Raw genomic sequence first — 831,549 nt, 5'->3', positions numbered from 1 at the left:
TCTTTTCCTAGTTCTCATCAGTCACTGTCATTGTGTTTCCCCTTTGCCTTTTTTCGAATTTCAAATTTCTCGTCTCCCATTTCTCACCCTCGTAGTATCTCTCTCATTTTCTGCGTCATTCTCTCGCTCTCCATGTTCCTGTTTCTCCACTCTCATACAATCGCTTTCTCTCAATATTTTGCTCTTTCCTTCACTTCCTAAGCGTCTCCCTTCCCTTGCTTTTTTATTACTCTTTCCTTTTTCTCGCCTTTCTTTCAAGCTCTTTCTCTTCTTGTTTCTCCCCGCCCTACCTAAGCTCTTCTCGTTTTGTCTACACCTTTCTTATGTTCTCTCCCGTCCCTTCTTTTCTGCTCATCCTCTCTTCCTCTTTGCCCTCCCCGTTTCTTTCTTTTCATACTTCTTCCTATTATCTCTATTTCACCTGCCCTATATCTCATCTGCCCCCTTCTTTCCTTTCCTCTTCCAGCACAGCTTTCTTCTCTCATTCTATTTCAACCTCTCTTCTCACAGTTTCTTTTTGCTCCTCTTTCTTTATCTCCCTCGCTGACTCTCATCTCATCAGTGTTTCATGCTCAGCCACACACCCTTCCATGATTTTCTGAAACGTGAGATTCTAGGTCACGGCGGGTATACCCCCCCCTCGAGCGCCTTCTCAAAGTTGCTAGTTTCTTGGCGCTCTTTCCGTTTTCTCTCGGTGGTGTATGCACTAGATTTTCCAGCGTCATCCGGTGCCAGATTTTTTTTCCTCCCTCTCATCAGCGGCGGATCAGACCTTGTTGCCTTTCCCTGGCAGCCCTGGCGGCTTTGGTCTGGTTTCCTCTTCAGTGGAGTCACTTTGCAGAGGAATCGAAAACATCTCAGCGCTTAATCCCGGTGAAATGGGGGTGGGGGCTCCCCGACCCGTCTGAAGGCGAGGAATCCGGAGAACTCCGGTGTATATTTTGACTAGGAGGTAATGCCCAGCTGACAGCGCCGGGTCCCGGCTCCGTCCTCGTCTGCCGCCCCCTGGTCCCCCAGCAGGAAGCCGGCCAGCCCTCCGCAGCCGGGCTCCCAGAGCGGACCGCTCTCGAGGCCTGCATGATTAATGGACTCGGGGGGCGCGAGGCCACCCCGCAGGCTGGCTTTCCTCACGTCCAGCAGTGTCTGTGCGAAAACATTATTGTAGGGCAGCGGGGCAGGCCCAGCGGGGTCTGAGCAAGCAGCCAACGCTTCATTCGCAGGTAGGGCTGGTAGGGCTGGGGGCAGGACATCAGTGCCCCACCCAACCCAAGAAGAAATCTGTGCATGGCTGTAATAACTGGACACGCTCTGGGTCTACCCGGTGCAAGCTGGGCCTTACCAACCCAGAAGAAATCTGTGCATGGCTGCAATAACTGGACACGCTCTCGGTCTACCCGGTGCAAACTGGGCCCTACCCAAGAGGAAGGACGCCCATGGTTTCACTATAATTGGTCAAGCTCCCCCTTGTTGGAGGTAAGTTGGGCCCAACCCAAGAGACAAGACGCCCAGGACTGGACTATAATTGGACACGCTCCGGGCGTGCTGGACGTATGTTGGGCCCTACCCAAGAAACAGTACGCTCATGGCTAGAATAATTGGACAAGCTCTGGGCGAGCTGGACGTAAGTTGGGTCCTACCCAAGAGACAGTACGCCCATTGCTGGAATAATTGGACAAGCTCTGGGCGAGCTGGACGTAAGTTGGGTCCTACCCAAGAGACAGTACGGCCATGGCTAGAATAATTGGACAAGCTCTGGGCGAGCTGGACGTAAGTTGGGTCCTACCCAAGAGACAGTACGCCCATGGCTAGAATAATTGGACAAGCTCTGGGCGTGCTGGACGTAAGTTGAGTCCTACCCAAGAGACAGTACGCCCATGGCTAGAATAATTGGACAAGCTCTGGGCGAGCTGGACGTAAGTTAGGTCCTACCCAAGAGACAGTACGCCCATTGCTGGAATAATTGGACAAGCTCTGGGCGTGCTGGACGTAAGTTGGGTCCTACCCAAGAGACAGTACGCCCATTGCTGGAATAATTGGACAAGCTCTGGGCGAGCTGGACGTAAGTTAGGTCCTACCCAAGAGACAGTACGCCCATGGCTAGAATAATTGGACAAGCTCTGGGTGAGTTGGACGTAAGTTGGGTCCTACCCAAGAGACAGTACGCCCATGGCTAGAATAATTGGACAAGCTCTGGGCGTGCTGGACGTAAGTTGGGTCCTACCCATGAGACAGTACGCCCATGGCTAGAATAATTGGACAAGCTCTGGGCGAGCTGGACGTAAGTTGGGTCCTACCCAAGAGACAGTACTCCCATGGCTAGAATAATTGGACAAGCTCTGGGCGAGCTGGACGTAAATTGCGTCCTACCCAAGAGACAGTACTCCCATGGCTAGAATAATTGGACAAGCTCTGGCCAAGCTGGACGTAAGTTGGGTCCTACCCAAAAGGGAGGATGCCCATGACTGGACTATAATTGTCAAGCTCTGGGCGTGCTGGACGTAAGTTGGGTCCTACCCAAGAGACAGTACGCCCATTGCTGGAATAATTGGACAAGCTCAATGCGTGCTGGACGTAAGCTGGGCCCTACCCAAGAAACAGTACGCTCATGGCTGGAATAATTGGACAAACTCCGGGCGTGCTGGACGTAAGTTGGGTCCTACCCAAGAGACAGTACGCCCATGGCTAGAATAATTGGACAAGCTCTGGGCGAGCTGGACGTAAGTTGGGTCCTACCCAAGAGACAGTACGCCTATGGCTAGAATAATTGGACAAGCTCCGGGAATGCTGGACGTAAATTGGGTCCTACCCAAGAGACAGTACGCCCATTGCTGGAATAATTGGACAAGCTCAATGCGTGCTGGACGTAAGCTGGGCCCTACCCAAGAAACAGTACGCTCATGGCTGGAATAATTGGACAAACTCCGGGCGTGCTGGACGTAAGTTGGGTCCTACCCAAGAGACAGTACGCCCATTGCTGGAATAATTGGACAAGCTCTGGGCGAGCTGGACGTAAGTTGGGTCCTACCCAAGAGACAGTACGCCAATGGCTAGAATAATTGGACAAGCTCTGGGCGAGCTGGACTTAAGTTGGGTCCTACCCAAAACACAGTACGCCCATGGCGAGAATAATTGGACAAGCCCTGGGCGAGCTGGACGTAAGTTGGGTCCTACCCAAGAGACAGTACGCCCATGGCTAGAATAATTGGACAAGCTCTGGGCGAGCTGGACGTAAGTTGGGTCCTACCCAAGAGACAGTACGTCCATGGCTAAAATAATTGGACAAGCTATGGGCGAGCTGGACGTAAGTTGGGTCCTACCCAAGAGACAGTACGCCCATGGCTAGAATAATTGGACAAGCTCTGGGCGAGCTGGACGTAAGTTGGGTCCTACCCAAGAGACAGTACTCCCATGGCTAGAATAATTGGACAAGCTCTGGTTGAGCTGGACGTAAGCTGGGTCCTACCCAAAAGGGAGGATGCCCATGACTGGACTATAATTGGACAAGCTCTGGGCGTGCTGGACGTAAGTTGGGTCATGCCCAAGAGACAGTACGCCCATGGCTAGAATAATTGGGCAAGCTCCGGGAATGCTGGATGTAAGTTGGGTCCTACCCAAGAGACAGTACGCCCATTGCTGGAATAATTGGATAAGCTCAATGCGTGCTGGACGTAAGCTGGGCCCTACCCAAGAAACAGTATGCTCATGGCTGGAATAATTGGACAATCTCTGGGTGAGCTGGACGTAAGTTGGGTCCTACCCAAGAGACAGTACTCCCATGGCTAGAATAATTGGACAAGCTCTGGGCGAGCTGGACGTAAGTTGGGTCCTACCCAAGAGACAGTACGCCCATTGCTGGAATAATTGGACAAGCTCAATGTGTGCTGGACATAAGCTGTGCCCTACCCAAGAGGCAGCCTCCCAGGGTTAGACTATAATTGGACAATTCCTCCCTGCTGGAGGTAAGCTGGACGCTACTCAAGAGGCAGAATGCCCATGGCTGGAATAATTGGACACGCTCCAGGTGTGCTGGATGTAAGTTGGGTCCTACCCAAGAGGCAGGACGCTCATGGCTGGACTATAATTGGACGATCTCCCCCTGCTGGAGGTAAGTTGGGTGTTACTCAAGAGACAGAACACTCAGGGCTGGAATAATTGGACACGCTCAGGGCATGCTGGATGTAATCCTGGCCCTACCCAAGAGGCAGGACACCCACAGCTGGACTTATTGCAAAAGCTACCAGCCTGCTGGAGGTAAGCTGGGTCCTACCCAAGAGGCAGGAAGCCCAATGCTGGACTATAATTGGACAAGTTTCCTCTGCTGGCACAAGCTGGGCCCTACCCAAGCAGCAGGACGGCCATGACTGGACTAATTGGGCAAGATGCTTTCCTGCCAGTTTGTAACAAGTTGTACAAAAGGGGGTGGTGATGGACGGAGCATCTGAACTAATCAAACACTGACACCCAGTCAAAAGATCTGGGTTTAATCCATCACCGTTCTTTAGCCCACTCTGCCACCCCAGTTCAGACATGGCCATATGCAAATCAGTCTGACCCTGTGCCTCATGGGAACAGTCCAGCCCGAACTGCCAAGCCATGACTTCCCTGGACCGTAAACAAGCTTCCGAGGACCGGTTTCTGGCATTACAGCCATCTTCAGCCCGGCTTGCTTGAATTCAGTGGCAAAGTGAGCAAGGGACTCACGTCTGAGTATACCCTGCCACACTTATGGCGGTGTGACGGGGCGGGACGTCCCTCTGCGGAACACGACAACCTACAACAGGACTGGTGGTCAGAGGTCCCCTTGTCACCCATTTCTCTCCCCTCTCAACAGTGCGACTCCACATACCTGGAGGACGATTGGCAAACTAAGGAAAGCGGACACCGTTGGGAGTACGAAGAAGACAAGGGACTGGGCGCCTTTAATAGCGTCTTCCAGAGTGACGAGACTCCTCCCCTCACCGACGTCATTAGAGCAGCTGAGCCAAAAGAAGGACGAACCCGGAAGAGGACGGACGGCGTATCCCCGGAGGAAGAAGGTCTGGACGAGCGGAGAAGGAGTGTATGGTCGAGGGTCTTTGAGGACAGCGTTGAGGAAGAGGACGAGACGAGCCCAGGAGACTACAGCAAGCCAGGAGGCCAACGTCCCCACGAGCCGCCCCGACACGCTCCCGCGGGAGGAGCGTGGCTCTCAGAGGTACGGGGCAAGGTAGCGGGTTGGGTGGGACGGCGTTTGCAGCCTGCCGAGTAGAACCTGCCCGCCAGTGTAAAAATACTGTACAGCCGTGTGAACTCCCTACCCCTTCCCTCACGAGCACTAGAGCACTCGGAATAGCTATGCATAACACCTGAGCACTTGGTTTCCCTCACACCTGGTCCCACTGAGAGACGTGATCGAACGTCCCAGTAACCCCAGTCTTTCTGTTCTCTTCTCTCCCTGTTTATTTTGGCTTCCCGGATCGTCGGACCACCCTGAGGCCACGACGTGACCGGCAGAGTCACCCTGGAGCCCCTCAAGAACATAAAAACGGATCCTGCAGTTTTCGCTAGAGAGAGACTGACAAACGGGAGAAGAAAAGCCTACATAAAAATAAAGCCTTCTTTGAAATCCTTGATCAAAGCCTCTGACTCTGTTACTCCCACTCCAACTGCCCCATTACAACTGGTGTCAGAAGTGGGATTAACACCGCAGCCCATCTGTGATAACGATATGGATGCCCTAATCCAACACATTATAAAGGGGCAGGAAAAACTCGTCTCTCTGGGTGGGAAAATGAGAAACCAAACAAGACCATGCTCCCGACCAAAACGGAAAAGAAATCAAAATTCCCAATAGAGCCGTTAAGACCCCGCCCACCGAGGATGGACTCTCCCATTATGCGTAGGCCCCAATGTTTTGATTGTGGCGAGTGGGGTCACATCGCCCGTTTATGCCCCAGGAAACGTGCACAAGAAGAACCAATGGAAGTGGGGTACCTCCCCAAAACAGTTCTTTATTCAGCAGAAATGGGGTCCTCCTTCTATGTGAGTATGAGGATGAATGGCTATGTAGTAAAAGCCCTCCTAGATTCTGGGTGCAGACAGTCAGTGGCTCAAGAGCGCTTTATTCACCCCAGTCAATACGTTCGAGTCTCTGGTGTATATTCGTTGTGTTCATGGCGATGTCAAACCATACCCACTAGCTCAGGTCTGCATAAGCCCAAATGACAAAGAAACATGTGTTGTAAGAGTAGGGGTGGTTGATTCCCTTCCGGAAGACGTAATTCTAGGGGTAGACAATCCAGAGTTCCTTGCGTTGTTTAGAAGAACCCTAGATGGACAGCCCCAGACGAGAGAGGGTCCCAAACCAACACTCCTAACCCCAGAACCATGGGTCATAGACCGTAGTTTCAGGTTTGCTCAAACAGACGATAGAACCTTGTACAACGCTTGGGAGAATGCCCATTTACACCATAGCTCTCAAACCCAGAGCTGTTCCCGTTTTGTGATAAAAAGAGACTTGTTGTACAGAGAAGCAGAAGAAGGGGGGACTCCTCCAACTCCTAGTGCCTTTGTCCTTCCGAGAACAGGTTTTGTTTTTCGCCCATGCACACCTCACGGCTGGACACTCAGGGAAGGAAAAAACCACAGACAGCATTCTACGCTATTTTTATTGGCCCGGAGTCTATAAAGACGTACAAAACTATTGTGCTAAGTGCGAGATCTGCCAAAGAAGGAACACCCACCGCCCACTGGCCGCACCCTTACAACCAATGCCCATCATTGGTGTCCCTTTCGAACGCGTGGGAAAGGATTTAATCGGTCCTCTACCGAAGTCATCGAGGGGGCATCTGTATGCCCTCGTGATAGTGGACTATGCAACAAGGTTTATTGAGGCCTTTCCACTAAGAACCCCCACAACTACCAACATTGCAGAGAAGTTCTTGGAATTGTTCGCCCGAGTCGGATTTCCATAAGAGGTCCTAACCGACCAGGGCACACCTTTTACCTCCCGTTTGATGAGAGAGGTCTGCAAGTCTTTGGATATCCGTCACATAAGGACGTCGGTATATCATCCCCAGAACGACGGTCTCGTTGAACGATATAATCAGACACTGAAATCAACGCTAAAGAAAATGCTGTCCTTAGAGGGGCCTGATTGGGACCCCCTGCTACCCCTAGCCCTTTATGTCCTCAGGGCTCAAAAACAAAGCAGTTTAGGATGCTCGGCCTTTGAACTCCTGTATGGTCATCATCCACGGTCATTACTGGAGATGACGAAAGACGCCTGGGAGACCGAAGACGAACAGGAACAAAAGACCCTTCTAGAGTATACACTACAACTGCGGTCAAAACTGGGTAAACTACGAAGCCTCGCGTATACCAACCTGGAGCAGCAAAAAGAGAGACAGAAGAAGTACTACGACCGTGGAAAGAAATTGCGAAGACTCAAAGTCGGAGAATGGGCGTTAGTGCTCCTGCCATCCGTCGCCAAGAAAAACGAGTGGACAGGACCCTATAAGATAGTCGATACCATCGGAAGCACCACCTATAGACTACGGTTGTCTTCCAGTAAGACCCAATGTTATCACATCAACCTCCTGAAAAAATGGCTAGGACCCCCACCAAAAGGGACCCACCTGGCAGTCCCCACAAGGACAGAACAATCGACTACTATACAGCACCGAGTCGTTAATGACAGCCTCTCTGATCCAATGAAGGAGGAACTGAACAACGTTCTACGCCCCTTTGCCGAGATCTTCTCGGACCTCCCGGGGAAGACGACCCTGGTGGAGCACCATATTGAAACACCCCCAGCAAAAACGGTGAAACAAAGGCCGTACAGAATCCCAGCTGCCAGACGGGAAGCCGTAAGAAAAGAAGTCAGCGATATGTTAAAACTCGGTGTCATCCGCCCCTCTAAAAGCAGCTGGGCTTCCCCGATTGTGATGGTGCCTAAACCTGACGGATCCAAGCGCTTCTGTATGGACTTCCGAGCACTCAATGATATCTCTACCTTCGATGCCTACCCTATCCCCCGGGTCGACGAATTGGTGGAGAAGCTCGGAGATGCCGTGCATATCACCACCCTGGATCTCACCAAAGGGTACTGGCAGGTGTCCCTCCGTGAAGAGGATCGAAAGAAGACCGCCTTCATCACAGACGAGGGGCTATACAAGTTCACGGTTTTACCTTTCGGACTACACGGGGCACCTGCCACATTTCAACGCCTGATGAACCATGTCCTGAAACCGTATCCCACCTTCAATTCGGCGTATCTGGACGATATTGTGATATACCTGGAAAGAACATCTAAGCCATCTACGCACCATTCTGACAGCATTACGAGATGCAGGACTTCATATCAACTCAAAGAAGTCACGGGCAGCCTTCAACAGGGTCAAATACTTGGGATTCGTTCTGGGTGATGGCACCATTGCACCCCAGAAGGAGAAGGTGAAAGCCATCAAAAACACGGCCTTCCCGACTTGTAAAAAAGAACTAAGAGCCTTCCTGGGGCTGGTTGGCTATTATAGACGGTTCATCCCCAGGTTTGCGGAGGTAGCCGCCCCCCTCACCGACCTCCTGTGAAAAGACGTAAAACTCCGAGAAATCCAAGTCCCCTCGCAGGAGGCCAAAGATGCCTTTGAAGGACTAAAAACAATCATAACATCAGCCCCTATATTGGAATCACCCAATTTCCTTAAAACATTCATACTGGCTACAGATGCATCGAATGTAGGAATAGGGGCTGTCCTGTCTCAGGTGGACGATGATGGGGTTGAACATCCCGTTCTATTCTAGACATGGCTATATGCAAATCAGTCTGACCCTGTGCCTCATGGGAACAGTCCAGCCCGAACTGCCAAGCCATGTCTTCCCTGGACCGGAAACAAGCTTCCGAGGACCGGTTTCTGGCATTACAGCCGTCTTTTGGCCGTCATAAGTATGGCAGGGTATGCTCAGACGTGAGTCCCTTGCTCACTTTGCCACTGGATTCAAGCAAGCCGGGCTGAAGACGGCTGTAATGCCAGAAACCGGTCCTCGGAAGCTTGTTTCCGGTCCAGGGAAGGCATGGCTTGGCAGTTCGGGCTGGACTGTTCCCATGAGGCACAGGGTCAGACTGATTTGCATATGGCCATGTCTGAACTGGGGTGGCAGAGTGGGCAAAGAACGGTGATGGATTAAACCCAGATCTTTTGACTGGGTGTGAGTGTTTGATTGGTTCAGATGCTCCGTCCATCACCACCCCCTTTTGTACCGCTTTTGGCCGCCATAAGTGTGGCAGGGTATGCTCAGACGTGAGTCCCTTGCTCACTTTGCCACTGGATTCAAGCAAGCCGGGCTGAAGACGGCTGAAATGCCAGAAACCGGTCCTCGGAAGCTGGTTTCCGGTCCAGGGAAGGCATGGCTTGGCAGTTCGGGCTGGACTGTTCCCATGAGGCACAGGGTCTGACTGATTTGCATATGGCCATGTCTGAACTGGGGTGGCAGAGTGGGCTAAAGAACAGTGATGGATTAAACCCAGATCTTTTGACTGGGTGTGAGTGTTTGATTGGTTCAGATGCTCCGTCCATCACCACCCCCTTTTGTACCGCAGTTTGTAACAACTTGGCACCTCTAATGGCTGGCAGGACTGCAGTAAAGTCAGTTGTTCATAAAGCTGGCCTATGGATTTTAACATACACACAGAGAATAGCACTGTGTGCATGCCCGTGTGTGCTTGCTTACGCACGGGGCGGTTATGAGAGGCGAAGCACGAGCCAAGCAATCAAGAGGCCCATCATGAGTCATGCAGCAGATCAGATCAAACAGCATTTATAGAGCACGGCTACCCACCCTGAGGGTATCCAGGTGCTGCGATCTCGCTGGGCTTAGTCAAAAGCCAGGACTTGAGTCGCTTTCTGAATTCTGTGTGAGAGGATGATGCTCAAAGATGAAGGTCTTTCCAGGTTTTGGTGGCGAGGTAGGAGAAGGAACGACCTCGACTGTAGATTTAGCAGATGCGGGAGTGTATGCGAGGGCAAATGGAGGCGGAGAACAGGTGTCTAGACGGGTGGTGGTAGTACAGGCAGGGGTTGATGTATGCTGATTCCTGGTCGTGGAGGGCCTTGTAGGCGTGTGTTGGTATCTAGAATTGGCATCTCTTCTAGATGGGCAATCAGTGGAGGTTTATGAGGTGGGGGGTGATGTTGGTCCATTTGGGGAGGTTGAGGTTGAGGTTGAGTCTGGCAGCTGAGTTCTGTATCGTCTGGGGTCTCTTCAGCAGTTGGGTGGTGATTCCGGCTTAGAGCCAGCTGGTGACAAGGGCTTGAAGGATGGGTTTTCTGGTGTTGATGGGGATCCATCGGAAGGTCTTTCGTACCATGCGGAGGGAGTGTCAGCAGCTGGAGGAGACTGTGTTGATCTGGTGTTTCATGGTGAGTTTGGTGTCCAAGATGATGCCGAGGTTGCTGGCGTGCCATTACATACCAATGGGGAAACCCATTAATCTGCCGGACCTGGGTGAAATTCGGTACTGAACAAATTGGCCCAAGCCGAAAAAAACGTTTTAAGGCTACAACACCCACAACAAACACATTTTCCAAGACAATTTTTGAAAGTCAATTTCACAATTTTATGTTATATTCATCAAGACAAAATTGAATGAGTACATTTTATGTCATATTCATCAACACAAAATCAATTTGTATAGCAATTACGGAAATAGGTGCTCCAAGGTTAAGTGCAAAAGTGCTCAAGTTAGTGCTCGTGCAAGGTGAGTGATGAGGGTAAAACAATCACAATATTTACATTCAGTAGTTGAAAAAAACCTGTCTAACATTCAGTTTATATTTTACTAGGAGAGACCACAATCAAAGGATGCAGTATACAAATTGCTATTATCCTCATGTGGACCAAGTTGTAATACAGGTTGGCGTAAGGGAAAGTCGACGTTTCGACACCAAAGCGGAGAAGAGGAACAATGATTCCTTTACCCCTTGACTACTGGGGCTATTCCCCTGCTGTGCTGGGGGCGGGGGAACGCGAATAGCTCCCCGGTGCTCATGACGAGGTCAGCTCGTCATGACCCACGGCGCTCGTGTGCTCAGGACGAGCTGAGCTAGTCATGACCACACCTGTTTCACTGGAATGCTCAGCACAGCAGGGAAATTATCCCCGTGTGTGAACGTTCCACGGGCCATGATGAGCTCAGCTCGTCATGAGCACCGGAGCGCAGTGGCTCATGACGAGCTGACCTCGTCATGAGCATGAGAGGGGTTAAAGCAGGGTCTTCTTCAGGACAAACAGAGCCACCTAAAGTTAGTTTATAAAGGAAATGGCACTAATTAATGTATGGGTGAATGTTAGAAGAAGTACATTCATTCATTAAATGCGTGGCACATAGGCTCACCTTACTTCCACTGGAGACACAGCCAATGGTCAATAGTAGTTGGGCCCAGGGGCTCCAATGCCAGATGCATCAAATCAAGGAAGTTTATTAATGGTCCATATAGGATGCTAGCGTGGTCTTTCAGTGTGGTTGTGGGTCCGAGTTCAGCAGTCCACCAGGTGTCTACCCCCAGGGAGGTGTTGTTCCCAAAAATCAGCACTTCTGTCTTGTCCATGTTGAGCTTCAGGCAATTGGTCTTCATCCAGTCGGCGGCACTCCTCATGGCATTGTGGATGTTGGTTCTAGTGGTGGAAGGGTCTTCTGTGAGCAAGAAGATGTGCTTGGTGGTGTCTGCGTAGGATATGATATTGAGGGCATGGGTGCTGGCGATTTCGGCCAGGGGTGTCACATAGGGAAGTGTGGCTCAATGGTTAGAGCGGCAGACCCTGATGCAGAGGTCTATCCCGGGACCAGGGTTCAATTCCCGCCTCGGCAGGGTCTTGGGCTCAATTTCCTCGGACCTGATATTTCTCGCCTTGGTGCCTATTCTAATCATGGGTCCCACTCTGCAACTCTGGGCAATAGCTTGCTTAATCTCCACAACGGCCCCAACAACGCTAGGATACCTGGCTTCACCTTGGGGGTGCCCAGGAGTGGGCACTTTACATGGAAAGCCAGGAAGGGTTCCACAGCGGTATGCGTACAAGCGCCTGAGGTACCCCTTCGGGGGTCGATTCGGGTGCTATACAAGTACTACTACATTTACATTTACATAGGTGTTGAACATTGTGGGGAGGAGAGGCAAACCTTGAAGTCCGTTGCAGATGATGCTCTTGCTCTCCGAGGTGACGTGTGGTAGGCAGAATCTCTGTGTGCAACCTGTTAAGAATGATGCAATCCATTTGAAGGCGTCTCCCTGGGTCCCGATGTGGAGGAGCCTCTTGAGTAGTGTGTGGTAGGATACAGTATTGAATGCAGCTGAGAGGTCAATGAGGATCAGGCACGATGTTTCACCTCCAACGAGGAGGGTTCTGAACTTCTGATGAAGTTGGTGGCGGCGATCAGGGCGGTCTCAGTGCTGTGGTTGGAGCGAAAAGCCAGGTTGAGAGGCATTCAGTAGGTTGTTTCTCTCCAGGTGTTCAGTGAGCTGGTGGTTGATGGCCTTCTTGAAGACTTTGGTTGGGAAGGGGAGCAGCGAGATGGGGTAATAGTTCTTGAGTTCACTGGGGTTGGTGGAGAGTTTTTGGAGGAGGTGTCTGACCTCTGTGTGTCTCCATTCCTCTAGGAAGGCAGCCATGGTGATCAATGTATTGAGAATGGAGGTGAGTTCACCACTGATATCTTTGCTCCTGAGGTTGAAGAAGTGGGTCGGACAGGGGTCCGTGGGTGCTCCAGAGTGGATGGAGTTCATGAAGGCTGTGGTGTTCTGTGTGATGAGCTGTTCCCATGAGATGAGCAGGTGGTTATGGGTGGCATCCGTTAACGTGAGGAGGTTGTAGAGGTCGGTGGGTTGGGGTTACAAGTTACGGTATGAGGTTCCGTGAATTCTGAACCCGTTCCATAAAGGTCATGGTTTCGTTATGAATTTGATATTAGCGAACCGTAACTAGTTAGTGCGGCAAGTATGAGTGTTTTCGTCATGTTAGACTGATGGATTCACTCTGTATTTAGGGATTTCGTTCTGAACCCTTGGGTTCCATTTTGTGTATGGCAGCCATTTTGTGGTTGCCCTCACATAGGCCGATGACTGTGGCTGAACTAGTCTTTTTAAGTACATGTTCACCTTAGTTCCAGTTCGTGCTGACTCCTGTTTGACCTGAGTGAACTGACCCTGGTGCCTGAAGCTGACCTCGTTAAACCAGTTCCTGCCCTTTAGCTGATCAAGATTAAGGATCAGAGCACAGGACATCGTAAAACTTTATTGCACACAAATATGCCTTATCCTACTCACACCTGTTTCTGCTCCTTTCTGTATGGTCTGTTTACGATGGGGATGTGCCTTTTTTTATTATGGGTTCGTTCGACCTGTCTTAAGAAGAATGTTGAGTTTGACCAATGATTGATGATGGGCCGGGTAACTGAAAAGTGGGTTTTACCGTCATGCGATACTTTTGGTGTGGATACATGTGATTGGACAGTTTGTAAATGTAAGGTATTTGTCTGGAATGTGATTTTTGGCATAAAAAGGGATGACATGCTTTGTAAAATTGAGCGGTCTCCTGAGAACTCATACCGTGTAGACTTCTAGGACTTCTGTTACTGGCTGCAGCCAATAAATTAGATCTTTGACGCCACCAAGAAGTTTCCGTGTCTCTGTGTTCTAAGACAGGTGATACCCGAAGACTTTGGGCGTGCCCCTGGCGCTGCCGGGTCTTAAATTACCCGGTTCTTCAGTTGGCGCTTCCAACGTGGGGCGACTTCAGCGGTACCGGTCCAAGCCTGAAGATCGTGAGGAGCTTCGTGAGGAAATTTTGGAGGACGGCCACCACTTCATCGACCCCGGCATGTCGAACGTGGACTGAAGGTCTTTTCTGCGAGGCTTCCCGCTTTCCTGACGGCTATGAAGGACTGCTGCCCTGACTGTCGCCCTGTCTTGGACCCATTTGTGATGCTTTGTACGGCGAGACGATAGACGGGTCTTCTGGTGGCGTGACTGATACCTCAGTTAAGTATAAGTGGGTCGCAGCAGTCCTTAGTTTTTGGTCCTTTGGTTCTTAGTTTGTATTGGTCCTTAGTTTTGATTTGAAAATTGCAATTTCCAAAGCTGAGGGTCTTGTTTATTTACGAGTGTATCGGTAGAGATAATCCCATGAAGTTTGAAGCTCGATTAGTGAGCGAAAATGCCTAATCGTAGCAAATTTGGTACTTGGTTTGGTTGTGGTTGTAACAGGGATTCCCGATTGGAGGATTCATGTCCGATACCTCCGGTTGGAACTCCGACTTATGAGCTCTATTCTAAACATAGCGACTGAGCGCTGCTACTCGATTCAACTCACTGCCCGAATTAAAGATGATTTATTTCCTTGCCGTGGGATTCAGATGACAGCCTTAAGATAATTGATTTCCTCACCGCTGAAGTGGACGTTTTCACGCCACCTGACGGCCCTTGCCTCTCCTGGACTACCCATTACTCCAGTATTTTGCTGTTCTCCACGTGGCACCCGGATCAGGACCACCACAGGCTTGACTCTAATTGAACCCTCCGACTCTGGTCCAACTATCCTTGATCCACGCACTGTACCCAGCCCATCATGTCCTGAAGATGATCCTTATTTATACGGATCGAAACGCCGTCGACCAAACAGCTAGACTCCAGGCGCCCCTCCACAGTGGTTCTCCTTACGAATATCGAACTGAGAAACCATTATTGAACCGGAAACCATTGTGTACCATCACTGTATATATTTGCACCTTGCACCTTGCGCCGCTCACGCTGTATTCTCTGTCACTTGCGCTGCCGTAGTGTCACTACCCACTGCACTCGTGCACCTTGGACTGCCGTATGGGCTGATATTCGTTATATGTCTATTCGTTTACACAGTGCTGTAACCAATTGTGTTTATCTGCCCCTGCTCCTCGTTTCTCTTTGAATATAAAAAGATGCTGTTCTAGCACTATCATGAATCAAATAACTGACTCCTTGTTTGTTTTAGGATAATACTGTATAGATATTAGTGGCTAAGAGCATTGTAGTACTGTATCACGATTGTGCCTCTGTTTACCCCCAGGCTCACCCAGTTTCATCTCTCCCCCTCCTGCAGCCATTTTGTTGTTGTTTGTTGTGCCTACTTGGCCGTAGCTCCACCCCGCGCCCGCCTCCCAGCTGACCCTGCCTCCCACAGATAGCAACAGACCTGCCTCTCCTCTCCCTCGCCGTGACTCTCCTGACCTGCTGCAGAAGAGGTCGCTCCCACCACGCTCCCAAGGCTTGCTGGCTTTGAAGAAATATAGCGCCTGATTGCTGCTTGCTGACCTGTGGTATCGTAGCGCCTAGAGGCTCAATCCCAGCGCGGCCTTCTCCCGCATTACTGCCATAGCCTGCACTGCTCGCTCCCATCCTAACGTGTGTAATTGCTGCATTGTGATTCCTTGATTGTTATCTTTATCGGTAGTGCGCTGGTAAGGCTGCGCATTAGTGGCTAAGAGCATTGTAGTACTGTATCACGATTGTGCCTCTGTTTACCCCCAGGCTCACCCAGTTTCATCTCTCCCCCTCCTGCAGCCATTTTGTTGTTGTTTGTTGTGCCTACTTGGCCGTAGCTCCACCCCGCGCCCGCCTCCCAGCTGACCCTGCCTCGCCCCTCCCCCTCCCATATATGACAGATGCAACTGCGGGCAGCGATCACGCGCAGCGGTCGCGCCGAAGGTGCGCCAAAGGTAAGCCCGTCTACGCCCGTCCGCGCCTGGACCGCGCCCAGCGCCATACCCCCTGGCCCCCGTCCCTCCCACCCCGCCCGTATTACATACGACGCCTCCACCCTCTTAGCCCTAAACCACGGTAGACTTCCCAACTGCGCCCAAGCCGCTCCTGGACACACCCATGGACCCTTCACATGCAACTCCTGCAAGTTTGACGGCACCAAGACCAACTCCTCATCCACTAACACCAAACAGAGACCTGACACCAACCACCTAAAATGCATCCTGCTCAACACCCGCTCGGTCCACAGACACGCCATCGACCTTTAGAATCTACTAGACACCATCTCTCCGGACGTCGCCTTCCTAACAGAAACATGGATGAACGCCTCCTCAGCCCCAGACATCACCATCGCCATCCCGGAAGGCTACAAAATCATTCGTAAGGACCGCACCATCCAAACAGGAAGAGGCATCGCTATCGTCCATAAGAATTCCATCCGCATCTCAACCACCTCTGACGTCAACCTCCCTAGCGCCGAACACCTTCACTTCCAAATCCACACCGACCCCAAGACCACACTCAGAGGCACCCTCCTCTACAGGCCACCAGGACCCCGTACACAATTCAGTGAAGACATCACTGACTTCATCACCCCACACGCCCTCCCCTCCGAAGACTACATTCTATTGGGAGACCTCAATTTCCACCTGGAAAAGAGCTACGACAGCAACACCACCACCCTCCTGGACAATCTCGCCAACCTCGGACTCAAACAACTTGTTAATACCCCCACACACTACGCAGGTCACACACTCGACCCTATCTTCACCTCCAGCAAACATATCTCCTTCAGTCACACCACAGTTCTCCACTGGACGGACTACAGCTGCGTTCACTTTGTCTACAAAAAGACCACAACACACAACCATCCTCAACCTACTCTGCGAAGAAACTGGAACAAAATCACCATCGACCAGATCTCCTCATCACTTCTTCAAAACCCCCCTGCCCACTCTTCGAATCCCAACCAAGCAGCCATTAACCTCACTCAATGGCTAACGAACAGCGCCGATCACCTAGCACCTCTGAAAAAACGTCAAATCCAACTAGGCAGCAAAAACGCCCCCTGGTTCAACGATGATCTTAAGAAATCCAAGAAACTCTGTCGCTCCTTTGAGAAGGCCTGGAAAAAAGACCCAAACACCAACTCCAAGGACGCCTTCAAAATCGCCACCCGCATACACCACCAACTGATCCGGACTGCCAAGAAAGCCGCATTCAAAGACCAACTAGACAACAACGCCCACAACAGCAAGGAATTATTCAACATCGTCAAAGAGTTTACCAACCCTACCGCCAACTCCAACGACATCACTCCTTCGCAAACACTTTGCGACTCCCTAGCCTCGTTCTTCCACGACAAAATCGCAGACATCCACAACAGCTTCGACAACCAACCCGGAGACCAACCCACCCAACCTGCTGCCGTACCATCACCCCCCTTGAACATCCTTAATGACTGGAACCCAATCTCCACTGAGCACACCATCCGCCTGATGAACTCCATCCACTCAGGATCCCCCACAGACCCTTGCCCTCACCACATCTTCAACAAAGCAGACTCCATCATAGCACCACACCTCCGAGACGTCATCAACTGCTCCCTCAACTCCGCCACCTTCCCGGAAAGCTGGAAACACGCCGAACTCAGCGCCCTTCTGAAAAAACCCACAGCTGACCCCACCGAACTCAAAAACTATCGCCCCATCTCGCTCCTTCCATTCCCGGCCAAAGTCATCGAGAAAGCTGTCAACAACCAGCTCGCCGCCTTCCTCGAAACCAACAAATCCTCGACTCCTCACAGTCCGGCTTCCGAGCCAAACACAGCACTGAGACCGCACTCATCGCAGCAACAGACGACATTCGAACTTTACTGGACAATGGAGACACAGTCGCCCTCATCCTCCTCGACCTCTCCGCAGCCTTCGACACAGTCTGTCATAGCACCCTTATACAACGCCTCAGAAACACTGGAATCCAAGGAAAAGCACTGGAATGGATTACCTCGTTCCTTGCCGGTAGAACTCAGAGAGTCCGCCTCCCACCATTCAAGTCAGAGGCCACTGAAGTCATCTGCGGAGTACCACAAGGATCATCTCTCAGCCCCACCCTCTTCAACGTATACATGAGCCCCCTCGCGGCCATCGCACGCCAACACAACCTCAACATCATCTCCTACGCGGATGACACTCAACTGATCCTCTCACTCACCAAAGACCCTAAAACCGCCAAAACCAACCTACATGAAGGGATGAAAGAAGTAGCCAAGTGGATGAAGCACAGCCGTCTGAAACTGAATTCAGACAAAACAGAAGTCCTTATCCTGGGTACCTCCCCCTCCGCCTGGGACGACTCTTGGTGGCAAGAGGCCCTTGGAAAAGCACCCATCCCGACGGACCACGCACGGAACCTGGGCGTCATCCTGGACTCCTCACTTTCGATGACCAGACAAGTCAACGCCGTTTCATCATCTTGCTTCAACATTCTTCGCATGCTCAAAAAAACATTCCGCTGGATCCCCACCGAAACTAGGAAAACAGTCACCCACGCACTGGTTACAAGCCGACTGGACTACGGAAACACCCTATACGCCGGTACCGCCGCAAAACTTCAGAAAAAACTCCAACGCATCCAGAACGCATCAGCCAGACTCATACTAGACATCCCGCGTAAAGACCACATTTCTGGTCACCTAAAAAACCTCCACTGGCTCCCCGTCAATAAGAGGATAACATTCCGCCTCCTAACCCACGCACACAAAGCACTCTACGAACTTGGTCCCGAATGCCTCAACACACGACTTTCCTTCTACACCCCCTCCCGCCAGCTACGCTCTTCCAACAAAGCCCTTGCTGCTGTACCTCGCATCAAAAAAACTACCATGGGAGGAAGATCGTTTTCCTACCTGGCGGCTAAAACCTGGAACTCACTTCCCATTCACCTTCGCCTCACTCAGAACCACCTAGCATTCAGAAAGCAACTTAAAACATGGATTTTCGACCTGTAATTCCCCACCCTTCTCTAAGCGCCTTGAGACCCTCTGGGTATGTAGCGCGCTATATAAATCAATTGAATTGAATTGAATTAAATTGAATATCCTTATCAAATACTGTTCATTAACGTGTTTAATGATACCAATTGGGATATTGTTTTGTATACACTATTCTAAACATGGCGTGGGCCCCATTATGTTTAATGAAGTATGGGTCCGATACACTAGGAAAGACGGTGTTTTAAAATGGCCACATCATGGTACCTATGACACAGAGATTCTAGATAATTTGGAAGTTAAACTATTTAAGAAGAAAGCCTGGCCGGCAATGTTTGACTCCTTTCGCCTTTGGCGTAAAGAAGCCAGACAACAAGAAATTAAACAAGCTAAAAGAGATAAAAGAGAAAAGGATGTATCAATAATGCAAGCTGCTAGGCAATTTAAAGAAAACGAAGAAGATAAAGCAATTGAGGTGTCAGATAGGCAACATAATATGGCTATTGATAAATGTTATCCAGCTTTGCCATCTCTTCTTGAGAATGCAACGAAGGACCCTGAGAAGGATCCTTTGATGTCACATTTGTTGAGATTGCCACCCCCTTATGCACCGAGTGCAACGGCACCTCCGCAACCTCCAGTTGCACAACCTCTTGTTGCTGTTCAGCCACCGGCTCCTCCTCAGCTGGTTCTTCCTCCTACGGCGCAGCCTCCTCTGGGGCCGCCGACTTTGCTATCGGTTTTGTCTGGAACTACTTTGCCTTATTCTCCTGTACCTTCAACTTCTCTTGCTACTAACCCTACGCTTCTATCACCTCAAAATACTTTGTCTCCTGTCCTTATGACAGCTTCTCCTTCTGCTCGACAACGAATGACTGATACTGTTACTGGTCTTTTGTCTCCTTTCTTTGGGTCATTGAGTATGATCCCTGTTTCTGCACATAAACAAATTCGTAGTCAGCTTCCTGGTCCCGAAGAACGGGCAGTGTTAGATCTCTTGGCTCGCAGATGGGTTTCGAATGTTTCGAGGTATAACTTAGAGTCAGTTATGGATGTTTTCCAGCAGTGGGAAGCACCCAAGCAAAGGTATGTTTTTGAAGTTATGTGTGCTTTCCTTCGTGAGGAATGGGAAGATAATGATTTGGGTTCAGTCCCTGTAGAATTGCTAAATGTCCAGTCTGAGTTTGCGAAAGGGACGATAGTGGGTCCCGGAATTGAGAATGCAGTTGCGATGGTACTTGCGTTAAGGAGCGATTTCCCTTCTCAGCGACTGTTTGAGCCTGATTCCGCAGTTAGGAGGAAAGTGAGACAGTATCCGATGAGAGAAGTTCCTCCAGTGTGGCGTGATGTGGTAGCTGCTGGTCCGAATAATGTTCCCCCAGCTATACCAGCACATTTTCAAAGAGTATGGGTACATGTGCCATGGAAGAGAGTAGAAGTTTTGGCCCTTAAACAGTCTTTACCTGATCCCCATAAAAACCCAGCTGGCTATTACAAAGAATTGTCCCAGACAGTTGACGCATGCATCATAAATTTAGCCGACATTGATATGCGGTTGGGTAATGTAGTACTTCAACCTCTGTGGGCAAAAATTTGTCATGAGGATCATGCAGTTGAATTAGGTGACACATGGCTCAATATTGCTGCTGCAGACGCTAGACAGGTTGGTGGTGCTAAACCTGAGGCTTTAGTGACAGATCTACCTGGCAGAATTATAGATCTTATGAAAACGATGATGCCAGCGTTACGAGTAAATTGGGACAAGTTAGCAGCATGTAAGCAAAAGAAGGACGAAAGTGTATCGGATTTCTTCACTAGATTTGAAGAGACATTGATAGATCACAGTGGTCAGGATATGAGTACGGAAGGTGGGCAAAGATTGTTCGTAGATAAGTTTGTCTTTAACTTACTGCCTGAACTATGTAATAAGTTGAAAGATTCTGAAAGTTCTTGGGCTGTTTCCTCGTCGGCCCAGATATTGGCGACTGCACAGTACTATGAGAATAGGGATAAGGATGAGAAAGATAGAGTAGAGAAAAAGACTAAAGACTTAAAGACGAAGGTTCTTTTGCAGCAGGCGTATCCGCCTTGCTCGAATCAGCAAGAGTCACAGCAACGCCCACAGTTTCAGCAACCTCTGCCATTTCAGAGACCGCAACAGAACGTTGGGTATTTTCCTCCAAGACCACCCTTGGGTTTGAATCAGTGTGCGTATTGTAGGGTGGAAGGTCATTATAAAAATGAGTGCCCTGTGTTGCGACAACGTGCGAGTGGTATGCCAGCCCCGAGAGGTCGTGGTGGTTTTCAGCAAGTGTCAAGGGGTAGAGGACGTGGTGCGTTTCCTCAGAACGAACGTTCCTTTCCCCCACAAAATTCTATGAATTGCTTTGATCAACAGAAAATGACATCTGGTCGGTCGACTCAGTACTATGCTGATGACTATTATGTTGAGAGTGAGAACGCTGATTATAATGATTGCTAGGACAGCCATCGACAAAGAGAGGGAGTAGTGTCGGTTCCAGTAGATCAGAGTGGGCCTTATGTTGCAGTAGCCACATAAGGTGTGGTAGAGCCTTTTCTTTTGGATACTGGTGCAGCGAAGAGTTCTATCATGCACTCTAAACTCCCTGGCGCACCTTTGTCTGGCTTAACTAATGTTTCAGTAGGATTCTCTGGCGCCCCAGTTCGTAACCCAGTTTCTAGTCCTTTGTCTCTTTCTATAGGGCCTTGTGAGTTGGAAGCACCCCTCATTTTAACGACAGGTTGTGGTGAGAATTTGTTAGGCTTGGATTTGTTGAAAAGGTTGAATGCGACATTGCATTGTTCTCCTTCAGGAGTACAACTTACATTGGGTAAGAAAGTGATCTCTCCGATGTATTTGTCTAAATATCGGCTTCCACCGGAATTGTGTTCTCTCCATGACACTCTTTGGGCTACTGGTCCTAATGATGTGGGTCTTTTGGAGATTCCACCTTAAGTTGTAACGCTTAAAGCGAACGTTAAATTGCAGCGCATCCCCCAATATAGGATTTCTAGCGATGGTGAAAGAGCGCTTTTAGCGATCATCTATGATTTGATTGAGAAAGATGTGATTGAAGAAACTAGAGGCAATGTGCGTAACAGTCCCGTTTTGCCTGTCCTGAAGCGCACTGACTCTACTCAGCCACCTGTTTATAGGTTTGTGATCGATCTTAGAGAGGTTAACAAGATTGTCGTGCCACAGTTTCCAGTTGTTCCGGATATTACTGCTTTGTTGGCTTTGATTCCTGCTTCAGCTGCCTGGTTTTCGGTTATAGATCTGAAGAATGCTTGCTTCAGCATTCCAATTGCCAAGGAAAGTAGAGATATTTTTGGCTTCTCTTTAGGAGGCCGAAGCTTCCGGTTTAAGAGAGCTCCCCAGGGCTATTGCGAAAGTTCTTCTATTTATAGCCAGGCTTTGAAAACTCAACTTGATACTCTTGTGTTGCCTGCTGGTGCTGCTCTGATTCAGTATGTGGATGATCTGTTAGTGGCCGCTGATGATGAGAAAACTTGTAAAGAAGCTACTCTTTCGTTGTTGCGACATTTGTCGGTCTTGCATCATAAAGTGTCACCTTCTAAGTTGCAGTATTGTTGCCAAGAAGTGACCTACCTAGGTCATCTCTTGTCAAAGGAGGGAAGAAGGTTGACCCCAGAACGAATTCAAGCGATTGTGCAAATGACTGTACCAAGCACACAGAGAGAAGTGCGTGCTTTCTTGGGTATCACGTCGTATTGTAGACAGTGTATTCCAAATTTCTCTCTATTAGCGAAACCTCTGTTGGCTTTGACTTGTATAGATACACCGAATCCTCTTCCGTGGTCTGACGATTGTCAGAAAAGTTTTTCTGAGTTGCGTGATGCATTGTGTTCTTCTCCGGTGTTGGGTACTCCAGACTATAACAAGCCTTTCACGTTGTATGTGCACGAGAGAGAGGGATGTGCGTTGTCAGCGTTGACATAATCTTTTGGGGACAAGCAGCGTCCATGCGCATATTTTTCATCAACGTTTGATCCGATAGCTAGAGCGTTGCCGAGTTGCTTGAGAGCTACAGCGGCAGCGGCTGTTTCTATCCGACAGTCTGCTGGAGTGGTGATGGATAATACGATGATTGTGATGGTTCCGCATGCAGTGGATACCTTATTAAACAGGACTAAGACACAGCACCTTACTAGTGAACGTCTGTCAGGCTACGAGTTGACACTGTTGGCTAGCCACGTCCACATCAGAAGATGTGACGTGTTGAATCCATCTACGTTATTGCCGATCTCTACAGAGACGGATGCTCAAGAACAGCATGATTGTTTTCTTCGTACAGAGGAAGAAACAAAAGCTAGAGTGGATCTAAAAGACACTCCTTTTGAGAATGTGGATGGTACGCTGTGGGTTGATGGTTCGTGTTTTAAGCTACCGAATGGTGAGACAACTGCAGCGTATGCTATCACAACTTTAAATACAGTTGTTGAGACAGCACGTATACCACAGAATTCTGCGCAAGCAGCAGAGTTGATTGCACTGACTAGAGCGTGTGTGTTGTCGGAAGGAAAGAGAGTGACTGTGTATACCGATAGTCAGTATGCGTTTGGTGTTGCCCATAGTTTCGGACGTTTGTGGAAAGAAAGGGGATTCCTCACATCCCATGGGACTAAGATTCAGCATGGACAGTTGGTGAATGAGCTTCTCGAGTCACTTACTTTGCCGAAGCAAGTTGCGATTGTGAAGTGTAGTGCTCATCGGAAGGTTACGGATGATGTTGGCCGTGGTAATGCGTTTGCGGATGAAGTTGCGAAAGACACAGCAAAAAATCTGATGAGCCGAATGTATGTTGCAGGCCCTACGAGATGGATTGGTGATGTTGGAATGTGCGAAGATACGATTGAGAGTGTGAAATCAATACAGGCTGAAGCTACTGAAAGTGAGAAGAATGTTTGGAGAGAAACTACGGGTAGATTGGATTCGACTGGCTGTTGGGTTGAATTGTCAGAACACCAAAGATGGATGTTGCCAGATGCGTATGTGCTTGCAGTGGTTACTATGGCACATGGTTTGTCTCACATCAGTGTGAAAGGGATTTGTAAGTTGTTGGCTCCAGTATGGCAGAATGCTGGAATTCCCAAGTGTGCGGAGAATGTGGTCAAGAATTGCATGGTGTGTTTAATGTATAATCCTGGCAAGGGAACCCCAACTCCAGCTGGTCACTTTGCTCCTCCGACGTATCCGTTCAAGGTTTTGCAATTGGATTTTATCCACATGGAAAGGTGTAACAATCTGAAATATGTCCTTGTAGTTGTTTGTGCCTTTTCTAGATGGGTAGAGGCATACCCCCTAAAAGACAATACTGCATCGTCCACAGCCAAAGTCTTGCTCAAAGAATATTTCCCTAGGTTCGGATTGCCAAGGATGGTGTGGACTGATAACGGAAGTGAGTTTGTGGGGAAGATCATGAAGAGAGTGTGTGAGGGTTTGGGAATCTGACAGAAGTTCCATGCTGCAAATCACCCCCAATCAGCTGGACTAGTGGAATGTTACAATGGCACTTTGAAGCTAAAGTTAGCCAAAATTCAGGCGAGTTCTGGTCTTCAATGGCCAGATGCTTTGCCGTTGGCACTTTTGTCAACTAGAACTACAGTACATTCCCGGATTGGCCTTAGTCCCTATGAAATTGTTTTTGGCCGTCAGGCAAATGTGTGGGGAGTGCCGAGGCCAGTGAAGTTTAGTGACATCGAATATCCTGTGTTGGTGGACTATTTGTATGATTTGACGGCTAAATTGCGTGTCTTGCATAAACAGGTTCATGATAACTTGCCACCAGCATCTGTGGATCCAGGTCACACCATCAATCCCGGTGACTGGGTCCTAGTGAGGAATTTTCAGCGGACCAAAAACGAGCAGCCGCGCTGGACCGGCCCCCACCAAGTGCTCCTGTCCACAAGAACTTTGGTGAAGGTCTTCGGGAAGAAAAAATGGATTCACGGCGTACATTGTAAGAGGGTGCCTTTACCTCTGCCGTACGACCAGTGGATCCATGATGGTGTTGGTGATTCAGAGACAGAAGGAGTACCGAAGTTCATGCCGTTTAACGATGCACATCTAGTAGGGACAAACATTCTACAAGCAGCTGTACCTCCACAATTGAGATTGGACACCACTGAGCCTGAACTTTTATTCACAGATCACACAGTGCCTGGTAAAGGCCGTTATAATTTACGACCGAGAAACAATTGACAATTAAAGTTTAATTTTTTTCCTCCTTTTGCTTTTGGAGAACTGCACTCTCTCATCCAAGAAACTGTTTTGGCCTATTTTTCTTTTTCGAGCTGCCATGCGAGCTCAGCTGTAGGGTCGCGGTATAAAGACTTGGGATTGCAGGCCATAGACACAAGGTCGACGGTTCTGGTTGGTTTCAGGGCGTTCCCTGGACTGACAGACGCATTCCTTGGCACGGAAGAACCAACTGCCGCGAACAGCACGGTTAGAGGATGGAGTTCCTGGGACAGAGAGAGCTGCTGAGAGAAAGAACTCTAAAATGAAACTGTGTAAATTAATGTACAGCAAATGTTTTCTGATAACATGTGTCCTGATGTTTTTAAGCATGACGTTAGCATTGGCGGGTGGGATTGTTTTCGCTACCCAATTGACTTCTGCACCCACCTCCCAGCCTATGTCTTTTTCTACTGCTACTTCTGTGCATTCTTTTCATGTCCTACCTGAACACAAGCAGATTAGAAGGTCCGAATTTGTACATAACACATTTATACAGCTACTACACCAGCATCAGTTGGTAGTGAACATTACTAATTGCTGGGTGTGTGGTCTTATGCCACATACTACAGGTAGAGTTGTTCTTTATCTGATTTTACCGTTTAGTCAGAATGGGTCGATATGGGCTTTTCAGACTATGTTCATTTACGCCCTGGAAGTTTATCCTCTACATTCCATGAGAGATAACTTAAGTAATCAAGCTTTGGTGAAGGGAGTTATGAATATGAGCAGAGATATCGACACGTATAGGACTATTCCTAAGGAAGAGTTAGCGGCTTATGTTGGATGGAACACGACTGGTTGCAGTGTTAGTCTGAGTGAAAGGCAGAAACGAAAGAGGTCACCTCCGATTTGGGTCGTACCCCACCGAGGTCAATTTTGACTGCAAGGTATTGGCAAAAATCCGAAAGCTCAGCTTTACGTCTCAATCTTCCCCGCCGTTTTTGGCAGCTAAGGGCACATATTTTGTTTGTTACAACAGAGCATATACATGGTTGCCCCCTGATTTTTCGGGAACGTGTTATGTTGGATACTTGTCGCCTCCTACGTATACTGTTGCTTCAGATTACCACAAGACGAGAGTTGTTAGAGGTGTCGATCAGGAAGATACTGCTGGACAAGAAGTGGGAGACTTCTTTAAGGGTTTCTTACCGTTTTGGGGACCTATGGCTGACAGTAGAGGTTTACGACAATTGACGAGAGTGGTTGAATCCACCATAAACGAAACTGCTGGTGCCCTTAGTAATCTGACAGCTGAGCTTCAAGCGGATCGCCTTATGATGTTACAAAATCGTATGGTTTTAGACGTCATACTCGCAGATCGAGGTGGAGTATGTAAAGTGATCCAATCGAGTTGCTGCGTTTTTATCCCAGATAATGCTCCGACAGTTTACGAGGCCATTTCCAGGTTACATAAGATCTCCGAGTCTATACATGTGGACAAAGGAGATTGGTCGTTGATTGGATGGTTTTGGGAACTGTTATCGACCTGGGGATGGAAGATTCTGATGATCATCGGGATGGCTTTAGCGATTCTTTTCCTGTTCTGTCTTTGTTTGCAGTGCGCTCCTGCTATATGTGGCCTCTGTGCTACTACGTGTGCAAGGAGACCTGTCCCAAGAGAGGTACTAAGTAATAGGATTATGCTCCAGCAACATCTTGATGATCTGATGAATATAGACCTGGACTCAGATTGAAGTGAGTATAGGTTATTGCCTATGTAAGGGCAAAAGGAGGGTCTGAGGTTCCGTGAATTCTGAACCCGTTCCATAAAGGTCATGGTTTCGTTATGAATTTGATATTAGGGAACCGTAACTAGTTAGTGCGGCAAGTATGAGTGTTTTCGTCATATTAGACTGATGGATTCACTCTGTATTTAGGGATTTCGTTCTGAACCCTTGGGTTCCATTTTGTGTATGGCAGCCATTTTGTGGTTGCCCTCACATAGGCCGATGACTGTGGCTGAACTAGTCTTTTTAAGTACATGTTCACCTTAGTTCCAGTTCGTGCTGACTCCTGTTTGACCTGAGTGAACTGACCCTGTTGCCTGAAGCTGACCTCGTTAAACCAGTTCCTGCCCTTTAGCTGATCAAGATTAAGGATCAGAGCACAGGACATCGTAAAACTTTATTGCACACAAACATGCCTTATCCTACTCACACCTGTTTCTGCTCCTTTCTTTATGGTCTGTTTACGATGGGGATGTGCATTTTTTTATTATGGGTTCGTTCGACCTGTCTTAAGAAGAATGTTGAGTTTGACCAATGATTGATCATGGACCGGGTAACTGAAAAGTGGGTTTTACCGTCATGCGATACTTTTGGTGTGGATACATGTGATTGGACAGTTTGTAAATGTAAGGTATTTGTCTGGAATGTGATTTTTGGCATAAAAAGGGATGACATGCTTTGTAAAATTGAGCGGTCTCCTGAGAACTCATACCGTGTTGACTTCTAGGACTTCTGTTACAGGCTGCAGCCAATAAATTCGATATTTGATGCCACTGTGAAGGGGGATCATGTTCTTGGTGGCTGATGGACAGGAGAACTCTCTGACGATGCTGAAGAGTTCCTTGCTATGGATGGCACTTGCTTCAATGCGGTCTGCAATGGCGTCTCTTTTTGTGTCCTTGAGACATTTGTTGTATTTGTTGAAGGATGACTCACAGGTGGCTTGGTCTGAGGGGTATTTGCTGGTGCACCATCATCTTTCCAGTCATTTGCAGTTGCGTTTTATAGTCCTGAGTTCTGGTGTATGCCAGTTGGCTTGATTGGTGGATCTTCTAGTTTTGGCTGGCTTAATGGGGGTGACTCTGTTGGCGCAGTTGGTGATCAAAGTGGAGAAATTCTGGGCGGCATGTTCCAGGTTGGTGGAGGCGTCAGGTTGGGTGGTGTTGAGGGCGTCCGTCCATTGGGTCTCTGTCACTTTGTTCCTGCTGTGGTGGGAGGAGCTGGGGGGCTGGTGGTGGTGCCTAGAGGTTCTGCAATGGTGAGGTGGACAATGGCGTTGTCGGGTCCAGGTGAGTTCGGTGACATGACTGCACTTGACTCTGTCACTGGCAGTGAAGATCTGGTCCAGCGTGTGTTCTACGGTGTGCAATTGGGTGAAGCCCCAGTTGCCCATGCTTTCAGAAGGTTGGTAGAGTTGGCGTCTTTGGGGTTATCGAGGAGGAAATTGAGATCACAAAGGAAGATGTAGTGCTTAGAGTCGATTGCTAGAGAGGCGATGAATTCGGGGATGGCATCAGAGAAACCGGGGTGTGGTCCTGGGGGTCTGTAGGTGAGGGTTCCTCAGGTGGTCATTCTTCCGTCAGTTTGGAGTTGGAAGTTTAGGTGTTACATGATTGGTGTCGTCTTCGGTGGTGGTACAACAAAGTGTTTCTTTGTGGATGATGGCGATGACTCCTCTGTGTTTGTTGGTGTCGTCCCAGTGTATCATCTTGTAGCCATTGGGCGTTGTGCTGGCAATGTCGGGGTTGGAGGAGGGGTTGTGCCAGGTCTCTGTGATGAAGGTCACATAGGGGTGAGGGTGATGATGGTGTCCCAGATTTCGGTGGTGTGTTTTCACAGAGATTGGGCATTGAGCAGGATGCAATAAAGCAGTTTCGGGGTGTATGCGGTCGGATGAGGTGGGTGTGGTAAAGGTTTCTGTGCATTCAGTGGGTCCTGAGTTGCATATGAAACAACAGCGGTGGAAGGGGAAAGATCCTATCATTTATCGAGGAGATGCAATGCCGCAGTTATTGTTGCAGTGTCTGGGGTCCAGAGCTAGGAATTCTGCAGTGGACTATCCATGGGTGGCAGGAGGGTGAGATCTCCTGGTGCTTAGCACAGCCGAGGCACGTACGGACGCAGACAGGCTTGCCTTTGGCACACACTCAGTGCACCCGCATTGTGGCCTCCATTAAGTAGGTCCTGGGGGGAGAGAGGGGAGCTGGGCGGCGGGAAGCAGGAGAGGCTAAAGCATCAGGAAGAAAGCGGCGCGGCTGGCCGGCTCGATGGGTAAACGGAGCACAACAAAGCTAAACAAAGGTACAAGTTACACCGACACAAAGAATGTAAAATATGTACTAACGGCTAAGCTTAACAGGAATGAAAAAAGGCTAGATTATTGCAGAAAGAAAACAAAACAAAGCAATATAGGGGGCTAAGCTATACAAGAAAAGAAAAAAACTAGACTGGCACAGATAATGAAACAAAACAGAGCAATTTAGGGGCAACAACAAGGCGGGAGCAGCGAGTGGCAGCATACAGGGGAGGTGAGTGGAAGCGTCAGAGGCACACAAGCGGCAGCAAGTGAGACCTGCTAGAGGGCAACAAGGGGAGCTGGCACAAGATGCCATGTCTGAGTATGAAAAGAGTATTTGAAAATCAACAATAGATAATTATTTTGACATTGTTAAGATTCTATGTTGTAAATAATTACATTACAAGCGGGGTGCTTAAACCAATGTTCCTAATGTAAGTTACAGACATTGATCAGGGGCAAAGTCGCAGGAGATTAAGATCTGCCTTTGGAATGTGAAATGCATTTCAGATCAGGAGGATAAAATAAAAGAGTTGGATGAACTTACTATGAACATCATTATCTGTCTGCAGTAAACCTGGTGTCTGGATCCTGAGCCTTTCCCTGGCTGCACTGAATTTGATGCACCTGTCCGGCCCTCCGAATGTGGTGGACGCCCAAGTACCGGTGTTTCGACGTAAGTAAAAAGTGATCTGGAAGTTAATGCCTCTGTAATTTGGGCAGGAAAAGGTGTTGCAATTTTTGTAAAAATGGAACCAGCTAAAAGCCACATCAATAGAATAACTTAAACATGAATTATTGGAAACATCTATTTGCATTCATCAACAATACAAGAATGAGTCAGCGAGGAACTTGGTGGACTTCTTAGAAGTCCTAAGGTTAGAATACTCAAAGGCACAAGTGCTGGTTGGAGATGACTTTAATTCAAATCTACTGTGGAGCAGTAACCACGAGGAATGGAAAGATACGGAGGACGTATACTGGAGTATCCCTCAAGTGAATCCTCAGGGACAGAAAAAGGAGAAATTCTGAGAACACTTGGTTAATTCCTTAAGGGCATATTTACAAGGGCTTTATCACCGCTTTTTTGGCTCAAAAAGCCAAAAAAGTGGATGAGATGCAAAGTGGGCGTCACTGGGCGTACCCCGGAAGAACAACCTTGCAAATTGATGTTCACATCGCGATATTTACAAGGCTGCCCCAGCATTTTAGCACACATTAGTGTTTGGATAAAACTGCTGTTTACTACAAAAACTAACGTCTGGTAAAATGCAGACTTACCCATCCCTAACATTTGGGTCGTATCAGCAAGGTTATCACCGTTTTGCAGGGAACATCGCTGGAAAACCAACGATGTTCCCTGCAAAACGGCGATAACCTCGCTATCTCTGGAATTTTCCTTGCCCTGGAGTAACGCGTTGTTAATAACGCGCTACCAGGGCGATAAACTCCAGAGATAGCATGCGATAATAAAATTATCGCTAAGCACGGCAAGCGATAACTATCGCTGGCTGTTAATAATATGCCCCTTAGAGGCTCTAGGATTGCTTTGTCCGAATGGCAGTGTAAAGACAGATAGTCCAGCAGCATACACATACATTTCCCCCTTTAGACTAGCTACTCTTTATTACCTATGGCCCTCAATAGAGCACTTCCATACAATAAATTACTTTCGAGTAAATCTGAACATTTCCAGTGTCCATGCAGCAATGTCTTGCAAGATCTGTATGAACGAGGGAAGGTTCCACAAGATTAAGTTCATGGGTAAACAAAGTCTCATTGCCCCGATGAAACAAATTGGTTGGAGGATGGATGATACACAGACAAATAAATTGAAACAAGATCAGGGACTGATACAATGGAATTAATAACGGAGTAACGAAGGGTTGGATTAAGCTAGTAGAATCACTGCAAAGTAATTCGGCCTCAAATTAGGACTAGTCACAGATAGCCAAGAAGTGGAGCATTCAGCTCAGCGGAGTCAGACAACCCAGAGGCTAAGAGAAGAAATCAAGAAAGTGCTACACTGCCTCAGAGATAAAAATGTGAAGAGAAGGAAAAAAAATGTTGAATCCCTCAGGCAAGCAGACAGGAAACATAAATGGGCTGATAAACTGACTGCTGAGGACGTGAATTGGGTTAACTTCACGTAGCACTCAAACTAAAGGATTCTAGGAAATGTTGGGGCCTAGTAAATAAGCTTACACAAAACACAAACCCCAGGGATTGTAAGGAAGAGGTGTGGCGCCGCGGCCAGGGCGACTGACGCTGGAATCTAGGGTTCACGGTTTGATCCCCGGTGCCTGCGGCAGGTTAGCCCAGCACCATGTGACTCTGGGCAATAGCTTGCTTAATCTTCCCGACGGCCCCCAGCGCCTAGAGACCCTAACGGGTGATTGTGCGCTTTACAAATGTGGATCATTATTATTATTAACATCTCCCGAAGCAGTGGCCTATGCATATAAAGCAAGTGTGTCACGCGTCACTGGGGATAAGTTCGCAAGTACCTGTAAGTGGGGAGACAAACAAGCAACAGTACACCACAGTCAACCAGCTGAGATTACCGCAAGGAAATAAAATGAACACAAACCTCTTGCCCTGCTGATGTGATAAGTTTATTAGCCCCCACTGATAACTTATGGCCTAATGAAATACCGGTGGGTACGGCATAAAGGAAGATGAAGGTAGCAGGTGCTCCAGGTCCAATGGCCAACCAGTGGCCTTGATAAAATCAGATCCAGGCCTATGGTCGCCCATTCTTAACATCTTCTCAGAATGCTACTCATTGAGTATTGTCCCGGATAGCTGGAGGGGTTTGATTATGATGTCAATACGTAAAGATGCAAATTTGTCCCCTGCAAACTATAGAATGATAGCGTTGCTGGAGGTGTAAGGGAAGTGCTTTTGCAAGTTACTGGACAATGATTTGGAAACATGGGCTATAGAGAAGCAACTGATCCCATGGATTCAGTCTGGTTTTCAGAAGCACTGAAATATTAAGGATAAGCTGTCTAATCGATTTTATTTTATTTTTAATTTGAATGTTTTATAGAGTGCGAACAAGATCCTGGCGGATATCAGAGCGCTATACAAACAATAAATGTTACTTTATACATCAAATAAGAGCCAATCCACACAAGCCAAAGCTCGATCGCTTAATGTGGCCTTCATTGATTTTACGAATGCATTTGACAACATTCCAAGAGGCCATCTTTGGGCAAAGATAAGCAATTGAGGGATTCCGCCTCACCTTTTGAAGGATCTTGAGTCACTGTATTGTAATACGTGGGTAAAGGTCAGGATACTAGCTAACTGGGCAACTTCTGAAAAGAGCCACACAAATAAAGGATTAAAACCAGGCTGTGTCCTTGCTCCTCTGCTTTTTTTTTTTTTTTTTGGAAAACCTTTATTTGACATTTCAACCAAGTACAAGCATGGGCCTACAACCCCAAGGGCCGGCCGCTAAGCAGTTGCAACACAGTAAAACAATCAAAACCCAGACTCAGCGTCCCGGGGAGCAGATTCGCCAGGTCCAATATACGTACTGGTTGTAAACATATCAAGTTGGTAACAGGATAAAAAGGTTCCATTTTATAATATAAGATAGAAGGATCAGGTGCCGTACAATATCTCAAGTTGCGAAAAAATGGGGGGGTGAAATAGCATATGTCCACAGTTAAATCATCTTCGCGTAAGTCAGCGGCGCTAAAACATATTATTAATGGTAAGCGAGCGTACAAATACAGTTCACGCCAGCTGAATGCCCGCCCAGTAGCACTGAAACATCGCGAGAATTGAGGCACATATGAAACAGCAGAGATGGCCAAAAAAGTTAACCCATTACACTGACCCGGAAAGGAAGAAAAGAAAAGGGCAAAGAAAGATAAGAAGAAAAAAGGCCATAGAAATAAAACGAAAACAAAACACCCATCCCCCAACCCCCCACCCTGCACCCCTGCAGATGACTACGGCCTACCCCCCAGCAGCGTGCCTGTCGCCCAAGAACTGAGACCCGAAATATAGAAAGACCCAGAGAAAGACAAAAAGAAATTAAACCCCACCCAAAGAGTGGAAATGGAGGAGGGCTATCTTCTACGTGCTCCCGGTCTCTCCTCCCCGCCCTAACAAAGGGTCCCCCCGAAACTGTCACATCTGAATGGCCAAACTGAGAAAACACCCCGGGGGGAACCACCAGCCCTGCCCCGGACTCCGTTAAGCTAATGAAGCAGTCCCGGTACCGATAAGACTACAATGAACAACCCAAACAACAGTCTCAGCCCTGGCCCCGTTGATCGAATTCGCCGAGTCCCTCAGACAAATAAAGCCCCATCATCAAAATGTCAAAAGATACATAGAAGTGGTCGGAACATAGTTCAGTAGATGGAAGAAGAACAGTAGATCCCAAAGTAAGCAGCTGGTACCGACGATGTCCCTCCCCGTCTCCGAGGCCAGGCCTTATCACATCCGCCATCTTGATATACTGACTGGGGAGGGGGTTCGACACAATCCAAAACAGTGCACAGCACCAATTAAAAGGTTCCAGGATAGGGACAGCAGTTGAATGTTCCGACAGCTGCAAAACCTGGTATTCCAAAAAATTAGTTAAGTCACCGATCACAGCCCATTCAAGGAGATCCACTTCTGTAGGGGCAGGCACAGCTCCCAGCACTGGGTCTAATTGCACCACTGGGGCGTCGATCAAGAGGCAAGCTGGCTGCCGGGTCTCGGGCATCGAGTCAGGATCCGGTCTCAGTCCTTTAAGTCCATCCGCCACCGACAACAGGCCGCAGGTCCGAGCTGCCACAGTCGCCTGAAGTGCCTCTAGGGCCGCCAGCACCTCCCGCAATGACGGGCCCCTTTGGGCCTGCTCCGCCTGGTTCCATATTTCCTCAGGCATAATGGTCCCCACGGAGAGGCGCCTTCTCCGGGGTGAGATCAGCAGGAGCAGGACTGTGCGGTGAGGGACCAACTGTCAGTATGCATTAGTACGCGACGAGACTCCAACCCAAGGTGCGCCGGCGATGCAAGTGCCGGGCCTCCTGGTCAGGGACCCCCGCGACACCGCACCGGGCGTCACTCGTCTCCTCACCTCCAACACAACACCAGGCTGCAGATGATAGCAAAGCAATCCAAAAATTTCCGAAAGTTCCAGAGACCGGACCCTGCCGCCCTCAACAGTCCGCTGTTGTTCAACCAGGCCCGGCTAAGCCAGCACTCGAGACCCAGGCTTCCAGACTGGGTTAGGCCACAAATCGGTCCTCGACGTTACTCAGCTCCAAAATGTCAGAAAAACCCCGGGATCACACCATCGGAGGGCGGATTAGTTCACACACACAGATCCGGGGCAGGAAATCAGGATAAATGACAGGATCTTGGAGCGCAAGACGGAGGTCAGCGGAGCCGGGAGACTATGCGGCCATCTTGCTTGCTGTCGTAGCTCCTCCCTCGCTCCTCTGCTTTTTAACTGATATATGGGAGATATGGAAAATACCTTCTCACCCCAGGATCTGCCCGCCTCACGACGAGGAAAATACAAATTTTACAATACGTGGTCAATATGGTTTTATTAGACTGCACTCAAGTGGGACTTCAGAGGTCACGATACTGTGTAGAAAATGACATCATCATCAATTTAACCAAGACGAAAACAATGATTTTTAATAGAAATTTGATAAGAAAGGTGCTTGGCTCACATATAGAAAAAGTAGAAAGTTTTAAATATCTTGGTGTGATGCTTGATGAAAAAGGTGGCAAAAAGGCTCAGTTAGACACCCTGGTAATGACAGCTGAGCACTTGATGTACAGGATGGGCAGGCTTAAGAGGAATCTTGCCTGTCAAAACAACAATTCCCTCTTGACTGTGGTTGCAAATAAGCGGATGCCAAGAATGTCATAAGAAGCAATGATGTTTAAGGACCAGCTTTAAGAACAGCCAAACAACCAACAATGCATTTGCTGTCGCCACTTATTCACACTTCCAGATTGCAACAGCCGAGCCCAAATTAGACTGGAATTTAAAGTAATAGAACAGGACTTAGCCAAGAGGGCAAAATTTGTTCCATTCTGCCAAAAATTGAAAATGGCTCCAAGTGGCAAAAGGAAACAACTTCTTTGGGAGAAATCCCAGGGCCAGGCTCGATGTGGGGCGCCCTGTTGGCAGCCGCCATTAGTGCTGTTAGTGCGGAGGAGCCAATACGTAATAACCCACCAAGTAAAATGACAGCAAAATTATTAAAGAAAGCGGTAAAGATAATTTCAGTGAAGCAGGATCTTCGGGCTTTAAGAGTCGAAGTTCCTGGTAAATGGGCAGTAGACCCATATACCCCAGGGCCCGTAATACAGATAGGGTGCACTTTCCATGTTTGAGCCACGGTCACCTTATCGCAGGTGCCCCAGACGCAAACATGGATAGTGCACCCCATCAGGGAGAATGGCCTGCCCTCGGGGCAGCCTCAAACTTGCACTGCCCCCAGTGCAAGTTCATGCTCCGTGTGTTTCTCTGTGCAGGCAGTAACACGCCTTCACTTTTAAAAGAGATTAGCAATCCCCTTGCAGGCGGGTGCAGTGTGTGACTGCACCCGCCTACAAGTAGATTTCTGGGGTGATCTATGGACCCCCTTTCATCCCTTTAGAGGGCTGCATTTAGAAGGCACACTGAAAGTGCTCCGCCTTTTTGTGGTGTGCTTTCAATGCACCTTATAAAGGCATGTTTGCCTCTGTGCCCACATCAGTAATGCAAGACCAAATGGGATGATGGACGGAGCGTTTGAGCAAATCAAACACTCACCCCCAGTCAACTGATCTGGATTTAATCCATCACTGTTCTTTAGCTCACTCTGCCAGTCCAGTTCAGACATGGCCATATGCAAATCAGTCTGACCCTGTGCCTCATGGGAACAGTCCAGCCCGAACTGTTCGCCCTAAGTTGGCAGGGTATGCCCAGACGTGGGTCCCTTGCTCACTCTACCACTGGATTCAAGATAGCCTGGCTGATGAGGATTATGTATCCGAAACCGGTCCCAGGATGCTCGTTTCCGGTCCAGGGAAGACATGGCTTGGCAGTGGTATGAAGGGCTGATACTGGATGAGGTCATTCATACAGAAAAGGACTAGACCACAAACTCTTTTTATAAAGCGACTGCAATTTTGGGAAATGGAAATCGGGGTAGGGAAACTCATGATGGGGGTGATCAGCCAAACAATGAACTTTTTAGGTTTCAGGAGGGATGGATAATTGAACGTATTTATTATTATGTTCAGACTTTCAGACTTTCTCCAATATAATATTTTTACATATATTTATGAGTGCTGAGATGTAATGATTTTAATTAATCGAACATCAATACATTTGTATTCTCTTATTACATTAAAATATCGAGCTTCAGTTTGTCAAATTCATAATGTTTGAAGCTAAATTCAGAAATATTTCATCAAGAATGCTTTGATGGCACAGCAATGAAGCACCAACGAGTCAGTTACGTTTTTCGAGTGCTGTGTGTAAATGGTCATTACTATTATATATGGAGCAGCACCATATATAATTTTAAGGCCCATCTACATGGCACAGCACACTGAAGTTGATCACTTCTAGGTGGACACATTTTTTGCAGTGGAAGAAAATCATTCACAGACAGTGACGTAATAGGGTTGACCAAGATCACACGTTTGAGTCAAGTGGGAAGTTGGGATATGAGTCAAAATCTCCAAGTTGGAGAATGCGTAGTTCAGACAATGGCCTGATTTACAAAGATAATTTACACTTTTGAGTAATTTATACTTTTAAGTAAATTTACTACTTTTTGCCTATTCACAAAATCTGAGTGTAAGTTACTAACAACAAAAAATGCCAGTAGTAAGTCCAGCATGATAACATTGCCACCCAGCGGTATTGCAACACCATCCCACTGAAGGTAACAGAAGTAGGGATTTAAAATAAAACCCCATAGTAAATAATTAAGTTACATTATTTAAAATGGGAATAAGTATAATTTAATGTTAAAAAGAGCACATTTGTTATTAATTTATAAAAATGTTAACATCCTATTTTCAATTATATATCTATTTTTAATTTAACACCCATCAACCAGCTTCTCTGTTGTAAACTTGGCTGCTCTAGCTGCTAATTAGCATTTAATTAAACCTGCACTGTCCGCCACAAATTACAAAAAGTGCATGGAGCCTTAGTAGCAAGATCTCTAATCCTACAACTCTGGAGAACAAGGAAAGTACCTACTTTTAATGCTTGGAGGGCAAAACTAACCAGAGTACAAGAAATTGAAAAGAAATATGCAATAAGATCAGGGGCAGTAAGAAAGTATGAGAAATATTGGAGTGTGTTTGAAATTTAGGAGAACCTATTGTAGTTGGTATAAAAGGAAAGAACATATATACTTGCCCGGGTATAGTACTCTACACTCTACTCTAAGGACCTTAATTTCCTTCTGTTTTTTTTTTCTTTCTTTCCTTTCAAATGTGTTATATAATGATAGGGTATGGATATGTGTATACATCCCTATTCAGCACTCTGCACTTTAACCTATTAGGAGTTCTTTCAATTAAAGGAATATTTTGATTATATCAATGAGCATTCAGAAATGCATATTTTATTATACTGTAATATTTTGTACTTGCCCAGGTATAGCAATTTGCACTTTATTCCAAGGTCTTTCATTTCCCTCTGCTCTCTTGCCCACTCTAATATAAAAGGAGGGATACATCCCGACTCTGCTCTCCGCACTTTAACATTTATGAACTCTCTGTACTTCAGGAAGATTGTGCTTATATTGCTGAGCATGTAGAAATGAATATTCATCATACTGCAATACTTTTCATTCGCCAGATATAGCACATTGCACTTTATTTTGGGTACGTATATGCGTATACATCCCGATTATGCATTCTGCACTTTATCTCAACTTTTTATGAAGTCTCTGTATTATAGGAATATTATGATTATAGTGCTGAGCATTAGAAACGAATAGCTTTCATACTGTAATATTTTGCACTGTAGACTCAAACTAATTTATTTTTCTTGTGAAATGTTGAACTATGTACTTATATATATATTATTGTATATTGTAATGTTTATGAACTCTCAATAAAAAAAAGAATTTTTTTAAAAAGTGCATGGAGCACTTTTATATCTATGCTTCAAAATCAGCGTCACCATCTTCAAATGGCAAATTAAACCCGAATGGACAATCAATCAGATCAATCAATCAATCAGAGTACTTCTAAAGTACACTACTTACCCGTGAGGGTCCCAAGGCGTTGAGGGGAGGGGGGGTGCTGCTACTGCTCGAAGAGCCAGGTCTTGAGGAGACTTCTGAAGGACGAGCAGGTCTTGGGTCTGCCATATGTGGGTAGGGAGGGTGTTCCAGGTCTTGGCGGTGAGGTAGGAGAAGGATCTGCCGCCGGAGGTCGTTCGTTGGATGTGGGGGACAGTGGCGAGGGCGAGGCTGGCAGAGTGGAGCTGGCGGGTGGGGGTGTGGAAGCTGAGTCTGCTGTTCAGGTAGGCTTGGTCCGGCGTTGTGGAGTGCTTTGTGGGCGTGGGTGAGGAGCTTGAAGGTGATCCTCTTGTCGACAGGGAGCCACTGTAGGTCTCTCAGGTGGGGGGTGATGTGGCTGCAGCAGGGGACGTTGACGATCAGTCAGGCGGAGGCATTTTGGATGCGTTGTAGTTGTCATAGGTGTTTGGCTGTGTCATGATGTATGTGCATGCAAGCGTGGTTCCATAGCATGAAGACTCATGTGTACCTGTCACTATGTACACGTCCATAGACACACTTTTTTGTCAATGCTGTGCAGCTAAACAGCATTTTCAAATTTATTATCAAATCTAATAGGTTTGCATTGGCAAAAGGTGATGTTGGATTTACCAATGCTTGTTTAGAACAGGTCACTGATTTGTGCATAGTTTTCTTTCACAAGTGACTAGGAAATTAACTATTGAAGGGTAATTAGCCACCCTGCCGTGTACACTTCAATTGTTGTCCATAGCGTCAGAAGACCGATCGTACAGTGCAGTGTCCTCCTCGACGCTGCCCTGTACGATTGGTCTTCCCGACGGGGTGGCTAATTCCCCTTCAATAGGTCATTGCCTATTGATAACATACATAAGGAACTTGAAAAGTCCAGGATCAGCTAACTACATGGACTGTGGTTTGCTATGACCAATTAAGATATCTGCTTTATCAGTACATCATCAGAATAGTGGCTACCTTTTGTGACACCAAACAGATATTGCTCTTTGGTTCATATTCAACTGGAAAGTTTTTGATCGTTGTATATCTCTACACCGACGTATCATACTATTGTTGCCCTGAAGAAGTCCAAGTTTTCACTGGACGAAACGTGTTGGCTGGTGTTTTTAAGAATATCAAATAAGACAAGAATAAAGGAAGAAACGCAATTGGATCTTGCCATGATTTGTGATTCCTAAATTGTGAAATATTTAATTGTAACGCAGCATCTTTTTGTGTCCTATGTGCTGCAGCTTTGTTCTTTGCTTTGAAGCTAAGAGCCATTTGAAGGCAAGACCTAAAAACGACAGTCCAACAAATTAGTATAAAGCCAACTGCATGGTATCAAAGAACTCAACAGTGTTATATACGTGGTGCAAAGGGCGAGGCACTTGATTTATATGCCACCATCACTGACCTTGCTTCCTCCAATGACAACTAATAAATAACTTTCCATAAACAGTCACAAACTTCCATGCAGGTAATAAAAAGAAAAAAAAGACAATGAGGTAGCCCAGAGCAGTCACTTCCTGGTTAACTTGTCCCATCAGGGCAGGCTTGTGCAGTTGAGCTCTGATGCGTGTTTAACATTAATTTTGATGCTCTAGAGGGAGATTGCAAGTCTTGGCTCGGTTCTCTAGCATCCCACAAATGTGACCTTGGACGAGCCAGACCTTTGGACTGGGCCGATGTTTTCTCGCCATCACCCCATACCCCAAACCCTATGTAATGAAGCAGAACTCTGCACTGAGACAAAAACCGACTGCCAGGGGTCTAGTGTCCCAAGCAGGCCTCCGTCCCTGGAACCTCAGCCATATCGTCTCTTGGTATGTGGGTTGCTTTTGGAGGCTTGCGCTGCCCTAAGCGCTGATTTGATGCGCTGTAAGGAGCAGAGGAGGATGGAAGGATACAGGAAAGAAGTGCCTTTTCTCTCGTTGTCCTTCCATGAAAGAACTAAGAACACCCTCCGAGAATTATGCACTACATAGAAATAGGACACTTCCAAACGTTCCGCAGCCAGAAAGAGGAAGCACAGAGTTTTATATAGCACAAACTTGACCCGAATCGGGTATCAGGGCGCTTTACATAGCACCAGTTACATTACATGAGGAGACATTCATTTTTGTCAAGCACGGGGAGATTAGGGGGCAGATGTATCATCACCATCATTTGCGATTCCCAAATAGCGATTTTTTCAGAAATCGCTATTTGAGAATTGTAATTTGGGATGTATGTAGAAAATCGCTTTTTTTAGCGATTTCTTAAAATTCCTTAATTGCGATTAGCAAATTGCTAATCGCAATTAAGAAATAATTTCCCATTCATTTCTATGGGCCAGGAGGCCCATAGGAAGAAATGGAAAGTTATTCTCAATTTGCGATTCTCAATTTGCTAATCGCAAATTGAGAATAATTTCAAGGGTGCAGGGGTGTCCAAAGGACACCCTGATGCACCTCTGAAATGAACATGTGTGCGCATATGGCGCACATACATGCCCTAAGGGCATATTACATAACTCATGACATGGTCAGCGACATCACTGATGACATCTCAAATGATATTACTGATGACAGCAGTGCGGACATTGTCCACAGATCCACTCACACACCCATTACTCACTCATCTCTCATTCAAAACCCTTGAAATGAAATTCAGCAGTTTAGTTACCTGAGCTAGCTATAACTTATGCCCCTAAAATGCACTGCTTATTTTATTTATTTATTTATTTATAAAGTTTTATATAGCGCAAACTAGATCCCGTAGGATATCAGAGCGCTTTACATTAGGAAGGAAAGGAAAGACAATAATGCAAAAACATCAACAGGTAGGGATAAAAACAAGCATGATCACAGATTACACGACAAATGCCACAAGGAGGTCATATTAAACAATTGTAGGGGTAGAGAAGGAGGGGCATAATATGTCATAACAATCACACACGGATCTTACTAATAAGTCAAGGTGCGTCAGTGGTTCAACATCTGGATTCTGATTTTGGTGAAGCGATTTCCGAGAGTGCTTCAATCAAAGAACTTGCATATTACATAACTCATGACATGGTCAGCGACATCACTGATGACATCTCAAATGATATTACTGATGACAGCAGTGCGGACATTGTCCACAGATCCACTCACACACCCACCCACACCCCATACAACCTCTCACACACCCACACATTCACATACCCGTTCAAAGACCCATACAACTACTGATATACAGGCACTCGCTAATTCAATCAGCCACTCATACAACCACTTACTCACCCATACAGCCACTCTCCCACCAATACAGATACTGACAGAGCTACTCACTCATCCATATAGCCTCTCACACATACATTCACTCTTTCACAAAACCACTTACAAATCCATTTACATATTGAAACAAGCACTAACACACCAGGTCACTCACTTATACAGCCACTCATATAGAGACCGATTGAACAATATAGCTAATCAAATACCCACTCACTTACCCATATATCTTTTCAAACACCCACTCACTCACCCATACACCCACTTAGACTCCCACTCACTAACTCGCCCATAGAGCTACTCACACAGCCACTCAGTCACTAATACATCAACTCACAGAACAACTTACCCACCCATACAGCCACTCACACAGCCACTCACTCACCCATGCACCCACTCACACACCCATATAGCCGCTCACCCACCCACTCACTCACCCATATAGCCACTTACATACCCACTCACACATCCATACAGCTACTCACACAGCCAATCCCACACTGATACAGACAGTCAGAGAACCACTCAGATGGCATATGTTAGAAACAGCATCACTCATTAGTAGTACAAAAAGAATAGTACTTTAACTCATGCAGCAGCTTAGTATATAGCTTTAAGTCTCAGAAACGTTTAAGAAACACACATACTGGATGAAGTAATCAGTGATGTCATCTGAGATGTCATCAGTGATGTCATCAGTAATGTCACTGACCTTTCATGAGTAATGTAATATGCGAGGTCATAAGCAGTTAGCTCAGGTAACTATAACTGCTGAATTTCATGGTTTTGTACTAGTGAAATCAGAGCCTAACTATAATGTCCCAGTAACTTTTGTTTGTTTCAGTGAATATATATATATATGGCGGACGCGCTGGGCATTAATAAACTACTTTAACTTTGCACCAACAAATCTTGGGTCCACTCCTCGTCTTTTCCAGGCCATTAAGGGGCTCCTGTGAGAAGGTGACGATACTTCGTGTGTGTATATATATATATATATATATATATATATATATATATATATATATATATATATATATATATATATATTATTTATTTTTTTCATTCCAAATGCCCGAAAGCTTTCAAAATTTAAATATAAAAGATTTTAATCCATGGTGGGGTCCCTATGGGAGCCCCCACCATATCTGGGGGGTCAGGGTATTCCTCATCTGCCCCCTTTTCTTTATTTTATAAATTTGTCCTGGGACTCAGCTTCAAGCCAAGTCCTAAGATGGCTGCCATCACTTCCTGGTTGTTAGCAGCCAATCAAATTTTAGTAGGATCTGCAAATCCACTGCAAGGACTCGGGTCCCCAGATAGCTATATTTTTTAAACTTGAATTTCTCTGAAACTACTCAACGGATTTACACAAAATTAAAAAATGCATGCTTTCTGCACCAACATCTAGCTTTCTGAAAAATTGGGTGTAATTCCGTTCAGCGTTTCGGGCTGTAGTCGTGTTCAAAAAAACAAAAAATGCCAATAGACTTACCATGGGGTAAACATGTTTTGGGACCCCCCTTTTTCTCAGCCACCACTTGACAGATTACCCTGAAACTTTTACCACAGGAGCTGAACCAAGATGGAAACGTTTTCTGAAAATGTTGTCAAGATTCTTCAAGTGGCACCAAAGTTATCAGCAAAACAACAAACACTATTGCAATGGAATCTTTGGTCCTGACTACAACTACCTACTGGCTATATATACTTACAGCTCCTGCTCATCTGCAATACAGGCACCGACACTGCTGGGAGTCCGCTCTTTAGTTTTCAAACGTTATTGCAACATGGTATGGCATGATGCATTTCGGCAGTCACAGCTGCCTTGTTCAAAATACAAACACATGATTTTGTTTAAATACACATCACTCAGTCTTTCCACGCCTTCTTCATGGAGATGAAAAACATACTCCTGACTAGTTGCTTTTACCATTTTACAAAGCAGTTCTTCTTAATAAAGTTTTATAAAGGACTTCTTTTTGTTGTGATAAAGTGCAAGTGCTTAAACATTCAAATGTTGAAAAATTCCAATAAATAAAAAAAATATATTGAACTTCCCTCAGTTCATATTTATCATAAAGTGCAAGTGCTAGACCAACAAACCTTTCCTCGATTTCCTTTAATTTCCATAAACTTTCATATATTCATTTTGTTTCAACTTTTGTTTTATATATATACTAGCAGCCCGCCCCAGCGTTGCCTGAGGCAGAAAGGGGCTGGGGGCAGTACACCCGCTCCCGCCCGACCCCCTCCCGCACCGACTCCCTCCCACCCCGACTCACTCCCGCCGACTCACTCCCGCCCCCCTCCCGCCCGACTCACTCCCGCCCCCCTCCCGCCCCGACTCACTCCTGCCCCCTCCCGCCCCAACTCACTCGCGCCCCCTCACTCGCGCTCCGACATTTTCCTTTACTGCTGCCTCCTTCTTGCCTCCCCCTGCATCACACAGTCTCGCACTGAACTTTTCCTTTCCTTACCTGTGCCGCCGCTCCTCACTGCACAGCCGCTCGTCACTGCACCGCCGCTCCTCCTTCGTCGTCATCACGCACGTCGCGTCGCGGCCAGCGCTAGGTCCCGGCCGGCGCTACTTTCAGGGGACTACTTTGTTTACAAACGTAATTTTTTTTATTTACTTTTTTAAAAAATTTATATAGCCTATGTCCATCTACACACCCTGACATTTTCATAGATGTATCGGGTGTGTAGATTGGCGCTGTGGTTCCCGAGTTTACCTGGCCAAAAGGTGCAAGTTCTCTCTTTATAATAGTAGTATAGATATATATATATGCTCTACACCAAAAAATTACAGAATCCAACTGTGAGTCTGAATCTATGAACAGTCAAGGTTAATGCAGAGGCTCAATGCTGACTGAGGACGTTTCTCAAAAGAGTCCAGGGCGTTTATTTACTATTCAAACTCATTCTGGAATATTTTGTTAAAAGCTAAAAATCCCTTAAGTATGTCATAAACAGGGTTGAAATGTTGAATTTTAGTATTCCCTTCTAGTGCTGCCCTGAGGAGGGTCACTAAAGGCAAAACCCTAGAAACACCTGTAGACTCATAACAGGGCAGCAGGCATCATTTTATGGCCTCCAAATGGGTTTGGCGACCAGCAGCACCCCATCCTTAAGAGTAGAGGGGCCACATCCCGCACTTTTTGGACATAAAGAGTGTCTATCAGGTTGAGCAAAGGTCAGTCCGACACTTTATTTTTAGGTCAGGCAGCCAAGAACTAGACGTGCACTAAATGAGCAGGTTCCTGACTGCGTTAGCTGAACTTTGCTGGGCTGAGGATGTCACAGCTTCTGCGGGTGTGACCTCCTCAGCTCAGTAAAGGTCCTCAACAAGGGAGAGCATGAGTGATAGCCTCTTACCAGGGCACTTCAGTTTTCAAAGGATTTCCTAGACAGAGGAGGTGGGGGACTAGGAACTGGATGAGAGGTCCAGTGCCCCTTGGTTTATGTCACAAACAAAAATTAGGGATACTGTTCCCAAAGAGAAAGAAGAGATATTGAAAGGTTCTGCAGGACTCGGGCAGATGCACAGTGGCAGTCAGCAGGACTGTTTCATGTTGCCCTCACACATCCCAAAGGTATGTCATGCTTCATCATAGGGCTATTGTTATGTTATGTTATGTTATATGTATTTATATGGCGCACGGCTGCCCCAGCAAAGGGGCGTCCCGGCGCAAGCTGTTCGTACCTAAGAAGGGGCTGCTGCTGATGGAAGTTTGCAGAAGACATAACATGACTAACAGAAGAGGTGAGTTTTTATGGCCTTTCTGAAGGACAGCAGGTCATTAAGTCCGCGTATCTGGGCAGGAAGTTTATTCCAGAGCCTTGCTGCCAGGTATCTGAAAGAACGACCGCCCATCCGGGCTAGTTTAATGCGGGGGACAATGGCCAGGTTCTGTCCTTCCGACCGTAAGGCGCGTCGGGGAGTGTACAATGAAAGGAGTGGGCACAACATAGGGGGGAGGCAGATTTCAGGATTTTAAAAGCGAGGCACAGAGTTTTAAAATAGATCCTCTTCTCCACTGGGAGCCAATGAAGTTTCATGAGGATGTTAGTTATTGACTTGTGGCGGGGCAGGCCAGTGAGTGCTCTCGCAGCGGCATTTTGGACTCGTTGCAGTCTAGCTTTCTCTGCAACATTTGTCACTAGCAACAGGGAACTGGCGTAGTCTAGCCGTGAGAGGATAGCTGACTGTACCACCAGTTGGCGAGTTTGGTGGTCAAAGTATTTTAGGATAGGCCTTAGGTTACGTATAATCCCAAAACAGTTGGCCGCCACTTTTTTCGTGTGATGGGTGAAATTCAAGTCAGAGTCTACCCATACTCCTAAATTTTTTACTACGTTTTTGGGCTCAGGTGATTGTCCCAGAGCCTCAGGCCACCAGTTGTTCCCCCAAGCAGTAGTATCTTTACCTACCAGCAAGACCTCCGTCTTGTCGGCATTAAGCTGGAGATAGTTTAACGTCATCCAGCTAATAATGTCGGCGAGAGTCTGTTTAAAATTCTGCGCACCATAACCGCTCTCGTTTTCCAATGCCACCACCAGCTGGGTGTCGTCAGCGTAGGACACTAACGACAGCCCGTGTTTCCTAGCTACCTCTGCCAAAGGTTGCACGTAAACATTGAACAAGGTGGGGCTGAGAGCAGACCCTTGGGGCACTCCTTGTTCAATGGTTTGAACAAGGTGTGTTGGGCCGGCGCTGCAATGCCCAACGGGTTCCCCCCAGTGTCACTTTGGCGGAGTTCTTTATTGGTATGCCTTATAATTAATGCAAGGTAAAGTCTAGGTGGGTGGTATCTCATGTGTGAGGATGTGGGTTAAAACTGGCCAGGGAGGCCACCAACTACTTTTAATAACTGGACCACCCTGTCAGATTAAAGGCCTTTATAGGTAAATGCTGCCAAAAGGGTCATTAAGTACCTTGGTAGTCTGATGTGAGTTCCCTCTTTAGGGTCCAACTCTAGTCGGTCAACATGTTTCGAGCCCCTAGTGGACCATGGTGCTTCGTCAGGACAGGAATAGTGAGTGAATCTTCCTAACCCAGAAATGTGTCAAAAGTGGTGCCCTTTGAGTGGTACCTACTTTTTGATGTTGGCTTTCCAACCTCTAACTGGAGATGAAAGTAATTCCTAGTACTCCTTTCGGGGGAAGCAGAGGACGAGGGTAGGTGCGACGGCCAGATCGCACTCAGAAACCTTAAGCAAGACAGAGCGCGGCACCTCTGCCACATCCTAGAGAGTACTTTTTATCTCCAGTTAGAGGCCAGCGGCCAGTGTCTCCTTCCTGGCCAGCGCTACCGGCAGTCAGGATCCACCACTGCTGCCCCCTCCTCATCATCATCCACAAATCGCCTCCTCCACCTCATCCTATGAGATTAAAGTGGATACCAGTTAGTTATACCATTGTCCTACCAGCCGCTGTAACTATATTGAACATTAGAGGGGTATGCCTATGTCTATATTACCTACAACATACACAAAACAATCTTAATCTTCAGAAGAAGTTACTAACTAAACTAGTTCACTTCACTTCTTAGTTCTCTTACTCAAATAGATAAAGTGATGGCTGCTACCTCTCACAGTCTTCCAAATCCTTATTGCAGGGTTTCCCAAGGTGCCTTCTTAATGGTGGTGGTAGTACTAGCAGGCTAGTGCGCTAACCAGGAAGACATCACAAGCAAGGTCCCACTCCCACCTAGGTGAACCCCAACTGTAGGAATAATCAGAAGAATTATCCATCACAGGCAACACGAATGAAAGAAAACACACAATTAGTGGGTTATTTATATATAACTTATCAAAGACTGGGACCAGACGACCACCAATACACAAGGACCTGATATTAAAACTAGCAGTAGTAATGTCTGAGCAATGGGGAGCTAGTATTTAATTAAATTATTAAAACAATTATTATTATTATTATTATTATTATTATTAAACTACACTTGTATAGTGCTATCTACCCGGAGGCCTCGTAGCGCTTATGACTGAGAACTTACTTTGCGCGGGCTTAGGGCAGATCAGCAGGATTCAACATACAAGTGAGTTATCAGGGCTTTCCTGAAAGAGAGATGATTAATAGTTCCCCGGAGGGATAAAGGGAGGGTGTTCCAGAGCCTGGCCGCAGTGTATGAAAAGGAGCGGCCTCCCCAACGGGTTTTCCTAACTCTGATGGAAGTAGCCAGCTGGAGGGCACAGGAACGGAGGGAGCGGGGCGGGACATAGGGAGTAACCAAGGACTGTAAGATTGCAGGGCCAGTATGTTGAAAGGCCTTGTGTAAAATACACATAGCCTTGAATTGTACTCTAGCCGCAATAGGGAGCCAGTGAAGCTCTCTCAGGGCATTCCTTGCTGACTGCCAGCGAGGAAGATTGTAGAGAAGACGGGCCGCACTGTTTTGGATGACTTGGAGCTTCTGGATGACAAAGGAAGGGGATCCCATAAAGAGGACGTTCCCGTAGTCCAGGCGAGATAGTATAAGGGCCTGGACCAGGATCCTCCTAGCCTGGAAGGGAAGCAGGGGGAGCACCTTCCGCAACATCCTCATCAGCCCAAAACAGGTAGCCGCGATCTTTGTGGCTTGGACCGAAAAGTTCAAGGCTGTGTCAAACCAAATCCCCAGGCTTTTTATTTGGGGCTTGGGAACGGGGGGCAGGCCCAAACATGGTGGCCAAATGGATGCAAAGACAGAGGGAGAGGAGTTACCCAATAAAATAACATCTGTCTTCTCCCCGTTGAGTTTTAAACAGGAAGATTGCATCCATCTGGCAACAGCCTCCAGACAGGGCCCTAAGGTGTGGGACGATCCCTCCGCATGGTCTAAGGAGACTACCAGTTGGGTATCGTCCGCGTAGGTGACAATACGCACACGCAAACTAAACATATGAAATCCTTGATTCAGGAGGAGCGGACTCAGGACAGGAGAAGGTTATGCATTTAAGCAACACAAGGCCTGAATGATGATGTTGACGAATTATGTTATATGTGACTAGGTATCGCGTTTATGTGTGTGGGGGTAAGCGGGGCTGGTGTGGGCTCCTGCTCAGGTAAGAGAAGATCCCGCAGTGAGTTGGTATCACTTTCACCACATCCACCATACCAAGCGTGTGATCCATCTATGGTGTAAATTCATAAGTCACACCTCAATATATCAAACAACCTGATGGCAGAGGGCTAGGGGTTGATGAGTGGATGGGAACTGGTAGCCGGGAAAAGGTGTGACAAACAGAAACACTACACAACAACAATATTTAGCAGGGCGATAAGCAGCACATCATCACAATCAAATATGTTGTGGAAGTAATGAAGTAATGACAGTTCAATTAAATATATTGCAAACAGTCCTTCAGCCTCCAGAGACCCAAGTTAATATATATCTAAATGTTCTGTCATATAGGTTTAAAAAATACTAATTATGGGGGAGTGAACCTACACAGTTCTTAGCATAGGCTGCTGCAATTAACTGAGCAGTGAGAGCAATTTTACAACCAATCACAGACAAGTAGCTGTATGTATCTGGTTGATCAATCTCAAAATTGTTTAAACATTCAGCCAAGTGCATCCATCATGTGATGATGTGACATCATATATCTGTCTCCAGTACAGGCCCATCGACCACAACCGCATAATAGAGGACTTTGACATTTGAGCCAATCAAACTCTACTCAGAATTTCCCAAATCAACGCACCTCTCTCCAGTCCACAGAGCTAAATAGGCCTTTTATTATCATCATCATGTCGGTTTCCCTTTGAAGTAAATAACTTCCTTTGTTTGGCTATGGAGGTAGTCTCTCTCTGAGTCCTGACTCCAAGTTCAGTCAGACTCCCGGCCCAAATGAGATTGCGAAAGATAGACCTGTAGTGCACTGCTCTTGGTGAATAAGAAGAGCTAAAGAATTTGAGCATACCTAAACTGACTGGTCTAGTCTCTGAAGAACCAGAAAAAAAAGTACAGCAAGGAGTGGACCATGTAAGTAAATCTAGCTAAGTGTGAAAGAACCAATCATCTTCAGGCAAATCACCCATCAGCCCCCAAACATTGAAAAATAATTGAAATCATGTTTACAAATTATTTGAACACCCTTACTGTCTGCAACCGCATGAATCATTATAATCATCACTCACAGTCACTCAATAATATATCACTCATTGGTGCAATAGTTACCTATTCCAATCCAAGCACGTGGTATACAATTTTCATATTGTATCTCCTCATTTCCCATGGAAATAACACATGGACAGTCTTGTAAATGAAATAATCTTTACTGGGGCCTCTCTGCCAAAGTATAAAAAAAATAAGGATAGGCATGAGAACGGAGGCAGGCATTGTCTCCAATGCCCTTGAAGGGTAATGGGAGGCTTTTGCGCTGCTCACTGCTCGTTCTTTAATCCAGCCATGCATGTGCCTAAAGGATGGGGCTGCATAAGTCAGACACAAAATATATAATGTTCTTCTAGCTATATCCATGTTTTGGGGGGCAAAGCAATTTGACGATAATCTGAAAGTTCTATATTGGCCTATTCAATTAGGGAAGTTGAGTTCTTCCTCAAACTCAGGGGGTTCATCCAGAAGGTGGTCAGCTAATGCATGTGAGTCTGACCAAAACCCACTAACCCATCTCCTCCCCCTTCTCCTCCTCCTGTGGTGTTAGAGGAACAGTGCAATTGTGTGGTATGAAGTGTTGTTTCATGGTAATCATGGTCAATCTCTAAATGTTTTGAAGTGAGAGACTGTTCCTTCTAACTGTGACAACTGTGCCAGCTACACTGAACACACACTCAGCAGACACACTGTCTACTGGACAAGCCAGATCATTTATTGCCAGCCTGCTGAGCTGTTGCTATTGTCGCATCTTCCTATACCAATAGAACAATGGGTTTTGATTCACGTAGACCTCTTTTGGCTCATCCATATAGTCTTGGAACATCCCCTGAATGGTCATCGGTGCGGCCACTTGGGTAACCTCTTTTGCCTTCACCGCTGCACTTGACATAAGCCTGCCACTTGAAACCAAGCCATTCCTACGGTTGGGGCTGATTCGTCTGTTGTTATTGCTGCTAGTGTTCTTGTTGCTGGTGTTGGCTGCTGTAAGACAACAGCAATGCACTCTCTGGAGGTTGAATGCTACACGCTATCAATTCTTCCCAAGACTCTAACTTCCAGCAATTCTTCTTCCAGGTCTCTCGCTTGCTTAACAATTCACATCTTGTATAGTGAAACATCCTCTTCTGAAAAAGAAATTAAAGTGGCCAATATTTGTTTGCCACAACAAAAAGAGAGACAGGGTAGTGGGATACTCTCGCACCCCAGTGTCAATCTCATAAACAAAACAAGAGTATTCCAAGGAAGGATAGGAGACCATCAATATGGAGCAAGGAACGACTTCACTTAAGGCGTTTTTTTTTAAAGAAAGCCCTCACTCACCACCTAGTGATGACATGCTTCATCATCGGGCCCCACAGAGGGAATCTAGCATCCCCTCTGTGTGCTGCAACGCCAGAACTACTGCGGAGCGGGTAGTGGGTAAGGACAGTGATGTGCAAAGAATATTAAGTGAGTGATGTGAGGTTTAAAATCAGTCTGTAGTGTATCAAAACAATTTTATTAGGATCACTAAGGACTTATCAATAAAATGATGTGTCGGAAATGCGTCCACAATTATTCAAGTGGTAGTTTCCTTAAGTCAGTCGACATGTTTCAGCCACGAAACGGTGTGAATTTACCTGGCATTCTTCAGGACTTTGTGTGAATAAACCCTGGCGGCATGGACTCGCTAAGGTCCACCCTAACCTAGGGACGTGAAAGTGAAAATAATTAATGAAAAAGTGCAAAAAATTAGAAAGAAAAGCTGTCTTTCTAATAACTCCTGGTTTAGGAGGCTTCCGATTTTACGGTTTCTGCACCTATTAGGGAAAGAAAGGACAGAGACAAACATAAAAACAAAACATACAATCAGTTGTCTTATTGATTGCCTATTTACAGTCCAAGGTGCTCCAGTTGGTGGTATCAGAGACATCATGTGGTCGAATAACAGTATAGTTAACACCACCTTGGTCCCCAGAGTATAGAATATTATGGGTAGGTAGTGCGTAGTGCTATACGTGCTATGTACAACGCGTGATATTTACAAGGGTTGTGGGTTAAAAACGCTATCAACCTAAAATTGGGCGCGATCAGAAATCGTGCCGGAAAGTTAAAATCAGGGTAATTTCTCACTTTGATAGTGTGATAAATGCACACCATGGGTCACAGGAGGGGGGTGGAGGCGTAATCGGCACACCCTGTGGTCATCAGAAATAAACAAAGAAATAAGGTAAGGCAGATGCAACACTCAGATCGGTACTTAGCTTAGTAGGAGGTAGAAGGTTTGTGGCTCGTCTGTACTCACGCCCTCAACGCTCGGCACCCTCAGTATACCTAAGGCGACCCTCTGCTGGACCCCGAAGATGTCCGCTCGAGGTAGCGAGGACGCTTAAGTAAACACTCCGTTTCACCGCTTCCGGGTGGGCGCGGTCAACCTGCGTCAGTGCGTGCACAGCGGGCCAATCAATGCGCTGTGGGCGCCGGGAGTATCCAGCCAATGGTTGACGAAGCGTCGTTGTTAATGGCAACCAATGCTATGCGTCTACCCGAATCACTGCTGATCGGTTCCGCTGTTACTAAGTACACGGCAGTGGTGATTTTGAAAAAATGCAACGTCGCGGTATCAATTTTGGAACACACGGGACATTGACATTGGAAATGACTGGGTTTTGTTTTCTTTAGAAAAAAACGAACGAACGAATGCGGGGGCATTGTGAGAGCATTGCTTGATTGCGTGAGCCTAATGTCACAGGTACAGATAGCCTCAGCATCAGTTAAGGACAGAATTCCGCTGTTACTAAGTACACGGCAGTGGTGATTTTGAGAAAATGCACCGTTGCGGTATCAATTTTAGAGTACACGGGACATTGACAGGAAATGACTGGGTTTTGTTTTCTTAAAAAACGAACGAATGCGAGGGCATTTTAAGATAAGATGAGCATTACTGGATTGCGAGAACCTAATGTCACAGGTACAGATAACCTCAGGATCAGTTAAGGACAGAATTCCAAGGGATGTCATCGTTCATCCCCTGGAGGTGGGTCCCAAGTCTATAGACCCACCTTTGCTCTTTTTCAAACAGACGGCGATTAATGTTGGTACCAGTACCAATGTGTTCTATTATTGTCCACTTCAGATCGTTGGTAGTATGGTTGCGTTCCAGGAAATGTCTGCTCATTTTTGTGGTGGATTTTTTGCATCTAATGTTTGAGCGATGCTCGCAAATTCTCTGTTTCACTTTCCTCCCAGTCATACCCACGTAACGCAGGTTACAAGGACAGGTGACGAGATAGACCACATTCTCAGTGTTGCAATTAGTGTGAGCTCGTTGGGTCCAGGTTTTGCCTGGTTCCAATTCCAAGGTTTTAGTATGTGTGGTCAAATGGCAAACGCTACAATTGGAGCAAGGATAATGGCCCACCACTTGGGGGAGACCCCAGGCATCAGTTATTGACCTTGGTGTGTCAGTGATCGTTGGTAAAGGTCTAGTGTGGACCAAAGCGTCTTTGACGCTTCTACCTTTCTTAAAGGAGAACAATGGTTTTTCCCAGGTTTTTTTGGTACTCGTTAGGATTCGCCAGTTCCTATTGATAGATTTTTTCATTAGGTTGGATAAGGTGCTGTACGTTGTTACACATGTCAGGGGGTTGTCTTTATCTACATGTGTCTTATCCTCCAAGAGTACCTCCCTTGGCTGATTGCGAGCTCTCTTGTAGCCTTTGTTCAGGATTGCTGTTGGGTATCCTCTGGCCTTCAATTTGGTTGAGAGTTCGTTGGATTGTTCCTTAAAGTCGTGTAACTCGGAACAATTGCGTCTTAGACGTAGGAATTGCCCGTAAGGTAGGTTTTCTTTTAGCGGGCGTGGGTGAAAGCTGGTGTATTCCAAGAGGTTATTTTTTGCAGTCGGTTTATGGTAGGTTTTGGTTTTCAGTTTGGTTCCTGCGACCTGAATGGTGACATCCAGGAATGTTGCCTCAGTCTTGCTGATTGTATGAGTAAATCTCAAATTGGGGTCAAGGTTATTGATCCAGAGTAGAAAGGTCTGGAGGTTTTCCTCGTCGCCTGTCCATAGAATCAAGACATCGTCGATGTAGCGACGCCATGTTTGTATTGACTTGGAGAAGGGGCTAGTCGGGGGTAGGATGTATTTAGCCTCAAAGTCTGCCACATAAAGTCCTGCCACGCTCGGGGCAAAGGTACTGCCCATCGAGGTCCCGGTGCATTGAAGGTACATATTACCTTGGTATGAGAAGAAATTTTCTTTGAGTGCCAGAGTCGCACACTGTAGAATGAAATTTTTCGAGGCTCGGTGGGTCCAGTTTGTAGAGTCAAGAGCTGCTCCCAGGACCTTGATTGTGTCGTCCTGGGGAATACTGGTGTACAGGCTCTCGATGTCGAGTGTTACAAGGGTAACAGTATTTTCGGTAAAGCTTAGACTCTCCAGTAGTTGGAGGAGACTCTTGGTGTCTTTGAGATAGGTCGGCGTACTCTGTACCAACGGTTTAAGATAGAAATCGCAAAAGCGAGAGAGCGGTTCGAGTAAGGAGCCAATTCCGGAGACGATTGGGCGTCCGGGCGGTGGCATCCGATTTTTATGAGTTTTAGGGAGGGTATAGAAATAAGGGACAGTGCTCTCAGTGATATTGAGGAAGTCTGCCTCATTCTTTGAGATAAGTCCATCATCCTCCGCTTTCCTTACTAGTGTTGTTATCCGTGACCTTAGATCTCCGCTGGGATCGGCCAGCAAGGGTTTGTAGTTTTTCTGGTCGTTGAGCAATAGTTTACAGGCTTTGTCATAGTCCGTGGTATTCTGTATGACTAGACCACCGCCTTTATCTGCGGGTTTGATGGTGATACTACGATCATCTTTCAGGGCTTGCAGTGCGTGGTATTCTGCAGTGGTGAAGTTGTTGAATGATTTAGGGTCTTGGCAGTTTTCAAGGTCATAATAGACAGCCTGTTCAAATGCAGTGATGGCCGATGGGACAGTGTGCGGTGGGGGATTGAAGGTAGAGCTCAATCTGAGACCAGTGTCACCATTACGTTGGGCCTCATTGGGATCCTCTTTACCTTCGAAGAAGGCCTTGAGTTTCAGTTTTCTGAAAAAAGCGCCCAGCTCACAGTGGAGTCTGAACTTGTCTGGTCGGCAGGTGGGAATGAAGCCCAGTCCTTTTTCTAAGACCTTGGTTTCTGTTGGAGATAGTCTTTTATCGGAGAGATTTGTTATCAGGCTTAGGTCCCGCTCGTTCCCGGTTGCTGTTCCTTGTTGCGGGTGTGATTGCTCACCATGTCCGTGTTCTCCCACGACACTTGGTTTGACCCTCTCCTTTTCCCTCTTCCTCTCCGGCCCATCCCTAAAAAAGGCTGGCGGTATTGAGGGTTGAAATTGGTTGGCGGCATGAAGGCCGGGTTCCATCCCATCATGGGGTAGGGTGGTTGTTGGAAAGGGAATTGTTGTCCCATATCCATCATTTGTTGGGGCATAGGCCATCCATGGGGTTGGTTGTGGAAGCCAGAGTGTCCTCTGTTATTCCGATTCCCCCTGTTGCCTCTCCTTTTACCTTGTTTGTAGGAGCCGGTGCTCGAACCACTGCTAATGGAAGAGTCCGCATCGGATTGCGCATTGTTAGATGCTTTTCTTTGGGGTGGTGTGAAGGCAGCAGCTGAGTATGGGTAAATTTTTTCAAATTCAAATTTGTCCAGGTCTTTTTGGAATTTGGTGACCTTGGCTTGTAATAGATTTTCTTTATATTCATTTAGGTCTTTGTTGATTTCCTCCAGCTTCTTTTTGAAGCCTGTTATTGTGGTTTTGAACCGGGTCTCTGTCTCTTGGATTTCAATCAAAAGGGTCTCTGATAACCTCAGTGCTGTCTTGATTATGAGGACGAGCCAGTCGCGGGTGCAATGCCACGCGATCATGGCCCATTCTTTCCTAAAGGTGGCATCGTTCAGGAAAATCCTAGGGGCATTGGTGACTAACAACCCCTTCGGTGCTGCATTCTTCGTTAGATACTGTTTTAGTATAGTGCCGTGGAGGATGGTGCGTATCCTCTCGCGTTTTACCTCTGTTAGTTTTTCCCATTCTGAGGTATGTGCAATTGCCTGTGAGATGGCAGGGTCAGCAAATAGATTGGTGTCAGAGATGATGTCAGCTATCTCTGATTCCGAATACGTTAAACCCAGGTTTGACATGGTGACAGATAGTGGTTATGAGAAATTACAGTCTAAAACAGCTCAATAAAAAACCAGTGTAGAGGTTTCTTAACTGAGCGAGCTCTCACAGCTGTGCGCTGCTAAGTATATCACAACAAAAAGAGAGACAGGGTAGTGGGATACTCTCGCACCCCAGTGTCAATCTCATAAACAAAACAAGAGTATTCCAAGGAAGGATAGGAGACCATCAATATGGAGCAAGGAACGACTTCACTTAAGGCGTTTTTTTTTAAAGAAAGCCCTCACTCACCACCTAGTGATGACATGCTTCATCATCGGGCCCCACAGAGGGAATCTAGCATCCCCTCTGTGTGCTGCAACGCCAGAACTACTGCGGAGCGGGTAGTGGGTAAGGACAGTGATGTGCAAAGAATATTAAGTGAGTGATGTGAGGTTTAAAATCAGTCTGTAGTGTATCAAAACAATTTTATTAGGATCACTAAGGACTTATCAATAAAATGATGTGTCGGAAATGCGTCCACAATTATTCAAGTGGTAGTTTCCTTAAGTCAGTCGACATGTTTCAGCCACGAAACGGTGTGAATTTACCTGGCATTCTTCAGGACTTTGTGTGAATAAACCCTGGCGGCATGGACTCGCTAAGGTCCACCCTAACCTAGGGACGTTAAAGTGAAAATAATTAATGAAAAAGTGCAAAAAATTAGAAAGAAAAGCTGTCTTTCTAATAACTCCTGGTTTAGGAGGCTTCCGATTTTACGGTTTCTGCACCTATTAGGGAAAGAAAGGACAGAGACAAACATAAAAACAAAACATACAATCAGTTGTCTTATTGATTGCCTATTTACAGTCCAAGGTGCTCCAGTTGGTGGTATCAGAGACATCATGTGGTCGAATAACAGTATAGTTAACACCACCTTGGTCCCCAGAGTATAGAATATTATGGGTAGGTAGTGCGTAGTGTTTGCACCATGGATCAAGTATTGTGGCACAGATGTACACATTGGAGAACAAGATCTCTCTTTGCAGCCAAGCAAGTGATTAAGCTCTCACTTTGTGCTGGCCTTCCAACTCATGCACTTCTCCGCTCACACCAGCGACCCTTTCTGACAATTTTTTTAACTGGTCCTGAAGCAGATACAACAGCGAAATAGCTTGACTAATCGTACTGTCCTCCTTGCTGATTTCCTATGTGAAAACCTCAATTATCCTATTTGCCCACCTCCACAGTTATGCTTTTCCCAGTTGCATCCCTGCCTCTTTGAAGAACATATTCATTGATTGGTCTGTACTGCTCAAAAAGATGTTGCAATATGTAGTAGTTCGAGTTCCAACATGATGGCACCTTGTGTACGAGGGCTTTAACTAGTATTCTATTAGCACGCTGAATGATCCACAACTACTTCCAGGCTTTGAAAGAATGCCTGAAATGAGTGCAGATTTTTCTGCTGGTGGTCAGTATGTTGCTGACTATCTCTTCTTTTCTGAGAAAGTCTGAAACAATCACGTTGAAGCAATGTGTCAAACCCAGGACTTTGAAATAGCCACCATCAGCCGTGACTATACTGCTGCTATTGTCAGTGGCAACTAATCCAGGCGCATATTTACAAGGGCATTGGTGTAGTAATCTACTTCTCATGTAATGCATCTCCCTGGCCCTGATTCTCTGCCTGATGCTCTAGCTATATGATATCATTTGGAATGTTATGGATGTTTGTACTTGAAGGTGGAGCTGTTGGAGAAGATGGGCTGAGCAGCCAGGAGGCTGCTCCTGGTGGGGCTTATATTAAGACTTACATTGGAACTTACTAAGCTGTAACCTAATGAATAAAATACCATCTACAAGAGCTGTCTAAAAGTCTTCATTGATTTCTACATTTGGGCTACCGTAGCGTCCCTTTTTCAGACGCGGCAGTGGAACAATGCCCTGTTCCATATTTACAAGGTGGCAATAGGCCATTTTGAGCGGCTTAAATCCACCTTGTAAATATAGGCCTCCTATGGGACTCCTCCCCGACGCAAAGGGGAGTGCGATGGGTGGTGCTTTGGGTGTAACCATGCAACACCCATTGCTTTTTGACACAGACTTACAAGGAGCTGCAGCACACACAGAAGGAGCAAAATGTCATTGATTGATTTTGCTCTGGAAGGTATCCCTTCCTGCACAAACACATTTATCCCTGCAACACAGACACTCTTGAACCATGGTGCAATGGTGCATGCGCTGGCACTAGGCAGCTTTTTTTGTGCTGGAAAGGGAAAACACAGAAAGGCGCTGTAGTCTTGTCAATATAGTATATCCCTGTGTTTTTTAAAGCACGCAGCGCGAAGCTGCTAAATAGATTGCAGGGTAGTGCTGCACCATGTAGTTGGAATTATGCTCCCCCATTCTGAGACCCCTGGGCCGCAGTCATTCAAACCCCTTACTGTTAAAGACTTCCAAGTTGTTTGCAGCTGTATGGGATTTCTCCACTCTGCGCGGAGTGCAGAGTTCCGCAAAGCTCCACGAAATGACGCGGAGTGGAGTTTTTTCTCTTGATTGGCTCACCAACGGTAGGTTGGCAAGCGCTCGTGAGAAAAAAATCACACGCTAGGTCTCCTCCCGGCGAGGTTTCTCAACGCTTGCTGGTGCGGCAGGTCTCGAATGTTCACATTGAGAAGTCTGCCACTCGCGTTGAGGAAGCTGCCGCTCGAGTAGAATATCTACTCGAGCAGAAGAAAGCACCAGTGCCCTCTGGTGCGACACGAAGTCCTGTTTGCACTGATTTTATAGCGCAGGACAAAATCCCGGCACTAAATATCTGTGCGAGCAGCGTGACTTCACAGGCTCCGCCGCTGGCGAAGCTCTGCGGAGCGCAGCAGAGTTTTTCTGGCACTTCGCGGAGTTCCATAGAGTAAAACTCTGCTAACCCTGCCCAGGCATATGATACACATGTAATCCGTTGCTTCACAACTGGTCTACATGTCTGTCATCAGGTGAATAGTGTGAACAACATTCTGCTGCAAGGCTTGTCCAACCAATTGAACCAATTGCAGCACATTGTGATGGAGCGCTGAACACCAACTCTGGCAAAATAGGCTGGGAAACTTCCATTTCAGGCAGATGACCACCACACATTCTAAAAACCCCACTCCTTCCACAAAAGAAAAAGGGAGGATGACCATTGCTAACATTTTAGCCATCTTCTCGTTCTGCAAACGTGCCATTGGGTGATTGCATTCATAGGGCCCCTTCTGCCTAAACCTGCCCGTAATAGTATCTTGTTTTCTTTTTCTTTTGTGGTGCCCCTGATACAGGTGACTTCCGGAGAGAACCAGGAGGTCGTAGACTCAATGTACGTCTTGGGGCAATGACTACATTGGTGGTGTCTCCATCTGAGTCATGTGCTATTTTGAGGTTGCTGACACAGGTGATGCTGGTGCATTGCTGGGAGCAGGACTTCTTAGCGTAAAGCTGTCACACTCTTCTTCCTCATCACCTCCCACCACGATCAGAGGTGATTCTCCTCTCTCATCACCACCACCACCATCTGCAGTTATTTTTTTAAGGTGTTCATCCCACCGGATTGTGTCATGTTTTTTCATATGGGTTGTTTGGTCTCCAGTGCCATTGGGTTAACCAGGCTTACGTCGATGAACACCAGCATAGAAAATGGAGCATATTCCAATGTTATCCTCCTGCTTGCTAATCGTAAAGAAGTCCCAGACTTAGGAAGAGAACTTTTTTAGTGTGGCACTAGTGCCACTGCTAGTACCAAAAGAACTGGAGGTAGGTGAGTGGGTTGACGATTGCCTCTCTGCAGTGCATACTTCGACTGAGGTAGTGGTGGATGCAGATCTCAGTAGGGGCCTTACAAATAAGGAAGCTGGTGTTGGAACCAGTATCACATCCAATCGGAGCAGGTTGAATAGGAGGGGTAATGTCGAGGTTCTCTGAGCCAGCTTCCATGATAATGACTGGCTCATCCTCATCGCCCCCTTCCATAATTCTAAGGCTTTCCGGAACTTTCCTTTTACCTTGACTCTCATGGTGGGTCTCGGACTCAGAAGGTGTCCAATCCAATGGGCATCAGAAGAGGGGCTTGGAGAAGATGGTGGAGTACCCTTTCTTTTTCTTGCTGGAGATCGGGAAGCAAATGAATCAAGAAGAGGTACATCTTGCTCAGCAGAAAGCTCAATCTACTGTTCTGCTCCTACTTCAGGAAAATCAATTGCTGGCTGCGGCACCTGTTGTCCACTTTGCTCAGTTTGCTGCAACAACTGGGTACTCGTTTGCAGCTGAGACAAATCCAATTCAGACTCACTGTTCATCTCCATGATTTCAGTGGCTACCTCAGTGAGAGACAAGGGCTTGAGCATTAGTTGGTGTGGTGCTGTCATTAAAACGGGAGTACTGCTCCCAGCTTGATGCCTGGATGATGATGCAGCAGGCACATGAAGTTTCCTGAATGGTGGCAATCAGCTTCGTCTGCTCCTCCTCACTGGCAACTTTCTTGGCAGCATCTTTTTTTGGGGCCATCTTCAAGCTCTGTCAGTTGTCATGTAGCTGCACAAGCGGAAGAGAGGAGTACTCACGTGTTGTGGTCATGTCACTTTGTGCCGGCCTTCTGTCTGGCAATTCTGTGGATGATGTCTCTTGTACACCTAAAGCCAAACAAGCAAGAACAACATTTAGTGAAATGTGCCATGTTTGCAGTTAGAATGTTTTATAGTACAAACAATATAATTTAGTGAGTTTATCCTAAATAATTCACAACAATAGTGTATCCCTTCCATAGTCAAACCACACCACCTTTCAATCAAGATGACAACATACAGATGCAACTGTTTGCTTTATGTGCATCAAGGGCAGACACCTGTAGCAAGCAGGGGGTGCAGGGAAAAAATGAATAATCCTTTAAAAAATAATGTTGGTGTGTGCCTATGGCAGGCAGTGGATCCAAGGGAAAATTGAATAATCCTTAAAATATTAATGCTGGTGTGCACCAAGTCCCTGTGGCAGACAGGGGGTGGAGGATTTTATTTTTTAAACCATGATATATATATATAGCACTTTATATAAGCAATGCACCATTTGCCCTTTATAGATAATAGGTTCTGAGGTTCTAATCTATTTCTCCATCAGGCAGTACATCTATGTTGAAAAGGTTTTACATTTGTGGCAAGACCAGGATGCTATCAGGGGTTTAAGTAAAAAAATACAGCATTCAAGCAGTAACAAGAGGATGCACTGCACACCACAGCACCCATCCCTACATCCAGCAGCTCATAGTGGTCTTTCTAAACAAACTAATTTGCGTGGTTCTATCTGCACAGTTCACACAGTAGAGTATGAGGCAGCATTTACGCAGCAATAAATACGTTTTTACATTGAATATTTAAATGTTAATATTTAAGGTGTAATTATGTACTATTTAATGCATTTTTAATATTGAAAACAGTCATACATTTGAATGGTTTATTATATTCAAATTGATTTTGTTTTTAAATGCATTCTCAAATTCACTAGGATAATGTGCAATAAGATTGCATCCGATATGATGCAATCTACAACCCGCCTTACCTGTAAAGACAATGGGGGTCATTAGGGTGGCGGGCGGCCTAACGTGGATTGGGACCGCCCGCCATTGGTCCTGTTGCTCACATTAGGATGGGCCCGCCACACTGGCGGGCCATCCTGCATTCCTGACATTGCGGCGGGCGGTGCTCTCAGCACTGCCCGCGCAATGCCAGGAAGGCATGTCGTGCACTTCCATGCACAACATGGCAGGCACCGCGCGGTCCCTGCCATGTTGTGCATGGAACTACAGGGGGGTACCATTGGTACCCTCCATGTGCACCCCCCACCCTAGGAATCCCTGGAGGCCCGCTACGGGCCCCCGTAAGAGATTCCCACATGCCTTTCGTGGCGGCAACGCCACCACAGAAAGGCATGTTCCCGCCCACATCCTAATATGGATGGCAGTGTCTAGCAGACACCGCCACCATATTAAACTCTCTACCACCACTTGTCGACCGGGCGGAAAAGCGGCGTCCGGTCTTTCCGTCCGCCGCGGTCCCCCCGCCATAGTAATATGGCGGGGGGAAATGGGTGGCGGGCAGTGGCAATCCGCCCGACATCCTAATGGGGCCCAATGTATCCAATCTAACAACATGTTTTGGATATCTTCAATGTCTGAATAGAATAAACTATCGGATCAGAAAAATATATTATGTGAAAGTGTAAAACATAGTATGCTGTTTATTTCTATTATTCACGTGACATGGGGGAAGTGACACACTAGAGAATAAAAACTGTAGGCGGACTGCGTTTCCGCATGTGAACAAGGGCACTCTGTTGCCCGAAACGCGTCATACGGCTTCGTTGAAATAAAGAACTGTTTCTGACACCATATTTTGGTGTCCGTGACTTTCTCTTCGCCGACTGGAAGCGGGGAGAGCCAATACGTTGTTCGATTATTTATATATATATATAATAAACTCCAATATAAGCTCCAAAGAAAGAAAACGAGCACTCGCGGGGGGTTTAAATCCTAGTTGGATTTATAAGGCACAAAGTTGATAGGTACAATATATATATATATATATATATATATATATATATATATTCACTGAAAAAACCATAGGTTATAGACCATATATAGTTAGGAATTAGCATTTACAAAACCTTGAAAATTCACTGAAAAAACCATAGGTTATAGACCATATATAGTTAGGAATTAGCATTTAAAAAACCTTATTTTACTCACACAAAACCATTGAAATTCCATATATAGTTAGTTGCACTAACTATATATCGCGCACCCGCAATCCACTGCTGATGATGTCACATATTACATCATTCATGACATGGTCAGTGACATCACTGATGACATCACTGATGACATCTCAAATGACATCCCTGATGACATCACTGATGACAACATCCAGTGACTGTATGTTTCTGTAAAGTTAAAATATGTCTTACATATTGAAGAATGAGTGGATGTATAAGTGTCTGGACGAAGGATTTAGTAGGTGCATGACTGAATGTATGAGTGAGTGATTAAATGTGTCTCACTGAGTGCATGGGTTAGTGACTAAACTGTCTTAATTTGTGCATCATTATGTCTGTTGTTCTGTAAACTGCTGCATGTGTTGATCAGTAGCTATATGAGTAACTATATGGGTTATTGATTGATTGCCCAAGTATTTGCATGGGAGACTGAGTGTGTGTGTGGCTGGCTGGGAGGTGTGTGACTCTGTACAGATCAATGTGTACTTGTATCAATGATTGTATAAGAGAGTAAGTATGTGTTAGTATATGGTTGAAAACGTAAGGTGCTCTATGTTTAACTGTATAGAGTAGAAAATGGAAGTGTGATTGATTCTTTACAGGACTGACTAGGTGTGTGAGTAACTCCATGGATGAGTGGCACAGTGTGAGTGTCTGTATAGGTGTATGAGTGCATATGATAGTGTTGTAAAGATGAGTGATTGTATGTATGAATGATTGTATGGGTGAATGAGTGAATGTGTGTGTAGACGTAGGAATCAGTGAGTACGTATGTAGTAACTAGTATTGGTGTGTCAATGGTTTCAAAAATTATACTCTGTTTTTAACACTGGGTGAAACAGAGGTTATATTAAAATGTGAGGAGATGCATTGTATTGTCACATGAATGATATCATCAGTGATGTGGTCATTGATGTCAAATGAGATGTCATCAGTGATGTCATCAGTGATGTCATTTGAGATGTCATCAGTGATGTCATCAGTGATGTCACTGACCATGTCATGAATGATGTAATATGTGACATCATCAGCAGTGGATTGCGGGTGCGCGATATATAGTTAGTGCAACTAACTATATATGGAATTTCAATGGTTTTGTGTGAGTAAAATAAGGTTTTTTAAATGCTAATTCCTAACTATATATGGTCTATAACCTATGGTTTTTTCAGTGAATTTTCAAGGTTTTGTAAATGCTAATTCCTAACTATATATGGTCTATAACCTATGGTTTTTTCAGTGAATTTCAATGGTTTTTTAATAGCAAATATCATAAGCTGTCGAATGTCAAGTACGTGGTAAGTGAAAACATTTTCGTGTTTATGCACACTGATCTGCTTTGAATGGTGCCCCCCCCCTCATTTCTATTAGGAGTACTCTCTCTTTGCACATAGTGAAGGGTAGTTAACGCAGGCCTTTGCCCCCGTTGTAATACGTCGTGCCTGCTTCTCTCTCCATTTGATTGATTGTTATCCAAGTATTTACTGTTTTACAATTGGTTCTCTTTGGTTCATTCTCTATTTACAAACAAACACAGAGTCGCAATACTCTGTTTAGTCTTTGCAGATAACGAAAAATGGGATCTCTTTTTGACCTCGCTAAAATAGAAACATTAGGAACAACCCCTCATGACAAATACAAAACTAGTGAAATGAACTGAACTCCACACAATGATGGCTGCAAAACAGCTCGGCTCCGCCACCCACCCCGCCCAAAATAACGATAAAAAGCGGCTGCCATGATTGGTTGCGGAATGGCCACGACGGAGCTACGAAATGGTGCTGCTCTCATGCTAACCCCAGCTTCAGTCTGAAACATCCAGAAACACTGTACACTACCAATTCGATCAGTTCTGGTAGCGCCCCAATGTAACCCGGTAGAGAAGAACTAGCCCTCCCCTCTTTGACTAATGGTTCTTGTTGCCTGTCCCTTCTGTTGTCATTTAACAGAACTATTTAGCCTGCTGAAAGGGGTTGTGTTCCGACCGCTGGTTGGTGGACACATTTTGACTATATTCTGGACCTGCGTTGTCGCGTAATGCGTCATATGACGCGCCGCGTTAGCGCATCCGGAAGTCATCCGGGGCGCGCAGCGCGTAACGTAAGCATAACAAGTCATGTGACTTGTTAATAAAACTTTTCATTGGTTCATTTTACTTTTCTTATTCTAATGATGAAAGGCTTGGTCATATGACCTAAAAATTACGCTTTTTATTACTTCCGAACATTATTTTTTCTTAAATATATGTTATAATATTCCAGGCTAATGTACTTTCCCGGAAAATTTACAACTGTCCTGCAAGTAAAATATATTCTTTTTTCGAGAAAAAGAGCGTTTCTTGGTCCCATGACGGAGCCGTTGAGCAAAAGAGGGTCGACCTGCTGTCTTAGTCGCCGATACGCCTGAATATGAGATTCTTATCGATCACTTTATGTTGCAGGAATAGAAAACACAACAGCCCTTGACCATTTATCTTTACTACGTTCCTTCGTATTATACCTTTTACCCTTCATGTAATTGGTCTGCTTTATTTCACTTGCCTTTTAATGATTCTAAAACAGTGACTATTATTAAAAACTTTACCAATGTATATACTACTACCATGTTTTCTTTTAAAAACCTTTATTGTGAAAATTTCATTATACAAATACGAGCCTATAACCACGTGGGCCTGCCACAGAGCAAACTGTAATCGTATATGATGAATAGACATTTACACTGTAGAAGAACGTAACGGGCGGGCCATTAGGTTGCAAGAACTAAGGTGTCTAACAGTTACGGAATCGGTGGACGTACATTTTATAATTAAAATACGACAGGGCCAGTTACAATAAAATTATCTAGATATACATTTGCGGGCAAGTACCATGGGTGACGTTAATTCGAACTTTCAACAGTACAGTAATCAATAACACATCAGAACTTAATATCAATAGGGATGTCGAAATATTCAATCAATTCTCGTCCCCGCCCGCCATGTGCTTCAAAACTGCATACGTATCTCGTGATTTCAAGGTTCTGCAACCAGTACACAACAAGGAGTTACGAGTCCCATTTATTCCGTCGCCATTTTGGGCGAGGACGGGCAGGTCCAGGATATAGTCAAAATGTCTCTACCAACCATCGACTATGATGACGTTCATATGCTGTATTTATTAGAGTAACACTCATCTGTCCACATGAAATTAATTTGCCACAATCTAAACATGTCATTTTAATCTTTCCAAAGTTCTTCTAAATATTTGGGACCGTTTCCCTTGCCTCTGAAGCTCTCAGTGCCACTTCTTTGATGAATGTACTAGCAGGTCAGGGGTTCTCCTCCAAATCTCTCTTTTATGCAGCACTATAATTAATTGGTGCCACCTCTCCATATGACGATGCATGGTATAGTTACCACAACTATATTCTTTTTCGGTTCCTCTGGAGAGTTCATCGTGGCAGATGAAGCGTGTAACGTACCGGGCATTTACCTTTTTTTGCATGTACAGGAAAGGAAAAAAAAATTGAGCGTCCGAGTTCTAAGGTGTCCCAGGGCCATTTTAGTGGACCAGGCCCAAATCCAAAGAACAGCCATCTCACAGGCTAATGGGGCGACCCACGCCGAGTTTCAGCATTGTAGGATGACCACACCAGTACAGCAACTTGCTAGACATCACCTCGGTGCCATCCGGATCTCGGCGCCCCACTGCAGATGAAGTGCCTCTCAACTATGAAACCACCACGGTGACATCCGGATCTTGGCGCGTTGTGCTGCCTTCGGCCTATTCGCACATCGGTCCGCTACTGACGCCATCTCACAGGCTAATGGGGCGACCCACGCCGAGTTTCAGCATTGTAGGATGACCACACCAGTACAGCAACCTGCTAGACATCACCTCGATGCCATCCGAATCTTGGCATCTCAACGCCTACTGGTATCTTCCATACAGAAAATATTGTTACGCTGCCTTTGGCCCCATTCGCACATCAGTCCGCAACTTAGACATCACCTCGGTGCCATCCGGATCTTGGCATCTCAGCGCCTTGTGGTGTCAGTCAGAAAATATTGTTGCGCTGCCTTTGGCCCCATTCGCACATCGGTCCGCTACTGACGCCATCTCACAGGCCAACGGGGCGCCCCACGCCGACTTTCAACATTGTAGGATGGCCACAGAAGTGCGACAACTTACTAGACACCACCTCGGTGCCATCCGGATCTTGGCGCGTTGTGCTGCCTTCGGCCTATTCGCACATCGGTCCGCTACTGACGCCATCTCACAGGCCAACGGGGCGCCCCACGCCGACTTTCAGCATTGTTGGATGGCCACACCAGTGCGGCAACTTACTAGACACCACCTCGGTGCCATCCGGATCTTGGCGCGTTGTGCTGCCTTCGGCCTATTCGCACATCGGTCCGCTACTGACGCCATCTCACAGGCCAACGGGGCGCCCCACGCCGACTTTCAGCATTGTTGGATGGCCACACCAGTGCGGCAACTTACTAGACACCACCTCGGTGCCATCCGGATCTTGGCGCGTTGTGCTGCCTTCGGCCTATTCGCACATCGGTCCGCTACTGACGCAAACTCACAGGCCAACGGGGCGCCCCACGCCGACTTTCAGCATTGTAGGATGGCCACACCAGTGCGGCAACTTGCTACACACCACCTCGGTGCCATCCGGATCTTGGCATCTCAGCGCCTAGTGGTGTCTTCTATTCCGAAAATATTGTTGCGCTACCTTCGGCCCCATTCACACATCGGTCCGCTACTGACGCCATCTCACAGGCCAACGGGGCGCCCCACGCCGACTTTCAGCATTGTAGGATGGCCACACCAGTGTGGCAACTTACTAGACACCACCTCGGTGCCATCCGGATCTTGGCGCGTTGTGCTGCCTTCGGCCTATTCGCACATCGGTCCGCTACTGACGCGAACTCACAGGCCAACGGGGCGCCCCACGCCGACTTTCAGCATTGTAGGATGGCCACACCAGTGCTGCAACTTGCTGGACACCACCTCGGTGCCATCCGGATCTTGGCGCGTTGTGTTGCCTTCGGCCTATTCGCACATCGGTCCGCTACTGACGCCGCCTCACGTGCCAACGTATTTTCTCCGCATTTTATACCCTATGCCGCATAACAGGTCATGTGACTTGTTTATAAAACTTTTCATTGGTTCATTTTACTTTTGGTTTCCTAATGATGGAAGGCTTGATCATATGACCTAAAAACAACACTTTTCATTGGATGAAAACTTTTTTTTTTCCCAAACGATGAAAGCCCCACCTTGTTTCTGGATGTTTCAGACTAAACTGGCGTCAGCATGAGAGCACCACCATCTCGTAGCTCCGTCGTGGTCATTCCGCGAGCAATCATGGCAGCCGCTCCCTACCAGAAGCCTGCAGGAGTCGGGGCCCCCAAAACTTTTGATGAATTCTCAAGGCGGAGGGGACGCTTTCGAGAATGGGGTCCAAGACCTAGCAGACAAGCGTCCGATTTCCAAGGTGTCCCAGGGCCATTTCAGTGGACCAGGCCCAAAAAGGAAAGAGCCTGCCGCCATTTTGAGAGTCCTGTGACAGCCGCCTATCGCTGCACCGCAAGAGTGGGCGCAACTCAGCTGAATTGCGGCTTTTGACACAGTGGACCAAAAACGGACGGAATGGCAACTGAAACGGTAAAGGGGCGCCCCACTACAACAGATGACACTCCACCTGGAGAGGCCCGTTCACACCGCCTCCCCCGGGGCGCCCCACGCCGTTATTCGGAGCAGCATTGTAGGATACCAAAACCAGTGCGGCAACTTACTGGACATCACCTTGGTGCCATCGTTCTGCTGCCTTGGAACTATTCGCACAACAGTTTGCTACTGATGACCCACCCCCCGCGACGCCCCACGCCGTTATTTGCTGGGTGGCAACTTACTAGACATCACTTTCGTGTCATCTAGATTTCGGCGCGTTCTGCTGCCTTGGAACTATTCGCACAACAGTTTGCTACTGATGACCCACCCCCCGCGACGCCCCACGCCGGAAATCTGGACGTTGTGCTGCGTTGGGACTATTCGCACAGCCGACCGCTACTTCGTTGTTTTTCCCTAAAAATGTTTATATGTTATTACTATTTTTGTTTTCTTGTATATATTTATAAATTATTAAAATTTTATAATCTTACTACTTTGTCGGAGTGCTATATATTTTTAATGTGACACATAATTGTAAAAACTTTGATGTACAAAGAGTCATCCCTGGAATCTACCGCTTCACGCTCGGTCCCCTCCCCAATCACAATACAGGATGGTTTTCAGATAATAGCAACGCTTCTGCTGTGACGGATCTCATCGAGTGTGGGCCTTGATCTACTATAACTCCTTTGAAGAGGGGTGATTCTTTACAGCTGTGGCCATAAACTACATCTGCAGGGCTAGCTGATAGCCTAGGACCGGCCTGGACAATCGGACACAGAGGAAAAGGAGTGTCAGAGGGTGCGGTAGTGAATAGGGCGAAAGGGAGGTGTCGGGCGGGCACAGGGTGTGATTCTCAGGGAAGAGCAGCGCAGATGGGGGGAGGTTTATTACCCATGCATAAGACAGAGAGCGGGGGTGACCACTGCCTGGGTGAGATGCTTGCGAGGGTGGGGAGCCATGCTAAGGATCGACAGCGTGCACAGAGTGGGTCTGGTCAAGGCATCTAAAATGGCTGCCGTGCACGACAAAAGTGTGGCATTTGAAAAAAGACAAGATGGCGCAGACAATGTTTTTCAACACTTCCTGATTTCCTTCGAATCGAACGTTAACAGACGTTGGGGCATATTACCAAAGTTAAGCGATATTTATCCCTAACGATGCTTAGCAACGATTTTTTTACCGCTAAGCATCGTCAGAAATTATCGCAGATAAACCTTGCTATTATCAAGGTTTATCGCAAATACGATAAAAAACGACCGCAATGCATTAATATCGCTGAAAACTCAGCGATATTCATGCATTACCGAGCTAATGCTCTTAGCCTTGTTATCCACCTCCCATTGGATAACATGGCTAAGAACTGCTCAGGGCAGGTGTTACTTTTTGGAGATATTCGCGCTTAGCGCGAATATCTCCAAAAGTTGGTAATAGGAGATAGCGATGTTAGCGACTGTTTCCAGTCGCTAACATCTTGGCATGCCCACTTTGCATGTCATTAGTGATAAATATCACTCACATGCAAAGTGGGGCCCAAGATGGTCGCTATCTCCTACTACCCGTCGCTAACTGGTGTTAGCAACAGCTAGGTAATACAGATATAATTTTATCTCCGCGAAGCGGAGCGCTGTTACAGATATATATCTTGTTTTTGAACGTTAATTTCTCAAAATGCACTGAAGCACATATATTGAGACCTAGCAAAGGCACATCGGGCTACCAGTCCCTAATATTTTACCAAGTTTCGTGCAAATCCATTCAGCCGTTCGATTATTATTATTATTATTTTTTTTGCCCCGCGGGGCCCTTTTAAAACCTCCACCTCAAACCTAGGGGGTCAGCGAGGATCTACTATTCCCCCTTATGGTCATTTGCCCCTTCGCTTTGGCCTCCTCTTGTCTCTCGATCCTACCGAGAGACAAGATGGCGGCCGCTACGTACTGTTTGGAATGTTTACAGACACCGGAGAGCCAATCAGCTTCGCTTCGCAAAGCTCCGTAACGCGAAAAGTACGCGAAGCGGTGCGCTGTTACAGATATATATCTTTTTTTGAACGTTAATTTCTCAAAATCCACTGAAGCACATATATTGAGACCTAGCAAAGGCACATCGGGCTACCAGTCCCTACAATTTTGCCAAGTTTCGTGCAAATCCATTCAGCCGTTCGATTATTATTATTATTATTATTTTTTGCCCCGCGGGGCCCTTTTAAAACCTCCACATCAAACCTAGGGGGTCAGCGAGGATCTACTATGCCCCCTTATGGTTATTTCCCCCTTTGTTTTGGCCTCCTCTTGTCTCTCGATCCTACCGAGAGACAAGATGGCGGCCGCTACGGACTTTTTGGAATGTTGACAGACGCCAGAGAACCAATCAGCTTCGCTTCACAAAGCTCCGTTGCGCGAAAAGTACGCGTCCTGGGACGCTGCCCGGTCCGCTGTTACAGATATATATCTTTTTTTAAACGTTAATTTCTCAAAATCCACTGGAGCACATATATTGAGACCTACAAAAGGCACATCGGGCTACCAGTCCCTACAATTTTGCCAAGTTTCGTGCAAATCCATTCAGCCGTTCGGGCTAAAAGTGAGGCCAACCGCCCTATGGAAAACTCAATGTTAAAAACACGTTTTGGGACCCCCCTTTTTTCTCGGCCCCCCCTTGATGACCCCCCCCCAAATTTTCAAGGGCTGCTCAGAAACAAAATGTGCCATTTTCCTGAAAATTTCAGCCAATTCCGTCCACAAACGCCAAAGTTATTAGACATAGAATTTTCAAAAATCCCATAGAGAAAAAATCCTAACTATATATACCTACTGGCGACCGCCAGTAGGTAATATATATATATATATATATATATATATATATATATATATATATATATATATATATATATATATATATTTTCAAAATCGCAGCAAGCGTTTCTCTGTTACTGGAGCTCATGACCCTTCAGGGCGGCCTCACGAAAGGGGCACAGGGTGGCCCCCTAAATACCTTCTCAGCAGAAAAACGAAGTGAGGCCCAATGCAGGAAAACGTACTTTATTTCAATTCTGATTTCAAAGCGCCTGCTCCCATGAGTCAACGTTTCGGCGTCATGCCTTTTTCACAGACTGGAATACAAGCGCCCAGGTGTGTGCGAGCAGAATTAAATAGGTCCATCACGTGACTGCACATCACGAACTACTGGTCCCAGTGTGCATTGTGCATGAATGTAATCCATGGCAAAGTTCCGTTTGTCAGCACAAGCACGTTGGAAATGGGGGTTTTCATTTCAAGACAGTCAGGTGAGTGAAATACCGCTGCTCTCTGTAAAATGTTGTAGGCTCTGAGAATGCCGTTTCCCTCTGCAAGATCGTGTCAGGATGTGTTCCTGGCCGAATCCCTTCCAAGCGCCAGTAGTCTTTTGCTCTAGTGGCAATCCTCAGTAGGTTGAAAGGCGCATGTGGGTCAGTCTCCTCAATAACAATTTCAAAATTGCAGCAAGCGTTTCCCTGTTACTGGAGCTCATGACCCTTCAGGGCGGCCTCACGAAAGGGGCACAGGGTGGCCCCCTAAATACCTTCTCAGCAGAAAAACGAAGTGAGGCCCAATGCAGGAAAACGTACTTTATTTCAATTCTGATTTCAAAGCGCCTGCTCCCATGAGTCAACGTTTCGGCGTCATGCCTTTTTCACAGACTGGAATACAAGCGCCCAGGTGTGTGCGAGCAGAATTAAATAGGTCCATCACGTGACTGCACATCACGAACTACTGGTCCCAGTGTGCATTGTGCATGAATGTAATCCATGGCAAAGTTCCGTTTGTCAGCACAAGCACGTTGGAAATGGGGGTTTTCATTTCAAGACAGTCAGGTGAGTGAAATACCGCTGCTCTCTGTAAAATGTTGTAGGCTCTGAGAATGCCGTTTCCCTCTGCAAGATCGTGTCAGGATGTGTTCCTGGCCGAATCCCTTCCAAGCGCCAGTAGTCTTTTGCTCTAGTGGCAATCCTCAGTAGGTTGAAAGGCGCATGTGGGTCAGTCTCCTCAATAACAATTTCAAAATTGCAGCAAGCGTTTCCCTGTTACTGGAGCTCATGACCCTTCAGGGCGGCCTCACGAAAGGGGCACAGGGTGGCCCCCTAAATACCTTCTCAGCAGAAAAACGAAGTGAGGCCCAATGCAGGAAAACGTACTTTATTTCAATTCTGATTTCAAAGCGCCTGCTCCCATGAGTCAACGTTTCGGCGTCATGCCTTTTTCACAGACTGGAATACAAGCGCCCAGGTGTGTGCGAGCAGAATTAAATAGGTCCATCACGTGACTGCACATCACGAACTACTGGTCCCAGTGTGCATTGTGCATGAATGTAATCCATGGCAAAGTTCCGTTTGTCAGCACAAGCACGTTGGAAATGGGGGTTTTCATTTCAAGACAGTCAGGTGAGTGAAATACCGCTGCTCTCTGTAAAATGTTGTAGGCTCTGAGAATGCCGTTTCCCTCTGCAAGATCGTGTCAGGATGTGTTCCTGGCCGAATCCCTTCCAAGCGCCAGTAGTCTTTTGCTCTAGTGGCAATCCTCAGTAGGTTGAAAGGCGCATGTGGGTCAGTCTCCTCAATAACAATTTCAAAATTGCAGCAAGCGTTTCCCTGTTACTGGAGCTCATGACCCTTCAGGGCGGCCTCACGAAAGGGGCACAGGGTGGCCCTCTATATACCTTCTCAGCAGAAAAACGAAGTGAGGCCCAATGCAGGAAATGTACTTTATAGAGCCAATACGTTGTTCGATTATTTATATATATATATATATATATATATATATATATATATATATATATAATAAACTCCAATATAAGCTCCAAAGAAAGAAAACGAGCACTCGAGGGGGGTTTAAATCCTAGTTGGATTTATAAGGCACAAAGTTGATAGGTACAATATATATATATATATATATATATATATATATATATATATATATATATATATATATATATATATATATATATGTACTAGGGACTATGAGAATTCCATTGGGAGGCAAGGAGGTGCAGAGGAACATTTAAAAAAGTACGTATAATATTAAACATTGTTTATATACACGTACACTACAATCATCCTAGAGCACATTAAACAGTTATCAAAGAAATAAGTAACAAAAATGAACAAAAAACAAAAAGGCATCGACCTCTTATAACAAACTACCTAGAAAACAGCTTTGAAAACTGGAAAAAAGGGATTGTGCTGCACAAAATGGCTGCCACACTGGCTGGCTCGACAAAATGGCCACCAGCCACATGGTCAAACAACAACAACGGGCCAGGAGGCATAGACACAACAAAGAACACATGCAAGCCTAAGGTCAAGTCACACTAGCTGGCTACACAAATGGCCAACGGCCACATAATCAAATAACAATAAAGAGGAAGGAGAAATGGACACAAAAGAACACATTCAGTCCTATAGCAAAAGCACACTGGTTGGCTCCACCCAATGGCCAGAGGCCACATAGTCATGCAACAGCAAAAAGCAAGGAGGCATGGACACAACAAAGAACACAAGTAGGCTTATGGCAAAAACAAAGTGGCTGGCAACACAAAATGGTTGCCGGCCACATGGTCAAACAACAAGCAAGGAGGCAAGGTCAACAAAGAACACATTCAGGCCTATGGACACTGACTACACAAAATGGCTGCCAGCCATATGACATTGAGAACAAAGACAAATGGTGGCCTCTGGCAAACACATTGGTGAGACAACAAAAGCATGGTAAACAATGAAGAAAACACTACCATTAATTCAGCAATATAAAAAACGAAAATTAAGTGACATGTAAACATTTTACAAGAACACACATCCTCCCAAGCAGCATCAAATATCATCCCACCAAAGTATACTTTTTGTAGACAAAAACGCGAAATACATTTAAAAAAAAGAAAACCCACATTTTTTATTTAATCCAATGCCACCCCTGGCCTAAATTATGTTTTAAAACAACAAACAGCACAAAAACTGTTGTTTCATGCACTCTGTGACTAGTACTCGGTGGCAGGGCCATGGGTAGACTTGGCCACATAGTAAAATAAATTAATAGGGCAAATTTAACAAACATGGGTCAAATGTACAGAACTGTGCAACCTTTTCCCCTTACAAAAGATAAAAACTTAAATGCAAAAAATATTAGGCCCTAATTGCTACTCCCGGCTACCCACCACATTCAAATTTTAAATCGAAAAAACTTGCAAATAAATACTGGTGCATGCCCTCTATCAAACAAACAACACCCTTATGCAAACGTTTCTGAACTTACTTGTGATATCACAATCACAAAGTCTTTAAATCCAATGGAATATATGCAGCAGGCAAAGAGAGTGATTCTTCCACCTCAAAATCCAAATGAAAAGTGACCAGGAGATGGACAAAGCACTTGGAGGAGCCTGCTGGACAAAACAGAAAGTTGGAGTCTCTGGACTCTTCCTTCTTGTTGAAAAAAAAGGAAAATAAAAAAATGCTTTGGGGGCTTAAAAACAGCCTGAGTAGAATATGCACTCAAAAAGGTATTTTCGAGTTGATTTAGCTGCTTCTTGAGCAGAGAATTTGCCGGCCACGCTAGTGCTCACTAGCGGCCAGCAAATCTCATTACCCTCGCCAGCGTGCACTAACACAAGCGTTCTGCAAGCCAATGGGATTATAATTCTGGAAAGTGTGCATGGTGGAATTTAACGGGAACTACAAACTACACCATAGTGCGGAGTTACCGAATTCCACCAACTCCGCAAGGGGAATTATAATGCCACCCTACCCTAATTTGCATGTGGCTGGGTCCAAACTGAGGTGCATGGTGTGCAAAATAACAATGGACTGGGATGCGTCACAAGTAATTACCAATGACTGATTAATTCAGGCATTCCACGCATCACATTTTTTGTATATTTCAGTGAGACGCCCAAAGTGTGACAGGTTTGCCCAGATGTGTGTGCCGTGATCACTGTTTCACTGGTAACAAGCTACATCAGACTGAAGAGCCCCAATCAAGGTGAAACCGGGCTTGGGTTGCTTGTGGTTCAGTTCACGAACGACACAGCAATGTTGTTCAGGGTGGACTGTTTCGTATTGGAGCAGGTTTAAGACTGATGTGCATATGGGCGAGTCCAAACACAGGTTTCATGGTGGGGAAAATAACAGACAGACTGGGACGCAACCCTAAGTAATTACCAATGGCTGACATTAATCCAAGCACCCCTCCCATCACTTTTTTGCATACTTATAACATGACATACCATATTGCTTTCATAATAATATCCTTATTTGAATTAAGTGCATTTAATGCACTTTTTTTTTACATCTTTTTATAACTAAATACATTTTAAATCGAAATTAATAAATGGATTAAAATAGGGTTTGAAGCACAGACAGTTGTTGATACAGAGAGGTGGCAGTGATGGTTGGAAAACTGTCTGCTAGCAGAGTGAGTGAGTGAAGTTCAGTGAACAGAATTATGCATTACACCTTGTTCATTACCTTGGTGTTTACCTTGGCAGCGCTGCCTTAAATGTGCTAAGACTTTAAGCATTTAACACTCGCGTCGTAAACAACATTTTTGTCATTATATCTAATTATTTTTATTTTCTTTATGGCTTTTGCTTGAGCGCAAACCACTCCCATTGCTGGTACTGAGCACTTTACATTATGTAACACGCAATTTACACTTTTCTTACCCTGGCACATTAGGCATAATTACTGAACACATTCAATCCACTTGGTTTAGGGAATGCCAACAGTCCCAAGTCATTAAGCTTCAGGCTTCCCACCCAAAGAAATAATGTTAAGGGGTAGCAAAGCAATGAAATTTCATGGTCAAAATACACAATCTCTAAAAACAGAGTTCCGATTCATTACTGTTTTTTTTTCTTTTTTCTTATTTATTTTATTAATCTCTATGTTTAATGCATAATGGACGTGGATAGATTATTTGCTATCAATTAAAAAAGTAAATGCACTTCATATATATTCATATATATATTTATATATATATATCTATACTACTATTATAAAGAGAGAACTGTGTCCTTTGAGCCAGGTATACTCGAAAAATACACCACCAATCGCAACACCCAATACAGCGTTGGAAAGGGGGGGTCCAGTAGATGGACATAGGCTATAAAATAAATAAAAATAAACGTTATTTAAAAAATAAATAATTGAAAAAAAGTAGTCCCTAAGAAGTAGCGCCGGCCGTGTGTGCTAACAACGTGCGTGCTGACATCATCGGAGGATAGGAACGCGAGGAGGAGCGGACAACAGCGCGGGGAGGAGTGGAAAACTTAGCCAGACTGGAGGGAATGAGGTACGTGAACCGCGGGGAAGAGCGGTGAAGTAAGGCGGACTGGAGCGGAATGGAGGACAACAGCGCATGGAGGAGCGGAGAACGTAGCAAGACTGCAGCGCCATGAGGTATGTGAAACGCGGGGAGGAGCGGTGAAGTACGCGGGGAGGAGCCGTTAGTGAGGCGAATGGAGCGGGATAGCGGACTGCAGCGGGGCGTGTAGACTGGCTTGGTGTAGTGGGGGGCGGTGAAGTGAGGCGGACTGGTGCGGGATAGCAAAATAAATGATAGGTTTTAAAACGGCTTTCAGATTTGGTGCAGACATTTAAGTGAGAGTAGTGGGGGGCGGTGAAGTGAGGCGGACTGGAGCGGGGCCTGGGTTTGTGCGACTGGGAGCAAGCGCTGAGGTAAGGTGCACGCAAGCCTGAAATGCTGCCCCCAGTCCCCTTCTGCCCCGGGCAACGCTGGGGCGGGCTGCTATATACTTCCATCCTGACAGCTTCAAACAAACAGGCACCGACTCCGTGAGAAATTTGGCACAGATGGTGATTTATTCCAACAAGGTCAGATGCGTTTCGGCAGGACCACCTTGTTAACTGCATAAAAAGCTCTGCCATTTACAGTCTTAAGTACACTTTCACCATTTTCCCTTCACTGAAAGAAACTAAGATTACAGGGACCTTATAGTTAGGCTCAGATTTCACTCATTCAAAACCAGTGAAATTCAGCAGTTATAGATACCTGAGCTAGCTATAACTTATGCCCTCAAAAGGCACTGTTTCTGACCTCACATATCTCATCGCTGATGATATCTAAAATGACATCACTGATGACATCATCCACACACCAACTAACACTCCTAAACAACCTCTCACACACCTACTCAGCCACTCATACCCAATCTTAGACCTATACAAGTACTCTCATCTATAGAGCCACTCACACGACCACTCACTCACTCACTCATTTTCAAGCTTAGAGTGTTGCATAAATTATGCAAAAAAGAAGCAAAGAACTCTGGGTAGTTCCCAAGTTTAAGTGCTCACCTCAAATATCTGTTTTTATGGGCTGGCTTGGATGGTATTATACCAATCCAAAGCTGTAATAATGTCCTGGAGTGGTAAAATGTTTTGTTATTTTATAGCTTGGCGTGGATTGCCCTGTGCTAATCCTAAACTAAGAAACGTTCCTGGAAAAACAGGCGTTTGAGGTGAGCAGTTTCAGAGTGTCGCAGTGTTGCAGGGTGCTCTGTAAAGGAGCTGCTTTCCACAGTAACCTTGGAACTACCTAGAGTTCTCTGCTTCTTTTTGCATAATTTATGCAGCACTATAAACCTGAAAGGGTACTGTTTTGACTTATACTGGGTGCTCCTTTGTGTCTGAACAAGGCTAAACCTCTCTGAAGAGCTACAATGAGAACGAAATATGTGTCAGGGGCAGCTTTTATTCATTTCAGGTTGGCATTTGTCTATCCAAAGCTGTAATACTGTTCCTGGAGTGGTAAAAGGCTTTTGTCATTTTACAGCTCGGCATCGATAGCACTGTGTTAATCCCATGCTTAAAGGCTTTGCTGTATAAATGGCAAAAGACTTTAGACCATTTCTAGCTCGACGTGGATGGCACTGTGCTAATCCTATGCTTAAAAGTTTTATAGAAAAACAGACATTTGAGGTGAACAGATTCAGAGCGTCGCTGGTGTTGTAGTGTGCTCTCTACAAGAGCTGCTCTGCACCTAAACATGGGAACTATCCAGAGTTCTCTCTCTATATATATATATATATATATATATATATATATATATTACCTACTGGCGGTCGCCAGTAGGTATATATAGTTAGGATTTTTTCTCTACGGGATTTTTGAAAATTCTATGTCTAATAACTTTGGCGTTTGTGGACGGAATTGGCTGAAATTTTCAGGAAAATGGAACATTTTGTTTCTGAGCAGCCACTGAAAATTTGGGGGGGGTTTGTCAAGGGGGGGCTGAGAAAAAAGGGGGGTACAAAACGTGTTTTTAACATTGAGTTTTCCATAGGGCGGTTGGCCTCACTTTTAGCCCGAACGGCTGAATGGATTTGCACGAAACTTGGCAAAATTGTAGGGACTGGTAGCCCGATGTGCCTTTGCTAGGTCTCAATATATGTGCTGCAGTGGATTTTGAGAAATTAACGTTCAAAAAAAGATATATATCTGTAACAGCGGACCGGGCAGCGCTCCATTTCGCGTACTTTTCGCGTTACGGAGCTTTGCGAAGCGAAGCTGATTGGCTCTCCGGTGTCTGTCAACATTCCAAACAGTCCGTAGCGGCCGCCATCTTGTCTCTCGGTAGGATCGAGAGACAAGAGGAGGCCAAAGCGAAGGGGCAAATGACCATAAGGGGGCATAGTAGATCCTCCCTGACCCCCTAGGTTTGATGTGGAGGTTTTAAAAGGGCCCCGCGGGGCAAAAAAAAATAATAATAATAATAATCGAACGGCTGAATGGATTTGCACGAAACTTGGCAAAATATTAGGGACTGGTAGCCCGATGTGCCTTTGCTAGGTCTCAATATATGTGCTGCAGTGGATTTTGAGAAATTAACGTTCAAAAAAAGATATATATCTGTAACAGCGCTCCGCTTCGCGTACTTTTCGCGTTACGGAGCTTTGCGAAGCTGATTGGTTCTCCGGCGTCTGTAAACATTCCAAACAGTCCGTAGCGGCCGCCATCTTGTCTCTCGGTAGGATCGAGAGACAAGAGGAGGCCAAAGCGAAGGGGCAAATGACCATAAGGGGGCATAGTAGATCCTCCCTGACGTCTTAGGTTTGATGTACCATTTTGCCAAGTTTGGTGTAATTCCGTTCAGCCATTCAGGCTGTAGACGTATCTAAATGTCCTATGGAAAATTGCATGGGGAAAACACATTTGAAAGTGTTGAAATTTAGAACCAATTAAAATGTTACTTTGGTTTTGTATTTGTGTGTGATGAAAGTTAATTGGTTATGTATATATCTAAAATGAGAGGAAACCACAGCCATTTTGTGATACTACTGTCTGAGGTACATTTGTGAGGAATTTTTGGTGCTCAATTTCTGGTGTTTGATTTACACAGTACTAACACTTCTCCTACTTTTAAAAAGGTGAGTTGTTAATTTGTAAGGGGAACTATGTTGTACACTTTAAGATAATTTGAAAAATGTTTTCTGTTATTTATTTACAGTCCTTCTGTTATACTAAATACTTGGTAAAGTTAGTTTTATATTATGTATTACTAAAAACGATAAATGAAAGTGATTATTTTTTTCTGCAATTTACAGCAAGCAATTTCAAAATAAAATGGCTCACAATGAAGAGACCGTGGCAATTTCTTTTGAATTATCCACTACATTTATTGAAATTGACAGCACCAATAATGAAATATTCTCACAAGGAGGAGATGACTTGAATGATTTTTTTGATCAATCTCTTGATGGCGAATTTATCGAATGTTTGGAGACCATAGAGTTACAAGAATCATCATTGCAGACTTTTCATGAGGAGATTCCTGATGAGATGATTGAAGAGGAAATTCCTGATGAGGACATGTTACTAGTTCTTTCAAATTTTGAAAATTCAGAAGAATAAATTTATATTTAGAAATCAAAAATTGTTTGAGACATTATTCATTTTTATTTTTAATTTATGAGGTTGTAGCGAAGTGATTGTAGTATAAAATGAGACTTATAGTATAGAGTGCAACATTTTTATGTTACATGGTAAGTTTACTCATATTTACTTCCCTTCTCCCACTATATTATCTCCAATGTGTATTTGACATCTCTTCTTCATCTCCGGCCTCCTTTCTCTCACTGTCTGTCTATGATGCATCTTATCGCTGCCATTTTGTGTAATTACAGAAGAGAGTAAAATAAAATAGTTCGGAACGTGAAAAGGGGGCAAAGTAGAGTACCCCTCACCCCCTAGGCCTTCTCAGGCGGTCCCAAAAGGATCAGTTTCTGTTTTCCTGAGAGATTATGGTATGAGTTCCATATACCACAATAACTTGCATTACAACATGCAAGATATCTATCTCCTATTACCAACTTTTGGAGATATTCGCGCTAAGCGCGAATATCTCCAAAAACTAACACCTGCCCTGAGCAGTTCTTAGCCATGTTATCCAATGGGAGGTGGATAACATGGCTAAGAGCATTAGCTCGGTAATGCATGAATATCGCTGACTTTTTAGCGATATTCATGCATTGCGGCCGTTTTTTATCGCATTTGCGATAAACCTTGATAATAGCAAGGTTTATCTGCGATAATTTCTGACGATGCTTAGCGGTAAAAAATTCGTTGCTAAGCATCGTTAGCGATAAATATCGCTTAACTTTGGTAATATGCACCAACGTCTGTTAACGTTCGATTCGAAGGAAATGAGGAAGTGTTGAAAAACATTGTCTGCGCCATCTTGCCTTTTTTGAAATGCCACACTTTTGTCGTGCACGGCAGCCATTTTAGATGCCTTGACCAGACCCACTCTCTGCACGCTGTTGATCCGTAGCATGGCTCCCCACCCTCGCAAGCATCTTCCCCAGGCACTGGTCACCCCCGCTCTCTGTCTTATGCATCGGCAATAAACCTCCCCCCATCTGCGCTGCTCTTCCCTGAGAATCACACTCTGTGCCCGCCCGACACCTCCCTTTCGCCCTATTCACTACCGCACCCTCTGACACTCCTCTTCCTCTGTGTCCGATTGTCCAGGCTATCAGCTAGCCCTGCAGATGTAGTTTATGGCCCCAGCTGTAAAGAATCACCCCTCTTCAAAGGAGTTATAGTAGATCAAGGCCCACACCCGATGAGATCCGTCAAACCACACGCGTTCCTACTATCTGAAAACCATCCTGTATTGTGATTGGGGAGGGGACCGAGCCTGAAGCGGAAGATTCCAGGGATGACTCTTTGTACATCAAAGTTTTTACAATTATGTGTCACATTAAAAATATATAGCAGTCCAACAAAGTAGTAGGAATATAAAACTTTAATAACTTATAAATATATACAACAAAACAAAAACAGTAAAAACATTTAAACAATGAAGAGACCGTGGCAATTTCTTTTGAATTATCCACTACATTTAATGAAATTGACAGCACCAATAATGAAATATTCTCACAAGGAGGAGATGACTTGAATGATTTTTTTGATCAATCTGTTGATGGCGAATTTATCGAATGTTTGGAGACCATAGAGTTACAAGAATCATCATTGCAGACTTTTCATGAGGAGATTCCTGATGAGATGATTGAAGAGGGAATTCCTGATGAGGACATGTTACTAGTTCTTTCAAATTATGAAAATTCAGAAGATGTTGCCTGGGTGCCGCACTGATTTGGGTATCCGGTTTGGGGCGTCCCGGGGGGTGGGTTGTCAGTAGCGGTCTGTTGTGCGAATAGTTCCAAGGCAGCAGAACGCGCTGAAATCTAGGTGGCACGAAGGTGATGTCTAGTAAGTTGCCGCCCAGCAAATAACGGCGTGGGGCACCGCGGGGGGGGGGTGGGGGGGGGGGAGGCAGTCCAAAGTTCCGTTAAAAGGGCAAAGGAAAGGATCGGTGGTTTGAACCATCAGTCAAAAAGGGGAGGGGGTGCAACAATTTTTCCTACCGGGTCACACTGTGCTTTCACCGGAACTGAGGTCTGCAGGATTCTAGTCATTCAAACTGAGGCTGGCGCCAGCATGGGAGCGCCGACGTCCCGCGGCTACAGTTTCGTCACTCCACGGGCGATCATGGCAGTCATTCCCCATCGGGGGTGTCTGCGGGGGTCGGGGACTCCCGCGGCTCCTCTAGAATCTTCAAGGTCGTGGAGGACTACGGTGGTGGAGTCAACCAGTGACCGGGCCATTTCTTTATGCTGGGCCCGCTCTTGCCAGGTCGACCGCCATTTTGAGAGTTCGGTAGCTACTGGCGATCGCGGGGTCAAATGAGCGGACGGGCTCCACCCTGCCGGGCGAGACGTTGCAGCATCGCCACAGTGGAAGAACCCTTTTCCGGGCGCCTGGAGCGCTGAGGGTGCAGCTGGGAAGCCTCCACCTGGGGAGGCGGGAGAGGCCTGTTCGCACCGTCTCTCCCACCCAGTGCACCCCACGGCGTCTCGCTTGACATTTGTTATGGCCGGACCAGGCGATGAGGACGAGGGGGGGGGGGTCGGAGGCATGTGCAAGACATCCCCCCCCAGTGTTGTCGCAGCCATTATAAAAGAAAGAAGAAATGTCCCGTCCGTCTTTGGGCCGGACCTCCGGTGGATGGCGGCCGGACGCCCTTTGCTCTGGCCCCATGAACGGGTTCCTTGGCTCATCCGGTGGGGCAGGCCTTGGCGTGTGGTGCCTCTCCTGGGCCTTTCGTGCAGTGGCCTCTCCACTCCCAGGCCCTCCATGGATGCTGGCCCAGACTGGGGGAGAGAGGGTCTAACCTGCAATTCTCCAGGGTTACCGCCACCGCGGCCGGATCCCGTCGGCCTCGGCCTCTGGTTGATGGTGGCCGGACTGGGAGAGAGAGGGGAGGGTCGAGGACACGGACATTCCCCCCCCTGCAACTCTCCAGTGTTGTCAATCCCCCTGGCCGGGTCCCGCTGGCCTCGGCCTCTCCTCCGGCTACACCCTACGTGATGATCTCCTGGCCGACGGTTGGCAGCAGGACCCGCCTTATATGTGTTGCTTCCGGCTAGGCGTAGCCGCAAACCTGTTGCACTTTGGAAGTTTCCAGAATGGGGCGGATGTCTGCTGACTTGTATCTTTCCCAGTTTGCCGTTATTTGGGCGTGGCAGGCGGTGGGACAGACACGTTTTGGGGCAGTGAGGGGCGATGAAGCCTCGTTGCCTTGTGGCCGTTGCAATGTCACACTTGGTTTCTCTTACTGTTTTCAGGTTTCTTATTAAGGGCTTACTTCTAACGTTTCTTGTTTCTAGGACAATAATAGGTTTTATCATTACGTATTGTTATCGTTTCTTTGTTTGATATTTAATAAAAAGTTCATCAGTGGCCTACTGATTTTCGTTTTCCTATTCCTTTCTTTCCAGGTTGTTTCATGCTAAAGTTTCTGTTAACAGGATACAGTGATCACTTCGTTATTATTGCATATGTCCTTTTCACTAGGGGTGCTCTCTGGTCGGGCCAGATGACCTATCTCTAGTAAATGGTCCGGGTGAAACAGGTGCATCAATCAGTGGGGAGTAGATAGGCATGACAGATTACAACGGGGGAGAAAGGTCCGCATTACCTACCCTTTCACTACTTGCAAAGATTTTCCTACGTTTATTTGCAAACAGGGAATACCTCCAAAAAGAACCAATTCCCAAACAGTCAATGTTCGGGCAAACAATCAATCAATGAGGAACGAAATAGGCACGACGTGTTAAAGGTTTGCGTTACCTACCCTTCACTATCTGCAAAGGGAGAGAGAATATTCCTATTCTTCCTCGTTTGCAGGCAGAGAAGATCCTTAAGAGAACCAACTTCGAACAATTCAATGCTCGATTCAAACAATCAACAAGGGGTACTGTGAACACAAATGAACGCCGCTTATGTACATACACATTGCTATTTTCAACAGGTTGTTCCTAATGTTTCTATTTTAGCGAGGTCAAAAAGAGATCCCATTAGTGGCCTACTGATTTTGCTCGATTCCTTTTGTTTTTTTACACGATTTTTCGCTATCTGCAAAGACTAAACAGAGTATTGCGACTCTGTGCTTGTTTGTAAATAGAGAATGAACCAAAGAGAACAATCAATCAAATGGAGAGAGAAGCAGGCACGACGGATTACAACGGGGGCAAAGGCCTGCGTTAACTACCCTTCACTATCTGCAAAGAGAGAGTACTCCTAATAGAAAGGAGGGGGGGCAGCATTCAAAGCAGATCAGTGTGCATAAACAAGAAAATGTTTTTACTTACCACGTACTTGACATTCGACAGCTTATGATATTTGCTATTAAAAAACCATTGAAATTCACTGAAAAAACCATAGGTTATAGACCATATATAGTTAGGAATTAGCATTTACAAAACCTTGAAAATTCACTGAAAAAAACATAGGTTATAGACCATATATAGTTAGGAATTAGCATTTACAAAACCTTGAAAATTCACTGAAAAAACCATAGGTTATAGACCATATATCGTTAGGAATTAGCATTTAAAAAACCTTATTTTACTCACACAAAACCATTGAAATTCCATATATAGTTAGTTGCACTAACTATATATCGCGCACCCGCAATCCACTGCTGATGATGTCACATATTACATCATTCATGACATGGTCAGTGACATCACTGATGACATCACTGATGACATCTCAAATGACATCACTGATGACATCACTGATGACATCTCATTTGACATCAATGACCACATCACTGATGATATCATTCATGTGACAATACAATGCATCTCCTCACATTTTAATATAACCTCTGTTTCACCCAGTGTTAAATACAGAGTATAATTTTTGAAACCATTGACACACCAATACTAGTTACTACATACGCACTCACTGATTCGTACGTCTACACACACATTCACTCATTCACCCATACAATCATTCATACATACAATCACTCATCTTTACAACACTATCATATGCACTCATACACTTATACAGACACTCACACTCTGCCACTCATCCATGGAGTTACTCACACACCTACTCAGTCCTGTAAAGAATCAATCACACTTCCATTTTCTAATCTATACAGTTAAACATAGAGCACCTTACGTTTTCAACCATATACTAACACATACTTACTCTCTTATACAATCATTGATACAAGTACACATTGATCTGCACAGAGTCACACACCTCCCAGCCAGCCACACACACACTCAGTCTCCCATGCAAATACTTGGGCAATCAATCAATAACCCATATAGTTACTCATATAGCTACTGATCAACACATGCAGCAGTTTACAGAACAACAGACATAATGATGCACAAATTAAGACAGTTTAGTCACTAACCCATGCACTCAGTGAGACACATTTAATCACTCACTCATACATTCAGTCATGCACCTACTAAATCCTTCGTCCAGACACTTATACATCCACTCATTCTTCAATGTGTAAGACATATTTTAACTTTACAGAAACATACAGTCACTGGATGTTGTCATCAGTGATGTCATCAGTGATGTCATTTGAGATGTCATCAGTGATGTCATCAGTGATGTCACTGACCATGTCATGAATGATGTAATATGTGACATCATCAGCAGTGGATTGCGGGTGCGCGATATATAGTTAGTGCAACTAACTATATATGGAATTTCAATGGTTTTGTGTGAGTAAAATAAGGTTTTTTAAATGCTAATTCCTAACGATATATGGTCTATAACCTATGTTTTTTTCAATGAATTTTCAAGGTTTTGTAAATGCTAATTCCTAACTATATATGGTCTATAACCTATGGTTTTTTCAGTGAATTTTATATATATATATATATATATATATATATATATATATATATATATATATATATATATATATATATATATATATATAATCAACCCAGGAATTTAAATTTAATAAGGATTATAAATATATCCTATTACAATTTCAATCTTTGGAAAGTGGGCCACAAAATGTAGATTTGGATCTTTCTGCAACAATAGCCACATGTCGAGTATTTACCAGATCTGTTTCCTGTTAAATTTTGTAAGGTTTGGCCTGCTGCTGTTGATCGAGGTGGCAGGAATCTCAGGGTGTGCTCTTTATGGCACCCGGTAATTACTAGGTGCCATAAATTTCACAACACTTATAATTGCAATTCCTGTACAAATATGTGTTTGTTCAGAGACCAAGAATGACAGATGCATTCGAAATTAAGCCCACAGTGGTTTGAGAATGCGAGCAGAGTTGATTACTTGATGAACACGAACCTGGCTGACAATGTTGGTTGCAGCTGTCTGCAGCGGCCAATGCTCCTTTACCCATCATTACCCAATATAGGTCAGAGACCTGAATGCAGACAAAGGGCCACATGTATCAAAAATCCATTTTGCTGCCATTAAATAGAGAATTTTAGGTAATCGCTATTTAAGGAATGCAAAATGGTATGTAAGAAAATAGTGAATACCCAATAGCGATTCCTACAGAGTCACAATCACAATTAGATAATCACTTTTTGGTAATACTACTCCATTCCATTTCTGGACCATAGATGCGAAAGGTTTTGCATTAACTAATTTGCGATTGGGGCTTTGAGTCTGCCTGACTACAAGATGGCTGCACCGTAACCGGGTGCCGGCCGCAACCAAATCCTCAATAAATCTTGCAATTACTTCTGCTGCGCATGAAGTGACCTACTTACTGAGGGAAGATACCCCAAAGGTACCCCGGGCCATCTTTTCTGGGCTCCGTGACATGCTGCGAACAGCAGGAAGTGAAGAACTATCGGTGTGGCCTGCTCAGCCGTGGACCCTGTAAGCTCCTGCGCCAGATATTGATCTTTGTGGGCGGCACGGACTCTCCCTACCCTCTCTGAATATCTGCAGGAGGCCTGCGGCACCAGCTCTGGGCTCCGCGTGTTGGTCTGACGTCCCCCCTTGCTGTGCCCCTGGTGGAATGATGTGAGTAGCACGACTGGAGGGCGTGGCGCGGTGTGGACGGACCGCGCACGGTGGTACCGGGTTGGTGGACGACTGGAGCCCTGTCAGCCTTTTAAGCGGAACACTCTCTTACTACTGGGGGTCCTGTGGCCTGTGCTCATGCCCCTGCAATGCACACAAGGACTAAACGGAGCTCTGCTTGGGCCTGCTGGGCCTCTGGTTACCAAGGAAGAATTTGGGCCTGCAGACGCCAGCACAACTACGCTGAGTTCGCCGCACTGCAGAACAGCGGTCTGAACAGCTCTGTATATCACCACACAGTGGAAGCATGGAAATGTAAAGTGACTGATTTGGAATAAGGCTGTGAATACCTAGCTAGGCAACCAAAGGAGAGATACAGAACTGTGGCCAATCCTGCGACCCTAGCACCATGGGAAAGCCAGACAGGACCAAGCTGAAGTTGAATTTTGATCTACGCAAATCACAGAAGGTGCATGACAAGTACACCCCTGCGCTGGAACAGGCAGATGGTGCTATTGGAGGAAAACAAGATGCTGATATAAAGCAATTGCTAATAACAATGCAACAAAGCCTAGCCACCATTGACAGGAAGATCGACTCCTTCTCCTACCGCATGGACCGGATGTCCGAAAGAATTGATAAGCATATGGAGCGACTCAATGTGGTTGAGAGGCGCATCTCGGATGCTGAAGAGTTCCAAACAATAGCTACAGAAAGCACACAAAAGATCTGAAAAAACCCTGGCACTACTACAGAGCAAGACAGAGGACCTAGAAGTATCATCACAGAAATGCTTAATATAGAAAGTATAACTAACATACCACATGGCACAAAACTTAAGAGCCAACCATCAACTAGATGTAGAGCGAACCTATGCATAACGATATATAAGAACGGTATAGTGCTCATACAAGCAGCAGACAACGAATTAAACAAATTTGACAACCTGTTTTCAACCTTAAAAGGAGGCGTAATGAAGACAAGTTCCCATACAGAACCGACCACACAAGATCACACCATGGACCATCACAGAGCTGCCAAGTCAGGTTGCATACCAGACACAAACCTCCAGGATCAAATACTTCCTACAAATCAAGAGGTCATAAGCGGAATAAGAAGATCGCAGCTGAGGAGGGGCGAAGCAAAAACAAAATTGGACACACAATGTGCAGACATAAACAGGGAAATATCACAGATGGAAAACTCAACACAACTCCTCAAGTCTAGAAAGGACACAGGAAGACTTGAAGTGGATACACCGAGCGCAAATACCACCCAGAAACCCTGTAAGAGGGTAGAAGCAACATCTAGCATCACAGACAGGTCATCGTCGGCGAATAGGACACCAAATGAGAACACTGAAATTGCGGATATAGAAGATAACAAGGCTGTACACGACATGGACATTGACGGAACAGACCACCTAATTAAGGATGTTATCGAAAGCAACACGGCGGTCCAAGATGTGAACAGAGAAGGAGCAGACCACCAAAGCAATGTCGATATCGAAAGCAACTCGGCGGTCCAAGGCTTGAACAGAGACGGAGCAGTCGACCAAAGTAATGATGGTATTGAAGACAACACGGCGGGCCAAGGCTGGAAAGCGAACAGAAACGGAACAGACTACCAAAGTAAGGATGTGAGTGAAGACAACTCGGCTGTCCAAGACTTGATCAGAAACGGAGCAGACTACAAAATTATCGATAAGAAGGGAAGAGATCAGAAGAAGAGGTCAAAACTCATACCAGGAAACCCAAAACAAGGGCATAGAAATAGGAAAATGAACAAACTTAATACCTCATTACAAATTCGAAGAACAATCAAAGAGCTTCAATCACAAATGGGCAGGATTCTATGCACGGCCCAAGAGATGAAAGAGATGCTTGAAATCACAGTGAGCACCCACAAAAGAGTCAAACAAATCCAAGAAGCATTACTTAATCTCCAAATAGAGGGAAATAAGATGGCATTGCCCCTATCAAACAGGCAAAATCGACCTGACAGGAACCTCAATCAGCTAACGGAAGAAGAAACGCTATCCTTACTTCGGGAATACGAAAACACCGACAAAGTTAGAGGGGAGAAAATCAAAACAGTCTGGATCGATGCTAACAGAATAGCAAGAGTCAATGAAAGGAAAACCAATCTTAACAACCTACAACAAATACAACTAACTGCGAACTCACAGAACGAGGTCACACAGAGCACAGGGAAACCGCTAAAATGCCTACTCCTTAATTGTAGGTCGGCAGCAAAACACGCATCAGATATAGCTGACCTTATCATGAACAAAGAAATTGATGTGTCAATTCTGACGGAAACATGGCTATCAGAATCCTCATCTCCATATATGGACCTACTAGTTCCCCCACAGTATAGGATTGTGAGACTCGATAGGCCAAAAAAGTTAGGAGGGGGGGTCGCCTGCATTTACAGATCTGAAATAGAAGTAAAACTAATTCCATCAGAACCACTTGAATCCTGCGAACACCTAAATCTCAGGATAAGATCAGAAGATAATCAAAAATGCAATCTTCATGCACTCTACCACCCTCCAGGTAATAACACTACCTTCATAGACAAGTTAATGGAAATCATCACCAGCGAAGACAACTCAGAAACTAATAACATTGTCCTGGGGGACTTTAACTTACACTGGGATGACAAAGATGACAAACAGGTCAACGCTCTGAAAGAACTTCTAACAGAGTTAAATCTTAACCAAGCATGCACAGAGCCAACACACGAAAAAGGAGGCACGATAGACTGGATAATATCAAAAACTAACAATACCTCAATCATATCAATTGAGCCATGCGACTGGTCAGATCACCATGCCATAACCTTCCTGATAAACAATCTGAAACGGAACAAGACCTTACAACCCACCAGACATAAGAAATGGATGCGAGACATGAAAGATCCGAATATGGCCTTATTAGTGGAAAGCTGTGAGAAGAAATTGATCCCACCAAACAACTTGCAGAGCGTAGAGGAACTTACTGACCATTACACTAAAACAGTAACGAATATAGTCAACACTACGATGCCACTAAAAATGAAAAGAGTCACAGAGAAGACAAAAAACCCATGGTTCAATGAAACACTTAATGAAGAAAGGAGGAAACTAAGACTAGCGGAAAGGAAATGGAGACAACGACCATCATCACCCGAACTGAAAGCACTCAGAAGAATAAGAAGCGAATATAACAAAAAGGTACTAAACTGCAAAAAAGAATTTATCAGATCTGAACTAGATAACGCCAAAAACAGACCGCGGAAATTATTCGAGATTTTAAAACAACAATCCAATAAATTAGCTAAAACCAGCCAAGAAACCACAAAAACGCAAATAAGCTGTGAAGAATTCTCAACATTCTTCACAGAAAAGGCAAGCAAGTTGGAAAGAGAGCTCAGGAAAGAAGCTGACAACATTGGCAATACGTACAGACAGAATCCCATTATCACCGTAGAAAACACCATTGAGAGGACTAAAAACAAGGCACAATGGGAGAACTTCAAACTACTGGATCAGAATAACATTGCCAGAACACTATCTGACATCAAACCTAACAATCACTATAATGATCCACTACCATCAAAATGTGTCAGAGAAATAAACCACATTGTGATTCCCATCTGGACGAAAATAATAAACGCCTCTCTATCACAAGGGATCCTTCCAGACTGCCTAAAAACAGGTCAAGTCGTCCCTATCATCAAGAAACCGACAGCGGACCCAGCAGATCCAAACAACTTTCGCCCAGTGACCAACATCCCTATACTTGCCAAACTCATAGAGAAATGCGTACAAAAGCAACTAAGTCAACACATAGCTAATTTCTCGCTACTAGACGACTGCCAATCAGGATTCAGGTCAGGACATAGCCCAGAAACAGCGATCCTGCATATTGTTGATGATGCACTACAGGCACTGGACCGTAATCAAACATGTCTACTTATCCTTCTGGACCTATCATCAGCATTCGACACGGTAAATCATGAAAAATTACTGAAACGACTCCATGACAGGATGGGAATGGCTGGAAATGTGCTTAAATGGTTTGAATCATTCCTGCAGAATAGAACGCAAAGATTCCTGATCAACCAATCACTCTCACCTACATGCCCTAATTCAATTGGAGTTCCACAAGGCTCTACATTATCGCCATCACTGTTCAACCTTTACATCGAACCACTCACTGAAATCCTCAGAAAGTCGAAAATATCCTACCACATGTACGCGGATGATACCCAGATATATATCAAGATCACATCCAGGGAAGATATCTTGAGAATGAATGAGACATTAAAATTGACACTATGATGGCTAGCTGACAACCACCTAAAACTAAACACACAAAAAACGGATTCTTGCTAATATCCCCACCGAAGATACACACACAAGTGAAGGAATGGACCAACATGATTACAGCATTAAATTGCACCCCTACCCTAGTGGGCTCAGCGAAATCACTAGGAATCACACTAGATGAGAAATTAAACATGAAATCCCATATCAACACAATGGCAAAAAGCGCCCGCTACCATCTGAACTACATCAGAAAAGTGAAACCATTCATATCCAAAGCAGACCTCAAACTGGCAGTTCAGGCTCTTGTTATCGCGAGGATTGAATATGGATGTACGACGCTAGCGGGGCTTCCAAAAATTTCAACAGCACCCCTGAAGGCATGTCTCAATGCGGCGGCAAGACTAATCACTGGATCAAGGAAATTTGACCACATTTCGCCACACTTGAAGGCATTAAATTGGTTACCATACGAAGCCAGAATCCAGCTAAAAATAGCATGCATAACACACAAGGCACTCCACCACAAGACACCCAACTACCTTGCTCAGAAAATTAAACTATCTGGAGGGAACAGACCAGCCAGGAGCACAAAGGAGCTTATGTTGAGACCTGCCATCTTCCGGAAGAAGAAAACTTACGACAGAGCTTTCTCAGGAGCAGCACCTAGAATCTGGAATTCACTTCCTTCTAACATTAGAAAGATTGAAAACACTATATCCTTTAAGAGGGAAACTAAGATCTTCCTAATGAGTAAATTCCTTCCATAGTCAGAACATGGGAAGAAGCGCATTGGCAGGAATTGAAACAGACTCAGAAAATAAACATTCAGGATCGTCGGATTCAGTTACACTTTATATTGTGCTATGTATTAAGTCATGGTTCGTACTTATGTTGATATAATCTATATTCCTGTAGAAATTTGTTCTTATATTTATGTGCCATATATATACCTACCTCTTAATGTTGTGAAAGTTGCTACTACGATACAGATTATAACTACCTCATGTAATGTGAAGCGCTCTGATACCCAAGGGTCTTGTTCGCGCTATACAAAACTCTAAATAAATAAATAAATAAATAAATAAGTGCGCTTCCTGCGCAATAATATACGCATAGTCGGCCTGGCAGAAACCACTGATACGGGCAACATGGAGACCTTCACTGAAAACCTCCTAGTCAAGCTGCTAGAACGAGAAACGTTCTCAACTATGTTTATAGTGGAGTGCGCCCATCGCTCTCTTGCCCACGCCCGATACCTGGGGCCCCTCCACGTCCAGTCATAGCAAGAATACAAAATTATCGAGATAGGGACGCTGCTCTGCGACGTGCAAGGGACCTTAAGACATTTAGCTATGAAGGATCAGAAATATCACTGTATCCTGATTTCACTCCACAAGTACAAGAAGCAAGACATCAGTTTGCTCCTGCCAAGAGGACGCTCCATGAACTTAATATAGAACACTCTATGCTATATCTGGCGCAAATGTGAGTCATGGTGGAGGCCAAGCCCAGAATCTACATAGACTTGAAAAGTCTCCAACAAATGATTAATAAAGTAGAATCTACAAAGAAATGCACTGCAGACACTAGTGGCCTGGACGAACAGGACGAGTGATGATAGCTAATGGACTTAATAAGACATCAAAATAGCTGCACGGCTCATCACCAGTGGGTATTGTACTCCCACCTTGCACGCTGCTGGGCCATCGGCAATTGGACAGACTGGTAAGACAGGCATAGCGTGGGGGGTCTCCAGGAACGCCTTAAACGGGCGAAATACACTAACACTCTAGGGCACCTTAGCATTGCAAGGGCTGGAATAGTATCCTTAAAAGTATGGAGAACGGTAACTGCGGAACTGCCAATACTGCAAGGGTATAAGTACATATGCGGCATAAAGATGCAGCAGAGACAGGATAAGAACATGAACACTTTATATGTAGTATCAATAGGACAATGATGGCACGGCACTCATCGCCCTCGAGTGTTTACCAGCCTTTTTCGATTTGTTGGAATGATTTATGTTTGCCTTCTCCTTCTTTTGTTTGATTCCATATTTCTTTTGTTAAAATTTCTACAGGGGTTGGTATGGGGGGAATTAGTAAACAGAGCCTCATGTAGGGGGAAGAGGCGTAGGTGGGAAGGGGGGGCCTGTATTGGGGCTTCATGTTGTTGCATTATATTGGTTGGCGAAAACGAAACACACGAAGGCGAACACACCTGACAATGATGGTCACAGGTAACACTAACGGGTGACACGACTGATGCAGCCAGCTCAGCACAGAAGGGAGGGATCGCTTAAAGATTCCTTAAGTGGAACGTACGTGGCCTTAACGACCATCGTAAGATATGCAAAATAGTAGCATACCTTCACAGGCACAATATAGACGTAGCTATACTGCAAGAAACACACATGACCTCCCCAAACTAGTCTCCTATTGCAACATAGAACTAGAGGAGAGTGTCTGGTGGCTGGGTTCACCTCGCATGCGCGTGGGGTGTTACTGTGGGTGAGACGGAACTCCGGAATTACACTCAAATTGATACATTCAGATGCAGACGGCAGATCAGTGATTGCCAATTGCTTATTTGGGTACTTTGAAACCTTACTGATAGAAGTATATCGCCTTAACCATGACAATCCCCATTTTTATCATTCCCTACATAGTAAGACAACTGCATATGCCCATATACCGCAATTGTGGGGAGGCGATTTCAGTTGTATATTATCACCAGAGACAGACAGATCTAAAGGCCCTCTGCGGAAACCTGCAGCACCAGCTAGTGCGATTAAGGCTATAGCAAAGGCAGGCAGATTGGTAGAAGTCTGGCGCCACATCAACCCACCCGGCAGAGAATATACTCACTACTCCACAGCCTATGACACCCACACATGCATCGATTTATAGCTAATGTCCCGCTCTCTGCTACCACACATGGAGTCTTGCGCGCATCTCCCCAGGACTTATTCTGATCACTCCCCTGTACAACTTACCCTAGAAGTACCAGATATGCACCCGAAAACAACTTTGGGGAGGTTCACGCAATATTCGCTTTCCGACTCAGTGTTTCGTGAAAAAAATAGCGCAAGCGGTTGACGTTAACACAGAGAGTGTCCCCAAAATGTCAACACTCTGGGAAGCTTTTAAGGTATATATAAGTGGTATAACCAACTCCAAACATGCAGGGGTATTGCGCTCCATTAGAGGCTGACTGAGCAAGATAGAAGAGGAACTAAAAAAAATGGAATCAGAACAGCTGAAACAACCGAACCCGGATCTACAGGCACACATGAAAGCCACCTTAGAAGAATGTAGTGAGTTGGCCCAATCTGAGCTTGCGCTCTTGGGCAAGTATGCAACGGCCAGGGTGTATGGGGAGGGGGAGCGTCCTAGTGCCACACTGGCATCCATAACTCGAACTAGCAGAACTGCGGATGACATATTTAGTCTGAACAATAAAAATGGCATACCTAAAGCTGGATCAGTTTCAGTAGTAGACATATTTTGCAAATACTATTCAGACCTCTATACATCTCGCCCCTCTGCATTGGGAGAAGACATGCATGACTATCTGGCCTATATTAAAATGGAATGGCTTGCAAATGAGGATAGGGAGAGACTGATGGCTCCTCTTCGCCTCACTGAAATAACTGCTGCACTCAAAGAAATGCCTGGAACCAATGGTCTTACGGTGGCCTTCTATAAGGCATACCAAGACAAACTAAGCCTTCACTTAATTAATCTGTACGAGGAGCTGGCCTAAGATGGCGTCATGCCAGCCACGTGAGGCGATACTTATAGCAATAGGAAAACCCGGGAAAACGGAGGAGCACAGCTTCTCTTATTGACCCCTATCACTACTTAACACAGACACAAAGCTATTTGCCAAAATACTGGCGAATAGACTAGCTCCTCTACTCCCGCGTATAGTTGGCCCAGAGGAATTCTTGTTTGTCCCTGGGCGAACCCTGACCAGTAATCGTAGCACGCTGTTCGGAGCTATCACTTTTATTAACTCAGAAATCCGGGAGGCTTGGGTGTTCCTTGATGCAGAAAAGGCGTTTGATTCAGTGGAATGCGCTTTTATGTTGGCAGTGCTGCGGCTGGTGGGAGTGGGGGAGATATATATCAAATGAGTACAAACACAGCACGTATCTACATGAATGGGATTTCTCTACCCCCATAAAAGTTACACAAGGCACCCGACAGTGTTACCCACTCTCTCCCTTTTATATGCCCTGGTAGCAGAACCCCTGGCATGTGCCTTACGCGGATATAACTCGTATCGAAGTATAAGGTTTCCAAGTTACAAATGAATTATATCGGCGTACCTTGATGACACCCTATTATACGTAAGAGACTCAGAGCGCAACATGTCACCAGTACCACGAGAGGTAGTAAGATTTGGTGGTAACTCTGGGTTACAAATCATTTGGGAGAAATCGCTGATATTTTCACTAACATCAGTCACCACCTCTACTAATTCCCCCTGGTGTGGACCAGCGAACCTGTGAGATATTTAGGAATACAAGGGCACTCTGACCACGATGTTGTGATAAGAGAGAACTATGGGAAGCCAATACACCGCCTAATGGAAGTGATAGAACACTGGATAAGACTGCCCCTCTCATTACTGGGCCACATAGCATTATTGAAAATGAGGGTGCTTCCGAGATTTCTCTTTCTGTTCGCTAATATTCCAATATTGCTACCGAAATCAGTTTTTAGCACGCTATGCACACTCCTGATTCGCCTTGCATGGGCTGGGAAACAGCCCCGGGTGGAATGGAACACGCTGACCCTTCCCGATGCTTATGGTGGGCTGGATGCCCCTGACTTGGAAACATATAATAGAGCCGCGCAAATTATGCACACGTACTACTGGATCCATTGGCCGCAAAATATTCTGCATCTGCATCTGGAGCGAGTACTTGCGGCCCCAACGTCGCTCCCACGCTCACTCCTTGCTACTGCGAAACGCAAAATGAGAGCACTTGCCCCAGTAGGTACTTTGAGTTACCTACTACCAAAAATGAATGAAGAATGGCATGCCCAATTGCTATATTCACCTATACTACCGATAGAGTGGTGTACCAGGCTCCTGTGGACTGCAGATGGAGCAGTTGTGCACGCATTAAAACAAGCAAGAATTAGCAACATGGGAGACTTATTCCAAAATGGAACCCTAAAGCTCTGGAGGGAGGTCCAAGCATCTGCGCCCGTAACTACACTTGGTAAAATGTATAACCGCCATAGGGCATACCGATCACTTCGGACGCTGCTAGGGACAAACAGAGTAGAGCCACTAGAAATAGCTCCCCAGACTTACTTTTTGCAAGCAACCTCCCCAACACATGGGATCTCCATACTTTATAAGCTATGTGACAAACTGATGATACACTCAGTAAGAAAGCGCAGCTAGAATGGCAGACAGTCTTGAACGTAACAATTACAGAGAAACAATAAACCCCTGGCGGAGAACTCCGCTCTGCCCGTGGAGTGTGCGGAGATTTGCCTGCTCACTGTTCCGCGGAGAACGCGGAGTAGGCAAATCTTCGCACACTCCGTGGCAGAGCGGAGTTGGCCAGCCACTGCCTCCCACCCACCCTTAACAATTGCTTACTGTGAGAAGTTGGCCTGATGTGCAGTGTTCACTATTCTAGTGATCACTATATATCAGTCCAAACAACCCTTATTGATGATTGGTTGTAAGTCAACCTTATAGACCAGCTATCCTAGTAGCATGGATACGAGCAGTCTAAGGCTAAGACTCTAGAGGGCGTGTTAAGCCAGCTGTTTTACCATCACATTACCCCTTGAACACCCAGTGAAAGGACACCACACAAGTGTTATGAAAATAAACAATGTATTTATTAGAATCACAACAACCCTGTACTCTTTATGAGGACAGGGTGCTAAGCACACAACAAAACTCTTATGAAAATACTTAAGTTAGCACGTTATACACAAATGCCCGAGGGGCACGAAAAACCATATACTTTAAAAGTGGAATGCGAAATTACTAGCAGGTAAGTACAGTACTAATAGGCTTTGGACTCGCTAGGACTTGACTATAGAATCGTTAGATTACTTCTAGGAGACCTAGGGGACTCGGGTGCAGAGTGTGCACTCTCACGCGGGATGCAGGACAAAGTCTATGGGAGCTAGTAAAGGCAAAGTTAGTGTTCACGGGCGAACCCGACCTGGTAGGGAGAAAACGACAGTGGATCCTGACCCTAGGATAGTGAGGCTATGCTGGGACACCGAAGTGCCGAAGTTACCTAGCCCAGGGGCTGCAGCTGCATAGGTCTGAAAAGACGTCGGGGATCTCGTTGCCGGACCAGGAGCCTGGAAGAAGGAAGTTGCTGGCAGGCGACCAGTGAAGGAAAGTTCATTGGATCCAAGCCTGGATCGAGGAAGAAGAAACCTGAAAGCAGAGGGGACCAAGTTCTTGAATCACTAGCCAGTGATTAAGTGGGCACCAGGATGGCACCGGGCGAAGTCACCTCGACTAGGTGAGTGGGCGACGCTGGCTCTGCAGATCTCACGGACCAGGAGGCGTTGTCGGCGACCAGGATGGAGAGGCGAGCTGTCCCACGATGGATGAAGCTGTCGGCGTCGAAGTTACCCAGGATTGGGCAACAAGCCTTGACTAATTCAAGCCCACGCGGTGGACTCAAAATGGCGTCTTGAGTGGACCAGGAGGGTCCGGGGTGCTCCTCTTTTGGAAGGGAGCAAGGGCCAGCCTGGAGCAACCAGACCAGCAGCAGAAATGTCGTCGGGCATCGTTCAGAAGGCCACAAGCCAGCGGGCTAGTAGCCAACAACGCGGTGAGCAGCAAAAAGCAGAAGGGCCCCACGCAGATCGTGGAGATGCTGGGAGGCTGCACTTCGGTGCTGGAGCTGCTCAGGGTCGGGGCTTCTCGGACCCCAAAGCACTCACCAGGAAATTACTCGGCGGGCTTGCTGGAAAGAAGTCGTGCAGTCTTGAAGATGGCCGGTCCCTCGAGGTCTCGTCACACCCACGAATCTCAGCGTGACTGATGATGCAGGTAGAGGTCAGAGGTGCCAGGGAAGCCGGTTCTCGTCGAGCTGGGCAGTCTTGATCCGGAGGAGAGACTTGCAGCAGACCGCAGTGTTCTTAAGATGGTGCCTGCGGATGCAGGGTGACTACTCCTTAGTCACAAGGGAGAAATCTTAGGAAGAAGTCTTGAGTTCCTTTCGGGGAAAGTAGTTTCAGGATTCAAAGATGATCTGATTTGGAAGGGGGCCAGTTCCTACCTTTATCCTGTAAAAAGGGGCTGGCACGCGACTAAGTCCTGCCCTAGGGGTGGGACTAGGAGGGGGGTGGTTACACCCACTTCCTTGGCGGGCTTTTCCCCAGCACAGGGTCTGGAGTGACCCTGGAATTGGTTCCAGCCAGCCTATGCACAGTGAGCACCGGGGTGCCACGTGCAGTCACCTTCCTCTAAAGCCCTGCCTACCTACAATACACAAAACCCTGTCTGGGACGGTGCTGGCACCGCCCCTGGCAGGAAACCCTTTGTCCTTATCTCCTGCTCTGGGAGGACTCCCAGCAGCAGGAGGGCAGACTTGTGTCTCGGTGGCAGCATCCATTTTGTGGAGCTGAGGCTCTGTTTGACTTTAACCGGGGTTAGGGGTTACATACATGTCGTGTCCCTCTAGAAGGGTGGAATGCTAACCCCGTCGCCAGAATTGGCGAGGGGTTAGTATTCCAATTCGTATGACACCTTACTCGACATGTTTTGATAAAGCGATACCAGAGTTGGCATATAACCGCGAGGATTATAATGCACTTAAGAGTATATGGTATGCGATATCATGGAAACGGCTAAGGGATGGATCCCGAAAGCCGCAGACAGGCTCAGCTCATGCCAGAGCACCATCTCACACGATTCCAAGCACTCTGCCTTCAGGATTGTTAAGGCCTGCCATAGGAGTGACTGATAGGAGATCTGTGTGTCCATTTTAGGGTTAGATATAGGTATACTATATCTACAGCAAAGGGTGAGTACACCACCTTGCCCCAGCTGTCGTGCAGCCAGTTGTGTCAGTTTAGTTAGTCAGCCCAGGGGTGGCATAATACATGCTTCAGCCCCTGGGAGACTTCTGGGTACACCTCAGCCCTGGGTACAGGGACTTGGAGAGGGCCCAGTGCCAATTCAGTACCTGAGTACAATTTGGATAGAGAGAACAGCTAGGCTGTGGGTCTGATTAGCAGGCCCACAGCCAGGGAAAGTCGTAAACCAGTGCAGCAAAAAGCAAAAATCTGGGTGATCATAGGATTGCAGACCCTACTCTCCTACATGACCCCCCCCCAAACTTTGGGACAATAAACTAACCTTGACCAGGTGAGTCTTCTTGCTCTAAGTGGAAATACCTGGAGAGCCCATCAGCATTGCTGTGATCAGTACCAGGTCTATGCTCCACTGTAAAATCCATCCCCTGTAGGGAAATGGACCACCTAAGCAGTTTGGGGTTTTCACCCTTCATCTGATTTAGCCACAAGAGGGGCTTATGGTCTGTCTGAATGGTGAAGTGAGTGCCAAACAAGTAGGCCCTCAGCTTCTTCAGGGCCCAGACCACAGCAAAGGCCTCCCTCTCAATAGCTGACCAATTTTTCTCTCTGGGTGTCAACCTCCTACTAATGAAAGCAATAGGCTGATCATTACCATCAAAATTCAGTTGAGACAGAACAGCCCCCACACCCAACTCAGAAGCATCTGTTTGGACAATGAATGGCTTGGAGTAATCTGGACTCTTTAGGATAGGTGCTGTGCACATGGCCTGCTTTAGGTCATTGAATGCTTTCTGACAGCTTGCTGTCCACTGAACTTTCTTTGGCATCTTTTTGCTTGTCAGGTCATTAAGAGGGGTCACTATGGACCCATAATTTCTGACAAACTTCCTATAGTACCCAGTCAGGCCCAAGAAAGCTCGAACCTGAGTCTGGGTGATTGGAGGAGTCCAGTCCTTGATGGCCTGTATCTTACTCTCCAGTGGCTGAACCTGGCCTCCACCTACAAGGTGGCCCAGGTATACAACCTGTGTCTGCCCTATCTGGCACTTGGTGGCCTTGATAGTGAGGCCTGCCTTTTGCAGGGCCTCTAACACTTTCCTCAGGTGGACCAGGTGATCCTCCCAGGTGGAGCTAAAGACAGCAATATCGTCTAGATATGCTGCACAGAAGTCATCCAGCCCAGTGAGGACTTGATTCACCAACCTTTGGAAGGTGGCAGGTGCATTTTTCAGTCCAAAGGGCATTACCACAAATTGATAATGCCCTCCAGGGGTAGAAAATGCTGTCTTGGGTTTGGCCTCCTCAGCTAACCTGATTTGCCAATACCCAGCTGTCAAATCAAATGTACTTAAGAAGTTGGCAGAAGCCAATTTATCTATAAGTTCATCTGCTCTTGGTATTGGGTGGGCATCAGTCTTAGTGACTGCATTGAGGCCTCTGTAGTCTACGCAAAACCTCATCTCTCTCTTACCACCCTGGGTGTGAGGCTTTGGCACTAGAACTACTGGGCTAGCCCAAGGGCTATCTGAGGGCTCAATGACTCCCAGCTCCAACATTTTCTGCACTTCAGTTTTGATGCATTCTCTAACATGATCAGGCTGTCTGTAGATTTTACTCTTGACAGGCAGACTGTCTCCAGTGTCAACATCATGGGTACACCAATCAGTTTGGCTGGGTGTCAGAGAGAACATATGTCTGAAGGATTGCAGAACTTGCCTGCAATCCTGTTGCTGATGTTCAGAGAGGCTGCCACAAAAGACAACACCATCAACTGATCCATCATCAGGATTCTGAGTGAGCAGGTCTGGGAAAGGGTCACTCTCTTCCTCCTGTCCCTCATCTGTGGCCATGAGCAAGCTCATGTCCTTCCTGTCAACATATGCCTTGAGCCTGTTAACATGGAGCACTCTGAGAGGGCTCCTGGGAGTTCCAAGGTCCACCAAGTAGGTAACCTCTCCCTTTTGCTCAATGATGGTGTGGGGCCCAGACCATTTGTCTTTCAGAGCTGCTGGGGCCACTGGCTCCAGCACCCACACCTTCTGTCCTGGCTGGTACACAGTCAGAACAGCCTTTTGGTCATGCCAAGCTTTTTGAAGTTCCTGGCTGGCCTCAAGGTTTTTAGATGCCTTTTCCATGTACTCAGCCATCCTGGAGCGGAGACCAAGTACATAGTCCACTATGTTGGTTGCAGGCTTTTTGAGAGGTCTCTCCCATCCTTCCTTCACCAAACACAGGGGTCCTCTCACAGGATGCCCATACAGAAGCTCAAAAGGGCTGTAGCCAACCCCCTTCTGTGGGACCTCTCTGTAAGCAAACAAGAGGCAGGGGATCAGGACATCCCATCTTCTCCTAAGAGGTTCAGGTAGTCCATGAATCATCCCTTTGAGGGTCCTGTTGAATCTCTCAACAAGCCCATTGCATTGTGGATGATAGGGTGTGGTGAACTTGTAGTTCACACCACACTCTTTCCACATGGCAGTCAGATATCCTGACATGAAGTTTGTACCTCTGTCAGAAACGACCTCCTTTGGAAAACCCACTCTGGAGAACACTCCAACTAGGGCTCTTGCCACCACAGGGGCTGTGGTGGTCCTCAGGGGAATAGCTTCAGGATACCTGGTGGCATGGTCCACCACCACCAGTATAAACTTGTGCCCTGAGGCTGTCTGGGGTTCCATTGGACCAACAATGTCAATCCCCACTCTTTCAAAGGGGACCCCCACCACAGGTAGTGGTATGAGGGGGGCCTTTGTTGTGCCACCTGACTTACCACTGGCTTGGCAAGTGACACAGGAGCGACAAAACTCCTTGGTATTCTCATTCATATGGGGCCAGTGAAAGTGTGAGACAAGCCTGTCCCAAGTCTTTGTCTGACCTAAGTGACCTGCAAGGGGAATCTAATGGGCCAAGGTGAGAAGGAAACCTCTCAGAGACAAGGGGATGACCAGCCTCCTGGTTGCACCAGGCTTGGGGTCTCTTGACTCAGAGTACAGGAGTCCATCTTCCCAGTATACCCTGTGGGCACCTGTGGCATTCCCTGCAGCCTCAGCAGCAGCCTGCTGTCTGAGGGGTTCAAGGGAAGGGCAGCTCAACTGTTCCTTCCCCAGGTCTGCTCTGGAGGGTCCCCCTGAGCCCAGAAACTCAACTTGATCAAGTTCAAGCTCTTTAGGCTCAGTTTCCCTCAGCTCTTCCAGATCAGCCTCCTCCGAGACTTGATCCTCAACCTGGGGCAAGGGGGAAGGCAAAGCCTTACCCTTACTGCTCTTCTTCTTGGAAGGTGTCTGGTCCATCATTTCAGGATCCAGCACCTGTTCAGTGGGGCATTTTCTGGCCTGTGACCTAGTCACAGCAAGCACATGTGCTGGCAAGCCTAACATTTCCATGTGAGTCCTCTGCTCCACTTCTGACCACTGTGATGACTCCAAATCATTGCCCAACAAACATTCAACTGGGAGGTCTGAACTGACTACAACTTTCTTTTGTCCCTTCACTCCACCCCAGGAGAAAGCCACAATTGCCACACTATGACTAGTAGTGACATTGCTGGCATTGGTCACCAGGAAATCAGTACCTGGCATGATCTGTCCAGGGTCCACAAAGTTAGGTGTCACCATGGTGACACTGGCACAAGTGTCCCTATAGGCCTGAGCCATTTTGCCATTAATCAAAGGTGTCTGCCTGTATTTGCCCAAAGTATTGGGACTTATTTCAGGGGACATATCCATATCCCCTGTACAGACAAGGACAGCCTGAGTGAGTGTGCCAACTAAGTTGTCAGACCCCTCAGTACCCAAGGTTAACCCAACTAATGCCTTGGGAGGTACACTACCACTACTGGCTGTACTAGGGGGTGCAGTTGCCTTAGGGGCTGTAGTGGCAGGAGTTTGTCCTCCTCTTTTGGTGCACTCACTAAACCAGTGAGATTTACTTTTACAGTACTGGCACCACCTTTTTGACTGGCCTTCTTGAGTCTTCTTCTTCTGGGAAGCCTGACCCCCACCCTCTTTGGTTTGTTGGGGACCTGGTGAAGACTTCTGGTCATTTTGCTCATTCTTAACATTACCCTTCTGATCTGCTTTCTTCTGACCACCCTGGTTCTGGTTCTGGTTCTGCTTGATCCTTGTCCTGACCCATTTGTCTGCCTTCTTTCCCAATTCTTGGGGAGAGGTCAGATCTGAATCAACAAGGTGCTGGTGCAACAACTGGTTCTGACAATTGTTCAAAATTTGTTCTCTCATCATTAGATTATACAATCCTGTGTAATCTGTAACCTTGCTACCCAGCAACCAGCCCTCCAAAGCCTTAGTGGCACAATCCACAAAGTCAGACCAGTCCTGAGACTGAGTTTTCTGGGTATCTCTGAACAGCAACCTGTACTGCTCAGTGGTTAAACCAAACCCATCAACCAGTGTATTCTTCAGGACCTGGTAATTGTTAGCATCCTCTACTCTTGTAGTGAGGAGCTTATCTCTACCTTTACCATCAAAGGAGAGCCACAGTATAGCTGCCCACTGACTCTGGGGAATGCACTGCACAGTGCAGGCCCTCTCCAGAGCAGCCATCCATTTCTGGATATCATCCCCTTGCTTAAAGGGGGGCACTATTTTAGTCAGGTGTTTAGTATCTAAACCCTTCTCTCTATCTCTTGGGAGATTGCTGCCACCAGTGGGAGCTAACCCACTCATCTGCTGCTCTCTTGCCAGGGCAAGCTTCTCTTTGGCCAGGGCAATTTCTTCCCTTTCAATCCTCAGTTCAGCTTGTCTCATCCTAGCTTCATGCTCCCTTCTCTGAGGGGAAGTAAATCTCCTCTGTGGAGGATTCCTTCTCCCCTGAGAAGAGGCATTAGAGTGCAGAGATCTATTGGAGTCCCTAGAAAGAGATCTATCTCTCCTAACTCCAAGGTTAGGCCCACTTCGGGTTAGTACTGGGGGTCCCCCAGATCCTAGCCCAAGTAAGTCTAAGTTGGCCCTGGTTAGCCTTCTGACTACCTCAAGACCTTTGTCTACCTCATCCCCAGAGAGTTCCTCTTGATCCTCCTCCTCAACTGCAGTAGCAATGTTGGGGAGATCTGGATCCCCAGAGGTTCCCTCTAAGGCTGGCATGTTCTCATGTAACTGAGAAAGCTTTCTGGCATCATATGTCTCTAAGAGACCTATCAGAAAGGGAACGGTGGGGTTAGACCCCTGCTTCAGTTTTCTGGAGACACAGATTTGTCTCATCTCCTGGAAACTGAGAGCTGCATATCTTGAAGTGACCTGTGGAGGGTCAACACTGACCAGGGGAGTCTCAGTAGATTCTCCCTGGGTAGACATGCTTTTCTAGTGAGGTGTAAGTGGTGCACTTACCTACACTATATGTTTGCCTACTGATCCCTTGCTAGAGTTGTAGTTTAGGGTGTGCTAGGCCCTAGGAGCTACAACAGCTGGTTCAGTAGAACTCAGAGTATTCTAAGCTAAGTTATATGTACCTTTAGTACTTATGTGATCTTTCACAAGATATTCTTAGGGCATGTGTGGTAAAACAACAGCAAGCTCAAATCCCAACCGCTGCTCACCAATGTGAGAAGTTGGCCTGATGTGCAGTGTTCACTATTCTAGTGATCACTATATATCAGTCCAAACAACCCTTATTGATGATTGGTTGTAAGTCAACCTTATAGACCAGCTATCCTAGTAGCATGGATACGAGCAGTCTAAGGCTAAGACTCTAGAGGGCGTGTTAAGCCAGCTGTTTTACCATCACATTACCCCTTGAACACCCAGTGAAAGGACACCACACAAGTGTTATGAAAATAAACAATGTATTTATTAGAATCACAACAACCCTGTACTCTTTATGAGGACAGGGTGCTAAGCACACAACAAAACTCTTATGAAAATACTTAAGTTAGCACGTTATACACAAATGCCCGAGGGGCACGAAAAACCATATACTTTAAAAGTGGAATGCGAAATTACTAGCAGGTAAGTACAGTACTAATAGGCTTTGGACTCGCTAGGACTTGACTATAGAATCGTTAGATTACTTCTAGGAGACCTAGGGGACTCGGGTGCAGAGTGTGCACTCTCACGCGGGATGCGGGACAAAGTCTATGGGAGCTAGTAAAGGCAAAGTTAGTGTTCACGGGCGAACCCGACCTGGTAGGGAGAAAACGACAGTGGATCCTGACCCTAGGATAGTGAGGCTATGCTGGGACACCGAAGTGCCGAAGTTACCTAGCCCAGGGGCTGCAGCTGCATAGGTCTGAAAAGACGTCGGGGATCTCGTTGCCGGACCAGGAGCCTGGAAGAAGGAAGTTGCTGGCAGGCGACCAGTGAAGGAAAGTTCGTTGGATCCAAGCCTGGATCGAGGAAGAAGAAACCTGAAAGCAGAGGGGACCAAGTTCTTGAATCACTAGCCAGTGATTAAGTGGGCACCAGGATGGCACCGGGCGAAGTCACCTCGACTAGGTGAGTGGGCGACGCTGGCTCTGCAGATCTCACGGACCAGGAGGCGTTGTCGGCGACCAGGATGGAGAGGCGAGCTGTCCCACGATGGATGAAGCTGTCGGCGTCGAAGTTACCCAGGATTGGGCAACAAGCCTTGACTAATTCAAGCCCACGCGGTGGACTCAAAATGGCGTCTTGAGTGGACCAGGAGGGTCCGGGGTGCTCCTCTTTTGGAAGGGAGCAAGGGCCAGCCTGGAGCAACCAGACCAGCAGCAGAAATGTCGTCGGGCGTCGTTCAGAAGGCCACAAGCCAGCGGGCTAGTAGCCAAACAACGCGGTGAGCAGCAAAAAGCAGAAGGGCCCCACGCAGATCGTGGAGATGCTGGGAGGCTGCACTTCGGTGCTGGAGCTGCTCAGGGTCGGGGCTTCTCGGACCCCAAAGCACTCACCAGGAAATTACTCGGCGGGCTTGCTGGAAAGAAGTCGTGCAGTCTTGAAGATGGCCGGTCCCTCGAGGTCTCGTCACACCCACGAATCTCAGCGTGACTGATGATGCAGGTAGAGGTCAGAGGTGCCAGGGAAGCCGGTTCTCGTCGAGCTGGGCAGTCTTGATCCGGAGGAGAGACTTGCAGCAGACCGCAGTGTTCTTAAGATGGTGCCTGCGGATGCAGGGTGACTACTCCTTAGTCACAAGGGAGAAATCTTAGGAAGAAGTCTTGAGTTCCTTTCGGGGAAAGTAGTTTCAGGATTCAAAGATGATCTGATTTGGAAGGGGGCCAGTTCCTACCTTTATCCTGTAAAAAGGGGCTGGCACGCGACTAAGTCCTGCCCTAGGGGTGGGACTAGGAGGGGGGTGGTTACACCCACTTCCTTGGCGGGCTTTTCCCCAGCACAGGGTCTGGAGTGACCCTGGAACTGGTTCCAGCCAGCCTATGCACAGTGAGCACCGGGGTGCCACGTGCAGTCACCTTCCTCTAAAGCCCTGCCTACCTACAATACACAAAACCCTGTCTGGGACGGTGCTGGCACCGCCCCTGGCAGGAAACCCTTTGTCCTTATCTCCTGCTCTGGGAGGACTCCCAGCAGCAGGAGGGCAGACTTGTGTCTCGGTGGCAGCATCCATTTTGTGGAGCTGAGGCTCTGTTTGACTTTAACCGGGGTTAGGGGTTACATACATGTCGTGTCCCTCTAGAAGGGTGGAATGCTAACCCCGTCGCCAGAATTGGCGAGGGGTTAGTATTCCAATTCGTATGACACCTTACTCGACATGTTTTGATAAAGCGATACCAGAGTTGGCATATAACCGCGAGGATTATAATGCACTTAAGAGTATATGGTATGCGATATCATGGAAACGGCTAAGGGATGGATCCCGAAAGCCGCAGACAGGCTCAGCTCATGCCAGAGCACCATCTCACACGATTCCAAGCACTCTGCCTTCAGGATTGTTAAGGCCTGCCATAGGAGTGACTGATAGGAGATCTGTGTGTCCATTTTAGGGTTAGATATAGGTATACTATATCTACAGCAAAGGGTGAGTACACCACCTTGCCCCAGCTGTCGTGCAGCCAGTTGTGTCAGTTTAGTTAGTCAGCCCAGGGGTGGCATAATACATGCTTCAGCCCCTGGGAGACTTCTCGGTACACCTCAGCCCTGGGTACAGGGACTTGGAGAGGGCCCAGTGCCAATTCAGTACCTGAGTACAATTTGGATAGAGAGAACAGCTAGGCTGTGGGTCTGATTAGCAGGCCCACAGCCAGGGAAAGTCGTAAACCAGTGCAGCAAAAAGCAAAAATCTGGGTGATCATAGGATTGCAGACCCTACTCTCCTACACTTACAAGTTAGATAACAGGACTTTAAAGTAAATAAAAACACCTTACCTTAGCTGCGGCGTCCCCAGGTTGCCTTCCTCCTCTTCATCGCGTTCTGTGGAAATCCTGCGCCTGCGCCATGCATGTGCATTTCTCGCAGGGGCGTGCACATGCGCAGTTTTTCACAGAAAGCGATGAAGAGGAGAAGGGCAGCCCGGGGATGCCGCAGCCAAAGTAAGATGTTTTTATTTGCATTAAAGTCCTTTTATCTAACTTGTAAGCAATTGTTAATAGGGCAGCTGGGAGGCGGGTGGCATAACGGAGCTCCACGGAGTTTGTTCTCAACTCCCTGGCCCTCCGCGAAGCCCCGCTACGCCCACTATGCCCGGGGTTACAAACAATGTGCGAATTGCTGCTCCCTCACTAAAAATGTATCGCAAAATGGCAGACACCGGTTAGTGCACTTTAAATATCTGAAAAGAGTATACTTTACCCTGGCCAGATTACATAGATACTGATTGTGAGAAGATGACAGATCAAAGTTATGGTTAATCATATCAAAGTTATGGTTAATTTTAAGTGATATGGGTCTCGAACCACAGCTTGTGGCTTTTTTACACACTTTCCATGAAAATAATACAGTGCTGTCAGATATTGAAGAACCGGGTTTTCTTAGAACCCAGCGGTGCCAGGGACACATCCGAAGTCTTCGAGTTCTCCTGTCTTGGAATACAGAGACACGGAATACTTCTAGGTGGCGTCAGAGATCAAATTTATTAGCTGCAGCTAGTAACAGTAATCCCAGTAATACAACACGGTGTACAACTCAGGAAACTGCTCAATTTTCGTAGAGCAAGACATCACCTTTTATCTTACAATTTGCTCATTATAAATGCACACCCACTGCGGCAAATACTGACGAACAAAATACATTTCCCACACATTATTACATCATAAAAAGCTCACTTTACATTGTACCAACCCACAAGTTAATTATTAGGAATGTCCCAAATTCGATTTCCACAAGCCGGACAAACCCATAATTGAAAGCACTACCCATGTAATGAAAAGACATAAGGAAAGAAACTAATTCAGATGCTAAATAGGATAAGATATGTGCAAGCGAACTAAAAGTTAACGATATCCTGAACATTGATTGGCAATCTCAGACAACGATCAGCCAGGGAAATTGGCCTCGCAAAGGGTCAGTTTTAGGTGACGGGGTCAGCGTCTTTGCAGTTCACTCATAAGTCAGAAAAGGCCTAGTTAATATGCACATGAACAACGAAGCCCATGCAACTTTGTTCGTTTGGTTACCTCCACGGGCCTACGTGAGGGCAACACAAAATGGCGTCTCGCACAACGCAAACAAAATGGAGTCTGGTTCAGAAATCAAGGAACCTCAGACCCTCCTTTTGCCATTACGTAGGCAATAACCCAAACTCACGTCAATCTGAATCCAGGTCTATATCTATTCTCATCAGGTCATCAAGGTGTTGCTGTAGCATCATCTTATTATCCTTCACTTCTCTCGGGACAGGTCTTCTCACACAGATCGTAGCACAAAGACTAGAAATGGCAGGACCACACTGGATGCATAAACAAAACGAGAAAAGGATAGCTAAAGACATACCAAGGAACATCAGAATCTTCCATCCCCATTTAGACAACAGTTCCCAAATCCATCCAGTAAATGACCAGTTCCCTTCGTCTACATGTGGACTTATGTAACTTCAAGATGGCTTGGTAAACTGTCGGGGCATTATCTGGTATGAAAACACAGCAACTAGACCCGATCAATTTACATACCCCACCTCTATCTGCAAGTATGATATCTAAAACCATACGGTTTTGTAACGTCATAAGACGATCCGCCTGAAGCTCAGCTGTAATGTTGCTAAGAGCACCTGCAGTTTCATTTATAGTGGCCTCAACCACTCTCGTAAGCTGTCGAATATTCCTACTATTGGCCATAGGACCCCAAAAGGGCACGAAACCCTTGAAGAAGTTTCCAGCTTCTTGTGCGACAGTATCTTTCGCATCGATAACACCTCTACCATATCTTGTCTTATGGTAATTGAAAATAGCAGTGTATGTAGGGGGAAGCAAAAATGCCACATAACATGTACTTGAAAAGTCAGATGGCAACCATGTATATGCTCTGTCGTGCCTAACAAAATACGTGCCTTTAGCTGGCACACACGGTGGAGAACTCTGGGATGCATAGACATAGGTGTGAACACACACACACTCTTACCAAGCAAGCTGAGCTCTCGGATTCTGACCATTACCTTGCAGACAGACAAAAATGACCTCGGTGGGGTACAATCCAAATAGGGGGAGACCTTTTCCGTCTCTCCTTCTCTGTCAGACTAATGCTATATTCATTCTTGTTCCAACCAACATATGCTCGTACCTCATCCTTAGGGATAGCATTATACGCATCGATATCTCTGATCATATCTACTATTCCCTGTATCAAGGCATTATTACTCGCATTATCTTTGACGGAACGTACAGGAGATGCTTCATTCGCATAAATAAACATCGCTTGGAGCGCCCACACTGACCCATTAGGCAAAAAAGGCAAAACCAAATATGGCATTCCCTTATCTGTCGTATGCTGCATAAGACCACATACCCAGTAATTCGTTGAGTTTACTACTAGCAGATGCTGATGCAACAACTGTATAAATGAATTGTTAACAAATTCTGATCTTCGTGTCTGTTCATGTTCAGGCAACGTATGAAACTCATGTGGAGAAACAGTAGAAAAAGAAAGAGTAGGTTGGAACGTAGATGTAAGCGTATCTTGTATGGTATCGACAATCCAACCCACACAAGCCAACATAATATTCAAAAACATCAAGAAACACAATATCAAAAAACATTTGCTACGAACCAATGTACACATTTTCATTTTAAAATCAATTTTCTCAACACTCTTATCAGATCCAAAAGACTCCATCCTCTAACGTGCTGCTCACGGCTATTACCTTCTTCACTTAAGTGTGCATCAAGATCGTACTAACGACCATGAACCAGAGACCTTTCGTCAATTCGCGGCTCACCCCTTAAGGCTGTACCGCGACCCTGCAACTGAGTCCGGATGGTGACTCGAAAAAGAAAAAAGAAAGAAAGTCTCTTGATCTGAAAAGGTGTAACTCACAACAAAAAATTCAATCTTTATTTGTCCATTTATTTGTCCCTTATCTTGGTCTTAAATTGTAACGCTCTTTGCCAGACAGAGTCTGATCCTGAAAAAGCACTTCTGGATCCGTTGTATCAAGTCTCAGGTGTGGAGGCACAGCAGCTTGCAGAATATTGTCATCCGCACGTTCTGACTGAGTCCATTCCAAATGTGCATCACTAAAAGGTAAGAATCTAGGAATTCTTTCACATTCGGAATCACCTATACCTCCCCTCACCCACTTGTCATACGGTAAGGGCAACAGAACTTTTTTGCGATGGGTGGCATGCACCCAGTTCTTTTTACCAGATACTCTAACTGCAGTCCGAGTTACTAACAAAACCAAATGCGGTCCAGTCCACCCCGGCTCCAAGTTCTTAGTTCGTTTAAAATTCTTCATAAGAATGTAGTTTCCAGGTTGAATCGTGTGGCCTGGATCCGCAGTAGCTGTCGGCAAACTGTCATAGACCTGTTGATGGAGAACACGTAATTTAGCAGTCAAGTCATGTAAGTAATCCACCAACATAGGGTACTCGATGTCACTGTACTTCTTGGGTCTTGGGACACCCAAACATTGGCCGGACGACCAAACACAGTTTCATATGGTCTAAGTCCCACACGAGAATGTACTGCCGTCCTTGTTGACAAAAGAGCCAATGGCAAGACATCTGGCCATGTAAGACCAGAGCTCGCTTGTATCTTAGCTCACTTCAGCTTCAAAGTGCCATTGTAGCACTCGACAAGTCCAGCTGACTGGGGGTGATTCGCAGCATGAAATTTCTGATTGATACCCAAACCCGCACACACTTTCTTCATGATTTGGCCCACAAATTCACTCCCATTGTGGCTCCATACAATTCTCGGCAAACCATATCTGGGAAAATACTCCTTGAGAAAAACCTTGGCTGTAGACAAGGCAGTATTATCCTTTAGGGGGTAGGCCTCTATCCATCTGGAAAAGGCGCAAACAACCACAAGGACATACTTCAAATTATTGCATCTCTCCATGTGAGTATAATCTAGCTGTATCACTTCAAACGGATACGTTGGAGGAGCAAAATGACCAGCTGGAGTTTGGGGTCCCTTGCCAGGATTATGCATCAAGCAAATCATACAATGCTTCACCAAATTCTCAGCACATTTAGGAATTCCAGCATTCTGCCATACTGGAGCCAACAACTTACATATCCTTTCGAGCTTATGTGAGCCATTCCATGAGCCATAGTAACCACTGGGAGCACATACGCATCAGGCAACAACCATTGCTGGTGCTCCGACAACTCAACCCAACAACCTGTCGAATCCAACATACCCGTACTTTCTCTCCACGTACTCACTTCTTTCTCAATAGCTTCAGCCTGAATCAACTTCACGCTTTCTATTGTGTCTTCACACATTCCTCTTTCCATAACCCATCTTGCAGGACCTGCAACACACATTCGACTCGTCATGTCTCTCGCTGTTTCTTTCGCAACTTCATCTGCAAACGCATTTCCTCAACCCACATCATCTGTAACCTTTCTATGCGCACTACACTTCACAATTGCAATCTGCTTTGGCAAAGTAAGTGATTCAAGAAGTTCATTCACCAATTGCCCATGCTGAATTTTCGTACCATGGGAAGTAAGAAATCCTCTCTCTCTCCACAAGCGTCCAAAACTATGGGCAACACCAAACGCATACTGGCTATCAGTATAAACATTCACTCGCTTTCCTTCTGACAACACACACGCTCGAGTCAATGCGATTAGCTCTGCTGCTTGAGCTGAATTCTGTGCTATACGTTCTGTTTCAACAACAGTATGTAAAGTTGTGACGGCATATGCTGCAGTCGTTTCTCCATTCGAAAGCTTAAAACATGAACCATCTACCCATAGGGTACCATCAGCATTCGAAAGAGGAGTGTCTTTTAAATCAACTCTAGACTTTGCTTCTTCTTCTGTCCGAAGAAAACAATCATGCTGTTCCTGAACATCTGTTTCTACAGAAATCGGCAACAACGTAGCTGGATTCAACACATTGCATCTTTTGATGTGCACATGGCTAGCCAAAAGCGTCAACTCGTAACCTGACAAACGCGCACTAGTAAGGTGATGTGTCTTAGTCCTATTCAATAAGGTATCCACTGCATGTGGGACCATCACAATCAACGTATTATCCAATACCAAACCAGCAGACTGTCGGATAGAAACAGCCGCTGCCGCTGTAGCTCTCAAGCAACTCAGCAACGCTCTAGCTACCGGATCTAACGTCGCTGAAAAATACACACATGGGCGCTGCTTGTCTCCAAATTGTTGTGTCAACACTGACAACGCACAACCTTCCCTCTCGTGTACGTACAGTGTAAAAGGTTTACTGTAGTCCGGGGTACCCAATACCGGAGCAGAACACAATGCATCACGTAATTCAGAAAAACTTTTCTGACATTCGTCAGACCAAGGGAGAGGATGCGGAGTATCTTTAAGAGTCAGTGCCAACAGAGGTTTTGCCAGCAAGGAAAAATTCGGGATCCATTGCCTACAATACGAAGTGATACCTAAGAAAGCACGCACTTCTCTCTGTGTGGATGGTACATTCATTTGTTTACAAATTGCCGAAGCACTCTAATGTGAGTAATAGAATTGTTCAGTTACAATCAACAAATTTCAAACACCAATTCTGACAGAAGTAACAAGATATCCAAAAGATGAGTGAATCTTGGAGTCTTTAATGGAGATTACAGCCAGCCGACACGTGTTTCATCGCCTTCGCGATTCATCAGGGCTAGAAGGCCGTATCAACGTCAGAAGGTCGCTCAGCTGGTGATAATTCCGACCCAGCCGGGCCCGTGACTAGTACTACTGGTTCGAGTGCGTCCAGCAGCGATCAATATCTCTGTTTATGAGTATAGAGTCAAGACATATGATAATGGGCTCGGAGGTGACCCGATATAGTTGTTCGTGTTTATGATTTTCGTTATCAAGAGAATATTATCCTTTTTTTATTATTCAGTGCGTGGATATCAGTTGCGGTTCCAGATTACGATGTGCTCGAAGCCGTGTTTGGCTTCTCCAGCGCGTATGGCGGGTGCACCTCCTCCGAGCTCAGTTCGTTTAAAATTCTTCATAAGAATGTAGTTTCCAGGTTGAATCGTGTGGCCTGGATCCGCAGTAGCTGTCGGCAAACTGTCATAGACCTGTTGATGGAGAACACGTAATTTAGCAGTCAAGTCATGTAAGTAATCCACCAACATAGGGTACTCGATGTCACTGTACTTCTTGGGTCTTGGGACACCCAAACATTGGCCGGACGACCAAACACAATTTCATATGGTCTAAGTCCCACACGAGAATGTACTGCCGTCCTTGTTGACAAAAGAGCCAATGGCAAGACATCTGGCCATGTAAGACCAGAGCTCGCTTGTATCTTAGCTCACTTCAGCTTCAAAGTGCCATTGTAGCACTCGACAAGTCCAGCTGACTGGGGGTGATTCGCAGCATGAAATTTCTGATTGATACCCAAACCCGCACACACTTTCTTCATGATTTGGCCCACAAATTCACTCCCATTGTGGCTCCATACAATTCTCGGCAAACCATATCTGGGAAAATACTCCTTGAGAAAAACCTTGGCTGTAGACAAGGCAGTATTATCCTTTAGGGGGTAGGCCTCTATCCATCTGGAAAAGGCGCAAACAACCACAAGGACATACTTCAAATTATTGCATCTCTCCATGTGAGTATAATCTAGCTGTATCACTTCAAACGGATACGTTGGAGGAGCAAAATGACCAGCTGGAGTTTGGGGTCCCTTGCCAGGATTATGCATCAAGCAAATCATACAATGCTTCACCAAATTCTCAGCACATTTAGGAATTCCAGCATTCTGCCATACTGGAGCCAACAACTTACATATCCTTTCGAGCTTATGTGAGCCATTCCATGAGCCATAGTAACCACTGGGAGCACATACGCATCAGGCAACAACCATTGCTGGTGCTCCGACAACTCAACCCAACAACCTGTCGAATCCAACATACCCGTACTTTCTCTCCACGTACTCACTTCTTTCTCAATAGCTTCAGCCTGAATCAACTTCACGCTTTCTATTGTGTCTTCACACATTCCTCTTTCCATAACCCATCTTGCAGGACCTGCAACACACATTCGACTCGTCATGTCTCTCGCTGTTTCTTTCGCAACTTCATCTGCAAACGCATTTCCTCAACCCACATCATCTGTAACCTTTCTATGCGCACTACACTTCACAATTGCAATCTGCTTTGGCAAAGTAAGTGATTCAAGAAGTTCATTCACCAATTGCCCATGCTGAATTTTCGTACCATGGGAAGTAAGAAATCCTCTCTCTCTCCACAAGCGTCCAAAACTATGGGCAACACCAAACGCATACTGGCTATCAGTATAAACATTCACTCGCTTTCCTTCTGACAACACACACGCTCGAGTCAATGCGATTAGCTCTGCTGCTTGAGCTGAATTCTGTGCTATACGTTCTGTTTCAACAACAGTATGTAAAGTTGTGACGGCATATGCTGCAGTCGTTTCTCCATTCGAAAGCTTAAAACATGAACCATCTACCCATAGGGTACCATCAGCATTCGAAAGAGGAGTGTCTTTTAAATCAACTCTAGACTTTGCTTCTTCTTCTGTCCGAAGAAAACAATCATGCTGTTCCTGAACATCTGTTTCTACAGAAATCGGCAACAACGTAGCTGGATTCAACACATTGCATCTTTTGATGTGCACATGGCTAGCCAAAAGCGTCAACTCGTAACCTGACAAACGCGCACTAGTAAGGTGATGTGTCTTAGTCCTATTCAATAAGGTATCCACTGCATGTGGGACCATCACAATCAACGTATTATCCAATACCAAACCAGCAGACTGTCGGATAGAAACAGCCGCTGCCGCTGTAGCTCTCAAGCAACTCAGCAACGCTCTAGCTACCGGATCTAACGTCGCTGAAAAATACACACATGGGCGCTGCTTGTCTCCAAATTGTTGTGTCAACACTGACAACGCACAACCTTCCCTCTCGTGTACGTACAGTGTAAAAGGTTTACTGTAGTCCGGGGTACCCAATACCGGAGCAGAACACAATGCATCACGTAATTCAGAAAAACTTTTCTGACATTCGTCAGACCAAGGGAGAGGATGCGGAGTATCTTTAAGAGTCAGTGCCAACAGAGGTTTTGCCAGCAAGGAAAAATTCGGGATCCATTGCCTACAATACGAAGTGATACCTAAGAAAACACGCACTTCTCTCTGTGTGGATGGTACATTCATTTGGGCAATCGCTTGAATTTGTTCTGGGGTTAATCGTCGTCCCTCCTTCGACAAGAGATGACCTAAGTAGGTCACATCTTGGCGGTAATATTGTAACTTTGAAGGCGACACTTTATAATGAAGGTCAGACAAATGTCGTAACAAAAAAAGAGTAGCTTCTTTACAAATCTCTTCATCATCAGCAGCAACCAGCAGATCATCAACCTATTGGATAAGAGTAGCACCAGAAGGCAACGCGAAATTATCGAGCTGAGTTTTCAACGCCTGACTATAGATTGAGGGACTTTCACAATAACCTTGAGGAGCTCTCTTAAACTGGAAGCTTCGGCCTCCTAAAGAGAAGCAAAAAATATCTCTACTTTCCTCAGCAATCGGAATACTAAAGAAAGCATTCTTCAAGTCGATTACTGAATACCAGGCAGCTGAAGCAGGGATCAGAGTCAACAAAGGAGTGATATCCAGGACAACAGGAAACTGTGGCACCACAATCTTATTCACTTCTCGAAGATCGATCACAAACTGATACACAGGTGGCTGAGAAGCATCAATATGCTTAAGGACAGGCAAAACAGGACTGTTACACACATTACCTCTCGTTTCTTCAACTACACCCTTCTCAACCAAATCATAGATAATCGCCAAAAGAGCTCTCTAGCCATCACTAGAGATTTTGTATTGTGGAATACGAGGTTGCCTAGCATTCGACTTGAGAGTAACAACGTAGGGTGGAATCTGCAAGAGACCAACATCATTGGGACCTGTAGCCCAAAGTGCATCAGGAAGAGAACGCAATTCCAGTGGAAGACAATCTTTTGACAAATACATCGGGGAAATCACTTTCTTACCCATCGTAAGATGTACTCCCGAAGGAGAGCAATGTAATATCGCATGCAATCTTTTCAGCAAGTCCAAACCCAACAGATTCTCACCACAACCAGTCGTTAGAATAAGAGGAGCTTCCAATTCACAAGGACCAATAAAAAGAGGCAAAGGACTAGAAACCGGATTACGAACTGGGGCGCCAGAAAATCCTACTGAAACGTTGGTCAAGCCAGACAAAGGTGCGCCAGGAAGTTTAGAGTGCATAATAGATCTCTTTGTCGCACCAGTATCCAAAAGAAAAGGTTCTGCCACACCTAATGTAATCACTTCAACATAAGGTCCACTCTGGTCTACTGGAACTGACACTACTCCCTCTCTTTGCCCATGGCTGTCCTAACTATCATTATAACCAGCACTCTCACTCTCAACATAATAATCCTCAATGTAGTACTGGGCAGACTGAACAGTCGGAAAATTCTGTCCGTCAAAACAATTCGTAGAATTCTGAGGGGGAAAGGAACGCTCATTCCGAGGAAACACACCACGTCCCCTACCCCTAGGAGCTTGTTGGAAACCACCACGACCTCTCTGACCAGAAACACCATTCGCACGCTGTAACAGAACCGGACAACTATGCTTAAAGTGACCTTCTTGTCTGCAATAAGCACACTGATTAGGGCCTGGCAAAAATCGCGGAGCAAAATACTCGGGCTTCTGTAGCAATCTCTGAAACTGTGGAGGTTGCTGAAACTGAGGCTGATTCGAACGAGGCGGATAAGCCTGCTGCAAAAGAACTTTCGTCTTTAATTCTTTAATCTTCTTCTCTACTTTATCCTTCTCATCTTTATCCCTATTCTCATAATATTGTGCAGTAGCCAATATCTGGGCCGACGAAGAAGCAGCCCATGAACTCTCAGAATCCATTAACTTATTAGAAAGTTCGGGAAGTAAATTAAAGACAAATTTGTCCACGAACAACCTTTGACCACCTTCAGTGCTCATATCCTGACCACTATGATCGATAAACGTTTCTTCAAACCTAGTGAAGAAATCAGACCACTCTCGTCTTTCTTTTGTTTGCATGCTGCTAACTTATCCCAATTCACTCGTAAAGGAGACATCATAGTTTTCATCAAATTAATAATTCTACCAGGTAATTCTGCAACTAAAGGTTCAGGTTTGGCACCTCCTACCTGCCGACCATCTGCAGCAACAATATTAGCCCACGTATCTCCTAATTCTTGCGCATGATTCTCATGACGAATCTTCGCCCACAAAGGTTGAGGGACTACATTACCCATCAACATATCTATGTCAGCTAAATTCATAATACACGCATCAACTGTCTGGGACAACTCCTTGTAATAACCAGCAGGATTCTTACGGGGGTCAGGTAAGGTCTGCTTAAGAGCCAAGACCTCTGCTCTTTTCCAAGGGACATGTACCCATACTCGCTGAAAATGAGCCGGTTCAGCCACAATACCCTGATTGGCATTAGCAACAACTGCCTCTCTCCATACAGGGGGAACTTCTCTCATAGGATACTGCTTCACTTTTCTCCTAACGAAGGAATCAGGTTCGTACAATGTCTGAGGCGGTAGCCTAGACCTGCAGACAAGTATCGTCTCTACGGCATCTGTAACATCGGACTCCACTATCGTCCCTTTAGAAAATTCTGACTGGACATCAAGCACTTCCTGTGGAATCGGACCCAACTAATTATCTTCCCATTCCTGATGGAGAAACGTACACATTACATCAAAAACATACCTTTGTTTAGGCGGATCCCACTGAAAGAAAACATCCATAATCGCTTCTAAATCATACCTCAAAGCATTTAAAACCCATCTTCAAGCCAAAAGATCCAACACTGCCCGCTCTTCGGGACTAGGAAACTGACTACGACTCTGTCTACGTTCCGAAACAGGGGTCATATTCAATGACCCAAAGAGTGGAGATAAAAGATTAGCAACAGTCTCAGTCATTCGTTTTCGAGCAGAAGGAGAAGAAGTAGCCATAAGAACAGGAGAAAGAGTATTTTGAGGCAAAAGAGGCGTAGGGACAAGAGTAGCAGAAGTCGGAGATACAGAAGTAGAAGGCAAAGGAGTTTGAGGCAAAGCTGGTGTCAAAGCTGGCGGCCCTAGAGAAGGCTGCACCATAGGAGGGAGAACCATCTGTGCAGCAACGGGTGCTGAACAACAGCAGGAGGCTGAAGAACAAGGGGAGCAACAACCGGGGGTAACGGAGGTGCAGTAGGACCCTGCACATAAGGGGGTGGTAATCTCAGTAAATGAGAGATCAAAGGATCTTTTTCAGGGTCTTCATTCACTTTTGAAAGAGAAGGCGGCAAGGTCGGATAACATTTATCGATAGCCATGCAACGCTGTCTATCTAAGACTTCACTCGCACGCTCTTCTCCATCTTACTTAAACTGCCTAGCAGCTTGTAGTACTGACATATTCTTTTCTTTCCTATCTTTCTTTGCTTGCTTAATTTCTCGATGTTTGGCTTCCTTACGCCAGAGGCGGAAAGAGTCAAACATCGCCGGCCGGGCTTTCTTCCTAAATAGCGCAACTTCCAGATTATCTAAAATATTTAATTCGAAATTACCATGTTGGGGCCATCGTAAAACACCATCTTTCTTCGTATAGCGAACCCACACTTCATTATAAGTAATAGGACCCACTCCGTGTTTTGCATAGAGCTCATAAGTCGGAGTTCCAACCGGAGGTATTGGACACGAATCCTCCAATCGGGAATCCTTGTTGCAACCACACCCAAACCATTTCCCAAATTTGCTAAGACCAGGCATCTTATAGCTCACTAGTTTAGCTTCAAACTTCAAGGGGTTATCAACTATCGATACTCTCGTAAATATACGAGCCCCTCGGCTTCGACTATTGCAATAACCAAATCAAAACCAAGGACCACAACAAAGATCGTGGGAGCGACCCACTTATACTTAACCAAAGTATCTGTCACGCCACCAGAAGACCGTCTATCGTCTCGCTTTACAAAGGATCAATCAAGGGTCCAAGACAGGGCGAAAGTCAGGGCAGAAGTCCTTCGTAGCCGTCGGAAAGTGGGAAGCCTCGCAGCAAAAACCTTCGGTCCACGTCGACATACAGGGGTCGATGAAGTGGTTGACCTTCCTCCAGAATTTTCTCACGTGGCTCCTCACGATCCTTTTTGCTTGGACCGGTACCACTGAAGTTGCCCAACGTTGGGGGCCAACTGAAGAAACGGGTTTTCTTAGAACCCAGAGGTGCCAGGGACACACCCGAAGTCTTCGTGTTCTCCTGTCTTGGAATACAGAGACACGGAATACTTCTAGGTGGCGTCAGAGATCAAATTTATTAGCTGCAGCTAGTAACAGTAATCCCAGCAATACAACACGGTGTACAACTCAGGAAACTGCTCAATTTTCGTAGAGCAAGACATCACCTTTTATCTTACAATTTGCTCATTATAAATGCACACCCATTGCGACAAATACTGACGAATAAAATACATTTTCCCACACATTATTACATCATAAAAAGCTCACTTTACATTGTACCAACCCACTAGTTAATTATTAGGAATGTCCCAAATTCGATTTCCACAAGCCGGACAAACCCATAATTGAAAGCACTACCCATGTAATGAAAAGACATAAAGAAAGAAACCAATTCAGATGCTGAATAGGATAAGATATGTGCAAGCGAACTAAAAGTTAACGATATCCTGAACATTGATTGGCAATCTCAGACAACGATCAGCCAGGGAAATTGGCCTTGCAAAGGGTCAGTTTTAGGTGACGGGGTCAGCGTCTTTGCAGTTCACTCATAAGTCAGAAAAGGCCTAGTTAATATGCACATGAACAACGAAGCCCATGCAACTTTGTTCGTTCGGTTACCTCCACGGGCCTACTGGAGGGAAACACAAAATGGCGTCACGCACAACGCAAACAAAATGAAGTCTGGTTCAGAAATCACGGAACCTCAATATAACAGTGACAGTGATCTGACAACCCCCTGGGATGTGAAGAGAGAGTATGACAGGGTTGTATCCTGGCCCCCCTCTTTTTTTGTTTTTTTAAACTTTATTCAAAGCTGTAGTCTCACATTTTTCCGCATTACATTACACAGTGTCAACACATCAGCCAGTGTTTTCTATTTTCTCCCCGTGCACTACCCAACTTGTCGTTTCTCAACAGTGATACTAGACAGGAGATCTTAAACCTTAGTGATATACAATTCCGTCTCATTTCAGCATCATACTATGATACAAAGGTAATGTCTCAACATCCCTTCACCCTCCCACCCCCCCACCCGTTTGTGTACATGAACTTCCCCTCTCCCGGCGGTAGTACAATTTTCTATCTAAAGTGTGCTCGGGCGTATCCGACTGTTGTAGGCGGTAATGTATGTTGCCTCGTGGGGCATTACAGGTAATAATACTAAGAATAAGTCTGACTGGGGCCCTCCCTCACTCTCTATATTCCGTGTGGTTTTGCCTTTCTAGGTCTCCGGCCCATTCCTTACACTCAGGCTGAGGTCCTCGCTCTCCAGTGTAATGAGCATAGCCATCCATTCTTGGGAAATCGGAAATTTCCGGAGGCCACGTGTTTGTTTCCTCCCTCCGAAGTGTTGTCCCCTCCGCCCTTCCCCATTTAAGTACTTCTGCCTGCCAAAGGAGTATCCCTGGGGGTCTAGGGGACTTCCATCTCATTGTGATCGTCCTGAGTGCCAACAGCAGTGCTAGGTCCAGTAGTTTCAATTGGGCCTTTAGCGTCTTAGGTCGTCTGCGCAAACCCAACAGACAGTACAGCGCCTCTTCCGGCACCGGCAGGTTCGTGACCGTCCGCAGTTTGGCACACCCCCAACCAATACTCCCGGAGTCGTGGGCACATCCACAACATATGTAAGAACCCAGCCAGGTCCTCTCCACAGCGTGGACAATTATGAGAAGAGCCCGGGAACATCTTATTGAGCCTCATAGGGGTCAGGTATGCCCTGTGTAAAACCATCACTTGTATAAATCTGAACCGGACATTACGAGATACCCGCCTGGGATGTTCTAGTATCGTGTTCCAGTCTCTTTCAGACAGCTCTTGACCCGTGTCGTGCGCCCATGTTCGCATAAGCGCAGTGAGTGAGACTGCTGCATGTGCCCTAACCCCTGTATACAACCATCTCACTAGGTGTCCTCCCAATCTCATGTAGTATAACAAGTGTACTAGTTCGTGTTGTGGGGGTTGTAGGCGTTGTGGTGCCCATCTGTGTTGTATGTAGTGCGTGACAGCGGCATGAGTAGGTACAGTCTAGGGGGGGAACCAGTGGCCTGTACGAAGGCCTCATGAGTAAGCAGATGGTCATCTCCAAAAAAGTCCCCGACTCTTTCCACGCCCGCCACGTGCCATGACCGAAGCGCTCTGTCCGAAAGCCTGCCTTGAGGCGTAGGAACACCCAATAGGGGAATGTTAGCCGCATACGCCTCAGCCGAGGACGTATATGCTAAGGCTTTCCACCAACATCGCAGAGCCGTGCGCAGGAGTGGGTGACATTCCGCAGGAATGCGGCTCTTTGGGAGCAGCAGGGCATGCAACTCCCCGCGTCGCAATCTGTCAGTCGTATAATCTATTTCGTGCAGGTTCTGCCCCGCCGTCCAGTAAGATAGCCATTGAAGTTGGCTAGAATAGTAGTAACCTCTAAAGTCCGGGGCCCCCAGCCCACCGGCTCCGGTGCCCAAATGTAACTTCCGGAGGCCAATACGTCGTCTCCCCGCCCCCCAGATCAGAGTGGTCAGGAGCAAATTGAGGGTGTCAAAGATAGACTGTGGCAGAATTACCGGTAAATTAACAAAGAAGTAAAGCATGCGGGGGAGCATGACTATTTTAGAGATCGCGATTCTACCCATGATTGAAAGTGACAATGTCGTCCAAAACCCCAACGAGGCGCGGACACTTGAGATGGCTTTGTCAATATTTCCCGCAATCGGGTCCTCTTGTCGTCTACAGACCTGAATCCCTAGGTATTTAAATGTGGCAGGAGCCACCGGTATAAGGTGAGCCCCAAAAGGTATGGAGCCGGGATTCGGAGTATCCCGGAAGTAGAAGCCAATGGACTTCTCAGGGTTAATGGCCAGGCCCGAGATTGCGGAGAAGTTCTCAAAGATCTCGTATATGTCTGTGTGGTCAGTCTCCAGGTCGCGGAGGAACAACAATATATCGTCCGCGTATATTGATATCAAATGTTGGACTCCACTGCTGGGGATACCCCTCCGTTCCATCCTGGTCCGCAGGGCTGGACCCCCCTCTTATTCACACTATATATAAATAAGTTAAAGTATTTTGTAATGGCCAGCTGTAAAGACATCCCTAGGTTTGGTGACAAGATGATCCCCACACTTTGATATGCAGATGACGCTGTCCTATTTGCCAGAACTGCAGTGGGCCTCCAATCACTTTTAGATGGTTTTATAGTTTTTATAGACTCTCTAGACCTCTCAACAAATTTAAGGAAATCACATACCATGTCTATCAGTCCTCAAAAGTCCCAAAAAAGACCACATTTTACTGTAAAGGGGTCAAACTAACAACGGTTCCAACATTCCCCTAATTGGGGGTACATTTTGATGAGCGTGGGTCATGGTGTCCATAAATTACGCAAAAAAGAATACTCTCATTAGAGCGATGGGGCAAGATTACATTTTGCTAAGAGACTAGGGTCTAAACCCATTCAGGCCCAGATGAAGATATGCAAAGAAAAATGGATCCCTATGGCAACTTACAGCTGCAAAATTTGGGGATATAAGGAAGGAAAGGACATTCAGGATGCTGAAGACAAGTTTTTACGTAAGCTCTTGGTAGTCCCGCCCTCCACCCCTCCATACATACTACATGAAGAAGTAGGGGTGGGATATATATCGGATCAGATAGCGGTAGTTCCCCTGCTGCGCTGGTTGAGAGTCTGTACGAGCCCTATTATGAACCTAAATCAAAAAATAATTACTGACTGTCTAGCGTTAGATAGAGCTGAACATATCCGCTGTCTAAAGTATTTAATAGATTTGACGAAATGGTTAGGTTGTCCTGACTTATTTTGTAGCCCTAAACCCTTGGATAAACTTCGATTCAGAACTATTAAACAGCAGTTCATGGTCAAGCGCCTGGGACTCAGGAAAAAAAAAAGGAGTTGGTAAAACCAACGGTGAGAAGATATGTTACATTATCTTTGTATAACCAAGTTCAACCATATCTACCCATCATTGGCAACCCCTTCCATCGCCTTGTATTAAACAGATGTCGTCTGCAATTGGTTCCCTGGCTCTTGGCTGTTCCCCAAAACCTGCCACTTTAAAACATTGTCCTTGTGACAATTTCTCTGAGAAGGATACTCTTCATTTTCTTTTATTCTGTGATTATTATGTTTCTTTACGTAAGAGGTTTATATTACCACTAGCAGCCCGCCCCGACGTTGTCCGGGTATGAATTGCTGCCGGCCAGTAGTACATTGTTTTGTAGGATTTCGTTTTGATAGCATTTCTTATCTGTGACAGGCCTGTGAAACGCTCCGATTCACAGTGCACTGCTGATGCACTTAAGAGTGCACGTTCAGTAGTGTGTGAACTCGAGTTTCCCTACTTTATTTTTCCTTGCAATATTATATAGCGCGAACTCGACAACATGGCATGAGCACAATTTACATTACAGAAGAACACATTCATTTGTGGTAGGCACGGGGAGACAAATCAATTTGCTTGGAATCACAGGATGTTGAGCTGTTGCCGAGATTCGAACATAGCTCCCCAGCTCTAAAGTTCGCAATTCTAGAATTTGTGGCGGGAGGTGTGTCTAAAAGTGTATGTTGGTGCTGGCCATCAATGAGAGAGACCTGTGCATTTTGCAAATGGATGGTGAAAAAATCTGAGTATGTTGCTGGAGATGTGGGCCGCCCTGACACCAATGTACTTACCGGGGGAGGGTAAACACCCATTATTCCGCAACTTTCTTTCCGCATACCATCACTCCGCATACTTTCATTACAAAAGTACCATGACTCCGCAATGCCATTATAACGCATGGCATTACATTTTATATGCTTTTACCATGCATACATTTACAACAAAATTCGTTGTAAATGCATGAATGGTAAAAGCATGTTTTTTTAAATGTTTGGATAAGGTAAGTATGGGTATAGGGGTATATGTTTTGGGGTACTGAGGTATATGTTTTGGGCTGTTTGGGTATTTTAAGGGTTCAGATATAGTTTTGGGTTATGGGGTACAGGGGTAGTTTTAGGGTTTAGGGATAGGTATGAGTTTTGGGTACAGGGGTATTTTTAGGGTTCAGGGCTAGGTTTGGGTTTTGGGGTACAGGGTTATTTTTAGGGTTTAGGGCTAGGTTTGGGTTTTGGGGTACAGGGGTATTTTTAGGGTTCAGGGGTAGGTTTGGGTTTTGGGGTACAGGGGTATTGGGGTATTTTAGGGTTCAGGGGTTGGTTTGGGTTTTGGGGTACAGTGGTATTTTTAGGGTTGAGGGCTAGGTTTGGGATTTGGGGTACAGGGGTATTTTTAGGGTTCAGGGGTAGGTTTGGGTTTTGAGGTACAGGGGTATTTATAGGGTTCAGGGCTAGGTTTGGGTTTTGGGGTACAGGGGTATTTTTAGGGTTTAGGGATAGTTTTGCGTTTTGGGGTACAGTGTATATTTATAGGGTTAAGATGGGTTAGTGTTTAAGGGTGTTGGGGTATGTTAAGGAGTAAGGGTGGGTTATGATTATGGGGTGCAGGGGTATTCTAAGGGAGCAGGGTGGACACCCGGAGCTGGAATGTACATAACCTGGGAAGAAAAAACAATGAAATATTGGGCACAACGCTCGCTTTTTTTTCCGCAATCCCACGCCCCGCACACGCCCACACCCCCAGCACACACCCACAGTACACGATATAAGACATGGCATGAAGGGCGGAACGTACCACACGCCCCCAGCGTTTGTCACGCCCCCAGCACATCCCCACAGCACAACGCAGACATGCCCACAAGGGACTACTTTTCTGGCACGGTTCTTTTACCTTTTAAATGTATATGGTGGGTGTCTGCATAGCCTATGTCCTTCTGCTGCAACTGCCCTTTCCAACGCTGTGTTGGGTGTTGTGATTGGTGCTGTGGTTCCTGAGATTACCCGCCTCAAAGGTTTGGGCTCTCTCTTTATTATATTAGTATGGATAGATACAATTGATTTCACAAGCACAGCGCAAGCGTTATGCAGGAATAAACTAAAAAGTGCAGACAATCAGGGGCGGCTGGTGACATTTGAAAGTGGTGCGGCGTAAACTAATTTGCATATTGCACCGCAGCGAGCGAGCGCAGCAAGCGAGCCCGAACCACCTTGCATCCATCCATACATCATTCATGCATCCACCCATCCATCCCCCCACCCACCCATCCTGCATCCATACATCATTCATTCATGCATCCACCCATCCATCCATCATGCATCCACCCATCATGCATGCATCCATCCATACATCATTCATGCATCCACCCATCCATCCACCCACCCATCCTGCATCCATACATCATTCATTCATGCATCCACCCATCCATTCATCATGCATCCACCCATCATGCATGCATCCATGCATCAATCCATACATCATTCATGCATCCACCCATCCTGCATCCATACATCATTCATTCATGCATCCACCCATCCATCCACCCACCCATCCTGCATCCATACATCATTTGTTTATGCATCGACCCATCCATCCATCATGCATCCACCCATCATGCATGCATCCATGCATGCATCCATCCATACATCATTCATGCATCCATCCACCCACCCATCCATCCATTCACCCATCCTGCATCCATACATCATTCATTCATGCATCCACCCATCCATCCATCATGCATCCACCCATCATGCATGCATCCATCCATACATCATTCATGCATCCACCCATCCATCCATCCACCCACCCACCTATCCTGCATCCATACATCATTCATTCATGCATCCACCCATCCATCATGCATCCACCCATCATGCATGCATCCATGCATCCATCCATACATCATTCATGCATCCATCCATCCATCCTGCATCCGTACATCATTCATTCATGCATCACCCATCCATCCATCCACCCACCCACCCATCCTGCATCCAAACATCATTCATTCATGCATCCACCCATCCATCATGCATCCACCCATCATGCATGCATCCATCCATACATCATTCATGCATCCACCCATCCATCCACCCACCCATCCTGCATCCATACATCATTCATTCATGCATACACCCACCCATCCATCCATCCACCCACCCATCCATCCTGAATCCATCATTCATTCATGCATCCACCCATACATCCATCATGCATGCATCCATGCATCCATCCATACATCATTCATGCATCCACCCATCCATCCACCCGCCCATCCTGCATCCATACATCATTCATTCATGCATCCAACCATCCATCCATCCACCCACCCATCCATCCATCCTGCATCCATCATTCATTCATGCATCCACCCATACATCCATCATGCATGCATCCATGCATCCATCCATACATCATTCATGCATCCACCCATCCATCCACCCGCCCATCCTGCATCCATACATCATTCATTCATGCATACACCCATCCATCCATCCACCCACCCATCCATCCTGAATCCATCATTCATGCATCCATCCACCCATCATGCATGCATCCATCCATGCACCCATCCACCCAACAATCATTAATGCACCCACCCTGCATCCATCATTCATGTATTTTTATGACCATATAACTTGCACACAGCTTAGCGCCACAGTCTCATAAACTTGGGCTTCTGGTCGCAGTGGTGTCTGCAGCCCTCGCCAGGGGGTGTGTAAAAACACATGTTGCAATCTCACTGTAATGCTGACAAACCTTAACATGTGCAGACAATTTATAATGCCACAATTCCCGTAAACTGGGGCCTCTGGTCGCAGTGATGCTGGTGTCTTCACGCACTGATTAAACGCCTCATTGATCACTGTAAAGCAGCACTTTGGCAGAGACCTGACAAAACATCAGCACCCAAATTGTTTGCGATGTAGAATTCCATTTTTTATAAATGTGATTTTATAACAGGAGAGACATTTACTGTGCGTGTTCTTAAAGTGGAAACAGCCACAAATATGAAATGACTTCACCCGATGAATATCACAAACCACTGATTCTCTCTCCCCCCATCCTCCCTCCCCCGCCTGCCGCGTCCATGTTCCGTTATCAGGTGTTTTTATCAAATATCTCTGCCTCTTGTGAGTCTCCGTAGCTCCGGGGGGAGGAGGGTTAATCTGGGCCTCAGTCCCTGTATTCCTGCACACTTTTACTGATTCTGAGTAACCACAGGCCTGTTTTATTTATTTTTCTGAGCTGTCGAGGGGCCTTCTTTTTGCCTGTTTATTCATTTATTTGTGTTTATTCATTTATTTGTAGCCCGTCCCGACGTTGTCCGGGAGCAAAAGGCTGCTTCTGGGCACCCGGCCGCCCCGACGTTAAGGCTGCTTCAGGGCCCCCTGCAATACTGACACCGTCACAGATTGTCTGCTCCTTTCCGCGCTCCAGGAAGTCCCTCACCTCGCGTCCCCACTGTCGCCGCGCTCTCGTCCGTGCTCCTCCCGCCGAACGCCGCATTAGTTTTCCTCCCCATGGCTGTACTCCTCGCGCTGCTGATGATGTCAGCACGTTCGTGCACACGGCCGGCGCTACTTCCAAGGGACTATTTTTTTAGTAAGGTATATTTTTTAAAGAACGTATATTTTTGGGGGTTATATAGCCTATGTCACTCTGCAGACCCTGCCAATTCCAATGATGTATTGGGTGTTTGGATTGGCGCTGTGGTTCCCGAGTTTACCCGCCTCAAAGATTCCCAGTTCTTACTTTATTATAGTAGTATAGATTACTCAGAGATTGTCATTTTTCTCAAGTCAGGCCCGCCCAACGGTACCTTTAAATTCTATCTTACCCCATGGTCTGTTGTGGGGTTGCAAGTTTTTTAACAGGAGCCATTAGGTGCAGGAATAAATTGTTTTTTAACTGTCATTTATTTATTTATTTATTATTTATTTATAAAGTTTTGTATAGCGCGAACTTGATCCTGAAGGATATCAGAGCGCTTTACAGTTAGAAGGAGAGGAAGGAAAAAGATCATAACCAGACTAAAATGGGGAAGCTAATGAGCATAAAATCATATAGTACAAACATAACAGATCCGATATAATTCAGGGGTAACGTAGGGTGGGTTAGTCAATGATAAAATGACATCAAGGTAGTGATGATACATAATGAAGTAATAGGGCAAATACAATTGTAACAAACAGAAATATTAACCAACGCTGTAGTATTTACAGAGCGCTTAGGGCTACAGTAGTCCATATTGTTAAGGTAAGAATTTGTTCATGAGGAATCTTTTTGCTTCCAATTTGAAAGCAACCTTGGAGGAGATTCTACGGATTTCCAGTGGAAGAGAGTTCCAATTTTTTGGTGCTGCGCCAGAGAAGGCTTGTTGGCATGTTCTCTTTTTGCGGAAGATGTGAGGTTTCAGAAGGAGGGAGTTAGCACTCCTAGACGGTCTACCCCCTCCGGATAGAACTTGTTTTAGCACCACATTATTAAGCTTATTTTTGTTTCTAAGGGTATGGTCACCGCCGAAAGAAACAGGGCATTGGGTGATAAACTTCAATACAACAAATATCATAATCTTCTAAGAAAATACAAAATTAGAAAAACACAATCAATTTGCTGGTGGGTTTCCAAGAATCAATATCATAAACAAATGTAATTTCAGACCAATGTTTTTCGAGACCTATACATTGAAAGTCATGCAGGCTGGCAGAGAATGTGAGCTGTTAGAGAACGGAGTGCCGGAGCATAGGCAGGTATAGAAAGAGTGAATCTTCGGTTGTCCCGGCATCTCAGTTCTTTAGTCCTTTAGGCACTCAGGTATTCTGCAACCTGGAGGTCACCTGCAAAGTAATTCCCCTTCATCATGAGCTCAATGTGTTATGGATCATACTGCACTGCTACATCAGATCCTCTGGCTGGCCAAAATGTAATATGGAATTTGAGAAGGTATGCAGCATCTGGGAAAATTAAAGGAGCTAGATAATCACTTTCCTCTTGCCCGATCGTTCAGAGTGCCTGAGGAATGTTCCTGCGGTGTCAGTGATCATGATTGCCTCACCTGTAGGAGAGCATGATTGCATGTACACTGATACTGATATATTAATTGTTGATTGCACAGGTTCCTGCCTGCACATTCAACTTCACAGTTGTCCCAACTCCTGTACTGATCTGTCTTTAAAACGGCCAATACAAATTGTTTTACATCAATATGGTTTTATTAAGATTTTGGGGAGTTTACCAAAGAAGGAAATGGACAGAGCAAGTAAATTAAATATCCAGTGGAATATTAGAGGACATGGTTAATGAATAGGTCAATGTGGGAGCCTCTGAGCACATGTGGAAGTTAGAATTCCTGTGTGGAAAAAGGGAAACATCCTTTACAACGCAACTTTTACAACGCACTACCATTACGACGCAACTTTTACAACGCAAGTTATTACAACGAATTGCGCTGGGGGGCGCTCTAGGATAGGGAATAGTTTAATTACTATCCAACCCCTTCCCTAATATCCACGGGGACTTGAGTTGGAATAGGAAATTAAACTATTCACTAACCAGCGCCCCCCAACGCAAGTCGTTGTAACGACTTGCGTTGTAAAACCTGCGTCGTAATGGCATACGTTGCGAAAGCATGAGTTGTAGTGACATACATCCGTGGAAAAAGAGCTAGAGTCCACATGAACAGGAGGAAGCTCGACCGCCTGTGCATATTAGCAGCTATAACCACAATGCAGAGCTGGAGGTTACAACCTCATGCAAAGGTGCAGGCTAAATCCGCTAAGCACAGCACTTTATACAACGTTGTTGCTTTATCATGTATTTAGAATTAGGCCCTCTGACTAATATTAAGAATGTTTTTAACCCAATTCTGGTTTTAAAATGTGTCGATGAAATGTATTTTTGCTTGATATGTTTACTTTTCTGGCATTGAGTTGCCGAATAAAGTATTTCTTGAAATTGAACTTGTATCGCAAAATGGCAGACACCGGTTGGTGCACTTTAAATATCTATACCCCGGCCAGATTACATAGATACGGATTGCGAGAAGATGACAGATGTGTGTGCTGCGCCACAGAGGGGGCCGGCTTCGCATATCTAGCCTGCTTTTGCCCAAAACTACACGCATACTGGGTGGAGGTGATAGCAGAACTCCAAGAAAAAATAGGAACTCTGGGCCCGATTCACAGAACTAACTTAAGGCAAAATCCAAAAACTTACTACTTTTGGTATTCACAGAAGTTAGGATTTTGTCTTAAATTTGTCTTAAGTCTGTCTTATGACAAACTTAAGACAAAATCCTAACTTCTGTGAATACCAAAAGTAGTAAGTTTAGGATTTTGTCATAAGTTAGTTCTGTGAATCGGCCCCAGCAATACCGGAATCTCCAATGCTATTCCTCCTGGGAATAGATATAACAATTCCCAAGCAGGTCCGTAAATTAGTGGCTATAGGCTTACTGCTGGCCAAAAGGCGAGTAGCTATGCGCTGGATGAGGGGTACTGCCCCGACAATTGTGGAACGGCACGCAGACATGACATATTACAATACGAATTTGGATAACTATAACACATTGAGGCCTATTTGAAGTAGAACCCGGAACGTGTGGTGGCCATTTAAAGCATACCTATGCTTTAAGACAAACTCTGGTGCTGACACAGAAAGTTAACATTCACAGCGCCACGAACAGGAGTGGGGAGACGAAACGGAGGGAGGGTCAAAACATGAAACACCATAGACCTGAAGCGCACTATAACCCACGAGAAAGATATTGCGCATACAAAAGGAAACAAACGCTCTTAGCAAAGCTTGATGGAAATTGTAAATGCAGTTAAAGGTAAAGCAATAGAGCCGGAAATGTACCCCTATAAGTAACATTGCATAATAGTAGCCTGATGTCGCAGATAATGTGGCTATTCCCCATTGACATATAAGTGTGATTGTACTATGCATTTATGTAACAATGCCAGTAACTCTAAATGCACTTTTTGTATTTCTGAAAATAATAAATAAAGTTTTTTTAAAGAAGACTCATTTGCGATTATGTAATTGGTAATCACAAATTAGGTAATGCAAAACCAAGTTGCTCAGGGACTGAAGACCCCCTGATGCACCCCCCCAAAAAAATAGCAAATGAATAGCGCACACATGCGTGCGCCACATGGCACTTTAAAAAATGTATCTATTTTGCATTTGCAAAAATTGCACATGGTTACCATTGACTTGGTGTTGATGGTAATAGCATTCCTAAATGCACAGTTTCCATTTAGAAAATGCTTGGTCCATGTACTCAGAGAATCGCAAATTGTGAGTCCCTATTTGTGGTCACAATTTTAGGTAATGGCAAAAAATTGCTATTACCTAAAATGCACTGGCAAAGCCTTTCATACATCTTGAAAGTATATTTTGCATTCGCAAACAGTAAAATGTAACGATTCTCACCGTTCGTGAATACAAAATAGGTTGATACATGTGGCCCGTGGTACCTTAATCATTGAATCGCACACTTCTGTGGCACTCAAATACTCAAAACCATCTAGTTACTACATTTCCACTGTGCTGCTTTCCAAAAATATATTATAATAAAATTCTTTACATTTCCAAAATCAAAATCATGCGGTGGTCATGCTCCTCAGACAGTGACCCATAAGTTAGCCCTATTTAGGTGCTGGGATTTAGGGTGCCCTGAATCTTGGATGCCAGCTGGTACCCCGGTATCTACATCCAGCGGTCACAAGTTTTTGTCGCCAGAATGGGGAATAACTGTGCAGAACCAGAAATACCAGGCTAGGTTCTGCATGTTTTCCATGATTTTGGAGACTATTCCACTGTTATTCATCACCTGTTGTTAGCAGGTGGTAATTACCAGCCCAGAGGGTCAGTGTGGGTAGGGCATTGTTGGCACGCATGGCATCTGGGGTAAAAAGAGACTGTTCCCTCACTGCAGACAACTTTGTCTGCTCCTTGAGTGGGAGAGGTGTGGCGCTGCGGCCAGAGCGACTGACGCTGGACTCTGGGGATCTCGGTTCGATCCCCGGCGCTGTCGACAGATTAGCCCAGCACCATGTGACTCTGGGCAATAGCTTGCTTAATCTTCCCGACGGCCCCCAGCACCTAGAGACCCTTACGGGTGATTGTTTGCGCTTTACAAATGTGGATTATTATTATTACTTGTTGCATTAATGCACAAGGAGGTGGACGGAGGCTGGGCTGCACCTGTGCCAGCAGTCACTGCCCTCCAATGGTTTATGGGGTCCGAATCCAATCTTTTTCAGACCCAGCAGTTTTGGGTCTAGAACAATTGGGCTGGTCATAGTTGCCCAGAGCGGCATCCCCCCCCCTGCGGATACTACTGCTCCATACTCCTGGTAGTGAGGTCCAGTGTGGTGAGTTTTTGTCTGACATCAGTGCTGGCTGTGGTCCAATCAGAGGGCAGCTGAGGGCAGGCCTAGCCTGGGGAGATGGATCCATGTCGTTGGACCGGATAGGAGGTGGGGCGGCCGGCAGGATACACGGCTTAGCCTTTAGTCTGAATCAAAGCTCATTCTTCATGTTTTTCCTCCTATTTTGATGATGAAGTGAGAAAGTTCCACCATGGCCTTCCCTTGAGTTCCTGTGGAGCGAGCTGGGCAGGAAGAAAGAGGGTAGAGTGCTCCATCGCGTGAGACCCGGCACGCTAGAGCGGGGAGCCCTGACCAGGAACCAGCTGTGCTTCCTGTAGGCTCCCAGAGCCGCCATGATCCCTTGGGCCCAGCCGGGGATGCCGCTGAGGCAGCAACCTGCATTCATACAGCGCGCTAGCAAAGAAAACAAAGGGAAACCCTAGCACAAAGCCGCCATCTTGTCCATGTGAAGATATGACGTGTGAACACGCGAGTCCCGGTAGGGACCTCGGGAACTGGGGAGGGCTTACAAAATCCACATATACAAAGAGCTGGCAAGGCCAATCAGAAATTCAACAAAAGAATACTTCTGGAAGTGGCGTACATACAACTAAATGGGAGACTTTATGCCCACAAATCATTCAACACGTGATCTGTGCCTTAGCTGGGTGGTTTATATTATGTAGGTATTTTTATAGCACTCAATATACCAATGGCAGGGCACCACATTGCTTTCGATAGTCTAGTGTGACTTTCCCAAAAATGTCAAAGGTTTCCAACACAAACAGGGCTGTGATGCACCTAAAAGAGATGAGCGGGCAGGAGTGTGGGAGAAAGGGTTTGTTCCTGTTGACAGGTTTTGAGCCTTGAAATGTGTGGTATTTCTGCATGTTTTGGTAGAGTTGAGCTGCTTTGAATGTTATGTTATGTTGATTTGTGTAGCACACTAATCACCTGAGAGGGTATCCAGGCACTTGGACAGGTGTGTAGGTGTGTGGTCTTAAGGTGCTTATACGAAGAGCCAGGTCGTCAGCTTCTTGCAGAACTCCAGAAGTGAGGCGGAGGCTCTGATGTGTTAAGGGAGGTAGTTCCATGTCTTGGGTGTGATGTAAGTGAATGAGCAACCCCCCACGTTTTGCTTACCCGGATGCAGGGAGTGTGCAAGTGAGGCAGAGCACAGATGTCTGGTGGGTTGGTGGAAGTGTATGCAGCTGTTCAGGTATTCTGATCCTGTGTTGTGCAGGACTTTGATTCAGGTCGGCTGTGGGCTTCTTGTCGAGGGTGTTGATTTCTGCAAGTTTCCATTCATCCTGGAACGTGGTGGACGTGATGGAGGTGTTGATGATGTGGGTCTGGGTGGTGCCGATTGGTGATGTTCCCAGGTTGTAGATGTGATGGGGTCATGGGTCCATTGGGGCTCCTGGGTGGATAGTCCGCATGATTCCAGCTGTGTCGTTTCTAATGAGAGTTGTCAGGTGGCCGTCTTGGCTGGTGGATAGGTTAGCAATGAGTTCTCTGGGGTTGGGTTGGTGTGCGAAGTTGCTGTAGATGTTTACGATTTTGTTGTGGAAGAAGTTGGGCAGAGTTGCTGGGAGACAGCGACGTTGTTGACAGTGTCTGAGGTGAAATACTTGATGATCGAGAAGATCTCCTTTCCGCTTTCGGAGCTTCCTTCGATGCGGTCCTCTAGTGCTTTTTTCCTGTTGTCTCTTATTTGCTGGTGAAAGCATCTGAGTGTAGCCTTGTAGGTAGTTCTGTGGGTGGTGTTGTGGCTGGCTCTCCATTTCCTTTCTGTTTACAGTGTCTTTTGGTGTCTCAGAGGTCTTCTGTGCACCAGCTGGATAGTGTGCATTGTTCTTTCTGACGTGTACTGTTGGTTGTTGTGCATGTGACACGTGCTGTTTGGAGCACTGATACTAAACTATATGGTGTTCCATTAACAAGCTGTTCTACCACAATGTGAGTACATAGTGCCCTTGTCTCCTTTTACACTGCTTCATAGCACTTAGAGACATTGTACACATGGAAGTTACTCTGAGTTAGGTGTTATGTTTGATGTGATGTGACATTATGTTACGTTATGCTATGTATTATATGCTACGTTTTGTTATATGATATGTTATATATTCCGTTATATGGCATTTGCATTGCACCCACTCTGTTAGAAGTATGGCCTGGTGGTGGAACTTAGAGAGTGTTCAACATACGTCCAGCACAAGCCAAAGTTTTGTTCATGTTGTAAAAATGTTCGGTCACTGCCTTCTGTTCATCCCTCGGTTTGGTGTGCAGTTTTTGTTCGGTGAGCTGTGGGTGGGTGGTTTGGTGCAGGAGAGGTGTTACTGCAAAGCTTTGTAAATTACTTATGCATCTGCCAGCTCGCAGATGTGCCCGTTGCTAAGGAGACAGGGATGTTTTAAGCCTATTATTGACATTTACCTGGGATGTCTGTGTGGTGCCCATCCTGTGTGTTCTAGGTGCTTGTGATGCACGTGTGAGAACGAGCCTCTCATGGGTGTGTAGCAGTGGCGGCTCCTGGGGGGAGTGCTGCTGGACGCTGCAACACCAAATGCGTTGCAGCGCACGCAATTTAATTTGTTTTATTTATTTCTTTACCTTACTCCGATCGGCCGTTTGCCGGAGTTTATTACACCCCACCCTGCCCCTCCCCGGCCCCACCCCACTGCAGCACTCCCCCCCAGGAGCCGCTACTGGTGTGTAGTATTATGTAGGTCAGTACAGCACGTTCAGAGGTGCCAGGTATAAGACGAGTCCACATCACCCCAGTGAGTGATGGTTTATACTCTCACACCAAGGGTGTGGGTCCATTTCTTGCATCAAGACACACGCCTCCCCCCCCCCCCCCCCCCAGCTGAGCTCCTTGTTACAAAGCCTGGCGTGTCTGTATCATGTCTTTGATGCCAACTGAAGGGGACACATACATTAACTACATGAACAGAGTTAAGTCTGTCTTAGGTTTGTCTTAAGTCTGTCTTAAGTCTGTCCTACTACTTTTGGTATTCACAGAGGCATTTAGTAGTAGTAAAGTTAGGATTTTGTCTTAAGTTTGACTTAAGACAAACTTAAGACAAACTTAGGACAGATTTAAGACAGACTTAAGACAAAATCCTAACTTTACTACTACTAAATGCCTTCTGTGAATACCAAAAGTAGTAAGTTTAGGATTTTGTCTTAGTTCTGTGAATCGGGCCCTGAGTTCAGATACACCCACAAGCCATGACCATTAATCGATTGACGAAGACTCGCCAGCATGATGATTTAAATGAAACATGCAGGCTCGTTGTGAGGCGTCTGGCGGGAGGCCAGATGTGGCACAGCCCCCCTCCCCCCCTTTCCTGATGCTGGGCAATGGGTGTGGCCGGCGTCAGTAAATAAATCAGTATAGACCGTGGGTGTCCATTCACTTCCTGCTTCCCCTGCCCGTCAGTGGTATCCCCTCCCTAGAGTGACGTCACTTCCTCCCGTGCCATGATGCTGAAGCCATGTCACTCCACGTCTGCTAGAAGGAAAACACTGCAAACCATGGGGGGAAACTAGGCGCTTCCTTTCCAAAACAACGAGCTGTAACAACAAAACAAAGCTCGAAATGAAGCTGTCCTGCCACAGTGCCGAGCGTGGGACAGAAACGGAGGTGTGAGGCCTGCACTGCTGCCGGACTCGAACCCGGAGCCCGACAGAAAGGATGATACTGCGAAAGGCAGCGATTATTCTCTTATGCTCACCCCCTCCAATAGTATTTTTGTTTGCAGACTGGATGCGCCTAAAATCCCGTCCTGTTCCCGCACAACTGTCAAGTTGTACAGTTCCACTTGTGAATAGTTTATCCAGTCCAGTTTTCCTGTGCATTCTGGGATTTTATGTTCTGTTCATCCCATTACAAAATAAGGACTACGAGTCCCAGAATGCAACATTTAAAAAAAAAATTAACCTGGCCTGGATGAGCTCCCAAGTGTGATTAGATTGACCACCGTGGCTTCATGCCACGTGTATTCAGCCAGACCTGGGTTTTCTACCAGCAGCAGTTCATTTCTCTGGGGTTTGTCGCTCTGCTACAAACAGCTAGAAGACCCAGCATACAAGCTAACCACTACAGGTAAAAAAAAAAAAAATGATTTAGGAGGGCACATCTTCCATAGGGGTCACTTGACAGGGGTCACTTTCTAGTGTCAACTGCACAGTAAGGGCTGCCTGATTTGGAGACCACCACACAGAAAGACATTGATGGTCTGTGCCACGATGACCACTGGAGCAGATGAATGGAGGGGTCATTGTGGAAGCCGCTGCCATGCTGGTTGGCTGACCATATAGAAAAGAGTTGCCTGAATGAGCCCTGGAGAACAGCCTTGTCCTGTCCATCACCTCACACACGCTTGGTAATACCAATGGGCAGATTTACAAGCCCCTTGCGCCACTTTTGCGTCACTTTTAACATGGGAAAAGTGACGCAAAAGAGGCGCAAGGGACTTGTAAATCTGCCCCCAAGTGCGCACAACCTCATGTCATTTCATGCACTTGACAGACATTGACGGAACTTTTGGCAAACGGAGTTTGGTGGGACACTTTCTAGAACACTGCTACTTTCAGTCATGAGCCGGAGAACCAGGGCTTTAAGTGGGATGAAAAAACTGGGGGTCTCTCAAAGGGGCGTGGCCAATGTAATTAAGGACGTGGCTTAAAACATTTAAGCTAAAAATCTGTGTTTAGCAGACTGTGCCACCCGACTTGTAATTTTGCTGTTGCTGTCCATTCATCCAGATATGATACATGGAACATCATACCTACAGCAAGTCAAGACTATTGGCTTTGTCAATGGTTGATAGTTGCACAAGATAAATAAGCAGCAACTATGGCTTGTATAGAATATTGAAAAAGCTTCCACTTAAAGCCTCGGTGACACCACGACTATGTTGCTGCCCCCGAGTTTCAAAAAGAGATGGGAAATCCAGAGAGAACTTGACTCTCTTTAAAGGATTTCCCTTCCCCTGCAACGCTCACCTGGCATGACGTCATGCCGTAACTTCTCCGCTAGTGAGAAGTGTGAGCAGCGCACATCGATGTGCCTGCGGTCACTGCAGTCCGGGGAAAAAACGGACCGCCGGAGCCAGGGCACAAAACAGAGCGCGATAGAGACCCGTTTCGAGGCCTCCTTCAAAGAACTGCCCGTGATCAGCACCGGTGAGACCCGGCCCACTTTAAGCCCTGCAGAGAACCATGTGCTTCACTCTGACTTACGAGTTACAGAACGCTAGCATGCTGCTCCCTGCAATACGGTGAGTCTGCACGTAAGCTTTCATCGTGATTACTTCCACGTTTATATTCTACAAAGAACTTTGTAGACTCAGAAGTGCATCCCTGTGGATTTATTTATTCAGTATGTTTCATATTAAGTTCAGTTGGGATTAAAATAATTTTCCAAAATGACAAACATTGGTCTGGACATTACATTATTCCATCTACTATGTGATTATTTGAGCTCTGAATCTCTAGCCCCACCCTACTTCTCTGCAGCACTTCGAACTGTCCACCCTTGCTACCATGAGAGTCAAGTGCAGAAAGGAGGGGTGTATTTGGCCCCATATAGAGAGTCGTAATAGGATGGACTACAGGGTATCAGTGGTAAACGATGTCAGCACAACAGTTGTGGCCAACCAGAATGGAGGTCTGACCCTTAGCAATAATAATCTTTGTTGCATATTTATTTAAAAAGCACAGAAACCCTCATCTACGACCAGTTGCAAGCTTCATCATCGGGTTCCTCCTCGCCACCGTCTAGTCGTTGCTCCACAGTGGTCTCCCTTGGGGTGTTTCAAGGTTTTTGCGTTTTTCGACTAGAGTATGTGATAACGCACAACACTGAGCAGTACCTTCAATCAGCTGCTGTCTCTTGAGAGCACACCTTACCCTCAATTGTTCCAAGGAGGTAAGGAACAGAACATAAGGACCACAAAGTAATAAAATGCATAGAAGATGGTTAATCAGGATCCTATTTTTACTCGAACCTCCTTATCAAATGATTACAATCATATTCTACAATGGATTGCATGATGCAAACCCCCTAGTGTGGCCTGTATGTTTCTGCCCATAGCTAAGACTTAAACAGGTCAAGGGCATTCATCAGGTCTCTATATCTACCATATATTCCAGTCACCACTCAAAACCGGACACAGAGTTCTGGATCTTTGTTGAGACTTTGCAGCACACAAGCTGCTCATCTTTTGCAATCAGTTTGCCATATTTGAGGGAGATGCCCACCGAATCGACATCCCTGGGGTCTACATCTGAGTCTACTGTTGCTCTTGCAAAACTTGCTTCAATTTTCCTCCAGGACAGTGACTGGCCAGCAGGTTGATGTAGAAATGGTTAATGTGATGCTTTGTTGAGATGGCTTGGCCAAGTACAATTCTTAGCTCTTCGAGGGATTTATTAATGACCAAAGACCCAGGGTTTCATGCCATGGTGGATACAGACTCTTTGTTGAAGAACCAGCCTGCTGAACAACCAGGTGGATTTTCCGCTTGCTCCTTGACAGACCTTGCAGGTCTTCCAGCACGACAGACAAAAGATCCACCAACCACTAGCCAAATTCTCACACTTCTGGGCCAACAAGCATGGACTGTGTCTTTCTGGCATTCATGGCCATCCAAGTTTAATCCTTCAACTGCTTTATCGCATAAACATTGCATTTATATTTATATGTCTTTTTCATTCTCAATGTTCTTCAAAGTATGCAAGGACAGATGTTCATCTCCAACACAGATGTGAACCCTGCGTCTCAGTCCACCGCGAGGGTTTTAAATCTGCATTGAGACGTAAGGTCATGAGTCTGGTCTCTGGGGGACTCTACACCTAATGATAGACATGGCTGCTTCAGTTGTGTCTACACAGACTGGTGACTTCCTTCCTGCCAGGAAGGAAGAGAGACAGGCAATGGCTTTGTCGGAGCCCTCGGTGACTTCCTGCACTCGCTTCGGGGGCGGCTCACGGTTCACCCTGTCAAAGGCGGCATGGAGGTCTTTCATTCAGCCACGATTGGAAGGTGCCACCGTGATATCATTTCCAGCCTCCTCCACCCTGTAGCAGCCCTATAACTAGCTTGCAGTCTTTCAACCCAGCATTTACTTACATGACCCCTATATACCCCCCCGTGCACCAAATGCTACTGAGGCAGGTCCCACCAGACCTGTGCAATCCATATTACTGTGGTACAATGTGGGGAACGTCCTTTACAACTGAACTTTTACAACGAAGTACCATTACGACGCAGGTTTAACAACGAAAGTCATCACAACGACTTTCGCTGGAGGGCGCTCTAGGATAGGTAATAGTTTAATTTACTATCCAACACCTTCCCTACTATCCACGGGGACTGGAGTTGGAATAGTAAATTAAACTATTCACTATCCAGCGCCCCCCACAACGCAAGTCGTTGTAACGACTTGCGTTGTAAAACCTGCGTCGTAACGGTACGCATTGTAAAAGCACGTGTTGTGACGTCATACATCCATACAATGTATGTGTGAATATGGGTCTGTACTGCATGAATCCTGCCTGAAGAGAAGCAGGTCACTGGTCTGCAGGAGGTAGGCATGGGGGGCACAGGAGGATGGTGGTAACAAAGTGTTAATTTGAACGGTAGAGAGAAGGGGCATGGAGAGAGGGGAGAACAATTCAACATGGAGGTTGGTGAGGGCGAAGAAAGGGTCAGGGCAAGCAGCAGAAAATGGGTGCCTCAAGACAGACTGGTTGGGGAGATGAGCGTGGACAATGAAAGACATGGTAATGCTGACGGCAGTGCTTAATTTGTAAAAAAGAAAACAAAATATAAGTACTAGGACCCAGCGAAGTTCCCAGGAGCCCGCTCCAGTTGGGACCAGTTTAAAGCTCCCGCCACTGCTGAGGAATGACAGTGCCATTAATTTTCTCCTACTTACTACTGGTATTTACGGATATTTTATTATCACAAAATGCACCCTTGCATTCAAATTGGACTTGAGCATGCAATAGCAGTAAATGCACCAGAACACGAATAGCAGAGATGTACTCTTGGGTTAGGATTTTCGCAGCGCAAAATACACCACTGCATCCAAAATGGAGGAGTAATTATGTAATTTTCCGTAATTCCATGTCAAATAGTAACACCGAATTACCAAAATTACTCCACAGTAATTGAAATTCTGCCCAGGCATAGAAAGGACTCTGGGTCATATTTTCAAGGCCCTTAGGCCACCAGAGCGTCACTTTTTTTGACGCTCCAGTAGCACACAACGCTGAGCCAGATTTACAAGGCCACGCAAAGCCAACCTGCATGCCTTTTCATGGCCTTGTAAATATGGCCCCCTTTCATGCATTACTCTGCGTGAAAGGGGCAGTCCCCGTGTGTTGCTGTGGGTCTTCCCATGCAAAACTCATGGATTCTGAAGTATTTCCAGATTTACAAGGTTTCATTAACCTGGGAATGCATCAGATTCTAACGTCTCCCCAGGGGAGGGGTTAAAGTGGCGCAACAAGGAGAAATAACTTTCTTTCTCCTTTTTGTTTGCGCTTTCTAAATGTGCTGTATTCTGCAGCACACATAGAAGGAGAAACACGCCATCAATGATTGTTTTTGTGCAGGAAGGTCTTCCTTCCTGCACAAAACAAACATCCCTACAAAACAGGCACCCTTTCACCATGGTGCAAGGGTGTCTGCATTGGCGCCAATTGTGCACAAGCGCAGAGGAAAGCACAGAGGTGCATCGTATTGCTGTAAATACAACACACCCTTGCACTCTCCTAATGACGCAGCCCAGCGCAGCAAAATGGCTTGCAGTGCCGCACTGTGTCATTTTCTAGTAAATATGCCCCTTTGTGTCTTGGCATATTCTCACATTGTGAGTTTCCTTGAAACGTAGCTGATGTGATGCCTTCTGCTGGCTGTCTCTTCTTCATGTGCCAGTGATGTCCTGGTTTGAGTCTCAGCGGTATCCTGATGCGTATGATGCGCATGTCCCGTACACTGTTGGTGCCACATTGAAGTAATGGGTTTCGATTTATAAAAAGGCCAGGGGTAGTGGAAGTGACATCACATACCGTTGACCTTAATGACATCACAGGAAGTGAGATCATATGACCCCTGACCCTTTTTCATTTAAGGAAGGCAAGTCTCGTAACCTAACATCACAACAATTGAGGATTTGTGTTGGATAGTATCACAGGAAAGCACAACGTTGTACTATGCGCTGCTTTGCATTCTTTTGTGTCAAGTGGGTGTTCCATGGCTGGTGTATAGGCATTCCCCTGCAGCCACCCATGGGTTTTGACGCAAATCCCTGTCTACATTGGTAGAAAGGAATTTAAACCAAAATCTTATGACCCCCTTGAGGCAGGCGTAACCAGGAGAATCTACAGTACACGTACACAGTAGCAAAAGGGATGTACGTTGTTACAACGCATGCTTTTACAACGCAGGTTTTTCAACGCAAGTCGTTACAACGACTTGCCTCGGGTGGTGCTGGATAGTGAATAGTTTAATTTACTATTCCAACTCCAGTCCCCGTGGATAGTAGGGAAGGTGTTGGATAGTAAATTAAACTATTACGTAACCTAGAGCGCCCCCCAGCGCAATTCGTTGTAATGACTTGCGTTGAAAAACCTGCGTTGTAAAGGCACTGCGTGGTAAAAGTTGCGTCGTAAAGGATGTTTCCCTAGCAAAAGCCTTAAAGCATAGTTTTTGTATGTACTGGAAGGAACGCATTCCAGTACAAAAACCAATGCTTCAGAAAATAAATCCACCCACCTTGCACTCTACCACACTAGCACAAGGGAATGTGCGTTGGTGCATGGCTGAAAAAAGGGCACCAGCGCACGGGGACAGCAACAACGCACCGTGTCTTATTAGGTATTTCTCACACATACGCACACTCTCTCGCATTAAAACACTCTCTCACCTGCAAGCAGCCCTGCAAATTTTGCCAGACTAACAGATACACAGCAACCTCAGTTCTACAATCGTAGAAACCCTTTAATTCAACTAGTCCTGGGCTAAATGCTGACACGTAATCCAAGATGTTTCTCCCAAACCGGCAGCCCCTGCATGAACTGCATTTATAAAAACCATATTTAGGCGATAGCCAATTTGTCTTAAAAAACATTTTGGGGCTACTTTTGACTAGTGTATTTCTCATTGAGGGAACCCACCGAAAAGTGACGGTAGGCTTGTTGGGCAAAATTTGACCAAAGGTGGCATCAGTTAAAACTATGGGCCACGGATTGTTAATAATTGATCTAATGTTTCTTTCTTGCTGGCTTTAGGTGGTAATCAGTCTAACATTGGTCTCTTCACCTTGCCTCGGTGTGTTGGTGTCATGGTTTAAAACAGTATCCGTGTTTGTTTGGAATAGCATAGCTACTCTGGTCTTTTCGTTAGCTTTTGTCTTTGCCCGTTCAATTGTTTTAATATCGCCTCGCTCCAAAAATCTGTCTTTTGTTTTTTTGTTGGCATAGGGCCTGATCTGCAGATCTTACGCAGTCTCAAAAATTCCCTTGATGTTATACTATTAATCATGTGTCTAGGGTGGAAGCTGGTCGCGTGTAATGTGGAATTGCCTGCAGTACCTTTGCAATGTAGTCTGAATTCTAATTTGTTGTAACATTTATATGCACATCCAAAAAGTCAATTAGATGCTCATCTATGTGTTCAGTGAACTCCAGATTTAGTTTGTTTGCATTGGGAAACAACCTTTACAACGCAACTTTTACAACGCACTACCATTACAACAAAACTTTTACAACGCATGTCATTACAACGCAGTCATTACAACGCATACCATTACAACGCATACAATTACCATCCAACACCTACCCTACTGTTGCACACCCTGGAGTTAGAATAGTACATTTTACCCCTACACTATCCAACACTTATCCTACTGTTTCACCCCCTGGAGTTAGAATAGTAATTTTTACCCCTACACTATCCAATAGTTACCATACATGCAATGTAATGTTATGCGTTGTAATGGTATGCGTTGTAAAGGTATTATGCGTTGTAATGGAATGCGTTGTAAAGGTAGTTTTTAAAAATTTGTTGTAATGGCATACATTGTAATGGAATGCGTTGTAATGGATGTTGCGTTGTAAAAAATGCGTTGTAAAGGTGTGCGTTGTAAAAGTATGCGTTGTAACGTCATACATCCGTTTGTATTTATGCATTCTACAAAGGCCACTGCAGTCTAATGTGTTCCCTTCCAAATTATAAATACATCTTCTATATAATGTAACCAGCTTATCACATGTTTATGCCAATCTGCTCCTCCCACCAGCCTATGTGTAGACACGCATAGCGGGGGGAGAAGCAGGCCCCCATGGAAACACCCCTCACCTGCTGGAACACCTCTTTCACAAACATGAAAAAGTTATTATTCAAATACCAGCTAGTCATATTCAAGAGCATTTTGTTATGATTATACAGTTTGGTAGATCTAGTGTTCAGTAAATGATCTACCGCCCTTAAATCATCAACAAACTATACTTCTCACGCTATAGAAAAAATGTATATATAAGCTGATTACAAATATTTTAAACCATGAAAATGTATCACATGCAAATTGTGGACAGCAAACCACATGCACACTTATATAGAGGGTTGTCATCTTCATCAAGCAAACACAACTTTACCAAGCATCATATATATGTGATCAAGGTTACTTGGTAACCGAAACGCGTCATGCCAGAGAAGGATCGTGAGAAGAGAGAATAAATCTTCCTGAAATATTTACTTGCTGCGTGGTGGTCCGTTATTCTGTGGTACAAAGCACGCCATATGCAGAATCTACAAGGATATATATATATATATATATATGTATATGATGCTTGGTAAAGTATATATATATATATATATATATACACACACAAGTGTATATAATCTTTTTTCATTTTTCAATTTAAAAAAGTCCTTCTGTGCTTCCCATCCCTCCTCCTTCTGGCTCATCCCAAACCTTTGTGACTACTATTAACTCCACCCAAACATCCTTCTCAAACTTTCACCCCTCCTTCTTAGCCATGCTACCCACACGATCACTACATACAAAATAACAGCCTCACTACTTACCCATTTCAAATCCACTCCTATCATTCTATCCCTAGTCCAAACACTACTAAACACACAAGAAATCAAGAGCACAAACTTAACACAACTTAAGCATAAGAAGAAATAAAATTCCGCTAACCTACTAACTACTAATCTGGAGTTACAGAGTAGCATGCAATTTGCTGAAAAAGCACTCCAGTACCTCTGCAGGGGTCATAAGCGCTATATAAATAAATTTACAATTTATAATGATATAGCTGTTGCAGCAGGTCCTGGGAACAATGGGTGGCTCCCAGCCCTTACCCGCTCCCACCCCACAGTTCATTCGATCTTCCAGGGCAAGGTTTTTGGCAATAAGAGGTGGGCAGTGGTGACTGATGTGGCCTTCAGGAAAACAGAAAAGTGATGGGTGGATTGTTTGAATTAATGCCAGCCGTTGGTAATTACTTTGGGTTATTATCCAGGCCATTTTGTTTTGTTGTTGCCCAGAATGCCACCTCAGACAACAAAAAGAAGTGTACAATTCAGCCATGAACCTGCTCCACTATGAAAAGTCCAGCCCGACAGTTCCAGCATAAGTCGTTGTCAGTGAGACCGACCGCTGCTAGGCGTGCCGGGGTCCAGTATGCCCTGTGTAAGAGCCAGAATTTTGTTTGCGCTAGTGTTGAGGTGACTTTGTACCTGCTTGCCGAGGTCCAGAGGAGGGCCTTATCTTTCTCGCTAAACCTCCATTTGTAAAAATGTCTTCTAATAAAATCTTTTGAAATAAAAAAAAAGAAAAGTCCAGACCAATCTACCAGGCCTGGTCCCTTGTACGTGGGAGCACAACCCAGACTGGTTTCAGCCTGTTTGGGCCTCATCAGCAGGGTGTAACTTGAATCTTATGGTGCACTGAACATCGGACGCACATCTGGGCATACCTGTTGCACGTAGGGCATCACACTAAGGAAAACAAAAAGCGATGAGTGAATTGCTTGAATTAATTTCAGCACCTGGCAATTACGCTGGCTCATTATTTTTTGCACACCATGCCACCTCAGACAGAAACCGGCCATATGCAAATCAGCCTTGGTACTACTCCTCATATGAGACGCAGGGTCAATACTAATTTGCATTAGGTGGGAGTCTGTCTAGAGAGGCATGGTGGGTGAAAAGGTTTGGGCTGGAATGCATCCGCAAGTGATCGCGAGTAGCTGAGATTAATTCTAACATTCCATCCATCACCTTGTTGTAGGGCGTGGCCTTCAAACATTTTATGTGCCCAGTGCTTATGTTATGTTATTTGTATTTGTATAGCGCAAACTGTTACCCAAAGGTGTCCTGGCGCTGATGCATCCAGAATCCACTGAGTCTGGCCATCACAGGAGCACAGAGAGCCCTCTGTGTAGGCTTTAGACTTCAACCCAGGCAAGAATTCTGTTTCCGTGCTTTTGGAACTCACCGTGCATGGCATTCAAGCAAACGTATACACCTGCGAGAGCGTAAAGCAAACTCTCAAAACTTATATAACAGGCTGTTAGAAGACAAAAAGGGATCATTTCTGAGTAAAGCTGTGGAACTTTGCCAGTTTCTGCTGTAGTGGAGGCAGCAAATTCTGCCCCCCGCCATTCACTGGGAGGCTAGGCAGTTAATACAAGAGGAGTGGGGCAATACATCAACCAGAGTGGGGCATGCAGTGACCCCCTGCATTGGGCAAAGTGTTGAGGTAAACAAAGACAAGCCCCTCTTACTCCTGGCCATTGCGGGGGAGCACCCCACATCCTGATGTGGAAATCAAAGAATGCCCCCACCCAACTTCTGGGCGAGACAGGTGTCAAAAAATACCCCCTAGGTTTGTAAAAGGTAGGAGAGCCAACACACTCCCCTGCTCTAGATTTAGGCGAAGGAGCTTAACCACATGCGTGCGCATGGTGTCCGTGTGCTCATGACGAGCTGAGCTCGTCATAACGGCCGCAACACTCGCACGCTAATTTCCCCGCTGTGCTGAGCGTGCCAAGGAAACGGGTGTGGCTGTGACGAGCTCAGCTCGTCATGAGCACACGACCACCGTGCTGCTTGACGAGCTGAGCTCGCCACGAGCACCGGGGCGCTGTGCGCGCCTCTCCTCCCCCCAGCACAGCGGGGGAATTACCCCCACTGCGAAGGGGTTAAAACCCCTAAATCACCCCAGCTGCACTGAGAAGGTCAGAGGGGAGTGAATTATACACCCCTGAACGTGCGCAGAGTACGAGGGCCTTAGGCCCTCTCCTGCCATTGAGATAGGCATGGGGGTTGGGCAGTGACTAGTACTCCACCACCCAGGGATAAAAGCTAGGGTGCATAAGGCCCAAAGGTGCCAGGGCAACACCCCTTTTCCCAGGCCTCTTTCACCTTCAAAACAATGAGGGAGAAGGAGGGCCAGGGCAGATGACGCGTCTTCAGACACCCTGTTCTCAATAGTCCCCGAGGCCTAATGTAATTGAGGCTCACCTCAAACATTAGAAGAGTGGTACAGCGAAAGAAAAATCGAAGAATTCTGCGACAAATTAAAGTTAAAGTAGAGTTAAGGTCGACCGAGGGGGTAGAAGAGGACTATAGCATAAAACCTAAAAAATCATGTACTTCACAAGTTAAAGTGCTACTTAATCCTTTAATCCTTTGCTCCCAACCTATCATACTCCTTCAATCTTATCTCCCAACTACCACCTATTCCACACACCGTTACCCACAATAAGGAAGTTTCCACAGATACAATTCCACATTACATAATGTACAATTCCACAAATTAGGTGGCCTATTCACAAAGGTAAATATACACGTGTATATTTACTGTGTACGCTGTACCTAGGAGCAACTATACTTTTTTGCTATTCATCATTTCTGCGTGTAGATTTACACTTACATGTAGACATATGTGTTGACTTACTATTATCAACTTTGCGAATGTAGGTGGAGAGCTCCAATACTGTAGCGGAGATCTCCTTTGGATACTTAATTATTTAAAAAATATATATATTTTAATGTAAAATATAAATGTAAATTCATTTAAAATGTATGTTTCACCTTGAAGTAATGAAATAAAACGTTACAGCACAATAAGTCACCAAAATTAAATAAGTATTAAATAATTAATTTCATTGTATTAATTTAAAAATACAAATAATTGTTTTTAACAATTTGAAAACAATCCCATATTCACTAACATTTTGAACTTTTGTTTAATATTTACTGAATTTGTTAAACGTTATAGCTTGCATCAATTTCAATTATTTTCTAATAAAAGTTAAAAAAAATCCCAATGAAGTTTATTACATGAAATGATAAAATATTATAATTATTATATATCATTTTTTACCCTTAACAAATACATGTATATAGTTTAAATATTGAAATAATTTAGTTTATTTACTATTAGTTCATATGTGATGTTATCATTTCCGTGCCACCTCTGATTTCTATGGAAGCGTGTTGCAATATCTGTAAGTGGCCATGTGAGATGCTTGACTTATTTCAAGGCTCGGCAGGAGTACATTTACTACTGTCTTGAAACCATTAGGTCTGTAGTAACTTTGGACCTGTTGTTTTTTTAATCAGCAATGGGCTCTTTTGTGGGTGTGTATTTGTATAAGCATCCCCCTCCCTGGACCCCTCCTTAAATTTCCCTAAACCCCTCCCATTTAGTAATAAGTATTCCTCATTTTCCAGCCACTCACACTTGTCCCTCCCACATTTACTACCAAACTATATATACCTACGTGTGGGGAGATCGCCACCCCCGCATTGGAGCTCTCTGCACAGACAAGACATGATAGGCGGAGGGAGGGGCCGCCACCTGTAAGTTTGTAAATAGCATGTTGTATTTCATGTGGTACTAATTTACATACTACAAAATGCAATTTATGAATAGGTCCACGTATCTGTAATGAAAATACATAGACATGCACATTTACAGGGACAAAAACCTTTAACAGCACAACTCACAAAGTACAATCACTATGTGTCGTACAAGGTACAAGTTATGCACGGGATTCCATTCCGGACCACTGATGTTCTCCATCTCAGATGTTTTCACAACTCCAAATGTCTTCACAAGGAAAGAAAACTGTAAATCATCAATTGCATTCCAAGTCTTTGCTGCTACAAACTCACTTCATCACACAAACTCTCATACACTCTTCAACACACTCATACACTTACTTATGTGTTTCTTGTTCACGGGTCAGTTATACCATCCACAAGCGATCGTTAGTAAAATATTTTCCCATTGGCGAAACCCTTTCTTTAACACCTTGACCGCGGCGCCGAAGCCGCGCCCTGTGCTGGACGTTCCAGAACAGGGCGCGGTCATGACGGAACCGTTCCGTCATCAGCACAGCTCAGCCGTGACTGATGACGGAACGGTTCCGTCACCAGCATGGAAGGGGTTAAAGCCACACCAATTTTGGGAGTTTCTTATACTCTTTCTTTCCTGAGACGATCTTACACCAGTCCTTGCTAGGAGTAAATCTCAGCCCATTTCCAGGGTGGGGACGGTTCAGAAAATGTTTTTGAATGCCTAGGTGTGCACAAACCTTTCACGACATTACTCCCATGGAATTTCCCACTCCCTGCTCTAGAATGGGATCTACGCACATCATTACACCAAAGTGGAAACAATTGCGCAGGAGTAAATGGATTTACAAGTGCAGGTCATCTTTCGTCACTACCGTTAACTGGTCCATTTTGTACATACAGGCGGCTCCATGAATCCGTCCCACTCTTGTGATATAACAACAACAGGGTGTACTGATAAAGGCACCATTTTCTAGTGACGCACCATTATCATCATCCTTCTTTAAATCAAACCTCTATCCATGTCTGCTCAGGACCAAAACACTTAAATATCAGGTTGGACAACCCAGTCTAGTAACCACACAAGCATACTATGAGCATAAGAAATACCGTAAGGGGGCTTGCAGAGCTGCTCAAGGATGCCAGCGTACTGAAAACCATGGGGCCGATTCACAGAACTAACTTAAGACAAAATCCTAAACTTAAGTCTGTCTTAAGTCTGTCTTAAGTCTGTCTTAAGTCTGTCTTAGGTCTGTCTTAGGTCTGTCTTAAGTCTGTCTTAAGTCTGTCTTAGGTCTGTCTTAGGTCTGTCTTAGGTCTGTCTTAGGTCTGTCTTAGGTCTGTCTTAAGTCTGTCTTAGGTCTGTCTTAGGTCTGTCTTAGGTCTGTCTTAAGTCTGTCTTAGGTCTGTCTTAAGTTTGTCTTAAGTCTGTCTTAGGTCTGTCTTAGGTCTGTCTTAAGTTTGTCTTAAGTCAAACTTAAGACAAAATCCTAACTTTACTACTACTAAATGCCTCTGTGAATACCAAAAGTAGTAAGTTTAGGATTTTGTCTTAAGTTAGTTCTGTGAATCGGGCCCCATATACCTGCATGCATCTCTCACACCTTTTTATCCATCACCCCGCTGATCGCTGTGTTCCCTAACTAGGGGTGTTTGATAAATTCTGCTGGTTGAGTTTTAAAACATAGTTCCGGCCAAATTCCAGCAACTGCTGCATGGTGTAATTTATTTCCCGTGCATGGCTCGCCAATGGTTTACTTCACGATTGAGATTCGGCATCCCCTAGCGTGGTATTAAGGCACACAACGAGATTTAACCAATGAGGGTGGTTGCGGGCTGTTGCGACTGTTCGTGGTCAGAAAATCTACTTGAGTGGCAGCAAAATCAACTCGAGAAGCAGCGCCCTCTGGAGCACCGTGTGGTGTCGTTTGCTCTTCTGTTTCAGCACGGAACGAGCTCGAAGTGCTAGAAATCAACACGAGCAGCACAACGTGCGTAATTTTGACCATTCGTGGAACTCTACGGAATCTCGCAGAGTTTTCGAATCACTATGTGGAATTCTGCACTTGGAAACTCAACGAGTTCCGCCCACCCCTACCCATAACACTATAATCGCGTCATAGTGGGCATCACGGACTGGCATGGAAACTATCACCATATAGTACCAAATGGCAACACGCTTCTCACCATGCACCCTACACGGCCTATGCTGCTGCCCATGTAGGCAAGTGCTTGGGTGCCCCACAAGGGGTGCTAAGCGCTACATAAATGCTGCAATACAATACTGTCTTGTTGCTCGTCTCATTTCGAACCGCCCACCCTCTACCCCCACGGTCAGGCACGGGGGCTTGTTAAAAATAAAAGCATGTAACAGCCCCAGAATGAAAGGACAGCTTGTGCCTCCAGTGCATCAGCACTGGGGCTGCTCCGACTTTCCCTCCATTTACTAGGTCTGTATATTTATTTTGGGACTACTATTTAAAGCCTGGCTGGGAATCCCTCTCTGGAGCGGCTGGCACGCGCGTGGGGCTGGGATGTTTAGCTGAATGCCCTGTGCCAATCTCTCCAGGGCCCTCTCTCCAGCTCCTGGGCATTACTGTGCATAAAGGAGGCACTGTGGTGGCTAGGGGTGGGGGGGGGGGGGCTTCATTGTACCCATGTAAGGGGGGGGTTCCATCTCCTGCCTACTCGGTCCACAGCACTTAACGCCCAGAGCAAAAATACTGCAGGGCCACCGCCCATCAGAACCTGCTGGCTTGAGAAACAAAGTCACCTTCTACAGGCTGAAGAGTAAAAGAATTCAGATGTTTACACTCAGTGGCTGTTGCAAAAAATCAGAAAACAGGAACTTAACTTAAACAATAAATGTATACAGAGCAGCAGTACTTACTAGAGGGAGTTTCAGACACATTGCCTTTCCCTTAGTTCCTGTGGGCCATTCCTAAGTGCCTCAGACTGTTCTCATTTAGAACATGGATGCAATGTTTGGGAAGATAAATAAATATGTCTAATCAGACGTCACAACCCTACAGTTAACGCAGCTTTTCTCCCGCCTTCCCTCTTGTAATATGCTGCACCTTTTATTTATGTTTGCAAAATGTTAACTATTTCTCTGTTTTTTTTTACATAATCCGTTCTCCTTCCTTATTGTAAAATGCTGCAGAAAATAATACAAGAAACTATGCAGTTCTAAGCAAACATCTTTGCATGTCCATGATTAGCGCATACCATGTCCTGCATCAAGACGTGAGTAACTATCGAGGAAGACAATTGGTTCCCTCACGCAATGTGGTTGTTCACTGTCTCTGATCTCTTTATTTCAAGCTCCACCTTGTGTCGTCATTTCGTGGAAGTGACGTTGTTGTCAATGCTGCTGGCCTGCTTCCGGTTCTGGGGGGAGGGAGAGAGGGGGCGAGAGAGAGAGAGAGAGAGAGGGGGGGGGGAGAGAGAGAGAGAGAGAGGGAGTGGGAGAGAGATAGAGAGGGAGAGAGAGAGAGAGAGAAAGAGAGAGAGAGAAAAAAAAGAAAAAAGACATAGGGTCAAGAAGGAACAGGCATTTTACAAGAGTCCAGTGTGGAGGCTTTGCCTTTTTTAACTATAATACAGAGAGGAGTCTTTTCCTCTCCACACCTCGCCGCCAAAACCTGGAACACCATCCCCATCATCCTACGGCAGACCTAGGACCTACTAACCTTCAGGAGGCTTCTCAAGACCTGGCTATTCGAGCAGCAGCCCTCCCCACCCCCACCGCCTTGAGACCCTCACGGGTAAGTAGTGCGCTTTACAAATGGTCTGATTGATTAATTTACATTAAGGGGCAGTGAACCCTGCTATATCGCATATTCTAGACGCAAAATGAGAGTTAGCTTCATTATCCATACTTCTCCCAAACCAAGATGGCCGACAGCTCCTCAATATTGGAGTGTGTAGCACAATCCCACTGTATAAGGTAATCAGTACTTCTTCACTTTCTTTTGCACTACCCTGAAGTTCTGTGTCCTCTGTTGTGCTCTATGTCCCCTTGCTCTCTCTGTCCCTAGTTTCTCCGTTCTTCAGGGATTCTGTTTCTTGGATTGTTTTTCTTGTGCTCATCGTCTGGACATTCAAGGGCCCAGAGGGTGCATCTGAAGGCCTCCTCATCTTCATTCATCTCTTCACTAGTCTACGCCAAGGCCCACATCACGGCCAGTGGTTAGCCGTGAGCTGGCCATCCCACAATGACAGTCCCACAGACCTCCAGGCTCCCTCTTCCAGATACTGAATGAGTTTTGGAGTCCTATTAGTACATTCAGGGTCAAAGCTCAAACAGGAATCGGCCATGATGATCAGCAAGAACTCATGGCTGGAAGGCACTGCAGCTAGATGTAAGTAACTCTTAATCAATCAATCAAGACATTTGTAAAACGCACTACTCACCCGTGAGGGTCTCAAGGCGCTGGAGGGGGTGGGGGGGGGGTGCTGCTACTGCTCGAACAGCCAGGTCTTGAGTAGCCTCCTGTAGGTAAGTAGGTCTTCGGTCTGCCGTAGGAGGATTGGGAGGGTGTTCCAGGATTTGGCGGCGAAGTAGAATGATCTGCCACCGGTGGTCGCTCTCCGGATGCGGGGGACGGTGGCGAGGGCGAGGTCGGCGGAGCGGAGCTGGCATTTCGGGGTGTAGAAGGTGAGTCATTTGTTGAGGTACGCTGGTCCGGTGTTGTGGAGTGCTTTGTGTGCGTGGGTGAGGAGCTTGAAGGTGATCCTCTTGTTGACTGGAAGCCAGTGCAGGTCTCTCAGATGGGGTGTGATGTGGCTGTGGCTGTGGCGGGGGATGTCGAGGATCAGGCGTGCAGAGGCGTACTCTGGCGTATGACTCTTCCACATCCAACCTGAGGAAGTCGTCCGCCAACCCAAGTAGACTTCCATGTGTTGAAAGCGCTTCCTTAACCCAAACTTAATCAGGATTGTGTTGTGAAGGCTGCCTTAAACTTAACTCCGAGAAGACCGAGGTCGTCATCTTTGGGAGACTTTCCCCACGCTGGTCATCCGTCTGGTGGCCTTCATCTTTTGGAACCCTGCCCAACCCTCTCCCGAAGGTCAGGAATTTGGGAGTGGTTTTCGATGAACATCTTAACTTTTCCGCGCACGCGAATCAGATAGCGGCAACAGCTTTTTATAAGCTAAAACTTATTTAAAAAATCATGCAGTTTTTACCCAACAGCGCAGGCAAAACTCTGGTCAGTACACTCGTACTATCATCACTCGATTACTGCAACGGCCTGTTTGCCAATGCTCAAATGCGGGTTGTCAACAAAATGCAATCTGTACAAAACGCCGCGGAAAGATTGCTTTCCGGAACCCTCAAATTTAAACCTATCGCCCAAACTATTCGGAATTTTCACTGGTTACCAATTAAAAATCGTATACAATTCAAAACACTTTGCCTTGTATTCAAAGTTCTGCATAATTTGGGTCCGCAGTTTCTCAGGTACCAGTTTATACCATATCAGCCTTCAAGGCAACTGAGATCGGTGACTTTGCATCAATTAACTGTTCCTCGCACAAAAACAGTTTCCTGAGGCGACAGACGCTTCCCAGTCACGGCAGCCAGACTCTGGAAGTCACTTCCGCTGTCAATCACATTAAGTCACTCCCTTCTCTCTTTCCGTAAGGATTTAAAGACCTGGCTGTTTAATCAGTAACCCTCAGGAATTACACCAGAAGAGCTACGAGTCGAGTTTTCAGCGCCGAGACGCCCACGGGCATTCGTTCGCGCTTTACAAATCTCAAAAATAAATAAATAAATAAAGGAAGAATTGTAATAAACAAGCATCCTTCGTGAGCTGTTCCCCAAAGTACTGCTGATAGAAAGCACAAAGAGTTAGATACAACATGTGCCCCACTTCAAGGGTCATGTTGTGAATAATTGTGCGATGCACTGTTGGAGAACTGTTATACTTGGGAGTTAGTTAGGGCTGGTTTACATATTCAGATTCACATTATTTCAAAGATTCCATATTCATTAGTTACACAAGTTTCACAAACTCACTTTTCAACTCCCTGTGTAAGTACACCAGCCGTAGGAGCCCTCACATCGACTCCGATTCACATCATCTACTTCTAATCTACTTTTTAACATATGAGATGGAACGTAATAAAGTGCATTTTATTCTATATTCATTTAATTTATTTAACTTCTAGAGGACAATCACTTAATGTACCCAAATTGCACACAACAGTTACAACAAAGGATAGAAGAGTGCAAGAAAATAGAACATCAGGAAGGCAACAAGAATAGTGTATAGAGAGAAGACGCTCCTTTGAAAAAGAGTGAAAAGTAGGAGTCACTCGGAGAAAGATGTTGAGAGTTCCAATATTTAAGTGAAACAAGAGAGAAGACGCGGAGACAAAAGATGCACCAGAAGTAACCACTGCTTCCGGAACTGCAAGTACTCCTGCTAATAGTACGCTACCTAGAAATACTACTACTAATATCCAGAACTGCAAGCTCTCCTGCTAGTTGTATGCTACTTAGAAACACTACTACTAATATCACTAGTGAGGCCACTACTACTTTTAATGCTAATGCCGGTATCGGTCCTATTAATACTCCACCTAGATATACTACTAATAGTATCACCGTTGGGGCCACTACCACCTTTAGTACTAATGCAGGTATCACTACTATTAGTATGCTACCTAGAAATATTGCTACTAACATCACTAGTGGGACCACTAGCACCGTTATGCCAGTATCATTACTATCAGTATGCTACCTAGAGATACCACTAATAACACTAGTGGGGTCTCTACCAACTTTAGTACCAATGTGGGTATTACTACTATTAGTACACTACCTGGAAATAGTACTACTAATATCACTAGTGGGGCCACTACCACCTTTTGGCCGGTATCACTACTATTAGTATGCTACCTTGAGATACTACTACTAATCTCAATAGTGGTGCCACTATTACCTTTATTAGCAATGTCGGTATCACTACTATTAGTACATTACATAGATCGATTACTAGTAATGTCACTATTGGGGCCTCTACCAACTTTAGTACACTTTCCGGTACCACTAGTATTAGCACTTTACCTACAAATACTACTATATTATCACTGGTGGGCCCCTACTCCCTTCAGTACTAATGTCGGTATCACTACTATTAGTATGCTATCTAGAGATCCTCCATCTAATATCACTAGTGGGACTACTATTACCTATAGTAGTAATGCCGGTATCAATACTATTAGAACACTACCTGGAGATACTACTACTAATATCACTAGTGGGTCCATTACTACCTTTAGTACTAATGCCTGTATCACTACTATTAATAGGCTCCCTATAGATACTACTACTAATATCACGAGGAGGGTAATAACTACCTTTAGTACTAATGCCACTATCAGTACTATTAATACACTACCTAGAGATACTCTCTCTAATATCACTTATGAGACCACTACTACCTATAGTAATAATGCCGGCATCACTACTATTGGTACACCACCTGGGGCACTACTACTAATACCACTTGTAGGGCCACTACCACCTTTAGTACTAATGCTAGTATCACTATTATTGCGCTAGATGGAGAGACTACTACTAATATCACCAGTGGGGCCACTATCACCTTTAGTACTAATGCCAGTATCCCTTCTATAAGTATGCTACCTAAAGATCCCTCTACTAATATCACTAGTGGGGCCACTACCACCTTTAGTACTAATGCCAGTATCACTACTATTAGTACACCACCTGGAAATAGTACTACTAATATCACTAGTGGGGCCTCTACCAACTTTAGTACTAATGTCGGTATTACTACTACTAGTACGCTACTTGCAGATAGTACTACTAATATCACTAGTGGGGCCTCTAACACTCTTAACATTAATGCCGGTATCACAACTATTAGTACGCTACCTAGAGATACTACTACTATCACTAGTGGGGCCACTACTACCTTTAGTACTAATTTCGGTATCACTATTAGTTCACTACTTAGAGATACCACTACTAATATCACTAGTGGGGCAACTACTACCTTTAGTACTAATGCCCTTATCACTGTCAGCATGCTACCTAGAGATGCCATTACTAATGTCACTAGTTGGGCCACTACTACTTTTAATGCTGATGCCGGTATCGCTCCTATTAGTATTCCACCTATATATACTACTACTAGCATCACTAGTGGGGCCACTACCACCCTTAGTACTAATGCATGTATCACTACTATTGGTATGCTACCTAGAGCTATCACTACTAATATCACTTGTGGGGACACTACCTCCTTTTTGCCTGAATCACTACTATTAGTACGCTACCTAAAGATACTACTACTAATATCACTAGTGGGGATACTACTACCTTTAGTACTAATGCTGGTATCACAACCATGACAACACTACCCACTGGTACTACTACTAACACTAGTGGGGCCTCTACCAACTTTAGTATTACTTCCTGTACACTAGTATTAGCACGCTACCTAGAGATACTACTATATTATTACTGGTGGGCCACTACTCCCTTCAGTTCTAATGTCGGTATCACTACTATTAGTACACTACTATAGGTACACTAGTATCACTACTATTAGTATCACTACTATTAGTACACTAGTATCACTACTATTAGTACACTACCAAGAGCTAATACTAATAATATCACTATTGGGGCCACTACCACTTCCATAGGGGTGTCAAAGTGCCACGAGGGAGTGCTTGGCAGGCAGATCTTGAAAAGTTGTGATTTAACATAAAAAATGTATTTGAAAGGTTTTATATAGCGCTGGCTAGACCCGTAGGTATCAGATCGCTTTACATGAGTATCAGACCATAGTTACAGGTTACATCGTTACAAAGGTTACACAGTTATTAGAGCATAGCTACATAGTTACATGTTAGGTCGAGACAACCAATACGGACAATATGCAGAAGGGAAAAAGCAGGCAAGGGGAGAGATTCATTGGAGAGGGGGTAGGAGCAGAGGAAGTAGACAGCGAATGAAGGAGGGAACGAGGGGGGAGGGTGAGAGACACAGCATGAAAGAAGAGAGGGAGGGTGACGGGGGCACAAACAAGTAGACGAGTAAAAGCTGCGTCCAAAGTCCAGTAAGCTGTGATCCCAGGGGAAGTGGTAACATTCCCCCAACTCCGTTGCGCGAGGTTCCCTTTACGCAGTGGACTCTCTCAGAGGGGTCTCTGAGACTCCAAGGCCTACCTACTGAATCTTTCCCCAAAAAGAGGAGAGGGAGTGCTTTGGCAAGAGGCGCCATACCATACCTCAACTGTGAGTGGCTCCCTTGGCGCTGTGGACTCTCTCCGAGGGATCACTGAGACTCCAGAGTAGAATAATTGGATCTTCCCCGAACAAGGGGAGAAAGAGTGCTTTGTTATAGGGCACAAGGGACAGGAGGCTAGGCGGTGTAGCAGGCAAGGGGAGAGAATAAGGGGGGAGGGGATAGGAGCAGGGGAAGTAGACAAAGAATGAAAGAGGGAATAGGGTAGCGGCGGGTGAGAGAGAGCATGAAAGGGGGGTGTGAAGGGGACACAAACCGGTAAACGGGTAAAAACCTCATCCAAGGTCCGATAAGCTGTGATCCCAGGGGAAGTGGTACCATTCCTACGTCTCCGCTGCGGGGGGCTCCCTTTACGCAGTTGACTCTCTCAGAGGAGTCTCCAAGACTCCAAGGTCTACCTACTGGATCCTTCCCCAACAAGGGGAGAGGGAGTGCTTTGGTAAGGGGCGCCATACCATGCCTCAGCTGTGCATGGTTCCCTTGACGTTGTGGACTCTCTCAGAGGGGTCACTGAGACTCCAGAGTAAGAATATTGGATCTTTCCCCAACAAGGGGAGGAGTGCTTAGTCAAAGGGTAACAAGGGACAGGGGGCTAGGAGGCGGGTCGGAACTGGCAGGTAAACGGGGGGGGAACAAACGGCAAAAGAAAATTGCATTAATTCCAGAAAGATCACACATTCAATACCCGGGTAAATTAGCGATCCAGAAAAAGACAGGATTGACGAAAGGCAAGGGTCAGGGAGGGCAAAGGGAGGGAGTCAGCAAGTTGAAGAGTCCCACAAGGAAAGAGATACGGATAGCAGAAAGGGAAATGTATATGTTGTAGAGTCACTCAGGAGAGAGATGCAAAAGGGTAAGCTCAGAATCACAAAATAGTAATATTAAGTACAAAGAACTACTACATATACTAGTGGTTAGAGTTGCAACTATGCAAATTAGTAAATTCGCTCAGGGTTCCATTTTCACAACGATTAGGCTAAAAACAATTGTATATTACTTTTCAACAGAGTGAACTGAGAAATAGGACATCAAAGAGGGTAGAGAGAGGGAGGGAAGGAAGAGGAGATAGGGGACAGGAGAGATGGGGCCCTGGGGGGTGAGAAAGAGATAAGGACGTCCAGCCGCGGAGCAATGTCTAAGGGTCGGCAGGATGAAGTCCAAAGGACCGAGGGAGAGGACAAGAAACAACAAAATGGTGGCTCCGTTCACGAAACGCCATTTTGCGCCATCAGTTCCCAGACACATCACTGTGATCCTATGTGGGAAGAGTTTTGGTGTGTGCGTGGGTGACAAGAGGGCTGCTCGTACCTTCTCTTTGATACACTACCTAGTAGTGTGTTGGAGGAGGAGGAGTGAGAGGCAGGTGCAGAAAATATATTATAGCCATATAGCCTGCTGCTGAGGGCTATACTGGTTGTTAAAAGACCTGGACCTGAGCAGCTGAAGCTCAAACGAGGGAGAGGGCCTTTAACAACTGGTATAGCCCAAGGCAGAAGAGATATAAGGTTATTAGAACATTTCTGTAGCACTTCCTACTTTGATAGGGGCGCCGAAGTGCCCCTATGGAAGTAGGAAAGCAGAATCTTGTAAAAGTTATGATCCTATTAGGAAACGTTTTTGTGTTGCACGAGGGTGACAAGAGGGCTGCTCTTATCTTCTGTTGGGTGCGTTACCTAGCAGTGTGTTGGAGGAGGAGTGAGAGGCAGGCACAGAAAATCTATTATAGCCGTATAGCCTGCTGCCGAGGGCTATACTAGTTGTTAAAGGTCCTGAACCCAAGCAGTTTGGGCCTAAAATAATGAAGAGGGCCTTTAACAGCTGGTTTAGCATGAGGCAGAAGGTATATAAGGTTATTAGAACATACCAACCATTGAAGGTAGAATGTTCTACATTAAAAAGGGAGAAACGTGAAGACAAACATTGGAATGTTGATGCTCCGGGCTTGTACCGGCCGTTATAGGCCAGAAGCTACTCCATTCTCTTCAATGGAGTGCTCAACATTCCAATGTTCCCATTGTAATTGACAGGCAGTTATAATGTACTTGGCAGCTCCCGTGTTATGTTTCATGCATTCTTTTATGACCGAGGCAGGGCTCCATTGGATGAGATCCTCATTAGAAGGAATCCATTTGGGGGCGGGGGGAGGGTGGTAAGACTAAGGCAGAGCACAGCACCAACCTAACCAGAGGGGCAGGAGAGTAATGTTGCATGTACCCCAAAATAGAAGGATAAGAAAAGAAGGCCCAGTAATCCATACAGCACCTTGCGCAAGGTAGCGATCCTCTCCAATTAGTAGACATGAACAGATGTTGTAGACATGCTCTGCAGCCATGCGCCTCTTTAAAGACAGAGATACTGCCCCCTGCCAGACAAACACCCCTCGTGAATGAGGAAGGAAATGGAAGAGCAGTCAAGGATGGTAACTTGAGCAAAAACTACACAACCTTTAAAAATCCCAGATTCCACCTGTTCCTGGTAGGCTGACGGAGGTCAACATTGAGAGTGGGAGCGCGTACCTTCAAGCCCACTTCTGGGTCCCAGACACTACCAAAGGTCAGTGAGCCATAGTCAGGGCCAGTGGAATCATGCAGCAGTGGTAGTGGTTATGTGGCAGGGTTGGGTAAATTATGCGTCAAGAAATGGCAAATTATGTGGAATTATACCGCACATTTTGGGATAGTGTTACCTCATTGCTTTGTCATTTTTAGGTCGAGCCTAATCAGCGCGCAAGCGCTGCTTAGGAGTGACCATTTGGAAACGGTCTGCACTTTCCCAGCACTCGTGCTTGAGGCGGCATCCACCTTGTGGGAGCGAGCAGTAGCGCGGCGACATTAATTACAAACAGATGGCCCCTGCTCGCTCCCGCAAGGTGAATGCCGCCACAAGCAGGAGCTGTAGCCCTGCTCAGCTGCCTGACCACTCACACTCCACTCTCCAGCATTCAGCATTGGTGGCGCCTTCACTGCCTGATCATTGCCATGCCTTCCTCCCCTGCTGCCAGACCTTTGCTGAAGGGCGTACCGAGGAGCTAGGACTGTTCATCATCCTCATAGCGTGCCAGTTTTGGGCATGTTGAGGAACAGAATATGTCACCACCACACATCACAGTGGGATGAGAATGATGTAGTGTCCTGTCGGCAAAACACGTCATGCAGCTGCCCCTACCTAGGGGCCGTGCTAACATCCAGCCCCAACAGGCATCACCAGTGAGGTGCCACTGCAATTAAAATGTGCTGTGGGACATTTACACCCTCCATAACTGTGTCCATGTTGTCATTTTATCTAGTAGTATGTGGACCTTGGGCTCACTGTGTTACAAACGGGTAGCACTTTGTGTGAATTGTGCTGAATGCCCTCACCAAGCTGTGTCTGGTGGCTACGCTGCTTCAGAATCCGGTGGTAAACGCACCTCCATCTAATGCCAGCCCCAGACTGGTGACCTTGCTTTATCAATGCTAGTTTTGCAGCTGTCTTCACAATCTCATTGGCTTAGACCTGAACGTTATGGATTGTATTTTGCAGAGTTCTGATGCCTTGGAGCCTGTACTTTACCTTTACTCCAGTGAATCTGTTCCATATTTTCGCCTTCTCCTGTGCCCGCCCAGAAACTGCTGGGTTTCCAAACCTTTGCCAATGTTCTGCTATCTAGCTGTGGTACCTGTCCTGTGAATGGTGGTCTGTCTGTCCCAGTTTCGCTCTCTGGGGCGTAACTCGCCAGTGTCTATACAGTGCAGTCACATATGGCTTGTCATCATGTCATCATGTCTGTAAAATGTGGAACCTCTGTGATTGTGAACACTAGTTTGCGAAGTGTTACTTTCTTGTCTGAGTTACAGCACTTGCTACAAATGTGCATATATAGGCCCCCTTATCCGCTGTCGTTTCCACGCTGTTAAGGGAGATGAACAGAGGGGTCCTTCTCATGGCATAGAGCTAATTGTATTTCTGACAGTGCACCAGGCCGACTGTCTGTTACAGGCCCTAAGCGACTTCTCACCAAGTCGTCTAACCTACAGAGCAGCTGTGAATAGCAACTTGCTTAAAGCACCAGTACTATTAAATTATTTTTTTCACCAACATTGTCAAAAAGCAAGTCAAAATATTGCCAAGCGCATTGTCTCCACATTTCTGTTCCAGCTCATATTCTGATTATATTGTTCATATTCCGCATTCGCAACTGAAGGTAACAACACTTCTAGTGCCGCTCTTTCTTAATCGGTTATATCTACCAGGCAAATTGTATGTACCAATTGTACCAATCGAGAGAGTCGTGAAGGATGTGGTACAGTCATCCGGTCTCCACCATCACAATCTCAAATCTTTAATGCTGAAACATTGACTTCATAGAGTCGAAGCTTGGGGGTGGGAGGGTTTTACCCCCCCCCCCCAATAAATGTCTATTCTGATAAATAGTCGGCCAAAGTTGCTTTCAGTCGGGTATTGTGAGAGGACAGTTGGATTTACCAAGGATTTTCACATACACACATATAACAAGCATTTGCAATGCAATAGGTCTCGCATTTACACCAGATTGAGCTATTGACATTGTATATGTCAATGCCTTTTTTTATGTTTAAGTTTTTTATGCGAGTTTAAGCTATTGGCATTGTAAATGACAATGCATTTTATTTATGTTTTAATAACTAAAACAAAAATAAAAGGCATTGTTATTTGCAATGTCAATAGCTCAAACTCGCAAAAATGCGAGACCTATTGCATTGCAAATGCTTGTTAAACTTGTAGAGCATCTGGGCATTGGTTGCAACTCACTAGTACCAGTACCAGTTTAAAACCCAAACACAGCAATATGCTACAGAAAAGAAAGGTGACCAGTCAACCTCTGCTAAAGGCCTTCCACTGAACGGCAACAAGTGTTGCTACATTTTTATTAGTTAACTTTTTAATTGTTTTAGCTAGAAACACATTTATTTGGTAGGGGGGTTAAATCTGCAGATTTTTCAACAGATTATGGATTATGTGGTAAATCTATAATTATATGAAAACTGCCGCGGCTGCATAGTCGCATAAACCCAGTGGCCCTGGCCACGTCAGGCCATGGCACAGACCCCAGCCGGACTGCCATGCTGATATTCTAGTTTCAAAAAGACAAGGGAACCCTCAAGGTAATTAAGGACCTTGGGTAGCAGTTACGTTTCAATCCTTTAAAACAATAGTAGGATCATCATTAGAACAATGAATAGTGCATGCCTGATATAAGAGAAATTGCCTGTGGAAAAAGGAAGGGAAAGGGACTGAGGGGGAAAATTGGGGAGCAAAGAAGACAGTATTAGGGTGGCATGGTAGTGACGAATACATACATGCCAGGGGCATTAACATTCATCCATGCTACTGCATGCGTAAAGGATCGAAATGTCGTCGACCCCCATGGAACAGCTTGAACATTAATCCGCTGTGAGGTTCCGTGGTCTTCGGGACCGGACTCCATTTTGTTTGCGTCGTCTGAAGACGCCATTTTGTGTTGCCCTCACGTAGGCCTTGGTGGTAAACGAACGAAGTTGCATGGGCCTCGTTGTTCATGTACGTATTTAAACAGGCCCTTTTCGATTTGCGAGTAAGCTGCAAAGATGCTGACCCCGTCACCTGAAACTGACCCTTTATGAAGCCAGTTTTCTCTAGCTGATCATTGTCTGAGTTCTCAATCAATGTTCAGGATATCGTTAGTTTTTAGTGTTCTTGCCCATATCTTATCCTACTCAACATCTGAATTGTTTCTTTCCTTTACGACTTTTCTCTACATGGGTAGTGCTTTCAATTAAGGGTTTGTCCGGCTTGTGGTAATCGAATTTGGGACATTCCTAATAATTAACTTGTGGGTTGGTACGATGTAAAGTGAGCTTTTTGGAATGTGATAATGTATGTAAAATGTATTCTATTGGTCAGAATTTGCCGCAGTGGGTGTGCATTTGTAATGGGTTGAAACTGTGCATAAAAGAAGATGTCTTGCTCTATGAAAATTGAGCAGTTTCCTGAGTTGTACACCGTGTTGTATTGCTTGGTTTACTGTTACTAGCTGCAGCTAATAAATTGATCTCTGACACCAACCAGAAGTATTCCGTGTCTCTGTAGTCGAAGACAGGTGAATCCGAAGACTTCGGGTGTGTCCCTGGCACTGCTGGGTTCTAAGAAAACCCGGTTCTTCAGTTGGCACCCAACGTGGGGCGACATCAAGTGGTACCGGTCCAAGCCCGAGGATCGTGAGGAGCCACGTAAGGAAATTCTGGAGGAAGGCCGCCACTTCATCGACCCCTGCATGTCGACGTGGACCGAAAGTCTTTGCTGCGAGGCCTCCTGCTTTCCGATGGCTACGAAGGACTGCTGCCCTGACTGTCGCCCTGTCTTGGACCCTTGATTGATCCTTTGTAGAGCGAGACGATAGACGGTCTTCTAGTGGCGTGACAGATACTTTGGTTATAAGTGGGTCGCTCCCACGACTTTGTTTGGTTCTTGGTTTGGTTTGATTCGGATGCTGCAGCAATCGAAGCCGAGGGGCTCGTATATTTACGAGTGTATCGATAGTTTATAACCCCTTGAAGTTTGAAGCTAGATTAGTGAGCTATAAGATGCCTGGTCTTAGCAAAATTAGGAAATGGTTTAGTTGTGGTTGCAACAGGGATTCCCGATTGGAGGATTCGTGTCCGATACCTCCGGTTGGAACTCCGACTTATGAGCTCTATTCAAAACACGGAGTGGGTCCTATTACTTATAATGAAGTGTGGGTCCGCTATACTAGGAAGGATGGTGTTTTACGATGGCCCCAACATGGTAGTTTCGAATTAAATATTTTAGATAATCTGGAAGTTGCGCTATTTAAGAAGGAAGCCCGTCCGGCAATGTTTGACTCTTTCCGCCTTTGGCGAAAGGAAGCCAAACAGCGAGAAATTAAGCAAGCAAAAAGACATAGGAAAGATAAGAATATGTCAGTACTACAAGCTGCTAGGCAGTTTAAAGCAGACGAGGAAGATCGAGTGAGTGAAGTTTCAGATAGACAGCGTTTCATGGCCATAGATAAATGTTATCCGGCCTTGACGTCTTCTCCTCCGAAAGCGATGGAAGACCCTGAAAAAGATCCTTTGATGTCTCATTTACTGAGATTGCCACCCCCTTATGTGCAGGGTGCTACTGCGCCTCCATTACCCCCGGTTGTTCCACCCTTTGTTGTTCAACCTCCTGCTGTTGTTCAGCCACCTGGTGCGCCACAGATGGTTTTGCCTCCTACTGCGCAACCCACTATAGGGTCGCAAGCTTTGCTTCCAGCTTTGCCTCAAACTCCTTTGCCTTCTGCTTCTGCATCTCCGACTCCTACTGTTCCTGTTCCTACTTTGTCTCAAGATTTTAACTTTCCTGTTTTTACGCCTACTTCTCCTTCTGCACGAAAACGAATGACGGAAACTTTTGTCAATTGGTTGTCTCCATTGTTTGGGCCATTGAGTATGACCCCTGTGTCGGAACGTAAGCAAAGTCGTAGTCAGCTTCCTAGTTCCGAAGAGCGAGCAGTGTTGGACTTATTGGCTCGTAGATGGATTTTGAATGCTCCCAGGTATAATTTGCCAACAGTTATGGATGTTTTCTTTCAGTGGGAGCCGCCTAAGCAAAGGTATGTTTTTGATGTAATGTGTGCCTTTTAGCGGCAGGAATGGGAAGATAATGAGTTGGGTCCAATTCCGCAGGAAGTGCTCGATGTTCAGTCAGAGTTTGCTCAAGGGACGATAGTGGAATCTGATATTACAGATGCTGTAGAGACGATACTTGCCTTCAGGTCTAGCCTCAGCCATTGTATGAACCCGATCCTTCTGTTAGGAGGAAAGTGAAGCAGTATCCTATGAGAGAGGTTCCCCCTGTCTGGAGAGAGGCAGTACAGGCTGATGTTAATCGGGGTATTCAGGCTGCAGAAGCCCATTTTCAGCGAGTGTGGGTACATGTTCCTTGGAAGCGAGCAGAGGTCTTGGCTCTTAAGCAGACCTTACCTGACCCTCGTAAGAATCCTGCTGGTTATTACAAGGAGTTGTCCCAGACAGTTGAAGCGTGTATTATGAATTTAGCTGATATAGATATGTTGATGGGTAATGTAGTTCCGCAACCTTTGTGGGTGAAGATTCGTCATGAGAATCATGTGGCAGAATTGGGCGATACGTGGGCTAATATTGTTGCCACATATGGTCGACAGGTTGGAGGTGCTAAACCTGAGCCTTTAGTTGCAGAATTACCTGGTAGAATTATTAATCTCATGAAAACTATGATGCCTGCTTTACGAGTGAATTGGGATAAGTTAGCAGCATGCAAGCAAAAGAAAGACAAGAGTGTGTCTGATTTCTTCACGAGGTTTGAAGAGACGTTTATCGATCATAGTGGTCAGGACATGAGTACGGAAGGTGGTCAAAGGTTGTTCGTGGACAAATTTGTTTTTAATTTGCTTCCCAAACTTTCCAATAAGTTAAAGGACTCTGAGAGTTCATGGGCTGTTTCTTCGTCGGCCCAGATATTGGCTACTGCCCAATATTATGAGAATAGGGATAAAGATGAGAAGGATAAAGCAGAGAAGAAAACGAAAGATTTGAAGACGAAGGTTCTTTTGCAGCAAGCTTATCCGCCTCGTCAGAATCAGCCTCAGTTTCAGCAAACTCCACAGTTTCAGAGGTTGCTACAGAAGCCTGAGCCTTATGCTCAGCGGTTCTTTCCTGGTCCTAATCAGTGTGCTTATTGCAGAGAGGAAGGTCATTTCAAGAATAGTTGTCCGGCTTTGTTACAGCGTGCGAATGGCGTATCTGGTCAGAGAGGTCGTGTTGGTTTCCAGCAAGCTCCTAGAGGTAGGGGACGTGGTGTGTTACCAAAGAATGATCGTTCCTCTTCCCTACAGAATTCTGTGAATTATTTTGACAAACAGAATGTTCCGAGTAGTCAGTCTGCACAGTACTATGTTGAGGATTACTATGTCGAAGGTGAGAGTGTTAGTTATAATTATAACTAGGACAGCCAAGGACAAAGAGAGGGAGTAGTGTCAGTTCCAGTAGATCAGAGTGGACCTTATGTTGAAGTGACTACATCAGGTGTGGTACAACCTTTTCTTTTGGATACTGGTGCGACGAAGAGTTCTATTATGCACTCTAAACTTCCTGGCGCACCTTTGTCTGGCTTGACCAATGTTTCCCTAGGATTTTCAGGCGCCCCAGTTTGTAACCCGATTTCTAATCCTTTGCCCCTTTCTATTGGTCCTTGTAAATTGGAAACTCCTCTTATTCTAACGACTGGTTGCACTGAGAATCTGTTGGGATTGGACTTGCTGAAAAGGCTGCATGCGACATTACATTGCTCTCCTTCCAGAGTACAACTTACCTTAGGTAAGAAGGTGATTTCTCCGATGTATTTGTCTAAAGATTGTCTGCCACTGGAATTGCGTTCACTTCCTGATACACTTTGGGCTACAGGTCCAAATGATGTTGGTCTTTTGCAGATTCCGCCCTATGTTGTCACCCTCAAGTCGAATGCTAGGCTACCTCTTATTCCACAATATAAAATCTCGAGCGATGGCGAGAGAGCTCTTTTGGCCATTATCTATGATTTGGTTGAGAAGGGTGTAGTTGAAGAAACGAGAGGTAATATGTGTAACAGTCCTATTTTGCCTGTTCTTAAGCGTACTGATGAAATGAAATGAAATGAAATGAAATGAAAGCAGGATTTGTATAGCGCATGGCTGCCCGAGAGCGTCCCAGCGCTGAGATTGCATATACAGCTGAGGGGAGGAAGAGGGGGGGGACAAGGGTAAAAGAAGGGAAAGGAGATTATTGTGGGAAGAGGTGCGTTTTGAGTAGTTATCGGAACTTCATGTAGTTGGGTTCGGCCCGGAGCTGTGTTGGAAGCGCGTTCCAAAGAGTAGCGGCTGTGACCGAGAAGCGGCGTCCTCCAGTGCGGGCTTTCTTTGCTCTGTGGACCGTAGCCAGGTTCCTTTGAGAGGAGCGGAGGGGCCTATTGGGTTTGTAGGGGTAGATCATGGTCTTAAGCATTGGTGGCCCTAGGTTTTGCAGGGCCCTATGGGTGGTGCATAGGGCCTTGAATATGACTCTTTCTCGAATCGGCAGCCAATGGAGTGCCTTAAGTGCTGGTTTGGCAGAGAGTCTCCGGGGTGTTCCTGTCAGCATCCGAGCAGCGGCATTCTGTGTCCTTTGGAGAACATTAAAGGTAGCTTCTGGGGCTGCCAGGAAGAGGGCGTTACTATAATCTAACCTCGATAGTATTAGTCCCTGTATCAGCAGTTTTTGAGATTGTGCGGGGAGCAAAGGGAGAATCTTCCTGGCTGAGCGGAGTAGGCCGACACAAGTGCCGGCAGTTTTTTTGGCCTGTGTCTTCATGGATAAATCCTGTTCTATCCAGAAGCCTAAGCTCTTGAGTTCCGTCTTAGGCTGAGGAAGGGGACCTAGGCAAGAGGGCCACATGGCGGACGGGAGAGGTGATAATTGGTGACCCAGCAACATGAGCTCGGTCTTGGAGCCATTGAGATTCAGCCTTGATTTAGACATCCACTTGTAGATTCCCTCAAGGCAATCATGGAGGTTTTTTATTTTTTCACCTTCAAGGGAAAAAGACACAACCATTTGGGTGTCGTCGGCGTATGTTACAGCTGTTATCCCAAAGGGAATTACCACATCCTCCAGGGGGGCCATGTAGGTGTTAAATAGTGTGGGGCTCAATGAAGAGCCCTGTGGAACCCCACACTGGAGGTGGAATGGGTCTGATCTTATATTCCCTTCACAGACCTGGAAGGTTCTGTCCTTCAGGAACGATGAAAGCCAGCTGAGTGCCTTGTCTCTCACTCCCAGGTTGAGTAGTCGCTGGATCAAGATCTTATGGTCCACCGTGTCAAATGCAGCGCTTAGATCCAGGAGGATCAGTAACACCGATCCCCCTGAATCCAAGATGCATCTGGCTTCCTCGACTACCTTTACCAGGGCGGTCTCTGTCCCCTGCCCGGGGCGAAAACCTGTTTGTGATGGGCGTAGGAGATTATTACTTTCAAGAAAGTTAGATAGTTGCTGGTTAACTAGTTTCTCTGCAATCTTACTCATACCTGGTAAGAGAGAGATTGGGCGCAGGTTCGAGAAGTCTAAGGGGTCCTGGCCTGGCTTTTTTTGAAGGGCTTTGACGATCGCATGTTTCCAGTTTGGGGGGACTACTCCTTGAGTAAGGGAGGCATTAATAAGATTTGTTGCTAGGTGTGAAATGACAGGGCCAATTTGTTTAAGGATACGGATAGGGGCAGGATCGATGGGTGAGCCACTTTTCATGCCTGAAAGAGTTTTTAGGAAGTCTTCGTTGGACAGTTGGTGAAAGCTATCTAAGGTCGGGCCAGTTGTGAAAGGCACCTGTTCCTCAGAGGGTTCATTGTTCGTTATGGGTGGGAGGGTTTGTAAAATATTGGTGATTTTGTTCTGAAAAAAGGATGCAATTTGATTGCATCTGGAAATTGTGGGTTGCTCAGAGGAGGGTGGATTAGGGATTTTGAGTAGCTCTTTGAAGATTTTATAGGTCTCTCTGGATGAGTTGGAAGCATTTTTTATTTTTTCATTAAAGAAGGATGATTGTGCTGATTTTCGTGCTAATTTGTAAGTTCTCATTGCTTTTTTATATTCATCTTTAATGATGGGGTCCCAATTTTTCCTCCAGTTTCGTTCTTTGATCTTACATATTTTCCTAAGGTTCTTCAATTCTTGGGAGTACCATGGGGATTTGAAGGTGGTATTTTTTTTAGTTATATTTTTTTTGGGAGCAACTGTATCCAGAGTAGATGTGAGCCATTTGGTGAGATTTTCGTCTGCTTTTATGGGGTCAGAGAGAGCAGAGGGGGCCGAGCTTATCAATTCTTGGGTCCAGCGTTCAAGTGAGAGTTTGGACCAAATTCTGTCGTGTTCTCTTACTGATGACGTTAGGGGGGTGTTAGGGTCAATTTGCCAAATAAAAGGGATGAGGAAATGATCCGACCATGGTAATGGGAGGATTGGTCGTGTTTCTATTTTAGACAGGTTGGAGAAGATAGGGTCTAGCAGATGGCCCTTGGTGTGGGTTATCTCCGAATTTAAGAGGTGTAAGTCCAGTGATTTTAGTTCAGAGATAATGTCCTTAACGGTGCTGTCTGATCTGTCCTCAAAGTGGAGATTAAGGTCTCCCAGCAAGATAAAATTTGAGGATGTGGTGCAGGATGAGGTCGTGAAGTCAAGAAGTGACCCAGCAAAATTTCCTAAGTTGCCAGGTGGACGGTATACGAGGGTACCCGAGAGGGATTTGTTAGGAGTAATTTGGAGGGAAAAGAGGGCGCTTTCGCAGTCATCGATTCCTCCTTCTTGTATCCTGCAATTAAAGGAGTTACGGTAAACAATCGCTATACCGCCTCCTTTTCCCTTTGGTCTATTAAGATGTTGTATAAGGTAACCATTTGGTAACATATTCACCATGTCAGCTTCTGAATGGGGTGTAAACCAGGTTTCCGTAAGGAAAAGTATGTCCAGATTGGTATCTTGGATTAAGATTTTAATTTCTAGGGAGTGTTTGCAAGCGGATCTACAGTTGAGAAGGGCAAGGCTAACAAGGTAAGGTGAGTGGCAAGTGGCTGTCTGGGGGGGTTGGCCCGGCGACGGGGATGAAAGGGTAACGGTAGGTGAGGCTGTGTCAAATTGTAGGAGGTAGTCCCGGGAATGGATGATTCGCTGAATATGGAAATTGGGCATAGTGGATGGCCCTGTGCCCGGCCTGGCCCGGACGGGCCCAGACGGGCTTGCCATCGGCGCGCCCGCTGCGCCCGCCCGCTGCGCGGACGAGATGAGGACTTCATTTTGTAGTGGTTGGGGCCAAGTCGCCCAGCCACTAGAGCGCTGTCCAATCCCCCTTCAAAGATGGCGCCTGTGGAGTCAGTGCCTCGAGGGGTGTTGCTAAGGGAGACCGGGAGCCCTGAGAAGCTTCAAGTCATGCAATTGTTCTGCATGAGAAAGCGGCTCGCTACGGTCAGAACGTGAAATTTGACTTCTGCCACAAGTTATAAACAGAATAAGCAGTGACACACTAAAACAACAAGTGAGAGTGTTTTAAAAGGCGCAAAGCGCTATTAAAAAGCGGCGCTTGTGAGATTCAGATCGTAATTTTTAAATTCGTGGGTTTGGCCTCCCGGCTTCCGCCTCAGGAGAGATGCAATCAGGGAATGGAGAGGAACTGGTTGGAAGCTCTTTTGTAGTGGTTGGGGCCAGGTCGCCCAGCCACTAGAGCGCTGTCCAATCCCCCTTCAAAGATGGCGCCTGTGGAGTCAGTGCCTCGAGGGGTGTTGCTAAGGGAGACCGGGAGCCCTGAGAAGCTTCAAGTCATGCAATTGTTCTGCATGAGAAAGCGGCTCGCTACGGTCAGAACGTGAAATTTGACTTCTGCCACAAGTTATAAACAGAATAAGCAGTGACACACTAAAACAACAAGTGAGAGTGTTTTAAAAGGCGCAAAGCGCTATTAAAAAGCGGCGCTTGTGAGATTCAGATCGTAATTTTTAAATTCGTGGGTTTGGCCTCCCGGCTTCCGCCTCAGGAGAGATGCAATCAGGGAATGGAGAGGAACTGGTTGGAAGCTCTTTTGTAGTGGTTGGGGCCAGGTCGCCCAGCCACTAGAGCGCTGTCCAATCCCCCTTCAAAGATGGCGCCTGTGGAGTCAGTGCCTCGAGGGGTGTTGCTAAGGGAGACCGGGAGCCCTGAGAAGCTTCAAGTCATGCAATTGTTCTGCATGAGAAAGCGGCTCGCTACGGTCAGAACGTGAAATTTGACTTCTGCCACAAGTTATAAACAGAATAAGCAGTGACACACTAAAACAACAAGTGAGAGTGTTTTAAAAGGCGCAAAGCGCTATTAAAAAGCGGCGCTTGTGAGATTCAGATCGTAATTTTTAAATTCGTGGGTTTGGCCTCCCGGCTTCCGCCTCAGGAGAGATGCAATCAGGGAATGGAGAGGAACTGGTTGGAAGCTCTTTTGTAGTGGTTGGGGCCAAGTCGCCCAGCCACTAGAGCGCTGTCCAATCCCCCTTCAAAGATGGCGCCTGTGGAGTCAGTGCCTCGAGGGGTGTTGCTAAGGGAGACCGGGAGCCCTGAGAAGCTTCAAGTCATGCAATTGTTCTGCATGAGAAAGCGGCTCGCTACGGTCAGAACGTGAAATTTGACTTCTGCCACAAGTTATAAACAGAATAAGCAGTGACACACTAAAACAACAAGTGAGAGTGTTTTAAAAGGCGCAAAGCGCTATTAAAAAGCGGCGCTTGTGAGATTCAGATCGTAATTTTTAAATTCGTGGGTTTGGCCTCCCGGCTTCCGCCTCATGCTTCTAAGCCTCCTGTGTATCGGTTTGTGATCGATCTTCGAGAGGTAAACAAGATTGGTGTGCCACAGTTTCCTGTTGTCCCGGATATCACTGCTTTGTTGACTCTGATTCCTGCTTCGGCAGCCTGGTTTTCTGTGATCGACTTAAAGAATGCTTTCTTTAGCATTCCGATTGCTGAAGAGAGTAGAGATATTTTTGGCTTCTCTTTAGGAGGACGAAGCTTCCGGTTTAAGAGAGCTCCCCAAGGTTATTGTGAAAGTCCCTCCATCTATAGTCAGGCGTTGAAAACTCAGCTTGACAGTTTTGTGTTGCCTACTGGTGCTACTCTTATCCAGTACGTTGATGATTTGTTGGTTGCTGCTGATGACGAAGAGATTTGTAAAAAGGCTACTCTTTCTTTGTTGTGACATTTGTCTGACCTTCACCATAAAGTGTCAACTTCCAAGCTACAGTATTGCCGACAAGAAGTAACCTACTTAGGTCATCTCTTGTCGAAGGAGGGAAGAAGGTTGACCCGAGAACTAATTCAAGCGATTGCGCTAATGACTGTACCATCCACACAGAGAGAAGTACGTGCTTTTCTAGGTATCACCTCGTATTGTAGACAATGGCTCCCTAATTTTTCCTTTCTAGCGAAACCTCTGTTGGCACTGACTCTTAAAGATACTCCGTATCCTCTCCCTTGGTCTGATGAGTGCCAGAAAAGTTTTTCAGAATTACGTGATGCATTGTGTTCGGCTCCTGTGTTGGGTACTCCAGACTATAGTAAGCCTTTCACGTTGTACGTACACGAGAGAGAAGGTTGTGCGTTGTTAGTGTTCACACAACCATTTGGGGACAAGCAACGTCCATGTGCGTATTTTTCAGCGACGTTAGCCCCAGTTGCTAAAGTGTTGCCGAGTTGTTTGAGAGCTACAGCGGCAGCTGCTGTTTCTATCCGACAGTCTGCTGGTTTGGTATTTATATAATACGTTGATTGTGATGGTCCCACATGCAGTGAATACTTTATTAAACAGGACCAAGACACAGCATCTTACTAGTGCACGTTTGTCAGGTTATGAGTTGACACTGTTAGCTAGCCATGTTCACATTAGAAGATGTAATGTGTTGAATCCAGCTACGTTGTTGCCGATCTCTACAGAGACGGATGCTCAAGAACAGCATGATTGTTTCCTTCGAACAGAGGAAGAAACGAAGACTAGGATCGATCTAAAAGATACGCCTCTTGAGAATGTTGATGGTACTTTATGGGTAGATGGTTCGTGTTTTAAACTTCCGAATGGTGAGACGACTGCAGCATTTGCCGTCACAACTTAACATACAGTTGTTGAGACAGCACACATAGCACAGAATTCTGCGCAAGCAGCAGAGTTGATTGCATTGACATGAGCGTGTGTATTGTCAGAGGGAAAGCGAGTGAATGTATATACCGATAGCCAGTATGCGTTTGGTGTTGCCCATAGTTTTGGACATTTGTGGAGAGAGAGAGGATTCCTGACTTCACATGGCACAAAAATTCAGCATGGGCAGTTAGTGAATGAACTTTTGGAATCTCTTACTCTCCCAAAGCAGATTGCAATTGTGAAGTGTAGTACGCATAAGAAAGTTGTGGACGATGTTGGTCGAGGGAATGCGTTTGCGGATGAAGTTGCGAAGGAAACGGCGAGAGATATGATGAGCCGTATGTATGTGGCAGGTCCTGCAAGATGGGTTGTGGAAAGAAGAATGTGTGAAGACACAATAGAAAGTGTGAAGTCAATTCAGGCTGAAGCTACTAAGAAAGAAGTGAGTACGTGGAGAGAAAGTACGGGTATGTTGGATTCGACAGGTTGTTGGGTTGAGTTGTCAGAACACCAGCGATGGTTGTTGCCTGATGCGTATGTGCTCCCAGTGGTTACAATGGCTCATGGAATGGCTCACATCAGTTCGAAAGGAATATTCAAGTTGTTGGCTCCAGTATGGCAGAATGCTGGAATTCCGAAATGTGCTGAGAATGTTGTGAAGCATTGTATGATTTGTCTGAAGTATAATCCTGACAAGGGAACTCCAACTCCAGCTGGTCATTTTGCTCCTCCGACGTATCCATTTGAAGTCATACAACTAGATTACATTCACATGGAGAGATTCAACAATCTGAAGTATGTCCTTGTGGTTGTTTGTGCCTTTTCCAGATGGATAGAGGCCTACCCCCTAAAGGATAATACTGCCTTGTCTACAGCCAAGGTTTTGCTCAGAGAGTATTTCCCTAGGTATGGTTTGCCGAGAATTGTATGGTCGGACAATGGGAGTGAATTTGTGGGTCAAATCATGAAGAAAGTATGCGTTGGTTTGGGTATCAGGCAGAAGTTCCACGCAGCGAATCACCCCCAGTCTGCTGGACTTGTTGAATGTTATAATGGTACCTTGAAGCTGAAATTAGCTAAGGTACAAGCGAGCACTGGTCCTACATGGCCGGATGTCTTGCCGTTGGCTCTTTTGTCAACAAGGACGACTGTGCATTCTCGAGTGGGACTTAGTCCGTATGAAATAGTGTTTGGTCGTCCAGCGAATGTTTGGGGTGTGCCTCGTCCAAAAGAATACAGCAGTATTGAGTACCCTATGTTGGTGGATTACTTACATGACTTGACTGCTAAATTACGTGTTCTCCACCAACAGGTCTATGACAGTTTGCCGACAGCTACTACAGATCCTGGACACTCCATCGAACCTGGTCACTATATCTTGGTCAAGAACTTTCAGCGCACCAAGAACTTGGAACCGAGATGGATTGGACCTTTTCTGGTGTTGTTGGTTACTAGAACTGCTGTTAGAGTAGCTGGTAAAAGGAATTGGGTGCATGCCACCCATACGAAGAAAGTTCTGTTGCCTTTACCGTATGACAAGTGGGTGAGGGATGGTATAGCTGATTCCGAATGCGAGCGAGTTCCTAGATTTGTGCCTTTTAGTGATGCACGTTTGACATGGACTCAGTCAGAGCGCGAGGATGATGATGTTCTGCAAGCTGCTGTGCCTCCGTCCTTGAGACTTGACACGACGAATCCGGAACTCCAATTCAAGGATCAGACTGTGCCTGATAAAGAACACTATAATTTGAGATCGAAAAAGGCTTTTGAAACGGACTAATAAAGTTGAATTTTTTTTAGATAGTGAAATACACCTTGTCGGATCAAGAGACTTTTTTACTTTTTCTTTTTCGAGTCACCATCCGGACTCAGCTGCAGGGTCATGGTATAAGTTCTTAAGGGGTGAGCCGCGTATTGACGCAAGGTCTGCGGTTCAGGGTCGTTAGTGCGATCTTGGTGCATACTTAAGTGAAGAGGGAAAATTGCCGTGAGCAGCACGTTAGAGGATGGAGTCTTTCGAGTCCAACAAGCGTGTTCAAAGAGTTGATCTCAGAGCGAAAATGTGTACATTGATGCGCAACAAATGTTTTTGGATAATGTGTTTTCTAAGGCTTTTGAATATTACGTTGGTTTGTGTGGGTTGGGTTTTCTATGTCACACAACAGACGCTTGCATCTACCTCCCAACCTACTCCTTCTTTTCCTACTGTTTTCCCACATGAGTTTCATACGTTACCTGAACATGAACAGACACGAAGATCAGAATTTGTGAACAATTCGTTTATACAGATGTTACATCAGCATCAGCTAGTTGTAAATACCACGAATTGTTGGGTGTGTGGTCTTATGCCACATTCGACAGATAAGGGAATGCCATATTTGGTTTTGCCTTTTTCGCCTAATGGGTCAGTATGGGCTCTCCAGTCAATGTTTATCTATGCGAATGAAGCATCTGCTGTACGTTCTGTCAAAGAAAATTCGAATAATAATGCCTTGATACAGGGAATAGTAGATATGGTCAGAGATATTGATGCATATAATGCTATCCCTAAAGATGAGGTACGAGCATATGTTGGCTGGAACAAGACGAGATATAGCATTAGTCTGACAGAGAAAGAGAGACAGAAAAGGTCTCCTCCTATTTGGATCGTACCCCACCGAGGTCATCTTTGTCTGCAAGGCAATGGTCAGAATCCGAGAGCTCAGTTTGGTAAGAGTGTGTGTGTTCACACCTATGTCTATACGTCCCAGAAATCTCCACCGTTCATGCCAGCCAAAGGCACGTATTTTGTTTGTTGTGACAGAGCATATACATGGTTGCCTTCTGACTTTTCAGCCACATGTTATGTGGCGTTTTTGCTTCCCCGTAAATATACAGCTGCTTTTAACTACCATAAGACAAGATTTGGTAGAGGTGTTATTGATGTGGAAGACACTGCTGCACAAGAAGTTGGAGATTTCTTTAAGGGTTTCCTGCCCTTTTGGGGTCCTATGGCTAATAGTAGGACTATTCGTCAGCTTACGAGAGTGGTTGAGGCCACTATCAATGAGACTGCAGGTGCTCTAAGCAATATTACAGCTGAGCTTCTAGCGGATCGCCTTATGACATTACAGAACCACTTTGCTTTAGATATTATACTCGCAGATAGAGGTGGAGTATGCAAATTGATTGGATCTAGTTGTTGAGTTTTCATACCAGATAATGCCCCGACAGTGTACCAAGCCATCTTGAGGTTACATAAGACTGCTGAGTCTATACATGTAGACGAAGGGAACTGGTCGTTGATGGGATGGTTTTGGGAACTTCTGTCCAAATGGGGATGGAAGATTCTAATGTTCCTTGGTATGGCTTTAGCGATCTTTTTCTCGTGTTGCTTATGCATCCAGTGTGGTCTCGCCATTTGTGGCCTTTGTGCTACGATCTGTGTGAGAAGACCAGCCCCGAGAGAAGTGAAGGATAATAAGATGATGATACAGCAACACCTTGATGACCTGATGAGAATAGATAAAGACCTGGATTCAGATTGACATGGGTTTAGGTCATTGCCTACGTAATGGCAAAAGGAGGGTCTGAGGTTCCGTGGTCTTCGGGACCGGACTCCATTTTGTTTGCGTCGTCTGAAGACGGCATTTTGTGTTGCCCTTACGTAGTCCGTGGTGGTAAACGAACAAACGAAGTTGCATGGGCCTCGTTGTTCATGTACGCATTTAAACAGGCCCTTTTCGATTTGCGAGTAAGCTGCAAAGATGCTGACCCCGTCACCTGAAACTGACCCTTTATGCAGCCAGTTTTCTCTAGCTGATCGTTGTCTGAGTTCTCAATCAATGTTCAGGATATCGTTAGTTTTTAGTGTTCTTGCACATATCTTATCCTACTCAACATCTGAATTGTTTCTTTCCTTTACGACTTTTCATTACATGGGTAGTGCTTTCAATTAAGGGTTTGTCCGGCTTGTGGTAATCGAATTTGGGACATTCCTAATAATTAACTTGTGGGTTGGTACGATGTAAAGTGAGCTTTTTGTAATGTGATAATGTATGTAAAATGTATTCTATTGGTCAGAATTTGCCGCAGTGGGTGTGCATTCGTAATGGGTTGAAACTGTGCATAAAAGAAGATGTCTTGCTCTGTAAAAATTGAGCAGTTTCCTGAGTTGTACACCGTGTTGTATTGCTTGGTTTACTGTTACTAGCTGCAGCTAATAAATTGATCTCTGACGCCAACCAGAAGTATTCCGTGTCTCTGTAGTCTAAGACAGGTGAATCCGAAGACTTCGGGTGTGTCCCTGGCACCGCTGGGTTCTAAGAAAACCCGGTTCCTCAGTTGTGTAAAAAAGTGCATTGTCTGTTCGCTCTAAGCTTGACTTAATCTATATCTCACAAGCTATATTTGCCTTGCCTGAAATGTCCTTGTGTGATGTACATAATTGTAACTGTTGTGTTCTCTAAAGGATAAAGGACTGTGTCCCACTTGATTGTTGTTTTTTATCTAAGTTATTGGTTCTATTATATTATTAAATTGTTAGTCCGGCTGGACATCCAGAATATAGCTTTGATTCCAATCTATATTTATCTCATTGTTATGATCACTTGTTTAAGGACCACTGTTCACGTGCTGATATTCAAGGCACTGCTCATCCAGTATAAACAAAAATAGTGACTTTTCATTTCTAATGCGGTCTGTACGTAATTACACAGACTGCTTACCCAACAGTTGTTTTACGAATGAAAAAGCATTTACATGTCTGCTGCTTTGTGTCCTATTTTAGAAGCGACACATAGGTACTTAGTTACAGTGCAAAGCAAATTTTTGCCACAATGCATCCAAGATTTTGCACATATTTAAAACGCAGCACAAATAAAGGGAATAATCCACACAAATTCATTTTCTGTCCAGCTGTGCCTGTGCTATGTTTGCCTTTCCCTCACTGCATTCTTACATTTATGAACATCTCAGATCTGTGGTGTGAGCAGTTCCGCGAGCTGGAACAATTTGCACTGAACTCTAACTCGGCTCTAGTGCAAAACTAGATGCAAATACCGGGGCAGATTTACAACTTCTAGAGCATCACTGCTAATCAGTAGGCATGCGCCACAACAGTTGCGACACACCAAACTACCCGTGCGCCACCACTGATGCTCCGCATTTACAATGCGGCGCACCGTGGCGCACAGATGGGCAGATGCGTGTCGCATCCCCTGGCGGAAAGGCGGAGCATTGCTGGAGTTGCGTCGCAAGCGCGACACAGCTCCAGTAAGACTCGGGGTGCCCCTATGCCTAACATGCTGCATCAATCCTTACGCCTGCTTCAAGCCGGCGCAGGGTTTTGACGCAGCATGGCCGTAAAAGTGACTGAGTGAAATCTTGTAGATTTCACTCAGCCACTTTTCCGAGGCGCTCCTGTGCCGGAACGCTGACATGTGGCGCAGGGCTTCATAACGTGACGCATCTCCCTAGATGCGTCACGTTGTAAATACCCCGCAGCATGGCGCTGGCATTGCGCTGCCGCAACGGCGGCACAAATATAGCGTACAGGGCTTGTAAATCTGCCCCACCATTTTTACAGGTTTATAAATAAAACTCTTTATGCTGGACCGTTAGCAGAGGTCAAATGTCGCTCAATACAACGACACGCCCCTTTGTGCTTAAATCTGACTAGGGTACACTTGCTGCCCCTGGAACAAATGGTTGTGGAAAGGACAGACTTGTACCTTGAACACTTAAACCATTACCGTACTTACAAGGTACAGTTTCACCAATCCATTCCCATTTCATGACCTCGGAGTCCTGAGTAAAGTGGTAACAACGTCACATTTTCACCAGTACCAAGTACGAAACTTTCAATATGGGGCGATTACCCTAAAAAATTCACTCCATCGCCAAGCGGATAACTTATGTGAACTTTGCGTGTTAGGCGTAATCATGACCCGGGCGCAAACACTAAAGGGCTTATTTACAGGGAAGTGCCCCACTTTTCCCAAGTTAAAAGTGACGCAAAAGGGGTGCAAGGGGCTTGTAAATAAACTCCCTAAATTGCGCCCAAATTCGGACCACTGCGCCCTCTGCAAGGTAGACCTATGTGGAACCGCCACTGGACCCTGGCTGCCAGCCTGTTTCCAAACAAGGTTTGTGGCCGTTTATTGCGCTTTTTGCAACCCTCGCTATTTGCTGCAACATGACAGATTTATGTCTTTAGAAATTTCAACACAAAACAATTCTGCAGCTTTGGTTCTGAGCAGATAACGCTCACACGGGGCGCTTGATTGCGCGCCAGGGCACTTACGGTATGTGTCGCACGCGCCAGGAGTTTTGTGATGTTTCAGGGCGCTTCACACCCTCCGAGGCACCGTCCAGGCGCTGAACAAGGGGTTATTAGGAAGGACGGATGGAACAAGGCGGGAGGTGAATTCTCATTAGAGAGATAAGGAGGAGAAATAGCGCGAGGGCAGCCAGGAGACCCGGGGGGGGGGGGCGCACACTCCCCCCCTCGGTAGCATCGCTGAGAAGGCGAACTCGTGAGCACTGCCAAGTGCTTTGAAAAATAGATAAGAGCTGGCTACAAGCATTGAGTGCTGCAACCTTGTGGGGTATGGCGGTGACGCTCCATACATTGAGGGCCCGAGAAACCTCACCACTGTGGGGTACAGAGGAAACCGCCTGAGCTTGTACCTTGTACCTGTGTACCTTTTGTAACTTGCACACGTCACTTTTCTCTTGTAACACACTGTTTGCTACCGCTCACATTTTGTTTGCTTTTGATACTTGCACAAGTGCCACCATTGCCTACGTAACGTTTGTTCTTGTGCCTGAGTGTCTAGCATATATTGCAGTATTATACCTCTAATTGTACTTTGTTTCTCTTGTAACCTGCACACTTGTCACTTTTTCCTCCTGAATTGCACTGTTTGCTACCTCATGTATTTTGTTTGCTCACAATTGTCACTTTTACCTCAGGTAACTTAATGTCTGCTTTTGTAATTTTGGTTCATTTGTAATTTTCTGTTCCTATTGTCAAGCGCTCTGACGCCTTCGGGTAAAGTCCGCGCTACATAAAAACGAATAAATAATCTTTGAAAGGTCTACACTCCTTCACCACCATAACCACTACTCAGTATATTGGATGTGTCTCAATACAGGAGTCCATTGGCAGACTTAAAACCTCTGCCAACATCTGGTCGTAAAATGTCCACTAGAAATAGATGATCATTCTGATGAAGGTTGAGGGGAAATCATGCTACCTTAATCATGTCTACAGCTTATTGGGCACTTGTGGAAAATAAGGCGGGGTTGGGGGTATGCCCTGCATTTTCCTGGCTATGCAGCACAGACGGGCCCGCCCTTGACCCGGGCTTTCCTGTGCATGGAGTGCGCGTGTCCCATGTAGCGGGGTAGAACCTGGCACAATTTAGCAATGTAGGCTTTGGGAAGGGCCACCTTTTTCTGGGTGCTTCGGGGCTTGTAGTGCCCCATGACAGAGTCCTCTGGGGTTCATGCAGCAGGGTAGGTCCTCTCTTCTCCCTACTTCCCTCCTTGCGCCATAAAGTAGGTGGAGATTAACTTTAGGACATTAGCAGCTGAGTCTGGCACTCCAGCAACTTGGTGCATTTCACAGGTTATCCCATTCAGTAACTAGGGAACAGAATGGCAAAGAATTGGGTATCTCTGAAATGTGTGTGGATTGTCTCTCCCACAGAACTGTGTTGACAATTTTGAAATGTGGGTGAAATGCAAGCCGGATAGCATGACCCAGACCAGTCTCCGTGCGCTCAATTTCCACAGGCCTAGTACCTTCCTGGTATTTCAGAGGCTCCAATCACTGACCCAGAAGGATAGATTGTCTTGAAAAAATGGATCAGTCTGTGTGTTTGGGCATGGTCAAGTTACATTCTTACATTCAATGTACCCCATGAAGATATTACTGTTTCCAACTTGACAAACCAGTCCTCAGGCAAAGGTTGCAAGGTAATCAGCAGGGGGGATGGTTTATTGGTCAGACCAGGACATTACTCGATTGGCAAGTAAATTGTGGGTAATACAACCTTCGCGTTTATCCGTGAGGTGCCCATGCACATGCCTGTCATCACATTGATCCTTCCAATCAAACGGAACTGGTATCGTGCGCTCCTCCACTGGAATCCACGAGCAAATGTGTGGACATCCAGCACGAAGAAAGGTTTAAATCAGGGGTCTCCAACCTTTTCTGTAGTGAGAGCTAATTTATTTATTTATTTATTTATTTATTTATTTGTGCGTTTTGATATAGCGCGGACTTTACCCGAAGGTGTCAGAGCGCTTCACAATAGGAACAGAACTGATACATGAGAAGATTACAAGTGAAAAAAAAAAAATCTGCTCAAGGAAAGTCCTGCCGAGCTACGAACATATTTTATCACTGTAAAATGCTTTTGATATGTATTATGATTACACTGTGACCACCCTAAGCACGATTATCAGTAGTAACCACCCAAACATTCCAGGTGAAGTTATCAGCAGAATGCTAGGGAAACGTTTATCAATATTAAATGCTTGTAATCAAGTAAAATTCTAATTATCACATGCTGTGTGCCACAAAGGGTATTACCACAGCAGTAAGTCTCCCCAACTCAAATTGAATTATCATTCAGCTAACAACTTTAAATGTGTTTTAGAATTGCAATATTTGGTCTTCATTAGTATATTAGTTTTTGAAAATACACATTTTTCTATCAAAATCACTTTCCACTTTGAGCAATCAAACTCAATTTTCCAGAAGAAAAACCTTTCTGAAAAAACAATTTTTTTCTTTTAAAAATCAAATCAGTTTTCCTTGTTAGAAAATAAACAGTCGCTAAACATCAGCTTTTCGTTTTCATTGAGTACCACCATGTAAAAATACCTCTCATGGACAAATTCTGCTTCAAATACCCAGGTATTGGAATCATTGGCAATGCTTGCTCAACATAACATTACGATTGCCTTTGTTATGCTAATAATGCCCATCATTAAATCAGGGCTACCAATGTGCCACAGCTGGATGCCCAACATATATTAGTTATGGCCCTTATTAGGGATGAAGTAGTTGCCACTCTGTCAGAAAGGGCTAAGATGCTAATCCTGCTTGTATCATTCCAAAAATTGCAGGAAACTATTGTATTTGGAGATGGATGCTTGTTCCAGAGGTGGGCAACAAGATCAAAATGGTTGTTTCTTTACACCCACGGCCCACTCTCTCCACAGACAGCCACACGATGAGCCAACCAAACAGCCTTACAGCAAAGAAGGGCGGCCAGATCTCTCGAGGGATGAGCTAGCCGGGAGGATTTCCATTACTGGGGTCACGGGTTGTATCCGTGGGCATAACGAGGGACTCACCTTGATGATGTCAGTACAGTATAATGGCAGAAGTGGGGGGCCAAGTGGGTTGGAGGTGCAGGAGAACTTGTGTTCGCAGGAGGTGCAGAGTCGGGAACAATTTGCTTGGCAGGTCCAGGGTCCATTGGATCGGTGGTCGCTCAGAGCGCCAAGCCTGGACCCAGTTATGCAGTTTGAGACACTTCACAATAGAGGTTGGTAAGCATGGTCTGCCATGGACCACACCAGTGGGAAGGTACATTTTCAGTGGTGGATTTTCAGAAGGACCCATTCTCCAGGCTGTAGATCATGGCCACCTTCAATTATTATATGCCGCAAGCAGCAATGATTGTTGTGGGAGCCTTTAACTTAATGGCTAATAACTGGTATTTTGGCTCAGACTGTCTTACTCTTGGTGGAATCTGTCATGTAGAATGCTATGTCAGATGGTTGTATTATTAACAAATCCCATATGCAATGGGGGATGTTATGGATGCTTTTAATTTAATGGTCAACAACTGGAACTTGGCCACGCCCCATTTACTTTCTCTTTACATTGGGATACTATTCACACCCAATGGTTCCACTTTCCTCTATCCTTTGGGCACTCCTGCCATTGTTAGCCCTTAGCACTGAGTTGAGTAGTTGTCACGCCATTCCTTCTGGATGGTGTAACCTTTGCACCTTACTGACGTGGCAGCCTTCTTGGATATACACAGCTCATCCTCGCGTGCGTCTGTATGGACTCATCCCCCAAAACTACACACTGACGGAAGTAGTGGCTTTAGAAAAATCTTTTGGTCTTCTCCATATACCCAATTGACTAAGTAAGCCTGTTTTTATTCGTATAATGGGTACGACTGACCTCTGACCTAGGCGTAGTGTAATGGGCTAGCTCTTGCAGCAATTCTACCGGATTATTCAGTCCTGTAGCCACAAGTTTGTTAATGACCTGGCAGTTGTGAATTAGGCAATGATTACGTATTACTAACCATTTGCATGCACAGTGTTCTTCCTGCATTTACTTTTCTGGCCATTCTAATTAGTTTTTTCTGTTAGTAGCCGCATATTACGGATCAGCCAATCGCCTCACTATGAGAGTAATAATTTCTCGTAATTCATACGTGTGTTTGCCTTCAGTCTATCTCTATAGCTGATCTTTTAGTCCTGTAAGTAACTGACCAATCCATTTCTTGGGGACAAGGTTTTTTGTCTCTATCAGAACTTTTCAAGTTTGTTCTCTTTTCAGTATTGCTTTAGTGCAAATGTTCCAAATCCTGAAGAAGCCTCCACACTAACAACAAACAGAAACGTCATAGACGCTGCAGCAATTGGAGTTGTTGGGATTTAATCATTCCACCAATGTCTTTGATACAGAATTTCAGTCCGTACATAGTACAATTTTTCTGTCCATTTCTTGCTTGATAATTAAATTACTGGTATATGTTAGGTGGGTCTTCACACTATGTGGTCACTGGAGCACAGGGCACTGTGAACTATAAATTAAATATTGTGTTACGAGGCTGACACACTTCTAATTTTTCTCTTACAATTCATTTGATTAGTTAGCATTTTTCATATTTGCTACTAATTATTAACTATTGCAAGCAAGGGATTACTTTTTTTTTTTTATGGAGTTTTATATAGTGCGGACTTGACCATCAGATATCAGAGTGTTTTACAGGAGCACCAGTTACATTACACAAGGGCACATTCATTTTTGTTAGGCACGGGGAGATAAAGTGATTTGCCCAGAATCACAGGATGTTAAGCGTCATTGCCAAGACTCGAACCCGGTTCCCCATTTTTGAGGTCGACCGCCCTAACCATTAGACCACATCCTCTCCCCTCCTTAAATATTTATTTGATGTACATTATAAAGTAGAAGGCCAGCTGCAGTCACTGCACGCAGGCATGGAGGCAGCCCTGTTGAAATGGCACACAAAGCAGAGGCTTGGTTAGCAATCAATTTATTTTTGTCGCCACACAATACACAGTACAAGCCCCCCCATGGCAATACAATGTGACAGGTTTGGCAGAATCACACAATCATAAGGCAGTGCAAAAGACAATGCTTGTTTCAAAGTATAAATGCTTCTTGGCGTCTTTGGACCAAGGAAGGGGTTCATGAGAGCCTTTCTTAACCACAGTTTGTTGTAGTTTGTTTGACATTGTTAGCATATACAAATCTGTAAAGAGTTGGGTTTTAGACACCATAGGATGGCTCAACGCATTTTAACAACTGACACCACGTCTTTGGCCATCGTTTGCGGGGTAGCAAAGTACTTGGGTAGTGCCTGGCAGACCCGTACAAAGTTGTTAAAGAAAAATATGAGTTAGGTGACTGCGGGTCTATGCAGATTGCTGTCCCTCGATTATATTGTAGCAGCACTTTTTATTGTATTTTATCGCCTTGCATATTGGCTGTATGTATTAATGGATTGTTTTTATGATTGGAAAATGTACATACTTTTATGATAAAAATGTTATCGAATACAGTACATACAAACAAACATATCCCAAAAACCACTGCTAACAGTAGCCCCAAAAGAGGGCACACATATGTGACATTAATGGGGTGTGGGTAGCTTACAGATGGCTTCAACACAGTTAACGTACATGTGAACCTCTTCCCCGCAGAGATGATGTGATCTAAATTTCGAACATGGTCAAGCAGAACTGTAGTTTCTCTTGTTGCTTTCTGCATCTTTTTAGCCAATTCTGTGCGTAGGTGCAGGTTATCAACTTTGCATTGGCCCGGCGAGCTAGAAGCAATAAATAAATTATCAACATATTGTGGGTCTTTTTAGGAAGCTGTTGGTGCCCAGATCTTTCTTGAGAGCATATGGGAAGGGGGGGTAGAAGAGGCCTCTGTATATCCCTCAGGCAAATGGAACCAGAGAGTTGGCGCTTAGAAAATGAGAATGTAAAAAATTTCAATTAGATTATAAGAACACCAAAGAACAGTTAACGATGCAGGGGTCACTGGTATACCAGACTGAATAGTACTGGGTTTGGCACATCAGGAAAACTTTTCAAACAATAGTATTTATGGAATCTAAATCTTATACAGAATGATAGGTTTCTGTAGGTAAAATAGCTGAATTACAAAAGGCACAGAAAATCCTTGTTCCAGGAGAGCAGCAATGACTGGGCGGGTCGGTTGTACGTGATTTCACAGAAAAACAATTTCATGGAATAGCATTACTGAGAAACCATTTCATCTAAACTGTTTAACCCCTCCCAAGCTCATGACGAGCTCGGCTCGTCATGAGCCACGGTTCTCGTGTGCTCCTGCCGAGCTGAGCTCGTCATGACCGTTAGAACGCTCGCACGCTGGGCTAATTCCCCTGCTGCGCGAGCGTTCCAATGAAACGGATGTGGTCATGATGAGCTCAGCTTGTCATTAGCACACGAGTACCGTGGCTCATGATGAGCTCAGCTCGTCATGAGCACCGGGGCGCTGTGCGCGGCCCCCCTCCCCCCAGCACGGCAGGGGAATGACCACAGCAGCCAAGGGGTTAATGGACATTTTCAGAATGAATGGCATTTACCTTTTCGTAGAAACAAATTCATAGAAAGTCTTTTTGTTCAAAAGTGGCTTTTGAATGCTTATTTAGTCTGCATAAATGCAATGGTTGCGGGTCCTAATTTCAGTAACATTTTTGTTGGAGACAGTTATTTTAGTGCTTTACTTCAGCGGGCATCATTTCATATTTATATTGTCTAGATTGTCAGACAATTACTTCAGATGCTTTTAATTCTCTGACCCATCACCACTCGTAAACAACATACATCACTGGACCCTCACAACCCTTAAACACCATCAATCCCTGTCTCCTAAAGCCCCTCACCTGCCTTAAACAACACTCATCACTGAAGCCCAAAAGGCCTTTCTACCCGTAAAATCCACCATCCTTGATCCCTAAATTTACTTACTATCCCTAACCCAAGCCATTCGTGAACCCTAGAACCCTTTTCTACGCCTAAACCTCACCCATCACATACCCCTTAAAACACCTAAGCACACCCAAACTTCAGCCTTCCGTCAATTCTAAAAAAAAACCACCGCCCTTAAACACCAGCCATCCATGGCCCATAAGAACTCATCACCCTAAACTACTCATCTCTGAACCCTAAAAACCCCTTTCTACGTCTAAACTCCACCCATCCCTGAATCCTTAAAATCCCTCACCACCCTAAACTCCACGCCATCCTGAACCCTAAAACTCTTCACTAGCCCAGCCGCTACCCATAATTGAACCTTAAAAACCCTCACCAGCCCTAAACTCCGCCCATCCATGAACCCTAAAATCTCTCGACACCCATACACCCCACCCATCCCTGAAACCTAAAAACACCTCATACACCTAAACACCACTAAGCCGTGAACCCTAAAAAGCCATCACTCCTGCACTCCACCCATCTCTGAACCCTAAACACCGCCATTCCATGCCCTAACGCCAATTATTCCTGACCTTTAAGAACCCCCTCATCACCTTAAACATGATCCATCCCGGAGCCCAAAAACCCCACAGTAGTTCTAGACTCCACCCAAGTTTAATGTAATGTTGGATTTCCTTTAAAATAATCCTTCCTTTAAAATGCAAAATGTTTTCTTTAATTTTCGATTTTTTTAAATTTCCTTAGCATTTTCTTTCCTTAAAACTAGTTTTCCATGATTTGTTTTTCGGCAATGTAGTTTCTATACTTTCGTTTTTCTGTGAATTCACCTACTACGGGCGGATTGCCACCTCCACATCTGGGCGTAAATGTTATTGTGTTATGCGGGGAAGCTTTTTCATGAAATTCACTCTAATATTGACCGGCTAAGCACATCATTAGCATGTTCGAACTATGAAGTGGAAGGGACTTTGTCAACCATGTCTGACAGTGATGGAGGTAGGTTCTTTCCGGATTTATATGGTCGCATGCATTATGGTTTTCTTTCTAGTAAAACCACTTGAACAGCATTTTTGTGCTCAACCGGTATATTCAAAGAACCACCATTACTAATGCGCTGTACATCACCAACTAAGGTTGTATAAAATATCCCTCCCCAGGAGGTCTGCAGGTGAGAAGGGACTCAAGAAATACAAGATGGTTGGTAATTTGTGGTGCAATTGGACATAAAGAGATCGACACAGAATTTGTAATAAAGTAAGGAACAAATATATTAGAAATTCCAACTGCATCAATAGTTCTGCCCAAAATGGGTTAAATATATATATACATATATATATTTGTTGGTTTTCAGAGCTGATCTACTAGCTCTATTATTATTAAGACAAAAAGGGGGCTTTCTGGTAATGATAGATCACACATCCAGCCCTTTTTCATCAACAGGGTAGGCAAGCATTTACACTACATTGAGCTCTCTTAACCCCTTCGCCGCAGTGCAAATTTAGCCGCGGCGCGGGGGTGGGGTTGGGCGTGTCGCTCCCGTACTCCGGACACAGTAGGCGTGTGCTCATGACGGTTGGGAGCCATCTGAACTCCGCCCACTAATTAATTTGCCCGCACAGGCGGGGAATTAATCGCGCGTAGGCGCAGCGGCAACGTACTGATGGCTCCTGGCCGTCATGAGCACACGCCTACCGTGACTCATGACAGCCGGGAGCCGTCATGAGCACGGAAGGAGTTAAGCAGCTCAAGATAATGGGGTATTTTTAAAGTGGGCTAGAAGAAAAATCAGTGAAGTTTGGTGTGTGTTTGGGTAGTCTCGTTCCCAATACCCTGATTGACCACAACTGAAACATGAAGTATTACCAGGTGGAGCAAAGTATCATCTTCCCTACGCCTGGCTCCTTCCATGAATCTCACGATCCTCCCGGCCTTTCCCATCCATAAACCTTCCCATCCCCCTGTCTCCTCCCTCTGACCATTTGCTGGAGGATTGTATTAGTAAGAACATTATATTAGATTCAGAGGTTTCTGTTTTTGTTCTTGTGCAGCAACACCATAATTTGTAACTGGATCCAATTCTGAAAGCTCTTTAGTTTGCTGATCAATGCACATTGTTCTTGACTTTTCCGGAACCTTGGGCAGTAGCCTTCGAAGGGACGCCGCTCCCACACTGTCTTGACCACTCTCCACAGCATTAAAACTACTACAGTAACCATCGGAAATATCCTTCAAATTATTCAGGTAATCAGCAGAGGTTTCCCCTTTGTTTTCTTTGCAAATATTAATCTTAGTCCAATCAGTTTTAACATGACATAATTCACCAATAGCATCCAACCATGCATCTCCAGCAGTAACAAGAGCTGCTTCAGCAGCGGGCGGTTGTCGCAGCCAATTAGCTTTGCCTAACAATTTGGTCTTTCACTTCTCCTCGCATAATTACATGTCGCAATTAATTGAAATCAGCTCAATTTGATTTAGACCATTGGACAAAATGTGCAAATCTTCCTGGAAAGTTTGGAGGTTACTACATATTGCAGGGAAATGTTGTATGATGCTTAGTAGATCTGATGGGGACCAGGGAACATGAACGGTGACTCTACCCCTAATGCTTCCGACTGATGAGCTCATAACAAGGGCAAAAGTGGTCCTGGGTTGCTTGTTTTTTGGTTCGGCGAGGACCAGGCTTGGCAGGGCGGGCCGGACTGTTCCCATAGGAGCAGGGTCAAGACTGATTTGCATATAGCTGGGTCTGAACTGAGATGGTATGCTGTGCAAAATAACAGTAGACAAGGATGCAGCTCCAGCAATTACAAGTGGCTGAAATAAATTCAAGCACTCCACCCCTCACCTGTATACTTTAGAATCTCAACCTCATGCAGGGCCTGGATACTTTAGTGGGGGGCAGCTGGGTGGGTACGTGGAAAGTTCATTGGACCGTCCCCCACCTCTTCACTAGCTGAAGGAGAATTGATCTGGAGTGCTTTCTTCTGCTCTCTCACCCTTCATCCTGCAGTTGTCCTAAGACTATTCCAGGTGGTCCTGTGCTCCACATCAGGGAGGTGCTGGATGAGATTGTGTATGGAGTGGTACTTGTACTGTCGTGTTAGCTTCTCGCAAGTTAGGCTGATGGTTGCTGCGCTCATTGTACTCGCTGCACTAATTAGTGTGGCTGCCAATCAACTGGTGCTGCTGGTCCAATCCCAAGCGCTCCTTGTGGTGTGCTCCCGCCTTCTCCCGGCCGCATGAGAAACTTAAAGCTGACAGTATGGCCTCCTCCTGTTTCTAGGGTTCACTGGTAATTTGGGAAAACAAATAAGTAGGAGGCAGATCACAAAGGGCACAAGCGAGTCCCTCGGTCCCTCAAGTGGCTTATTTGGTAGGTCAGTTTATCGTGGCTGTCCTTCCACCTACACACACCGATACTTGGTTTACCTTCATGGCTCCTTCGGGCCAATTTAGGAAGGCTTCCCTGTGCTCTGTACTGGAATCGAATTTGGGATCATTCAATCGTGTCTTAAGGTTTTTCAAGCGCTCATTCGTTTCGCTGGGGCTTTCTCCAGTTTCGACAATCCCCTTATTGCACCCGCATTCACAACCAGGAAAGTGTTTAGGTGTTTGGCACTCTTGCGCTGTATCGCATCCCGTGGAGGGGTTGGGATGGAAAGGTAAGAAGGTAAGGGATGCGTCTCATACCTCTTCCTGCCTGTTCACATGTCTGGAGGTTGGATAGTCCATTCACATTCGTCCACTCACCCCACTTGAGTTCAGAGATCCTCGGTCAAAGCCTGTGGAGTCTCATACGGGGACCAGGGCGGCTAGAAGAGCGTACTTCCTTTCGGGTCAGTGTTAGAGGTTCTAGGCAATCTTAGCCCTTCATGGATATCTAGCTCCACCTGCTCTCCTACTGCGGGTTTCCTGCACACGTCTACCTCCGAATAACCTGGTACTCCCATATACCTCCATAAACTAGTTTATCCGTTCGTCGCTGGTCCAGTCGACATTATTTCAAGAGAAAAACAAAATACCCCAACATAGCTGATAAACACAACCAGATTTTACAATTCATATATTTGAGTGTGCCTATACTATCCGTCATGATGATGGTTGAACACTGGGCGATTCTCCTCAAAAGACCAGGGTTTTTTAGTTGAGGGAAATACTGGGCGCACTGCCTACGTGAGTAACTCAGGAACGGATAAGATGGGGTGCATACAAGAGAGGGGAAGAAAAAGCCCTAAACCCCTCAAAGCATGTGTGCCGAGACACACACTAAAAGTACATGAAAAAAATCTGTTGCACACCCAATAACAAGTACAGAAATAATGTCTCAATGGACAATTGCAAGAAATGGAGTCCACATAAGTAAAAAGAGGACGGTTGGTGGTAAGGTTCCTCTTTAATGTGAGATAGACCAGCCGACACGTGTTTCGTCGCCAAAGGGATACACAAGTATGGCGACTCCTCAGGGCTGGGGAGGATACAAAAAACAGGATGGGGTACAATAAAAAATTGTGTGTACTAAAGTCAGTGCAGGTGCAAGGTGAAGGTGGTGGAAGGTGACCATGTGCGTCAAAGAACAGTGGAAGCACACAAAACCTGACCCTTAGACTTGCGACGTAGCCGTGAGCGTGAACGCTAATAGGTGTATGTGTCACATACAATCCTACATGGATGGTGGGATGACCATGCCGTGAAGATGGACCTAAATATGTGGACGTTGTACTCGGTGGACGGTGAAAGGTGCCACTATCTCAAGACATGCGGTCCAAGTGAAGTGGTAATTATGTTATGTTATGTTATGTTATGTTATTTTTTATTTGTTATTATGGGACACGGGTGAACAGATTGACGGTAGTGTAGATGCACGGTGGAATTGAAGTGATAAAGTACGTGCGTAGTATTCTAGAAGATTATGTCAAAATAAAATGAGAGGTGACGGGGGAGAAGGGTCAAGTGTAGAGGCCTCCCTCAAAGGGGGACGAGCCTCTATAATATAACGCGTGCGCTTCATACCTGTAGTTGGAGGGTGAACTGCCACAGGTCTATAATATTACCAAAACAGAAGGAAAGGTAAGGGAAAAAGTAAGTAAAATCGCACTATAAATGAGGGAGTGGGGGCAAAACAGGCAAGGGGAACAATCTTGTGAAGAACTACTAATAAAGGTACATCAAAGGCCAACCAAGTTGGACAAGAAAAACAAAACAGGTAGAACTCACCGTTGCGCCGGTGACTGGGCGGTTCTCCAACCAAGCTTACCACATCTTATCAGCGGCACCAGGAGCTCCGGTGTGGAGTCTGATGGAGAAAATCTACTCACACCGCAATTGAAGTCTGAAAAGGTTTATAAGCAAAAAGAAAAAATTAATAGTCTGTGGATCATAGATTCTGTCGGCAAGAGGGTCCGCCATCATATTGGGTTGGAGCCATCTCAACAAGCAAAGGCAAAAATAAATATATAGAACACCTGTATTAGCAATGGGGAACAAATGATAGATTCAAACAAAGGGGGGATACAGGTGTCTGAGGACTGAGAACATGAGAAAGGAAGATGGTGACAACAGATTGCAACAGGGATGTAAACATTTTGGCTCAGCCAATCAACGCCGTCTCGCCTCAGGAGTCAAGATGTGAAAAAGAGGCTTGACATGTCAGAGGCGGGCACTTCCTTTAATCATATGTTAGCATGAGCAGACAAGCATGGCTGACGCCAGTTAGAGTGCCCCATGATATTCCTCAGCACACATGCTGATATAAAACCACATCAGAATTGTTTTACAAGTGGGTGCGAAGATGTCACACCAAAACTGCTGAAGACATTAGTGATGACGGCGTGACGTCTGCAAAACTCAGGAAATGTATATTAGAGTTTTTATTTTGCTGAAACCAGGTGTGTTTGAATTTGTGATCCCTAAAATCAGGCTGGTGAGAATGGGCGGCAAATCTTTTTCATATCTGGGACCTTCCCTTTGGAATACTCTTCCATTGATTCTTAGGCAGGAAATGAATCACCTGAAATTCAGGAAAGCCCTAAAAACCTGGCTGTTTAACATCTAAATTCCTGATTTTCTCAATGCACGGAATCATCAGCGCCGGGAAACCCTTTGCTGGGTAGCTGTAGCGCTTTAAAAATGAAATAAATAAATAAAAATAAATTTGAAAGAGAATGTTTCCTGGTGAAAGTCCCTGAAGAGGTAATCCAGGAAAGAGATATACTAATACGTGGAAACTCCCACAGGCAGAGAAGGGTGATGAGTTACACCTCTTTATTCCGACCATCCATGTGCCGTGGGGGTTGCACTGCACTCCTAACAGTGCACAGCACAGACTGGGGTTGGAAGTGAAGATTCTTACCACACAGGTATTTGTGCATCATCAACACAATGAAATGTGCCTGGTTTTTGTTGAATAAAATACTGCCCATGTGGGCAGACTCCGTTTACTGTCTTGTCCGCCAAAGAAAAATGTTACTGTTTCTTTTAATACTCAAACACTTTGAGATGGGACATGCTCTGGTATTGAAAGATTCTGTTGCAGTGTTACAGCTCTTCTGTTACTTGTTGCATACCTGTGAGCCCCCATTTTCAGTAGGTCACTGTTAACGCTCTGGCCATGAACTAGAAAGTAAAGGACTTTTTTTTTTAATTGCTTACCCATCACCTTTTTCAAGAATAGTGTAATGAGATTTATTAAATAAGTATATGGCCAAGAAGTGCCACCTGTGACTCGCTGGGGCTCTTGACTTGGGCAGTAGTGTCTGCAGATGATTGGCTGCCGGGGTCAGAGTCAGATGGCCAGGAATCAGCAACAAGAACTCCCATCATGCATAGCACCACACAAGCGTTGAGCCTCTTTAAAGTGCTTCTGGGTCCTACCGCCTCACACCAGCATGCGCATACACTAGTGGGAGACAATACCACCACAACTGCTGTGTGCTGAATGCTGCACACATGCTGTTGAGGTGTTCTGCCCTTGTCCCACCTACAGTCTGACTGCACCAGCAGGACTGGCCAGCAAATGTGGCGGTGCCCTGGACCGTGCTTATGAGTGGTTCTGTAATTGGATGTTTCCTCTACACTCGTCCAATGAGCTTACTGATGACAAGCAGCAGCAAACTACACAAGTCCACCTTCCCTCTACCCATTCTGGGTCGCTTGGGTTTCATTGTGCCAGAAGTTGTCGGCGGACAGGTAACATAAGAGCTCTCTTACCTGTCCCTCCCAAGAGTAGTGAGGGAGTCTGAACCCCAGCAGGTACTGGCAGGACAGCATGTGAGCAGACTACTCACTACATCATAGCAGTTTATGCAGAGCAGGCGACAATCCCCTTCCAGGGATGGGCCCGGCGCCACTGCACCAGCTAAGTCACTGATGACTACATCGTTTATTGTTAGGTATTCTGGCCAGTTGAGCTCTAAGGCAGTGTTGTGTTTACTGAGATTGAGCACAGCTTTAATTGTAGGAGGATCATAAATGAATAACCATATTTGATGGTTAAGTGGTCATGAGTCAAATGGTTATGTCTGATGGTTGGATGGTCATGTGGTGATACATGGCCATGTTGGATGATTGGGTGGTCAAATGGTAATAAATGGACATGTTTGATAGTTGGGAGGTCATGTGGTCATAAATGGCCATGATTGATGGTTGGGAGATCATGAGGTATAAATTGCCATGTTTGATGATTGAGTGGTCATAAAAGGCAATGTTGGTTGGTTGAGCAGTCATGAATCATAAATAACATTGTTTGATGGTTGGGTGGCCATGATGGATGATTGGGTGGTCATGCAGTAATAAATGGCTATGTTTGATGGTTGGGTGGTTAAGAGTCATAAATAGCCATGTTTGAGAGCTGAGTGGTCATGTGTTCCTAAATGGCCATGATTGATGGTTGGTAGATCGAGGTATAAATAGCCATGCTTGATGGTTGAGTGATGCAACACCAAAAGGGGATTTTTACCTATGCCTCTATTAGTGGTCATAAATGGCCATGTTTGATGGCAGGGTGGCCATATTGGATGATTGGGTGGTCATTCAGTAATTAATGGCCATGGTTGATCTTTGGGAGCTCATGAGTCATAAATGTCAATTTTGAAGGCTGGGTGGTTATGAGATATAAAGAGCTATGTTGGATGGTTGGGTGGTCATGTGGTAATAAATGGCCATGTTTGATGGTTTAGTGGTCATAAGTCACAAATGGCTATGCTTGATGGTTGAGTGGTCATGAGTCATGTATGACCATGTGTGATGGGTGGGTGGTTATAAGTCATAAATAACCATGTTTGCTGGCTGGGTGGTCATGTGGTAATGAATATCCATGTTTGATGACTGGGAGGTAACGTGTCATAAATGGCCACTTTTGATGGCTGGGTGGTCATGAGCCATGAAGGACCATGTTTTATGGCTGGGTGGTCATGTGGTAATAAATGGCTATGTTTGACGGCTTCTTGGTTAAGTGGTCATAAACTGTCATGTTTATTTGGTTGGTGGCCATGTCTCATTAAGCTGGTAGTGAATGTTTTAGTGAGGAAGGGGTGCAGTTAGAGGGTTTGTGCTTAGGATGGTGGAATACATGTTGCCCAATGTTTAGCTATAGGCTGATGTATAGTACTCATGGCTGCTTGTCTTAAAAGCCGCGAAGAACATCTTAAAAGGATTCCAAAGATTAGTGCTTCATTCAACGATTAGTCCTTCACTTGATACAGTTTTCCTCAGCAACAGATAATGTTCAAAATTGAATTAAAATTGACAAGGTCTATCTTCAAATTGCCAAATAACTCAGTCTGCTGGTCATGTAATTCTTAAGAGATTTGCTCGCTATTTTGCTGCGCAAGTGTCGTATGAACACTCTCACGATCTTCTTTAATGAAGTTCCATCTGTTATTTCGCTAGACAAGTTTGAGATGCAACATGCAATTAAAGCTTTAATGATTTCCAAATCCATGTCTCTAAACAATTGGAAATCTGCACTGAAAATTCCCATTGGCAATCGGTTAAGGCAGCTGTCGTCAGCAGCTATGCAAGAAAGGATCTTCTGTCGTCTAGCTGACAAGCAACAATTGTGTTCTAACATCTGGAACACATTTTGGGATTTGTATGATTAATTATTTTATACCACTCGCCTGTGAAATTGAATAGGGTATGGAAAGGCATGTTTTTCTTATTTACGCTGGTAACATGCGCCGCCTATTGTGTCATTTTAGTGGTTTGTAATTCACAGTTTGTGTTCATAAACTGATTTATTTCATCAGATATTACAGATGTAGCGTAATTGCGCACTTGCTAATCTTCTTGACTTTTAAGCATTTTCACAAACATTGCATATTCAGACATGTTACAAAACGTGTCTGTGGGGTTCTGTCTAACACCTAGGGACCGATTCACAGAACTAATTTAAGACAAAATCCTAAACTTACTACTTTTGGTATTCACAGAAGTTAGGATTTTGTCTTAAGTTTGTCCTAAGACAAACTTAAGACAGACTTAAGACATACTTAAGACAGACTTAGGACAAACTTAAGACAGACTTAAGACACACTTAGGACAAACTTAAGACAGACTTAAGACAGACTTAGGACAAACTTAGGACAGACTTAAGACAGACTTAAGACAAAATCCTAACTCAAGTCTGTCTTAAGTTTGTCTTTAGACAAACTTAAGATAAAATCCTAACTTCTGTGAATACCAAAAGTAGTACGTTTAGGATTTTGTCTTAAGTTAGTTCTGGGAATCGGGCCCATCCTGTTTGCGTCTGATGCTTCAAATGGGGCTTGTGTATCTCGGACCAACTTGACTACAAATTACAATTGTAGGCCCAGGCTGAGGGATGTTTGATCTAGTGGAATCTGATGACTTTATTGAGTGAAGACTTGTGTATGTTCAGTTGTGCTGCTGTCTCTAGCCAGACCTAACCAGAGGGCCAGGACTACATCGTGATTAAAGGGTCAAAGCTGATGTAGCTTCCGAGATGCTGTCTACTGTATACAATCTTTCATCGATTGACCGCTGTAGACGGCAAGAGCTGATACAGACATCGGAATGTCGCTTTCATCGCCCCACAACATTTGGGGCTATTTGTACCTGTCTTGGACCACAGAAGGCAGGCTTGACCTTGCTGGGACCACAGAACCTCTGGCTTAGACAGATGTTGTAAGCTCTTGCCTGCAGCCCCAGATACCCAAGCACACACTCCAGCGGTCCCACAATGATAGATGCCTCACCCCAGCAGCGGTTCGAGGATTTACAGCGACTTGCCAACAGCACCTTCTGGGGGCCTTCACGTAGCCTTTTCACGGGTATCAGATGGACCGAGGTCTGTCTGCCCAGACCACCTTCAATGCCAGGGAACAAAGTCCCCAGGCGGCCCGGCAGTCTGTCAGTAAGACGAGCCCAGGGCGGGCTCAGCTGGGCCCCCCATTAGGCAGGTGGCTGGAGCACAGCTTGTGCACGTCAAACACGCTGACATGTTTCTGGGGGAAGTCACCGCTTCTCCGGCCTTGCACCGGGAGACCTTCGCCAACATCTGGCGAACGCACTTATCAACGCGTCCACTTTCCTGCCCCAGGATTCTGGGTTTCACATTTTACAAGTGCATGAAATGCTTGCAGCAGACGGCGTGTTAATGTGTGTGTGGGGGAGGGGGGAGATGTTACTCCATTTGCAAATGTAGGCCAAGTTCATGGTGTTTGCACTTCACAAAGCTGCAAGGTTTTAAACGTTTCCCTCAATTATACCTCTGGAGAAATTTTACGTTCAAAAACCTCTTTTTGTAGGAAAAGTGTTACCCTTTCTCCTGCCATTTAAAGTGCTCTTTTACAGCACTTTGCAACTATGAGCACGATCAGCATTGAATGGAACAATTTCAAGCGCTTCGAACAGCGCCACAATATTATTTCAGCCCTGGATGCTGCTATTGGAGTTATTGCATCTTTGCTGAGGCCTACTCAGCCAATGCCTACTCCCTGTTCACAAACTCAGTTCAGACCCCTCTTCTTTTCCTGTAACTGCAATACTTGTTAAGCGTTCTATAATTATAGCACTAGGGCTTCTAATACGCTTGTTATTTCAAAGCACTGTGCTGCGCTTTGAAACACCGACGGGTGGAGTCTGTGTTATAGATAATAGTACATAAAACAAACAAATAGAACATTTCCTGCAAAACGTGTATTTTATCTTCCACGGATGCTTCACTTATTCTGCTAAAAGGTAAGTCTGCAAAATGATAAGTAACGTGATTTTTCTTCTCCAAACCAAAAATCTGCAGCTCTATTCTCCAGCATTTAAGGAGGAAAATACAAAAATTGCAAACTTGGTAACATTTGTGTAGTGTCTCACACGTCTCAATGATATGTAGAAGTAAAGCACTCCTACCCACACTGGCCTAGTGCGCGTACGCTAAAGCCGAATGAGTTACTTCTGAAGGTCTAGTCACCCGTTCGATCTTCTCAAGGGTGCTGTCCCTGTGAGGTGGACGCAGACTGGCTTTGAAGGTGGGAAGGAGGCCATTCCAGTTTGCAGCAGGTCCTTAAAGCGATTCCACATCCTGGTTGAGGGCCAATATTGAGGGAGTGAGTAGCAGATGCGGCCAGGCAAAGCACCACTTGCGTTGGCCAAGAATACTTGGGTGTCAGGCTTTAGCGCTGGGATCTCTCTATCCAGAAAGGTAAGCCAAGGCACTCAAAAGATGCCATTGCACAGCTCGTGAGCCAGGGCTCTCAAGCCTTCTGTACGCAGTCGCCATTATTAGCCCTCAGTTGCTTCCAATGGCTGCTCAGTGGCAAGAATCAGGCAGAATCCCCAAAACCTGATGCTCAAGGTGCGCTAAGGCTCTGGGGTGATATTATCATTTTGGGAAAGACCACTCTATCCTCAAGACTCTTTGACTCATCCCTGGGCAAGCACAAGGGGTGCCGACTGTACCCCACACGTACTTAGATAGCTATGTTTTACAGTGTAAGTGTTGATGGCCTTGTGCGTTGTGCCTAGACTGGATGCACAGCAAAGGCAAACATTGGTGAGTTGTACTGTGCATCCAGGCTAGGTACAAGCCCTTCCAGAGCTATTCATAGACTTGAATTGTCATATTGCATACACCTACATTTTCTTTAAAGCAGAACATTTAAAATCACAGCATAATATATGCAAATTCGAGTTATTTTGAATATAGAACATCTAATAGTAATGCTCACTCATCTTCTGTTTGCACATTTCAATTCAGCCAACACGTGTTTAGCCCTTTTGAGGGCAGTCTTGAGCTTTTTCAAGACTTTCACTGTATCATAAGCTCTAAGGATGGGTAATCAGGGTCGTCGTGCAAATGGAACTGCCGTTGCTGTTAGGAGAGAATGGAGAGGACCAATGTACGTATCGCTTATGGTTGTAGTGAGGACAATTTCGTCTTAAAAAAGGGAGAGAAAATCCTTGTGGTCTGTGACATCGTCTGGACCCCGCCAGGAGCTATCGATGCTTCCAGATCAGGCTTCAGGTCGTCTTGGACTCCTGGAATGTCCTCTGGTTGTGGAATCACAACCAGGGGACATTCGCCCTAACACAGCATGCCATGCACCAGGACACTCCGGCAGGGCAGGAGGCACATTGGATCCTATGAGCTGCTTTGTGAATATCTCACCAGCATAAACCGAAGCACCCTGCAGTAAATTATTTCCAAAAGGCCGGAGAAGGGGAGCATTATCCCTGCCAGCCTTGGACAAAGATGCTTTATATTAGAGACTTTCATTTATTTGCACCAATGTTGTTGTTAGGCTAGTGTGCTCCCCTTAAGTCATTTTGCTCCATCGTCTAGCACATTCTTCGTTCACCCAGGTGTATAAATGATCTGTTAGATGTTCAACATTTGATTCAATGCCTTTTAGACTCCCGATTTGACTCTTGTTTCAATTATTGTTTTGAGTACTGGTTATTATTCCTGTATATGATTATTGTATGTACTCCCCTTATCTCTCTCTCTGCTCCATCGCATAGCCCATTCCTACTCGTGCACTAAGGTTATATTGAGCTGTTATGTTTGTTCTATTTGATTCAATGCCCATTAGATTCCCAATGTTAGACTAATGTTCTGATTTATTACCTTTGCCTCAAATTGTAAAGCGCTCTGATATCCTTCGGGATCAAGTTCGCGCTATATAAAACTTTATAAATAAATAAAACAGATATGAAGGCGCTACAGGGTGAACGAGCCAGCGAAGGATGGTGAAGACACAAACTGTGGAGGGAACTTCCCTCCGCAACAATGCTCGTATATGGATTCTTGTGAAAAGCAGCGTTTGAGGAGTGGGAAAGGAATCCCCTCAAAATGCAGGGGTTACATGTCCGGTGCTTTGTCCATTCGAAATATACGTGAAAGAAAAATCAAAAGATCACTGGCAGATGCACTTTTATGTGTCATTCCACGAAAGATGTATACCTCTCATATATGTGTGTGGGTGCATAGCTTCACAGACTAATAACCTTGGAAACCTCGGACTGTTGCAGAATTCCCAAAGCACTCCAGGGATTAATTAAGGATTACCAAACATTAAACATTCACTCCTGATTTTGTTGCAAACCATCAAGACACATGTCTGACTCTTCTCTGAGGTGTCAGTAAATCTGGCCCTGTAAGATGCAGACTACAAACCAGACACATCCCAAAATGGTTTTTTTGTATTCCTCACAGGATGCCTGCCTGACCCAGGTTTCCCAAAATTTTGGTGAACAGCAAAAGGTAAGAGAGTTCAAGTGAAGGTGGTGATCTCTGCTTGCACTTTCCTACTTTTTATATAAATTGAACCCTAAGTTGGCACCCTAGACAGGGTAAAGGAAGCAGATCAATCAATCAGGGATTTGTGAAGTGCACTACTCACCCGTGAGCGTCTCATGGGTATGAGAAGCAGACAGAACTATCTAAGAACCACCAGGTGATGCCCCAACATTCTCTGCATGTGTCACTAGTCAAGGGTAGAGGTAGTCCCCACCCACCATTACTAAAGAAAAACACTCCTGTCCCTCGCACATAGTTAATGTCATCTGAATGAACTCTGAGCATGCACACAAAAGGTTTTCTACTTAGAGGGCTCAAATATACTTTGGACACACCAGAAAGCAGTTACTTGATATGCAAACACCACATACGGACAAAATGTATTAGATTAATCAACCAAGTGATTAATCATCAAAGTTACCAAAAGGAAATTGAATACAAATGTTCACTAGTATAGACTGGACAACAGTGTCTGCGTGAACTACAGCGTAACACGTGAACCCTGACCTTATGGATGGCTACAGGGATCACAAAGAGATCGCAGAAAGAGTAAAACTGCTGAGAAAGGATTGTGGGATCCGCTATCCAATGATGTCAATGCTGGTGGCGAGGGCTACACGAGTGACGCGAGTGGTAAAAGGCATCTATCATAGGTCCTAACACAGGGCAGTGTTTGCACACCCAGCGTAGTGTTCAGACGTAAAGTTCACTAGCACCCCTGATGAAGTGATCCCATGGCGGACACCCAGGACCCCCAGATATCTGGCAAGCTTCACTGATTGTTATCCATGAAAGAATGTTTTTACTTGACTCTGCTCAGCTCCTATCTCAACTGGCACTTCATCGCTCTCCCCGCTGCCTCCCAAATATTTCTCTCTGTTTAGTCATTTCTGGTTTCACAGCCATCTTAAATTACATATTTTTCCATTTGCACAGGGCGTAAGTTTAATGTGGGTGCCTTGCAAGACTCTGGATGGGTAGAGACGACGCAACAAGGATGGATGTCAGGGCTGGTCTACCGTCACATTCCCGCCTCCGGCTTCCAGCGGATGTGACTGCATGAGCAAGCCATGTCTTTTACTGGAGGCCAAACAAGCCAAGAATAGGACAGGGAAAGAGAGGTCCCTTTCCAGCAACTGTCAGACCTCAACGTTTAATCCCATAACAGCATCTTGAATATTCCATGACGTCATTCGCAGGGCACCGAAAACTTTATGAATATAACTCTGGCTGCCTGACACAATCGCGCGTACCAGTGCTCAGTGCCACTGCTATACCTGACTTACAATGCCAACCAAACACAGCACACCTCACATCACCACCCTGTAAATTTTCACCAAATAATGCTCAGACCTGGCACTGAATGACCTGCATCAAGTGACAAAATTCAATGAAAAATGGATTCCAATTGCTGGTCATTCAGGAAACCCTGACTATGCAAAAGAGAATTACTGAAATTCACCAGAAAGTATTGTTAAGAGAGGAGACAGCCTTACCACTTCGCTAGTCACACGTGACCGTTCAACGGTTATGGCTCTTCGGAGCCGGTCAAGAGAATTATTTGAAAAAGTTGACACATATTCATGCACAATAAGTTTATACCACCGAATATCTTTTAAATTGGTTTTATTTAAACATGAATTAAATCTGTTGTCATTCTTCAAAGGAACTATGACACATGGTGTCAGAAGGTTTCCAGAATTAAATTATTGTGATGTTTCTAGAACTTATTTGAGAATATATTTCTGCTTCAGGGTTTTAAAATCTGGAAATATATTATCTTAATTTTACTTAACACTCCTCTATCAAGTCTGATTGGTGAGCTTGTGCGCATTATTCTTACTGCTGACTAGCCTGAAAAGTTAGACTAACAAGTTCTCAGGGCCATTAAAATTTTCTGATCCCCAGATGATTCAATGACATTTGTGGTTTTAGTGAGGGAAGCAAAGTGGCCATTGTAAACACATTCCTGGTGGAAGGGAATGCGCCAGGCATCCTCATTCACGAGGGTGAGTATTGCCTCGCTCCTGATGAGAACCCACTACGGTTAGAAATTATAGTCTGACCGTCAATCTCCAAGTCATTGCAAATATTTTAGAAATAGCTGCCCAGTGACTGGACAACAATAATGGCCCACCAGCACTTAGGTGTCAATAGTGATGGAATGAAATGAAGAGAGAACTTGTATAGCGCTCTAATACCCAGAGGTGTCTAGGCACTGACCTAAAAAGAGAAAGCCTACCAGGTGGCATAGGAGATGGGCCCAAATCTTGAGTCTATTGATCAAGGAGCCATGTTTTTAATGCCTTTCTGAAGACCAGCAAGTCAGTCTTCACTTTAAGACTGAGGGATGTGGAGTTCCACAACCTGGCAGTGCAGGTCACAGACCTCCATCAACCCCAGGTTGATCCCTTGAATTAGGGAATCATTAGATCAGAGGCAGACGCTGACCGGAGAGGCCTAATTGGGGTGTAATGCAGGAACTGCCGTTTAACATATTCAGGACGGAGATTATGAAAGGACCCGAAGACAACACAAAGTGCTTTCAAGGAATGTGCTTCTTGATAGGAATGGGGTACAAAAGGGGGTGGTGATGGACGGAGCATCTGAACCAATCAAACACTCACACCCAGTCAAAAGATCTGGGTTTGACCCATCACCGTTCTTTAGCCCACTCTGCCACCCCAGTTCAGACATGGCTATATGCAAATCAGTCTGACCCTGTGCCTCATGGGAACAGTCCAGGCCTCTTGATAGGAATGGAGCTGTGCCAAGAGGTGTTTTAGGTAGGCCTAAAAGAAGCCAGACACCCAGACTTCTTGGCCTTCTGTGAAAATGGATGTCTTCAGAGCTGTGAATAAGTTATCTTCTCTGTACTGAATCAGTACTGTTGTTACTATTACATAAGATTATTTATAGCATCTTCTTAAACAAACTGAGTTGGTCCAGAAAAGAGTAGAGTGAGCCGTAAGGTAGTTTAGGCCCATGATAAGATGAAAGATATTTCTTCACAGAGGACTCTTCCTCCCTTATGGACTTCATATGGAATCATTCATTTTTAACCCGGTCTAATCCACATTAAATTCCTATGCAAACAATAAGGTAATTGTGGTGTTATGTGCATGCTTACACGGACCATGCCAAAAATTAAAAAAGATCCCACCTTGATTTCTCAATGGTTTAATAGCAGAAAGCACATCTCGACTGTAAGGGAACGAGGAACAGCCCTTGTCATATTAAAGTCCAGCTTACGCCTCCCGTTGCTGGTTTCTTTGAAGCCTTGAATGCACAGACCTTGCCGAATTATTTGAAGCTCATCTTGCTGCACAAAAAAATGAGTGTACCCAAAAATGTTGTCACCCTACTGGAGGGGTTTCAGTCGGAATAGGAGAGGGCCTCGTGTGTGTTGTACCGCACCACACCTCACTCACACTTCAAATCTGATCATGTCTTGTCACCTCAAACTTCTCAGGCAATCCCTCATATCAGTCATGAGGACATCATGGTCGGACCTGGTCAGTTACCATCCCCCAGAGGGACGGGGTCACTGCATCTGAGACAGGAAGAGGTATCCAGATGTGTCAACATGTGAATGATACACACAAACTCTTTCTGTGGTAGAACGAGCACACACAACTTTGAGCAAAAACACTTTTTCACCAGATAAAATAATTTGTAGATGCTTTGCTCGCATTGAGGGGAATGTGAAAATTAGGGCAGGTTGTGTTCCATGGAATCTGCCTTTATTGTTGGACTGTCCTACCTTGTATTTTCTGTTTCTAATAATGGACCTAAAAGCTCCAGATGCATCTTATAGTTATCAAGGCGGCTAGACGTGACTCTGGCCAGCTCAACGTCAGGATGAAGCCACTAAGACAAGCTCTAGACCTGTATCCCAGCCACTGTGCTCTTCATCCTCTAAGTCTCTCCAAGGCGGGATATAAAACCTGTGTTTTAGTCCAACCTAAGTAGAATGGCTTCCTATGTCCACTGCATAAATGACTCTTCTACTGTTGCACAAGTGGCTTTTGTGTGGCACGTGTTCCCCCTATTTTACTGGGTGCAGCTCTTTGACCCGCACCACAATTGCGTGGTCTCTCAGTTGTCCAAGTCTCACGCTTCGTTGTACAGAGACCACAAGCTGATACGCTGGTCTTTGGATCCCGCAGCCATCAGTCTGTCGCTTGGCGTGTCATGATCTGAGAACGTCACACAGTGCACGGTGGCGGTGTGGTAGTCCAATACGGCCAACGGCTTGAGACTCTTCCAGCCGAAGATCCGGAGTCGGTGATCCCAGCCGGCCGTTGCTAGGATTTTACCATCTTGTCGGAGGGCGACATCGGCTACTCCAGGATTGGTGAGTGTGAGAGTTTTGTAGACCTTGAAAGAAAAAAAAAGAAAAATATTTTTAATAAAGATTTTTGTGTTCTTTCCTCCCCAGTGTGTGTGTGTGTTTGTATGCGCGCACACACACAAATGCAACATTTTCCAAAACCATAGAGAAGTATGGAGGTGCTAATTAGCAATGAAATGTTGGTTAGCGGATACACAATTGTGTGAGCACCAGCACCATCAGTTACAAATGTGAGTGAACTCAATAGTGAGGTAGCCAGGATGCTTTCCTGTTACCCTCCTTTTAATTATTTTTGTCAGTCTCCCTCAGTCTTGCGAAAAGAGGGGGATGGACAGGTAATGACACCCTACACTTAGGCATGGTGTGGGATAAACCAAATGCCTTCCCACACTTGGCCTAAGGTGGCAGTGGCTCTGATAATCCCCAGTGGACTTGGCTTGGAAGGAGGTAACCCTCTACCCCCTGCACTAGTGCACTATAGGTGAGCCTGCGTAGTATGGACACCCACTCTCAGGCAGTGCGTGGGGGTACAAACTCTGTCTCTTCTGCACCTCGGCAAGGTGGCAAGCAATAAACCACTCTAAACCCTTAGGCACGGCCGGGAGGGTGACATGTCATTGATGGGGCAGATAGCTGCAAGGGTGCAAAGACAATATTCACCTACTGCCCTTGGGCAAGGAGAGAGGGAGACCCATTGCTCATTTTCCAGCCCTCAGGCCAGGCTTTGGAGGGGTAAAAACAAAAACAGAGAATTCCTGCCATGTTATGTTATGCTTATTTATTAAGCGCACAGATGCTCCAGCGAAGGAGCGTCCTGGCGCCCGACAAGGTAGCAGCACAACACAACTAACGACACAGAGTGGGAAAGCAGAGTACTAAGGGAACAAAAAGGTTTTAACAGCTCGGCGAAAGGAGAGCAGGTCCCTAAGAGCGCGAATCGCCGGGGGAAGGGCATTCCATAGCACTGCAGCGCGGACTTGAAAAGAGCGGCCGCCAGCCCTGCTACGCTTAAAGCGGGGGATGACCGCGAGTTCTAGGTCTGAAGATCTTAAAGACCGGACCGGGACATATCGGGACAATAGCTTGGAGAGGATCATAGCCGGGGATCCCTTGAGGATTTTGTAGGCAACACAGAGGGCCTTGAACCGGATCCTTTGTGCAATCGGAAGCCAATGCAACGAACGCAGGGTGTTGGTAGTGGAGCAAAATCTGGGTAATCCCACCACAGCTCTCGCTGCGGCATTCTGAATGCGCTGGAGGCGGATAATTTCCGCTTGATTCAGGCCCACTAGAAGGGAACTGGCGTAATCCAGCCTAGAGATCACTGTAGCTTGGATCACAAGTTGCCTAGTGGTGGCATCAAAAAATTTAATCACGGGAATGGTAACCATTAGCCAGGGTTTAGCAATGTGTATTTGTTAGTTCCCAACACCCTACCCCGGTCCAGGCAAGGTCAGGCAGGCGTGGAGATCAACGTCTATTGTGCTGTATGACAAGCCTGGGAGTGACCTGCATAAGTGATCAGAACCAACACATCTGGAGCCCATTCAAATTGATACCACCAAAAGATAACTTCTTAAAATATTGGTGTGTGAATTCTGGTTTGCATAGCCGTTGCAAGTCATAGCCGTCAGAGCTAGCCATAACTTGCACATTTCAGTGGTTTTTTGGTTCTAAATCATAACCATAATTGTACATTAACCGTGCTTTTCAAAAGCAAATTCCTTGGTTTATTTTTAACATATGTTAAGGTGTTATAACTAAAGCTAAACACATTTTCACTTCTATGTTGGCTTTTTAAATTTAATTTATATAAATAGATATTCGTTGACAAAAATACAGTTAAAATAATTTAATGATCCAATGCAAAAATTGTACAACTCCTAAAATCGAACAAAAATGTTAACCTTACCCAATAACTCATGCCCAAGCCAAGCACTACCCATAGCATCATGAAGGGTAGCTCTAATATCATCAATTACATTACTAAGGAAATCACTTATGACATCACCAATGACATCCTTAATGGCCTCACGGTTGTGGACACGTCTGGTAGTACAAAAGGTTTCCATGATCACATCAAAACATACTAATCGATCAAGCAGTTTGTGAAAAGTTCACTTTCAGAGGTTTTATCCTGTGCACCCGCCCAGGCATAGTAACGTGTATAAAAGACAATCACGGCACGCATGCAATAAATATGTACATGGATGGTGTCCACACCCAGTCTTCTAGCAGTATGATGAGTTTACACAATTTATTTATTTATTTATTTATGGGTTTATACCGCGCTTGAATCGACTCCCGAAGGAGTATCTCTGTGCACACCACATGTGATAGACAAGAGTGGAAGAGCTGAACATTTATAGAGGTACTAAGCCTGGAACAAAAAGGTTTTTAGCCGTTTCCTAAAGGACAGATGGTCGGGACATTGCCTAATACAGTCAGGAAGTTTATTCCAAAGGCTAGGGCCAAGAAGGGATAGAGCTTTACCACCCTGTCTTGCCTTTTTAACCATTGGAACTTGAAGCAAAGACTGATTACTAGAACGATTGTAAGGAATGAACTTTTTCGCCAAGTACGAGGGACCTAAACCATGTATACCCCTATGGACCACACAGCAGGTCTTGAATTTAACCCGCTGGTGTTTCGGCAGCCAGTGTAGTTTTTCCAGCAAGGGGCGTGACGGAGATCTAGGTAGGGCATTCAGGACCAACCTAGCAGCAGTATTTTGTACCACCTGAAGCTTGCTAAGGACACCATCGTTTGCCGATAGCAACAGCCCGTTACAGTAATCTAGGCGACTGAGCACCAAGGCCTGCACAAGCGTTTTCCTAGTTGTGTCTGGAAGTAAGGAGAACACTTTACGAAGTAATCCAATCGTGTAAAAGCAGGACCCAACCGTCTGGTGAACGTGGTCCTTTAAAGATAGATCTCGATCCAGCCGTACGCCCAAGTTCTTTACCACCTGTTTAGGGCTAGGGACAGGACCCAGATCTGGGGGCCACCAGTCTGGAGTCCACAACATTAATGCTTCCCCAAAAAGCATAACCTCCGTTTTTCCAATATTACATCGTAGGAAATTCAGAGCCATCCACCGAGAGACCGCCTTCATGCCTTCTGAAAAGGACTGTTTGACCATGGGACTTGGGGCCAGATGTGGGTAATTCCTATTTACCGACTCTTAAATACCGAATCATACCGATTCGGTATTTAAGAGTAGGTAAATAGGAAGGAGGCATATGTAGGTAAATCTTATTTTCCAATTACCGATTCGGTAAGATTCGGTATTTACCAATTCTGTAAATACCGAATCGGTATTTCACATTGATTCCTATGGGCCTTGAAGCCCATAGGAATCAATGGGAAATACAGAATCGGTATTTACAGAATCGGTAAATACCGAATCCTGCAAGGGTGCAGGGGGTGTCACTTTGACACCCTCTAGCACACCAAGTACAGGCTTGTGTGACATGTGGCACACAGACGCCCTATGGGCATGTCTGTGTGTCACATGGCACAGGTGTGCATGCACAGATGTGCATGCACACCTGAATTCGGTATTTTACCACACAATAGGATTGTGTGGTAAAATACCGACTCTTAAGGGCCTGTGGCACTCTTAGGAGTGTCAGCTACATATGGATTTACAGAATCGGTAAAATACCGAAGTGGTTAATTTACCGAATCGGTAAATATACCGATTCTGTAAATAACGACCCACCTACATCTCAAAAGCCAAATACCGGTCGGTAACGGCCGAAATCGGCCGTTACCGACCGGTATTTGGCTACCTACAGCTGGCCCTTAGTGACTTAAAACGGAAAAGGAGCTGAGTGTCATCAGCATATGACACCGGGATAAATCCATAAGATCTCATAATACTGGCCAGGAGGGCCACGTATATGTTAAAAAGAGTAGGACTTAAACATGAACCTTATGGCACCCCCTTTGTGAGCTCTACAGAGGCAGATCAAAATGAGCCCATGTTAACACACTGTGTGCAGCCAGTTAAAAAGCTCCTCATCCAGGCCAATGCCGAACCCTCAAGCCCCACCTCTACCAGACGCCTGTGCAAGATGTCATGGAATATAGTATCGAACGCCGCCGATAAATCCAATAGTACCAGAATCACTGAATGCCCCATATCCTGGGACATTCGGATGTCATCTACCACTGAAAGGAGCGCTGATTCGGTACTATGGCGAGGCCTGAAGCCGGACTGAGAATAATCCAGACTTCCTGTCCGCTCGATAAAACTTGATAGATGGATATTAACATGCTTTTCTGTTAATTTGCTCAGGTACGGGAGGAGGGATATGGGCCTGAGGTTAGACAGCTCCGTCCATGGGATGGAAGAGCTCTTCCTAATGGGTCTCACCATCACCGTCTTCCACTCCTGTGGGATCCGGCCCTTTGGAAAGAGAAAGGTTGACAAGAGACTGGATCATAGGACCGAGCGTCTTGCCAACCGATGACAGAATTCTTACCGGGATAAGATCTAATGGTGAGCCACTCTTAATTTGACCCATGAGGTCCTCTACCTCGTCCATAGAGGCTGCAGGAAACTCGGTGAGCATGATAGACTTAATACCCCTACTTTCCTGAGATGGTACCAGAGGCTGCCCCATGGAAAGACTAGAGGCAATGATTTTATCGTAAATCCTGTCAATTTTGTTGGTAAAGTAGAAAGAGACTTCATCGCATAATTGTTGCGATGATATATCAGGGCTCTCACAAGCCATAGTAGGGGCTGGCTAGGGGGTTTAACACAATCAGGCGTAACAAATTCTAAGACCGCATGATCAGTCCAATTTACCTGTTTGGGGAGGTAACATAAGATTTTAGGAGAGTTAAAAAAGATAAGATCCAATGTATGTCCTGCCCGGTGGGTGGGGCCCGTATTGTATTGTGTAAGCCCAAGTAAGGACAGGTCGGCTAGCAGAGACTGTGCCTCCGCATCATCCGGTAATTCACTGAGTACATTAAAATCTCTTAGGAGTAAAAAGTAATTACCGGAATTGATGTGCGGGGCTAATGCTTCAACTAGCAAGATGGAAAAAGTTGCGCAAGGGCCTGGGGGGCGATAAACCAATGCCCCTTTCCAACCAACCTTAGACGAAGTATTGATTCTAAAAATCATAAGTTCCATATTCGCAGTACAACAGTGGTCCAATATAGAAATGGCTATGTCACATTTATGGACTATGGCGATGCCATCGCCAGTTTGTTGGGGTCTATCCCTCCTCAGAATTTTATATCCTTCCGGGATGCCAAGGGTGATTGCAGGGACTGAATGGGGCTTCAGCCACATCTCCGTCACAAAACACAGTTCAGGTTGTGAGGTTGAGATCAGGTCCCAAACCTCCACATAATGTTTGGACAGGGATCTGACGTTACAGAGCAAGTTTTTCCACCCTGTTCGTAAGTTAGGAACAGTCAGAGAAGGCAATCCAGATTGATAATCATCATGGGGAGGCTGAAACTGACAAAACCGGCAGGAGAATGGCCCCTCTGGGTACGGCCAGTCCTCCATAGCACAGTTTTGCGAGGGTGCTGGCCGAAAAGCTAATAGGTCCTGGGACGAATATCTGATGGACATAGATATATTATTATCGCCATCTCGCGGGACAGAGGTCATGGCCCCTAGCCCCGTCCGGTCGCGGACGGGCGCAGACGGCCTTCTCTTTGGCTTGTCTTAGGCGCGTCTGAGGCGCTTCCCTGCGCGCTCGAAGCGACGAGAGGGCTAAGTAGCCCTTCCCTTGCAACAACTAGAGCGCTATCCGCTCCAGTTGTAGACCGGAAGTACCTGGCTCTCCCTGTCCCTCCCTCCGCTCAACGGTACTAGCTACCGAGTCGGACCGGGGCGGGCAGGATCAAAACACCGAGCCCAGGCTTCCTACTTGGTAAGTGTCAGCCCCCCTTTTAATTTTAAAATCCCCCGTATGGCACAGAATACTGTTAAGAACAGAGATGATAATGTACTAAACACATAAAGTTAAAAAGTTGAATTTAGCAATTTTAAAATTCGATATCAATAAAGCATAAAATAGTTCAACTCTGGGTTGTCTCACTGTTTGCGTGAAGCGGATCGGGGAGACACTGCCACTGTCCTCCCTACCACCTACAATGGGCTGCAGGAAGATCTTACACTGAAAGAAGACTCTGAATCCCAAATAGCCGTAAGCTGAAGCCACAGCTAGTACCCCATCCTTTCTTTGGCACCTCCTATGTAATGACTTTTGTAGCTCTCCATGGAGCCCATAGTTAATGTGTAGTTTTGGGAGAAGTATACGTAGCTTAGCTCTATGAAGATAAGCCACCATAGCTTAACAGCTGCAAGATGAAGACCGATGTACCTGACTAGCCGCTATAGACTACTTTTAACCTGCTGTATGTGATTTCACAGTATAAATAAATCAATCAGGATTTATAAAGCGAGGCAAATCACCCGATAGGATATCCATTAGTTAGAAGCCATTTCATCTAAACTGTTTAATTGAAATTTTAAGAATGAATGGCGTTTATCTTTTTGTAGAAACAAATTCATAGAAAGTATTTTTGGTCGAAACTGGCTTTTGAATGCTTTTTTTGGGTGTAAATGCGATGTTTGCAGATCTTACTTTTAGAAACAGATTTGTCAGAGATATTTATTTCAGTGCTTTAGTTGAGAGAAGGTTATTTCATATGTATATCCTCTATGTTGTCACACAATTAATTTGAATACTTTTACTTTCCTGACCCATCACCACCCTAAATTAATTCCCTTCATCACACCAACACTACACTCATCCCAGAAGCCTAAAAGCTCTTTCTACCCCAAAAATCCCCCATCCCTGAACCATATAATCACTCACTACCCCTGACTCATCCTATTCCTGAATCCTAAAAACCTCTATATATCCTGACACTCCCCCATTACTGAACGTTAAAAAAAACTAAACACCACCCATACTTGACCCATAAGAAGTCGTCCTCCTCAACCCAGAACTCTTAACATTCCTGCGGAATCCTTAAAAACCCTCACCACCCTAAACTCCATCAAATCCTGAACCCTAAAAACTCTTCACCACCCAGCCACTACCCATAACCTTATAAACCCTCACCATTCATAAACTCCACCCATCCATGAACCTTAAAACCCCTCAACACCTTTACACTCTACCCATCCCTGAAACCTAAAAACATCTCAGACACATAAAGACCACTCATCTGTGAATCCTAAAAATCCCGCACCACCCCTACACTCCACCCATCTCTGAATTCTAAAAACCCCTGTGCCTGAACTCGAATTATTCCAGACCACTAAAAACCCTATATCCCCCTAAACATTACCCATCCCTGAACCCAAAAACCCCAAAGTAGTTCTAAACTCCACCCAAGTTTAATATAATTCAAGATTTTTCTTTAACCCCTTCCATGCTGCCGTCGGCCATTGGCCGACGGCAACGCTACCTCGCTGGTGCATCCGTCGGCCAATGTCCGACACGGCCCCGCCCGTTTTGCAGAAGTGCCACACTTCCGCAAAATCGGCGGCGCAGCCGAGGTGTTAAATTACCTTTCCTTTAAAATTTTCCTTTAAAATTTTTGATTTTTTTTTACTTCTTTAAAATTGTTTTTCTATCATTTGGTTTCTTCCAATGTGGTTTCTCAGTTTTCTTTTTCCATTAATTCACACCCATCACTTTTGGTCACCAACATTAACTATGGAGAAAATACTTGATCTGAGCACCCAACTGGTATGTGACACACAAAAATATCAAACGCACACAGATCTTTCTGCATCTTGTGTACACACAGTCGACTTGTGCCTAGAGCATATGGAGCCAGGAGTACATCCTGCAAACTCGCCCGACTTCGCAGTCTTTCTCCTCTATATGGACTGTCCACAGCTTGGGGTTAGGTGGACCACTCCTCTGGCACAACATTGTGTGGTAAAGGGGTGCAATCACGTTTTACTCACGTAGTTCATTTTTAAAATATGCTCCATCATCTCAACACTTTTCTACAGTACAATGTAGAAAGGCCTTTCTTAGAGATGTACAGTTAAGGGTTAAACCATTTCTTATCCTGCATTATGCATTCAAGCCGGTTTCACTTGTGGTGTGTGGTCATGGGTCTCACTACCAGGCGTCGGTGCACCTTGACATGGGTGGTCACGGGTCTTCTCACTACCAGGAGCCCGTGCCCCTTGTGGGTGGTCACAAGTCTTCTCAGTACTAGGAGACCGTGTCCCTTGTGTGTGGCCACGGGTCTCTCCCTACCAGGAGTCAGTGCGCCTTGTCATGGCGTGTTCCACCATCTGCTTGGCTACGCAGAGTCTCGTAGTACTTATGTCAACGCTGATAAGTCGCGACCCAGGTTTTAGCAGTCGGGCAATCCTCACCGCCGAATAACCACAGTAGGTGCCCAGCTCAAGGCACATTGAGGGGTTTGTCTCCACCACGATCTTATCCAGAATGGACCCTGGAAAACAACAGTAATTTTGTTAGATTTCTGAGCAGTTAGGAAGTGCAAAAGGGATCTTATTCAGTGGCGTCACTAGGGGGGTGCGGGGGGTGCGGACCGCACCGGATGACACCATCTCATGGGGTGACACCGTTACGCTGTAGCCTCACCTCACCTCTGCTCTGCTTTATAATGAACCCTGGGCCTAATAAAACGTTGACACTTTTATGGTCAGTAATTCTGATTCTCTCTGTACGTGATGTGCGTCCGTCGTGAGTGAGTCCACACGGACTGCCTGTGTGTGGATGTAAAAATGTGTTGCCAAGTATCACGTTCCCACATTGGCTGCAATACCAGCATTTTTTAATGCAGGTATAAATACGTGGTGCCACAGAAACTTTTATCTTCAGAATTTCTCTGATATTCTTATACCGTGTGTGCACGAATAAGGGTTTGTGTGTGAAAACAGTTTTGAAATAGGCTTCTTGGCCCAAGACTTCCCATTTGCGTGAAATTATTTTTTTCTAATTTGTCAGCCTGGTGAGAGAACTTCTACACGATAACGTCACTCTTTTGCTTCTGGATCGTTATGTCGATGATACAAAATATTTGCGGCCGGGCTTTCTGAGTTGTGCAGTCCTTGGCAGAATCCAGTTTTTCCAGAGGATATCCTCGTTTGATATAGCTCTTTGCATTTTGGTCACTGAAAAATACGCAACTGAAAACATTGATTGATTCCATGGACCTGTTAATAATGAATATCTGTTCATGGGACATAGTAAAGTGTATCGGAGCTTTTATTTTATAGCTATAAAGAACAACCAGGAGGAGGCACTAATATAACAATATCTGATGTTGAGTTCTTTGGGACAAAAATTCACAGAGAGCATGGAAACCCCTCCCATACACGGGCTCAGGCATGTGACCCCTCTTCTTCGCTATGAAGGCCAGCACTGAATCAAAACCACACATGCACGTACACACAATCAAACCCAAGTAACATTCCACCTACAGCAAGCCAGGACTTTTGACTTTGTCAATGGCTGGTAGTTGCATAAGATTAAAAAAAAGCAGCAACTATGGCTCAGTTGCATATAATATTGAAAATGCTTCAGTTTTGAAATGATGAGACTGGAAGTACTATAGCGAGCCTCTTTGAAGTTACAACAGAGGCAGTGAAGGGTGGTACTGCTGTTGAGTTAAGATTTTTTTTTTTAAACCAGGGCTGAGGGCAAAAATGGAGAGCCCGATAGAGACCTGTTACAGCATGTGATTTTTAGAACTGCCGGTGATGAGCACTTGCAGAACCCGACCCACTTAAAGCCCTGCAGACAACCTCTGGGCAAAGCTAGTTAACTGTTAACATTCTTTTACTGATCCTTGTAACTGACAAACGTCATAGGAACTCACTGGCCGCCACCAGAATCATGTTTGCAATCTTCACCCCTCTCTTTTCTGTCTCTTATAAGAGCTGCTCGACTTTAAGCCACGAACTTTAGGGCCATGGGCATTGACAAATCCAATCAGATTGTACAATATTATCAAAACATGATATAACGAATCTTCAAACATGTACTGTTTTGTTGTCGCAAAGATTTAATTGTGAATATATTCAAAACATGTATTTACTAATCTGATTCACAGAGTCTTTGTTGAATTCATGTTTAAGTGAATAATTATTGTGTTGAAACCTTAGGGGCTAGTTGCTGTGCGCATCGATAGATCATGGAGTTTTCTTCGTACCCATTTGAGTGACAATCTTTAGGAATCTGCCTGCACCCTCTCACCACTGTGCAGGCAGGGGGTGAGAGGGTGCAGGCAGAGGGTGAGATGGTGCAGGCAGAGGGTGAGATGGTGCTGACAGGGGGTGAGATGGTGCAGGCAGGGGGTGAGATGGTGCAGGCAGAGGGTGAGATGGTGCAGACAGGGGGTGAGATGGTGCAGGTAGGGGGTGAGATGGTGCATGCATGGGGTGAGATGGTGCAGGCGGAGGGGAGATGGTGCGGACAGAGGGGGAGATGGTGCAGGCGGAGGGGAAATGGTGCAGGCGGAGGGCAAATGGTGCAGGCAGAGGGAGAGATGGTGCAGGTGGAGGGAGAGATGGTGCAGGCGGAGGGGAAATGGTGCAGGCGGAGGGGAAATAGTGCAGGCGGAGGGAGAGATGGTGCAGGCGGAGGGAGAGATGGTGCAGGCGGAGGGAGAGATGGTGCAGGCGGAGATAGAGATGGTGCAGGCGGAGGGGAAATGGTGCAGGCGGAGGGGATATGGTGCAGGCGGAGGGGATATGGTGCAGGCGAAGGGGAAATGGTGCAGGCGAAGGGGAAATGGTGCAGGCGAAGGGGAAATGGTGCAGGCAGAGGGAGAAATGGTGCAGGCAGAGGGAGAGATGGTGCCGGCAGAGGGAGAGATGGTGCCGGCAGAGGGATAGATGGTGCAAGCAGAGTGAGAGATGGTGCAGGCGGTGCAGGCGGTGCAGGCAGAGGGAGAGATAGTGCAGGCGGATGGGGAGATGGCGGAGGGGAGATGATGCAGGCAGAAGGGAGATGGTGCATGCAGAGGGAGAGATGGTGCAGGCAGAGGGAGAGATGGTGCAGGCAGAGGGAAAGATGGTGCAGGCAGAGGGGGAGTTGGCGGAGGGGAGATGGTGCAGGCATAGGGATAGATGATGCAGGCAGAGGGAGAGATGGTGCAGGCGGAGGGGAGATGGTGCAGGCAGAGGGATAGATGGTGCAAGCAGAGTGAGAGATGGTGCAGGCGGTGCAGGCAGAGAGAGAGATGGTGCAGGCGGATGGGGAGATGGCGGAGGGGAGATGGTGCAGGCAGAGAGAGAGGTGGTGCAGGCGGATGGGGAGATGGCGGAGGGGAGATGGTGCAGGCAGAAGGGAGATGGTGCATGCAGAGGGAGAGATGGTGCAGGCAGAGGGAGAGATGGTGCAGGCAGAGGGAGAGATGGTGCAGGCAGAGGGGGAGTTGGCGGAGGTGAGATGGTGCAGGCATAGGGGTAGATGATGCAGGCAGAGGGAGAGATGGTGCAGGCAGAGGGAGAGATGGTGCAGGCGGAGGGAGAGATGGTGCAGGCGGAGGGGGAGATGGCAGAAGGGAGATGGTGCAAGCAGAGGGAGAGATGGTGCAAGCAGAGGGAGAGATGGTGCAAGCAGAGGGAGAGATGGTGCAGGCAGAGGAAGAGATGGTGCAGGTGGAGGGGAGATGGTGCGGACAGAGGGAGAGATGGTGCAGGCAGAGGGGATATGGTGCAGGCAGAGAGTGAGATGGTCCATGCGGTAAGTTGTGAGGGGGTGACACCATGAGTTACCCGCACCGGGTGACACCAACCCTAGTGACGACTGCATGGGTGCTCAGGTGTCTTCACACCACCATGAGTCAGTGCGCCTTGTCATGGGTGCGCCTTGTCATGGGTGCGCCTTGTCATGGGTGCTCAGGTGTCATCACACCACCAGGAATCGGTGCGCTTTGTCATGGGTGGTCACAGTTCTGCTCACTACCAGGAGTTGGTGCACCTTGTCATGGGTGCACAGGTGTCTTCACACCACCAGGAGTCGGTGTGCCTTGTCATGTGTGCACAGGTGTCTTCACACCACCAGGAGTCGGTGTGCCTTGTCATGGGTGGACACAGGTTTGACACTACCAGGAGTCAGTGCGCCTTGTCATGGGTGGTCACAGGTCTGCTCAGTACCAGGAGTCAGTGCGCCTTGTCATGGGTGGACACAGGTTTGCTCACTACCAGGAGTGAGTGTGCCTTGTCATGGGTGGTCACAGTTCTGCTCAGTACCAGGAGTCTGTGCGCCTTGTCATGGGTGCACAGGTGTCTTCACACCACCAGGAGTCAGTGCGCCTTGTCATGGGTGGTCACAGTTCTGCTCAGTACCAGGAGTCTGTGCGCCTTGTCATGGGTGGTCACAGTTCTGCTCAGTACCAGGAGTCTGTGCGCCTTGTCATGGGTGGTCACAGTTCTGCTCACTACCAGGAGTGAGTGCGCCTTGTCATGGGTGGTCACGGGTGTTCTCAGTACCAGGAGTCTGTGCGCCTTGTCATGGGTGCACAGGTGTCTTCACACCACCAGGAGTGAGTGCGCCTTGTCATGGGTGGTCACGGGTGTTCTCAGTACCAGGAGTCAGTGCGCCTTGTCATGGGTGGTCACAGGTCTGCTCAATAGCAGGAGTCAGTGTGCCTTGTCATGGGTGGTCACAGGTCTGCTCACTACCAGGAGTCGGTGGGCCTTGTCATGGGTGCACAGGTGTCTTCACACCACCAGGAGTCAGTGCGCCTCGTCATGGGTGGTCACAGGTCTGCTCAATACCAGGAGTGAGTGCGCCTTGTCATGGGTGGTCACAGTTCTGCTCAGTACCAGGAGTCTGTGCGCCTTGTCATGGGTGGTCACAGTTCTGCTCAGTACCAGGAGTCTGTGCGCCTTGTCATGGGTGGTCACAGGCCTGCTCACTACCAGGAGTGAGTGCGCCTTGTCATGGGTGGTCACGGGTGTTCTCAGTACCAGGAGTCAGTGCGCCTTGTCATGGGTGGACACAGGTTTGCTCACTACCAGGAGTCGGTGGGCCTTGTCATGGGTGCACAGGTGTCTTCACACCACCAGGAGTGAGTGCGCCTTGTCATGGGTGGTCACGGGTGTTCTCAGTACCAGGAGTCAGTGCGCCTTGTCATGGGTGGTCACAGGTCTGCTCAATAGCAGGAGTCAGTGTGCCTTGTCATGGGTGGTCACGGGTGTTCTCACTACCAGGAGTCAGTGCGCCTTGTCATGGGTGGTCACGGGTGTTCTCACTACCAGGAGTCAGTGCGCCTTGTCATGGGTGGTCACAGGTCTGCTCACTACCAGGAGTCAGTGCGCCTTGTCATGGGTGGTCACGGGTCTTCTCACTACTAGGAGCCTGTGTCCCTTGTCCTATGTGGTCATGGGTCTTTTCACTACTAGTAGTAGGTGCCTTCTTGTCATGGGTGGTCACGGGTCTTCTCACTACCAGGAGTTGGTGCCCCTTGTAGGTGTTCATGGGTCTTCTCACTACTAGGAGCCTGTGTCCCTTGTCCTGTGTGGTCATCGGTCTTCTGACTACTAGTAGTAGGTGCCTGCTTGTCATGGGTGGTCATGGTTCTTCTCACTACTAGTAGTAGGTGCCTCCTTGTCATCGGTGGTCACGGATCGTCTCAGTACTAGTAGTAGGTACCTCCTTGTCATAGGTGGTCACGGGTCTGCTCACTACCAGGAGTCGGTGCGCCTTGCCAAGGAAGGGGGGGGTTTATAGGTTTTTTCACTACCAAAAGCCGGTGCCCCTCCTTAACTGTGGTTACAGGTCTTCCCACTACTAGCAGGAGGTGCCCCCTAGTCACGGGTGGTTACAGGTCTTCTCACTACTCATAGTAGGTTCCCCCTAGTCTCAGGTGGTTACAGGCCTTCTCACTACTCGTAGTAGGTGCCCCCTAGTTGCACAAGTTACTTACCTTCGGTAACGATATATCTGTAACAAACATTAGTAGTGATAGATTCCTTACCTTAGGATTACCCCCAGGCATCAGACTGGATCCAGAAAGTTTTCGTCAGCAGTACCCCTGCGTGTTTGTAGGCGTCGTCGTGCAGCTCCGCGTGCGTCGTTGGTGTCGGGATGACATCGCTGGAGCTACTTAGACATGCCCACGCGCGCTGACGTCAGTTCTGTACACAACTTTCCGAGCCAGGAACGCAGTGCCATGCAAGAAACTGACCACTGGTGCCATGAAACTAGGGCCCTGAAAGGGATGACCGTAACCCTAGAAATCAGTTCTCAGAACAGGTAGCATGGGCGGGGTGGTAAGGAATCTATCACTACTAATGTTTCTTACAGATATATTGTTACCAAAGGTAAGTATCTTGAGCATCTTAAAAAAACACGTAGTGATAGATTTCTTACCTTAGAATAGACACCCAGCAATACGAACCCCGGTGGTGGGTCTGCGAACCAAGATCACACCAGAAAGTCCTGGAGAACAGAACGGCCAAAGAAGCCGTCGCTCCGGACTTGGCTGTCCAGACAGTAATGCTTGGTAAATGTGTGCAGCGAGGCCCACGTAGTTGCCTGACAGATGTCATGCAAGGGAACTCCCCATCCCAAAGCAGTAGTGGCTGCTGTCGCCCTGGTAGAATGGGCGCGTAGCCTCACCAGAGGTTCCTTTTTAGCCAAGGAATAACAAGCTTTAATGCACAGAACGACCCATCGAGAGATGGTCCGTTTGTGCACAGACTGACCTTTCTTGGTGCCCACGAAGCCAAGAAAGAGCTGGTCATCCACCCGGAACTGTTGTGTGCGGTTAAGGAACAACGAGAGCGCACGTTTTGGGTCCAGCCAGTGGAGCCTCTTCATCTTAGAGGGATGCGGAGGCGGAAAGAAGGTGGGCAAAGTGATGGTCTGCCCGATGTGAAAGGCAGTGACAACCTTTGGCAGAAAAGATGGACGAGTCCTTAGAACAACTTTGTACGGATGGACAGAGAGAAAAGGAGGCTTAGAAGAAAGAGCCTGTAGCTCCCTCACTCTTCTGGCAGAGGTGATAGCAACCAGGAAAGCAGTCTTTAAAATGAGAAGACTAAGAGGACAGTTGTGAAGTGGCTCAAAGGGATCACAAATCAGATAGGTCAGAACTAGGTTCAAGTTCCACTGAGGCATTATGAAAGGAAAATGAGGGAAAAGATGAGTAATGCCTTTTAAGAATCTATTTACAACTAGCGACTTGAAAAGGAAAGGCTGATCTGGGAGCCGTAAAAAGGCTGAAACGACCGATAGATAGCCCTTGATAGTGCCCAGAGCAGAGCCCTGCTAGGCCAAAGAGAGGAGAAATAGAAGGACCTCTGAAAGAGGGGCAGAAAGGGGATCCACAGCCTTTGCTGTGCACCATGCCACAAATGTATTCCACCTGCAGGTGTATACCGTTTTAGTGGAGGGACGCCTGACTGCCACGATAACATCACAGACTTCGGGAGGCAGGTCGAAAGACGTCAACTGCCGCCGCTCAATCTCCACACAAGGAGGTGGAAGCTGGACAGGTTCGGGTGGAGGACCCTCTCTTGCTGCTGCGACAGAAGATCCTCCTGAAGAGGCAGACGGAGCAAGGGATCGATCGCCATGCTGAGTAGCTCGGGATACCATACCCTTCGAGCCTAGTCCGGAGCCACAAGAATAACTTGGGCCCGGTCGCGCTTGATCTTCTTCAGCACTCTGGGAAGAAGTGGTATAGGCGGAAAGGCATATAGTAGACCGCAACTCCACTCGCAACGAAAAGCGTTGCCTAGTGAGTGCCGCCTTAGAAATTCCAACGCGCAGAACTGATGACATTGCGCGTTTTCTTTGGTGGCGAATAGATCTAACCAAGGCTCTCCCCACTGCTGAAAGAGACCTTGCGCCACGTCCGAGTTCAGACGCCATTTGTGGTCCATCATGCACCAGCGGCTGAGTTTGAACGCCAGGTCGGATGGAGAACCTGGCAGGTGTTGAACCACCAGGGAAATGCCCTGATGTTCCAGCCATGTCCTGAGGCGCAAAGCCTCCTGACATAGGGCCCACGAACCCACCGCCCGGTTTGTTGCAGTACCACATGGCGGTGGTGTTGTCTGTGAACACCTGCACTCCTCTCCCTAGGACAGAGGAAAGGAATGCCTTCAGTGCAAGTCGGATCGCCCAAAGCTCCAGAATATTGATATGGAGCCGGTACTCCGCCGAAGATCAGGGGCCTCTGATCTCCACCTCTCCCATGTGGCCGCCCCATCCCAGAAGGGACGCGCCCATCACAACTGTGTGTTCCGGTTGGGGAACGGAGAGTGATCTGCCATTGACCCAATCGCGATTTGTGAGCCACCACTGCAAGTCTCCTGCAGTGCCCTCCGAGATCTGGACGTGATTGGACAGGTTGCCCTGAAGCTGTGCCCTCTGGAACTTCAGGTCCCACTGCAGAGCCCGCATATGCCAACTGGCATGATCCACTCGCAGGATGCAGGAGGCCATCAGGCCCAAGAGCCGGAGCGTCATCCTGACTGAAACCCGGGATAGAGGCAGAAGATCAGAATCATAGCCTGAATATCCCGGAATTGCTGTAGGCTGGACTATGGCAATGCCTTGCTGCTTGACTCTCCGAAGTTCCTTTTGGATAGACTTCAGAGGATCCAGTCAGCGGCGGCCAAGTAAGTTTTAGGACTGCCCAGAAGGTCCTCTCCATCCGCGGCCTTGGCAGAATTGCACTGGCTCCCTCTGAGACAGAGAGTTCAGTTCAAGTCTCTCTGCCTTCTTTTTAAAGATCTTCACGGGCTGGGCCCTGCGCTCTTGCGGAAAAAATTTGAGTGGTATGTCCCGATGAGAAGGCTTCGCTCCTCATCAGCGCGACTGGTGAAGGTACCGAGGTTTAGGAAAGTCAGGTCAGGTGATAGATCTTTTGGGGTGGCAGCGGCCAAAATGTGGAATGAACTCCAGTGGGAGATTAGACAAATCAAGGCGCTCCTCCCGTTTAGAAGGAGTCTGAAAACGTGGTTGTTCCCTGTTGGACCCGGTCCTTTGGGCAGGTTCACCCCGTGACTTTTTGCTTTTTCCTAGCCTGTTTTTGGAACCTGGATTGGTGATTTTAGGCCTCTGCGCACTTTTTCACTGTGGTACAGTGTAAAGTGCGTGTGCTCTCCGTGTATGGATGGTGAGTGACCTGCCCTCCCATAGGAATGAATGGGGAATATGTATGCCCATGGTAGATTCCTGATGCATGGGGAGTGCAGGGTCGAGTTTGATATGTATGAATTTGTGAGAAGGAATGCTGCAGAATGGTGTATGAGGCATGGCTGTGTTTAGTCTAGAAGGGCTACTTTTAGAAGTTGGCATAATTGTGTAGTGAGTCTGCTGGCACGTGATTGGCTGATGGGCCTGGCCCAGGCATGCCTGGGCCTGCTGGTAGATGGACTGTCTGGAGGAGGGGGGTCTGAGTCAGCCGTAGATGAAAGGCCCCCATCTGCTGTCACGGATGGGAGGGAAGAGCTCTGGGGGTGCCAGGCTGTGCCTGTCAGCCCACCCTGCTGCCTCTCCCTCCGGATGGCCCCCTGTCACCTCTGACCTGAGGCTGACAGGAGAGGGAAACCAGATACACCCAGGGCTTAGGGCTCGCCTACACAAAGACTTCAAACGACTTCAAAGCCTTTTCTGTGGATAAGAAGGGGCTGTTCCCCTTCCAAAAGGTTCTTCTTGTCTTGTTCTTACTTCGGACTGGAATCTACCAGGGGCGGGCGCTGCCCAGCCCCTGGATGCCTGGACTTCTGGGGGACCCCTCTGCCTGTCCTGGAAGGATGGGGGACTTTGCTTTACCCTGGAGGGACTTTGCTGTATCCCCTGGAGGACTTGGCTGGACTTTTCCTCTTTAGCGCCTGTGAGCGCTTCGCTGGGACAATAGCGCTTAGGAGCGCTTTATTTTCGAGTACAGCGCTGGTAGCGCTCTGCTCATTTTCCCTAGCACTTGGAAGCGCTTTATTTCCCATGGCCGGTGCCCACCCGGCATCTGGCCCGTGAAAGGAATCAGCCCCCGGCTGCCTGCCTAAAGAGAAGGGCCGCTGCGCTGCCCGCAGCGACACGGAAGTGGTCGGCCGGCCGGCCAATCTCAGCGCGGCCGGCCGGAAGTCCCGCCCCCCGCAGTCGGCGGGAAGAGGAGGAGAGGAAGGCGCGGAAGATGGCGGCGGCGGCGGCTGCTGCGGGGCTCCCGTGACCGGGAGGGAGCCCCGAGAGAAAAGAAGCAGGTTGTCGTTGCCGGTCTCCCATGCTGTGGAGGGAGACCGGAGTTGTGCCCGAGAGACGAGAGGACGCGGCAGGAAGCAGGAGCCCCGGAGAGAGAGGAGTCCGGCCGCAGCAGTGGAGAGTCCCGAGGAGCGGGAGCTTTCCGTCCCCCAGCCGCCGCACAAGAGAACTGGTGAGTGCAGCTCAAAGGGGAGAGGGGGGCCGTCGGGGCACATTGCCGGTGCCCGCGCCCCCCCCTCTGGTGTGCAGAGCCTGATGAGGCTCAGAGGGCGGATCTCTGTGCTCGAGCCCCCGAGCGGGGCTCCAACAAACCGGCTGCATTTTGCTTGTGAGCCCTGAGAGGCTCAAAGGGGGCACAAATGTTTTACGAGCCCCTAGAGGCTCGAGGGGCAGTCGCAGTATCTCGAGTCCCCCAGAGGGGGGGGACTCCACCCAAGGGCGGCAGTGGGTCGCCCCAACGTTTGGAGAGTCCAGTGGGGCTCTAGGGGGCACCATTGTTTTCAGAGCCTGAGGGCTCCACGGGGCCTAGTGTTTTTAGAGCCTATGTGGCTCCAACGGTTGACCAGTGTTTTCAGAGCCTGTGTGGCTCCGACCCTTTTGCGCAGTGTGGTGGCAGAGCCTGTGTGGCTCCAGCGTGGCGCAGTTTGCGCCTGAGGGCCAGTGAGGGCCCTGGCGCAGTGTTGATGATTCTCCAGCTGTCCAGCAGTTAGTGGGCAGCTGCACCGTTTAGGCGCAATTTCAGGAGAGAGTCCCTGTGTGGGACAGCGAGGGCACCGGGGTGCCGGCCTTCACAGCTGCGCAGCACTTAGTGCCAGCTGCAACGTTTAGGCCCTTGTGAGTGTTCCCAGGGGCCTAGCAAGTAGTGGGCCCCTGCATCGTTTAGGCCCTGACATTGAGACTCAGGGCGTTCTAGCCCCAACAAGGCCAGTTGGCCTAGGGACTGCCACAGGTGGTGGCTTATGTAGGTTTTGCGCAATTGTATGGTTCTTGCACCTCTGAATGTGACTTCTTGCATCATGTCTTATTCCTGCACCTCTGAATGTTTTTAGACATCATGTGACTATTGCGCTACTGTATTATTCTGGTACCTCTGAATGTAATTTTATTGCATCATGTGCTTTATTCTTAACACCGCTGAATGTGTATGTTTATACATTATGTGTTTCTCTTTACTACTCCTCTGAATGTATATTTATGCATCATGGGTAATGTGTTCTTTCTTAGACCCCTAAATGCTGTGTGATACTTAGGTGGTTTTCCTTTACTACTCCTCTGAATGTGTTTCATACATCATGGGTACTGTGTTCTGTCTTAGACCCCTAAATGCTGTGTGATACTTAGGTGGTTGTTCCTTTTAGTACAGGTGGTCCTAGTGAGGTCCTGGTCCCCTGCGTGACAGTCTCCTAAGGGTTTAGGGTTGCGTGGGTGGTGCTTACCTGTCCCCAGTAGTTACTGGATGTGATCTATAACTGTTACTTTGTGTTACAGTGAAGTTTCTCTACTTTTATTCTAATTACTGACAAGTATTTCTATATCTGCAAAGTGTTGATTCAGACAGTGGCCCATGTGGCCCTGTCTTGTAAATAATCCCTTGTGAATATTGCCGTGCCCATTGGCACATTGTACATGTGTGATTTCTATCTGATATGTTTTTGACAATACAAAAGTTATTTTAATATAACCTTGTGTGGAGTCTCTTTTGTGGTGTACCTAGTATGTTGTTGCTGTTGTGCGCTGACGCAAATGCTTTACACATCGCCTCCGAGTTTAGCCTAGACTGCTCGCGCCATGCTACCTAGAGGGTGAGCAGGGGTTATCTTGGCGTGTGACTTCCTTGCCCTAACTGGAATGGTGGTTTCTGCCTGGCTTTGGCATCAGCCTTAGCCTACCAGAAATAGCCGGTTTCCTACATTCCCCAAGATATAGTTGTCTGTCTTGTATCCAACACACTTCTTTCTGTCCTCTGAGATGCCTAGCGCCAGGATGCCTGCAAGGGGATAGTGCACTTTATAAGTTAAATAAATAAAATAAAATAAACCCGAAACTGCGCCGAGTCTAGAACCGCTCCGATGAAAGGAGCTTCCAAGAGGGAATCCGGTGCAACTTCGGCACTTTGATGGAAAACCCCAGCAAATGCAGGAGGTCAGCCGTAGTCTGGAGGTGGGAGACGACTGCCTGGGGCGAGCCCCCCTTCAACAACCAGTCATGGAGATAGGGGAAGACTGGAACCCCTGATCTGCGCAGATGAGCTGTGACCACCGCCATCATTTTCATGAACACCCGAGGGGCGCTGGTAAGACCGAAGGGGAGCATGGTAAACTGAAAATGCTTGTGGCCTACCGTGAACCGCAGGTAACGCTGGTGGGCCGGCAGGATAGGGATGTGGAAATATGCGTCCTGCAAGTCCAATGCTACCATCCAGTCTCCCGGGTCGAGGGCAGACAAGACCTGAGCTAGCGTCAACATCTTGAACTTCTCCTTCCGGAGGAAGCGGTTGGCGTTCCTGAGGTCCAAGATAGGATGCAGGCCCTTGCCCTTCTTGGGGAACAGAAAGTAGTGGGAATAGCAACCATGACCTAATTCTGGCCCAGGAACGCGCTCGATGGCCCCCTTGGCCAAGAGGGCTATGACTTCCTGCTGAAGAAGCACAAGATGGTCCCCCGACATGCGGTGGTACTGAGGTGGCATGGCTGGAGGGGTAGTCTCAAAGGGGAGGGAGTAGCCCCTTCGGACAATTTGCAGCACCCACTTGTCAGAGGTGATGTTGCGCCAGTGGGGGAGATGATGGTGAATTCTACCGCCCACTGGCGTTTGATGGCCCTGAAAGTCCGGACTAGGAAGGCTTTGCAGTGGATGCTGCGGGGGTGGCAGTGGACTGACCCGCCCGCTGGCCCCTTCAACCGCCTCCCCGGTTCACACGTCTGCGGCCGCGCTGATGTTGTTGTTGCGGCAGCCTGTGGCTCTGGAGTGAACCTGGTGGGGCACCCCTTCCTTGGCCACAAAAGGAGCGAAAGGCAGACGGCGGAGGAGGCCAGTGGCTGACATGACCAAGGACTTGGTTGTAGCCTGGGAGTCCTTAAAGCGCTCCAGCGCACTATCTGCCTTATGGCCACAAAGGCGAATGACATCAAAGGGCATGTCCATCAGACTGTTCTGGACATCCCCTGAGAAGCCAGTTGTCCTCAGCCAGGCTAAGCACCACCGTCGTGGAAAATGCCCTGCCCAGCAAGTTGGCGGTGTCAAGCCCACAACGTATGGGGAACTTAGCTGTGTCTCTGCCAGCCGCAATAGCTTGGGAGTTTACTGTCTGGGCCTCCTGCGGACAGTTAGGTAGCACCCGCGCAACCGTGTCCCACACAGAGATGGAATAACGGCCCAAGAGGCATGCGGTGTTCACCGGCTGCAGCCGTAAGCTGACAGATGAAAACAGCTTCTTGCCAAGCTGCTACAGCTTCTTGGATTCCCTATCCAGAGGGGCCGAAGGGATCATGCTCTGGGAAGCAGAGGCATGGACAACCAAGCTCTCAGGGATGGGGGTTGAGAGAGGAAGAGGGAGTCGCCCGGAGCCGGGCGATGGCGTCAGGCCATGTTCCTGTCCACAGGAGCCCTTGTGTTGGGCCGGGACCAGGTGCCCAAAAGAACGTCAGACAGCGCTTCATTAAAGGGCAGCAAGGGCTCCGAAGAGGTTGCCGCCGGCTGGAGCACTTCTGTCAGGAGGTTAGTCCTGACGGCCACTGTAGGGAGTTCGAGGTGGAAGGCCTCGGCTGCCCTACGCAACACAACTGCGTAACTAGCTCCCTCCTCCGTAGCCACGGTAGGAGGAGACAGCATGCAAAGGTAAAGTGAGGTGTCCTGACCACTGGCATCCCCCAAATCCTCTGCCCAGTCCAGATCATAAGCACACTTGTGCGAGAGTGTCCTCAGACCCCTCCCAGTCCTCCGAAGTCTGTGGAACAGGCTGAAAATAAGGAGGATAGACATAGGGAAAAAGGGCCCCATCGGCGTCGGAATCAGCGCCGATGCAGCACCGTGTCCGGTTCAGGGCTGAAACTGGGGACGATTTCCCCCCGAGGAGCGGGCGACGTCGGTGGTGGTGCCGGTGGTGTCAAGGTTGGTGGAGGCATCATTAGGTCACCAAGATCCGATCCTGGATCCCAGGGGGTCATGCTGCACCGGGGCCGCCGGCGACACTGGGCCCGGAGCTGCCGGCGATGAAAGGACAGGACCCCAGTCGGGCCCGCGAGGCCCGTAGGCGCACCGGCAGGTCCAGATGGCCCAAAGAGTCAGGCCATGGCAGCAAGAAACTCTTGCACCTGAGCAGGTGCCACCGATGGACCCGGAAAGGGCGGGTAGGCCGGCAAAACATCGCAGGCTCTGCAGGAGCCGCGGGGGTGGCACCACCTGCACCCTCAGCTGTGTTGCGAGACGGGTGAGGGGAAGTCGAGGAGCGACGACGCTTCATCGACTTCTTTTTGGAATGCTTAGACTTACCTGACCCTGAGTGCAACGACTTAGATCCAGAAGAATGATGGTGACGGCTCCGCAACCGGACCTTGAGTGGCGCTAAGCCGACTGCCGGACTTCCAGCAACTTTCGGGACCACACCCGCAAAGTCTTCGGCGCCATGGCCCAGCAGTCGGGGCACGACTTGGAGTCGCGGTTGCGCCCCACGCAGTAAAGACACACGTGGTGTGGGTCCGTCACCGACATCATGCGGTGACAGTCCCCACAGTTCTTGAAGACGGGCATCCCTACGACACCAGGAGTCGATCGACTCGAGAAAATAAGACAAAAGGCCTCGAAAAAACTCAGTCAAAAAGTGACTAGGGGTACTAGCTCTTCCCGGATCTGCGCTTGCTGGCGCGGAAAAAGAAAGAACTGACGTCAGAGAGCATGGGTGGGTCTAAGGAGCTCCAGCAACATCATCCTGGCCCCGACGCCAACTACGCACGCGGAGCCGCACGACGACGCCTACCGACACGCAGGGGTACTGCTGACAAAAACTTTCTGGATCCAGTCTGACGCCTGGGGGTAATTCTAAGGTAAGGAATCTATCACTACGTGTTTCTTTCCGGACCGGGTGGTTACATGCCTTCTCACTACTAGTAGTAGGTGCCCCCTTGCCATGGGTAGTCACGGGCGGTGTTGAAAGTTCCCCAGACACACAAGAGTCACTTACAAGATAAACAAGCATTGAAAATGCAATAGGTCTCGCAGCATTAGAGTTAGTGCTTTTAGAATTGTTTATGGGTTTTTTTTGTAAATCTATAGCATTTTTGTTTCCTGTAGCCAATGCTAAAGAATTTCAAAAAAAAAAAGCCATAAACATTTTTAAAAGCTCTGAAATGCAGTCTGAAATGCTGGATATATATTCAGTACAGATACACTATATTGTTAATGAAGACATAGGATATAATATGTTGTACTGTATACACACAATTAGATGGGAACGTGCTGTGTGTGTCAGCGATTGAAAGAGACTGCACTCAGAGTTGCTGTGCGCATCAGTAAACACCATACACATATACAATAGCACCACACCCAAACAGAGCCTCTCTCAGTCTGGTAGTGTCCCCAGGGCCAGAAGGGTCTTCAACCCATGCTGTCTCCCCTGGACATCATGCTTGGGGACTTTAGGGCTCTGATGCTAAAAAAATAAATATATAAATATTAAAGGATTTATGAAGTCACGTCACGTGCGGGCGCCCAGACTAGCAGTGTGTTTCAATAAAAGAGCCTGCGGCATGCTGAATTGGTTTCTATAGGTGGTCTTCATAATAATAGCTGACTGGCGTCCTCCCCCCATCCCCGCCTAAACCCAGAAGCCCCTCTTCATCCGCTAAGGAAGTGGTGAATAAAAAAAGTGAAATTACGGCCAGCGCAAGCCATGAATAAAAAAAGTGAAATTACGGCCGGCGCAAGCCATGAATAAAAAAAGCGAAATTACGGCCGGCGCAAGCCATGAATAAAAAAGTGAAATTACGGCCGGCGCAAGCCATGAATAAACAAGTTAAAAAACAAGAAGTGGGCAAAGAGGTGTCACCAGGGAGACGGGGAGAGGAAGGAAGAAGAGGGAACGTGGAAGGAAAGTGAATGCAGCAGGGGGCGGAGCGGATCGCTTTGAAGTACGTTTTCACAGATACATGGAAAATCACTAATTCCTGCACATTACAGGGGGAGCGGATCCCTTTGAAGCATGGCCTCGCGGCCGTGAAAGAAGTGTGTGTTAATTAGGGGGAGGAGAAGTGAGGCCGAGTGCGCTGGGGAAGCAACAGCAACAGATGCTTTAATTTGAAGCTCTCGGAGGCAGGCGGCTCGGATGATAACACCGGAGGGTGGTGGCAGTTATGCCAGTGAGTGCTGGGAGCACTGGCTGTGATGCTGGTGGCAGCAATGCTGACGGCACTGGCGCTGCTGCTGGCGAAGCTACCACGGATGCTTGCTCCAACACTGTTGATCCTGGTAGCACTGTTTATGGTATAGCTAGTACTGCTGGCAAAGATGCTGGGGTACTGGAGGTACGGATGGTGGCAGCACTGCTGGTGATATAGGCAGTAAGGCTGGCGGTAGGGGTGCTGGTGGCACTGACAACGATGCCGCTGATGGTAAATATGATAAGGGCAGTGATGCTGTGGAATACATACGGAGAATCCTGCTGAGAGGTATCTGAAGGGTAGATGTACTGGCAGTGAGGCTTGCATGCTGGTGGTCGTGGCACCGATAATACTGCTGAGAGGCGTCTGAAGAGCAGTGGTACTGGCAGCGAGGCTGTGGAATAAATACTGATAATACTGCAGAGACATATCTGGAGGGCAGTGCTACCGGCAGTGAGGCTTTCGGCAGCGACAGTAACAGTGAGGATTGCACGCTGGAGTCAGCGGCACAGAAAATACTCCCGAGAGGCAGTGGTACTGGCCTCAATGAAAGCATGCTGGCTCCTCTGATAGTAGTGGTACCGGTAATGCTGCTGAGAGAGATGACCGGAGTAGTGTTACTGGCAGTGACGGAGTTGGCAGCAGTAGAAGAGAAGCGTGCACTGCCGGCAGTGGTACTTCTGAGAAAAAGCATTAGGGCAGTGGTAAAGGCAGTGACGTGTTTGGCAGTGGTAGTACCAGCAGAGGTGTGTGCATGCTGGTGCAGGTGGCAGTCGCACTGCTGAGGGAGATGGCAAGGGCAGCGGTGCTGCCAGTGAGGCGTGCATGCTGGGGGCAGTAGTTGTGGTACTGATAATACTTCTGTGAGACATCGTAAATACAGTGGTACTCGAGGTGACGCCGTTGGTACCGATAGTGGTAGTACCGATGCTTGCATGGTAGTGGTACTGCTAGTAAGGGCAGTGGTACGGGCAGTGATGCTTTTGGCATTGACAGTACTAGCCGCGATGGTGGCAGCAGTACTGCTGAGAGAGATCGTAAGTGCAGTGGTACGGGCAGTGACGCTTTTGGCAGCGTGATAGTAATAGCGGTGGCAGCAGTACTGCTGAGAAAGATGGTACGGACAGCAGTACGGGCAGCGGCGCTTTTGGCAGCAAGAGTAGTGGGAGCAACGCTTGCAGCGCTGGCGGCGATGCTGCTGGCAGTGATGGGGATGACTCCGGTGCCAGTAATGACACTGACATCCAGGGAGACTGGCAAAGGGTGGGGGTGAGGCGGGGGGGAGGTACTCACGTGGGCTTCTGTGGGAAAATTAAGCCCTCGGCCCCCAGCGCGCACAGGGACAGCAGCAGGACCATGGCCGCCAGCGAATAAGTGCAGGAAGAGACGCGGCTCAGAGACCCCGGCAACGTCATCTTTCCAACAAGAGCAAAGAACAACAAGCCTTTCACCGTAACACGGCTGGCAGGGGAGGGGGCGGAGAGGGGAGAGGTGCGACACGGCAGTAGGAGGAGGAGGGGGGAGGAGAGTAGGGGAGGCACGGCCTAGCGGCAGGCAGGCAGGGGAGGAGAGGAGGAGGGGGGAGGAGAGTAGGGGAGGCACGGCCTAGCGGCCGTGCAATCAAGTAGTGAGGGGGCGGAGCTGGGGGAGGCTGTGAGAGAGAGTAGGCAAGGCAGGCGGCTGGGGGCATGTGCACGCGCTTTTAAGCTCAATGCACATGCGCATTGAGCTTAAAAGTCACGGGCACTGCAAGGAATCGCCACGATTCCTTGCAAGTTAGATAAAGTCTGGATGAGCCCCTATAGTCTCGCTTGCTCGATGCGCATGCGCATCGACAGGCGAGACCTAAAAGGCGAGAGGGTTGGGGACGGAGGTCCCAAGGTATCCGCCTGGTTCTTTCCCCTGTCAGCACAGGGCGAGTACTCGCGGCCATTTCTACCCCATCTAAAGCCTGGGGGTCAACCCCCCCAGAAAGGCCTGCTCCGCCCGCACGCAGCCGCTGATTGTTACAAATGGCGAGTGGCACGCGGCGCGGCGGCCCTTCAAAGCCAGCCTTGCCTCACGCACCTGGAATGTAGGGCGTCCATGTGGTCCGCATTAATAACGCTACAGCGGGAACGCGGGGAAACCGGCCCCTCTGACGGGTTCCAGAGCCCGTGGGGGAGAGACATTTACTTACGTTATTAATAGGTTAATTCTGGGGATTAAATGAAAAATGATTAGCGCTGGCTCATAAAACGCCAAGTAATGGCAGCTTTCACGGAGCGGCCCGGCCCGAGCGCGCGTTATCGAAGACGGCCACTTAAGGCTCAGAGGCCCCTGGGCAGAAACTCTGCCCTGAAGCAACAACTGCCCGGATGCATTCTGCACCAGCTGCATGTGATAGAAAGGTGTTTGCACAAAATGGAGAAAATAAACAGTCGAAGGGAACATCTATCTATCGAACATATCTGCAGATGCACGAAAGTGTAATAGACATTTATTTAACATTGATCCTGGTAAGAAGAATTTAAAACGTGGAGTGTCAGATGCCCCCCCGACCCCCCCCCCACAACCCTTATTCGGAAAGTTGCATATTCCTACATAAAGGCTCATGTCAGAGGAAGTGCTTCCCTAAAGTGCTTCGTGTGATGTCATCTCATGCACGTGCATGCTTCCACGTTTAAGAACGATAATGGTTGTATCGGCCATTTCAAGCAGTCCACTGGAATAATGCGATTCTGCAGCGTTTTCCACATAGTTATAGCTTTGCAACACTTGCCACATAATCCACCATCTTCTGCATAATTTTTGTGCAACAAAAATTGTTTCATGCTCTGACAGATGAACAGTTACTATAAACACTGTCAAACACGTCGCCACAGGCCTTTTGTCGCGAGAAGGCTGATCACATTTCAGCTGCCGAGTGTTGAACTTAGATTTAAACTGATGTGAAATTTGTTCTTATAAACTGATAAAATGTGTAAAAAATGACGAGCTAAATAAAACTGATTGAACATGTGCTGCAGTACGCCACACAATTCGCCTTTTCGCAGTATAATTTAGTGAACACAGCTGCTTAATTTGCCCCCACCCCGCCCCCACTCCCATAATTCCAGTGGTCCTGCTTTAGAGTAAACAGCATCCCACCTCTGAGCCAGGGAGCTGGTACAAACTCATTTTAGCTAATTTTACCGTGAAGCTCACTGCGCTACGGGGCTTCCAGGGTGTTGGGAAAGGGTTTTTTCCTAACATTAAGAACATACTCTTTTTCCTTAATGTCCGATACCAGTAAAGAAGGGCGACGGATGGGCCAGGTCTCACGTGACGTATAGTTCCCTTGGGAGCAGCTTCCATAAATTGCACCGGGCTCTAACGCAGCGCTAATTTCCGCAGGGCGCTGTGTTCCATGCTGTGGGCGCTATATTAAATATAGCGCAAAATCTGCGGTGCTATTCACCACTCCGGAGCAAACTTTTCAACAGACTCCATTTTTGGCAAAGTACATCTCCTGAGTGTGAAACGAGGTGAACAGAGCGGTGGTTCGCTCACCAATGTGCCCCTTGCGCGCCGTGTTATGATTGGACCACACACCCATCTTCTCTTACGTCTAGTTGCAGCAAGAAGAGTCTAGGGAGGAAAGGTGCAAGAGTGGGGAGAGAATAAAGGACTCGTCCACCCCCACGCTTGTGCGTAATCTTTGGGTACTTCAGAGTGCAGAAGGGGAGTAAACTCGATGTCCACTCTTAGGGGAAAACACGGTTCGGAGTGAAGCGAATATTACGCATAGAAGAAAGCCTTCGAGGTTGATCTCTCTGACCCTTGCATTAATGTGCGGAACGATCAACAGTCCAGAGGCAAAGAATGTGGAGACATAGTCAAGACTTTACTATGCAAAGTGTGTGTCATACACACCAAGTCACCAAAATAGCAGAAGTGACATCGAACACCCTTTCACTCCTCAAAACCACCACACCAAGTCACCAAAACAGCAGAAGTGACATCAAGCACCCTTCGCTCCTCGAAAAAAACACACCAAGTCACCAAAACAGCAGAAGTGACATCAAGCACCCTTTCACTCATTGAAAGCACCACACAGTCACCAAAACAGCAGAAGTGACAACAAGCACCCTCTCACTTCTAGAAAACACCACACGAGTCTCCAAAACAGCAGAAGTGACAACAAGCACCCTCTCACTTCTAGAAAACACCACACGAGTCACCAAAACAGCAGAAGTGACAACAAGCACCCTCTCACTTCTAGAAAACACCACACCAAGTCAGCAGAAGTGACATCAAGCACACTTTCGCTCCTCGAAAAAAACACACCAAGTCACCAAAACAGCAGAAGTGACATCAAGCACCCTTTCACTCATTGAAAGCACCACACAGTCACCAAAACAGCAGAAGTGACAACAAGCACCCTCTCACTTCTAGAAAACACCACACCAAGTCAGCAGAAGTGACATCAAGCACACTTTCGCTCCTCGAAAAAAACACACCAAGTCACCAAAACAGCAGAAGTGACATCAAGCACCCTTTCACTCATTGAAAGCACCACACAGTCACCAAAACAGCAGAAGTGACAACAAGCACCCTCTCACTTCTAGAAAACACCACACCAAGTCAGCAGAAGTGACATCAAGCACACTTTCGCTCCTCGAAAAAAACACACCAAGTCACCAAAACAGCAGAAGTGACATCAAGCACCCTTTCACTCATTGAAAGCACCACACAGTCACCAAAACAGCAGAAGTGACAAAAAGCACCCTCTCACTTCTAGAAAACACCACACGAGTCTCCAAAACAGCAGAAGTGACAACAAGCACCCTCTCACTTCTAGAAAACACCACACGAGTCACCAAAACAGCAGAAGTGACAACAAGCACCCTCTCACTTCTAGAAAACACCACACCAAGTCAGCAGAAGTGACATCAAGCACACTTTCGCTCCTCGAAAAAAACACACCAAGTCACCAAAACAGCAGAAGTGACATCAAGCACCCTTTCACTCATTGAAAGCACCACACAGTCACCAAAACAGCAGAAGTGACAACAAGCACCCTCTCACTTCTAGAAAACACCACACCAAGTCAGCAGAAGTGACATCAAGCACACTTTCGCTCCTCGAAAAAAAAACACCAAGTCACCAAAACAGCAGAAGTGACATCAAGCACCCTTTCACTCATTGAAAGCACCACACAGTCACCAAAACAGCAGAAGTGACAACAAGCACCCTCTCACTTCTAGAAAACACCACACCAAGTCAGCAGAAGTGACATCAAGCACACTTTCGCTCCTCGAAAAAAACACACCAAGTCACCAAAACAGCAGAAGTGACATCAAGCACCCTTTCACTCATTGAAAGCACCACACAGTCACCAAAACAGCAGAAGTGACAACAAGCACCCTCTCACTTCTAGAAAACACCACACGAGTCTCCAAAACAGCAGAAGTGACAACAAGCACCCTCTCACTTCTAGAAAACACCACACGAGTCACCAAAACAGCAGAAGTGACAACAAGCACCCTCTCACTTCTAGGAAACACCACACCAAGTCACCAAAACAGCAGAAGTGACATCAAGCACCCTTTCACTCATTGAAAGCACCACACAGTCACCAAAACAGCAGAAGTGACAACAAGCACCCTCTCACTTCTAGAAAACACCACACGAGTCTCCAAAACAGCAGAAGTGACAACAAGCACCCTCTCACTTCTAGAAAACACCACACGAGTCACCAAAACAGCAGAAGTGACAACAAGCACCCTCTCACTTCTAGAAAACACCACACGAGTCTCCAAAACAGCAGAAGTGACAACAAGCACCCTCTCACTTCTAGAAAACACCACACGAGTCAACAAAACAGCAGAAGTGACATTAAGCAGCCTCTCATTTCTAGAAAACACCACACCAAGTCAGCAGAAGTGACATCAAGCACCCTTTCGCTCCTCGAAAAAAACACACCAAGTCACCAAAACAGCAGAAGCGACATTCGGCACCCTCTCACTTCTAGAAAACACCACACCAAGTCACCGAAACAGCAGAAGTGACATCAAGCACCCTTTCACACCTCGAAAACACCACACTAGTCACCAAAACAGCAGAAGTGGCATCAAGCACCCTTCACTCATTGAAAACACCACACTAAGTCAACAAAACAGCAGAAGTGGCATCAAGCACCCTTTCACACCTCGAAAACACCACACTAGTCACCAAAACAGCAGAAGTGGCATCAAGCACCCTTCACTCATTGAAAACACCACACTAAGTCACCAAAACAGAAGAAGTGACATCAAGCACCCTTTCACTCCTCGAACACACCACACGAGTCACCAAAACAACAGAAGTGGGATCAAGCAACCTTCACTCATTGAAAACACCACACAGAGTCACCAAAACAGCAGAGGTGACATCAAGCACCCTGTCACTCCTCGAAAATACTACCACGTGTCATCAAAACAGGAGAAGTGACATCGAACACCCTTTCACTCCTCAAAACCACCACACCGAGTCACCAAAACAGCAGAAGTGACATCAAGCACCCTTCGCTCCTCGAAAAAAACACACCAAGTCACCTAAACAGCAGAAGTGACATCAAGCACCCTTTCACTCATTGAAAGCAATACACGAGTCTCCAAAACAGCAGAAGTGACAACAAGCACCCTCTCACTTCTAGAAAACACCACACGAGTCTCCAAAACAGCAGAAGTGACAACAAGCACCCTCTCACTTCTAGAAAACACCACACGAGTCACCAAAACAGCAGAAGTGACAACAAGCACCCTCTCACTTCTAGAAAACACCACACCAAGTCAGCAGAAGTGACATCAAGCACACTTTCGCTACTCGAAAAAAACACACCAAGTCACCAAAACAGCAGAAGTGACATCAAGCACCCTTTCACTCATTGAAAGCACCACACAGTCACCAAAACAGCAGAAGTGACAACAAGCACCCTCTCACTTCTAGAAAACACCACACGAGTCTCCAAAACAGCAGAAGTGACAACAAGCACCCTCTCACTTCTAGAAAACACCACACGAGTCAACAAAACAGCAGAAGTGACATTAAGCAGCCTCTCACTTCTAGGAAACACCACACCAAGTCACTAAAACAGCAGAAGTGACATCAAGCACCCTTTCACTCATTGAAAGCACCACACCGAGTCACCAAAACAGCAGAAGTGACAACAAGCACCCTCTCACTTCTAGAAAACACCACACGAGTCAACAAAACAGCAGAAGTGACATTAAGCAGCCTCTCACTTCTAGAAAACACCACACCAAGTCAGCAGAAGTGACATCAAGCACCCTTTCGCTCCTCGAAAAAAACACACCAAGTCACCAAAACAGCAGAAGCGACATTCGGCACCCTCTCACTTCTAGAAAACACCACACCAAGTCACCGAAACAGCAGAAGTGACATCAAGCACCCTTTCACACCTCGAAAACACCACACTAGTCACCAAAACAGCAGAAGTGGCATCAAGCACCCTTCACTCATTGAAAACACCACACTAAGTCACCAAAACAGAAGAAGTGACATCAAGCACCCTTTCACTCCTCGAACACACCACACGAGTCACCAAAACAACAGAAGTGGGATCAAGCAACCTTCACTCATTGAAAACACCACACAGAGTCACCAAAACAGCAGAGGTGACATCAAGCACCCTGTCACTCCTCGAAAATACTACCACGTGTCATCAAAACAGGAGAAGTGACATCAAGCACCCTGTCACTCCTCGAAAACACTACCACGAGCCACCAAAACAGCAGAAGTGACATCAAGCACCCTTTCGCTCCTCAAAAACACCACACTGAATCACCAAAACAGCAGAAGTGACATCAATGACCCTTTCGCTCCTCGAAAACACCACACTAAGTCACCAAAACAGCAGAAGTGGCATCAAGCACCCTTCACTCATTGAAAACACCACACTAAGTCACCAAAACAGAAGAAGTGACATCAAGCACCCTTTCACTCCTCGAACACACCACACGAGTCACCAAAACAACAGAAGTGGGATCAAGCAACCTTCACTCATTGAAAACACCACACAGAGTCACCAAAACAGCAGAGGTGACATCAAGCACCCTGTCACTCCTCGAAAACACTACCACGAGCCACCAAAACAGCAGAAGTGACATCAAGCACCTTTTCGTTCCTCGAAAACACCACACAAGTCACCAAAACAGAAGAAGTGACATCAAGCACCCTTTCACTCCTCGAACACACCACACGAGTCACCAAAACAACAGAAGTGGGATCAAGCAACCTTCACCCATTGAAAACACCACACAGAGTCACCAAAACAGCAGAGGTGACATCAAGCACCCTGTCACTCCTCGAAAATACTACCACGTGTCATCAAAACAGGAGAAGTGACATCAAGCACCCTGTCACTCCTCGAAAACACTACCACGAGCCACCAAAACAGCAGAAGTGACATCAAGCACCCTTTCGCTCCTCAAAAACACCACACTGAATCACCAAAACAGCAGAAGTGACATCAATGACCCTTTCGCTCCTCGAAAACACCACACTAAGTCACCAAAACAGCAGAAGTGGCATCAAGCACCCTTCACTCATTGAAAACACCACACTAAGTCACCAAAACAGAAGAAGTGACATCAAGCACACTTTCACTCCTCGAACACACCACACGAGTCACCAAAACAACAGAAGTGGGATCAAGCAACCTTCACTCATTGAAAACACCACACAGAGTCACCAAAACAGCAGAGGTGACATCAAGCACCCTGTCACTCCTCGAAAACACTACCACGAGCCACCAAAACAGCAGAAGTGACATCAAGCACCTTTTCGTTCCTCGAAAACACCACACAAGTCACCAAAACAGCAGAAGTGGCACCAAGCACCCTTCACTCATTGAAAACACCACACCAAGTCACCAAAACAGCAGAAGTGGCATTAAGCACCCTTTCGCTCCTCGAAAACACCACACAAGTCACCAAAACAGCAGAAGTGGCATCAAGCACCCTTCACTCATTGAAAACACCACTCCGTGTCACCAAAACAGCAGAAGTGATATCAAGCACCCTTTCACTCCTAGAAAACACCACACTGAGTCACCAAAACAGCAGATGTGACATCAAGCACCCTTTTGCTCCTCGAAAACACTACATGAGTCATCAAAGCAGCAGAAGTGACATCATGCACCCTCACTCCTCGAAAATACCACTCTGTGTCACCAAAAAAGCAGAAGTGGCAGAAAGCACCCTTTCACTCCTCAAAAACACCTCACGAGTCACCAAAACAGCAGCAGTGACAACAAGCACCCTCTCACACCTAGAAAACACTGCACCGAGTCACCAAAACAGCAGAAGTGACAACAAGCACCCTCTCACTCCTAGAAAACACTGCACCGAGTCACCAAAACAGCAGAAGTGACAACAAGCACCCTCTCACTCCTAGAAAACACTGCACCGAGTCACCAAAACAGCAGAAGTGACAACAAGCACCCTTTCATTCTTTGAAAACGCCACAGGGTTGACACTTTGTCCTATGCTTGTCCTCTCAAATGCCTCTTTTTGGAGAGGATGGGCAAAGAGTGGATACTACTAAAAGGATAGAGAGTTCCAAGACTCCTGTTCACTTTATGTCTCTGTTATGTATGTATTCAATGTATGTGTAATGTGTTTAGGTCGAGCCTGCTTGGCGCATGCACTGCCGTGAGGCATGCAGTATTGGAGTATTGACTTGACGCCCGCCCTCTCTCCACCCATATTCTTAATTGGCTTGTGTCATTGGCTTTCCTAAACGCTGTCTTGCGATTCATTATTAGGCTTGTTAGTCCCTCCTTGGTACCGCCTTGTCTGTATTTGTTACCTCCCATAAGGACTGAACCTTTACTTCTCTTGTTACACGGTCTGCTTAATAAGTGGGTGAGCACTATTTTATTAAATGATTTGGCCCTATTCCATCCACTAACTCGCAGCCGCTTTTATTTTATTTACTATTGGCGAGCACGCGCACAATTTTTTATTTATTTATTTTAGCAGTGAGGTCCTTTTTAAGTATAGGGCCGCGCTTACTTAGTTTTTAATTTATTTCCTTTTTATTTTATTTACTAGCACCCATGCAGCACTTTCACATTCATGAAGGCCGAGCGCCTTTCTTTAGAAAAGTCTTGTCTAAACAAAGGTGGGCAACACTGAAGTAAAAGCGCGGCATGGGCGCTTTTAACACCCCCAAAAAAATCAGTTTGGCAACTTGACAAACGGGTGCCTTTTTTTGGTCAAAGCCCCCGTGCCATGGTTTCACTTTAATGTCGGCCACGCCCATTTCGCCACGCCCCTTTCTTTAGACGCAGCTTGTCTAAAAAAAGGAGTGTGAAAGCTCTGCATGGGCCTCGTAATTTGCAATGCAATAGGTCTCTATTTGGCAAGAGTTTAAGCTATTGCATTGCCAATAGCTTAAACTCTCGTCAATGCGAGCGAGACCTATTGCATTGCAAATGCTTGTTTTGTTATTGAAATTGGGTTCCTTCCAGACACATATTTGGCTGCTCAAGGTCACCTTAGGACTTGGTAGAAATTGATATTTGACAATACAATTCTAAACAAACCCTTAAAAATCTATATCTTACTGCATACTTGGGGCGGATTAAAAAGGAGCAAAACTGGGTGTATCAAAGCCCAAATATGTGCTTCATTAATTACACCTGAAGGAGACCAATCAAGTGAAAGTAAATTATTCCTGTATACCGAACTGGCTAAGTGGGGACCCAACTCTTGGCTTTACAGAAGGTGATAAAAAAGGGACAAAACTCTAGGTCGGTGCTTCCCAAGCTTTTTAAAACCACAGCACCGAGACCGCCCTCATCGCAGCCACCGACGACATCCGAGCCCTTCTCGACAACGGGGAAACAGCGGCACTCATTTTCCTGGACCTCTCCGCCGCGTTCGACACTGTCTGCCACCGCACCCTAGTCCAACGCCTCAGCAACACCGGCATCCAAGAAAAGGCACTGAAGTGGATCACCTCGTTCCTCGCTGGAAGAACACAGAGAGTCCGCCTCCCCCCGTTTCGCTCCGAGGCCACCGAAGTCATCTGCGGCGTCCCGCAAGGATCATCACTCAGCCCCACCCTCTTCAACGTCTGCATGAGACCTCTCGCAGCCATCGCACGCCAACACAACATCATCTCCTACGCCGACGACACCCAGCTGATCCCGTCCCTCACCAACAACCCCGCCACCGCCAGAACCAGCCTCCACGAAGGGATGAAAGACGTCGCCGAGTGGATGAAGAACAGCCGCTTGAAACTGAACTCAGACAAGACGGAAGTCCTCATCCTTGGACCATCACCATCCGCCTGGGACGACTCCTGGTGGCCCCCAGCCCTGGGCACCGCCCCCAATCCGACAGACCACGCACGCCACCTGGGCTTCATCCTGGACTCCTCCCTCTCGATTACCAGACAAGTCAACGCCATCTCCTCTTCCTGCTTTCACACCCTTCGCATGCTCCGCAAGATCTTCTGATGGATCCCGATCGAAACCAGGAAGACGGTCACCCAGGCCCTCGTAACCAGCCGGCTGGACTACGGAAACACCCTCTACGCCGGAATCACAGCCAAGCTACAGAAAAGACTACAATGCATCCAGAACGCCTCAGCCGACTCATCCTGGACATCCCTCGACGCAGCCACATCTCCAGCCACCTGAGGAACCTGCACTGGCTCCCGGTCAATAAGAGGATCACCTTCAGGCTCCTCACCAACTCACACAAGTCTCTCCACAACCTAGGCCCCAAGTACCTCAACGACCGCCTGACCTTCCACACGCCCACCCGCCAGCTACGGTCCGCCAGCCTCGCCCTCGCCGTCGTACCACCGGAGGCAGATCCTTCTCCTACCTGGCAGAGAAAAGACATGGAACTCCCTCCCCACCCACCTTCGGCTGACCCAGGACCACCTCGCCTTCAGGAGACAACTCAAGACCTGGCTGTTGGAGCAGTAGCGGCCCCCTTCCCCCAAGCGCCTTGAGACACTACCGGGTGAGTAGCGCGCTATACAAGTGTTTGATTGATTGATTGATTGATTGATTGATTGATTGACAACCCACTTTTTAGAATGACAAACTTTCACAACCCACATAGCTTTAATGGAGATTAGGCAGAAAATTCTTTAATGCAAATGAAGCATTGTGTGGCTGCGCCATGTCATTTAGAGACAGCGCATTTTCCATTGAAATGGCCACTAAATTTGCACAGACATGCTATAAACTATATATATTGTACATAAATGATGTCTGGAAATCAGGTTTAAGTGAATATATACCATTTGTGTATCACCATGTAAAGTTTCTTGACATGTTTTGATCTTATTAAAATCTTTGTTTCCATCACACTTCAGAATTTTATTAAAAATGTGCTCCCTTTTTGCTTTCCTCACTGCTGAATGCATACCGTTCCTTTACATGTATTTATTTTTTGATGTATTACAAAAAAATGGCATTTCTACAGTGTTTCATTTCACAATCTGTGTACCTCAGGAAGATTGCCACATAATTCACTTTATTTTTTTTTCTCTGACTGCAAACTGAGAGAAGTTTGTAATCACCAATCCTCATGTTAAAAAAATAAGATAAGTAGCAGTTTGGGAAACACTGCTCTAGGTTCAAGCGCCTTGAGACCCTCCCGGGTGAGTAGTGCGCTATACAAATGCTATGATTGATTGATTGATAGGTGGTGGTTCTAGTAGTGGGTGAAGCCCTAAGAAAATGTTTATTTCTATGGAGTTAAGAGTAGAATTTAAAAGACTGCAAATGGTATCAGATTATATATCTAAACCAAATTACAATTGTACTGAACAACGGGTTCACTAAGTTTAAAACATAATAACACAGAATTACACCTACGGTTAGAATGCATTTCTGATGTTAGAGGAATTGATAAGTACTCATAAAACTTAGAAAATAGTCACAGCTTGGAAAATAGCCAATAGTTTTTTTTGCACTAAGCGAAATCTGGGTCTACAGTTCCACTTAAGGAAATGTTACAGCACTATTCAAATCAATTTTACATTTTTGTTTTTTTCTCTACAGGGAATACTTTCTCTTCATCCTCCACAGATTTTAAAGGTGTTCACGCCCGTTTCCACCTGTAAGCTGCCTTACTACTTCCTCTTGCCATCTCTGACCACTTTAGGGTGTTAATGCACTTCCACGAGCTTTCTATAGCCCCACACACGTGTGAGTCTGCGGGGCTCACCTGCTTTGAAGGTTTATCCGACCCGAGACTCCCACAAACGCCCCCTGGCTCACGAGAACATGTGCTCGTGTGCTCCATGTATGTGAACCCACGTTTGCACACCTAAGTGCTGCACAAAGCGCTCCCCAACAGGGCGTCACCTCGAGCAGCAGAAGAAGCAGGTGGCCAGCAAATGCCGAATTGTGGAATGTGTTTTAGTTCTACAGCTGTGCACAAGATCTGAGGAAAAGAGGGAAAAACCAAACCGCAATACAAAGTCATTTGACAAGAGCTATCTTGCCAGCTGCAGAACTTGGCAACCCAGAAAGCAGATGTGCATTTTAAACAAATACTGAACAAATGAAGACGTGGGCTGACCGGGGCAGGGCTACACACGCATCCCTGGACGAGCGCCGCCATTTAATCAAAGTCTGAACAGCATTAACCTGGACAGGTCTCTGCGGTGTCGGTCTCACTGCATGGGCCAATGTTTCACACATTCCGGCTCCGTCCCTGGGGATGGGGAGAGATAAGGCAGGGGTCGAGCGCACCTTGGCACCTGTCTCGCCTGACATCTGACGGTAAGCAGGGGGCGCTGCTGTAGCCCTCTTTGACTGATGACCGGGGTCTAAAGCACTTCTGGATAAACACTGGCCCTGCCTATCAGGAGGAAGCAGGGGGCGCCTGTCAAGGACGCTACTGACCTCTAGGCGCTGCTGCTCATCCAAGCGCCAGATGCTGAGCGCTCTGTCGGAGGAGGCTGAAACGCCTCGCGCCCTCTCCGGGTCGAAGTGCAGGCACATGACGGGGTCCTGGTGGCACGAGAGGCGGCTCAGGGCCCTCTTTTCAGCGATGCTCCAGAGGCTGAGGGACCCGTCCTCATAACCAACCAGCAGCCACGGGGAGGAGCCTGAGGACGGCTGTTAGAATGAAAACAACATATACTTTATTTAAAAGAATATTAATAATTAAAAAATCTATATACATAAACACACACACAGATATATATATATATATATATATATATATATATATATATATATATATATATATATATATATATATATATATTATATATATATATACACACAGATATATATACACATATATATATATAATATACATTTATTATATATATATATATCCTCCATGTTTTAAATGAAACATTGCTTCAATTCTAAACGTCGACAGTTGAGGAACATTAACCACGTGCACCACACTTGCGTCAAGATATGCAGATATGTTTCCTCAATCCTGTGTGATTAAACATATTGACGTTTTATGACGTTTCCACCATGTTTCTCCTTATTCATTTGCAAGATTATGCTAATCGAATTAGAGCTTCTAACAAAATATCGTCGGCAAAACGTACTTCAGCAAGATTTTCTACCCATTAATAAATGATTTGGCAAACAAATATTTATCCACTGAATAACAGAGCTAGGAAAATGAATGAAAAAAAAATCGTAATTGGTTTCACGTTGCAGGAGTTTAGAAATGGTGAATGTGCTTATTAAACAGTAAAAACAATATATAAGATTCAATATTTTTCCTGGAGAAACAACAACCTCACCTTTCTTCAGAAAGAAAATGATGTGTACTGTAAATTCTAATGTTTGCACGAGTTCTTCCACGGAATACTCGACTTGATAAATTCACAGATCTAACTTTGCTCAGAGAATATTTGCAAATTGAAAACACAAACTGCGCCCCTGCAGGGAGCCCTGCGCACGCGCTCATTCAGTTTGTAAACTGGGTCATGCGTATAATGCCCCCACCCCCCATCCGTGGCAATGCCATCAGTGGAACACATTCCTAGCAACATCAGACCAGGCGAACAATACCAGGTACACATGACAAGGACATGTGCAGCAGCAAAACGTGTAGCAGGTGGACATAACAGGGACACGAGTAGCAGGTACACATGCCAAGGACATGTATAGCAGCTAGACATGACGGACATGTGCAACAGGTACACATGCCAAGGACATGTGCAACAGGTACACATGCCAACAACACGTGCGGCAGGTACACATTGGTAGCAGGTGGACATAACTAAGACGTGTTGCAGGTACACATGACAAGGACATGTGTAGCAGGTAGACATGACAGGCACCTGTGCAAAACAGGTAGACATGATAGTGGAATGTGCAACAGGAAGACATGACAGGCGCATGTGTAGCAGGTAGACATGTGTAGTAGATAGACTCAACAGGGGCATGTGTAGCAGGCAGCCATGACAGGGGCATGTGTAGCAGGCGGCCATGACAGGGGCATGTGTAGCAGGCGGCCATGACAGGAGCATGTGTAGCAGGCGGCCATGACAGGAGCATGTGTAGCAGGCGGCCATGACAGGAGCATGTGTAGCAGGCGGCCATGACAGGAGCATGTGTAGCAGGCGGCCATGACAGGAGCATGTGTAGCAGGCGGCCATGACAGGAGCATGTGTAGCAGGTAGACACAACAGGGACATGTGTAGCAGGTGGACACAACAGGGACATGTGTAGCAGGTGGACACAACAGGGACATGTGTAGCAGGCAGCCATGACAGGAGCATGCGTAGCAGGTAGACACAACAGGGACATGTGTAGCAGGCGGCCATGACAGGGGCATGTGTAGCAGGTAGACATGACAGGGGCATGTGTAGCAGGTAGACATGACAGGGACATGTGTAGCAGGTAGACATGACAGGGGCATGTGTAGCAGGTAGACATGTGTAGTAGATAGACTCAACAGGGACATGTGTAGCAGGTAGACACAACAGGGACATGTGTAGCAGGTAGACACAACAGGGGCATGTGTAGCAGGCGGCCATGACAGGGGCATGTGTAGCAGGCGGCCATGACAGGGGCATGTGTAGCAGGCGGCCATGACAGGGGCATGTGTAGCAGGTAGACACAACAGGGACATGTGTAGCAGGCGGCCATGACAGGAGCATGTGTAGCAGGTAGACACAACAGGGACATGTGTAGCAGGCGGCCATGACAGGGGCATGTGTAGCAGGTAGACATGACAGGGGCATGTGTAGCAGGTAGACATGACAGGGACATGTGTAGCAGGTAGACATGACAGGGGCATGTGTAGCAGGTAGACATGTGTAGTAGATAGACTCAACAGGGACATGTGTAGCAGGTAGACACAACAGGGACATGTGTAGCAGGTAGACACAACAGGGGCATGTGTAGCAGGCGGCCATGACAGGGGCATGTGTAGCAGGCGGCCATGACAGGGGCATGTGTAGCAGGTAGACATGACAGGGGCATGTGTAGCAGGTGGACACAACAGGGACATGTGTAGCAGGCGGCCATGACAGGGGCATGTGTAGCAGGTAGACATGACAGGGGCATGTGTAGCAGGTGGACACAACAGGGACATGTGTAGCAGGCGGCCATGACAGGGGCATGTGTAGCAGGTAGACATGACAGGGGCATGTGTAGCAGGCGGCCATGACAGGGGCATGTGTAGCAGGTAGACATGACAGGGGCATGTGTAGCAGGTGGACACAACAGGGACATGTGTAGCAGGTGGACACAACAGGGACATGTGTAGCAGGCGGCCATGACAGGGGCATGTGTAGCAGGTGGACACAACAGGGACATGTGTAGCAGGCGGCCATGACAGGGGCATGTGTAGCAGGTGGACACAACAGGGACATGTGTAGCAGGCGGCCATGACAGGGGCATGTGTAGCAGGTGGACACAACAGGGACATGTGTAGCAGGCGGCCATGACAGGGGCATGTGTAGCAGGTAGACATGACAGGGGCATGTGTAGCAGGTAGACACAACAGGGGCATGTGTAGCAGGCGGCCATGACAGGGGCATGTGTAGCAGGTGGACACAACAGGGACATGTGTAGCAGGTAGACACCAAGAACCCAGAAGGCACCAGACTCGGCTTCCAGGAAGGAATGAGTAACGTGGCAGCCCTGATGCAGGACAGCTGCCTGAAGCTCAAATCTGAGAAGACCAAGGTCCTCGTCCTTGGACCCTGCACCTCAGCCTGGGACAACACCTGGTGGCCTCCCGCCCTCGGGAGCCCACCCGGCCCGACATCAGACGCTCCCAAATGCTTTACACGTTCAGGAAGGATCTCGAGACCTGGCTCTTCGACTGACCCGAACCTGTCCCCGCCCCCAGCGCCTTGAGACCCTCACAGGTGAGTAGCATGCTTTAACCCCTTGCATGCTGCCGCGATTCTGCGCCTGTGCGGCAGAATCGCGAGTGGGCAGGTTTCTTCTGACAGCCCGCCTCAAACAATTTGTTTTCAGATTCTTTATAGACCAGATATGCTATACCTACACCAATACTAGTGCTGTTATTTTGTAGCAAAGTAATACTTACTCAACTCATGCCCAGGCCGTTCGTGTTAGCGGCGAAGCCCGTTACTCATCGTATTTTATTGTCAACCCCTAGGAACATCGTTACTAGTTTGAAAGACTCCTGCATTGCTTAACACACCTTAATCACATAGTTTATGTAACATGCTCTAATTTTTGCTTCTTTTAACCCACAACCCACGCAGCACACAAGGAAATTCCTTGTGAGATACCTGCCGGGTATCGAAGTAGATAGAGAAACCCAACTAGGCTGAGTTTCTGCAAATATGGTTGTGTTCCACCAGATGTCCCTGTGTAATCCTCACGATAATACGTTTGCGAGAGTCACCCACATGGCACTCACGTTACATATGTTTTTAGTCATCACCACTGTGTGCTGTAAGCTTGTCACACAGGGAACACAAGAGTTTGGTTTATACTGGTACATCTGATTCTAATAACTGTCTGAATTCCTTTACCAGGTTGGTCATATGCTATCAGGTACTACACATAGTATTTGTTAGGATGGCTTAAAAGGGTAGATCACAACATACAATCACCCACGTGTTGATAGATTTTATTTTATTAGGTCTTGACGAATCACCACCAGATTGTTTAACTACCAGTCCACAAACATGTTGACCGCATAATAGAGTGTCCTACCTGAGACATAATCTCAGACATGCGCTTTTCTTTCTTTTAATCAGGGTGAGAGACACATTGATTAAAATAGTCTTCGCTGGTACTCCCTTACCATGTGTAGCAGGTAGGCATGACAGGGACATGTGTAGCAGCACACAGACACGGCATGGGAAAGTGTGGCAGGCAGACACGACAGGGGAATGTGTAGCAGGTAGACACGAAAGGGGCATGTGTAGCAGGTAGACATGACAGGGACATGTGTAGCAGGCAGACAGGGCAGGGACATGTGTAGCAGATAGACATGACAGGGACATGTGTAGCAGGTGGACACGACAGGGACATGTGTAGCAGGTAGACACGAAAGGGGCATGTGTAGCAGGTAGACATGACAGGGACATGTGTAACAGGTAGACACGACAGGGACACGTTTAGCCGGTGGACGTGACAGGGACATGTGTAGCAGGAAGACGTGACAGGGACATGTGTAGCAGGTAAACATGACAGGGGCACGTGTGGCAGGTAGGCATGACAGGGACATGTGTAGCAGGTAGACACGAAAGGGGCATGTGTAGCAGGTAGACATGACAGGGACATGTGTAGCAGGTAGACACGACAGGGACACGTTTAGCAGGTGGACGTGACAGGGACATGTGTAGCAGGTAGACGTGACAGGGACATGTGTAGCAGGTAGACATGACACGGGCACGTGTGGCAGGTAGACGTGACAGGGACATGTGTAGCAGGTAGACATGACAGGGGCACGTGTGGCAGGTAGACGTGACAGGCACATGTGACTGAGGTACGGAAAGATGAATTTTCTCCAGAATGGTTATCTAGAAGCTGTTTGACACGTGACATCTCTGACACAGATCTAGCTGCATTTTAAGGCCTCCCACTAGTTTGCTTCCAAGATGATAAAAATAATACTGTTTCAAAAACATCACAATGAAGTAGCAATAAGAAAAGTGTAGGGGGTTCATGATGAGTGTTGTTGCTCACCCAACCTATGGGCGAGACCCAAAGAGGGGGGCCCTTCAGGGTGATAAGTGTGGTTCTGAAATTCTGGACCCTACTGTTGTCCCGGTATCGAGGTCCGATACCCGTGTCCCGAAACATCAACGTACCATGACGAATTTGGTGTCGACGAACCGATAATGATTAGGACATCATTTCTATGCATTTGCGTCATGATCGAGACATGCTAACACCCCTGAATCGTAGTTTCCGTCCCGACCCCTCAGACTCCATTTTGTAAACGGTATCCATCTTGTGTCTTGCCCTCATGATAAGTCAATTAAAGGTCGAGCTTGATCTAAAAGGACACGTCCACCTTCCCTGACTCCCCCCTGACCTGTCCCAACTGACTCCCTTGCCTCCAGCCAAACCTGTTTGGGCAGCTCCTCGCCCAGTGGCCTAATACGATAGCATCAATGCATAACATGCCCCAAACCATTCACTACATCCAGATCATGTTTTCTACACACACGCCTGTCCGCGTTCCCTGTTTATGGCCAGTTTTATGACTAGGAGGTGCCTTCTTTTATTGGGGCTTCACCGATATCTGATGGGAGTTCCGGGCTTGGCTGGGTAATCTATCACGAATTGGACATCTAAAATACGGGCTTGCCTACATGACTTCGCTCTTTTGTATTGTCGTAGAAATATGTATATAGCCATATCGTAAACTCAAGAATTCTTGCTTGCAGCTATTATTTTTGTATATAAGGAGAAGGCTGGTTCTGTAAAAACGAACAGTCTCCTGAGAACACATGACCCGTGTTTGTCATGCTTCTAGGACACCTGTTACTTGGTAGCTGCCAATAAAACTTGATCTCTGACTGCGACTAGAAGACTCAGTGTTTCTGTGGTCCGGAACAAGGGAGAACTCAGAGGTCTTCGGGTGTTATCCCCTGGCACCAAACGGGTTCCTAAAAACCCGTTACCTCAGTTGGCGCCCAACTCGGGGCGGTATCAAGCGGCGACGGTCCAAGCCAGATGTTCGTGAGGAGCTTCGTGTGAAAATTCCATAGGACGGCCAGCCACTTCAGCGACCCCTGTATGTCGACGTGGTTCCAAAGGTCTTTGCTGCGAGGTTCCCCGCGTCCCGACGGCTACGAAGGACTGCTGCCCTGCCTATCGCCTTGTTTTGGACCCAGTGATCCTTGGTAGAGCGAAACGATAGACGAGTCTTCTAGCGACGTCACCGATCTTCAAATACTTCAGTTAAGTATAAGTGGAGCGTCTCCCAGTCCTTAGTTTGTCCTTAGTTTTTGGTATCCTTGAGATACGCTTTGATTTGGTACTTGCAAGCCCCAAAGCCGAAGGACTTGTGTATTCACGAGAAATATCGTAACAGATAATCCTTTGAAGTTTGAAGCTAGACTAGTGAGCGAAGATGCCTGGTTTTAGCAGACTTGGAAACTTGTTTTGTCTTGGTTATAGTAAGGACTCCCGATTAGAGGATTCCTGTCCGGTTCCTCCGATTGGAATTCCAACATATGAGCTCTATGTAAAGCATGGCGTAGGTCCTATCACATATAATGAAGTGTGGATAAAATACACCCGCAAGGATGGTGTTTTAAAATGGCCCCAATATGGTAGTTTCGACTCAGAAATATTAGATAACCTAGAGGTCAAATTATTCAAGAGAAAAGCCCGGCCGGCGATGTTTGACTTTTTCCGCTTATGGCGCAAAGAAGCCAAACAGAAAGAAATAAAATTAGCAAAAAGAAATAAAAGAGGTATGTCAATGGTGCAAGCTGCCGTTGCATACAGGGATAACGAGGAAGAGCAGGAAAACGAACAAATACTTAGGAGCAAGAAACTAGCAGTAGATAAATGCTACCCGATGTTACCAAATGAGGGACAAGGTCAAGAGGAGAGATCCGAGAAAGATCCATTAATGTCCCACTTGTTAAGCTCACCTCCACCGTATGCGTTAGACGCTACTACAACGCCAAAGCATTTTACTATACCGCGCCCCGGCGCACGTAACCCAGCTCTTGCACGAACGCCAGCTCCTCTTCAGCTGGTTTCTACTTCTCCGGCGCAGCCTTCTCAAGGGCCGCCATCTTTGCTACATACTCCATCTACTTCTACGACTTTGCCTACAGCTCCAGCTTGTCTATGATACTACGTCTGCTACTACTTCAACTTCCTCTGCTATTGCCTCTACTTCTTCTTTGCCTCAGCCTGTTTTTTCCGAGGCACTTACTCCTCCGCAAGGTTCTCCTTCTATTAGACAAAGAGTGACAGGTACCGTCACTAGTCTATTTTTACCTTTCTTTGGGTCGCCTAAAACAACGCCTAAAACAGAACATAGACAGTCCCGTAGTCAACTGCCTGATTACGAGGAAAGAAAAGTGCTGAATGAACTAGCACGCCAATGGATTACGGATACTGTTAGATATGATGTTCAGTCTGTTATGGAAGTTTTCCGTCAATGGAATGCACCCACTCAGAGATACGTATTTGAAGAGATGTGTGTATATCTGGGCGAAGATTTGGAGACGAATGATCCCAAATACACAATGAACGAACTATGGCGTACACGCTTTAAGTTCCATGAAGGTATGATTACAGGCGCAGATGTTGAGAAAGCGATAGAGTTGTTGTTCTCTTATAGGAGTAAGGGAAACGTCTCTAGATCATGCCACGAAGACGATGCACCAGGTGGGAAAAGAGCGAGACAGTACCCCATGAGAGAGGTTCCTCCGGTTTGGAGGGAAGGTGATGCGAATGCGAATCCACCAATTCTGCCTCATTTCCAGCGTGTATGGGTACATGTCCCCTGGAAAAGATCCGAAGTCTTAGCACTCAAGCAGACACTGCCTGATCCTCGTAAAAACCCGACTGGGTATTATAAGGAGTTATCACAAACTGCAAGCTCATGTATAATGAATTTAGCGGATATAGACATGTTGTTTGGGAACGTTGTTCCACATCCATTATGGAGCAAAATACGTCATACGAACCATGACCAAGAACTAGGTGACTCATGGGCGAACATTGCCGCTATAGATGCTAGACAAATTGGTGGTTCTAAACCTGAGCCGTTAATAGCTGAACTTCCCGGTAGAATTATCGCGTACATGAAAACCATAATGCCTGAAGTACGCGTAAACTGGGACAAGCTATCTGCGTGCAAGCAGAAGAAAGATGAGAATGTGTCTGACTTTTTCACAAGATTTGAGGAGACTTTCACCGATCATAGTGGTCAGGATATGGCTACCGAGGGTGGCCAAAGATTGTTTGTAGACAAATTTGTACATAATTTAATCCCTGAACTGTGTAATAAACTGAAAGATTCAGAGAGTGCTTGGGCTGTCTCTACGTCAGCGCAAATTTTAGCTACAGCCCAGTACTATGAAAATAGGCGCAAAGACGAGCTAGATAAAGTCGACAAAAAGACAAAAGATTTAAAAACTAAAGTTCTTCTCCAGCAAGCCTATCCGCCTCGTACGGCTAGTCAGCCCAATTATCAACAACAACAGCAGTATTCGAGAAACGCGCAAGGAAACGAGTTTTCCCATCAGCGTATTGCTTATGGCCCGAATCAATGTGCGTATTGCAAGGAAGAGGGTCACTTTAAAGGTAATTGTCCGGCTCTTGCGCGACGTCTGAGCGGTGCTTCAGGTGTAAGGGGAAGAGGTGTTCAACATGCCCCTAGAGGTAGGGGCCGTGGAAATTTCACCCAGAATACAACTTCTTTTCCGCCTCAGAATTCGATGAACAGCTTTGACCAACAGAATAATGCATCGTCTAGGTCAGCTCAGTACTATGCTGACGACTATTACACCGAACACGAAAATGAGGGTAACGATTGCTAGGACAGCCATGGACAAAGCGAGGGAGTTGTTTCAGTTCCAGTAGATCAGAATGGACCTTATGTCAAGGTAATTGCCTCAGGAGTGTCAGAGACATTTCTGCTGGATACTGGTGCTACAAAAAGTTCTATCATGCACTCGAAACTTCCTGGCGCACCTTTGTCTGGCGAAATGAATGTTTCAGTAGGTTTCTCTGGCGCCCCTGTTAGAAACCCGATCTCTAGTCCTATATCTCTTTCTATTGGCCCATGCGAATTAGAAGCACCCCTCATTCTTACAACAGGTTGCGGTGAAAATTTGTTAGGTTTGGATTTGCTAAAAAGGTTATATGCGACTTTGTACTGTTCCCCCTTGGGAGTACAACTTACTTTAGGTAAGAAAGTCATTTCTCCAATGTATTTGTCAAAGGACAATATTCCGACTGAATTGTTATCACTTAATGATATACTTTGGGCTAATGGCTCTAATGATGTAGGTCGTTTGGAGATAGCACCGTATGTCATAACATTGAAAGCCAACGTTAGGTTGCCACGTATTCCCCAATACAAAATATCTAGCGAATGTGAAAAGGCGTTATTGACGATTGTTTATGACTTGATTGATAAAGACGTCATCGAAGAAACAACAGGAAATGTTTGTAACAGTCCAGTTCTGCCCGTCTTAAAGCGTACTGATCCTTTACAACCGCCTGTGTATAGGTTCGTCATCGACCTCAGAGAAGTGAACAAGATAGTTATCCCACAGTTTCCAGTTGTCCCCGACATTACTGCTTTATTGACGATGGTTCCAGCTTCAGCAGCTTGGTTCTCGGTGATTGACCTGAAGAACGCTTTCTTCAGCATCCCGATTGCTGAGGAGAGTAGAGATATTTTTGGATTCAATTTAGGAGGACGAAGCTTCCGCTTCAAGTGCGCTCCTCAAGGCTACTGCGAAAGCCCATCAATATTCAGTCAGGCCCTGAAAACACAACTAGACACGATTATTCTACCGAATGGTTCAACTCTGATTCAGTACGTAGACGATCTGCTGATCGCTGCAGACACTGAAGAAATTTGCAAACGAGCTACGCTGTCATTATTGCATCACTTATGTAACATGAAGCACAAAGTCTCTCTCTCCAAACTACAATTTTGTCGACAAGAAGTTACGTACCTAGGTAACATCTTGTCGAAGGAGGGAAGGAGACTGACACCAGAAAGAATACAGGCAATTGCAGAACTGAGTGCCCCAAGGACACAGAGAGAGGTTCGAGCCTTCTTGGGCATTACATCGTACTGTAGACAATGGATACCGAATTTCTCACTACTAGCCAAACCCTTGCTGGCACTACTCTGTAAAGACACGCCAAATCCTATGCCCTGGTCTGAAGATTGTCAGACGAGTTTCCACGAGTTGCGTGATGCATTATGTTCGGCTCCTTTGTTGGGAAACCCCAACTACAGTAAGCCTTTTACATTATATGTCCATGAGAAGGAAGGTTGTGCATTATCAGTTTTAACACAACATTTTGGGGACAAACAGCGCCCATGCGCGTATTTTTCGGCAACTCTAGACCCTGTGGCTAAAGCCCTACCAAGTTGTCTGAGGGCTACCGCCGCAGCAGCTGTCTGCATTCGACAATCCGCTGGATTAGTCATGAATAATACTCTGATCGTTATGGTCCCGCATGCAGTAGACATTTTACTAAACAGGACGAAGACACAACATCTTACTAGCGCTCGTCTATCCAGTTACGAACTTACACTGCTAGCAAGTCACATCCACATAAAGAGGTGTGATACACTGAACCCCGCAACGTTATTACCCATTCCGACAGAAACAGACAAGATTGATAACCATGACTGCTGTTTTAGGACAGAAGAAGAGACAAAAGGGAGAGTAGACTTACAGGACACTCCCCTTCCTGAATGCAACAATACTTTATGGGTTGATGGTTCATGTTTCAAGCTGCCGAATGGTGATACGACTGCAGCATATGCCGTAACGACATTACACACCATTATAGAGACCGCGCGCATTTCCCATAATTCTGCACAAGCTGCAGAGCTAATTGCGCTTACCAGAGCATGTGTGTTAGCGAAAGGAAAGCGAGTGAATGTGTACACTGACAGCCAATACGCCTTTGGTGTGGCTCACAGTTTTGGGAGATTGTGGCGTGAACGTGGATTCCTGACGTCACATGGTGCAAAGATACAACATGGTCAGCTAGTTAATGAGCTCCTCGAGTCACTGACCTTGCCACTACAAGTTGCCATTGTGAAATGCAGTGCACACAAAAAGATTCAAGATGATGTTGGCCGCGGGAATGCATTTGCAGACAAGATTGCGAAAGAGACTGCAAGGAACACGATGAGTCGGATGTATGTTGTAGGTCCCGCTAGATGGATTACGGATGTGGGAATGTGTGAGGACACCATTGAAAACGTAAAATCTATACAAGCCGAGGCAACTGAGAAAGAGGTGAATGAATGGAGAGAAAGTAAAGGTAGATTAGACGCGAATGGTTGTTGGGTCGAACTGTCAGAACACCAGCGATGGCTATTACCTAACGCATATGTACTTGCAGTAGTAACCATGGCTCATGGAGTTGCGCACATTAGTTCGAGAGGAATCTGTAAAGTATTGGCCCCAGTATGGCAAAATGGTAATATCCCGAAATATGCAGAGAATGTGGTCAGAAACTGTATGGTGTGTTTGAAGTACAATCCCGGTAGGGGAACCCCAACTCCAGCTGGTCATTTTGCGCCTCCAACGTATCCGTTCAAGGTTTTGCAGCTCGATTTCATTCACATGGAGAGATGCAACAATCTGAAGTATGTGCTCGTTGTTGTTTGCGCTTTCTCCAGGTGGGTGGAAGCGTACCCCCTTAAGGACAATACTGCCTTGTCAACTGCCAAAGCCCTTGTCAAAGAGTTCTTCCCGAGATTCGGTATGCCTAGAATCGTCTGGAGTGATAATGGAAGTGAATTCGTAGGACGCGTGATGAAGAGAGTGTGTGAGTGTTTAGGCATATAACAAAAGTTTCACTCTGCGAATCACCCCCAATCAGCTGGATTAGTAGAGTGCTACAATGGCACTTTAAAGCTCAAATTAGCCAAGATCCAAGCCTGTACAGGTCTTAAATGGCCTGACGCCTTGCCCCTAGCACTCTTGTCAACCAGAATGACCGTCCACTCCAGGTTAGGACTTAGTCCTCATGAGATCGTGTTTGGCCGCCCAGCCAACGTCTGGGGCGTGCCAACGCCAAAGAAACTCAGCGAAATAGAGCACCCCGTACTGCTTGACTATTTGTGCGAATTAACAACTAAATTGCGTGTTTTACACCAACAGGTTCACAGTTCCTCTCCGCCAGCCTCTGACGATCCAGGTCACTCCATCAAACCCGGCACGTGGGTCTTGGTGCGGAATTTCCAGCGCACAAACAACGGACAGCCGAGGTGGACCGGACCGTACCTGGTACTTCTTTCCACGAGATCAGCTGTTCGGGTGGAAGGCAAAAAGAACTGGGTGCACGGGACCCATTGTAAACGGGTCCCTCTGCCCCTTCCATACGACCGGTGGGTCAACGAAGGAATTGCCGACTCCGAGACAGAATCCATACCTCGCTTCATCCCTTTCAGCGATGCACGTTTAAAAGAAACTGGTACCGAAAAGGAGAGTGATCATATTTTACAAGGACTTATGCCACCGTCTATGCAGTTGGACACTACCGAACTGAAGACATTGTTTGAAGACCACACCGTACCAGGAAAACGACGGTACAATTTAAGGTCTAAACAAAGAGACTAATAAAAGCAAGCTAATGTGATTTCCCTTTTCCCTAAGAACTATTTTTGATTTTTCAGCTCTCTCGCCCAGGAAACTTGCTCATTTTTGATTTTCGAACCGCCATCCGGTTCTGCTGCTAGGGTCGCGGTTGAAGTCTGGGGAGTGCAACTGGGGACGTTTAGGTCAACGGTTCTGGTTGGTCCAAGGGAGTTACCCCGGACTGAACAGAGCGCACTCCCTGGCAGAACCAACCTACCACCGCGGGCAGCAACTAGAGGATGGAGTTTCCTAGGGTAAAGAGACCTGCCAGACTCACGGACTTTGAAAGACAATTATGCCCGATACTGGCCAAAAGAAGTTTTTTGATAATATGTATTTTTATGTTGTGTAGCATAGCAATGTTCTTGACTGGTTATACTCTATTCGTCTTTCAAGTTTCCTTGTTCTCAAATGACACTCGGCCAACTCCTCCTCTCACTCTCTCCACACACTCCTTTCACCCTCTACCTGAACACGAGTCTGCCAGAAGACTCGAATTTGTAAATAACTCATTCATTCAACTTCTACACCAACACCAGTCCATAATGAACACATCAAACTGTTGGGTATGCGGACTCATGCCGCACACGACTGATAAGGGTATCCCATACTTCATCCTGCCTTTCAGTTATTATGGTTCTCTGTGGGCTTTCCAGACCATGTTCCTATTCGCCCTAGAACCATACCCGACCCGTTCTACTGAGAGTGATTCCAGTAACAAGGCACTAGTAGCAGGGATAAGAAATATGAGTAGAGAGTTCGACACCTATCTAACGATTCCCAAAGATGAACTCACTCCGTACACTCGTTGGAACGTAACTAAATATGGGGTTTACCTGAGTAAGAGCCAGACAGCAAAGAAATCCCGCCCAGTTTGGATAGTACCGAACCGAGGTCACTTATGTTTACAAGGTATCGGTAGGGATCCCAAAGCACAATTAGGAAAGAGTATATGCGCGGAAACATATGTGTTCGCTTCCCGAACTTCCCCTATATTCTTAGCAGCCAAAGGCACGTATTTCGTCTGCCATGACCAAGCCTACACCTGGTTGCCCCCTGACTTCTCAGGTACATGTTTTATCTCATTTCTGCTGCCTCCCACCTACACGGCCAGAGCAGATTACCATCGGACAAGGACAGCTAGAGGTGTCGGGAGTAAAGACGACACCGCGGGTCAGGAATTCGCTGACTTCGCAAAGGGTTTTCTGCCATTTTGGGGGCCTATGGTGAACAGCATGAATATTCACCAGTTATCGAGGATAGTTGAATCCGCCGTGATTACAACGGCCGGAGCCCTTGGCAATTTGACGACCGAACTTCAGTCGGATCGACTTATGACCCTTCAGAACCGAGTTGCCCTAGATATCATACTCGCCGATCGTGGTGGTGTTTGTAGAGTGATCCAATCCAGTTGTTGCATTTTCATCCCTGATAACGCACCAACAGTGTACCAGGCCATCTTTAAGCTACACGAGATATCTGGTTCCCTTCACGTAGAAAAAGGGGACTGGTCCTTACTAGGGTGGTTCTGGGAACTGATCGCTACCTGGGGATGGAAAACACTGATCTTCATTGGGATGATCTTAGCACTTCTGTTTATGTTCTGCCTGTGTGTACAGTGCGCTCCTGCACTATGTGGCCTTTGTGCTACCTCATGTGTACGGAAGCCTGTGTCAAGGGACGAACTGAGCAACAGAATGATGCTACAGCAGCATCTCCACGAATTCCTTCATACAGATTTAGACTCGGATTAACATGAATTATTGCCTTATATGAGGGCAAAAGGAGGGTCTGTGGTTCTGAAATTCTGGACCCTACTGTTGTCCCGGTATCGAGGTCCGATACCCGTGTCCCGAAACATCAACGTACCATGACGAATTTGGTGTCGACGAACCGATAATGATTAGGACATCATTTCTATGCATTTGCGTCATGATCGAGACATGCTAACACCCCTGAATCGTAGTTTCCGTCCCGACCCCTCAGACTCCATTTTGTAAACGGTATCCATCTTGTGTCTTGCCCTCATGATAAGTCAATTAAAGGTCGAGCTTGATCTAAAAGGACACGTCCACCTTCCCTGACTCCCCCCTGATCTGTCCCAACTGACTCCCTTGCCTCCAGCCAAACCTGTTTGGGCAGCTCCTCGCCCAGTGGCCTAATACGATAGCATCAATGCATAACATGCCCCAAACCATTCACTACATCCAGATCATGTTTTCTACACACACGCCTGTCCGCGTTCCCTGTTTATGGCCAGTTTTATGACTAGGAGGTGCCTTCTTTTATTGGGGCTTCACCGATATCTGATGGGAGTTCCGGGCTTGGCTGGGTAATCTATCACGAATTGGACATCTAAAATACGGGCTTGCCTACATGACTTCGCTCTTTTGTATTGTCGTATAAATATGTGTATAGCCATATCGTAAACTCAAGAATTCTTGCTTGCAGCTATTATTTTTGTATATAAGGAGAAGGCTGGTTCTGTAAAAACGAACAGTCTCCTGAGAACACATGACCCGTGTTTGTCGTGCTTGTAGGACACCTGTTACTTGGTAGCTGCCAATAAAACTTGATCTCTGACTGCGACTAGAAGACTCAGTGTTTCTGTGGTCCGGAACAAGGGAGAACTCAGAGGTGTTATCCCCTGGCACCAAACGGGTTCCTAAAAACCCGTTACCTCATAAGGTACGCAGCAAGAGTCACCGACCTCCTCAATGTCTCATATTGCTTCAGCGCCCCAAGAGGAGGCACCAGGACCACCAGCTCATGCAATACATTCTCGGACCGCTAAGGGATTGGTGACTGTCCTACACTCATTTATGGTCCTTATAGACACTTCCGCCCGATCTGTGAAGAGCTTCCTGCTTTCTTCCCCATTCTGTTACCCACCACCTCCCTTACCCAGACTCATTTCGCCCCATCTCCGAGTCTTTAAGGCGCCCCACACCTACTGCTGCTGGTCAGAGTATGGCTCAACCAGCACCATTCAAGAGGACTGCCCATGGCCACCACAACAAGCTGGGCCCGCACACCTGAAGACACCTCTGAAGAAAGGGCTGGGGCAGAGAGAAGTACTCACAGACCTTGCAATGCTTCAAATGTTGCACACACAGGACGCTGAGGTTGAGGGCATGTAAGCACAGTTACAAACCATTAGTAAAATCTTATGATTGGCTTAGCAAACCCAAACCTTCACTTGGGGTTATATTAATATTTCCAACCAGTGTGAAGTACTAAGGCGGACGGGGTGGTACCTCGGAATGTAGGACAATGTCTCTGTAGAGTCCCCACGATGTGGTGTGGTCTGAGGAACTCGGCATGTGCAGTGACTGACGGGAGAGCGGATGGAAGCTGGAAGATAGGTGCTTCACCCTGGTTCTCGATGGGGTGCTGCAAGGTTCCAGATACAAACTGGTACCAAATATAAGCAGCTAAGAAGAGTCTGCACAGCGAGAGCCGAGCCCCACCCTCCTCCAGAACATGCAACCGCTACTGTGTATCAAACAGAAGAAACACCAAATAAAATATAAAATTCCACATACAAGCAAACATTCCACCAACATAGATCTGACCCACTGCATTTAAAGGCGGGAAAGAAAAATACTGCACACATTCCTCTCGAAGGGCGTGCTCATCACATTTCTTTGGTCTTTTTTGTACCTGCCCTCTCTCTCCGACCACCACCCTCCTTTTCACTCTCTTTCCTCACATTCTATCTGTGCGGTGTCCTTTCCTTATTTCCGTTCAGTCCCTCACCCCATCTCTCTATAAATTCCATATTGTGCTCTTTACCGTCTTGACCTATTTTTCCTTCCCTGGAATTGGGTCGGAGAAGGCCCCTTCCATTGCTTCCTACTCCTGACACCTTCACTTGGACACCTCTTCTACAGCCACTCTCCATTTAGCTTTGCGTTGTAGTGTCTAGTCTCTCTCAAATTCTCGTCCTCCACACATGCGTTTTGCTCTAAGGAACCATCCCAGGTATCACCTTGAATTGTTTCATTTGGAATCAATCCAGAAGAGAATGTGGCAACAACCGCTTCCCTGGCCACCTCTCACCAAGAACCGCTCTGCAATCACGTGCTTCCCTCACGGTCAACTCAATCCTCTTTCAACCTCCTCTTGGGTCTCTCCACCAAAGGAAGCTTTCTGCTGGTATCTGTGCTCTATTTCATTCTCCCTCACAGACTCTTCAGTTTCCTTCATGAACGCCTTGCAAAATCTCAACATGTATTTACGCCTTTTGTCATCACCTCGTTTGCACTTCACATCCAGGCCACTAGGAGGGACCAGAGCCTATTGCTGACTGCCCGCGACATCATAAAAAGTCTACTTGATAATCAGACCAGCCTCTGGTCACTGCCCAGGTGGTCTCCTCGTGGGTACTCCTGGGGTACAGGTCTGTGAACGCTAGGCACTGTCATCGCCAGCCTGGTGTCCCCAGACTCTACATCTGTTCTCAGCCACAGACAGTCCCCTCTGATCCACCATTTAGGGATTTCAAGTTGCGTCTTACTTGTGTCTCTTCTATCAATTTCTTTCTTAACAATAATGGCGGGATTGCTATATTACCACAATATCTTTCACCTAGAATTCATCCTTTGCATCCAAAATATAGCTTCTTCGCCCTCCTTCCCATGAGGCCACCTTCTTCATTCAATTATCTTACTCTACCTAGAGATCATAGTTAAGAATCCCCAGCATCACAAATAAATATATACTTGAGGAGAGGACCTGAGGTACTTTATCATCCAGGATTACATTCAGGGCAAAGCGGATCTCCTAAAAGGCTAATCCACTGGGCCATTTGTTTATGTGATTCACAAAAACAAGTGACTTTCTTTGACACCTACACATCGCATCTGCTTCTTGGAGAGAATACTGAATTGGGCAAAGGTGCAGGGAAGCATGGCTCCCGCAGGCAGATGTTGGCTTGTAGATATACATTTTGGGAGTGGATTTTTCTAAGTCCAGCCAATAGAAACAGCAAATCAAAACAGATTGCATGCAGGATGGTGGTGGTAAATTCTTCAAAGAACCCTGGGTTAAGCCCACGATCCTGTATTTGATTGGCTGTTTAATAAGATGTGGATTGTGCACGCAGAAATAATGCTAAAATGTCAAATATTAAGGAAAGTTTCTAGAACAAGTTGCATAATGGCAGCAGCAAAGTTAGAAAAAAATAAGTGTAGTCTTCTTTATCTTAGACCACAAGAACAGACTTCATGGCTCTCTGCTCTGATAGCGCCAGGGCCTCTACAAGCAGCTCGCACGGAAACTGCCTAGCTCTATGGTTCTGCTGTAACACAGCGGCTGGGTTCCATAGCTCAACGTAAACAAGCTCAGATCTTATGCTGCTTCGAACAGTCTGAAACGCCAATTTACAGAACACAGAGAGGAACTCTCCCACCAGTGGTCTCCATCTCTAGGCTATCTTCTACAATCTTCTCTTTTAATGAGAATGGGACGAAGTGATCGCTCTTTATCCGTCTAATCCAGCGATGTTCTGTCACCTCTCTACTCAGAGCGCCACCGCCTTCTATACACTTCAATGGATCGTTTGCAACCATCCAAGCTAAATTCCCAGCCCATCCGATGCTTCGTATTCACAATATTCACAATGGACCACTTCAAATCTTTCATCTCAAAGCACCATTCTAAATCTCAAATCAAATCCTTTAAAATCACTTATTCCCCTGTCAATCTAAATATGCTTGGAAGAACTTCAAACATAAAGTAGTAGGAACATTCCTGGAATTCTCATTGCCAACAAATATACTGTACCACCAGTGAGAATTCACAAGTCGCTGTAGGGGTGGACGGTTTTTGCAAGGTGGAGGAAATCTCCTTTTATTAGAAACCCCTCACTCATCACCTAGTGATGACATGCTTCATCATCGGGGTCCACCCTAATGACCTAGCGTCATCAGGGTGTGCTTCAACACCTGATTGCAGTGGAGCAGGTTGTGAGTGGTGGTGAAATGGTGGTAAAATAAGGGCAGTGATGAGCCCGTGTATCTCTCTATGTGTTGAGACCCAACACATAGAGAGATACACGGGCTCATCACTGCCCTTATTTTATCTCGCCACGATTTTAACATTGTCCAGTTGCTTGCCAATAAAAAATCTTTATTTTTCCAAGTTCAAACCAGGACAATTTTTAACACACTTACTTTTTCTTTTTTCACGCACCACCACTCACAACCTGCTCCACTGCAATCAGGTGTTGAAGCACACCCTGATGACGCTAGGTCATTAGGGTGGACCCCGATGATGAAGCATGTCATCACTAGGTGATGAGTGAGGGGTTTCTCATAAAAGGAGATTTCCTCCACCTTGCAAAAACCGTCCACCCCTACAGCGACTTGTGAATTCTCACTGGTGGTACTCCTCCATTTGTTTTTTCTGCAATTGTATCCAGGGGTACAGGAGTACTCCCAGTTCACTTCGGTGAACATAACCCTTGCTCTCTCCATTGTTTTTGTATAACAAATATACTGTGCCAGAACCAATCTACTTCCCTTCACGCACAGCGGACCAGTTGCTAAATTTTCTATACAGAAATCTAGAAATGTCCTCATCGACTGATATCCCCTATATTCAAAAGCTTAAAATCTCACCCACCACACACTCGAATGGCACCCTCTCCAGCTCAAGAAAAACAAACAGATAGGAGAGGGTCCTAGGGCATATGTAGAGACCTGGCATGGACACAACCCCCAATCATGAACATAGTATACACAGAGTGTCCACGGGTCTATCGTAAAAAGAATCCACCTTAAAGAGACATAAACCAACAGTGTAAGTTTGAAATATATATCAGAAAGTCACCTTGCAAATAATGATACCCATCAGTCACCATCCGATACTGCCCTAGTCATCATCTGGGCTTCCTTTGCAGCCTTTCCATCGTGGATCATAAAAGATGTATACTAGGACTAGATGGACACGTCCTGCATCTAATTATGAAGCACAGGGTCACTATAAAGATGTTAAGTGATGGTGTCAAATGAAGGGTAAAGGTTAAACAAATTGCAGAGCGTGAAAGTGTGTGATATAATCAGTGGGTTAAAATTGGGTAAACGAGTGAAACATGAGTTTATTATTATCGCTCGATTGCCCAAAATAAAAACAGGGCAAAAGGATGGCAGTTTTAACAAATATTTGCCACTATGGTTACGTGATCCCGTAACCATAGAGGCAGATATATGATGACTAGGGCGGTATTGGATGGTGACTGATGGGTATCCTTATTTGCAAGGTGACCTTCTGACATATATTTCAAACTTACACTGTTGGTTTATGTCTCTTTAAGGTGGATTCTTTTGGCGATAGACCAGTGGACACTCTGTGTATACTACCCTCTCCATCTCAACAGTGGAAAGATTATCTTCCAATCGGCGATACAAATCTGGCATTCTTTGAGCAGCTTTTTCTATTGCTCAGCCCTATTTCTGCCAACGGTCTCCCTCTGTTCCTCGGTCTTCCATGCTTCCCGATCCTGTCAATTCATCTCCAGTCTCTGAATTCCCTTCATATATTTCTTTAAATCACTCCTAGTTACTCTAATCCCAATTTTCCACCCTCTCCGCTCCTCACCTATTCCCTATTCTTCTTGTTCTCACACTCCAGCTTTCCTCCCCCCTCAATCGATTTATTGGCTATATTAAATCGCCCTACTGACCCGCTCGCTGCTAACCCGTTGATGCCCACTCCAATACGCAAAACACTTAACACTTTCATTACCCCGAAGACCAACATAATCTCCCTCCATACTCAACCTCTTCTCCACAGTCTGAATACATCAGTCACCCTTTAGTTTCTCTCACTCACCATGAGTAGGGATAACACCTACTTCAGCCTGCCTTTTCTCTGCTCTTCTTCTTCTACCAGCTCATGTTCTAATTTTCCCTGCCTTCTTCCCTGACTGAAACTACACTCTCTTTCACCTCCCCCGTGAGTAGGTACACAGTACCTACTTCAACCAGGTGCTCCTCCGCCTTTCCTCTTCTTCCGGCACATATCACAACCTCACCCCGCCGTCTGCCCTAAATGGATGTCAAAGCGGATCTCCTTCCAACACCTGCATATCACCACAAATAAGTTCTTCACAACCAATTTTGAAAACCAAACCCCCAGATAACTCAAAATTCAAACAAGTAATCTAACCCATCTCCCTTTACCCGATACCCGTCTCACTTTCTTGGTCTCCTATCGTCACAGAGTCTCCTGTCTAATAAAATGGATGTCCTATCATAAGCAGTTTTACAACTTCCACTCTCGATGTCTATGCTCAGTTGCTGTCCACACCATAGTTGACAACTTTGCTGGCATACACTGAAGAATAACCCGTGGGCTGAAAATCTACCTAGGAACAGCCAACAATCCCAATCCCAGGGCCAACATAACTAAACCTAACTCTAGATGGTACTGACCATAGTTATCTCATTGAAAATTTTGAAGTCTCAATTGTTATCAATAAACCTGTCCATTACCCTACACAAGACAACCTTGTCAACCTTGTGGAGAGGTGTGGTGCAGCGGCTAGGGCAGCTGACTTAGGAGCACAGGGTTCATGGTTCGATCCCCGGCTCCTGCGGCAGCTCAACACCATGTGACTCTGGGCAATAGCTTCCTTAATTTCCACAACGGCCCCAGCGCCTTGAGACCCATAAGGGTGAGTAGTTCCCACTTTACAAATACGGATTTACATTTTTACATTCATAACGACCCATGGATATCATTCATGCCCACCACCCAGGTAGAAGGAACTGTCTAATCTCACTTTTGTTCCCACTGAGCGCCCTAGGCTCCTGTCTACAAAGCCATCACTTTGTGCCTACTACATCATTGCTTGGAGCATTCAGGCATGTTTTCAACCCAGATGTCTTGGTCTTCACTGAAACTTGGTTCAGTGGTTCCTCAAACAATTTCCTAGACATTTTTATCCCCTTGAACTACCCAAATACTCCAGTGTAACTCAGAACTCCGACATGGAGGTGTAATAGCAGTAATTCATAGAACATGCTAAAGTGCAAAATATTTCCTACAGAACCCTTTCACTCCTTCCTATGCCTTTCCCTTGAAATCTCCTTTTCAAACAACGCTAATCAAGAATGAATGTCATAGACCCCCCCTGCCGGTGAAAACCGCTCATGTGTCAAGAAGTGCATGGATTTTATTTTGTTACCACTAGTAATCTCAAGACTCTTCTTCGGCAATTTCAATTTACCCTGGTGTGAAGAAAACAACAAACCTGTTAATCTGTTCTCTTTCTCTGAGACTAGGACTATTTTCAGAATTGTCAAAAATCCCCACAGTGCAAAGGAGCCGTTCTCGACCTGATTATCTCCAAGCAGGTGCTTCTGACCACCACGGACCCAATACAGGTGACCTGGTCGGAGCATCTGCAAATTCCTTTCACGCCATTGTTTATCCATTACACCAGAATCATTGATACCCGCTCGGGTGCCGCTCGAAGTTGTGTGGATGAGCAAGTCCAAAGAGGAGTTTCGATCCCTACCTGTGTCCCTGGCAGCAGCTGATCATCGCGGGTGGAAGAGGCCACACCAGGACTGCGAGTCCCAGGAGTGTTTGCGGCGTGCCTACAAGCCGCACCTGGAGACTCTTCCCGAGTGACCTCGCCCACCTCCTGGGTGCCCAGCCCGCCCATTGGCTATAAGATCACGCCTCCGCACGCGCATCGCGGAACGCGCGCGGGACGGCGCCGAGCGAAGCCCGGGCCAAGGGCGGGCAGGTTGTAGCCCGTTTTAGCCCCTCCAAGTCCGCGTTCCGTTCCCTTTGGTTTGCCTGAAACAAACTTTTACAGCTTGGTCTGGGCTTGTGTAACCAGGAATTGATCATCATGGCAACGAGGGAAATGAGGAGTAAAGCGGCTACCTTCGTAACAGGAACCCTGGACAGTTTTCTCATTAAGGCAAATACCGTGGTAAATAATGGTCTAACAGCCCTAGAGAAACAGATAGCAGAGGGGATTGATAGTACACAGCAACTCTCCCCGAGCACAACTACGAACGCCAGACCCCCAGAGATGCTGTATGCTACCCATTTATCCCTTCTAGATCGCATCGATCAAACACTTGAATCAGTGTTACAGCAGTTAAGGACACCATCTAACTCACAAAGAGATCGAGACTCACTACTTATTACTCAAGAGTCGACGTCTCCCCCAATATTCCATCCAGTTCTGCCTCGGGAAGAGGGGAGTGATTTCAATCCATCTCATTCACGGGGTCTTCGGGAGGGTGCAGTCCCGAAAAGAAAAAGACCCAGGCAGTCAAAGGGTGCTAAAAGGGCAAAATTGGATTACATCCCAAACACCACTGTGAATGTCATTAAGGCCACGGAAACCTCACCCGCCGTGATTGCCAATGAAACAGTGAGTTCGATGCACCCTACTCACACCCACACGCCACCACACCTTGGCCCGTTTATTTTTGGAGAGGGGTCTTCTAGCGGCATGGACCAATCTATCCATTCTTTCACTAATATTCTCAAAAAATTGCTAGAGCCCCTGTTGGTTAGGCTCGACTCTATAGATGCTAGACTTCTAGCCATAGAAAAAGCAAGCGGGGGTAGGGTTGTCCAGCAAGGATTGCGAGCCAGCACTCAAGGAGTAAATAGGATAAATAGTGGGATTTCCCCCCCACCTAGTGCCCCCAGTGCTGTGATTCCAACTCGGCTCACTCCCACTACCATTGTGAGTGTTCCAACTGTTACCCTACCTCAACCCAACGTATTACCTCCTCCAAGGCAATTCCCTCCGGTGCCTCTAGTCAGGAAGTCTAAATTGCTTATTCCGACTACCACAATGAGACAGGAAAAGTCGCCCAACGGAACGGCTGACCGCCCTAATTGGAAGGGCAATAGCCTAACTCGCTCAAAAGTAGTTAATCTGCCTCCAGAGGCGGCAGCCCACACTGCAATTTTGACTGAGGTACCTGAGCTCTCTAGCCTTGCGGTGGAATCTTTTGACTCCCTACGCAATAAAGTCATCAGCTGGCTGAATATTCACAGGCCTCTACCACCAAATCTGAGAGGGGAAGTTTTGATGGTTAGGAGGGTTCCATGGGTTGGGCACACTGTAAAGAAAATAGGGGGTGATTGTATCCTTGTTAGCTTCAGAAATTCACAGATTGTCCCCCACATATGTAATTGGCTGGGGAGCACAGGAATACATCCATTGAACTGGTCCCGCTGTCGTTTTTTTACCCAAGATGCATTGATTCGCATCTACGGGCAAATGACGGTTGGACTAGGGTGGGATTTGCCATTGATGGGTCAAGGTATAGGCCCCTATGTCATGACATATCTACATATAGTAATTATGTTCATGCAAACAGATACAGTTGCCTTGATCAGGTTGACTGACTCTCGTTGGCTGCATGCACTGGGGATAGTGAAGGGGTGGTTGCCCACACTGCTCCGCTTGGGACAGGGACAGATGTCATTGTTACTGCCAACTGTAGCCCTGTCCCCTCTCCACCAGAGAGTTTAACCACCATCCGTACGCAGAGCTTCTCTACCAATTTAATGCTAAGATCACCTTACCATAACTTAACATCTCAAGTTGTAACTGATCTTTGGAGCCAACAGGGGCTGGTAATTCCGGATAGGTGTCCACCGTCTTGTACAGTCATTGATGGCGAGAGAGTGAGGGGTTTGGTATCTAAGCCAGGTCCGGGAAGAATGAAGGTCCTCTCATGGAACGTTGCAGGCATTGCCAATAAAATAGATTCCAACGATTGGGGGTCCCTAGTAGATAGTTATGACATCTGTCTCTTCCAAGAGACTTGGGCGAGGGAACCATTTCCCAGGATGGGCTATGCAACCTTTTACGTCCATGCTAGGTGGGGCGGCAAAGGGAGGCCTTCTGGGGGACTCGTGATCTGGGTGGCTAGTCACATTGGCTGTTCAGCGGAGATAATACCAACCCATTCGGAGGACATACAATGTGTTCTTCTTAAATGGCCACATGCCTCCAATCTGGCGATTGTCAATATGTACTCGCGTCCAGTGAGTGTGTCCTTGGAATCCCCCACTTAAGATGATCTATCTTCATTTTTGGGACAACTACCCGTTGATTGTAAGATACTGATGGGTGGAGATTTCAACTGTCACTTCGAACCACTGAAAAGTTTAAAGGAGGGTGCCCTAGCAACTGAGGACGATTATTGGGGGATTCCTCCCTGCCAATCCCCTAACCCGAAATCTTGGTCCCCCTTAGCGGTGCAGATCACGTTCCTAACCCTGAACTATGCCCTGAGGGCCTTTAATGGGCGCACTCCATCTGATACCCCCTCAATGTGTACCTTCAATAGGAAGGACCACGAGTCGCGTCTGGACTACATTTTTGTAGATACAGGCATGTGGTGCAAGGTTTTGGACTTTAGAGTAATTGAAAGAGCAGATAGCAACCACAATGCGCTCTGCTTGGATATGGAGCACCCTGTGCCCAAAGAAGGGATGCCACCTACTGATCTAAATGAAGATACAGGGAACCTAGTGTTATCTAATAATAGACGCAGGGTAAGATGGGGGAATTTAGTCAGTTCCACAGAGTCCATCACGAAAATCGATGATTTGGCACTCCCAAAGTTAATTGAAATGGACGAACTGATTAATAAACCCAGACCTAACGATTTTAATGAGAAACTAGCTCAAATCCATGCTGACCTAGTGGGAAGTTTAGGAGTGCTTCTATCCAGAGACAGTGAGCAGAAAGAAGAGGACACCAACCTCAGCATGGTACAATTCTACATGTAAAAAGATAAAAACTGAGCTGATTTTATGATCAAGTCTGGTACCGATAAAGCCAAAGTATCTGAGCTGAGACGAAAATATAGGGAAGTCATCGCCCATGCAAAGTCAGAATGGGATTGGGATAGATGGCACGACCTATCTTTGGCACTGGAAACCAGGGACTCAAGAAAATTTGGTCACTAGTCCACACAGGTGAAGGTGAACCAAAATCAGCTGGGGAGCCAAACATCGCTGCCTCAGTATGGGAATCACATTTTAGTAAATTGTATCAAGACACTCCTGTAATTCCCGTAGAGGCAGTTCTTGATAGCCCCTCTGAGCCCAAAGAAAAATTAGAACTGACACTGGGTGAGGTATTAAATGCCATGGGGAGATCAGCGTTAGGGAAGGCGCCGGGTCTCGATAAACTTCCTGGAGATCTGTTTAGACACCATCCAGAGATCTGGGGTCCCTACTTCCTAATCATTTTTAATTCTATTCTAGGAGGGATGGAGATCCCCTGTACTTGTCTGGGGGCAGATATAGTACCAATTTTTAAGAAGGGCTCTCCTCTGCTCCCGACCAACTACAGGCCGATCAGCCTTATAGATGTACCTCAGAAACTCTTTGCACGCCTTCTGTTGGACCATCTCCTGGACTGGGTAGAGGACAATTCGATCCTTAGTCCTCTCCAGGCGGGCTTCAGGAAAAACACGTCCACCATGGACCAGATTTTTCGCCTCGTTCTTCTCTACTGGAAAACAGTGGAGGTTGAGGGGCGGGGGAGGGGGGGGGGGGGGGGGGGAGTCTGTACATGGTGTTTGTGGACCTGTGGTCCGCATTTGATTTGGTACCTCGTAAGAAACTATGGGCGGTGCTCAGGGAGTTAGGTGTTCCTCCACAGCTGCTACAGGCAATAATCAGGCTCCATGATGGGAATTTTGCCCAGGTTAGGTGCGGGAGGGATGGGGCGTTGTCAGCTAGATTTCCAGTCCTCAGGGGGGGTAAGACAGGGTTGTGTCCTTGCGCCAACCCTGTTTTGCCTCTTTGTTAATGGTGTAATATCCCACCTGGATAATGTCAGGGACAACGACGCCCCTAGGTTGGCAGGCAGGAGGGTTCCGGCAATTATGTTTGCCGATGATACCCTCCTGCTCTCCAAATCCCAGATGGGGATCCAACGGATACTGGATGGGTTTGGGGATTTCTGCAGGACGCATGGCCTCGAGATCAACGCAGAAAAAACCAAATTCATGGTATTCAATCCCTCCACAACAACTAGGCCTAATCCAACCTTGGGATCCGATAGGCTGGAAAGGGTTAGAACGTTCCAGTATTTGGGGGTAACTTTACACGAAAAGCTATCCTGGGGTCCACAGATAGCGAGATCGCGTTTAAAGTTATCCCAAATGACGGGGGCAATTTTGAAGGTTTCTAACTCATCAACTTTTAAACCTGTCAGGCCAGCCTTAGAGATGTATAAAATCCAAGCCAGCGCAGCCTCATCCTATGGAGGTGAGATGTGGGGCCACAATGCTGGGTTAGAACTAGTCAAGGTGGAAAACAACTTCCTCAGACGCTTGTTGGCTCTCCCTCAAGGTACACCTTTGTTACCCTTGAGATTAGATCTGGGGCTCCCTTCAATAGGGGATGAATTGGCTCTAAAACCATTGCGATACTGGCACAGGCTTTGGTCTACTGGTGAACTATCCCATTATAGGCAGGATCTTAAGCATGTCCTGAGCCTTAATAATTGCGACAGAATTCCATGGGTGGCATATGTTAAACGAGAGTTGCATCGATTGGGACTAGTTAAGCTGTGGGATGATCCCGAAAGAGGTTGTCTAGGGGTGTCCCGCAAAATGCTTACCAAGACTTTCAAGGAAAAAAGCCTAACCTCCCTCCTGTGTGCACCGAAAGTCGGCACCCTCACTGAACAATTTTTGGCCACCAAAAGTTCTTTTTATTTTGAAGATTATATGGACAATATATTTTCTATCCGCGCAAGGAAACTTTTTATCCAATGGAGGATTGGTACACTCCCCCTTAAAGCCTTCACAAGTAAATGGACAATGCCGGGCGATAAATTCTGTCCTGGGTGCAGTACGAATGAGGAGTACGAACTACATGTGCTGTTCTTTTGCCCTGCCTACAATAGACCGAGAAAGTACTGGCTAGCGCCATTGTGTAGGAATTTGGGCTTTAGAAATTATTTACAATCATACAGAATCCTGAAGACAAGTACCCTGCACTATATTGTTTTTGCGGTAGCCAAGTATCTAATGGCCATGTGGCAGCTAAGGGGAAAAGTACTGAAAGGATAACTTTTTAAAACTTTGTAAATTAATTGTAGCTACAGGGGTCCCCAGTTTATCATACTCTTATAGGCACTGAACTCAATAGTCCTTCGCTTTCTTGCGTTGTTTTTATATTGTATGCTTCCATGTGTTTTAAATGTTTTTATTGTATCTTTTATGGTCTCAAATGGCCGAAATAAAGAATTTTTGGATTGCATACCCGCTCCCTGGCTTAAAAGGTCAGCAAATTAATAAGAGACAAAGGCAATAAAAACAGTTAACAAACAGGCCGGATCAGTGAGACTGCAACTGCTTGGTGTGTGTCGATGTGTGCCGTAGTGCCCGGTTCGGCAGCACCAGTCGCACCGCCTTAAAGCTATGGAAGATGTTTGCACTGTGACTTGTTGCGGTAGGAACTATGTAGCTGGCTTCAATGTTAGATCTCGACTTTCTTCCTCTCATCCTTTCACCCATAGGAGGCCCTGCTCCTCTCTTGTGAAGCATCCCTGCACCCCACAGGAAAGGCAGATGGCATAGTAGTCAGTAAGTAGGCAAGGTAAATATTGGCCCGGATTAGATCCACTGAGCACATCTTTCAACGCAACCTTTGTGAGTGATAATATTAATAAAGCATATATTATTTGTATATATTCTTTTCAACACCCAAACATAGGGAACACTCAGCTGGAACTTACAGTGCCACTTGCATTACACAACTGTTTTCTAGGCACTTAGAACAGGCCTTACAGCCATCAAACTCAGTTACTTGTTGATTAGGTAGGTCAGCTGTGCTTCAAACCAGGGATCTTTAGGGTAAGCAACAAATGTAAGTAGTTAAAGCTTTAACCCACAGAGCTAATGCACCTACATAAAGAATTCTCCAAATAAATAATAAGTAATGATAAAACCAGAGCTATTGGCTTTGTCAATGAGCGCCAAGTATAGCAGTAGGGCTGGTTTGCAGCATGGCAGAAAGTAAAAAGAAAAAAAAAAGGCCCTATGATGCGGCCAGTGTAGAGGGAGAGCAAACACATGGTCAGTGGGCGGGGGCAAGTACCAACAAAGATGGTGAAAGGGGGCAAGTAACACTGAGGGTGAAACAAAATGGAGGACAAGGGTCGCGGTGGCTCAAAGCAACGCAGAAGACAAATACACGGAAAAGACACACTTTAGTCGAGTGTTTTGACAAAAAGGAAATAAAGTAGCGCTGAATAAAGGAGCTGGGGAAAGACAAATACTTGGTCCTTGCGCCAGGGGAGGAACAAACAGAAGAAGCGGAAGTGATTACCGCATGCGCCAATCGTTTTTAGTTGTTTTGAGAGTGACTATGAAGCCAACCAATGATAAGCAATGAGTGGCCAGTCCCCTGCAAGTAAACAAAATGTATCACAAGCGACTGCGCTGTCACAGGTGAGACCTAAAAAATAGAAGCAACAGCTTGTATCATATGGGACCCTCCCAGGGAGTGTGGAAGCCTGGACAACACAGCCTTCCCTGCAGAGGCATCTCAAAAGGCAGCTAAAGAGTTAAACACGGGCCTGCAGCTCCCTGAGAGCATTTTGGAAATATTTTGATGAATCCTTTCTGGGGCCAGAGGGCAGGATACCTTGGCCAGACACCTCATTTATTTTAGCTGCTGAAGCGACTGCAGCAGCGCGAGGCTGGCGGGCGCTGTCAGTCCAGGGGGAGCATGCATCTTCTCAGCAGACGCAGCATCCCGCAGGAAAAACACCAAAAACTCACTTCTTCGGAGTGATATTGATTTAATGGGAGAGGAAGAAAAAGCGTCGAGGTCAGGGGGTCAAAAGCCAAACTTCCCTGATTTATTCCAAGTCCCTCAAACGAGGCCGTGCACCGAGGATGGCTACTTTCAGCCTTTACAAGGTTTACGGATTGCAAAATAAATCACTGCAAAGCTTTTGAACAGCGGAGCGCTGGCAAATGCTGAAGTATTGGTGAATTAATTATAAAGCAAAGCCACAGTCGAAATATGTGAACTTGCAAGTCAAAATGAGAGTACATTTAACAGTTAGCACACCAGCTACAAGAAGTCTTTGAAATAGTTTTTGCTTTTCTAAAAAGTTGTGTAATGCCTCATTTCAACTAGATTATTGCCACCACGTGCACCCTGAGACCTGCGAGTTTGTAGCATTTTTATTTTTAAGATAAGAAAGAATGTAGGAGAAGGTGCACAAAAAACATTCGTAAATCGGAGCTAGCAATTTGTCTTTACCCTCCCCCACTGGAACGGGAGCAGATTCAAAGATTTCAGGAATTAACAAGCCTTTTCACTTGGGGACAGTCACAGGTTTACAGAGGTGGTCCTGGTGACAGTATAAGGTTTACAGGAGTACTCGTGACTGTAAAACGTTTCCAGGGCTACTCATGGTGACAGTATAAGGTTTACAAGAACAACCCTAGTGACAGTATAAGGTTTCCAGGGCTACTCCTGGTGACAGATTAAGGTTTACAAGAACAACCCTAGTGACAGTATAAGGTTTCCAGTAGTACTCCTGGTGACAGTCACACGTTTACAGAGCTGTGCTTAGCAATTGACAGAGGCTTTAGTTTCAACAGTATTCAAAGCGACAGTCACAGGTTTCCAGGAGCATTCCAGGAGACAGTCACAGGTTTCTAAGATTGCTTCTTCCTAGAGTCACAGGGTTTCCATGGGCACTCCTGGTGACAGTCACAGGAGTTCTAAAAGTAACTTTTGAGACTATCACAGGTTTCCAAGGCTACTCCTGGCGACCGTCACAGGCTTCCCACAGTATTCCAGCAACAGTCACAGGTTTCCCATAGTAATTCTGGCACCAATCACAGGGTTTCCAAGGAGTACTTCTGGCAACAGTCAGAGTTTTGTAAGAGTAATTCTGATTACAGTCACAGAGTTTCCAGGAATATTCCTGGTGACAAGCACAGGGAAACCTGGCTACAGTCACAGTGTTTCCAGGGGTTCTCCTGGTGACAGTCATAAGAGTCCTCAACGTACCCCTTAACCGCATCGATGCTCGCAGATTTACAACCATGCGCTGGGATTTTCAAAAACCCATTATTCATGACGAGCTGGGCTCGTCATGAGCGTGTGAGCAGGCTACTGCATGACGAGCCCAGCTCGTCATGAGCGTGGAAGGGGTTAAGAGAGTCACAGATTTACCATAGAACTACTGGTGACTATCAGAGGTTACCAAGAGTATTTCAGACAACAGTCACAGGTTTCCAAGAGTACTTATAGCTACAGCCACAGGATTTCTAGAGGTACTCCTGGTGACAGTCACAGGAGTTCTAAAAGTACCCCCTGAGATATTCACCAGTTTACAGAACTACTGGTGACAGCCACAGGTTTCAAAGCTGTAATTTCTACTCTTAAATTCACACCACTTGCACCTACAAGATGAACTCACGCATGCCAATGGCCTTCTTAATTGGGTCTTTAATCTCTGGTTACAAGTTGGTCAGAATTTTATGACCATTGCATAAACCCCTGATTGTGCAGGGATCAGAATGCAGAGTTAGGTGGAATTTACTGCATCCAGTAATTACCGGGTGCGTACAATATCTCACGCTTAGTTAAATTTCGTAATTTAACTGGGAAACAGTGTTTGGTATTTCCCATCCCTTATGGATTTTGGTTCAATAATTAGCAAAATGAACATGGTATTCCACAGAAATTCATAAATAGATCGTATTTATTGCACCCAATAAATAATTATTGCTAAGTTATCGTTGTTTTTCAGGTTCGATAGAAAGCACCTTGTCTGAAAGACTCAGAATCAGAGCCTTAGTGTTTTTTTGTTTAGAAAAAATAGGGTAAATCATTTTGTATTGGACATGAAATTTGCTGAGAAAAGGTTTACAGCAGGTCTTCAAAAAATTGCGCTATGGAAACTGTAACAACGTGGGTCTGCCATATAACCCTATTGTGGACCCGTTAACAGTACATGATCGTTCACCCACCCCCTCCCCTTCTCTCTGCTCCTTACAGAACATCAATGTCGAGGTTCAAGATCCGGACAATAAGTCAACACACTGGCCCTTTAACTGTGAATCGGATGAAGAGTGGGCGGGTCTACATCAAGAGGCGGAACCGTCTTATACAGGAAGCCGCCAATCAGGAGTGTGCTTGTTCACCCGGAGAGAAAGAGTTGGCGAGGAGAGCGACGAGGAGACGAAGAGCGAGACCGAAGAGGACGCATGGAGAATCCCCGATAAAGAACCGGACGGAGGAAGACCGAAGACCCAACCGGGAGGAAAGCCAGGAGGCCACCGACCTCGCAACTCGCCCAGCCATACACCCAGGGGAGGTGTGTGGCTTTCCCAGGTACGGGACAAAATCAGGGGTTGGGCCGGGCGGAAGGGCGGTATTAGTAACTGACCTGGGTATCTCTGGTCCCGGTGTTACTCCCCCCTCCTGAGCACCGACTGTCACGTATTCACGTTTCTTTAACCAGAGCACGGGTGGTGTGTATCCTCACTCCCCTATCCCTAAACGTAAAGTACATTACAGAACAGTACACTGATACCGTACTCTCTTATTTCACTTGTTCCGAGAGCCAAGACGGAGAAGAAAGAAGAGCTTCCCAGACGGACTCGAGAGAGAATTCGTCGAGCCGTATCCACAAGGTCCGACCCCCGAAGACTTGATCGGAGCCGTTCCCCACGCCGAACATTAGAACGGAAGAAGTCATGTACTGATTTCCTGTACCAAACAATAAATAAGAAGTTAACAAAGACCCACTGGTTGCCTATTCCTACTGGCCCTGTCACAGTGGTGGAGAATGCGGGCACGGTAACCATCTCTGACGAAAAGATGGAAACTGTAATCGATCAATTAGTGAAAGGCCAGGGAAGACTTGAATGGGCAATGGAACAGCACCTGAACACCGCCCAAGCGGATAGAGAAATATTGAAGAAAGCATTGGAAGAGAAACCAGAACAAACATGGGTGAACCCGACGATTAGAGGAGGGACAACAGACAGAACTATTTCCCAGGGAGCCCCAGCCATTTCACTACAGAAATATCAAACGGGAGAGGACCCTGATTCGTTCTTACTAAATTTCGAATGGGCCACCAGAGCATGCGGGTGGCCCATAAGTAAATGGCAATTCTTTCTAGCCCCCTTACTAGGAGGCGAAGCCCAAGCCGCTTATCAGGTGGCTAATCCTAACGGAGATACCGCCTATGCAGATATTAAGAAAATTATCCTGGATCATTTGGGTCTAGACTGTGAAGCGTACCGCTTGAGGTTTCGTAGAGAGAAAGGCTCAGCCGGAGAAAATCCCAAAACCTTATTTGTAAGATTAAAAATGGCCGCGGATACATGGTTAACTCCCAATATCAGTAGCAAAGAAGAGATACTAGACCGCATATACTTAGAGCAATTTCTAGAAGCCATCCCCTATGCCTCACAAAAATATCTCAGACATCATAACTTAACTACTACCCAAGCCGTAGAAATGGCCTCATCATTTGCTAGGGCCCAACCTAAAGTACATAGCTAGGAGTTGGAGAAATTTCACAAAATAACAAACCGACCTGACAAACATTCACCTCGAGTGAAAGAGCCTCCTAGAACCCACAATTGGAGGACTGAACATGGAGGAACTTCCGGACCCCAGTGTTTCGATTGTGGAAATTGGGGACATATCGCCCGATTATGTCCAAAGAGAAGAAACACTGAAGAACCCATGGAAGTTGGCTACCTTCCCAAAGCAGTCCTATATTCGGCTGAAATGGGTGGCTCTTTCAGAGTAAGTGTCAAAGTGAATGTGTCCCCTATACATGCCCTTTTAGACTCCGGCTGTCGCCAGTCCGTCATCAAGTCACAACACGTAGCCTCTACACAATATATTCCACGGGGACAAGTAAATATCAGGTGTGTGCACGGAGATGTTAAACCTTACCCGATAGCTACGGTCACCATATGAGTATGAAATCCCGGCGAAAGGAAAAGCCTTGGTACTAACAGATATTCAGATCTCAATACCACCAGGCTGCTATGGCCGAGTAGCCCCCAGATCCGGCCTGGCTAATACCCATTTCATCGATGTAGGGGCCGATGTCATTGATATTGACTATAAGGGAAATGTGGGTATCGTCATGTTCAATCTGGGTACTGAGACGTTTTTTATAAAAAAAGGTGATCGGGTGGCACAATTAATTTGTGAACGCATCGCCTACCCTGAGCTAGAGGAGCTGGAGAGCTTGAACCAAACTGAACTTGGTTCGAATGGTTTTGGGTCCACAGGTACAACTATAGAACCCTTGCCTGCGTTACTCTCACCAGATCCCTGGATCTTAGACAAGAATTTCCGATTTGCACAGGCTAATGATCCCACGCTTTTTAACGCTTGGGAACAAGCTCAACAAAACACTCTTAATAATGACACTTACCCACAATTTTTTCTGCACGATGAGCTGCTCTACCGGAATGGTAAACAGGACGATAGACCTCAACTCTTGGTGCCTGTCTCCTTCCGTGATCAAGTGCTATTCTTTGCACACAGCCATCTCATTGCGGGACATGCGGGGTCCGATAAAACCACGCAAACCATCCTCAATCATTTTTTTTGGCCAGGGATTTATAAGGATACCTCGGTATATTGCAGCAAGTGCGAAATTTGTCCCAAAAAAAACACGACAAAACCGACTGCTGTTCCTCTTCAACCTTTACCCGTCATTGGGAAACCTTTCGAAAGAGTGGGTATGGACCTGATCGGCCCCCTCCCGAAAACCCGGAAAGGTTTCCAACATGTACTAGTAGTGGTCGACTATGCCACCCGGTTCCCGGAGGCTTTTCCCCTGTCTTCTACTACCTCGAAACAGGTTGGGGAGAAAATGATAGAGTTATTCAGCCGGGTGGGATTTCCTAAAGAGATCTTAACGGATCAGGGCACCCCATTTGTCTCGAAGCTCATGAAAGACATTTGCTGCACCTTGGACATTCACCAGATCCGTACCTCGGTCTACCACCCTCAGACGGACGGTCTGGTGGAACGGTATAATCGTACCCTTAAAACAACACTACGCAAAATGATGGAAGTTAGTGGGGCCGAATGGGATAGAATGCTACCACTGGCGTTATATACTATTCGCGCTCAAACACAGAGCAGTATGGGGGTATCGACATTTGAGTTGTTGTATGGCAGACAGCCCCGGTCCCTTCTCGAGATGACTAGGGATGCCTGGGAGAATGAAACCCCGGAGGAAACGGCGGCTACCCTGGATTACGCTAAAAGCCTCAGATCTAAAATTGGTAAACTGAGAGATCTGGCGCTTGCTCACCTTGAAGCCAGCCAGAGTCGCCAGAAGGTCGCATATGATCGGGGTAAGAAATGGCGCCACTTACAGGTTGACGATTGGGCGTTAGTTCTTTTACCCTCGTCCAGGCAAAAATTTAAGGCCGAATGGCTAGGTCCCTATAAGGTGGTTGGAAAAATAGGTAACACTAGCTATAAACTTCGAATTTCTGCCCATAAACAACAGATCTACCACATTAATCTCTTGAAAAAATGGTTGGGCCCTGCCCCGTCCGATGTGCATTTGACTGCCTCTCCAACATCCAGCTCTTCCACTCGGGAGCAGCTCCTTGTGAATGAGGATCTGCAGGATACGTTGTTGATTCATGAATGTATTTTTTCGGCCCTTCCAGGGAGAACGTCCCTTGCTGAACATTCCATTATTACTCCACCTGACAAGAAGGTTAGGATCCGGCCTTACAGGGTCCCTGAGGCTAGGAGGGCTGCTCTTCGAAAAGAAATTGGGGAAATGCTTCAATTAGGTGTGATACAACATTCTAGTAGTGAGTGGTCTAGCCCCATTGTGATGGTTCCAAAACCTGATGGCAGCAGACGTTTCTGCATGGACTTTAGGGCACTGAATGATATTTCCCTCTTTGATGCGTACCCTATTCCAAGAGTGGACGAACTTATTGAGAAGTTGAGAGATTCTAAATACATTACCACCCTGGATTTGACGAAGGGGTATTGGCAGGTGCCCCTCCGACCGGAGGATAGGAAAAAAACGGCATTCTCCACCGAGGAAGGGCACTTCGAATTTACTGTCCTGCCTTTTGGCCTGCACGGAGCGCCACGTTCCAACGATTGATGAACAATGTTCTGTCTGGCCTATCTGACTTTGCATCGGCTTACTTGGATGACATTGTCGTGTATAGCCCAGACTGGTCTACTCACCTCAGACATCTAACCGCTGTATTAGAAGCGCTGACCTCCGCCGGTCTTACCATTAATGCAAAAAAATCGAAAGTGGCTTTTCAGAAAGTTAAATACTTGGGCTATGTGCTGGGTCATGGGCTCATCGAGCCCCAGATTGAGACGGTTCGGGCTATTGCAGATACACAGTTTCCCACTACACGGAAGGAAATGAGGTCCTTTTTGGGCCTGGTCGGTTATTACCGTCGCTTCATCCCGAAATTCGCTCATCTGGCTGCCCCGCTCACGAATTCCCTGCAAAGTGGGGGAAAATCTTCTGCTCCGATAAAACCCTCGGACGCGATGCTTGACGCATTTAGGAAGTTGAAAACCATAATCACGACGGCGCCTGTCCTGTCTTCACCGGACTTCTCACGTCCCTTTTCTCTGCACACGGACGCTTCTGATTATGGCATTGGTGCAGTACTGTCGCAAATGGGTAAGGATGGCCGTGACCACCCCATTCTGTATGTTAGCAGAAAACTATTCCCTCGCGAACTGAAATACGCTACAATTGAAAAGGAAGGCCTTGCCATCAAGTGGGCTGTGGATAAGCTGTCGTATTATCTCGAGGGTCACCACTTCGACCTTTATACCGATCATGCTCCCCTCCTGTGGATGACTCGCAATAGGTCGAACAATGCCAGAGTCATGCGATTGTTCTTGTCCCTACAACCCTATTCATTTTCTATCCATCATCGGAAGGGTTCTGATAATGTTGGAGCTGACTTTTTGTCCCGTCACCCACTCACCGATCGTGAGTGTCCTGAGGGGGAGGTGTGTAACAACGTGGGTCTGCCATATAACCCTATTGTGGACCCCTTAACAGTACATGATCGTTCACCCACCCCCTTCCCTTCTCTCTGCTCCTTACAGAACATCAATGTCGAGGTTCAAGATCCGGACAATAAGTCAACACACTGGCCCTTTAACTGTGAATCGGATGAAGAGTGGGCGGGTCTACATCAAGAGGCGGAACAGTCTTATACAGGAAGCCGCCAATCAGGAGTGTGCTTGTTCACCCGGAGAGAAAGAGTTGGCGAGGAGAGCGACGAGGAGACGAAGAGCGAGACCGAAGAGGACGCATGGAGAATCCCCGATAAAGAACCGGACGGAGGAAGACCGAAGACCCAACCGGGAGGAAAGCCAGGAGGCCACCGACCTCGCAACTCGCCCAGCCATACACCCAGGGGAGGTGTGTGGCTTTCCCAGGTACGGGACAAAATCAGGGGTTGGGCCGGGCGGAAGGGCGGTATTAGTAACTGACCTGGGTATCTCTGGTCCCGGTGTTACTCCCCCCTCCTGAGCACCGACTGTCACGTATTCACGTTTCTTTAACCAGAGCACGGGTGGTGTGTATCCTCACTCCCCTATCCCTAAACGTAAAGTACATTACAGAACAGTACACTGATACCATACTCTCTTATTTCACTTGTTCCGAGAGCCAAGACGGAGAAGAAAGAAGAGCTTCCCAGACGGACTCGAGAGAGAATTCGTCGAGCCGTATCCACAAGGTCCGACCCCCGAAGACTTGATCGAAGCCATTCCCCACGCCGAACATTAGAACGGAAGAAGTCATGTACTGATTTCCTGTACCAAACAATAAATAAGAAGTTAACAAAGACCCACTGGTTGCCTATTCCTACTGGCCCTGTCACAGAAACGCAGCCTGACATTTGGGTTTTACATAACAACGGAACATGACTTGTGATAACCTTGGTGACTAAAAAAGTGTCATTATTTTTATCAAATTGAAAAAATATTTGAAAAAACGATAATGAGTGTGGAAATGAGAAGGTAATCAATGAAGGTAAACCCCCTTCCAGGCATCCGCTCTGTCGTCGTGGAAGTTCTATCAGCTACTGACTAGAAGTGGGCAGAATCTCCCATTCCGCCTGCGGAATTGGCAGAATTTTGGCCATTTTGTGTTACTCTTTAAAGTGGAATTCTGGACAAATACCTCCAGTTGGCAGAATGGTTTCTCCTGCGAGGCTCCAGAATATGCAAGATGGCTAGTGTGAGTGAGATTTGGCACCCTCCAACACAGGTGGTCACCAGGGCCGGACTGGGAACCAAAACCAGCCCTGGCAAAGTGCTCGCCCACCCCCCTCCCCCCCCGCCCGAGGGTTGGGGGTGCCGCTGAGCTCTCTGCCAGGGCCTGTTATGCTGCAAAAACGGCTCTGTAACAAAATCGGCCCCCAGGGGCCCAAAACCGGCCCCCACCCGTGCGGCGCACCGGGGGATTGCCCGGTGACCGCTACGGCCAGTCCGGGCCTGGCGATCACGGTTTGATGGCTGCAGTTGTAGTAGATTTGCTACCTCTTGAATAGACTACCTACTTAATCAACAGCAGCATCAACTGGAATAGCTGTGCCCTTCTTGCAGAATGCATGGTGCCATTCGTACTGATTTTCGGCGCTGTGCGCAACACTGGTGCGGAGTTGCATGTTTTCAGGCTTTGGGCGAATTCCACAGAATTTTGCGGAGTTTTTCTGTGACCCAGCAGAAACTACGAGTTATGCCCAGCCCTACAACCAACCCTTCAGGGATAAACATAACACTTCCCTACATTAAAAGTTCAGAGGTTTCCAATCCAAGCTGGGCAGCAAAGCTCCATATAACAACATGTTTTAAATAACCAGATTTCTTTTCTGTATCAGCTCCATCATTACTCGAATAATTCTTCATATTTTAGATGATCTGTTGGTCCAGGAAAAAATTCGTCTTGGATGGTAAATAATTCTCATCAAGAATGAGGATGAAAAAGTTACTCACCTGTAAATGTAGCTCTTCTTTGAATTCATAAATGGTTAAATATATGTCCTTATGTTCAGGATCCTGAAAAAACACACATTGTGAAAGGATATTTAAAAAAAAAGATTTAGCCGACAGTATAAACGCATCTACAGGCAGTGCTGTTTGTAAGCAGCAAAACGGTGCAGAGAGGCACCACTTTGAAGCTGTGAGCAGCTTCATTGTCATTTAATGTTTTCTCTCTGTAGGGCAAGCCTGTCTAACCAAATGTCTCTCCTTTTGGGCTGTTTCTGTTTCAGAAAATAATTGTTCATCTTCACTCTCAAGAAACATCGTCATCGACCTTTTTCTTAGCCACAATGACATCCTTCTTCGATGAATGTCCTTTCTGTGATGAAGAAAAAAAATTCTTTAAAGGATAAATATATATACGGTAGGGTTTCCGTTCAAGATTCGCATACGACTGAGGATTGAAGCATCCATCAGGAAATGCGGTGCAAGAGTCGGACGGGTAAGCGAGGGACCGTGTCCAAGTATCAGACGAAGCCCCACACTGCAAGCTTTCAGGAAGAGCCTCAAGACCTGGCTCTTCGGATGAGTCGGAGCTGCTCGAATGCCCCTCCCCCCCCCCCCCCCAGCGCCTTGAGAACGTCACAGGTGAGTAGTGCGCTTCACAAACCCCTGATTGATTGATTGATAAGAGTTAAGGTGAGCCTTCAAGGGAAAATAAATGGACCTTGTGCAACAGGGTCCCAAACAAGAAAATAGATATTGAGAGATGATTTCTCCCCCCCTCAAAATTGTATGACCTATTCTGAGAAGGGGCCCTTCAGAGGAGCGATCCCATCAATGCTCCTTTCATTATTGGGAATGTTGGTGTGTCTCGAAGGCGACCAGCTTGACAGCAGAAGTCCATCTACTATAATGACCCACATCTACGCTAGGTCCAGCGCCACGTTCGGATCATTCCACATCAAGATGTTTTGCAATGTCGAGGGCTTCAACACGAGCGCCTTCACAATGACAAGAGGCAATTCTTCACCAAGGCGGCACGTCTTACCACTGTAGCAGTAGAAGGGCATGACAGAAGCTGTGGCAAAGTCAGAACACGTGAGGAACCATCCAAAAGGTATCCCAAAAGTCCAGCCACATCAAAGGGCAGATCCAGTTTCATCTCATTCTGCATCTAGTGAGGTTCCGTGATTCCCGGGACCAGACTCCATTTTGTTTGAGTTGTTCGTGACGCCATTTTGTGTTGCCCTCACGTAGGCCGTGGAGGTAACCGAACGAACAAAGTTGCATGGGCTTCGTTGTTCATGTACGTATTAACTAGGCCTTTTCTGACTTGTGAGTGAACTGCAAGACGCTGACCCCGTCACCTGAAACTGACCCTTTTGCGAGGCCAATTTCTCTAGCTGATCGTTGTCTGAGATTGCCAATCAATGTTCAGGAGATCGTTAACTTTAGTTCCTAGCACATATCTTATCCTATTCAGCATCTGAATTGTTTCTTTTCATACGACTTTTCATTACATGGGTAGTGCTTTCAATTATGGGTTTGTCCGGCTTGTGGAAATTGAATTTGGGACATTCCTAATAATTAACTTGTGGGTTGGTACAATGTAAATCAAGCTTTTTGGAATGTGATAATGTGTGGGAAAATGTATTTCATTCGTCAGTATTTGTCGCAGTGGGTGTGCATTTATAATGAGTAAAATTTAGATAAAAGGTGATGTCTTGCTCTACGCAATTGAGCAGCTTCCTGAGTTGTACACCGTGTTGTATTGCTGGGATTACTGTTACTAGCTGCAGCTAATAAATTTGATCTCTGACGCCACCTAGAAGTATTCCGTGTCTCTGTATACCAAGACAGGTGAATCCGAAGACTTTGGGCGTGCGCCTGGCACCGCTGGATTCTGAAAACCCGGTTCTTCAGTTGGCGCCCAACGTTGGGCGACTTCAACGGTACCGGTCCAAGCCCGAGGATCGTGAGGAGCCACGTGAGGAAATTCTGTAGGAAGGCCGCCACTTCATCGACCCCTGCATGTCGACATGGACCGAAGGTTTTTTCTGCGAGGCTTCCCGCTTTCCGACGGCTACGAAGGACTGCTGCCCTGACTGTTGCCCTCTCTTCGACCCTTGATTGATCCTTTGTAAAGCGAGACGATAGACGGTCTTCTGGTGGCGTGACAGATATTTTGGTTAAGTATAAGTGGGTCGCTACCACGACTTTGTTTTGTTTCTTGGTTTTGATTCGGTTGTTGCAATAATTGAAGCCGAGGGGCTCGTATATTTACGAGTGTGTCGATAGTTGAAAACCCCTTGAAGTTTGAAGCTAGATTAGTGAACTATAAGATGCCTGGTCTTAGCAAAATTAGGAAATGGTTTAGTTGTGGTTGCAACAGGGATTCCCGATTGGAGGATTCGTGTCCGATACCTCCGGTTGGAACTCCGACTTATGAGCTCTATTTAAAACACTGAGTGGGTCCCATCACCTATAACGAAATATGGGTCCGCTATACAACGAAAGATCGTGTTTTACGATGGCCCCAACATGGGAGTTTCGAATTAAATATTTTAGATAATTTGGAAGTTGACCTATTTAAGAAGAAAGCCCGGCCGGCGATGTTTGACTCTTTCCGCCTTTGGCGTAAGGAAGCCAAACAGCGAGAAATTAAGCAAGCAAAGAGAGATAGGAAAGATAAGAATATGTCAGTACTACAAGCTGGTAGGCAGTTTAGGGAAGATGGAGAAGAGCGTGCGAGTGAAGTCTCAGATAGACAACGTTGCATGGCCATCGATAAATGTTATACGGCCTTGTCACCTTCTCCTCCAAAAGTGATTGAAGATCCTGAAAAAGATCCTTTGATGTCTCATTTATTGAGATTGCCACCCCCTTATGTGCAGGGTGCTACTGCACCTCCATTACCCCCGGTTGTTGCACCCTTGGTTGTTCAGCCCCCTGCTGTTGTTCAGCCACCCGTTGCTTCACAGATGGTTCTTCCTCCAACGGTGCAGCCCCCTCTAGGGCCGCCAGCTTTGTCACCAGCTTTGCCTCAAACTCCTTTGTCTTCCATTCCTGTATCTCCGACTCCTGCTACTTTTGTCCCTACACCTCTCTTGCCTCAAAACATTCATTCTCCTGTATTTATGTCCACTTCTTCTCCTTCTGCTCGAAAACGAATGACCGAGACTGTTGCTAATCTTTTGTCTCCACTGTTTGGGTCACTGAATATGACCCCTGTTTCGGAACGTAAGCAGAGTCATAGTCAGCTTCCTAGTTCGGAAGAGCGGACGGTGTTGGATCTATTGGCTCGTCGATGGATTTTAAATGCTTCTAGGTATGATTTGCAAGCGGTTATGGATGTTTTCTTTCAGTGGGATCCGCCTAAGCAAAGGTATGTTTTTGATGTAATGTGTACTTTTCTTCATCGGGAATGGGAAGATAATGAGTTGGGTCCGATTCCGCAGGAAGCGCTTGATGTTCAGTCAGAATTTGCTAAAGGGACGATAGTGGAGTCTGATGTTGCAGACGCCGTAGAGATGATACTTGCTTTCAGATCTAGGCTTCCGCCTCAGACATTGTACGAACCTGATTCCTCTGTTAGGAGGAAAGTGAAGCAGTATCCTATGAGAGAGGTTCCTCCTGTATGAAGAGAGGCCGTTGAGACTGATGCCGCTCATGGTATTGCGGCCGCACCGGCACATTTTCAGCGAGTGTGGGTATATGTTCCTTGGAAGAGAGCAGAGGTCCTGGCTCTTAAGCAGACCTTACCTGATCCCCGTAAAAATCCTGCTGGTTATTACAAGGAGTTGTCTCAGACAGTTGATGCGTGTGTTATGAATTTAGCTGACATCGATATGTTGATGGGTAATGTAGTTCATCAACCTTTGTGGGCGAAGATCCGTCATGAGGATCATGCGCCAGAGTTAGGTGATACGTGGGTTAATATTACTGCTGCAGATGGTCGGCAGGTAGGAGGTGCCAAACCTGAACCCTTAGTTGCAGAATTACCTGGTAAGATTATTAATTTAATGAAAACGATGATGCCTCCTTCACGAGTGAATTGGGATAAGTTAGCAGCATGCAAACAGAAGAAAGATGAGAGCGTGTCTGATTTCTTTACTAGGTTTGAGGAAAAGTTCATCGATCATAGTGGTCAGGACATGAGCACTGAAGGTGGTCAAAGGTTGTTCGTGGACAAATTTGTCTTTAATTTGCTTCCCGAACTTTCTAATAAGTTAAAGGACTCAGAGTTCATGGGCTGTTTCTTCGTCGGCCCAGATATTGGCTACTGCACAATATTACGAGAATAGGGATAAAGATGAGAAGGATAAAGTAGAGAAGAAAACTAGAGCCCTAAAGACGAAAGTTCTTTTACAGCAAGCTTATCCGCCTCGTCCGAATCAGCCTCAGTTTCAGCAACCCTCACAGTTTCAGAGATTGTTACAGAAGCCCGAGTTTTTCGCTCCGCGACTCCCGCTAGGACCTAATCAGTGTGCTTATTGCAGAGAGGAAGGTCATTTCAAGAATAGTTGCCCGATTTTGTTACAGCGTGCGAATGGTGTATCTGGTCCAAGAGGTCGTGGTGGTTTCCAACAAGCTCCTAGGGGTAGGGGACGTGGTGTGTTTCCCCAGAATGAGCGTTCCTTTCCCCCTCAGAATTCTGCTAATTATTTTGACGGACAGAATGTTCAGACTGTTCAGTCTGCCCAGTACTACGCTGATGATTATTGTGTGGAGAGTGAGAGTACTGGTTATAATGATAGTTAGGACAGCCATGGACAAAGTGAGGGAGTAGTGTCAGTTCCAGTGGACCAGAGTGGACCTTATGTTGAAGTGATTACATCAGGTGTGGCAGAACCTTTTCTTTTGGATACTGGTGCGACGAAGAGTTCTATTATGCACTCTAAACTTCCTTGCGCACCTTTGTCTGGCTTGACCAATGTTTCAGTAGGATTTTCTGGCGCCCCAGTTTGTAATCCGGTTTCTAGTCCTTTGCCCCTTTCTATTGGTCCTTGTGAATTGGAAGCTCCCCTTATTCTAACGACTGGTTGTGGTGAGAATCTGTTGGATTTGGACTTGCTGAAAAGATTGTATGCAACATTACATTGTTCTCCTTCAGGAGTACATCTTACAGTGGGTAAGAAAGTGATTTCTCCGATGTATTTGTCTAAAGATTGTCTTCCACTGGAATTGCGTTCTCTTCCTGATACACTTTGGGCTACAGGTCCCAATGATGTTGGTCTTTTGCAGATTCCACCCTATGTTGTTACCCTTAAGTCGAATGCTAGGCTACCTCGTATTCCGCAATATAAAATATCTAGTGATGGCGAGAGAGCTCTTTTAGCGATTATCTATGATTTGGTTGAGAAGGGTGTAGTTGAAGAAACGAGAGGTAATGTGTGTAACAGTCCTGTTCTGCCTGTCCTTAAGCGTACTGATGCTTCTCAGCCACCTGTGTACCGGTTTGTGATTGACCGAGAGGTTAATAAAATTGTCGTGCCACAGTTTCCTGTTTCCCTGATATCACTGCTTTGTTGACTCTGATCCCTGCTTCAGCTGCTTGGTTTTCAGTTATCGATTTGAAGAAAGCTTTCCTTAGTATTCCGATTGCTGAGGAAAGTAGAGATATTTTCGGCTTCTCTTTAGGAGGTCGAAGCTTCCGGTTTAAACGTGCTCCTCAAGGTTATTGAGAAAGTCCCTCCATCTATAGTCAGGCGTTGAAAACTCAGCTTGATGATTTTGTATTGCCTTCTGGTGCTACTCTTATCCAGTATGTTGATGATCTGCTGGTTGCTGCTGATGACGAAGAGATTTGTAAAGAGGCTACTCTTTCTTTGTTACGACATTTGTCTGAACTTCATCATAAAGTGTCACCTTCAAAGTTACAGTATTGCTGCCAAGAAGTAACCTACTTAGGTCATCTCTTGTCGAAGGAGGGAAGGCGATTGACCCCAGAACGAATTCAAGCGATTGCCCAAATGAGTGTGCCATCCACACAGAGAGAAGTGCGTGCTTTTTAAGGTATCACTTCGTATTGTAGACAGTGGATTCCGAATTTTTCCCTATTAGCAAAGCCTCTGTTGGCTTTGACTCTTAAAGATACTCCGCATCCTCTCCCTTGGTCTGACGAATGTCAGAAAAGTTTTTCTGAATTACGTGATGCATTGTGTTCAGCTCCGGTGTTGGGTACCCCGGACTACAGTAAACCTTTTACACTGTATGTACACGAGAGAGAAGGTTGTGCATTGTCAGTGTTGATGCAACAATTTGGAGACAAGCAGCGTCCATGTGCGTATTTTTCAGCTACGTTAGATCCGGTACCTAGGGCGTTGCCAAGTTGTTTGAGAGCTACAGCGGCAGCGGCTGTTTCTATCTGACAGTCTGCTGGTTTGGTATTTGATAATACGCTGATTGTGATGGTTCCACAGGCAGTGGATACTTTATTGAATAGGACCAAGACACAGCACCTTACTAGTGCGCGTTTGTCAGGTTATGAGTTGACGCTTTTGGCTAGCCATGTGCATATCAAAAGGTGCAATGTGTTGAATCCAGCTACGTTGTTGCCGATTTCTGTAGAGACAGATCTTCAGGAACAGCATGATTGTCTTCTCCGGACAGAGGAGGAAACGAAGGCTAGAGTTGATTTAAAAGATACTCCTCTTCCGAATGTTGATGGTACTCTATGGGTAGATGGTTCGTGTTTTAAGCTTCCGAATGGAGAGAGGACTGCAGCATATGCTGTCACAACTTTACATACAGTTGTTGAAACAGCACGTATAGCACAGAATTCAGCGCAAGCAGCAGAGTTAATAGCATTAACAAGAGCGTGTGTGTTGTCAGAAGGAAAGCGAGTGAATGTTTATACTGATAGCCAGTATGCGTTTGGTGTGGCTCACAGCTTTGGACGCTTGTGGACAGAGAGAGAGGGTTTCTTACTTCCCATGGTACGAAAATTCAGCATGGGCAATTAGTGAATGAATTTCTTGAATCACTTACTCTACCAAAGCAGATTGCAATTGTGAAGTGTAGTGCAAATAATAAAGTTGTGGATGATGTGGGCCGAGGAAATGCGTTTGCGGATGAAGTTGCGAAAGAAACGGCGAAGGATATGATGAGTCGAATGTATGTTGCAGGCCCTGCTAACTGGGTTATGGCTGGAGGAATGTGTAAAGACACAATAGAAAGTGTGAAGTTGATTCAGGCTGAAGCTACGGAAAAGGAAGTGAGTGTGTGGAGAGAAAGAGAGGGTATGTTGGATTCGACAGGTTGTTGGGTTGAGTTGTCGGAGCACCAGCGATGGTTGTTGCCTGACGCGTATGTCCTCCCAATGGTTACTATGGTTCATGGAATGGCTCACATTAGTTCGAAAGGGATATGCAAGTTGTTGGCTCCGGTATGGCAGAATGCTGGAATTCCTAAATGTGCTGAGAATGTCGTGAAGCATTGTATGATTTGTCTGATGTATAATCCTGGAAAGGGAACTCCAACTCCAGCTGGTCATTTTGCTCCTCCAACGTATCCGTTTGAAGTGATACAGCTAGATTACATTCACATGGAGAGATGTAGCAACCTGAAGTATGTCCTTGTGGTTGTTTGTGCCTTTTCCAGATGGATAGAGGCCTACCCCCTAAAGGATAATACTGCCTTGTCTACAGCCAAGGTTTTGCTCAAAGAGTACTTCCCTAGGTACGGATTGTGCGGTTTGGGTATCAATCAGAAATTCCATGCTGTGAATCACCCCCAGTCTGCTGGACTTGTCGAGTGCTATAATGGGATTCTGAAATTGAAGTTGGCTAAAATACAAGTGAGCTCGGTCTTACATGGCCAGCTGCCTTGCCATTGGCCCTTTTGTCAATGAGGACGACAGTAAATTCTCGTGTGGGACTTAGCCCATATGAAATTGTTTTTGGTCGTCCGGCCAATGTTTGGGGTGTGCCGAGGCCTAAAAAGTACAGCGATATCGAGTACCCTATGTTGGTGGATTACTTACATGACTTGACTGCTAAATTACGTGTTCTCCACCAACATGTCTTTGACAGTTTGCCGACAGCGACTGCGGATCCAGGCCACACGATTCAACCTGGCGACTATGTTCTCACCAAGAATTTTCAACGAACTAAGAACTTGGAGCCGAGATGGACTGGACCGCGTTTAATTTTACTAGCAACTCGGACTGCAGTTAGGGTAGCTGGTAAAAAGAATTGGGTACATGCTACCCATTGTAAAAAGGTTCCGTTGCCCTTACCGTATGACAAGTGGGTGAGGGGAGGTATAGCTGATTCTGAATGTGAGAGAATTCCTAGATTCGTACCTTTTAGTGATGCACATTTGGTATGGACTCAGTCAGAACGTGCAGACGATGAAATTTTGCAAGCTTCTGTGCGATCACATCGAAAGTTGAATACAACGGATCCGGAAACACTTTTTCAAGAGCAAACCGCACCTGGCAAAGAGTGTTACAACCTGAGACCGAGAAAGGACAAATAAATGGACAAATAAAACTTGAATCTTTTTTTGTTGTGAATTACACCTTTTCAGATAAAAGAGACTTTTTTTCTTTTTCGAGTCACCATCCGGACTCCGCTGCAGGGTCGCGGTACAGTCTTAAGGGGTGAGCCGCGAATTGACGAAAGGTCTGTGGTTCCTGGTCGTTAGTACGATCTTGACGCACACTTAAGTGAAGAAGGTAATAGCCGTGAGCAGCACGTTAGAGGATGGAGTCTTTTGAATCTGATAAGGGTGTTGAGAGAATTAATTCTAAAATGAGAATGTGTACATTGGTACGTAGCAAATGTTTTTTGATATTGTGTTTTTTTAATGCTTTTGAATATTATATTGGCTTGTGTGGGTTGGATTGTCTATGTTACACAACAGACGCTTGCATCTACGTCCCAACCTACTCTTTCTTTTTCTACTGTTTCTCCACATGAATTTCACACGTTGCCTGAACATGAGCAGACACGAAGATCAGAATTTGTTAACAATTAATTTATACAAATGTTGCATCAGCATCAGTTAGTAGTAAATACCACGAATTGCTGGGTATGTGGTCTTATGCCGCATACGACAGATAAGGGAATGCCATATTTAATTTTGCCTTTTTCGCCTAATGGGTCAGTATGGGCACTCCAAGCAATGTTTATCTATGCGAATGAAGCATCTCCTGTACGTTCCGTTAAAGATAATGCGAGTAATAATGCCTTGATACAGGGAATAGTAGATATGATCAGAGATATTGATGCATATAATGCTATCCCTAAGGATGAGGTACGAGCATATATCGGTTGGAACAAGACTGGATATAGAATTAGCCTGACAGAGAAGGAGAGACGAAAAAGGTCTCCACCTATATGGATTGTACCCCACCGAGGTCATTTTTGTCTGCAAGGTAATGGTCAGAATCCGAGAGCTCAGCTTGGTAAGAGTGTGTGTGTTCACACCTATGTCTACACATCCCAGAAATCTCCACCGTTCGTGCCAGCTAAAGGCACGTATTTTGTTTGTTACGACAGAGCATATACATGGTTGTCTCCTGATTTTTCAGGCACATGTTATGTGGCGTTTTTGCTTCCCCCTACATACACTGCTGTTTTCAATTACCATAAGACAAGATATGGTAGAGGTGTCATTGATGCGAGAGACACTGTTGCACAAGAAGGTGGAGACTTCTTTAAGGGTTTCGTGCCCTTTTGGGGTCCTATGGCTAATAGTAGGAATATTCGCCAGCTTACGAGAGTGGTTGAGGCCACTATAAATGAAGCTGCTGGTGCCCTTAGCAATATTACAGCTGAGCTTCAAGCGGATCGTCTTATGACATTACAAAACCGTATAGTTTTAGATATTATACTTGCAGATAGAGGAGGGGTATGTAAATTGATTGGGTCTAGTTGCTGTGTTTTCATACCAGATAATGCCCTGACAGTGTACCAAGCCATCTTGAAGTTACATAAGTTCGCTGAGTCTATACATGTAGACAAAGGGAACTGGTCATTGATGGGATGGTTTTGGGGACTGTTGTCCAGACGGGGATGGAAGATTCTGACGTTCCTTGGTATGGTTTTAGCTATCCATTTCTCGTGTTGTTTATGCATCCAGTGTGGTCCCGCCATTTGTAGTCTTTGTGCTACGATGTGTGTGAGAAGACCTATCCCGAGAGAAGCAAAAGATAATAAGATGATGCTACAGCAACACCTTGATGACCTGATGAGAATAGACATAGACCTGGATTCATATTGACATGAGTTTAGGTTATTGCCTACGTAATGGCAAAAGGAGGGCCTGAGGTTCCGTGATTCCCGGGACCAGACTCCATTTTGTTTGAGTTGTTCGGGATGCCATTTTGTGTTGCCCTCACGTAGGCCGTGGAGGTAACCGAACTAACAAAGTTGCATGGGCTTCGTTGTTCATGTACGTATTAACTAGGCCTTTTCTGACTTGTGAGTGAACTGCAAGACGCTGACCCCGTCACCTGAAACTGACCCTTTTGCAAGGCCAATTTCTCTAGCTGATCGCTGTCTGAGATTGCCAATCAATGTTCAGGAGATTGTTAACTTTAGTTTCCTTGCACATATCTTATCCTATTCAGCATCTGAACTGTTTCTTTTCTTACGACTTTTCATTACATGGGTAGTGCTTTCAATTATGGGTTTGTCCGGCTTGTGGAAATTGAAATTGGAACATTCCTAATAATTAACTTGTGGGTTGGTACAATGTAAATCGAGCTTTTTGGAATGTGATAATGTGTGGGAAAATGTATTTCATTCGTCAGTATTTGTCGCAGTGGGTATGCATTTATAATGAGTAAAATTTAGATAAAAGGTGATGTCTTGCTCTATGAAATTGAGCACTTTCCTGAGTTGTACACCGTGTTGTATTGCTGGGATTACTGTTACTAGCTGCAGCTAATAAATTTGATCTACGACGCCACCTAGAAGTATTCAGTGTCTCTGTATACCAAGACAGGTGAATCCGAAGACTTTGGGCGTGCGCCTGGCGCCGCTGGGTTCTGAAAACCCGGTTCTTCACTGGGGACACATCAAGTGCGACTCCAAGACCAACAATTCCTCCAACCATCAAATGTGGACAACTCATCTAGGATGGAAAAAGTGCTCTGATCATTATGGACGTAAAGCATGTCCACATCCACATGGAGAAACCTGGGAACCTAACTGAACAAAAGGCTGCCAATATACATTAATGGTACCGACTGTGGACAGTTCTCTTATTTCGGAAGGCTTGATGTACCCGGTAGCTTTACATTTGGGCTGAGAGAAACCTGTTGGGTAAAGAGACTTATAAGCGCGGTACAAACAGGACCTGGATCCTTGACACTTACTAGGAAATAACAGTGGTATAAATCCTAGAGATTAAGCTGGAGACACCAAACTTTGCCTTAGGTAAATAACTAGCTAGAATTTCCATGCCCGGTGGCCGACATCACTCGTAACTGGATGCCGTCTCTGGTGGACCATACGATCGAGGAAAAAGCCCGTTTCCGAGACCAGCGGAAGGATCTCTGGTTCTCCATAAGGCTAGAGGAGGCGCCAGACTGGGTATGTTTCAACTGTGATGAAATGTAGGTTGGTGGTCAGGGCATGGGATACGTTAAAGGCCATTCATTACAGAAAATGATGGTACCCAAGTCCACCCAGCGAGCCCCTTACGTCAGATCCTGCATTCCCGTCCATCCTCAGCCAGAGTTCTCCCTGCTTGAGCAGATGTTGGATCGCTTCTAGTTCCAACTCAATCCTTCGTCCAGCGCCACGTAACATAAGGTTGGCCACAGAGAGAAGCAGGGCCTCTAGTGGACAATCAAAGGACCTGCCTTCTTCTCTCACCTATTCAATCAAACATTTATAAAGTGCAACTTATCACCCGTGAGGGTCTCGAGGCGCTGGGAAGTTCTGGAGGGTAAGGAATCAATCTCCTCAGTCGCTCAGTCAAGTATCCCTTAAGATTTTGCATTTTTTATTCTTGGTTTCCTTTGTTTTCCCACTGCCTTGAGCTTCATTGCCTACTATATAAGGAAGTCTGAATGTTTTGATGAAGGGCATCATGAGCCTGAACCCAGTGACAGATCTAACATTCTTTAAATGCAGTGGGTGCTCTATGACGTCACGAAAAAATACAACAAGAGGAGAGCGTCAACGCTCTATCTCGGAGCCACCTGCAGCACTCTCCTGTATGTTCAGATCAGGGGGAACCAGCAGCATTGTACCACTAGGGGGAGCTCTGCTGCATCTTCCTTTTGATGTAAAAAAGGGTATGAAGACCAAAAAAAAAACTAAATTCAGAAGAGGAGAGGCTTCTGGGGGTGGACCTTTGTCACTCAACGAGCTATGGGTGGGTGCACCCGATGGAAAAACACCACGTTCCCAGCAGATGCCCTCTGCTTCTTATGTTCCATTTGCTAAATTGATGAATTTTTTTACCAATATTTTTTGATAAAAAAAATTAAAAACATGGTTCTCCGGCGCACCTGCTCTGTTTCAGACGTATCATTGAATATTGTCAAAATCGTAACAAATAGGATTTTTTAAACGCAGGTTTAGATTGACGGGGAGGTGGTGCCTGGGAGGCAAGATGGAGTGCGAGTCCACAAACAAACACCTCCCATGTCTCCTTCTGTCTGATTTGCCACAGACATGTGACCAACATAGTAGTGCTCCTCTGCCTTTTACTGTTCATATGCCTAATTAACTAGAGGCTGCAGCCACTGATTTAATATTTCTAGGGCACTCCCTGAATCCACAGGTGTATTCCTCCTGCCCTGTGCATGTGCTGAAGTAAGAACACTCATGCTTCATGCAAATCTAAACCCCCACATCTGCTCAGGCCCTACCTTAGAGGGTCTGCAATCTTGTGTATTTCGTTTTCATATGCACCCACTGTCTGAACTCGTCAACTCACACTTTTATGCAGTTTTGTAGGTCAATGACACACAATTTGTGATCCATCTTAAAGTGATGCGTCACTCGGGCGCTACCTTTAATTTGCGCCTGAGTCAAGTCCAGGAGCAGATGAGTAGCCACTCAGAGGGACTTCCCCTACAGCCTGACCTCTTTTCACCAAGTGAAAAGGGCCCAAACCTTCTTGGTCAAGTCTGTGTGGAACTTGGAGGTTGAGTTCGACTTTGCCCTTAGTTTCTCTGACTATATCTCCTCAGTAGTTTCTTCTTGTATGTTCCACATGCACTCCATGAGGAGAATCCCCCCCTATTAATTGAGAGAGAGATCTCTTTAGTGGTGGGTAGGTAGTTAAGCGTATAGTTCCCTTTAAATGGAATACGTAGAACTGGTCAATGGGTGGAATGTTTGGGGGGATCTAGTATTTATACGATGATATGGAATGCGGGTATCTGTTAGAAACAGTGCTGTAGAGATGAGATGGTTGTGTGCACCCGTGTACCAAGATACGTGGAATAAGCAACTAATAGTATGCATACATCATTACCACAGTATTTTGGTGACAAGCAGGAGCAGCTATCGACAAGTTTACACTTCGCAATACCTTTTGGATGTACAGACTCACCACGAGGGGTAAGAATGCCTTTTAATTGACTGTAACCATCCCAGGCCAGGATTGCTCCCGCCTAGACTTTGATAACTTCGATAACTTATTACATCAATGTTTCTCAACTATCAACTGCAAAGTCTTCAAGTGATACTAGAGCATTTGCCGCATGGTGGCAACCTCTCCAAGCGTTGCCCATTCCAGCATCTAAAGTCCTCTCTACACTTATTTCTACTTCATTGTTAAGGTTCTTTCTAGTATTGTGCCACTGGGAAGAGCAGGTTCTCTGTACTACTATGCCACTGGGCAGAGCAGGCTCCCTGCACTAATATGCCACTGGGCAGAGCAGGGTGACCAGCTTTCATGAACCAAGGTCTTCTGATTTACCAACCTTGTCTATGGATGACTAGATGGTAAACAGTTGTATATTCATGGGGTGGGCGGAATTTGCATAGTCGCGCTATGCAAAGCTCTGCGAAATGGTAAAAAATCTCCGTGAGCACGCAAAAGGTCTGCAAACACGTGGAATTGCATGTTCCGCCCGTTCGCGATGCTTTTTTCCTGTTCTCGGATGCTGTTTGCGCGCTCGGGGAGAATTATCTTGTGAACGCGCATTTTGAAAGCGCGAACAAGCCAAAAATTCTGCAAAGCAGCAGAATTTTTGGCAATTCAGCATTCTCCACGAATGCGAAATTACTCAGATTCCGCAATTCCACGAGCGGAACGGAATTTACCGCCCAGGCCTAGTATATTCCTCTGTTGTTATAGCCTGCATTGGTGCCCATCTTTTCTCTACACGTACTCGGAAGACATGGAACGTGGAGAAGTGTGGCTCAATGGTTTGAGCGGCAGACCCTGATGCAGAGGTCTAACCCGGGACCAGGGTTCAATTCCCCGCCTCGGCGGGTCTTGGGCTCAAAATTCCACGGACCTGATAATTCTCGCCTCGGTGCCTATTCCAATCATGGAGTCCCACTCTGCAACTCTGGGCAATAGCTTGCTTAATCTCCACAACGGCCCCCACAACGCTAAGGATGCCTGGCCTCCACCTTGGGGGTGCCCAGGAGTGGACACCTCACAGGGAAAGCCAGGATGGGTTCCACAGCGGTATTCGTACAAGCGCCTTGAGATCCTTGCGGGTGAGTAGTGCGCTATACAAGTATCAATGAAACGCGGTTTCTCTGCCCCTTAGACAGAACCATTCCCTTCTTACTTCCTACTGTGTGGTGAATTTAAGAGGGATCAAACTCAATGTAGTTTATGTAACAGGTTTATTGGCCACAGCATCTTGTCAGACCAAACAGGCACCTGCCTCACATAGAATCCCCAACTCCATCAACCTGCATTCCATGGTCCATGGAGAGAATCCAAGGAACATGGAAAGTGGAAGACTAGAGCACATCACCACATACTGCTTCTTGAAAGTCATGGACTTTGCCTCTAGCTGGTGATACGTTCTTGACCCTTCCTACAAAGACACTTCTGGGTGTTAGTGCGCTTTAGAAGAGTCATTTAAAATTAACGTGGGAAAGAGATGGGGTGGGAGTATCTTACAAGGGGTATGGGGAGGTTTGGCCATGAACACTGGTCAGGGTCACAGAGAAGCAGCTAAACGTCCCAACAAATTGGCATCCAGCCTCTGTAGGGATACTAAAGCTCCCCAAATTGTTTCGCAGAGAGACAGGGAAGGCTGGCCTCCTTGGTGGGGGGAGGGGCGAAGAAGTAAGAGCCAATAAATTAGAGCCATGCCTACATCCAAGATGTCTGTGACCACGCCTTTGTAGGCCTCTGAGTCCAATTGTTCAAGTTTTGGTGAGGGAAGTCAGGAATGAGGTAAGGGACAGAAGACGGGCTTCTATTTCGGGGCAGGTAAACGCGTCCAGGAAAGAATTCACAAAACCACTGCTGAGATCAGTACACTGCAGTCACACGTCAAGATGTTTAGAAGGGTGGCGGCAAAATGCCATCTTGTTGGGAGGGGCGAGTCCAGGAAGAAACAGCCAATGGGTGGCCAGGAAAATACTCCCTCTCAATTGTTCCTGGACCCTAGGACAAGCCAGCCACAGCACCACAGCTCTAATGGCACAGGCCGCCTGGTTGAGCAAGCGCACAACAGTCGTTGACGACAGCCAACCTGGCCAGGTTCACCTTGGCGCTAATTCCCCTGTCAGTTAAAGAGGATTTTGTTGGCAGATACAAACTCAATTAAAAGACCTCGTAAAAAGGGAAGAGCTGAAACAGCACCTGTCACTTGACTAGTTCAACGAGATCCTTAGCATTAAGTACCAAACATGCTGATACCAGCTCCTCCTGGCAGAAGCCGAGCCAAGCCTTCCAAGCCCACAAACCTGACATAAACCCTTATTTCCTGGAGCGCCAAAGCACTGTGTCGCTCTGCCAGCATAGACAATAAATCACATTCGCTTACCACTTCTGTCGGAGGTGGGCGGACACCGCAAGGAGGGCAGAAAGGAAAAGGGGAGTCGTCCCATCTCCTTCACGTGATCTCAAGAAACATGTGTTTGTTTATTTAAGGTTTTATAGCATTTTCTTTTTTTTTTTTTTTTTTTTTAATGTTTTTTTGTAGTACCTATACAGTGTGGCTACACGGCTACTTCAAAGCACCTCTTGAAGAGGTTCCCTTTGGTTTTAATAGCAGTTAAAGACCTTGGCTGCTCCAAACTCCCATTTCAGACTCAGCTGGGACTGTTCAAAGCTATTTATTCATCAGTGAAATTTTAAGAACAGACGCTGTCAACCTCGTCTGGAGAGTTCCACACTGATCCTCACTCAGCCCCACCCTGTTCAACGCCTACATGACCTCACTCGCCGGCATTATCTGCTCCCATGGAATCAACATCATATCCTATGCTCACGACACCCAGCTCATACTCTCTCTCTCTCTCAGACAAGACTCAAAACAACCGGACCAATTTCCCCACCTGTGAAGTCGCCAGATGGATGAAAGCCAACTGCCTAAAGCACAACACAGGCAACGGAAGGCATAATCTTCAGTAAAGACAGCTCCATTTGGGACTCCACCTGGTATGCCTGCTAAACTTGGAACCACACCCCTCCCGGCAACCCATGAAAAGAATCCCAGAATAGTAATCAACAACCAACTCACATTGACCAGCCAAGTGAACACAGTCTCTGTCTCCTGCTTCCACCCACTCAAGATGCTTAAGAAGATCTTCAAACACCACCACCCGCCGAACCGCCACCCAAGCACTCATCAACAGAAAGATGGACTGCGGCAAAGCACTCTATGCCGGAATCAACACTCGATTGACCAGAAAACTCCAGAACATACAAAACTCAGCGACCAGGCTCACCCTTACCCTTCCACCCCGTACTCACATCATACTGCACATCAAAGATCTCTACTGGCTCCCTGTCCAAATACACAACATTGGCCCCTCATTCGTCAACAATCACATAAAGTTCCACAAAGATACCAGACACCTCCGCTCAGCCAAACTTCTACACACAGACCATGCATACACAGAACCAGATCCGGCGGGCATACCTTCTCTTACCTCGGTCCTAAAGTCTGAACGACCTGCCCCTGCACTTTAGAGCCACCTCTACGTTTTTTTTTGTTGCAGATTTATATAGCGCAAACTCGACCCAAAGGTATTGGAGTGCTTTATATGAGCACCAGTTACGTTACACAAGGACACATTCATTTTTTTGCTAGGCACGGGGAGATTAACAGGTACATGCATCATTGTAGTCATTTGCGATTTCTTAATTGCGATTTTTAATGAATCGCAATTAAGAATTCGCGAATGCCTGTGCATGTAGAAATTGTAGAAAAATGTGCGATTTCTAAACATTCCTTAATTGCGACTCGCAAATTGCGACTCGCAATTAAGGAATCCCTCCCATTCATTCCTATGGGCCTAAAGGCCCATAGGAATGAATGGGAAGACATTTTCATTTTGCGAATCGCAATTAGCGATTTGCAAATAGAGATTGCGATTTCAAGGGTGCAGGGGTGTCCAAAGGACACCCTGTTGCACCCCTGAAATTGATATGTGCACCCATGTTACGCACAGACATGCCCCAGTGGCATGTGTGTGTGTAACATGGGACTTTAAAAAATGCACTTTGATGCTTTTTTTTAAAAAAAAAATCGCAATTTACCATCACCTTACATGTGATGGTAAATTGCGATTCTTAATTGGGAAATCGCAAATCTTTTTACTTTCTTGCATTGCATTTAAGGAATCGTAAATTGCTATTCCTTAAATGCAATCGCAATTTAAGAAATCGCAAATTATGCGATTTCTTAAATTTCGAGGGGCTACCTGTTTCATGCATTCCAAAAGCAATTTTTGCGATCGCAAACGGACGATTTTTGCGATTCGCACCGTTTGCGATCGCAAAATGCTTTGATGCATGTGCCTGTAAGTGATTTGTCCAGAATCACAAGATGTGGAGCCGACCCAAGGCTCCAACCTTGGTTTCCCAGCTCCAAAGTTGGCAGTTCTAGCCATCAGACCACATCCTCTCCCCAGTTCTTGAATTCTGCAAGAAACTTAAGACCTGGCTCATCACAGAGCTCCAGTCCTGGCTCGGCCCATACAGCTCCTGCTTCAGCACCAGGATACCTTCCCGGGTGAGTCTTACGATATGCAAATGAACATATGACATAAGATAACAATTAAGATAAAATATAACATCAAGTTTCAGATTTTCGCCTTTAGCAAAGTATCTTGGTTTAATTATTTCTTCGGTCCATGAAAAACGTTTTCTGTAAGCTACAAGATAACCTTCACACCATTATAAAATATTGCACACTGTAATTGAACCCTGCCAAGCTGGAAAAGGTACACAGGCCTTTTCACTGCAATTTTACTTTTTGAAGAGTTTCTATTTAAACAATGGCAAATGCATATAAACCTTTTCTCTGCTAAGTCACCTACCGCAACAGAAGTTGCCACAAACGTCATGATTTTCGTCCTACAACTTTGCAACTTTCAAAGAGCTGCAACGTTTTCCACACAACTTAAAAAAAATGTGCAAAAATGAACAACTTGGCATAACCTTTTTTCCCCTTTTCTTTTTTTTGCTCGTATTGCACTGTGTGTCAACTGGTTGGTCCAGTGTCTTGTTTTGGGAAGATTGGAAGGAGGAGAGCTCAAAAGGGGATCTTTCCTAGGAAACAGAAGTGGAGGACCTTGCAAGAGATGTCAATGGTGACAAATGTACCAGGACTGGATGGAGGTGACGGTACCTGTGATCTTCAAAATGGACAGCGTCATTCCTTCTCTGTGAAGGCAGAAGGGCCCACCACTGCCACTCAAGTCTATTTCCGGCACTTCCGGTGAATCCCGCTGTGATGGGCACTGGACTCTACTGACCTTTGGGTCGTAATATGTATATGGCTAAAATGTATCTATAATTGATTTGCTTGCTTGTGCTAAAACTATTGCATTACCCTATTAGAAGCCAAATAGCTGGAATTTGTATTCCTCATTTAAATTTAAAAAAAATAGTACATCAATAAACATTTCTTAAATTCTAAACAAACGTTCACTAACTTCCATTTTTTAAGTATTTATTTGCATTTACCTATTTTCTTTACTTACACAGAAAATGCTACTACAAAAAGGAGCGGACTGAGTGTTTGTATTGCATTTAGGAAGAGCATTAATCAGATTCTGCACATTATGTATCTAAATTATATTTGGTTTCAGACAAGTATGAGACCAACAAGTCACTATTCAGTTGAAAATTGCTATTCTATGCATCACTAGAGACACTTTGGCATCTGTGGGTGGTGATTACAGGTTTGGGCAACTGGACACTACCAACGTTGCAGATTTGTTTTTAAACCCTTTTTCAAGTTCATAAAGTTATCAATAAAAGGAATGGGTGAAACATTCTGCAAAACATAGGTATTACAGGAGAACAGTCGCTCTGTTGACTCGCTGAGCGTAGGAACCGGCTAGGAGACCTCTATTGTTTAGAGCGCTGGTAAAGGCTCAGTTCCACTATTTTTAAACTTGTGTGTTAAGACTGATTTTAAAAACTTCACTGCACTCACTTATTTGTTAATTGCGCCGCGTTCGTGTCCCCGGTCCACCGCCAAAAGTTTGGTTTGTGTGAAGGGACGGCGAACAGCACACGGAGGATGTGAATACGACTTCCAGCCCCCAACCAATCAGCGATTAGCAGCTGACTCCTCCCTTACCCATATAATCCTATGTGTCCTCGGCCGCGCAGCGAGCGCGCCGCTGTCGCGCCGAAGTCAAGCCTAAGTCCTGCCCGTCTGCGCCTGTCCGCGACCAGCCGGGGCTAGGGGCCAGAATCCACGCCCCATACTCACCCATCCCAATTATCTACTCCAGAGATGCTCTTTTTGCCTGTAACTCCGTGAAATGCCCTCGAGCCATGACTTTCAGCTGCCAGCACACTCCTTCAGTATGCAATATCTGCAACCTAAACCTTCTATCCGCAGTCTCCACACTAAATCTGGAGACCTCAGATTTCCCGCCTTTACGGCATATACATGATCCTACTACACCCCAACATGAACTCTCTTTTATTAGTCTAAACTGCAGATCACTGCCAAAGCACAAAACAGACATTTTTGACCTACTTACTACATCACAACTAGCCGCTCTTTTTCTTACTGAGACATGGTTAAACAACAGCTCTGGGCCAGATATAGCAGCAGCCCTACCCTTGAACTATACCTATATTAGCAAAAATAGACTGAATAAAGAAGGAGGTGGGATTGCAATTATTTTTCAAAATATCTACACCTGCAAGTGGATAGACTTGGACTTTCAAAACTGTGAAGCTGGATCCTTCAAACTTCTGCTATCCCCAAACTTTACCCTATCTGGTGCTCTTATCTATCGGGCTCCGGGCACAGCCAGTACCTGGGCCACCTCCTTTCCTGAGTTCATTGCCCCATTCCTGTTGGATGCCACTAACTTTCTGATAGTCGGAGATCTTAACATCCACTTTAATGATATCTCCTGTAACACCAGCACCAACCTTATATCAGAGCTAGCAGCATTAAATCTTACTCTCTGTAACTCTGGCCCAACTCATAAGGCCGGCAATCTACTTGATCCGATCTTCTCTAATCTTGACAATATTGCATGCAAGCCGCAAGCCGCATTTACCTATCCCCTGGTCTGATCACTATTTGGTGGAATTTACTATTATTATTCCCCTGCCTGTTACTCCTCAGACAGTTCCTACAGGACCTAGGGTGACGAGAAACTGGAAAAAACTTGATATTACTCAATTGAATACATGCCTTCACGAAACTAGGCCCCTTACCACCATAACAAATATCGAAGAGGCAGCAATTATTCACAACTGGCTCAGTTCTGCGGTTAATGCATGCCTTCCACAAAGAAAGAAAAAGCATAACTCACATCACCCTCCTGCCCCATAGTTTACGGAATCAATTAAACTGGAAAAAACTGCATGTAAAAATTTAGAGCGTCGATGGCGTGCTCATTACGACCCCTCGATAAAGCTATTATATAAATCAGCCCTTACCAAATATCACGCAAACTGTAAATTAGCCAAGGCTGAATATACCAAACTAACTATTGAGAACGCACAAAACCGTCCCAAGGCACTTTTCAAAATTGTGCAAGAACTCTCTGGTGCTACCTGTCAACCGAGAGCCCCAAGTTTGGACTCCTCACAGTGCAATGCTCTAGCAGAATTTTTCATAAACAAAATTGATAACATCTATGCAGATTTCAAAGACCCAACTTCTCCTTCAACAACACCTGAATCTCCCAAAATGGTCTCTCACTCTGACAATGCTGTACCGGACCCATTTTTTAGCAACACTTCTCAGCATTTATTAAACTGGAACCCCCTCAACTTGTCAACATTACGTGAGATCATTAATAACATCAAATCAGGCTCCCCTTTGGATCCTTTTCCCCCACAAGTCCTATCGACCCTCGACACCCCCTCCCTCACTCTCATTCTGGAGCTCCTCAACTCCTCCCTAAGAGAAGCCAAAGTCCCCAAGGCATGGAAAAATGCTATGATAACACAATGTTAAAGAAAGCCAATGCGGATCCAGATGAGCCCTCCAATTTCCGCGCAATTTCGCTCCTACCCGTATTTTCTAAAATCTTAGAAAAACACATTGTCACTCAACTCACCTATTTTACTGAATCAAGGAATCTCCTGCATACTTCCCAGTCGGGCTTTAGGGCAGGATTCTCAACCGAATCAACACTTCTAGGGGTCTCTGAGACCATACGACGACAAGTTGACAATGGGGAAACCGTGGCACTCGTCTTACTCGACCTCAGTGCCGCGTTTGACACGGTTTCCCACACCATCCTTCTTAACACCTTGCAAGTCTGCGGTATCTCTGGATCTGCCCTTGCATGGCTCAAAAGCTTCCTCACTGACAGAACCTTCCAAGTCTTCTCTTCCACATGCTCCTCAAACCCACATAACTCTCAGTTTGGTGTTCCTCAGGGCTCAATTCTCAGCCCCATATTGTTCATTTTGTACATCAGTCCCCTTGCCACTTTAGCAGAACAAGCCGGGTTGACGATTTACTCATACGCTGACGACACCCAGCTTTTCTACTCACTCTCTCCTAATGCACATTCTAATCTGTCCTCCCTTTGCTCCGGCCTTAACAACATTGACAAATGGATGCACGAAAACAAACTTAAACTCGATGGAGGAAAGACTGAATTGCTTCTTTTTGGCAAAAACACTGCCCTGTGGGGTCCCCAACATTGGCCGCCTCAGATGGGACCCACACCCCTTCCTTCCAAAACTGCTCGCAATCTTGGCATCATCTTTGATGACCAAATGTCCATGAAACAACAAGCGGTTAGAGTTGCTGCCACGTGTTTTAGCATCCTCAAGTGGCTAAGGAAAATCATATGGATGCTTCCCCAGGACACACAAAAAACCGTAGTCCAGGCTCTACTTACATCTAGACTGGACTATGGCAACATCTTGTACCTAGGAGCCTGTAAGGAAGTCACGAGGAAACTTCAGACAGTTCAAAACAAAGCGGTTAGGCTACTATGCAAACTGCCCAACAAATCTTCCACCTCCATTGGTTTACGCAACCTTCACTGGCTTCGAATTGAAAGCCGCACAAAATTTAAAGCCTTGTGTTACATGCACAGAATAAAATCAGGTAAAGCACCTGAGTACCCTTGTTCACCAATATTGTCCTCCAAGAACCCTTCGCTCCTCAAGCCAACATAAGTTTCAGGTACCCAGGATTAACCGAGCAAGAATGGGTGTCCGTTCTTTCTCATACCTTGCCCCTTCCCTTTGGAACTCCCTCCCCATCTATCTTCGCACAGACCCATGTTACCTCCAATTCCGCAGGAATTTGAAAACATGGTTGTTTAACCAATAAACTTCCTATTAGGCCCTTTGTCTCCCTACTGTACTCTCGCTTAACGTGTCTTTTGCGCCGGGAAACCTCCGGGTAGCTGCGCGCTCTATAAAAATTAATATAATTATAATAATAAAAAAACTCAAACATACATTTTCAGCGGGAGAACTCTCCTGCACAGAAACCTTTCACCTGCCATTGAACTTTTGAGACATTGCAAAAAACACAGTTGATGGACAAAATGTAGAACAATGTCATACATTCACCCCAGTACAAGGATCTGGGCCTAAATCCATCGTTTTTTTGCACTCCACACCACCCTGGGTTAGACACTGGCTATATGCAAATCAGCAACAAGCTGAGAAATAGAAAATACCCAAATAAACTGATCAAAGAGGCTAAGAAACGGGCGGCAAACAATAATAGGGAAGCTTGGTAGTTCGGACTGGACTGTTCCCATGAGGCACAGGGTCATAGCTGATTTGCATATAGCCAGTGTCTAACCCAGGGTGGTGTGGAGTGCAAAAAAACGATGGATTTAGGCCCAGATCCTTGTACTGGGGTGAATGTATGACATTGTTCTACATTCTGTCCATCAACTGTGTTTTTTGCAAATTTCACCCCGAGTGGGCTGGGTATGCTCAGACGTGAGTCCCAGGCTCTCCACACCACTGGAGTCAAGCTATCCAGGCTGCATGAAGGCCGATAGCCAGAAATTGGTCCTTGGATGCTTGATTCCGGTCTGGGAAAGACATGGCTTGGTAGTTCGGACTGGACTGTTCCCATGAGGCACAGGGTCAGAGCTGATTTGCATATAGCCAGTGTCTAACCCAGGGTGGTGTGGAGTGCAAAAAAACGATGGATTTAGGCCCAGATCCTTGTACTGGGGTGAATGTATGACATTGTTCTACATTCTGTCCATCAACTGTGTTTTTTGCAAATTTCACCCCGAGTGGGCTGGGTATGCTCAGACGTGAGTCCCAGGCTCTCCACACCACTGGAGTCAAGCTCTCCAGGCTGAATGAAGGCTGATAGCCAGAAACCGGTCCTTGGATGCTTGATTCCGGTCTGGGAAAGACATGGCTTGGTAGTTCAGACTGGACTGTTCCCATGAGGCACAGGGTCAGAGCTGATTTGCATATAGCCAGTGTCTAACCCAGGGTGGTGTGGAGTGCAAACAAACGATGGATTTAGGCCCAGATCCTTGTACTGGGGTGAATGTATGACATTGTTCTACATTCTGTCCATCAACTGTGTTTTTTGCAAATTTCACCCCGAGTGGGCTGGGTATGCTCAGACGTGAGTCCCAGGCTCTCCACACCACTGGAGTCAAGCTATCCAGGCTGAATGAAGGCTGATAGCCAGAAACCGGTCCTTGGATGCTTGATTCCGGTCTGGGAAAGACATGGCTTGGTAGTTCGGACTGGACTGTTCCCATGAGGCACAGGGTCAGAGCTGATTTGCATATAGCCAGTGTCTAACCCAGGGTGGTGTGGAGTGCAAACAAACGATGGATTTAGGCCCAGATCCTTGTACTGGGGTGAATGTATGACATTGTTCTACATTCTGTCCATCAACTGTGTTTTTTGCAAATTTCACCCCGAGTGGGCTGGGTATGCTCAGACGTGAGTCCCAGGCTCTCCACACCACTGGAGTCAAGCTATCCAGGCTGAATGAAGGCTGATAGCCAGAAACCGGTCCTTGGATGCTTGATTCCGGTCTGGGAAAGACATGGCTTGGTAGTTCGGACTGGACTGTTCCCATGAGGCACAGGGTCAGAGCTGATTTGCATATAGCCAGTGTCTAACCCAGGGTGGTGTGGAGTGCAAAAAAACCGATGGATTTAGGCCCAGATCCTTGTACTGGGGTGAATGTATGACATTGTTCTACATTCTGTCCATCAACTGTGTTTTTTGCAAATTGAACTTTTGAGGGCGCAAATTTTGGAACTTGAGGTTGAAATTTTTTGCCACCGCTAAACGTCATTGGCGAGATTATAATTTAGCACACCTTTGGCAACAGCTGAGATTTTAAGATGTTCCCGCACAGCATTATAGTGCCACTTGCAAGACGAAATAAATTTAAGTTACACAAGACTCCCACAAAACAGACTGCAATAAATGCCGTTCAGCTGCGTGGCCCGGACGAGTTGTGCAGCTCGACACCTTTCTCAACCAATACTAAACACGAAGTGGTCTATTCATAAAGGTAAATTTGCACAAGTAAATCTAGATGTGCAAGTTTACTCTTACTACTTTAGGCTATTCACCATTAAAGAGTGTAAATTTACTCAAAAGTGTAGACTTGCATGTCCCCACCCCCTGAAACAGGGAGGTGGAGCCAAATTTACAAGGGTACATTTATTACTGCCAAAAAGTAGCAGTAGTATGTACTGCACCACACATGGTACCACCGTAGTAAAAAATGGAGGCAGGGACTTACAAAGAACCTCCAGTGGTGGAGATGTCCCTATGGTAAAGTATAGGGAAATGTAAAAAAGTGTATTGACCTTGAAAAAAATAGTAGGAATATTATATATGTTAAATATTAATATAAATTAAAGTTAGATATTTATTTTAAATGCACTAAAAACGAAAAATGATACAGCTGTTGAATTAATTTTGAATTAAATATTTGAACATTAATTTAAATACAAAATATTTTGTTGGACTTTAAAAATAAAATCCCCACCTTCAGCAAAAAAATATATTTATTAATTCTGTACTAATCATTAAGTAAGGCGTAGAATTAAAAGTAATTTAATTATATTTGAATACAAATTAGTTACTTTAATTTTTATATTCATAAATGTTATTAAAATACTTAAATTATTGAGAAAGAAAGCGTATTTATTAGTTAATTTTAAACATTAAATTAAATCTGTTTCTATTTTTTAGATAAAAATAATAATTTAACATTATTTCCAATAGGTTTCATTTTAAGTACCCCACCTCCATTGATTTCGATTGGCGTGTGTTGCAGTACCTGCGGCTGGCCATATGTGGTGCTGGACTTACTCCAGATCTGAGCTACAGTACATTTACTACTGTTTTGTGACCTTTAGCTGTAGTAGATATAGAAGTGCGGTTTGTGAATAGCAACAGGCTTACTCTTTTGTAGGTGGGTGTCTGCTGCCTTAAACCCCCCTACTTTGTAGTAATTATACCTTAGTTTTCAACCACTCCCCCGTGTCTCTCGCATATTTACTACTAAGGGGCAGAGTACGATGCCGTTCAGAAACTTTTCTAACCGAATCGGTTCCTGAACTGTTTGACTGAATTAGGTTGTGCGAGTCTGACTGACCAATTACGATGCTTCCCAACATCGTTCAGTCGGACTCGCTTTGACTTCAATGGAAGCCTGAGTTCCGAATGAGAACACAGGCTCCCATTGAAAAAAGGGGTGGTTGGGGAAAACCTTGCACCCTGTGGTGGGCACCCACAGTGTAGATGGTTGGAAAGTGGAGTCCCTTGAGTACCCCCACAGGCCCCAACCGGACGCCTATGGGTGAAGGTGAGGGGCCTTCAACGGGCCCCTAAAGACAGATTTCAAAAGCCGTATCGGTGGGGCAGACCGAATCTGAACGGCTGTCTGAATCAGTCATCGTAATCGCTCGCTCGGAGACCGTGTCCATAGAGCGGTACGATTCGGCTCCGAAAGACTCGGCCTGTCCAAGTGCCTTTCGGAACCGAATCGGACAGCCCGAACGGTTTCCGGGAATAAAATCGGTCATTGGGAAATGTGTACGATTCGGCTGGAAACAAGGGTTCTGAATCAGATTCTCAGATACCGAATCCCATTCGGAGCCTTTCCGAATGACATCGTAATCGTCCCCTAATTAGTAAACACACATGTGAATCTCTCATCACAGAAAAGATAGGAGAGGTGGCATTTATACTCGCAGGTTTAGAAATAGCATTTTGTAGTACTTTCTTAGTGCTACCGTATTATTACTAAACTTAGTACAAAATGCAGTTAGTGACTAAGGCATGCGTGATTCACACTGCTTTAGGTTCCTCCCCCACTGCACCCAGCACAGCCAAGATGAAATGTCCTCTGTGTCTTACCCAGAAGTCCCCGTTTCCCTGGAGTACCTCACGACACAGGAGGAAGGGTCACTGATTACTAGACATGCCACGCCTGCACGAGGAGGAAGAGGGGATACTGCCCCAACTGGTCTCCGCACGCTGTATATGTACGTCACACCATTCACGTGACCCCTATATTTAGATGTAAACCAATGACAGCTTCCTGCTGCGAATCTCCAAATATTCCCCCAGTCCAATGCATTTCAATGGGAACTGCAGTCCGACCAGCCCCCACCTGAGGCTTGACAGGCTGGGAGCGGTAATCTGCCTTTCCGCATATCTCCCAGCTCAGCAGGGTGTGGCCCCCACTGTTCAGAAGGCAGTTGCTTGGCCCTGCAGGGCCCGGCTGTGTGTCTATGTTTGTATGCATGCAGATCCTAGAAGAAGCAATGAATGTGGTGCAAAGGTGAGATCCAGTGCCCAAAGTGCATTAAATACAGAACCCCCCCCCCCACAGGAGTCTTTCTACAGGTGTCAAGTCCTGCAGGGTCCGGTTATAGGAAGTGTGCAAGCCTGTGTGCATGAAGCTCCTAGAAGCAGCAATGAATGCCAAGAAGATAGTAATTGTCCCAGTGGGATATTTCTTCAAAGCCCAGGTCCCACCCACAGACTCACTATTATATCTCATTACTTGTCAACAGAATCTACCAGGCAGATCCAGCATCTCTTTACCTCTCTAAGTCAACCAGAGGGCACAGAGAGACCCTAGCAGCTAACAGACACTCAACTAGGGGGCAGTGGGCCGGGGCAGCCCCTGAAAACGCAACGTCAAGGGCAATAAGGCCTAAGAAAATGGGAGTCCTCTCAGTGGCAGTCAAGATTCAAGTAGCGGCAAATGGACTGGGGGTTGGTGTGGAAACCTCAAAGTTAATGGAAATAGAAGCCCCTTCGGTGGCAGTTGACATACATGCCCCCTTGAAGCGGGTACCCCAGAAGGTGTGGTAGCTCCCGGAGGGAAACATCAGAATACACCGATGGATGATGCGCGGCCGAGCCTGAGAGTCCTACATTAGTATGTGGCGGACATAAAAAAATAAATGTAATAATGCAGAAAGGGTGAATTTCATCAAAAAAGATGTGATCTTCTACTTCCAGGACACGTGGTCGTTAGAACCCCTTAACATTAATGAATATATGACATTCCATATTCCAATGGGCAAAGCCAATTCAGGTAATGCCAAAGGAGGTCCGGAAATGTATATTTCTACGCCGGTAAAAGGGTGGGATTAGAAATACCACCCTGGCGACCCATATCACCAACTACTGGGCCTAAAGAACTTCAGGGATCTCGATTGACATCTGTTAATTTTTGCAAAAATGTGTTTAACTCGGGGAGAATTTATGTCGTACGTAAACTGGATGAAGATTGAATTACATTAAACAGTGAGGGCCCTATATTATATTTGCTCTGGGGCGGTAACTTTTAATATACAGCTATGTCAACTCCTAGCTACAGAAATTTGTGTATTTTGTGACATAGAAGAAAATGAGCAAACACACTTCACCCAGGAGGGATATCGCAGCATGGTCAACCACACGATTTTAAAAAGTAGCTTCGTGATAACGAATTAAGTGCGCACACCGACAGCCCCTTTCGTAAATACTTACTTAGGTAGAGAAGAAGGAAATATTACCAACCACATATTAGCGCCTGACAACCTGAGAATTTAGATCCAAAATGTTGACACTCATAGAAAGTGTTTTAGCGACCACTGCCACTTTGCAGATAGACACTCGCATATGGGAAATTCCAAGTAAGTGTCACAAAGATGCTGGGGAAATTAAGGTGGTCAGCAGCAACAGTGAACTCCGATGATTTCCAAGCAAATTTAATAAAGGACAGCAAATCTCTGGTTGATATCTGTATGGACGAGGATGATGGTGGCAGGAAGATTCAAAAGGTATTTTTCGAAATCTCAAGTTCTATAAAAAGGAGACCTCGCTAGCCTCTCTTGTGGAAGGGGTGCAAAGGGAACAGGAAGGTTCCAACATAAATACAGGAACCCTATGCGAGACTTAAAGCTGCATTGAGAAAGGAAAATTGATTCAGACCGAGACTGTTGAGTGCAGAAGGGTATATAAATGTGCTCTTAGCCAGACAAGAAAACTCTTAAGTCAAGGTCTGGGGCTGCCCCTCAAGGCAGACAGGGAGGCCAATGATAATCTGACCTTCTGGCAAGTGATATGTCTCACAATGTTCAGATGGAGGTGGCATCCAAAGATGGATGTCCATCTTTCGAAGTAGCCAGCTGAGTCAGAGATAACCTGACCTTCTGGCAAGTGACACCTCACCCAATGATGTTCCGATGGAGGTGCCATCTAAAGATGGAGGTCCATCTTTCGAAGTACCCAGTGAGGCCAGAGATCACCTGACCTTCTGCCAAGTGATACATCGCCCAATGTTCAGATGGAGGTGGCATCTAAAGATTGAGGTCCATCTTTAGAAGTAGGCATCGAGGCTCATTAATGGATTTTTAATTTTAGTAGCATTTATGCAATAGGAAATAGGCACGAGAACAGCAACCCAGAAGATGTGACCCATTCTGACCTAGTCAGAGATGGTCGCTCCCTCCGCCTGCATCTTTGTTGGAAATCGTGCCCCATCGCTGCTGCTGAATCTGTGATTGAAATCGTGCCCTATCGCTGCTGCTGAATCTGTGATTGAAATCGTGCCCCATCGCTGCTGCTCAATCTGTGATTGAAATCGTGCCCCATCGCTGCTGCCTGCCTACCGCCGATAAGTACATTGTGCCTGCATCTTAACTTATAATTGTGCCTGCATATTAACTTATAATATTGCCCCTGTAACTATAGCACAATATTGCACCATACTCGGGCTTGCGCTCAGCGTCCGATATCACCCTCCGGGCCCCTGTGATCACCGGGCCTCCATTTGTTGTGATCCCTCCTCGGCCGCGCTTCCTGCCGCTGCTCCGGCCCACCCCCGCTCCCTCCAGCTTGACCGCTACCCTCCCCACTCGCCACCCCGCTCCCGCCTCCCAGCTGCTCCTCCCTCGCTCCGCCCCCATCAACTCTCCACTTATGTCAGAGCCGCGTACGCGCAGCGTTCACGCGCAGCGTTCACGCGCAGCGAACACGCCCTATGCGCGCCGAAGGCGCGCCAAAGGTAAGCCCGTCTACGCCCGTCCGCGCCTGGCCCGCGCCCAGAGCCAGACCCCTTGGCCCTCACAAAATCCACCCCACCCGCCGAACGTACGACGCCGCAACCCTCTCTGCACTCAACACCGGCCGGCTCCCCGACTGCCACCAAGCCGCCCCAGGACGCACCCATGGACCCTTCACCTGCCTATCCTGCAAGTTCTGCTGCATCAGGACCCACACTACATCCACAAAGGCCAAACAGAGACCCGACAATAACCACCTGAAGTGCATCCTGCTCAAGACCCGCTCTGTCCACAGACACGCCATTGAACTATGGAACCTATTCGACACCACAACGCCAGACGTCGCCTTTCTTACAGAAACCTCGATGAACGCCTCATCAGCGCCCGATATTGCCATAGCCATCCCGACGGCTACAAGATCATCCGAAAGGACCGCACCAACCAAACAGGAGGAGGCATCGCGATCGTCCACGAGAACACCATCCGCATCACGACCAGCTCCGACGACACCCTCACAACCGCTGAACACCTTCACTTCCATATACACACCGACCCCAAAACCACACTTAGAGGCACCCTCATCTACAGACCACCAGGACCCCGCACACAATTTTGCGAAGACATCACTGACTTTATCAGCCCACACGCCCTCCCCTCCGAGGACTACATTCTCCTGGGGGACCTCAACTTCCACATGGAAAAGAACAACGACAGCAAGACAACCACCCTTCTGGACAATCTCGCCATTCTCAGACTCAAACAACTGGTGAACACCCCCACCCACTACGCCGGACACACGCTCGACCCAATCTGCTCCTCCAGCAAGCACGTCTCCTATCACGCCACAGGACTCCACTGGACGGACCACAGCTGCGTCCACTTCAACTTCAGAAAGACCACGTCCCACCACCACCCACAACAAGTCCCCCGCAGAAACTGGAAGAAAATTACCACCGACCAACTCACCTCATCGCTAAACCCAATCCCTACCACCAAATCGTCGGACCCAAACCAAGCAGCAATCAATCTTGCACAATGGATCACCCACTGCGCTGATGAATTAGCACCCTTGAAAAACCCTCACAACAAGCCAGGCTACAAAAAAGACTCCTGGTTCAATGACGACCTCAAGAACTCCAAAAAGAACTGCCGCACCCTCGAGAAAGCCTGGCGAAAAAACCCAACCACAGACAACATGACCGCCCTCTAGGACGCCACCCGCAAACACCACCAGCTGATCCGATCCACCAAGAAATCTGCATTCAAAGATCGACTCGACAACAACGCCCACAACAGCAAGGAACTCTTCAGCATCGTCAAAGAGCTTACCAATCCCAAAGCCTGCACCAACGACATCACCCCCTCTCAAGACCTCTGCGACTCCCTAGCCTCGTTCTTCCACAGCAAAATCGCTGACATACATAACAGCTTCGGCGACCAGTCCCCCCCCCTTACCACCGAACCAAAACCCCCCACCACCACCCTTCGCGCCTGGAACTCAATCAGCACCGAAGACCCCATCCTCTTGATGAACTCCATTCACTCCGGATCACCAACCGACCCATGCCCCCACCACATCTTCAACAAGGCCGACTCCATCATCGCACCCCATCTCCGGGATATCATCAACTGCTCCTTCAACACCGCTACCTTCCCGGAAAGCTGGAAACATGCCGAACTCAGTGCCCTCCTGAAGAAACCTACAGCAGACCCCACTGAACTTAAGAACTACCGCCCCATCTCGCTCCTCCCTTTCCCTGCCAAAGTCATAGAGAAGACCGTCAACAATCAGCTCGCCGCCTTCCTCGAGTCTAACGGATCCCTCGACCCCTCACAGTCCGGCTTCCGAGCCAAACACAGCACCGAGACCGCCCTCATCGCAGCCACAGACGACATCCGAACACTACTCTACAACAGGGAAACAGCGGCCCTCATCCTCCTGGACCTCTCCGCAGCGTTTGACACAGTATGTCACAGCACCCTTATACAACACCTCAGCAACGCAGGGATACAAGGAAAAGCATTGGACTGGATCATCTCGTTCCTCGCCGGAAGAACTCAGAGAGTCCGCCTCCCCCCTTGCAGATCAGAGGCCACCGAAGTCATCTGCGGCGTACCACAAGGTTCATCGCTCAGCCCCACTCTATTCAACGTCTACATGAGTCCCCTCGCATCCATTGCACACTAGCACAACCTCAACATCATCTCCTACGCCGACGACACACAGCTGATCCTCTCCCTCACCAAAGACCCAAACACCGCCAAAACCAACCTACACGAAGGGATGAAAAACGTAGCCGAATGGATGAAGAACAGCCGCTTAAAACTGAATTCAGACAAAACGGAAGTCCTCATCCTAGGATCATCCCCCTCTGCATGGGACGACTCATGGTGGCCACCGGCCCTGGGCAGCGCACCCAAACCAACGAACCATGCTCGCAACCTGGGATTTATTCTAGACTCCTCCCTCCCGATGACCAAACAAGTTAACGCCATCTCATCATCATGCTTTAACATATTACGTATGCTCAGAAAGATCTTCCGATGGATCCCCACAGAAACAAGAAAATCGGTCACCCAAGCACTGGTCAGAAGCCGACTGGACTTCAGAAACACCCTCTATGCCGGAACCACAGCCAAATTACAGAAAAAGCTCCAACACATTCAGAACGCCTCCGCCCGACTCATCCTAGACTTACCCCGCCACAATCACATATCCGGTCACTTGAAAGGCCTTCACTGGCTTTTCGTCAACAAGAGAATAACGTTCCGTCTCCTCACCCACGCACACAAAGCCCTCTACGACCTAGGACCCAAATACCTCAACACGCGCCTGACCTTTTACACCCCCACCCGCCAACTACGATCGTCCAATGAAGCCCTCGCCACGATTCCACGCATCCGAAGAGCCACCATGGGAGGAAGATCTTTCTCCTATTTAGCGGCCAAAACCTGGAATTCTCTCCCCACCCACCTCCGCCTTACACAGAACCACCTCTCCTTCAGAAAACAACTCAAAACCTGGCTATTTGATAAGTAGAGAACCCCTCTCCCTCAAGCGCCTTGAGACCCTATGGGTGAGTAGTGCGCTATACAAATTTTGACTTGAATTGACTTGACTTGAATCTATTCCCGGATTGTATAATCCCTTCCCTTCTCAGAGAGATGGCGCAACGTTTGCACCAACTTTGCAAGAGGTAATTATTGCATAGACAAATGCTCAAACTCAAAGATCTGCTGGGGTGCCAACAGACCTTTTCCAGGATAACATTAATTTAATTTTATTACGCCTTGAACTTTGGTGACTCAATGGGAACAATGGTTTCCAATCAGAGGCTTAGACACTGAGGCAGCATTTCGCCTTGGCCTTTAGTGACCCCATGCCTAGAGATATTTTATCTCTCAAAGAGTATAATTGTTTCTAATACTTAGCTAGGATGCTGGGGTAGTATGATACATTGGTCTTCATTAAACAACCGTAAATCATTAGATAGGAATTAAATGTTCTTCTCCATTGTTATTTTGATGCCTCTTTAGGTACATAAATGGTCGTAATCCCTTTTAAATAACTACTGGTTTGTTATTTATAAAGGCTGAATCCAACATTTGTCTAGTTCAGCTCTCTTTCCCTCTTTTACTCTTAGGAGCGTTTTTGATATTTTCTATGAATAAGATATTAATATATGATATATTGCATGTTCTGTCAGTAGGTGAACTATGTCTATGAATATAGCTGTATTGTATATACACTATGTATTTGTAACTGTGATTTTCCATGTATTGTGTTTTTATTTTAAATAGTTTTATATAATATATGTATTTTTGTATACTCATTTTTGTAGCCCTGAAGAAGTCCTCTGGACGAAACGCGTTGGCTACGCTCTGTATGAAGAATTTGAATAAAAGAAAATTTAAGTCCTACTGAACGGATTCCTTTAATCATTATCTTGACTATTACTGCAACTGTTTATTGTGGGGAGTGCTGAACCATTGTGTTTTTGTTGTACAGTTTTGGGCTTTGCCCTTGGGAGTCTACGGGTATTTGACTTCAGGTTCTTGGCACCCAAAAAAAACTCTTTCAAAATAGTAGACCATGAATATTGGATAAAGTGCAGTCATTCTTTGCCCTATACCCCTGTTGCTCAAGTGTTGTTAGTGAGGCCAGAGATAACCTGACCTTCTGGTAAGTGATACATCCCCCAATGTTCAGATGGAGGTGGCATCCAAAGATGGAGGTCCATCTTTAGAAGTAGCCAGCGAGGCCAGAGATTACCTGACCTTCTGGCAAGTGACAGATCACCCAATGATGTTCCGATGGAGATGCCATCTAAAGATGGAGGTCCATCTTTCGAAGTACCCAGCGAAGCCAGAGATCACCTGACCTTCTGGCAAGTGATACATCGCCCAATGTTCAGATGGAGGTGACATCTAAAGATTGAGGTCCATCTTTAGAAGTAGGCATCCAGGCTCATTAATGGATCTTTAATTTTAGTAGCATTTATGCAATAGGAAATAGGCACGAGAACAGCAACCCACAGGATGGGGCTCATCTACTCCCGGATTGTATAATCCCTTCCCTTCTCAGAGAGATAGCGCAACGTTTGCACCAACTTTGCAAGAGGTAATTATTGCATAGACAAATGCTCAAACTCAAAAGCTCTAAGATCTGCTGGGGTGCCAACAGACCTTTTCCAGGATAACATTAATTTAATTTTGGGGGGCATTATGGCCAATTGTTACGAGGGCAGCTTGTGGAACGCAAAGCAGAACACCGGGTCTCAGTCTTTAATTGTACCCATCTATAAAAAAGTTAAATAATTGTACCCATCTATAAAAAAGTTAATCGCAGTGACCCCAGCTGCTATCGCCCGATTTCCTTGATGTTGGGGAGACTCATCCTAGGTAGGTTGGAAGAGTTGATGGAAGAACCCCACGTCTCAGCAGACATCTAATATGGATTTCAAAGGACTCTAGGCACTGAGGAACAGTGCTCTAACCTGTTTTCACTGCCCTCGAAAAATAAAGTAGCTAAAAAAGGCACTATCTACATAGGCTTAATGAACCAGATAAGTGCACATGACTGCGTCTCCCATATCAAGCAATGGCATCTGAGGAAGACATGGGGTCGACTCCCACCAAATAACAAGCATTGGCAAAGCCAATAGGTCTCACCTACGCGGGAGCTATTGTCTTCGCCAATGTGTTTAAGCCATGTTGTATACCAGTGTGGCTGCTGTTTAGCCTGTTTAGTCCGAATTGCTGCTCCAAGACATCACGACGAGCCCGAACTTAAGCTATATTTGTTTGGGTGCCACTACATTGATGGATTTGTGGCGACTATTTCTGTTCAGATTTCTTTAAAATACTACGTGGGAATTCAGTTCCTGACGCACATTCTTGCAACTAGTCGAATTTGGAAACGGAGTTTATAGCGGTTGGCTATTTTTAAATTGTATGCTGCTAGCACTTCTTGGCTTTTACTCATATGCGATTTTACAACGCTAAAATTGGATGTTGATAAGCTCAGTTAACGTATTGTCCTGAGGATGACCATGTACTTATGACAACGGTCGAAACGCCGTTGACGCTACTGTGGCCACAAATTAAGGAGGACACATTGTTCTGTGTACAGGAGTTCTTGTATGGTCTTTAGAACTCTTCTGTTTATGTAACCTCTATGTGTTTGCCACTTGTCTGGTTTTGTATATGTTTCACAATGTTTCCGTTATACCGACAACAAATCTGAGCTTTATATGATCTTTTAAATCTCAATAAATTTTGTATTTTTCTATAATTACACGTACATCTTTTCTTCCACCATTCTTTCATGGGCCAAAATACTTTTCTCTTGCTTTTTCCATTTTATTATTGTTATGATTTGCTAATGTTTGTTGTACACATCAGAACCTCTGTTTGCAAAAACTAATATAGCCCCTGGTTCAGGTGGTTAGGGCTGCCCCTGTGGTGGTAAATGCTGTTTAGCATAGCTATAAGTTACTAGCGTAGAGTGAAGTAGATTGGGGTGGGGTTAGCTGGAGTGGGGTAGAATGGGGTGGAGTGGGGTGGAGTGGGGTGAATTTAGGCAGACTAGAGGGGTGGATCAGGGTAGAATGGAGTGGGGTAGATAGGGGTAAATTGTAGTGGAGTAGAGTGGGGTAGACTGGAGTGGGGGAGTAGGCTAGATTGGAGTGGGGTAGTTTGGAATGGGGTAGACTGGAGTAGATTGGAGTGAAGTAGATTGGGATTGATTGGGGTGCAGTGGAGTAGAGTGGGGTAGATTGGAGTTGCGAGGGGTAGAGGGGGATAGATTGAAGTGGAATGGGGGTAGAGTTGGGTACATTGGAGTGGATAAGATGGCAGTGGAGTTGGGTGGATTGTAGTGGGGTACATTGGGGTTGAGAGGTGTGGTGTGGATTACAGTAGGGTGAATTGGGGTAGATGGTGTGGTGCAGGTTAGATTGGTTTGGAGTGGGGTAGATTGCAGTGGAGTAGACTGGAGTGGAATGGATTGGGGTAGACTGGAGTGGAGTTGGGAACATTTGGGGTAAACTGGAGTGGGGTAAGTTGGAGTGGTGTAGATTGGGTTGATTGTAGTGGAGATTGGAGTGGAGTGTGCTAGAAAAAAAGCCTTTCTGTTTCACAGTAAAGTTGACCGCTCTTCATCAGGAATAAAATCACCAAACACATTTAACAAAGGAACCTCCACCGTAGAGTGACACCTAGACTCAAAATTCCAAGAAACAAGAAAAACACAATGGGTGGCACATCATTCTCTGTTCCAGCAGCCAAACTATGGAACTCTGTACCCCCCAATAGAAGATCCACAGATAACCACCTTACCTTCAGAAAACTTCTCAAGAATGGTCTCTTCCCTACATAACCACCATACACAAACAGATAGAAATATATAGCATATCTCCCTGTATATAAGCATTTATTTGTACTATATATATATGTACCTATATATGTGTTGTCGCAGGGTTTCTGTTATCACACAGAACTGTGCACAGAGGAGTGGAACCTCGGCGAATTAGGGTGTCCCAAAACTCACCTTAGCAACCAACTCACTCCTTACCGAGCTAGCTACAGTGTCTCATTGGACGTATCAAACTCCCAATGTTTAGACAAACCAGAACATGAACTTACAGTACCTCAGGGTACGTGGAACTCATGAACACTCTTTTGTTATATTATCATTACAAACCAGAACATGGAGTAAAGAAGACACATGTGCATTTGAAATGTTTATTTACTAATGCCGTCTTCTCAGGCGCAGTATCTTAGATAATACAAGTATACTTATTATCAGTAGCAAAATTACCAGCATAGTTACTAAGACATAAAAAGCGAATGGTGATAGCATGTTAACATACTGTAATGAATAAGAGTTAACAACACTTATATCTCACCCACCCTAACACATATATTATATTATTAGCTAAGAAGGTCTCTTTGGGTTGGTTTAGGGCGGGCCCATACCTTAGTGTCCTAGCATGAGGGAATCACATCAGCATACACCAGCTCTCTCTGCATGTGCACCGCATCAAGTGTGTTCTATGTGCCTCGTGCAACGCAATATCAATCCCGCCTGAAGCCAGAGTTGACAAAGGCTGCACTTGTGTTATGACTATGAAGGCGTGGAGATCAGACCTCATAACAATTCCAAATCGTGTTGTTCCTGAAACTTCAGCACTCTTCGTGCAGACATAGTTTATTAAGCAAAGCTAATATCAGAGCAATAACATATTATTCTCACATAAACCACGGCAAACTACTAGGTTGAAAGCTAAGTCAACAATTAAGTGTCGTGTGCAGAAGTTGCAAGAAAGAAAAATGGCGTTTAAACCTCAAATGTACCTATGCTAACTTAACACGATATAAGGATATACAGGAGCTATATGACACCCCCCCATGATCTGAGAACGGACTAAATATGATAACAGAAGTGCCATCACATGAGAGCAGAACTCAACAGTAAGCGAGCATGAATCAAAACTAAACTTCAAAAAGTAATGCTAAAAAATAGCCCAAAAATATAACGTGGCTCAAGCCAATAGGCAAGTAAATAAAAAATTTCTTGACAAACAAGTCAATAAAATCAATGAAATGCTATAAACCGGCACGTCAATCCGAGGCAGTGTCTATGATAAAACTGTATATGAAAAGCAAGCAGCAACAGCCTCTAATAGGAAATCACTGTCCCCATCCGAAAATAGTTCAGCCATCCAATTTAAAAGATGAAAGGAACATACGTGTTCTCCCAGCACCGGATCCTCTATAACCATCAGAGGACAGCTCGGTGGGTTTTCAAGAAAACTTAGTTCCAAGAAAGTCTGTGCTGCCGACAATATATCCCAGGGACCCATTAGTCCATACGCCACTGCTAAGGCCATAATCCTCTCGTCCGAACAAACCAACTCGTGAGCAATGATAGGACTCATCAGCTGATTAAAATCGACGTCAGGAGAAACCGGTCCGCAGAGACACAAATCAATGGCCCAATGGAAATCACAGGTCAGGCAGTGAAATACAGGCTGGACACAGGTGAAGTAGGAGAATCGAAAAGATAATCCATATGCCGTGCTCAGTAGCTGTTGCGCGGGGTCTTGCACAGGAAGGACATCCATATTTAAAAAGACAAAAAACCACTAGCGCGCCAGCTGCTAATGCAAGTAAAAATGGGAACCCTCCTAACAAGGATGAAAAAATAGAATGGAAGAAAGCAGGGATGACTCCAAAAATCTTTTCAAATGAAGTCACGAGACCACTGCTAACAACTTTAAAAAAATGTGCAAGGCCTTTTGTGGAGGATGCGTTAAAGATAGTACGAACCATAGCTCCGAAATGCAAAGGCAAATCAGTATTCAAAAGAGCCTGAACCTCTGTACGGGTGTTTGCAATGTGAAGCACGAAAGTTTCACGGGCCGAGCTCAAGGCCACCTCTTTCTGGGACAAAAGAGCCCTTATTCTTGCCATGCCGCTGAATTCTGCTCCCAAGGTTGGTATCTGTGGCCAGATGGATGACTCCCTATGTTCACGTGTGGGAGGATAAAGCACATTTCTGCAGCAAATAACCCGCTCACTTACTGTTACTATGAAAGCTATACCTTTAATTAACCCACAACAGTTTTCATTATTGAGCATTAAATAACTACCATTCTCTAATAATTTAAACCTGGGGATGATAGCAGGAACTGGCGTGCCTTGTAAAACGCAAGCCATATTCGGTCGGTCCTTGTTGCATGAACCGTGTAACTGTATGTGTCTACACATTAAAGAATGATCTGGCGTCTCAGTGCACTCCTCTCCTGTTAGATAAACTTCTTGGTCATCCTTAAAACATCTGTATGTGTATGGGAGTGACCAGACTTCATGAAGGAAACCGCTACCTAAAGGTTCATAACGACCTATGGGTACATATTTCATACAATTGGAAAACTTATATAAAGCAAAAGGTAGCGTTATTAAACCGTGGATAAGCCACGTTGCAGCAGTGGCTTCTGCCACAGAAAAAGGTAAAGATTCTAACCTTTCAATATGTAACATAGAAAAGGTAGCATCACGCATAGAAAGCAAGCGTTGTTTGTCAGTCAAATTAAACGGTGCAAATAAAGAGGAAACGTTCATGTACCCCAGGGAACTTTACCCATTTTCAGAGTTTGAAGGGTCCATGCAAACTGCATGATTGATCGTAATTGATTTTGACCATGGTATAATACTGACACTTCATCATGTACAATATCGACAACTGACGACACAATATCATCCAATGTGTAAATTCTAGAGGAAAGCACATTAATGCTATTGTCAACAACTGCAAGCACTTTCTCAAGATTTGCTTGATCAATAGCCCTAAGGCGTGTAGCAGCTTCAATCTGTGATAGCTTCCAAATTTCATTGTAAACCCCATGTAACCACCTTTTCGACCTGCCACTAGCCGGGCCTTTAATGAAATCATTCAAGTCAACGTCTGCATTTAGTTTAGATAGGTGATTCTTAACCGCAGGTAAAGTTGAATGTTTCAGCCAATTTTGACACAACTTGCCTACAGAATAAGAGGTGACAGTATGACCCAAGTTAAACCGGGGATCAGATCTAACAGCTTTAAAACCGGTAGTTAAATTCAAAAATCTATTCTGGCAAGCATCAGCGCTACGGTGCCAAAGCAGCCAACCCTTAGGATTCATACTGGAAATGTTAAAGGAGGAATTAAGAAGCAGAGTCTGTAATTCCCTAATTGACAACTGAGTAAAATTACTCCAACCATAATATTCTTCCAACTCCGGGAAAGAAGGAGTGTTTAACTTTTTAGAAGTAGCCAACCCAAAGCAGGTGGTCTGGGAAATTGTTTCATTGAGAAACAACATATGATTCGGGATGAGACATGCACGGTGCAAAGCCTCAGTGCCTTGTACCTGCCAGGCCCTTGAACCCCAAACCGATTTAAGGTCTATTGTATCCTTCCATAACTCATATCCTCCAGTAACTAATCGATCAAGGAAGGCCTTTCGAATACAACAATTTAGTATCGGTAAGTCTAACCTTGGACATGTGCATTTTTTGAAATTTAAAATAAAAGGACTCGGGATTGGACTGGTTAAAGTCAGTAAAGTAAGTATACTTCTTTAGAAACGTTTCAGAACTCCCTTGTTGAGGTGCTGGGCAATGTTCCCACTGAGTAAAGTCAACAGTATCCCTTCTGGATGATGTTTTGTGTAAGAAGTGATTGCCAAAATGTTGGTAGCAGAATAATTCACCATAAGTAGCAAATTCTAAATATAAATCCTCAGCATCAAAGGCAGCATAGTATTGTAAATCAGAAAACAAACTTTCTACAGCATTAACATCCCAGTCATCAGAACAAATGTTCTGTTTCACCACATCCCCCATATTCACTCTAAGTACATTAGGAACATTAACGACTTCCGTTGGGCCATGAATCTGAAACCGAACTGCATCCCACACGATTCCATCAAGGACAGGCCATGCTGTGATGTTAACCAAAGTCAAGTCACTTTTTAATCTGTGTGTAGAATGTGAAGAGGAAAGTGGGGCCAAAGTTCCATTTAAATGAGTAATGCATGTTCTTTCCTCGACATAATGTCCATTGATGATTCGAAAAAAATAAAACACAAAACCAATTGACATAAAAAGGTAAATTGAAACAAGGACCAGCCAAATGTATGTCCAAGGTGGTATCAAAAAATGTTTTTTAAACAGGCTTGCATAAACTGCAACACGAGAGGGTTTCCTTGAGGCAAGAGAAACAGAGTCAAAAGAAAATCGTGGCTAAACGTGCTTGCAGGTCAGGTATGGACAAATCAGTGGGGTAGGCATAGTCTGTCTCATCAACGTTAGTTCCGGGTAAATTATTTAATAAAGGACTGGAAAGAGCAGGTAATTCGATGGCCACTTCAGGTTCATTATTAGAAGCAGTGGGCATAACTGAATTTCTCACAATGGAAGGACAGGAAACAGACGGTGTCATGCTAAGAAGAATCGGCCACTCTGTGTATCTTGACATTGTCAATTGAAATAAACCTGTTTTCCTTACGACCAGGAAGTGGTGGTAAAATGACTGTTCTTGTGCCCTTCACTCCAACGACGGGAACCGGAGCTCGATAGGAAGGACCAAATTCTTTCTTTTTATCGATCTTCTCTCGAACCAGTTCTCCAACCTGGGGTAGCCAGCCAAGTACCGGGATCTGCAACGCATCATCCGACGTGGAGGGCAAATGTTCCTTTGCAAGACTGTCTCTGGTCTTTTGTAGATTCTGTAAAACATTGCAATGTTCATCTGCGTCAAAGGAAGTGGCGCGAGCCACATAGTCTAGACCGTCAAGGTCAGGGACGTACATCTTGATGCCAAAGAGCATTTCGTATGGGGTCCGCCCACCCAGAGACCTTCTAGGGAGATTATTAAGAGCACGCTGCACGCCATAGAGGTGAGCCAGCCAGTTTCTGCCAGTGCCTATAACTCGGGCTGTCAAAGATTGCTTTAAATCACGGTTCATTCGCTCAACTACACTGTTACCCTCAGGTCTGTAGGAAGACGAAAACTTGACTTGGACCCCCATCGAAGTCATGTCATCCTAATACGCCTTAGAGGCGAAAGCCGGACCCTGATCCGAATGGAAGGTACCACAGGCAAAAATCCCTATAAAGACACGCAAATCTCTAATGACAGTCCGTGAATCAGCGCTGCGATGTGGCCAAACCCACACAAAGCGTGTGCATGAGTCAACTGCTACTAAGATGTACTTATACGCAGTATCAGATGAAAAAGGACCGCAGTGATCTAAATAAACACAACCTAACGGTTTATTAGAAATGTACAACTGAGTCTGTGGCGGACGCGTAGCAGTCGAAGGTTTAATCTGCTGGCATATGTCACAAAGAAGGACATATTCACGCGTCTGTTTGTACAGTCCCCGCCACCAGAAACGTTGTTGTAATTGAGTTACAGTGGCCGAGACGCCCGCATGCGCAGACGCCACACCTTCATGTGCCGCTGTAATCAAGTCTGCTCTGCGATCCGAGTTGGGAATCAGCCGTTCCCCAACGTCAGGAATTGTCACAAAAGGAACCTTTTCGGGACTTAAGTGGTATTTGTACTTCGAAGGGAATCCCGCAGGATGCTTACTTCCCTTCTCAGAGGCAGCAACTGCCGCCAAGATGTCGCTATCAATCTTGGTTTTCGATCTAGTAACCGCTGCAACTAAGTATGTAGATACTGCTGATTTCGCTGCTTCATCAGCAAGCGAATTGCCAACAGCGTGTACTCCCACGCGCTGATGACCGAGAGTATGAATCACATAAACGAGTGGCAACCTAGCCTTAAGCTCTGCCACTCGAACCCAGATCATTTTATGTTTTATTGTGCTACCCTTGGAATCATGAAAATCATTTTGAATCCAAAAGAACAAGTTCTCATTGTAAGACCGGACACAGTAGTAAGAATCACTTACAATCAGAGTAGTCACACTAGGATCTGCGTACTCCAACGCTAGTAAAAGAGCACGAAGCTCAGCCAATTGTGCAGTGCAATCGCCAAGGGGCAAGGTGTGTACTTCCCTGGAAATGAACTCATCGTCCAACATAGCACCGACCACAATGGCGCATGCGGAAACGTAGGCATGTTTAGAGCCATGCGCAACCTGCGCCGACCCATCAGTGTAAATGATGCAATGGAAGTCCTCCAAAGGTCGCATAGCCAGAGGAGCAGGATGAACGAATTCATACTGCAAGTACTCTTGCGACCGTAAGGAGGCGTCAAAAATAAATGTGACATCCGTGGATGTCAATGACGCAGCCCACTGAATCCACCGAGGGTGCTAAGCTTTTGAATTTGGTACACTGGCTTTTGTGACTGCCTCCAAATGAGGACAGGGTGTTACCACTAACATGCGCTTCCCCTGTGACAGAGCCCGTTCTTTAAGAATCGCCATCCGTACAGCAGTTAAAACTTTCTCCACAGTGGGAAACCGCAATTCAGCCGAAGTGTACAAGTGTGACTTGTAAGCAATAGGTACTGTGTCACCTTCATTAAAAGTCAGGTACGTGAAACCCACCGCCCCTGGAATTATTCTTATCACCAGGTTTGCGTGGTTATCACGAGTCAGTAAGTATTTAGATGCGAGCAGATCGGCCTGCAAAGATTGCAAAATGGCCGAATGCTCAGGCAGCCAGCATGATTTTGAAAAAGTTGGTTGTATCAAAGCATACAAAGGCTTGATACGCTGGGCATATTCCGGAACATAAGTTCTGCCGAAATTCAAGAAGCCCAGTAAAGACTGTAATTTTTTCAGTGTTGTAGGAGCGCGCAACTGTGCGCATTTCTCCAGGAAGTGAGGAGCCAATCCTCGACCTTCATTGTTCAGCTCATAGCCGAGGAACAACACTGTGTGTTCTGCAATGTGCGATTTTGCAAAATTAAACTTGTAACCCATATCTGCAAAGTTACAAATTATTGAATTCACCCGACACAGATGCATCCAAATTTCGTCGTCTGTGAGATAAATGTCATCCAGATAAGAACATGCATCCGGATCGATACTCTCCAATAGAGTGACTATTCTTGAGGTGAAGACTCCAGGACTATTTTTGTAGCCCATTGGGAGTCGCCGGAAGCATTTTTGCACACCAGCGGACGTAAAACTTGTCCATTGGGAGCTAAAGCTATCCAGTCTGTGGGCATAAAAACCGTTGGAAATGTCAAGCGTTGTCTTGAAACGCTTACGCACTAGACTATCCACTAGCGCAGAGCCGTGAGTATTCTGTACTGCACAGTTACGGCAATGCGAGTTCAAATGCCGGTAATCCAATACCAAACGATATGATCCGTCAGGTTTGGTCACAGTAAAAAGGGGATTATTCATCGGTGACACACACGTTTCAATAACTCCCTGATATTCCAATTGTTCAAGGATCTCTGCGACGGCAGCTTTAGCTTCACGCCGTATGGGATACTGAGGCTGAGGCTGCGGTTCTGACCGCAAAGGAATTTCGTGGCAAGGAGATAATTTATCCCAACCACACTGGTTGCGGTACAGAGCCGGCGCAAGAGCCCGAGCCCACTCTTCTGCAAAATGCTGCGCATGCTCAGTTGAGACAGTGTGCGCGAAACTGGGAAGGATTACCTCCTCCCCTCGCGGCGCCGCGAGCACAAAAGGTGGGGGCCAGTCAGCCTCGGAAAGCAAAATGTCGTACGTAGACGAAAGGTTCTCCCAAAATACCCCTCTGACTGTACGCTGTATGTCACCTTCAATTAACAGGACAATTTCAAAAAGTCTTTCAGGGGGAGCTAGTCTCGTATCGGCTGTTTCTATTACAACGAACACTTCAGTCGCTGTCACCCTCAGTAGTGGACGGAGCGCCTCTCTGACTATGGTTATCTCCGCCGCGCTGTCCAGCAAGGTCAGAGCCCACGTCAGATTCCGAAGCCGCGTTCTCACTATCTGTGGCATATCGATGCGCTGTTAAGGCTGCGACTTTCTTTTTCGCAAACTGCGGACGCTTAGGCGTAGAATCCTCCTGCTTCCATGCGCCTTCTGTCTGGCGGGGCTGGCCACGTCCCTGTTGGCCACCACGTCCCCGTCCGCCTCCTCCTCCACCGGTCTTCTGGGCCGATGAGTCCTGAAAGGAACGAGGAGAGCGTTGATCAGAAACCTGAAATCGATCAGGTGATTTAATCATCGCGCGATCGCGCAAATCATAAACTTTCTCAGCTGGCGCAGGGACTTGTGTTGCAGGATAAGATTCCTGCGTTTGCTGCTGTTGCTTCCCCTGTCTCTGTTTCTGAGGCCAATTTTGTTTTTTGGACTTTGGTTGTACATCTGCCGTAGCAGATTGCACTTGTGGTTGTTTCTTATCCTTAACCGCGAAGTACTTTAAACCCTTACTTGTGCGACCGATAGTTTTATAAGCGGCCACCACAATCTTCGCTAACTGGCGGGGCTTCTCGGCATCGGGTAACGCTGCCAGTGCATTAAACACCTGGAAGTTCACAGCATCTCCCTTGATGTTGGAGAGTATGAGATCACTGACAATCTCAAAAGAACCACACAGGCGCATACCCAATTCAACCGCTGCCTCAGGACCGTGATCATCCTGAACACGTTTTATGATCGTAGGCAGTACAGCCATAGATGGGGTGCCGAAGCACCTCGCATAAACAGCCGCAAAAGTCTTACCCCAGCTTTCACAGTCAACGAGCTCGGGAGTGATATCCTTAGGTAAAGTAATCGTCAACATTCTATGCTTGTCAGCAGGAGAAGAATTGGGAAACACGGCTTCCAGTTGGTCAAATTTCTCGGCCAGCCAAAAAGGAAAATCATCTTTATTATCAGGGCGTTGACCAAAAACCGAATTAACCAAAACTGGATTGAGCCGTAAACCACCACGTTCCGTTTGAGCGGCCGGACCCCCCGGGGGACCACCCGGGAGATGACGACCTATGTATTGTACTAGAGCTCGAATCACAGAAATAGATACAACATGTAACCTGCGAATTTCCTGAAGGGTACAAGCGCCGTGATTCGGGTGCGGGGTAAAACCACCCAACGCAGGCCAGTTAGTACCTGGAATCGAGAGTGGACCTAACCTCGCAGCGGACAAAGAGTGGGGGAGGGCGCCATCAAACCAAACTCGATGCTGCCAATGATCAATAGGTATTTCCAGTGCCCTGTACGGTGTATATTCAGCCGGGACAGCCGAGGCGGTGTAGGAGTGGAACAAACCAGAAGTTGCGTCCACAGCCGGAAACGTAACCCAAGAGTAAAACAACTCGTAAGGGAACGCCGGATCTGCACACACCACGAAAATCACAGCCATCCCATCCACCGGTACTTGGTACGTCTGAAGATGGTTGCTCACCGCCACACGACTATGCTGCGCAATGGCCACCGCCGCCATGACAACACTGGAAACAAGAAAACACAAAGAATACTTTGTAGCACAACTGGGTAGTAATTCAAAGAAACCGTTTAAGAAAGAATCAAGCTTGAATAAGACCTATTTCAAAAAATAGGTAGGTTTCACCGACACCCCGCTTTCCGGAAACTGTGGTGAAGGGGTTAAGGTTTGAACGATATACTACTCGAGTGTCATGATATAAGACCACCGAAAACGTTGGGCATCATGTCGCAGGGTTTCTGTTATCACACAGAACTGTGCACAGAGGAGTGGAACCTCGGCGAATTAGGGTGTCCCAAACCTCACCTTAGCAACCAACTCACCCCTTACCGAGCTAGCTACAGTGTCTCATTGGACGTATCAAACTCCCAATGTTTAGACAAACCAGAACATGAACTTACAGTACCTCAGGGTACGTGGAACTCATGAACACTCTTTTGTTATATTATCATTACAAACCAGAACATGGAGTAAAGAAGACACATGTGCATTTGAAATGTTTATTTACTAATGCCGTCTTCTCAGGCGCAGTATCTTAGATAATACAAGTATACTTATTATCAGTAGCAAAATTACCAGCATAGTTACTAAGACATAAAAAGCGAATGGTGATAGCATGTTAACATACTGTAATGAATAAGAGTTAACAACACTTATATCTCACCCACCCTAACACATATATTATATTATTAGCTAAGAAGGTCTCTTTGGGTTGGTTTAGGGCGGGCCCATACCTTAGTGTCCTAGCATGAGGGAATCACATCAGCATACACCAGCTCTCTCTGCATGTGCACCGCATCAAGTGTGTTCTATGTGCCTCGTGCAACGCAATATCAATCCCGCCTGAAGCCAGAGTTGGCAAAGGCTGCACTTGTGTTATGACTATGAAGGCGTGGAGATCAGACCTCATAACAATTCCATATCGTGTTGTTCCTGAAACTTCAGCACTCTTCGTGCAGACATAGTTTATTAAGCAAAGCTAATATCAGAGCAATAACATATTATTCTCACATAAACCACGGCAAACTACTAGGTTGAAAGCTAAGTCAACAATTAAGTGTCGTGTGCAGAAGTTGCAAGAAAGAAAAATGGCGTTTAAACCTCAAATGTACCTATGCTAACTTAACACGATATAAGGATATACAGGAGCTATATGACAGTGTATTGCTTTGTATAAATGTGTAGAATACTTATGTTTAAAAACATTATTATATATAGATATTCATTAGTTCTGCTTAACAAATGTACATATTACTGATAATTACATTATTCTGTTTTTAACATGTATATAAGTGACTGCATAAATAAGTAAATCTTGTTATCATACTTATTTATCTACAATTGGTTCTATATTGATCTACAAATATATATATATTTAAAAATAAATAAAACTAATTTAAAGTACAACACTTGAAAGCCAGAGTTTATTTAATGCATCTTTAATCTACATATACTACCTTCCTTTATGCATCTATTTACCTTCCATGTACCTATGGTCTATATCTTTATTAGGTTTGCATCTATATATTTATTACTTTTACGTATGTATTCCATTTCTTCTAATTCAGCATATCCAATGCACTACCCTATTTTTTACCCTATACCCCTCTCAACATATCCTCTAGCTCAACTCTCTTACTTATCTTAAAATGTTTCTACTACTCTTCCAATGCACTAGCCTATTTCTCACCCTATGCCTCTATCAATATATCCATTACCGCCACTCTCACATTCATCCCAAGCCCCAAACCCCTACTATGATCCCCAAAATAACCCTTTCGAGACTCTTCCCTACTCCACCCCTCCTTGCATCATCTAATACCTCTTTTTACTATTCCGAATACCCAAAACAAGCCTTTCTAAACCCTCCCTCTGTCTCTTCCAGCCTCCACCTCCATTTTACTCATCGGCTCCACCTCCGTTTTTCTCCTTCCAAGCATCCTCCTACTGCTATGAGTTCTAAAACAAACAAAAACGACATTCAAAATCCTTCCCTTCTATCCCTCCACTATCCTTTTTCAATCCAAATAACGGACTAACATGTCCACCACTCAAATTAATTTCATATTTCACTATACTAATTCTCCACTAATCCTTAATGGGTTCTAGAGTAGCATGCTACTCGCCGAAAAAGGGCTGCGACACCTTGTATGGGGTAGTAAGCGCTATATATAAATACAACTACAGTACAATACAATACATAAATTCTCCCACTTTGAAGACAGAGAAAGAAAAGTAAACACCAGTCTCCCTAGTCTTTGAATGCATGGTAAATGTGACAAGATAAGAACAATATTTAAAGGCTGTTAACAGAAAACAAGCACTTGGAAGGATACAGTGAACAAGGGATGCTCTACTACATGGACATACTTAAGCTGGACAGCCTAAAGCAAATAAAGCCAGCAAATAGAAAGCAAGCAAATGTGAGTTACAAACCACAAAGCCAATGGTCAATAACGGGCAGAATGCATTCCCAGGGAAGCTTTCAGAATGACCACTTGAAGTTGTTAGCAAACCAGACAGCTGCACTGTCTGCTAGGCCTCGACCTAAAAATATTTTGGGATACCTACCCTGGGACTGTTGCTAGAGTGAGCTGTGGAAATGATGGAGAATGCTCGGATAAATTCATCATAGCCAGGGGGTGAGGCAGGGCAGCGGCCTTGCATCCTTTCCCTTCACTATCTACATTAACAACTTAAAGAGGGTGTTGGTAAAGGGGCGCAAGGACATGCCCCAGGTTGGCCTTCAACTAATACCTGTGCTCCTCAATGCAGATGACGCAGTACTAATGGCCCACACTCCAAAATCTCTCCAGCTTCTGCTACATAACTCTGCATTTTATATGGGAGACTGGAAGCTCAAAGTTAACCCTAAAACATCATTTTAATGACCTGTGGGTCAACTGCACCCAGAAGCAGATGCTGCTTTAGTATTCAAGGTGTTGAGCTAAAACATATGCATGCATTTTCATACCCAAGAGTAATTTTTTATTCTGTTGGTACCGGAAACAGCAGGCCAGTATGAAAATTGACCAATATGCTACGGCAACTATCGGTCTTTTCTCCTTTTCAGCTAAACTGGGGTTAGCGCCCATGAAGGAACTTTACAGGACTTATTGTGCAGAGTGCATCTCAGTGGCCACTTAGAGGCTGGGTAGGATACGGAAATATGCTAATGCGGCAAAGCTTATTCTGCATCAAAATGACTGTTTGAAGAGACTTCTGTCAGTCCCTTTGAGTTGTAGGACTGGCATTGGCCATGATGAATTGGGGTTGCCCTAAATAGAAGCTCTGATTAGAAAAAAACACTTCTCCTATGGCACAGGGTTCAGACAAAACTGATGTACAACTGAATAAATCAATAATCTAGGACTGTTGGTCTCTTGATCGGGAAGGTGATATCCCCTGGATCAAGAACATTAAGACTATGTAATAAAATTGATAGACCACAATATTTTGATAACCGGGAGTCCTTGTTGAAACAAGGACTAAACTTATAACTCACACTAGGGTACGACTGGCTCAGTCTCAGTGGGAGGAAAATATGAAAAGGGTATGGGGGAAGCTGGTGTCCAAAGGATGACCTGTGGGGGGAGATATCCCTCAGGACAAGAACCCTCACTCACCAGAAGGTGACATGCTTCATCATTGGGGTTGCCTCCTCACACAAACGTGTGGGCTACGACTCCCCAAGGGGAGAAGCTGAGGTGTTTTCTCCGAGGATGAGCGTTGATAGTGGGTGAGTAAGGGGCAGAGTGGTGAAAGTGGTGATCTAAAAATGTCTCTCTTAGTCCACTGAAATTTTATTGGGTGGTCACAGCGATATGGTTAAAAAGTGAGAAGGAAAGGGCTTCAACAGATACCTTGCAGGGATCAGTACTTCCTGGTTATGACTGATCCCATAAGATCACAAGTGTGTTGACAGGACTAAACTTAAACAATTGTCGTCAGTATTTTGAAGAGGAGTCTTATCCATTGCTAAGAAAGGGAGCCATATTGCAATTATCGGCTGAGATCTATCTGCAGCCCTACTTGCCACAAATAACCAATATTCAAAGATATGTTCTGACTTGATTTAGACTCCATGTGTTAATCCGCATTGCCACCGTTCCACACTACAATGATTTGGATAGAATATTCGAAAAATATCCCTGTGACCACCACTCATCTCAATCGTGCTGCACTTTATGTTCTCCCGTGACTTTTACACTGTTCTTAGAACATCTTTTATTAAAACTCTTAACGGAATATCCTTGGAGACATTGTAAATTGATGTATGTTGGCATTTCATCCCATCTGAGGCCAACCTCATGAATAAGGAATAAGAAATCTCATGGGGGACTCCAAAATCTGTAAGCGTTGATAAAATGTGAAGTGATCATGTTTTTTAAGATTTTAACTAAACTGTAGTGTAGCTCCTATTTTCCCAATAGGCTCTGCGCATTGGAATAGTACCTACAGCAGTAAAGGCCTAGGCCAGACGTTAACTAGGTCTACTACTGTCGATACTAGACTTAAGTTTTGGGTTTGCCAGCGTAGCTCAGAGTTCGCTAGAAACTTTCTCGAATGTTCAAGGAGGAATTAACTTCCCTGATTAGACAAGAAGGGATTTAGTTTCTGACAACCATAGAACATGACAACTTTGCTCTCCCCTAATCAAGAGTCAATCTCAAGAGTCGTGTGAGCACAAGGCAATTATTTTACTCAGTCAGTACGTGCATTCTTAGTCTCATCAGATTGTAGAGAAAAGGAAGAGACGGGCGTGTTCAATAAAAAGGTGTTATTTATTGATCAGTCTCTTTTCTCGTACAAGAGAAATGGATCGATATTATTGCAATACTTATAGTTAAGTAAAGTGCATACATTAAAAGCAATAGTATAAAATAATACTGTAAAAACATTGATATGGTTTCTGAGCCATATGATGTTTAAAATGATTAAAATATATTTACATACACATATACATTTGACTAAACGTACTCAACTGGTGTTTCTAAATACGCCTACCCCGTGTACCTGACCTAAGTCTAATGCGTGGGCGGGAATAGAAAGTTACAGTTTAAGTTAAGTTTGTTTTTGCCAAGTGAATAACTAAAGAATTCTCTGTGAGGAGTTATTCAGTTCTGTACCTGGAATTTAGGATGAATGAGGAATGGTATCTCTTTCTCTGCTCTCGATATTCCAGGCTGCCTGCGAGGGCTGCCCAGAAGCGCCGGTGCTGGGTCTCTCGGCTTGAGATAGCAGCGCGTCTCTCAGCGCGTCAGGAAGGCGGGGCTGCTGCCAGCGGGGTCAGCTTCTGCTCTCGGCTTCGGCAAGTATGGCTGCTCCGTCTCGTCACCACGCGTGTGTTTGCATAGGGCAAGATCGGCAATATTTATACCTTAAAGGTGCCGAGATTGACGTAAGGATGGACATAGATACGTCAATAAAGATGTCATACGACTTGCTCGTTAGCACATTCTTTTTTTTTTTTTTTTTTTTTTTTTTTTAAAAACCTTTATTTGAGCAAGCAAAAAGGTACAAGGATGGGCCTACAACCACACGGGCCAGCCGCTAAAGAGGAGTAGACACATATCATACATGCCCGCAGAGGTAACCGTCAATAAACAATGCAATACTCCACATAATATACAGGACAAAAACAGGTTTTATATATATGAAAGAACAAACATACAAAAAGGCGAGAGTGTATCACTGAAGGTCAGCCCAAGGGACGCAAGGGGAGGACAGCAGCGGAAGTGCAGTAGCAATATCCTAAGCACTAAGGAGTGCGGAGTGGGGGGGGGGGGAGGGGGGCAGAGATCAGGAAGAAGAAGGGGGGAGAGCCGGAGACACCAGCTCAGTCCCTATATGAAGATTCCGGGAACGGCAGCCTAAGGAGACAGGGTAATCTCGATAGTGTCCACAAGGGGAGGAGTACAAATGTCTCCACGGTATTCGTTCCATTGACCCCACACCTTCACCCATGCCCTGGGTCTGCCCCTGGCCACATAGACAGTTTTCTCACGGAACATGGACCAATCCATGTTATTCTCCCATTGCGAGAGGGCAGGGGGCCTGGAGGCCCCCCAAAGTTGCGCAATATCTCGCTTCGCAATCATATAGCCCAGGGTGGCCCATCTAGTCTGTGCCACCGAATAGTCCGTGGGCTCCCAAACATTCAAAAGACAGCGACGAGGTTCCGGACGCAAGGATATCCCTGTCACCACAGTCATCAAATCAAGCACAGCCACCCAATAAGCAGCCACCATCGGGCACTCCCAAAGAATATGCAGGAAAGTAGCACGCAAACCACATCCACGCTTACACAGTCCATCGGAGGAAAAGCCCATCACTATCAGTCGCGGTCCCGTCACGTACACCCGATGAAGGATCTTCAATTGGACCAAACGGAGCCGAGCCGGTATAGCCACCTCCTTCGGAGAGGAGAGGGCCGATTGCCAATCCTCATCATCAAGTTCCAACCCATCTCCCATCCACTGTTCCCGAAGTCGGGCCAATAAGTCAGTCCGATTGTTAATCAACTTTTTATAGATCAGGGAGATAGTGCTATCAGGAAGATGTTCGTCAAGGATACGGTCTTCAAGTGGAGAAGAGTCAGGCGGAATCTCACCAGGAGCAAACACCGAAACCAAAGCGTGCCTGATCTGTAAATAACGAAAGAATTCCCGACTACTCAGGCCGTATTCAGCCTGGAGGGCCTGAAACGGGCGCACAGAACCCTTAGAGTATATATCCCCCACTTTAGAGATCCCAATCAAGTCCCAACGGTCAAAACCCTTGGAAGACCAAAGACCGCCCAGACGTTCCGAAGCATAAAGCGGCGTCGCCAACGTCAAGCGATCCTCCCAGCCCAGGCTCACATTCGCAGCACGCCACACCGTCAAAGCAGTCAAAGTAGGTCCCACAAGATGGCGCCCAGCGGAACGAGAATAGAGCACTCTGTTAAAGTCACCTCCCGGAAGCTGAAGTTTATCCATCTCAAACGCCGGATTACGACCCGGCGAGAACATAGCATGATTAATAGCGGACAGATGGGAAGCCCAGTAGTATCTCTTAATATCGGGGAGCGCCATGCCCCCATCGTACCACGGGATGGAAAGTTTCGCGAGAGCAATGCGCGGTCGCCCATCCCAAATAAGTTGCCTCTGAAGGCTCTCGATCTCCCGAAAATAGGTCTTGGGGATAGGATCATAATAATTCTGGAGAGCGTAGAGAAACCGCGGTAGTGACATCATCTTAAACAGGGCCGCCCGACCCAGTGGAGACAGGGGAAGTTTGCGCCAGCGGGCAACGTCCAAACGGAGCCTAAGCAACGGGGGAAGGAGATTACGATCAAAACGAAGGGACGGATCCAAGGTAACAAAAACTCCCAAGTATTTGAAACCATCCCGGACCACCTGAAGAGGAAGTCTACTCGGCAACGGAGGCAAGATACCAGATAAAACGTATACACAGGATTTAGACCAGTTGATGACGAGGCCTGAGTTAGCGCCAAAGGACGCAAGAACGTCAAATAAAACAGATAAAGACTTGCGAGGAGAAGTAAGATACAAGAGGATGTCGTCCGCATAAAGCGAGACGCGGTCTTCGAAATCCGGGGCCCAACGAATACCTTTAAGGGACGGCTCCCAACGGAGCCAGGCCGCCAACGGTTCAAGAGCGAGCGCGAACAACAGAGGGGACAAGGGGCAACCCTGACGGGTACCCCTGCCCAAGGAGAAGGGGGCCGACACTCTACCGTTCACTACAACTTGCGCCAGAGGGTCCGCGTACAACAGCCTAACCCAGCTAATAAACTCGCACCCGAATCCAAATTTCTCAAGTGTCGCCCATAAATAGGGCCACTCCACAGTATCAAAGGCCATGGAGGCATCCAGGGACGCCAAAATGGCTGGTTCAGTCAAAAGCCCCGCCCTCGCCAGCGCGCCGTGGAGGCGACGTAAATTCAGAGCAGTGTTGCGATGCGGGATAAAGCCAGATTGATCCGGATGGACCAACTCCCCAAGAACCGAAAGGAGACGGGTCGCCAAAAGTTTAGCCAACACCTTAGGTTCAACATTTAGGAGGGATATGGGCCTATACGAGGAACAGAGGTCACGCGGTTTACCCTCTTTGGGAATGACGACGATTGTCGCCAGACGCTGATCATAAGGAAGCATGTTCCGCTCACGAGATTCTAGAAACATGGCGCGGAGATACGGCGCCACCTTATCGGGGCGTAATTTGTACAACTCAATAGGCAAACCGTTCGGGCCCAATGCTTTGCCCGAACGGAGCGATCGAACTGCATCGGCTATCTCATCATTCGTAAAAGGGGAGTCCAAAGCAATACGGTCCAAGTCGGTGACACAGGGCAAAGCGATATCACGCAGAAGAAGGCGGGAGTCGGCAACATCCCTCACAGACACGGGAGCATATACCACACGGAAATATTCCGCAAAACGATCAACAATGGCGGTCGGATCAATCACACTCTCACCACTCGCAGACTGAATCACGGGCACCACACGATTAACTCTTTCTTTCTTGTCCAACCACGCTAGGAGTTTGCCCGCCTTGTCACCCACATCGTACAATCTGCCCTGCTGCTCACGAAACATCACCTTTGCAGCGTCAGTGACCAGAGATTTATATGCAAACTGTTTTAGACCCAGGGCATGGAGTTTCTCAGGCGTGACACCGGATTCCAACTCGTCCTCCAAAGCAGAGATCTCCCCCTCAAGGTCCACCACCTCCCTCCTCCCAGCCCTCTTAGCTTCAACAATCAAGGAAAGGGCCTGTCCACGAATCACAGTTTTAAAGGCTTCCCACAGGGACACCGCCGAAGAGACCGATCCCTCGTTTTCCAGGAAATATGCATCCATGGACTTGAGCAAGAGGGTACGAGTCTCAGGGGAGGAAAGATACCAAGGGTTAATGGGAGCCACTCGGCCCGCCGCCTCTACCCCAACCTCGAAACGAAGCCAGAGCGGCGAGTGATCAGAAATACCCCTCGGCAAATGTAAAATCTCACGAACCGCCGACGATTGGGCTGCGGGCATCAGGAAATAATCCAGCCGAGACAGACTGCCATGAGCCCCAGAATGGAAGGTGTATTGGAGCTGAGTAGGATGCAACAGTCGCCAGCAGTCCACAAGGCCAAAGGTATCTAAAAACCCACCCAACCACTGCTGAGCCTGCGGGGTATCTCTAGGGGGATGGCGATCGTGAAGGCCGGAAAGCACCGAATTAAAATCACCGGCCAGAAAGAGAGTACTATCAGGGAGATCTAACAAAACACGGCCCAAGTCAGTAAAAGTAGAGGCCTGCAAACCCGGGGGAACATAAACATTGAAGAGAGATAGGGTGCGGCCCTCATACCTACCCACCAGGACAGTATATCTCCCACGGTCATCATGAATCACCTCATCGATCGCCAGGGGGAGGGAGGTTCGAACAAGAATACCCACACCCCTAGATCCGGAGGTAAACCCCGAGTGCGCCACAAGGCGGTAGCCCCATCTATTCATTGCATAACAAACATTACCAATCAAATGGGTTTCTTGCATGAAAACAATGTCCGGTGACAAACGTCGTATACATTTTAAGACCACACTGCGCTTAATACGATCTCCCAGGCCATTAACGTTCCAGGAAAGAAATTTCAACCCTCTACCCCCCATCCCAGCCGCCCGAGCCAAGACCCCTCGTCCATGAGCTAGACATCAGAAACAGCAGCAAACACAGGAGCAACTCGCCTTGAAAACAACACACAGAAAAGAAAAAACTTCCCAACCCCCCTCCCCCAAACTGAAGAGAAACACCCCCCACCCTGCACCCCTGCAAAAAGCTAAAGAGCCACCCCAACCTGCAGTGTGCCTGTCGCCCAAGAACCCCTATTCTACACAAAGACCCCGGAGGAGGAAAGGTCTCCGTTCCATCCACCCCCCGACCTCAGCAAGAACAAAAATAACAAACGAAAGACAGAATGATCACAATGTAGAGGGACGCCGGCCAACACTCCTGAGAATGTATGCAAAATAAGACATAAGAGCCGAACAGTTAGATCTCCACACCACCTTCGGCACCACCAGGGTGAGCGGCGGAGTCCGTCTCAGGAGGACGGTCAGGCAATGAGTCCAGCCAGTCATTAACAGCATCTGGCCGATCAAAGAAAAGGGTACGCTCATTGTATTCGACCCGGAGTCTGGTGGGAAAGAGCATGGCGTAACGTAGGCCCCGATCCCGGAGACGTTTCTTGGCACCACGAAACTCCATACGTTGTCTCTGAACCTGTTGGGAAAAGTCCGGGTAAAAGTTCACCGTAGCATTCTCAAAGGCCACCGGGCCCTTCACCCGCGAGGCCTGCAGGATAGCGTCCCGGTCTCTATAATGAAAAAGCTTCGCTACAATGGGTCTCGGCGGGACTCCCGGCTTGACTTTGCCCCCTGGAACACGATGTGCGCGTTCCACCGTGAAAAATTTTGTGAGACCAGAAGGGGCCAGATGGTTCAAGACCAGATCCTCAACCAGGAGATCCACCGAGTGGGGTTCAGGGTTTTCCGGTACACCAACCAGGCGAACATTGCAGCGACGCGCCCTATTTTCAAAGTCCTCCAGGCGACGGGTCATGAAGTCGTTCCCCCGACGGAGATTTCCAATCTCTGTTTGGAGCTCCGAGACGTCATTCGTAAGGCTAGAGGATTTAATATCCAGTGATTGTACCCTCTCATTCGTCTTGCCGAGATCAGCACGAATCAGATTCACCTCAATAGCCACGGTGTCAAGTTTGTGGGCCAAGGCCTCGTACTGTAGGCCGATGGATTCCCTCACACCCGAGATGGCGCCCATGATATCCTGTAGGGAGGGCTCCGCCGACTCTTCCAAAACTCGTTCGGACGCTATACTAGAACCAGGCAGGGCAGCTCCGGGGGACCCCTTAGAATGGGTATAACGGTCCATGACATTTGATTGAACTGGAGCTCCGCGCAGAGGTGTTTTCGTCTTGCGCGTCTCTCTGTCCCCTCTGCCCGCCATTTTGAAGATGCGTCACAGGACAAGCCACCAGGTTCGACGGGCCCGACACCCAAAGTACAGGATCAAAAGTAGATGAAAAAGGGGGCACAACTCGGGTAGAGGTCGCCAAGCCAGCAAATAGGTCACACGAGAGCCCAACAGCCGATCTGCCTCCAAGTCTCAGTCGCAACACGACATCCACATCCGTGGCCCAAGTCGGAACGGAATCGAAACCGAAACTTAGGAAGGGGGGACCCGCAAGGCCAGATCTCCTGCCGTTGTTGTTCAATTGCAGGACGGCTACAGAACCGCACCCCGTCCCGGGCGCACCCCAAGGGCGGAGCCCAAAAGTTCAGAGCACCATATCTCAGGAATACAAGATCCAAATCGATTTCTGAAAAGTGCCAGGGTAATCAGCCAAACGTCCCCTACACGAATTCTTGCAAGAAATCAGGATTCAGCCAGGATAAAATGCCGGGAGCGGCGAGGGTCCGGAGAGCGCTGTGCTCAAGCGGCCATCTCGGATGCCCGCCAAGCTCCTCTCCCTCGTTAGCACATTCTTTACTAAAGTTCTCTGTGAAATCAAAACAATGGCCGCACGGATTTTCCAGGTTGTCATAGGTTTGATTTGTTATGAGAACGTCGTATGCCTTATCAGGGGCTGGAGGAATGTCGCTTGTCTAATTAGATCTCAAGCGTTATGACCTAATCAGATAACACGTTCCTGTGCCGTAGTGTGACTGCGTCAGATAACGGTATCTGCATCATGGGGGCTGTTCTTGCCTCATGGGCTGATTGTTAGTTAACTAGATAGTTAGTTTAACCAGAATAGGGTCAGGAATAGAGGGATTGATTCAGAACCTATAGGAATACATGACACCCACTCCACGCTAACTATGGTCATATCTACTAATCTATGCATAGTAGAACATAGTACAACATACTATAGAGTATAGTGTATACCTTACCACCCCAAAATACATAAATGCATTTTGAAATTTTCAAATATACTGAAAAATTGCAGTCATATATATTGTATGCACTTAAGCTATGAATTAAACGCTAAAGTAAACACGCATTTGTAGACATTATTGCTTATTTGGTATATGAGAAATACACATGAAATGGCTCTTAATATGGCTATACAGAAAGGAAGTTCGAGACCATTTCATCACATAATAAAATATTTGTGAACATCTCAGCGGGCAACTAAAGTTTATAAAGTATCTAAAAATAGAAATCTTAGTTCTCTAGGAATAGTTTCTTACTTTAAGCAGAAGATAAGTGTCCCGAAAATTTTGTAAAAAATTATTTGGGGCTGCTAAAAAATTGTTGTCCGTGAACTGGTGGGAAAAATTGTTCATGTGACTTTATTTTTAAAGTTGAAGGCCGAATTCAGGGAACGCCGTGTGCGAGCTTGCTTCAAAAGTCTCTATTTCTGTTCTGGAGAGAACATCATATCATTAAGGCTTTCGAAAAAACTGTCAACAGCTTCATGGGAAAGTTCCACTAAGTCGGAAATAGGTGTAACCATGCATTCGTGCGCATGATTATCTGCATTGACATTCTGATTCGCATTGCTGACAGAAGGTCGTACCTGATCGATGCTGCTTTCATCTTGAACTTCACTACTCTTCAATCGTAGTGGTGAAGATTCCAGGAATGCCGTCATCAGGATTGGCAGCCTTTGAGGGCAGCACAAAGCGTGAACCTTGGCAGGAACCAACAATGTATCTGCATCCACTGGCGCATCCGATTGTAGCGTCAGACAGGTGTCTAACACGCATTCTTCTCCGCATAGCAGACACCTTAGTACAGGTAAAACACACCTTTGCCACATTGGTCGAAATGATAGAAACCAAGTCATGTTCAGGTCTCTAAGCTGGGAGAGTCCCAGGATTTTTGATATCCGGTCCCGGTATCCAATGGCTAGGATCGTATCTTCCATTGTCGCGAGAGTTTGGTCTGTGACATGGGTTGCCATAACGAAAAATAAGGACTAAGAATAGGATTCCTGCAATTAGTCCCAGGATCAGGGGAAGTCCGCCAAAAATCGAATGGACGAAATCTGGAAAAATACCCAGTATGGCTTTGAATGGTGTTAATGCCATCGAAAATACTGTCTTAAATACCTTTGAGACCCCAGTGGTATCAGAAATATTTAAGATTTCGCTTAGGATTTCCGCGAAATGTACGGGGGAATTAGTTGATAATAATGTATGTATCTCTGCAGTCGTCCTTGCGACTTGTAGATCATACGTTTCTTTTGATGACGTGAGCCTTGTAGGCGTCTGAAGAAGCACTGTTTTCATTCTGCTTAAAGTATCTATTCGAATAGAAGTAATTTTCAAATTGGGCCAGGCCCTTGCCTCCCTGTCTGGAAAGGAGCTGGGGAACAAAGAACGTCCACAGCACTTGACCTTCGCAGTCGTAGTGACTAGATAAGGAGTCCCGGGCATAAGACTACAACATCTGCGGTCTACAATAAGAATGTAACTCCCATTATAGAGTCTTTGAAAGAATGGTTCTATTTCAGTTGCAGGTGCGCCTTGCTGGTGACATGAAAGGTTGTATGAATTCCCTTCACAGGCTCCATGCAAACTAATTCCGTTACACAGAAGCGTGCCGCTTAGTGACATAGCACAATTGTTGCCACTAAGAAACACTTTCTGTCCTTTATTACTGACACATGCATGTGAATAGGGCAGGTTCCAAGTTGTTTTAAGGTACCCCTTTCCCAATTTCTCGTACATGCCAGCCTGTATATATTTTTGGCAGTATTGAAACCTGAAGGTTGAGATTGGAATATTTATGATTCCGTGTATTATCCATTCACTGACAGGTCGTTCTGACATTGTCATTGGTAATCTTTCTAGTTTTTCAATGCTCAAGATTGTATAATCAGCACCCTTTTGCGCCATACCGATTTGTCTATCAGTAAGGTTAAAGATTTGGAATAGTGACGTTGTGTTGATTAAACGCCAAGGCACATAGCCTGAACGCAGATTTTGTAACGTCCAGCCAAGCTGTACAATAGAACGCAATTGTGACTGACCATGTTGTAATAACAGTAAGTCTTGCGATAATATATCGATTGCTGAAGACACAATGCTGTCCAATGAAAAAATTCTGGAGGACAGAGTCATTAACCCATTGTCCACTACAGAAAGTGATTTTTCCAAATGAATACGGTCAATTTCCCGTATTCTCTCTGCTGTCTCAATTTGAGTAACCTTCCAGGCCTCATTGTATGCTGCATATACAGAGGCTGCTATGAAACGCTTCTGACGCTGTTTGCGTGGTCCCATTATGAAATCACGCAAGTCAGCACCATCAGTAAGTAAAGTTAGGTGTTGCTTAATTTCAGGCAGTGTGGAAGTTTGTAGCCATTGAAGGCATAATTTGCCCACACTGTAGGTTGTTATTATCCCTGGGTTATGTCTTTGGGGATATCTAGGGTCTGGCCTGGTCATTTTGAAACCCTGTGTTTTATTCAGGAATCTATCTTGACAGTTATTTGTATCTGTGGGCCAGATCAACCATTGTTTCCAATCAGGATGTGTTCTGTTTTGGTTTAATATATGGTTTACGTCTATCTCTTCATCTGTATCAGAGCTATTGCTAAACATTATTGGCTTTGGAATAGACGGTTTATTTAAATCTTTGATTTTGGCTAAGCCAAGACAGGTGGTTTGTTGAACAGTGTCATTTAAAAATATCATTTGTTCTGGGATCACGCAGGCTCTAAACAAAGCTTCTAAACCCTGTACTTGCCATTCTTTTGTACCCCAAACACTTTTCAAATCAACATTTTTGTCCCAATAATCAAATCCAAAAGTATTCATTTTTTCGAAGAATGAATCTGAATATATCAATTTTGTGTTGGTTATCATGGTTTTCATCCCTGTCTTGTTTGACAATTTAAAATAAAATGTTTCAGCATTACTTGTGTTAAAACCTGAAAAATATGAATATTTGTCATAAACGGTTCTTGAGCTCCCTTTTGGAGGTGTAGCACAATGTTCCCATTGATTATAATTTAAAACATTTCTAGGTTGTGCAGATTTATGCAAAAAATGGTTACCATAGTGGTTATAGCAATACATACTATCATAATTTGTAGAACCTTGCAAATAATCATGTTTTGTAAATTTAGCAGACATTACTAAGTCAGACATCATGTTATTAATGCTTTCGAAGTCCCAATCATCAGCAAATGAGTTTGGTTTTGCAAAGTCACTCAAGGAGATCTTAATTTGGTGTGGATATTTCAGGATCTCGACCGGACCATAAATTTCATAGTCAGTGTTGTCCCAGGCTACCCCACCAGGTATCGGATTGGCTGTGAAGTTGGCTGAAGAAAGTTCTCTTTTCTCGACGTGTGAAGATGTGTGTGGTTTGAGGACCAAGTTGATGTTCTGACTTGCTGTGTCCATTTTAGCATATTTTCCCTCAATGAAGCGTCCCAAAGTAAATACCATGATGAGCCAAAGTATGAGGATAAATGCACCAAAACCCACCCAAAATTCAATCCATGGAGAAACCAGATATGTTTCTTTCAGTTGTTTCAAAAGTTCCTTAGCTTTGTCTTTAAAGGATTTTGATGATGGCTGTGTCTTTGATTCACTGAAGCCTTCAGAGGAATCATCGAAGTTGATGAAGTACCCGAATGCAGTTCTGTCAATTGTTCCAATTGCTTCAGGATTTTTGGTTCTTGCATTGTCACTTGGTACTTCATTGTAGATTGGTGTGTCTCTGCTAAATGTTTTTATTTGGGTTTTCAGAGGTCTGAGTTCTATTGCATTGTTGCATAGTCCTTGTTGTTCTTCTGTAGGCGTTTCGAATGTGATGAGCCTCTTTGTTAGCACCTCTGTACTGGTAGCAAACCTTGGTGTTCTGCTACTTACTGGGAGTCCACTTGGCCTACTGTTTGTTATCGGCCACATGTTGTGGTTTTACCAGGTCGATGGATACAACTCGGTTCTCCTTTTTTCCAGCAAGTGGCGGTAGTACAACTGATCTTGTCCCGTTGACAGACAAGACAGGAACTGCTTTTCTGTAAGAAGGCCCAAATTCCTTCTTTACCGCGATCTTCTCCCTGACTAGATCCCCGACTTTTGGAATCCAGACAGGTCTTGCTGGGACAGGTGGTGATTCTTCAGTGGTTGTTGGCTGTTGTTTCAACTGTATGTTGCTCAGGTCTTTTCTTGTTTTGTTTAAGTCCTGCAAAATAGCCAAACGGTCTTTGACATCAAAGCTTTTTTCTTTAACCACTGAAGTCTGACTGTCGAGGTCAGAGATAATCATTCTAGTTCCAAATAATAATTCGTACGGACTGAATCCCTTCAGAGAATTTCTTGGCAAGTTATTTAGACTACGTTGGACACTTATTAGATGTTTGACCCACCCAGCTCCCGAACCTAATATCCTTTCTATTATAGATTGCTTTCTGCCTTGGTTTTTTCTTTACACCATCCCGTACCCTCAGGAAGGAAGTGGGAAGATTCCCGCTGGGCTGTGCTCATTTGGCCATGTTTCCCCCCAGGCTGGTGTGCCTGAGTGAAAACAATGGTCAAACGTAGCATGCTCTTAGCGTATATGCCATTTAGACCCGCAAATCTTTGTATAACAGTCCGGACGTCAGCCGAGTGCTGGTGATCTACATTATAAGTGGAAACTAGCCTGTATATGTTAATCGCAAGCCATTCTTTTTACTGGTGATGTTATCTGCAGTCAGATTCCACCGTATTATATTTTTTCTCTCCCCACTGCGATCTCTGTTGCAGTTTGGGCAGTTTTTTACAAACATGGTATGATGTAGGCTCATGCCTGGCCACCAGTACCGTGATTGTAATTCTTCCATAGAATCTTTCAGTTTGAGGTGTCCAAGACCCTCACCCATATGTGCGTCTGCGATTAACAAGCTTCTCCTGTCCATGTTTGGAATCACTCTATCCCCCACTCCAGGGATTCGAGCAAAAGGGACGGAGTTTGCATCGATTATGTATGTGTAATTGAGTGGATAGTTGATCGGTAACGCTGAGCAGTCGCCTTTTGATGACGTTTTCACCGCCAGCAATGTTTCACCGTCAATGTATTTTAATGTACGCTTTTTTCGAACTACGGGAGCCGATTTAGTGGCTGCCGCTGCGGCTGTTTCAGCCAATGAATTCCCTACAACGTGAACGCCATCACGTTGATGACTCAGTGAGTGAGTCACGTGAGTCTTTGGTAGTTCTTTTTGTAAAAGAGCTATTTGTTCCCAGAGCAGTCTCTGCTTTATTGGTGCATCTGTGTCATCTTTGTAACCGTTTTGAATCCATGTCTGCAAATCGCTGTTATATGATTTGACGCAGTAATATGAATCTGACACTATAAGTGTCGGGAATTCGCGATCCGCATTATCTAGCGCCATTTTCAAAGCTATTATTTCAGTTTGTTGTTCTGAATTAGTTTCTACTGAGTGTGATTTTGTTAATAGAGGTTTTAATATACCTCCGCGCCATACTTCTTTTGTAATCTCACATGTGGGGTTGTATGCTTGTTCTCCCCAAACGGAGGGTTGAGCATGTCCGTCTGTATAGATTACACAGGCGTAATGTCGTAGAGGCAGAATGTCGATAGGCAGAGGATACGTCTTTTCATATTTTAGATTTTTTAAAGTTGAATTTGTAACCCTCTGCTGCGAACCCAAGTATTATGGTGTTCACTCTTTTCAAGTGAGTATCCAAGTCATCATCTGTTAAGTAAATGTCATCGACATAAGATAATGCTTCATCATCATATAGTTGTAGTAATTCTGTTACTCTCGCTGAGAATACCCCCGGGCTGTTCTTGTACCCCTGGGCTAACCGACAGAATTGCTTTTGAGTGCCATTTACTGAGAATGCGGTTAAATATCTGCTCTCTGGTGCTATGTTTTGACAAAAGAATCCATTGGAGATGTCCAAGGTAGTTTTGTATTTTTTGCGCACTATGTTATTCATTAGTGCAGCACTGTGTGAGTTTTGCACTGCAAAAGTTTTGCAACATGTGTTAAGGTGTCGGTAATCCAAAACTAGACGATATGAGTTGTCTGGTTTGGAGACCGGAAACAAAGGATTGTTCATTTGTGAGGTGCAAGTTTCAATCACCCCCTGGTATTCTAGCTGATCTAGTATTTCATTTACCTGTTTTTTAGCTTCTTGCTTAATTGGGTACTGCCTTTGTGCAGTAGGTTGTGATTTTAACTGGATTTTGTGAGGAGGAGAATCCTCATCCCATCCTACGTGATTTTTATATAAAGCAGGTGCTAGAGCCACTGCCCACTTTCTAGCAAGTGTATATTTTTTATGAATCGGGATTTGATTCGAGAAGGCAGGCATAATTATTTCTTCGCCATGAGGGCACTCCCTGACAAACTCTGGTGGCCAGTCTTTTTCAGCTAGAAGGATATCATAGCCCTTGGAGAGATTATCCCAAAATAGGCCCCTTATTTTCCTAGTCTTATCTCCCTCTATACGTAATGTTATCTCGTATATCTTGTGGGGTTTGCTAACTCTGGTGTCTGCAGTTTCCACTTGAAGGTATTCATTCGTGTCCACTGTCTCCAGATGATTCATAAGGACTTTGCGAGCTATGCTCACCTCTGCTGCGCTGTCTAGCATTGTCTGAGCCCACTCTCCGTTTTTCAGTTGTGTCCTCAGTATTCTCGGCATTGTTAACTACCTTGATACTGGCTACCTTCTTTTTTGGAAATTGTAATTTCTTTTTTAGTTGAGCAGGTTCCTTGTCTTTGGACTTGGCGTGCTCTTCTCTTTGTTCTGATCGTCCTCTTCTTTCCGATTTCTGCGAGGAAGTCTGAAAAGATTGAGAGGGACGTGTATCAATGTCTTGATATCTATCAGGTTTTTTAATATTATCCCTATTTCTAAGGTTATATCTATTCCCAGAGGGGTCACTCTGCGGTGACCTCTGTCTTCGGTTTGGAGATTTTTCTCTTCGCCTAGGAGACCTTCCTCTGGACTGGAATTTCTTTTCTTTAGGATTAGATTGTTTGTTTCCATCCCAGTTCTTTTTTGGTGAATTATTAAAAAATATTTTTTCTGGACTTTCAGTCAGTTGCGGTTTTACGGGTATTCCACCTAAACTATCTCTACCTAGTTCTTCATAGGATTTTTCTATGATTCTGGCAATTTCAGCTGGTTGGTCTGCTATATTTGTCTCTTTTAACCTCTGGCGGATCGCCACGTTTGCTGCTTCACCTTTTATATTGGCTAATAATATAGCCGAGACCTGCTTGAAGTCTTTCAGTAATTTCATACCAAGAGTTAAAGCTGGTTCTGGACCGTATTCATCTTGAATTTGTTTTAGCACATCTGGTATTACCGAAATGGATGGAACACCGTGCGTTTTTGTGTAGATGGAAGCAAAGACTGTACCCCAAGTGTCACAGTCCTCTATGTGTGGTGCGATTCCCATTGGGAGACATATAGTCAGAATCCTGTGTTTTTCTAGCGGGGTGGTGTCAGGAAACACCGCCTCTATTTGGGTGATTTTCTGTGCCAACCAGAATGGTATCTGTTCCCGTTTAGCCGGAACTTTACCTAGGCAGGATTGGATGTTCTGTGGTGTAATCTTATTTGTGTTCCCCTGGTGAGGGGTCAGCTGTGGAAGTTTAATCGCTGGCTGAATTGTTGAAGTCCGCATTACATACTGAACTAATTGTCTATGAATTTTTAGTAATTGTTTTAGCTGTATTAACAGCTCTCCTGTAGACATCCCTTCGATGTCTGGGTGTGGTGTGTATCCGGCTAAGACCGGCCACGTTGCTCCTGGTCTACCTAAAGGACCGAGCCTTGTAATGTGATTGTTATGTATTAGGGCGCCATCAAATAAGAGCAAATGCTCTTGGAATTTGAGTGGTACTTCCACCTCCTCGAAAGGAGTGTAAATGTCTGGTGGAACCTCTATTTTGTAATAGTGGAAGTACTTTGTTACAGCATTTGCTGCTGGAAAATGTATCCATGTATAGTATACCTCTGTCTGCCGATATTCGTGTGCCTCAATTACGAATATGACTGTGCCACCTCTAGGTGTCAGTCCATTTTCTATCAGTTTTAAGGTTATAGATTTCCTTTTGGCGACCGGGATGAGTATTATATCCCCGTCCGCATCTAGTGCTGCAGTATCAGCTGCTGCTATTTCAGCTGCTAATCTAACTGCCTCTCTTTCTTCATCACTGTCTCCCATTTTACTGACAGGATGGTATTATGTTTGTTTGCAGATCAGGTTTCTTATGGAAACAAAGATTAGATGCACAATATTTTGGAACTGTGTATCCTTCAACGTTGACTAAACCAAGAACCTTACATAGGAGTTCCCTCCTGCGAGGTTTTGGAGGATATAACCTTTCACCCACTCCAGACGTCTTTGGAGTATTTGGGAAAAGGGGTCTGAGTGAGAAAGCACGACTGAGTTACTCTAAATGTCTTACGTTAGTTTTATCGCCCTTTCCAAACGCGTTGGGCGCCATGTAGTGTACCTCCTATTTTCCCAATAGGCTCTGCGCATTGGAATAGTACCTACAGCAGTAAAGGCCTAGGCCAGACGTTAACTAGGTCTACTACTGTCGATACTAGACTTAAGTTTTGGGTTTGCCAGCGTAGCTCAGAGTTCGCTAGAAACTTTCTCGAATGTTCAAGGAGGAATTAACTTCCCTGATTAGACAAGAAGGGATTTAGTTTCTGACAACCATAGAACATGACAACTTTGCTCTCCCCTAATCAAGAGTCAATCTCAAGAGTCGTGTGAGCACAAGGCAATTATTTTACTCAGTCAGTACGTGCATTCTTAGTCTCATCAGATTGTAGAGAAAAGGAAGAGACGGGCGTGTTCAATAAAAAGGTGTTATTTATTGATCAGTCTCTTTTCTCGTACAAGAGAAATGGATCGATATTATTGCAATACTTATAGTTAAGTAAAGTGCATACATTAAAAGCAATAGTATAAAATAATACTGTAAAAACATTGATATGGTTTCTGAGCCATATGATGTTTAAAATGATTAAAATATATTTACATACACATATACATTTGACTAAACGTACTCAACTGGTGTTTCTAAATACGCCTACCCCGTGTACCTGACCTAAGTCTAATGCGTGGGCGGGAATAGAAAGTTACAGTTTAAGTTAAGTTTGTTTTTGCCAAGTGAATAACTAAAGAATTCTCTGTGAGGGGTTATTCAGTTCTGTACCTGGAATTTAGGATGAATGAGGAATGGTATCTCTTTCTCTGCTCTCGATATTCCAGGCTGCCTGCGAGGGCTGCCCAGAAGCGCCGGTGCTGGGTCTCTCGGCTTGAGATAGCAGCGCGTCTCTCAGCGCGTCAGGAAGAAGGGGCTGCTGCCAGCGGGGTCTGCTTCTGCTCTCGGCTTCGGCAAGTATGGCTGCTCCATCTCGTCACCACGCGTGTGTTTGCATAGGGCAAGATCGGCAATATTTATACCTTAAAGGTGCCGAGATTGACGTAAGGATGGACATAGATACGTCAATAAAGATGTCATACGACTTGCTCGTTAGCACATTCTTTACTAAAGTTCTCTGTGAAATCAAAACAATGGCCGCACGGATTTTCCAGGTTGTCATAGGTTTGATTTGTTATGAGAACGTCGTATGCCTTATCAGGGGCTGGAGGAATGTCGCTTGTCTAATTAGATCTCAAGCGTTATGACCTAATCAGATAACACGTTCCTGTGCCGTAGTGTGACTGCGTCAGATAACGGTATCTGCATCATGGGGGCTGTTCTTGCCTCATGGGCGGATTGTTAGTTAACTAGATAGTTAGTTTAACCAGAATAGGGTCAGGAATAGAGGTATTGATTCAGAACCTATAGGAATACATGACAAAACGGTACATATGTATGGTTAATTGATTGTTTGATGTATCGATGACATATGCATCAATTATTTATTATTTTATTGATGTTGTGCTTTTATGGATTGAATTGAACTGTGAGTGCCTGCAGCACCCAGGAGAAGCAACGCATGTGGGACAAATGTGAGATCTGATGCCCAAGGCACATTAAACAGTGCCCCCAGGTGTGACTCTTGCGGTTGTCTGGTGCCTTAGCACTGAGCAGGGTCAGAGGTTGTCTGTGGTGCAAGCAGCACAGAAGGATGGGGGGTGGGTGTTTGCCTTCACCACCTAGGATAGGTAATGAAGAGGGGGAAAGGTGAGATCCAGTGTCCAAGGTGCATTAAAGAGTATCTTCAGCTGTGAGTCCTTCTGCGGTGTCTAGTGCCACGGCACCAGGCGCACAGTGCTGTAAGCGGCTCAGGAGGAGGAGTAGACATCTCTGTGTGCCTGCAGCACCTACAAGAACAGTGGATGTGATGCAATGGTCAGATCAGTGTCATGATGCATAACAACATATGCCCCTACTGTGAGTCCAGAAGGTGTCTTACGTGAAGGATCTGGGAGTAAGGTGCAGAGTCCACCAAACACAAGTCTGAAAACAAAACAGAAAACAAGGGGATGCAGGACATGGCACCCCGATAGGGATCACAGGTCTAGTACGCACCATCTCACATTACGGCTGGGGTTACCCTGTGCCATCAAGGAACCAGGTGATACTGATGCGTAGATCGCCACCACAATAAAACCCAAGGCACAACAAGGAACCCTCGTCTCCGTAAGCAGGTGGTGTTAACTTCGATGATGGAAACCACAACTAGAAGTTAGCATTCAGTCGGGCAGGGAGCACAAGAAACAGAGAGAACACACATCTGGCACACAGTTGTGTGTCATTCCTAGTGCTTGACAGCTGCTTACAAGCGAGCGCACAAGGCGGGTGGGATGATCAATGAACATAATGTTCTAGATGTCAGGGCTCCTGGGTTCATGGGCACAGAGGAGAGACACAAGGGCAACAGCTCTCTGGATCACACAGCACAATTACACTAGGGGTGCGAACACAGATCAATCTAAAGACTGGGGGTCCTATTACTCTTTAGATACACCTAAGTGGCGATATATATCTATATATATATATATATATATATATATATATATATATATATATATATAGAGGGAGATATATATCTATATATATATATATATATATATATATATATATATATATATATATATATATATATATATATAGAGAGAGAGAGCGCGTGAGAGAGAGAGATATATATATACAGAGATATATATATATATATATATATAAATATATATCCAAACGTAAACTCCCAACATTGAAGGCGCCACACCCAGTCGTGTAAACTTCTTTTTATTTGCATGAATTGCGGGGCCAGCAGCATCGCCGTCACATCAAAGTAAGTGTGCCAAAGAGTCCATACGCGTTTCTGGCGGCATTCGCCCTTGATCACTGGTTTTGGCTTCGGTGAAGAGGAGGCAGCAAAGGTGAGTCTTGCACTCGTGATATATTACATGTCCCGCCCATCGGGGCGTGTGCTAAGCGTGCATTGTGGTCTTGGAAGTCTTACTCTGTTAATTGTAAACTTTAGTAGATGCCGCATGTTCTTCTTTATTAAAATAACATCCCCCACTGGGTGTATGATTGACTTGTCATGTTGGTGCTCCGCTTTTTTCTCTCCATGCAAAACGGACACGACGTTCCTTCTGTGCTATGCCAGTCACAGCACTGGATCCGCTATATATATATATATATATAAGCGAAACGCGTCATGGCGGATTTTGCTGGGCAAAGGAAAGCACAATAAAAGCACTTTAAACTGGCACCAGAAACTTGGGTCCGCTGATCGTCATTTGGCTTTGAAAGGCTTGTACGAGTGGCGAAGTTCATATATATATATCCATACAAATATTATAAAGAGAGAGCCCAAACCTTTGAGGCGGGTAATCTCAGTAACCACAGCACCAATCACAACACCCAATACAGCGTTGGGAAGGGCAGTTGCAGCAGAAGGACATAGGCTATGCAGATGGCCACCATATACATTATTTTTAATTTATTGTTTTTATTAACTTTTCAAGAAACAGTGGTGTTCATCACAATCATACAGTGCAAGACATACAATTGTACCGTAGGACACCATATACATTTAAAAGGTAAAAGAACCGTGCCAGCAAAGTAGTCCCTTGTGGGCGTGTCTGCGTTGTGCTGTGGGCGTGGGCTGGGGGCGTGACTAACGCTGGGGGCGTGTGGTACGGCCATCACATCGTGGGCTGTGGGCGTGGGCTGGGGGCGTGACAAACGCTGGGGGCGTGTGTCCACCCTTCATGCCATGTGAGTCGTACATACAAGCGCCAATTACGTTGCTGCGCAGCATCAAGGGGCACGCTGGGGGCGTGACACGCTGGGGGTGTGAGAAACGCTGGGGGTGCGAGAAACGCTGGGGGCGTGGGCTACGTTTCGCCCTTCATGCCATGTGGGTCGTACATTAATCAGAAGATCGTCTGCTGTGGCCTTGTGCTGGGGGCATGACAAACGCGTTCAGCTGGAGGCCTGGTAAGTAACATTACTGCAGCCTCTCCTGCGCGCTTTTACTGAACTCTCTCCTTCAACGAAATTAGACGCGCCTGCTACCATCAACCAGGGCTCTAGCCGGGCTCAGGCGGTGGATCAGTACACTAATTACACGCGCCTGCTAACATCAACCAGGGCTGCAGCTGGGCCTCAAGCGGGGGAACACGCGCCTGCTAACATCAAACAGGCCTGCATCTGGGCCTCAAGCGGGGGAACACGCAAATGAGCGTGTCTGCGGGGACAATTACTGCAGCCTCTCCTACTCGCTGTCACTGAACTCTATCATTAAACTGATTTACCCGCGGCTGATAACTCTCTCATTCAACGACATTTCACGCGCCACCTAACATCAACCAGGGCTGTAGCCGGGCTCAGGCGGCGGATCACTACACTAATTACACGCGCCTGCTAACATCAATCAGGGCTGCAGCTGGCCCTTCTCCATCCCTATTCTAATGAAACAAAAAAAATGTGTCTACCGCAAGATTTTACAACAAATTGCCCTTGCCAAATACACACATTCTATTTCATACCTCAATATCTGGACGGGGGGTGGGGGGGGGGTGTGTGTGTGTGTGTGGGTGGGGGGGGGGGGGGGGGGGGGTGGTGTGTGTGGTGTGTGTGGTGTGTGTGTGTGTGTGTGTGTGTGTGTGTGTGTGCGTGCGTGTGTGTGTGTGTGTATATATACAACATGAGGGAGGGGCAGGGCTTTAAGTGGGCCAGGTCTCACCGGTGCAGAGCAATGGCAGTTTTTAAAGGGGGCCTCGAAATGGGTCTCTATAGGGCTCTGTTTTGCGCCCTGGCCCAGGCGGTCGTTTTTTTCCAGACTGCAGTGCCAGCAGGCACATCATGTACACTGCTCACTTCTCACTAATGGAGAAGTTACGGCATGACGTCATGCCAGGTGAGCGTTGTAGGGGAAGAAAAATCCTTTAAAGAGTCATTTTCTCTCTGGATTTCCCTTCTCTTCTTGAAACTCGGGAGCAGCAACATTGTCGCTGTGTCACCAGGGCTGTAAGTGGAAGCTTTTTCAATATTATATTTAACAAGCCATAGTTGCTGCCTATTTATCTTATGTAACTCACAACCTTTGACAAAGCCAATAATCCTGACTTGTTGTAGGCATGATGTTACTTGTATCATATATCTGGATGCAATGATAGAAACGGCAAAATACATGTCTGGTGGCACACTATGCTAAGCAGATTCTTATCTTATGTGTTTTTAAGCCACACCCTTAATTACATTGGCCACGCCCCTTTAAGAGACCTCCCAGTTTTTTCATCCCATTTATAGGCCTGGGGAGGGGTAGTAACTTACGTTAAGAAAATCTTAAAAAAAGAAATCACTGAAAAAAACACTACCATATAAAATCCATAAAACCAGGGAAATACACCAGTTATATGTAACTGACATATAAGTATAACTTGCACCGCAACTGATTTCACATGTGTAAAGCGTAGATTATACTTTTGTCAGCGACACATACCCGGCGAATTTCCCTGGCCCTTTCAGCATTTATAATTTTTTTTATATATAATATATGCAAAAGACACCAAAACCAAGGCAATAATACACATGATATAGGTACGGCCATTATTTAGTGGTAGCTGTGACTTTCCTAACACTGCCCTTGCTACGTATGGTCCCAGGGCCATCGAGTCAGCGACAGGACCAAGAAGTCAATGGGCTCCGAGATCCCTCCTTACTTTCTAGAGTCTTCGCATGTGGCCCTCGTATAACCCCTCAACGGCAAACAAGAGGCTGTTTGTGGGGCTACAGATGAGCAAGGCGCCAACCAATGTGATGTCATCAGTGTTCGTATGGACTGTAATTTCACTTTTTCTCTCCCAGGCATTTTGGTGAATGGGCATTCGTGTGTATAGGGCCATGTTTTATTCCTTGTGGGCATTTCTACAAACTACACCGGATAGGTGGGTCCGTCTCACCTGTGGAGACCAATATGTCCTTGATGGTACGCAGAGATAATTGCAGTTGCCTGCTGGACACGTTCTAGTGTCTCAGCAGGCATCAGGGCCGGACTGGGACCTAAAACTGGCCCTGGCAAAGTGCTTGGCCAGCCCCCCAGGGGTTTGGGGGTGCAGCTGAGCTGTTTACCTGGGCCGGTTTCTGCCAATTTCGTTACAGGTGCCAATATTGCTGCTATGCTGCAAAAACGGCCCTGTAACAAAATCAGCCCCCAGGGGCCCAAAACCGGCCCCCAACCCTGGCGGCACACTGGGGAAATGCCCGGTGCCCGCAATGGCCAGACCGGCCCTGGCAGGCACTAGTTTTCCCAGCCACTCCCTCGAGGGCTGAACACACTCACACCCCACACCCATCCAGCAGTGGCGTCACGAGTGACGTGGGCCTGCTAATAAAAGGGCCCGAGTGCACGTGCCCGTGGCCAGTTAACGAAGCACACTCACGGTGTCTGTGTCCCTCATTTTAGTAGCACATGAGCCTAGGGCCCAAAACGCTACAATAATAACAGGCCTGCATGGCACAGTCTGGGAAAGGGCGCCAAAGCGCCGCCTCGCCAGGGTGTGAAAGCCTCCAGGCGCGCGCTCGCACTCCCCGTTGAATCCCTTTTCCAAGTATCCGCTCTGGGAGCTGGGAGGGCACAGTTAGATATCAAATGATTGACATTTATTGGAGCGGTGCAAACACAACAGAGAACGCCCCGGGGGCGCGCAGCCTTCAACGGCGCATTCACAAAACATCACGTAAGGTTCAGAAAAGAAAGCCACGCTCGGTGTCTTAATAATACTTTGCAAGCTCCTTTTTAACAAGATAATGACTTAATTGATTCGACAACGAGCCCACTCCTTGCCCCGGAATGAGTCATGTGCTGTGTGCAGTGACTCACAATCGTGGGCTGGTGCCTTACCTGCCACAGTCTCAGGCACATGGCCATGCCGGTCCGGGGCTCGCCCTCCGGGGTCAGGGCGCACACCAGCCGCTGGGAGGGCATCTCTCGGACCTGCACCTGCCAAGACAGAGCATGGGTACAAGGTTAGTGGGCTCAGTGCCCAAGCATCACCACCTCCAGCTTTAGAGATCCCCATGAGTAAACAATGATTCGCATATTCGATGACATCACAGGAAGTCATATCACACAATCCTTAACATGAGTGACAACCTAAAAAGTGACATCTGTTAACTGGCAGCTCATCTCAGAGCCTTAAGAGTCTGCTGTAGTGCGCCCCCCAGTGGCGGGAGGGCTTCCCGCAGACTCTACAGACCTCAGGAGCTGCTCTGCACACAACACTGCTCTGAACAGCACACCTTCCAACTTTGAAGATCAGGTGCACAGTGGTTAATTTGTATTAAAAAAAATAAGTGTGGGGGCTCTCATCAGGAGGCAGCTGGCCCCAGCCAATTTCTAATGTTAGCACCGCCTAAAACAGAACCAACTACTAACCATGAAAGTGGGGAGAGGTTGTGGCGTAATTGCCAGAGATGCCAACTTCAGAGCTGGGTAACCAGGTTAGAGTCTCGGTGTTGGCTGAACATCCTGTGATTTTGGGCAAATCACTTAATCTCCCAGTGCCATTAATGAATGGGTCTGTAACTGGTGCTCATGAAAGGCACCGGTGTTGATGACTAAGTGCCGGTGCTGAGCACCGTAAAGCACTGGCTCAAATGAAGCACTGCAGGGGCGTAATTGGGGTGGGGGGGGGGGGGAGGGGGGTGAGCGTCAGATTTTCCAAAAATTGCTGTAGCATATAATGTTAAATAACATTGTACGACAAGCGGACAGCCGATGGGTCAGTCATGCGCTGTATTAAATATTACATTTAAGTTTAATATTATATATATTAAACTTAACATTTCATTACATGAGAGGGGCCTAAGGGGCAAAGAAAAGGGAGAAGAATGTGCATTGGTAAGAGTACTAAAATAAAACACAATATTTTGTAAAATAACCAACATTTTTGAGGACTTTCAAACCAGAGAGAATGTGTGTATGTAAACATTCATGGTGAAATCCGACTGACACCTCACCATACCCAACTGAAAGCACTGGCATCCTACTATTTATCAGAAAATATATATATAAAAGGGGATGTAACACCCCAAACCGCCCCATGAAGCTAAGCTCCTGTTGAAAATGTTTGCATCGTGTGAGGGTGGCACGGTGTCTGTTGAGGCAACTGTGCTTCGAGCCCCTTACAGCATAAGCAGCTGAAGAGGGTGTTCCATGGAGACCAGGCCAAAGAGGGGGCGTGGCTTTGAGCCAAGTACGCTTAAGAGTCACACCTACCTACCTCTGCCTCCACCCCCCCCACCCCCCCAAACACCAACACTCCCCCCCCCCCACCAACACACAGCAAGGGTTCTACTTACTCTGGGCAGGATGGAAACCCTCGTGGACATCAGCTGTACAGGGCTTCCTCACACCACCTGAAAACCCACTCTGGAAGGCCTTCTAACTCACTTTGTCCCCCAAGGTGTGATATCGCCACTCTACTGGGTAACCGTGTGAAGGCAGCCAATGAGTAGCAATGGTGTAGTAATGATGACACGTTGGTAAATTGAAATCCAAGTAGCTTTATTCACAGGTAGTATAAGTAAGTCCTGATCAACAAGTAGGTCATCATTAACAGGCATATAAGTCCTGTAGGTCAGCCTGTAAGCTGATGTCAACAGCCCCACCAGGAGCAGCCTGCTAGCTACTCAGCCCCATCCACAGACTGTCATTCCTCATCCAGTCACCCAGGCATTGTACTCGAGGCTCACTCACCAACGTTCCATACAGAAGATACAACACACAGGCTGAGCAGCTAGAGCAGAGAAACAAAGGGAATAAAACATCATGCAAGAATACTACAGATAGCCCCCGCATCACTGTGCGGGGTGTGGGGGTTAGTTCCAGGGCGGCCCTCCAGCACTGAGCACAGACGACAGGACCCCGACCTGAAAGCTCCTGGCTGTGTTCAGAGTGTGGGGGAGGGGGGAGCCCTCCAAGCACTTTGCCCCCTTCAAGTTTTGTTACGCCACTGAAGTGAGTCGATATCGTGTGACACGGTGGGGCGTGTGAGCTACCAGGTTGGAACAGAGACTTAGAAGTTAGATGTCTAGCTCTTCTTACCAGGTGTGACATTTAGACGGTGGTGAGTGAAAACCCCGCAAATGTGTGAATCTCACTCGCACTGGGTGAGACGCAAGGTCTATGGTTTTTTAATTCATGCACAAACCTTGGTTTCATGGTTTATGACTAGTTAGCAATGGACGACCACTGTATACATGTTTCCTCTGCCTGCACTGGTCTTTCCTGGAGCAAACTATTATGCAAACTAATGAAAGGAAACCAGGCAATCAATCGGAATAAAACAAGTGAAATGCAAAGTATCCTGACACTAAAGTCATGGGCGAGGTGGGATTTCCATAAAGGAATGTGGTAGCCCCTTTGGATGATTTGTAATTCCACTTGCCTAATGTTATGGACTGCCAGTGAGGCAGGTGATGGCGGGTCGTGCCCCCCCATGAACCCCCGTGCAGGGAAACAGGGCGAACTAAAGGGGAAGCACACAATGTAACCAATAGTATAAACTTATCTCACATATATTTACCTACGCTGAAGTTTCAGGATGCCATTCTACATGGGAGAAGAGGGAGACATGCCAATGTAGCCAACAACATTTTTCTCATGTTGCTGACAGCCAATCAGAGTGCTCACTTCCGCCGGAGTCTGACTCCCATGTTAGTAAATAATATCATGCCTAATGCTTGCCTACATCTAAGATCTAAAAGCAGCTCACAGGCAAAGTGTACCTAAAAACAACATGGCAGCCTTTACCTTTGGTAAAGGAAGTCATTAGCCAATCATGTCATCGCTATGTTCCGTGGTACTGCCATGAAAAGCAACAAACATTTGTGAAAATACTGCAACAACAGATATCAATACGTTAAAATGCCTTATAACTTAAACAATACTTATCCTACTTACCGGTAGTACCCAAAGGATCACCTGCACATCATAATGTCTAATGCTGCCAAATTTCATGTAAATCTGTTCAGCCGTTTTCGTTCTACATCCTATACAAACATCTATGGAAAACGCATAGGTGAAAAAATGCGTTTTGGTACTCCCCTTTTATCTTTGCATCTTCTTGCCCAATCACGGACACTCTTTGCATCACCCGCCAATGTAAGATAAAGAATAGGTCTGCCAAGTTTTGTGAAGATTCGTAAAAAGGGCACACAGTTATAAACAGTGAAAAATCCAAGGAATTCCTATCTCTGGTAACCCTAACTAGAACTACAGAGTGTCTACCACCACTGTGATATATCTACATGCGCACAAACACACAGAGTAATGTCCCAGGGACACAGCAGGCAAGGTTCCCTTACCCAAAGGCAAAAGATCTGGAAAAAAGGCAGCATTGGAACACTGCGAGCAGGGAGAGTGTGGAGACTGGTTCATGGGAGACAGGGGCTGAGAGACAGGCACTGGGTCTTCCAGATCAGACAGAGATTACCCAATTAGACCGCACTAGGATCACATCCCACCTATGTTTAAGTAGTTGGGTGGCAGCAGCAACCGCTTAGTTGTAGGATTCACACTGGTTTAGTTCGAACACCATTTTGAACTTTCCTACACCCTTGTTTTGTTCTACCTTAATGCTTGTGTTTCCTTTTATTCTCCCTTCGCGTGACTCCGAAGACCTACCCTGCGGTGACCTTCACCTGCTGTGTGATATTGGATGAGCCAACATCTTTAGGCAAGAACAAAAGGGTTGGGAGTAGATAAATATTGGTATACTGTCACAGCTACCATTGCTTACCATCTTCCTTTGTTGTTATAGTCAGAACTTGTTTTACCAGTGGTGTTTGCAGTGCCTTTAAGGACCTCCCAATGAGAGCGTGGCACCCTGACTCATCTAAGACACCTGAAAGAGAAGACATCTCCCCCAGCGTCTTTTCTCTCAATCCTGAATCCTCGCTTTCCCTGCTAACAAACATTATGTTGAAGACTCATATTCATCCACTCACTGTTCTTACTTGGTGGAGAGTGGTGGACTAGCATCCTAATTCTCCCCTTAGCTCACAACAGGGTGAACAAACACAGACTCTCAATTAAAAAAAACAAAGCAGCCTTGCAAGCTTTTAAAACAAATGTAATAATATTAAAATCCATATTGTGCCACCCTACCGTGTGGCAGGGGCCAAATAGCCCACAACAGCCTAACGTTGAGGCTGTGGAGTGTCTCCTGTGCCAAGGAAGTTTCTAGGTTAGGAAAATGAGGAATAACAATCACTTGGTTCATGTGCAACTTAGAAGAATAGAATGGGTTCTCAGGGCCACTTTGTTCCAAAGGTACGCAATTTGTTTAAAATGCACATAGTGCCCTGAAGCTTGCTAATGCACTGACTGAATTGAGGAAGGAAGTCTTCCAAAAAGAACAAGTAGCAGGGGCCCAAATGGTGGGGTCCTTCTAGCAAACGCAAGGCGCTGCACCCACAAGGTTCTAACTAATGATGTCAAAAGTCCTCGAGTCATTGTCTGCTCCTGCCAGAGATTACTGACTATCAAGGATCTAGCTTGGCTTGGCTGCCTCTGCTCTCCCACCAAAGGCAGCTCTGGTTATGGATCGACAACTTCTCAAGCAAGTTCAGCAGGTTGGGAAGAATCAAAACTCAAAATTAACCACCTCAAAGTCTCTCTAAAAACATATTGGGCTTCCAATGACCACCCTTTTTTGTCTCAGGAACTCCCTTCGCTCAGTTACTTGTGGTGTTTCCGTGTTCACATGGATAAGGCGGCAACATGTCTAGTGTGCTATAACAAATAGATGTATACGTCTGGGAGTCTCAGTCAAGCAGGTGTAGACGTATGCATTGTTTTACGTTCATTAGACTAACAGTGATGTTTTTTTAACTGCTTTTATAATGTACTTCTATCTTCTACCACAGTGTACAGGCCTTCTGTGAGAACCAAAACCTTGTTTTTACATTGGCCGTTGTAACCAAGTAAAGAAAATATACTCACCTGTAATCCTAGTTCTCTTCCAGGGAAATCCTCATCAAAGTCATAAGCACACACCAGTCCGGCCCACAGGCTGGGATCCGGAGCACTTTTTGAGAAAACGGCTGAAAGCACGTTGAATAAGAGATGCAGCAGAAGTTTCTCTGTAAGGATTCTGATTTCTCTTTCAGGGTATCTCATCAACAGTCATAAGCACTGAATAATCCCGCCCACACGTTGGGATCCCAGAGCACTTTAAAAAAAAAAAAAAAGAATCATATATGTATAAAAAACTTTGTACCTAGTACTTTACATATATGTCTCCAGCCTAAAGAAAGGCTAAAAATGCCAGTTTTTTTACTGAAATTTTATTTAAATAAGAAACAAATTGCATAGATATGTGACATTAATTAAAGAAAAACTTTCACAAACCATTCTTTTTAAAAGTAAAAGGAAAGGGAATATGAGACATTGTTAGCAATAGGCTACTGTTCAAAGGACAGTAGTGAAAACAGGCACTGTGCCTTTAAAAATCTCACAGCACCCCCTCAATCCCATCATGCCTCACAGGTGACAGAGAAGTAGGATTGCCAGTGAGTAACTTTTCCTTCTCTTCTAGCTCATCATCAACAGTCATAAGCACTGAATAGAATAGCACGCCCATCCCACGGGAAGCGTACACGATATAGAAACAGCTCCAATAATCACCCGAAAAGGTTCCTCAAAGAAGCCTGTCCTACTTGAGTATCTGCTTTAGAAGTTGAATCTGGACAAGAGTGTGTAGTAAAGCTATATACAGCTCTCCATGTAGTAGCTTTACATATTTCTGAACTGGGAACATTTTGGAGAGGAGTTGTAGTTGCAGCCTTTCCCCTTGAGGAATGTCCTTTACGTCTACCAGGTGGGGCTTTTGAGCTTGTTGGTATGTAAGAAGTATTCAAAAAAATATCCATCTAGAGTTAGTTTGTTTTGGTGATGTTAACCCTGCTCTTACTGGGTCATAATTCAAGAAGAAACAATCTGATTTTCTTATGGCTTTGGTTTTGGGCAGATAGAATTTCTGAACTCTTAACATCAAGAGAGTGTTCAGACTGTTCAGCTGGAGTTGATGGATTAGGAAAAAAGCTAGGTAATGAAATGGTTTGATTAATATGAAATTCTAAAACCACCTAATATGAAATTCTAAAACCACCTTAGGAAGAAAACTGAGATGAGCTTTCAACACAACTCTCTTACCATGAACCACTGTGTATGGTTCTACAAAACATAATGCTTGAATTTCACTCACTCTTCGTGCTGATGTAATGGCTACTATGAAAGTCTCTTTCCATGTAAGCTGTTGTAAAGAGGCTTTATGAATGAATGGGCTCAAATGGGTCCCATTAATTTGGGCAGAACAATGTTAAGTTCCCAAGGAGGAGACGGTGTCTTAACTGGAGCAATAACTTTTGAAGCCCTTCAAGGAAGTCTTTAATTACAGGTATTCTAAAGAAAGAAGTTATTGAGAGAGATTTTCTATAGGCTGTTATAGATGGAAGTTGCACTTTAATGGAAGAAAACTGTGAAACAGACCTTGCCAAATAAAGAAGGTACGGTATAATCACTTCTTCCTGACTTAGGGATGGAAGGTGTCTGTTTTGGATGCACATAAACAAAAACTTTTCCACTTAAAGGCATATGATTTTCTTGTTGGTCGTTTAGCCTCTCATAATATGTCCATGCAGTCTTGTGGAAGGCCCAAATGACCATTTTGGAGGAATTCAGGAGGCAAGCCATCAAGTTCAGTGATGCAAGGTTAGGGTGCAGTATCTGTGCCTTTAACTTGTCCAGGAGTTCCTGTTCGCACAGCAGGCTCTTGTGCGGTCATGAAGAAGGTCCGTGAACCACCACTGACGAGGCCATTCTGGTGCTATCATTATCATCCTGGTCTTGGACCTGTAGAGTTTGATATTTACTGTTGGTATGAGTGGAACTGAGGGAAATGAGTAGAGAAATTTCATTGAAGGGTTTATCAAAAGGGCACTCCTTTTCGACCCTGGTTGGAAGAATCTGGATGCGTAGTATCAGCATTTTTTGTTGTTTGTGCCCGCAAACAAACCTATTTGCGGAAAGCCCTATTCTTGGAAAATGCCTTTTAAGACCGCGTTGTTTAGAACCCAGTTGTGATTTTCCGGCAATACCTGATTAGGTGAATCTGCCTGTACATTCTGAACCACTGGAACACCTGTCATGGTTAAGTACCTGGCTATTAACTATTTCCATATGAGTTGAGCTTCTTGAAATAGGTGTCGAGAGTGAATTCCTCCTTACTTGTTCAGGTAATGAATTGCTATTGTATTGTCGGTCTGAACAAGAAGGGAATTTGTTGTCAGTGATAGACGAAATATATTTCAGGGCCAGATGAAAAGCTCCCAATTCCAGAAGATTGACAAGATAAGTCTTTTCTTTGTCTGACGAAATCCCTTGGGTTTGCAAGTATCCCATATGAGCTCCCCATCCCTGGAGAGAGGCATCTGTGTTTAATGTTTGAGCTGGCAGATGGAACGGTATACCTACCAATAGACTCTTTGGTTGTTTCCACCATGTGAGAGATTGAATTGCAGCCCGTGAGTGGGTCAGGTCCATTTTTCAGTGGTCTGAGAGCTGGTTGCCCTAATCTTCTAGGCATTGTTAGAAGGGCCTCATGTTAGTCCTGCATGTGGAAATAGAAAAATTAAAGAGACCATCAAACCCAGTAGGTATGCAATCTGTCTCGCTGCTGGATGACAAGTATGTATGAGATTATGACATTTTAGATTGATTGATAATGACCTCTCCTCTGAAGGATACACTTTTGCGGACTGGGTATTCAGCATTGCTCCAAGGTATTGTATGTTTTGGACTGGACCTTTTGAGGTTCACTTGTAGACCTAGATTGCTTAGTGTCTTGAGACAAACTGGTAATGTTTCTTTGTCTCCGTTGGTGACATACCCTTCATTTACCAGTCATCCGGGTTAGGATAGATGGAGATCTTTTGTTCCCTTAGATGGGTTGCGATGATGGCCATACATTCTGCAAATGTTTGTGGAGCTGATTTTAGTCAAAAAGGTAGGACCTTGCATCGGTAATGATGAGATCCTATCATGAATCGAACGAATTTTAGATAATTTGCTGATATTGGAATGTGAAAATAGGCATCTTGGAGATCTATGGAAAACATGGAGTCTCCTAGGTGTATTTGAGGATAGATCTGGTGTAATGTCAACATTCTGAACTATTCTTTATATACCTTTTTAGTTCTTGAATATATGGATTGGGTCTGAATTCTCTTAGACCTTTTTTCACGATCCCAAAAAATATCGGGGATACATTTGCAGTCCTCTCCGGTGTTAAGGAACCTCCTTCACAGGATGCTTCTGAAATAGTGTTGACATCTTTTTGCAGTAGCTCTTTCTGATAAGCCGATGTTTTGATTGGTGGAATTAAAGGATGAGGGGACCTGAACTGAAGAGAATACCCATTCTAAACAATATTCAAGACCCATTTGTCTGTTGTTACTAAGCGCCACTCTTCTAGATGTTTGACAATACTTCCCCCGCCGGAGTGACAAACAGAGAAGGGGAAGTCAGAGAAGGGGGAAGCAACAGTTCATTATTTAGCCTGAGGTTTTCTTATGGATGCCAAAGGCTGGTGAGTTCCTCTTCTTCTTGATGGTTTTCACGGATGATAGTCTTGTCTTGGCTGCTGCTGGTGTTGTTGAGACCAGGGAGGGGCTTGAACCCTCTGAGAGAAATATCTTCTATCAGAGGGTCTGTACCTCCAAAGGTATTCTTTCCACTTCTCCAGACCAACAGCCTTTGTGTCCATCTCTGCTTTTATTTGGGACAACTCGTTGTCTGCATGAGACGCAAACAGAGTGCTACCTGACAATTGAAAATTGAAAATCCGGTGTTGTGTTTCTGGTTTGAGTCCGGTCTGTCTGAGCCATGATGATCTACGTGCGCAGAACCCCATAACAATATCCACGTGGAGCAATCAGTCATTTGTAGAGCGCACTACTCACCCTTGAGCGTCTCAAGGCGCTAAGGGGGTAGTGGGGGAGGCTGCTCCTGCTCGACCAGCCAGGTCTTGAGAAGTCTCCTGCAAGAGCCGATGTATAAGCGGCTGCAATTATTACCTGGTTCGCCACCAGGCCACCTTCATTTGAGATCTCTTGAAAGTTTGCCTGTCTTCTTTTGGGAGTTTCTCCATAAATCTGTTTAAAAAATACCACATAGATTTGTGATACCTTCCCAAGAAGGCAGAAGCACTGGCAACCCTCATTGTAGATGCTGATGTTGCGCACATCTTTATCCCAAGAGCATCTATTTGTTTGCTTTCTTTGTCTGGCGGCACGGAAGAAGAAGGAGCAACAGTGTGGGACTTTTGTTGCTGCTGCTACAATGACCAAATATGGAGGAGGGTCTGATCCAAGGAACAGTGGGTCCCGGGTAGGTGGTTTATATTTTTAAAGAAGCAGAGATGTTATGTTAGTTATGGGGTAGACTTCACTAATGCAGGTGTAAGGAATAACTGCACTGCAGGTTCCAATAGGTCAGGCTATAGGGGAAATATTGGTGTGATGCTGTTCTCTGATGTAACATCTCAAAAATCACAGAAGACTATGTAGTAATGGAAGGGATAGCAATGTTCAATGTTGTTGCCCTTTTTTGCCTTTGTGAAGTAAATTTATGAAAGTAATATGATTTCTAGACATTATTTTCTCAATAACATTGTGAGGGCAAGGCTACGTTGCTTCATAACACAAGTTAATGCAAAGCTGTCATGGAGAGCTATGGGTTACACAAGAGGCAATATCATTACACCTTCTTCCTCTCCGACTATATCCAGGAGGAGTACGCTTTTGCTTTTAGCTCCTTCCGCGCTGATGACGGAACCGCTCCGTCATCAGCCGCGGTAGCGCTGTGCTGATGACGGAGCGGTTCCGTCATGGCTCGCTCGACGCGCCTGCGCGGCGCTGATTTCGCACCTGCGCGGCACATTCTATTGAGCGGGCGGGGCCATGACGGAACCGCTCCGACATGAGCACAGCTCAACCGAGGCTGGTGACGGAGCGGTTCCGTCACCAGCATGGGCGCGCCTCCCCCGCCCCCTTAGAGCTGCGACGGAATAGCCGCCGCAGCGGAGGTGTTAATCCAATGGATCAGAAATGCAAGCCTACCCATCAGCCAATATCTCACAGAGAAGTTGATATCAACTCCCAAAAGGTCACCCTCACTGAACTTGGGGAGAGGAGTTGGCCTAACGGCTAGGGCGGTCGACCTCGAATCTGGGCAACTGGGTTCGAGTCTCGGCAACGACGCTGAACATCCTGTGATTCTGGGCAAATCACTTAATCTCCCAGTGCCAAACAAAAATGTATGTGTCCTCATGTAACAGAACTGGTGCTATGTAAAGCGCTCTGATATTCGATACCTTCGGGTCAAGTTTTCTCTATATATAGCTCCGTAAAAAAAATACAAAAAATGGGCTAGACCTTTGAAATTAACTGTTAGATAACTGATCAACCATTAATAAATCAAATGAATAAATGTAAATAAAATAAGGGAAAAATGCCACAGGGAAAAATAATTACAATAGAGATGGCGCTCACTGGTGTTAATATGGACTACAGCAACACCACCATGTACTTTCGGCTACCAGAAATAAAACAGGTCTAGTGACTAGTAAATGGACCTCAGTGCTGAATCCAAATGGCCAGGGGCAGTCCCAAAATCTGACAAGATACTCCATTTCTCAGGCAATTAAACGAGTTGAGGATCAGGATCTAAACCGCAGCGATGATTCATTCAATCCTTCGCAGACACACTCCCAAGCACCTTTAATGACACATTTAATCTCAAATCCCTTCACGCACCCGCAGGGCTGCCTCCTAGGACAAGTTGATAGCTCCAAATTGAAGCAAGGAAATGTTCATGTCAGATTGTGTACTATTCAAATGCTAATTAAAATTAACAATCACAATTTGGAAAAACAAATTCTTGGCAGAACACTGAATACCTCTTCTACCAAGGTTGCCAGATCACTCAAACTTCCTGGGACAGGACAGCGTGTGTTGTTCAGCCCTCGACTTTCTTTTAAATAGACATTGTTAACAGCTACATTCATCCAACTGGTGCCTGCAGGAACAGGTTCTGAGGGTTCTAAGACGATCAGTGGTTACTGGGGTCCAACTGTGTTAATTGGGACTTTTTATCATTGGTGTCCTCAGACTGCCTTACTATTGGGCCCAACATTGAGCACAAGTGGAAGAATAGTGGGGTCACAGCCATCCAATAGAGAATTGTAGTGTTGGAGATCAAGACACAAGCAGTGCCACAGAACGATAAGTCTGAGGGTCTCAAGGTGCTGGGGGGCGGGGGGGGGGGCTGCTACTGATCGAAGAGCCAGGTCTTGAGAAGTCTTCTGAAGGCCAGCAGATCTTGATATATATATATATATATTCTCCATGGTTGGTTCCTTTCGCCACTCCAACAGCGCTCAGTACGGGTGCGGCGCCCTGCAGCTGAACCACGCTGCTGATATCTTGTCCACAGCTCCCTCACAGGAAACAAATGGGTCGCACTCCACGGGTATTCTTTTTGCAGTTTTTTTATTTTATCGTTTTTAAGTTACATTTCCACAGGCAGATGTTCCGATCTACGCGTTTCGGTATTACAAATACCTTGCTCACGATCAACCGTTCTCTGGGCTACCCCTTCATGATATACCACAATACAATGTGTTTCATACATCACTTCCTGTTCGGGGTGTGTCAGAGCCTCTAAGCTTTATGGGACATGTAGTTTTTTTATCAAAGTGTCGATATTGCTTCATATCGCCCAATTTTTACATTTTATATTTCATTAGATGCGAATAAAGATATTGTGACATGATAGTGATATTAAGTTCCCTCTAGTGGGATTAGGAAACAGTATGGTAACAATTTTGACTCCGTTTGTTTCTGAGCAGCTGCATTATTTTGTTTCAAATATTTTCCCTCTGGTGGGATGACATTATATATGTAGGAATCATATAATTAAACTCAGCATTATCGGTATCACTGATTTATAAGTATAAATTGATTCTCACATAGTGTGAGGCTTTCTTAATATCACAGATTCCCCATAATGCTTAATTCCACCTTCATTATTCTAACAACCGCTTGGGTGATTTCACTATTATAGTATCACATTTTCGTCATTACTTATTTCTTTTGCACCTGTTAACATCAGTCAACATGGAATAAATATATATTGGGCATCACAAAAGTTAAGAAAAGAGAAGTTTTCATAAATGTATATACAGTTCTTCAGATTGATTCAGCCCATAGGGCGTTAAGGTTCGTAGGTTTAGGATATGGCGGGATTCCTTTTGTCTTAAGAGTCTTTCTCTGTCTCCTCCTCGATCTTTCTTGGGGACACTTTCCAGACCAAAGAATTTCAGTTGGCTCCAGTCACTCTGATGATACAGTTCCATGTGCTTGGCTATTGCGTTAGCCTTGTCTTTGTGGATAGTGGCACGCACATGTTCCAGTATGCGTTTTTTAAGTTCACATATTGTGCTGCCCACATACCTCATGGGGCATGGGCATTCCACGACATAGACCACATGGGTTGTTTTGCATGTGATCAGCTCCTTTATCTCCCAGGTCTTTTTGTTGGACATTTGTACCTGTTTAATGGGTTTGGCGATCTGACACACCTTGCAGGCGTAGCACTTCACGAACCCCGTTGTTTTTAGCCACTCATCCTTTTTTGTTTTTTTAAAATGGCTATGGATCAGATGATCCTTGAGGTTCTTTGCCCTTCTGTAGGTGATCGTTGGATGTGGTCCCACCATGTCTTTCACAGTTTCGTCCAGTTGAAGTATTTTCCAATTACGCTTAAGGATATCAGCAATTCTTTTGCTCTCGTTAGAGTAATCCATTATCATGCGTATGGGTTCCGCTTCCTCTGTTGATTTTTTAGGTTTTCTCTGGAGACATTCCTCTCTTGTTTTTTTATCTGTTCTTTCCCAGCATTTTTTCACAATGCCTTTGTTGTATTTGCGTTTTTCGAATCTCTTCGAGGTTGCAGTGCTATGTTTTTCCCACTCTTCATTTTCGCTGCAGATCCTCCGGATTCTCAAGAATTCCCCATATGGGATACTACTGATCAGGGAATGTTGGTGGAAGCTGGTTGCTTCTAGTGTGGAGTTGGTGGCAGTGACTTTTCGATGCAATGTTGTTTGAATTTGGTTCCCTCGGATATAGATCTCAGTGTCCAGAAATACAATCCTCTCATTGCTTATAACATAGCTAAATTTGAGATTTGGTATGCTGTTATTCATGATGTTAAAGTATCTCTGGAAATCCTCTTTGCTGCCATCCCAGATGATGAGTAAATCATCTATATAGCGGGTCCAGCTTATTACTTTATTCAGTGCTGTTTCGTTGCTGTTGCTCCACGCTATTTCCTTCTCCCACCATCCCATCGCCAGACAGGCATAGCTGGGACTGAAGGAAAATCCCATCGCCGTCCCGCTGTTTTGGGAGTATAGTTCGTCCCCAAACATGAATATGTTTCTGGTTAAACAGATCTGGATCATATCCAATATCATCTGGTTGTGGTGTGAAAATTCCATTTTTCGTTCTTTCAGGAAATAGTTGCACGCTGTAAGGCCCATGTCATTCCCTATGTTGGTATAAAGGGAGATGACATCCATGGATACCAATTGGTACGTGTCCTGCCATGGAGTATTTTCAAGTTTCCTGAGCAGATCACTCGTGTCTTGTACATAGGAGTCCAGGTCTAGTACAAACGGATTCAGAAAGTGATCGATGTAGTTGGCAATGGGTTCCAGGAGTGAGCCTTTGGCAGAAAGGATCGGGCGTCCCGGGGGCATCTTTGCGTGCTTGTGCAGTTTAGGTAGAAAATATATGGTTGCGGTAACTGGGTGCGCTACCGTTAGATATTTCCTTTCTTCTTCGTCAATTAGACCTTTTTCTGACCACTCAAACAGTCTTGCATCCACCATTTCCTTTATTTCCATGGTGGGATTTTTTCTCAGTTTGTCATAATACTTTGTGTCTCTTAATTGACGGTGCGCTTCCGTGATATATGCCGTTTTTTCCAGTATTACCACATTTCCGCCTTTATCGGCCATTTTTATTTCAATTTGTTGGTCTGCCACAAGTTCCTCGAGCGCCTTTCTCTCCAATTCTGTTAGATTGTCTTTGTACTTGATGTTTTTCAGTTTATATAAGTCTTGGGTTACAGCCTCCTGAAAGAGATCAATTTTATTTCCAGGTGCCAATTGGGGATAAAACTTGGATTTAGGTTTCATCCCACTCAATCCTGCACCTGTTTGTTCGCAAGCTTCTTCCAGGGTGATGTCGCGATTCACATCATCATTTAAGTTTATCAGGGTCATCAGGGCTTCCGAGTCTTTGACTGATAAGGCTATGACCCCTTCCTGTATAGGGGCTTTCTTGGTCCTTTCAGTTTTGTGCTTTTCCGCGAAGTATTTGGCTAGCTTGATTTTTCTGATATAGAGGTAAAAGTCTATCCGGACTTGGGCTAAGTTCATTTTTATCTTTGGACAGAAGTTAATTCCCTTCTTCAGAAGTTGTTCTTCTGTTGTCGATATTGCCCTTTTGGATAGGTTGACCACCTGTAGTTCGTCCTCTATGGGTTCATCTTCCTGCGCATACTGCGCGTTTCTGTTCCCACCTTTGTTCCTTCGTTGCCTTTTGCACCTTTTTCCTCTCCTTTTTGGTCTTTTTGGGGCCATCTGCGTCCTCTCCCTCTCCCTCTTTGTTGTTGACGGGGGGGTAGATTCTGCTCCCACTGTTTTTGGTGCAGTACCAGTCTCATGTCCCCTAAAAAAGGCTGCTGTACTGTGGCGGCCGACGTTCCAGGTTCTCCTTCATTATTCTCTGATATCAGGGAAGATGCGCTGCTCGATAGACTTATAGAGCTGGTGCTCAATACTTGTTGTCTCATTTGATCAAACTTTTTTGAGAATGAGAATATTCGACCTTCTGCGTAATCTGTTGCATCCCTGATAAATTTCTGATGCTTGCGTTCTCTCACAGTGTCCTCATGCTTTTCAATTTGCAGTTCTAGTTCTTCCTTGAACTTTGTCATGTCGGCATTTAGCTTTAAAGTTGCTAGCTCTTTCTCCATTTCATACAATTGTTCTTTTACTTTTTGTAAGCCGATTTCAATGTGTTTGACTAGAATTGCTACTAGTCCCAAAGATGACTGTAAGATGAATTCTCCCCATTCTTGTAATAAATCATTAGAGCTGTCTTGGTGACTCGGCATGAGCATGATCCTTAATCCTCTAGGTACACGTTTCACCTCTAAGTATTCCTTTAGGGTAATTAATTCCCAAGACTTATTTATTTCCTTCCTGCTCAGTTTCTCCCAGTTTTTGAGTTTCGATTTGGTATCCGTTTTAGCTTGTATACTTGCTCCGCCAATTTCCTTTTCCACAGAACCTTTTTCGAACATTTGACGTAATAAATCATTACGCTTCGCTTCTCTTTTTTCCATCTTACTGCCTGTCCAATTTTAATATGTGTTTCGTTATAGATATTTTATACTGCGCACCCGTGTACTCCCTTGGCAACAAACACAATGCGTTTAGCTTACGCCGCTTACTTCAACAATGAACCTCTATTGCGGCAATTAGACTTGCGTGTTGTTGGTAATGGGAGTCCGAAAAGCTGACTTTGCCAGTTGCATTCAATGATTATAAACAATGTTGCAATCCGTCTTCACACACACGCTTACCTCGGAAGCTCGTTCACGAGCGGAGTGTGACTAACTTCTCCTCTCTTCCTCGTCTTTTGTCAGCGGTCGCTGATCGTGGCATTCAAATATTCTCCATGGTTGGTTCCTTTCGCCACTCCAACAGCGCTCAGTACGGGTGCGGCGCCCTGCAGCTGAACCACGCTGCTGATATCTTGTCCACAGCTCCCTCACAGGAAACAAATGGGTCGCACTCCACGGGTATTCTTTTTGCAGTTTTTTTATTTTATCGTTTTTAAGTTACATTTCCACAGGCAGATGTTCCGATCTACGCGTTTCGGTATTACAAATTTTGGCGATATGAAGCAATATCGACACTTTGATAAAAAAACTACATGTCCCATAAAGCTTAGAGGCTCTGACACACCCCGAACAGGAAGTGATGTATGAAACACATTGTATTGTGGTATATCATGAAGGGGTAGCCCAGAGAACGGTTGATCGTGAGCAAGGTATTTGTAATTCCGAAACGCGTAGATCGGAACATCTGCCTGTGGAAATGTAACTTAAAAACGATAAAATAAAAAAACTGCAAAAAGAATACCCGTGGAGTGCGACCCATTTGTTTCCTGTGAGGGAGCTGTGGACAATATATATATATATATATATATATCCACCACACTTTCCTTCATGAAGAGCAAAGTGTCGCACAACAGCAAAATCCTTATGAAATTCAGAGTTTTATTTTCTTGAACAAACAAACACACCAACGCGTTTCGTTCTATCTTAGAACTTGATCACGGGACATCGCACAGCTGTAAGCAGCGCCAGAACCGTAAATTTGAGCGGAAAAGTGGATATATATATATATATATATATATATATATATATATATATATATATTACCTACTGGCGGTCGCCAGTAGGTATATATAGTTAGGATTTTTTCTCTATGGGATTTTTGAAAATTCTATGTCTAATAACTTTGGCGTTTGTGGACGGAATTGGCTGAAATTTTCAGGAAAATGGCACATTTTGTTTCTGAGCAGCCCTTGAAAATTTGGGGGGGGTTCGTCAAGGGGGGGCCGAGAAAAAAGGGGGGTCCCAAAACGTGTTTTTAACATTGAGTTTTCCATAGGGCGGTTGGCCTCACTTTTAGCCCGAACGGCTGAATGGATTTGCACGAAACTTGGCAAAATTGTAGGGACTGGTAGCCCGATGTGCCTTTTGTAGGTCTCAATATATGTGCTACAGTGGATTTTGAGAAATTAACGTTTAAAAAAAGATATATATCTGTAACAGCGGACCGGGCAGCGCTCCAGGACGCGTACTTTTCGCGCAACGGAGCTTTGTGAAGCGAAGCGGATTGGTTCTCCGGCGTCTGTCAACATTCCAAACAGTCCGTAGCGGCCGTCATCTTGTCTCTCGGTAGGATCGAGAGACAAGAGGAGGCGAAAGCGAAGGGGCAAATGACCATAAGGGGGAATAGTAGATCCTCGCTGACCCCCTAGGTTTGATGTGGAGGTTTTAAAAGGGCCCCGCGGGGCAAAAAAAAAAAATAATAATAATAATCGAACGGCTGAATGGATTTGCACGAAACTTGGTAAAATATTAGGGACTGGTAGCCCGATGTGCCTTTGCTAGGTCTCAATATATGTGCTCCAGTGGATTTTGAGAAATTAACGTTCAAAAAAAGATATATATCTGTAACAGCGCTCCGCTTCGCGTAACGGAGGTTTGCGAAGCTGATTGGTCATTCTGTCACTGGGCTATAGTTGGGCTACATCTGGCTGATATTTGGGCTACATTTGTTTTTTTTCGTCTCTGGCGGCCATCTTTGGGCTACATTGGGCTACATTGGGCTTCATTGGGCTTCATTGGGCTACATTGGGCTACATTTGGGCTCCAACATATATATAGGCCAATGTAGCCCAATATATATTTTTCAAAGTTAATTTTCGTAAAAATCACTGGAGCATATATCTTGAGACATAGCAAAGGCACATCGGGCTACCAGTCCCTACAATTTTGCCAAGTTGCGTGGAAATCCATTCAGCCGTTCGAGCTAAAAGTGAGTCCAACCACCCTATGGAAATGAAGGAAATGAATGGGTAATTTGTAATTAGCAAATAGCTCATCGCAAACTAGGAATGGTAAAGAATCGCTATTTATTCCTTAAAGTTCGCTATTTAGGAAATGCAAAAAACTTTGATGATACATATGGCGGTTCATCTCTAACAAGATAAGAAGCATAGGGATAGATTTATGATGACTGGCGCATCACCAGGGATGTGTTAGTCATTCTGTGCCGCTGTTCCGTCACCTATGGTGTGCTGCATTTACAATGCGGCGCATCATGGGGCAAAAACAGCACAGATGCGTGATGTATCTGTGCCGTAAAGGTGGCGCATTGCTGGAGTTGTATCGCAAGTGTGATGAAGCTCCAGCAAGGGTCGGGGGTGCCCCTGTCGCAGGGTTTCTGTTCTCACACAGAACTGTGGACAGAGGATTGGAACCTCGGCGAATTAGGGTGTCCCAAAACTCACCTTAGTAATCAAAAACCCCTTAGCAAGCTAGGTACAGTGTCACATTGGATATAACAAACTCTCAATGTTTAGACAATCCAGAATATGAACTTATAGTACCTCAGGATACGTGGAACTCATGAACAGTCGGTCGTTATATATTTCTTAGAAACCAGAACATGGAGTTAAGAAGAACACATGTGTATTTGAAATGTTTATTTACTAATGCCGTCTTCTCAGGCGTAGTATCTTAGATAATACAAGTACACATATTATCAGTAGCAAAATTACCAGCATAGTTACTAGTACATAAAAAGCGAATGGTGACAGTATGTTAACATGCTGTAAATGAATAAGAGTTAGCAACACTTATAAGCAGCCGCGGGCCGTGGAGGGAGTTACGGTGGGGCAGGGAGGCGGGGAGGGGGAGGGGCAGGGTGGAGAGGGCTCCACCCTGCTTCTCCCCCTCCCCGCCTCCCTGCCTCACCGTAAGTCCCTCCACGGCCCGCGGCTGCTTATATCTCACCCTCCCTAATACACATATTATATTATTTGCTAAGAAGGTCTCTTTGTGTTGGTTTAGGGCGTGCCCATACTTTAGTGTCTTAGATTTGAAGGAATCACATCAGCATACACCAGCTCTCTCTTCATGTGAACCGCAGTGTTGTGTATGTGTGTTCGGCAAAGCAATATAAAACCCGCCTCATGCCCAGAATTGGCAGAAGTTGCACTTATGTTATGAGTATGAAGTCGTGGAGATCAGACCTCATAACAATTCTGTATCGTGTTGTTCTTGAAACTTTAGCACTCGCTGTACAGATATAGTTTAACAAGCAAAGCAGATAGTAGAGCAATAACATATTATTCTCATGTAAACCACGATGAACTACTAGGTTGAAAGCTAAAGCAACAACTAAGTGTCGTGTGCAGAAGTTGCAAAAAAGGAAAAATGGCGTTTAAACCGGTAATGAGCCCATGCTAACTTAACACGGTGTAAAGATATCCAGGACCTAGATGACACCTCCCCATGATCCGGAAACGAACTGAATAAGATAATAGAAGTGCCATCTCATGAGAGCAGATTGCAAGTTTATATGTGGACGGTCCGCAAGGTAAAGCATTAAAAACTAGGAAAATTTAATGCTAAAGAAAAATAAAACAGCCAAGTACTTTATCGAGTCTTAAGCCAATAGGCAAGGTAAATAATAAAAACTTGACAAATAAGTCAATGAATTGTCAATGAAATGCTAGTACTCAGCATATCAAACATGAAAAAGGTCTATGACATAACTGTGTATGCAAAATAAGCTGCAACAGCCTCCAATAGGAAGTCACCGTCTTCATCCGAAAACAGTTCAGCCATCCAATTTAAAAGCGGAAAAGAACATACGTGCTCTCCCAGCACCGGATCCTCTATCACCATCAGAGGACAGCTCGGTGGGTTTTCAAGAAAGCTCTGTTCCAAGAAAGACTGTGTTGCCGCCAGTAAATTCCAGGGACCAATTAGTCCATGCATCAATGCCACAGCCATAATCCTTTCGCCAGGACAAACCAACTCGTGAGTAATGAAAGGAGTCATCAGCTGATTAAAGTCGACGTCAGGAGAAACCGGTCCGCAGAGACACAAATCAATGGCCCAATCGAAATCACAGGTCAGGCAGTGAAATACAAGCTGGACACAGGTGAAGTAGGAGAATCGAAAAGATAATCCATATGCCGTGCTTAATATCGCCAACGGCATTGTGCCATAATATTCTAGCATGCGATTGCGGAACAGTGTCAGCAGCTGCAGGGCGGGAGGTTGCATAGGAGGGACATCCATATTTAAAAATGTAAAAAAGCACAAGAGCGTCCGCTGGTAATGCAAGTAAAAATGGCAATCCACGAAGCAGAGTGGAAAAAATAGAATGAAAGAAAGCAGGGATGACTCCAAAGATTTTCTCAAATGAAGTCACGAGACCACTGGTAACAACTTTAAAAAAGTGCGCCAGGGCCTTTGTGGAGGATGCGTTAAAGATAGTCCGAACCATCTTGCTGAAATGGAAAGGCAAATCTGAATTGAAAAGGGTCTGCACCTCTGTACGGGTGTTCGCTATGTGAAGCACGAAAGTTTCACGGGCCGAACTCAAGGCCACCTCTCTCTGAGACAAAAGAGCTCTTATTCTTGCCATGCCGTTGAAATCTGCTCCCAAGGTTGGTATTTGTGGCGAGATTGAAAACTCCCTATGTTCATGTGTGGGAGGAAATAGAACATTTCTGCAGCAAATAACCCGTTCACTTACTGTTACGATAAAAGGAATACTTTTAATTAACCCAGAACAATCTTCATTATTGAGCATCAAATAACTACCATTTTCCAACAACTTGAACGTGGGGATGATAGCAGGAACTGGCGTGCCTTGCAACACGCAAGCCATATTTGGTCGGTGTTTGTTGCATGAACCGTGTAACTGTATGTGCCTACACATTAGTGAATGATCTGGCGTCTCAGTGCATTCCTCTCCATTCAGATAAACTTCTTGATCATCTTTGAAACATCTGTATGTGTATGGAAGCGACCAGACCTCATGAAGAAAAGCACTACCTAAAGGTTCATAACGACCTTTTGGTATATATTTCATACAATTTGAAAACTTATATAAAGCAAAAGGCAGCGTTATTAAACCGTGGATAAGGCACGTTGCCAAAAAACCCGCAATCCTCTGCTGATGATGTCACTGAGCATGTCATGAATGATGTAATATGTGACATCATCAGCAGTGGATTACGGGTAATAGTATCTCTAGTTTACTCCCCTATAGCTGTCTTTCTTTTAACATAAGTGTCTGTTTCCTTCCCTTATACTTACTGTTTTTGGTTCGCTTCCGGTTCGCGTACTGGGAAGCGAACTAAGAGAAATAGAGGTTGGCACAGTTCCAAATATTGTACCAATTTTTTAATAACGGGGAGGTAGTTCTGAAAAGAACTTTTTTTTTAATTGTTTTTGTTGTTTTATATTTTTTTTATTATTTTTCGGAACATTTTTTTACTTTTTTTGAATTTTTCTGAACAGTTTTATATTTTTTTGGGTTTTTCTTGGAGGGGGCAATGAAAACGATTCATTGTAAAGGGCTCAACAGGAGCAACAAAACAAAAAAAAAGTATTTATTATTTTGGGCGTTTCGTACAAACTTGCATATGATAGTCAATAGCTCTGTTGATCAGAGTGATGCTTCTTTCTCCGTAGCAAATGAATCCATCGCAAAATACGCAGATGTGTTTTACTTCACCAAATCTCATTTGTATATTTGGCACCATCTCCCTGCCCTCTGGTCCCGTTACTTCCGGTACAACAGATCTTCTGGCCATAATAGGGAGATTATCTAGGTCGTTCCGAAACTGTGCAGCACTGTAGTTGTTAGGATGCCACCTAGTCATATGGCGATGCATTGTGTAGTTTCCGAAACTGTATTTTTTCTCGGTTCCTCTGGACAGTCTATCTTGACATATAAGGCAAGTTACGTATCTTGCATTTACTTTTTTCTGACCTTTGGGAATTTTAAAAAATTGCCAAATGAAGTTTTCTTTCCGGTGAGACGTCCTGGGCTCCTCAGGCAAAAACTGCCTCTCTTCGTGCTCGTCGTTCTGTTCCTCTTCTTCCTCTTCTTGTTGAATTATAACTTGAGCAGGTGGTCCACTCTTCCTTGGATGTGGTGGAGGTGGTGGGGAAGCACCAGCTGAAGCTACTAAAGAAGCCATTGCTCAGTGATCACAAAGGGTCTTTCTCTCACAATGATGAAAGTCAGAGTGAGGAAAGAAGGAGGGATTTTCATCATTTGGGAAAAACAAGAGTTCTCAACCAATGAAAAGTGTTCATTTTAGATTATATGACCTAGTCTTACATCATTAGGAAACCAAAAGTGAAATGAACCAATGAAAAGTGTTATTACCAAGTCACATGACCTGCTGTGTTTACGTTAAGCGCTTTGCAGGGCCTCCCGGTTTGCTTCCAGAAACCTGCGCTTTGCGACTCGCTTCGCGTACCAGTTCGCTAACGTAGCACGTCATATGACGTATCACGCGACAACGTGAAACGTCATGCGGACGGGAGGCGTCACGATGTTGTTTTCTAACGCGGCAGTTGCGGTAAAGAAACGTTTACCGGCTCGCGGTCTATTTCGCGGCATCAAGGTCAGCTAACGGGAAGCTTCCCGATTCGCGAAGCGGGAACGAAGAAAAAAAAATATTTAAAAAAAAATTATTCATAAACATATAAAATATATTTTTGGATTTAAAGAAGAATACATTTTACAGCTACAGATATTAGCTGTTAAAAAACCAATGAAATTCACTGAAAAAAAATAGGTTATAGACCATATATAGTTAGGAATTAGCATTTACAAAACCTTGAAAATTCACTGAAAAAACCATAGGTTATAGACCATATATAGTTAGGAATTAGCATTTACAAAACCTTATTTTACTCACACAAAACCATTGAAATTCCATATATAGTTAGTTGCACTAACTATATATCGCGCACCCGCAATCCACTGCTGATGATGTCACATATTACATCATTCATGACATGGTCAGTGACATCACTGATGACATCACTGATGACATCTCAAATGACATCACTGATGACATCACTGATGACATCTCAAATGACATCACTGATGACATCATGACACACCAATACCAGTTACTACATACGCACTCACTGATTCCTACGTCTACACACACATTCACTCATTCACCCATACAATCACTCATACATACAGTCACTCATTATTACAACACTATCATATGCACTCATACACCTATGCAGACACTCACACACTGCCACTCATCCATGGAGTTACTCACACACCTAGTCAGTCCTGTAAAGAATCAATCACACTTCCATTTCCTCATCTATACAGTTAAACACAGAACACCATACTTCAGTGACATCACTGATGACATCACTGATGACACCTCAAATGACATCACTGATGACATCTCAAATGACATCACTGATGACATCATGACACACCAATACCAGTTACTACATACGCACTCACTGATTCCTACGTCTACACACACATTCACTCATTCACCCATACAATCACTCATACATACAGTCACTCATTATTACAACACTATCATATGCACTCATACACCTAGTCAGTCCTGTGAAGAATCAATCACACTTCGATTTCCTCATCTATACAGTTAAACACAGAACACCATACTTTTTCACACATATACTAACACATACTTACTCTCTTATACAATCACTGATACAAGTACACATTGATATGTACAGAGTCACACACCTCCCAGCCAGCCACACACACACTCAGTCTTCCATACATCCACTCATTCTTCAATATGTAAAACATATTTAAACTTTACAAAAACACACAGACACTAGATGATGTCATTTGAGATGTCATCAGTGATGTCATCAGTGATGTCATTTGAGATGTCATCAGTGATGTCATCAGTGATGTCACTGACCATGTCATGAATGATGTAATATGTGACATCATCAGCAGTGGATTGCGGGTGCGCGATATATAGTTAGTGCAACTAACTATATATGGAATTTCAATGGTTTTGTGTGAGTAAAATAAGGTTTTGTAAATGCTAATTCCTAACTATATATGGTCTATAACCTATGGTTTTTTCAATGAATTTTCAAGGTTTTGTAAATGCTAATTCCTAACTATATATGGTCTATAACCTATGGTTTTTTCAGTGAATATATATATATATATATATATATCCACCTTTCCGCTCAAATTATAAAAAATACAATACAATAGCCATGGGCAGAATTTCAATTCCACCGCAGTAACTGGAGTCATTTCAGTAGTTCTGCGTTACTCTTTGAAGCAGAATTACTGATAACAATGCGATTACACCTGCTCACGTGGTTAAGAAACATTTGTACGAAAAAAGTCCTACTGCAAGAGCACACTAAACGAGAGCAAGCGACTGCTCGGGCTGCTGTTTTGGGTTCTGTTGCATTTAGTGCTATATTCTGAGTGCAAAATGCATCCTTGTGGCCATTTTGAATGCGAGGGTGGATTATGCGCTAAGAAACTGGCGCTAAATGCGCTCGCTATTCATGTTTTGTTGAATTAGCCTCGCCGCCGTCCCCCGCATCCGAAGAGCGACTACAGGAGGAAGGTCCTTCTCCTACCTGGCTGCCAAGACCTGGAACTCCCTCCCGACCGACCTGCGCCTGACCCAAGACCACCTCTCCTTCAGGAGGAAGCTGAAGACCTGGCTGTTCGAGCAGTAGCGGCACCCCCCCCCCCCCCCCCCAGCGCCTTGAGACCCTACGGGTATGTAGCGCGCTTTACAAGTGTCATTGATTGATTGATTGATTGATTTCGTAGCGCAAAATGCCTTCTTACATTCAGAAATGGAAGCAAGACATTCAGGGTGGGCTTGGATTATTTTCACAGGAAAAGGTGCTAATTTTACTTTATCTGGTATTATTCATAATAATCCAAACTATTAAAACTTTTGGAAACCAATTAATGACTATTTAATGTTGAATCCCTTGTATGTACTAGTTTAGAAATATCTATTTATGGTTTTACTTTTAGCTTAGTAGCTCGGTAAACTATTATTATACATTTATGCTATTGTCCTTTTTATTTTTCATTGCGGTGATATCATTTTGTTTTGTAGGTCCTTTATAATTAAGGCTCCCTGTTTTCTGTTTTTACTGATTTTTTACAGATAAATACAGACAGAAATTTTTTATTTTATTTTATTTATTTATTTTTTTTTCTTTAAAAACCTTTATTTGAGCAAGCAGAAATGTACAAGGATGGGCCTACAACCACACGGGCCAGCCGCTAAAAAGGAGGAGAGACATATCACATAAGCCCGCAGAGGTAACCGTCAATCAACAATGCAATACTCCACATTATATACAGGACCAAAACAGGTTTTATATATATGAAAGAACAAACATACAAAAAGGCGAGAGTGTATCACTGAAGGTCAGCCCAAGGGACGTAAGGGGGGGACAGCAGCGGAGGTGCAGTAATAATATCCTAAGCACTAAGGAGTATGGAGCGGGGGGGGGGGGGAGGGGGGCAGAGATCAGGAAGAAGAAGGGGGGAAGAGCCGGTGACACCAGCTCAGTCCCTATATGAAGAGTCCGGGAACGCCAGCCTAGGGAGATAGGGTAATCTCGATAGTGTCCACAAGGGGAGGAGTACAAATGTCGCCACGGTATTCGTTCCATTGACCCCACACCTTCACCCATGCCCTGGGTCTACCCCTGGCCACATAAACAGTTTTCTCACGGAACATGGACCAATCCATATTATCCTCCCATTGCGAGAGGGCAGGGGGCCTGGAGGCCCCCCAGAGTTGCGCAACATCTCGCTTCGCGATCATATAGCCCAGGGTGGCCCATCTAGTCTGTGCCACCGAATAGTCCGTGGGCTCCCAAACATTCAAAAGACAGCGACGAGGTTCCGGTCGCAAGGACATCCCCGTCACCACAGTCATCAGATCAAGCACAGCCACCCAATAAGCAGCCACCATCGGGCACTCCCAAAGAATATGCAGGAAAGTAGCACGCAAACCACATCCACGCTTACACAGTCCATCGGAGGAAAAGCCCATCACCATCAGTCGCGGTCCCGTAACGTACACCCGATGAAGGATCTTCAATTGGACCAGACGGAGTCGAGCCGGTATAGCCACCTCCTTCGGAGAGGAGAGGGCCGATTGACAATCCTCATCATCAAGTTCCAACCCATCCCCCATCCACTGTTCCCGAAGTCGGGCCAATAAGTCAGTCCGATTGTTGATCAACTTTTTATAGATCAGGGAGATAGTGCTATCAGGAAGATGTCCGTCAAGGATACGGTCTTCAAGTGGGGAAGAGTCAGGCGGAATCTCACCAGGGGCAAACACCGAAACCAAAGCGTGCCTGATCTGTAAATAACGAAAGAATTCCCGACTACTCAGGCCGTAGTCAGCCTGGAGGGCCTGAAACGGGCGCACAGAACCCTTAGAATATACATCCCCCACTTTAGAGATCCCAATCAAGTCCCAACGGTCAAAACCCTTGGAAGACCAAAGACCGCCCAGACGTTCCGAAGCATAAAGCGGCGTCGCCAACGTCAAGCGATCCTCCCAGCCCAGGCTCACATTCGCAGCACGCCACACTGTCAAAGCAGTCAAGATGGCGCCCAGCGGAGCGAGAATAGAGTACTCTATTAAAATCACCTCCCGGAAGCTGAAGTTTATCCATCTCAAACGCCGGATTACGACCCGGAGAGAACATAGCGTGATTAATAGCGGACAGATGGGAAGCCCAGTAGTATCTCTTAATATCGGGGAGCGCCATGCCCCCATCGTACCATGGGATGGAAAGTTTCGCGAGAGCAATGCGCGGTCGCCCATCCCAAATAAGTTGTCTCTGAAGGCTCTCAATCTCCCGAAAATAGGTCTTGGGGATAGGATCATAATAATTCTGGAGAGCGTAGAGAAACCGCGGTAGTGACATCATCTTAAACAGGGCCGCCCGACCCAGTGGAGACAGGGGAAGTTTGCGCCAGCGGGCAACGTCCAAACGGAGCCTAAGCAACGGGGGGAGGAGATTACGATCAAAACGAAGGGACGGATCCAAGGTAACGAACACCCCCAAGTATTTGAAACCATCCCGGACCACCTGAAGAGGAAGTCTACTCGGCAACGGAGGCAAGATACCAGATAAAACGTATACACAGGATTTAGACCAGTTGATGACGAGGCCTGAGTTAGCGCCAAAGGACGCAAGAACGTCAAATAAAACAGATAAAGACTTGCGAGGGGAAGTAAGATACAAGAGGATGTCGTCCGCATAAAGCGAGACGCGGTCTTCGAAGTCCGGGGCCCAACGAATACCCTTAAGGGACGGTTCCCAACGGAGCCAGGCCGCCAACGGTTCAAGAGCGAGCGCGAACAACAGAGGGGACAAGGGGCAACCCTGACGGGTACCCCTGCCCAAGGAGAAGGGGGCCGACACTCTACCGTTAACTACAACTTGCGCCAGAGGTTCCGCGTACAACAGCCTAATCCAGCTAATAAACTCGCACCCGAATCCAAATTTCTCAAGTGTCGCCCATAAATAGGGCCACTCCACAGTATCAAAGGCCATGGAGGCATCCAGGGACGCCAAAATGGCCGGTTCAGTCAAAAGCCCCGCCCTCGCCAGCGCGCCGTGGAGGCGACGTAAATTCAGAGCAGTGTTGCGATGCGGGATAAAGCCAGACTGATCCGGATGGACCAACTCCCCAAGAACCGAAAGGAGACGGGTCGCCAAAAGTTTAGCCAACACCTTAGGTTCAACATTCAATAGGGATATGGGCCTATACGAGGAACAGAGGTCACGCGGTTTACCCTCTTTGGGAATGACGACGATTGTCGCCAGACGCTGATCATAGGGAAGCATGTTCCGCTCACGAGATTCTAGAAACATGGCGCGGAGATACGGCGCCACCTTATCGGGGCATAATTTGTACAACTCAATAGGCAAACCGTTCGGGCCCAATGCTTTGCCCGAACGGAGCGATCGAACTGCATTGGCTATCTCATCATTCGTAAAAGGGGAGTCCAAAGCAATACGGTCCAAGTCGGTGACACAGGGCAAAGCGATATCACGCAGAAGAAGGCGGGAGTCGGCAACATCCCTCACAGACACGGGAGCATATACCACACGGAAATATTCCGCAAAACGATCAACAATGGCGGTCGGATCTATCACATTCTCACCACTCGCAGACTGAATCACGGGCACCACACGATTAACTCTTTCCTTCTTGTCCAACCACGCTAGGAGTTTGCCCGCTTTGTCACCCACATCGTACAATCTGCCCTGCTGCTCACGAAACATCACCTTTGCAGCGTCAGTGACCAAAGATTTATATGCAAACTGTTTTAGACCCAGGGCATGGAGTTTGTCAGGCGTGACACCAGATTCCAACTCGTCCTCCAAAGCAGAGATCTCCCCCTCAAGGTCCACCACCTCCTTCCTCCCTGCCCTCTTAGCTTCAACAATCAAGGAAAGGGCCTGTCCACGAATCACAGTTTTAAAAGCCTCCCACAGGGACACAGCCGAAGAGACCGACCCCTCATTTTCCAGGAAATATGAATCCATGGACTTGAGCAAGAGGGTACGAGTCTCAGGGGAGGAAAGATACCAAGGGTTAATGGGAGCCACTCGGCCCGCCGCCTCTACCCCAACCTCGAAACGAAGCCAGAGCGGCGAGTGATCAGAAATACCCCTCGGCAAGTGTAAAATCTCACGAACCGCCGATGATTGGGCTGCGGGCATCAGGAAATAATCCAGCCGGGACAGACTGCCATGGGCCCCAGAATGGAAGGTGTATTGGAGTTGAGTAGGATGCAACAGTCGCCAGCAGTCCACAAGGCCAAAGGTATCTAAAAACCCACCCAACCACTGCTGAGCCTGCGGGGTATCTCTAGGGGGATGGCGATCGTGAAGGCCGGAAAGCACCGAATTAAAATCACCGGCAAGAAAGAGAGTGCCATCAGGGAGATCCAACAGAACACGGCCCAAGTCAGTAAAAGTAGAGGCCTGCAAACCCGGGGGAACATAAATATTGAAGAGAGATAGGGTGCGGCCTTCATATCTACCCACCAGGACAGTATATCTCCCACGGTCATCATGAATCACCTCATCAATAGCCAGGGGGAGGGAGGTTCGAACAAGAATACCCACACCCCTAGATCCGGAGGTAAACCCTGAGTGCGCCACAAGGCGGTAGCCCCATCTATTCATTGCATAACAAACATTACCAATCAAATGGGTTTCTTGCATGAAAACAATGTCCGGTGACAAACGTCGTATACATTTTAAGACCACACTGCGCTTAATACGATCTCCCAGGCCATTAACGTTCCAGGAAAGAAATTTCAACCCTCTACCCCCCATCCCAACCACCCGAGCCAAGACCCCCCGTCCATGAGCTAGACATCAGAAACAGCAGCAAACACAGGAGCAAATCGCCTTGAAAACAACACACAGAAAAGAAAAAACTTCCCAACCCCCCTCCCCCAAACTGAAGAGAAACACCCCCCACCCTGCACCCCTGCAAAAAGCTAAAGAGCCACCCCAACCTGCAGTGTGCCTGTCGCCCAAGAACCCCTATTCTACACAAAGACCCCGGAGGAGGAAATGTCTCCGTTCCATCCACCCCCCGACCTCAGCAAGAACAAAAATAACAAACGAAAAGACAGAATGATCACAATGTAGAGGGACGCCGGCCAACACTCCTGAGAATGTATTCAAAATAAGACAGAAGAGCCGAACAGTTAGATCTCCACACCACCTTCGGCACCGCCAGGGTGAGCGGCGGAGTCTGTCTCAGGAGGACGGTCAGGCAATGAGTCCAGCCAGTCATTAACAGCATCTGGCCGATCAAAGAAAAGGGTACGTTCATTGTATTCAACCCGGAGTCTAGTGGGAAAGAGCATGGCGTAACGTAGGCCCCGATCCCGGAGACGTTTCTTGGCACCACGAAACTCCATACGTTGTCTCTGAACCTGTTGGGAAAAGTCCGGGTAAAAGTTCACCGTAGCATTCTCAAAGGCCACCGGGCCCTTCACCCGCGAGGCCTGCAGGATAGCGTCCCGGTCTCTATAATGAAAAAGCTTCGCCACAATGGGTCTCGGCGGGGCTAAATTTTTTATTTTCTTGTCTGTATTTATTTTAAAATGTGGATAAAAACGAAAATTGAGTTGCTTTTTGAGTAATTCTAAATACTGTCTGCTATGACTGCCAGGCCAATAGATGTGTGGATTAATAGATAAGGGGGTTAAAAAAGAAAGGACTTTTAGTAGAGGCTTTAACAGCAGTAGATATGCACAAGGTTGATACTGAAACTTGTATATTTTCATATGAGTGCACTGATTTATCTTCGGTGGGTGTTCACAGCACTGAAACTTGGCAGACATTCAAGCAAAACTGCATACTTATCGGTTAAATAAATGTGGAAATATACTAATTTCAGCTTAATGTTTCCACATATTCCAAAATAAATATGGATAAATACAGATAAAATTAGCAAAAAATAAATATCAATCAATCAATCAATCAATCAATCAAGGACATTTATAGAGCGCACTACTTACCCGGAGGGTCTCAAGGCGCTGGGGGGGGGGGGGTGCTGCTACTGCTCGAACAGCCAGGTCTTCAGCTTCTTCCTGAAGGAGAGGTGGTCTTGGGTCAGGCGCAGGTCGGTCGGGAGGGAGTTCCAGGTCTTGGCGGCCAGGTGGGAGAAGGACCTTCCTCCTGTTGTCGTTCTTCGGATGCGCGGGACGGCGGCGAGGGCGTGACTGGCTGATCGGAGGTGGCGTTTGGGAGCGTAGAAGTTGATGCGGTTGTTGAGGTAGCTCGGGCCTTGATCGTGTAGGGCTTTGTGTGCGTGGGTGAGGAGACGGAAGGTGATTCTCTTGTTGACGGGGAGCCAGTGCAGGTCTCTCAGATGTCCGGAGATGTGGCTGGTCTCGGTGAGGATCCACCGGAAGATCTTCCGTAGCATGCGCAGGATGTTGAAGCATGACGAGGAGACGGCGTTGACTTGTCTGGTCTTGGAGAGGGAGGAGTCCAGGATGAAGCCCAGGTTGCGTGCGTGGTCTGTCGGTGTGGGTGCGGTGCCCAGGGCGGGGGGCCACCAGGAGTCGTCCCAGGCGGAGGGCGAGGAGCCCAGGATGAGGACTTCCGTCTTGTCTGAGTTCAGTTTCAGGCGGCTGGTCGTCACCCACTCGGCTACATCTTTCATCCCTTCGTGAAGGTTGACTCTGGAAGCGGCGGGGTCGTTGGTCAGGAAGAGGATCAGCTGGGTGTCATCGGCGTAGGAGATGATGTTCAGGTTGTGTTGGCGTGCGATGGGCGCGAGGGGGCTCATGTAGACGTTGAAGAGGGTGGGGCTCAGCGAGGATCCTTGAGGGACGCCGCAGATGACTTCGGTGGCCTCTGACTTGTACGGTGGTAGACGGACTCTCTGTGTTCTTCCGTCGAGGAAGGAGACGATCCATTCCAGTGCCTTCTCCTGAATTCCGACGTTGCTGAGGCGCTGCACTAGGATGCGGTGGCAGACAGTGTCGAATGCCGCGGAGAGGTCTAGGAGGATGAGGGCCGCTGTTTCTCCGTTGTCCATCAGGGCTCGGATGTCATCGGTGGCAGCGATGAGGGCGGTCTCGGTGCTGTGGTTGGCTCGGAAGCCAGACTGTGAGGGGTCGAGGGATCCATTCGTCTCGAGGAAGGCGGCCAGCTGTTTGTTGACGGTCTTCTCGATGACTTTGGCTGGAAACGGGAGGAGCGAGATGGGGCGGTAGTTCTTGAGTTCGGTGGGGTCCGCTGTTGGTTTCTTTAGTAGAGCGCTGAGTTCGGCGTGCTTCCAGCTCTCCGGGAAGGTGGCGGTGTCGAAGGAGGTGTTGATGATGTCCCGCAGGTGGGGTGCGATGACAGCGTCGGCCTTGTTGAAGACGTGGTGAGGGCAGGGGTCGGTCGGAGATCCGGAGTGGATGGAGTTCATCATGCGGACGGTGTCATCGGTGCTGATCGGAGTCCAGGCGCGGAGGGTGGTGGTGGGCGGCGTTGCAGCGGTCGTTGTGTGCGATGGTTGAATGCTGAAGCTGTTGTGTATGTCCGCGATCTTGTTGTGGAAGTAGGAGGCGAGGGAATTGCAGAGGTCTTGCGATGGGGTGATGTCGTTGTTTCCGGCGTTGGGGTTGGAGAGCTCTTTCACGATGTTGAAGAGTTCCTTGCAGTTGTGTGAGTTATAATCTTAAATATCTAATTTATAAATTAGAATGTTTATCTTTATCCTTACTGTATTTTTTTAATTAAAGTTTGTACCTGTTTCGGAGCTCTTTTTTGTATGTTCTCTATTATCAAAAATTCTAATAAAATATTTTGAACAGAACTGGAAGCAAGAGGGTAATTTTGCGCTAAGAAAACAATGCTAAATGCAGAATTCCTCTTCTCTCGAAATAAGGATGCATTTTTGGAGAATTCTGTGATTGTGCTACACAGAATTACATGAATTTCGCCCACTCACTCCTACATCACAATATAATTAGGTGACCCTGAGAAAGTACCAATGAGAAGGTCTGACTCACGGTTCTGCTCTTAAGGTTTACAGAAATCAAAGACATCTTTTACAAAACATGGATTCTAAAATACAGACTGAAATGAATATCCGTCCACACGGCGCTTTTCTCTTCCCTTCCGTGTGATCTGCAGCAAAGCAGAAACGCAGCCAATAAGAGGCCGCCTGTGGGGCCCAGATGACTGCAGCTCGAGACAAGAGCTGCCCCCCCCCCTTCCAAATATTGTGACAGCTCGAAATTAAAACCTGAAGTCATGTGTTTATTCTGATGACGATGATGAGGAAGGCGCGGATCCCGGCGCTGCCGCGGGTGAGCCGTGTGCCTGGGTGGTGAAGCAACGGACACGCCCTCCTCTTCCCTTTCAGATTAATTAAGCTTTTAACATGTTTCTGGCAGACAGGCAGCGGAGAGAACTGTGTCTAAGTCATAATTGGTGATTTAAATCCAATCATGAACAAATAAACGCCTGTTCCCCTCGCCTTATTAATGGACCCAGCCTGCTGGAGACAACGCCATTGGCTCGCTGGGCCCCGGCCAAGTGTAAACATTTATTAGAGACTCATTTCAATCAATGAGCCCTGCACGCAGAAAGAGCGGCCTGTGGGGTGTATATGCTGCCTGATTTGCACCGCTCCTGTGATTGGGAAAGCTTGAGATGTACACGTCCTTCGAAGAAGGGATGCTTGCACTACTTCAGCACAAGGGGCACCTGTTCTGTGAAGAAGGGGTGTTCTCACTACTGTTGTCCCATCTAACGAAAAAGCAGAAGGTGTTCAGAATGCACTTGAATAACATGCCCAGGCCAGTCAAAAGCTTTTGTGAGACCAAGGGCGAAAACGAACTGCGGGTCGGTTGTGTCGTAGGTAAGGAGTTCCAGTAGTCTAAGTGAGGTTACAGATGATAAGTTTATTATTCTTAGATAGTTAGATAGGTGTTCCGGTAAAGATGTAATCAAAGCCCACCAGGAGCAGCCTCTCTGCTGCTCAGCCCAGGATACAACTGACAGTCCCACTCACAGCATACCACACATTAAATAAAATAAATAATAATTCTGAATTTATACGGTGCCTGATTACACTAACCAGTGTGTCCCCACACTATTCAGTGGCCTCAGCAATCCCCACATACAGCTCCCAAACCTACCGCCATCTAACACCTTGGGAACAGATATGTTTTAAGTTCCCTCCGAAAGACAGCCTCCGTGGGCTCCATACGGAGCCTGAGGGGAAGAGTATTCCATCTGCGAGCCGCCAGAAGGCGGAAAGATCTACCACCCATTCTGGCCCTACTGGTCTTCGAGATGCACATTAAGCCGGCACCCTGAGACCGCAGAAGCCGAGTGGGCTTGTACGGGGTAAGCAAGTTCCGCAGGAAGCTCGTACCATTCCCTTGAGCAATCCGATGACTAATACAGAGAGCTTTAAACTGGATGCGCTCCTTGATTGGCAACCAATGCAACGTCTCCAAGGCCTTTTTGGAGGAAGATCTTCTGGGCAGCATCAATACCAGGCATGCGGCAGCATTCTGGATATGCTGCAGTCGCTGGAGACACCTTGCCTTCGCGCCCAAGTATAGGGCATTCCCGTAGTCCAGCCTGGACGTAACTAGGGCATGGACCAGGGCCCTCCTAGCTGACAACGGGAGCAAGTCGAGCGTCTTCCTCAGGCTGCGTAGAATGCCAAAGCAAATTCCGGCCACACGTCTGGTATGATACTCAAAAGAGATCTCCGAGTCAATCCAAATACCGAAGTTCTTAACCTGATCCTTAGGTACAGGTAGAGGGCCCAGGGTCTGAGGCCACCATGCAGATGTCCAAACAGAAGGAGACTTGCCAACAATTAGCACCTCCGTCTTGTCCCCATTTAATCTTAGACAGTTGTTTGACATCCAGCTGGCCAGGTCCTGGAGACAAGACGCAAACCTGCTGGCTGCATGCTCAGCTGGCTGTGACAAAGCCACAACCAGCTGTGTGTCATCAGCATAAGTCACCACATCCACTCCATCTTTCTCCGTGATCAATGCCACCGGAGCAACAAAGGTTGAATAGGGTGGGGCTCAAACTAGAGCCTTGCGGGACTCCCTGATTCAGGGCGATAGCCTTTGACCTATAAGGCCCCTGCTCGACACAAAAATTACGCTAGAGGAGAAAGGATTCCAGCCATAGCCAAGCCTTCCCAACCACTCCGCCGTTCCTCAGACACTGTAGCAGAGTGTGATGTGCCACAGTGTCAAACGCGGCACTGAAATCAAGAAGAATCAGTGCCGCTGTCTGACCCTCATCTGCATGTTTCCACAACATCTCCGTGGAGAAGAGTAACGCCGACTCTGTAGAATGGAGGGCACGGAAACCTGCCTGAGTGGAAGGCAGAAGTCGGCGAGTTTCAATATGTGCCGAGAGTTGTTGATTGACCAATTTTTCCGCTATTTTAGCAAAATAGGGAAGGAGTGAAATAGGTCGTAGGTTACTCAATTGAGTTACGCTAATCTGGGTTTTCTTCTTCAATGGAAGCACCACAGCTTGTTTCCAAACTGTCGGTACCCTACCAGATTCAAAGGACAATGTAAGAAGATGCCTGTTATACGGCGCTAGCGTCTCCATGTTGCCTCTTAAGATTTTAGCTGGAGCCGGATGTCTAGGAGAGCCAGATTTTACACCTCCAGCTACTTTGATCAATAAATCCTCATCCGGGACCGTAAATGCACACAAGCTGTCCGTTTCCAAAGGTCCCTCCCCCGGCTGCTCTCCGACACCGGAATAGGCCCTAGCCTCAGTAGGAAAAGTAGAGTAAATATCCTGCACCTTGCTGCGGAAAAAATCAGCAATCTGATTACAGGATTGCTCAGAGGTCACCACTTGTTCTCCAATTGATGCCAGTGAGGATATCTCTTTGTAGACCACGTAGAGTTCCTTAGCAGAGCAGTCTGCCTTGTCAATCCGCTCCGTGTAATACGCTGAGCGAGTTTTTCTTATCAAGGCATGATACCCTCTAAGACTCAGTTTGTACGCCCTCTCGTGGTCCAGCAAGTACCCCTTTCTCCAAGTTCTTTCACGGCGCTTGCAAGCCAGCCTTAGCCATTTTTAAATCGTCATTAAACCACGCTGCGGATTTAGTTCACCGCATGGGTCCCCTGTTGGACCAGGGGGCCGTTTTATCAAGGGCAAGCTGAATGCGGAGGTCCAATGCTTCACAGGCCCCATCAGTGGTTAAGCCAAGTCCTTCTGGTGGCCCCCCCGCATCAAACTGGCCCTAAAATCTTCTGGGGAGAACCTGGCCCATTTCCTCTGCTTTTTAACAGTGCCTCCCCTTTCCCTGGATTATTTCTCTTGGGGCACCTAATTTGGAATGGCACTAAAATTATCTGTCCAAACCATAGGTTTAGGAGGATCAATTTTAAGGGTGTCCCAATTACAAAAAATGGAGTCTAGTATATGTCCGAGCTGATGTGTGGGTAACTCAGATTTTAATGCTAATTGCAGGGTTAGCAAATCGTGACGAACCTCTTGGGCCAAGATATTCGAGGCATCGTCGAAGTGCAAATTAAAATCTCCTAACAGTAGGAGTTTCTCATACCGCATAGCAGAGGGCAATATATTTTGTGTGAGACTAGCCGCAAAATGGCGACTACTTCCGCCAGGCGGTCTATACACCAGAAGACCTTTAATTATATAATTGTTAGAAACAGTAATGGAAAAGGTACCCGCTTCACTATCGGATACAGAAGCCGACTCCATAGTACACTTAATATCGCTCTTATAGATAATCGCGATCCCTCCCCCCCTCCCGCATGGTCTATCTAACCTGTATATCCCATGGTCCGGAGGGAGAGCTTCCAGCACTTCAGGGGCTGAATCTTCATCTAGCCAAGTTTCTGTAATAAAAAGGACATCCAACTTGCTATCCTCAAGTAAATCGCGTACTTCCATACTATGTTTTTTTAGAGACCTGCAATTAATTAATGCGCATCTCAACTCCCTATTGGATCCTCCAGGACGTATCCAGTGGCTAAATGAGTATCCGCAATATCTGCACTTATTCATACAGCCTCCCGCATAGAGATCCACACCATGCCTACATTTATACTCAATACTAGTGCACAAATCGAGCAACTCCTGACGAGAGTAGGATAAGCCTACCTGAATTCCTCCAGGGGTCCTGGCCCCAGGCCCCATCCGGCCGCGGACGGGCGCAGACGGGCTTGCCTTTGGCGCGCGTCCGCTGCGCGGTCGCTGGGGCATGTGAAATTTATGGCCGGTTTTCCCCCTGCAGCTAGAACGCTGACCCACCAAACCGGAAGTGCCTGACTCTACCCACCACGCCCTCCGCGCAACGGTACTAGTTACCGCGTCGGACCAGGGCGGGTGGGACAGGTCACTGAGTTCAGGCGATACCCTTCCAGGTAAGGCAAGCGCTAAGAAGCGCAAATACAGTAGCAATCACCGTAGTGCACAGCTGGTTAAAATGTCCCCTTCATATAAGTTCAAGTGTTTAAAAATGCACCAGGTCAGAGCGCGTGCATGTAATCACCTGAGCCACCAAACGAGCTCGGGAGGAAGCTGCCACCGACTCCCTCTGCTCACATTCCAAGGACATCACCATTCACACTAACATTCTACTCTCACTGGCTGAACAGCAGAGGCAGAGAAACAGGGAAGATGTAATGTGTAAACCTTAGATATAGCCGGGTTCCTGACTTAGAGATCCTGGTTTCAATCATGGCGTCGTAGCTGAACCAACCTGTACGACCATGGGCAATTACATTTTTTCACTGTACCTCCTTTTACAAGATCATCTCTTTTGAAAGAACCTAGAAATAATTCAGCTCAGAATGCACAAAAAACTATTTTGTATGCGGTTTAATAAACCATAATGTTGCTCCATCTATAAAAATTAAGGGCTTATATAGGAGGAGCAAGACAGCTGAATTGCCCCTTGAGTCATTAATACAATTGTTGGGGCAGAAAGGGTGTGGTTCACCAACTTTAATAAAGGCCACTTAGTGCAGTGATTTAATCTAATGTGTTGAAGTGAAGGAATCCAATTTACAGTTTTGTTTTCGTTAAAGGTTTGCACCTCAACTATAAATAAAACAGAAGTTAGCAACACTTGCAGTAAGGCGGGAGGTCCAGGCTGAGTTAGTAGCTGCTCTACCCAGCGGAGCTGCTTTTCCAGACAGAATGCACCATAGGCGGAGCTGCAGAGAATTATACCACCTCGCCATCACCCCCCCTCACTACCACTGCCCTATTGTCGCTGGCAGTGAGGTAGGAGAAGCTTGGTTGTATTGGACTTGGCTCACAGTCTCAAGGCCTATGCTTGGTCACCACCCACACCCAATCAGATGCGAGGGTGGCTGGCAGCGTAGGCATGGTCTATTTCATAGCCCAGGCTATGATGACAGGGACTTGCAATGTGAAACATGGTGGGCATGCCAAAAGCCTCACAAATAGCATGCACATCCAAAGAATGGAATCTAGGAAAGTTTGCAATGTATGCTTCTGCCCCCTTTATATGATGCTGGTGAACATGCCAAATGAACGAGGAATTGTTTCACCATATTTGATGTGAGATACCTATTGTTGTTAGGAAGACATGTCACCCACTAGGGACAAAATTTGAACACCGAAACATGTTGATGAAAAAGAGAAATCCGGGCTCATTGCTCGGTACTCTTTTTTTAAGTTGAGCCTCAACAGCGCTTGCGCTGTCTGGAGACCTGTTGTATACACTTTGTGGGATTAAATCCCATCATTGCTTTTTATTTGTTAGTTGGATTATCCTTCGAAAATGCTTGGTTGCTATTGGTGAATACTTCCTCTTTGTCATTCCTTTTTCATCTTTTGTTACCTCCCACAGAGCAGGGACCAAGTACTGTATCTTCACGATTTGGTTGGTTTTTTTTTTGTTTTTTTGGACTGTTTTTTTCTTTTTTTCCTGATTGTGTTATGGTTTGCCTGTGTTCAGCTTCGGCACCTGTAGCTTCTTGCATTTGAATGCAGCATTTTTTCCTCCCATGTCGCTGCATGCCCATCCCTACCTACCCCCAGGTCGCTGCTTGTTTTAAAAAGAAATTATTTGCAATGCTGTTTTGCCAGGTTTCCGTTGAGTGCATGAGGCATTGCAGCCCCTCCCACTCCCCCTTGCGTCTGGTGCTTTTTTTCCCTTCAGCTCGAACTCGACCCAAAGGTATTGGAGCGCTTAACAGGATTCATGTTTTCAAGGGACGATTAGGTGGTTTACTCAGATTCACATGTTTTTGAGCCGATGCCGAGACTCGTACCTCGCTGCCCATGCAATTTTACAGCGCTTGGTGCTTTCAAATGAATTCAGCCACCCGGCCTGTACCCTGTCATGGTATACGTCATGGTATACATCACTGCTTCCTAAGGTCCGACGGTACTAAAAAAAGAGCATTAATGTGCCCTGCTGCGTATGGCGGCACAGGTGATAGTGCTGTAAGTTGTTGGGGTGAGTAAGGCTTGTGATTACTCTTTTGGGGATTCTTTTAGTTTAAAAACCCTTACGAAAGACCTAGAAAACTCACCTTGCCTCAAGGAGAGTAAGGGTTTAGACCGTTATGTTTTGCTGGTGTGGAGACTGTGGACCATGAGCGCGGCAGCCCCCAGATTAGAAGAGGGATCGAGTCCTGTGGGTAGCGAGAACCTCGACTCTGCTGAGTGTTAGCTCTGCCTGGCACCATGGCAGCCACTCTACAAGGGGGCTGAAGAGTGACACTTTGGCTATACAAGACGTAAGCTAAGGAATACAATATTAATACATGAGGTGGGCTACACAGTGCAAGTACAGTGGCATTGCTTTGGCAAGAATGATTAGTGAAATGAATTGACTTTTTCAGATGCTTTAAGTACAGTCCGTGGTTTTATGCAGACTGGTGGTGCATAAACAGTGCTCTTCAAGCTCCATATGTCTCCCTGTTTCATCATTACACATTCCAATACAAGTGGTAAGGTTATCTAGGCACCGTGAAAACATGTGCTGAACTTGATCATGCCCACTCTCGTCAAACGATAGATTTAGACTGTGACTCAGTATTTTAAATGGAAATATAGAAGTGCCAGTACTTACTTTTTAGAATACCGGTTTGCTCCTAAGAAGTGCTGTACTCTTCCATTAAATGTATGGCAACAGTACTTAGAAGTGCAGGTAATATCCCTTTCAAATCGAAGAACTGCAGGTACTCAGTGCCGGACAGAACCTACCCATTTAAAGCGCAGCTCTTAGAATAAAATAAAGGACGAGTAACGCAAAACAAAAATACGATGGGTGATCCGACTGTACCACTGGCAAATCAAGATATGAACTCAGTCAGCACTCAGTACAAGTGTGTATCTTGGTTATTGTTCTCCGATTGCAAGGGGAGGTGCATCATTACCTGCTTTGGTCAGTGTGGTGTCAAGGGGCTTATCAAGGTATTGTGCTATGAGAAGCTTTTAGCGGATATCAGATGGGTCAGAAGGTCTGCCAAGATAAATACGCATTTAAGCTGTGCTTCTTCGGCATTGCAACCTCCGCCTGTATGAGTAAAGCCAATTACTTTGGTGTAACTCCAGTTGAGGAACACTTGAACAAATCCTCAACCATTAAGTTGCCTATTTCCACTCTATTATGCTGTTCAGGCCCCCCTCGCCTGACCCAGATGCAGCTTCCAGGGCTCTACACTCTCTATGCTACTTACTCTTCACCCTTCCCCATGCCCCGATCTGGTGCTCCTTCCCAAGCACCTCTCTCCATTTGCTTTAAAACAAAAACGAGCTATGATGCAAGCAACAGAGGGCAGGTCATTACACTTTTTATTTATTTATTTTTTCAAGTCATTTCCTTCACCAGCACACACCCTCCCATTCACTATCAACAACCACCCAACTTTTCACCACCCCACCAACTGACAAAGTCAATAGCTTGCCCATAGAGGAGACCTATTGACTTTCCCAATGCTTTATTTTAATTGTATTTTTTTTAATCATGTGGTAAGGATACACCAGTAAAAACATTTGTAGATAAACCACATAGAAATATAATATAGGTCCGACAGTTTACTAGAGGGATAACATAAATGTCGACATAAAGGAACCCATAACTTGGAGACGACACAACTAGCGACTTGACTCTTCAGTGGCTCCCAGCGCTAGACGTGGGGCCCACTGATGAAGCACACCACATTCGATGGGTGGGAAGTTATCAACCTGTATGAGAACGTGAACGTATGGTATTTTCAGAAGCTGTATGGTTGTTTCTTCCAGAAGTTGTGTACCTCTTGTATATTAATGTTTGTTTAAGGAAATCATACAACAGTCCTTTAGTGCCTCTCAATGCCTCCTTAGTGTATTAACTACCTGTGTTGTACTGCCCTATATGTGTGAGAGAATTGTGTGAAGTTCCTTTTGTTGCTGCCACTGGTCCTTTACTTATACTTAGTGTTAGGTTGTGCTGCTATCCATGTTGTCCCTTGATTGTGTTGTAAAGCGTGGTATAAAACTTCCCACTACACAAAAGATAAATTATTTGCATTGCCAATGCTGCTTTTAATACATGAAGTGACTGAAAGAGTGAAACCTCACAAAATATGTGAGCAGGGAATTATTTTTGTGTTTTACAAGTGAAAATGACCAGACTTAAACACAGCTGACAAGTAGCTCCATGGCATGTATAACACCTCCAGCCGAGTCTGGCATGTTAACCAACAGGAGGGCTAGGCCCCAAGACCCCAGCACAGCTAATCACCAGACAGCTGTGCTGAGGATTTTCTGAGGCAGGATTTCTTCTGGGGGATGCAGACCAGGATCTTTGCAGAAGTCTGGACTCAGGTTCTCCTCTAACCTGAGAAGGAAACAGGCAATCAAATATTTCAAGCCTGGACCTCAAATTATTTCTGACCCTCACAAATGAGTAGGTCCAGACACTAAAGACAATGATCATTCAGTCACCCTAAGAAGAAGAATTACTCAGTATTTATTCTCCATTTGACAACTCCATTGTTTGCTGCGTTCAATGGCTCTGTCTTGTTATGTCCTGCTTCATTCTGAGTGGAAGTGTTGCCAGCATGTAAGGTTATACTTCATTTTCATCATAAGGGTTCATTTGGAATCCAACCCCAATGGACTTCCCTCTGAACCCTCCATTGACGGGTGTAATGCCCTGGCCACCTAATTTAAAACTAAAGTTTCAAATCTATATCTTTCCTTTAAAAAATGGGAGGGAAGTTCTAAGCCCACTCTCCGTAAGCCACCCCACTTGCTGGAATTCCCCCCCCGCTCTATGGATATGTTTGCTGCGCTGTTTAACTATATCAAATCCGGATTTGATGTAGGCGAGATCAGGCACCGATGGAAATACACTCAACACTCCATGAACTGTCGCTTTTGCCCCTTCTTGGAGGCATCACTGGTCCATGTAATTTGCTGTTGTCATGGCTTTTTAATAGAATGGCCCAAATTTTTATTTTCATCTTCTATCAATCAATCAATCAATCAATCAGCATTTGTACAGCGCGCTAATCACCCAGAGGGGTATCCAGGCGATACGTGAGGTGGTACTACTCGAACAGTCAGGACTTGAGGCCACTCCTGACTTCGGCGAGGGAGGTAGAAAATTGGATGTTGATTGGGGAGGTCGTTCCACGCCTTGGCAGTGAGGTCGGAGCAGGCAAGTCCTCCGGCTCTAGTGCTATGGATGCGGGGGACAGTGGTGGAGCAGGCAAGTCCTCCGGCTCTAGTGCAATAGATGCGGATGATGGTGGCAAGGGCCATGGAGGCGGACCGCAGGTGTCTGGTGGGCTGGTGGAAGGTCAGACAGTTGTTCAGGTATTCTGGTCCTGTGCTGTGGAGGGTTTTGTAGGCGTGCATGAGCAGCTTGAAGTGGGATCTCTTCTTGATGGGGAGCCAGTGCAGGCTACGGAGATGCGGGGTGATGGTGGATCGTCTGGGCAGGCCCAGGATGATTCTTGCTGCTGGGTTCTGGATTGTTTGGAGGCACCAGAGGAGGAGGGTGGTGGTGGTTCAGGCATAGAGTGCATTCCCATTGTCAAGTCGACTGGTGATGAGGGCTTGTGTGGCGGTTCTTCTGGTGTTGGTTGGGATCCATCTGAAGCCTTTTCATGAGCATTCTGTATGTGTTAAAACGGGTGGAGGCAACAGAGTTGACCTGTCGTCTCATGGAGAGCTCACTGTTGAGGATGATACCGAGGTTGTGAGCGTGGGTGGAGGGGGTGGGTGTTGGTCAGAGGGCAAAGGGCCACCAGTAGTTGGCCAACGCTGAGGGTGGTCTTCCGAAGAGGAAACTTCGGTTTTGTTGGTGTTAAGTTTGAGGCAATTGGCTCTCATCTAGTCGGCGACGCTGGTCATGGCCTTCTGAAAGTTCATTCCGGTGATATCCAAGTCTTCGGTGAGGGAGAGAATGGGTTGGGTGACGTTGCTGTAGGCGATGATGTTGTGACCGTGGCTGTGAGCGATGGGTGCCAGCACAGTCATGTAGACGTTGAACAGTGTGGGGCTGAGTGAGGAGCCCTTGGGTACACCACAGATGATGCTCTTGGGGTTGGAGATATACGGCGGGAGGCGGATTCTCTGAGTATGTCTGATGAGAAACGAGGATAGTAGTTTGAGGGCGTTGCCAAAGATGTCGGTGTGGTGGAGTCTTTGGATGAGGAGGTGGTGGGAGACTGTGTCGAAGGCCACTGACAGGTCGAGGAGGATCATGGCTGCTGACTCGCCATGGTCAAGGACGGCTCGATATCCTCCGTTGTGGCTATGAAGGCGTTTTTTGTGCTGTTTTCAAGCAGAAGCTGGGTTGGGAGGGGTTAAGCAGGAGATTGGATTCCAGGTAGTCTGAGTTGGAGGTTGACAGCTTTCTCCAGAACCTTGGCATGGGAAGGGGAGGAGCGAGAAGGGGCAGTAGTTCTTGAGGTCGGGTGTTTCTGCTGTGGGTTTCTTCTGAAGTGGTTTTACTTCAGCGTGCTTCCAGGTTTCCGGGAATGTGGCAGATCTGAGTGTTAAGTTGACAATACTGGTTAATGGGGTCCGATTTCTTTGTGTCCGAGGTTGAAGGCGTGGTGGGAGCAAGGCTCAGTTGGGGCTCCGGAATGAATGGAAGACACGATGGCCGTTGTGGTTTCGGTGTCGAGGGTTGTCCAGTGGGTCAGGAAGTGGGTCGGGAGGATGGTGGGAGCAGCAGAGATGTCCGGTTGTGGCAGGTGGGGTTCGAAGTTCTTGGTGCAATCTTGGTGTGGAAGAAGTCAGCGAGTGAGTTGCAGAGGGACTGGGAGGGCTGGATGGAGTTTTCAATGGCGCCTGGGGGAAGAATTCTCTGATGATGTGGAAAAGTTATTTGGTGCAGTTGGTGGACTGGAGGAGGGTGGTGAGTGCTGCTTTCTTTGCTTCTCTGATGGTGTGGTGGTAGGACTTGAGGGCCGTCTTGTAGGCTGTGCGGTCGCCTGGGTCTTTGCTGGTGCACGATTGTCTTTCCAGAGGTTTGTATTTGCGTTGTTCTGCTTTGAGTCCGGGGGAGAACCAGTTGGCATGCTTGTTGCTTCTTCTGTTGCAGAGGGTTTCGACAGCGGGGATGGAGTCAGCGCTAATGGTGATCCATTCTGATAGGTAAGCAGTGGCTTGACGGACGTCGTCGGATATGTGTGGATGGTGTTGAGGGTGGTCGTCCATTGGGATCCGATAATGATGCTCCAGCTGCAGTGGTGGCCTTAGTGATGGTGGCCTGTTGGTTGATCGCGATATGAATATGGAAGATGATGTGGTCCATCCAGGAGAACATTGTAGTGTGACTGAACTGAATTTTGTCGCTAGACGTGAAGATGGGGTCGAGGGTGTGGCCGGTGGTGTGCATGGGGTTGATACAATCTGTTCGAGGCCCAGGTTGTCTATGGAGTCTAGCAGGATGGCCGAGTTGGTGTCTGAGGGGTCTTCTAGGTGGAAGTTGAGTTCACCGAGGAAGAGGTAGTGTTTGGATTCCAAGGCGAGAGGGGCGCTGATTTCGGGGATGGAGTTGCAGGAGGGGGACTGAGGTCATGGTGGTCTGTAGGCGAGGGTAACTCTGACGGTTGGGTGGTAATTGGCTTTGAGGTGGAAGATGAGGTGCTTCATCGGAAGTGGTGTGTCTGATGGTGTCCTTGTGGATGATAGTAATTCCTCCTCCGGGTCTGACTGGCGGACCCACTGGGTCATTTCGGAGCTGGTGATAGTGGCAGTGGCTATGTCAGGGACTGAGGAGTCCTTGAGCCAGGTCTCTGTGAGGAATACCACTTTGGTGCTGGTGATGGTGTCCCAGAGTTCGATGGTGTGTTTGGTCAGGGTGCGGACGTTGAGTTTCATGCATCGAAGTTTGGGTTGGCGGTGCATGGTCTTTGTGGGGGACAATAGTTGCATGGGGTCGCACGTGAAGTGGCAGTGGGGGCTGTCTAAAGCTACTTCAGGGTCTGTGGGTGAGCGGGTGTAGCAGAGGGTGCTGCGGCACACTGGGTCCAACCCTCGAAGGGCAGAGCTGGAGTAGCAGTGAATGGTCGGTGGGCCAGGGGTTCTGGTGCTGGGAGTGGTCGGGGAGCAGACGGGCCTAAACATTAGATAGTGCTCATTGGAACTAAAGAAATGTTTTAACCCAGTAGATATGCAATTGGCCAGAAGTGCTATAAAATATTTCAATGCAGTTTTAGACAAGCTGGCAAAAACAGGCATTACCAAATAAGTCCCAGACATGGTCATGTAAACACCTAGGCACGAACTAGCTCTATTCCACTTGCCTTTTCTGCTACAATTGCACATCTCCATGACACTCCATAACTTTGCTCAGAACTAATTTCTTATCCTCTTCTTTACAAAGCATCATTGTTTTAATGCTGCCTTGAACTCCCAGATATTAATCTTTTGTAACAGCCTTTACTAACCATCCCAAAAAGTTTGATTTGCCTGCATTGCAGCGTGACCCGGAGCTGCTGTGCAACCCTGTGGCTGGAAGGAGAGAAAGCATTGATGCCCGGCAAACGAGAACACATGGAGGTGCGGGTAGCTGCAGCCAACTGACTTGGATAATCTCAATCATAATTGGATTGGATTGCAGCAATCACAAGTGTAATTCCTTTATACCCCATGGAGGTCGATGCGCATGACCAGTGGAGGACGCAGCTGAGAGTTGGAGTACAGCTGATGCCAAAATAATACAGATTAACGAATGGGGGCACATGGATTATTCTCATCTATAAAGAGTTTTTGTGACAAGCTCCATCCGGGTTTGGAGGAGTAGATTCATGTTTTTGAAAATCTAATTAACAAGGGCTGTCGCTAGTCTGCTTTGTCCTGAGGAAGACCCTATCTGATGTTTCAACAGACACACATATCAGAAGGGTCGAAACATCGACGTGAAATTGTCTTATGTCCAGGCTCACTATAGCTAGAAATTTAAAAGACAGTGCATGCTAGAGTGAAAGACAGGAGAAGGACAGAGAAATCTATGTTATTATTTTGTGTTTGAACTTGAAAGGTCAATCATTTCACTTTTTGTCACCAAAATCACCCATTGAATTGTCTTCATATTGTTAGTGTTTTCTTTTGTCTCACAGCCCGTATTTATTTACTGTGCAAAGTGTTTAAGAATTATTTTTTCTGAAAAACAACAAATCAAAACAAAGAAAGTAATAAATGTATATATTTTTGCTAATTTGTTGTAGGTGTGGTACATTCAGGATTGTTTTGTATAATTTAAAATTGATTCTGAAGAAATGGTTTGGTTCTAAGCTTTAGCTTTGAACATCTTAAGCTAAAGCGCGGGTGCCGTGACTGCTTCAAAAGTAAAGAAGGAGACAAAAATGTTTTTTTTTCTATTTCTTTACTTTTGAATCAATCGCACCACCTGCACTTTAGCTTCCGATGTTTAAAGCTAGAGCGCAGGTGCCACGATTGTAAGAAAATAAAATAAATCGAAAATAAATGGTGGACGCACGCCCTTTCTTAATATATATATTTACTTTTGTTACAATGGCAGTGCCCGCACTTCAGCTTTAAACATCTTAAGCTAAAGCGCGGGTGCCGTGATTGGTTCAAGAGTAAAGAAATAGAAAGAAAAGGTATGGAGACGCATTTTTCTCCCTATTTCTTTACCTTTGAAGCAATCGCAGCAACCGCGTTTTAGATTAAGATAGTTTAAAGCTAAAGCGGGGTGTGCCGCCATTGTAAGAAAAGTAAAGAAACAGAAAAAAGGCATGCAGCCGCATTCGGCGATTGCAACTTACAAAAGAAAAGCGCGGCGCCATTATTCCAGCTGAGACATGCTGCGCTGGTTAAATAAATATTTAAAAAGCATTGCGGTGCGGCAGAGCATGTCCCGCCCGATGCAGGCAGGAGAAAGCCATTTAAGGAAATAGTGCTCCGAGCTGTAATTAAAACATACCGAGTAACAACCAATGTAACAAGGGGGTGTCCTCACGAGGGGTTACAAGAAGAGAAAAGGCGGTACTAAGGAGGGACTACTAAGCCTATTGACAAATGAAAAGCCACCATTTACAAAAGATAATGACAGGAACCAATCAAAAAGATGGTTGGAAACTGGGGGGAGCTTCTTGCCCATATCCTGAATACAGCATGTCTCAAAGAGACGGCACAAGCGCTGCCTAGGCGAAACCTAAAAAGTGGTAAACAGATTACAAGTAGCAGAATGAAAAGAACAAGCGGGACACGATGAGATACTCGAACATGGACTTGGCAAACTTGATGACTCTGCACCCACTGTTTACATCCTACCTAGCCAATCAGATGCAGGTCACAGATTACTCACTATGACAGAAATTCTCTCTTTCATATCCCAAAACTACAATAATATAGTGCACACTCCAATCCAGTCAGTCTCTTCAACCTTGAGTTATAGGTCATTATTCGGCTGATGAGATCCTACATGGATTCGAACCTGTGACGTGCAGATGTCACACGTCTCTGCAGAAGATACTCATTACTGACAAGGCAGAACCCACAAACATACACAACACAGAATATTGTCCAGGAGGCAAAGAACCTCCATTGGCTTACATGGATTTCTTCATTCATGGGAGGGAAAGGCAGAAAAAATAAATACACAAAGGCAGCCAATGCTGCTTCCATGACTCCACTGCTGGCACAGTGTGGCACCTGGCACAAAGGCAGCCAATGCTGCTTCCATGACTCCACTGCTGGCACAGTGTGGCACTTGGCACAAAGGCAGCCAATGCTGCTACCATGACTCCACTGCTGGCACAGTGTGGCACCTGGCACTAAGGCAGCCAATGCTGCTTCCATGACTCCACTGCTGGCACAGTGTGGCACATGGCACAAAGGCAGCCAATGCTGCTACCATGACTCCACTGCTGGCACAGTGTGGCACCTGGCACAAAGGCAGCCAATGCTGCTTCCATGACTCCACTGCTGGCACAGTGTGGCACCTGGCACAAAGGCAGCCAATGCTGCTTCCATGACTCCACTGCTGGCACAGTGTGGCACTTGGCACAAAGGCAGCCAGTGCTGCTTCCATGACTCCACTGCTGGCACAGTGTGGCACTTGGCACAAAGGCAGCCAATGCTGCTACCATGACTCCACTGCTGGCACAGTGTGGCACCTGGCACAAAGGCAGCCAATGCTGCTTCCATGACTCCACTGCTGGCACAGTGTGGCACCTGGCACAAAGGCAGCCAATGCTGCTTCCATGACTCCACTGCTGGCACAGTGTGGCACCTGGCACAAAGGCAGCCAATGCTGCTTCCATGACTCCACTGCTGGCACAGTGTGGCACCTGGCACTAAGGCAGCCAATGCTGCTTCCATGACTCCACTGCTGGCACAGTGTGGCACCTGGCACAAAGGCAGCCAATGCTGCTTCCATGACTCCACTGCTGGCACAGTGTGGCACTTGGCACAAAGGCAGCCAATGCTGCTACCATGACTCCACTGCTGGCACAGTGTGGCACCTGGCACTAAGGCAGCCAATGCTGCTTCCATGACTCCACTGCTGGCACAGTGTGGCACATGGCACAAAGGCAGCCAATGCTGCTTCCATGACTCCACTGCTGGCACAGTGTGGCACTTGGCACAAAGGCAGCCAATGCTGTTTCCATGACTCCACTGCTGGCACAGTGTGGCACCTGGCACAAAGGCAGCCAATGCTGCTTCCATGACTCCACTGCTGGCAAAGTGTGGCACTTGGCACAAAGGCAGCCAATGCTGCTTCCATGACTCCACTGCTGGCACAGTGTGGCACCTGGCACAAAGGCAGCCAATGCTGCTTCCATGACTCCACTGCTGGCACAGTGTGGCACTTGGCACAAAGGCAGCCAATGCTGCTTCCATGACTCCACTGCTGGCACAGTGTGGCACTTGGCACAAAGGCAGCCAATGCTGCTTCCATGACTCCACTGCTGGCACAGTGTGGCACCTGGCACAAAGGCAGCCAATGCTGCTTCCATGACTCCACTGCTGGCACAGTGTGGCACCTGGCACAAAGGCAGCCAATGCTGCTTCCATGACTCCACTGCTGGCACAGTGTGGCACTTGGCACAAAGGCAGCCAATGCTGCTACCATGACTCCACTGCTGGCACAGTGTGGCACCTGGCACTAAGGCAGCCAATGCTGCTTCCATGACTCCACTGCTGGCACAGTGTGGCACATGGCACAAAGGCAGCCAATGCTGCTACCATGACTCCACTGCTGGCACAGTGTGGCACCTGGCACAAAGGCAGCCAATGCTGCTTCCATGACTCCACTGCTGGCACAGTGTGGCACCTGGCACAAAGGCAGCCAATGCTGCTTCCATGACTCCACTGCTGGCACAGTGTGGCACTTGGCACAAAGGCAGCCAGTGCTGCTTCCATGACTCCACTGCTGGCACAGTGTGGCACTTGGCACAAAGGCAGCCAATGCTGCTACCATGACTCCACTGCTGGCACAGTGTGGCACCTGGCACAAAGGCAGCCAATGCTGCTTCCATGACTCCACTGCTGGCACAGTGTGGCACCTGGCACAAAGGCAGCCAATGCTGCTTCCATGACTCCACTGCTGGCACAGTGTGGCACCTGGCACAAAGGCAGCCAATGCTGCTTCCATGACTCCACTGCTGGCACAGTGTGGCACCTGGCACTAAGGCAGCCAATGCTGCTTCCATGACTCCACTGCTGGCACAGTGTGGCACCTGGCACAAAGGCAGCCAATGCTGCTTCCATGACTCCACTGCTGGCACAGTGTGGCACTTGGCACAAAGGCAGCCAATGCTGCTACCATGACTCCACTGCTGGCACAGTGTGGCACCTGGCACTAAGGCAGCCAATGCTGCTTCCATGACTCCACTGCTGGCACAGTGTGGCACATGGCACAAAGGCAGCCAATGCTGCTACCATGACTCCACTGCTGGCACAGTGTGGCACCTGGCACAAAGGCAGCCAATGCTGCTTCCATGACTCCACTGCTGGCACAGTGTGGCACCTGGCACAAAGGCAGCCAATGCTGCTTCCATGACTCCACTGCTGGCACAGTGTGGCACTTGGCACAAAGGCAGCCAGTGCTGCTTCCATGACTCCACTGCTGGCACAGTGTGGCACTTGGCACAAAGGCAGCCAATGCTGCTACCATGACTCCACTGCTGGCACAGTGTGGCACCTGGCACAAAGGCAGCCAATGCTGCTTCCATGACTCCACTGCTGGCACAGTGTGGCACCTGGCACAAAGGCAGCCAATGCTGCTTCCATGACTCCACTGCTGGCACAGTGTGGCACCTGGCACAAAGGCAGCCAATGCTGCTTCCATGACTCCACTGCTGGCACAGTGTGGCACCTGGCACTAAGGCAGCCAATGCTGCTTCCATGACTCCACTGCTGGCACAGTGTGGCACCTGGCACAAAGGCAGCCAATGCTGCTTCCATGACTCCACTGCTGGCACAGTGTGGCACTTGGCACAAAGGCAGCCAATGCTGCTACCATGACTCCACTGCTGGCACAGTGTGGCACCTGGCACTAAGGCAGCCAATGCTGCTTCCATGACTCCACTGCTGGCACAGTGTGGCACATGGCACAAAGGCAGCCAATGCTGCTTCCATGACTCCACTGCTGGCACAGTGTGGCACTTGGCACAAAGGCAGCCAATGCTGTTTCCATGACTCCACTGCTGGCACAGTGTGGCACCTGGCACAAAGGCAGCCAATGCTGCTTCCATGACTCCACTGCTGGCAAAGTGTGGCACTTGGCACAAAGGCAGCCAATGCTGCTTCCATGACTCCACTGCTGGCACAGTGTGGCACCTGGCACAAAGGCAGCCAATGCTGCTTCCATGACTCCACTGCTGGCACAGTGTGGCACTTGGCACAAAGGCAGCCAATGCTGCTTCCATGACTCCACTGCTGGCACAGTGTGGCACTTGGCACAAAGGCAGCCAATGCTGCTTCCATGACTCCACTGCTGGCACAGTGTGGCACTTGGCACAAAGGCAGCCAATGCTGCTTCCATGACTCCACTGCTGGCACAGTGTGGCACCTGGCACAAAGGCAGCCAGTGCTGCTTCCATGACTCCACTGCTGGCACAGTGTGGCACTTGGCACAAAGGCAGCCAATGCTGCTTCCATGACTCCACTGCTGGCACAGTTTGGCACTTGGCACAAAGGCAGCCAATGCTGCTTCCATGACTCCACTGCTGGCACAGTGTGGCACCTGGCACAAAGCCAGCCAATGCTGCTTCCATGACTCCACTGCTGGCACAGTGTGGCACTTGGCACAAAGGCAGCCAATGCTGCTTCCATGACTCCACTGCTGGCACAGTGTGGCACCTGGCACAAAGGCAGCCAATGCTGCTTCCATGACTCCACTGCTGGCACAGTGTGGCACTTGGCACAAAGGCAGCCAATGCTGCTACCATGACTCCACTGCTGGCACAGTGTGGCACCTGGCACAAAGGCAGCCAATGCTGCTTCCATGACTCCACTGCTGGCACAGTGTGGCACCTGGCACAAAGGCAGCCAATGCTGCTTCCATGACTCCACTGCTGGCACAGTGTGGCACCTGGCACAAAGGCAGCCAATGCTGCTTCCATGACTCCACTGCTGGCACAGTGTGGCACCTGGCACAAAGGCAGCCAATGCTGCTTCCATGACTCCACTGCTGGCACAGTGTGGCACTTGGCACATAGGCAGCCAATGCTGCTTCCATGACTCCACTGCTGGCACAGTGTGGCACCTGGCACAAAGGCAGCCAATGCTGCTTCCATGACTCCACTGCTGGCAAAGTGTGGCACTTGGCACAAAGGCAGCCAATGCTGCTACCATGACTCCACTGCTGGCACAGTGTGGCACTTGGCACAAAGGCAGCCAATGCTGCTTCCATGACTCCACTGCTGGCACAGTGTGGCACTTGGCACAAAGGCAGCCAGTGCGGCTTCCATGACTCCACTGCTGGCACAGTGTGGCACTTGGCACAAAGGCAGCCAGTGCTGCTTCCATGACTCCACTGCTGGCACAGTGTGGCACCTGGCACAAAGGCAGCCAGTGCTGCTTCCATGACTCCACTGCTGGCACAGTGTGGCACTTGGCACAAAGGCAGCCAATGCTGCTTCCATGACTCCACTGCTGGCACAGTGTGGCACCTGGCACAAAGGCAGCCAATGCTGCTTCCATGACACCACTGCTGGCACAGTGTGGCACTTGGCACAAAGGCAGCCAATGCTGCTTCCATGACTCCACTGCTGGCACAGTGTGGCACCTGGCACAAAGGCAGCCAATGCTGCTTCCATGACTCCACTGCTGGCACAGTGTGGCACCTGGCACAAAGGCAGCCAATGCTGCTTCCATGACTCCACTGCTGGCACAGTGTGGCACTTGGCACAAAGGCAGCCAATGCTGCTTCCATGACTCCACTGCTGGCACAGTGTGGCACCTGGCACAAAGGCAGCCAGTGCTGCTTCCATGACTCCACTGCTGGCACACTGTGGCACTTGGCACAAAGGCAGCCAATGCTGCTTCCATGACTCCACTGCTGGCACAGTGTGGCACCTGGCACAAAGGCAGCCAATGCTGCTTCCATGACTCCACTGCTGGCACAGTGTGGCACTTGGCACAAAGGCAGCCAGTGCTGCTTCCATGACTCCACTGCTGGCACAGTGTGGCACTTGGCACAAAGGCAGCCAGTGCTGCTTCCATGACTCCACTGCTGGCACAGTGTGGCACCTGGCACAAAGGCAGCCAATGCTGCTTCCATGACTCCACTGCTGGCACAGTGTGGCACTTGGCACAAAGGCAGCCAATGCTGCTTCCATGACTCCACTGCTGGCACAGTTTGGCACTTGGCACAAAGGCAGCCAATGCTGCTTCCATGACTCCACTGCTGGCACAGTGTGGCACTTGGCACAAAGGCAGCCAATGCTGCTTCCATGACTCCACTGCTGGCACAGTGTGGCACTTGGCACAAAGGCAGCCAATGCTGCTTCCATGACTCCACTGCTGGCACAGTGTGGCACTTGACACAAAGGCAGCCAATGCTGCTTCCATGACTCCACTGCTGGCACAGTGTGGCACCTGGCACAAAGGCAGCCAGTGCTGCCTCCATGACTCCACTGCTGGCACAGTGTGGCACCTGGCACAAAGGCAGCCAATGCTGCCTTTATGACTCACTGCTGGCACAGTGTGGCACTTGGCACAAAGGCAGCCAATGCTGCTTCCATGACTCCACTGCTGGCACAGTGTGGCACCTGGCACAAAGGCAGCCAGTGCTGCTTCCATGACTCCACTGCTGGCACAGTGTGGCACCTGGCTCAAAGGCAGCCAATGCTGCTTCCATGACTCCACTGCTGGCACAGTGTGGCACCTGGCACAAAGGCAGCCAATGCTGCTTCCATGACTCCACTGCTGGCACAGTGTGGCACCTGGCAGAAAGGCAGCCAGTGCTGCTTCCATGACTCCACTGCTGGCACAGTGTGGCACTTGGCACAAAGGCAGCCAATGCTGCTTCCATGACTCCACTGCTGGCACAGTGTGGCACCTGGCACAAAGGCAGCCAGTGCTGCCTCCATGACTCCACTGCTGGCACAGTGTGGCACCTGGCACAAAGGCAGCCAATGCTGCCTTTATGACTCACTGCTGGCACAGTGTGGCACTTGGCACAAAGGCAGCCAATGCTGCTTCCATGACTCCACTGCTGGCACAGTGTGGCACCTGGCACAAAGGCAGCCAGTGCTGCCTCCATGACTCCACTGCTGGCACAGTGTGGCACCTGGCACAAAGGCAGCCAATGCTGCCTTTATGACTCACTGCTGGCACAGTGTGGCACTTGGCACAAAGGCAGCCAATGCTGCTTCCATGACTCCACTGCTGGCACAGTGTGGCACCTGGCACAAAGGCAGCCAGTGCTGCTTCCATGACTCCACTGCTGGCACAGTGTGGCACCTGGCACAAAGGCAGCCAATGCTGCTTCCATGACTCCACTGCTGGCACAGTGTGGCACCTGGCACAAAGGCAGCCAATGCTGCTTCCATGACTCCACTGCTGGCACAGTGTGGCACCTGGCACAAAGGCAGCCAATGCTGCTTCCATGACTCCACTGCTGGCACAGTGTGGCACTTGGCACAAAGGCAGCCAATGCTGCTTCCATGACTCCACTGCTGGCACAGTGTGGCACTTGGCACAAAGGCAGCCAATGCTGCTTCCATGACTCCACTGCTGGCACAGTGTGGCACTTGGCACAAAGGCAGCCAATGCTGCTTCCATGACTCCACTGCTGGCACAGTTTGGCACTTGGCACAAAGGCAGCCAATGCTGCTTCCATGACTCCACTGCTGGCACAGTGTGGCACTTGGCACAAAGGCAGCCAATGCTGCTTCCATGACTCCACTGCTGGCACAGTGTGGCACGTGGCACAAAGGCAGCCAATGCTGCTTCCATGACTCCACTGCTGGCACAGTGTGGCACTTGGCACAAAGGCAGCCAATGCTGCTTCCATGACTCCACTGCTGGCACAGTGTGGCACTTGGCACAAAGGCAGCCAATGCTGCTTCCATGACTCCACTGCTGGCACAGTGTGGCACTTGGCACAAAGGCAGCCAATGCTGCTTCCATGACTCCACTGCTGGCACAGTGTGGCACTTGGCACAAAGGCAGCCAATGCTGCTTCCATGACTCCACTGCTGGCACAGTGTGGCACCTGGCACAAAGGCAGCCAATTCTGCTTCCATGACTCCACTGCTGGCACAGTTTGGCACCTGGCACAAAGGCAGCCAATGCTGCTTCCATGACTCCACTGCTGGCACAGTGTGGCACCTGGCACAAAGGCAGCCAATGCTGCTTCCATGACTCCACTGCTGGCACAGTGTGGCACCTGGCACAAAGGCAGCCAATGCTGCTTCCATGACTCCACTGCTGGCACAGTGTGGCACTTGGCACAAAGGCAGCCAATGCTGCTACCATGACTCCACTGCTGGCACAGTGTGGCACTTGGCACAAAGGCAGCCAATGCTGCTTCCATGACTCCACTGCTGGCACAGTGTGGCACTTGGCACAAAGGCAGCCAATGCTGCTTCCATGACTCCACTGCTGGCAAAGTGTGGCACTTGGCACAAAGGCAGCCAATGCTGCTTCCATGACTCCACTGCTGGCACAGTGTGGCACCTGGCACAAAGGCAGCCAATGCTGCTTCCATGACTCCACTGCTGGCACAGTGTGGCACTTGGCACAAAGGCAGCCAATGCTGCTTCCATGACTCCACTGCTGGCACAGTGTGGCACCTGGCACAAAGGCAGCCAATGCTGCTTCCATGACTCCACTGCTGGCACAGTGTGGCACCTGGCACAAAGGTAGCCAATGCTGCTTCAATGACTCCACTGCTGGCACAGTGTGGCACCTGGCACAAAGGCAGCCAATGCTGCTTCCATGACTCCACTGCTGGCACAGTGTGGCACCTGGCTCAAAGGCAGCCAATGCTGCTTCCATGACTCCACTGCTGGCACAGTGTGGCACCTGGCACAAAGGCAGCCAATGCTGCTTCCATGACTCCACTGCTGGCACAGTGTGGCACCTGGCGACTGAGGGCTTGAGTCAGCGTTTTAATGAAGACTGCACAAGTAATTATAGTCAGTCGTATTTCAAAAAGTGACAGTAAGTAAACACCACATTCATGTACACACCTCTGCTGCTGTGTATTATTGATTTCTAGAGCTAAAGTTGACAGGAGTACAACAGCATGCACAAAACAAAAGGAAAAGGAAATTTAACAAGGTTGTAACATCAACTTGGGCAGTGCCCACACTATGCATGCTTTAGAGCGTCACGCATCACTGGATGGCCTGTGCTATCACTAATGTGCCTCTACTGTTGTCACAAGGACAGAGGGAAAATGGGACGGGAAAGGGGGTAGAAAAGGGCGAGGCAAAAAAGGGGGAACAAAATGGGGAAGGGAAAGGGTAAAAGGTGCGAGGGGAAAGGGGGGAGGGGGAGGAGAAGGGGGGAGGGGAAGGGGAAAGGGGGAAGAGGGAAGGGAAATGGGCGCTTCGCATCACTGTGTACAAAATAGGGAGCGACCCCACTAGCCAAGCGACATGGTACCACAGGTAAGTATAAAAAGAAGAATCTCTTGAATATACTTAAAAGTCCACCTTTCATCAAGTGTGTAATACTATATCATACATACATATACCCACATTTATACTGATCAAGCCAGAGGACACAACAATACCGATCCGGACTTGGACCTAAATTTGAACCCAAAAAACAACGGCATGTAACAAAAAGATAAGAGACTTCAATCCATACACTGCATACAAAATGTATTAAAAAATATAATCACATTAAAAAATGTCAACAAGACAATACAATTGCAATGATCAAAAACATAATTTCAAATGTATAAAAAATATTTATAAAAGAAAAAACCTGAGAGAAAAAGCACTGTGTGAAATCATTACATTCATCAAATATGGGTTATTCCCGGCAAGAATCAATACATAAAACACCATCAGTCTATTATTTCATCATCAAATTAGACATGGGGTAGTTCCTGGATATAACCAATTCTGAAAGAACAGGTGTCGACACGTTTCGGTGGTAAAGAATTATTGAGGTCTCACCTTCATCAGGACAAAAACAATAACTTTCTCTCTCCGTATTGATTAAAATTTATAAACCACTTTATAGTTTATGTGAAAAAGAAGAGGATGGAATTGTAACCAATCCTTGTGAAATTTCTAAAGATTCACGTGGTCCGTTAGATCCACTCTTGTTGAATCAAGTATGCAAATAAAATCCTTGGCCAATTCATATATGTTTTTTATTGGTCCATAAGGATGTATCAAAGAAGACTCGAGGCAATGCCTGGTATATTTTATTTATAGTCCTATTCCGTGCATGGCGCGTGGTTTGATCCACCTTAATTTAGGGATCAAGTAAATCACCGCGAGTTCCACTAAATCGTCTGGCATCTCCGTGCTTCTGAGACCCAGGTCTGGGGCAGACCTCAGCAGGGACATGTTCCTGACTGAAGGAAATGGAGGCATTTACCATATTTTGGATAAAATCGTAAAAATCTTGCAAACATCTTGTTCTGTGAATTCCCCAGGTCCACCGCTTAGCACAAGGAAGATTTTGAAAATATATATATATGACCCAGGGGTGATGCCAGTGGCCAAAATCTTGCTGCCCTTAAATAGTATTACACACTTGATGAAAGGTGGACTTTTACGTATATCCAAGAGATTCTTCTTTTTTTAAGCTTCGCATTAATGCCATATCACGGGAATGGTTGGATCCTTGGCCAATCATGGGCTTGGAAGTCAGTTTCATGCCCCCATATGGTAAGTAGTGCATCATTTCATTCATCCTACTCCAGTTGCCAATGACTAATCTGCAGGGAGTGAGGATAGACTAAAGCCATAATTACCATAAGTGAAAACGTACCAAAGTGTGTCATGCTCACAGTGCATTGAGATTGCACTCTGCTCAAAGCAGCATGTTTAGCAGACCAGCACATCATGAGAGCCAGCACTGCTGTGCTATAAACTAGATATGTTCAGCGCACACATCAATGTGTCATTTTTACTCTCCACACAAGTGCTTTCAAAACCATTTTGTGAAATTCTCTACCCTATAAACAAGGGCACATTATCCAAAAATTAGAAAGAAAAGAATAACCACACATTTGTGTTGGTTCCTTCTGAAACACAGGAGCAGTGGAGACAAACATTATACAACATTTGTGGTAATGTATCTTGGGGACGGGTTTCTTGATGTTCACAAAGATCCCGTTCAAACATTATTCAGAAAACAAAATTAATATAAACTGATGGCAGACCAAGGCTAGTGGGAACGTCATAGCTGTCAATGTCACGCCCCAAGTCTCCACCTCATCTTTTTCTCGTACACAATGTTGTTTCTCTTGCACGTGTGCGCGCAGGAGCACGTGTGTGCATGTATTTGCACATGTGCTTACGTGTGCATGTGAGTACATGTGCATGCACGGTGTGGCTTGAATACCCCAGCTCCGCCCCCTACCTCTGACGTTTCTCTGCCTGCCACAGCCAGCAGCCAGCGGTCCTGGGACGTCCTCAGCAGCGAGCACTTGCAGAACCCAACACTCTCCGTGAAAAGGGACTCAGTCACTGAATTCCGTCCTTCCGCCAGGTCCCAGGTACAGATCTGCAGGTCACGGCCCTGGCTTCTCAAAAAGACACAAGGCACGAAAGAAAACAGTTACACAGGCGGTCATATTACAATCAGATATGTAATAATAGTGCAGATGCCCCAACTATGGCAGAATCACAGCAGGTGGGGCATTGGTATTTGCATTAAACCATCTGAGTCAGGACTACATAGAAAATATACAATCTACATACGTTCTACTTATGTACACTCTAGTGTGCAAGCCGGGCCTTCCTTGCCCCGTCCTACTGGGAGAATGCACTGAACATGACGGTTGTCAGTAATTCAGCAATTCTTTTCAGCCCAAAACAATCATTTCTTCGAATCCACCTCATCAAAAACATAGCCGGCTCAGACATTCATGGATTTTCCGTGAGTTTGTGGTGCCTGGGGCGATAAACCGGGTGCGGTGCATTCAAGATATTTGGAAAAGAACTGACAGCAAACTGTTGGTAAGAGTAGCAAGCTTTTGGCCACTGGCATCACCCCTGGGTCATATATATATATTTTCAACATCTTCCTTGCGCTAAGCGGTGGACCTGGGGAATTCACAGAACAAGATGTGGAGAAGCGTGGCTCAGTGGTTAGAGGCGGCAGACCCGGAAGCTGAGATCGGCCGTGGACCAGGGTTCGATTCCCCGCCTCGGCGGGTCTCGGGATCAAAAAATCCCACGGACTCGACAATTCTCGCTCCGGTGCCTACTCAACTCTCGGGGTCACACTCTGCGACTCTGGGCAATAGCTTGCTTAATCTCTACTATGGCCCCTTGCGGCGGGATGCCTGGCTTTCACCTTGTGGATACCCTGCCGGGGTATATCACAGGGGAATACCAGGACGGGTTCCCTAAGCAAGCGCTTAGATACCGTGTCGGTGATTTGCGCTATATAAATACATGTACATTTACATGTTTGGAAGATTTTTACGATTTTATCCAAAATATGGTAAATGCCTCCATCTCCTTCAGTCAGGAACATGTCCCTGCTGAGGCCTGCCCCGGACCTGGGTCTCAGCAGCATGGAGACGCCAGACGTGTGGATTTTCAGTGGGTTCAGGGAGCCCACAGGAGATAAACGGTCTGCAGTGCATCCTGGAAAATTGGAAAGCAACAGAAAGCAAAATGTCAGTTTAGGGTACCTGTCCTTCGGTGACTAGTTGCAACCCTGGGCCTTAAGGAATCCTACCATAACCATATATTTTCAACAGACTCACAGGCTACGGTTTCAATCGCGGCGACCACACCTCTTTCTCGATCTGATTGGATGGCTGGGAGAACTTGCCGAACAAGACATTTGTCTGATTTTCAGTACTTTTATTTCCCAGAACACATGTAAATGTAAATAATGTAAATGTCGTTATTTGTAAAGCGCACAGCTACCTCCACCGGAGGTGTTCCGGCGCTGTCCGTATACCGCTTAGGAACCCTTCCTGGCTTTCCTGGGAAATGTCCACTCCTGGGCACCCCCCAGGTGCAGACAGGCATCCCAGCGCTGTAGGGGGCCGTTGTGGAGACTAAGCAAGCTATTGCCCAGAGTTGCAGCGTGGGACCCATGATCAGAACAGGTACTGAGGCGAGAATATCCAGTCAGGGGAATTAATGAGTCGGAGACCCGCCAAGGCGGGAATCGAACCCTGGTCCCTGGCCAGAGCTCTGCATCAAGGTCTGCCTGCTCTAACCATTGAGCCACACTTCTCCACATGAATACCCTTCAGTCTTCCTCTCGCACAGGTAGATAACTCTGCTAAACCTTCACGCACACCTATGTTCACCTGGATCCCCTGAGTGTAGTGGTATCACCTGTGGGCTATCATTGGGTTTGAGCCGGCGCCTTCACCAGGGAATGTTTTTAACCCCTTCCAGGTGGGGCTAATTCCCCCGCGGTGCAAGGGGGTGCCGCGTGCGGTGCCGCGGTGCTCGTGACGAGCCCAGCTCATCATACTGCACAGTGGAGCTGGGCTCGTCATGATTCCACCCACTCCTTTAGAACGCCCGCACAGGCGGGGAATTAGCCCCGCGTGGGCCGGCCGTGGCAGTTATGAGGAGCTCAGCTCATCATGAGCACAACTCCACTGTGCCTCATGACAAGCTGAATTTGTCATAAGCATGCAAGGCGTTAATGAGGAAGCTTCCTTGGGGGAGGACTGCAGCATTTGGGTCAAGATCAACCAGCACGGAGGGAAATAATAATAAATAATAATGATAGTTAATTTGTAGAGCACCTGGCTCCCCCAAAAGGTGTGCCCCCACACTAGAAGCACGTTAGCAAGAGTGGCGGAGACCACTGGACATAAGTTTGTAAAGCCATCCCAGACATTTCTAAAAACTAGAGTCCCAAACAAATTCAGAATGATGAGGCTTGCATGAACTCTACTACATTGTATTACCCAAAAGCCTTGCAAATATCTTCTCTGGGTAAAAAAATAAATAAAAAAATCAACAGCAAAAAAAAAAATCACAATTACTACACTTTTCTCTGACAGAAAACTCTATATTTATCAGCAAATGGCAATATTCCTACAATCAAACATTTCCAGAAGAATACCACATGTGAGCCTACTACACATGTGGTATTCAGAATATTAAACATGTGAAGACCACATTGACACCAGCCTCACTTCACAGACCGAGTTTTGGCTTGTTTCTGTATGATACAGTAGGCCGACCCACACATGTGTGGGCCTATTAAACATGACCAGGTCAGAACATTGAACATGTGAAGACCACATTGACACTAGTCTCACTTCACATGGTCATAGTTTTGGCTTGTTCGTGCACGTTACAATAGGCCGACCCACGTGTGGCCCTATTTACCATGAACAGAACACTGAACATGTGAAGACCACATCAACACTAGTCTCACTTCACTTGGTCCTAGTTTGGACTTGTTCTTGCATCTTACAATAGGCCGACCCACACGTGTCACTGTGCTTTACCAGAGGTGTGGGCATGCTTGCTGATGGGACTTTAAATGTTTCCTATTTGGATTTTTTTCTTAGGCAAAAAAAAACCTCAATCACAGTTTTGCTGGGTGACAGAATTGAGTGTGTTTGCCAAAGAAAGGGACCAGGTGCTCTTTGGGTGTTTTCTTCACTCAAGACAAAAATCAAATCCGCTTCTGACTCCTTGCTGCGGCCCAGAGAGCTCTTGCCTCTTACAAGGCTTCGCAGGCACAGATAACCTACTAGCCGTAATATTATCACCACCTAACCGCACAAAAGACACCATCAAAAACTACAGGACCAATGATCTTTCACGCCCTGGCAAAAACCACACAGATCCCGCCCTCCTGTAGACTGCAGCTGTACATCCCACCAGGCGATTTCTGATCTTCAGAAAAGCCATTAGTCTGCACTCACTCAGACAGGGCTAAACCTTACTCACAGGCCTGATACAAAATGCTTTAGCTTCTATCAAAGGGATCTTTCATGTAGGCTAGTCAGAGGGGTAAAGAGGCCAGACCACACCAGGCCTATCTTGAGCCATCCCCATTGGCATCCATTGGAGGCCAGACCCCCGCTCAAGCCTGGATGCTTAACCCACGAAGCCACTGACGATGGACGCCTCCTCTACTTAAAAGACCAAGGGCCCGATGTAGGTAATTCTTATTTACCACTTCTTAAATACCGAATTTTACCGATTCGGTATTTAAGAAGTGGTAAATATGAAGGGGGGAGATGTAGGTATTACAGATTCTGTAAATACCGAATCTTTAAGATTCGGTATTTACCGAATCTGTAAATACCGAATCGGTATTGCCCATTGATTCCTATGGGCCTTGTAGCCCATAGGAATCAATGGGCAATACCGATTCTGTAATTACAGAATCGGTAAATACCGAATTTTGCAAGGGTGCAGGGGGTGTCACTTTGACACCCTCTGGCACCCCAAAAATAGGCATGTGCGCCATGTGGCACACAGACATGCCCTAAGGGCATGTCTGTCTGTCACATGGCTAGGTGTGCATGCACGCATGTGCATGCACACATGAATTCGGTATTTTACCACCCAATTGGATTGGGTGGTAAAATACCGAATCTGAAAGGCCTGCGGCACTCAAAGATGTGCTACCTACATGTGCTTTTACAGAATCGGTATTTTTACCGAGTCTGTATTTACCGATTCGGTAATTTTACCGAATCTGTAAATACAGATTCGGTAAAATACCGATTCTGTAAAGTATGCTCCTACATCTGAAAACCCTAATACCGGTCGGAAACGGCCGAAATCGGCCGTTTCCGACCGGTATTAGGGCTCCTACATCTGGCCCCAAGAAGGGAAAGAAACACAAGGGGCACATCCTGGAGAATACTGGAGATTCCCCAAAGGAAAGAAGACAAACATTGACCCTTCTAAGGAATGCCTCCTAGATTTTGGAACCATCTTTCAGAAGATTTAAAAAACAACGAATCCCTACTCGCATTTAAGAAAAAGCTGAAGCCCAAAGTTTATAAAATGTACCTGTAAACTCTCATCTGCATTCATAAACCTATGTTTATATCTAGGCATGTATTTTCCTCGCAACCTATCTCTACATTTTTTACATTTGCCTTTCTTTCCACCTGTGTTTTCAGTAACACCATGCTGCGTCTAGTCTATTTCCTATTATATGTAAAGAGCCTAGGTACGCGATATATACATGTATTAAAAAAATATTGAGTCAATCAAAGACATGGATTTTCTCCAACAGGCCCCGTCTAGTGATGCTCAGTGTTGTTGGCCTTTGTCAAGGGGAAGAAATAAATAGTCGCTCATATGACAAGGTGAACGGACAATCAATCAAACATTTGTAAAGGATGTATGACGTTACAACGCATACTTTTACAACGCCTACCTTTACATCGCATTTTTTACAACGCATACTGATGAAGCAAAGCTTCGCATATTTTGCGGCTTGCCGAAATCAAGAACCTCATTTATGTGTAATAAGGTAACCCGTGTATGTCTTACTAACATTTATATTAAGTTTGAGCAAAGTTTAAGACGCTTGCCTATGTGTATTTCTAATGAATTTAATCCATGTCCTCTAAAATGGCCGTCGCTTGTATTTTAGTTACTGCGCATGCGTCAGCCACACTCACGTGTCCTGACGTGTCTGCAGAAATGGAGGGAAAGTTATGCGCATGCGTAATTCATAGCTGTGCTTATCATGTGGTACAGCTCGTGCCACTGCTCTTGTGTTTCGTCTAAATGTAGCTAACATTTAATTGCATAAGTTTATTTCTTGATGATGAGTTAAAAGTACAAACCCTGTGATGTGTTTTCCTAATGACATTATTATGTATTAATTTGTTTTCGCTTACTTTTCATGTACCGCGGGAAATGGGGGTCTGAGTGAGAGGAGAGCCATATTGGGGGTCCCTTCTGCGCCTGTGCGACATTCGGCAGCACGAGGGACCTTGGCTGATGGAACATAGCCAGCTGGCAGTGATGGGCGAGATGCTCCTGAGAAAGTCACCTCTGCCCTGCGAGAACAGCGAATGTGGCTCCTTATATGTTACATTGTATTGTTGCGCTACTGTTAGCTCATGGGAACCCCAAACCTGCTAGGCGGTACCCAAATATGTAAATGAAGGCTTCAAATCGTGTATTGTGATTGGTGTGTTACCCAAACCCTACCTTAGGACCAATCGAAATTGAGGGATTCTGACACTTTGCAACATTGGGGGGTGGTACACTGTCCCCAAACTGTATATCTACCCTGGGTTCACCTAGTGAACCGTCCGACTTGTCTGGTTTAGCTGACCTGTCACTGACCCAACGCACTCAATAGGTGACTGAAGATACAGAGCGCTGCGGAGCACTCTGTCCTAATTTGACCATAGACTAAGGTTTTACTAAACCTTAAAGTGCTGGCAAGGCACTTTGCTGGGAGTTCGCTGACCCAATCGGGGTCTTGATCGATAGCTGCAGAGCGGGTGGAGCGCAGGCGTTGCTTCCGAACTGTGGGTTCCGGTCCAGTCCTGAAGAGGGTCCTGTCCTGAGGTTTTGCTGTCCTGTCCTGAGGGTCCTGTCCTGATTCCTATTCCGAGGGTATCCTGTCCTGTCCTGGGTGTCCATTCTGCACCTGCTGTCCTTTGAGGGGTATCCTTCCTTGAGGGTTTTCCTGTCCTTAACTGACCCGTGGCCAGGGTTTGGTTTCCACACCTTTTCTAGGTAAATACTACTCTGAACCTCTTGAAATTCTTGCACCTTCTGAATTTCTAACTTTTGCTTCAATAAAGTTAAACATTGCATATGTGATATTTTCCATGCCTTTCCGCAACTATTGAAAGTCATTTATAATTTTGCAAAGTTATTCCTATGTCTTCTCATTTGTTAGAAATTATATTTTGCATAGCAGTGTGTCATTTTCTGATATGGTCTAGAACTTCGTTGCCTAGGTTGTTCAAAGGCCCTTTCACCTTAAGTGAAGCGTGTTATTCATTATAAGTCCTTCTATAGTCACACACACTTAGTCTATCACTGTTTAGATAATACTGACTTGCATAGTATCCTTTTCTCGTACATTTTTATTAGTATTTTGATGATTACTCTGTCATTATTTCTTTCTGCCTATGTGATTTACGTTATCTTGGTTATTGATTGCCTTATTTTACTGTATCTCATGCAAGAAAATATTGAACTTTAGATAAACATTTTAAAACTTCCAGTTGTCCGTGGTCATTTAAACAGTATTTGAATGTTATTGGTTGGGTTTGTATTTTGCTGCTTTCCTTTACAGCTAGCTCCCTGATTCATTGTGGTCATTAGGCACCTGCATCGGTGGATGGTAAGTCAGGTGCACTGAAAATTGGTAGCAGGGAACACACACTCACCAACTTGATAGAGCTCGTGAAGTCACCCGATCGATGTATATGGTGATTTGAAAAGTATATGGGCCCTGAAGCCGGAAACGGCGAAAACTGTTGGCCGGGTGGCCTCGCGCGCTCTATCAGTTTTCTGGTAGATCAGAGGATGGTTAGGGACTAGTTGAGAGTAAGGCAGGGACTAACTAGGCTAGTTAAGTCGGAAGCTGCTAGTATATCGATGCTGCTACAAGAGTAGGCACTTCGGGAGGATTGATCACCCACTTGAAATGTTTGCTTTGAAAATTCATGAAATGTTTTAAACTGTTTTTTTACTGTTATATTGATATGTATTAACCCATGCGTTCGTAATTGTTATATGTTGTCTGGAACTCCCCGGGGAATTGAAAGGGCAAGTGGTGAATAGAATCCATTGTCCTGAGGTCACAGGTTCGAGGAAAGTTAGGTGCAGGTTAGGATAACCGGGAAGCACTAACTAGGGTTTTCTGAATACATGTGTGAATAAATGACAGTAACGGGGTTCATTGGCAAAATTCCCATAGTGGCGTAACCTAGTAAGGGTCACATCGGAAGAGTAGCAGGTTCCTCGGAGCTAGCGTGAAAGCAGAGGGGTCCGCTGAGAAACCGTAAACTCGGAATATATCCCGGAAAGAAGTGGATGAGTTTAGGGGAATAACAGGTTCACCGATGCTAGAGTGAAGGGTAGGCGGAAGAGATCTGCCCGCAGTGAGTGAAAAGTAAATGGAAGTAGTTTACTTGCTGTAAAAGAATTCTTACTCTGTCTAGACACTTGAGCACTGTGGCGAATGTGTATTTGTTGTAAAATAACCAAGCACTGAGCACTTTAAAAGAAAGAAAGTTTCCGTTACCTTGTGAAGGGAGGGAGTCAGTCGCGAAGCGCCTCTGACGTCACTCTGTGCCGCGCTGGGATTGGTAGAAGCAGCGGGCGGGTAGCGGAGCTGAAAATTGTAAAGGAGGGGTGAGCGCCGGAGCGTGGGAACTGTCTCACGAAGGGGCCGCGCACCCATTGGCGGAGCTTATTTTGTGTCGCGCACCCATTGGTTGCACGAATTTTCTGAAGCGCGTTCTGATTGGAGGTAGTTTGTAAACAAAGTTAGCGCAGAAGTCGTATGTGGCACTCGCGGACTACAGAGACGCGACCTGATCCAAGGCATCTAGGGTTTGAAAGGGATCAGTGGAAGGCTAACAGATACGATATTATGTACGGAACCAAGAGAAAAATGTCCCTTGTAAATAAGGTGAAAAATTATTTTAAAACGGACAAACCGATTAAATCTAGGGAAGGTGTTCTTGTCCCAGCACCCAATACTCCCGCCTCATTCATGATGTTTGACCGAGGGTACAATACCTGTGTGTGGCTGGAGAATTGGGTGAAGTACACAAAAGATGACGGAGTATTGGCTTTTCCGTTAGATGGTACTTTCAATGGTAGGATCTTATTTAATTTAAGAACCCGAATGAATGAACTGCATCCCAGACCAAGACTAACGCAGTATGAGGCATTAGAGGAATGGGAGATTGAGGCTTTTGAAAGAGAAAGACCCCGAATGGACAAGGGTTTGACCAAATGGTACCCCAGGCTGAAACAGGAGTCCAGGGATAAAAGGATGAAACAGTGGAGGCAGAGCATGATTGTTGAGGGTCTGTTTCCCATGATGCCGGCATGTCATAACGTTGGAGCGGGTGAGAAAAGTACTGAAAAATGTAAACATTGGGGGGCCCTGGGGGATTCAGATGATGAATTAATAGATGACATCTGTACCAGAAGTCCGCCACCTTACAGTGAGGGAACCCGACCTTCCAGTGTAGGAGATGTTCCCCGACGCCCCTTCCTAAAGGAAGAAGACAGGTCCCTGGGACTGGGAGGGGGTGGTCAAGTATTGCCCTATCCTGAAAAACCCGAACTGACGGAAACTAGGGATATATATCCCAAAGTGCCCGCAAGCCAGGAAGAAAAATATTCACGTATGAAAACTTTTTTCCCCAGACCCTTGTATGAAAGCGAAGAGAAATCATCGAATTCAGGACTGCCTTTTGTTCAACCTCCATATGGGGAAGAGCGCAGGTCCTTTAATACTGGAACTTTATTCCCGAAACCAAATTATGGGGGAGGACCAAGTGAAACGCATCCTACTGCCCCGAGTTTTACTCCTCCATTGACCCCACAGATATTACATGACACAACTCTAAGAAGGGTACTAGTGGAAAAGGAGCAAGAGGCTCTAGCTAGACAAAGAACAGAAATAATTCAGAAAATTTCTCAGATAAATACCAGTCCTGAGGCATTGACCATTCCAGTAACTATTGGACCGGTGGTCCCGTTATACGGAAATGGTCAGGGAAATCCGATTACGCCAGTCATGACCCCAGTCATAGCAACCCCGAGACAGGAACCAATCATCATAGATGATCAGTCCAGTGAGTGCGAGTCTGAAGTTGCATTCTTGGAATTGCCAAACAAACAGACTGGAAAGGGAATACAGCAGAGGTATAACCCTTTTAATACAAAAGAAATTAAATTAGAGACAGCAACCGGTACTAGGAATGTCTCTCTGGTAACTCCGGATGAAATTGAGAGTTGGAGTCGTGAACTAGATAAGCAGACTCCGCAAACAAAGCCTTTAGACCTCTACAAGCTGAGGGTTGAAATAGAAGAATTAATGGCAGGAAATGTGGGGTTGGATCGATTGAATACCTACTCTGAGGAAGAATTGTCATTCATATGTAAAAGCTTTACAAGGAACACCAGAGTGCTCCACGAAAAACTGACCGAAACAGCAGTTAGTATGGGGGTAGATATCTCAAAATCCAAGCCCTTACAGAAACCGTACAGAGCAGACTTCTCAGACAAAGATATAGAACACCTGAATGTGGCAGGGAAGAAGTTGCAGATTAAAGAATTAATGGGGGTACTGCAGAAATGGGGAGATGTGGAAAAATGGAGAAGCAGGTGGGCGAAAAAGAGGGAAGAGGTTCGCTCCCGACAAGTGACTCCCGAGTTTGCTTTAAGAGAGGTAGAAAAACCTGAGCAGTTATGCCCCATGCGCGAAGTTCCAGGAGGGAAATATGTGCATGTCCCCTGGTCTAGGCAGGATATTGTGTCCTTCACGAACGATTTTCCAAAATTACGAGAGAAACCAGTTGACTGGTACCGGCAAGTGGAGAGGTTCGTGAAGGTACAAAAATGTCTGTGGAAAGACCTGGATGGGTTTTTCGACATTGTGGTTCCAGTAGACTTATGGACCCAGTGTAAAATAGCCATAGATTGGCCCAGTGAAGAGTATCCCAGAAACAAGGAAACAGGGGAACCATCAAAGGATGTCATGCGAAAATATGACCAGGTAATTCAGCATTTGAAAGAAAGGGTGCCCGCAAAGGAAACTGATTGGACAAAAATAGATAGAACAACACAGGAAAGGGACGAGACAGTGCACTCCTTCTATGAGAGGTTATTGCAGGTATTTAAAACATACAGTGGCATTGACAACATCGACCTGAAGGATATGACGCACTTTATTTACAGGTTTGTAAATGGTTTAAGACCTGAAATTTGTCAGTGGATAAAAGACAATAAAATCTGTTGGCATACTAAGAAAATGGATGAGGTCCTGAGGTACGCTAAGTACTGTGAGGACGAGATGGCAGAAAAGAAAAAGGCCCTTAAGGAGAAGGTTATGTGGGCTCAGGTGAAGCTCGCAGAACAACAGGAAAAACAATTGAGTAACATGGTTAAAAATGCTGAGAACAAAAGTCCTGGGGGAGGGGGTGGAGGAAAGCCCCGGCCCAAATTTAGCAGGGAAGAGGCTATGAAAAAATTTCCCTGCCATCAGTGCGGCGAAATTGGACACTGGCGAAACGAGTGTCCCCAATTAGTCGATGTTAATGAGACAACTCCTGATTTAATTCCACAGACGCAGAAAGAAAGACCAAGAAAGACTCAACCCCAGGTAAAAACAGTTCAGGTGCCTCGAGCACCCAAACAGGTATACAGGGGAAGACAGGCAGAAAATGAAGAGATAGAGGTTTGGGAAAGCGGGGAGAACAGAAATACAGCAACTTCGCAGTATCTGCTGAATGATACCTTCCTTTGTAATGATCAGGACTGACGGGGCCTGAGAGGGGAGGACGAGGAGTGCGTACTTGGCGCTTCCTTGCCGGTAGACCAGTCTGGACCATATATTGAAGGAAAGGTTGACGGAAATGATGTCACCTTTCTGTTGGACACTGGCGCTACCCGTTCTACTGTAAGAACAGTGGACGTTCCAAACCTACCCCTCTCGGGAGAAAATATCCAAGTAGTAGGTGTATCTAATCAATTGATTAGTACTCCTGTTACCGAACCAATGGAGATTTCAATCGGAAATTTTAAACAGATGCATAGATTTGTCGTCTGTGACACCAGTCCAGTAAATTTACTGGGACGTGATTTGCTGTGCAAAATGAACTGTACCATCTTTTGCACACCAAAAGGTGTTGAAATACAGACCCCAGATGAAGACGGCATTTATAAATTATTATTGCTTAGACCTGACTCAGAAATTAAAAGATTGACCCTGCAGGATTTGCCCCAAGAACTACAGGAAGCCGTAAAGCCAGAGGTGTGGGATTTCACTGGAAAAGATGTGGGTTTGATGAAAGATGTGGACCCCATACAAATAGCCATCAAGGACAATGCAGTATATCCTAACACTAGGCCCTACCGAATGAATGCTGAAGTGAAAGCAGGTGTCACTCTGGAAATACAAAAATTATTAGAAGGAAACATCATACAGGAAGTGATGAGCAGCCCATGCAACTCACCGATTATGGGCATCAAAAAGCCTAGTGGCAAGTATAGGGTAGTGCAGGACCTGAGAAAGGTTAACAAAATTGTAGTTCCTTGCTGCCCCATTGTCCCGAACCCTGCAGTAATTCTGTACCAGATTCCTTGGGATGCTGAGTGGTTCACTGTGATTGATTTGTGTCATGCATTCTTTTCGATACCCCTGCACCCCGACAGCAAATTTCTTTTCTCATTTGCTTTCGAGGGTCACGTGTATTGTTGGAACAGGGTCCCTCAAGGGTATACAGAGAGTCCCTCTATCTTTAATCAGATCTTGAAAAAATGTCTAGAGACTTTGACCTTACCTGGGAACTCTGTGTTAGTCCAGTACATAGACGACCTTCTATTGGCGTCTAAAAGCCACAGGGACTGTGTGGTTGACACCATTGCCCTCCTAAATCATCTGTGTGAGAAAGGGCATAAAGTGGCCCCTGACAAACTACAGTTCTGTGCAAAATCAGTGAAATATCTAGGACACCAGATAGAAAAGGGTGTCAGAAAAGTCACTTCAGAAAGAGTGAGAATAATTCAAAAGATGCAGTTGCCCCGTACTCAAAAAGAAGTCAGAATGTTCCTGGGTGTATTAGGGTACTGCAGGCAGTGGATTCTGGGATTTGCAGCCTTAGCTAGGCCCTTGATAAAAATGACCACAAGAGGAATGCCAGATGTTGTACAGTGGGACGATGAAAGTCTAATGGCTTTCACAAGACTGAAAAACTGTTTGTGTACAGCCCCTGCGTTGGGAATGCCAGATTATTCCAAAGAGTTTGCACTATTCTGTGACACTCGCGATAATTGCGCATTGTCAGTCCTGACTCAAGAACATGGCACAACCAGGAGGCCTGTGGCCTATTTCTCTGCCACACTGGACCCAGTAGCTGCTGGGTTACCAGGCTGTCTGAAAGCAGTAGCTGCTACCTGTGCAAGTTTGGAGCAGAGTGAGTCCATTGTCATGGGACATCCTGTGACTGTGTATGTTTCACATGGAGTGGTAATCTTATTGACCAGAACTAAAACACAGTATCTCACCCCTAGTCGGCTGACTAAATACGAGAGGATTCTTGTGGGCGCAGCAAATGTGAGCATTGTTAGGTGCGGTATTCTGAACCCTGCCACCTTACTCCCCGACCCCTTGGAAATGGAAGGTGGGGATGATGATGAACATGATTGTATTGATCTGACAGAGTTCAGTACCAAGCCACGCCCAGACATAAAAGAAGTACCATTGCCTGAGCATGATAAAGAACTATTTGTGGATGGTTCCTGTCTAAGACATGAATTAGGAGGCTTGAGTGCTGCTTATGCAGTAGTGTCTTTCGAAAAAATTGAACAAGCAGGTTACTTATATAACATCAGGTCTGCACAAGTAGCCGAATTGATAGCCATGATAATGGCTTGCAAAATTGGGAAGGACTTACGCATAACAGTGTATACTGACAGTCAGTACTGTTATGGCGTTGTGCATGACTTTGGCCAATTATGGCTGCAGAGGGAATTCATGACTTCCTCAGGTACTCCCATTCGGAATGCAAAAGTTGTTCATGACCTTTTAGAGGCCATTCAGTTGCCCAAAGAACTGGCAGTGGTAAAATGTGCTGCTCATCAAAGGAGCATGGACAGAGTATCTCTGGGAAACGATTATGCTGATCGAGTGGCTCAATGGTGTGCCAAAGATCGGTATATTATAAATCCAAAACGAGGGGGGCCAGGAACCAGCTGCCAGCTTCAGGTGTTTGAGGAAGTGCCTACATGGGATGAGGTGAGAGAGTGGCAGGAGTCGGCTCCTTGGCAAGAAAGAGAGAAATGGAAAGAGGATGGATGTAGACCGAGACGTGTGGATGGTGTCATCATAGGTCCAACTGGTATGCCTGTGTTACCCCGACACTTGCTTGGCACAATGGCAAGATTAATACATGAAGGATCACACATTGGTAGGGATGCCATGATTCTGGTATTTCAACAGACTTGGTACAGCAAGAAATTCAGGAAGGTAGCAGAGTCCCTCTGCCAGAGGTGCCTGTCATGTCAACAGATGAACCCAGGCAAGAGGACAATGGTTGAACTGAGCAAGATTGGGAGGTCAGGGGGTCCCTTTATAAAAATACAGATTGATTTCATCACCATGCCCCGTTGTGAAGGGAAACGATATGTCCTTGTCATTGTGTGCGTATTTTCAAAATGGGTAGAAGCTTACCCTACTCCCAAAAGTGACGCACTGACAGTAGCGAAGTGTTTACTAAAAGAACTGATACCTAGGTTCGGAATACCATACATTATTGAATCAGACCAGGGTGGACATTTCCAGAATGAAATAATGGCTGAACTGTGTAAGGCCTTTGGAATAAGGCAGAAACTCCATTGTGCATACCACCCAGAGGCTTCTGGAATAGTGGAACAAGTAAATGGAACTATCAAAAACAGACTAGCAAAGCTGACAGATGCTACTGGCATGAACTGGGTGAAGGCCCTGCCCCTGGTCCTGATGGGACTGAGAAGTGTTCCAGACCGCAAGACAGGCCTAAGTCCCCATGAAATCATTATGGGAAGAGTGATGAGACAAGCATGGGTGCCAGGAAGCAAACTGTTGAGTATTTCTGATGATTTGGTGCTTGAATACTGCAGAAGATTGGGTGACCAAGTGCGTTCTATCTCTCGCCAGATTGGAGACGACGGCATCCTTAATCCTACGACTCCTCTCCACAACTTGGTTCCAGGAGACTGGGTCAAAATAAAGAAGCACACTCGATCAAGCTGTCTGGCACCAAGGTGGGGAAAGAAACGCCAAGTAATCCTGGTGACAACCACTGCAGTAAAGGTCGCAGGTGTTCCCCAGTGGATCCACGCCGGACACACCCAGAAGGTATTGCCAGACAGAGGATTTGAAGAACCAGGGCAACCAGCAGAGGACCCTGAAGAAGCCCGACCAGTAGCAACTGACAACGAACAGCCCAGCACCAGTCAGGTTGCAGGAACAGCAGACGTTGGCCCAGGAGTAGTTGACTGCGAACTGCCAAGAAACCAGCCTGCTGAAGAGGTCCAGGAAACTGAGCCAGGAGTAGCTGAAGACGAGCTGCCCAGCATATGGCCAGAAGAATGGATACCGATGATTGATCTGACCGAAGATCCTATCAGAACAAGAGAACGACTTAGTGAAGGTAGAGAGTGGACTAGTCAGGAAAAGCAAGGCACAGGCGAAGAACCTCAGCCACTTGAGATTCAAATCAAAACTGAGGAAGGAGAAGGTCAGACAGGGACAGAGCACGTGATTGATACAGATCGAGTGAATAAGACTGAACAAGTACCCGATACTGAACAAGTACCCGATACTGAACAAGTGCAGGATACAGAGCAAGTGTTCGATACTCCTCCACTAACTCCTGATGTGGATAAGGGACAGACTAGACATAGAGTAATAGTTCGAGCAGAAGAAAATCAAGAGATCGAAGTGCTTGAACAGGATCAGATAGGGTTAGAAAAACGGGTTCAGGAAACAGAAACAGAAACAGAAACAGAGACAATTGAAAACCAAAAACAAAATATTCCTGAACAAGGTCAGATTAGCAACCAGGCAGAAGAATTTGATGCTAGCCCTGGAACTAGTCAGATAAGGGAAGTAGGAGAAGAAAGTGGAGAAGAATTACCACAAGATAAAGAAAACAAGAGAAGAAGAAAAGAAAGTGAAGTCCAAGTACCGACTAAGAGACTAAAGAAAAGAAACAACCTTGAGCCTAGGTTTGTAAAAAGACTGAGACTAAGGATAAAGACAGTGGAAGAAAAACGTGCAGAAGCAAGAAGAAGTGCTCGAATAGCAGAGCAAGAAGAAGACTCTTCCAAAAGAAGGAGTGAGCGAATAAAAAGACAAAACAAAAAGTACAAGTCTCCTGAATGGACACTGGTTTTGGAAGAACTTGAGGATCTTGATATAACTGACGTGAGCGACGGAGAACCTGTCCCAGAATACTCAGCTGAAGAAGAAGACGAACCACCGTGAATTTGCACAAAGTAAGCTAGTTGTGTAAAAAGTAAAAAAGAGGGGTGAGAACACTCCTACTGAGCTGAAATGTCTGATTCAACAGTGAATGGTAGTCCTAGTTGCAGCCGTTTTAAGACGTGTTGCAAGGTGTGTATATGTAGTATAGTAGTACTGATAGTTATCTGGATAGGATTAACAATTTTCATTCCCTTTGCTGTAAGTAAAGATACTAACATTGTCCCTACTGAAGTTGTAAATACTGACAATGAGGAGCTGACAACACAGAGTGTAGAAAGACATGAGAGAGCATTGAGACAAACTAAACGAGACTTAGAAGCATCAGATGAGAAAGGACTACATTATCATGGCATGAAGAACAGGACACATTTAAATGTTTTCGCAAACTTGTTAATACACTATGTAGAGACTATGGAAATTGAGGATTGCTATGTCTGCATGAAGCTACCTACTTCGGTGGCTGAAGGCGTGACATACCATCATCTGCCATTAACATATGGAATTTCCTGTAGCATTTTAGCTAGTTTATTTTACAAAAGGGGACCGTTACAGTATTATTACTCTAACAATGACGTGATCTTTTCTGAACTTCCTATACGTGGGAACTTGAATCCTGTGCATACCAAAACTGACACCATAAGATATATGGGAGACTACTTTCTGACTATAGGGAACATTGACATAGCAGACGCACACAGAGATAACTTGACTTGTTCTTTGCGTGAGCAGGAAAAGATGTTCCTGAACATGGCAGAGAAAAGGAGAATTAAAATTCAGAAGAAGGCTAATGACGAAAGTCAGAAAAAGCCAAAGTGGGCAGAAAACATGGAAGGCACCTCATCTGGTGGAGCGGGTCCTGCTCTGTTGCTGGATTTTGAAAAGAAAGGCAAGCTATGTCTTCACCGCGAGAAGACTAGCTATTATAATAATGTTTTCATTGGTTCCAGTGAATGCGAACATAATTACAAGGTAATTGGAGGTTGGGGTTTCAAAAATGGGTCAGAGCCTGTGTTTCCTGGAATTTATTACATTTGTGGGGACAAGGCTTATTTCAAATTGCCGGATCACTGGTATGGAAGCTGCTACTTTGGCATTGTTTTCCCGAAAATATACCATGTGAATGGAAAAGCTGGAAGCAATGAAGATACTAACGGCTTAGTGCGTAGTAAAAGAGAGAGTATAGGTGAAATTATGGGTAGTATTTTCAGTGCACTGATACCTGGAGTGGGAGTGGTTCTGAACACTCACAGAATTTGCAAATTGTCTACTATAGTAGATGTGCTGTCTACTGAAACAGCTCATGGATTTCTGCTGGTCAATACCGAAATGGTTGCGATCAGATCAATGGTTTTACAGAATCGACTTGCTCTTGACACCCTATTAGCGAAAGAGGGCGGAGTCTGCCGGATGTTGAAGGCGCAACATTGTTGCACTTATATTCCGGACAAAAGTGTACAGATCAAAAGATATGTGAAAAACATTACTAATTTGGCAAAGGAACTCAAACCACTCGAGGTTGATAGTGCCTGGAAGAGACTGGTAGATGGTCTCTCAAATGTAGGTCATTGGCTTGCTAGCATAGGTAAAAGCTTATTATTCAAAATTCTGATGCCAATTGGTATTATAGGTCTTATTATACTTTCCATTTTCTTATGCTGTAAATACCGCAAGCGCACCAGAAAGCACGAGGTTAATGCAAGAGGAGTGAAACGAAGTGTGGATGAGATGGAATTAGAGGAAGTGAATGATCAGATATACAAAAAGGTGAAGACTTCTCACCCTGCTAAAACTGAAAGAGAAAAGCTAGAACGGTTGCTGGAAGAAATAGAACTTTATAAAGTGTGAAAGAAAGTTGGCATCTGGTTCCATTATAATTTGTGATGATAGTAAATATCATCAAAGAGGGGATTGATGAAGCAAAGCTTCGCATATTTTGCGGCTTGCCGAAATCAAGAACCTCATTTATGTGTAATAAGGTAACCCGTGTATGTCTTACTAACATTTATATTAAGTTTGAGCAAAGTTTAAGACGCTTGCCTATGTGTATTTCTAATGAATTTAATCCATGTCCTCTAAAATGGCCGTCGCTTGTATTTTAGTTACTGCGCATGCGTCAGCCACACTCACGTGTCCTGACGTGTCTGCAGAAATGGAGGGAAAGTTATGCGCATGCGTAATTCATAGCTGTGCTTATCATGTGGTACAGCTCGTGCCACTGCTCTTGTGTTTCGTCTAAATGTAGCTAACATTTAATTGCATAAGTTTATTTCTTGATGATGAGTTAAAAGTACAAACCCTGTGATGTGTTTTCCTAATGACATTATTATGTATTAATTTGTTTTCGCTTACTTTTCATGTACCGCGGGAAATGGGGGTCTGAGTGAGAGGAGAGCCATATTGGGGGTCCCTTCTGCGCCTGTGCGACATTCGGCAGCACGAGGGACCTTGGCTGATGGAACATAGCCAGCTGGCAGTGATGGGCGAGATGCTCCTGAGAAAGTCACCTCTGCCCTGCGAGAACAGCGAATGTGGCTCCTTATATGTTACATTGTATTGTTGCGCTACTGTTAGCTCATGGGAACCCCAAACCTGCTAGGCGGTACCCAAATATGTAAATGAAGGCTTCAAATCGTGTATTGTGATTGGTGTGTTACCCAAACCCTACCTTAGGACCAATCGAAATTGAGGGATTCTGACACTTTGCAACATTGGGGGGTGGTACACTGTCCCCAAACTGTATATCTACCCTGGGTTCACCTAGTGAACCGTCCGACTTGTCTGGTTTAGCTGACCTGTCACTGACCCAACGCACTCAATAGGTGACTGAAGATACAGAGCGCTGCGGAGCACTCTGTCCTAATTTGACCATAGACTAAGGTTTTACTAAACCTTAAAGTGCTGGCAAGGCACTTTGCTGGGAGTTCGCTGACCCAATCGGGGTCTTGATCGATAGCTGCAGAGCGGGTGGAGCGCAGGCGTTGCTTCCGAACTGTGGGTTCCGGTCCAGTCCTGAAGAGGGTCCTGTCCTGAGGTTTTGCTGTCCTGTCCTGAGGGTCCTGTCCTGATTCCTATTCCGAGGGTATCCTGTCCTGTCCTGGGTGTCCATTCTGCACCTGCTGTCCTTTGAGGGGTATCCTTCCTTGAGGGTTTTCCTGTCCTTAACTGACCCGTGGCCAGGGTTTGGTTTCCACACCTTTTCTAGGTAAATACTACTCTGAACCTCTTGAAATTCTTGCACCTTCTGAATTTCTAACTTTTGCTTCAATAAAGTTAAACATTGCATATGTGATATTTTCCATGCCTTTCCGCAACTATTGAAAGTCATTTATAATTTTGCAAAGTTATTCCTATGTCTTCTCATTTGTTAGAAATTATATTTTGCATAGCAGTGTGTCATTTTCTGATATGGTCTAGAACTTCGTTGCCTAGGTTGTTCAAAGGCCCTTTCACCTTAAGTGAAGCGTGTTATTCATTATAAGTCCTTCTATAGTCACACACACTTAGTCTATCACTGTTTAGATAATACTGACTTGCATAGTATCCTTTTCTCGTACATTTTTATTAGTATTTTGATGATTACTCTGTCATTATTTCTTTCTGCCTATGTGATTTACGTTATCTTGGTTATTGATTGCCTTATTTTACTGTATCTCATGCAAGAAAATATTGAACTTTAGATAAACATTTTAAAACTTCCAGTTGTCCGTGGTCATTTAAACAGTATTTGAATGTTATTGGTTGGGTTTGTATTTTGCTGCTTTCCTTTACAGCTAGCTCCCTGATTCATTGTGGTCATTAGGCACCTGCATCGGTGGATGGTAAGTCAGGTGCACTGAAAATTGGTAGCAGGGAACACACACTCACCAACTTGATAGAGCTCGTGAAGTCACCCGATCGATGTATATGGTGATTTGAAAAGTATATGGGCCCTGAAGCCGGAAACGGCGAAAACTGTTGGCCGGGTGGCCTCGCGCGCTCTATCAAATTGATACCATTACAACGCATAATGCTTTTGGGCGCTGGATAGTGAATAGATTAATTTACTATTCCAACTCCAGTCCCCGTGGATAGTAGGGAAGGTGTTGGATAGTACATTAAACCTATTCCCTATCCTAGAACGCCCCCAAGCGCTATGCGTTGTAATAGTTTGCGTTGTAAAAGTTGCGTCGTAATGGCAGTGCATTGTAAAAGTTTCGTTGTAAAGGCTGTTCACCATTTGTAAAGCGTGCTACTCACCCGTGAGAGTCTCAAGGTGCTAAGGGAGTGGGGGGAAGCAGCTACTGGTCGAACAGCCAGGTCTTGAGAAGTCTCCTGCAGGTCAGCAGGTCCTGGGTCTGACGCAGGTGGGCAGGGGGAGTGTTCCATGTCTTGGCGGCGAGGTGAGAGAAGGATCTGCTGCCGGTGGTCGTTCTGGGGATGCGTGGGGCGGTGGCGAAGGAGAGGTCAGCGGAGCGAAGCTGGCGATTCGGGGTGTAGAAGGACAGTCGTTTGTTGAGGTACGCTGGTCCGGCGTTGTGCAGTGCTTTGTGAGCGTGGGTGAGGAGCTTGAAGGTGACCCTCTTGTTGACCGGGAGCCAATGCAGATCTCTCAGGTGGGTGGTGATATGGCTGTAGCGAGGGATCCGAGGATGAGGTGTGCTGATGTGTTTTGTATGCGTTGCAGTCTCTTCTGGAGGGTAGCCGTGGTTCCTGCGTAGAGGACGTTGCCGTAGTCCAGCCTGCTGCGGACGAGTGCTTGGGTGACCGCTCATCTGGTTTCAGTGGGGATCCATCTGTAGATCTTGCAGAGCAGGCAAAGGGTGTTGAAGCAGGAGGAGGAAACAGCGTTGACTTGCTGGGTCATAGAGAGCGTAGAGTCCAGAATGAACGCCAGGTTGCGTGCGTGGTTGGTGGGTGTCTGGGGAGCTCCCAGCGTGGCCGGCCACCAGGAGTCGTCCCATGCGGAGGGGGTGGTGCCCGGGGATGAGGACCTCTGTCTTGTCCAAGTTCAGTTTCAGTCGGCTAGTCTTTATCCAGTCTGCGACGGCCTTCCTTCCCTCGTGGAGGTTGGATTTGGCGGTGGCCGGGTCCTTGGTGAGGGCGAGGATCAGCTGGGTGTCATCGGCGTACGAGACAATGTTGAGGTGGTGTGCTCAGACGATGTTGGCGAGCAGTGCCATGTAGATGTTGAAAAAGGTCGGGCTGAGGGATGATTCTTGGGGTACGCCGCAGGTGATAGCGGTGGCTTCAGATCGGAAAGGAGAAGGCGAACTCTCTGGGTTCTGCCGGTGAGGAAGGAGGTGATCCAGTCCAGGGTCTTGTCTCGGATCCCGGCGTCGAGGAGGGGTTTGCGCAGGGTGTGGTGGCCGACGGTGTTGAAGGAGGCCGAGAGGTTCAGGAGGATGAGGGCTGTAGTTTAGCCGTTGTCCAGTAGGGTCCTGATGTCGTCAGTGGTGGCGATGAGGGTGGTTTTGGTGCTGTGATTGCTGTGGAAGCCGGATTGGAAGGAGTCCAGGACTTGTTCTCCTCCAGGAAGTAGGTTAGATGTCTGTTGGCGGTCTTCTCAATGACTTTTTCCGGGAACGGGAGCAGTGAGATGAGTCGAAAGTTCTTGAGGTCTTTTGGGTCCGCCTTGGTTTTTTTTTTAGTAGGGCGTTGATCTCGGCGTTTTTCCAGCTCTCTGGGAAGGTGGCGGTCTCGAAGGAGCTGTTGATGATCTTTCGGTGTTGGAGTGCGATGATGGAGCTTGCTTTGTTGAAGATGTGGTGGGCGCAGGGGTCGGTGGGTGAGCCGGAGTGGATGGTGTTCATGATTTTGATGGTGTCTTCGTCGTTGACGTTATGCCAAGAGAGCAGCAGGTCGGTGTGTTTGGTGGGTGTTGAGTCGGGGGTGTCTGCGTCTGTCATCTGTGTCTGGGTGTCGAAGCTGTTGCGGATGTCTGCGATCTTGCGGTGGAAGAAGGTTCCACTCTAACCCCATCATAACAGAAGATTCAGATTTGTTGACAATGTGGCAGTCGCTAGTATCACCGCCTCAACCCACTTTAGGGAGTATGCAGGGAAACAACTCACCATCCCACATGTTGTGTAACTAACGAAGAGATACATTTGTAATATCAGTTACTCTCAGTAGTAACTAATGTGCTTGTAGTTCTACATCAAACATCCTCCAAGCTCATGGGGGAGGTGTTCTATGCCAACAGTCAGGCTGCAGATGTAGATTATTTTTACAAAATTAAGTATGGATGGCCTGAGATACCCTTAGCCCACAGGACTCCTGATATGGTGTTCTGATCGCGCTAAGTGTAAGACCATGAACTAATTTGACCAGAGGGAGCTGTAGGTTTTCTGTAGTAAAGGGGTCTATTAAGTACTTCGCTGATACACCCAATTGCTCCTTCCAACAGACTCATGCAACAATTGGAAGCATCTGCAACCGGCTGGAAGGCAAACAGGTCATTTTTCAAGACCACCGATGCCAGCTACCTTGGACCATGAAGGCGATTAGCTCTAGTGATAGAAAAACCACTGGATTAACACGAAGTATACATCTTGATACCACCTAATGATTTGATAACAAGGCAAGAAATAGAGGGGAGTTACAAATGAGTCTCTTTGTCCACCAACTCATAGAATTACAAATGTGGTGGGCCAAGCTAAGCATGGTCCACATACTCAGGAAGGGCAAAGCATCCAGTGAGTAAGGGCATGGGACACCCTCACACCCTAGATTGACTATAACCTGAAAGAGAACAGGCTAGTACCACTCAAGGAAGCAGCAAGGACAGGACCTGGCAGTAACTGGCACGACTCATTTTCAGGATACATCAAAAAAGGCGAAACAGGAACCTACAAGAACTGAGAATTGTGTGGCAGTCAGAATCCCCAAGGGCAAAATTCATTTAAAAATGCAACAAGAGAGGTACTGCATCGTACATATTATACCAGGACAACCCTACACAAAATAGGGACAGCTACCCATAAATTCTGCCTGCGTAACTGTGGGGAGGAGGGAACATTCTTCCACACCATCTGGGAATGCAGACACATAACAACATACTGGACAGCAATAAGGCGCACGATTTCCCAAGCCATAGATGTCTCCCTGCTGCCGGAGCCACGTCGCTGTTTGCTGAATGTGTGGGCACCCAATGACCTGAACCACCGGCAACAAGACTGGGTGATGTTGGGTATGTTGATAGCGAAGCGCAACATTGCCATGCTGTGGGGTTCGGCAGTTTCGCCGACGTTTAATAAATGGTGTAGAGACATGGACGAGGCAATGGTGGCGGAGAAGGCTGTTTATGTCCACCGTGGCTGCCCAGGGAAATGGGATAAAATCTGGGGGGCTTGGAACAAGTTTCGGGGTAACATTTGTGAGCCACCACGTGCCGCTGGGGTCGAGGAAGACTTAGACTAATCGAGCACAGTTATGATGAGGGGATGTGTTAAACTGTTATGTTTCTTGCTTGATACCTATAACGTAATGTAACTGCAATATGCCCGCTAAAGCACGATCATGTGATGTAACAAATGTGTGTAAAGCTGTCCCATTTGCTCTGTTTATATAAAAGAAAAAATGTTAAAAAAAAGAAAAAATGCAACAAGAGGGGTAAGGCTACAATTAGAAAAACTGAATTTACAGGTCAGTCATCAGCAATAGAAAGGAGAAGTAACAAACCCCTTTATAAAAAAAACACTATCAATTTTGGTAACGGATAGGGGGAGAAGGGTATTTAGGGGGAGAGATGAGTTTTTGATGTTTGCTTTTATCCTGTGGCGACACGAGCCATCTGCGTAATGGCGGCCTTTTCATTGTAGCTTAAATGGGTTTTTGCAAAAACTAATAAAATCTGTTAAAAAAACGAGCAGTAAAAGAATGAAAGAAAAAAGACACAATAGAATTGATCTTTTGTTCCATTGCCAAAGTATAACAACAACTTGTTGACTTCCGGGTGAAATTACAAGTAATTTGCAAGGACATAGAAAGCCTCCACAAGTGTTTAATGAGGCAGCCACAATGACCGCATGAAGCCTGTAAAGCGATGTGCAGGTAGTTAGACAGCGAGCCCTCTGGCTATCACCTGGAATAAGGCGCTGCACAGAGATTCTAAAAATTTATCGAAGTATTTATTACATTTCTCCCAGCAGTTTAACATAAGTTGTTTAGAAAACCTTCAGGCAAACCACGGTCATGACAAAAGTGAGCACATCATAAGACCTTCTTCAGGCCTTGTTACTAGGGAACGGCTCATGTAATGCATTTATTTACACAGGAGTTTTATATCACACCAAAATGCTGCCTCTCGGCCACTTCCAAGAGCCATCTCTAAAGTTTACGGTTTCAATCTTCAATTAAACATTTTTTTTTAAAGGTGTGAAGAGAATAGGTGTCAGTTATGACAAAAAAAGTCTCAAAAATATATACAGTGAATACATTAATTGCATTACAAAGTTAAGTACAGTCCTGCTTTTATGTGCTATGTATTGTTGGGCCTTAAAGAATTGTCTAATTTTTAACACCCTTGAGACCATTTGGCCTCAATGAACCACAGTTTTTTTTTCTCCAAAAAATGAACCTCTTCAGGTTTTCGAAAATTGCGGGGTCCCCTTGTTCTCTAATATAAATTATAAATTGTGTTTGAGGAAATACACCTTGATAATATAATACAATTAAATTAAAGGACATTAGTAGCTTGTGTCAGAGAGTCATGAAGTCAGCAATAAGAATAGAAAATATACAGACCTATGAGCCCTGTTTTCTCTCTCAATACTCCATCCCTTTCAGGTTATCTAACTACTTAACGTAATAAACAACACAAATGCCAGTACTGGACTCTGTTCTCTAAATTTTGTTATAACCCATATGAACAAAACATACCGGTCTGTTAGATTTAACGTCACTAGTTTATTATTTTATTTGTTTCACTAGTCCGTGTCTTTTTTTGCTTATTTTATCATCAAAAACATTTTTTGTGCATATACAAAATATACGTTTGAAAACAACTTATGATCACTCTCTATACATATTTACAACACATACATTCCAATTTTTTGGCCAAAACATTCATCCTAAATTCATACATTCCCAAACAAATAACATAAGTCCATAAAGTGTGGCCCTTTGTCAACATAAATGTTTTCTAACATATACAGTCTATGTGGCCTAGTATCCTATTTTAATACAAGCAATGTTAAATTGGAACTAGATTTTACATGTTCCTAACAAAAGTCCTTCTAGATCTTATGGTGTGAGCCAAAGGAAGAATCTTTCTGCACGACGTCACTTTCGAAGGCAAAGACTCGGGCGCCTCGAAGGAAACAGACAGCGAAAAATGATCGCCAAAACGGCGACCGCCGGCAGTCCCTCTCGAGCCCGGTTTGGATTATTTGTGCTGGATACCGGGTACTCCAGTGACGCTATTATAAAATCAAGATTCTTCCTTTGGCTCACACCGTACAAATTCAACAAGAACACGGTGATTACATTACATGAACCCCAAATCCTAAAGGGAATTTATATGCATTAGGAATAAGAGTTTTTGGTCCTGAGGAGAACCCCGCACTTGGGGAGTTCCAAACGCGTCGACCTTAGATGGCCCATTGTCAACCATAAGATCTAGAAGGACTTTTGTTAGGAACATGTAAAATCTAGTTCCAATTTAACATTGCTTGTATTAAAATAGGATACTAGGCCACATAGACTGTATATGTTAGAAAACATTTTTGTTGACAAAGGGCCACACTTTATGGACTTATGTTATTTGTTTGGGAATGTATGAATTTAGGATGAATGTTTTGGCCAAAAAATTGGAATGTATGTGTTGTAAATATGTATAGAGAGTGATCATAAGTTGTTTTCAATTGTATATTTTGTATATGCACAAAAAATGTTTTTGATGATAAAATGAGCAAAAAAAGACACTGACTAGTGAAACAAATAAAATAATAAACTAGTGACGTTAAATCTAACAGACAGGTATGTTTTGTTCATATGGGTTATAACAAAATTTAGAGAACAGAGTCCATTACTGGCATTTGTGTTGTTTATTACATATATTTGGCTTACCCTTACTGGGTTAGGAGTCAAGACCCTGTTTTGTTTTCCTATCTAGCTACTTAACAGCATATAGGGGTCTGTCTGGTGGTTAAAAGTAGGTGCTGTTATAGGGGCCAAAGGGAGTATGATATCAACTCTGAATCTGAGATTTGAGAGCAGTTTGCAAAGTAAGCACCAACCAAAAGCACTACATTTTCAACCAGTCCTCTGCACAATCGATTTCAAATGTTGTTATAAACATTTAAAAGCTTTGTCAAAAACATACAACTATTGCAAATGGTTGAATAAATGCAGTCCTCTAATGTATGTGAATTTACTCGAAGGACTTTGTCATTGTCTGGAGGAAGTGTGACTACATTGACTAGGCTTCTTTGCACGAATCTCAAGTAATCAAATCCAGAATCTGATGTGTCAGAAGCCTCTTTTATTGAGATCCCTTTAGAGAGCTACAGATGGTGCCTATCCCCAGACCAGCCTCAATCCTGGCATTCCATTATTTCCTGACATCATTGAACATCATTTGAATCACCTGCAAGATAATGTAGAGTTGTTGAAAGGATATGTCCACAAGAAAAAGATGAGTAAAAATGCTGTTCTGGTGAAACAGAGTTAAAGCAGTCAAAGCTGTGGAATGGACATCCCTAGCTGTGATCACACCAAAAGCTGATGGAAAATTATGGTTTTGTGTTGACCTTAGAAGCTTAAATTGTAAGATAATTGCAGACAACAACAGATTGTACCTATTCCTAGGCCAGTCTCAATCAACTGCCTAGGTCCTCCCATTCCATTTGCTCTTGAAATTAATGAACATTAATGCATTCACACCAAACTCTCAGCACATCACCGCTAAGGACCCCTGAGTCCACCCTAACAGGTCTCCCCTACCCCCTCCCCCCCCACGCTTCACACTACCACAAAACCGGGCTAATAAAATCGCTACCGCTGACAACAATTAACAAGAAACCTCACTATGGTGCAAGACAGATGCTAAAATTTTAAGTACAAGAAGTGTAGTGGAAACATAGGAACCCGCTGAAGCATTGATATTAGACCATTGTAAATACAATTCGATGTACAACATTATCCAAAAAATGGCCGCAAAGTGAAATTGTATAATTGACTTCCATTGCTTAAGGATCTGTATAATTGAAATAAAAAATGTTTGAACATAATTTAAAAAAGATAATAATAATTCTGGAAGAGCTATGGACAAGCAGGGTAGGACTCAAAGATACATGGAGGGGGCGGAAAATCACTGCAGGGTTTTGGGGAAAAGTGAGCATATCGATCCAATATTAAGATTGCCTGAGATGCAATACTTATGAACCTTTGTTAATGCTGGTTCTGATAGGTGCTGTGTTCTCTATAGAGTCTTTATCTTGTAGATAGCTCTACGACAAGGCTGTTGTCGATGTTATGGAGAGGTACTGAGAAAAGAGCATAACTGCTGGCCATGCCCTCTGCCCTGCTTGTAGCAGAAACTTAGCATAGGGCATGGTTGCCACCAGTATGTACACCCAGTGGGTATGTCTGCAGTTCATCCTAAGAGGGTACTGCAAGCAGGTTTATTGGTACAAGCCATAGGGACATCAACGTTTGCAGGTTGTTGCATCATAACCATTACAATGGCTCAGCTGCAGTTTCAGAGTCCACATTTCACATTAATCATGTCACATCATGTAATAATTATTTTCTATAATGTATGAAAATTAAATTATAATCAAAAATTTTGGTTTTCAAGAAAAGAGAAGCATATAATTTAGTTAAATATACTGCAACATACAACAAAATTATGAAGTACTGCATTCCACACACTTCTATTTCTAAAAGTATAAAATATAAAAAGTGTGTCACAAGTAACAAGTGACAAAGTCCTGGCGACATTTACAACCTTCTCAACAATATAGTTTACAATCATATTACCTGAACCTCTAAAGTGCATTTTATGAGCATAATAAACCACTATTCACTGCTTATCCCATTTTGGTCACATTGCACTTTCCATATGGAATTTAAAATCTGTGTGAAAAACGTTCCTAAAGTTCATCAAATTATGGCAACCTTCTGGGAAGCACATGTGATTACACATCTGAAGTTTGATGAACATTGTTTAAGGATTTCATAGTTTTAAGCACTATTCTAACACAGGCGTCCACATAAAGTAACCAAAAGTGCAATTGTTTAAAATTGTTTACACTGAATTTCACCCAACCTAACATAAACACATAATCTACCTGGCCCACGTGTAGATTAACATTTTGGAGAATGGCCTCTGTCATTGTTTTAGCCTTTAAAATGTTCAAGACTTCTCTACAAAATAAAAGTGCCAAATATAGGCATTTCTTTCTTGAATTGTGTCTTTGTATCCAGAGTGCTTAGAAGGTTACTGCTAAAACAAGGAGCACGCAGGAGAATGTTAGATAATTTCTTGTCTGACAGCCAGCACTGGCTGATTTATGGTGCTATGCATTAAAAGAATTATGGTTTCATATTCTCACTGAGCATAACAATTGCAACAAATAGTATATTTGACCCTAGGTTTAGCTATTGCTGCAGTGACATGTTCATTAGAGATTTTTGTGTAACTGTGCAGTATGCAAAGTGGATGGGGTCAGAGCACCTTCCAGTAGAACAGCAGGGACTTGGGTTTGAAGAATAACAACACCCAATAGCTGCAGGTAGTTAGCCTGTAGCTGGTTTAGTGGCTGTCAAAGTGCTTCCACCCACATTTACCACCCACTGGAACATGTGAGTGAAAGCCCAGAAGTAAAAGAGGTAGAACACAAACCGTTTCAGGGGGTATTAGGTAATTCCTGGAGTAGTTATTGTCTGATAATACTGAGAAGGAGAGGTGTTGTCTTACGGTTGGATGAGACGACAGACCACCCATGTGTTTGAAGGAGAAGAAGGACAAACAAGGGTGCCACCTTACAGCCTATCAATCGTTATCGGTGCCACCTTAACGGCTATCAATCGTTATCGGTGCCACCTTACAGCCTATCAATCGTTATCGGTGCCACCTTAACGGCTATCAATCGTTATCGGTGCCACCTTAACGGCTATCAATCGTTATCGGTGCCACCTTACAGCTTATCAATCGTTGTCGGTGCCACCTTACAGCTTATCGATCATTATCGGTGCCACCTTACAGCCTATCACTCGTTATCGGTGTCACCTTACGCGTTATCAATAGTTATCGGTCCCACCTTACAGCCTATCTTTTTTTTTTTTTTTTTTGCAGAGTTTTATATAGCGCGAACTAGACCCGAACCGAATCAGGTATCAGAGCGCTTTACATAGCACCAGTTACGTTACATGAGGACGGACACACATTCATTTTGGGCACGGGGAGATTAAGTGATTTGCCCAGAATCACAGGAAGTTTTGGCGTCGTTACCGAGACTCGAACCCAGATACCCAGGTCCGAGGTCGAGCGCCCTAGCCGTTAGGCCAACTCCTCTCCCAATCACTCTATCAATCATTATAGGTACCAGCATACAGGCTATCAATCATTATCATGCCACCTTACAGCCTATCAATCGTTATCGGTGCCGCTTTACAAGTTATCAATCTTTATCGGTGCCACCTTACAGCCTATCAATCTTTATCAGTGCCACCTTACGGGCTATCGATTGTTATCAGTGCCACCTTGCAGCATATCAGTCGTTATCGGTGCCACCTTACAGCCTATCAATCGTTATCGGTGCCACCTTACAGGTTATCAATCGTTATCGGTGCCACCTTACAGGTTATCAATCGTTATCGGTGCCACCTTACAGCCTATCAATCGTTAGTTATCAATCATTATCGGTGCCACCTTACAGGTTATCAATCGTTATCAGTGCCACCTCACAGGTTACCAACCGTTATTGGTGCCACCTTACAGGCTATCAATCGTTAACGGTGCCACCTTACAGGTTATCAATCGTTATCAGGGCCACCTTACAGGCTATCAATCGTTATTGGTGCCTCTTTACATCCTATCAATCGTTATCAAAATGCCAAGAGGAGCGGAGTTCTACAGGTGTAAAAACTTTCATTACGCAAGCAAAGTATCACACAAATCCTAATTGTTGGTCAACCTGCAGTTCAGAATGTTTCCAGATTGCCCTAAAGCTACACCTGTGTGTAGTGTTCAAGTATTGGGTGGCGTCAGTCACTTGAGAGCAAACTCTGCTTAGCTTTTCATCGCAAGTGACATATTCCTGGCATCAGAAAGGGATGCCACACTACACTCGAGTAAAACATGTTCACCGTTTCACTTGAAAGCCAAACTAGCATAGAACTTCGTGACCTTTATGTATTTTTGAAGTTTTGCCAAGAAATATGTGAAGTTTGCAACAGCAGCAAAAAAAAACCTTTGTAACTCCACACTCCTGGTCATGGGAGATTACATGGGAATGCACCTGGCATGGTAGCAATGTCCTAAGGTGTGGTGGTTTCAGGACTGCCAGTGATAGGCAAGTGCTGCGCATCTGGATGAGACAAGGGATGTACCCGTTGCACGCGTAAACCAGTTGGGTCTGGTACAAGCGGAAGGTAATGTGAAAGTATCTTCTACAAATCCCCTCACTGATGTAGCAAGATGTTGAAGCCTTGGTGGAGAGTGCCACTGATGTAGCCAGATGTTGAAGCCTTGGTGGAGAGTGCCAGGAATTTAAGTGAGCAGGCCAAGGGGCTGGAGGAGGACTCAGGTCAGTGTCAGGCCAGTGGTTTCTGGTTCATGTTGGGAGGGATGTGTTCCAGAGGAGGGACGCACTTATGCTGGCTGACCTATCCCTGAGGCACATGAGCATATACCTTGAGACAAGTAAAAGGTCTTTTTTGGTCCAGTAAGCACAACTTAAATAGAGTGATTATTATTTCTAGTAGATACATGTTTTTTTCTGTGTGAAGATCTTTGTGTGTTACCCATTGATCTGTGATTTGATTACGAACCAAGGGCCCGATGTAGGTGGCTCATTACCGGTCACTAAACCCGAAATTCGGTAAATTTCAGGCTTACCGACCGGTATTGAGCCATTTCCACTGTAGGTGATGATTCGGCAAATACAGAATGGGTATTTACCGATTCTGTATTTACCAAATCATTATTTACCGAATCGGGTATGCAGGAAGCACATTTAAGAGTGCTCATATGCTTTAAGGATTCGTTATTTACCACCAACTATAAGTTGGTGGTAAATATCGAAAACCTTTGAAAAAGCAATTTTGTGCTTGACATACATGCCCTTAGGGCATGTATGTGTGCCACATGTGCACACATGCATGATTCAGGGGTACAACAGGGTGTCAATGTGACACCCTGCAACCCTTGAATGTTTTCCCCTTATTACCGATTCGGTATTTACCGAATCAGTAATAGTGAATGGCTTTCCATTCATTCCTATGGGCCTGGAATGAATGGGAATTACCGAATCGGTAAATACCGATTCAGTAATACAGAATATTACCGAATCGGGATTTACCGAATTTGTAGCTACATACCATTAACCGATTATCAAATACCGAATCAGTAAAATTCTGTATTTTAGAATCGGTAAATAGTAATTACCTAAATATGGCCCCAAATGAGGTAGTGAAGAGAAAGAACATTGGCCACCACCTCACGTCAGATGATCCCTAAAACGAGACCACGTCATAGTGACGCAAACGAAAAGTATGGCCCAATCTTGCAAAAAGACCATCCGACAGGCGGAGCAGGGTTCAGAATGCTGGAGGTCTCTATGCACCCACCTGAGTAGTGACTCTCTACCACATAACGTCTGCACCCAGTAGACTGACTGACCACCATGGCCATCGAGAACCGTGTCAGCCCGGCGGGTCTTGAGGTCCCAGATATGGATCAGCCCATTCGAAGCCCTAGGAAGGGAGAAAGGAAGAGAGGTTCCATCAATTCAAGGAAAAAAGTCATTTTAATTTGCGACTGGTAGGACAGTGGGATGTGTACAAGAGAACAAGAGTTTCACTGCCTTCCAAATTCATCAATTTGGGGACTACATAGAACAGTTTTCATGAATCACCATAACTAAGTAAGAACACACAGTATTTAGATAAAGATAAACTTAAGAACAGTTTTGGATTCAAGTTTTTCCTTTTGGGTAGTATTTCATCCAGAGGAGTGAACAACGTGTATTCGCTTTTACGTATTGCAATTGACAGCTGCAAAATGTATGCAACAAACTTTAAAACCTACACATCAAAATACATATCCCATGTAATGTAGGCCGTCATGTGATCAACAGGTCACAGCCGCAGTCCATTGCTTCTGCACGTGGAATCAGAGATTTTGTTTCTGTCAGAAATGAGGGTTTGCAGGTTGGACTGGGGTAAAAAAATTCGGCCGGGCACTAAAATCAAAGTGGCCCCCGTTAGCGAACCAGATAGCTAAAAATAAAAATGTCCACATTTACAAATCAGGTCGGTTTTGAACTTTCAAAGACACCCTGTATCAGTATTTTCCTAGCTATGGGAGACTCTGGGCATTGTGTTTGCAGCAGACAATGATTGTGGTAATATTGGGAAAATCAACAGTTAAAAGTCGGCCCAGTAGACCATAAAACAGGCCCGCAAACTGTTAAAAAGCTGTTCTGTGAGACCAGCCGATTGGGCATTGACAGACTGCCCTACATGTCAGGCCGACCTCTTTGTGGTAAATCTTAAGAGTGCAATTAGATTGTACAAAACTGGGCTGTACGTTTGTGTTTTTTAAACTTTGTATTTGTATTAATAGAAGTCTGCACCCGTGCCTCTTTGTGGCTGTTGCTATCTTACCTACAGTCAGTCGCGGCTCGCATGACTCACGGGTAAGGGATTCACGTGGAGGGGGATGTGAACATTTTATTTTTATTTTTAAATCGTACTTCACCTGGTCTCGCGCCACCTCCGCTCCTGGCCGGGTCTCGTGTTTTCCTGCTGCTTCAGGAGAACGGGAAGCAGGCATCCTCCCTCCCCTCCCCTAAGCCAATCACAACGCTGCAATGGCAGCGTTGTAATTGGTGCGGACAGCGCCCAGCCGAGCGCCTGTAGGGAGGCCATTTTCTCTATGTAGGCAGTGTGCAGCCTACATAGAGAAATTGCAGAGTGTGCATGACTGGTTTGGTCAGCTCCAAAGGACCGACATGCCCACCCGCCCGCCCCCAACCAGGCATACCGTTTTGCTTTCTCGCAGCGCGAGAAGCAGAAACATAAAATGGTATTTAAAATACCATTTAATGTTTCTGCTTCTCGCACTGCTAACACTGCGAGAAAGCAGTGGGGTGACGCTCCTCTGCCCTAATGGAGGAGCAGTCCCTGCCTACAGTGTAGGTGTGAGAAAACACGGGAGTCTACCACAGAACTGCATGCAGATTACCAACTACTGCTACATTTTGTTTTTTTTTAAATCTTTTTATTAGCAGAGTAGATAAGAACATTTACAGTGTGTCCGACAGAATTATTCACCTTGTATGTTGGTATGTCCACATATCCATAGCATGTATCTCAAGAACAGTTTGACATTTTCTTTTTTTGTTGTTCCATACATCCCAATTATGTACAGTCTAAACCCCCCCCCACCCCTTCCCTCCCTCCCCCAGCACTCAGAATAATCATATTCGATATGTATGTTACATGGCTTCAACCAGCACGACTGAATCACAGTTCTCGACTCACCACGTACCTTTCTGGGACAATGTACAGTATGATAATTCTATTGACTTCCATCTTTGCACCTAGATCCGTACTTTCCCATTGGAGCGTAAGGTAGTGCCATCCCTGGGGGGGGGTCGGATTAGTTCCTGGCATATCGCGCCATATCTTAACTAGTGGACGATTCGGAGTCCGACACAGGGTTCCCGCCTGCCTCAAAAGCCCCGAGCGTAGTATTCCAATCAAGGGACGTTAGATTCTTCCTGAGCCCCCTACGTTCCCCCCGCTGCAGCGTCTCCCCCTCCGTCTTCCCCCAGCGCAGTACCTCTGCCCTCCACGTCTCTGGGTTTGGTGGTCTGGCCGACTTCCAGCGCATTGTGATCTTTAGGGATCACCTAACGTGCCTCGCCGAACCTACAACTGTCTACACCGAACATCAGACCCTACCTTTCAAAGTACTTTTTGAAGGCCTTACCACTATAGCCGGAGCGGTCATATATAACCCCCAGGGCAACAAGCTAGCTTAAGCGCCAAACTATTGAACCAACTGCTACCACTTTGCCTGAAAAACAAAAACTATATGGTAGTCGGCGATTTCAACATCCATTATGAAAAAGCGGATGCCCCTGGATCTTCCCAATTGGAATACGACATGGGAATTTTACAACTGAAGCAGTGGATAGTGGGCCCCACACATTCAGCTGGCCATACCTTAGACCTATTATTCACCAACATTGAGTCGACCGATATTAAAGAAATCCTACCCCTACCCTGGTCTGACCACTCCATGGTATCCTTCTCATTTAAACTTCCCGGTAAATCTCTGAAGCCCAGAACTACCCCGCCCATGGCCAGCAGAGCCTGGAGGCTAATTAATGAATCAAACTTTCAAAACTATTTTCTTGAGACAGCCACCACACCTGCGGATGATTCTCCCGTCTGCAAAGACGCCGCTCTATTAGATGCCGAAATCCGGCAAACGCTAGACAAACTAGCCCCCATGCGGGAATCGAGGAAAAAAACCACAAACGAGAAATGGTACACCCCTCACCTCAAGAAATTGAAAAAGGAATGCCAAAAAAATGAACATTTATGGAGACAGATGAAAGATAGTGAAGCGAGAGCAAACTATATTACCAAACGGAAACAATACATCTCGGCCATTAAAGACGCAAAAAAGGCGTATTTTACTCAACGCATTGATGAGAACAGCAACTCAGCAAAAGAACTGTTCAGAATAGTGAAGGAGCTTAGCAAACCATCCAGCACCTCACAAACCCTCTCCCCCTCAACCGAGGCTTGCGAGCGCATCAGCACTTTCTTTTCCGATAAAATCAATAGAATATACTCCACCTTCACTCCGCTAAATACCCCTAGCAAGCCGGACAACCCTGGCGAGCACATAATGACATCAGAAAGACGCAACGACCAATTAGACTCAGGCAATACACCTCGTCTAACCGGTTTTCAACTACTCTCTGAAGAGGAGGTATTAGCGCTACTGAGCACAGTCAAATCCGGAGCCCCCTCGGACCCCTGCCCCTACTTCGTGTTTTCCAAAATTGCTCCCACGCTCTGCCCCCTTGTCACCCAACTCTTCAACAAGTCGCTAACCACCGCTACCTTCCCTGAGGCCTGGAAACACGCCTCCGTGACCTCCCTCTTGAAGAAAGCAGGATCCGACATTTCTAATCCAGAGAACTACAGACCTATCTCCCAGCTTCCCTATCTCTCCAAAGCCTTGGAGAAGTCGGTCAATATACAACTGACCCGGTATCTGGAAGATAACTCTCTCCTGGATCCATCTCAAACCGGCTTTAGAGCTAACAATAGCACAGAGGCAACGTTGCTGGCAGTGTCGGACAGTATCAGATGCTCCACCGATCAAGGGGGATCGGTGGCGCTGATACTGCTTGACCTATCAGCGGCGTTTGATACGGTTTCCCACGACTGCCTGCTAAACACACTCCTGAGTAAAGGAGTGCAATCAACAGCACTGAACTGGATTCGATCCTTCCTGAGCAATCGTACCCAGGCAGTGCATATGGGTCAGTTCCACTCAAAACCCAACACCATCGGCTGTGGGGTCCCCCAGGGGGCCTCATTGAGCCCCTCTCTTTTCAATGTCTATATTTCATCACTGGCCGACATTGGAAGGAACTGGGGCATTGGCATATGCTCTTATGCTGATGATACACAGCTGATGGTGGCAATGGATGAAGGGCCTGAGACAACAAAGAAAAAGCTTCACGACTGTCTCTCCGAGATGGCCCAATGGATGCACAACCACTGCCTAAAATTAAACGCCGGCAAATCGGAGATTCTCCTGTTCGGGGGAGCCAAACTCATATGTGACGCCACATGGTGGCCACCCACACTAGGACTGGCCCCCACTCCACAACAACACGCGAGAAACTTGGGGATCATCATGGACGACGCCCTGTCCATGAAGGACCACGTCCGATCACTCTGGGGCAAGGGTTTTGCCATACTCAAACTTCTCTCAAAGATATTCCCCTGGATACCCCTGGATTGCAGACGCTCAGTCACCCAAGCCCTACTGGTTAGCCGCCTGGACTATGGCAACGCATTATTCGAGGGGATGAACGAACAACTCTTCTCCCGCCTTCAGGTCTTGCAAAACCAGGCGGCCAAACTGGTCTGCAATAAAGGCAAGCGAGACTCGGCATCGGAATGCCTAAAGAAACTTCATTGGCTACCGATGCGCCAGAGAGCTGCCTTTAAACTACTAAGTCACACGCACAGAGCTCTTCACAAAACTGGCCCCACAATTCTCCAAGGGAGGATCGACTTCTACGTTCCCAACAGGAATCTACGATCAAGTCAATCCGCTCTGGCCAAACCTAAGCGTATTTACAAAGTCAGAACAGGTGGCCGCGCCTTTTCCTACCTGGCAGCCAGAAGATGGAATGACCTACCTTCCGACCTTAGACACACCACAAACTATCTTCAGTTTCGACAAAAACTGAAAACCCACCTTTTCCCTAAAACATAACCCTTCCCTAAAACATAACCCCCCAGCAATACCTCAGTAGTCTCTCTTGGTTCACAGCGCCGTGATATCCCTTGGGATGAGTGTCGCGCTTTATAAATACCGAAAATGAAAATAAATAAAAATTGTTATTGTGCGTTTCGCAAGTAGTAGAGCTAGGTCGGTAAATCGGGTGGTTACACTTTTTTTACGCTCCGTAGGCCCAGACCCCAGTATAGAATAAGCCAAATCAGCGTATGGCTTGGAAGGGGCCAGTTTAATTAAGGTCTCATGCACCGTGTTCCAGTAGTAACCTAGTTTCGGGCAGTCCCATAACATATGTATCAGTCGCGCGTTTGCCGCACTGCATCGGGGGCAATTATCAGGTGTGTTAGGAAACATTACATGTAGGCGGTGTGGTGTTAGATATGCCCTGTGTAGGACCATTAGTTGGATGAATTTGAATTTCGGGTTCCTCAACACTTTTTTCGGGAATTTTAGGATTCGCTCCCATTCCTTATCCCTGAACGGCCTTCCCACATCTTCCTTCCATTTGGTTCTCAGAGGCTGTAACGAAATCGCCCTCCCGGCTCTTACACCACTTGTGATCCATTTCGTCAAATGGCTGCCCGTTCCCATGAGGTATTGCATCGTCAGTAGCGGGTTCGTGGGAGGCTCCTCCCCAGTCGGTGCCCAAGTCTTAGCTATGTACCGACGCACCCGGGCATGTAAGAGGAACGTTCCTCCCGGGGTACGATGAGTTTCCCGAAAGTCTTCAAATGACATAACTTGGCCATCTGCAAATAGGTCCCCCATCTGCGTAACCCCCGCTTCATGCCATGTACTGAGTGTTTGGTTCGATAGCAATCCCGTCCCCAGTGGTATTCCCAGAAGTGGTATCGTGGGGGCATATGAGGACGCAAGGGACGTGTATTTCACCGCCTTCCTCCAATAGGTAATCGCGAGTCGAAGTAGGGGAGGCGTCTGCCCGGGAACCTCCGACCCAGGTAGCAACAGGGTGTGGACGATCCCCCTTGACCAGTCCGCCACTGACACGCCAATTTCATGTAAGTTGCGGCCTGCCAGCCTGTAGGCCAGCGATTGAAGTTGGGAGGCATAGTTGTATGCCTGGAAGTCCGGGACACCCATTCCGCCTGTTGCGGTGGTAAGTTGCAGTTTGGACAGGCTGATGCGTCTCCGTCCCGACCCCCACACCAGTTCCGTCAGTATTGTATTCAATTTCTGGAACGTAGTAGCTGGGATCACGAACGGCAGGTTAGTAAAGTAGTAAATTAGGCGAGGTAGTACTACCATCTTGGAGATGGCTACTCTGCCCGCCACCGACAATGGCAGGGCAGTCCAGAATTTAACCTGCGATTTCAGCGTTGCAGTCGCCCTACCCAGGTTGCCTTCAATCATATCCCCGGCTCCTCTATATACTTGTATCCCTAGGCATCGGAAGGTTGTCTCCGCTACCTGAAAAGTGTGTGGTGTGAAGGACAGTGGGGTATTCGTACCAGTGGCGTCGAAGCAGAACCCGTAGGACTTAGGTTCGCTAATAGTGAGGCCGGACAATGCGCGGAATTCCTCGAAAATACTAGGGATAGGGTCCAGGTCCCGTAAATATAGAATAATATCATCCGCATATGCAGACACCACATGGACTGTTCCAGCTCTCTGTATGCCCCGGTGGTGTGCCAATTTGCGAAGTTTACGGAGCAATGGCTCAAGTGCCAGTATAAATAGTAGCGGGGTTCGACACTTTCCTCTGCTCGGTGGGGCTCAGGAGCTTACGCGTGGTTGCGAGTACCTGGCGCGGACCATTTCGGACCATAACCCTTGCCTGCTTACGGTCCTCTGACCAGACAGCGGCAGCCGGTTCCCACGTGGCGGTTGAACCCGCTGGCGCTGGAGGACCCGGTCTTCCACGCTGAAATGCAGGACTGCATTGAACGTTATTTCCTTGAGAACTCGGGAACCGCGACCACTCGAGCAATTGAGTGGGACGCCTTCAAGGTGGTGGTGCGAGGCGCGTGCCTCTCGTCCTCGTCGGGGGTTCGCCGGACGCTGCTGGCTGATGTCACAAGGGAGGAGGCTGCTCTGCGGCAGGCGGAGAGGAGCGGCCACGGGGCGGGCGGTAATAGGGAAGAAGTACTAGCGGCTCGAGAGCGGGTGGCCACCCAGGTGGAGAGGCTCCGCTACCATGACTACCGGGAATATATGGTCCGAGCGCATGCGGAACGGGATCGGGTCGGCTCGCTGCTGGCATGGCTGGCTAATCCTGACACTAGGGGTACGCCGATTTTGTCGCTGGCTACGCCGACTGGGGGCCTGGTCCATTCGCAGCAAGAGATAAACACTCAGTTCCGGGATTACTACGTGGAACTTTATCGGAGCAGGATGGCGGCGCGCCCGGCGACACTGGATGCCTTTCTTGAAGAGGCTCAGCTGCAGCGGCTGGATCCAGAGCAGGGCGCCGCGTTGGGGGCGGCTATTACGCTGGGGGAGATCAGAGCGGCAATTAAGCATATGGCCAGGAAGAAAACTCCAGGGGGGGACGGCCTCCCGGTGGAGTTTTATGCTGCATATGTGGATCTCCTGGCGCCTCGATTACACCAGGTCTATGGGGAGGCCTGGGAGCGAGGTAGATTGCCGGCGTCGGCGCGAGAGGCGATCGTAGTCCTGCTGTTGAAAAAGGGCGGCCTCCCCACAGCTAGGACGGCATATCGTCCGCTATCGATGCTCACGGTGGACTACAAGGTGTTGAGCAGGATCTTGGCGACGCGGCTGACTGCCCATATGTGCTCTCTGGTGCACCCGGACCAGTCGGGCTTTATCCCCACTAGGAACACCTCGACATGCATACGGCGCCTGATAAGGGTCATGGATGTTGAAGGGGAGGGCCCCACGGGGGCGGCCGTGCTGTCGGTGGACATCGAAAAGGCGTTCGATAGTGTGGAATGGCCTTATTTGTTCTGCGTACTCCTTCGGTTCGGGCTGGGGGATGGCTTCGTACGTTGGACGAGGCTGCTATAAGACTCGCAAGGAAACCGAAGCTGCAGACGGAGCGGGCGTCGCTGTGACGAGGAGCAGGGAGGCCGAGAAAAAGCTAAAAAAGTACAGTGGTTGGAAAGGAGCGAGAAGGATAATTAAAACCCAAAGCTTCCTGTAGTCAATGGTAATTGAGAAGAAAATCACGACATCAGTCTGAACCACTTAAAATTAGGACTCCCTACGTCCTGTAATTCAACGGTGGCTTCCTCGCACAGTGTGGAAGAAAAGACCTAATCAGATCAGGGAAAAATCTGAAATCGGTAATATTTAAGACTACCGCCAACAGCTCGTATAAGACTGTGTTACAGAAATATCACCAGGAATTTAGGTGGACTTAATCATAAAGATTAGTGTTAAAGAATCAGTCCTGAAGAAGGTGTGAGATAAGAAAAACAGAAACGCTGCGTCGACTAAAAATTGTGATTCTTTTGTATTGATTTTTCAATTGTGATATTGTGTATTTTAAATACTATTTTTACTGTGTATTAAATGTGATTTTAAAACTATGAACCATGTATAAAATTGTGTTGACGAAATACAGATGTATTTTTAAAGATGTGACATGTCCTATTTTGTACTGAATAATAATAAATACAGACACCTGATATCAGAAAACTAGTTGTTTTAATTCTAACTTTAATTTCAAGTTGAATATCTGTCACCCAGAAATATTATATATAGCTTGCTAACGTATCATACACAGACTAATGGGTGTTGTGCAAAGTCATTGAATCTAGTCCTAATCCCTGAGTACTTGGAGATATACAAAATACCCATATTGAGGAGCAGGCCCTTTCGGTCCTGCAAGTAGAAGGGACACCCCATATATTTTGCTATATGAGTCGGCCACTGCTAGGGTACGAACGGGCCGCTCCATATCTGCGGCGTGCTCGGTAGGACGGGGCACCAGGCAGGGTTGCTCTTTATCCCCGCTCCTTTTCGCTTTGGCGATTGAGCCGCTGGCGGCGCGGGCCCGACAGGGTCGGTACTTTGAGGGGGTACCGTCACGCGGCGATTTGCATTATATCTCCTTGTATGCCAATGACCTCTTGTTATACCTGGCCGATGTCGATGCATCAGTGACGGGAGCACGGGCCTTGCTCCAGGAATTCGGGAACCTGTCGGGCCTCCGGGTTAATTGGTCTAAGACCTGCCTCTTCCCCTTGACTTCCCGCTGCGCCCAGCCTGAGGTGCTGGATGGCCTGCGCTGGGAACCGGATTGCCTGCAGTACCTCGGAGTCCATATTTATCACACCCATTCACTCCTTTATGAGGGGAATGTGGGTAGGGCCATGAGGGGCATTAGAGGTAGCATGAGGTTTTGGCGCGTCCTTCCGTTGTCTGTGGCAGGGCGAATTGCGTTGTTGAAAATGGTGGTCCTGCCGCGCCTACTATATTTTTTCCGCACGCTGCCGGTGTGGATACCGCCCTCCTTTTCCGAACATTAAGATCTGCGGTGATAGGTTTTATCTGGGGCACTGGCAGGCGACGCATAGCCCTGAATTCTTTGCTTAGGTCCCGAGAGGAGGGTGGCCTAGCAGTGCCGGACTTCGAATGGTATTATTTGGCTGCTCAACTTCAGTGGCTAACGCAGGCGGTGGCGCGGGAATTTAGAGGACCGGATGGACCGCAGGGTCGGATTGTGCAGCGCCATGTCCTGTCCTTTATTGTGCTCCAACAGGAGCTTTGGATAGAGCGGCTGACTCTTGAGGAGCGTACCCTTCGCCGGTGCTGGCTGTGTGGCAACAGGCGGGTGGGGTGTCGCGCCCCATATGCGCCGGAGATTCCCTTGGGCATGTGTACTGCCCTCCCGCATGGTGGGGATTGGTCGGCGCTTGCCAGTTGGGCTTGCCAGTTGGGAGGACTCCGGGGTCCACATGCTAGGGGATTTATATCGGGACGGCGCCTTGATGCCGTTCGGTGCCCTGCAGGAGGCCTTCGATCTGCCGAGGGGTGACTTCTTGTAACATGCGGCTTTGGTTACTGGGATTCAGAGGCGCTGGAGGATGGGGCTGGTGGAACCACCCACGTCGTTGGGCTGCCAGTATGTCGTGATGGCGGCTGGCACTTGTAAGGCCATCACATGCCTGTACCGGAGGCTGGCGCTGGCTGATCCTCCTCCCCTTGATGGGCTGCGGGAGTGCTGGGAGGCTGACCTTGGTCGGCAGATAACGGAGACGACCTGGCCTCAGCTTGTACGGAGGGCCTGGAAGGGCACTCGTAACGTTCGGTTTCAACTGGTTCAGTATTACACACTCCATAGGGCGTACTGGACACCTGCCAAAATCCAACGGATCTTCGGTGGTGCGCAATCGTTATGTCCGCGCTGTGCCGCGGGGGACGCTGACTTAGAGCATATGTTCTGGTCGTGCACAGGGCTTGGCACATACTGGATTGATGTTTTCGCTTGCCTGAATACGGTTACGGGTCGTCAGGTTGATGCAGACGCGGGTGCATGCCTGCTACTTTGGTTTCCCCATACCCCTGCCACTAAAGTCACTAGCAAGTTTTATGATTTGGGGTTCATAATGGCCAAGAGGGAACTTACTCTACATTGGAAGTTTAGAGGGGGCCCTAACTTCCTGAGGTGGCGGAGGTGCTTCCTGCAATGGGCCGCGTGCGAAGGCTCTCTCAGATTGCAATTAGCTAGGCGTACGGCCAACGATAGGGCGCTAGATACGGCCAGGGCGTGGAGCGCGCTTGTGACGGATTTGCAATCACTTTTGGAGGCTGAAGATGGTGGAGAGGCTGGCGGGCCGGCGACTCTGGAGGGGGGCGCGGGGCAGGGGGAGGTGGAGGTTGCTGTGGTGGAGGAAGGGAGTTAGACAGTGAGCCGGGTACAGGGAGAGGGCGGACTGCATGGGTCACTTGAGCCCGGGAATCGAGTGGAGATCTTGTGCAGCATTGGGCAGTACCTGGACTTCTGTATGGACATGGACCGGAGAGGAGTATCACCTGCTGTCTATAGGATAGATCTGACGAGCCATGACAAGGACATGGAGGCACACTGACAAGGGGGGGTGGGGGTAGTGGGGGAGGTGGGAGGTTTTGGATAGGGATTGTTGTGGGGGATGCAAGGCAGTGACATGGCTGTATGTGCTAAGAACGGACAGGTCTGTGAACCACGATTGTATGCTGTGTGCACAAAATCAATAAAAAAAGTTAAAAAATAAATAAATAAAAAAACAAGCATTGAAAATGCAATAGGTCTCGCAATAACGTGAGTCTGAACTATTAGCATTGTAAATGATTATGCCCTTTATTTTTGCGTTCTGGTTTTTGGAACATAAATAAAAGGCTTTGCCATTTACAAGGCCTATAGCTTAAATTTGCGTTAAAACGAGACCTATTGCATTGCAATGGTGGTGGTGCTGCTGAGTTGTCTCTGAATCTGCACCCACAATCTGCACCCACAATCTGCACCCACAATGTGTGAGTGGCGTTGCGTGTGTGAGTGGCGTTGCGTGTGTGAGTGGCGTTGCGTGTGTGAGTGGCGTTGCGTGTGTGAGTGGCGTTGCGTGTGTGAGTGGCGTTGCGTGTGCGAGTGGCGTTGCGTGTGCGAGTGGCGTTGCGTGTGCGAGTGGCGTTGCGTGTGTGAGTGTCGTTGCGTGTGTGTGTGGCGTTGCGTGTGCGAGTGGCGTTACGCGTGCGAGTGGCGTTGCGCGTGTGAGTGGCGTTGCGCGTGTGAGTGGCGTTGCGCGTGTGAGTGGCGTTGCGCGTGTGAGTGGCGTTGCGCGTGTGAGTGGCGTTGCGCGTGTGAGTGGCGTTGCGCGTGTGAGTGGCGTTGCGTGTGTGAGTGGCGTTGCGCGTGTGAGTAGAGTTGCGCGTGTGAGTGGAGTTGCGCGTGTGAGTGGCGTTGCGCGTGTCAGTGGTGTTGCGCGTGTGAGTGGCGTTGCGCGTGTGAGTGGCGTTGCGCGTGTGAGTGGCGTTGCGCGTGTGAGTGGCGTTGCGCGTGTGAGTGGCGTTGCGTGTGTGAGTGGCGTTGCGCGTGTGAGTGGCGTTGCGCGTGTGAGTGGCGTTGCGCGTGTGAGTGGCGTTGCGCGCGTGAGTGGCGTTGCGCGTGTGAGTGGCGTTGCGCGCGTGAGTGGCGTTGCGCGAGTGAGTGGCGTTGCGAGTGAGTGGCGTTGCGCGTGTGAGTGGCGTTGCGTGTGTGAGTGGCGTTGCGTGTGTGAGTGGCGTTGCGTGTGTGAGTGGCGTTGCGTGTGTGAGTGGCGTTGCGTGGTTGAGTGGCGTTGCGTGGGTGAGTGGCGTTGCGTGGGTGAGTGGCGTTGCGTGGGTGAGTGGCGTTGCGTGGATGAGTGGCGTTGCGTGGATGAGTGGGGTTGCTTAGATGAGTGGTGTTGCGTGGATGAATGGGGTTGCGTGGATGAGTGGGGTTGCGTGTGTGAGTGGTGTTGCTTGGGTGAGTGGCATTGCGCGTGTGAGTGGCGTTGCGCGTGTGAGTGGCGTTGCGCGTGTGAGTGGCGTTGCGCGTGTGAGTGGCGTTGCGTGTGTGAGTGGCGTTGCGCGTGTGAGTGGCGTTGCGCGTGTGAGTGGCGTTGCGCGTGTGAGTGGCGTTGCGTGCGTGAGTTGCGTGGATGATAGTGGGCTTGCGTGGGTGTGAGTGGCGTTGCGTGTCTGTAAGTGTTGCTGTGTGGGTGAAAGTGGCACAGAGCCTTTGATGTGGCCTGGCGCAGGAGAAATGCTGCTGCTGCTAATTAAATACAAGAGCGGCCGGGAAGCGGCGAGGAAACACAAGTACGGCTGGCCACATAATTAGGGGAGGAGAAGCTGCACAGCACACGCTGGGAGAAGCCCTTTGATGTGCTGTGCGGCCGCGATGTGCGCTCTGTGCTGGGGGAGGGTGGAGGGCCATTAGCCTGAACTCGCGGCAAGATCAAACCAAGGGTGGGAGGGACATTGAGGAACAGGAACAGATGGCCATGAAAGTGTATGGGCCAAAAGCGCGTGCCTGTACGTGCACTCGAAGAAAACGCCACGAAAAAAAGCGGTGGTTTGACAATCAGTTCGAGCACTTGAATTCTCGGCCATTTCCCATTCCTTCGGAATGGTAAAGGACGAGACCTAAAAATAGTAGCGGGGACAGTGGGCATCCCTGTCTGGTTCCTTTCTCTATATCCAGTTGTTCCGAGATGCACCTGTTTGTGCGTACCCGGGCCGTCGGATGGGTATACAACAATTTGACCCAGGCCACATACCCAGGTGGTATTCCGAATTTCGCAAACGTTGCAAACATGAAGTCCCACCTGAGGGAGTCAAATGCCTGCTTTAAATCCAGGGAAATACACCCCTCTGTTCTCTCATGTGGCCGGTCGCATAGCATGAGTTGGCTGAGCCGTCGTAGATTCATAGCCGTACTTCTGCCCGGCACAAAACCGCACTGGTCAAAGTGTATGAGTTGTGGGATGTACTGAGCTAGTCTCGCCGCCAAGATCTTACTTGGTATTTTTAAATCCGTATTCAGTAAGGACAGGGGTCTGTAGTTGGCCAAGTGCATTCCATCTCTGCCCGGTTTCAGGAGCGAGACTATCAACGCTTGTAGGGACGTCCGTGGCAGTGTATGGGTTTGTAGTGCTTCTTGGTACACTACATGAAGACGTGGGGCAAGTAGGTCAATCTAGGTCCCGTAGTACTCGGCTGGGAGGCCGTCCATTCCAGGGGTTTTATTCCGCGGGAGTGCGCGAATGGCCTGTCGTACCTCTGCAATTGTAATAGGACGTGTGAGCTCCTCCCCCTGGCTGTCCTCAAGGCGCGGCAAATCTAGTCCTGCCATAAACTCCTCAAATGCTATTTCTGAGAGGTGTCAGTGCAGCCCGTATAGCGTTTCATAGTAGTCCCTGAAGGCGGCGTTAATGTCTGTTTGTGTCGTGGCTTGAGACCCCCTTTGATCAGTGACCTCTAGTATAGGCATGTGTGGTGGGACATCTCGCACTATTCGGGCCAATAGGGGCCCTGATCTGTCTGCTAGTGCGTGCTGCTTGCATGTGTATTCTCTGTAATCCAGCACACGCAGTTCCTCTAGGAGTTCAGCGTGCCGTATGTTCGCCTCCTGCAGCGGCGTGAATGGTAAGTTCGTGCCTGCAGCTTCACTTTCCAGCATGGCCAGGTGGCCCTCCACCTCCCGGAGTCTCTCTATTACATTCCGTCTCATGCCCACCCGTGTTCCCATTGTCTCCCCTCTGATTGACACCTTAAAGGCGTCCCATTCTACTTGCCGGGAGCTAGCAGTATTTGCATTCACTGTGAAATAATTTGTAATTGCCTCTGCAATTGATGTTTTAAATACAGTGTCTTCTAGTAATTCCGTGGAGAGGCGCCATGTCGGTATAGGCGTCGGGACTCTACCCCACTGTAGTGTGACTTCCACTGGGTTGTGATCGGACAGGGTTTTCCCCATATGTTCTGCTGCGATAACCGTTTCCAACAATGGCTTGGCACAGAAAACCCGGTCTATCCTGGTGTGTAGTTTATGGGGCGGGGAGTAAAAAGTGTATTCCCTATCTAGTAAATGTTTGCAACGCCATGTATCAGTTAAGTCCCAGCCCCCTGCCCATTGCGCGAGTGCATCCGCCTGTCTCCTACTTTCAGTGGCTTGTAGAGGTGGGTGTGACCTATCTAGTGTTAAATCCAATACTGCATTAAAGTCCCCGCCTATAATCCATTGGTACTCCACCCAGTCTGCCAGCACACCATTAATGTTAGTTAAGAAATCTGATTGGCCTGAGTTCGGCGCGTATACACTTCCTATTACAACGGGGGAGCCATCTAGTAAGCCACGGACAAATACGTATCTACCCTCTGTATCCAGTCTTTTCTCCACCAACTTAAAGGGCACTGAGTTCCTGAACCATATAGCCGCCCCCCTTGAGAACACAGAATAAGTGGTGGCGATCAGCTGCCCTTTCCATTTCTTTTGTAGTTTTTCGCTCTCCGCACTGTTCAGATGTGTTTCTTGGAGGCAAGCTATCATCACCCTTCTCCGGTTAAGTTGTGCCAAAAGTCTATGTCTCTTGTGTATGGACCCCATGCCCCGTACATTCCAGGTGCATATTTTGTAGGTAAAAGGAGTCCCCATCACTGTTCGTGGAGGTTGTGTCCATCAGGCAATGTGCCAGTAGGGCCGCGTGTAGGATATGCATAGACCTGAGTGCTATCAGAACATGTAACCCCCTAACTTCAAGGTCCCCGAGTAAAATCCCCCGAGGTCCAAACATTTTTGCCCAAAGTGGGCAAGAGTTAAACCAGAACATGTCCATTCGTTGGGGGGGTGGTTCCTACGTACACTCGCCCGGGACCTGTTGGTGAGACTACAGCGTGCCCTAAGCTAGTGTTTCCCCGAACCCCGCCAACCCACTCTTGTCCTTACACGAGTCTCATACATTACCAACCGGAGTCTTCTATGGATACACTCAGAATTCTTCTGCCGCTTGCGCAGTGATTTTGGGAAATAGTTGCAAGCTGTCTGCAGAACCGGACACCTCCGTCTGCGTGCCCGAGTTGCTGGCCTGTTCTGATTTGTCCCTTGTGTTGTGAGCAGCTATTGCAGCCGTCGTCAGTTGGAGTACTTTCGCCGTCTTCCCAGATCGGTCCGACGTCGTCTTCCTGCTTGCCGCCGGTTCACTCGAGTGTTCTCCTCCCGTGCCATTCCGCCTTTGTTCCTCAGGGCGTGTAGACCTTTCACCTAGGTCCTCCTCGAACGGGTCCTGCGTGTTCGGGGGTGTCAGAGTCACCTCCATCCATTCTGCTGCCTCCTCAGGGGAGTCAAAGAAATATGATTTGTTTTCGTACAGTATTTTGAGACGGGCGGGGAACAGCAGTGCATACTTCAGGTTTCTGTCTCGCAGTTTGCGTTTTACTCCCAGGAACGTCGATCTGGCTCTCCGCACTGCCGGAGTGAAGTCAGGATACACTGAGATTGTTTTATCCTCATACCTTAGCGGGGCCTTTTCTCTCGCCACTCTTAGTACTGAGTCTCTGTCCTTATAGTTCAGAAGGCGTGCTATTAGTGGTCTCTGCGGTGCTCCTGGTCTGGGTGGTCTGGCTGGCATTCTGTGCGCCCTTTCCACGCTGTATAGCGGGGTCAGTTCTTGCGGACCAACTATTTTCTTCAGCCAGTCTTCAACAAATTGCGTGGAGTTTATCCCTTCGCTTCGTTCCGGAATCCCTAAATTTCTCACGTTATTGCGGCGAGCCCGCCCTTTCGCGTCGTCCATCTTGTCCCAGAGTAATTTAATCTGCTTCTCCATGTTCTCCAATTTAGTAGAGTGGTCCGTCTGCTGCAGTATGAGGTCGTCAAGTGCGAGTTTGTGCTCCGTTACCTTCTCCGCTAGCTTGTTATGGTCCGCCCTGAGGAGCGACAAGCCTGTCGCCATATTATCCATGCGAAGTTCCAGTGCCTCCCTTGAGGCCTTTATTTCAGCCAAGATGAGGTCAAGCTTTGCGTCTTGCGTGCACTTGCCTGTCGGTGGTATAATTTCCATGTTGGAGGAGGCCAGCGGGTCTTCTGCTCCAGTGGACTGAACGTTCGCATTTGTGCCCTGATCTTGCACTTTGGCCCTGTGTTTCCCCATAGCTCTCGTCTGCAGGGTGGCGGTGGCAGAATCCCCCTTGTCTTTACCGAACCAAAGGTCTCCGGTTATCGACGCTCCTTGTCCTCCGTCTTTCAGACCAGCGCCCCTGTCAGTATAAGGGCGATGCCTTGCAGGCTCGGGGGCACATCTAATTCGACGTCCTGGTCCCGTTAGCGTCTCAGCTTTGCACTTACTGCGTGTATCTCTGGCCTCCCCGTTAGTGCCTGGTGGGACACTGCTGTCTAATTCAACTAACTACTGCTACATAATCAAGGTAATATATATATATAGGTAGGTATAGGCCTACTATCCTTCAACTCACATCGAACTACCTTTATGAGATATATTGTGATGTATAAGGAAATACTGTGAAGGTTGGTATTCTACGTGCAATATTGTTACAGGTCGCTACTTTGTCACTCAATACTGTAACATACATCCACAAACAGACTGTCAGCTGACCGCACATGCTCCGCCTTCCTTCCTGTGTCCCGCGCATCCCTGGCCAGCCTGCCAACGCGGCTTCATAGCGGCACGCGTGTCAACATGCAGGTGTCAGGGAGGCCAGCATTCCGGTATCATCCCTGGTCCTGGCCTATACCCGTACTCTGGATTATAACAGACACACCTCTAGGCTGCCTACTTACAACGGACCCTACAAGTTCCATGTTTCAGCCCTATGTCCCAGTCACACAGACATATCTCCCAGACATTCTTCTGAATTATAACTAAGGAAGGTGCCTGCCCTTGACATGCACCCATGTATGTACTGTAAGTATGTTAACAGATGTTGCATGAACTTAAGAAAGAAGTGTGACGTATTTAGAGGTGAAGAGTTAAGGGGTGAAGAGCTGAGTTTACCGGTAAAGGTGAATGTTTAAGGTGAAGGGTTTAGGACTAAAGCAGGAACGGTTTATTTGTGAAAGGTTCAACAAAGAAGGATTTAATGGTGAAGGAAGCAGGGGTCCAGGGTTTATGGGTGAAGACAAGCATTTAGGCGTCACAGGTGAAGGGTTTGGGGTGATGTGTTTGCAGGGGAAGAGTTTAAGAGCAACGGTTTTAACGATGAGGCTTTTTAGGTAGAATGGTGACGTTTTATGGGATGAGGGCGAATGTCTTGGGAGTGAAGGGTTTAAGGGTGAAAGGTGTTTAGTAAAGGTAAAGCCATTAAAATATGCAATAAGTGATGTAATAATCATTTGCAAAAAAAGAGTAAGGTAAAAGTTAACGTGTAAGGAAGTGTAAGGTAAACATAGACGAGAGATTGTGATGATTAACTAGTAAAAATGGTCTTAAAAAAATGTGTAAGGAGATGGCAGACAAAGCGCAGGCGAGGAAATGGGACGTGTCCATCCGATTATCACATTCAACCTTGTTAATACTTTAATAATATGTTGTTCTGCATGAAGACGCTTAATCTGATCAAGTCACGTATTGCGATACCAAAGCATGAGAATCGAGGTGATGTGATATATATATATATATATATATATATATATCGTAATTGCATTTATATAGCGCTTACTACCCCTGACGAGGCGTCAAAGTGCTTTTTCGGCGAGTAGCACGCTACTCCGGGACCCATAGAGGATTAGTGTTGAATTAGTATAGTGAAACATGCAAGTACATTTTAAGTGGTGGATAGGTTAGTCAGTTATTTGGATTTGGAATGATAGCAGAAGGATAGAGGAGGACAAAGGTTTGTATTTATATAGCAGTTGTTACCCCTGATGGGGTGTTGAAGCGCTTTTCTGGTTAGTAGCACGCCACTCCGGAACCCATAAAGGATTAGTGGTGAATTAGTATACCGTATTTTCCGGCGTATAAGACTACTTTTTAACCCCTTAAAATGTTCTGGAAAGTCGGGGGTCGTCTTATACGCCGGGTGCGAAATTTGACGGTATGTTTTCATGCATTTTTACATAGCGCGGACTTCACCCGAAGGTGTCAGACCGCTTCTCAATAGGAAATGGTGCATTACAATAGGAAAACGTGACATGTGTGCAAGTAATGCAATGTATGACATTCAGCAGCATATCCACCCTATTTATTGTTCTCGAGACACAGGGGAAATCATCTGGCTCCACCACAGGCTATGCTAATGAACAGAAGTAATTTCCACCGCAAACCACCATGCATATGAGTACGGTAACAAAACTACCGTAATGTGGATAATGGCAAACCACCATGCATATGAGTACGGTACGTAACAATACTAATGTGGATAATGGCAATGCACAACACAGGGAAGTGGGGGAATCACTAGTAAGCCCAAAATAAATTCTCAAAATGGCTATGAAGGACTGCGTTGGACTGCGTTAGAAGTGGAGGTAGTCTTATACGGCGAGTATAGCACAAAACCTACATTTTATCAAGAAAAGTAGGGGGTCGTCTTATACGCCGGAAAATACGGTAGTTGAATATGGAATTTGAGAAGTGAACATGTTAGTCTGTTAATTTTGATTGAAATGGATAGTGGAGGGACAACGTATGTACACATAGGTATTTGCATTGTGCGGGTCTAGAATGAGAGCAGAAGATCATGTTACAAGTAGACAACAACGAGGGCAAATCAGGATTGTGTATAATAATTAAAGGTTCCATCTTAAGCGGGTCCCTAAACGATGGATGGACAGATGTTTCTTCAGCTACTTTCTGAACTCCAGGGTGATGCCACGAGCGTAATATTCGGGAGGATGTTGCTCCAGACTCTGGGTCCATGCATCAAGATGATTCTCTTCCAGACTCGGTCATCTGGTGCATTTCTTGTTTCTTTCGCGCCTGGTGTCGTCCACCTCCTTGTGTTGCACTGGTCTCCTGAGATGCTCATTTTCTCAGTCAGGTAGGTTGGAGCCCAGCCATCCCCTGCCTTGTATACACAGCATGGAGTAAGTTTTGTAGATTATGTGGGTCTGAGGAGAGAATCACTGTTGGTTCATCAGGTGATGAGTGTGCCATCTTACCTTGGATGGGACTGGACTTGGCATGAAGGATGCTCTTCAGAGGACCACTGTGACTTCGGGGATGAGGAAGAGTAGGGCAGGGAGCTGGCAAAGGACAGAACAAGGAATACAGATCTGACAATGTATCTGGGACAGAGTTTAATTATACGGCGATGTGACCGCTGGTCCGAGTATGTTCTACTTCTCTTGGCCAGTGACAGCAAGACAGCCATGAGCCCTAAAGCAAGAAAGGACAAGGGATTGTAGTGCTGAAGCCCCACCAATAATTTATGCAAACAGTCCAAGGTTTGGACCAGGACTGCTAACATTGTTTACTGGCTGGGCACAAGCGAGGCTTGTGTATTGCCAGACGCCTGCTTTCTGTAAGACACGGTATGAAAGAGTGATCCGCATTTCCAAACAGACTGAGCAGGGTTGTCAGACACACACATAACAAACACTGCAGTTCAAAGCCATCTCTGATTCCTCAGACATCTTCACCCAAACATTAGAACATTCGAAGCAGAACATTTACTTTACTCCTTCTTTTAAATGCACCAAAACAAACATACCGCTTTGTTTGCAAATATACGCAGGTATATGGTATTTCCATTTTACAAACGCAGCCAGAAGGCAGTGGAGCAGTGTACAGGGTCAAAGACGAGCATAAAATCAATGAGTAAAAGCAGAGTTAGCCGAGTTGAGGATGGTTCATGGATTGTTTTCTTTAAAGAGGTGAGTCTTCAACTCTTTCCTAAATTGAAGCAGAGTTGTGGCGGTCCTGACAGATAAGGGGGTGCTCTTCCAGACCTTTGGTGCAAAGATGGAAAAGTCTTGATGTCTTGTTGATTTCTTTTCCACATTACTTCGTCTGCAGTCTGATGGTGCCCTGGCTGGGGACTGCTGAGAACCACCAGAGATGGGTGTTTGTCTGCAAGATAGGGGGGTGCTGTCAAGATGACTTTGTAAATAATAATTTCTAAGAGACAGCGGTCCCTTTCAAGGAGAATCAATATAGATAACCACAATACTTCAATCAAGATCGGGTCGATTCGTGTCCGGATGGGCGGTATTTAGAATTTATTTACACATATATAAAGCAAGACAATACACAAACAATAAGTGAGCAGGACGTGACAGGGTATTTGGAAATCAGCAGATTTCCTTACCACAGGCAAGTGACTTACAAGTGACTTAGTGAAGATACAAATTAACAGTGGTCACAATAACACAGACATCTTATACTCCACATAATTCTTAATTTGCAGTTTAGAGCTAAGATGTGATTGTCGACGACGTTTCGATCCCTAACAACGCTTATGGGATCATCATCAGGACTAAAAAATCAATCAAGCAAATGCCTGGGAAGTTGCTATATGGCACAATGTGAGGCTGTAGCCAGGGCTAATGGCAAGATGCGATATTATAAAAATGCCTGATGAAAGCCACTAAGAGGGCTAACATTAAGGTCTTGATGAGGGTCCAGTTGGCCGGGTGGGGTGTATGGTCCGGGGCCTTAGTTCAAATTTGAGTCTTAGCAGAAGTTGGATGAAGAAAATGCAAGATGGTAGTGTGTCCCGGGAGGTATGGAACACGGGGTGGAACTGGAAAGAATCTCATGAGTGTAAGGTAGGACGCGATCACGTCACTGGATGTCATCCGGATCCTCTGATATGGCTTGGAAGAGCAGCGAATTCAAGGTGCAGGGTATCTTGCCGAACGTAGCAGCGCTCGCTAAATAGGTAATCCAACAGAGTTGTAAATAATAAACCTGGTTTTGAAGATGGTGCGGGGTGGCAAGAGGAGCCCAATTAGTTGATTTGATCCTATTTCCTTAGGACTTGGATGAGACGTGCCCTGGCGTGTAGAATGCCCTTGAGGGGTGTGAGTGTGGAGCCTGCGAGAGCATGAAGCAGGGAGTCACCACCATTCAAATGCAACAGTGCATGGGCCTGAACAGCAGTTCTGAAGTCACTCTCTGGAAGAAACAGTTTCACTTTCGTTAGAAGAGAGAGCTGGCATCGGGCCATCTTTCTATTTTTTTTACAATGTGTTCCTTGAGGGTGAGGCTGGCCGAACCAGGTTTGTATTGTTTTTTTGTTTGATGTTCTTGGCAAACAATAGGAATTCTGTCTTAGCTGGGTTGAGCTTCGGTGAGCACTAGACGTTCAAATCTGTATGATGGGCAGAAAGCGTTCGAGGCGTTGGCTGTCTGAAGCAGCGGAGACACGTCGCTTTGACTCATTCATAAGATTAACTCATCAATAGGTGGTAAAGATGCATATGACTTACAATAGGTAAATTAACTGCTCTTTCCACATTTTAATTTGGAATAAATTCTAGTTTTTTTAATATAGCTAAAAAAAAATTTTTTTTTAAAAGTCAGGCGGCCTCTTCAAGGCACAAATAAACAAGCATTGGAAATGCAATAGGTCTCGCAGCATTAGAGTTAGTGCTTTTAGAATTGTTTATGGGTTTTTGTGTAAATCTTTAGCATTTTTGTTTCCTGTAGCCAATGCTAAAGAATTAAAAAAAAAAGCCATAAACATTTCTAAAAGCTCTAACTCAAATGCTCCGAGACCTATTGCACTGTGTGAGGGGTTGAGGGTGAGTGAGGGTGAGTGAGGGTGAGGGTGGGTGAGGGTGAGTGAGGGTGAGTGAGGGGTTGAGGGTGAGTGAGGGTGAGTGAGGGTGAGTGAGGGTGAGTGAGGGTGAGTGAGGGTGAGTGAGAGTGAGTGAGGGTGAGTGAGGGTGAGTGAGGGTGAGTGAGAGTGAGGGTGAGTGAGGGTGAGTGAGAGTGAGGGTGAGTGAGGGTGAGAGTGAGTGAGGGTGAGGGTGAGTGAGGGTGAGTGAGGTGAGGGTGAGGGTGGGTGAGGGTTTTATAGCGTAGTGCAGTGCGGTGTAGCAATACTTTCCATTTTGTCAGAAAATACAGACTTAGGAGTTTACCCTGCCATGTTTCCCTGGTCCATATGTGATGTGCTGCTTCAGTCCAGGTTTTTTCTTTGAATTCTGTGACCTGTAGTTGTCCACAAACAACAACAAAAAATGGTCCTCACATTGACCTGTCAGATCAGCCCATCTGGTACTGCCTTGTTGCCCCATAAGCGGGGCCACTGAAATTATGCAACTGTGCAGTTGTGACAATTTCCACCTAATTATAGATTTGCTGCATTTTCCACATTATCTGTAGATTTTAACAAAACAAATGTTGTTTCTAGTGTAAATGTTTCAAAAGTTACTAAAAACGCAGTGACACATGTTGCCGTGCAGTGGAGCGCCTTTTGCCAGGTCACCTTTCTGTTTCTTATTGCTATATTTGGGTGTTAAACTGGTCCTAATGATGTGCACCCAATGCCCAGACAATGTTAAAAAGTGTGAAAGTACAAAATAAAGTAGTGAAACTATTAACAAATGTACCACATTATGCTGCACACAGCTGCATAATTTTCCTTTCCTTGCCGCACAATTTACTCAACTCTGCCGCATAATTTGGCCCGCTCCTGTCTCAAAATACCAGTGGCCCTGCCTATAAACCAGTCCGACCCTGGGCAGCTGTGAATGAGCAGTTAGCAAATACGTGGCCTCTGCTGTGCACACGTGGACCTGTGGCAACACTCTGCAGCTGGGCCCGTGCAGTTTTGCCCGGAATTAGTTTATGGGTACATGCACCCATCATGTTTCCGTACAAGGCAGAGCCCCTGGACTGGCGTGCCTCCTGCAGCTGCAAGCATGGTACAGTTTGGATGTGGCTCCTTGCAGCAGGAGTCAGGCGGAGTTATGTGTAATTGGATTCTGTTAACTGCCCCGTGAACAAATGCTCAGATAAGGCTTAAGATGCAGCATGCATCATTGTTCGGGTAAGATGCATGGTGCAGTTTTTATATCGCCCCTTGCGGTAGGGGGCAAGTGGAATAGAGTGCAGTTTCTGTACTGATCTTGCAGCAATGCCCAGAGGAAGCAGCAGGTCCAGTTAGACGACGTTTCCTGTAACACTGTCCAGAAGATGGGCAGGGTGCAATTTTTAGATAGCTCCTTGTAAGTGGGTCAGACGGAGTAAGGTGCAATTTGTGGACGGCCCCTTGCAGCACTGCCCAGGTGTAGTCTATGTTGAGTTTCATTAAGGTCAACGCCGAGGCACGGGCCTGGTTGCAGTTTGCAAATCTGTCCAGTATCAGCACCGTCAGTGATTGGTCCTTGTAGGGCACTGGCCTGGGATCAACGCCCTGCGTTTGAACTGTCGGTTGGTTTTATTTTGGGACTTCTTATCAGCGCCATCTTTATTGTGCTGAACGTGTTGGCTGTGCCCATCTTCCGTGCTGGACACAGTATGCACCGATAGGTGTGAGAGGGGGCTGGGACACACTGGTATCTCCATAGCCCCGGGTGTGAACTGGGGTGAGCCGGGATAGGGGGCTGGGCTGCACACAGACCCCCTGCAGGTCTCAGGCCCTCGCACAATACTTCTAATCAGTTTAGCTTTGGAAGTGAACCTCTGAATTGCCCCCCTCCCGTCTCTTTCATCTCCCACACAAGGGCACCCAGGGAGCGCACTTCCTGAGGGGAGAGGCGGCTCCTGGGCCTACCGTTTTAATCCAGTTCACACCAGATCTGCACTTGGCCTGGGGGGGGGGGGCGGCTCCAAATCTGAAACCGGTCTCACTTCCAATCTGGCACTGGACGGAGGGGCGTCCAAGGGCAGCGCATTCAGGACACCATTTTAAAATATAGTGGATTGTTGAAGTTGGAGCGACGGCCCCATGAAACGGAGGGATGAGTCCGACGAGGGAGTGAGGCGCCCCCGGCAACAACTCAAGATCGCCGCTCCCAAGACGGACTGAGTGAGCTCAGATATGCCTCGCGACGCCGGAGACTTTCAATCGAGGTGAGCCCGACCCTCATACCCCATCCCAGGGCGAGCAAGAGTGAGCATGTGAGGGTGACGAAATCCAGCGGGTATAAGCACGGTGGCTCCATTCCGGGCCTCAATTTATTGCATGATCGCGAATAGTCATGGTTAACTTCCAAGTCGAGCTGAGGTTCTATTTTCTTACCCGAATTGAGAACTTGGTGCCCCCTAATGACAGGAAGTAATGTGATCTTCCTACTGTAGTAGGGTGGAGAGGCGCACTTGAATTGGGGCATTAACTTTGTGTACCTAGAGCTGGGCCCACATCGGGTACGAATATATAAAAATTAACCGTCATTTTCATTTTAAATAAATGTCGTCGGGATGGCGCTTTCAGGCTGAGGCACGGAAGTGTGGAGAGATTGGTGCCTACGCCGTCGGGTAATGGGGGTGGGGGGTGAGCGGCCTGGTTGCAGCTCGGAGACGGGCACCCAGTCCCGACAGACCTGCTCTCTGGCTTCGTGCTGATATTACCCCAGACAGGCAGGGGAGGAGAGGAGGAGGGGGGAGGAGAGTAGGGGAGGCACGGCCTAGCGGCCGTGCAATCAAGTAGTGAGGGGGCGGAGCTGGGGGAGGCTGTGGAAGAGAGTAGGCAAGGCGACACGGCGGGAGGGGGCGGAGCGGGTAAACAAAGACGGACATGCACGCGCCCGTGACTTTTAAGGTCAATGCGCATGCGCATAAGCTTAATGCGCATGCGCATTGACCTTAAAAGTCACGGGCACTGCAAGGAATCGCCACGATTCCTTGCAGTGTGGATAAAGAGTGGATAACTCGCAATACTCTCGCCTTGCTCGATGCGCATGCGCATCGACAGGCGAGACCTAAAAACGAAACGTGATCATAAACCTCCACAATCCCTGTATGTGATCTATAAATGTAAAATATGCAGCATGATTGGTCAGCTTGCATACATGATGCATATGGCTAAGTTTTTATCTCACCTACGACTGTAAAGAGGGGTTACATAAGGTTGGGAGAGTGCTTCTTTTGATGAAGTGACATTGATGTACACTACCAATGCTAATTATTACCACCCATTTTTCTGTGACTTGATCCCTCCGTTCGGGGTTCAAGGGATGGGAAGTTTGGGCGCCCTGCACTTGTTGGCTAGTGCTGCATAAATGGATAATCAAGCTGCTTATGGACCATCATGCATTTGAGTAAGACCACGCTGAGGGCCACGCTCCATATCTAGCCGCCATGAAACTGCCCCTATGACGTGGGTCCTACCAATAACTCAGCGAGCCTGGCTGCCAGGCCTGCTGCATTCTTCACTGCTAAGCCTCTTCTCTTGGCTATGAGAGCTGCAAAATGTATGTAACAAACTGTTAGAGCAGCCACTATATGAAAGAAACCAAGTTATTACCCTTCAATTGGGGGTTAAACTGTCTAACTTGGGACAGCAGGTAGCCCACTGAAATGAATGAAAATAAAAAAAGGAAAATTATCCAGCCCAGTTCACTCAAAAGCAAGCATTTGGATAGAGAAAAAAAAAACAGCGGAGTTCACTCAAATGCAAGGAGTGGAAAGTAACAAAATGCACATGCGCAGTTCACTCAAACGCTAGGCGTTAGGAGAAAAACAAACCACTACATTTCAACCATGAGCAGACAGTTGTGAGGAGCACAGTCTCTATCACACAATTCACTCAAAGGCAAGCAGCAGAAAGTAACAAAATGAGTATGCGCAGTTCACTCAAATGCACGGAGTTAGAAAGAAGAAACAAGCATCTATGCAAGATCGATTGGCTTTCGCGATGTTTTCCTAAACATGTTGCACAGCAGGAAAGGCTGCTGGGCAACATGGCTTAAAGTAAAGATTATAAAGAGGACTATGACGTGTCCAGCGTTGACCATGTCAAAGAGGTCATTCTTTTCAGGTCACGTTGCACAGCAGCAACACAACTGACAGCGAGGATGAAGCAACCGAGGGAGGGGCTGGAGAGAGAGGTTGGTGCAAGAGCTAGACGGTGGGAGGAGGAAGAGAGGTGGAAGGGAAGACATAGGACTGCAGAAACATGCACCCTTATAGAGTACATGGAAAACAGTAAAAAGAAAAAAAAGTACCTGCAGGAGACCCCAGCCAGTGGAAGGACACTGGCCACAGACAGGAAGTGGTACCCGGTCCATACTCCACGGCAGGGGCAATCTAAGAAGTGCATGAGGGAAGCAGAAGGCGCTGACCAATGAGAAGCAAGTAAACAAGAGTGACATCAAAGCCATCCAGAGGCGCATCTGAGTTCACACGTGCACATATGCGCATCTGGGTTCCTGCGTGCACAGATGCGCATCTGCGTTCACGCACGCACAGATGCGCATCAGGGTACACGCACACAGAGGCGTATCTGGGTTTACACACGCACAGATGCGCACCTGGGTTCACGCATGCACAGATGCACACCTGGGTTCATGCACGCACAGATGCGCATCTGGGTTCTTGCACGCACACATGCGCATCTGGGTTCACGCATGCACAGATGCGCATCTGGGTTCAAGCATGCACAGATGCGCATCTAGGTTCAAGCATGCACTGATGGGCGCCTGGGTTCACTAATGCACAGATGGGCATCTAAGTTCACTCATTTACAGATGTACAACTGTGTTCACGCATGCAGGGATGCATCTGGGTTCACGCATGCACAGATGTGGATATTGGTACACGTATGCACAGATGTGGATATTGGTACACGCATGCACAGATGTTGATATGGGCTCACGCATGCACCGATGCGCCTCTGGGTTCACACATGCACAGCTGTGCATCTGGGTTCACTAATGCACAGATGGGCACCTACGTTCACTTATATACAGATGTGCAACTGTGTTCATGCATGCACAGATATCCATCTGGGCTCACGCACGCACAGATGCGCATCTGGGTTCATGCACGCAAAGATGAGCCTCTGGGTTCATACATACACAGATGGGTATCTGGGTTCATGCATGCACAGATATCCATCTGGGCTCACGCACGCACAGATGCGCATCTGGGTTCAAGCACGCACAGATGCGCATCTAGGTTCAAGCATGCACTGATGGGCGCCTGGGTTCACTAATGCACAGATGGGCATCTACGTTCACTCATTTACAGATGTACAACTGTGTTCACGCATGCAGGGATGCATCTGGGTTCACGCATGCACAGATGTGGATATTGGTACACGCATGCACAGATGTTGATATGGGCTCACGCATGCACCGATGCGCCTCTGGGTTCACACATGCACAGCTGTGCATCTGGGTTCACTAATGCACAGATGGGCACCTACGTTCACTCATATACAGATGTGCAACTGTGTTCATGCATGCACAGATATCCATCTGGGCTCACGCACGCACAGATGCGCATCTGGGTTCATGCACGCAAAGATGAGCCTCTGGGTTCATACATACACAGATGGGCATCTGGGTTCATGCATGCACAGATATCCATCTGGGCTCACGCACGCACAGATGCGCATCTGGGTTCATGCACGCAAAGATGAGCCTCTGGGTTCATACATACACAGATGGGCATCTGGGTTCATGCATGCACAGATATCCATCTGGGCTCACGCACGCACAGATGCGCATCTGGGTTCAAGCATGCACAGATGCGCATCTAGGTTCAAGCATGCACTGATGGGCGCCTGGGTTCACTAATGCACAGATGGGCATCTAAGTTCACTCATTTACAGATGTACAACTGTGTTCACGCATGCAGGGATGCATCTGGGTTCACGCATGCACAGATGTGGATATTGGTACACGTATGCACAGATGTGGATATTGGTACACGCATGCACAGATGTTGATATGGGCTCACGCATGCACCGATGCGCCTCTGGGTTCACACATGCACAGCTGTGCATCTGGGTTCACTAATGCACAGATGGGCACCTACGTTCACTCATATACAGATGTGCAACTGTGTTCATGCATGCACAGATATCCATCTGGGCTCACGCACGCACAGATGCGCATCTGGGTTCATGCACGCAAAGATGAGCCTCTGGGTTCATACATACACAGATGGGTATCTGGGTTCATGCATGCACAGATATCCATCTGGGCTCACGCACGCACAGATGCGCATCTGGGTTCAAGCACGCACAGATGCGCATCTAGGTTCAAGCATGCACTGATGGGCGCCTGGGTTTACTAATGCACAGATGGGCATCTACGTTCACTCATTTACAGATGTACAACTGTGTTCACGCATGCAGGGATGCATCTGGGTTCACGCATGCACAGATGTGGATATTGGTACACGCATGCACAGATGTTGATATGGGCTCACGCATGCACCGATGCGCCTCTGGGTTCACACATGCACAGCTGTGCATCTGGGTTCACTAATGCACAGATGGGCACCTACGTTCACTCATATACAGATGTGCAACTGTGTTCATGCATGCACAGATATCCATCTGGGCTCACGCACGCACAGATGCGCATCTGGGTTCATGCACGCAAAGATGAGCCTCTGGGTTCATACATACACAGATGGGCATCTGGGTTCATGCATGCACAGATATCCATCTGGGCTCACGCACGCACAGATGCGCATCTGGGTTCAAGCATGCACAGATGCGCATCTAGGTTCAAGCATGCACTGATGGGCGCCTGGGTTCACTAATGCACAGATGGGCATCTACGTTCACTCATTTACAGATGTACAACTGTGTTCACGCATGCAGGGATGCATCTGGGTTCACGCATGCACAGATGTGGATATTGGTACACGCATGCACAGATGTTGATATGGGCTCACGCATGCACAGATGCGCCTCTGGGTTCACACATGCACAGCTGTGCATCTGGGTTCACTAATGCACAGATGGGCACCTACGTTCACTCATATACAGATGTGCAACTGTGTTCATGCATGCACAGATATCCATCTGGGCTCACGCACGCACAGATGCGCATCTGGGTTCATGCACGCAAAGATGAGCCTCTGGGTTCATACATACACAGATGGGCATCTGGGTTCATGCATGCACAGATATCCATCTGGGCTCACGCACGCACAGATGCGCATCTGGGTTCAAGCATGCACAGATGCGCATCTAGGTTCAAGCATGCACTGATGGGCGCCTGGGTTCACTAATGCACAGATGGGCATCTACGTTCACTCATTTACAGATGTACAACTGTGTTCACGCATGCAGGGATGCATCTGGGTTCACGCATACACAGATGTGGATATTGGTACACGCATGCACAGATGTTGATATGGGCTCACGCATGCACAGATGCGCCTCTGGGTTCACACATGCACAGCTGTGCATCTGGGTTCACTAATGCACAGATGGGCACCTACGTTCACTCATATACAGATGTGCAACTGGGTTCATGCATGCACAGATATCCATCTGGGCTCACGCACGCACAGATGCGCATCTGGGTTCATGCACGCAAAGATGAGCCTCTGGGTTCATACATACACAGATGGGCATCTGGGTTCATGCATGCACAGATATCCATCTGGGCTCACGCACAGATGCGCATCTGGGTTCATGCACGCAAAGATGAGCCTCTGGGTTCATACATACACAGATGGGCATCTGGGTTCATGCATGCACAGATATCCATCTGGGCTCACGCACGCACAGATATGCATCTGGGTTCATGCACGCAAAGATGAGCCTCTGGGTTCATACATACACAGATGAGCCTCTGGGTTCACTAATGCACAGATGGGCATCTACGTTCCCTCATGTACAGATGTGCAACTGTGTTCACGCATGCACAGATGTGGATATGGGTTTATGCACGCAAAGATGCGCACCTGGGTTCACACATGTGCATCTGGGTTTACGCATGCATATCTGGGTTCCCTCATGCACAAATGCCATCTGTGTTCACTCATGCGCTTCTGGGTTCACTCCTCCATAGATGCCCATCCCACCTTCCCTGAGGGCATCTTTCAAACGACTTTTGATTTCAAGCAAGGATGGTGCAAGTATTTCCATCACCCTGGGCGAAGAGGCTATTTGTCACCACCCTCACATGGCAAGGATGATATGGATGCTTTTGAGTGAAAACCAGGACAACACTGCTTTATCTGTAAAAAACCTCTTATGCATCCATTTCAAGACCTGGGACCCAAGCCCTCAAAGGTCCCATCAAGAGGTTCTGCTTTTGAGGGCGTTTGGACGTTCATTTAGACTCTGGTGACAACTCGCCTAGCACAGTCCCGCACAGTGGGGCTGATGTACAGAGTGTTTCAATGGTCACCAACCCGCAGACTCTGCAAATCTGGGGGTTTGCGAACGCTAAAACACTATTTGTAACGCACTAAACCCAGTTAACGATTCGAAAAAGTTTTTACAACTCATTGAATATCTTTATGTAAAGTTGTTGCTGCCCTCCAATAATGCCAGGACACTGTTGTTTAGTGGTACGCTGTATTTATTACTTCACTTAACCAGAGAGCGCCGAGCCGGTGCAACCGTGCTCCCGGGACTCGCGCCGTTTCTCCTGAGCTGCGCGCACATCCCAAAGATGGCCGCCGGCACATCGCGTCATGACCGACGTGCAACTGCTAGAACGTAAACACTACATATCTCCCTTTTTCCCAAAACAATGAAACAGATAACTCACAGTCCACCGCTCATATCAAAGTCTTGGAACCAGGCTGGTCTCACCACTGTTCTTCCCCTGCGGGTCAGCCTTGCCGGGGTGGTCACGGTCTCTCTCTCAAGAGTCTCTGCGCTACCTCCCCTATTGTCCATTTCGGTCCGACTCTCCACCGATCTGCTCCTGTTCATCTCTCTCTCCACTCTGGGGCTACCTCCGTTGTCTTGCTCCTCATTGACTTCTTCACTTCCCAAGTCCATCTCTCCATCAGTTTGTCCATCTCTCGCCTCGAGCTCCTCCACACTTTCCAGATCCTGCTCTCCTTGGTTCCACTGTAGTACCTTGTTGCATCTCGCCATGCGGTCCTGAGACCAGACGTTTCCGTCACTCAACAGGGCCGCTCTGTCGTACACCTTCTTCACTTGCAGGGGTTTACTATATTTACTATCTCCTTTCCTTTGCATCGTTGCCAACTTGACTCGCACCCATTCACCTTCCTCCAATCCAGTGTCCTTTACGCTCCTTCGTTTATTATAGTGCTTTGCATAGACGGCCTGTGCCCTTTCCAAGTTCGCCTGAACCAGCGCAGGGGACCACTTGCTCATTATGTTTTTTTCCTTCCATACTCCGTTGTCCTTCGTGAACGGGTCACGTCCCCTTAAGATTTGGAAGGGACTATATCCTGTTCCAGTGAGAGTAATCCTGTATGCCCATATCATTTGCCATATCTCTTTCTCCTAGTCCTTGTTGTTAGATATCGCAGCTTGCACGGATCCCATCACCACACGGTTGAACCGTTCTACCAGTCCATTCCCTGCTGGGTGATAGATCGATGTGTGCTTGGAGAGGATACCATTTCTTTCCATGAAGTTGGTCCATTTGTCTGAGGTGAATTGAGGGCCATTGTCACTCAGAATAGATTTAGGAATGCCCTCTTTCACGAAAGTGTCGCTTAAAAACTTTAATATTGTCTCTGTGTCTATCACTTCTTCTACCTTCATCTCAGGCCACTTCGAGTATCTGTCCACCAGGACACACACGTAATTTTGAATGCCTTGTCTATCCAAGATGGGACCCAATATGTCGATGGACAACTCCTCCCATGGGTTCTGTGGAAGACCAAACCTCCCCAGTGCCGGGCGCAATGGCTTGAGTGTTTTGTCTGCTCCTTGGCACTGTGGGCAGTATCTGACGTACCGTTCCGCTCTTAGGTCCACACCTGCCCACCAGTAGCCTTGCTTGGTCCTTAGATTCATCTTGCCTATTCCCAAGTGGCCTTCATGGAGTATCGCCAGTAGCTTGGGAACTATGTCGGTTGGGGGAATAACCTTGTCCCCCCTGTAAACAAACACTCCTTGATCGTCCACCGATAGCTCTTCCCTGACTTCATAGTACATCCTTAGGCTTCCACTGATGCGCTTCTTCTCGGGCCATCCTTGTATTATGCACAATTTCACCTCCTGCATTGTTGGGTCCGCATTGTATGCTTCCTTCCACTCTTGGTTGCTGACGACCTTCTCTTGGTCATCCGTCAGGGCCACCATCTCTTCTCCGCCTGCCTGGTCATCTTCCCCTGGTTCCATGGCCGCCGCTCTACCCAAGTAATCTGCTACTTTGTTCCGACTGCCAGGGATATACTCCACATCACATCTGAATTCCAATAGCTTTAATGTCATTTTCGAGATCCTGGGGGTGGCACTCGCGTGCCCACTGGATGTCAGAACCTTCACTAAGGGTTTGTAATCTGTCCTTAATTGGAACCTTGTGCCCCACAAGAATTGTCTGAATCTTGTCATTGCCCACACTACAGCTAGCATCTCCTTTTCGATGACGCTGTATTTTCTTTCTGTGTCGCTCAGGGTGCGAGACGCAAAGCTCAGCGTGTCCATTATCCCTTGTCCCCGATCTTGCATCAACACTGCGCCCAAGCCTTTGTCGCTGGCGTCCGTTGTAAGCACCGTCTTTCCCTGGGGATCATATCCTTGCAAGGGTATTGCTCCTGTTACATCTTTCTTTATGTACTCAAATTCCTTTTGTGCTTCCTCTGTCCAGCCAAACACTGAGCTCTCTCTTGTTAACTTCCTCAGGTGGTGCGTCTTTGTTGCGAAGTGCTGCACGAATTTACTATAGTATTCGGCCATTCCTAAGAAGGACCTGACGTCTTCCTTGCTGGTGGGTGGTGGTGCTTCGCAGATCGCCTTCACATTGTCTGCCTTGGGGGTGATCCCTTGCACTCCTATCTCATGCCCCAAGTACGTCACTGTCTCCATGCCTAGGCGGCACTTCTCCCACTCCGCCGTGAGGCCTTTCTCTTCTAGCACTTTTAGCACCTTGGTTAGTTTTGCGTCATGGTCCAGTTTGTCTCGTCCCATCACCAGGATATCATCCTGGAGATATTGGATGCCGTCCATATTCTTAAACAACTGGTGCATCAATTTTCTGAAACACCGCCGCCGCCGAAGCTAGTCCAAACGGCATGCGTCGGAATTGGTAGCACCCGAAGGGGGTAATGAATGAAGTCAACTTCCTGCTCTCTGGGTGTAATGCAATCTGATGGTACGCGGACGTCAAATCGATGGTGGAGTACCACTTGACCCCTCTCGTCTTGGCCAGCATCTCTTCAATCCTTGTCAAGGGAAACTTCTCCACCACGATATTCTTATTTAGCTCGCGTAGGTCCACGCATAGCCTGATCTTCCCATTGGGTTTCATGACCACTACCAGTGGCGCCAGCCACTCAGCACACGTTATTGGTTCAATGATTCCTCTTTTTTCTAATCCTGTACCGCCTCTCTCACTGCCAAGGGTACGTTCCTCACCTTGTGGGACACCGGTGTGGCGTCTGCTCTTAGGACTATTCTGTGTGCAAACTTCTGGAGCTTTCCCACCGTACCTCCGAATACCTTGGGGTACTCTTCCTTCCACCTTTCCAGGTTTGGCCACACCTCCGGCTCGGTGAGGAGGATCTGTTCCTTACCACCCGGGTCCAGTTTGATGCCCAGGTCACCCTGGTCTAGACATCCTAGTACCGATGGTCCCCTTTCAGATATGTACAATTTGCAGTTGGCGGTGCGACCTCTGAACTAGAATTTTAGTGGACGGAATCCCAGCATGGGTATGCGATCTCCGTTGTACGTGACCGGTCTGATGTCCAGTCTCTCCAGGTCTGGGCCCAAGTGTGGTTCAAAGGTTTCTTCCCACACCGCCTTCTGGACTATGGTGTAGGGCGATCCCGTATCTGCCACTATGCTTATCGGCAATCCTCCAATCGTCATATCCAGCACTGGTTTGGTTGATCTCTTGCCGTCTACACTCAATACCTGGTCATAGATGCAGAGCACCGTGTCGACTTCTTCCAGGTCATTCTCCCCCGTGTCCTCCTGTCCTTGGTCGATGTATTTGATCACGCTTCTGGAAGACGTCCTGCGGCACACTTTCTCATAGTGACCTACGATTCCGCAGTACATACATTTGGCGCGAAACGCCGGGCACTTCCTGTCGTGTGCTTCGTGTGCCCAACTTCCGCATCGGTAGCATGTTTTCTTGTTGTTCCCCATCGGCTTCCCTGGTGGTCCTGGGTTACCCTGCCACTTGTTCGGTCCCTTCGGCATGGCGCCCTTGTTTCTGTAGACTTTGCGGGGCTCCTCATCTCCTATTCTGTTCACCATCGGACTCACTGCGGTCTCCCGTTTCGCCGCCTCCGCACACCTTCGCACCATTTCCGCTCTCTTGACCACCACCATCACTTCCTGTAGCGTGACCTCACCGCTAGCCCACAGCTTGTCTTGCACCGCGGTGCTCGTGGTGTGCATCACAATCTGATCCTTGATAAATTTGTCCTGGAAAGTGTGGTACTTGCACGTGGATGCCAACTTTCTTAGCGCTGTCACGTACTCTTCTACTGACTCCCCTGGTTTTTGTTTTCTTTGCTGGAAATTGTATCCGTCGATTGAAACACAAACCACCGGTTTGTAATGTTCATTCAATTCCTCTATTGCATGGGCATACACATCATCGTCCGTACTCCCTCGTTGTTTGGGTATCAGATTCTTGAAGATCCTGAGCCCCTCCGGGCCCAGGTTATGTAATAGTATTCGCCTCTTCCTTTGACTAGAGAACTTCTCCTCATTCTCGTCTTCTAACACCTCAATGAAGTTGTCTATATAGTCTTGCCAGTCCTTCCACTTCATGAGTGGCTCTCCTGGTTTGGTTAAGAATTGCACAGGGGCCGTCGCTGACGCTGTTTGCACACTCATCTTCTCGCGCTTTACTGTGGGTGGGGTGTCGCCTTGACTTTTGGGGCTGCCTGGTGCACTATCTCCCTCTCGCTTCTCTATTTTTTGCTGGGGGATTTCTGTGTCTGCCCCTTCGCCTTCCCCATCGGTCGCCAGTGCTACTGCCCTTGGTTTGTAGGTGTGGTGGGGGTCACGGGCCGTCTGCTCCCTTGCACGTGCTTATGGTGTTTCCCGATGCTCTTAACTGACCCCTTTTTTGTATGCCTGCAGGCTCTGCCGCGCTCTCTGGTGTCCACTTGCCTGAGTGTGGTGTCAGCTCCCAGGTGGGTAACTCCTGTGGTGCTTATGGCTCTTGATTGCAGGTTGTGGCTTCTCAGCAGTCCTGTTTGTTTTTTGTTTTTTTTGTTCAGGTCCTCATCCCGACCTCGTCGCCATTGTAAAGTTATTGCTGCCTCCAATAATGCCAGGACACTGTTGTTTAGTGGTACGCTGTATTTATTACTTCACTTAACCAGAGAGCGCCGAGCCGGTGCAACCGTGCTCCCGGGACTCGCGCCGTTTCTCCTGAGCTGCGCGCTCATCCTAAAGATGGCCGCCGGCACGTCGCGTCATGACGCGACGTGCAACTGCTAGAACGTAAACACTACAGTTTAGAAAATATTAAGGAACTGCTATTTGGAAAAGTAATGTTTAAGGCGTCCCTTCCAAGTACCGGACCATTACGGTATAGAACAAAATCCAGTCTCAAAACAATAATATTTTACCAACAAATTCAAAACTAGTGGTAATTCATTCGCAAATGGGATGGGGTCTCCAGGGCACCCCTTACCCTTTGTGAATGTTGACGTACACTTTATTTTAGAAAAAAGTCTAATTTTCCTTTTTTTTTTTTTTTTACACGCATTCCGTTTTGCATTTAGGAAAACAGGCAGAAAATTGCTTTATTTAAAAGAAGTCACAGGCATGGTGGTCTGTTCACCCCAGCAGGCCACCATGCCGGTGCCCCTAGCCAATCATAGTGGATTTCAATTTGCGACCTACCTCATGCATATTAATGAGGGAGGTAGAACTGAGGCCCAATAAGATTCAGAATTTTGTGAACAAACCAGGGGTGGCTCCCCCGCTAGAGAGCGCAGGAGCGTCACCCCACTTAAATAACCCCAAAAATATGACAAATAAAAAAGTAATTCATTACCATTTTATTTTTTATCCGCCCATCCTGAACAAAGCGTCAGGATGGGGGCGGAGCCACTGCTGAATGACAGCAGCAGAGAGGACGGTGGGCTGATTGTGCCCTTTTCAAAGTGCGCATGTCCCTTGGTCGGCAGCCTTGAGATGGCCAGCCACAAGTGCACCTTAAAACCTCTAACCCAGCTGTCCTGTGTCCTCTGGAGTGGCGAGTGAGGCCACTCCCTCCAATCAGGGCGTTGCTCTCACATCATGAGAGCAGCGCCAGGATTGGTGCCCGCACTGCATCCAGTTCCTGAGAACAGTTCCGGAGCAGAGGGTGTCGGTTCAGGTAAGTTTTTTTAATATAATATTTTGGTGTGCGCGCCTGCACCCCCCCTCCGTAGATGCCAGCCACCACTGAAACCAACCTACTAGTACGTAGGTCGGTCTGCAAAGTTCTTTTCCATTTGCAAAAAGTCGGTGCACAATTTATGATCAAATTTTGCAAATCAGAATTCATGCATCTGGCCCAATAAGTTTAATTTGTTGGCTTTTATATCGAAAGATAATTTTGCATTTTCATGCACACACAAAAATGCAGAGTAAGTTCAATGCTACCAAATTCTGCAGAGAGCTTTTATTTACTCACATAACAGCAAAGCATCCTCCGGCATCACCAGGATGTTCACCCATGCATTACTCACCCAGAAAACAGAACGGGTGGCGCCCGCTCCCGGTCCCCGCAGTAAAACTGTAAAGAGTTGATCTCAGCCCGGGCGCCTCGAAGGATGAACTTTGGGTCAGGAGGCAGCAGCGCCATCTGCGCTGGAACAAATTAAAAAGTATTAAGACATTTAATGTGTGCAATCGGTGGTATTGATGATAGTGAAATATGCAGCGACTTAGAAATCTGAAACTGAGCCTTATATTCTGTTACAAAGTATAATCGTAGTCAGGAGGTAAATCCAAGTAGAGGTTTATTGTAAGTTACAAGATGATAGTTGTAGGTTACAAGCTGATTGATGGTTGGTTCAAGATCATTACATAGCTAGTTCATGGCCCCACCAGGAGCTGCATCTTCACAGCTCAGCCCACTCTCTCCAACAGTCACTCCTCCAGTCCACCAGGCACACCAACATTCCACCCTGTCATCAGGCATTCTAAGGTTCCATACATACACACAAGCATACTGGCTGAGCAGCTGTAAATGCAAGCACAACATATTCCTCGAAGTTTAAACCGCAATATCAAAATAGTGTTCAGAAATTAAGTAAACCTCATAACACACACTTTGGGTCTTGTTCCCAAAAAAAACAAAGTACATTTGTGATTTCCATTCGCGCTTCAAGAAACTCACTTTTTTATGGTATTCATCAGTCGTAGATTTCCAGACATACTACTAGGAAAGTCGTGTGACTTTTTTCGGGCAGAATTCTACATACATTAGAATTCCACTTTGGGGCAAAGCTGCACCCCTTCAAAAATGCATTTTCGGATTTTGGAGAAACACATTCCTCATACAAAGCCACAAATGTGGGCCTTTCCATCTAGGAAATGGGCTTAAAACTTTCTTTGCTTAGCGTACATTCCTGATGTTTTCCGAGGTAGGAAAGGGTTGAACGGAAGTTTGTTAACGGTCACAAACTAACATCCATTGCAATAGTGACACACTTGAATGGTAAACTTTGCTTGCATCACCCACTCCACATATATTTCATGGGATTTAATAATGTATAGTATTAAATTGATGTAATTAATATTGCAAGCGAGTAAATGGATTTAAGACTGCTAGGTCGCCATTTGTGAATGCACAATAGTCGCAAATCTGGTTGTTCTCAATCAATAATAACTTTTAAACAAGCATTGGCATAGCCAATGGGTCTCGCCTTTCGGCCCTCATAAGTGTTCTGCCAGATATTATTTGAGTTGGAGACATTCACTACTCATATCCCTTAGCACCGGGGACTTGCCACTACGGCCGTTATGTATTACCTATGTAAATGCATTCCAAAGTGGTATTGTTCTTTTACTTCACTGCTGACAACCCTGCCTAATGCACTGATGGGATCACTGTCACAGTCTTGGATGGACTCTCATCTCTTACAGTAGCTTGGGATAATTTTCATTAAACATAAGTCGCTTTGACTACTGAAAAGGTTGGAAACCCCTGGACTAATTAAAGAATAATCCATATTTAGGAACACCTTTTAAGGTCCCCACATGTTCTTCAAAATTATTGCTCGTAAAACAAGGTTCTTGGAATAAAGAGCTTGAACATTTCTGCACTTGCGTTCTGGTGATGCAGACACCATGTTGTCGGTAGCAGAAATCAGGCCACTTCAAGCCAAGTCACGCCCACGCTGGCTGCCTTTAGCACCTCTCCAGAGCACTGGTTCAGATGTTTTCTGGAGCGCCGACATACGCTTTCAAATCGCAGTACTTCACAGACTGCCATTTAGCGTCCAAGGAACATGGGGTCGCAGTTGGACAGCTGGAGCTACAGAACCCTGCTTCCGCACTAAAGGCCAGGTGTAGGAGCCCAAATACCGGTCGGTAACGGCCGATTTCGGCCATTACCGACCGGTATTTGGGTATTGTAATGTAGGGGGCTAGAAAATTACAGAATCGGTATATTTACCGATTCGGTAAATTTACCGATTTGGTAATATACCGAATCGATAAATAGACCGATTCTGTAATTCAATATGTAGGTGGCTCAGTTTACAGTGCCACAGGCCCTTAGAAATTCGTTATTTACCACCCAATACTATTGGGTGGTAAATTTCTGTGTACATGCACATCTGTGCATGTACACCTGTGCCATGTGGCACACATACATGCCCTAAGGGCATGTATGTGTGGTACACATACATGCCCTTAGGGCATGTATGTGTGCCACATGGCACACAAGCCAGAAACAGGGGTGCAACAGGGTGTCAAAGTGACACCCTGTCCCCCTTGGAAATTCGGTATTTTTACCGATTTGGTAATTACCAAATCTGTATTTGCTATTGATTCCTATGGGCTTCAAGGCCCATAGGAATCAATGGCAAATACTGAATCGGTAATTACCGAATCTTACCGATTCGGTATTTTTACAGATTTTTTTTCCTACATAGCAATTACCGATTAGTAAATCCTACATAGCAATTACCGATTAGTAAATACCGAATCGGTAAAATTCGGTATTTACCATTCGGTAATTTGCTATTACCTACATCTAGCCCTAAGAGTGCTCCTAGTTAGGAAATCTATTCATTTCACTCCTACACCTGGGAAAGGATGTGGCTTAACGGCCACAGCGGCCGAATTTACAGCCGGAGAACCAGGTTTGAGTCTGGAGGGAGGCTCAAGCATCTTGTGATTCTGGGCAAGTCACTTAATCTCATGGGGCCTAAAAAAAAGTATGTACCCCCCTGTAATGCAACTGGTGCTCATGTAAAGCGCTCCGATACGTTTGGGTCGAGTTAGCGCTATATAAAACTGCAAAAAAACTGCCCAGTAATGGCCTCTGAGGCAGAGACCAACCCTCCCCTTGTTCTCCCTCTAGGGATCTGGCACTGCAGCACGCCACATACATCCCAGAGAAGTAACCTATAGGCTCAAAAAGATGCCACCTGCCTAGAAGCCCCCGTCTGCGCTTGGTGATTCCACCAACCACAGTCCTGCTATAGGTAGCGCATGATAGCTGAAGCTTCTTAGTGCGAAAGGACCAACGAAAGACATGCAGTGGTGATGAGACTTTAGTTCCACTCGGCATAGCTGGTAGGTTTGCATCGTCCATTCACTCAGTTTCACTAGAGCCCGGCTCTACGTCTGCACGGACTCTGCGTAACAGAAGCTGCCGACTCTAATGGGCCGGCATCAAGTGTCCTTTTAGTGCGCACTTAACATGTGTTTATTTATGTAAGACAGAACACCTGAAATCACCTGATTATCAGGATCCTACTGCAAGAGCAAGATCAAAGTCATGGCATGCTCGAAATGGTCACACGCTTCACGCCGTGTGTGCGGGACGGGCATTAGGAACACGTCGGCGCCAGTGCAGATTGCTTTGACAATATAGGTCTTTAAGAAAAACAACTCAAAGCAGACAATGCTAGGAAATCCAGACTGCCCGGCCATAGCATGGAAAGTGAGCTACGCGGAGACCCCTTGCGCACACACCGTCGGGTCCTACTTCCACCTCTGCGCCGCTTGGCAGCTGAGAGAAAACACAGGGCGACCTGCGTTGGCCACACAAACAAAACACACAATGCCTCGCTGCAAAAACACAATATAAGACATGAAAACAACCTTTGACCCGTCACTGTCAGCCATGGTGCACAGTTTGAGCTGCACTGCATTAAAATAATCATAACACTACCCTGCCACAGATAATCATAACACTCCCCTGCCACAGAGGCCACATTAACAAGACCGGGAGCGAGCAGCAGCTGCGGCAGAAGTGTCATGTGACACAGCATGGCCTGATGGAGTGGGAGGGAGGAGTGCAGTCCTAGGGAGCTCAGGAGCGAGCAGCAGCCAGCTGGCAGCCTGTGCGCCCCTGCTCGCTCCCGAGACCCATAGGCTCTGGGAGGAAACATTTCAAGATAAGGCGGGACATACACAAGCTTTTGGCCATTTGCGTGCTTCCATTAGTGGAAGCCTTACGCAAATGGCCAATCAAATGCGTGCCCGGAAAAAAAAAACATGAGGAAAAGATGTGTTACATGTAAGCCCTTACTAGAAGCCTCGCAGAGCAGCGCATGGGCGCTGCCTCAGGTGAGACCTAAAAAGGACAAAGCTGTGTGACTTATGTCCTTTGCTTTTCGGCCTCGCCCATCAGACATCACAAGCTGTCTGCCGGCAACAATACCTATAGTTAGCTTACAGACAGGGACATCTTAAGAATTTTGGGGGCCCGGGGCTAAACATTTTCGGGCCCCTGTTCTGAACGGCTTTAATTTATGATCCAGTTTCAGCTCGTTTATACCCTCTTTGGCCAAGTCACTGGCAGTGCGCTGGCACACTTGTCCAAATTCTAAATGTGCGTTTTCAATATTGTATCACAGCAGCAGCTCACTAATATTACTGCAAATAATATCTGCAAAACCCTCCCATTTTTCGCATGCGAGGTCCTGTTTTGATCTAAAAGAAACATTTTTGTGGATGTTGCATGGAACATCACTTTGCAAAATGCCTGTAATGGACTCTCAGACATCATCCTTGATAAAAAATAAATTAAAGGAAAACGATATTCAAGACAATCTGCTTAAGAATCATTCAAGGTCATCAGGGAAGACTCTGCAAAACAGAACTGGCTCTATCAGGGGGTCCCTTGAAAGGCTAGGGCCTTGGGCAAGAGCCCACTTTGCCTATGCCTTAAAACGTCTCTGTTTACAGGGACTTACAGACGCCTATTGCTTACCTTTGGTGGCTTGTCACTCTCCTTTGCTTGGATTCTATTGTTAGCTTGTGTGGACTTCACTTCCTCTTCTTGGGTTTGTCCCTCCCCTGGAGCATGGACGCATTACTTGTGTCCTTCCGCTGGTCAATTTTGAAGCACTATTTTTTTTTTTATCTTTCGCTAACCACTCCATGAAAGTGCATGTGTTTTCCAGCTGTCTCCCTTATACACAGCGTCCCCTCACTACAGTGTGCTTCCTGTTGGTCTCTCTCGCCTGTGATTCTTCTCCAGCGCCCTCCGTCTATTTCCCGAGTGTTGCTTTTTCGCTCTATATTCTCCCCCAAAAGTTCTGTATTAGTTTGCTAGCCTGTGTGACCCCCCCCCTGCGATCCACATTCCTCGCTCTCCTGTATTGCATCCCTCCTGCTGTCCATATTGCTTCCTCCATCTGCGCCTTTAGTGTTGCTTCCCCGCACCTCAAATAAAAGAAAAAATGCTTTTGCGCTACTTTTGAAAAATGCTTTATCAATACGACTTGGATTGGTAAATAGGTAAAAAAAAGCGCAATTGTCGTTTTGTAGGCTCATGAATGCATGTTGCACGTACCTACAAAATGAAGCAGGCATCTGTATCATAGCTCCTTTTTTGTGCTTTGTTTACTCTTTAGCCATACTACACAGCATCAGGGATGCTATACAGCATCACAAAAAAAAGCACTGGCAAAGCCAATAGATCCCAAACTGGGCCGGACTGGCCGTAGTGGGCACTGGGCATTTCCCCAGTAGGCCACCATGGTGGGGGCGGTTTTGGGCCCCTGGGGGATTGTTTTTGTTACAGGGCCATTTTTGCAGCATAGCTGCAATATCGGCCCCTGGAACAAAATCGTCCGAAACCGGCCCTGGTAAACAGATCCGTTGCACCCCCAACCCCCCCGAGGGGGGCCAGTCAAGCACTTTGCCAGGGCCGGCTTTGGTTCCCAGTCCGCCCTTGATCCCAAAGGAGGGACCTATTGACTTTGCCAATGCTTGTGAGACTATGAATACAGTACCACCAACACAGAGAACTTAACAGGGGCCGTATTACGTATTGTCATTGTTTGAGCCCAGTGCACCTTTTTATAGAAGCGCTGAATTCGCGCTGCCCTGGGCAGCGCATTCATGTGAAAACGCGGAGCAACTGCTCAATCAATCAATCAATCATTCCATTTGTATAGCGCACTACTCACCCGGGAGGGTCTCAAGGCGCTTGGGGGAAGGGGTATGCTACTGCACGAACAGCCAGGTCTTGAGTTTTTTCCTGAAGGCGAGATGGTCCTGGGTCAGCCGAAGGTGGATGGGGAGGGAGTTCCATGTCTTGGCAGCCAGGTAAGAGAAGGATCTTCCTCCGGCGGTGGCTCTTCGGATGCGTGGTACGGCTGCGAGGGCGAGGCTGGTGGACCGTAGCTGGCGGGTGGGCGTGTAGAAGGTCAGGCGGTCGTTGAGGTACTTGGGGCCCAGGTCGTGGAGAGACTTGTGTGCGTGGGTGAGGAGCCGGAACGTGATCCTCTTGTCGACGGGGAGCCAGTGCAGGTTCCTCAGATGGCTGGAGATGTGGCTGCGTCGGGGGACATCCAGGATGAGTCGGGCGGAGGCGTGCTATGTGTTTTCACAGTGCAGGCGGCACCCCCTGCACTTTTAGAGGGGAATAGAGATGCCATTGCAGGCGGTTGCAGTCAGTGACTGCACTTGGCTTCAAAGGGTGTCTGGGGGGTCCCTTTACCCCCTGCAGAGGGCTGCTCTCAGGAGGCGCACTGATAGTGCGCCACCTTTTAAACGGTGCACTGTCAATGCGCCTCCTGAGGGCTTCTTTGCCTCTGCACCCACGTCTGTAACATGGCACAGGCGCAGAGACAAAGGTATGCCCTTATTTGCATAGGGCACACCCCTATGCAAATGAGGGAACACCCTCTGAGGGTAACGCTGACGCTTTAAGTGCACCAGCACTATCTGTATTAGTGAAGGGGACGCACAAGTGTTCTATAATACTAAAGTGCCCCGGGGAGAAGCAAAGCAGGTGCAAACGACCGGGACCCTTATTGTAATACAGCCCAAGGAGGGTACAGGAAGTACACAGCTGCTGCGACAGGTATGCATTGAAAGGAAAACATGTATACCAGAAGAGGAAGGCAAGGATACGCTGAACGATACAGGGAGGCGTGTGCATGGATCCCAGAACAGGAAGGCTCGGATACGCTGAATGATACAGGGAGGCGTGTGCATGAATCCCAGAACAGGAAGGCACGGACACACTGAATGATACACGGAGGCGTGAGAATGGATCCCAGAACAGGAAGACGCGGATAGGCTGACGGATATAGGGAGGCATGTATACCAGAACAGGAAGTCCCGGATACGCTGAATGATACAGGGAGACGTGAGCATAGATACCAGAACAGGAAGGCACGGACATGCTGAATGATACAGGGAGGCGGGAGCATAGATCCCAGAAGAGGAAGACACGGATAGGCTGAATGATACAGGGAGGCGGGAGCATGGATCCCAGAACAGGAAGGCACAGATGCGCTGAATGATACAGGGAGGCGGGAGCATGGATCCCAGAACAGGAAGGCACAGACACAAAAGTAGTGTCCTGTGGGCTTCACTATTCTACCAGTCTCCAACAAGCAGCGCCACATCTTAAACATCACAACTCATCTCACTACCTCGTAGCTCTAACCGCCATGGCACCCAGCATGACCTCAATCAACTGGTATAGAAGATCTCTGCTGGTGATGGTGGACATGTGAGGCAAAGGCCATGTTTCGTCACCATCTCGTCCAGGCTGTGCTTCCCCTTGTTGTCCAATGGCTGTTTGATAAACATTTTGCACAAGTAGAGGGAGCCCACAGCAGCCTGAGAAGTTTGGACTCTATGTTGAGTGGGTATTTGGTTCTTCTTGGACATCTATCTCTCCCATGCTGGAATAAAGGTGGAAGTTGTACTTCTGGTCCTGATTCTTGTCTGCCTGCTTAGAGTGCTGCCCCGGTGAGGCCCTCGTTGACCGAAAGGACACTAGAGGAGAAACATCTCGATCACCAAAGTCCCAGCCGCCAACTTAAGAACACTCCTCCTGGAATGGATAAGAGCTGTTCAACCACAACACGGAGCAGACCCCTCAAAATCAGTGACCCAGCATGGTGGGTGCATCCGCCTGAACCAATGAGCAACACTTTATTAAACCAACCAATGAGCAACCCTTATTAGACCAATCAATTAGCAACCCTTTTTTAAACCAAGGACTTTCAGTCAGTTGGGGTTTCACTGGTTTACCACCCAAACTGTCACTACCTAGTTCTTCATATGATTTTTCTAATATTCTGGCTAGTTCTTGTGGTTGCTCAGTTACATCAAATTCTCTTAGTTTTTGGCAGATTGCCACGGATGCTGCTTCACCTTTAACCACTTCAGCGCTAATGACAAGGGTAACTCGTCATGGACTTTCCATTGATTTCAATGGAAAGTCAATGGAGCTCGTCGAGGACCCTTAGCAGCCAAGTGGTTAATATTGGCTAATATTATTGTTAAGACCTGTTTGAAGTCTTTCAGTAATTTCATACCTGGATTTAAAGCAGGCTCTGCCCCGTATTCATTTTGAATCTGTTTCAGGACGTCAGGTATTATCGCCATAGACGGAACACCATGTGTTTTTGTGTAGATTGCAGCAAAGACTGTACCCCAAGCATCGCAGTCCTCCAGGTGTGGTGCGATCCCCATTAGTAAACAGATTGTTAGAATTCTGTGTTTCTCATGACGGATAGTATCCGGAAATACTGCCTCGATTTGAGTAATTTTTTGAGCTATCCAGAATGGAATTTGTTCCCGATTTGCGGGTGATTTCCCAATGACTGATTGTATAGTCTGTGGTGTAATTTTATTTGTGTTCACCTGGTAAGGGGTGTGTTGCGGAATCCTTATAGGAGGTTGGACTGTTAAGAGTCCACATGACATATTGAACCAATTGTCTATGAATTTTGATTAGTTGTTTAGTTGACCTAATAGTTCCACATCTGACATTTCTTCAATGGCAGGATGTGATGTATAGCTGGCTAATACCGGCCCTGTTGCTCCTGGTCTACCTAGTGGACCGAGCCTGGTAATGTGATTTTGATGTTGTAGGGCGCCTTTAAGCCAGAGCGCATGCTCTTGGTATGTTAATGGAATTTCAGCATCCTCGAAAGGAGTGTATTCCGTTGGAGGTTCCTCTTCCTTGTAGAAGTGAAACACATGTGTTACTGGATTTGCTTCAGGGAAGATAATCCATGAATAGAATACCTCTGTCTGACGATATTAGTGTGCCTCAATTACAAAAATGTCCCTACCACCTCTTGATGATAGGCCATTTGTTATAAGTTTTATAGGGATGGTTTTCCTTAAATTTTCCGGGATGGTTATGGCATCAGCGTCGGCTTCGTTAAAGCCTGTAACCTCAAAACCTGCTACGGCTGGATCAGTTACAGCTCCACCGGTTTCGGGGTCACTCATTTTGTTGACTGAAAGTTTGTAGAGCAAGTTTTCAAGGAAACAAAGATAAGGTGCACAATATTTTGGAACACTGTATCCTTCAACGTTGAACAAACCAAAAAACGAATACATAGGATTTGCGCCCTACTCAGTTATGACGGATATTTTATCCTTTCACCCACTCCAGACATCTATTGGAGTATTTTACGGGAAAAAGGGGTCGCTGAGAAAAGCACGACTGAGTTACTTTAGTATCTAGCGTTAAATTAGTGCCTTACCAAACGTTGGGCACCATGTGGTGTAGTTCCTATATTCCCAATAGGCTCTACACATTAGAATAATATATCCTATAGATTAGACGTAGGACTGAGGTCGACTATGTCTCTATCGAATATGTTAAACTTTATAGTAAGTGCCAGCTAGCTCAGAGGTCACTAGAAACTTTCTCGAATAAACAAGAAGGGATTATTTTCTGATAACCGCATAAAAATGACAACTTTGTTTGCCAAGAATAAGAAATATATCTCAAGAGTCGCGGAAACACTAGATAAGTATTTCACTCAGTCAATCGTGCATGCTTCCTTTCTAGAGTTGCAGAGAAATAGAGAGACGGGCGTTTTCAATAAAAGGTTTATTGAACAGTCTTCTTTCTCATACAAGAAAAGTGAACGGCTACAATCGTAATGCAGACTGCAAAGTATAAAGCGTACAGCGAGAACAATATTATAAGATAATACTGTAAGAGCATTGTATGGTTTCTAAACCATATAAAAATACATACATAAATAACAATGACTAAAAATACTCAACTGGTGCTTCTAAAACACACCTACCCCAATGTACCTAACCTAAGTCTAGTACGCGGGAAGAAGTAAGTATTGTGTAGCATAGGTTTAGTTTTCTTTGCCAAGAATCTATCCAAGATTTCTCTAGGTTCTGATCAGCTCCTTACCTTAGTTAGAATGAAGGAGGTCTGATATCTCTGTCTCGGGACTCGATTTCCCAACACCCCGCAAGGGGAGCTAGGAAGCACTGAAGTACAGTCTCAGAGGTCAGATAGTAAATAGAATCAACAATGTTGATGACGATCAATAGGTTGATCTTAGAGCTCCTTTCTCCTAGTGCAAGTGAGTTCTCATTGTAGTGATGCTTTCCTTCTCTTGTCTGCAGTGTCTCATGTTGCAATTGCCTGATCTTGTCTGTTTCTAAGATGGCTCCCGATGGCGCCTAGGGAATGAGCTGAGTGGGTAGCAGGATCTCCATGGTCCTTTAGCCCTCATGCCTGCTGTAAGAGATGGTCACAGGTTTCTGTGAATTCTGCTGATTTCACTCCAGAGCACTCCTCCAGTGATATGGCCTTGCCCTCTCGATTTCAGAGCATCCTAACAGAGGACATACACGTTGGTTCAACGCATTCCCCTTGTCACCAACGTGTTTAGTGTGTACGCTGTTCCCACCTCAGTTGTCATCCTGTAGTTTCACTTCTTCTCTCCCTAGAGGGTAGCAACAGGTTCAGCTGCGTAACTATCATTAGTGAATGAGGTGCAGTGGCGCCAGGGCCCAGCCATATGAAGGATCTACTGTACTACCATTCGGGTTCTTTGATGCCATAAGCTGGCATGCAGGGAACCTACTTTCCTTGCTTTTATTGTGTCTTATGGCACCCCTGCTATGCCCCAGAGGGGGCCAGTGGCAGCAGTACAACTTCCTACCCTCAGATTGGTATTTCCATTAAGAGTCATTAGGGACATGGGTCAGTTGGATAAGGAGATGTAAGAGCAATAGGACAACCCGACATCTCGCTTGATGATAGTCTTAAAGGAGCCTTGACCGCCATGCCTCAAATCACCCGCTGATGACGAAGAGATCACACTAAGGTTTCAGAGAATTCCAAGGATGGAAGAGATGGGATACAGTCTGTTGGATGGTACATTCCACAGGTGCATGCCTGAGCTCTTTCTTCTGTTAGGCTTGTTAGTGCACAGTGATGGAATCTGCTGCCTCGTGGCATCTACCATCCCCCCTTGATATTAGAACCCCTCTCTACATCTTACAAAATCTGACTGTACCTCTAAAAATCCTGATATTTACTGCCCCGCTGCACACCTTGTCTAAAACTCCCCACCCTGGTCTGTGCACTCTTAACCTTTTCTAGATACACAACTAATGCCCCAGTTTAGTTTTCGGTTTTTACTGCTTTTTTACACTGTAATGCAGACAGAAAGCAATCCATTTCTTTGTCTCTAGTTATTTTTAACAAGCACTGGCGTTGCCAATAGGTTTCGCATTTTGGAAAGTTGGAGCTATTGGTTTTGTAAATGACATTTTATATTTATAAATCGTTATTGGCATTGTCAATAACAATATATAAATATAAAATGTAATTTACAAAACCAATAGCTCCAACTTTCCAAATGCGAAACCGATTGGCAACGCCAGTGCTTGTCTTTTCTATGCAGTTAAAATTCTAGACGAACCCTTGAAACGTTCTGTACGAGAACCAGTAGGGGAGACGGATTTTTAGACACATACTCATGTTTTTTTTAATTCATGATAGTAATCCAGTTTACTTGTTCCAATCACTGGCAAAGCCGATGGGTGTATCTACCGTTTGGAGTCCTACCTAAACGATTTAAAGCCTACAGCGGGGATAAAAAAATGTTTCTGTATACAACGTGTTCATGAGACATAGATGTAATGTTTTTGGTATACATTGGAGATGTAAAACACTCCCATGTACATTGCAGCGCGAGCTCGCCATAGGAAGCAGGATTTTCCACCAGAATTATTCTGAGCAAATCACTTAATCTCCATTTGCCTAAAAAAATGAATGTGACCTCGTGTAATGTAACAGGCGCTCATGCACCCAATACCATTGGCTCGAGTTTGACTTATATTAAAGTGCACAAATAAAAACATATAAACTCCTGTGACGTGCTCAAGACCACGGTGCCGTGAGAAAGCCGACTTTCATTATCACTCCAGCGGCTATTCCGTTTACCACCACAAGGAGGTGTTCAGGCGCCCGGGGTCAGGTCAGGCTGGCCCTGAGAACCACTGGTAATCGCAGCATAGGAGATGTGCAAATGTGAAACCAAACAGACGGGGTGGGGGAGTCGAGCTGCAGAAACATTTCACGTGAGTGCTATAATGGCTTAGAATACAGGGGCATCTGCGAGCGGCTGCGGGAGCCACAGACAAGGGGCATGTGTTCGGCTGTAGTTCACATGCATGGGAGTCCTCGGCGTCCCTAGGTACTTACTGTGAAGAGAGGCTGGCTCGCAGTGAAGAAAGGGAAAAGGCACACGAAGGCTGCAAGAAGGAAAGGGAAAAAAAGGGAGGAAACCAAAGGAACAAAAAAAAACCTTCGAAAAGAAAGAAAGAAAGAATCTTCAAAAGAGCTCCGGCATGTTGTGTCTTGCGTGCTACATTACGTACTGGTGAAAACAGGAGTTGTTAACTGATTCTTTGTTTAATTTGAAGTACATTTTATTTATGTCTAAGCTTCGCCTTTGTGTCCATGTAAAGGCAAATGGCCTCACAATGCTGGCAAGTGGCCGGAGGGAAGCCGGATGGGGGCGGGAGAGCCTGGTGGGGGGGCGGGAATGCGAGTGAGGGGAGAAGTGTGGCAGGCGGATTAGGGAGATGCGCGTGCTTGTGTGGTCACGTGACCCGCTTTTGTGGTCACGTGACCCTCACATGCACTGTGGAAAAACTGCAGTGGTTTGACGAGTCGATCGAGCCCTTGAATTTTCGCCTATTACATTCGCAAGCGAATGATAATAGGCGAAACCTAAAAACGGAAAAAGCTGGGTATAGCTATTCTTTCAGTGCGGTCATTCATGACCTCCAGGCCAACAGATGTGCAGATGGACAGCAGGTGGAGTTATTAAAAGGGGCGAGATTTCTGCATAAAGGTTAAATAGCTGCAGATATGCTTATTTGCTTTTATTACAAGGCTAGTGGCTTCAGGTTAGCATGTTTCTGTATCACATCTGGCTTTTATGTCATTAAAACCCAAATGCATCTAATGTGAGCGCAGTGCAAGCCGTCAAGCTCTGGGACTCACCACCAACAAGATCAGAAGCCTCTAGGGGCATTTCCAGTTAACTAGAGAGAAGAGAGGTGAAAATACGGCTGTTTACGAGGTAACTATACCATCCTATACCACGGAGACAGAACTTTAAACCATCTTCGAACCTTTAAGTAAAATGTACAGTCCACAAATATGGAAATGCCCATACAGCACTCTCACCCCTTTTTTTGTTTAAATCTGCTTATTAACATTTCTTCTTTTTCCAAATAGATAGAATATATGGTGTCATGTCAGCAACAGTGCAACTGCATAAGTTAGACACCTAAATTGATACTTGTATAGCGCACTACTCACCCGCAAGGGTCTCAAGGCGCTTGTACGAATACCGCTGTGGAACCCATCCTGGCTTTCCCTGTGAGGTGTCCACTCCTGGGCACCCCCAAGGTGGAGGCCAGGCATCCTTAGCGTTGTGGGGGTCGTTGTGGAGATTAAGCAAGCTATTGCCCAGAGTTGCAGAGTGGGACTCCATGATTGGAATAGGCACCGAGGCGAGAACTATCAGGTCCGTGGAATTTTCGAGCCCAAGACCCGCCGAGGCGGGGAATTGAACCCTGGTCCCGGGCTAGACCTCTGCATAAGGGTCTGCCGCTCTAACCATTGAGCCACACTTCTCCACACTTCTACACCTGTCACACAAGCCAGCATGTAACGCATTTCGGTGAAGTAGAAACGAATAAACAGGAGAGAATACAACTTATGGAGCGAATAACTTAGGATCAAAGTAGAGGCAATATGTAATAATGTTACATTATGCAATGCAGAACACAAAGCAACAGCAATAGTAAGTGTGATAAAGTGTGAACTGAGCCGCACCAAAGCAGATCATACATGTCCAGCGCCCTCTCCCCACGATGGAACTCTCTGTGACAACTTTCAATGCTCAGGAAGTTATGAAGGACTGACCTGTGTCTAGGCTGAGTATCACATGGTAACGTAAATTCAGACATGACCTCTCCTGGTCCTCACTACTGCTAACACTCCGCGCTTATGCAGCCGACTGTAGTTAAAGAAGGCTGCGTAATTACCTTAACCTTACATTTACATAAAACAGACCTGCTACAGGTTAAGCCTGTACCCCAATACTCTGCGAACCCACCAGAACAAACCAGCCATCATCAACTGAACCGGCATGGCATAACTGAGGAAAGCTGCCACGTATCACCACCCCTGCAGGACCCAACTAACTGCACGCAACGACCACTTCTGACATCTCACAATGGCAATCAAACAATCAATCAGGGAATTTTAAGCGCGCTACTCACCCGTGAGGGTCTCAAGGCGCTGAGGGGGCGGCGGGGTTGGGGAGTGAGGGGGTCCACAGATCTGTTTAGCCGAAGAGCCAGGTCTTGAGGGTCTTCCTGAAGGTGTTAAGGACGGGGCGGATCGGATGTCTGCCGATAGTTCGTTCCAGGCCTTGGCTGCAATGTGAGAGAAGGATCTTCCGCCTGCTCTGGCTCTGCGGATGCACGGGGTTTCAGCCAGTGTGAGGTTGGAAGATCAGAGGTTTCTTTTGGGTACGTGGAAGTGGATTCGGTCGTTGAGGTATTTGGGTCCGTTGTTGTGTAGGCGTTTGTAGGCATGAGTGAGGATTTCGAAAGTGACTCTTTTCTCCACGGGGAGCCAGCGGAGTCTTTATAGGTGCTGGCTGATGTGTTCGTGTCGGGGGATGCCGAGGACGAGTCTGGCGGCAGTGTTCTGTATTGTCTGGAGTTTGCGGAGTAGGGACTTGTGATGCCAGCGTAGAGTCCGTTTCCATAGTCCAGTCTGCTGGTGATGAGTGCGTGGGTGACTGTCTTCCTTGTCTCAGGGGGGATCCACTTGAAGGTCTTGCAGATGATGCGGAGGGTGTTAAAGCAGCTGGACGTACGGCCTTGACCTGATGGTTCATGGTGAGTGATGAGTCGAGTACGATGCCGAGGTTCTTGCCGTGGTCTGATGGGGTAGGTGGGCTTCCGAGGGTGGTCGGCCACTAGGTGCTGTCCCATGCAGAAGGGGTTGTACCGAGGACTTCTGGGGTGATTGTAACGAAGTCTTCACAGTCGATGCCCTCAGCATCTTTCTCTCCAATCTGTGTCTCGTCGGGACCACAAACAAAAAATCTCAGAGCGGACAACCCAGCGCAGTAACCACAGCTGAATGGAGTGTGGATAGCAGGAGCGCGGTAACCACAGCTGAATGGAGTGTGGATAGCAGGAGCACAGTAACCACAGCTTAATGGGGTGTGGCTAGCAGAAATACCATATCGAGACCTACAATTCTCTTCCAAGCAGCTAGCTTTTTGAAAACCATAAACTAGACGCCTCTCTCTCACACGCGCACACCCACCCCTACCTGAGACCACGTCCTATAACACGCTAACCGCACCTCGAGGGTCATCACGCATGACATGGGGACACTTCTCACATACGACGAAAATAAACGCAACCCCCTTCCAGCCACATGCCCTAAGCGGGGCCGCATGCTACCCTTGTAGGCAAGCGCTACAGCGCCCAACATTGGGGTAGGAAGCGCTATATAAATGTTACAATACAGCACATTCTTTGCTTAAATAGATGTAGAAATACACCAGCTGCAGGTTAATTTCTGGAGAGACCTCAAAGTAAATAAAAAAGAAATGCTGTAAAGCTGGCAGCCGTATGGACAGTGCGCACGTATGCACCTTCCGACCAAGTCCCTGCACATGTATGCACAGCATTATTTGCACATATGTTTTTGGGTGCTCACTCGGACTCGTTGATGTGCTCGCACGATACGATTAAGAGCCTCAAGAACAGGAGCCAACGGAAAGAAAGGGGGGGGGGGGAATTACAAATACAAAAAAAAAAAAATGAATTGATTCCCACAGGAAAAATTCCTGTTGAATTCTGTAAGTTTCCCTCGGTCCAGTTTCTGCCACTCCAGCCGCCATCACCGCCAGCAGCCAAAACAAACTCCTCAGCTGCTCAAAGAGGGGCACTTGGGTGGCCCTCGGACTAATGCCGGCTAATTATTTGTGTTAGTCCAACCCAAGGGATTCTGCTGCTAAACTATGCAAACCCCCCTCCCCCATGGCACAGAACAAATACAGCATACTGCACACTGCCCATAGCTGCTGGGGTTTATAATACGGAAACTGGCAATTACTAGCCCGATAGCTGGCTTGGATACAGCATCCGCACACTCATGGGGCCCTCAAAACCCACATCAAAAGGGGCCACGCTGTGGAGGGGCATGGCTTTTATTAACAGCACGGCTAGCGGCGCCATTATGTGAAAATCAACACCCCAGCACCAAGAAACCTATAATCTCAAATATAGGGGGTGGGGGGAAGAGGAGTACAGAGATGGGCCGGATATCAAAGACCTGGCCTACACAGGTGTATGTCTGAAGGGGGCGGAAACAATGCACATTTTAGCCAGCCCCTGATGGCCCGTTTGCACCCAGGCTGGTTTTTAAATGCCCTGTATGCTCCCAGCAGGGGCACTTTATTGATTTTGATTTGAGAGTTTTATTAAGCCCTGGCTAGACCGGAGGGTATCAGAGCGCTTTAAAAGATGTGGACAGAGACCATAGCATTAATACAAGGGTTCAAGATTGACACAGCATATCCAGGGGGAATAAAAAACAATTCAACATTATATACGTATAGAAAAAGGTATCAAATAATACCACATTATCCATCAGTGGCCTCAGTGACGGCTTAAACGCTGAATTGGGTCAAGCGACCCTATCGAATGATCCTTTCGGTGAGGCGAGGTGAGGCGAGCTCAGGGGAGCGGGTTGAAGTATTCGTTCAGCAATAGTGATTTGAGTGAGTGAGTGATTTGAGACACATGGTCTGGTGGCTCAGTGGAGTAATGGGTCCACTGTAGGGGCCTGTGGTTGACCTCATGGTCACAGGTTCAAATCCCGGCGGGTCCACTCAACATTTCATCCTTCCAAGGTCGATAAAATGAGTACCATTGAGTTGGGTACCAATAAACATCTGTTATTCAGTGCCAAGATGAGTTGAAGATTCTTAGGGTACGATTTCTACCCGCTCTCGATAGTTTGTTTTCCAAATATTTATGGTTTGCTGTGCGAGGGCTTTGTGGGTGATGCAAGCGGTCTTGATAACGCATCTTCCTTCTATGAGTAGCCAAATGAGAATCTAGAGAGCAGGTGACATGTGGTCAACTCTTTTGGTACCTGTGAGCAGTCTAGTGGCTGCTTTAAGAGTCCTTAGAGGCGCATGGTGGCTTTTCAGGGTCCCAGTGATTATGGCATTGCTGTAGTCAAGCGTCGAGAGGACAAGGGATTGCACTACAGTATTTAGGTCTTCATGTGGAAGAAACGGTTTGATTTTCTTCTGATGTTATTGGACGTAGAGTAACCCTTTGGCTGAATTTTTGATGTGTTCTTTCATGGATGATGATTCTCAGGGCCTTCATGGAGTTGGGGAGTGTTAGAGCACAGTTAGGAGTGTCCATGCTCTCCAGCTATCTTGGATTGGCAAAGGCTTGTCATTGGAGGGGAAAGAGTAAAGGTTCAGTTTTATTGGAGTTTAGTTGTAGGTGGTCAGTGCTTGGCTAGGTCTGTATCTTGTTTAGTGTGGTATTCAGATGGCATACGTCACTGTGGGATGATATTTTGTCGTAAAGTTGTGTGTCATCGGCATGTAGGTGGTATTTCACACCCGATTGATTGAGAATAGTTATAAGGGATTCCATGAAGGGGTTAAAAAGGGCTGGATCGAGGATTGAGGCTTGTGGAGCTCTTTGTGGAACTGCTGTAGGTTGGGAGAGACAGTTGATTTTTATTTGTTGATAGCCATGTTGTAGATAAGATGTGAACCATCTCAAGACCGTGCCATTGATACCAGTGCGATTCTTGAGTGTCTCCATTAAAGCTTAGCAGTTAACTCTGTTGAATGCCGCCGATAGACTGAGAAGGATTAAAAGGCAAGAGTCACCTTCCCCAAACGCAACTGCCACATTTCCCCGACCTTCAGGCCCTCAACTGGCTACCTTTTGAGGCCAGAAACCAGTTAAAAATCGCCTGTAAGACACATAAGGCACTGCATCACAAACCCCGAGATATCTAGCAGAGAAACTAGTACTTTCAGGTGGTAACAGGTCTACCAGGAGCTCTAACAATCTTCTTCTGAAACCTCAACGCTTCTCCAAGAAAAAAACATACAATCATACCTTTTCAGGAATGGCACTAAGGATATGGAACGCTCTACCACCAGAAACGAGACTTAACCCATCTACGGACTATTTAAAAAAATAAGTGAAATCAATTCTCATGGCCAAATTCACCTGAACTTGTCCTATACACTACTGCAACTTTGTGCTAATCTTTAATGGTTTCCCAATTCTTACTGTATTCATATATGCCCTGTATTTATATTTATATGTGTTTATATGCCATTAACTATACTTGATCGGTAAAGCGCTCTGATACCCGCAAGGGTCTTGTTCGCGCAATACAAAACCGCCAAAATAAATAAATAAATAAATCTGAGGTTCTGAAAATGTCCTCTAGCAGTTTTGTCACTTCACCCTTTTGTGAATTCTGATAGAAGGTGTTGTGGGTCATGACACATTTTTGTATTGTTTTTGCTAGAAAGGTAAGGTTGGTGGCAGGCCTGAAGTTGTTGAGGATGGTAGAATCCGCTCCAAGTTTTTTTAAGAATGGGTGTGACTTGGACCAGTTGAAGGGAGTCTGTAACACAGTCCGACGAGAGAAAAGCATTGATGATTTGCGCACCGACTTTTGTAGCTGCTGTGTAGGTGTCTATCCATGACAAATCTAACGTTATTCTACGAGTCTACTGGGGGACCGGAGAGCTGAGAGGGGGTGGAGCATTCAGATGTTTCCACCACTTTAGGTGATCTTGTACCTTGTCCTTCTCAGGTCTCTGCTGCCATCACAGGGATGGGTCTTTTCAAAATCTTGCATTCTTGAATTTAGGGGCAGAGCCCAGAGTAGAATACACTCCCATACCAGGCATGGTCCCTTGTTCTTATGTGACCGGTGTGACTTTTAATCGTACTCTCTGCTTGAAAGACGGTGAAACGAGGGTGGTCTTGGGGTGAAATATTCCAGCGTTGAGTCGCAGCACAGTCGGAGCCTCTTGGCTCTGCAGGTTATGCAGTCGACCCAATGCACAATCTGGGAAGCCTGAATATGAACGCCTCTAATAGAACAGCCCTGAAAGCACAGTTTACTTAGTGGTTTGCTACCTGTGAGGGAATCAAAGCAGCTGCAACATATTCCTTGGAGTATACAAATAGCAGACGCCCACCACTACCACATTAGTCAAGCAAGGGACAAGTGATAGTTTCTACTCCATCAATACCCCAAACTCTTCACAGTGGGCACCAGCTTTGGGGTAGAGCCCACTGTAGATGGTCACAGCTCTACTGGCATAAGTCGAGATTCACGAGGTGAGTCAAACACTTCAACAGCACTACAAGACATCATCCAAGGTACCCATGAGAAGAAGGCACTGGTGAGCAGTGAGAGAAGCTTGCGCTAGTGAGCAGTGAGAGAAGCTTGCACTGGTGAGTCGTGTGGGAAGCTTGCACTGGTGAGTCGTGTCAGAAGTCTGCACTGGTGAGTTGTGTCGGAAGTCTGCACTGGTGAGCAGTGAGAAAAGTTTACACTGGTGAGCAGTGTGGGAAGTCTGCACCTGTGAGTCGTGTGGGAATCTTGCACTGGTGAGCCATGTGGGAAGCTTGCACTGGTCAGTCACGTGAGAAGCAAACACTGGCAGGCAGTATGAGAAGCTTGCACTGGTGGGCAGGGCGAGAAGCTAGCACTGGTGGGCAGTGTGAGAAGCTTGCACTGGTGGGCAATGTGAGAAGCTAGCAGTGGTGAGCAGTGTGAGACGCTTGCACTGGTGGGCAGTGTGAGAAGCTTGCACTAGTGGGTAGTGTAAGAAGCTAGCACTGGTGGGCAGTGTGAGAAGCTAGCAGTGGTGAGCAGTGTGAGAAGCTAGCAGTGGTGAGCAGTGTGAGAAGCTTGCACTTGTGGGCAGTGTGAGAACCTTGCACTCGTAGGGATTGTGAAAAGCTTCCACCTGGCGTTGTGTGCCGATCTTGCTCAGCGAACAGTGAGAGAAGCTCACACTGATCGGCAGAGGGAGGTAGTATAGGATATTCACACCTGGGGCAGCATGAGATGCTGACACTGGTGGGCAGTGTGAGAAACTTGCACTGGTGAACAGTGTGAGAAGCTGGCACTGGTGGGCAGTGTGAGAAGCTGGCACTGGTGAGCAGTGTGAGAAGCTGGCACTGGTGAGCAGTGTGAGAAGCTGGCACTGGTGAGCAGTGTGAGAAGCTTGCAATGATGGGCAGGGTGAGAAGCTTGCACTGATGGGCAGGGTGAGAAGCTTGCACTGATGGGCAGGGTGAGAAGCTTGCAGTGCTGGGCAGTATGAGACGCTTGCACTGCTGGGCGGTGTGAGACGCTTGCACTGCTGGGCAGTGTGAGAAGCTTGCACTGGTGGGCGGTGTGAGACGCTTGCACTGCTGGGCGGTGTGAGACGCTTGCACTGCTGGGCAGTGTGAGACGCTTGCACTGCTGGGCAGTGTGAGACGCTTGCACTGCTGGGCAGTGTGAGACGCTTGCACTGCTGGGCAGTGTGAGACGCTTGCACTGCTGGGCAGTGTGAGACGCTTGCACTGCTGGGCGGTGTGAGACGCTTGCACTGCTGGGCAGTGTGAGATGCTTGCACTGCTGGGCAGTGTGAGACGCTTGCACTGCAGGGCAGTGTGAGACGCTTGCACTGCCGGGCAGTGTGAGACTCTTGCACTGGTGGGCAGTGTGAGAAGCTTCCACTGATGGGCAGGGTGAGAAGCTTGCACTGATGGGCAGGGTGAGAAGCTTGCAGTGCTGGGCAGGGTGAGAAGCTTGCACTGATGGGCAGGGTGAGAAGCTTGCACTGATGGGCAGTGTGAGAAGCTTGCAGTGCTGGGCGGTGAGAGACGCTTGCACTGCTGGGCAGTGTGAGACGCTTGCACTGCTGGGCAGTGTGAGACGCTTGCACTGCAGGGCAGTGTGAGACGCTTGCACTGCAGGGCAGTGTGAGACTCTTGCACTGGTGGGCAGTGTGAGACGCTTGCACTGGTGAACAGTGTGAGAAGCTTCCACTGGTGGGTGGTGTGAGACGCTTGCACTGGTGGGCGGTGTGAGACGCTTGCACTGCTGGGCTGTGTGAGACGCTTGTAGTGCTGGGCGGTGTGAGACGCTTGCACTGCTGGGCAGTGTGAGACTCTTGCACTGGTGGGCAGTGTGAGACGCTTGCACTGGTGAGCAGTGTGAGAAGCTTCCACTGGTGGGCAGTGTGAGAAGCTTGCACTGATGAGCAGTGTGAGAAGCTTCCACTGGTGGGTGGTGTGAGACGCTTGCACTGGTGGGCGGTGTGAGACGCTTGCACTGCTGGGCGGTGTGAGACGCTTGCACTGCTGGGCAGTGTGAGACGCTTGCACTGCTGGGCAGGGTGAGAAGCTTGCACTGGTGGGCAGTGTGAGAAGCTTGCACTGGTGAGCAGTGTGAGAAGCTTCCACTGGTGGGCAGTGTGAGAAGCTTGCACTGGTGAGCAGTGTGAGAAGCTTGCACTGGTGGGCAGTGTGAGAAGCTTGCACTGATGGGCAGGGTGAGAAGCTTGCACTGATGGGCAGGGTGAGAAGCTTGCAGTGCTGGGCAGTGTGAGAAGCTTGCACTGATGGGCAGGGTGAGAAGCTTGCACTGATGGGCAGTGTGAGAAGCTTGCACTGCAGGGCAGTGTGAGATGCTTGCACTGCAGGGCAGTGTGAGACGCTTGCACTGCTGGGCAGTGTGAGACGCTTGCACTGCTGGGCAGTGTGAGACGCTTGCACCGCTGGGCAGTGTGAGACGCTTGCACTGCAGGGCAGTGTGAGACGCTTGCACTGCAGGGCAGTGTGAGACTCTTGCACTGGTGGGCAGTGTGAGACGCTTGCACTGGTGAACAGTGTGAGAAGCTTCCACTGGTGGGTGGTGTGAGACGCTTGCACTGGTGGGCGGTGTGAGACGCTTGCACTGCTGGGCGGTGTGAGACGCTTGTAGTGCTGGGCGGTGTGAGACGCTTGCACTGCTGGGCAGTGTGAGACGCTTGCACTGCTGGGCAGTGTGAGACTCTTGCACTGGTGGGCAGTGTGAGACGCTTGCACTGCTGGGCAGTGTGAGAAGCTTGCACTGCTGGGCAGTGTGAGAAGCTTGCACTGCAGGGCAGTGTGAGACTTTTGCACTGCTGGGCAGTGTGAGACGCTTGCACTGCTGGGCAGTGTGAGACGCTTGCACTGCTGGGCAGTGTGAGACGCTTGCACTGGTGAGCGGTGTGAGAAGCTTGCACTGGTGAGCGGTGTGAGAAGCTTGCACTGGTGAGCAGTGTGAGAAGCTTCCACTGGTGGGCAGTGTGAGAAGCTTGCACTGGTGAGCAGTGTGAGAAGCTTGCACTGGTGGGCAGTGTGAGAAGCTTGCACTGATGGGCAGGGTGAGAAGCTTGCACTGATGGGCAGGGTGAGAAGCTTGCAGTGCTGGGCAGTGTGAGACGCTTGCACTGCTGGGCAGGGTGAGAAGCTTGCACTGGTGGGCAGTGTGAGAAGCTTGCACTGGTGAGCAGTGTGAGAAGCTTCCACTGGTGGGCAGTGTGAGAAGCTTGCACTGGTGAGCAGTGTGAGAAGCTTGCACTGGTGGGCAGTGTGAGAAGCTTGCACTGATGGGCAGGGTGAGAAGCTTGCACTGATGGGCAGGGTGAGAAGCTTGCAGTGCTGGGCAGTGTGAGAAGCTTGCACTGATGGGCAGGGTGAGAAGCTTGCACTGATGGGCAGGGTGAGAAGCTTGCACTGCAGGGCAGTGTGAGACGCTTGCACTGCAGGGCAGTGTGAGACGCTTGCACTGCTGGGCAGTGTGAGATGCTTGCACTGCTGGGCAGTGTGAGACGCTTGCACTGCAGGGCAGTGTGAGACTCTTGCACTGGTGGGCAGTGTGAGACGCTTGCACTGGTGAACAGTGTGAGAAGCTTCCACTGGTGGGTGGTGTGAGGCGCTTGCACTGGTGGGCGGTGTGAGACGCTTGCACTGCTGGGCGATGTGAGACGCTTGTAGTGCTGGGCGGTGTGAGACGCTTGCACTGCTGGGCAGTGTGAGACGCTTGCACTGCTGGGCAGTGTGAGACTCTTGCACTGGTGGGCAGTGTGAGACGCTTGCACTGCTGGGCAGTGTGAGAAGCTTGCACTGCTGGGCAGTGTGAGACGCTTGCACTGCTGGGCAGTGTGAGACGCTTGCACTGCTGGGCAGTGTGAGACGCTTGCACTGCTGGGCAGTGTGAGACGCTTGCACTGCTGGGCAGTGTGAGACGCTTGCACTGGTGAGCGGTGTGAGAAGCTTCCACTGGTGGGTGGTGTGAGACGCTTGCACTGGTGGGCGGTGTGAGACGCTTGCACTGGTGGGTGGTGTGAGACGCTTGCACTGGTGGGCGGTGTGAGACGCTTGCACTGGTGGGCGGTGTGAGACGCTTGCACTGCTGGGCTGTGTGAGACGCTTGCACTGCTGGGCAGTGTGAGACGCTTGCACTGCAGGGCAGTGTGAGACGCTTGCACTGCAGGGCAGTGTGAGACTCTTGCACTGGTGGGCAGTGTGAGACGCTTGCACTGGTGAACAGTGTGAGAAGCTTCCACTGGTGGGTGGTGTGAGACGCTTGCACTGGTGGGCGGTGTGAGACGCTTGCACTGCTGGGCGGTGTGAGACGCTTGTAGTGCTGGGCGGTGTGAGACGCTTGCACTGCTGGGCAGTGTGAGACGCTTGCACTGCTGGGCAGTGTGAGACGCTTGCACTGCTGGGCAGTGTGAGACGCTTGCACTGCTGGGCAGTGTGAGACGCTTGCACTGGTGGGCAGTGTGAGACGCTTGCACTGGTGAACAGTGTGAGAAGCTTCCACTGGTGGGTGGTGTGAGACGCTTCCACTGGTGGGTGGTGTGAGACGCTTGCACTGCTGGGCGGTGTGAGACGCTTGCACTGCTGGGCAGTGTGAGACGCTTGCACTGGTGAGCAGTGTGAGAAGCTTCCACTGGTGGGTGGTGTGAGACGCTTGCACTGCTGGGCGGTGTGAGACGCTTGCACTGGTGGGCAGTGTCAGAAGCTTCCACTGGTGGGTGGTGTGAGACGCTTGCACTGCTGGGCAGTGTGAGACGCTTGCACTGGTGAGCAGTGTGAGAAGCTTCCACTGGTGGGTGGTGTGAGACGCTTGCACTGCTGGGCAGTGTGACGCTTGCACTGGTGAGCAGTGTGAGAAGCTTCCACTGGTGGGTGGTGTGAGACGCTTGCACTGCTGGGCAGTGTGAGACGCTTGCACTGGTGAGCAGTGTGAGAAGCTTCCACTGGTGGGTGGTGTGAGATGCTTGCACTGGTGGGCGGTGTGAGACGCTTGCACTGGTGGGTGGTGTGAGACGCTTGCACTGGTGAGCAGTGTGAGAAGCTTCCACTGGTAGGCGGTGTGAGACGCTTGCACTGCTGGGCAGTGTGACGCTTGCACTGGTGAGCAGTGTGAGAAGCTTCCACTGGTGGGTGGTGTGAGACGCTTGCACTGCTGGGCAGTGTGAGACGCTTGCACTGGTGAGCAGTGTGAGAAGCTTCCACTGGTGGGTGGTGTGAGATGCTTGCACTGGTGGGCGGTGTGAGACGCTTGCACTGGTGGGTGGTGTGAGACGCTTGCACTGGTGAGCAGTGTGAGAAGCTTCCACTGGTAGGCGGTGTGAGACGCTTGCACTGGTGGGCGGTGTGAGACGCTTGCACTGCTGGGCGGTGTGAGACGCTTGCAGTGCTGGGCGGTGTGAGACGCTTGCACTGCTGGGCAGTGTGAGACGCTTGCACTGCTGGGCAGTGTGAGACGCTTGCACTGGTGAGCAGTGTGAGAAGCGCTTCGAGGTCATTCGGTTCACTGTGAGCGCTATTTCAGAAAGCTCACTATCTTCCGACATTACATGATTAAGTAACAGGCTGCTCTCCTCTCTGTCGAGGGCCCGTCCAGGAGCAGAGGCCTCAGTGCGGACACCCTGGAACCGAAGAGGCCGATGATCCAGGCAGCCGAGGGCTTCTAGGCGCAGCCGAGGGCTTCTAGGCGCAGACGCCTCATCTCGCTCCCTCTCACGTGCTCAGGCGGTGCTTCTCGGAGAGTGACTCTGGGACCAGTCGGGCTGCTCTGAAGGAAAAATTAGCAGAAAGCAAAATATACTTGTCGGGGGCACAAAAATGCTTGTCCAGCCGAATGTAAAAATAAATAAATAAAGCCCCCGCCAGTATTGGTTAAAGTGCAGCTCGCAGCGCCGCGTTGTGAGCTGTCTCTCTCTCTCTCTCTCTCTCCTTCCTTGGGAAGCCATCAGCCGGGCCCTGTTTATTGACACTGCTGCTCAGCAGAGAGGCCACGAGTCGGAAATGGATGCTGGAGCCGGGAGGGCGAGATTGACGCCCGGGCCCTGGGGCTCCCCACACCGGACCGCGCTCTGTCCAGGAACCGCAGGCCGGGGAAAACAAATGCTCGCCGTCTTCGTGTGAGCGCGCGTTCTGCTCAGGGGCCACAAGTGAGACTCGACTATCGGGGAGAGGAGGCTCCAGATCTGGGCTCTGGGGTCCAAGGTGGGGTCTAGGGCCCCAGAGCCCGGGCTCTTAGGTCCCACGTCCGGGCTTTGGGGCCCTATGCACGGGTTCTGGGGCCCCGGCTCCAGATCCGGGCCGCTCTGCGGCCCCAGGTCCGGGCCTCAGATCCAGGCCCGTGTTCTGGGGCCAAGTCCTGGGCTCTGGGGCCCCGGCTCCAGATCCGGACCTCAGTTCCAGGCCCTGCGGCCCCAGGTCCAGGCTCTGGGGCTCTGGCTCCAGAGCCTGGCCTCAGATCCAGGCCCGTCCCGGTCCAGGACTCCGATCCAGGCCTGGGCTTTGGGGCCCTATGCCCAGGCTCTGGGGCCCCAGGTCCCAGCTCCAGATCCGGGCCTCAGATCCAGGCCTGTGTTCTGGGGCCCAAGGCCTGGGCTCTGGGGCCCCGGCTCCAGATCCGGGCTCTGGGGCCCCAGGCCCCGGCTCCAGATCCGGGCCTCAGATCCAGGCCCGTGTTCTGGGGCCCAAGGCCTGGGCTCTGGGGCCCCAACTCCAGATCCGGGCTCTGGGGCCCCGGCTCCAGATCCGGGCCTCAGATCCAGGCCCGTGTTCTGGGGTCCAAGGCCTGGGCTCTGGGGCCCCGGCTCCAGATCCGGGCCTCAGTTCCAGGCCCAGGCTCTGCGGCCCCAGGTCCAGGCTCTGGGGCTCCGGCTCAGATCCAGGCCCAGGCTCCGGGGCCCCAGGCCAGGGCTCTGGGTCCCAGGTCAGGGCTCTGGGTCCCAGGTCTGGGCTCTGGGGCCCCGGCTTCAGATCCAGGCCTCAGATCCAGGCCGCTCTGGGGCCCCAGGCCAGGGCTCTGGGTCCCAGGTCCAGGCCTCAGATCCAGGCCCAGGCTCCGGGGCCCCAGGCCAGGGCTCTGGGTCCCAGATCCGGGCTCTGGGGCCCCAGGCCCCGGCTCCAGATCCGGGCCTCAGATCCAGGCCCGTGTTCTGGGGCCCAAGGCCTGGGCTCTGGGGCCCCAACTCCAGATCCGGGCTCTGGGGCCCCAGGCCCCGGCTCCAGATCCGGGCCTCAGATCCAGGCCCGTGTTCTGGGGCCCAAGGCCTGGGCTCTGGGGCCCCGGCTCCAGATCCGGGCCTCAGTTCCAGGCCCAGGCTCTGCGGCCCCAGGTCCAGGCTCTGGGGCTCCGGCTCAGATCCAGGCCCAGGCTCCGGGGCCCCAGGCCAGGGCTCTGGGTCCCAGGTCAGGGCTCTGGGTCCCAGGTCTGGGCTCTGGGGCCCCGGCTTCAGATCCAGGCCTCAGATCCAGGCCGCTCTGGGGCCCCATGCCAGGGCTCTGGGTCCCAGGTCCGGGCCCCAGATCCAGGCCCGGGCTCTGGGGCCCCAGGTCCGGTAACAGCCTGGGCCCCAGACCCCGTCTCCAGGTCCGGGCCCCAGGTCCAGGCCGCATATCCGGCCTGGGGTGCTCTGCGGTTTCTGGACGGCTCTCCGCATATGGCTCTTGTTGGGGCTTGGACCGTTCCAGTGACGGAGACAAATGCTATTAATCAGTATCTAAGAGGAACAGATTAGCGCGAACATTAATCATTCTAATATGTAAAAGCCATAAATTAACAAACATAAATCATTCTGATACTCCCAGCGTGCCGGCGGATCCCTCCTCTGCTCTTGGTCCAAAGAGCCGTCCATCCGCGGAGCAGCTGGGCGACCCTGTCGATGCCCTGGGAAGGGCTGGGGCAGCGCGAGCGCCTCGAGGTGGCATCTGAGAGAGCCCAGAGCCTGGCTCAGCAGATGAGAGAAAGAGAAGATACCGGCTTTGCTATTAAAAAAATAAAATAAAACCTAGAACCCCTCTCATGTGTCCCGCACTCGCTTTTAACATGCCAGGATTAAGAGGCGTGAACGCACAGCTGAAGGCGGGATGTGTTAGTGTTTCGTAAACAGGTTCACTTTGCAGATTAGGGAAAACGAAACACAGCTGGTTTTCTTTGCGAAGCCGTTCACAGTTTACACAAACTGCAAAGGAAGCTTGAAGGGTTACAAAAAAGTACAACTACTGGTGGGTGGAAAACCTGGGTACAGATGGCCTGGTTTTGAGATGCCAACGCACCGGAAGTGATGTCATGAGTGGGCACAGCTTCACCCCGGATGAATATATCTAGAAAATTTTTAGGGCCAGCCTATAGTCACGGCCTGTTGCTGCCGCAATCTGGATTAGTAACGCAGCAGTTCATTCGATACAAAAAACATTTGTAGAGCCAAGAAGCTTCTTAGGGTAGGAGGCACTTACAAAGAATGAAATGGGAGGTCCCAAGTCCCAGTGACACGACGGAGGCATTTGTAATGGGAAGTAAATTGCGAAGAGACCGTTGCAAAAATAGACATTTTTGCCCTGATGTCCCATGTGACACAACTGCCAGTCCTGGCTTTTCACCAAATGCAACTTTGCATCCTGGGTCCTGTAGTTCACTTTCATACGTGCAAGGAAGGTGCTGTGGGGGTAGAAAATCAAAGCAATAAGATGCATAACGGGATAAGGTACATGCTGCTTCCGTGAGCCTGCGTCCCACCCACCCCCCCAACCCGTTCGGTGCTCATGACGAGCTCACCTCGTCATGGCCCGTGGAACGCTCACACGCGGGGATAATTCCCCTGCTGTGCTGAACGTTCCATGGGAACGGGTGTGGCCGTGACGAGCTCAGCTCCTCATGAGCACCTGAGCACTGTGCCTCTGAGCATGGGGGCGCTGTGCGCGCCCCCCGCACCCCAGCACAGCGGGGAGAATTACCCCCGCATGCAAGGGGTTGAGGTAATCTAGATAGTAGAGTAAAGTAGTGCCGAGTTACTCAGCGGCTGCTCCTCCTGCAGACACAGGACAGAGGTGCCTGCTGACACTACACTGCAGGGTCAGCGCAGACAAGGCTGTGGATACCCCGACCTCACTAAGACAGGGACGAGGAAGGACCAACTGAGCACATGGCTGGAGGACCAGAGGTGCCGGCCCCACTCACCACCACTCCCAGTGCGCACGTGTCTCGCTCTCCGACCCGCACAAGAAGTGTCCAGCACCAGTCCGCGGACAGGAAGGAGGGATCATAGGCTGTGGGTGCCCGACGCCCTTCCTCGGATACGGGTTTGGGGAGCGGGTAAAAATAGTACCACAATCAGCGGACGGACACGTATTAGAGTGAGCAATCTGTTCTTGGTCCATGCTCCACCGAAAAAAAAGAAAGTGACGCCCGGCAAGCACCGGCCAATTAGGAGGCAGCAAAGAATGACAATAGCCAATTAATTGTAAGTAATATGCAAGCTCCAAGCCTCAAATTTATAAAAATAAAAAAAAAACTCATAAGCGAGAGCACATGAATGCACTGTGCCAGGGGAATCTTAAAAAAAAAAGATAATTTGGCATAAAAAAATACTTAATAGTGGCGCGAGCCACACACTGATATATGTACACTAGTGCAATAGTCCACACCGACTCGTTACCAACATAGGTCCAGATAGGGCTAGGTCCATCCCAGACTAAGATAAACACAGAATACGAAATAATTCCAATTTCAATTTCTTAGATACAAGAATCCGCCCTGTTTGATTGCCTTGCAGACCCTGGATTTATATGGTAAACCCCCCCAAGGAATCTTTTATGGAAATTACCAATGACACAATGTGTGGGCATTAGAGCGTTTCGTCCATAAAGCAATTTCTTTATTTAAGGTTTTGTATAGCGCGAACATGACCCAAGCGGGTATCAGAGCACTTTACATACAGGTTGTGGAAGACATAGGTAGATAGTTGCGGGAGAAAAGTAAAGCAATATACATCAGGAACATAAATGACATAATGGCGGGTGACACTAGGTTGTAACAAATGTTAGATTGTAGCTAAACAGCTAAACAAGATCGGAGGCAAAAGGAGAAAAGCTTCTAGTTCAGCGCAGTGTTCATTAGTAGAGCTTTAACTTCCCTTTTGAAGGCAAATGTTGAGGGAATCAGTCTTGTTTCCAGGGGTAGGGAGCTCCAGATTCTCGGGGCAATGCCAGAGAATGTACGCTTGTAGGTTTTAAGTTTTTAAATTTCTTCGGTTTAAGCAGCATTGTGCTGGTGCTCCTTGAAGGCCAGGTGCCACCAGAAAGTTCGAGCTCATTTGTCAGGTAAACTGGGGTATTGAAGTGTAGTGCTCTATGGGTCAAACATGCAATTTTTAACTGGATCGTTGCCTCAAATGGAAGCCAGTTGAGCGATTTCAGGTCGGGCGAGATGTGGTTGGTTTTCTTGGAACCAGTGATGAGTCTAGTCGCAGCATTCAGAGACGCTCTGAGGGGGCTAAACTGAGTTTTGGAAGTCGGCATAGAATAGCACTGCCGTATTCATAGTCTAGAGATGACTAGTGCTTGCACCGCCGATTTGAAGTCATCTTGGGGAAGGTAGGGTTTGAGTTTTCTTGGGATGCTCAGTTGGAAGTTCGCTCCTTTGGTCGATGCTCTGATGCGATCTTGCATGTTTAGGTTCTTATCTAGCACAACTCCCAGTGATTTTGTGGAATCAATGATGTGTGCTGTGCAGTTGAGAGCGGTGAGGTTACTTAGATATTTCACAACAGTGGGGGTTTGCGTAGTGGGTGAAATGAGGAGGAATTCCGTTTTAAGGGCGTTTAGTTTGAGGTGGTTGGAGGTTAGCCAATTTAGGGTTTTGAGCCGGGTACAGTTGAGGTACTTGATATCTTCGGGGGAGGATATTTTCATGTACAGTTGGGTGTCATCCACATACATGTAATATTGGATGTTGGATGCTTTGAGGATTATAGTCAGTGGTTCAATGAAAAGGTTAAAGAGCGTGGGTGTTTTTCAGCTAACCCTGCTTAGCAAATTGTTGCAGTGTATAGTTATACTTATAGAGGGAAAACGCTCTGCAGGTTTAGCTGAAAAACATGGCATGGATTTTGTACAATGATTTACATAGTTTGCATTTGAAGATCTGGAGATTTTAATCACAAATCTAATGGCAACGTTCTTTTATGTGTAGCAAACCCCTGAAGAAGGGCCACAAATGGCCCGAAAGGCATTGGGTACAATATCATACATGACTGAGGATGTTTGGTGTATTCTGGCGTGCTCAGAAAAAGGCCCGGATGGGCATATCTGTCGCATGAGAAACTTTGTTGAAAACATCAGCATCTTACGTGTGAAATAACAAGGACAATAAATAAGTGAATTAAATTCATTGGAGTAGTTGAAACAATTATTCTCTAAATTGGAAAAATGGACAATATATTTAGGTGAGAATCATGAAATACGCTATGCGCTTGGCAAAGGAGTGTAACTGCGCTCCACCAATGATTGTATCTATGAATGCGTGATACCAGGGTGGATCACGTAACCCAGGCTGCACGCTAACAAGTTTAAATCTACGAACATGATTAACATCAAGGCAAAAATTGTGAAATTGGTGTGCATTGTACTGCTTTCTTCATTAAGTAACACTAGCTACATAAATGACATTCCATGCAAGTACAAAAGGTACACGTAATTACATGCAAGTGCACTAACTACATAAATGACATTACATGCAAGTACAAAAGGTACACGTCATTACACGCAAGTGAGTGCACTAGCTGCATAAATGACATTACATGCAAGTACAAAAGGTACACGTAATTACACGCAAGTGCACTAGCTACATAAATGGCATTACATGCAAGTACAAAAGGTACACGTAATTACACGCAAGTGCACTAGCTACATAAATGACATTACATGCAAGTACAAAAGGTACACGTCATTACACGCAAGTGAGTGCACTAGCTGCATAAATGACATTACATGCAAGTACAAAAGGTACACGTAATTACATGCAAGTGTAATATGCACACGTAGTTGCAACCAAGTACAATATGTACAGTTAATTACATGTAAGTGCAATATGTACATGTAATTACACCTGTGGAGTTGCCTCTGCATGGGCGTGACTGGAATTTCTGCACGTTTTTCAACTGTTTCTAGATAAGATTTGTAAATAATAAACCTGAATCAATCTCTAATGTTTTACGAGACTCGAGTTTGCCGCCAGATAAAGGATAACAAAACACATTGTCCTACAAATGCCGACACGAGTGAGCGCGAGGCCATCGCGTACATAAAGTCCGCGGGGTCGCTTCATTCGGGAGCTCAGAGTCACACAAACACTCTCCGATCTAAGAAAGAAGTTCTTTCACGTGCAAGACTTAAAAGGAAATGGGACTTCCCTTAGGAACCACCGCTACAAACCCCCGCCCCCTGCGATTTCAGGGGAACCTCTGAAAGCTCGTTGAATGCGCATTAGCTGTCGATCTAGAGCGCCTAGAGTCGCACCAGCGACGCTAGAGTTCACATCAGATGCCAGAGAAAGCAGACGTCCAAAGCTTGCTAAAAACACAATTAATGCCCGTGTTTGGTCGTAACAGGTCAAATTGAGAAGCTAAGGGCAGCGTCAGGGCTCGAGTCGGGGTACCACGCGGGTGGACGACGTCCCACCACTTATTTTACCGGGTGGACGCCGTCCCCCCTGCCAAACAGCTGGGCTTTGCTCTTTGGCCTCTCTGGGCCGAGATGCAGCTCACAGCACGCTGAACACGCGCTGGCTTCGCAGATGCAATCGTATCTAAGGGGTGAGCGAAGGGGGGCAATGAGCCCGATGATGTAGGCCACCTTTCGTGACCTTACTTCCGGTCGTGACGTCACTTCCGGTGACAGCGTCCCCCCACTTCTTTTTTTAGGACTAGTGCCCTGGGCAGCGTGTAATCACTGATTCTAGTCCAAAGGGTCATGCAAGCAGTATGAGACGCCGCCAATTCCTGCTCAGCGGGACATGTGCTGTATCGTTTTTTAGGGCTCGTGCCCTGCGTTGCACTGCACAGCAGTGCACTCGCAGGCGAGAGTCCTTTTGTGGAGGGTTCCAAAACGGACCCTGGAATCACACACGCCCGTGCGTGTGCGATTCCTTTTGGTCCACAGTATTGGCGTTTGCGGTCGTCTTTTTTAGAAAGACAGCAAGCAATAGGCCAAAGCCGATCGCGTCGCTCCGCCCATGGCCTAGTGCTGTCTGTTACCCGCACGCCGACATCTGTTTTCAATTATTGTGCCCAGACACGGGGCGCAATAATTGAAAACAGATTCCTCGCTGAGGCGCGCGCGCACCACTCGCAGGCTTGTTCTTTCAGCTCTCTCCACGCTGATGCATGGCGCTGCCCCCACGTCACTTAATCTCCCCGAGCCATACCCCCAACACCACTTCATGCCCCTCGGAGCGTGTTTTTTTTGCAGTTTTCTTTACTAGCGTTCGAATGTGTATGACAATCCTTTTTGCCCTAATTGTAATTACCTCTCCTTCTTTTCTCCCCTTTGCTCACTCTCTTTCATCTCTCGCGCTTTCTGTTATTCTTCGCTCTTATTTATTTTTTACTTCCCAACTTCTATTTCTATATTCATGCTCTGCCCACTGCTAACCCGCCATATGTCCACCTGGGCCTCTGGTTTCTGCTTAGAGCAGCGGTCAGGGAGAGCATGTTACCAAGGGAACTGTACTCTCCTCGTGATGCAATCCGGGAGTAGTAGTCTTAGTTTGCTTCAGTTTATCTAACTAAACGAACACGACTGGGCCCAATAACTAGAAAGTACAAGATGTTAACACTGCATCCTTGGTGACGTGGTGTCATCTGATCACCTTATCAAAGAGGTGAGTGGGTAGTATTACGACAGGTAAATGACGTCACAGGTAATATCTTCAGCCAGTCCTGGCGTTCTGTCTAGCCACAAACTTTATTAGGTCCCAATAACATGTGGACCATGAGAGAGTTGGTTAGTTGTCCCACGTGGTGAAACCCATTATTAGGCCGAGTGGAGTTTATTTTTTACCAGGTGCAGTAAACAACTCTTATTCCAAGTACATCACATGCTGAATGTATGTGTTCCTCTTCAAATCCCACATGTATCAGAATATACCGAGCTTTCTTATTCTGTGAATGTCGTCAGGTTTGAGCTGCTTAAACGCACCTGAAGAAAATACAGGGAGTGCAGTGTTTGCTGCACAACTTATATGTCTGGTATTTTGCTCCTTACTCAGAATCAGGGCCTTATCAGGGGGAAAGGCGGGATCGACAGACACTTCACTGTCACAGCACTCGGGCGACCTTAGCTTGAGGTCCTGGCTTCACTAAATGAACAACTTCCTGAATGTTCATGGCCGTCCCATCTTAATTTTACATTTGAGTTGGCTAAGCATTTCACTGTCCGGGGAACTGTCGCAACTTTGACAGGTTGAGAGCGCTGTAATTAACATATTACCTTGTAATTAAGCCTTACTACTCTGGGCAAAGTTATTTATAAATAAATAAAACACATTCAGCTATCTCCCCAATAGGCTCTTCAAAATCAAACGCATTCTGCGCATTCTATTGGTTTTTTTTGTTTACATTTGTTTATTGGGTTTTTATTTACATTTTACAACCAGCATGACAGTGATTATATGGTACAGTAGTGCATGACCATAAGTACACAGTTTCAGGAAACGCCGAGTAGCCTTCCCCATCCAAGAATCGTGTGTTGATCAACCCTACCAGGCTGTTTGGTTCATTAATGTTTACCACCTAGTCCCCTGCAGGGCCGGTAGCTCACCCCTGAGAAGAGCAAAGACTGTCCGTGGTGAGCGGTCTACTATTCTGAGCGTGGTAATGACCTTATGGTAAGTTGATCGTTACTCAGTTGTCTCAAATAGCGCAGACGAGGTCAGCATGATCAGTGTCTGCATGTGTCGTCATGACGTCATTGTCTATAGGTCGTTCCAATAAACCATTGGTAGGGGGGGATACCCCCTCCAATCTAAACTTTCTAACTTTTTCAAACCTTTGGGGTGAACCTGGTGGGGTGAGGGGGCGAGGGGGGGAGCGGGGGGGGGGGTTATCTGCTACGCCGGGGTGGGGCGTCAGTGTTCCTAGCTGCGCATTCTATTGTGTTAGGAATAAAATTGCAATGGCACATTAAAGACCCAGAGAACTTGCCCCCTTGTCTTTTGTTTGTTGCCGCACACTACCGCCAAAGCATATTGTCTCGTGTCTTCCAATGTTGTGTAATTTATCGGGGAAGACAGCATTTTATTCAGAAAAGCAAGTTTAGCCTGTTCCGTTTAGAGCAAGTTGGCTTACAAATAAAGATTAATATTTGTTTTTATTGGTGATTTCAGAAATGAAGGAAACTTCTGCGCTTTAGTTGCGCACAAATTATACAAATTACGGGAATACGAAAACAGTTTATGTGAACACCATTGTAAACTTCCTTCTCACTCGTTTACACAACAGTCATGTCGGATTTGGGAAACAAGTTGTACAAAATGTGCAGGAGCCCATCATTAATAGTCCCTCCTGCTTATCTGGACAATTACATAGTTTATTTTTTGTTCGGTTTTCTTAGAAGTTACTGTGGAAGCTTTTTAGTGCCTTTTCTATGCTGTACTGTAATACGTTTGGCACAGACACTTAACATATTACCTCGAAATTAAGCCATACTGCTCTAGGCCAAGTTATAGGTAAATAGTCAAGTCAAGCCAAGAAAGCTTGATTCGATTGTTTGAACAGACAATCATAAAACCACATTAAAAATGCAATACTAATATTCACACAGTTCTGGCATATGATGGACCCATAGAACTTGTCTTCTCCTGAGGTAGTCTTCCCTAGTAGAAGCTTTCAGCTACATGCCGCGTTCTTTAGACCCTCTACCTCTCAATATATACCAAATTACTACAGTGAAGGCATTTGGCGGTTAGTATCAAGCGTAGAGCGGTCTGTCCCTCGATAGAACAGCACTCTCCTCAGTTTCTACTGACCCCTACCTCATTGCTGCTTCATGGCCAGGGCCACTGGAATTATGCCATTCTGAGGTACAAGTGGTTTTTGCATAATAATGGGGTTGCCACATAAACCGAAATCCTGCCCAATTTGCAGTTTGGCCCAAAAATATTTCATGATCAAACGGATCTTAAGTTACCAAAATGCAGAAATGTGTTGCCTATTAGTGAGTGGAAGGTCCTTCTAAAAGGTTGGATGGTAAGCTTCCAGTTGCTTATTGCTGTAATTATTTTTTATTATTCTTGTACTAATGCTGTGAAAACTTCTCTAGACGCTGTATGAAGTGATACTATCTTAACATGTGGCACTTTATGTCACATATTTTGCATTTCTTGACCCTTCCCAGTCCGGGTTCCGCAGCAACCACAGCACCGAGACTGCCCTCATCGCCGCCACCGATGACATCAAGTCCCCGCTGGACAACGGAGAAACGGCGGCCCTCATCCTCCTGGGCCTGTCAGCAGCCTTTGACACGGTCTGTCACCACACACTACGAACACGCCTCCACAACGCTGGGATCCAAGAGAAGGCCCTGGACTGGACCACCTCCTTCCTCTCCGGCAGAACACAGAGCGTCCGCCTTCCCCCCTTCCGCTCCGAAGCCACCAAGATCATCTGCAGCGTACCCCAGGGCTCATTCCTCAGCCCAACCCTGTTTAACATCTACATGGCACCGCTCGCCCACGTAGGCCGTCGGCACAACCTCAATATCCTCTCCTAAGCCGATGACACCCAGCTGATCCTCTCCCTCACCAAGAACCCCCACACCACCAAAACCAACCTTCACGAAGGAATGAAGGCTATTGCTGAATGGATGAGGAACAGCCAATTGAAGCTGAACTCAGAAAAGACGGAAGTCCTCATCCTCGGATCCAACCCTTAGGTCTGGGACGACTCCTGGTGGCCGACCGCACTGGGAACCGTTGCAACACCCACCGACCACGCACGCAACCTAGGGGTCATCCTCGACTCCACCTTCTCCATGACTAAACAGGTCAACACCGTCTCCTCCTCCTGTTTCAACACCCTCCGCATGCTCCGTAGGATCTACAAGTGGATCCCCACTGAAACGAGAAGAACAGTCACCCAGGCCCTTGTCAGCAGCAGGATGGACTATGGAAACACCCTCTACGCAGGAGCCTCGGCCAAACTCCTGAGACGGCTCCAACGCATCCAGAACGCCTCTGCACGCCTGATCCTCGACATCCCTCGCCACAGCCAGATCACACCCCACCTGAGAGACCTGCACTGGCTCTAGGTCAACAAGAGGATAACCTTCAAGCTCCTCACCCACGCACACAAGGCACTCAACAACACCGGACCAACGTACCTCAACAAACGACTCAGCTTCTACACCCCCACCTGCCAGCTCCGCTCCGCCGACCTCGCCCTCGCTACAGTCCCCCGCTTCCGAAGAGCGACCTCAGGCGGCAGATCGTTCTCCCACCTCGCCGCCAAGACCTGGAACACCTACAGCAGACCGAAGACCTGCTCACCTTCAGAAAACTCCTCAAGACCTGGCTTTAAGAGCAGTAGCAGCATTCCCCACCCCAGCGCCTTGAGACCCTCACGGGTGAGTAGTGCGATTTACAAATGATATGATTGATTGATTGATTTTGCCAACTATGCCACCTAATTAAGGCTTCACTTGTGGAAAAATTGCAGGGTCCCTGTACATAGCTGCCCTTGTAATAAGGGAATGAATAACTGAGCAACCTCTTTAGCAATTTGAAATCTTTGTGCCATGCTAGTTTGACCATTACCAAAGTTATATGAGTAGCTGCATATTACAAATATTTGCAATTGTGCTTATACCATTAATTCTTAATCGGGCCCTCAAGGATTTATCGTTGGCTTTCCAGCATTGTGGTGTCTGGCAGGGCAAATAATATATATATTTTTTTTTAAAGGGCCTAGTTTGACTGGCAAATAGGTCCATGGGAGGGACGTTCCGGATTAGTTAAAAAGTTGCTTTCATCAATTGAATACAGAATTTTAGTACCAATGCCACCAGTCAGAATTTGGGCTTGTTTTCGCCCTAAAAATGATGCTGATTTGTGAAGTCTGTATCCAATTTTAACAGTTTATTTTGTATCCTTTATAAAACGGCGGCATTAAAGGTAAACCATATAATCTGGTGTATTGTTCCTGATGTAACTTTTTCTCATGGTTCATCTTGTCTCGAAACGTCTGGGCAGAGCCACGAACACACGTCCTTGAACTTTAGAACAGCACTTGCAACACAATTACATAACACACCACATACATACAATCTACGTCACACAATTCCACATCATGCCACAAAATTCATCAGCAAAACACATAATTAAACTCTACTACATACCACTCCACACCACAAAATAGCATTCAACATAATTACACTCCATAACACACAATCCCACTCCACATAATTTCAGTGCCCTCAATACCACATAATTACTATCCGCATATTCCTAGTGCACATAATTCCGCTACACAAATAGACTCCACATCACACAATTCCACGCCACACAATTCCACAACTAGCAATTCCAGTGCTTGTTATGACATGCATTGGTGCAATATGGAAGAATTTGACATGCCTTGTTGTAGTGTTGAAGAAGGTTGCATGCTCAGGTACAGTCTTTCTAAAGGCGGCAGAGTTTGGTTTGATATTTTGCAATGCAGGCAATGCAATAGGTCTCGCATTATTAAAGTTTGAGCTATTGGTGTTGCATTATTTAGCAATGCCAATAGCTCAAACTTTAATAATGCAAGCCCTATTGCATTGCAAAATGCTTGTTTATTTATGCTTTTTAGTATTAAATGTTTTTATTGACCAAAGTGAAAAGAAAGAATACAGAAGAGCTGCAAAAGGGTCGCTAATTAGTCCACCGACCAACCAACGGATCGGCATGAGGGGGAGGTATAATACAATTGCCATGGCATGGGGAACCAATGTTACACACAGCAAGCCACCTACAACCCAACATGGGCCGGCCGCGTCATAAACAAAGTGAAGATAATAGGCGTCCCCCCATACACGTCGTCAGTCCTGCAACTTTGGGGAGGCATAGGTCCTTTACCTTCACTAATCACCCTGAGTCCACCCAACCTCCTCTCCGGAACCGGCCCGTCGCCATATCGCCCTGCAGCCAGCTTAAGGTACTTAGCACCTCAGTCCGATGAAATAAACAGAAAAAAAAAAAAAACTGTCTCTCTTGACTTTAGGAATATCATGTTTAGAGTTTGTAATCCAGGGGCATTGTAGATACCAATGGTTCATTTATGGAACCCTCTTAAGTCCACCAAGTTTCAAAGCTCACTGGGGGATGCAGGTCATCAGGTGCGCACTGCAATATCTTACATAAGATGAACATTAATACACGCAATAAAGCGACAAGATGATAGCCAAACACCGTCCTCAAATCATCACATTTCATAAATCAGTATTTTTCAAATATATCCCTGAGAACGTTATCACCTGGCCTTTCTCACAGGCTGGTCTTCTCAAAGATTTTATGCCTCACGAGTCTTGAATGCATATCCTCCCTTTAAATATTTGCCGTACAGTAGGTGATGTGGTTGGTAAATCCAGACACTGAAATCTGCTCTCAGTAAAATTCCAACAGCACATCTATTGGCGTCTCCATGCCTTGCTCCTGATTGGATCACTTTCAATCAATCAATCAATCAATCAGTGGTTTATAGAGCGCACTAATCACCCGTGAGGGTCTCAAGGCGCTGGGGGGGGGCAGCTCCGCTTCATTCGAAGAGCCAGGTCTTGAGGTCCTTCCTGAAAGTGTGCAGGGTTGGGGAGCGTCTGATGTTGACCGGGAGCTCGTTCCAGGTTTTGGCAGCGATGTAGGAGAAAGCTCTCCCGCCGGTTCTGTTTCTGCAGATGCAGGGGACCTCTGCCAGGGCGAGGTCAGCGGAACGGAGGTTCCTCTTGGTTACGTGGAAACATACTCGGTCGTTGAGGTATTTGGGTACGATGTTGTTGAGGGATTTGTACGCGCGGGTGAGGAGTTTGAAAGTGACCCTCTTCTCGACGGGAAGCCAGTGGAGGCTTCGTAGGTGTTGGGTCATTTGTTCGTGGTGCAGTGTCCCTAGGACGTGCATGGCTGCGGCGTTCTGAATGGTTTGGAGTTTGTGTGGAGTTTAGTTGATTCCGGCATAGAGGGTGTTTCTGTAGTCTAGTCTGCTGGTTATGAATGCGTGGGTGACGGTCTTTCTGCAGTCGGGGGGATCCATTTGAAGGTCTTACAGAGGATGCGGAGGCAGTTGAAACTGCTGGACGCAACGGCGTTGATCTGGCGCTTCATGGAGAGAGAAGAGTCATCCTCGTTCAACCACATATAACAGTGCGCATTCACAATCAAGACAACCCATTCATGTCTGAATAATCCGAGGAGACTGTGTCTTCGGAGTCCTCTGCTTGTAAGTGGGAACAGGCTGAGCTCTTCCCAAAGTATTCAGAAGCCGAGGAGTAGTCCAAATAATCTCAATGGTCTCTAACATTCTTGGAAATACATCCTCCCTCTGGCTTCGGTGGAGAAGTACTAGTCAGACTGAGGCGATCACACTTGCATCAGGGCAGCCAAGGGGTAACATATGCTTTGAATCTATCTCAAGGTTTAATAGGTAGAAGTTACGTACTCGGCACAAACAGCAGTGGTACACGTGGACTGCCTTCCATGTGCCATCTTGCAGAGGTCTCTCATCTGAGCACACCTCCAGCATGGACTTCCGACCACAATATAATTATCCAGACCATGCTAAACCCAAACCCAGACCTTTGAAAATTCTAAGGTAGGATCTCACAGCACACCCAATCAAAGGCCTTTTCCACATCGGGTCTAGGCTCGGGTATGAACTTTGGGATTACAGAATACCTACACCTCTGCAGAAATTCACTCCTGTGTTGTGATTTGGAATCAACCCACACTGGTCCTAAAGCACCAGAGATGTAATAGCCACTTGTGTTTAAAAAAAAGCGGCTAAAACGCTACTGGCCATGTTCCACAAAGTCAACGGGCACAAGAGTGAGGTGAGACAATCTAGTCTCCCAGCTCTGGTGGGAGTATTATTACTGTCTGCTTCTTCAAGGTGTAAGGAGTTCAGCACTGAGGGACTCACTGAAGATATTCAACAGCACCAGAGCCAATATACATGAATCAACAGCGTGAAACTAAGTCTAGAGTTCATTTCCAGAGGTCTGGGAACTAACTTAATTTTTAATAAGGTGATAGGTTCCGTACATTCTAGCTTGTTGCACTATTCCAAAGAAATTAACGGTGCACCATGCAAAAAAGAGACACTCATTACCAGGTGTACATTATGCATCTGGTATGCTAATCAAAGGTTTGGGTTATTCTGACGAAATATTATGGGTACAACAACTTGCGTGAGGGAGACTGCAAGGGTAATCCCATGGTCCACTCTTATGAAGCCATGTAAGCATCCTCTCCTTTTACCCAACTCAGCCACAGCCTTCCCGTACTTCTATCTACACCCATGCAACTTCTCAATTTTAAAGGCTGAGAGTTAGAGAATTTACCGAGTTTGGAGGTCTCCTTCTCAAATCACTCCATTTGGCTTTGGAGTGCAAGTTTGACCACTGTGGTAACAGATATTCTCTTCCCCCCCAATATACACTTTAGAGGCCTCCCAGGTGATTGGTATTGGCAACCACTTCTTCAGTTCAACTCAAAGTAATACTTAAAACATGTCCCTTATCTTCACTCCTGGATCTCCCCATTCAGCCTCAAATTTGGGTGAATGATCAGAAATCACCTTCCTCAAAAGTCAACCCTTTTAATCAAGGAGATATTAGAAAGAAGCAAACACAACATATGCATCTGTGTTCTAGAATGACTGCCCAGGGCATTCTAGAAACCCATATCTGGCCAACTGACGAGGGAGCCTACCCATTTACTGATCCATTATAATTCTCATGTTGCCTCCTCACAACAGTACACAATATACATTTTTGAACAGTATTAATAAATAAATAACTAGGCTTATTTACAGTCTAGGTATTCAACACACAAATCCTTAGAGCTTCCCATCAACTATGGCATCCTGAAATGAAATGAAGAAAGTTCTTGATAAAGCGCACTGCGACCAAGCGGCTTCCTGGCGCTGAAGGTAGAGGGCTGAGGAGAATGGGATTTGCCGAAGGAGATCAGCTAGAGTACGCTATGGAAAACAAATGAGTCTTGAGGGCTTTGCGGAATTGGGAGTAGACTGGGATAGATCTGATCGGCAGAGGGAGGGTATTCCAGAAACGAGAAGCTAGTACAGAGAATCTAGTGCCTCCAGTTTTAGATCTACGGAACCGCGGAATATTAAGGAGGGATTGATTGGAGGAACGAAGGGCACGGTTGGGAGTGTAGAGGATAATGAGAGAATTGATGAAAGCCCGGGCAGTGCGAGTGCAAGGCATAAAGGCCAGGCAGCCCAGCTTAAATAGAGATCTCTGGCAGATGGGAAGCCAGTGAAGGGATTTCAAAACAGGAGTGATGTGGAAGGACTTGGGAAGGTGATGGATAAGACGGGCGGCCTGATTCTGAATAGCCTGCAGTAGACGTAGTTCGTAGGCCGGAATGCCCACGTACAGGCTGTTCCCGTAATCAAGGCGGGAGAGAATCATTGCCAAAATAATAAGTTTAAGGGCATCAGAGGAAAAGAAGCGGGACACTTTCCGGATAATCCGGAGGGAGAGGAAACAGGAAGAAACAACTGAGCTAATCTGGGCATGCATGGAGAGGTCCTGACTGACTTTAATACCCAAGGTCTTTGAGGAGGCAGCCGGTACGGGCGGGGGGCCGAAGATGGGAGGCCAGAAGGCGGCCGACCAAGGGGAGATGGTAGGGCCAGTCAGGACCAGCTCCGTCTTGTCCAGATTAAGCTTCAGTTGATTACGGTTCATCCACTCCGAGATGAAAACTAGAGTGGAATGGAATTTAGGTAGGGAGTGCAGAGGAGAAGAAAGATCGAAAACTAACTGGAGGTCATCCGCATAGTTATATACGGAGACCCCCATGTCAAGGAGAGAAAGAATAAGGGGACGAATGTAAAGATTGAAAAGAAGAGGGGACAGGGAGGAACCTTGGGGGACCCCGCAAGGGACCAAGCGGGTTGGGGCAGTGTAGCCAGAGAGATGGACAGCCGGAGTCCGTTCTTTAAGAAAAGAGGCGAGCCAAGAGAGGGCGGTGCCCCGAACGTCCGCTGCGCAGACACGGCCGAGGAGGATGGAGTGGTCGACCGTGTCAAACGCAGCGGACAGATCAAGGAGCACCAAGGCTTGAGGTAAGTTGGAATCCGCCTTACTCTTTAGCTCGTCTAGGACAGACAGGACCACTGACTCGGTAGAGTGGGCCGGGCGGAAACCCGCTTGGTGGGAGGCCAAGAGATGGTTGTCCTCAATGAAGGAAGAGAGACAAGATTAATATAGCTCTCCAAGATCTTCCCACGGTAAGGGAGAAGGGAGATGGGTCTGAAGTTGGAGAGAAGGGAGGGGTCTGAACCAGGCTTTTGTAAGATGGGGCGAACTATAGCTGATTTAAAGAATTTCGGGACTAGACCTGAGGAGATAGAGGCGTTGAGAAGGGAGAGAGGGGGGTCAGGGCAGTGAATGAAGAGCTCTCTCAGAATGCGAGCTGGAGCACAGTCAGCCGGGGAGCCGGACTTCACTTTCTGAAGTAGAGCCAGAAAAGAGTTGAGAGAGATAGGTGGAAACTGATCGAGAGAAGAGAAAGACAGAGGAAGAGCAGGGGAAAGAGGGGAAAGCGGTGGCGAAGATGCTAAAGGAATATTGGATTTGATCTTCGCGATCTTCTCTAGAAAGAAGTCGTTCAGAGACAGACAGAGAGCTTGGGAAGGGATGAGGTTAGGGTTGGCCCTATCCGAAGCAACTAAGTTGCGGACTATGGAGAAAATCTCTTTGGGCTTATTGGCTGACAAAGATATTCTCTCTGAAAAGTAGGTGGTTTTGGCTAAAAGGATAGCCTTCTTATAGTTAGCCAGAAGAAGCTTGTATTTGGCTCGCAAGAAGGGACAATAGTTGCGTCTCCAGTGGCGTTCGGAACACCTAAGGTCCAGTTTAAGGATTTTCAGCTCGTCTGTAAACCATTTTTGGGCGTCATGGGGGCGGCAGTTCTTGACTTTCCTGAGGGGGGCAACCCGATCGCAAGAGGTGGACAGCCAATGATTCACGGCGTCTACTTGAAGATCAAGGGAAAGAGTACATAGGTCGGGGGGAGAGGTAGTGAGAGAGGCACAGAGAGAATTGAGGTCAACCCGATTCCAATTACGAGCTGTAACATTCTTGGGCAAGGGGAGTTTCTCTTGTGCTCCGAGCTCAATAGGGAATGAAATCAAAAAGTGATCGGACCAGGTGCAAGGGAGGACTGTGGGGGGGAGAATAGTACAACTAACTGACCATATTTGATCTAAGGTATAGCCAGGAACGTGGGTAGGGGAGTGAAGGTGAGGAAGGAAGTTAAGACACTGAAGAGTGGCCGAGAAGTCCTTAGAGGACAGGTCCTCCCTGGGGTCGCCTGGCCAATAGTTAAAGTCTCCCAGGAGGAGCACAGAAGAATTATTGACCACAAGCGTAGCCAGTAGTTCTTGCAAGGCAGGCACAAAGGAAGGCATGTTCTGAGGGGGACGATACATAAGGACTATTGTAAGGGGGGCAAAAAGGTTAACTGAGCGGGCAACTAAAAAATCGACGCCAGGTATGGGAGGGTGGGAAAGAAGCTGAAACTGAAAATTAGAACGAGTGATCATCGCCACACCCCCACCGGCTTTACCAGCTGGACGATCTGCCCGAAGGGCGTAGTAAGAGTCGGGGAGGGCGGACAGAAGATCAGGAAGGGAGTCGGACGAGAACCAAGTCTCTGTGAGAAACAGAAAATCAGGGGCGTCGGTGTCCAATAAATTAAAAAGCTTGCCTGCCGACCTAGTATTAAGCAGGCAGGCAGTGGCCGTGATGGGTGAAGGGGAAGGGAGAGGGGCGGGGGGGGGGGGGAGGAACCTGTAACCGGGGAGTGAGCAGCGTAGGTTCAGACGAGGGGGGTAACGGGACAGAGATGCCCAAGGCTGCAATGCGCTGAAACAGGGAAGGGGCAATGGCCTGAGCTACGTTTAAGGAGAGCAGTAGGGCTGGGGTGTAAGTGAGGGCGGGAGCAGGGTGCATGGCCCCTTGTCCCTGCCGGTCGCAGACAGGCGCAGACGAGTTTGCCTTTGGCGCGCCTTTGGCGCGCTGACGGCGCGCCCGCTGCGCCCGTCCACTGCGCGTACGAGGGAAACACATTGTTTATAGAGAGGGAAATGGAAGGGGCGTGGCCTGTTGGTGGTGGGCGTGGCCAGTGGCCTCTGGGGAATGTCGGCAAGAATGTTGTGGCCCATACGATCCGCTGCGCGGGGATGCCCAGAGCGTGGAGAGCGAAAATGCAAGTGCCCAGGAAGGGGGAGTGAGCATATACAAACACAATAAACACACAAATTTAAAAAATGAAAGTCCTAGCGTTCTCCCGGCTTCCGCCTCAGGAGATGAATTAGCCTCTGACTCGCGCTAGCAATCAGCGCGCTTAAATGCCTTCGGCGGGGGGTGGGGGTGTGGCTTGTTGGTGGTGGGCGTGGCCAGTGGCCTCTGGGGAATGGTGGCAAGAATGTTGTGGCCCGCTGCAGCGATACGATCAGCTGCGCGGGGATGCCCAGAGCGTGGAGAGCGAAAGTGCAAGTGCCCAGGAAGGGGGAGTGAGTATATAAAAACGCAATAAACACACAAATTTTAAAAATGAAAGTCCTAGCGTTCTCCTGGCTTCCGCCTCAGGAGATGAATTAGCCTCTGACTCGCGCTAGCAATCAGCGCGCTTAAATGCCTTCGGCAGGGGGGGGGTGGCCTGTTGGTGGTGGGCGTGGCCAGTGGCCTCTGGGGAATGGCGGCAAGAATGTTGTGGCCGGCTGCAGCGATACGATCCGCTGCGCGGGGATGCCCAGAGCGTGGAGAGCGAAAGTGCAAGTGCCCAGGAAGGGGGAGTGAGTATATAAAAACACAATAAACACACAAATTTTAAAAATGAAAGTCCTAGCGTTCTCCCGGCTTCCGCCTCAGGAGATGAATTAGCCTCTGACTCGCGCTAGCAATCAGCGCGCTTAAATGCCTTCGGTGGGGGGGGGGGGGTGGCCTGTTGGTGGTGGGCGTGGCCAGTGTCCTCTGGGGAATGGCGGCAAGAATGTTGTGGCCCGCTGCAGCGATACGATCCGCTGTGCGGGGATGCCCAGAGCGTGGAGAGCAAAAGTGCAAGTGCCCAGGAAGGTGGAGTGAGTATATAAAAACACAATAAACACACAAATTTTAAAAATGAAAGTCCTAGCGTTCTCCCGTCTTCCGCCTCAGAAGATGAATTAGCCTCTCCTGGCCGTCAGTATCGGCATGCAAGTTCAGCAAGTTAAAGGAGTCCTTAGGGTAGATCATAATTGTTACCTTCATCCCAATACCCATGACAGAAGGAAGCATAAACATCTCTCCTTGAACTATTACATACCTTCTTAAAGTCATTCTCTAGTTAAGTAGGACTAGTTCTTAATCTACAGCGCGAATGCCACATCACCCAACACCTGCGGGCACTACACTGACACCCCGTCGAGAAGAGAATCCTTTTCAAGCTTCTCATCCACACCCACAAAGCCATACACAACACCGGCCCCTCCTACATGAACCGCCGTCTCTTGTTCCACGTACCCCAAAGATCCTACCGCTCAGCCCAGCTTGCCCTCATGACGGTGCCACGCATCTAGAAGACCAGAACAGGAGGCCGCTCCTTCCTCGCTGCCAAGGCATGGAACACCCTCCCTCTCCACCTCGGCCAGACACCAACTCTCTCCAAGTTCCCGAAGGACCTCAAGCCCTGGCTCTTCGACGAATCACCATGAGAGTCCGGCAGCTGCACGAACCCTGGTGGGCCCTGGAGGACCTCAGCGCCTGGCCGTCTATGAAACACTGGTAATGCCCAGGAGCTGCGATTGCCCCTTCCCCCTAGTGCCTTGAGACCCTCCCGGGTCAGTAGCTGCGCTCAACAAACCACTGATTGATTGATTGTTGCCACACTGCTATAGTTGTGTTTCTGCTGTGTAGACATACTCTGACAATTCTCACACATTTACCTTAGACATTCCAAGAAACCACAGTATGTATGGAACTATTTTAATTATGAGGCACACTAGCAACCCGCGCAGAGCAGGCGCAACTGAACCTGTGCAACTGGCAGCGTTCCCATGGCTCAAGGGGTATCCAAAGGTACCTTAAACGGACCGCGTCATAATATCTATCTTCGTACTGCTTCATGTCAAGTTTAAAAGAGCTCTTATGTGAACCAGTAAAACCACTAATAAGTCAAAAATAAATAAACTAGCAGAGTCCAGCTTTCTCTCTGGCACCTTACCCCTCTCAAAAGTAATAATAGTCTGAATTAATCTGTCTCTGACCAAAATATAACCTTTCAAGTGAGCATCATGTAGCATGAACTCAACAAAACCCCTTCCCTGTCCCTGGCAGCTGCCTCTCAACTGGAGCTTATCAGCCATGAAGTACAAAGATAAGGCAGGATCTTGCCATTGGAGACCTCACTCACCACCAGACCATTCTCAAACAAACCTCCTTTTGAATCGTCGCCGGGGCATCAACACCCTGCTTATGAAGGCGTCAAGTGGTTTTGCTTTGTTTAAACGTCTGGCGCGTGAGTGTTGCCCAGCCTGCTCCATAGATTCAATGCCAGCATCTCATTCAATAAACTAATAGAAATGAAGAGCTAATGATTAAGCAATCTCTGTACAATACCTCAGGAGATATTTCCATCACTTATCACCATCCAGTAATCTAGTGTCCAACCCGTTGAGATGTATAGTTATAATCACTTGACTCTATCATGCTAAATACACTACGCGAGGACCATATCCATATTTTCCATCATTGAAACCTCACTCTTAAGTCCTCATTTTGTGTTTCTGGGCCACAGCCTGTGCCGAGATGCTGAATTCCATGTTATTAGAGAATCGGGGAAACAGCACTTTCAACGCCGCTGGAATAAAAAACCTTTACAATGACGTTGGAGCAATGGATGCGTCTTTACAACTTTTTTTGCCACGAATATGCCTTTACCACTAACAACTTTACAATGAAAATGCGAGTAATTTGCAGGTAAGAGTAGTATATATGTTAGGGCAAGAATATTTTTAGGGTGGTTATGGGTTCTTGGGTGGCAAGGGTCTTTTTAGGGTTCAGGGTGGGTATAGGTTTTTGGGTGGGAAGGTGTTTTTAGGGTTTAGGATGTGTATGGGTTCTTGGGTGGCAAGAATATGTTTAGGGTTTAAGGTGGGTATGGGTTATTTGGTGGCAAGGGTCTTTTTAGGATTTAGAATGGGTATGGGTTTTTTTGTTGGATGGTTTTTTTTAGAGTTTAAGGAGGATGTGCATTTTGGGTTTATGGGGTAATATGGCAAGAGATATATATATATATATAGCTTCAAACATACGAACAGTCGAGGAATCATCGGCCTCAATGTCTGAAGAGAGTTCACAATATGAAAGTGAATCAGAGACTGAAACTAGGCGTTTGCAAACGGCGGGGTTTCGCAAACTGACTCCGGCACAGGAGATGGCAATAGTGCAGCAAGATCGCAAAGCCAGCCTGAGATCAGCAGCGCAGCAGGCGAACGCCGGTGGCGCCACAACAGGCAACGCGCAGAGAGGCGCAAATGTAACAAACGCCGCAAAACCAACCGCCAAGCCCAAGAAACAGCGCTACAGGAAGCAGTGGAACTAACTGCGCCTCAACAGGTCTCTTCGGCGCCTATGACAGAACTGAATAGTACCAACTCTAAAGCAGTTATCAACTTATCTGATACAGTTCTTACTAACAAGGAAACTTCCCTTTTATCGTTGGGCTTGTCATACAGTCCTAAGGGTAACTTTGATTACGCAACATCCAGGATTGACATCTTCAAGTTTGTGCGTAAACTTAAATTGCGCAAATACTTTGCTACCCGTGGCAGACCCAACCGTGATTCCTCTCAGCTGACTGTAGCGAATGCTCTCACGTCAAATGCACCTGATGAGAGTGTGGAAGAGCCAGTCATAGGAGCAGCTCTTACGCAAGAATGGCGAGAGCTGCAGCAGGAAGATGCATGTATCGATTCTGAAAGTCAATCTGCTTTAGGGGGTGAGCCTTTACCTATCGCCTGCCCCACTAGTTTTAGAACAAAATCTAAATTCTGTCCATTGATGCTGAGGGATAATGTTGACATTTTTCATGATCGTGTAACCTCACAGTTGAAAGATCTACAGATAAAAACAGCTAACTCCTTTAAACGCCACACATACAGAGACAGAGAATATCATGCTTTAATCAAAAAGTTGAAAGCCAATAAGAATCTTGTGATCAGACAGTCAGATAAAGGGGGCAACGTGGTATTGTGGCCACGCAAGATGTACCTTGAGGAAGCCTACAAACAATTGAATGACAGGGATTGCTATAGACGTATCTCTATGCAGGACGCTATGCAAACTAGAAATGCAATCTACCTTAAGTTATCTGCTTGGAGAAGCAAGGGCTTGATTTCTATGGAGGAATATAAATTCCTCAAAAAGGACTTTCCGATGACGCCAGTCATCTATTTTATCCCCAAGGTACACAAAAATGAACTCCAACCCCCTGGCAGGCCTATTATATCTGCTCGCAATAGCCTGTTAGAGAACATGAGTAGATACATCGATTTTTTCCTACAGGACTTTGTGAGAGGCCTACCCTCGTTCATCTTGGACACCGGCGATCTGTTGAGGAAATTACATGAATTTGCATGGAATCCGAATTATGTTTTGATATCCATGGACGTGACCTCACTGTATACTAGTATCGTCCATACTGACGGTTTAAAGGCCACGCAATATTTCCTCGACAAGAGAGACATTGGGTTCCAAGAACATTCCAAGATGATTTACGATATGATCACAATGTGCCTTGAAAATAACATATTTTTATTTGCTAATCAACTTTTCTTGCAGACCCGTGGAGTGGCAATGGGGGCCTGCTTCTCTCCCAGTTACGCCTGTCTTCATATGGGGTACTGGGAGGAGCAGGTCCTGATGAAACAACATGCTGCCACCATGAACACCCAGGTCAAACTTTGGTTAAGGTACATAGATGACCTACTTATAGTATGGGACGGTACCGAAGATGAGGCTGTACAGTTCATAGAGATATTGAATACTAACAACTTCAATATCCAATTCACCAGTACTCTCAGTAGGTCATCTATAGTTTTCTTAGATGTTGAGGTGTTTGTAGAGTCAGGTAAACTTCAAACGAAACTCCATCGCAAACCGACAGCAGGGAACACATTGCTGCATGCAGAGAGCCAACATCCTGCACACTTGATTCGCAGCATCCCCTATGGGGAAATGCTGCGAATTCGAAGAATTTGCAGCAATGAACAGGATTGCCGGATGGCACAATCCCTCTGCAGAGAACGGTTTGTGCAAAGAGGCTACAAACCCACAATCATTGATAGTGCCATGGTTAGGGCCAATAAGATGGATAGAACCACACTCCTGGGCTCAGGTAGTGTTCGACCCACTTTGCAAACAGATAGGTCAGGCGAGGAGACAAGGCTAATAATGACTTATAATAGTCAACACAAAAGCATCTTCAGAATAGTCAAGGACAATTGGTTCCTGGTCTCCAGTGACCCGATTATTGGGTCCCAATTTGGCTCTCGGCCCAGTATTACCTACCGGAAGGCACGGGCTATGCAGGACAGTCTTGTGTCCAGCAGCCCTGAGGTAGTTCAAGCCTCATGGCTTTGCGGCAGTAAAGGCTTTTTGAGGTGCTCAAGTTGCAAAGCTTGCAAACACGGCATCAGCAAAACAGAGGTAAGGACTCCTCTTTCTCCCTTTCCCATCAAGATTAAACAGAAACTAAACTGCAAATCAGAGTTCGCTGTTTATGTCCTGGAATGCCCATGTGGGTTGAGGTACGTGGGAAGTACCCGACCGCATGTTCACAAGCGGATATTACAACATCTGCGGGCGATCACTCATGCAGACGCTACGTACCCGGTAGCCAGGCATTTTGAAAGTCATCATGGAAAGGATGCTACCCTATTAAAATACTTTGTGATAGACTGTGTTCCCCCCCAAAGGAGAGGTGGTGATCGGGAGTCTCTGTTGCGTAGATTGGAGACCCGATATATAATCCTATTAGACACCAAAGCACCACAGGGTCTCAATAATGGGGAGGACTGCCACACCTATCTATAGGTTTTTAAGTTTAGTTGATGCCATTGTATTTGCTTGATGCATCTCTCTCTCTTTTTTATGCCTATACTGCCAGCCTGTTCATATATGAAGTTTTAACCTGTATTACTGCAATGTGACTCACTATATGAAATTGTTCTGATATATATTGACTGTTTCCCTATTTTCATCTCCATGACCATTATTTTAATTCACCAATCAAACATAGCACTAACTGTGGGAGCACTTTATTCCATCACTGTGTTTCATTGAATTTTGCATTTTGCACACGTGTATTTTGCCAGTAATAGGTCTGAGGTAATATCAGCCCACTTGGGCTTAATAACACTATAATGAATTAGGAGTCCATGACATCTGGAACCTTGATGAAATAAATAATTTTATTTGTGTTTTGTACAGAGTTTTGGTAATTTTAATGGTTATATATTTTGTAATATTTATATGACTATTTAATGGTTTTAACTTTTATCGTATTTTAAAAGTTTTGATTTTGCCAATGCCATGTTGACCCTTGGAAATAGCTGCTAGCAGTAAATGTAATGTATGGTATTATAGGTGTAGGTTAATTATGCTTACCACATTCTGCTAGGTTATCATCAACTATTATGGTATACACCTGTGCTGAATTAGACATTTATGTCGTTATGCTATATTCTCAATGTTTGGGAACTATGACAGTATTCTTTCTGTTTCCATTAACACGTGATGAACTTGCACTTTAAAAAGGTGATCAGCCCTCTTGACGCTTGTCATGTGATCAAGGCTACCTGTAGCCGAAACGCGTCATGGCGGACTGGTGCTGGGCTAGCACTCAATAAAAAGACTATTTGCACTTTCTTTGGGTCTCGCTGCTCTTGTTTGGATCGACGGCGATTGCTGCTGCTGTTGCTGCGCATTTCGATTTACGAGCACCACATACCTTATATATATATATATATATATATATATATATATATATATATATATTTTTTTTTTTTTATCACTAAAAAACAAAAGTTACAGGCACATTATAGTTGGGCTCAGGTTTCAATTGTACAAAATCAGTAAAATTCAGCAGATATATTTAGCTGAGCTAACTGTAACTCAAGTCCCCGTAATGCTCACCTCACATATCACATCACTCATGACAGTGGCCACACCGCCTTTCTCCACCACTCTGCAAACACACCTCCTGGTGCACTACTGGTTGGGGGAAGAAGTCCTCTTTAGTCCTGAGGACCTCAGGAGTAAAGTGGAATTCATTCCCCAACCAGAAGTTCCCCCGAAGACGCATTTGCAGAATGGTGGAGAAAGGCAGTGTGGCCACCGACTACTTCTCAGCAATCCCGCTGTGTGGGACTTACTGGAGGTAATAGGAGTTCTTGTTGGCCCCCAAAGACCCTCAGCAGCCAAGGGGATATTATCTCCCAACCAGCAGCACACCAGGAGGAGCAGAAAAGGGGGCGGGCCATCAGCGTTGTGCCGGTAGCTTTTTTTTCTTTTCTTCATTATAAAGGAATGGGGTCCTTTTGGCTCCCTGGCCCTGTGCTGATTTTGGTCCTGGGGTCCCCATCCCTCGGGTCCAGGTATGTTTAGAATAGGGGGGGGGCAATTACAGTTACGGGGATCCCGATCCCCTGAGGCCCAGCTTTTTCTTTAATACAGGAAGAGTGTCTGCATGACTCCCTTCCCTGTGCCGATTTCGGCCCCAGGGACCCCACCACCAGGGCCTGGCCAAAATACTGGGTGCCCTGGTCCCACCCAGGGTACCCACTTTCTCAAGTTGGGGACCGCGGGGAAGCCTGAAGTCTCCACCTATTGAAAGGATTTACACCTTTTCACAAAAACGCACTTCTTTGGACCAACATCTACCTTCCTACCAAATTTGGTGTGATTCCCTTCAGCAGTTCAGGCTGTAGCCGCGTCTAAAGTTCCCATGGAAATTAACATGGAGGGGAAAGTGTCTAGTGACCCCCCACCCCCTTTTTCTCGGCCCCTGCTTGACAGATCACCCAGAAATTTTCAAGACTGAAGCTGAATTGAGTGGTGAAATAGTTTTGAAAATTTTGGGAAGATTTGTCAAACGACGCCAAAGTTATTGGCAAAACAAAAAACGCTCTTCATATGGAAACTACATCCTAACTAGAACTACCTACTGGCGAGTGTGTGTATATATGTATACCACAAAAATGTAAGCATTTTATGTGGTTTAGGCATATTCGTGGTAAAAAAAGTTTTTACAGGTAAGTATGTACTTACCTGTAAAATGCTTACATTTGTGTGGTAAAGGCATATACGTGGTAAAAAAAGTTGTAAAGATAAACACTTTCGTTGTTAAGATACATTTGTTGTTCTGGTGTTTGTTGCTAAAGGAATTGTAGTATCCGTCATACAACCGAGATTCAGCCATAGCCTCTCCCGCACATCTACGCAGTACCACAGAAATCTAAAAGCCAGGAGCAGCCAATGTCTATGGGTTCCAGCTTACATAACTATGTGTTCAGCATCACCAATGTAGAAGCTTTTTAACTACATCATAAGCGTTCATGCATTCTGGACTGACTGTGTGTAGTCTGAAAAGGCATACGCCCGAGCATTGCGATGCGAACTAGTTACCATGATCTGAATTTCCTTTACTATCACAAATAAGTCCTTAAAATTTAGCCATTCTGCTGCTATTCGCATTGGAAGAGTGCAACTCCCAATTGGACATTTTACTGCAACCCTTGTGAGCACTTTCTACAATAAGACAATTGGATAACTCCTCTGAGTTTACCTTTCAACAGCAACTCTGCTGCATATGACTGAATTTGCATGCCCTTGTCCCCTTCAGAAAAGCCCACAAACCTCATGTGGTTTCCGCGTGGTTTCACCTCTGCATCCTCTGCCCACATCCGAAACCCTGGTGTCTTCTGCAGGTGATTAAACTCTGAAGTTGAAAAGGCTGGGCCTGATAAGGCTTGTGAACAAAGCAGTGTTACAATGGAGATGAAAGCGATGCAGGCGCGTTCTAGCATGCACTTCACACAACAACTTCTCACTTGAAGGTTTGAGAAAGTAAAGCCAGGACTGGAGTTGTGCAAATGGCGTCCACACAAGAACAGCTCTTTATTATATCAATATCATATATGGTCTTTTCAGTATTTTATCAATATATCCGGATTCTTCCCTTCCATGAATTATTCTTACTCATGGTCAAAATAGACAGGTACATGCATCAATGTAGGCTTTTGCGATTTCTTAATTACGATTATTAAGGAATCGCAATTAAGGACTCTCAAAAGCCTATGCATGTAGGAATCTCGATACAATTAGAAACTCCCAAACAATCCTTAATTGCGACTCGCAAATTGCATGTGTGTGTGTGACCCACAACTTTGAAAAATGCAGTACAGTGCATTTTTCAAAGTTTTTGCAAATTACCATGAAGTTCAACTTGATGGTAATATGCGCCCCCCTAGTAGTGAAATCACTATTCTAAAGTGGTTCCTGCATTGCATTTAAGGAATCGCAAACTGCGATTCCTTAAATGCAAACGCCATTTGAGAAATCACAATTAATTGCAAATTCGCAATTTGCGAGTGCCTTGAACCTTGATGCATTGCAAATGCCCTTTTTGCAAGCGCAAATGGACGATTTTTGCGAATCTCCACACAAGTTGTTATCCTAAAGGTAATCTCTGCATGGTGCACACTGTCAAATCGTGACGTATCTGTAGAGTGCCTGATCAGATACTAGATTGAACCCGTCTCATGACATGCCGCTCAACATCATCATTGAGACCCAGAGTGGTTCGGCAGTCTGAAGATCCATCTGGGGTCTCTCTTGCGCAACTTGTAAATGGTAACCTGCTCATTACCAAGGGGTGATACTCTTTCTACAATAATTCAAGAAAATGAAATTGCTAGAAGTCATTCACCCTGGAAATGTGTGAGAAGTTTTTGAGGTTCCCTGAAGGATATTAATTTCACACTCTATTATATTTGTTTTCCTGTGGTCACCACAACATACTGCAGTCTGCGTGGGGGTGTAGCTGGGAGTACCGCTTTCCTTGAATTGCAACCGGCATGTGCTCTTGTTCCCAAGGTGTTGTCAGTCCTATGCCCATCATCTGTAAGGGCTTTGTGCATGTACATATTAAACACACACCATGTGAATAAAGTCCAGTGACTCTCTAGGGACCCCGCAGAGTACTGTACATCAGTTCTGCCACAGTGGTCCTATATGAACATCGGGATCTATAGGCTGCTGAGATATAGTCACCAACACTAGTTGGTCAGAAATAGGATTGCTAGTATTTAGTATCCTAGATTGTTTGGGGATCATATTTTTTATTTGATTGGCTATATAAGATAATGTGCGGACACATCAAATGTTTTTGTTATACCAAACAACAAACACAAAATACAGCAGAAATAAATTGCTTCTATGCATTAGGTGGAGTAAAGAACTAAAATATACATAAGAAAAGAGAGATATCAAACAACAGCATACAGATGATAATGGGTAGATGTCTGGGAAGGATATAGCTATATGTACAGAAAGGCCTAAGACGAGTATGGCGCTTTAGAGAAACATCACAAGACGTTTAGCCATAACTTCAATTCCCAACCGTACCAAGTTTTCCAAGAGGAGTGCTCTGCGTTTTATGAAGAGCGGGAGGAAGGAGTCTTGCTGAGGGAGGCTGTTCCAGAGGTTGGGAGCCAGAACTGAGAGCCATCATCCAGCTGACTGGAGAATCCTGAGACAAGATTGGGCCTCGGTGATGACCCACCAGGCCCTTTAAACTCATACTTTGTGTCTCCCACGCAGTCTCGTCGGTAGGGTCCGGGGTAGCCCTCAAGCAGTCTCAGCGACTCACCTGGAGCCTCCTGGATCACCAGCACCACTGCACACCCCCAGCACCCCTGCAAACCACCCAGCACCACTGCAAACCCCCAGCATCACTGCAAACCACTAGCACCACTGCAAACTCCCAGCACCGCTGCAAACCACCCAGCACCACTGCAAGCCCCCAGTACCACTGCAAACCACCCAGCACCACTGCAAACCACCCAGCGCCACTGCAAACCACCCAGCGCCACTGCAAACCACCCAGCGCCACTGCAAACCCCCAGCCCCACTGCATACCCCCAGCACCCCTACCAACCCCCAGCACCACTGCAAACCCTCAGCACCACTGCAGACCCTCAGCATCACCGGAAACCCCCAGCACCATGGCAAACCCCAAGCACCACTGCAAACCCTCAGCACCATTGCAAACTCCCAGCACCACTACAAACCCTCAGCACCACTGCAAACCACCCAGGTGCGCTCACCACCAGTCCAGAGCAAAGCGAGGGCATGGCTATCCTGGCTTGATGTTCGGCAGTGGAGCAGAGACCAGGAGCCAGGCCCAGAGGGCTGGGAATGTGTCCACTTGCAGCTCACTAAGTTGGCAGGGTTGCTCAGACATGAGTCCCTTGCTCACTTGGCTACTGGATTCAAGATAGCCAGGCTGATGAGGATTATGAATCCGAAACCGGTCCCAGGATGCTTGTTTCCGGTCCAGGGAAGACATGGCTTGGCAGTTCGGGCTGGACTGTTCCCATGAGGCACAGGGTCAGACTGATTTGCATATGGCCATGTCTGAACTGGGGTGGCCGAGTGAGCTAAAGAATGGTGATGGATTAAACCCAGATCAGTTGACTGGGGGTGAGTGTTTGATTTGCTCAAACGCTCCGTCCATCATCCCCTTTTGTTTCACTTGCAGCTCACAGCACGGTGGCCGTGATGTCGCTCAAGAACCGTACTACCCTCAGTGCATCATGGAACATGTCACTTGAACACAAAGAAACCCCAGAAGTCCTCCATGTCTCCTTAATACCTACCCCAAGACCTTATGAGGCAGCTTACGAGCAGTTCATTGTCATGGAATCCATTTTGCGTTTCATTTCGTAAGTATGTCTTAAGCGGGAGTAGTTTGGGTCTTTCAGGACTGAATATTTCACATATTTCACTTACTAATTCACCACTAATCCTTTATGGGTTCAGGAGTAGCGTGCTGCTGGCCAAAAAAGCGCTTCAACACCCCATCAGGGTTAATAAGAACTATATGAATGCAAACCTTTTTCCCCTCTTCTACGCCTCCGCTATCCTTCTCAATCAAAAAAACTGACTAATATCCACAACTGAAGTTACTTTTGTTTTTAACTAAACGAATTCACCACTAATCCTTTATGGGTTCCGTAGAAGTGTGCTACTCGCCGAAAAAGCGCTTTGTCGTCAGAGGTAGTAACACTTTATAAATGCAATAAAAATACAATACAATAAAAAAAGAAATATTCGAGGTCTACAATAGATCTGCCTCTGTGGTTTGACCACAGCTCTAGTTTAAACGCCGTGGGCTGGGCTCCGCAGCAGCCGCGTGGGATCCCTTCTCGGCTTCCACCCGGGGGGCTCGGTGCAGCCCCTGAACTTGAACCCCCGCCCTCCCCGAGCACTGGAACAGCGCGCCATTGTCCCGGGAGAGGAGCTGGCAGGGGCTGAATGACCCATCACTCATCGGAGGATCCGAGCATGACATGTACAGGCCAACTTCATTAGGGGGACTTCAGGCGGCCCTGATCCCAGCACAGGAGTCACAGATCAAAGGGTGCGCCATCCACCCGAAGAGAAGAGATTTATGAAAAACCTGCCACGAACACACCTCTGGAAAGGACCAGCCGAGCACAACTGCACCCCTCGCAGCATCACTGCCAGGCACCCTGATCCCAGCACAGAAGCCTCAGATCAAAGGGTGCGCCATCTACCCGAAGAGAAGAGATTTATGAAAAACCTGCCACGAACACACCTCTGGAAAGGACCAGCCGAGCACAACTGTACCCCTCGCAGCATCACAGCCAGGCGCCCTGATCCCAGCACACAAGCCACAGATCAAAGGGTGCGTCATCCATCCCGAAGAGAAGAGATTTATGAAAAACCTGCCACGAACACACCTATGGAGAGGACCAGCCGAGCACAACTGCACCCCTCGCAGCATCACTGCCAGGCACCCTGATCCCAGCACAGAAGCCTCAGATCAAAGGGTGCGTCATCCACCCGAAGAGAAGAGATTTATGAAAAACCTGCCACGAGCACACCTCTGGAAAGGACCAGCCGAGCACAACTGTACCCCTCGCAGCATCACTGCCAGGCACCCTGATCCCAGCACAGAAGCCTCAGATCAAAGGGTGCGTCATCCACCCGAAGAGAAGAGATTTATGAAAAACCTGCCACGAGCACACCTCTGGAAAGGACCAGCCGAGCACAACTGTACCCCTCGCAGCATCACAGCCAGGCGCCCTGATGCCATATTAACATGCCTCCCTAGGCCATCACAGGCAGCCGCCAACAGCCCTCAAAAAACAACTTTACACCAAAAACGTGCTTTGTCTTTAAGCCATTAACAAATGCAGGCTGCGATCAAGTGTCCAGGTCTGCTCTTTCATTGGAGGGCCTACAATACTTTTTGTTTTATTGATTTTGTATGAGATTTTGTATGAGATTTGGCGCTTTAAAACCCTCGTGGCCATTATGAAAAATGGGGTAACCCTAAGTGGTCAAAGACCTGGGTATATAATGCTATTCAAATACAGTGGTCTCTAACCATTTACTTTTGCTAAGAATGAATCAATCAATACCTATTAAGTTTTTGCATAGTCACAGGATATATCACATGGATCAATCCTATACATTCAAGGATTAATTTAAAGGGATTCCCCTTTGGAACTGAGAGGACAGAGTCTGTGGATGGAATCTCTTTAAAAATATATGCGAATCAAAGATTACCAAGTATCAGCAACACGGCGTGAGAGCACCGGTTGCAGATGGAAGCCGACTTTCATCACAATATTGAGCAGACCCACTTGGCGCATTGAATTTCTACTTTGAACCCCCGATGTTGAGCTATCTATGACTCGACTTACTTGAATTAACGGGGTCACCCACGAAAAATTTCCATTGAATTAGTAGGCAGAGACAACCAGCCTGCTCTACAAAGATTTACATAGCTCCGCATCATCGTCGCCTGGACAAGGTGACATTCAGTAAAGTTTGGGACGCAGAGTGAAGATTTCCACCTGGTCCTTCTTTTTATTAGGGGCTTTACTACTCTTTTGGTTGTCCAATATCCTCAGTCCTGATGAAGACTCGCACTGCCACGGTCCAACTTACCTTTAGGCTTTAAGACGAGTCGAAACGTCGACGCTCCTTTCTCTGAATACCTGGATAGTGTGACTTTCTTGTGCAAAAATAATTTTGGAAGCAATGTCTCCAATTGTGATATAGTATTTATATTGTCACCCAGGTCACTTAAAACGATGGATCGTGTTGATTGATTCATTGTAAATTTGAACTTGTATATATGCTTATATTCCTCTTCCTCTTCTTCTTTCTTTAATCACACGACATTTCCTTATTTCATGCACGCTCGTCTTGAGATAGTTATGAATGCATTGAAAATAAATATGCTCCTGAATTTGTAATTATTGCTGTTGCACCCTGTGTTCTTGGCTCATGATTAGCTACAATACATTGAATGTATAGGATTGATCCATGTGATATATCCTGTGACTATGCAAAAACTTAATAGGTATTGATTGATTCATTCTTAGCAAAAGTAAATGGTTAGAGACCACTGTATTTGAATAGCTTTAAAACCCTCAGCATAAGTTGTATTGTCACTTTGCAAGAACGAGATGTACACAGATCGTAGAAGGCGATTTAACGAATCAGCTCATCAAACATTTCCATATCTCACTGTGCATTTGCATTTTTTAAAAGATAGATCACTTCAGCAGATGTCTGCGCCAAGAAGCCCACCACACTGCCCACACTCGTGCTCCACTCTGCCTGCGCCCAGCAGATGCCCCCTATATCCCCGTGACCCCGCCCCCTATCCCATTACAGTTAATTTCATAGCAATGTCTATATGTTATGTAACTTATATTTTGCATACTGCATCGCTGGATAATTCCTTGGCCTCTTGGCGCTTTGGGTTCTTGGGCAGACTGCTGTGTGCATTTCCAGGTTTGCCCAGCTCGGGGTCACCATGGGAGGAGAGGGCGCAGAAGGCCCTCCCGGGCCTAAATACGGGCACCGTGGCTTGTGGGCCAGGAGTTACCCTAGGATGGCGCTCTGCCAGGAGGGCTGTATTGTGACCTTCATCCTTAACCTCTGTGAGAGATAAAAGTGTGAATATGTTGTCTCCAATCCCCCTGTCCTGAGGAAGACCCACAGGCTGAGGTTCTAACTAACCACCTTGCCCAAAAGTCGGGTCGAAACGTCGACGCTCACCCCCAGCAGGCCTGGACCAAATGCCCCCTTTTTGCCCTATCTTGTCCAACAGAGGATATATTTCTCTATTACTCATGAATTAATGTGATTTAAGTTAATTGTATAATTACCCAACACTGGCCAGTCCCCATAGGCTGATTGTGTATCATTAGTCGCGTGCATAAATTGACTGAATTGTACTATCTGATTCGGTCCTGGGAACTCTGCCACCCTTCCCCTCCAATTTCCACTCACTTATCACTGGAGCACTTTCCTTGCGCGTTTCTTGGAGCAACTTCCTTTTTTTCTATATGACCAAGCAATTTGTTTTCCATTTCTACAATTTGTGATTAATAAAATACATGCCTTCTTGAAAGTCAATGGCTGTTGCACATCTCAGTATTTCAAATTAACTGGTTTTCCTTGCAGACCACGAGCTGACAATATGTATGCTCGGAACTCGTACTGAATAACAAATTGTCCATCGTAGGCCTCTCTTGTGTCTAGATCGGTTTAGGACCACTGTTTTCTGTACCAGGATGATAAATGGGCAGACTAGGAGGGTTAGGAGACAACGACAACAGAAGTGTTGGTGGACTGACCCAACCACTGGCCACCCGACCCACTGGGCCGGTAGGAACCGCGTCTGTGGCCACGCACGCAAAGGCTGGAAAGCTTGCACGCCACGATGGTGCAAGTAAAGACTCAGTTGCACACCCCTTCTGTGGCCACGAAAGGCAGATTGAGGGTTATGAGGCACCATAGAAAGGCCCAAGGACCTGGCCATAGCCCTGTTGTTCTTAACGCGCTCCAGCGCTGAATCCGTCTTGTCTCCGAAGAGAGACGGGAGCCATTAACCCTTTAGGTGCTGCCGTCGGCCAACGGTCGTCACGGGCACTACCTCCCCAGTGCTGCGTGCGACCGCTGGACGTCCAGTTCAGCACTGGATAATGGACAGCGCAGCACTGGGGAGGTTTGTTTACGAGCTCCTAAGGTGTTAAAGGGCTTGTCCATGAGTGAGGACTGAACATCCCCAGAAAAGCCAGTCATCCTCAACCAGGTGTGATGTTGCAGGGCCACGGGAAAAAATAACACAACAACAAAAAATGCTCTGCCTAGTGAGTCGGTGGTCTCAAGTCCACAATGCATGGTGAACTTCGCTGCATCCCTCCCATCGGCAAAAGCCTGGGAGAGCACGTTCGGGGCCTCCTCTGGGACCGTTGACATCTCCTGCGCAACGGTATCCCACAGCGGGAGGGAATAACAACCCAAAAGACATGTGGTCTTTACAGACCAGAAAACGTTGTCTTTCCAAGATTGTCCAGCCTCTTGAATTCCATATCCAGGGTGCGGTAGAAATGCACCAGGACTTAGGTGGGGCGTGGAGGCTTGGACCACAAAGCTCTCCAGGGTAGTATGTTGGGTGAGGAAATTTGGTTCCCCTGGAGCAGGCCGGTGCTGCGGGCAATTGTCCTGTTCACAGGAGCCCCTGTGTTGGGCTTGGACCAAGTCCCAGGCAGGATGTCAGTAAGTGCCTCATTAAAAGGGAGAAATGGTTCTGATGTGGACACTCGCGGTTGAAGCACATCAGTCAAGACATTAGTCTTGACTGCCACCAAGGGCAAGCTAAGGTCCCAGACCTCAGCTGCACTCCGCACCAGCATTGCGAATGAAGCTCCCTCCTCCGTAGCCATGGTAGCGAGAGGAAGCATGCCAGTATCTGGAGAAGTAGAATAAGCAAGGCAACCCGCCCTACAAGAGAAAATGATTTGACAGGTCAGGGAAAAGGGGGAAATAAAGCAAAAATTAGAAATTGACCAGTTAGAGTGAGACATCCCAGCTACCAGCACAGCAACCGAGGGTTGATTTTATCACCCAGATTCTTTCATCTGTGCATGCAGTGTTGTTCTGGGGTGTGGAGTGTGAGTGAATTGTATGTAAGGGTTGTGGTTGTAGAAGACAGAGAGGTGTGTTTGGGAGTGGGGGGGGGTGTTGGATTTTGCTTAAAATGTTGTCATTTGTGATTTGATTCTTGTTGAAATGAATTGTATTATAAGTATTATATTATTTGTATAATGATGTCAACTGAAAGTGTTCTTTTTTTGCAAAAAATGTTGGTATGAATTGTAAAGAATCATGCTTTTTTCTTTTATATAAAATACCGGATAAACAAAAAAATAAAGAAAATAAAGAATTTTTTTTTTCAAGAATGACAAACTGATATGTGTGGAGAATATTGTCATTTATGTCCCCATATTTTGAGCTTCGAGAAGCCATTAATCAAAGCAATATAGGTCAAGAGGGTTTATTTTTCTAATTTTTGCAGTATCTGGAGAAGTATCCAGTTCACTGGCTTCAAGCACATCCTCAGTCCATTCCAGTTGTTCTTCATGAGGCTGGTTTTCTTCAGAGTCTAGCGAACCCTCCCTATCCTCCCTGTGGCTTAGCCCATAAGTACAGGGCACAGGTTCCAGCCCAGAAGGTATGTCTCCAGTCAGCGATGGAGCCGGCGCCAGACGACCCATCTCCTGGCTCCGTGTCACAGTTGGGATGAAAATGGGGATGGGGCCGGGATCGTTGGCCTCAGGGAAGGTCGAGGTGGTACAACCGGCACCAATCTTGATCCATCTGTGGATCCTTGGGGCCCAACTTGCACTGCAGCTGCTGGAGTGGATCCATTAGGGGCCCCTCCAGAACCCGCGGGACCCAAAGTTGCGCCGAAGAGAACGGGTCACCCAAAGATGAGGTGCATGGCCTCATAAAATGTTCTCGATTGGACGAAAACTCGGGGAGGCGCACAGCAGACCCAGATGCTGGCTCAACTGCGGAGCCAGGCCACAAACGGCGCTGCTCCCTTATCTCATGAGCCGACGGATGAGGTGAAGTTGAAGCATGCTTCAACTTCTTCGTGCGGGACTTGGACTTACCCAAATGGCACAACGAATTTGAATGCAATGATAACCTCTGGTTCTGCGACCGATCCTGGGACCTTCCTCTCGACTGCGATCATTGCAGCGTCACACGTCGAGCCGTCAAAAGCGCAAGGTATTGCTCCCTTAAGGCCTTCAGGTGCATGGCGCGGCAGTCGGGGCAGGCCTCAGGTGAGGCCCCACTCGAGGCACCAGAGGCATAAGAGGTGTAAGTCAGTCACTGACATCTGTCGGTTACAGAAGAAGCAGGGCTTGAAGACCGCCTTCTTGGAGGACATCCCTGCTACACCAGTTGTAAACCTCAAAAAGACTTCGAGAAAACGCCGATAAAAACAAGTCAGTAAATGACTGAGGGGTAGCTCTTTCCGGATCTGCACAGGCTGGCGCGGAAAGAAGAGAACTGACGTCAGCGCGGCTGGGTGGCGCTTTTATAGGCAACGTAAACGTCACTTTCCGTATGGAAGATGCAAACGATGCCATGTGGAGCCGAACTATGCTACCTACCAGCATGCAGGGGTACTGCTCATGAAAAATGTCCGGATCCAGTCTGACGCTTGGGGATAATTCTAAGGTAAGGACTCTGTGGATAGAAGTCTATCAGATAACCTGCACTAATGGCCCATGTGCGCACCTCACTAACCCCTCACCTACACTCCTGGACCTACACGCTGTCAGACGGGGGCTACACACAAAAACACAGAGTAAGCTACCACAGTGAGCTCAGGACACAGCCTACTAGCCTGCACTAATGGCGGGTGTGCTTGAGAAGTGCACTCACTAACCCCTCACCTACACTCCTGGACCTACACGCTGTCAGCCGGGGGCTCACCACCAAAACACAGAGCTGCAACAGTGAGCCTACTAGCCTGCACTAATGGCGGGTGTGCTTGAGAAGTGCACTCACCAACTCCTCACATACACTCTGACCAACACACTCTCAGTCAGGGGAAACACCACAAAGACACAGTGTGAGCTGCCATAGTGAGTTCAGGACATTGTCTTATAAACTGCACTTATGGCAGGAGTGCTTCAGAAGTGAACTCACTAACTCCTTATATACACCCTGGGACCCACACACTGCCAGCCAGGGGACACACCACAAAGACACGGTGTGAGCTGCCACAGTGAGCTCAGGACACAGCCTACTAGCCTGTACTAATGGTGGGTGGGCTTCAGAAGTGCACTCACTAACCCCTCACATACACTCAGTGACCCACACACTGCCAGCCAGGGGACACACCACAATGACACAAAGTGAGCTACCACAGGGAGATCAAGACAGTCAAATACCCTGCACTAGCTTCAGAAGGGCACTCGCCAACCCCTCACATACACTCTGAGATCCACACACTGCCAGCCAGGGGACACACCACAAAGACAAGGTGTGAGCGGCCACAGTGAGCTCAGGACACAGCCTACTAGCCTGTACTAATGGCGGGTGTGCTTCAGAAGTGCACTCACTAATCCCTCACATACACTCTGAGATCCACACACTGTCAGCCAGGGGACTCACCACAATGACACGGTGTGAGCTGCTTCAGTGAGCTAAAGACGCTGTCTTATACCCTGCACTAATGGAGGGTGTGCTTCAGAAGTGCACTCACTGACCCCTCACATACACTCAGTGACCCACACACCGCCAGCCAGGGGACACACCACAAAGACACAGTGTGAGATGCTTCAGTGAGCTAAAGACGCCGTCTTATACCCTGCACTAAGGCCTGGTGCGCTTCAGAAGCGCACTCACTAACCCCTCACATACACTCAGTGAGCCACACAGTCAGCCAGTGGGCTCACCACAATGACACGGTGTGAGCTGCTTCAGTGAGCTAAAGACGCCGTCTTATACCCTGCACTAAGGCCTGGTGCGCTTCAGAAGTGCACTCACTGACCCCTCACATACTCACTCAGACCTGCCTCGGCAGATACACTGGAGAGAAGGCACTGAGTGTGGGGGGAGAAGTGTCACACATGTAAATAATTGCGCACAATCTCTTTCTTCGATTGTCCATTAATACAAAGCTTTATTTTAAATATTTCGTTACAGTCTATTCCTTCTCCGCTCGAGCTCTTGTCTCCTGTTAATCCTTGGGTAAAACGCGAGGAATAACGCGCCGCTCCCGACAAATGGAGGCGCTTCGGCCCTGTTCACCGAAAAGAATGAATGTCTCACGTTGAACCTGTCACGCGGAGTCTCTAATAATATTTTACAGCAGCGAGTTCTGAAACCAGCCGTGCTACATTCAATTAATTCATTATGTTATGAAAAAAAGATTAACATTAGAAACTTAGCTTTTTCAAAAAGTTTGCACGTTGGGGGGAAGAAAACGGTGTTTCAAAGTTTAGGACGTTCAGAGTAAATTTTAAAAAAACAAATATGAGCGGTGTGCCTCCTCTGAATTTGGAAAGAGACGTGAGCGCTGCGCCAATGTAAAGAATAAAAGACGCAAACCTTTTATTGAGCAAGAAAGTATGTTTTTTTGTAACATGTAGTTACAAAAAATATGACACGGCTGTGGCTTAAAGCAGGAAAGCCAAAAACCGAGTCATTCATTGTTCGAAGGATTTGCGCAGCGCTATAAATTGTTACTTGTATGTCTCTTCCCACAGGAGGGGGGTCTCGCTCCCAGTTCCGAGTGGGTACCGGAAGCACAAAGCTTCGAACTATCACTGTCTGGAGACGCGGAAATAAGATCGCGGTAATCCAGCGTTGATTAATAAAGCGGCCCCTGGCACCGGCGGATCACCCCCCCCCCCCACCCACCTCCAATCATCGACTCACCCATCTGTAACCCAAACTCAAAACCGAGGACAATTTAGTGAAGGGGGGGGTTCAATCAGCCGTATCAGGTCAGCGCCGCGGCGCTCTCAGCCCATCCTTTGGCTGCGTATTGTGCGCATCCGACCCCCCCTGGCCCCCCAAGGCCCATTGAAGGATGAGGCCTGGGCTCTCTGGGAAACCGATCGAACTGGGCCAGTAATCCGACTCTAAGCCGGGGATAAAGGCAGTGTGTGTCCCTCGGCCCGTCTGTCAACACCTGTGCAGTAATTAGCGCTAATTATTACAAAGGGCTGGCATTATTAAATCAGAGATGGGAGGCGGCCAGGTATCTGTCAGCGCCCGCCTCGACCGGCGACCTTGGGCCCCAGTGAGGGCCCGTCGGTATCCGCCGCTGGAAGAGTCCGGGGTAACCGGAGCATCCTTCCAGGGACGCGGATCCCACGGTGGAATCCGGCGGGGGGGGGCGGGGGGGGGGCGCTGGGGGACGCGCCCGCAGCCTGTGCGGGAGAAGGGCGCAACTCACGCAGTGACCGTCCCTGCGCGCAAGAGCTGCACACAATGGCGCAAGTGTTGCAGGCAATGGCACAAGAGCAGCAGGCAATGGCACAAGAGCAGCAGGCAATGGCGCAAGACAATAGCGCGGCGCAGACAACCGCGCAAGAGCTGCAGACAATGGCGCAAGAGCTGCAGACAATGGCGCAGACAACGGCGCAAGGGTCAACCAGCGAGGCATCGGCCGCGAGAAAACACATCTCTGAGTAGGGATATGGTGACTGCGCCCAAAGTAGTGCGCATGCGGAAAGTGTCCAAACTTCCATCTGTAATATAACTTCTGGAGACAGCACCGCTCTGTCTGAGTAACATCCAGACCGGAACTTCTTGAAAATCCGGCGACAAGCTGCACGGCCTGCCTGGATGCAGGCATCGGACTTCAAAGCACCCCACCCTCAGGAAAATCACAAAACCCATAGATGTATGCATTAACTTACACGGCGCGTGTCAGCAGGGGCTCCACGTCATATGAATGGGGCCCCGCTCATGACCCCCTCTATGGGGAGAGGTGGTCGCACAGGGTGGAGAGACTTCTGGTGCAGCAAGAGGGGGCCACAGACTGCCACGCGCAAGAGGTAGTACTGTGTGCGTGCGTCCACGGCAGCTCCGCGACCACTAATCTAGCAAACTACCTGCATTTGTCAACCTCTCTCGCACAAGCTCGTTAAGGCACAGTCACAAGTGAAGGGTACAATTGTGCATTTTTTCCACGCATAATACACAGAACTTTTGTGAAATTTACACTTACTATTACCAAGGGAATTGCGCATGGGCTGTCGTTTGCGTGAATGTTTTAATTGTGGTTTCCCTTTGGGGACACATGCCACGCCAGATACCTGTATTTGGCGGTCATCTGCCTGAAAAGTGCAATCGGGGTATGCCACGTGTGTAAAAACCTCACGAGGGGCCCGTTCAGTGTGAAGGGGAACCATCTGAGTGGCGAGCTCTACCTGAACCAGGCTCCTGCATGCAAAAAGTGTGGTAAAAGAAAATGAAAGAAAAAAACCCACTAAACTACGCAAACAATATGAGAAAAAACAAAAATCGTAGGACAGATGTGAGAGATTATGCTTGCATTAAAAAAATCACCAGATGTACTAAACACGCGAATAATGCCGCATAATTCCTCTTCTGTGGGTCGAATTAATGAGGGTTGGGGGAAGTCAACAATAGGGGCTGTGTGGAGTGCTTTGGAATCTTTCAGAAGGTCTGTGGAAAACTTAGAAAATTCGAAAACTTTGCCAAATTATTCGCTCTGCCACATTCACATAAAAAGTGTGACTTTTGCAACAATTACATATTTCTCATCACAAACAAAATAGTTGTACTCCAGCCGTGTAAGGTCATAGCATATAGAAACTTGCTGCAAAAGGTACATTTTCAAAGAAAAGGGCACATGCATCAAACATTTTTGACTTTGCAAACGGGCCGGAAATGCTTTTCAGATGCAGCAAACCCTATTGTGCGATTCGGTAACCTGTTACCGAATCGCAAAATGGGTTTGCAATTCGCTATTAGGAAGGGGCGTGTTTAGGGCGTCCCTTCCTAATACCGAATTGCATTGGTATGTAGGAATGTTTTGCAAACCGAAATGCGGTCGCAAAACATTCACATTTTACTACCTACTTTAAGTAGGTGGTAACCCATTCGCAAATGGGAAGGGGTCCCTTTCGTGAATGTTTATTACAGCGTTTTTAGAAGCAGGCAGTGGTCCCACGGACCTTACAAAAAAAAAAAAGATTGCTTTATTTACAAGCAATCACGGACATGGTGGTCTTCTGACCCCAGCAGGCCACCATCCCTGTGATTTTTGCGATATCTAGTGGGTCGCAAATTGCAACTACCTCATTAATAATATTGAGGTAGAGCAATTTGCGACCCCTAGGAATCGCTATCTGAAACTCCTTGAGATTGATATATTGTAAATTGCGATTACCTAATTGCGATTCTCAGGTATTCGCCATTAGGTATTGACATTTTACACATTTTGGACATGTAGCCCAAAATGCTGTATATATTTACCATTGTACTAAGAAAATCTGGCAAAGAGTAATCTTAAAGTAAAACACTGTGCACATATCTTCCAGCATAGAAAACCTTTCTGTGGTTGAGGAAAAAGGTAAACCAGTATCTGTATACTTTACGAAGGATTTGAAAAAAAATAGAAGCTTTTCAAAACTACACTGAAGACATCTAACTTTCGTAAACCTAGTCAATACATGCAAATATTTCCTACTTGCTCAGATCAGATGGCATTCGATAAACATGGAGGTGAAATTACATAAGCCCAGTAAGAAGTGCATTACAAGTTGCACTGTAATAAGGTATATATAAGTCCAATAAGAAATGCATTACAAGTTGCACTGTAAGAAGGTATATATAACCCCAGTAAGAAGTGTATTGCAAGTTACACTGTAAGAAGGCATATATAAGCCCAGTAAGAAATGGATTACAAGTTGCACTGTAAGAAGGCATATATAAGCCCAGTAAGAAATGCATTACAAGTTGCACTGTAATAAGGCATATATAAGCCCAGTAAGAAATGCATTACAAGTTGCACTGTAATAAGGCATATATAAGCCCAGTAAGAAATGCCTTACACGTTTCACTGTAATAAGGCATATATAAGCCCAGTAAGAAATGCATTACAAGTTGCACTGTAATAAGGCATATATAAGCCCAGTAAGAAATGCATTACAAGTTGCACTGTAAGAAGGCATATATAAGCCCAGTAAGAAGTGCATTACAAGTTGCACTGTAAGAAGGTATATATAAGCCCAGTAAGAAGTGCATTACAAGTTGCACTGTAAGAAGGCATATATAAGCCCAGTAAGAAATGCATTACAAGTTGCACTGTAAGAAGGCATATATAAGCCCAGTAAGAAATGCATTACAAGTTGCACTGTAATAAGGCATATATAAACCCAGTAAGAAGTGTATTACAGGTTGCACTGTAATAAGGCATATATAAGCCCAGTAAGAAATGCATTACAAGTTGCACTGTAATACGGCATATATAAGCCCAGTAAGAAATGCATTACAAGTTGCACTGTAATAAGGCATATATAAGCCCAGTAAGAAATGCATTACAAGTTGCACTGTAAGAAGGCATATATAAGCCCAGTAAGAAATGCCTTACAAGTTGCACTGTAAGAAGGCATATATAAGCCCAGTAAGTGTATTACAAGTTGCACTGTAAGAAGGTATTTATAAGCCCAGTAAGAAATGCATTACAAGTTGCACTGTAAGAAGGCATATATAAGCCCAGTAAGAAATGCATTACAAGTTGCACTGTAAGAAGGCATATATAAGCCCAGTAAGACATGCATTACAAGTTGCACTGTAATAAGGCATATATAAGCCCAGTAAGAAATGCATTACAAGTTGCACTGTAATAAGGCATATATAAGCCCAGTAAGAAATGCATTACAAGTTGCACTGTAAGAAGGCATATATAAGCCCAGTAAGAAGTGCATTACAAGTTGCACTGTAATAAGGCATATATAAGCCCAGTAAGAAATGCATTACAAGTTGCACTGTAATAAGGCATATATAAGCCCAGTAAGAAATGCATTACAAGTTGCACTGTAATAAGGCATACATAAGCCCAGTAAGAAATGCCGTACAAGTTGCACTGTAAGAAGGCATATATAAGCCCAGTAAGAAATGCATTACAAGTTGCACTGTAATAAGGCATATATAAGCCCAGTAAGAAATGCATTACAAGTTGCACTGTAATAAGGCATACATAAGCCCAGTAAGAAATGCCTTACAAGTTGCACTGTAAGAAGGCATATATAAGCCCAGTGAGAAATGCCTTACAAGTTGCACTGTAATAAGGCATATATAAGCCCAGTAAGAAGTGCATTACAAGTTGCACTGCATATATAAGCCCAGTAAGAAATGCATTACAAGTTGCACTGTAATAAGGCATACATAAGCCCAGTAAGAAATGCATTACAAGTTACACTGTAATAAGGCATACATAAGCCCAGTAAGAAATGAATTACAAGTTGCACTGTAATAAGGCATACATAAGCCCAGTAAGAAATGCCTTACAAGTTGCACTGTAAGAAGGCATACATAAGCCCAGTAAGAAATGCCTTACAAGTTGCACTGTAAGAAGGCATATATAAGCCCAGTAAGAAGTGTATTGCAAGTTGCACTGTAAGAAGGTATATATAAGCCCAGTAAGAAGTGCATTACAAGTTGCACGGTAAGAAGGCATATATAAGCCCAGTAAGAAATGCATTGCAAGTTGCACTGTAATAAGTCATATATAAGCCCAGTAAGAAATGCATTACAAGTTGCACTGTAAGAAGGCATATATAAGCCCAGTAAGAAGTGCATTACAAGTTGCACTGTAATAAGGCATATATAAGCCCAGTAAGAAATGCATTACAAGTTGCACTGTAAGAAGGCATATATAAGCCCAGTAAGAATGCCTTACAAGTTGCACTGTAAGAAGGCATATATAAGCCCAGTAAGAAGTGTATTACAAGTTGCACTGTAAGAAGGCATATATAAGCCCAGTAAGAAGTGTATTACAAGTTGCACTGTAAGAAGGTATATATAAGCCCAGTAAGAAGTTCATTACAAGTTGCACTGTAAGAAGGCATATATAAGCCCAGTAAGAAATGCCTTACAAGTTACACTGTAAGAAGGCATATATAAGCACAGTAAGAAGTGTATTACAAGTTGCACTGTAATAAGGCATATATAAGCCCAGTAAGAAGTGCATTACAAGTTGCACTGTAAGAAGGCATATATAAGCCCAGTAAGAAGTGTATTACAAGTTGCACTGTAACAGGGCATATATAAGCCCAGTAAGAAATGCATTACAAGTTGCACTGTAATAAGGCATATATAAGCCCAGTAAGACATGCATTACAAGTTGCACTGTAAGAAGGCATACATAAGCCCAGTAAGAAGTGCATTGCAAGTTGCACTGTAATAAGGCATATATAAGCCCAGTAAGAAATGCATTACAAGTTGCACTGTAATAAGGCATATATAAGCCCAGTAAGAAATGCATTACAAGTTGCACTGTAATAAGGCATATATAAGCCCAGTAAGAAATGCCTTACAAGTTGCACTGTAAGAAGGTATATATAAGCCCAGTAAGAAATGCCTTACAAGTTGCACTGTAAGAAGGCATATATAAGCCCAGTAAGAAATGCATTACAAGTTGCACTGTAAGAAGGCATATATAAGCCCAGTAAGAAATGCCTTACAGGTTGCACTGTAAGAAGGCATATATAAGCCCAGTAAGAAGTGCATTACAAGTTGCACTGTAAGAAGGCATATATAAGCCCAGTAAGAAATGCATTACAAGTTGCACTGTAAGAAGGCATATATAAGCCCAGTAGGAAATGCATTACAAGTTGCACTGTAATAAAGGCATATATAAGCCCATTAAGAAATGCATTACAAGTTGCACTGTAATAAGGCATATAGACGCCCAGTAAGAAATAACTTACAAGTTGCACTGTAATAAGGCATATATAAGCCCAGTAAGAAATGCATTACAAGTTGCACTGTAATAAGGCATATATAAGCCCAGTAAGAAATGCATTACAAGTTGCACTGTAATAAGGCATATATAAGCCCAGTAAGAAATGCATTACAAGTTGCACTGTAATAAGGCATATATAAGCTCAGTAAGAAATGCATTACAAGTTGCACTGTAAGAAGGCATATATAAGCCCAGTAAGAAATGCCTTACAAGTTGCACTGTAAGAACGCATATATAAGCCCAGTAAGAAGTGTATTACAAGTTGCACTGTAAGAAGGTATATATAAGCCCAGTAAGAAATGCATTACAAGTTGCACTGTAAGAAGGCATATATAAGCCCAGTAAGAAATGCCTTACAAGTTGCACTGTAAGAAGGCATATATAAGCCCAGTATGAAATGCATTACAAGTTGCACTGTAATAAGGCATATATAAGCCCAGTAAGAAGTGCATTACAAGTTGCACTGTAAGAAGGCATATATAAGCCCAGTATGAAATGCATTACAAGTTGCACTGTAATAAGGCATATATAAGCCCAGTAAGAAGTGCATTACAAGTTGCACTGTAAGAAGGCATATATAAGCCCAGTAAGAAGTGCATTACACGTTGCACTGTAATAAGGCATATATAAGCCCAGTAAGAAATGCATTACAAGTTGCACTGTAATAAGGCATATATAAGCCCAGTAAGACATGCATTACAAGTTGCACTGTAAGAAGGCATATATAAGCCCAGTAAGAAATGTATTACAAGTTGCACTGTAATAAGGCATATATAAGCCCAGTAAGACATGTATTACAAGTTGCACTGTAAGAAGGCATATTTAAGCCCAGTAAGACATGCATTACAAGTTGCACTGTAAGAAGGCATATATAAGCCCAGTAAGAAGTGCATTACAAGTTGCACTGTAATAAGGCATATATAAGCCCAGTAAGAAGTGCATTACAAGTTGCACTGTAATAAGACATATATAAGCCCAGTAAGAAGTGCATTACAAGTTGCACTGTAAGAAGGCATATATAAGCCCAGTAAGAAATGCCCTACAAGTTGCACTGTAAGAAGGCATATATAAGCCCAGTAAGAAGTGCATTACAAGTTGCACTGTAAGAAGGCATATATAAGCCCAGTAAGAAGTGTATTGCAAGTTGCACTGTGGAGAAGCGTGGCTCAGTGGTTAGAGGCGGCAGACCCGGTAACTGAGAGCGGCCGTGGACCAGGGTTCGATTCCCCGCCTTGGCGGGTCTCAGGCTCAAAAAAAATTCCACAGACTCGACAATTCTCGCTCCGGTGCCTACTCGACTCACGGGGTCACACTCTGCGACTCTGGGCAATAGCTTGCTTAATCTCCACTACGGCCCCTCGCGGCAGGATGCCTGGCTTTCACCTTGTGGATACCCTGCCGGGGTATCTCACAGGGGAATACCAGGACGGGTTCCCTAAGCAAGCGCTTAGATACCGTGTCGGTGATTTGCGCTATATAAATACATGTACATTTACATTTACTGTAAGAAGGTATATATAAGCCCAGTAAGAAGTGCATTACAAGTTGCACTGTAAGAAGGCATATATAAGCCCAGTAAGAAATGCATTGCAAGTTGCACTGTAATAAGGCATATATAAGCCCAGTAAGAAATGCATTACAAGTTGCACTGTAAGAGGGCATATATAAGCCCAGTAAGAAGTGTATTACAAGTTGCACTGTAAGAAGGTATATATAAGCCCAGTAAGAAGTGCATTACAAGTTGCACTGTAAGAAGGCATATATAAGCCCAGTAAGGAATGCCTTACAAGTTGCACTGTAAGAAGGCATATATAAGCCCAGTAAGAAGTGCATTACAAGTTGCACTGTAATAAGGCATATATAAGCCCAGTAAGAAGTGCATTACAAGTTGCACTGTAATAAGGCATATATAAGCCCAGTAAGAAATGCATTACAAGTTGCACTGTAAGAGGGCATATATAAGCCCAGTAAGAAGTGCATTACAAGTTGCACTGTAATAAGGCATATATAAGCCCAGTAAGAAATGCATTACAAGTTGCACTGTAAGAAGGCATATATAAGCCCAGTAAGAAATGCCTTACAAGTTGCACTGTAAGAAGGCATATATAAGCCCAGTAAGAAGTGTATTACAAGTTGCACTGTAAGAAGGTATATATAAGCCCAGTAAGAAATGCCTTACAAGTTGCACTGTAATAAGGCATATATAAGCCCAGTAAGAAGTGCATTACAAGTTGCACTGTAAAAAGGCATATATAAGCCCAGTAAGAAGTGCATTACAAGTTGCACTGTAATAAGGCATATATAAGCCCAGTAAGAAGTGCATTACAAGTTGCACTGTAATAAGGCATATATAAGCCCAGTAAGAAATGCATTACAAGTTGCACTGTAATCAATCAATCAATCAATGACACTTATAAAGCGCGCTACATACCCGTAGGGTCTCAAGGCGCTGGGGGGGGGGTGCCGCTACTGCTCGAACAGCCAGGTCTTCAGCTTCTTCCTGAAGGAGAGGTGGTCTTGGGTCAGGCGCAGGTCGGTCGGGAGGGAGTTCCAGGTCTTGGCGGCCAGGTAGGAGAAGGACCTTCCTCCTGTAGTCGCTCTTCGGATGCGGGGGACGGCGGCGAGGGCGTGGTTGGCTGATCGGAGGTGGCGTTTGGGAGCGTAGAAGTTGACTCGGCTGTTGAGGTAGCTCGGGCCTTGGTCGTGTAGGGCTTTGTGTGCGTGGGTGAGGAGGCGGAAGGTGATTCTTTTGTTGACGGGGAGCCAGTGAAGGTCTCTCAGATGTCCGGAGATGTGGCTGGTTCGCGGGATGTCGAGGATGAGTCTGGCTGAGGCGTTCTGGATCCGCTGGAGTCTCTTCTGGAGCTTGGCGGTGGTACCGGCGTAGAGGGCGTTGCCGTAGTCCAGTCGGCTGGTGACGAGGGCCTGGGTGACGGTCTTCCTGGTCTCGGTGGGGATCCACCAGAAGATCTTCCGTAGCATGCGTAGGATGTTGAAGCACGCCGAGGAGACGTTGTTGACTTGCCTGGTCATGGAGAGGGAGGGGTCCAGGATGAAGCCCAGGTTGCGTGCATGGTCTGTCGGTTTGGGTGCGGTGCCCAGGGCGGGAGGCCACCAGGAGTCGTCCCAGGCGGAGGGTGAGGAGCCCAGGATGAGGACCTCCGTCTTGTCCGAGTTCAGTTTCAGGCGGCTGGTCGTCATCCACTCGGCTACCTCTTTCATCCCTTCGTGTAGGTTGGTTCTGGCGGCGGCGGGGTCGTTGGTCAGGGAGAGGATCAGCTGGGTGTCGTCGGCGTAGGAGATTATGCTGAGGTTGTGTTTGCGTACGATGGCCGCGAGGGGGCTCATGTAGACGTTGAAGAGGGTGGGGCTCAGAGATGATCCTTGGGGGACGCCGCAGATGACTTTGGAGGCCTCTGACTTGTACGGTGGTAGGCGGACTCTCTGTGTTCTTCCGTCGAGGAAGGAGATGATCCATTCCAGCGCCTTGTCCTGGATTCCGATGTTGCTGAGGCGCCGTACTAGGGTGCGGTGGCAGACCGTGTCGAATGCCGCGGAGAGGTCTAGGAGGATGAGGGCCGCTGTTTCTCCATTGTCCATCAGGGCTCGGATGTCATCGGTGGCGGCGATGAGGGCGGTCTCGGTGCTGTGGTTGGCTCGGAAGCCGGACTGTGAGGGGTCGAGGGATCCGTTCATCTCGAGGAAGGCGGCCATCTGCTTGTTGACGGTCTTCTCGATGATTTTGGCTGGAAACGGGAGGAGCGAGATGGGGCGGTAATTCTTGAGGTCGGTGGGGTCCGCTGTTGGTTTCTTGAGTAGAGCGCTGAGTTCGGCGTGTTTCCAGCTCTCAGGGAAGATGGTGGTGTCGAAGGATGTGTTGATGATGTCTCGCAGGTGGGGTGCGATGACAGCGTCGGCCTTGTTGAAGACGTGGTGAGGGCAGGGGTCGGTTGGTGCTCCGGAGTGGATGGAGTTCATCGTGCGGATGGTGTCTTCGGTGCTGATCGGGGTCCAGGCGTGGAGGGTGGTGGTGGGGGGCGGTTGCTCGGTCACGGTGTGCGTTGGTTGGTTGTTGAAGCTGTTGTGTATGTCCGCGATCTTGTTGTGGAAGTATGAAGCGAGGGAGTTGCAGAGGTCTTGCGATGGGGTGATGTCGTTGTTTCCTGCGCTGGGGTTGGAGAGCTCTTTCACGATGTTGAAGAGTTCCTTGCAGTTGTGTGCGTTGTTGTCCAGCCGGTCCTTGAATGCTGTTTTCTTGGCGGCGCGGATCAGCTGGTGGTGTTTCCGGGTGGCAAGTTTGAAGGAGGTCCTGTTGTCCGGTGTCGGTTCCCTTCTCCAGACTTTCTCGAGGGCTCGGCAATTCTTCTTGGAGCTCTTGAGTTCGTCGGTGAACCATGGGGCCTTCTTGCTGCCGGGTCTGCTAGGCGGGGTCCTCAGTGGGGCGAGTTCGTCCGCGCAGTTGCTGATCCACTTCGTGAGGTTGTCGGCGGCCTGGCTGGGGTTTGCTGAGCTGGCGGGAGGGTGCTGACTCAGGGAAGCGGCGAGCTGGTCGGCTGTGATCTTGTTCCAGCTTCTGCGGGCGGCCTGTTGCTGGTGTTGGTGGCTCGTCGTTCTCTTGAAGGTGAAGTGGACGCAGCTGTGGTCCGTCCATTGAAGCTCTGTGGCGTGGCTGAAGTCGATGTCTGGGCTGGAGGAGAAGACTGCGTCAAGTGTGTGTCCGGCGAGGTGGGTGGGGGTGGACACCAGTTGCTTGAGTCCCAGGTTGGCGAGGTTGTCGAGCAGGGTGCTGGTGTTGCGGTCGCTGTTGTTCTCCAGATGGAAGTTGAGGTCTCCCAGGAGGATGTAGTCGGCGGAGGGGAGGGCATGCGGGCTGACGAAGTCGGCGATGTCCTCGCTGAATTGCGTGCGTGGTCCAGGGGGTCGGTAGATCAGGGTGCCTCTGAGGGTGGTGTTCGGGTTGGTGTGGATCTGGAAATGCAGGTGTTCGGCGCTGGTCAGTGTGTTGTCGGTGCTGGTCGTGAGATGGATGGTGCTCCTGTGGACGATGGCGATGCCTCCTCCCATCTGGTTGGTGTTTCGGTCCCTCCGGACGATCTTGTAGCCCTCTGGGATAGCGATGGCGATGTCGGGAGCTGAAGAGGCGTTCATCCAGGTCTCGGTGAGGAAGGCAACGTCCGGGGCTGTGGCGTCTAGGAGGTTCCAGAGTTCGATGGCGTGTCTGTGGACGGAGCGGGTGTTGAGCAGGATGCACTTCAGGTGGGTGCTGCTGGTGTTCGACTTGGCGGGTGCTGGAGTGAGGCAGGTCCGGATGCAGGTGAACTTGCAGGCGTGGCAGCTGAAAGGTCCGTGGGTGCGTCGTGGAGTGGCTTGATGGCAATCTGGGAGTCGGCCGGTGTTGAGAGCGGTGAGGGTGGCGGCGGAGTACGTCAGGCGGGACGGTCGGGGTCTTCGGGGACCAGGGGTCCTGGCGCTGGTCGCGATCCGGTCGCGGACGGGCGCAGACGGGCTTACCTTTGGCGCGCCTTCGGCGCACAATCGGCGCGCCCGCTGCGCGTCAACGCTGCACGTTCGCACGGTCGCCATTTAAGGCGAAGTGCGCGGGTGGGCGGAGCAGCTGGGAGGCGGGAGCGGGGAGGGTACAGAATAGAAAAAGGGGCGGGGAAAAGCGGCGGTGGCGGGAAGGGAGGGCGGAGGGCGGCGAGGTAGGCGGACAACAAGGAAGGAGAACCTAAACACGGGCAAAGAGAAATTGACCACGACAGGCACAAATTGTAGAAAAAACAAGGGAAAAAATAAAAATAAACAAAACAGGCACAAATTATAGACAAAACAAGGCAAAAACAATGTCAGCAGCGGAGACAGCCGGCAACCGGCAAACGAGGCAGCAGCGAGGCAGAGGGCAGGCAAGGGGCACACGCAGCAGCTGGTGGCCGTGCGGCGCGGGGGTGTCCCACAAGTGGGTCACACTCACCTGCGTCGCACGGTCGCCTTTTAAGGCCAAGTGCGCGGGTGGGCGGAGCAGCTGGGAGGCGGGAGCGGGGAGGGTACAGAATAGAAAAAGGGGCGGGGAAAAGCGGCGGTGGCGGGAAGGGAGGGCGGAGGGCGGCGAGGTAGGCGGACAACAAGGAAGGAGAACCTAAACACGGGCAGAGAGAAATTGACCACGACAGGCACAAATTGTAGACAAAACAAGGGAAAAAAATAAAAATAAACAAAACAGGCACAAATTATAGACAAAACAAGGCAAAAACAATGTCAGCAGCGGAGACAGCCGGCAACCGGCAAACGAGGCGGCAGCGAGGCAGAGGGCAGGCAAGGGGCACACGCAGCAGCTGGTGGCCGTGCGGCGCGGGGGTGTCCCACAAGTAATAAGGCATATATAAGCCCAGTAAGAAGTGCATTACAAGTTGCACTGTAATAAGGCATATATAAGCCCAGTAAGAAGTGCATTGCAAGTTGCACTGTAATAAGGCATATATAAGCCCAGTAAGAAATGCATTACAAGTTGCACTGTAATAAGGCATATATAAGCCCAGTAAGAAGTGCATTACAAATTGCACTGTAATAAGGCATATATAAGCCCAGTAAGAAGTGCATTACAAATTGCACTGTAATAAGGCATATATAAGCCCAGTAAGAAGTGCATTACAAGTTGCACTGTAATAAGGCATATATAAGCCCAGTAAGAAGTGTATTACAAGTTGCACTGTAATAAGGCATATATAAGCCCAGTAAGAAATGCATTACAAGTTGCACTGCAATAAGGCATATAGAAGCCAAGTAAGAAGTGCATTGCAAGTTGCACTGTAATAAGGCATCACGCCGATATCTTTATCCTCCTATCCACCGAGAAACCGGATGTGCTCCTACTCACGGAGACCTGGCTGACCCCAGACTCCCTCCCTGACATTCTGGCGGCACTCCCACCTGATTATTACATCCTCCGCGCTGACCGTCAAGGCAACCGCCCGGGAGGCGGAGTGGCCGCCATAATATCTAAACATCTCAATTTCATCTCCACTTCCTCCCTCTCCCTCCCGGGTGTCGACAACCTTATCCTCAGTCTAAAAACGGATCTAGGAGCCTTAACACTCCTTCTCCTCTACCGACCCCCCCAACTCATGCCCTCCTTCGCTGTTACCCTGACCGACCAGCTGATCAACCTACTCACTTCCAACCCAAGATTCGCCCTCTTCGGCGACCTCAATTACTGGTTCGACGATGCCAACGCCGGGCCCCATGCTCTGGAGATCTTTGAGGCCCTTACCAGCCTCAACCTGACTCAACAGATCACCTCGGCTACCCACATTAAGGGCCACATTTTGGATCAGATATGGTCCCAAAACCTGACCTTTTCCCCCCCATCCGTCTCCCCTTGCACCTGGTCAGACCACCACTTAGTGGATACTATCCTCACTGTCAGCGGCAAAAGGCCCATCCCACTGATGGCAGGCGGCCTTTCCCGCAAATGGAGCTACCACGACTCCCAAGGCCTGCTCGCGACCCTTTCCGATACCCGGCCCACCCTCAACCTGCCCACCAACACTAATATTGACGAGCTGGACTGTGACATCGACACTTGGCTGAAGTCAGCCAGTGACATATTGTTATTGTTATTGTTATTTTTGATTTGTAACGCGCCCAATCACCTACAGGTCTCTAGGCGCTCGGAAATCGATGGTAAGAACAATAACTTTGCAAACACAGAAGAGGCATCCACTAGTCTATATAGCACTCATGGACCTTCTAAACAGCAATGTTTGTAGCACCCTTCTGAAGCGTAGGAGATTCTCTTCCCTGCGCAGCGACTCAGGTAGTGCGTTCCACAACTGAGGATCTAACACAGAGAAGGCTCTCCCTCCCTTGGTTACCAGTTTGTACCGGGGACAGACCAATAATTGAGAATCTGAAGATCTTAGAGTTCTCATTGGACTGTACACCACCAGGCGATCTTTGATGTAGGCGGGTGCCAGACCATAGATTGCCTTGTGAGCTATACACAGATTCTTAAATTCCGCTCGCTCTTTGATAGGGAGCCAGTGCAGGCTCTGTAACAGGGGAGATGCTTTGGATCGTCTTGGTAGCCTAAAAATGAGACGTGCAGCATCGTTCATGACAACCTGTAACCTATTTGTCAGGGTTTTTGGCAGGCCGAGGTAGAGGGCATTTCCGTAATCTATCCTCGAGATCACGGTGGCTGCTACGATTGAGCGCATCATGGATTGGGAGAGAACGGGGGCTAGCTTCCGTAGCTGCCGGATGATGTTGGTGCAGCTTCCCACCACAGAAGAGATCTGACTGACCATTGATAAATCGCAGTCCAGTTTGATCCCCAGGCTCTTTACATTCAGGCTAGGTTTTGGAGCCGGGCCTAACTCCGCGGGCCAATAGAGGTCACACCATGGTGAGGTGGCAGATGGAATCACCAATACCTCGGTCTTGTCTGGGTTGATTTTCAAAAGATTTTCCGTAATCCATTGGACCGTGTACCTCAAGATGTTCTGGGTTTGGAGTTGTGCGGCACTTGTGTTATCGACACTCAGCAACAGCTGCGTGTCGTCCGCATAGTTAAATACTGTACAGCCCATGCACGCCAAAGAAGCAATCAGAGGTTGCAGGTAGAGATTAAATAGAAGTGGGGACAGGGCCGAGCCCTGAGGCACCCCACATTCTAACGTCCCCACCTCGGAGGTTTCATCCCCAAGTTGTATCCTTTGAGTCCTTCCCAAGAGGAAGGATTGCAACCATCTGAGGGCCAGGCCTTTGATGCCGAAATCACTCAATCTCTCCAGAAGCAGCGCATGGCTGACGGTATCGAACGCCGCTGAAAGGTCTAACAAAATCAGGGCGCTCGGTTTCTTACCGTCAGCCAGGCCTCTCAATTCATCCAGCACCGAGAGCATCACCAACTCGGTGCTGTGATGAGCTCGAAACCCTGCCTGTCGTTCATGAAGTAGGTGGTGAGACTCCAGGTACATGGACAGGGATTTTAATACATGTTGTTCCAGTATTTTTGAGAGGAATGGCAACTGAGAGATAGGCCTGTAGTTCTTTAGCACAGCGGGGTCTGCGCCTGGTTTCTTCAGCAGGGGTCTTACACGTGCTTCCTTAAGCTCAGCTGGTATATGCCCTGTCTCCAAGGATCTATTTAGGAGGGAGATAATACGTTCCTCCAGTAAAGGGCGGGCTACCTGAAAGACTCTTGGTGGACACGGGTCCGCTGGAGATCCGGATTTGATTCTACCCATCAACTGCTCCAGACTCAGTGTATCAATCTCTGGAAACAGTGCGATAGTGCTGTCAACCGGTTTATGAGGGGCTGTAGGCATAGCCATCCCATTTGCCATGCCACTTTTTATCTCCTGGATAATGGTTCGCACTTTTTCCAAGAAGTATCCCTGAAAGGCATTGCAATTTAAGGGAGACTGAGAACTATCGGGTTTTTTACTCAACTCCGACAAGATCTTAAAGGTCTCCTTCTGGACATTAGCTGCCTTACTTAGGCGGGACTCATAGTATTCAGCTTTAGCTAGCCGCGGCCAGGGCGACTGACGCTGGAATCTGGGGACCACGGTTCGATCCCCGGCTCCGGCGGCAGGTTAGCCCAGCACCATGTGACTCTGGGCAATAGCTCGCTTAATCTTTCCGACGGCCCCCCAGCGCCTAGAGACCCTTACGGGTGATTGTGCGCTTTACAAATGTGGACTTTACTTTACTTTTACTTTAGCTAGAGCAATAGACTTTTTGTATAGGTTAAGAGAGGTTCGGTAGAGGTTCCTAGCTGAGGTCTGTTTAGTTTTCCTCCATCCTCTTTCCAACGCTCTAAGCTTCCTTTTATGGTCCCTCAATGATGGCTTAAACCATGGAGCCCCTTTACAGGGTCCTTTTATTAACTTCGTTCTTCTAGGTGCTATCTGATCAATAGCTAGGATCAGGCTCCGCGTTAAATCCGCGTATTCCCGGTCCAGGCTATGACCTGGACTCGGAGACCGATCCCTTGGCAAGAGCACCTTGGTCAGGGTTATCAAATCAACCTCTGCCCATTTACGGATTCTCCTGACTTCCGGTAGCAATTTGTTTATGTGGCCGTTAATGCGTACCTCACAGGTAACTAGATGATGGTCAGACCATATACATGGGGCCACATCTTTAAGGGCCACCTTTGGGTCTGTGGTCCACACCAGGTCAAGAACATGACCTTTAATGTGTGTGGGAACCTTCACAAGTTGTTTGAAACTTAGAGCTGACATCATGGTGTCCAATTGGCTCATAGACAGGTCCCATTTGGGCTTATCCCAATGTAAGTTAAAATCTCCTGTTACTAAGATTTTCGTATAACGGGTACATAAGTCCGACATAATGGGACCAAATAAATCATAGAACAGTGGGGTTGCATTGGGTGGGCGATAGACAGCTAGCACCACCCAACATGAGTTATTCACGGTGACTTTCACCCCAAGCAAATCAGCTAGATCGACTGTCTCTGACAGCAGACTTTCCACTGACAAAGCCTTTTTAAAAAGAACCGATACCCCTCCCCCCGTGCATTTCCTGGGCGGTTATGCCATATAGCATCATAGCCGCTAGGGAGAGCGGCGATGATGTCCGGCATCGAGTTATCGCCCATCCAAGTCTCTGATAGAGTCAGTATATCTATCTCGTTGTCCTGCAACAGATTATAGATTTCTACATGGTGACAGTGGAGCGAGCGGGTATTTAAGCTAGCTAATTTCAGTGAAGAGTACAGCCCTGAGGGGGTCACATTATGGGGGACAGATATCGCGTACTTTCTGAGTTTCAGCAAGGTTACACAATCCACGCGTACCTCACCTTTATCCAGACTGCGCAACTCCTCCGAGGAGTAAGTACGCCGTTGGCCAGGAGTCCCCGCCCCCGGGCGCAGACAGGCTGGACTCTGGCGTGACTCCGGCGATGCTCTGGCGAGCCCGCCGCGCGTGCCCGCTGCGCGTCAGCATGGCTGCCTTAAGTACCGGTCTAGCGTCCTTCTGACGACTAGACCGCACCAATCCTTAGCCCTCACCCAAGATGTACGCCGTTCTGGCGGTGTGGTGTAATTCCAAATGGGAAAGAGATCCGCTCCAAACGCGGTGTTTCACAAAATTAAGTGCAGGTATGCGGCAAGTGAAAGATACATTTTAAAAGCAAGGTACAATGTGACAAAATCAATTTCAACTGAACAGACAGAACGTATTTGCCCCCCGCACCAAATTTCCCCCGACCAGACACCACAACTCCCACAGATGGTTCACGGAAGACCTAAAAAAACTCAAACTGAAAGTGCGCCAGCTGGAAAGGACATGGAGACGTAACTACTCTGAAGCAGACAGACTGCAATACACCCTAGCCCGGAGAGACTACAAAATCGCAATCTCCTCAGCCAAATCATCTCACTTCTCCAACCGAATCTCCTCCTCGGACAACAAATCTAAGGAAGTGTTCCGCATCATGAACGAACTCACCTCTGATGATAGAACTCTTCCAGGTCAAACCCCAACCCAAGGAACCTGCGACGCCCTCAACCTCTTCTTTGTTGAGAAAATTAATAAAATCAAGGCTTCAATCACCACCTCTCCCCGAACTCCCTTCTCTGATACTCCCTGCAACAATTCATCTGTCTGTTCAGACTTCCCGGCCCTCAACTCTGCTTCCCTGGCCCAGCTTGCGTCCCGGGTAAAATCAGGCTCCCCGAACGACGTCTGCCCTCCCCTGATCCTGCGGAGCATCTGCCACTCCCTACCCGAATGTATCTTACCTCTGTTGAACGGTTCGCTCAGCACAGGCACTGTTCCCAGCTCTTTCAAAGAGGCCATCCTAGTCCCGCTACTGAAGAAACCTGGAGCGGACCCAGCAGATCTGTCCAATTTCATGCCCATTTAGGGTAGGAACCCTTCCTTTCCAAAATAATCGAAGCGCATGTCACCCAATGCCTCTCCAAATTTATCGAATCATCTAGCTACCTGGAACCCAACCAGGCAGGCTTCCAGCCTACCTTTTCAACGGAGGCTGTCATCTAGGCTGTCCTTGACACGCTGAGGAGGAACGCCGACGCAGGGATCCCCCAGGCCCTCATACTCCTGGACCTATCGGCCGCGTTCGACACGGTGGACCACAACATCCTGCTCCACCGTGTCGAACAGGCTGGCATCCAAGGCCTCGCCCTGAGCTGGATACAATCATTCTTGTCCGGAAGATCACAGGCCGTCCGGCAGGGCCCCTTCACAGCGCCCAAAACCCTCACGACATGTGGTGTCCCCCAAGGCTCTTCCCTGTCACCCCTATTGTTTAACCTTTACCTCCGGCCCCTACTCCACTCACTCCATAACTGGGATATCACAGTACATAACTATGCCGACGATCTGCAGATCATCTTCCCCCTTAACTCCCAGAACGCGCTAGCCAACTTCCACTCCGCCCTGGTCCATATTCAGGAATGGATGAACGCCAACCATTTAAAATTGAACCCTGGGAAAACAGAGCTCCTTCTTCCGGGCTCCAGCCCTACTGTCTGGGGGACCCACTTCTGGCCTATGGAACTGGGCACCCCACCAACCCCCACGAACACTGTAAAGAGCCTCGGCGTGACCATCGACGCCGAACTCTCCCTCCGATCTCAAGTCGGTTCTGTGGTTTCATCCTGTTCCTTTCAACTCCACAAGGTCCGCAAAATCAGCCACTTACTCCCCCCTGCTGCTCTAATCCAAGTGATCGTCTCCTTAGTGGTCTCCCGCTTGGACTTCTCTAACTCCCTCTATCACGGCCTTCCAAAATCACTCCTCTACCACCTACAGGTAGCCCAGAACCAAGCAGCCCGCCTCATTTACAAATCCCCCAAATGGCAATCGGCCACACCACTGCTGCACAAACTACACTGGCTGCCTGTAGAGCAGAGAGTGGCCTTCAAGGTGGGCTGCCTCACGTTCAGAGCCCTTCATGGCACCAGCCCCGCATTCATAACCTCACTCATCCATCCTTATTGCCCTACTCGCAACCTACGCTCTTCACAAGCTTGTCGTGCCCAAAACCAGAACCAATAAATTCGGTGGACGAAGGTTTGACCTCCTGGCCCCAAAGTTCTGGAATCCCCTCCCTCTGACCATTAAATCTAGCAGCTCCCTCCTTCATTTTAGGAAGCAGCTTAAAACCTTCCTCTTCCCTCCACCCTGCTAATTCTTGTAATCTCCCAGCCTGTATCTCACCTCTGTCCTACAGCGCCAGGAAACTCATGGTGTCAGTGCGCTCTATAAATGTCACTTAATAATAATAATAATAAGGCATATATAAGCCCAGTAAGAAGTGAATTACAAGTTGCACTGTAATAAGGCATATATAAGCCCAGTAAGAAGTGAATTACAAGTTGCACTGTAATAAGCATATATAAGCCCAGTAAGAAGTGAATTACAAGTTGCACTGTAATAAGGCATATATAACCCCAGTAAGAAATGCATTGCAAGTTGCACTGTAATAAGGCATATATAAGCCCAGTAAGAAATGCATTACAAGTTGCACTGTAAGAAGGCATATATAAGCCCAGTAAGAAGTGCATTACAAGTTGCACTGTAATAAGGCATATATAAGCCCAGTAAGAAGTGCATTACAAGTTGCACTGTAAGAAGGCATATATAAGCCCAGTAAGACATGCATTGCAAGTTGCACTGTAATAAGGCATATATAAGCCCAGTAAGAAATGCATTGCAAGTTGCACTGTAATAAGGCATATATAAGTCCAGTAAGACATGCATTACAAGTTGCACTGTAAGTAGGCATATATAAGCCCAGTAAGAAGTGCATTACAAGTTGCACTGTAATAAGGCATATATAACCCCAGTAAGAAGTGCATTGCAAGTTGCACTGTAATAAGGCATATATAGGCCCAGTAAGAAGTGCATTGCAAGTTGCACTGTAATAAGGCATATATAAGCCCAGTAAGAAATGCATTGCAAGTTGCACTGTAATAAGGGATATATAACCCCAGTAAGAAGTGCATTGCAAGTTGCACTGTAATAAGGCATATATAACCCCAGTAAGAAGTGCATTACAAGTTGCACTGTAATAAGGCATATATAACCCCAGTAAGAAGTGCATTACAAGTTGCACTGTAATAAGCATATATAACCCCAGTAAGAAGTGCATTACAAGTTGCACTGTAATAAGGCATATATAACCCCAGTAAGAAATGCATTGCAAGTTGCACTGTAAGAAGGCATATATAAGCCCAGTAAGAAATGCATTACAAGTTGCACTGTAAGAAGGCATATATAAGCCCAGTAAGAAGTGCATTACAAGTTGCACTGTAAGAAGGCATATATAAGCCCAGTAAGACATGCATTGCAAGTTGCACTGTAATAAGGCATATATAAGCCCAGTAAGAAATGCATTGCAAGTTGCACTGTAATAAGGCATATATAAGTCCAGTAAGACATGCATTACAAGTTGCACTGTAATAAGGCATATATAACCCCAGTAAGAAGTGCATTGCAAGTTGCACTGTAATAAGGCATATATAAGCCCAGTAAGAAGTGCATTGCAAGTTGCACTGTAATAAGGCATATATAAGCCCAGTAAGAAATGCATTGCAAGTTGCACTGTAATAAGGGATATATGACCCCAGTAAGAAGTGCATTGCAAGTTGCACTGTAATAAGGCATATATAACCCCAGTAAGAAGTGCATTGCAAGTTGCACTGTAATAAGGCATATATAAGCTCAGTAAGAAATGCATTGCAAGTTGCACTGTAATAAGGGATATATAACCCCAGTAAGAAGTGCATTACAAGTTGCACTGTAATAAGGCATATATAACCCCAGTAAGAAGTGTATTGCAAGTTGCACTGTAATAAGGCATATATAAGCCCAGTAAGAAATGCATTGCAAGTTGCACTGTAATAAGGCATATATAAGCCCAGTAAGAAATGCATTGCAAGTTGCACTGTAATAAGGCATATATAAGCCCAGTAAGAAGTGTATTACAAGTTGCACTGTAATAAGGTATATATAAGCCCAGTAAGAAGTGAATTGCAAGTTGCACTGTAATAAGGTATATATAAGCCCAGTAAGAAGTGTATTACAAGTTGCACTATAATAAGGCATATATAACCCCAGTAAGAAGTGTATTGCAAGTTGCACTGTAATAAGGCATATACAAGTCCAGTAAGAAATGCATTGCAAGTTGCACTGTAATAAGGCATATATAAGTCCAGTAAGAAATGCATTACAAATTGCACTGTAATAAGGCATATATAAGCCCAGTAAGAAGTGCATTACAAGTTGCACTGTAATAAGGCATATATAAGCCCAGTAAGAAGTGCATTGCAAGTTGCACTGTAATAAGGCATATATAAGCCCAGTAAGAAGTGCATTACAAGTTGCACTGTAATAAGGCATATATAAGCCCAGTAAGAAGTGCATTACAAGTTGCACTGTAATAAGGCATATATAAGCCCAGTAAGAAGTGCATTACAAGTTGCACTGTAAGAAGGCATATATAAGCCCAGTAAGACATGCATTACAAGTTGCACTGTAATAAGGCATATATAAGCCCAGTAAGACATGCATTACAAGTTGCACTGTAATAAGGCATATATAAGCCCAGTAAGACATGCATTACAAGTTGCACTGTAAGTAGGCATATATAAGCCCAGTAAGAAGTGCATTACAAGTTGCACTGTAATAAGGCATATATAAGCCCAGTAAGACATGCATTGCAAGTTGCACTGTAATAAGGCATATATAAGCCCAGTAAGAAGTGCATTACAAGTTGCACTGTAATAAGGCATATATAAGCCCAGTAAGAAGTGCATTACAAGTTGCACTGTAAGAAGGCATATATAAGCCCAGTAAGAAATGCATTACAAGTTGCACTGTAAGAAGGCATATATAAGCCCAGTAAGAAATGCATTACAAGTTGCACTGTAATAAGGCATATATAAGCCCATTAAGAAATGCATTACAAGTTGCACTGTAAAAAGGCATATAGACGCCCAGTAAGAAATAACTTACAAGTTGCACTGTAAGAAGGCATATATAAGCGAAATGCATTACAAGTTGCACTGTAATAAGGCATATATAAGCCCAGTAAGAAGTGCATTACAAGTTGCACTGTAATAAGGCATATATAAGCCCAGTAAGAAATGACTTACAAGTTGCACTGTAAGAAGGCATATATAAGCCCAGTAAGACATGCATTACAAGTTGCACTGTAATAAGGCATATATAAGCCCAGTAAGTAGTGCATTGCAAGTTGCACTGTAATAAGGCATATATAAGCCCAGTAAGAAATGCATTACAAGTTGCACTGTAATAAGGCATATATAAGCCCAGTAAGAAATGCATTACAAGTTGCACTGTAATAAGGCATATATAAGCCCAGTAAGAAATGCATTACAAGTTGCACTGTAATAAGGCATATATAAGCCCAGTAAGACATGCATTGCAAGTTGCACTGTAATAAGGCATATATAAGCCCAGTAAGAAGTGCATTACAATTTGCACTGTAATAAGGCATATATAAGCCCAGTAAGAAGTGCATTACAAGTTGCACTGTAATAAGGCATATATAAGCCCAGTAAGAAATGCATTACAAGTTGCACTGTAAGAAGGCATATATAAGCCCAGTAAGAAATGCATTACAAGTTGCACTGTAATAAGGCATATATAAGCCCATTAAGAAATGCATTACAAGTTGCACTGTAATAAGGCATATAGACGCCCAGTAAGAAATAACTTACAAGTTGCACTGTAAGAAGGCATATATAAGCCCAGTAAGAAATGCATTACAAGTTGCACTGTAATAAGGCATATATAAGCCCAGTAAGAAGTGCATTACAAGTTGCACTGTAATAAGGCATATATAAGCCCAGTAAGAAATGACTTACAAGTTGCACTGTAAGAAGGCATATATAAGCCCAGTAAGACATGCATTACAAGTTGCACTGTAATAAGGCATATATAAGCCCAGTAAGAAGTGCATTGCAAGTTGCACTGTAATAAGGCATATATAAGCCCAGTAAGAAATGCATTACAAGTTGCACTGTAATAAGGCATATATAAGCCCAGTAAGAAATGCATTACAAGTTGCACTGTAAGAAGGCATATATAAGCCCAGTAAGAAATGCCTTACAAGTTGCACTGTAAGAAGGCATATATAAGCCCAGTAAGAAATGCATTACAAGTTGCACTGTAATAAGGCATATATAAGCCCAGTAAGAAGTGCATTACAAGTTGCACTGTAAGAAGGCATATATAAGCCCAGTAAGAAGTGCATTACACGTTGCACTGTAATAAGGCATATATAAGCCCAGTAAGAAGTGCATTACAAGTTGCACTGTAATAAGGCATATATAAGCCCAGTAAGAAATGCATTACAAGTTGCACTGTAAGAAGGCATATATATGCCCAGTAAGAAATGCCTTACAAGTTGCACTGTAAGAAGGCATATATAAGCCCAGTAAGAAGTGTATTACAAGTTGCACTGTAAGAAGGTATATATAAGCCCAGTAAGAAGTGCATTACAAGTTGCACTGTAAGAAGGCATATATAAGCCCAGTAAGAAATGCCTTACAAGTTGCACTGTAAGAAGGCATATATAAGCCCAGTAAGAAGTGCATTACAAGTTGCACTGTAATAAGGCATATATAAGCCCAGTAAGAAGTGCATTACAAGTTGCACTGTAAGAAGGCATATATAAGCCCAGTAAGAAGTGTATTACAAGTTGCACTGTAATAGGGCATATATAAGCCCAGTAAGAAATGCATTACAAGTTGCACTGTAAGAAGGCATATATATGCCCAGTAAGAAATGCCTTAGAAGTTGCACTGTAAGAAGGCATATATAAGCCCAGTAAGAAGTGTATTACAAGTTGCACTGTAAGAAGGTATATATAAGCCCAGTAAGAAGTGCATTACAAGTTGCACTGTAAGAAGGCATATATAAGCCCAGTAAGAAATGCCTTACAAGTTGCACTGTAAGAAGGCATATATAAGCCCAGTAAGAAGTGCATTACAAGTTGCACTGTAATAAGGCATATATAAGCCCAGTAAGAAGTGCATTACAAGTTGCACTGTAAGAAGGCATATATAAGCCCAGTAAGAAGTGTATTACAAGTTGCACTGTAATAGGGCATATATAAGCCCAGTAAGAAATGCATTACAAGTTGCACTGTAATAAGGCATATATAAGCCCAGTAAGACGTGCATTACAAGTTGCACTGTAATAAGGCATATATAAGCCCAGTAAGAAGTGCATTGCAAGTTGCACTGTAATAAGGCATATATAAGCCCAGTAAGAAGTGCATTACAAGTTGCACTGTAATAAGGCATATATAAGCCCAGTAAGAAGTGCATTACAAGTTGCACTGTAATAAGGCATATATAAGCCCAGTAAGAAGTGCATTACAAGTTGCACTGTAAGAAGGCATATATAAGCCCAGTAAGACATGCATTACAAGTTGCACTGTAATAAGGCATATATAAGCCCAGTAAGACATGCATTACAAGTTGCACTGTAATAAGGCATATATAAGCCCAGTAAGACATGCATTACAAGTTGCACTGTAAGTAGGCATATATAAGCCCAGTAAGAAGTGCATTACAAGTTGCACTGTAATAAGGCATATATAAGCCCAGTAAGACATGCATTGCAAGTTGCACTGTAATAAGGCATATATAAGCCCAGTAAGAAGTGCATTACAAGTTGCACTGTAATAAGGCATATATAAGCCCAGTAAGAAGTGCATTACAAGTTGCACTGTAAGAAGGCATATATAAGCCCAGTAAGAAATGCATTACAAGTTGCACTGTAAGAAGGCATATATAAGCCCAGTAAGAAATGCATTACAAGTTGCACTGTAATAAGGCATATATAAGCCCATTAAGAAATGCATTACAAGTTGCACTGTAATAAGGCATATAGACGCCCAGTAAGAAATAACTTACAAGTTGCACTGTAAGAAGGCATACATAAGCCCAGTAAGAAATGCATTACAAGTTGCACTGTAATAAGGCATATATAAGCCCAGTAAGAAATGACTTACAAGTTGCACTGTAAGAAGGCATATATAAGCCCAGTAAGACATGCATTACAAGTTGAACTGTAATAAGGCATATATAAGCCCAGTAAGAAGTGCATTGCAAGTTGCACTGTAATAAGGCATATATAAGCCCAGTAAGAAATGCATTACAAATTGCACTGTAATAAGGCATATATAAGCCCAGTAAGTAATGCATTACAAGTTGCACTGTAATAAGGCATATATAAGCCCAGTAAGAAATGCATTACAAGTTGCACTGTAATAAGGCATATATAAGCCCAGTAAGAAATGCATTACAAGTTGCACTGTAAGAAGGCATATATAAGCCCAGTCAGAAATGCCTTACAAGTTGCACTGTACGAAGGCATATAGAAGCCCAGTAAGAAGTGTATTACAAGTTGCACTGTAAGAAGGCATATATAAGCCCAGTAAGAAATGCATTACAAGTTGCACTGTAAGAAGGCATATATAAGCCCAGTAAGAAATGCCTTACAAGTTGCACTGTAAGAAGGCATATATAAGCCCAGTAAGAAATGCATTACAAGTTGCACTGTAATAAGGCATATATAAGCCCAGTAAGAAGTGCATTACAAGTTGCACTGTATGAAGGCATATATAAGCCCAGTAAGAAGTGCATTACACGTTGCACTGTAATAAGGCATATATAAGCCCAGTAAGAAGTGCATTACAAGTTGCACTGTAATAAGGCATATATAAGCCCAGTAAGAAATGCATTACAAGTTGCACTGTAAGAAGGCATATATATGCCCAGTAAGAAATGCCTTACAAGTTGCACTGTAAGAAGGCATATATAAGCCCAGTAAGAAGTGTATTACAAGTTGCACTGTAAGAAGGTATATATAAGCCCAGTAAGAAGTGCATTACAAGTTGCACTGTAAGAAGGCATATATAAGCCCAGTAAGAAATGCCTTACAAGTTGCACTGTAAGAAGGCATATATAAGCCCAGTAAGAAGTGCATTACAAGTTGCACTGTAATAAGGCATTTATAAGCCCAGTAAGAAGTGCATTACAAGTTGAACTGTAAGAAGGCATATATAAGCCCAGTAAGAAGTGTATTACAAGTTGCACTGTAATAGGGCATATATAAGCCCAGTAAGAAATGCATTACAAGTTGCACTGTAATAAGGCATATATAAGCCCAGTAAAACGTGCATTACAAGTTGCACTGTAAGAAGGCATATATAAGCCCAGTAAGAAGTGCATTGCAAGTTGCACTGTAATAAGGCATATATAAGCCCAGTAAGAAATGCATTACAAGTTGCACTGTAATAAGGCATATATAAGCCCAGTAAGAAATGCATTACAAGTTGCACTGTAATAAGGCATATATAAGCCCAGTAAGAAATGCCTTACAAGTTGCACTGTAAGAAGGTATATATAAGCCCAGTAAGAAGTGCATTACAAGTTGCACTGTAAGAAGGCATATATAAGCCCAGTAAGAAATGCCTTACAAGTTGCACTGTAAGAAGGCATATATAAGCCCAGTAAGAAATGACTTACAAGTTGCACTGTAATAAGGCATATATAAGCCCAGTAAGAAGTGCATTACAAGTTGCACTGTAAGAAGGCATATATAAGCCCAGTAAGAAGTGTATTACAAGTTGCACTGTAATAGGGCATATATAAGCCCAGTAAGAAATGCATTACAAGTTGGACTGTAATAAGGCATATATAAGCCCAGTAAGACGTGCATTACAAGTTGCACTGTAAGAAGGCATATATAAGCCCAGTAAGAAGTGCATTGCAAGTTGCACTGTAATAAGGCATATATAAGCCCAGTAAGAAATGCATTACAAGTTGCACTGTAATAAGGCATATATAAGCCCAGTAAGAAATGCATTACAAGTTGCACTGTAATAAGGCATATATAAGCCCAGTAAGAAATGCATTACAAGTTGCACTGTAATAAGGCATATATAAGCCCAGTAAGAAATGCCTTACAAGTTGCACTGTAAGAAGGTATATATAAGCCCAGTAAGAAATGCCTTACAAGTTGCACTGTAAGAAGGCATATATAAGCCCAGTAAGAAATGCCTTACAAGTTGCACTGTAAGAAGGCATATATAATCCCAGTAAGAAATGCCTTACAAGTTGCACTGTAAGAAGGCATATATAAGCCCAGTAAGAAGTGCATTACAAGTTGCACTGTAAGAAGGCATATATAAGCCCAGTAAGAAATGCATTACAAGTTGCACTGTAAGAAGGCATAAATAAGCCCAGTAAGAAATGCATTACAAGTTGCACTGTAATAAGGCATATATAAGCCCAGTAAGAAATGCATTACAAGTTGCACTGTAATAAGGCATATATAAGCCCAGTAAGAAATGCATTACAAGTTGCACTGTAATAAGGCATATATAAGCCCAGTAAGAAATGCATTACAAGTTGCACTGTAAGAAGGCATATATAAGCCCAGTAAGAAATGCCTTACAAGTTGCACTGTAAGAAGGCATATATAAGCCCAGTAAGAAGTGTATTACAAGTTGCACTGTAAGAAGGCATATATAAGCCCAGTAAGAAAAGCCTTACAAGTTGCACTGTAAGAAGGCATATATAAGCCCAGTAAGAAATGCCTTACAAGTTGCACTGTAAGAAGGCATATATAAGCCCAGTAAGAAGTGTATTACAAGTTGCACTGTAAGAAGGCATATATAAGCCCAGTAAGAAATGACTTACAAGTTGCACTGTAAGAAAGCATATATACGCCCAGTAAGAAATGACTTACAAGTTGCACTGTAAGAAGGCATATATAAGCCCAGTAAGACGTGCATTACAAGTTGCACTGTAATAAGGCATATATAAGCCCAGTAAGAAGTGCATTACAAGTTGCACTGTAATAAGGCATGTATAAGCCCAGTAAGAAGTGCATTACAAGTTGCACTGTAATAAGGCATATATAAGCCCAGTAAGAAATGACTTACAAGTTGCACTGTAAGAAGGCATATATAAGCCCAGTAAGACATGCATTACAAGTTGCACTGTAAGAAGGCATATATAAGCCCAGTAAGAAGTGCATTGCAAGTTGCACTGTAAGAAGGCATATATAAGCCCAGTAAGAAATGCATTACAAGTTGCACTGTAATAAGGCATATATAAGCCCAGTAAGAAATGCATCACAAGTTGCACTGTAATAAGGCATATATAAGCCCAGTAAGAAGTGCATTACAAGTTGCACTGTAATAAGGCATATATAAGCCCAGTAAGAAATGCATTTCAAGTTGCACTGTAATAAGGCATATATAAGCCCAGTAAGAAGTGCATTACAAGTTGCACTGTAATAAGGCATATATAAGCCCAGTAAGAAGTGCATTACAAATTGCACTGTAATAAGGCATATATAAGCCCAGTAAGAAGTGTATTACAAGTTGCACTGTAATAAGGCATATATAAGCCCAGTAAGAAATGCATTACAAGTTGCACTGTAATAAGGCATATAGAAGCCAAGTAAGAAGTGCATTGCAAGTTGCACTGTAATAAGGCATCACGCCGATATCTTTATCCTCCTATCCACCGAGAAACCGGATGTGCTCCTACTCACGGAGACCTGGCTGACCCCAGACTCCCTCCCTGACATTCTGGCGGCACTCCCACCTGATTATTACATCCTCCGCGCTGACCGTCAAGGCAACCGCCCGGGAGGCGGAGTGGCCGCCATAATATCTAAACATCTCAATTTCATCTCCACATCCTCCCTCCCCCTCCCGGGTGTCGACAACCTTATCCTCAGTCTAAAAACGGATCTAGGCGCCTTAACACTCCTTCTCCTCTACCGACCCCCCCCAACTCATGCCCTCCTTCGCTGTTACCCTGACCGACCAGCTGATCAACCTACTCACTTCCAACCCCAGATTCGCCCTCTTCGGCGACCTCAATTACTGGTTCGACGATGCCAACGCCGGGCCCCATGCTCTGGAGATCTTTGAGGCCCTTACCAGCCTCAACCTGACTCAACAGATCACCTCGGCTACCCACATTAAGGGCCACATTTTGGATCAGATATGGTCCCAAAACCTGACCTTTCCCCCCCCCCATCCGTCTCCTCTTGCACCTGGTCAGACCACCACTTAGTGGATACTATCCTCACTGTCAGCGGCAAAAGGCCCATCCCACTGATGGCAGGCGGCCTTTCCCGCAAATGGAGCTACCACGACTCCCAAGGCCTGCTCGCGACCCTTTCCGATACCCGGCCCACCCTCAACCTGCCCACCAACACTAATATCGACGAGCTGGACTGTGACATCGACACTTGGTTGAAGTCAGCCAGTGACATATTTGCCCCCCGCACCAAATTTCCCCCGACCAGACACCACAACTCCCACAGATGGTTCACGGAAGACCTAAAAAAACTCAAACTGAAAGTGCGCCAGCTGGAAAGGACATGGAGACGTAACTACTCTGAAGCAGACAGACTGCAATACACCCTAGCCCGGAGAGACTACAAAATCGCAATCTCCTCAGCCAAATCATCTCACTTCTCCAACCGAATCTCCTCCTCGGACAACAAATCTAAGGAAGTGTTCCGCATCATGAACGAACTCACCTCTGATGATAGAACTCTTCCAGGTCAAACCCCAACCCAAGGAACCTGCGACGCCCTCAACCTCTTCTTTGTTGAGAAAATTAATAAAATCAAGGCTTCAATCACCACCTCTCCCCGGACTCCCTTCTCTGATACTCCCTGCAACAATTCATCTGTCTGTTCAGACTTCCCGGCCCTCAACTCTGCTTCCCTGGCCCAGCTTGCGTCCCGGGTAAAATCAGGCTCCCCGAACGACGTCTGCCCTCCCCTGATCCTGCGGAGCATCTGCCACTCCCTACCCGAATGTATCTTACCTCTGTTGAACGGTTCGCTCAGCACAGGCACTGTTCCCAGCTCTTTCAAAGAGGCCATCCTAGTCCCGCTACTGAAGAAACCTGGCGCGGACCCAGCAGATCTGTCCAATTTCCGTCCCATTTAGGGTAGGAACCCTTCCTTTCCAAAATAATTGAAGCGCATGTCACCCAATGCCTCTCCAAATTTATCGAATCATCTAGCTACCTGGAACCCAACCAGGCAGGCTTCCAGCCTACCTTTTCAACGGAGGCTGTCATCTTGGCTGTCCTTGACACACTGAGGAGGGACGCCGACGCAGGGATCCCCCAGGCCCTCATACTCCTGGACCTATCGGCCGCGTTCGACACGGTGGACCACAACATCCTGCTCCACCGTGTCGAACAGGCCGGCATCCAAGGCCTCGACCTGAGCTGGATACAATCATTCTTGTCCGGAAGATCACAGGCCGTCCGGCAGGGCCCCTTCACAGCGCCCAAAACCCTCACGACATGTGGTGTCCCCCAAGGCTCTTCCCTGTCACCCCTATTGTTTAACCTTTACCTCCGGCCCCTACTCCACTCACTCCATAACTGGGATATCACAGTATATAACTATGCCGACGATCTGCAGATCATCTTCCCCCTTAACTCCCAGAACGCGCTAGCCAACTTCCACTCCGCCCTGGTCCATATACAGGAATGGATGAACGCCAACCATTTAAAATTGAACCCTGGGAAAACAGAGCTCCTTCTTCCGGGCTCCAGCCCTACTGTCTGGGGGACCCACTTCTGGCCTACGGAACTGGGCACCCCACCAACCCCCACGAACACTGTAAAGAGCCTCGGCGTGACCATCGACGCCGAACTCTCCCTCCGATCTCAAGTCGGTTCTGTGGTTTGATCCTGTTCCTTTCAACTCCGCAAGGTCCGCAAAATCAGCCACTTACTCCCCCCTGCTGCTCTAATCCAAGTGATCGTCTCCTTAGTGGTCTCCCGCTTGGACTTCTCTAACTCCCTCTATCACGGCCTTCCCAAATCACTCCTCTACCACCTACAGGTAGCCCAGAACCAAGCAGCCCGCCTCATTTACAAATCCCCCAAATGGCAATCGGCCACACCACTGCTGCACAAACTACACTGGCTGCCTGTAGAGCAGAGAGTGGCCTTCAAGGTGGGCTGCCTCACGTTCAGAGCCCTTCATGGCACCAGCCCCGCATTCATAACCTCACTCATCCATCCTTATTGCCCTACTCGCAACCTACGCTCTTCACACCTTCACAAGCTTGTCGTGCCCAAAACCAGAACCAATAAATTCGGTGGACGAAGGTTTGACCTCCTGGCCCCAAAGTTCTGGAATCCCCTCCCTCTGACCATTAAATCTAGCAGCTCCCTCCTTCATTTTAGGAAGCAGCTTAAAACCTTCCTCTTCCCTCCACCATGCTAATTCTTGTAATCTCCCAGCCTGTATCTCACCTCTGTCCTACAGCGCCAGGAAACTCATGGTGTCAGTGCGCTCTATAAATGTCACTTAATAATAATAATAATAAGGCATATATAAGCCCAGTAAGAAGTGAATTACAAGTTGCACTGTAATAAGGCATATATAAGCCCAGTAAGAAGTGAATTACAAGTTGCACTGTAATAAGCATATATAAGCCCAGTAAGAAGTGAATTACAAGTTGCACTGTAATAAGGCATATATAACCCCAGTAAGAAATGCATTGCAAGTTGCACTGTAATAAGGCATATATAAGCCCAGTAAGAAGTGCATTACAAGTTGCACTGTAATAAGGCATATATAAGCCCAGTAAGACATGCATTGCAAGTTGCACTGTAAGAAGGCATATATAACCCCAGTAAGAAATGCATTGCAAGTTGCACTGTAATAAGGCATATATAATCCCAGTAAGAAGTGCATTACAAGTTGCACTGTAATAAGGCATATATAAGCCCAGTAAGACATGCATTACAAGTTGCACTGTAAGTAGGCATATATAACCCCAGTAAGAAGTGCATTGCAAGTTGCACTGTAATAAGGCATATATAAGCCCAGTAAGACATGCATTGCAAGTTGCACTGTAAAAAGGCATATATAACCCCAGTAAGAAATGCATTGCAAGTTGCACTGTAATAAGGCATATATAATCCCAGTAAGAAGTGCATTACAAGTTGCACTGTAATAAGCATATATAAGCCCAGTAAGAAGTGAATTACAAGTTGCACTGTAATAAGGCATATATAACCCCAGTAAGAAATGCATTGCAAGTTGCACTGTAATAAGGCATATATAAGCCCAGTAAGAAGTGCATTACAAGTTGCACTGTAATAAGGCATATATAAGCCCAGTAAGACATGCATTGCAAGTTGCACTGTAAGAAGGCATATATAACCCCAGTAAGAAATGCATTACAAGTTGCACTGTAATAAGGCATATATAATCCCAGTAAGAAGTGCATTACAAGTTGCACTGTAATAAGGCATATATAAGCCCAGTAAGACATGCATTACAAGTTGCACTGTAAGTAGGCATATATAACCCCAGTAAGAAGTGCATTGCAAGTTGCACTGTAATAAGGCATATATAAGCCCAGTAAGACATGCATTGCAAGTTGCACTGTAAGAAGGCATATATAACCCCAGTAAGAAATGCATTGCAAGTTGCACTGTAATAAGGCATATATAATCCCAGTAAGAAGTGCATTACAAGTTGCACTGTAATAAGGCATATATAAGCCCAGTAAGACATGCATTGCAAGTTGCACTGTAATAAGGCATATATAATCCCAGTAAGAAGTGCATTACAAGTTGCACTGTAATAAGGCATATATAAGCCCAGTAAGAAATGCATTGCAAGTTGCACTGTAATAAGGCATATATAATCCCAGTAAGAAGTGCATTACAAGTTGCACTGTAATAAGGCATATATAAGCCCAGTAAGAAATGCATTGCAAGTTGCACTGTAATAAGGCATATATAAGCCCAGTAAGACATGCATTACAAGTTGCACTGTAAGTAGGCATATATAAGCCCAGTAAGAAATGCATTGCAAGTTGCACTGTAATAAGGCATATATAAGCCCAGTAAGACATGCATTGCAAGTTGCACTGTAAGAAGGCATATACAACCCCAGTAAGAAGTGCATTGTAAGTTGCACTGTAATAAGGCATATATAAGCCCAGTAAGAAATGCATTGCAAGTTGCACTGTAATAAGGCATATATAAGCCCAGTAAGACATGCATTGCAAGTTGCACTGTAAGAAGGCATATATAACCCCAGTAAGAAGTGCATTGCAAGTTGCACTGTAATAAGGCATATATAAGCCCAGTAAGAAATGCATTGCAAGTTGCACTGTAATAAGGCATATATAACCCCAGTAAGAAGTGCATTGCAAGTTGCACTGTAATAAGGCATATATAAGCCCAGTAAGAAATGCATTGCAAGTTGCACTGTAATAAGGCATATATAACCCTAGTAAGAAGTGCATTACAAGTTGCACTGTAATAAGGCATATATAAGCCCAGTAAGAAATGCATTGCAAGTTGCACTGTAATAAGGCATATATAAGCCCAGTAAGAAATGCATTGCAAGTTGCACTGTAATAAGGCATATATAAGCCCAGTAAGAAATGCATTACAAGTTGCACTGTAATAAGGCATATATAAGCCCAGTAAGACATGCATTACAAGTTGCACTGTAATAAGGCATATATAAGCCCAGTAAGAAATGCATTGCAAGTTGCACTGTAAGAAGGCATATATAAGCCCAGTAAGAAATGCATTGCAGGTTGCACTGTAAGAAGGCATATATAAGCCCAGTAAGAAATGCATTGCAAGTTGCACTGTAAGAAGGCATATATAAGCCCATTAAGAAATGCATTGCAAGTTGCACTGTAAGAAGGCATATATAAGCCCAGTAAGGAATGCCTTACAAGTTGCACTGTAATAAGGCATATATTACCCCAGTAAGAAATGCATTGCAAGTTGCACTGTAATAAGGCATATATAAGTCCAGTAAGAAATGCATTGCAAGTTGCACTGTAATAAGGCATATATAAGTCCAGTAAGAAATGCATTACAAATTGCACTGTAATAAGGCATATATAAGCCCAGTAAGAAGTGCATTACAAGTTGCACTGTAATAAGGCATATATACGCCCAGTAAGAAGTGCATTGCAAGTTGCACTGTAATAAGGCATATATAAGCCCAGTAAGAAGTGCATTACAAGTTGCACTGTAATAAGGCATATATAAGCCCAGTAAGACATGCATTACAAGTTGCACTGTAATAAGGCATATATAAGTCCAGTAAGAAGTGCATTACAAGTTGCACTGTAATAAGGCATATATAAGCCCAGTAAGACATGCATTGCAAGTTGCACTGTAATAAGGCATATATAAGCCCAGTAAGACATGCATTACAAGTTGCACTGTAAGAAGGCATATATAAGCCCAGTAAGACATGCATTATAAGTTGCACTGTAATAAGTCATATATAAGCCCAGTAAGACATGCATTACAAGTTGCACTGTAAGAAGGCACATATAAGCCCAGTAAGAAGTGCATTACAAGTTGCACTGTAATAAGGCATATATAAGCCCAGTAAGAAGTGCATTACAAGTTGCACTGTAAGAAGGCATATATAAGCCCAGTAAGACATGCGTTACAAGTTGCACTGTAATAAGGCATATATAAGCCCAGTAAGACATGCATTACAAGTTGCACTGTAATAAGGCATATATAAGCCCAGTAAGACATGCATTACAAGTTGCACTGTAAGAAGGCATATATAAGACCAGTAAGAAGTGCATTACAAGTTGCACTGTAAGAAGGCATATATAAGCCCAGTAAGACATGCATTGCAAGTTGCACTGTAATAAGGCATATATAAGCCCAGTAAGAAGTGCATTACAAGTTGCACTGTAATAAGGCATATATAAGCCCAGTAAGAAGTGCATTACAAGTTGCACTGTAATAAGGCATATATAAGCCCAGTAAGACATGCATTACAAGTTGCACTGTAAGAAGGCATATATAAGCCCAGTAAGAAGTGCATTACAAGTTGCACTGTAAGAAGGCATATATAAGCCCAGTAAGAAATGCATTACAAGTTGCACTGTAAGAAGGCATATATAAGCCCAGTAAGACATGCATTACAAGTTGCACTGTAAGAAGGCATATATAAGCCCAGTAAGACATGCATTACAAGTTGCACTGTAATAAGGCATATATAAGCCCAGTAAGACATGCATTACAAGTTGCACTGTAAGAAGGCATATATAAGCCCAGTAAGAAGTGCATTACAAGTTGCACTGTAATAAGGCATATATAAGCCCACTAAGACGTGCATTGCAAGTTGCACTGTAATAAGGCATATATAAGCCCAGTAAGAAGTGCATTACAAGTTGCACTGTAATAAGGCATATATAAGCCCAGTAAGAAGTGCATTACAAGTTGCACTGTAATAAGTCATATATAAGCCCAGTAAGAAATGCATTACAAGTTGCACTGTAATAAGGCATATATAAGCCCAGTAAGAAATGCCTTACAAGTTGCACTGTAAGAAGGCATATATAAGCCCAGTAAGAAATGCCTTACAAGTTGCACTGTAAGAAGGCATATATAAGCCCAGTAAGAAGTGCATTACAAATTGCACTGTAATAAGGCATATATAAGCCCAGTAAGAAGTGCATTACAAATTGCACTGTAATAAGGCATATATAAGCCCAGTAAGAAGTGCATTACAAATTGCACTGTAATAAGGCATATATAAGCCCAGTAAGAAATGCATTACAAGTTGCACTGTAATAAGGCATATAGAAGCCCAGTAAGAAATGCATTACAAGTTGCACTGTAATAAGGCATATAGAAGCCCAGTAAGAAATGCATTACAAGTTGCACTGTTAGAAGGCATATATAAGCCCAGTAAGAAATGCCTTACAAGTTGCACTGTAAGAAGGCATATATAAGCCCAGTAAGAAATGCATTACAAGTTGCACTGTAAGAAGGCATATATAAGCCCAGTAAGAAATGCATTACAAGTTGCACTGTAATAAGGCATATATAAGCCCAGTAAGAAATGCATTACAAGTTGCACTGTAAGAAGGCATATATAAGCCCAGTAAGAAGTGCATTACAAATTGCACTGTAATAAGGCATATATAAGCCCAGTAAGAAGTGCATTACAAATTGCACTGTAATAAGGCATATATAAGCCCAGTAAGAAGTGCATTACAAATTGCACTGTAATAAGGCATATATAAGCCCAGTAAGAAATGCATTACAAGTTGCACTGTAATAAGGCATATAGAAGCCCAGTAAGAAATGCATTACAAGTTGCACTGTAATAAGGCATATAGAAGCCCAGTAAGAAATGCATTACAAGTTGCACTGTTAGAAGGCATATATAAGCCCAGTAAGAAATGCATTACAAGTTGCACTGTAAGAAGGCATATATAAGCCCAGTAAGAAATGCCTTACAAGTTGCACTGTAAGAAGGCATATATAAGCCCAGTAAGAAATGCATTACAAGTTGCACTGTAAGAAGGCATATATAAGCCCAGTAAGAAATGCATTACAAGTTGCACTGTAATAAGGCATATATAAGCCCAGTAAGAAATGCATTACAAGTTGCACTGTAAGAAGGCATATATAAGCCCAGTAAGAAATGCATTACAAGTTGCACTGTAAGAAGGCATATATAAGCCCAGTAAGAAATGCATTACAAGTTGCACTGTAAGAAGGCATATATAAGCCCAGTAAGAAATGCATTACAAGTTGCACTGTAAGAAGGCATATATAAGCCCAGTAAGAAATGCATTACAAGTTGCACTGTAATAAGGCATATATAAGCCCAGTAAGAAATGCATTACAAGTTGCACTGTAAGAAGGCATATATAAGCCCAGTAAGAAATGCCTTACAAGTTGCACTGTAAGAAGGCATATATAAGCCCAGTAAGAAATGCATTACAAGTTGCACTGTAATAAGGCATATATAATCCAGTAAGACATGCATTACAAGTTGCACTGTAATAAGGCACATAGCCTTATGGCTAGAGCGGTCGACGTCGAAGCTGGGGAACCAGGTTCGAGTCTTGGCAATGACGCTCAACATCCTGTGATTTTGGGCAAATCACTTAATCTCCCTGTGCCTAACAAAAATGAATGTGTTCTTGTGTAATGAAACTGGTGCTATGTAAATCACTCTGCTACCCGATATCTTTAGGTCTAGTTCGCCATATATAAAACAAAAAAAAAGCCTATTAAGAAGTGTATTACAAATTGCATGGTAATAAGGCTTACAATTAACATTACAGGTAATCTAGTAATTTCACATGCTGCATTATCACACCTGGGTAACCCAAGGTAACATTTTGGCAGGCCAAACCTGGCAGAATTTGTACGTGGATCAGCTGGTGGCAGGACTTGGACGTGGAATGAAAAAAATCGGGTCTCTAAAATGTGTCTGGCCTAATAAGCGTAACTAAGAATCTTGTCCAAGAGGCGGAGCCTACACAATTAAGGGCGTGGCTTAAAACTTGCAAGCTATAATCCTGCGTTTCCCATGCAGTACCACCGACCAGCACTCTGGTGCCTCTGTGGGCCATTATTGCTTGCAGACATATCACACAGTACTGGATATGCACCTCAAAACAAGCCACACCTGTTGGATTCGCCAATGACCCTTCCAGTGTCAGATATATTCATGGTAACAATGATTTTGTTGTGAATAGTTAGATTTCAGATATTTCAATTCTGAACATATGACACCGTGAATTACTAAGGTCTGTGAAATAGTTTTCAAGTGTCTCATTCTTCCCCTCACACCACTTTCCTCTGCAGTCTCTCCGACACCTTCGCCATCCCCCAACATCTATCTACTATTCACTATCTTTACGTCACATCTTTCCCCTTCAGCGTCCTCTTTTCACTCTTCTGTTAGTGGCGGCTGGCATGTTCAGAGGGTGGTGAGACGGGTTACAAAAAAATATATGGTTACAAAAAAATATGTATACATAAAATAAAACACACTTACCTTCTTGCAACGAGTGCAACGTCCTCAATTTTCTTCTCTCCTCGAGGTAGGCTCCCAAGCCAATCCTGGCACTGCTCTCATGCTCATGAGAGCAGTGCCCTGATTGGAGGGAGTGGCCTCTGTGGGCTCTCCCACAGGCACTGGTGGGCTCTCCCACAGGCACTGGAGGCCTGCATTTACTCTCAACCCAGCTGTCACAGGACAGCCAGGATGAGAGATTTAAAGTGCACATGTCTAGCTAGCCGTCGCAAGATAGCTGGCCAAAAAGACATACTCACTTTAAACAAGTGCAAAAGGCAGCCCGCCCGCCTCCAGTCAGCAGGCCCCACCCCGACCTGACACTCTGTTCGGAAAAATGTTAATGAATTTGCTTCATTACCATTATATTATTCGTCTCTGGGGCATTTCAGTGAGGCGACGCTCCTCCGCTATAACGAAGGAGCCACCCCTGTCTCCTGTATGTACTTCCTCATCTCTCCTTCACTTCCCCCCCTCCCCCCCCCCACCCCCGAAACACAAAATGCTCCCACTCACCTGTAGGTACAGCATTTTGTTTTTACTTTCGCTTTGTCAGCATTTCAACAGCTGTGAACCTCGGTCACACACTTTTGCATAGGGGCCTAGGATGAAATGAGCATGCATTCGCAAACACAATAATGCCGCACTGACAGACACTTTGAGAAGCTCACACTGCCTTCACCTCAGATCCTGAGCTCTCAGTCATGGCCTGTTATGAACAATCTCCCACAACCTGAAGTCACAGAGACACCTAGAGGCCACTCAGTTCAAAGTATTCACTGTACAAGAGGAATGCGCTGCAGGAAGAATTGCTACAGAAACACAACCTCCTGGAACAAGGAAAAGCAAATATGCTTAGGGAATGCAAGCTTCAGAAAAACGTGTAAAATATAAACAGGAGCAGCATCACTAATTTGGGATTTCTTAACGTTCTTACAGGCATTGTTCGGAAATCCATCAGTGTCTTTGCCTGTAAAGTTAAGGACATGAATATAGGGCTCGATAGGGACCCAGTTCAATGTTGATTTTTGATTAGTACTCGGTCTGAAACCCAGCGGGACCGGCCCACTTAAAGCCCTGGGAATCAGTATGGAATGGCACCACCAATTTCCCCAGTAACACATATGACTGGGGCAATTTTGCATCCCGGATATTCGCAGGGCTGGAGTGGACTTTCATTCCACTGGGAATTTCCCCATGGCCTGAAGCCCTTTGAGCGGTACAAAAGGGGGTGGTGATGGACGGAGCATCAGAACCAATCAAACACTCACACCCAGTCAAAAGATCTGGGTTTAATCCATCACCGTTCTTTAGCCCACTCTGCCACCCCAGTTCAGACATGGCCATATGCAAATCAGTCTGACCCTGTGCCTCATGGGAACAGTCCAGCCCGAACTGCCAAGCCATGCCTTCCCTGGACCGGAAACAAGCTTCCGAGGACCGGTTTCTGGTATTACAGCCCTTTGAGGCCAGTTTTGTAAGCTCAGGGCCACTCCTGGTCCCCTACCACCTTACACAGCTCCTCGAGGTTAATTGCATATGGTGCAGGTAGGCTTCGAGAGAGACTAAAAAAAGAGGGAGGGTAAAGATAGAAAGAAAATGATCAGAAAGAGAGAATGGATGGAAGAAAGATTGCTCTATGAGACAAAGGGAGCGGGATCGAAGGGGCACGATGTGCCCATACTGTTTTATTTATGAAATAACGTTACCCTACTGTTTTGTGAAAAGGCAACAGTTCCGGGACAGTTAATTCCGATAGGTGAAAAGCTTCAGCTGAAGTGTCATTCAGTGAGTCTCCTGTGCTGTGAAACTGAAGCGGGAAGACAGCTAAACGAGCCTTCCTGTCAGGGTGCCTACTTGCCAGAAAGAAATGTAAATGTACAACCGGTTCATCTGCAAATGTAAAGGGTAATATGCAAATGCAAAGGATGCTTGAGAGTAGGTACTGGCTTTAATTGATCGAATCACTCCAAGCTTTGCGATGGCAAAGAGTTATTCTTTTTGAGTGGCAGTGGAGAGAGTTAACAACTGAGCTGTGAAGTGCATGCTTTTAATTGTATTTATTTATCCCTTACTACCACTGACAAGGTGTTGAAGGGACAGTTATGTTAAACAATATGCATTACGTACAGTTTGCATACTAGTAAAATCTATATTTTGGAAGAATACTTTTATCTTAAACCTTTTTCCGTACATTAAAGCAGTCTATTTAGACTAAGAGTAATTAATTACTTACATATTCACAGTGCTTTCTGTCACAGGCTGTGACCTCGTAGCAGTAACAATATACAAGTCACTATTTTCTACTGGACCAATCAAGATTTAACTATGTGGCTCTCTGGTTACACACAGACCTCTGCAGTGCATTAACTAACAGGGGTTTCATAATGTACTACAATGCATTTCCCACCGAGTAAAAACCTTTACAATGTATTTTATATTTAAGGTGCACAGTAATCTATATGTAGCTACCGAATGACCCCCAAAAAACCGTACTTAACATTTCATTTATTTTGCGACACCTTTGACCCCATCCCCTTGCTCACTGACCCCGCCCCCTGTGCATGCAGCATCACAGTTCCCATACTTTTTCTGATGCACTTCGACCACTGGGGCAGGGCTGGTTTGATCATTTTTGCTGGGCCTGCTTTTGGGTCCCCAGTCTAGCCCCGTCTTTACCGTTACCACGTATCAGTATTTCCAGATTCAAAATTACCGCATTGTGAATTGTGCCCTTCTTTGAATGTCAACCTAAAAAGTGCTTCAAAAGGGGGGGTGGTGATGGACAGAGTATCTGAATTAAGCAGAACACTCCTACCCAGTCAAAAGATCAGGGCTTGATCCATCACCGTTTTTTTAGCTCACTGCACCATCCCAGCTCAGAACCTGGCTACATGCAAATTAGTCTGACCCTGGCCCAGTGCATCATGGGAACAGGGCAGACCAAACTACCAAGCCAATTCTTTACTGGAAAGGAAACAAGCTTCCGGGGACCGGTTTCTGGCATTACAGCCGTCTTCGGCCCGGCTTGCTTGAATCCTGATGGTGCAGTGAGCAAGGGACTCACATCTGAGCATACCCTTCCACACTTGTGGTGGCCAAAACGATTCAAAAGGGGGGTGGTGATGGACAGAGTATCTGAATTAAGCAGAACACTCCTACCCAGTCAAAAGATCAGGGCTTGATCCATCACCGTTTTTTTAGCTCACTGCACCATCCCAGCTCAGAACCTGGCTACATGCAAATTAGTCTGACCCTGGCCCAGTGCATCATGGGAACAGGGCAGACCAAACTACCAAGCCAATTCTTTACTGGAAAGGAAACAAGCTTCCGGGGACCGGTTTCTGGCATTACAGCCGTCTTCGGCCCGGCTTGCTTGAATCCTGATGGTGCAGTGAGCAAGGGACTCACATCTGAGCATACCCTTCCACACTTGTGGTGGCCAAAACGATTCAAAAGGGGGGTGGTGATGGACAGAGTATCTGAATTAAGCAGAACACTCCTACCCAGTCAAAAGATCAGGGCTTGATCCATCACCGTTTTTTTTTTTAGCTCACTGCACCATCCCAGCTCAGAACCTGGCTACATGCAAATTAGTCTGACCCTGGCCCAGTGCATCATGGGAACAGGGCAGACCAAACTACCAAGCCAATTCTTTACTGGAAAGGAAACAAGCTTCCGGGGACCGGTTTCTGGCATTACAGCCGTCTTCGGCCCGGCTTGCTTGAATCCTGATGGTGCAGTGAGCAAGGGACTCACATCTGAGCATACCCTTCCACACTTGTGGTGGCCAAAACGATTCAAAAGGGGGGTGGTGATGGACAGAGTATCTGAATTAAGCAGAACACTCCTACCCAGTCAAAAGATCAGGGCTTGATCCATCACCGTTTTTTTAGCTCACTGCACCATCCCAGCTCAGAACCTGGCTACATGCAAATTAGTCTGACCCTGGCCCAGTGCATCATGGGAACAGGGCAGACCAAACTACCAAGCCAATTCTTTACTGGAAAGGAAACAAGCTTCCGGGGACCGGTTTCTGGCATTACAGCCGTCTTCGGCCCGGCTTGCTTGAATCCTGATGGTGCAGTGAGCAAGGGACTCACATCTGAGCATACCCTTCCACACTTGTGGTGGCCAAAACGATTCAAAAGGGGGGTGGTGATGGACAGAGTATCTGAATTAAGCAGAACACTCCTACCCAGTCAAAAGATCAGGGCTTGATCCATCACCGTTTTTTTAGCTCACTGCACCATCCCAGCTCAGAACCTGGCTACATGCAAATTAGTCTGACCCTGGCCCAGTGCATCATGGGAACAGGGCAGACCAAACTACCAAGCCAATTCTTTACTGGAAAGGAAACAAGCTTCCGGGGACCGGTTTCTGGCATTACAGCCGTCTTCGGCCCGGCTTGCTTGAATCCTGATGGTGCAGTGAGCAAGGGACTCACATCTGAGCATACCCTTCCACACTTGTGGTGGCCAAAACGATTCAAAAGGGGGGTGGTGATGGACAGAGTATCTGAATTAAGCAGAACACTCCTACCCAGTCAAAAGATCAGGGCTTGATCCATCACCGTGTGGCAGGGTATACTCAGACATGAGTCCCTTTCTCACTGCTCCATCAGGATTCAAGCAAGCCGGGCCGAAGAGGCTGAAATGCCAGAAACCGGTCCCCGGTAGCTTGTCTCCTTTCTGGTGAAGAATTGGCTTGGTAGTTTGGTCTGCCCTGTTCCCATGATGCACTGGGCCAGGGACAGACTGATTTGCATATAGCCAGGTTCTGAGCTGGGATGGGGCAGTGAGATAAATAACGGTGATGGATCAAGCCCTGATCTTTGGACTGGGTAAGAGTGGTCTGCTTAATTCAGACACTCTGTTCATCACCATCCCCTTTTCTGTATCGTTTTTGGCCACTATAGGTGTGGCAGGGTATACTCAGACATGAGTCCCTTTCTCACTGCTCCATCAGGATTCAAGCAAGCCGGGCCGAAGAGGCTGAAATGCCAGAAACCGGTCCCCGGTAGCTTGTCTCCTTTCTGGTGAAGAATTGGCTTGGTAGTTTGGTCTGCCCTGTTCCCATGATGCACTGGGCCAGGGACAGACTGATTTGCATATAGCCAGGTTCTGAGCTGGGATGGGGCAGTGAGATAAATAACGGTGATGGATCAAGCCCTGATCTTTGGACTGGGTAAGAGTGGTCTGCTTAATTCAGACACTCTGTTCATCACCATCCCCTTTTCTGTATCGTTTTTGGCCACTATAGGTGTGGCAGGGTATACTCAGACATGAGTCCCTTTCTCACTGCTCCATCAGGATTCAAGCAAGCTGGGCCGAAGAGGCTGAAATGCCAGAAACCGGTCCCCGGTAGCTTGTCTCCTTTCTGGTGAAGAATTGGCTTGGTAGTTTGGTCTGCCCTGTTCCCATGATGCACTGGGCCAGGGACAGACTGATTTGCATATAGCCAGGTTCTGAGCTGGGATGGGGCAGTGAGATAAATAACGGTGATGGATCAAGCCCTGATCTTTGGACTGGGTAAGAGTGGTCTGCTTAATTCAGACACTCTGTTCATCACCATCCCCTTTTCTGTATCGTTTTTGGCCACTATAGGTGTGGCAGGGTATACTCAGACATGAGTCCCTTTCTCACTGCTCCATCAGGATTCAAGCAAGCCGGGCCGAAGAGGCTGAAATGCCAGAAACCGGTCCCCGGTAGCTTGTCTCCTTTCTGGTGAAGAATTGGCTTGGTAGTTTGGTCTGCCCTGTTCCCATGATGCACTGGGCCAGGGACAGACTGATTTGCATATAGCCAGGTTCTGAGCTGGGATGGGGCAGTGAGATAAATAACGGTGATGGATCAAGCCCTGATCTTTGGACTGGGTAAGAGTGGTCTGCTTAATTCAGACACTCTGTTCATCACCATCCCCTTTTCTGTATCGTTTTTGGCCACTATAGGTGTGGCAGGGTATACTCAGACATGAGTCCCTTTCTCACTGCTCCATCAGGATTCAAGCAAGCCGGGCCGAAGAGGCTGAAATGCCAGAAACCGGTCCCCGGTAGCTTGTCTCCTTTCTGGTGAAGAATTGGCTTGGTAGTTTGGTCTGCCCTGTTCCCATGATGCACTGGGCCAGGGACAGACTGATTTGCATATAGCCAGGTTCTGAGCTGGGATGGGGCAGTGAGATAAATAACGGTGATGGATCAAGCCCTGATCTTTGGACTGGGTAAGAGTGGTCTGCTTAATTCAGACACTCTGTTCATCACCATCCCCTTTTCTGTATCGTTTTTGGCCACTATAGGTGTGGCAGGGTATACTCAGACATGAGTCCCTTTCTCACTGCTCCATCAGGATTCAAGCAAGCCGGGCCGAAGAGGCTGAAATGCCAGAAACCGGTCCCCGGTAGCTTGTCTCCTTTCTGGTGAAGAATTGGCTTGGTAGTTTGGTCTGCCCTGTTCCCATGATGCACTGGGCCAGGGACAGACTGATTTGCATATAGCCAGGTTCTGAGCTGGGATGGGGCAGTGAGATAAATAACGGTGATGGATCAAGCCCTGATCTTTGGACTGGGTAAGAGTGGTCTGCTTAATTCAGACACTCTGTTCATCACCATCCCCTTTTCTGTATCGTTTTTGGCCACTATAGGTGTGGCAGGGTATACTCAGACATGAGTCCCTTTCTCACTGCTCCATCAGGATTCAAGCAAGCCGGGCCGAAGAGGCTGAAATGCCAGAAACCGGTCCCCGGTAGCTTGTCTCCTTTCTGGTGAAGAATTGGCTTGGTAGTTTGGTCTGCCCTGTTCCCATGATGCACTGGGCCAGGGACAGACTGATTTGCATATAGCCAGGTTCTGAGCTGGGATGGGGCAGTGAGATAAATAACGGTGATGGATCAAGCCCTGATCTTTGGACTGGGTAAGAGTGGTCTGCTTAATTCAGACACTCTGTTCATCACCATCCCCTTTTCTGTAACCTAAAAAGTGCGGCAGCCTGTAATTACCCTATACCCCAAAAAACATTTTATTTCGGTTTCGTTTTTATTCTGTTCGTTGTGCACAACCTTGCTCCAGAAAGGAGTGTAGCGCTACAGAGCACAGCAACAAGGCGCTTTGCTGAGAGGAGCCTGGTCAGTGTGCACTGAAGCACTTGTGAGCACATGGGCACTGGGGCTGGGAAAGGACAGTGGGTGGGTACAGCATGCCAAGTGTCCTGAGTGCTTGGAGACGCCTGATTGGTGGGATAATGCCAACAAGAGAGTGGAAGTTACCGGGCACAGATGCCATCTGTGGCAGTATAACTGAGTGAGGCTGTAGTCAGTCCAACCACGACCATTACGGATCACGGACGAGCACCCCGCTTCTATGAGCTACAGCACAAGAGTGTGGCAGGCTCCTTGGAAGAGCAGAAGACACAGGGATGGTGAACAAGAACAAAAAATAATCAGACTCGGCGACTGTGCCGGGGTCCTGCAGGGAACACGCCATGTGTGTCCCACACAAGCACGCAGCCCTGCTCACTGTGGAATACACAAAATTAAATTAAATGAGGTGCTTATATAGCGCTCTTTCACCTGACGGGTATACTGGCACTTAGAAATGAGAGAGTCCCAACCAGAAGTTAATAGGGGCAGCCGAGGTGTGATACAGAAAGGGAGAAAAAGAGAGAATATCAAAAGGAGAAATTACTCCAGCCTAGGGAATAAAAACGTTTTCAACTTTTTCCTGAAATCCATAAGACTTTGGACCTGACGAAGATCCAAAGGGAGAGTGTTCCATAGCCGAGAAGCAACGGCAGAGAAGGATCTGCCACCTGTTCTGGACCGCCTGAACCTGACTACATTCATCAGAAATGCAGAAGCAGAACGAAGGTCTCTAGTTGGAGAATACCAGCTGAATTTTATATGCAGGTTCTTAGGGCCCATTCCATGAGCTGCCCTGAAGACAGTGCATAGAGCTTTGAATTGAATTCGCTGGTGGATCGGCAGCCAATGCAAATCTCGCAAGGCTATTGTGTACAACTTGTAGATACTAAAGGCATTTCATGACGTCAGATGTGACAACAAGGTCATGTGAGTGAAATGAAGGTAGAGACACACCACAGAGGAAGAAACAGAGGTGATTTGTTATCAGAAAATTGCAGCAGAGAAAAAACTGAAATGTACTCAAGTCTAAAGAACTGGGTGATGATCAAGGGTACAAAATGTCTGACGTCACTTCCTGATATACTGAAACAAAGCCGTCAGGCTGATGAGGAGGCAAACTGCTTCACAAGACCCAAAACATAGCTACATAGATACACCTAGAATAGTTGTTTTAAAGTCATCAATCCCTTGTATACTTTACTCAGATTAGTAGCTAAAATATAATACAGTTTCCTGTGTGTCCCCTTCCCTGTATGTCTCAGCTGGGTCTGGAATGCTGAGAGCGAATGATGTTGTATACTGTGGGTGTAGAGTTGAAGCTGGGAGACAGGGACAGGGGAGGGGAGGAGGGGTCCTGATAGGACCTACCTGCTGTTGGTAACCTCAATCAATCAATCAATTAATAAGGGAATTGTGAAGCGCGGTACTCACCCGTGAGGGTCTCAAGACCCAGGGGGTATGGAGGTGTGGCTAACGTGAAATAAAGACCTGGCCTCTTACTTGACTAGGTCCTGACTCTTGTATGAGCAGCAAGACTACGGTGGCACTAGGGAGCCATTTCTGGTAGGTGAGCAGACCTGCTGTGACAAGGAAGATGGCCTTGTGACCATGGAGTACTAGTTTGGAGCTGCCCACCCTCAAATCCCCTGGCAAGTGATGTCAGCTCATGCCGCTGGGCAGAAAGAGGCCGGCGAGCAGGGTGGGCGAAGTCTGCCAAGGACAAGGAGCCAGCTGAGGTGTGTATGGCTCTGTTTAAGAGCAATGCTGTGGAGACAGTGTTATTGGGACAGCATTCGAGACAGTGTTGTAGAGAAAGTGGGAAATCCTGAACTCTGAAATGACCCACGGAGCTTCAGGCTTATTCGCCCGATGGTGCTGGTCACATGAGAAGCGTTGTGAGTGTGGCGAGTGCTTTCCAATCAAGGTAACTGGGGCACAGGCTGGTCCATGCCATTGGAAGGCCCTGTGTGTGGTTGGTGGTAGTGCACGGCAGGATTTGCACATCAGTACCAGTGAATTCAAGTGCGGCGCATGACGAGCAAGATCCCTGGGGAGGGTATGAGACATGGCCGATTTTGAGGAGGACAGAGGGCAGCCTCTAAGAGGTCTGCTTGGAGGCATTCCTCAAAGTTCATGGATCCCAACGCAAAGTGATCAAAGGAGAATGCACGGCTACTACTGGAGTTGTGCTCAAGGCGATGGATAGCGGCCTTATGGCAAAGTGCAGTGTCAGGTAAATGGGGACTTTCTCCCTGGTGTAAGTCAATTGGAGCTGGAAGAAGAGGGCCTGGTGTTTGTGGAGCAGAGCAGTAGAACTTGGTCGTGAGAGAGCCTCACCCATGTCTTTGAGTCTAGACCGGGGTATCGGAGTGGAGTCGCAAGTTATGTAGACTTTGACATCATGAAGGAGGGTAGCAAGCTGATGTTTGATTGGGACAGGTCTGGAAACGACTACCCAAGGTTCTTGGTTCATTTAGAAAGAGAAGTAGGACTATCTCCAAGGACACTAAAACAGAAATGTTTCAAGGGATTCTGGAGCCATGGGAAGTCAAAGCATCACCTGCATGGCATCTGTCCAATTGAAAATAAGGCTTTCAGCTAATTAATCAGCTGAGTTAACTACCACTCATGTAGTTCGTATTATTCTATGTACCCCTGTTGAGAATGTGACTTGTTTCCCATTAACTGTTAAGTTCATTAGGCCGAGGAACAGTTTGGCTGATGATTCTTGCTTACTGACATGTGCCATGTACATCTTATGGATAATGCACGCGTGAGGTTAGTAAGTTTCTCTAAAAGTTGGCTTTTGTTGTCTGGGAATTGCAGTTTGTGTTAATAGTTGTGGTGTGCTGAATGCTTAGCACTGCAAGGAAGGGTGGGAAGTTCCAATTATCCACCTGTAGTTTGTTTTGGCGATACAGCTGAGCGCTTAATTTTTACTCCATATATTTAGATGATGCAGTGTATCTAGCTGTGTGGAAAAGAGGGTGTAGTACACATCTGCCTCCTCCTGTTGTGTAGATGCATGCTGGTTGTGCGTGTCTAAGTGTGTCACGGATGTGGGAAAGAGTAGCACCTTGTTGGTAGAGATACAAGTGTAGTACGTGTGTGTGTGTGAGAGAGAGAGAGAGAGAGAGAGAGAGAGAGAGAGAGAGAGAGAGAGAGAGAACGAACTGAGGAAAGAGCAGTACACTGTCACTAGAGGTTTTGTGGGAGAGTACCCCATAGTATGCCAAGTGGGGAAACCACAGTAATCTTTTGCATGCAGTTGCATGTGTTCGCCCTAAGTTGGCAGGGTATGCCCAGACTGTGGGATTCAAGCTAGCCTAGCTGATGACGGCTGATTAGCCAGAAACAGGTCCCAGGATGCTTGTTTCCGGTCCAGGGAAGAAATGGCTTGGCAGTTCGGGCTGGACTGTTCCCATGAGGCACAGGGTCAAACTGATTTGCATATATTTATTTATTATTTAATTTAAAAAACGTATAAAGCGCACTGTCACCTTGCAGGCATCCTGGCGCTAACTGGCCCAAAAGGGCAGACAAGTATCGGGTGGGGCGTGACCCTTCAAAGAGTTACCTTAGGAAACAGCCAAGTTTTGATCCTTCTCCTAAACGGAAGAAGTTCCGTGATTTGCCTAATCTCGAGCGGGAGCAGATTCCAGAGTTTAGCAGCAGCCACCTCAAAGGATCTGCCCCCTGCTCTAACCTTCCTAAAGCTAGGTACCTTCACCAACCTGGCCATTGATGATCGAAGCAGCCTGGTTGGAGTGTACCAAACGAATTTCGATTGCAGGGAAACAGGGCCGGTTCAATGGAGAGCCCTGAAAACCAGGCAGAGGGCCTTGAATTGTATCCTCTGTCTCAAAGGTAGCCAATGCAATTTCGCAAGGGTGGTCGGCCCATGTGCTCTTCTAGGAAGCCCCAGGGCCAGCCTAGCGGCCGCTAATTGCATCCTTTGGTGCCTATCCAACAGAAACTCAGGGGACCCCAGCAGAAGGGCATTGCAGTAGTCCAGCCTACTGAGGATTGTACACCTTACCACTTGAACACGTGCCTGAGATGGTAAGAGTGGCAAGACTTTCCTCAGGGAGTGTAGGATGCAAAGCATCAGGCGTCGTTTTTTTTACATGAGTCTCCATACTAAGCCTTTGATCTAGCATGACCCCTAAGTTACGGACTGAATCCACAGGCCGTACTTTAGTCGCTGTTTCAGGAGGCCAGAAGTTTTCTGGAAACGGGCGGGAGATCTTATTCCCGGCGCTGAAAAGCACCTCCGTCTTACCAGCATTAAACTGAAGGGAGTTATCCATTAGCCACCGCGACGTATCCCGCAGACAATTGTGGAAAACCTCCACAGGTGTTGATTCCTCTCCCTCAAAGGAGAGGATCATCTGCGTATCGTCAGCATAGTTTACAATCTTGATGTTATAGGTTTTAATAAGCGAGATCAAAGGTCTAAGATACAAATTAAAAAGTATGGGACTAATTGCTGAGCCCTGAGGGACCCCATGAGGTACCTGAGTAAAGGCCGATTGAAAGGGGGGCAAAGACACCGCCTGCTGCCTATCCTGCAAGAATGATCGAAACCACATCAAAGCGCTACCTCTCACCCCAGCCTCAAATAACCGGTTCAACAAGATCTTATGGTTGACCGTGTCAAAGGTGGCAGACATATCTAGCAGGATCAGAAACGCTGCCTGCCTCCTGTCTGCACGCCTCTGAAGCTCATCCATGGCGGTGACCAAGGCCGTTTCGGTCCCATGAGCTGGCCGGAAACCAAATTGATCATCCTCTAATAAATGATGCTGTTCCAGGTGTTTGGAGAGAGTAGCACTAACCAGACGCTCGACAATATTGTCTGGAAAAGGCAACAGGGAAATGGGTCTGTAATTTTTGGAACAGTCCGGGTCTAAAGAGGGCTTTTTCAACAGGGGAAATATCACCGCCCGTTTCCACTGGGCTGGAACAATACCAGTGGCAAGAAATTGATTGCAAATTAGGCGGAGTGTAGGAAATAATTCCTCTTCATACTCCTTCCAAATTTTGTGTGGCACAGGGTCCAAAGGAGAACCGGAGGAGATTCCCCCTGGCCAGCCCACTGAATGCGTCTTCCGTGAAGAGTGGGAACTCAAATAATGGTTCCTCCAGCACCCAGGCTGGCTCAACAGTCTTGTCCACCGGCGACCCAAGTCTGGTGTCATGAAGGGAACCAGTCTCAGGAGAAACCACCAAATCCTCAATAATTTGCTCAATTTTCTCTTTAAAGAATTTGGCAAGGTTCTCACAGAGTTCTTGAGACGGGACAATTGCGTTCTTGGAGCATTCAGGATTAGTAAAGCTGTTTAATATATTAAAAATGCTCCTAGAGCTATTAGTAGCATTACAAATCAAGGAGGAATAATAGTCTGCCTTAGATTTCTTAATCAGACTCTTATATTCCGAGACTTTGCTTTTCCATAACTCCCTAGATGCTTCCTCATATTCCCGCCTCCACCTTCTTTCTGCTTGTTTACAGCCTTGTTTCAAGTTTTTCAGCGTGTCATTGAACCAGGGGGCAGAAACATTCCCCTTGCAACTACGTGTTTTTAGGGGAGCATGAGCATCCAACACAGTCGCGATCCCCGAGCAAAGTGAGGCGTAATTTTCCTCAACTTGCTTATCCAAGCCAAAAAACTTTCTCACGTTAAACACCCCCTCTGAGGATTTCAATCGTGCAAGAGCCCTCCAGTCTCTGCACCGAAATGACTTAGTAGTCACAGGAGCCCTGGTGTGAGCGCCCTTAATATTTACAAAAAATTTGACGAGGGAGTGATCTGTCCAATCCATGGGCAGGGTTTCCCCCATGGCCAACAGGTCAGGAGCCGCGAACACCAGATCTAAGAGGTTTGCCGCCTTATGAGTAGCTCCCATAGCCTGTTGAGAAAGGCCAAAGCTTTCACAAGACTGAAGTAGGTTAAGAAGACCCAAATCAAGGGAGCCATTGCGCCAGAGGTTGAAATCCCCCAAAATAACCAGCTTATGGTGTGAAGCTGCGATATTAGTCAGGGTAGCTAATAGCGCTTGTTGCTGCTGCGTGCTAAAAGCCCCTGGCGGTCTATAACATAGCACACCAGTAAAGGTAGTCCCGGAGTGGGTCCGGATAGATAGTCCCAACAGTTCCGGTCCCTCAACCGGGTCTAGGTCAATAATATTAATTCTGCAAGTTGCATTAAAAATAACTCCTACCCCTCCACCCCTCCCATTAGGCCTAGGGAGATGTAAAAATTTAAACCCAGGAGGGCAAGCACAGCCAGGATCAACCAGACAGTCAGAGTGAGTCCACGTTTCAGTCATGAAGAGGATATCCAATTTGTGTGTCTCAATCATCAACTGGATCTCTATACTATGCTTTGGCAGGGACCTCACATTCAGAAGCCCACATTTCAAAAGACTGTCAACAAGAAAGTCTGCTCGTGGGTGGGCCGTATGTAACAATCTGAATGTTCCTTTGTATGCGTGGAGCTTACCTAACTGTATGAGCATCTCTCTCGAGCAAGGGGGACCAGATAGTTGTTGATCAGTCTCTAAGAGGCCAAAACAGGCAGCGTAACTGGCGCTGGGCGCTTCCTTGGCGCGGATGGGCGCAGACGGGCTTGCCTTTGGCCCACCTTCGGCGCCCCTTTGGCGCGCCCGCTGCGCCCGCCCGCTGCGTGGACGAGATGACGTCGTCCTTATATCCAGTGTTGAAGAGGGTGGGATGCGGCCAGCAACTGGACCGCAACCCTTTTCTCCGTCCAGTATGGCGGCTATCAGCACTCTCTCCTACAGCGTCAACACATAGTCTGCTGTGCTGGGAGATGAGATGTAATCGGCAGTGAGGCTGCGGTGAGGCTACTAATGTTAAAAACTTTCCCAAATTAAATAAGAATGCAAAACAAGATTTCCGAAAATGCACACTTTAAAAAGGCACGCTAGCCTCCGGCTTTCCGCCTCAGAGGTGAGCCCAGTCAGATTCAGCTGTATATATAGCTGTGTCTGAACTGGGGTGGCGAAGTGAGCTAAAGAATGATGATGGATTCAACCCAGATCAGTTGACTGGGGGTGAGTGCTTGCATTGTTCAACACTCCGTCCATCGTCCCCTTTGGTTTTGCTGTGCTGTGGGTGATAGCCACAAGCAGTGGCTGAGTCGTCATTCTGCACTAATGGAAAGATTTGAAAGGTCTACGGTACAGGAGGCAAAGTACGTTTGTGGATGTTTTTTGGTTCATTTTATTCAGTCTGCATGAATTGGAGTTGGTCAGTGTAAGAAACTGGGGTATTAGTTGGGGGGGGGTAGGTACCCACCTCGGGTAATGACCACAGTTCCGGTCTGCGTGTACCCTCAAAGTTACTAAATTAACCTAAGCTCAACACCCTGTTAGTTGAGGCACAGAGAAGGCAGCTGAACTTAGAGGCAACGTGTGAAGTATTTATGCAGCTCCAAAACAGTAACAAAGTCAAAATGCAATACAAGAAAAAATCCCAAACAAATGGATAAATTAATTACAAAAAATAGCTCCAAAAAGCACAATGTGGCAATGATAGTCAAGGGCTGCAGTAGAACAAGACCTAGGCGCAATATGACACAAAGCGCGATTTAGTCCTTTAGGTACCAATCCACTACAGGAGTACACTTCTAAAGCCCCCCAGAGCCTAAGGAGAGACATTTAGAGAGTCGCACCCTACCATGTTAACCCTGGTGTCCTCCCACATCTAACACTAAAATTCAGTGTTATGCAGTCCCTGTACCCCAGCAAACTCCAAGACCAAAGTCTTGTAAAATTCGGATTTTACCAAGAAGACAATGGATACACACAAAGTGTTTTGGCATTCTGTTTCCCTTCTTTGAAGCGCACCCCAAATGTTATTTGTAAACCCAGCAGACCTGTCAAACAGGATGTGGCCGAGACTCATGCGGGATCAGAAATAAAAAGGAGGCGGAGCCTGAGTGTCTGCGATGGGGTGCTGCGGACATGTGGGTAGCCCTGCGGCCAACCCCACAGCGAGCGACCAAAGGCAGCAGGGGGTTGGTTGTCCATGGGGGTTGTGCACAGAGACTGGCCACAGGTCAGGCCTAAAGGTCAATCTCACGCTACACACTGCCAAAGGTTGCGCACGGCAGGGGGTTGGCTGCAACAGAGGTAGGGGAGTTGGTCGCCATGCTTTGGCCATGCACAGCGGGGAGTTGGCCTAACGCACGGTAAGAAAATATTTCTCTACGTTAAACCCTAGAAATTCACTAAAAAACAAATGTTGAATTCACATTATAGTTAAGTATGGTGGTAATATCTTAGTTTGTACTGGAAAAGAGCCTCAGAAATTAACTGAAAAAATAAAGATTTAAGTGACACTGTAGTTAGGTGAAAATGCCAGTTTAAACAAAATGTTTCATACTAAATCTGATTGGGAACATACTTAAATAGTACTTGGGGTTTCAGAGAGAGAGAGGGTGAGAGAAAGAGCTACCAGGAACTTCTCCCAGGGGTGGGCTGTGGACTTCCCCCATCGGCCGTCACCTACCCAGCTGACGTTGGGCAGATTTTCCTTTGTCTCTCCGTCATATTATCCCTCCTACTCCTTTACCCTACCCCATTACCCCTCTACGCTCCATTTATTTCGTCCTCTATGTTCTTGAAATGTTTTCCCGTTGAGACCTAGCTATTTGGCTGATGTCCGGTGGAGCTACCTGATAGCTAGAGAGGAGATGGGTTTTGGACTTCCCCCTCAACCGTCACCTACCCAGCCGGACTTTGGGCAGACTTTCTTTCGTCTCTCCATCGTATCTCCCCCCTACCCCTTTACTCTTACCCCCTTCCCCTCCACACTTCACTTATCTCGTTTTCTATGCTCTTGTAAAGTTTTTCTAACAACTGATGTAACTTGTAACTGACGTAATTTTGTAATACCTCATGTAAAGCGCTCTGATACCTCCGGGTCTAGCCAGAGCTTTATAAAACTCATCAAATAAAAAATAAAATAAAATAAAGCCTGTGAGTGGCCAGGATTCACCTTCCAACAGGAATGGGGTGAACATAGGGTGCAAAACAAGTGCCCCTAAGTAGTCTCACAAATGAGGGAACTAGAAAAAACATTGGACAAAAAAACAAATAAAAATGCAAGATGTCAGGAAGTGCTGCACACACTGCAGGAACCTTCACCCTCACATTGATGGTTGAGAAAACATCATCCGGCCTATCACTGGGAAGTTGAGGGGGCGAGGAGGGACCAATAACATGTTTTAGTTCAAGCCGGGCTCTGCATAAACTGTTTGAAGGTCACTATGAAGGTCTGCTCACACAACACAAATTTATCACACAATACAAATTAAAAACAAATGCACACATACCTTTCTAGAAGACGAACTTATCCTGGTAGAATTGGATGGTTAAATCTTTATGCAAAGTCCAGTACACACCAGATCACAGGGCCTAGGAGCAAACAAGAGCTAAGAGTCACACGAAAGTCAAACCGATACACCGACAACCAAACTACAAAATACAGAAGACAGGCTCGAAGCTGAGAGCAGTCGCTGATACAGCATAAACTTTGAACACAGTGATTCTGATTCACATAATTAAACATACTAAACACTTTGGTTACCTAAACACCCACTTTAATCCAAGCACCACCTACTACTCACACCAACTCCTTGGGATGTCTTGGGAAACCTTAGGATATCTGGCATAAAATAACTCCTAACAAACAGCAAAACAAACTCAATTGTCAAAACTTCTCTTTTAATGTGGTTTACTAACGCCTACATGTTTACCTGCATCTATTGCCATTTTTTCTTTATATCCGTACACATGTTCTTAATCCAAATTTAGGACCTCATTAAAATGGCAGTCGGATGAGCGTACAACCGTCAACGCCGGGGGCAGGTGCCCGTTTGACAATGAGTCGGTGGTCCCACCTGCCCAATTACGATAGTGTGGTAAATAAATAAATAATACCTCTCTTTTTGAATGCATAAATGAATAACAGATAGCTCAATAAATAAGAGTCAAGATTCGAGGTAGTAGGAGTTTTTGCAGGTTTAATACAGCATAAAGACAGGGACAGGACAACCTGCACAGGAATAGGATGGCAAGCCCTGGCAGCGCTGCCAGGATCTGGACAAGAAGGCTAGGAAGGAATAACTTTTTAATAACAGTACATGAGCATATATACATAACGCAAACACATAGCATTACATCGCAATAGGCGTAGCAGTGGGAAGAGCAATAGGCGTGACGCGTAGCAGTCGCGAAAGATAAGGGTGAAAAGAGGTGTAACAGGGCGTATACATAGACATGTGATGCAAACGTAACAGAATATGTCATGAATGGGGTGGAAACCATGGAGGGGGCTACCTAAGGAGCCGGGACCTCTAACCTGATGGTGCGCGCAAACTGGCAATGACGTGTTACTAGGAGAAGCTGGGGGCTATGAACTCTGTGCTAGGAGCAGAGACTGAAGTCTGGAGAGTCAGGGCGACATGTACCTAAGCAGTATCTAGTATCTGATGTTTAGAGAGAACATGTTGATGGAATCCAAAAGTTATCGGGGTAAAGGCGAACAGACTCTAAGACTGGAGCATGCATTATTCTACATGTAGTGCGTGATGAAGAATATTAAATGATCATTAAATGCAGTATTTTTCTTACATGGAGACGTAGAGGCTAGACAATGACGGAAACTATTGATGCGATTCAGTAGCTTTAGGAATGCAGAGAAGGAGGGCTGTACTGATAACTCGAATCATAACATACTCTTGGCAGACTCAGAAGCAGAGCCAGGCTGAACCGGGCACTGTAAGGCAGGAAGTAAGTGAAGGGTCGAGGATACAGGTGGGGGCTGTATCGCTCCTCAGCGAGGCTTCAGGAGACAGGAGCTGAATCTGGTGTCCAGGCCCTTTTGAGGCCTAGAAACGGAGATTTTACAATGAAATAACGTGCACACTGAGAAACGTGGCAACGTAGCTTTACATAGGCCTGATATTCGTAGTATTCACGAGAACTGGAAACTGACATACTAAAGGTGGACACAACTATAATTGCGTCTTTAATCGAACATGGGGAATAACATATGCATATTAATCATGCACAGATAACATATGATGGATGACACGTAGGGACACAGAACATAGCAAAATTTACTTTTCCACATTCCCTCCTTGTCACTACGTTTCCATCAGGAAACATCAATATTCATGATACCATCTATCATTTCATACAGTATCATTTGTTCGTCTCGAATTTTCTTGGAACGGGATTTAGAACGGGGCTTGGGACTAGGAATACAAGAGGTAGCACAAATGCCGCAAATCGCAGGGCCACATTGTATACAGAGGCAGCAGCTAAATATGATCGCTACTGCAATACCTAGAAAGGACAAGACTTTCCATCCCCAGGCGGAAATTATATTCCAGAACCAACCGGACCATGTCCAGGTGCCTGGATTTTGGTGTAACAGATGGGCAATTTTATGAAGTCTGGTTATAGCTGAATAAACAGACGGCGCGTTATTTGGAATGAAAATGCAGCAACTAGATCCGATGACTCTACAGGCCCCGCCCCTATCGGCCAATATGACGTCAAGGACGAGACGATTCTGGAGCACGACAATTCTCATAAAGGATTGTTCTTCGGTTAAATTACTTAGAGCAGAAGTAGTCTCAATTACTACTGCTTCAAGGGTTCTGGTTAACCTACGTATCAGTTTACTATTCACAACTGTACCTAAATAAGGGAAGACACCTTTATTGATATCTATATATTGTTCTAGAGCAGTTTCAGTATAATCGACAATCGGGAGGTTTCTCTTGTGTCTAGTATGTACTAGGTGGGAATTCCTATGGTAGTCGGGTGGGGCTAGAAAAACCGGTGGCAGTAGGAAGGCAATGTAACAGGTTCCCTCCCAATCGAGGGGCAGACGAACATATGCGGTCTGACCACAAATAAAATAAGAATGACGTGAAGCTTTGAAAATAGATTTCCTACTGTCACTATACTTGACAATAGTAGTACAATCACTATGTCCTACGTGTGTAGAACCATTATTTCGGACACATAATTCGCCTTTGACTGGTAGTACTGAAATTGCAGGTAAGTCTGGAGTAGTATCAGACTGAACATTCAGGACCATGAAATTCGAAGAATAATTACCTAAATTATACACTTCATTTTCTAGATCTAACCCGGTTCTGTGGGGGAGACCTTGCTTGTCTGGAAAACACGTACTGTTAAGAAAAGACATATCTGTTGAGGATGACGTTAACGTGGACCATGCTCCACACGAACCATTATGTGAAAAAGGATAAGGAAAGAGTGGCAGAACTCCCTTCGGTGTCTGAAAAGGGGGGAGTCGACCACACACCCAACAATTAGTGGCATTGCTGGTCTGGTGTGAATAATGTAACATGCGGATGAAAGAATTATTTCGCATAGCGAGGCGGTAAGAGAGTTCATGAGGAGGCAGATCACTAAACGTATGCTCTATTTATTTATTTTATTTTATTGAATTTATATTGCGCACAGCTACCCATAAAGGGTTTCCCGGCGCCAGGGACAGCCTAAAGAAGAAAGATAGGTAATTGCTGAAACAGGAAAAGCAGAAGCATTTGACCAACTAAAACAGAAAAGTTTTTAGCTTTTTGCGAAAAGCCAGGAGATTGGTCTCCGTTTTGAGCGTCAACGGAAGAGCATTCCACATCTTCGGCCCCAAATGGGCAAAAGAGCGGCCTCCCATTTTTGTCAAGCGAATTCTAGGAATTACAAAATTGGCTTGATTTGATGACCTAAGGGGACGATTTGGCTGGTATAGCCGGACAAGATTGTGCAAGTATGTGGGAGCGGAACCCTGACGGATTTTAAACATAAGGCACAAAGTTTTAAAAGCTACACGGTCAGCAATTTTTAACCAATGAAGGTCACATAGGGCTTGTGTTGCAGACATTCTGCGTGGAACATTGCACAGAAGGCGGGCAGCTGAGTTCTGCACAACCTGGAGTATATTCATTGTAGCTCTATCAGCTCCCAGATAGAGCAGATTGCCGTAGTCAATACGGGACATTACAAGAGCCTGGACAACAGTTCGACGAGTAGACTCAGGCAGCATCCATAGGATCTTCTGCAACCAGCGTAGAGTATTAAAGCAGATTGCAGCATTTACATGAGAAACTGGAAAATACAGGTAAAATGCATAACTGGTGCAGTAAATCATAATACTGAGAAATAATATGAAACTTAGAAAAACGATACATCGGATTGAGTTTTGACTAACTCTCTCACCATGGGGGTCTATTTTATACATGTCAGAAACAGTCTAACCGTTTCACCTAGGGGAGGACTTAGACAATCAAACTGGCTGACTTATTTTACTAGACCGGAGTTTCAACTTATACTCCTGCTGCGGAGTTTTCTCTAACGGGGAGGGTGCAGTATCATTGTTCTTTGCGGGACAGTCCTTAAGAATAGTACTTTGGTAATCCTTTGAATCCTGGGAAATGTTCTTTGAGACCGGTTTCAGTCCATAAAACTTCTTTATATGTGAAAGATGCACCCAGCCTTTGCGTCCCTCCAACTTCACGGCTGTACGTGTGGCGAGGAGGACCTGTCGGGGCTCCTTCCAGCGAGGCTCCAGCGGACTTGAGCGGTCAAAATTTCGCACCAGGACCATGGATCCTGGAACGATTTCATGCGGTGCCACCTCGGTATTGTCTGGAAATGCGGCGGCAACCTGTGAACGACAAGAGTTGAGGGCAGACATCAAGGAAGCTAGGTAATCTGTCAGCATATTACTTGAAACATCGGTAATACTTCGGGGTCTGGGTGTACCCCACATGTTAGGGGGGCGGCCGAAAACGACCTCATACGGGGACAGACCTGATCTGGAATGTGCGACCATGCGCATATAGAACAAAGCGACTGGCAGAGCTACTAGCCAGTCCACACCTTTCTCCTTACATACTTTGGCGATGCGAATTTTCAGGGTCTGGTTATGTCTCTCTACGAGACCTGCTGCTTCAGGATGGCGTACACAATGGAACTTCCACTGGTACCCTAACAAAAGGGAAACATGCTTCATTAACTCTGAGGAGAATGGCTGGCCGTTATCAGAATATACGACCCTAGGGAGTCCATAACGGGGGAAGAACTCACGAACCAACTGCTTGGCAGTGGTCGCGGCTGTGTAATCTGGGACTGGATATGCTTCTGTCCACCTGGACAAAGCGCATACAACTACAAGGACATACTTGAAACCTCGACATCGCTCCATCTGAATATAATCCATCTGGAGGACTTCAAAAGGGTGGTCAGGAGGTTGGAATCCACCTTGTTCCACCGGGACACTTTTACCTGGATTAAACTGACAACATATCATACAGGTACGGACTTTCTGCTTGGCTGCAGCTCGTAGATGCTTGTTGAACCAAATGTTCTGGATACTGTCTAACATAGCTTTTTCTCCTAAATGTGCTGGACTATGTGCGGTATTGATAATGACTTGAACCATAGAGTCGGGGAGAAACCAAATGGCTTTTCCTTTCGTTAACCATCCTTGATCTGTCTGGACCCCTCCTTGTTCGGACCATTTCTTGATTTCTTCGGGAGTAGCATGTAACTGGATATCTATGACATCTTGAGTAGGGTCCTTAACTGTCATACATGTAGTCGGATCTGGAGTGTGTGTCATGTTAACTGGAATGTCTGGAGTCTGTGCTGTAAGCTTGGCTGTGCGATCTGCTAGATCGTTACCCTGGGAAATAATGTCAGTAACTTTCGTGTGTGCTTTGCATTTCATGATAGCAATGGATGTCGGTAAATGTATGGCATCTAACAGAGCTTGAATAAGGAGACCATGCTGAATCTTGGTTCCATGAGAAGTCATGAAACCTCTCTCCTGCCAGAGCACTCCAAAGTCGTGTACGACTCCAAATGCGTAGCGTGAATCTGTGTAAACATTAACTTTCCGGTTCTTAGCGTGTATGCAGGCTTGTGTCAGAGCAACTAGCTCTGCTGCTTGAGCGGACAGGGTGTCAATACGGTGTGTCTTAATAACTTCGGTGTCGGTAGTCACTGCATACGCGGCGACTAGTTCTCCTGTACTTGTTCTCATACATGAACCATCCACATAAAGTGTCAGGTCGGGATCTGGTAACGGAATATCTGTCAGATCTTGTCTTGGCTTTGTCGTAATATTAACTACTTCCACACAGTCGTGTGTGTCCGGACTTAAAGTAACTGATGGTAACAGTGTAGCAGGGTTCAGGATGTTGCAGCGTCTGATTTCTATGTGTGGCTGGAACAGTGTCAATTCATAACCTGTTAAACGTGCAATTGTCAAGTGCTGAGTCTGTGTTCGGTTTAAAAGAACTTCCACGGAGTGTGGAACTTGTACTGTCAGGGAGTGTCCTAATACTATGGAATCACTTTGTCTGATAGCTAGTGCTGTGGCTGCAACTGACTTGAGGCACGCAGGGAGAGCCTGGGCTACAGGATCTAATGTGCTCGAAAAATAGGCACATGGCTTGTATTGTCCTGCTTGATCTTGTGTGAGAACAGATAATGCTGTACCTTCACGTTCTGTGACGAAAAGTGTAAAAGGCTTACTGTAGTTTGGTGTAGCTAGAACTGGAGCTTGACATAGGGCTTTCTTTAACTCATTGAAACTGAGTGTATGTTCAGATGTCCAAGGGAGGACAGTCGATACGGCTGTCTCCTGTGTCGTTAACTGTATCAGTGGCTTAGCTAGAAATGCATACTGAGGAATCCATTGTCGGCAGTAAGAAGTGAGGCCGATAAAAGCACGTACCTCCTTCTGGGTCTTGGGCTGAGGAAGACTCGCTATTAACTGGATACGGTCAGGTGTCAACTGCCTACCCCTCTTGGACAGTAAGTGTCCTAAGTAGACCACTTGCTGGACACAGAATTGAAGCTTCGAAGGGGACACCTTGTGCCCCATCTCGGCTAGGAAATACAGAACCGTTAGTGACGCTCGCTCGCAAGCACGTTCAGAACGGGCTGTGATCAATAGATCATCGACATACTGGAGCAGGGCAGTGTCAGTTGGCATGTGAATGTTGTCCAGTTGTCTCTTAAGTGCTTGACTGTAAATACTAGGACTTTCTGTGAAACCTTGAGGAGCTCGTGTGAACATATAGCTCCTTCCATTTAAACAGAATCCGAAAAGAAACTGGCTGTCTGGATGAATGGGGACACTAAAAAATGCGTTCTTGAGGTCTATGACTGTAAAAAATGAGGCTTCTGAATCAATGGCTGCCAATAGGGAAGAGATATCTGGGACAACTGGGTACTGGGGAATAATACATTTATTAAGCTCTCGTAGGTCAATCACTAATCGATATACTGGGGGTGCATTTGGATCAGTACGTTTCATAACAGGAATGATCGGAGAATTGCATATATTGGAGTCAGTTTCTACAACCACTCCTTGAGCGATGAGCTCGTCAATAATTTTGGATAAGGCTGCTACAGCCTCAGGTGGCAATCTGTACTGTCTGATTCGTGGTAACACTATACCTGGCTTGAGAGTCACACGATGGGGTGTGATTTGCATATAACCAACATCAGTTGGACCTTGCGCCCATAGATGCTGCGGAACATTGGACAATCTGGGATCAAAATCTCGTAATACATAGTGACCCTTAAAGTCACGCAGGAACAATCGTATTCCCTCTGGGGAACAGCATATAACTGCACCTAACTCTTTCAGTGTTTTAATACCTAATAGATTCTCTGGACATGACTTAGTAAGTAACAGGTCAGTAGTACGGGACAATAGAGTAACTGGCTTTGATATTTCATTTACAATGGGTTTTCCTGAAAATCCAAGGGAAACATTTCTTGAGCCTGAGAGCGGAGCCCCTGGAACTTCGGCGTGGCTAATTGTGGTCCTACTTGCCCCTGTATCAATCAAAAACTTTCTGTCTTTCCCTAATACTTGACTGTGAACATAGGGACCTTCTTGATCTACAGGTATCTCGATGAGAGGCAAGCCTACCTCCCTCTCTAGGCTGTTTCATGAATATGGCTGATATTCTGGATACTCAGACTGTGCATACTGGTACATCTGCTGTGTAACGTGCTGTGTTGCAGCGATGGGCTGCGGTGCTGTAACTGTCTGTGGTGCATTCTGTGGCTGAGGAATCTGTGAAACTTGTTCTTGTCTAGGCGGACGTGGTCTTTCTTTAGTCTTACCAGTAGCTATGTTGTGTTTCAGAACTGCACACTCGTTTATAAAATGACCTGGCTGTTTACAATAATTGCAGTTCCCTTTAACGGGAGCTGCAGGATGACTGGCTTGATTCGGACCCCTCTTCTGACTGTCTTGAGGAACAGATTGTGCAACTAGTACTTTCATTTTCGTGTCTTTCATACATTTTCTCTCGTGTTCTTGCTCTTCTCTAATTCTATTCTGGTGGTATTGGAGCATCTGTAACATCTGGGACGGGGTATTAGCTTGCCAGGTACTTTCGACTTTCAAAACTCGATTCTTAATTTGTTGACTTGAATTCTCGACTAATTTAGTAACAAAAAGGTGAGGGTATGACTCACTACTTGTCTTGAGGCCACTGTTGATGCTAAAACATTTCTCAAATCTAGAATAAAAATCACTAATGTCTTCGTCTTGTTTCTGTTTACAGGCTGAGATTGCATCCCAGTCTTCCTTTTTCGTTGTTAACAATCTGGGTAAAACTTGAATCAATAATTCAGGTAATTCTTTACATTTCGCTCCAAGACCGGTACCTGGTACTCGCGCCTTATCTTCAGCTTCTAGGACTGCCCAATCGATCTTTTTCTCTCCCACCTCCCATTCTTTTTCCTTGAGCTTTTCATACACCCCTGCGGGCAGCAGAACCTTTAACATTTTAATTATATCTGGATACGTGTATTCTCCCATACGGAGCATGTCTTTTAATTCTCGATGGAACCCTGCTGGATCTTTATCATGACAGGGGATTAATTTTTTCATCTCTAAGAGTTCCATCTTTGTGATCGGGGTGTAAACAAACACTCGTTCTAGTTCGCCACCCGTTCCTCTAACTGGGTGGACTTCTCGTAACGGATTCTGTCTCTCTATGTAAAATGGTTTATTTTCTGGGGGTGAGACATGAACAAAATGCGGGTTCAAAAACGTTCTATATTTGTGACGCTGTTCTAGAATGACACTAATTAAATCGGTACCTAAACCTTTCCATCTATACTGGAGTAACTCGTTCAGGATATCATGTAACGGGCCTGGATCAGAGTGCTGACCCTCATACAATGTAATGAGGTGCTGAATCATATACATACCCGCCAGTCGTTGCTCGGCTGGGGGCATTTTCAGAAACATTTGTGCCACTATTTCGTCTGGAAAAGTGGTAGAATCAGTAGTCCATCGGACTGCTGATCGGGCTAGTTCTTGTTCATGCATAGTACTTAACTCACTATAACCGATTCGTGATTTCAGAATGTGATCGGTAGCTTGAAACACTTGTTCTAGAGAACCTTGTTCTGGTGATAGATGATGGAAAGTTGACTTGTGTTCTAGGCGTAAATGGCGATCTGGAAATCTAGATTTTCCTACATACGCTATTCTGGCGGGATTCTCGTCGTCTACCTCTTCAGTATCAGAGTTACTTTCTTTCTCGCTTACTTGTGCTGCTTTACGCTGTTCGTGTAACTTTATTATTTCTTTACGGATTTTCTTGTACATACTTTCCATAGCACTGATGGTCTTGTGCTTACCCTCGGCTATATTATCACTCCACTTTGTCAGGGTTCTCATTTCGGCTTGATCTTTGGACGGGTAATCTTGTTCTCTTATTAAACAATTAATCAAAAACTTTAGTATCATGAGCTGGATCTCGGCTTTCCTTTGAGACATGACTTCGCCAATGCTTTCTGGATCATCCCCTGTACGGATGAAACGATATATTCTGTCTAGATCTTCTTTCATATTCGGTAGGGTGACTAGATACTCGGCCACCTTTCTTACACGTAATGAATATAAAACCATATTATCCTCGCCTGGGACTGGATCATAGCCGCATTCATTAAGGGCTTTTCTTATTTCTGCTACAGACTGATGTCTGGGCGTACGCTGTGACGCTTGTGCATGTAATTCGGCTGACGTTAAACGCTTATGTGGCAGCGGGGTCTGAGGAGGACCTCCTCCTGCGGCCCCTAAACTAGAATCGTCGACTGATCCTCTTCGTACTAGTGTGGCAGGAAATTGAAATGCGGGCTGAACTGGTATGGCGGGCTGGACCGGGGGGACCGTAACAGGTACTGCAAGGGGTACCCCGGTGTCTGGAGAAACGGGGAGTGCCTGATTTACAGGGACTGGCGGAGCGCGAACAGGATTTGCGTATTCTGGGACTGTGTCGTCCAAATAGGACGAAATGAAAATATCAGCTGCGGTCTGTTTGTGACGTAGCTTGGTCGGAACTAATGGTGGCGGAAAGTTACTGGATGCCTCCGGGGTCGCTTTTGGCCGGCCCTCGGCAAGAAGAGGATACATACCCTTAATAAGAGCATGCCTCTGTCTGTCTGACTGTTCGGTTTTAACTCGTTCACCAATCTCGATTAATTCCCTTTCTTGGGCTCGTTCCAAGGATTCTCTACTTAATTCTGACTTTCTGATTTCTTTTTCGGTTCTTTTATGAGATTCTTTGCGCCATAACTCGATGGCATCTTTCTGTGACTGTCTGGCTTTCTTTTTCCATAATGCTTCTTCTACTCTCATGATGCACTCGGCATCCCATGTGCCTGACACAGGCCATCTATACTTTTCCTCTAACTGTTTGGTATACTCGACCCATAAATCTAGATACAATATGGCGCTTATGCCATGCTTCTGATACATAAAATGACCTGGACTGTCCCTAGGCGGGACAGGAACTGCTGCTTCTAGCAGACCTTTTCTAGTTCTCAACTGACGCAGTTTTGAAAAGAGCGGCATGACTGAACTATAATCTGGACACAATACGATACACAATAAACACGATAACTACTTCACACTCATTCCACGACATCAAGATACATGAAGAACATTCAGAATAACAGTTCGAACAGAATACTACCTGGAATACGGAAAACAGAATACATGAATTTTCTCGAGAACAGAACTGACTAGAACAGAAACTAGATGCACTGCTGAAACAGTACGAAACTTACCGGTCTCATACAGAGACACGTCAGGACCCGTATCCACCGGAGTGGACACTTCGTTTGTGGGCTTGTGTACCACCAACCCACGGACCAGAGTCAATTAAATTGACCCTGTCTAGATACTACCCCAGTAATGGTACTCACCGGGCAGTAAGAACGGAAAGCCTCAGACTGGACGGGACTGCTTGGACGCCGGACGGACGAACTTCGGACTTCTGTTACGGGTGGGCCTCCGGATACCTCGGACCTTGGACTCTCGGCTTGGGCTCTGGTCGGGACTCGCCGCGTTCCTCCACCGTCTCGTCTGGATGCTGGACCGCCTCCTCCGTCTCCTCCGTGGGCCTGAGGGATACTTGAAGCAGAAATATCTGCCGGTGCGCAGAAGAGTTCCGTCACGACTGCAGAGGGTCAGGGGGTCGGCGTGGCTTCACCGACGCGTGGGGAAAGGGCAAGTCCCTGTTCGGGCGCCATTATGTGGTAAATAAATAAATAATACCTCTCTTTTTGAATGCATAAATGAATAACAGATAGCTTAATAAATAAGAGTCAAGATTCGAGGTAGTAGGAGTTTTTGCAGGTTTAATACAGCATAAAGACAGGGACAGGACAACCTGCACAGGAATAGGATGGCAAGCCCTGGCAGCGCTGCCAGGATCTGGACAAGAAGGCTAGGAAGGAATAACTTTTTAATAACAGTACATGAGCATATATACATAACGCAAACACATAGCATTACATCGCAATAGGCGTAGCAGTGGGAAGAGCAATAGGCGTGACGCGTAGCAGTCGCGAAAGATAAGGGTGAAAAGAGGTGTAACAGGGCGTATACATAGACATGTGATGCAAACGTAACAGAATATGTCATGAATGGGGTGGAAACCATGGAGGGGGCTACCTAAGGAGCCGGGACCTCTAACCTGATGGTGCGCGCAAACTGGCAATGACGTGTTACTAGGAGAAGCTGGGGGCTATGAACTCTGTGCTAGGAGCAGAGACTGAAGTCTGGAGAGTCAGGGCGACATGTACCTAAGCAGTATCTAGTATCTGATGTTTAGAGAACATGTTGATGGAATCCAAAAGTTATCGGGGTAAAGGCGAACAGACTCTAAGACTGGAGCATGCATTATTCTACATGTAGTGCGTGATGAAGAATATTAAATGATCATTAAATGCAGTATTTTTCTTACATGGAGACGTAGAGGCTAGACAATGACGGAAACTATTGATGCGATTCAGTAGCTTTAGGAATGCAGAGAAGGAGGGCTGTACTGATAACTCGAATCATAACATACTCTTGGCAGACTCAGAAGCAGAGCCAGGCTGAACCGGGCACTGTAAGGCAGGAAGTAAGTGAAGGGTCGAGGATACAGGTGGGGGCTGTATCGCTCCTCAGCGAGGCTTCAGGAGACAGGAGCTGAATCTGGTGTCCAGGCCCTTTTGAGGCCTAGAAACGGAGATTTTACAATGAAATAACGTGCACACTGAGAAACGTGGCAACGTAGCTTTACATAGGCCTGATATTCGTAGTATTCACGAGAACTGGAAACTGACATACTAAAGGTGGACACAACTATAATTGCGTCTTTAATCGAACATGGGGAATAACATATGCATATTAATCATGCACAGATAACATATGATGGATGACACGTAGGGACACAGAACATAGCAAAATGTACTTTTCCACAATAGGACCGCTGTGCAGGCAGTAGTAAAATGCAGTTTTCTACTACAGCTTGTGCTGCGGCCCAGGAAAAGGGCCGCAGCACATGCTGTAGTAGAAAAAAGAAGTTTGTGCACATCCCTGCACCATGTGCCAGACACCATAAGGTGCCTGGCACACAGTGCATGGATGTCTGGGGGAACTATATGTGCTCCCCAGGCCACTTAGTAATGGCCCATGGAGAACAGGAGCCTTGCTTGGGGCCCCAAAAGTCCCTTTCCGGCTGCCTTTTTATGAAAAGGCAGCCGGACCAGTCACTTGACCAGTGACTACAGCCACGCACAATAGGTACTGGATCATTCGATTAAAAAAAATTCTAGGCAGTGGTTAAAGTAGATCATTATAAAATGCCTAATAAATTACTGCAAACCATTTGTTAAAAAAACATTACGGTTGTCTCCTAGGTTACTAATAAAAAAGTGTAAAAAGTATCAGGGAAAAAAAAGTTAAAGGGGTGTTGTCAGTCTGAGGCAAATATTGAAAACATTGAAAACTCCTAGATTATGGCTAGATGCACAACCATAGCACCTTCAAATGTATTGCTCGTAGCTATAGATATGACATTAGATTTTTTATGATAAATTACATCATTGATTACATCACTGACGAGACACACGACCATAAATGTTCACATCCATTTCCTGGAGAAGGATGTAAAGCCTTTCTTTTATATATAACCTCTGTATAGACATCTGGCTACTAACAGTGGTACTGCACCCCAGAATCTGCAAGTAAAGCTTTCAAGAATATCTCACTTGTGGGTTTAACTGCAGTATCCCTTTGTCTTTATACAAACTCTGCATAGACATCTAGTTGCTAACCATGGTATTGCAGACTGTCAGCCACATAAAAAATGTTTGTGCGGGTACCTACTATTTCATTGCACAATTAAAGCAGAATATTTCCATATATATTCTTGGAGGACATATAGTGACTGACTGTGATACTTCGGGTTTCAGACTGCATGAAATGGTCATGTCCTTTAGGATTTTCCTGTCGTGTATACCCCATTTTGCATACATTGTCCCATCCACACGACAATAACAATTCTAAACAGGTGACCTTTTACCTAGTAGCTTGCTCCTTTCTCTTCGATACCGGGCTCTCGGTACTTGATCATAATCCCTGTACCCGACGTACATAAACATGTCCTCAGGCATGGTATAATTATTCTGTATAAGGGTCACCACTTTTTTCATCCTTGGCCAACAGCCAGTTCTGTATGATTGCATTTGTTTGGAAAAACATTCATGATTGTTTCCAAAACATTTATGGTTGTTTTCAAAACATATTGATCCTAGAAGAAACCCTGGAGTGACCACTCCAGTATATAAGACGCTTATTCCCCCCCTGCAAATTAGAGGAGAATTCCTTCCAAGCTGATACGGGGTCCTCCACACTGAATCTTCAACACATATGGGTCTGACATCCATTGCGGGGTGTCATCCTCGATGCTGAGACGGGGTCCTTCGTTCTCAACCATCAGGTGAGGGGGCTGGTTCTTCCCTAGGGGTTTCTTGGCTACGGAAACACATAGCTACACGCATATACATGCTACACATACAGACCTAGGCTAGGTACATTTAGGCAAATTACTTAGGGCACGCATTATAGGAATATGGAAGTGATACCGTTTTTATCTGAATTACTAATTACTAACAATTAATTGACATACAATTCATTTTTTAAATTGTTTTAAATTAATTGTATATGAATTGTATGTCAATTGTTTTAAAATACTTATGAATTATAATAAATTTATGTTTTAATTTGATACATTAGTTTTGTCATAAATTTCTGACCAAAAGTATTTAGGCTGTCACTCGTCCATGCAGTTATAACTCTTTAGAAAGTGATGAAATTGCATAGTGTCACTCGTTTGAGGTCTCTTATATGTGTGTAGGTGGTGGTTTTGCCATTAACAGATTACAACGGGTATTCCCTAACATCATCTTCCTTACGGGATTATTTGGGACATTTCTTTGCTTTTTTACTTGATTCCCCTGGTCCCAGACCTTCAAGATAGGGGGCCTCCTATACTTTCTTTATGCTATATCAAACTACATGTGGCACACAAAGGTGTGTGTGTGTATTAGCCTGGCGGGACAAGCATAGAATATAGATTGTCTTAAACCAGTGTCATTCTGAACAAATGTTGGTGGTATGTGAAAAAAATGGAAGCAAAAAATCTGTGCATGTGTTTCCCAGTGTTTTGTGTCTCTTTGGTTATACTGCAAAAGTGCGAACATAAGATTACTTTCAAAGGAAATTCCACTCCTGTTACACAAATGCTTAAGACTTTAGCCATTAGTTTGAGGGATCAGTTGTAAGGGAGGTTGGAGGAAATGGTTGCTCCGGACATAACAGAAGTAGAGTCTGCAGAGCAGGTATCGCCCCTTGTGTTGTCTAAGAAGAGTAGAAGCAAGTTATGTTTATGTACTGACCTGAGGGCTTTGAATAATTGCATCTTAACTCAGAATTATCTGCCTACTAACTACTGCTAGATGATTTCCACATCATAAGTCGCAGCAGTTTTCGCCAAACTTGACCTTAGGAATGCATATCACCAAGCAGAAGACCCAGGATATCAGAGTGCAGACTACATTTATTACTCCTTTTGATCTTTTTTGTGTTAAAGAGATGCAGTTTACTTTAGCTTCAGTTTTCTCAGTCTTTCAGAGAGCCATATTAGAAATGAACAAGCACTTAGAGTAATGTGTAAAATGTTTCCAAGGTTACATTTTTGTCTACTCTATGGACATGGAGTCTCGTGTGGTCAGACTGCATGGTGTATTCATGGTTATTCAAGGCACGTTTGGTTTATGTGTGGACAAATGCTCTTTCTCTCAGGCAATAGGTGACTATCCAGGACTCTCCAATGCATCTGAAGGAATAGTGCAGAAAGAAGCATTTGTAAATGCAATTAGCATGGCGACTGTTGTCTTACACCAAGTTGTGTGAATCCTGCATTCAAATGTGAAGTACTTTGCTGGCAAGTTGGACTGGTGAGTGAAATAATCCGGAAGGGGCATGACTTTGTGTGGGTGATTGCCAGCAGGGAGCCTAGGAATCTATCAGAAATGCCATTGCTAATGCTCCCAGATTAAAACCTTCCTGGGTCAATAAAGAATATATCATTACAGTGAACACCAGCTTCAAGGGTTGAGTGCTGTTCACAATGTGCAGGAACCAAAGAATGAATTCAAACATAATAACATCTGCTGTGCCAGAAGCACAGATATGGAAAAATGGGGAATGTAGTTTAAACCCAGACTAGGAGTATGCTAAAGTGGAAGCGTTGGTCCCCCAACTTAAAACTCAATGGCAACCTGCAGATAAAAATAAAGACTGCCATGAACATTTTGGAAGATGCAGAAATTATGTATCGAGAAGAAGAGGGAGAGAAATGCGCAAGTGAATAAAATCATACCTTTATTTTCCCCTTTTGCTATAAAAGTAAATCTAAATGTTCTTTAGGAAAGTCTATAATTAACTTAAACTAAGGTGAAAGAAATAAAGAACAAAAAAATGAAAGAACTTTCGTTTGGTTTCTGAAGATCCTTTTGTACAGGAAGAATGCCTTTGCCTCAGGAACTTAACCTTCCTCTGAACACATGTATTCCAGGAACAGCTGGCTTGTGTATGAACCATTGATCACTTTAAACATTATGTGTGAGGACACAAATTCATCCTCACATACACCTTTAGCACCATAATAACCTACGAAGGAAGGGTGTCTGCTAGGACATAGATAGTCCAGCTATGCACAAAGCCTGAACAATATCATTTTTCGGTCAACTATGTACCTAGGAAAAATTGCTCATCTCGTGTGCTTTTAGCCGACAACTTGGGAAAGAGGCAAGTGAAATATGAGGAGGTTGATGTAGTCTCATTTCTTTAAAATGAGGAATCAGTAATTTTTAGTTTTTTTTTAAGGTAGCTGCAGACGACAGATTTAAGTCTAACATTATTTAAAGAATATCTAACTGATGGGTGGCTATCTCATTTTGTCGCGGGGCACAGGAACTGAGCATAGCAGGAAATCTCGTCATGAAAGAGGATACATGCATTGCAAGTGAAAGCATTTGCCTACCATTTTAAAAAGTAGGCACCATAATAATATGGGCATGCTTTCCGTTAAGAATCTGTTGAGAACTTATTATTGGTGGACGGGGATGCCAAAGCCTGGGTTAGATAGTACAAAAAATTTGCATACGATGATAAAAATGTGTCTACTACCTGTCTGCCCATTCACCATGTTCTGTGGCCCGAAAAACCATGACCAAAATTAGCATTTGATACTGTCAGACCATTCAGTGTCTTGCCTGCTCACATGAAATATGCTTTGGTATTAAAAAACTGTTTTGACTTTCTTGTAGGAGGTCTTCAAGAAAGAGGGTTTCCATGAGTATCTCTTCACAGACAATGAGGTGCAAATGGTGCCTGAGGACATGAATACATATATTCAAATGTACCACATCAAACATATTATATTTGCCCTTTGTTATCCCCAGTGCAACAGACAAGTAGAAAGGTTCAACGGTTATTTCAAAGATAGTGTCACGCTAGCTGTGCAAACTAACACTGCATGCATAAACACCTTCAAGGGACGATTCTGGGCTTATATCAGCTGCAATGCTACCATCTCAGTTAATCTTTTTTTTCCTTCAGAGGCAGACATCCCATGTCACAAGTGTGCCCATGGTAGTTGAAGAAACAGCCGCCAAAACTCAATTCACTCATGGAGATGATCTCTACCAAACAGTTGATGGCAAAAAGGGTGAATACTATGCAACACAATGATGCAATGAAAATCATCAGAACATGTAAAATAGTCAGAATCAAACCACTCCACAACTGCATTAGGATAAGTCCATGTACCCATCACACATTAGAGTGGTAAAAGTGAACAAGAGAAGTGTGATTACTCAGGATGTAAAATGTTGGCACATGAGAAGGGTTGCTAAATTTAGCAAATGACTCCCAGGTCATAATTCAGATACTGATAAAATCAAGGACAAAAACATTTAGTCACAAGGATGATGTTCCTCTAATGAGGTGTTCGAGGTTGAAAGACATAGGCAATGTTCTAGCAGGGCCTAGCGTTCCAACTTTGGAGTGGTCACTGCTGATCTCCTGGATGTCCCTTCTCAAAGTGACGATGATGGAAACCATCACAGATAAGGTGAAGACACAAAGTAGTGAAGGAGCTCTTGTGGAGACCTTTGTAAGATTAGTTTGTCTGTATACAGCATCTCTCGCTATTGTTCTTGTGTGTTATGTTTTACATTATGTTAAGATGTTGTTGATCGTCAAGGAGGCGGGGGGCGTCTATATATATAAATAAATAAATACATACACATACATATTGCAGCCCCATCTGGCCTGCCAATGTCTATGTCTGATGGATTATGTGGTCTTTGTTTCCCACTCATCCTAACAATGCTCTTGTTTGTATGTTTCAGATCTTTCTTGATGGATTGGACGGCATTGAGAGTCTGCCAAAAGATGAGTTAAGCATCTCTCAACATACATATATTTCCTAATGTGCACACAAGAGCCACTGTGATCAGGGCATATTTACATATTATCTGAGAAGTGTCTTCTAATAAAAAGAAGACTTCACCGCCTTTGTCTCTTTTGTTTGTTTGTTTGTTTAAGTAGTGGCACCATCAGTGTGGGTTAACCACGCTCGTTTACAGAGATCCACCATCATCAACACCCCTGCACTAGTCGCGAGCGGGACACGTCGGAGAGGTGTGGAACATCCTTTCGGTGTTGGTCACTCCAGCTCCCTACTTTTGGGTAGGGATGACTGCGTGTTCAGGGGTGCCCCAAGGGTGGCAGAATCCTACACTTGTCTCAGCTGAGTCAACTCCAGAGTAAGCTTTCCCAAAAACTGCTCCCTTCTCACTGAAGACACACTGGCCCCATCCCCAGGGAGCCTGATGCTCAGCTCATTGTAAGGGACCGCTTCCCATGACTACGACTGCACTGCCCGCTTTCCAGACTGCGGCTCCTGGCGTCTTCCCTCCATTGTTCCGCGTGCACCGGCTCCGTGCCAACCCTCCTATGACCCACCTGAATAGTTTAACAGTAACCAGATCCCTGGCCGTCTCCTCTTCTCTGGAAAGACAACACAACTGTCTGAGCCTCTGGAGACAAGTGGGGTCTTATATCCACCTCATTCATCTGGTGCCCTGCCTTTGAACTGGTTCCACTCCACTGGCATCCTTGTGCATGTGTGGGCTCCAGCCCTGTGCACCACACTCTAGGGCCCTGTGCAGCAGCAGAAGGGCTTAGCTAGGGCCACTTCTTAAGCCCCTCTGAAAGCTGCAAAAGCCATCAGTACAAGTCAGTACAGTGAGGTCACCAGAAAAGACAAGCTGGGCACCAAAGGAAAGATTATACCAAAGGAAAGATACAATTCCAGCTGTCTGGGAGTACTGTTACCATCTCCCCATCACAATAAAGGACAATTACTGTACTTGTGTAGGTCTGGCCAGGAAAAGGCTGCTAGGGCCTTTGTAGGGACGACTTTAGGGTGTGGGTTCGGGACAGAGCATGGAGTGGGATGTAGGCCCATATTAACCATAGCATTGTTTAAACGGCCCTCGACTTTAGTCAAATGCCCATCCAAATGTTAGCTCTGAAAAGCGACATGTCACCTGTGACACATACCTGAAGGTTGACACTTTTCCTGTAATACCCTGTACATGTAATGCTTCAGCAGAAAACTGTGTTCAGAGAGCCAGGAAGGAATGAGTGCAGGGCGCCCAGGGTTGTCTCCGGTGTGCTGTTGCGCTACAACAAATAATCCCTATACGATAAAGAAAAATCATGGCCAGCGTAAAAAAAAAAATGTGTACATAGTAATTACACCATTATAAAATAAAAATGATACTGCTTATTGATCTAAGCTTAGTTACACTCCATCTTAGTTTTTCCAAGGCCACCCCCATCTCAACTAGCACTTCCAGAGAGGGTCTTTTCCAGACTTGTTTATTTTCTAACCACTGGCTCATCAGGCTCTCCTTGCCAGCAGGGGCACTATATTCCACTTCAGGTTCCCTTCTACAGCCATGGTCGAGCTGGCTCAAGTGAGATGTAGCAGAACTACAAATCCCAGAATGCACTGCTTTGTAAAATGATTGCCCAGGACTGGAGCATGGAGAAGCTTGGTAAACGTTCAGGTGCAGGCCAATGCGCCATGTCTAGGGAGGCCGCCCTCCTTCCATTGAACATTCTCCATTTGTAGTTCTGCTTGTCTCGCCTTTTAGTTTGTGGTTATTGTGGCTCATGTCCTGGCCCCTCACTGCTCGTGGGAGCTTCCTCACCTTCACAGGGACCCCAAAATCCAGCTGACAGATGTGGTACACATCTGGTAACAAAAGAACCAATCTACAAAGCTTTTTCTCCTCAAAACTGCTGTAGAGCATATTAGGGTGAAAAATGTTTGTTACAGATGTGCAAATTCTCCAAGCACCAGGAGAAGCGGAGGCACAAACTGGCGCGTGCACCCGTCCCACACACGGTTTGTGCTCTGAGGTGTCAGAAGCTGCACCTGGCGTAACTACCCCACCTCTGCCCCGCTACTATAAAGGTGCAGGGGGTCAGTGGAGGCTCCAGCACTGTCCCTGTCTGTATGTAGACCCCAGCCTCCTGGGTACCTACCCCACCCCTGCACTGCTCCTAAAAGGTGCAGGGGGGGCCCCAGCACTGTCCCTGTCTGTGTGTAGACCCCAGCCTCCTGGGTACCTGCCCCTGCACTGCTCCTAAAAGGTGCAGGGGGTCAGTGGAGGCCCCAGCACTGTCCCTGTCTGTGTGCAGACCCCAGCCTCCTGGGTACCTACCCCACCCCTGCACTGCTCCTAAAAGGTGCAGGGGGGGCCCCAGCACTGTCCCTGTCTGTGTGCAGACCCCAGCCCCCTGGGTACCTGCCCCGCCCCTGCACTGCTCCTAAAAGGTGCAGGGGGGGGGGGGGTCAGGGGAGGGCCCAGCACTGTCCCTGTCTGTGTGTAGACCCCAGCCTCCTGGGTACCTACCCCACCCCTGCACTGCTCCTAAAAGGTGCAGGGGGGGCCCCAGCACTGTCCCTGTCTGTATGTAGACCCCAGCCTCCTGGGTACCTGCCCCTGCACTGCTCCTAAAAGGTGCAGGGGGTCAGTGGAGGCCCCAGCACTGTCCCTGTCTGTGTGCAGACCCCAGCCTCCTGGGTACCTACCCCACCCCTGCACTGCTCCTAAAAGGTGCAGGGGGGGCCCCAGCACTGTCCCTGTCTGTGTGCAGACCCCAGCCCCCTGGGTACCTGCCCCGCCCCTGCACTGCTCCTAAAAGGTGCAGGGGGGGGGGTCAGGGGAGGGCCCAGCACTGTCCCTGTCTGTGTGTAGACCCCAGCCTCCTGGGTACCTACCCCACCCCTGCACTGCTCCTAAAAGGTGCAGGGGGGGCCCCAGCACTGTCCCTGTCTGTGTGCAGACCCCAGCCCCCTGGGTACCTGCCCCGCCCCTGCACTGCTCCTAAAAGGTGCAGGGGGGGGGGGTCAGGGGAGGGCCCAGCACTGTCCCTGTCTGTGTGTAGACCCCAGCCTCCTGGGTACCTACCCCACCCCTGCACTGCTCCTAAAAGGTGCAGGGGGGGCCCCAGCACTGTCCCTGTCTGTATGTAGACCCCAGCCTCCTGGGTACCTGCCCCTGCACTGCTCCTAAAAGGTGCAGAGGGGTCAGTGGAGGCTCCAGCACTGTCCCTGTCTGTGTGTAGACCCCAGCCTCCTGGGTACCTACCCCACCCCTGCACTGCTCCTAAGAGGTGCAGGGGGGGCCCAGCACAGTCCCTGTCTGTGTGTAGACCCCAGCCTCCTGGGTACCTACCCCACCCCTGCACTGCTCCTAAGAGGTGCAGGGGGGGGGCCCAGCACAGTCCCTGTCTGTGTGTAGACCCCAGCCCCCTGGGTACCTGCCCCGCCCCTGCACTGCTCCTAAAAGGTGCAGGGGGGGTCTGGGGGGGCTCCAGCACTGTCCCTGTCTGTGTGTAGACCCCAGCCTCCTGGGTACCCGCCCCTGCACTGCTCCTAAAAGGTGCAGGGGGGTCAGTGGGGGCCCCAGCACTGTCCCTGTCTGTGTGTAGACCCCAGCCTCCTGGGTACCTACCCCACCCCTGCACTGCTCCTAAAAGGTGCAGGGGGGGGCCCAGCACTGTCCCTGTCTGTGTGTAGACCCCAGCCTCCTGGGTACCTGGCCCCACCCCTGCACTGCTCCTAAGAGGTGCAGGGGGGGGCCCAGCACAGTCCCTGTCTGTGTGCAGACCCCAGCCCCCTGGGTACCTACCCCACCCCTGCACTGCTCCTAAGAGGTGCAGGGGGGGGGGCAGCACAGTCCCTGTCTGTGTGCAGACCCCAGCCTCCTGGGTACCTACCCCACCCCTGCACTGCTCCTAAGAGGTGCAGGGGGGTCAGTGGAGGCTCCAGCACTGTCCCTGTCTGTGTGCAGACCCCAGCCCCCTGGGTACCTGCCCCACCCCTGCACTGCTCCTAAAAGGTGCAGGGGGGTCAGTGGAGGCTCCAGCACTGTCCCTGTCTGTGTGCAGACCCCAGCCCCCTGGGTACCTGCCCCGCCCCTGCACTGCTCCTAAAAGGTGCAGAGGGGGGGGTCAGGGGAGGGCCCAGCACTGTCCCTGTCTGTGTGTAGACCCCAGCCTCCTGGGTACCTACCCCACCCCTGCACTGCTCCTAAAAGGTGCAGGGGGGGCCCCAGCACTGTCCCTGTCTGTATGTAGACCCCAGCCTCCTGGGTACCTGCCCCTGCACTGCTCCTAAAAGGTGCAGGGGGGTCAGTGGAGGCTCCAGCACTGTCCCTGTCTGTGTGTAGACCCCAGCCTCCTGGGTACCTGGCCCCACCCCTGCACTGCTCCTAAGAGGTACAGGGGGGGGCCCAGCACTGTCCCTGTCTGTGTGCAGACCCAGCCTCCTGGGTACCTACCCCACCCCTGCACTGCTCCTAAGAGGTGCAGGGGGTCATTGGATGTCCCAGTGGAGGTCCCTGCTGGGGTTCTGCTCCATGCAGCCTGCAACGGCCCAAGCCGGTCCTGCTTGCTCTGCTTCTACTAGTAGGGGCGTCGTGAGATCACAGATTGCTAAGTCAGAGGGAAAAAAGTTTTTGAGAAAAGCCATATTTCTATTGCCTGTCTGAATTCAGGCAGCTGTATCTTGTTCCCATTTTCTTGGGTAATGTGGTCCATAGTAAACATGTCGTTACTGAGAATGAGTGTAAAATAATTTTTCCCTTGGACTTGTTATCACAAAAGATCATTCAGGTTTACACATTACTTCATCCACACTGTGTCAGAGTGAGCAATCTCCTCTGATTACACAAACAAACCCATTGCAAATGTGAATCCCAAACTAACAAGACAATATCAACAAGCATATTTGCAATGCAACAGGTCTCGCATTAATTAAGTTTAAGCTATTGGCATTGCTAAATATTGCAACACCAATTGCAACAAAAGTCTATAAATTGTAGGTCAAAAAAATGTGTATTTATTTTTGTAGCAATGATGGCGTGCTGCGCTTTAGATAAATAGGTTTAAAAGTAAAGTGCGCCATACTGCGATTGCTACAATAGTTAATTGTGGATGCGTTAACAATTGATGTGTGCACTGATGGCTGGTGGTGTGTGTGCCTGTAGAAATTGTGCACTGATGGCTGGTGGTGTGTGTGCCTGGTGGAAGTGTGCACTGCCGGCTGGTAGTGTGTGGGCCTGGTGGAAGTGTGCACTGATGGCTGGTGGTGTGTGTGTGCCTGGTGAAAGCGTGCACTGATGGCTGGTGGTGTGTGTGAGCCTGGTGAAAGCGTGCACTGATGGCTGGTGGTGTGTGTGAGCCTGGTGAAAGCGTGCACTGACGGCTGGTGGTGTGTGTGTGCCAGGTGGAAGCATGCACCAACGGCTAGTGGTGTTTGTGCCCAATGAAAGTGTGCACTGACGACTGATGGTGTCTGTGCCTGGTGGTTGTGTGTGTGGTTGTGTGTGTGTGTGGCTGTGTGTGGCTGTGTGTGTGTGTGTGGCTGTGTGTGTGGCTGTGGTTGTGTGTGTGTGGTTGTGGTTGTGTGTGTGGTTGTGTGTGTGCTTGTGTGTGTGTGCTTGTGTGTGTGCTTGTGTGTGTGTGCTTGTGTGTGTGTTCTTGTGTGTGTGCTTGTGGTTGTGTGTGTGTGTGTGTGGTTGGGTGTGGTTGTGTGTGTGGGTGGTTGTGTGTGTAGTTGTGTGGTTGTGTGTGTGTGGTTGTATGTGTGGTTGTGGGGTTGTGATTGTGTGTGTGTGTGTGTGTGATTGTGTGTGGTTGTGTGTGGTTATGTGTGTGGTTATGTGTGTGGCTGTGGTTGTGTGCCAAGGGTGATTCCAATCATTAATTGAGATGCTGGAGGTCATATTGATCAACATTAACATGCAACTACTGTCATAATACTGCGTAAAACCCTTTTCCCATTCATGGGTTCATTGAAGGTGCAGTAATAGTTGAGTAAATCAGAAGAAAACAGTTTTACTATTTTATGTTTTAAGCAAGCGGTGATCACGAGCACCTAGAATTAGTAACCAGTGGCTTTTTAGGGAGCTGGAAAGTGTTATAGGTATACAATTATTTGTTGTTTTATCTGCCAAATAATGCTGAATACTACCTCTCATAAGCTGTCATCACTTGCTACATTCTTTGACTTTGCTTCTTATTTCCCCTTCTGTTTTCTGCCTCATTGCTACACTCCCCTAAGGAAAAACAACCTTGTTGTTACCACTACACTAGGATTATCAATTTATGGTTAGAAATGTTGATGCGACCAATTTCCTGTCGCTCCCTTAAAACCCCAATGCTTGATGATATAATCCATGAAACATGGGGTAGTGAGGAACATCTCCTGCTGTCTTAGAGCAAGAGGTAGGTTTATAGCATAAAAATTCAAAAGAGGGTCGGGCGTCATGCCACAAAGCACTGGAAGTAGTCTGTCAACTCTTCTACGGCACCAAAACAAACTTACGCTTCATGGTCTTTACGGCCGCTCTGCAGTGCCTGCACCAGAAACATATGACTCCTAAGATACTAATCGTTTCTCACACGTCAATTAGTTGTTGTAGATCAATGAGCCAAGGAAGGCAAAAACCATAATATTCCTTTCAATTACATAGCAGGAGGTGCTGCTATGGCGCTGTTTCTACAACATTATAATAACAGCACCAACGCCAGAGAAACTGCATCACCATCCATAATTGTAAAACGAACAAAGTTTTGAGTGAGTCTCGAGCTACCTTTGTTACTCCTCTCCTCTGTTGCCACAGAGCCTTGCGTCGAATGAGCCATTTCACAACAGCGCCCAGCAGGGTCGCACTACAGCCCTACAATCAACTGGCAGATGATTTTGGAAGGCTCCCACTCGTTGAAAGACTTTGGAAGGTGGCAGAGTTTTGATAGTGACAAAAGCGTCACTATTAAATCCGAGGAACCAATGTATTGTCATTTGCTAAAGTTAGTGTTGGACAGGCCACATGGTCGGGCTGTCCCCCCCTCCCCGCAACGGGACCCGGACCCTGGCTCTCCCTGAATCCCCAACCAGAGTCCCCGGCGACCACCCGAAGTAACCTGCAATCCCTTCACCACAAGACACCAGCTCCGGACCCAGCTGGCCCGGGTCACCATCCGCACCCCGGCCTCGGCCCAGCCGCCATTTTGGGGTACTACAGCACGAGGCCGCGTGGCCTCAACTCGACCCTAACCCTGGGCCCGGCCGGCCCCGACATCGAGGCACCAACCTCCTCCCAGGAGGCAGAGTGACCACTTGGCAAGTCAATGGGAGAAGGAATCGTCAACGGCTCTCCTCCGCCAGGTGTCGATCACCCCAGGCCGCCCTGGGCGCTGGCTCCACCCCCCTGCTGGGTGTCTGGACTCCCTCATCCCGGACCTCCCGGCCCCCAGGCGCGAGGGTCCGGACATCAAAGGGGACCAGACCTATAACTGGGGCAGGGCCAGACCAGGAAAGCAGTTGTATCCTGGAGTCGAGAGACCCGAGAAGAACTCATCCGCGACTGGCCTGCTGGCGCTGCCGCGGCCCTCTGCCTCGTGAAACCATCGTCTTGGCCTGCTGGCGCTGCCGCGGCCCTCTGCCTCGTGAAACCATCGTCTTGGCCTGCTGGCGCTGCCGCGGCCCTCTGCCTCGTGAAACCATCGTCTTGGCCTGCTGGCGCTGCCGCGGCCCTCTGCCTCGTGAAACCATCGTCTTGGCCTGCTGGCGCTGCCGCGGCCCGACTTGCAGACTCGCCAGCTCGAGGATTGTGAGCTCACCTCTTGCCACCTCCTGTACCGACCCGGTACCAAGACTGTCCCGCTACCCCCCTTTTCCCTACAGAGACTAGAAGTGAGAGGACCCTCGGGTCCGATATATCCTGTATCGCCAATATCCGTGCCCTACAAACCTTATATAAAAGTATTGAACTCAACCTGGTGTGGTGGCTGTTTGTGGGGAGGGAGGTGACATATCTGTACAATCGCCGGAGGTGGTCCTCATCGGGGACCTCTCCCTCAGTAGACGGCCGACCCTCATGGTCCCCGTCTAACATTGGTGGCCAGCGGCGCGATCCGAACCTACGCATAATAGTACAGAGAGTCACGCTCCCCACGACACACAACCACCATGACAACAGAGAGCGGAACAACGGAAAAATTCCAGATGGAAAAATTGGAAGACTACAACCACCGGGAACTGAAGCAATATTGCATAGAACTTGGCCTTCCAACCACAGGTCTGAGCACAAAGGAAGACTTCAAACGAGCCCTAGAAGCTTGGGCAGAAACGGGTACGGCCGTACCCCGAACACGAACAACCGAGACGGGCCCCGCACCAATTGAAGAAAGAAGAGCGGGTCTCTCCCTGGAAGAGATCCAAGAAAGAGAAAAAAGCAGACTCCATGAATTAGAACTGGCCCGACTTCGCTTGGATGGAGAACTCAAACTGGCGGAACAAAAAATAACTCTGGAACACTTACGGCTCCGAGAGGAGCGAGAAGAGAAGCAAAAACAGAGAGAGCTAGAGGAAAAGAAACTAGCGTACGAACATGAGCGCAATCTCAAGGAACTGGAAATCCAGAAACAGAATAAAGAACTCGGGTTCCCCGAACGACCGACCCTGCCTGCCTCTACCGAGCCCAAGGTTCACATCCCCAAAGATGTCATCCGGGAATACCACAAGAACGATGATATACAGCAGTGGTTTAAAGCCTATGAGGTGGCCATGACCTCCCACCGGATTCCACGGAGCGACTGGGGAGCCGGGTTATGGGGGAGGTTTGTCAACGAAGGGCGGGACGCCCTGCTGCAACTCCCGGACCATCTGATGACATCCTACGACCACATGAAGGCCGCCCTCCTCACTCGATACGGGCTCACACCCGAGATGTACCGCCAGCGGTTCCGCGACTGCAAACGGATTCCGGGTACGACTTGGGTGGAGTACGTGAACTTCTTTAGTCGAGCCTTCGAAGGGTGGATCAAGGGCAACAAAGTGACCACCTACGAACAACTTTTTGACCTTATCGTATGGGAGCACCTGTCTAACAACTGCTTCGTGGAACTCCGGCAACACCTCTTGGACAGTAAACTAACCGAACCTCGACAACTCGCCGCCGAAGCCGACCGGTGGGAAAGCACCCGAGTTGGCCGGAACGGACCCAGCGAATCATCCAGACCGTACCCAGGGCCCCATCGCCCCCGGGGAGGAGGAGGAGGGGGCCAGGGTCGGGGGAGAGACCCCGGCCCCTTGTCGCCCACAAGCAGCCCCTCGACCCCGGCCGGCCGAGGGAGCCCGGCCATCCGGGCCGGTTTCCGGGCCAACGTTATGTGCCACAGATGCCAGCGACCCGGCCACTACGCCAGTGATCCCAACTGCCCAAAGAATCCGAACACTACCCCCCGCCAGGTCGCAGCAGCCGCCCTAGGGGAAGAACTAATCCCGGACGACCAAGAAGAGTACGAGACCGACCCCTCTGAGTGGGCACCAGCCGCCATGGCGCTGGTCTGCTTGGGGGAGAGAGAGATGATTCCGCGGGCCCCCCTTCCCGCCAACACGCAGAAGTACAGCCAGTGGGTCAACATTAATGGCCGCCGGGCGGAAGCCCTCCGCGACACCGGGGCCAGTGTAACGGCGGTCCGACGCCACCTTGTCACTCCAGACCAAATCCTGCCGAACATTCTTTGCCCTGTCCGATCAGCAGACAACTCCGAAAGTCTGTGTCGCATGGCCTGCGTCCCCTTCGAGTGGGGAGGAGTAACAGGGATGTTAAAGGTAACTGTCCGCGATGATGCCCCCGTGGATTGCCTCCTAGGAAACGACCTCGAAAGCTCTCCCTGGGCAGCCGTCGAACGGAGAGAACACCTGGGGATGCTCGGCCTCCCCGAATGGGTCTGCGTCACGACCCGGTCCATGACCGCCCGCGCGGTCCCCAGTCTAGAAGAGCCCGAGTGGCCGGAACCTCCTCCCGCGCTCATCCCAGAGGAGGCCGCCCCAGAAGCCAGTCCCTCGACCCGAACAGAAGAAGGATCCGACCAGCTTCGGGACGTCCCTGACCTGGCACAATGGCGTCAGGAGGGAGGCCCCACTCAGGAACAATTCCGGGCCGAACAGAAAACATGTCCCTCTCTCGAAGGACTCCGGCAGCAAGCCCTGGCCCAGAGCACAGGGGATACCTCGGGGGCCCACTGGATCTACTGGGACCAAGACCTGCTCTACAGCGAGCAGAAAATTGCAGAACTAGGAGCCAGTCGGGTACTGGTGGTGCCCCTTCGCTTCCGAGACTTTCTCCTGAACTTAGCCCACGATGTCCCCCTTGCCGGACACCTGGGACAGGATAAAACCTACGACCGCCTGGTGACCCATTTTTTCTGGCCCCAAATGCGAAAGGATGTCACCAATCACTGCAGGGCCTGCCCCACCTGCCAGGCCAGCGGAAAAAGTGGCCGAAAAATCAAAGCACCTTTACAACCCTTTCCTGTCGTCACCACCCCGTTCGAACGGGTGGGAATAGACATTGTGGGGCCCCTCGACCCCCGAACAGCCCAAGGACACCGGTTCATCCTGGTCCTAGTAGACCACGCCACCCGCTATCCCGAGGCCATCCCTCTTCGGACTGTGACGGCCCCCGTGGTGGGCCGAGCCCTGATGGGGATCTTCTCCCGGGTGGGGTTCCCCCGGGAGGTCGTCAGCGACAGGGGCACGAACTTTATCTCCAGATATATGAAGTCTCTCTGGCAACAATGCGGGGTCACCTACAAATTCACGACCCCCTATCACCCGCAAGGAAACGGACTGGTCGAGAGGTTCAACCGCACCCTCAAGGGAATGATTATGGGCCTAGAGGAACCCCTTCGACGCCAGTGGGACGTGCTACTTCCATGCCTCCTGTTTGCCTATCGGGAGGTCCCGCAGAAATCCCTCGGCTTCAGCCCATTTGAACTCCTGTACGGGCACCCCGTCGGGGCCCCCTCAGCCTAGTCAAGGAAGGTTGGGAGCAGCCCCCCCGGAAAACTCCCCCAGACATCTACAGGTATCTCCTGGCTCTTCGCAACCAGACCCGGCGGTTCCGAGAAACCGCCAAAGCCAATCTCGAGGCCAGTCAGGAGGACATGAAGAGATGGTACGATCAGCACGCATCCTCCATCGAGTTCGAACCGGGACAACGGGTCTGGGTGATGTCCCCGGTTGAACCCTGTGCACTCCAAGACAAATGGTCCGGACCCTTCAAGGTGATCGAACGCAAGGGGCCCGTCACCTATTTAATCGACATGGAGACTGCCCGGAACCCTCTACGGGTCCTCCATGCCAACAGGCTCAAACCCCATTTTGTGCGATCCGAACTCAGCCTCCTGATGGCTACCGATAACGGGACGGAAGAAGACTCCGAACCCCTTCCGGACTTACTGAGGACCCTCGAGCGGGATGGCTCAGTGGAAGGGGTCCAGCTCTCCGAGGCCCTGTCCCCGGAGCAACGCCAAGACTGTCAAGCCCTCCTGAGGCGGTTCGCCTCCCTGTTCTCCCTCACACCCGGAGTCACCCCCAGGTGCCTTCACGATGTGGACACCGGGGACAGCCCTCCTATTCGACACCGGGCGTACCGCGTACCAGACCGGGTGCGCGCCTGCATCCAGACCGAGGTGTCCAAAATGCTGGCCCTAGGAGTGATCGAACCCTCAGACAGCCCCTGGGCAAGCCCAGTCGTCCTGGTTCCCAAGGCGGCCGCCCCGGGCGTTGCCCCTGAGCTCCGGTTCTGCGTGGACTATCGGGGGCTGAATGCAGTTACCAGGACCGACGCTCACCCCATCCCCCGGGCAGATGAGCTAATTGACCGGATGGGGGCCGCCCGCTACCTGAGCATCTTCGACCTAACGGCGGGCTACTGGCAGATCGCCCTCACCCCTAGGGCCCAAGAACGTTCCGCCTTCTCTACCCCGGACGGGCACTACCACTTTAAAGTAATGCCCTTCGGCATGAAAAACGCTCCGGCAACGTTCCAACGGCTGGTGAACCAGGTACTGGCGGGCCTGGAAGACTTCAGCGCCGCCTACCTGGACGACATTGCTGTATACAGCCATCAGTGGACCGACCAGCTCCGCCACCTGCGGGAGGTTCTGCACGCCCTCCAGCAAGCCGGGCTCACCATCAAGGCCAGCAAGTGCCAGGTTGGTCAAGGGTCCGTGACCTACCTGGGACACCAAGTGGGAAGCGGGCTGGTGGCCCCTCTCCAGCTCAAGATTGCTGCCATCCAGGCCTGGCAACCCCCTACGACCCAAACGGAGGTCCGGGCCTTCCTGGGGCTCACTGGATACTACCGGCGGTTCGTGAAGGACTATGGCAGCATCGTGGGGCCCCTCACAGAGCTCACCTCCAAGAAGAGCCCCAAAACAGTCAACTGGACCCCGGACTGCCAATCGGCCTTCGAGAAATTGAAGACCGCCATGTGCACGGCCCCCGTGCTCCAGGCTCCCGACTACAGCCGGGAATTCATTGTGCAGACGGACGCCTCCGATCATGGTGTGGGGGCCGTCCTCTCCCAACTCAACCCCGAAGGGGTCGACCAACCAGTGGCCTTCATCAGCAGACGCCTACTGCCCCGAGAACAGCGCTGGAGCACCATTGAGAGGGAGGCCTTCGCCGTAGTCTGGGCACTCAAGAAGCTCCGGCCCTACCTCTTCGGCACCCACTTCCGGGTGCAAACAGACCACCGACCCCTGCAATGGCTGATGCAAATGCGGGGGGAGAACCCGAAGCTGTTGCGCTGGTCCATCTCCCTACAGGGGATGGACTTCACGGTGGAACATCGTCCAGGCCAGGACCACGCCAACGCAGACGGCCTGTCACGCTTTTTCCGCCTCAGCGAGGAGAGTCCCCAGGAAGATGGCTGACTCTCCCCGCCTTCAGCTGGGGGGGATGCATGTTGGACAGGCCACATGGTCGGGCTGTCCCCCCTCCCCGCAACGGGACCCGGACCCTGGCTCTCCCTGAATCCCCAACCAGAGTCCCCGGCGACCACCCGAAGTAACCTGCAATCCCTTCACCACAAGACACCAGCTCCGGACCCAGCTGGCCCGGGTCACCATCCGCACCCCGGCCTCGGCCCAGCCGCCATTTTGGGGTACTACAGCACGAGGCCGCGTGGCCTCAACTCGACCCTAACCCTGGGCCCGGCCGGCCCCGACATCGAGGCACCAACCTCCTCCCAGGAGGCAGAGTGACCACTTGGCAAGTCAATGGGAGAAGGAATCGTCAACGGCTCTCCTCCGCCAGGTGTCGATCACCCCAGGCCTCCCTGGGCGCTGGCTCCACCCCCCTGCTGGGTGTCTGGACTCCCTCATCCCGGACCTCCCGGCCCCCAGGCGCGAGGGTCCGGACATCAAAGGGGACCAGACCTATAACTGGGGCAGGGCCAGACCAGGAAAGCAGTTGTATCCTGGAGTCGAGAGACCCGAGAAGAACTCATCCGCGACTGGCCTGCTGGCGCTGCCGCGGCCCTCTGCCTCGTGAAACCATCGTCTTGGCCTGCTGGCGCTGCCGCGGCCCTCTGCCTCGTGAAACCATCGTCTTGGCCTGCTGGCGCTGCCGCGGCCCTCTGCCTCGTGAAAACATCGTCTTGGCCTGCTGGCGCTGCCGCGGCCCGACTTGCAGACTCGCCAGCTCGAGGATTGTGAGCTCACCTCTTGCCACCTCCTGTACCGACCCGGTACCAAGACTGTCCCGCTACCCCCCTTTTCCCTACAGAGACTAGAAGTGAGAGGACCCTCGGGTCCGATATATCCTGTATCGCCAATATCCGTGCCCTACAAACCTTATATAAAAGTATTGAACTCAACCTGGTGTGGTGGCTGTTTGTGGGGAGGGAGGTGACATATCTGTACAATCGCCGGAGGTGGTCCTCATCGGGGACCTCTCCCTCAGTAGACGGCCGACCCTCAGGGTCCCCGTCTAACAGTTAGCATGACAGGGTGTTTTAGATTCCTACGGATTAATGATATTTGATGATTTTGTAATGAATCACTTGAACTTGCCTCTTTTTTGTAATTGATTTTAACTTCTTATTAATGATCTTTGTGAAATGTATTGTTTATGACTGTGTTTTTAATCTTCATTCATTATGCAATACATGTTTGATATTGTCTTGATAGTTTGGGATTCACATTTGCAATGGGGTTGTTTGTGTAATCAGAGGAGATTGCTCACTCTGACACAGTGTGGATGACGTAGTGTGTAAACCTGAATGATCTTTTGTGATAACAAGTCCAAGGGAAAAATTATTTTACACTGTTTGTGTTGGCACCCAGTCCCTTGGTAGGTTGGGCCACTCCCACTAGAGTTGAAGGTTATTGAGAATAAACCACCCCCTGCCGGAGGTCTTCTGAAACCCAGGACGGTTAGAAGTGCTGCAGCTCTTCAGCTGTGGCCCCTTCCTGGGGTCAGGATTTTGAATTTGGATTGCTGAAAAGTTGGTCCATAATAGTGAACTGCCTTGTTGGCGGGTTGAGGGCTTGAAGGATATTCCGGATACTCACAGATAGTTCAGGGCCTTGACGGCGGGAGTGATGTGGTCAATTCTGCACAAGCTAAGAACTTGTGGAGCACTAAGGCAGCTAAGGCTTGTTCCTTTTGGAGTAGTACGGGGTGAGGAAGTATTCGTCATCGAGTCCTCATGATGCTGAAGGTGATTTGGTCACTTTGTTGATCTGGGCTTCAAGAAGAAGAGTAGAATCCATAATCGCACCCAGAGATATGCAGAAGGAGATCAGAATTTCTTCACCCAGACTAATGCTTGGGTGTCGTTTTTCCAGGATCCAAAGAGTAGCTTCTCTGAAGGCCTGGACTTGGTACCCAGTGCATCTTCCGTATCCATTTTTCAACAGTCTACAGGCGTTTGTTAGATCGAAGGATCTAATGATTCCAATCTGGGTGTCTTCGGCATAGCTGTTAGCGGCTTTTTTTAAAGGGGCTGATTGGCCCACAGAGTGAGATCAGGCACATGTGGAAAAGAAGAGGTTCAACTGTTCACCCACATTTTGAGACTCGCAATCGTAAGGATGGAGGTAGCGACTCACCTCGCAGTGATATAGGACTCAGCGATGTATTCCTGAATCATTCGGCCTTTTGAGCAGCACTTGGTGGTCCGGAGTATAGAAGGCGCTGAGAGGTCCAGTGGAACCCAAGCAGCGTCTAAATCCAAATCAAGGGTGTTCTCGAGGTCATCCCAGGCGGCCATCATTGGTGGTTCTGTGCCTCTTTCGTGTTGGACATACGCGAGGTAGTTTTTCTTGATAAATTCATTAATGCTGCTTTTTCAATCAGTTTTTACAGAAATGGACCATTGAATGCAGGGTCTATAATTTGGTGGGTCCTCTGGGCCCAGCATTCATTCAGTGGTTTTGTTTAGCAGGGTTTTAATTGGCTGCAAACTCCCCTAATGATGGCGAGCAGCAAAGGGAGCTTCGCGAATGCTCCTGTAAATGAAATTAAATCCAGTATTTGTAATGCGCACAATTACCCGAGGGTGTCGAGGCAGGGAGAGTTCTATGATTTGCGGGGCGCTGGGCTAAAAGGGAATGTGCGAAGCCCCTCTAATTTAGATAAGTGGCCCCTTGCAAGGAAACCATTCAGAGACACTACGGGACGCCTGTGTCCAGCATTTTAGCGCCCCCACAGTTTTAACTTTCAGCCCACAAGCAATTCTCACACCTTCAGTCTGATAGGTGGGAGACTTGCTTGTGGGCTAAAACTTAAAACTGTGGGGGCGCAAAAAAGCTGGACACAGTCCTTCCGCAGTGGCTCTGAATGGGTCTCCTTGCAATTGGGACAAGAGGAAGCGTCTCCCTCCCCTAGGACTCCAGACACCATTCCTGAAAGGCTCAGGTCCGGGGAGGGGGGCCCCTCCCACGACCATAATTGCAAGGCAACACCTTTCTTTAAAATGGATCGCCAGGGAAACAAAAGGACACAGTGCCAGTGCGGGGCGGGGGCCCATGCTGGTGATCTGAGTGCAAGGCCCTGGGCAACTGCCCACACTGCCCATGCCTAGCGCTAGCCCTGTGTCAAGGCGCTAGGGGTCGTCAGGAAGATTAGGCAAGCTATTACCCAGAGTCACATGGTGCTGGGCTAACCTGCTGCCGGCACCGGGGATCGAACCTTGAACCCTGTGGTCTGGAGTCAGGCACTCTGGCCGCTGCGCCACACCTATTGCAAATCAGGGCTGAGGATGGGGCAGTGCTGATTGATGCAACGAGTTCATTTACTGTGTATCGGTTCCTGCGCTCCTGCGCATGCGCGCGCCTTGCCGCGCTTGTGGGCACGGCGCCACCTCACGTGCCACCAGGCCTCCTTCCATTCCTGCAGTATTTGGCATTCCTGGAAGAACTCGGCGAGGATATTAAATTGGCACCGAACACGGGAGGAAGGGTGGGATTCCTGCATGACGGAGCTGGCCCCGCCGAGCAGGAGCCATAAAAAAAGAAGCCGCAATTAAGAAGGAGCAACATTTCTGATTAAAAAATGTACAATAAAACTGCACGAGTTCGCAGACACCCGATGCCGCTGCCAGTAACAGATTGCAAAACCCCGGGAACATGCCAGGCGGGCACAGCCAGTGCTACCTGCAATTAAACGGCGATTGACGAGCTCGAATTACATCCTGCACAACAGATGAAGGGAGTGATGTCTCAACAAGTCATCCATTAAAAAGAGGCATCGCTTGGCCTGGAAACTGTCAGCGCGCGAGATCACACTCAGATTATATCAAACTATTTTACTATACAATTCAATCCTAATTTAGAGTTTGCAAAGTACTGAAAATACTACAATTCTAGGAAAAAAACTGTAAATTCAGAGCAGACGCCACCGTCTGAATTTCCTCACCAGAGACATCATTGTGGAGTAAATTCAGCTCGAGGAAGGTACTTTCGGGCATATTTACAAGCCCCTTGCGCCGCCGGTGCGTCACTTTTAACATGGGAAAAAGTGACGCACCGGCGACGCAAGAGGCTTGTAAATAAGCTCCTCTGTCATTGGAGTTTGCGCCAGAAATTGTAAGTTATTTAGTTTCCTATAAACGACATAAATAAGATACCTCGGGCCCAGGGGCGTAACACAGGCCCCCGCATCTCCCGCAGTGCGGGGGGGCCCTCAAGCTCAAGGGGGCCCCCTCAGCACTGCACTTCGGCCTGAAAGCTCCTAATAGAGTTCGGAGGGGCCCCTCCACGTACCTGGCAGGGGGGCCCCCTCAATTATCGTTACGCCACTGCTCGGGCCTTACTTGTAGCTTTGGCGGGAGCAGGAACTACGCCGACTGTGACGTATGTACAGTGCCGCTGACCTAAATACACTCTTAAGAGGGCAGACATGACACCCCCCAGTGCTCACTGGATACCCCGGAAACGCCCGATTCTAAACAAAGCCCAAACATCCTGCAAAGTGAACTGCTGGTAGCACTGCAGATGAGGCAGTAATTACATTACTGCATCTGAAATGAGTAGCACTATTGCAGAATGAGCACTTTACGCAGTTAATTCAAACTCCTCACCCACACTTTCAAAATACTACATAATAACTAAGGCTCACTGTTTTCAGTTTTTACTGATTTTTCCAGATAAATACAGACAGAAAAATACTTATTTTCTTCACTGTATTTATTTTTAACTGTGGATAAAAACGAAAATTTGAGTTATTCTAAATACACTTTGCCATGACTGCCAGGCCAATAACTGTGTGGATTGATAGGTAATGGGGGGGGGGAAAGAAAGGCATTTTAGTGAAGAGGCTTAAAGAGCAGTAGATATGCACAAGGCTGACACTGAAATGTGCATATTTTCATAAAAGTCCATAGATTTGTCTTCTGCGGGTGTTCATATCACTGAAACTTGGCAGGCACTGAAGAATGACAGCATATTTATTGGTTATATAAATGTGGAAACATACCAGATTCAGCTTTATTTTTCTCACAAAACCCATAATAAATATGGATAAATACAGATAAAGTTGACAACAACAAAAATATGGATAAATACAGCCGGAAATGTGAAAAAAATGAATACCATAAAACCAGGAGCCCTACTAATAACTCAACAATCACATCATCTTCCAAAAATCTTCCAAACACCTCCGCTCGTCCGGTCACCTACTTGCACAAATCCCACGCATACGGAAACCAGATCTGGCGGTCAAGCCTACTCCATCGCTCCTAAAGCATGGAACGACCCGCCGCTACACATGAGAGCACCACCTCACTTCCTCAATCCCGCAAGAAGCTGAAGACCTGGCTTTTCAAGTAGTCCCACTAGGCCCTCGGTGTGCCTAGACTCACACCTGCCGAGAGCCAGCATACCCTGCCGGGTGATAGTGCGCGCTACAAATCTGCACAACATAACATACCATTACATAAATGGAAATTATTTCATATAAATACTGTTTTCATAAGTGTAAGCTGAACAGAAACATCCCATGCTGTGATGAAATATTACCATATCTAAACCAACCGCGTGAAATAAAGGTCGTGCAATTTGATTACCCGATGTTTATTCCATTTTTAATACACTAGAACTTAAAATTGTCACATCAAAGACAGCGATTGTGGGACCTAAAACACAAACAATGGCTTGTTTTTTCGCATAAAAGTCGACAGCAGGTAAAAACTACAGATGCAGTAAATAAAAATAAAATTTGATGAAAACTGCTGCCCATTTCTGCTCTTATCAAATCCAGTAACACTAAACCAGTCTAAGATCTACTCATGCTCAGAGTCTCGTGACCACCTTTGAAGTCAGATACACTGCTGCCAACTGTAACCGCTAAACAAATGACCAGGGAAATCAGAAACCACAATTCAGGACCCACAACTGCCCCTGTTCGCCCAGTCTGTGCTCTCCATGCCCCCAGAATGTCAGATACTGCTGCTTTTCAACCTTAAAGGAACACGCAGGTAGACATCCTGGAGATCAATACAGCTCATGGAACTCGGGTCAAGGCGCTATTTTTGTGGTGCTTTTATTTTGCAAAGCGCTGTTCACATGAACCAGTTGACTCATCAGCTGATTGAATTACAAGAAGCACCAGAGTGAACATCCATTGACCTCCATCTGTACCGGGACGCGGGATCTTCTCTCTCTTCTCCATCAATTCTCACACCTTCTTCTAGAGCTCTCTTAGTAGGTCTCGGAACCCATTGGGTAGCCACAAGATCCAAATGGACCAGCAGCTCTGACAATTCGATTGCCCGCCAGTGTCTGACGATTTGCTGCACCAATACATTCAGTCCTTCCCAGACCTGAATAAAGTGAGCGGGGCAATCACCCAACCGGCTCAACCGGCTCTCATCTTTCGGTGAAAGCCAGACTAACATTTACAAATCCAATGACTATATGAGCATTAAGGACTTTGAAGGATGTTAAAATTAGAAGTAGTTGACAGAGTATGACTGACACCAGAGATTTGCTGTTGTTTGTGAATGAACGGCACTTCTAAAGCGCTATTGCTACCCCAAGACGGGGCTTCCTGGCACTGGAAACACAGAACAGCACGGGCTGATTATACTTTGAATAGCCAACTTTTCAGAGTTTTCGTAGGAGTAAAATATATAGGAGCATATCTAAGAGACTCAGGTAGGGAATTCAAAACTTCAGCTGCAGTAAAAAAAAAAAAAAAAAAAGAACGACCTATAATTTCCCTTTCTGTGATCATCGGACATGTAGAAGAAGGGTAGAAGAAGACGAAGGACAAAAGCTGGTCTGTAATGCTGTATCTTAGGTCTCAAGCATACTCTTGTGTAGACCAACCTCGTGTCTTGAAGCTACTCTAAGGATGCATACTGTGCGGACTATAAATTAATATTAAAATACCATTCTGGAATTCTTTGTTGCCCATACTAAGAGTACAGCCACATTTGCTTCAACTCTGGAAACAGCTTAATGCTTGCCTACTCTACTATGTCTAAATATTTACCCAGGCCTAAGGACTTGCAACTTGTTCTTGGGGCCTTTAATCATTATTACCCCTTTACTAGCCTTTCCCCCTACTGCCTGGACTATAGCCTTGACAATTGACCACTGCTGTTTGGTGCTCTGAAGCAGAACGAGTGATTGCAGAAAACCTCAATAAATACAATTGTACAAAGTACTGCATCTCAGTAGGAACACAACTGAAGCTCTGGAGTTATTTGCAACACCCTAGATACTTACTATAACCATTCCCTTCCATTGAGGACATGGATTCTGCATCCATTCTGGAAACTGGAAATGATCAGCTATTGGTAAATGTCCCAGGACATGGCAGGATCACAGTGATGCATGCCAGCCCAGTGAGTACTTGATGAGCGGCACTAGGCTGCTTGTCATATACTCATCTGGCCCACTATGGGTCAAATGTCACAGTATCAACCACAAAAATATTGTAAAACCAAAATATAATTGGCAACGGATTGACAACAAAAATATTGACCTTACATTTAGGTAATGTAAATGTCACAGTTCAAAATATCGATTTTTTTAAATTGGTAAACCTGTACGTTTAATTAAAATTAATATTATTTACATTTAAAATAAAAGTGCATTTCAAAAAACATTTATAAATATATATAAGATTAATAACATACATTAAACAAAGTTTTAGTCTTAAAATACATATAGCATTGTAATAATTACCAGTAATTACTATTCATTTATAAATTACAATACATTATATAAAGGACATAGTTTTTTAATAAAAAATGTTTACTGCTCATACAAAATAAACTATAAACATGTGTAATTACTATTGATAAATAAACTGCATAACGTTTTACATTTATAAAACCGTTGTGATTTTTTTGAAAATATCAATCAGATCATGTTTAAAATATGACGAAATAGCAAAAATAGAAAATATTTTAATAACCAAAAATAGAAAATTAATGAAAATATAAACTTTAAAAATACACAATTTAAACTACAAATGCTCAAAATATCTTAAAAATCCAGGATTACATAACATCTACTAATTTACCTCCAGTCCCAAATCATTAAAAAATAAAAAAATAAAAACAATTCAAATACACTATTGTAACTGCAATTTTACAAATATTGGAGAGAGTGCATACAAAGAGGATGGTCAGATGTTCTATTCTAACTCCAGTATAACAAACATCAGGGACGATGCATTTAGTGGAAGGGTCAGAATAATCATTCTAATTCTAGGATAAGTCGGTATATGGATGGGGTGCAAATTTGCTATCGTAACTATGCTAACTCCAGTCCAACAAACACTGGGCATACATTGGGGCAACGGGGGCAAATTTACTATTCTAACGCCAGTCTAACAAACATTGTTGTAAGTGCATACATGCGGGGCTGATTTACTATATTAAATCCAGTCTAACAGTGGTAAATGAGCATATATGGTGGGATGGGAGGATCAGATTTACAGTACTGGCAAACGTGCATATATGGGATGAGGTTGAAAGGGTATGATTTATTATTCTAACTCTAGTCTGACAACAATTGGGGAAGTGCACACATTTGATTTTAAAGTTAAATTATCTAAAGACCAATAAACATATGTATAAAAAATACATATTTTCTTAAACTAAAAATAAACCTATACATTCAAAATCCTATTATTAAATGTAAAATGTTATTAAAATACATTTTCTACACACATCTTTTTTGAAATAGTACATTTAAATTAAAAATTAAAAATAATAAATGCCAAAATATTTTACAATGTAAGGAAATTAGTAGTAACTATACACCCCACTATTATGATCATTGAAAAATATTTCAGAAATGTATACTACTTTGAAAAATGTAATTTTCACATACATATTCTAAAAATTTAAATACATCAATAAAATAATTGTGAAGAAACTGCAAATACATTAAAATTTTAAATAACTCTCCAACACTCTCTATAGAGCTGAGAGGGTAATATACAAAACTGGTATAATTACATATTTTCATAAAGAAAATAGGTAAAAATGTTAAAATAGTAAATATTTCATTTCTGAATTACAATTGAATATAAAAGACACTTCTCACCATATTCCCCAATTAAAAATAATGAAATAGGAAAAATTACTTAACATGTAAACAAATAAGTTAAAATGAAATAACCTACAAATCAATTAGTATTAATGTATATGTTTAATAAAACACTACCCAACCATTACATCAATAAAGCCATCTAACTGAAACAAATTATACATTGTCATAACTTTTTTAAAAGATGACTAAAAATAAAATTTCACAAAACCATAAATGATGACAAACCTAATTAAAAAAAACAACATATTGAAAATTATATTGCAAGCAATATTTTAAACTTCTAAATAATTGTAAATAAAAAAATGTATCTTCGATATTTTGCTCATGGTATTTTCATACTAATAATATTTTGACGACAATATTGGTCAGACGGTATTTTGGAATCACCATTTTGGTGTAATACACAGGCATGAATCAGGCAAGTTGGAGTAGGAATCCTTCCATGACAGTCAACTACAGTTGACCGCTGTCCCAACTTTTAATTCTCTCCAAGGGCATGACCACACCCAGAGTAAAAATAAAGAATAAAAAAGTGCACCGGAACCAAGCCCTGGGGAGTCCTCAGTCCATCCCAACAGAGGCTAAATTAAACAAATAGAATTCCACAGCTTGAGTTTTGATTTCTATATCTAGGAACCACGATTTGTGGGAAATTGTACTGCAGCCTTCGCAGTACTAGTGAAGCCTATGCTCAGAAAATATGTGTAACTGCACAAACTTTTTTTTTCTTCAAAGAAGGCAATAACGTACTACATCAATAGGATATAGGGACTAGAAAAAACAATATGAAACAACATAATCTAATAGCCCTGCGAATGGTCACAACTACGGATTATCATCGCTGTAGGGATGAGTACTCATCCTGCACTAAACAGATCATGTGAAGATATCATATTTAATAAACACAAGGGAGAGGCCAGTGGGGTCCACATTGAATTTGTGTCTAGGCAGTCTTGAAGACACCCTGAAGAACTTAAGTAGCTCTTCCAGAGAGCAATATGTGGAACCAAGGGATACTGTCATCAGGGAGCCCTGCTACCACCGGAAATCTTTCCACTTAGAAGCAGCCTCAGGCCCGGTATCTTGATCACTGATGCGGTTTCTCTGTCCGTGGTCTCCAGCAGATACTCTTGACATTCATGAGGACAAGCTCGGTTCCTCTACCTGACTGACTGACTGACTCTTCGGAGCAAATACAATTCCAGATAACTGCCAAGTTCATATGGTACAATTTGTTTTTGATCACTTCAGCCAGCAAAGGTGTTACCATTATAAGACAAAAACTTGTTGGGTCTTGTAGGCTCATGGAAACCTTTTCAAGAGAGGCTGGACCCAGGCCAGTTTCAAGCTAATGTTAACTATGCATGCCCATGGGGGTTGCCTTATTAACGTCAGCTGTGCAGGTGAAGCAACAAATCCTGTGAACACCTGTTGTCTTACTGCCAGAACTGATACATTTAAGAGCAAGAATCTTGGAGTATCTGACACAATAGGAGTATGTACTTCTGTATGGCCTTCATATCACTAAGATCACATCCAGAGAAACAGAGAAGTATCAAAACAGTAATAGAGGAAAAATACTTAAAAATAATGAGCCCTCTGATTCTATTAAGAAATGGGAATGAACCTAGATTTATCCAATTAGATTCAAGTTTAAATAACATAAACTTAAAAAGTGACCAATGTTAGTTGTAAAGGAACTGATACATGAAATTGTGTTGAAAGAACCTTCTGATAAGATGATACATCAGAAATAAACACAAGTGCATAAGATATAGAAATATCTGGCCAGAAGTGAATTTGTTTGCTGCATCCTAAAATTCTTAATATTGTAACACCTATTGCACTATTTACTATTATTGTGATAAACTCTAACAGGGATTAAGGCTACTCATTGATAGATGTTGTGGGACAGAGGTCACAGGCACAAGATTCTTTTTGTAGAGAACAATTGCACCATCCTCAGGAGTGACCGGAGAAAGAACAAACTCAGGAGGCGGACATGCCTTTCAAAGCCATTTCAGATGTAAAATTCAATACCCTACCTGGAGACTGTGGGTTAGTTCTGAATCAAACGGGTTGCAGCTCAAAACCAAGCATTGGCAAAGCCAGCAAAGCAATAAGTTTCACCTATGTGAGAGCTATTGGCTTTGCCAAGGTCTTTTAGGCATGTAGTACAGCAGCATGGCTGCTGTTCAGCATGGCCAAAAGTTAGTGGTGTGGTGTAGAGGACTGTGGTGTAGAGAAGTGTGGTGTAGGGGAGAATGGTGCAGAGGAGAGTGGTGTAGATTGGAATGGAGTGGTATGGAGTAGTGTAGCATAGGGTGGCATAGAGTGGCATTGGGTAGAGAGGCCCAGACTAGAGTAATAGTGGTGTACAGAGGCATAGAGTGGAATGGAGTTACATAGAGTAGAGTGGAGTGGCTTGGAGCGGCACAGAGTAGAGTGGCGCAGTGTAGGGTAGAGTGGCGTAGACTGGCATTGTGTAGAATAGAGTGGCGAGGAGTGGAGTGGCACTATGTGGAGTAGAACGCAATTTACATTGGCTCAAAATGGCCAACAGAACCAAGTTTAAAGCGTTATGTTATATGTTTAAGATAAACATCGGAGAAGCACCAGCGTACCTGTGTAAGTTGGTCCAAAAATACATCCCAGCCCGTAATCTTAGATCAACCCATTTGGCGAAATTTGTTCCGAGATTTAAACGAGCACGTATGGGCGGACGCTCCTTTGGATATTTAGCACCAGCTTTATGGAATTCGATTCCACTAAAACTACGACTGGAACCTAACTATATAACATTTCGAAAAGGTATCAAGGCATGGCTTTTCAACCAAAACTAAGATTCATAGTCCACTCACCCTGGTTATGATTCGATCCAAGGCGCCGGGAAACCCTCCGGGTAGCTGTTGCGCCATACAAATGGAATAAATAAATAAATAAACGGTGTGGAGTGGAATGGGGTAGAGTGGCATGACGTAGAGTTGAATGGTGTGGAGTGCAGTGGCGTAGAGTAGCATAGACTAGAGTGGTGTAGAGTTGTAAAGTTGTGGTTGGAAGTAACTAAAGCATCAATAGAGACGGCAGATAGGGAGAAAACAACATAAATAAGAAGCTGTATGCCTGTGTTAAAAGTAGGAAAGCACATTTAACGTTCCGGAGGGATACAGAAACACTTAAAACATTTTTTTTAAAAAGACAATAATGCATTGTAAAAAGATGAGGAAGAACAAATACGAGGAAGAACATGTGCACTTGGTCCATTCTCCAGGGAGGAGCTAACACAAGAACATAAGGGAAGCCTACAGAAGCTAAGCAATCAATTGCAAATGAGAGCGACAACCAAAACAACTAATGGTGTGCCGTGGGTGTGTTGCAAGCTCACTGAATTGTAAACATTATGTCTCGCAGCACAGCGCACGCACTGTGTAAGCGATTCCTAATGAACCAGAATACACGTGGGACTCTCTCAGAAGACCTTTACACTAAGCGAGGCCCAAACACTTAATACTGTTTTCGAGGGTCCTCCATGGTTTACGTGGTATTTCCACTTGGTCTCTTCAATGCCTAGCTCTCTGCTTCTTATACTCACTCTTGTAGGTTTTTGGTTTCTGCTCTCAAATTGGCTTTTACAAACTTATTATTTTCTATTACACCAATTATCCAATGGTTTTCCATTCTCCTGAAAGGGTGATGGGTTATGTTCGGCTAATTCTTCTGGAATTTCACAAAGCGCCTTATCAGAGAGGTCTGTTAGCTCATCCATAATATAGCAAAAGTTAGGACACCCATGTCTTCCATCAAGTTCTTCACTGCCAATTTAGTCAGCTGTTCGAATAGACATTTTGGTGCGGAGTTTGGGGATGAATAAGATCTATTCTCTCACGATATGGAATTTTTTCAGGATCCGAAGACGACGCCAATAGATACTTGTAACCGTCCCTTCTAAACCTTCCTGTAAGAGGTAGTCCCTGGACCAGGGTGAGGAAAACTGGGAATGTTCTGGCACACAACCAAGTATGCCATGATTCTTCAGACTGGTCCCCTTCGCTCAAAGTATCTATGTTTAATCACATATGGAACAAAGGGAAAAGTAACAGCAACCCCAGAGGTTGTTCCAAAGTTGTCAACTTTCACAGGCAACTTCTGTGGGGACCAGTGGCTACTCCTCCGCCAGGGGGAGGAGCGTCACCCCACTGCTTTGCAGCAGTAAAAGAAAGGAAAATTAAAATGATAATAACTTGATGTTTATTCGTTCCTGCTGCAGCAGCATGGGGGCAGGGAGGTGCAGGGCGTGGTTGCTCTGCTCACGGAGCAAGGTAGGAGTGGGGGGCACACTGTAGTGGTACAAAAGGGGGTGGTGATGGACGGAGCATCTGAACCAATCAAACACTCACACCCAGTCAACAGATCTGGGTTTAATCCATCACCGTTCTTTAGCCCACTCTGCCACCCCAGTTCAGACATGGCCATATGCAATTCAGTCTGACCCTGTGCCTCATGGGAACAGTCCAGCCGAACTGCCAAGCCATGCCTTCCATGGACCGGAAACAAGCTTCCGAGGACCGGTTTCTGGCATTTCAGCTGTCTTCAGCCCAACTTGCTTGAATCCAGTGGCAAAGTGAGCAAGGGACTCACGTCTGAGCATACCCTGCCAACTTATGGTGAACAAAGTGGTACAAAAGGGTCCTCGGAAGCTTGTTTCCGGTCTAGGGAAGGCATGACTTGGCAGTTCGGGCTGGGTTGGCAGAGTGGGCTAAAGAACGGTGATGGATTAAACCCAGATCTGTTGACTGGGTGTGAGTGTTTGATTGGTTCAGATGCTAAGTCCATCACCACCCCCTTTTGGGCACACTGTATTGTACATGACGCTGTGGCCGGCCATCTTGGGCCGGCCAAACAGTCATGCTCACTGAGCATGTTCTCAACCCAGTCTACATTACAGCCTTGGTGGAGAAGATGCCCAGGCCTCCAGTCCCCGTCTGAGCACCGAACTACAGCACTCAGACCAATCACAACGCTGCATTGCAGCATTGTGAATGGTTATGGGGAGCCTGGCTGCGTCCTGTTCAGCAAATACGGAGGAGAGACGACATGGGACAGAGTGGCGAGGAGATGAATTTTTCAGTTTTTTACACCTGCTGCCTGGATAAACACCTGGACCCCTAACTAAGATTTTAGAAATGGCCATGGCAGCAAAAGAGGAAGGATTAGTAATTAATGCTGAGGTGTTGTCAGAATGTTCCCTGGCAACGCAAATTGTGCGATTTACGCTGAAAGGAGGTGGTGAATTCTTATAAAGATTGACCTTAAATTAGAAGAATTGGCTTCTTCTGGAGTAGGACCTAAAGCGAACGGTTTCCTTTTTGGGGACCCATTCGTGAAGGGACTCAGCAGGTTTGTGTATACATTCCCTTCCCTGGACAAGGTCCAACTCTCTATTAACAGTTTCGTCCAGGGCCTTTTGGAAAGCCGCGGTCAGATGGGACGTTCATCCAGCTGCTTTCGAGCACCCCCTCCCCATGGTACGATCAGACGAGGAAACAAATGGAATGACAAAAGAAGATTTGGCATCTTCTTCCCATCCAGGGAGCCCATCCCAAGGCGAGCTCACAGGGGATCCAGCACTGAAGGTTATGTTCCAAGAGTAGCAAGTGAGTATCATCCCTTATTTACAAGTATGTCCGTGAGGTCGTGTGGAGAATTTGGTGGATCACTGGCGAGCACCAATAAAAGACGTGTCCTGCAGACTACTGTGAGGGGGTTTCATCTAGTGTTTTTAAGTTCATTACAAAATGTTAGCAAGCCAACCCCAAAAAGGTTTAGGCCTACTTAGGAGATGTCATTTCTCACAAGATCAATCAACTCTTAATGGAAGGGTTATCAAGGAAACCCTATTTTGCCCGTTGGGATTTCTGAGCAACACTTTTGTAGAGGAAACAAAGGAGGAGGTAACAGGTTGGTTATTAATTTGAAAGAGTTCTATTCCCGGGTAAAATATAGACATTACAAAATGCAAGTTAATCACCTCCTGAAGGACACTTCTCAGCCCTTTCATTCTGCCTCTATTCGCCCGTTGGTGTTTCACCACTCTTGAAAGCCGTGGCAGAAGCGCTGGGAGCGAAAGGGGTACAAATGATTTTTTACTTGGACTATAGTCTATTTATGTTGCATGACTGTTGCTTCTTCATAAGTCATCTTTCTATGACGATCAATCTTTTGCATGATCTTGGGTTTCTAACTAATGGGCAGACATTCCAGTTATCCCTGACTCCGGAACAGTTGTATTTGGGATTTTAGATCGACTGCGTGAGAGCATCCCTCTGGCAGGACCAGAGAGAATCTTAACGGATGGGCAGTCTACCCCAAGACAAATCACGTGGATTACTGGGCTCCTCTTTGCCACAATCGATGTTATATTTCTGGGTCACTTCATAAAAGGGCCCTCTAAATATTCACAAAGGACTTTCATACAGAGACAGTTAGGTTGTCCCAAATAAAGGCCTGGAACTGTCAGGCAAATTCATTACCCCCACGACGAGGTGATAGAATCAGATGGCAGCAGGACAGGCAGGGGTGCCATATGAAGAACGTCTAGGGGGTTCCTTTGCACCGAAGGTCCTAACAAAGGACAAGTTGAAATGTTGTGTCCTTCTCAAGGTGGCCAACATTTCGGCTATGGGGTATATCAACAAATTAGGAGCCATAAAATACAAGATGCTAGCCGAATTAGACAAACATTTTTGGCATTGCTGCCTCCACCACAGAATTGCGGTCAGAATGGAACATTTGCTGGGCAACAACAATTTGTTTTTCCGAATGGAACTCCAGATTCCTCTAGGACTTTAGCACAGGAGGCTGCAATTATTAGATCTTTCTGAAATGAATAGATCATTGGGGTCCATGTCCTATAGACCTCTTCGCTTCCCGGCTTAACAGACAGCTCCCAAGCTTCTTCCTCTCGATGCCCAGTCTGGAGGCAAAGTGATGGATGCTTTCCTTCAGAATTTGAGCTCTTTAGTATGCATTTCTCCCACTCATCATTCTTCCCACGGGGACATCCCAGATTGTAGACAAGCTACGGAGTAGATTCTAATGCCATCCCTCAAGAGGGCACAAGTGTGGTTCCTGGTGATGTTGGAAGTTTTGTGCAATCACAAAGTCACATTGCCAATTGTTCGAGACTTACTTATAGAGTCTCTGGGCTCTCACCACCCCCTAATTCTGGAGGGTCATCTGCATCTGGCCGCTTGGAGAGTTTCTGGGACAGATGTCAAGTGTCATCCCTTGTACCTTGTGGACAGCACCCTCAAGTGGTACAATACTTCATGGAGACGCTTGCATCAATTGTCTGGAATGGGACCTCAATCTGGAGCTGCTAAGCACTAGAATGGGTCTATCGGGAACTGTTCTCAAATGGTTTTCGTCCTTCCTTCACAACCGGTCTCAGAAGTTCAAGATCGACAATGTGCTATCTACACCTGTGCCTGCAGATCTAGGTGTTCCACAAGGATCCTCCCTCTCCCCCACACTGTTCAACCTCGTCATGGAACCGCTCGCCACCTTGCTCCAAGCTTCCAATGTCCAATTCCATATGTACGCCGACGACACACAACTTTACCTAAAGCTACAATCCCCGGAAGATATCAAACATCTGAATTCCACGCTTATTAACACTCAATCTTGGCTGGCCGATAATCACCTCAAACTAAATGCTCTGAAAACTGAGTTCCTACTCATCTCACCCCCGGCGAAAATTTCCACCACCCGAACCTGGCTCAATAACCTAACAGCACTCAATGTCCAACCTACCATCGTGGATTCGGCGAAATCCCTAGGCATCACACTCGACGCCAAGCTCAACATGCAGCAGCACGTTAGCAAAGCCACAAAAGCAGCTAATTTCCAAATCAACACACTGAGGAAAATTAAACCCTTCCTCCCTGCCGAAGACTTCCAAACTGCTGTACAAGCTTTAGTCATCCCTCGAATAGACTACGGAATTGTGGCCCTCAGCGGACTCCCGCTATCCACAACAGCACCCTTAAGAGCCTCCCTGAACGCTGCCGCGAGACTCATTACTGGCTCAAGAAAACATTCGCATATATCCCCAGACTTAAAGTCTCTAAAATGGCTGCCTTTTGAAGCCAGAATACAGCTAAAAATTGCAGTTATGACACACGCGGCCGTGCACCACAATGCACCCAACTACCTCGCTCAAAAGTTGTCTATATCAGGAGGTTCGAGATCCAATAGAAGTACAAAAAATCTACTCCTGAAACCTCGTAGATTCCGGAAAGAGAAAACATACAAGCGCTCCTTCTCAGGAATGGCACCCAGGATCTGGAATGCGCTCCCTCCTGAAACCAGGCTTATCTCCTCCACTGCACTCTTCAAGAAAGAGGTGAAAACCATCCTTCTGGCCAAGATCTCCTGAACCTTATAGGTGCTGGATCAGAGACTCTGCATTGCATTGTATCACTGTTCACCTCGTCCTTTGGCACTATACTTCTACTTGATGGGGACACTACTACGCTACTCTCTTACTACCGACCAATATATGATACACGTTGGTTTACTGATTCACTCTCCCGATTCCCCCACTCAGTGTTCTCTCTATACTAAAACATTGGTATAAGCCATCCACACACCCAAGGTGTACCTGAACACCTCTGTAGTGGGATCAATGACTTGTGCCGTCTGATATTACTTGTTTACCTGATTGTATACTGATATGTTTTATGTATGTTATTATTATCCTACCATGTTAGTGACTATTATACTGCTCCCATTATCTCTGTTCATTCCTACTGCCCCTACCCTGTCTGTGTGAAGCGCTCTGATATCTGTAAGGATCTTGTTCGCGCTATATAAAACTTTAAATAAATAAATAAATAAATCCAGTTCAAGCAGATACAGTTCAAATGTTGAGCTTTTTATCTGAGCTGGCAGAATTGCCCATGGTGTACAGATCAATAAGCCACTCACTGCTGCACCTTTACCGGAGGGATTTCTAATCGCTGCTGGAGGCTTACCATCGGATTTTGGCAGGCGCAGCTCCCGCTCCACGGGCGTGCCGCAGTTCCTGTTTGCACCGCTGCGGGACTGCGAGGCAGGGACAGGACACCTGCAGCCTCTTCCCGCAGCGGCTACGCCCTCTTGCCTTGGAGGTATAAAACTACCCAGCTCATTCCGCAATGCGGGACGCGCGCGGGACGGAGCACGGGGCGAAGACCGGGCAAAGGGCGGGCCGTTTGAGGCCGTTAGAGGTCGGGAGAGACCGGGACATCTCTGAGGACGTCCATGAGGGAAACAAGGAGCAAAACCGCGATGGCAGCTACGGGAGCGGCCAAAGGTACTTTGGACAATAAGCAATTTCCAGTCATCCATTTCAGCGGGCCACGTGCCGATTCCTCATTCGCCAGTAGGCCGGCACCATTTGGACAGCAAACTCCCAATGGCCTTAGATCTAGTGTACAACTGCAACTAAGATTCGTTAATTCTAGGATGTAAACGTGGTGTTATGTTTCTTACAACAGTGGCCATTGAATGAGGGTCTGTCTAACAAGCAGCTGCCTGGAAAGTAGGCAATTCTGCTGTGCTCGATTTCCTAGAGACGCATTTTGGATGTCAGGGCCTTAGATATCTCAGGTAGGATTTTTAACCACCACGGCCCCTCATCCCCATCCCCACAATGGGGGTCACTCTCGATATCAGAAGACAAACAAAGACGTAATCTAAATTAATTTCTTATCTGAATTTCACGAATCACCAGAACCTTTGTGTAGTTCGCGGTCTGAAAGAATATGACGTATGTTCAGGTGAGTGTAGGCCTTTTAATACTAACTAGTTATTGATTTCTTTTCAGAAACCCTTTGCTCCAGAGTCAGCTGTCACTTTGGGCAGGTGGGCAAGATAGATCACGTCTGAAGTGGGAATTCGCTCTCCGCTTTATGGACCACGTTTGATTAAGGGCACCTGGGCTTCAAAGTCTAGGATATCCGGCATTTGTCTAGAAGCGATCATTAAGGCTCAGATTGGTCACTGGACTCTTTCTTCGGACATTTCTATTTTAAGACACTTTAAAAAAAATCTGATTTGGTTATTAAACTGGCCTATTGCTCACCTCCAGTCCTGACATATAATGCGAAATGCTTTCGCGTCTCAAAGTTTTCAATTCTATTAGGGAGGAATTTTTCTCTTCAAAGTCTGCGATGGAACCTCTCATCCAGGTACTGCAAGGTGACAACATGTGTTTACATAGCACTGTTTGACACGTTTAAACTACTGTTTTGATAAGTGGATTTTAATTCCACTTTAGAGACAACAGAAACACCACTCCCATTCCCCCCACCTTTGTTGACCTTGTAAATGGCATATTTGTAAGGTAGCTTCAGACTGGAATTGGCACCAGGTGCTCTACAAATTTTGTTTCGATAACCGCAAGAATGTTGCTCCTATTTTTGTCAAAGATGTAGAATGCTTCATACTTATGAGTTGGATACAGATTAGGCATCAACTGTGCATATATTTACTCTGTTACACTGACAGCTCTGAATTATAGTTAGGGGTGTGCACGGTGTGTTTGCAACCTTCACAATCAACTATGGGAAATTCTGCAACTTAGCAAAGTTTTCATTTGTTCCATGTTGGCATATCAACAGCAAAATCATGACTTTTGCAACATTTTATGTTGTATATAGCTTTATATAAATATAAAATATAAAAAAGTTGGTCTACATCGCATATGCTTCACATGACAAGTTCTTGTTCTCCCCGAAAATGCCAAAGTGCCTAGAAAATCTCTGCAAAAGGTAAACTTGCAGAGAAAAATTATGCAAACATTTGCCACTGACCATAGAAGAGCTTTCTAAAAAGACAAATGTCAGTGAAAAGTTTGCCATACATTGGCTGGGTTTGAGTGCAATAACAAAGATCTCCCCAAATGGAAAAACTTTAAGGGACGGAGCGCTGAAACTTTTCAGACACTCACCCCCAGTCACAGATCTGGATTGAATCCATCATTGTTCTTTAGCTCACTTTGCCACCCCAGCTTAGACCCAGCCATATGCAAATCAGTCTTGACCCTGTGACTCATGGGGCAGTCCAGCCCAGTCCTGGCCCGGAAACAAGCATCCTGGGACCGGTTTCGGGGCAACGCCCTCATCAGCCAGGCTAGCTTGAAACCAGTGGCAAAGTGAGCAAGGGACCCACATCTAGACATACCCTGCCAACTTTGGGCGAACAAAGCAACACCAGAAGATGATGGACTGGTGCAGTAGCCCTGCTGGTAAGAGCAGGTATGGTGCAGGAACTCTCTAGGAAGAGCAGCTATCGTCTGTTACTGGTACAGGAACTCTCCTGGGAAGTACAGGTACTGTTGGTTATTTCTGCAGGAGCTTTGCTAAGAAGAGCTGGTACTGTCTGTTACTTGTACAGGAGCTCTGCAGAGAAGAGCCGGTACTGGCTGTCACTGTCTGTTACCGGTGTAGGAGCTCTGCTGGGAAGAGGCGGTGGTATTATCGGTGTACAAGATCTGCTGAGGCGAGCCAGTACTGTCCATTACTGGTGCAGGAACACTGCTTCAAAGAGTTGGTACTGCCAATTTCCAGTGCAGGATCTCTGCTGGGAAGACTTTTTTCCAAAACCGCCGTTGCAGTGTGTTGTAATTTACCTATATGTCAGTATTGGTACATTCCGTTCCCCCTCCCTTTCTGCCCCTGTTGGGCTGACCCGTGGCGCTGTCAACATTCCAAGTTGCACTCCTGATTAGTACCTGACTGGCAGGGTTATGGATGTCGTGGATTTCATACCTCAATAAAGATTATCAACTTACTTGTGGTGTGGTCACTTATAATACTGGCGACGATTGTTGGGAGGAGGCCAACGTGCGACATTCCCTCTATTTGTTACTCAGGACCAGTGAAGTAAAGGAAAGAAGAATAAAGGAGAAAAAGAAATATTGCGAAATTCAAGTACAGCTACGTGTGGTAGATTTACAAACCCTACGGAAGTGAGTCTGCAAGTAAAGAAGAAGTGTAAAATTCTAAAGGACACTCGATACTAAGCAGACTGAGGAAGAGAGAAGGTGCGTGAAATTGAAAATTGTTATGTGCACATGAAGGTCGGAAGAAAGTGTGATAAATAAAAAGGAAGATGAAGGAAAATTGAGGAAGATCGGCTAGCTGGGAGATTGAGAACAGCTGTGAGGAGACCGATCTGCTGGAGTTGACAAGCAGTGACTGGAGGAAAATAAAAAGGTACTTACAGGTGACCGACGCAAGCGGAAGTTGTCGGTGAGGCAATTGTGAAGCAGCACAATCTGAGGTGAGCGGAGCCTTAGTGGTGACCGGAGCTAGTAGTGGTAGGTCAACAAGGCAACTGTGAGGCGGCACATCGTCGGTGAGAGGAGTCTTCGAGGTGACAGGAGCAGGCGGCGGAGCGTCAGCGAGAAGAGGGTGAGGAGGAAATCCTGTTGTGAACGGAGCTTCGTGGTGATAGGAGCAAGCTGCGGTTGGTCAGTGAGGTGACGGTGAGGCGGCACATCGTGCGGTGAGCGGAGCCTTCGAGAGAACAGGAACGTTCTTGGGAGCGTGTGAGGTAATCGTGCGCGGCTTTGTGAGAGCGAGAGAGGCGCATCGGAAAGTAGAGTCCTGTGGTGAAAGGAATCTTCGTGGTGATCGGAGCAAGCTGCGGCTGGTCAGTGAGGTGACGGTGAGGCGGCACATCGTGTGGTGAGCGGAGGCTTCAAGAGAACAAGAACGTTCTTGGGAGCATATGAGGTAACCGTGTGGAACTTTGTGAGAGCGAGAGAGGCGCATCGGAAAGTAAAGTTATTCCGTCAGCGGCTGATTCTTCAAGGGATCCTTGTGAACCACATCGGCAGATTCCAAATAAATAAAATAAAATAAAAAAACTGTATAAGGAAGCTGAACAGGTTGTCGGAGGAACTAATTAACTAAGCCACTCAGATTTCCATCAAGGTCATTCTGAGGGTGTGGGGGCACAGTAGTAAAGGATTCGACATATTAATAAATTATAATGAAGTAAGGAGGAGAGACGACAGGCAGGTTCAGCGGAGTTTGTGAGGGAGCTGAGGAGAACCTGGACGTGTGAGGCGGCGGTGGTGCGGTCGAGTGAGAACTAGAGAGGCGTCGGGAAAGCTAAAACTTCAGTCAAGGGCTGTTCCGTCAAGCGGCTGTGTGGAACTTGTTAGCAGATTCTCCAGAAGAAAAAAAAAAAGAAGAAGAACTATATGAAAGAACAAAGGAACTTTTAATCTTGGGGTCACTCAGAGTGTGTGGGGAGCATCATAGAAAAGTTGTGACAGGAATAATTTAGGCACGAGCAGATGTTTAAGAAATGTACAGGTAAAACGATGTGAAATGCCGTAGTAAATGTAGGTACAGGTAGGCAAAGGAAAGTGAAGAAGTAACATTGTGAATTTTGAGGGTAACTTGCACCTGATTATGAATGGTTCATAGTAAGTTAGTGAAACAGTAGGAAAGCAAGTGTATTGTAAACTTAGTATATCAAAAGGGTAGGCATTACGCTGAGTAAAAATCTGTTAAGGGTACTGCGCTATATAAGCAATTAGGAGGTGCACCAGTGTGTTAGTAGTACGTGTAGGAAGTGAGAGTTACCACCTCCGTAAGTCAACATAGAAATGGCGGCAGCAAGCATGAACCAACCGCCACCCTGCCTAACAGAGGAAGGGGAGCCAGTGCTGCCATGGAAAGATTGGAGGAAGGGTTTTGAATCCTATCTGGTTGCAATAGGTGCAAGTGGGTTTTCAGCTATAAGAAGGCAGAATATACTCCTGATAAATCTAGGAACTGAGGGAAGGAAAGTTTTTGATAGCCTACCAGATCTGGAAGGGGGTGTAGGAGAAGGAGGTGACATGGATATCTATGATCAAAGCTTAAAGAAACTAGAACTGCAATATGCTGACAAGATAAATGTGGTGTTAGAAAGACACAAGTTTTATGGAAGGGTACAAGGGAAAAATGAGAAGGTAGGGAACTACATAGCATGCCTGAGAGGGTTGGCAAACACTTGTGAATTTAATGATTTAACAGAATCACTTATAAGAGATCAGTTGGTGAGGTGCACCAACAATAAGAAAATCCAGGAGAAGTTGTTGGTAGGTAATCCAGATTTGAGAAATGCCATGGAAATAGCCAAGAGTGTAGAACACACAGCAGAATGCGTGAAAGAAATGAATATACACGAGAGGAGCAAGGTAAATGAAATTGGTGACAGTAAGGAGGGCAACAGAAAAGTGTATGCTGTAAAGAATATAAAGGGAAAATAATTTTATAAGGTACAAAACAAAGAGAGATACAATGAGGAAAACAGACTGAAATGTTTTAGATGCGGCAGTACAGGGCATTTAGCGAACAGTATCAGATGCTTGGCAATAACAGCGACTTGCAGGAAATGTAACAGGAAAGGGCATTTTGAAAGAGCATGCAAAGATATTTCAAACAAGTCTGTGATTTAGTAAGCAATAGTGGTGTATGTGAAGAAGGTTATGTGTTACGCATAGACAACAAAGATGAAGACACTGTCAGGATGATATCATTACCAAAATGTGTGATTGATCTTAATGGTGATGCGATAGAAGTATATGTAGATTCTTGTTCGCAATTTACTTTTATCAATTTGAAGACATACAAGGAAAAATCTGAGAAAAGAGGTGTAAAGTTGGAAAAACCAGACGCATGCCCGGTTGGTTACAACAGTGAAAGAATACCGTTAGAAGGAATGATCACCAGTAGAATATCTTATAAGGGAAGAAGCACTGTAGGCAAAGTCTATGTTGCAACGGTCGGGTTAAACTTACTGGGATGGGCTCATCAAAAAGACTTAAGGATGAAATTAGACCCCACAGCTGAAGAGCCAGTTATGCTAGCAGGAAGAAGTGTGTGTAGTGTAGAGGTGGTAAAAGAGCAAAAAGAAATTTCCAATGAGAATCCATTTTTAGCGAGAGAACCTCCTAAAGAAGAATTAGAAAAGCATTTAAGGCAGGAGGTGATAGAGCCTGCGGAGAACTCTGCATGGGTCGCGCCCATAGTGATAACAGTGGAAGGGAACACTAACAAAATAAGACTATGCTTTGATGAGGTGAACTGCAAGATAATGAATGCACCTTTTCTTGGCCAGTTGGACACGGGAAGGGACACTGTAATAACTACAGATGCAAGCACTAAAGAAATAGGAGTCACCCTTAGTCAAGGTGTAGAAGAGGTAGAAAAGACAATTGCCTTTGTTTCAAGGCCCCTCACTGAAACTGAATCGTGGTATTCTGTAGAGGAGAGGGAGGTTTTGGCGTGCCATAGGGAAGTTAGACACTTCAGTGCGAAGGAGGAAGTTGAAGTAACACCCAAACTGGAAGCATTAGTGGCCAGCGGTTGGCCCAAGAAAAGTGATGGACTAGGAGAGTAGGAGAAGGAGTTTTGGGAGGTCAGACACAAACTAATCTTCCAAGGAAGGAACTTGTACAGAGGGAGGAAACTAGTGCCTCCGGAGAACATGAGAGAAAGTATTGTAACTGTGACTCATGAGGGTCATTTAGGTTGCAGTCTGACGGGAAACAAGGTCAGAATACACTACCGGTGGCCAATAGTGGACACCATGGTAGAGAGATACATCAAACAGTGCAGTAGTTTTGCTAAGTGTGATAAGACTAAAATGTGCAGGGAAGATCCCATATCAGAAGGTAAAGTACCAAATACACCAGGGGAGAAATTAGCAATGGACATTGGGGGACCCCGGGAGGTAAAAGGATTGGAAGGCAGAGGCATCATCCCCCTGGTTGACTATCACTCCATGGGAGCTGTAATAAAGATTGTGGAAAATGTGACTACTAGCTCAGTAATAGCGTTCTTGCAAGAGATTTTCAGGACTGAAGGAGTTCCTCAAGTGTGGTGACGGACAACGGGGTCCAGATTGTTCCGTCACAAATGGGTGAGTTCTTACATAGATTTGCTATAACTCATCAAAGAACGGCATTATACTGTCCTAGAGTGAATGAAATGATCAAGGAGAGTATACAGTTGAATAGCAGCAGTGGGTCCAATGCGGGAAAAATCCTAGATGATATGATTTGGTCGTACCTAATCATGCCATTCAGTGTGACGGGGTTATCCCCATTTAAATCAGAAAAAGGAAGAGAACCAGGCACGAATAAGAGTCCTTTATGGCTGAGGGGGAAGGAGGAGGAGATGGATGACAAAGGACAGATTGCAGAAAGAATAAGGGTATGTCAGGATTGATATGTCAAGATGTACTATGAAGACCTAGGTATCTGGGCAGGACATGTAAGGTTGCAGACAAGGCAAAGGTCCGTTTCCCTGTTCAGTCCACTTGGGATGTCTAAGTTTTCTGAGAGGCTGAGAGACTACATCATGTGGGAATTACCTTTGTGTATGCTGTTCTGTTATGGGGTAGGAGATGTGTTGTAATTTACCTATATGTCAGTATTGGTACATTCCGTTCCCCCTCCCTTTCTGCCCCTGTTGGGCTGACCCTTGGCGCTGTCAACATTCCAAGTTGCACTCCTGATTAGTACCTGACTGGCAGGGTTATGGATGTCGTGGATTTCATACCTCAATAAAGATTATCAACTTACTTGTGGTGTGGTCACTTATAATACAGTGCTTGAAGACACAAGAAGACTCGAAGGGTGAGATCACTAATGTGGCGGACCTGTCCACATTCTTTATCCTTGTTCAGGCTGTACTGAAGCCGGAACAGGCTTTGCGCTTTTAAATATTCAAACGTATGCTACGACATGCATCCTTTTGTGACGTTTGTCATGATAGTGAAGAATTAACCTACTTTGATTACACTGGACTGACTTATACTAAGAGTTGTTCCGTCATTTATATAGTGAGCATTATTCATTGCTCTTGTGACCCCTAAGACAATAGGATCTATTGCACCGAATTTAGGATTAATTCCTCTGGTCTGCATGCCCTGAAGAAGCCCATAACGGTTGAAACGCGTTGGCTCTACTTATCTGGTTGTATTTGTTTATGCATCCCATCTCTGAAATAAAGATCCAAGAAATCAAAAAGACATCCTCTCGCCTTATATCGTTTTTGCTTGGCACTGTGCCTTGTGCTCTGTTTGAAAGTTTACATTGCCCCTCAGAGTCTCTTTATGTCCCATATTAGAAAAGGCCTACAAGGGAGCTGGTGCTGCTCCATGAGTTTACTGCGCCGGATAACCGGAAACTGATCGTTTGGTATTGAGACTTGGACTTTTGAGGCAGGTGGTACCAATTAGGGGTGGGCGGAATTTGCGTAGTCGCGCAATGCAAAGCTCCGCGAAATGGTAAAAAATCTCCGCGAGCACGCAAAAGTTCCAAGAACACGTGGAATTGCTTGTGCCGCCAGTTCGCAATGCTTTCTTCCTGTTCGCGAATGCTGTTTGCGAGCTCGGGGATTAATATCTCGCAAACATGCACTTTGAAAGCATGAACAAGACAAAAATTCCACAGAGCCGCGGAATTTTGGACAATTCCGCGTTCTCCGCGGAACGCAAAATTACACAAATTCGGCAAACGGAACAGAATTTTCTACCCAGGCCTAGTACTAATGTGTGTACTGTACCAGGAGCAGCGAATGGGTGTTGCCTGTACACCAATGAACAGTACCAGTATTGCACCATTCTTGAAACCTCAGAGGCCATCCAATCAAGACTAGGCAAAGGCAGGTGCCTGTAAAAGGCTGCCCACCAGAGACTAAACCCTGGGTTCAAGGTCCAGGAAGAAGGCCGCCCACACTGCTAAACTCCCCAAGGTTACAATTGGTCGCTGCAGCTGCCAGTTCCAATAGACCGACCAATGAGTGAACAGATCCTGAAAGTACACTTCCTGCCAAACCTCTGTGCAGGGGGACCTGGAACAGGCCTAAGGGGATAAGTCTTCAGTGCCCGTTAGGAGCTTTCACAATCCCCAAAAAAAGAAAGGATCAGTGGAGAGGGGAAGGAGTTGCAGCAAAGCCTTCATTGCCTTTTAGGGTCTTCTCAGATTGTGTTCAAACAGCTGAGGGCTTTCGGGGGGAAAAAAATGAGTGAGCACTCCATTAAAAGTGTTAACCGGCCAAAAAATGCTGAAGTAAGGAATAACTCATTAATCTTGCGCTTAAGCGGAATTTTATGTATGGCAAAAACACGCCGCCAACGTTGTCTTACAGCGCTCTTGTAAATTTGAAGTAATCGCATAATTACTTCTCTTTGCTTAATATCCAGTTACACGTGCAGATGGGCACAGGGAACCTTTCTAATGCCACTGGATAGCGGGTGCATTAGAAGTGCACAGTTCATGTGTTAATTGCCCCCCTAGAGCCAGCCTGGGACCCTCTACAACAAGCAGCAGATGTCGCCGGATCCCCAGTAAACCCACGGCTGGTTCCACTTAATACTTTAAACCCACGCGGCCTGGTGACAAGGTATCTATGCCGAGCAACTGGCATTTATAGCTCCTAGACCGTTGCTCATGTGCCCACGGCGCTTGGCATTTTAAGGCTGGATTCTGGGCCTCGGAGCCGTGAAACAAAGGCCGGGGCACAATCTCGCCTTACAAGAACCCATTAGAGTCTTAACAGCTCCTGTCTGTTGTCGGGTATTACAAGCCCGCTCACTTCTTGCATCAAAAGTGCCCGCTCTTAAGTTTCAGTGCGTGCCCAAAGGGCTGTTGATTTAACAGAAAACACAGCCTCTTGCTGGCGGACAAAAAGCAGCATGGAATCTGCGAATTAAAATGGGATTTATTAAACACACACTGCTGCATGGTGCGGACACGTTGTGAGTGTTAGCAGCGCCGGCACCTCGCGGGCTGCTTTCAGAGAGGCGCGGGCGCTGGGAGTAGCGCCTCGAGCACGTGAACGAGAATAGACAACTTGATCCTTCAGGTAAGGCCTCAGACTCAGCAGCAGAGCGACCCTGCCTCAGCTCCGACCAACAAACTCGAGGAATACAGAATTCACTCCGAATCAAACCCACGGTAAACACTAGGACGAGACAGAGGGGGGACTACACACAACACACCACACACGAGACTGCTAACGAGGACACAAGCACACAGAGACACAGGACCGCAAACACTCTAATAATAATGGCCTGAAGGAATACTATGTTAAACACAAAACCATGAGGCACAGCAGGCCTTGCGCACCGGTGTCACTGTGTGCTTTGTGATATGTGTATTAGGACTTGGTCAACGTGTGCCTGGTGGGACGTGTGTAGTAGGCCTTGATAGCTGTGTCCTTGGTGGTATGTGTGTAGGAGGCCTTGGTCGCTGTGTGCTTGGTGGCGCGTGTGTAGACAGCTTGGTGGTATGTGCGTAGGAGGCCTTGGTAGCGGTGTGCTTCGCGGTACGTTTGTAGTAGGCCTTGGTAGCAGTGTGCGTGGTGGCATGTGTGTAGGAGGCCTTGGTCGCTGTGTGCTTGGTGGCGCGTGTGTAGACAGCTTGGTGGTATGTGCGTAGGAGGCCTTGGTAGCGGTGTGCTTCGCGGTACGTTTGTAGTAGGCCTTGGTAGCAGTGTGCGTGGTGGCATGTGTGTAGGAGGCCTTGGTCGCTGTGTGCTTGGTGGCGCGTGTGTAGACAGCTTGGTGGTATGTGCGTAGGAGGCCTTGGTAGCGGTGTGCTTCGCGGTACGTTTGTAGTAGGCCTTGGTAGCAGTGTGCGTGGTGGCATGTGTGTAGGAGGCCTTGGTAGGTGTGTGCTTGGTGGCGCGTGTGTAGACAGCTTGGTGGTATGTGCGTAGGAGGCCTTGGTAGCGGTGTGCTTCGCGGTACGTTTGTAGTAGGCCTTGGTAGCAGTGTGCGTGGTGGTATGTGCGTAGGAGGCCTTGGTAGCGGTGTGCTTCGCGGTACGTTTGTAGTAGGCCTTGGTAGCAGTGTGCGTGGTGGTACGTCACAGCAAGGACACATGGTACCTGCAGCCAATAGTCTGAAATATACACGACTCGCAATGACCTTGCAAATCACTGCAGATGAGTAGGGCAGATACTCCCTTGACAGTGCTGCAGGCACCAGTGTGCATTGTGCCCTGCATCTTTTGGTGAGCTGCTTGAGGTCCTCTGCGACTCCAGTGCCTCCAGCATGTGGGTCCATTTGAGGGTCACACTTGTTTCTTTTGGCTCCTCTAATTGCTCAGGGCCTGCCCTGACTCCCATGCTTTTTGAGAGACTCCTGGACCTTCCTGGTCCCAACGTTGCTCCTTCTTCACTTCCTGCGTTAGTTGAATTTGCCAAGGCTTGGTAGTGCTCCCACTGGACACGACCCCTCAGCACTCGACATCCTTCAAGGGACAGCTCGTGCACGGTTCCTGGTCCTCCTCAGCGTCACCTAGTCCTCACAGCTGCAGATTCAAGGTCCTCATCACCTATCCTGCAACATCCGACTTCGGAGGGCATTCGTCTTCCAAGTCTCCTGGTCACTCCTGAGTAACATAGACTCTGTCACCTCTGCTTGCAGGTACCTTTCATCAAGAATCCATCCTCGGATTCCATCGGACACTTTCTTCTTCCTTGACAGCGGTACTTTCCTGAACTCCTCCATTGGGTTCGACGGCGTTCGACGGCTTTTTCAGACACCACTTCACACGTATGAACAAGACTTCCCTGGTGTAGGTAACATGGGTACAAGGGTATCCACGGGTGAGGTGGCTCTCCAACCTTCTGTCTTCCATGGGGTTTCTTCAGAGTACACTGGGAAGGTTCCTTAATCTTTAAATATCCAACCGCGACTTACACATAGACTTGTACGGAGTCGGTGTCGTGTTCTCACACTGCACACGCTGTCTGTGGGGTCCCTATCTAGTTACCTTGGGTGGATTTGTGGGTCCCAAGTACTTCTACCACCTCTCAACATCGTCCCGACTCGAGTCGTGGTTCTCATCCCACTTTCTTAGTATATGGTTTGGTGTCCCCCTCATGGGCCCACTGTGTATTCTGTGCTATTTACTGTGTTTCTTTGCTGAAGTATTGTGTGCATTGTGTTTATCTCAATCTAGGAGATATTTGAACGTACTAGAGAGTATTCTATAATAAATACATATTTTTATAAATACTTGGTGTGGTTCTTTTCACTTAATCTATACTATACAATTGCATTCTGGTAAAACAAGCTGCTTCAAACTCCTTCTGGACTAAGCCTGAAGGCTGCTCTCCACAGCTACCACTTGGAGAGCTTTATATGGTTGTCTAAGACCTCTTAAATCACCTGGATTGGTGCAAGGTGCCCATTTGCATAAGTGGGCATCATATACCAGGCCAGCTTCTCACAACTACCCTATACATTACCCAATCCAAGCCATAAAAGATATTATTAGCCTACACACTATCCATCCCGAGCCCTAAAAACACCTTACCACCCTATATACTACCCATCCAAGCCCTAAAAACACCTTACTAGCTTATATACTATCCATCCCTGAGCCATAAAAAACACCTTACCACCCTATATACTACCCATTGGAGTTCGAAACACACCTTACTAGCCTATACACTATCCATCCCCATGTCCTAAAAACATCTTAACACCCCTATACACTATCCATCCAAAGCCCTAAAAACACCTTACTAGCCTGTACACTATCCACCCCCATTTCCTAAACACACACTAATACCCCTAGACACTATCCATCCTGAGCCCTAAAAACACTTTACCACCCTATACACTACCTATACGAGTACTAAAAACACCTCACTCCCCTACACATTACCCATCCAAGCCCTAAAAACACCTTACTAGGCTATACATTATCCATCCCCGGACCCTAAAAACATCTTACTACCCTATACACTAGTCAACGACAAACCCTAAAAACACCTTATTGCCTATAGCATATCCATCCTGAGCCCTAAAACCACCTTACTACCCTATATACCAGGTGTGTCCAACCAGTCGATCATAAGATACCAGTAGCTCGTTGACACCTTCAGAGTAGCTCACAGCTTTACGTTCATTTTTTGAAAAGCACAGTGTCACATTTTCCTTCTAAAGTTAAGGGAAGGCTGTCTTTATTTTAAATTAATATCTTTGGGCTGCAGATAGCAAACCCGGATAATGAACAGTGCTGGAATCAGATTTATTACCCGGGCATAGAGATGAAGAACTGAGGTATTTTATTCTTCAATAAGACCTTGAGAACTCAATATTGGAGTGTGAGAACAAAATTATATTTCTGAATGCTTTGAAATGGTAGAAAATAAACATGAAAAGATACCTTAATGCCTAAGTTAAGTCTTCATTTTAATGTTCTCCCATTCCAAAGTGTTGCACTTTCAAACAGCAGGCCTCTTGTTCAATGTCCCAGACACTGTAACTGAAATAGAAAGTATTTTTAAAAATGGGAGAAATTTAAAGTGAAGAAAAATGTTTTTCGCTGCTTTCAATTAAGCCAATTAAATATTATTGCTTTATTAGGCATGTTTCTTCACTTTAAATTCCTCCCCTTAAAACAAATGGTTATATTTTTCTGTTATAAATATGGCACCTTGTCTACAGGCAACTAGGAGCAAGATACTGGTATGTGTAAATGTGACACTTAGAAATGGGATTACATTTAAATTATGAGTTTTATGGAATCCATACAAACAAAGTTAACTCTTCAGTTCAATTTCCTCCCATTTCAAAGTGTCACCTTTACAAACCCATGGCATCTTGCTCCAAGTGGCTGGTAGACACAGTGGCATATTTAGAAGTGAAAAATGCATCCATTATTTTAAGTGGGAGAAATGTAAAGTGTAGAAAAATGTTCCATATCCTCAAAATGTTTGCAGAACGTTTTCTGCACTTAACATTTCTTGCATTAAAAAAGGGATATATGTTTGCATTATACATGTAAGGGTGCCACATATGACAAAGGGTATTCCAGTGCTGCAAGTAGATACAACATATGCACTCAGTCACCCATAAACATTTATCCCATTTATACACACACGGTCATACATCCCTCTTACTGACACACATGGCAGTCCTGTCATTGAGCCCGAGGCAAAGTATTTTGTTAAAACCATAGCATCTGGCTCTATGGACATTAGGCTCAAAGTAATAAAGCTGGGTGCGGGGTGTCTGGTAACAATGTGGCAGTTGTTCAGCCTTCAGTAGCTCACAATGATTTTCACTGATCAGAAGTAGCTGTCACTACAGAAAAGGTTGGAGACCCCTACTTACACTATCCATCGTAGGGCCCTAAAACACCTTAGTCACCTATGCACTACCCACCGAGCCCTAAAACACGTTAGTACTCCTATACACTACCCATTCAAGCCCTAAAAATACCTTAATACATACACTAGACTACCCATCCAAAGCCTAAAAGCACCAAACTACCCTACACACTAGCCATCTCAGAGCCCTAAAAACCCCTTACCACCCTATACACTACCCATCCGAGCCCTGAAAACACCTTACTACCCTATACACTACCCATCCAAACCATAACAATACCTTTCCACCTCTATTCACTACCATACCTTAATGCTAAAATAAATGTGTACATTTTAATATTTAATAAAAGTTGAACATTAACCACTATTTTAATCTATTTTTTAGATTAATTAATTGCTTATTAATCTATATCAGTTGCATAATCTGTATCAGAGATTCTTATTCTGGGGTCCTTGGGCCCCAGGGTATTGCACGACACCTAATCAGGGAGTCCCAACTGTTTAAAAAAAGTAAATAACATTAACAGATTAATTAAGTATGTACACTTAAAAGAAGATAAATGTAAAACTAGAAGTTTTAAAACATTAAGTAAGTATGAAGCAATTTCAATTTGGAAGCTAAATATTAGCTTGGATTCCTTAGCTTGAATTGTGGGAGCAGCTCAAGTACAGCAAACAGTAGTAAGGACTATCGGTGACCTCAGTTAAAGCAGTAGTGTGCTCCAACAAAGAGAGAGCATGCATTGGGAGCAAAAAAGAGGAAGCAATATGCTACCGCCTATCTTATCGCTTTGTCTTTCAGTAATAAACTGACATTGTGTAACACTCCAAGCTTGCAATTAACATTTACATTTTTTCATATCTTGTCTGTGTATTATATTTCATACTTTTTTTGCATTTTTAATATGTACATCTTTCTGTAGTTTTGTTGTTTGTTCAAACGTTTTTATTGATTTTTATAGAAGGAGAACATACTTTTAAAATACATACAATCCCTTTAACAAAATGCGGAAAAACATTTATATCAAACATTTTTGAAGCATTGTTGATGGCTAGGTCAATGAGGAAAGAGACCTGGAGAAATAGAAAAAGGACAGAGAGAAGAGCAAGCCTAGCCGTGGCTATAATTAGGTAGGTGTTGAATGGACTTTATAATGGTCATTTTGGAATTCAACCTCTATCTGATTCTTGTAGGGGAAGTTTCAGGAATCAAGACTGGTCCGTTTATGTGGTTGAGGCAAGGAACCAGGGGCGGCTCCTCCATTAGGGTGGAGGAGCGTCGCCCACTGCTTTCTCGCAGTGCATGAAGCAGAAACATAAAATGGTATTTTAGATACCATTCTCGTACTACGAGAAAGCAGAAGGGTATGCCTGGTTGGGGACGGGTGGTTGGGCGGGTCCAGGAGGAGTGAGCAGAAGGGTGTGCCTGCTTGGGGGCCGGTGAGCGGGGAGGAGTGAGCAGAAGAGTATGCCTGGTTGGGGGCGGGTGAGTCGCGGAGGAGTGGCTTGCCCAATGCTGTAGGCCCTGACTGTTTATTTGGCCCTCTGGGGCCGACCAGGCCATTCATGTGCACTCTCAATGTAGGCATGGATTGGATATGTTAATTGTATAGCGCGATAGCTACCCGGAGGCATCCTAGCGTGGGACCCTGTAAGTTAAATTTTAATTAAACAGCTCCGTGAATCCGCACGACCGCCGCCACCCGCCCCCTCACCCATGAGTCTTGCCGGCCATGACTGCAAGGTTCGTGACTATAGGGGTTTCACTTTTTGAATCTATAGGTTCAATTTATTCCATAGTTTGTGTGATGATTGGGTGCAAAACTTTGCATTGAATGCGGAGTTCTCAGCACTTCTGGCAAAGCAGATCCGCGCCCACCAGGTACGGTAGGATAGATTAAATAGGATTTCCATTCTCATAGTATATTTTTAATCTTTAGAGCTAGTAATACGTCGAGGAGACAGAGGTCATTAGCGTTTAAATCTGGAGTAGGTAAATTGTAAAATTGATACTTGTATAGCGCACTACTCACCCGCAAGGGTCTCAAGGCGCTTGTACGAATGACGCTGTGGAACCCATCCTGGCTTTCCCTGTGAGGTGTCCACTCCTGGGCACCCCCAAGGTGGAGGCCAGGCATCCTTAGCGTTGTGGGGGCCGTTGTGGAGATTAAGCAAGCTATTGCCCAGAGTTGCAGAGTGGGACCTATGATTAGAATAGGCACCGAGGCGAGAATTATCAGGTCCGTGGAATTTTTGAGCCCAAGACCCGCCGAGGCGGGGAATTGAACCCTGGTCCCGGGCTAGACCTCTGCATCAGGGTCTGCCGCTCTAACCATTGAGCCACACTTCTCCACATAGGTGTGAGGGTCCTTTGGCCCCGGGTCACTGCATAGTAGTTGATGGTAATATCAGTGTTGAACACCTTTTTTCTGGTAGTCTCAATTTCTATCCAGAACGTTTTAAGCATCTTACAGTTGAAGAACATATGTTCAAGGGAGCCTGGTGCGTCGTTTCAAGTCCAGCATTGGTCAGACTCCATAAAGCCAGTTTTGAAGGGTTTCTCGGTGCACGGTAGGCCTTATGTGGTGTCCATAGTTTACACTGAGATAAGATAGCAGATATTTCGGTTTTAAGGAAGATTTCCACATATTTTTCCATTACCTTTCTAATACGGGTAGGGAGGGGTCTATTGTGGGATTATTTTGCCATTTATTTTGGCTGTCTTGGGTGACCTTTTTAGTGACGCTGTTGAAGTTTAATATTTTATAAATTCTGGCAGCTGTGTGTGGTATGGTAGATGACTTGATTGGCAGATTGATGAGGTCAGACTAGTGTGTTTGATTTCATTTGCTCAGTGCAAGCTTAAGTTTTAAGAAGCTTAAAAAAATTATGTTGTTTAAGTTATGAGCACATAGTAGTTCAGCAAAGGTTTTAGGCATTTTAGAGGGGCCTAGGCCTTTGATGTATAATATATAATTTTCTCTCCAATTGACCACATCTTGTTAGCGGTTACTTAGGTGGGGGTGCCCGGTGTCCAGTAGTCATTCATTGGAGGTCCCCAGAAGTCACAAGCTTAAGAACCACTGATATAGATGTGCAACCAATATCTGAGCACACCATTGAAATAGTAGGAAAGCATGTCAGGGATTCCAGAGTAGTAAAAAGTTACAGGAGTGTGACCCATAAACCACGTCGGGACTGGGTTAAGAAGGTAGAAAAAACAACAATATCCCAACAGGTAATAGTATAAGACAAATAAGCATGTATGCAGCAAGCAGCAGCAAGGGAGAGGTGTGGCGCCGCGGCCCGGGCGACTGACGCTGGAATCTGGGGACCACGGTTCGATCCCCGGCTCCGGCGGCAGGTCAGCCCAGCACCATGTGACTCTGGGCAATAGCTTGCTTAATCTTCCCGACGGCCCCCAGCGCCTAGAGACCCTTACGGGTGATTGTGCGCTTTACAAATGTGGATTATTATTATTATTATTATTATTATTATTATTATTATTATTATTATTATAAGCATTACAATGACAGAAATAAGGAGACCACTATTTAGTCGATACAAGATTGTAGATCATCTTATATTTAGAAATTAATATTCATGGTCGGGCATATACAGTTAAAGCAGCACTGCATAGAACAAATTCTGTGACAACCATATTGCACTTAGTGCTCAATAACGTGTCTGTGAAGAACGTGGCGACGCAAGTGATAGGGTGAACAGCGTGGACGGCGCACAGTGAACAATGGTGCAAATAATGTACAGTGGGTGGCTCAAGTATTGTGACACAGTGACATCACTAGATACAATCATTTTGTAATTTGTATTGAGCCACGTTGAGAGGTACGCCTAATAATGCGCTGTTGAGTCGACGGCGTTTTGATCCTCTTGAATCGGGATCATCATCAGGACTAGGTTGTCTTGTTTGGGGAGTGCTGTGGGAACAGCGGGATCAAGGCAGAGTCCGAGAGTTAATCGCGACTGTCGTTTGTTGCCATATCTGCATGGGGGCAGGTAATTGAGCGCATCGAGGCCGTCAACAATCAGCCGGGAGCAGGGCACGGGTCCTTAATCGATCGGCATGCCGGCGGGGGATCTGGGGGCCCCACCAGTACCCGGATTCGGTCCCCCGCATTATTAGGCGTACCTCTCAGCGTGGCTCAATACAAATTACAAAATCATTGTATCTAGTGATGTCACTGTGTCACAATACTTGAGCCACCCACTGTACATTACTTGCACCATTGAGTTTCACACATTGTAGATATGTTCCTGGAAGAGATGGAAATTGCGACAAAGGAATGTAATATAGAATACCTTGATTGTAAGAAACAGGACCATAATCCTTCGCTGGGGTCTCTTGAGTGGGGAAGAACTCCGCCAGCAATAGCCACCTGGCAGCTGAAAGTGGATGAGCTGGCAGACAACCCTTTCAGGCTACATTTAGGGAACACATTGACCACAATTTCCAGAAGGACAATGGTACAACAGACTTGCCCTCCGTGGAATGGGATGCCTTTAGAGTGCTAATTTGAGGTGTTTCAATTAAAACCAGCTATCGGTTAAAGTTTACAGTGAAGAGGGAGAGTAACACGGTGGAATGAAACATTCATAGTTTAGAACTGCACGCCACTGAAAACGGAATTCTATGGGAAGGATCATAGAGGCTAAAAAGAAGAAGAACACCCTAATGAACAGACTAAGAGAGATAAATTATACGTAAAACATAGTAAGACATTATGGTACAGGTGACAGAGCAGGCAGACTAGTGGCGTGGGTGTTGTGAGCAGAAGTGGCTAATTGGTGCACTCTGTACAAAAATGGAGGTGATGGCTAATTCACAGAAAGAGATAAATACTGCTTTCATAGATTATATTAAAAGATTATACTCAGATGGCATCAACAGACTGATGTTCCCAAGAAACAGAGAAAGAATTTGATACGCTAATTTGGCCGTACCCGTTTGGTGCGTTGAAACAGATGGCATTTGAGGAGTACATCCTTAAATCGATTTGACTCCTGTATGTTTGCCCTGTTGCTAGAGTACGAAAGAGCAGTGTAATTTAAGAACAACGCCCTATATGAAAGGGGACCAGGCAGGGCTTCCCCTTATTCCATGGGTGGCTCCTATGTTAAGTCAGAGGAGCGTCACCCCACTAACTAAATTTTCTCTATAGTTATAAAATTATAAAAATGGTAATAACGTTCCTTTATTACCAATTTGTTTTTCAAAACCCGTCCCAAGTCGAGTGTGAGGACGGATGGGGGGGGCTTACTGCTGCGGCTAGTCAGGCAGGAGCAGAAAGCAATGATAGGCAGGACACTAAGTTTAAAGTGTACATGTCTCTTTTGCCGGCCGTCTTGTGACGGCCTGCCAGAGATACACATTTTAAACCTCTCTAGCCCAGTTGTCTAAGGCGGCTGGGCTAGAGACAGCATAGGGCTTCAGTGTCCTCAGGAGCACCGAAGGAGGCTGTTCCCTCCTATCCTGGTGCTTCTTTCATGCTGCAGGAGAGCAGCACCAGGCGTGGTTACAGCAGTTTCCTGGCTCCCACGTTAGAGCCTGCCTGCTTGCATAAGATCGGAGTAAAGAGGACGTTGCACCAGGAAGGTAAGTGTCATCATTTTTGTTTATGTTTATTTTTTTCCAACCAGCCCCACTACCCTTCGTAAATGCCAGCCGTCACTGCCTTATTCCCTGCATTGATTGTGCTTGCGGTAGAGCTGCTGGCACGCAGTATACGAGATCTGAGCCGAGACTGGGGCACCCAGTTCTCATACATGGTGCTCATGATCTCGCTGTACATCAATGAACATTTCGTGTTTTTGCGAAACTACCCAACTTGCTTTCCGGACATCATGAGGTTACTTTGTGTGTTTGATGAGACATTAGGACTTGGCTTATCCCAGTTTATCCTATGTCTTGACCCTCTGAGGTGCTTGCTTCACCGCAAAACCATGATCTGTATGCGAGAAGACTCATCAAGTTCAAACCAGACAGCCAGAGCAAGCTGTGATCTGCAGTCACTGCCCGGAAGAGGGACACCTTCAGAAGCCTCCACTCCTGCAGGTACCCTGCAAGCGATGCACCGTGTGGTTGTCTGTCGCACCGCCCAAAGAGGATTGCAGTGTACTGGCCAAAGGGTCCTGTCTGCCACAGGTGAGAACCCGCTGCCATGGGACCATAGCCTTGCACCTCGCATGGACTGTTGAATACCCCTCCGCAGCTCAGGCCATTGCAGGTGAAGTCCTGCTGCCGCAGGAAGGCAGAGGGTGGCCCCGTACTGCAAGCACGGACAGCTGAGAGTAATAGGGGCAAGTGCAGTCCTGAGCTGCTAACCTGACCTCGGTGAGAGACTGATCAGTGCAAAAACAACAGTTGATGGACAGAATGCAGAATAATGTCATACATTCACCCCAGTACAGAGATCTGGGCCTAAATCCATCGTTTTTTTGCACTCCACACCACCCCAGGTCAGACATTGCCATATGCAAATCAGCCTTGACCCAGTGCTCATGGGAACAGTCCAGCCCGAACTGCCAAGCCATGTCTTTCCTGGACCGGAATCAAGCATCCTAGGACCTAGGCGCGAGGACTGTGTGCTAACCTAGATACAAGGAGAAAGAGAGAGAAACACGACCTGTACCCATTCAGTTTATCTGAATGACCCCAAGCCTGCTACAAGGGGTCGGACCCAGTACCATAGTGGGGGACCACTAGAGCCAGGTGACTGCCTAATCAGCGCAGGCCCTTAGGACCACCAACCCCACACCCGCAAATCTGGTCGTCATGCATAACTGAATGTGTAGTGAGCTTCTATGCTTTTGAGTAATAAAATAACTTGTCTGTTCCTACAAAGAGAAACACTGGATTGGACACAGATTTTTGTGCGCTGTTGAGGGGTAGGAATGATTTTCAAGCTTCTGTATCCCCATACAACCCTCCCTGAAAAGCCTGTGACTGCTCACCGACGCTACGACTAGGAGTCCAGTGTGGAAAGGGTTGTACTTGGCCCAGTTTGCAGAGCCATAGTAGGACCGGCCCAGGGACAGTAGAGGCAACAGGCCTTAGGCCAAATGGTTGTGGTCCAGCAGCCCCTGCGTACACCCTGGCGTCCTAAACGAATAGCACTCGTTAAAACGCATGCGTTTACAACGTAAGCATTTACAACGCAAATCGTGACAACGATGTGTTGTTACATTGCACAACATTACAACGACTAGCTGTAGGGGGACCTGGAGTTTGGAATAGTATAATTTACTATTCCAACTCCAGAATGTGCAACTGTAAGGAAGGTGTAAACAAATCTGACACCTTCTACCCCCTCCAGCAGGTCCTTGTAACGACATGCGTTGGAATGGCATGAGATGTAACAACCTGTTTTTGTAACAACTTGCGTTGTAATGGCATGCGTTGTAAACAGTGATTTGTAAACCGTCAACAGAGGCGACGCCTGTGATAATACACAGTATTTTTAACTTCATTCTCATCACGACTGGTGGCTAGAGCAGTTGCATAACCTTCGCAAATCGAGGCGTAAGAGTGGTCAGTCCGGCTGTCCAATTCTTAAGGCATTGAGTCTGATACAAAAAATTTAGTTGGTGCATAATTTCATCAAGGCACCTTAACTACATTTACAGGCTGCGTCGGTCACTGAACTCCTGGAAATTTAATGAGCTTTTCTGCAGAACCTTCTTGAAATAATCTTTTACAATGCATAAGTGAGACAACCTTTTCCTTCCCTTCATAATCTTACTTTAGACAGCTCAACCGGCCTGCTACACGCGGTCGGTGTGATATGGGGCTATTAAATATCTTTCCAAAATTATTTGTGATTCCAAAACCTTGCCTCATTGACAGAAGGAACTAGGCTGGTTGGAGGGCAACATTTTATTTTACCCACGGTGGCCTATTGTAAATCGCTGCACCAGATCTGAGGAGGGGTGGGATTGGCCTGCTGCGAGCAGTGGGTGTGTTCAGAGCCAACCAATGCCAGGCTTCGTATAATTAAATATTGTTGTCTGGCTTGGCATGCTGGCTGCTGCACGCGTTCCCATCTCCAATGTCCTATGAAATGTGTAGCCTTAGTGTATGTTTTGAATGAAATTGTTACAGTAGAAGGGTATACCCATTAAGGTCACTAGGACCTGGGTGCAATATGGTACGTATAGAGGGGTCCCAGTATACAGTATTTAAGGCCCAAAAAAAATGTGGATAATCATATATGCAAATACACACAAAGGAATGTATTGAGTAAACACACTGTTATTTAATCACAATGCGTAAAAAATGCTGTATACAAATATCACATTTAGATATAGTAACATTAGTGCCCCAAGGAGTGAGAGAGTGGGATAAAGTGCATGTGAAGAAAAGATATGTGCAAGATTTTTATAAGTAAAAGAAGAGGCTGGTCGTTAGCTTCATGACGATTATTCCTTGCTGGCGTCACCAAAGAGCCAATTGTGAGAAGAACAAGAAATGTCCTATAAAAGTTTTCACAAAACCATGCTCAATGCGCTAAAATAAATGTTTTCAATTTGGATGGCGCAGGCTGGTATGGGGGAAGGAAGGTTGTCGACGTTTCGACCCAAAACGTAGTGGTAGGTATCGACAGCACCAGCCTCTTCTTTCTTTTTCTTCTTCTAGTTGTATACGCCATTTTTTACGCATTGTGGTTAAATAACAGTGTGTTTACTTAATTCATTCCTTTGTGTGTATTTGCATATATGATTATCCAATTTTTTCTTTTGTCTTAAATACTGTATACTGGGACCACTCTATACGTACCATATTGAATGAAACTCTGGCCTTTCATATCCAGGTCCTGGTTTAGTGATATACATTGCGTGACGCTCTTTTGCCCTCTTAGTGGGGCACCCTCAGCCACCGCCCCACCTGCCGGCACACCCGTCTCCCTTACACCCTACCCAATGGACCACTAATAATCCTAAACCCCATGTTGTAGATCACACAACTTGGTCCCGCTGAATTATCTTATTATAGTTACTACAATCCTTTGCACTCTGGGTGCATTCTTGAGGCTCATAAGTGCCAAGAAAAAAGCTGCTCGGCTTCACAGAGAGATTTTGTGGAGCAAATTCAGTATGATCCCCACCCCTTGGCCTCCCCCTCTTGTGGGCCGAACAGACCATTACATCTGTTATTAACTCGATCACCGAAGAAAACTGAAAGTGCACCCTTAATTCCGGCTGCTGAGTGAAGCCACCGAGCTGCCAGAGCTCCGAAATGCTAAATCACCACCGAAATGTGATGAATCGAGAACAAATGCGTAAAAGGAACCTTTTCTGGCTTTATTTTACACAACCAAGTACAAGTTTTCTTTCACTGCAATTAATCACAAATCTAATCGCATGAAACCATTTTGGACCAAAAAATAAATTTCTCAGAGCCACGATATTAATCCACAGAAAACTATTTTATAACAATGTTTAAAAAAATACTCCAAATTAGCTTATTCTGTAGGTTGGGGTCTTACCGACATGGGTGGCAGGATTCTAAACACTGGACTTCACAGATGAAGAGTCTCCAAAGTGAGAAAACTAAAAAAGACAAGAGAGAGAGTGCTCCTTTGTTACCAACACAACTTACACTGCAAAGAGAGCAGTTCAAATCAGTAATCCTGCAATCAAGAGCCAATCAATAAATTTAGCAGAGATCCAAAGGCCAAAACCAGTTTCAATAGCTTACTTTCACATTCTGTATAGAGGCCTTTCTGGACCTAGTGGAGAGGACACGATTATGTCCTTGTGGTTAGTAATTAACTTTATAACGTGAAATGTGTTGGTCTAAGCTGACACCGACCTAACAATTCTAAAATAAGGGCTACTGGGTGTAGAAAGAAGAACCTTTATTGCCTTATGTATGGGAACAGCTTCCCACCGACTACCACACATACAGAGCTGAGAATGATCTGTGTGAAGTTTTTTCATCTTAATGTATAAATAATGGGGACCCCTTGTACAAAAAGAGAGTTCCTGAGGCTGGGAAAAGAACAACTATAATGTAAGTCCCCAGGCAACCTATATCTTTATTTGCAAGTAAATACATGATTAACAAAGCACAAAAACACGTAAATATTAAAGAAATGACTACATTTTTGTATTAATGTACAGCTATTGTAAACACATTTGACATATACATAAATACTTATATAAATTCAGCTCTCAAACACACCAGTGCAATCATCCTTCTCTGTCAGAACCCAAACACATTCATAAATTATACTTAAAAAACACATGATAAAATTCCAAGATATTCACGTCCTAATCTGAAAGATGACCTTTTAATCCATCAATCGGGGATTTGTGAAGCGCGCTACTCACCCGTGAGGGTCTCAAGGCAATGGAGGGGAGGCGGGGCAGAGGATCCTATGTTCTTTCAAACCTATGTTGTTATGCATAGATCAAGATAGGACATGTGACAGAAAATTCCAATGTGTTAATATCATCGATAGTTGATAAATGGGATACAGTTGGAGTGAATGATACACTTAGACAATCTCTACGTGCGTTTCAGCTCACGGGCCTTCAACAGGAGAGCCATGTTTCTTAGGTTTGGATAATATTGCTTGGTAGGGGCTATTAATAAACTTTATAACGTGAAATGTGTTGGTCTAGTCTGACACCGACCTAACAATTATAAAATAAGGGCTACTGGGTGCAGAATGAAGAGGACCCCTTATTGCCTTATGTATGGGAACAGCCTACCACACATACAGAGCTGAGAATGATCAGTGTGAAGTTCATGCACCTTAATGTACAAATAATGGGGACCCCTTGCACAAAAGGAGAGGTCCTGAGGCAGGGAAAAGAACAACTATAATGGAAGTCCTCAGGCAACCTATATCTTTACTTGTAAAATATTACTTTACATGATTAACAAAGCTCAAAAACATGTAAATATTAAAGAAATGACAAAATTATTTAATTTTTATTAATGTACAGATATTGTAAACAAATGACATATACATAGATGCTTATATAAATACAGCTCTCAAACACACCAGTGAAATCATCCTTCTCTGTCATAACCCGAACACATTTGAACACATTAATAAATTATACTTAATAAACACATGATACAATTCCAAGATATTCAGGTCCTAATCTGGAAGATGACCTTTTAATCAATCAATCAGGGATTTGAGAAGCGCGCTACTCACCCATGAGGGTCTCAAGGCACAGGGGGGAAGGAGAGGGTGTCCTATGTTCTTTCAAACCTATGTTGTCATGCATAGATCAAGATAGGACATGTGACAGAAAATTCCAATGTGTTAATATCATCGATAGTTGATGAATATGATACAGTTGGAGTGAATGATACACTTATACAATCTCTACGTGCGTTTCAGCTCACGGGCCTTCAACAGGAGAGCCATATTTCTTAGGTGTGGATAATATTACTTGGTAGGGGCTTGTACATCGCATAGTGGATGCAGCAAAATGGGGGAAAATTACTGTATTTCCTAAAATGTAGGTGTAGAATGCGTTCTTATGGCGTGTCACTGGGAAGCACTCCAGACATCGGGGTTTAGGTGATATGCATGATATGAACGTAATGACAAATCTAACAGACGGTCTCTACACCGTACTGAGGAGTCGTCCACTTTCTCTGTATGGTATTGTTAGAACCGTTTTCACCCTACAGCAAAGGCTTAATATACGTTTATGCGCACTAAATTCACACAGAATAGACGCCTGATATCGTCTGATGTCGTCCTCCCCACTCACTGAAACGTGATCTAAGCATGACAACATGGGTTTGAAAGGGCATCTTCCAGATTAGGACCTGAATATCTTGGAATTGTACCCTGTGTATATGAAGTATCATTAATGAATGTGTGTGGGCTACGCCAGATGAGGAGGATTGCACGGGTGTGTTTGAGAGCTGTATCTAGATAAGTATTTTTGTACATGTCAAATGTGTTTACAATATCTGTACAGTAATAATAAAATTAATTTGTATTTTCTTTAATATTTACGTGTTTTTGAGCTCTGTTTATCATGTAAAGTAATTACTTACAAGTAAAGATATAGGTTGCCTGATCTTACTTACAAGTAAATATATAGGTTGCCTGAGGATTTACAATGTAGTTGTTCATGCAACTTAAAGAAAGCTTCACACCAAGACGAAACTCCATTCTGTGGATCCCATTCACTGGACATTTCCTTCCCTGGAGTCAATGATAGAATTAGGTGCTGGGGCTCATACTCGCCCATTGATTCATGTGAGGCGTGGTCCACAGCAGCCAATAAACCTGTGAGGCGTGGTCCACATCAGCCAATAAACCTTTGAGGTGTGGTCCACAGCAGCCAATAAACCTGTGAGGCGTGATCCACAGCAGTCAAAAAACCTGCGAGGCATGATCCACATCAGCCAATAAACTTGTGAGGAGTGGTCCACATCAGCCAATAAACTTGTGAGGTGTGTTCCAAAGTAGCCAATAAATCTGTGAGGCATGGTCCACAGCACCCAATAAACCTGTGAGGCGTGATCCACATCAGCCAATAAACCTGTGAGGCGTGATCCACATCAGCCAATAAAACTGTGGGACAGAACCCAAAGTGGCTCAAACAACAAAATGCAGACCTTGACAAAAGGTTCTTGCTGAGGAATATATGATGTTACCACGAATACAAGTTCCACGCATGGCAATACCACGCGAATTTTAGTTCGCAAGTGGCTTTACCACGCTGGAATTTGCAACGAAGGATTATACCACGCATTTTAACCTTCGTTTAAACACAAATAATAAAGAATATTTTCTTACCTGACACCTTCCCGTCTTTCACGAGCAGCCCGTACTTCCATCCACCATCGAAACAAGCGTCAAAACACGTCTGCCAAAATTAAAAAAGGACTACTATTTTGACGTAACGGCACGTCTTTGGGGGAGGCACTTTCCTTTTACCTCGGTGGTACTGAAGTGCGTTTTTTTTTAATTTAATTAACCCGCTCCTTTGTTTATTTTTGGGGGGGAGACCCCCCCAGGCCCCCCCAGCCCCTCCCCCAGCCGACCCCCGCCAACCCCCCAATCCCACGCTGAACGACTGGAAGGAATTCCACGCCTCCCCCTAGCCAGAACGTATATGCGTGGTAAAGACTGTCGTTGAAGGCATACGCGTGGAAAAGACGTTTGCGAGGTAAGTGCCTCGTAGTAAACGTCACGCGTAGAAAAACCTTCGTTGAAAATGATGTCAGCAAGAGGTGTGGTTGGGTGTGATATACGTGCCCGCGAAGTCTGTATTTCTGAAGGAGCTGCAGGGGCTTCTCTGGTCCCTTCTGTAAAAAGTTAATGCCCTGGAAGTGGTAAAAGGGGACGCAAGTGCCCCCAAGCAGCCATCATCCTCAAAACAGGAAGAAGAGAGGCCCAGTTTGAATGAATCTTAAAGCCTGTACGAACCTGCCAAGCGTCCTGCTAAAATGTCTACTATACGCAGGGCCACGGGAATTAGGCGATTCTTCGGCTGCCGCGTTTTTCACATAATTATAGATTTGTCGCACTTGCCATGCAATCCATCATCTGCTGCACAATCTGCAGATTTTAACGAAAAAGAAACAATCTTGTTCCTATCTCATACGGATCACAAGTTACTAAAACATGGTGACATGTTCCTGCGCAGTGGAAGGCCCTTAACAAAGGTTGACTGGTCGTCAAATGGCAAACTGATGAAGTAATACTATTACACAAAATGTGCATCAGGGCACATCATTTGCTTTTTCATGCCGCATAGTTTACTCAACCCTGCCGCGTAATTTGTTCCTCATCTGCCTTATAATTCTAGTGACCCGGACTATATGCAGAGGAGACACACTCAAGTGCATTACAACATGTCCAGGAGACTATATTCTACCCGCGCGGTGACAGCTCTTAAGTCACATCGAGACATCTGGGCCCACACATGGTTACAAGAAGAAAGAAACAGCAAACAGGCCCTAGAACTGACAATGGGATCAGCGGTATTAAACTTTAAAAGATCCAAAAAGCACTAGGAATTTGAATAAACTTTGGTTTGTTTTTTCTTTTACACTTGTTTGTTACTCAACTTTGATGTCTTTGTGCGAAAGGCATTCTTGCCGACTCCAGCTGTACATACATTTCAATTCCTTTGCAGCAAAATATATGCACACTAGATATGCACACCAAGTTATCTTAAAGCCGGGACGGGTCTCGTCAGACTCAAAGCCGCCATCATAAGGCCGCCTTCCCTGTTCAGCATTGAGCGTCTCCGGTGGGACGCACCTACCGTAATGTTAGTAGGAGAGGCCATGCTGAGGTTTTTCAGTTCTTGGGGTGCCAGGATTCTCCTGACCGCCTGTAGAACCTCACTGGATGAGTAGGGATTTGGGGCTGGCAGGATCCACCCTCCCACCCTGGAACAAGGAGGGCTTCCGGAGTGCCCTCACTCGCGCTCTCTTGGGGCGTTCATCAGGGGGGCTCCTAGCACAAGACACCAGGTACCGTGCAGTACAGGATCTACCCTCAGACGCGCTTCTGGGGAGATCACTCGGTCCTAAACTCCCTGGGAAGATGTAGGTGGCTCTGTGGTGTGAATTGCAGCCGACTAGGAGTACTAAAGGCTTGTCCCCATCCTTGCCCTCTTGGGGGCTTGTCCCAATCCTTGCCCTCTTGGGGGCTTGGCCCCATCTTTGCCCCCTTGGGGGCTTGTTCCCACCCTTGCCCTCTTGGGGGCTTGTCCCCATCCTTGCCCTCTTGAGGGCTTGTCCCCATCCTTGCCCTCTTGGGGGCTTGGCCCCATCTTTGCCCCCTTGGGGGCTTGTTCCTATCCTTGCGCTCTTGGGGGCTTGTCCCCATCCTTGCCCTCTTGAGGGCTTGTCCCCATCCTTGCACTCTTGGGGGCTTGTCCACATCCTTGCACTCTTGGGGGCTTGTCCACATCCTTGCCCTCTTGGGGGCTTGTCCCCATCCTTGCCCTCTTGGGGGCTTGGCCCCATCTTTGCCCCCTTGGGGGCTTGTCCCCATCCTTGCCCTCTTGAGGGCTTGTCCCCATCCTTGCCCTCTTGAGGGCTTGTCCCCATCCTTGCCCTCTTGGGGGCTTGGCCCCATCCTTGCCCTCTTGGGGGCTTGGCCCCATCTTTGCCCCCTTGGGGGCTTGTTCCCACCCTTGCCCTCTTGGGGGCTTGCCCCCATCCTTGCCCTCTTGAGGGCTTGTCCCCATCCTTGCACTCTTGGGGGCTTGTCCCCATCTTCGCTCTCTTGGGGGCTTGTCCCCATTTTGCCCTTTTGGGAAAGTCAAAAGGGCTAGCCAGAAAAGATCAAAGGATCTTGATCACAAATTGCCATGCCACATTTTCGACTTCCACAGTGTCGATTAGCAATGTGTGGTCAAAGTTCCACTAATACCAACGTGTCGTCTCAACACCACCAAAGCACTGGCGACAATATAGCAATAATAGGATTTATTTAGGTGCTGAACCGGAACTAACGACCAGGGGCCAATCTCGTACAACACAGCATTGACAGTGTGCACAGTCAGGGTGAAAGCTGTTCAGCACAGGCATCACCACATCCTGACAACACACCCTGACCCACAATACCAATGCCACCGCTATATACTGTGGTAGTTACAGTGCTTTGAAAATACAAGACCATGGCAATGAGCACTATATGATAAACAGGTTGATGCCACAACTTTCTATCTATCAAAATCACCCTTTTAAAAAAGTTTCAAGAACATTCAAGTACTATGATGAAATTGCTGTTTTTACTGTCTAACTAGACAGGGGTGTCTATTGTCAGCCTAACAATAAAGGACCCGTGACATGTTTCCTGAATATCCAAATACGATCAATTTACCCACAAGTATTGTAAATGGAAATCATTTACACAGAACGTGGTTTCATGAACATCTGATGAGAACAACGAAACATACCAGAAGCACGCGATGATTACTGCGAGGCGGCCTTAAGTCAACCTGAACCCCCCCAACAGTAAACACAAAGGAGCATCAGCAAAAAGGCACATGTTCCAGCTAGAAACAGCCATTGTGTGTGTGCCTGCCTCTCTGCAGGAATAATAAAGAAAAGGTATCTCAACAACGTAGTCAAATAACTGCTACAGACACCCACCACCAGACACACACACAAGACAACAAGAACCTAAACAACAACCATCACATGACTGCTAGGGACACCCACCCACCACCAGACACACACACTCACAAGACAAGAAGAACATAAACAACAACCATCACATGACTATCATAGATACACACTGATCACTTCACACACACACACACACACACACAAAAAGAACCTAAAGAACAGTCACATGACTGCTAGAGACACCCATTCACCACCAGACATACACACATAAGATAAGAAGAACCTAAACAACAACCATCACATCACTGCTAGGGACACCCACCCACCACCAGACACACACACAGAAAGAACCGAAACAACAGTCACATGACTGCTACAGACACCCACCCACCACCAGACATACACACACAAGACAAGAAGACCCTAAACAACAACCATCACATGAAAACAACAACAGTCACATGACTGCCAGATACCCACTCATCACGACACGCACGTATATACACACACGCAACGGATGTAGGGCTGGCTCCACAACAAATTTGACTAATTGCTAGAGCCTTGCTCCATCCCTACACAGACTCACACAAGAAGATACCTCAACAGTAGAGCCATTGACCAACAAAGATAAGCAGGCACACACAAGAGAGACAAGAGGCAGCTCCATAAAAGTGCCCACTAGAAGGTCGACAGAGACATGCCCTTCTAACTAGACACATATGCACAAGCAGGAGGAGGCAAAGACGCTAAAAAAACACTGACTGCCAAAGACGTGTACCTGATTCATAAAAAAAAACCAATATATATATATATATATATATATATATATATATATATATATATATATATATATATATATATATATATATATATATATATATATATATATATATATATATATTCAACAAAGTTTTTGGGTAGTAGTGTTCCCGAAGGAAACATCCGCACCGTTCTTTAAAGTATTCGGATGTATATGCAAATAGTACACGAAAAACATAGAAACATTCAAACACAGTCAGTATCTCTTGGGTGCTAGAGAAGTTCACGGCACCTACTACCCAAAGGTGCTAAAGGCAGACACAAAATGTGCATGCCACCTCTACTTTTGAAAGAAATTCTAATTACAGCACTCCGAATAAATGTATATATATCAGTTTTAGGCTCTAGTATGAAGCCCTCAGCACAAAACAATTTGAGGCTGTTATTATACAATAGACTGAAAGGATAGAACAAGAGTCACAATAGGTAGAGGGGGTCCAAAACTTCCAAGATGAATTCAATTAGAGTCCAAGTTAGTTCTCTTCAATATTTTCTTTATTCAAATTTCATAAAATAAGTTCTTCCAGCACGTAAATCGCCAACACGTGTTTTGTCTCACACAGAGACTTCATCAAGGCATAAATAAGGTGAAGGGATGTCTCGTTAGTATACCAGAGTTGAGGAGCACACTGCAGTCAATAAGTGATGGAACACCATTCAATTTTGACAGATGAGCTTAGAGCTGCAGTATGCGGCAACAGTATGCTGTTTAGAGTAGTTTTTGTTGGTGCGGGCGACCTATCGATTTGGACGCGTTATTGGCTTCTTTCGGACTGCAACTTATCATGGTTGCGAACAGAACCATTATTTAAACACCGGTTTGCTGATTTTCGACAAACCGGACGTGCGTGCAACATGGGAAGTATTCCTTTGAGCCCGCTCTTCACCTATTGAGTCACATCGTCGAATATGGATTGATGGTGCGGTTTCCCAATACATCTAAACAGCATACTGTTGCCGCATACTGCAGCTCTAAGCTCATCTGTCAAAATTGAATGGTGTTCCATCACTTATTGACTGCAGTGTGCTCCTCAACTCTGGTATACTAACGAGACATCCCTTCACCTTATTTATGCCTTGATGAAGTCTCTGTGTGAGACGAAACACGTGTTGGCGATTTACGTGCTGGGAGAACTTATTTTATGAAATTTGAATAAAGAAAATATTGAAGAGAACTAACTTGGACTCTAATTGAATTCATCTTGGAAGTTTTGGACCCCCCTCTACCTATTGTGACTCTTGTTCTATCCTTTCAGTCTATTGTATAATAACAGCCTCAAATTGTTTTGTGCTGAGGGCTTCATACTAGAGCCTAAAACTGATATATATACATTTATTCGGAGTGCTGTAATTAGAATTTCTTTAAAAAAAAAATAAAAAAAAATTATATATATATATATATATATATATATACACACACACACACACACATATACACACACACACACACACACACACACACATACATATATACACCCCCTCCTCTCCAGAGGCTCCTCCAGAACAGAGGCGCCTGACTCCCAGTGGCACCCACCAAAGACACGCGGGCTAAAACACCTCAACAACAGCATCACTGCCTACCAGAGAAAAACTGCTCCCTAAACACACATGCGTGCACACATACGCACAGGATAAAGGCACTGCCTACCAGAAACATGAACTCATCGCTAAACACACACGAGGCACACACATACCCACGCGAAAGAGATGAGGAACCTCAAAGCAGAGCTACCCGACTGCCAGAAACACCCGCCTTTGTTGAAACACACATTGACACGACAGGCTTACAAAAGCAACTGGCGGCCATTGTATTCCAGTCCAGCCCTGAATATTGCCAATGAAAACAACCCAAGTAACACAATCAGGAAGACCTCAGTCTAGAGATGTAGCAACAATGACCATAATCCGCCCCAGCACATGCACCAGATGTACAGGGACTGCATTCACAGAATAAAACTGACTTTCCCCTCCAGTGGAGCTCAGGAATTCCTGCCCATTCAGTGGTGGTGTGTCACCGGGGGTGGAATGTGGACAGCGGTCCGCGTGTTGGTTTAAGACTTACCTGTCAAACAGGAAGCAATGTCAATGAAACACTTACATCTCCACCAATCACACTCGACAAATGATCTTTGGAGAGGGAAGAAAAGACAATTTATCAGCTAGAAGGAGACGGATTGGATCAGTTCCCTCCTGGTGTCTGACCACAGAGACCACACACAAAGGGATGCTTATCAACACCAAACAGACATATTCAAGTGTAAGAGTTACTTATAAGGTGCTGTTACCTGTTAAGGTGCCTAGGCGCTAAGTAGACAGAAAAGAAAGTAGGGAATGACTAATTAGAGACAAGTCAAGCTTTCAGGGCTTTGTGAAACAGGAGCAAAAGATAGATCATTCTGATGTGAGAAGGCAGTGAGGTCCAGATCTTCACAGCAACTAGGGAAAAAGACCAGCCCTGGGGAGTGAACCCACCAGAACGTGGGGACTACCACAGACGAGCCTCTGTAGATCTGCGGCAGCGAACCGCCTGACAGTGGTGGATCTTATTCTATAGATGCCCAGGTCCTGTGCGATGAAAGGGAACATTAAGAGTGTTCATATGTTTTTTAACAAAATACGCTTGAACATTGGTCGCCAGTGCAAGGAGCTCAAGGCTTGGGAGATAAAAGACCTCTTATGGAGGCTTAAGGTAAGATTTGCTGCAGGAGATATATCAGGGTTTCAGGAGAGGCCAGGCACAGGAATACCAATATTCCTGATGACTTCATTGACTGGACCTGCACAAGTATGGAATGAAGCGTCAGAGGTGGGTTGTTAGGAGCCCATCAAGGGAGAAACCATCCTTATTTGGCTATGAGGGTACTAGATGGTCCATGCAGATCTTGCAAGATTGAAGGATGCCAGCCTTTCCTTCTAACCTTTCGTTGAGGTCTGTCCTACCATGAAGTCCCTCTTAGCAGGACTATACCCTTTACTTTAGGACGTGGTATGATAAAGAACCAACAGTAACTGCTGCCCGTCTGGAATCCAACGCAAGACCAGAGGCCCCCCCCAGTAATCGAAAGAAATGAGCTCTTCCATCCTGCCTAATCAGAGTCGCTGGAACTAGCTCCAGTGGGACAGCCAATCAGACTGAGCCTTAATGACGACTAAAGTCTGTGTGACCACCTGGATTTGTAACCTCACTCTGGAATGGTGCAAGGTTATAAGGAGCCATCATTGGTACCATTTCTGACCTGTTTAGCCTTATTTTTCATACTTTGGATTTGTGGCCCAAAACACCAAAGGAGCAAAGCCAGCCAAAGTGCATAGCAAATGACTGTCAGGCTTCAAAGAACCTATGCGTTAGAGTGCGGACAGCCACATATTGCTTTGTACCTCTCCACACTACCGCTGGTCCTTGTCTGCCTAAGTCAAGAAACACAGCCACCTCTCGGAAATTAAGTAACCTAGGTGTTTCATTAAACTTCTAAGTCTCACTGCTCCACAAGACAACTCACCGGCTAAGGGTGGGAATCAAAAGCTTTCTTGACTCAAGACCTCCCCCTCGTCCAAACCGAGGACCAGGTGGGGCGGACAAATGTAGCATCATTTACACAGGACTTCCAAAGACACGTCAACAGGTTGGAAACAAAGCAAAACCTGGAAGACAGATGTGCTTGGCCCCCAATAGAAGCAAGTGTGAAGTTTGAGGCCCTCTGGAGTGTGCACAAGGCCTACTGGGACACAACTCTGAGTCCTGCAGAAACTATGCATGAATGACTGAAGCAAACAAGCATATCCATTGGGGTCGAGAGAACCAGGCTGGGGAATGCCTGAAGCCCAAACTTGAGAGTAGAAGAAAGCCACAAGCACTCCAGGAAACACCCAAACACAAAAGTATTTGAACTCATTTTCAATTGCAGCTGAGGGACGCCCTCATTCGATTGGGCTCTACCTTCTTCCCTCATATCTGTAGAGCAGAATCCATAGCTCTTCGAAGCTACCAAAATGCGATGCGCCGTACTTTTTAAAACTATCAATTGAATAAATATCCCAGAACATAACAGATTTGCACCTTCAGCTTCCACAATGTTTCCTTTTTAGGCTGTTGCACTTCACCTATATTATAATAATAAAGAAATATCCTTTAAAGGTAAATTGCTATTGCCAATCGGTGGGGAGGGGTCATATTTTGACAATTTATGTGTAGTGTGTCCTGATGGAGGAAGGCAGAAACAAACATAAGAGGATGCAGAAAACTAATAGAAGCAAAGGTTGTAAGGCAGAAAACGACATTCATCCAGTTAAAATACAGAACGATAGAAACATCCATAGGACTACAGTAACAAAACAAATACAATGGTTTTCACCCTAAAAGGCCTACTTGGAAGGAAAAAATAAGAGAATGACTAACCCGGCACCCATAATGATAGAGACCAATTACTTTCTTTAAAAAGCAGATTACGGGTTCTGGGTGTCATTTAAATGATGGGCGGGGGGAGGGGTGCACCAGCTAGGGGAGCCTCTGATGCTCGCACCTCTAAAAGAAAAGCTGCAGTTATGCTTAGCTAGGCCTTCGTCGCACCCAGTGGTGGTCAAGTTAGGCACACAACGTGGGTGTAACGCAGACCTTATGGTTCAAGGGACCCCAAGTTTAGCTGATGGTCAAGGAATGGCTAGGTACTGGAAAGTAGGGGAGAAGTGTGGCTCAATGGTTAGAGCGGCAGACCATGATGCCGAAGTCTGGCCCGGGACCAGGGTTCAATTCCCGCCTCGGCGGCTCTTGGGCTCAATTTCCTCGGACCTGATAATTCTCTCCTCGGTGCTTATTCTAATCATGAGTCCCACTCTGCAACTCTGGGCAATAGCTTGCTTAATCTCCACAACGGCCCCAACAACGCTAGGATACCTGGCTTCACCTTGGGGGTGCCCAAGAGTGGGCACTTCACAGGGAAAGGCCAGGAAGGGTTCCTCAGCGGTATTCGTACAAGCGCCGAGATGCCTCCGGGTAGTCGTGCGCTATACAAGTACGTAATTATCATTTATCATTTAAATTCAGGAGACCCTCATCCCATTCTGCATGGGGACATCATTTCGCGTTAAACCACAGGCGAGCCTTTTCACCCTGCTCTGCTGTTTTGTTTTACTGAAACTTTCTCTGAGTTTATCCACGGTCTACAATGGAGGTGTCGAGTAAAATTAAGGAAACAAACACGAGGATGGCTAAAAAAAACAGTGAAATCGCGTTCTAGCGCAGAATACCGAAGTCAGGACAAGTTTGAAGAAACAAGAACATATTTCTGCTGCCAGGCCTGCTCTTCACTGCTAAAAGCGGACAAGGGATGGACTTTAAGTGCATGGATCTGGTGCCCAAGTGAAGCTGTGGTCACACCCCAAAGTATCCGAGAGGAAAGCCGCTGTTCCCTCAGGAAGACAGAAATAAAGGTCTCCTCAGAACATTGCCTTTTCGGCTCTCCAACATGGGCAGTCAAAGCCTTTTAACAAAACGAAACTGCGGGCGAACCTGTCTGCCTTCTGAGATAACATATAATCTTCTACTAAGTTTAAATCAAAACTAAAAACCATATTGTTTGAATAACCCTGTCTGCTACATTTTATTTTTATTTATTTGAAGAGTTTTATATAGCGCTGGCTAGACCCGGAGGTATCAGAGCGCTTTACATGAGGAACATTGAGTTACAAGATACAAATTACATCTGTTACAAGAGCATAGTAAAATCACAGGCAAAAAAAACAATTTTAAAGTAGTTTGTCAGAGGGAGACAAGGAGAACTGTGCCCAATGTCCGGCTGGGTAGGTGACGGCCAAAGGGGAAAACCAGGGCCAATCTCCTCTATAGCGGTCTAGCAGCTCCACCGGACATCAGCCATGTTGCTCAGGTCTCCGAGGTGTGACAGGTCCTTGTTGTGGAAGTCCTGTCCACCCATATTGAAGACAAAACCACTGCTTCTCGCAGACACACACTGTTCCACTCCTCTGGAACAAGTGGGAACAGGAGCAGCTCTCTGCACCCTTCCTGGTGCTGTGACCAAGTATTCCCACGATGCACTGCGAGGATAAATGTGAACTTGATGAAGCAGCCAATCAAAAGCCGGGCTGGAAAAGGAAGTTGCCACCTTTCGTTTGAGAGAACTGTGCTCCTGATTGGCTTGGAAGGGCTGTGAGCTCACGAGTGCACACTTGAAGCCCAGGCCTGAGTTACTGACACGAGTATGCACGTCATTGAACGAAGACCGGTGCTGAGCTCCCAAACACATGATGGGAAGTTACTTTCTGAGCTCTGTTCCTGCAGCACTTTTTTTTAGGTCTCGGCTGAACGCGCGGAAGCGCGTGTCCGCCGACAGCCTATTGTTGCCGTGTCTCCTTTCCAGGAGACACTGCTGGCCGCGTGCATCGCCTTGGAGGCGATTTGAAACGAACACACACACGAACACACACACACGAACACGAACACACACGAACACACACGAACACACACACACACACGAACACACACACACACACACACACACACACACACACACACACACACACACACACACACACACACCCCCCCCCCCCCCCCACCCCCCCCCCACCCCCCTCGCACACAGACACACACGTGGGCGCCCCCGCCTCAGCTAGAGACGCCTTCACGGGCCGGACAGAGCCCCACCGGAGGAGAGCCGCCAGATTGCCCCAGGAGCCCCGCCTACGCCCGGACAACAGACAGCACCCCCGACGGCCCGCAGAGCCCCTCGGAGGCCCCGCTCCAGCGCCGCATCTCTTCAACGCTGCCACGAGCCGGACCTACCTCCGGGCCTCTGCTGAGCCCTGCCGGTCCACAGCTGTTCCCCGCATTGTCCGCGGCATCCCGGACCCAGGTACTGTGTAGTGTGTGCTCGAGGGCGCCGTCACGGACTCGAAGGTCCGCCCCTCATGAGATCTGTTTGCTGACTGTTAACCCCTTGCAGTTTAGGCAGCGGCAGGCAGTCACCTTAGTCCTTTCTTTATTTCCATAATACTTGTATCGTGGGTACTCGCTCTTAACTAATACATTCTAGGTCGGCACATCGAAAGCGAACAGGAAGTTTATCTCCCCAAAGTACCCCCAACACGGCAAACTCGTCACTACTACAGTTCAAAACCAGTATTCTGCCTGGCTGTACAATGTCCCCTGACCAGATCTAAGCCTAATTCGTGCACGATGATTGTGCCTGATTGATATATGGCCGCGGATTTCTTTAGAGATGATAGGCGCCAGCTGCTATATATATATATATTTGTTTGCCGTTTTATGTAGGAGAACGCGACCCGAAGGTATTGGGGCGATTTACATGAGCACCAGTTACAGTACACAAGGACACGGTCATGTTTTTTGTAGGATGCTTGCTGGGTGTAATTTCACAGCGCAGTGCTGCACGTCAATAACAAAAAATGCACAGTAATTCCAGAACACACAAACTCTGTCTAAATCACCGATGTGTTGTTTACCAAACAGAGAGAAACGTTCATTTTGCTAAGCAGGACAAATATTCTCCCATGTCTTCTACGTAAATCATTTTTACTTCTATAAAGTTGGTGCCCACCACACACGACACACTGCACAGGAGACCCATTAAATAACTAAAATGATCACGCGGCGCTCAGTCCGAAAAATCGACACGAGAGAGAAGTAAGGGGTATCATGTCCTCTGTAGTTAGATTCTCCAGAAACAAACATTTTTGGGGTTCCTGGTAGATCAACCTAGAGCGGGGTGAGGCAGGACTCGGAGTGTGTGTGATCAGTCAAGCCTTGATGTAGAATTTTGGGTGTTGAACCCGAGGCCTCTTCTCAGGTGTGTACAGAGGATAAGTGACCTGCCAAACAATATTTCTGAAGGATACATTCCTTACTTTACAGATATCCCTCCAGGTCTCTGGACTGGAAAGTGAGTCCCTAGAAAACCCTCTTCAGCACTACCAGGTGCTGCAGCCTCATGTCCACCTGCTGTATGAGATCGCACTAGAGTATATTAGTGACCAATCAGAGGGCTGCCCTCGGTGTCCGGTTCTTTTATGACTCCTTTGAGGCATGCAGAGTGGAAATGAGGAAGCATCAACAACAGCGCCAATTACAACGCATAACATATTTGCAAACCTTCAAATGATTCAAGTCACTTAGGGGAGAAGGGAGGATGGCGGGGAATTTGCATAAATATTACGCATCTACCAGAAATACTGTTACCAAAGGTAAGTAGTTTTTCTTCTGACGGACACATCTTCCTCTTGATGCCTCAGCTTATGAACCCAAAGTAGCACCAGGCAGATGCTCATCACCGGAATGGATCTAATGAGAGGTGTAGAAGCAGCCATGGCCTTAGTGGCGAGGGCACGTAATACCCTCCCAAAAATATTTTAACTAAGGCATAAGAGAACGTGATACAGAGGATGAGGATAACCCAACCAGAAATGGTGCATTTGCCCATTTTAGCTCCTGTAAAACCTAGAATAAGCTGATCAACCAATCTGTCCTAATAAGTATGATTGACGTAACATGACCCAGCATATTTGGGGTCTAGTCAATGTGGCCACTCTGTTTGGAGTGAGGAAGAGGACAGCGTGGAAGGATAATGGACTTGCTCAGAGTGAAAGACAGTACCACCCTGGGCAGGAAAGCTGAGCTGGTATGAAGTATCAACTTATCAGGGGAGAAAAACATGGACTGTGAACAAAGTGAGATGGCCTGAAATTCTCTGACCTGACGAGCTGAAGACATTGACACCAGCATTACGGTCTCCAACGTGAGAAGTCAAACAGGACAACAGTACATTGGCTTGATTCAGGAAAGTCAACATAAGATTCAAATCTCACTGAGGAAAAAATAATGTGAGTGGGAGGAAACAAATAAAGGGCACACACCATTAGTGGATATCTAACCAAGGATTGCTGGTCAGGGAGGCGCATGAAGGAAGACAGGGCCTCTGTCACACCCTGCTGAGCAAGAGACAGAGTCACAGAGCGTCAGAGAAGTGGGATTTAAATGGATCTATGTATTTCAACTCACACCACTGAAGAAATCTGCTCCAGCGACGTCCATAATTGGATTTTGCAGATGGTTTCCTGGCAGCCAAGATGACGTCCACAAGTTCATCATGAAGGCAAGAGGACTATCAGGAACCACTTAATTTCCACATCTTCAGACACAGTGTTTGGAGACTGGGATGAAAGACCCGGTTATCCTGTTGCAGAAGAGGAGTTAGAATGCGGAGTACCAAGAAAAATGGCCTATCAGATACTCCCTGCCCTTCCTAAGGTGATCACAATCATCTGTGCTTGAATCTCCAGTGCCGTCCACAGGGCTTTCAACAGCTGCTATATATATATTTGTTTGCCGTTTTATGTAGGAGAACGCGACCCGAAGGTATTGGGGCGATTTACATGAGCACCAGTTACAGTACACAAGGACACGGTCATGTTTTTTGTTGTTAAATTGTTAGTATGTTCCTCAGCTAAACATGGGAAAGAAAGATACCCGATCGTTGGGTATGCAAACTTAGCTGAGTGGAGACGCGGAGACTCGCTCTTTGCCCAAAAAGGATCTATCATATAACACACTCCTTTCACTTATACATACAGCACACACACACACTCCTTATCACTTACACACACTCACAGTCCACACACACACACACGCATACACTCTCCTATCATTTAGACATACAGCACACACACATTCACACAAAATAACCCACCCATTATGTTTTGGGAAACTGAAGGCAGTGCATTAAGCTGCAAGTGTGGCTTTGAAAAAAAGATGGCTGCTTGTCGATGGGAGGTACTAAGCCTTGTGGACTTGAACCTTTAGTAACACCAATACAGACTTAGCTAAAAATGTAATGCAACCCATTGTCATATACAATGCCAATAACTCAAACTTTAATGCTGCGAGACCTATTGCATTGCAAATGCTTGTTTTAATATCCGACTCTGCTGATAACACCTGCGAATACTTCATAAATGAATACGGACTGTGACACCTCTTGTTCTCTGTCATCAACGGCACCCATTATATCCAATACCCACTGCTGCAGGCACTCTCATAATACAATGGAGAAAAATTTGGCAATGCACATACTGTAAAATGAGTGTACGGTTCATATCCGAAAGAGGTCCGACTACGAGTTGCAAGGCATATCCTTTGCTATTTTATTTGTCTTTTGTAGTTAATTATGCATATGTATAGCCTTTTCTAGCCCTGATGAACATCATTTTTGCCCTGATGTAAAACATTTTTTTTCTATCCAAATGGGTTGCTCTCTACGGCTCCTTTCTAGTCTCCCCCCGCCCCCTCTGCATCCCATGGCTTGCTCCTCTGCCCCTCCTGGGTAGGCCAGAGCACTAGAGCTGTTTGTATATACACACCAATCCCATGGCTTGCTCCTCTGCCCCTCCTGGGTAGGTAGAGCACTAGAGCTGTTTGTATATACACCAATCCCATGGCTTGCTCCTCTGCCCCTCCTGGGTAGGCCAGAGCACGAGAGCGGTTTGTATATACACCAATCCCATGGCTTGCTCCTCTGCCCCTCCTGGGTAGGCCAGAGCACTAGAGCTGTTTGTATATACACCAATCCCATGGCTTGCTCCTCTGCCCCTCCTGGGTAGGTAGAGCACTAGAGCTGTTTGTATATACACCAATCCCATGGCTTGCCCCTCTGCCCCTCCTGGGTAGGCCAGAGCACTAGAGCTGTTTGTATATACATCAATCCCATGGCTTGCTCCTCTGCCCCTCCTGGGTAGGCCAGAGCACTAGAGCTGTTTGTATATACACCAATCCCATGGCTTGCTCCTCTGCCCCTCCTGGGTATGCCAGAGCACTAGAGCTGTTTGTATATACACCAATCCCATGGCTTGCTCCTCTGCCCCTCCTGGGTAGGTAGAGCACTACAGCTGTTTGTATATACACCAATCCCATGGCTTGCTCCTCTGCCCCTCCTGGGTAGGTCAGAGCACTAGAGCTGTTTGTATATACACCAATCCCATGGCTTGCTCCTCTGCCCCTCCTGGGTAGGCCAGAGCGCTAGAGCTGTTTGTATAAAGACCAATCCCAGGGCTTGCTCCTCTGCCCCTCCTGGGTAGGCCAGAGCACTAGAGCTGTTTGTATATACACCAATCCCATGGCTTGCTCCTCTGCCCCTCCTGGGTAGGTCAGAGCACTAGAGCTGTTTGTATATACACCAATCCCATGGCTTGCTCCTCTGCCCCTCCTGGGTAGGCCAGAGCACTAGAGCTGTTAGTATATACATCAATCCCATGGCTTGCTCCTCTGCCCCTCCTGGGTAGGTCAGAGCACTAGAGCTGTTTGTATATACATCAATCCCATGGCTTGCTCCTCTGCCCCTCCTGGGTAGGTCAGAGCACTAGAGCTGTTTGTATATACACCAATCCCATGCCATGCTCCTCTGTCCCTCCTGGGTAGGCCAGAGCGCTAGAGCTGTTTGTATATACACCAATCCCATGGCTTGCTCCTTTGTATGAAGACCAATCCCATGGCTTGCTCCTCTTCCCCTCCTGGGTAGGCCAGAGCACGAGAGCTGTTTGTAAAAAGACCAGTCCCATGGCTTGCCACTCTGCCCCTCCTGGGTAGGCCAGAGCACTAGAGCTGTTTGTATAAAGACCAATTCCATGGCTTGCCCCTCTGCCCCTCCTGGGTAGGCCAGAGCACGAGAGCGGTTTGTATATACACCAATCCCATGGCTTGCTCCTCTGCCCCTCCTGGGTAGGCCAGAGCACGAGAGCTGTTTGTATGAAGACCAGTCCCATGGCTTGCTCCTCTGTCCCTCCTGGGTAGGTCAGAGCACTAGAGCTGTTTGTATATACACCAATCCCATGGCTTGCTCCTCTGCCCCTCCTGGGTAGGCCAGAGCACGAGAGCTGTTTGTATAAAGACCAATCCCATGGCTTGCTCCTCTGCCCCTCCTGGGTAGGCCAGAGCACGAGAGCTGTTTGTATAAAGACCAATCCCATGGCTTGCTCCTCTGCCCCTCCTGGGTAGGTCAGAGCGCTAGAGCGGTTTGTTTAACCCCTTCGATGCTCATGACGGAACGGTTCCGTCATGAGCGTCGGTTGGCCTGTGCTCATGACGGAACCGTTCCGTCATGAGCCCATTAGAACCTTCAGCACAGCGCGAAAATTCGCGCCGCGCTGAAGGTGATAAAGACCAATCCCAGGGCTTGCTTCTCTGTCCCTCCTGGGTAGGCCAGAGCACTAGAGCAGTTTATATAAAGGCCAGTCCCATGGCTTGCTCCTCTGCCCCTCCCTGGGTAAACCCCCCGAATACAGGCCATGCGCAGCACCTGAAACACAATCGGAGCACAACCCTGGTCACCGCATGAGGGCGTTTTATAAATGCAACCAGTGCTTTAAATGGGCCGGTACTGTCCGGTACGGAGTACCGGCACTTTTTTATTTTGAGAAGGAGAGTACCGGCACTTATTAAGCGTGACATGATACTTTTATTTGGAGAGTACCGGCACTTAACAGAAACAAGCAGGTCCTCTGGTACAGAGTATCTGCAATTCTATTTTTCCATTTCAAGCACTGAATGCAACCATCAAACAGCTACGAACCCAACGGGTGCAGGGTAGCAATGGACGTGGCTGACTCTGCCACAGCACCACCGCCTCTTTACCGATAAGTAGGGCCACTTGAATTATGAGGCATCAAAGGACCACATTATGTGGCAGGATTGACTCAATTATGCGTCAAGAAAACGCAAATTATGCAGCGTAATGCGGCGCTCTTCGTGATTGCATTACCTCTTAATTTTGTGTTTTATCCTCATATTAACACTGGACAAGGAATCAATCCGAGACCCCAAAACAGCAATACCAACAGAAAGGTAGGTGACGAGTGCACCTTAGTAAATTGCCTTTCACTGCACGGCAACGGGCGCGATTGAGTTTTTAGTGACTTCTGGTTGGTTTGCACAAAATCACTTAGGGGCAGAATCTACAAGAAAGTGCCGCAGTGCGCGCGCAGCAATCACTGCAGGCATTTTTCTCTTTCAATGCGTGCTGTAGAATGCAGCACGCATTGAAGAGGAAAAAACGAGGAGAAATGAAAAAAATTCTCCTCATTTCGCTTGGCTATGCCACCCCTATGGTGGCGCAGCAAACTGACGTTTTTACAGGATTACGATTTCTCGTAAATCTGGAAATGCATCAGTGGACATGGGTGTCGCGTGGGAACACCCACAGCAACACCCATGTCCCGCCCCTAACACGCAAAGTGTTGTGTGAACAGGGGCGATATTTACAAGCACAGGTTAAGTCACGCAGGGTGACTTTACCTGTGCTTGCAAATATCCCTTAGCAGGCTGCGCCGCCGGTGCGTCACAAAACGTGATGCACCGGCGGCGCATGGGGCTTGTAAATCTGCCCCTTAATTCCAGTGCCCTGCGCATAGGCCAGTCCACCCCAATGTGCACTGAACAAAAACCATCTTGGTGAATACATAAAGAGATATGCCGTTTAATCTTTTGGAATAATGTTTAGGGGGTGCAGGGGGTGGGGAGTTTAGAAAGCCGATCTATTGGTGCAATTTTTCGTTTCTGAAACAGAAATAGGAGATGGCTGTACTTATGGGTCAGATCGAGGGCGATGCGAGAGCAAGGTGCGATACATTACTACACTGTATGGCTTTTGAAAGCGCCATAAATTAAATTTTCCTCAGGACTTCATTCAGACCAGCTTGTCCGCTACAAATGTGTTACTAGAAGACAAGCTCTGCTCATCAAGATGTCACCGTGACAGGGAGGGGTGTGGTGGGCTGAGATGGAGCTCTATTTCCACAGATTTTCTCCTTGGATTGTATGAAGATTACTCCAATGGGGCCCGGGGAGCTCGTAAACTTTCCTCGCCCGTCAGATCCAGCGGTGGTCTGTGTTTCTATCACATAAATACGTCGTGACAGCAGCACAGCGCATCTGGGTGTCTGCCTCGCGCTGTAAATCTTTATTTCTGTGTTTTAGCACAGTTAATCGAATTCTGCTTTTGAGGCGTGCAGACTCTCGGAGGGGAGTCTGAGGATACATGTTTTGTGCTATGTCTGATGTTATTCTAACACGTTTTTCATTGATTGTGTGCTCTGTTTGTCAGCTGCTGCACACAACCCTGAAGAAACATTGTGACACTTGCCGCAAAATACTAAGGGGCATATTTACAAGGGCTTTATCTCCGCTTTTATGGCTTACAACGCCAAAAAAGCGGAGATAAAACTATCACCTATTTACAAGAGGGTGCTACCATGCATAATTGCATGTTAGCACCCTTTTTCCCAAAGCCTCCCTTTGCACCTCTAATGAGATGCAAAGTGGGCGTCATTGGGCGTACCCCGGATGGACAACCATGCAAATATCGCTGATGTTCACATCGCGATATTTACCAGGCTGCCCCAGCATTTTAGCACGTTAGTTTTTGGAGAAAACAGCTGTTTTCTCCAAAAACTAACGTCTGCTAAAATGCAGACTTACCTGTCCCCAACATTGGGGTGGGTTATGCTGATACGACCCTGTGGGTCGTATCAGCAAGGTTATCGCCGTTTTTCAGGGAACATCGCTGGAAAACCAGCGATGTTACCTGCAAAAGGGAGATGACCTCGCTATCTCTGGAATTTTTATCGCCCTGGAGTAACGCGTTGTTAAAAACACGCTACCAGGGCGATAAATTCCAGAGATAGCCTGCGATAATAAAATTATCGCTTAGCACGGCCAGCAATAATTATCGCTGGCGTTGTTAATATGCCCCTAAGTGGCTTATTTTAGAGCAAATCAAAGACTACTGGAGCGGACAAACAAGAACAAATGTGATGTATTTCATAAGGGTTGTCTTATGTCTAAATTGCTACTGCCCTAATAAACGTTGTATTTTATACTGGACCAAGATTTTGACTGATATACAAGGATTCGATTATTTCGTATTAACGTGAAATTAACATTTGGAAAATACAATATTTTTATATTAGATATATTCGTGATACTAGAAGATTAATATTCTTTGTCAATTCTAATATTGTTTGAATTTATAGTTGTACAAATATAAATCGTATACAGTTGAATTTCTCCACACCATTCTGGGCACTGCACTATACCTTAGGTCAGTTATGGGGTTTGGGGCCTGGTGGTAATGAGTCTTCCATGGCCGCTGGATCACAAATTATTTAGCAAATTTTATTCTACAACAAAACTCATAGGTAGATATTTTAGCAGAAATTAGAACCACCTGCATTCCTGTAGCTGGAGGGTGATAGATAACCTATAGAAATCTAATCCGAGCCTTGTTAGCAAACCACTGACGATTAGTTCTTCTGAGCACCAGAATTTGTTGGATGGTAGGGGTTAGCCCGATTGCTGCTTCAGGAAGGCTGATGACGGGCAGGTACAGAGATCTTACTCTTCATTGTGGCCATATTTTGGATACTCATGCTATACTCATGCTAGGGGGATGTCCAATTGCTACCTGCTGTGAGAACTAACCCCTTACAAGAAGGCTATGTCTGAGGTATCTGCAAGAGCCAACCAAACTCGCTTCTGAAGACTAAAAAAGTAGATCCACATCCCATTTGCAACATGTGTACGGAAGTAGCATCCAAACTTTTTCCATGCCCTGAGTTTTTCTTGACCAAGGAAGGCTGTGCTCTACAGGGTACTTAAAGGACTTCTGTGTGACCAGGACTTCTGTCTGGCAGTCAGCCTCCCAGAGGTGAGAGGACATCACCTGGAGTCTGCACTTTCTGCTGGAAGAGAGGAGGTTCTACCTGAACTGTCTAGGAGTCTGCCTAGTTCCGGAGAGAGGGAAAGAGTATGTCTGGCTCTGCAGGAGTAAAGACTGTCCAGGAGAACCAGCCCAATGTGTTCCTGGTGTGTGGAGCATCCAGAGAAAGCAGACTGTGAAGGACTCCCCGGTCTTTTCTGTGTTGTTCCTGTGGCAGTCACACTAAGACTCTTACGGAGCAAGTGCCACCCTGATTCCACGGAGGTCTCGAAAAAATAGTGCTGCTGCCACCAACTTGACAGAGAACCAAGCAGCACTGCTACTAAAGTGGGAAGTCCTGACCAGACTACAACTTGTAACTGCTGAATTTGAAACCCTATCTGCAACCAGCCAGGAAGGCTGACAAAGGAATGGGTGGCAGAGCAACGTGATCAATCTCAACCTGTAGACACTGTCCTGATCCAAAGCTGCCATCGCAGCCCCACAGGAGAAGAACTGCTGTCATGAGGGTAGAAGCATGAACCACAATCACCACACCGCTACAGCTGCATTGATCGCCTACACCTGGGACAAGAGACTTATGGGTGCAGCTGAGTCTGCTGCTCATGGTTAGGACTTTAGCCAGCAGGGCAAAAGACACTTACCTGACTTGTATCTGACCGATCAAGAAAATTTCTCGCTATCTGCACCTGTGTGTGATCAATGTCTAACCCAGAGTGTGCTGGGGATTAAAGACCTAGAATCCCAAACCTACTAGGGAGACAGGACAATGGCAGAGACGGGGGGATGTAGAGCTTTATTGTTAAAATGCAACACAGACTACAACCCTGTATTAGGTTCTAATTTGGTTATGTAATATTGAGTTCTACTGACACTAAAAGTACTTTCTTTTCATTTAAAAATAAGCACTTGCTTCGATTTAGCATTACTGTGTCTTTTGGTTGACTATTAAGTTCTAAGCTCTTGCTCCTCACACTATCTCCCTGAGAAGCTTTGGACTGCTTGTCTTCCCTACCCTGAGAGTCAAGTGTGGAAAGGAGGAATTTGGTCCAGTTTGCAGGACAGATCCTAGGACACCAGTGACAAATGACCTTGACTATCGTGATTGGGCCACTGTATGACCCGGACAAGTACCCTGCAAATGTGGATGCATTTTTAAGTGTAGGTGATGTTGCCAGTTGTACTACTTGAAGACTGTAACGTCCATTATTTAACAGCTTTGCAAAATGTTTTACAAAAAATTGTGATTGGGGTCAAGGTGCAGAGATGTTCTCATTAAATGCAGTTGAGACCATCAAGTATGCTATTAGTTTGTGGAATGTTGATTCACATCCTTGAAGGGGTATCATGCAGCATATGTCATGTAAAATATTATCCTAGGGAAGATGTAGCTGATCTTGGCTTTTGGGCGCATGCAGGGGTGGACGTGATTTATTTTATTTATTTATTTTGAAAGTTTTATATAGCGCGGACAAGATCCTTGCAGATATCAGAGCGCTTTACAAAGAGAAGTACATGAGGGAGCATGGTTAAACAGATAAATCAATAGGTCCATGAGTACAAATTGGTGGCGACTAAGCCCAACATGAGTACAAAGTAGTACAGCTAGGTGGTTACAAAGCTAAACATGTGAGTAATAGACAGTTAAATACAAATAATCAAAAGGGTCAAACATGTAGTATAGCTCGGTGCAGAGTACTAACAGTGATCAAGATAGTAGTTCAGGTGTATTTAGCCATGAGGATAGCTTTTACTTCATTTTTAAAGAGTGTGGTGGACGAGATAAGCCTGGTTTCGGTCGGGAGAGAGTTCCAGATCCTAGGCGCCATTCCCGAGAAGGAGCGCTTATATGTTTTTTCCTTCCGGAATCTTCGAGGTTTCAACAGAAGATTGTTTTTGCCTCTGGTGTTTCTAGTTCCTCCAGTGATGAATAGCAGATGCCACAGAGTGGCTTTAAGGTGTAAGTATGTCGGCACCAGAGGGTTAGACCTGGACATAGAGTGAATGGTGTCTACAAGATGGTTGTAACACAGTCTGTCTAGCCCGAACATCAACCCAAACTCACTCTTTATTGGCGTCTGTTATCTCTTGCTGATCCATAAGATCACAGAGCCGATAAACTGCTGTCAAAGTCAGCCTAAGAAATCGGACCAAGAATATAAAAGATAAACTACCAATACAATAAAGGGATATGGAAAGGTAATCAGACCTGCCAGCATAACTCATATTTTAACAAGCACTGGCAAAGCTAATAGGTCTCGCCTTTGTGACCTATTACCTTTGAATTGGTTTTGACCACGTATGGCTGCAGAAAAAAAAGAAAAACTTTTGACGTGGACGACTTATTGTGTAGGAGCGTGGACCACACATGCATTCACCTACAAAATGAGTTTTTTTTATACTGATCTTATTATTAGTCATCTATTTAAATAATAGGGTTAATATATTTTAGGTAATTATGAGGATCATAGACTGTGTGCGGTTTTAAATTCAGCCCTGATAACAGACAGCCTTGGGAATTAGAAATAGGCATTATATCTGAACAGTTTACAGATATTGGCTCATTGACACTACTGGCACTGTGCAGGAAAACTCTGACAAAGTGGGGAAATCCCAGCGCAGTTTTAATGGGACAAGAACATCTATCTTGGAATTATTTTTATTCTAGGTAATTCACTGGGCACACTTTTTGTGGAAAGTGGAGTACTTTGTAGAGAAGATTTGAATGTAGGAGGAGCATTTCAAACGCAATGGACTGCACACATAAGTGTGTTGGAAATGGTTCAGACTGGATTACAGAAAACAGAATGTGAGAGGGAAGAAGATTACAGAAAACAGAATGTGAGAGTGAGGAAGATGTAACGAGGACAGTGCTAATCAACACAGTTAATTTTTCTTACATTACATAATTATTATACATATCATAATTACTGTGGCATCATGCACCTTTGCTTTGCAAAGACATATTTTAGGCTTCCTTTTCCCATTCTTAGTCATCTTAAAGTACCACAGCACTTGTGATGTTAAATTTAACAGAATTTTATCTGAACAGCAAGGAGTAGCGAGTCCTGCGCACGTTTGGTAAGAAATATCACCTTTGGGAAACCTACACTGACAAACAAACAAAAACAGATATTCTCAGACTGTGAAAATTCCACAAAGCTCTGCACACCAAGAGCAAATTCACTAACACACGGGCTCTGACTGCAGACTCAAGTTTGGAGCCACTCTCTCTCTCTCCTGAGCAACCTTTGTCCAGTCTATACACGACACCTGCATGAACACAGCTTACATGGTAGGAACCCCAGGGGTCAGCCACAAAATTTTGTCACACAGTGGATGCACATGGTCCTCACAAAAGAATGCAAAACCCTCCCCTACCCTATCTCCCCTCGAAGTTACTTGACAGCACACACATATAAAGTCACTAGATTGCCCCCGTGACCAGAACACCAGCTTTCCTTTCCGAAATATTGCTTTTGCATATCAGTATCAGACGTATTGGTCCAATTAGCCCAATTAAAATGTACCAAAACTACAACTCTCAAATGACCAGGGCAAGACAAAAAAAATCAGAATATGAGTAATGATAACAGATCCCAGTTAATGGTAAACCACTTGCTGGTCACATCTGCAAGTGAAACTCCCAACAGATCCAAACAGACATTATAATTGTTGATTCATGCACTATAAGAAAAGACATAGCACAATGTAAGATGCACAGTATCTATATCGCCAACTGAGGCTGGACTACTGTTGATGATCACATTGTAGATAAGGAATGTGACAAGGTATACAGGTAAAAACTCTTTTAAGCACAAGTTCCTTTACACCTCTGGGCATTTTCTTCCTCCACAAAGCAAATGGGTAAATGATTCAGTACACATATCAATCCATTTTGTATACTTTATTGATTGAGTTTTGTTGCAGTTACAAACGTACAGTAGCCACCCATGTCCACGTCAATACGGACACAGTTAGCAGTAATGCACTTTTGTGTCAAAGGCTAACACATTTTGGGTGTTGTAACTTCGTTTTGCTGCCACTGAACTAAGTACAGTAACACATACACAATCAAGGATTAGTAGACGAAAAGTTCACTACTCAATACAGTGCCCACAATGAAGTAGAGTGTGGTGATCACCCTGAAAAAGCAGCCACAACTGAACACTGCTCCGTATAATAGGAAGAGATGTTAATGGGAGTGCTAGTGAGCAAACACAGTTAGTATCTCCATACATAATTACACAGATTTACTATGGGGAATCAGATTCAGGCACAATTGGAGAGACAAATTTCATAGTAGGGTGATTTTTAACATTCTATATATGTATTTTATGTGTTATAAACTAAAGATTAGCCAGTTTCAAAAAGGTATTATTGGATTGGTGTAAACTCCGAGTTGTCTCATCACGATTCCCAATACAAAGCTTTCACGTTGTCTGAAGCATGCAAGCAGCATTCAGGCTTTAACATTGCATTGTGGGACATGTAGTCCAGTCTGTCCTATTACAAAACCAGCATTGCAAGTCCAAGAATGCGAAGGAAAACCCTGGACCACGGACGCTACTCGCGAATGCATCAGAGCAAATTTGAGAGCTGTGTTATAGGGTCGGTGAAACAGAGGTAATTATCTCCAAACTGAAATAAAACATTCTAAAACGGTTAAAAATGAGTACATATCCCAACATTTACAGCAGATTCTGAGCTCGTGGGTCCGTTTAAGTTGCAAACTCATTTTTTCAGAAAGACTGGTATTATCCAGAGTTCTCACTACAGTGACCACCTGTCCCCTACTTACAATGATAGTCCGTAAATCCAAACTCATGCCTGTATCAGTAACCAATGCTTGTTGCTGGACAGCATGTTATTCATCCGTAGTGTTAGCACTTCCGGGTCGCACAGCAACCAATCCCACAACCGAACATATTCTTGGAGTGCGCAATACTTCTAATGTGTTCCATGACCTACTATTGGATGCATCTAAGCCAATCCTAGTGCGCTGCACAGTAATCCTAGATGCTGATTAGCTGTAGCGTCCGCACGCGGCTTTATCCGCCCGCCCTGTTTATAGTTGGCAGTTTCCGCCCATCTTAGAGTGGGCGGGGTTTAGTGAGTAGGTTTAGCTGGTCGGCTGGATCTCTGTTTGCCGCCCTTGGGCGTTGCAGCGTGAAGTAGTGCCCCAAGCGATGAAAGTGGCGGCCCCTTCGCCCTAGTTCTCGTGTCCCTCTCAGGCCGGGCGTGTAACAACATTACCCGGCGCTGCATGACTGGCAAGCATGTACTGGCACTGGATAGCCCTTCTGTTATATTGTGTACCCTGCTTCTACCTGACTGCTCCCTGTCATGTCTGACTGCACTGCAGTTTAAACTTGTGGCATGACTGACAGGGCAGATCCATTTCCAGTGGCACCCATGCACATGGCATCCTTGCCCTAAAGGGCCTTCAGTGCTGCTGCCCCTGTGCTCTCCCCTCACCACAAATAGCCTAGACTTTTGTAATATGTATTTTTAAAGTACACTGTCCCCCACTTGTATATCCTGCCACCTATCACTTGTCTCTTCTATATTGTGTGTTGGGGTTATGCATGGGGTGTTTCTGTATCGTGAACCTCGCCACAAGTTAGTGGACCTGCATAAGGTCAGTCAGTGATAGGTGATGTAGCTGCTTTGTGGATGAATAATGAACTGTGATAGTGTTTTTAAAGAGGGTAGTCTTCAACTCCTGAATTAAAGCACCGTTGGGATGGTTCTGATGGATATAGGGAAGTTGTTCTAAATCCTGGGTGCATAAATAGAAAAGTCCTGCTGCCTTGTTTTCTTGTCTTTTTACACTTCATAGTCTGCAGTGTAAAGGTGTCCTGCTGCAATGTGCCGAGAACCACCACAGATGGCGAGCTTGTCTACAAGATAGTATGATGCATCTGGTTTTGAAGATGTTGCATGCTGGCTAACTGAGCTAATGGAGTTCCATCGTGATGGGGATGATGTGCTCATATGTCATCAAGTCCTGGATGAAATGTGCTACAGCGTGTGGGATGCCACAAAGGGGTATCAGTGTTGACTCTGCAAAGCTATGTAGTAGGACATTATCACATTCCAGATGCAAGTGGTGTGGCGCTGCGGCCAGGGGAACTGACATCGGACGCCGAGGATCAAGGTTCGATCCCCGGCACCGGCTGCAGGTCAGCCCAGCACCATGTGACTCTGGGCAATAGCTCGCTTAATCTTCCCGAAGGCCCCCAACGCCGGGATGCCTCCGGGTAGCTGTGTGCTTTACAAATACTGGATTTACATTTACAAGTGTACATGGGCATGAACAGCAGTTCTGAGGTAAATCTCTGGAAGAAGCGGTTTCACTTTTTTCAGACGTGAGAGCTGGTAACAGGCAGTCTTTGTTTATTTTTTGTCAATGTGTTCCTCGAAGTTTTAAGTGTTTGCCTATGGGGAATCCAAGTGACTTGGCATTCAGTGAAAGTTGGGGTTTGAAATTGGCAAGGACCATATCATTGAGTTTGTAATATTTCTTGTTTGTAGCATAGAAACTACAAGCTTATTTGGTTCAACTTTCATAAAGAAGATGGATTATCACTGTTGTTGATTTGTACTTTGTAATAAGTGGACTGATAGTCATTTATTATAGACCCTTTTTAGTTTTACTGACCTCAGACTGTTAACGCACTTCCTGTGCCAACAGAAGCACATGGACTCTGTCAGTTACTACAAGGGCATGAAATATTACACACCATTCATTACAGGATTTAATTCCAAATTAAGTAGAAGCGAGAATGTTAGAATTCAAATTGAGTTCTGTAAACAAGGATAACACTATCAAATATATACATATTGTGGCATTTAACATATCAAAACATTCCTTTGGGCTTTAAATAAATATAACTTTGATAGCCCTATTACTGTTGGGTTTTCGCCATCATTTATTGAGCAGAGGGGCGCACTGCAGAGCTTTTAGTGATTTATTATGAAAGAGACCATATTTTTTTGTGAAAGGGATGATGGCTGATACAAAAGAGAAAGCAAAGCACTTGTAAGTTCTCAACTGGGATTTACTTGATGTGTGGAACATTATAATTTGGTGACCATGCTGAATTCCTTGTGCTATTGTGAAAGTGGACACTTTTGTTGTCGACAAAACAGTTTTCTCCATTTTTATTGTTGAGCCCAACAACCACCCATTTAAGCGACAAAACACCCAAGCCCTTTGGTACACTAGCTTAAAAACATAAGTTAATTTCCTCATCTTAACCAAACTCACTTTATTTTCAGATAAACCAGCACAAGCCATCCTTAAACTAGGCTTTAAAGAATAATTCTGTGTTACTTATAGACAATCTAGACCTATCGTGCCCCCATGCTAAATGAGGCGTTGAAGTCTGGAACCTGCATAGTGTGGAAGCCAGTGCTTCTAGAGTAGTGTTGTTTATGGTGCAGCACACAGGCTCTTGGGGCATGGGGAGAAAGACATGCGAGACAGTACCTCTTAACCAAAAATGGTGGTAACGGTGGGATATGTTTTTGGAAGTGGGTAGGAATTGCTTGCTTCATGTGCAGCAGTTGGCAGTGGGCAAGTGTGATCAAGAGAACTGGCAGTGGCTGGTTGTCAGCAGTGGGAGGAGGTCTGATACAGGTGAATGATGCAGGATTCTTGTGCCACATCCACTAGCCTCTGACTTCATTGCCAGATCACGCTGCTGAACTTAACTTTGCATCCTATCTTACACATAAATGTACAGGAATTTATATAGCGCAAATCACCGAGCGGTTTCTAAGCGCTTGCTTAGGGAACCCGTCCTGGTAGTCCCCTGTGAGATAACCCCGGCAGGGTATCCGCAAGGTGAAAGCCAGGCATCCCGCCGCGAGGGGCCGTTGTGGAGATTAAGCAAGCTATTGCCCAGAGTCGCAGAGTGTGAACCCGTGAATTGAATAGGCACCGGAGCGAGAATTGTCGAGTCCATGGACATTTTAGGACTCAAGACCCCGCCGAGCCAGGAATTGAACCCTGGTCCCGGGCTGACCTCTGCTTCCAGGTCTGCCTCCTCTAACCAGTGAGCCACACTTCTCCACATCCAATGTGTTAGCAACTAGGTATAGCTCAGCGCGTGAGGTGCATGATTTCTTGCAGATAGTAGGGTCTTTGACACAACATGGAACATCTAAGTTGTGCAGCAGGGGTGAAGGCACGCTACCACCATCCTAAAAAAAATCATGCAAATGTAAAATGTAAATCCAGTACTTGTATAGCGGATGAATCGCCCGCTGAAGGGGTATCTCGGCGCTGGGGGCCGTTGGGAAGATTAAGCAAGCTATTGCCCAGAGTCGCATGGTGCTGGGCAGACCCCTGCCACCGGAGCCAGGAATCGAACCATGATCCCCAGCGTCAGCCGCTCTGGCCGCGGCGCCACACCTCTCCCCTATGCAAGGATGTGTACGTAGAGGAAGTAGGTTCACTGAACCTCCCCATCCTCCTTCGAGATACAGAGGAGCAGCTACTTTCTTCATACTTTGAGGACATCTTATCTGCCTTTTAGGCCCCTCTCACTCTTCTTTTCCATGAAGACCGACTTCAAATTAAAGGGTTTTTTGATGCCTTGGAGACAGTGTTCTTTTCTGACTTGTACCATTTGTTCTCCGGTACTTCTTTGTTTCTCTTGTAGATCAATTAGAAAGCTGCAATTTATTCTCCATGGAAATGGACCAAATGGCCTATCCAAGCAAATTGTAAAGTTATGTAAATGTCAAAAACATGCTTCAAAGATAATGCACATGTGCAGCAACTAGCATTGTCTTGTGAGCAGTATCTGATGTTTGTGCAGGCCATAATTCTAGACAAGACTTTTATTTCCATATTATAGTCCATATAATCAATGTCTCAAGCATTTTTTTTTAAACTATGCAATTGATGATAGAATTATTATTATTAGTCATTTTCAAGAAAATTAATAAAATAAGAATGGGAAGCAGAGCAACCTCTTGTTTAGCACCACAATCGTGGAATAATCTTGCACTTAAGATTAATTGCATCATTACGATGGCGGTGGGACCGACACTGACATGGCGTCGGTCCCACTGCATTAAGATGCGGTCGGTCGGACCACATTTCTTGAGAGACTGATCAACAGCTTCCGTTGGGTTCAAAGAGCCCGTCTGGCGGTCGGTCTGCATTCCACACAATGGACGTGGTGCCTTCTCAGGCACCGCCGTAGAGATTGTGATCCACCTTTCCACCAGCCATTTCATGTCAGTTCTTCCAACATGAAAAGGCTGGTGTAAAAGGCATTTTGGGGCCCCTCTACCACATGGCCCTCCGTTTTGGGCCCTGGGTGGCACCTGTTGTGCCCTCCTGAACATCCCTGTATTGTGTGGCAAGCACCCCACGGTGCCTGCCACAAGGTGCAGGCATGTTTAAAAACTTGCCTTTTGGCATTGTGGCTTGGGCAGCCACCTTCTTCCGGGTCGCAGCACAAGCCTCAGTGCAAAGAGGCATGTTTCCTACCGCCTCCACGGCAGTCAGATCCTAATTTGGCAGTCGACACCACCAACTACTGTCTGCCGGTCCCAAACTGCAACAATGCTGGTCGGACAATCATCCTAACAGCAATGTAATCGGGGCCTAAGTCTCTGGAGTCGTACCTGGGCTTTCAGAAGATCCTAAAGACTTTTTTAGGTCGAACCTACAGGACTGCTGTCTTATTGTAAAAAAGCTTTTGTTAGCCTGTAAAGAACATACAGTCGGGTTAAAGGCTGCCCAATACTTACCATTTGTTGATTTTATTGTGACTCTCCTTTGGTTGCTTTTTATTCAATAGCTAGCCTTGTCCTCCTTGTGTTTATCCATCCCCTGGAGCATCTCCTCTTTACTTGTATCCTTCCACGTATCACGTTTAGGGAACTACTTTTTTGTTTCTGCTGAAGCAATCCTTTACTGTGCATGTTTTTTCCGTCGATCTCCCCCGTGTTCTTCACACTTCTCAGTGCACTGTGTTGTCTTCTCTAGTCTGTTATTCTCTTGCCCTGTACTCCATGTTGCTCTTCTCATGTGCTTTTCCCTTTGCCTTCCTCAAGTGCTCCTTTTCCCTTCTTCTCCCAGCTCCTGCCCAGACCTATTGCTCCGTTGCACCTTGTGTTTTCTTTCTCCTTCTTGTGCTGCTTCCCAATTTAAATTACCCCCAGTTTCTTAGTTGCTTCCCAGCTCTGCTGAGCTTTTGCTTCTCCAGCTGCTTCCCATCATGTGCTCTGTGTCGCCTCCTTACACCATCAAAACACTCGGCTACTTTGTTTCCTTCCAGTCTGTATAGCCCTTGTCCCACCTCTCCCCACAAGCTTGCCCTTCTCATTTATTATGCCCTCCCATTTTTTTCTGTTGCTCCCTCGCCCCTCCCTGCTCATCACCGATGCTCTGTTTCATTGACTTCAACGTCCTATTAGGTCGAGCCTGGGTAGCGCATGCTCTTCTCTGTGGGGCAGTGCATGCTCTGCTCTGTGTGGCTCACTGATTAGAGCGGCAGACCCTGAGGCAGAGGTTTGGCCCGAGACCAGGGTTCAATTCCCGACGCGGCAGGGCTCAATGTCCACGGACTCGATAATTCTCGCCTAGGTGCCTACTCTAATCATGGGTCCCACTCTGCAACTCTGGGCAATAGCTTGCTTAATCTCCACAACGGCCCCGAAAGCACTAGGATGCCTGGCTTCACCTTGGAGGTGCCCAGTAAGGGGGCATCTCACAGGGAAAGGCAGGGAGGGTTCCACAGCGGTATACAGCGCCAAGATACCTTTCAGGTGATAGTGCGCTTTACAAGTATACACACATTACATTACACACTGTGAGGCATGCTTTATTCAGGTATGGACTTGAAGCTCCGCCCATTTCCCGCCCATCTTTTGAAGTGTCTCCTGTTACTGTTCTTTCTAAATGGATGCTTTTGATTCATGAATATGCTTAGTAATCCCTCCTTAGTAACCTGGCATGAGGATTGGACTTTTTAGTTGTGTTGTTACTCGGTCTGCTTTATCTACAGTCTGATAACACTGTTTTCTTTTATAATTTTCCCCTATTGCAGGCACAATGAGCTTTCCTGTGAGGCTGCCCACCTTTTCTCCGGTAGCTGCGCTACGGTTTCAGCACAGCGCCCACCTTAACATTTTTATTATCAGTAGCTGCCAACCTGCACCTTTTCATCTACATTATTTTGTATTTCACTATAGCGGCTGTACTCAACACGCTTGCTACTCATTGCCATCCTGCCCCCCTTCCCCCGGGCGCTGCACAAACCTTTCATCATTAACAACAACACGGATGCCATGCTTAATATTTTGTACAAAAAAGAATGGCCCCAGTGGACACAAATTTTTAAATAAGAAATATAAACATCAACAGCTGTTAAAGCAAATGATATAATTCATGTTGAACACATGTTATTCATGTGGAACATGGAATCTCATATTCACAAACGTAACATCCGATACATATAATTAGAAAAGGTGCCACAAGAGGGAGGGAGGGGTAAGTGCCGCAATGTATATATGCGAGGTTGAGAGAAGGAGGGCAGTGAACAATATGTACATCTAAATCCTAAAAATAGCCAATCCAGCCTTATCCAAGGCTTTATCTATTTACAACACCATAATGTTATGACAGATGGGGATACTGTGAGTCTACCTCTGTTATCACTCGCATCTTGAATTGCTTTTTATGTTTTAAAAACCGAATTGAATGTTAGGAATTTGATTTGATGCTGTTTTTAATGTTTTACTGCACCACTGACTGAGTGTGTTAAACTCAGGGTAGACGGTATTCTGCCAGGGCTGGGCTTGATTCTGTGGCGGCCATTTTTCCCTCATGCCCTTCAGTCAGCGCTCTAGTATTTCACGCAGTCGGGCCTCATTTTGCTATTTAATGGGCAATGAACGGACGCGCGCAGTGGGCTCACCAATGGCGCGTCTAAGGCAAGCCTGTCTGCGCCCGTCCGCAGGGGCCAGGGGCCACGAACCCTGGTCCTAACACTATCAATACTATTAACTACACTTTTAAGCAGCTGCTAGTGCACCGTATTATGCCTCTCAATGCCTGTACCCCACTGCAGCCTGAAATCAGTAACAGTAATTGCTCTTGCTGTAATTTTAAATTTAGGAAATAATTTGATAACGTTTACCCCTCACCAATTACCCCCACCTTTACTAGAGTGAAGTATAACTCCTCTCCTCTTAGCATGCCTACTATCAAGGACCTCACCTTTTTTTTTTTTATTAACTGCCCTTGGATTATATCTTTTACTGATGTTATCACCCCTTACTTTCTCAAAGCAGCCAATTTTACCATTCTGGGAGATTTAAATCTTCATCTTGAAGACGCAACATGTACGCATAGCACCACCTTCATCTCTGACCTGTCTACATTGAATATCATTCTCTGCAACTCTGGTTCCACACATGTTGCTGGACATTTACTGGATCCCATCTTTTCCAGTTTATCTATTATTCAGTGTCTTCCTGCTCTTCCTTTGTGCTGGTCCAATCTTACATTTAGTTTTAATTTCATTAAACTTTATTCGGCTTCAAAAAATGAAAACCATAAAAGTTACATTTACACAAATGAACAAACAAGTTTAAAACAGGGCATCACGAATCAGGTTACATGAGTTCAGTAGGGTCATTGCACATTGAATAAGAGTATAGAGGCAGTATGTGAAGTTAAAGGCAATTCATAGTAATACATTTTATCCTAGTCAATAAAAATCTAGGCTTTTCCTGTATCTTAGAGAGCATTTTAAAAACCCTACAATCAGCGGAATACAATCGGGTTTTAACAATTGCAGGTAAAACAAAGCTGGGCGTGCCTGTGAGAAATTTAGTTTTTTTAAAAGAGATTTTAAAAACAATCTACGGGGGGCCACATAAAAGTCGCAAAAAAGGACAAAGTGTAACAGATCCTGTGGAGACAGGTTGTCGCAGCCACAGGGTGCTAATACCTGTCCTTTATGGCTCCCCCAGGTACTTGCATTCAAAAAGGGGGGGAGAGAGGAGATCTTAGTCGATCAAGAGGGCAGATTTACCACTTGGAAACAGTGGAAGGTCCAGGCCGCAGTCTTTGCCCCGGTAATGCGTTCAACAAAGAGAAGATTGGGCTGTTCCTAGAGTCTGGGTCAACGTAAGTGGATATTGAAGGGTGGTTAAATGGTAACCAACCAGAGGGTATCCATTTTGTTGGATATAATGGCCTCACACACCCTTTCAGGTGTCATGCTTCATCATGGGCTGTTGCTCCTTGTTGGGTAGGCGGTGCAATACCCAACGGGCTACACCTCAAAAGAGGGGCTCTTTGGCGGAGATCTTTTTCCAACTGCCCGTGGGTGAAGTGTGGGCGAGGGGCCAGGAGTGGTAGTAGACGGATAGTGAAAATAAAATAACGCAAGAGTACCAGAAGGAACTTTATTCTGTAGGTCCTGTGCGTTAACTAAAAACAATAGTTAGTCTTGGAGTTCTGGAAAATAATGTATTCCGTGCTCAAGACTATACTACAGTGTGGTGGTGATGGTGGACATGTTTCTCGCGTAGGGCGAAGTTACCCGCGATTCTTCAGGACCTTAAATGTAGCTGTCTACTGTGTTACTGATCTAACTAAGTATCAGTGTTTACATCAATAGTATGAAAAGTACCTGCTAATACAATGTTCCAAGCCTAGAGGTCAATGGTAAAAGGTACCAGTAGTGTCTGGCGGGATGGACATCAGTGAGTTAAGCCTCGGTAACTAAGGTTCTTACTCCCGTGTCTGCGTAGGAACGCCTACCCTTCTCCGCCAGGACCGGATAGTGTAGCCCATTGGGTATTGCACCGCCCACCCAACGAGGAGCAACGGACCATGATGAAGCATGACACCTGAAAGGGTGTGTGAGGCCATTATATCCAACAAAATGGATACCCACTGGTTGGTTACCATTTAACCACCCTTCAATATCCACTTACATTGACCCAGACTCTAGGAACAGCTCCCCCTAGGTACTGCCAGTAAGAGATGAAAATAGTCCAATCTAAACCTTACTAGCAGAAATCTTTCGTGCATTGATAAAGGCCATGCAAGATAGTCCTCCATTCCTGGAGAGGTTTTGAGCATTAGATGTCTGCATGCTCCAGATTTCTGGAGTTCCTGCTCCTCACGCTTAATCTGCTTACACTCTAAATAGGATTCCTTTACAGAGGCCACATCTTCCTTTGTTATGCACTCTGGAGTTAAGAAAAGATCCAGGCGTCCCAGCTCATTAAAGGATCTCATTAGGTATTTGAACCATGGTATTACAGGCATGTGCTGGTCCAATCATTTTGCTATTGGTTTCAGGTTAAAAATTCCCAATTACCAGTCTGCTAGTGCTCCTGACTTAAAGAAAAAATCGAGGAACTGGGGAAGATTGAATATTAAGACCTTCAATGAGTGCTTATTAAACGAGGCACCTACTATTGAACCTGTTTCTATTTCCTCCCTGGATGAGATCCACAATTGGATTCTTAAAGCTAGTGACATTTGCTTACCACCCTCCATTAAAAGGCTTAACAGCCATCGCCCTCCAGCCCCTTGGTTTACAGAGACACTAAAAACTGAGAAAACCAAAGGTAAAGCACTGGAAAGACGCTGGAGGAGGAATTACTCACCCGAGACTAAACTTGCATATAAAATGGCTATAAGAAATTATCACTCTTTATGTAGGACAGTTTGCGCCGAGTATGTCTCTTCTACTATCTCCAGTGCGCTGAACTGCTCTCATACTCTGTTTAGGACTGTTAAAGAACTGTCTGGCTCTAATACTCAGGCCAGTCCTCCTATCTTAAATAGAGATCAATGCGAGGACCTTGCAAAAAAATTTCTCACTAAAGTAGAGAAAATGTTCTCTGCACTAATTGATGACACAGAAATGGTCGCCACTCAGCAAACTTCCACCTCTATGCAGATTGTTAAGATGGCCAGACATGTTGACAGCATCAATTCTGATGCTATTAATAATTAATCTGGTCACTTTTAGATATCAATTCCTTTAAGCGTCTACTTGGTAGCATTAACCCACCTTGCGACCTTGCGACCTTCTTCCCATCACAGTGCTAAGACAGCTTGAACTACCCGTGCTTAGGATAATTATGGACCTCCTGAATGCCTCCCTTCTTGAAGCTAAGGTCCCACCAGAGTGGAAACACGCGAAGGTCCTTCCATTTCTTAAAAAGGCTCACGCAGACCCCTCACAGCCCTCTAATTTTAGACCTACTTCATTGTTGCCTGTGTTTTCCAAAATTCTGGAAAAACACATCAATACACAGTTATCCCACTTTTTTGAAACTCAAAAATGTTTACATCCCTCCCAGTCAGGGTTCAGAGCCGGTTTTTCGACCGAGACTACTCTTCTGGGTGTTACTGAAATGCTGCGCCACCGCTTGGATAAGGGTGATACAGTGGCCCTTATATAACTCGACCTGAGTGCCGTGTTTGACACGGTGTCACACACCAGTCTACTAAAAGCTTTATCTTCTTTAGGGGTTTTTGGTCCGGCACTCAACTGGCTTACCTCTTTTCTTACAGAGCGCATGTTCCAGGTCTTTTCCCCTATGGCCTCCTCTGAAACCTATTCTTCTCCTTATGGAGCACCTCAGGGCTCGATACTCAGCCCTTTGCTGTTTAGTATTTATGTTAGACCCTTAGCAGAAATTGCTGAAGATTCTGGTCTGTCTCAGTTTTCTTATGCAGATGACACGCAGATTATTATTTCTCTCTCTGTAGAGAAAGCGTCTGAACCATCTGCTCTGCAGATCTGGCTAAGGAATAATGCATCTTGGATGAAAACCAACCTTAAACTGAATGCTGACAAAACTGGGGTTTTGATTTTTGATAAAAATAAGTACCTCTGGGGCCCTTTTCATTGACCTGCTGAAATGGGTGCCTTGCCCCTTCCTAAGCACCAAGTCCGAAAGTTAGGATTTATTATTGACGACAAGTTATCGATGTGTCAACAAGCAGTGAAGGTGGCTGCAACCTGTTTCACCATTCTTAAATGGCTTAAAAAATCATTTGGATGCGTCCAAGCTCCACTCAGAGAACAGTAGTACAAGCTCTTATTACTTCCAGACTAGATTACGTTAACATCCTCTACCTGGGAGCTAATAAAGATGAGCTACGCACGCTGCAAGTGGTACAGAATTCATCCGCCAGATTGCTTTGACAGATTTCCTTAAATGCCTCTGTTTCTAGTTCTTTGCGTGAGCTCCACTGGCTCAAGATTGACAATCGCATTAAGTTTAAAGCTCTGAGTTACATGTTCAAGATTAACTCCGGTGTGGCCCCTCAATATTTGAAAGCTCTAGTTTGCCTCTATTTACCGTCCCGCCTTCTCCGCTCCAACACGCAAGCAAAAATCTCAGTTCCTAGGATCAAACTTTCCCGGATGGGTGGCTGCTCCTTTGCCTGTTTGGGCCTGACTTTGTGGAATGTTCTCCCCCTTTTGCTCCGTAAAGAAACTGTTTATGTTAATTTTCGCAAAGAGTTAAAAACCTGGTTGTTTAATAGGTAATTTTTCTGCTTTCTTTATTCCTTTCAGGCTGGCGCCGGGAAACCTTTTTGGTAGCGGTGCGCCAGACAAAATTAAAATACAATAACATAACATAACATCCACAAAGGTAATCACAAAATGTAGCCGTCGACGTTTCGACCCTGGGATTGTATATAGGCAAGTAGGATCCTTACAGTAGGGTCTTCATCAGGACGAAATGGGGGGCCACCCTAGGTCCACCAGTGCAAGCGGTGGAGAATTGGATGCAGATGGGCCTTCCGGCTCCACAGTCAGAAAGGGACGTGATTGTAGGTTAGTCAATTGTAATCCTGTATCTCTTCTATTTTCTATACTTCGTGGGCTTGACAAATAGAGTGCTCCAAGTCTCTCGTTCATGGAAAAGCAGCTGTGTCACAGCTCAGGATTACAAAAAATAAATAAAAGGCATTGTCATTGACATTACCATTAGGTCAAAATTTCGAAAATACGAGACCTATTGCATTGCAAAGGCTTCGTTTACAAATGCAGAAGCTTAGCACTCTACTTCACTTTGTTCACACATGTGTCACCTTGTAATGAGACATGGCATCCACTTTGTTGTGTACTTGGTTTTCGGCTTCTATTCCATAGATTTCGGATTCAAAAAGGCTGCGCAGTGCATACCTTTTAAGCCTCTTACAGCCAGATTTATCAAGCCAAAATACGCTCGCAAAGGGCCAGATTCTGAGAATCTGGCCCTTTGCGAGCGCTATTTTTGCATTTGGGATTCATCATCCCAAATGCAAAAATCGCAAATCTGGAAATCGCTAAATTGCGAATAATTGCATTTAAGGAATTTCAATTTGAGATTCCTTAAATGCAATTCATGAACCATTTTTAAAATTGCGAATTCGCAATCTGGGGCCGCTATTTACGGCGAAGTCTTACTACGTGGTAAATAGCGAAAACTTAGAAAAATGCACTTAAGTGCATTTTTCTAAGTTGTATGTTACACACACACATGTCCTTTGGACATGTGTGTGCGCAACACCAGTATACTTTACCATTTCAGGGGTGCTACAGGGTGTCCTTTGGGCACCCTGACACCCTTGAAATCGCTTCCTTATTTGCGATTCGCTAATTGCGAATCGCAAATAAGGAATGACTCCCCATTCATAGGAATGAATGGGAAAGCCATTCCTTATTTGCGATTAGCAATTAGCGAATCGCAAATAAGGAAGCAGTAGAAATCGCAAAAAATATTGCGATTTCTACATGCATCCCGTTTTGCGAGTCTTTAATAGCGATTCCTTAAAAATCGCTATTAAGGACTCGCAAAACAGGACTTTGATGAATCTGGGGGATAGTTAGTAGGAAAAGACTTTAAGCCGCTGTAAACAACCTCGGAGAATTTCACCAGTATGCAAAGAAGTGCGACCATGGATACATTCTGAACACGTCTCTTTTTGGGAGCTCCGGGTCGCTTTTTTGCTAGATAAGTCACCGGTAACTGTAGAAAATATACATGAAAGAACATTCAAGAGAGTTTGTGAGAGGGGAGCAAACAGCAGCTAAGTAGACAGTGTTAAGACTCTGTACTGAAAGGAGACATCAACAGCTCTGCTGTCCATTAAGAGCGCAGACACGACACTCTCAGAAAGATAATGCCATAAATAAACAAGTTGGTTTGAGGCTGTCACGAGTCAGCACCTACCTTCATATGGTAAAGAAGAAATCTGTACTGATGCTACGGGAGTCTTTTCTGTCTTCTGTGCATTCTTTTCTCTCTTCCATGTCCTACCTCTTTAGCTTTCCTTTGTGGGGCCATCCCCTGCATTCATTTCCTTGTCCATATTGAACTGCAAACTCTTTCCATCCCCTATTTCAAGTATGCTAATATCTTCAGGATTCTCTATTATTTGCTGTTTTCTTCACCATCATGTTTTTTCCACCTTTTCACCATTTTTTAATTTTTATTTCTCCAATTTAGACGTTTGGGGGTAGGCACGCCTTTTTGGATGGCCTCCTAATAGTGCAGTTAAAATTGTATTTACAATCAATCATTTGCTTAACTGATCAAGAGCATGCTATGCCAAGAGAAAACATCCTTTACAACGCAACTTTTACCACGCAGTGCCTTTACGATGCAACTTTTACAATGCAAACCATTACAACGCATTGCACTGGGGGGCGCTCTAGGATAGGGAATAGGTTTAATTTACTGTCCAACACCTTCCCTACTATCCACGGGGACTGGAGTTGGAATAGTAAATTAAACTATTCACTATCCAGCGCCCCAAAGCACTATGTGTTGTAATGGTATGCGTTGTAAAAGCATGCGATGTAAAAGCATGCGTTGTAATGTCATACATCCTATGCCAAGCACTGACTCGAGCTGCAGCGCTTTCGGCATCTGCGTAGCGCTAGGGAAGCCTCCACCTCGCAGCACTAGAGGCAATGTAAAGTCGTGTGCCAAAAAGATAGCTTGGCGGGTTAATAGCTCGCAGAAGACATCTTCCCCGTAATTATCTATGCTTTTTCAGTCGAAATCTCGTGGGTGAGGGCCCCAGAGCCTTTCGTTAACTTCATAAACAACATATATTTGAGTTGGTATTTAAAGCGTGAACATACAAACTGTGTATGGTGTCCGATATAGAAACCTCAAAAGCAAACAATTGTCAGGGAGTTTGTTTCATGTGTAGCTGCCAAAGGAAATCAATTTTGTTAATAAGGAAAACTGTCATTTGGATATTTGATAAGAAACAATCTGTGATGAAGTGTATTTTGGGTGTGTCCATACTTGCATGTACTTGTAGATGTGACAATACTTCCACGTGTGTGTGCTCATGTTAATGAACCGGAAGCAGTCCGACACCAAGCCAGGTGTTTATATCTGAATTTGTCTCATAACAGCTTGTAATTACATGCTATCACAAGTAACATCTTTACATTTATTTTACATTAGTGTTGATAAATGGGTAAGCGCCCCAGAGGAAAAGGCTGTGCAGAGGAGACATTTTTGTAAACAGGTCTGTGACTAATGTGTTAACTTCTAAAGTGCGCCTTTAATAGTATTTCTGTGCTTGAGGGCGTCTTCTCGGCCCCTTAAACAGTTTAATCTTCGCATCCCTGACACAAACTACTAAAAATAAGAATTCTGCCTCAAAAGCCCATTTAACTGCTATCACAACTTCATAACTGGCCTGGGAATACAATTATTTGATTACAAGCTGGTTACATGTTGCAAGTGCTTCACCAATAGGGTCAGTACCTCTGATCTCCCTTTCCCTCTCACCCACTAATCACTACCGTTCACTCATTTCCTTCATTCTATCCACTGGACAGGTCCTTTGCCGGAAATGCTCCCAAAATATGGAACTCTATCCCCCCCCCACATCAGAACTATTCCTTACTTCCCGAAATTCAAGAGCCAACTCAAAATCCTTTTCCTCGACCGCTCCCTATCGAACAGATAGGAACCGCTTGGAGTGTTCAAAACTCCTTTGCTCTCCTCTATGATGCGGTTGGACGTCTCCACTTTGACTCGTATCCTGGACGCCTGGCTGATTGTATTATACTTGCTTTCTTTTGCACTGCTCTTTATTTGTTGTAAAGCGCTCCGATACCTTCCGGTCAGGCTAGCGCTATATAAAACTTCTTAAATAAAAAAAATAATAAAATAAAACACATACCAGCTGCAGCAGAACACCAGCATGTGGAAAAACAAACTTTACCACTCCTTAAACGAGCACCAAATAAGTGGCAGGGCCCTGGTCAGGAGATCACCGCAGCTTGCACCACACATTTCCCCTCCTAGTGTTGCCAATGACACTACCAATACAACTACTTACCATCACATTCCTATAAGTGTGACCGTTCAGACTATTCCAGGCCCCCAAAGCTATAAAATGGCTTCGGCAGCAGGGATTAGCCATTTTTACTGCATATTTAATTAACAAACAACTGTTGTGCTCATCTTTAAATTAGCTAAACAGCGCCATCATGTGGCAGACTGTAATAAGCGTCAGTGTTGACAATTAAGTGCGGTTCCCAGCACATGAAACCACCGGCTCACATTAAGCACTGCTTAGTTTACTTATTGTCCGCAACACAGCCGCTATCCTTCCCTTTATCCATGCTAACGCCCATTGGTTTTCTGTGGTGGGTCTATTTTTCTCCTTCTTTTCCATATCCATCCATAAAGAAAGTCCGTTTCTCTTTGTGTTCTCCTTCAGCAGATCCCAACTAGCGTAGAGGAGACTTCCTACAGTGTCTCCTTCAGTCTTTTGTAAAGAAGAATTTAAACACCATGGTCTTTCCCGTAAACTCCACCTAAGTTCTAAGTCCATCTAAGTATGTTGATGACCTTTTCCTTGTCTCTGCTACTTTAGACCAATGCAAAAACGACTCCATCTATATCCTGGCTGAAATGGCCAAGAATTGTGGTAGGTTGCAAAGGAAAAATTTCAAATTTGTCTTCCAAGTGTGTGATACTTAGATCATGAGATCTGTGCGGGAAGCAAATCTACCCACAGAACTCGACCTTCTCTTTTAAACCTTACAAAGAAGTCAATCTGTATTTTCATGATTTAAAAAAAAGGAATTATACAATTTTATATGTAATATTAAGACTACGGTGATAATGTACAGTATGTATATGTTTTTTTAAATGGAGAAATTGCAATGGTTTTTATTAACTATGCAAATAAAATGTACTTACTTACTTACTTACCCACAGAACGGGTTGAAGTCATCTGTAAGATACCATGTCTGGAAACCATGTCCCTGATGAGAACTTTCTCGGATATGTCTGGGTGTTTTAGATAGGCAAAATTATATTAAAAAGGTCTCTTCTATATCTTTGGAATTATTGAAAGAAGCTGAACATACGTTTATGCAACTAACACAAGTCCTTGCTTATGCACCTGCCTTGGGCATCCCTGATTATGCAAACCAGCTTTCACTGTATGATCATGAATGAGTTGGATTTACTCTTGGAGTGCCAGTGAAAGATCATTGTGATCAGAAAAAGCCCATGGCACATTATTCCTCCGATCTATCCGTAGCACCAGGGCTTCCTCCATGCCTTCGCACTGTAGCCTCCGCTGCTTACCTTGTCAAGGCTCCTGAAAACATTGTATTGAGTTCTACCTTGACCGTGGCTGTTCCTTATTCTGTTGTTGCTCTCCCCACCACCAAGACTCAACAACTTTCCACTGCTTGGTTGTCTAAATACGAGATCCTTCTCTTGTCTTCCTCTCACATCAACCTAATCTGCTGCCCCTCCATACACCTTGGATCTCTAATGACCACCAGTGACGAGGGAGACGCCCATGGTTGTCTTGAATGACCTAGAATATAGTAGCATAGCCCGGCATTGACCTCACAGATGCACTTATCAAAATTATAAATGAATCTGTTTTGTAGATGGATCATGTCTTAGAAATTATGAATATTATGACAACAGTGGTCCTTAGAGGCGTAGAAATATAAGGAACAATAAAATATAGACAGAATCGTAACTAAATTTGTTTTGACCTGTCCAGCCGGACAGAGGTCTAGTGTTTACTTTTAAATCAATAACAAACATATTTACAGTGATACACAAGGTAGGGCACAAGCCTTTTATACACACTTAGAAATGATAAAGGCAAGCTTATTTACCAAAAATCAGGTTATTGAGAGTCACCGCTTATACAATGTGAGATCTGCCCAGGTTGCTGAGCTTTTTATCTTTAACAGAGCTTGCCTTCTTGCAGAGATAAAGAGTGTACATGTATTCATAGCCTAAAGTATGTGTTTGCAGTCGTACACAACTTTGGGCTTCTCTGGGATGCAAATGGGTTTTCTAACGTCTGCTGGCACCCCAAGTAAAAAATGGTCGTTATGTGCAGAACTTGCGGTGTGCTTTGCTTGTGCCGCTTAGAATAGCGATTGTTAAATAAGCTGCCCACCAGAATAAACCTACTTACATGTCTCATCCCAAGTTGGCATCTTCCTTTCAGTTGCCTTAGCGTGATCAGAACCATAGACAACAGACATTCTGCATGGGTAGTGGCGGCTCCTCCAATAAGGCGGATGAGCGTCGCACCACTGCTTTTAAGCAGTGTCACTAAAGGAAAAATAAAATGATAATAACGAGTTATTATAATTTTATTTTTTCCTTGCTGCGACAACTTTGCGAGTGGGTCGGGGCTGCTCTGCTGACAGAGCAGGGGAGGGAAGGAGTGGTTTGCACTCCCTAAAGTGCACATGACTAATTGGCTGGCCAAACATTGATGTGCCCTTTGCATGTCCTCCACCCATGCTGCCTAACAGCCTGGGTGTAGAACATGCCCAGGCCCCCATTCCCTCACTGAGTGTCGAACTACAGTGCTCAGGCCAATCCCGAAGCTGCATTGCAGCACTGTGATTGGCTCAGGGGAGCCTGGGTGCCTACCAATCACAATGCTAAATTTGGCTCAGGGGAGCCTCGGTGCTCTGTTCCAGAGATGACGATGGAGAGATCGACAAGATGCTGTGAGGAGGTAATTTGTTTTATTCTTTACACCCTCTCCCGGCTCCCACCTCCCCCCACCCCTGATCTGTGCCAGCTGCCGCTGTGCATGTGGGCTTCCAATTGTCGGATGTACGACATTACAACGCATGCTTTTACATCGCATGCTTTTACAACGCGAGTTTTACAACGCTTACCGTTACAACGCATAGTGCTTTGGGGCGCTGGATAGTAATTTATTTAATTTACTATTCCAACTCCAGTCCCCGTGGATAGTAGGGAAGGTGTTGGATAGTAAATTAAATATATTCCCTATCCTAGAGCGCCCCCCAGCGCAATGCGTTGTAATGGTTTGCATTGTAAAAGCTACGATGTAAAAGCACTGCGTGGTAAAAGTTGCGTTGTAAGTGATGTTCCCCCCAATTGTCTTGTGAGGAGTCGCTGCATCTTCATATGTGTGTGTGCACTTCTTCGGCAGTTAGTTTCTGTAGTGTAACTTGTTGTTTGTACATGGCAGTTAATCTCAGCCCACCTACTCTGTGGCATCCCTCCTCCACATGCATCTGGTGTAACACAAGCAACCGCCTATTTGAGCTAGCGCCATCTTGGTTTGGGCGCAATTCTATGCACGTTGACTGGAAACATGGGCGCCATCTTGAATTGGGGGCATATTCATGTTGTATGCTGTCAACAAGTAGTTCATTCCACTGATCTGTATATGCCTATTTATACATTTGTTTGTTTTCTCCATACTCAATTGACATTTTGGGGGAGAGTGATTTAAGTGAATTCTTGCAACAACAAATATTATTTATCTTTCTCACCCACTACATTGTATTCACCGTGGAAGGCAATTCTGCCCAAGTTCTGCTTTTAACGGATCCAGGCAAACCTCCTTTGGATTGGCTTCGATGGAAGGTAGCTTTTGAAGCGTACCTGGATGCTGTTGATGTTGATACCCTTACCAACAAGAAAAAGAAAGCTTTATTAATACATAATTTAGGTCCTGGAGGCAGAACAGTGTTAAAAACCATGCCTATGTTGGAAGTCAATTTTCAAGTACTTCAAGAAGGGGCTTTAGGAGAGTACCTATGGAAGTAATTGATGAGTTGCTGCTGTCATCAAATGTTTGGGTTCTAAAGAGACACACTTTTTTACACAGAAGTCAAGAACAGAGAGAGCCTATAGCTGACTTTACATCTGCCTGAAGGAAACTAGCTTTTACTTGCAATTATTGTGAGTTTAAAGATGAAACCAGATGGGATCAATGCATTGAAAGAACCAGCAACAGAAAGATTGCTGTCAGATGAAGACCCAGATCTTGAGTATGGAGTAAGTCTTGCTAGGGCTATCGAAAAGTTTGTTTCCTATTTTAAGGGACTATCTTCTCCTAGTGAAGTATCTCCAGTGAACAAAGTGAATGTGCTTTGTGGAAAAGAAGAGCGTAAGAAAGCGGGCAAGGATATAAAAAATGGACATTGGAGCACATTTGAACAACCCTGTGAAGTGTAGTAGGACATTGTGATTCACACATGTTTCAGACGTGGTAACACAAGGCTCGTGCAGCTTCTGCAAAGTCTTGTCCTGCCTAATCTCAGACGTGTTTTAAGTGCAGTCGTCAGGAACATTTTGTGAGAAGGAGTCGCAGTGTACGAAAAACTACAGTAGCTCAGCTTGATGGATGGGGCTTCAACGCGTATGAAGATGCTGTGGTTTCAGTGAGTACTGCCAGGAATTTGGGAACTTGGCAAAGGTTTCTGAGAAGAGTTCTGAAAACCGGAAACAGTGGTGTGTGTTCTTGGAAGAGTTTGTGAACCACTTGCCTGCACCTGGAGGGCTTTCAGGTGCAAAACTTACCAAAGTGTATGTACAGTTCTTCCTGCGAAACACCCGTGCTGGAGCGCAACGGGACTTACTCTCATCATGAAGAGAAGGAAACGTTGTTCCCCATGGAGTAACCCATTGTGGTCTATATAAGGAAAAGACACCCCCTGAGTTAAATATAAGGTCCAAGAGTAAAGGCGGGAAATAGCAATCATCAAAAAGAGACACTCTTATCTGACCTATATTTCTTAACTAAATGGCCTCCATTGGGCTCATACTAAAGGCAGGTACGCCATGCAACAATCAGGCAGACTGATCATTCAAAAATTATATATTTATTTTTTATTTTCTTGAATATACAAAATAATGTTTAAGCTAATTTTTTTTTAAACGTCTGAAAACTTTTTTTTATTATATAAATTCATATCAATACAATTTGGACAAACCTAATACAATGATTCCTTGTTATTAAAGTAACCCCTTGTGGACTACATCACCATTTTTAGTACTTTCTCTGCCAGTTCCCGGCCTGAAAAGAGATTTACTCCATTCCTTGACAGGAGTAAATCTGCAGCAACTTTCAGGAGGGAAATGAGATGGAGAAAGGTTTGTAAACCCAAACTTGCAAGGCATTCCTGCCTGCTTCCTCGTGCCGCAGCAGAGCTGTGTGTGGGGGCCTGTATGTCCCCAGGAGTCAGTGTTCACCAGAGGCTGCTGCCTGCTGGCCGAGGATGGGGTTCAAACCCACGTGCATAAGACTCAGGTGAATTTATGGGGCGCCGCGTGGAGTCCTCGGACAGTAACACCCCGCCCTCTAGTGCTCTGCGGTCCACGCTTCTGAGCGCCTCAGGGGCAGAGGTTTATTGCAGCACCAAGAGGGGGTGAATGCAGGGGCGTAGGAGACACAAAAATTCTGGGGGGGACAGGGACAACCTTGTGGACTTTCCAGTAACCGTATACAAACCACCACCCGTTAAACAAATAAAATCACATACTTTTGAAGTGAAATATTGAGAAAGGCAGGCATGTAGTCACAGTTTGCATTAAGCTTTATTGTTACATACATTCATATAGTAATCAAACCAAATGTAAAAAAAACACATGCATATGAATCTTGCATCTTCACACACCAAGCAAACAAAGGTCGCTGACTTAGGGTGGGGCGTCGTGTTTGTAAGTGCATTATGGTTTGAAAAGTACCTGCTGCTGTATTCCTGGTCTCCAGCAATTTTCAGGCAAAAATAAAAATGTGAAGATAACTTCGGTGATTAATGTTCTTTATTGAGAGAGATCGGAGGTTTGTCGAGTGGAAGTTTTGACTCATGGTAAGGTAGCCACAGCGGGGTAATATGCCTGCTTCAAAGAACGTGTACCACGCAGATCACAACATGCATATCATGTAAATAGGTCAGTGAGTTACTGCTTTTTTATGAGAGATTCTTTTGGTATTTGCAGTTCGTAAGTTAAAATCCTAACATTGAACAGTGAGCTATTAGCCGTCATCAAAGAGCTGCATGAAAACTTCGAGGTATAGATTAGGTCATTATGATTTTTCCCCAGTCTTTCCTTATCCCAATGTTGGAAAATGGGTTCATTAGGATAGAAATCAATTCTGATTATTAAAGAGAACCCCCAACCATGGTGTTATGTTTTAAATTCTGAGTTTGTACTTCTCTAATGTTGCAAAGCCACCCTGTGCCCTAGGCACTCCCCAAACTTTTTTCTGACTGGTACTGGTGGTACCCGACTCTGACTGACCCTGGACTCTGCCTAAACAGGCCCAGGGCCAGTGCTATTCTGAAAGAGACACTTAAAAGTACAGTGAAAACACTTACATACACTGGGGTGCACTATGGGTTAGGGTACCCCTATGATTGGCATGACCTCTCCTACAAGGCCCTTGTACATAATAGGGCAGGGGGATTAGGACTACCTTTAAGTCCCTGGAATGTATTAGGGCATGGCAGTTTAGAGACCAGCAGCCCTTTCTGTGTTTGCATGTGTGCACTGCTGAAGCCTGAGGTCAGTTTAAAGTAGCCCTGGGTTGTAGGACTACTTTTAAAATGCAAATTGTGACCAAACTCGACTTTTGGGTTTGGGGAACTGCCAAATTGATCAACTACAATGCTGGGGCGAAACTAAGTTAAGTGGAAAAATGTTTTCCACTTAACTATGGCTGTATCATATTTGCCACATAATACATCATCTGCTGCCTAATCTAACAATGTCACCCAAAACTATTTTGTAGCTCAAACGGATCAAAAATTACTGAAAGAAATGTGACCTATGTTGCTGTGAAGTGTAGGGCCCTTTGCAAGGTTGACTGGTCACCTTTCCCACTGCTGCATTTGTGTGTTACACAGGTACTAATGAGGCGAAAGCTTTGCAGAGGCTGTTAGTATGTATAAGTATGTCAAAATACTAAAGCATAATAAAATGTACCGCATTACGCTGCAGCCTTTTTATTGTTGCCTAATTTAGTCAACACTGCAACATAATTTTGGCTTCCATTGCCGCATAATTCCAGTGGCCCGAAAGCAGGCTGCACATGTTAAAAGTGTTTGTGCATGAAGCAGAGACCAAGAAGTTTGCAAACTTAGGGGCTGATTACAATGGCAGACGGACTTCAGTCTGTCTGACATCGAATCGGGGAATGGGACCACTGGCCTTCAAGGTGGCGGCCCCACGATAGTCATTACAGTGCGACCGCCACTACAGCGTTCGCAGTGCCTATCTTTTACATTGCAGCAGGTGCTGCTGGCTGCATCATCCTCCGCAATGTAAATATTACCTATATCACTGCACTAAGTGGGTGGCACAATGCGGTGCCTGCCACATGGTGCAGTGATATGTAAGGGGGCATCATAGAGGCCCCCCAGGTCCCATGTCTGGGGGTTAGGTGGAAAGGGGCCTGCTATGGGCCTCAAATATCCCTTTCCGTCAACTCTTCCATGGCGGTTGAACAGCCATGGCTAGGCAGGCGGGTAAGGGACATCGTAATCCCTAGTGCCGTGCCTGGTAGGCACCACCAGCATTGTAGGAACCAAGAGCCCCTCCACCGCACTGGTGGGCTCAAGGAGCCCATCGGGTGTGTGGCAGTTGGTCTTTCCGACAGCCAGGGAGCCACCCGCCATTGTAATATGGAGGGCGGTGATGCAGTCACCGATAGCGATGGGACCGCCAACGACGTGGCAGTCTCACCGCTATTATAATCACCCCCTAAGTTTGGTGTGCATGCAAATCCTACATTGCCAACCCCTGGGAAGTTGCACTACTACTGCTGAAAAAGGCCAATGGAGGTACCAATGGGTGAGGTGGACTGGCCTCAAGGGTCTTGTGACCTCAGCGACAGTCACAGTTAATCTAGGGTGTGCTTTTTCGTATACCTGCTCGCAAGACTGGAGGTGAACTGCAGTATGGATTGTGGTGGACAGGCCTTCAAGGTTAACTCACTGTTAGGGTCCACCTGCTGGTGCTAAGACACCAGGGCGTCTAAGGTCGATTGAGCCTTCTACGGCCTAGCATCGGAATGAGCTCTGCCAGGAGTGTGGTCTGGTGGACTGGTCATGAAGGCTGAACATGGTTCTCCAGTTCCAAATTCAGCATCCCTGGCCAGAGTGCCACATCCTCTCCCACACTGAACACCATACTGCGCCACTGAGAGAAACTCGCACTGCCTTCAGCTACAACTCAATTGTGCTGCGACTAAATTCAAATTATGCACTAGACAACAGTAAAATGCTGCCTAAAAAAAAAAATAATAACACCCTGGAAAAACCAAACACTCATAGAGAATACAAGAATAAGCAAAGTATGTGAACTGTAATCAGTAACAACATTGTTACCTTAACTGTTTAAAACTCATTATTCAGTAAGCAATTTTGACTGAAAAGTTCAGGACATGTTTAAAGGACCAGGAAGGGACCCGTTTCAATGTCCATTGCTTATATCGTTTCAAAATGTAAGCAGTTTGGTTTAAAAAAGACCACATCTCCGCATGTTATAAGCTAAAATAATTAAAACAGTTGAAAACGATCATTTTAAACGTTTCCACTCCACCCATCAACCAGGTATTGCAGTCCCTTTAGGAATGGTGCACTTCCCCACCCTGGGAAAACAATGTTGTTCAAAGAAAGTAGCGCTTTCACTGGCAAACTCTGTAAAGTGGCGCTAATGTGTGTGGGTGTAAATAACAATCTGGCCTGTCTGCTGACCACTCTGTATTGCTTTATTTGGGTATTTAATTATTTTTCTCTTTGTCCTGAGGTTTTTCTTTTGAATAGAAAATGGTCAGAAAATGAGGGCATTTCAAGGCAAAGTATTCCGCTCTTTTTTGGGGGAGATCCATTTCACAGGGGAACAAATAACAGAAAAGGAGAGGCAAGAGAGAGTACACGAGCTGTCTCTTTAAATGTAACGTAAGGAGGAATGAGACAGAGACAGAACGAGATGGAGGAATAAAGAAAGAGAGAGGGGAGGAGGACAGCTGCCATACGCAGACCAGGAGAAGTTGACACTGTACTTGCCTTCTCTGGGCATGAAGGAATAGAGACAACGTTTTTTTTCCTTCTCTGCCCTTCCCAGGCCTCCGAGCCTTCCTGCAGCATAACAAAGGGCAGAGGGCAGGTGGCCTCTTAGACTCCAGGCAGGTCAAGTGCAGGGCCATTAGGTAGCGCTTTGTGCGCTAATGGCCCTGCGACTAACAAAAGGGAGAGGGGAAATTCTTTTGTCCCCTTGTCACCCCCACCCTTGTCCCCCGTGTCCCCCCACTCCGAAATCTGGGGGGGATATGTCCCCCTCGTCCCCCACACTTCCTACGCCCATGGGTGAATGTTTTCTGTCTCTGACATTAGAATCCTCCGCCCACCTATGTGCGGTCTGGCTCTGACTTCCTGTTATTTAGGAGCGAACTGCAAACGGGCCTGTTGCGCAAATGCTTTTGAGAATGTTTGCGGCCTTCGCCTTTAAATGTTAGGGTTCCGAACTCTTAGCGCCAACACGCCCTTTGAAGCCTATGTGCGCTATGCAAGCAATGTTAAACCACATTAACATTGATTTAAGGGCACCCTGCTTCTCCAGCTGGCCCTGTGTCAGGAAAGCCACCCACAGAGGGACGGCCCGACTCCAGGCCGGGTTTTGTGTGCACCCCTTGAACGAGTGACACGTTTCATTCATGGCTTGGGTGCAAGTCAAGCAGCCCTTAGTAAAGTAAAACACCTTCTTAAGCACCCCCAGCCCCGCCCCAGAATACTCTGCCCCAGCAGGCTTTAGGCTTCAGACCCCTCCCCACTGACCCCCACCCCATTTAATAATTCACTCTGGGGAGCCTTTATTTGCCCGCTCCGCTTCCTCGTGGATTCTGGTTTGGGTTTCGGGATTAGGTGAAACTAGAGCGCTTTAAACCGCTTTTGGGAGCTGAGATTAGGCGCGGCTCAGGTGAAGGCGGCTATTTTATGCATGCGTATATTAAACCGCAGGGATGAGGTGTGCTGGCATCCGCAGGTGCTTGGAAGGAAAGCAGGCCACGGAGACCCCCCCCCCCAAAAAAGACCCGCAGACTAATCCGTGGAAACAGGAGCGGGTCTCAGGAGCGCCGTATCCATTGCAACGAGAGCCCTTTGATAACGCGCATTTAAGTGGCTGAAGGGTGACGTGTACCCCGATGCCGTGCACACCCCAGGCCCGGAGCCCCCCCTCTGTAATGGATCCAGGGATGGCATCCGAGGATTACCTGCGCCCAGGAGCTCCCTGGGTAACCGAGCTTTAAACCGCTGTGACAGGTGACCCCTGCCTCAGTGGCCATCTTTATGGAAACAGACCCTTTAAACCCCCCAAGTCACGAGGTGCACGTGTGTGTTTCACCACCACATATCACAGTTCACTAGGGTGGAGCTGTGGTGAACAGACAGGCATCGATAGAGCGACAGAAAGACAGAGGGGGCAGATCGTCAGACAGACACAAACATATCAAAACAGAGACACGCGAACAGATCTAGAAACCTAACTTGATGTTTATTGTATTGCACATGGAGGTGTAGGGGCCACAACCAAGCCTGGTGCCAAGCCAGCCACTATTCGGGTTAACTTTATTGGCTTCACAGTCATGACGTCAGTCTATGAACCGTTAGGGCAGAGGTACTTCTCTCATACCCAAAAAGAAGGCTTGCCGTAGGCAGTCTGCCATCTAGGCGTCTTGTTATTCTTTGTTTCCTTGTCGGATGTGGATATTTGCGTCTTCAGCCTTCATATGGAATCGCAGGGGATGCTGGGTGACCGCATCCTGCAGTGATCACGTGTAAATAGTGAAAAATGGCTGTTAGAGTGCAAATCCTGACTAAGTGAGAGGGGTATCCTGTCTTTTTCGTCCCTTGAAAGCAGTGGGTGGTGGACAGTGGGACCCTGGAATCTCTAAGATTTTTTAAAAGGATCCTTATCCACAGGTACCACCCGTGGCATGCTTCATCATTGGATCCTCACCCGCAGGTCCCACCCGTGCCATGCTTCGTCATCAGATCCTCACCCACAGGTACCACCCGTGACATGCCTCATCGATCCTCACCCGCAGGTACCACCCGTGACATGCTTCGTCATCCGTTCCTCACCTACAGGTACCACCCGTGGCATGCTTCATCGTCGGATCCTCACCTGTAGGTACCACCCGTGGCATGCTTCCTCATCGGATCCTCACCCGCAGTTACCATCCGTGGCATGCTTCCTCATCGGATCCTCACCCACAGGTACCACCCGTGGCATGCCTCAACATCAGATCCTCACCCACAGGTACCACCCGTGGCATGCCTCATCATCGAATCCTCACCCACAGGTGCCACCCGTGGCATGCCTCATCATCGGATCCTCACCCGCAGGTGCCACCCGTGGCATGCTTCATCATCGGATCCTCACCTACAGGTGCCACCCGTGGCATGCTTCATCATCAGATCCTCACCCACAGGTACCACCCGTGGCATGCCTCATCATCGGATCCTCACCCGCAGGTGCCACCCGTGGCATGCTTCATCATCGGATCCTCACCCACAGCGACCACCCTTTGGCATGCTTCATCATCGGATCCTAACCCGAGGGTACCACCCGATTCTCACCCGCAGGTACCACCCGTGGCATGCCTCATCATCGGATCCTCACCCACAGGTACCACCCGTGGCATGCTTTATCATCGGATCCTCACCCGCAGGTACCACCCGTGGCATGCTTCGTCATCCGTTCCTCACCTACAGGTACCACCCGTGGCATGCTTCATCATCGGATCCTCACCCACAAGTACCACCTGTGGCATGCTTCGTCATCGGATCCTCACCCACAGGTACCACCCGTGGCATGCTTCGTCATCCGTTCCTCACCTACAGGTACCACCCATAGCATGCTTCATCATCGGATCCTCACCCACAAGTACCACCCGTGGCATGCTTCCTCATCGGATCCTCACCCACAGCGACCACCCGTGGCATGCTTCGTCATCCGTTCCTCACCTACAGATACCACCCGTGGCATGCCTCATCATCGGATCCTCACCCACAGGTACCACCTGTGGCATGCTTCATCATCGGATCCTCACCCACTGGTACCACCCGTGGCATGCTTCATCATCGGATCCTAACCCACAGGTACCACCCGTGGCATGCCTCATCATCGTATCCTCACCCACAGATACCACCCGTGGCATGCCTCATCATCGGATCCTCACCCACAGGTACCACCCGTGGCATGCCTCATCATCGGATCCTAACCCACAGGTACCACCCGTGGCATGCCTCATCATCGTATCCTCACCCACAGATACCACCCGTGGCATGCCTCATCATCGGATCCTCACCCACAGGTACCACCCGTGGCATGCCTCATCATCGGATCCTCACCCTCAGGTGCCACCCGTGGCATGCCTCATCATCGGATCCTCACCCACAGGTACCACCCGTGGCATGCTTCATCATCTGTTCCTCACCTACAGGTACCACCCGTGGCATGCTTCATCATCTGTTCCTCACCTACAGGTACCACCCGTGGCATGCTTCATCATCGGATCCTCACCCGCAGGTACCACCCGTGGCATGCTTCGTCATCCGTTCCTCACCTACAGGTACCACCCGTGGCATGCTTCATCATCGGATCCTCACCCACAGGTACCACCCGTGGCATGCTTCATCATCTGTTCCTCACCTACAGGTACCACCCGTGGCATGCTTCATCATCGGATCCTCACCCACAGGTACCACCCGTGGCATGCTTCATCATCGGATCCTCACCCACAAGTACCACCCGTGGCATGCTTCCTCATCGGATCCTAACCCGAGGGTACCACCCGTGGCATGCCTCATCATCGGATCCTGACCCACAGGTACTACCCATGGCATGCTTCATCATCGGATCCTCACCCACAGGTACCACCCGTGGCATGCTTCATCATTGGATCCTCACCCACAGCGACCACCCGTGGCATGCTTCATCATCGGATCCTAACCCGCAGGTACCACCCGTGGCATGCCTCATTATCGGATCCTCACCCACAGGTACCACCAGTGGCATGCCTCATCATCGGATCCTAACCCGAGGGTACCACCCGTGGCATGCCTCATCATCGGATCCTGACCCACAGGTACTACCCATGGCATGCTTCATCATCGGATCCTCACTCACAGGTACCACACGTGGCATGCTTCATCATCGGATCCTCACCCACAGCGACCACCCGTGGCATGCTTCATCATCGGATCCTAACCCGAGGGTACCACCCGTGGCATGCCTCATCATCGGATCCTCACCCACAGGTACCACCCGTGGCATGCTTCATCGTCGGATCCTCACCTGTAGGTACACCCGTGGCATGCTTCATCATCGGATCCTAACCCGAGGGTACCACCCGTGGCATGCCTCATCATCGGATCCTCACCAACAGGTACCACCCGTGGCATGCTTCATCATCGGATCCTCACCCACAGGTACCACACGTGGCATGCTTCATCATCGGATCCTCACCCACAGCGTCCACCCGTGGCATGCTTCATCATCGGATCCTAACCCGAGGGTACCACCCGTGGCATGCTTCATCATCGGATCCTGACCCACAGGTACTACCCATGGCATGCCTCATCATCGGATCCTCACCCACAGGTACCACCCGTGACATGCTTCATCTTCGGATCCTCACCCACAGGCACCACCCGTGGCATGCCTCATCATCGGATCCTGACCCACAGGTACTACCCATGGCATGCCTCATCATCGGATCCTCACCCACAGGTACCACCCGTGACATGCTTCATCTTCGGATCCTCACCCACAGGTACCACCCGTGGCATGCATCATCATCGGATCCTCACCCACAGGTCCCACCCGTGCCATGCTTTGTCATCAGATCCTCACCCACAGGTGCCACCCGTGACATGCCTCATCGATCCTCACCCGCAGGTACCACCCGTGGCATGCTTCCTCATCGGATCCTCACCCGCAGGTACCACCCGTGACATGCTTCATCATCGGATCCTCACCCACAGGTACCACCCGTGGCATGCTTCCTCATCGGATCCTCACCCGCAGGTACCACCCGTGACATGCTTCATCATCGGATCCTCACCCGCAGGTACCATCCGTGGCATGCTTCATCATCGGATCCTCACCCACAGGTACCACCCGTGGCATGCTTCATCATCGGATCCTCACCCACAGCGACCACCCTTTGGCATGCTTCATCTTCGGATCCTAACCCGAGGGTACCACTCGATCCTCACCCGCAGGTACCACCCGTGGCATGCCTCATCATCGGATCCTCACCCACAGGTACCACTCGTGGCATGCCTCATCATCGGATCCTCACCCACAGGTGCCACCCGTGGCATGCCTCATCATCGGATCCTCACCCACAGGTACCACCCGTGGCATGCCTCATTATCGGATCCTGACCCACAGGTACTACCCATGGCATGCCTCATCATCGGATCCTCACCCACAGGTACCACCCGTGACATGCTTCATCTTCGGATCCTCACCCACAGGTACCACCCGTGGCATGCCTCATCATCAGATCCTCACCCGCAGGTACCACCCGATCCTCACCCGCAGGTACCACCCGTGGCATGCCTCATCATCGGATCCTCACCCACAGGTACCACCCGTGGCATGCCTCATCATCGTATCCTCACCCACAGATACCACCCGTGGCATGCCTCATCATCGGATCCTAACCCACAGGTACCACCCGTGGCATGCCTCATCATCGTATCCTCACCCACAGATACCACCCATGGCATGCCTCATCATCGGATCCTCACCCACAGGTACCACCCGTGGCATGCTTCCTCATCCGTTCCTCACCTACAGGTACCACCCGTGGCATGCTTCATCATCGGATCCTCACCCGCAGGTACCACCCGTGGCATGCTTCGTCATCCGTTCCTCACCTACAGGTACCACCCGTGGCATGCTTCATCATCCGATCCTCACCCACAGGTACCACCCGTGGCATGCTTCATCATCTGTTCCTCACCTACAGGTGCCACCCGTGACATGCCTCATCGATCCTCACCCGCAGGTACCACCCGTGGCATGCTTCCTCATCGGATCCTCACCCGCAGGTACCACCCGTGACATGCTTCATCATCGGATCCTCACCCACAGGTACCACCCGTGGCATGCTTCCTCATCGGATCCTCACCCGCAGGTACCACCCGTGACATGCTTCATCATCGGATCCTCACCCGCAGGTACCATCCGTGGCATGCTTCATCATCGGATCCTCACCCACAGGTACCACCCATGGCATGCTTCATCATCGGATCCTCACCCACAGCGACCACCCTTTGGCATGCTTCATCTTCGGATCCTAACCCGAGGGTACCACCCGATCCTCACCCGCAGGTACCACCCGTGGCATGCCTCATCATCGGATCCTCACCCACAGGTACCACTCGTGGCATGCCTCATCATCGGATCCTCACCCACAGGTGCCACCCGTGGCATGCCTCATCATCGGATCCTCACCCACTGGTACCACCCGTGGCATGCCTCATCATCGGATCCTGACCCACAGGTACTACCCATGGCATGCCTCATCATCGGATCCTCACCCACAGGTACCACCCGTGACATGCTTCATCTTCGGATCCTCACCCACAGGTCCCACCCGTGGCATGCCTCATCATCAGATCCTCACCCGCAGGTACCACCCGATCCTCACCCGCAGGTACCACCCGTGGCATGCCTCATCATCGGATCCTCACCCACAGGTACCACCCGTGGCATGCCTCATCATCGTATCCTCACCCACAGATACCACCCGTGGCATGCCTCATCATCGGATCCTAACCCACAGGTACCACCCGTGGCATGCCTCATCATCGTATCCTCACCCACAGATACCACCCATGGCATGCCTCATCATCGGATCCTCACCCACAGGTACCACCCGTGGCATGCTTCCTCATCCGTTCCTCACCTACAGGTCCCACCCGTGGCATACTTCATCATCGGATCCTCACCCGCAGGTACCACCCGTGGCATGCTTCGTCATCCGTTCCTCACCTACAGGTACCACCCGTGGCATGCTTCATCATCGGATCCTCACCCACAGGTACCACCCGTGGCATGCTTCATCATCTGTTCCTCACCTACAGGTACCACCCGTGGCATGCTTCATCATCTGTTCCTCACCCACAGGTACCACCCGTGGCATGCTTCGTCATCCGTTCCTCACCTACAGGTACCACCCGTGGCATGCTTCGTCATCCGTTCCTCACCTACAGGTACCACCCGTGGCATGCTTCATCATCGGATCCTCACCCACAAGTACCACCCGTGGCATGCTTCCTCATCGGATCCTAACCCGAGGGTACCACCCGTGGCATGCCTCATCATCGGATCCTGACCCACAGGTACTACCCGTGGCATGCTTCATCATCGGATCCTCACCCACAGGTACCACACGTGGCATGCTTCATCATCGGATCCTCACCCACAGCGACCACCCGTGGCATGCTTCATCATCGGATCCTAACCCGAGGGTACCACCCGTGGCATGCCTCATCATCGGATCCTGACCCACAGGTACCACCTGTGGCATGCTTCATCATCGGATCCTCACCCACAGGTGCCACCCGTGGCATGCCTCATCATCGGATCCTAACCCGCAGGTACCACCCCTGGCATGCCTCATTATCGGATCCTCACCCACAGGTACCACCAGTGGCATGCCTCATCATCGGATCCTAACCCGAGGGTACCACCCGTGGCATGCCTCATCATCGGATCCTGACCCACAGGTACTACCCATGGCATGCTTCATCATCGGATCCTCACCCACAGGTACCACACGTGGCATGCTTCATCATCGGATCCTCACCCACAGCGACCACCCGTGGCATGCTTCATCATCGGATCCTAACCCGAGGGTACCACCCGTGGCATGCTTCATCATCGGATCCTCACCCACAGGTACCACCCGTGGCATGCTTCATCGTCGGATCCTCACCTGTAGGTACCACCCGTGGCATGCTTCATCATCGGATCCTCACCCACAGCGTCCACCCGTGGCATGCTTCATCATCGGATCCTAACCCGAGGGTACCACCCGTGGTATGCCTCATCATCGGATCCTGACCCACAGGTACTACCCATGGCATGCCTCATCATCGGATCCTCACCCACAGGTACCACCCGTGACATGCTTCATCTTCGGATCCTCACCCACAGGTACCACCCGTGGCATGCTTCATCATCTGTTCCTCACCTACAGGTACCACCCGTGGCATGCTTCGTCATCCGTTCCTCACCTACAGGTACCACCCGTGGCATGCTTTATCATCGGATCCTCACCCACAAGTACCACCCGTGGCATGCTTCCTCATCGGATCCTCACCCACAGCGACCACCCGTGGCATGCTTCATCATCGGATCCTAACCCGAGGGTACCACCCGTGACATGCCTCATCGCCGGATCCTCACCCGCATGTACCACCCGATCCTAACCCGAGGGTACCACCCGTGGCATGCTTCGTCATCCGTTCCTCACCTACAGATACCACCCGTGGCATGCTTCATCATCGGATCCTCACCCACAGGTACCACCCGTGGCATGCTTCCTCATCGGATCCTCACCCACTGCACCTAGTGGGAGTGGGTGGGCTCAAAGCGGTTTGTAAGCGGAGCCTTACTATAAAGGGAACGCTAATCCAAATTGCCTACAGAATTATCTAATCTGTTGTTTAGCAAGGTTAAAACCTTTGGCAAGGTTAAAACCAGGTTTACAAAATGATGTTTTGAGGTAATGTTATAACCCACACATCAGAGGTCGACATGTTTCGGCCCTGCTTATTGGCCCCCAGGGTTGTTGGGCTTTCTTCAGTAACAAAATTACTAATAAGCCCTATTCTCATTGTTTTTTTAAGCAATCTATAACATAGTATAGCGGTGCAAAATTATCACACTCAGAAACATGCACATATATACAAACCATAAAGCAGGAATTTCCCTATGTTTGTCTAGAACAAAAAGAAGAGAGACATATTCATCATAATTCATATAGCGGCACATACTTGTGTTATCACGTAACATATTCACATTATTTGTAACTGTACACGTGTCAAGTCATGCACGAGCGTGAATCCCCTTCCTTGCATCACTCACTGCTGCAGACACACTTGAGTGAGAACATTCTCACATAATAAAAGCCACAAGCAGTGCTGTGTGAGGGTCAGTAAACGCTCGCATGTAAGAGAAACAAGTCCTAACACCTATACCGCCCAAGTCCTAAGGTCTTGGGCAGGGCGGACCCTATAATCATACTATGTTTGATTTTGGGCCCCCTTCAGAACTTTACGGTCAGAAAGGTAGTAGGGAAAGAGGAACTTAGGCCTAATACATTACAATAGGCTTGGTGAAAAGGAACAAACAGGCACATACATCAACCATTTTTGCGAGCGCAAACGGTGCGATTTGCAAAAATCGTCCGTTTGCGCCCGCAAAAAGGGCTTCTGCGATGCATCAACCTCTCAGCCTCTCGCAATTTAAGAAATCGCAAATTATTGAGATTTCTTAAATTGCGATTACATTTAAGGAATTGCAAATTATGATTCCTTAAATGCAATACATGATGGAATTGAAAATTGCGATTTTGCTAATAGGGGTCGCAAATTACCATCAATTTGTACTTGATGGTAATTTTCAAAAACTTTGAAAAATGCACTAAAGTGGTACTCGCAAATTGCACATGCAATCTCCCATTCATTCCTTAATTGCCACTCACAATTTGCGAGTCGCAATTAAGGAATGTTTGGGAATCGCTCATTTTATAGCGATTCCTCCATGCATAGGCCGTTGCAATTCCTTAATCGCGATTCCTTAATAATCGCAATGAAGGAATCGCAAAAGCCTACGTTGAGGCATGTGCCTGCAAGTCTGCATAAGCCAGTGTTTTTCATCTTTGAAAAATAAATGCAAAACAGAAAGTACTCACATGATTTACACTTCTGTTTCACTATTATCGAACCGATGCCTAAACAACAAATAATGCGAACACGTGCAGTACTGGCACCCCAAAAAGTAGAGGTTTCAAAGGTTAAGTCATGATGCAAACCTCTGAATCTTTGGACTCACCAAAGAGGGTGAGAGTCAGGGATTCTAGAGCGGATCTCATTGAAATCAGTGGAAATGAAGTATTTTGGGAGAGCGAGGGGGGTTTTCAGAGCACATGAGCCCTGAGGTGAATGAATGCAAGGTGTGTCCCTGGTTTGGAGGTTGGTGAGTCCAGGGAAACGGACACCCTAAAAAACAAGGTGAAGTGAGATGCAGACATGGGGCCTCATTTATGAGGCCTTGCGTCAGTTTTGCGCTTCCGATGCGTCACTTTTTGTGACGCATCGGCGGCGTAAAACATGCCTCCTGTTGCGCACTATTTACAAAGTGACGCATCTAAGCAGATGCGTCACTTTGTAAACCCCTGCGCTACATTATACCTGCGTCAGGTATAATGTATGCAGGGGGGTGTTTCCCCACAAAAAGCTTCGTAGAAGTGACGCAGTGAAATCTATGAGATTTCACTGCGTCACTTTTAGGATGCCGTTGCGTCAAAATCTTGCGCCTGCCTCACAGCAGGCGTAAGACTGACGCAAGCCCTTTCACATAGTACTTGCCCCAAGTGAAAGGCAGCATTGCTGGAGTTGCGTCACTTTTGTGACACACTACAGCAATGCGTCACTTATGCGCTTACAGATACGTCAGAAATACGGACGTATCTGTAACTCCTTGCGACATGATGCGCATACATTAAATATGACGCATCAGGTATGTTGCAAGGAGTGCGCAACGAGAAGTGACGCATCGCTGCTTTCACGCAACGACGCGTCATTTCTCATAAATGAGGCCCATGATGTTCTCAGCCGCATTCCAACAGAGGCAGAATCTGTTTTAGGACAGAAAAAGCAGGTCTCAGAGTTGCTTGTCTTTACCAAGTGCTTGCTAATTTCTAGTATTTTCCGTGTGTTTCCAATACTTTAACAAACTATTGTAAACACAGCTCTTGGTGGAGAAACACAGCTCAGTTGTCTGCTGCTCCTGTCCATTCATGCCACAGCAGCTTTGAGATGGGCTTCTTTTATTGGATTTTAAAGCACCAGACCTCAGATCTGTTGGGACAGTCTTTTATTAGAACATTTGACTCGGTAGGGTAGGTTGGTCTCTGCTGCGACAAGGTGAACTGACATGCTGCAGGCAGGAGTACCCCCCTGCTCTTCTCCCCTGTGCCACTCGTCTGATGCCCCAGCAGGCAGTGTCCTCCTCTTAACACCTTGAATGCGGGGCTGTTTCCCCTGCTGTGCTGGAGGGCGGGGGGCGTGCACATCGCCCCGGTGCTCATGACGAGGTCAGCTCGTCATGAGCCACGGTGCTCCGGTGCTCATGACGAGCTGAGCTCATCATGGCCACACCCGTTCCACTGGAACGCTCAGCACAGCAGGGGAATCAGCCCAGCGTACGGGCGTTCCACGGAACGGGCGCGGTCATGACGAGCTCATCACGAGCGGTCATGATGAGCACCGGAGCGCCGTGGCTCATGAAGAGCTGACCTCGTCATGAGCACCGAAGGGGTTAATGTAAAACATCCAATGCAATCCCCTCCGTGCTCTGTACCAGGGGCCATTGCTAAGGCTCCCAGCAGGCAGCCGCCGCAGCCTATTTGTAAAACATTACATTGAGCCCGCATGCTGTCCCCCCTCTCTTACACCTTGCTCTGCTTCCATCAGACCACATTAATAGCACCCCAAGAGTCAGTACAGTCAAGAGGCAGCACTGCTGTCCTTGGGGGTCAGCGCCAGCCTGATGGGGTAGTGGGCTCCTCCACTTATTATTATTAAGAAGAAGTGTGGCTCACTGGTTAGAGGAGGCAGACCTGGAAGCAGAGGTCAGCCCGGGACCAGGGTTCAATTCCCGGCTCGGCGGGGTCTTGAGTCCTAAAATGTCCATGGACTCAACAATTCTCGCTCCGGTGCCTACTCGATTCACGGGTTCACACTCTGCGACTCTGGGCAATAGCTTGCTTAATCTCCACAACGGCCCCTCGCGGCGGTATGCCTGGCTTTCACCTTGCGGATACCCTGCCGGGGTTATCTCACAGGGGAATACCAGGACGGGCTCCCTAAGCAAGCGCTTAGAAACCGCTTGGTGATTTGCGCTATATAAATTCCTGTACATTTACATTTACAAGAAAGCTTATAATGCACTAACAGCTACCCACAACAGGGTTTCCTGGTGCTTAGAGACAGAAGGGTACAGTCAGAGCCCGCTAACTCAGAACAGCCAGGTATTCAGCAGTTTCTGAAAAAAGGTCAGTGAGATACAGCAAGATTTGCAGAACGTTGTTCCAAAGCTTAAAGCCCTGGTAAGCAAAGGACCATCCTCCCATTCCCGCACCACGTCTTCAACAGAGCAAGCAGCTCCATTGCACCCCACCTGTGCAACATCATCAATCTCTCCCTCAAGACCGTGACCTTCCCAGAGATGTGGAAACATGCTGAGATCAACGCCCTACTCAAAAAACCAAGACCCGAGAGACCTCAAGAACTTCCGGCCCATCTCTCTGCTCCCCTGTGATCCTCGCTGCCTTCGGGATCGACCTACGGTTGGTACGGACCACCACAGGGAGAACCCACCAGCGCTCAAGCGCCCTGGTTGCCTACTCAATGCGCGCCGCAAACACAACACCCAGACAACATAGACCTGTTAGGATGTTTAATGACACACCCAAGAAAGAGCACACAGGTATTAAAGTAACAGTAAGTAAATTAGAGTCAACGATACCCTTCACCGCTTAGCAACTCCTGGCGGAACCCCTCCTCGGCCGACAATGCCGAGCGAACAGTAGGGACCAACCGTCCTCCGCAAGAGCCCCCGTCCAGGCAGCTCACCAACGGAGGGCACTGTGCAAAGAAGCGGCCGAAAATGCCGCTCGAGTTCCGCTTGCTGCGGTAGGGCCTAATGTAAGCAACAGGGTTGGAGAACCCGCCGTTACATCACCGCTCGGAACCCCCTGGTGTAGTCAGAGACTGAAAGCGCTCAGGAGGGTATCTCTTGATCAGCGCCTAACGGTTCCTTCTCCGTGGTAGCAAGCAGGCAGGCACTGCGAGAGTACAAAACAAGGCGTTAGGTTCACAGACTGGGACGGATTGGACTCGGTCCGGGCAGGTCACACAGGTCAATAAGAACAAGCAAGGGAGACAAGCGCTGGCCTCGCGCTTCTCCCGTAGGGTGCTGGACTCCTCTAGCGTTCGGCAATATCCGACGCTGTGTCTTACTGGCGGCCGCCATTAATGCTGCCGAGTCTGCGCATGCGTTGCGCAAGCGCCAAGCACGGGTTTCCTGGGTATTGTGGTTCTGAGGTCCGCGGCGGCGGCGACACGTCCTGTTCCACGCGCAGCCGACTGGAAGGCTCGCAGACCCGATGGAGGCTGTGGCAGGCGCCGTGCGTCCAGCTTTGGGATCAGGTAGGGGGGGGAGGGTCCGGAGTGCGAGTCTGACAGTACATCCCCCTCCCATCAAAGTCCCAGAACCGGGCGGGCTCTAGCTGGGTGTTTCCTGTGGAACGACCTCACCAATCGCGGAGCGTGCACCCCCGCTGCAGGTTCCCACGACTGCTCCTTAGGGCCATAGCCCTTCCATGCCACCAGATACCACAGCTTGCCCCTACTCCACTTCGAGTCACGTATCCCTTCCACTTCGTATTCCTTCTCTGCGTCCACCATCACCGGACACGGGGCTTTCCGACCGACAGAAAACGGCGGCTTAAGCAGGGAGACGTGGAACACCGGATGGATACGCATCTGAGACGGCATATGCAGCCGCACGTTCACAGGGCTGACACATTCCATGATGCGGTACGGACCCACGAACCTCGGGTGGAACACGCTGCGTTTGTGGAAGCGCAGGTTCTTGGTCGACACCCAAACGTGGTCCCCAACCCGGTACAATGGCACCGGTCTCCGGTGTTTATCGGCTGAAGTTTTGTAGGCCACCTTGGCATCATCCAGGTTCTTGCGCAGGTGCAGCAGAGCGCCTTTCATGCGCGCCACCCTCCGGGTTGCCACCGGCGGACCGTGGGTGCGAGTTGGATCCAGGAACAGTAGAAATCGTGGATGCTGTCCGTAGTTGCTATAGAAAGGCGACGCCTTTGTTGAGCTGTGCGTGGCGTTATTGTACGCAACCTCAGCCAGCCACAGTTAATCGACCCACTCCTCCTTGCCCTGGTCCACAAAACACCGCAGGTATTGCTTGAGGGACTGGTTGAGACGCTCCGTCTGGCCGTCCGTTTGTTGATGGTAGCTCGTGGAGAGCGCCGTGCGGACGTGGAGTGAAGAGCACCACGCCTTCCAGAACTGTGCCGCGAGCCCCTGTCGGATACGATCACTCTTGGCAGCCCGTGCAGCCTCACCACATGCATCAATAGCAGTTTGGCCAGCTGACCCGCAGAAGGCACTTGCTTACATGCCACGAAGTGCCCCATCTTCGTCAGGTAGTCCACAACTACCAGGACAGCGGTACATCCTTGGTCCATTGGCAGCCCCACTATGAAGTCCAACGAAATGTTCTCCCAAGGTCTTGAGGGTGTAGGAAGAGGCTGCAGCAGCCCCTGGGGGCGGCGATGATCGGATTTCACGGAGGCACAGGTGTCACATGCCTTCACCCATCCTATAGCGTCTGCTCTCAAGGAAGGCCACCAGAACTGCCTGGAGAGGTACTCAATCGTCTTTTCCACCCCCGGATGACCGGCACTAGGTGCCTCGTGACACCAGCGAAACGCCTGTTTCCGGAGACGCAAGGTGGGAACCAACAGCTGACTTCGGCGAACCGGTATACCATCCTTCACCCTCCACTCCCTGTGACATCGCAGCCAGGTCTTCCACGCAAAGGTCTGGACACCCCGCTGTACTCCTCGGAGAAACGTATCCGGCTGGAGTACCCCGATCACCTTGGCAGGGTGAATGATGGGACAGAACGTCGATGAGGACTGAGGCGCTGGGTCTGATTGGCGCGACAGAGTGTCTGCCTTCCTGTTCTCCGCACCGGGTCTGTACGTGATGGTGAAGTGAAAACCCGAAAAGAAAAGCATCCACCGCAACTGACGGGGAGTGAGAAGTCTAGCTGCGGTCAAGTACTGGAGGTTCCGGTGGTCTGTGAACACAGTTACCACGTGCCTCGCCCCCATCAACAGATGCCTCCAGTCTGTGAACGCCTCCTTTATGGCCAGAAGCTCCTTCTCAGGCAATGTGGTAGTTCCTCTCCGCGTCGTTCAGTTTTCGTGACATGAAGGTCACCGGGTGCAGAACACCTGTTGTTGCATGTTTCTGGGACAAAACGGCCCCTAGAGCCACTGCCGAGGCGTCTGCTTCTACTATGTAGGGCTGTTCTGGGTCTGGGTGAGCAAGGACAGGAGCTGTTACGAAAGCTTGTTTTAATTCCAGGAAGGCAGCCTGTGCTTCAGGGGACCAATGAAACAGCCTTGCTTTCCGTAGCAGTTGCGTGAAACGAGCAACAAGGCCCGAGAAACCGTCAATAAAGCGTCTGTAAAAGTTGGCGAAGCCTATGAAGCTCTGTACATCTCTAACACTTTGTGGAGCCGGCCAGTCCTTCACCGCTTTGACCTTACTCTCTGCCATCTCCTGCCCGTCCGGGCTCAGCATTACCCCCAAGAACTCCACCGTAGTGACGTGGAAGTCGCATTTGCTGAGCTTGCAAAACAGCTGGTGGTCTTGTAGGATCTTCAGGACTGCCGCCACGTGCCCTACGTGGGCTTCCACAGTATCCGAATAGATCAGGATGTCGTCTATGTACACCACTACATAGACATCCAATATCTCCCTCAGCACATCGTTCAAGAAGAACTGGAACGCAGCAGGGGCGTTACAGAGCCCAAAGGGCATCACCAAGTACTCAAAGAGGCCGTATCTGGTCTTAAACGCCGTCTTCCATTCGTCCCCTGTTCGCATGCGGACTAGGTGATACGCCCCCTTGAGGTCTAGCTTCGTGTAGATCCTAGCCGTCTTGACTTGTTCTAGGAGAACGTTGATGAGCGGCAGGGGATAGCGGTTCTTGACCGTGATGGCGTTGAGGGCCCTGTAGTCCACACAGGCGTGCAACTCCCCATTGGCCTTTGGGATAAAATAGAGGGGGGACGCCGCCGGGGACTTGGAAGGCCTGATGAAACCCAGGTCCATCAGTTTATCAAGATAGGAGCGCAGGTGGAGGTTCTCTGGTTCTGTTAGGGTGTATAAACGCCCGCTCGGTATACACGCTCCTGGGAGCAAGTCAATCTGGCAGTCGTACTGCCTATGAGGGGGAAGCACTTCGGCTTGGATGTCGTCGAATACGCCTTGATACACACGGTACTCCGCTGGAAGGCTCACATTCTTCTCAGCCGCGGTGGCAACCACCAGAGACGGGGCTTGTGTTGGCCTTTCCTGGTTCTGCTTCCGCCCACACTGCCGAAGACAAGAAGGCGAATCCATGACGACCTCTCTGGACGTCCAGTCTATTGACGGATTGTGTTTCTGGAGCCAGGGCAAACCCAGGATGATTCCGTACTGCGGGGCCCGTACAATGCCGAAGTCTATGGCTTCTTGATGTCTTCCCTTGTACCTGACTTGCAGCTCGCCTGTGTGTTGGCCGATAGGTCCCGAGACCAGTTTGCGCCCATCCACGGCGTACACGTCTTCCGGTACGTCCTTCTGTAGCAAGCGCACGCCTAGGCGACGTGCCTCTTCAGCATCCATAAACAAGCCTGTGGCCCCTGAATCAACCATAGCCGCAGCCGAAACCCATTCTTCCTGTACCAGTAGCGTCAGGGGGATGAAGAGATGCCGTTGGTCAAGCAGGTCCTTGAGTAGCAGGGAAGGGATGTAGGTGCGACTCCGAGAAACCCCTTGTCTATTCCAGGAGTCCACTAGTTTTCCGCCAGCGGGTCTACCGCTGCTGTAACCAGCCTGCCAGAACGGAAACGACCGGTTTTGGGTTTAGCGGGACATTCGCGCACGTAGTGGCCTTTCTTCCCGCAGTACAGGCACAGGCCCTGTTTGCGCCGGGATTCCTTCTCCGTGGCGGTAAGGCTGGCTCTGACGGCCCCTATGTCCATCTGTTCAGGCCCCTGAGGTGGAGGCACCTCGGATGACCCTAGTCGTCGGCTGCTCACCAGCGGGGCTTTGTCCCTCTTTTTATGGTCGCCTCGTCGCTCACTCATCCGGTGCTCCAGCCGCAATGCTAGACCAATCAGACCTTCACAGGTGTCTGGCTGGGGGTCGATCTGCGCGATGACGTCTTTCAGCTCCTCACTTAACCCCTGGTGGAAGAGCGCGGCCCTCTTGGAGTCAGGCCAATTGGTTTCCGCTACCAGGCGTCTGAAAGCATTCAGGTAATGCAGCAGTCCCTGGCTGCCCTGTCGTAGCTCCAGTAGTTCCCTGTCTGCCGTGTAGGAGTCGGCTCTGCGATCGAACACCTTGGTGAACTCCTCCCTGAACGCTTCCCAATCGTGCAGTAGAGCGTCGTCTCGGCTCACAAAAGGCACCGCCCACTGAGCCGCGTCTCCTGCCAAGTAGGAGATCATGAAAGCGACCTTGGCTTGGTTGCTGGGGAATGACTTGGGCTTGCACGAGAAGTGTAAAGCCACTTGCGTCAGGAATACCTGCACTTTGTTTGATTCCCCGGTGAAGCGCTCCGGTGTTGCCAATGGGATGGACATCGGCATTTCCACTACAACCGCTGCCAAGGAGGCGGCGTGTACAGCCCCTGCGCCAAACGGATTCCTTTGGCTCCCATCCATCCGTGCCCTTAGGTCAGGAGTTTCTTGCCGTGATGCTTCCAGCTCATCACGGACCGCGGCCAAGGCCATCAGCACATCCTCCATCGTGGCCATTGTGTCGTCAGGCCGACCACGAAGGCGATTGATATTGGTCGGATATTATGTGATCCTCGCTGCCTTCGGGATCGACCTACGGTTGGTACAGACCACCACAGGGAGAACCCACCAGCGCTCAAGCGAGCGCCCTGGTTGCCTACTCAATGCGTGCCGCAAACACAACACCCAGACAACATAGACCTGTTAGGATGTTTAATGACACACCCAAGAAAGAGCACACAGGTATTAAAGTAACAGTAAGTAAATTAGAGTCAACGATACCCTTCACCGCTCAGCAACTCCTGGCGGAACCCCTCCTCGGCCGACAATGCCGAGCGAACAGTAGGGACCAACCGTCCTCCGCAAGAGCCCCGGTCCAGGCAGCTCACCAACAGAGGGCACTGTGCAAAGAAGCGGCCGAAAATGCCGCTCAAGTTCCGCTTGCTGCGGTAGGGCCTAATGTAAGCAACAGGGTTGGAGAACCCGCGGTTACGTCACCGCTCGGAACCCCCTGGTGTAGTCAGAGACTGAAAGCGCTCAGGAGGGTATCTCTTGATCAGCGCCTAACGGTTCCTTCTCCGTGGTAGCAAGCAGGCAGGCACTGCGAGAGTCCAAAACAAGGCGTTAGGTTCACAGACTGGGACGGATTGGACTCGGTCCGGGCAGGTCACACAGGTCAATAAGAACAAGCAAGGGAGACAAGTGCTGGCCTTGCGCTTCTCCCGTAGGGTGCTGGACTCCTCTAGTGTTCGGCAATATCCGACGCTGTGTCTTACTAGCGGCCGCCATTTATGCTGCCGAGGCTGCGCATGCGTCGTGCATGCGCCAAGCATGGGTTTCCTGGGTATTGTGGTTCTGAGGTCCGCGGCGACGCGTCCTGTTCCACGCGAAGCCGACTGGAAGGCTCGCAGACCCGACAGAGGCTGTGGCAGGCGCCGTGCGTCCAGCTTCGGGATCAGGTAGGGGGGGGGAGGGTCCGGAGTGCGAGTCCGACATCCCCTTCCCGGCCAAGGTCATCGAGAAAACCGTCCACAGACAGCTAACCCGATACCTCGAAGAAAACAGAATCCTGGACCCTTCCCAGTCAGGGTTCCGCAGCAACCACAGCACCGAGACTGCCCTTATCGCCGCCAGCGACGACATCAGGACCCTGCTGGACAACAGCGAGACCGTAGCACTCATCCTCCTAGACCTCTCTGCCGCCTTCGACACCGTCTGCCACCACACACTACGTGCAAGCCTCCACGCCGCAGGGATCCAAGACAAGGCTCTGGATTGAACCACCTCCTTCCTCTCAGGAAGAACGCAGAGCATCCGCCTCCCCCATTCCGTTTCAAAGCATCCGAGATCATCTGCGGCGCACCCCAGTGATCCTCCCTCAGCCCGATGCTGTTCAACATTTACATGGCCCTGCTCGCACACGTAGCCCAACAGCACAACCTCAACCTAATCTCCTACGCTGACGACACTCAGCTGATCCTCACCCTCACCAAGGACCCCATCAGTGCCAAAGCCAACCTCCACGAAGGAATGAAGGCCGTCGCCGACTGGATGAAGACCAGCCATCTGAAGCTGAACTCAGACAAGACGGAGGTCCTCATCCTCGGCTCCAACCCTTCAGCCTGGGATGACTCCTGGTGGCCGACGGCACTGGGGGCAGCCCCGACACCCACTGACCATGCACGCAACCTGGGAATCATCCTCGACTGAACGCTCTCAATGACCAAGCAAGTTAACGCCGTCTCCTCCTCCTGCTTCAAACCCTCCGCATGCTCCACAAGATCTACAGATGGATCCCGACAGATACAAGAAAGACAGTCACCCAGGCCCTCGTCAGCAGCAGACTCGACTACGGAAACGCCCTCTATAGGCGGGAGCCCCGACCAAGCTCATCAAACGACTACAACGCATCCAAAACGCCTCCGCATGACTGATCCTCGACGTACCACGACACGGCCACATCACCCCCCACCTGAGAAACCTGCACTGGCTCCCCGCCAAAGCCAACCTCCACGAAGGAATGAAGGCCGTCGTTGACTGGATGAAGACCAGTCGTCTGAAGCTGAACTCGGACAAGACGGAGGTCCTCATCCTCGGCTCCGACCCTTCAGCCTGGGACGACTCCTGGTGGCCAACGGCACTGGGGGCAGCCCGACACCCACCGACCATGCACGCAACCTGGGAGTCATCCTCAACTCAACGCTCTCAATGACCAAGCAAGTCAACACCGTCTCCTCCTCCTGCTTCAACACCCTCCGCATGCTCCACAAGATCTACAGATGGATCCCGACAGATACAAGAAAGACAGTCACCCAGGCCCTCGTGAGCAGCAGACTCGACTATGGAAATGCCCTCTACGCTGGAGCCCCGACCAAGCTCATCAAACGACTACAACGCATCCAAAACGCCTCCGCACGACTAATCCTCGACGTACCACGACACGGCCACATCACCCCCCACCTGAGAAACCTGCACTGGCTCCCCGCCAAAGCCAACCTCCACGAAGGAATGAAGGCTGTCGTTGACTGGATGAAGACCAGCCATCTGAAGCTGAACTCGGACAAGACAGAGGTCCTCATCCTCGGCTCCGACCCTTCAGCCTGGGACGACTCCTGGTGGCCAACGGCACTGGGGGCAGCCCCGACACCAACCGACCATGCACGCAACCTGGAAATCATCCTCAACTCAAAAAAGTACAAGTACAAGTACGTCTACAACTCAACGCTCTCAATAACCAAGCAAGTCAACGCCGTCGTCTCCTCCTGCTTCAACACCCTCCGCATGCTCCACAAGATCTACAGATGGATCCCGACAGATACAAGAAAGACAGTCACCCAGGCCCTCGTCAGCAGCAGACTCGACTACGGAAATGCCCTCTACGCGGGAGCCCCGACCAAGCTCATCAAACGACTACAACGCATCCAAAACGCCTCCGCACGACTGATCCTCGACGTACCACGCCACGGCCACATCACCCCCCACCTGAGAAACCTGCACTGGCTCCCCGTCAACAGGAGGATATCCTTCAAGATCCTCACCCACGCACACAAGGCACTCTACAAGACTGGCCCAGCCTACCTCAACAGACGGCTCTCCTTCTACATCCCCAACCGCCAGCTCTGCTCTGCCGACCTCTCACTCGCCACCGTCCTGTACATCCAAAGAACAAACACCGGTGGGAGATCCTTCTCCCACCTCGCCGCCAAGACATGGAACACCCTCCCACTGAGCCTACGACAGACCCAAAACCTGCTGACCTTCAGGAGGATACTCAAGACCTGGCTGTTCGATCAGTAGCGGCTTCCCACCCCCCAGGGCCTTGAGACCCTTGCAGGTATGTAGTGCGCTTTACAAATGATTGATTGATTGATTGAGTTTGACTCTCTGCACCCTACATAAGGAAAGCTCACTGGAACGTAATGTGTGAGTCAGTAGATACGGTCTCACTAGTCCATGGAGATAGCTGGGGCCAGCTCCTGATCTAGCTCGGTGCACAAAGCATAAAGACTTTAAATTGGATTCACTTCTCCACCTTAAGCCAGTGCAACTCCCTGAAAAGAGATAAAGCATATGCCCCTTTGGGAGTCTGTTGAGTAGCCAGGCCTACAACTTTTGGAGTACTTGCAGCCTTCTTATGGAGGCTTTAGCTGCTCCTAAATAGACGACATTGCCATAGTCCAATCTAGATGCAACAGAAGCCTGAATGACTGCACTTTGGTCTGAGAGAGGAAGAATCCAAAGGATTCTCCTCAGCCATTTCAGGATACCAAAATAGGTGGTGGCCACCTTCGTAACGTTAGCTTCATGGACAATTTATCGTCCAGCAAGAAACCAAGGTTCTTCACCTCTTGGGCCGACGTGGGAAGTTCACCCAAGTTTTGAGGCCAGCACTGTTGAGGTTCTGTGATTTTGCGTGCTTTTAAAGTGCACGACTTTCTTTTCTAAACATGGGTTTTTGCCTTGCGTCGTGACTGCCATCTGGTGTTGCCTTTTATGTAGGCCTCAGAAGTTAGTCTGCGAGCAAAGCAGTCTGACCTTTTGTGGGTCATGTGTACATTAACTAATGTTTCCTTCGTGCACTGGAGTTAATTTTAGAAGCTGGCCTTTCACCTGGAATTGACCCTGCCAAGCCAATTTCCCTGCAAGATCGTTATCCACTTTCCCAATCACCATTGAAGACATTTGTTAACTTTTAAGTTTCTTTACGTTTCTGTTATCTTGCACATTATCTGAAACTACTTTTCTTTACTGTTTCTTCATTTCATGGGTTACGCTTTCAATTAAGGGTTTGTCCGGGCCTTCCAGATTATTATTTAGATATGCTTAAATATTAACTTGTGGGTTGGGACACTGTAAAATGAGCTTTACTATATGATGCTGTGTGATGTCATGTATTTTCTATTGGTTGAATTTTTGTGCAGGGGCGTGCATTTTAAATGTACCTTTTTGTGTATAAATAGGGATGTCTCGCCTTAGTAAAATTGATCAGTTTCTTGAGTTGTACACCGTGTTGTATTACTGGGATTTCTGCTACTAGCTGCAGCTAATAAATTTGATCTCTGACGCCACCTAGAAGTATTCCGTGTCTCTGTATACCAAGGCAAGGGAACCCAGAGGACTTTGGGCGTGTCCCTGGCGCCGCTGGGTACTTGAAATCCCAGTTCTTCAGTTGGCACGGCAAATGTGGGACGACTTCAGTGGTACCGGTCCAAGCCCGAAGATTGCGAGGAGCCACGTGAGGAAATTCTGGAGGAGGGCCCCCACTTCATCGACCCCTGCATGTCGACGTGGACCAAAGGTCTTTTCTGCGAGGCTTCCCGCTTTCCAACGGCTACGAAGGACTGCTGCCCTGACTGTCGCCTTGTCTTGGACCCTCCAATTGATGTTTGTAAAGTGAGACGATAGACGGTCTTCTGGTGGCGTGACAGATATTTGGTTAAGTATAAGTGGGTCGCTCCCACGACTTTGTTTGTTTTCTTGGTTTTGATTTGGCTGCTGCAGTACCCAAAGCCGAAGGGCTTGTATATTTACGAGTGTATCATTTTTTGATTCCCATTGAAGTTTGAAACCAGACTAGTGAGCAAGATGCCTGGTCTTGGTAAATTTGGTAATTGGTTTGTTTGTGGTAGTAACAGAGATTCCCGATTGGAGGATTCATGTCCGATACCTCCGGTTGGAACTCCGACTTATGAGCTCTATTCAAAACACGGAGTGGGCCCTATTACTTATAATGAAGTATGGGTCCACTACACTAAAAAGGATGGTGTTTTGCAATGGCCCCCACATGGTAGTTTTGAAACAGAGATTTTAGACAATCTAGAAGTTAAGCTATTTAGGAAGAAAGCCCGGCCGGCAATGTTTGACTCTTTCCGCCTTTGGCGTAAGGAAGCCAAACAGAGAGAAATTAAACAAGCAAAGAGAGAGAGGAAAGATAAGAATATGTCAGTACTAAAAGCTGCTAGACAGTTTAAGGAAGATGGAGAAGAGCGTACGAGTGAAGTTTTAGATAGACAGCGTTGTATGGCCATAGATAAATGTTATCCGGCCTTGCCGTCTTCTCCTCCAAAAGTGATTGAAGACCTTGAAAAAGATCCTTTGATCTCTCATTTACTGAGATTGCCACCTCCCTATGTGCAGGGTGCTACTGCGCCTCTATTAGCCCCGGTTCTTCCACCCTTTGTTGTGCAACCTCCTGCTGTTGTTCAGCCACCCGGTGCTCCACAGATGGTTTTGCCTCCTCCTGCGCAACCCATTCTAGGGTCGCCAGCCTTGCTACCAGCTTTGCCTCAAACTCCTTTGCCTTCTGCTTCTGCATCTTCGATTTCTACTGTTCTTGCCCCTACACCTTCTTTGCCTCAAAATACTTATTCTCCTGTTCTTATGTCTGCTTCTTCTCCTTCTGTTCGAAAACGAATGACAGAAACGGTTTCTAATTTGTTGTCACCATTGTTTGGGTCACTGAATATGACCCCTGTTTTGGAACGTAAGCAGAGTCGTAGTCAGCTTCCTAGTTCTGAAGAACGGACAGTGTTTGATTTGTTGGCTCGTAGGTGGATTTTAAATGCTCCAAGGTATGATTTGCCAGCAGTTATGGATGTTTTCTTTCAGTGGGAACCGCCTAAGCAAAGATATGTTTTTGATGTAATGTGTACTTTTCTGCGTCAGGAATGGGAAGATAATGAGTTGGGTCCGATTCCGCAGGATGTGCTCGATGTTCAGTCAGAGTTTGCTAAAGGGATCTAGGCTTTCGCCTCAGACATTGTATGAACCTGATTCCTCTGTTAGGAGGAAAGTGAAACAGTACCCTATGAGAGAAGTTCCTCCTGTATGGAAAGAAGCAGTTCAGGCTAATGTAAATCAGGGTATTCAGGCCGCTCCGGCTCATTTTCAGCGAGTATGGGTACATGTCCCTTGGAAGAGAGCGGAGGTCTCGGCTCTTAAGCAGACCTTACCTGACCCTCGTAAGAATCTTGCTGGTTATTACAAGGAGTTGTCCCAGACAGTTGAAGCGTGTATTATGAATTTAGCTGACATCGATATGTTGATGGGTAATGTAGTCCCCCAACCTTTGTGGGCGAAGATTCGTCATGAGAATCATGCTGCTGAGCTAGGTGATACCTGGGCAAATATTGTTGCCACAGATGGTAGACAGGAGGGAGGTACTAAACCTGAACCTCTAGTTTCAGAATTACCAGGAAGAATTATTAATTTGATGAAAACGATGATGCCCGCTTTACGAGTAAATTGGGATAAGTTAGCAGCATGTAAGCAGAAGAGAGACGAGAGTGTATCTGATTTCTTCACTAGGTTTGAAGAGACGTTTATTGATCATAGTGGTCAGGATATGAGTACGGAAGGTGGTCAAAGGTTGTTCGTGGATAAATTTGTCTTTAATTTGCTTCCCGAACTTTCTAATAAGTTAAAGGACTCTGAGAGTTCATGGGCTGTTTCTTCGTCGGCCCAGATATTGGCTACTGCACAATATTACGAGAATAGGGATAAAGATGAGAAGGATAAAGTGGAGAAGAAAACTAAAGAGTTAAAGACGAAAGTTCTTTTGCAGCAAGCTTATCTGCCTCGTCAGAATCAGCCTCAGTTTCAGCAACCTCCACAATTTCAGAGATTGTTACAGAAGCCTGAGCCCTATGCTCCGCGATTCTTTCCTGGCCCTAATCAGTGTGCTTATTCCAGAGAGGAAGGTCATTACAAGAATAGTTGCCCGGCTTTGTTACAGCGTGCGAATGGTGTATCTAGTCAGAGAGGTCATGGTAGTTTTCAGCAAGCTCCTAGGGGTAGGGGACGTAGTGTGTTTCCCCAGAATGAGCGTTCCTCTTCCCTACAGAATTCTGCGAATTATTTTGACAGACAGAATGTTCCGAGTGGTCAGTCTGCCCAGTATTATGTTGAGGATTACTATGTCGAAGGTGAGAGTTCTGGTTATAATGATAACTAGGACAGCCAAGGACAAAGTGAGGGAGTAGTGTCAGTTCCATTAGATCAGAGTGGACCTTATGTTGAAGTGATTACATCAGGTGTGGTAGAACCTTTTCTTTTGGATACTGGTGCGATGAAGAGTTCTATTATGCACTATAAACTTCCTGGCGCACCTTTGTCTGGCTTGACCAATGTTTCAGTAGGATTTTCAGGTGCCCCAGTTCGTAATCCGGTTTCTAGTCCTTTGTCCCTTTCCATTGGCCCTTGTGAATTGGAAGCTCCACTCATTTTAACGACTGGTTGTGGTGAGAATCTGTTGGGTTTGGACTAGCTGAAAAGATTATATGCGACATTACATTGTTCTCCTTCAGGAGTACAACTTACCCTTGGTAAGAAAGTGATTTCTCCAATGTATTTGTCTAAGGATTGTCTGCCACTGGAATTGCGTTCGCTTCCTGATACGCTTTGGGCTACGGGTCCCAATGATGTTGGTCTTTTGCAGATTCCACCTTATATTGTTACCCTTAAGTCAAATGCTAGGCTACCTCGTATTCCCCAATATAAAATCTCAAGTGATGGCGAGAGAGCTCTTTTAGCGATTGTCTATGATTTGGTTGAGAAGGGTGTAGTTGAAGAAACGAGAGGTAATGTGTGTATCAGTCCTGTTTTGCCTGTTCTTAAACGTACTGATGCTTCTCAGCCACCTGTCTACCGGTTTGTGATCGACCTTCGAGAGGTCAATAAGATAGTCGTGCCACAGTTTCCTGTGGTACCTGATATCACTGCCTTGTTGACTTTGATTCCTGCTTCGGCAGCTTGGTTTTCTGTCATCGATTTGAAGAATGCTTTCTTCAGTATTCCTATTGCTGAGGAGAGCAGGGATATTTTTGGCTTCTCATTAGGAGGCCGAAGCTTCCGGTTTAAGAGAGCTCCCCAAGGTTATTGTGAAAGTCCCTCCATTTATAGTCAGGCGTTGAAAACTCAGCTTGACGGTTTTGTGTTACCTGTTGGTGCTACTCTTATTCAGTACGTCGATGATTTGTTGATTACTGCTGATGATGAAAAGATTTGTAAAGAGGCTACTCTTTCTTTGTTGCGGTATTTGTCCGACCTTCATCATAAAGTGTCACCTTCAAAGTTGCAATATTGTCGCCAAGAAGTGACCTACTTAGGTCATCTCTTGTCGAAGGAGGGAAGGAGATTGACCCCAGAACGAATTCAAGCGATTGCACAAATGAATGTGCCATCCACGCAGAGAGAAGTGCGTGCCTTTTTAGGTATCACTTCGTATTGTAGGCAATGGATCCCCAATTTTTCCTTGCTAGCAAAACCACTGTTGGCATTGACTCTGAAAGATACCCCGCATCCTCTTCCTTGGTCTGACGAATGTCAGAAAAGTTTTTCTGAACTACGCAATGCATTGTGTTCGGCTCCTGTGTTGGGTACTCCAGACTATAGTAAGCCTTTCACGTTGTACGTGCACGAGAGAGAAGGTTGTGCGTTGTCAGGGTTGACACAACCATTTGGGGACAAGCAGCGTCCATGCGCGTATTTTTCAGCAACGTTAGACCCAGTTGCTAAGGCGTTGCCAAGTTGTCTGAGAGCTACAGCTGCAGCAGCTGTTTCTATCCGACAGTCTGCTGGTTTGGTATTGGACAATACGTTGATTGTGATGGTCCCACATGCAGTGGATACCTTATTGAACAGGACTAAGACACAGCACCTTACTAGTGCACGTCTGTCAGGTTACGAGTTGACATTGTTGGCTAGTCATGTTCACATTAAACGATGTAATGTGCTGAATCCAGCTACGTTGTTACCGATCTCTACAGAGACGGATCCTCAGGAACAGCATGATTGTTTTCTTCGTACAGAGGAAGAAACGAAAGCTAGAGTCGATCTAAGGGATACTCCCCTTACGGATGTTGATGGTACCCTATGGGTAGATGGTTCGTATTTTAAGCTTCCGAATGGTGAAACGACTGCAGCGTATGCTATTACAGCTTTACATACAGTTGTTGAGACAGCACGCATACCACAGAATTCTGCGCAAGCAGCAGAGTTGATTGCACTGACTAGAGCGTGCGTATTGTCAGAAGGAAAGCGAGTGAATGTTTACACCGATAGCCAGTATGCGTTTGGTGTTGCCCATAGTTTTGGGCGTTTGTGGAGAGAGCGTGGGTTCCTTACTTCGCATGGGACAAAAATACAGCATGGGCAGTTGGTGAATGAACTTTTGGAATCTCTCACTCTCCCAAAGCAGATTGCAATTATGAAGTGTAGTGTGCATAAGAAAGTTGTGGACGATGTTGGTCGAGGGAATGCGTTTGCGGATGAAGTTGCGAAGGAAACGGCGAAAGACATGATGAGCCGTATGTATGTTGCAGGCCCAGCTAATTGGGTTATGGCTGGTGGAATGTGCGAAGACACAATAGAAAGTGTGAAAATGATTCAGGCTGAAGCGACTGAGAAAGAAGTGAGTGTTTGGAGAGACACTATGGGTATGTTGGATTCGACAGGTTGTTGGGTTAAGTTGTCAGAACACCAGCGATGGCTGTTGCCAGATGCGTATGTGCTCCCAGTGGTTACAATGGCTCATGGAATGGCTCACATAAGTTCGAAGGGAATATGCAAGTTGTTGGCTCCAGTTTGGCAGAATGCTGGAATTCCGAAATGTGCAGAGAACGTGGTGAAACATTGTATGATTTGTCTGAAGATACTACTGCCTTGTCTACAGCCAAGGTTTTGCTCAAAGAGTACTTCCCTAGGTATGGTTTGCCAAGAATTGTATGGTCGGACAATGGAAGTGAGTTTGTGGGTCAAATCATGAAGAAAGTATGTACTGGTTTGGGAATAAATCAGAAGTTCCATGCAGCGAATCACCCCCAGTCTGCTGGACTTGTTGAATGTTACAATGGTACCTTGAAGCTGAAATTAGCTAAGGTACACGCGAGCACTGGTCTTACATGGCCGGATGCCTTGCTGTTGGCTCTTTTGTCAACAAGGATGACTGTGCATTCTCGAGTGGGACTTAGTCCGTATGAAATCGTGTTTGGTCGTCCGGCCAATGTTTGGGGTGTGCCTCGTCCTAAAGAATACAGCAGTATTGAGTACCCTATGTTGGTGGATTACTTACATGACTTGACTGCTAAATTACGTGTTCTCCACCAACAGGTCTATGACAGTCTACCGACAGCAACTGCGGATCCAGGACACACAATTCCACCCGGCGATTATATTCTCACAAAGAATTTTCAACGAACAAAAAATTTGGAGCCGAGGTGGACTGGACCGCATTTAGTTTTGTTAGTGACTCGAACTGCTGTTAGAGTAGCTGGCAAGAAGAACTGGGTGCATGCCACCCACTGTAAAAAAGTTCCATTGCCCTTACCATATGACAAGTGGGTGAGGGGAGGTATAGCCGATTCTGAACGTGAAAAAACTCTTAGATTTGTTCCATTTAGTGATGCTCATTTGACATGGACACGGTCAGAACGCGAGGATGATGATGTTCTGCAAGCTGCTGTGCCTCCTCATCTAAAGATTGACACCACCAATCCGGAACTTTTATTTAAGGATCCAACTGTACCTGATAAAGAACGCTACAATCTAAGACCGCGAAAGACTGTACATATGGACAAATAAACGTGAAACTGGAATATTTTTTTAGATAGTGAATTTACACTTTGGCAGATCAAGAAACTTTTCTTTGCTTTTTCCTTTTTCGAGTCACCATCCGGACTCAGCTGCAGGGTCACGGTAGGAAGTTCTTAAGGGGTGAGCCACGTATTGACACAAGGTCTGTGGTTCAGGGTCGTTAGTGCGATCTTGGTGCACACTTAAGTGAAGAAGGAAAATTTCCGTGAGCAGCACGTTAGAGGATGGAGTTTCTTGAGTCTGAAAAATGTGTTAGGAAAGTGGATTCTAAAAACCGAATATGTATATTGGTTCGTAGCAAATGTTTTTTAATAATGTGTTTTCTTATGCTTGTGAATATTACGTTAGCTTGTGTGGGTTGGATTTTCTATGTCACACAATTGCCACTTACATCTACCTCCCAACCTACTCTTTCTTTTTCTACTGTTTCTCCACATGAGTTTCATACGTTACCTGAACATGAACAGACACGAAGATCAGAATTTGTGAATAATTCGTTTATACAGATGTTGCATCAGCATCAGCTAGTTATAAATACCACAAATTGTTGGGTGTGTGGTCTTATGCCACATACTACAGAAAATGGAATGCCATATTTGGTTTTGCCTTTTTCACCTAATGGGTCAGTTTGGGCACTCCAATCAATGTTTACCTATGCGAATGAAGCCTCTTCTGTACGTTCTGTTAAAGACAATGCAAGTAATAATGCCTTGATACGGGGAATAGTTGATATGATTAGAGATATCGATGCGTATAACGCTATCCCTAGAGATGAGGTACGAGCATATGTCGGTTGGAATAAGACGACATATAGTGTTAGCTTGACGGAGAAAGAAAGGTAGCGAAGGTCTCCTCCTATTTGGATTATACCCCACCGAGGTCATCTTTGTTTGCAAGGTAATGGTCAGAATCTGAGAGCTCAGCTTGGTAAGAGTGTGTGTGTTCACACATACGTTTATACGTCCCAGGAAATCTCCTCCGTTCGTGCCAGCTAAAGGCACGTATTTTGTTTGTCACGATAGAGCATACACATGGTTGCCATCTGATTTTTCCGGCACACGTTGCGTGGCATTTTTGCTTCCCCCTACATACACTGCTGTTTCCGATTACCATAAGACGAGATATGGTGTAATCGATGCGAAAGATACTGTCGCACAAGAAGCTGGAGACTTCTTTAAGGGTTTCCTACCCTTTTGGGGTCCTATGGCTAATAGTAGGAATATTCGTCAGCTTACGAGAGTGGTTGAGGCCACTATTAATGAGACTGCAGGTGCCCTTAGCAATATTACAGCTGAGCTTCAAGCGGATCGCCTTATGACATTACAGAACCTCTTTGTTCTAGATATTATACTTGCAGATAGAGGTGGGGTATGCAAATTGATTAGATCTAGTTGCTGCGTTACCCATGATTGTCTTCCCAGCTTTGTATTTAACAGGTCTTTCTGGCTTGTTGTATCTTCCGAAGAGTTTCCTTGTTATGTTGTAGCGTTCTTTCAAGTTTCTATGGCTTGCTGCTTCTTGGGCATCTGTGACAAGACCTTTCAATGAACCTCCGCACGTCTGCTCTTAAGCTTCTCTTTGCTTTTTTGTTGGTTTTGGTGTTTTTGCCTTGAGCTTTTGGTTTTTCTGCTCTTGTTCAGCTGGTGTTGACTGCAGCTTTCTTTTCATTTCGCTCTTGGATTTTGCAGAGAGTCTCGGTGGAGATCATTTCTTTATGCTGGTGTTTCTTGGGACCCAGTAACTCCTGACAGGTTGATGTCACTGTTTCTTTGACCTCCTCCCATTGGGTCTCTGTCATCCTCTAGTTCTTGCAGGACTTGAAACTTGTTACTAAGGATAACTAAGTATTCACTCTGTTTCAGTGCATCTCTGAGGAGGGTTATGGTATATCGCTGACGTTGTTTTTTTTTTATCCCAGTTTTCTTCAGCTTTAGCATGGCCACGGCAGGGTGATGATCTGACGCCACATCCATTCCTCTCATCACTCTCACCTCCTGCAGGTACCTCCGGAACTTTTGTCAATATAGCCATGGTCGATCTAATTCTCTGTTGAATGGTCTGGTGACACCCACGATGCTTTGTGTTTTCTTTTGTGTGGGAATCACCAGACTGTTCAGGCACAGCAATCAGCAAGCCTTTTACCATTCTGGTACATATCGCCATGACCATGGCTGCTCGTGACTTCTTCGTCCAGTGCTGTTGCTTCCAGTCTTGGCATTGAGGTCCCTCATCCGTATAATGATGTCTCTCTCAAGGTATTTCTCTAGGATGGACTGGAGTCTGTTGTAAAATTGTTCTTTTTCCTCTTCTTTGTGGTCATTTGTAGGTGCATAGCACTGAATGACATTCATGTTGATCTTCTTTTTCTTAGTGCGCTAGGTCACTGTGATGTTTCTTGGACCGTGGGTTTCTCATCCTATCAGAGCTCTGTTGGCCTCTGGTGTTAGCATCAGTGCTTCTCCCCGAGTATGAAGGGCGTTCTCTTCCTCGTATCCAGAATACAGCAGCATTCCTCCTGGAGCCAGTCTTTTCTCTCCGGACTGTGTCCATTTGGTCTCGCTGAGGCCAAACAGGGCTAGGTTGTATTTTTAAAATCTCCACTGTCACTTGGGCTGTATTGCCCGTCTCGTACATGGGCCTCACTTTCCATGTACCAATGGTAATAGGCTTTGATCGAAAGCAGGTGGATCAGCTTTGTGGCTTCCAGGGATCTCTGGATTTCACCACAAGGCATCATATCTCTCCATGAAGGAGATTCATCTCCCCTCAAGACCGCAATGTCTTTTGGTTGATGTTTCCGTAGCTAGGATTTTTGAAATGGTGGTCTAGATAGCCCCACACATAACCCTCCTCTTTTTGCAGCTAGGCTTCGGACCGGCCATGGCAGAGTTGTTGACATTTCTGTAGCCAGGAATTTTTTACATGGTGAGCTAGCTAGCCCCACATGTAACACTCCTCCTTGAGATCAGCCATGGTGGAGAGAGCAAAACCCCTGTAAATTGAACGAAAAGACCACTTCAGAAAATTCCACTGATAAAGACCACTTCAGGAAATTCCACCCAAAAAAATAAAAAGAAAGTAAATACTTGATCGTTTGCCACGCCAGTAATAATAACTTTTACATAAAACACAATAAAACAAAAAAAGTCAGAATTTACAATTTAAAAAAAAATCTAAATCAAAAAGACGTACTTGAGAACCACATTAAACAAGCAATGAAAGGATATGTCTCTATTACCTTATAGCCCATGCATAGCTACCTATGGTCAAACTCCTCCGCGCACAGCCAAAGGCAGTAGGTGTTGGCTTCCCATCAGGGTTAGCTGCATGCTTTGAGCCTAACCTGAATGTACATGGCCAAAAGAAGCACAGCAGAAGTTGGTTATCCGCAGCAGGTTGGACGCAGGGCCGGCCAAAGGCCAACGCTTGCCTTCAACCTCTGTTGTTTATGGCCATATTGTTACAGGGTTCTTTCCAAATGAGTAGAGGAGACAGGAAGGCAGATGAAGTCTTCTTTATTATGTCATCTTCACCGCAACATTCCTACACTCCAGCTTGAGTCAGATACACAGCACAACTGCCAAGCCTGGAATTCCTAAATAAGAATCTCCCCCCAAACATTCCAATACCAGAGAGTGCCAGGAGAATACAGAACAATCAACACTCTAAATATAAAGAACCATAGAATATAACACATATACTATGCACTTTGGGGGTGGCCCACTTTTGGAGGTTGGATGCAGGCCGGAGCCAGCTCTGGCTATGTGCAGCAGGGATTGGCCACTCACATCAGGTAGGGGAGTAGGGCTAGCTCTAGTGTCATCCTGTACAGCACCGGATCAACGGCCCTGCACAGTGAGTGTAGAGTGCCCACACTGGTCGCATGCAGTGCCTGCCCAAAAGCCCGGTCTTGCAGCACCCCCAATATTGACAGTCAGAGACCAGTTTGGCACATGTCATTGGCGGTAAGTTCGGAGCTGGCCCTGCCACACCGAATGCAATGCTCATGACCGCACAATATTTATACCAATAATTAACAACAACTGAAACACCTAAAAACACAATGAAATGTAGGGTCAAATGTATTATAAAAATGGACGCAAATTGCATATCTATTTTTGCCACTACTATTTTATTTTACGCACAAAATAACAAAGTTATAGTGGAGTATTAGAATAACCTATCTAATTAATGTCACAACGTGTGACTCCATTTGATTGGCTACAATGACAGAGATGTTGGCCTGCAAGTGGCAGTGGACCACTAGCCCTATAATGCATTCCAATGTGGAAAAAACATTTTTAAGCAGCCACAATTCCTTTAAGGAACTTTGTCTGTATTTTTTTTTTAAGTTGCAGTGTGAGCAGGCAATGGTCCCATTGGTCACTGCTGCTCCGACTGAAGATGCCCCACGATTTCCAGAAGGCAAAGGGTGCAAGAGAGGCCCTTTCCCCTTTGCGAATCAGTTACCCAGCACCCAGCTTGTTTGCAAACCACTGTCAGATAATTTAGAAAAGCATTGAGCATGCCCTTCCAAATTGCAATTCATTAAATTTCGAAACGTAGTACAATCAGTACATATGTACACAGGTTTTTGCAGCCACAAACTCTGTATTTTACTGAGGTGCAGCATTTGCAGAAGCAAAAACCCTGTATATGTATAGCCCTACATAACAACACATTCAAACCTATAAACAATACAATATGCATAGCTGCCTTCTTGGCAGTGTTAATAGTAAATTGATAAGTAATCAGACCTTTGTAATTGCATCGGTTACATTAAGGGTGATTAACTATAACTCATGTCCTAAGGTAACTATAGATCACGCCACTGCCATGCTCAGTTTTCTCATTAATAATTTCATTGCAAATGTTGCTGTGTTATTATCAATGAAGTCACCGAAGATGTCCTGATGATGTAATATATGGGGTAACTAGCAGTGCATAGCGAAGGCGCGAGTTATAGTTACCTTAGGGCACATGTTATAGTTACTTAAGATAATTATAACTGGTGAATTTCTGTGTTTTATTTTTTGTTTAAAATGTTACGTTGTTACTGAACATTTCGTCTAAATATAACGTTACTTTAACCTTTCTTAAAGGGTCAGTTGCATTTTTATAAAAAGTAGGGGAACGGTTTTTCTTAAATTAAAAAAGTATGTGCACGCCGTGCCCCTCAGACCCCGCCCACTTTGACCACTGAGCCTGGCTCACAGTCACCGTCATTCTTTATTTTAGCCCCTGTGCTTAATTTGCAAAAGAGTAAGTGCCAGCGCCCATAATCTCCTCAGAAGCCCGCTGGGTGTCATTGCCAAACCCCAAGGCTGTCTATTCCCGGTTGCACCTCATGCCTCCTTTATCCTCCACCAGACACTCGCTGCCCCTTTATATCACTCTTGTAAGTTCTTTTTCATCACAGCTTTCTCCCTTTTGTCGTTGTCTTGTCTTATTTTTTCCTCCTTCTTCCCATCTGCTGCTTTCCTCCCTCGTCCTGTGTGTGAATGACTGTGGATTGAAAACGAGTGCCAGTCCCCAAAAAAGAGTGCTGGTGAGCCCCACCTGCAAGCACCTGTTCAAATTAAGCAGTGATCAGGGATGTCTAACCATGGTGGTTCTAAACAGCTGGTTCAAGACCAGGATTCAAGCATTATGACGAAGCACAGGAGTGTCTGTTGCATCCTTTTTATGTAAATCTATCTTTAATAGCTAGAGTGAAGATCTGGCATGGACCCTGCCCTCCTGGGCTTGTGTTGGACACCCCTGCAGTGTGGAATGCTGAGACTGGCTCTTCCAGACCTAATGCCTAGAATGCTGGCATTAACCACAGAGTTCAGTAACGTGCCATTAATAAGTGTTATTGCCTTGAACATAGGATGATAACACTTAATTACCATTATCATTTGGACGTAGTAACGTTTGATGCTGTTTGGGAACTGTACAGCGCCTCGAAGCCGGATCCGGCCTAGTGCCTAGCGGGAAACAACCTTCACAACGCAACTTTTACAACGCACTACCATTACAACAAAACTTTTACAACGCAACATCCATTAAAATGCATGCAATTACAACGCAACCATTACAACGCATGACACTACAATACACTCCACTACAACGCATGTCATTACAACTCAGTCATTACAACGCATACTATTACAACGCATAACATTACCATCCAACACTTACCCTACTGTTGCACCCCCTGGAGTTAGAATAGTAATTTTTACCCCTACACTATGCAACACTTACTCTACTGTTGCACCCCCTGGAGTTAGAATAGTAATTTTTAACCCTACACTATCCAACACTTACCCTACTGTTGCACCCCCCTGGAGTTAGAATAGTAATTTTTACCCCTACACTATCCAATACTTACCAAACATGCAATGTAATGTTATGCGTTGTTATGGTAAGCGTTGTAAAGGTATGATGCGTTGTAATGGAATGCGTTGTAAATGTAGTTTTTAAATTTCGTTGTAATGGAATGCGTTGTAATGGATGTTGCGTTGTAAAAAATGCGTTGTAAAGGTATGCATTGTAAAAGTGTGCGTTGTAACGTCATACATCCATGCCTAGCTCACACTCTCTAAAACCTTATAATTATTGCATATTTGCAGAATAAGTCGTGGGTCCAGTCAGAGGCGTTATCACCCCCCCAAACAGGCCTACAGTGGGGATGGGGTGGGTGGGGGGGGATTCTTGTCCTGACCTCTGCGCGTGACCTGCGCGCACCGCAATAACCAGAAAGGAAGTTTTTGTCAGTCACTGCTTCTGGGAATAATTAATTGCCTGAGCAGAAGGGCGTGTGGGGGTCCCTGGCACAGGGGGGCGCAGTAATCGCGGCGAGCTCAGCGCCTCGAGTCGCCAGTCAAGGTCAAATCACAGAAAATGCAATAAAAAGCAGCGAATGGGGGCGCGGGAGGAGACGCTGCCTGTCCCTACACGGGCCGCCGCCGTGTGATCACAAGCGGAATAATGAGCATTTGAACTTGGAGACCCGTCATGTGTCAAGAAGTCACCGAGCGCACAAATATCGCCTCCCTGCTCCCTTCATGTCGACAAACCACAGCATTTCTGAGGCTAATCTGGGAGAGATAAAACAATGGCGGAGGAGAGCCCGGCTGAGTCAGCGCTTTCAAAAACAAACACCAAAATCAGCTTTTGAAAATAGCAACACATTAAGTCTGGAAGGAGCCGGAGCGGGACAAAGGGATCGTGTTTGTACAGCTTTGCGGCGTGTGGGTCCCGCCTTTTTCTGCTGCCAACCTGTGCAGCTCCTAGAATCACAGTGCAAGGCGCCTGTGGCAGCTGGAGGGGGGCTGCATGGTGGGACCAGAGAGTGGCCAGCGAATGTTTTCATCTATTCTTGAAAACGTAGGAAGTCCTGCGGGCGGCTTTCTTAGAGCACGCAAAAAAGTCAGAATATTATATTTTAGATTTTAACATAGCGCCCAAATTCTGGGGCTAAATTTGTTCAGGTGGTTAATAGGGTACCATCCAGGCCCGACTCCAGGAATTTTTATTTGGGTGGGTCACTGCGGGCTCGATTTGTCACATATATGTCTGGGCAGGCCTGCTTCAGGGCCCTCCATTATCTCTTCTTAGTCTTACAAGGCCCAGTAAAACGCACTCTTTTCCAAATCTCTTTTTAATGTTATCACTCTCAAAAAGTGTTTTTTCCATGTAATGTCCCTTTGATGGGAAGAGGAGGTTTCTGAGGTGGAAGTATCAGGCAAGTGACACTTCTCGGGCTCCCTCTGTGCGAGCCTTCTGGGAGAATCCCTCTTCATTACTACCTCCACCTGGCCCCAGACTCTGCAACATACTCCCTTACAGGCTTGATTATCCACTGTTCCTCTCCAGTGCACCTTATCTCACAGATGACCTTGGGACCCAGCCCCATACCAGGCACCATCGGGCTCCACTTTCATTTTGCCCGGTAAAAACATTAGTAAAATCACCTTCAAACTTAAAACATTGAATATAGCAGTATATATAATTAGCACGCACTTTAAAGTATGTTCCACAGTAGTCCTTATGGCCCGACTGCTAATTAGATAAACAAAAACAGAAAGTCCATGACAGGGCCGGCTTCAGCGCTGATGCAAAAGTCTTTTCTGGCGCCGCACCAATAAACTCTTTCTCTGTAAATACCTTTACTCCCACCTTCCAGCAGTGCCCCTCATCCATGCATGCCCCCCTATTGACCTCCTCCTCGGATTCCCTCACTGCCACACGCCACAAGTGCCCCTCATTTCCCCATAGCCCCTCCCCCCTTATGACCTCCTCCTCGGATTCCCTCACTGCCACCCTTCACCAGTGCCCCTCATCTCTCTCTAGCCCCTCCCCTCATGACCTCCTCCTCAGACTCCCTCACTACCACCCTCCACCAGTGCCCCTCATCTCTCCCTAGCTCCCGTCCACCCCATGACCTCTTCCTCGGATTCCCTCACTGCCACCCTCCACCAGTGCCCCTCATCTCTCCCTAGCTCCTCCCTCCACCCCATGACCTCTTCCTCGGATTCTCTCACTGCCACCCTCCAACAGTGCCCCTCATCGCTCCATAGCCCCTCCCACTACCTCTTCCTCTGATTCCCTCACTGCCACCCTTCAACAGTGCCTTTTATCTTTACTTAGCCCCTCTCTCATATGCTTTCATTTGTTGTATAGCGCTACTCATATCAGGGTAGTATGTGTCAGTACTTTACACCACGCACACATTATACAGAGACAATGAATCATACAAGTATGTAAATCAGTCTACAGGGAATGTCACATACGCCAATGAGGATTACAAGGTGCAGGAATCACATGTCATCCATAATGGTGGGCAGTATATTTTAAGAGGGTTTGGTCTGGGGAAACACAACCTTAGGATTTAAAGAGTATTCCATGGGGGTCAGCTTTTTTGATAAAAATGTATATCTGGCCAAACATACTAATTTTAGCAACATTAGAATAATAAAAGACTGAGGAAGTTCTAAGTATATCACAAAACACAAAAAGCGAAGTTCTAACTATACCATTCATGTCTGTATGCAGCGCTTTGGTGACAGTTCATTGGTCACTGTCCTATGTTAGGATTGTAACTTCTGAACTGCAAGTAACACAAGGATCTCTGTGACAAAGGCAGTAACCCACTGAGCTATCCACATAAAATACAGTTCATCTGCATTTAAAAACTACTGACAGACAAATGATTGCTCTCCAGCAGGATCATTAATCACCAGCGTTATCTGGGAACTTTGTATTGTCTTATTGTTGTCCTGCACCGGCCACGATAATGATAAAAAGTGTTTAAATGAAACACACACAAAGTATGTGTCCTGCTGGGCCTGTGCAGATTTTAAAAAGAAAAAATGTAGTAACACATTCTCTTACTTACTCCATTAGTCAAACTTTGTGTCACAGCCTGATGTGATAAGCAGCTGGCAGGTGTTAGGAAAGGTGACTAGGAATGAACAAACTTATTTTCTCCCGCGCAACGCAGTAGGACAGTAGGCAAAGGTTACCAAAGGTTACCATTGTCAAAGAAAGGATTTGTCGCCTTTCCCATGCAGAGATAAAGAGGTGAAAAAATAAACAAAGCTTCTTTAACATGTAAATGGTCTTTAAAGACCTGTGAAGTACTTGGGTGCGGGGCTGCGATTATCTCTAAAACTGTCTGTGTGCAACCCCGTGAAGCTGTCTCAGCCGCCTGAGCTGACACACGATGTGGTCGTTGCACGCCTGCCTTCAAGCCCTCACTGCAAGGGCCAAGGCTCCTGTTTGGGTGGGCCGGCTCATGTTTGGGTGGGCCTGGCCCACCCGGCCCACCCGCTAGAACCAGGCCTGGTACCATCCCCTCTGATTTAAAGCAAGAGAAGCATAAGACGGACAAAATCAGTGACAAAGGGAGAAAACAGGGATGAAAAAGACCCCTACGAGGAGGAGAGGTAACAGACAGGAAGCTGAGGGTGTTGGCAGGGGTGTAACAATAGCCCCCACATCCATGGTCGGACGTGGACAGAAAATAGACCCAGGCACCAAAATAAAAGTGGCCCCCACTAGTGAATTAGAAAGATAGAAAAGTGTCCAATGTTTGCAAAGTGGGGCAGTTTTTAACTTGTAAAGACAGGCGTTAGAGGTGTTTTGCAAAGTATGGAAGGCTGCATGGATTTCAGCTTGCTGTAGGCAATGTTTGTTTTAATATTAAGGAAATGAACAAAAAAGCTGGCCCAGCAGATCATAAAACAGGGTCACAAACAGCCACACTGTCTGCCTACACACTGACCTGTCAGACCAGCCCTTCCGGCACTGCCTGATTGCTCACTAGGGCAGTCCGACCCTGCCTGCAGCCCCTGTGGTGCAGAAGGGCCCGAGCTCCAAGGAGCCCCTCTGACACTGTGCAGAGGCGGCAGGCAGGGCCGGCGCTAGGCATTGGCAGCTGCCCAGGGCCCCGTCTCTCAGTAAGGAACACAGGGCCCCACACCAGTGTGTCACAGCCAGGCCACAGCACACGTGTCCTCTCCTGACCCCTGCTCATCTAATTTGAGAGAAAGGTAGCTCCTTGCAATTATGCACACGGGGAGACCCTTCCTTGGGTCTCACAACCATGGTATGGTAAGGCTAGACTTAGCGGAGGGGGGCCTTCTATTGGCCCAGTTGCAAGGCGACACCTTTTGCTGGTTTGTCCTGCAATCAGGCCTCCTGTCCTGCTGCCATTCAGAGGTACCACAGGACACCCATTGATCTGCAGCAGTTTTAAAGCTTTCTGATGAGAAGCAACTCTCACACATTCAGCCCATTATGAGCTGCTAAGGGGTGCTTGTAGGTGGCTGAGAGGGCTGCAACCCAGGAGGGGTCTGTACATAAAGATTCAGGACCAGGGTAATCCACCGAGATGCAGACAGCCCTGAATGTGTATGGTTGTATGCAAATTAGAGGGGCCTCGTACATTGCGTTTCTGCCCAGGGCCCACCAAAATCCCAGAACCGTCCCTGGCGGCAGGTTCCTGGCCTAAAAGCTCCTGACTGGGCATAGAGCATGGGTGGGCATCCTCAAGTTTCGTTACATCACTGGGTCTTCGAAGAAGAAAGCATGAGGTGAAATCAAGACCAGGTAGCCTTGGTACTCAGCAGTTCTGGCACTTTGCAGAGGCTGGAGCAGGTTCCTAGGAAAAAATGCAGGCTCCTACAATTGTGTATTTTTTTACCAAATGATCCACTCTTCATACTTCTGATGTTTCGTACTTTTTTTTTTGAGTTTTAACCTCTTGAATGCTCATGACGAGCTCAGCTCGTCATGAGCGACGGCGCTCCGGTGCTCATGACGAGCTGAGCTCGTCATGACCGCGCCCGTTCCGTGGAACGCTCGCACGCTGGTCTGATTCCACTGATGTGCTGAACGTTCCATTGGAACGGGCGCGGTCATGAAGAGCTCAGCTCGTCGTCATGAGCACCGGAGCGCCGTCGCTCATGACGAGCTGACCTCGTCATGAGCATGGGGGTGCTGTATGCGCCCCCCGCCCCCCAGCACAGCGGGGGAATCCCCCCAGCTGCGAAGGGGTTATATAGGGCAAACTAGTCCCTGGGTATCAGAGTGCTTTACATGAGCATCAGTGTTGTTACAAATGGACACATTCATTTTTGTTAGGCACGAGGAGATTAAGTGATTTGCCCAGAATCACAGGATGTTGAGCGTCAAGATTCGCACCCGGTTCCCCTGCTTCGTGGTGGACCGCTCTAGCCGTAAGGCTACATCCTCTCCCCAAAGCACTACGCGTCAGTGAAAGACTAAGGGCCCAATTCAATTCAGAGGTTGGCGGAAAGGGTACTTTGTGTTGCAAATGTGCCGGAGTACACGGTCCGGCAAACTCTCAGTCCACCCACCTCATGTAGAGACTCTGGGGCAGATTTACAAGCCCCTTGCGCCACTTTTGCGTCACTTTTAACATGGTAAAAGTGACGTACCAGTGGCGCAAGGGGCTTGTAAATAAGCCCCCCTAAGCTTTCCATTGACTGAGCACCCGCTGGCTCCATCAACAGATAGCTTCCTCCTGGTCCTTCGAAGGAAGGGCATTATACCGCAACTATTTACGGTGTCTTTTTTTTCTGTCCCCGGGTCTGGGGTTCATTAGGGTACTTTGTTTTTTTTTAGAAACAAACTCTTGCTTTGGGAATTTGATTCTGAAAAACAAAAAAGTTTGGTGGACAGCTGCCAAAACTTTAGTACCTCAAAGGGACTCAAGGTGACGTGATTTCTGAACACAAGGTGTCTCTTACAATAAGTGAGACTCCTATTTGCTTAAGATAACTGTAATTTATCTTATGATTGGGTCACTTGGACTATGCTTCTAATTGGCTGGTTGGGCCTTTAGCACCTTTTCAGTTGGACGAAGAGTTAATTCGATGGCAGGCGACATTTGGAATCTAGAGTTTGTCTATCTAGAATATAAGGTAACCCGTCATTTTTGCGTTTCTACACCGAAGAAAGTCTGGTGAAAACAGGCTGGCAAAACTTTTTAAAAGTTAAAATGATGAAATATCTTTTCCACAAAAAAATATAGCATTTTCATGGAAAAGGTGAATGCAGACAAAGAAAAGAACTGCTGTATAGAGTTAAGAAGAGAAAGGGGATAGGTATACAGTTCAGTGGGTGGCGTATATGGAAATGGGAAGAGAGAAAAGGGTTTACAAAAAGGAGTAAAGTGGAAAGGGGAGTAAGGTGGGTTTTTTAAAAAACAGTATAGCTGGAAGGGAGGACGGGTTTTCTTAAAAGCAGAAGTAAAGCAGGAGGGGAATTAAAGAGTTTGTTTAAAAAATGGTGCAAAATGTTATTGAGTAAGAGGTTTGTAAAAAAAGAAAAGAAAGTAAAGAGGGAGTGGGAGTAAAGAGTTTTGAAAAAATGTAGTAAAGCGGAAGGGGGATTAAGAGGTTTGCATAAAAAAGGGGGTGTGAATTGGTACATGGAAGGGACGGGAGAACGGTGGTTAAGGGAAAACGCCCCCTCCAATTTAACAAAACATACTGCCTGAAGTAAGGAATTTTTCGTCAAGAAAGGCTCTCTCTAGGTTGATTTCGTCAACCTGTTGAAAACCTTTCTTGATAACCAAAATGTGTTAACATTAGTTCGACAGAAGCATGCACGTTGATTTTCAGCCCAAATCATTTACAACCAAAACAACCGTACCCTTGTTTTATACACAGCACTTCAAACTTCCAGTACCAGTATTAACCACTGTAAGTAACAGATGCCACCAGTACTGAGTCTTATGGGGCCAAATTACGGAATTCAGAAGGATGAAAGGTTGAGTCTGCCTTGTCGGTAACTTGTGACCTTCAGATCACTAGATGTCAGCAGTAAGTGCATAATTCATCTGATGAGCCATCTGACTTTGTGGCTCTGTGTATTTATTACAAAAATGCGTTGATTAATACAAGTGGAGGAAAACAAGCTGACACAACCAAAATTAACCCAAAAAAGTCTTAACGAAATTGTGTCAGCAGACACGTTGGAATGTAGACCAGTGTAGGATTAGAAGGTGCGTGTGGTGCCAGGGATGAGGGTGCACCGGGCACTCTCTCAAATCGATGGGTAACATCACAACGTCATCACGCCCCTCGTCTTTCGATGCATTTCTAGCACTACAGAGTATGTAGGCGCTTTGCACATATGTGTGAGCATTGATATGTGAGCATGATGCTGTGGTCATATCGCACCAGTCCACATTCCACGACAGAAGTCAGACCCTGTGAGGTGCTTCGAGAGCGGACGCCCTCTTTAAGATGTGTCAGGCATGGGTGAGAGAAGGGTACCAGAGGAGAGTGGGCATGGAGGGCACGGTGAAAGAAATGAGGGTGCAGGAAGGTGAGGTTCGGAGGAAGTCAAAAATACCTGGTGACAATACTGGCTTGGACCACAGACAGAGATGACAGAGCAGGAGATAGGGAGTGCATCACATTTCCTGTTAGTCTCCCCAAGAGAAACCACAATTGTGGCTCTCCTGTCAAAGTGGAAAGAGTAAGTGGAAGCGCTATGTAGGTTTCAGGGAAGGCTTGGTGGAATATGAAAGGGTGGTCACGGTGGATGGTGTGGACGATGCTGACGTTTGGGAAAATTTGAAGTAAAAAATAGAGCTACCCGGCAGAAGCTCTGTTTCACAGGGCTGTGAGACATTTTTTGTCCTGCGTTGTATTCATTTATTATTTTTGTGGTCATTGTATGGTTTATAAATTAGAACATTCTGCCCTCTAGGGGCGTAACGTTCTAATAGCCTTAGAGCCCTCCGTAGCGGGCTCTACTGGCCATTAAAGGCCCGCTCCCTTGTTAAAGGCCCGAGCCGAGGCCTTTAAAGGCTGGTAGTGCCCTCTACGTGGGTCTCTAAGGATATATTAGTAACAGTTCAATATAAGTAAGTTAAAAAAAAGCTGCTGTAACTCAGAACGTGTAGAAACATGCAGAAAGATTCTAGCTTTTCTCATTCTGTGGAGTGCAAAAAACAAACATGTTTTCTCTGCTTGTCATTGTAAGCTATTAAAACAGAGTAGAAGAAAGAAACAACTTTCCATGCTTTCCATTTCGGCTACCGGCTCTGGCAGCAAGTATTGTGACATCAGAACTCGACTGTAATAACTAATTACAGTTGACTTCGGACGTCTTTTCTTTATAATCAGCGACTGGCTGCATCGCCGACTACCAAAAAATTGACACAGACGTTTGTACAGGGATTACAGAATCCCATGTATTATAGGTATACATCCGTATTATTAAAAAAATACATTCTTGTATTCTGCATTCTGCATGCTGCCACGCCGTCGTTGTCCCACAAGATTCTTCAAAGAGTGAGATGTTTTTGGGGGATACTTAGTTGGAGCACTTCTCAGGCCTATGGTAATAAAAGTAAGTGCCTATGATTTTAGTGGCTCTGAGTCTTCTTTTTTCACCACAACACTCACATGACTATTTTTACTCTTGTTGCTTGCTTACATTATATCAGGGCACTCAAAAATACACTTCCCCCAAATATTAGACATTTGCTATCAAATGCAGAAGAGGTAGTAGTGATTTAGACGACAGCACCTCTCAGATCCACGCAGTACAGGGAACGTATACCATATTCTTTGTCGTTTTTACACAAATATATATGGTGCTATAAAGGTACAATGGCACCCTACTACCACAGGTACCTTAAACATGGTGGTATATAATACCTCCATGTGAACAACAACAAGCTTAGTACTCAAGCACTCAAAAAAGAATTCCGAATATGATAAATCAAAGTACATAGCTAAAATGTTCTTAATCAATCATAGTTCAAATGAAGGACAGGAGTCAACAGGATTTTTCGTTCAGTAGTATATATTCCACAAAGAAACAGCCAAAGAAACAATCAACACGTGTTTTGTCACAAGGAGGTGACATCTTCAGGGCTAACAAAGTAATTTGACTGACAAAAATATAATGAGCATCCAATGCAATCAGTAGGTTAGTAAGGTCCGCCAAAATATCTTGAATGGGCTGTTTCTTTGTGGAATATATACTACGGAACGAAACATCCTGTTGACTCCTGTCCTTCATTTGAACTATCATAGCTTAAGAAAATGTTAGCTATATACTTTGATTTAATATATTCTGACTTCTTTTTTGAATGCTTGGGTACTAAGGTTGTTGTTATTAGACAATTGGAGTTACAATAGTAAATCATCTTGTGTCCGAATCTTTGGTGTACGTCTATCAGGGGCGGTGGGTGACATTTGAAAGTGGTGGGGCGCAAAGTGATTTGCATACAGCACCGTAGCGAGCGAGCGTAGCGAGCGAGCCCGAACCCCAAAAGGGGGGTTTGGGGGGATAACCCCCCCCAAGAAAATTTTGAAAAAAAAGAAGAAAAATCGTGCATTTTCAAGCAAATTTGAGAAAGCAGGAAGGTTAATAAAGCAATTGTGAAAGTGCAATTATTACATTAATAGATGGCATAACATAGGTAGCTGCTTATTCAGTATAACCACAGAGCTTCATACATTTCGTCCTATTACGCTCAGGTGCTGAATTCAGACTATAAGACTTTCATGAAAATCTCAGCTCTAAGAGTAGAAGAAGTTGCACGCAGTTGGGAAACAGCCTTCACAAAGCTTTGGGAAAATGAGAGGCAATTACTTTAAAGCAAACTGAAAGCAATGCATCAAGTAGTAACTTAAAGCAATGCATCCAGCAAAACAGTACCTGCAGTCAACCATACAAAAGTAAACTAAAGCAAGTGTGAACCTGTGAACCTTCACTTTGAAAGCAGGGTGCTAGTCAACAAGCCAGTCACATACATTTAAACTGAAGAAGAGTACACCTCAGCATGCAGGCACCAACATAAAAGCACCAAGCAAGTCAAACAGTTTAATGAAAGAAAAATGAAAGCAATACATCCAGCAAACTAGACAGTGACTCAAAAGTAAACTGAAGCAAGTGCACACTGAAAGGAATGTACAGTCATAAGTCAGACATTCACATAAAAGCAACTTACCAAGACACCTAATCAATTACATGGGAAAAAACTTGAGCCAATGCACCCAGAAAACCAGACCAGCACACCAAAGCATCCCACCCCTGATAGGATGGCAGCTGTGCTCTTAGGGTCACCCCTCAGTTTTTTGGCAGGGTTGAGAACCCCTCAGTTTTATGCCCTGTGCGCCTGAAGGGGAGACAGGCAAAAGGGGTCATAATGGGACATCTGGCACATCCACTTTGTAATCGAGGTCACTGACCCAGCTCAAGACTGAGTTACAGGCTGATCTTAAATCTTTAAACAACCACAAGGGTCACCAGCTAGTTGGTTCTTGAGCCAAAAGAGTCCTCAGCTCACTCTTTACATCGCGCCTGAGATGACATGACAATGTCCAATAATCCGGAGCAACTGTGGGGACTGGTCTGGGTCTGACTTGGTACGAGCAGGATACAAAAAGTAACGGGTAGGTGGTAATCCACTTCAAGTGAAGGAGCTGTAAGGAACCTAAGCGCACTGGTGTTGATACCACTAACAGGGCAGCTCTGGCTTTCTCAGGGTGGGTATCAGCTGTGTGATGAAACCAGCATGTGAAGCAGTTACCTCAAACAAACTAAAACCAATGCACTCATCAAGACAAGGAGTTACATGAAATCACATAGAAAACCACCATCAAGCCAGGTAGTCACCTAAAGGCAAATTGAAGTGACTGCACACTATGGGAAGTGCACTTCACCAGCCAGCCTATTACACTAAAGGAAAATAAAAGCAATGCTCCCAGTCTGCTAATTAGCTTCCGCAACCCATGGATGGGTGGGGTTGGGAATGGGCGTAAAGTGCCTTTTACTTCAACTATATCACTTCTGTAAATACAACACAATTTCCAGTAAAACCAATAGCATTAACATCACAACAATATGGAGAGGAAAACAGATGATCAGTAACAGTAAACACATTGACTGATCAGGCAATGTGCCTTTACGGGCAGGGAATGAACCCTTGGTAATGTAATGTGTACTCTGTTTTCATGCTGGTTTCATACCCTTTCTGCTAGATACAGGAATCAGAGACTGGCTGATTGTATAGCAGTCGTGAACATGTAAATGACTCTACCATAACTCCACTGGATGGAAAACATGCTGATTTCTTAAATTGCTAGTCCCTCGCCGTTGATTGCTAGACTAGTGTGTTACATCTTCTAATTTGTGTATATGCATAGCCATGGACCAGAAAGGGATGACAGTTTGGAGCAATATGCACTTCAGTAAGAAGTTGAATATGAACAATATGAAAGTTATGTCAAGTATATCCTAAAAAACCATTGCAGAATGGATCTGCGAAGGTGTCTCTAAATTCCCCTTTATGTATCCCTTGTCTTTTGACAAGTAGATATGCCTTGTCAATCGCTGCATCATTCATGCATCCAAAAGCATGTGGAGATCTAAATTCAAATTGAATTGCCAAAATTAAATAATAGGACACTTGCTGTCATAGCCATCATCTTTTGCCCAATCTCCATTGCTCCATCCTCAGCAAGACCAATACGTCACTAATCAATTATGTAGGAATCACAACCTGTAGTAAATACAATATCTAACATGACAAAATTGATATAAATGATAAACCTGGCCGGTCTGCATGCCACATTGAAAGGTATGCTGTCATCAACTCACTTCATAAATCAAAGGCAGATACTGCCCTTAATATGCATCCCTGGGTATTCAAGAAACCTGCAATACAGCAGTGCCTGTAGTGAGGGAAATGTTTGTGTTTCATCACTATTCTGAGCATACACAGATCTAGACCCACCTCACACCACAAATTGGGCCCTCCTACTACCTCTTACCTCAGGTCACACACGCCCAACACCACGGCAGAGCATGCATCATGATCATAAAAGTATCATATATGGGCCTAGAGTTGCAGCACATTGAACTCGACACCACAATCATAGCACCATTTTCTGATTGAGAATTTCATATTGCTGGCATGGAAGAGTTAAAAACAAAATCTATTACGAGTCTGCTATGGAATTAGAAAGCCATGTTCCCTTGTTGTGTGTAAATGCGTCTGATTCCTCGCCCTCTTTATTTCCAAGAAGGCTCCTAATGTAGTCACACCCACAAGGGCCATTAAGCTACAGACTTTGTTTATTTACCATATGCTGCTAAGCGTAAATCTAAGGCCTCCTAAGCCTAATTAAGTTGTAATGTCTCAGACCTGGCGTTTCAATTCTTTGTGGGAAAATGCCTAAGAGTTGGCCAGCAGAATAAACCGATAGGATATGATAAGAAGCATTCCAGGGTAAGCAGTGTGTTTATGTTTCAAAAATATCATGCATTAACCACAGTTAAATCTAGAGACGGAAAGCGCTACATATTTCAAGGAGCGAGCCTGTGCAAAGGGGGTCTGTCTGTCTGATATCCCGTGGATCTTTGGCGGTGCAACCTAAACGCCGCACTGAAAAAAAAGAAGGGTGAAACACTGATACTTTGCGCGATCGTGCTCTACCCAGGAGACAAATGGATGAAATATAATATATATGTAAGAATGGCGTTTTAAAATATGTAACTTTTGAGTCGAAGCACTTCACAATGTTGAAAGATAGCAGCCCCTAAGGAATAATGACGACACACACACTAGAATAGTCATGCAGTTAGCCCTTTACAGTTTAGGCTTGGGCATTTGGGGAGCCTGAAGAGTCCAGTGACATAGGTTTACGTACGCAAATGTGTTTCTGTTGTGCAGACCTAGCTGGAAAGCATGGGAGTGTTGTAAAACATTCACCTTGGAATCAGATCTGCTCGGGCATCTACTTTCTAGAAAAGAGGTGTGGTCACTGACACTGAATCCTGCTGGACTAGTGAGACATATGAGAGGGTAGGGGAAGAGGTCTCAGTACATTAACAGGGCTCTTGTGCTCTTGAGCAGATCAATATATGCTCAGAAAGAAGAGCTTCTGGTAAGCAAGCCATTCCAGAGCGTACTGCCCTCATTAAAGATTCTACGGCTTCCTATCGAGGGCAGCTGTAAAGCATAAGGCCAGGGAAGACTTTTATTTGCTGGGGTAGTAATCTTATGCTATGAGGGAAGATACACTTGTGGGCAGCGTAGGAGAGGGCTCCATGTTTTTCACTGTGGAGTAGAGTTAAGCAGATTCTGATTTTTAATATAGGCTTCTACCTACAAGAAACCTTATCGTGTGTTTTATGCTGTGCTTTCAATGCCAAGAGCTATCAAGAACCATGGCGCCATCACTACCTTCTTGATGTCTTTCACGTGCCTATGGCCTTAGTAGAGCTTAAGGGCGGTCCGAGCTTGAGGGAGGAAGGGATGGAAGATGCAGGTGTGTGCGGAGTGGTTTTCTGTTCTGGTAAGCCTCATGGTCTGGCAGACTCTGAGGAAGCCCTAAGAGGGAGAAATGAGGGCCCACCTCATTCTGGGATAAGATTTGTGATAGTGCTGCAGATGTGATTGGAGTGTATCTCTTATAATCCCAGTGTGAACCTCTCAGAAAGAGCGGAGAAGACAGGCTGCCATTAAAAGGAACTCACTGATTGCTGGGAAACATCAAAAGTAAACAGCTACTTATTATACTAAGCTGTTAAAGGGGTAAATGTATATTATGGGTGAGAAAAGAGCCTCAGACCCCAACGAGAATAAACTAAAGTCCTAATCATATTATGCAGCACAAAGGATGTAAAGTATTCACAAATACTGTCACTGATACCGTAAATGATACCCAGATTTTATCTGACAACTCAAAATGGCCTACTCACTCTTAGGTTAAGTGAGCATAAAATTCTCAACATTAAGAAAGGCAAGTAACAGATTTGATGCAACATTAGATTAACAACATGGTGCCTGGCTTTTAAAAAGCGTTTTCCCCGACACTGATATTACCCATGCCGTGACCGAAAGAAGGGCAGAATGTATTGTGCCTGGATTGGAAGCTACAATTGGTAGAGAAGAGAGACAGCTGAAAAGTACAACGTGGGACAAATTAAAAGACCTGAACCAAAGTAAAAAGGTGGGAAGGAAGCCTCTCAGTATTACCTCCAAAACACAGTAGAAGCTAGCCCCCAGCAGATGAAAGGGAACGGACTTCTGTGGGAAAAATTTATTAAGACTACAGTGGTACTAACTTTTTGACCGAGTCAGGGATGGGAGAGGTCGAGGAACATATTAAAAGTATTATAGCAACAGAAAATGTATCCCTAAAAGGTAGTGAAAATGCAAATTCACACGCCAGTGTTAAACCAGAGCAAAAAATAAAGCAAGCTCGGCAGTGCATAAGATGGCTTAACATTAACAACCAAGAAAGGTGCAGTACTGCTGAGGTATGGAGCAGACCACTGCTGGCTCGGGGAGGACTGACTTTAGGGACTCTCTTCACCACAGGAGGAGTTTGTTCACTGTGGTTTTCCGCAGATCCGCGGTGAACCACCGAAGGAACTCTTAAGTGGTTGCACATGTTTGCAGTGTTTAGTACAGAGTTGGCATCTACGGAAGGCTGCCCTCCAATCATGGCCTGCTATCATGGCAGCGTCCCTCCGCCTAAAATCTGGAATTTAAAAACAATATTCGATTCCTCAAAACTTCAATTCATTCAATGGCAAAATAAAATAACTTTAGGTTGCTGCATGAACATAACACCTAATCCTGCACGTGAAAAAACGTGAGTTTTTACAATCTTTGGGCGAGAGGTACAGAATAAATTAAACTTTTAATAAGCACCTTGTAGAGCGCGACTGATGGTTCCTGACAAAAGGAGTGAGGCCTTGCCTCAGCCGGATTAGCGCTTAAATTCTGCATGACACAAAGTGAGATCTGTGTCTCACTGCCAGGTGTGCTTTGTACCGTTCTGGCACTTTCCTGGGATTCTGCGGCGCTGTTCTTTGCAAACGTCATCATTAGGAAGTTAACTGCCAAAGACATGAATAACAAAGGAAGCTCCAAACTAGAGAAAGAAATGACGCTCATTAGGGAGCGAAGCATTGAAGGCGCTCCATGGGAAGGACACGACCTCTCCCGTGAAAATGTTCATAATGATGAATATAATGGAGAAAGACTCAATGCATATCGCCTGCACCAGAAACACGTAATGGACGGTGGAATGGGGCGGGGGTGGGGCAGGTAAATACAAAACCAGCGTCCATCCACTGCTGAATCCGACCCAAGGCTTGATTCGGAAGCGGTCATAGAAAACATTCCAGGAATGTAAAAGAAAAGCTGACGCTGTTCATATGTGAACTTCAACCTTGATAATGACACTTACCGGAGGCGAGCGCAGAGCCAGTCCCAGACCCCGAACGTTGAGTGGAGACATCGCTCCCGGGCCCTTGAGCTGCAGGCGCACTGGCATCCGTACCCCGCCCACCCAGGCACCTACACGAATGCCGAGCCACCCCCAAGAGCGGCATCCAATGGCAGCGGGATGCTGCGCCGGTGGACCAGCCAATCCTGGCACTTCAGCGCTAGGAGGGCACATTTGCTGCTCGCCCTGTCGGCTGTTGAAAACCCGGGCTGTGGCAAGAAACAAGCACCCCTGGGTCCCGCTGGGGAACTTACAGTGCGCATGCTTGAGAAAGTTGTCAACTTTCTCAAGAATGCGCACTGTAAGTTCCCCAGCGGGACGGTCTGCTGCAGCCTGAGTGTGGACTGTCACTCAAGCTGCAGCAGGCCACGCCCCCCTGCGCAATTCCCGCCGGCGGCTGATTGTTGCTTGCAATAATGCGATATTTAATTTAGAAAATACCAGGATAGGATTGCGTCCGGCAGCCGCGATGCGGGTCCATGGTGGCTGGCGGGGCTACGCCCCTACGCCCCAATGGACGCACCGCTGCTGACGTCTATGCTTCCTCTCCCCATTAAAGAGAAAGCATCAGCATATGCCTTCCTCAAGGAGGCATGGATATATGGGGCTGCTCTGATGGTTAGAACACCAGTTTCTCCCATGACAGGGCTGTGTACCACAAGTCCTCTTTCTATTTCGAGGAGTTGAAAAAGAAAGAGGACTTGTAGAACTAGTTGTCAGTGTTTTCATTTGCCAGCTTGACCTCCCCATATGTACTGTTTCCCAAGGTTTGTAGCTGAAGAGCTAGGGGATATAGAAAGAGGCGAACAAGCGCAGGGCGGACATGGATTTATAAACGTTATCTTTAGAAATCTAATGTTCAACAAGGTATGAATGCAGAGACGGCCGCTCCATGAGAGCGGAGGAGCGCTGCCCCCTTCACCACCTGGAAATAAAAATAAAATAAAGCTGTGTTGCTGGGACTGGAGAGAGCAGGCACAGGCTCCCAGTCTGCCTGGGAGCGCAAGTTGAGAGTGCTCAGGCCAATCCTGATGCTGCTTTCCTGCAGCAACGGGATTGGCCACAGTTCATTCTGGGAGCCTGTGCCAGAACCAGGAAGAGTGCAAATACATGCACATTCCTCAATGCAAGTAGTAAACCAGACCCTTTTCCCCCCAATGTATGCACTTTCCCCAATATTTGTTTGACTGGAGTTAGAATATTAAATCTGACACCCTCTCCCCCAAGTAAATGCACTTTAAATGAGCATCTATTCAGCACTTGACAGCAGAAGACTGGGAAACACAGTCCTGAGGAGGCACATAGAACAACTAAAAAGAAAAGAATAGATGGGAATCATCTGTGCAAAAAAGAGAATTTGGATCCCATGCAGAGATCATGGGAAAAAGAGGTATTTTCTATAGTGACAGCCAAGGACTGAGCGTTGCGGAACAACATGACGCAAAGGACATAATATAAAAAATCAGACTTTTCCAAGTCATAGAAAACAAGTGATTATTGAGATAAAAACAGAACCAAGAAAGAACAGTACCACGAAAGCCCAACAAGAAAGAGTTGGTTGTAAATTAAAGTGATCCAACCTATTGAAAGCCACAGAAAGATCCAGAAGGATTAGAATAGAAGATTCTTTGTTGTGATGATATTAGAGAAGAGAATTAGAGACTGAGAGCCCGATTCACAAAGGTAAACGAGACAAAAGTCTAACTTTACGACTTTCGGTATTCACAAAGGGCATTTAAGAGTAGTAAAGTTAGACTTTTGTATCAGCTTTAAGTTTTGGTCTTAAGTTTAACTTTTTGGTCTCAGTTTAACTGAAGACTAACACTTAAGTTTAACCTAGACAAAAGTCTAACTTTACTACTCGTAAATGCCATTAGAGAATACCAAAACTTGTAAAGTTAGATGTTCATTTCGCTTTACCTTTAGGAATCGGGCCCTGAGTTAACATTCTCTAATCCACACTAGGGGTGGGTGGCAGAATTTCGTTCAATCCACGTTGCTCTTTAACTCGGAGGTCCGTACATATTCTGCCAATCACTGAGTGTTGAAATGTTCCTCCCACAAGGCTCGAGAAAATGAAGTAGGTAAGAATGAGCGAGATTTGGCGTCCCCTAGCGTGATTTTCCAACGCGGGTGGTCGAGGTAGGTTGTGAGTGGTCGCAGTCAGAGGGCTGCCGCTCTAGTAGATTTGCTGCTCTTGAGTAGATTTTCTACTCGAGCTGTAGCAAAATCAACTTGAAAGGCCCGTGCTTTTGTGCAAGGCATGGTGCAGTACGCTTTGATTTTTCATTGCTGCTCGCGCTACTAGCGCTAAATTGCAGCGCGAGCTGTATATCTTCCACCTGTTGGCGGTACTCTGTGGAATCTTGCAGAGTTTTGATGTACCTCCCAGTCCACACCACATACCTAAGTAAAACTTGGATTGTCCTGCATCACTGTCGTGAGAATCAAGTGCTAAAGAGATGTACTTGGTGCTCAGTTAAGGTACACTAGTATGGTGGATCTGGGACAGCAGACGTAAGAAGCTTCAAATGACACACTGGATCCCGCATCACCTGGAAGCCCTGGGACATTTAAACCAGTTCCTGCAGCCTATTATATATACACAGTAAAAAGTACACCAAATAGCAGGAAATCATACAATAAAGACACAAAGTATCAAAATGTGTACATTGAATCCATACCCCTAACTTTGGTAATTTAAACGAAAACCTGCTGCCATTTTCCTCTCTTAGGCTATCAGGCTGATAAAGTGACATTCCCTCACCCATGACCTACCGCATGCCCTCGATGGGTGCAGAGAATGTGCTCTATACATGGTGCTTCCTTCCCCTCATCCATCCATGCTTGCACGTGACTGCAAGTACCTCAGCCGCAAGCATGGCATCAGCCAGCCGCTGTCAGCAGCCATCTTTGGGTTTAACCTGAATATAGGGACAAAAAGATCCCCAGGCTGGCACTTGGGGAGGATGCAAGATGGTGGGGTGGAGTCATGTTTTAAATTATTATTATATAGCCTACCCCAGGTGAGAGGCACTCTGAGGGTGCAAGGGTGAGTCTGCACTCCCCGGGCACTGGGGTGCCTTGAACAGCAAAGCAGGATTGCTTGAGTGACTCAGCTCAATGCCTTGTTTGTGACATGTTGATTTGATTTGGCAATTAATAAAGCATGAACAAATGCCCAAAGGCATCAAGGCGCTAGCGTGGCTGCTGTTTAGCATGGCTAAAAGTTAGTGAACTGGGGTGGGGTGAGCTGTATTGGGGAATATTTGAGAGGGGTAGATTGGGATAGTGTAGAGTGGGGGAGATTGGGGCAGAGAACGGTGGGGTAGATAGGGGTGGGGTAGACTGGGATGGAGTGGGGTGGATTGCACTTGAATGGGGTAGATTGGAGTTGTGTGGGGTAGATTGCTGTAGAGTGGAATGGGGTAGATTGGGGTGGATTTGGATAGATTGGAGTGGAGTGGGGTAGGTTGAAGTGGAGTAGGGTATATTGGAGTGGAGTGGGGTAGATAGGAGTGGGATAGGGTAGATTAGAGTGGAGTAGGGTAGGGTAAATAGGAGTGCGGTAGATTGGAGTGGAGTTGAGGAGATTGGAATGAGTGGAGTGGGTGGATTGGTGTAGAGTGGAGTGGGGTAAATTGGGGTAGAGTGGGGTAGACGAGTGGAGTGTGGTAGATTGTAATGAGTGGAGTGGGGTATGGTAGATTAGAGGAGAGTGAGGTAGATTGGGGTAGACTGGTATGCAGAGGAGTGGTGTACATTAGGGTATAGTGAGGTAGATTGAGGTGTAGTGGGGTAGATTGGTGTGGAGTGGGGTAGACTGGAGTGGAGTAGATTGTGGTAGATTGGAGTGGAATGGGGTAGATTGGGATAGATTTGAGGTGGGTGAAGTGGGGTGGAGAGAGATAGATTGGTGTTGAGTGGAGTGGGATAGATTTGAGTGGTATAGATTGTGATAGACTGTATTGGGACACAATGGAATGGAGTAAAGTGGCGTAGATTGGAGTGGGGTGGGGTGGATTGGAATGCAGTGGAGTGGAGTAGATTGGAGTGTAATGGGGTAGTTTGGAGTGGAGTGGGGAAGATTAGAGGGGGTAGAGTGGGGTCTGGTAGATCACACTGGGGTAGAGTGGAGTGGGGTAGATTGGAGTGGGTTCAGTTGGGTTGGAGTGGGTGGATTGGGGTGGAGTGGGGTAGACTGGAGTGGAGAAGGGGAGATTGGGGTATATTGGAATGGCATGAAGTGATCTAGATTGGAGTAAAGTGAAGAGGGGTAGTTTAGGGTAGAATGGAGTGGAATATATTGAGGTAGAGTGGAGTTGGGTAGATTGGAGTGGAGTGGGTTTATGTCACGGTATGTTATGTTATGTTGAATTGTATAGCACACTAATTACTAGAGAGGGTATCTAGTTGCTCGGGATAGGTGTGTAGATGTGTGGTCACAAGGTGCTTATATGAAGGGGCAGGTCTTCGGATTCTTGAGGACCTCAAGAAGTGAGGAGGAGGCTCTGATGTGTTGAGGGAGATCGTTCCATATCTTGGGTGCAATTTAGGAAAATTAGTGACCTCTAGTTTTTCTTTTGCGGATGCGGGTATGTGCTTGAGTAAGAGTGAGACAGAGCGCAGTTGTCTGTTGTGTTGGTCAAGTCTATGAGGTCCTGTGATGTGAGGTTCCGTGAATTCTGACCCTGTGTCATAATGGTCGTGGTTCTGTTACGAATTTGGTAACAGCGAACCGTAAACAGTGAGCTCAGCAAGCATGAGTGTTTCCGTCATGTTACACTGATGGATTCACTGTGTATTTGACGATTTCGTTCTGAAACCCTTGGGTTCCATTTTGTGCATGGCAGCCATTTTGTGTTTGCCCTCACATAGGCCCATGACTGTGGCTGAACAAGTTTCTGGGACACGTGCACCTTAGCTTGAGTTGGTGCTGACTCCTGTTTGACCTGAAATGAACTGACCCTGCTGCCTGAAGCTGACCTTGCCAAACCAGTTCTTGCCCTTTAGCTGATTGAGATAGAGATCAAAGAGCAGGACATTGCTGAGTTTATGATACATGCACACACCTTTCTATCTTGCGTCTCATCTGTTTCTGTTCCTTCTTTATGGCCTATTTACGATGGGGATGTGCCCGTTTTTATTATGGGTCCGATCAACCTGTCTGATGAAAAATGTTAAGATTAACCAATGATTGATTATGGGCTGGACAAACTGAAAAATGGGCTTGTCATCATGCTCCTGCTTTTTTTGTCGTGGAAACATGTGAGTGGTCAAACTGTAAATAAGGAATGTTTGCCTAAAGCACAATTTTTTGTATAAAAAGGGATGGCTTGCTTTGTAAAGTTGAGCAGTCTCCTGAGAACATACACCGTGTTGTACTTCTAGGATCTCTGTTACTGGCTGCAGCTAATAAATTTGATCTTTGACGTCACCAAGAAGTACCCCGTGTCTCTGTATTCTAAGACAGGTGGACCGGGAGACTTTGGGGGTTTTCCCTGGCGCCACTGGGTTCTAAAAACCCGGTTCTTCAATTGGCGCCCAACGTGGGGCGAATTCAGCGGTACCGGTCCAAGCCTGAGGATCGTGAGGAGCTTCGTGTGAAAATTCTGGAGGAAGGCCTGCCACTTCATCGACCCCTGTATGTCGTCGTGGTCCGAAAGACTTTGCTGCGAGGTTACCCGCTTTCCGACGGCTACAAACGACTGCTGCCCGACTGTCGCCCTGTCTTGGAGCCTTTGATGATTTGTAAAGCGAGACGATAGACGGGTCTTCTGGCGACATCATCGATACCTCAGTTAAGTATGAGTGGAGCGTCTCCCAGTCCTTAGATTTTGGGTATCCCTTGGGATCTTTGATTTGGGACTTGCAAGCTCCAAAGCCGAGGGACTTGTGTATTCACGAGGCTATCGTGTTTGATATTCCCTTGAAGTTTGAAGCTAGACTAGAAAGCGAATATGCCTGGTCTTAGCAGACTTGGAAAGTTATTCTGTTGTGGTTGTAATATGGATTCCCGATTGGAGGATTCGTGTCCGGTTCCTCCGATTGGAACTCCAACCTATGAGCTCTATGTAAAACATGGCGTGGGCCCCATCACGTATAATGAAGTGTGGATTCGCTACACTAGAAAGGACGGTGTCCTAAAGTGGCCCCAATATGGTAGTTATGACACGGAAATTTTAGACAATCTAGAAGTTAGACTTTTTAAGAAGAAAGCCCGGCCGGCGATGTTTGACTCTTTCCGCCTCTGGCGAAAGGATGCCAAACAGAAAGAAATTAAATTAGCGAAGAGAAATAAAAGAGAGAAGGGTATTTCGATAATGCAGGCTGCTATACAGTTTAAAGATAATGAAGAAGAACAAGCGAGTGAGCAGTTGCACAGGCAACGTAAAATGGCGATTGATAAGTGTTATCCAGCTTTACCACCTCTTAGCAAGATGCAACGAAGGAACTTGAGAAGGATCCTTTGATGTCCCATTTGTTGAGGTCGCCACCCCCTTATGTGCAGAGTGCTACAGCACCTCCGCAACCTTTAGTTGCGCAACCTCCGGTTGTCTTACCTCCTGTTATTGCACAGCCGCCAGCTCCTCTTCAGTTGGCTCCTATCCCTCTGGCGCAGCCTTCTCAAGGGCCGCCGACTTTGTTACCTGCTCCGTCTTTAATTTCTACGACTTTTCTGCCTGTTCTCGCTGCCTCCTCTGCTACTGCTCCTGCATTAGCTTCCTCTCAGTCCGCTTTATCTCCTGTCCTGTTGACTTCTCCTTCTGTCCGACAGAGAATGACGGATACTGTTACTAGTCTTTTGTCTCCTTTCTTTGGGTCATTGAGCACGACCACGTTTCAGAGCGTAAGCAGTTGCGTAGCCAACTGCCTGATTCCCAAGAGAGGGTAGTATTGGATCATTTGGTGCGTAAATGGGTCACTCGTTCTTTAAGATATGATGTAGAGTCTGTTATGGATGTCTTCCGTCAATGGGAAGCACTGAAGCAGAGATATGTTTTCGATAAGATGTGCATTTTCCTTCGTGAAGAATGGGAAGATGGTGATTTGGGACAGACTCCGTCTGAGTTGTTCCGTGTACAGTCCGAATTTGCGAAAGGCACGATTGTGGGTCTCGACGTCGAAAGAGCGGTAGCGACACTGCTTTCGTTCAGGAGCGAGACTCCTTCTCAGCTGTTGTTTGAGCCTGATCCTTCTGTTAGGAGGAAAGTGCGACAATATCCAATGAGAGAGGGTCCTCCGGTGTGGAAAGAGGCCGTTCAGGCCAATGTTAATGCTGGTATTGTAGCTGCACCGGCTCATTTTCAACGTGTTTGGGTACATGTTCCGAGCTGAAGTTTTGGCTCTTAAGCAGACTTTGCCTGACCCCCGTAAAAATCCTGCAGGGTATTATAAGGAATTATCACAGACTGCAGACTCATGTATTATGAATCTAGCTGATATAGACATGTTGTTAGGAAATGTGGTTCCACAGCCTTTATGGGGATTGATTTGTCACACGGATCATGCGCAGGAGTTAGGTGATACCTGGGTTAATATTGGTGCTGCGGATGGTCGACAAGTTGGTGGTGCTAAACCTGAGCCACTAGTTGCAGAACTTCCTGGTAGGATCGTTACTTATATGAAGACTTTAATGCCTGCTATGCGAGTAAACTGGGACAAATTGTCTGCGTATAAGCAGAAGAAAGATGAAAGTGTATCTGATTTCTTCACTAGGTTTGAAGAGACGTTTATTGACCATAGTGGTCAAGACATGAGTACGGAAGGTGGTCAACGGTTGTTTGTTGATAAGTTTGTGCATAACTTGCTTCCCGAGTTGTGTACTAAATTGAAGGATTCAGAGAGCTCTTTGGTTGTTTCCTCATCAACACAGATATTGGCTACTGCACAGTACTACGAAAATAGGGATAAGGATGAGAAGGATAGAGCAGACAAGAAGACTAAAGAGTTGAAGACAAAGGTTCTTTTGCAGCAAGCGTATCCGCCTCGTAGTAGCCAACGTGATTATCAGCAGCCTCAGCAGTTTCAGAGAAACTCGCAAAGGTTTGAGCCTCCTCAACCGCGTTTTCCTGTAGGCCCTAATCAGTGTGCATATTGTAAAGAAGAAGGCCATTTAAAAAAGAGTTGCCCGGTTCTGTTACAGCGTGCGAATGATGTTTCTGGTGTGAGAGGTCGAGGTGTTCAGCAAGCTTCTAGAGGTAGGGGACGTGGTGTGTTCCCCCAGAATGCGCGTTCCTTTCCTCCACAAAATTCAATGAATTGTTTTGATCAGCAAAATGGTGCGTCTGGTAGGATGACTCAGTACTATGCTGACGACTACTATGTCGAAGGTGAGAATATGGACGGTAGTGATTGCTAGGACAGCCATAGACAAAGAGAGGGAGTTATTTCAGTTCCAGTAGATCAGAGTGGACCTTATGTTGTAGTGATTACATCAGGTGTGTCAGAGCCTTTTCTGTTGGATACTGGTGCTGCGAAGAGTTCTATTATGCACTCTAAACTCCCTGGCGCACCTTTGTCTGGCTTGACGAATGTTTCAGTAGGATTTTCTGGCGCCCCAGTTAGAAACCCGATTTCTAGTCCTTTGTCTCTTTCTGTTGGACCTTGTGAATTCGAAGCACCCCTCATTTTGACGACAGGTTGTGGTGAGAATTTGTTGGGATTGGATCTATTGAAAAGATTGTATGCGACACTACAATGTTCTCCTTCGGGAGTACAACTTACATTAGGTAAGAGAGTGATCTCTCTGATGTATTTGTCGAAAGACCGACTCCCGGCCGAATTGTCTTCTCTTCCTGATATTCTTTGGGCCACTGGTCCTAATGATGTGGGTCTTTTGGAGATACCGCCATATGTTGTGACGCTGAAAGCGAATGTTCGAATGCCACGTATTCCCCAATATAGGATCTCTAGTGATGGTGAAAGAGCGTTGCTAGCGATCATTTATGACCTGATTGAGAAAGATGTGATTGAAGAAACGAGAGGTAATGTGTGCAATAGTCCGGTTTTGCCTGTTTTGAAACGTACTGATTCTTCACTACTGCCTGTATATAGGTTCGTGATCGATCTTCGCGAGGTGAATAAGATTGTAGTTCCTCAATTTCCTGTTGTTCCAGATATTACTGCCTTACTGACCATGATTCCAGCTTCAGCCACTTGGTTTTCGGTGATTGATTTGAAGAATGCCTTCTTCAGCATCCCGATTGCCGAGGAGAGTAGAGATATTTTCGGCTTCTCTTTAGGAGGTTGAAGCTTCCGGTTCAAGCGCGCTCCTCAAGGCTATTGTGAGAGTCCATCAATCTATAGTCAGGCTTTGACAACACAGCTTGATACGATTGTCTTACCCGATGGTGCTGCTCTTGTTCAGTATGTCGACGATTTGTTAGTAGCTACCGATACTGAGGAGATTTGTAAAGAAGCTACTTTGTCGTTGTTGCGTCATTTGTCTGACTTCCATCATAAAGTGTCTCTTTCGAAGCTGCAGTATTGTCGACAAGAAGTGACCTACTTAGGTCACCTCTTATCGAAGGAGGGAAGAAGATTGACCCCAGAAAGAATCCAAGCGATTGCGAGAATGAGTGTGCCAACTACGCAGAGAGAAGTGCGTGCTTTCCTGGGTATTACGTCGTATTGTAGACAGTGGATTCCAAATTTTTCGCTTCTTGCGAAACCTTTGATAGCTCTTACTGTTAAGGATACTCCGAATCCTATTCCTTGGACTGACGAATGACAGAAGAGTTTTTCAGAATTGCGTGATGCGTTGTGTTCGGCTCCTGTGTTGGGTACCCCCGACTACAGTAAGCCTTTCACACTCTATGTCCACGAGAGAGAGGGATGTGCATTGTCAGTTTTGACACAGCAGTTCGGCAATAAGCAACGTCCATGTGCGTATTTCTCGTCGACTTTGGATCCGGTAGCTAGAGCGTTGCCGAGTTGTTTGAGAGCTACAGCGGCAGCGGCTGTTTCTATTCGAGAGTCTGCTGGGTTGGTGATGGATAGTACGTTGATTGTGATGGTTCCACATGCAGTGGATACCTTGTTGAACAGGACAAAGACACAGTACTTAACTAGTGCTCGATTGTCAGGTTATGAGTTGACACTCTTAGCGAGTCATATGCATATAAAGCGATGCAACACGTTGAATCCAGCTACGTTGTTGCCGATTTCAGTGGAGACAGATGTTTCTGAACAGCATGATTGTTTTCTTAGGACAGAGGAGGAAACGAAAGGGAGAATAGACCTTAGGGACACTCCTCTTTCAAAGTGTGATGGTACCTTATGGGTAGATGATTCGTGCTTCCAGCTTCCGAATGGTGATACGACTGCGACATATGCTGTTATGACTTTGCATACGATTGTTGAAGCTACACGTATCCCACATAACTCAGCTCAAGCAGCAGAGCTGATTGCATTGACAAGAGCGTGTGTGTTGTCAAAAGGGAAACGAGTGACTGTGTACACTGATAGCCAGTATGCGTTTGGTGTGGCTCATAGTTTTGGACGATTGTGGAAAGAGCGTGGGTTTCTGACTTCGCATGGAGCTAAGATTCAGCATGGTCAGTTGGTAAATGAACTCCTTGAGTCACTTACTTTGCCGTTGCAAGTTACGATCGTGAAATGCAGTGCACATAAGAAGGTTACCGATGACGTTGGTCGTTGTAATGCGTTTGCAGATGAAGTTGCGAAGGAAACGGCAAGGGATGAGATGAGTCGAATGTATGTTGCGGGTCCGGCGAGAGGAATGTGTGAAGATACGATAGAGAGTGTGAAGTCAATTCAAGCTGAAGCTACAGAGAAAGAGTTGAGCGTATGGAGAGAGAGTACGGGTAAATTGGATTCGAATGGTTGTTGGGTTGAGTTGTCAGAGCATCAACGATGGTTGTTACCCGATGCGTACGTGCTGGCAGTGGTTACAATGGCGCATGGAATGGCTCATATTAGTACGAAAGGGATTTTTAAGTTGTTGGCTCCAGTATGGCAAAATGCTGGAATTCCTAAGTGTGCAGAGAATGTGGTCAAAAATGTTATGGTTTGTCTGATGTACAATCCTGGCAAGGGAACTCCAACTCCAGCTGGTCATTTTGCGCCTCCGACGTATCCGTTCGAGGTTTTGCAGCTAGATTTCATCCACATGGAGAGGTGTAACAATTTGAAGTATGTACTCGTGGTTGTTTGTGCCTTTTCAAGATGGGTAGAAGCATATCCCCTGAAAGATAATACTGCTTTGTCCACAGCTAAAGCCCTTGTTAAGGAGTTTTTCCCTAGGTATGGTTTGCCGAGAATGGTCTGGAGTGATAATGGGAGTGAATTTGTGGGTCAAGTGATGAAGAGAGTGTGTGAAGGGTTAGGAATTCGCCAAAAATTCCATGCTGCAAATCACCCCCAATCAGCTGGTCTAGTTGAGTGCTAAAATGGCACCTTTAAGTTGTCCAAGATACAGGTGAGCTCTGGTCTTAAATGACCTGATGCTTTGCCATTAGCACTTCTGTCAACAAGGATGAATGTATATTCTCGAGTGGGACTTAGTCCCTATGAAATAGTTTTTGGTCGCCCGGCAAACATATGGGGAGTACTGAGGCCGACAAAATTCAGCGAGACTGTATTGCTTGACTATCTGTATGATTTGACGGCTAAATTGCGTGTCTTACACCAACAGGTTCATGATACATTGCCTCAGGCTTCTGAAGATCCAGGACATACCATCGATCCCGGCACATGGGTACTGATAAAGAACTTTCAACGGACAAAGAACGATCAGCCCCGCTGGACCGGTCCCTACTTGATGCTATTGTCTACGCGATCTGCAGTACGAGTGCAAGGGAAGAGGAACTGGATCCACGGCGTACATTGTAAGAGGGTTCCTTTGCCTCTGCCGTACGACCGGTGGGTCCAGGAGGGTATTCCTGATTCAGAAACTGACACTGTGCCTCGTTTTCTGCCTTTTAGCGATGCATGGGACGGGTTCTGGGACGAGTTCTGAGCGTGAATGCGACAATCTTCTGCAAGAAGCTGTGCCACCGTCAGTTCGACTGGACACTACTGAGCCTGAACTGAACTGAAAATGTTTTTTAATATTGTGTCTTTTTATGTTACTTAGCTTGATGATGTTTTTGATGGGATATATTATATTCTCTTTTCAAGTGACGTTTGCACCCACTACACAACCCATACCTTCTTCTACTGTTTCTTCGCATTCTTTTCATCCTCTGCCTGAACATGAATCCATTAGGAGATTGGAATTAGTTAATAACTCCTTTGTTCAGCTTCTGCACCAACACCAGCTAGTAGTGAACACGACAAATTGTTGAGTGTGTGTCCTTATGCCCCATACTACCGATAAAGGTATTCCTTACCTGGTCCTGCCATTCAGCTATAATGGTTCCGTGTGGGCATACAGAACGATGTTCATCTATGCTCGTGAAGTCTACCCCTTACGTTCTGTGAAAGACAATCCAAAGAATAGTGCTCTAGTTAAGGGAATAGTCGATATGATTAAAGCAGCTAGTTCCTATGAGACTATCCCGAGAGATGAGACACTAGCATATATTGGATGGAACGTGACTGGATATGGAGTTAGTCTGAGTGAGAACCAGCGAGCGAAAAGATCCTCTCCGATTTGGATCGTACCCCATCAGGGTCATCTTTGCCTGCAAGGTAATGGCAAGAATCCGAGAGCTCAGTTAGGGAAGAGTATCTGCACTGAGACGTATGTTTTTGCGTCCCAGACTTCCCCATCGTTCCTAGCAGCTAAGGGTACCTATTTCATCTGTTATGATAGAGCATACACATGGTTGCCCCGCAGATTTCTCGGGCACATGTTTTGTCTCGTTCCTGTTGCCTCCTACCTATACAGCTGCGGTAGATTACCACAAGACAAGAGTTGTTAGAGGTGTCTTCAGTAAGGAAGATACTGCAGGACAAGAATTGGGAGATTTTCTGAAGGGTTTTCTGCCGCTTTGGGGACCTATGGTTAACAGCAGGAACATACGGCAATTGACAAGGGTGGTTGAGTCCACCATAGTTGAAACTGCCGGTGCCCTTAGTAACTTGACTGCTGAGCTCCAGTCGGATCGCCTTATGACTCTTCAGAACAGGGTTGCGTTAGATGTCATACTTGCAGATAGAGGAGGGGTATGTAAATTGATTCAATCGATCTGCTGCGTTTTTATTCCAGACAACGCTCCGACAGTGTGCCGAGCCATTTCCAAGCTACATAAGATCTCCGAGTCTGTGCATATGGACGAAGGAGATTGGTCGTTGATGGGATGGTTTTGGGGATTGTTATCACTTGGGGATGGAAGATTCTGATGGTCAGCGGGGTGGTATTAGCTATCCTTTTCCTGTTCTGTCTTTGCGTACAGTGTGCTCCTTCTATATGTGGCCTTTGTGCTACTTCGTGTTCGAGGAGACCTGTCCAGCGAGAGTTACTACGTACTAGGATGATGCTACAGCAACATCTTGATGATCTGATGAGTATAGACCTGGATTCAGATTGACGTGAGTTTTAGGTTATTGCCTATGTATGGGCAAAAGGAGGGTCTGAGGTTCCGTGAATTCTGACCCTGGGTCATAATGGTCGTGGTTCTGTTACGAATTTGGTAACAGCGAACCGTAAACAGTGAGCTCAGCAAGCATGAGTGTTTCCGTCATGTTACACTGATGGATTCACTGTGTATTTGACGATTTCGTTCTGAAACCCTTGGGTTCCATTTTGTGCATGGCAGCCATTTTGTGGTTGCCCTCACATAGGCCCATGACTGTGGCTGAACAAGTTTCTGTGACACGTGCAACTTAGCTTGAGTTTGTGCTGACTCCTGTTTGACCTGAAATGAACTGACCCTGCTGCCTGAAGCTGACCTTGCCAAACCAGTTCTAGCTGATTGAGATAGAGATCAAAGAGCAGGACATTGCTGAGTTCATGATACACGCACACACCTTTCTATCTTGCGTCTCATCTGTTTCTGTTCCTGCTTTATGGCCTATTTACGATGGGGATGTGCCCGTTTTTATTATGGGTCCGATCGACCTGTCTGATGAAAAATGTTAAGTTTAACCAATGATTGATTATGGGCTGGACAAACTGAATAATGAGCTTGTCATCATGCTCCTGCTTTTTTTGTCATGGAAACATGTGAGTGGTCAAACTGTAAATAAGGAAGGTTTGCCTAAAGCACAATTTTTTGTATAAAAAGGGATGGCTTGCTTTGTAAAGTTGAGCAGTCTCCTGAGAACATACACCGTGTTGTACTTCTAGGATCTCTGTTACTGGCTGCAGCTAATAAATTTGATCTTTGACGTCATCAAGAAGTACCCCGTGTCTCTGTATTCTAAGACAGGTGGACCCGGAGGCTTTGGGCGTTTTCCCTGGCGCCGCTGGGTTCTAAAAACCCGGTTCTTCAGATGTGTAGGGTTTTGCATGAGTGCATGAGAAGTTTGAATTGACTGCGCTTGTGATTGGGAAGTCAGTGAAGTTTCCTGAGGTATGGTGTGATGTGGGTGCGGAATGAGAGGTCAGTGTGAGTCTTGCAGCTGCATTCTGGATGGCCTGGAGTCTGTGTAGGAGTTGTTTGGAGATTCTGGCGTAGAGAGTGTTGCTATAGTCCAACCTGCTGGAGACTGGAGATGAGTGCTTGTGTGACAGTCCGTCTGGTGTTCTGAAGCAACCATTTGATGATCTTTTGTTCCTTGCATAAGTTGTGGAAGCAGGAGGTGCACACTGCATTGACTTGAGCCGTCATGTTGAGCTTGTCATCTAGGATGATCCCTGGATTTCTTGTGTGGTGTGTGGGTGTTGTTCCTACCTCTAACATCCACCAGGTGAAATCCCATTGGAAGGTCTTGTTGCTGAAGCACAGCATTGCCGTCTTGGAGTTGAGCTTCAGGCTGTTGGTTCGCATCCAGTCTGCTATGATGGTCATGCAGTTGGTGAAGTTGGGTCTGCTGGCGTTTGTCTTGTCCATCAGGGAGAGAATGAGTTGGGTGTCATTGGCGTAGGAGATGGCGGTGATGTCTTGTGATCGGATGATGTTGGCAAGCGGTGTCATGTATATGTTGAAAAGAGTGGGGATGAGGGGTGATCCCTGTGGGACACCTCATATCTGTTTCTTGGTCTCTGATGTGAAGGGTGGCAGCCTGACCATTTGGATTCATCCAGTGAGGAAGGAACAGATCCATTTGAGAGTGTATCTTTGTATTCCAATCTCATGAAGTCTTCTGATGAGGGTGTTGTGGGACACAGTGTCGAAGGCCTCAGAGAGTAAGAGCAGGATGAGGGCAGCTGTTTCTCCTTGGTCCAGGATTTTTCGAATGTCATTGTTGGCAGTGGTGAGTGCTGTTTCGGTGCTTTGGTTCTTTCTGAATCCTGATTGTGTGTTGTCTGGAAGACTGTGAATTTCGAGGTGGGTTATAAGCTGCTAGTTAATGGACTTCTCAATCACTTTGGCTGGCTAGTAAAGCAGGGCGATGGGTTGGAAGTTGCTCAGTTAATTTGTATCAGCTGTTGGCTCCTTGAGAAGGGTGTTGATTTCTAGAAGTTTCCATTCATCCAGGAAAGTGGCAGACATGGTGGAGGTGTTGAAGATGTTGGTTAGGGTGGTGCTGATTGGCGATGTTCCCAGGTTGTAGAAGTGGTGGGGAGGTAGGTCCATTAGGGTCCCTGAGTGGATGGTCGCATGATTGCCACGGTGTCGTTTTTTGTGAGAATTGTCCATTCGGTTAGGTGGCCATTTTGGTCGGTGGTGGGTAGGTTAGCAATGAGTTCTCTGTGGTTCGGCTGGTGTGAGAAGTTGCTGTAGATGTTTGCGGTTTTGATGTGGAAGAAGTTGGATTGATTGTCGCAGAGTGGATGGGAGAAGTGATGTTGATCACAGTGGCTGAGGGTGAGGTGAAATCCTTGACGATCGAGAAGATCTCCCTGCAGCTGGTGGAGCTTCCTTCTATGTGGTCCACTAGTGCTTTTTGCTTGGTGTCTTTAATTTGCTGGTGATACCGTCTGAGTACAGCTTTGTAGGTAGTTCTGTCGGTGGTGTTATGGCTGGCTCTTCATTTCCTTTCTATCTGTTTACAGTGTTGTTTGGTGTTTCATAGGTCTTCTGTGTACCAGCTGGCCTGCTTGATCTACTATGCCTGTTGGGTTTGATGGGTGTGAGGGAGTCCACACAGTTCTTGATCCAGTTTTTGAAGTTGTTGATGTCCTTGTCGAGGTTGTCTGTGGCACTAGGGTGATCAGTGCTGAGGGTGTTGAGCCAGTCTGCTTCTGTGATTTTGCTTCATCTGTGGCTTGGAGTGCTGAACCTGGTAGGCATGTTGACTTGAGGTGTGTTGATTTTGAAGTGGATCACGGAGTGGTCGGCCCTTGTGAGCTGTGTGGTGCAGTTGTATTTGATGCTGTCACTTGTGGTGAAGATGGGGTCCAGTGTGTGTCCTGCAGTGAGTTGGTTCTGTAACGAGCTGGGTGAGACTGATGTTGCTCAAGCTTTCAAGGAGTGCTGTCGAGCAAGGATCGTTTCGGTCTTCCAGGTGAAAGTTGAGGTCAGCGAGAAGAATGTTGACTGTGGAATCGATTGTAAGCGGATTGACAAAGTCAGTGATGAGGTTGGTATAGGTAGCTCATGGTCCTGGTGAGAGGAACTCAATGGTTCTGTTCAGGGTGAAAATTTCAGAGATTTTCAGCTTGAACTGCAGGTGTTCCATTAATGCTGTGGTGTTCTCTGTGGACTCTGTGCATTTGATGGATTCCTTGTAGGTGATAGCGAATCTTCCTCCTGGCTTGTGAAGGCGGTCCTGTCAAGCAATCTTATAGCCCTCTGGGACTGCCGAAGAGTTGTTGGGAACCGGTGAGGGGTAGAGCTACGTCTCTGTGATGAAGAGGACGTCGCTGCTCAGAAGGTCCCATATTTCAGTTGTGTGTTTACTGAGTGATTGTGTGTTGAGAAGCATGCATGCAAGTGGGTGTTGACGTGTGGGTTTGCTGTGGCATGTAATGTAGGATGGGAGTGTAGACGCTGTTGGTGTTTGTGTGTTGTGTATGTTGTGATTGAGTGTTGAGGGTGTTTTTAGTATGTGTGTGTGGGTGGCTGCTGGAGAACCAGCAGTAGGTGCACGTGAAAGCCCAGGGTCTAGCAACCTAAGGAGTGCTGCAGAGTATAGCTAGGCAGTGATTGGACCAGGGTTCCTGGCACTGGGCGCGGTCCAGGTGCAGACAGGCACAGATGGGCTTGCCTTTGGCATGCCAACGGCACATCTGCTGCACGTGTTCACTGCGCATCCGTGTTGCAGCTGTCATTAAGTAGGTCCTGGGAGGGGGAGGAGTTCAGGGTGCTATGATGTCAATTCTTGTGGGGATGGATGATGGGAAATGAAGTCCTCTTGCTTGGCTTCTTCTTTTAAATATGGTAGAACGGGCGGACTCAAACAACTGGTTACATCTCCAACCCACTCAGCAGGACTCACGCTCGACCCCATCTTCACCACAAGCAACAACATTTCCATCAGCCACACCTCTGAGCCACATTTGACCGACCATCACTGGGTGTGAAGAAAGGGGGGTATCCCCGACTAAAGTTCCTAATTCGGGATATATAAACTATTTGGAAGAACGAGAAATTAGGAACAAGGATATCAAAGGGACAAGGACTGACATCAGACAGAAATGACTAGTTATAGACAATGTGCATGGTACAAAAATTATTTATATATTTTATTAAGCAATAGTTTTTAAAAAAAGGAACAATATTTTATAAATTTTTTATATATATGTCTCCTATGTTTTTGTGATTTGTAATCTACAAATGCATATTGTTGTACATGTTCATTCTAGGTAGATTATAATACATTACATTGCATACGTTTATCGTATGGAGACTTTTAGTGCTATTTAACTAATTTTTCAGTCTAAAAACATGGCTAACGATTACTATGCGCGTTTCGGCTATTAGGCTTCATCAGGAAGCCATGATGAATTTTCAAATGTACCTATGCAAACACAAAAAAAATAAAATAGAAAAAAAATATATGTAAGAATTCATGTCAGTGTCAGTATGTTGTCCTAATCATATATAATAATAATACAAAATTTAATTATTTATATAAACGTGATTAAAATTAGAATTAGAAATAAGAGACCAGTACTTAAGAAATTACACACAACTTTCCTATTATATACATATATTTACATAATCAGAGACATTTATTTACTTCACATATTGGTGCATCTCATTACATTTCTAAACCTGTCAGTAACTTTCTAAATGCTAAGGGTGATATAAAACATATATATTCTCCATAACAGTTAATAAAGTCATATGGAATAACTATATTGACTTTTGGTGTCCTATATGGTGTCCGATGGTTTGTGAACTACGATCTGAGAGGATAGACTGAAATGGATGTAGAATAGGGAACTGAACATGCGGGAGTGACAGTTCAAGGAGTGGAAGGGAATGTTTAAAAAAACAACTGAGTGGGCAAGTTTGGGAATTATGGGCAGCTAGAAGAAACAGTTTTAAACAGATGGAAATGTGTGCTCACCATAGGCTGTAGTTGCAGTATCATATAGTGTACTGCTGTAATGGATACTGTGACTCTTCGCTCGCTTGATGGGACGAGTCTTCCCTCTAATGAGGTAGTAAATACAGACAAGCAATTACTATTTATTAGATGCAAAAGTGTGGAACAATGGTTGAGTAACTACAAAGAAAGGATACCTGTGTAGACTAGGTAGATGACAACCGCTGGTTATATGATTAAAAGCGATGTGCCATCAGAGAACGAATTGCAGAGCTGTGGAGAGTATGGAACATTGAAATGAATGCTAGGTTGGAGACCATACAAATGGACATAGCTCCTTCATTTAACTTACAATTAAGATGACAAAAAGAAATCTAGAGTGTTGGTCTCTACAATTAAACTCAAAAAGAAGGGATTAAGGATGCCTGAGAAATGAGGCACTCTATCCGATCTACGTATGTTTTTCAGGAGAGTTCACAATGGTTATCCCTCTGGTAGGTAAAAACTACATGAAGAATAGCAATGGTATCGAATTGAAAACGATGCTCATATTATGAATTTAAGATATTTACAAGTTCAAATAGGTCAGGGATAACGGATAATGGGGAGATTGGTTACCTTGTACTGGTTTATTTGGAGTATCAATGACCGAGGTCAATGGGTTCAAGATATCTACGAATAGGAACAGAGATATCGGCAAAATTTAGAGTCTGTGCATATTACGTAGATAACAGGCAACTTTACTCTAAGGAACGCACCTTGAAGAAACTGAGAAAAGAGAGGTCTGTACCTATTTAGAGGGTCCGTTGCTTCTCCGATGATGGAGTCTATTCGTCTTGATTCTCAGTCAGTGTGGAGATGCAGTCAGGGGCCCTTCTAGGAATTATCTAGGATTAGGGTGGAATTACGGGTAAAATTAGAGTAGAGTTATGTGACAAGACAGAATAATGTGGCTTTTAGATAAGAGTCTACAAGGGTGGGGGCGAGTCTGTACCTGATGCGAAGGTCCGGCGTGTCTCCCGATGGTGGATTCTGCTAATCTGGCGTCTCGGCCGACAATCCGAGGGAAGAGAACTGGCGGGAGATGGATGTTGAATTTATGGTCAAATTGCGCGCGCATGTAGATGTATGGAGCCGGGGCCAAAGATCTATCGACCCAGAAGTACAACGGAAGATCTCGCCATTCAATGCCGAGTTTCAACTGAAGTGGCGGCCATCTTGGAATGGGTTTGGAGTACAAGATACCGATAGTTGTCTTGTAGGTTATTTATTCATATATATATTCGGAATGTATTATAACGCCTATGAGACTCACGGATGGTAAGATTTATGACAGCACGTCAAAATCGAAGCAAAATCGGAGTTTAGCGAGCACATAGGCAGCGTGTTACTCTGCTGCTTAGCACAACGCTTAGAAGATATTTTCAAGCTGTATCTTGTCGAACTTGATTATTTTTAAAAAATTGTATTTGTTTTTTAATACTCTGTACTTGCATCATTTTAAAACTCACGAAATTGTAGACAGCATACTTGTCGCTGACCCGCAATCACTTCCAGCACATTTTCGCTCGGTACCTGCCGATCTAGGGCAAGGCACCGAGCACCAGGGACTTTAGTGGCGGCCATCTTAGGGCGGGACAGAGCGGTGAGAGCGCTCTAGTCTCCGGCATAAAAGGAGCCCTCAGACAGTGTTTGCGAGCTTAGCGAGCACATAGGCAGCGTGTTACTCTGCTGCTTAGCACAACGCTTAGAAGATATTTTCAAGCTGTATCTTGTCGAACTTGATTATTTAAAAAAAAAATTATTTGTTTTTTAATACTCTGTACTTGCATCATTTTAAAACTCACGAACTTGTAGACAGCATACTTGTCGCTGACCCGCAATCACTTCCAGCACATTTTCGCTCGGTACCTGCCGATCTAGGGCAAGGCACCGAGCACCAGGGACTTTAGTGGCGGCCATCTTATGGCGGGACAGAGCGGTGAGAGCGCTCTAGTCTCCGGCATAAAAGGAGCCCTCAGACAGTGTTTGCGAGCTTAGCGAGCACATAGGCAGCGTGTTACTCTGCTGCTTAGCACAACGCTTAGAAGATATTTTCAAGCTGTATCTTGTCGAACTTGATTATTTTAAAAAAATTGTATTTGTTTTTTAATACTCTGTACTTGCATCATTTTAAAACTCACGAAATTGTAGACAGCATACTTGTCGCTGACCCGCAATCACTTCCAGCACATTTTCGCTCGGTACCTGCCGATCTAGGGCAAGGCACCGAGCACCAGGGACTTTAGTGGCGGCCATCTTAGGGCGGGACAGAGCGGTGAGAGCGCTCTAGTCTCCGGCATAAAAGGAAACAGTCCCACTCCGCGCTAGCGGACGCGTTTAGCGGACGCGCCTCGTCTACACCGGAGTCCAGCCTGAGTCGGCCCGTCTGTGCCCGTCTGTGCCCGTCCGGGCCAGGCCGGGACACAGGGCACTGATCTCTGCCCCACCCTTTTCAGGTATGCTAACATGTGAGCAACTTAGGGCGTTTCGCCCCATCAGCCATGATAAATGTATAACACTGAATCCGCTACTAGCTGGAATACAAATTGTCCCAAGTGTACCCTCTCTTTGACAAATCACCAGCCTTATCCTGATACTCCCCACGGTACCATTCACAAACCCCACTGTCTGGGAAAGAGTCCCGGTGATTTTACATTCTACCTGGTAAATTGTCGTTCATTACCACAACATAAACTAGACATCTTCCATCTTTTAATGGAGGAAAAGCCCAGCGCGATATTTTTAACGGAGACTTGGCTACATGATGGTGCAGGTCCAGATGTTGCAACTGCCCTCCCCCCGAGTTATGCTATTGCAAGGAGGGACCGTGCTGACCAACTAGGAGGGGGCATTGCCATTATTCACAGTAGAGATCTTGTGTGTAATTTTGAACCTGCAGACATTGCTAGCTGCGAAGCGGCATCATTTAAAATTACCCTCAGTCCCAACTTTACTTTCTCTGGCCTACTTATCTACCGCCCGCCAGGAAGTAATCCCTTATGGTCAGATAACTTGGTAAACTACATCTTACCTCACCATTTGAACGCCCAAAATTTTACAGTACTTGGAGATCTAAATCTTCATTTAGAAGACGACAATAACAAGATCTGTAAAAATCTAATTGATGATTTTATGGCCTTAGACATGACACTACGCAATAAGGGCCCCACCCACAAAGCTGGACATTTGTTAGACCCTATCATATCTAACATGAGAGAACTATTATGGCTGAACACCACTCCCAATTCCTCACACTTTTCTCTATCTCACTTAAACCTACCAAATGCCCTTCCACGATTCCCTCTGAAACTTTTAGGAGAATTTGGAAAACCCTAAACATGGATGATCTCAATAACGCATTGAGGAGAGACCACCCATGTTTAGATGGGGATATGGAAAGCATATCAGATGCCACACAGAAATGGCTAAATGGCGCAGTGAATGCCTGCTTGCCCCTATCCCGCTGCAAAGGGAAAGTGCACCGCCCCCCCGCCCCCTGGTATACAGAGGCCCTCAAGAAAGAAAAATCTACATGTAAGACCCTGGAGAGGCAGTGGCGTAAGAAATATGAACTGCATCAAAAAGAGGTTTATCGCAAGGCCAGAAATAGCTACCACTCGGCCTGCATGAAAGCCAAAGCATGCTATGTCACTACTACCATTAACACGGCCGTAAATAAATCCCAGACCCTCTTTAACACCGTAAAAGAGCTGGCTGGAGAGAATTCAAGGGCGGAGGTTAACCCTCTCAACACTCAGCAGTGCCAGGATTTAGCGTCTTTTTTCGTTGAAAAGATTGAGAATATTGTCTCTAACATCAACGGAAACAGTATCAATACACACAAGCAAGACAACACCCCCCAAGTCCCCAGAGGAAGTTGTCGCCTTGAAGCTTGGCCCCCCATTAACGTGGACAAACTGAAGGAACTGTTAAAATCTATCAAATCGGGTTCCCCACGTGACCCCATTCCTATCAGTATCATTTGTCAGCTGGAGGACTCCGCCATGACTTCCATAGCAGAGATACTTAACGCCTCCATAGAACAGGCCACAGTTCCTGCTTTATGGAAACATGCTATGGTCAGTCCACTGCTCAAAAAGCCGGCCGCCGACCCCACGATATTGGCCAACTATCGCCCAATATCGTTACTTCCTGCTTTTTCCAAAATCTTGGAGAGGCATATTCATAAGGCTCTTTCAACTTATGTGGAAAACTATGACTTGCTTCATTCGTCCCAATCTGGTTTTAGGAGTGGTTACTCCACCGAGACTGCCCTGCTCGGGGTCACAGAAAAGATCAGGGAGCTTATGGATGATGGCCAAACGGTAGCACTGGTCCTGTTGGACCTCAGTGCGGCCTTTGACACCATTTCTCACTCCAGACTGCTTGCCAGGTTGGAGGAGAATGGTGTCGAGGGCAGGGCACTAGAGTGGATTAGATCATACTTATCCCTCCGCACCTTTCAGATCGCCTCTTCCTCGGCATGTTCCGATGTATTCTACTCCCCCCATGGTGTACCACAGGGATCTATCCTGAGTCCACTATTTTTCAACTTGTACCTACGACCACTTGCCGACCTTGCAGAAAATTATGGTCTTACTTTAATGACCTATGCAGACGACTCTCAAATTCTGTTTTCACTCTCTAAATCTGATCCGTCTGCTCCATCTGCACTAAAAATAGGCCTTCACGAAGTATTTAGTTGGATGTCGGCTAACCAACTTAAACTAAATGGGGAGAAAACTGAGATCCTCCTCCTAGGGAATAGTAAAGATCTTTGGAGTGATCCCCACTGGACGGCGTCGTTAGGTAAGCTCCTGCCACCAGCTTCCCAGGTCAGAAACCTTGGGGTCATCATAGATGACAGTTTATCTATGACACAGCAAGCCAACAAAGTGGCAGGCATGATCTTCACCTATCTTAGATGGCTACGCATAATTGTCTGGATGTTACCACTTACTACCCAGAAGACCGTAGTCAATGCCTTAGTTACATCTCGGCTTGACTACGGTAACATCCTGTACCTGGGTTCAAACAAAGCAGTAATAAGACGCTTGCAACTCGTGCAAAACGCTGCTGCCAGACTGCTTTGCAGAATCCCTAGATCCGCCAGGATCACTAAACATCTTAGGGACCTGCATTGGCTCAGGGTAGAAAATCGGATCCGCTTTAAAACCCTGAACTATTTGTTTAAAATCAAAGCTGGTACTGCCCCCAGGTACCTACAAGATCTTGCTAAGCCTTACCTCCCCAATCGCAGCCTCCGTTCATGTACAGCAGCGAACTTCGCGGTGCCTAGGTACAAACGGGCTAGAATGGGCGGGAGATCCTTCTCATATCTGGGTCCAACTCTCTGGAACACACTGCCCATCCATATACGCAAGGAAGAAAACCATATGAGATTCAGGAAAAGCGTAAAAACTTGGTTGTTCGACAAATAATTGCCTGTTGATTGCTCTCTTTCTAGTTGTGTCATGTGCTTTGCTATTCCGGCGCCGGGAAACCCTTTGTGGGTAGCTGCGCGCCTTATAAGTGCTATAAAATAAAAATAAATAAATAAATATGCTGGCAATTGTTCAAGGCAAGACAAAGATCTCTTAGAAATGCTTAAAAACTACAGTGTTTGCATTTCTAAAAAAGGTTGGAATACTAATATTGCTATCCATCTGGACATAAAGGATTAGATATAGTGTATTCAAACAAAAGCCTGAACCGTTAAGTAATACAGTATCATCGATTTGTTAATGAAGGGACCAAAATTATACTTAAGGATCTACAACAGTTGGTTAACCATAGTTGTACTTAAGGACCTGTTCCCAGGGTATTTCGTTATTTAACCCTCTGGTATAGGTGTCCAGAGTGAAGATCCAGTATACTTCTCTGCATTTTCGTACCTGGGTACTTAGAGTCCCTGATGATTTTCGTATTTTTTCTAAGATATACCAGCGTATATCATTGGGGTTGTGTTGAACCTCCTTATAGTGTTTCACTAGTGGGGCTTGGGTTTTCCCTGTGCGGATAGCCGATCTGTGTTCCGACAGACGTGTGGACATCATGCGAGCGGTTTCCCTCACATAGCCCAAGTTGCAAGGGCATAGCAGCAGGTAAACCACATTTGTGGTTTTGCAGTTCGTCAGAGTTTGGGATATTAGGGATCTGGTATTGAAGATCCACTCTTTCGTTTCAATGGCAAAATCACAGGCAGCACATGTTGAGCATTTAAAATTGCCCACAACCGGGTTCATGCCAGTGAGAGATCTTTGTACGGGGTCAGTATTTTTTTGCTCCATTATAGACCGTACAAACAAGTCTTTGAGGTTCTTATATTTTCTATAGGCGAAAACTGGTTTGGGCAGCTGCTTTTCCTTTGGTTTTGTGGCATTCAAGATGTGCCAGTTTGCAAGGACTGTATGTTGGAGTTTCGCATTCATGGTTGAATGTCTGGTAACAAAGACCATTCTGGAATTAGGTTCTTTGATATGAGGTGTTAATAGGTGTTGCCTATCAAAGAACCTGCCTCTTTTGTACGAATCGCGAACTAGGCGTTTGGGGTGGCCTCGAGATATGAATTTGTTTTTCATCTCTACAGCCCTTTTGTCAAAGTCTGTCAATGAGGTACAGTTCCTTCGGACTCGGAGGAATTGTCCAAATGGGATGCTGGATTTTTGGACCTGCGGGTGGTAACTGGCGTAATGTAGCAGTGTATTGCGTGCTGTAGGCTTCACGTACAGGTCTACATTTAGTTGATTGTCTTTGCTAATGATATTGATGTCCCAAAATTCCACACGTGTTTGGCTGGATATTGCAGTGAAATGGATATTCTGATCACATAGATTCAGCCACGACACAAAGGTGGAAAGGGTTTCTGTTTCTGAGGTCCAGATGAGAAAAACATCATCTATAAAGCGAGACCAGGACGTAACGGACTCGCTAAAAGGGGCAACGTCATTATAGATTAACTTTGATTCATATTCAGCCATATATGTATTGGCTACCGTGGGCGCACACGAAGCCCCCATACTCACACCCTTCGTTTGTTGGTATAATGAGCCATTAAAATCAAAAGTGTTTTCCGATAGGACTAATATGAGGCAGTCCAAGATGAATGTTTTTGGACAATCTATCTCATAAGTATCTATAAACCAGGAGACAGCCAGAACCGCTCGGAGAGGCATCTAATACATCCAACCAACAATATATGCCTAAAAAAGTAACTACATTCTCAGACACCTCCGGGTCTGATAATGGAAGCACCAATGACGATAATGACTCAGCCTCAAATTATAGAGGAGGCTACAATAGAGGCAATAGGCCTTTTTTATCCAGGCGAGGGAATGCACAGGGACTATGGAAACCCAGATACCAGTCTAGATTCTGGACCACAAATGCATACCTATCTGCCACCCCAGAACTTCCAGGAAGCTCCTGCCATGTATCCCAACCCGAATCAATACCTAGTGACACGCCATGCACAATACTAGCGCGACTAGAGGAAATCCCCATTTTCAATCTAAGTAAAGATCCACTAAATATAGCCACTGAAAAATTACTCACTAAAGGCCTATCCTTTGTTCCTCATTGTACTATCAACAAATTTGAGCTCTTCAAGGATCTCATGAGCTTCTTTAGAAAGATCAGACTCCATGACTACTTTGAAAACACCAACCAAGACTTAGAGGGAAACACTAATCTATCAGGACTTAAACCCAGATCGACTTTTCTACCCTCACTGGAACAATTGTCCCCAGAAATAGCCATATTCGAACATGCAGTCTTCAACAAACTAACAGCCGCCACTAAGTACATACCGTCCCCCAATTATAACATCACCCATGATGAACATCAAGCGTTAGCAGCACTCAAAACTAATAAAGATATTACCATCAACTGCTGTGACAAAGGAGGCGGCATTGTGGTGTTAGACACTGTACAATACACACAAAATATGGAGAAACTGCTGAATAACGAGGCACATTACACCTCGATCAAAAAAGACCCCACCAAAAGAGTGCAGTCCACCATTCTTGCTTTAACTACAAAGGCACTTAATGATGATATCATCTGTGAGAAAGAATGGCAATTCCTCAATGTTAACCAACCGAAAATGGCAGCGATATATGGAGTTCCGAAGATCCATAAAAATAGCCAGGATCCACCCTATAGACCCATAGTTACCACCATTGGGTCCATTACTGAACCCCTTTTCAAGTATATTGATACCATTTTAAGGCCACACATCCCGAAAATCCCTTCATACATAAAAGATACTAGGGATATCATCAACACAGTAGAATTATTGCCCTTCAACCCAGAGCTACAATTGATGGTCACTATGGACATTGAGGCCCTATACTCTAATATTCCCCAATAAGGAGCAATTACAGCTGTCTCCTGGTTTATAGATACTTATGAGATAGATTGTCCAAAAACATTCATCTTGGACTGCCTCAAATTAGTCCTATCGGAAAACACTTTTGATTTTAATGGCTCATTATACCAACAAACGAAGGGTGTGAGTATGGGGGCTTCGTGTGCGCCCACGGTAGCCAATATATATATGGCTGAATATGAATCAAAGTTCATCTATAATGACGTTGCCCCTTTTAGCGAGTCCGTTACGTCCTGGTCTCGCTTTATAGATTATGTTTTTCTCATCTGGACCTCAGAAACAGAAACCCTTTCCACCTTTGTGTCGTGGCTGAATCTATGTGATCAGAATATCCATTTCACTGCAATATCCAGCCAAACACGTGTGGAATTTTTGGACATCAATATCATTAGCAAAGACAATCAACTAAATGTAGACCTGTACGTGAAGCCTACAGCACGCAATACACTGCTACATTACACCAGTTACCATCCGCAGGTCCAAAAATCCAGCATCCCATTTGGACAATTCCTCCGAGTCCGAAGGAACTGTACCTCATTGACAGACTTTGACAAAAGGGCTGTAGAGATGAAAAACAAATTCATATCTCGAGGCCACCCCAAACGCCTAGTTCGCGATTCGTACAAAAGAGGCAGGTTCTTTGATAGGCAACACCTATTAACACCTCATATCAAAGAACCTAATTCCAGAATGGTCTTTGTTACCAGACATTCAACCATGAATGCGAAACTCCAACATACAGTCCTTGCAAACTGGCACATCTTGAATGCCACAAAACCAAAGGAAAAGCAGCTACCCAAACCAGTTTTCGCCTATAGAAAAAATAAGAACCTCAAAGACTTGATTGTACGGTCTAGAATGGAGCAAAAAAATACTGACCCCGTACAAAGATCTCTCACTGGCATGAACCCGGTTGTGGGCAATTTTAAATGCTCAACATGTGCTGCCTGTGATTGTGCCATTGAAACGAAAGAGTGGATCTTCAATACCAGATCCCTAATATCCCAAACTCTGACGAACTGCAAAACCACAAATGTGGTTTACCTGCTGCTATGCCCTTGCAACTTGGGCTATGTGGGGGAAACCGCTCGCATGATGTCCACACGTCTGTCGGAACACAGATCGGCTATCCGCACAGGGAAAACCCAAGCCCCACTAGTGAAACACTATAAGGAGGCTCAACACAACCCCAATGATATAAGCTGGTATATCTTAGAAAAAATACGAAAATCATCAGGGACTCTAAGTACCCAGGTACGAAAATGCAGAGAAGTATACTGGATCTTCACTCTGGACACCTATACCAGAGGGTTAAATAACGAAATACCCTGGGAACAGGTCCTTAAGTACAACTATGGTTAACCAACTGTTGTAGATCCTTAAGTATAATTTTGGTCCCTTCATTAACAAATCGATGATACTGTATTACTTAACGGTTCAGGCTTTTGTTTGAATACACTATATCTAATCCTTTGTCCAGATGGATAGCAATATTAGTATTCCAACCTTTTTTAGAAATGCAAACACTGTAGTTTTTAAGCATTTCTAAGAGATCTTTGTCTTGCCTTGAACAATTGCCAGCATAGCTTCGATTTTGACGTGCTGTCATAAATCTTACCATCCGTGAGTCTCATAGGCGTTATAATACATTCCGAATATATATATGAATAAATAACCTACAAGACAACTATCGGTATCGTGTACTCCAAACCCATTCCAAGATGGCCGCCACTTCAGTTGAAACTCGCCATTGAATAGCGAGATCTTCCGTTGTACTTCCGGGTCAATAGATCTTTGGCCCCGGCTCCATACATCTACATGCGCGCGCAATTTGACCATAAATTCAACATCCATCTCCCGCCAGTTCTCTTCCCTCGGATTGTCGGCCGAGACGCCAGATTAGCAGAATCCACCATCCGGAGACACGCCGGACCTTCGCATCAGGTACAGACTCGCCCCCACCCTTGTAGACTCTTATCTAAAAGCCACATTATTCTGTCTTGTCACATAACTCTACTCTAATTTTACCCGTAATTCCACCCTGATCCTAGATAATTCCCAGAAGGGCCCCTGACTGCATCTCTACACTGACTGAGAATCAAGACGAATAGACTCCATCATCGGAGAAGCAACGGACCCTCTAAATAGGTACAGACCTCTCTTTTCTCAGTTTCTTCAAGGTGCGTTCCTTAGAGTAAAGTTGCCTGTTATCTACGTAATATGCACAGACTCTAAATTTTGCCGATATCTCTGTTCCTATTCGTAGATATCTTGAACCCATTGACCTCGGTCGTTGATACTCCAAATAAACCAGTACAAGGTAACCAATCTCCCCATTATCCATTATCCCTGACCTATTTGAACTTGTAAATATCTTAAATTCATAATATGAGCATCGTTTTCAATTCGATACCATTGCTATTCTTCATGTAGCTTTTACCTACCAGAGGGATAACCATTGTGAACTCTCCTGAAAAACATACGTAGATCGGATAGAGTGCCTCATTTCTCAGGTATCCTTAATCCCTTCTTTTTGAGTTTAATTGTAGAGACCAACACTCCAGATTTCTTTTTGTCATCTTCATGTAAGTTAAATGAAGGAGCTATGTCCATTTGTATGGTCTCCAACCTAGCATTCATTTCAATGTTCCATACTCTCCACAGCTCTGCAATTCGTTCTCTGATGGCACATCGCTTTTAATCATATAACCAGCGGTTGTCATCTACCTAGTCTACACAGGTATCCTTTCTTTGTAGTTACTCAACCATTGTTCCACACTTTTGCATCTAATAAATAGTAATTGCTTGTCTGTATTTACTACCTCATTAGAGGGAAGACTCGTCCCATCAAGCGAGCGAAGAGTCACAGTATCTATTACAGCAGTACACTATATGATACTGCAACTACAGCCTATGGTGAGCACACATTTCCATCTGTTTAAAACTGTTTCTTCTAGCTGCCCATAATTCCCAAACTTGCCCACTCAGTTGTTTTTTTAAACATTCCCTTCCACTCCTTGAACTGTCACTCCCCCATGTTCAGTTCCCTATTCTACATCCATTTCAGTCTATCCTCTCAGATCGTAGTTCACAAACCATCGGACACCATATAGGACACCAAAAGTCAATATAGTTATTTCATATGACTTTATTAACTGTTATGGAGAATATATATGTTTTATATCACCCTTAGCATTTAGAAAGTTACTGACAGGTTTAGAAATGTAATGAGATGCACCAATATGTGAAGTAAATAAATGTCTCTGATTATGTAAATATATGTATATAATAGGAAAGTTGTTTGTAATTTCTTAAGTACTGGTCTTTTATTTCTAATTCTAATTTTAATCACGTTTATATAAATAATTAAATTTTGTATTGTTATTATATATGATTAGGACAACATACTGACACTGACACACTGACATGAATTCTTATATATATGTTTTTTCTATTTTCTATTTTTTGTGTTTGCATAGGTACATTTGAAAATTCATCATGGCTTCCTGATGAAGGCTAATAGCCGAAACGCGCGTAGTAATCTTTAGCCATGTTTTTAGACTGAAAAATTAGTTAAATAGCACTAAAAGTCTCCATACGATAAACGTATGCAATGTAATGTATTATAATCTACCTAGAATGAACATGTACAACAATATGCATTTGTAGATTACAAGTCACAAAAACATAGGAGACATATATATAAAAAATGTATACAATATTGTTCCTTTTTTTAAAAACTATTGCTTAATAAAATATATAAATAATTTTTGTACCATGCACATTGTCTATAACTAGTCATTTCTGTCTGATGTCAGTCCTTGTCCCTTTGATATCCTTGTTCCTAATTTCTCGTTCTTCCAAATACCGACCATCACTGTGTCCACTTCTCCTTCACCAAACCCACTGCACGCCCCACGCTCACCGCTATCCTTGCAGAAGCTGGAACAAGGTCACCAAAGACCAGCTCACCCCCTCCCTCAGTAAAACCCTACCACTGACATCAACGGACGTCAGCACCTTAGCACGCAACCTCCACCATTGGATCTCCAACTGCGCTAACAAACTGGATCCCCTCATGAAACCCCCAGGCAGCAGCCCGCGAAGAAAGACAGCTGGTTTTCCCCCACCCTCCAAGAGTCCAGGCAAACTGCAAACAGCTCGAAAAAAGATAGGGGAGCAGCAAGATTGTGGCAGACTTTGCAGCCTTCAAAACCGCCATCACCACACACCACCACCTCATTAGAACAAGAAAGAAAGAAGCCATACAGGAACGCATCAACGCCAACGCATACAGCAGCAAAGAACTTTTTGTCATTGTCAAAGAATTAGCCAAACCCAGCACAGAGACAACAGACATTCCCCCCTCACAAGACCAATGTGACAATCTTGCCACCTTCTTTCACCGCAAGATCAAGGCGATCTACGACCTCTTTGCAACCCAAGACCCACCCACTCCACCTGCAACCATCGCACCCCACCCGCAACCACTGCACCCAATGGCTCCAGCTCACAGCAGACCATGTCCAACTGGACCACCCTCACCTCTGAGGACACCCTCAAGATCATGAAGCGCATCCACTCTGGAGCCTGCCCTCACCACATCTTCAACAGAGCCTGTACCGCCATCACACCCGAACTCTGCCGCACCATCAACTGCGTGATCGAGTCAGCCACCTTCCCTGAAGACTGGAAACACACAGAGATCAGCCCTCTGCTGAAGAAACCCTCTGCTGACCCGACGGACCTCAAGAACTACAGACCCATCTCTCTGCTCCCCTTACCAGCCAAACTTGCAGAGTTCATTGAAACAAACCACATCCTGGACCTCTCCACATCCTGCTTCAGAAGCAACCGCAGCACTGAGACCGCTCTCCACGCCACCACAGACGATATCTGAACCCTCCTTGATTGAGGTGAGACAGCTGCCCTCACCCTCCTGGACCTCTCATCCGCCTTAAACACCGTCTCCCACCACACCCTCTGCACAAGAATCCACAATGCCGGCATCCACAACGAAGCCCTAGAATGGATTCCCTCCTTCCTCACCAGCCGAACGCAGAGAGTCGGACTCCCACCATTCAACTCAGAATCCACAGAGACTTCATAGTGCTCCAGGGATCCTCCCTGAGCCCCACCCTCTTCAATGTCTACATGGCTCCACTTGCAGCCATCGTGTGAAGCCAGGGACTCAACATCGTCTCCTACTCCGATGACACCCAGCTGATTCTCTCCCTCACAGATGAACCCACAGCCTCAAAGAGCAACTTCCACAATGGGACCTGTCGCCACCTGGATGGAGGCCAGCTGCCTTAAGCTCAACTCAGAGAAGACCGAAGTCTTCATCTTGGGCTCCATCCCCTTCATGATGAACAACTCCTGGTGGCCCGCAGTGTTTGGAACACCCTCTACACCCACGGACCAGGCATGAAACCTCAGGATCATCCTGGACTCCTCACTCTCAATGAACAGCCAAATCAATGCTGTTTTGTCCTCTGCTTCCACATGTTTTGCGTGCTTCGTAAGATCTTCAAGTGGATCCCCACCGAGCTCAGGAAAGTGGTCACCCATGCGCTCCTCAGCAGCAATGCACTCTATGCTGGCATCACTCAGAAACTCCTAAAGAAAGTGCAGAACATCCAGAACACCTCTACCAGACCTGAACATCCCACGCCACAACCACATCACCGGCCACCTGAGAAACCTTCACTAGCTTCCTATCAACAAAAGAATTACCTTCAAGCTCCTCTTGCACGCCTACAAAGCCCTCAACAACGCCGGACCTGCATACCACAACCCCGCCTCTCAATCTACACTCCAACTAGACGTCTCGGCTCCGGCCAACTGGCCCTGGCCACTATCCCATGGATCTACAAGACCATGGCTAGAGGAAGATTATTCTCTACCCCACTGCAAAGACCTGGAACTGCTTGCCTCTGTACCTTAGGCAATCACCATTGCTGCCGCAATTCAGGAAGGACCTCAAGACATGGCTGTTTGGCTGAACTGCAGAACCCCCACCCCCAAGCGCCTTGAGACCCTAATGAGTGAATAGTCGCGCCTTACAAGAAACTTGATTGATTTACTGACTTCCTAACTTACCGATGATTGCTATAACATATTAACGTTGTACGCACTAGTACCCTTGTGGTTCTGGACGGAGTCTGAACTGGACCTAGGTAATATGCAGGAAGGTGTTAGGGTGTGGTTAACGTGAAGTATGATGTCATGCACAGGGTGTGAGTGTATGCTGAAGAATAAAGTAATGCTTGAATGCAGCTCCTGTGTGGCGTGATTCATCTGCATGCTCCAGGGCTGGGGAAGATGCTACGATTGCTTCTTATCGTCACTGGCAGTGAGTTCTAGGATTTGCTGTCTGAACACACAAGGATGCACTACAGATGCGCCTTTTCTGAAGAAAGGACCTAACGGTAGTACCAATCTTGAGCAGCTACTTCTCTGTTTTTGCATGTATCAGCAAATCCTTCCTTATTTGAAGGAAGGCCTTATATCGTGGATGGCCCGGTGGGCAAAGCAGGGTATTTTGAAGGCTCATGGTTTTGCCAGTGGAGCGGTCGCTTGGTTTGAGTGATGTGATCATGTACAGATAAGTGGAGTAGTTGTCTGACTGCCACATTTTTCATTTTCCGTACTCCTCTTGAGAGGTACTTTGTGGGTCCAAGTTTGCATAGTCAAAGTACAACTTTATTAGGTCATTAATTTTCTGAGAAGAACCTAAATAAGGGAAGTTTTACACATAAATCTTATCTTGAAGATGGTATTTATTATCAACTTGCTTCACTTGACCCTGTAGATAGGCTGGAGTTTATAACAAGTCACAAGTTTCTTACTTGTCTTTGCAGGTGGCTTCAGGGCCGTATAGTTATTGGATCATCAGCGAATTGGCAGCAATGGCCCAGCCAGAAAATCATATCGCATTTCATGCTGAATGATGGTGTTTCTTGACAGTATAAATAATGGTTACAGGTGCTACTCACTTTAACAACACCAGAAGGGAAACAACCTTTACAACGCAGTCATTACATTGCACTAGCTTTACATAGCAGTCATTACATTGCATTTCATTACAACGCAGCCATTACATTGCATATCACTACAATGCATGTCATTACAATGCATGTCACTACAACGCAGGCATTGCATCGCAAGTCATTACAACGTATACCATTACAACGCATAGTACCCTTACACTTTCCAACGATTACCCTACTGTTGCACTCACTTAGAATAGTAAATATTAACCCTATACTGTCCAACATTTACCTTAAATGCAATGTAATGGTATGCATTGTAATGGTATGCGCTGTAAAGATATAATGCGATATAATGGAATGCGATGTAAATGTAGTTTCTGAAAATGCGATGTAATGGCATGCTATGTTTAAGAATGGGTTGTAAAAGATGTTGCGATGTAAAAACTGCGTTGTAAAGGCATGCATTGTAAATGTATGCGTTGTAACGTCATACATTCACCTCAGAAGGATGAAATACCTTGCTAGGATTCAAACTTACAATTTACAGATCAGAATAGACATTGGAGTGAGCATTGACTCAGTGGGCCAGTCGGATTACTATATGCATAGTAAGTACTTATGTGAAAGCTGAATAACTTACGTTTGTTTATCTGAGGTCTCGATATAAGAGGCCTGCATACTGTCTATATTCCAGATGCCCTGCATTCTTTGCACCCATCACAGACATGCAGAATGCACTGTGCATTTCCAGAGGCCTCTATACCATGTATATGCTAGAGTCAATATATACCTGCATACATCCAAGGCGTGCACACCATGTATATATTCCAAGCCTTCCTGCAGCTGTGCACGTGACGCTGTGTATGGAGTCTGTACACGCTGTGCAGGTTCACAGAAGTCATACTGGTCACCCGTCCAGTAACAGCAAAGATGTGGCCTCGCTACAAGGGAGCGCCATGAAGTGAGATGTGTGGGCACATACCAAACATTTGAGAGTTAACCAATATTCTGTACACCTCTAGAGTGAGATTCTGGCTGGGAAAGGGAACTGCCTGTGTCCATTGACTTGCAGCGGGTGGGGGCCATTTAAAAGGAAGACAGTGAAAGTCAATATTCGTCTCAAGCATTTGATTCAGCCATAATCCAGTTCAAATGAGAAGCAGAGATCTCAGCAGAGAACATGATTATATACTAGACTCATCTCAAAGGAAACAAGGTTCTAAACCTAGAGCAGTTTCGCCTTTGGGTTCAAGATGAGGCCAGATTATAGAGACCCAGTTTTTGTGGTGGGGAGAGGAAGTGGGGCATTAAGATTTGAATTGGGCCCTATTCAGCGCTAGTATGCATATTTTATGTACCCCATTTCTATACATTTACAATTTAAGTCACATCAACAAAAAGCTATTCTCCCAGACTGACGCAATGAATTTGGTCACATCAGGAATAGAGAACCAATCGTAAATACCATAAATATATATATATATATATTTTTTGTAAACCTCTTTATGCTGCATAACATCTATTTTTGACATATGTGCTTTGAAAGCCGATACATTTTTCCAAATAATTTCTAGACGAGCATACTGCTATAATCGAAAAATAAAATAGAAAGTGCATTGTGAGCTCACTACAACTCAACCAGACTTAGCATTACAAAAACACCCCTGCAGGTATAAGATTTCAACCCCCTGACCCGAATCAACATTACCTATGAACTTTTTGATAAATTATTTTATGCTGTAGTTAACGTCGGGGGCCACGCCCTCCCCCACACGTCCCCCAAAACTCATAATCCTGGCTATGTCCCTTCTGGAAGCCAGATTCCTCTTCTCTTGGGCACCATCAGAGTTCACCATATATTATTGAAGTCCAAAACTTAGCCTGAAGTCCAAAATGTACATCTCCCCAGGATGGCGCGAGCCCTGCAGGCCGGGCTCAGCCCGGGCACATTAGGTACGAAAACCAGGGCGCCTGTTTTATGGCGGGAACCCGACCCCAGAGGGAAAATGGAATGACCCGTATCCAGGATTAAGCGCTAATGCCTGAACATGGCGTGGCGTGGTTTCACAGCGAGGCTCTTACACGCGATGGGGTGGGCCGGGCTGTTTAAAGCACAGATTGCAAGCCCCCCTCACCCCCTCAGCACGCCTCGGGGTCTTGTAAGTGGGCCCAGGTTGCGTGGAGGCGTGCAGTGGGGGTCAGACGGGCCCCCGAAATCAGAGAGGCATCTAATCTTGGTAATCCCACCCCCCTATTCCCGGCATATAAAAAACGGTCACACACTCTAGTCACAGCTGGGCTCTAAGCTCTTAACCATGAAATGTCGGTAGCCACCGTGTAGAGGGCTCGGAGCCCTGGAAGGAATGTGGCCACTACCGCCGGTGGCACAGCTGTCCCTGGGCACCGCCCCGGATTTCTACGACTACACAAACCTCGATCGGCCGCTACCTTTTTATTCAGAAAAGACTTGGGTTCCCAAGTTCTATTCACTGGAGAAAAAGACTACAGGTTTGGGCATTTTTTTAAAAAAAAACACTTTTTTTGGGTTCACTCAGAACTGAACAGAGTCCCGGGCACACATATATGATCAAAGGTTAATACATTTGTATGCAATGAAGTAGTCGACACCGGTGGTTTTCTTAATGGAAGGTTTTTATGATGATTTTCATGTGAAAAAAACAATGCCAGCCGACACGTGTTTCGTCAACAGGTCGATGCCTGTGACTCTTCAGGGCTTAAAGCGCTTGTTGTGAGAATTTAGTGACCGGTGATAATTCCAACCCGGTACACGGGTACTCTGCTGCCGGTATGGCCGTCTGGTACTAGGGTAAAGGGGAGAACTACGGGCGGGTACATCCGTAGGGGAGTGGAGCCTGGCGGTTCGAGGTCCCCTTCATTGCTCGTCTCTCGCTGGAGTGTATGGGAGGACTATTGGTGGTCAATTTTGGTTAGCTAGGAGAGAAACAAGGACACCTATCGTCCTTCCTGCCACTTGATAAAACACTATAGTGTGGGTGGGACTTTCTTGTCTGCTTTCAAAAGCACTTCCTGGTCTGGTTGGCTGCTTCCCTAAGCACTTCCTGGTCAGAGATCCTCCTGCCTGGAGTTCAAGATGGCTGCCTCTGCAGCAACCAGCTGGTCAGGGCTGTGGAGAAGTGTGGCTCAGGGGTTAGAGGCAGCAGACCCGGAAGCTGAGATCGGTCCTGGACCAGGGTTCAATTCCCCGCCTCGGCGGGGTCTTGGGCTAAAAATTCCACGGACTTGATAATTCTCGCCCCGGTGCCTCCTTGACTCACGGGTTCACACTCTGTGACTCTGGGCAATAGCTTGCTTAATCTCCACAACGGCCCCTCGCGGCGGGATGCCTGACTTTCACCTTGTGGATACCCTGCTATCTCACAGGGGAATACCAGGAAGGGTTCCCTAAGCAAGCGCCGGGAAACCCACTGCGGGTAGCTGTGCGCTATATAAGCTCAACTACATTTACATTTACAGGGCTTGGAGCTGAACATGCCATCGCTGATAGCCTTGGAGGCGGGCTTGTAGACCACAACATTAGGCAATAACTAGGCATGGGCTAGTCCATCTCTGAACCATTTTCTCCCTGAGCTGCAGTTGTCATGAAGGACTCTTGGATTGGAAAAATGTATTGACAGTAACTAGTGACCCAGCAAAGGACTGCATGCAAACACTGCTCTACAAATATTATGTTAAATCAATTGGCTCTTGAATTATAGCATATACCGGCCACTGGTTGGACCTTGATGTGGTTCCACTTGTCTTGCATGCGCATTCTCACATGGAACAAGGCCACGATAGGCCAGACAAAAGCTGATGTATTGTTGGGTGTTATATGTCGCACCAAAGGAGAGGTCGGTTGGGTTTCAGAGTGGGGTGGGTTGGTTGTCAGTTGTCTGTTGTCTGATATTCCAGCGTTGTGGAGTTTGAGTGCCAGAATGTGACACGTTGCCAATAGCCGCTGTGGCTGAGATAGAATGTGGTGTCGGAAGATGTAGGGAGAGAGGTTTGTGTTAGGTGGCTTGTAGGGTGACTTGTTGCTATTTGTGTCACTGCAGTCATTACTGCTGGTGACCGGTAGTTTTTATCTCTGACTCACATGTACAGCAACACCAGCTGTAGGCTTGTAGGCTTACACCTAGAGAGTGTAAAAACCGGTAACAGTGGCCCAGGTCATGGCTTGAGCAGCAGTGAGAAACCCAGAACTCTACAGGGTTCCTTCCGCCAAAGGCACTGCAGAACCTACAATTGGTAGCAAAGGGCTATATAAACAAATGCATGATGGAATAACATACCTTACAATCTGTGCTTTATCCGCTTTCATGCGTCAGACTGCCCCCGGCCATCTGACGTCACGGTGGGCGTGTGCGAAGGACAGCCGGGGGCCGTCCGAACCGCGCACGCGTGGAATTTTCACGCACAGCGGGGTAATTCAGGCTGCAGCAAAATGGTTACTATAATGCCGAAGCAAACACATAGAGATGATGGACGGAGTGCTGAAACTTTTCAGACACTCACCCCCAGTCACAGATCTCGTTTGAATCCATCATCGTTCTTTAGCTCACTTCGCCGCCCCAGTTCAGACCCAGCTATTTGCAAATCAGTCTTGACCCTGTGCCTCATGGGAACAGTCCAGCCGAACTACCAAGCCAGGTCTTCCCTGGACCGGAAACAAGCATCCTGGTATCGATTTTGGGGTAACACACCTCATCAACCAGGCTAGCTTGAATCCAGTGGCAAAATGAGCAAGGGACCCACGTCTGGGCACACCATGTCAACTTAGGGTGAACAAAACAAACACAAAGAGATGATGGACTGAGCGCTGAAACTTTTCAGATACTCACCCGAACTGCCAAGCTCACTATGTCACTGGATTCAAGCTATCCTGGCTGATGAGGGGTGAAACTGAGAAACCGGTCCTAGGATGCTTGTTTCTGGTCCAGGGAGGACCTGGCTTGGCAGTTCAGTCTGGACTGTTCCCATGAGGCACAGGGTCAAGACTGATTTACATATGGCCAGGTCTAAACTGGGGTGGGATGGTGAGTAAAAAAATGATATATTTAACCCAGATCTCTTGACTGGGGGTGAATGTTTTGATTTGTTCTGCAATCCGTCCATCAATTGTGTGTCTTCAACCTGGGGTGGCATGGTGAGCAAAAGAATGATATATTTAACCCAGATCTCTTGACTTGGGGTGAATGTTTTGATTTGTTCTGCATTCGGTCCATCAATTGTGTGTCTTTTGCTTATTATCTTGCCAGGCATCACCCACTCTTGCACATTTACCGCAAATTTACTAATCTCGTCATTTGGAAAATGGGCAGAATACCAGTCGGTACAGTAACCCAGCTGCAGGAATTATTTCCATTAAATATGTGTCTGTCGTACCGTCCTATCCACTAGTGGGCCAACAAGCGATTAACCTTATACCGGAAGTGCAGAACAGCAGCTCGTTCAGTGATCCAGTCACTGACAGAAGCATAGCCCATGGCGGCCTCTAAAGGCACAGGTATCAGGTACTCTAGCCTGCCAGGTAGAATTGCATCTGAGGATAGAAGAGAACAATATTTTTGCTAGGCACAAAGCAGCCATCAACGCACTGGCTCTTTATGTACAATATATAGATTTATTTTTTACATATGTTTATTTCAGTTGGCAGGGTATGCCCAGACGTGGGTTCCTTGCTCACTGTGCCACTGGATTCAAGCTGGCCTGGCTGATGAAGGGTGTTACCCAGAAACAGGTCCCAGGATGCTTGTTTCCAGTCCAGAGAGGACCTCGCCTGGCAGTTCCCATGAGGCACAGGGTCAAGACTGATTTGCTTATGGCTGGGTCTGAACTGGGGTGGTGAAGTGAGCAGAAGAACGATGATGGATTCAACCCAGATTTGATAGTGACTGGGGGTGAGGGTCTGAAAAGTTTCAGTGCTCCGTCCATCATCTTATTGTGTTAGACTAACCAATTTCCTAGGTGCGTTCAGGAAAATGGGCTAAAACTGTGGCACCGGAGGGTCCAGCTGTGTCCAGCTGTGTCCCCTCATGGCTCTTGAAAAGAGGAGCAGTTTAGGCCTTTCTCTACTTTTCAGTATTTAAGGAGTTTTGTAAAGCTCTTACATGTCACCAAGTGGCCACTTCAGAGCACTATAAAGTGATAAAAGTATCTAAAGTAGTCGCCTGTGGAACAAAGTGCTCATAGTTTGAGCTCAGGTTTTCACAGATGATCAAACCATGTGGTCCTGGGAACAGTACCCAGTTCTCTTATTTGCCAACATTATGATGACTTAAGAGGTGTCCACCTTAAAGTTGAGTAGGAAGGATGCCATGGAGGCTGGTGCAAGGAAAATGTCCCCTTTTACTGCTACTAGGATAGTAAAATACAGCAATTACCAGGGTTCAATGGGCCCTCAGGGCTCTGGACCTGGTGTCACTGCACCTGCTGCACCAATGGTGGCTAGGTACCTGCTAACCTATAAGTCTTTATTTAAAGAGGGCGGGGTAGGTTTACAAGCCCCTTGCGCCTCATTTGTGCCACCGTTGCGTCACTTCTGTGATGCAGCAGTGGCGTAAACCATGCACCACGTTGTGGCTTATTTACAATGTGACGCATCTAGGGAGATGCGTCACGTTGTAAAGCCCTGGGCCACATGAAACCTGCATCAGATTTCCTGTGGGCGTTCTGGCGCAGGGGGGGAGGGGTGTTCTGTCACAAGAACGCCTCAGAAAAGTGCCTGAGTGAAATCTACAAGATTTCACTCAGTCACTTTTCCGACGCCGCTGAGTCAAAACTTTGCGCCTGCTTGAAGCAGGCGTAAGGCTTGACGCACCATGTTGGACATAGTCAGGGTTGGAACAGTGTTGGAGTTGCATCGCGCCCGCAACGGAACTCTAGCACTGCGCCAACCTTATGCCGGCAGATGCGACACGCATCTGTTTATCCTTGCGCCATAATGCGCCGCATTGTAAATGCGGTGCATCTGTGGTGGTGCAAGGGTAAACTTGCGTGACGCATCTTTCCTGGCGCATCCCTGCTGATTTGCAGGGATGCACCAGGAAACGTAAATCTGCCTCAGCAAATTTAATTCATGCTATTTAGAGGCATTTTGAATTCTGAATTCACGAACAGTGGAAATCACCCAAAAACGTAAAAGTAAGCCATTAAGCTAATGGCTGGGGACAAACAATGTAGGTAAATAACAAACTTTTTTGAACAATATATGATTTTACTGGAAATGTTTGATAGCAGGGCGCTGCACCTTTCAGGTAAAACACATCATACAATTTTGACTCAAACGTGAAAAAACAGGATCAACCTCAAGATACCAGGCTGGGTCTGCACAGCAGCTGCACCTACAGAAGGCAGGCACATCTGTGTGCTCTGTAGCCCGGGACAAGAATGAAAATAGGCGAGTGTCAGCGGTATCTCCAGCCTGGAGATGGGAGGAACCGATAAGCCGTGAGTGACAGGAACATAAAGGCACCCTTAGTAAAAACAAAATGAATTCACGTCTGATAATTATTCCTATCTTATATAAGTGCCAGCTCTCATCATAAATCAGCTGTGTGCCAGGGGCACCCCTGGCCCCTGCATGCCTCCGCGAGATGCTGCCCTGCTTTGATTGACAGGCTGGTTATGAAAACTGTCCAGGCGCTGGGCCACGGGGCGCATAAGACAAGCCCCTGCCACTAATGAGCCTGGCAGACAAGGTGTTCACTGTTCAAAGATGATTATTCATGAGTTGTGTGTGTGTGTTTTTTCTCTCACTCTCCGTTTCCTCTTCTTCTCTTCTACAATGTATCAATTAAAAGTTTGCCCCGGGCCTCTTTGGGACAGCCAAGATCTGATAACCGCGCTGTCAGGGCGCAGGGCAAGCCGGGAAACGAAGAGACAGACAGGTATTTGCTTTTAGGATGAAACATTAATCAAGCATTTGGCCTTTGTGTTCGCACCTTCATGCACTTGCAAAATTTGATTCATGCTTTGCAAAGGGCAGCTGTAACAAACACTGTTTATCCTGTCTTCTCTGGGGAATCTGTTTCCCATGGCAGCTCAGAGGCCTGAAGAGTTACAAACGTGCTCACCTGGTGGAGGCGGAGGCCAGAGGGCGGGAACGCAGGGTCAGGGGGCGGAGCGGACCCTGGTGCTCCTGGGAGGGTCTCTGCGGAACATTGTCTATGGTTCTGGATGTGTGTCTTCCTGTGCCTGCGATGGCACGCCTTCTACCCTCTGTTCACCTGCACAGGGTCTGCGGAGCCACCCTCAGCTCCTGATAGCAGATACAGGGTGAGGGGGTTGCGTGAATCGCCATGAGCCCTCCTGAGGAGAACATGGCCGACATGGGAGCGGCCATGTTTGTTTGACGCACCTTGTGGACACTCTTTGCTGATGTCTTGCTGGGCGCCTGCTCTACCCTCTGTTCACCTGCACCGGGCCTATAGAGCCACCCTCAGCTCTTGATTGCTGACACGCGGTCAGCGGATTGCTTGAATCCCCTTGGGCCCTGCTGAGAACATGGCCGCCATGAGAGCAGCCATGAGAGCAGCCTCTATTCACCTGCACTGGGGCTCAGCTACTGATTGCAGATGCGTGGTCAGTGGGTTGCCTGAATCCCCACGGGCTCTGAGGAGAAGAGTGGCGGCCGGCATGGTTCGCGGGTGTGGGCACGCGGGGGGATGGAGGAGGGCACAACGAGGGGGGAAATGGTGAGCAAGGTAAAAAAAAAAGTAAGAAGAAGAAAATAAACACTTACCTTGCAGTGCTGGGTCCCGCTCTCTGTTCTCCTCATCAACTGAGGCACAGGAAGCACAGCCAGGCTCCCCTGACCAATCACAATCCTGCAATGCATTGCAGCATTGTGATTGGTAAGCTTCCACGCTGACACACATCATGTTCACTCTTTGCTGATGTCTTGCTGGGTGCCTGCTCTAACCTCTGTTCTCCTGCACTAGGCCTGCGGAGCCACCGTCAGCTCCTAATTGCAGGTGCACAGTCAGAGGGTCGCCTGAATCCCCCTGGGGCCTCCTGAGGAGAACATGCTTGACATTATGGCAGCCATGTTTCTTTGCTCATGTCATGCTGGGTGCCTGCTGTACCCTCTGTTCACCTGTTCTGGGCTTGCTAAGCCACCCTCAGGTCCTGCAGCCAGATGTGCAGTCAAGGCATTGCCTGAATCCCCATGGGCCCTGCTGAGGAGAACATGGCTGACATGGGAGCAGCCAAGTTTGTTAAGGAATATCATGGGCATTCTTTGCACAGAGATTTTTTAAGGCCTGGGCAAAGTGGGATCTGGCCCAGGGTGACCACCTTTCTGGGGCCCCATCATTAAGCTTTCAGGACATTCCCAGACTGTCTAGAGTTTTATGTAACCAGGTTGTTTACCTTCTTATTTTTATAAGCCAGCCATGGCTGTCCGGCTAGCGTGGCCCTCATTTGAAGGATAATGACGGATAAAGAAAATTCCTATTAATTTCTGGATAGATTCATCAAGTGCTTTCACCTTTTAAAATGCATAGGCCCAGTCCAACCGAACAGGCGTTTGCCAGAATGCAGCATGTGCCACATACTGTGTAGTAAAGATTGGTATTGTGTGCTCCCTCAGTGGCTGTATCATTCTTGTGGAGCTACAGCCGAACCAGTATGATAGTAGCCCACTGTCACCTGACTCCGAATATCAGTCCCATGCAGCACAGGCTGTGCAGTAAACAAAATCATCCAAGAGCACTGCATGCCCGAATGGTGCTGACAGACTTGCCACACCACATATTGTGAATAGGCATCTTGGTCAAACTAAGTTGTACCATTTTCTGCGATTTAGTTATGTGAACTCCATTGCATACTACATTTGATCTAATAAGATCGTTATGAATGAAAAGGGGTAGTAATTCCTGATTGTGATTGCATACAAGTCTCTATAGTCAATACATAGACAGTACTCCCCATTAGGTTTTGGAATGAAGACAATTGGGTCCCCTGCTAGGGATATCTAGGCTTAAGAGTCCTTTTTCAAGGTTACTATTCAGAGAGTGTGTGAAGACTTGTCGTCTTTAACTGCGAAGGGATACAATTTATCTGGTTGAAAGTGTAATCTGAATATCAATTAAATAAGAAAATAGTAGAGAGCATAAGGTAACCTGCATGCTCCTTTCATGCTAAACACATCAATATGTTGTTGATAAGCCTCTTGGATGCAATCATCTTTCAGTGATTTCTCTGTGGTGGTACATCACCATTCTTGAGTTGCTTCTACCTTACCATGTGGGAAGCAGTATTTATGACAGTAGAGTGAAAACAAACTGCAATAGAGAGTACTTGCCAATACATCTCTAGGCCATGTTTTCTTACCCATGTGGTACTTTAGACTGCTGCAACTGCTGGTGCATCACCAGTGATTCTGAGGCCCAGAGTTAGTAAGCCTTTGCATGGCCCGCATGGCAACGCAGGGACTTTCTTGGGAAGTATTAAGCCACACAAGGCCTGATGGGCTAGGCCTTGCAAGGCTTGGTAAAGAAATGCAATGCAATACAGTGGGCTGCGGTGCATTGGGTTATATTTCCTTGTGGTAGGCGTTCCATATTCTACAATGGGTGTTCCTATGCATTCACTGATTGATTTTGATGTAAACCCATATTTACTAAGGTCAGTAAACCTGGGATTGTGCCAAAATGCTATGCCTCCCTGACCCAGGGGTAACAAGGAGGAATAGCTTTATTTCTCCTTGTTACTTCCTCTTTCTCTGCATGCTACAGAATGCAGCACACAGAGAAAGTGGAAATGCTGCTAAGGATTGTTTTGTGCTACAGGGTATGCCTTCCTGCTCTTTAACATTCCTGCCTTTAATGGCACAAGGGTGCCTGCATTGGCACTAGGCAGCACACAGTACACCAGGCAGCACTAGGAGACAGCAGAAATGTGCCATGCCTTTGTAATTATGGCACATGTCTCCCTTCTCTATTTCACGCAATGCAGCAAGTTGCCTTGATGTGCTTTGTTGAATTAAATGTTAGTAAATAATATGTCCCTCAATGTGGACGTCACCACCTAACCTGATGTAGTTGTCATTGCAAAAGTTTAGTGGCTCAAGATAGCTTTCCAAAGGTCAAAGGGGTTCCGTCAATTCCCTTGATGGCGTCAGGAGTAGACTTTCATGAACTATCAATTTAAGTTTTTCTTTGAAATTTTGTTTCCATAAAACATCCTCGGGGTTCAGAATCTAGTACAACAAGTACATTCAATGACCCGTTCCGGGTGGCTAGAACTACTGGCAAGTAGAAATAAGCCCTATTAGGTAAAAGAATTGATTGAAAATCCAAACTCGAGATTTGTCTGGCTGTAAAGGTCGAGACTGCTCAGTATCCAGCTAGTTTCCTTGTTTGAGTGTGAGTAACCATGAGTGGACAGTCTGCCTCATTTGATGTTTTCCAAATATGGCCTTGAACTGCGTTATGAAATCATCAAAATAACTTTGGTTTAACATAAGTGGTGTTGTCCCAGACAAGGCGTTCTTGCTTTGATAGGGTCAAATAAAGGCTACCATGGCAGAATCTGATGCAAACCGCCATAAATTGTAGCTGGCCTTTGTGTAACAAATGCTTAAAATTGCTGAGGGTCACCTGAGACTTTCTGAGGTGTTGCCAAAGATGCAATAGTGACTGCATAAGCACCTCCAGTAGACACTACCTTAGCTAGATTTGTTCTGGTATTAGTTTCCAAACTCATAGGAATAGAGCTGGAGACCCCCCAGTGGATGAAAGGATTGCCCCTTGTGGGTTCGAGGTTATTTGACTCAAAAGGGTAAGCGAGAAAGGTCTTTCCTGTCATACAATATCAAACCTGGAGTCTATCTTAGTGATGGGCCTAGGCATGGATTGCAAGGAACTCTTTGGAATCCATGTTTTTTGGGTCTGCCAAACTGTCAGGGGTTTGTGGATCCAGAAGCCAACGATAAGTCGTATCCTCCTTACACTCCTGTACTGATGCTGTAGAAATGCTAACAACTGCAACAGGATGTGTGGGGTGATAGGTGAGGTGGGTTAGAGGAAAGCACAACTCAAAATCTTCTTTTGTCTCAAAAAGCAGGAGGTTATGGCTTATGGCCAGTCGCTATTCAGTACCTCACAGATTCACATCCTTGAGCCCCTGAGGCGGACAGTTTCAGTTGAGAAGCATTAATAGCGAGCCAGTAACAATGACCAAGATACCATCCCTCCACCCAAAGAAACCAACACCTGGATGAAGAATACTGATTACAGTGCAGCTGGAAGACACTGGAGTATGGAGACCGTCCAGGTGAGAACACATCCAAGACCTCTAACTGGAGAGAAAAAGAGGATCGAAGCTCACGAAAAACTAGGAAGGTATGGGATTGAGAAGCCGATGATCACTGAAACCACCATGAAACACTGCGACACCCAGGGCACATTGCCAGGTGCCATATTCCTCTCCTACGCTGTTTTTACACTGCTCCTGCCAATCCTTACAATGAAGCACCTGCAGTGACCCGGAAGTGATGTTGCTCGTTTCTAGAAGTTGCCATATTTGTAGTTCCAGTTTCTACAATGCAGTTTTTACCTCCCGGTTTGCCTTAGTTGCCATATTATATCGCGCCTAGTTTCATACATCTGGTTCCTAACAAAGCACATGGGCCGTTTCCGTCAATAAAAAAAATCTTACAAAGAACTTAAAACAAGTCAATAGTTTTAAAATCACTTCAAAATAGATGAAAAGTAAGCACTGAAGGCACAAAAGAGACATAGGTTTCACACCAGCAACACCTCAAGTTGATCCCTCTTTCATCTTAAGAGCTAAGCTGGGACCATCACAAAGGGATGCTGCATACAAGTAACCAGGGGCCATATGTATCAAGATACCCATTTGCGATTCTCAAATAGCGATTTTTAAGAAATCACTATTTGAGAATCGCAAATGGGTACGTATGTACAAAATCGCATTTTTTTGCGATTTCTTAGAATTCCTTAATTGCGATTAGCAAATTGCGAATCGCAATTAAGGAATACTTTCCCATTTATTTCTATGGGCCAGGAGGCCCATAGGAATGAATGGGAAGTTATTTTCAATTTGCGATTCGCAATTTGCGAATCGCAAATTGAGAATTATTTCAAGGGTGCAGGGGTGTCCAAAGGAAACCCTTGTTGCACCACTGAAATATGCATGGGTGCACATGTGGTGCACATGTATGTGCGTCACATGGCACTTTGAAGAATGCAAAAATGAGCATTTTTCAAGGAATTCGCAACTTACCACCAACTAAAAGTTGGTGGTAATTTGCGATTCCTTAAGGGCATTTTGCTATTTTTTTTTGCTACATTCATTGCATTTAAGGAATCGCAAAATTTGTGATTCCTTAAATGCAATTTCAAAATAAGGAATAACAAATGTTTATGATTCCTTATTTTGCACCAGATTTTGCTTCACACATTCCATTTAGCAAATTTGCATTCGCAAAGGCCGAAATTCTGCGAATTTCGGCCTTTGCAAATGCGAATTTGCTTGATACATATGGCCCCAGATCTCCTATAAGAGGTGCAGTCTCAGAAGGCAAACAAAAAAGTGATGTTTGGGGTGCTTGAAATAATCTCAGTCCAGGCTAACTACTCTGGGGCACATTCAAGGCCATCTTTTTTTGCTCACTGTACCACTGTGGGCAGGGACCTCCCCTATGAAGAGGATCCCTGGTCCAGCACCAAATGGGACAATTCAACCTGGACTCAAGACCACATATCAAGCGACAGCGCATAGGAAAGCATCCTAGAATCTTGTGGACCAAAGATCCAGTGGAGCATTCATTGTGGTATGTGGTGACCACTAAATGACCCCAATAACTTACCCTGAGAATTAAACTATTTGATACTTGAACCACCTTCTGCCCTGCAGTAGAGAAGGCAAAATGTGCCAAACAGTGTGACATTCTTATTAAATTTACAAGCAAACCTAATGGTGCAGCAATGAAAATCAGCATGCCCCTAATTCACCGCACAGATGGGTCTAATGTTCGTTCAACACTAGCGAGTCTGCGCTCAAATGGCCACCTGGGGTCAATATTATTGACTGAGTCAGAGCCAAAAAGATCATTTATGGGTCAGTCAAGAACTCGGTGATGCAGGGACGTGATCGGCTTTGTGGGACGCGAGTTCACATCAGGTTGGCAAGCCAACAGAAAGCGCCTTTTGGGGTCCCAATGGGATGGATAGCCAAGCGTTGAGGTCTAATCTGGAGTCATTCAGGGTGGGCTGCTCAAGAGAGAGAGATTTTTAAAAGGGTCTGCCCATTGCTGGCTGGGCCACTTCTAGGGCAGTGCAACCCTTGTTGAGCGTTGACAACATGAGTAACCATGAGTGGACAGTCTGCTTTATTTGATGTTTTCCAAATATGGCCTTGAACTGCGTAATAAAAACATCAAAATTGGAAAATAATGAAGTTTGGTTAACATAAGTGGTGTTGTCCCAGACGTGGCATCCTTCCTTTGATAGGGACGGATAAAGGCTACCATTGCTGAATCGGATGCAAATTGTTGGGGTCTAGCCACACATTTTAGCTTGCATTGTGGAACCAATGCTTGAAATTGCTGAGAGTCACCTGAGACTTTCTCAGGAGTTGCCAAAGATGCAGCAGTGACTGCATAAGCACCTCCAGCAGACACCACCCTAGCTAGACTTGTTATGGGATCAGTTTCCAAACTCATAGGAATAGGGCTCGGGACACCCTACTGGGTGAAAGGATTGCCCCTGTGGGGTCGAGGTTATTTAACTCAAAAGGGTAAAGAAGAAAAACGTAAATCGTAAATCATACGTTCTTATATAGCGCCTTTTCACCGTAAGGTCTCAAGGCGCTTGCTTTGAGAACCCGCCCTGGCTTTCCCTGCGAGATAACCCCGACTGGGCATCCCCAAGGTGAAGACCAGGCATCCCATCGCGGTGGGGCCGTAGTGGAGATTAAGCAAGCTATTGTCCAGAGTTGCAGAGTGTGAACCCTTGATTCGAGTAGGCACCGAGGTGAGAATTATCGAGTCTGTGGACATTTTGAGCTCAAGACCCTGCCGCGTCGGGGATTGAACCCTGGTCCCGGGTCTGACCTCTGCATCAGGGTTTGCCTCCTCTAACCGGTGAGCCACACTTCTCCACTTTCATGTCATACAATATCTAGCCTGGAGTTTATATTAGTGATGGACCTAGGCATTGATTCCAAGGAACTCTTTGGAATCCATGTGTTTGGGGCTGCCAAACTGTCAGGGGTTTATGGATCAAGACGCCAACTATAAGTCGTATTGTCCTGTCCTGTTGCTGTAGAAACACTAACGACTGCGACACCGTGTGTGGGTTAATAGGCGAGGTGTGTTCGAGAAAAGCACAAGAGGGTACTATATTGCCTTAAAAGTAGTAACTGGTGTCACATGGTCAGGGGTGCAAGGTGATAAAATGTTACTTTACTTCACCATCTCTCTACATCACTTCTTAGTGTACCCCTCCTTCTGGTTGCCTCTGTCTTCTCTCTCTACCACCCTCCACCTTTATTTCTCTGCCTCGCCTATCTTTCTGTCGCATGATTCTCTTGTTACTTCACCTCACCTCTTGCATCTCAGTTTATCACTTTACTTCTCTCACTATTGCTTCTCTCACTATCTAGGTCTATGTTCCTAATCTCCATCTCTCTATCTCTACTCTACCTCTCCTCTGTGTTCTGCAGCTCACTTTCAAGTTTCCTCTCTCTCTCTCTCACCTCCCTCTACCTGTCCCACAAACTCATGTACCTCTGTAATACTCTGTGTATACCTCGGGAAACAACCTTTACAACGCAGTCATTACATCGCAGTACACTTACAACGCAGTCATTACATCGCAACATCCTTTTACAACCCATGTCACTACAACGCAGGCATTACAACGCATACCATTACAACGCATAGTATATCTACATTATCCAACACTTACCCTGCTGTTGCACCCCTTGGAGTTAGAATAGTAATTTTAACTCCTACACCAGCCAACACTTACCCTACTGTTGCACCCCCTGGAGTTAGAATAGTAATTTTTACCCCTGTACTATCCAATACTTACCTTAAATGCAATGTAATAGTATGCGTTGTAATGGTATGCGTTGTAAAGATAGTATGCAATGTAATGGAATGCGTTGTAAAGGTAGTTTTTTAATATGCGATGTAGTGTCATGCGATGTAATGGAATGCGTTGTAGCGGATGTTGCGATGAAAAACGGCATTGTAAGTGCATGCGTTGTAAATGTATGCGTTGTAACGTCCTACATTCGTATACCTCTACATCCCTATCACTCGACTACATCTCCCTATAGAAACACGCTCTACCTGATTCTCTCTTATGGCTATCCTTCCATCTCACCTTCCTGCATCTCTCCTCCATCTACGTCATCTCTCTCGCAACCTCATCACTGTCTACATTACCTACTTTTCTACCTTATTTCTTTTTGTACCTTACATCTTCCTCACTACCTCATCCCTCGCTACCCCACTTCACTTTCTCTCTTTCTCTAACCTCTCAGTGTACCTCGTCATTCATTCACCAACTCTCTTCTTCATTGAACTTCTGTCTACCTCTGCCCCATCTACCTCACCTGTCATAAACCGAGTGCTTTTTCCCTGCTTCTACATCTATTCCTCCCTTATTGCCTCTTCCCTCTCTCTTATTTCTCTCTGTACCGCCTTCTCTATTTCAAACACATTCTCTACCTCATGCTTCCTTCTACCCTCCTCTCTTTATAGTTTTCTCTATTTCTAATACCTTTCTCTACTGCTCTCCACCTCCCCTCTCTGCTGCTTTAGTATCCTCACCTCACTCCCCTTACCTCACACCTCTTCTCTACCTTTATCCTCTGCTTCTCCTCTCTCACTACACTGGCCTTCTTACCTCTGACATTCTCCTTTCTCCTACTCCCTACGATTTCTCTCAGTCAGCAGAGTCAGAGGTCATTGCCTAGCCCGAAAGGGTACACAAAGAAAGAGCAGAAAAGAAACAAAACAAGAGGGGGGAAGAGAATTAAGTAGAGAAGTATCAGAATTCAACCTATGAGATGGGGAAAGTTCTCAAAGCAGAGCTTTGATTTTCAGTGTTGCAGCAAGAATGCCAGTGACGAAGGGGAATTTATTTGTTATTATGAATATCCAGTAATTTATGCTCAATTTATGCGCTGGTTCCACATGTGTTATTTAATATAGTACACTAGTTTGATTTGATTAAAATTATTGTAAAGCGTATGCAATTACCCTGAGGCGTCTTGGCGCTGTGTAACTCAGTAAGGGAGTGACCGTGAGTCTTAGTTCCTGAAGAGCCAGGTTTTTAAAGATTTACAGAACGTCAGGAGAGAGGGAGCGGT

At 46.5% G+C, this 831,549-nt stretch overlaps 1 protein-coding gene across 4 annotated transcripts; it reads right to left on the bottom strand.

The window, feature by feature from the left end:
• Positions 1–203,077: 203,077 nt before the first annotated feature.
• Positions 203,078–705,074, bottom strand: GNB1L (G protein subunit beta 1 like). 4 transcript variants are annotated; one of them, XM_078667934.1, is made up of 10 exons: positions 704,948–705,074; positions 677,004–677,067; positions 666,555–666,653; positions 604,206–604,287; positions 483,691–483,811; positions 446,656–446,781; positions 415,096–415,258; positions 357,118–357,216; positions 244,303–244,518; positions 203,078–205,848 (listed from the first exon to the last, which is right to left on the bottom strand). In XM_078667934.1, the coding sequence occupies exons 5-10, from the start codon at positions 483,804–483,806 to the stop codon at positions 205,582–205,584; spliced, it is 987 nt and encodes a 328-aa protein (XP_078524060.1). In that variant the 5' UTR covers positions 483,807–483,811; positions 604,206–604,287; positions 666,555–666,653; positions 677,004–677,067; positions 704,948–705,074; the 3' UTR covers positions 203,078–205,581. The 4 variants fall into 4 exon arrangements, with proteins under 4 accessions (XP_078524060.1, XP_078524062.1, XP_078524061.1 ...); XM_078667936.1 differs by lacking the exon at positions 704,948–705,074 and having other exon boundaries at positions 483,691–483,806; XM_078667935.1 differs by lacking the exon at positions 666,555–666,653 and having other exon boundaries at positions 205,445–205,848; positions 704,948–705,034.
• Between the last annotated feature and the right edge of the window lie 126,475 nt (positions 705,075–831,549).

Source organism: Lissotriton helveticus, chromosome 11 (assembly GCF_964261635.1).
Source record: "Lissotriton helveticus chromosome 11, aLisHel1.1, whole genome shotgun sequence".
In the NCBI taxonomy this organism is placed as follows: Eukaryota; Metazoa; Chordata; class Amphibia; order Caudata; family Salamandridae; genus Lissotriton; species Lissotriton helveticus.
Note: the sequence above shows the minus strand (reverse complement) of the source record. Positions and strands in the feature narration are given on the sequence as shown.

Excerpts from the sequence above, each read along its gene's own strand:
- GNB1L (XM_078667934.1), bottom strand. The coding sequence starts at position 483,806 with ATGGCGCTGCTGCCTCCTGACCCAAAGTTCATCCTTCGAGGCGCCCGG. Across the intron at positions 446,782-483,690 it reads CCACCCGTTCTGTTTTCTGG|GGCTTCGAATGGGCTGATCC; the intron begins GTGAGTAATGCA and ends CTCCCTTCCTAG. Across the intron at positions 357,217-415,095 it reads CAGGCAGAGAAACGTCAGAG|GTGCAGGTCCGAGAGATGCC; the intron begins GTAGGGGGCGGA and ends CTGTCTTGGCAG.